We start from the raw sequence: 1,153,433 nt of genomic DNA on the forward strand, positions 1-1,153,433 counted from the left end.
GTGCTGGACTAGGACCGGGGAGACCCGAGTTCAAATCCCCATTCAGCCATGATACTAGCTGGGTGACTCTGGGCCATTCACTTCTCTCAGCCTAACCTACTTCACAGGGTTGTTGTGAGGAGAAACCTAAGTATGTAGTACACTGCTCTGGGCTCCTTGGAGGTAGAGCGGGATATAAAATGTAAAAAAACCAAAACTGCCTTGGTACTATGGAACAGCTTCAAATGTTCATTTAACTGAAGTGGAGTGAGCCGTAGCCCAAACAAATCAGCCTACTGTTCAGAATTTTTGAGATTTATCATCACTGCATTTAAGAAAGTGCAAAACCATGGATCATGGTTACAAGAAAGAGAGAAGCAACTAAGATTCCTGGGGATGTCAACAGATTGACAGGGGTATTTCCCACCCCACTCCTTTTGTCTCCTGTAGCCCCATGTGGATGACCTGTCCCTGCAATGGCAAAAGTTGTGAACCACTGGCTTAGACATCATGTCCCACCAAATTACATTGTGGCTTAAATTACATTAGACTGCTCAACTTGGGCAACAAAACTTAGACACCACTGTAACTCATAAAAATCAGAAGAAAAACAAAATAGCTCTTCAAAAGAGCCCTGAACAAGTCAAGAGATTCTTTCTAAACCTTTGGAAAGAAAAACCTGTGTAATTTCAGAACTTTCATAACAAGCTTCTGGAAAAGCTTCTCCACACAATTTATACCATGGCTTTTAGCCAGAGTCGTATCTAGGGAAAATAGCGCCTAGGGCAAACACTGAAATTGCGCCCCCTGTCCAAACATCTGGCACCCATCTTTCAGATAACTTTACCATAATATCAGCTGAAAAATACAAGTCAGGCTCGTTAATCTATTAATATTTCAAAAACTATTTAGCAGTGGACTTAGCCAGACCAAAAAATGCTGGGAACTACAAATTTCAGTATGCTGGGGCTCATGAAATACCCAAATACTATGTGGAGGTGTACTTGGAAAACTAAACAGAAGTGTCTGTCTAATTCTCTACTATGCATCATAGCATCACCATTACATACATTTTAAAAATAAATGGAGAATTTGACTTTTCCCAGATACTCTGAAAATAATGAAAGGATATGCAGAGGAAACTGTGTCACTGCTTGGAATATATCCTAGCATTTCGGAAAGACAGTTAAAATGAGAGCAAGAGAGCAAGAAACTCCCAGTGGGCCTTCATACTCAGGATTTCACACTGATTCAAAGACAAACTCACCATTAATAGCCATATTATTAAGACATCACATTTAACTCACTTATCACAAGAAGCAAAGTAAGAGCAAATGAATACAATCCTAGCTCATAAGCTTCAGCTCAGTAGTCACAAGCCCTGATTCTCTGTACATAGTGCCAATCTGAATATGTGTACAGTGTCTTATATTATATTAATATTTTTTTAAAAAACTACCTGTAGCCCCTTTGTGGGGCTTCCTAAAGGCTGGGGGGGCCCGCTGGCCTCTAGGGCCTCACAGGGACCATTTGAGCATGTGCAGTGGCCATTTTTTAAAATAATCTTTTTTTAAAAAAGGCTGCTCAAAACAAAATAGCTACAGTGCATGCTCAAATGGCCTCTGCAAGGCCTGGCATGACCTAGAGCCTCACAGAGGCCATTTGAGCATGCACGGTGGCCATTTTGTTTTCAGCAGCCATTTGTTTTTTTGTTTTACAAAATAGCGCCCCCCTTCAAGTGGCGCCTGGGGCACGTGCCCTGCCTGCCCCACCCTAGATACACCCCTGCTTTTAGCAAGAGCTTTGGAATTGCATTGAGCTCCCAAAGATATTTGGGTATTTCTGTCTCAAAATGCTGTCTTCCAAATCCCTTTGCAAGGTCAGTTTGCATTCCAATCACACTGAATACAACACTTAACTAAACTATTCATGCTCAACAGTTTTTGCATCTCTTATCTTCTGCTAATCACTCAGTGCCTCAGCTGGAGTGGAGAGAGTCAGAGAAAACAATTTGAATTGCAATGCTTTTCCGAAGAACAAAGCATTCTGTCCGAAACACAGTCATTTCGATTTGGAAACAAAAATCTCTTTTTAATTCTTGATTTTGTTTTGGTTACAAAACCTCTGAAATTGCCATTTTTGGGCACAAAACGTTTTGTACCCGAATCGAAATGCACAAGCCTAGATCAAACTTCCCAAGGGAGCAATAATGTCAGCATAGTATTTCCTTGTGCCTTATTGTTGAAAGAGCCTGGAGCTAGCACAATGTTCATGGGCAAGTGTTGGGAGTGTGCGCAAAACTTGTTTTTGTGGTTCGGTTTGAATTCAAACGGAATTTGAACCAAACCGCCAGTCTGCAAAATGTTTCAGTCGAACCAACCAGCAGTTAAGTCAGCTTGATTGAACCAGGTCAACCCAGTTTGACAGAGTAACGGGGAATCCTGCCTTTTAAAGACTTCTAAGGGTGGCTGAGGTGGTGACAAAAGCAACACCTTACTGGTGGCGCTGGAGGCGGCTCCTCTAAACTCCAGCAGTAAGGCCAGAACTGAGCTGCTGTTGCACAGCACAAACCATGCTGCTGGGGATAGTGCTGGGGTTTAGAGGAGCTGGTGCCACAAGATGCCCTCTTGCCATGCCCCCAGCTGCCCATAGAAGCCCTTTTAAGGCAGGACTCCCTTTGCTTTTAAAGGAGAATCCTCACCAGATTACCCTTTTCAAGCATAGCCTGTTGAACCAGTCAGTAACAGACTGGGCATATGGTTTGGTTCAAACTCTGACCAGCTGCCTTTTTTTGAGGCTGGTTCGGTTCCAATTTGAATCAGTCAAACTGGCCTGGCTTGAATCAAACTCATATTGATTTGAATGGGTTCTTCCCACCCCTAGCAAGTGTAGTGTTAGTCGGGATGTTGGCCAGTGAATATTGCAGAACCCCCTCTGCATGGACTCATGGGTTTATATCCACAGTACAAACAAACTGATTTAGCAGTTATCTCCCTCTCCTGAGACTCCTGCAACTTATAGTTCTTTGAGGGTGAGAAGGGATCTTACTCAGTACCCTCGCTAAATTAAAATCCCCATGACGATTTGAGGAGAAACCATTGCAGCTGAACTGTCCAAAACTTCTGTCAGTTTGTCATGTGTTTAATGTAGAGATACCCTTGCTAATGCTACTTTGGAAGACTCTCTCTTAACCCACCCTCTGCTCACCAGTCCAATGTAGCCTACCGAATTAAATAAGCTCTGAGGAAAGCTGCTGTCTGGACACAGCCTCTCTCTCTCTCTCTCTCTCTCTCGCTCCTTCCCTGTTCTTTCCATGTTCTTTTGTCTGCCACCTGGCCAGTCAAGTGTGCCAATGTTTTCCTTCAGGATTACAGCTGAAAAGAAGATTTTATGTGCACTCTGTATTATTAATTACCTTTCCGAATGTTCTAGCCAGGCTCCAATTACAATTGAGGAGATACAATCTCAAGTTGATGTCTGGAGCCTTTTACACTAATGGAAGCTGAACAACTCAAGCCCCCTCAAACATCCTGCCTAGTTTGCCATGAAACACACACATTTGGTCATGCACATGTAATAAAAAGGAAATGTGCTAGCTGAGCTGTATCGTTTTGAAGTGCAAAAGTAATTATGCTAAGTGTTTCTCAGGAAAGAACAATCTGCTTACATTTTCAACGGAGAAGTCAAATGCCGAAATGACTAATTTTACCCCCCGCCACACACACCTTTTAAAATACAATACAATACAATAAATCACCTATCAAGCAAATTGGGTCAGATTCTAGACCATCCCTATAAATAAAATGCCCAGAAAGGCAAAATGCATACGTGCTATACAATGGAAACAAAGCACTTTATATAGGTCAGCCAGGCCCCTGTTGGTTCCCCAGATCCAACAGAACCAATAGCTGCAGAACCACCTTCTGGCAATTTCCTGTTTTATATTTTAGCTTAATATTTTAATGCCTTGGGACTGTTCTCATGAAAGGCGGTATACAAATTTAACAATAATAAATAAACTAAACTAAACTAAACTAAACTGTCCTGGTGGTGCTGCAGAGCAGCAAGGATCAGGCCAACAGCCTGAAAACTGCCCCAGCGGTGCAAGGAGTAAGGAATGTGAGCCCTGCTGACAGATTTCCTGGTTCAGCCTCTGACACCATATACTCTGTCACCTCTTCTTTTGAACAAGCACCTCACACACATGATCAAGGGATGTGCCAGGATGTCCATGGAGGATATACCAATGGGCGCACTCTCAGCATGCTCCCTCCTCTTTCATTTGTGCTGGGACCAGGAGCATTTGAACTGGCCCTATGTGAATATCAGCAGAAGCAAAAGTACCTAGAATTAAATAAGATCCCAAGATCTCTCTCCTGGTCAGTCATTATGACAGCTCAGACCCCGTTAGTGTAAATGTGAAGTTGGGTTGTTTTTCCCCTTTCTCCAATATGGACCACTTTACACTTGCTAACACTGAACTGCATTTGCCATTTTGTCACCCACTCCCCCAGTTTGGACAGATCTTGGAGCTCCTCACAATCTATTATGGATTTCACTACCCTAAATAGTTTAGTGCCTTCTGCAAAATTGGCCACTTTGCTTCTTACCCTAACTTCTAGATTATGGACAAGTTAAAGAGCACTGGTCCCTACAGATCCCTGGGGTTAGGGATTATTGACACTTCCAACGAACTGCAAAAGATTAGTGAGGCAAGACTTACCCTTGCAGAAGCCATGCTGCCTCTCCTTCAGCAAGGCCTGTTCTGCCTTGAATTTGAACTTGGAACCATCTGTTACTCACTGTGATGTGTTTAACAACTTTTTCGCAGATAAAATATCTTGTATTTGTGCTGAACAAGACCACACAGTTACTGCAGAGTCTATCGTAGAGGTACCTAGCAACCCCTCTTGTGGGATTGAATTGGATCACTTTCAGTTTGTTACTTCTGAGGATGCGGACAAACTGCTTCGGACTGTATGCCCCACCACCTGCTCTCTTGACACTTGCCCAACTTGGCTTATTTCATCTGGCAATCATATTATCAGAGAGGGTCTGGTAAATATCATAAATGCTTCTCTGAGGGAGGGCAGGATGCCTCCTTCTCTTGAGATCATTTGAAGAAACCTGCATTGGATCCCTACAGAGTTAGCTAATTAGATAGTCTCTAATCTCCCTTCTTTGGGCAAGGTGATTGAGTGAGTGGTTGCTTCTCAACTCCGGGCAGTTTTGGGTGACACAGATTATTAAGATCCTTTCCAGACTGACTTTCGGGTGGGCTATGGGGTTGAGACTGCCTTGGTCAGCCTGATGGATGATCTCCAACTAGCAATCGATAGAAGGGAGTGTGACTCTGCTGATCCTTTTGGATCTCTCGGTGACTCGATACCATTGACCATGGTATCCTTCTGGACCGCCTGCTGGAGGTGGGATTGGATGGCACTGTTTTACAGTGGTTTTGCTCCTATCTCTCTGACAGATTCCAGATGGTGTCACTTGGAGACTGTTCTGAAAAATGAGAATTAGAGTGTGGGGTTCCACAAGGCTCCATACTGTATACAATGCTTTTTACCATCTACATGAAACCACTGGGAGAGATCGTCAGGAAGTTTGGTCTGGAGTGCTATCAATATGCTGATGATACCCAGATCTATTTGTCCATACCAACTTCATCAGAAAATGGCATGACCCCCCTAAGTGCCTGCCTGGAAGCAATATTGGGCTGGATGAGAGATAACAAGCTGAAGTTTAATCCTAACAAAACAGAGGTACCATCTGTACGGGGTCAGGATCCGAGAGATGGTTTAGATCTTCCTGTTTTGGATGGGGTTACACTTCCCCTAAAAGATCAGGTTCGTAGTCTGGGCGTGCTCCTGGATCCCAAACTCTCCCTGGATTCTCAGGTTGATGCTGTGGCCAGGAGTGCTTTCTATTAGCTTTGGCTGATATCCCTGATACGTCCATTTCTGGAGACAAATGACCTTAAAACGGTGGTACATTTGCTGGTAACCTCTAGGCTTGACTACTGTAATGCACTCTATGTGGGGCTGCCTTTTTATGTAGTTCGGAAACTACAATTGGTACAGAATGCAGCGGCCAGATTGCTCTCCGGGTTTACCCATAGGGACCATATAACACCGATTCTAAAAGAACTGCACTGGCTGCCGATATGTTTCTGAACGAAATACAAAGTGCTGGTTATTACCTATAAGGCCTTTAACGGCTTAGATCCAGGGTACTTAAGAGAGCGCCTTCTCCATCATGAAACCTGTTGCCTATTAAGATCATCTGGAGAGGTCCAGTTATGGTTGTCGCCAACTCGTTTGGTGGCAACTCGGGACCAGGCCTTCACTCTGGCTACCCCAGGGCTTTGGAACGTGCTCCCTGCTGAAATGAGCATCTTCTTCTCTGTTTGCTTTTAGGAGAGCCTTGAAGACATACCTGTTTCCCCAGGCTTTTAACTGAAATTTAAATTTTAATGTGCCTTTTTATCTATTGTGATTTTTATCGGTTTTTATGGATTTTAAATGTTTTGTTTTATATTATGTTTTAATCTGTACACCGCTGAAAGATTTCTATACCAGGCGGTATACCAGGCGGTATAGAAATGCAATGAAGTGGTGGATAGCTTCTGTCTTTTAGGATTGACCGTCAACAGTAAAGGATCCAGCAGTCAAGCGATACGCCACAGACTAGCACTTGGCCGGGTTGCAATGAAGGCCTTGGAAAGGACATTTAGATGCCGTGATGTGTATACACCTACAAAGATTAGAATAGTTTGGACAATAGTTTTTCTCGTGACATTCTATGGATGCAAAAGCTGGACTTTGAAGAAGAACGATAGAAAAAGCATTGATGATTTTGAACTTTGGTGCTGGAGAAGACATTTGAGGATACCATGGACAGCTAGGAAAACAAACAAATGCATCATAGAACAAATCAATCCAGACTTTTCACTCGAGGCACAAATGACATAAGAACATAAGAACAGCCCTGCTGGATCAGGCCCAAGGCCCATTTAGTCCAGCATCCTGTTTCACACAGTGGCCCACCAGATGCCACTGGAAGCCTACAGTAGGAGTTGAGGGCATGTCCTCTCTCCTGCTATTACTCCCTTGCAACTGGTACTCAGAGGCATCCTGCCTTTGAGACTGGAAGTGGCCTATAGCCCTCCGACTAGTAGCCGTTGATACACCTCTCCCCCAGAAGCTCCAGGCTCAAACTATCATACTTCAGACACATTATGCGAAGATCCAGCTCCCTTGAGAAGTCCATAATGCTGGGAAAAGTTGAAGGAAAGAGAAGAAGAGGATGACCAGTAGCAAGGTGGATGGACTCAATTACAACAGCAATGAATGCACCACTAGAGACCTTAAAGGCCAAGTTAAAGACAGATCATACTGGAGAGAATCTATCTATGTGTTCGCTAAGCACTGACACTGACTTGACAGCACTTCATCAGTCAATCCATCCATCAATCAATAGAAATGCAATAAATAAATGCAATAAAATGATGATGATGATGATGATGATGATGATAATAATAGTAACAACAACAACAAAAACAGAAGGAATAGAACTGCCCAATGGAAGCAACATCAAGAACCTGGAAGAGAAAGAACACTACAAATACTTGGGCATTCTCAAGGCTGATAACATCGCACACACTGAAGTTAAAAGAAAAATTGGAAGTGAATACATCATACAAGCCATAAACACCTGGGCTATACTTATTATCAGATATACTGCAGGAATAATAGACTGGACCCAGGCAGAGCTAGAGGCGCTAGATTGTAAGACCAGGAAAATAATGACCATCAATCATGTTCTGCACCCCTGCAGTAATGTAGATAGGCTATACCTCCCTCGCCCCTCAGATGGAATGCTGCAAGTCCATCAAACAGTAGAGGAGGAGAAAAGAGGCCTTGAAGAATATATCAAGGACAGTGAAGAAGATGCACTTAGTCAATAATGAGAAACTATTCAACACCAATGAAACAAAGCAGGCCTACAAGAAAGAACAAGTCAAGAACTGAGCAGAAAAATAGAAAAACAAGCCACTGCATGGTCAATATTTGCACAATATAACTGGAAAATCAAACATCACCAAGACCTGCCAGTGGCTTAAGAATGGCAACTTGAAGAAAGAAACAGAGGGTTTAATACTGGCTGTGCAAGAACAGGCACTAAGAACAAATGCAATAAGAGCAAAAGTAAAAAAATCAACAACAAACAGTAAGTGCCGCCTTTGTAAAGAAGCAGATGAAACAGTGGACCACCTAATCAGCTGTTGTAAAAAGATTGCACAGACTGACTACAAACAAAAGCATGACAAGGTAACAGGGATGATACACTGGAACATCTGCAAAAAATACAAGCTACCTGTAGCCAAAAATTGGTGGGGCCATAAAATTGAAAAAGTTGTAGAAAATGAAGATGTAAAAATATTATGGGACTTCTGACTACAAACAAACAAGCATCTGCCACACAATACACCAGATATAACTGTAGTCGAGAAGAAAGAAAAACAAGTCAAAATAATCGACATAGCAATACCAGGTGATAGCAGAATAAAAAAGAAAGAAATAGAAAAAAATCACAAAATACAAAGATCTACAAATTGAAATTGAAAGGCTGTGGCAGAAGAAGTCCAAAATAATCCCAGTGGTAATTGGCACCCTAGGTGCATTTCCAAAACAATTTGAAGAGCACCTTAGCACCATAGGGGCCTGTCATGGCCCAGACCTCTGAGTCAGAAGAGTCAGACGAGGAATGGGAGGACTTGGTTGGGAGAGCAGGCTCAGAAACACAGCAGGAGGACCTGGCTGTGAGAACAGACTCTAGAGCTGAAGTGAGGCGGCAGCAGACAGGGCAATCTGAACAGCTGGCAGAGATGAGGGCTGAGGAGACTGATGAGGAGGAAGCTGGAATTTCACCTGTGTTAGAAAGACGTCTCAAGAGAAAGGCTCAGTGGGAGACACGCAGGCGCAAGATCTCACAGGAGAGGAAATAGAAATGCTGAGTCAGGAAAGCCTGATTGGCTGCTGGTTATCTCGAGCCTTATATCAAGCGGACGCTGTTCCTGAGATGGTACTGTCAGCAACGTTGCCTTCTGCAGACAGTGTTCCTCGTACTTAGAATTGTTCACCCTTTCTTGTTCCAGCCTGTCCTTGTTCTGTTCCTTCCTTGCTCCTTTGTTTCAGTTATTGCTCAGATATCGTAGAGCGGGGTACCTAGTTTAGTTTCAAGGGACTTTATTTTGCTTATACTACTTTATCTTTGACAGTCATTCTTCGCTTTTATCCATGCAGCTAAGCTGCTACTCTTGTTTACAGAATTTCAATCTTGACTCACAGAAGTGGAGCTGGAGGAATCGTAAATCCTGTCGGGTCAGCTGTGCCAACAGATTTACGACAGTGCCACAGAAATCACCATCAGCCAATTACAAAAAGCAACTTTACTGGGAAGAGCCTATATTTTGTGACGATATCTATAATAATAACAACAATATTGATAATAAAATTCAGCCAGCCCAGGTCCTTGGGAAGGACTCAATTTCTGGATAAAACAAACCAGTCAATAATACCTTTCTGACTGTGTAAACAATAAATAATAATAATATAATATAAGTTTAACATATAAACAGCCCGGAGACGTAAACCGCCAGTTGTAAACCGCCCAGAGATGTATGTTTTGGGTGGTAAAATATGTACAATAAATAAATAAGTAATAAATAACAATTTTGTCCTCAAGTAGGCATTCCATCAATTTACTCAGCACAGAAGTTAAGCTAATAGGTCTGTATGCCTTTCTGAAAATGGGAGTTACATTAGCAATCCTCTTTCCAGTCCTCTGGTACAGATTCTGATTGTAGGGACAAGTTACATATTTTTGCTAGAAATCAGCAATTTCACTTTTCAGTTCCTTCAGAACTCTAGGGTGGGATGCCATCTGGCCTTGGCGATTTGTTAATTTTTAGTTTTTCAAGACAGTTTAGAACATCCTCTATCATCATCTCAAATTGCCCCAGTTCTTCAGCCTCCAAGCCTGAGAAGCTCAGTTCTGAAGCGGATATATGGTCAGTATCCTCCGCTGTGAAGACAGAAGCAAATAACTCATTCAGCTTCTCTGCAATCTCCTTATCCTCCTTAATAATCCCTTTCACATCCTCATCATCTAAGGGTCCAACTGCCTCCCTGGCAAGTTTTCTGCTTCTGATATATTTAAAGACGTTTTTGTCATTACCTTTGACATTTCTAGCTATATGCTCCTCAAACTCTCTCTTTGCATCCCTTATTGTGTCCTTGTATTTCTTTTGCCAGAGTTTATGACCTCTTCATTTGAGGAGTTCCATTTTTTGAAGGACGTTTTTTCCTCTTTTATAGCTTCCCTGATTCTATTTGTTAGCCATGCTGATGTCCTCCTGAACTTGGTGGTACCTTTCCTCCTTCTTGGTATACATTCCAATTGAGCTTCTATTATTGTGGTTTTAAATAAGTTCCATGCTTTCTAGAGTTATTTACCCTCCTCATTTTCCCTTCCAGCTTCCTTTTTACCAGTCTCTTCCAGTGTTCTCTCTAACAAGGATTCCCAGATGTTGTTGACTACAACTCCCAGAATCCCCAGCTGCAATGGCTTTTGCTTGGAAATTATGGGAATTGTAGTCAACAACATCTAGATACCCCTGTTAGAGGGAACACTGGTCCCTGCCTTTTTGAGAAGTTTCCTTTTCTAAAGTTTAACCCATCTGTGTTGGACTTCCTTGGCAATGTTCCACTTACATATAGGCTGAACTGGATCATAAGCTGCTGCTATGAGGGTGAGGCCAGGAATGGGCCAAGATCGCCCGAACCAGAGATTTGGCACATAATAGAGGCCAGTGGGAGGAGGGAAAACTTCTGGAGACACCCCCACAGCCGAATCTAAGCCACCAGACCGAGTGGCAGTGAGTGAGATTTATTTATTTTTAACTAAAATTTAAAAACAAAACTTGCAACCCCCCCCCCGGCCAGGACTGGACCGAACCAGGGGAGGGTTGTGGGTGTGGCAAAACCAAACATGCCCGGTCCGAATCTGGTTTGGACTCGAACTGAACAAGGCTACCCAATTTTGTGCACACCCCTAATGTGAATGGCTAGGTTTCTACACAGGCACATTAGGCACCTAACACAGCGTATACAGTCCCAACAGAATTTCACTAAATCATGTGACACTCATGAGTACAAACACATCAAAGACACAGGGAGTTGGTAAAGGGTGAAAATCTATCAGCCTGTCACATGAAATGAAGAGGAAGAGCTCTCTGTGTAGCAGTATTTGAAAAGAAAGAGCTAAGCTGACATGCTGGTTTAGTGGATTAAAGCATTAGACTATTCCACCTCAGTGCCATAGGTCAGATCAGCCCTATTTCTACTGCCAAGTTAAATCATATCTGTGTGAGTTTCATTTCTGGGGGGGAAGAAAAAATACTTTCATTTAGTTACCTCTATCCCAAAAGGGACAAAACAATTCCCACAAACATCCATGATTGACTTGCTGATTGAGTTTAGAAGCAGAAATGCCAGACTATTGGGTGAGAAACTGATTGTATTACATGCAAGACTTTATTCTTACAGGTTCATTTCGCATGGGTTTTATTGTGATGCAAAGTCTCTGAAGGACAACGAGGCTAGGGTGGTATTAGCACAGCCGTTTATCTGATGTTTTCTTCAGTGTCATAGTCTGGGAATCTCAATGGGTTTTTTGAAACAGCTGGAAATATTATAAGGATGGATTTGTTACATTAGGTGTGTGTGTGCCTCATTCTGGATAACAGCCAAAGTACCCAGAGAATTGAGGACAGCTTAGATTTCAGAGCAGGCTGCCTGTCTTTGCTGGGAAAGTCATAGTGAACGTTGCAGTTGTAATTCCAGTTCAGCCCCTTTTGTGGAATAGGGCAGCATTTTCACTGGTATACCAGTATCTCTGATGAAACTGAAGGATTCCCCGGAAGAACTGTAGGAGTAGAGCAGGAATGAGTAAAGATCAATGCGGGTTATGATGCCATTTCCACCTGGATGCTAATCTCAATAGTCTTTAGGAGGATATTTTCCCCTCGTAGATTATTATCATTAAAATATATTTCTATAAAGTACTTCCAAAGCTAGGCACTGTAGGTATATGCTAATTAGAAAATATAATTTCATATGCACTACTAGATAAAGATTTTTCTCCCACCTGCTCTGCTGCCCCTTTCTCATTATTTCCCCCTATTTGTCAAGTACTGCATTGAAGAAGAGTTCTGTGAAATTCAAAAGTTTGCATCTTGTATTTGAAACACTAATTTGCCCCCACTTTCCCTCCCCCAACTTATTGTTTCACTCTTGCTCTGTGCTTCTTGCTTTGTGGGGCCCACAAAACAGTCTTATCTATTATTTCAATGTTTGTGTGTGTTTTATGAAAAGAAGACCAATACTTCAGCTTGCTGGTCTTCAGCCAAAATGCAATGGGCACAATGCAGAGAAAATTAAATGTATTTCAATCTCATTGTCTAAGTGTCCACAGATCTCTCTCAGTTGTGCCCAGCGCATTAAAACAGTTACCGTAGTCAAGAAAGATCTGCAATAAACTGATTCAGGCCCAAAACAGGAGTAGGAGGACTTGTGTCAATTGAATACTCCCGAGGTCAAAGGCAGTCTGAAGAACACAGGCAATTCAAGTGCTCACAATACTCATTCTTCTGAATGCTTCCTTCTAATATAATCTCAAAAGCATGGAAGTATCCTGAGGAAAATCAGATTCTTTAGGACATCCCGGGAAATCAGCCTTGCGAACAACATAGCTGCTGTTCAACTCCTGCAGCTGCTTGGCAACTGTAAAGACACAGCAGTGCAATGTGAAGAACATTCCAGGTCTGGACCAGGAGGGTCAGAGCCACTGAAACTGGAGTTCCAGAGAACTCTAACAAGGGAAACATCCCTTAAGAGGCACCCTTAGAAGATGGACCCAAGTGTTGACCAAAAGGCATTTTGCCACCCAAGTAGCAGCAGCACATTCTCAAAGAGGCGGACGCTTGCAGTGCTTTACATTGATATGTATTTTACACATAAACGAATGTTGCTTTGGGTGCTGGGCTACATTTCACCTGGGGGGCATGATTATGCACCATTAAAGAGTTACAACCCCTGTAATGTTGCAAAGGATCCTGGGATCTATCTGTCAAATTATGCACTGCTTCACTGGTGACCTTTAAAGTATGGCTCCTTGCTTGCATAGTCAGGCTTGCCACAGACAGAACATGAGCATGTGGTGGAAACAAAATGAATAGGAGGCAGGTGTGGCAGGAAGGATTAACTTAAAAAAAACAAACAAAAAAACAGAGGCTTTGTATCTATGTGGGACCATCCCCCAGAAATCCGTAGCATTCTTTGCAACAGCTGGATTTCTCCACAGTGACTCCACATAGTTGAGCTTTTGTGTATGGAAGCAGGAATTTCTCTTCAGAATGATCTGGAGTCAGTGCATCCCTAATGCGGTTTTTCACTGGGTTTGCTGGGCAGCTGTTGCAGTGATAATGGATTGCCTTTTCTTTGTGGGAAAGAATGGGGTGACATTTAAGCTTCTCACAGAATCTTCTTGGTCCGAGCTGATGTTGGGGTAGAGGAGAGAACCCAGCAACAGTCCACCCACTATGAGTGTATCGACACTGAGAGAAGTCCATTGACGCACAAATAGATGCTGACTACTCTTTAAAAAGCCAGCATTTCAAGTTAGCAAATAGATCCAAGAGTTTTTTTTAAAAAAAGAAAGGTGTCATGACTTACAAATAGGCGATCATATAATGTGCAGGCAGATCAGGTGGAGGAAGACAAATGAGCACCTGCCTGAGTGAGGAGGACAAAGAAATTAGACACAATGAGGCATGTTACCTGGCTTTTGGTCACATCAGAATTGTGGGGTGTTGTGAAGAAAAAGGAACTACCAGTAAGTGATTCGGTTGATGAGGCAGGACCATATGTGCTACTGTTTTAAGTCTCTTGATTGTAAGGGGGGGGGGATTGTAATTGTTTCCTTTTATTGTTGAAGGCTATTTTGCTGTGTTTTTGTACTAAAAAGCAGATAAAATACTACTACTACTACTACTACTGCTACTACCAATAATAAATGTGGTCCAGCTAGTATTTGCTGTCCTTGGAGAAAATGCCACCAAAAATGTCGGAGGAAGCAGAAAAGAATGAGAGCTGTCCAAAGAATATGTGCATTTTTTGTTCATTTAGGAATGTAGGAATGACCACAAGCATGAGTACCCAAATACAAGAGAGAATTCAGATTTAAATTTCAGCAGGTGCAGTTTGTCATGTCACAGTGCTTCAAGGAGTGGGGGAGGAAGTCTGTACAGAAAGGAAGGAGGCATGTAGGTCATGACCCTAGATCCAGACCCCTCCCTGATTGGGAGACAAGGCAGATAGGGATGTGCATGAACCTGTTCTGAGGCCCTTTTATGGGGCCTCCAAACAGGTTCAAACACCTGGCAGTTAAGGAGGTTCGAAGGTGGGGGGGATAACTTTAAGGGTGGGGGAGGGTGCACTTACCACCTCCACCCCGCTGCATTTCCTCTGCTGGTGCTCACTTAAAAACCGATGCAGCAAGCGGCAGTGTACCTTCCTGCTGCTCTGTCCACTCCTCGGACCAGAAGTGACCAGAAGTAACCTGTGCATGTGCACAAATCAGTGTCAACTCACTGGGCCATGCAGAGCTGTCAAAAAAAAGTGTCAACTCACTGGGCCGTGCAGAGGCCTGTTACATAGGCACGGTGGCCTCCAAAATGGTCACTGAGCCGGAGGGGGAAGGCCTGAATGGGCCAAAGAGCCGGCTGAATGGCTGGTTAGGTTGACAAGGAGGCCGTCAGGGGGAAGGGGAACCCCCACGGACACCCACCACCACCTAGAGGAAGTCCCCCAGAGGGGGTAAGTGATTAAAAAAAAAATTAAATTGCAAACCCCTGTTGGGGTTTGGTCCGAAGTTGAACCGAACATGGGGTGGTTCATTTCTACCCCAAACAGTCAAACCAAACCAGTTTGACGTTGAACCTGTTTGCACACCACTAGTCAACAGGCATGTGGATAAATGTGATCCAACTGACATAATATACTTGGACTTCCAAAAAGCTTTTGACAAAGTTCCCCACCAAAGGCTCTTGAATAAACTTAGTAGTCATGGAATAAGGGGACAGCTTCATGTGTGGACTGGTAACTGGTTGAAGGACAGGATAAATGGATAATGTTCACCATGGAGGGAAGTAAGAAGTGGGGTCCCTCAGGGATTTGTACTGGGACCAGTGCTTTTTAACTTATTCAAAAATAATCTAGAAGTTGGGGTAAGCCTCAAAGTGGCCAGATTTGCCGATGACACTAAACTATTTAGAGTAGTGAAATGCACAACATATTGTGAGGAGCTCCAAAAGGGTTAGGGTAGTAAAATCTACAACAGGTTTTGAGGAGCTCCAAAAGGATCTCTCCAAACTGTGGGCGACAAAATGGCAAATGCGGTTCAGCGTTACCAAGTGTAAAGTGATGCATATTGGGACAACAAACCCAACTTCATATTTACATTGATGGAGTCTGAGCTGCTACAGTGACTGACCAGGAGAAAGATCTTGGGGTAATGGTGGACAGCTTGTTGAAAGTGTCAAATCAGTGTGCAGCAGCTGTGAAGAAGGCAAATTCCATGCCAGAGATCATTAGAAATGTTGGAAATAAAATGCTAATATTAGAATGTCCTTATACAAATCTATAGTGTGGTCAAATTCATAGAGAGCCAGCATGGTGTAGTGGTTGGAGTGCTGGACTAGGTAAGACCGGGGAGACTTGAGTTCAAATCCCCATTCAGCCATAAAACTAGCTGGGTGACTCTGAGCCAGTCACTTCTCTCTCAGCCTAACCTACTTCACAGGGTTGTTGTGAAAGAGAAACTCAAGTATGTAGTACACCGCTCTGGGCTCCTTGGAGGAAGAGCGGGATATAAATGTAATAATAATAATAATAATGATTAATAATTTGGAGTACTGCATACAGTTCTGGTCCCCATATCTTAAGAAGTACATTGTAGAACTGGAGAAGGTGCAGAAAAGGGCAAGCAAGATGATCAGGGTCCTGGAGCACCTTCTTTATGAGACAAGGTTACAGCATCAGGAACTTTTTCATTTGGAAAAGAGGTGACTACAGGAAGGCAAGATAGAGGTGTATAAAATTATGCATTGAGTAGAGAGAGAAATTTTTCTCCCTCTCTCACAACACTAGAACCAGAGGTCATCCCATGAAACCTTTTGCCAGGCAATTTAGGACCAACAAAAATAAGTACTTTTTCATACCACACATAATTGATCTATGGCATTCTCTGCCACAGAATGTGGTGATGGCCACTACCTTGGATGGCTTTAAAGGGGGCTTAGATGAATTCATGGAAGACAGGTTTATCAGTGGCTACTAGTCTGGTGGCAATAGGCCACCTTCAGCCTCAGAGGCCACCTTCAGCCTCAGCCTCTGAATATCAGTTGCAGGGGAGCAACAACAGGAGAGATGGCGTGCCCTCAACCACTTCTGCTACTACAACAAATATTTATATACTGCTTTTCAACAAAAGTTCCCAAGTGGTTTGCAGATAGACAGACAGACAGACAGACAGATAGATAGATAGATAGATAGAGCTCCCTGTCCCCATAGAGCTCACTATCTAAAAAATAAACATAAAACAGACACCAGCAACAACCACTGGAGGGATGCTGTGCTAGGGTTGGATAGGGCCAGTTGCTCTCCTCTGCTAAATAAAGAGACTCACCACTTTAAAAATACTCACTGCTTTATTTAAAGTGGTGAGCCTCTTTATTTTACTAATTTACCTCTTTGCTCAATTAGTAGGGGAGTGCTCAGTTAATAGCGGACTCTTGCCTGTGTGTTTCTCAGAGGCATCTGGTGGGCCACTGCAGGAAACAAGATGGTGGACTTGGGCCAGATGCAGGCCTTGGGCCAGATGCAGCAGGGCTGTTCTTATGTTCTAACCTGATCCATGGGTTCGACCACAACCACTGAGCTATGGCCTTTTCCTAATTGAGTGAAATATTTCTAGCAGCCCTCTTTGAGTAAGGGCCCTCATTAGCTATCACAGCTGTAAGCCAGGATGCCAATACAAAACTGTATTTGGTACTGTTATGGAAAACTAAATCCTCATCCATCAACTGAACTCTCGATCCAGCCCAGCAGCTTTTAATTGTTACCAGGAAAGTATGTCAAAGGGAAGCCGAAAAGAAAAGAAAAATGGCAGTGGATTAAAAACAAATAAATGAATAAATAAAAGTCAGTTTGAAATAGTTCCTTTTGTAACTAAATACAGATGCTTGGTAAGCTCAAGGCTTTGGCGGTGATAAGAAGAGAAATATTTGAATGAATAAAAAAAGGAGATATGTATCTGGAACAAGATTCTGATAGTTGTTCACACTGAAACAGGACAAGCAAGCAAGCTTGATGAACCACTTGAAAACCCCCGCATTAATCTGATCCTTGCGTAATTGAATCCTGAATCTGCTCCATCTTGCCAGTCGCCTTTTACTAAACTAGATTTCATAATAACAGAATCAAGAGATTTAAAGACCTAGCAAATATATATGCTGATAACCAAAACAGAATAAGTTCAGGGCCAGCAAGCAGTGGGCAGGGAGGGTCAGCCTCCCTTCTCCCCTGAATCAATCTATCTTTCCAATGATAATATCAGTGCATTCACTAATTCTCTGAAGAGTGGCAGAAGGGGAAGACAGTGGGAGTGACCCCTAACCCAAGCCATTCAGCATGAGAGAGTTAATTCTCCCCCAAACGCACACAATATCACCAGCTCTGAACTCAAGTCTATCAAGCTGTAGCACTAGAAAGGGGAGGTTTCCGAACCAGCTGGAAGTATGCTGCTCAGTCAGCCCCCAACTTGCTGTAGTGCTATAAATGGATGAAAGGAAGCTTGGCTGCCCAGCAAGTTGCACAGTGAGCCCCCAACCTCAACACGCAGCAGGGAAGTTGTGCTGTAGAGTAGAGTAGAGTTCCTTTTGTTCCCCTGTTGTGGAAACAGGGGAAGAAAATGTCCCTTTTTAGCCTCAGTGCAGCAAACCTCCAGTAGCTGCTTACCTTGTGTTGCTTTTTAAGTTGTGAACCCTTTGGAAACAGGGCTCTTCTAATTATCCCCCCCCCATGTAAACTGCTTTGAGAACTTTTTATTTATTTATTTTTTAAAGTGGAATAAAATATGATAATGAAAATTACGTTGATGATGATAGAATTGGTAATCCTAGAGGTAGCTTCTTGTTTTTGTCACTGCCCGGGTTTTCACTATTGCTAATATTCGGGTTCTAGGGGAGGGCTTTGTCTAACTACCATTGTCAGGGTATGTGTGTGTGTGTTTATCTCTCCCTTTTTAATGAGGCAGTGCATTGCATTTGTCAACATCTTCTGCTCATGCAAGAAGTAATCTGGAGCAAATTTTCCTTTCTTCGTGCAAGGTCCTTGCTCTGTGTCCCTGTGCTTGTGCAATAGCATTGTGCTAGTATAACACTGGTCTGGATGCATGTCAGTGTTTCTCTTGTAATTCACTGGAATAAAAACAGCAAAGGAAACACACACTCCGCTAGAATGAAATCAAAATAGCATTTTGATTTCAGTGCATTAATAGGATATGTATACATTATATAGCATGTGTGCTCACACATGATTGCTTATAAAAACAATTCCTATAGACTCCCTGGCAAGGTGAAAAGTTCTCATGCAAATGGAGCATATTATTTTAGCCTTTTCCCAAGCAATTTTCTCTTAAACAAGCCATTTTGCATGCCTCTATAACTAGGCACTTAATAGCCCTAAAATGACCACTTTCCCCCTAACTCTTCCCCAGAGGAGGAATTCATAGGTAGTAGTGGAATGCTGACAGTATAATTCTGTGCAGTTATTATTTTTATCTATTTAAAGGCAAAGTCTGGTGGGAATGTATTGTTTTTAAAATAACAGGATCTGATTGTTTTAGATTTGCTGACCTTCTGCAAAAAGAGTGAGGGCCAGCGTGGTCCAGCAAAGAGTGAACAAGACACGATCCCAGCTCTCTGCAGCTGCAGTTCCACCTCTGCCATGGATTGACTGTGTGGCCATGGGCAAGATGCTACCTCTCCACCTTATCAGTTCTTCAGCTGCAAAACAGAAATAATAGTGGCCTACCACACACCTGGTGTTCCTGTGAAGAGAAACCCAAGCAGCTCAGTCCCAAGCAAGTTTACTTAGAAAAATCCTGGGTCCTACTAAGCCCATTGGCTTTTACTGTCTACTAGTAAATGGGCTTAGATCAGGTGGTAAGGACTATAAAGCTCTTTACAAACTAAAAATGCCACATTAGTGGTGGTAGATCAAATGAATGCAAGTTATTCATAACCTGTGAAAATGGAGCTCCACCTATCAAGGAAAGTTCACTTTCTTGCCTGACAGTAGCCCTATTTAGACCTTAAGGGTATGCACATGCACAGCCTAACCCAGGCTAGGGCAGTCCAGCCTGGGTTAGGCTGCATGTGTGAAGCACCAGGAGCGAGGTCACTCCCGGCAATGAACCTACGCTCGCCAAACCCCACTTACAAACCCAGCATTTAACCTCAGCCGGTAATCATCTGGGCAATCACCACCAGGTTAAACAGCTTTCCGCCAGCCCACCACCATTTCTGGCAGTGAGCTTGGGGGGGAATGAGTGGCTGCACTGAGTGAGGTGGCCACTCCTCTGAGAGCAGCTCTCATGCTCATGCCCTGGGGCACTCTGGGATGTGGGGGGGGGGGAAACTGCAAGTCTCCCTTCACCACACTACTGCTCGTGTGGCTGTGTGATGTGACTGAGGAGAGGAAGATGGCTGCTCATCTGCAGGGGAAGACAGGTGGATTCCTGCCTTTCCCGCAGCCCACCTGTCCTCCCCGGTGAGGTCATGTGAAAGCAGTTACCGCTGCTAACTTAGCAGAGAGGCACCTTTTAACCAGGTGATTCTCTTTTATTTAACAGGGGGAGAGTAACTGGCCCCATCCACCCGCAGCATAGTACCTCCAGTGACACTAGCTGGTGTCTGTCTTATGTTTCTTTTTAGATTGTGAGCACTTCGGGGACAGGAATCCATCTTATTTATTTATTATTTCTCTGTGTAAACTGCCCTGAGCCATTTTTGGAAGGGCAGTATCGGAATTGAATGAATGAATGAATGACCCCATTATGTTGAGCAAGTGTACAGATGTCTGCACAATTGTACATGATTTCTGTAAATGACTGCATTCATTTTAATAATGAACCTGGGAACAGGCAAGCCCCTCTTGTGCATGTTAGGAGGTATATGGCTGTGCCCATACTTTGTTGGAGGTGAAGGACTCTGTGCTGCCTCATGCCTCAATGACAGAGGGGGACAGATTAGTAAGTCAGAGGGCTAGAGGCGTCAAGACAATTGTCATCCCTTCTCTCTACTGCTCACACTATCCCTTTGATATGTAGATTGCTACTCTCAGGGACTTCCTGCCTGCCTGCCTCTCTCTCACTTCCTTCCTTCCTTCCCTCTATCACACACGCTCTCCTCTTTCTCTGCACCATGTGTGCAGAGATGCATGCAACATCTCTCTGCATCCAGCTAGCTAGATAAAGTAGAGATTCTATCTCTCCACTTTCCTATCTACAGTGGAGTTCTCCAATAAAGACTCCTTATATTGATTTGAAACTATGAACTGGCTCCAAGTTTATTTTGCTCTCAGCGTTTTGCCTCTGTGCACTGTGCTGTAATAGAAAGGTATCTCTTACCAGAGAGAATTCCCAACATATTTAACATAACGTCTGAATCACTGCTCCTGTTATAGATACAGATCTATGTACCTGTCTACCCTCTGCACTAGTTGTACAAAGCCCTCTTTGGGAATTATATTAAAGATGCTGTACCTGCATACAGCTTCTGAAATGGGGCTGGCAGTCCCACCCCGGCCCTGTGCAGTCATCCCTGGCCACTGCCAGTCAGAGTAGACAATACTGAGCTAGATGGACCAACAGTCTGACTTGGTATAAGGTATTGCAGAGAAATTTCCCTCTATAAGTAAATGTACAGGAAGCAACTTTACTGAGAAACCAGAGTTTGATATACCCCCAAGCCAGTACGTACCTACATTCAAATACAGACAAGATGCCCCATGTCAAGCACTGAGACAATGTCTATGGGAAAATACCAACAAAAGGCAGCTTCTTATGTTCTTGGGGGCTCACAGTTAGAGTGGCATTTGTCTGGTGAATGCTAAATCTGTTATGGCATCCTGTGAAGGACATCTGAAGAGGGTTCAAGTGCTGAACATAATATGTGAATAAGGCTAGTGTCTCAAGTCAGCTATCATCCTCATGGTTAACAAGCAAGGTAATGAAGTATCAGCAAAATAAGGATACAACTGTGCAAAAAATATCCACCGAGTCCCTATGTTTATGAAGGATGCCTTCCCAGCCTTTTCTATTTCACTGTATGTGTTTGGGTGGTCTTTTTTCAAATCTTATTGTGGGCACGTGGAAACACTTCAGCAATGGGAACATTTGCTCCAGCAGCTGTCGCACCCGTGCTTAGCCGGGAAGTCACTTGTTTTTGATGACAACGGCACTTGCCACCATCCACAAAAGGCATACACATTGTTTTCCCAAAGGCCTTTATTTACATTGTTCACATGGAGTTGGCAAGGGTGCATGCTGTTCCTTAGAAAACATCTGTCTTCTGGTTTTACTGTTGAAAGCCCTTTACTGTAGGGCATTATGATTCTGGGAGCAGATAGCTCACTTCAAAGCAGTTCTTCAGAGGGAGGGGGAAACTGTTGTTTGCTGGTTAGAATAAAAGAGCCTGGAGCACACACCAGAATTAGACACTTTTATAAAACGTCAACCTTATGCAATCAGGAAATAAGTTTTTATACTAAACTGTGGTATCTGTTTCCCCCCATAGAACACATTGCCCCATTGCCGTAAGATTGTGTGATGCCATCTCCTGTCCTACAAACTCCTGTGTCCTCCTTGACATGGCAGGGGAAAGCTCCTCAGGTTGCTGCATCTGTCATCATGGGAATTTGAATTTGCATCCCACCCTAACCTGGCATCCAGTGTGGTGTAGTGGTTAGAGTGCTGGACTAGGACCGGGGAGACCCGAGTTCAAATCCCCATTCAACCATAATACTAGCTGGGTGACTCTGGGCCAGTCACTTCTCTCTCAGCCTAGCCTACTTCACAGGGTTGTTGTGAAATAGAAACTTAAGTATGTAGTACACTGCTCTGGGTTCCTTGAATGAAGAGCGGGATATAAATGTAATAATAATAATAATAATGATGATGATAATAATCATAAACAACTATCAAAACAGTTCAATCACATTTTGCAAGGCGGTGATATTGAACAATGGCTAACAACTGGGAAAACTCATCTCATCATGAAAGACCCAGCAAAAGGTGCAGTTCCAAGTAATTATAGACTGATAACCTGCCTGCCAACCATGTTCAAATTATTAACTGGAATAATAGCAGATGAAGTGATGCAACACTTATTAACTAACAAACAGCTTCCAGTTGAACAGAAAGGAAATTGCCCAAACACCAGAGGCACAAAAGACCAGCTGCTGATTGACAAAATGATTTTAGAAAATTGCAAGAGAAGAAAAACAAGTCTAAGTGTTGCATGGATTGACTACAAGAAACCTTCGATTCATTGCCTCACACATGGATACTAAAATGTTTAGAAACAACTGGTGTCAGCAAAAACATTCAGATATTTATTTTAAAAAAGCAATGAGCATGTGGAGTACACAGTTAGCAATCAATGGCGAGACACTTGGACAGGTTAGCATTAGAAGAGGCATTTTCCAAGGGGACTCACTATCCCCTCTGTTGTTTGTAATCGCCATGACCCCACTTTCACAAATACTAAACAAAACAGGCCTCGGATACCAAACATCTAAAACATCAAGTAAAATCAACCATCTGCTGTACATGGACGATCTGAAGTTGTATGGAAAGTCCCAGTCAGAAATCGAATCACTGCTAAACACTGTCCGTATATTCAGTAGCGATATAGCAATGGAGTTTGGACTAGACAAGTGTGCTGCATTAATAACGAACAAAGGGAAAATAACAAAAACAGAAGGAATAGAACTGCCCAATGGAAGCAACATCAAGAACCTGGAAGAGAAAGAAACTTACAAATACTTGGGCATTCTCCAGGCTGATAACATCGCACACACTGAAGTTAAAAGAAAAATAGGAAGTGAATACATCAGGAGAATTAGAAAAATCCTTAAGTCCAAACTCAATGGCGGGAACACCATACAAGCCATAAACACCTGGGCTATACCTGTTATCAGATACACTGCAGGAATAATAGACTGGACCCAGGCAGAGCTAGAGACGCTAGATCGTAAGACCAGGAAAATCATGACCATCAATCATGCTCTGCACCCCCACAGTGATGTCGATAGGCTCTACCTCCCTCGCAGCTCAGGTGGAAGAGGAATGCTGCAAGTCCATCAAACAGTAGAGGAGGAGAAAAGAGGCCTTGAAGAATATATAAAGGACAGTGAAGAAGATGCACTTCAAATGGTCAATAATGAGAAACTATTCAACACCAATGAAACAAAGCAGGCCTACAAGAAAGAACAAGTCAAGAACCGATCAGAAAAATGGAAAAATAAATCACTGCATGGTCAATATTTGCACAATATCTATATATATAATTTTCCTGGGTGTGCCCAGGAGAAATGCGTCCCGGCAGCCCAGCTGATTGGCTGGGCTGCAGGGGGCGTCTGATTGGCTGGCAGCACACCCAGGAGAATTCGCTTGCTGGGCGGCTGCGGAGGCAAGGCGGCGGGCCCAGGGCCGCCGCGGCGGAGCCCAGCGAGGCGGTGGGCCCAGCAAGGTGGCGGCGGCCCCGGCCGTGAGGCGGGGCGAGGCGGCGGGCCCAGAGTGATGGCCAGGCCGTGGTGGCGGGGCCCAGCGAGCGGCGGGCCCAGCGAGGCGGGGCAAGGTGGCGGGGCCCAGCGAGGCGGCGGGGCCAGGCCCGGCCGCGGAAGCGAGGCGGCGGGACTGGCCGGGCTGGGCCCAGCCGCGGAGGCAAGGCAGTGGGCCTGATGGCGGCACTCTGGGGCCGGCCGCGGCATCGGCGGCGGCACTCTGGGGCCGGCCAGGCCCGCTGGCGGCGGCGGCTGCACTCTGCCCCGCCGGAGACGGGGGGCGGGAGGAGAGAGAGAGGTAGCCTGGCCTGGCCGGGCCCGGCCGCGGAAGCGAGGCGGCGGGACTGGCCGGGCCGCAGAGGCGAGGCGGCGGGATTGGCCGGGCCGCGGAGGGGAGGCGGCGGGACTGGCCGGGCCCGGCCGAGGAGGCGAGGCGGCGGCGGCAGCACTCGGCCCCCGCAGGGCGGCGGCGGCCGCACGGGTCAGCTAGTAAGTGGAAAATCAGACATCACCAAGACCTGGAAATGGCTTAAGAATGGCAACTTGAAGAAAGAAACAGAGGGTTTAATACTGGCTGCGCAAGAACAGGCACTAAGAACAAATGCAATAAGAGCAAAAGTCAAAAAATCAACAACAAACAGTAAGTTCCACCTTTGTAAAGAAGCAGATGAAACAGTGGACCACCTAATCAGCTGTTGTAAAAAGATTGCACAGACTGAATACAAACAAAGGCATGACAAGGTAACAGGGATGATACACTGGAACATCTGCAAAAAATACAAGCTACCTGTAGCCAAAAATTGGTGGGACCATAAAATGGAAAAAGTGGTAGAAAATGAAGATGTAAAAATATTATGGGACTTCCGACTACAAACAGACAAACATCTGCCACACAATACACCAGATATAACTGTAGTTGAGAAGAAAGAAAAACAAGTGAAAATAATCGACACAGCAATACCAGGGGATAGCAGAATAGAAGAAAAAGAAATAGAAAAAAATCACCAAATACAAAGATCTACAAATTGAAATTGAAAGGCTGTGGCAGAAAAAGACCAAAATAATCCCAGTGGTAATTGATGCCCTAGGTGCAATTTCAAAACAACTGGAAGAGCACCTCAACACCATAGGGGCCACAGAAATCACCATCAGCCAATTACAAAAAGCAGCTTTACTGGGTACAGCCTATATTCTGTGACAATATCTATAATAACAGCAACAACATTGATAATAAAATTCAGCCATCCCAGGTCCTTGGGAAGGACTCGATGTCTGGATAAAACAAACCAGTCAATAACACCTGTCTATGTAAAATAATAATAATAATTAATAACCTGAAGGCTATAGGCAGATAATATGTTTGAAAAGAGGTACAAAACACGGACTATTGGCCCCAAGGAGGAAGCTTCTAGCGGTGCCAATGGGAGCTTGCATCCCAGAGCTCATAGCGGCTTTGGGAAAAGGCATTTTCATGGAGACCACAGCATGAAGTGAAGGGATTACATACTCACTCCCCATGCACTGCGGTCTCAATCCTGATCAGGGCCCCTGTCCATACTTCAATCAGGCAAGGTAGTCACTTCCCTAGTCACAAGATCTCACAAAGACTGGTGCCAACTGAGAGCCAGCGTGGTGTGGTAGCTAGAGTGCTGGACCGGGGAGACCCGAGTTCAAATCCCCATTCAGCTATGAAACTAAGCCATGGGTGACTCTGGGCCAGTCACTTCTCTCTCAGCCTAACCTACTTCACAGGATTGTTGTGAGGAGAAACTTAAGTATGCAGTACACCGCTCTGGGCTCCTTGGAGGAATAGCGGGATACAAAATGTAAAATTTAAAAAAAACCCAAACTGCAGATGTTATATAGCGAGTTCTGCCCTTTCCTGGATTTTCCTTGCTCCGCTGGAGGTTTCTGAGCCAGCTCCCAGATCTCCTGAGTATGCCCATTGGGAGGCAAGTCCCAAGCAGCTAAGCAAAGACTCTGTCTTTGGAGCTGGAACTCAGGCCTGGTGTGGCATCACCTCAGCTCCTGGGGGCTCAGAGATGGAAGGGGCTCTAAGGATGGAGCAAGAGCCTTTCTGGGGGACACCAGGTTGTAAGTGCTCTGGGCTCGTCTGAGGGATCTAGAGGTCAGTCATTGTGCTAGAAGACCCAGGCTGGGACGTTCTCCATGTTCTTCTCTGATAGGGTCTCCTCTAGGTCGAAGTCTGTCCGGGTGAACCTTGACAGCTCCCTTGTGGCTGTTACTTAATGAGAGAGAGAGAGAGAGAGAGAGAGAGAGAGAGAGAGAGAGCGCTTCAAGGGTGTAGCTAGGGTAGAGGGGACCCGTGTTCGCTCCTTTCCCCAGTGGTCCCTCAGAGTGAGGGAGATAATGAAGAAAATGGGCAGGGGTGGCGCAATGAAGAAAATGGGCAGGGGTGGAGCTGGGGGCCCCTCAGGAGTTGAGGGGCCCGGGTTCTTTGAACCCATCTGCTCACTTACAGCTACACCCCTGCACAACTGCATCTTTAGCATAGTCTGTAGTTTCACCTCTGTTGGCAATACCTGAAAGAATTTCATAGGGCTCTCTGAATTTAGAAGAGTGGATATATATTCTTGGAGTTTGGGTTGCCCATGTTTTCTTGTCCCTGCTTCTGTGCCCTCCTAAAGTGGTGACTTGCCCCGAAAACAGTGATTTGTGCTTTAGGGGCAAATCATTGCTTCAGAGAGGCCATTTTCAGTAGGGAAATAGGATGTAGAGGATGTCTGAACACCCACCCACACACACACCACAAGCCTCAGTCTCAACCAGGTTCATCCTCCCATTTGGCTGTCACTCCAACCCCCCACCCCCACACAGACACTTCTAGTTAGACGCTCATGTCTATATCACACATTTGCATACACGTGTAGTCTGGCCATAAGAGCAGCCTGTCATTCATAGATGCAGAAGATGAAGCTTTTGCTGACACAGAAGTGCAGAGGGAGGGGTATTCGGTGTCTTCATGTCATGTTGCTGTTTGGAACATAGGAACTTGGTGCTAAAATGGTGGCAACCTTCCTTAAGATGGCACTACCATTGAGAGCAGAGAACATAAGCATATATTACTTTAAAAACATAAGAACAGCCCTGCTGGATCAGGCCCAAGGCCTATCGAGTCCAGCATCCTGTTTCACACAGTGACCCAACAGATGCTTCTATTATTATTTTATTAACTAAATTGGTTCTTTAAAAGTCTTTCAAAATAGAACCCAAGAAGAACCTGTGCTCAGTGAGATCCAGGTCCCATGGAATATTGAAGTAACAGCTAGGGACAAACAATAACAACAACAACAACAACAACAACAACAACAACAGCCCTACTTAATTCCCAAACAGCTTATAGTATCCCAGGAGGGGAAATTAAGGGATAGGATAGTGAGAAGCAGTACATTGGAAAGGTAGACATACAATGGCATGTCATGGCTCAGGGTACTGTGGGCTATAAAAATGACAATTATTACCAGCCCACTTAATAAATAAATTCTGAAAGGCTTTTAACCAGGTATATAAAACATACAGCTCCTGGATTGTACACTGAATATAACTCAGAGAAGTCATGTACTGCAACCTGTCCAGATATTTATCAGACACTAAGCATGTACGGTTATCATATTTTTTCCAGGCTTCGGCTCTGCACACTGAATGGCAGAAATTCAGCAGGTGAAGGGTTTCCTACACTTTATGCCCAGAAAAACATTATCTGCTCAATTTGGCATAAGCGTATGGCCAGAAAAAAGAAAAAGTTACCTAAAGGATGCCTCCCTTCTAGCAGGCAACAATGTGTGCCGACAAAGTGAGTCCAAAGGAGTTATAGCACAGTGGTAGAGCATCTGCTTTGCATGCAGAAGGTTCCAGATTTGATCCCTGGCATCTCCAGTTAGAGCTGAGAAAAAATCTTGCCTGAAGGAGAGGAGAGCTGGTCTTGTGATAGCAAGCATGACTTGTCCCATTAGCTAAGCAGGGTCTGCCCTGGTTGCATATGAATGGGAGACCACATGTGAGCGCTGTAAGATATTCTCCTTAGAGAATGGAGCCACTCTGGGAAAAGCGTCTAGGTTCCAAGTTCCCTCCCTGGCAGCATCTGCAAGAAAGGGCTGAGAGAGATTCCTGCCTGCAACCTTGAAGAAGTCACCGCCTGTCTGTGTAGAAAATACTGAGCTAGATAGACCAATGGTCTGACTCCATATATGGCAGCTCCCTATGTTCCTAAGTCTTGGAAAGCCATTGCCGGTCAGAGTAGGCAATACTGAGCTAGATGGACCAGAGGTCCGAATCAGTAGTTGGCAGCTTCCTGTGCATGGGATGGGGCTGTAGCTCAGTAGAAGAGCATCTACTTTGTATGCACAAGGACCCAGGTTCCATCCCATCTCCAGGTAGGGCCAGGAGAGACTCCTGCCTGAAACCTTGCAGAGCCACTGCGAGTCAGTGTACTGGGCTAGATAGACCAATGGTCTGACTCAGTATAAGGCAGCTTCCTGTGTTTCATGGTCTGGCATACTGAGAGGAAAGTGAACCATATGCAAGGCTGCTTACAACTCTCCAGGGGCATAACTATAACAGGGCAAGGGGGAGACAGTTGTCTGGGGGCCCACTGCCCGGGGGGGGGCAGAGGCAAGTCACAAGACTGACTCCCCCAGCCGCGCACCTGTCCGGGCTTCCTTCAGTTTATTTTATATTTATTTATTGTTAAATTTATACTCCGCCTTTCATTAAGAAAATCTCAAGGCGGCTAGAAAATCTCAAATCTTCAGTTGTATCCATCCTCTGAAATTGATGTGAGTGTTAAGACCTGGAGCTACCAGAACAGCATGTCTTTCTCTAGTACCATTAAATGACTTGCATCGTCCACAATTTACAAAACCTTTTAAAAAATAATTTAAGATGATGTTCTATTGTGATACATAGGTGTTTAGATAGATAGATAGATAGATAGATAGATAGATAGATAGATAGATAGATAGATAGATAGATACACACACACACACACACACCACACACACTATGATTTTAGTTACCACTATTCAGCCTCATTTACGATTTCTTTACTTCATGAGCTGAGCTTCAGTGAGGGGGGCACATTTTAAAATCTTGTCTCTGGGCCCACTACAACCTTGCTATGCCCCTGCAACTCTCATTAGAAACTTTCAACCAAAATGTGATAACGCAGCCCATAGCTACAGGAAGACAAAAGCTTTGAAAGCATGCATACATCTTTAAAAAAACACCACCACCTAGATAACTAAGGGCCTGAACTATCATTCATGTGTTTATCTATCTATCTATCTATCTAATTCTCTAAGACGTACCCGTGGGCCGTGGCTAATCCCGTGCGTGGCCGCTCTGGCGAGAGAGAGTTGCCGGAAGGGCTGCTGCTGACAAGGAGGGAGAAGGTCAAGGAGAAGGTAAAGAAAGAAGGAAGAGACATTGAGCAATGGAAGAGACATTGAGACTGGCTGAGGGGAGATGACTGGCTGAGAGGGTGGGGGAGACTGGCCGAGGGGATAGTGGCTGAGGGAGGGATGGAGGGACGGAGGGAGGGAGCAATAAAGTCCTAGACTGCAGGTGCTCTGCGCGGGATAAGCTAGTATTATTTATTGTTTTTAACAAGCTTGTGGAAATTGGAAGGAAGACTTTGTTGTTGTACAGAAGGAAATTAATGAAAGAAAACTGAACCCCTTAATAACCACTAACATATGGTATATCTACTATGATTTTTGCATTGATATAACCACACCACAAAGTGAATTAACATCAGTTTTGCACAGAGAAGACAAAGGAAATATCGTTACTGTAAGAATGGCTTGACAAGATGTGCCCATAATAAGTCCTGAGTAAAATATACAATGGTAGACTGCCTTGCCAAGAAGTGAGAGTAACATTTTCCACATACTCTTTTATATATTTCTCTGTCATTACTTAAAAAAGAAAAAGAAGCACTTCTAGAAAATGAATAAAACTATTCAGTCCATTTAGCCCATCTTTATTCACAAACTTTTTAAAATGTCACATAGAGGCTTGTTGCGCATACACACACCCCCCACAAAGGCAAAAATCATTATATCTAATTAAGGCCAGTTTTTGTTCTGTGTCATGTCCTCAGTGAATATATCCCAACACAATGTCTCTGCTAATTGGCTAACATTGAGCTCCAAGCCAAGAGCAAATTACCTCATGACCAGTGTTTGACATCTAGTCATTCCACAAGGACTTCACCAAGCAGTCTACAGGCTCTATTCAATTCAGAGGAGTTTGTGTCGGCACTCATACAAGTCAGGTTGCCAGGTCTTTTGAGGCCCAGCTTGGGAGTGCCACAAGGGCACTTATCAGAGCAGGGGGAAGAGCCTGTCAGCATTTAGTGGTTTGTTCTCAAAAGAGATCTTAAGCTTCTTGCATGCATGCTTTCCATATAACAAGACATTTGGCAACCACGTGTATGTTAAATGCTTGCTTCCCTGTTTGACTGTTAAGCAGGGGTGTGGGTTCCACATTTTATACAAAACTAGTGGGGAATGGGAGTTAACCTCTCCCTGTCTGACTTCAGTGTGCTCTGCTGCTTTTAAGCTGCTTTCTCCAGCCTGGATCCAAAACCAGAAGTGAGCAGGAAGTGAGAAAACTGCTTAAAGCTGCTGAATGCAGTGAGGTAAAGTGGGGGAGATAAAGGGGCAGGTTTTTCTCTCACCCCCACATGCTCCTTTTTCTATAAAGAGCAAGTCTTGATCCCAACCATGCTTTGTAGCAAACAGGGCAAGCAGATGTTGAGCAAACACACAGTTGCCCTATGTATGGTTTGGCCCTGCCAGTGACTCTAGAGCAGGCCTGCTCAACTTAGGCCCCCCAGCTGTTTTTGGACTACAACTCCCATAATCCCCAGCCACTGTAGCCAATAGCCAGGGATTATGGGAGTTGTAGGCCAACATCTGCAGGAGGGCCGAAGTTGAGCAGGCCTGCTCTAGAGTCTAGGGCAATCTTTGGCACTCCAGCTGTTGTTGAACTACAATTTCCATCATCCCCAGCTAGAGCATAAATTGTGGATGTGGATGATGTAGTTCAACAGAGGACAATTTGTTATGGGGTGGCTAACAAATAAAGTTTTATTATTATTGTTATTATTCAAAAGATTGCCTACCCTTGCTCTAGGGCGTAAATTAAATTCCTCATCTGTAGCTGGGAACCAGCTTCGTAAGGTATCTACATGGCTTCCAATAAACTGTGGGTGGGGGCCCCAATCCACATACTGTGTTGCCCTTGTATGTGTATTCCTTTTGTTGTGCAACTTTACATGACTTCTTTGTTGAAAATCAGAATATAAATAAATAGTAATATTGTGCTGTGTGGTAGAATGGTCTAAATTCTGTCAGTTTTGGTATAAGAAGTGATTTTCAATCCTCATTCATTGGCTTCTCTTTTCAACAGCATTGTGAGCCATCACATCAGACAATTAACAACTTCCAGAGGGGTTATCCGTGTTAGTCTGCAACAGCAGAAGCAACAGAGTCTTGTGGTACCTTAAAGACTAAGAATTTATTGTGGATAAACTTTTGTGGACTACAGTTCATCAGATGCATGAAGGGTAATCCTTAGTAGATACACACACACACACACACACAAGAAAAATAGTAGAGTCAAATGCTAGAGGCCTAACTGAACAACAAGCTCAAATGGATAAAAGGTAAGCATGGTGGCAGTTCACAACAGCAGGGATTAGTGGTAATGACCTCCTAGCAATAATAAGTTAATTAACTCTGTAATGGGATGAAACATGCTTGTCTTGATTCAGGTCTGTGATAATGGTATACAGTCTCATTATACATCTCTGAATCCACTGATTCAGATTCTTATTCTGGTCTTTCTCTGAAGTTTTTCTGTTTAAAAAGTGTCACTTTAAAGTCTGACAGTAATACCTTGACTGCCTCAGGGTCACTCAGGGCCACAAGCGGCAATATGCCATTGAATCCCTTATACAAGATGGGCTTTATGCCAAAGTGGACTGGAAGAAGGCCTTTTATTTTTTAAAACACTGCCACGAGGGCTCCGGATCCATCCCAGGAATGAGGCATGTGGTGGGCATTTACATTTTTCTCCTGTGCCATTTTCACCCCTAAAACCTCTTCTCCACAAAGCAGCAATTTGTGTCCAAAGTGGTGATTTGTAGCACATTGCTGCAGGGGCACATTGCCACTTGTGGGGATGGGGTGGGGTTCAGGGTGAAAATGGTGCAGGAAGAAAATTGCAAGCTTCTCCTCGTCACATACTGTATATTCCTGGGATGAATCAGGAATCCCCGGGATTTAAGTATCACTTCTTAAGTAGATTTTTTTTAATATTCTAAAGATAAAAGGACCATTTCCAGTCCACTTCCACATTAAGCCCATCTTGTAACGTCAGGTTTAACATCAGGTTTAATGTGTAGTTTGACCCTCCGCCTCAAATGAGCCTCAGACCTGAGTGGGGATTTGTACCAAGTCATCTACATCCAAATGGAATACCTTATGATACCACAATGAAAGTAACAATCTCTCCTATGAGAGTCAGCTCCACTGCTACATAGGAAGCTGCTTTATACTGAGTCAGACCATTGGTTCATCTAGCTCAATAGTGACTAGCAGTGACTCTCCAAGGTTCAGGAAGAAGGCTTTCCTAGCCCTACTTGGAGATGCCAGGGATTGAACATGGGGCCTTCTGAATGCAAAGCAGATGCTCTGCTCCTGAGCTACAGCCCCATCCCTTAAGGAGAATATCTTACAGCAGACCATGCTCACATGTTGCCACCCATCCAAATGCATCTCAAGGCAAACCCTGATTAGCAAAAGGGACAATTCATGCTTTCCACTGCAAGACCAGCTCTCCACTCCTGCCAAAATATACTCAGATAGTCGGAAATATGTATTTAATTCAAGTTATGCACCTTTCATACTGAATCGGATCATTATTTTCCATCTCTTTCTAACATCATTCCAGGCAAAATGTATTTTACTGCTGACACACCAATAGCTCTTTTAAGAATAAGAAAACTTTGGTTGTCCTGGTTCCTAACACTGGGTAACTCTTATACAGAGCAATCCTATGATGTTTACTCAGAAATAAGTTCTACTGACTGACATGAGTAAAATTATTCAAAGTAGTTCCACAGAAATTAAAGAACAAGTTCGCCTAACTTGTCCTTTTAATTTTGATGGGGCTACATTGAATAATTGTGAGCCACTCTATTTAGTGGAGTTTGGTCTCAGACAAGCACGCATGGGATTGCAGCTTAATTTCTTTTGACCTCAATTGCTTCTTAAAGAAATGGAATTAATAATACAGATCCACTACCACAGGGCACTGTGGTCACCAGGAGTCAACACCGACTCGACGGCACACTTTACTTTATTTGACAGGGCCTCAGCGAAAAGCATGCTATTTGATCACATAGTATGCATTCTGACAGTGATGGAGAAACTCTTCAGAAGTATGCCACACCAGGTAATTGTAGCACCAGTGCTGTGCCTTTTAATATGGCTTGTCTATGCAAGTAGGTTAACAAAACACCAATTGACCAGTCATAGGGTCAGAAGTGATACTTAAGTGTTTACACAACATGCAGCAATGGGTATGTGATGCAAATTAAAAATTATTTCATCCCTAATATTTTCAGTTACTACTCTAGTAACAACTTGATCCAGAGAAATGAGTCAGGCAGGGGAGTGGCCTGCAAAATGAATGCAGTAAACACACACACACACACACAGTGGAAAAATCAACAAAGGCCTTTCATTTCAGGTTATATGGGTCACTAATTGTCCTTTCCATGTCTGACATTCATGGACTAGGACAGCATCTGTGTAGGTGGGAGTATTAATCTATTAGGGCAAACACCTGCACCAAGCCCTTTGCTGCTGCTGCTTCTGCTCCCACTTGGCGACAGTAACTAATGAATGTGTACTATCACACCAGAGAACTGGGCGAGCAGAGTCTAGTTAGTGAGCTAAAGTAGCAATTATCATATTATATCACTTCTGCATTTGAAATTATCTTCTATCACCACTTGCTGCATTCCCATGCAACAGTCTTCAGTCCTTGGGACCCAAAGCAAAACTTGCTCCAAGCATAAGGTATGCCTTAGAATCTTGCTCCAAGCATAAGGTATGCCTTAGAACAGACTTAAACAATTTGTGTCCTCCCAAGCCAGCCCACAAGTGGTTTAAAATCTCATTAAGCCACTTAATGAGTCTTAATTAAGCAGCTTTATATCAAGGCAGACCGCTGGTTCAGTTTAGCCCACTTTTGTCTATCCTGACTGGTAATGGCCTTCCAGGGCCTCAGATGGATATTTCCCAGCCTGACCTGGAGAGACCAGGCGACTGAATCTGGCTGATGTTCTGCCTGCAAAGCAGATGCTCTTCCACTAAGCGATGGTTCTTCACTGTCTCAAAGTCCACCTGGGACTGTTAAAACAGACAAACTGTCAAAGACCTTACAAGTCATAACCTGGTGTGTGTGTTTTAACTTGGTGGGTCACAAATTGTGCTGAACTGCCTTAGAGGGCAGAGGCCTTCCTATGCCCTATTGTGTCTATGCATAGGCCTTCCTATGCCCTATTGTGTCTATGCATAGGCCTTCCTATGCCCTATTGTGTCAACCAAGTATGTGCTGTGCTCAGACAGGGAAGCCACGGATTAAGGATCACCACATACAAAGGAACCAAGTCCTTGTTTTAATTTCAGCTTCAATGTGTTTTTAACTTTATTTTTCATTTTCAGAGAGAGACCATCCCCAGGTTTGGGGGGTGTTTTTACTTATCAGTAGTAATTCTCGATTGAGTATTTTGTTTTCTTATCCAGAAAATCCATTGATTCTTTCATGAATATGGTACAATAAAGTTTCCTTTGTTCCCCGCCACCTGTCTCATCTATTTAAAAATGTCAGCATGGGGAAATCTCTTGTGGTGGGCTTATAGTAAATTTAGCAACACTGATGCTTGATCTCCGGTGTTGCATGCTGGTACCAGATGCACAATAATAATTAAAATGATTAGAAAATATATCTATGTAAGCCACTTTGAAAACCCTGGTTGAAAAGCAATATATAAATATCTGTAGTAGTTGTAGTTTTGACAAGAATGATCTTCATCCTGGGCTAAAGACACTAGGCAACATCCAGTCTAGTTAGTCTTGACTACGCACCATTGAAATCAATGGGACAAGTTAGTCATGACTAACTCAAGTTCCCTCAATTTCAATGTGACTTCATCTCATCAAGACTAACTTAGTCCCACTGATAATGATCCTGATAGCTAGAGCCGGAGGAAATATGAAGGTTTAACTGCTAACACAGTGCCCTGCTCAGGCATTATGAAAAGCAGGGTCATTGTACTCCTTCCTGCACAACACCCCCGAGAGTGTGTTCTGAAGCCCAGTCCCTGTACTGACATGTTCACCCCCTGCTGTCCACTTTTACAGAGACAAATGCTGCACTCTTTGTTTCAATCACTATGGGCAGCAGAAGGCAGAGCTTCTGAGCACAGTGCAGGAGCAGAACTTCAGAGCACACTTCCAGCGGGGACACTACATAAGCATGGGGTCCCCACTTTTTATAGTGCCTGATCAGGCCTAGTGTACTCTAATGCAGCTTTATCTATATCCTCCAGATTGGACTGCTCTTATCCACTCTGCTCAAAGCAATGTTTGAAGTCTAATTAGAAACTCCAGCTGGAGAACTGTGTTGCTCATCAGCGATTGAAAAATATTGACTTTGAATAACACATTACAGCTGCACCCCACGCTCAATATAGGCTTCCAGTTTCCATCAGGGCATAATTCAGACAATAAGTTTTAACTGCAAAGCATGGAAAGGTCTGGTGATTTGCATTTGTTTGCTTTTAAATCACCTAGATCTGCACCTACCTTTAAAAATAAAGAATGTTTGGGTCAACCTTGGCATTGGTTTATCTTTCTGTAGTGATCTCCATGGATAAGTCACATCATGGAACAAACTTGTTTCCCATCAAAATCTAAATTTGTTGATTGAGGGGAGTGTTTTAAAGTATCTTTTTTGCAAGAATTTAAGTGCTGGATGTCTTGTGCTGTTAACCCACAAGCTTTCTTGTTTGCCACCTCTGCATTTTTCTAATCAAGAAATACCTAAATTTGTGAAAAATAAAAAAAAGGAAAATTAGTTAAATTAAATATATATTTAACAGTGTCCATGGGTGAGAGGCCTTAAGGCATTTCCAATTACTTAAAACAATAACTAAGTTGTTGGCATTACAATTATTATTGTTTGAAATATGTACTTACCACTTTTCAACCAAAAAATGTTATCCCCTTGTGGGGGGAAGTCTTTCTTTCTTTCTTTCTTTCTTTCTTTCTTTCTTTCTATAAGAGATCCTTAGGTTTATCTTTCATATGAGTCATCACTTTCAAAAGTGTCTTTTTGCTGTTAGCAAGGCTTAAGATCCATTGATTTCTTTGAAAAGGTATGCAGATACATTTAATCCAGAGATATGGGGTTTGCATTTAGCTAAGTAAGCATAACATGCTGTCGTAGAATGGTGAAAGAAGGACAATACATAGGATTTGGGGGGTATAATTCAGATCATGAGTGCCCAGATTCAATTTAAAATTAGGTTTTGGGTGCGGATCTTTCTGGTAGGAATTCTATTCCTATTGTCTTTTACATTGTCTCCTTCTACATAATAGTGTCTGGTCAGCTTTGGAGGTACATTTTTACAAAACTCAGAAGTTTGGGGGTGGATATAACTGATGTTCAGCACCATGCATACATCTTTGAATTCCAATCAGTAGTGAGCATCGCCAGAGGAAGGGGGCAGTGAGAGGCACCTTTAAGTATAAATTAATAGGTGCTTACCTCCACTCTTGCTGCACCTGAACACTTAAAGGTGTGTCTCACCACCCCTCCTCCCCACACCCAGCTGTTACAGATTCCAGTATAATATAAAGGTGCACAGGAAACAACCCACCAACTTCTGACATAGTATGAATTCATCTAAAATTATTCTTTGCATCTGAAGATACTCTATACATCTGCTATGGATTGCAGAGTAAAACTCAAATGCCCGGACTGTCAGCTTAGAAATCCTAAGAAAATACAGGCAGTGTCTTAGAGGTTTGTCAAGGAAAGAGATATGCACTGAAAGCAAATCTGAGTTCTGCAGTTCATACCCACTGGTGGCAATATCATCCCCTACTAGGTTCATGCCCATTGACAAACTGGAAGGAGGCAACTGCAAGAGCTGGTGCTCCAGAACCACATTCAACTGAATACATTTGTTTAATTCAATGTATTTCCTCCAATATATTCAGAGCAGTATCTGAGCCTCATTAAAGTTCAGTGAGAGGCAAGGATGAGAGACAGTAGCCCTATTCACACATTATGTTTAGCACATGTATAGTAGTACAAATGCTAACTGTTCCCTGCATTTGAGGACTTACTTTTTAAAAGGCTCATGTACGTAAGTACACACTCCTGTATGCAAGTGCAGCATAACATCTGCTTAGAGCTATTACTGACTTGCCCCAGATAGGCCCAATATCAGCACATGGCCTCCGCTAGCAGCCACCATCTTGAGTTCCGAACATGCCCCAAAGTATGTATTCTTCCAGGTCCCACCAAAGCTTAGTTAAACAAACCTGTGGTTAATTTCTGAACCCAAGAATAATGCCACAGACAATTGAACAACTCCAGTTTCGTTACCTCTGGCTGCTGGCCAGAATAACCCCTCACTCTTCCTAGTTCCCAGAGTAGGGGGGCTTGATGGAATTAGTGCAGGCTCCCTAGATTTGAAAGGGCACTCATCAAGACTGCCCTCAGCAGGGATTGTGGTGCAAACCCATACCCAAACATTGGAAAGGACCCTACAGCCAGCAAGTTGAATCTCCATAGGGGGGATCCACTTGCAGTGTTGCTGCACATAGGTTCCAATCTGGATGGTTTGACAGACTCAAGTTAAACATCCAGAAAAATGGTTTGTCACAAGAATCCCTGCATACACCTTATGCGAGGGTGCTCTCTTTTAATCTCCCTTGGGAAAGACAAACTTGGTAAAGACAGACTTGGCCCCTCCCTTCCCTGAGAAGATTGGGCCCCTCTCTCCCCACTTATACTGGTGAAAAACTTAGACTTAACCTGGGGATCTCGCCCCTGTCTGATGGGGACTCCTTTTCACACATGCACCCTTTCAGGGTTGGAATAACAAGGGGTGGGGCTGGGGAGGTTCCTCAGTCTCCAGAAGGGAAGGGAATAAAGGGAATGGAGCACCTGCTAAATTACCTTTCTGGGCTGATGGGTTTGCAAGAAGATCTTGGGGGCATAGGTGAAGTACAGCTGGCCTGAGAATCTTGAGGATGGCTCCAGAAGATTGCACATGCAATTCAAAAGTGGGATCATCTTATTTAGGAGAATGTTTCCTTGGTAGAAACAAATTGTACTACATCATTCCGAGAGACCTCAAGCAACTCCTCCAACAGAATGGGTTCAGAAACAGCTGCCCCAGATCAGGTGCTAGGTCTGTGAAAGGGTTCCTTACATGCCTGTGTCTTCCTCTTCTTTCCCTGCATGCCTGCATCTTGCAGGTTCCTTGCATGCCTGAGTATTCCTCTTCTTTCCTTGAAGCTTTCACATCAAGTTTGATAGGAATTCTAAGTAGAGGTCCTCCATTCAAGTGATCTCACCAAGGGGTTCATTGGAGGGTGTCCAAGCATCAATCGCTTGTAGCACCAACCAACCCCCTTCCCCTCAGAAGTAGGGATGTGCGGTTCGGTTCGGATCCGGACTGGTTCGTCCGAACCGGTCCGGATCCGGCGGCTCGATCCCGGACCGAATCGGGCCCTTCCGGGGACCGAGCCGGACCGAATTCGAGCCGGTTCGGGAATGAAATTGAGTCTCTGGAGTGTCTCTTTAAAGTTCCAAGTGTGTCCTCCATTTTGTGTCTCCTTCCCGAAACTTTTGCTCCTCCTTGCATCCATTTTGTGATGCTATTTCCAGGCATTGTATTGGCTGCGCTATTGATCCTTGATTGGCCAGAATGAGTCCTTTGGTCTGGTAGGCTGCTTGGCTGTTGCACTGTTGAGAGCTGGCACCCTGTTGGCCGTGGGGGGAGTGCAAAGGTGGGGGCTCCCAAAGGAGGGAATTTCAAACCTATATAAACCCAAGCCTCTTCTCTGGAAACTTCTCTTGGCTGCAGTTGTGGGATCATCTCTGAGACCTGCTTGCCCTTTGCTGGCTGCTCTGGTGTCTCTGTGAGTCCTGACTGTGTCCTGTGTCTCTCTGTGTGTGCTCTGTCTAATCCTTTGTCCACCTGCCCTTTGTGACTCTCTGTGTGTCTCCTCTCTCTGTCTGTCTCTTGTCTGTATACTGTGTGTTACTTCACTTTACTTTCTTCTTAATTTCCCCCAATTTTCCCTGTTCCTTGTCTGTCTGCTTTTCTCCCCCCCTCCCCCCCCTTTCCCTTCTCATCCTTTGGGCCTACCCCCCCCCTCCCCCACTCCCACCCACTGCATCCTCATTGCTTTAAATCTTCTTCCATTAATTATTGCTCTTTGTCCTGCCTTGTTTTTGTCCAACTTTTTGATTTTCACATTGCATTCCATTGGTTTCATTTATATATTGCTTGCTGGTTTTGCTTAAATTGTACCATTTTGTTTGTTTCTGCTGACTGCTGCTGCCCTGCGAGTTGGTTCCCTGAATCCCTCCCCCCCACCCCCAGAGGATTCTGTTGTTGTTTCTTGTTGTCCCATATAATCAGTTTTGGTTCCCTGCTCCCAACTTGGCCCTCCAAGTCCAACCACACCCCACCCCAACCCCACCCCATCCAGCCTTCTCCCAAGTTTGCTGCTGCCAAACAGAGTCCAGTTTTCTTTGCTTGGTTCCACTTATTCATTTGCTATTATTAATTTGCAGCAATTGTGGTTTCATTGTCTCTGTTCACTTAGTGGCCCCCCTCAGAGTCTGTGTTTGGTTCCCCCTCCCCACACCCCCACCCCCAAGTTTTTTCTGCTGGTTATAGTCTTTCTTTTCATTTTTCTTTTTTAAACTTCTGGCTTGTGTTCTCTTGATATATATTGCTTAATATATTTTGCTATCCTCCTCCTCCTCCTCCTCCCCCCCCTGCCTGCCCCCCCCTCCCTCCTCCCAGACCCTAGCCCAGGCCCAGCTCCTCCCCCAACCACCCCATCCAGCCTAATCGCTGCTGCTGCCCGAGTTGTTCCAGTTTCTCCTTTGCTGTTTGTTGTTGCCCCCTCCCCTTCCCCCCAACACCCCTCTGCCACACACTAGCCCCCAACCACACACACCCTCTCTGCTCCCCCCACCCCACCTCTTTTTCTCCTTGCCCCTGACTCTCTCCACTCACCCCAGGCCCCCTGCCACACACTAGCCCCCAACCACACACACCCTCTCTGCTCCCCCCACCCCACCTCTTTTCCTCCTTGCCCCCGACTCTCTCCACATACCCCAGGCCCCCTGCCACACACTAGCCCCAACCACACACACCCTCTCTGCTCCCCCCACCCCACCTCTTTTCCTCCTTGCCCCTGACTCTCTCCACTTACCCCAGGCCCCCTGCCACACACTAGCCCCAACCACACACACCCTCTCTGCTCCCCCCACCCCACCTCTTTTTCTCCTTGCCCCCGACTCTCTCCACTTACCCCAGGCCCCCTGCCACACACTAGCCCCCAACCACACACACCCTCTCTGCTCCCCCCACCCCACCTCTTTTCCTCCTTGCCCCTGACTCTCTCCACTTACCCCAGGCCCCCTGCCACACACTAGCCCCCAACCACACACACCCTCTCTGCTCCCCCCACCCCACCTCTTTTCCTCCTTGCCCCCGACTCTCTCCACTTACCCCAGGCCCCCTGCCACACACTAGCCCCAACCACACACACCCTCTCTGCTCCCCCCACCCCACCTCTTTTTCTCCTTGCCCCCGACTCTCTCCACTTACCCCAGGCCCCCTGCCACACACTAGCCCCCAACCACACACACCCTCTCTGCTCCCCCCACCTCTTTGGACCGCTGCTACTGCTGTGTCCTCCCCCCACACCTGAATCCCCCCTCCCTGCTGCGCTGCGCTTCTCCTCTCTCCTCTTTCTCTCTATCATCTCTCTTTCTCCTCTCTCTCTCTTTCTTTTCTCTCTCTCTCCTCTCTTTCTCTTTGTCCCTGCCCCCCCTCTCTTTTCTCTCTCTCTTAGTCTTTTCTCTCTCTGCTCCCCTTCACTTTCCACCACCTCTCCCACAGCTGCAGCCGCACACAGTAGCCTACCCACCTGGCGGCTGCCATCGGTTTTTTTTTTCTTTTTATAGTTTTTGGTTGATTTTGTCTCTGCTTGGGGGTGAGTTGAGCGACACAAATAGTGTTGTCTCCTCACTTCTGCCCCTCCATCGTTGTTGAACTACCCCGGTTGCCTGTGTGCCTCGTGCGGCCGCCCTGCTGTGTCTCAGCCCAGGGTGGCTGGCTGGCGGCGGCGAATCCGTGACCAGCAGTGAGCGGCAGGAGAAGGACCGGAAGAAGAGGGGTTAGTGCGTGTGCGATTGTGCACCTTTTGTTGCCCCTTTCTCTCCCTAGCTGGCGGTTTTAAATAGGGACACCCCTATTCTGAAATGCATTTGGGTGTGGGGAGGAGGGAGGGAACCTTGGAGAGGAGATGTACTGTTGTAAAACTTGTGTCTTCATGCCCATGCCCAGTAAAGAAATTGCTGCTGTGTGTTGCGTTGCATTGCATGCGTCTTGCAGGTGGTTTTTGAACAGGTGCCTTCCAGAGTGCTTCCTTGCCTCTGGGGCAGTCTGAGTGGGGTCCAGGGTTCTGATGCGATGCTGCCACTACATGCTGGGCCCATGCCATGCCAGAGTGCTTCCTTGCCTCTGGGGCAGTCTGAGTGGGGTCCTGGCTGGGCTCTGATGCTGCCACTACATGCTGGGCCCATGCCATGCCAGAGTGCTTCCTTGCCTCTGGGGCAGTCTGAGTGGGGTCCTGGCTGGGCTCTGATGCTGCCACTACATGCTGGGCCCATGCCATGCCAGAGTGCTTCCTTGCCTCTGGGGCAGTCTGAGTGGGGTCCTGGCTTGGCTCTGATGCTGCCACTACATGCTGGGCCAATACACACGTATGATGATGATCATGATGTTCAATCCATGAGGCTGCCATCAAGTGTTTGCTGCTGCTTGCTTGCCATGGCATTGGGCAGGCAGAGTCACAGAGTGGGTGGGTTCAACCTCTGTGTTGGTGTGACTGGGTTCTGGTTTTGGTTGTGTGCAATTTAGAGTCACTAAATAGGCTGCATTGAGTTTGATGCTCCCCCCACAGGAGCATTACTTGAGAACCACCCCCCAGAACCCACACTTTGTGTTCCAGTTCACTAAATAAGGGTTTCCTCCTTTGATCTGCAGGTTCCCAAGCGTTGACTGCATCCCTCCCCCACCCCCGGTAGGTGCTGTGCCCTCCCCCCATCCACTCTCCCCCCCCAAAAAAGCTAAAAACTTGCCACCCACACCACAACTACTCCACCCAACTGCCCGTGCCACCCTCCCACACCGGGGTTCCACCCTTTAACCCCCTATTTTTTTTAAAAAAAAAAACCCTCCCAGACCCATCTCCCCAATTGGCTTGGTGGTTGACTCCCAAATTCAAAAAGGACACCCTCCCCCTCACTTCGATTGGCTTCCCCCCCCATATCAAAAAGTCTTCCTTTCCCCCCAATTGGCTTCCTTTTTTGAAAACAAACTTCCCCCCCGCCGCCTCCAAATCAGCTGCCTTTTTTTTGGCCCCTAAGCCCCTCCAAATTATTTTTCTGACCCTGTCTGGCCTTCCTCCTAAAGTCTCCCTCCTTCTGACCTAGCAGCATGTCTGAGTGCCGTGTGGCGGGCAGGGCTCGCTCAAGGCTGGCAGGCAGAGGTGGGAGAGGCCAGGTGCGGGGTGCGCCTGCGGCACGGGGAGGGAGAGGACGCGGGGAGCCTGAGGACACCCCAGTTCTCCCCATTGGAGAATTCTTTGCTCCGGCCCCATCTTTGGTGCGCAGGATTCAGTTCCCCACGCCTGCTGCCGCCAATCGCGGCAGAGGCAGAGGCACTGTTAGGGCTGTGGCGGGTCCCTCCTCGCCGGCGGCACCAGGTGCTGCTGAGCTACCGCCAGTTGTTGAGGTGGAGGAGACTGTGGAGTTGGAAGAGCAGGTAGAGGGCGGTGAGGACCGTGCGGCTGGCAGCGATGCAGCCAGGTTCTCCCTCCCTCTGGGGCCCCTTCCCCCTATCCTTTCGCCGCTCAGTGGGGCCCCCCCTCGTGAAGCCCGACACTCTGGTGGGGAGCGGTCTGGCGAGGTGGTGGAGGAGAGGCCTGCCTCTCCGATGCCAGTTGAGCCGGGCCCTTCCTCCGCTGTGGAGGGCGGAAGGGGCGGGTTGGGTGGCAGCAGTGGGCAGGCAGCGGCGGCCGCCCCCCCCTAGGACTGCAGCCACCCTGCGAGAAACGGCCTAGGACGGCGCCCAGGGCGCAGGAGGCCAAGGGCAGTGGTGCATGGGTGCATTTTGAGGTCCCTCAAGATGACCCATTCCACGCCCGCTGTGTCCACTGCAGGATGCTTGTCAGCCGTGGAAGGGACCCTGCGCACCTGGGTACGACGCCTTTGTGGAGACACCTAGAGCGTCACCACCCAGGTCTCAGGGGACAGGCTGGCAGCGCTAGTGCGCCTTGTGCATCTGCCACTAGGGCGGGCAGCGGCAGTGTGCCAGCCAGCAGGCAGGCTACACTGCCCGTCCAGCGGTGGACGCAGTCCTCGGGCAGCCAGCGTATTGTTCGCGTGGACCATCATCACCTCACCCGCCTCATAGGGGAGATGATTTCCACCGATGACCAGCCGTTTCAGGTGGTCGAGAACAACGGCTTCCGCCGTATTCTCCAATACCTGGCTCCCGAATACGTCATCCCCTCAAGGACGACGTTCAGCCGGAACATGGTCCCCTCCCTGTACCGCCGGTGCAGGGAGCTTGTGTCGGCCGAGCTGCGTGCAGCTCCGGCCGGGACAAGTGTGCATTTCACGACTGACCTCTGGACCAGTGTCAGTGGGATGCACGCTTCTTTCCTGGCCCTCACTGCCCACTGGTGGGGACCGGAGAGTGAGGGGACCTCCGCGGGCGATGCTTCCGGGTCCGGCGCGGCTCCCGCTGCACTACGGCACAGGTGGGCCGTCCTGCACGTGGAGACGATGGACACGAGGCACACCGCGGAGGAGGTGGCGGCCGTACTCGACCACCAGATAGAGGAGTGGATTGGCGGGTGTCCACACCTCTCCCGCGGCTTCATTGTCACCGACAATGGAGCCAACGTTACCGCCGCTGTCGAGACAGTCATGGACTGTGTGAACATACGGTGTATGGCACACACGCTCCATCTGACCGTCAGGGACGCCCTTGGCCTTAAGGAGCTGAAGGCGTCCCTGGAGAAGGGGGCCCGCCCCATCGCAGCTGCTGTTGCTGCCATGGCCACGCTTGTGGATAAGTCCCGCAAGCTGGCCGCCCACTTCCACCGCAGCGAGAAGTCCAGGAGACTGCTTCGCCAGAAGCAGGATGACCTTGGCCTTCCTCGCCATCTCATCCCTACGGATGTGGAGACGCGGTGGAACTCCACCTTCCTCCTGTTCCAGCGCCTGTTGGAGCAGGAGAGAGTCCTTGTCGCCCTGGCGAGGGACGAGTCCTTGGATGTCTGCGACTTCTCGAACGCAGAGTGGAAGCAGATGTCCGAGGCGGTGTCGGCACTCGAGCCCTTCCAGCTTGCCACGAAGGGCTTGTGTGGCGACACCACTCCCTTGAGCCAGGCGCTGCCCACAGCTGTTGGTCTCGAGAAGCTGATGGGTGGACTCCATATCTCTCTGACCACGCCAGAGGGTCGTGCTCTGGCTGGGAGGCTGAGGTCTGGGGTTGACAAGCGGCTCGTTGATGTGCTGGGAGACAGGGAGGAGTATGTCCTCGCTTGTCTCTGTCACCCAGCCCTCAAGGGCAATGCCGTGAGTGCCGACGACTTGCCCAGGTGGAAGGGCATCCTGGTCGAGAAGGTTAGGGAGGAGGAGGCCGCTAGGGCCCGCAGAGACCAGGGTGTTGGTAGTGGTGCGGGGGCAGCCCTCGCGGCCCAACCCGCACCCAGCAGCAGCATGGGCGGCCAGCCGGCGTCAGCTTCCCCTTCCCCTCCCTCTTCCCAGTCCAGCAGCGCGGCATCCCAGGCAGCGCCATCGCAGCAGCCATTTGCTACCGACTCGAGATCCGCCCAGTGGTTTCAGCGGTTCTGCTATGGCGCCATGCCTGGTATGCGGGAGGCTCGACCTGCCAGGCCCCCCTCCAGTGCTGAGCAATGCGTTGCGCAGTACTTGGAGGAGCCTGTGGAGGGAGACGGCGTGGACTGCGCACAGTTCTGGGCGAGCCGCCGCCAAGTCTGTCCGGACCTGGCGGTGGTGGCTGTGCGCCTCCTCTCCTGCCCCTCAACCAGTGTCCAGAGCGAGCGGGTGTTTTCACGTGCCGGGGACGTGGTGACACCCTCTCGCTCCCGCTTGGACCCTGGTCTGGTGGAGCAGCTGGTCTTCCTTAAGGTGAACCTCCCCCTGTTGGGCTACCCCAAGCTGCAGTTTGAGACGGGCGAGTGATTACCGTGGGTTGCCCCATGGTTGGTCACCTGCCTGGCTCGACCTCTGCTTATCCCTACCCTCCCCCCTTCCACCTCTAGCTGAGCTGACGTGACAGATGCTGAGCCGTGCCAGCCAGTCGCAGCGTGTAGTGTGCCCACACAGAGATGCAGTTGTAGTAGTAGTTGTAGTGCTGCGACTGGCCAGATGTTTACAATGCCCACGCCCACCTAAAAAGAAACCCAATGCTGACCAGCACAGGCCCTTTATCTATCCACCTGTCAGCATTTGGGGACCTGGCGTGGGCACGGCACACCCCCCCAAAGTAGCACAGCCCACGGAGTACTAGACTTAGCGGCAGCGGCGGGTATACGTTCAAAAATGCAGTGTAGATATGTAAATACTAGTAAATAAACATGTAAATAATATTTTCTTTAAAAACCCCATGTCAAAATCAAGCCTCAAAATTATGCAAAAGAAAGAAAAAAAGGTGACAGTTGGGAGAACAAAATGATGAATGCCAAATGAATTGATTTTATTGAAAATGTCACCAGAAATCATGTGTGGGGGGCTTGGTTTACATGGAGAAAATGATTGGGTGATTTTTTGAAATGAAACGAATGAATTATTATCATCTTATGTTCATCTTGATTGTGGTCACTGTTGATGTTGGCTGATGGCAAAAAACCCAAAACCATCAGAATAGCAATGAACTGGCTGCCAACACAACATATTGATTGATAACTGTGCAGGGGGGGAATTGGGTCTGTGTGTGTGTGTGTGTGGTGCAGGCTCAGTCTGTCTCTTCCTGTTGTGTGTCTGTCTGTCTGTCTGTCTGTGTGAATGGATGCCTAGCACTGTCTCTGTGTGTGGATGCTTTCTGTGTGTAGTGTGGTGTGTGTCTGTCTACATGTTTTTTTTCCTCCCCCCCATGCCTCCCTCCATCCTTCCCCTCTCATCCTCTCCCCTTCCTCTTCACCACCTTCCATCCTCCCTCCCTTCCAGCCCACCACCGCCTCACCTGCCCCCAACCCCGGTCTGGCAGATGATGAGAGTCTGGTCTCTCCCACCGAAGCACACACGTGAGCACGTGTGTGCACAAATATGTGGCTGACCAACTCTGAGCCGGACCCTCCCCCCTTCAATCCCCTCTACATCCCTCTCCCCCTCCCCTTTCCTCCCCCCTGCCTCCCTCCCTGCCTCCCTCCCCCCTCCTAGCTAGCAGCGCACACATACACACACAAAACACCTGTGGTGGCAAACACCACCAGCACACATGCACTCACACTGGTGCCACCACCACCTCTGCCTTGGGCCTCTGTGTCCTTGAGCAGATATGTGGTGGTGGACCAGAGAAGCATTTCTTTCCAGCAAGGCAAAAGGCATGCACTCACTGCACACACACACACACACACACACACACACACACACGAAGAGGTGAAGACGAGAAGAGGCAACTTCTAGAACCAGCAGCAGCAGGTGAGTGTCGTGTAATTGTGTTGCTTCCCAAGGCCACTGCCCATGCTCAATGCTCAGTCTGCTGAAACTAAAGAACTAGCTACAATCATCCTTCCTCACACGCAGCTCAGCTGCACAGCACACTGACTAACTAGACACTACAGCTGGTGGTAGAAAAAACAGAAGTCTAGATTCTAGAAGATGTCCTGGTGGATTTTAAACTTTCAAATCTGTGCTAGGATTGCCTTGCCTCCTCCTCCTCCTCCTGCCTGTAATTGTGCCCTCTCCCCTTGCAGTTGCGCCGTCGTGATGGGTTGGTGATGTGCGTGCGCCGTCTACTTGTTAGCCTCTCTCCTCCTCATGTTGGCTGGGCTTGCCAGGCACTGGCTGGCAGCAGCTGTTGGCTGTGTGCTAGGCTCAGGCTGTGGCGCGCGTGACTGGACTGGGAATGTTATTGTAGCGGCAACACTGGTTGTGGTGGTAGCAGTAGTAGCTGTTGTTGTTTCTGGGCTGGTGGCTGCTGGCCTGTGCTGACTCTGCGCACTTGGTCTGGTCTGGTCTGGTCATTGGGATGCAGATGTAGGGTGTGTGTGCATCATCCATGGGGAGCATCAGAGCAGAGCAGAGCAGGTTGGCTGGCTTCTGTCTGTCGGGCCTAGTCAGTGGCAGGCACTGAGTGAGGCGGTGGTTTCTTTGGGCATCACGTCACCCATCATGCAGAGCGGCAGGTCTGCTGCTCTGCTGCTCCGCCTCCTGCTTCTTCTCTGTGTGTGCTGCTCTTGTGCTTAGTGTGCTGCTCCGCTGCTGCTGCTGTGCTGGCAGGCAGCACAGCAGTGGCCTTTTTGTTAGATCAGAGAGTGGGTGTTGTCTCTCTGAGTGTCCTCCTCTTACTTGCTTGGATAGGAGTGGTGGTAGTAGGTAGGCATTAAGATGGACTGACTAGGTGTTACGTGTTAGGGCGCCCAGAGAGAGGGGCCAAAAAGATGGGGTGGCAATTGTTGGGTTGCTCCTAGTATTATTGGTGAATTTCTGAAGAAAAATTTTTTTTCCATTGGCTAGAATGGGGGTTCGGGGCTGCCCCAGACCCGCCTCTGTGGGGTGGCAGCACCGCCAAAGTGGGTCCGGGGCCATGGCAAAAATGCCCTCAGTCCCTCCCAGCAATCCCCGTAGAGATAGGAGTGATGGTTCTGTTGTTTTTCTGAGGTGTTCTGAGTGAGTGTGGATTCTGTGATAGCAAATGAGAGTGGATTCATGGTGTCTCATTGGAAATCTCATTAGCTATCATAGAATCTACACTCAGAACACCTCAGAAAAACAACAGAACCATCACTCCTATCTCTACGGGGATTGCAGGGAGGGACTGAGGGCATTTTTGCCATGGCCCCGGACCCACTTTGGGGGTGCTGCCAGCCCACAGAGGCGGGTCTGGGGCAGCCCCAAACCCCCATTCTAGGCAATGGAAAAAAAATTTTCTTCAAAAATTCACCAATAATACTAGGAGCCACCAATTGCCTTGGGATTTTTGGGGTGGAGGACACCCATGGGTGGCTACCACCCACCCCAGCTTTTTTGCCCCTAAGGGCTCCACATTGTGAGTTATGGGCAAGAATTAATTTTTTAAAAAAAATTTGTAAAAAATCAGAGGAAGGTCCAATCGACTTGAAATTTGGGTGGCAGGTAGAACACAATGTCCCCTTCAAAACCAGCCACTTTTTGTGATCCGAACCAGTTCGGTTCGGATCCGAACCGGTTCGAAACCGAACCGGACCGGGGGGGTGGTCCGGCAAAACCAGAACCGAACCTCCCCGGTCCGGTCCGGACCCGGTCCGGACCCGAACCGAACCGGGAGAACCGGTTTTATGCACATCCCTACTCAGAAGCAAGATGCTTAAAACCTGTTTGCCCTTAAAATATTTCTGAACCCTTGTTTCTTGCAGTACACCCCGCCACATGCCAGCACATATGACCCACTGTGACTCTATCAGTGCCATTAAGAGGAACACACATCATGCATTAAAAAGGTGGTTTTTATTTAATTAACTGAACAAGACACTGAACAAGAACTGAACTGAAAATGTAGGGGGTTGATGCCCCCCTACATGCCCCACATGACTCCCCCCCACATGCCAGCACATGCCAATTATGGAAGAGTTCGGGTTTATTCTGAACCGACCTGGCATTACGAAGCAGCAAAGCGAGGCTATGGGGGTAGTTGGCAGTGCTCCCCAAAGTCAAAGGGCTGGCAGGATAGCTGGAGGAGAAGACAGTTATTAAATTTCTGACTTCCCTTCACCCTGAATGGCCTGCTGACCTGCCAATGTTACTTCTTCTATTCCCCACCACCACCAGAATAGCTGCCCCACAGTCAACAAAGGCGCCCCCTGTCTCTCCATCTCTAGACAAACCCAATAACAAAGCTGGCAAATCAGCTGTTGCAGCTCCTAAAACAGCCAAAAGGAATATAGTATACCCCAGCCTTCAGCCCCACACTGAAGGCCCAGCACCAGTGTTCCCTCTAACAGAGATTCCCAGATGTTGACTATAACTCCCATAATCCCCAGCCTAGGGCCATTTCAGCTGGGGATGCTGAGAGTTGTAGTGAACAACATCTGGGAACCACTGTCAGAGGGAACACTGCCCAGCACCAAAGGGTGGCTCCCTTTGGCAGCCTTATTATACTATTAGAGGATTATCTTCCTTGGAAGCCTTCAGGAGAGCCTTAAATAATACCCATCTTTTTAGCATGGCTTTTAACAATATCTAGTTTTAATTGTGATTTTAATCTGCTTTTAATTTATTTTTTATTTTAATGTAAACTGCCCTGAGCCATTTTAGGAAGGGCAGTATAAAAATTGAATGAATGAATGATGCTGCTCTGAACTCCTTGGAGGAGGGCAAGATAAAAATATCCTAAATAAGCTTCAGGCAACAATCATATGCACCCTTACTTGGGATTCAACTCCTATCAATTCAGTAGTTATACTTCCAAATCAACTTACATATTATTGGATGGCATATTATCTTTAAATCATCTAAAGCTGATGATTATTCAAATTCACAGGGAATCCCCAAGTTCTGTCAATATAATTTTTTTTTAAACACACACGCCTAATTAATTTTCCAAATGTTTTAGATGTGCCCCTTTCTCCTTCTCTCATCACTTTGTAAAAGAAATGGAACTGTATTTGTAAAGTGTCCCTTTCCAGTTTAAAGAAATTAAATTGGCACTGTAACAATGTTTAATTGTCACCGGTTACAGTGGCATGCCATATTTTTAGAAATGATTTGTCCACATTTGTCCCCAGGGTAAGAGGCTGGGATGCCTGCCTGGCTGCCTCTTCTCTTCTGCCCTCCCTGGTTGCCATCTGCCTCCCCCCAGGACTGCTTGCAGAGAGACTTTGCAGGACTGGGGCTGCAAGGGTGACTGGGCAGTTTTTCCTGGTTCCACCTGCTGAGCTTACTGCTCAGCCTATATAGGAAGACTGCCTGTGGTGGCAGGGTTGCCACTGAAGAGGCAATACCAAAGAGGGTTGTCCCCTTGGTGGAGCCACCTCAGGGGAGAAATGAGGGCTGGACACTTTGTCCAACCATTTGTATAGAGGGAGGCGTTCAATAGTGGGGCTTCTGTTTAATCAGTTTTAAGTTGTGCTGAAGTTGGGTTGAAGTTGTAATGTGTATGGGTTTGTCTGGAGATGAGGAACCAGGGAGTGCCTTTGTTGAATGTGGGACTGCTATTCTCGTGATGGTAGGGAATAGAAGAAGTAACGTTGGCAGGTCAGCAGGCTGTTCCAGGGGAAGAGTAGTCAGAAACCTAATAGCTGTCTCCCCTTCCAGCTGTCCTGCCAGCTCTTTGACCTCGGGGAGCACTGCCAACATCCCACATAACCTTACCTTGCTCCGTTGCAATGCCAGGTCAGTCCAAAATAAATTAGAACTCATCCATGATTTGATCATGGATGAAGGGGCCGACCTGGTGTGTATTACCAAGACTTGGTTGGGGGAGGCTAGTGGCCCAGTCTGGTCCCAGCTTCTCCCGCCAGGATATTCTGTAGAGAAGCGGATGAGGGGATGTGGGCGGGGAGGTCAAATGGCTGTGGTCTATAAGGATATCTCCCTTACTAGGGTCCCTGTTAGGGTATTGGACCATATTGAATGTGTGTACTTAAGTTTGGGGATCAGGGAAAGATTGGGACTTCTGTTGGTATACCGATCGCCCCGCTGCCCAACGGAATCCCTTACTGAGCTCAAGGACTTGGTTGTGGAACTCGCGTTGGAGTCTCACAGACTTTTGGTGCTGGGGAACTTCAATGTTCATTTTGGGACCAATTTGTCCGGGGCAGCTCAGGAGTTCATAGCGGCCATGACAACTATGGGCCTATCCCAAGCAGTCTCTGGATTGACGCATATTGCAGATCACATGCTTGATTTGGTCTTTTATTCTGATCAGGGTGGTGTTCTGTGGGTGGGAACTCCTACGATCACCCCGTTGTCATGGACGGACCACCATCTGGTTAAGGTCGGACTTACAGCCACTTCCCACCTCTGCAGGGGCGAGGGGCCTATTAGGATGGTCCGCCCGAAGAAGTTACTGGATCCGGTAGGATTCCAAGAAGCCTTAGAGGTATTCAGTGTTGACTCTGCTGGTGATCCTGTTGATGCCCTGGTTGAGAATTGGAACAACTTGCTCACCAGGGCAGTAGACATGATTGCTCCAAAGCGTCCCCTCCGACCTGCTTCAAAATTGGCCCCTTGGTATATGGAAGATCTACGGGGGCTGAAGCAGCAAGGTAGGCTACTGGAGCGCAAGTGGAGAAAGACTCAACTCAAATCTGACAGATTACGACATGGAGCACATTTAAAGATCTATGCTCAGGCGATACGTGCGGCAAAGAAGCAGTTCTTTTCTGCCCGTATTGCCTCTGTGAGTTCACGTCCAGAGGAGTTGTTCAGGGTTGTGAGGGGACTAGTATCTTCCCCCTCTCCCTTGAACCAGAATTTGGAAGCATCATTTACCCGCTGTGATGTATTTAATGAATTTTTCGCAGACAAAATCTCTCGGATTCGGGCCAACTTAGATGGAGACTCCACAATTAATTTGATGTCTGAACTGGAGGTGTCCAGCAACTCCTCTTATACGATTCAGCTGGATCAATTTCCGTTTGTGACGCCTGATGATGTGGACAAGCTGCTTGGAGCGGTGAGGCCTACCACTTGTTCTCCAACATGGCTTGTTCGATCTAGCAGGGAGGCTGTTGTAGGCAGCCTGGTAGAAATCATCAATGCTTCTCTGAGGGAGGGCAGGATGCCTCCTTGTCTTAAGGAGGTAATTATTAGACCTCTTCTAAATAAGCCTGCATTAGATCCCTCAGAGTTGAGCAATTATAGGCCAGTTCCCAATCTCCCATGGCTGGGCAAGGTAACTGAGAGGGTGGTGGCCTCTCAGCTCCAGGCAGTCTTGGAGGAAACTTATCTAGACCCATTTCAAACTGGTTTTCAGGTGGGCTATGGGGTGGAGACTGCCTTAGTCGGCCTGATGGATGATCTCCAATTGGAAATTGACAGAGGAAGTATGTCTCTGTTTGTCCTCTTGGATCTCTTGGTGGCTTTCGATACTATCGACCATCGTATCCTTCTGGAACGTCTGAGGGTGTTGGGGGTGGGAAGCACTGTTTTACAGTGGTTCCGCTCCTACCTCTCGGACAGATTCCATATGGTGTCGATTGGAGATTGTTGCTCTTCAAAATCTGAGCTTAAGTATGTTGTTCCTCAAGGTTCCATACTCTCTCCAATGCTTTTTAACATCTACATGAAACCGCTGGGAGACATCATCAGGGGATTTGGAGCTGGGTGTTACCAGTATGCTGATGACACCCAGATCTACTTCTCCATGTCAACTTCTTCAGGAGTTGGCATATCCTCCCTAAATGCCTGCCTGGAAGCAGTAATGGGCTGGATGAGGGAGAATAAACTGAAATGAATCCAGATAAGACGGAGGTACTTATTGTGTGGGGTCAGAACTCTTGAGACAATTTTGATCTACCTGTTCTAGATGGGGTCACACTTCCCCGAAAGGAACAGGTTTGCAATCTGGGAATTCTTCTGGATCAACGTCTCTCCTTGGTTTCTCAGGTTGAGGCAGTGGCCAGGGGTGCTTTCTATCAGCTTCAGCTGATACGCCAGCTGCGTCCATTTCTTGAGATCAATGACCTCAAAACAGTGGTACATTTGTTGGTAACCTCCAGACCTGACTTCTGTAATGCACTCTACGTGGGGCTGCCTTTGTACGTGGTCCGGAATCTTCAGATGGTTCAGAATGCGGCAGCCAGATTGGTCTCTGGGTCATCTTGGAGAGACTACATTACTCCTCTGTTGATGGAGCTACACTGGCTGCCAATAGGTTTCCGGGCAAAATACAAAGTGCTAGTTATAACTTATAAAGCCCTAAACGGCTTAGGCCCTGTGTATTTAAGAGAGCGTCTTCTTCGCTATGAGCCCCACTGCCCATTAAGGTCGCTTGAGGAGGTCCGTATCCAGTTGCTGCCAACTCGTTTGGTGGCTATACAGAGATGGGCCTTCTCGGCTGCTGCCCCGAGATTGTGGAATGTGCTCCCTGCTGGGATAGGAACCTCCTCATCTCTGACAGTTTTTAATAAACTTCTGAAAACACATCTCTTCAACCAGGCTTTTTCAGCTTTTAAAAACTTGTTTTTAAATTGTTCTGATTATTTAATTGCTGTTTTACAATGTTTTTAATTGTTAATCATTGTTTTATGCTTTTATAATTTTTGTTTTAATTATTAACTGATTTTAATGGTGTTTTAATGTAAACTGCCCGGAGCCTTTTGGAAGGGCAGTATAAAAGTTTTAATAATAAATAATAATAAATAAAAATAAAATTAATGAAAAGAATAAACAGGATCCTATGTAGCTCACAATAAAGGTAGACTTCGTCACTATTCCCTTCTCTTACATGTGTGGATTTTTGCCAATGTATTTGCACAACTTGTCTTGTGTGAAAATTCCATTTCCCAAATGGATTAACCAATTTATTCAGAAGACATTTCTACATCCATGAATAACTGATCACACCCAACACTCCACTCCTTCTGCTTTTTCTTTTCACACAAGGACTGCCCAGTACCTGCCCACTTACAGTGAGGCTTTGCCACATTAGTCAAGTACTTTATTGTATTTGCTGCTTTATTAATCTTATATCTTCACACCTCTATTCAAATGGCAAAGAATAATAACATCCAAAATGTGTGTATGTGGATCTTTTTTTCTTTTGTTTAAACTATGCAACTTAATATACACACATAAAATACCTAATATACATATTTGCCAAAGTTGCAAACATTGCCTGATTTAAGGAGTCATCAGACAAATATTTATATACCACTTTATTATTATTAATAATTCAATTTCTATACCACCCTTCCAAAAATGGCTAAGGGCGGTTTACACAGAGAAATAAAAATAAATACAGATGGCTCCCTGTCCCCAAAGGGCTCACAATCCAGAGAGAAACATAAGATAGACACCAGCAGCAACCGCTGGAGGGATGCTTTCCTGGGGATGGATAGGGCCACTTGCTCTCCCCCTGCCCAGTAAAGAGAATCACCACTTTTAAAAGGTGCCTCTTTGCTCATTTAGCAGGGAATACGAATTCCCTGGTAGTACTATTCCAGTAATTATGTAATTACTAGTACTATTCCAGTAATTCAGTTAGCAGGGAACACTAGATCAGAACTGTGAACACAGAGAACACCCATGATAGCCTTCTTGTTCTGTGCCCTAAAGGTAAAGTATGCCATTGAGTTGGTGTTGACTCTTGGCGACCACAGAGCCCTGTGGTTGTCTTACATCCACTTTTATTGAAAACACCATATTTACACCAAACAGTGATGAAACAAGGCTTACTTTAAGAGATGGTTTAAGCACTACTGCTTCAATCAGCATAATAAATTTACACACACTTGCATGCCTTGTTTGGCAATGTTTCCTTACAACATCATCATTATTCAGCATACATATGGACTCATTAGACTCAAGAACATTTCCCCTGCCAATCCCACTGTTCCCACCACCTTCTCTGATGCATCTGAAGTGAGTCTATCTCATCACAAGGGCGTTTAAAGGCCTAGGGACATATTTGAGCACATTCTAACACAGCCTACTTCCGAAATGCTTGATGATACCATCATAGCTGTTGCAAACAATGCACGCCTTTCATAAAGCAAGCTTCCGATGTGACACATCCATTTCACCTTCATAGCATGCAGCACTTCGTAGGTTAGTGTCTGTATATGCAGATGAAAAACCCTGGGAAGTGAACTGAGCTTGCTGAAGGAAGCAACCGACTGAGATCCAAAGAGCTGCTTACAGGTGAAACTCGGAAAATTAGAATATCGTGCAAAAGTCCATTAATTTCAGTAATGCAAATTAAAAGGTGAAACTGATATATGAGACAGACGCATTACATGCAAAGCGAGATAAGTCAAGCCTTACTTTGTTATAATTGTGATGATCATGGCGTACAGCTCATGAAAACCCCAAATCCACAATCTCAGAAAATTAGAATATTACATGGAACCAAGAAGACAAGGATTGAAGAACAGAACAATATCGGACCTCTGAAAAGTATAAGCATGCATATGTATTCAGTACTTGGTTTGGGCCCCTTTTGCAGCAATTACTGCCTCAATGCAGTGTGGCATGGATGCTATCAGCCTGTGGCACTGATGAGGTATTATGGAAGACCAGGATGCTTCATTAGCGGCCTTCAGCAATTCTGCATTGTTTGGTCTCATGTCTCTCATCCTTCTCTTGGCAATGCCCCATAGATTCTCTATGGGGTCAGGTCAGGCGAGTTTGCTGGCCAATCAAGCACAGTACACTGTATACTTTTCAGAGGTCCGATATTGTTCTATTCTTCAATCCTTGTCTTCTTGGTTCCATGTAATATTCTAGTTTTCTGAGATTGTGGATTTGGGGTTTTCATGAGCTGTACGCCATGATCATCACAATTATAACAAATTAAGGCTCGACTTATCTCGCTTTGCATGTATTGCGTCTGTCTCATATATCAGTTTCACCTTTTAATTTGCATTACTGAAATTAATGGACTTTTGCACGATATTCTAATTTTCCGAGTTTCACCTGTATACCCACACAAGAGATTTATGCCCATTCAAGAGACTCTTTTACTTCTTCCCCTTTTTCTTTTTTCTTTCTAAATTGTTCAGTGCAGTGAATTGTTTTTAAACTGTTGGTTACTACAAGAGCTTTGGCTAGGAAGTGAGATAAACATTTAATAAATAAATATTAGAAAACTATACAGGTTGAACAGGGGGAAGGCATGCACACAGGCAGTGCTAGGCCTAAAGAAGCATCAGTATAGCACTCCAAGATCCTAAAAGAAAGAAAGTCAGAAATCTCTTTATTTAAAATTCTCTAACCCAGCTTCTACAATGTGCAAGACGGCAACTATATAAAAATTAAAAAACTAATTTAAAGTTTATAATTACTACAACAAATATTTATATACCACTTTTCAACAAAAAGTTCTCAGAAGAGCTTACACAGAAAATGTGAAAAATATTACAGGAAAAACCAGAATAAGTACAAAAAAAGAAAATAGAGATTGAGGTGAGTCTGACGATCACCAAAAAGTGGGCTAAGGGAGCCTAGCCCACTTTTTGGCGAGCGTGAGAACTTTTCCTCAAAGCGGGTAACCCGCTTAACTAGCCCTCCCCTTAGATGAGGTTAGCGGAGCAAGTGCTCTGCTACCCTCATCTTTTTGATCATGTGTTGCCGCGGTGCAGCTCTGTGTCATGGCAACACACGAGGAGACCTGTGCCGGGAGGCTGAAACAAGCCTCCTGGCCCTGGGGGTCTCTCCAGCATGCCCCATGCTCTCGTGTGGGGAATCCTGGAACTTCTGGGGGCCACGCAGCCCCCGATCCCTGTGGCCCCCGCTGGCTCCATGACGGAGCTGGGAGTCATGTGGGTGGCCGATCCAGCCGCAGGCCAAGCCCACTCTCCCCACAGAACCCCCTCCAGCGAGTCTCACCGATCATGAAACTCGCCTCATTGAGTTGAACAAAATTTTTAAAGATCAAAAATGTGACAAGTTTTCAAATTCTGCAATTCAGAGTCTGATGGTAAAGTCTGACCCCTATATTTCAATGTATTCATTTCAAAATCAGAGTTTGACATCATGTTCCAAAATCTGTATTCCCCCCACCCCACACACACACATATGTTCAAAGGGATGTTCATTGATTGGTAAAATAAATGGATGAAGCTAGTATAGAGTTTACTAAATGCAACTGCAACTCAGTTCTCAGATGTTAATAAATACTGAGGCTGTTCATATGTGCATGCAAAACTGGGCTAAGCAAGCCCAGCCCAGATTTGCATGCGCCGTTGCTGATCCTAGTTGCACTACAGCGGCAAACCCTCTTACCAAGCCTCCCTTTAAAACAAGGTTAGGAGAGCAAACATGCTCCTAATCTTGTTTTTCTAAAGCAAGTCTCTGGGCGTTTTACAACAAAACAATAAAAACAACTGATAAAAAGATTAAAACATTTCAACAATTAAAATTTAAAATGTTAAAACTATTAAAAACACAATTAAAACAATATCTAATTAAAAGCCTGGGTGAAAAAGTTGTAAGAGATGGGGAGGCTCTTATTTTAACAGGAAGTGTGTTCCAAAGCCTCAGGGCAGTAATAGAGAAGGCCCATCCCTGAGTAGCCACCAGACAAGCCGGTGGCATCTAGTGAAGGCATGGATACTATCCAATAGATGCCTGTCGTATGCAATAACAGATCTGAACTCCTGCTTGCAATGGAAGTGTTAGTGTTTGGGTAATCACATTTTCCCCAGGAACAAAATATAGGAACTTGTTGCCAGGAAAATGCATTCTTTTTCAGCACAGATGTGCTATCTTCACAAAAAATTCCTGGACCTCTACAACAACCAAGTTACAGCTGCACAGTGTTTGCATTAAAACACGATTGTCTGAAAAAAGTTCTCATTCTTCATATAAGAGGATAAAGTATTTGAAGTCTAAAATGCATCCTGGAAAATAGACAGATTTCCTCCTCATAAATGAGACTTTCACATCTTGTTTCTTTAACATTGTTACAGCAAATCAGAGATACAAAGATATCTGTTGAGGCCAGTGAGTGGTCATACTTTGTGGATAGAGTATTTCCTGTCCAAGAGAAGAAAGGAAACCTATAAATTACAGTTATTGCCTGTTGTGTAAATAATTATTAAGGGATTAAGTCATGAAGATATATAGATCATTGGCCTAATACAATGGATTCTAATCCAAATTCTCTTCTCCTGGGGCACCATAAACTGACACAATTAGGGAGCTAAGGGTTTTGTGTCAGCATTTCTTTGTCACACAGCTTCCTACATAGCCAGTATGGCATATTGTAGGCTGCTATTTCTTTTGGTTAAACATTACAGAGAGATGTTTGTGGGGTGGGGAAGAGGGCATGGATTGCTTGTTTGGTTGCTTTTGCTTTTTGAAGACCATTTGTGACAAATCTCTTCTAGCAAGTCTGGCTCCATCTTAATCAGAAATGGTGTGACTTCTACTGTGGAAAAGAGACGTATCAAATGAACTGCACACAGTTGCTCACAATAGGTTTGCCTCTTCCCCATTTGAACCCTATTGTTAGTGAGTGGATGAGAAAATAAACACTCTGGCTAACATGTTTCTCAATGTTATGGCTCTGTAACACTGCACGGTACACCCCAGGGCTGCTGCAGACGTTGAAGGCAGCTCCAAAGCTTTTCAGAAGTGGCATTCCTGCAGGTTTCCGCATTTGCAACAATGAGGAAACCTGCGGAAATGCTGCTTCTACAACCACTGCTTCTGAACAACATCAGGGCTGCCTTAGAAGTCCACAACAGCCCTGGGGTGCAGTGTTGATTGATTGATTGAGTGAGTGAGTGAGTGCCGTCAAGTCAGTGTCAACAATTAGTGACCACATAGACAGATTCTCTCCAGGATGATCTGTCTTCAGCTTGGCCTTTAAGGTTTCTCAGTGGTGCATTCATTGCTGTCATAATCCAGTCCATCCACCTTGCTGCTGGTCATCCTCTTCTTCTCTTTCCTTCCACTTTTCCCACAATTATGGACTTCTCAAGGGAGCTGGATCTTCGTATAATGTGTCCAAAGTATGATTGTTTGAGTCTGGTCATTTGTGCCTCAAGTGAAAATTCTTGATTGATGTGTTCTATGATCCATTTGTTTGTTTTCCTGGCTGTCCATGGTATCCTCAAAAGTCTTCTCCAGCACCAAAGTTCAAAAGTGTCAATGCTTTTTCTATTTTGCTTCTTCAAAGTCCAGCTTTCACATCCATAGAGTATCATGGGAAAAACCATGGTCCGAACGATGGGGATGGGTGTAAAGTGGTAAAAACCCTCCGTAGAAGGGCTGAGTAGTCCTAGGCCTCTAAAGGTGTGTGACTAAGGCAGACCCAAAATGAAGAGTATCACAGTTCAGCAACAAGGATTTACTATTAGATTAAAAGAAAAAGGTATAATAAACCTTCATTATTATACCTTCATTAACCTGGCAACTCAGGTTAACTCAATTCATTAACCTGGCAACTCAGATTCAAGCAATACAATAAAGGAAAATGACTTCTCTCACGTGTCTAACTGAACTGGTCCCTAACTCATTACTCACAGGCAGGGCTCTTCCTGCTTTCTCCAGCCTCCTTGGCTATGGCCTCCCATTTCCCAAGCAACTTCTCAGCCAGCTGCTTTCTCAGGGACTTTTGGGACAGAACAAACTAAAAAAAAAAAGCTTTCTCTTCTTCCCCTGGTAGCTGTGTGTATAGTTCCAACACAGTCCTGTTCTGATTTTCCTGGGCTTTCCCCCTTATTCAAATCTTCACTAAATCTTCTTCAAAGTGAATGTGTGTTCAAATCACAGATTTTGACTTATCAACCCCTGACTGTTTGGATGAAGTCTTCAAAGCAGGGATTAATAGCTTCTGCATAAGCTTTTAAACTTCATTTCTTCATGTGGAGGGGAAATCATGCAGGCTGTGGAATGTTTTCCTTTAATGACTAATGATATATACTGTAATTGCTTTCCTTTTAGTGGTGGTTATAGAATGCACTGCATTTTTCTAGTCATAGAATACATATTTCTTTCCCAGTTCCCATGCTATGTACATGCCCAGCCCAAGCTCTTGGGATCCAAATAGTGAACATTTGGATTTGGGACAATTATTAATGCTTCTGTCTTTCAGAAGGTTGGTTCTTTGTATCCAGAGGTATAATTTTCTTATAGCTTTGCACAAGATGAGTAGGAAAGACATAATTCACCTGTTCTTTATTTTGGAGGTTGGATATATGCATGAAGTGAACTTTGTCCCAACAGTTCACACATGCAAGGAACTGCAGAATCAGCTTCACCATTCAGAAGGGATACTTTTGGAACCAGAGTGGGCTCTGGAGACTTCAGTCCATGCTATTGTATTCCCCTTTCTGGACCAGTCTTGCCCCAGGGGAAAAGATACATGTTCCCCAAGGATAAATGTATATTTGGGGTTGCCCACCATGTACCTGGCAAAGTGTGCCTTTTTAGCCCTATCAGACTTAATGTTGTGCCTGTGTTTAGATGTCTGTATGCGTTCATTTTAAAAGTGCTCTGGGTTACAGACCCCCTGAAATGCATGGTACAGATGGGAAATGTATTGCTATACCTGCGTTCAGCATAGCCTATTTACTTGAATCAAAGACTAGGGTTTTCCCCATCCATTCTTTGATATTGGAAATATGTGTGGGTCATCTTAAATTCAGAATCATCTTCTGTTCAGGTAAATACAGTTACATGTGAATAACTGTACCTGCCTACAGATCTGTACCTGTGTACATTGTATACAGATTGTAAAAGTGATGAACTTAACAGGGCTTTTGTATAGTGGTTAAGAGAATGATCTTGGAAATCCCTGCTTCAGTTCTTACCTCAGCCATAAACTCACTGATGTTAATGGAATTGGCTCAGAGGTGTATGGTCAGCACCCCAATGTTCAGGCCTTTGGGGGGAATTAGCTCTTAAAGGGGGTCAGCTCCACCAGTTTTTATTTGTGCACATGTTTGAACTCAAGAAATGACCGGATTGAGGCAGGATATAGTTTCAAAATCAAAAGAAGAGTTTATTTGTGGGAGGGGGATACAGAAAAGAGAATTGTGTGATTAAAGCAAATAAAGATACATTTCTAAGTAAACCAACGACAATGAGGCGTTTTAGCTTAATGTTCCAATTGTATGAGTTCCCAAGCAGGCAAGAGAAAGAGGCTTAAGAGATGGAGATAGCTTGGATTTAAGAAAGAGATAGATGGGGGGGCAAGAGTGGGGCAAGCATTCACCTTCACCTGATCTGGACGACGGGACTTCTGGGCGGCAGAATCTCGCTCCTTCAGCATGGCGGGGAAGCAGGAGAGTTGTGGAGAGAGGGATGCCCACAAGAAGGGTTTCTTCATGGGTCTAGCTTCAAATGGGTGCAAGGCAAGCTGGATGGATTAGCACACAGTATTAATTCAGGTAGTAATTTCAAGCTCTTTTCAGGGTGCAAGAGAGCACAAAGGTTGCAATGAGCATCCAACAGAGTCCCAAGTGAGAGGCACAAGGGAGCATGAAGAGTGCTTACTGGGGTTCTTGATAGAGTCTCCAGTGTAGAGCACAAGAGAGCACACTGGGTAATGGAATAGTGGATACATATATCCCAGAGTGCCTTGGGGGCACATTCCTGCTATAGTACTTTGCTGATTAGAGGGGCCAGGGTGGGCCTGCATGAAATGCATTGTGTCTGATCATTCTTCCTATAACAATGTAACAATGTGGGGATTGCCTTTTGTGTGCAAAGCTGGTGTGCCAGAGAGTATCCATGGGATGGGTTCTCCAGTAGTCCTATGAATAATTTCAATGGGTACATCTCTAGGTCTACGTCACTGACTCATCTCACATGTGATGGGGAGAACTTTGCCTCACTGCCTTATCTACTTTTCTTTCCTGGTTGGCATAATTGGCTCCTTAGCATGTCATTATATCCTGTGAAAGGTGTGAGGAGAGTGATGTGGTTCACTCTAAGTTTAGAGTGGCCTTGGATGCCAGTTAACTCGCTGTAGTTAACTCTGAAGTCTACCTAGCTGGGACCCCCACATAGGGAGGGCAGAGGTGCCCCTAGGTAATCTTGGACCCTGGACCTAATTATTATTATTATTATTACATTTATATCCCTCTTTTCCTCCAAGGAGCCCAGAGCAGTGTACTACATACTTGAGTTTCTTCTCACAACAACCCTGTAAAGTAGGTTAGGCTGAGAGAGAAGTGACTGGCCCAGAGTCACCTGGCTAGTATCATGGCTGAATGGGGATTTGAACTCGGGTCTCCCCGGTCCTAGTCCAGCATTCTAACCACTACACCATGCTGGCTCTCTATGGCCTTTGCAGGCCCCCCTCCCACTTTAGACCCCCCCCCACAGTATTTTTAACACGTAGGTATAAAACAGGTATATTTATGCAAATATGCATTAGCAGAAACATTTCAACATACAACTGAACATATTCTTATCCCACATATTTCTTTCCCCACTCCCCCAAGTGCCACCCAGGACAGACTAAGGAGGATTTGGAGGCCCCCAGGGGCTGTGGAGGCCCTGGACTTCAGTCCGGAAGTCCAGCGGTAACAGCGCCTCTGAGGGATGGTGTGTGGATCTGATCCCCATTGCAACTTGCTTTGTTTGCAACCAAATCTAGGGTTGACTAGCCCACTGCCACCTAAGCAACCTCTCCCCATGTGTACCATAAACTGAGAGCTCACATTGCGATGCAGCTCCTGAGCATATGCAAAAGTGCAATTTCCAAGCCTGGAGATGCAACTGCAAACAGGGAGGCTCCTGGGAGCCAGGTAGAATAAGTGTAGCTGGTAACACTGAGCAGTTGTAGGCAAGTTATTGTCTTCTCAGACTCAGGTGGGCTTCTGTAATATCACAGAGCTTGCTTAAACTATTATCGAGCTAATCTAAAGCATTTTGTCAGAAGAAGCACTAATAAAAATCAATAACATGTAAACCGCCTAGAGACGGACATTTGGGGTGGTCTACAAATTTGAAAAATAGACAGACAAACAGCTATAGAGCTGGTATTCAACAGGTGACACTTCCTTAGAAAGCTGAACCTGATGCATTTTTGCTATACATGTGCATGTGGCCAGAAATAAGGTTGCCAATGTTTCCTCCTGTGCTTCTGCCTTACAGGCTGCAATATCAGGCTGGGGAGCATGGGTAGCTCCTATGCTGAATTGCTTGATGTGCAGTTATCTGCTGCTTTATAATCAGTTCTATTTGCATCTGCAGCTAGGGATGTGCATGTTTCTGCTGGTTCTGCTGGTTTGACAGCAGTGGGGGTGTCTCTTTAAGAACAGGGAGGGTGCACTTACCCCTCCTGCTGCTTTCCTCCTGCTGGCGTCCATCTTTTGGAAAGCCCATCGGGGCAGCAGCGTACATCCCAGCCACCCTGTTGCCCCTCTCTTCCGAATATGACTGGAAGTTGCCTGCACACACCGGCATGGGGGTGTGCTTGCGTGCAACATGAGCATGCCTGTGTCAGGGTGCGCAGGTGCATCAGTGACTTCTGGTCATATCCAGAAGACTGGGGCAATGGGACGGCAGGGAGGTATGCTGACACCCCAATAGGCTTTCCAAAAGATGGACACCGGTGGGGGGAAAGTGGCAGGAGGGGTAAGTGCATCCTCCCCCACTCTTAAAGCGGCACCCTTGCTGTCTTTGAGCCTCCCCACTGCAGTTCCGCGCACATCCCTATCTGCAGCCCTTGCTGAATGCAAATCTACCTCTTGGCAAACTCAGTATGAGGCAAACACCTGGAGGCTTTTCAGACAGCAGGCTTTTACCGCAGATTTACCACGAGTTTGGGGCATAACAGATACCCCAACACAAAAATTTGGGTTTTTTTACCCCAGACATAAATTGGGCTAGGTTCCAATACAGAAGGAAAAAGCCGAAATGAAATGTCTGTGAAATATCCCTTTGACTTCAGGGTAAATTTGGCTGGTATGTGAACGCACACCCACCCTCCCAAAGAAAAGTCGCGGTAAGGTCGCCATCTGAAAAAGCTCCTGTTTGATGGTTACAGCTAATGTGAAGATAGGAAGGGACATTTCGGATGAGAATTGGGAAGAAGGTGCATAGTACTTCCCTGAAAAATAGGCCCAACTGAGAGGGGAAAGGCCTTTCCGCATGTGAGCATCCATTGGTAGAAGAAGGGTTGAGCACCCTTCTCCTGTCCACTGATCCTCCTTTGCAAGTGTCTCCTCATCACTCCCCACATTACCATTAACTAGGAAACATTTGGTGAGGTAACATGTAGTTCTATCCTCAGTCAACACAGATGAAGGACAGCAGTAGGCTCAACGGTACGACACTAGGAAACAGAGGACACATTATAGAAAGTGGATATACTTGTCCTTGCAACTTCAAGCAATGAGCTAGCTAATACAATATTAAATTCCAGCTAAAGAAAGTCTCCTCCAATACTACTAGAAGTTCATAAAGCAAAACAGCACTGACAACACAGCAGCATTCAGTGTCACAACATTATTTGTTTTTTGAGGCCATAAGAGTTCTTCCTGCCAGATTCTGTAAACAGACATTAGCCAAGTTTCAAACATAACAGCTTATTAAATGAAGGCTGCAAACAAGACAGAAATTGTCTGCAAACATACTATGACCTGGGTACAAACAGACCAAATGAAAAGCAAACAAAACTCCAATTAGTTGCTAGGTGTGCACAAATTCATGGCAAAGAGTGTGCCCAGAACATAAACAGGGCACAAACCCATTGCAAACAGATTAGGTCTGCTGTTGTTCAGAACTTGGGGTACTGGCAGTTGCCAAATATCCTTTTTCCGGAATTTTTAATGGCACGGTTCAACTGGGGGGGCGAGGGCAGAGGCGGAGTAAAGTGCCTGCTCTTTTAACAAAAATATGCAATTATTAAAATCCGTAGCTGACATGATCCAGGATGGTGAAAATCAAAGCAATCTGTGGAGAACTCAGGAAGAATCTGTGTGAATGGGCAATCTGTTTGGTCTAATGACCGTAAATAAAATTACAATTACAATTACAATTACAATTACAATGGCAGCTTCAATTCTATCTATCTAAGTGCAAAGTGAAGGAAGGAAAAACCCTTTCACTGGGAGGAAAAACCCTTCATATAACACTAGCCCTGTTCAAGCATTCAGAAACTGGGTGTGTTGTATCCAGACACAGAACAAAAGCATGCTGGTCTCTCTTACTGAGAAGAGCAGCTTCAAAATTTAAGTTGCCTTCATGCTAGCAAGAGGTCCTCTTGTACCAAGACTGATCCTCCAAGTCAAATAATTACCTACCACAAAACTGTTGTGTCATGCTATTGTGCCTCATTTTAGAGGGGGAAAAGATACTTGGCAAGTTCTCATGATCAAATCCATGACTGTTAAGGGAAAAATTGAGCTCCCTGCAGTGCACACACTCCCAGCGAGCACATCACGTGAACCTGGGGAAAACCAGCAATCTCTGGTGAGCAGTGCAGAACCTGACATTCACCCAGGATTGACAGCTGGACCTCAAACCTATGAGTACCAATCCCAGGAGGATGTCAGGTTGGTATGCTACCAACCAGAGATAGTCAGTTTTCTCACATGTTCACGATATGCTCCACAAGAGTGCATGCACCAGTGAAATTTCAGTTTTTCCTTTATTGGCCATGGATTGGATTGTGAGAACTCATCCACTAATTGAACAAGTTTAGAAGTTTTCTTTAACTTATTAAATGTTGATGTATGCATCTTATTTTCACACAGAATCTCATTTATATTCTCATGTAGAATAAGTTTTGTAATCTGTGTTGACACAAGTTTTGTGTTCAACATAAACTATGCAAGTCAATGTATTGCAAGCATTTTTAAAACAAGGGAGTTGAAAATAGAAAATATGAAAATAGAATTTGAGAGTAAGGGGTAGGGGTGTGCATGGAACCAATTCTGGCAGTTTGGTTCAAATTTGAGATGAATTTGAACTGTACCGCTGGACTGCGAGCCAGTTCAAGTTGAACCTGCTCCCGGTTTGGTCTGAGGGTCAAACCAGGCTGAACTGGTTCATAGCCAGTTCGATTTGTTTTGAGGGGCATGCTTGTAAAGAGAAATCCAATGAGGATTCCCCTTTACAAGCAAAGGGGGGAACCCTGCCTGCCTTTAAAATACTGGCTTTAAAATACTGAGGGGAGGCAAGAGGGCACCTTGTCATTGAAGTCAGCGGAGGCTCCTCTGAACTCCAGACTGGGTCCAGCACTCCAGCATGGTCCGGTTCCAGCCTCAGTGCATGGATTCCACTTTACAAGCATGCCCCTCAAACCGCCGGACTGGTTCTGAACCAGTTCCATTTGAACTGGGGCTGGTTCGGCTCATACTCAAACCAGCACCCCTTTTTTACTGCAATCCCCTGATCTCTGATATAAGTCACTCCTGAGAGTCAGATGACCTTTGGAAATGGTACAGGGGGCTGCAGGGGGCTCACCTCCCACAAGTTGTGTTCTACTCTTAGAAGGCATTTGTGCCTCGATTTCCAAGTGCCCATACTGGCAGCCCCCAATACTACATCCTTCACTGTTACCCTAAGGGTTCCCCTGTCCCTCATGATTGAGGGGAGAGGGCTACAGGAAGGGTGGGGAAGATCCTTTATGCAAGTCTAGAACCAACCCATTTTTAATGTGTTCTCTCACAAGAAAAAAATGTAGAAATAATGAATTATTCACAATAAGGAATAATGGAATTCATAACAAGGCACAATGCAAGTGGCTTCTTACTAGTCTTATTGAAGTCAATATGGTTATTCCAGACTAAGTAGCCTGACAACTGCAATGCAGAATTTTTGAGTGAGGAAAATATCCTTCAGTTCAAAGCTCTTGTGTAGATAGCCTTCACTCCCTCATAGGATCGCCTTGCATTTTCCAAGTCTGTGATCTACCCCCTTGCATTATTTTCACACACACAAAAAAAATCTCATTCCTAACAGATGACCAGCCAAGACTAATCAGATAAATATGAAAGTGATTCCTGTTTTGGGATAACCAAACCTTGAGTTCCTACATTCCTGAATCATGGCCAACTATTTCAAGTAGTGCTGGATATCTGAGAGAGACCAGCTATACAGATTTCAATCAAAATTTGTTCTGCTGCATTTTCCCAGTGTTGTTTTTTTTAACATTGTTTTAACATATTTGTAAAGTGCTCTGAGAGCCCTTTAGGCCAAAGTAGTGACGAACATAGTAAATTTATGGCTTACAATTATTAGTAGGTTATCTATTACCCACCTCAGCAGCAGTACAGACAGAGGGAAAGCTTGAAGAGCAGCTCCTCACTTAAATATGAGGAGGAAGAGGGGAAGAAGAAAGACACTTTTGGAGGGGAGAAAAATTGCAGATACAGGTTGTTTGGTGGTGGTGCTGTTACCAAGAGAGCCTGCTTGGGGGTTCCCCTCCTGAGAAGCACCCCTCTATGTTTTGAACTACAAGCCTGTGACCACTGTTTGCACTCTGGACCGTGAGATCTCAATTTGTTTCGCCTGTAGCTAGATCAAAGGGCATGTCACTTTGGCACATAGCTTGAGAGAACTAATTCTTAGGTCAAGTTCAAAGCACAGAACTGCAAGAGGACCTCCCTGTTCTGTCAACCCCCTGATTATTCACAGGTGGGAAGCTGGAGTAGACTTGATTGAATCAAGAGCTGTTCTTTAAAGAATAAGTATTTTCCCCTATGTTGGCACAATGGATTAGGTCAAGATAGCACCTTCCTTCTCAGAAAGGAGTGATAAGAAAGCAACAGGTCCTTTGCTAATGAGCATATGAATGGCTACCTCAAGGAGCTGGAAGTCTGCTTGTTTACATTTTAGTTTCTCACAGATATTCTGACAGACAGGAGATATAAACTTTGATGGTGTATATCTGGCCTCTCCCTCCAAGGGTCTTTTCAGACCTTCCCTAGCCTTTGTCCAAGAAGAAATTCACCTCCCCTAGCTTTGGTCCAAGAAGAGACTTACTCTTTACTTTTGAAAAGAACAATGTGACATCCTGCCCTTTGTCCTTATTGTCCACCTTTGCAAGGTGTGTTTAGCATAATGCCCTCAGGCAAGAACTTTTCTATAACTGGTGAAGACACCATCGATCAAACAGTGTGCCTTCTGGGTGAGATACACCAGTGCCTTCAGTGTACCTCAGAACCACCATTCTTTTTCCCACATCTTGGCATCCACAGTTCCATCTTGCCCTGCCTTGACCTACACCACCATACTAGCTTTTCTTAACCCAGTCTGCCCAGTACTCATGGCTGCAAGGTCCCATTCATTTTTTTCCCCTCTTGGTTCCTGGCCCCCTGTATAATCGCTTGATCCCTGTTTCTGCCTTCCTGCCCCAGAAAAGAGAAACTCAGTGTGTCTTCTGGGTGCCTTCTGGGTGAGATACACCAGTGCCTTCAGTGTACCTCAGAACCACCATTCTTTTCCCCACGTCTTGGCATCGGCAGTTCCATCTTGCCCTGCCTTGACCTACACCTCCATACTAGCTTTTCTTAACCCAGTCTGCCCAGTACTCATGGCTGCAAGGTCCCATTCATTCCCCCCCACTCTTGATTCCTGGCCCCCTGTATAATTGCTGGATCCCTGTTTCTGCCTTCCTGCCCCAGAAAAGAGAAACTTCTTGGTAAAGACTGAGCTGCAAGGTTTCAACACATTTCTCTTGGAAGGAGTGAGGTAGTATATAACCCCTATCCTTAAACTCTGCTTACCTTTCCCCTCATTTCTCCGAAAATCTAAATCTGTTCATTTCTCTCTAGCCAGTCTTGAGGGAACCTAATTTGAAAACTCAAGCCAAACTAACTCCTTGTGAGCCATAACTTAGTCTTTGTAACTTGTTGGTTTGCTAGTCTTGCTAGTTTAACATGGTTGCTCTTAACCATTATTTTCTCTACCTGTAGCCCCAAAACTTTCAGTAAACCTCATTTTATTTTGAACTTAAACCTCTCCATTCAGTTCTTTCCACGACTGAAGCTTTGAACAAATTTATTATGAAGGTGGGACTGCTCCATTTCAAATAGTTAATTCCCACACACAAGTCTAAAACATAGCTCAGGGTCCCTGCCAAGTCCCCGGGAGCAGTTCCATTAACAGTGGGTAGTTCAGAGTAAGGGGGTGGGAGGGACTCCTCAAATGCTTAGGGGGGAATTTGTAGACCTGATTCTCAGTATGTAGATACTGGATGCACACACAAAACTGCAAATAGTACAATATTAAGAATAATATAGTGTGGTAATTTACTGACTCCCACAAATCTCAAGTGACACACAGACCATGTTATGAAAGTGTTTTTAAAAGCACTGTTTATGGAACAAAGTGCTGTTACAATGACTTTGTATTTTTGTCAGCAATAAAGTATCTCCATAATGGTGTTTTCATAGATGAATTTGAGATACATTACAAGATCAGCCCCTGCTGGATCAGGCCCAAGACCTATCTAGTCCAGCATCCTGTTTCACACATTGGCACACCAGATGCCTCTGAGAAACCCACGGGCAAGAGGTGAGGGCATACCCTCTTTCTTGCTGTTGCTCTCCTGCAACTGGTATTCAGAGGCATCTTACCTCTGAGACTGGAGGTGGCCTATTGCCACCAGACTAGTAGCCATTGATAGACCTGTCTTCCATGAATTTGTCTAATCCCCTTTTAAAGCCATCCAACCTAGTGGCCATCACCACATCCCATGGCAGAGAATTCCATAGATTAATTATGAAAAGCTAATTTCTTTTGTTGGTCCTAAATTTTCTGTCAATCAGTTTCATGGAATGACCCCTAGTTCTAGTACTGAGAGAGAGGGAGAAAAATTTCACTCTAGCCACATTCAGACATAACAGCTAACTGAAGTTAATTGTGGCTGAGGTTGTAACTCAGTTGATCTGGAAGGATTCAATAGAAGGTTTGGATGGCATTCATATCTGTGGTACGATAAAAGTAAAGTGCATAAAGATTTTCTTAATCATTATGTAAGAAGGAGTCTAATGAGAGTGTGGGTAAAATATAAAAAATGGTTGGAATCTAAAACTCCATTATGGTTATCCCCGATTGAAGCTTTAGCACGTAAAGAGACAAATATGCAATCTGTATGGGTTACCTATAGGGATTTGTTATGTTTCCAAGAAAAGGGCTGTAAATTAAAAAACCTAATCGAAGTACAAAATTTGGTTAGTAACTGGTTTCAGTACCATCAGTTAAATGAAATCTATAAGAAGGATCTTAAAGTTGGATTTGAGGATCAAATGTCGAGATTTGAGAAGGAGCTGTGTGAAAACAATGAAAAATTAGTTTCTAAGATGTATAAGTTGTTGCTTTTGGAGGAGACAAGAGATGAAGTGGTTAAAACGACTATGGTAAAGTGGGCTCAAGATGTGGGTCATAATATAGATATGGCAGCTTGGGAAAAATGAGGGGAAATGGATTTTAAGTTCACAGCATGTTATACTTTAAAAGAAAATTATTATAAGATGATGTATAGGTGGTACTTGACACCCAAAAAATTAGCATTAATGTATAAAAATGTTCCAAACAAATGTTGGCAATGTGGACATTGTGAAGGAACCTTTTTTCATATGTGATGGTCTTGCGGGAAGGCAAAAGCCTTTTGGGATATGATATATAATGAGTTGAAGAAAAATTTTAAAATGACATTTCCTAAGAGGCCAGAATCCTTCCTGCTGGGAATAACACAAGGAGAGTTTTCCAGAAGAAAATTAACATTTTTTATGTACGCAACCACGGCGGCCAGAATAGTATATGCGCAGAAATGGAAGGACAATGAAATGCCCTCAAAAGAAGACTGGTTGATAATATGCTGATATGGCAAAACTTACAGTACTGATAAAGGATGAAAACCTGGAATCTTTTAAAGAAGATTGGAAACCATTCTTACTATACATAAAGAACTATTTTTCTAATATGGACCTTTCAGCAGGGTTTGAAATTTAATAATAATAGCAGGTTGGCTAGAGCAAAATTGAGTTTGCAATGTGTAGGATATATGTTTTGAATTACTATAGCAATGGTTAATTTGTATAGTTAATGAATCGCTCAGATAGATGAGCAGGAAGTCTATATTTACTTAATTAGATGTAATGGGATTGTTAAGGTATTGTAAAAACAAAAAAAGAGGTTGTAACTCAGTTATGCCTAAATGTGCAAAACTGCAGTTACAGGCCAAAACCTACCTCCAGTTTGCCTCGCCAAACTCCAATTTGAACCTTTGGTTATCTCTAAGGCTATTTGAACCTTTGGTTATCTCTCTTGCAGCTATGGAGTTGTCAGGCTACAGGGACACCACCACACCCCATTCCAGACTTGCCAGCCTGTCAAGCTGCACAGTCACTCGGTGCAGCCCCAATTCCCACTTTGTCCCTTGATCTCCCCTCATCTGGCAAGCAGTAGTGCAAGGGCACAGGATGATAGGACAGGCACCAAGTGTTCTGATCCCCAACAAGAGAGCAACAGTCATGTATGTTCACAAGCACAAACACTCCAAGTGACAACATAGGTAGGGTACCCGATCACAGCACCAGGAGGGGAACATCTTGCGGGGGCGGGACCTGGGGTCAGATAAAAAAGGCAGAGCAAAAAAGTTATATTTGTTCACATATAGGTTGGGGGAGGAAGCCCCAGCCCCTTCCCCAGGTGGGAATATTTGCTCCCTAATCTTGCTCATAAGAAAAACCATCTATGAAGACTAATTGCAAATGCACAAGATGGCATTCTAGTTGTAGGAGGTGGTACTTGTTGGAGCTAGGACCCTGGCAACATCATATCTCAGCTGCCATGTCTCATAGTGACCACTGGGGGGCGGGGGCTACGGCCATGGATGAAAGTGCAGGACTCCTTCCCTTTTTGTTCTTCCAGTGTTAGTCTCCATTTTTGTCTCTCCAGAAATGGCTGTTTGTTTTGGTCTCTCTCGTCAGCCATGGGCTCAGGGGTGTATCTAGGGTAGGGCAGGCAGGGCATGTGCCCTGGGCGCCACTTGAAGGGGGGCACCATTTTAAAAATTATTATTTTTTAAATGGCCACCAAAAACAAAATGGCCACCGTGCATGCTCAAATGGCCTCTGTGAGGCCCTAGGCCATGCCAGGCCTCACAGAGGCCATTTGAGCATGTGCAGTGGCCATTTTGTTTTCAGCGGCCATTTTTTTAAAAAAAAATTTAAATGGCCACAGCACATGCTCAAATGGTCCCTGAGAGGCTTAGAGGCCAGCAGGGGGAGGGTGAACCTTTGCAGACCCCCCATGGCCTTTAGGAAGCCCCCTGAAGGGGCTACAGGTTAAAAAAAATTTTAATTTAATATAAGTCACTGTACACATATTCAGATTGGCACTATGTACAGAGAATCAGGGCTTGTGAATACTGAGCTAAAGCTTATGAGCTAGGATTGTATTCATTTGCTCTTACTTTGCTTCTTGTTTTAAGTGAGTTAAATGTGATGTCTTAATAATATGGCTATTAATGGTGAGTTTGTCTTTGAATCCATGTGAAATCCTTAGTATTAAGGCCCACTGGGAGTTTCTTGCTCTCTTTCTCTCATTTTAACTGTCTTTCTGAAATACTAGAATATATTCCAAGCAATGACACAGTTTACTCTGCATATCCTTTAATTATTTTCAGAGTATCTGGAGAAAAGTCAAATTCTCCATTTATTTTTTAAACTTATGTAATAGTGATGCTACAATGCATAGTAGAGAATTAGACAGGCACTTCTGTTTAGTTTTCCAAGTACACCTCCAGATAGTATTTGGGTATTTCATGAGCCCCAGCATGCTGAAATTTGTCGTTTCCCAGCATTTTTTGGTCTGCCTACGTCCACTAGTTTTTGAAATATTACAAGATTAACGAGCTTGACTTGTATTTTTCAGATGATATTATGGTAATGTTATCTGAAAGATGGGTGTCAGATATTTGGACAGGGGGTGCAATTTCAGTGCTTGCCCTAGGCGCTATTTTCTCTAGATACACCTCTGCATGAGCTAAAGCTGAAATAAGCTGCAGACGTTTTCACATGTGTTTGTAACCTTTTCTTTAAATAAATCCTTGTAGTTCTTCAATACTAAATAACTGTCTCAAGACCTCTTGCTTTGCTGCGCTCTCAAACTTGTTTTGCTTTGCTATTTGGGAACTGAACTGCCATTCTTCCCCTACAGTACTCACAATGTATGTGGCAAATTACCCTATTATCCCATGGATTGCTCTCCCACGAGAGTGACAGACTAAGGGGAGTGAGGGAAGATGCTCTCTGCAGGAAAGCTTCAGGGACAAGTATTTGGGGTGAGTGCTGTCCCCGTCTCGGCAACTGCTGCCAAACTGCTGTCAAACCCTGTGCCCTGTAAGCCCATGTGGGCAAGGACAATGTCCTAGGGCAGATGGAAAATGGGGCTCTCTTCTCCCGGGAATCCCTGCACTGGGAGATCTGCATATGGCGCCAGCCTGCAATTTGTGAACGGGGTTAAAGGTCTATGCCCAGCCCCTGTGTCTACACTGTCCACGCAAGTGGGTATGCCCTGGCAAAGGGCCCCCTCATTGCAGAGATAGTCAACATGAAGGGCACCCCCTCTCTGGGTAAGGAGCACATTTGGGGGGGGGCGGCTCCTGTACAGGTTGGCAGGACTGCTGCAGGCGGGGCTTCTGGAGCAGCAAAGTTCTACAGCTACCCGACCCGGGGCTCATTGGCCAGGCATGAGAGTGAAAAGCCATGGGGACACCCCCATTGTATATAGCTACCATAGAAGTGTCAAGGGGAATAACAAAAACTTCTTTAAATATATCAGAAGCAAATAACCTGCTAGGAAGCTGGTTGGATTCTTAGATGATGAGGGCATGAAAGGGATTATTGAGGAGGATAAGGAGATTGCAGAGAATCTCCATTCAGTGTTATGGAAGTAGAAACTCCCATATTTGTTCCCAGTTATGGAAGTGGGGCAGGGGGTGTTGTAGTTAAGAGGAAGGTGAGGAAGACAACAAGCGGATATAATGAATTTGAAAAAAGAAATAAACTATAAAACCAAAGTAATTCCGTCAGTGCCAAATGAACCAGTTCATCATATTCAAAGAGCAACAGCCATCTGAAATCCTATCCAACATTTCACAGGGCTCATTCTTTTGATCAAAATCAAGGTAGGAGGAGCACCCAGCCAGGACAGGAGAGCTGTACACACTCCTGATCGGTGGTCATGTGCTTGCAAAGTTCAAGGTAGGAGGACGGAAGAGTGATCATGAGGGAGTCGGGAGCAGGGTAGGACTGGCGTGGCCAACCCACTTTCTGCCTCCAACATTTTACAGTGGGTGAATGTAAGCTATCGTACCCAGCTCCTACTCTCCTCTTCTCTTCCTTTGATCTTCGCTAAGACATAACCACTGATTGGGAGCATGCACAGCTCTCCTATCCTGGCTGGGTGCTCCTCCTGCCCTCTTTAGGGTGGTGAGAATAGCCCTACAGTGTTTGTTTGTTTGTTAGATTTCTATACCACCTTTCTATGAATGGCTCAGGGCGAGAAGTAATAGTTAAATAAGATGGATCCATGTCCCCAAAGGGATCACAATCTAAAAAGAAACATAAGACACTCACCAGCAGCAGTCACTGGAGGTACTGTGATGTGTTTAGAAAACCAAAGAAACTCCATGTCTGCCCAGAAGACCTCATTCTAACTTAAAGTAACCCCAGCCCAGCTCAGGGACATCACTGCCTCTCATGATTAACATTATTATCTCTCTCCAGCTAAATTGTATCTATGAAACTTGCTAAGACAGCTAAGCTTCCCACTATAAGAAAACAGGATTTAACTAAATAAGGAGTAATCACCAGATGAACAATTAATCATTCTCATGTGTACTAGATACTTAGACCACCATTTTATTGCCACATATACTGTGTGTAGGGTGTCAGCATCATTTAGATTATCTGTCTAAATGTAAGATGCACGTGTAACCAAACTGTAATTGGTTTGAGAGCATGAGCCTATTGATTACCTATTGCTGACTGCAGAGCAATAAACCTCAATTAATAATTCCCAATCCTTGCGTCTGACTGATGGATTAAACGGACCCAGGAACGAGCCCCATCCACATCACTGTGCTGGTGGGGGGGATAGGGCCAGTTACTATCCCCCTGCTAAATAAAGCGAATCACCACATTAAAAGTTGCCTCTTTGCCAAGTATGTAAGCTTGATGGGTTGCAAAACTTGTACGTGTTTCCTGGTGCCTTCGTAGCAAATTTTTCCTGCCCATTTCCCCCCTAGTCCATCTGATCACACAGCAGGCTTGTCCCAGGTACGAGGAATCTTTATTTCAAAGGTTGCAAATCTTATTTACAGCATGGAAATATCTGATGTGGAGATGCCAATAACTAGATTTCTGTTTGTCAGGCTTTTGTCAAAGGGGCAGGAGAAGGCCCAGCACAAATGCTGGCAAGTCTGTTCTTGTACTGCAGAGCTTTGGGTTGGGGTGTATGTGTGGGCCTTACCCTCTAAAAATGGTTGCGTGAAGAAGTTCAAGAAAGACTATTTCTGGAAATGAAGCCTTTGTACCCAGAAGGCTTGCGGTAGCTACTGGAGAAATCTTCTGGGAAACTGTTTTGTGCATGTTCTCCTACATGTCCATTTTCTCACATAAAAATAGGTATTCCAAATGGTATTAATCTAGGGGTGGTGCAATAAAAAGAAACACCGTGGAATACTTGCAGCAATAACCACACATAGCTTGGATTCTTTAAAAGGTCAAACCTTATGGTTACTGCCCTGCTGGGAAGCAACCACATTTAACATATGTTTCCACTGCATATGCATCAGGATAAAGGGGCGGGGGAGGTGTGTGTGTTTTCAGACAAGCACACTTTTTTTAGAGTTTATAAAGCAGACTTTTTGTCACACAAACAGCACTGAGCCAATTTGCAGGGAAACAGTTTCTGAACAGTGGTTTAACAGAACAGGAAGGAACACGGGTTCAAGTGAATTAGCCCTTACTTCCTCTGCAAGTCCTAATATGTTGCTACCATATAGGGAAAATGCTTAAAAGCAGTAGTACAGATGAATATTAGACTAGCTCCCTTGGATTGTAGCCAAACAAAGGCTAGTCACGGCAATTTTGAACGGATTGACATTAATGGGATCTTAGTTAGTCATTAATTTAGTTAGTCTAAATTAGTTAGTCATGACTAATTTATCTCATTGGTTTCAGTGGTGCTTGTTACATCTAACTTCCTTTGGATAGAATGCAGTGCTTTTAGCCAAAGGCCATAGTAACACATGACAAAGGAAACAATGGAAATAATTATAAATATCAGGGTCATTTAAATGTGAATAATACTTGAAAATGAACCATTTAAAATGCTGTTAGGGTGAAAGATGTAACAGCATGTAATTTTTAATCCTTAAGCATTTCTGGTATTGGGTCACAGAACAATGAATAATTCTATATAAGGTCATAGAAAGAGGTTTGTTTTGCACTTTTAGCATAAGGCGTGCAGAATAGTAAACAGTGGGAAGGTTTTCAACAAGTACAAACTCACACAAATACAAATTATAATATATAGAATTATAATTGGTTTTTAAGTACCATTCCAACAGAGAGGTAGGGCTGAATATTAAAAAATACTTTCTGAATAAGAATATCAATTAAATAAATTATAAGAGAGGCTGGCTCCTGCCTGTAACCTTGGAGAAGCCGCTGCTAGTCTATGTAGACAATACTGAGCTAGATGGACCAATGGTCTAACTTGGTAGAAGGCAATTTCCTATATGCCTATGAAGGTATAATAAGAGTATGTTTGGCTGTTATAAAACCTGCTTCAGAGAAAGGGATTCTGGTATATGACCCAAAATTTCCATTGAAACAGAAAAGTTAGAAGAAGATTACATTTTCACTGATGTACTCCAGAATTCAAAATAATTAGCTGAGTGGCGATTCTAATCTTTGTAGATCCCACATGCTTTTAGATCCCACATCGTGGGATCTAAATATCCTTTCCAAGGCCTTCATTGCAACCCTACCAAGTGCTAGTCTGTGGCGTATTTCTTGACTGCTGGATCCTTTACTGTTGATGGTGATCCCAAAAGGCAGAAGCTATTTGTGTCTTCAATGTCTTCATTATCAGTTCTGAAACTGGTTGCTGTACCCTTTGTCATTAGTTTAGTCTTCTTTACATTTAGGGGTGTATATGGAACCAACTGGCCTGGTTCAGTCCGGCCCCCATCAACCCCCCCAGGTCCAGTCCAGTTCCGGACCGCTCCGCGATTATTTAAAAATTAAAGTATAATTTAAATACCTTTAGCCCCTTGGGGGGGCTTGCTGAGGCCATGGGGGGGGTCCGTGCGGGTTCCCTCTCCCCCCATTGGCCTTCCTCATCACCACCACAGCCCGCCGGGTTGGGTATCTTAGTATTTTCGGCCCTTTCGGGCCTCCGTACAAGCATGTGGCCGGCGTGCATGCACCAATGCCCTCTGCGAGGCCGGCCTCGCAGAGGGCACTGGCGCATGCACGGCAGCCGCCATTTTGGCAGCCGCCATTTTGGCAGCCGCACGCTCGTATGGAGGCCCAAAAGGGCTGAAAATACTAAGATACCCAGCCGCAGCAGGCCGTGGTAGTGATGAGGAAGGCCGGCGGGGGGAGAGGGAACCCGCACGTGCACACACACACACTTCACGGCCTCAGCAAGCCTCCGAAGGGGCTAAAGGTATTTAAATTATACTTTAATTTTTAAAAAACAAAAACAAAAAATTTGCAGACCGGTCCGGAGCGGACCCAGCGGTCCAGTTCCGGTCCGACGGAACCGGGGTGGTGGTGGTTTGCTTTGACCCGGAACCGCTGAACCCCCGGAACGGACTGCTGGACCGCCGGACCGGTCTGCACATCCTTATTTACATTTAGTCATAGTCCCATTTTTTCACTTTGCTCCTTGACTTTCATTACTGGAGCTTGCAGATCATCTGCATTCTCAGCTATCAGAGTGGTGTCATCAGCGCAGCGCAGGTTATTGATGTTTCTTCCTCCAACTTTAAAACCACATCCAACTTCTTCCAATCCAGCTTCTCTCAGTATATGTTCAGCATATAAATTGAATAAAGAAGGAGAAAGTATACAGCCTTGTCTTACTCCTTTGCCGATCTGGAACCAGTCTGTGGCTTCCTGCCCTGTGTATAGGTTTCTCATGAAAATAATGAGATGTTCTGGGACACCCATTTTCCTAAGGACTTTCCACAACTTGACATGGTCGATGCAATCAAAGGCTTTCCCGTAGTCAATAAAGCACATATTGACTTCTTTTTGGTATTCTTTGGCTTTCTCAGTTATCTAGCGTACATCAGCAATGATAGCTCTTGTTCCTCAGCCTTTTCTGAAACCAGCTTGAACATCCGGCATTTCCCTTTCCACGTAGGACTCTAATCTGCGTTGGATGATCCTGAGCATTATTTTGCTAGCATGTGAAATTAAGGATACTCACTGGGCCGAGCACAGAGCATCTGCACCTCCAGCCACCCCGACCCACCCCCACCACTGCCCCCCCCACCACGCTGGCATGCTCAGCTTTCTGGCTGGCTGGCCAGCAGGTGGGCCGCTCCCCCACCTTCCGCTTCTCACCCCCCCATGCTTTCTGGCAGGCTGGCTGGCCATCCCGCTTCCTCTCCTCCCCACTCCACGCTTTCTGGCTTGCAGGCCAGCTGGAAAGCCGGCCCGCCACCTTCTCCTGCCTCCTCCTCCCGGTGGGCAGGTGGCTGGACCAGGCCAGGTGGCTGGGCCAGGACATCCCTCAGCGGCCTCCTCCGGCCAACCGGTGGGTGGGCCAGGGCCAGGCCGGCCTGCCACCACTTCCTCTTCCCAGTGGACGGCTGGGCCAGGCCAGCCAGCCACCACTGCCTCCAGCTGACCGGTGGCCAGGTCAGGACCATGCCAGGCCAGCACACCACTGCCGCCTCCTCCTGCCTCCTCCTCCTGGTGGGCAGCCGGGCCAGGCTGGCTGCCACCACCTCCTCCAGCCAACCGGCAGCTGGGCCAGGGCCAGGCTGGCCAGCCGCCGCCTCCTCCTCCCAGTGGCCTGGCCAGGCCTATCCACCACCTCCTCTGGCCAACCAGTGGCCGGGCCAGGCCAGCCTACTGCCGCTGGCATTGTCTCCCGTCCTCATTGCTATCTCCAGGCAGCTGCTCTTGTGAGAGCTGCCACACATGGGATTAATGATGGGTACATTTAAGAGAATTAAATAAAGAGATTGTGCTATGGTTTGTGCAATCTTTTCAGTTTCCTTTTATTGGTATGGGTATGTAGACTGGCCTCTTCCAATCTGTTGGCCACTGTGTCATTCTCCAAATTTCCTGGCTTAATTTGGTTAGAGCCTTGACTGATTCTTCTTCTGTTGTTTGCCATATTTCTGTAGCTAGTCCATCAATTTCTGTAGCTTTCCAACTTAGTAAAGACTGGACTGCTGATCTAACTTCATCTTCCCGTACTAGAGGTTCTTGCAAGTAGGGAATATCCTCTAGAGTATCTTGGATGTTGACATCCTTGCTGTACAGATTTTCAGTATACTCCTTCCTTCTCTGAATCAGTTACTGGGGCTATTCTCACGATCAACAAAAATCAGGCTAGGAGAGCCTAGCCCAATTTTTATTGATCGTGTAAACCATGGGGCTTGCAGGCGAGCCCAGTGGCTTACAAGCAGGTCACCCTCTTTGGTAGCCCTCCCTAAAGCCCAGGTAGCCGTGGCATGACTCCGAGCCACAGCTACTCACAAGGAGACCCCTGGAGGGGAGGCAAAAAGCCACCTCTCAGGTCCGGGAGTCTCACCAGCATGCCCCACGTGCTCAGAGCCAGCAATCGTGTGGGTGGCCAATCCGGCCGCCAGGGCTCCCTCGCCACCCCAAACTGGGTCTCACTGAACGTGAGACCCAGTCCACTATCTGTCCTTTTATTTAACTTACCAATCCAAGGTTGGAACCTCTTTCTGAGTTCAGAGCCCTTTTGGGGAAATTTCCATCCTCAAGGTCTTAACAGATGTCATTGTCGTACTGTTCCTTGTCTCTTCTAACAGCTTTCTGAAATTCCCTGTTAGGCTCCTTCCTGAGGTATTTCTCTTTCTTGACTTTGGCTTCCCTCCTCTTCTTGGCAATTCCTACTGTCTGTTCTCACATCCATTTTGCTTTCTTCTGTTTCTTGGTCTTTGGCAGTCTCTTTTCACATTTGTCCTTTGATTTCATTCCACAGTTCCTCTGATTCCCTATCAATGAGGTTCAGAACTTCAAAGCAGTTCCTGGTGTTCTTCCTGGAAATGGTGGGTATATTCTCAAGATCACATCGTAGAAGCTGGATAGCTTTGTTTTTCCGCTTTAGCTTGACTTGGAACTTGTACATGAGCAGTTCATGATCTGTTCCACAATCAGCCCTCGGCCACGTCTTTGCTTTTATAACTAAGCTCTTCCACCTCCTTGCACCAATAATGTAATCAATTTGATTTCTGTGTACTCCATCTGGTGATGTCTATGTGTATAGGCACCACTTTAGTTGTTTGAAGAATGTGCTAGCAATGAAGAGATCACTGGCTTGGCAGAAACTAATATAAGTCATTCTCCTGCTTCAGTTCTGTTTCCTAGGCCATACAGTCCAACTTTGTTTTCCTCCTTTCCATTTCCAACTTTGGCATTCCAGTCTCCAACCACCGGCAGCACATCTTGCTTGTATGTTATGACAATTTCAGACTGAACTTGTGCATAAAACTCATCAACTTCCTCTTCTTCTGCATCAGTTGTTAGGCCATAGACTTGAAGAACTGTTGTGTTAAAGCATTGTCCACAAAATCTAATTGATATTAGTCAGTCACTGATCACATTGTACCCAAGTACTGTCATTGCTATATCCTTCCTGACTATGAAAGCAACACCGTTCCTTCTCTGTTTTTCATCTCCTGAGTAGTAAACGGTATGATTTTCTGACTGAAAGTGTCCTATTCCAGTCCATTTTAATTCACTGATGCCCAAATGTCAATCTGTAGTTGATTAATTCCATCTTTCACTGTGCTGAGCTTTCCCATATTCTTGCTTTTTACGTTCCATGTTCCCATTATAATTCTGTCTTTACAGCTTCAGATTTTCTTTTCCCATATAGCAACATCAGTCACTAGACATCCAAAAGGCTTTAATCTAACCATGTTATAAACACCATTGGTACTCTGAGAGATCCTCAGCTCTTCCTCAGTAGCATGTTGAGTACCATTCGATCTGAGAGGCCCATCACCCGGCACTACATCGACAATCATTCCATTTTGTCTTTCCATGTGGTTTTCTTGGTAAAATACAGGAGTAGTTTACCATTGCCTCCTCCTACACAGTATGGAATAATGCCTTTGTTTTTGTCACTGAGGTGATCTTCCACCTCCAGCACCTTCCTGTATCGCTGCTGCCCAATATAGGTGCTTGTTTGCTTTAGCTGGGCATCTGGGATGACCTTGGCGCTTTGGGTGACCCTACTGGGAGTATACCTCCTGGCATACTTTGCTCATCCCTCCCAGGAACACCTCTCCATCATGATGAGGCAGCATAGCAGGACTTGGGTCAGGGCTTGATCTATAGTGAGTAGGAAATAACCACATCTTATCCCCCTGGGCTTTTCATCAGAATCAGAATCAGCTTCTATTTCGATCAATGACCAGAACAAACGCAAGCAAAAAGGAAAAAGAGAATAAGACATCATAAAATAGTAATACGCAACTTACATGCAATGTAACAAAACTTGGCCACAGAGTTAGTACTCATACTATCAAATTTAGACAGTAATAAATCAAGATAAAAGTCATCTGAGCAGCCAGGAAAAGGCTTCAACAAGGGTGAGATAAAATCTAAACGGGCATTCCTGTAGAGGTCACAGTAAAGAATAAAATGTGCAGTTGACTCAATAGCACCTGAGCTACAAGGGCAGAGGCGCAAAACATAAGGAATCCCCTTGAACCTTCCCTTAAGCACAGATGTTGGAAGAACATTAAGACATGCAAGGGTCAAGGCACGCCTAAATTTAGGAAAAGTTATGTTACTTAGGTAATCAGCAGGCTTAAGATTGTAGAGCTGGTTACCTATATACAAACCTCTAGATATTTTGGAGGCTTCAACCTGTAGGTCAGTATCAATTATTCGCTGTTTAATAACCTTCATAGCTGTAGTAGAGCCCATCCTAACAAGTTCTTCAAGTGGGATCCCATAAAGTTGAGATTTTATTTTAAGCAACCGTTTCCATCTCGAATCAAAGGAGTCGGTCATAATAAGAGGGACTAATCCCACTTGTGAGAACTTCAATTTTAATCAGAATAGGAAAATGCATTTCCAATAAACCGATTCCAAAGTATAGAGGCCTGCCTCCCGTCTAATAGCGGCATTTGAGACACTATTTGGGACCTGGAAGATGGATCTAAGAAATTTTGTCTGTATGGCCTCCAGAGGTGAAAAATTGCAGAAAGGGCCCAATTGTGCACCATATGTAAGCTGTGGGTGTACTTTAGCTGCAAAGAGTTTAATAGCAGCAGGTATATATGCAGCGCCCTTCGTAAAATAAAAAGATCTAATTGAGTTGGCCGAATGCTGGGCTTTTCGTATGGTATAGTTCAGGTGGGCCTGACGGCCTCCCAAATCATGGAAGACTATGCCAAGGTATTTAAATATTTTAACTTGTTCAATTAATTGGCCATTTATTTTCCATACATGGGGCTTGGGGCGTTTGGCAAATACCAGTACTTTAGTTTTCTGGTAGTTTACCTCAATGGCCTCCTCAGGTAGCTGGGAGAGTTTCAGCTTTTGCTATATAAGAATGCCGGTTCAAACACTGTTAAACATCAAGCACTGCTAATGACGTTTTGTTGTTGAAACATTTGCTTTTAGTACAATGTTGTTGGGTTTATTTCATTTTATATGCAATAAAAAGAAAGTCTATAAAGGAGATTTGCTTTTAGTGTCATCATGCATCTTTCATCGCCACTATGAAATATGCTAATAACCTTATTTGCAAGGATTTTGACTTTGCTATCCTAGGCACACTTACCAGGAAATAAACTCCTTTTAACTAAGTGGGACTTACTTCTGAGTAAAAATGCTCTGACAATATGAGAGGAGGAAGAAAAATGCTGGAGTGCAAGGCTCATCTATTCTAGAGAATCGACAGGGCTGTCTTAGCCATTCTGGGTTTACAGAGATTCATTTCTTTCATTCCCCTGCATCCATTGTCTCAACTCAGACACACAGGAGAAGAGAAACAGAGAAACATAATGCTTAAAGAAACCCAAACAGCTGATACCCGATTCTACTAGCACCCTCTGCTGGTACAGCTCTTTAAAAAAAAAAAAAAGGACTACCATTTTCAGATTTAATAGAGAGAATTAACATTGCAAGTACAAAGCAACAATTAAGATTGGGTAGTTAATGACTGAGCCCATCCATAACATGCTATCAGAGAATGGAAGCCCTAACTTCAGCCCTTGGTCAGTAAAGATATGCCTGTCAATAAACAAGCATGTTAGAGTGAAATAATGGCCAGTGGGCTCTACCCAGAGTGGCTTTTACTTCTGTTGGGTGGTCTGGTGCTCAGTGACATATACTCTCTAATATCTGTGTATAAGCATTTGTGGATGGACCCATAGCTATGGGTGTTTGTAGGTGGGCAGGGCATCTACTTTGTGTGCAGAAGGCCTGTGTTCAATCCTTGGCATCTCTAGGTAGGATTGGGAAAAGACTCCTGCCTAAAAGCCTGAAGAGCTGCGGCCAATCAGAAAAGGTAATACTGAGCTAGGTGGACCAATGGCCTGATTCATTATAAGGCAACTTCCTGTGTATCTTACAGATGAAGAAAGAGATATGCTTCTAATGCACCAATCCTCTTAGCAAGGATCACATTTCAACATGATCTACTCTTCACTGATTTAAAAAGCAGAACTGTGTGTATGTGTGTGTGCGTGTGATTTGATTAAAGGTATATTAGAAAAACACAGTTATCCTACAGTAGGTGTCAACAATGCAAGTTATATTTGCATTGCAAATATGGTTGCTGCTTGTAAATCAGCAGGTTGTGCACTGCATGATGGTTGCACACCTGCATAGACAGGGACCAGGTGTGGAAGGAAGCCAGCAGCAGCCCGGGCTCAGCCCACCACCACAGGCCCCCCAGCCCAGCCCCCTGTGTCAGCGTCTGACGTCAGGTGCAGGGAGCAGTTAGCCATGCCCACTGTGTCTGATGTCAGATGCGGGGGGCATGTCTGGGGTGCGAGGTACCAGCCCGGGTTCTTTGAACCTGTTCACTCAATGGTGCCTCTGCCCCTGACAGGGACAATGCATCCACTCCTTACTCCAGCATTTCATTCCAAAAGTCCCTGGGAAAGGAGCTAAACTTTTCTACCGTCTCATAATAAAATTTGTACCAAGACACCCCGCAAAGATAAGGATAGCTCTTAGGACTCAGCTGACAGCCTTCCCCACCACTTATTAATACTAAACTGGAAGCAGAGCAACAGTACCACAAGAGTGAGATATCAACTCATGTTAGCCTGAGGGATTTATTTCAAACCTGCAAGATTTGCAAACCCCTTTCAAATGGCTTTTTGGGTGGGCTATGGGGTAGAGACTGCCTTGGTCAGGCTGATGGATGATACAATGAGGAATTAACAGAGGAGTGTGATTCTGTTGGTCCTTTGGGATCCCGGCAGCTTCCGGTACTATCAGAACCAGATAGCATCTTCTGGAGCATCTGAGCAGGTTGGGGATGGGAGGTACTGCTCTGCGGTGGTTCCGCTCCTATCTCTTGGGCAAATTCCAGGTGGTGTAACTTGGTGATAGTTTGCTCTTCTAAATGGGAGCTACTATATGGAGTCCCTCACGGCTCCATACTGTCTCCAATGCTTTTTAACAGCTACATGGAACTGCTGGGAGAGATCATCAAGAGATTTAGTGTAGGGTGTTATCAATATGTTGAAGACACACATATCTATTTCTCCATGTCAACATTATCAGGAGAAGGCAAAACCTCCCTAAATGCCTGCTTGGAGACAGTGATGGGCTGGATGAGCGATAACAAACAGATTGAATCCAGATAAGATGGAGGTACTTATTGTGTGGAGTTGGAACTCAGAACAGGAGACAATTTTGACCTGCTGGTTCTGCATGGGGTCATACTTCCTCAGAAGGAACAGGTATGCAGTCTGGGGGTGTTTCGGGACACAAAACTCTCCCTGGTGTCCCAGGTTGAGCCGGTGGCCAGAGGTTCTTGCTTTCAGCTTTGGCTGATATACTGGCTGCATCTGTTTCTTGAGATAAATGACCTCAAAACAGTAGTACATATGCTGGTAGCCTCCAGACTTGACTACTGCAATGCACACTATGTGGGGCTGCCTTTGTATGTTGTCCGGAAACTGCAGTTGGTACAGAATGAGGCTGCCAGGTTGGTCTCCAGGTCATCTCAAGGAGACCATATTACTCCTGTATTAAAAGAACTACACTGGCTACCAATACGTTTCTGGGCAAAATACAAGGTGCTGATTATAACCTATAAAGCCCCAATCAGCTTAGACTCTTGGTATTTAAGAGAACTTCTTCTTCACTATGAGCTAGGATCTGTGCACGGAACCATTTGGTGCTTCTTTCTAGGAGTGCTGAACTGGTTCCATCAACCGACGTTTAAGCTGGTTCAGAAGGAGGGGAGTCTTTAAGGGGCAGGGGAGGTGCTGCCTACCTGCCAGCCTCTGCCCCACTGCTGTCCTCCTGCCAGCACTCTGTCAAAAAGTGGGCGTGTGGGACTGCAGCAAGCCTCCCTGCAGCCCCAAATCAGTGTTGGCCACTTTCAGGGCTGTAGGGAGGCACGCTGCAGCCCTGGGCACCCATTTTGATTTTGGAGAGAGTGCCGGCAGGATGAAAGCAGTGGGGCAGGGGCTGGCAGGTAGGCAGCACCTCCCCTGCCCCTTAAAGAAACCTATGAGCCCTGTCACCCATTGTGATCATCCAGAGAGGTTCATCTGCAGTTGCCACTGACTCATCTGGTGGCTACACAGGGACAGGCCTTCTCTGTTGCCACCCCAAGACTCTGAAATGTGTTTCCTGCTGAAATAAGAGCCTCCCCATCTCCGACAACTTTTAAGAAGCCTTTAAAGACACATTTTTTTTCACTCAAGCTTTTTAACTAGGCTTGTGACTTTAAATCTTTAAAAGGTTTTTATGTCTGTTTTAAATTGTTTTATGTTGTAAACTGCTCAGACAGAGATGGATGTTTGGGGTGGTGTACAAATATAATAAATTATTAAATTAATTAATTAAATTTTTTGCATCAACCAAAATTTTGGACTAGAAAACAACTTTCCTAGTCTTCTGTTTATTGGACTAGCAGGAATCAGCATAGAGATTGTCACTGGTCAAATATATAGTGACTATCACTGGATTACAGCCAGGCAACTGACTTGGTATTCAGGGTTTTTTCTAACACGCAGCTGGACACATTTTATGCAGTGCCCCCCCCCCTAAAATTGTGCAAAGGAACGTTTTTGTACAGTTGGGCTATGGAGTTTAAGGAGGAAGTATGTAGTATCTTGGAGAGAAAGAGAAAATAAAGAGAAATGCTGTTTCCATCTTCATAACCTTATACAAAAAGTATATTGGAATCAAAAAATCCTCCCAGTTTTGCAAAAATACCCCCATTTATCTTGCTTCCTCTGAGGCTTTCCTTTTTCATTTTCCCCTTCCTACCTTTCCTTGTTATTCCACCCCCCTAACAGTCTGTCTCTTTCTTTCTTTCTTCTATCACATTCTCATTTTCTCTTCCATATCCCATCCTTCCTTTCAGAAAATTCTGAAAGAGTAAAAGAGTGTGCATGGATGGGGTTGGGATGCACATAAAAATGAAAATATAATAATGAATATATTAGAATAAACCTTGTTGGTACTGATTGCTGCTCCTCCACACACCCCTCCTCCTGACACAACTGGGACTAGAAGTTGCACCGAGGATTGTCCCCTAAGCTAAAATCAATAAGATCAACTACCTGGGCCAGGCACAGAGCATTTGCACCTCTAGTTTCTCCCACCCACCCACCCACTGTCGATCTCTTTTCCCGCCCGTCTGCTGCTGCTGCCCCACCAGCCACCTTTCCCCCTGCCTGCCCCCATTTTCTCCCCCCCACTGCTGTTTTGTTTCCCACCTCACCCACCTGTACGCTGCTTTCCTCTCCCCCTGGCAGCAGCTCACTCATGAACTCTCGCGAGAGCTGCCACACATGGGATTAGCGATGGGTACGCCTTAGAGAAATAGATAGATAGATTTGCAATATGCCGAGGACTGCACTCTAAATGCTGGAGTCCTTATGCAACCCCATGAACATAGCTGGACTTGCTTCTAGGTAAAAGTGCAAAAGGTTGGGCTGCATATGCCCTGAAAGCTGGCCTAAATTTTTTAACCATACCTTTCCCTCACATTAGTGTTAATATAGGAGTTGATGGGAAACTGCATTGAATATAAAGAATATCAGTGAAAGGGTTAAATAATCTGCTGCTTTCATTTGAATTGATGCAAGCTTTTAAAAAAGAAAACATGTTTTGATGCTTTACAAAACAGATTTAAGTGAAATAGAAGAAAGACTCCAAGATTCCACCACAAAGAAAGAAAAACATTGGACGCCTTTAAATTCCTGAACAACTTTGATGACCCCAAGTCAGAAACCCTTTCATCTTTTTTTCCTTTTCAGCGAGTATTAATCGTATTGCTGAAAAACAAAATCTGTCCATATTAAGCCAGTGTCAGTTATCATCATCAGAAACAGTTAACATCTCTGGGAGCAGCAACTTTACAAAGGGGAAAGTGTGGCATGGATTAGACATTAAAAAGACATTAAAATTGTGGCATACTTCATAGATATGGCTGCAAGTGTGAAAACAATTGTATGTATCCTGGAATTTTGGCAAGAACAAAATATACAATAAATGTTTTTAATACTGCTTTAAAAATTGTGTTGCTTGTTTGCCTTCCTGGAAATGGTAATAGAGCATTTTTTTTGTTGAAATGAGGAAATGGGTAAAGGAGACAGGCATTTGGTGATGATTTCCTTTCCTTGAAAGTGTGGCTGTGCTTTTATGTGCATGCATACATGTCGTACTTGGGCTCTCTCACGTACAGGGGAGAGTGTTTGTGGGACCTTTTCATAAAATATTGGCATCAACACACATCACTGAGACAATCTTAACTTCCTGTATTCACTGCCAGCTGCACAACTTGGAGAATAATCCTTTGGGGAAAGGGTGGCAGAGGGTGGGAGGAAGGACTGGAAATTCTTGCTAGCATTCTAAGAACAGAGTGTGTGCTATGACAGAGTAGATTATGGCCCTAATGTGACTTTATTTTTAATTTAAAGATAAATGTAAATTATTTCCTTTCTGGAAAAGGGAAAAGAAACTGTGAAATCTGACCAGTGCCCATAGCCAGACTTTCCATGGTAACATAACAAAACAAAATTTGAAAAATTGCATTCAGAGCGGAACTGATTGAAAAGGCCCTGCCACTCAGCACATTCTTTCCAGGTGTTCTTACAGGTTTTGCTCCTTGATATGCAATTTCTCTCTCTCTCTCTGTGATCTCTGTTGCAATTGTGGGTGTTGTAAAGTCCTGTAAAAACAACAAAGACACACTTGTAATAAGTGTGTAACTTACCCTTAGTTTTTGGTGTCTCTTCTGCATACTGACAAAATACTAGCAATGCTTTGAAATAGGCCAGTGTTTATCAAATTGAGGCTTATCATTGTGGTTTATCATTATTGAGGCTGCATGTCTGGCCACAGAATGTACATGGTAACCACAGATGTGCCCCCGTAAGTGGTTCTTCTATTGCAGATAATTCCCCTTTCAAACATTTGAAACTCAATTTGCTACTTCTATATTTTTGAAGAGGAAGAGTCTGCAGTCATAAAAACCAATGGAGTTGCGGGGGGTGGGGTGCACTCTTCTCACCCATTCTAGATCCTGTTCTGAAACCTTAGAGTTAGTTGGATATATGTTTGCTCTAACTTTCCTCAGGGTGGTGCACAAAGCTTCCTTCCTCATGTTACCCTTACAGCAATCTGTTTTGCCTGCCACTGCATTAACCCCAGGTTTGTGGGCTGGTTAATTGCCCGGTTCTCCAACCGGGCAGATAACCAGTTCATGTGCCTGGGGTGAATGTGGCAGGGGGCAGAACAAGGCACAGAGAGGTGGTCAGGTGGAGAAAGGAACATGCGAATGAGTGCTACCTGTGGCTTGTTTACCCACCCACCCCCAAGCATACAGGCTGCTCCTGGAAAGGGGTAAAATTATATATTTTGTTGAACCAGCTTAGGTCAGTGCATGACTACTATAAGTTTTTATGAACTGCCTAAAGCCTTTGGAGTCAGGCAGTATATTAATTAATTAATTAATTAATTAATTAATTCTCCCACTGCTATACTGTTTTTGGAACCACTGGTGTACCAGATGCAAACAGAAGCAATACAGTTTCTGGACAGGGAGTTTTGAAAGCTCCTTAACATGTAGAAGATATTGGGACTGGGAGCCAACACCGGGTTAGAGGAAGTAAGATTAGGATATAGTGTGGCCAGACACACTAGTATCAGGGTGATACACAGACTACAGGAGCAAGAGAGGAATAGGTTGGAGAATCCCTTGTTGCATCAGAGAATTTAAAGGGATCTGCACATTCTCTGGCTTGAGCGATCGCCATCCCCAGATGGCCATTTTACTTCTCTTCACCACAGGAAGGGCAGGTGTGTGTTCACATATTGACCAGATTTACATCGAAGTCCCTGCGAGCTATCAGGGATCACTCCATACACGATTTGGATTTTCCATTGCACATTGGAGCTTTGCCCGATTTATGTCTGGGGTTAAAAAAAAAATTCCAATTTTTGTGTTGGATTTTTTGGGCAAATTCAAAATATCCACTGTGCCCTGTAACTCGCAGTACTTCACCCCTTTTAATCCCATGATAAAGCCTGCTGTCTAAAAAAAAGGCCCTGGCTACCCTAATTAAAACCATGGGGGAGTACAGAGGGACTTCCTCCTCCTCCTCCTCCCCACCAGCAACAAAGTCATCACATGTTAGGCCACAATTAGATGGCTTTAATCAGCCTCAGGTGATTAATAAAGTAACGGGAGCAAATATGTGAGATCTCCTTGCCTGTCCACAGCAAATACCTACAAAGTGGTCTCTCACATTTAAAAACATGGAGAAGAGCAGAGGACGATGCTGGGAGCAGAGGAGGGCAGGGCAGACCTGCTGCAATACTGAATGGTGTTGTGACAGTTGCCCTATTATCTCCCCAGAGTCAACTGGAGTGTCAGCTAATCCGCCTGCTTTTTGAACAAAACAAAACATCCTCTGGTGCTGCTAATCCATCACCCGATCAGCTGACATCCTGCTTCTTTTTCCGATTGTTTGGAAGTGCATGCAATTACACTGCCTGAAGCTCTGCTCTCTCATTAGAATCTGTTTAATCAAGAGCCGGGAATTCTATAGATACAGTGCACTTCAGCTGAAGTCCATAATAAAATCTGTAAAGGCCTAGAGTACAGTCCTCCTCTTGAAAAGATGGTGTATCTTAGCTTTTGAAATTCTGCTGCAATTTCAGACCATTAAATAGAACTGGGGTATCTTTTCTCCCTCGCATTCATATCAACATTTTTACTGCATTCATATAAAATTTTTACTATGAGACTGAAATAAAAACATACAAGTTGTTCAGGTGCCCAATCCCACCCCCCAAAAGGGTCAGATCCCATTAAAAACAGATGGGGGGGGACGCAACCTGAAATGTCACGCTTGCAGGGTAATGGGATGCAATAGGAGTGCAACTCACATGGTAACAGCAAGAATAGCTTTCATCAGTACTTTTGTATCTAATATTCTAAGACGATCGGGTGATTTAAAGTTCTTTGAGAGAGTATCAATTGCCAAGCGTAATTAAGAACAGTAGAAATAAAAGCACTTTTCTGCAGCTAGGACTCATGTTCATATCTTTATATGTATTGAAACTTTGTTAATATTGTAATGTCAAATGTCCAATCCTGCAGCAAGACCCAAGAGCTGATTACCAACAGGAGCAAATGTAATACTCCTATGGTGGGAGAAGTCATAACTCAATGACAGAGCACATAGTTTGCATGCAGAGGTGTAGTGCAGAGCCAGCATGGTGTAGTGGTTAGAGTGCTGGACTAGGACCAGGAAGACCCGAGTTCAAATTCGCATTCAGCCATGATAATTGCTGGGTGACTCTGGGCCAGTCACTTCTCTCTCAGCCTAATCTACTTTACAGGGTGGTTGTGAGGAGATACAACTATGTACTCTGGGCTCCTTGGAGGAAGAGCGGAATATAAATGCAAAAAGCCCTGAGCCATTTTGGAGGGGTGGTATACAAATCAAATCAAATAAATAATTAAATTAAATTAAATTAAATTAAATTAAATTAAATAGAAGAAGAAGAAGGCGACTCTAGATTTAATCCCTGAGAAATAGACCCTTCTCTTAACCCTGAAGAACTGTTGCCAGTCAGTGAAGACAATACTTACCTAGATGACTCTGCCATCCAATTCAGCAGAAGTCCATTTATGAGCCTACATATAGGCAAAGAATGGCCATCAGTTGCAATCTCGGTGCCCTCAATAGGGCAACACCCTCCCAAACAAGCACTCTGGGTTTAAACATGTGATCACCCTAATATGGGGCAATTCCCAACAGATGTTAGGGATAGGACTTCTTGCCACAAACAGATGACCATTACTGCCTTCAGAGGTGTAGCATAAGCTATGTAAGTTGGTTGCAGTGTGGCAAAGAAGGCGGCACACAGAACGTAACAGCTTCAATAGGCATGCAGAGGAGTAACTATAGGGGGGGCAGGGGGGGCACGTGCCCCGGGCGCCATCTTTTTTGGTCACATGGGGGGGCGCCGCCATGACAAAAAAATTTTTTTTAATTTTTTTGTTAATACAAATGTTTCCTGCTCAGTGCAGCAGCGCTGCAGCAGTCAAGGGAGCGCGTCAGCGCCCCCTCCCCCACGAGCGGTCCCTTCCGCGCTGCCCACGCCCCCCCCATTGCTTTGCTGGCGCCTGGCGGCCAGTCAGTGGCCTGGCTTGGTGGCGGCGGTGTGCGCTTGTGAAGAAAAATCTAAGTATAATGTAGTATGTTGGGGGCGTGGGGGGCGCCATTTCAATGCTTGCCCCGGGCGCCGTTTTCCCTAGTTATGCCTCTGTAGGCATGTGAAAGGCCTTCTTTTCTGAGCTAGATAGTCTCCACATGCAACCTCAGCTGCCTTTAGTGTTGGAAATAAACTGACTCTTCTCCTCCCCAAGAGACAGTGGTGTGGTTTGTGGAATCCTGAAATGATATAGGAGGCATAGGATTTTCAGCAAGAACATTTTCTATCACAAGCTGATTCTCCAGTAAAAGCATCAGCCTTGTGTTGATAATACAAGGCTAACCAGGGTTACTCATTGACCACAATGGCAAAGAATGCAGGTGTTTCCTTCATTTTCCTTCTCAGAATAAATAATAAATAAATAAGAAAATTGCATTTCCACCCCACTTACAGGTTCATCTGACTGATGAACCTGAAGCATCTGAGACTGATGCTGAAAGTATGAGGCTGGGTGCTTCATTGGATGGCTCAGGCACCCAATCACGGAAGCACCTGCCCTCATGCTGCAAGTGATTGACGTGCCAGGCGGGACTTCTGGCTTGTTTGCAGAGACTGCGCTCAAGTACAGCCTACCTCCAATAATGTCTGAATGGGGCTCTAGACACACACATTTGCAGTGTGCCTTCCATTTAATTCAGAGAACTGCTGTGGTCCAGGGGAAGATACAAGTCCATATTTTTTATGTGATGGCCCAAGCTGCCCAAGGCAGGGGCAGTTCTTCCATGAGGCAATACAAGGCAGTCTCCTAAAGCAGCACATTCTGGGGGCACCAAAAGGACAGCAAGTTGACTCTTGCTGCCGCCCCTGAGCTGACCTTTGCCAAGTGGTGGCATGGCCACTACTCAGGAACTATGTCGGATTAATGTAGTCGCAAATGTAGTAATTGCTACGGCCCCCGTGTTTTTGAGGGCCCCGCACGCCCGGCTTGAACTGCCCCTTCTTCCTTCTGCTCTGTACTTGGTGCCGCTTCTCTCCTCACTGCCTGCTGCTGCCCATTCTCGTCTCCTGAGCCTCGAGTTGGCCGCTGCCCAATTCCAATTGGCTGACTTGCCCTTCGCCCATATGCTTCTCGTGGGGCTGATAGGTGCAGGCAGACCACCCGCACGTGCTCCCTGTTCATGCCTGCGGCGCTGCACAACTTCCTATATTCAGCGATGCATGCTGGCTTGTGATCACCCATAGCCGCTCCGCGGGTGCTTCTCACTCACACGCGTGACGCCACGCTTTATGCTCACAAAGAGTGTGTCTACCCGCCATTCCTGCAAGGTGCTGCTGAACCCACTAAGCACACCCTGCCCCAAAATGAATCCGAAGAGTTGGGGCTGCCGGGCGTGCCAGGTATGCATGTGGAAAGAGTGTGCTGAGAAGTGGGCTCAGCCCTCAGCCAAGACTCCTGTCTGCAGATTGAATACAAAAGAGGTGGGGGGACGTTTTGCAAAGTTGGTTGGCTGGCTGAGTGGGGGCATGGGGTAGTTGGTGGTGGTGGTGGGCACTAGGCAAGATCAAAGCGCAGAAATGCAGAGCGCTTGCTGCTTATAATATTGGTCTTTCCCCCATCTCTCTCTCTCCCAAATGCATTCTTATGACATCGAAGGGGTGGAAAGAAGCTTAAGTTGCCCAGTCCAGATGAACCCTTTGGACTTTGCATGTGCGTTGTTTAGCTTACCCATCCCAAGAACCGGGATTGAGGCAAGGCTACTTAGCCTAAAGTACAAATGAGATTTGTAAGGGGATCGTAGGGGAAACCTGGAAATAAAATCATGTAAGCTCCAGTTCGGTGCCCTGCAGAGGCGAAGTCAATGTATGCTGGAGTTAAATGTGCACAATCTAACATTGTTTCAAAAAGTGAAAGGGAAATGATTTCTTTGAACAATGCAGAAACATTTCCAGTATCATCAACAAATTTGCTCATGCTAAATCTAGAAAATGTAACTTTTAAATTGTAGTTTACTTAATTTTGACATTTGAAATTGATACCTACATGTAAGTAATAGTATTATTGAAGTGTCAGACATTTGTCGCAAGTAAATAATTTATGTGCATTTTTTAAATTTAGGGTCCCTTTATAACATATGCTACAGGCCCCACACTAGCTTCATCTGGCCCTGCTCATGAAAGTGCCACTCCTCACCTCCTCCCCTCACTGCTGCTGCTTCCTTCCCTTGCTAGTGAGCTGAGAATGAGAAAGGAGAAGAAGTGGAAGAGGAAATGAGAAACGAGCATCCAAATAATTTAATGCCCTTTCCCCCCTTTCCTCCAATATTCTAATGCTCTTCCCTTATTTCTGAGCAGCCAAATAAGGATTCCACCTCTGGACCTAGAGATCAGTCCTAGCATGCCATTGTCTCCGGTTCTGAGGTTCCAGGGGTGATAGAAGGGGTTCTAGGGATAAGATAGGAAGCTTGGTGTGTGGGGGAGGACCAAGTCTCCAGGGCTATTGAGGAGCCAGTTGAAGGAGAGGCAACAAGTTCTGGCTGTATCGGGTCTAATGGCTCTATGGGTCTCTTGTTGGAGTGAGGGATCTTGGAGCGGGTAAGGGGCGGGTGAGGAGCAGGTGAGGGACCGTGGGTGGGGAGGTGGAGTGTCTGTGGTCTATAAGAATAACCTTTCCCTTACCAGGATCCCTGTTAGAGTGTCGGATCATATCGAATGTGTGTACTTAAGTCTGGGGACCAGGGATAGACTGGGACTTCTGTTGGTGTACTGATCGCCCCGCTGCTCAACAGAGTCCCTATCCGAGCTGACGGACTTGGTCTCAGACTTGGTGTTGGAGTCGCCCAGGCTTGTGGTGCTGGGGGACTTCAATGTTCACTTTGGGACCAATTTATCCAGGGCGGCTCGGGAGTTCATAGCGGCCATGATGGCTAAGGGCCTATCCCAAGTGGTTGCCGATGCACATTGCAGGTCACACGCTTGATTTGGTCTTTCACTCTGATCAGGGTGGTGTTCCGTGGGTGGCGAATCCTGTGATTTCCCCATTGTCATGGACAGACCACTATCTGGTTAAGGTCGGACTCACAATTACATCCCACCTTCACAGGGGCGAGGGACCTATTAGGATGATCCACCCGAGAAGGTTATTGGATCCAATAGGATTTCAAGAAGCCTTGGAGGGATTTAGTGTTGTCTCTGCTGGTGATCCTGTTGATGCCCTGGTGAATTGGAACACCAAACTCACTGGGGCAGTAGACATGATTGCCCCTAAGCGTCCTCTCCGACCTGCTTCAAAACTGGCCCCTTGGTATACGGAAGAACTATGGGGGCTGAAGCGGTGAGGTAGATGACTGGAGCGCAAGTGGAGAAAGACTCGGCTTGAATCCGACAGATTGCAACATAGAGCTCATTTGAAGACCTATGCTCAGGCCATACGTGCGGCAAAGAAGCTATTCTTTTCTGCCCGTATTGCATCTGCAAGTTCACGTCCGGCAGAGTTGTTCAGGGTTGTGAGAGGGCTAGTGAGTGCCCTTCCTCCCTTAAATCAGAATCTGGAACTATCGATTAACCACTGTGATGTGTTTAATGAATTCTTTGTGGGGAAAATCTCTCATATTCAGGCCGACTTAGACTCCGGCTCCACAATTACCTCATTGTCTGATGTGGAGGTATCCAGCAATTCCTCTTATGTGGTGGGGTTGGATCAGTCCCAGTTTGTGACTCCTGAGGATGTGGACAAGCTGATTGGAATGGTGCAGCCTACTACCTGTTCTCTTGACCCTTGTCTGACATGGCTTATATTATCTGGCAAGGGAGTTGTTGTAGAAGGTCTGGTAGAGATTATAAATGCATCTCTGAGAGAAGGTGGGATGCCTCCTTGTCTTAAGGAGGTAATTATTAGACCGCTTCTGAAGAAGCCTACCCTGGATCCCTCGGACTTGAACAGCTACAGGCCTGTCTCCAACCTTCCATGGCTGGGCAAGGTAATTGAGAGGGTGGTGGCCTCCCAGCTCCAGACAGTCTTGGGTGAAACTGATTAGCTTGACCCATTTCAAACTGGCTTTCTGGCTGGCTATGGGGTGGAGACTGCCTTGGTCAGCCTGATGGATGATCTTCAACTGGCAATTGACAGAGGAAGTGTGACTCTGTTGGTCCTTCTAGACCTCTCGGCGGCTTTTGATACTATCGACCATAGTATCCTTCTGGAGAGTCTGAGGGGGTTGGGAGTTGGAGGCACTGCTTTGCAGTGGTTCCGCTCCTACCTCTCAGGCAGGCTCCAGATGGTGTCCCTTGGAGACTGCTGTTCTTCAAAATCTGAACTTTTGTATGGTGTTCCCCAGGGCTCCATATTGTCTCCAATGTTGTTTAATATCTACATAAAACCACTGGGAGAGGTCATCAGGAGATTTGGTGCAGGATGCTACCAGTATGCTGATGACACCCAAATCTATTTCTCCATGTCAGCATCATCGGGAGAGGGCATAACCTCCCTAAATGCCTGCCTGGAGTCGGTGATGGGCTGGATGAGGGATAACAAACTGAGACTGTATTTGGCTAAGACGGAGGTACTCATTGTGCGGGGTCGGAACTCGAGATATGATTTTGATCTGCCTGTTCTGGATGGGGTCACACTTCCCCAGAAGGAACAGGTACACAGTCTAGGGGTGCTTCTGGATCCTAGCCTCTCCCTGGTGTCCCAGGTTGAGGCGGTGGCCAGAAGTGCCTTCTATTAGCTTCGGCTGATACACCAGCTGCGTCCATTTCTTGAGGTGAACAACCTCAAAACAGTGGTACATTTGCTGGTAACCTCCAGACTGGATTACTGTAATGTGCTCTATGTGGGGCTGCCCTTGTACGTAGTCCGGAAACTACAGCTGGTCCAGAATGCAGCAGCCAGGCTGGTCTCTGGGTCATCTCGGAGAGACCATATAACTCCTGTACTGAAGGAGCTACACTGGCTGCCGATATGTTTCCGGGCAAAATACAAGGTGCTGGTTATAACCTATAAAGCCCTAAACAGTTTGGGCCCTGGGTATTTAAGGGAACGCCTTCTTCAGTATGAACCGCCCACTGAGATCTGCTGGAGAGGTCCGTCTGCAGCTGCCACCAGCTCATCTGGTGACCACTCTGGGACGGGTCTTCTCTGCTGCTGCCCAGAGGCTTTGGAATGTGCACCCTGGTGAAATAAGAGCCTCCCCATCTCTGACAGCTTTTAAAAAGTCTTTAAAAACACATCTCTTCACTCAGGCTTTTAATTAATGCTGTTTTAATGGTTTTAATGCTGTTTTAAAATATTATTTAAAAATTTTTAAATTGTTGTAATGTTTGTGTTTTCCCCCTCCCCGTTTTTGTCTTAACAAATGTTTTACTTTTTTTTTATTCTGTTGTAAACCACCCAGAGATGTAAGTTTTGGGCAGTATAGAAATGTTTTAATAAAGTAAGTAAGTAAGTAAGTAAGTAAATAAATCTTAGGGTATGCTTCTCCTCTGACAGGGTCTCCTGTGGGTTGGAATCTGGGTGGGTTCCAAGTCCTCCCATGCTTCTGTGCATCTGAAGTGATCTGAATTGGGAGCTCAGTAGCAGCATTACTGAGAGATTTCTGAAGAAGAGTCGTTTTGAAGGTTCAGCGTTGCTCCACTGGATCTTTGGACTGATGTTGCTGTGAAGCTAGTACTGTTCTTCTGTGTGGGTCTGTTTCTGCACCCTGATCAACTTGAAGTTAAGCGATCATAAATGGGCCCTGTAAAAATGCCGTCTTGAACTTTTCAGCACTTGTGGGAGCATGAAACAATTAGGAGGAAAGGAAGGACCAAAGGGCAGACATAGCCATGCCTTCTTGCCAAGAAGCAGTAAATCTTCTTGGTAAGAATAGCCACTTATGTGATCCTCCCCATTGCTGACATTCCATCAAAAGACATGTCTGCTGCATAAATAGATCCCTTGTATTTTCTGTGGTGTTGGTCTGACACTAAGAAAACTTGACCTTGGTCATCTCCTGCTCAGTAGAAATTGTATCTTGTATGCACATGCTTGTGGGTTATTCTATGACAACTGGAGGTGATGGTTTTGACCCTGGGGGTGCTGGTTTTCCCTGATTCTGCCATCCTGCTATTTCCATTGGGAGGACATGCCTATCTCTCCCCCTCTGTTGCACTTCATGTTTTGCTTTGCCCCATGCGTGCCTCTTGTGGTATGTACATGTGTATGTTCTCTCATTTGTCTGTTGATCCTTGTGGCAGAAATTGGCTGGATGTTCAACATCTGTCAGCTTAACCAGACAAGCACTATTTTTCCAAAAGCCAAACTCCGTTTTCCATTCCAGTCTCAAAATGGCTTATTTGACCATATTGTTCAGTTTCCTATAGGAAGACTCCTATTTCATCCAGTTGTCAGCTGTAGATTGCTCACCAAGAAGCCAGGCTCTGCCCTCTTCTACACATATTAGCACCAGATTTGAAAACTTCACTTACACACTCTATGATTGGTCAACAAATTCAAGTGCCACCATCTAATAATCTTTACTAGGACCACCCAAAATGATTAAGTCTTCAGCAACGTGTTTCAAGTTCACCAGAACTCTTCCTCAGGCTGAATATTAAGCAAAGCAAAAACAGAGCAAGGGATAGCGGGCATCTCCTCCTTTTGGGAAAGAGAGCTGGTCTTGTGGCAGCAAGCATAAATTGCCCCCTTTGCCCAGCTGTGTTTGTTCTGGCTTGCATTTGGATGGGTGCTATATGCAAGCGTAGATATTTCCTTTAGAGCAGTGGAGATTTAGAGCCTCCAAATGTTGCTGAACTACAATTCCCACAATTTATTTTATTTTATTTATTTATTGTTGGATTTGTATACTACCTTTCATTAAAAACAATCTCAAGGCAGTTTATAAAAGTTAAAAAACATACAATAAAATGACAATAAGAATAGTAAGCTAAAAATATAAAAACAAACCAAATTTAAAAACTATAAAATACAAGCATAAAAACTATACACGAGCAAAAACACATAGAAGCAGCAATAAAAACAATCATGTAAAAGCCTGGATAAAAAGCCAAGATTTAACAAGCTTTCTAAAAACTGTAATGGAGTCTGAGGAGCGAATGGCCACTGGGAGAGCATTCCAAAGTCTGGGGCAGCAACAGAGAAGGCCCTGTCCCAATTTAGCTACAATAAATTGTAACTACAATAAATTGTAGCCAGGGATAAGAGGAGTTGTAGTTCAGCAACATTTGGAGGCCCCTAGGTTGGGAACCACTAGCTTAGGAGATGAGGCCATAGCTCAGTGGAAGAGCATCTGTATGCTTGCATGCAGAAGGCCCCAGGGTCATTTCCTGTCATCTCCAGGTAGGGCTGGAAGAGATTCCTGCTTGAAACTTTGGTGAACCCCTGCCAAGGTAGACAGATCTGACCAAGATAGAGCAATGGGCTGAGTCAGTATAAGGCAGTTTCCTATGTTCCTAAGTTGAAATGTGTAAGGAGGAGTGTAAGAGAAGTTATACAGTTCAGTTCACAGGGAACTCAGTTTCTTTCATGTCAGTTGTTTTTATCATCTGAACTCATGCCATAGTACTAATCATGCTTGTATAACCAAAATCTGAACCCTAGGCTTGAAGTTGGCACAGGAATTCCAACCCAGCCCCCAAATTTACAAACAGTGGCAAAGGCCACCACAAGAAGTGATTTCAAAGGGGAAAGCAGTTTGAAAATAAAGCAAGTCTATTGACCACAGACCAAATCCTAACAAGACCCTAGCAACACCCCTAGCCAAAACAGATATTAGAAAGATGTACAGGTGGTTATGGTTTCAAAAACCTGAAGTGTGTGTAAGATTCCTTTTGAGAGCATGTAAAGGTTTAATTATCAAAGAGAGGGGAGGCGGTGGATCTGAGCCAGACTGTGTGGGTCCAGGCCACAGATCTATTAAGAACCTAACACCCCTGGAATAAGTGTTGACAACTTTGTAAAAAGTTGTTCCAGTGATTCATCTACAAGAATTAAAAACCTGGAGGAAGACATAATGGAACCGTCAGTTCTAAACAAAATCTTGTTCTCTTTCAATCATGCATGGGGATTTTAAAAACAACTATCAGGCATTTTTTGTTTTCTTGAGGCAAAATTCCTAATCATAGAAGTAGGATATATTTTATCATTTAACTTAAAGGTTTCCAAAGACGGCTGAATTACATGAATTATTCTCCCCCGCCCCTTTTCCTTGGATTCTTTGTGTGCCCCTCCTCTCCAAATCTTAGAGATTGAAAAATGACTTTACAAACTAGTAACTCAATCATGAAGCATCCTAAAGATATCCTAAAGTAAGGTGAGATATTTTGCTTTGGGAGATTTCAAGACCTCAGGAGGTCAGGTACACCTGCTGTAAAAGTTGGTTCACCAGTTCTGATTGACTTTCTTGTTTTTCTGTTCACAAGAACATTCTGCTTACACGAGGTAGATACTGAGTACTAGGAACTGATGAAATATTGTGGTAGAAAGTTTCTGATTATGGATATTGGAGCTGCAGTATTCTCATTCTGTCAGTTTCTGGTTCACACCTTCTGTGATCCACTTGTGGAACTCTCTGCCACAGGATGTGGTGACAGCCAACAACCTGGATGGCTTTAAGAGGGGTTTGGATGACTGCATGGAGGAGAGGTCTATCAATGGCTACTAGTCAGAGGGCTGTGGGCCACCTCCAGCCTCAAGGGTGTGCCTCTGAGTACCAGTTGCAGGGGAGCAATGGCAGGAGAGAGGGCATGCCCTCAACTCCTGCCTGTGGCTTCCAGCGGCATCTGGTGGGCCACTGTGCGAAACAGGATGCTGGACTAGATGGGCCTTGAGCCTGATCCAGCAGGGCTGTTCTTATGTTCTTATGCTTATTTAAGTAGATTGCTTGTCTCTGTTGGGGGGCGAAATAAGCAATCCATTGTAATATCTGAAGTGGACCTACATCAACGTCCCAGTAAAAAAGTCCAAGATGCAACTGTAAGATGGCAGAAATACCACTTCATATTTCATGGAGGTTTGAGGCAAGATTCTCAGGAATATTTAGACCTGGACTTGAACATATTCAGGATTAAACAGTGCATTTTAAGAGCATTTGTTTCTTTAGTGTGCTGTCGAATCGCCACACACCAAACTTCAACATTCTGTGCCTGTTTGCATAACTCTTTGAGCCACTGCCAGCAATGGTTTTTCATAGTATAAATCTACATAGATTTTCAGTCACACTATCAGGAGTTGAGCTGGTCACGGGACACCCAATACTCAACAGCGATCAATTTTGGCACTGGCACTCCATTGCAACCCATTAATGCCAAAATCCAGTCCCTGCTGTGACACATCAACCACTTCTGCGTCAGGCAGCACAGCCAGAAGTTAGCAGAAGCTAAAGCAAAACTACAGCTGGAGCCATTTTTGGAAGGGCGGTATAGAAATTCAATGAATGGATGGATGGATGGAATAGGATCAAAGGTTTGTGTGAAAAGACCCTCAAGGTTATATGAATTGGCCCACAGTCAAGAATCCAATATGCAATATCAAAAGCCAGTTAGTTTGGCAATGGCTAACATCAGGACTCTAAAATGCATATTGGCCCACAATATGAATCAGTTTCAGATTCTTCCTAGATCCAGTTTAGAGTCTTCCTAGCTACCTATTTCCACATAACTCTCAAGCATGTTTCAAACAACCTTCTATGTATACACTTGAGTTGTGGACTAACTAGTGCATGGCATGTTTAATATGTGGTAAAACAGCTGTTGGATTGCTTCATCATACATCCAGTACTCTATTCAATATACAGCCTGATCTTATGCAAGGTTAAGTGCTCTTAAATCTATTGAAATAAATTGTTATCCTCAAGCTGGGCAGGATGGGAAATGGCATCTGTTCACAGGTAGTTTCCGAGTCTTTTAACCGCATAAACATAGTCCTTAAAAACCCAAAACCACTATGATGATTTGCAGTCCAAACAAAGTAAAGAGCATTGAAAAGAAAATGCCTTCTGACTTTGAAATGAACTTTTTTATCCTGGGATGATCAAACATTTAAAATCATATTGTCCTTCCTAACACAGACAATGATGATTCACCTGTTTCATGCATGCATTGAGTAAGATGTGGTTAGCAGAGACTGAAATGCAGAAGCTAAAGCAACCACTGTGCGCATGATTTCACCTTTGACAGGATGAGAAAAAAGCAGAACCAATTGTTTGGAAGACATACACAGCTCTTTCTGCTTCTATTTAAAAAAAAGAAAGAAATTGGAAGATAATAATGATTGCTCTGCTATTGTTTTAAAACTGCACCAATGATGGAGTGATGCCATCATAAGACATTGTATAAGGCATACTATCATTTTATAAAGCCAGCCAGCAAATATCAAATAGTAGTGGACGGTGCTGAGCAGGAAACTGAAAGCATCCTTTTTAAAAAGAAAGAAAAGAAGACATCTTTCATCCTGAAATCAAAGGCTGGCACCAGTGCCCTAGTATCTCAAGATAGTCAAGCACAGCCACTTCCTGGGAACAGGTCACTGAAAATTAGAGTTTCCAGCTCACAACCCAGAGAAAATAAGAGTTGCACTTACCCGGTCATTACTGTTCTTTGAGTGGAACTCCATGCAGTCACATGTAAGGGTTCATGGAAACTTCTAGAGTTTGGAGCAGGAGGTCTTTTTCCCCTCTCCTTGGCCATAGTTTTTGAACCAAGCTCCTGAGTCAAGGGCAGTGATTGCACCTCATCTGACCAATTCCTCTCAGCTGTAATGAAGGCACAATTATATTGCAGCAGAAAGAACAGAAGGTCTAAACAAAGACAGTTCTCCTTTGTTGCTCTGTGCAGTCCCACTTATGAGAGAATACATGGAGGGGGGAGTACTTGAACAAAAGTACTCAACAACACGGCTCTCCACACACCAGCTTTTCTTCTACCATCAGCATCCAAGTTGTAGTGCTTAATGGAAGTCAGAGGAAAAGACCAGACTGTTGCATTACAAATTTCTGCTATTTAGTCCCTTCTCTCCAGCACTTCAGTTGCTGCTTGCGTTGCTTGGGCCCTGATGAAAGGAGCATAATTGTACAAAGACTGGTTAATATGATACTGTTGATTGGAACTTCATCATAAATCATGATAGTAATCCTCCCATAATGAATGAAAAATTGAACTGAACTGGCCCATTTGGTTGCTTTTGTTTCCAGACTGAAACAAATGCATCTTTTAATTAATGGTTATAAATGGGTCACAATAGTTTTCTGTGCAGCCACCTCCTCATGGCTGCCATTTTATTTTCCCACAATGTTCCAGATGCAGCATTGTTCTAGGCTATTGAGGGGGAAATATCCCTCCATTTTGTAGCACCAGTGGGAAATATGTACAAAAATACACACAAAGATGAATTGAGATTAACAGAATAACTAAATGAGCTTTTTGGCAAAAGGCAAATGGATAACAAGAAGAAAAACATTTCTTGTACAGCACATACCAATCAGCCACTGAAGTCTTTAGTTCAAAAAAACCCGACAAAAAATAAAATAACTAACAGAAGGAGATCTCTTTCAATACTGACCAAGTTTTATGAATCCCCCCGCCCCCAACACACTTTCCTCCCTCAATCCTTGACACAACTTCTTCTGCCAACTGGGTTGTGGAAAGGCTCATCTCCTTTGAGAAGAGGAAGGGGAGTGAAGTCCTATTGCATAGAACATCTGAAGAATTGTAATGGTCCAACCAAATTGCTTCCAAGCAGAAACTTGAATAAGTGCTTAACAGAAAGAAAACTAGCCTGGGCTTTAGTTCTTCTCGTGTGGCGGGGGGCCATAGACAATTCAGGATTGTTTGATTATTGTGTGCTCCAGTACTAGTACTGCCACCTAGTGCTTGAAACAGGCAGCACTCAAGAAGAGGTGGAGGGAATTCTAAATGAAACGCCTTGCTTGCATTTTGGCTACACACACACAGAAAATACAAAAGTGTGCCCAGCTGAAGGTTGCCCTCACGTGTCACTGCCTTGGACATTAATCATTTTAAGAGCTACCCTGTATATCTTTTTTCCAGGTGGGTAGCAATTTAGCCTTCAAGGTTAAATATAACCACAAGATGATATATTGTTTTTGCATATTTTGTGTTATTCTCTGGAAACAGCACAGGAACAAATATATTTGCTGAACAGAGAAAGAAAGTCTCCCCACATAAACACATATTTATGTGTTAAATGCTCCTGAGTCTCCTTGACAGTTTTTAGGAGAAAAGGAAAGACGTGGCTCATCACCCAGGCTTTTGAATGAGAGTGGGTTTTGGTTTTTTTTACTACTGCTGCTTTGTGTTATGTATTATTATTATTTTATGGATTGTTAATTTTTTCTATAGAGAATTTGTTTATATTTATATTATCTGTACTTTTGTATTATGTATTTTAATTTTTGAGATCATCTCTACCTTTATATTTTAATTATACATTGTTTTAATTATATTGTAAACCACTTTGAGATTATTTTAATGAAAAGTGGTATATAAATTGAATGAACAAACAAACAAACAAGCAATAAATAAATATTGTGTGTATGAGAGATTTGGGTCAAAAGCGAGTGAAGACACTAACCTATGCCTGTGGTGTCTTGTACAGGTAGCTCAAATAAAGCCAAATATTGGGTGAATGCAAACAATTTACCACGGGAGAAATATGGGGAAGACGGCCGCCTGGTTTTTAAGCATGGTAATGTTCAGTAGTATTGATGACAGTGGCTGGCTTTGAACTATTCCATCATTGCTGTTGCTCTGTTCCTGGGCACTAACTAGTTCTGTTGCTATGAAAACCTTCCTTCCACCTCCATGCATGTTCTATCACTATTCCCTGGGTTTTTTGCTTAGAAAACTAGATGGTTAATTTAATCTATTTTGTGGATTAAGAAAAAGAGATTATGTTGCTATTAAGGCTGCAAAATCCCAGATTCAAGTGTAAAGTGATTATTTGCAGGCTTTTTCTTTCTTTCTTTCCTTAAATGTGTCAATACCCTAAATGGCTTGGGCCCAGAGTATTTAAGAGAGCGCCTTCTGCTTCAAGACCCCACACCGCTTAATGCAGAGGTGTAGCTATAATTGAGTGGGTGGATTCAAAGAACCCAGGCCCCTCAGCGCCTCCTGAGGGCCCCTCAGCTCCACCCCTCCCTATTTTCTTCATTATCTTCCTCACTCTGAGGGCTGCCGGCAGAGGCGTATCTAGGGAAAATAGCGCCTAGGGCAAGCACTGAAATTGCACCCCCTGTACAAGCATCTGACACCCATCTTTCAGATAACTCTACCATAATATCAGCAGGAAAATACAAGTCAGGCTCGTTAATCTTTTAATATTTCAAAAACTATTTAGCAGTGGACGTAGCCAGACCAAAAAATGCTGGAAAACTACCAATTTCAGTATGCTGGGGCTCATGAAATACCCAAATACTATGTGAAGGTGTACTTGGAAAACTAGAAGTGCCTGTCTAATTCTCTACTATGCATTGTAGCATCACTATTACATAAGTTTTAAAAATAAATGGAGAATTTGACTTTTCCCAGATACTCTGAAAATAATTAAAGGATATGCAGAGTAAACTGTGTCACTGCTTGGAATATATTCTAGTATTTCAGAAAGACAGTTAAAATGAGAGAAAGAGAGCAAGAAACTCCCAGTGGGCCTTCATACTCAGGATTTCACACTGATTCAAAGACAAACTCACCATTAATAGCCATATTATTAAGACATCACATTTAACTCACTTATCACAAGAAGCAAAGTAAGAGCAAATGAATACAATCCTAGCTCATAAGCGTCAGCTCAGTATTCACAAGCCCTGATTCTCTGTACATAGTGCCAATCTGAATATGTGTACAGTGTCTTATATTATATATATTTTTAATTTTTTTTAACCTGTAGCCCCTTTGGGGGGCTTCCTAAAGTCTGGGGGGGTGGTTTGCAAAGGTTCCCCCTCACCCCGCTGGCCTCTAGGCCCTCACAGGTACCATTTGAGCATGTGCGGTGGCCAATTTTAAAAATAATCTTTCTTTCTTTTTAAGGCCACTGAAAACAAAATGGCCACCGTGCATGCTCAAATGGCCTCTGCAAGGCCTGGCATGACCTAGGGCCTCACAGAGGCCATTTGAGCATGCACGGTGGCCATTTTGTTTTTGGCAGCCATTTAAAAAATAATAATTTTTAAAATGGTGCCCCCCTTCAAGTGGTGCCCAGGGCACGTGCCCTGCCTGCCCCACTCTAGATACGCCCCTGGCTGCCGGGGAGGGGGTGGACACGGGCCCCTTCTCCCCTAGCTACGTCCCTGGCTTATTAAGATCTTTGGAAGAGGTCTGCCTGTGGCTGCCCCCAGCTCATCTGATAGCGACTCAAGGTCAGGCCTTTTCTATAGCTGTCCCAAGCTTCCCCATCTCCAGCCACGAGACATTTGTATGAGGCACTTGTATGTAAAATAAATAATGCAATTGTACTGTGCACATTACCACAAAAAATATGGTCAAAACCCCTGAAAACTACTGCCATCTTGCACCTTAAAATCAAGAATAGTCAGATATACATATACCCTATCCAGTCCCTCATCACAGAGCCACAACTTCAGCGAAATGACTATGGTTTCTTTGTGAATATTAAAAAGACCACACACCTCAGAACAGCAGCAATTTTAAAATATTTCAAAATACAAAACAATACAGTACTTATGGGGGGGAGGGAGCTAAAGATTCAAAAACTATGGAGAATAATAATAATAATAATAATAATAATAATAATAATAATAATAATAATTTTGATTTCTATACTGCTCTTCCAAAAATGGCTCAGGGCGGTTTACAAAGAGAAATAACAAACAAATAAGATGGCTCCCTGTCCCCAAAGGGCTCACATTCTAAAAAGAAACTTAAGACACACACCAGAAACATTCACTGGAAGTACTGTGCTGGGGGTGGATAGGGCCAGTTAATCTCCCCCTGCTCAATAAAGAGAATCACCATGGTAAAAGGTGCCTCTTTGCCCAGTTAGCAGGGGAGGAAAAGCAGGAAAGACAAGTTGCCTCTTAAAAGGCTGCTCTTTCCATAAAACTCCATAGCTTCAGACTTACTTACTCCATTCAGTATCACCCATGGTTACTAATCACAGACTACTAATACAGGAGCTGTTTTCATTGCAATGCTTGGAATAGCTAAGGACTGCAATATGCCCTCAAGGGTAGCTAACAGCTCACGAAACTCAAAGTACATTTGCTTGTCTTTCCTACTCTTTACTGCGACTTGCTTTGGGAGAGTGGGTGTGCATTCACATATCAACCAGATTTACCCCGAACTCCGTACAATATTTCAGAGAGCACTTCACACATGATTTGGGTTTTCCCCTCCATATTGGAACCTAGCCTGTCTATGTCCAGGGTAAAAAGAATCCTCTTTTTGCATCAGCGTATCCGTTATGCCCCGAACTCACAGTAAAGCCTCGTAGTAAAGCCACGGTAAGGCCTGCTGTCTGAAAAACCTCCAGGGAACCAGTTTGCCAAGTGGTAATGTGGAAAAGACTTAACACTTGATAAGACCACCAACCTTTCAGTAAAGTGTGCCGTCAAGTCGGTGTTGACTCCTGGCAACCACAGAGCCCTATGGTTCTTTGGTAGAATACAGGAGCGGTTTACCATTGCCATCTCCCATGCAGTATGAGATGATGACTTCCATCATCTTCCTATATCGTTGTGGCCTGATATAGTTGTTTCCCATAGTCTGGGAAACATACCAGCAGGGATTCGAACCGGCAGCCTCTGGCTTGCAAGTCAAGCCATTTCCCCGCTGCAACCTTTACCACATATTAAGTATGCAACAGAAAATATCACACAGATTTTAATTAATACAAATGTCCAAACTATAGTGGTAGAAAACCTTATCATGTGACAAGTCAGTATTCACTCATTGGCAGAGGAAGACTATAAAATGGCATTTGCAACATTTCTTGACAACCTCTTGCAGAACTTCCTTTCTCTGGGTGAAGACTTTTGCTGCTGCATTTTTTCACTTCTCTCTTCTTTAACTCCAGTCCTCCACCATTCATTGTTTCATCGGGTCTTGGGCCACTGCCTACTAGGGATGTGCATGGACCAGGTCCAGGCCAGTTCGGTGGTGGGGTACCTTTAAGGCGAGGTACCTTTAAGGAGCATGGAGGGTGCTCATCCTGCCCCCACCCCCGCTGCATTTCCCCCACCGGTGCTGTCATGAAAACCGCTGGTGTGGGGCGGCAGCATACCTCTTTGCTGCCCTGGCCAGCATTGGACCAGAAGTGGCTGGTACGCATGCGCACATGACACATACACACTGGCCACTTCTAGTTTGACGCTGGCCTGGGCGGCAAGGAGGTATGATGCCTCCTCACACCAGCAGTTTTCACAACAGCACTGATAGGGGAAGTGTGGTGGAGAGGGGGATGAGCACCCTCCCTGCTCCTTAAAGGTAACCCCCCCCCCCGCTGCCAAACCAGCCAAATGCTGGTCCATGCACATCCTGCCTACTTACCCTCTTTCCTTCAACGTCTTTGTTGGCCTGTCTTTCTGTCTACAAACACTTTCAACTCTTCCCTCAGTCCTTCTTCCCACTAACAATATCAAGCTTCTCCTGTCCTTAGGCCCAAGTGACCTCCATTTTAGCCTGCCTTTTCATTGGTTCCCTCCCTCCTATGCTCAATTCCCTTTTCTCTGTTATTCTGAGGCTTCAGTAGTAGTAGTAGTAGTAGTAGTAGTAGTAGTAGTAGTAGTAGTAGTAGTATATCCACATTCCAGCTTCTTATTCTGGGCTTATCTTGCCCCTTAGCTTCCTTACCTTCTGGGACCTCTTCTTTCCAGTAATAAGCCTTCCTATTACGTTCTTCCAGCTCCTGGAATCCTAACCCTAACCAGCTCCTGCTGAATGAAGGGAGCAAATTCTGTTCTTATAGAAGTCAGGTTGTTCTAACAGTGGCTGGGAATTCCTGCTAGTGCTTGCCTTTTCCCAGCAAGGGAAACAAGGTTCAGTCCCTGCTATCAGCCCTTCCCAAGTAGGTAATGATGCTGTCTGAGACCCTGAAAAGCTGCTGCCAAAAAGTGTAGATCATACTGAGCTAGATGGATTAATGATCTGACTCAGTCAAAGCAGCTTCTTATGGTCAGGCTCTGTCCTTAGCTTCAGTACTGCTACCTTTGGTATAGCAAGCATGAATGGTCCTCTTTGGAAGCAGGGTCTTTTGAATGGGAGACTACATGTGGGAGCACTATAAGATATTCCTCTTGGATGCTCTGGGGAAAGCATTTGCAAGCAGAAGGTTCCAAGTTCCCTCCCTGACGTCTCCAAGATAGGGCTGAGACTTCTGCCTGTAACCGTGCAGAAGCCTCTGCCTCTCTGTGTAGACCAGGCACGCTCAACTTAGCCCCCCCCCAGCTGTTTTTGGACTACAACTCCCACAATCCCCAGTCACAGTAGCCAATAGCAAGGGATTATGGGAGTTGTAGGCCAACATCTGCAGGATGTTGAGCAGGCCTGGTGTAGACAATATTGAGCTAGATGGACCAATAGTCTTACTCAGTAGAAGGCAGCTTCCTATGTTCCTGAATGGATGGATGGATGGATTAAAAGGTATTTCTGTTGGGAACAGACTCCAGTTTCTTCTACTTCTATGATCTCTGCTTATTTGTCCAGGTAGGCATGGATGGATTAAAAGGTATTTCTGTTGGGAGCAGACTCCAGTTTCTTCTACTTCTATGATCTCTGCTTATTTGTCCAGGTAGGCAGCACCTGTGAGCCAGAAAAGAAAGGACTCTCAGTTTTCCTTCCACTGCTCTCTGTCAATGGGTGATCTGATTTGATTTTGAAAAGTCACAAATAAGAGAAACTCCTGCCACTTATAAATGCAGTGAACGTCAGACACCCCTGCACCATCCCTACTGCTTGCACTGATTTCAGGTAGAATAGTGGCTAAGCAACTGAGCTACACACCAAGACTTCCCTAGTTTAACTCTCTGCCTTGCTTTAGACAAGCTACAATCCCTCTGCCTCCTATCCGTGATACAAAGATAACAAAACCTGTCCACCTGTTCACAGATTCAGTAGGGATAACAAGATAATACATATGGAGCACTTTGAACACTCAAACGTGCTACAAGTATTTATCATTATCAACATTACACTGGCAACAGAAAGACTGCTTGCATGTATTCTCTCAGTAGGAACTGTCTTATCGATGTTTAAAGTTCCTAGGGTATGTATTAGACCTATGCAAAGCAGCCTTGCTTTGATTTGGGGGTGTTAATGGAACTATTCTGGAACTCTAGAATAATGTCCCGGGACTACTTTTGGGCTTGTGTGGGGAATTAGCGAGACTAGTCCATCACAGTGTCAATTTGTACAAAGCTCTCATCTGGAAATAAAGGCTTGAGATAGGAGTATGATACAATCAGATTTATTTAAGGGTTATTGGGGTACAGGAAATGAAAAATGTTAAAGGCAATAAAACCTTAATTAGCAATGTAAATCAAAGACTCACAAAGAGGCATTTTTAGCTTAAGGATTCAAATTGCGATTAAATCAGCTTAAGGCTTGCTGGAGAGAGAGGATCTGGAGTGCAGAATTCAGAATTAGGAAGGAGGGGGAGAGGGAGGGAGAGAGAGAGAGATTGTTAGTATACCTTCTTCCAGTTCCGTCGGGGTTTCTGTCACCCTTGCAGGATGGGGAACTCTGGAGTCCTCCTTCCCAGGGGCCAAGCAGAAAGACATGGTAGCAGGGAGGCAAGCAAAAGCCAGGGATCCCCAAGCAAATCCCCAAGCAAATTATTCTCCCTCTCACATAACACAGAACCAGGGGTCATCCCATGAAATTTATTGCAAGGAAATTTAGGACCAACAAACTGAAGTACTCTTTCACACAACACATAATCAACTTGTGGAATTCTCTGCCACAAAATGTGGTGACAGCCAACAACCTGGATGGCTTTAAGAGGAGTTTGGATAACTTCATGAAGGAGAGGTCTATCAATGGCTACCAGTGGAGGTCTATCAATGGAGGGCGATAGGCCACCTCCAGCCTCAGAGGCAGGATGCCTCTGAATACCAGTTGCAGTGGACTAACAGCAGGAGAGAGGGCATACCCTCAACTCCTGCCTGTAGGCGCCTAGTGGTATCTGGTAGGTCATTTTGTGAAACAGGATGCTGGACTAGATGGGCCTTGGGCCTGATCCAGCAGGGCTGTTCTTATGTTCTTAAAGTAATTTTGCACTGGCTCAATTTTTGCATGACACAGCAGTTTGTCACTTCTGGAGGCCTGCTCCTCCCAACTGGTGTCAAGTGCCTCTCTGTGCATGGGGTTTCACTCTGTTAGGGGTAATTACTTTTATGGCAAAGTTTCCCAGGAGCTATCTCACTCCCATTACAGCAGAAGTTAACAGAGTCTCAGGGGCAACAGCTTGTAAATGATAAGCATGGAGATTCATGTAAGGTTAAACTAATCTACTTTATACAGAAGTACATGATGATAGAAAAGACCTATTTCTAACAGCTGGCTACATGTTGGTCAGAGAGAAACCTATAGAAGCATGGTCAGAGGCACTCTTACCCCTGGAGTTCTGGACCAAAGTCCAGGGCACTGTTCCCTCTAAGGCGCACAACTGCGCACACCCCCACCCCAAGATCTCTGCGCAACTTCTACAAACTGCCCCTCACTTTGGTTGTGGTTGCTGCCGCCTCCCCCCCCCCCACGCCACATTTCCCCATAGCCACCACACACCCTCTGCCTCTTTCCGCCCGCCGCTTGGGCTTTTCTGAAGGAGGGAATCGTCTCCCTCCATTTGCTGCTGCCAAGCGGCGCCTCCACCTCTTCCCACTTGCCACTTGGGCTCTTCTGAAAGAGGAAACTGTCTCCCTCTGAGAGTCCCATTCACTGCTGCCAATCCCACGTGCTGCTGATTCCATTGCTTCTTTACAGAGGGGTGTGTGTGTGTGTGTGTGAGAGAGAGAGAGAGAGAGAGAGAGAGAGAGAGAGAGAGTGTTGTGTGAGCACACTGGTCCAGAGCCTCCACAGCCCCTGGGGCCCCCCCAAATCCTCTTTAGTCTGTCCTGGGTGGTGTGGTCACCTGGCTGAGCATGGTGATGCTTAATTTGCCGGGGAGGGGGGCCTCCAAAGGCCTTTAGGTTCAGGCTCCAAGATTACCTAGCTGCAGCTCTGAGCATGGTGCTCAAAGAGAGAGCTAGAAACATTCTGGGTAGAAGAAGAAGGAAGTCACTCCCAGGAAGTTCCTGAGTACATTCTATCCCTAGAGGCAGAGATAAACCGGAAATAGAGGCAGTCATAGAGGCAGAGATAAACAGGAAAAAGAAGATCTATCTCTACTCCCAATGCCCCTAGTGGTCAGCAGGGTTACTGGTGCAAAATGCCGATGACATCTGGAGCTGGATCTCCAACACACTCAGCCTTGCTGAGGTCACTCAGAAGCCAAAGTTTCAAAGATAGGAGACAGCCTGTCTGGCAACAGCATAGCTGCCCTCCTAGTGGCTGTTGCCAGTGTCTACCTGGGGCGATGTTTTGGATCTGAGCCTCTTTGGATAGGTTCTTTTCCTGCCTTTGGCTATTTTGACTGCTTTGAGAACTTGAAAAGTGGTATTTAACTATTCTAAATAATAATAACCACCAGAAAAACCTAGAAATATTGGCTGACATCCCATTGATTTCAATGGGATTACTCATGAGGAATTAAGTTTGGCCATCAACCATTGATTTATTTTTAGTATGATATTTGTGAATGCCCTTGGCCTAGTTGCTATTAAAAGTTGGCACTGTGTGCAGTGTTGATTTTCTCTGAAATAATGAATGCACAGACTATCTGGCATTAAAAGAAATATAAACAAAGTTCTGCCAGACTCTCCCCTAAATGAGAAGGCAGGTCAGGCTGTATATGGAAATCCAGAGAGCAGCAGCAGAGGCCAGAGAATCAAAGGAGGCTTTCCTGTGCCTGCCAGATGCTTCATGCCTTTGTTATCTTAACAGGGTTTCCTGCCAACAAATCAATGGCACATTCAGGGGAGGACTGAAAGGCCAGATTCTGTTCACTAGGGATCCAGCTGATTAGAGCGATGATGTCAGAGGCCCTTTACAGATCACACAGCAATACTGGGCTGTGTGATGCTTATTGTCCCCTTGGCACACACCTACCAACCAGACTGTAATGCTGCTATGGTTTCTGCATTATGTCAAGAACACATCCATTCAGGTTCAGGGGCAGGAGTTTTATATCCGTGCAATTTGTCCTGCATCCGCAGTTGAAAAGACGGCACAGGGCATTCTTCAGCAAATGTTAACTCTTGTCCCTGCAATTCATTCAGCAATTCTCTGGTTGTAATAGAAGACACTGTAAATGTGAACAAGTGGCACAGAAAGGGCAGCCTTTGTTTTCTAAGCAAAGGGGTTGCTGAGTGCTGGTTTAAGCTCCTATGAACTTGAAGACATGGTGCCAGCTATGTGCTACGATAGGGATCATTACTTAATATTCATATAAACTGGATTCATTACTTGCAGTTGTGCAATCCAGTGTTGGTGGTTCTGCCTTCTGTTCTGCGAAACCCTTCAGTCAAGTCCCTTCTTTTCAGCAGAGACCTCCCTAGAATGCAGCGCAGAGGAGCATGCATTTCCTCTGCCTGCACAGGTACTACATGGATAACCTTGTAGCATAATGCTGTCCAGGAGCTAAATTCAGAGGACCATGCTAATGTGGCAACCAGTGTTCCCTCTAACCCAGATTCCCAGATGTTGTTGACTACAACTCCCATAATCCCCAAGCAAAAGCCATTGCACCTGGGGATTCTGAGAACTGTAGTCAACAACATCTGGGAATCTCTGTCAGAGGGAACACTGGTGGCAACTTCTGTGCTTCAGATGGGGGTCCGCTTCTGGCACTTGCACAATGCCACAGCTGGTCATGCAAACCCGGTGGGGGCCAAAAGTCTGATATTTGAAACTTAGGGCTTCCCTGATCCAGAGATGACTCCTGGAATGTATGTGCATGTGGCATGTGCAGAGTGCATTTCTCACAGCAGATTAGGCATGTTTGATCTTGCTGACAGCACTGGCCAGATTTTGATTAAGTTAAAACTCAGGGGGCCCATTCTCACAACCGTTTAGAGCTGGGTAGGAGCTCAGGAGAGATGTTATCCAGTATGTAGCACATGATCACCATCTCCGCTGAGCTCTGCAAGCCCATCTAACACAATCACAGGAGGCTGGAGGTCCACTGCTGACATTGGCAGCTTCAGGTCCTGCCCCTCCATGGAAGGTCGTCCAAGGGTCTGGATGTATCTCCAGCACCCTCTTTCCTGCCAACAGATTGGAAAAGCTTCCTGATGTCAGCAGCTGTCCTCATTGGCCACAAAGGAGCAGGAGGCAGATGCAGCCCTGCCAAAGCTGCTCTGACTTCAGGAGCATAGAGCATGCTTTGAAAGCTAGCTCGTCCATTGACAGGAGTCACTCTAGGTACAGTTCTCAATGGTTGCTGTAGAAGTGAGGCTGTACCTCATACCAGTAGCCCAGATAGGAGTGGTACATGATTTTTCTTGACCAGATGATTGGCGTAGGAGGGCACTACTCTCCTCCACCCTTATTACAATGGTGAGCAGCCTGGGCTGGAAGGGGAAGGGTGGGTTCTCACGTAAATCTGGGTAGCCCTCAGAGGCGTAGCAAGGTTGGAGTGGGCCCAGAGACAAGATTTTAAAATGGGCCCCCCTTCACTGAAGCTCAGCTCATGAATAGAACATCATCCTAAATTATTATTTTTAAGGTTTTGTAAACCTTTTTCATTTAATGGTACTAGAGAGAAAGATATGCTGTTCTGGTAGCTCCAGGTCTTAACACTCACATCAATTTCAGAGGATGAATACAACTGAAGGAAGCCCAGGCAGGTGCGTGGCTGGGGGAGTCAGTCATGTGACTTGCCTCTGGGAGCTCCCCAAGGCAGTGGGCCCCCAGACAACAGTCTCCCCTTGCCCTATTATAGTTATGCCCCTGCCCTCCTCCTACCATGATTTTAGTGGTGGTGAGAACCAGCCCAGTACTTAGAATCTCTAAGTTTGTGCAGAATATTCTTCTTTCAAGGAAGTTGTAGTTTCTGGCTCTGCACACTCAGTGCAGTTCATTAGTAACCAGGACCTGATAGCACTTGAGTTTGCCCGCAGGGTTCCCTTATGACTGAAGAACCACAAGAAGCAACCAGCACACTTCAGAGCTTAGGGAACATTGCTTCAAGGTCAAAGGGGTTTCCAAGCAGGCCTGAGCTCTATTATTTGAAAACTACCAGTTACAAATCTTGATTAGGACTGGACCATTCTAAAGTTTTATTGGCTAAAAGAAAAATTGTCTATCTAAAATGAAAGTTTTATGTATCATTTAAAAAGTTTTCTATTGGACAAACTGCACACCTTGTTTTTTGTTTGTTTGTTTGTTTGTTTGCATAAGAACAATATGGATTAAAAAAAATTCTGACCAAGGCTGCATTTAAGAAGGTACACAAATCGATATCTGAAAGTACAGCTGCCTTTCTGATACAGTCTGCCTCACTCTGTGCCCCTTCCAATAGTCTGCATAAGGAGCTGCCTGCCTAGAAGTGAGTTCAAGGAAAGGACTCACAGAAGTTCCTTGCCCTGTGGCTGGAAGTTCTTATTTTGCTTTGAATCTGTTCAGGAAATTACATAATAAGCACAAGTGCTTTCCAGATCAGCTTCATTTTGAAATGGCAGACAGCCATGACTAAACCCAGGCTGTACACGTCAAAAATAATTTCAGCAAATTCCCAGACATTATAACTCCCTTGTGGTCTACAACCTTTTAACCTTAACACCTGAAATGAAAGCATCTGTTATCAAGAGGTTTACTTTAAAAGCCTGAAAAATGGGAGGAAAAACTAGTAGACCTCCCAAAATCCTGGGGCTGTGATCCTAGGAATACTTATCTGGGAGTAAGTCCTGTGGAACTGAAGTCTACATCTGAGTAGGCATGTGCAGAATCTGTTAGCTCATGAATCGGACCACCGCAAACTGAGCTGGTTCGAGCAGTTCAATCTCAAACTTCTTTGAATCAGTTCGAGCTGGTTCATCAAACTGACCGGCTCAGCCAATTGGTTCGACCGAACCGGATCACTTTGGTGCTGTTCAATTTGAATTTGGACTGAAGCACGCCAAACAGTCCATGCACATCCCTACATCTGAGTAAATGGGCAGAAGATCATTATGTGCCTATTTTGTTCCCTTCTCCCAAATCAGCTAACCACAATCAAAAGAACAATATGGATTTTGGAAAATGTGCAAGGTGATGAATACCTAGGTCCTTCTGGAGTTATTAATCCTTTGTCTCATAGTTCAGGCTCTCTAAGACTGCTATTTGTCTCAGAAGGAAAGCTCCCATAGCCACTAATGACAATGTAGGTCGGCCCTGAGAGTGAGCTTGAAAGTCCAAAAAGGAAGTCCAAGCTCACCTCAATGCCATGTGAGCTTTAAGGATTGCTGGTGATTGCACTTAAAATGCTGGTTAGCTGTAGTGATTTAACTGGGATTCTCATGAAATGTCAGGATCTCATGACATGCTCCACAGGAGTGTGTGGAGATTGCCAATCATTATTAATTCTTTATCAGTGATAGTTCTGGTCATGAGTACACCGCCAGAATTAAACAGTAAATACTGGATTCTAAATTCCGTTGAAATATTTTATTCTTCAGAACTGGGCACATTTAGTCTGGAGAAGAGAGACTGAGGCACCCTCCATAGCACCTTTGAAATACCTAAATGTTCATTACATGGAGAGAAGAAAGTCTTGTTCTTTGTCGCAGCCTAAAACTAAGTCATTAAACAGCAAATACTATTACCTTTTTTATTACAAACCCTGAGAACATTCTTCATTGCCGTAAGTAGAATGTTTTTCTTTAGTCTTTGGTGGTTTTTGTTTGTTTGTTTGTTTGTTTGTTTGTTTTTTGGAGTGGTTGTAAGTTTTTTCCTAGTTACTGCTGTTGAATAACTTAGTATTAGGGGTGTGCACAAAACCAGTTCGCCCAGTTTGGTCTGAGTCCAGACCATACTTGCACTGAACAAGGCATGTTCAGTTTTGTGCCCCCTGAACATACCCCTGCCTCGGCTTGAATTCGAGCTGGTTCGGGGGTTCTAAGTTAAAAAAAAAATTAAGACTCACCGCTGGTCCAGGTCATCATCATCAGCTGTGGGGGAGACGGGGTGTCTCTGTCATCTCCCCCTCCCATGCCGGTCTTTTTCCACTCTAAAAAGAGCTGGTTTGGCCCATTTTCGGGCTGTTCTGGCCCTTTCTCCAGTGGTGGCCATTTTGAAGGCTGCAGCGCATGCCCAGTGGGCCTCTGCATGGCCGGGTCTCAGTTCTCCTGCACTGCATCACAATGCAGGTGCCTGCGCAGATCTCAACACTAGTTGACAGAGATAGGAAGGGGCAACCTTTTGTGTGCCCCTGCACCGACACACTGGTGGCTCAAAATCTTAACAATTGTGAGAGTCACATACATGCACAATTCTGTTTAAGGAATTGTTTTGCCCTTTTAAAAAAATGGTGGGCTAATATACTATGTGCACTGAGTAGGGAACTGCAACAGGAAGAAAATAGAACTGGAGAAAGGTGAAGGTTGTCCTGCTCCTAGAAATGGCATGGCAGCGGATAACAGTGAGCCAATTTTAAAGGAAGACAGGGCTTCTTTAATAGCTGTGCAGAATAAGGAATTTCAGCAGGTTCAGCTTTTCCTACCTGGCTTCATGACAAACTGCACCTGCCAAAGGCCTGTTGTCTTTGCAACTATTAATGTTTGAAAGAGTCCTGTCCCTTGCATCTAGTCTTCCTTGAAACATGGAGGGGGGGAAGAAAGGAGCAGAATGTAAGTAAAGATAGTTGCATGGATGAAAAACCAGTGTACTCTACTTGTAGACGGAAGTGAATCTGTTGTCAGCTAATGCAGACCAGCAGAGCATCCATTATGCTGGTTATCATCATGCACTCCAAGACTTCATGTCAAAGATAACTGGCTATGTACATTTATTTTGCTTTTATCTTACCACGAGCAATATATGATAGATTTTATGCACTTAGTCATCTGACCATAGCAACATAATAAGAATAAAGCAATACAATACAAACTAGGGATGGGCAACATGTTTTGACCTTGAAATTTTTCGACTTGAAACACGCTGTTTCGAGCTTGAACTGAAACAATCCCATTTTGATTGAAATGTTTCAGTATTCTGCGTGCCATTTTGGAGGCCTGTTTTCCCCTTGATGATTGTTTTTTCTGGCACTGGCTTCTGATTGGCTTGAGATCTCCATGCTTCTTGGTTGGTTTGCTTTCTTACAAGTCAAGTGTTGTCATGGGCAACTGTGCCCCCATAGGATGGGGGGAGGGAGGAGGGATGGGAAACACAAAAGGAGGGAGTTTCAAAATGTATTCAAAGGGACTGGGAGGTAGAAAAAGCCCATACAATGTGCTTCTCTTGAAGAGAATACATCAGGAGGAGAGGTTTTCTCAGCATCGAGTATAATATGCTGTGCTATTGCTGCTATAACTATCTGTTTTTGCTGGATCTCAGGTTGACAAAGGCAGAACTTGGGTGCCTGCCTTCCTTGAGTTGTGGTATTTTTTGTGAGATAGTCTTGTGGCAAGAAATGGATAGTAGCAGGTGTGTGTGTGATATTTCTTGGTGACTGTTGCAATGAGCTCCATGTCTGGCCTTGAGACTAACTTGTTTCACTCACTGCTCTGAAATCTGCATTGCACTGTGTACTCAGTCAAAATGTAGTTAAAGTTGCTCTAGTTGAGCATATTGATATGCTTTCTGCTAATTAAGGGTGCTGCTGTGGCAGTGTTGCAATGCTAGGAGGTAAAGGGGTCATAATTGTGTGTGAGAGAGCAACTTGTACCAGTGATGTTACAGGTCAGTGATTCTTTTTTGGTCATGTTTGGACTGTGTTTGAAATGTGTATTCTGTGTTGGGAGGGACAGATTCCATTTTACTGGGTCCCTCTGCAGTGTTTTCCAAGGCAGGTTTGCAAAATGCTTTGCAAATTGAAATGCAAAACTTGGGTGGGGGTGGGGGTGAAGCTTGTTCTGGCCATAGGGGAAACTTGGAACACTCTATTTTTCTCCAGGGGTAGCTCCTAGGGACACCAAAGTAGGTTGGTTGGTAGGTTGTTTGATCTCTCCCTAAAAACCTCATAGGACCCTACAGGGAAAAGTTAAAAATGTGTTTAGAATTACCCGCTTGTCCATTTCTTTTGTGTTTGGGGTGGTAGGTAGCACCCATTGTGCCTTACCACCCAAACCACTTTGGTGTCCCTAGGAGCTACCAATGGGGAACAATGGAGTGTTTTGTATTTCCCCATTGTTCCTTATGGCTGAAACACTCAAAACATTTTGAGTTTTGTTTCATTGAACCAGCTGGTTTGACCACTGGTTTGACAATATGTTTTGGCCATCTGTGTTTTGTTTTGAGTTTTTAAAAAAATCCCTTCTGTGCACATCCCTAGTGGATACAGCCAGGTGCCCAATCTTGAAAGGAAATTGAACGAGTGTGTAAGTGAGTAAGGTATTAATTCAAGGGAGGTAAAATAGCCATTTTTGGTATCCTCAGGACTGATCACTAGATGGCACTGCTGTCCTCATGATGAACCAGTTAGGGCCTCTTTATTGTCTTCGCCAGTGACTTCTTGCCATGATTCGTAGCAGCAGTTCTAAAATAAGGATGTGTAGCATTTATACAGAGCTGTAAGACTGTTCAAAGTGCATTGCATATTGAACAATCCTCAGCAATCCTGTCAACCCTGTAAATCCGGCCCACATTATCCCCATATGCAGATGAGAGAGTGGCTGGCCTGTTAGCTCCTGCTGGAGGCCAACATTTGTCCCACCATACCACACCAGCTCTAAAACTCCTCATTAAAAGACCAGTCACTAGAGGTGCACCTAGGTAATTTTGGAGCCTGGACCTAGAGGCCACTGGAGCCCCCCTCCTCTGCAAATTTTAACACGTGGGTTCTTGAGGGCACAAACAGCAATTGAACTCACAAGAAAGTAATATAAAACAGGTATATTGATGCAAATATGCAGTAGCAGAAATATTTCAGCAATGCAACTTGACATATTATCCCCATCCACATATTTCTTTCTCTACTCTTCCCTCTGTCTCTAAAGCAGAGGCCACACTCAGTAATCTGGTGCAGCGCGAGCCAGCAGCATGGCACGGCAACCATACCGCCCAGGACATATAAACAGGATTGCGGGGGGGGGGGGGCAGGGGGTATGGAGGCCCTGGACTTTGGCCCCAGGGGTAAGGGCGCCTCTGCCAGTCACTGGGAATATTCTCTTTAGTCAGAATTGGATGTTCAGGTCTGACCCGAAAACAGAAAGCCCTGCCCTGTGGATGCGTTTCAGGTGCTGTAGCACACAGTTTGCAGTAATATCAGTGTATGTGTGGTGCAAAAGCTAAAGCCACATCCTGCCCTTGGGTTTGTTCCACTTGTCCTACAGCGCCCTTGGGTCCTAGGAGACAGCAGCTCACAGCTGCACTTTGGGGCACCGGGGCCAAGGGCGTAGCGAGACCCCTGGGGGCAGGGCTGACCTTCGGGCAGGGCGAGCAGGGCGACCGCCCCAGGCCCTGCTCTTTTAACCCCCATTAGAATTAACTGGAAGGGGGTCCCTCACTGGCTGATTTGCCCCGGGTCCTGCACACCACCAGGGCTCTCTAAGGATGGCTCTGCCTGGGGACCAGAGGACAAAGTCTTCTTAGGGGGCCCCCAACTGTGATGTCTTGGGCATGCAACGTCCATATTCAAACTGCGCAAGTGCACAGTTTGGCCAGACAGAGAGGAAAGGTCCGCCAGGCAGCCACAGCACCTGCCACCATGGGGGGCGGGGTGGCTTGTCCCGCTTGGTTCACCCCCTACCCAGCCCCCAGAGGCCAACAGTTAAGGAATGGCAGAGCAGGGCCCGCGGTGGTTGGGCAGGGCCTGGGGCAGGACAGGGGTGGCAGGGTGGCCTGCCTGGAGTCCCCCTGACCCTCTGGGCTCAGGGGCTGTTACCCTGTTTGTCCAATGGGCACTACACCAGGGCTGATGGATACTGGGGGCAGGATACCGTGTATAGGATCATGGCTGGATCATCCTCACCCATGGTCAGTCTGGGAAAGCTCTTAATATGATGCTGCTACACCATGTCAAGTCTATAGTTCTGGTGGTGATTCCAGGTCCTGGCCCAGAATGGGGCCAGGGCTTGGTTTGGGATTTGGTCTTGCCACTGCTAAGATGGTGAGTTTCCCCCTTGTGCGCCAGTCCTGGCAGCCATCTGATCTTACATGTTATGCTGAACATGATGAAGCTGCCTTATACCAAGCCAGACTACCAGGGGTGTAGTGGAGGGGGGATGTGCAGGGATGGGACGCCAGGGCTTCTCGGCTTCTCTGGCTGTTGGGGTGGGCATGGTCATGGGGGCTGTCATGGAGAGTGCCTGCACTTCTGAATTTGCAACTACAGCACTGCAGACTACTGATAAATCTAGTTCTGGGATGTCTGCACTGAATGGCAGTTCTGCTTGCAGATTCCCCCAGGTCCCATCTCTGACATGTGCTCTATCACTGAGCTATGGCCGGATTCCCAAGAAAGCAGCTCATGAGATTGGCAAGTCACTTTGTTCTGTTGCATCAAGTAGTTTGGTGACTTGCCCTCAATCAATCTGAATACGAAAAAGTCACTTATAATTTTTAGATTTTGTTGTTGTTGTTTATGATTTGTTGTTTTAGGGATAATTTTAATTATATACGATTGTTTTGTGAGCCACTTTGGGTCTATATGAAAAAAGTGAGTTTGATGATAGATAGATAGATAGATAGATAGATAGATAGATAGATACACACACACACACATGTATGTACGTAAGGGTATAGATCCTATTGAATTCCCTGCTGAGCAGAGAGGCACCTTGAAAAGCCACTAGAGAGCTGCTATGCTGGGCTGAATAGCTGGGTTGAATGGTTCTCTCCCTGCTAAATATATAAATAAATCTCTCTTTCTAGTGGCTATAAACCAGCTATAGTGGTCCCTGCATTGTTTTTCTTGCAGACTGTAAGCTCCTTGGGGACAGGCAACCATTTTTTCATTATTTCGCTATATAAATCACTTTTTAATTTTATATGAAAATTGATTTTTTAATAATAAATGACTGAAAGACCAGCTTAACCATTCTAATTCTCCAGTCACCCAGGAACAACTTTCTTAATGGCACTTGATAGGACAGGATGGGTAGGTCGGGGGGGGCAGTCATACATCATTGCCAGTCCATAACATATTGCAATAGATACCTGGCTTATTATTGTCTGTACTTTAAACCTGTATGAGCCTGACATTATTGAAAAGGAAAAAGTATCTATTTAAGAAAGTGTTTCCCCACTTTAAAAATGTATTTGGATGGAAATTCTGTATGAATGTCATTCGTCAACAGAAGCTGATCCCCTCCTATGAGTCAGTGTTTCTTTTTGGCTCCATTTCCCTGAGGATCAGTAAAATAATCAGATGATCTTGTATCTGTTTTGGCCAAAATCAAGCTTTTCTTTGTAGCCAAAGGATTAATGCTACTGGAAAAGGGCAACAAATCATATAACTAAATACATTCACATTGTGGCTCTTCCATACAATTTTTTTAAAAATCCCTGCATGCAATTAAATCCTAGGGAGATATCTTCTCCCTTGTGTCCAATCTTCTGTGTGCAGAAGAAAATATGTACGGAACAGTCAATCATGTGAGCCCCCAACTTCAATACAGCTGTAGTGGTACAGTCCAGACACAAGCTCATTATTTCATGGAGAACCAGGCCTATGTCTTAATTAAATTCAATGAAATTTATTTATAACATTGTATTTAAGACTGCAGCTTTTTTTAAAAGTGGATTAGTTACCACTTGGCTGAACATTTTCAATGCAAAAGTGGGGCTTTGGACCTCCATATATTCCCCAAAAGATACTCCTAAAAGTTATCTTTCCCACAGCTGTGTTCTGTCGCTTGCAACAGTTGCTTTGGTACCATGTTTTCTTTCTTCCCACCAGACTTTTTCCTCACAATGTGATTCATTCCAATCCTGTTGTAAGCATGGTGACATCAAAATGATGGATATGGAGTTCCAGTGCATGACCTGTTGCACTGACTATCCTAATGAGCCAGCGTGGTGTAGTGGTTAGAGTCAAAATGATGGATAGAGTTATGATGGATAGTGGTTAGAGTCAAAATGATGGATATGGAGTTCCAGTGCATGACCTGTTGCACTGACTATCCTAATGAGCCAGTGTGGTGTAGTGGTTAGAGTGCTGGACTAGGACCGGGGAGACCCGAGTTCAAATCCCCATTCAGCCATGAAACTAGCTGGGTGACTCTGGGCCAGTCACTTCTCTCTCAGCCTAACCTACTTCACAGGGTTGTTGTGAAAGAGAAACTCAAGTATGTAGTACACCGCTCTGGGCTCCTTGGAGGAAGAGCGGGATATAAATGTAAAATAATAATAATAATAATAATAACAACAACAACAACAACAACAACGACCACTAGGGGCATTGGGAGTAGAGGTAGCTAGTGAGGGTCTCCTTACCTGTCTCTACCTGCCTCTACTCTATGACCCCTGCTTTGACTCCTCAGGCATTTCCTGTAGTGAGTCAGTCCTCTTCCTTTCCTCCTAGAGAGAAGATAGAAACATCCCTCTCCCCCTACCTATATACTGCACCACACTGCTGGTAAGATGGATAAATACATTGCTCCTGTTTGTAGAACCTCACCCCTCATACCAAAAGTGGGAGCCCGTTTTCATAGCCTGTGAATAGGGCTGTGAAGACTGGCGGTCTGTTTCAGCTCACCCCTAGTTATCATTCTGTCACATACATTGCCTTTCCCCGCACTTCTTAAATCCATGCTTGCTGGTGAATTGGAGGTTAACCCACGTAATAGGACAGAACCAGCAAGTGCTGTCTGATGTAATTGATATTGTACATGTGGTTTGATTCAGATAAGACAAAGGTAAGACAGCAGGAAAGCCAGTCAGGGAGAAGAGGGTTTCTCCTGTTCTGGGTGGCATCGTACTACTTCTGAAAGAGCAAATATGCCGCTTGGGTACGTCTGGGTCCAGCTTTTGCTCCTGGATGCCCAGGTTGTGGTCATGGTCAGGAGTGCATTTCCACAGCTTTGGCAAATGTGCCAGCCACAACACCTTGTAGCTCAAGACAGATCTGCCTGCCTTGAGTAGGTAGATCTGGTCACAGTTATTCATTACTTGGTCCTGTTGTGTTTGGATTACCGTAATGTGCTGTATGTAGGGCTGCCTTTGAGGAGCATTTGGAAGCTTCAACTAGTGTAAAATGCTATGTTATCAGGAGCCAGGTGGTGTAATCACATCACCCCAATTTGGGAGGAATTGCACTGGCTATCAGTTCGCTGCCTGGTCCAATTCAAGGTGGTGGTTTTACCTTTTTAAAACGCTAAACAGCATAAGAACAGCCCTGCTGGATCAGGCCCAAGGCCCATCTAGTCCAGCATCCTGTTTCGCACAGTGGCCCACCAGATGCCGCTGGAAGCCACAGGCAGGAGTTGAGGGCATGCCCTCTCTCCTGCCTGTTCCTTCAGACACCCAAGGGCTGTTGCTCCCAGCAGAAGCTGTCCACTACACAAGATTGGCTGTGTTGTGTGTGCTGCTTTGCATACCAACAACGGCTTTTGTCATGCATGTGGGACAGGGCCTTCTTGGTGATTGCCCCTCTAGAATGCCCTTCACATACATATTCATACCTTGCTGTCCATAATTAACTTTTAACTTTTCTACTGCTACTTAAATCTCCTGTTTTTTACCCAGGCTGTTTGTTTATTTGAATCAGTGTTTGGGATTATCTGATTTTTAAATGGGCTGTTTGCTTTTATTTTTGCTGTTTTATTGCACATTGTGGATTTTATATTTTTGTTTTAGCTTTTACTATGTATGTTACCTTAGGATGATGCAAAAGGCAATTAATAAATAAAAGTGGTATAAAGAGTATTAAATCTGAAGGCTTATTTATTCTCAGTATGTCACTTGTGTTGCTCATCTTGTTTAGTCAACTTTTACCCATGGTGCTACAGATTGTGTAAAAGACACCTACCCTATGCTGTTGCAACACAACCCCAGCATTTTGAGCGGCTGCAAGAAAGCCAATCTAGGCTCAATCTGTCATCACGTGACTGGCATCTTTCATGTGATTAGCTCATGTGATGACCTGCGAGGTTAAAAATAGACTAAAACGGGTGTTTGCCATGTTGTGACTCAAATGGTTGTGTGAATGACACATACTAGTAACTAAAAGAGCTCTTCGTTTTCCAAGACCTTGTTCAAGACCCGATTTTGAGCCGCTCTATTACTGCAGGGAGAATATCCATAGGGAGGAGCCAGATCTCCTTTCATACTCCCCATGTTAAGTCAGAGTCACCATCAGCACCATCCTCTGCGTGTTTACACGGAAATAGGTGCCGCTATGTTTAATGGAACTAGCAATCCTGAATTCAATAGGAGTCTCTGACTTGTGTAAAACAAGCACACAAGAGCCAACTACACCACTAGAGCCCTCCGTCTTGCTCTCTCTATAAATGCTACGTAGATAGTATACAGCGATTTCGCCTTCCGCCGCAGCCGCCAGGGTGAACCCAGAAGCAGCAGCCTGCATTTCTTCTGTTGCCACCGCCCACCAGCTACAGTACCTCCCTCTCGCCTGGCAGGGGAGCTCGTTCTCGAACCTGACAGTCCCCTAGCCCACCACGGGAAAATGAGCGACGCTCCGCCACTCTGCCCTCGTTGGTGGCCGCCGTTCCCCTCGGCTGCCTGTCGGGCGTTCGCTCGCCCGCTAGGGGCCGCTCTGGCCGGCGTCTCGGCTGCTCTCCCAGCGAACTGCGCTGCTGCAAGCGAGGAGCCTTGCCGTCCGCCATATTGGTCCCCGCGCCGCAGCTCTTGCGTGTTTGTCCCTGCAGCGCCAACGGAGCCTGCCCTGGGCCGGCCCAGCGGAGCAGGGAGGAGCCCCCCCTTCCCGACCCCGTCTCCCGCCGCCGCTCCGCCAGCTACCCGCCATGGCGACGAGGCCGGGCGGCCCCTGAAAGAGACCGGCCGCCGTCACCACAACGGGGAGCGAAGCAGCCCCCCTCCCGCTCCGCTCGTCGCCAGCCTTTCCCTCCGCCACAACATGGAGGCCGTGAAAGCTTTTAACAGCGAGGTCTGTGTTGGGACTCCTCGGGACGGGGGCGGGGGGCTTCTCTGTCGCCTCCTCGGGCAGGGTGCGGGGACGGGACGGAGGCGCCTGCCTTTCCCCCTTTCAGGAATAGGCACGAAAGAGAAGGCAGGGCGCTGTGTGTGTGTCTGTGTGTTTGGGTAGGATCAGGGAGGAGGAGGGAGAGGGCGGGGGAGGAGGGGCGGGAGTCTCCTTTCTCTAGGATGGGGGAGCCATGAGCCCTACCATGGTGATGAAATATTGCGGCGGGGGGAGATGAGGAGGGGGAAATAACAATCTGCTGGCTTCCTCTTCTGGCCTGTGCAGGTTGTGCCCTTCCCTCGCTTCTTCCTGCTTGCCTGCCTCCCGCTTCCCCTACCCGCTGCAGCTTTTAACCTTTCTCTCAACCGCGCTTTTCGGCCTGTTTAAATATCGTCTGTGCACTTCCCGTGCTGCTGCCGCCCCCTCCGCCTGCGATCACGATGGCCTAGATCCTGACAGCAAGCAATGCCCCAAATGATGTGTCTGTATAAGGCTCCCTCCCCCCTCCCCGCCTTCCCTTCTTCTTTTTCTGCTGCAGCCAACAACTAAAATCCACGGAACCAGTCTTTGCTCCGTAGGTTGTGTTTGCAATATCAAGACATCAACACTGCAGATGGTGGAAGAGGCCTAGTCTACATCACTCTTAGCCTGTTAAAGAAACAGCATCACACACGCACACCCCTCTCACTCTGAGGGTACCTAGTCAGCTGCCCCTTATATAATTATTCAGAATGGGTATGGGGTTTTGTTTTTTGTCACCTTGTCATAGCAGGAGTTATTAGTCAAATCAAAAAAAGTACATTGCTAATGACAAAAGAGACTTGATTATTTATTTATTGGTGGCCAATGGAATTGGTTATTCTGTTTTCTTTGAAAAATGCTTGGTACATTAAAAGGGGAAGTGCAGATCACAGAACCTGCATGTTATATTAATGTGAATTTTTAATCTTTTTTTGGAAGCTCAGTATGTTTTGTACTGTTTGCAAATAATATAAAGGTTTATTTAGGATAGTGATTTGATACCTTTTTTAAAAAAGTAACCTATCTCATGAGTTATAGTGGAAGGGCCAAATTTTCTGTTGCTTACTAACCAGGAGCTAGGCTACAGATTAGCCAAGTGTTTGTTCTAGTAGAGCTACAGTTTCTAAAATCAATATGTGCATGTAGTTAACACAAATCTGTTTCTATAAATAATTATGACATAAAATATTTCCAAAGCTGCAGTCGTGAACATTCACTTGGAAGTAAACCCTATTCAGTGGTATTTAGGTCTGACTAAAGATACATGGGAGAAGTCTGCTATTTAGGCATACTTAACTAGAAATAAGTTGTATTACTGAGAGCGTCTTCTTCACTATGAGCCACACCGCCCATTGAGGTCATCTGAGGAGGTCCGTCTCCAGTTACCGCCAACTTGTCTGGTGGCTACACAGAGACGGGCTTTCTTGGTTACTGCCCCGAGATTGTGGAATGCGCTCCCTGTTGAGATACGATCCTCCCCATCTCTGGCAATTTTTTAAAAAAATCTGAAAACCCATCTTTTCAACCAAGCGTTCCCAGCTTTTAAAAATTGTTTTAATTTTATGGTTGATTTTAAATGGTTGTATTGTTTTAACTTTTTATATGTGTTTTAATTGTTTTATGTTAACCGCCCAGAGGTGAAAGTTTGGGCAGTATGGAAGTTTGATAAAGAAGTTAAATACATACATACATACATACATACATACATACTTATAAAGACTTACATGGGAAGCCGCCATATACTGAGTCAGACCATTGGTCTATCTAGCTCAGTATTGTCTGTCCAGACTGGCAGTGGCTTCTCCAAGGTTGCAGGCAGGAATCTCTCTCAGCCCTATCTTAGAGATGCCAGGGAGGGAACTTGGAACCTTCTGCTCTTCCCAGAGTGGCTCCATCCCCTGAGGGGAATATCTTACAGTGCTCATACTTCTAGTCTCCCATTCATATGCAACCAGGGCGGACCCTGCTTAGCTAAGGGGACAAGTCATGCTTGCTACCTCAAGACCAGCTCTCCTCCCAGACTTACTTCCAGTAAACATTATTAGTATTGGACTCTAAGCAAGAGTTGGCAGAGGCCAGAAATTAAATGCTGTAGAAACTGATCTCAAATTCATTTTTAATCATTTCATTATTTCTGTAGTTTGTTAAGGAAAGGAATATGTCATTAGAAAACTGGATAGCAGATAAGAAACTGAGCTATGAAATGAGAAGTCCCCAGTTTGGGCCTTGCCTCTACCATGAACTCACCAAGTAGCCCTGAGCAACCCACACCTTCTCAGCCTCAATTCCTCCCCCCATCTGCTATATGAGGATAATTCTCACTACCTTTACAGGATTGTTGCAAGATAATATATGTGAAGCGCTTTTATACAAATGCTAAGAATTATCATTAGAGCCATATGCATGCAGTTTTTGCTTTGAAAACCTAGAATCTTTTTCATATATATCTTCATAAAGGCTTGAATTTCAACCAGTTCTTAATTTCCACAATTAAACATTCTTATGTGAAGGTTTCACTTCAGATTTGTGTGTGAGGGAAGAACAAGCTACAGCTCATGTCTGCTTAATTTAAAGTGCTTCGTTGAAATTCACAAGTCTTAAGTGGAATGTTTTTTGAATCAAAAGATTTGACTTAAGATGTTTGGCTTAGAAACATAAATGATTGCAGTTGTAGTCATCGGTTGGAATTCTCTACAAAAGTCATTCTTGAGCTATATTTTGGTGTATTGATATATTAGGCGTAGAGATTAGTGGGTGGGTTATTTTAATAAGTTCTCTTAAATTGATATAAGAAGTCTAATGCAGATTTCCAGAAGACAGTTACAAAACTAACTATACCATTTTAACTATATTTCAGGATGGGAGGTTTTAATTTAGGAGAAATTTAGTTCATCAGAAGTGTAATTCTGGCAGCCAGCAGGGAAAGCCTTGAGTGTACTGTATACTCTTGCACAAGAGTAACAAACATTTTACAAAGTCTTTGGCAGCTTAGGGAGCCAGTGTGCCTCTTCAAGAATGGTACTGATCTCTATTGTTCTAGGACAGAGCACACTCACGGGTCGGAAGGGAAGGGTTGCTACCTAAAGACACATACCAGCTGCTGCTATTCCTATGTAAAAATCTCTTCCCAGGTGTAGCTATAAAAGGGGCACATGCACTTTTCCTCTGTGAAAGAGAAAGCTAGAATAATTAGAAATAGTGGCTGGCTACCAGTCACAGCAAAAATTATGTGCCTAATTAGAGTTTGGTATCCAGCAGTTTTTTCTAATTTTGCCATTCATATATGGCTGGATATGTCACTACAATTTTATAACCAGTTTTGCAGACTGACTATATCGTGGTCTTGCTTTTTTTCCTGGGCTCTCCCTGTACCAGATGATATTCCTCAGCTGGATAGCATTGCTTTCCCAAAGGGAGGTGTGGCTGCACATTAAATAAAGTGGCAGCGCTGTGCTTTGCCCTCTCAGTCTCACCAGGGAGAGTGATAGGAACCAGAAGAGAGTTGTGCACTGCAGGTACCCCTTGCACTGGAAAACAAGAGAGTGCCCCAGAGGTCTCTGGGACAAAGAAGTGTACTCTATCGTGCGTGGCTTTTGACCAAGTCCACGTTGGTTGCTGGTCCTTGAGATCAGAGACTGGCATTAATGTTAGCAGAATCGATTTTTGAGAATATTGCATTCTGCTTTCAACTTGGCAAGTACTCTTTGCTTTAGGAAATTAGAGGTCACCCAGAAAACCTGTGCTTCATTGCAGAGTCTTTGGGATTACGCTTGTTTCAGAGACACCTCTCAAAGAAATGACCCCAGGTGTTTGGAGCCTCTGAAATTTAGATTCTTGGAATTGTTACAAATAGATCCCTTTTTAAAATAAACACTTTTTATCTCTAAACAAGGGGTGGCGGGAAGTTGGTGGGGAGGGATAGAGAAATGAATATTGTGGTGTAGTTGCATGAAAGAGAAATTAGAGGGACCTTGCCCCCCCCTCCATGTGGCACAGGGACTGGAAGGAAAACACAGTTTTTGCTGTGATGTAGTACTAGTATAAGCTGGAAAATGGTCCCCTAGAGCTAATAATAAAACTCTGTGATGGATCCTTTGAGGTGCTTTGTTTACGCAGTGCCTCATAGCATCAGGCTATAGGATGGTCAAGGCATATCTGTGCCTGAAATATCAGCTGCATCCTTTTTCAGTTTTTACTGATCTTAAATAAGCATGGTTAACACAAAGCATTAATACTCTTTAATCAGGGTTTGCAATCTTTTTGAACCCTGTTGTCAAAGTCTGATTGAAATTGAAATCCTGGTAAGTATTAACCTAATTATGATTGGTGTAGAAATAACCTTTAACTATGCTTAAAGTAATCAGGGAAATGGCAGGAGCAATTTGTTCTGGGAATGAGCTGGATAGGTAGAGGATCCGCTTGATCCTGTGGCATAATCTCAGTCTCCTAACCTTGGTTATATCTACACCGGACCTGACACAGGAGAGTGTGGAAATGGTGCCTGTAATGTAATGTTGTATGATCCTCAGGGACATATTTTGGGGGCTTTGAAGGGAAAGGGAGATTAGTTGAGATTGCCCTTCCCTCGATAGCGCCAGCGCAGCATTAGTCTGGATGCCAGCTAAAGGCTCTATCTGATTTTTGTTTGAATTAATCCCTTTTTTCACTTCAAATAGAAGGAAATGATGCCTTTTAATAAGAGCTCCTTTTTGAAAAGCCATAATTCAATATGCGAAGGGAATGTTCAGCTTGATTTTTATTTATTTATTTATTTATTTATTTATTTATTTATTTATTTATTTATACATTTATATGCCGCTCTTTCTCCAAGGAGCCCAGAGTGGTGTACTACATACTTGAGTTTCTCCTCACAACAACCCTATGAAGTAGGTTAGGCTGAGAGAGAAGTGATTGGCCCAGAGTCACCCAGCTAGTATCGTGGCTGAATGGGAATTTGAACTCCGGTCTCCCTGGTTCTAGTTCATCACTCTAACCACTACACCATGCTGGCTCTTTTGATCCTTTGCACTTCTCTTGAAAGTACGCTCTGTTGAATTTAATAGGGCTTACTCCTAGATAGAGATGCAACATTTCTTGAAATTTTGAAGCCATGGGGTGGGGGTGGGGCACCTTTTGAGGGTTGGTGGGAAAAGAATTTGGGGGAAACATTGAAATACATACAGTATTTGTTATAAATTCACATTTGCTTTCTAGTAAATATATAGAATACTTCATGCATAACTTAGCACAGTGTTTCTGTTTGACATTTATTTATGTATGAATTTGTTACTTTTTTCATACAATTATTGCACGCACACCAATGAAGCAAGCTATTGAAATCAGAATTACCTACACATCTTAATTTTTGGCAATTGTAAAAATAGGGGGAAATGAAGTTGAATAGAGAAACCATCCGCACTATAGTAAACAAAAGGAAGCTTTTATGATCTGAACTTAGAAACAGTTTTATCTCCATACCACTCTCTCCCACAGTATCAACATGGATCTGTGTGATCATTGCCTTGATGAAGTTCACCTCCTGGGAACTTTGTGTATGTCAGCTTAATTTCCATGATAAAAGAAAGGTGGGAAATAATAAAATAAAATAAAATTGGGTGGCATATAACATGCACAAGGGGGAGAGGTAATTTTTGTCAACCCGCTCCTTCCCTCTGTTGTCCCAATGCCACCCACCCCAATAAATAAATAAATCTATCTATATGTCCCTGAGGGAGGATGTTCAGGAATATATTTTGGAGGGGACTTTGGTGACAGTAGAAGAAAAGTGGGAATTGGCAACAATAGCCTCTTTGCCCTTGTGTATATTATTATTGTTGTTGTTATTATTTTGATTTCTATACCGCCCTTCCAAAAATAGTTCAGGGCGGTTTACAAAGAAAAATAATTAATAAATAAGATGGCTCCCTGTCCCCAAAGGGCTCACATTCTAAACCAAAACATAAGATAGACACCAGCAACAGTCACTGGAAGTACTGTGCTGGGGGTGGATAGGGCCGGTTACTCTCTCCCTGCTAAATAAAAGAGAATCACCACGGTAAAAGGTGCCTCTTTGCCCAGTTAGCAGGGGCTTGAAACATTATGAATAATATGAAACGTTATTCAGCACACATAACCTTAGTATGTCTCTCACACTCCAGAAACACAAGAGACAATACAAAAAAGCCCAGTGCTTGTTTACCAGAGGCAACAGTGGTACCGGTGTGCACATTGCAGGCAATTGCTTTTTCAAATGGCTTCTAAGTCTGTGGGAAATGGGGTCTGCCTCCAGCCTAACAGTTCACAGCATTAAGGACTGTCAGTAAATCTTGATACTGAATTCAACTTTTTAATCCTATTGTAGCAGTAAAGAGTTTTGTATTGTTTATGTATAGCCACTTTTTATTTTATTTTTATATTTTATTTTATTTTGGACAAATCAAAAACAAACAAAAAATATCCACTTTCCCATTAAAATGTTCAAGACAGTACAAATTATTAAAAATTGTAAAACACTATCATATACAGTGAGGTCATTCACACAATCAAAAACTCTGTTCTACCCAATTTTCAGTTGTGTGGAAGCAAGGTAAGAGGAAAACCTGGATAGAAGTGATTGTGTGGAAGCAAAGTAGGGTAGCTTTTCTTCCTACCTTGCTTCCACACAATCACTTCTACCCAGATTTTCCTTCTACCTTGCTGCCCACAAAATCGAAAATTGGGAGCCCATACAGCTCCCATACCTGGGTAGAACACAGTTTTTGATGGGGTGAATGACCTTGTTTAGTATCATAGTAGCTGTGAATAAATTAGCCACATTAAACCTATATTTTCTTTTTAAAAATTCTTAATAGAGCCTTGTAAAATACTACTGTCTTGGCTTTCTTTCTCTGATCAGAAGGTCAGTAGCTTCTGACTCTGAAATTTCATTTTTCTCCATGGACTTAAGAGAAGTGGAGGGTTACACAACAGAAACAAGCTTCTTTACTGTTTCACGTTATTTGTTTCTTGATTTGGAGTGCAATCCAAAACATGTTTATCGGGGAGTAAGCACCCTTGAAGACAGTGGGTCTTGCTTCTGAGTAAATACAGTTAGGATGCTTTCACATCTACTCCTAGATGAGTGTGCAGAGAATTGCAGCTTTAATGTTGTGGTTAGTTAGCAGCTCTTAAAAGAGTGTTCAATATCCTATGTTTGGGTAAAGCAGAGAGAGAATATATGGAACTGGAAAAGAATTTTCTTCACAGTTAGATTGGTTAATTACTGTGAGATTTCTCCCTCTTCCCCCACTCCTGCGCCTTCCAAGTTTGAGTCAACCTCTTTATATCTCTGGAGAGATTTTACTGAGACACCTGGACACATTAAGGTCTAGTTTGCATATGTTCAACTGGTGTGCATGAGTTTGGAGGCTGGGGGTGGCAGACTATAAGTTGGACGATTCCTATATGTTGTAGCAAAACCTTGGAATCACTGAGATAAAAAGAAATTGTTAAGTCAGTTCAGTTGTATGGTTTTATTTCTAATATTATCTATCCTGTGTTGCCCCCTCCCACTTTTTTTGGCTTTAGCTATGTCTGTCCTTCATACATGTTAGAGATTTTAATGTAAATAACTTTTAAGTTTGGGAGAAGAGGTTTATATCTGAGGATGCTTTCTCTTCCCATGTGCTTCTCCAACACATCTTTTCTCTTCAGTAGCCATACTGAAATTAATATTGTACTCCTTTTTTTACATTTATGTCGATAAACTATTACCTGCTCTGTGATTTTGCTGTCCCATTTCTTTTTAATGTACAGTCAGATATCTACTGTCAGAGTAGTGTGATTTGTAGATGCTTGGTAGTACATGAAACGAATATCTCCAGAAATTTCACAGTGATTTGGAAACTGCACTGGTTGTAAAAAGAAATGCTCTAAATAACATTTTAAATTGAATTGATTTAGAAATTGAGGGGGGGGGATTTCTTCATAATTTCCTCAGTTCTATGCCCCTTTATCTAGTTGATGCACTTTAATGTTTTTGTGAAACTTTTAATAGTAATATTTTATTGAGGTTTTTTTCCAGAGGGGAAATGCATTCTCAACATGTTATAAAGGCATTGCCTAAACAGTGATGATCTGCCACTTATTTATTTATATAGTCAGATGGATTTCAAGTCCACTGTTACAAAGACTTGAGGCCATTGATTCCATCTTTCTTACAGTCACACTGTGTACCCCATTGGTTGTAATTGATGCTTAACGTTTATCTGGTTTTACATGAATGAAAAACTAAAAAGTCTAATGACCACTTCATCTACCTCAGTTGTGTATGTGGGAAAACCTTGTTAAGTGTACAAAATATACAAAAGTAGTATCACTTATGAATGACACATGGGTATTGCTTGTGGCCAGCAGACTGATTTGGTGGAAGGAGATTTGGGCATAATTCCTCCATTTCTTTCCTTCCTGTCACTGGTACCACAGATCTTTAGGGCCTCATCTTCTATTTTTTCCCCCAAAGCCACCTTCAGCAGCATTACCTGCTGCCATTTGTGAAATCTTTTATTGCTTTGTGCATGTCATATCCTCTGCAACAGTGAGTTGAAGGCAAAAGACAGACTGTTGGATGCATGCATCCCTGAGAAATCAGTGTCTCTCTAGGGCTTGTAGATGAGGCTGTGATGAGTTTTGCAGCTAAAGGTGAGAAGCAGGAAACAGCTAACACCTAGGTTAGTTGCTCAGGTGTGATATGTACTATTATTGGACCATTAATGGTAGGCTTTTGCTAATGTCTACCAAACAATCAGAGACAAAAAGTAATACACATTTTCATTTTAAAAAAAATTTATGTACTTTGAAGGTCTCCTTTCATCCCACACCCCAAGGAGATTTCCCAACAATTTTTTAATTAAGGAAACGATAATGGCATAACAATATTATTCGTTTGAAATAACAACTACTAGATTTTGGCCTGGAAACGCAAAATCATTCTAAATGTTAGCTTGGAAAGAACTCTGTTATGCAACAGTAGGCCTGTGCTTCAGCCATGCCAAAGCTGAATAATGTGCACCTTTGCACCAGGGCTGCACAGAGATGGCTGCTTGCAGTGCAGCCCTCTCCGCACAGTACTGTGCACTTTCAGAGTGGGGGAGCTACTTTACAGGAAGCTGACGCCTGTATTTTCCTGGCAATGACTGGCTCAGTTTATGGGGTACAGCAGGTGTGTGTGGGGGGAGCCATGGGCTGAAGTCTTTCCAAACACTATCCCTGATAAATCTGTGGGGAAAGCACTTGGAAGGGACTACTCCCCCCATCAGTCCCTGCACACACCTCCCACTGCGCCCCGTGCACTGTCCCAGCTGTCGTAGGGTGGTATGCACTCAGCTCCCTGCAAAGAGGCCCCCCTGCACTGGAAGTACATGGTACTGAGCAGAGGGGGACATGCTGCAAGCAGCCACCTGTGTATGGCACCAGTGTGAAGGTTGATACTATTTAAATTTGGCGTGGCTGAAGCACAGACGTTTGCAGCAATTAAGATCACTTCCCATATGGTATACAATTAAAAAAAAAACCAAGAATAGCTATGAAATAAAAAAGGTTTAGCTACTTTACTGTTCTTTTGCCTAAAAGCACACAAAATGTACATTGTAACTTAGTATCAACAGATTGGGCCAGGGTGGTGGTGGTGGAGCAAGTACTCTTGATTACAGTGGTCCCTCGACTTACGAAGTTAATCCGTTCCGAACGCACGTTCGTAGGTCGAAATTTTCGTAAGTCGAAAAGCGCACCCATGGAGGTCTGGAAACATTCGTAAGTCGAGGAAACCGCATCTAAACCGGCAACGACTTCCGGTCATTTTTGTCGTTTGTAAGTCGAAAACTTCGGATGTCGAGTAGTTCGTAAGTCGAGGGACCACTGTATCTACTAACAAGTGTGTTCTCTAGGCAGAAGTACTAACCAATGGTAATGGTTGTGGGCATGATTAATTGGGTGTCCACTCTTTCCTGTTTCTTGGGTGGCATTTTGCTCTTTATTGTGTGCATGGTCATTTGTGGAAATAGTAGGCCTAATGCTAATTGGAAAAGGTTGTAGGATGAGAGACAGTTGAATGGATTAGTTTACTGACTAATGTTGTTGGCCAGTGAAGTTTTTGACTTTTACACAAGTTTTTCTGCAGAAGTGAAAAGGTAAAACGTAATAGTGAGGTAATTGTCCAATTTAGTTAATGTAGGTGCTTTGGCCATTTGTTGCTAATGTGTAATTTGCAATGCCTTAGCATGTCAGGAATTAGCATGTCAGGAATGCTGACAGTTGGACATTCCACTGTTGAGTGGCAAACTGTGCTTTTTTGAAGTGTACTTGGCCATGGCCACTTTGACTTTGAAGCCTGTCTCATTCTGCTTATGTGATACTATAGTGTTATTTGATTAAATGACTTTGGATGGAACTCTGCTTATTTCCTCTCACCTCTCTCACCTCGGCCAAAAATCCTGTTCATGCTACATGAAGATGAATGTAGCTACTTAGGAAGTTGTTTTCCAGAGGTTATAGATTTGTGTTTGTTCATAACTGTTAGAAGCTGTGGAGGCAATTTCCAGAGGGAAAATGGTGCTGCTTTTTAATTTAAGGTGGGGTAAGGGAGACGTTACCAGGCTTAAACACCTAAGTCTGCTCTCAAACAATATTTTTTTTAGGATTGTTACTATTGTAACTTGACTTTGACTTTGTGTGATGTATTACTTTCAGTAACATTAGAATATTTTTCCATTGCTAATATGCTAGCCATTGAGGGGTATGACTTGCTTTTTTGCCCATTTGGAAGCTATTTTTCTGCTCAGTATATGTGTTTTGATTGGGGGAGGTGGACAGTCAAAACAGTGGCTGACATGTTCCACAGTGTTACGCGGGCGGATCAAAAGCTGTACCTTTGCAGAGAGACTTCTTTGGAGTTCAGCCAAAGCTTCCTGCACTGCCAGTCATGCAGACAGGGAGGAGGTGTGATTTTTGCTGCTTCCCCCTCTCTCCAAAAGTACTTTCTCACTTCCAGAAATATGTCCCTAGGGGCTGTTTGACCCTCATAGTATCATATATACCCAGGAGTATTATTTGTGTCATCTAACCTTAAGAGAAACATTAGGTTTTAAGCAACCTTATTGACTAGTATTTCATTTAGTGTAGAATTTTTCATTTCCCCCTGCCTCTTCCTCTGTAGGAAATAAAATTAACTTCTCTGCCCTTTGAGCGATTGACAACTGAAGAACCTTTGCATAGCATGGTACTAAGCATTGTACTGGGAGCCTGATAGAGCTTTTTAGGACAAGAATGGCTACCAAATCAATATTTGTAAAATATTGAGGATTTTTCCAGATGATGATGGATTCCCCCTCATCGCTAAAGTTACTGTTAGCCTGCTTCAGTACTAATTGAGCACATATGTAGTCTGTACATCATTGACTGAATCCCTGAGACAGTTATGCTGGGGGAATTTCACCCACCTTACTTAGAGCACTCACCATTTCTGGGAGAACTTCAGCTTTCCTTTTAAAGAGCATCAATTGCTGCCATTGCTGCTGCCACAGTGAGGGGCAAATCATTTCTCACCATAAGTACAGTTCCTGCCAGTCATTGCTGCTGTGGCAGCTTCGCCTGCCCACCTCTTTCCCCAAGAGAGCTATCATAACAACATTATTACAGCTGCTCCACGGCGAGAGAAAGCACATTTGCAAGGGAGTCATCAACAATTACAGGGGTGGGCAAACATGGCCCTCCAGATATTGCTGAACTACAACTCCTATCTTCTCCAGCCACAATAAATTGTAGCTAGGGATGCTGGGAGTTGTAGTCCAGACACAGCTGGAGGGCCAAGTTTGCCCACCCCTGAACTATAGGGTGATGTTGAAGCTGTAGAGGTGAAGAGAGGAAAGCTGTATCAATTTTACTTGTGCTTACCAGTGCTGGAGGAAGCTATGCAGCCTATATATTTTAACAAAATAAGTGGAAATAAAAAATGTCCCCCTCTTCACCTCTGTAGTCCTGCTAGTTTCCTGGCAAAATAAGGTGAAATTGACAAATCACTTTCACTTCTTTTCTTTTCTTTTCTACTTTAACTCCTTTCACTACACAGTCTCTATAGAAGAGGCAGAGCATTTAAAACTAGTAAAACTAGTGGAGAGGCAACCCTGTAATAGAGAGGATTGAATTTATACACCATTTTGAGACACAATACAAGCCACACTTCCAAGCCTGATGAGACAATAGTGCTAGGTCAGTTCACAATTGAAAATATTGTAATACAGTTTCCACAAAAGCTTATTTATACAGCAATTTTTAAAACTGGAGTGTTACCTGGGAAGAAATAGGAATGCAGTGATTTGGGAGACATGTATGAATTCCCAGGAATAAATGAGTGAGTAGATGGTGTTGATGCTGGAGTAGTGTGAAAGGAAGCGTCAGTAAACCCATATTTGCAAACAAGTAACATTTAATTTATGTGGTGCTTCCATTTGAAATGGTATGCTGGTGATCTAGAATGTTCTCCTCAGTATTGATCTGCTATAATTTCCATTGGAAACTAGCCAAAAATTATATCCATTCAATAGCTAAGGCATATATAGTCTTTCTGGAATTGTATCTCGAGTAGTCAAACAGAATCTAAAGGGCATGTCCTTCAAAGATTTTGAACTGAGTTGACTGTATAGTTGGTAGGGTGATGATGATAGATGATTTTATAAAATTCATTGTAGTGCTTACTTTCAAGGGCTTTCTAAGTACTTTACTGCAGTGTTTCTTCATAGGAACATAGGAAGCTGACTTATACTGAATCAGACCATTGGTCCATCTAGTTCAGTTTTGTCTACACAGCTATTGGCAGCAGCTTCTCCAAGGATGAAGGCAGGAGTGTCTCTCAGGAGTCTCTCTCAGTCCTGACAGGGAGGGAACTTGGGACCTTCTGCATGCAAGCATGCGGATGCTCTTCCTAGAGTGGCCCCATGTACCCTGCTTAGCAAAGGGGACAATTCATGCTTGCTACCACAAGATCAGCTCTCTCACCACACTGGTGGCTATTATTTTCCATAAGAAACACTTATGGATACCCTGATTTTTCACTGTCTACAAGATTTCAAAGAGCAGGGAAAATTCAAAGCCCACAACATGACTCATGTACACTGTATGAAACTTTATTCACATTTGGTATGTGTGAAATAAGTTTCACAGATTGTGACCTGTGGAATGCAAATCTGCATTTATCATGATACCTAAATTTATGACAGATATGATGGGTTCACATGATTGCCACAAGGCTGGAAGTGCATACTCCCGACAGGCATGTTGTACAAAACCACCAGTCAGTCTGCCCAAGATTCGACCAGCTTCCTCTGTCCAAAGCTTGGTTTCAAGCTTGGCTCCAAGCAACGGGTGGTAGAATCTTGGTCAGATGGGTCAGGAACTGCCAGTTGGCAGATATGCAGAATACTGCTGGGAGCTCTGGTCATTTGGGAGAAGGCAGGTAGGTTCCTGCCTTCCCACAAGCCCACCCCCATGTGGTTGTGTGAACAACCTTTATGTCTTAGATTTGCTCAGTAATAGTTATTCGAGCAAAATCTGTTGATAAATATGTGTGTCAGGATCTGAAGTTTTCTTAAAGTTACTGTTTTCCTTGGGAACCTTAGTGCTTCTTTGAGATTTAGAGATTTTCCTAAGTGCATCATTGGAAATTAAAAAGTTACTTCCTGTTAAAAACCAATCTTTTTACAAAATTCAAGCAAAAGAAGTGCTGGCTTTGAAGATGACTGTGAACATTAATTCAGACAGTGGTTCACATGACTCTCATGAAGTTCTGTGGGACAACGTAAAATTGGCTACATTCTGGGGCAAGCTGAGAGAGGATAAAAATGTGTCCTTGCCTGACAATGAAATTCCCCATTGCAGCTTAAATTTCTCCCATAATAGTTAATGAGATTTATTGAATTAAGGAACAAAGTGAACAGGCTGCAGTTAGCAAAGTTGGTTTTCTGTTTGGAGTAAGCATGGGCAGAACTACCATTAGGCAAGTGGAGACAGTTGTCTGGGGGCCCCACTGCCTGGACGGGCCCCCAGAGACACTTCACATGACTCCATTGCCACCTGCCAAGCCCCAAGGCCCCTCAGCCACTTGCCCTGTTTGCGCTCTCTCCTGCTTGTCCTCCTGGCCGGCAATCTAAGCAGCAGGCAAGCTGCCAGGAGCTCCTTTTCTCCCCGCCTCTCAGCTGATTGGCGGGTTGGCGGGGCTTCCAGGGAGGCCTCCAAGTAGGCCTCGGTGAAGCCTGAACTGGAGTAGGCCTGCAGGTCCCAAGCAAGCAAGGAAGGAAGGAGGCAGGCAGGCAGTTAGAGTGGCCCCCACAGTTATCTGCAGCAGACCCTCTGCCAGCCAGCCCAGCATTTGCCAGGTAGAATGTGAACTCCTTTGTGTGGTACCTCCCCCACCGCCGGATATATAGGGATCTGTTTGCCATAGGGCTTTGATATGGGGCGGGGGACTGAGAAATCTCTGAATATTTAATTTAAAACAGCTTGGAAAATTTGCTGGCTTAAAAAGAAACTATCTAAAAAGTCCTATACGTGGCTTGTTCCATGGCAGAAAATTACAAAAACTTCTGGAACAAACAATATTATATTTCATTCATTCATTCATTCATTCATTCATTTATCAATGCACTTATGTTCAAGTTGTTTTGCAACCCAGAAGGTCTGACTGAGAACTGTGAAGCATGTGTTGTGCTTTTATTTTATTTTATTTTATTTTTCTTGTGTGTGAACTGCTCCCCAATAACTCGCAGGGACTTCAGGGTACATCTGGCCAACATGTGAATGCAGCATCTCCATTCCAGAGGAGATGTGTGATAAAGGGCCTTTAAAAGCCTCCTGTGAAAAATCTGGAATCAAACTTTACTGAATTTGTTCAGAATTCTGAGAAAACATATATAGGCTCACTCTGCATGGTTGAAAGTCTCCTTTGCTAATCTGCTGTGAGGGGGCTATTTTAATATTTAGTGTTTCTAGTGTGTTCTAGGCATTAAAAGTAGCACAAATATATAGTACTCAATGTATATCACTATATATTGCGAAGTGGGTGTGTGTATTCAGTGAAATGTATTTCCAGGCAGCATACTTATTTTGAAATATCAGACTTAAATCCTTGGGGGCCTGGGGTGTGCGGAAGCCCTGGACTTTGAGGGGGGGCATTTTAAAATCTCGTCTCCGGTCCCACTCCAACCTTGCTACGCCCCTGGGAGTAAGCTAGACTCTGCCCTTGCTGCAAGCACTGGGACGGTCCCCTAGCTGACCCAGTGCACCCTTTTACTTGCTCCGATGTAATGAATGGCCACCATTCACTCCTATAGAAACAATAAAGCTCTGGACTTTGTGTCCATAATTGTGAATAGCAGCCTTCCACATGCTATGATAGCTAAGCAGAGGTTTGAAGATGAGGTTCCTGTGCCCAAAGCCAGTACTTGACCATTGATCACATTAGGTGTCTTCTTGGCATGGTAAAGTATTAATTTTTTTTTTTTAATCATGAAGAAATCTTTTGCTGGTCCTCCAGAGCAAGTGCTTTCTAACAGAGGTAGTTTGATTATAGAAAATGATAACAATCAGAATACAATTCTGAACAGTAGTAAGAAATACAAATCATGGGGTTGTTGTTAACCCATAAGGAACTCCTGACTCATTTTTATATGAATAGATTGAATTTTGCATGGTAATATTATATTCTCAGAGCCAGCTGAAGGGAATAAGAGTTCTCTCACTCATGCTCAAGGGACCATATCACATAAAATAACAGATTAGAATTATCCATCAGATGGGGAGCCTGTACAAACAAATGGACTACATCAAAGCTAATAACATCTACATGAAATTGCTGGGTGAGGTCATTGGGAGATTTGGTGCAGGGTGTTATCAGTATGCTGAGGAAATGGCATTCATTCCCTAAATGCCTGCCTACGAGCAGTAATGGGCTGGATGAGGGATAACAAATTGAAGCTGAATCCAAGCAAGAATGAGGTGCTTATTGTGGTGGACTGGAATTTGAAGGATGTTAGATCTTCCTATGCTGGAAGTGGTTACATTCCCCACAAGCAACACGTATGCAGCTTGGGAGTGCTCTTGGATCCAGGCCTCACCCTGGTATCTCAGATGGATGGAAAGGAGTGCTTTCTAGAACGATATCAGAACAGTGGTGCATCAGCTGATAATCTCCAGGTTTGACTGTTACAATGCGCTCTACGTGGCGCTGCCTTTGTATGTAGTTCGGAAACTTCAGTTAGTTCAAAATGCGGCAGCCAGACTAGTCTCTGGGATAACCCGGAGAGACCATATTATGTATGTTTTAAAACAGTTGCACTAGCTAACGATATGTTTCTGGGCAAAATACAAAGTGCTGGTTATTACCTTTAAAGCCCCAAACGGCTTGGGTCCGGGCTATCTTGGAGAGCACCTTCTTCTATAAGATCCCCATCACATATTAAGGTCATCTGGAGAGGTCTGTCTCCAGTTATCACCGGTTTGTCTCGTGATGACTCGAAGCCAGGCCTTCACTGTAGCTGCACCTGGCCTATGGAATGCTCTCCTGGCAGATATCCATAATTTAGGCTCGTTGCTGGCCTTTAAGAGAGCCCTAAAAATGTACTTGTTTGGTCTGCCTTCCAAGGTTTTAAAATTGGTTTTTATATTGTTTTAAGCAGTGTGTTTAAAAATGGTGTTTGTTTTTAAATGCCCAGAGCCTTTGGATGGGGCAGTCTAGAAATATAATAAATAAATAATACTAGCCAACCCACACAGAGCATCTGTGCGCTCTTTGGAGCTGGCTGTTCCCTTCTCTCTCCTGCCCCACTCTCCCTTCCTCCCTTCTGCCCTACACTCTTGCCTCTCTTCCCCTCCCTCCCACCCAACACTCTCTTGCCCCCTCCCACTCCTCTCTCTCTCTCCCTCCCCCTCCTCTCACCCCCTGCCCCACTCCCTCTTGCCCTCCCCCCTGCCCCACTGCCTCTTGTCCTCCCCCTCCCCCACTCCCTCTTGCCCTCCCCTCCCCCTCCCCTTTGCCCACCCCCTCCCCCTGCATTTTTCAAAGTTCTACTTACCCGGCCGCCGCCCCCGCTCCTCCTCCCAGGCGGCAAACTGGAAAGTCCCGTCGCCAGGTTCCCTCCCACCCCAGTCTCCCATGGGCTCCTCCTGGCCTGGCCGAGAGCCGCCTCCACGGCCTGTCCTGCTGGCGGGCCCGCCATACCAAGTGCCGCCTCCACGGCCTGCCATGCCCGCTGCCGCTGCTTGCCAGTCCTTGCGGCCAGCGGCAGGCCAGCCACCTTTCCCCCACCCCCACCTTCTGCCCTGGTATCGGGGCCGGCCGCCCGCTGGCTGCCTGCCTCACCACCTCGGCCCTCAGCTGGGCCCACCACCGCTTTGCCGCAGCCGGGCCAGGCCCGCAGCCACCACCCGTCGCCAGGCTGGGCCCGCCAGTGGCCATGGCTCGCAGCGGCCAATTCTCCTCCTCCTGGGTGTGCCAGCAAATCAGGCGCCTCCGCAGCCCAGCCAATCAGCTGGGCTGCCGGGACACATTTTCCCTGGCACACCCAGGAGAAATATATATATAGATTAGGAATGTTCTTTGATTTAGCAGAATGTTTGTGGTTAGGCCTTTCAAAAATAAAATGTATACCCAGTGTAAGGCCTGGAGAGTTGTTCTGCATCAATTTCCTCCACTGGGTTCCTCAGAAACTCCACTCAGTGAACAAAGAATTGGGCATGGACACACATCCTTCAAGAAAGTGGCTTGTCATGAAGTGTTTCATTGCTTTTTAGAAGCACATGGAAAAGAAATGATGGTTATGTCATACTTTTTGGGTTCTGAAGTGCAGTTCATGCTTCGTATTAAGGGCCTGATTGAATACAGGTACAGCACTCAAGCACAGAAAATTTCTTCATGGCTCAGTAAACTCCTGTTCTCTTCATACTCCTTAGAACCCCCACACAGATGTACCAGCATAGATTGGGGCTAGAAGACAGGGGGGAAACATGTCCACTGAGCATGGCAAGGACTGAGTGTGTGTGTGTGTGTGTGTGTGTGTATTTGCATAATAATTCCTGAATTCAAGTTTTCTATCAAGGAATCCCTGAAATACCTGGCATTGCATCTGTGTTCAGCTTAGTAATGGAGAAGCAGTCAGGGCTTCTCCATTACCAGTATCAGTCAGGGCTTCTCCAAGTGGAACAGACAGAGATTGCCACATCCTGCTGTGTGGTCAAGGTAAATCATGTTCCTAGAGCAATTCATCTGGGATCAGAGCTCATGGAGGTTTTGCAAGACTTCAGCCTTGAAGACGCAGCTGTGCTCATTGCTGGCGATGACTTTTTAATAGACTTATAGCTGGGAGAGATTAGAAGGAGAGGTATTGAGGATAACCCTACCTCTTAGGAAAAGAGAGAGCCAAGGGAAACAGTTGACACAGGGGCAACATAGAAGGATGATGTTGAAACCCTGTTCCTTACCCCCAAGTCTCAGGCCATTTTCAGACATTTTCAAAAAATCTGGCATTTTAAATACCTCTATTTTCCATTTATAGTGATTATTATGTAACATCATATATAGACAAAATGAAAATTATACTAACCTATTAATATTTTAAATTAACCTGAAATTAATTTTAGAGGGTTAATTTGAACTAACTGGGCTGGGTGCAGAGCATCTGTGCCTCTAGTTCTGCCTGCCCCCGCCGCCATGTCTCCTTCCTCTCCCCCCGTTGCCATTTTCGCCTGCCTTCTCCCCACTCCAGTCCCTCCCGCACCCGCCTTCTTCTCCCTTCCACCCATGCTGTCGTTTTCCCATCCACCTGCCCACCTCCATCACCGTTTCCTTCCCTTCTCTCTCCCCCACCTGCTGGCCGCTGTTTCCTTCCTTTCTCCCTCCGTCCACCCACCCCCACCACTGTTTCCTTCCACCCGCCACCAGCATAGTTTCCTCCCTGCCTTCTCCACCTAGCCTCAGCACCGTTGTTTTCCCGGCTGGCCATCAGCCGGCCACTGGTCAGGCCTGCCGGCCGGCTGGCTACCACTTCCATTTTCTTTCCCTTCCTGTCCCTGTCGCTGTCTTATCCGGCAGCTCTCTGAACTCTTGTGAGCAGTGGTGTGCATGGTTCGGTCCGGAGGCCATTGACAAGGCCTCCGGACCGGTCCGGAACTCCCCCGGTTCGGTTCGGAAGGGCGGGGGGGTTTTCTTTAAGGGGTTGTGTGGTAGTACTTACCCCGCCGCCGCTCTTCCCCCTCCGGCACTGGTGGTTTTCCAAACGTTCTTGGGGCGGCAGAGTTCCTCCCTGCCGCCCCTGCCCCCGTCGTTGTCCTTGCTAGCTTAAAAGTAGGCAGAGCTGGTGGCGCGCATGCGCCCTTTGCGGCGCGCGTGCTTGTCTTTGCCGTTGGCGTGCGCGCAGCGTGATGTATGCAGTGCGTGCGCGCCAGCGGCGGAGACGAGCACGTGCGCCGCAAAGGGTGCATACGTGCCACCAACTCTGCCTACTTTTAAGCTAGCAAGGACAACGATGGGGGCAGGAGCGACAGGGAGGAACTCTGCCGCCCCAAGAACGTTTGGAAAACCGCCAGCGCCGGAGGGGGAAGAGCGGCGGGGGGGGGGGAGAACTACCACCCCCCCATAAAGAGAAACTCCCCCCCCCCGTGCCGGACCGCAGGAATTTCAAACCATGCACACCACTACTTGTGAGAGCTGCCACACATGGAATTAGCCACAGGTATGCCTTAGTGAATTATATATAAAGATGCTTACAGCACCATATCTGTAGTGAATGTATTTTGGATGAGCCTTAATATCATGGGAGCCACTCTTGACTCAAAAGCAGAGTGTTAAGTATGACTTGCAAATAAATAAATAAATAAATAAATAAAATAGATTATAATGATAGTTTGTTATGTAAATGTTGGGCATTTTTCACAACTATCTAATTTTGCAAGAAGTAAGAAGAGAGTAGAATTAAGTGTGTGTGAAAGGAGTTGGGGGACTGGGGGAAGAATAGCCATGGGAGAGGCAGAGTTGGTTGCCCAAGGTACTGAAATTGCTTCCCCTGTCCATGTCTTGCTGGGTTTCTCTATGTACCTGGTGGGTTTTAGAAATTGTTTGAAGAACATGGGTTCATATGTAATGCCGACACCAGATTCTGTGCTTGTGCAAAGAAATCTGATAACTGCAGCTATGTAGTTTCTCACTTGTTTGGACAAGTCACATTTACGATTAGGAAGACAAGGCAAAAATGGGTGCTGGAACGGTTAGAAGAAAGCGGGCAGGCGGAAACAAGCAAATGTCAGCAGACAGAAGTTATAGAAGTGGGTAGCCTCCATCAGTAGACACTCCTTTTGTAAATGGGATGAGGGGCAATGGATCTCAGTAGAAAGTGATGACAAGAAAACTGTTCTGTGGTGGTCTCCTATACTGTGGACATAGTGCAGCAACAAGGGCAGTAGTTTCTAGCATCTTGCAGATGAGTATGTCTTAACACCTCTACTTCAAGTGCTTGTCTTGACACTTCAAAACAAGACAGAATTCCCTGGACAGTCTAATGCTGCTCTTTCAACTCAATAACTCATGCAGTGTGTAAGCTTGTTTCTCCTCATCTTCAAGCATTAAAGAACCAAAGCCTAAGAAGATGTATAAAACTATTAATTTTGTAAAAACACTGTAAAAAGTGTACTTTCCATCTTTGTTTACAGCCTTCTTTTTTCCCCTCACTTTTCAGCTATACTCACTGAATGACTACAAACCTCCAATATCGAAGGCTAAAATGACACAGATTACCAAGGCAGCAATCAAGGCTATAAAGGTAGGAAGCGAGTTATGCGACTTATAAATGTCTCTTAGCTGGGGGTAGTCTTTATTCATGCAGTGCAGCGTATATGGTTTCTTGGTCATCTTTTTTAGTTTCAACATTGTCTTGAAGAAAAAAAATCCAAAGAACATTCTAAACTTTTATTAATGTGCAAAATCTGTTGGCTGTTATTCACCAAGTAATTTGGCATTCTGACAATAATGATATTTTTCTTGATTCTGAAGAGAACATGCTTTGTACTTGTACAACCCAGTAGATCTATTTTGTGTCCTTTTCCCACTCTGCAGTTGAACAGTTTTCAGGACATTTCTGTTGTTCTTCCAATCATTCATTTGGGACAGTTGCTAAAAGATCATTACTGTTTTGCATGTATGGTAGTTCCTAACAAGGAATTGGAAAGTGTTCAGCTTGCATTGATCACTGGCCTGCAAGTGGTGGTGTTGTTTTTTTAAAGAGAAGGATGCTTTGGCATTTGATACACGTTTTTTGCATCCTATGGTCAGTGGGCTGAAATAAATATTAATTGATGCAGGTTTCTTTTTTAAATGGCTGCTGACAAACCAACAAATAGCTTGCTAATTGTTCAAGGTGATTAGTTGATATTTCATCAATAGGAGCTGATAGTAGGGAATGAAAGCCTGATTATTTGAAATCTCTCTCCAGCTGTTGAAATGTGTTACCCATTGTGGTCATTCCAGCTGAGGCGAGAGAACAGAGAAATGGCTAAAATCCGTTTACAGTTTGAATTGGGAAAGCATAGGATAGAGAACATTTCTGTTTGTAGTTATATGAACTGGGGGTGCAGCTTTGAGGGGGCTGCACAAGTTGCTCTCTGAGAATTTCCTGCCTGTTTTTGGAATCTGTTCCAGTATGCTCTCCATGTATATTTGTAAATAAAGCAAATATTACAAAGGCATCCTAAGTCTCCAGTGTGCGATCTCAACCAAAGGAAACTAAACCTTGTAATCCAGCACCTGGAATTTTTCACCACTTAAGGGTGATGGGAATAATGTAAAATACCTTTATTAAGGGAAAGCTGAAACCAAAACTTAGTGAGAGGTACTTGCCTGGCTTTATGGCAAGCATCAATATCCTGCTCTTTTCTGCTACTTGTACATAACGTAATTGAAGTCTGTTGCTTTTCATCCTTTCGAAGAATGCCCCTCCCCCCTTTTTAAATGGAGAGTCTGTAAGGTTGCTTATAGATGTGTTTACTAAAGTTGGTGAAAAGGTCTGGACTGTAGCTGATGTTAGCTATGTATGGAAAGATTCTCTTTATAAAACTTGTAATTAGCAGCTTCCCTAGTAATCTTTGGCAAGTAAAAATGCTGGAGGTATAATACTACAGAGGTTAACCTATACCATATGCTATGGAGTTGTCCATTAGGGACTTTGTTCTGGTGTAGTGGAGGGGGCAAATAAGTAGCTATGTAATTAAAACCCCAGAAGAAATTCCTGCCTCCACAGCCATCTTGGACTAAATTCCAGGATTGTGGACCTAAACATGTATGAAAATGGTGGCTTTATGATGCCATATGAATGATCAAAATGCATGGGAAGAGTTAGTTGTGAGAGAGTTAGTTGTGAGAGTATATTATGTTGTATAGAATGGAATATCCAACAAATTTGAGAAGATTTGGTTAACATACTTGGAAGCTTTTAATGAATCTTATAAGATTAATATCATTTGAGACTCAGATGACCTAGATCACTAAGATCTCAAAGCCCGCCCCCCTGCCCCCTTATTTTCATCCACACACACACACCTGTCCTGCATCAGGCACTTAACCAATGGAAGCGATTACCTAGGAGCCAGAACAGGAAAAATACTTGCTTCTTAAAGAATGAGAAAGAACCAATGCACAGTTTATGTCTCCATATGTTAACACATTACAGGGAGACCAACTTCCCCCCTTGCCTAGTTGAGAAACCACAGCTGCCATTGTGGCAGTGGCATTGGTGGTCTGTTGCTCTTTCTTTTTCTCTTGTAAAACAGCTAGATTAAAGCAACCACCAGAAGAGATGACTGATGCAGAATTTATGTGTTCTGGAAGCATGTGCAGTACTTAGAGACGATTTGTTGCTGTTGTTTGCTCACTCCCTTGCCTAAACTAAGTATTAGTACACTGCCTGGGACCCTAAATAAAAGGCTGCACAAGGCATGGTGTTACCAAGAATGTTGTTTAATCTGTTCAACAACCAACTGGATTTTAATGCTTCAGGAAATGCTACTTTTCATGGATATGGCATTTAATAATCTGCAGCAAGGATGGCTAACTGATGGCCCACTGGAAGCCTCTAACTTCAAGAACATTTGTATGCCTCCCCCTGAGTTGGAACTGCAGTTCTGGGTTTGGATCCCTGAAGAGCAAGAATGTACTCCCAGTTTAGCTTCTGCCAGAGGTGCCTGTGGGTGACATCACTGCACACAATGCACCAGAGAAATTGGTCATATTCTTATGCAGTAAGTAGGATTGTAAGAACTGTTCAGCTCAGATGAGGACAAACTGATGGAGAACAGTCTTACTGATTAGGGATTTTGCATTTTGGAATGGAATGGATTTTGCATTTTGTTTCGATCTTGAAACAAAACGCAGACAGCCAAAACATTTCATCGAAACCGCAGTTTACCCAGCTGTTTCGATGGAACAAACCTTGAAATGTTTTGAGTGTTTCAGCCATAGGGAACAATAGGGAAACTCAAGACACCCCATTGTTCCCCATGGGTAGCTGCTAGGGACACCAAAGTGGGTTGGGTGGGTGATAGGGCGTGATAGGTGCTACCTACCACCCAACCCACAAAAGAAATGGGCATGCAGATGATTTAAAACAATGTTTTAATGTTTTCTCCCAAACCACCATAGAATCGCAAGCTACTGCTTATTTTGAGTTGAAACGTTTCGCTGTTGAAACGTTTTACACATCCCTATTACTGAACTAGCCCCTGAGCAGGAACTCCACCCAACCCTGTTCTAAAGAGAGCCAGCGTGGTGTAGTGGTTAGAGTGCTGGATTAGGACCGGGGAGACCCGAGTTCAAATCCCCATTCAGCCATGAAACTAGCTGGGTGACTCTGGGCCAGTCACTTTTCTCTCAGCCTAACCTACTTCACAGGGTTGTTGTGAAAGAGAAGCTCAAGTATGTAGTACACCGCTCTGGGCTCCTTGGAGGAAGAGCGGGACATAAATGTAATAATAATAACTAGCTGATCGTGAGTGCCGCCGCTGCGGCTGGGCCGAGTGCTGCCTCCCCCACCCCGCCTCACCACCACTGCCGCGCTGTTGGGCGAGCCGGGCCGCCCCTGCTGCCTCATATCTGTGGCCGGGCTGGGGCCCACCACTGCCGCCTGGCCCGCACCGCCGCCTGGCCCACCGCCGCGGCTGGGCTCGCAGCCGGGCCGGGCCGCCCCTGCCACACCACCACTACCGCCTGTTGGGCGGGCCGGGCTGCCCCCACCGCCTCACATCTGCGGCTGGGCTGGGGCCCGCCTGGCCCGCCACCGCCTGGCCTGCGGCGCGGCCTGGCCCGCCGCTTTGCCTCCGCAGCCGCCCAGCCAGGCAATTCTCCTGGGTGCGCCAGGACCAATCGGGCGCCCCCACAGCCCAGCCAATTAGCTGGGCTGCTGGGATGCACGTTCCAAAGGCACACCCAGGAGAATTAAATATATAGATGATGATGATGATTGATAATAATAATAATATAAAGCAAAATGTTTAATTCAGTTTCATAAACATTTGCCAGTTTTCTGTCTGGCCTTTTAGAACTGAATTTACTAGTTAATACTGTCAATACAGAACACTATTGATAGTATTGCAGTCCTGTTTTTTGCCCATACAACTTCTTAGTAAACTGGCAGCTTTTCAACAACACTCTGTCTTTGCAGGAAGACCAGTTTACCAGATTATGCTCTTCAGGCTATCTTAAAATGTTTAAGAATTTTTGCCATGCCTTTCTAATTGCAAGAGGAAAAATTTAAGGTGGCTTACATAAATAAAACTAAGTGTTATGTTTTACAGTAATAACAATAAACAATTCAAAATAAAACTAAACAAAAAAATACAATAAAGCACCAAAGAGCCAGTAAACATGATCACTAAGCAGTAGATAAATCCAAAGCTTGCTCCAAGATAACATTTTCAAATGATAGTGGAACAGTGGCAAAGGAGAAGCCAAACGAACCTCCTAAGGCAGGGAGTTCCACATTCTAGGTTCCACCACAGAAAGGGCATCTCACACATTCCTGCCAACTATACTTTGAAAGGTTTTAGAGCTCAACAAATGGACAAATTGGTATTGGAATCCTTTAGGTACCATGGTCCTAAATTGTATAGGGCTTTAAAGGTGATAACCAGTACTCTGTATTGCACCCAGAAACAACCCATCTGGTATAACAACAGGGTAGCATACTTCTCAAAACTGGCACCTGTTGAAACACTTGTAGCAGCATTTTGTACTATTTGAAGACATAAAGTGTGTATTAGAGTAATCTAGTGCAGGGATACTTTGGTCAAGGTATCCCTGAACAAAGGAATCACTAGTCAAAAGAGTCAGTGAGCATCCTTTCTTTTTGAAACAAACAAACGTAAGAAGTTACTGGAAAGCCAGTGAGGTGTAGTGGTTAAAGTGTTGAAATAGGACCGGGGAGACCTGAGTTCAAATCCCCATTCAGCCATGAAACTCACTGGGTGACTCTGGGCCAGTCACTTCTCTCTCAGCCTAACCTACCTCACAGTACTATATATAATATAGATAGTCTCAGCCCAATCAAGCATAGGTACACTTCCTGCCTATGGAGAAGTCCACAGTGCTAAGTGAAGCCTTGCTTTCCAATTCCTCTGCCAACACATGCATTTGAGCTTGCATTCAGAGAGTGCAAAGGAAGAGTACATGTCATTGCATAGTGTACAGAAGGACGACAATATGTGGATATTGGAGGTGTGGACAGACCATCAGATCCCTACAGTATCCCCATGAGATGCATGTGCACGTATGGGGCAGGGGAAGAAGGGCTTTGCCAAGCCTGTGGGAGTCCTCCATAAGTGGGCACTGCACCCATACTCGGCTAAATCAAGCCCAGCAAATATATAGGGAAATTAGTAAAACAGGAAGTTTTTATATACTTGCATCCCACCATAAAAATATTTTTGTTTTCTTTTAGTTCTACAAGCATGTTGTACAGAGTGTTGAAAAATTCATTCAAAAAGTAAGTTATATTTATAAAAGCATTATTAATTAATGTTCCCTTTAATTTTTATTATTAGTTTAAATATTAGGTAAAATATGTGATGAATTGCTTTCAGTGAAACTTGAAATACTATGTACATAAATAGTATTGCAGCTTAAATAGCGTAACTACTCAAAACTACTTGGAGAGCCTTACTTCATGTTGTAGATGTTGTTGCATTTTGGGAGTTGAATAAGCGTTAATTTGAATTTTATCTCTACTATGTATATTTGCCATCTTTTTGGCATTGGAAGCACTGATATTGTGCCACAGATGAGCAGTGAAAAAGCACCACAGTGTTTATGATTGTCAGAAGATGCAACCTTTTAAATTACTAAAGCCCCCCCACACACATGCACATTTTTACAAGGGTAATAAGAGTAACAAATAATTGTAAAAGCTAAAACAGTATCTTAAATATTTTTTCAGTGTTTGAAATACTTTGAACTATTTAAGCACTAGTGCTGTGGCTAGTAGCACGGCTATTGGCTATTTGTATATTGTTTCCACAGCTTAGATTTCTGTAATTAAACCTCAGTCAGCAAATATCGTTTGCATATCAAGAGAATAGATTCTTCCCATCTTCCTTTGCAGTGTAAACCAGAATATAAGGTGCCTGGCCTGTATGTCATTGACTCCATTGTTCGACAGTCTCGACATCAGTTTGGGCAAGAAAAGGATGTGTTTGCTCCTAGATTTAGCAATAACATCATTAGCACTTTCCAGAATTTATACCGCTGCCCTGGGGATGACAAGGTATGTTGTCTTCTTTTTTTTTCCCCCTCCTAAAGCAAGTAACCCAGTTATTGATCATTATGAAGGGGATTGAAAATAAATATGCTAATATCATAACACACTTATACTAGTCTATATTGCGGCCACATTTGGAGTAACTGCGTGCAGTTCTTGGTCACCATATCTTAAGAAAGATGTTGTAGAACTGGGAAGAGTGCAGAAGAGAGCAAAAAAGCTGATCAGGGGCCTGGAGCACTTTCCTTATGCAACAAGGCTACAGCATCTGGGGCTTTTTAGTTTGGATAAGAGGCAACTACAGGGAGACATGATAGACTCATATAAAATTATGCATGGAATAGAGAGAGTGGATAGAGAAATTTTTATCCCCCTCACAACACTAGAACCAGGGGTCATCCCATGAAATTGAAGGCCAGGAATTTTAGGACTAACCAAAGGAAGAACTTTTTCAAATAGTGCATAATTAATCTATAGAATTCTCTACCATGGGATGTGGTGGTGGCCATTGGCTTGGATGGCTTTAACTTAGATAAATTCATGGAGGACAGGTCTGTCAATGGCTACTAGTTTGATGGCTATAGGCGACCTCCAATCTCAGGCCAGATGCCTCTAATACCAGTTGCAGGGGAGCAATGGCAAGAGTGAGGGCACAACCTTACCTCTTGCCTGTGGGCTTCTTAGAAACATCTGGTGGGCCACTGTGTGAAACAGGATGCTGGACTAGATAGGCCTTGGGCCTGATCCAGCAGGTCTGTTGTGATATTCAGCTTTTGAAAAAGCATTGCTAATTTCTTTTTAATATTACATCCAACCCATTTAGGCATATTTTTTCCTTGATAGTAGGAAGCATCCAAAGAAGTGCTTGTGTTAGCCATTTTCTCTCTACCACCTCCTCCTCCTCCTTGTAGACCCTGACCCCACCCCCAAGTGTTGATGGACTCTTGACAATGAAGTGAGTTGAGGCAGGGAGAATTCCCAGAAACCGGGCCAGAGGCACCTTCTTATTACATGCAGAAGGTGCCTCTGCCTGGTTTCCAGGAATTGCTTTGTAGCCATCTACACTGCATCTTGTGGTGTTACCGGTGGTCCCTTGACTTTCAACAGTGGTTTTCATGGGCCTGAGGGTGGCTGCAGGAAGGAGGAGATGCGGGTTGGGTGGGGATGTTTTCACAAGTACCACTGTGAATGCCACCCTTTGTAACAGGAAAGCATGCATAAGTTGCAAATGAGAATTCTGGAGAAAAGTGTCTGCAGGTTAAGAGAAACATGTAAATATCATAGATTTGCATTTGAGCAATGACTGTTTAATATTTTTCAGTAAAGTGCCTCCAAAATGGAAATCTTGGCAATGTTTTGTATAGACAGAAAAAGCATAGTGGGTAACATCCAGACTTTTGCTTGCACAAGGGGCAGTGACTTTTGCTGACCCCTCCCCACAAATCCCTCTGCAGCCTCCTATGCCCCCTTAAAATCTGCTCCTGAAAAAAAACAACTCTACAGAAGATTTTTTTTAATTCTTTGAGTCTATAATTGTGACAATTCTGTGTACTCTTACAATATTGTTTTTATATAATGAACATTAATAATTCTAGTATGTAGGTTTTGCTAAGTGCTTATAACCATGGTGGCTTGGTTAAAATCTGAGTTCAGATTTTATTGAAGGTTTTAAAAAAGCTCCAAGAACACGAGTGTATAAAGCTCTTTGGTTTTTACTGTAAAGCTCTTAAACACTACACTAAACCTACGAGATTAAAACTCCTCCTCAATGTCAACTTTGTGATTTTATAGGATACCTACCTTACAGATGGGGAGTGGAGGCTGGCTGAGGAGAACATGCTCTTTGTCATAGTGATTTGAACCCAGATCTTGAATATTTGATTCACTGGATCACATAGGCTTAGTTTGGACAATTATTCAGATCAGGACCTGGAGTACATGCTGCATGTGCCCCTCCCTCACACATATGCCAACTCTCTCTCCATTTCCAGGTTGCTGTAGCCATACAGTATTTTACATTATGTCTAAATAATACACTATTACAAAGGCCATGGTTTTATAATAATGGTGTAGAGGTTAGTGCTACCCACAGTTGCCCATGGCAAACTATCATTGTAGTGACTTAGAGATGGTGGAGGGAGCGCATAAGCCCACAGCAGATTCAAAGTCCTCTAGACCATATTTTGGATGATTATCCAAGCATGTCATAAGTTTATTCCAGCATGTCACAGTTTATTCCAAGTTCTGTTTAACAACCTAGTAAAATGATTTTGAAAAACAGTACCAACTTTTTCCCCCCTTCATTCCTTTTAGAGTAAAATTGTTAGAGTACTAAATTTGTGGCAGAAGAATAATGTGTTCAAGAGTGAAATTATTCAGCCTCTACTAGATATGGCAGCAGGAATTCCTCCTCCAGTTGTGACCCCCGTCCTGCCTGGTACAACAGCTACTATGAGTAATAATACACCAGGTAACAAAGAAGAAACAAATAATTTTTTCCCCCTTTAGGTATGTTATCCATGTTTGAGATCTTTTGCTCTAGTCTTGCTTTCTCTTGGCCATGCAACTTCTACTGAATTGTTTTTGTTGCTGTTCCATTCTCTCTTGAAGTATCTACACATATGCCTAATTAGACAATAAAACATGTCTAAGCATTCAAAAGTATGAATGTTGATCTCTCTTGCAAGAATTATTTATCCAATAGATCAGTATTTTGACTACTCTTGGGTGGTATGACAACTCATAGTTAGTGACGAAGCATAGTTTTAGTAAGAACCTCATGCAAGTTTTTCATAGAAGGATTTAAGGATTAATATGACCAATTAATAATTAAGCATGACCAACTGCATAGTTGAACAGTGCCTAAAACCTATGCACATATGTATCGGCATCAAGGCAGAACTGGAAAATAAGGGTTGTAATTAAACACACACACCCTTCATATTTAGCTTTCTGATGATGAAGAGATGCCTCTTCTGTCTGATGCACTCACTTAGTGTACGTAAAAGCAGTTACTTCTGTAGTTTGCATAGAAAGTACTATCTTGTTGTATTGTTCATAATCCTTGTCTTAGAGCACAGGCCAAGCATAAAACGGATCAAAGCTAAACTTTCCTCTTTAGACAGTTCCATTTATTATATAGGTATACTGGTGAGGAAACAATGGTTTCATATGCCATGCCATGCTATGGAAGCACTCACTGGCCAAATAATTTAATATCTTGTTTTTGTTAGACAAAAATCCTAACTCTCCAGGCTGGAGAGAGAATTGCCAATTGCTATCTGGCTGCAAATGTTTTGAGATACTACTTCTGCACCTATGATGTTTTCATGATAGTTCATTTTGGCTGATATATCTCTTCCATTTGCCGCTGTTATCTAACAATGCGTTTGTAAAGAGAACTGCCTTTTCCCTTATTTTCAGGAACTCCTGTGACACCTGCTACACCAGCCAACGTGGTGCAAAGTTTACCTGATCCTTGGGTGTCTCAGATAACTAATACAGATACCCTTGCTGCTGTAGCACAGATCTTGCAGAGTCCACAGGGCCAACAGGTAAAATGTGTTTCTTTGACTTTGTGTGACAAGGGGAAAGGATAATTATGCTATTTTACTGCTGCACATGGTTTAAATTGCCCAGGAAGGGTCTAAGAGTGATTTAAATATTTACTCTGTACTTTAAACCTGGTTTGATTCTTGCTTTGTTGAAGATAATCCAGAATGTGATATTGAGTTGCAAGGAGTATCTCATGGCAATCTGTGCTACTGGTTTCGGTCCTGTATTTTATGTCCTGGCTATGTATATGTCAACAAGTTTGTACCTTGTTTATTTCAGCAGATATTTCCAGGTATCTAGAAGCATTGTAGGTTTTCTAAAACTTGCTTGAACAAATTGTATGTACAAAGTGATTGGCCGGGGTGATGTTTCACCATCCTTGTCTATCAAAACAAAATTTTGGCGTCCACTCTGACTGTGGGACTGCACTGTGCCTTAACTGTCAGTGTCAGAACTAATATTTAACATGAGCAAAATTCTACAAAATCACTCACCATACTTGTTTTGGCAATTGCCCCTCCCAGCTGTGGCAAATAGATTGAGTAGTTCAGTCGGTGAGTTCAGCAGACAGGCTTGAAAGTTTATTCTTTGCTTGGATCTTAAACACAAATGTTTACGATGCAGAAAGCTGGCCTCATCATTCTGAAAGAACTTTTGGGGCTGGGATCAATTATCTTATCTTTCTTAGTCAGAGCTAGCAGGAACGCCAAACTTTTTAAAAAGCAAATCCTGTGATTGGAAAAGCTTCCCAGGATTTCCCCTCCAGATGGAGGGGTGGAAGGAAGGACGTATTTATCTATGTTTCTCACACAGTGTAGGAAGTCATCAGTGACAATGGGTTATCATCCTCTACTTATTCCTGGTAGACAAGGTAGCTTCAGGTAACAGGAAGTTGGCCTCCCTCCCAGCAGGCATTGGGAGCAGATTCCCCAGTTCCTTCCCTGTCTTACTCCTGACTAGGTGCATGAACTGTAGCGCCTGCTCCTATTACATGCAGCATCCAGTTTTTTCCTCCAGTTTTCTCCCCCTTCTCTCTGCATTTCCGTGGTGGGCTTAATGTTTTCTTTTATTTGATTTTCCTGCCCCAAAACAAAAACACACGTCTTTTAAATTTCTGATCTGATCTGCCTGTAGTTTTCCCTTCCTCCTTCTGCCTCACGTAATCTTCCCAGAGGATATTTTGGCTGGTTCCCTCTCTGAGAAACTCTGAGGAGAGAGGCTGGGCCCTTGCTAGGCCAGGACCTCCAAGAAGTATTGCCATCATTTGGCCTCTCCTCAGTACTGGCAGCCAGAGTGTGAAAACAAGGGTGGCAGCGCCATTTTGAGGAGTGGAAGGGTGGGAAGCCAAAAGTGAAAGGCTGCTAGCTGTGCTGGGCCCAACACTGATTCTACCGTGAGGTCATCTACCTGCTGCTAGAAGTTCCACCACCAGTGCATTGGCTTCACATGGCCCTGGTGAAGCTGCTCAGCCTCTTGCCCAGCCACCAGTTATGCTGCCGCTGCACAGCATCAGTGAGGCTTTGCATGGCTCTGATGAAGCCTCCAGGCCTCTCGCTCAGACATTCCACTGTGCGGCTCTGGCAAGGCTCCACATGGCTCCAGCAGGGCCCCACTTGGCTGTGACGAAGCCTCTGGGCCTCTTGCTCAGACATGCCGCCACTGTGTGACTCTGGTGAAGCTCTATATGGCTCTGACAAAGCCACTGGGCCTCTTGCTCAGACATTACACCGTCTGGCCCAGAGTCTATGTGACTCTGATGAAGCCTCTGGGCTTTTCATTTGGACATGCCACTGCCGTGCAGCTCCAACAAGGCTGCACGTGGTTCTGATGAAGCCTCCGGGCCTTTCGCTCAGACATGCTGCTACTGCTGTGCAATTCTGACAAGGCTGTGCATGGCTCTAAGGAAGCCTCCGGGCCTCTATTTTAGACATTCCACTGCCCCCGCCATGCAGCTCCAAAGATGCTCCACGTCTCTGATGAAGCCTCCAGGCCTCTTGTTCAGATGCCGATCAAGCTGCCTCCACATGGCCTCGTACAGGTGCTCCAAGATAATTTGCAGCAGCCACCGCATCGCCATTGGGCCTTGCAGTGGCCTTGAAATGGGGCAATCCTGCCTCCATGCCCCTGCAACCAGGACTCAATTCCCACATGGGCAGCAGTGAAGCCTCTGCCAATCTGGCTGGGTTCAGTACTGGCACAGATGCAGCAGACTCCAGCTCCCGCCAACTAGGCAGCAGCATTGGTGTTGGGGCATGGGCAGCCAGGCTCAACAGGGCAAGTGATTCTGGGCCACAGGCACCCACGATCTGACCCTAAGAGACCCTTCCTGCCCCAGTCATCAGCAGACGCAAGTTCAGCCTCTAAACTCACTGCTCCAGTGGATTTGAACTCAGAACTGGCCCAAAGGAGGAAGGTGAGCTATTGGAGGAAGGGATGGCAGCTATAGCTCAGCAGTAGAGCAACTGCTTGTATGCAGAAGGCTCCAGGTTTAATCTCTGATGTCTCATCATCAGGTAGAGTTGGAAAAGTCTCCTGCCTGAATCCTTGGAGGGCCGCTGCACATAATACACTCCTTCATAAGTTACACAAGGCCTTGCCTGCTGCCATCAGGGCTGCATTCTCTACTTCCATCTTTGCTAAGCCATCTATCCTCTGGGCAAAAGTAAAGTAAAGCTGTGCCGTCGACTTGGTGTCAACTCCTGGTGACCACCGAACCCTGTGGTTGTCTTTGGTAGAATACATTAATGACCTTTCCCCATGACAAACCAGGCTAAGACAGGGCCTTAACAAAATCACTAAGGCCGTTACCTTCATGGCACATGCCAGCCTAGGCTTTCTTCATTCTTCCTTCAGGACTGTGGCCTCCAGTGTGACTATCCATAGGTCCTTGGGGTTGAACCACTGGCATGCTGACCACAAGTCAAAGATGTCTTTGGATTCACCCCTACTTCAGGGGGAAAATGGTATTCAAGCTATTTGGGAAATCCCTAGAACCAGTCCTGGCAGAGACACGCAGCAGGAAGAAGGTCGTAGGAAACGTGCATGCCTTTTGCCCTACCAAACTTCCTCTCATTTATCCAGGGCCCTCACTAAATTGAGGGACAACCAATTGTTTGACCCACTGGCTCCCCAGTGGAATTCCAAAAACAGGGCCAGCTTTATGACCCGCACCCCACCTACAGCTTTCCTCTGCTGGGCCGGACGAACCGTAAGCAGAACTGACTATCTCCTCATGGATCAAGCCACCCGTTGCCTATTTTAGATCCAGGCAATGGAGTCTGTTCCCTGGGCAGAATTAGGTCGAGGCATTTATTATATTTTATAATATATAATTGGCACCTAAGAGAGACAGAACAATTTTAGATCTCAAGTGGCTTTTTCAGCAAACACTACACATCTCGGGCTTGATTCAGTAACATTCCAAGTGATCTTTCTCCCTTCCCGACAGGAGGGGCAGGATCCACCTCCTACTGCCTGATGTTCTCCCAGGTTTCATCTTTCCCTGTATGGTCCTTCATGCTACTCCAGTGGCTGCTGCTTCCCTTTTGGGCATACATCACGGCCTGCGTCCATGTGTCAGTCTCTCTGTCCATTCATCTCTGCCAGTCTATATGGTGGCAGACCTCCCCAACACTCACCAGGGGTCTATCTCTCAGAGCCTTCCTGAATTCTGATAACCTCTGATGCTAGCCCATTAGGCTGGGGGAGATGGGACCAGTTGCCCAGGAGAGGTAGGACCAATTGCAGCAGCGCCACGGCATCCATGGAGCTGCATTCGCCCAGGCTAGCCCTAATCCAGTTCCTACACCTCTGCCACATTCTCATTTAAACAGACAACGAGATAGATCTTTGATCTCTGTTGGTCAGAGTTACATCTATTTTGAGGCCATCTGCATGCAGGAAGTTTGGTGTCATCATCTGTACGAACCAGCCCGTAGTCTCTGTGTGAATATTCCTCTTTTCTAAAATCTAAAGCTGCACAGACTGGCTCAGCCAACAAACCTTAGAACTGACAGAGTGGAGCCTCTATGCCGAGGTGTTTCGCCTCATTACCAGGTACTTCAGGGAACCACTGGTGGATCTCTTTGCTTTGCCAACCAACTACAGGCTCCCTTGATTCTTCTCACAGCTCTCATGAAGGCACTCGCAAAGTTGCAGATGGAAAAAGCAGGAATAATATTGGTCGCCCGTTACTGACCCAGGCACCCGTGAGTTTCCAATCTCCTGTCTCTGCTGACCACTCCCCTATGCCATCTTGTTCTCCATTCAGACTTTTCTTGCAAAGGCCACTTCTGCACCCAGACTGGCTACAATTCCACGCGTGGTCGAGTGCTCCATCCTAGAGATGGAGGGATAGTCCAGAGCCATTCACTATTCTATCATCTTCTGCCAAACATATCTGTCAGGATACCTGGGCTGTCTTCCTCCATTGGACAAGAAGGAGACAAGTAGATCCACTTTTGGCCCCTGTTTCCCAGGTTATAGGTTTTTTACAGGCCAGTGTTGACCAGGGTCTTTGCCCTAATACCTTAAAGAGCCAGGTTTCAGCCATTTCCTCGGTTCTCGTGCTCAGACAGTCAGGTTCTTCCTTCATACATCTCCACATTAGGGATGTGCACAAACCGGTTCGCAGACCATGTTGGAGGCCTGAGAACTGGTTTGCTGGTCCGGCGGTCCGATGGACTGTCACCGGTGTGTGTGTGGGTGTTGCTTTAAGGGTGGGGGGTTGTACTTGTCCCTCCCGCCGCTTTTTCCCCTCCAGCGCTCCAGTTTTCAGCAAAATCTTTGGGGTGGCAGCAGTCCTCCCTGCCTCCTTGTTGTTGTCCAAATGCAGAAGTAACACTCGTGCATGCGCCCGCCGCCGTCACGCACGTGATGGCCGGCGGCGGCAGGCGCATGTGTGCGTGTTACTTCCTCATTTGGCCAACAACAAGGGGGCAGGGGCGGCAGGGAGGACCGCTGCCGCCCTAAAGATTTTGCTGACAGCTGGAGCACCGGAGGGGGGGAAGTGGCGGGAGGGGTAAGTACAACCCCTCCCCCGCCCTTAAAGCAACACACACACCCCAGCGTCGGACCGCGCCTCCATGGTCCGTGCACACCCCTACTCCACATTATGCATTTCCTGCAAGGGTCTGGCAACATGACAGTCCACAAATTCCCATCCTGGGAATGTAGCAGTGTCCTTAATACACTCATGAATGTCCTCCTTTTGAGCTACTCTGGTATATCTCTCCAAAGCTCCTCTCACAAGGTCCTTTCCTTGGTTTCCATTACACCTGCACACAGAGTTTCAAAACTGGGAGTGCTCTTGGCGCAGAAGGAATTCTGCATTGTCCAACCGTACTCTGTGATCCTGGAAACCAATCCTGTCTTTATCCTCAAAGTCGATTCTCCCTTTCACTGCACTGAGATTTTATCCCATCTCCCTTTTAGCCATCTGAAGGGGCACCCTAGTGGCTGTGGCATAAACTTGATGTGTGCAGAGCTCTGTACATACGTATTTGTTAAAACCAGGGAATTGAATAGGTCTGATCAGTGGTGCCTCTAATTTTTTTCATCTGTGAGTGGAATAAGTTTTGTTCTGGGCAGCAGTATCATGGCAGTGTGCATGCATGTGCATTATTATGTGCCAGTGCCACTACAGATGCAACACGCACACACACACCACACACCATAAATATGGAAGGAAGGTTAAAGAAGTGTATTTTACAATTATATCTATAAAGTTGGATTTTTATTTTCTTTTGCTTCACATTTAAGTATAATAAAAACAATAAAGCATTTTGTAAACTGTTCTTTTGTTGCAAATTAAATTTTTATTGATTTTGACAATATTCTTATTAACATTCACAACAAATAAACAAGGACTTCCCGCTCAGACTTCTTCGTGAATCATCAACTATCAAATTTACCTTTGCTATAATAATGATTCAAAATATAGGTTTAAACCTTAGAAACACAATTTTAATCTACCCAACCTGCTGTTATTACTAAATTTCAAACCCTGCTGTAAAGTCCATAGTAGGAAAATAGTTCTTTAGATACAACAAAAATGGTTTCCAATCTTCTTTAAAACATTCTAAATTTTGATCTCTTATCAATACTGTAAGTTTTGCCATCTCCGCGTATTCCAAAATTTTTATCAGCCAATCTTCTTTTGAAGGGATTTCATTGCTCTTCCATTTCTGTGCATATATTATCCTGGCAGCCGTAGAAGCATACATAAAAAATGTTAAATCAGTTGCAGAAAATACTCCTTGTGTTATTCCCAGCAGGAAGGAGTCTGGCTTCTTAGGAAATGTCATTTTAAATATTTTCTTTAACTCATTATATATCATATCCCAATAGGCCTTAGCCTTCCTACAGGTCCACCACATATGGAAAAAAGTACCTTCAGAGTGTCCACATTTCCAACATTTGTTTGAAACGTTTTTGTACATTAATGCCAATTTTTTTGGTGTCAAATACCATCTGTACATCATTTTATAATAATTTTCTTTTAAAGCATAACATGCTGTAAATTTTAAATCAGTTTTCCATAATTTTTCCCAGGCTGCCATTTCTATATTGCACCCCACATCTTGAGCCCACTTTACCATAGTCGTTTTAACCACTTCATCTCTTGTCTCCTCCAAAAGCAAAAGCTTGTACATTTTAGAAACTAACTTTTCATCACTTTCACATAGCTCCTTCTCAAATCTCGACATCTGATCTTCAAATCCAACTTTAAGATCCTTCTTATACATTTCATTTAGCTGGTGATACTGGAACCAATCTCTAGTCAAATTTTGAACTTCAGTTAAACTCTTTAACTTACAGTCCTTTTCTTGAAAATATAACAAATCCCTGTAAGTACCCAAAGCATTTTGTAAACTGTTCTAGAATTTTTAAAAATTAAATTATTTTTAAATGTTAAAAATAAAACAAGAAAGTACTATGGGGGAAGTTAAGTATTGGATGCTGGTATGGCGCCTTGGAACGAATACATAATCTGGAACCTGCATGCCAAATCAAATGAAAGGGAATTTTGCTTTTTTAAAAGACAGAATATATATATTTTTGAAAGTTGATTGAGCAGTTACCCAAATTAAAGAAACTGGAAAAGCAAAGAGTGGTAAAAATGCTTTAATTCTTCTTATTATTTGTTGTAAAGAATTAGTTCTTATTTTTTAATCTTGACACACAAGGAAGACACCCCCACTCTAACTTCCCGCTGGGTTATAGGTTTAAGGGACAAAGTATATGTTACATACAAATCCTTGTACTGAAGCATCACCTACTCAAGTGCATAAAAATGATTTTTTGGTGGGGGAAGGGAAAATGCTTAATACGGCGCACAAACTTCCCACATGCATTCTGCCATTTACATTGGCAGCATCTTGCCTGTTTTGTCCTCTTGGTGGCCAGACCTTGGTGCTGAGGAGGCTCTGGGCTGCCAGGTGCTGCTGCCGCCACTGCCTCCACCACCTCCTCTGTCCTCCGTCTCCATCTGCAGATCTTGTTGAATGTCTCGGGGGGCGGGGGGGCGGGTTGGACTTTCCCAGTGAGACTTCCAGCTGCAGGTGAGACCTGAAGCTGGAGAAGGGGAAACCAGCCAGGATCTTGGCGGGCAGTGCGGTGACAGCAGGAAAAGGTGGCGGGAGCAGCAGTGCAGCAAGACGCACTCAGTGCATCCACCACAACTGCCTTCTCTGCATACACTCTGTTTAGTGAGATTTGCAAGGCAGCTACCTTGTCTTTTGTCACTCCCTTCATCAAGCTCTATAAAATAAATGCCTTTGTCTTGGTATAAGCTATTTCTGGCCACACAGTGGCAGTGCTACAGCAGGTAGTCAAAGCCAGATCCATTCCCTCCCACAATTTGCCGCTCTGGCATGTCCCATTGTTACTGATGATATCCTATGCTGTGTGAGAAAGAGACATTGGACTTACCATGAGTGGTTCTTTCTACACAGTGTGCAGAGGTCATCTGGCCCACCTGTGGATCAAGCAAACAGGTTCACGGGTGGGTCATTTTTCTTTCTATCTGCCTCCTTTTTGTACCTCTCTATGGAGCTGCGACTAGGGATGTGCACGAACCACGGTTCAAACTGTGGTTCACGCACATTTTGGGAAATTCAACAGGGAACTTTAAGAAAAAGGAGAAGGCCCTTTACTTGCTCTCTGCTGCCCCATTCAGCTTCCTGCTGGGGCTGCATGCCACGCATCCCAATAACCCTCCCCTCCACGCTGCGCCAGCACACACATGGTGTCTATGCATGCACAGACACCATGTTTGTGCAGGCGCCACACGGGGATTATTGGGATGCGCACTGCCCTAGCAGGAAGCTGAATGGGGCAACGGTGAACAGGTAAAGATATGCTCTCCTTTTTCTTAAAGTTCCCAGTCAAATTTCCCAAAATGTGCTCGAACCATGGTTTATGCACATCTCTAGCTGCAACAGTTCTGAAACTGGGGGTCCTCATGGATATCTGGGAGATATCTCATGTTTTAATGTTGTGTTGTAAGCCTCCCAGAGAACAATTTGTTATGGAATGGCTAACAAATAATGTTTATTATTATCCTGCTCCCAATGCTTGTTGGGAGGGAGGCTGGACTTTCTGTTACTTCATCCTTCTACTGAATTTAACCTGTCTACCAGGAATAAGTAGAGTATGATAACCTATTGTTACTGATGATTCCCTACACTGTGTAGAAAGAACCGCTCATGGTATGTCCAGTTTTTCTTTCTTTGATGGAACCTCTAGCTCAGAATAAAAAATATATTTTTGAGGGTTGTGTTGTAATGCAACCTTTGCATTTCTAACAATAAATGACTCTGCAAGAACTGTTACTTCTAAATACTTGCTCTATTTCTAAAGTCAAAAAGTACTTTTGGAGGGAGGAGAGACAACAAACACCCTTCTCTCTAGCATCCCTTCCCATGTGTATTTCTGTACCTGTCAACATGCTGTGCTGAGCAACACTGCAGCCTCTTTTATGGATGAAGCTTCTGAATTAGTATATACTCAGTTTCATGAAGCTTCTGTTTGTTTTAAAAATGCATATAATATTGCTGTGGTATCATGATGGGATTGGACTTCCCAACTGTAGTTCCATGGGGGATGTTGAGATTATGCTTGGAGGACAGATGGTGCATGTTTATGGGGTTGTTTGTGTTTGGAGTATGTGTTTTGGGGGAGTTATTTGGTGCATGTATGCTTATTTGGTACATGCAGAACAGATCAATGCAAGGCAAGCTGATATTTGTGGACCCTTGAATTTGGGATTATGTGTATGGTGTCTGCAAACACTCTCACTTTCCTTTCCTCTCCTCTCCCTGCCCCCATCCCCAATCCAGCTTCAGCAGTTAATTCAGACACTGCAAATGCAACAGCAGAAGCCGCAACCATCACTACTTCAAGCACTGGATGCTGGTCTTGTTGTTCAGTTACAAGCTCTCACTGCGCAACTTACAGCTGCTGCCGCTGCTGCCAACCCACTTAATCCACTAGAACAGAGTGTCTCCTTTAACAAGGTAGAAGTTGATTTACCCACCGTGAAAAAACATTTTGCTTTGTAACCTGTGCTCATGTTTTACCTTTTCATGGATTTTATCTCCTGTATTTCTATTGTATATAAGAACGTTGACTTTGGATTCTTAATTATTAAAAAAAGAAATATCTTCTAGACCTCCTTGTGATGTTAATTGTGGGATATTACAAAATACATCATAATTTTATATAGATGATTTAGACATGATAATCTGCATTTTTTATCTTCTTTCAAAGATATTGACCCCGATCCAGAAATATTATTATTATTTATTCAATTTCTATACCGCCTTTCCAAAAATGGCTCAGGGCGATTTACACAGAGAAATAACAAAAAATAAGATGGATCCCTGTCCCCAAAGGGCTCACAATCTAAAAAGAAATGCAAGATGTAGACACCAGCAACAGTCACTGGAGGTACTGTGCTGGGGGTGGATAGAGCCAGTTACTCTCCTCCTGCTAAATAAAAGAGAATCACCACGTTAAAAGGTGCCTCTCTGCTAAGTTAGCGGGGGATGTGCACAAATTGATATGTGCACAAATTGATGAGTGTTAGCTTTGACAATGCAAATTGCTAGTTTAGAAAGGATGGTGGCATTCAATCCCATCTTCCTCAGACAGTTGAGAGGTATGTTTGGATTCAGTTTCCTGTTATCACAAGCAGTAGATATTGCCATCTGTTTGGTGTTGTGTTTGCAGTAGGGATGTGCATGGAACTGTGGCAGGGAGGCTCAAAGGCGGCGGGGGTCTCCCTTTAAGAATGGGGGAGGGTGCACTTACCCCTCCTGCCGCTTTGCCCCCGCCGGCATCCATGTTTTTTAATGCCCATCGGGGCGGCAGCATACCTCCCTGCCGCCCCGTTGCCCTCATCTTCCAGATATGACCGGAAGTCGCTTGCATGCGCCGGCACATCGGCGACTTCCAGTCATATCCGGAAGACGAGGGCAATGGGGCAGCAAGGAGGTACACTGCTGCCCCGATGGGCATTAAGAAACACAGACGGAGGGGAAGCAGCAAGAGGGGTAAGTGCACCCTCCCCCGCTCTTAAAGGGAGACCCCCACCACCTTCGAACCAGCGGAACCGCCAGTTCTTCGAACCAGTTTGGAAGCCCATAAAGGGCTTCCTAACCAGTTCTGTGCACATCCCTAGTTTGCAGTTCTTAATCCAGTATTGGAAACTGCATATGGAGCCCTAAGTGCTAGATCATTGTATTAGACTCTAATAATTAGAGCATTTGTGGGAATGGCTATCTTTTACACACACTCTCTCTCTTTTCAAGACAACATAATGTATTAAGAATTTATTACGTTAAGAATCTGGGCCTTACTGATGGTCCAGACTTGTATGATCCTGGTATAAATGGGGGGATGGAACTAGTGGTAGAGTATATGCTTGCCTGCAGAAGGTCCCAGGTTCAACCCCTGGCATCTCCAGGTGGGACTAGGGAAAACTCCTGCCTGAAACTTTGGAGAGCTGCTGTCAATCAGTGTAGACAATACTGAGCTAGATGGAGAAACAGTCTGACGTGGTATAAGGCAGTTTCCTGTGTGACACTAGACATATCAAGCAACTTACCTGTGCAGAATTTCACATGGCTGGCACCATGTTTAAACTGAGTCGCTGGTGCCTGAGTGTTAGTACACAAGATAGCATTCACACTGGACACAGAACCTTAGAATGTTAATGCTATACATGCAGGTATCTGTACTAGCGATGTGCACGGACTGTCCAGAGGCCATTCTAAAGGCCTCCGGACCGGTCCGGACGTAGAGCAGTTCGGTGCCGGTGGGGGGCATTCCTTTAAGGGCGGGGGAAGGGTGTACTTACCCCTCCCGCCACTTTCCCCCCACTGGCGTGCATATTTTCGTAAGCATTTGGGGCGGCGGGGTGCCTCCCTGCCGTCCCTTCCCCCATTTGTCAGCAAAAGGCTTCATCTGCATGTCGCGCGCACGTGTCACGTCTTTGCAACATGCAACGCACATTTTATTAAGCCTTTTGCTGACGACCGAATGCTTACTAAAATACATGCGCTGGCGGTGGAAAAGTGGCAAAAGAGGTAAGTACACCCTCCCCCCACCCTTAAAGGAACCCCCACCCCAGTGCCGGACCGCAGTTCCATGCGCATCCCTAATCTGTACGCAGTGTAAATCTGGCTGTATGGAACTCCATATGGTTCATCTTGGCTTTTTTAAAAAAATAAAGCATTGTGTCTAAGCCAGACATACAGTGCAGCTATAGTAGCACTATTTTGTATTAATTCATCTTCAGCTTTGTGTAGCTTATTTTCACCTACCAAATAAGCACAGTCTGAAACACCTGAAAGCCTACATCTCTAACGGATCAGTTAATGCTGAGGCATTTAGCTTGCCTTATCCAAGTAGCACTTCACTCTGTTAAAGAATATCTTGAACAGAGTACATTTAGTCCATTTCTAATGCATTGTTTGTTTTCTCCTAGAAGCTGATGGACAGGTTTGGGGATTTTGGGGAAGAAGCTGACATTAATGAAGAACCTAAAAAAGAAACTCCAACTTCCCAATTGTAAGATTTTTTGTTGTTCTTAAAAGCACTTCATTTAATATGTTAATTGGAAATAGTTTGGAAAGTGCATCTGAAACATGATTTTCTTGAAGATTTCTTTAAGTTCAGATTTTGTAAAGGCAAAAAAGACAAAACTATGGATAGCATCCAGGCTAAGTTAGTTATGACTAAGTGTCATTGAAATTAATGGGACACAAGTTAGTCATGACTAGCTTGTTTTAATGATTTCATTGGTGCTTAATCATGACTTACTAGTCTGGATGTTGCCCTCTATAGTTTCTCATCACTGATGTCATCTTGTGTTTTGTTCATCCCAGCACATTCAAAAAGCTTTCACAGTATTGCAGACTTTTAGTTGGATTTATATTTGAATGGAGTGTTCAGTTTACTCTTCCTATAGCCTTTGTTCTAGTTACACAGTTCTGATTGCTGATATTAGTATTGCTTTCATAGTTTGATAGTGTTAAAAGTTAGTAAGTAACTGATAGGAATGAATACCAGTGTTCCCATGAGCTCAGTTCAAGTTTCAGTACTCACTAAAATTTTAACTTAATTTTTATTCTAGACAAAAATATCCTCTTTGAATTTTTGATTTATTTTTTTCTCTTGGGGTAGACTTCATTAAGCATTTGTAATTGCCTTTTCTTTTTAAGATGTCACATGATATTTTTGTTTCATGATAAAGCAGATTTTGATTTAAATACTAGGAAAACTTTTTGCTGCTCTGTTTCACTCTACTCTTTAAAAAAAAAAATTCTCAAAACAGTCCAGGAAATGAAGTTAGGCAAAGAGCTAGTGACTCCCCGGTAAGCGTCATTCAGTTTTGCATGTAAATGTGGAATATGTTTCCCTTTTACACTAATAAATATAACAATTTATTTGTTTTATTAATTTAAATTTTTAAAAAGTAACAGTTGATATGATATGATACGGAGAGGAGAGCTGGTCTGGTGGTAGCAAGCATGACTTGTCCCCATAGCTAAGCAGGGTCTGCCCTGGTTGCATATGAATGGTAGACTTGATGTGTGAGCACTGCAAGATATTCCCCTCAGGGGATGAAGCCACTCTGGGAAGAGCAGAAGGTTTCAAGTTCCCTGCCTGGCTTCTCCAAGATAGGGCTGAGAGAGATTCCTTCCTGCAACCTTAGAGAAGCCGCTGCCAGTCTGTGAAGACAATACTGAGCTAGATAGACCAATGGTCGGACTCAGAATATGGCAGCTTCCTATGTTCCTATGACTGTGATTCCCTTTGGAAACTAGAATTACAGTTTATAAATCTTTATAAATCTTGACCAGGATCCTAGAAAAATGGTTTTAAATAAAATAAATCAATGAGCCATACATGATGTTTGGTGTATCCAATGAGATATTTCTGGTTGCCCCTTGCCACTTCCCCCCTGCCTTAAGCCGGTCTTTAGGGTAGGCACATCCTCTAGAGGCATTTGATGCAGCATGATGAACTGTGTTGGATGGGGAAAATTCCATTAGGGATGTGTGAATCAGTGCAATTTGGACCATGGTTCAAATCAAATTGGCCCAGCCCCCCCGGGTGCTAGTCCAAGTTTATTATTTTAATTATTTTATTTATCAAATTTGTACACCACCCCAAACTTTCATCTCTGGGTGGTTAACAATAGTTTAAGCTTAAGTTTAAATGGGACTGGCCCCAGTTCTAAAATAACCGGTCCAAACTGGTTCGGGGGGTGGAGGCGAGGTATACTTGTAAAGGGGATCTGGTGAGGATTCCCCATAGTAAGGCCGGGGGCGGGGGAGAAAGTGTACTTCTTTTTGCAGACGGTGGTGGAGATGTTGGTGGAGTGGGGGCAGAAGCTCCTCTAAAGCCCCTGCTGGTCTCCTGAAAAGCAGCCCGGGCCAGCTGTGTGCTCCCTCCACCAGTGTCTCCATTGTCCCCACCACCTGCAAAGAGAAGGTATTAAGTACCCTTCCTCTCCCCTGCCCCCCACCTTACTATATGAAATGGCCCTTTACTTGTAAAGGGCAATCCTTGTTGGATTCCCCTTTACACATATATCCTGCAAACCAGCTTGGCCCAGTTCAGGGACTGGACCAGAACCGGTCCAGGTCTGTTCAAATTCGAATTGAACCTGCTGAACCGGTTCTGTGCACACACCTAAATTCCATGCCCAAACATATGGTACCTTTAAAATTCAAATTTCTCATTTACAATTCCTTTCCAGTTTCCTTACAATTTGGGAGAAAAACAAACCATGAAAACAGATGGGCAGTGTTGTCTTCTATCAGGAGCTGTGATGATCTTAGATAATGGGTTTATTAAGGAGAGCAGATATGTTTGGGGGAAACTGAAAGTGAGACACACTTATGGAAGTTGCTTATGTGCAGCAGCTTCCCCACTCACTTCATTGGAGGCAGTCTTTTTCAAAAATTAATTGTTGATACCTAGGTTGCAGTCTTATGCCCTGTTCGTTAAACATATTTTCAAATATCTAAGTCTCATTGATTTAGGTGTACATATGATATTGACTTAGATCCTAACTTCCAGGAGCAGAGTTCCATTCATGGAACATACTCTCCTGTTTTCCCCTTCCTGCTGCCGCTCTCCACCAGCCCCCAAAATCTGTTTCTGAGGATTGAGGGGAACCTCTGGAGTAGTGCAGGGAACTGGTGCAAGAGACTGCAGCAAAAGGGGGAAATCTGTGACAATCAGTGCCTTTTGTTCATGCAGTGGCACCTTATTATCTGAACTAGAAAACTGTATCAACAGGTAATTTGCAGTGCAAAATGTAGCTTTCTGCTGAATCTGATATGAAACTTAAAAGGTTGTTGTCCTGAGGTAAAATAGAGTGACTGTACTAATTTTGTTATTTTAGGCCTCTTGTATCTGAATCTGTGAACAACTCACTTTTTCATCAGCTAGCAGAACAGTTGCAGCAACAAAACTTAGAACATCTCCGTCAGCAGCTTCTGGAGCAGCAGCCTTCAAAGGTATATAGCTTCACTATTTGAACAATGAGCATCTTGTTTTCTCATTTATTATCATCATCATCAACAACAACAACAAAAGATAGCAGCTTCTGAACATTCTTTATCATTAAAACAGAAAGCCATCAGTGTCCCTTTTCTTGCCTTAATGGAAAATAAATGAATGCAAATAAAGAAAATAAGTTGTTTTTGCCTAATCAGATCACAGGCTTTTGGTTACCTCAGTATAGAATTTGAATTGTGTGTGTATGTGTATTTGCAGAGTATGTATAGTCCTAGGCATAATCTCAAAGAACCATTACAGGCCAGTAGCCTCCTTTTACAACTACACACATTTGTTCTAGTGATAATTCAAGGAGCGGTTGTACTCTCATAAGCTTAAGAGTATTTTAATGGGAAGATATGAAAAGATGGACATAGTTGGGGAGGGAAGGAATAGGAATAGGTCCTGACAGCAGAAGCAGAACTAAAGTAGGAATTGGAAAATAGCTATGCAGTTATTGAAGTGCAGAATCTGCAAGACAATGAACAAAGTATTGACAGCTTCTAAGCTAAAAAAAAAAATCGGAGAAACAGATGCATCAGCTTTGGAGTTAATGTAAATAACTAGTTTATGTGCACGTGATGACATTCAGTAACATTGTAACTAAAAAGGACTCTTATTAGGAGAAAATGGAACAGTCTTGCCACTAGGTGTCACCAAATATTCCTGTTTAAAACATGTTTAATGCAGTTTAGAAATAACATTTAAATCTAAGTATTTGGCTTCATATGCGATTTGATGCATGGGAACTTAAGTTCAGTGAGCAGCAAATTTATTAAACTTCCTTAAAATACATGATGAAGCAATCTGAGTTAATTCTGCAAGATTTAATTCATTTGCATGACGACGGAGTTTCAGGCACACGCCCACTTCTTCATGTGTGAGCCTTGGAATAAATTTGTTTCTGATTGTGGTGTCCAAACCAACTGATCTGACTTATTCTAACCAGAGGTCTTAAAATAAACCATCTGAACCCAAGGCTTGAAAGGTCCATATCATTGTTTATTTGAAGACCTCTGCTTAGAATATGCCCAGATTTGGTCAGTTAGGGCACCATGACTATTCTTGGCTTATTTCATCTTCTGAGACTCACACACAAAGAAGAAGGAGAAACATGCACTCCTTGGGTTCCAAGATGTTGCGAGAGCAAAAGTTTAGTATTGGCTCTACATGACATCTGAGCCAGAAATATGTTGTGTTAAAATACAAATCTGAAGTTTGCAGCACTACTTGTCTCTTTGTTGTTACAATCCCAGCATAACTACATTTCTGTAACTTATCATATTTGCTGTTTGCTAGTAATTGAATTTTAGGCTTAGCTGACGTGATTAATTAATCTTAAGACCAGGTTCACATCTTCACTCAGAAATGTAATTAAAACAGCTATAATTGTTCCCAGCAAGCACAGCAGAGCCCTTGCTCTTGTGGTTCCCAAAGGGGTGACCCCCTTTCACTCTTCTCTCTAAGTTTTTTTCAATCTGTGTGCGGAATTAAATTTGTCCTGGGTTGCGGTATCAAGGCAGTGCGCGTGCACATGCATTCAGGGTGGGGCCTTCCTGATTCAGCCTGAACTGGATCTAAAATTAACTGAGTGGACATCAAAAAATGTGTGAGCACACATATGCGCACGCCGTAGAGGGAACACTACCCCCTTTGGTGGCAACCCCACTGGCGGTAAGCTTGCTGCCCAGGGCAGTGTGCTCCTTTATACTGCCAGCCCAGGAAACGATGCAGGGCCCAGCTCAGAGACTGTGGGGCCCTCCTGGGAGCTGCAACTCTGCCACCAACAGAGGCCTGCAGCAATGTTGCTCCCAAAGAGAGAGAGCCTCAGGCAAACAGAGAGGCAGCTGCTGGTACTTACCACAAGCTACCTTCCAGGACAGATGGAACACTCCCTTCCTTTCTCTTCTTCCCTCTGCTGAAGCTACATATAAGTGTATGTAGAGAGTTTGTAATTCTTGACAAGTCATTGAACTTTTTCAATCCCATTCGTTTAGTGGCTGTCAGAATGTTGAGGGGATTTAAGGAAAGTCAAATTCATATTGCGGTTTTCTAAGCAGATGTCACTGTAGACCAGTTTGGATTCTATCTATCTAAAAATCCATCTTATTTATTTATTATTTCCATCTTATTTATTTATTCCTTCCATCTTATTTATTTATTTAATATTTCTCTGTGTAAACAGCCATTTTTGGAAGGGCAGTATAGAAATCGAATGAATGAATGAATGAAATAAAAATAACATCTTTCTCATAACTTTAAATAAATTCCAAGGATGATGATAGATGCAATGTAAAATAAAACTAATAAAATTAAACAAATTAAGTTAAAAAAGTTAAAAGTCAGGCTAAAACCACAATCAAAATTAAGTTTCAAATTAAAAGTTATTTCAAAAGCTAAAAATTGAGAATCAAAATCTAAGGAACCTACAAGATATAACGAAAGATGGAGCATTAAAAAGCCTTTTTAAAAAGATGGAGGGGGGGTTGTGTGTGGTTTTTTAATACTGAGAGAGGGAGCATGGTGAAGCTCTTCAGGAAGGGCGTTGCAAAGCCGAGGAGCCACCACCAAAAAGGCCCTGTCTCTAGTCCCCCGCCCTCCACTGGATCTCTGTTAGTGGTGGGGCCATGAGCAAGGCCTGAGATCATGAGTGGAGGGCCCTGGCAGGTTCATATGGGCGACTGCGGTCCGGCAGGTACCCTGGCTCCAAGCCATGTAGAGCTTTAAAGGTCAAGATCAGCACCTTGAATCTAGCCTGGAAGCAGACTGGTAACCAATGAAGCTGCTACAGGATGGGTGTGATACTTATGAAGCTACTTGCGCCCACAAGCATCCTTGCAGCAGCATTCTGGACCAGCTAAAGCTTCCAAACTGTCTTCAAGGGCAGCCCCACATAGAGTGCATTGCAATAGCTCAATCTAGATGTTACCAAAGCATGAGTGACTGAGGTCAGGTCTGACTTCTCCAAGTGGGATCGCAGCTGGCGTACCACCCGTAGCTGGTGTAAGGCACTTCTGCACACCACTACCACGTGTTTTTCCAAGACAGCATTGGGTCCCAAAGCACCCACAAGCTGTGGACTTTGTCTTTCAGAATCCAAGACCAGATTTACCTAATTACTTGGATGATCAGTTCTGCAAAACCAGAGCACTTCTGACTTATCTAGATTAAGTTTCAGCTTGTTTGCCCCTATCCAGTCCAGAACAGCCTCTAAGCCCCGGTTTAGAGCATCCACTGCCTCCCTGGTTTCTGTTGACTTAAAAGATAATTTGAGCTGGATGTCATGGGCATATTGATGGCACCGCAGCCCATACCTACAGATGACCTGTCCCAGAGATTTCATGTAGATGTTAAACAGCATGGGGGACAGAATAGATCCCTGTGGCTACCACATATACTTGTTAAATTTCATGTCAAAAACAATTAATATAACACATTCTTGCTTAGCAGGCAAGCCCTGAGGAAACCCAAGAAGGAAATTTTGGGTCTGAGCATTCGGCATCACCCTCGCAAGACAGTAGCCACCAGCCATTTTTAGAAGTGGAAACAAATCTTGACAATTCAATAGATGTTCAACAACAGGTGAGGCGAAGCGCGCTATTTCTGTTTAAATTAATGAAGTCTTAATTCATTTACAGTTTACCACATAGGTAATGTAAAGCCTGTAAAATGTAGCATGTAGTGTCCTGAATCAGACTCGAATATGCAGCACTGTGCTGTGCACATGGTACTGGACCCAAGAACTCTCTCCAAGCCACTGGACAGGCAACAGTGGCTGATGTCAAGTGGTTGATGCCAACTTTGACATTGCAAATGACCTCTTGGAGTGCTTCAAGCATGTTGCAGGAGCACAGACACACATCTATGTTGCTGGGTGTGTACTGTATAGTGTGCACTGTGCTATGGGGCACATAGGAGTATATGTCATAATGCAGGAGGTCCTGCTGCCAGTGCCTGCTGAAGCACAATTGTTGTCTACTAGGGACAGGGCCTTCAGCTCCTGGTCGTTTGTAGGCTCTTCAAAATCATCCTTTTAAAAACAGTTGGGCAGTTATGACTCAATTTTGCAATATCCACTAGTGTTGATTTTACTTATTACATTTTTAATTGTTGTTTTTCTGCTGTTTTATAGTGTTGTTGATTGTGTAGTTGTGGTTTTATTGTACACCCCCTTGTGGTCCCATTACAAAAGGCAGTTTTATAAATGCAATAAATACATGCATTTCCCTGGATTCTGAGTACAGAGGTTTTTCCACAACTCCTTTTTTCATGTGCAGGTAGTTGCCATGTCCATATGGTTATCAAGGGATAAGATGTGTGTAAGAAAACAGTTCTGTGTGTATTGATTTGCTTTTGATATCTTGGGTTTTTAAAATACTTTTGCATGAGCATCTAATTTCTCTCGTGATTAGGACATGGATATAGATGAAGGGCAAGAGGCTGTTGAACAGGAAGTCTTTGAACAAGAAGAAAAGAAATCGGCAGTTCTTTCAAGATCAAGAACACGTTCAAGATCTCGTTCAAGGTTTCCATTTATTTTGTTTAATTCTAGTATTGATACTTTTATCCTGAAGTAATAAGTGTCTAAGATTTGGTTTAAAACCCAAACTTGAATTATGAGTTCAGAATGCATTGATTTTTTTTTTCCTGTTAGAAGTATTGAGTCGTTATGTTTTACAGATCTCCAAGAAAAAGAAGGTCCAGATCACGATCTGGTTCTCGCAAGCGTAAGCATAGAAAACGTTCGCGTTCTAGATCAAGAGAAAGAAAGAGGAAGTCCTCAAGGTCATACTCCAGTGAAAGGAGAGCTAGAGAAAGAGAAAAAGAACGACAGAAGAAAGGGTTGCCTCCTATACGATCCAAAACACTAAGTGGTAGGTTACATCTGTTTGCAGTTTTCAGTTTCAAATGTTATATTATTTCATAGGCTTTTGCTTCTTGAAAGAATGACCTATACAGTTTTGAGTGCCAATTTTTTATTCCATAGTCTGTTTTGACATTTTTTGTAATATTTACGAAGTTCACTTGTCCCAGAATTAGTACACTCTAATTTTGGCCTGAGGTTTTTTGTGTTTCATTTCTCCTTCACTGATTCTCTTCCAATCACACTTGCATTTTCTGGGATGTTATGTCATCCTTCTTGTATATTTTGAATTCGCAAGAAACAAATTGACCGACTTTTTTCCATTCTTTTCACTGTTCATACATAACACAAAACTATGGCTTATATTGACCATAGTTAAGCACTTGCACTGTGGTTTGAAGTTCCAGGCGTATAACAGGTAAACTGCACTTCTGACCTGCTTGTTGCTTTTCTTTCTCATATTCTCAGAGCTTGGCTTCATAAATTCCATCTCCATGGTGCAACAACCTCCCAAGATGGAGAAATGGCCATAACTGGTCTATCAGTGGTCTGTGAATGTGAAAGCAGAGTTAGCACAAAGTGTGGCTTGGAAACCAAATTCAAACCATGATTCTTTATTCAAAAAGGGAATTTAAATTACAGCTCAGTGTGTATACCCACTATAACTGTCCATGTTTTCAATTAATGGAGAATAGCTGGCACTTTAATTTAAGCATTTAATTCCAAGATCCAAATTTTATTGATTGGTTTGATAGATTACATCTTTTTGCAAGGTACCCAAGTCATGTAAAAAAAAATCCAAGCCAAGTAAACATATGACGCAGCAAACCCATGTTTGATTTATGCAACATTTGTCTTGACAGTGTGCAGTACCACGCTTTGGGTTGGGCAGGTGGACAAGAAAGCCACACAACAAGATTTAACCAATTTATTTGAAGAATTTGGACAAATAGAATCTATAAATGTGAGTAAAGTCACTATTTAAGAACAGCCTTTTAAGAAAGAATATAACTACTCCTGTATACTATTTAGGTAAAAACAAAGGTTAATATATAAAGGCAATCATATTAATTCCCATTTAAAAAAATTTCTTCCTTGTAGATGATCCCTCCCAGAGGTTGTGCATATGTCTGCATGGTCCATAGACAAGATTCCTACCGTGCTCTTCAGAAGCTAAGCTCTGGATCCTACAAGATTGGATCTAAAATTATTAAGGTATATCTCCTGTAGCATTATCCATCTCCAATACGAATTACATTTTATTATGGTGACAAATGGGGCCTGTAACAAAATGCCGTAGTGTATCCCTCCTCCCCAACTCCTAAAGGGAGTGCTTCTGTTCAGGACTTTAGACAGCCTGGAACAGGAGCCTTGTATTGCTGTTCAGGTCTTTAGAAACAGGACATGGTATTTTCCCTAGCACTAAAGAGACTTTCTGGTAGCCCTGCTGTATAGTGAAGGAAGGTGGTGGTGATAGGGAAAGGATTTCCAAAGTTGAGCTTTGGAGAGAGCAGTAACCAGACATCTGCAGAAGGGAGATGACCTTCCATGTCAGGACAAAAGGCCAGCGAAAGGGCCCTAGTTAAAGACACTATTCTGTAAGTCTGTTCCATAAGTTGATACATATATCAACCACTATTATAAACATATGTCCTCTCCACTTCTCACCCATTTAATGGAAAGCATTGGGTATAGTTTATAGTGTTCATTTTTGCTACTGATTAGTGTGTGTGTGAATTTTAATGTGTGACAGACTCTTTAGATGAAGAAATTTAATAAGAAGTTATGAAATAGAGTTAACTAACTAGGCCAGGCGGAGAGGATCTGTGCCTCTAGTTCTTCCCTCGTCATCACAGGTTTCTCTTGCCCGCCCACCCACCACTGTTTTCTCTGCCTGTTGCTGTTGTTTTCTGCCCGCCCACAAGCCTGTCTGGCACCGCTGCTTTCCCCTTCCCCTGCCAGGAGCTCACTCATGAGAGCTGCCGCACATGGGATTAGCGAAGGTGGACAGAGAGAAATTTTTCTCCCTCTCTCACAACAATAGAACCAGCGGTCACCCCATGAAACTGAAGGGTGGGAAATTTAGGACCAACAAGAGGAAGTACTTTTTCACAGAGCGCATAATTTATCTATGGAATTCTTTGCCATGGGATGTGGTGATGGCCACCAGCTAGAATGGCTTTAAAAGGGGCTTAGACAGATTCATGGTGGACAGGTCTATCAATGGGTACTAGTCTGGTGGCTGCAGGCCAACTCCAGCCTCAGAGGCACGATGTCTCTCAATACCAGTTGCAGGGGAGCAATAGCAGGAGAGAGGGCATGCACATACCTCTTGCCTGTGGCCTCCCCAGAGGCATCTGGTGGGCCACTGTGTGAAACAGGATTCTGGACTAGATTGGCCTTGTGCCTGATCCAGCAAGGCTGTTCTTATGTTCTTATGACAGGTACGCCTAATAGAAATATATCTATAGATAGTAAAGTTGTGCCGTCGAGTCAGTGTCAACTCCTGGCGACCACAGAGCCATGTGGTTTTCTTTGGTAGAATACAGGAGGGGTTTACCATTGCCATCTCCCACGCAGTATAATGCCCTTCATCATCTTCCTGTATCGCTGCTGCTAGATATAGGTGTTTCCCATAGTCTGGGAAGCATACCAGTGGGGATTCAAACCAGCAGCCTCTGGCTCCCTAGGCAGGTTACTTCCCTGCTGCACCATTAGGTGGCATAGAGTTAATAGTAGGTTAATGAAAAATGGAGAATAAAATTAGATGTTCGCAGATTACATGGTAAATTAAATGGATGTAGTTGTGTTGTGAGCATTACATGTGCAAATTCTCAGATGCTTACTGGTTCTAAGAGTACTACAAGTACCAAGTATCCCATAATTTACTTTTACATATGGTGGCACTAATAGCAGCAGTAGGGCTTTGCTGTATATTGAATTAATTCTTTGAATTCTTCCATCTTTTGTAATAGTACTCAATATGGCAAATGGCCGGGTAACTAAATATGTTATGAAGTGGGTAAAAAGCTTTAGTAGCCTGGTAAATATGCTGGTTATGATCTGTTTAGACCATGTAACTGTACTTTATTTTCAGATTGCATGGGCTTTAAATAAAGGTGTGAAAACTGAATACAAACAATTCTGGGATGCGGATCTTGGCGTTTCATATATACCTTGGGAAAAAGTTAAATTGGATGATTTAGATGGCTTTGCAGAAGGAGGCATGATTGACCAGGAGACAGTAAATAGTGGTAAGAATGTTTAAATATGCCCATAAACCACGTTTATGGTTTTTATGCATGTTTACTTACTGAGAAGATAGGAAATGAGTTCATTAGCATGAATAGTGGCAGGTGTTCTATTCCCAACTAGTTAAGAGGTAACCTGGTTGTTTGTCAGTCAGACTGAATCGTGGAGTTTTCATTTAATAAGGTTTCTAGATAATTTCCGCCAGGATAATTGTCAGACTAAATCTTGCCATTCTAACTGCTCAAGGGAAGATGCAGCTAGGACCACTGGAACTAATTATATTAGTTTTACCTTTACTTTTCTGAAACTGTTTTAAGCACAACAGGGAGGGAAAGCAAGATCAGAGTGTCACAGAGGAGCCTAATACTATGGTTGGATGTGAGTTACTGAGGCTCTACCCATGATCACTGTGTAGAGCCGGGAGGGATTTGGCGGGGAGAGCAGGCCAAACCCGCTCTCCCCGCACACGAGCAGCAGTTGAGCCCTGGGTGGCCAGATCATCCGCCCACACGCTCACTGGCTCTGTCAAGGAGCCGATTGGGGGCCGCCCGGGCCCTGGAAGTCTCACAATGCCCTGCATGGGTGCGTGGGGCATTCTGGGGAGACTCCCAAGGCTGGGAGGCTTGTTGTAGCCTCCCAGTTGGGGGGATCTCCTTGTGAGTCGCCACACTGTAGTGACTCACAATCGAGTAAACGCAGCTAGCAGAGCACTCGCTCCGCTAACCTCATTTAAGGGGAGGGCTACTTTGGCGGGCTAGCCGCCATTGAACCACTGGGCCCGCAAACAAGCACAGTGGTTCTCACGATGGGGGTGAACCGGGCTGGGCTCCCTTAGCCCGCTTTCCCCCCATTGTGAGAATAGCCGCACTGTGTATGTGTTACTCTTAATTCATGCTAAGGTGGATTCTGAAAGTGGGTCAAGCAAGAGAATGCCAAGTGACATTCTGCTACTTAGATTACTGTGTTTCACTACTGAGTCAAAGAGCTGTACAAGTTCAGGAACTCCTCTCTTGTCGTGCACAAAAAGGTAATGTGAATTGGCTGTGACTGGAGAGTTTTGCTGAGTGCATCTTCTTGTTCTTCTGATTACAGAGATTTCTAAGAGAGTAACCTGAAATTTTTTTATTATCCTCTAACCTGAAAATTTGTATTAACTTCAAACCTGTTTATGAAACGCTGATAATATCTTGCTATCCTGTTTCTTTAGAATGGGAAACTGCAAGAAGCTCAGCAGAGCCTGTGAAAGAACCTGTGCCCACAACCCAGAGTGCAACAGTTGACAAGACCACAGCTGTCACCACACAAACAGAGACATACACTCAGTCTGTCACTATGCTACAGGTTAGTATTGTACTTGATTTGAGCCTCTATTTGTTCATCCAGGGAGAAAAGACATTCAGGAATGAAATGCATGTAGCTTATTTCTCACCTTACTCACAAGATTCTCTGAATTGTTTGTGGGCTGCTTATTTATTTCAGGAATGTATCCTTTATTCACTCTCACTGTTGATTCTTTTTTCTCTGTGCATCACTGACATGATTGACCAAGAGACAGTAAAGTTGACTTTAGGAGTAAATTAATAGTTTCTTAAGAGCTGCACAAGCTCAAAGAAGTTGCATTGCAGTATGGGGTGGAGTTTTTTTCACCTTCTGATTACATGAGCTTGAATACATTGGGGTGGATCAAAAGGAATCCTCGTGCAAGCAGAAGCCACTTCCACATGTGCTGTGAGGGGAGGGTGGGATGACCCTCCTCTCCTGCTGACCCTTCCCCATCAGCTGGTAGGCCCCTGCATTACATCTCATGCCATTCCTAAGGGTCTCCTGTCCCTTAGGAGTGGCCTTTCCATAGATATAGGGAATAGGGATGTGCACGAACTGGCATTCAGACAGTTTGGCAGTGGGGGTGGGTTACCCTTTAAGGAGAAGGGAGGGTCCCCATTCCCTGCCCCCACCCCAATGCGTTTTCCCCGCTGGTGTTGTCACACACAACTGCTAGCGTGGGACTGCTGCATATCTCCTTGCAGCCCCAGTCAGTCAGTGTCATACCAGAAGTGCACCCCTTAAAGGTAACACACACACACCAAACCGTCCAAACGTCAGACCTCTGAACCAGTTCAGCAGTCTAAAAGGACTGCCAAACCAGGAAGTGAGCCAGAGAGGAAGACATGAGAAAGTAAGTGCGCATAGAACCAAGTTCATATGTTGACAAAAGCTTCCTGATATGATTACAGCTGAATCCCATCCTGATCATCAGATGATGTTAGGACAGTTATGATTATGTCTGGGACTGTAGTTCAGCATCCAGCATCCATCTGCAGAAGGATCAATCAAGATAATAACAGTGTTCCTCTCTTCTTTGACCTGAGAGAGTGTGTTTCCTTCAGATTTCAGCAGCATAAGACATACCAAGTTGATTTTGTGGCTTTGCAGAGTGGTTGATTTCATGGTATTGTAGATAGTTTGAAAAGTCCCTTTCAGCATCATTTATTCCCAAATGCGGGATCCAGAGAAGTCAACATTTCAACTTGACTTTCAATTCACATACTGAAGCTATTCACTTGCGCGGAGGAAACCAGGCTAAGAAAGCCCAGCCCGCCCGGTTTCCCCTGCTCGTGTGAACCACCAAGAGCTGTGTGGCTCCCGGTGGCTAGCCCACCTAATTGCTTCCACCCCGTTAAACAAGGTTAGTGAAGCCAGCGCTCAGCTAACCCTGTTTTTCGGATTGTGAGTTGCCAAGGCACGGCTCCGCGCCACAGCAGCTCACAAGGGGACCCCCGACTGGGAGGCTACAGCAAGCCTCCTGACGTGGGGGGGGGAGCTCCCCAGAATGCCCCATGCACTGGCATAGGGCATTCTGGGGCTTGCGGCCCCCGATCCCTACCAGCTCTGTGACGGAGCCGGTAATTGTGTGGGCAGCCAATCTGGCCGCCCAGGAAGGGCTGAATGCTCATGTGCGGAGAGAGCAGGTCATGCCCGCTCTCCCCGCCAAACCCCATCCGGCTCTGCACACTGCTCGTGTGGAGAGCCTCACTTTATTAATAGAAAAATAAACAGAGCATACAGTTTTGACATTCCTGTCTTATTAAATAGCTGCGTATTAAAGACTTCTGGAGGGGTAGCTGAAGAAAAAGCAATGAAACAGGTTCTGTGGCCCCTTAAAGATGTAACAGTTCTGTTGTAGACTACAGCCCACTTCCTCAGATCTGAGAAGTGCTATCCTTAGTTGGCAGGTATATACGTATGTGAGTAAAGAGAAAAACAAAGAAAATACCTACTTATCACCAATTATTACTGTTGTGAATGGTCATGGCAGACATGATTAAGGCAACACAGATGTTCCCGGAAGACATATTTTCACCGCAAAGAGCTTCCCTACTATCACTGTATGTGGGTGTGGTGGTGATTTTCAGAATTTTTCTTTGCCTTTGAAAATGCCCTGCGCCTTTTGAAATTATATCTGAGGGTGCATAAACATTAGTTATAAAAACTTCTATTGAGCTAACCCAATCTTTCCTTAAAAGAGCCAGCGTGGTGTAGTGGTTAGAGTGCTGGACTAGAACTGGAGAGACCCAAGTTCAAATCCCCATTCAGCCATGAGACTTGCTGGGTGACTCTGGGCCAGTCACTTCTCTCTCAGCCTAACCTACTTCACAGGGTTGTTGTGAGGAGAAACCTAAGTATGTAGTACACCGCTCTGGGCTCCTTGGAGGGAGACCAGGATATAAATGTAATAATAATAATAATAATAATGATGATGATGATGATGATGGATGAATGAATGAATGAATGAATGAATGCTTTCTATAAATATCAGGATCATTGAACATAGGTTTTTCTTCATTTCACCTAAACAGATTCCTGTAGCTTCAGCTGTGCCAGCAGTTAGTTTAGTTCCACCATCATTTCCTGTTACAATGTCTGTCCCGCCTCCTGGCTATAGTGCAATTCCTCCACCTCCCTTCTTGAGAGCAAGTTTCAATCCTTCACAACCACCTCCTGGTAAGTTACCTTTTTAATTTGTTATCAGTTGGATCCTAATTTTCAATGGAGTGTGTTGCCTGAAGCTTGTTCAGGGAAAAGAAAGAGGGTTGTGCTTGCAGAACATGTCCTTATGGAAGCACAACTCTCCTTTCCATTCCCAGAAGGAACCTATGATGATGGTTAAAATCCAATCCAGTTTTAATTCTTCAGCAGAGCTACTTTTTTGTTTGAAAGCTTAGTTTAGAATTTCTGTGCAAAGCTTATTTAAGATTGCAACACCTTGGAGATGCCCAGAAACCAGTTTGTTATGGGATGGCCAACAAAGTTGGTTGTTGTTGTTTTCCATTTTGGCTTAAATAGCACTGTTTGATCATGTTTATACTTCAATTAAAACTTGCTTCTTTTTAAAATTAACTTTTAGATTTTACAGAAATTCAGTGAAACCTATCTTAACATAAATTAGATCTCCGGATCACTTTTTGTAATTTTGTTAATTAGTATTTTTTAATTCTTTGTTCTAGGTTATATGCCACCTCCTGTTCCACCTCCTGTTGTTCCACCAGTTGTCCCAACACGTAAGTTGTTTAATTGCCTTGCTTCAGGTCTTTTAAGTAAAGCAGTATGCCCATGTAACAAAAAACAAACAGAGTTTGGGATATTAGCATTGTAAACTAGCTTACACTGGATTCCTTTTTACAAATACCTGATAAAGTTTTAAAGTAAACTGGATGCAGTCCTTCATCTAGATGCACATGCCTAGGTTGGTGACATTTAGTCATGTATAAGTGATGGCAGCATTGCATAGTATGGACGTATGTATGAATGTAAAGAAACTTATGACCGGAAGAAACTCCAATTATGTTTTAGTGCTTTCTAATTCGTAGCTTCCCTGGCAAACCCACTAATTACCACTAATTGGGTAATAAATACCCAAAGGCCCCTTGATAGCACAAAGTACCTCTGCCCAATTTTGGCAGATGCTCTCCTCCCTCTGAACCTTCATACCACATGCCATCCTGTTCCTTAAGGTCCCTCCATGCTTGGGAGCAATTTTGGGGAGGGGCAGAGGGAGTTGCAATGGGGAAGGAGGGGCAGGAAAGTTCCTGACCATGCAAGCTTCATTCCCCTCACAGTTTTTTGGGTACAACCACAAAACAACACATTCAGACCAGAGGCGGTTTCCTATCACCAGCTCTTCCACCAAACCCAAGAGCTGTTCAAACTCCAGGGGAATTTAAAATACAGTTTGGGTGTTTGTTGGGGTAACTATGGGGAGGAAAATTTTAAACTAACTTATACATTATACCTGTGTATCTTGAATTGTGTCTTGTGTTCCTAATTGCACAGATCGCTGGAAATCCTAGCTCAGGATAAAGTTGTGAGCCCTACTATAGCTAGTTCTAGACTAAACTATTAGATTTGCTTATCAGGGAAGAGGAAATTACTCAAATGTATGCTTATGAACTTTGATAAAGTCATCCTTCATTTCTGGAAATCACCTTGATCATTTGCAGCAGCAATTTGTGCTGCTGTAAATGGTGGGTTACCATGTAAACAGTTGCATTTATTTATTTGTTAAAATACCCTTATGCCATTTTCCCCATAATTCAGTTACTTATACAGGACTTTTTAAAAAAACTATTTTTAAAAACCAAACAAATGATAGCTGTCTATGGCTTTGATTTCCAGATTTGTCTATTTTAAGTTTGCACATAATATGTGAGCTAAGTTCACTGCATTGTTAACTTTTGTTGAATTGTTGTGTGTGTTTGTTTTTACAGCACTTGTACAGCCTTCACTACCAATTACTCAAGAGTCAATGAAAGATGTTCCTTTTAGCAGCCTTGTTCTACCAGTTGGCACTGTTTCAAGCAGCCTTACCACCCCAACATTATCTGCTAGAAGTATTTTTACTTCCCTTTCAAGTAACAAGTCAGAAATTGATGAAAAAGGATCCCACGTTACAGATCTTCAGATTTCATCTAGTGAAAACAGAACTGGTGAGCCATAAAATGAAACTTTTATTAGTGAGCTCACAACAGGCCAGAGCCACCCTCTGTTTGCCTTATAGGGGTAGTCTGAAAGGATAATTAGAGCCAAACTATACAGTCAGCAACCTGATGTGTTGTAAGTGTTGCTGTACAATATTTGAATGTTGCTTTATTTTTTAAATACTCAGTACATAGCCTAGTCTATGTATATTTTCTTTCTTTCTTTCTTTCTTTCTTTCTTTCAATTTATATACTGCTCTTCCTAAAGTGGTTCAGGGCAGTTTACATTAAAATCAAAAACACAACCCTCCTAATGATCTTATGGAGCAGTGGGGATCTTGTTGAGAAAAGCACTCTCTCAGGTAACCCGGACCTAAGCCATTCAGGGCTTTAAAAGTAATAACCAGCACTTTGTACCTTGCCTGGAAACGTATCAGCAGCCAGTGCAACTAAGAACAGGCATAATGTGGTCTCTCCAGGATATCCCAGAGACTAATCTGGCTGCTGCATTTTGAACTACCTGAAGTTTCTGAACTACGTACAAAGGCATCCCTACATAGAGCACATTGCAGTAGTCCAACTTGGAGATTACCGGCTGGTGTACCACTGTTTTCAGGTCATTCTCCTCAAGGAACAGGTAGAGTTGTAAAATCAATCATAGATGGTAATAAGTGCTCCTGGCCACAGCCTCTTCCTGAGACACCAGGGTGACACCCAGGTCCAAGAGCACTCCCAAGCTACTAACCTGTTCTTTCTGGTGGAGTGTAACTTGATCCAGAACAGGAAGTTCTATCCAGTCTTGCAGACTACAACTCCTAGCAATGAGCACCTCCATCTTGCTTGGATTCAGCTTCCGTTTATTATACCTCATCCAGGTTATTACCGCCTGTAGGCAGGCATGTAAGGGGCTAATGCCATTTCCTGATATTGACAACAAGGAGAAATAGATTTGGGTGTCATCAGCATATTGTTAACACCCAGCATCAAAACACTCAGCCCGGAGTATCATGCAGATGTTAAAAAGCATTGGTGACAGAATGGAGCCCTGAGGGAGCTCTATTCTCAATACAAACCTTTTCAGTGGCATTTTGAGTATTTGTTATACAAAGAATGGCACCTTTAAATACATTCTTTAATGTTCATCTCCACTGGTAACTCCTTCAAAAAGAAGGTTCCTTTAAGGTTGGTGCTCCTTCATAATTCTTATTTCTGTTTGAGTCCCTAGCTTAAACATCTGGAGAACAATTTATAATTGCTTCTAAACCCTGCTTATTTTTTAGTCTAATCACAGATTTTAGATGAGGCATTTGTTTTTCTCTAAACAGGTATTCTTTTCTAAATTGAGATCAGAATCCAACTTCTAGATGTTGACTTTTGTTTAATCTTGTTCTGCTGTTAATCAGAGCTGGAAAATTTCCTATTGCAGTTTCAGGCTTGTGAAAATTTCTTGTAGTACTATCTCATAGGACACTGTTCTAGTGACCATTGATTCTGGTCAAGTCTATCGTATGTGTGTATTTCTATATCAACTAAGTAACCAGTTTAAACAGAAAACTAATTTAGTAGTATGTTCACCTTTTTTTGCTAACTGTAATTTTTATATTTCCATTTTAGTTCAAGATGATGTTTCAAGCAGCTCTGGACTTATTGGAGGAGTGCAGCCACCCAGTATCTCAACCACTTCTGGACTTCTAGGGGGAGTGCAACCACCCAGTGTCTCAAGCAGCTCTGGGCTTGTTCAGCCGCCCAGTGTCTCGAGCAGCTCTGGTCTTTTGACAAGAGTTCAGCCACCTAGTGTCTCAAGCAGCTCTGGGCTTCTGACGGGACTCCAGCCCATGACTGTGTCAAGCAGTTCCAACCTTCTAATGGGACTTCAGCCACCCATAGTGTCAAGTAGCTCTGGGCTTTTGACAGGAGTCCAGCCACCCATAGTGTCAAGTAGTTCTGGGCTTTTGACGGCACTCCAGCCACCCATTGTATCAAGCAACTCGGGGATTCTGGGATTACCACCACCAATTGTCTCAAGTAGTTCTGGACTGTTAGGTGTGCCGCCACCAAATATTTCAAGTGGTTCTGGACTTCTAGGACTGCAGCTACCCACTGGGATTCAAAATGTTCCCCATTTAACTCTTGCTGGTCAAAGGTTGCCTGGAATGCCTCTAGTAGACATGCGCCCAGGACTAATGCCACAGCCACCTGGGCCAAGATTTCCACTACTACAGCCGGGAATGCCACCACAGCGTAGTATTCCTCCTCCAGCAATCCTTGACCCATCCCTTCCTCCACCTAGAGCTCCTTTTCTTCCAGGAGATCTTTTTAATCAACCAGAGAGGCCTTTTGGAATTTCTGGGAGGCAAGGTGTTGATAGCATTTCTAATCCAGATAAAAGGTTGCCCCTTGGAGATGACAGCATTCAGCAGGAAGGGGACAGAGATTATCGCTTTCCTCCAGTAGAAAATAGGGAGACTGTTAATAGGCCCTCTTCAGTGGATATTAGGGATTCTGTTGGAAGGCCGCCACTAGATCCAAGAGAGGGTCTAGGAAGACCTCCAGCTGATGGAAGAGAACATTTTGCCAGGTCACATATGGATTTAAGAGAGAATTTTGGAAGACCTGGTATGGATAACCTTGGTCGAAGAGACCATTTTGCTTTCAATTCAGATAAGCACTGGGGACAAAGAGGAGATTATGATGAAAGAGAGCATCATGCTTTCCCTCCATATGGTGGTCTTAAAGGGTTCCAGGAAGATCGAGAGCGGTATCGACAAACAAACTACAGATTTGAAACACGAAGTGGTCCTAGCTGGAATAGAGGACTGGAACAAGATACCCATAGAGACTTTGATGACCGTCGTAGACCTTGGGAAAGACAGAGGGACAGAGATGACAGAGATTTTAATTTTGGCAGAGAAATTAATGGGAACAGATTTGGCAGAGAGAGAATACAGAACAACTGGATACCCCCTCCACACCCAAGAGCATTTGAGTATTTTGAAGGGGGCACTTCTCAACAAAAAGCTGACAGTGCACCGCAAGTTAATGGTGAAAATGCAGAGACAGAGAGTCAGCCAGCTGCTGTGCAAGTAGAAGATGAGCCGGAACTTTATGAAAAGCTGACAACTTCACGTGACATAAAAAAAGAGAAGAGTGACACAGAAGCTGAATTAGAAAATGAACCAGTGGTAGAAAGCACAGAAACTGAGGGGACATAATCATCACTCAGTAGGTAAAAAGATACCTTTTGTAAAGTTGTCATCTCTCTCTGTAATAGATGAATGGCTGACTGGACCTTAGTAGTTCACTTTTGTCTGCCAGAATTAAGTTAATCTAATGTTCATGTTCATCTTTCACTTAAATAGCTGTACAACTGACCTGTATAGAATATTGTTCTTTGAACATGGTAGGTAAACCTTTTTTCTTTCCTTTCCTTTTTTTAAAATTTTCGGACAAAACGCAAACGTGCCCCACTTGCTTTTACTTCACACGGCTAAATAACAGCTTGTCAAGCAAACAAAGACTTCCTATGGAAGAAATGGAAATTTTTAGATATTGCTATTAGGTTGGCTATGGAAATTGTTATACTTGAAAACAGGTGCTGGTGTATCTTGTCCAGGTTTTTAGGCTGCTGCAGAATTTTAAAGCGTAGACAGAGCTGTGATACTATATGTTTTTGCAGTTTGGCAAAAAAAAAAAAATGGGGGGGAGCATAAATAATACAGAGATGGTGTGTTCTTGAAATTTCTGAATTATAGTCTCTGTTTCTCAAAAGTAAGTGTCCGTGATTTGTTCCTCGTACTGCAGTGGGTTTAAAAATTGAAAATTAACATACGTTTTAATGTTTTTTTTTTAGATGCCAATAAAGCATTATTTGTTTGATAAGCATTCTAGGTATTGTATTTTTTATATACAATCTATAAAATCCTGGATGAACTGTGCTTTAGCTAATTGTTGCAAAAGGTTTATAGTACTCTTGTAAGACCAGTGCAACAATTAATTATGCTACAAAAAGCATATGCCTTTTACTAAAAGGAAAAAAGAAATCATGGAATCACATTAGTTTGTGTATAACATATGTATGTAAATATTTGTGTAAAACTGTATGTAGATACCACTGTTTCTGTGTGTGATAGTGTATGTGCACACACTCACAGAATAATGTAGACAGTTAAATAAAACTGAAATGGAATTAGGTTATAAAATGAAAATTTGTCTTTCACCTTCTTTAGATAGCAAGAAAATTATAGAAGCTCATGTGACAGGTTAAATCAAATTAATATTTGCTCCTCTAAATTTTTATTTCTTTGGAAGGCGGAATCTGGCATACTCTAAATGGTGTACAGAAAGATTTCAGGGTTTGTTTTTATTTTTGGTTCTCCCCCCTCCCCCAAAAGTGTGGATATGTATGAAGCAAGATTTGAAGCAAATGTTTGAATTGCCCTTTTTTGTAATACCTCTGGTGTTCTGCATAGAAAGTGGTAGCATTAAAGTACTTTTGGATTATCTGCTTGTAGTGAATATCTGAAGTTCACAGTTGCCCAAAATGTATTGAACCTGAAATGAAATGAACAAAAAACCTCTAGCTTATAACTGGTGGTTAGCATTGGTTATTAAAATGAATTGGCTACCTGTGCAAATAATTAACACCACCCTGTTTGTTTTAGTAGTTTTTTGTTTCTTATTTCTCTTGGACTAGGCTCAAGTGCCTGGTTAACAAGCTCCCCAAGATGCTGGCATCTTGGTATTTATATTGACAACCCTGAACAGGCTAGTTTCTGAAAAATGGTTTATTTGAGCTAAACACTAAAAATATTTTTCCCAAGACCGGCGGTTTGACAGATAGTGGCTAGATTGGCATCATGCAGTCATTGTATTCCCAAAATTTCAACCTTTATTGCCTCACCTCCCTGTAAAGTTGAGTTATAAGAATATAATTATAGCAGAATTTGCTGTGATAAACTAATGTCTTTTGTGTAGAATTAAAATTAAAAAGGCTGACCTTTATCTTTTTAAAATGCTACTCTGTTCAGATTTATGAAATTCAGTTTTGACCATAAGGCAAAATCCACAGTGGAGTTCATAGCTAGCTGTAAGCCACAGCCAATAATACATCAGAATATCTTTGTGTTAAAATTTAGTTTAATAATTACTGTTTTGAAAGAGCACCCCAATTTAAAATTGCATCGCCACATTTGAAAGCTTTATCTCCAAATGCTTTATTCCAAAGCAGTAACTAGTGCATTATTGCCTGTTGATATACAGAACTCTCTTTGTGAGCTGCACCAAGTGGTATCTTATAGGAGTGTGCAAAATGTTTCAACTCGAAATGGGCTGTTTCTAGTGTCTTGAGCTCGAAACAAAATGCCATTTAATAAGGGCCTGTTTTGAGCTCGGAACAAAACAAGCCCGTTGTTATTTGAAACATATCAACATTTCAAGCTCTGTTTTGGTGGCCTGTTTTTCACTTGCTGATTGGCTTTCTGACATTGGCTTCCAATTGGCTTGCGATCCTATGCGGCTTTGGGGAACATAGGAAGCTGCCATATACTGAGTCAGACCATTGGTCTTTTTAGTTCAGTATTGTCTTCACAGACTGGCAGCGGCTTCTCCAAGGTTGCAGGCAGAAACCTCTCTCTCAGCCCTATCTTGGAGAAGCCAGGGAGGGAACTTGAAACCTTCTGCACCTCCCAGAGTGTCTCCATCCCCTGAGGGATCCCCTGAGCATCTTACAGTGCTTGCACATCGTCTCCCTTTCATATGCAACCAGGGTGGACCCTGCTTAGCTAAGGGGACAAGTCATGCTTGCTACCACAAGACCAGGAAAGCTTAAAAAAAAATTAAAACCACCTGCTTGCTGGGTTTTTGTTTTTTTGTTTTTTGGTGTGTTGAGTGGTAGGTAGAACCATTTTACTAAATTTACCTACCACCCAATCCAGTTTGGAGTCCCTAGGAGCTACTCATGAGGAACAATGGGGTGTTTGGGGTCTACCCATAGACCCATAGTTCCCATAGGGAACTATGTTTGAAACACTCGTAACGTTTCAAGTTTTGTTCAATTGAAATAATCAGGTCAACCACTGTTGCAGCAAAATATTTCAGCCATCACATCCCTTGTATTTGTACTGGAGGGGTGGGATACAGATGTTTTAAATAAATAATAAATATATACATTAAGTAATATTCATTAGAATGTACTGACAGCTTGGCTGTCAGAATGCTTCAGATTCCTTTTGTTTGGATCCCAGCTAATAATACTTTGGCAAATTAAATAAGTTCCATTTGTGCAAAGAAAGAGGGCCAATTTTTGCTGATCTACCCTTCCTTCTGTAGCACTTATAAATCTTCCCCCCAATGTCTTTGATAGTAGTGGGCTCTTAGTAGAACGTTTTCAGGGGACACAATGGGTTGCAGAGCAAAATTGTGCCTCCTCCCATGTACAAATAGAACATCTTCGGGCCTGGTAGTACTAGTTCGGTTTCAAATAACTGAATTTACAAAACTAAATATCTTGAAATTGTAGCAAATTTTATCACTCATTTTAGTAAATTGTAAGAATGTTATCACTCATACACCAGTGCCATCCAGCATGTGTCTTAAGGTTTTGGTGTGCTAATCTGAAATAATATAATATTTTTTTTCATTTAATTTGGAAATTTCAGAAGAAATCTTACTCTGGGAGAGAGAGGTATTAAATATTCCATCTAGAAAAAGTGTTGTCCAGATCCCACAGAATTTTTGTATTGTGTTGCATTCTTGCTGTAACATTTGTCATACGTGGTTTGTCCTACGTGGTTATTGTCATTCTCCAGATCTTTAAGATTTAGGATGAACCTAGGAAGCTGTCTTATACCAAGTCAGACCATAGGTTATCTAGCTCACTATTATCTACACGGACTAGTAATTGCTGTCTAGGGTTTCCAACTGGGATCTTTCCCAGCCCTACCTGTAGATGCCAAGTCTGAATTTTTAAATAACTGATACTTAGTCCAAAGAGTGAAGTCTCTTAGTAATCCTGTTGGGGAAAATACTTTATATAGTTATTAACAGAGCTAATCTTGGACAAGGTATTTTTTAATGCTTATACCAGACTGACAAAATTGATGAATTTACTAAACTATAATAATTTTCATCTTTGACTTCCCTCTTATTAGAACAGTGAAAATTAACTGTTTTACAAGCAGGGGCACTTCCTCAAAAAGAGAGAGAGAGAGAGAACCTTTCAGTGTGGGAGCCATTTCCCCCTGTGTTGATCTCTGCACAGTATTGCTCTTTTCTCACAGCTGGGAGGCCCTTTAAGAGAGATGGAACACTCTCTCAAGAGCTTCAGGAGGAAAGCACTGGGAAGGGTTACATCTCCTAGCACTCTGTGCATGCCTTCGAAGATGGTACAAGGTCTCAAGAGAGGTCCATTTCCCTTAAAGGAGCCACTCCTTGCCACTGAGCAAACTAGACCGGTGAACCCCAGTGTCCGTGTGTGTTCCATTCTCCGCTACTACTGTGGATAATGGAACTTCAGATATGGTCGTTCAGGCTATGGGCCTTGGGGTTAGGTTTCTGGATGGCAAAAAAGGCTTTAAAATGCAGAAACATGTGAAATAACATACTGTGCCATGCTCTCCAGGTGTCCAGAAATGCCCCCCCCCCAAAGTCCTTGGAGGTCAGCCACCCCAAACCTGTGGATACGCAGAATTAACCCTTCCCCCACCCCCCGCATATACCGGGGTCAATTGTCAATTACACGACCGTGGGTATGTGAAACCGCCGGTGCTGGATACATGAATGGTGAGGTTCTCCTGTATTATCTTTTCGGACCATAAATGTGGATCTCATCACATTAGACACTGTAGTGGGAAAGCAAAGATAGATCAAAAGGCGTGTGCACATGCCGGGAACTTCCGGTCTGAGGAAGCGGTGGGGCAGCTGGAAGGTACGCTGCCGCCACACAGCACCGGTGGGAGGGGTAAGAGCACCCTCCCCCGCCCTTAAAGTTATCCACCACCCCCACCACCTTCGAACTGGCTCGAATGCTGGTCCACGGAACCAGTTTGGCACTGCTAGAATTGAAAGCTTTAATATAAGTTATTAAGTTCAAATCACTCAGGATTGCTGCACACTGTTAATGTAGGATTGAAAGTGTAGGACCCAAGTCTACTATCTGAGATTTCTGATTGAAGGGATATATATTGTTCCTTCTGAAGTTAGAGTTGATAGCATTAATAAGTGTAATTGATATATTAATAACCAAAGGCTTTAATAGCAAATTGTCACCCAATTATTCAGTGACCTTAAGGGATATACTGTCTCTTCACTGTCCTAAATTTCATTAAAAACTTTCCTTTTTGTACCCAAAGCTAGCAACTATTTTGCATTTTAGGGAGAAATGGCAAAGGCTTTCCTTCTAGCAACAAAATCCGCAGGAAACTTTTAAAATAACTGCAGTGTTCAGTTGAAATTGATGACATGAATGAAGTCTTTTAAAATTTTATCTTTCACTGTTGGTTTAAGAATCGGTAAATGTGTAAATTTTTGAGCCATTTTAGAGACATTTTTGCTGTGGTGTGTTCTTGTAGTAGGAAATATATTTCAGATTCTCAGACTGGTGAAAAAAGTATACAAACTTGATTTCATCAATCAATTAAATTACTGTTCATTTGATTGGTAACGTTGCATGAAGCTTCAATAAATGTTATATTTTATTCTGTTTGAGAGAATTTATGCTGCCAGTGAATATGCACTACAGTGCATGCAAGATTTTGCAATAATTTAGGGAAAATTATTGACAAATTATTGACAAATTGACAAATCCCCATAAAGTCAATTCTGTCACACAGTATTTATCTAATCTTCGTAACCATTTTTGAATGTATATAATATTCTAGGCATCTGTTTGTCATGATTCCACTGCAGTTCATCAAGCTGTAAAACTTCGAGCAAATTTGCAGTTCCCGTAATTCATGTAAAATCACAAATACTTGTAGCAAGTACCTTGTCTTCATCAATGATGTACAAAGTGCATTCTTTACTCCAAAATCTGTTGGTTGGATAGGGAGAGAGAGAGGCATGTGAGTAAGTGTAAATAAAATAAGGACCTCGACCAGATTATTTAACTCCTAAATCTCTGCTAATGCTGACATATATGCTTTTCTTTGTTTCATATTATGAAAGGGGAAGATTATTATTGCTCTTATAGCCTGATCCTATGCACTTCCTATTGTTCCGAACGGACTCCTACCAAGTTCAACACAACTTACATAGAATTGCAGCCTTAATTATATGCTGTACAATGTAATTTGAGTACAGAAGTAGTGCTAATTCGTTTTTTAATTAAAGAAGCATAGTCTTGAGTAAACTGATACATTTTTACAAGAGTTTAGAATTGATTCCCTACACAAATGATTAGATATGGTATTTTGAAAGTGATACTCTGATATGATTGTACCTCTATACATGAGAAAAACCTGTAAATTGCTTAGTCTCCAAAACCCATAATTTTAGAAATTGTTTTTATGTTTTAAAGCTGTTTCGTTCATTGCCTCACTTTTCCTTAATTTACTCCTAATTTCCTTGCTTGTTTGTATAATTAGTCTATAAAGTTGCAGATATGACAATTACCAAGTTCATCTTAAAGCAGTCCTTAGATTCAATATTAAGAGAAGTTTGATATGCTTACTTAAGATCAACTGTTTCATTTGGCACAAATTTAATTCCTTCCATTCTTTTCATTAAATTGCTTAAATTCCTATATCAATTCCATCTGGCCTGTGCTTTAAAGTTTTATAATGTTCTAAATCATTGCAAATCATGGAAAGATTTTTTAAAAGTGAAATGACAACTTTTCTCTCAGCAAAGATTCTAGTTGCATAATCAGTTTCTCTACAGGAGTGATCTATTGCTTGTAGTTTAATCTATAGAGAAGTGTGTTAGTTAAGACGGATCTTGTATGGAGTATTTATATTTGCATTTCTCTTGTAATGATTTAGTAGTACTTCAGTCCTGCCACAAAACATGGAGGTTGGATTCTTCTTGTGGCAAGGGTGGGTGGAAACTTTGCAGTTCCAAAGCTAGAATTCAAAGCTGGTCTAAGCACACTGGTGTAACTCTTCCACTTCCTTTTCCCATTCACCTTGGTAGCCCAAGGGATGCAGAGGAACATAGGAAGCTGCCATAAACTGTGTCAGACCATTGGTCGGTCTATCTATCTATCTATCTATCTCAGTATTGTCTTCACAGACTGGCAGTAGCTTCTCCAAGGTTGCAGGCAGGAATCTCTCGCAGCCCTATCTTGGAGAAGCCAGGGAGGGAACTTGGAACCCTCTGCTCTTCCCAGAGCGGCTCCATCCCCTGAGGGGAATATCTTATAGTGCTCACACTTCTAGTCTCCCTTTCATATGCAACCAGGGTGGACTCTGCTTAGCTAAAAGCAGCCATGGATTAAATGCTGCATGAGTGCAGCAGAGGGTTAGAAACCACACATAACAATTGTAGAGCTGTCTGATCTAGGATTATTGTTGGTTATACAGGTGAAACTCGGAAAATTAGAACATCGTGCAAAAGTCCATTAATTTCAGTAATGCAAATTAAAAGGTGAAACTGATATATGAGACAGACGCATTACATGCAAAGCGAGATAAGTCAAGCCTTAATTTGTTATAATTGTGATGATCATGGCATACAGCTCATGAAAACCCCAAATCCACAATCCCAGAAAATTAGAATATTACATGGAACCAAGAAGACAAGGATTGTAGAATAGAACAATATCGGACCTCTGAAAAGTATACAGTGTACTGTGCTTGACTGGCCAGCAAACTCACCTGACCTGACCCCATAGAGAATCTGTGGGGCATTGCCAAGAGAAGGATGAGAGACATGAGACCAAACAATGCAGAAGAGCTGAAGGCCGCTAATGAAGCATCCTGGTCTTCCATAACACCTCATCAGTGCCACAGGCTGATAGCATCCATGCCACGCCGCATTGAGGCAGTAATTGCTGCAAAAGGGGCCCAAACCAAGTACTGAATACATATGCATGCTTATACTTTTCAAAGGTCCGATATTGTTCTATTCTACAATCCTTGTCTTCTTGGTTCCATGTAATATTCTAATTTTCTGGGATTGTGGATTTGGGGTTTTCATGAGCTGTATGCCATGATCATCACAATTATAACAAATTAAGGCTTGACTTATCTCGCTTTGCATGTAATGAGTCTGTCTCATATATCAGTTTCACCATTTAATTTGCATTACTGAAATTAATGGACTTTTGCACGATATTCTAATTTTCCGAGTTTCACCTGTACATGCCTGGTGACCCATGTCTTACCAATATCTCTCATTTGCTTGAGCATGCAGAAGGCCCTGAAATCAGCTTTTGTTGTAGGCATTGCTGCTCCTCCTCAGAGTTGCACATGATGACTAGATGGAGTGCATGGTGAATGAGGACTGCTTTTATATGATGTTTCATTACTATTTTTAGTGGATTAGAGAACTTTAGTGGATTAGCGAATGTACTTCAGTAGTACGTCATAAATTTAATGTATGGAATGCTAGACATTTTGTGAAAATAAATCTGCACAGAAGTTTGCACCTCTTTACAATTCATATATGGAAGGGGAGCAATACTGGAAAGCAGGCTTGGAATACTGAAAAGCGGAGAAATTATAAATAGCATGGAAGTGTGTTCACATAATTTCTAAGCTTGAAGTGTATTACAGGCTTGTAGCACTAACAGATATGGTTAAACCCCAGCAACCATGTTGCAAGGAAACTAGATACATAGTAAGGGTATTCACACAACTGACAGGGATGGCAAGCGGTGTGGGAAGGCAGGATTTCACCTACCTCCCACCCCCACTCCGATGATCCTTTGTGAAATCTTCAGTGCGCCACTACACACCCAGACAATCTGCACTGCTCCATGCAGCGCAAGGCTAGTACTCATTTTCCCAGCCTCTGATATCCCACAATGCACTGCGCAACGAGCGTGATGCATTGCGAGATAGGGATGTGCATGGAACTGGGCAGGGGAAGTTCAAAGGCAGCAGGGGAGGGTGCACTTACCCCTCGCCATCAGTAAAGGCTCCACTAGGGCGGCAGCATACCTCCCTGCCACCCCGTTCCCCCCTTGACAGGAAGTACTTGGTGTGTGTGCACACTCCGGGCACAAGCAAGCACAACGTGCACATGCACCAGGTACCTCCTGGTACTTCTGGCCAAAGAGGGAACAGGGCAGCAGGGAAGTATGCTGCCACCCCATCAGAGCCTTTACTAATGGAGCCCCAGTGGGGGGAAAGTGAGGGGTTAAGGGCGCTCTCAAAGGGCTGGGCTTAAAAGTAGGGTTAGGCTGGGCAGGAACACAAGCATCACATCCACATCACGCAAGCAGCCTGACCCCAGGTTGCCCTAGCCTGGGTTAGGCTGCTCGTGAGAACAGCCTTAATATATGTTGCTATGTCTGCAATAAACACATTGTGATCCAATACAAGTGTCTTTCCTACTTGTCTCATCTGCCAGTTGTCAGTGAAAGATGCTCCGAACACAGCATTTAGTGTTAGCGGAGTGACTCAATTTGAGATTCAGAAAAGTCGTGTTAAAGGGAATGGTGCCTGAGTTGCACATTGTGCTGAACATGAACTTCAGTGTTCATTGTGCCAATGTGGTTTACTGACTAGTGTTGGACATGGGACGTCAAAGTTCAACTGTGAAATTCATGAAGCAAGTAACTTTCTCTGGTTAACCCACCTCATAGGGCTAGTGTGAGGCTGAAATGTTGCTCTCAGCTTGTTAGAGGAACAGTGGGAGACAAATGTGACAATAACTAAACAAACCTTTCAGGTATACCAATTTGGTCCTGAAATTGATAAAATTGGAGAGTGCTTGTCGACCATCTACACCAACCCCTTGCTTGATGCAGGAAATACAAAGCTAGAGCATTCCCTTCAGATGGCTGTCCAGATTCTGAAGACCTCCAGCAAGGCAGGACTCACCCGTCCTCCCTAGGTAATTTTCGAATTGGCCTTACCGTTTCTCCTAATGTTCAACCAAAGTCTACCTTCCTATAACCTACATCTAGTCCTGCCTTCTGGGGCAGCAGAGAACAAATCTTTGCCTCTCCCCACACCTTTGAGTACAGCCCTTCGTGTGGTTATACTGTCAAGACTGCCCTCCCTGCAGACTTCTCTTTTCCAGGCTTAACGTACCCAGTTCTTCAACCTTTCCTCATAAGAGTTTGTTTTCCAGACCCCTGATCATCTGCATTGCTGTCCTCCAAGACTGTTCCAATTTGTTAAATGTATGGCATTCAGAACATATCACAGTGCTCCAGATAAGATCTCTGACTAGTGCAGAATAAAATGGAACTCTTACTTCTCATGGCTTGGAAACCGTTTTTGCCACTAAATCTGGCGTGATCAACTGCAATCCTGAGTATCCCTCATCCTGTATCTGCAGTTTATTTTGTTTTTATTTATCTATGTGCAGAACTTTGCATGTATCTCTGTTGAGCTTCATTTTGTTAATTTCAGCTCAATTTTCAATTCTGTCAGGGTCATTGTGAATTTTATCCCTATTCTCCTGAGATGTTCACTTCCCAGTCTTGTGTTTTTTATCCCATTGCAAATTTGATGAAGATTTCCCCCATGTCTTCATCTAATAAAAATGTTGGAGGAGTACTGAGTTTGGGACATAGCACTACAGTGCCTCTCTCAGAACCTTCCGAGTGCTCTTTTTGAGTGTTTTTTTCTAACCAGTTGTGAATCTGCCTGATGGTATTGTTATCTAGCCTGCATTTGAATAGGTTACTAACCAAAATATCATGAGGGACTTTACAAAACACTTGCTGAAGATAAATTATGTCCCCTAAACTAGGGCCATGGTCAAAAAAAGAGGTAAGATTAGTCTTGCAGGCTTTACTGTTGATACACCCATGCTGGCTTTTCTGCTAATCACCGCATGTTGTCAAGGCTTGGGACCTAGTTATAGGCAGTATATAAATGTGTTAAATACATTTTTAAAATTTTAATCAGATACTTACAGACTGACTGCTTTATAGTCTGTTCTATATCTGTCCTGATACCAAAGTCAGAATGGCAGGTTCATAGTTTTCTAGAACCTCTTTTTTTGCTTTTATTTGAAGGTTCAATCAAGATTGATCAGTCTTGTGGCATCTCACCTATTCTCTATGATTTCTCAAAAATAATAGAAGCTCTGAGAGTACATTAACTAGTTATTTTAGTGTTCTTCTAAGATGCGATTCATCTAGACCCAAAGACTTGAACTCAATTAATGTAGCTCTATATTTGCTGACCATCTCATTATCAGTCTTAAACTGCTATCTTACCATTAACACTGTTTTTGTGAGGTTGTACTCGTGTAGTATGATATATTCAAATATCTAGTAAATTGAAGAAGAGGGAATTGTGAGCCTTTATGACAGGATTTAAGAAAACTTATAAATAATACTGATATTAAAGTATCATAACTACCATGCTATTGACCATAGACTGACTCTTCTTTAGCTAGAGTGGAAGACTGATAACTAGACTTGGAGGCAATTGGCAATCTCGCTAAAATTTCTTATTAAAACTAGCCAGCCTTAATCATAAAAATAACTCATGAAATACCTCATTAAAAGTAAATCATAAAAATAAAAAATAATCATAAAAACAACCTAATCATAAAAATAAAAAAGCTGGTACATATATTCCAGCAATAAGTACAGTTAGAGAGTTTCTTGAAAGCTGAAATTTGACTTGCTCTAACTTGCTGGGCAAAGCAGTTGTGACTACCAATAAAAAGTCAGTCATTCTAAATAAATGTTTCCTAATATTTTTCTGAATAAGAGGGACATAACCTTTATTCAAAAAGAAGAGATCCTGAAAAATATATACTGTTGCCAGGAATGTTGTGTCTCTAGATCAACTGCTACCACAAATTACTTCCATTTATGTAAAAATATTCAGCACTGAGACATTTGCACTTGGATATGCAGAACCTATGACTTGAATATATCTGATTAATTTCAGGGTCTTAGCTGAGATCAGGTCATGAATTTTTTAAACTTGTTTCCTCATAGGCTTGGAAGTTCTAATTTCAAATTGAGATGGGCTACACATTTTATGATGTTACAAATATGTTAATAAATGTAATTACTTAGAAAAAGTACCTATTAAAGAGGATTAATAAAAAGTCTTCAATAGTTTCTTCAATGTGATGTACAGCTATTTGGGTTTCGAAATGGTTCTCATAATAGCAGTTTACTCTTACAAACATATTATGCAATTGAATAGAATTAAACATACCTTTTGTTCCACTTAACTAAGTTCAGCTTAATTAAACAAGCTATATTTATCATGTCTGTAAAGTGTCATGTTATCATATATGATATGAATGTGTAGCTCCCCACCATAAACATTAGTCTGATGAGGAGCCAAATGCAGAGGGTGAACATGCGCAGCCATCGCAGCACATCTGTGTAGGGATGTGCACTGAACTGGTTCAGAGTTCCTTTATGGGCCTCTGAACCGATTGGAAAGACTGACGGTTCAGCTGGTTCGAAGGTGGTGGGATGACTGAGGAGGGTGCTCTTACCTCAACCCACCCCCCCGGCCTGGATCCCCCCTCCAGCACTGTTCTCAAAAATGGCCCCGCTGGGGTGGCAGAGTAGCTCATTGCCGCCCTAGTATGCCGCATACCGTAAGTGGCTGCTGTGCATGCACACATCACGTGCAAGGAGCTTTGGGGCCGTTTTTAAGAACAGTGTCGATGGGGGAAACCCGGGGTGGGGGAGCACTCTCTCCAGTCCTTAAAGTTACCCCCCCACACACACCTTTGAACAGTCGACAGTTCCATGCACATCCCTACATCTGTCTGCTCATCTTTTCTGCTGCATTCTCCTCAGAGCCATCTTACTTATTTCTCTTTGTAAACCGCCCTAAGCCATTTTTGGAAGGGCAGTATAGAAATTGAATTATTATTATTATTATCATCATTATTATTATTTTATTATTATTATTATGAACTGAGCTTGTCAGGACAAGGCTGAAAATATGCTCTATTTCTGTTGTATTGGGAAAACATTTCCAAAGAATATGTTACTCTTTTAAGACAAATTCACTCACAAGATCAAAACAGGTTTGATGCAGGGGCATAGCATCCCTTGGGCAAGGGAGAATAAATGGCCCTGGGGTCCTCCAGGGCACCCCCGTCCTGCACCCAGCCAGTGAACAAACCACTCCTATGCAGCTCCTCCCTTACAGCACCAACTGCGTGTCCTTTTTCTCCCTCACTCCAAGCAAAGCACCAGTGCAGCAAACAAAGTGCTGGCGGGGAGTGGGGGTGTGGCCCTTCTTTCTCCTGGCCGCGCCTCCAGTGTCAGTGTTTGTGTGATGTCAATGTGCTGTGGACGTTGCTGGAGCTTGTACAGGCGTGCTCAACAATGGTGGGAGGATCACCAGCCACGGCCAGTTCCTGGGCCATTGGCGAGCCCCCTGTGTGAATACTGCAGAATATGATCAGATGATGAAGGAAGCAGCGACTGAGGAAAATAGAAGGAAACAAGCTATGTCAAAAAGAAAATGGGATGCTAGTGGAAAGCAGAAATGTAGGAAAAGATTCAGCAAGAACTTTTAAATACATTGTTGCTCAGACAAGCTGATCTAGATGTTGTTATAGCTAGGAAACATATTCTTTTATGGGGGAGGAATGACAATTCAGGGGAACAAAAAACCCAAATCTATTAAACTTCCCTTTGCATCCTTGTCCCCTCCCTTTTTTTGCTGAATGGTGGGGTGTGGTCCTATTTTTTCTTTTTTCTTTTACGCTATCCATTGTCTCCCGGACCAGATGAGAAGCTGGGGTGGAACATAGTAAGAATTAAACAGCACCTGTCCAGTCAGTAGGGTCCACAGAGCAAGGCAAGTTTGGTTAGTCTGTGCTAGGGAACATAAATGGTTGTCTTGTTACTGGGACCAAAGAGCAAACTTGACCCAGAAGCTTTTATAAAGTGGTGAGATTTCATCATGTGGCCTCCTCAAGATGCCTTTTGCAGATTTGGATGGTAATCTTGTTTCCTGCTTTGACTGGAGCCTAGTCCGAAGGCACAGAATTCACCGGATTGCTGCCCAGGCTCCTTTGACAGTGAGGCTATAGCCTTGAGGCTATACTAGTAAGAGGCAGCATTGGCTTATATAAATAAATACCTCATTTGGTATCTATCCAAGCTCCAAGAGACTTTAGTGAGGAGGCCAGAAAGGTTCCCGTTTTATGGCAGCTGGCCTACCAATCACAGAAGCACCTGCCATCACACTTACAACCTTTGCCGCTTCAGACGAAGCGTTAAGCATGGGCAGCACAGGAGGGAGTGAGGCAAATGGAAGATGCACCTCATTGGGGGTGAGGTGTGTGGATTTCACTCCCGCTTTGGGCACCATACACGAGTATACCATCCTTTTAAGATAATGTGTGACGAGGGCTAGGGTCTTTGCCAATTGCAGTGCCTCTGCCATTCTGAAGTGGATATTTTTATATTGATTCTCATAGTATTCCTGCTACAGATAGAGACAAAAATGCAAACCTGCTACTTAAAAATATGATAAACTCCTCTGAGTTTAGTGTCTGAATTAGTGCTGGTTTAAACACACAGTAGTTTAAATTTGTTACTCTCTCATTAACAAAAGTTGCCTTGTGTTACTTGAGTAGATCTTATATAAGCAACTTCCTTATTCGCAAAGTAATGCATTGCCAGGTAGCAGGGATTATGTAATGAACATTATAATATATGCTATGTAACTACCTTTACTAGGGGCAAACAAAACTGTTTGGATATCCTCGGCTAGTCACATGGGTGATCCTAGCCACTGAGAGATCACATACTCTCCAGCATGGTGTAGTGGTTAGAGTGCTGGACTAGAGCTGGGGAGACCCAAGTTCAAATCCCCATTCAGCCATGAGACTTGCTGGGTAATTCTGGGTCAGTCACTTCTCTCTCAGCCTAACCTACTTCACAGGGTTGTTGTGAGGAGAAACCTAAGTATGTAGTACACCGCTCTGGGCTCCTTGGAGGAAGAGTGGGATATAAAATGTAAATAAAATAAAATAAATACTTAGCTGATGAAATAATTGAGGGCAGAATGAACTCTCTTCAAGACAATGCTTCCTGAATAGTTAGCTCTTTTTGCTGGGAATGATTTAGCAGTTTATTTTGGCAGACCAGACTAAGGATGGTCTATTTTTGGGGAGAGATTAAGGACGTAAAGGAACAATTTAGGCAATTGGAGCTTTCCACTTGAATTTCTTTACTGGGGAAGTTGCCCATGGTTGTGGATTAATTTTTATTGGTTTTCCAGATTATCAGTAACCATTTGTCAGTGAAATATTAAAGATTTTCACAAAGGAAGGTGTATACCCAAGATATAAAAGGTAATTTAAATTTACTTATAGTGTGCATTAGATTCCTGAACCAAGGCAGGAAGCATTCTGATAATTTAAACCTCTGATACTGGTTCCCATAAAAGAAAGGGAGGGAAAATCATGCATACAAGAGAATCAAACCATATCACCACACAACATATACATCAATATCTTTTCTTCTGTTGGCCTGGTTGACTTGTAAGTTTCCCCAGTCTATAAGATCTACAGAAAAAGGAAACTACAGTAGTTTTTGAAATTGGGGGAAAGCAAGACTTTCAGTGATGCTTGAGGGTAGTTTTATTCATATAAAACAGGGCTGCACAACTTCAGCCCTCCAGCTGTTGGACTACAACCCCCATCATCCCACCCACCCCCAGTGGCCAATAGTGAGGGGTGATGGAAGTTGTAGTCCAACAACAGCTGAAGGGCTGAAGTTGTGCAACCATAATCGAAAAGCTTTAAAATAATCTGTTTCTGATCTGTCTGAATAGTATTGCTTGCCCTGGCCTAATTCTAATACAGATTTGTTTGCCTCCCACATCTTAGATCAAATAGCATATGACATCATCATGTTCATTATATTGTTTGGCTGGAATCTGAGACTGGAAAGTGACCAGCCTCAGAGGAAAGATGCATCTAAATACCAGTTTCAGGGGAGCAGCAGCAAGAGCGAGGGCATGCCCTCAGCTCTTGCTTGTGGGCTTCTCAGAGGCATCTGGTGTGCCACTGTGGGAAACAAGATACTGGACTAGATAGGCCTTGGGCCTGATCCTTATGCTCTTAAAGTAGAAGAAATCCATAAACAGAGGAGGGGAGAATAGTGTTGAAGGAGCAGCAAAATGCCACATAAATAGCAGTGAACTGGATTTGGAAAAGATGAGCATATAAAGACATCTCTGATCCCTTCCTCCAATGTAGTACTCTTGCTGTGGGGAAAAGAAAGAAAGAGGAGAACATTAAGCACAATCCTAATTATAATTCAATAGTCTAAATGCAGAGACTGTTGCCAACCCACCTGAAAAATATTTGGCTAAAAATAGAAGTGACAGGGATTAGTTATGTTGTTCCTTAATCTGAGGGCTTTAAAGAAAAAACACTTGATAAACAGCCAAAAATGTTTCATACATTCCCATTTCCCCTTCCACTTAAAGTGAGCATAACCCAGCATTATGATCAGACCAAGTATGCATTAAACTGTCATACCCTAGCCCGTGTGCATGTCGCTTCTCAATGTGTAAACTGGAAGTGATTTCAAAAGCAATTCTTAAGTTTTTAATTGCCTCTGAAAATATAGCTGCTATAACATTTGCCCATACTATAATTGTCTTTCATAGTTTCATGAAATACCTTCTGTGTACTAAAACAGAATTCACCTCATAATAGTAAGTGTAGAAAAAAGAAAGTTTTCAAAACAAAAAAACCCAGTTCATATACAGGAAAGTGGAATATTTATAGTGAGTGGGTTTGTAAAATATATAAGCACGCCTTCTTTAATTATACAATTTCACCTTCATGGAAGACACAGCTGTAGGTGTGTTTCTCCTAAACAAAATTGACCTTCAATAGCTGTTGTTCTCAATACCTTAAGCTTAAAGATACCAAAAGCTCTTAAAAGACTCAAAAGACTGACTACAATCACACATGCAACAATGTCCATATGCCAGATTTGTAGTACCCTGTTTCCCTGAAAATAAGACATACCCATAAAATAAGCCGTAGCAGGATTTCTAAGCAGTAGTGCAATATAAGCCATACCCCGAAAATAAGACATAGTGGTGATCTCTCCTGGCTCAGTAGTAGGCTGCTTGCTGAAGCTTTCCCCCTATCCCCCTGGTGTGTGTGTATGGGGTGAGAGAGACCCACAGACAGGGGCATAACGATACCGGTAGGGGTGGCAGGCTGCAAGCTGAGGCATACGGTAGAGGGAAGTACGGTAAAAAATCTCCTCAGAAAATCTCCTCCTCAATCTCCCCTCCTCCTGGCGCGGTGGTGCGGGAGGCGGCAAGAGTACGCTGGGAAGCGACGCCGGGCGGGAGATTTTTACCGTACTTCCCTCTACCGTATGCCTCAGCTTGCAGCCTGCCACCCCTACCGGTATCGTTACACCCCTGTCTGTGGGTCTCTCTCACTCCACACACACACCAGTAAAGCTGCTGCTCCCCAACACTGACCAGCAACAGTCTGTGGGTCTTATATGGATCATATGAGAGTTATGCAGGGCCGGACTGGGGGCACCAAGAGGGCGCCGGAATGTATGTGGGGAGGGCGCCAGGTTTTGAGCAGAATAGGTAATTAAGGGTGAGAGTTGGGGCGCAGGGGCACCGCATGGGTAGGGCGCACTGGGAATATGCCCTGTTGACCTATGGGCCAGTCCGAGCCTGGAGTTATGACGATGTTCCAGAAGAAGATGACTTAACTATAATTGAATAAATGTAGATTGTTGTACCACACTTAATAAAAATAAGACATCCCCTGAAAATAAGCCATAGTGTGTCTCCTTGAGGAAAAATAAATATAAGACAGTGTCTTATTTTCGGGGAAACACGGTAGACACACAATGTGGGGAGTTTCAGCGAAATAATTTTTAAGGCTCTTGTGGTAAAATAGTTCAAACTCCAGAACTCTTTAAAATAAATTAAGAACTACAATTTTGTTATTAACAGTTTATTAACCTGTCTTCCTGAACATTATGTCAAAGGGTAATATTTTCCCTTATGGCCTTAATCTACTAGTGTTTAGTCTAATTCCTGATCGTCTACATCTAGGTTAAGTATAGTTGTCATCTCCTTATATTTTGTCTGTCTGCTGCTGTTTCTTATTTCTATTAACCTTTTCTGGAAATAGGATGAGATTTTGTTTGTATGTGCTCTAGTCAGCAGTCTGAGGGTAGACAAGAGAAGCCCTTTCCTAACCCTGCTACCTGAGGCCTAGATGATCATATCAATAAAATAGAAGCTCTTTTCTCTGTGGTTTGGTACAAGAGAAGCACAAGCAGAGTTTTGCTTGTGTATCAGGATATCTCCACCTCCATCTGCTTCTTCTAGCCCCTTGTGCCCTTTGAAAGCCAGTCGTGGTGGGGGAGAGACCCTTCAGAATGCTGGAGGATACGACACGGGCTGTAGCTGAATTGAAGGGTCTTCAGAAATTGTGCCTTCCGCTCATAGGGGCTTCTGGATTTCACCCAAATGTAAACATATTTACATTGGGTAGATTCCTTGGGCGCAGAATACTTTCAAGATTCTGGTCTCCTATAGCACCTACTGGTGTTGCACTCAGCTCCTTTTCTTTTTAGCTGTTATATAAATGCATAACTGCTCCTTAGATATGGTAATGTGGTCTAATTTTCAGCAAGTTCAAGATAAGTCTTTTAATGGGTATTTCCACAGAAGGCTGGGCCCTTTTCACAGCATTTATATCAGGTTTCTGCTCCTTCATTGCAACACACCTCTGTGGATTAACATTCAACCTTCTGAGGCATCAGACATCAGCCCTAAAGAATGCATCTTGTAACATGTCCTTCCTCTCTCTTTACAGTTAATAGTCTTTCGGCCATTTGCCAGAGTCTTTACAGGCAGTAGCTGTTCTCCTTTCTGCTGTTCGTGCTTGCAGATGGCTCTAATAAAACATACTTGTAAATGTCTAAAGATGTTGTTTCTTCTTGTGGCATGCTGCATTTTAGATGGATGATAAAGTCCCCCAGGCTTCCAAAATTTGAAATTTTTTTTCTGTTCAGCATTGTAATAAATTAGTATTTCAAAAGATAGGTATAGCATTTTTAAAATATTGCCAGGAGGATCCAAAAAGCTGTGAGCAGCATTCTGCACATGCACCAGGCCTTTTCAGGCCACACTTTCCCCACTGCAGCTTCTTGAACCCCCCAAAACACCACTGGTGAGGTGCAGGAGATCTTCCAGAGCCACACTGCTGCAGCTCAAGAAATGCACATCAGCCAGCCTGGGACCTAGCATCCCAGCCTGGGACCTTTTTTTTACATAATCAGAAAGTTTAATCCAGGATTTTTAGATATAAAATTATCCTTTTAGCCCACATACTGTACTGTACTTCTGCACACTGTCTCAAGTTGCATCAGATCCTTGTGTGCTTGCACTGAATTTTGAGCTCTACTTTATAGACTTAAGGTGCTTTGAGACCTCACCTGTTTATGGTGGAATACTCTTCTTTGTTGTCATATAATTTATGGTATAAATTAATCCCTTTGTAATGCAATTGAATCAGATATTGAAATAATTAGATGTCAGGCTGTTTATATCAACATTTCTCATACACCACTCCTTCATTTTGACTCTTTGGAACAGTTAAGAAGGCTGAGTTCATTTTAACACTCAGCTGAAAGTGGGGCAGTTTTCACAAACATTATCATCAGCTTTGAAATTTGGCAAATTTCCAGATATCATTGCAAAAGGGATGAAAGTGTTCACGTATTTAGGCAGCATAATTCTAAGTAGCCTTAGCCTTACATTCTTGATTGGCTAGGATCACCCATATGACCGCCCAAGAAGCATTATCGTCACTCTGAATGAGCTTGCATTGTTCTTGGTGGTGTTGACGCATAGCCAGTTCTAGTTAGGTAGCATCATGATATCATAACATTTAGTATGTGGTCCTCAATTGACTAGGAACATTTTTGTGAAAGAAAAAGAAGCCTTAACTGAAAAGTTCACCAAAGCAGCAGCAGATTGGGGGAATAATGGTAGCAAACATTTGAAGTGATAGGATACTTGGGGAAAATATTTCTGACACTAAAGTACTGTTCTGTCCCTGCACATTTGATACAGCCCTGATACCCCCCTCCCCCCGCTCTGTTGTAGCTGACTGATACTTCCTGAAATAGTTCTCAATCTATATATGCTAGAAGCAAAAATAAATTAGTTTTCCGTTTCAGCAGAAACTGAATATTGCCCCCCCTTCCCCCCTCTTTTGTGTTTTGCCACCCATCTCTGCTGTCACCCAGAGTAACTCCACATTTTAGGGCCCTAGCTAGTTCCATGTTGTCAAGACTCTCACATAGGCAGAAACTGTTTCACTGCTGTTTAGTTTTTATTTCCTATGGCCCTTTCTCTGAGAAGCTTCATTGACAGGCTCTTGTTCCCTTTCTTGGCACTCCCTTGCCCCCTCTATTCTTCAGGGTGGGATCCTAGCCCTGCCCCAAAGCATGTTACCTTATGGCCCGGCTTCATGCTAGACACAGTGGTCTCAAATCTCCCTTCCTATGTCAAGGAAGTCCATTGTTCTGGGGAGCAGGGGTGTGTATGGTGTCTTAAACCCTACAGATGGTAAGCCATCTGCCTCAGAAGAGATAATTCCTCCCCTGCTATCTCAACTCTTGTTTGTTTGCTTGTTTGTTTGTTTGTTTAACTTGTGTGTATACCACCCAAAATGCAAGTCTTTGGGAAGTTTACAACAAAACAATAAAAACAACAAGTAAAAAGATTAAAACATTACAACAATTAAAAATTTGAAACCATGTTAAAACTATTAAAAATCCTCAACCTATTAAAACAGTATCAAATTAAAAGCCTGGGTGAACAAATGTGTCTTGACTGCCTTTCTAAAGATTGTAAGAGATGAGGAGGCTCTTATTTCAGCATGGAGTGTGTTCCAAAGCCTTGGGGCAGCAATGGAGAAGGCCTGACCAGATGAGCTAGTGGCTACTGCAGAAGGACCTCTCCTGATTATCTCAATGGGTGGTGTGGTCAAAGCGAAGAAGATGTTCTCTTAAATAGCCAGGGCCCAAGCTGTTTAGGGCTTTAAAGGTTATAACCAACACCTTGTACTCTGCCCGGAAATGTACTGGCAACCAGTGTAGATCTTTTAAGATAGGAGTGATATGGTCTCTCCGAGATGACCCAGAGACCAACCTGGTTGCCATATTCTGGACCAACTGCAGTTTCCTGACTACATACAAAGGGACGCCCCACATAGAACGCATTGCAGTTGTAAAGTCTGGAGGTGACCAGCAGATGTACTACTGTTCTGAGGTCATTTATGAGCCCCTGGTAAAACTGTAGTGGTAAAACTGCCGCCCTGTAACCAGAAGGTTACAAGTTCGATCCTGACCAGGGGCTCAAGGTTGACTCAGCCTTCCATCCTTCCGAGGTCGGTAAAATGAGTACCCAGAATGTTGGGGGCAATATGCTAAAATCATTGTAAACTGCTTAGAGAGCTCCGGCTATAAAGCGGTATATAAATGTAAGTGCTATTTATCTCAAGAAATGGACACAGCTGGCATATCAGCCAAAGCTGATGGAAGGCACCTCTGGCCTCTGCCTCAACCTGGGACACCAGGAAGAGGTTTGTGTCCAGAAGCACCCACAGACTGCGTACCTGTTCCTTCTGGGGAAGTGGACCCCATCCAGAACTGGCAGATCAAAATAATCTCCTGAGTTACGCCCCCGTGCAATAAGTACCTCTGTCTTATCTGGATTCAGTGTCCGTTTGTTATCTCTCATCCAGCCCATCACCACCTCCACGCATGCATTTAGGGAGGTTATGCCTTCATCTGACGATGTTGCCATGGAGAAAAAGATTTGGGTGTCGTCAGCATACTCATAACACCCTACACCAAATCTCCTGATGATCTCTCCCAGTGGTTTCATGTAGATGTTAAACAACATCGAAGACAATATGGAGCCCTAAGGGACACCATACCGAAGTGCAGATTTTGAAGTCCCAGAGGGACACCATCTGGAATCTGCCTGAGAGGTAGGAGTGGAACCACTGCAAAACAGTGCCTCCCATTCCCAATCCCCTCAGACGCTCCAGAAGGATACTATGGTTGATAGTATTGAAAACTGCCGTGAGGTCCAAAAGGACCAACAGAGTTGCACTCCCTCTGTCAATTCCCAATTGGAGATCATCCATTAGGCTGACCAAGACAGTCTCCACCCCATAGCCCACCCAAAAGCCAGTCTGAAACTGGTCTAGATAATCAGTTTCATCCAAAACTGTCTGGACTTGAGAGGCCACCACCCTTGCCCAACCATAGAAGGTTGGAGACAGGCCTATAGCTGCTTGAGGGATCCAATGCAGGCTTCTTCAAAAGAGGTCTAATAACTGCCTCCTTCAGGCAAGGAGGCATCCTGCCCTCCCTCAGAGAAGCATTTATTATCTCTACTAGGCCTTCTACAACAACTTCCCTGCCAGATAGTATAAGCCATGTTGGGTAAGGGTCAAGAGTACAAGTTGCTCCTGAGGGATTCTTAATGGCCTCGTGATTTGCCCCCATCTCAGTCTCATCTGGCTGGATTGGTCCCTCTTCCATGCCTAGGGGATCCCAGCTGTCAGATGAGTTAGTGTCCTTGGTCTTATAGGCAATGTCTCAAATGTCTGCCTCTCGTTCTGGTCCCTTTCTTTTCTGTATCCAGGGAAGCTGACCTAGGAACATAAATGGACCCTGCACTGTTGGCCTACACACACACACACACACACACACACACACACACACACACACACACACACACACACACACACCTACCCCTCCAAGAGCAAGCACTGGGGGCCTGGCTGCCATGGGCTCACATGCAGCTGTTGAGACTTGATACTAAACAGCAAACTAATAGATTTGAAGAACAAATTGGGTCATAGAACGGTACATTTTGAGGGATTTATTTTTATTAGTTATTTAGTCGATTGCTATACCGCCCTTCCAAAAATGGCTCAGCGCGGTTTACACAGAGAAATAACAAATAAGTAAGATAGATCCCTGTCCCCAAAGGGCTCACAATCTAAAAAGAAACACAAGATAGACACCAGCAACAGTCACTGGAGGTACTGTGCTGGAGCTGGATAGGGCCAGTTACTCTCCCCCTGCTCAATAAAGAGAATCACCACCTTAAAAGGTGCCTCTTTACCAAGTTAGCAGGGGTTGGGATTGGATTGGAAGGTATGCTTGCAGACTAGGTTTTACAGTGCCTCCCACTGTTCCCTCTAAGGTGTGCGCATGTGCTTGCATTCACCTGTTGTTTGATGTCTGCTCAGTCAGTTTTAGCTCCTGCTCAGGTTTAATCAGAATGGCCCCACTCTGAATGCATGTGCCCACACACTGCTTTAATACTGCTGCCCAGAAGAAAACTCATTCTGCACACAGATGGGGAAAAATTAGAGCGAATACTGTTGCCTTCACTTCATAAGGAATTGCAACTGTAGAAGAATGTGAAATTAAACAGCGGTAGTAGCTGACTAGCACCACTTTCTTGGTCCACAGGCAAGACCATTACTTCAAAGTCTGCACATGCTCTGGCACCGAGTCATTGCCTGTCCTACTCAGAAGCCCAGGTTTTGCACTTAGGGATGGGCAATGGGACACGTATATGGGTTTGCAGTCAAGCCTGCCCAGTGAAGGCTTGGAATAGTTGGGTAAGGTGGGTCAAATGAGCTCACCAGGAGGGACTAAACTTGATTATATCACCAATATAAGCAATTACAAAGGATTTCAAGCCAGCCTTGAACTTATCCATGATCCACTGGAAAATTATTGCTAACCCATAAGTCAAAGGGCATTCCAGTGAACTGGAATAACCTTTGGGTGACTGGGAAGGCAGCTTTTTCTCAGAGCGCCTCTATCACCCTTCTGTCATATCAAGGGTTTAAAGACAAATGGCCTGCCCTAGGGTTGATGGGCTCTTAACTGTTTTTGGCAATCCAGTCTTAAAGACGTAAGCACTCTTTTAGACCATTTGATCTTGGCAGATCATTTCTGAATGTTTAGTTTTATTTATTTCTATTAAAAAGATGTCCAGTGCATTCTAGTCTCTTCCCAAAAGCACAAATGACTAGTGGCCCAGCCCTTAGAGCATTGTGTTAGCTCCATCTGTTTCTTCTGGAATGACTGCACACTCAGACACCAGCTTTTTCTTTCTTTTGAATAATCACACATGAAAGTATTGCAGGCAAATTTTTTGTCCAAAGACTGGAACAGGAGTTTCCCATTGCACACAATCTATAGAAACTCTAGAAAGTTTGAACCTTCAAATTTGATATATAAAATTGTATGCTATTTTAAAAACTAATAAAAGACACTGTGACATGATGCATCTGATAAAGTAGGGTCTTGCTTATACAAGTGGATACTGTGTTGCAACTAGATCCTATGCATTTTACTCAAAAACAGATTCCACTGGATTCAATTAAATTTCTTCCTAGTAAGTGGATTGAGGATTGCAGCGTTAGTCTTACAGGTGGCAAAAAGCTGTTTGGTGGTTTTTCAACCAAGTAACACAGGGAAAATTTATCCAGATAATATAGGAATCTCAAAACAAAGCCACCTAATGGCTCAGCAAGGAAGTAACTTGCCTAGGGAGCAAGAAGTTGTTGGTTCAAATCCCTACTGGTATGTTTCCCAGACTATGGGAAGCACCTATATCGGGCAGCAGCAATACAGGAAGATGCTGAAAGGCATCATCTCATACTGCACAGGAGATGGCAATGGTAAACCCCTCCTGTATTCTACCAAAGGAAACCACATGGCTTTGTGGTCGGCAGGAGTCAGCACTGACTCAACGGCACATCTTTTAACGTTAAATCAAAAACTAGTCTGTTCAGCTAAGAGATAGATCATGAGGTTTGTGCTCTCAAATGAAAAACTAAATCCATCTCTCAAATTGAAAATTCAGGTGTGTGTTCTGTAAGTGTGAATGGTGAGTCACTTTTATTTAAAGGGGAACACCTCAGCATTCTTTAGGTCATTGTACAATTTTTTCACATGCAATCTATACATCTCATGTGATGTTTAGAAAAATGTGGTGACAACTTTACACCTATACTCCTGTGTGTGCTTTTTATGACCTATACCCCCTATGAAACTTGAATGTTATGTATTTCAAGGACTGTTCCAATTCTATCCTACTGTGCTTTCTAAAGCCTTGTGTTTATGTTACCTGGGTTCCCACCACTCTAATTTCTTCCACACTACTCTCAAAAATGTTTATATGTTTCCATTTACATGACTACAGTGGATGTCATGGTTCTATACAACTACTGACACATCCTCTTGATAAGTCAGATGTTGCTACTGTTGTATGTAACTACACAATATGCTTTAGTCAGTCAAGTGGAAGATGTAAACATTAGCAGAAGCTGTTTGGATGGCTTTGTGATTGCACAAAGGCCATAACGATCAGATATCTAAAAGTAAATGACTCCAATGATAGACTCAAAGTCCTTGCAGAGTATTGACTAACATCCAGAGCAGCAAACTGGGGACGCAGTGGAGATGTGTCCCTATGCAGAGTGGCTGCTTTTAACTCAGCCAGACACTTCCTGGGCATCAGAGAATGCATTTGTGGGGAACTATTTTTGCTCCTCCCCCCTGCCTCCAAAAGTGCTCTTTGCCTTCCAAAAATATGTCTCTAAGAGTTGCACATGCTGCTCTGGATATTAGCCATTATCTGTGTGGTAAATTAGGACAGCATGGAGAAGTGTATGCAAATAAATGGTATCCGCTGCTGAACTTAAACTCTGAAATCCCTTTCCTTAAAAAAATTTATCCAAAGCCCAAACCTGAGCATCATCCAAAAGTGGTTTAAGCATTTGCCATTATTTCCATAGGCTTCTATTAGCTGTGTGCACGAAACCGGTGCCTGCCAGTTCGAAGGTGGGGGCGGGATATCTTAAAGGACGGGGGAGGGTGTTCTTACCCCTCCCGTCACATTTCCTCCACCGGTACTGCCTCTTAAAACGTTCCGGCAGGGTGGCAGTGTACCTCCTTGCTGCCCCAGTGCCTCCTCGGACCTGAAGTGCTTGGTGTGCATGTGCACATTGTGTATGTGCATGTTGCATGCATGCACACACGACGTGTGCATGCTCACTGGGCACTTCCAGTCCGAAGAGGCACTGGGGCAGCAAGGAGGTACGCTACCGCCCCGCTGGACCATTTTAAGAGGCAGCCCCGGTGGGGAAAATGTGGCGGGAGGGGTAAGAGCACCCTCCCCCATCCTTAAAATATCCCCCCATCTTCGTACCGCCGGACATTCGAACTGGTTCAGAGGCCCGTAAAAGGGCCTCCGAACTGGTTTGTGCACATCCCTAGCTTTTTATCAACCAGAGTATGGTCTAGTATGGTAGTAGAGTTCTAATATTTGTGGAGTTTTCATGACCTATATTTTGAGAGAGAGAGAGCGCGCATGTGTGTGTGTTTAACTGTTTATATATGTGTGTGTTGTGGCCAGACCACAGGTCAAGAAGACATAGATTTGATGAACTGGCTGCTAATATTTAAATATTGTTAAAATTGGGGTTGCCTCATTTTCTTATATATAGATGCTGCCAGCAACTTGATTTCTGATTCATAGGAGAGAAGCCCCATTCATAGGGGGGTGTTTTTTTATTGTGTATATTTTCTGTATAAGTAGCAAAAATGGAGCAAAAGTCCATGCTCCTATAAATCTACACTACTTAGGGTCTGTAACATTTCCCACAGGCACACATTCCAAAAACATGAGTAGAACTCATTACTTCTGTGGTTGGTCCCAGCAATTTAGGACCCCACCTCTAAATGTTTGTGATGAATAGAGCAAGGGCCCCCCCTAGAATTCTGTGCCGCCTCATCATGTACTAACATATTATAGCTGCCTTGTATGTGAGGGAAGGTGTGCTGAAGATTTTGCTCTGTCCTGTGTTGAGAGCACCCTTTCCTCAACAGATATTTCGAGGACTCCTCTTTTCCCCACCCTGAGAAACACAGTCTCCCATATTCCCTTATGCAACTTACCCGTGTTTCCCCGAAAATAAGACAGTGTCTTATATTAATTTTAGCCCAAAAAAATGCACTAGGGCAATTAGCGGTACATCAGAAATTACTGCTAGGTCTTACTTTCGGGGTAGGTCTTACTTTCGGGGAAACAGGGTACTACTCTCTCTTGTGATCTCCCTAGTGGCTGATTCCTCACTCCAAACCATCATTTCAAGGTTGTACTAACCCTCCCAGCCAGTTACACATTTGGTTATCTTTCACTTTGCCTATTAGCTGTCCCTGAATCCAGGTTTCCTGGCTTCTTAGTGTGTGATCTTCAACCTGAACTCTTAGCTTTCTTTGAATCCCAATGCCTAAACCTCTGTGAAGTTTATACCCCAGGCTGCTTTCAGCATTTTGCTGCATGATGCCCTTCTTCCCTACCCAATGGCAAAGCATATCTATTCTCCTGCTCTTGCATGCTTTTTCTGACCTGGCCGGACATCCCACAACAGAATGACATAGAACCACCCCCACTTGCTCAGTACTCTGAAGCTCATACCCACACTGTGTAGAGCTCCTGGGCAGGCTAATAACACATCTTTGTTGCTGCTTCACATGCCCAGGTATTGTGTAATATGAGAATGGAGGAGCTTGGCACAAAAATACAATTCTTTGAGATTTAATCTAGCATCATTTTCTCATATCTCATCTGACACCAATTTCTGTTTTTTTCTGGTATTTTTTCTGCTACTTAATGTTGCTACTTCATCTTCATCAATTTAGGGTGCTTCCAGATGGGCTCATGCATCTCATGCACATAGAATCAACACATCTAACTCCCACAATTCAAACAAGGACTTGTAAGATGTTAAATGGGTTGCAAGGATTAATTGTTGTAGTTTAAGACAGGGGAATCTGTGCCATAATGAAATGGCATATCCTCATGTATTTCATGTAGTTTGCGAATTAGTTCTTCTTTTTTAAAGACTTGCCTTCCCCATATGTCTCAGGGTCAGACTAGCTATTACACTGGAAAGAATTATTACTCTTTTCCCAAGCACATGATTAACTGCAAGATTGATTTAATGATTTGGGATCCTTCTTTTTACCCCATCATCTTGCCAAGATGCCGAAGCATACCACAGGTGAGGAGACTGGAGAAGATGAAGTAGAAGGAAAGAAGCAAGAATAAACCAAGAAACAGTCTTGTGTGAAAGCACAACACCAGGGATATTTTGTGAATCAGATGTCTGGATCACCCTGTGCAGATGTTAAATGTTGGGATGGCTTTTATTCACAGTCAGCCACAGCTCTCAGATGATCGCCTCAGGATTGTGAATGCTCAGGACTGGATAGAAAATGCATAAGGAAGTATATACAGACACCAATACATGCATAAAAAAAAATCCTCCTCAGTCATGGTGGCTAACATCCCAATGAATGCTGTGCCAATGTAACAGCACTTTCTGTCACACAGCAGGAAGGGGGCAAATTTTAATTATCTTCCCTCTGCACCTGCCTGTACCTCAAACAGCCCTCAGAGACATGGTTTCAGGAGGCACCGGAACTTGCAGAGGGAAGGGAAGATTGTCAAAAATTATGCCTTACACATTGTGTGACAGAAAATGCTGGTGCATTGGTGCAGCATTCATTTGCATGCCAGCCAGTGTTTTCATGTTTCAGCCTATGGCTGTACTTCAGGTTCATCCAATATACCCTCCTTGTGACCCTGGGCGATGTAGGCACAAGCCTGGATACTGTGATATGGATACCACATACTGGAGTGGATGAAAATCTTCACATATTTTCAACATCTTTCTTGAATTTCTTGGTTTTGGTTGCAGATTAGAGTCTTGATTGTAATATGTGATGGCTAGATTGCAGCCCCAGGCTCTAACAGAGAAAAGTGAGTCTATTCTAGACAAAATGAGAAACATTGACTGATATGATGAGGAAAGCTCCTCAAAGTGGCCCTATTGAAATGCCTAACTTGTCCTTTTAATTTCAGTGGGACTGCTTTGAGTCATTTCCCTCATGACAGCCATTATCCCTTAAATAATTGCAAAGGAAAGCCTAGTCTATAAACTACCACCCTGATACACACTGAGGGTTATTTGTAACTTAATTGGGGGCACGCTTGTGTTTACTACCACATCTGCACACTGCTGGGCACCATGGCCAAGCGTACATGAATGTCTTACATGTGTGCTTTTACAGCTTTAGGAGCTCATCTTCAAAACCTAATATGTGAAGTTGACCCTACATATATGTGAAATGGGCCCTACATGTAAGGCAAGTAAAAGAAATGTGGCATTTGTCAATTATTGTACACCCAGCCAGCATGGTATGGCAGCTGTAAGCAGAGGCCTATACCACAGTATGATTAGTTTCCTTTGTAATATGATCTGTATAAGAAATAGAGAAATGTGGTATATTGTGTAGCCATTGGTTAGGGATTCACACACGTGCAAATGTATACTCTGTTCTTCAAAAATGTATATCACTTGCTGGAAGAGAGGGAAATTGGCATCCTTTTGTTCTGAGCTGAGTGAAGAAAACTTTCTGCTGCCTGTTGTAGGTACCTGTAAGTTTAAGTTGTGTTTTTGTTTCAAATTAAAATGGTGATGGAAAGCACAAAATGGCAGCACCATAAAGGAGAAAAAGCAAAAACAAAGATGCAAGAGAGGATTTAATTAAAAGAAAATGTATCTTTATAATCCCAGCACATTTCAGCTACAACACTCTTCATCAGGGAATACAATACAAACTAAGGGCAGTTTCCGATGTTGCACAGAACTTCTGTTAACACCAATCTCCATGTGTCCTCCCTTAACCGCAGAAATGCCCTCCCCACTACTCACTCCCATCCCTGCCCTCCCCACTCCCATACCTGCATGAGTGTCTGTTTCCTTTCTAGGTTAGGAAAAGCCATCAGTCTCTGCTTATTTTGGCCTACTTCTTTCTGAAAACAAAACAAAACAAGCCACTTCTACCCTCAAGTTCAAATGAGTTTTGGAGCTCAGGTTTTCTGAAGCAAGAAGGTTAGAATAGTTAGAAAACTGATGGGTTCAGATGTTGTGCCCAATCTTGGCTTTTCCAAACCGTGAAAGGAAGTAGACACTCGTGGGTATGGGAGGGGCAAGTGCATGCTCCCAAGGCTAAGGACTGTCATGTGGAACTTGGTGTCAACAGAAGTTCTGCACGACATCTGAAGTTGCCCTAAGCATCTCTTCAAGGATCACATTCAGAAAAGCTAACTTTCTGCAAAGCTATTTAATTTCTGCTTGGAAAATGGGATTATAAAGAATTTCATTTTCAGTAAATCTCATGCACCTTGTGTGAGACTGTTTTCACAATACAAGTACCACTTGTATAACAGATGCTAAACTAACCATTTACAAACTCAGTAGGGGTGATTATTTGTATACAATGGACTGCAAACTCCAGCAAGACCACTGGATTAATGATCAGAGCCTCACAGCTAGGCCTCATCCTAGCTCTTAAGTCTAGAATCAGAGTTTTGTGATTGGCTTTTTCCCAGGACCAGTAATGCCTCATAACTAGATGTTGTTCCAGATCCCAAGCCCACAGACAGGAACTGCAGAGATAGTGCTAAGCAAGCATTACTCTTGGCATTATATATTATTTTCTACAGCTCTCTATGCCCAATCTACCACAAAATGACAGGAGGTTTAAAGAGTATCAGACTTGGGGGGCGGGGTTTAGAAAAGCAGATAAAGAGGTTAAAAGGTGCATTTGGATACAGAATCAAACCTCGTCATTACACAGAGTTTATGGAGTCTTTAACATTGCTCATTGCCCGCATAGGTACCCTTAGAACTTTAAACCCAAGTTTATTTGGCTCCCTTAGAAAGGCCATCTGATTGCAATAACTAAAGATCATGACTGACATACTGCACAAGAGTATGTCAGCCTATTAATGTTGTGTTTGCACAGTTCGCGTAAGTTGCACAAAGGCAAATTTTGCATTACACAAGATTTGAAATAATGGGTTTGCTCTTCTGTAATGGAGATTGTGCAGATACAATATTACTAGGCTGGCATATTCTTGTGCAGTGTGTCAGCCCCTCATACCACAAAATGTCTTGATGTGAGACTTAAGATATATTCAGCATTTAAATGTATGGATGCTTATTTCACAATTCCCTTTATCTGCCTTTTTCCATCTAAAGGGTATAAACAAACAGGATTCACATTTATTTCAGTGGGTCTCCCATCACTGTGGGAACAATGTGAATCAGGTGTTCAGAGGAGTGATGACTCGGTGTGAGCTGTGAGATAGGGAAGTCCCCTGGGTCACATCTCACCTCTGCATGGATACTCTAGGGAGCCTTAGCCAAGCCACTCTTGAGTCCCAACCCCTTGCTGATTGGCCTTACAGAACTGGTGTAAGGATTTCTGAAACAATATTTGGGAAGTGCTTTGAAGACTTAAAATGTACTATAGACATGCTAGGTGGTATTATTTTATCCCAGCTTTAGTGCAATTTTAATCAGAGTATGTATGTTCACGGTATGTTCATCTCAGTATTTTAGTGCAAGGTATAGGGTTGAAACAGATTCATAGTGCTGAAAGCAGCCCAGTAGGCTGCCTATTCCAGATTCGGGCTGCAAAATCCATTTCACTGTGTCCTGCACAGGTTGGAGAAGATGGGCCCCTGACCTTCCGGCTGCCTTCTTCAGAGAGGCACAAGGGGAAGAGCAGAGTGAGCTGGCAGCCAGCCAGCAGGACCCCCTCCTTCAGGGTCCCAGGGACATTTGTCCTGCCTTGTTCAATTGTAGCTATGCCCCCAGTCCTGCACGTTCCATGTGCCAGCAGATGCTACCCTCCAACAGCTCTTTCAGATAGCTGGTCTTTTTTCTGCCTGCATGCTGTGAAGTGTTGTCATCTTTCTTTGGCTATTACATTTTAAATTTTAAATTTTAGTTCACTTTCCTTGAAGCAGGACTTCAGTTTTAATCCCCTTATATTTCAGAACAATTTATAGTAGGCCTAGACTAGATCCATACCTGTTGAGATACAATTAAGTAGGCTTAATTGTTTAACAAAAGAAACATTAAAAACCCCAAAAGGTATTTTAGTGAGTTCTTTTGACTCTATGTACCTTTAAGAAAATACGTTATACATTAAAATACTTCTATATCTCATCTGCTTTCTTTTTACGTTTGAAACTGTATTCTTGATTTCTGTAAAATATCTGTATGATAGATGATGCATTAAATAAAGTTTTAATTGCGTATGCTACTCTGTATTGTCTCAATAAAAGTAGACTGCTAATATTGGAACAGATCATCTTTTCCTTTGCACTCTGAACACCATTTCAGCTTTTGCTTTTGAAAAACTCTGCTCCTGCCTAACACCTAAGAAGCTGCATCAGGCAATACTAGCCCAGTTTTATCTGCTCTGACATGCAGTGGCTCTCCAAGGTTTCAAGCAGTGGCCTCTCATCACTTGTTACCTGATCCTTTAATCAGAGATGTGGGGAGTTCTTGTGGATCAGAGTTCTTGTGTTCTACCATTGAGTAGAATGTGTGTTTTACCACTGTGTGGTTGAACATTTTACCACTGTGTTCTTCCAATGAGACTGTGCTCTACCGCTGAGCTATGAGACTACAAAGAAGGTAATAGTTAAATCTTTCCTATTATTGCTATGCTTTTATACCATGGATCGCTCTGTGAGAAGAAGAGTAATGACAGAGAAGCATCCCTGAAAGATGATGAAAAATCATTACTTTTCTTCCCCTGCAATGAGCACTGTATTGGGGAACCTTCTCAGGTTCCACAAGTCAAGCAGTAAGGTTCAACAGGCCCAGCTGACGTCTCTTGAAAACTGACGTTGCACCCTAGACCACCGCCCAGCATTCTCCACCATTCACAGGGTTTTCTTGGCAGACAAATCCATGTGGAACTAATTGCCTGAAGGTAGGAAGTTGGAAAACCACTAGAATGCAGCATTTCCTGTCATTCAGTCCCATTCTCTTTGACTGGAACATACAGGAATACATTGAAACAGGAATGAGTTGGTAGCCATTTCTGGAACTCTTTGCTATGAACTTCTTAGGGGTTATTCCCCCTCCATATACAGTTTCTCTTAACAACATCCCCTAGGATTAAATTTAACAAGTTAGCCATTCACTCTGTGAAAAAGTAGGTTGTATTCTGTCAGAGTTGCCTGTCTGCAATTAACCAGACATCTCTTAGCACTTCAGTTTCAGGAAAGAATAACTAAATCTTTCATTTACTCCTTCTGCTACAGTTATGACCCGCTATATCCTCTCTTAGTCATTTCCTTTTTGGGAAGGAGAAAAAATGGGTATTTCTCATTTGAAAGTCATTTCATACCAGTGGTCATTTTTATTGGCGCTCTCTCTCTCCCACCCCCCTTTTTCCAGTTCTACAGTACTCTTCAACAAGATAGTTACAGATAATATAATCCTAATAATGATGATATATTATTTTAAGATTTCTTATTTCTAGCAGTACCAATTCTAAGGAGGAATAATACTTAATACAATTACTTCACAGAGTATATGCATCATCCAGCCTCCCGTAAAAGCAAAGGTATTGCATTAATTGCTCAAGGAGACCAAATCTTCCATTTAAAGTGTATTCTTCCATAAACTGTTTAGTTTTTTTAACCATTCTGGTATGTTCTGGTTTGCAATTCCTGAAGAGGATATGTTGACACATGCTGGATATATATGATATGCACAAAAATTAACTTGATGGTAAGCATTTAGGCAAGGGCTGTCATTCTGAAGAGGCACTGGATAAATTCACACAATCCTCCCCCCACTATAATCAAATGTAATCTAAGCGTTGTCTACTTGCTGCAATTATATCCAGAATTAATGTTAATCTAACATATATTTGACTTTGATCTCTTGAAACAATCTAATTGTAATCAGATTGTAATTATTCAATTTGCAGCAGAAGAAAATATGCCAACCGTTTTTATATACACACAGACACACACTCTTATATCCCAGCTCATCCTGCAGTTGAGGTGGACTAGTTGATACAAATCTCATATTAAACCTGGAATTCCACTATCACAGGTTTGTTGTGAGGGAGAAATCTTTCATAAATGTGTCAAATCTGAAAAGAGTCACAAAGTTGTTGTCAGAAGCCATTGTCCAATTGCCCACCCACTCAAGGCAAGCAAGATACTCCATAAATCTAAACTCCTGGATGTATTCTTTATTATGCAGAGCTATGATCACAAGGCACATGAACTTGAGCTGGCATCATCCGGCAGCTGCCAAAGAACCATTGCTGATCCCTGAGTCCACCTCAGTCACCATAGCCTTCATGTGGTAGTGGAAGAGTGACTTTCTCAGGGCTGACCCAGGTAAAAGGAAGCACATGGGATGCAATTTGCTGAGGGCGTCCTGAAACCTAGAGCCAGCTCTGACTTGAACCTTGCTGAATCAAAGCAGATCTGGGACTGGTCAATACCAAGATGGGTGACACCCTATGAAGCTGATATTCATTGCTTCAGCCCCTCTCCACCCTCCGCAAGAAAAAACTCAGCCAACCAAACAGCACATGCACATCCAATTGTCAATCTAGCTTTGTGGAAGATTTCTTTCCAGTTTCAAACATGGCAAAGAGCTGCATCTTGAGCATGTGGCAAATGAAACCCATATTGACCAGAGTCTCCACCTCCCCACATTCTTCTGTTTCTAATTGTAATAGATATAGCTGCCCCAGAAAAAGTGAGCGAAACCATTTTTATGGTCTGCGGAATGAACAAATAACTACCATAAAATAACTGCCATACATTTCTGTGTTGAAGTCACTTATGTTTTTTGCTGTCACAACTGTTCTGTGGTGACTGTTACAGAATATTACACCCTAAAATCACCTAAATGCCTAAATATTAATGGACTGTTTGTATCACTTGATTCATATACCCTACTTTAGATTTAGATAGCTTCTCTTCTCTTAACTGTCACAACTCACGTAATTGTAAAGTTTAATCTTATTGTCTCTAAACTCCCCCAATCCCCTCCAAAGTTAAAGAAGCCACATTGTCAAGCTCATTAGGTTCAGTTTAAACCTTTGGCTTTTGAACAAGAGTGACCAACACCAGAAAACAGCATTCCAATCATGTTTCACGAAGAGTCTGTGCAAATTAGTACTTAACCAGTTCCTACCAGAAACAACATGCTTCCTCCTGTCCAAGAACTGCATTTGACATTGCAGCTTCATCTATTGCAGCACATAATCATCTTCTGATCAGGAACAATTCCCAGATATTTTCCATCTCTCCTTTTTCTACCTCGTAGCCACTTTTATATTAAAACTGATATAATTTATTTTGCAAAAATTTAAAATTAGGTTTTAAAAAATTTAATTTCTTCATTGAAACATTAAATGCAAGATTTCAAGCATCCCTTGATGGTATTCAGTTTATTATTTTTAAATTTTAATGCCACTTTTTGATCACACACCCACACACAACCCCCAAGCAGTTTTGTTGATCAGAAGATGATTATGGTCTACACTTTGATGAAGCTGCAAAGTGAAATGCAATTCTCAGACAGCAAATAGTGCCAACTTCAACAGTGATTAACAGGAAAAACATTCACATATGAAGCATATCTAACATGTAATGCACCCCAAATAATTCCTTGCTTATTGCTGCCAGTGAAAGGGACATCAAAATAAAAAGTTTTCATAATTTCTAGAAGATATTCAAAGTTGTGCCTTGCAGAATCTCTGGAGGAAATCCGTTCTAAAATGGGGGGTGACCACCGAAAACGTGGTCTTTGAACTTGCAGCAAGTAGGACACCACTAAGAGACAGCATTCAACTTACCATGAAGAAAACAAGGAGATATAGGAAGAGAGGCATTTATAATTAAATCCACCACTTTCTGTTGTACCCCAAAATATATGGTTGTATACTGTCAGGAATCTGCCATAGCTCCATCCAACCATCTGAAGAAATTCCATACTGAATTCTCACTGAAGTAGTCAAGCTTCAAGATTATGCAATTCATTTCAGTTGACACAAGCTTGGTGGTATTTAGAAGCAGCAATAATTCTTTTCTTATCTTAGTGAGAGTCCATCTTCTGGATTCTGCATAAACTTGATCCATTTATATGTTTAATAGATGACATAATGCACACAGCTAATGGAGACGGAGCAGCTTAAAGAGCTGCTGCTGCAGACACAGAAACAGCAGTGCCACTGTGGAAATCAGGGGGTAGCATTGCCAGTGTTACCACACTTTCCCCCATTCACGACAATGGGAAGAAATACAAGAATGCTAGTCACGCTATTACCTGTTCTCAACTGTGGCTCCACTGCTTCCCAGTCTACTGAAGTGGGCCTGCAAGTCACTCCGTCTCCATTAGCAGTGCGCATCATGCCAACCATTGAAACAAGTTTATGCCAAGCACCAGTGGATTCTACCATATATTGACATAGGTTATATGCTGTAGGTGTACTTCTCATATGTAAATAAGAAATAAATATTTTCATATGTTTCTATACAATGAATTAAATCAAGGATTAACTTTGCAAATCATTTTCTATCCTCATTAAGCATTCAAACGCAGCTTGCTTTTTAAAAAGTAAGGTAATATTTGCTAGCTGAGCAAATATAAAGAAAATGATCCACAAATGACATCTCTGGCCAATCCTGCACATTCCTAATAATCTTAAAGGAAATATTTTTCCAAGATACAAATCTCTGTTGTGCCAAAGCACAATAGTTCAGTTTTATTTTATTACACCTACTGCAATTAAATAGGTTTCTAATCAGAACCTATCTGCGCCAATGAACTATTGTCCTATAATAAGAAAAGTTCCTTTTTCATGTATCATTTCATCTTCTCTAGTAGGCTGCCTTTCAGAAGCTATAACTCAGTGACAGATTACATGCTTTGCATGTAGAAGATCCCAGAATCAATCTCCAGGCAAAAGATATTGAAGCTCTTCTCGCAATCAGCTTCCTCGAGGTCTGTGGGGAGAGCAGGTTTGCCCAACCCTCCCCGCAGACGATCCCTCACCCCTGTGCTGGGCAGGCGGATCGCCCACCCATACGAGCAGCGGCTCTCCTGCTGGCCACCTGTGCCTCACCGTGGCTTGCCTGGCAGCTCTGGGGGTTGGGTGCAGGGAAGCCGTGCCATGCAGCGCCCCGCTCCCCAGAGCCCCAGTAATGCACCACGCAACTGCCCCCCTTCCCCCCTTCCCCCCTTGTGTCTGCCACAGCTACAAGGAGCCGCGGTGGACACATGAGCCGGAAAATGGGGTGAACGTAGCACTTGCTCCGTTAACCTCATTTAAGGGGGTGGCTATTTAGGTGGGCTTGCTGCCGTGGAGCTACTGGGCTCGTCCTTAAGGCTGGGCTCTCTTAACCCAGTTTTGCGCTCTCGTGAGAATAGCTTCATGAAGTGGTGGGGCTGGGAGGAGCCACTCTGAGTAGAGCATACTGGGCTAGATGTGCCAATAGTCTGGCTCAGTATAAGGCAGCTTAATATAGTCAGAAGACTAAAGGCCTCTTCAGGCATTCTTGTACTTGCAGTATACACCATTACAATACCAACTGAAGCCTCCACCCGCCGCCACCCCACCCACCCCGCCGTGCTGTATAGCTCACTGACTTCGAGCACAATGCTATACTTGTTTGGACTACATCATGCATTGACTTGGGGGGCAGGCTTTCCATTGGTATCGTAACCATATAGACAGTTTTAAGAGCACTTGAGCAGAGCTTTAGCAATTGAGAAAAATAAGCTTGTGCTGTAATTTCTGCACTAATGTAGTAGAGAACATCGTAGAAATAATGAAGTATCACAAGCTGAATTAAATCAGCTGCCAGTCAGAATACGACTGCCTTTGAGGCTTGTTTTCTTCATTGTAGCTTGTACAAACAGGATTTATTGGCCATTCATTTGAATTCATTTCCTTGATAAGAAGATGACAGAAAAAGCACAGATTGCGTTTTCAGATCTCACAGTGAGTGTGTTACCTGAAATTCCCCCCATGGCAATTCTTTTCTGTGGGCCAGAGCTCCTTTGCACATGCCTTCCCTATATGCTGCAGCTGATATACTTATCAGTGGACACATGTATCTTTGAATACAGGAAGAGCTAGAGATGTGATCCCAAGTTGAGTGTAAAGGAGTGCCTCCTTGATGCACTGTTCAACTGCACTCTTGTACAAGAATTGTCATGCCACACCAATGGTTAATTTAACTTGGTTTCATCTTCTAACAAGGGCAGGTTCACAAACAGAACATGTTGGGGAGGTCCATCCCTTAAAAAAAAAAAAATATTCCCAGCATTTGATAGTCAAGTGGCTTACTGTTTCTCAAAGTGGAGGCAGCACTTTTAGTTATCCTGGTCAGTAACCCTTGATAGTTCTGCCTACTGATGGAGCTATGATAAGAGAAAACAGAAGAGCGTAAACAGTACAGTATTAGCCATATATATGAAATAATATATCAGAGGCCTCTGAAGACTAAACTGTTGTCTGAGTGACTGACCTACTGAATATGATGCCGCACCCTTCTCCCACCACTGCAACCACAGGAGGACCCAGAGTGAGGGGAGGCTAGCAACTTGCTCTTCACAAGATGATGATGATGATAGTAATAATACATAGGGTACAATCCAGTCCCCTGCAGGACTCTCTCTATGTGCTGAGAGAGTGCCATAGGGCTTAGCAGAGCACTGTCCTCACCCCTTTTTCCCACCTAGCATGCTGGATACTCAAGCTCCAACAGGGGAGGCACACATATATCTCTTGATCCTATAAAGGTCCAGTGCATGTGACAAAGGCAAGGACTGGTATTTGTACAGCACAAAGCCCTCCATACGCAGATCCTCAACATATGCCAAATTTCTTACTCCTAATCATGTAACTTTGAAGAAAGATCACCCTGGAGAGAATCTATCTATGTGGTCGCTAAGAGTCAACATCGACTTGACGGCACTTAATAAATCAATCAATCATAGAACAAAGGGGTGGGGCAAAAGGGAGAAAAGCTGGTCTGAGGAGGAGAGCTGACCTTGTGGTGAGGTGAATCGTCTGTTTTGCTCAGCAGAATCTCCCCTGATTTGCATTTGGATGGGTGACTACACTTGAGCACTGTCTACTACAAGATATTCCCATTAGGGAATGGGGCAGTGGCTAAGTGGTAGAGCATCTGCTTGCATGCAGAAGGTCCCAGGTTCCTTCCTTGGCTTCTCCAGGTTGGGCTGGCAGAGACTCCTGCTTGAAACCGTGAAGAGCTGCTGCCAGTCTGTGTAGACAATACTGAGCTAGATGGACCAATGGTCTGATATGGTACAAGGCAGCTTCCTATATTCCTGTGTTCATCACAATCTATCATGTGAGTTCAGGGCTTTATCTAATGAGTTTTCCTGTCAGTAAATACCACTAATATGGACTGTAGGCAAGAATAATATTATGGTTTTCTGATCTGCAAACTGGGTTCTGGGTGATATGGTTTGGAGATAATGGGACTCTCAATCCAGCTGCAATTATTAAATGATAGTGAGAAAACATGTGAACAAAGCCTGAATGAGAATGGGAACCTAACTTGTGCATGAGGGGGAAAGTCAGCATTCCAGCACATTTGGGGACCAAGTTGAGTTTGCAGACCTGCCAGTTAGAAACCCCTGCTGGAACTGGCTGCCTAGGCTTCCTTCTTGATTGAAGGACAACCCTGGCAGGCAATCGCAGCCAGAGTGAGGGAGGAACTTCCTCCCTCAACTCTGGTTGCTGGACAGTGAGACTGCAGTGCTGATGTAACGCTGGCACTGCACAACCAGAAGTACAGGCAGCGAAACTCACTACAAACTGAATGTACAAATCAGAGTCTGGGGAGGGAAACCACAGGTCCATTTTCAGACACAACTGTGCTTGCACACATTCAGACATACACAAATTAAACCTGGAAGCCCCTTCAACTCTGGTTTTGTGTTATGTCCGAATGCGGCCTGCTTAATTATTGGTCTGGGTCTGTTCTCTCGGGCAGTGATATCATGAGTGGAAGAGCATGGGGCTTTTATAACCTTGCAGCTCATGGCAGAAAGATGTAGGACTGACAGGCCATTATGATAGCAGCTGACAACTGATGGTAGCAGCTGACAAAAAGTAGTTGCATACATATAGAAATATGTGGAAATAAAGGGGCTGTCACAAGTACGCCAGGGCTGAGTTGACTGAGTCAGGCAAGGCTATAAGCTGTCATTATGAAACAATTTTTCAGAACAGGAAATTAACCAAAACATTTTAATGTGCTGTGCAACATTACTTTTCAGTATTTTAAGCGCATGGGTTCTTTTAATGCACCTTATTTTTGCTCTGATTTTTGGCAGATTCATGTTTGTTTAAACATATGCTTAGGTTTCAAATTGTTGCTATAGAGTTCATTTACTCCCAGTTGCCATTTACTCTTGCCCATTCTGTGAAATACGTGATTGGTGGTTCTACTCGGCACTCTAATGCTGGTTGGAGTATTAGACAATAGAAATGTCCCCTGAGTCAGTCTTTTGACTGGGACCTTGAATAAATGTATTTGGGTTTTTATCAGAAACCTCAGTTCAGTTTGCAGTATTTAAAAAAGATGAATGTTGATGCTGAAACACAAACTTTGCAGCCAAATGGATCTGCAGAGAATTCCTAAAAAATTATAGAGGGGCTTGGAGAGGAACTTGTGTGGGGCCCTCACTCATCCAGTAACACTGTGTGTGTGTGTGTGTGTGTGTGTGTGTGTGCGCGCGCGCGCGCGCATGTATATGCGCATCTTGGAACTTGCTCCCAGTTGTCCATGCACACATTCTACATTGCTTCTTTCCCTGTCATCTCTTTTGCAGCTTGTTACATTTTGATTCTGTTCATCCTCCAAGAACGCAAAGCCAAGAAGACAGAGACTGTTTATTAGCCATTGTCTCTGTTGGAATCTTCATGTGGAATTCCCCAGGGGTCCATGTAGGCTTTGCTCATCTGTTCTACATAGATTTAAGGAAAGATCATATAGAGTTTCAGAATGTTATCCTATTATTTAAACAAAATCCAAACAAGACCAAAACAATGTAATTCCTGTCTTTATAATAGCCTTAAGGCTTGATTGCTGTAAACGTTCCAAATGGGACTCTTGGTAGCTATTCATAAACTACAGCTAATGTTAAAGGGAGCAACCTGTCTCTTAAAGGCTGCCAAGAGCTTTTTATGTGGCTTCTTTGGATGCTTTGTTATTACAGAATGTTTTGGCTACTGGTTTCAGTGACTACAGAAAGGATATACCACCTGGCTTGGAGGGAAGTTGATGTGTTTGTGTAAGCAACTGTGCAGTTGAAAGCCAAGTTGTGAGCTTGCTATACCAAAGCCCCTAGCCCTTGGATACAATCTTGTACAGTACTGTGTTCCATTTCTTATGATTGGCAATAATAATAATAATAATAATAATAATAATAACCTGAGTATCTTTTGATGACCATTTTAACAGTGTTTAATATCATTCTCAAGTGGAACATACCATTATTAATCTATATCTAATGTTGCCTGTTCACCTCTCCATATTTTTAAATTCTAAATAGTGTCTAACTCCTTAAATATACCTTTTAAAAAGAGGTTAAAATACTCCTGTTGTTTTAGCAAGTTGCTGCTAGGAAAGAAACTCGCAGTTGTAAAAGATGAGCACTGACTCATAGGCCTAGTTCTCAGAAAAGACAGGTGCCCATCCGGCATTGTAGGAAGTGCTTTTCATCGGACAGGGCTCGTATGGGCTAGTCCAGTCTTGTGGGCTGCACAGAATGCAGCACCTTCCTGGTGAGTGATGATTGAATGGGAAAGGTTCATGTGATTGAGTACCCCAAATGGGGTGTGTGTGTCCATTTAACATTTAAACATTACTCTAGTGTTGTAGGATGAATCCACAGAAAAGCTTCTCCTGTGGCACTACTTTAGGGCAGTGTTCTCTCTAAGGCATGCACATGTGTGCACACATGCAAGTTTTTTTTATGTCTACTCAGCTAATTTTAGATCCCACTCTGGAAGGCCCCAATCTGAATGCACATGCACACACAGCGCCTTGATACTGCCAGAACAAAACCCATGCCACAAACAGATGAAAAAAATTAGAGAGAACGCTGCTTTAGGGCACCACAAGTAAGATGGTAATCTTGTATCTCAGCTGTATAACTTTAGATATAGGTGGGGATTCTTATCAATGAAGTCCTCCATGCAAACAAACAAACATAGAACTGGCATATCAGAGAGATAGTCAAACCCTTCTGTCTGACATCTATTTTTTGTAGGTGACATCTGGTTTTCATTACAAATGAGAGTTTTTTGTGTTATGGAAGAAGCATTCACCCAGGACAGCCCCCATCTTCAGTTTGAAGTGCTTTAGTCAAAAAATAGCTTTACCACTTCTTCTGTTCCTTGTGATTGAATGCTACCCATTTATGATTTAAGCAACTCTTTTACATTTGTAAAAACTCTTTTACACTTGAATACCTTTATGAGTTTGGTTTGGGTGGAAGGAAATATGGGGGTGCATGCCACTCAGTCACACGACTTGACTGCAGGTACAGATCTCCCCCTAAGCATTTGAGGAGCCTCTCCCCTGCTAAGTTTACTGAACTTGCCCCCACTAGACCTAATAACCCTCATCTTCAATTCCCAAAACATATTTTTTCTCACACACAAAAGTGTCTTTCCTCTCCCCACCCCTCAAATTAAAGTGAGGAGTTACTCCTCATGTTTTCCCTTTGTATCCCAGGACTTGGCTATAGCTATCCAGTCATGTTACTCAAAGTCTTATTTCTTGCTTCAGTAACTAAAACTCAAAATTAACAGTTGGTCTTCTTATAATAATGTATTGAGGAGGCTTTTCTGACTTTCCTGATTAGACAGAATACATGCATGTGATTGATTTCATTATGTTAGTTTTCTTTTGTAAAAAAAAACAACTGCTGCTCTCAAAGATGTTTTCAGAGTTCTGTGGTGCTGGACTCTGAACTATAGGAGATCACATGGAGTGGCAGGAAGATAGAAAAGCTATAAGACAGATTGTCATAACAGTTGTGGAAATCCAAAGTATGTATTTACTATTAAGTCAATTTGCATTAAGAAATATGTAGCCATTTTAGCACACATGCTATGCTTTTGCGTAAGAAGTTTTTTCATCCTTTATTTTTAATGTATTTATTATTTCAATTTTTATGCCACCTTTCATCCAAAGACCGCAGGGCAGTTAACAACAATTTAAAAATAATAATAATAACGTCCTGATAAAGTAAAACAAAATTCAGCTATGTTAAAAAGAGCCAGGGGGCACTCACTGGCCAAAACCCTGTATAAAAAGGGGAGAGAGCTGGGAGAGAGGGACCCATGCAGATCTCAACTGTGGATGAGTTCAACAACCTGGAGCTAATCACCGAGAAGGCCCTGTCTTGCATATGAGCTTCAGGAGGTGTCAACATGAGGAGCAGAGCCCTCCCAGCTGATCTAATCAGGTGGGTAGATTCGACTGGGAGCAGATGGTCCCTAAGATACACAGGGCCCAAGCTGTTTAGGGCTTTAAAGGTAATAACCAGCACCTTGAATTGTAAAGGTAAAGTGTGCCATCGAGTTGGTGTCGACTCCTGGCGACCACAGAGCCCTGTGGTTTTCTTTTGGTAGATTACAGGAGGGATTTACCATTGCCATCTCCCATGCAGTATGAGATGATGCCTTTCAGCATCTTCCTATATCACTGCTGCCCGATATAGGTGTTTCCCATAGTCTGGGAAACATAGCAGCGGGGATTCTAACTGGCAGCCTCTGGCTTGCTAATCACATCATTTCCCCACCGTGCTAATTTTACCCAGAAACAAATAGGCAGCCAGTGCAGTGTCTTCAGAATTGATATAATGTTATATGCGCACTGTGTGTGATCCCAGAAATCAATTTGACAGCCTCATTCTGCAGCATCTGTAGTTCCAGAATACTTTTCAAGGGCAGCCTCACATAAAGTGCAATAATCCAAACGTAGCATGACTAAGAATGGGTGACAGAGGCCAGATCAGCCTTCCCAAGGAATGGTCGCAGCCAGCCAGCACTCCAGCTGGAACTGAGCAAAGACACTCCTGGCCACAGCTGCCACCTAGTTTTCTAGGAGCGGTGCTGAGTCCAGGAGAAACCCCAAGCTGCAAATCTGGTCCTTCAGAGGGAGTAAAACCCCATCTAGAACAGGCCAGAACCCCATACCCTGATCTGGTCTTCTACTAATTTTGTTTTAAATGAATGCATTTGCATTGATATTTCCATGGTATTGTAAATGATATTGTGGGGATATTTTTGATATTACAGGTACATTTGCAAACATTATGAGTTTACACCCAGCCATGGTGTGTATGTTGTACAGAAGAAAGCCCCTGCTGCACACACACCCATATCCACACACCAGTATAACCACATCTAGAACGTCTTAAGTGAACAGAGTAAACATTTGTATGATGGTCATACAAATGTTTACTCTGTTCACATAAGACATACTATGACCTGGGGCCTCATTCACACAATCCATCCAGTGGGAAAAATTGGGCTGGATAGGGCCTCCTTGGATATGGTTGTTGTTGTTATTTATTCGATTTCTATACCGCCCTTCCAAAAATGGCTCAGGGCGGTTTACACAGAGAAATAACAAACAAATAAGATGGCTCCCTGTCCCCAAAGGGCTCACATTCTAAAAAGAAACTTAAGACACACACCAGCAACAGTCACTGGAGGTACTGTGCTGGGGGTGGATAGGGGCAGTTACTCTCCCCCTGCTAAATAAAGAGAATCACCACATTAAAAGGTGCCTCTTTGCCAAGTTAGTAGGGGTTAGGGTTATGCACAGGCCTCTTTTCACACTGGACGTTTTATGCAGGAGTGTGTTGGTGCATATGGAGGGTTGCCAGTCCCCCAAAACTGGCCTGACTTTTCCAGAAATTGGCATCCGGTTCACTATAGAGAGCAATCTTAGAGAGGTTAATGGCCTGATACTATGAAAAATATTGGGGTAGGGAAAATATCCAGGAATAGCTTCTGAGCTGGTAACAGGTTGCTATCACACCCCACAATGCAGAAGAGTCCACTATGGGGCTCCTTGTAAATTGGTCCATGTAAGCACATTAGCTGCTGCTGATTATTTTCATGGGGGCTACTTAGCAATAGTAAATACTTTATAGCAATGCTATAGCTGCAGGAGATCTTCTGGTGTTTCCACGGAATGTTTTAGCATGAAACGGAAGGAACGGGCAGCAGTACTTGACGGTGGAACTGTGTTGTGCCAGACATTTTGCATCTTTCATCCATGTGGACGCTTCCACTTGCCTTGACCCCAGGATCTTGTCCATGATTCCCCTAGCCCTGCCACCCCCAGGGCTCTCCAAGGGCCTACTGTGAGCTGTGCATGGGTACAGTGTAACTTGCATATTCAGGCTTGAATATGCAAATCAATACATTGGGACTTTCTCCCCTAGAATGACTATTTCATAAGTGGCTAGAGGATTATAATTTTAGTCAAGGTCCCAGTACAAGTGCCACAGATAACTCCAGCAACACATACTTCCCCGCCAGTTCTTTTCAAAGCCAGATATACAGTACTCACTGAGTGCTTTTCGTTTGTGTTGAAGGGTGCTTTTATTATGTAATCATTAGATAGACAGGAAGAAATAACAACTTGGCTTGAAAAATTATTTATAGATGCTTTGTAGTGGGTTATTGCGATACTTAGGTGACTCAAGTGAGGCATTACTGTGCAATGATGTGATCAGCAAAGAATGTTAGGACCGTTTACAAGACAACTTGTTTCTTCATCCAGTGGTCTTTTTACCAGTGTGCTACTATAAAACTAAAGTATGGATACTACCAATTTTTAGAAACTGTTTATACCGTATTTTATGGACTATAAGACTCACTTTTTTCCTCGAAAAATATCTGTCAAAATTCAGGAGCGTCTTATATGTTTTAACAGTTTAATATGTTAAAACTCTGAAAAACTGGATTAAAATTAAGGTGCGTCTTATAGTCTGTAGCGTCTTATAGTCCGTAAAATACGGTACTCTCCCTTAGAAGTACCTGAAAAAAATATGGAAAATGCTAGGCATATAGCAGCTGTTAGTAATAACTGGGAAAATGCATTTAAATATCTGAGCTTGCTTTTCTCAAAGTAAGCAAGTAGCAATAACCAATAGATTTAGCTTGGACAGCACTTAGGGAAGACATAATACAAAACAATAGACTTCCTAATTTGTTATTAGCATGCTGAGAGGTTGACTATTATTAACCCAGAGGTACTTTCTATTTCAGCAACAGTTGCTTTTGAATGTTGATATCTGTCTTTCAGGATATATACATTTTTAAAATTAAGCTGGAAACACTTGTCCAGTGATGACTAGTAATTATTCCTTTTGTCAACAGGCAATATGATGAAGGATGTTGTGGCAACTTACCGTGTACTGAGTTCGGCAGAGTTAAATGAGGAGTGCTTCAGTGTTCTGATGGGCATCACACCGGATCTTGGTTGTGAAGTATTAGAAGGAAGGAACTTGACATTACATATTGAGAAGGCATTGTATGTCAGTACATTTTCCAATTAAAAAAAAACCAGGGATTACGAATGTACCTGCCAGTATTACCTGTCTAGAGCAGGCTTAATTTTATAAATTGAAAGCAATAAACTCTATGAGTTTTTAAAAGACCTTCTTTTCTGTATTTTTGAGGATGATCTGCTCAAATGAATAGTTTTTGCATCCAGTGCAGAAAGAGGCTCTTCTGCAGGAACAGAAGACAACACTGGACTATGTTCTTCTTGTATCTTCTCATGCACGTACTCGAAAGACAGGTTGCAAGACAAAACTCCAGCAGAAAAGGTGTTTCAGAACTAGACATTTCCAAATGTGTTGTCAGGAGGCTCCATTGGATGTGCCATCATTGTGTAGACCATGAATTGTGACTGGTGCCTCAGTCCTCAACATGTGCACTGACACTGGAGTAACATCATGTTTTGTGATCAGTCAGCGGACCACATCCTAAGCACTTAACTTGTGGCACAGGAAGTCTTGGCGTTGGGCCTTAAAACTCAGAGAAGACCTGAAAATATTCTGGTTGGTGAACCCTAAAACCTTCAAGTTCCACAAGAATTGGAAATCAAAATCTTCATGCCAATATTTGGCAAGATACACCTTCCCGTTTCCTATTAATTACTAGAAGGCTGATGCGAAGTGATGATGAGATGAAAAATTATGATCAGTTAATTTCAAAAGGCACTCTGCAGACAAAAGTTTGCTTAGTCCTAATTAAGGCAATGGTCTCTTTAAACTCCCAAAGAAAAGCTCTGCGTTTCAGGATCAAACATGGTTAGTTTACTAAGCAGCTATGGAAAAAGAAAAACATGATTACATACCATATGTGAAAAGTTGTTTTTGTCTGTTTGCTATTTTATTTATGTTTTGTTTTCTCAGAATTAAAGGGCCAGTGTCACTTGGAATGTTGTAGTCTATGATCTCTTGAAATCTGATTAGTCAGAACCTTTAAGCAAGATCATTCCCCTTATGCTGTCCCTGCATGGTGACCACAGCTTTGGACTGTATAACAATAAATGAAAAAAAAAAAGTTAAAATATAAAGTTCTGTTTTTTCATCTTTTTCTTTATCTGCCTTTTAAATTGTACTATCTGGTTTTATTTAGCCACCCATACTGCATACAAAATTCACAGTAACATATTTCTCTAAGGCATGTGACACTTCTCCAGACAGATTCAACTGGTAGACCTCAGCTTCAGTTAGCAGGAACCCCTGCTAATTGAACAAAGAAGCACCTTTTAAGTGGTGATACTCGGGGGGAGGTGATTTATGGGGGGGTGATTTATGGTGATTTATCGGGGGGGGGAGGACTGGCCCTATCCACCCCCAACCCAGCATCCCTCCAATGGTGGTTGTGGTTGTTTTAATGTTGTGAGCCCTTTGGGGTCAGGCAACCATCTTATTTCTTTTATTTTTCTTTTCTTTTTGTAAACCACTTTGAGAACATTTTGGTTGAAAAACCACATAAAAGTATTTATAGTAATACTATAGTAATAAGGCTCAGGGCTCCATCCTATCTCCAATGCTTTTTAACATCTACATGAAACCACTGGGTGAGATCACCAGGAGGTTTGGAGCAGGGTGTTATCAATATGCTGATGACACCCAAATCTATTTCTCCATAACATCATCATCAGGAAATGACATAAGCCCCCTAAATGCCTGCCTACAGGCAGTAATGGACTGGATGAGGGATAATAAATTGAAACTGAATCCAAGCAAGACAGATGTACTCACAGTAAGGGGTCATACTATGGAGGACATGATCTTCCTGTTCTGGATGGTTTTGCACTCCCCCTGAAGGAACAGGCACGTAGCTTGGGAGTGCTTCTGGACCCAGGCCTCACTCTGGTTTCTCAAGTTGAGGCTATGGCCAGGAGTGCTTTCTATCAACTTCAGTTGATACGACAGCTGCGTCCGTTCCTTGAATACAGTTATCTCAGAACTGTGGAGCACTCTCTGGTAACCTCTAAGCTTGACTACTGCCATGCACTCTACGTGGGGTTGCCTTTTATGTAGTTTGGAAACTTCAGTCAGTCCAAAATGCAGCAGCTAGGTCTCTGGGGTTTCTCAGAGAGACCATATTATGCCTGTCTTAAAACAAGTACATTGGTTGCCAATAGGTTTCCGGGCAAAATACAAAGTGCTGGTAATTACCTTTAAAGCCCTAATTGGCTTAGGACTGAGTTACCTGGGAGAGCACCTTCTTCTGCATGATCCCCACCGCACATTAAGGTCAAGAGAGGTCCATCTCCGGAGGCTACCAACTCTCTAGCGGTGACCCAGGAGTAGGCCTTCTCTGTAGTCGCTCCTAGACTGTGGAATGCGCACCCTATAGGCATTAAAAGAGCCCTTAAGACACACTTTTTTAGCGTGGCTTTTAGTAATTTTTGAATGTTTTAAATTGTTTTAAAAGCTGTTCTGTTTGTTTTGATTGTATTCATTTTTGTGAACTGCCTAGAGCCTTTAGAGTCAGGCAGTATATAAAATGAATTAAATAAATAAATAATGGCTGACATACAGTGCAAACTTCACTGTGCAGTGTAATGTAACATGCATGCAGTTGTGCAAATTCACTCTTGCACAAACACAAAAATTATGCAAATGCAGTTGCACAGTAGCACGGCTATGATTTCCTTTGGAAATAATTGTGCAACTCCTCTTGCACAATGCTTGCATTTGCTCAAGAGAGTACTTGTGCAACTGTGTGCAAATTATCTTACAATGTGCACTGAGGTTTGTGCAGTATGTCAGCCAGTAATAATTGTGGCTGACATACAGAGCTTGGATGCACCAGTACAGTGAGAGAACAGCCTTAACAGAACTTCCCAACTAACTGCACTGGTGTAGCAGGGAAGTGGCCATTTTTGACACTCTCCCTTCCCTTGGAAGTTCTCTATGCCACCTGAAAATATGAGGGTTGCACAGCCCTCTGGGACATATTTTTGGATGGCACAGAGGGTTTCCAAGGGAAGGGGAGAGTGGTTGACAATTACCACTTCACCACTGCACCAGAGCAGTTAGTTGGGAAGTCCTGTTAGCCTGCTTTCTTGGTGCACCGGTGCAGCCTTGCTCTGTATGTCAGCCAATACTTGCGCATGCCCATATTGCCACTACTGTCCACAGCACTGCATGGTTTCTTCAATGTTTTCAACACTACAGTGGCTACGTTGATGGCTCTCTTTGTCGTCCTCCATCTTGTAGGGCTAGAGCTTCCTCTTGCTCTGGCCCAGAAAACATAGGAACATGGGAAGCTGCCCTATACTGAGTCAGACGATTGGTCCATCTAGCTCAGTATTGTCTACACAGACTGGCAGCGGCTTCTCTAAGGTTGCAGGCAGGAATCTCTCTCAGCCCTATCTTGGAGGTGCCAGGAAGGGAACTTGGAACCTAGATGCTCTTCCCAGAGCAGCTCCATCCCCTGAGGGGAATATCTTACAGTGCTCACATGTGGTCTCCCACTCAATTGCAACCAGGGCAGACCCTGCTTAGCTAAGGGGACAAGTCATGCTTGCTGCCACAAGACCAGCTCTCAAATAGCCAACTGCAACCACCACAGCAGTGCACTATATTTCCCTGGCAGCAAGTGTGTAGCACTGTAATAACTTTTCTCCCATGATAAATTCCCAAAGAAATGTTTGGATTAATGATCCTGATTTTAAATACATATACATTATTGATTCAGTTAATCAATGGGACTTCATCATGCTTAACATTGGTGGCATCACAGTCATTGTATTATTCATATTGTTGGTGGTCATTTATTTATATGACACATGAAATATACATACTGCTTATAGCTGTGGCTGTCCTGTAACCTATGGTGCACCACAAGAGGTGGTTTTCTAGAGCTGCATAAGGGAGACTCCATCTGTTGAAAGAACTCATTTTTTTTAAAGAAAGAAAGAAAGAAAATCCCATGGCATTCTAACAAGGGCATAGGTTGGAGGTTTTGGTTCCCTGGATAAATCTGCTTTTCAAAAGCCTTTGCTCTTCACACCTCAGCATCTGGACAAGCCTCTCTTTGTGAATGTGCATGAATATTTACAAGGTCCCTCCCTCTCTCCCTGAAGTTTCAATGACAAGCTTTCAAACATCATTGCCCTCTGAGGGCTTCAGACTTTGATGCAAGGACCAGACCAGCTTCTTACGTAATATTAGCTGACTTTGACATGTTGAGTCAATTCAATACTAACACAATTAGAACAATATTATGTTCACATTCAAATAAGATAGGCCATTTTCAACCAGTTCTTTAATGGGCAGCTCCCCCCCCCCCCGCCGCAAAAAGGACATCTGTTTTGACATAATTTTAGATTTGAACTAAGGCAACCAATTGCTTCTGAATTATTTGGATATTAGACACATTGTACCTAGAAGGCCAGTGAGCTTTCAAGAGTGCAACTAGAACTTTATGGATACAATCCGTAAAGTTTCCGCAGTGATTGAACTGCAAAGTAGGGGGTCAGGATTGGCTCCTGTTCCTGTGAGCATTTTTTCTAACAGTGCTGGAACAAAAAATACCTTAGCAAATCTAGATCTCACTTGGGAGTACTTAGAACATGGTTTTTTTTTATTATTTTAAACATTCAGTTTTTACTAGTTAAATTATATAACGTAATCAATTGTAACAAGGGAAAATAGATCCACCAATCAGTACTATGAAAACGTTTTAGTAATAGAAGCAATAGTATATAATGTAACAATGACGTGCAAATAGCTATTAGTACCAAATAGTTACAAAATGGATAATCCTTGTACTAAATGTAGATACAAAAACAAATGATAAAACCCAAAGGTACAAGCAGTATGTGAATCATAAAACCAAATGTCCATACAATGACAGTACCCACGGTGTATAACCATTTTGGCAATTTCTTCATCTGATATTTCCATATGTCAGTTATTCTGCTTGTATTGAATGTCTTCTAGTGGGCCACCCTCCCCTTACCTTGACAGTGGGGCAGTGTGGTATTTAGTGTTATTACCAAGGTATGGGGGCCCAGGGCAGGCATCAGCAGTGGACTCACGGGAGTTGTGGGCCTGGGGAGCAACTGCCCAAAGGTACCACCTTCTGATGCTGGTCCTGATTTATATAGCACATTTTGAAATGTGCTAATCATGGCCAGGATCACCAGGCAGCATCTTGAGCAACTGCTGATGGCCCAGCACCAAAGGAGGGCCTACGACTGATGCCAGCCCTGCACCCCCTTTCCTTGGCAATAATAAAACATGTCTCCATGAATTTTCATATTAAGCCTCACTATCTCCCTGTAACAGTTCCAATGATGGGTAAGTAATAGTAACAGTGAGCTCATGGCTGAGGTGATACATTGGTGGACCCTGGACCTTACAATTTGTTCTATTTCTCTGAAAATCTGGTTCAAATCTAAACATCTTTTGAAATAATCTGGTAGAATTTAGAGAAGGGTCAAAAAAGACGAATATATATTTTCTATCATTTTCTCTGTATAATTTTGATCTAGTACTGCAACAGACTAAAATAACATTTCAGACAGTTACTGGGGCCATTCACACACCCTACCAGGCAGGGTCAGAGAGGGTCAGAGAGGCGGGTCAGAGAGGGCTTCGCAAAACTTGCCTTCTCCCCAGATGATCATCTTGTGCTTGGTGGGACTGCGGAGCGTGCTCCCGCACAATCCACGCTGCTCTGTGGCAGCAATCTTGGACACAATCCTGGCAGCTGGGTTAAGAGCTGAGCATTGGCACTGGGTTTGGCACCCCGGCACCACTGGGATCTGCTTGGCTCCTGGCAGTTCTCACAGCTGAAGCCTGCACATGGCTGCTTGTGAGAACAGCCTCACTGTTTATTTATTTTTAAATTTTACTTTATTTTATTTATTATTTATTTCCAGGACCTAGTTTACCATATAAAGCGATTACCAAACTTTTAAATCTATCTATCTATCTATCTATCTATCTATCTATAACCCAGATGTTAAAACAACAAGAGAAACTAGAAAATACAGTGCAGAGACGTACATTTTGGGCAGTATAAAAATAGGTTAAGTAAATTATATAAATTAAGAGAGTCATTAAAAACAGCCAAAAGCTCATTGAAATAAAACAGTTTTTACTGCCTGCCTCAGAGCAAGTAGATTTCAACCAGAGTGCAAGAAAACATCTTCCTTGCACAGAAGAGCACATGAAATTTCTGGATAGGGTGAAAAACAAGCTCAATGACAGTAACCATCCCAAGTAATTATGTGATGCTTTGGGGCTCAGGTGACCAGCACTAAAAGCTGTTTTAGTGTATGTTAGTAACTGAGTTACCAATACTCAGGGGAGTATGAATGGATTATCCGTGCAATTAGTTCTGACAGTGCTGGCTATCTGCTGTGGAGAGGGGCAAAAGAAGCATGGGATTTGTCTAGGTGCCCCCATCGCTCCAGGTAATCCAAGCTGAAGGAGCTGAGACCATTGGTCATAATTCCAGTAGGGGGAGATGACGTCTGAATACACCAGCCTTCTACTGCTCTCAAGCATCTTTGTAAAGGTTTGCAAACTGCAGCTAGCTAGACTTAAACTGTAGAAGTTTAATCCTACTTTTGAATGGTCTTCCATCATGGATCCAGTGGTGATGCTAAACAATAGATCATTCAAGTGTAGCTCTTTGTTTTCCTTGTTCCTTTTCATGCCCCATTCTCAGGGGCGTAACTATAATAGGGCAAGGGGAAACAGTTGTCTGGGGGCCCACTGCCTTGGGGGGCCCCCAGAGGCAAGTCACATGACTGACTCCCCCAGCCACGCACCCGCCCAGGCTTCCTTCAGTTGTATCCATCCTCCAAAATGGATGGGAGTGTTAAGACCTGGAGCTACCAGAACAGCACGTCTTTCTCTAGTACCATTAAATGACTTGCATCGTCATTCATATATATATATATATATATATATATATATATATATATATATATATATATATACTGCCCATTCTGACTAGTTGTTCTCTCCTGTAGCCCTGTGCCAGCATAGGCTATGCCCACCTGCCACTCAATTGTTGGCCACAGAATCGCAGTCAGCCTCCCACACCAGCTTGCAAGTAGCCTTTCAAGTTCAAGTCGTCCTACTTGACATTCTTCACTTGAGATGTATAGCTCTCTGTGTGGTTCTGTTGTAATGAGAGGCCATTGGCTGTAATAATAATAAAGTTGAAGTTGACTTGACAGATATGTGTTTTGAGGCAGGGTTGCCAACTCAGGCCAAAACTCTTCCTGGAGGTTTCCCCCGGGTTACTTTTCATGATATCAAGCCATTAAAACCTCCAAGATGGCTTTCAATAGTCATCTGGAGATCGATGTTGATTTCTGGAGACTCCACAACAATCCAGGAAGGTTGGCAACCCCTCAAAGATTCAGGCCTTCAAAGATTTGACTGGGTAACCCCATTCTACAACCATCCCTGCCAATGAGACGTACTCATAAATTAGGTGGCAAGTCATTCAGCCAAGTACTATGTTTCTTCAAGCTTAAAGAGGTGTCTTGTGACAAGGGGTGTAACTATAATTGACCAAGGGGGCATAGATGTCCTTGGGCCCTTGAGGGAGAGGGGCGCCATCATCTGAGCAACAGCTTGTTCTTCCTTCTCCCCCTCCCATCTCTTGGAAGAAGAAGGCCGGAAGGTCAGGGGGAGGGGCCTACCTTCGCTTTTCACCTCAGGATCCACTCCAAATTTGCTGCACCCTCCTCGTGGCTAGGGTTGTGCATCTCTTGCATAAAATCCACTTCATACGGCTTTAAACTGAGAAAATTTAACAAAACAATCACAATCACAAAGTTTTTCTGATCATAGCTTTTTTATTTGATCTTGAATAAAATTTTAAATAAAATTGAACTCAGTAGTATGATGCAACCCATTAATCCCATTTAAAGTAGATACTTCTTCAAACTAGGTTAAAGTCCTGAAACTTATTCTCCTCTGCTGTTTCTCAGAATAACTGAATGCGGTGTGAGGTGGGGTTATCACCACTACTCTATCACCACTGGGGAGGGGGTACTCAATTGTTTACTCAGTGATTACACTCAGTAGCAACCAAATGGGATAAAAATTAACTTGACTCTTGGCAGCAGCCCAGGCAAAATCCACCACTGTCAACAGAGTCACCTTATCATGAGAGGCCAGTTTAACAAGAACAACAACAACCGTCTTCTGCATTTCAGACCAGCAGGCTTTCCTCTCCAAAACAAAATCTAACCATTTTAAACAAACTACAGCTCAAATGGAACAATAAAACAGATTGTGGGAGACATTAGCACTTTGTTCATCAGTTCATCTTGCTAACTGGGCAAAGAGGCACCTTTTACCGTGGTGATTCTCTTTATTTAGCAGGGGGAGAGTAACTGGCCCTATTCACCCCCAGCACAGTACTTCCAGTGACTGTTGCTGGTGTGTGTCTTATGTTTCTTTTTAGAATGTGAGCCCTTTGGGGACAGGGAGCCATCTTATTTGTTATTTCTCTTTGTAAACCGCCCTGAGCCATTTTTGGAAGGGCGGTATAGAAATCGAATTATTATTTTTTTTATTATTTATTATATGATGATGATGATGATGATGATGATGATGATGATGTATCTCCCACTTCTCCAAGCAGTGAGAAGTTCCAGAGTTCCATTGCTCTGTGCTCTTCTTCAGCTTGGCCTGAGGTAAATAGTTGCTGACCAGAGCACTAGACTAAACGAAAGCAACAAAATGGAATTCAACAAAGGCAAATGCCAAGGGGGCGGGGGGGGGAGATCAAATGCACAGGTATAGAATGGAGGGTGTCTGGTTTGGCAGCAACACATGTGAAAGCGATCTCCGGATTATAGTTGAGCACAAACTAAACATGAATCAGTCGTGTGATGCAGCTGCAAAAAGGGCTAATGCAGTTCTGTTATGCACTGACAGAACCATAATTCCCAAGTCACAAGATTTCCACTTCATTCTGCACTATTCAGACCTCATCTGGAGTTGTGTATCCAGACATCTCACTTGAAGAAGGATACAGACAAAACTGGCTCAGAGGATGGCAACCAAAATGGCCAAGGATCTGGAAAATATAATGAATGGTTGACAGAACTAGACATGTGAAGCCTGGAGAAGATGAGACTGAGGAGGGATATGACAGCAGGGCTGTTTGTTACAAGAAGGGAAAGGTGCATTCTCTGCTCCCACAGAGGGCTAGATATCTCATGGGCTCATGTTCCAGGAGGGTAAACTTAAGCTGAGCATTAGGAGGAGAGGTAAGAGCTGTTCAACAACTGAACCAATTTTCTAGAGGGACTCTTCATTGCTGGAGGTCTTCAAGCACTGATCTGATAGCCATCTGTTGGAGATTTCCTGTATTGAATGGGGACTTGTCCACAAGGCTTCTTTCAACTTGAATAAGTATAAACTAGATTTTATTGTATGCATAATTTAAAGAAAAGTTTGGTAATCACTTTATATGGTAAACTAGGTCCTGGAAATAAATAATAAATAAAATCCTCTAGGAATCTTACTGTTGAATATGAGCATTGCCTTGCTGAATCAGACCACAGTCCATTTGGTCTGGCATTTTGTTTTCAGCTCTGATCAGCCAAATGTCTCTGAAAGCTTCCAACTCATAGGTGATGGTGTCCTGTTGGTTCATCAACAATAAAAACAAATGTATTTGTTAGCCACCCCATAACCAGGGGGCACCAAGGTAATTTGGGTTCCTGGACCATGCAGCCGCGATCCCCCCTTGCAAGCCCCCCCAAACCTCCTTTAGGGGGGCCTGCCCTGCCAAAACTCTGCTTTTTAAAAAAAACTTACCATGGCTAAGAGGTGGCTGTGGAGGCAGGGGGAACGGAACAGTTCTTCTCCCCTCTCCTCCCCTCTGGCAGCGGTGGGGCCCAGGAGCGATGCTGGGCCCATCCATTCGGGTCAGCGTCTTTAAGCAACTGTGGGGCATGCCTGCACAGTTTAGAGATCGTTGCAAGCCCGTGACGTCATGGGCTTGCAACGATCTCAACCGTGCAGGGGCTCCTCACAGTTGCTAAAAGATGCTGGCCCAAACAGATAGGTCCAACATCGCTCCTGATCCCCACCACCACCAGTGGGAGGGAGAAGGGAGAAGGATTGCTCTGACCCCCCTTTCCGCCACCTCTTGGCCATGGTAAGAATTTTTTTTTTTTTTGGTGGGGTGGGGTGGCTGGCGGAGGCCCCTGACCCCAGCCATTTGGAGCCCCCCTCCTGGACCTTGGAGGACTGGACCGGGTCCCCAAGGTCCAAGGGTTAGTGTGCCTCTGCCCATAACAAATTGTTCTCTGGGCAGCTCACAACACAGGAGCCACAGAGGAGCTCACAACATAGTTTAACTCCAGCATCTGTGATTCAGAGATATGCTTCCACTGAGCAGGAAAGTTCCATTTAGCTGTCATGGCTAATAGCTATTGGCAGGCCATTAACTTTTGACTGACATTCTTCTGTATAGCAGTTAATTCACAGCCTACCAAATTTTTTTTCATTATTTTCCATTGTGATTTTAGACTAAAAAAACAGCAGGGGGAGCTCTCCTCAAACCTTATTCCTTGCAAGTCCACATTTACACACTTATTACTACTGTAGCATTGTTCAACATCATATACACATTGCAGATGGTGGAACTAGAACATTAGCCTGTTAGTTAAGAGAAAGAAAAACACAATATTCAGTGCTTTTCTCTCTTTTTACAGTTCTCTGTTGCCCTTAGCAAGCCCCACAAAGTTTGTATCACTGAAGTTTGAATAATTATAAGTTCAACAGAGTTTTACCTCGGATTTGCTTTCTTTATTAACATTTGATGTACAAAATAACCGAGGTGGTTTTCCAATTCATTCAATGAATGGATTACCCTACAAGGTAAAATGATTATTCAAACTGTAACATCCTCACCTTGACAGCACAACCTTTATGCTTCCAAACATGATTTTAAAAAGGCAATGATAAAATCCAACTTTCATTACTTACACCTTAGGAGAGTCAATAACAACAGTGCTCTGACTATTGCTAAAAATGCTCACAAATGTGGAAGCCCAAATGTGGTGCTTTGCTTCCTCTGCAAGGAAAAGAAGTTATAGCTTTCTCTTGAGTGGCTAATTCAGAGCTGAAGAGGAAGGCAAAGACTTAACTTTTCCTTCTCAAAGTTTGGCATAAATGGAATGGCTGACTCGTTAAAATGTTTGATTACAGGGCTGAAGGCCGAACTGCTGATGTTTGCCTTTCATATCTCAAGGCTGCTTCCAGTTACAAAAGGATATATCCAGTATATCAGGTTGGAAACATCAAAGAAGGGTGTGGAGATGGCCACTGTTACATTGTTAGGAAAGCAGTGTTGGTTTAGCAAACCAGTGTTTCCACTTCAGTAAGTGTGACTTCTTTCAACTCCTGTAGGATTGTAAAACTTGGTCATCTGGATGGAATACAAAGAGTAGCCCAGTCTTCTTAAAGGAAGCAATGCAGGTGACTGCTTCAGATTGTTTGTTTGTTTTTACATTTATACCCCGCTGTTTGTCCAAGGAGCCCAGAGCAGTGAACAGAAGAACAGCCCTGCTGGATCAGGCCCAAGGCCTGTCCAGTTCAGCATCCTGTTTCACACAGTGGCCCACCAGATGCTTCTAGGAAGCCCACTGGCAAGAGGTGAGGGCATGCCCTCTTTCCTGATGTTGCTCCCCTGCAATTGGTATTAAGAGTCAGCGTGCTTCTGAAGCTGGCGGTGGCCCACAGCCACCAGATTAGTAGCCATTGATAGTCCTTGATAGATTGGTAGCCATTGATAGACACATGGTTATGTTTATCCTCACAAACACCCTATGAGGTAATTAGGCTGAGAGAGAAGTGTCTGGCCCAAAGTCATTCAGTGAGTTTCGTGGATGAATGAGAATTTGAATTTAGGTCTCCCCAGTCCAGCACTCCAACTGCAACACCATGCTGGCTATAGCACAATCTTTACACACAAACACACGCACCTCACTTCACTTACACACTTGAAATGCGTGCATTGCTTGCACAGTACAAAAAATTCCCGGCAAACGCTATCCGACTGAGCCTCTTAGGATGCTGGGAATGCATTTGCAAAGAGCTTGTGCTCACTGTCTCCTGAGAGACAATGAGAGGCAAAAGGTGGACAGCTGAGGGCTGACAAGGCATGCCACCTGTTGGCAAAGGATGGAGTACTCAGAAAAGCTGCTCTACCCGTACAGCTGGGTTTTACATATGGCACTTCATTTATATGCTCAGGAAGGCACAGGGAAGTGTGGATCTGACAAAGAGGGAGAAGGCCAAAGTACAAAAGTAAATGTGAACGGTGAAATAAAAGGCCATGCTTGGCTAAGCACAGATAAAGGAGACAGAATCCTGGCAGACTACTTAGCTTCTGTCTGCACTTCGAGACAAAGAAACAGGGGGCTGAAATAACAAACCATCACATTTCAACCTGGCAGAGTGCTGAAGAGATGGAGGGGATGGAGAGATGAATTGTAGCTCAGCCAGTGTGGAAGGACAAAAAAAATGAATATTGAGACTTGGTTGTGCAAAAAACCTTCATTTTGTCAAAAGTAACTGTGCATTCAAGCGGGAGCAGGGGGACCACAATAAGCCTCCAGCTTCCCCTTTAAACAGCTATACATGAGACCCATATCAGAATACAGGTGATGGTCTGGGACATGATCATCTCTGATTGCCATTTACAGCTCTTTTTTGCTCCCCTGTCATTCTCCAGTGCTCCCTCCTTTTGCCACGGTCTCTGCTGCTGCTTTTCTGCTCCTGCTGCTGTGGCCCAGAGAGCAAAAGGGAAGGAAGGTGGACGGGGGCACCCCTGAGGATCTAGCAGCTGGCAGCAAGCTATTCCTGAGGGCCAGGAGGCCAACAGCTGGGAATGATAAAGCAGCAAATCCATCTCCCACCCAGCCACATTTTGAAGCCTGCCTCTCCTCCCACTTCTCTACCTGCCCCTATATTTCCCCACTGTGTCAAAATAATACAGTGGTAACTGGGCAACTGAATTAGGTAATTAGCCACTTAATGGCACAGTGGATAAAGGACTTGATTAGCAAGGCCAGAGGTTGCCGGTTCGAATCCCCACTGGTAAGTTTCCCAGACTGTGGGAAACACCTATATTGGGCAGCAGCGATACAGGAAGATGCTGAAAGGCATAATCTCATACTGTGTGGGAGATGGCAATGGTAAACCCCTCCTGTATTCTACCAAAGACAACCACAGGGCTCTGTGGGCACCAGGAGTCAACACCGTTCCTCCTTACCAGCTGTCAGGACCTGGTTGGACACCCTTCCCACCCAGCTGCAGGTCATGAGAACCAGATTTATGACTGTAAACCCAGTGGCAGGGGGAAGAAATACCAATTGCAGAGGGGGGAAGTGGGCAGGGAGAGAGCAAAGTATGCTTCTTCCTGTCCACTGCTTCTCCCTGATGCCACTTTGCAGGGGGGAAGTGGCAGCCAAGTCTGGAAATGCCACTTGGCCATCTCTGGCTCCCCTCCTCCACTCCTGTGCTCGCTTTGTAGGGGCTCCATCAGGCCCCTAGAAACTTTGATCATGAGATCACTGAGCTCATATGTGAAGTGGTGATTGCTCAGGGAAAAAATTACAAGTCAATAATGAGTGAAGACAAGACTAGTGAATCCATTGACACGCCATAATTGCCCATCAATCTGCCATTTTCATATTTTCACAGGGCAGAATAAAGAGACAACTGAACATATTCTTTGCCATCATAAAAATCACACCAGAGCTTTAAAGTCTCTCAGGGGCAGCTCTCTCACTTATCTCAGTGGGGCTTGGGTAGAACTTTCCACTGAATAGTTCCTTTAGAAGGAAAGGGGGGTTGCGTGTCATGGACCACCTTGATTTAAACAGAAAAACAAAGCAAAGAGTATATAACAGGGACAATGGCTGAGATCTAGACTCATGAAGAGAAGCTGCATGCACTTGATAAGATTATGGAGTTGTGCAGTTGTAGGATACATCCAAGGGCACACAACTTGTTGTGCAATGTGTTAGCACCTTCTGCTAGCACAAGACTGGAATAGATGTTATTTTATTTGCATCACATCACCCCATAGGAACATAGGAAGCTGCCATATACTGAATCAGACCATAGGTCTATCTAGCTCAGTATTGTCTACACAGATTGGCAGTGGCTTCTCCAGGCAGGCAGGAATCTCTCTCAGCCCTATCTTGGAAATGCCAGGGAGGGAACTTGGAACCTTCTGCTCTTCCCAGAGCAGCTCCATCCCCTAAGGGGAATTTCTTACAGTGCTCACACATCAAGTCTCCCACTCATATGCAGCCAGGGCAGACTCTGCTTAGCTAAGGGGACCAGTCATGCTTGCTACCACAAGACCAGTTCTCCACTCCATCCTTGTGCTAGCCCAAAAGCACTGAGGGGAGGGGTCACAGATCAGTTATGGTGCCCATGCCTTGCACGCAGATGGTCCCAGGTCCAAACTCTAGCTGAAAGGATCTAAGACAACAAAGCTGGCAAACCCTTTGCAAGAGGGTCAAGCGGCATGTTACATTAAACATGTAGGGGTTTTTTTTTCCCTTCTGCTTTTATTTTTGTGAATAGCTGTCATGGAGCTCCCAGTAAAGATCTGGACGACGACATGGGAGGAGAAGGAAGTTTTACTCTTTCCCCATACTGCAGTCCTGATGAAAATCACACTCCCAGCTATTATTTGCCATGTGGGGGAAGCTGCCATTGGCTAAGCCCACAGCTGCTGTTTTCAAAGAAATAAACATGAAAGGGCAAATGATGCATTTCACATCATATGTAGTTTGGCCCTGAGTCAGTGGAGAACCTCTGTCACTGAAGAGCCACAGAAGACCATACTGGCTAGATGGATAATAGTCTGAGCTGGTTCAAGGTAGATAGGTAGGCAGGCAGGCAGGCAGCTAGTTAGCTTGCTTGCTTGCTTTCTGTTTCTACAGCTCTGAGGATACCAGATAATTAAACTGTATGAAAATGGCAAAGTTTATCATAGCATATTTACCTCAAGACGATTTTTATTATGCACAGATTTAGAGGGCTGGGAAAAAACTGAGCTAGAACACAACTCTAATGCTTGTCACCACTCAGGGATTGAACCTTGTGCAAATAACTGTAAAACTGCGGCTGTGACTCACCCTTGGAATGTACTGGTTTATTTAACTCATCTGGAATCCTGGGGTGACTCATCTTCAACCTGGAGATCAAATGTGCCATTTTCATGGAAAAGACAGCTGAAGACTCATGTAAGAGTTGCTTCACGTATTACATTTCCTAACTCGTGTTGTTAATATAAGTGCAGGGAAGAACCAGAACATGGCTACATACATTTGCCATTATATGCTGGAAGCTGAGACCCTGATACATGCACAGAACGTCCCCCATAGAATCCTATGTGCATATGGATTGGTTCTTTCTGTTGAAGAAGTTGGAAGACCCCATACATGCAGGACCATTGTCTGTAGATTACAGTGTGCTTGGACTCTGAAATGAGACAATGGCTGGCAATGCCATAGTTTATCATATCTCAGATCTGCATATGGCCCTGTTCTCATTACAGACAAATGTCTGAACACAGCAGTCATTTTCTGGAAGGAATGCAGAAGATTGTGGTTTATTTCTAGACCTCATGCATAGGCATGATTTACAAATGTTTTGTACCAAGTCATCACCCAACTGAAGTTTCCTTAGTCAGTTATCTGGCTGGCTTCTAATCACTTATTTGGTCAGTTAACTGATCTGCCAGGCTCTTGATATGGGTGACAGTAGTATCAAGATAATACCAATCAGTCATTTATTGTTGAGAACATGACCTTTAACACATTGGTTGCTACTTAACAACAAGAAATAACTGCAAATGTAGCTGGAGTTTTCCCACGGACAGCTGTGGTGGAGCCCTCACAATTCTTTGTCTCCCAGGGCAGGCAATGGTGGAACCCAGCCGTATCTACAGTTTTCTGGATCCACAGCCTTTGTTTGCAAAACAAGATGTGCTCAGAAAATATGGCAGTAGTGCCATCAGTGGTATATAGTATTATAGTATATAATATAGTAGTGCCATCAGTGCTGAAATACTGGGACCATCACAAGGAGCTGCTTGATAATTTGGGGTCAGTTTCATGCAATGAACAGGATGCTGGGTTCACATGTGTGAGACTCAGCTTCAAGTCATCATCCTGCAGCCACTCAAAGCAGCTTTCCCCACAACAGTTACTACTCAGAGACACCCAAGTACAAAATAATCATGTTTTAGGGTGCATGCAAGTACTCTTCTCTATCTATTCCTTTGATACATGGAGGTGATGACCAGGAAATGAATCTCCCTTCCTTGCTTCCATGACTTTAAAGGAACAAGCAGTGAAAAGTACAGGAGGGTCAGAACAGAACCCTGTGGGATACCATAAGCCAAATAAGGACAGGAGTCCCCCAGCATCACCTTTTGGAACCACCCCTCCAAGAATGACTGGAACCGCTGCAACACAGTGCCCCCAAGTCCCATCCCAGCAAGGTGAACTAGAAAGATACCATGGCTGACATCCGACAGAACCAAGAGGGATGCACTTCTCATGTCTACTTCCTAGCATAAATCATCCACCAAAGGACCATAGCTGTCTCTGTTCCAGAACCAGGGCTGAAGGCAGACTGAAATGGATCTCACATCATCCATTAACATCATCCAAGAAACCCTGAGAAACCATCATGCACTCCACCTAAAAATTGGATAAGTGGAATTGTCCAGAAATTATCCAACATGGTGGAGTTCAGGGAGGGCTTTTTAAACAAAGGGCATACTACAGGTTTGATAGAACCACACCATCCCCAAGGAAAGCATTTATCTTATCTACCTCGTCAGACCACCTTTGCCTGTCCTTCTCAGCGAGGCATGACAAGAGTTGAGCATACATGTGGTAGGCCACAATCTTCCAATAACTCCACATCCTTGGGCTGAACCAATTACAAGGTATCATATCAGCAGGATGTGCAGCCACCAAAAGCACATTATCTGGTTCTGCACTAAATATAGCACCCAAGTTGGAATGGATACAAATGACTTGATCTGCAAAGTACCTGGTAAATTGGTCACAGAGGGACACCAAATAGTCCTCTACTTCATCTCATGAGCAGAAATGTAAATGTCACATTAAACATATAGAAAGTTCCCTTGGACAACTCTGACTGCAACAATGTTGGTGGAAAGGTGAGCTTTTCTTGGTGTCACCACTGCCATAGAGTGCTATAAGAGACTCAGTCTAGCTTATATTCAGTCTGATTTGTCATGGGCTTTCTGCTAATGGCACTTCATCTCTTATTCCATCACCCCCAGCTCCTCAGAAAACCGAACGGCTTTGGGTCTATTAAGCAGGAGAGGGTGCTCATCCATCCATCCATCCATCCATCCATCCATCCATCCATCCATATACTTATATACTGCCTTTTGTTTAAAATAACTTACGGTCATTTACAACAAACTGAAACATTAACACCATAAAACAAGCTAATATAATGTGCTTATGAGTTCCATAATGAAAAAGCCAGTAAAATAAGTCACTATAATCACTTATAAGTGATTGTGACAGTTGGTGGGCCATTTCTCCATTCCAGAGTTCATCAGGATGTTCAACAGGATGACCAAAAGAGGTGGTAGGAAAATCTCAGGAACCGTCAGGAAACCATATGGATTCATTAGGCACTTGGGGTGGACCAAATGAATAGGTTCATCACCCCTGCAGAGGTCTGGAATACGAGCCAGCTTAAACCTTGTCAGATACTGGTCAGTCCATGACAAATGAACTATAGTAGGTTTTCCCACCCCCGGATCAACTACCCAGCACAAAAACTATGTGTGACCTGCTGAATGAGTGGTGCAAGAAATCCCTTGGAACAGACTGATGGTCGCCATAGAAGCCATGAAATCCAGAGACACTTTTGACAAGACACAGAATGTGTTGGGATGGATATTGATTTGGGGATAGATATTGATGTTGCCCAGCAGCGTCAGCTTGAGGAGCCTCCAGTACTATACCCAAGACTCTCCTGACTAGCTCAGGAAAGGGAGGCTGTTGGGAAGCAGGATGGGTGGTACGTCAATAGAACCCCTTTTCTGTTTCAAGCACCCACCCAGGGGCATAGCTATCCCTGAACTAGTGGGGGCAAATATCCCTGGACCCCTGAGGGAGTGGAGACCTGCCAGCTGAGTGACAGCTTGCACTTCCCTCTCCCCATCCTGCTTCTCTAAAGGAGGAGGGGGCAGGGGCCCGTCGTCACTTTTTGTCCCAGGGCCCACTCCAATCTTGCTATACCCCTGCACTCACCTTCTGGAACCGGCACTCAGATTTGGCAGATTGGTCAATGGGACACCTTACAAGGATGGCATCACAACAGAGGACTGTGACTCTGCCTCCCTACCCACCCCTCCCTTGGCTCTAGCTGGCTTTCATATTTATACTGCCAATTGCTTCCATTTGTTAAGCCTGTTTATTTCCTGCTCTTTTGCTTTTTGATGTGATACTATGATGTTAGGATTACAAATACAAATTCTCACCATTTGGCTCAAATTTTTCTTCTGTCTCGTGTAAAAGAACAAAAGTCTCTTCTGATATATTAAAAAAAGTAAAGTGGGTATAATCCACTGCATGACGAATGCATATTCTTATTTAAGTCTCTTAAAGCTAATGGGAACATCCCAGACACATGTGGGAAAAGAACAATGTATTAAGTTTTATAACTTTACAATTGTATTTTTAATGTACTAACTTGGGAGTAAGACCCACAGCAATCTGTGGGACACATATGGTTAGAATTAAGCGATTAGTTGTATGTAGTTATTGTGTTCTAGTTTTAAATTGGTAAGTTTCTAAGTCTGATCATTTTGACCAAGGCAAAAACCAACTGATGTGCTCCAATAAAGAGATAGTAAGGTCTTTCAAAATCGACATGATGACACACTTTACCTTTTTAAGGTCTTTCGCACAATCATCTGTGCATGTTTTGGGAGAGGGAAGAACACCTCCCCTGTTTCTCATAGACAGTCAGAGCCTTTGTTTCGCTCTGTGAACACACCCTGCAAACCATAGAGTGTGTTGTGCAGAGTGACAAATTCACAGATAGCAGCCCCTGTAGCTGCAACACTCTCTCACAAACATGGTGGCTGGCTGCCAGGAGCTGCAGAGAATGGGAAGCTAGACACATGAACAAATACCAAAGTAGGACGGCTCCTCTTTTTGTCCTAGCTTTGTAGATACTCAGGTACAGAAACTGGGCTAGCCACATTTGAGTGGACTGAGTTGGAAAGCTTCCTGTGGGTTCTCACAGGCGTTACTAGCTGGCTTTGCTGCCTCCTACTCTCCAAATCTTGGTTTATTTATTTATTTTATTTTATTATTTATTGAATTTCTATACCACCTAATATAGAAATCTCTAGGTGGTGTACAGATTAAAACATAAAATAAAACAAAACAATTAAAATTCATAAAACAGATAAAAATCACAATAGATAAAAACACATTAAAAATTTTTTTTAAACTAGATTTCTGAAAAAAGCCTGGGGGAAAAGGAGTCTTCAGGGTCCTCTTGGTATACAAAGACATCAACCAGAGATTCCAAGGCACTTCCCACACGGTTGATCATGGAAATAAATCCGAATCCCATTCGCACATTGAACCACTTGCAATGGCCTGTTCCGTGCAAAACCTGGGATTCTTCCTCCTCTTCTTGTTCCGGCAATTTCCTGGGCTCATCTCCACCTTTGCTCGCCCCCACTTCGGCCATGTTGGCCCACTGGCTTTCTGCTCCAAAGTTCCCCCTTGCTGGCTAGAAGCAGTCTCTTGCATCAGACTAACATCTTGATTTTGAACGATCACCAGTTTTGCTCGCATGGTCTAATGTGCTTTCCCTTTTTGATTCCTCCCCCCCTGGTTGTGTGAATGGGCTCAATGTGAATTTCTGTGCAGCTGCGCAATGCATTGCTTTCTCAAAAACAGAAGAAACATCCAATCTTGTGTGACAATTGTCCCTTTTCTGCATTGGCCAGGTTTGGCTTGCAGTGGTTTCCTTAGTGCATTGCATTGCCAGTGTTTCCTGTTACACAGCAACCAAAGGGAAGGGCCGTGGCCAAGCCTCTCATGCATAAGGACAAAGGTTGTCCATAGTCACCACACAGTGAAGGCAGCCAGCAATCCTCTGCAACCCCCTCCTTTTGCAGGACGCAAAAGGCGTCGGCTGTTCTTGTATTGGCAAAAACAAGATAAAATAATCCAAAGGTGTTGTAAAACATTAGCTTGCTCATACAAGTGGCCTGACATTTTTCTCCATTTTTATGAGAGAAGGAAGCTGATTTAGGCTAGACATTAGAAGGCAAAGCTGTTTAACAGTGAACAGTCTGCAAAGCTGCTTAACAGTGAACAGTCTGTCTTGCCCAGTGGTAGGCTCTCCTTTGCTGAAGGTTTTCAAACAGAGGCTGGATGGATGTTTGTCAGGGATTCTGTAGCAGTTTCTTGCACAGAGCAGGGGACTAGAGCCAGGGGTGGGGAACCTTGGCACTCCAGCTGTTGTTGAACTACAACTCCCATCATCCCCAGCCACAATAATTGTGGCTGGGGATGATGGGAGTTGTAGTTCAACAACAGCTGGAGTGCCAAGGTTCCCCACCCCTGGACTAGACTATAGGACTGCCAAGGTCCCTTCCAACTCTAAAATTTGATGATGACTTTAAGGTCTTCTTTCCCCCTTTTTTGTCTTTTTCTGCAAAAACCAACAAACCAACCAACAAAACCCAACACCCCAACAAGTATTCAAATGTCAGCTGCTCTCCAGCCTTAACACTACCTATCACATCATTTCAGATAGCTGCCTATTTATGGATTTATTTTTATAAAATGCTTTCAACTTATAAAATGCTTTCAACTTTTTGTGCTAAAATATAAATATTGTATAGTGATCAAATAAATAAATAGAAATAATGCATATGATAGATAAGGGTCTATCTCACCTTGGGATACTTCTCCTGCTATTTGCATTACTATTACATTTGCCTATGGCGGTGGCATTCCATTGCCAGTATAATACAGTACTGTGCGGTGTTGCATTTCACGAGGGAGCTGTTGATACTTCCTCTCTTAAATACCTATGTCCTTAGACAGCAAGCTTAAGATCAGGAGACCAGAAAGCTTTATTATTCCCTATGGTCTTGTTTTCACTTTATTTATGATCTTACACAGAATCCCAAATTGAGCCTCAAAGGTTGAGTTGGATGTTTAAGGGTGAGTCGGGTGTTAGATCTGTAAGAATTACTCAAGAGAGAGAAAAATAATGGGATTAATAGGTTTCCAGCTTGAATAGACTTCTAAACAAAAATGGTCAGGGTAGAGAGTCCATTTTAGTCAGGATGGAAGTGGGAGATCTGTGCTTAAACAAATTCTAGAGGGATTTTAAAAGAGAAGTGGGCAGACATTTTAAAATATGTTTGGAATGTACTGAATTCAAATCCCCTGTTTACCCGGCTGTATTTCAGCCCCTTCAACTGGATAATTCAAAAATCAAAATGGCATCACATTTTTGCTGGGAATGAAAGACCAAAGCATGATTCTGGAACAGCATTTTAAAATACATACATCTGGTACATATCATCACATATCATCTTGTGGTAGCAAGCATAACTTGTCCCCATAGCTAAGCAGGGTCTGCCCTGGTTGCATATGAATGGGAGACTTGATGTGTGAGCACTGCAAGATATTCCCTTCAGGGGATGGAGCCGCTCTTGGAAGAGCAGAAGGTTTCAAGTTCCCTCCCTGGCTTCTCCAAGATAGGGCTGAGAGAGATTCCTGCCTGCAACCTTGGAGAAGCCGCTGCCAGTCTGTGAAGACAATACTGAGCTAGATAGACCAATGGTCTGACTCAGTATATGGCAGTTTCCTATGTTCCTAACATATTTCACATATAGGTTTTGTATTTCATTTCATATCTACAGTACATTTCAGATTTCAGTAGTGAAATGTGCTGCCATCTTGTATCCACCATGGCCACCAATTTCACTGTTGCGTTTTTCTGTTTTTGGAGACTGAGCAACTTTTATGTGTTGTGGATGAAGTCAAATGAATTTAACTGCTTGCTCCCATTATATTTTTCACTTATGGTGGCTTTAATAAGATACTCAACAAACAAGTACACATTGTATGCAAAAAATGGAAAACCCATAACAATAAAATAATAAAAGACCCTGGGCCGGGTCTCACGATCAGTGAGACCCGGTTTGGGAAGTTGAGCTTCCTGAGATGAAGCTGAGCTGGTTTGGGACGCTGAGCCCCTGAGATGATCAGGGCGGGAGCCCTGGGCTGCTGGATCAGCCGCCCACATGATTGCCGGCTCCGTCACGGAGCTGGCGAGGCCTGGGGAGTTCAGGGGCCACACGGCCCCCAGAAGCGCCAGTATGCCCTGCGAGAGTGCGCAGGGCATACTGGGGAGACCCCCGGAGTCAGGAGGTAGCTTTTCACCTCCCCTCTGGGAGTCTACTCGTGAGTAGCCGTGGCGCAGAGCCGTGCTGTGGCTACTCATGATCGGGAAGCCTGGGTTAGCGGGGGAGGGCTACAAAAGCGGGTGACCTGCTTTGACTCAACCGGGCTCGGCTGCGAGCCCAGTGAGTTTCACGATCGGTGGAAAGCAGGCTAAGCACCCTTAGCCCACTTTCCACTGATCGTCAGAATAGCTCCACTAAGTTCCCAGGTTCCCAATCAATCTCTCCTTCTAAGATGTGCTCAGCAGTTCACTCATATTCTGACTCTTCATCGTGGTTGATGATGGTTGTGGAATGAGTTTTGTTCTGGGCAGCAGTACCAAAGCAGTGTGTGTGCACGTGCACTCAGAGTGAGGCCTTCCTGATTCAACCTGAGCGGGATCTAAAAGGAACAGAGCGAACATCCAAAAACTTGTGAGCGCACGCACATGCGCACGCCTTAGAGGGAACAGTAAATGAGCTCTCTTTATATGAAACCACATGGCATCATATGCAGGTGCAAGTTATTCCTGAGAAACTGAATTGCTGAACAAAATCTCTTGAGCGCAGTCTATGTTCTCTGTATCATGGGTATTGTAGATGCTACATATGAAGACCTAGAACTCACAGAAAGCTGCCTTATATCTAATCAGACCATTTCCCCATCCAGGTCAGTATTTTCTTCAGCAACTGGCAGTGGCTCCCTAGAGTTCCAAGTAGGCATTTTCCACACTCCTACCCGGAGATCCCAAGAACTGAACCTGGGAACTTCTACATGCAACCCATGTGCCCTACCACTAAACTAAGGCCTTTTCCCCAAACAGCATTCGTTTGCCTGGATGTTCCTATAATGTTCCTAAAATGAAAATAACATTTTCCAAGTTATTCAGTAACTTACATAATGCCTCTTAAACACCATGGAGCACTTTTTTAAAAAAATGACTGGCAGTACAGGGTGTATGTGTCCAGTTAAGATACAAAAAGATAGGAGAGCAGTTAATTAATTAAGCTGTATGTCCTCTCTTGCACAATAGAATGAGTGGGGATATATGTTTCCATTTTAGATGTCCTTGCTTCCATCCATAATTTTTCATAACCATCTTATGAAAGTGGAAGAATTACAGTATGATTACCTGTCTTGTGAGAAGCTGCAACTGTGTGTTATGAGTTGCTGTTGGCACTGAGGAAGACTGACAATGCTGGTATGTCCACTGCCTTATGCTTTGACTTGAGGTCTGTGATACTCATACAGTATCTGGATGGGATCACTCAACATGCTCTTAGCTGAAAAATCTGCTACTACAATGACAGGTTTGTCATTTGGAATTTGACAATGTGTTGCTTGCTTAGGAATCCAGGGAATTTTTACTTTGCTGTTTGCAATTGTTTGTTCATTTGTTTTTCGCCAGTCTGCAGTTAATGAATAGTTCTGCTTTCCACAGTTAGTCTGGTACCAGTTTTTCCAAACGCATGTTTAATTCTGGTACCAGTCTCAACTGGTACTTCACAGACTCTATGAAAGGCTATATCAATGTGACTGCACTTTATAGATTGAATGAAGGTATAGCCAAGTCTACAAAGATTCCTTGTCCTTGTGGTTTATCAATAGAACTAGCACCTCCCATCAATAATTAAGTTTTCATCAGTGCCAAGATCCATATCAAATATAGTTGAGGGAAAACTCTATTTGTTAAGAATGTTTATGTTGTGTGCTGGTGCTTGTATAATAGGTACGTAACTTACTCTTGTGACTTCAGGAACCCATATGCATCTTTTCGTTTCTTTTCAAACTGTGGAGTGCATACCTTCAGATGATTTCCCTTGATAATTAAAAACAAGCACCTTGTCTATAGCATATGCTTGAGTGTTGTTGCACTAGATTCAGATAGCAGTATTTTGCACATTGGTATCAGATGGTTAAATATGTTTAATACATTCTAGTGGGAATTCACATGGAATCAACTTCTCAATTACTGCTAACACTTCCACAGATGTTATTTGTGAAGGACCTGGCACCAACCTTAATATCTATTCCACTGGTGCCTTAAAGAAAAATTAGCCACAACTTTGAGTCCTTGTATTAAAGGTAAAGTGTGCCATCAAGTCAATTTCAACTCCTGGTGCCCACAGAGCCCTGCAGTTGTCTTTGGTAGAATACAGGAGGAGTTTACCACAGAGGCGTAACTAGGGAAAACGGCGCCCGGGGCAAGCACTGAAATTGCGCCCTCCCCCCCGCCGCGTCCCCCGCACCGCCCCCCCAACATACATCTGACTGACACACATGTTTCAGAAAACTTTTATTTTAAAAATTTAAAAAATTACAAAAATTACCAAAAATTTCAAAATGCACTACATACTTAGGTTTTTCCTCACAACAACCCTGTGAAGTTGGCTTGTATCTCAAACATCAGAATTATGATGCAATGATGGTGATTATGATTATGATGCCCCTCCCTCACGCCCTGGTTCTGTTCCTGACTTTCCCTTGTGAGTGACTGTATTTTAACAAAACGAAAACCAAGGACTCCAAAGTAATTTGAGGGACTAGGGTGATAGTGCTAAAGACTCCTTATTCTCCCGCTGTTAAAGAAAGACTCCCCTTTTCCAAAACCGTGCGCTATTTACACCAGAAAAGGTTTCAAATGGAGGGGGAAGCATTTATGCATTTATGCTTTGTTTTATGTTACGATTTCAAAGTTAGAAAAACTATAAAAGGGCCATTTTAGAGAAGATATGCACTGCCTTAGTTGCAAATCCTGCTTTTTTGAGATTCCATGCAATTGAATAAAGCGATAATATATACCTTTGCTATTTAAATTGGTTGGAGAGTATTTATGACAATAAAAAATGAAATGGCATTTCAGATGCAACATTGGTTGCCTAAGACCACTCAGATTTAACTAATCTTCATCACATTGACAAAAAGAGCAATTAAAATTAAAATCCATGACTAAAACCAAACCACTTTGGGGTTGTTTTTAATGAAAGGTGGTATATAAATTTAACAATAAATGTTTAGAAGTATATACTTTCACCCCCTGCCCAACCTACAATTAATTCCAGCTTATTTTCAAAGGGCTTCAAGTTTTATTTACAAATTGCTTGGCAGCACCAATGTTTAAGTAATCGCTAATTGCTCCTAATGATAGTTTTACTTATTGTTAAATTTATATACCACCTTTCATTAAAACATTCTCTGTTCATCTGATTTTCAGTCTGGTTAATTAAATCGGTGGAGGTTTAGACTTTCCTGATGGGCTGAAACAGCTAATCCATTTTGATGATGACATATAATTAAATTAGCTTGCATTACATAGTGAAAAAGTCCAGGAAGGGAGAGATGGGGGGACGTGGAACTCAAGGTTCCACATCCCCCCATCTCCTCCTCCCTGAACCTTTTCAGTTAAAACGTGGTTAGATTACAGGGGAGGAAGGACTTGAATGAGCAAAAAGGGGAACTGGTTCGGGCGTTCAGGAAGTTGTTCAGAAGAGGGAGTTGTTCAGGAAGTTTGCTCTGGTGCGTGCCCTCCTCTCGACGCATGCACGACCAGTGGTGGGGCAGCGGGGCATGCCAGGGAGTGAGAGTCAGAGAATTGGACTATGAAGATGCCGCGGCACCCAGTGCTGGATGAGCAATGCCAATGGGGGGGGCGCCGGGACCAGGGGAGGGGGACTGCTCTGCAAAAAGAAAGAAAGAAAGAAAGAAAGAAAGAAAGAAAGAAAGAAAGAAAAATTCCCGGCAAATCGGCGGGGGCACTTTTTGGCTCCCCCTGCCAAGTGGCCCCCGGGGCACGTGCCCCCCCTGCCCCCCTATAGTTACACCTATGCCATTGACTCCTCCTGTACAGTATGAGATGATGCCTTTTGGCTTCTTCCTATATTGCTGCTGCCCAATATAGTAGCAGTGGGGATTCAAACTGGCAACCTTCTGCTTGTTAGTCAAGCATTTCCCCACTGTGCCACTTAAAGTGACCAGGTCCTTGCATTACCAGATGGAAATTGTTGTTTGGCCACTTCAGACCATACTCCAGCAGGAAGTTTTTCACACCTGGCTGTTAGTTTGCATCTCCCCCAGGTATGCGTTCACATATTGGCCAAATTTACTCTGAATTCTCTGCAAGCTATCAGGGAGCACTTCACACACAATTCAAGTTTTTCATTGTGCTTTAGAGTGTAGCCCGATTTATATCCAGGGGTTTTAAAAAATCTACTTTTTATGTTGGTGCTTTGGAGCAACTTCGAACTCGCAGTAAAGCCTCGCAGAAAACCTGCAGTAAAGCCTGCTGTCTGGGAAAGCTCCTGGCCGTTCAAATGCGTGGGGGAGGAGTGGAGTGTAGGTGTGCATAGCTCCCCTTCACTTGGCACACTGTCATCTCATTGCACAGGGAGGTGATTAATCAAAACTGCCCTTCAATGTGTATTTTATTTTATTGTTAAATTTGTATACCGCCTTTCATTAAAAGAATCCCAAGGCGGTGCACACAAAAATTAAAAACAAGACTATAAAAATGACAAAATTAAGATATTAAGCTAAAATATAAAAACATATCTGACTAAAAAGATTTAAAATACAAGCATAAGAACTGTACAAAATACAAAAAAGCAGCAGTAAAGACAATCATATAAAAGCCTGGGTAAAAAGCCAAGATTTAACACGCTTTCTAAAAACTGTGATGGAGACTGAGGAGCGAATAGCCACGGGGAGAGCATTCCAAAGTCTGGGGGCAGCAACAGAGAAGGCCCTGTCCCACGTGCATGACAGCTGAGCCTCCTTTATTGTCGGCACCCGGAGCAGAGCCCCCTCAGATGACCTTGTCAAGCGGGCAGCAACCCTTGGGAGCAGACAGTCTCTCAGGTATCCAGGGCCCAAACCGTTAAGGGCTTTAAAGGTCAAAACCAGCACCTTGAATTGGACCCGGAAACAAACTGGTAGCCAGTGCAGCTCTTTCAAAATGGTTGTGATGTGATCCCAGCGGGCAGCTCCACATAAAATCCTAGCTGTTGCGTTTTGCACTAACTGCAGTTTCTGAATATTCTTTAAGGGCAGCGCCATGTAGAGCACGTTACATTAATCCAGCCGTGACGTGACTAAGGCATGGGTAACTGTGGCCAAATCTGCCTTCTCAAGAAAGGGACCCAACTGGCGCACTAGCTGAAGCCATGCATAGGCACCCCTGGCCACCGCCTCCACCTGAGCTTCCAAAATCAGAGCTGGGTCCAGCAATACCCCCAAGCTGTGCACTTGCTCCTTCAAGGGGAGTGCAACCCCATCAAGAACTGGTAAATTCTCCTCATCCTGGTTTGCTCTCCTACTGACCAACATTACCTCCGTCTTGTCCAGATTCAGTCTCGCTTGTAGACCACCGTGGTTTTATGTGGTTTGAATGTGTAGTTTTAATATGCCATTAAAATAATATTAAAACCATATGTTGAGAGGCAGTTTAGACAAGCTCCCCACCCCCACAATTAGATGGGCACCAAGTGGATGGAGAGAGGCATGCACCCATGCCACACATTTGAAGTGCCAGTTCTTGGTCTTCATAATGTCTTCATAATCCTAGGTCTTCATAATGGTAGCCAGAGTGAAGAGTCAGATGATGAGTAAACCACTGACCACTTGACAATGCAAGAGTGAGCATTTCTTTTTTCACACATCTTAGAAGCCGTGGCTGGCATACTGCACATGGGTATGTCAGCCCCATAAAGTTTAAGTAAGCATGGTTCGTATTTGATGTGCCAGCTGTGTATTTTTAATGGGCATCAACACAAGAATTTCTCAGGGTACACAAACATTGCCGGATTGCAGTACATACACCATGTACATCAGTAAACTTGGACTGATCAGACTGGTGAAAATGTAAATATGGCTTGTTAGCTGGCTTGTGGATTGGGGCCCCAAAGCAGAAAGCCTGAAAATAAATGTCTTTGTTTTTCACAGCAATCTTTCCCCCTTTGAAATAAGACACAGCGTGCACAAGAGGTTAATGAAAAACAGCCCTTTTCATATTCTTCTTTAAAATGCACTGTGAAAATGTGCTGGCAATGCTGGGAAATTGCACATGCCTCAGGATGCTGACACATCAGTGTTGGCTCATACAGAATACCTGGGTGTGTGGCAGCTTTTAAAAAACAATACATCCAATATATCATTCAGTTGTTTCTTTTCTTTAAGCGGTGGCACTTAAATACCTTTATTAAATTGGTTCATGCCCGGGATTTTGAAACGTTTTGAAAGGATTGGAACACATTATTCATAAACAAAAGATAGATCAGTGGTAGAACACAGGATTTGCATTCAAAAGGATCTAGGTTCATTCTTTGATATCTCCAGATACCAGAAATGTATCTCCAGAAAGGCCTTTCCTCTGAAACCCTGAAGGGTTGCTTTTCGTCAGTGTCAACGATACTGAGAAAGGAAGGTGCCATATACCAAGTCAGACTATTGGTTAATCTAGCTCAGTATGGCATCCCCAAGGTTGCAGGCAGGAGTCTCTCTCAGCCCTGTTTGGAGATACCAGGGAGGGAACTTGGAACCTTCCCAGAGCATCCACATCCCCTAAGGGGAACATATTTCAGTGCTCAAATGTCATATCCCATTCAAATGCAAACCAGGGTGGACCCTGCTTAGCAAAGGGGACAATTCAAGCTTGTTACCAGCTTAATGAACCAATGATCTGACTCAGCAGAAGGCAGCTTTGTATTTACATACGCTATGAAACCGCTACACTGCAGCATCCATTGCTTTCAATGAGGCTTCAGTAGAGTTTGTGGATCAGGTCCATAGTCATAAGAACAGCCCTGCTGGATCAAGCCTAAAGCCTGTGTAGTCCAGCACCCTGTTTCACACAGTGGCCCAACAGATGCCTCTGGGGAACCCACAGGCAAGAGGTATGTGCATGCCCTCTCTCCTGCTGTTGTTCCCCTGCAACTGCTATTGAGAGGCATCATGCCTCTGAGGCTGGAGGTGGCCCACAGCCACCAGACCGCCATTGATAGACCTGACATCCATGAGTTTGTCTAAACTCCTTTTAAAGCCATCCAAGCTGGTGGACACATCACCACATCCCATGGCAAAGAATTCCACATATTAATTATGCACTGTGTGAAAAAGTACTTCCTCTTGTCAGTCCATAAACCAGAGTTTATGTTCCTTCCTGTTCTCTTCATTTGGGCAGGACTTCAATTTTCTGAAGGAAGTCTTCTTCCTTTATATAGCTTCCCTGACTCTACTTGTTAGCCTTGGATGGGAAGGTCAACATTACTTTTCCATCCCTATTTTTCTTCAGGGAATCATTCTAGGTTGTTCTGATACAACTCTCTAGATTCAAATATTTGCATGTAAAAGGCAGGTAACAGAGAACAGGTGTAGAGGATTGAAGGACACCACATATCCAAGCACAGGGTTATAGTAGTTGGGAAGCTAAGATTCACCTTATATTATTCCTCCCCCTGTAATGATGGAGTTTTTAGGGTCTTGTACAGTGCGAAAAAGAAGCTGCAAAGCAGGCATAAATTCAACAACTGAATTTTTCTCTTGCATTGCTGGGTGCAACACTAGCAGAACAGCATATGTGTCGTTGTGGGACTCTGCTTGCTGTGGGATCACTGAGGCGGGAGATGAAAGGGGCACACGGAAAGGGAGAGGTCTGGAATTAGCAGGGAGGAGTCCTTGTGTATGAGCTGAACTGGCTTGGAAAGAGACAGCAAGAAGAAGTAACCTGTGCTAGGCAGGTGTGGCCAGTGAGATTTCTTTGATGGGTAACATAGAAGATCTAGCACATCTAAACAGAGTGTGCAGTTTTATAAAGTTTGAGAAATACAGTTATTTTTCCATGACATGTGGAAGCAAATTAAATTGTAAAAAATAAGCTAGTGATGGCTTATTCAATATATATAATCATTTTCAAAGCACAGAATAATTTGTGATAGAATCTGGGGTTTATCTTAAGTCTTGGATACGAGACTGACTCTTAGTGTCATTTGTGGACATTTAACAGGCTCTGCCTCAAGTTTTTGGAGATTTTGCTAAAATTATAAAGCCATAAAGCTAATTTTTTGTAATCTGGATATTCAAAAATCTGGATATACAAAACTTGTTATTTGAAAGTGGAGATAACTTGGATATTGACAAATCTCCCATATTTCAGAAAACTGACCCTGCACAGCAGATCTTAATTTTAGCTAAGGTTCTTCAGAGTTTAACACTGAATACAATTTTCAGGCCAAAACCCAGCCCTTGTTTATTGCCGCTTTTTACTTCCACAAGTCATCCATTTATTATTACAGCAAAACAGCAATAGAAAAGAGTACTTCTGAGCATATGTAGAACCTTTCCCCCAAATGAACCCTATAACCAGAAACTATCCTTTCTGGATGAGGGGAAATTAATTCCACATTGGACAATGAGATGCTTGAGACCTGACATTTCCCATTGTTCTGTTTAGAAATTTAGCACTACTATGCTATACTGTCACTGTGTAACTATGTGCAATTTCTAGACATCAAGATCAACTGCATTTTAATACACCTCTGGCTTTTCCATCTCCACTGGGACTATTCTTAGCATCTTTCAACCTTTTTGAACATGAAAAGAGATGCTTCATTACTAAAGAAAGATAAATCCATCTCTACTTCATTGAAGGTCAAACATTACCACTATCGAGCACTGAGTTTATGTTTCTCTAAACTATTCTACACCTTATGCAAGTGGTGGACTGAAGTGGTAGAATTCTGGACTGTACCAATTTAGACCACAAATGGGGGCTCATATTTATGAATGCATTGTTTCCTGCTTTAAAAACAACAACAACAACACCAAACTCCCTGCACATCAGAGACAAATGTTTAGCACATTCCTCCTCCCAAATGTGAGTGGGATCCCTTATTTACCATATGTAGTGAATTTATGTGGAGAGACCTTAAAAAAAACCATAAACACCCCACTACAGATAAATTTGGTATAGTCCACAATTTCACCACCTCAGTCCACCATTATCATTCTACCTAACACTTTACACAACCTGCAAGAGAGCTTCCACACAGAAGGGGTTTGAACACTTTTCAGAACAAGGCTACAACTGGGGAAATTCTTCAAGCAGCACGTGCAAATTTAAATGTGGACGGATTTCTGCCACTGAGCCACACAGTTTTGTGTCAGGCGTTAACAGTTGTCTCCTTCAGTAATCTTTGTACAAAAGTACTGAATAAATATAGACCTAGAAGCAAAACGTCACACTAGAGAGGCTGCATCTGGTTCACACAGTGCAGGCATGTCGGCCAAGAAACATACAGAGTAGCTGCTGAGGCTTGCACTATAGTTACCTTTGTGGAATGAGTTAATGGAGGAGAAAGAAGTCATGAATTTCAGGGGCTTTTGCCCCTGACAAATTTCATCAGCACCACAATTTAGAAACAAACATCAGGCAAATAGCTCTGCCCCATTCTGTCAGAACAAATTAGTTTCAGAGGGTCTAATTCTCCACTCCATTACACCAGTATTTTATGCTGGCGTAATTTCATTTGCCTCAAGTGGCTTCAAGCAGTGTAAACCCAGAATGACTGGCTAGAGAATGAGACTCCTTGTTGTCAGTTATACACCTGGCTTATTGTTATATTAAGAAAATAACTCTCAATTTCAGCCTGAAGCAACAATCCAACATAGTTTGTGGTTGCCACTTGATACACTCGTCCTGTGCCTCTGACGGCAGACTGATGTAGAAATGTAGGAGGTGAAGCTTTTCCTATTGTGGAAATGCAGTGGTGGTTTGAAAAATCTTCACCCACTACATGTATTCATGTCAGGCTGTTGATAAAGCCAGAAAAGCGTGGACAACATATGATGGCCACCTGAAGAAGATTGGATAGACATAACCCGTTGCTTTCAATGGTTTACGATTCACTGCATTCTTGGCTGGCCCTAGGATAAACAGCAGAGCTGTGCATCAAACTGGAACAATAATTGGATTCAATTTGCTATAGCCTATCAGCAACATTTTCATTGTATCATTATCAATGCAAAATAGCTAATATCAGCAGTACTTGATAAGTTATTTTCTATATTGTATTAGGAACATAGGAAGCTGTCTTATATCGAGTCAGACCATTGGACCATCTAGCCTAGTATTGTCTACACAGACTGGCAGTGGCTTCTCCAAGGTTGTAGGCAGGAGTCTCTCTCAGCCCTATCTTGGAGATGCCAGGGAGGGAACCTGGAACCTCAGATGCTCTTCCCAGAGTGGCCCCATCCCCTGAGGGGGAATATCTTACAGTGCTCACACATGTCAAATGCAAACCAGGGCAGACCTTGCTTAGCAAAGGGGACAATTAGACCACCTTAAGTGGCGCAGCGGGGAAATGTTTGATGAACAAGCAGAAGGTTGCCAGTTCGAATCCCCGCTGGTATGTTTCCCAGACTATGGGAAATACTTATATCAGGCAGCAGTGATATAGGAAGATGCTGAAAGGCATCATCTCATACTGTGTGGGAGGAGGCAATGGTAAACCCTTCATGTATTCTACCAAAAGAAAACCACAGGGCTCTGTGGGCACCAGGAGTTGAAATTGACTTGACGACATACTTTACCTTTACCACAAAACCAGCTCTCCTCTCATACTGGACTGTATCGAACTCCATCTGATGATCAGATAGCTTATATGCTTTGCTCCTGATGGCATAAAATGTCCTTGCCATTGGATATGAGGATGTGCCATATTTGGAAAATGTTGATGGAGGGAAGACAACATTGATGTGATTGACATTGCTGCTTCAATGCCTCAGGCGTGCAACTGCTCCCAACATGCTGCAATTGGTTCATCTCCCTTCCAGTTACAATGCTTGAGAGGAGCGACATAGAATTGCACATTACAAGGTGTCTGAACCAAAACTCCACCCTTCTTAGAGGAGTGTTGGAAAGGACTGCTTGCAAAGGGAGGAAGCAAATTAATATTATTGACCTCATTTGAATGTATATATTCAAAGCAAAGACGTTAAAAAAAGAAGAAGAAGAAGAAGGTGTGTGTATGGGGGGTGGGGAGATTTGCCTGCTTCTCTGAAACCCTGGCATTTCTGCATAAAATGGGAGTGATATCAAGCCCTTAGAATGGTCCGCCATCAACTCTAAGAAAGGTCCACCATGCCTGAAAATTTCATCCCATTCTAACTTACAATAATATATTTGTAGACCCTTTTGTGTGTTCTCATTATTTCCTATGGGCTATTATATCCCAGGGGACAATGCATCGACCTGATAATGATGCATCGAATGATTTGATCCTGGCTGATTATCAGATGCACAATTCAATAATTGCTTGCATCGGATCAGTATTGGATTGAATCCAGTAATTTCATCCATGACAGCCCTAATAATACTGCCCAGGGTGAGGAGTGCCTTTGTGCTCCCCAGTCACTCAACAAACAGAGAGTCACCAACCTCCGTTTGGCCCCCTCTTGGGGAAGGTGCTGTGGACAACCGCCCAGCTCACCCATTTCTAAGGCTGGCCCTGACTGCATCCAGCTGCTGAATTATGGCCAGAGTGCATAAGGACCAAATGACATTAAACTGATGTGCTTTAGGTGTGTTTCTGAACAGAAGCTGCGGGGGGAGCCTGATCTATATTAAGACTGCAGCATGGGTGACAGGGATTTTAACTCTTTACCCCACTGCAATCCCAATCCGTATCTCACCCTCCTTTCTGTGACTTCTATTTGGTCTGGGAGGAGAGCTCAGATTAGCATCAACTTTCCTATTGTGAATTTTCTTCCTGAGGCAAATAGCAGCCACAGAGGAGCCTGATGTTTATTCAGAAGTAGGTTCTACTATGGGAGGAGAGCTAGTCTTGTGGTAGCAAGCATGAATTGTTCCCTTTGTTAAGCAGGGTAAACCCTGGTTGCATATGAATGGGAGACTTCATGTGAGCACTGTAAGATATTCCCCTTAGGGGATGGGGCCATTCTGGGAAGAGCAGAAGGTTCCAAGATCCCTCCCTGGCATCTCCAGATAAGGCTGAGAGAGACTCCTGCCTACAATAGAGCCAGCATGGTGTAGTGGTTAGAGTGCTGGACTAGGACTGGGGAGACCCGAGTTCAAATCTCTATTCAGCCATGATACTTGCTGGATGACTATGGACCAGTCACTTCTCTCTCAGCCTAACCAACTTCACAAGGTTGTTGTGAAGAGAAACTTAAGTTTGTAGTACACCGCTCTGGGCTCCTTGGATATATAAAATGTAAACCAGTGGTCTGACTCATTTTATGGTCGCTTCCTATGTTCTATGTTTCTACATCTAATATGACCTACACCCAAGCAGGGGTATAAATACAATAGGGCAAGGGGGCCCCCCCAGAGGCAAGTCACATGACTGACTCCCCCAACCGCGCAGCTGCCTGGGCTTCCTTCAGTTGTATTCATTCTCTGAAATTGATGTGAGTGTTAAGACCTGGAGCTACCAGAACAGCATGTCTTTCTCTGGTACCATTAAATGACATGCATCGACCACAATTTACAAAACCTCTTAAAAATAATTTGCATTGTTGTTTCTTTTTTGTGTGTTCCCATTACTTTTGTACCTCCCACTGAGGTTGGCTATGTATGGAGAGGAGAGCCAATATGAAGTGATTAATGTGATCTGCCTAAGATTTTGCGGTATAATTGTGGTACAAAGTTCGATACTTGTTCTATCCAGCTTGTGTTTCATTCTGATGGAATTATGAAAATTACATTCTTATTTTAGAGATTTTATAAAAAGCATTGAATTTATGAATTTCCCAATCTGCTACTTAAAGCACTGAGATAGGTGTATGTGGATTTATAGCTTTTTACTGCATAAGTTTGTAACAGAAGCTTTTCAATGCCCTTGTCCTACCAGAAAAAGGATTTTTAGGGATATTGAATATTTCTGTGGGGGGTTTCTCTAGACTTTCGGATTCTTTTTAGATTACCTAGGATTCAATTCGCCCATCAACTTAATGAACAACATAATTAAAGGAACCTATATTCACTGCATAAATCATTCATTACTTTGTATGGAACCTTTTTTTGCTGTTCAGAGGAAAGTTGGGATGAAAAAGATCCTTGACCTTTTAAAAAATCTTTCGGTTTAATTTTTGTGATAGGTATTTTTACTGCAGAACACAACGGGTGTTTACCTATGTGGAAGGGTTGGTTCTCCTCTCTCTGTCTGTCTGGTTCTCTGGGAGGCTCAAAATTCTATATGGATGCCTGGATTTAGATTTTGCATGGCTAGTCAATTTCATATATTTTACTTCTTATATAAAATATTACTACCTTTGTCTCTTTCTTATGATTGGGGTTTTTTTCTTCTTGGATGGATAAGATCTTGTTTGTAAACCTGTATTTTTGTCGAAATCTCAGAGATATAACATTTCTGTTTTTTACTTATATTACTTACTGTTTTTTACTTATATTACTAATAAAAGCATTTTAAAAATCTTTTTTAAAAAATTTAGGATGATGTTCTATTGTGGCACATAGGGGGGAAATATATATTGTTACCACTATCTAGCCTTGTGATCTAGTAACATTGAAACAACTGCTCATGTTCTTCTGTATTGTGATTATTACAGAGACATAAGACGCCAACTAATTGCCCCACTTTCGATTAATTTTCTGGGTCGTGGAGATGATTTTTATTTAAACTATTTACTCACCAATCCTAATTTGGACGTTATTCATATTGTGGCCAAATATTGTTATATAATATGACAAATGCATATAAATGTAGTCTGATTTTATATTATTATTATTTTCTTATTTGTTTTATATTGTTGTATTGCTGGTCTATGACCAAAATAAAGTTTTACTTACTTACTATATTACTAATAAAAGCATTTTTAAAATCTTTAAAAAAATAATCTAGGATGATGTTCTGTTGTGGCATATAGGGGGGAAAAGACAGACAGATAGATAGATAGATAGATAGATAGATAGATAGATAGATAGATAGATAGATAGATGCTTTTTGTTACCACTGTTCAGCCTCATTTAAGATTTCTTTACTTCATGAGCTGAGCTTCGGGGGGGGGCATTTTAAACTCTGGGCCCACTACAACCTTGCTACGCCCCTGCACCCAAGTAAACATGCAATGGATTGCAGCCTGAAAGTAATGCCATGTTGCTAAATAGCCTTGAGATCAGTGCCTCGCTTACCCAAACTGCAGAATCAGCACAGTAAGGATATGTTGAAACTGCTGCTCTTTGGGGGCAAGGGGTGGTGGTGGGTATTTTCAATGTTCTTTTGTGGGATGAGGGGGGAGGCTTACCTGTATTCAAAGGGAAAATGCTAGACTGGTGCTTTTCACCTCTATGGTGCTCTTTTGAGAGAAGAGGACAAAGAAGAAGAGGATATTCCGCATACACTCTAAACAAGCTCTAGAGTTGCTGGAGAGTCATCTGATTTTATGTTTGTCAAAGGGAGACTCCTCAAAAAATGCATGAATCTGCTTGGGGTTTAATTTTGTATTTTAAGTACACACAACTTTAAATACAATTATGAATAGACCAACATGTGCTTCCTTCAGTTTTCTCAGCACAGGCTGTGCAGGTGGTAAAAGGGTGGGATCTGCTCAACAATTTTTCCAGGCTGTCTTAGCTAAGTAATTAGCCTAATAGCAATTTGGAAGGTTACTGCCCATTAGGCATTGTGCATCTTTGATTCTAAGTGAAGTGTGAATCCAATGACTGACATTTCAGAAACGTGTGGAAAAAATTAATCAGCGAGCATCTGCCTTCTGTGTTCCTATTCAGGAAGCATCTTCTTTTTACATCACTCGCATCATAGCAAAGCCGGATTGCAAGGGAGGGTGTGTGAAGCAGACACAATGTAAATGTGGTCCATGGGCACAACGTGTGAGTTTCCAAAGTGACTGCCCAAGATTTGTTTGGCTTTTTCCAAAACACCAACTTGCTATGCTCCTAGTGTAAGGACTATAGATTTGCATAATGCAGATATAGGACATGTGACAGGCAGGAAATCAACAATATTCAGAACTGTGTTTGAACTACTGTTTTATAAATATATAAACAAAAGTACACAAACATTAACACGATAATAAGTAATTCTTTTTTAAAAGATATATCAAAATTAAGAGATGGCTTGGTTAACAATGACCCACCCTAAGCAACTACATTATTATTTATATTCTATGTAAATAATTTGTATTATTTACACTATTATTATTTACATTATTTGTCTCATTTATATTTGGTGCATTGGTAGCCTACTCTTTCCCTGAAAAGCTCAAGTCAGAATACCTCACATCAACCCTGTGAGGTAGGTCAAGCTGACGCTGGCCCATAGTCATGCAGTGAATATCATTCACCCTCTCAGTCTTCCACTCCCTCTTTGTGCTGGTCACAAATCCATGTTTTGAATCCACTCTCTTCTTCTGTTCACTCTGCCCCCCCCGCCCGTTGTGTTGCTTCTGTGGGCATTAGCAAGACTGTGCGGGCATTAGCAAGACTATGTCTAACGCAGATCTCAGGATCACATCCTTACAACTCTCTGGTATCCATTTTACCAACTTGATGGTAAGTGTGTGCACATGAGGATCAGGAATAGCAAAGCCAAATCCAAGAATAAACAGCTCCGTGGAATACAGTATTGGCTCTGATCCAATTTCTTTTCACACCTACCTTGGCTAAGCTGTCCCTGACAAATGTAAAGAGTGTTCTGTTGCTGCATTTTTAGACCATAGGACCTTAAGCAAGAAAAGTGAAGATGTGACTATGAGTCATTCTCCACTCACACTTGCATTGTTATAGATGCCTTTCATGATTATACAAACTAATGCTGCAGGCAGCAGGACATCTTATGATTAGTCACCCATTGAAAACGGAACATCCATGTGACAGTCCATCCTCTGCATCCCTGCAAGGAAAGCAGAGAAGAGCACTGTGCTGTCAGTACAACCTTTTCAGAGAGGGGGAAGGGAATCTGGAGCACAGAGAACAGCAATTGATGCTGCTACGAAGGAATGAAACATGGACGGTGGTAAATGTATAAATAGAACCGTGATGTTTACTTTCCAATTATTTTCATATGTTGGCTATTTAGTATAAAAATAACCATGAAGAAAACTTAATGGGAAAGTTTGGGGTCTGTTAATATACCTGGAGAACAGCCACAATGCATATATTACTTCTGCTAAATTGGGACTTTTTGAGAAGACTCCAAGAACTGTAGAGGCATGAAACGTAAATTGTATTTGCATAAAGGAAGTCGGTCATGGAACACACTTATACATAATACACTCTTCTCTCTCTCCAGGAATGGCAACTAGGGGAGGGGAAAGTTAGGAGATGTTTTGCAAGTCAATGCAACTTTGCCTGTGACAAATAGAACCTTTTCAAGGTGAAAGGACTTTTCTCCCAGATCTATATTTGTTTACTGTAAAGGGGTATTTGCAAGTACTCTTACATACATACATACCTTAAAGCAGAAGTGATCCGGGCTTGTAAGATAATGTACTACATATTTTGGAGAAACAAATCCTATTCACATGCTATGTTCAACACACATACCTACACTTCTTATCTGTACTCTGCATTTGAGGTGGCTTGTACCCAGGTTCACTTTTAAAATGAATATAGTCATTCCCACAAAAATAGGTGTACAGACAGCTGAACACACACATGCAATGTAATGTCTGAATAGGGTTATAGTGTGAAGTAATGCAGGCCCATACCCGCCAGGGATGTGAATCAAGAATCCCAATAGAAAACAAATAAGGAGAGCAGTTACAGTAAGTGAACAAATGAACATAGGAAGCTGCCACATACCAAGTCAGGCCATTGGTTTATCTAGCTCAGTATTGTCTACACAGACTGGCAGCGGCTTCTCCAAGGTTGCAGGCAGGAGTCTCTCTTAGCCCTAACTTGGAGATGCCAGGGAGGGAACTTGGAAAACCCCCACACACATGCTCTTCCTAGAGTGGCTCCATCCCTTGAGGGGAATATCTTACAGTGCTCACATGTAGTCTCCCATTCAAATGCAATGAGGGCAGACCCTGCTTAGCTAAGGCGACAAGCATATCACAAGACCAGCTCTCCTTCCTTGAGTGCTCACAATAATAGTTTGCTGCTGCAGACTTTGTAAAATGATGTCACAGGAAGCTGAAGTGTGGAACAAGCTTAAAATAGGATTGTGTTTACAAACGGCATTGTGATCTCAAGATTGCTGCTGCCCTGGGACTCAGTTCTACTTACCTCTATGCCTCCACTAGCAGCACATTTTGGTGCTTACTATCATTATAGTCTACATTTGGAACACAGTGGTTGTAACCACACCCAGCTGTGAAATAGTATAAATTGTAAAGTTTAAAAAACAAAACAAAACAATGCTGGCATCATTTGCTGATTATTCACAGCAAGTCAGCATGTTATTCTCATTCCCAGTGGTTATATCATTCCCAATGGTAGCCTAGCAATAGCTTGTGGAGTTGCTGCACTGGTACTTTGCCCCATGTACCACCAGTGTTATGGGGCAGTGCTGAATTACCATGTAAGATCACTTCCATACTGTAGAAACCACAAAAGGGAAGTCTCCTTGCTTCAGCTCCAGTTCACAATATGCTGTGGCAGGGGTGGGAGAAGGTAGGGCAGGCCACTTTCTGGTGCACCACCTACACAGAACGCTGAGCTAGGTGTGAATCTTGTTCAACAGAACGTATTCATCAAGAATGCAGACTTGGGATAATGTAATGGATAATATTTATGCCGACATTTAGAACATATATTGGTGGATCTCAAGAATCGTAGTAAAAAATAGATTACGCCAGATGGACATTAATTCACCTTTGTCTTCATACAGAACCCTCAGTTGGTCTGATCTCATACTAAGAATGGAAGTAGTTGGAGATGCTGCCCAGGTTGCCACAGATTTCTAGGGGCAGGCTTTCTTGCTGTTTAAAATGAAATGCAAAGGAAGAGACGGCTGAAGTGGCTTTCATGATTCTCTGTCTTTTTACATTAAAATCCTAGTGGCCCACCCCTCTTCTGACTGCTCTCAGTTCATGTTTTACTTCCTTCACATTCCATTCTGTTATTGAACTGGGATCATCCTGGCATTTAGTCAGAGATGTGGGTGGCAAGATGATGATCTAGGAAAGGCATCAGAGGCAAAATTAATCCCTGGCTGAAAGAACTAGGCCTTTTCTCAAACTTCTTCAACTGAGGCTGGGGTTTAGATTGGTTAATTGCACTCTCAGCTGTTCTAGTTCAGGGTGTGGTTGCTGAACAATTCGAACAAGTTATTACATGGAATTTGACCCATAGAAGTTAATAACTGCCCTCAAAACAGTGTGTATTATTTGTGCATAATTCATACTTACTTCCTGCTTTATGTTACTTAGCATGGCTTGTGCTATGAGATTTTTCAGGAGTGTAGAAGCTGTAAGCAATCAGCAGCAGCCAAACTAGACACAATGCAGGAGACACTCCTGATGGTTTTTGCTTTTCCTTTAACGCAGTCAATGAAGGAAAAGACATCGGTCCTATGCGCACCCATGTAACTTTACCACTGTGGGGAGAAAGACAGTGAGCCGAGTCTCACAATCAGTGAGACCCAGTTTGTGAAGCTAAGTGGGGAGAGTGGGCTCTAAGCTCTCCACAAACGATCAGGGAGGGAGCCCTGGATGGCCGGATCGGGAGCCCTGGGCGGCCGGATCAGCTGCCCACATGATTGCCGGCCCCATGACGGAGCAGGTGGCGGCTGGGGAGTTTGGGGGCCGCGCACCACCTGGAAGCTCCAGTATGCCCTGCACAAGTGCACAGGGCATACTGAAGAGACCCCCCCGGATCCGAGAGGCAGCTTTTCACCTCCCCTCTGGGGGTCTACTCGTGAGTAGCCACGGCGTGGAGCCACGGCTACTCATGAAAGGGAAGCCCGGGTTAGCGGAGTGCTCGCTCCACTAACCCGGGCTTAGGGGAGGGCTAAAAAAGCAGGTGACCTGCTTTGACTCAACCGGGCTTGGCTGCGAGCCTGGTGAGTCTCACGGTCGGTGCAAAGCGGGCTAGGCACCCTTAGCCCGCTTTCCACTGATCATCAGAATAGCTCCTCTGAGTGACTTCAGCCAAGCCCGCATACCTCTTGCTCATATTATTCTGGTAGTGGTAGTGTGGGAGCTGCAGCAGTTTCACTCCTTCCTGTCCCATGGGGCTATTGTAGCTGCCTTGTAGGTCATTTGGTGAAGAGGCAGGATAAGAATATTTTAAATCCATTGTGTTCCCATGCGATGGCTCTGTGCCTTCTGCTACACCCCCCCCATCTCAGGGGTGGGGGTGGGGGGTTGATCCTCTGTGTGGATCCCCTCATGTGGCCTGGGGCTTCTCATGCAGTCCCAACCACACTGGAAAGAGTGGCAGTGCCGCAGTTTTCACACTGCTGGAGTTACATGAATACCAGCCCCCAGCCTCAGCCTGCCAACAGCAATATGGGGATAATAATTATTAACCTACCTTTCAGGATAGTCATAAGGCTGAGATTATATGAAATGGCTGGAATGCTGTAAAGTGTTCAGTGCTAAATATTCAGTGCTAAATGTTCAGTGTTTAATGAAAAGGTCCCTGATCTTTTAAGAGTATCTCCTCTGATACTCTTGATGTCAAGCCATGAGGTTCTATTGCTGAAGTCCTTAACAACACACAACTTCAGCAATAGAACCTAATGGCTTGACATCAAGAGTATCAGAGGAGATATTCTTAAAAGATCAGGGACCTTTTCATTAAACACTGAACATTTAGCATTGAATATTTAGCACTGAACACTTTACAGCATTCCAGCCATTTCATATAATCTCAGCCTTATTATCAGGAGAGTTATAACCTACAGATAGAACATACCTTAAGAGCTAACCCTACCCCCTGCCATGACATTGTTAGCTATTTATTTGTGATATATATTATACTGCTTTTCCATCACAAGAATGTCTATGGTAGTAGGGGTCTACATTAGAACTTTGCACTGCAGGTCTCTTGAAGGCCATTAATGCTTTAAACTCATTCAAAGAACTGTCACTGCTAAACTAAACTTATTGTGCAAGATCCGAACATACACATTTCCTTCCTTTGAATTCATGACAATAAATCCTCCCTCCCTGTGTGCAGATGGTAAGGCTGTGACCTGAAGGGAGAACAAGGCTCTGCTCATCAAACTGCTCTGACAGTGTAAGCTCCCTTCATCTCTGTGGACTGAACACCGACGAGGTGCTTTGAGGATTGGGCTGGTAGTTTGCTTTGCCTGAATCCTGGAGCAGGGGAAAGAGCTTGAAGGAAATTGAGCAATGATCAGATATAATAAGCTGCATTTTTAATTGCTTTTTCTGGTAACACACCATAAATTGAATAAATTGGGAAATGTAAAACAAAAAGCAGGCTGTTTAAGCATTGTGGTTGTAGCTCCAGAGAGGTTTTGTTTTTGTAACTGTGGTGCTGTTTCAGGATTGTTTTAGGAGGTGAGGAGGAGGAGGACTAAGGGACTAAGCATAGTCCAGTTTTGACTAGATCACTATAAGACTATCACTGAAATTATGGGAGCGGGGTTCAGAACTGTGTTCCCTCTAAAAGAGATTCCCAGATGTTGTTGACTACAACTCCAAGCATCCCCAGCTGCAATAGCCTTTGCTTGGGGATTATGGGAGTGGTAGTGATCAACATCTGTGAATCCCTGTTAGAAGGAACACTGGTTCAGAAGAGATCTGCCCCCTACCTTTTGGGCTGGCCGCCGTAGCTATTGTTTTTAGGAGGATAAAACTGTGGGGATTTCATTAAAGGCCACCATACTTTTTCTGCTATGATTTGAGAACTGAAGTGGTCTTTAGCCCCCTCAGGGCAGAATCACACACTACCTCAACAAATACAAGTTCCAAAACCCATGTCTGCTGAGGTAATGTGAGGATAGAAGGCATCTGTAGGAGAGACTTTGTAGAGAGAAGGAGGGGTGCTGCTTAATCCTTCCTACAGCCACTGCAAATGCCCATCCTCGTCAAATTTGTCTGTTTCCAGGAACACGGCTAAAGGAGATGGGATGAAGACACTCCCCTTTCTGCCTTCTTTTTTCTCAATGCGAACTATGCACTATACAAGTATTATGAGAGAAACAGGGGGCTGGGAATCCTGTATTTGTCTTGTAACATGTAATTCCACCCTTATTAATTGAGAGCTAGTGATAGCAGGAGTTTGTTCAAGAAGGCATTAATCGGGATTACTCCTCATAATCAGAGCTAAACTCAACAGGGTGTGCACACAGCTATTTCTTCTCCTTTGGACTAGCTTCACCACTAAATCCCTCCAAACCTACTTGGGGGTTAAATCCCAGGCAATAATGGTGCTAATTAAACAGCTATTGACAGTGTTAAACTAACACAGCATATTTCTGTCATGTGGCAGTTTGGAAAGAATCATATTTTAAAATTACTTACACTATTGCTTTGCTGCAGAACAATGATTTGCAACACACATTGTCTAAATTATAAACCATCTGGATGCAAATCTATTCTAGAAAGCTTCGACATTAACATAAAGCCAGATTGGCTAATATGTCGTCCATTGCATCTTGTAGAAATGGACATTTAGTACAGCCTATTACCTTGTATTGTGGCCACATGGTTGCGGCCACAATACAATAGATTTAGCAGATATGTGATTAGCGGCAATATGGTAAAAACAATACCTATTTTCCTTTCATGTATTATATTGAATGGTCACCCTAGGTACCCTACAATAGTACCTAGGATTGTATTTTCCAGTGTACCTGGATTCTAGTGTCGGGTTGTATTTTCCAGCAGAACTGTTCCTTCAATACAAATGGAATTCAGCAAGATAAGCTTCCCCCAGCCCTTCATCTCCATGCCAAGAAGCAAGTTTGCTACAAAAATTCCATCAGATGCAGCTGTTGAGAACAGGAGCCACAGCAGAAAGAACAGTTGGCAACCCTGGCTGCATCTGCAGTGAGCTGGTCACCTCAGGAAGGGGTTTATTGGGGTGCCAGTAGGACAGCAAGATGCCCATCGAAACAGCCCTTTGGGACCGATCTCATCCTTCCAAGATGTGCAGGAGTACTTTTCCTCACACTTCTTGCAAAGACTGAAAGAAACACGAGAAGAGATGAAGAGGCCGCTGGCAACCTTCCCTTCTCTCCAAAGCTTGCAAGGGTTAGGGTTAGCTAGAATATCGCCCTGTTTTAATAGGATGGAGTCTTTATAGTTTGTTATCACTAAGGTGCTGGTCTTCACTATGAGGCTATTTTCATGATCGCCCAAAAGTGGGCTAAGAGAGCCTAGCCCGCTTTGGGGCGATCGTGTGCTGCAACGGGAGCTGTGCGTCTTCCGGCAGCTAGGCTCCATAAACACACCTCCCCTTAGATGAGGTTAATGGAGTGAGTGCTCCGTTAACCTCATCTTTTCGCTTGTGTGTCACCGTGGCATGCAGCGACACACAAGTAGAACCCCGACCGGGAGGCTGCAAGCAGCCTCCCAGGCTCGGGGGTTTCTCCAGGATGCTCCGCACACTTGCACGGGGCATCCTGGAACTTCCGGGGGGCGCACAGCCCCTGATCCCCGCAACCCCCGCTGGCTCCGTGACTCCGCCGACTCCACCCAGAGCTGCCTTTGGATTGTCTGCGGAAAGAGTGGGCTAAGCCCGCTCTCCCCGCAAACCCCCTTACAGCACTTCACACTAATTGTGTGAAGAGCCTCAATGTGTTGGGGAGGCATGTTACTTTGGAGGAGGCTCTTCCGACTGAAGTAGTCCTTGGCAGAGGGCAATACGGCGGTAGGAGTAGGAGGTGCCAGGTAAGGGGAAGGCGCACTGGCTATATCAAAGCCATCACACCCTCCTGTCCTTCTCCCATCCAAGGAGACCCCAGTAACTCTCCCAGTAGCCCACCTCGCCTGAAGCTGGTGCTACTAAAAGCCAGGTCCATAAATGGAAAATCCACAGCCATCCAGGAGATTATTCTGGATGAGTATGCAGACTTGGCATGCATTACGGAGACCTGGTTGGATGAGGTGGGTAATGTAAATCTCTCCCAGTTGTGCCCACCAGGTTTCCGGGTGCAGCATCAGCCAAGTTGGGGTGGGCGGGGAGGGGGGTTGCCCTGGTTCATTGGGAGACCATCCCCCTCACCAGATGCACTGTTCGCCTTTCTGATCAGTTCGAGTGCTTGCATGTAGTGATTGGATCGTGAGACAAAGTTGGGATTCTGTTGTTATACCGCCCACCCCAATCTCTAACAGTCTCCCTGCCTGAGATGCTTGAGGTGGTCTCGGATGGGGCGTACTGGACCCCATGGCTGTTAGTTTTGGGGGACTTTAACATCCATGCTGATGTAGCCTTGTCTGGTGCAGCTTGGGACTTCATGTCCTCCATGATGACTATGGACTTGTCTCAATTGATTTCTGGTCCCACACATGTGGCAGGCCATACACTTGATTTGGTTTTTGGGTAAATGGTGGACAGTGGTACTCCATGGATAGCCCAGGAGGCCTCAACACTGTTATCATGGACGGATCACTATCTGGTGAAGATTGAACTGAGGGTGGACCCACAACACCTCTGCAGGGGTGGGGGACCAGTTAGGATGGTCTGCCCCTGGAGGCTTATGGATCCTGATGGATTCCTGATGGCTCTGGGGGAGTTTCCTGCTGAGAGATTGGACAATCCTGCTGACATTCTGGTCTCCCTTTGGTATGAGGAAATGGGTCGGGTGATTGACATGGTTGTGCCTAGGTGCCCTCTCCCGACCCACTGAGCCCAAGTGACTCCCTGGTATACAGGTGAGTTACGGGCAATGAAAGAGACTGGCAGATGGCTTGAGCATCATTGGAGGAAAACTCAGAATGAATGTGACCAAACATAGGCTAGAGCCCATATTAGGGCCTACTCTATGGCTGTGATGGCAGCGAAGAAATCCTACTTTTCTGCCACCATCGCGTCGGCTCAATGTCATCCAGTGGAGCTTTATCGAGTGTTTTGGGGGCTCCTAGGTGAGGACCCCAAAGACCATCAAACAGAACACAGGCCCTCTGTGACCGACTTGCTTTACGTTTTGCAGATAGAATAACTCATATCCATTCTGACTTGGATGCCAAGATTTTTGTGGCACCGGAACTGGATGCTGCCGACGCACCGTCTGGTCTTGTTATATTGGATGGTTCTCAGAATGTGTTGCCTGAGGAGGTGGACAGGCTGCTTGGAAGGTTGAGGCCTACCGTGTGTGTCCTTGACCCTTGCCCTTCATGGTTGGTGAAGGCTTGTAGGGAGGGACTGGGACCGTGGGTGGTGGGGGTAGTGAATGCCTCTTTAGAACAGGGGGTAGTCCCCCCTTGCCTGAAGGAGGCAGTCATTAGGCCTCTCCTTAAAAAGCCCTCATTTGACCCAGATGACTTGAATAACTTTTGACCAGTTTCAAACCTCCCCTTCTTGGGCAAGGTGTTGAAGAGCGTTGTGGCATCTCAGCTCCAGGCAGCCCTGGATGAATCTGATTACTTAGATCCTTTCCAGTCTGGTTTCCAACCTGGATATGGGACTAAACTGCCTTGCTCGCCCTGGTGGATGACCTATGCCAGGAGATAGACAGAGGGAGTGTGACTCTGTTGATCCTCCTGGTTCTCTCAGCTGCTTTCGATACCATCAACCATGGTATCCTTCTGGGACATCTCTCTGGGTTGGGACTTGGGGCACGGTTATACGGTGGCTCCGTGCCTACCTAGGGGGTTGTACTCAGAAGGTGGTGCTGGGGGATGCCTGCTCCACCCCTTGGCTTTTGGCTTATGGGGAACCACAGGGATCTATTCTATCATGCTGTATGAAGCCCCTGGGAGAAGTCATCTGTAGGTGTGGGCTGCGGTGCCATCAATATGCTGATGACACCCAGCTCTACCTATCTTTTAAGTCAGCAGACACCAGGGAGGCACTGGATGCTCTGAACCGGGGCTTGGAGGCTGTTCTGGATTGAATGGGGGCAAACAAGCTGAAACTCAATCCAGATAAAACGGACGTGCTCTGGGTTGGTAGAACTGATAATCCGAGTAATGAGGTAAATCTGGTCTTGGAAGGGGTCACACTCCCTCTGAAAGACAAAGTCCATAGCTTGGGGGTGCTTCTAGATCCAACACTGTCCTTGGAGGCACAGGTGGCTGTGGTGTGCAGAAGTGCCTTTTACCAAATACAGCTGGTATGCCAGCTGCGACCCTACTTGGAGAAGTTGGACTTGACCTCATTTACTCATGCATTGGAAACATCCAGTTTGGACTACTGCAATGCGCTCTATGTGGGGCTGCCCTTGAAGACTGTTCGAAAGCTTCAGCTGGTTCAGAATGCTGCTGCAAAGATGCTCATGGGTGCAAGTCGCTTCACGAGTATTACACCCATCCTGCATCAGCTTCATTGGTTACTGGTCCGCTTCCGGGCTAGGTGCTGGTATTGACCTTTAAAGCCCTACACGGCTTGGGGCCAGGGTACCTGTCGGACCGCATTTGCCCATATGAATCTGCCAGGGCCCTCTGCTCATCATCTCAGGCCCTGCTCATGACCCTGCCACTAACAGAGATCTGGTTGGCGGGGACTAGAGACAGGGCCTTTTCGGTTGTGGCCCCTCGGCTTTGGAACACCTTCCCTGAAGAGCTTCATCACCCTCCCTCACTGTTTTTTAAAAACATCTTAAAATGCTCCTTTTTAAGGAGGCTTTTTAATGCTCCATTATTATTTTTTTGTTATATCTGGTAGGTTCCTTAGCTTTTTAAAAATAATTTTTGGTTTTAATTTGAACTAATGAGTGTGGTTTTTAATCTGACAACTTTCTTCTTCTTCTTCTTCTTCTTCTTCTTCTTCTTCTTCTTCTTCTTCTTCTTCTTCTTCTTCTTCCTTCTTCCTTCTTCCTTCTTCCTTCTTCCTTGTTTAATTAAGTTAATTTAAAAACTTTTATTGTATCTTGTGTCTATCTTATTGTTGTGAGCCGCCTCGAGCAGTAGTGCACTAGAGGGGCGGGGTATAAATATTTTTAATAATAATACAAATAATACCACAGGCATGGGGGCATGGTAGCAATGGCATCATGGCATCTTGCCTCAGGCACTGCAATAACTTGAGCCACCTCCTGGTAAGGTTTCCTCCTCCTCCACCACCTCCACCAGCCAGAGGGGTGTGTGTGTTTGTGTGTGTGCGTGTGTGTGTGCACGCGCGCACATGCTCAGTGAAAAGAAATAGCTGACAGGCAGTTTCTGAGTGAGACAGACAGGCTGAATCAGTGTGATGGAGATGGAATGGAACTGGAAGCTAAGAAAGAGGCTGGAGAGCTGAAGTACATTTGGCTGCAGGTTTTCCCCTCTGAGGATCTGATGTAACCATCAGAGGATCTGATGTCACTGCTGATAGGAGTTCTCTGCTGTTTCAGCACAGTATAGATATCTGTAAATGCTCAGTCTAGATATCTGTAAATCTACCCAGTACTGTACTAACAAAGGCATCATGACCAGCCCTCCAAAGGAAGTCATAACCCAAGTTGCACCACACCCAGTGGTGCTCTTTTGGACTGGACTTCCGGGCAGAGGTCCAGTCACCTGCAGGCCTGGGGGGCGGGGTCTCCAAATGCTGAGTGGCCCTTTAATTTAAGTGGCAGGATTGTCCATGCAAAAGGTGGTATCTCTCTGCATGTGAGTGGGAAGTAACTTACTCAGAATCTCTTCTAAAAATACAAAGGTGGGGGGGAATTTTCAGCTTTCGCTGAGCATGTTCTGGTGTAAAAAATAGTGCATTGCTGCTTATCTGGTGGCAGTGGCAACAGGGGTGGGGTGGGGTGGGGGCAGCAAAAGGCCTTTAGATCCAGGCTCCAAGATTACCTAGGTACATTTCTGACCACACCCCCTGGAACTTCTCACCATTTGAGGAAGTGGAGAGTGTATGTCATACTATGCTTGGCTTGGTAGATCATTGGTTATACAAGCCTGGAATACTGACTGGTAGGGGCTCTTCTCCCATGCCAGTCAGTAGTCTTGTAGACACTGAAGAGGTCTACAGTGCAATCCCAGTTACAGGGGAGTAGCAGTAGGAGAGAGAGGGTATGCCCTCGGCTCTTGCCTATGGGCTTCCCGGAGGCATCTGAACGGCCACTATGTGAAACAGGATGCTAGACTAGATAGGCCTTGGGCCTGATCCAGCAGGGATTTTCTTATGTTCTTATGAGGGTTGAAGAGAGGAGGAACTGTCAGACTTGGCAGGATGTTATGATTTCACAGGGAGGAATATTTTATTTGTATAAAGTGTTTGAAAGGCTCCATGCATGCTTCAGAATTTACCTCTTTCTGACAGCCTCGTCTGCTATGCTGGTAAAGTAAATGATCAACAAAAGAATTGGTTTTTGTTGTCTTGTTAGAACAAAAAGTAATTTTCTAAGAATGTGAAACATGAGTTGAGTGGTGAGCTAAACACACACACATGGCACAGTGGGATAAAAGGCAAGGAGGAATCCCGCCCAGAACGACAGCCAGAGACATTTTTGATAAAAGCTCAACTGAAATTAGATCACTTAGTGGTTATGTTGAAGACCAAGATATTCCAGTGGAGAGACAGGCTTACCCTCAACACAACACAGTGGCAGGAGTGGTAGAGTAGTGGAATATGAAAACATACATTAGGGATTATGTCATAGAGGGAGGAAAGACACATTAATCTAATCCAGCACTGGGATCTGTTTTGTTCCGCACTTCGGAGCACAAAACAGAACGATGGACCCTGCTTGGATATTTCCAGACATTTCTCTTCTTTAACTCAGGAATACAGAACACCCTCCATTATTCCACACACACACACACCCCTTGCAGCTTTGCCATTGATCCTATTCATTTTCTACTCAGTTGTTAACATAGAATATATTCTCCTGGGCTATACCAGCTGGGATTTCTGAGATACATTAACAAAGCATTATTCGAGGGAGAGTCTCCCAGCGAAGTGAAATGAGCATAAAAAACAAATAAGAGTCCCCCCACCTCTGGTATGATGCTGACCGGGGCTGCAAGGACATACGCCGCAGCCCTGCGCGAGTGTTTTTTGAGACAGCGCTGGCAGGTGAAGTAAGGGCACCCTCCCTGCTTCTTAAAGGATACCCTCCCCCTGCCTCCCGGGAGTGCACAAACCCGTTTGTGCACATCCCTACTCCACATCAGAAGAGCTTGTGTGTAAAAGGGAACAGATTGAGCGTGCAAGTATGGAATGAGCAAACTCTGTACAGTGGTCACAAGTTGTGCAGGCTGCCCAGCAAAGAGAGTTCATCCTTCTTTTAGCCCCTTGATGTGTCTCCTACAGTTTAGGGCTCTCTTTCTAATGAAGTAGTTCAGCTTCACCAATGGCATTTCTAGCCACCTAATGCCGCAGTGTGTTGTAGTGGTTAGCGTGCTGGATTAGGACCGGGGAGACCCGAGTTCAAATCCCCATTCAGCCATGAAACTTGCTGGGTAATTCTGGGTCAGTCACTTCTCTCTCAGCCTAACCTACTTCACAGGGTTGTTGTGAGGAGAAACTTAAGTATGTAGTACACCGCTCTGGGCTCCTTGGAGGAAGAGTGGGATATAAAATGTAAAAAAAAAAAGGAAGGAAGAAGAAGAAGAAGTAACTTGCCTAGGGAGCAAGAGGTTGATGGTTCAAATCCCTGCTGGTATGTTTCCCAGACTATGAGAAACACCTATATCGGGCAGCAGCGATATAGAAAGATGCTGAAAGGCATCATTTCATACTGCGCGGGAGATGGCAATGGTAGACCCCTCCAGTATGCTACCAAAGAAAACAATTTGGCTCTGTGGTTGCCAGGAGTCGACACCGACTTGTGACACAACTTCACAACTTTAATGGTTTTTTACATTCATAAATTACTATGGAGCATAAATAAAACATATTTGTGTTCCATGATTCCACTTACCACATTTAAGTAGGATCACATATTGTGGTATGCGATGCACAATCCATAAGGAGGATCATGGATCACATAGCATATTGGGTGGGTTCTCATGACTGGGCAATACAATACAATACAATACAAGGAATATTTATATACCACTTTTCAACTCAAATTTCCAAAGAGGTTTACACAGATAGAAATAAATAAATAAATAAATAAATAAAATGGTTCCCTGTCCTTAAAGGGCTCACAATCTGAAAAGAAAAGAAAAAAATTAACATGAGATAAACACCAGCAACAGCCACTGGAAGGTTGCTGTGCTGGGGATGGATAGGGCCAGTTGCTCTCCCCCTGCTAAATAAAGAGAATCATCACTTTTAAAAGATGCCTCTTTGCTCAGTTAGCAAGGGATAATTGCTAACTACCTGATGTCAGGTATGTTGCCAAAAGTCGGGATGTGGAGGCGTGTGTGCTTCCATTAAAGCTGGTAAAGTGCTGGTGTGTCAGCTCCAATACTGACTGAGCACTGCACCCCACCGGATGTTCAACACAATCAGCTGATTAAGTTCCAATAGACAGTACCAATTGTGGTTGAGAGTCTGGCATGGTGTGGTGCCCAGCTAACGCAGGAGCCGGCACAAAATAACTTTACTGCCTTTCATGGGGGTAGATGTGCCTCTGCCTCTTGACTTTTGGCAGCATACCTAACATTGCCAGATTGTGAGAACCTGCCCATTATAAAGATATAATGGGCAGCATTTATTTTAAGCTTTTGTTTCTACTGCACAAGCAGCCACCAGCACACCATGCACCCCTGCACCCTGAACAGGAAAGAGGGAAAAGGTGGAAAAAAGAGAGCTATTCTCCTTGTAAAATGTTATGTCTAAAATAGTTTTGGTGACTGGACATTGCAGTTTGTGATATGGCAAGCCAAATGCAGCCCACCAACTATATATAATGGCAGACATTCAAGGGCTTAATAAATTTCCTGAGAGTTAAAATAACAGAGATTGCCAAACATCTGTGGGGGACCACAATACATAGCTGGTGGGTTGTATTTGGTTTGGTGGGTCACAAACTGTGCAGGCCTGCTGTAGGGCCACTGCATTTTCACTAACCTCCTACCTCAGGGTTGCACATCTTTGTCCCTTCTGTCCCATCTCCCATGACTATTGGCCACTGTGGCTGGGGTGGATATCACTGCTGCATAGGAAAAACATGCACACACCATCACTTGTGAACAAAGCTCATGCAGACTTTTAATTAGATACCATTTTAATTGTGTTTTAATAGTTTTAACTTTTAATTTTAATTGTTGAAATGTTTTAATCTTTTAATGGCTGTTTTTATTGTTTGATAAACTGCCCAGAGAACTTGTGTTTTGGGTGGTATAGAAATGTATTAAATTATCATTAATAAAACAACAACAACAACAATAACATTAATAATTACTAAGAACAAATGCAATAAGAGCAAAAGTCAAAAAATCCACAACAAACAGCAAGTGCCGCCTTTGTAAAGAAGCAGATGAACAATGGACCATCTAATCAGCTGTTGTAAAAAGATCGCACAGACTGACTACAAACAAAGGCATGACAAGGTAGCAGGGATGATACACTGGAACATCTGCAAAAAATACAAGCTACCTGTAGCCAAAAATTGGTAGGACCATAAAATTGAAAAAGTGGTAGAAAATGAAGATGTAAAAATATTATGGGACTTCCGACTACAAACAGACAAACATCTGCCACACAATACACCAGATATAACTGTAGTTGAGAAGAAAGAAAAACAAGTTAAAATAATCATCATAGCAATACCAGGGGATAGCAGAATAGAAGAAAAAGAAATAGAAAAAAATCACAAAATACAAAGATCTACAAATTGAAATTGAAAGGCTGTGGCAGAAGAAGACCAAAATAATCGCAGTGGTAATTGGCGCCCTGGGTGCAGTTCCAAAAGACCTTGAAGAGCACCTCAACACCATAGGGGCCACATAAATCATCATCAGCCAATTACAAAAAGCAGCTTTACTGGGAACAGCCTATATTCTGCGACGATATCTATAACAATTGACAATAAAATTCAGCCATCCCAGGTCCTTGGGAAGGACTGGATAAAACAAACCAGTCAATAACACCTGTCTGACTGTGTAAAGAAAGAAATAATAATTTGTCTCCTGCACATTGTTCTCTCCCACTACCTTGTAAGTTGTTCATGCTACTGGCCTTTTTTGCTTCAAAGAACTTGCGGAGCCAGGTAAAAATCTGTACCCACTGAAAAGAAGGGAAGTGGTAAGGATTTCCAGGGCCTGTGCAAAAGGTAACTGCAGTAGCAGAAATGACTTATATCAGCACGGTAACTGAGGCTAACCATTGGATTGAAGTGACATCCCTTAAGGAAAGTAATCTTCTCCTGGACTTCAGTTGACATCACAGATTAGTCAACACAGACAGTTCATCACCTTCAGGGATGGGCAGCAACAGTTGCTGTATCACCAGCCTGCCACTGTGGTTGGGTAAATGCCAGAGTCACAGGGAGGACAGCAGCCAGCATTCAAGTCCAACACTCAAGTTCACCAGGCATATTGGTGACACAATGGCCTTGTACAGCCTTCTGTGCTCTGGGGTGAATGAATGGCATGGGGGCTTCAGACATCCGATTTAGCTGGTAGGTAGACACTAATTTGCACAACAGCAGGGACATGGTCTCACTCCTGTACTGGGCTGCCAGAGAGTTGAAGCTGCATATGGCAAGAGCAGAGGGATGTTCTGTGCACTTCACCACAAAGATATGGAGCTGCCAGAGTGCACAGCATACTTACTTGTGAGTGCTTAAAGTGCTGGCAGGTGGATCAGGTGTGAGAGCAAAGGCAGAGATTTGGCAGTCATGAAGATTTGGCAGTCAGGGTACCAGGTGCTTGACCAGCCTCATCTCTGCCCATCTATTGCAGGCCATCAGACATATAGTGGAGGGCTGGCTAGCAGCTGTCACCAGGGGCTCAATGGTGACAGATGGCAATATGAAAAAAACAGTGAAATATGGTGTCTTGATGGGCATCCACTGGGGTCCAGTCCTTAGTTTTCAGATGTTTTCTTACTGAATTCCAGTCTGCCTCTCCTGAATGATAACAAGCATAGCATTGTTCAAACATCTGAGTGTGGCTTTGTGGGCTCAACAGCTCTGATCAACCCACAAGCAAAGAGCAATTCGATAAAGTTGAGATAAATTAGATAGCTACTCATGGAACGTAAGAAACATAAAACAGCATTTTAAGCAATATTCTGACTTGTAAATTTGGCAAATTGTAGAATATATTGTGAATGCCATTGATAGGGGCACAATAACTTTACTAGAGAAGTTACAAAGAATACATACATTTACTAGGACAGAGAATAAAGAACGGTTTTGTTGAACATGATAGAGGTTGTCAGAAGACTATCAGGCTGATATCGATATCTGATATCAATGTAAACAATGAGCAAGCAGTAACAATGGCTCACCCCTCATGACCTCCAGTCTGAAGGTGGAATGACATCACTATCCTCTCTTTTGAATTCCTTACAAATGAAAATCCTTTTATACAAGGGTTAAACACAAGAGAAAGGAAATGTAGAAATACGGTTTATTAGCCAATGTCACAATCACCCAAATGAGTCTGAGGTCCTGATCAGATATAAAGTGAAATTCAGGTAGACGAAGCTGAGGTTAATATGTGAGGCCAAGAATTATTCCACAGATGATTGATTAACTGCGGTTTGGCAACCTCCGCCTTCCGGACAGAGGAGTCCCTCCCTCGTCCTAGTCTGTCCAGGCTGTATCCCAGCAAGCTCCATTCTGCTCATGTCACCAGACTGTGGGCCAGACAAGAAATGCGGCCACCCTAGAACTTTTATAGGCTGCTCTGTCTCTATGGTGGTGGGAGGAGATTGCACACGGTTATAGCCATGGCAGAATTCAGATGGAAAAATGGTCCTTTGGAACCTGAGATTTCAGTGGCGAAACTCACTACAAAGCAGAGGTTCAAATTCAGGTTTGGGAGCAAAAACGGAGCCGTGGTTGGGTGATGAAACCATGGCTTCATGCTTTTGGACGACCACAAATTCAAATCTCTTGTCACATTTATTTCGGGTTTGGCATTATTGTCTGAATGGGGCCTGAGAGAAAAGTTCCCAAGAGAATGCATGGAACAGCAAATAAAATCTTAAAACTGTTCAACAGATAATCTTTAGCTCTTATGCAAATTTATAAGGAAGATTGCAAACAATAGTTGTGCATTTATATTGTTGTGGAACTGAGTATTCGGACTGGCGATATTATGGTGGTGGAAATAGAAGACAGCATTTTGCAGAGGAAAGGATGAAAAGTCAGTGTTTTGTTGTTTCCAAAATAATGTTAAGTTTTTACTCTGTGAGTTTTTGAAATAATCCAGTAAGTGTAGATATGGAGAAGTTACTCCCTTGTTAGACTACTTTTCTGAGCACAGTCTTATGAATGAACTACGGCATACTTTATCCGAGTACAGTCCCATGAAGAAGCAAGCAACTAAGCGTAATCCATCTATAATAATGCCCAAGGGTCATCTGCAGAGAAGATTGCAGACCACTGGATAAGCAACCTTTTCCATTTCTACCCTCCTGCAATCATGACTTGGGCTGTTGCACAGGTCTAGCCTTTCCCATCACCTCCTTTCCAAATGGTAAAGACTGGCCCTGTGGAATTTCTGCCTCTCACGCCGCTGTGAAGTCACAAGAGTTCTGAGGGACGACGGCGGGTGACGACCCCCTTGTCTCTCCTTCTGCAGGTTAGGCGGGATTGGACGGAGCGCCGCGTGCGACGAGACACAAAGGAGTTCAACGACGGGAACAAAGTTTACGGGGTGGGGCGGCAAAGCCCCGCTCCACGGTGGCGAAGACGACGGCTCTTGCGCGACGCCCTTTCTTCCTCCCCTCCGCCTGCCGCTCCCTGCAGCAAGCCCTGGTGGAGCGCGAGGGGGGCAGCCGCGCCGCCCGCCAGGCAGAGGCGGAGTCCTTCTGAGGAGGCGGAGATGGTGCTGCTGCTCGTGCCTTGCTTGCTGTGGTGACCAGCGCCTCTCGAGACGACACGGGAGGACAGGGAAAGCGGCCAGGAGGAGCCGCAGCAGAGAGAGCAGCCGAGCAGCCGCCGGGGGTGGAGGCTGGCTGCCCGCCGCCGCGCGCCACGGCCAGCCAGCTCTCGAGCAAACTCCCGCGGCGGGGCCACTTCGCTCGGCGCCGTCTGTTTGTCTTGCTGCGCGTGGCCGCACGAGGGGCGCTGCCTGCAGAGAGCCGCGGGCCAGGAGGGGCTGCCTTGCGCCTGGGGGATTTCGGTCCTCTCGCCCGCCGCTGTGAGTGCGCGGCTTGCTGGAAAGCCTCTTCCTGCCCTCGGAGAGAGCGAGGTAAGAGGCCGACGTTCGAGAGGGGCTGGGCTGGTCGGGCACAGCCCGCGCCCCGCCAGGAAAAGCCTCCTCGTGGTGAGGACGCCTCCAAGACTCGAGAGCAGCCGCTCGCTCGTGGTAGGTAGGGCAGCCTTCGGGGGCTGCTAGCCAGCCAGCCAGCCAGATGCCTCGTGAGTAGCCCCACTGAAATGAATGCGACAAGTGAGTCACGCGCCTCATTAACTACGCTGCTGCTGCTACTCACGAGGAACTTGGGCTGGGTGTCAGCCAGTCAGTAGAGCCCAAGTCGCTCGCTCCGCGAAAGCCTCTACCTACCACGCTAGCAACGCCATCATCCGAGGCACGGCTCCTCGGGAGTAAGCCAGTGGGGCTGACTTCCAGGGGGCGTCACGCATAGGCGTAAACCTGTAAAGTTCTTCAGGTGCCGCAAGACTCCCTCTTTATGTGTGTCCAAAGAAAGGAAGTCTAGAGCCGCCACCCCCGCAGCTTTGCTCTGCTGCTTCCCAGGATGGGTTGTCTCTTCTTTGTTGGGTCAGAAGAGAGAAGCCTGCTCGAATTTGCGCTGGCCTCGATCCGCTGCAAACAACGGGCTTACCGCGGTGGAAACGATCTGGGAGTTCTCTGCTGCTGCTGCACTCTGGATTCCTAGCGTTGTTCTTGCTCAGTTACTGTTAGTGATCGCTTCAAGCGGCACATGCCTGAAGGATATGTGTCCAGGGAGTGGATTCTTCCTTCTGAAACTTTATGGTTGTAGGCTTGGTGAGATCGGGCAAGGGTGTGTGTAATCACGATTTCGGATGCTCCAACTCAGTCACCCACCGGCTGTGTAAGTCTCTAGTAGCTTGTGGGGAGAAAGGGCAGCAACTTGGCAGAATTTGCAGGCTGGAGAGGTGTGCAAACTTCACTACAGCACGGTACCTCTCTGGCGCTGTGTTGCACTCTTTCAAGTTATGGACTAAAGCATTGGATTTAAGATAGTTACTTTGGTGCACCTTCACCATCATGTGATGTATATTCGTTATCCACGCTTTAGCCCAACGCTTTCAATCAGAGTGGTTATAAAGTGTTATAAATAGGAGGATTTTCTCACCCTCCTAATGTGTGAGTGAAGTGTAGGTTCTGATTTGCATTACAAACTTTCAGCAGTGAAACTAGAGGGGAGTTGTTAGCTCACACTAACTCAGAATCCAGGGATGTGGTGATATGTGTGTGGCATTAGACTTCTCTCTATCCTGGTCACACAACCCAGAGCAGCTCCTGCTGTGATTTTAAATAGTATGGTTCGAATTGTAGGTTCCTGGTTACAAATAGTTCCTGTATATATGAGTATGAGTGTCTTCCTTAACGCCCATCAAAGGAAGGCAGTCCTACTTTGTGTGTCTGGTTAATTTCACTGCAGGTCTTTCATCAAAGAGTATCCAAGAGGATACTAAAAATAAGCATGTTAACTATTAGGAAAATGTTTCTGAACTTGTGCTGCTGCTGGGAAGTCTTGGATGGCTGGGCTATACAAATAGATTCACAGAGTAATTAGTTTACATTAACTTGTAAGGATTTTTCTTGTTGCACTGTTTAATGGTTTCCTTGTGTAGCGAATGTTCTGGGGGACAAGTGAAAAGAAAAGAGAGAGACTGCCAAAATAGTCTCCCAGTCTTTTTCCTTAACACAGGCTGGAGACAGGATAGGGTATTTTTGTTTTTTCCTCCAGAGGGTTGAATACAGAGGGATCACTTGCTCTTGGAGTGTACACTCATCCCACTTTGTTTAGAAACCTGTTTGATTACAGGTAATAATGGGGCAAAAGAAATATGGACACCATGGGAAACCATGCCTTTCTTAGATCACTTTCAATTGTCTTTAATAGTCAGCCTCTAACCATAGAATCTAGTTTTGAGCAAATGGAGGATAGAGAATCCACATGCATAACTATCCTGAAGATTAATAATAATATTTAGAATGTTTATATACTGCTTTTCAACAAGAAAGAGTCTCAAAACAATTAACATAACAAAAGGAATGAGAAGTTGGTTCACTGTCCCCAAGGGCTCCCAGTCTAAAAGAAACGTAAGGGAAATGCCATCAGCAGCCTCTGGGAGGGATGCCATGCTGGGTGTTTAGGGACAGTTCCTCTCACAATGCTAAATATAAGAATAACCACTTTGAAAGGTGCTCCTTTGTCCTGTTAGCATGGGTTAAGCTTGGAGCTAGAGAAGTAAATGTATCTTACATAAAGACAATATAAGAAATCCAAAGCTTTAGAAATAGAAGCATGAGAGACTGAAAGCATCAGCATTGTTATAGGAATATCCAAATTATAGTTTTGGAAAGTCCATATAGTCAGATTAGCATCAAAATAATGATATTATTTTTCTTTTCTTTTTTCCTGAATGTGTGTGCAGCAAGAAACCAAAGTGCTAATCAGAGGATTTTGGTGACAAAGAATGCTAACAGAAGGGAAACAAGGGGGGAGGCAGATTAATTTACCACACTGATTAAAGTTGGCTCTTTACATCATGAAGCTTTAAATAGAAATAGGGCTTTATCCCAAGTTATAGACTCTGGCACTACCCCCTTTGCAGCTGGAACTCTTGCTGAGCTGAGGGTCCCATAGCCCCAGGCACTGTGCCTGATGGTGCTTGTAATAATTAAGGCATCTGAGGGTTGTGATAAGACTATGATTTGCAAATAAGATGTGGCTGCCACTCCAATCTCTCCCTCTCCTGTGGATGGTGTCTCCCTTCCCCCAGCTGCTGTGGCTGGTGACCTACTTATTAAAACAAGAGGCACCTGCTTCTCTTAATCCTCTTCTTGAATTTAAGCAACTCCATCTTCCTTGTATGGATTTTACCACTGAAGGTTATTCTCATTTATTTTAAGGTGTTTTTATAAAGTAAAAGTACACGGCTACAGAGTGTCGGCGAACTTTTCCTGAGAATACAGATGTATGAAAAGCAGTGTTCTAAAGTGTACAGAGATAGTTGTGATTTCTTTTCTTTTCTTTTTTACAGTGAAAATGATTTAACCGAGCATGAATGTTTAAACAGCCAGACATATCTGCAAGCAGAGTTTTTAATTTGGCAATGGTAATGCTACAAATAGAGTCTATTTTAACTGGGCAACATTTGTCAGTATTATGTCACCAGGGGGTGTGACCATAAGTGCACCTAGGTAATTTTGTAGCCTGGACCTAAATGCCTTTTGGAGCACACATACACCCTGCAAGTTACACATCATCCCCCTACACACACACACACACACACACACACACACACACACACACTGACACAGTATTTTTTAATATGTGGCTTCTTGAGGGTACAAACAGCAGCTGAACTCACAAGAATGTAAGAATATAAAACAGGTATATTTATGCAAATATGCATTAGCAGAAACATTCTAACACTCAACTTAACATATTCCCATCCCACATACTACTTTCCCCACTCCCTGCTCTGTCTCTAAAGCACCTGACACAGGTCATAATCACACATGGTTGCCTGGCGCAGTGCGGGCTAGCATTGACCACACCACCCAAGACAGACTAAAGAGGATTTGGAGGCTCCTAAGGGCAACCTCCAGGGGGTGCAGAGGCCCTGAAGTCCAAGGGTAAGGGTACCACTGCACATGACTTCCAGTGGTCTTGAAAAGATTGCCTGAGAATTTGGGGATATGACGAATTTCTGCAGGGATTGTATGCATGTTGCATTTCTTCTCTTCCCTCTGCTCCCCAAACTCTGTTTGTAGCTAAATGAAAATTTTGATTAGTGCTTGTGGTCATGCTTGCTGCTTCTGTATAAGGGTATCTTGCTTATCCAGTGAGGAAGCTGCTTATGCAATAAATACAGAGTGAAGTTTGTCTTCAGGGTTAGATGTGCCTTTTCCAAAACGTGTCCCTTACAGCAGAATACAATGGGTGCCTTCATTTTTATAATTGATGCCTCCATGGAATGTAATGGATGTTCCTTTTTTAGGCCTTGTAGTAGCCACCTAATGGTGCAGTGGGGAAATGCCAGAGGTTGGTGGTTTGAATCCCCACTGGTATGTTTCCCAGACTATGGGAAAGGTTTCCCAGACTGGGAAACACCTATATCGGGCAGCAGTGATATAGGAAGATGCTGCAAGGCATTTTCTCATACTGCGTGGGAGGAGGCAATGGTAAACCCCCCTCCTGCATTCTACCAAAGAAAACCACAGGGCTCTGTGGTTGCCAGGAGTCAACACTGACTTGACAGCATACTTTACCTTGTCGCTCAAAAGTGACTCTTCTTTTCAAAAGTTTGATGTTGCAATATTTGCTTTCCCCCACCCCCTCAGACTTCTCGTGTTAATCTATATATGGCACACTGAACAATAATTAATTTAAAACGCATTGTGCTATTGTGCTAACTTAAAGAGTATGGGGGGTTTTAGATGCATTTTTTTAAGATGCTGGAATAAGTATTCCAGAAGTAATCCTAGAAGTAATCCCATGTGTTTAATAATACTTAAACAGAAACTGGCACTGTGATGTAACTAATGTCATTCCATAGGATAACACCCACTTCCACCTCCAAGGTGCTTCCCTCTGTGTGTGTCACTCTCTGTGCTATTTCAAGAAACCAGCAATGAGCTGTTCATTACTGTATATATTCTTTTGATAATTTACCTTTATTTTTGTGTTGTTACCTCTCCCTCGACATGGTTGTAGTAAATCAATGTTTTTAGGGAGCTGTCCAGTTATTCCAGTATCATGTTGGAACTTTGTTTTCTGTGCTTCACTGTATGCTTGACTCTGAACACAATTGCCAATTTGTCTCAATTATGATAAGCTTCTGTATCTCTGTTGTCGTCTTCAGTCCTGTTAGCACCTTGTTGCTCAGTGTCTGTCTCTCATAGTCTACTTGGATAGGGCTGCTTTTAGCTCATCCATGTGCCCAGGTTAATTCTGAAAAGGAGACTTCATGCCTAAGTGTCAATCACACAGGCATTCCTGCTTGCAAGTAAGTGCTCTGGAGACAGTCTATTTCAATGAGAAAAAATGAGAAAAAATTGTTACACCAGGGTGTGGCACAGAAATTCCACTGTTCTTGAGAGGACTGGCTCATGAAAATTTGAGAGTGTGATTCTATATGGATTTTTTGTTGTTCTTTGCATGTTACATTTATTGCTCCCCTGCCCTTGGAGTTGTCCTTGAACCAAGTTCATTAGTGATTATGGTGATGCTTATACCTATATTTTCTGTGTTAAGAGAATACAAAGATAGTGAAATCCTGGGAAGCACAATTGAAATAGTGGCATAATTCTGTTCACACCACGTTTGCTTGATCAAAAACATAAACTAATTCTGCACATAAATTACCCATATTTTATAGCCCGCTTTCCTGATTCTTAAAACATTTCACACTGGAAGTGCATGCCCCCCCCCTTTTTTTTAGAAAGCTGTGATATATGTGAGTGATATATAAGAACAGTTAGCTGCTAACTACTTAACAGTTGTAAATAGGATTTTTTTCAAAAGCATTGATTGAAAATTTCTGTTCTAATTCCCCCTTTTAAAAAAAAGTATAATCTCAGAATAGTATAAGTTCAGAAAACATCCACAGCAACTTGTGATAAAGTAAAAGTGAAGTGGGTTTGGCATCTTATCTAGGCACAGCCAAGAAACTCAACAAATTTTTATTTTGTGTAATAGTTGGTTTTTAGTGTGTGTGCGCTCATTCATAAAACATTATTATTTGTGGGGGTGGGGGTTTAAAAGTATACGAAAGAAGTTTGAATAATTCAGGGCTCCAAGTTAGTTCAAAATGCAGCAGCCAGACTGGCCTCTGGGGTAACCTGGAGAGACCATATTATTCCTGTCCTTAAACCATTGCACTGGCTGTTGATATGTTTCCGGGCAAAATGGAAAGTGCTGGTTATTACCTTTTAAAGCCTTGAATGGCTTGGGTCCAGGTTACCTTAGTGAGCACTTTCTTTTTCATGATCTCCACTGCATGTTGAGGTCATCTGGAGACATCCATCTCTGGTTACCACTGGTACGTCTGGTGGCGACTTGGAGCCGGGCCTTCTCTGTGGCTGCTCCTGGACTGTGGAATGTACTCCTGGCAGAAATTAATAATTTGGGCACATTGTTGGCCTTCAAGAGAGCCCTAAAAACCTATTTGTTTGGTCTGGCCTTCCAAGGTCATTTAATTGTTCTTAAATGTTTTAAACCGTTTTAAAATTTGTTTTTATATGATGTTGAGCTGTTTTTAAATGGTTGGTGGTTGTTTTTGTTTTTTGTTTTTGTACAATGCCCAGAGCCTTTGGATAGGGTGGTATAGAAATGTAATTAGTAGTAGTAATCAAAGCTTATTGTTTGCAGTATTATTACTGATGTAAAAAAATTAATATTTTTTTTACAGAAATAGAACTCACCACTGCCACTCTGGGGGCTTCTCTGAGGCCACACGGGGTGGTGGTGGTTTATCCAGAGATTCCTCCCCCCACCGGCCTCCATTATTTTCCCAATCGCCCAATTCGGGCAGCCTTTGGTGCGTTCCGGGCCTCACACCTGTAGTGGTGGCCATTTTGGAGGCTGCCACACATGCCTAATGGGCCTCTGTATGGCTGGGTCTGGGGACTTCATATAGAACCAGTCCACAGCCATGTGGACATCACCAAGAAAATATTCACTATAATGTAGTGGCACTCCATGTCATGCGAGAGGAGGGCAGAATAACATATGCAGTTATTGCATACAGTAACCCCTGGTGTGGAAACTTGTTACATGGTTAGAATACGAATATGAATATGACTAATATAGAACAATATATAAGTTCAGGGCCAGATTAAGATGTGCTGAGACCCTAAGCTTTGTGAAGCTTGAGGTCCCATAGCATTAAAAAACTATACGTTCTAACAAAAAGGATAATAAAAATAGAAATAATAAAGGGTTCCCCCCCTATTTATTTATTTAACATATTTATATACTGCCCAAAACTTATGTCTCTGGGCGGTTTAGAATTAAAATTAATTTAAACATTAAAATCATTAACATTAACATAATTTAAAACGCAACATTAAAAGTATTAAAACTGTAAATATGATTAAAAGCCTGGGTGAATAAATATGTCTACAGTGCCTTTTTAAAAGTTGCCAGAGATGGGGAGGCAATTCTTTCAACAGGAAGCGCATTCCAAAGCCCAGGGGTCGCAACGGAGAAGGCCTGTCTCGGAGTAGCCACCAGATGAGTTGGCAGCAACCGCAGACGAACTTCTCCAGATGATCTTAATGGGCGATGGGGCTCATGGTGAAGAAGACATTCTCTTAAATACCCAGGGCCTAAGCTGTTTAGGGCTTTAAGGTAATAACCAGCACCTTGTATTTTGCCCGGAATCTTATTGGTAGCCAGTGTCACTCCTTCAACAGAGGAGTAATATATTTGGCAAAGATGCAATGAAAAACGAATAATCTAACAAAAACAGTTCTCTTGCAATCAGCCTATTTGCATTAGGAATACCTTTAACTGAAAATACATTTTGATTTCTTATTTAAAAATTTGCAGAAATGCTAATGTCCAAGAACACAAGAGAGGTTACACAATTCAGCATTACTAAACTGGAAAACAACAACCTGCACTATGTCTGCTTTGCTTTTCACATAAAACAAAAAACTTCTTGTTTTGTGATTTTTGGAAAGCAAAGTCATATGATGTCATCAAATGAGAGGTTACAAAGTTTATCGCTTCCTATGCACATAATGCTTAGTGCAGGAAGCCTTTGTTTTATCATTGTTGTCCGCATTTTATTCTTGATCATTTTCAGCTGTGAAAATGACCTTTTCTTCGAGTTGGTTTCAAGTACATCCATCATAAGAATAAAGGACTTCACTTGAAAGTTGTATCTTGGAGAAAGCCTTCCATCAGCATCAGATGTATCATCATTGACTTGTTTTTCTTTTTATTATTGCTTTCCTTTTATTTGTTTTATTTATCCTTTTATTTGTTTTCCTTATTGTAGACCACACTTGTAGTCTACATCAGGCAGCTTTTCTTTTGCTTTCAGTTGAATTACTACGGTATCCAGAATGAAATCTCTTCTTCAGTCGAAACACCCCAGAGACCAAAATGATTGCTGGACTTTGTGTATTTATTTCTTCTGCTGGGATTTCAGGCTCCGTAACATTTTCATGTATAGTAGTCACATTCACATCTGTATAATCTATACCAGGGATGGGGAACCTTGGCACTCCTGCAGATGTTGGCCTACAATTCCCATAATCCCTAGCTATTGGCCTCTGTGGCTGGGGATTATAGGAGTTGTAGTCCAAAAACAGCTGGAGTGCCAAGGTTCCCCACCCCTGATCTATACTATAAGGAGAGGTGGAGGTCTGTGGTTGCTGTGAGCCTGACTGACTATTTTGAGTATCGGGTCTCTTCCTTCGCACTGTAGTGAAATAACTGTCAACCTTTGGTAACTGTTTTACTTGCCTTTCAAGCTGCTGTTTCTTTTTTCTCTTTTGACATCCACTTTCAAAAGTTATCTTAATTTCTAAAAGCGCTCTGAAAATTATTCAAAAATAAGTAATTAATAATTCAGAATCATGGTGTTGTAATACTGTTTCTCAGTACTACCTGGTAATATACACAGCAGGGCTGTAGCTATAATTGAACAATGGTGGAGTGGCATGTATGTCCCTGGGGCCATGAGAGGGGCCTCCACTTGCTGGAAAATTGCCTACTTTTTGCTCTCCCCTCCTACCTCCCTGACTCAGTGGCAAACTGCTGGCTTCTGATTAGAATGTGGAAAGTGTATGATATTATTTGCATTGGAGTGAGAAAGGGCATGCCAAGAATGCTCCCCACCCCAGTCTATATAGTTCTTCTCCAGCAAAGATGCCAAGTGCGTGGGGGAGAAGGAGGCCAGGGGCCATGGTGGGGGGGCCCGCTTTAGGGATATGCACAAAACTGGCACTGGATTGAACCAGGCTGGTTCGGTTCAAATCTGAGCTGGATCTGAACTGGTCCGGCTGAGTTTTGGCACCAGTTCGAACCAGTTCGGAGTTCTACTAGTAAGGGGAATCTGGTGAGGATTCCCCTTCATCAGTAAAGGGGCAGGCAGAGCTTTTGGGCTCGGGGTGGGGGTGTGTGACCTGGGTGGTTGCCACCTCAGCACAGTAAACTGGCTGGCTGGATGAAGCTATGCAGTGGTTACTGTTGGCATCTTTCAGGCCTGGATAATTCACCCAACAGTTATGGGACAGACTGTCCTCATTAGGAGGCTGAATGCCCCCTGAGGGCTTGGAGTTGATCTCACTCTAGTTAATTTTTAATGTTTGTTGCATATCTTTTGTTGATAGAGAATAAAGTACCCTAGTTTATCCCATACACATGTGTCCTGTCTTCATTTGGGGGTCTGGGAGCAAATAGAAGGCCCAACTGGAGTCAATTGAATCTTCCCTCCTGTGGCAGTTGCAATTCAGTTCAGTGTCCAGTTCAGTGGCAAGGATTAAGTCCCCTCTTCCCCATGTCGTGGTCATCATCTAGATCAGGGATTCTCAATGTTGGGTCCCTGGATGTTACTGGACTTCAACTCCCATAACCCCCAGCCCCAGTGGCCTTTGGTTGGGAATTATGGGAGTTGAAGTCCAATAACATCTGGGGACCCAACTTTGAGAATCCCTGATCTAGATCACCACTCTGGTGCAGTGGTCTTCCAAAAAGGACAATCTGCAAACGAACACTTGATATAGTGTCAGATTTAAGCACAAAATAATGAAGCTACAGTTTAGGGCCTCACATTATGAGGGGCAGGGGCGTAACTACAATTAGGCAGGGGGAGGCCATTGTCTTGGGGCCCCCCACCTTGGGGGGGGCCCTCAGAGGCTCTCCCCCACCCAGCGCCACCCAGAGAGGCATTTACGCGCAGCGGCGGCGGGACCCGTCTCCTCCCAAGCCTGAAGGGGGCGGGGCCCCCAGATGCCTCCCCAGGTGCGGTGTGGTGGAACTCGGTGCCTAAGAGTGAGGGAGCAGAGCGGCGAAGGAAAAAGAGCCGCTGCGGTATGAATGGAAGGGTCCCGCGCCGCGCCCTCTTGTACCTACCCAGGGATACTTGGGGCAGAAGCGCCGCTAGGGCCAATACGCCCAAGAACCACCAAGCCCACAAAGACTCCTCCTGTAGCTCTCGCATGGCGCCAAGCTGAAGCAAGGCGGCAAAGAGAAAGTCACAACTGCGCATGCGAGGGAGAAGCCCCATTACGAAGAGTCGCGTGCCGAGTGCGTGCGTGGGAAATGCTGCTGCGCTGGTGATCTTCCAGCAGGGCTGGTGGAGGAATGATCGCATAGCGGGTAACCAGCGGCGCTCCCCGCCACCCCCCTCGCAGGAATGCCAGGAAGGAAAATGGTCAGTCTGCTTGGGTTGTGAGTGCGATTCCTTAGAAGTGATAGGAATTCGAGGTTATGAAGGTGGTGGAGGTGAAGAGACTTCCTTATTCTGCCACGTGCAGAAAGATGTTCGCCTTCTTTTAGCAACAAGAGCTGAGAAATCCAATAAGTGTTCTTGCCCAGCAGCTGGGACACAAACGGAGAGGGTGACACTTACCTGTACTCTCCGGACTGGCTTGATTTGCAGGAAGGAGGGAGGCTGCTTAATTATTTGCTCGAGGAGTGCCAAGTAGCAGCCACAACCCGCAGTAACTTTATTCTGTAGTACTGTGCTGTGCCTCCATTTAGCCGCCTCACGTAGATGAGAGGGCAAGAGGATGACTGTAAACCCCCCAGCGGGTAAGAAATGGCCATGGGAGAATTTTAGGCAGGAATTAAGTGTATGTGTCAAAAGACTGGGGCGCAGGCGGGACGGGGGAGAGAAAGAGAAGCAGCTCTCATTTCTTTGCCCTCTGAAGCTAGCTGGTTCGCGTGCAGACCCCCCCCCCCTTGTGGAGGAAGAAAAGTCCTGCAAAGAACAGCGCGCTGTGTGCCTTCTTCTTGTGTGGTAAGCGGTGACGGTGGAGGGGGCCCATTTAAGAATCTTGTCTCAGGGCCCACTCCAACCTAGTTACGCCCCTGATGAGGGGCCTCAGAATTTGAAAAAAAAGAGACTGAATTTCAAGTTTTACATAACTGCTTTGAATACAAAACCCTGAGGTGCTGTTCCATGGAGCCATCCTTCACTAAACAAGGTGCCTCTGGTTGAACACCAATGAATCCTTACCGTACCCTGCTCACACTCACCTGCCGAGTCAGAGTGGCCAACTTCCTAGCAACTCCCCTAATTCCTACCCCTCATTCCCTGAAACCAACTACAGTGAGGAGTAGGCAAAAAATCTATACCCTGTGCCAATCTGGGTGAAGAAAAAAATTCCTACTTGGCCCCGAAGTGACCAGCTAAGCTCTTGCTGGGTAATCAGGAGGGTGGATGGGAGCTGGCAGCCTGGGGAGGAGGGAGCAGATTTGTGCATTCCAAATGCAGATCCCGCTCCCTCATTGGCCACTCCTCACATAAGGAGAAGGAGAGAGGGCGGGCAGACACGTCCGTCCTGTCTTCAAGGGCCCAGGTGCAAACCCCATCCCTCCTGACAGCCTTTGGTGCTGGGCAGAGCAGCCATTCCTCCACTGTGGTTACAGTTGGGGGTCCTTACTGCTGTAGGTTCCCCCATGTCATGTTGTCAGTCCAGATTCCCCCATTTCCATAGCTGGTATTTAAAAGAAGGGGGGTGGGGTGGGGGGCAAGCCTGTAGGAGAGATAGCATGCTTAGAGTCATGTGTAGTTTGTCTCACAGATGAATTGCTTCATCTCTAGCATTGATTTTCATTGCAATTATTTCATCACTTGGATTTCTGGGTTATAACATATTGTTGTATGTTATGTTAATCTATTTAAAAAAGAATCAAAACAGGAGAATATTTCAAGACTAACTTCAAGTATTCACGCAGTTTGTCCTGGAGTATTCTCCTGTTTAGTCTTCCGTGGAAATGTTAGTCTACATTCTTTGCAGCTAGCAAGAGCAATAACAACTTTGCTTGCATTCATTGTCTGCCCAAAAGGAAATTCCTACTTTACAGAGAGAGGGAGAATGGCCAAGGAAAAGAACATATTATTCTAATCAATTCAGCCAGTATGTATCATTAGGACACCACAGATGTATGTGCTGCTTTTAAAAAATAAATAAATAAAACCACTCTGAAATTATAGATTCACGGTACAATCTAGCTCTGTTAAAACCAATGCATGTTTGGGTATTGGAATATGGATCCAATCCATGATATGTCAGATAATTATATTACCGTACTAACTATATGGATGAAAATGATTACCTATTTCTCTCTCTTTCTCGTGTTTTGAATTGCTGAATAATTTGGCAAATCACTATCTCGAAACTTTATAATTCAAGACTTTTGTTCTTTTATCACTTGCAATTAAAAACATATTTGTGTGAGCCATGCTGTAGTGCTGTTTTATATAAGGAACTGGATGGTTAAATTCATGTGGAAGGTTACTCCTTTGTAGTTTTTCTGCCTCTGCGTACCACTGAGCTATGGTAAAGGTAAGGTGTGCTGTTGAGTCGACTTCTTGTGCCCACAGAGCCCTGTGGTTTTCTTTGGTGGAATACAGGAGGGGTTTATCATTGCCTCCTCCTGCTCTGTATGAGATGATGCCTTTCAGCATCTTTCTATATTGCTGCTGCCCTATATAGTACCAGTGGGGATTCGAACCGACAACCTTCTATTTGTTAGTCAGGCCTTTCCCTGTTGCTCCACATAAGTTTTGGTAGCATTTATTAATTAGATTTGGGAAGTGGAAGTGCAGCTTCCATTCTCTAGCACAGCTATGGAAGTATCATGCAATGGCTAGTCCAGGGATTCTCAGGCTTGGGCCCCCAGGTGTTGATGGACTACAACACCTGTAATCCCCAGCCACAAGGCCATAGGCTCTGAATTAAACTCTGAATTAAATCATTATTGTTTACAGTGTGACATTAAATATTTGTGCATTTCCAGTATTACCAAGAGGAGTGCTTGCTCTTGGATGACAATTTAGAACGTCTGGAATTTCTTCATCCTTTCTTACCCCTACGCTTGCTTCAGTGTTGAAATTACTACCTAGCATAAATTCATTCTAATAATAAATATTGATGGAAATGGCTCGTGTCAATTTAGGATGCAATCCACAAACTCTGCTGTACTATTTTTCTCAAGATCTTCTGTAATAAGACAAAGCACACTCTGGAGTAGACTGGAAGTTCTAGCCAAGTTTCTTAGACAGATTGTTGTAGTCAGCCGCAGAGCCAGCCAAACTGCGGCCTGGGTCTGGCCCCGCTTGGCGGCCTCCTCCAGATATGCCTGTGCATCCGATGTCACATGCACGGGGGTGTGGCTCGGGCTCCGGAGGAACCCAGAGCGAACTCCCCCCTTCCACTCGGGCTGCCAAGAGCTCAAGTGAACTCTGTTATTTCAGGCAGCGCTGGCTGCCCACTAGGACGTTCCCCCCCCTTTCTCTTCCTCCAGAGTGCTCCCTGAAATAGCAAACTGAGAGCTTGCTAGGGCTCTCGGCAGTCCAGGCCATGCCACCTTTGTGCATGACTTTTCATTAGCAGCTCAGGTTCTTTGAATCCATTCACACAGTGGTGGCTACGTTCCTGATTGTGGTGCAACAGAACATCTTGTTGGAGGTAATTACTTCTATAGCAGAGTATTTCAGGAGCTAACTCACTCCCATTAGAGCAGAAGTTAAGAGGGTCTCGGGGGCAACAGCTTGTAAATTACAAGCATGTAGATGCATGTAAGGTTAAACTAATCTAGTTTATTCATGAGTAGATGCTGATAGGAAATGATCTATATCTAACTTCTGGCTACATGTTGGTCAGAGAGAGACCTATAGAAGCATGGTGCTCAGAGAGAGAGAACTCGGAGCATTCGGTGGAGGAGGAGGAGGAGGTCACTCCCAGGAAGTTCCTGAGTACACTCTATCAATAGAGGGTCAAAGACGCAGAGATAAATAGAAAAATAGGAGACCCTAATGATCTATCTCTACTCCCAATGCCCCTAGTGGTCATTAGGGTTACTGGTGCCAAAGGTTGATGCCATCTGGAGCTGGGTCTCCAATACATCTTGTAGGTCCTCTGGGATTCCCATAGAGGTCTCGAGATTGTCATCAGTCTAACTATTGACAAATATGATACGTAATAAAAATAAGTATCAAATTAGTGAAAGAGTGCCTATCAAGTGTATTGATCCCTCTGTGAGATATCATGAGCCACTGAAATGTGATGCAGTTCTTGCCAACCTGCTCTCCATTTCTTCCCTTCCTTTCTACCTGTGACCTAGGAACAGCTATGCTCCCAGATTCAGTTTTTGAATAAGAACTGAGTTTTGCAAGAATATGCTTCTGCATGGCCATTGCAGTGTCAAAAGGGCTTTCTAGGTCCATAGTCCATCAGGGTTCATTTTACTAGATTATGTTAGATAGAATTGCAAAAGGGAGCATTAGACGTGATCTTGAACATCTTCATTTTTATTTAGTGATAAATTCTTGATGAATTTGTAAATCAAATACCTTGGCAATGATGTATGTTCCATGTATGAAACACACCTACTTTCTGACTATGGTTCTGTGATGTAAACAGTTACAGTACACTCAAATATGTAAGAATTAAATGGAAGTTATCACTAACTGTTCACAGTATAGTAGAGGAAAAAAGAAGTCATAGTATATAGCGTAGTGTAATTTATTCAATTTATATGCTGAACATATACTGAGGGAAACTGGATTGGAAGAAGACGAGGGTGGTTTTAAAGCTGGAGGAAGAAACATCAATAACCTGTGCTACGCTGATGACACTACTCTGATAGCTGAGAATGCAGATGATCTACAAGCTCTAGTTGTGAAAGTAAGGAGCACAGTGAAAAAAATGGACTACAACTAAAGGTAAAGAAGACTAAACTAATGACAACAGGTACAGCAACGCAGCAGGGAAGCAACTTGCATAAGGAGCAAGAGGCTGTTAGTTTGAATCCCTGCTACTATGATTCCCAGACTGTGGAAAACACCTATATCAGCGATATAGGAATGTGCTGAAAGACATCATCTCATACTGCGTGGGAGGAGGCAATGGTAAATCCCTCTTGTATTCTTCTACTAAAGACAACCACAGGGTTCTGTAGTCGCCAGGAGTTGACACCAACTTGACAGCACAAATGTACAGCAGCCAACCTCAGGATTGATAATGAAGACATTGAAGTGGTGGATAGCTTCTGTCTTTTAGGATCAACCATCAACAGTAAAGGATCCTTCAGTCAAGAAAAACGCTGCAGACTAGCACTTGGTAGGTCTGCAATGAAGGCCTTGGAAAGGATATTTAGATGCCATGACGTGCCTATACTTACACAGATTAGAACAGTTTGGACAATGGCTTTTCCTGTGACATTCTATGGATGCGAAAGCTGGACTTTGAAGAAGCAAGAAAGAAAAGGTATTGATGCTTTTGAACTTTGGTGCTGGAGAAGACTTTTGAGGATACCATGGACAGCCAGGAAAACAAACAAATGGATCTTAGAACAAATCAATCCAGAATTTTCACTCAAGGCACAAATGACCAGGCTCAAACTATCGTACTTCGGACATATTATGCGAAAATCTAGCTCCCTTGAGAAGTCCATAATGCTAGGAAAATTGAAGGAAAGAGGAGAAGAGGACAATCGGCAGCAAGGTGGATGGACTCGATTCCGACAGCAATGAATGCACCACTGAGATCTCTTAAAGGCCTAGTTGAAGACAGATCACCCTGGAGAAAATCTATCTATGTGGTCGCTAAGAGTTGACACGACTTGCCAGCACTTAACTCAATCAATCAATCAAATCAAATCTGACAAATTCTGCTTATTTTGTAAATTTTAGGAATTTTTTTCCTCCGCAATTAATTGAAACCCTGTGATTCCATCCTGGAGCACAGCCTGTGGAAACGATGTCTTCTGGTGCATTGTTTTAATGATGAATTATTTCTGACCACTGGCTAAGCAATAAATGCAATAAAAATACCATTTGAAACTCGGTATTGTATTGACATTTCCAGGGCATGAAGTGATACCAACTTGGTTTTTACAGTGTTCTGCTCAGTCATAATATGTTTTGATAGCCTTTCCTTGGTGAGAAGTCAGCTTTGATTTTAGTTACAATTTGTATATTATTCTTAGTAACTGGCAAGTCATATATCAAGGCTTATTAAGAGGTTTTACTGCAGACAGCTTGCAGGGAAACTCTGAAACCAATGTCACAATAGATTTCTGTCAGTCAGAGCAGAAGAATAACCATTAAACAATCACATCCTTTTATTATTTTCAGTGTTGGTGAGTTATGTATGTACAGTATGTGCATGTGAGTGTTCTGGGTAGGACTCTCTCTCTACCCTGCTAACTGGGCAAAGAGGCACCTTTTACCGTGGTGATTCTCTTTATTTAGCAGGGGGAGAGTAACTGGCCATATCCACCCCCAGCACAGTACTTCCAGTGACTGTTGCTGGTGTGTGTCTTATGTTTCTTTTTAGAATGTGAGCCCTTTGGGGACAGGGAGCCATCTTATTTGTTATTTCTCTTTGTAAACCGCCTTGAGCCATTTTTGGAAGGGCGGTATAGAAATCAAATTATTATTATTATTATTATTATTATTATTATTAATAATAATAATAATAAATAAACGAGGTTGGTGTCCTTATGCCAACTTGGATTTATCTAATTAAGTTTTCATTGACTTTGATTCAGTAATCCATCACTTGTTCCAGGGTGACTGCTTGGAGAGAATAACTTCTTTCATCAAACAATATTACATGAATAGAGTTATTCTGTTTGCAATATAGAGTTTTCTTATAATGATGATGAAAAATGTTTTTACAAGACTTGGGTTGTATGGAGCATGGAAAGAGGACCTGTGCATAACCCAATTTCTGGCATAACCCGATTTCTTGCAACATCTCATTCTCTTATCTGTCACCTCCCCCCACCCCCCATATCTCTGATTTCTTCCAAATTATAAACAATTCTTGGGTGTCTCTCTGAAGAGGGCATGATGGAGGTGTCCAACTATTCCTCTTATGTGATTTGACTGGATCAGTTTCAGTCTGTGACTCCTGAGGATGTGGACAAGCTGCTTGGGGTGATGAGGCCTACCACTTGTTCTCTTGACCCTTGTCCAACATGGCTTGTCAATCTAGCAGGGAGGCTGTTGTAGGCGGCCTGGTGGAAATCATAAATCCTTCCCTGAGGGAGGGCAGGATGCCTCCTTGTCTTAAGGAGGCATCTCCAATGCTTTTTAACATCTACATGAAACCTCTGGGAGAGATCATCAGGTGTCATGGCTCAGACTTCTGACTCAGAAGAGTCAGAGCAGGAACAGGAGGATTCACCTGCTAGTGAGGGCTCAGAGGCACAGCAACAGGATTTGGCTGGGAGACCAGGCTCTGGAGCTGAGGATTTGGAACAGCTGCTAGACATGATTTCTGATGAGGAGGCTGGGATTTCACCTGTCTTGAGAAGACGTCTAAAGAGGAAAGCTCAGTGGGAGTCACGCAGGTGCAAGAGATCACAAGAGAGGAAGCAGAAGTGCTGACTCAGGGAAGCCTGATTGGCTGCTGGTTCTCTTGAGCCGTATATATTTAGCAGTCTGTCAATTGCTCAGATGCTGTTAGCAACTTTCGCTGACTGCAGACCGTGTGCTATTTTGAATTCTTAACTTTTCCGAGTTCAGTTTGCCCTTGTTTGTGCTTTCCTGCTTTGTTCCGTTAATTCCTTGTTCTGGTGTCCTTCGTTCTTTTTTCATTCCTTGCTCTGTGTTTTCTTTTCAGTTATTACTCAGTTATTGTTGGGGGGGGGGCTTAATTCATTTACTATTTTCTTTGTGAGCCTTTTATTTTCCTTCGTGTAGCTTCACTGCTACTTTCTGTTAACTCACAGGGAGAGTACTGAAGGGGGTTGTAAATCCTGTTGGGTTAGCCGAGCTAACAGATTTATGACATCAGGGGATTTGGAGCTGAATGTTACCAGTATGCTGATGACACCCAGATCTACTTCTCCATGTCAACCTCTTCAGGAGTTGGCATATCCTCCCTAAATGCTTGCCTGGAAGCAGTAATGGGCTGGATGAGGGAGAATAAACTGAAGCTGAAGCCTGATAAGACAGAGGTACTTATTGTGCGGGGTCAGAACTCCAGAGATGATTTTGATCTGCCTGTTCTAGATGGGGTCACATTTCCCTAAAAGGAACAGGTTTGCAGTCTGGGAGTACTTCTGGATTCACACCTCTCCCTGGTTTCTCAGGTTAAGGAGGTGGCCAGGTGTGCTTTCTATCAGCTTCAACTGATACGCCTGCTGCACCCGTTTCTCGAGATCAATGACTTTAAAACAGTGGTACATTTGTTGGTAACCTCCAGACTTGACTTCTGTAATGCGCTCTACGTGGGGCTGCCTTTATACAACGTCAGTTGGTTCAGAATGCGGCAGCCAGGTTGGTCTCTGGGTCATCTCGGAGAGACCACATTACTCCTCTGTTGATGGAGCTACACTGGCTGTTGATGGAGCTGCACTGGTTTCTGGGCAAAATACAAAGTGCTAGTTATAACTTACAAAGCCCTAAACGGCTTAGGCCCTGGGTATTTAAGAGAACGTCTTCTTTGCGATGTGCTCAACCGCCTATTGAGGTCACTTGAGGAGGTTCATCTCCAGTAGCCGCCAACTCGTTTGGTGACTTCACAGAGACGGGCCTTCTCAGCTGCTGCCCCAAGATTGTGGAATGCGCTCCCTACTAAGATACGAGCCTCCGCATCTCTGGCAATTTTTAAAAAACTTCTGAAAACACATCTCTTCAACCAGGCTTTCTCAGCTTTTAAAAACTTGTTTTTAAATTGTTTTGGCTATTTAATTGGTGTTTTATGATGATTTAGTTGTTATCTATTATTATCTATTATTATTTTATGCAGTTTTATAATTTCTGTTTTAATTGTTAATTGATTTTAATGGTGTTTTAATGTAAACCGCCCGGAGCCTTTTGGAAGGGCGGTATAAAATTTGTAATAAGTAATAAATAAAATAATGTAGAAGTGTATGTGAAATGTGATTCATTACTGCACAGTTGTACTCTTTGACATTTTACTGGTCATACATTGAACATGCATCATTAAGACCACACCTGGGCATGGCCAATTTTGCTTCAGCAGCTACTTTTAAAATTTTGGTCCCCTGTTTATAAAGGAATTACAGCTTTACTTGCACAGCCATCAAAAGGTTCCAGTTTTACTAGCACACAGAGAGTTACTATTTTTTGAGACTCTGCTAATGCATCAAAATTGCTAACTAAATGGAATTTTGAAAGCCAGATAATGAATAAAATGTAAGGTTCCCCTTAAGGAAAGTGAAACTATGCTAAGCATATTATTGTTTTTAACAAATCACTTGTTAAAAATAATATAAATCACAATAATAGCAGTGGTTTGAATGGTACCAAATGTTACAAATGGATGAAATACCACAGGTTTCTCTATTATTAACACTGTTCAGCATTCTCATCCTAAAAAGCTAGTTGGAATTGGCAGTCTATAATTTGGCATAAAATAGAAGTAATACCCAGATGCTTTGGAGAACATGTTGAATATTTCTCAAAAATAATGAATGGTTATATTTCCTACCACCACCATTTTTTATAAGGAACCTAACCCATAAGCCACACACAAGTATTTTCACATTTATGTCTTTTCACCCATGTTTTCATAGTCTGTTGTTCAAGAAAGAATCTGCAGGTCAAAAAAGTAGGATAAATAGTTCACATACTCTGTGCATGAGTTATATGCCCACAGTGCATTGGAGTATGCCTAGCCTACAAGTGTGCATAGCTTGTGTATGATCACACAACATGTTTCTAGATAGAAATATGCATTGGTTACAAGCTTAGCATCGGTAAATTTCTGAAGCACTGTGTTGTTTTCAGAGTGGCACTACACAGGTGATGACACTGATGCACAATCACCTATTGCTTCTAGAAAAACATGGAAGCTGCCCATTTACTTCAGTGTTACAGAACACTGTTAACATGCGTGGGGCATCCCATCGTAGAATCACTATTCTTGATGCAAATTGTCTTTCCAGTTCTGTACTACAGTTCTGTACACATTTGTTTGAAGGATGATGGCTCGTTTTGGCTCGGTCCAAATGACAGGCTATAGAGTGGTTGTTCTTCTTTGCTTGGAAACATAGCAGCAGCCAGTGCAGCTGTTTCAAAACAGGCATAATATGGTCTCTCCGGGTTGCCCCGGAGACCCTTGTTGCCGCATTTTGAACTAACTGAAGTTTCCGAACTAAGTACAAAGCCAGCCCCACGTAGAGCGCATTACAGTAGTCAAGCCTGGAGGTTACCAACTGGTGCACCACTGTTCTGAGGTCATCCTCCTCTAGGAATGGACACAGCTGTCGAATCAGCCTAAGCTGATAAAAAGCACTCCTGGCCACAGCCGAGGCCTGGATCCAGGAGTATCCCCAAGCTGCGTACCTGCGCCTTCTGGGGGAGTGTAACCCCATCCAGCACAGGGAGATCTAACTCCTCCCTCAGATTCTGTGCCCCTACAATGAGCACCTCCGGCTTGCTTGGATTCAATTTGTTATCCCTCATCCAGCCCATTACTGCCTGTAGGCAGGTATTTAGGGAATGAACGCCATTTCCTGATGAAGCAGATGAAAGAGAGAAGTAGATTTGGGTGTCATCAGCATACTGATAACACCCAGCACCAAATCTCCCGATGACCTCACCCAGCGGTTTCATGTAAATATTGAAAAGCATTGGTGACAGAATGGAGCCCTGAGGGACTCCATATAACAGCTCTCATTGAGAAGAGCAACTCTCACCAAGCTCCACCATCTGGGATCTGCCCGAGAGATAGGAGCGGAACCACTACAGAGCAGTGCCCCCTATCCCCAACTCCGCCAGGTGACACAGAAGGATACCATGGTCGATGGTATTGAGCACCACCGAGAGATCCAAGAGAACCAACAGAGTCACACTCCCTCTGTTGATTCCCCAGTATAGGTCATCCATCAGGCCGACCAAGGCTGTCTCAACCCCATAGCCCTCTCTAAAGCCAGTTTGAAATGGGTCTAGATAATCAGTTTCCTCCAAAACCGCCTGGAGCTGGTCGGCAACCACCTTCTCGATCACCTTTCCCAACCAAGGGAGATTAGAGATTGGCCTATAATTATCCATCGCCGAGGGATCTAGGAAAGGCTTCTTAAGAAACGGTCTAATTATTGCCTCCATCAAGCATGGAGGCACCTTACCTCCCTCAGCGATGGATGCATTTATGATATTCACTAGGCCTCCTTGAATAATCTCCCTGCTAGATCGAAGCAGCCAAGTCGAGCAACAGTCCAGAGAACAAGTGGTGGACCGCACCGCTCTAAGCAGCTTCTCCACATCCTCAGGAATGACAGATTGAAACGGATCCAACTTAATACTGCAAGAAGGATTGCTGGACACCTCCTTCGTAGACCCTGCAGCAAAAGTGGAATCCAAGTCGGCCCGAATACAGGAGATTTTGTCCGCAAAGAACCCACTGAGGGTATCGCAGCAGAGCACCTCTGGGAGCCGATTAGAAACAGAAGGAGTAGAAATTAAACTCCTCTTTACCCGGGATCTCTCCGCCGTACGTGAATCCACAGAAGCAATGCGAACCGATCAGAACTTCTTTTTTGCTGTACGCACTGCCTCTGCGTAAGCCCTCAAGTGGGTCACATGCTCCATCTTGTCAAATTCGAGCCGAGTTCTCCTCCACCTGCGCTCCAGTCACCTACCCAGCTGCTTCAACCCTCACAACTCCTCGGTATACCAGGGAGCCGACTTTGAAGCGGGTCTGGAGGAATGCTTAGGAGCAGTAATGTCTACTGCTCTGGCAAGTTCCTTATTCCAAGTTCCCACCAGGGCATCGACAGAATCACCTGCAGCACCAACTTTGAAACCCTCCAAGGCCTTTTGGAATTCTACTGGGTCCAGCAGCCTTTTTGGGCAGACGATCCTAATTGGTCCATCACCCCTGCAGGAGTGGATTGTGGCCGTGATACCAACCTTAACCAGGTAGTGGTCCGTCCATGACAATGGGGAAACCACCGGATCCCCCACCCACGGAACCCCCCCCCCCGATCTGAACAGAAGACCAAATCGAGTGTGTGGCTGGCAACATGAGTTGGTTCAGATACTAGTTGGGATAGGCCCATAGTTGTCATGGCCGCTATGAACTCCTGAGCCGCACCAGACAAGCCAGCCTCAAAGTGAATATTGAAGTCCCCGAGGATCAGAAGCCTGGGACACTCCAACACCAACTCCGCAATCAGCTCGGTCAGCTCAGTTAGGGAGTCAGTTGGGCAGCGGGGTGATCAGTACACCAACAGAATCCCCAATCTATCCCTAGTTGCCAGCTTCAAAAATACACACTCGATATAGGTCAGATACCTCACAGGGGCCCTGGTAAGAGAAATGGTATTCTTATGGACCACAGCCACTCCACCCCTCCCCACTTCCCCTAACCTGCTTCACAACAGAATAACCTGGAGGGAGAAGCTGAGCCCACACTGGACCACTCGCGTCCCCCAACCAGGTCTCAGTTATATATAGCCTGGGCTGTCCACAAATTCCAGAGATTCACCAGAGCCTCAGCAGAGTTGCCAGCTCTAAACACTGGAAACTCCCTAAGGGCTTTCTGGAAACCAAGCAGATCCCTTAGCCTCTGTGGGTGGACCATTCTAATTGGTCCAACACCCCTGTGGAGGGGATACGGAGCAGTTAAACTAAACCACGCTAGATGATGAACTGTCCATGGCAAGGGAGTCATCTCACACTCCCCCACCTCCAGTTCATTTATTCCCTGGTCAGCAAAAGCCAACTCCACAAAGTCTGTCCCACCATGTGGGTAGGGCCCAATACAAATTGAGATGGGCCCGTACAGTGTTCCCTCTGAAGTGTGCACATGCTCACATGTTTTTTGATGTACGCTCAATTAATTTTAGAGCCTGCTCAGGTTGAATCAGGAAGGCCTCACTCTGAATGCACGTGCACACACACTGCCTTGATACTGCTGCCCAGAATAAAACTCATTCCGCACACAGATGAAAAAAATTTGAACACTGGGCCTATGGTTGCCATGGTAGCCATGAAGTCCTGAGCTGCCCCTACTGGGGGCAGGGCGGGGTGGCGGGGCTCAGTGTGGACATCAAAGTCCCCTAAGACAGTAAGACTGGAGGAACCCAATGCCACCTCTGAGACAACCCTCATCACTCATTTGTTAGTTTTCTCTTGAACCTTTAGCCATATTGTGATTGAGAAGGGCTTCTGTGGCTTGTTAGGATCCTCTTGGTTGATGACCTAACCCTGTGAGCACTCTGTAGTCTTTATTGAAACAATATGTACAGAACTCTTAGCATATTATTACCTCAAAATAATACCTAGAATTAGATTTTGATATGTCCTGTTGAGACCACACATTGTAATGGTCTAGTAAGCAGCCCTTAGTCATTTCAAATGTTTTTTGAGACAGAGCAGTCCAAATTGCTGCACCTGTACACTGTACAGTTCTGGCACTGGCTGTTCAATGCTAGCACTCAATTACAAAAAGACCCAAGGATAAATGGCATTTTTTTTTGTATTTTCACTTGTAGCAGGGGTGTATTGGAATAGAAGATGTCTGATGCAGTGCAAATCTGAAGAATGAGACCACCCTAAATTGACAGACTCTCAGGCTAGAGATGTGCACAGAACCGATTCAGCACTCCGATTCTGGAGCACCGAACCAGTCCGATCATCCAGTATTCAAAATGGTTTGAAGGGTGGGGGTTCGCTTTAAGGGACAGGGAAGGTTCTTCCTACCTGTCCCTCCATGCCCCACCACTTTCCCCCCTCCAGCACTCACTTAAACTGTGTGGGTGCGGGACTGCAGCTCCCTGCTTGCAGCCCTGTTCAGCATGTCATGCATGGACGCTGGCCATGAGCGTGGAGATGCTGAACAGGGCTGCAAGCAGGGAGCGGCAGTCCTGTGTGCACATTTTTTAGTCCTGCGCAGTTTTTTAAAACTCTAGAGCAAAGCTGGTTATATTTTGAAGGCGGTACTGCACTCTTCTGGAGTGTAAAGACAGCACTTTGTGCATGGTTTTAATTTTTGAAATGGGCCCTGAGGTATAGATAGGGTCAGAAGTTGGGCCTCCTATATAAGACTGTTTCTCTGTCTAAGTTGGAGAGTTACTCACCTAATTTTTGTAGTATCCCTGATCCATAATAAGGACCTGGAAATAATAATGACCTGAAGATTTCATATTTGGCTCAGTTCATATCTTAACTAACACCACATTTGTAAACTCCACACTTTAGATTATTAACATTCGTAAATACACAGAGGTTGAGCAGTATTTCAGGTAACTGGCAAAAACGTGCCTGTTGGGTGCAGAAGTTTGGGGGCTGAAGGATATACTATAAAGGAAAAAAAGGGGTGATCTATATGAGAGGCAAATCTTTTCTTCAGGAGATAGTTTCACATTGTCATCATCGTATACTCTTTTCTGAATTTAAAGAAAGTCCTGGGATAATAGTAATCAGATTAATGTGTTTTCAGGTATTTTGTTTTTTGAAAAGTTTGCTTAATGTTTGTATTGTAAGGACTGTAATTACACTTCAGCTTACTTCTTTTTCTTTCCAGTTCTTCTTTCCAGTTCTTCTTCTGAATTATTTTAACTGCTTTTGCAATAGATAATATATGTAATAGATTATTTTGGTGCTGCGGGGAAGTAACTTGCCTAGGGAGCAAGAGGTTGCTGGTTCGAATCCCAGCTGGTATGTTTCCCATACTATGAGGAAACACCTATATTGGGCAGCGGTGATATAGGAAGATGCTGAAAGGCATTATCTCATACTGCACGGGAGATGGCAATGGTAAACTCTTCCTGTATTCTACCAAAGAAAACCACATGGCTCTGTGGTTGCCAGGAGTCGACACTGTCTCGATGGCACTTTACCTTTACTTTATAGACATATAGTTTAATTTTAATTATTGCTCTTTAGCACCCCGTGGTAATTTTTGTGAGTAGTTTGTGTGAGACAGTGCAATAATTTCTCAAATATTATGTCATAAACTTGTGTTAACAATGATATTTTAAATAGTTTTCTCTTCCTTGCCATTCAACACTTCTGCGTTCCATGAGCAGTTTTAAGGACAGTTTTCCCCCTTCTCCCAACTCGGAGGATAACAGTTGTCTAAACAAACTGGAGGTTGAAAGGATGAATTGCAAGTTCATATGAGCTGATAAAGACTACTGGGGAACCTTTACCTCTTTTTCATCTTGAATAAATAATAATAATTTTAAACAACCACCACCTGGTGGCTTATCCCTGGAAGAAATTAATATAGATTCACTGTAGCATATGAATGACTCAAGATAGTCAGTGTGGACTGAATTGGAAAGGCATATTTTGCTAAGGCATGTGGGCATTATTTTGAAATAACATCCTTGACTTGACAACCTGTGCACTTGGATTGTATAAACAAACCTATAGTAATCCTTGCCTAATCTATGTATGTACCTCAAAAGTCAAAATTCAATTTCAGAGCAGTTACAAGTTTGAATGGGACACATGGCAGGAATCTTGAACTCCACAATAAGGTTCTTTTCACACATCATGTATAGGTGTACATATAAGCTCTCCTGCATATACACCAAAGGTGAAGTGTGGATATGACAGGTGCATGGTTTGTTTGTTTGTTTTGTTTATTACATGTTTGCAAAGACATGCATAATGCAGGTGAGTTCAGTTCATCAAGAAGCCAGAATTGTCCATGGCTTCCTGTCAGCTGCATAAACCTAGCTAGGTACAGTATGCAATTGTAAAATGACCCTTAAGTGTTGAGAGTGACAAGTGTTTTGTGTGTTTAAAACAGTGTTCTCTAAGCTGGTCTGAGGGATTGCAAATGCCTTGAACTTTAATTCAAAGTAGCTTATTTTGTGCAAATGAACACTTTTTCAAGCTTTTCAGTATCTTCTATTTTTTCTTTTCTGAGTTGCTCCAGTGGAACTGAAGGAAAAACTTCAGTTAAGTGATTCATACTTCAGTATGAAGCAACAGTACTTCAAGTAGCTTTTGTTGTTTAGACGTAGAATTAGATGGTTGCAGTGATCCTTCAATTGATTCCAAGAAGCTTTCTCTTTTCTGCTTGTTCAACTGCAGTCTTTCTCTTGCCTGTTGGGACTGCAACTTTGTGCCCTCTTACTATGGAGAATAGACCCCATTAATAAGCATAGTGAGATTTATTTCTGAGTTAACATGCGTATAGGATCAGGTTGCATGACAGGACATGCCAGCAGATGTAGGAGAGTCATGTAGTAGGGATGTGCACGGAACTGCGGAAGGGCGGTTCAGAAGCGGTGGGGGTGGCGCTTTAAGGGCGGGGTGAGGGTGCACTTACCCCTCCTGCCGCTTCCCCCCGCTGGCATGATTTTTTTTGTAAAAAGCTTCGGGGCGGCAGCATCCCTCCCTGCCGCCCCATTGCCTTCCTTGGCCGGAAGTACTGGGTGCTCTGATAGCTCTGCTTGTAACATGGGATGACTGAAGGCTCCTGGGTATGCAAACCTCCTTCCTCTTCTCCATGTGCTCCCCCTTCGTTGGAATATTTTTTATTTCGTCTTGGTGTACAAATAGCAAGCTTACTTTTCAGAATATGAAACACAGTGCTGCGTCAAGACAGGATAATGTTTGTGGTATTCTGGAATAAAGTTGCAACCTGAAAAGCTTAATGTTAGTGAGGCATGGGGTGTTTACTGCTGACATAGTCAAAATGTGGTGTAATGATATTGTAATTACAGCTCTTATTCCCCAGCTTGAAAGTGTTTCGATATAGATAAAAACCATGAATAGTTTCATCTTGAATATTATGAACAGGCTGGGAAGATACAACAGTATGGCATGAGCATGAACAGCTTTAGTACATTTTTCACCTTATATGGAAAGGTGTCTGCAACTTGTCAGGCAGAAGAAACTTTTGCAGCTGTTGTCATGTTCCTTGAAGTTGGAAGAAATAGCTTATTCTTTCCTGATAGAATAAAGTTTGCTAACTTTCCCCCCTCTAGTTCAATATTGGGTTTTAGCCAAATTGGTGCTAACGGTTACTCTGGACAATTCTTCTTCTTAAGTAAGATAATGCCTTTGCTTATTTTTAGTGATATGTTCCTGGAGTTTTTCCTTTTCTTGGGCAGAGAACCAGGTATGTTAAGCTAAATTAATGATTTTGGTTGCAGGATTTTTGATGCCTCTAAATGGTGGGAGTCCCATCAGTTCGATCCATCTATCCAAACAAAGCAACCAGCTCTGCCTATGGAAGCCTCTCCTATCAGCCCCCTGATAGCTAAATGGGACCTCCATATTCTGAGGCAGTATACCTCTGAATAGCAGGTACAAGGGAACACTGGAGCCTGTGTCCCTTGGTTATAAGCTTATAGCAACATTTGGCTGGGTACTGATAGTGCAAATTATGTGTTGAATTAAATGAATAGTTTGGCCTTCTGTGTTTTTATTTTTCTAACTTCAGTAGCAGCCATAGAGCACCCCCTGCATCTGATTGGGTCCATAGCATAGAAGGAAAGGGTTAAAAGTTCCCTCCCTCACACCACAGTTCCAATCCTAATTGGACCAACTGTGATTGCTATTAGGAAAAAATAAGCACTTGGGGACAACTCATTTAACATAACAAGGATATTCACATGCGCGGCCTAACCCACTTTTAAACCCAGCGTTTAGCCGAGGTTTAGCGAACCTGTGGCTCACTTAATCTCAGCTAGCGATTTGTCTTGGCGATCGCTGCTGGGTTACATAGCTTCCACTTGGCTTGACACAATTTCTGGCAGTGATCGGGGAAGGAGCAGCTGTGTCAAGTGCGGCGGCTGCTCTAATGAGAGCAGCTGCTGCACTCGTGCCCCAGGGCACCCTGGGATGGTGGGGGGAGTCCTCCCAGCATTTCCCTTCACTTCACCTCCGCTCGTGTGGTGTGTGGTGGAGGGGAGGATGGCGGTCGCTCATCTGCCAGGGAAGGTAGGCAAGCTCCTCCCTCCCCCCCCCATCGAGGGCGTGTGCACAACCTCAATATGTAACTTGACCCTGAGAAACAATGTTGGAATCTATTCTTATTATCCCCACTTTTCAACAAAAAAACTCACAAAATGGTTTATTATTTTAAAAGGTGCCCTTTTGCTCAATTAGCAGGGGTTGTATGGAATTGCATGGGTAGAGGGAGATGAGCTACTTGTCCAAAACCACACACTATACAAGGCAGAAGTAGGATCTGGCCCCAAATCAGTTCCCTTTCAATTTACTCTCACCAAGTGTCTCACCAACTTGATCGACCCCAAATGCATTTTTCTTTCAAAAACTTAATTTCACACGACATCCACCCCTCAATCTTTTCCCTTCTGCTTAAATGCAAAAGAGAGGAAACTCCCAGTTTTTCTCATGCTCGGCCTTTGCCTCTGCACCCGGACCCAGAACACTTCTGTCCTGCCCTTTTTCCAGCTCGAAGGGATGCAAAATTTAAGATAAGGGACAGGTCTGGGCAGCCGTCCCTCCCTACCATGATCAGTCAGCAGCCACCTGCTATGTCCCAGAGTAAGCCAGCGTGCTTCCACCACTCACACTCCACAAATTTGTGATGTGTTGCTGCAGGCCTCTGTGTGGAACTTTAAGGACAGACAGGGAGCAAGCTCTGCAAATCCTTTTAGTCTCTTGAAAATAACTTCTATAAATATCATTCTGGTCACGCACATGAATAGATTTTTTTGATATGATTGGGTTCCCTACCCCCTTGTTCAAAATGGCAGGTGCTGTGTGCACTGAGGAAGAAGCTGCCAGTGGCTGTCTCAAACTATTTCATGCTTGCTGTCTTTTACTACTTTTAAGTTTTCAAGTTAGAACAAAGCTGATACAACTGATCTAAAAACCAAAAATAATAGGCAGCATTATTTATTCTAGTGTAAATTTTTCAGTTTGATCCAGCCAAAGTAAAGCACAGTTAAGTCCCACTGATTTACTGGAAGTACATGTTTTTTGTTTTTTTTCTGGTAAAATCTGTTGACTTCTCTTTATTCCGATTGTATTCATCTCTTGAGGAGCAGTTTACACTGGAATATAGCTGCAGTCCTGTGCTGTGTGTCTGTGTAGAAAGCAGATGTGGAACAGCTCTCTACAGGGCTTCAGTATAACCCTCCTTTCTGTTGCCTTGCCATCCCTTCGGAGCCAGGTGTGCTGCCAGCACAATTTTACACCTTCTGCACCTCACAGTATGTCTTGTAGCCTGCTCTTGTCCAAGTCCCTGTGTGCTGTGAATAACCTAGGCACTCAACACTTGCTGGAGGAGCAGGCGACTGTATGTTCTAAGTAGGACATGGGAGCTCCTTGGCTTGAAGTGAATGATCTGTGAAGCCACAATATGCCTGGCACACTAGGCATGCAGGCAGTGTTATAAGTTAGATTGAAGCTTTGTGGGAGCTGCTCCACACCCTGCTCTTCACATGATTACAGCCAATGTCTTAAATCAATAGACTTTTAGAAACACACTTCTCACCAAGCCTATCCTTCCACATACAAGGAAATGGGCTTCCAGTTTTGTTTCCCCCCCGCCCCCTGTGAAATTGGATGGAAGAATCACCAGATGAGAAGAAATTGATGGCTCTATAGTAGAGCAGCAATTTCAGCCAGTGAGAAATGTGATTGATTGATTAAGTGCTGTCAAGTTGGTGTCGACTCATAGCGACCACATAGATAGATAGATTCTCTCCAGTGTGAGAAATGTAGATGATTCAAATGTATTGGTTTATTTTGTTGTTGTTATTTGTTTATTTTTATTTTTTACATTTTATATCCCGCTCTTCCTCCAAGGAGCCCAGAGCGGTATACTACATACTTAAGTTTCTCCTCACAACAACCCTGTGAAGTAGGTTAGGCTGAGAGAGAAGTGACTGGCCCAGAGTCACCCAGCTAGTATCATGACTGAATGGGGATTTGAACTCTGGTCTCCCCAGTCCTAGTCCAGCACTCTAACCACTACACCACGCTGGCGCCTTAATTATTGCTTTTAACCATGGTATTGTTTTGAAGTCTTAGAATATGGCACAACACCTGAAAGATGTGAGATGAAAAATGCTTGGCATGCCATATTCTGTCAGTGGAATAAGTGAAGTGGGCTGTTTAGCATTTTTAGGCCCCAAATATGAAACTTGAAGCTCTTATATTGAGGTGTCCATGTATTGTTTTGGTGAAGGGGTAAGTGTTTCAGCATGTGTTTTCTTTTCCTGCTGCCATATGCTTCATATGTAATGCTTATTATACAGCTTATAGAAGGCCTTTAAATTCTCCATGTTTACTCCTGTGTTTCCACTCATGGGCTTGTGCCTTTCTATTTTAGCAGAGTGTAGTCTATATATAGGCCCTCTGGTAAATTAAATACTGTGCAAAACTTTGTCTTAAAGATAGAAACCTTTTGAAAATCTAGTACAGTAACAGTAAATGATATTGTATGAAAACCATATTTTAAAGGATTTCATTTTGGTTTGTTACTAAGCAGATGAGTAATGTTTCTGCTGGCATTCAGACCCTATAATTGGAGAACCTAGAATGTAAATGTTTTAAATATTAGGTTTGTTGCTTTTGGATGTACAGAATTCGAGAGTAGGATATCCTGAATGTACAAGGCCTAGGCTAAATGCATTCTTATTTTCAATTTGCTCCAGTGGGACCTTAGGATAAGAGAACTGAGCTGTGCCCTGAAACTATGGCAGGTTGCCACAACCATTGAGAAAAATGGCTTAGCTTTTGATACAGGAATACAAACACTATGTTGCACTTACAAAAATAAAATTAAGTAAGCATATGAAGCTGCCTTATACCGAACATCTAACCCTTATTGCTCTGCCTATCCCAGTACTCTCTGCTCTGATTGGCAGTAGTTCTCCAGGATTTCCCCAGTCCTGCTCTCTCAGCCCTTTTAGCTGGGGATTGCAGGGACTGAACCTGCAACTTGTTGTACTCAAACTCCGCCCCGAGCCTTCTTAATTGGATAAGCTGGTATTGTGCACATTTGCAAGTGCACTGTGTAAGGCTATAATCTGGCATCTGAAGAGTATAGTACCTTGAGCATCTTGGGTGTGTGTTGCTTTAAAAAGTAAGTTTATAGCCCTGCTTTCTGTCGGAAAACTTGATGAACACACATTCCAGCAGCATTAGCCAAAGACTAGGTCAGATTAGATGTGATGCTAAATGCATCAATGCATACACCAGCCAGCGTGGTGTAGTGGTTAGAGTGCTGGACTAGGACCAGGAAGACCCAAGTTCAGATCCCCATTCAACCACGATACTTGCTGGGTAACTCTGGGCCAGTCACTTCTCTCTCAGCCTAACCTACTTCACAGGGTTGTTGTGAGGAGAAACTTAAGTATGTAGTATACCGCTCTGGGCTCCTTGGAGGAAGAGCAGGATATAAAAAATGTAAAGTAAAATAAAAATTTGTGCATGTGTGTTTTCTTCATTAAAATGGCACCCATGAGGGGATTCAATCTGGACCACAGTCTGCAGAAGGGGGCATTTAATCTGTGCATTGTAGTTCCCTGAAATGTCTCTGCTATTAGCTAGGGATGTGCCCGAACTGCGTTTCGAGTTCAGCTCAGGGGAGCTTTAAGAAAGAGGAGAGCAGGTCCTTACCTGCTCTTCGCTGTCCCATGCAGCTTCCTGCTGGGGCGGGGCTCGGCTCAAGTATCCCCGTGCAGCGCCAGCATGCACATGGTGTCCACGCATGCACGGGCATCATCACCATCGTGTTGCTGATCCCTTTCTTAAAAGCTCCCCTGTGTTGCTTCCAAAACGTGCTCAAACCATGCTTCGAAACGTGGTTTGGGTACAAGCCTTGGTGTGAAGGAAGCTTTCATTGGTCCTAATGGAAACTTCTTTCCAGGGCCTATAGCATCTTGGGGTGGCACATTGTCATTGGGACTGTGGAATAAGGTGAAATGATAAAAAAAAAAAAGCTCCTCCATGCATGACATGGTCCTAATTGGGTGCTGTGATGACTATTATTTTAATGATGAAGGAAAAAAACATAAGCACAGACGACACATTTAGCATTGCATCTGGTTTGACCCATGACTCTTAGAAGAGGGTCCAGGAGAAACTCCATAATCAATCCTATACAGCTCCTCCTCCTTAAAGTAAAGGTAAAGTTGTGCCATCGAGTTGATTTCGACTCTTGGCGTCCACAGGGTCCTGTGGTTTTCTTTGGTAGAATACAGGAGGAGTTTACCATTGCCTCCTCCCGTGCATTGTAAAATGATGCCTTTCAGCATCTTCCTATATCGCTGCTGCCTATATCGCTGCTGCCACTGATACCAGTGGGGATTCGAATCGGCAACCTTCTGCTTGTTAATCAAACATTTCCTCGCTGCACCATTTAAGGTGCTATCCTCCTCCGTACACGGCTATTATTTCTTGCCCTCTAATCCACACTGCTACCATTTCCCTCTTCACTTTCATTTCATACCTTGCAAAGAAAACCATTTGAAATCATTTGAAAACCTTGAATCTTGGAAGCGGAATAAATTATGTAAAGCCATATATAACACATTTGTTGAATTTACACACACACCCCCCCGCTAGTGATTGGGAAATCATGCATGGATTTAGGAGAGGTAGTGATTTGTTAGTATCTGAACCTCTCTTTCTACTTTGTTATAATTCACTGGCTCAAAGATGTTCCCTAGATGACAGTTGGTAGGCCCTTATTGTGTCCTTTGAAAAGTAGAAATAGTCCGGCATATTTTCTTGAACAGTTTGTCTTGAGTTTTGAGCTGAAATAGGTTTCCCTCCTCCCCAATCAATCTTTTTATTTGTTTCCTTGAACATTTGTCTCCTTTTTCATATTGAATTGACTCTTCTTGAAGGTTGCGACAAACCCTAACTCGGATTTATTTTCCTTCATATTTTAAGCCAAGTGGAGCCAAGCAAAGATGAGCCACAGCCTCTGCTGATTTAAACACCACCACCACAGTCCAGCGTTGGTGGTATAGGAAGAGAATCAGGTGTCTGTGACTTCAGTGTAATAGCAAGCAAATTCAGTTGAATATTCTCCTTTAGTTCTGTGGCCCATTTCTGTCACCCCCATGACGCCTTTAGAAACACATTTTTGGAGATGAAAATGTTTCCTTTCAGAGGGAAGCGGAGATCAGTGAAAATTGCCCACTTCAGCATGACTGCCCACGTTGCTTTACTCTGGAATGCAGCAAATGTGCAGGTGTTTCCTTTGCTACACATATGCTCCGTAAGTAAGGATGTTGATTAATAACCTTAAACACTAACAAGTTTATAAAGGCCTGTTACACTAACAGAGTACATGATTAAATAGGCTTATGTTTGGAAGCTAGATTAATATTGTGAACAAACTTATTTTAGCCTCAGTTTTAAAATGTTATGTAGGTGATCTTAGTAGGTTTCTTGAATGACCGTGGAAAAAGAAATGTGGCGATTCAAGTAAAACTATATAGTATGGCTAGTTCACGCATCTTAAAATGCAAAGTGTACATATTTGTGTGTGATCTTATTGTTATCTGGCGAGAGGAATTATCCATTATTTTTCCTTGAATTAAAAGCACATTTTAAGTTGTTTTTCATAGGATATTTTTTAAGATCAAGCTCATTTTAGTCACAGGAGTTTGAAAAATAATTTCTGCTTGCCACCACATTAGCTCATGGATTGGGAAACATCAATCCAATAATGTTCCATTATGGAACTTGGAAAGAAAGAAAGAAATCAAAACAAATCCATTATTTTTGGAAGAAATGCCATTCTGTCACTTTTTAAAAATTGTATTTCTTCTTTTAAATTCCATATTCATTTAAGCAACCAGGCTCGATTCCGAAACTGTTGAAACACATAATGACTAGTACATCTGGCCACTGCGTAGAAGTGATTAACTTCGGGTCGTTAACCAAACAGCCAGGGTTGGGTGGAGTAAACACATGTCCTGGCTTCTGCCCTTGCACTGAAGTTCTCTGGACCTGAAAACCATCTGAGCATCACACACAGCGCAAAAACAGAGGGGGAGGGGGGCAGGAGAAGGGAGAAGTGGGGGGAGCCTTAAGCAGCGAGTACCAGCAAGCTGTCCCTTGTACAGCTGCTTTTTGAAAGTGAATGAGGCCTCAAGGCATCTTTTCTTAGTGCATTGCGTTAAGCAGATGTCCCATCATTGCACAGCATGTACATCAGCTTGTGTCCATTTTGATAGAAGGAAGGGGGAAAGGCACATTTATTTATTTCATTTATATACCACCTATCCACAAATAGCTCAGGGCAGTGCACAGTCAGATATAAAACCATTTAAAGTAGAAATAAAACCATTTAAAGTTTTGACATAAAACTAATAGAACTAAAAGAACAGGCATCCGGGCTACCCTGGAGACCAATTTGGTTGCTGCATTTTGGACTAACTGAAGTTTCCAGGCTGTGAACAAAGGCAGCCTTATGTAGAATGCATTGCAGTAGTCCAACCTGGAGGTTAATAGTTGATGCATCACTGTTTTGAGGTCATTCTCTTCAAGGAACATTCACAGTACCTTCTAGGCTGTGTTCACAAAACCCCCAATATATAAATCTTTGTCAAAAAATGATTGCTTGGTGCAGCGGGGAAATGCTTGACTAACAAGCAGAAGGTTGCCAGTTTGAATCCCTGCTGGTACTATATCGGGCAGCAGCAATATAGGAAGATGCTGAAAGTCATCATCTCACTCTGCGTGGGAGGAGGCAATGGTAACCCCCTCCTGTACTCTACCAAAGACAACCTCTGTAGGCACCAGGAGTTGAAATCAACTTGACTGCACACTTTACCTTTAGGGTGAGTCTGGAAACAGATGCACTGTAGCTATCCCATAATAGTTGTTAAGCTTTCATAACTACATGAGGAAATGGCTGCCTGTAGCCAACACATTCTAAATCTGCCATTCCCTGAATGGGGAATGACATGGTAATGCTTGGCTTCTTGTGTAGCTGGAGGCTGCTGTGGCATCTCTCTGTGCCATTGCAATCACTATATGGCAAACATTTATAATCAGCTGTTGGTTGATTCCTGATTGTCTGTTTCCACCCCAAATCTTCAAGACTTGTTTCAAATCTTCAAGACTTTGCTGGCAAAGTTGCACCAGTGAACCTTGGGTACAGCTTTCCAGGGAAGTAAGGTTTAGGGTTGAACAGCTGCAGCATATAATATCCATAGTGCTGAATACCTTTGGTAGCAAATCCCCTTTGAGCCACTTTACACTTGCTATTTCTCCCACATAGACACCTTTTGTACCACAGAGGTGTTGCATGAAGCACCCCTTATTTTAGAAGCTGTAAGATGTGCAGCAGATGGGACAATTGTGTTATCTGAGCTATTATGTTTTCTAAGTTGTTGTTTTGTTATACTTTTTTGCTTAACTCATCACTGTGTTACTATGGGGTTGTTGTGTGCTCAGGGAGAAGTCAGCATCTTGCCAAGGGAAATTGGGCAGTGTAGTGAATCTATCTTATTGAATGGTCCATGATATATATCCCACCCCCTTCACACTATGAAGTCACTCTTGTCACTTTGGATGCATAAAACTGGCTTTAAGTAGGTGTAAATGTAATTTACTCTCCCATTTGCTGTACTATACTGAATAAAAATGCCTCACTGAAGTTCTAGCTAATGTTAAATGTGCTATCACTTTTGTGGCTTCTAACTTCTGCATTATTATTATGTCCTTTTTAATGTTCTAGTTTTGAATCTGTTTTTACACTGATCACAGATTATACATTGATCTGGCTAACTGATCTATTAACTGCATCCAGAAGGCTAACCTGTACTGTTAGTCTATAGCAGCAAAAACAGAATCCTGTGGCATGCCCTTCAGGTACCACAACACCTGAGTTGATCTATTAAGTTATTGCAAGTGACCACTTCAGTCATATATTATTAGTGATGTTGGTGTGTGCAGTCTTGACAAGTGCGGGGAACTGTGAGAGTTGTGTCTGGCCCTTACATGTCCGTGCAGGAACTGCTAGTTCAGAACACCAATACTAAGACCTAATTTGGACTTTATAGGTTGCAAAATGTGACAAAGCATAGGTTGCAAGAGTCTAGTGCTTGTGCCTTGCAAAAACACCACTCAGCTCTTGGCAGTTATGGGCTGGTTCATATGTTCAAAGGAATGTCCCCTTACTGGTAAATCTCAGCTCAACAAGCTGTGCGTGCTTCTGTCGAGTGTGTTGTGTGGGTTCCAAAAGCCTCTCAATCCCAGATTTGTGCTATGACTGACCAACATTTAACCAGGATCGACCAATGGAGTTCTATTTCAGATTAACGATCCTGGTCAAACGGTGGTCAGTCACAGCATAAATCTGGAAGTGGGAGAGTTTTTTGCAGCCCATATGACATGCTGTATGCCATTGACATGGCATGCCTCTGTGATTTTGGATTTGCTGCTAATAAATCATTGCTTAGATCCTGTGAACTGGCCCTGTGTAGCTTACTGTGAACCAAAAGCTCTGGAGCAGAGTTGGCTGTGTGAGTCTTGCTATGAATGTTACTTAGCAACCCATCAGGAGCACAAGTGATTTGTACTTCTGCAAGCCATGTTTTCTTTTTGATTGATTAAGTGCCATCAAGTCAGTGTCAACTTTTAGCAACCACATAGATAGATTCTCTCCAGGATGATCTGTCTTCAGCTTGGCCTTTAAGGTCTCTCAGTGGTGCATTCATTGCTGTCATAATCAAGTCCATAGACCTTGCTGCTGGTCACCCTCTTCTTTCCTTCCCTTCCACTTTTCCCAGCTTTATGGACTTCTCAAAGGAGCTGAGTTTTCACATAATGTGTCCAAAGTATGATAGTTTGAGCCTGGTCATTTGTACCTTGAGTGAAAATTCTGGATTGATTTGTTCTTTGATCTATTTGTTTGTTTTCCTGGCTGTCCATGGTATCCTCAAAAGTCTTCTCCAGCACCAAAGTTCAAAAACGTCAATACTTTTTCTGTCTTCTTCAAAGTCCAGCTTTTGCATCCATAGAGTGTCACAGGAAAAACCATTTTCCAAACTATTCTAATCTTTGTAGGTATAGACACGTCACAGCATCTAAATATCCTTTCCAAGGGATTCATTGCAACCCTACCAAAGGATATAGTGGTGAACAATAATTTCCTTCACTGTTGATGGACTGTCTTAAAAGGCAAAATCTATCCACCACCAAGGCTTTTCTGTAGTCACTAAAGCACATATTGACTTCTTTTTGGTATTCTTTGGCTTTCTCAATTATCCAGCGTGCATTGGCAATGATGTCTCTTGTTCCTTGGCCTTTTCTGAAACTAGCTAGAACATCCAGCATTTCCCTTTCCATGTGGGGCTCTAATCTGCGTTGGATGATCCTGAGCATTATATTGCTAGCATGTGAAATTAAGGATATTGTGCGATGGTTTGCGCAAACTGTTAAGTCTCCTTTCTTTGGTATGGGTATGTAGACTGACCTCTTCCAACCTGTTGGCCGTTGTGTCATTCTCCAAATTTGCTGACATAGTTTGGTTAGAGCCTTGACTGTTTCTTTTTCTGTTGCCTGCCATATTTCTGTAGCTATTCCATCAATTCCTGAAGCCTTCCGTCTTGGTAATAACCGGAGTGCTGATCTAACTTCATCTTCCTGTACTAGAGGTTTTTTGCAAGTAGGGAATATCTTCAAGAGTATCTTGGATGTTGACGGTGTTTTCTTTAGAATGCTCCAAAAGACCTGAGTGCTTCTGTTACTTAACTATTTGAAGCTGATATGGGAATACCTTGCCTGTTTGTATAAGTAATGGTAGCATGGTATGCTAAGAAAAGCGAGTGAGAGAGCACCTTCTAATTGGAGCTGCTGTGCAGCTGTCTGCCTGCTTTCTTTGTAGTCCTAAAGGGCTAGTTTGCGCTTTTCAAGTTAAAAGGGAGAATTTGAGAGTCATGAGCATAGCCTCCATACTGCAGCCCTTCATTACACATAGATATATGTATCCATTACACGCAGATATAGCCCCGTCTTTGCTGCAGAACATCAGCTGAGGCAGTGGTGGAGGAAAGGAGTAGCAGTGCAGGCATAATGGCCAACCACCCTGATCATTTACCTAAAAGGCTGAGATAGTAACATTTTTCTAAGGAGTATCCTTATACGTTCCCTCTGCTTTTGCCTAATGTCATGCTGAAAACCACTATTCTAGAGTATGTCCAGAAACCCTTGTTATTTTAAACTGTTGCTCAGTAACTAGATGGATGCCTGTGTGCTTGCCTGTGTGCTATAGGATTGAAAATCCCTCATGTGTATGTGGGCATGGATGTTTTTCTTCTCACAAATTTTAACCATAAGCGGACATGCTTCTAAAATTGTACTCTTGGTGTGGTGCCACATATATTAACTCCATTTTTACAATAAATCTAACACATTCCTCATTTGTAGCTTTCCAGCAGCTTTAACTGAAATATTCTGGTTGCATTTTGAAGACAAGAACGCAATGCTGTAATGTCCTGTTGTTTTGTAATAGTGTTGTAATGGTTGGTATTTTGAGTGTTTGATCACATTCTACTGAGAAATGGAAAGTTGTTTTTGCTTTTGAGGAACAATGTCTAACAGAAACACAAATTGTTTTCTTATAATGGCTGGGAACAAATAATATCTCTCAAATCTTATTACTCATGCTTCCTTCTGGGTGTGATTTCTAGCATGGTATTAGTATACACTAGTTTCTGTACTGCCTTGTACTATCAAGACAAAGTTCTACTTTTTCCTGAAATCCTAGGTAATTATCTGTTAAACCCTTCTGGAATAGATTCCAGGTCCAAAGGACTGAAATTGACATGGAAAATGATATATAAATTTTCTGTCAACTTTTGAGAATAAATATATTTTATGAACCTTTCCCACAAATACTGCATAATGTAAAGATGGTTTAATCTAAATGTCAGCCCAGTACTATTAATTGGCTTTAGCTGTTGCCCTGTAAATAGACCAGATTATTCCAGAGGTTCCAGTTTAAACTTTGATTTCCTAAGTCCTGGCATGCAGTGGTGTCAAAAGCATAATAAATTTAACTTGCCTCTAACCTCCATCGATATCCAGCTTAACCTTTATGATACCAATAAATTAGAAGCTTTCATTTAAAATATATATTAAAATCTTTCCTTTTGGTTATTAACAGCAGTGACTGCAAATAGGGAGTACACAATTTATATACAACAAAAAGAAGAGCACAAGTATGCAGATCAACTTCCTAAAAATACAAAGTAAAATATAAAATTTAAATTACTCTTCCAGCATAAAAACTCCTGGGAGATTGTCTTATCCGAATGAAACAGAGGATCAATAACAGCTGGGAGGGTTCCACAAGCAATGCAAAAGCAGCTGACGACAAAATATATTTATTCCAATGCATTTCAAAAAGAATCTTTCTCAAGGAATGTCTATAAACAAGGTGGACATTGTGTATATTGCAAATACAACAAAAAGATGTCCTTTTGGGATTCCACTAATTAACAAGAGTATTGTGTACTTGGATTTACCACTTGTGTTAGTCAAGGGGTCGTCTGTGTGATAAGATGTCCATGTGCTTTAATGTATGTAGGGATGACAACATGAAAATTGAAGATCAGGATTGGTAAACATTATAATAATATAAAACAGCAAAGAGAAATGGAATCTCTTGTCAAACATTATTTACAATGTGAACATGTTCTGGACACCATTGAACAGGTTACCTCTGGAGAGACGAAAGAAATGTTAAAAAAGAACCTTCTTACAACAGAAGCTGATTGGCTTTTAAAACTTGTTATCATAATTCCTAATGGGCTAAATGAAAGCATAGATTATATGTGTCTGGTAAACTAATTCCTCTGTTTTCTTTGAATATTTTGTATATCTATGGCGGGTCACCCTGGCCCTTTGGGTTTTGTGTCTTGCAGGGACAGCATTGTGTTTGGTTTCAGTAATACTGGTGGCCCTCGTTATTCAGTTTTGCATATCTGCAGTTGGGCAACACATACCCGACCTCATTATCCGCACTATGCGGCTTTGCATATCTGTGGTTGTGCAGTTCTGCCCTTTTGGCAACGCAGTTCTACCCTTACATGGTCGTGTTCTTGCTGCAAGAGGAGTTTGGAGGAGGACAGTGGAGTGCTTTGGTCTGCATGCTTAGGGTTTTTTGTGCTTCTAAACGCCATTTTGGGTAGCATTTTGTGGCATTTGATATCCTTAGGGAGCGATTGGGAGCCTTCAGGAGCCTTTGCTCTGGAGCGTTTGGGGGCTTTATGAATTCATTTCTGTGGAGCTTCTTGGAGCCATTTTCTGGAGCCTCTTGCAGCATTGTGCTGCCCTCATAAGATGCTAATTATAGTTTTTATACATTTAGTTTTAATGTTGATGAAAATTTGTTTAATAAAAAATTTCTTCACCTGGGTACAGTGTATGCAGGTACACTGGCTGACATCCTAACTAATAATGCATGTGTTAGGAGGCTCTGCCCTTCAGTGATGTGTTCTCTTGTCTTATAGATTGCTTCTGGAACATGGATAGAGTTGGGAAGCTTCACCTGCTTATGCAACAAGCAAGATTGGGGACGGGGGACTTGTACACAGGCCCCTGTCACATCCCTTCAGGGCCTCCTAACATGTGCACTTCATTAGTTAGGATGTCAGCTAGTGCACCTGGACACACTATAGCCAGGTGAAGAATGGAGAGCTAAGGATGGAATATGAGTCTTCATTACCTCACCTCTACCTTCGTGTGTGTGTGTGTGTGTGTGTGTGTGTGTGTGTGCACGCGCACACAAATTCATGTGCAAATGTTGGGGCATGGGACAGTGCGTATGTGTGTGTGATGGTGCACATCCCTTCTGCCCTTTCCACAGTGAGTATTTATTAGCTCCCGCTTGTGTTGTCTAATTGAGAAAATTTCCTTTTCCAAGTGGATTTTAGGTTTTTAGGATTAAATTTATGAGCAGTAGACCTTGCTATTTCCATGAGCTTGGCCTTTTGGTTTGTTTGTTTGTTTTTAACACTGACAGATTTTAGCAGCTGCAAAGAGATTGTGTTTGGATGGCTGTATGACCAAGTGATATTGTCAGCACTGTAGTGGTATTAAATATTTATTATTTAATTGGTATGTGTAAACTGCTTTTGTTAACTTCTGTTGAAAAGTGGTACAGGTGGACGTCATCACACGTGGTACACGTGTCGGGCAATGGAGATCCAACCTAGGTATATGTGGTTAAACAAAGGGTTAAAATCCATGTATCCACAGTTCCTAGGTGGCCAGAAATCACCTCAAAGGTGATTTCTGTCCACCATTTTGATGAAAGGGGTCATTTTTTGGCTCATTTGTTTTTTTAAAAAACCCTGTGATATTTTGTGGAAGAGCAGCTAAATTGTGGGCATGGGGGGGTGGCATTTTTTGACAGCTTGAGAATTGGAGAGCATGGTGCATTCCTTTTTTGCTCCTATTCTACGTTAATTAAAAAAAAACCCTTTTCCTGCCTTTTTTTGCCCTCCAAGAACCTAAGCCCACAATTCCCATTCTCTCAGTTCCTCGTTATCCACGATTTTGTTATCCACGGTATCAGCCAAGAACAGAATCCCTGTAGATGATGAGGTCTAACTGTATACCAGTAGTAGTAGTAGTAGTAAATACTAGTAAATACTCTAGCAGTAGTAACTTGGAATACACACTTTCTTCCTTCAGGTAACTTTAGATTGTTCATCTGTCTGTGACAAAGAGCATATAGTATTTGTTTCATCTACAAATTCTTTTAGTACTCTTCTGTTTCTACACTCTTTTCCCTTTGCTGGCAAACAGGCTAAGTTCAGGTGCTAACTCTCTGTAATACATTTAACACCAGTATTCATTGACAAGAAATACATGATGTTTATTTTTAAAATATCAGGTTTTTAAAGGGCTCAATTATATTTCATGTTCCACTCTCCTGGACTTTGAAGGAAACGTTCATTTTAAAACAGACCCATCTTCTTTCAGTGTGTAACTATTGAACAAATAAAAATCTGCTACAACAAGGTTCTAAATCCTGGTAAGAAGTTGTTGAAAAGTAGGTGTGTTCATTCCAGTTTCATATGTGATGCATCCAACATCATGTTCTGCCAACTGGAAAATGACTAAGTTGGTACTGAATGAAAAACTTCATTTAGCTACTTAAAGGTTTATTATTCAAGCCACTTTATTTGGGAAACGAAGCAGAGTGGTTATGTCGTCTCTCAGTTTAGTTATTATCAAAAAGATGATAGAGAAGAGGACCAAAGAGACCACTTGCTTCCTAGACAAGAAAACCTGCAAGGATAGGCACTGTAAGTGAAATGCCAGGAGTGGTTTTCTGTCTTGAGATTCTGCTGTTGAGATTATTTTTCCTGTAATCCAGAAAAGTGTGAACAGGCCAGCTATACCAAGCATGGTGTGGGCACCCCAAATAGATGTGATACTTTCCCCTATGTATTATGCCACTGTTGGTTGTGTTACCTTGGAAAAGGAGGAACCCAACACATGCATTGCTGGCATGGAAAGGAGCCATGTCATGAACTCTTCCATGTGATCTTATTATTTTTTTTAATGTTTTAAAACTTTTTTTTAAAAAATGCCTGTGAGTCACTTTGAACATTGTGCTGAAAAAGTAGGATACAAATTATTTAATAATTAAATGAATAATATATTTTTCTGTATAAACTGCTTTGAGAATTTTTAAATTGAAAAGTAGTATATAAATATTTGTAATAACAATAGCCATTATCTTGGGCTTCCAGTGTGGCAGGCATGGCAATAATAGGACATAGCCTGCAGTCCCTCTAATTTTTTAAAGCTCTGTGCAGAATTAGTTTTGTTCTGGGCGGTAGTACCGAGGCACTGTGTGCGCACATGCATTCAGAGTGGGGCCTTCCTAATTCAACCTGAGCGGGATCTAAAATTAACTGAGTGGACATCAGAAAACTTGTGAGCGTGCACATGTCTTAGAGGGAACAGTGGCCCACAGCAATATAGGAGTAATGAGAAGGGCTACTCTCGCTATAGTATGTGGTGCGGTGCTACTGCTAAAACAAAGTAATTCTGGCCCTATGAGCTGCTTTTGGTGGGGGCTGCTTGGATGCCATATCAAAGTGTTGGTGCAGATGTTCTATCAGCCACCTAACTCCTGACAGACTGCTCTGTGCGAGCAGTTACTACTCAAGTAAGCAGGATAACTTTTGATAGGGTGTTCATGTAAGTTGGAGCAGATGCTTCTGAGAGTCATATTTTGCATGCTGAGGATGTGAATATCTCTTATTTATGAAAGCAGCTGCTTTGACTCGCATGAATTTTCTTATAAAACGTCACAATGTTCATATTAGTATACCATTTGTGTGACTAGTTACTTGTGAGGTTTTTTTTGGCTAACGTATTGTCACTATTGGTGTTAAACTGCTTTGAGGAAGACAGGAGTATTAGTAAAGCAAAAACATTTCTGTTAAATTCTTCATCGGACTACTTCTGCCTAATTTATTGTGTAACTAGTAATTTTAAGCCCGTTAAAATAACGGGCACTAGCAGGGTTGTGTAGCTTTTCACATGTATGTATGGAGCTTTAGTCGGTTTGGGGGGGGGTGCTTGTGTGTTACTTTGTGTGCCGTTTGATGTGTTTGCCGCCCAGAGTGTTGTCCGCTGATCCCGCCTCTACCCTCCCCGCGGCATGGCCGGTCCTCCTGCCGCTGCCTCTACCCTCCCCCCGGCTTGCCCAGTCGTGTTGCCTCGGCGTGTCTGTGGCTGGCCTGGACCCGCTGCCGCCGCCCAGAGTGTTGCCTGCTGATCCCGCCTCTACCCTCCCCGCGGCATGGCTGGTCCTCTTGCTGCCGCCTCTACCCTCCCCCCGGCTTGTCTGGTTGTGTGGAGCCGCCGCCGCCGCCCAGAGTGTTGTCCACCGATCCCGCCTCTACCCTCCCCGCGGCATGGCCGGTCCTGTTGCCGCCGCCTCTACCCTCCCCGCGGCTTGTCTGGTCGCGTTGCGGCTGCCAACATGGCCGCCTGGTGCCGGCGGTCATGTCTCCCTCGGCGTGTTCTGGGCATGCGCTCCGCACATGCCCAGAACAGCCGAGGGAGACACGGACGCACACAATCCAACGAAGACACGGACGCACGCCAGGGACTTTATTATAGAGGATTCAAGATCTTACTTGCAGCTGACTAGCTTATTCTCTTGCATGCTCTCTTTCCCCCCGCCCTGCCCCAAGAATGTAGGTTCCTTTGGAAAGGAGAATACAAACGACTTGCTAGTAAGGAATCAACCTCCATTTTACATCACAGCCACTTTACCTTCCAGAAGCATCTGCCAGGCAAGGCATGCCACTGAAGGATGATGTCTGAAATTAACCCGCCCTCATATCAGATAAACTGGGAGGCTGGAAAGGATTGATTGTTTTCATGATAACTGGCAAGAATGCTGCCCTTGGGTGATTATTTGGTCATTAGCAGAAATGTGTAGCATAACTACCTTTTTATGGTTGATGATTTCCTTACTTAGGGAGGCACACATATCTGTGTTCAAGCAATCTTGGTTTGCTGTTTTGTTAACCAAGCTGTAAAGAGCACTGATTTGAAATACCTGCAAGTGCTGTCAAGTAATTTCTGAATCTGTTCTAAATGCACCCACATTCAAACATTTTCATATTTCAGGAGAGTACTTCATCGGGTGGAGCAGCAAAGACAGTACAACATACTCAAAATACTGAAATGCATCCATTTTATTGATTCAAGAGGCAGTGGAAGAAAGGAAGAGGAAAATTGCCAAGGTTGGTTTTTTCTTAATTTTTTGACTGTAAGAGACTGTAAGAGGGAGAGAGCTTGTATTCACTTAAATCTTGCGTCAAATCATACTAAAATAAATGCAAATCTTTCTGTTGCTATCATCACTGGGTTAGGTGCCTTCACCAGCAGAGTTCTTTCATTCAATTTGTAGCAATGAATGAAACTTCACTAACAAATCTTTAACACAGCACCTAGCTTGTTTGTTTTACTATGTTGAATAGCTCCTATAAACCCTCTCCAAGTACTTGGATATATAGCAGCTGTAGTTCCCACACACAATGAAGGGATGTGCTTGAAGGGTGTTGGGGACATCTGTGCTCTCAGTACATCCCCTTCCTGGTCACATGTGATTGATTGATTAAGTGCCGTCAAGTTGGTGCCGACTCTTAGCAAACACATAGATAGATTCTCTCCCGGATGATCTGTCTTCAACTTGGCGTTTAAGGTCTCTCAGTGGTATATTCATTGCTGTAGTAATAGAGTCCATACACCTTGCAGCTGGTTGCCCTCTTCTTTTCTTCCCTTCAACTTTCCCCAGCATTATGGACTTCTCAAGGGAGCTGGGTTTTCACATAATGTGTCTGAAGTATGATAGTTTGAGCCTGGTCATTTCTGCCTCAAGTGAAAATTCTGGATTGATTTGTTCTAAGATCTATTTGTTTGTTTTCCTGGCTGTTCTTGGTATCCTCAATAGGGATGTGCACGGAACTGGTCCGGAGGCCTTTTATGGGGGGAAAACGGCAGGAGGGGTAAGTGCACCCTCCCCCGCCTTTAAAGGGAGACCGCCCCGAGCGTTGAACCGCACCTCCGCGGTTCCGTGCACAGCACTAATCCTCAAAAGTCTTTTCCAGCACCAAAGTTCAAACACGTCAATACTTTTTCTATCTTGCTTCTTCAGAGTCCAGCTTCTGCATCCGCAGATCATCACGGGAAAAACCATTTTCTGAACGATTCTAATCTTTGTAGGTATAGACACATCACGGCATCTAAATATCCTTTCCAAGGCCTTCATTGCAACTCTACCAAGTGCTTGTCTGTGGCATATTTCTTGACTGCTGGATCCTTTACTATTGATGGTGGATCCTAAAAGGCAGAAGCTATCCACCACTTCAATGAGGCTGGTTGCTGTACCTGTTGTCATCAGTTTAGTTTTCCTTACATTTAGTCGTAGTCCTATTTTTTCTGCAGTTGTCTGAGTTCATCTGATATCCTGGGTTGTATTCCAAATCATGCTTCAGGAGACAGGAAGTAAAGTTCAAAGCTGTTGCTCAATATCCGGTGGTTAGGTAGGAGGCTCCAGAAAACCCCAGTTCCTTTCCTGTCTCGCTTCAGGCAACATTGGATTGAGAGAGCTCCGCTATTTTACCGGCTAAGACTTGTGATTCCTTTGCTCCCTTACTTTCTCTCCCTTTCTTTTCCCCTTCCAGTGTGCAAGGGTGGGAAGGGAGTCATTTTTGGTTACTTTTTCCAAATTACCAGTTTTTTAGTTGTTTAATTCGATCGATTGGCTCCATTTTTTCTTCTGTTCCACTTTACTTTTGTTTTCAGCTCCCCTGCTCCCATGGAGCCCACGCATGCTGGAGACCTCCTAGGAGGCTCCCTTTCAGAGGGAACCCCCTTGAACCAAAATTGGGGACCTCCAGCCCTAAGCCATGTGAGCATGCACTGCATGGTGGCAAATGCTCTCACTCTTCCCCATCACCTGATTCCGGTGGCGTTCCCCAGCCTCCCTCTTCAACGACCATTTCAAGCGTGCCACGTTTTCGCCTTGTAAGGCATACAGGAAAACAAAGCACTCAAAGGGAGAGGACTCTGAGCCCTTCAAAAAGCAGAAATAGGCACAGGAAAAACAAAAGTGTCACAAGAAAAAGATCAAGCCCCCAGTGGCCTGCTTAAGTGAACGCCTACTGCTGCACAGATTTTCAATATACTCCTTCCATCTCTGTTTGATCTTCTCTGAATCAGTTACTATCTTGACTGCTGGATCCTTTGACATCGCTTAACATTCCAATTCGAGGTTGGAACAAGCTCCTGAGTTCAGAGATCTTTTGAAAAACTTTCCTTGTTTTTCCGTGTCTATTTCCATCCTCAGGGTCTTTACAGATGTCGTTGTAGTACTGCTCCCTGTCTCTTCTAAGAGCTTTCTGAAATGCCCTATTAAGTTCCTCCCTGAGGTCTTTATCTTTCTTGACTTTGGTCACATGTGCTGGGGGGCAGATTATTTTAATTGACCCAGGATAGTGCTAATTTTGGGTTCTTCACCTGAGGAGAGCTGCATCATACACTCCATTCCATATTTACTTTTTCTCAGGTCAAATACAGTTATTCTCTTTTATTTTTAACAGTGTTCATATGACATTGTACTTTCATAGGCAAAACTTCAAACCTTGGGTCCAGGTGGTTATTGTGTTTTACCACAATAAGCCATGACTTAACTGGTATGACTTTGGTTGTCTAAACCAAATATAGTTAGATGAAATAAACCATAGTTTCATGTTACATCTGAACAGATTCTATGGTTTACAGATATAAAATGCCAACCATACTTTGTAAAGCTAAACCATGGCTTTCCATTATGTCTGAATCGATGCCACCTTTCAAGCTGTGGTTTGTGAGGCGGTGCCTTGACGTCTTTGTTTGGCAGCCAACCTCGCAAACCCACAGCTTGAAAGGTGGCATCGATTCAGACATAATGGAAACCTGTGGACTAGCTTTACAAAGCATAGCTGATGCTTTGTCTGAATGTAGCCGCAGTGTATAATTCTGCTACATTAGCAAATGCAAAGTTCTTGTGATTCTTTCATTATGATATAATTTTCTTGCAGCTTTCTAGAGGGATAAGATATTATATCCTCCAGTTCTGCTGCTGCTGTTAAGTTTTTATTTAATTGGGATGTTGTGTCACCAGGGAAATGTGAACATCTAATTAAAAGCATTCCAAGAAACTGAATAAAACTTGCAAGTACCATCTGCTAACATTTACAAAAATAATTGGCCAGTGAAGCATTGGGAGACATTTGATTATTTATTAAATTTCACTTGGGTGTGATAATGACTGCAAAAAGCATACCTCACATAGATTTAGGCAGAACCTGTTAGTAGTGCTACAGCTAGTTTAACCTTAATAATTGTTCCATTTCATAGAATCAGTGGAACACAGGAAGCTGCTTTATATTGAGTCAGACTATTGGTCTTTCTAGTTCAGTATTGTCTACACTAACTGGCAGTGGCTTTTCTAAGGTTTCAAGCCAAAGTCTTTCCCAGCTGTACCTGGAGATGCCAGGGATTGAACCTGGGACTTTGTGTATGCAGACATGCGGATGCTTTCCCACTGAGTTAGAGCTCCATCCCCTAAGGGGAATATCTTAGAGTGCTCACATGTAGTTACTCATCCAAACGCAAACCAAGGCAAACCCTGCTTAGCAAAGGGGCAACTCATGCTCTCTACTAAAAGAACTCCCTTCGAACTTCAGAATACAAACAGTTTGATTAAGCATTGACATCCCTCTTCACCTATACAGGATAATTTCTATCATACTACCTATAATATGTTTGTGGCTTTCCATGTGAAGGACTGCTGCATTTATTAATATTGTTTGCTGATTAAAGGATCTGATGTTACTTAATTTCTCCATCTCATCTCATTTCAAATACTTTGTTTTCGTATTTTGTCATACCATGGGTATGAGCAGGTGTGGCGGATTATAGCCTTTGTCTCAGAGCAAGCTCACGTGAGGGGAAGGAAAAATGCTGAATCATCCCTGCTGAGCTTTGTGGCAAAGGCTACTCCTAAAACTCTTTATTCCTGGTAGATTAAAAAATGACTGCCACTACCACCCCTCTTTTCAACAGAACTTAACGCTCTCTGGGCATGGGGTGGAATCCCAGGAAAACTCACTTTCTTTTGCTATTGGAAAAGTGCACAAAATCCTCCATGTGCAAGCCTACAGTTGGTGAGAAAACTGGTAGTTTGCTGAACATCTGAGGATGTGCTTGCACCAGAGTAAGACCCCCTTTCAGCCCCCACCCTTTATCCTGAGTTAAAAACTGCACTTGGAGAGGCTTGTAAAAGGAAAGAACAAAAAGAAAAACAACTTTATTCAAATGCTACAGAATGCTTTTGTCTGAGGCTCTCTCAGCTTTTAGTTACAGGTAAAAATACTCAGTAGGTTACAAGAATACTTCAAAATGCACCTCAGATGATGTTGGGGCGGCACACTTTAAAAATCATGGTTACCCAGTTGCAAGGAACAGGTATATAGGAAAATACAAAAGCACCTTTAAAAGCTTACACAGTCTTTCACAATGCCCTGACTGGATGGGCGAAGGCTAGTGTTTCTTCGTTTAGTTACATTACAGGTAAACAATAATGGATCAGTGTCAGGGATATACAAATCACACACCAAAGAAACAGAAAGTCTAATGCAAAATCTGACTAAACAAACAAACACCCCAGAAGATGTTGGGACGGCACGCTTTAAAAATCATGGTTACCCATGATTTGCAAGGAACAGGTATGTAGGAAAATTTCTTTCCCTAGACTAAACTTCCCGAAGCCAAAGCTTCCTTTGTCTTGAACCCACTAAATCCTGGATGAGAATTCAAGCCCCTGCAATTCTATCATCCTTGAGCTGCAGTCATTCTCCTTGCAGCCATCCTCCCTGACCACATGTGTTGCTCTGCACACACCCAACCTGCTTTTTCTAACAAAGAAACTCCTTCCTCCCAATGTCTCTCTAGTTCCCACCCTCCTGGTGTGCTGATTGGCTGAACTCTGGAGTTCACCAGCCTGTCGGTCAGGACAGGGTTAACTTCTGGTCTACTCTTTGGGGGAAGGGTGGCTGATTGCTATAGCAGGTAATATAATAAAGCAGATAAACCAGGAATATGAGATCTCATAGGATGGGCTTATTTATTACCTATACTTATTTGATCCTTTTATTTAAAACAAAATATTTATCCCCAAACAAGCAAGAGTCTTGTGGCATTTAAAAGGGTAATGGATTTATTCTAGTATAAGCGTTACACCACACTTTTCTGAGTTTTGAAGTGCTACAACATTCTTCATAACTCATAAACGGTCATATTATTCTGGCCATTAAAAGCTAGTTTGTGAAAGCAGGTCTGTATAATACTGCTAGAAAATCTTCAGTTTCAAACTTCAGTTTGAAACTTCTTCAATTGGGAGAAAGTCCCATAGTTCCAGGACATCCACTGATAGCCAGTTCACACTAGATTACTTCCAGCTATAAGTTCTGTATAATAAAGCCCAGACCAGCCCTAGGATAATTAGCACCCTGGGCTAGGAGTGCCTTTAGCACCCTTCTCCCATGGGTAGTTTATTAACTAGGTGGTGATGGCCCAGCTTGCCCATCCCAAAGGCTGTTCCTGATAAAGCCACATGTAACTTATAACATAGGATAAAATATCCATTTCTGTTCTGTTTCATGGGATAAAGTGTCTGTGTACACATAGCAGAAAGCAGCAATGACTCTCTGGGTTCACAATATTTGTGTATGCAGCAAAATATGATGTGTGTGTGTGTTGCTCCTTATGGCATATGAGTAGTATAAGCTAATTTCCAAGATACATTTTTCCTCTGAAGCCGGTAGCAAACCTTGAAAAGGATTATGTTGCATGTGTTAGTTTTGAAATGAGAACCCAAGTACTGTAAACCACAGCTGTAGTGTTAATTATATAATGTATTGTCATCACACTGTGTGTTGAATTGTTGAACTGACCAGAGAGCTGGTCTTGTGGTAGCAAGTTTGACTTGTCTCCTTAGCTAAGCAGGGTCTACCCTGGTTGCATATGAATGGGAGACTAGGAGTGTGAGCACTGTAAGATGTTCCCCTCAGGGGATAGAGCCACTGGCTTCTCCAAGATAGGGCTGAGAGAGATTCCAGCCTGCAATCTTGCTGCCAGTCTGTGGAGACAATACTATTTTTTTTAGTATTTATTTTCATAAAAGCTTACTTTATTGAGTTTCTGATATCTATGAGGTCTAAATTATAGAATAAAATGTTAGGGCTTTAAAGGACATTCCATGCTAAATAAGTTAAACAAACTTGTTCATTTTTTACAGGTAATTGTCAGAGTAATATACACATTCTATTTGTTTGTATTTGTTCTCTGTTTACTATCTCAGATGTCCAAATCTTGTGCATTGCTGTTATGTGCTGATTTACCCTTTCTTTGATTATAGTAATGAACAAATGTAATGTTTGAAGCAAGTTATTTTTTCGTGATGCTGCATACTGCTAGTACCTTACAAATACTGTATTAAAAACCTTTTGCTGAAACCAGTCTTATAGCGGCTATGCAATTAACATGGTCCCCTGCCTGACTTTTCTTTTTCTGTGTTATTTCTGTCGTTTTACTGGCTCTTGAGTAGTCATTGCTAATCCTATTGAGCAGAGTTTTGAATTAGTTTCCTTCACAAATGAGCTGGAATTGCCAAACTCTATTTTCATTTTGCAACCAAAGCTGGAATTGCTGAGCATTGAGGGTGTGTGACCAGCATAATTTGCCTCCACTTCATAACAAGTGCTTTTCAAACTCAGTTCAGATACTGGTTACCTATGATAAGTACACTGAACTGAAGGAGAACACCATTGTGGTGTAGCAGTTAGACTGTTAGAGCATGACTGTGGAGACTTGGGTTCAAAACTCCACTCTACCATGAAGCTCGTTAGGTGACCTTGGGCCAATCTCAGCCTAACCTACCTCACAGGGAGGGGTTCTGAGGACAGATGTCAGAGAGGAGTAATTATGAAATGTTTGATCCTCAAAATGGATAGATCTTCATTACTAAACATGAAGCACTACTAGCTTCCATAGAACAACCATTGAAAAAGAAACAGGATGAGGTTATTCTCATGAGCAGCAGAAACCAGGCTAAGGGAGCCCAGCCCGGTTTCTGCTGTGCATGCGCTGCAACGGGAGCTGTGCGGCTCCCGGCAGCCAGCCCTCTGAAATGCTCCCCCCTGTTAAACGAGGTTAGCAGCATGCACTGTGTGTTGCTATGGCTCCACGCCATGATGACTCACGAGTAGACCCCTGACGGGGAGGCTACAACAAGCCTCCCCCGCATTGGAGGGCTCCCCAGAATACCCCACACATTCTCAGCTGAGGTTTTACAGTATATATGAATTGTCTGACTATATTTTTTTAATGATAGAGAAGTACTGTATTATTTTTAAGACAATTTTTTAAAGTAAACTCTCTTCCTCCTCAGGAAGATTGGATGTTCCTAAAATGTGGAATTTTACCTAATGATGGTAGCATCTTGTAGTTCTTTCTGCAAAAATGTCAGTGGTTAAGCATCTGTATTTTCTGTTATGCAGCATTTTGCTTATGTAGCACAGACTTGCAAAATTCCCAAGTGACAGGCTTTTCTGCCTTCAACTTATTTATCATTTATCATATTTTTATACCACCGGATATGTATATCTCTAGGCAGTGTACACAATTTAAAATAATATTTAAAAGTCAACACAGATTAAAATGCACAGATTTGCAAGATTATCAAGTGACAGGCTTTTCTGCCTTGTAAAACTAGCAAAACTCTTTCAAGGAAACTTCATGCAGACCTTCTGGGTAGGTTGTGACTCGTGCAAGACAACCCTGTGAAGGCTGTCTTGGGTTTATTCTTGGCTATTTCTCTCTCTGCTCCAGATCCATTCACTGAATATTGCTGTTTTGTTTGTTGTGTAACAGGTGAAAACACACATTTTCTCAAGCTTTTTAGCTGAAATTAATTTTAAACTGTTGAATTGTTTTTATCCTATGAATTTGTTTTAACACTTTTATTCTGTGAAATTGTTTTGTTTTTACTTTGTTTTGTATTTGTTTTAAATTGTATACACCGCCTAGAGATACACACATATTTATTTATTGATCATATAGGTGGCATATAAACATGATAAATAAATAGTCCAGTTTAGACATCATGGTTTGGCTGCTGTGAGCACCCTGGAGGTTAACAGCCTCCACCCTCTTCCATACTAATTCTTTCTTCCCTTTTCTGGTTTCCTGTGATATCCAGTCATGGGAGGAGACCCAGTCTTGTAGTAGCAAGCATTGACTTGTCCCCTTAGCTAAGCAGGGCTCACCCTGGTTGCATATGAAAGGGAGACTAGAAGTGTGAGCATAGAAGTGTGACTCTCTGGCTTCACAATATTTGTGTATGCAGCAAAATAAGATGTACGTGTGTTGCCCCTTATACCATATGTGTAGTATAAGCTAATTTCCAAGCTACAAGCTGGTAGTAAACCCTGAAAAGGATTACCGTATTTTATGGACTATAAGACTCGCTTTTTTCCTCGAAAAATATCCGCCAAAATTCAGGAGCGTCTTATATGTTTTAACAGTTTAATATGTTAAAACTCTGAAAAACTGGATTAAAATTAAGGTGCGTCTTATAGTCCGTAGCGTCTTATAGTCCGTAAAATACGGTATATTGTATGTGTTAGTTTTGAAATCAGGACCCAAGTACTGTAAACCACAGCTGTAGTGTTAATTATATAATTTGTTTAATATTGTCATCACACTGTGTGTTGAATTGTTGAACTGACCAGAGGAGAGCTGGTCTTGTGGTAGCAAGCATGACTTGTCCCCTTAGCTAAGCAGGTTGCATATGAATGGAAGGCTGGAAGTGTAAGATCTGTAAGATATCCCCCTTAGGGGATGGAGCTGCTCTGGGAAGAGCAGGAGGTTCCAGGTTCCCTCTCTGGCATCTCCAAGATAGGGCTGAGAGAGGTTCCTGCCTGCAACCTTGGAGAAGCCGCTGCCAGTCTGTGTAGACAGTACTGAGCTAGGTGGAACAATGGTCTGACTCGGTGAGGCTATTCTCACAATGGGGGAAAATGGGGAGTGCATCCCTGTTTCCCCCCATCATGAGAACCACTTGGTTCATGGGTGAGCCCAATAGTTCCCCGGCAGCTAGTCCATCTACCAACCACTGCCCTTAAGTGAGGTTAATGGAACAAGTGATCCGTTAATCTTTTTTTGTTGATTGTGTGCCTCTGTGCCGCAGTGACGTGAGTAGACCCCAACCGGTCAGCTACAACCAGTCTCCTGGGCTTGGGGGTCTCCCGAGAATGCCCCATGCACTTGTGTGGGGCATCCTGGGACTTCCGGGGGCCAGGTGGCCCCTGATTCCCTGCCACCCCTACCAGCTCTGTGACGGAGCTGGTAGTCGTGTGGGCAGCTGATCTGGCCACCTGGAGAGGAGACAGTAATCATCTGTGGGGAGGTAAGTGCTTTCGGGCTTCCTCCTCGCAGAAGAGGGTAGCCTCCTGCAGTGATCGTGAGGATCGCTTTGGTATATGGCAGCTTCTTATGCTCCTATGTAATCAAATTAGGGTTACTGTAACCAAGAATTTTCTCAAAAGCATAATTTGGGAGGCAATGTTAACCATCTTTTGCCCAGTTTGGATGGCACAGCTCATTATAGTTTTAGCAAACCAGGGAAAGAAGAGAACTGGTATGTAGCAGGAGAGGAGGGAGCAGATTAACCCACAGGATGTTAATATTTTGCAAAACTAGAGATTTTTTTCTGACCTCTGGAGACAGCCTACAATCACACCAGTGAAAATTACATTGAGAACACATTTTCTGCCACATTAATACCAGATTGATTTTTGTGTCTTTTATTCTCATATATGCTATTAAGGAGATAACTATTATGGAGATAATTATATGGTCTTCATCCACCACTTATAACTAATTCTGTTTGTTGTTTGTTTTAGTTTTACTTGCTCCACAGGATTATGTCAGCTTTTCTTGCCAAATTTTGGATTTGCATAGTTGGCTTTCAAGTTTTGATTGGCACTGAGTATACTTTAGGTCTAAAAAAATCCATCAGAAGTGTGGGAGATGAATTATTTTCTATATTGTTGTTTTTACTAGCCTTCAAATGGCAATGGCTGGGATTTTCAGAGAAGCCCAAAGAATTGAGGAGTTCAGGAGACATGCCTAGTTACAGCCCAAACCTAAAGAATAGCCTGTTGAGAATGCTTATTTTTTTTAAAAAATATTTCCATTCTATAATGGTAAGGTTTCCTTTTGACAAACACCTAGGTACTGTATTGGTGAACATGCTATTAATACTAAATAAGCTGTGTGTGCGCGCACATGCACACACACACACATGCTTTTAAAATACTAAGCCAAATATTTCCCCTCGCCCTTTCTATTTAAAGATTGCTTTTGCAAACACACCTTGTGTGAAAGTGTATTTTGGTTAAAATATCAATTTGGCCCATTTATTTCTTATAAGGATTTATACCATGCCTTTCCCAGCTAAAAACCAACACAAGGCAGCTTAATGTTCATGTTGTATGAAAAACCTTTTCTTCTAATTATTTGGATTGGTCATGAGCCATAACCAATCTGTGAGATGGAGATAGCAGCTCTCCCTGAGTAAATTGCATACTATTCTTTTTGTGTTACAAGTCAAAATTCATGTGAAATTTAACTCCCAAGTATATATTTGCAACAATGTTAAATAAGGCGTGTGACTACAAGGTTTTGACCCAAAGCAGGACCATGTTTAATATTTAATGCTTTAAGCCTGTAGGGAGCTTAAGCTGAGCAATATTGTGGTACCTCTGTTCTTGGCATTTTGTAACTTTTTGTATGAATATGAAACAGCCTCAGTTCCTTGAGTCCATCTCATGTTGTCCTGTCCTTAAAATCTTCAGCACAGGGAATATTTAGCTTCCCACTGCTGGCCAAAGGAACAATATTGACCATTCTTTCCAGCTGCTCCCCTTGGGGCCAGATGTGGTGGTGGAAGGGAATAGGACATCTTATCCAGGCTAAAGGTTTTTTGAGGAGGTGAGAGTGGCAGATTTGAAAGTCCATTTCCATGAAACTGAGGCTAAATTGTGTAGCATACTTTAGGGTGTTGATGCAGATTGATTTCCTTGTATAAGGTGTCCAGATCTTGTAAAAGTTTATGAGATTTGATGGAGCCAATCAGTGTTGGAAAAGAGCACACAGCATTTTGAACACTGAGCATCTGGCCCAGACCCAGAAAGAGGGCACTTACACAGAAAACAAAACCACTTGTAGTTTGGGAGGCAGAGAGAAAAATACTACTCTGTGACATTCTTCTAGCAAAAACTCTAAATCTCAGAGTTCTTGCTGGCATTGCCTATGCATGAGAAGAGCCAACAGGGTGTAGCAGCTGGAGAGTGAAAAAAGCACCATTAACAATCCAGAGAGACCAGGATCCAGAGTTGCTGATAGAATTCATGGGCCCAAGAATACAAGTGAGTAATTGAGTCGGGCTTTTGGTCTCCAGTGTCCATAGAAGAACTGACAGTGGATCCTAGAGAGGGGGGGAAGTGTCTAAAAAGCATTTGTCCTTCATGCATAATTCTTACACATATATCCATACTACCATGTTTGGTTATAAACCAGGTATCCAGAAATGTACAGAGCTGAACATAAGGACCCAAAGAAGCTGAAGGCCATCAATCAATCCTCCAACCTCCTCTAGAGACAAGGCCTTTTGTGGGGAGGAGGGCCTCATGTTACATATTTGTGCCAGGCCTGGAGAAATTATGCTTGGGCATTGGCTCTCCTGCTTTGTGATATCAAAACAGTCTGAAATTAAAAACTTCAGTTTATTGCTTTGTCATTTATTGATCATATTTTTATACTGCCTGATACATACATCTCTAGGTAGTGAAAAAATTTAAAATAATATTTAAAAGTTAACACAGATTAAAATACATGAGACACAATAAAAACAATAGTATAAAACAGTTATTAAAACAATTAAAATTACTAAAATGAATTCTAATTAAAAGCTTGCGAGAACAGGAAAGTCTTGAGAGTCTTCCTGAAATCAAATAGAGAAGGAGATGCTCTTATTTCAGCAGGGAGCATATTCCAGAGCCCTGGGGCAGCCACAGAGCAATCCTGGTCCTGGGTTGCTACCAAACGAGCTGGTGGCAATTGCCAATTCTGCTCTAACCATTGAGTGTACTGTTGAGAAGTGACCTACAGAAAACATGGACTGAAATTGAGATTTAAAACTGCATGTTCAGCTTGTTGCCCCATAGCAGTAATAGACTAATTAAACAGGAGAAAAGAATTCCTGTCTAGGTGGGGTTTTTTTTATTTTAGTCATTTGGTTTTGGGTAAACTGCATTTTTTTTAATTGGTTACCTTGCCTGTTTGTTTTGTTAGGCACAGCCCGGAGCAAATGCAAACACCAAACCGCTCCTTTTTTGCTTTCAGAATCATTAACTGTATTGTAGTTCTCTTTCTTCAGATGCTCTCAATTACTGAAAACTTCGAGAAATCTAGAGGATGACAGATGACCCATCTGGCCGTCTTAATAGTCACAAGCTTTAGTGTCCCAAGTTCTCTTGTGGATCTGAGATAATGTCTCTTGTACAAAGATCTTAGATAATGTCTCTTGGCGGAAATGCTAAAAGTTAGGCCATGATAAGCTGTTTGGTGCAGTGTTGCATAGTGTCACGGAATGCCATGTAGAAGATGCATGTGCTGGAATATGTCTTGCGGGTAGATAGAGAAACTTTTTGTATGCAGTGTCTGGCTGCCAGCTGTGCAGAAAGCTAACTGTAGCAATATAAAGCTGATTAACTTAAAGACAGACTAATCAGACAAAGACTGAGTTGCTCCTGTCTCCTAAGGTCCATAATTAGGAAAGTGGTGTGGGTGTTGGGGGACGTTTGGTGACAAATTTTGTGAGTAAAGTAGAAGCACTAAGGATGTATAATTTCAGAGGTGAAAAACTGGAATGGGATTGGCTAGGACTAATGAGGGCAAAGAGTAGGGCATCTTCTCTTTGAGGGGAGCTGCAAGTGGTGAATAGTTTTCAGGATGGTAGGAAGGAATATGGCAATATTTAAGAGAATATTTAAGGGTCGTATTTAAGAGAACTTTTTCCTTGTCATGAACCCCACTGCCCATTGAGATCACCAGGAGAGGTCTGTCTGCAATTGCCACCAGCTTGTCTGATGGCTACTCGGGGACGGGCCTTCTCTGCTGTTGCCCTGAGGCTTTGGAATGTGCTCCCTACTGAAATAAGAACCTCCCCATCTCTGACAGCTTTTTAAAAGTCTTTAAAGATGCATCTGTTCACCCAGGCTTTCAGTTAAATATTATTTTAATAGTTTTAATGCTGTTTTAAAATATTTTAAATTGTAACATTTTAAACTTTTTGTTTTTTGTTTTAACTAATATTTTACTTTTTCTGTTTTTATTTTGTTGTAAACTGCACAGAGATGTAAGTTTTGGGTGGTATAAAATATTTTAGTTAAATAAATAAAAGGTTTAGCTGAATGTAAGTTCAAAGTTTGCTGATCTGTTTTTTGGAGGCAGATACACACATTTATTAGAGCCCCAAGGTTAAACATTTATCAACAAAAGGCAAAAAAGTAGATGTCTTTTTTAGGATTGAAAACTAAGGTGGCAATCCTAAACACACTAGAGACTTGTTTATAGTCCCTGACATGTTTAGGATTACCACCTTAATTAAAGACATCTACTTTTTTGCCTTGGTTGATAAATATTGTCTGTCATGACAAACTCTGTTTAGGAGAAAAACAAGTCCTTGTCTAGTAGCAATGATTGTTCATATCTACAATTACTGTCACTGCTCAAGGAGAGGAAGTGCGTGAACATAGTGATGTGAATATAACAGTGATCCTTTTATCTTCTCAAACAGGAATGTTTGAGAAGTTATTTGTGGTCAGATAGGATGTTCCTTTGCACATTTATGTTGACGATCGGGAAAAGCAGTATTTTAAACTCACGAAGATCAAATTCAGTTGTACAGACTTTGGTATTTTTAAATGATATATTGAGAGAGAATTTTCAAAGTTGTAGAAAGATGTGAGCCTGTAATACAATATTTCTAAAAGTGAGAAACACCGCATTTCTTACAGACAGCAGTTCCTCTCTTCCATCTTTCTCCAGAATGGAGCTGCCATAGACCGCTATAGAAGTGACCCAGTGGATGGCAGGGTGAACTGATTATCAGAGAAGGCAATATATAAGCTTTCTACTTTTGTTTTGCCTTCTGTTTCTCTGTGAGAAAGTGAAGACAACATAATGTTTCAGTTTGTCTACTTCTGACAGTGACATAAGGTGTTTCAGTGGAGGGGGAAATTGCTGAAAAACAGAACAGGCATATTTCCCTTGCATCCACTTTTTTGACTGTTTTCCTTTGCAACCCTGTGTTACATTCTGCCCCCCTCAGAGTCATGTGCCCTCAGGATAAACTTTTGATGGGTGCAGGGCAGTGTTCTCGCTCTCTCTCTCTAATTTGTGTGTGGAATGAGTTTTGTTCTGGGTGGCAGGATCAAGGCAACGTGTGCACATGTGCATTCAGAGTGGGACCTTCCTTCCTTGAACCTGAGCCGAGACCTAAAATTAACTGAGAAGACATCAAACAATGTGTGAGCACATGCACACTCCTTAGAGGGAACACTGGTGCAGGAGCTCCTGTGGGTGGAGCCCCCAGAAAAGCCCTATTGCACAAGTGCACTCTGCATCCAATCCTCTCCTCATCAGACATGGGCTCACCAAGCCATTTATTCCAAAATAATATGAATTACAATAGTCTTATTGGTATTTGTGGAATTATCTCAAAGGGAAAAGATTTCAGTTCTCTGTGTGTTTATTAGTATACATTAAGGCATTTTAGTCTCAAATTATGACACTTATGTGGTGACATGGCTAAGCATTAGACACTGAAATTTAATGCAGACCAGATGAAGCTGCTGTTGGTTGGAAGCTCAACACATTTGCGAATGGATTCCAGGTCTAACTTGGAATAGGTTGCATTCTCCTTGAAAGAGCAGGCATGCAGTCTGGGGGAACAGCCTGACCCATGGCTTATTTTATTTTATTTTATTTTATTTTATTTTATTTTATTTTATTTTATTTTATTTTATACATTTATATACTGCCCCAAACCAAAGTCTCGGGGCGGTTCACAATTATAAAACAACAGTTCAGATAAATAAAACATTAAAATCAATTAAAACTCCAAAAAGCTTCTTAAACAAAAACAATTTACAATATTTAAAATTGCAAAAGCTAAAAGGACTGGTTAAAAAGATGAATCTTCAAAGATCTTTTAAAAACCGCTAGAGATGGGGAGAGTCTTATGTCAACGGGAAGCGTATTCCAAAGACTCGGAGCGACAACTGAGAAGGCCCGTCCCTGAGTGGCCACCAAACGACTTGAAGGTAGCCAAAGACAGGCCTCCCCTGATGAACGCAGTGGATGATGAGGATCATGCAGAAGAGGATGCTCTCTTAAATACTGTGGGCCTAAACTGTTTAGGGCTTGATAGGTTATAACCAACACTTTGTATTTTGCCCAGAAACCTATTGTCAGCCAGTGTAACTCCTGTAATATAGGAGTAATATGGTCTCTTCGAGATGACCTGGAGACCAACCTGGCTGCCGCGTTCTGTACTAATTGTAGTTTCCAGACTACGTACAAAGGCAGCCCCACATAGAGCGCATTGCAGTAATCAAGTCTGGAGGTTGCCAGCAAATGTACTACTGTTCTGAGGTCATGAATCTCAAGAAACGGACACAGCTGGTGTATCAACCGAAGCTGATAAAAAGTGCTTCTGGCCACTGCCTCAGCCTGAGAAACCAGGGAGAGGCGTGAATCCAGAAGCACTCCCAGACTGCGTACCTGTTCCTTCTGAGGAAGTGTGACCCCATCTAGAACAGACAGGTCAATATCGTTTCCCGGGTAACAACCCCACACAACAAGTACTTCCATCTTGTCTGGATTCAGTCTCAGTTTGTTATCCCTCATCCAGCCATTTACCGCCTCCAGGTAATTCAGGGAGGATATGCCTTCTCCTGATGGTGTTGACACGGAGAAGTAGATCTGGGTGTCATCAGCGTACTAGTAGAACCCAGCACCAAATCCCCGGATGATCTCTCCCAGCAGTTTTATGTAAATTTTAAAAAGCACTGGAGACAATATGGAGCCCTGAGGGACCCCATATAAAAGCTCGTTTTGAATAGCAACAGTCTCCAAGCAACACCATCTGGAATTTGCCCGAGAGATAGAAGTGGAACCACTGCAAAGCAAGTGGAACCCAACTCCCTCAGACATTCCAGAAGGATACTATGGTCGACAGTATCAAAAGCTGCTGAGAGATCCAAAAGGACCAACCGAGTCACCCTTCCTCCGTCAAGTACTAATTGGAGATCATCCATCAGGCAGACCAAGGCAGTCTCCACCCGAAAACCAGTTTTTCTTTTGAGGTTTAGGTGGCGGTGCCGAGAAGAGTTTACCAACTTTGGCTAGTGCATGAGCTTGGCCACAGTTTAACATGCTCTGGTCAACTCTAGACTAGATTATTGCAATATGTTTTATGTGGGACAGCCGTTGAAAACAACTAGGCAGCTTCAACGGTTCCAAAAACAGGTGTAGTCTGTTTATTGGGAGCATATTACTCCAGTCTCATTTAAGCTGTACTGGCTTCCTGTTTATTTCTGGATTCAATTTCAAGGTGATAGTTTTAGCAATTAAGTGTCTAAACTGCTTAGGACCAGCTTCTCCCATATGAGCTTCCTTGTATGTTTTGGTCATCATTGGGCACCCTGTTCTGGCTGTCTGGATTGTTTGAGATACAGTAGGCATCAACCTGGAGCAGGGCCTATTCTGTGGTAGCACTGACTGGAACACATTTCGTATTTTGATCAGACAGGCCCTTACACTGCATTTAGGAGACAAATGAGCTTTTTAGGAAGTGATGTTGGAGGAGAGTGTTGTGTTAAGGATGCTGCTTGAATTTTTTAAAAATATAATATTGGGTTTTTAAAATCATATCAGGATGAGTGTTGTGATTGTGCTGTTCTAAGTTTTAAATGATATTCCATGCAGTGTATCTGAATTTTTTTAGCTGCTTTGGTTCTTGAGTAAGAAAAGCAGAGTAGGAATATGATTTGCAAGTCTGGCTATTTTGTCCTAGAGATATATGGGCTGTTGCAATGGAGCCTCTTACCCCACTTGTGGCTGTGTATAATAGGATTCCTACACACGATAGCAGGAGGACCAAGATGGCATACAGATCATGGGAATTCGATGCAGTTTGCACTTTATGGATGCCTTAAGTTACTAAGTAATCCGTGAGAAAAGCTGGCAATTCTAAATAGGCAAAATGCATTGGGTTAGTCAGAAATGTCTGTTCAATATCAGACATTTTTCATGAACATATGATGATTTCTTTTCTAAATGTGAATAGACCAGTGTAATGGTCGATTTGAAAAATGAATTCAAACTGAACGCTTTCTTAAAGAAAAAGGACACACAACTATTTGGGTGGAATTCGGCATTTATCTCTTTCTAACAGATGTTCAGATAATGCTTGGCATGCTGTTTTTTCCTGCTTCCCTGCTAGTGATTTCCTATATGTCAGGAGATGTACTTTTGGCTAGTTCTGCTGAATAGCTTTCCACAAGCTTCAGCCTGAATTGGTGGTTGCTTTTGAGAGCCTTTGTATAATTTTTACTGTAATTGTTCAATGAAGTATATAACTGGAACTGAACCTGAATCTTTGTTGTCTTGAATCTGAATCAAACCTTTTAATACAAATTTTGAATGGGTTAAAAACTGAATCAATCAATGGGCACTCAGATTCTTTTGAGCATGATGAGAGCTACTGCAAATAGCTATATTTGGGGAAACTATATTTCCTGATTGATTGATTAAGTGTTGTTAAGTTGGTATCGACTCTTAGTGACCACGTACAGTGAGGGAAATAAGTATTTGATCCCCTGCTGATTTTGTCCGTTTGCCCTCTGACACAGAAATGACCAGGCTATAATTGGAATGGTAGGTTTATTGTAGCTGTGAGAGACAGAACAACAACAAACAAACCCTCAAAAGCCCAGTGCCCAAAAGTCAGCGATGGATTTGCATTGTAGTGAGGGAAATAAGTATTCGATCCCTTCACAAAAGATGTCTTAGTACTTGGTGGCAAAACCCTTGTTGGCAATCACAGAGGTCAGACGTTTCTTGTAGTTGGCCACCAGGTTTGCACACAACCCAGGAGGGATGTTGTCCCACTCCTCTTTGCAGATCCTCTCCAAGTCAGAAAGGTTTCGAGGCTGATGTTTGGCAACCCGAACCTTCAGCTCCCTCCACAGATTTTCTATGGGATTAAGGTCTGGAGACTGGCTGGGCCACTCCAGGACCTTCATGTGCTTCTTCTTGAGCCACTCCTTTGTTGCCTTGGCTGTGTGTTTTGGGTCATTGTCATGCTGGAATACCCATCCACGGCCCATTCTCAATGCCCTGGCTGAGGGAAGGAGGTGCTCACCCAAGATCTGACGGTACATGGTCTCGTCCATCATCCCTTCGATGCGGTGAAGGTGTCCTGTCCCCTTAGCAGAAAAACACCCCCAAAGCATAATGTGTCCACCGCCATGTTTGACGGTGGGGATGGTGTTCTTGGGCTCATAGGCAGCATTCCTCCTCCTCCACACACGGCGAGTTGAGTTGATGCCAAAGAGCTCGATTTTGGTCTCATCTGACCACAACACTTTCGCCCAGTTCTCCTCTGGATCATTCAGATGTGCATTGGCAAACTGCAGACGGGCCTGTACATGTGCTGCCTTGAGCAGGGGGACCTTGCGGGCACTGCAAGATTTCAGTCCTTCACGGCGTAGTGTGTTACCAATTGTTTTCTTGGTGACTATGGTTCCAGCTGCCCTGAGATCATTGACAAGTTCCCCCCGTGTAGTTCTGGGCTGCTTTGTCACTGTTCTCATGATCATTGCAACTCCACGAGGTGAGATCTTGCATGGAGCCCCAGACCGAGGGAGATTGACAGTTATTTTGTGTTTCTTCCATTTGCGAGTTATCGTGCCAGCTGTAGTCACCTTCTCACCAAGCTGCTTGGCGATAGTCTTGTAGCCCAGTCCAGCCTTGTGCAGGTCTACAACCTTGTCCCTGACATCCTTCGACAGCTCTTTGGTCTTGGGCATGGTGGTGAGTTTGGAAGCTGAGTGACTGCTTGCTTCTATGGACAGGTGTCTTTTATACAGGTACTGTAACAAGCTGGGATTAGGAGCACTCCCTTACAGAGGGTGTTCCTCATCTCAGCTCGTTACCTGCATATAGTGAAAAGACACCTGGGAGCCTGAAATCTTGCTGGTTGATAAGGGATCGAATACTTATTTCCCTCACTACAATGCAAATCCATCACTGACTTTTGGGCACTGGGCTTTTGAGGGTTTGTTTGTTGTTATTCTGTCTCTCACAGCTACAATAAACCTACCATTCCAATTATAACCTGGTCATTTCTGTGTCAGAGGGCAAACGGACAAAATCAGTAGGGGATCAAATACTTATTTCCCTCACTGTAGATACATTTTCTCCAGGATGATCTGTCTTCAACTTGGCCTTTATGGTCTCTCAGTGGTGCATTCATTGCTGTCGTAATCAAGTCCATCCACTCTTCTTCTCTTTCCTTCCACTTTCCTCAGCATTACGGACTTTTGAAAGGAGCTGAGTTTTTGCATAATGTGTCAGAAGTATGATAGATTGAGCCTGGTCATTTGTGCCTCAAGTGAATATTCTGGTTTGATTTGTTCTATGATCCATTTGTTTGTTTTCCTGGCTGTCCATGACAGAATACCTCAAAGGTCTTCTCCAGCACCAAAGTTCAAAAGCGTCATGCTTTTTCTATCTTGCTTCTTCAGAGTCTAGCTTTTGCATCCATAGGGTGTCAAGGGGAAAACCATAGTCACAACGATTATAATCTTTGTAGGTATAGACACATCATGGTATCGAAAAATCTTTTCCAAGGCCTTCATTGCAACCCTACCAAGTGCTAGTCTGCGGTGTATTTCTTGACTGCTGGATCCTTTACTGTTGATGTTAGATCCTAAAAGGTAGAAGCTATCCACCACTTCAGTGTCTTCATTATCTATTCTGAGGCTGGTTGCAGTACCTGTTGTCATTAGTTTAGTCTTCTTTCCATTTAGTCATAGTCCCATTTTTCCACTGTAATTCTTGACTTTCATTACTAGAGCTTGTAGATCATCCGCATTCTCAGCTATCAGAGTGGTGTCATCAGTGTAGCACAGGTTATTGATCTTTCTTCCAACTTTAAAACCATGCTCAACTTCTTCCAGTCCAGCTTCTCTCGGTATATGTTTGGCATATAAGTTGAATAAATAAGGAACAAGTATACAGCCTTGTCTTACTCCTTTGCTGATCTGGAACCAGTCTGTTTCACCATGTTCCATCTGGACTGTGGTTTCCTGTCCTGTGTATAGGTTTCTCATGAGAACAATGAGATGTTCTGGGATGTCCATTTCCCTAAGGATATTCCACAACTTGACATGGTCGATGCAATCAAAGGCTTTTCTGTAGTCAATAAAGCACATATTGACTTCTTTCTGGTATTCTTTGGCTCTCTCAATTATCCAGCGTGTGTTGGCAATGATGTCTCTTATTCCTCGCTCTTTTCTGAAACCAGCTTGAACATCCGTTATTTCCCTTTCCACATAGGGTTCTAATCTGTGTTGGATGATCCTGAGCATTATTTTGCTAACAAGTGAAATTAAGGATATTGTGCGATGGTTTGCGCAATCTGTTAAGTCTCCTTTCTTTTGTATAGGTATGTAGACTGACCTTTTCCAATCTGTTGGCCACTGTGTTCTCCAGATTTGCTGGCATAGTTTGGTTAGAGCCTTGACTGATTCTTCTTGTGTTGCTTGCCATATTTCCATAGCTATTCCATCAATTCCTGAAGCCTTCCGACTTGGTACGGACTGGAGTGCTGATCTAACTTCATCTTCCCATACTAGAGGTTCTTGCAAGTAGGGAATATCTTCTAGAGTATTTTGGATGTTGCACGTCCCTGCTGTACAGCATTTCAGTATACTCCTTCCATCTCTGTTTGATCTTCTCTGAATCAGTTACTATCTGTCCTTTGTCATCCCTCAACATACCAATTTGAGGTTGGAAACTCCCTCTGAGTTCAGAGATCTTTTGGAAAAACGTTCCTTGTTTTTTCGTGTCTATTTTCATCCTCAAGGTCTTTACAGATGTCATTGTAGTACTGCTTCTTGTCTCTTCTAAGAACTTTCTGAAATTCCCTATTAAGTTCCTTCCTGAGGTCTTTATCTTTCTTGACTTTGGCTTCTCTCCTCTTCTTGGCAATTTCCACTGTCTGTTCTCACATCTATTTTACTTTCTTCTGTTTCTTGGTCTTTGGCAGTCTTTTCACATTTATCCTTGACAACTTCTTTGATTTCATTCCACAGTTCCTCTGGTTCCCTATCAATGAGGTTCAGAACTTCAAAGCGGTTCCTGATGTTCTCCTTGAAAATGGTGGGTACATTCTCAAGATCATATTGTTGAAGCTGGATAGCTTTGTTTTTCCGCTTTAGCTTGACTTGGAACGTGCTCATGAGCAGTTCGTGATCTGTTTCTCAATTGGCGTCCGGCCATGTCTTTGCTGTTATCACTGAGCTCTTCCACCTCCTTGCACCAATAATGTAATCAATCTGATTTCCTAAGGAGCCATCTAAAAAGTGGAGGAGGGGGAATTGGTAAGAAGGGCCTAGAGCTGATTCAAGGAGAGGCTTGCCCACCATCAGGCTGTTGTCCAGCAACCCTGTCTTAGAGTGGAAGATATTTATCCTGAGGCTGGAGCTTCCTGTGTTTCCTTGGCATTTCAGTTCCTCCTTGATACAATGCATCCTAAATAGGGTATTTCCCTGTTTGTTTTTTAACCATCTTATGTATTTTATTTGTAAGAAACTTGAACAAATTCTAAATTAAAATTTAAAATTAAAAAATGTGTTTTTCTCAAATGAAATTGTATTCATTTTATCAACTTCTATATTGTGCATGCAGTGTGTCTAAACCAGTTCAAAGTGTCTGAACTGATTGCTGAAACACTTTTAAAAGTTAGTATCTGAAATGGAAGTGAACTGAACAGTAAAATGTACTGATGAACTGGACCCAAATTTTTAGTGGTTTGACTGCCTGGTGAAAAGTTTCAAGAAGTTAGATTATGCTTTCTTGGGCATCTTTTGGCATCCATTTGGGGAACATATTCTCTTTTTCTAAATGTGTAGTTAATTTTGCTTAACTTTGATGGTAATCCACCTTTTACATGTAAAGCTAGGGATCAGGTCATCATAAAATCCACTTCTTCAATATGAACCTACCCATATAGTAAGGTTTTGCTTCATGCAGGGACTCAATTTGGTACCTAGACCATTGAATTCCGCCCCCCCCCCCATTAGCTGTGTTTTGTTATCTCTTCAAAACTTTTCTGCTCAAACTGGTATTTTCTAGGAGCTTTTTCAGACTGTGACTTTACCGCGACTTTACTTGGGAGGGTGGGTATACGTTCATATATTGTCCAGATTTTCTCTGTAAGTCTGTGCGATATTTCAGAGAGCACTTCACACTTGATTCAGGTTTTCCCCTCACATGTGATTTCAGGTTTTCACATATGATTTCATGTTTTCAGTCTACTCCAATTTATGTCCAGGTAAAATAATCCTCTTTTTTGCATCGGAGTATCTTTTATGCCCCAAACTCTCAGTAAAGCCTTGCAGTAAACCTGCATTAAAGCCTGCTGACTGAAAAAGTTCCTGGCTACTGTTAGATTTTCATTGTTATTTAGATGTTTATGTTTTTAAGTTTTATACACACTTTGAGCATTTTATGGGGAAATGATACATAAATGAAGAATAACCAGTGCTGATATCCACCAAACTGAGGGTTCCAAACTATGTATAGCTGTGTACTTGCTGATATGATGACTTTCTTGTAAGATTGTCTGATATGGTATACTATTTGTTGAAGGTGATGAAATTGATCTGATTCAATCACCCATATGTGCATGCAGGAGGTAGCAATTGTGTAAGAACAACAATATAATACAAACTGACTTCTCTTATCTTCATCCTGGTGAGACATCTCTCTTTCTGATGGAAGGGCATTTGCAAGATAATAAAAATCTTGCTGGATGAATCTCCATCTCAGCATGCTTCTCACCTTTCTGGCATCTCTCTGTCTTAAGACTTTCTCTAGATAATTTTAATTATTTAAATATTATAAATCACTTTTAAATATAATATCTTCTCATAATGGTGAACAATAGAATGAAAACAAAAATGAGAGTTCCAGTATATAAAAGGAAAAGATAAAAAGCACTAAAGCAGCAGTATCAATGGCTAAAACAAATATAATCACTCTGCTAAACATCTTTAAAAACAGTAACACCAGATAAGCTGTTAAGGGTGACTGAGAAGCTGCTGCAACTTTGGAGAATCTGCCTCCCTAGTTTCAGAATTGTTGCACAGCTACTGAGAATATCTCTCTGCTCTTGCTTATTGAAACAGTTACACAAAAGGCAGAGTCAAGAAGGTGCTGTTGGTTGATTGTAAAGTTGGTGATGGAGCAAAGGAATAATGCAATCTCGGAGGTATGTGTGTGAGGTCCAGCCCTTTAAGGGGTGTATAGGTCATTTATGATGAAACGAAATGCACTTCAAAGCAGAATACCTTAATCCACAAAGGTTGGCATTTCTCTATCAACAGTACAGATTAAAGGTTTGCTTCCATGCTTTATATGCTGCTGCTGATTTGTCCTTACAAGAATTGTTAAAATGAGGATCCAAATTATGCATTATATGTGCATGACATTTGTGGTGTTAGAGCAAATATCGTCTTTGATCTTTTGGAGGAAATGGAAAATGTGAGTGCTCATAATTTTCTAGCATTCATTTGCAATACAGCTTGCTCCAGAGTAAAATTTTGGAGTGTGCACTCGTGCTTTTCAGCTCTTAAGCAAGCATACTTGAATTTATAACTAAACACATATTTGATTGAGAAATGAAGTATCAAAGATTTATGTTAGAGATAAGTATATGTCATTACATATGATCTGATCACTGTGGTAATCCTTAGTATTTATATAGCGCTGGGTGCAGAGTGCTTAATGTGTATAATCTTAACCACTTTATGTAAGGAAGTGAGTATTATCTCTCAGCTGAGAGAAGAGTGGCTTGCCTAAGGCCATCTCTTGTGTTTATGGCAGAAGCAAGATCAGAATTGGGAAAATCCTGATTTCTCATAGCCACTACACTAAGTTAGCCCTCTACATGAGATCGGTATATAAGTATTTGTTGTTGTTAGATATATCCTGCTCTTTTCTGTGTGACAGTCCCAACAGCTGATGTATGCTTTTAGATATACCCTAGTCTTTTTTTCAAGCCAGTGGAGGCTGGAGCAGGGGAGACAAAGCAGAAGGCAGAATAAACATTTTGCTTCCTAAAGCTCTTTGCTGTGCTGGCCATCAAAAGACTGCTGTGCATGTGTATCAGCTAGCTGGGTGTTGGGGGTGGGGAGCATAGCTTTTTGGCTGTGTGTGGTACCAGATGTCAGGAGTTTTTACTGGGAGTTAAAGGTATACTCCGCCTTCTGCTCCATTCTCCCTGTCCAGACTCCACCAGTTGCTACTGCTCCAGTCTGAAGGAACATTCTTGGTTCTGTCAACCTTTCTCAAAGGGCTTGTTTTCCAGACTTCTGACCATCTTCACTGCCCTCCTCTTAACCAAGTCTAGTTTGTCTACTTCCTTCTTAGATGTGACCTCACTAGTATGGAATAAAGTGGAATTATGACTTCACCAGGGGTGTAACTATAATAGGGCAAGGGGAGACAATTGTCTGGGGGCCCACTGCCTTGGGGGGGGCTCCCCAGAGGCAAGTCACATGACTGACTCCCCCAGCCGCACACCCGCCCGGGCTTCCTTCAGTTGTATTCATCCTCTGAAACTGATGGGAGTGTTAAGACCTGGAGCTACCAGAACAGCATGTCTTTCTCTAGGACCATGAAATGACTTGCATCGTCCACAATTTACAAAACCTTAAAAAAAATAATTTAGGATGATGTTCTGTTGTGGCACATAGGTTATATATATATATAACTATGCTTTTTGTTACCACTATTCAGCCTCATTTAAGATTTCTTTACTTCATGAGCTGAGCTTCAGTGGTGTGGGGGGTGGGCATTTTAAAATCTTGTCTCTGGGCCCACTCCAACCTTGCTACACCCCTGGACTTCGTGTTATTTGGAAACTTTGGTTCTATTAAGGCAGTCTAAAATTACATTAGTCTTTTTTATAGCTTCTGAAGAGGTTCGACTTGCGATGAGATACACTCCCAAACTCCTTTTCAAATGTGCTACTGCCAAACTAGCTGTCCCCTCATTTTACACCTGTGCATTTGATTCCCGCCCCCCACCTCTTTTTTGGCCTAAGCACAGAACTTTGTATTTCTCTGATGAATTTCATGTTCTTAGTTTCAACCCAGTTTTCCTTTCTATCAAGGTTATTTTATGTTTTATTCCTCAGAAGACAGGAATAAAATTCATGTTTTACATCTATAAAAACATACACCTGTCCCTCCCAGTCTTGTGTAATCTGCATATATGATGAGGATTCCTTCCACCTCTTCCTCTAAATCTACTAAGAGTAGCAGGTCCAGGAGAGAGCCATATGGCACCCCACTCGAAATCTCCCTTCAGTTTAATAAAGAGCCATTGATGAGCACTCTTTGGATACAGTTTTCCAACTATTTGTGAATTCACCTGATGGTATTGCCTTGTAGCCACACTTGATGAGTTTGCTAACCAAAATTTAATGGAAACTTGGTCACATGCTTCACTGAAATCAAGGTATATTACACCCACAGCATTGCATTTATCCATGAAGTTAGTAACTGAGTAAAAACAAAGAAAGAGAAACGCTGATCTGGCGCAGAGCGTCTGCACCCCTAGTTCTCCCTGTCTCTCCTCCTCATCTTCATTTCCCCTCCTCCCAGTCCGCTTCCCCTCTCTGCCTGCCAGCAGTGGTTTCCCTCGCCAGCTAGGCCGGTGGTTTCCTTCCTCGCTGGCCGGCGGCAGTTTCCCTCGCTGGCCGATGCTTTCACTGCCTGCCCGCCCGCCCCCATTGCCATTTTCTTGCCCCATACCCATGGCTATCTGGCAGCTGCTTGTAAACTCTCGCTAGAGCTGCCACGCATGGGATTAGCCATGGGTACGTCTTAGAGAAATAAATATATAGATAGATAAATATATAGATGAGATGAGTCTGGCAGGATTAGTTTTGATAAATCCATGCTGGTTTCTACTAGTCACTGCATTGTTACCAAGATGCTTACAGAGACTGACCACTTTATAATCTGTTCTAGTGTCTTACCTGGTATCAAAATTAAATTGACTTGTCTGTAGTCTGCAAGGTCCTCCTTTTTCCCATTTTGAAGATAGTGGGTATATTAGCTTGGAACTCACCATTCTTCAGGATTTCTTGAAGATGAAAGGTAAAGATTCTGAGAGTACATCAGCAAATTATTTTAGTACACTAAAATGCAAATAATCTGGCTCTTGAGACTTGAAGCACATTTAAGGTGCATCCTGACCAACTTCTTATCAATGTTGAACTGCAATCCTTATTCCTTACCTTTCATGTTGCTTTGTGAAGTTGAACACATTTTTGGAGAATATGGGGCAACATAGGAGCTGAACAGTTCTGCTTTCTTTTCATCATCAATTAACATTTCAGCATCCTTCCCAAGCAGAGGGCATATAGTTTCCTTTCTCTTCCATTCATTCATTTAGTCATTCATTCATTCATTCGATTTCTATACCGCCCTTCCAAAAATGACTCAGGGCGGTTTACACAGAGAAATAACAGATAAATAAGATGGATCCCTATCCCTCAAAGGGCTCATAATCTTTTACTTAAAACAAAACTGGAAAAGCCTTTTTTGTTGCCCTAAGCAGCTTTTGCCCAGTCTTGGTGCGTTCTGAGTTTCGGCTTTTTTGACACTGTATATACAAGACTGGGCTATTTGTCCTTGGTGATCTGTCCTCATTTCTATGTCTTAGACAGGCCCTCCTCCTCCCCAGCTCATCATTTAGCTTTCTGTGCAGTTGGATGGGCTTTTTTCCTTTTTCTTTTTTATGTCTCCCATTTTTCTTTGATTTATATTGATACTTTATTAACTTAAAACTAATGGTTTCTTCCCCCCTCCCTTTCCCCCCGGTGTTTTCCTAGGCCTTCACATCTGTATCTAGGACTGAGTGAAGATCAGAGCCCTCCCCCCAGTTTTGTTTTTTTTTTGCAAAAGAGTTCATTCCCTCTGAAAAGGACCCCCATTTTGGCAATCATTTGTTGGAGGGGCAGTCTTTTGCCAGCAAAGCAGGAGGATTGGGGTCTGCATATCAGCCTGTAGACTGCAAAAAGTAGTTTACTGAAAATTGGGATCTTTTGTTATAACAAGTACATTTTTTTTCTAAAGGAGCACTGCTCTTTAGGATAAAACTTTGTACCCTCCTAAATGTCATCTCTGGCTGTGAAAAACTAACCTCTTTAAAAATTTGGTTCAGCCCTGGAGGATTCCTAGAGGAATCTTAATAGTATGGGCGCTCTGCCATTTTCTATTTTTGGCTCGAGCCCCTCATGCTATGTTTGATGCTGCTCTTCAGCTCTATTGCATGCCTTTGGATTGCAGCCACTGTTTACAGTGTTCCTGTACAATCATTAGAGCTGAAACCATGCCCGTTAAAAATGGAAGCGAAAAGTCAACCAAGATCACAGATTTCTTCAGGGACCAGAAGAATCCTATAGGTTGAATGTGGATTGATAGGGTTATCTATAGGGTCCAAGAGGCACTTGAAATAGAATTATTTGTTCAGCCATATATATCTTTTATTTGCCCAGTTTCTGTTCAGTTTGTGCATAATGGATTCTTTATTTTTACAGTTCGAATCATGGAATCCATTATTATTGCTAATCTCATAGATCTTCAATAGTAACAGCTAATTTTAAATTTCAGGATTGCCTACACACTAGATTAGAAATTGTAAATACAGTTGTATTGTTCCTGAATATTTCCTCATAGGAAATTCTTACCTAAAGAAATCTTACAAAGTCTTTGCAGACTTTATTAACTTGTTTGCTTTTCTTTATATTTTTTCATTTAAACATAACCTTCCTGATGTTAGACCCTCAGGAATTCCAGAGGGCAGTAGTGAATAGGGCCAGGTACAAGGAGACACATTGATAAGACTTTTGCTAGTTAATTTAGCTTAATTATTGATAAGTGTGCCCTCTGTAAAAGGGGATCTCTCAAAATTTGTTTTGTCTGCCACCCCTTCTACATGTTAAGTTAAACTACCTGATCTGACACAGAGCACCTGCGCCCCTAGTTTGCTGCCGCCGCTTTCTTCCCCCACCTGCCGCCGCCGCTTTTTTGCTTGTCCACCCTGCTGCATTCCCCCCGGCTGTCTTCTCCCCCATCCGCAGCCTCCGCCGCCTTGTTCCCCGCCCACCCCCGCCCTCCCCCATCTTATTTTGCACCGCCCACCTGCCACAGCCGTTTTCTGGTTGCCCGCCTGCCAGCCAACTGCTGGCCGTGTCTGCTTGACTGCCCGTGGCCGCTCTGACCACCCGTCTGCTGAGCCCGTCTGCTGTTTGCGGCTGCTCTGGCCGCTTATCTGCCGGGCCCACCTGCTGGTTGTGGCTGCTCTCCTATCGACTGGTCACTGGCCAGCCGCCACCACTGCTGCCATATTTTTTTCTCTAGCCTGTCCTGTGGCTATCCGGCAGCTCTCCAAACTCTAGTGCTGCCACACATGGGATATGCCACGGGTATGTCTTAGAGAAATAAATATAAATAAGATATTTGAGAGTTGATTAACACTGACGGATTGAAAAAAATAAAAATGTGAATGTTATACATCAAGTTATTGTGTTGAGTGGAGGTTTCCTTTTTTCTGAAAAACTTTTACTGTCAAGGATGCTTTCTCTGTTCACTTTCTTAAGGCTATTCTTTGGATCGGGCATATCCATGCAAATGATTTATTATTATTATTATTATTATTATTATTATTAATTACTACTGCTACTACATTTATATCCCGCTCTTCCTCCAAGGAGCCCAGAGCGGTGTACTACATACTTGAGTTTCTCCTCACAACAACCCTGTGAAGTAAGCTAGGCTGAGAGAGAAGTGACTGGCCCAGAGTCACCCAGCAAGTCTCATGGCTGAATGGGGATTTGAACTCGGGTCTCCCCGGTCCTAGTCCAGCACTCTAACCACTACACCGTGCTGGCTCTCATTTGACTGGCTTAGAACAGTCAGTCACAAGCAGGGGTGTGCACAAACTATTCGATGCTGACCTGGTATGCCTCGAACCAGGCCGGTTCCGTGGCTTGCTCATGAGCCAGACTGGGGGCAGTTTGATTAGCTTGGTTCGGGTAGACCAGTTGGGAATGGAACAGGAGGCCAGTGGGGGACAGTGAGAGAAGTAGTTTAAAGGTCTTACCCACTCAGCATGGCTGGTGGTGCTGCCGCTTGTGCCCCCCCCCCCGTGGCACAGCCCAAGAGTGCACTATTCCTCTTCATCAAGGTGCCCAGTTTGCAGCCTGGTTCTGGCCTGCGCCGTGTGGGTGGCTTGCTAAAGAGAGCTTGCACACGCTTGGGCTGCTTGGGGGCTACAAGAGTGGCAGCGCTGGCAGCCTCACCAGATGGGTAAGACCTTTAAACTACTTGAATTTAAGATGAACCCCCTTAAAAAGAGAAATTAAATACAGGGTATACCCATATTTACTCAAAAAGAACAGCTCTCTGAATTTAAGATGACCCCCCATTTCTAACATCAAAAACTTGGGGCAGAAACCTAGTATTAGATTCAGGTAAACACAGTAATGATTTATATGGAAATGCAGAGATTGAGCTTTTCTGAGTGCAGCTAATCATTATCCTTTCATAATCCATAAGTAAACCTCTTTGGGTGTAAGAGTGAAGCGTGTCTTTCATTTTCTGAGATACAGAAAAACTGTATCTCAGCTATTGGAAGTTTGAGAAATAGTAGCTTACTATACTTTTGATTTTACAATTCCCCCCACCAAAGCACTATTGCCTTACGTTCCGAATGGTGCTTAGACCTTCTAATGCTGTACCTTGTTTGCACTTATTTATTTTAGTCCGGTGTGGAGCGAGGCTGGTGGTGGCCTGTCTTTGCCCCCTGGCCCTGCCCCCCACATCTGATGTCAGACACGGGGGCGTGGTCTCCTTCCCAAATGGGGCTGGGAGGCTGCATTTGGAAAGGAGATTGGCCCTCGCTGCATTGGGCAGCACGGGCCAGAGCTACTCTCCCTGCCATGCTGCCAATGCAGATTGGGCTGATCTCCTTTCCAAACATGGCCACCTGGTCCCATTTGGGAGTGAAATAACACCCCCCACGTCTGGCGTCAGATGTGTGTGTCGGGGCTGCGAGGTGTGGCTCCTGATTGGCAGCAGCTCAGGTTCTTTGAACCTGTTTTCCTAATTGTGGCTCCGCCCCTGATTTTAGCCATGGGATTGAATTTTTGTATTCTGTAGCCACCTGCACTTATATGTTTAACATGTACGTTAATGTAAAGATTCCAAATATAAGGTATATGAAAGGGGCATAGAGCTGCTGTTAGTAATAGGAGCATAGGAAGCTGCCTTTGAGCCAGATTATTGGTCCATCTAGCTCAGTATTGTCTACACAGACCGGCAGCGGCTTCTCCAAGGTTGCAGGCAGGAGTCTCTCTCAGCCCTATCTTGGAGATGCCAGGGAGGGAACTTAGAACCTTCTGCATGCAAGTATGCAGATGCGCTTCCCAGAGTGGCCCCATCTCCTAAGGAGAATATCTTACAGTGCTCACATGTAGTCTCCCATTCAAATGCAAACTTTGCTTAGCAAAGTGGACAATTCATGCTCACTTTCACTAGATGAGCTCAACTCTCAAGAGTCAGATGGTACTGAGAGAGATGGGCCAAGGGTCTGACTTGTTATAAGGCAACATCTTATGTTCCTCTGTCACAGTTAAATAAACAAATAAAATCTGTTGTGTATTTTGATTTAAAAGAAATGATTTATAGCCACAGTTCTAGGAATTTTAAATACTGTATATTGTTAAAACTTTCACAGATGAATTAAAAATAATTTGGCATCAAAAAATGGTTAAAAGAACAAATCAAAGTGAGAGAATCTAAAAATGTGTGGCTTAAAAACTAGTACAGTATTCGTCATCCATGCCTGCCTTATTAAAGCTGTTACAGAAATACATGGAGAGGCTTCTATATTAACTGGTTCTGATCGTGAATTATGTTCAGTGCTTGACAACAGCTTTATGAACTGATTAATGATCTGTGTTCCTGTAGGCGTGGGTTTCCTCTTCTGCTGGCCAGTAGTACTGTTAGCATTCCACAAATTCTGTGTTCCTAGAAAATTAGGAAAGCGTTCCAAAAGGAGCCTCTTGAGGAGCAAACTAAACAAAACAAGAGTTAATTCTCATTTTTGAAAACTGAAGGAAAAGTTGTTTGCATAAAATACCAGCCCATGTGCTTTTTAGTACCCTGATGACTCACCTTCAGGTCACGCCTAGCTTGGATTGCCTTCCTACCAATATAATTGCTCACTTTATCCTATACGTATTGCCAGAGGCATATCTAGGGAAAATAGTGCCTAGGGCAAGCACTGAAATTGTGCCCCCTGTCCAAACATCTGACACCCATCTTTCAGATAACTTTACCATAATATCAGCTGAAAAATACCAGTCAAGCTCATTAATCTTTTAATGTTTCAAAAACTATTTAGCAGTGGATGTAGCCAGACCAAAAAATGCTGGAAAACGACAAATTTCAGTATGCTGGGGCTCATGAAATACCCAAAGACTATGTGGAGGTGTACTTGGAAAACTAAACAGAAGCGCCTGTCTAATTCCCTACTATGCATTGTAGCATCACTATTAGATAAGTTTTAAAAATCAATGGAGAATTTGACTTTTCCCAGACACTCTGAAAATAATTGAAGGATATGCAGAGTAAACTGTGTCATTGCTTGGGATATATTCTAGTATTTCAGAAAGACAGTTAAAATGAGAGAAAGAGAGCAAGAAACTCCCAGTGGGTCTTAATACTAAGGATTTCACACAGATTCAAAGACAAACTCACCATTAATAGCCATATTATTGAGACATCACATTTAACTCACTTATCACAAGAAGCAAAGTAAGAACAAATGAATATAATCCTATCTCATAAGCTTCAGCTCAGTGTTCACAAGCCCTGATTCTCTGTACATAGTGTCAAACTGAGTATGTGTACAGTTACTTATATTATATTAAATTTAATTTTTTTTTAACCTGTAGCCCTTTCGGGGAGCTTCCTAAAGGCCATGGGGGGTATGGAAAGGTTCCCCCTCCCCCCACTGGCCTCCTAATTAACTGCTGCATCCCATCCCAGACTGAGGGCTTCGCAGGGACCATTTGAGCATGTGCGGTGGCCATCTTTTAAAATTATGGTTTTGTTTTTTTTTAAATGGTCACCGAAAACAAAATGGCCACCGATCATGCTCAATTGGCCTCTGCAAGGCCTGGCATGGCCTAGGGCCTCGCAGAGGCCATTTGAGCACGCACAGTGGCCATTTTGTTTTTGGTGGCCTTTTTTTTTTAAAAAAAAAATCATTTTAAAAAATGGCGCCCCCCTTCAAGTGGCGCCCGGGGCATGTGCCCTGCTTGCCTTACTCTAGATATACCCTGCGTATTGCTTGTGAAGTTGGGCTGATGGGGAAAAATTGCATGGTATGTTAGAGCCTCCCCTCCAACCTACTTGTGTGTGTTCTTATAACTGTTGCTGATTATGTAGATTACTTACAAATTGACCTAAGATCTCATGGGTCCTCTCAGATCTCCTAGTCTCCATACAGATGTACCTGTGAGAAAGGAGCAGGGCAAGATATTTTCTTGTGCAAGGGCAACATCCGCTTTGGAACCAATGAAGGTTGTCTTTCATCTCATGCCTCAGGGAAACTGTCTACTATATTTTTGTTTTTCCAAGGCATCTGCATGGTTATCTACACTTTTTAAAAAAGAACTTCCCCCCATTGTCCACTTTAAAAATTGCTCCAAGGGGAGTGATGGCTTTGTGACTGGCACAAGAGCTACCTCATCAGGGCAGAGTCCTGGGTTGCTTGACAAATGGCTGGCCAGTTGAGTCCTATTCACATGTTGCACCAAATACAGGTACGATGGATGGTACACTTCCTATCTTTACCTTGTGTATGAGGAAGACTGCACCCAAGTTTACTTTTAAAATGAACATGTGCATAGCCATGCACTTGTACAGTCATTCACACATGTACATGTGTACAGATACCTGTATACATATTTAAAGTCTGAATAGGGCTTCAAGGATGTACAAGGTTATATGAGCTCCTCCTTAGCCTGATAAGGGGAGAACAATTTATGGAAGTCAGAAATCTGGTGAGTATCTAGGTGGCCAGATTTGGCTTTAAAAAAGCCAAATTCTGGCTTACAGCCCATTTGACCCACGAGTATACCCCTTAGGTTCTGGCAACTACAGATTATATTTCTGTTTGCACTCCTAGTTATGCACACAACAGGTTTTTCAGGGTCATCTTTCCTGCCCTTCAACCATTGTAATAATTTATTTATTTATTTATTTATTTTATTTTTGCATTTATATACCGCCTTTCGTTAAAAAGATAACCCCAAGGCGGTTAATAATGCATACAATCTTCAAATCCAGTATTGATCTTATCTCACCAGGCCATTTCACTCACCAGGTGAGTGAGCCCCATTTCAAACATTTGCAGTCTCCAGAAATCATAGTTCTGCAGGTGACTAGTCTGCAAGCCAGACAAACTGTTCCAAATAACAGTGCTAATTATTGCTGTTCTAAATTTGGTAGATTGGCATGGAGAAGGGAGTTTAACAGCAGCCTTTGTGCAAAACAACAACAGTAGCTTTCAAACCCTGATGATAGCTGGTACTTTTTTGATACTTTCAGGTTAGTAAGGACCATCATGGGTGGGGAACTGTCACCTGGAAGTTGAAATTCTGCAGTGAGATTGATTGAGATTTAATCTGATTGAGCACACCACACCAGTCTTTTTCTTCATAGAGTTGTGTTTGTTTTTCTTATGGTTGTCTATTTGACACTGTCAGATACTTAAAAGCATCCTTCTTGTACTCTGATAGTATCCCGCCCCCCGCACAAGCTTCTGAAACTAAGTATTCTTAAACACAAACTAGCTATACATGGTTTAAAATTACTGTATAACATTGCCTACATAAACCGCCCTGTGCCATTTTTGGAAGGGCAGTATAGAAATCAATCAAACAAACAAAATACATTGTCACTCCCTTTGTGAACATTGGTAAAGATAAATATTCTTGATCATTCTACAAACTGATGATGAGCTGTATTCTAGTTTGTTTTGCCTGCATAGTATAAAATTTTTAAGCATGCATACATATATTATAGAAAATAGAAGTTTTTAAAAGTATTCTGTTATCCCTTCAGAAGTCTTTGAAATAAGACTCTTGATTTCAGTGAAGTCCTTTGAATAATTCATGTTACTCCTTTGTTCTAAAATCATAGGGTTGGTATCTCAAATTTCCTTTTTGAGCAGATGAGGCCAAGCAAGGCTTTGTTAGTGGCAGAAGCTGCTTCTGATCCCTGATAAGATATAGGCAATTGTAAGGAAGCCTGCTGATTTCTCTGAATAAGCTGTTTTGTTCAATGATGCTTCCTGCTTTGCTTGAACTTTTGACGATGCTATGGTAGTATATGCATTATCCATCAAAACTATTGATTATGGGGAAAGGATTACTATACACTGCAGGGCCATTTCTTAATAGATCATTTTTAGTTTTAAATGTTGATGGTGTCTACACAGACAATTCTCCAATACAGTTTCCTTGAAAAAAGAAATTGGAACATATAGTTGCATTTCTTAAAAACAAACATCTCTTTAAAACTTTAAGGAATGTCCTCAAGCAATACAAAAAATGTCCTCAAGCAATACAAGTGTTGGCTCCATTCACTTTTCTTTTTCTTTTAAAGATAAGTTTCTTGCCCATTTAACTTGCATGATTAAAATGGACCACATGGTGATGTCCCCTTTGATTAGCATGATAGGCTCCAAGGGAGTAAAAGAACCCCTGTTACCAATTCTCTTCCCCGCCCACAAATGAATAGAAAGTGTCCTCTGAGACTTGCTGAATAAGTCAGACTATTAAGAACCTGTCAGTTCAAACAAAGGCATCTCCAGCTAGCAAAATGGTTGAGAGTGATTAGATGCCTTGGCAGATGTTGAACTTGTCTATGTCATTAATTTTGCTTTTGGCAGCTTTCCTTGTAGCAGCAAACAAATTCCAATACATCATTAAACTTCTAAGTAATACTAGTGCAGATGTGCACATTTTATTTTAAATGGTTAAATTTAACAATTTATTGTTAAATTGTTTATTTCCTTGAAATCTGCAAACTATGTTTTTCCTCTAGATAATCTAAAATAGGCAAGCACATTTCCCCTGATTTTTTTAATTACAATCTATAAACAAACACCAATGCAGAGTCTTTTGATTAGGCACTGAATATGGTACTTAATCTAGTACTGTACTCGGTATTTGAAGAGATTGTGTGATCATTCATGGTGGAGTCATGCCTCACAAGGAAGGATCAAGCTGTTATGTGAAAGGTGAATGTTGGGCATGTTATTATCTCAATGGACCTTGATTGCAAGCTGTGTCCTGGCACTGATTCTTAATGGCCTGGTTCTTGAGAAGTTTGTAAAAAACATTCAGCAAAAAGGTTTCCAACTGAACAGTCTGAATTAAGTGAACTAGATATTTGTGTATGCTGGTGAAATTTGTTTAATAGAGAGAATGAGGTCTGTACAAAAGAATACAAAACTAATGGAATTTAAACACCAAAAAGTCAGGTTTTCTATCAATGTCAGTAAGACTAAATACATGATGACATCCAGAAACAGGCCTCAAGATGTGGGGCAGGGCTGGGAAGGATGAAGTACTCTGGAAGAGGTGGATAAATTGGTATACAGGTGGACCTCATCTATGAGGGTTCCGTTCCCACAGATTACTGTGGGTAACGGAACCACGGGTGAGGCAGCATTGAGTCTGTGGGAACACAGGGGTTAGGTTCTCAGATGAAAAAAACACCCTCCCAAGTCAAATAAAGAGCCATACCGTGCTTTGTGGATCTCCCAACATCCAGCATTCATCCCCCAAATTCCTCCAAAGTTACATTTTTTCTCTTTGTTTTTCTCTTCTTCATCTTCATCTTCATCGTCTTGATGAAATGATCCACAAAATGGCTCCAGAAGACAAAATGGTGGGCAGAAGTGACCTCTGCAGGAATTTCTGGCATTCTAGGACCTGTGGATACATGGTTTTTAACCCTTTTGTATCTGCAGATAAGGAGGTCAAGTGTCTATTCGACACCCATGGATACGTAAATCCACGAATAGCGGTTCAGAGTATAATGAGGTTTGCTTGTATTCCTATATAGCTTAGAATGAACCAAATAAATTGAGGTTAGAAACTTACTGTGCTAATAAATGCCAGTTATTTATTTATTTATTTATTTAGTTATTTATTTAATTTAAAGTATTTCTATACCACCCAAAACTTACATCTCTGGGCTAACCAGATAAAAACAAAAGTAAAACAGTTAAAAACAGAAACAAGAAATTTAAAAACATGACAATTTAAAAAAAACACAATATTCTAAAAAATTAAAAACAAACAAAACAATATCAATTAAAAGTCTGGGTGAACAGATGCGTCTTTAAGGACTGTTTAAAAGCTGTAAGAGATGGGGAGGCTGTTATTTCACCTGGGAGCACATTTCAAAGCCCAGGGGCAGCAACGGAGAATGCCTGTCCCTGAGTAGCCACTAGACGAGCCAGTGGCAAATGCAGACAGACCTCTCCTGATGATCTCAGTGGGCAGTGGGGTTCATGACGAAGAAGATGTTCTCTTAAATACCCAGGGCCCAAGCTGTTTAGGGTTTTATAGGTTATAACAAACATCTTGTATTTTGCTTGGAAACATATCGGCAGCCAGTGGAAGGAGTTACACGGGAGTTATATGGTCTTTCCTAGATGACCCAGAAACCAGCCTGGCTGCCGCATTCTGGGCCAACTGTAGTTTCCGGACTATGTACAAGGGCAGCCCCACATAGAGTGCATTTCAGTAATCCAGTCTGGAGGTTACCAGCAGATGTACCACTGTTTTGAGGTTATCCATCTCAAGAAATGGACGCAGCTAACGTATCAGCCGAAGCTGATAGAAGGCACCTCTGGCCACTGCCCAAACCTAGGACACCAGGGAGAGACTTGGATCCAGAAGCACCCCTAGACTGCGTACCTGTTCTTTCTGGGGAAGTGTGAACCCATCCAGAACAGGCAGATCAAAATCGTGTCTCGAGTTTTGACCCTGCACAATGAGTACCTCCGTCTTATCCGGATTCAGTCTCATCTGGTTGTCCCTCATCCAGCCCATTACTGCTTCCAGGCAGGCATTTAGGGAGGTTATGCCCTCTCCCGATGATGCTGGCATGGAGAAATAGATTTGGGTGTCATCAGCGTACTGATAACACCCTGCACCAAATTTCCTGATGATTTCTTCCAGCGGTTCCATGTAGATATTAAACAACACCGGAGACAATACAGAGCCCTGAGGCATACAAAAGTTCAGATTTTGAACAACAACAGTCACCAAGGGAGACCATCTGGAACCTGCCCAAGAGGTAGGAGCAGAACCACTGCACTGCAGAGAAATGCCTCCCACTCCCAAGCCCCTCAAACGCTCCAGAAGGATACTATGGTTAATAGTATCGAAAGCCACTGAGAGGTCCAAAAGGACCAACAAAATCACACTTCCTCTGTCCGTTCCCAGCTGGAGATCATCCATCAGGCCGACCAAGGCAGTCTCCACCCCATAGTCAGCCCAGAAGCCAGTTTGAAATGGGTCTAGATAATCAGTTTCCTCCTAGACTGTTTGGAGCTTGGAGGCCACCACCCTGCTACGGAGGGTTGGAGACAGGCCTGTAGTTACTCAGCTCTGAGGGATCCAAGGTAGGCTTCTTCAGAAGTGGTCTAATAATTGCTTCCTTAATACTAGGAGGCATCCTACCTTCCCTCAGAGACGCATTTATAAACTCTACCAGGCCTTCTACAACAACCCCGCTGCCGGATAGTATAAGCCATGTCAGGCAAGGGTCGAGAGGACAGGTGGTGGGTCGCACCATTCCATTCAGCTTGTCCACATACTCAGGAGTCACAAACTGGAACTGATCCAACCTAACCACATAAGAGGAGTTGCTGGACACCTCCGTGTCAGACACTGAAGTAATTGTGGAGATGGAATCTAAGCTGGCCCGAATATGAGAGATTTCCCCCACAAAGAATTCATTAAAACACATCACAGTGGGTAATCGATGGTTCCAGATTTTGATTCAAGGGAGGAGGGGCACAGACTAGGCCTCTCACAACCCTGAACAACTCTGCCGGACGTGAGCTTGTGGATGCAATACGGGCAGAAAAGAATCGCTTCTTTGCTGCATGTATTGCTTGGGCATAGGTCTTCAAATGAGCTCTATGTTGCAATCTGTTGGATTCAAGCCGAGTCTTTCTCCACCTGCACTCCAGTCGTCTACCTAGCCACTTCAGCCCCCATAGTTCTTCCGTATACCAAGGGGCCAGTTTTGAAGCGGGTCGGAGAGGACGCTTAGGAGAGATCATGTCTACTGCCCTGGTGAGTTTGCTATTCCAATTCTCCACCAGGGCATCAACAGGATCACCGGCAGAGCCAACACTAAATCCCTCCAAGGCTTCTTGAAATCCTATTGGATCCAATAACCTTCTTGGGCGGACCTTCCTAATAGGTCCCTCGCCCCTGCGAAGGTGGGGTGTGACTGTGAGTCCAACCTTAACCAGATGTTGGTCCATCCATGCCAATGGGGAATTCACAGGAGTCCCTACCCACGGAACACCACCTTGACCAAATCAAGCATGTGACCTGCAGTGTGCGTCAGTCCCGAGACCACTTGAGATAGGCCCATAGTTGTCATGGCCGCTATGAACTCCTGAGCCACCCCAGATAAATTGATCCCAAAATGAACATTGAAGTCCCCCAGCACCACAAGCCTGGGTGACTCCAACACCAAACTTGAGACCAAGTCCGTCAGCTCAGTTAGGGACTCTGTTGAGAAGTGGGGCAATCGGTATACCAACAGAAGTCCCATTCTATCCCTGGTCCCCAAACTTAAGTACACACATTCAATATGGTCTGACACTCTAACAGGGATCCTGGTAAGGGAGATATTATAGACCACAGCCACTCCACATCCCCGCCCCCGGTCCCTCACCCGCTCCTCAACAGAGTACTCTGGTACTCTGTTGAGTATGTAATGTGATTGAGGAAAACCTTAAGGAACCTTCAATTACAGTTTTTCAGTTCATCCTTTATGGATATGAATTATGAATGCTGGCAAAGGCAAAGGAAAACAAGACTGTATGTTTTCAATGAAATGCTCAGGTTGCTGTTTTGGAGCAGTGCAAGAAAATGGGTTGTGGAGAAGTCCTAATTAAGAGCTTATGAAAGCTACAAGAAGACCAAATGCCTGGAGCAAGACAAAAAAAAAATGCAGAGAATGGGAGTGGGCAGGACCTGTTGGAAGGACTAATAAAAGCACACATTAGGCTGAGTTTGAAAATGAGGTGGATGGTACCAGACCTTGAGGTGGATTAGAACAGCCCTGCTGGATCAGGGCCAAGGCCAATATAGTCCAGCATCCTTTTCCACACAGTGGCCTTCCAGATGCATCTGAGAAGCCCACAGGCAAAATGTGAGGGCATGCCCTCTCTCTTGCTCTTGCACCCCTGCAACTGGTATTCAGAGGCATCTTGCCTCTGAGGCTGGAGTTGGCCTATAGCCATCAGACTAGTAGCCTTTTATAGACCTGTTCTCCATGAATTTGTCTAAGCCCTTTTAAAGCCATCCAAAGTAGTGGCCATAATCAAATCCCATGGCAGAGAATTCCATAAATTATGTGTTTTGTGAAAAAGTGCTTCGACCTTTTATTGGTCCTAAATTTCCTGGGCTTCAGTTTCATGGAATGAGCCCTGGTTCTAGTTTTGAGAGAGACGAAGAAACATTTCTCTCTGTCCGCTTCTCTACTCCATACATAATTTTATAGACCTCTGTCATGTTGCCTCGTAGTTGCCTCTTTTCTAAACTAAAGAGCCTCAAATTTAATTAATTAATTAATTAATTAATTAATTCGATTTCTATACCGCCTTTCCAAAAATGGCTCAGGGCGGTTTACACAGAGAAATAATAAGAAAGAAAGATGGATCCCTGTCCCCAAAGGGTTCACAATCTAAAAAGAAACACAAGATAGACGCCAGCAGCAACAGTTACTGCAAGTACTGTGCTGGGGTGGAGAGGACCAGTTAAGAGCTTATGAAGAGCTGTATCCTTGCCTCATATGGAAGGTGCTCCAGGCCCCTGATCATCTTGGTTGCCCTCTTTTGCACCTTTTCCAGTTCTACAGTGTCCTTCTTTAGATACGGTGTCCAGAACAGTATGCAGTACTCCAAATGTAGCTGCACCGTAGATTTGGATAAGGACATTATATAATACTAGCTTAACCCGCACAGAGCATCAGTATGCTAGTACTTGATTGCTATTCTCACTCCCTGCCACAGCCCTCCCTCATCTCAGAGATCTCTCCGTCCTCACCTGACCTGCACTCCTGATCCTCCTCCATCCGGTTGCTCACCCTTCTTTGTCACTCCTCCATCCCTCCTCCTCCATCCCACTCACGCCTCTTTGTCACTCCTCCATCCCTTTATTCCATCCCTCTCACCCCTCTTGGTCACGGCTGCAGCATTGTGGTGCCTGTTGGTCACAGCTGCAGCCCCCTATCGCCACAGAGCTTCTCACTTGAGTCCCGCTCCTGCTCCACTCCACAGGAGCAGCAGTTGACTGGGCCCTTCCTCGCCGCCCCCATTGCCATGGCTGCTCATTCTCCACAGGCTGCTGACAGGCCCAAGCCCGTCCCTTGCCTGCCTGCCTCCCCTCCACCAATGGCCTTGGTAGCCCCAAAGAGCAGCAGTGGTTGACTGGGCCCTTCCTTGCTGCCAATAGGTGCCACCATGGCTGCTCATTTCTCTCAGGCCACTCACACACTCGAGGCCTGTCTATTGCCCTTCCTTCTTTCTCTCTTCTCCTCCCTTCTTTTTCTCTATTTCTCTTTAACAGAATATAGGAGTCAAAGGAGAGTTTTCACAATGGAGAGAAGTAAGAAGTGGGGTCCTCCAGGGATCTGTACTGGGACTGGTGCTTTTTAATTTATTCATAAATGATCTAGAAGCAGGGGTAAGCAGCAAGGTGGCCAAATTTGCAGATGATACCAAACTCTTTTAGGTAGTGAACTGATTGTGAGGAGCTCCAAAAGGATCTCTCCAAACTGGGTGAGTGGGTGACAAAGTGGCAAATGCGGTTCAAGGTTGGCAAGTGTAAAGTGATGCACATTGGGACAACTTTAAGTATATGCAGATGGGATCTGAGCTGTTGGTGATTGACCAGGAGAGTGATCTTGGAGTTGTGATGGACAGCTCGTTGAAAGTGTCAACTCAATGTGCGGCAGCTGTGAAAAAGGCCAATTCCATGCTAGGGATTATTAGGTAGGGGATTGAAAATAAAACTGCTAATATTATATTGCCCTTATGCAAAACTGTGGTGCAGCCAGACCTGGAGTACTGTGTACATTTCTGGTCACCACATCTAAAAAAGGACATTGTAGAACTGGAAAAGGTGCAGAAGAGATCAACCAAGATGATCAGGGACCTAGAGCACCTTCCTTATGAGGCAAGGCTACAACACCTGGGGCTTTTTAGTTTAGAAAAAAGATGACTGCGGGGAGACATGATAGAGGTCTATAAAATCATGCATGGTGTGGAGAAAGTGGATAGAGATAAATTCCTCTCCCTTTCACATAACACTAGACCAAGGGGTCATCCCATGAAATTGATTGCCAGGAAATTTAGGACCAACAAACGGAAGTACTTTTTCACACAACGCATAATCAACTTGTGGAATTCTCTGCCACAAGATTTAGTGACAGCCAACAACCTGGATGGCTTGAAGAGGGGTTTGGATAACTTCGTGGAGGAGAGGTCTATCAATGGCTACTAGCTGGAGGGCTATAGGCCACCTCCAGCCTCAAAGGCAGGATTCCTCTGAGTACCAATTGCAGAGGAGTAACAGCAGGAGAGAGGGCATGTCCTCAACTCCTGCCTGTAGGCTTCCAGTGGCATCTGGTGGGCCATTGTGTGAAACAGGATGCTGCACTATATGGGCCTTGGGCCTGATCCAGCAGGGCTGTTCTTATGTTCTTATGTTATGTGCTCTCCTCCACTCTCTCTTCCCCTCTGTCTTTCTTCCCCTTCCCTCTCTCTCTCTCTCTCTCTCTCTCTCTCTCTCTCTCTCTCTCTCTCCCTGTCACAGATCTTGTTCATCTTGTTTCCTCATCTAATTCACACAACGGCAGCCTCATTTTCCTGAAGGGGCTCTTTCCTCCCTCATGACCTCTCTCTTTGCAGACCACTGCCCACTATCCTTTTAAAAATATTTATATTTATATTTATAATTTTCCTGTCCTCTACAATCAAGAACATCTTCCGACCAGTAACAGTTGCATTCCAATTAAACTTAACCATTACAGTCTCCTCTTTCCAATCGGCATATGGAATCTCCACTGCCCAATCATATTTTTGCTAGGAGATCAGCAATTTAACATTTGAGTTCCTTCAAAACTCTGGGTGGATCAAGACAAGAACTATAAAATTATAGAAAATTTGTTGATATAAAATCTGGAAGAGACAAAAGGCCATGGACAAGATTATCAAAAATTCTCAAGGCTTGTGAGACCTAAAAAAAAAAAAAAAAAAGTTGTATCCTTCAGAGCTATAGCAGTGGTATGAGAGCCTATTATCCCTGCCTTCATTCTATGCTGCTGCCATAATATTTTAATGACAAGCACCATGTTGGTTCTTTTCAACATCTCAGTTAATTAATAATTATGACTAATGGTGCAGTGGGGAAGTAACTTGCCTAGGAAGCAAGAGGTTCCTGGTTCAAATCTCCGCTGTTATGTTTCCCAGACAATGGGAAATACCTATATTGGGCAGCAGTGATATAGGAAGATGCTGAATGGCATCATCTCATACTGCACAGGACATGGCAATGGTAAACTCCTCCTGTATTCTACCAAAGAAAACCACATGGCTCTGTGGTCACCTGGTGTTGACATTGACTCAATGGCACAACTTTATTGTCTCATGCAGACAATACAGGTAATAACTTCTCTTGTTGTCTTTGCCAGTAGGAGTTTAGACACTGTACAAAAAAAATAAAAGAGGAGAAAGTTGCTGCTAAGAATGAGTGAGAAGATGCTTCTTTCTATTTGTATAGTTTTTATCTGCACAGGTCAGTAGAAAACAAACTTCTCTGTTCTGTGATTGTGAGTTGCAGTTACACAACTCTATCCTGGTTTTCACAGCTTTGAAGTGGCTATCGTAATTGTCTTGTGGCAGAATGATGAATAAATGCAATAGGTAATGAACAAAATAACTTTCCCTCAACTTTTTTTGGTTTTTTTCCCAAGAAGGAACAGCAGAATGCAGTGAAGCAGTTTTGTTCTTACAGTTTGATTTTTTTAAAAGAAAAAAAAACCCAAGCTCTTCAGAAATCAGTAAATATGTAGGAACCTAAACTTAGCTCTAAAATTCTAGTGAAGCACATGTTTTAAAACAAATTAACCTGGGGAACTGGTTACTGCAAAGCATTATTGAGACCAAAATGTTGTATTTTTTAAATTTTGAAGTCTAAACCATTCATTCATTCATTCACTCATTCATTCATTATGCTGTAATATGTATGTACGGTGTAAGCTTTGGATTTCTTCCTACTAAGGTACATTGTACTGTACACTCAGAAACCATGACAGTCTGAAATAACAATTTCACATTGACTCAGTTGTGTTTTTTTAAAATAAATTTTATTATAATTTTCCCCTTCAAAATGCAATGACAGGTAGGTATCATATTATGGAATAACAATGACACATATTTATTACATCAATAATCTCTACATCGTTCAATTAAATAACCAGTTTTTAACATACAGACTAGAATCAGCTGGTTTCTATAAATGAACATTCACTTTCACCAAGAGTAAATGTAGTATATTTGCCAATAGTTAAAGTGATGGTATAGTACTTGGAGGAACTGGCTGACTTTTTAGCACTGCTTGTAAAACAAAAGCAAAGAGTGTCAGGTTTGACTGTACTGAATATTGTGTAAAATGATAACATTATAATAAATTTAATAATAAATTATTGAATTTAATAAATTAATAATAAATTATTAAAATTAATAATTTTAAAAACTTCTTTTAATAATTTTATTATATTGTTTTTATTGTCATGTATTTTAATTTGTGACTTTTAAATATTTTAAAATTTTGTACACCACCTAGAGATATACATATCAGGTGGTATTAAAATATGATAGATAGATAGATAGATAGATAAACAAACAAACATTATTTCCCAAGTCTTCATGATTATAACAATCCAACTGTGGCCTGGGAGGTTGTTTGTACCTTTTATGTAGCACACTAGGTAAACAATGTCAAGAGTTATGCATTAGTAATTAACACTTTGAAAAAGGCACTGCATTCCTACCTTTTAAGCAAGGGAACCTTTATCTAGCAAGCTTTTTAGTAGCTTTCCTATGGCACTTTGGTGGTAATTCAGGAATGCAGGGTCAAACAACAGCCTAGTCATAGAGTATTCCCTGGTGGCTCAGAGGCATTATGGCAAGCTGTCCAGGCTAATCATTTCAAGCGGCCCATGGAAAACCACTTTCTGGTTAAGTCTGCATCATCCCCTTCCACCAATGGAAAACATTGAACATGAGGAGGACGTGTAGCTTACAGACAAAAATATATCCAACGTAGCACACAATCTGTTTTTAGCTCTTAATGACTGAAAATTTTGGACAGTTAGGCACAGTTTCCTGGCTTGCCAGAAGGAGGGAGAGAGGAGCTTATGCATACGTACACTGAATGGTTTTGTGACACTTTTGGAGAAGCAGGCTGGAGCAGAAGCACTGATGGGAAGTAAGTAAGCCTGGTGGGCAGCAGTGGTTTGGTGGGGGTGGGTGGGAAGGAAGCTGACAGGACACATCATTTGCGTTAAGAAAAATTGTGAAGGAGCACTAGGCAGAGCTATTCCGATCTCTTGGCTTTGACTGGAAAATGAAGTAAAGCATTAAAGTCAAGGGATAAATGCAGACCGAGAGATGTGTTTCCTTTTCAGCACTAATGTTCGTGACTTTATTGAACTTGCTAGTGTTTGTTTCTTAACTGCTGGATTAACTGCTTACCGAATTGCCTTAAATGATGAAAGAATTATTTTCTTATAGGAAAGATTCCTGTGGTAGAGCTTTATCCTGCCTGTAATACAACACACAGTATGACTAATGCACAAACAACTCTCTCTCTTGGATTTTTGTCTGTCCTGCCCTGTAATTTACAGTGGAAAAAAATGCAAAGCTAACTGGCTGAAAACTTATTTCCTTACTCTTCTGTATTATTTATCTATTGGATGAACACTCCAGTCCAGGACTTGCTCTGGTATTGGATTAAGTAACTTGTAAAACAAAGTGCAGAGAGAAACTTTTCTCTCTCTCTTCCTCAGCCAAGATGGATCTTTAAGGTACTGCATAACTTCCCAGATGGAATGCAATTCATTTGCCACACTATATGACTATTCTAATGATACATTCATTGTTCCTAACTACAACTGTTTGGCTAGCTACTCTTGGAAACAGGATGCTAGGCTAGATGGACTCCTGGTCTCATCCAACAAGGCTGCTTTTATGTGTTTACTAGAGGGGGGAAATGCCTTTAAAAAAGGGAATATCTTTATTAAGTAATGGCTATTATTCTTTGCAGCAGATAGGGCTTGCTGAGTTATTACAGCTACCTGCATGTTTGCAAATTGATGTCTAGGTTCTGCACCACTACCACCATCCCAGCTTGGCATAACTAAACCCTCATTCTTAACACACTATTTGAATGTAATTCTCATTGATTTTAATGAAATTTGTTTCAACTTCTTAAAAATAACTGAAATATTCATTTAAGCAATGCATTGGTAGTCATGGCATAATCGTAAAAAGTAAAACTATTGCTTGCAGTTCACACTACTATATGACATAGGTATAGGCTTGATATCCCCAATGGTACAGCAGGGAAAGCAGTTATGGTGTCTTTTAGCCCCTGTTGGTTTTCCATCAATGATTGCATTGGACCAATAGTGGCATTCCAGGCAATGATGATGTTGGCCCATGAAGGGGCAGTGTCACCCACATCTCAGGCAGAGACTACTGGCTTTGGGAGAGGAAGTCACATCTATAAGGAATGTGACCAGTAATACTTAACCCAAATGAGTCCGAGTTAAGGAAAGGAAGACCTGTGACTAGTCCCAGGTGGACTTATATGTCAAGTGAGCCTGTGACTATTTCATTCAGCTGAAGAAAAGTGAGGTTAAGAACCCTTAGGGAGTTCCTGCAGTGGTTGTCAGAAGAGAAATGTGTGTTGGAAAAGGACATGAAGGAGCAAGATGCCTTTTTTCCAGCAGTGTTGTTAATCCTCAGAGTAACGTTTGATAGATTTTGCTGTGATAAATGAGTCTGGATACCCAGGGAAATTGATGGGTGAATATGCTAGGCCTAGCAAACATGTTTCCGGGTATCCCAGCTTTTGGTAACTGAAGACCAAGCATAGAACAGCTATGTGCTATGGAGACTTGCACAAGAGCACCAGTGGGGTCTGCAATGCCAGGGCTGGCCCTTCCATGATATCCAGTGTAGTGATCGCTTCAGGCTGGAAGTGCAAGAAGGCAGCAATTGCCATGCCATGCTGCCACAGGCACACAGGCCTGCCTGCCTGCCTGCTGTTATTGCCCCCATTGCCCTGTTGAGTATTCTTTGTGTGGCTGCCATTGCTGCTGTAGCAGCCAGCTTCCCTGTCCTCTCTTTGCTCTTCTCTTCATCCTTCTAGAAGCAGAAACAGAGGAGAGGCAAGTGCTGAGGATGCTGTACCTCCCCAGCACTCACCTTTCCTCAGTTTCCTCTTCTGGAAGGAGGAGAAAGAGAGTGAAGAAATTGTGAGGACTGGAGGGAGCCAGCCACCATGAAGTGTGTCGGGGGTGGGGGGAGAAGAGAGAGGTTACTGGCAAAAAGCAGGTCAGGGGTGTGGGGAGTATTCAGTGGGGCATAGGGAGGGTATGATGGGGTGAAGGAAGGACTGTGCGGTGGACTTGTAGCTCAAGCTCAGTGGGGAGAGAAGGGCTCAGGGGTGGGAGCAAGATCAGTGAAGGGGATCATATGGGGGAGTGAATGTGGCATGCAAATATTTATAAAAAGGAGAAAAATTGGAACAGGCCTCTCATTACATCGCCTTAGGGAGCCCTGAGCTTTTGGCTGGGCCTGTGCAACTCGTTATATGGTAGGGTGGCATTAGGATGGTGCTGGTTATTGGCTGTGACCCCCACTGTTATCACTTCTATGGCACTTTTTACTGTGCAAAGTACAGGTGAAACTCGGAAAATTAGAATATCGTGCAAAAGTCCATTAATTTCAGTAATGCACATTAAAAGGTGAAACTGATATATGAGACATACGCATTACATGCAAAGTGAGATAAGTCAAGCCTTAATTTGTTATAATTGTGATGATCATGGCATACAGCTCATGAAAACCCCAAATCCACAATCCCAGAAAATTAGAATATTACATGGAACCAAGAAGACAAGGATTGTAGAATAGAACAATATCGGACCTCTGAAAAGTATACAGTGTACTGTGCTTGATTGGCCAGCAATCTCGCCTGACCTGACCCCATAGAGAATCTATGGGGCATTGCCAAGAGAAGGATGAGAGACATGAGACCAAACAATGCAGAAGAGCTGAAGGCCGCTAATGAAGCATCCTGGTCTTCCATAATACCTCATCAGTGCCACAGGCTGATAGCATCCATGCCATGCCGCATTGAGGCAGTAATTGCTGCAAAAGGGGCCCAAACCAAGTACTGAATACATATGCATGCTTATACTTTTCAGAGGTCCGATATTGTTCTATTCTACAATCCTTGTCTTCTTGGTTCCATGTAATATTCTAATTTTCTGGGATTGTGGATTTGGGGTTTTCATGAGCTGTACGCCATGATCATCACAATGATAACAAATTAAGGCTTGACTTATCTCGCTTTGCATGTAATGCGTCTGTCTCATATATCAGTTTCACCTTTTAATTTGCATTACTGAAATTAATGGACTTTTGCACGATATTCTAATTTTCCGAGTTGCACCTGTATGTTATGATGCTCCTTCCACTCAGTAGCTATAAGATAGGTTAGATAGGTTGAAAGGCTGTGAGTATCTATCACTAGAGTAAGGATTTGAGCCCGTGTCACTCATAACTTCTCCCAGCAATACACCAGCTACAATACTCTTTGGTCTCTGCCCACCACCCAGTGACTTGATGTAATTAAAGGCTTTACTTACTCTTTATTTTTTTATTTTTAGTCATTAATTTTCAGGTCTGTATACTCTGTTATTGCTATCACTTTCTTCTTATTCTAAAATTCCATAACCTATTAGAGTTGGTGAGTCCTGTTACTCAGTGCTAGTTTGACAGTGCTGTATCTACTGTAATGAACTCTACATGGGGCTTCTTTTGTACGTGGTCCGGAAACTACACTGGTACAGAATGCAAACTAAACTGGTACAGAATGCAGCAGCCAGGTTGGTCTCTGGGACAATTTGAAGGGACCATATAACACTGATTCTGAAAGAATTGCACTGGCTGCTGATACGTTTCCGAGCGAAATACAAAGTGCTTGTCACTACCCATAAAGCCCTGAATGGCTTGGGTCCAGGTTACTTAAGAAACCACCTCCTTGGTCATGAGCCCTGCCACCTATTAAGATCATTTGGAGAGGTCTGGTTAGGTTTGCTGCCTACCTCCCTTCTAAGCTGCACGTGTGTACAGAAAACTCCAGACCACTGTGCAGCTGTTTTCTGCTGGTACTCACTGCGCTGATGCTTGTTTTCCTTTCCCCCCCCCGGCCAATCCACGCGGCACTGTGCCAATCCTTTCTTTTTAACTGTTTCCAGTTGTGTAGCGTGGGATGGCATGGAGGGGGGAAAGTGAACTGAACCTCCCCTCCCCAGCCACATCTTCCTCCCCCCACCCCATCATGTGGAGTGGAGCCAAGCCGCTCCATCCTTTCTCCCCTCTCGCTGTGCTGCGCCCCAGTGGCAAGCCTGGAGGAGAAGACGCTGCTGGCAAGCCACTCCTTCCTTCTTCAGCCCCTTCTGTGTGAGGAAGAGAGAGAGAAAGAGGGAGACTTTCTCCTGGTGAGGGAGGAAGAGAGGAAGTGGAGAGGAGGAAGGAGAAGGAAGGTGGCTGGAGAGACTCCTGAAATCTCCTGGCATCTGGCGCCCCATTCACAAAACAGGCCTATTTTCTTTGAGGTTTCATTTTCATCACATGTCCCTGGTGCCTCTCACACAGTTCTCTCCCCTTGCACTGGCAGCACCTCCCTCCGCCCTCAGGGAGCAGCGGAATGAGTTGGAATGGGATGGGCAAGCAGCACACAGCAGTGCAGCAAAATATACCATAACATATAAGTTCATTGGAGGTAGAGGTACACCTAGGTAATTTTGGAGCCTGGACCTAAAGGACTTTGGAGCTCCCCCCCCCCCGCCCAACACACACTGCAAGGTAAGCATCATTTTTTAACATGTAGGTTCTTGAGGGCACAAACCACACCACTCAGGACAGACTAAAGGGGTTTTGGATGGGCCCAGGAGGTGTGGAGGCCCTGGACTTTGGTCCCAAAGTCCAGGGGCAAGAGCACCTCTGACTGGAAGAAATAGGTCGATGTGATTATCATGTCCACCAGTGGAATGGCTGTTTGATTGAAGGCAGCTCTGATCTTTAAGAAGCCAGAGGTCATACTGTTGGTATTTTATTTCTCCATAGAGCTAATCTCCATCCCATCCTCTTCCTCATCACTTTACATACTCTTTGCTTTCTTGGTCATAACATTCTAGGAAGTGCTTCTGAATCTGGATATGCTTTCCCATGTTGATATTTTTCAGTGGTGCCAAAGTCACCAGATTCTGTATCAATTTGTTTAAATAACGTCATGTTATGCAATGGTTGTAAAGACTTCTGTTCATATAAAATATATTACAACTAGTATGACTACTACAGCTACAACAAATCACGCCACCTAATGGCGCAGCAGGGACTTGATGACTAGCAAGCCAGATGTTGCTCATTCAGATCCTCACTGGTATGTTTCCCAGACTATGGGAAACACATATATCGGGCAGCAGCGATATAGGAAGATGCTGAAAGGCATAATCTCATATTTCAGGGGAGGAGGTGGCAATGGTGAACCCCTTCTGTATTCTACCAAAGAAAACCACAGGGCTCTGTGGTCACCAGGAGTCGACATCAACTCGATGGCACACTTTACTTTACTACTACAAATATTTATATACAGCTTTTCAACATAAGTTCCCAAAGCAGTTTACATAGAGAAATTAAAATAAATAAATAAATAAAGATGGATGCCTGTCCCCAAAGAACTCACAATCTATAAAGAAACATAATATAGACACCAGGAACTGTCACTGGAGTTCCTGGATAGACACCAGGAACTGCTGCTGTGCTGGGGTTGGGTAGCCCCCACCCCCCACTCAATAAAGCAAATCACAACTTTAAAAAGGTGTCTCTTTGCTCATTTAGCAGGTTCTAATATAGACAATCGTCCAAAAGACTGCTGATGGTGGAGACTGAGGTAATTGATATACCTGAGACTTGTCCTCCAACACCCCCCGCCCCGAAGTCCTTCAAGACTGCCATCTTTGCCATCTATCAAGACTTCCATCAACTGGATTCACTACCAATTTTGGGCTGGGGTTTAACAAAACCCCCTAATAACAGTTAAATATAAATGGATTAAACCTCCTGCAGTGAGGGTAATTTTATTCAGCTCATGAATAAAATTAACAAGATAGAAGTGCAACTGTGTTTATTAGCAACAGTAATCAAGACTGAAGCACAAGTTTAAGTGCTGGCAAATCATCCCATTTGCTTTCTGCTCTTAGGAAGTAGCCTTCTGCGATAAGAGAAGAGAAAAATGCTCAGTGACAGCACTTTTCACACAAAGTGTTTGTAGCCTAACTGTTCATTGTGTTGCATGCCATCTCGTTTTGCATATCTACCCTTGATAGACGTATTCATTAACCATCTTCATTGTATCAGTGCACAATGGAAGTTGCATCAGTGACTTAAGTCTGAAGAATTAATGCTGTTATATTGAGGTTTATAGCAGCAGCTTGCTTGCTACTCACTCTCTTAAAAAGGATTACCCAGTCAGTGTGCAATCATGGTAGAGACCAGATGGTCATTGACTGATTCTTTAGACAAATTGGCTCTAGTGAATGTAGTTTATGTTCTTGTAACATAGGGTTCTGAATATAAATGTCCTGATTGGTGACTTCCCTGCCTTGCATTGCTCAGTAGTCCCCTGTTGATTTACATTTACTCATTTACATTTACTCAGTAACTGGAACTTGCAACATTTATGTGTTGTTTTCCTTCCAATTATATTGTTTTGCCTGTATCTTGAGTATAGGGCTGTGCCTGTTACCCTAAATGTGCTTTATGTTGGTGACATTTATACATTTAAAACAATTAGTACTTACAAGAAGGAAAAGTCATAAATATTTACACAGCTCCTTTTTACAAAAAGCAAGTGCATACAGTTGGTAAAATGAGCCACAGCCATGTCTCAAATCTGGGAAGAAAAATTTCAGTGAAGGGTACACTGAATTTGGTGCAAGGTGTTATTGGTATATTGATGACACTCAAATCTATTTCTTCATGTCAGCACCATGAGGAAAAGGCATGACCTTCCTAAATGCCTGCCGGGAGGCAGTGATGGGCTGGATGAGGGATAACAAACTGAGACTGAATCCAGATAAGATGGAGGTACTTGTGTGGGGTTGGAACCCAGAAGACAATTTTGATCTGTCAGTCTGGATAGGGACACATTTCCCCAGAAGCAACAGGTACACAGTCTGGAAGTGCTTCTGGATCCTTGGTGTCTTACGTTGAGGTGGTGAACATAGGTGCTTTCTGTCAGCTTCGGCTGATACACCAGCTGCATCTGTTTCTTGAGATAAACTACCTCAGAATAGTAGTACATATGCTGGTAACTTCCAGACTGGACTACTGCAAAGCGCTCTATGTGGGGCTGCCTTTGTACGTAATCTGGAAACTGCAGTAGGTACAGATTGTGTCAGCCAGGTTGGTCTTTGGGTCATCTCGGAGAGACCATATTACTCCTATATTACAAGAACTACATTGATTACCAATACATTTCCGGGCAAAATATTAGATGCTGGTTATAACTTATATAACCCTAAATAGCTTAGGCCCAGGGCATTTAAGAGAATGTCGTCTTCACTATGAGCCGCGTCACCCATTGAGATCATCCGGAGAGGTTCGTTTGCAGGTACCAACAGACGAGCTGGGCCTACACAGGGACGGGCCTTCTTTCTTGCTGCCTTGAGACTCTGGAATGCAGTCCCTGCTGAACTAAGACCCTCCCCATCTCTGACAACTTTTTAAAGGGCATTTAAGACACATCAGTGCATCTGTTCACACCCAAGTTTTTAACTAGACTTGTGGTTTTACACTGTGTTGAGGTTTCAAACCACCATCCCCCTACCCCACCCCTCCACCTTTTTAATTTGTTTTGTGTTGCTATAAACCTCCCAGAGACAGAAGCTTGGGCGGTGTGCAGATACAATAGAATATATCAATAAAATAAAACATTTGCTGCTGATCATATCCTTATGTGTACATATCCTTATGATCAGAAAAATCTTTGTCACTTATTGACCTTCAACTAACTTCTGTTTTAAGGCAACTTTGTGATGATTTGCCTCTGGGGTAGCAAAATAAATTCAAAGACAGTGAGTGAGATTTTCAGTATGTCAGACAAAAATTATAATAGAATGTTTTTTCAGTGGAAAACAAATCTATACGTTACAATATTTAGCTATTGGCATGTATGCTGTAACCACTTTATGTTACTTTGGGATTAGCAATTATGGTCTCAGTATATTCATCTGATAACCAACAGTTCAAAAAAGAAATTTTCTCTTGCATACGTCTGAACTATAAAGCTACTGCAATATGTTATTAAACAGATTCCTTCCTTTTATTTTAAAACACAGCTATTTGTATAGTCTCTGAATAAGAGATTTGTATTATTTAGTCTCAGTTGTTGCTTTTGTCTCTTGGTTATGGGCAGTGCCTGGTGCTGTCTGTTTTGCTGGCAGGCCAGCGTTTGTATTTAACATACAAATAGAAAGGTTTCCAGCTGGATGGAAGAGGGAATTGTCCAATGACCTTTTACCTCTGGGTCACAGTTGGAATTTAGACAAGGTTGTGAATCAACAGCAAACTTTTATATATATCCACTAAATCGGAATGAGGGTGCACATTATATAGCTATACAAATTGTATGTCCTGTTAGTAACAACTTGTAAGAATCTTGAAACTTTAACTGTTCAGATGTAATGTTGAATCATGGTTTGAGTGTGTGAATTAGTAGTCTTGGGCCCAGATAAATACTGATTACAAGCAAACCATATTGAAAGGTTTGTGGGCAAAGCTGAGTTTTCACAAGCTACGGTTGTCCCAGTTTGGATGAAATGGTACACTATATGGTTTCCTGGATTTAAGTGAGGGGATCTGAGTATAGGGGAAGTGGGGGATAGTGTGTGCCAGACTATGCTTTTGGTGTGTGTTCTGAATAAGATCTTAGTAAGTTAAGGTGATATCACTGTAGCCTTGTTTCAAGAAAGCAGTCTTAAAAAGCATTTTCTAAATGGTTTTTTTTTAAAGTGCCATCATAAAGAATCATACCTCCCAATTTCTCCTGTTTTCCCAGTTTTGGTGTCAGAACTACTTGTTAGTGGAAGGGGGGCAATAGAATGTCTTCCTGTTTCAACACTGTGTTTCAGCAAGTGAATATAAATACATGTACTCATGCTCCTGATTTTGCATTGGAAGTATCTAATGTGATCTCTAGTTTGGTAGCTGGATGCCTGTTATAAAATATGAATATGTATGTGTTACTGAGATATTTTCTCCATTTGTTTTGTAGGGGTTCATATGAAATCCTTTCCATTTTCAGAAAACTTGGTGACAGCAATCAGGATAATGCTAAAGACACAGACTGCTAATTCGATTTACAATTAAGTGATTCCACAGGTATGTCAGATACAGTTCTTAACATTATGTGAACAGGATTTCCTGAGAGCCCAATGTAATAATGTAGGAGTTGATTTACAAATAAGGGAAAATATTAAAAAGTAGTTAGCACGTAACCATAGGCAAATAACAAATGTCTAGAACAATGTGGAAAGCCAGTGAGAACTTCGTTTGCTAGGGATTTGCAGAACATTTTGATGTTGAAACGTTTTGACTTGAAACAGACTGTTTTGATGTTTTGAGCTCAAAACAGGATACCCTTTAAATAGGGTGACAGACATCAAGACCTAATCAGGCTGGGCACAGCATGCAACCCCATGGCTCATTTGCAGCGTGCTCCCCAGCATCTCATAATAGCTTTTTATAACCTGTATTTAAAATCCAACAATCTTATAGCTTTGCAACATCTTAGATACCTAAACCATGGAATTTTAAGCCATCGGATCTCAGGACATTGAAACTCAGAGATTTAGGCCCGTAGGGCCTGGGGCCTTAAGATCTAGGGAGGTTTATGTCCTTTTAATGCCTTTTTCGTGCTCTTTATACCATTCTATGTCTCTGCTATTTTGCCCATTTTATGCCCTTTGTACCTTGTACGTTATGCTGGTTTAAGACTATAATAAAGATTGATTGATTGAAATAAAGGCCCTGTTTCAAGCTCAGAGCCGATCAACCCTGTTTCGATCAAAACGTTTTGAATGCCATTTTGGAGGCCTGTTTCCCCTTGTTTATTGGTTTTTTGGGACTGGCTTCTGATTGGCTTGCGATCTCCTTGCTTCTTTGTTGGCTTGTTATCATACAAATCAAGTGTTGTCATGGGCAACTGTGTCTCCATTGGCTGGAGTGTGGGAGGGAGGGGGACACACAAAAGAGGGGATTTCAAAATGTATTCAAAGGGACTGGGAGGCAGAGAGAACCCTTATAGTCTGCCTCTCTTGAAGAAGAGGATTTTAAAAATTTGAATTTAATTTTAATTATTTGTTTAAACTGATTTTAATGTGTATAGATATTTTAATAAATTGTAGACCACCTTGAGCCTAGTTAAAGGCAGTATATAAATGTGCTAAATAAATTAATTAATCATGCTAAAATGTTTGTTGTCACCTGGAGAAATATGATTAAGTGGGGTAGTCTGATAAGCAGATGTATTTCGTTCACAGATAAATCTTTTCATTTACGTTTGTTGTTAACCACATATATTTTTACTTTTTAATATAGAACAAAATGGGAAATTCGGAAAGCCAGTACAGCCTTCAGGGTACAAAGAATCACACCAATTCTTCATCTGGTGCCAAACAGAAGCCTTGTTCTCTGAAAATACGCAGCATCCATGCTAAAGATGAGAAGTCCTGCTCCATACGTGGATGGAGTCACAGTGTCAGTGGCACAAACTACAAATCCCGATCACTAGCCAGAAGCTGCCTTTCCCATTTCAAGAATACTCAACCTTATTCCTCCAGACTCAGTGACACAGTAGTGAAAGTGTCCAAGAGCAGCAGCCATGCCAAACATAGAACTCACAGCTCAGAGAGCTACATCCAAGGAAATAATAATGCATTTTTGCCAGAGAGTGGTTTTCACTATATTGACTTTGAAGCTACAAGCAACCATGTTGCTTCCAGGAACTGTAATGGGCATTTCTTAAATTGCTATGGGAAGAATGAAAGTGTAGAATCTACCCCACCATCAGATGACAGAATGAGTCCAAAGGTTCTCATTAAGACTCTGGGGAAATTGGATGGGTGTTTGAGGGTTGAATTTCATAACAGCAGCAGCAACAGCACAGTTTCTAGAGATGAGTCCAGTGAACCAGTCCAACTCCTACGGTATTCACCTACTTTAGAGTCCGAAAGGAATAACCTACTTGAAGTGAAGGAGACTTCTAGTACAGATTATGCTGCAAACCATCACTTATCGGCCAGTGACTCAAGACTTAGATCCAGTAAAGGAAGCTCCATTAGCTCAGAGTCTTCATGGTATGATGCACCATGGGGCAATAATGGAGATATTAATGAATTGGATGGGTCATACATATCCAGGAGCACCCCAGAAGCAAGTCTCCAAGTCAGTTTCCCCCAGAGTGACTACAAGAAGCCCTTGAACCAAAGTTCATCTCTCTCTTCCCTCCGTGATTTATATGGGGATACAAATCTTAGAAGCTGCCAAACATCCGAGATTGGGCTCTCTGCAGATTACATCAATACTCATGCCAGTTTAATCAACCGTGTTTCATTTACCTCAGCCATAGATGTTCCTTCCAAGATAGAGCACAGAGGACCTCTGCAGTATTCTTCCTACACTCTCCCCTGCAGGAAATCTACAGCCCTTAATGAGGATGCAACCAAGAAAGAAACGTTGAAAAGCCGAATGCGCAGGATCAGTGATTGGACAGGAAGCCTCTCAAGAAAGAAAAGAAAGTTACAGGTATGTGGAGTTCTCAGTTGAAAGTTTTATCTGAAGTATGAGTCTGGGACCCTTTCTATTCATGTGTATTTTGAACTTGGTTTGTTAAATAAATTGGTTAAGGCTTGGTTGGATGGAGTGGGATGAATTGCAGTCTCCCGTTTTGCCCTCCAGGTCCCAGGATACAACAACATATGTAGGGTGGAGGTAGTGGAATGGTGATAGTCTGATAAGATCCCATTTCACTTTTGAGGTTCACTGTCCAGCAATCACTGCAATTTGAGTGTATGTTGCTAAGACTAGGTGCTCAAGACAGAACAAGGATTCTGTTGGTCTATCAGCCAGCAACCTCCCTGGACTGACCATACTGATCCTCAGGCTTCTAGTGTTGGTAGGCTTCAATGTCCATGCCAAAACACCTCTGTCTAAAGTGGTTCAGGATTTCATTGCTGCCATGATAACCATGGGACTGCCGCAGATGATATCAGCACCTTCTTGTTGCCGGACACACCTTGGATCTAGTGTTAAGGCTGGGCAGGGACTGGATGATCTGGTAATGGAGAAGACTAGCATCACTCTATTGTTACGGTCAGATCACTTCTTGGTTGTGGTTAGGCTTCTTCTCATCAGACCATCCGGGTACAAGCTCTGTCCTTGAACTTGAACGTGGGCGCTGGCATGCACCATGGCTTGCCTTCAGTTTTGCCAGCCCCTTTCTCCTGCTGCTCTTGAACTCCTCCTTCTAGCACTAAGCTTGTCTGCTTTTGGTGCTGGAAGGGAGAACACGGCAGGAGTGAGAGACAGAGGCTGATGAAATTGGATGCAATATACTCTGCTTGATACATCAAGGGACAAGCAGTGGTGCCGACCATCCCCAGGACAAGGACAGAGTACACTCCCAGAAGGTCTGAGGAGAAAAAGGTGTGGCATCTAGCCTGGGGGGCAAGGCCGGGGAATGCCAGGGCAGTGGCAGCAGGTAGGTGGGCGACTCTCACAGTGGGGACGGACAGGCAGGGATGTCCCTGCACTCACCACTTGAGACCGTTGCTTTACCTTGTTTCATGGGGGGGACACTCCTGCATCTTAGTATGTCACACCAGCATGTACTTTTCACCATCACTGTAGCCACCATTACTTCTTTTTTTTCTTCCCTTCTTTCTACCTTTATTGTGCCGCCACCACCACCCATTTGTCCAGTTGTGTCTGTCTCTGCCAAAGCTGCTTCCAGGATATGGCGCCTCCCCACCCCACACTTGGAGTTTGGGGAGGAGAAAAGAAATGTAGACCAATGCATTCAGAAGAAATAAGGGAACATGGTGGGAAGAAACTGTGGCTAAATAATGGCCCCACAAATCTACTCGTCTCTCTCCTCCCTGTCCTGGGCTGCTGCATGCGATGGATTTCTTGGCCAGGGTCTTACGGTTTTGCAGCAACAGGAAGATGGAGAGAGAGGAGGAGGAGGATTGTGCATATGCATGAACAAGTTGCTGTGTATATTCCAGATGCATGAACTAACTGAGAGAGCACATTTACACCATCAGTGCATTATGAGACACACTTTAAAAAGAATGCTATTATTTCTACCCATGTATTGTAACAATCTGTAAATAACATGCTAGCCATGGCTTTTCACAGGAAGAATGACCTTTCCAGTGACAGCTGCAACTGTGGGATCACTATGCTGCTTTTGGCAGCACGATACAGGGGTGGGGGTGGGAGTCTTCATTCTATAGGACACAGCTTTTTGATGGGTACTATTTAAGGAATGGGCAGAGCATGCCACTTTGTGCTTCTTGTGTGAAGACCAAAACCATATTGTAAAGGCCATCTCTGCAAAGCATACTCTTTGAGGTGAGGGCCCCATAAACATCACTGGAGGGGAAATATTAAAGCATTGTGAGGATCTTCTGATGGAGTTGTGAATAACTGCTTTGGATTTCTTTCAGTATTTGATGACAGTAGGTAATTGTTCACTTATTACTTGCTCTGCACATACACATCTGCTCTTTTAAGCATGTCAGTAATAAAATGTCAAGTGGGGATACTCCTCCCATCAGAACTTCTGGTTCTCTTTAACTCCATTGAAATTTTGTCCAAAGAGATCTCTTTGGGAAGATTCTCACAGTATTACAGAGCTGAGTGGGAGCTGAGAGCAATTATTACCTTAGACCAATGTATAAGTAAAAGATCTAGGAAATAAGCACTGCCAACCTCAAAATTAAAATCATATGTAAAACATTCATTTCTGAATAGTTAAGCACTCTGCCCTTCTTGTAAAAATTCCTTTCTGTACTCAGTCTAGTGCAAATGAGTTGCATGTAACTTTGCTTTAGTGGATAATTAGACGTGCTGAAACAGCAAACATGATGTTCAGAAAGAATGTGCTAGAAATGAATGTCCTAGAAATTTAAGATTAATTTTTAAGACAAGCATTGTACATTTTGGGGGGTATACAGTTAATGACATCTGTTGGTCCTGAAAGCAACGGCATGGTTATGCTCTCTTCCGAATGAGACCAGGATCTTAGCTAGGTATAGAGTGAAAGTTGTAGCCCATCATGAGTATGAATCCAAGATCATCAGAAGGCAGATTATTGGGAACTAAAGAGAATGGATTAAAATTGTACTGCAGAGTTGGATTTTTATGATGGCCCAAAGCAAAACTGTTTGAAAACTCCAACATTGGGTTCATGAGGAGATAGAGGCAGGGAGGCTGAGAACATATTGGACTGAAGAAGGCAGGAAAGCTTCAAGAGGACAGAGGCTGAGAGTGCAGTGTACATCTGCTGCTCAGCTGTGAGCCAAAGGCTGACTCTAGGAGACAGTGGCAATGGATGAAGCTATAGATAAGGCAGTAAAAACAAATTCAGCCCCTTGTTCATCAGTAGGAGGCCACTTGATCCAGTTTCATGCTTGAGGAAACTTGAAGCATTATTCTGAAAGAGTGACTAAGTTCGCTCTGGATTTTGAGGATTTATTTGTCATCTATAAAAGCTGGTGCTTCCAAATGACTGAGATTTGAGGTGGTAAATTGGATAGGGTTAGTGACCTAACATGTAGGTCGATATGTAGCAACATAATTGACATCTCCAAAACTGGGTATATGTACAGTGCCAAAAACAAACAATTGAATGGAATTCTCTCTTCAGGTGCCAGTATTCCTTTTTTTAGGAATAAAAAAATTAAATTCACACATATTCTTAGTTGACTGTCAGCAGCGTGCAAGTCCAAATCACAGAAACACCTGCCATCATGCTTACAGCCTTCACCATTTCAGACAAAGGCTGTAAGCATGAGTTTTTTGGGGAGTGAGCAAAATGATTGACTTGCCAGTGGGGTTTGACTTCTGTTCCTACTTTGTACACAAGTACACCATCCTTTAAGAAAAACATCTAGATGAGGCTTATGACAGGGTCTGTTAAAGGTGATCTGTTGCAGAAACTTCTGGCATGTCTTCAGTGGAACAAAATAGCAGTTTACTTTTTGACTGAGTATGGTTGAGTATACTTGAGTACAAAATACATACGTATCCTGTCAAAATGAAGGCCACATGAATGTAGAAATTTTGCATGTCTTTTCAAACAATTCTGAAGTGATAGTCCCATTCTTCCCTAGCAAAGTGAAAGAGGTGTGGATTTTCCTCTGGAAAAATAATATATGGGGCTTATTATGATATTTGAATGGCCAGTGGGTTTTTTGCCTTGCCAAGACAAATCATTGTAAATTGTGAGATGTTTCTTCTCATCCATAGGAGCCAAAATGCAAGGACTCAAGTGAATATTTTGATATTGGAATTGATAGCCTTTCTCCAGACACTGCCCATCTCTCTGGTTCTCTGTGGTCACCCAGCTCTAGTCAGATCTTCCCCCAGAGAAGTGATTCTGCTAATGCAATCAGTAGTGATGTCCTGAGACAGAACATTTATGAAAACTTCATGAGGGAGCTTGACCTGAGTAGGACCAACATTGAGAACACAGATACTTCCACAGAAACTGAAGACTCTAGCAATGAGTCTCTCAGCTCCTTGGAACAACTGGATCTGCTATATGAGAAAGAACAAGGAGTTGTTCGCAAAGCAGGATGGCTTTTCTTCAAACCTCTTGTGACCCTACAGAAAGAGAAGAAGCTTGAGCTGGTTACCCGGAGAAAATGGAAACAGTACTGGGTAACACTAAAAGGTAAGTAATGGTTCATGCTTTTCATTAGTGTAGGGTAAATTATTTTACAGTTTCATTTACTGAAAAGAAAGCTGGGGAAAGCATTCTCTTTATCATGGCATATTTTATTGTTATCTCTGTGTAATCATTATGTGAGGATTTTAAAAGCCTCATCCCATGCACAAATATTCACCATGCATGTTCTTATAACTTGAGTAATGTCTTCTGGCTATTCAAAGCCATATGCAAAGCATGAGTGTTCTCACTTCCCATCCTCATTCCTGTGCTTATGTGTTAGCCTGGAATTAAGCCAGGCTAATTCATGTTGCAGTTGGAGGCTCCTGCAGTAAAAGACTTCAAGGGAGTGGCCCACTATACTTGGGTGCCCTGTGCATTGAATCCCACTCGTGTTGCTCTGTGTGTGTGTGTAGACCTTGCTGGCAGTGGAACAGGGCAGTTCTGCTCTATCTTAAAGTTCTGCAAGCACAGTTGTATGATGTAATACCCATTATTTTCAATGGGTGTTGCATTGGGCAACTGCTTCTCGCAACTTTAAAATGAAACAGAACTGCCCTGTTCTGCAACACCACCGGTGGGATTGTACACATGCAGCTGCAGTGTGGTGGGTACTCAACCATCTTTGTCTTGCGTTATAGTATGTGAGCTGTTGTTTCTCCTAAACAGTGCTGCACTGAGCTATGTGTAAAGTACTGAGGCAGAAGTTGCTTGCCAAGTGGTGTACCACTGTAAGCCTATCCTGAACAAATTGTGGTTACCCAAAATTCACTGCAGTTCAGGAATGACAAAATGAAATGTGAGCTCTTAGCATGCAAATATATTAGCACATTTAAGCTTTTTCTGAAAAGTGTTGCAAATAGCAGCACATTGAGATACCTAGAAAGTTCAGAATAAAGATAAGTTGCATTAGGGCAAAGGAGTGGGGGGGACATGTTGATCTTTCATATCCGTGGGTCGGGGGTGACTGGAAATGACCACTGAGGTCATTTCTGGCTGCCATTTTGTGTTTCAGAGCCTCAAAATGACTAAGTTTTCAAAAAACAAAAAACAAAAAGAAACAAAAGAACAGGAGGGGGGAAAACAGCGAGTTTCAGGGCACAGCACAACTTGGGACTAGCAAAACATGGTAGGGAGCTTCCCCCCGCATTTCCCTCTCCCATATTTGATCGATATTCTACCATTCTCGATGATTTTCCTGATGACTGGGAACCTAACCCCCACAATCCCATAGCCCCCCACTGACTTGATATTCACGATTTCTGTATCCGCGGTTGCAGCGGATACTGAACCCCCATGAACAGAACCCCCATGAATATCGAGGTCCTCCTGTACCCTGCTTTCTCTTCGTCTCCCCTGCTTTCGAGGTCTTCATCTCCCCGCTTTCTCTACCCTTCAAATTTCATCAATTTCCTCCTGTTATTTCAGATGCCATGAAGCAGATATTTTGAAGAGCAAAATGTTAGTGAATGAATTAATCTTGATTTTGATTACTGACCAAAACCATAAACAAAGGCAAATGCTAATCAAGAAGTATGTAAGAACATAAGAACAGTTCTGCTGGATCAGGCCCAAGGACCATCTAGTCTAGCATCGTGTTTCACGTAGTGGCCCACCAGATGCCTCTGGGAAGCCCACAGGCAAGAGCTGAGAGCATACCCTCTCTCCTGCTGTTACTCCCCTACAACTGGTATTCAGAGGTATCCTGCCTCCTGAGGCTAGAGGTGGCCTATAGCCCTCCTAAAGTAAAGTGTGCCGTCAAGTCGATTTCCACTCCTGGCGCCCACAGAGCCCGTGGTTTTCTCTGTTAGAATACAGGAGGGGTTTACCATTGCCTCCTCCCTCACAGTATGAGACGACGCCTTTCAGCATCTTCCTATATTGCTGCTGCCCGCAATAGTACCAGCGGGGATTCGAACTGGCAACCTTCTACTTGTTAGTCAAGCATTTCCCCGCTGCGCCACTTAAGGTATACTAGTAGCTTATATACCAATACTTCTATACCAATCAACCAGCAACATTGAGAATAAAATAACTTTTGCAGCAGATTAAAACCCACTCCCATTGCATTCTATGTTAAAATAAATACTGCATGTAAATGGGGACATGGATAAGTGATTAATTAAATTAAAGTAATTAATTAATTAATTAATTAATTAAAGTAATTAATTAATTAATTAATTAATTAAAGGAAGCTGTATGAGATAGGGCGACATGGAGTGCATTGATCCATAGAGTGACCAAGAGTCGGACACAACTGAGCGGATAGAGAGGATAAGTGAAGTTGTGATTCTTGTTATTGTGGAAGTTATAGTGGTAATATTATTTTATGCTTGGACCAGGTGTCGGAGAGATAATTTTTTAACCTCTAAATGTGCAGTGCCACAAGGATGCTTGAAAGTCACCCCTTCTGGCTTTGTTCCCTAATTCAAATGCTTGTTGCAGGGGTCGGGGGGGCTGGGCTGGTGATGGTTATGTAGCATTGTGGGAAAGGTATTTGCTCAAAATACCCCATTGTGCTGAGCTCTAGTATTGAAATAATATTCTGGGAACACTAGCTCAAATTAATTGCAGGATATGTCACATGATATAGTTGGATGCCAAGGACTATGCTAGAAAAAGTATATGCATTTAAAAACACAAGTTAGGAATCATTACTTGTAAGGATGCAGATGTTTGCAGTTTTCTTTGGTAGAGTTGTCCTTGAGCTCATACAACTACAAAGAAATTTAAATATCTAGCTATCTGTATATTATAATACTTGGGAGTATTGAAAGGCGAATAACTTTGAACAAGTTTTGCCTTTGTTGAAATGTGTTAGACACTCTCTAGTACTGTACAGCAAGTGCTGGAGATGCCTAAAAGGTAGAAATGCTGGTTTATTTAAGAAAACTTAATTTTTACCCTCTAGCTTTTCTCCAAAATATAGTCAAGTCTAACAGGTTGAAACTGTAGTTCTCTTAACACTTAATAGATAATAAATCTGACTGAAATCAGTAGGACTTGATTCAAAAGAAATATACATAAGACTGCTGCTGTATGCATATTAGTTTTTTCTCCTGGGACAAAATGAAGAATCAGTCCTACAAACAACTTATATAAAAAGATAAGAATAACATATACATAATTAAATTCTTTTATCCTTGTTGGATTTTTGTAGTACAAATACGTATCTGCTTTGCCTTTCGTAAGCTGCATCGTATTTCCATAAGCCCCTTCCTGAGACTTCCTATACAATTGTCTCCTTGGTGTGCTTCAGGACCCAGGCTATATATCCAGAATATGTGTAGCATTATTATTATTATTATTATTATTATTATTATTATTATTATTATTATTTTAATTTTTTTTTAAATTTTATTTAACATATTTTTATACCACCCAAAACTTGTGTCTTTGGGCGGTTTACAACAAAAAATAACAGAAAAGTTAAAACATTCGTTAAAACAAATAATAACAAAAATGAAAACATTGGTTAAAATAAATGTCAGCAAAAAGTTAAAACATAAAACAGTATCACTTCACAAATGTTGCTGCCCATGCTACCTCTGAATATTATGATTCCTAATGCTAAAACATTCTAGCCTTGTGGATTTTGCTGCAGGACTCTTCTTGTTTGTAAATATTTATATTAGAATGCATTACATTATAATGCAGATATCAGTGAGTTGGTGTGTTAGTAACATGTACCTATCTATGAAGAGCATTTAAGTCACACACAGGAACTGAAAGGAGTGTTTTGTATGTGTATGTATATGTATGTGTCCCTTCTCTCGAGCTGTGTTTAGTTTATCAATAACAGGACAGATTACAACCATCTGGTAACCCTGTCAAAACTGGATTGATTGGTGTCCTGAGACTCCAGCAGTGCTTAAAGGGCCATCAGGACCATTCCTTTAACATGGAATGTTTTTCCTGCCCATCTGTCCTCCCTAATTAATTTATCTGGGCAAGGGGTACTACATTCCAGCCACGTTCTGATCATAGCATGTATGCTGTAATCTGGCCCTGGGGGACAGCCAGAAGAAGCCTGTGTAGTCTCATCTGTGGACAGAAAGTGTGACTCCTGTTTATTTCTGATCTAAAATATCTTGCAGCTCCCATGTGAAAATAAATAAATAAATAAAAATCACAAAAGTATTGATTGTGTTTCAAGCACATACTCTTTTGTAACACATTTGAAATTGTGTTCTAAATGACTTCTAAAATTCAACATAGAAATGCAGTGCTATAATTTTATTTTATGTTGGAGCTTGACTTCTCTCCAGCATACACTTTGCCTATGGATGATGACATGTATGTGTCCACTGAGAGATTTATTCTGAGCCAAAACATTTTGTCTCCAAACCTCTTGAGTACCCCTGTTCAGCATGAGAAGAGCTGAAGTCTGTTTTCTTGGCAATTGTATGGCTGAGTCTGAGATGACGTGCTAACTATCTGGGCCTTTTGGGCAATCAGTCACAGTGTGTCCCAACTGCATTTTCGCATTTGCGTGATATTTCCTTTTAAATGACAATAGCATGTTATCCCTTGCATTCATAATAGGGTGGGGAAGCTAATCTTCATGTTGTTTACCCATCACCTTTAAGAAATCAGACTACATACATTCAGTGGTGTAGAAGAAGGGGAGTGCATAACTAATCTGTGGTGAATATTTATTGAATAGTGTTTGAAGATTTAAAAAAAGTACAGAGCTTCTGCTAATCCTATTTGCAAATATTAATGTTTCTTAGATGTCTTTGAGAGGTAGAAATAGCTCAGTAATTAAAATGCTTTTTTTGTGATTGCTGTAATATTTGGGCTGTTCTTTATGAATAATGTTTGAAATAAATGACAAGGGGCCTGTTTGGATGATCATCTGCCAGCACGCGTGAGCAGGACGGGGATGTGTCCAGAGCGCTCCTGTCTTGACATCACTGCAGGATGTCTCGATGTGAGGCATCATTTAATCACTTGAGGGGTGATTTAGATCAACTCATTCTATTAAACGATGCCCCAGCTGTCCTGCTGTGATATCATGATGGGTGTGCTCTCAGCGTGTCCTTGTCCTGCTCACATGTTCTGGCCAGTGCTCATCTGAACTGGCCCAAGCTCCAGCTTATTTTAATGGAGACTCATTGCACTCTCTTGTGTTTAACTCTTGTATTTTCCTTGTACAGAATGCTTTACAGTGCTCTTTATCCTTGCAATGGCTCTGTGGCATAGGTTAAATGCAGAATAGGCTAAGGACACCTGTCCTATGATCACACTCTAGTCACTGTACCATACTGGGTTTATGGCATTGGCTTCGTGTACATCCTTTGCTAATCTTTATATGGTTGATTGAGGGTAAGAAATGAGCTCCTCCCAGATGACATCAATCACTTTCATGCCTTGTTGCTGAGGCTTGTCTTATGCCTCGATGCCAAACACATTTACCCAGAAGCAAGTTCCAATGATGATGAGACTAGGGCAGCTTCACATATTGGTTGTTGCCAGAAACAGTTGTGTTACATCAGTGCTTCCTACTGAAAACATACCCAGTGTGGATGTAATAAGTGGAACAGGGTTTTCAGAAACTTTTATAGGGATGTTCAAAGAAAATCACATGGCTCCGTGGTTTCCAGGAGTCGACACTGACTCGACGGCACAGTCTTTCCTTTCGCCCCAAAGACATGCATGTTGTTCGTTCATGGTAGATTTTACTGTGGGAAGCACTAGTGCAGCACTGATATTTCCTGCAACAATCTGAATTTGTAAGGTTTTCCCCAGTCCCATCTGCACAAAGGGTCACAGGAACTCATTTTTATTCTTTTCCTTTTTGAAAAGGATGTACCTTGCTGTTTTATGAGACTTATGGAAGGAATTCCATGGAGCTTACCTCGAGCACCAGCTCACCTCGATATGCCCTGTTTGCAGAAGACAGTATAGTGCAGTCATGTCCAGAACACCCCAAGAAGGAGAATGTGTTCTGCCTCAGCAATTCTTTTGGAGATGTCTACTTATTCCAGGTATTCTTCTTGTTTTGCTTTTCTTCCTTATTAAATGAAGTTTGCAAGAGATTTTGCCCATGATGCCTTTAAATCACAAAACGATGACAGTGCCTTCTGAATAGCATTCCAAATCTGGTGTCCTGGCGTGCCTTCACACTGGGTGTTCCAGAAGCTCATATGTGAGCCAGTCCTCTTCTTTAGGAATCCAAGACACCAAACAATGCATGATGTAATTTATCTGGCAGTGAGCTCGTTGCGATATTGTGCAGCTCACTTTAGTCTTGCAAAAAGCAGGCATTAGCTTGCTAGTATGGCTGTAAACTGATTAAAGAAATCGTAGTGGGTTGATTAACACTCATGCTATTAATTAATTTATTGAGAAAATTTGGATATGGTTAATAAAGTGATAGTTGTGAAAAGATGCTTTGATTTCAAATTAAATGTCTGTATCATAGTGTATGGCATCACATAAGAGGCATTCCCCTTTCTCCTAGATGCAAACAGAATACTTGTTCTAAGATAGTGTCTGTCACCCATGCGTGGCTTTTGTAAATTATTACAATGAATTTGCAAATTATTGACACATTAACGGCTGATATGAGGAGGAAAATTACTCAAAGTTGTCCCATTGAAATTTCAGTGGGATTAAGTAATTTCCCTAATGTCAGCCAATTTATTTATTTTTTTAAAATGCTGTTCAGATAAATTGACTAACAATTGCAATCTTGTTTGCTGGTCACTTCTGGATTTCTTGTAGGACGCTAAATGTCTGTTGTACTTGTCTAATAATTTCATCTGAAATTTATGCAAAACTGCATGTCACTGAGACACAAGGATGCCACTGACAGTGTGGATTTAATCTCCACTCTTCCCCTAAAGTTGCCTGGTGATATAACTTCATCACTTCCTTTGTGCTACATCATAGTTGCCACTGGTGGACTAGAGAAATGCACTAAGTGATGGTGTCAGAATATGGGATAATTGATTCTACATATCATGGGGGGTTACAGAAAATTTGACATGGGCAAGCTCATTTTACAGCATTGCTGTGTTTCACACACAATGTGTAGTCCAAACCAAACTTTCCATATAATTTCCAGAGTCTGTGCTAGTTCTTCAAGCTGTTTAATTTAGGGCAGCAGTAATGATAAGAATACATAAAACAGGTTGTTAGTCAGGGGTTCTTATCAGTGTTTTTGTTTCTGGATGCAATAATGGGCAGGCGTGCTTGCATGTAACCAAAGTCTGCTTCAATAGTGTTAAGCTTTCTTTATACAGAAAACACTTGTTCCTGTGTAGGAAAAGCATATTGTTTGAAGAGACCTTAAATGTACTGTAGAATGTGTTGCAGTAAGGTGTATGTATAAACTGCTGTTGGATACTCAGTGAAGTTGCTTTTGTTTTTACATTTTTGCAACAATTTAGATGAATCCTGATCTGTGAATACTTTCACATGCAACTTCCATTCAGTGTAGTTCTTCAAAATTAAACTAATAATGGGTTATGTAATTGCCATCCCTAAGCATCATCTGATACATTTCATCTTTTATATCAAGTTCTTTCTCTTTAGACAAAGAGTAAGCATTGCTAGTTATTACAGTTGCCAGCTGTTCAAGCAAGCTGTAGTATAGCAGAAACCTTTTATCATTTGCAGGCCTGGGGAGAGAAAAAAGATGCATGAAGGAATCATGGGGTGGAGAGAATGAGAGGACTCTGCTTAAGCTGACCCCACACAGTTATCCTTGTCTGATGTTGGTTTTGGAGTCAGCTAGATTCTATTTTAGCATTTTGTTTCTGATGTGTTTTTTTTTTTTTTTTTTAGGCTACAAGCCAGACCGACCTCGAAAACTGGGTTACAGCAATACATTCTGCTTCTGCTTCTCTCTTTGCAAAGAAGCTTGGAAAAGAGGATACAGTCAGACTGCTTAAAAATCAGACTAAAAGCCTTATCCAGAAGATTGACATGGATAGCAAGATGAAAAAGATGGCTGAACTACAACTCTCTATCGTTAGTGATCCTAAAAATAGGAAAGCAATTGAGAATCAGGTACTCAACAACTTCGTAACTTTCCCACAGTTATCCCTGCTTTTAAAAAAACAAACACAGAGTAGAAGTTGCTGGTCCGAATCCCCACTGGGATGTTTCCCAGACTATGGGAAACACTTATATCGGGCAGCAGTGATATAGGAAGATGCTGAAAGGCATCATCTCATACTGCATGGGAGGAGGTGGCAATGGTAAACCCCTCCTGTATTCTACCAAAGACAACCACAGGGCTCTTTTGTCACCAGGAGTCGACACCGACTCCATGGCACACTTTACTTTTACACTTTGTTACTACGTTGTAGTTAGAGAACAAGTACTCATGAATCTGCACTTCAAAGAGGGAAAACACTGTTGACTGTATGATGCTGGAGAATGGATTAAGCATATATTCATGTAAACTATTATAAGCAATACTCAAAGCTTAGTTTTACACATCTAGAAATTGATATTCCTGCAGCAATTTGCAAGAGGCAAACAAAATTGGTATATAAATTGAAGACATAATCTGTACCAGGAACATGTTACACGATAGTGCAATTGGGTTGACAGTTTTGGTGAAATAAATCTCCTGCTACCTGCTAGTATCACTTGCAAACACAGTCTTCTTAACAGGGTATAGCACTGTGTGTTCGTTGCTCGGTTCTTCACTTAGAGCAGTGTGTCCACTAGCTGGGATATATACAACAAGGGAACTGCTGCAACCATTGAATTGGCTTCAGTAAATAATTCCAGCAACAGCTTATCTTCTTATCAAAAACAGTTTTATAATGTGTTTACATTTCTACTTCAGGAGCTTCTATAGCCTGAACATTTTATAGTTGAGACAGGTTTCTTCTCTGTCTGCTAGGTGGAGAGTGTGCCTCTGAACATCTTTAAAGCACCTTCACTTCACCACTGAAAGCTGGATTGTTGTGGTTTCACAACAATCCATTGTAGATGAAATGCTGGGGAAGCAGGCAGACTGCAGGATTGCTTGATCTTGCTTTCCAACTGGTGTCTCTGGAGTGAATTCACTCCGCTCTTTTCTCAGTTACTTTAAACTCTATTAAAAGTTACTATGGTTAGTATGGTTGACACTAACACATGTTCCTTGTGGCTGAAATCTAAATCTCTTTCCCTAAACAGGGGGACTCTGTTTTGCTAAGAGCATTAACTATGGTTAACATCGGTGTTAAGTTAATGCTTAACTGGTGGTCAGGATGGGGAAGGGGTTTACTCCAAAGTGGGGGAAGGACTGGGGAAAAGAAGCAGCCCAAGGACTGCTCAGATTATACTAGTCCTAAGATGACCACAGCCGATGTCCTACATATAGGATGGATGGTTTGATTGATTAAGTGCCGTCAAGCTGGTGTCGACTCTTAGCGACCACATAGATAGAGAGACTCTAGGGAGAGATAGAGAGACTCCAGGATGATCTGCCTTCAACTTGGCCTTTAAGGTCTCTCAGTGGTGCATTCATTGCTGTTGTAATCGAATCCATCCACCTTGCTGCTGGTCATCCTCTTCATCTCTTTTCTTCAATATTTCCTGGCATCATGGACTTCTCAAGGGAGCTGGGTTTTTACATGTGTCCAAAGTATGATAGTTTGAGCCTGGTCATTTGTGCCTTGAGTATAATGTGAATATAATGTGTTCAGCAGCTCCTAATTCTATATGTGAGTTTCACTCACACTCATATAGAGGATTAGGAGCACAGACGTTCATCACATTCCAATTATGCACCCTGCACATCGCTTAAATGTGGCCTTTAAAAATTGTCGGTTTATTTTGTTTAATGTCAAAGAAAAGGGAAGCCACAAGTGCACAAATGGGGAACCTCAAAGGTGTATTAGAAATGTTTGCTATTTTTAAGTCCCATACATTTTGAGTGGTTACTTTGGGCAGTGATAAGCCAAGCAGTATTTGTTGTTATCTCAGTTTTGTATTGTCCAGACTTCAGCCCCCCAAGATGGATGGGACTACATTTTTACTCTGAACTTGGTCACATTTCATTCTTTGCTTGCTACTTTTAATTGTCTGGTTTCTGGTAGGGATGTGCGAATCAATTCATGGCTGAATTGATTAGACTCAAATCTGGGTGATTTAACATAGAATTGAATCACTCTTGAGGATGCTTACCAGATTTGATGTTGAGTTGAATCACTCTCAATTCGAGCTTGAATCATTTTGGCAATTTGAGCCTCCATTTTGTCCCCAGCAATCTCCATATTGACTCTGAATTTCTGCTGTTGGTGCCAGGAGGGAATTTTTATGTGTGACTTATTGGCTGTAAAACGACTTCTTCATAGGGAATCTTTATGAAGAAGTTACTTCACAACCGAGAATCCACATTCACACCACTATGTGTGGATTCCCAGTCATGAAATAACTTCTTCATAGCCATTCCCTATGAAGAAGTCATTTCACAACCAAGAAGCCACACATAACAATTCCTTAAAAAAAATTGTGTGGCTTCCATATGAAGAAGGGATGCCCTATGAAGAAATCATTTTACAACTGAGAATCTACAACACATAAACATTCCTAAAAATTCACCCCTTTGCCCTTTGGGGGTTGGGTGGAAATTGGCATCCATGGGGCCCTGCCACCCAATCTGCTTTGGTGCCACCCAGCCCTTAAAAATTTGGCCAAATTGATTCAAATTGACCCAGATTCAAGGGCAGCATATTCGAGTTCAAATCTAATGAGGCTAATTTGATTTAAACTCAAATTGAATTGCAAAGATCAATTCATGCACATCCTTAGTTTCTGGAAGGATGAAGAGGCAATTTAAACTAACCAAGTGTGTCTGAACAGCATTAGAAAGTCTCACTCAATAAAGTGAGATATCAATAAATATATCAATAAAGGATAGATATCTTCATGTATTTGCTGATAGAATATAACCCGCCCCACTTCATTTTAACTACCTGCATCTGTGTGATACAGGAGGATTTTACCTGTGAAGACACATACCACAGTGAACAAGTTAGTACAGGAGACACTTGATATTCACGGGGGTTCCTTTCTGGGCTGTAGCCACGGATATGGAAACCATGAATATTGAGTCATTGGGCCTATGGGATCGTGAGGGTTAGGTTCCCGGTCAGCTAAAAATTAGCTGAAAATGGCAGAAAATTGGCCGAATTTCACAGGGGGAGGAACTCTTTACCATTCTCTGCTGCTCCCCCTGAGGCATGCTGTGCCCCTAAATCAACCAAAAATTGGCGTTTTTTTAATCCCCCACCGTATTTTTTACAAAGATGGGAGCCATTTTGTGGATCCATTGAAGAAAAAGGGTGGAAATTACTTCCACAGTCATCTCTGCCCATCACATAAGAACAGCCCTGCTGGATCAGGCCCAAGGCCCATCTAGTCCAGCATCCTGTTTCTCACAGTGGCCCACCAGATGCTGCTGGAAGCCACAGGCAGGAGTTGAGGGCATGCCCTCTCTCCTGCTGTTACTCCCCTGCAACTGGTACTCAGAGGCATCCTGCCTTTGAGGCTGGAGGTGGCCCACAGCCCTCCGACTGGTAGCCATTGATAGACCTCTCCTCCATGAAGTTATCCAAACCCCTCTTAAAGCCATCCAGGTTTTTGGCTGTCACCACATCCTGTGGCAGAATTCCACAAGTGGATCATGTGTTGTGTGAAACAGTACTTCCGTTTGTTGGTCCTAGACCTCCTGGCAATCAATTTCATGGAGTGACCCCTGGTTCTAGTGTTGTGTGAGAGGGAAAAGAATTTCTCTCTCTCCACACCATGCATGATTTTATAGACCTCTATCATGTCTCCCCGCAGTCGTCTTTCTTCTAAACTAAAAAGCCCCAGGTGTTGTAGCCTTGCCTCATAAGGAAGGTGCTCTAGGCCCCTGATCATCTTGGTTGCCCTCTTCTGCACCTTTCCTAGTTCTACAGTATCCTTTTTTAGATGTGGTGACCAGAATTGTATGCAGTACTCCAAGTGTGGTCGCACCGTAGTTTTGTATAAGGGCATTATAATATTAGCCATTTTATTTTCAATCCCCTTCCTAATGATCCCTAGCATGGAATTTGCCTTTTTCACAGCTGGCACACATTGAGTCGACACTTTCAACAAGCTGTCCACCACAACCCCAAGATCCCTCTCCTGGTCAGTCACCGACAGCTCAGATCCCATCAGCGTATACTTGAAGTTGGGGTTTTTCGTTCCAATGTGCATCACTTTACACTTGCCAACAAGTGTTGAAGCGCATTTGCCATTTTGTCACCCACTCCCCCAGTGTGGAGAGATCCTTTTGGAGCTCCTCACAATCCGTTTTGGATTTCACTACCCGAAAGAGTTTGGTATCATCTGCAAATTGGCCACCTCGCTGCTTAACCCTGCTTCTAGATCATTAATGAATAAATTAAAAAGCACCAGTCCCAGTACAGATCCCTGGGGGAATCCCACTTCTTACTTCCCTCCATTGTGAAAACTCTCCATTTATACCTACCCTCTGTTTCTTGTCTTTCAACCAGTTAGCAATCCACACATGTACTTGTCCCATTATCCCATGACTGCTAAGTTTCCTCGGGAGTCTTTGATGAGGAACTTTATCAAAAGCTTTTTGGAAGTCCAGGTATGCTATGTCAACTGGATCACCTTGAACCACACACTTGTTGACACTCTCAAAGAACTCCAAAAGGTTTGTGAGGCAAGATTTCCCTTTGCAGAAGCCATGCTGGCTCACTCCCAGCAGGGCCTATTCTTCTAGGTGCTTTACAATTTTATCCTTGAGGATGCTTTCCATCAATTTGCCTGGAATGGACGTTAGGCTAACAAGCCTGTAATTTCCCAGATCGCCCCTGGACCCCTTTTTGAAAATCGGGGTTACATTTGCTACTCTCCAGTCCTCTGGTACAGAGTCCGATTTCAGGGATAAGTTAAATATTTTAGCAAGGAGGTCGGCAATGTCAAATTTGAGTTCTTTGAGGACTCGTGGATGGTTGCCATCCGGCCCTGGTGATTTGTTAGCTTTCAGTTTTTCCAGACAGTTTAGAACATCATCTCTTGTCACTTCTATCTGACTCAGCTCTCTAGCTTCCATCCCTAAAGAGCCTGGTTCAGGAACAGGTATATACTCAGTATCCTCTGCTGTGAAGACAGACGCAAAGAACTCATTGAGCTTCTCTGCAACCTCCATATCCTCCTCAATAATCCCTTTCACTCCTTCATTGTCTAATGGTCCAACCACCTCCCTGGCAGGTTTCTTGCTTCTGATGTATTTAAAGAAGTTTTTTGTTATCCCCCTTGATACTTTTGGCTAAATGTTCCTCGTTCTTTTTTCCTCCCTTATTGTCACCTTGCATTTCTTTTGCCAGAGTTTGTGTTCCTTTCTGTTCTCTTCGTTTGGACAGGCCTTCCAATTTCGGAAGGAAGTCTTCTTCCCTTTTATAGCTTCTTTGATGGTACCTATTAGCCATGCTGGCATCCTCCTGGACTTAGTGGTACCTTTCCTCCTTTTGGGTATACTATCTAACTGGGCTTCTAGTATTGTGGTTTTGAGTAAACTCTATGCATTCTGGAGCGAAGTGACTCTTCTGATTTTCCCTTTCAGCTTTCTTTTCACCATACTCCTCATTTTGGAGAAGTTTCCTCTTCTGAAATTCAAAATGTCCGTGTTAGATGTCCTTGGTGATTCTCTCCCCGCATGTATGCTGAATTTGATGGCACTATGTTCACTGTTCCCTAAAGGATCGATGACACTGACATCACGCAGCAAGTCCTGGGTGCCACTCAGAATTAGGTCCAAGGTTGCCTTCTCTCTGCTTGGTTCCAAGACCAACTGTTCTAGGGCACAGTCTTTTAGCATATCTAGAAATTTGACTTCTTTGTCCTGACCTGACTGTGAATTTACCCAGTCTATGTGTGGATAATTGAAGTCACTCATAATTACAGCCCTGCCTCTCCTTGATGCTTCCCTGATTTCCTCCTGCAACTCCCAGTCACTGTCAGCATTTTGATCCGGAGGGCGATAGCACATCTCCAGTAGCACGTTCCTTTTCAGGCCTTGTATTGTCACCTACAGGGTTTCTCTGGAGGACTCCAGTCCACCTAGGTTTTCTAGCTTGTTAGATTCTATCCCTCCTTTAACATACAGTGCTACCCCTCCTCCAAGGTGCCGCTCCCTGTCCTTTCTATAGAGTTTATACCCAGGGATAACAGTGTCCCACTGGTTCTCACTGTTACACCATGTTTATGTTATGCCCACTATACGTATCTATTTCTGCATTAGCAACCAAGCACTCCAGCTCACCCATCTTGGCTTGGAGGCTTCTGGCATTGGCATACAAGCACCTATACTCTCACCTGATGTGTGCTATTCTTATGACTCTTTGACCTGCTGGCACAGGTTCCCGTCTGCTCTTTATGAGGTTCTTCTCTGTCCCCTTCTCTTTTATCTGAATCCTTTGCACCTGCACATTTTAAGAGATGGCTTTTGCCAAATGGGATACTTCTCAGCTCCCATTGGCTGTTCCCTAGGCGTAATTTTAAAAGCTGCTCTGCAAGTTTTTTGATTTTAATCGCCAGCAGTCTGGTTCCATCTTGGTTCAAGTGCAGCCCGTCCCTTTTGTACAGGCCTTGCTTGCCCCAAAATGTGTCCCAGTGCCTAACAAATCTAAACTCCTCCTCCCAGCAACAGCGTCTCATCCACATATTGAAACTCCTCAGCTCTGCCTGTCTCACTGTACCTGTGCATGGAACAGGTAGCATTTCTGAGAATCCTGCTTGGGGGTCCTGGACTTCAAAATGCTACCTATCTGCCTAAATTTGGCTTCCAGGACCTCCCGACTACATTTCTCCACATCATTGGTGCCAACGTGCACCACGACAGCTGTTTCCTCCCTAGCACTGCCTAAGAGCCTGTCTAGATGCTGCGATATGTCCGCAACCTTCGCACCAGTCAGGCAAGTCACTGTGCAGTCAACACGCGGATCACAAACTCATCTCTCTATACCTCTAATGATCGAATCACCCACTACAAGGAGGCCCCCACCTCCCCAGAGGAGTATCCCCTGTGCGAGAGGATATGGGTTCATCATCCATGGAAGGGGGGTCCCTTCTAAAGGAGCATTTCCCTCTTCCTCAGACCAGTGTCCTCCTTGCCCAAGACCTTCATTCTCCCTGGCAGCAGAGGAGCTACCAGCCCTGGAGTGGGATGCCTCTATCACATCCCTGAAGGTCTTGTCCACATGCCTCTCTGTCTCTCTGAACTTCTCCAGATCCGCCACCTTGGTCTCAAGAGAACGAATTTGTTCCCTGAGGGCCAGGAGCTCCTTGCACTGAGCACACACCCATGACTTCTGCCCATGGGGCAAATAGTCATACATGTGGCACTCTGTGCAATACAATGGGAAGTGCCCCTTCCCCTGCTGACTTTCTTTCTTCATACTGTTTGTGTTGGCTGTTTACAGTATTTAGAAATAGTTTATTAGAAGTAGTTTATTATCTGTTTATTAGATAGTTTATTAGAAGGATAGGTCTCTGCTGTAATGGTCAGCTATTTATCTGTCCAAACAGCCTTTCCCAAGAATATGAGAGATACGAGGGAGGGATTTGTACTTGCGTTCTCTTCTCCACCAGGCTCCTTGTGATCGCAGGGGCTTGTTCAAGGCTCCCATGCACACTTCCTGCTAAACTGCTGCAAAACCCCTACGTCCTGTTTGCTATCCCTGGTCACTATGCTCTCGGGCCTTCAGCTCTTATGTAGAGTAGCCTTCCAACTGAGACATGGGATGTGAGTCAAAGGAATGTGGGGCTTCTCCAAGCCCTAGCTAACTCCACCCCCTCCAGGCAGGGACAACAGAGTAAAACACTGGAGTTTGGTAGCCCTAGCAAATCCTAGCCCTGGGAAATTCTAACCCTAGCAAATAATACACACACACACACACACACCCCTACCCCTTAAAGAGAAACAGGCCCTGAAAATCTCCCCCCTTCCTGTTAGTTTGTTTGAAGGGGAAAAGGCTAGATGTTTAGAAAAGCTTGCACACCTTCTCAGCTGTGTCTTGCTCACCTTCTCAACCCGTGGTGTCTTTTTTCTGACTGTGCGTACGCAAATCTGTGGATAATGAGGTCCACCTGTATCTGAAGTGCCAGTGTGCTTTTTGTATTTTCATTTTTAAGGGAGTTCTATTGTATCTATAAAGCTCACAACAAATATTTTCCACAGAACAGGAAGTACTGTGTTCAAAGCAGCACTGCAGATCAGCTGAAATAAATGTGCTCCAGATGGAATTATCCATTGTACCAGGGTCAAGCCCACTTCATTTGTGGTTATATGTGCAAAGGGATCTTTAATTAGGACAAGGAGGTAGAAACTCTGTTCTTACATTTTAAATAAAAGAGCATTTCCAGATGCTGCTTTGACTGAATCTTACAGGCATCAAGATATTTGATTCTCAGATGAATTTAAAGGAATCTTTATCAAGCTGTCTTCACTCCATTCAGAATCATCTACAGATTAGACGGCAAATGTCCATTGTTTAACTATCTAGAAAACCATGTTTATTGCTCAGGACTGTAACCAGGTCCTTTGTGGAAGAAGCAGCAAGTTTCTTTGGATGAAGTTTAATAGAATGTTTGTGGGACTGTATAGACTTGGTCCAAATGCTTCACTCTTTTTCAGGGACAACAGGAGCTGCTATGCTTTCTTCACTAGAAAAATAACAGCATACAAGTGGACCTCGTCACATGCAGTCCTGACACCTACGGTTTCGCATATCTGCTGTCGGGCAATGGAAATCCGACCTCAGTATGCTTTTTTTAAAGGGTTAAACTCCACATATCTGTGGTTCCTAGGTGGCTGGATATGACCTCCAAGGTCATTTCCAGCCACCAGTTTGTAACTCTTTTTGATTTAACCCCTCTTGCGATTGTTCATGAAAAAATTGGCTGAATTGGATTTTTGTGGGGGGCATTGCTGGGGATCTGGAGAGCATGATACATTGCTTTTTTGCCCCTATTTCTGTCTTTTTTGCCTCCAGGAACCTAACCCCACAATTCCCATTCACTGTAGGGTAGAATGGAACCCCTGTGGATAAGGTGGTCCACCTGTAAAGTAAAGTTGTGCCATTGAGATGATGTCGACTCCTGGTGACCACAGAGCCATGAGGTTTTCTTTGGTAGGATACAGGAGGGGTTTACCATTGCCATCTCCTGCACAGTATGAGATGATGCCTTTCAGCATCTTCCTATATGGCTACTGCCCGATATAGGTGGGTCAACCTGTAGATTATTATAAAGCTTTGAAATGTGTGCTCCTCTGCATGATTTTGTTTTGTTTTTAGTTAAATCAATTAAAGGGATATAGTTGTAGGAACACATCTGTATTAACAATGTAAAATAAGGCAAACCTATTTTGTTCCAGTAAATATATGTAAATATAATATGTTAATATAATATAATATAGAAAATATGTAAATATAATATGTAAAAATATGTAATATAATAATAAATATAATAATAAAAAATATGTAAATATAATATAATATAGAAAAATATATATCTTTTGTGAGAGCTATTGTAGAGATTTACATATCAAGCGGTATAAAAATATGATAAATAAAATTGTTGACTAGAGAAAAGCAGATAGCAGGATAATTCCTCTTTCTTGCTTTTCCACACCAGTTTCAAAATAAAAGCAGTGTGCAGGCACAGCACGGTACTTACATAGTTATAATTTTGACATACATACACATGTGTGTGTGTGTATGAATATTAGTAGTCCCAGTAGATATGTGGGATTACAGCATATACTTCATTTCATTAGAAGAGGTCTTAGGTGTGTGCGAGCCAGTTCAAATCAAGCTGGCCCAGTTTGGCCGGACCGAGTTCAAACTGGACTGGCCATGGTTCTAAGAACTGGTTTGTGGGCTGGTTCGGGTATATTTGTGAAGAGGAATCCTTGAGAAAGAGGCCTCTGTACCTTTTAGCAGAGGCTGTGGCATAGGTGGCATCGAAGGCGGCGGGGGAGCTTGGAGGAGTGCTCCCCCCACCATCTCATATGTCTTCGCTGCCTATGCTAAGGCCTCTGCTAAAGTTCCAGAGGCCCATTTCTCTCCCGCATCCACCCCCCGCCCGGCCTTTAGGGAGGATTATGGAATGCCCCCTTTACTTATAAAGGGGAATCCTCAAGGATTCCCTTTTACAAGTATATTTGAACAGGCCTGCAGACTGGTTTGGTCCAGTTTGATGGTTCAACCAGACCCGGTTCGGTCGAACCTGGAACTAGGCCAGGTCAGTTCGAATTCAGTCGAATTTGAACTGAACGGGCCAAACCTGTTCCATGAATATCCCTAAGATGTGGTGTTGATCACATTTATATGCTGCCTAGCCAAAAATCTCTAGGAGGTTTAGTATGAACTGTAGTATAAGGACTAAACAAAAGATCTGTCATGCTCAGAAGAGGAGAGCCCCATGTTCAAAGACAAGGTTAGCAAAGGAAGTTGACTGTATGTTCTGCTTTGTGTGTCCAATGTTTTTTTGTTTGTTTTTTAAATTATTTGTATACTTGCTGTTCAGGTCAAGGCCTCTCAAAGTGGTTTATATACAATTAAATCCAGAAAATAATCATGTGTTTTTGCTGGTGCTGCTAGTTATTAAGGCTGTGATACGCCCAATGCAAATAGCTCCCATTAAAATGACTCCTGGGAGAATTTGGCAGCAATTGACTGTTACGGGGGGTGGGTGGAGTTCTTCTCCATTGGGTCACATATGTAACAGCAGGACCTGCCTGCTGGCTCTTCTTTTTAGTGTCCCTCAGCTAAGCTAATGGGAATTTTAGTTTGAAAGTGCATCTGCCAGATGTATGGAAAAGCTGAAGCTGTTGGCATCCAAGCCACTTAAGACTTTTTAGGATTTCCAAGGGTGGTCCTTCCGTGAGTTGAGGTGCTCCAGTCACCTCACATGGCAGATTATTGGGGTGGCAGCAAGGTTTCAAGAGGCCTCCCTCTGCCCCCCTTACCCACCTTCTTCTGGTGCCCTCCCCTGCATTGCAGCAGCTATTCAAGCAGTGGCACAACCATCACTCTTCAAAAAGCTGTTCTGAATGGTCCTCCCCCTTCTCTGGGTTTTCTCCCCCCCCCCTTTCTTCACACACTAGACTGGTTATGAAAAGGGTTAAGAAATGGAGAGGAAATGAGGAAAGTGCGGCAGACTATTGGAGATCCTCTGTAGAATGCCTCTGGTTTTCTTTCCTCATTCCACTTCTTCTCCTTTTTCACTAGCAGTCCAGTGGCATCAAAACAAGGAAGTAGAGGAGGAGAGCACACAGCACGTTGGGTATTGCTGCTGCAGAGGAGGAAGTGAGTGTGTGTGCCCATGCGTGCGAGGGAGTAGTGCTGGCATTTGGCAGTGGGTGTGTGCAAGAGGAGCAGCATTTGGCACCCTCCTTCAGGTACACTGAGGTCTTGGATCTTGATGGTTGAGAGAGGAGCCCAGCCCTGACTGTAGTTTAGGAGTGCTTTATAGCTGAAGACTTTGGTCTTCAGACTTTGAAGACTTTGGGTTCCAGGGAGCCAAACTGAGGCTCCAGAAGATCTGCCCTGGGGAACATAAAACCCTCTGACCACAAGCCTCACAAGCTCTGAGTTTTGTCTGCCCAGATCTGCACGAGAGTAATGCGTTTACTGCATCAAATTGGCTTTAAGAAGTCTTGTTAAAATACAAAAAAAAAAAAAAAAAAAAGATGAAAGAATTCTCCTGTGCATGGTCAGTCATCCTTATGGGTACAATATGCATTATGTCTGAGATGTACAAATTGGAATGTCAAAAACTTTATCTGGTGTTTGCAATGTAGTTGAAAGGCTCTTCATATAAAGTAGCTTGGTGTTTTCAAGGACGAAGAAGCTCTTTAGGACCTCAGCAGTTTACATATATCTGTACCTGGAGATACTGGCCCCTAGAGATAATGGCACATGGAATGTGTACACAGTTGAGCAATAATACTCTGGGCAAGTGCAAAAATTAAGCAAATACAGTTGTGAAATGAACAGCCATAATTCCCAATGGCTGTCTAGCATGCAACTACATTTACACAATTTCTGTGTGTATTCAGAGTATTATTGTGCAACTACATCAACTCGAGGCCTACATTAACATGGAGACAGCTGCAAAGATCTGATTTCAACACCACCCTGAAGATATGAATCAAGCAGGAGAACTGTGGGATTTGTGGGAAATTTCTACAAAGACTAGTTTTCTACACTGAATCTAAAGCAATTGTTTTTAACTAACTGATGTTTCTTTTGAAGAACCAGGCAAGGCTGTTACACATAACTATCTACATTTATTAACAATTCAGGTTGGTAAACTGTACGGCATTCTTGAAGTCCTGCTGCTAAGTGAGCTTTTCTTAGTGAGAGACTGTTACTTCCACCCACTTTACATTCCTAGATGTTTCCCTCCAAAACCTAACTTAAATTCTTAAAGTGGTACCATCACTATCACCAAATTTGTGTGTTTTAAAAAAGAAAAAGAGATATGAAGTACACATTTTAAGTGAACAGAAATTATCTGCTTCTTGTGGTGTCTTCATTCACTGTTGTAGCAATCATGAGGTGGGGTCACATTGTCACTGTTACTGAATCCACTAATTTCATTTAATTGTATATTTTTGAAGGAAATTATGACTTCATTTTAGTTAAAGGATAAGTGACATTTTACACTTCTCTTCCTCACAGTGGGTAGATATTCCCTTTTTAAAAGGCTGAAAATTCAGTAATCCAAAATCCTTCGATTTAAGATAAGAGTTAAGATGCTTTACATTTTAACTCATGCTCTAAAAAGCATGGAAATTCCAAATTAAAGTGCCCATCTTGACTTATGCACCATATAAGCTGAAAATGCTTTGTGAAGTTTGGTATATTATACTGGCTTTAGAAATGGGGCTCCATGCACCCTCACTTTGTCTTGGTCTTTCATCTGGACTGGGGAGGGTTGCATCCGGGCAGACATTCAACATGTGCAGCTTCCCTAATCACTTGCTAGATATTTCCCTGGTGAATTTCTGCCTGATGCAACTCTACAAAGTGCTTCCTCTAGTATTACTCTGTATATATTGAATATACAGAGTAATATGTTGCAAGCTAAAAGTTTTTTAAACTTGGAAAAGGAATTAGGTGGGGGGCTAATGGCAGTCAGCAGATTCTTCTGAATGTTTGTTTGCTTCCTGCCAGCTAATCAGATGTATATCCAGAAGGCAGTTGTGTTTACTGCCTGAATCAGTTAACAATGGTTTTGCTCTTAGGAATAAGAAAAGACATTTTATTCCCTCCTACACAATATTCATCTTGTCACCTCTGGAACACATTCTGCATATGTAAAACAAAAGTTTATAATGTCACCTTTTAAAATAACACACACATGCATGCTCACCCACCTACCCCTTTTGACTTAGAATATTTTTAAAACAAAGAGATGAAATGCAAAATATACTAATCCGTATCCTTGTAGTACCCTGATCGTAACTAGAAACCATTTAGGCTTCTAGTGAGGTTGTACTTCTATTTTGTATTGGTTAGGTTTACAAGAGGTAAGACTTACAAGAGTAAGATCCCATCATTCCTATCTGTCCTGGTACAGGTGGCAAATTTTGCCAGGTTAAATGAGTTGTCTGGGAACAAGTCACATGTGCCATTTACTACTTGCTCAGATTTCACTTCAGGGAGACTTGTAAATCAAAGATATTTAATTTTTTTTTATTTTAATCTTTCCTGAAGCACCTTCTCCTTAAGTCCTACTTCAAGTCAATCCACAATTCAAGGATGATGTTTTATTATTAAAACATATTTGAACAAGGGCTGGACCTCAGGACTCTGAACTGAAAATTTGAGTCCTGGTTCTGAAAATTTGAGTCCATGTCTCTGTAGAAAAAGCTGCAGCTACTACAGTATTGAATTGGGTACCATGACTGGTGCTGCAAATAGTACAGGCAGCAGGAGGGGTTTGTGGCATATCATTTGAACTCCTCCCCTGTCCTTAATTGCATTACATGACATTCCACAAGGTGCTGTTAGATGTTTTATAGTGCTTTTAGAATAGTGGTGTTTTACTACTATAGATCATGTTGGGATCTGCACCCAATAGCTCTGAATTTAGAGATCCAATGTTGGAATTGCACTGGTATTTATATGTGGATGGTGGAAACCTCTTGCGATATCGAGACATATAATCATAAATCACCATGAAATAGATCCAGAAAAGTGAAACTTCCATAAAAATATTGACTGGCTCACCTGCCCACATAAATCTATATTAGTCATTTCTTGCCTTAAGGAAGCAATTCTTGTGGAACTCCTCTCTAGCAAGTGACTATTTAGACGCCTGCCTTTAAATATTCAAACTATTGCAGAGTGTTCTAAAGGAAAAGACATGCTTAGCAACTGTATACTGTGATTATGATCCAGAAATGTGAACACGATATAGGGAGGAGCATCTTCGCATGCTTTTTTTCTTGAAGGCAAGGTTTTGAGATGGTCCATTCTGGGTTGGGACTTGGGGTATTAAATCATTCCCTCTCCTTGGGGTTTTTCCTGGGCAAACTATGCATACAGGAGGACCTTGGTATTAGCTAGGGTTCCATTCTTCAAAAAATGGGGGTGGGGACACAAATAAAAGCCAAGTAAAGTTCCCTACTATGCTTCGTGGGTCCCCAGTGGTCCAGCAGTGCCCCCCAAGAGACTCAATTCCTCCATTATTTGGTGAAAAAAAATCACGTTTTTTGTTTTTTCTTTTGAAATGAGCCACAAATAGCTCCTGAGCACAAAATGGCGGATACCAGCCACCCCTGATCTGCGGATACTAAAATTTAACCCCCCCTTTTATGTATCTGAGGTTGGGTGTCTACCCGACTGCAGATACACGAAAATCCACGAGTAACAAGGTCCTCCTGAACACCTTAGCACTGTAAATGTTCGGAATATGCAAGTTATATATATCGGATCAGGTGTGGTTATATAAAAAAATATTGTGGTCAGAAAAAAACAGTAAATGCTGTAAGATACCTCTCTGGGAGCTCTTCTGTCTCATTAATGCTTCTAGTTTTCCCCCTTTCATTTATGGCATCTTTTGATGATTGATAAAACAATGTGATCAAATACATTTTGGGAAGAGAGACACTAATCAAACCTTAAGTTATTCCAGGTAGAAGTAATTTAGTAGACGGTTGCAATGTGTAGCTTTTTTCTCTCTCCACACAACCCTTTATTTTCTTCTAATATTTCATTTGTGTATTTGAACAGATCCAGCAGTGGGAGCAGAATCTAGAGAAATTCAACATGGATCTCTTCAGGATGCGCTGTTACCTAGCCAGCTTGCAAGGTGGGGAGTTACCAAATCCAAAGAGCCTTTTGGCTGCTGCAGGTCGTCCTTCAAAGATAGCACTAGGAAGGCTTGGCATCTTCTCGGTCTCATCCTTTCATGCACTGGTGAGCTGGCAGGGGATTCTTTTAAGTATAATAAAGTATAAGAAGTACAAGTACATTTTTCCCCACAAATGTGCTTTTAATGTTTAGTAACTTCCATGGCTAGAGTTATTCTGAAGCCAGAGTTTGTATCTTCTTTTCTGTTTGAGGAGAAAATTCTAACATGAGTAATTTTGTACTATGGAAATATTGCCTTATTGGAAAAAGCACACAAACTGCTTGTGGTGATGTCACACATGATGATTTTGCTCTGCATTCATTCTCAAGGAAATTGTAATTGACCACCGCTTCCCTGTACATGGATGCAGTGAAATAGATGAGGGCATTATCTGCATGCTGCTTTTCACCTTTTTTCATATAAAAGCTTATGGTATAGGAAACTTGTTGTATTGTAAATATGAATTAAATTCTTATTGAAAAAGCAAATAAATGTTTTGTTACCTTTGACTCCAAAGGTGAGAAACAGCAGTAATGATAGCATAACTACTACTTGCCAACAGAGATGCTCTTGCCTAAAATGCTAGCATTCCATTAAGCTTGTAATTCAACCATATGGCAAGAGGTGTTTCACAGAGGTAGGGCAACTAGTTTTTCTTTAATTGTTTTAGCTGCCTGATTTTCAAAAGGAAGGATGCCTATTGCTATAATTATATATGTGTGTGTGTGTGTGTGTGTGTGTGTGTGTGTGTGTGTGTGTGTGTGTATATATATATATATATATATATATATATATATATATATATATATATATAGCGCACCCGTCGCTAATCCCATGCGTAGCATTGCAAGAGTTCGCAAGCAATCTGCTGGCAGTGGGAGAGGAAAGCATCGATGGACAGGCTTGTGGGCGAGGCAAGAAACAAAATGGCAACGAGGGGGAGAAAACAGTGGCAGCAGTGGCAGGTGGGTGGGTAGGGGAAGAAAATGGCAGCGGGCGAAGAAAACGGGGGGGGGGATAGAGGTGCAGATGGTCTGTGCCCGGCCCAGCTAGGTTTGTTTTTTTTTTTAAAGGCTTTCTCCAACTCTCATAGGGACATAGGAAGCTGCCATATACTGAGTCAGACCATTAGTCTGTCTATCTCAGTATTGTCTACACAGACTGGCAGTGGCTTCTCCAAGGTTGCAGGCAGGAATCTTTCTCAGCCCTATTTTGGAGATGCCAGGATGCTCTTCCCAAAGCGGCTCCATCACCTAAAGGGAACATCTTATAGTGCTCACAAATTTATTCTCCCATTCATATGCAACCAGGGCAGACCATGCTTAGCAAAGGGGACAAGTCATGCTTGCTACCACAAGATGAGCTCTCCTCACATGTTTTAAAGGAAAACTTGCACTTCTTGTCATCTTTCAGAATAATTGGAGGGGGTGGAAGTGGAGTCTTCTTTCAGAAAAAATAAGAATGAGGAATGTGCGTGATACATTTCTGTGTTAGTGTATGTGGTACCAAAGTGAACGGAGATATAGAGAGGCCAGTAGCAGAGCGTTACCTTGTCTTGAAGATGGATTCTGAGATTTTCACACTTTTATTTTATTTTATTTTATTTTATTTCACACTTACTTTTAATTAAGTTTTTGGTTGCTTTTTGCTTAATGAACAAGATATTAAGAACATGTCTCTGAATGCCTGTCTTTCTTTGTGCAAACCCCCCACCCTTTTAAAAAATTAGATCTGCTCCAGGGATGAGGCGGCTCTTAGGAAGCGAACTCTGTCTCTGTCACAGAGGGTACGGAGTAAGAAGGGTTTGTTTTCCTCCCTTAAAGGACTGGACACTCTGGCAAGAAAGACAAAGGAGAAAAGGCCTTCTATAACTCAGGTAGTTTCCAGTTTTGTTTTTTAAAATTTTACTTATTGGTAATGTTGGTTAAAAAATTGACAGGTTGTACCAAAAATGGATTTTAAAAAGGCAGAGGGATTAACACAATTTCATATTCATAACTAAGTTAATACCTATACAGTATAAAAATCATGTCACACCAATTGTGGTACTACTTGTCTTGTATTAGAACTTACATGTTCTAGTATAAAATAAAGAGACCATTGCTCTTGAAATTTGAATGCTGCTCCATTATTTCCCTTCCACAAATTCCTTTGGAGTGTCATTTTACATAAAATCATAGTATGCTATACTTTTTGTTGCCATTCTGCTTAAATTTATTAGAAATTGTTTTGATTTCCAGTATCTACATAATGCATCATCACCACCACCACCACCATCATAGTTTTTGCTGTAATGAGCAAATTGGCCACGAAACAACACCAAATGTCTACATCACCAAATGTTTAAGAAATTCTAATATTTCTTAAAATAGTAGTATTGGAAACAGTTGTTGCTGTTGTCTTACAGTATCTTGAATGCTATTCCTTATTTCCCTTCAGAGTTTACCTATATATGGAAAGGACCACCACATATGTTCACTCGACCCAACTTCTTTATTATGTTTCCAGCAATGCCCATTATAGTACCATACATTTGCCTCGGTTTTCTAGGCGTAATGCAGCTGAAGTGAATTATTTTGCATTTTCTCTGAGAGAGAACTATCCAGACTGACCCTCCACTAACATGCCAGGATCCCGCCCCTGCTTGATTTTCAGCAGGTCGCCCTTCCCTCTGCAGCTGCCTGTACCTCCCAAAACTGTGTCCTTGAGGGACGCAGAGGAAAAGGGAGATGACCTAAGATCACTCCTCCTCCATCATGCAACAGAAAACTCAGAGGATTAGTCTGGCTGTTCGAGATTAAATGAAAATTGTATACGGTATTTATAGATCTCCACTGTTTGTCGATCTGTAAATTTCTTCCTATTTTATTTTACATGAATATTCTTGTATGTCATACTGTAAAATTTCCTCAAACAGTTCAGAAAGCAGACCTTTTTGAATTATTTGGATCTTTAATACATTTAATACATTTTCAGATTGAGTCAAGGGCGTCTTAAGTTGTTGAAGATGATTTTCTCATATTATCCAGTCATCACGTAAATACTGTCATAAATCTAAAATATAATGTCCTCGTTTTCAGTGAGATCTATAAACTTTTATTTCTCAGCCCCTATCCATTCATCTAAACTTCTCTGTCATGTTGCTTGTTGGAAGATAGCATAATAAAGGGATAAAAACAGAGGATAAAGGCCTGGAGCCATTTTATCTTTGTTTATTCCAAAGCCTAAATGTTACTGATTCATACCATTTTTTTAAAAAGAGACTTTTCTGAAATTAGCTTGATATTCTATCAATTGCTGTATATAAATAAAGAAGACACTATTTCAGCTGGTCTGTCTAAAATGCAGCAAACAGTGGTGTGCAAAAATCCAATAGGCAGTCATTTCTTGCTCTCCCATGTGGTATGGGTAGGTGCAGGCAGCAGTAACCACACTGGAGGGGATCTTGAGATGTCACTGGAATGTGAATCTAGGCCTGTCTAGCTTACTGCTGATAAAATATATTGGCAATGGGTGTCAAACGCAGCTCTCAGGTAAACAGAGAGCTACTTAACTCTCTTAGACAGAGATCTTAGTCTTAGATCTTAGGCAGAGATCTGTCTCAGTATTATTTACTGCAATATATTAGAGATGCTAGTGTTTGAACTTGAAACTGTTGAACTATGAGTTCATCTTAGTAACAGTAATATGCATGCATGATGATGATCAACAAACACAGCATTAGATTTTTTTGTAACAAAGCAAAGAGTTGTTTCAGATGAGCCGCCAGGTAAACAAATACAATGGAAGCTACTTAACTGAACTAAACTAGTCACCTCTTCATCCAGAAAAAGAATGTATTCTCAGTTGATACTGGTTCACTAAGCATACCTTGGTCCATTGAACTACCTTCCATAAAACAGCATTTATTTTACAGTGCCTAAGTATCTCCATAACAATAGGTCCATTTAGCATGCAATGAAACTAAAGTGGAAGGTATATGGAGAGAACAGAGCTAGTACAATTAAAGTAAAACTTTATTAATTGTTGTGAAATCACCAGTGACACAGAAGTTGTCTCTTGTTAGCTCCAGCAATCGGGGCGTAGCTATAATCGGGCGAACGGGTTCAAAGAACCCGAGCCGTGCCCAATCAGGAGCTGCCATTCGTGGCCCTGACACGCCCCCCGCATCTGACGTCCTGGTGTATCGGGGTAGCCTTGACCCCAATAGGGGAGGTTCGTTCCTGGGCAGATGGAGTCAATAACCAGCCCAGATGAGAGGACTTAAAATCAAAGCTTTATTATGCTCTTAAGTAGCATAGGTACTGCTCAACTCATGTCAAAGAGCAGGACCCAGAACCATACAGAAGGCAACACATTTATAGTCCAAAGTATCCCTCAAAAAGCAGCTGCATAGCAATGACTGGCCAAGGTTAGGGAACGTGTGCAGACTGCCAACCAGTTCATTCCAACCTTATCTTCCAGCACTAGCGGTTTGCTTTGACTTTAGGGAACATGGAAAAGTACCAGTAAACAGTTTCTAAGACTACTGACAAGGCTCTCTTTGCAAAGCCTTGAGCTTAGTTAAACAAAATAGGGTTGCTTATGTCAAGCTGTGCACTTCAATATCCATACCATACATCAGTCAGACGTGGGGGTGGTAGTTTAGCTCCTGAGCGGGGGCCGCACGGCCCCTTTGGGAGCGAAACAAAGGCTGGCGCTGCGAATGCAGCACCAGTCTAACTAGCTCCTGAAGGGGCCGCACGGCCCCCTCAGGAGCTAAGACTGGTGCTGCGTTCGCAACGCAGCCCAGAAGCGGCTCTTCCCTGCAGGGAAGAGCCGCTCCTGGGCTGTGCTGCAAATGCAGCACCAGCCTTTGTCTAACTGCCGAAGGGGCCGCGCGGCCCCTTCAGCAGTTAAGCTGCTTCTCCTGAATGGAGCCTCAAGGCTCCATTCAGGAGCCAGACCATGCCCCCCCATGTCTGACGTCAGACGCAGTGGGAGGGGCTATTGGGGCTCCGACCGTGGCCTCACACGGGCTGCCGGCGGGCTAACTACGCCCCTGCCAGCAATATAATGAAACATGGAAAGAACGGGAAAAAGCCTTTTTGAACAAAAGTGCTGTAACTATGAATTATTGGAAACTCTTTGATTTTCAAATGGAAGGACATTTATGCACACGGGGGAGGGAAAGATATATGTCTTTTGATAGCTACGCCTCCAATCTTATCAAAGTCAAACTTTTCCCCCAGGTCATTCATTCATTCAGTTTATCTGTTTGGTTATTGCTGCTTGGGCTACTTTTGTTGTTTTTAAAATTAATAACAGTGTTGTGATAACTTTGCATTTGACAGTTGTTCACATTTGACCTAAATCTGTATGTGATATGCATCACAGTGGTTCTCAAAGCTGACATAATATTTAATATTTTTATTGATCCATTTCTATACTGCTTTTCATTAAAATAACCCCAAAGCAGTTTACAATATAATTAAAACAATGCACAATTAAAATACAAATTAAAAGTACAAAAATTAAATATAAAAACAATATATCTCTGTTTAAAAGTTTAAAAACCTGTATGAAACAGTAACACACAAAACTCAAAGCAGCAGCAGTAAAAACTACTCTCATATAAAAGCTTGAGCCACATTTTTACTTGTTTTCTAAAAACTGCTATGGAGGCTGAGGAGCAGATGCTGGCTGGGAGAGCATTCCAAAGCCCTGGGGCAATGACTGAGAAGGCTCTGTTTTGTGTGCTTGAAAGCTGAGCCTCTCTCTCAGTTGGTATGAGGAGCAGAGCCCCCTCTGATGATCTTGTCAAGTGGGCAGAAATCCTTGGGAGCAGGCAGTCCTTCAGATATCCAGGGCCCAAACTGTTAAGGGCTTTACAGGTCAAAACCAGCACCTTGAATTGGACCCAGAAACAAATTGGTATCCACTGCAGTTCTTTCAGAATGGGTGTGATATGATCCCAGCAGGTAGCTCTGGAAAAAATCCTAGCTGCCACAGTTTCCAAATAGTCTTCAAGGACAGCCCCATGTAGAGCACATTACAGTAATCCAGCTGTGAAGTGACTAAGGTGTGGGTAACTCTGCCACCATCAACTTGACGGCACACTTTTACCTTTAACTGTGTCCAGGTCTGCGTTCTCTTTGTTATTTTAAATAAAATGGTAAATCCTCGTCTTCATGATAGAGGAATTCTTTCAACAGAGAGTCGTTGCTCAGGATTTGTTGAGATGCATATTCATGTGGATAGTTATATGTCTCAATGATCCTGGGTAAAAGCTTACAGAAGAGGCTCTCAAAGAGAAAGTGTGCTCAGGCTGAAAGACTGAGGGCTTCTCATCAGTGTGGCATTCTAGAGATATGCTGACCATTCTAGAGATATAGCTGGCTTATTAGGGAAGAGTATGCCACTAGACAATCGACCCATACAGTATGTGTCCAAATGGAGAACTCCTTGTTCAGCATGTATTTGGGTGATTCCTCCCTTTCTGGCGGTAGCAAAACTTTGTGGAGCACCTCAACTGCAAAGAGTCCTTCTGTGATCATCACTATGAATGCTACCCATTGTGCTTTTAAACTGAGAGGCCAATAGTAGAGCTGCACATGAGCCAGATACTGTGCATATCTGTTGCATTAGGGTACTGCATGCATAGCTTGCTTGTTTGCTTGCTTGTCTATCTATCTATCTATCTATCTATCTATCTATCTATCTATCTATCTATCTATCATATTTTTCTACCACCCCGTCTTACATTTGTAAATCCCATGAAAAAATGATTAGCAAGGTTCTGCTGCAGTCTTGCTTTGCTGTGAGAAGTGTGAACCAAAGTTATGTAGATATCAAGAACATGATTGTACTCTCTGTTTATGCACACATGCGCCAGGAACAAGTGAAACAAAATGGTCTATGTAAGGGACTTCTTATTTTCTTTTGAAAAAATATGAGGTGATCACAAGTTCTCAGCCTGGAGATCAGATCAGCATATCATTGCCACCATTAAAACCCTTATCTGAAGATGGATATTGTAGAAACAGAGCACAGACAATGACCTAAGGTGCATGTAGTCCTTCAGTTCATCCCAATTCCCAGTTCATCCCAACAAGCAAGCCCTATGCCATGTGACAGGTCTCTATTTGCATTCTTAAAACCTGTTGAGGGAAGCTACACAGAAAAAAATGCAGGTGCACACTTTGTGGTGTACAATTAATGCAGTGACCCACATTTGACACAGCTCTGCTCAGGGGTGTAGATATAATTGAGCGAATGGGTTCAAAGAACTTGTCCCCCCCCCTGCTCCTGAGGTCCCTGCAGCTCAACCCCTCCCTATTTTCTTTATTATCTCCCTTACTCTGTGGGGCCGCCAGGGAGAGGGGTGAACATGGCCCCCCTCTCCCCTAGCTACACTCCTGGCTTTGATACTACTATTATCACTTTCCCAACTAGTTCTGGCCCACTCTTGCACAACAAAGTTCTCTTTGCCCATCTTGTAGCTGCATTTCTACTTTCTATTAAGAATGTGAGTAGCAGAACAAACTGTGAGAAATGGCTCTGTTGCAAGTTAAGAGAGTGATTACAATGCCTGTCCCATGAGCACAGTGAATGACTTAGAGCCACAAGCCCAGTTGCTTATCTTAAGATATTCAGTAAGATACAGAAGAATCATCAGGAGGATATAGGGTGGGGAAACACACCAACAGTTGTTGCATTATCTCTGGTTAATCCTGCATGCTCTTTATCACAAACTCAATTATTAATGCACATGATAAAAATGAAGAAATGACAAAGGTTAAGAGTGTGTATGATGAAACGAAAGCCACCTAATGGTGCAGTGGGGAAGTAACCTGCCTAGAGAGCAGGAGGCTGTTGATTCAAATCCCCGCTGGTATGTTTCCCAGAATATGGGAAATGCCTATATCGGGCAACAGCAATATAGTAAGGTGCTAAAAGGCATCATCTCATACTGCGTGGTAGATGCCAATGGTTAGAGCTGGTCTTGTGAGAGCAAGCATAACTTGTCCCCTTAACTAAGCAGGGTCTGCCCTGGTTGCATTTGAAAGGGAGACTAGAAGTGTGAGCACTGTAAAATATTCCCCTCAGGGGATGGAGCCGCTCTGGGAAGAGCATCTAGGTTCCAAGTTCCCTCCCTGGCTTCTCCAAGATAGGGCTGAGATAGAGTCCTGCCTGCAACCTTGGAGAAGCCACTGCCAGTCTGTGAAGACAATACTGAGCTAGATAGACCAATGTTCTGACTCAGTATATGGCAGCTTCCTATGTTCCCTCCTATATTCTACCAAAGAAAACCACAGGGCTCTGGGGCCTCCAGGAGTCAACACCAACTTGACAGCACAACTTTATGATGAAACTAACACTCTGAAGAAGAGAGAATTGTAGGGATGTGCAAAATGTTTTAACGTTGAAATGTTTCACCTTGAAATGGGTCATTTCAAGTGTCTCAAGCTCAAAACAAAACTCCCTTTAAATAAAGGGCCTGTTTAGAGCTTGAAACAAAACAACCCCTTTTAGATTCAAAATGTTTCGACGTTTTGAGTGCCATTTTGGAGGACTGTTTTCCCCCTTGCTGGTTGGTTTTCTGGCACTGGCCTCTGATTGGCTTATGGTCTCCTTGGCTGGCTTATTATCATACAATCAAATCATTGGTTGGGGGGAGTAAGGAGGGGAGAGCCCAAAAGGAGTTTAAAAATATATTGAAAGGGACTGGGCAGTAGAGAGAACCCTTATTAGTGTGCCTCTCTTGAAGATGATACATTGGGAGATGAGGGAGGATCAGAGACTGCAGCAGCAGAGAACAGACTGGTGGTGGTGGCAGACTGAGCTTGCCTGGCCCAGTGGAGAGAGAGACCGAGAGTGCCTGCTGGTTTATTGGTTTGTCCTCCCCCCACCCTTTTGGCGAAAGGTTAAACATCTGTTAAAAATTGCCTGCTTGTCCATTTCTTTTGTGGGTTCGTTAGCACTCATCATGCCCTACCACCCAACCTCCTTTGGTGTCCCTAGGAGCTACTCATGGGGAACAATGGGGTGTTTCATGTTTTCCCATTGTTCTCTGTGGCCAAAATTCAAAACGTTTTGAGGTTTGTTCCGTTGAAACAACTAGATCGACTGCGATTTTGACAAAATGTTCCAGCCATCTACATTTCTTTTCTGCGCTACAAACAAAACACAACATCCACTTTGTACATCCCTAGAGAACTGCATAAATTTATGGGCTAAGCTAGAAGATGTACTAGAGGGTTTGCTGTTAACTAAGGTTGACATCAAATCCAATTACTTGTGGCTGGGAGAGAGAATATGAATGAATTAACGTTGGGGAAGGACTGAGGAATGCATAAACCTGTGGCTCACACCCAGTCCTTTAAACATGGTTAAACTTGGCAGATGGGGCGGAATACATAAATCCCAGTGGTGTGGAAAAATTCCCATGCTTTATTTTTCCGTGGAGAAGTTTCCCTTTCTAAAGTTTCTATTTGGCTACTTGAAAAACATTTGATATACCGAGAAATGAATATGGTGGAGATTTTTTGGTTTACTATATAAAAAGGTCAAATTGTTTATATTTTAAAATAAAAATAATTAATAAATAATGTCAATTCAGATTACTGTCTATTCAGGGTATCAGAAAAATTTGTAAAGTAGCTTTTTGGGAGGAAAACTTGAATGGATTTTTAAAAAAAATTCAAAATTTTCCAGAAAATACACATTTGTTGCTTGGGAATCTTAAGTGTGTGCCAGTGATCAAATACAAGTTACACAAAAAGCAGATGATGTAGAATATTCTAGGAATGGTGGTGCGTATCTTTCTCAGTAGAAAGAACTCCAGGTCACTGGCTATTTTAATCCTTATCTTTGGGACAAATAATATGTTGTGTTTAAAATGTTATTAGACCTGACGGCTTAGGGTGTGGGGTTTTTTTTAGACAATAGCTGCTGGATCAGGACCCCCATAATCACAACCATGTTGGAAGAATAGAGGGGCTTTAACCTAACTATTGTCAGGGTCACAATCTGTGCATCTCTCCTCACCCCCCGCTTCAACTGTTATTATTATTATTATTTCTTGTTTACACGGTCAGACAGGTGTTATTGACTGGTTTGTTTCATACAGACATCAAGTCCTTCCCAAGGACCTGGGATGGCTGAATTTTATTATCAATATTGTTCTTGTGGTTATTATAGATATCATCACAGAATATAGGCATATAGGCTGTTCCCAGTAAAGTTGCTTTTTGTAGTTGGCTGATGGTGATTTCTGTGGCCCCTATGGTGTTGAGGTGCTCTTCAAGATCTTTTGGAATTGCACCTAGGGCGCCAATTACCACTGGGATTATTTGGGTCTTCTTCTGCCACAGCCTTTCAATTTCCATTTGTAGATCTTTGTATTTTGTTGATTTTTCTATTTCTTTTTCTTCTATTCTGCTATCCCCTGGTATTGCTACGTTGATCATTTTAACTTGTCTTTCTTTCTTTCTTTCTTTCTTTCTTTCTTTCTTTCTTTCTTTCTTTCTTCTTCTTCTTCTTCTGCATATTTTTATACTGCTCAAAATGCAAGTTCTCTGGGTGGTTTACAAGACAATAAAAACAACCAATAAAAAGATTAACATATTTTAACAATTAAAATTTTAAAAGTTAAAACTATTAAAACACAATTAAAACAATATCTAATTCTATTGACAATAAAATTATTATTAAGAATTATTATTAATGAACTAGTGCTGTTTGATTAATAATGTTTTGAACATTGGATATTTTCTCAAGAGATTTAATCCTGTTCATTTGCTTGCAAAGGATTTTGATAAAGGTTTTCTTAGTTCTACATAATTTTAGAGATGTTCATTAAATACCAGCCAATAAGTTGTGTGCGAGTGCAAAGCTCTGGTTATTTCTGTTTGTTTGTTTGTTTGTTTAATTTTATTTTTTACATTTATATGCCGCTCTTCCTCCAAGGAGCCCAGAGTACTACATACTTAAGTTTCTCCTCACAACAACCCTGTGAAGTAGGTTAGGCTGAGAGAGAAGTGACTGGCCCAGAGCCATCCAGCAAGTCTCATGGCTGAATGGGGATTTGAACACGGGTCTTCCCGGTCCTAGTCCAGCACTCTAACCACTACACCGCGCTGGCTCTTGTATTCACTATTACTTGTATTCTGAACATAGGTAGCTAAAGGATCAAGATGTCATAATTTTGCCATTAGAAGCTTTTTTAGAGTAACTTGCTTCACCAAAAGAAAGTATTAGGGGAAAGGTAGAAACACACTTTGTCCCCCTTTGATAGTTGGCAGAGAGTGGATTGGACTTTGAGAGAGCTTCCTCTGATTCCCCACTCTTCAGTAATCAATTAGTTCAAAGTAACCTGCTTCAGAGCCCAGTCTATAGACCCAGTGGTTGCTTTGGGAACTAAGGGAGGATCAGCCTCCCCTTCATCTCTGTGGAGTTGTAATGGTCTCTAACCGTGTACTTTCTCTGATCCCAGTGCTTCCTGCCGTCTGGTGAGGGGGGGTGCTAAATGAAGAGCAGAATTGGGTGGATGGGAACTGGTTAGTGAAAAGATGCTGGAGAAGAACGCACCCTGTTCTGAGAGCCTATGCATTGGAATAGCCTGCCCAAAGCCTACCGGCCTATGGGCTCTTGGTGTAGTGTTTGAGCAGGAAATAAGCTAACAGAATTCTTACTTGGGCCCAGAACTAGGATCTGCACATTGTTCTTTGCAGTCAGGGACAGACTCTGGCAGCATTCCCTAGAATTAATGTGCAGCAGTTGTCTGGAATGATTGTTAGCAGGTGACACTCTGGCCATTACAAACTCCTTACTGCAGAGATCTCCTGCCTTTTTCTGCATTTAGGCACCTGGGATTTCTGCTCAACAACACACCACTTTAGAAATAGATAATGAATACAAATTCGACAAATATTTATGTACCACTTTTCAACAACCACCCCCCCAAAGCATTTTAGATAGATATAAATAAATAAATACAGAAAGAAAGAAAGAAGGCTCCCCTGCCCACAAAGTGCTCACAGTCTAAAAAAGAAACATAAGACAGACAATAGTAACCGTCACTGGCGGGATGCTGTGCTGGGGATGGATAGGGCCAGTTGCCTCCCTCTGCTCAATAAAGATAATCGCTACTTGTAAAAGGTGCCTCTTTGCTCAGTTAGCAGGGGACTATTATAGCATTATATAATAGCATTATATCTTTATAGATCGACATCTAGACTAAGTGACTGAATAGTATTACTCAGGAGTTACTCTAAAGGACTATTTGCTTTTAGTAGGACTTCTGTCGAGTAACTTATACAGAATATCAGCCATAGTTTGACCTTTTCTCCTTATTTGCATGTGAAACAGTTACATTATGCCATGTTTTGTGCATTCTTTAACTTGCACACTTGTTTTAATTAGATTTTTGACTCTGCTGGAGGCCATGGATTTACTGGAAGTCAACTACCTCAAAATCCCAGTAATTCTACTGAGGTAAGAGCACGGGTTTTTTGCACCTGTTTAGTGTGTTTCTTAATTCATGTAGTGTATATAGTACCAGTGGGGATTTTAACTAGCAACCTTCTGCTTGTTAGTCAAGCATTTCCCCGCTGCACCACTTAAGGTGACTTGGAGACAGTAAGTCTGACTTTTTCCCCCAAACCCCAAACCCATCCCTGGCACCCCCAAACCAGCTCGAATTCTGGTCAGTTAAGAGATAATCAAGATAAAAAGAATCTGTACAACCTGGATGGCAGCTAATAAAAGGGGTGTATAATAATCTGTTCTGTGCAAACAGTTGTGTTAGGGGATCATTGGACAGGCTTGTACAGAGGATTTTTCGGAGGTAATGAACGAACAGTGCACTTTTAATGGTAATACATCTTACTGCCCAGTCACATTATTATTGCTAGAAACCCAGCATCTGCATCACAAAATTTGATGGTGATATGAGATTATCTCTCTTACCCTGCCCCCTCCACCCCCGCTTGACTGTTTAGCTCTTGTGTGTACTGAGGGTGCGTGACTATTGTATAATGGCTATAATATCTCAGATAAGAAACATGCACCCATTCTTATTTAGTTTTTGGATTTATTTTTAATGTGATTGAACATTGCCCCCTTTAAATGCTTCCCAGAATGAATTCTGCCTCAAAAGTGTGTATGTAGTTCTTGCTTTGAAAGGAAGAAACAACTGAATAATAATGCTGTCAGTTTCCCATAGTGCCATTTCAGAGCTTTTGTTGTTTTTGTGGTGTTTGTTTTTGTTGTCAGCCTTCTCTGTGTCAGGCCTTCTCTGTGTTGTCAGGCCTGCCACTATGTTGGAATAGTTATCATGAAATTTTTGCAGTAGGGGAACTAGTGTGACAGTAGCATATCAGTCATCACCCCTCCAAAACAAGATCTGTATATCTGTTCAACCTCTCATTATCCAATTGATTCCCGCCCCCCACTGTCCCCACTTCTGGTCTAATAATTTAGGTAGCATTTCTTTTGTAAAGGCAAAGCATGTTTACAACCTTTAATTCAAAGAGCTTCAGGCTGCCACAATATTGGATGCATCAGAGTCCACCAGTGGAACAGGCAAATAAATGCCCTGAGCTCCCTATGAAACATGCAAAAGAAGAACCTGTGCATTTCGTGAACTATATTATCTGTGTACATCAAACTGGAACTTGCTTATCCTTCCAGGGTTGGGGGAGGCAACCGAACACCTGCTTAATATATTGCACAGGAAACATGAAAAGAATAAGTGCTTGTTTGAATATCCAAAGTAACTGAGTTGAACCAATAGATTATTATTATTGTTTACACAATCAGACAGGTGTTATTGACTGGTTTGTTTTATCCAGACATTGAGTCCTTCCCAAGGACCTGGGATGGCTGAATTTTATTGTCAATGTTGTTGCTGTTATTACAGATATTGTCGCAGAATATAGGCTGTTTCCAGTAAAGTTGCTTTTTGTAATTGGCTGGTGGTGATTTCTGTGGCCCCTATGGTGTTGAGGTGCTCTTCAAGTTGTTTTGGAATTGCATCTAGGGCACCAATTACCACTGGCATTACTTTGGTCTTTTTCTGCCACAGCCTTTCAATTTCAATTTGTAGATCTTTGTATTTTGTATGGGCCAGTTACTCTCCCCCTGCTAAATAAGGAGAATCTCCACGTTAAAAGGTGCCTCTTTGCCAAGTTAGCAGGGGTATGCTTAATAATGTTAATAATCTGCTTGATAATTTTGTCACTAAAAAGAATTGGCCACTCAGGTATGGGAAATGTATTCCTGTATATGGATTTAAGTGAGACTGTTAATTCATAACTTGTATTCTTTTCCCCTCAAACTTGAGGGTTTTTGTTCTTTTTGTTTGGTAGAGAAGTGGTATATCCACTTATCAGTATACCAATAAGTGGTATATCTCTGTCCAGCCACCTGCACCCCCACTTCCAGCGGAGGAACATGGGCATCCTAGTTGATATTCTTTCAAAATAGATTAGTCTAGTGGTCACAATGTGATAAAGACAATTCTCAAAAAAATTAGTGACTCCCATATTAGCAGGGGGAGAATAACTGGCCCTATACACCCCGAGCACAGTACCTCCAGGGACTGTTGCTGGTGTCTATCTTTTGTTTCTTTTTAGATTGTGAGCCCTTTGGGGACAGGGATCCATCTTATTTGTTAATTATTTCTCTGTGTAAACCACCCTGAGCCATTCTTGGAAGGGCAGAATCAAATCAAATCAAATCAAATCAAACAATCAATCAATAAAATGCATTCTTAAATCTGATTTGGCTGACATTAAAACCAAATGAAAACTTGTGACTACCCCCGCAAACCGGAGCCACAAGTGCTTCCTCTTCACCACCCGTCCTTGTGGACATGTGCTATGAACTCTCTTTTCCTGTAAGAAAGAATTGTCTCATAGATATCCTTTGGTGTACAGAGCCTTCAGAACCAAACCAGCTGTCATAACTGTAAAACTTTGATTGTGGAACCCTTCAATAAATCCTCAGAGCTGTCTGTGCTTTACTTCTGCGGTGCTGGCAGCCCTACACAGCAGGGCTCCAGGCCTTCCATGCTTAACCTGAGTCCTTTAGCTTTCACGTTCCTCAGGAATAAATGTGCTCTCCATTCTTTCGTCGTTTGCTGTAGTGGATCTTCCTTGAATTTAAGATCAGAATTTAAGATCTTTGGGGTTTTTTTTACAAAAAGCATGCAGCAGTTGACACTTTAGAAAGTTTATCCAGACTGTGCAACACTTGATAAACTGAAGTGCTGCTTATGTGAACTTCTTGTGCTCAAGGCTGTCTAGATGAATGATTACACTGTTTTCTACAAGATGAATAAGTCTGCATTTATAAGGATTAATATTTTAAGATTTCTCTTCAGATGTAGAGAAAAGTCCCTTGCCTGTCTTGGGAATTTATGCTGTGTTGTCCTATCACTGTGTTCTGCTCCCTAAATAGTCCAGAAGAAATGAGTACACAAACTGCATTATTCAAATTTGTTTGAAAATCTGCTTGTGTGTGTGCCCAGTGGCTTTCAAGGACCAACGGAATATCTCTTAGTTATCATATATTTGGGAGCCAAATTATCCGTTTGGTGGAACTTGTCCATCTGTATGAACCACTACCCTCCTGTCTGCTAAATGAGTAAGACTGGGCATCCCATCTATGTAAACTTTTAAAGGAGTCGAATAACAGTGTCTGCAGTTTTGCAGGAGTTTCTGCCGTTTCTTAATGCCTCATCCAGTGACTCAAAAAGTGATTCATTGTAACTTGCAAAACCACTGACTTTGGAAACAAGCCTGTTTTGTTAGGAAATTTTGAAGAAAAATAAAGTCAAATGTTACAAGAGACTTCCTGATGAGTTCAGTGAAGCACAACCCCATTAAATGTTCCATGCAGGTTTTCTGAGGTGTTTCATATAAAAATGGCGACACAGACAGGGAAATCATGAAATAACCAACTGCTCCTCAAGCAACACCGTGGCATAACATATGACACTCTACGAGCCTGGCACACATTTCTGGAAAACTGAATGTGTTGTCAAAACTCTGTGTGGCAATGAATGAATAAAGTATTGTGGTGTTAGTCACTCCACAGACATAGCTGGAAAAAACCCTCTCCCTCTTAGCTTCAAAGATGGAAAATGTGGAGGAAACAACCGTCTCTTGAACACAACTAGCAATGGTGTGTGTGTGTGTGTGTGTGTGTGTGTGTGTGTGTGTTAGAAACAGGGTGTTTCTATCAAATCATCAGAGCTTTTGAAATACTTGTTTGCATTAGTCACAGTAAGCCTAAAACAGTTTATGCTGTTTGTGAAGATTCTGGACTTTATGAATGTCTGGCAAAGAAAATGCTTTTAGACCAATACTCCTGTTGTATTGTCTTAAAATTTGATTGTAGTTGCTGCAGTTGTGAAAGTGATTTGTAGATGTAGGCTGAAGGCAGACATCTGTTCTAAAGTGTGGTGGAAGTGGCTTGAACGCCCTGAAACTAAATGCTTCAGATTATAGCTGTTGTGTGTTCAGCCCATTTCCACCATACTTTACAAAGCATGCCTGGCTTTATCCTTCCATACTACACCCACCTCCTTGTAGTATTTAGCATAGTTTGGCACTCTTCTGTAGTGTGTATTGGTTGCTTTGTTGCTGATGCGGTAGCCTACATATGAAAATTGGAAGATTTTCACAAATGTGTATTATATCTTGCTGTTCAAGTAGCGATAGACATTAAGTAACACAATTCCCTCATATTGCATTTTCTTATCCAAGTGGTATTGAGTTACAGTGCCCTCTGCTGATGAAATCTCTTAAATAAATTTGAACTTCAAAAACCCATTGAATTAAAATGGTCATATTTTTAAAAAATACATAGTGCTCTCAGTGTGCTTTGTTGTGCAGAGGACTTTGTGTGTTGACTTAAGAAATGCAAGCATATTTAACTTGGCCTGAATAATAGCGTCAAACTGACTCAGGAGTGGGGTGTGTGAAAATGATCACGGCCACGCTGTCTATAAATCTATGTTGCTCTTATTTTTCAGGCTTAATGAAGTCAGTTTCCCAGTGGTGCTTCAAGCTCTTCCCATAATTGTTTGTAAATTGCATTGTACGCTCTGATGGTGTTGAGGTCCTTCTTACTCTAAGTGGCACTGAATGCGAAACTTGCAAGCATCTGATGAGCATGAGTGCCATTTTTGTTTGTAATATAAATTTCAAGACACCATTGTCTTTGCTGCTGATCTGTTCCTGTACTTTTAAAAGGAAATAAATGGGTAATTGTGTTCCTTGCTGTTGGTATCATGCTAAAGACAACCTCCCAAGTTTTATTTCTGTGACTGACTTTGGGGTACATTGAACAACCACACTGGATTAGTAAAGTATACATTTTATTTGGGTGAGGTTGTGTGAGCAACCTGATTGCAGATCATCACATGAAAACCACAGTAACATACACATTATTTATTTATTTATTTGATTTCTATACCGCCCTTCCAAAAATGGCTCAGGATTGTTTATGCAGAGAAACAACAAATAAATAAGATGGCTCCCTGTCCCCAAAGGGCTCACAATCTAAAAAGAAACATAGGATAGACACCAGCAACAGTCACCGGAGGTACTGTACTGGGGTTGGATAGGGCCAGTTATTATTGCTGTATGTATCTAAATGCAAGCTGGACATGACTTCTGTGGATGAAGTTACCCTGTATCTTTGTTATCAGTTCCTATCTGAAATCCGCTCCTATCAGGAGAGGAGAGCTGGCCTTGTGGTAGCAAGCATGAACTGTCCCCATTGTTAAGCAGGGTCCACCCTGGTTTGCATTTGAATGGGAGACTACATATGAGCACTGTAATATATTCCCCTTAGAGGATGAGGCCGCTCTGGAAAGAGCATCTGCATGCTTGCATGCAGAAAGTTCCAAGTTCCCTCCCTGGCTTTCCAAGATAAAGCTGAGAGAGACTCCTGCCTGCAACCTTGGAGAAGCTGCTGCCAGTCTGTGTAGACAATAATGAGATGGACCCATGGTCTGGCTCGGTATATGGCAGATTCCTATGCACCTAAGTCCTGCTGATTTCAATGACGTAAAAGTAGTTTTACATTTCTTTTGATCATGCCCTATGTTCCTTTATCTACTTCTGAGTGAGGAAAATATGTAGGCATATGATCATTCAAATTTAAATTTGCTGGTTCTGTGTGTGGTAGTCCCATGATAAGAGCACCTTTCAAGAAGAGGCTTAATCTTCAGTAGTACCAGGCATTCCCTTATGGGTGAACCTTGACTCTGTGCGGAAACCTAAAATGACTTCTAGCAACAAAGGATGTCTTTATTTAGCAAGCTGTAATTACCATATTCAGAGCTAGCAATGTTGCTTTATATAGCAAGGAAAATTGAAAAGTTTTTCAGCTTCAGACTGAAGTTTATAAACTTCAGACTATTCTGATAGTCATAAAAGTTGAATTAAATTTCAGAACATTGAAGAAGACAACAGACAGCTTTTGAGTAAAAGGGAGACTTAATAGAATTGTTATGCAGATTGCAAAACTTAAATTCTGAATACTAATAATAAATGAGGTGAAACTTTGGACATAGCCAGAGCATGGTGCTGGCTATTTAAGAGAGAATTCTAATGAACCACAAAGCAGCTTTACAAAATAGCATTCACTGACCGTTTCCTTACCTGGAGTCTCACTTTTTCTTATTTTTTTACATGTAGTTGTGTATGTTTTTATTTTTTATATCTAGTTGCATATATGTTTTATTCATGTGGTGGTGGTTAGGCTGAGAGGATGTGACTGGGAGAGCAGGAAAGTGGGGATAGAGTGGGGGCAGCAATATCACAGGTAGCGAGCAGAGGGAGGTATGGCGGTGGGAGTTGGGCAGGCCATTACAGGGGGGAAAGGTCCAGGCAATTGAGGCCTGTTCCTTTTTCCAGCTCTTCTCCCAACCCTCTGACCCCCAGGGAGCTCTGAGAACACTCTCTCAAGGATTAGGTTGCTGCTGCTGAATGCCAGGTCCGTCAGCGCTAAAACATCTCTCATCCATGATTTGATTGTGGATGAGCATACTGACCTGGTATGTGTGATGGAGACCTGGTTGGATGAGCTGGGTGGGGTTGTCCAGATTCAATTTCAGTTTATTAGCCCACATCCAACCCAACACGGCCTCCAGCCCCCGATTCAGGACATCCACCACCTCCCTAGGATAAGGTGACAAGGAGAGATAGAGCTGAGTGTCATCCACATATTGCTGACAACTCGGTCCAAGTCCCTGGTTGACTTCTCCCAGCGGTTTTATGCAGATATTAAACAGCATGGGGGACAAGACCGAACCCTGTGGGATCCCGCAGGTCAAAGGCTATGGAGCTGAGCAGTAGTCCCACAGCACCACCTTCTGGACCCTCCCTTCAAGAAAGGACCAGAACCACTGCAACGCAATACCTCCGATTCCCATACTCGAGAGGCGGTCCAGAAGGATACCATGGTTGATGGAATCGGACGCCGCCAAGAGGTCCAGCAGAACCAATAGGGACACACTCTCCCTGTCTAGTTCCTGGCGTAGGTCATCCACTAGAGTGACCAAAGCAGCCTCAGTCCCATATCTGGGGTGGAAGCCAGATGGAAAAGGGTCCAGATAATCCGTATAATCCAAGACCCTCTACAGCTGAGACGCCACCACACAGTCTATCACCTTGCCCAAAAAGGGCAGGTTAGAGACCAGTCTATAGTTGTCTGGCTTGGAGGGATTAAGGGAGGGCTTTTTAAATAATGGTCTTACCATCGCCTCCTTGAAGCACGATGGCATCCTGCCCTCCCTTAATGAGGCATTAATAATCACCTCCAACCATCTACCTGTCCCCTCCCTGGCAGCTTTTATTAGCCATGAAGGGCAAGGGTCAAGAGCACACGATGTCGCCCGCACACTGCCCAGGATCTTGTCCACATCCTCAGGCCGCACCAACTGAAAAGAATCAAACACAATGGGACCAGATGGGACCAAAGGCACGTCTGCCGGAACTGCCAAAACTCTGGAGTCCAAATCAGCACGGATGCGAGCGACTTTGTCTGCAAAGTGACAGGCAAACTGATCACAGCGGGCTGTGGATGATTCCTCCCCCATTACCTGGGGGGATGTGTGCAGCAATGTCTTTGCTACACAAAACAGCTCTGCTGGTCTGCACTGAGCAGATGCAATGGAGGCGGAGAAAAAGCATTTCTTCGCCGCTTCCACCGCCACAGGCTAATAAACTGAAATTAAATCTGGACAAGACAGAAGTAATGTTGGTCAGTAGGAGAGCCAATCGGGATGAGGAGATTTTACCGGTTCTGGATGGGGTTGCACTCCCCTTGAAGGAGCAAGTACGCAACTTGGGGGTATTACTCGACCTGGCTCTGCTTTTGGAAGCTCAGGTGGAGGCAGTGGCCTGCGGTGCCTTTGCACGGCTTTGGCTAGTGCGTCAGCTGTGTCCCTTTCTCGAGAAGGCAGATCTGGCCACAGTTACCCATGCCTTAGTCATGTCATGGCTGGATTACTGCAACGCGCTCTACGTGGGGCTGCCCTTGAAGAATATCCGGAAACTGCAGCTAGTGCAAAATGCAGCAGCTAGGATTACATCTGGAGCTGCTCGCTGGGATCACATCAAACCCATTTTGAAAGAGCTGCACTGGCTACCAGTTTGTTTCCGGGTCCAATTCAAGGTGCTGTTTTTGACCTTTAAAGCCCTTAACGGTTTGGGCCCTGGATACCTTAGTGACCACCTGCTCCCAAGGGTTGCTGCTAGGGATGTGCAAAAAATTTTGGGCACAGATCGATCTGTGCCCGAAATGAGCAATTTCGGGTGATTCGGGGCTGAACCGAATCACCCCCGATGTCCCCCGATATTTTTCGGGGCTGAGCCGAATCACCTGAATTTCGGGGCTGAAAAATTCGGGTGATTCGGCTCATGGCCGATTTTGGGGGATTTTTTGAAGTTTTAGTGACTTTGGGGCAGTTCGGGGGCATAGAATGGGATCGGGGCAAAAAGAGTGGGGTGGGGTGGTAGTGCCTAATGGTGCAGGCTACCACCCCAATTTCAGGGGGATTGGGCAAAGGGGTGATTTTTACGGAATTTCTGAAGTTTTCGTGTCTTTGGGGCAGATTGGGGCAGAAAGTGGGGCCTGGGGCAGAAGGGTGGGGTGGGGTGGTAGTGCCTAATGGGTGGAGGCTACCACCCGTCCCCAATTTCAGAGTGATTGGCCAGAGGGCTGGATTTTGTTGATTTTCTGAGGTTTTTCTTCATAAAGTGCTTTGTGGTAGATTGATTCATTCATCATATTCATAGTAAATGCAACTGTGAAAAAGTGAAAGCGGGGTCATGAGAGTTCTTTAATTGAAAAAAATCTCATTTGCTATCATTGAATGAGAATTCACACCTCAGAAAATAAGGGAATAACATCCCTTCAGAAAAACTTCTGAGGTGTGAATTCTCATTCAATGATAGCAAATGAGATTTTTTTCAATTAAAGAACTCTCATGACCCCGCTTTCACTTTTTCACAGTTGCATTTACTATGAATATGATGAATGAATCAATCTACCACAAAGCACTTTATGAAGAAAAACCTCAGAAAATCAACAAAATCCAGCCCTCTGGCCAATCACTCTGAAATTGGGGACGGGTGGTAGCTTCCACCCATTAGGCACTATCTACCAGTCCATCCCACTCTTTTGGGGCAGATCCACTTTCTGCCCCCAATCTGCCCCAAAGACACCAAGACTTCAAAAATTCCCAAAAAATCAGCCCTCTGCCCAATCCCCCTGAAATTAGGGTGTTAGCCTCCACCCATTAGGCACTACCACTCCACCCCACCCTTTTGGGGCAGATACACTTTCTGCCCCCAAACTGCCCCAAAGACACAAAAACTGCAAAAATTCCCCAAAAATCACCCCTTTGTCCAATCCCCCTTAAATTGGGCTGATAGCCTCCACCCATTAGGCACTACCACCCCACCCCACTCTTCTGCCCCAGGCCCCACTTTCTGCCCCAATCTGCCCCAAACTGCCCCAAAGACATGAAAACTTCAGAAATTTTTCCAAAAATCACCCCTTTGCCCAATCCCCCTGAAATTGGGGTGGTAGTCTGCACCCATTAGGCACTACCACCCCACCGCACTCTTTTTGCCCAGATCCCATGCTATGCCCCCGAACTGCCCCAAAGTCACTAAAACTTCAAATATTCCCCAAAAATCAGCCCTTTGCCCAATCCCCCTGAAATTGGGGTGGTAGCTTCCACCCATTGGGCACTATCACCCCACCCCAAAATTTTGCCCCTGGGCCCTTCCCCCCGAATCGATTCGGATTTGGATTCGGGTTAAATCCGAATCCGAACCGAATCAAGGGTGATTCGGGTGGCCCATATTCGGGCACAAAACAGAACAGGGGTGATTCGGTTCGGGTCCTGAACCGAATCACCGAAAATCCGAATTGCACACCCCTAGTTGCTGCCCACTTGACAAGATCATCTGAGGGGGCTCTGCTCTGGGTGCCAACAGTGAGGAAGGCTCGGTTTTCGTGCATGCGGGGCAGTGCCTTCTCTGTTGCTGCCCCCAGACTCTGGAATGTTCTCCCAGTGGCTATTCGCTCCTTGGTCTCCATCACAGCTTTTAGGAAGCATGTTTAATCCTGGCTTTTTACCCAGGCTTTTATATGATTGACTCTGCTGCTGCTTTTTGTATTTTGTACTGTTTTTTATGCTGTGTTTTAAATTTTTAATCAGATTTGTTTTATATTTTTAGCTTAATATTTTAATTGTGTCTTTTTTACAATCTTGTTATTAAATATTGCTGTAAACTGCCTTGGGATTGTTTTAACGAGAGGTGGTATATAAATTTAACAGTAAGTAAGTAAGTAAGTAAGTAGGTAAATAAATAAATAAATAAATAAATAAATAAATAAATAAATAAGATTTTTAAGCAAAGAAGAGTGACCATGATCCAATGAGTTCCTTAGGCTGTGTGCATGCAATACCCGCCATACCCCAAATGCTTGTTTTTGTTTTGTACTTCTCTTTGTAGCTATGGCTACTGAATCTTCAGTTAGAGATAGGACATCCCTTTTGGGGAGAATTGCAACAAAAGCTATGTTGTCCATCCTTATCAGCTTGTCATGGTCTAAAGTAATTGTTCCTCCCTGAAAACTGATTCACAGTGTATTCGAAATGCCACCATAAGCTAAGGCTGGTGTATGGAAAACATTCGAGTGAAACATCTGTTAAATTTCTGATGCTTTCATTGTTAAACCATGGACTATTCTTTGTTTAAAAGCTAATCAGTAATAAATAACTGTCTTGATTGCTACTGCTGTATTAAAATTTTTCATGTGTTTCTCTCTTGCTTTCTCTCTCTTTTCCTTCCAGCAGAAGGTAGATGAATTTCTAAATATATACTGCTCGGCTCCAGAGAGTGCTGCAAAAGAGAATCCCTGGGACATCCAGTCATTTGTTCATTTTCCTGATGGCCAAGGAGTAATGTTAAGTCTCAAGCCAGATCACAGAGTAGAGGATGTTTTGGCTTTGGCATGCAAGGTACTCAATTCTGCACTAACGTAGCTTGTTAATCATGCTAGTTGAGCCTTTAAAGCCCAGTTCTGTATTGTAAATAGTAGTAAGTTAGGAGTAGCTAGAGGGTCTTTGGTAGATGATACATGACAAGTTAAGATAACATCACATAGAATCATAGAGTTGTAGAATTATAGAGTTGTAGAATCATAGAGATGGCTATCTAGTCCAACCACCTGTTCACTGTAGAAACTCTAGAGCTAGAGCATCTCCAACAGATGGCTGTCCAGCCTCCGTTTGAAGTAATCTAGTGAGGAAGAGTCCACTCCTCCCCTGGGTTCCACAAACTTCCACAACTGCTATCGTAGGTTTGTATTGAGACCCCCCTTATTCTAACAGAAGGGGCTGGAACTAGAGATGTGCATGAATAGTTTTTGTCTATTTGATTCGATCTCGAATCAAATCTCAAAAACTCGGAATCAGTTTGTTGAACTGGCCACTCTAGCTCCCCGGTTTGACAAATCAAATTGAAAATTGCGCACACAAAAATTGTGATTCGCCCATAGGGGAATTCAAATCACCCCATTGTTGCCTATGGGGAGGTCCTAGGTATACCAAAGTGGGTTGGGTGGTAGGGTATGGTGGGTGCTACCTACTACCCAGCCCGCAAAATAAATGGGCAAATGGGCAAATGGTCGATGCTTAAAAAAAAAAAAAAACTTGCTTGAAAAACTCCATAGGATCCAATGGGGGTTTAGGTTAAAAAAAAAAAAGGCCCACTTGCCCATTTCTTTTGTGGGTTGGGTGGTAGATACCCATCACACCATATCACTCAACCTGCTTTGGTGTTGCTAAGAACTACTCATGGGGAACAATGGGGTGATTCGAGTTGCCCATAGTTCCCTGTGGCTACAACAAACAAGTGCACAATTGTGCAACCTTGTCTTGAAAAACACTGCAGGCAACACAGTAAAAGGGAATCCTCCCGACACACATTTCAAACATAGCCCAAAATTGGCCAAAAAGAATCACTGACCCAAAATACACTGCCAGTCACGGTGCTTGCGCTGCAGTAACATCATTGGCACGTTGCTGTCTTTTACACACACTCATGTCCCCTTACTTCAGCATTACAACAGCTGCCACAGCAGCACCTTGGGCAGCCAGCAAGCCATAACCTCAGCTAGAATGTTTTCATCCGTATTTTGACTGAGTACACCTTGCAGTGCAGATTGTAGAGCAGTGAGTGAAGCACAAGTTAGTCTCAAGTCCAGACATGGAGCTATTGTCATTCAAATCAAGTGTCGGCATGGGCAACTGTGCCCTCCATTGGCTGTGGGGAGGGAACAGGGAGTGGGGAGGCTAAAGGAGGAAGTTAAAAAATGTATTTAAGGGCTGCTTGAGCAGAGAGAGCCATTGCTGTTTGTATCTTGGGAGAGAAGGCTCAGAGAAAGACTGAAGCAGTACTGAGAGCAGTGGTGGTGGTAGTCTGGGCTGGCTTGCTGGCCACCCTGACTACTTGGCCCCCAGTGAGTGGAGAGAGAGAGAGAGAGAGCTGCTGGACTTACCTGTCTCAGTGTATTTTTCCTTTAAATTTGCAGTGACAACAACTGCTTTAATTTTTCCCCGGTCTTTAAAAAAAATGGTACTATTTAACTGGATGTTGCTTAGGAATACTATTTTCTTCTTCTTGCTTGTAGCCAGCCCCACTCCCAGTGGTTTTAATAACTGGGGTGCTACTGTGCTGACCCCCCCCCATATTATTTTAAAATTTCACCAGCAGCCTCAGTGGCTTAACTGGTTGCTGCTTGGAATCCCAACCCCTCCCCCCCACAAGTTTATTGCTTTTGGACCCCCCCAAAGAAACCCCCCAAAACTTCATATTGTTTGTAGCTAGCTAGTCCCCAGTGGTTTTACTAACTGAGGTGCTGCTGTGCTGGGGTATTTTTTTAAATCTTGTAGTCCCAAGCTGCACCTCCTCTTTGCTGTGGCACTTTGGACTGAATTTGTTATTGTTTTGGGAGGCTGGTGTGCTGTGACTTCTGCCCAGGCTCTCTCTCACCATTTCCCTTTTTGGGGGGGTCTTTTTTGTTTTGATAGGGTGGGTGGGTGTATGTCTGGTGCCCACCTCCTCTCTGTTGAGTCCCGGTGTCTGCTCGGCCCAAGAGTGCCTCCAGGAGCAACACTTGGCAGACTCCAGCCAAAGACACCGCTGGAAGCCCACAGCCAAGTTCGCCAGAATGTGAGAGACACCCCCTCCCCCACCTTGGTCAGGTTCAGTTCTTTGATAAGGTATCGTTTGGGGAAGGGAGAGACTAGGTGGCAAGACTGTAGGACAGGAGGGGTAGGTTAGAGAGAGGCCGCAGTAATCCCCTGCTCTTCTTTGCCTTCCCATCCCTTTGACTTGCCCCATTATTGCTCGGGTCCCTCCAAAAACAGCCTCCCCCCCCATGAAGCCTGCTTCCTTATTTGAGCGTTTTTCCTAGTTTCTGTGGGTTCACCATAGTGCTATAGAAAGAGCTTTGTGTGGCACACTAAGCATAAATACAGTCGTCCCTCGCCAACCATGAGGGTTTCATTCCCACAAAACCTTGCGGTTGGCAAGGCATTGAAACCAATGGAAAACAGGGGTTTAGGCGAACCGTGACCATGAAATCAACTAAAAATCAAGGGGGAAATGCTCAAAAAACCGTCCCAGAATCATCAAATTCCCTGCGTTTTGATAGGAATGAGCAAATTGACCCCCTTGAAAATTCCTGGAAACACCTCCCCCACCCCACACCATTCAAATGCACTTTAAAATCACCAGGAGTCAGCAAGGGTCACCAGGAATCAGCTAGAGTTGCCAAGAGTCACCAAGAGGAGTGAGCAGATTGAGCCCCTTGAAAAGTCCTGAACCCGCCCCTTTCTCCCCACAAACCTCTCAAATGCACTTTAAATTCATAAGAATACAGCAGAACACAGGAAATCTTAATGAGAAGCTTTTCCTACCTGACAGCCATGCAGATGGTCAGGATGCTGAAGAAGAGAGGTAGGAGGGATGTGGTGGGTTGGCAATCAGGGGGAAAGGGAACTGTGGGAGGAGTGGGGAGGGGTGGCTCAGGGGGGATTTTTAAGGGGAAGTGGGGGGTAGCAACCTCCTACTCCTCCCATGGTGATGCACCTTCTGTTGCAGGAAGTTCACAGCTGCTCTCCAAAGTGCCAGGCCGCTCTGGAATGCCAGGCTGTGCTCTCTTGAGGAAGCTCAGGAGGGTTGGCTGAGGTCTTTTTGGACCTCTGCATAGGGCTATATCAGTTCATTCAGTCCCCACCTGAATGTCAGGTTGTGCTGCATAAAGGGGTCCATGTCCACTGCCTCATCTGCCAGCTCTGAGGCATGTTTCAGGAACGTGTTGATCTTATCCAGGGTCAAGTTTGCTGTGGCCCTGCAGTCTTCCTCTTTTTCACCAGCTTCTTCCTGATCACTGGAGGATTTGATCAGGGCCTCGAGGTCTTGCTCTGTGAGGTCCTCAGAGTGTGACTCCAGGAGCTCAGCAACTTCAGCCGGCTGGATGTCCTCAGAGCCCTCACCGCCAAGTCGCCTGGCACAAGCCACTATCCTCCCATCCTCTTGCTCTGCAACTGGCACAGCAGTGCTGTCTCTCACAGCCTGCTTCCACACCTTCCTCCAGCAGGCATTCAGAGTGCTGCTCCTAACCTCATCCATCATCTCCTTGATGATGGTCAAGGCATGGGCGATGTTGTAGCCCTTCTAGGCTTTCTTCAGGGGCATGTTGGGGTCTCCATTCATCAAGAAGTATGTGCTCAAAGTTCCGCCTGGTGTAGGAGCTCTTGAAAGCCTGGTTGATGCCTTGGTCCATCAGCTGGATGAGTGATGTGATGTTTGGAGGCATGGACACCACTTCCACAATGGGGTGGGCAAGCAACAGGTCTGGAGGATGCCCTGGGGCATTGTCCCAACAGCAGCAGCACCTTGAAATCCAGGTTCTTCTCTCTTAGGTAGTGTTCCACCTCATGCACAAAGCAGTAGTTAAACCAAGACATAAGAACAGCCCTGCTGGATCAGGCCCAAGTTCCATCTAGTCCAGCATCCTGTTTAGCACAGTGGCCCACCAGATGCCACTGGAAGCCTCAGACAGGAGTTGAGGGCAAGCCCTCTCTCCTGCTGTTACTCCCCTGCAACTGGTACTTATAGCAATAGCAATAGCACTTACATTTATATACCGCTTTATAGCCGGAGCTCTCTAAGCGGTTTACAATGATTTAGCATATTGCCCCCAACATTCTGGGTACTCATTTTACCGACCTCGGAAGGATGGAAGGCTGAGTCAACCTTGAGCCCCTGGTCAGGATCGAACTTGTAACCTTCTGGTTACAGGGCGGCAGTTTTACCACTGCGCCACCAGGGGCTCATAATTAGAGGCATCTTGCCTTTGAGGCTGGACATGAAGATGGTGTACATTACCCAGGCTTTCGTGTTCGCTGCCCAGAACACAGGGAGGTGTTTTATGTTCTTGCCCTTTAGTGCCCGTTGATTCTTGGACTGATAGACCAGCATGGGCACACCAGTGAAATTTTGCGGGAATGAGATATCGCGGATACTCAAGTCGCGTTTGGCAAGATTGGTATCAATTGCTCAGTCACGGATACGCAGAACTGTGATTAGGAAAACCATGGTTGGCGAGGGACTACTGTCAATCTCACACCCTTGGGCGCACACCCCCTTAAAGACACCCCCCCCCTCATCAGAGTCCCTCATGGCACACTGGCAAGGGCAGGAACATGAGGGGAATCAATTTAAGTCTGATCAGGGCTGATTTGATTCAACTGTGAGTCAGCCCCTTCCTTTAATCGGTGATTCAATTTGTGGTCAAATCCGTGAATCGCCCCCAATTTGGCATGAATTGAATTGCACATCTCTAGCTGGAACACTTTCCCTTTGAGGAAAGGCTACATTGTTTGCTATGTTTTAGTTCAGTTTAGTTGGTACTATCGGGAGACATGATTGAGCTTTATAAAAGTATGGCTGTTATGGAGAAAGCAGAGTTTCCCTTCATCTCTCACAACACTAGAACTAGGAGTCATCCAATGAAACTGGCAGGAGATTTAGGATGGACAAAAGGACTGTGTACTTTTCACACAGCCCATAATCAGTCTATTGAATTTGCTGCCACAGGATGTAGTGATGGCCACTAACTTAGATGACTTTAAAAGAGGATTAGACAAATAATTGGAGGACAAATAGTCTTGCTGGCTGTGTGCTACGTCCATGCTCCAAGGCAGGATTCCTCTAAATACTAGTTGCAGTCGGACAACTGCAGGAGAGAAGTATGCCTTTCTCACCTGCTTGTGAGGTCCCCAGAAACATCTGCTTGGCCACTGTGGGAAACGGAACACTGGGCTAGATAGAACTCTGGTCTCATCAGCAGGGCTCTTGTGTTATATCTGACTCTGATCTAACACATAGGAATGCAATCATAAATCTTAGTGACATGAATGCAACTTTTGTACAAATGCACCAAATCTCAGTAAGAGACTGATAGCCTCTTCAAACTTCTTGAGGAGGATATCAGTCTAGCCATTGATTACCTTGAAACAATTCTAGGAATATTCAAGCCCAATTTAAGCCTAATTAACTTGCTGGTTTTAATGGGACCTAAGCGGAATAAGCATAGCTGTATTTATTTGTGTGTATGGGTAGGAGTGGTGGAGACAGTCCTGGGACTGATGTCTGCTCACTCCTGATACCTCTTTTCAACCAAAGTTCCCAAAGCGGTTCAGATGATGGATAGATAGAAATAATTTTTTTTAAATGAAATAAAATTATTAGATACACTTTACCAGTACTGGTAACTGGAATTTAAACTGGGAGGTCCAGTCTTATGGATTCACTTTGTCTGCAACAAGTGGAGCAGCTAGACTCCCCACGTGGCAAGTTCCTCATTCCTATTTTAGATTGGTCAACATTATGCCAGTTTTCCTTTTCGTCTAGCCCTCCTGCAGATGTTGGCCTACAACTACCATAATCCCTGATTATTGCCCCTGTGGCTGGGGATTATGCGAGCTGTTGTCCAAAAACAGCTGGAGGGCTGAAGCTGAGCAGCCTTGGTCTAGTGGGACTGTCCATAAAAGCTCCATATAAAAGAACTGCCTGTGATTATATAGCAAAATAGAAAATTACAGTTAAGCTTTTTCCTTGTACCACTACTAAATTAAAAAGGATGCTAAATCATCTTAGCTGTGATTAAACCCAACACAGAACAAAGATATTATTTTGTCATTGCTCATATCTGTGTTCAGTCTTAATATCCCATGGACTTTAGTTTCTGTTTATATAACTGGTGTAATGTGGCATTAGCCACCTAATGGTGCAGTGGGTAAATGGATTGTCTACCAGGCTAGAGGTTGCCGGTTCGAATCCCCACTGCTATGTTTCCCAGACTATGGGAAACACCTATATCGGGCAGCAGAGATATAGGAAGGTGCTGAAAGGCATCATCTCATACTGCGCAGGAGATGGCAATGGTAAACCCCTCCTGTATTCTACCAAAGACAACCACAGAGCTCTGTGGTTGCCAGGAGTCAACACCGACTCCACGGCACACTTTACCTTTACTTTTAATGAGGCATTATGAACCAGAAAGGAAAGGAACGTTATTGTAGGCAATCCCTGTTAGGCCACTAGGTGGCATGAGAGAACTGAAGTCTGGGGAAAAGGTTTTGAGAAAAGCATTTTTACTTCAATATAGAAGCTTTCCGGGAAGAACTATAAGAATTTGTATAACATTTCATGAAAGCAAAATATTTCCTCATTATGTTGTGGCAGAATGTATATTTAGAGAAACTATTTAACTTTTTATTTTGTGTATATCACTTCATTGATCTGAAATTATTTTGATTTTTTAAAATTTCAATTAAAACTTCTTTTCTGTTTTATCTTTCTTTCTATGCTGAATATTTTAATGTTTTTCATAAGCAGTCTCTTAATGCTGACTCCTTTCTGCTACATCTTTCCTGGTTCTTTTTTCTTACATTTCCATACTTCTCTGGTGAGTGTTGGGAATCTTTGTGTTTTAGCACAACATGGTGTTTGTGTATATTTGTTTGTGTATGGATTTGTTTGTGTATGGTGCAAGGGGGTTGGTAAAAGAGAAAGGGGAGCATAGTCTGCTAAATTCCCCTTGGCTTCCATGGGATTTAAGACATTTGACTTTGACTGTGGCATAGGTTCAGTTGAATGGCTCTTCCTCATTACCTGCTAATTTATTATTGGTATACTGGAACAAGAGAATGATAATTAGATTCTACAAATTATGATCACATTTCAGTCCCCCCCCCAGCTGATTCATGTAAACAAATATCAGACCTAGGGGAATTCAGAGAAAACAATTAGCATACACAATACAAGAGCGTTAAAAAATGGCAACATACCAATTGTCTTAGGTTCTTAAAGCCTAAAATCATTACATAATCTGTAATCTGCTTCCTGCCAAGTATTTAAGAGGAATTTATTTTAAAGCTGAAAAATTATCTTTTAATATTATGCATGCAAATGAAAGGGATTCCATAGCCATTACAATTTATTTTGCCAGTGGATCTGTGGAACTCAGTGGCACCGGAAACAGTTATAACGTATCTTAGATTCTGTTAAAGAACAAAGCAAATTGAGTTGACATATCTGACTGAAAGTAGGGGGCGAGAGCAACACTAAGCTGTAAGGGCAGCAGACAGTATCTATCCCAAAGCCGAAATTTTGGGGAGGGGGTATAGCATGGCTCACAAACGTTTTCAAGTCCACCCACCCAAAAGCTCCCTGAAATTTTGCTATTTTATGGGTGGTAATTTTTCATCATGTACTGAGACAGGTGGACTGTGTTCCCAGTCTTCTTGATCTACTTTGGCAGGTAAGGAGATGCAGTGAAGCAGAGGGAACAAAACCAAACTGAGTTATAACCTGACAATTCTTCTTCCCTCCTCCATTCAGACCGTAGGCCAAGAAAAGTCCTTGCATTACCCTCTGTCTGAATGGAATGGGGGGAAAGCTTTGCTGGAAGGGAGGTAGTGGAGCTATTCCCGCCGCGCCCCGCCCCCCCCCGCCATAGAATTTCTGGTTAAACCCTTCCTGTAGTAGGTGGCATTTGCGGAAAGCACTGTGCATTACAGAGATGTATTGGGCAGAAATTCATCTGTACATATCTAATTAGTGATTGAGGAAGATATACCTTTTGAATTTCTGCCTGGACACAATCTTCCTCAGCTCAATCTTGAGCTGAAAGATCACAGCATAATGTAGGTATGTGGTGCCTAATGTGTATACAAAGTTTTTATCGCTTAAATGGTGTGAATGTCAAGGTGACCAACTTAAATTACAGTTCTACAATTTTTGGAGAACGAGTGACAATTGTAATCACCCTAACTCGGATCTTAAACCAAAGGTTTATTGACACTTTATGTATCAGAGCGTGCTTAGCTGTCATTCTTAGCAAAATATAAACTGCCGAAGAAGACGGAATCTAAATGCATTCTCTGAATAGTGCTGGCATTTAAGTAAAATAAAATTAAATAAAAGAATGGAGGATGATATAGAGCATCAGGTTTTAAGAAATTTATTATTCAATAGATAGATATGTTTTATTGATGTAATAAGCAATTAATTGGACCTTTTTTGCCAGCTGTTTTTGCCAGTTTCTTGCCTCTATCATAGGCTCATGTCTATGATAGTGAATTGATACAAACTAGGCAGGATTGCATCCAGTACTGTGTATTTGCTCATCCATATCTAATGAAATTGCGTGTGTGTTGGTTAAGCTGGCTTTTTTTTTTTTAAAGAAAGAATTTTCAAAGAAATATATACATTTCAATCTAGTGAGAAGTGAGTACAGTACTTAAATTATGTTCTGCTAAATTACCTTGTTGTGCTGAATATCATGCAGTTGAGCTACCATGTGCATCCATGAAGATGATCTATTCCATTTGCAGCTGTTGCACTACTGACCTTCAAAATAAGAATGTGCAGCCTTGACAGTATCCCCCATTTTTAAGGAATAGCACTTAAAGGGTTGCGCTCCATAAGGCCAATATTCCTTTTCCTTTATTTAGCTTCCTGGAGATAACACGTTGTGAAAAATAGGTGGTTCATGATCTTAGAGGAAATTGGCAGTAAAAATACAGTAAAAGCCAGCACATATGTAATACCCTTCTCTTAACAGCCTGTGTGCACAAATGCATTTTATACATCAGATGTATATGTTTCACTGAGCAGAAGTAAGCCATCTGGAAGATCTATAGAAATGAAAAGATGCCAGTGTAAGCTGAAGAAGAGAACAAAGTTCACAGTTTATTTACACATCTTGCCACTCAGTTAATTTTACACACAGGAAGTAACACTATAAACCTCTGGGGTTTTAGAAACAAGCAAAAACTCCATTGCTGTGCAAACTTTACAGTGAGGTTTGTTTGTTTATAGTGGTGTGTGTTGGCTTATTTTGGAAATAACTCATTGAAGATAGCCTCCGCATAACTTGAAGGACCATTTCTGTGTATATCTGTTGTGACATTTGGACTTGTACAAATAACTTCTGAATTCCAGAATACATTCTTTTAATCCCGTAGATTAAGCAGCTGGAACCAAGACACTATGGCCTACAGCTCAGAAAGCTTATTGATGAAAATGTTGACCGCTATATTCCTGAAGCATATGAATACATCCAAGACCAGGCAAGTAGCACTTGCTGTAAAGATATGAGATCTGTTGTTTGTAGGACTTTATTCTTAATCTGACCAACTATTGCAAGACTTGAGCAGTTGGCCTAAACGCTACAACAAGTGCATTATTAATGTTTTAGTCTAAAAGCCATCTTCCTAGCTTCTAATGAGGCTAGAGGTGCCAACAGGATTTTCTGGGCCTAGTACACTGTGTGTGGATTGGGCTCCCTGCCCACGAGCTACTGGCAAGAACTGAAGCTTATGTAGTATTGTGTCACCATACAATTACAACTTCAACCTCTTCCATTTGTATCTCATCCTTTCCCCAAGGAGCTTAGAGCTCCCCTTACTTTATCTTCAGAATAATCCTCTGGCCTAAGTTATGCTGAAAGTTCGTGACTGGGCCAGGGTCACCCACTGAGCTTCATGGATCATGAGTGGGGACTTGAATCCAGATCTTCCTGGTCTAAGTCCAACACTCTAATAATTGTGCCAGGCGCATAGCAAGTTTGGATTGCGTCCTGGGACAAAAAAGTGAAATTGGGCCCCACCTTCTTCTCCTTCCCCCCACCCCTATGTCTTTACTGCAGAAGAACTTAAGAGCATGATGAAAAACAAAACACACTCTGTACACCTTTTTCTCCTGCTCGTAGGCAAATATTGCACACTTCTCACTCAGGCAGACCCTCAGGCAGACACACGAGCCATGGCTTTGAAACATTTTAAAATATATATGTATACCCATGACAATCATGTCATAGTATCATACATCAACAGTACTTTTACTTATTCACCTTTTCAGGCGCTTGCTCTCTCTCTCCCTCCCCGCCATACCCCAATGAAAGTTTTCCATGGGAAGAAGAGTCCCAGACTTCACCCCAGGATTTAGTGGGTAAACTGAACCTAGTCACCAAAGAGTGTTTGGGCAGGAAAGGTATTATGGTTTTATCCTTCTCTTAAGAAGGGCAGAATTCAAAGAGGGCTCCTAAGCTCCTTTACTTGTCTCAGGGGTGGAGCCACCATTGGGCAGATGAGTTCAAAGAACCAGGGCTGCCCCCCCCAGAGGCCACACCTCGTGGCCCCAGACATGCACCCCCCCATCTGAGAGACACGGAGGGCGTTATTTCACTCCCAAATGAGGCCGTGCGGCCCCGTTTGGGACCGAAATCAGCCCGTAATGCATTGGCAGTGTGGCCAGAGTGACTCTCCCTGCCTTTTAAAGGCAGGGAGAACCTCTCCTGGCCTCGCTGCCAATGCAGAGAGCCGCTCTCCCTCCCAAACGTAGCTGTGCAGCCCCATTTGGGAGGAAGACCATGCCCCCAGGTCTGCCCCATGATGCGGGGGGCGGGGCCAGGGGGCCGCAGCAGCGGCCGAACACGGGCTGCCGCCAACCTCTCTCCACCACTGACTTGTCTCAGCTTTGGGAGGTAAGTGGGAAAGGGAGAGCAACAGGTAGCATCTCTCCTTCCTCCTCCTCTCACAACTGGCTGGCTGATCTCAGCAACATTTTCCTGGCTGTTGAGCCTGTCAAGCTGAGGGAAAGGTGGGCTGAACCTGAGCACTAGCCAGCCCATCAGAGGGAGAGAGAGATGCTTCTAGATACTCCTCCGCCTCATGGAGAGTTGGGGTGTGCACAAAACCGCTTTGCCCAGTTCAGTTCGAGACCAAATCAGACTCGAACAGAACCAGGCATATTTGGTTTTGTGCACCCCCGAACACACCCTGGCTCAGCTCAAATTCAAGCTGGTTTGGAGGTTCAAACATTAAAAAAAATTTTTTAAGGACTCACTCCCCTCAGGGGTATGCTGCCAGGGGGGGGGGCGTTTTCAGTGATTCCCCCTCTCCCGCAGCCTCCCCTAGTCTTGAAATGGCCTGGTTTGGATGGTTTCCAACCCATTCTGGGCCTCTGTGTACTGGCAATGGCCATTTTGGAGGCCAGCACACATGCACAATGGCCATCTGCGTGACCCTGGTGAGTCGTCATCTTCTTTTTAAAAAAAAGTTTTTTAAAAAATATCTGAACCTCCAAACTGGCACCGGGCGGAGGCAGTGTGTGTGTGGGGGTGGGGGCGTAGTGGGGGGTGGTGGTTTCAGCTTGACCTCAAGCCAAACCCGGGCCAGTCCAGCTTGAAGGTGAGCCCTTGAGCTGGACCAGTTTAGTGTCAAACCGGCTTGAGGTTGAGTCGGATCGCACATCTATTGGAGAGGCTTATTGCTTGAAGCCGAGATGAGTGGTGCTTAGAAACAGCAACCTGACGGTATAGCAACCTTAATGGCAACTCTTTGTCATAGCTGCCGAGTACAGAGAACGCAGAGAACTTGCATTTTGGGCTGTATAAAAATGTGTTAAATAAATAAATTATGCAGCTCTGTCTCTTCATAATTCAGTACTAGGTGGTGTTTTCTCTCTTGCAGATGTATGATGAAATAGAAATATTTCCCTTAAGCATCTTCGAGGTGCATCTTACTAAGAATGAGGGTGTAACTGATTTTGGTAAGTCTACTCTGTCCAGTGTCCCTGTCTTCTATTTTGTCTAGATCGCCTCTCCTTCTCTTTACTTTTCTCCCTTTAAAAACTTGTAGAATTCAGACTGTAAGGCCTTCTTTATTTTAAATTATTGTGCGATGCCTTTACAGTTTTGGACACAAAATAAATATCTTTCCTTCTTCATTTCTCCTGTCAGAAGAGCTAAAGTGTTTTGCACATTGCAGTTGTCTCCAAATACGTGTGCAGCAGTTGCATTTGAGTGCAAATGACAAACCCCATGGGAAGGCATTTCAAGTGGCCTCTATTATGATATTCATAATGTGTGCATGACCTTACACAACTTCTGTTTACTTAATGACTGTAGAACGGTTTCACCTTGATTATTTGTTCTAAATGGCAAGGCAGCTCCTAGTTCAGGGTGTACAATTTTACCTTGAGAGCAAGCAAAAACAAAATTCATTAAAAGTCCATTCACAGTGCATGCATAAAGCACACTTACATTGGGATGTTTGAGACTGTGCAGGTTTCAGTGCATCAGCACTGCGTAAGAAAGTTTGTAGGGCTTGGTTCCTACCTTGTTCCTACAGATGATATTTGAGTACTGTACAGGTGTCTGCAGTGTGGGCACGTGGATCATGGAGGAAGTGGAAGCACCCGGTTCATCCTGACATTGGTGGGCAACTGCTAATTTGCCAACTCTCAATTCTTTAGAGTTCAAAAATGTCAGCACCTTTTGTTTTCCCACCTCTCAAGTGGAGATGGAGCCAGGAGAAGAGAGGCTAAGATGTTTGTGCATAGGATTGGGTTACTGGGTTTAAGACTGCAGAGGAGACAGAGCTGGGACTAAGAATTGGGGTGTGTTCTTCCTTTGGTGGCGGGGAAAGAAAGACGAAAGTTAGTTGGAGTAAATGGAGGATCTGGATCGAGATCTGTCGAGATCCATAAGAATGGGTTCTGCGTCTGCTCAGGGATCACACGGTAGCCATGCCTCAACTTGTCGAGGCGTCCAAGCCCCGCCCCCACGCTGGCTGCAGGCTATTTAAGGGCAGGCTGGGCGCCATCTTCCTCAGTTCTTTTCCGACCGCCTTAGCATTTAGACTCCGGTCTGCTGCCTCCTGTCAGTAAAGTTCCTCCGTGAGTTCATCTGTTTAAAAGAGAGAGAGCGAGACTTTTAGTATTCTGTGTATGACCTTGGACTGGCTGACGATCTGCTTTTCGTAAATTGACCCTGTTTTGGCTGACGGACTTGACTGGATTTTTCTGACTCGAAACGACCCTGACTACCCAATTGCGTGCCCCATTATGGCTGAGGAGAAGAAGTCCTTCAAACGGTGTGATGGCTGTAAAGCCAAGCTCCCCTCGATGGACCTACATGACTTGTGCTTGCTATGTTTGGGAGAGGAGCACAATGTCTTGACCTGTAGGATATGTTTATCTTTTTTGAAGCAAACGCGCAAGAACAGAGCGCTTCGTTTGAGGGCTGCAATTTATGACTAAGTCTTAAGCCCTTCGACACCGGGTGAGCCGCATCTGCCGGCCTCGAGGTCAAAGTTGCCTGCAAAATCGGCATCGGCACCTCCGCCATTATCGACGCCCTATCGGTGGAAGTCTACCAAATCGACCTCGGCATCGACGCCGGCCCGTCCAGCATCGCACCCCTCCACTTCAACATTGACAGTGCGCTCTACATCTACGACACCATCTTCAGCATCGAATTCCACTCGGGTACCTTTGAGGCATTGACATTCGATGTCAACAACCAAACAGTCTGTCTCGATATCGCTGCCATCCAGGCACTGTGCCTCATCTCCTGCGTCTTCATCTCCCTCGAGACCGTCTAAGCAACGTGCCTCGTCTCCTGGGTCTTCGCCTCCTAGAAACGCCAGAAGACAATTGATCTTACATGCACCCCATCTCCACCATTGAACTCACATTTGCCTTTGGCTCCGCGCTGCTCCCCAACACTGGAGTCGGCGCCGGGAACTTCAATGTCGACAGCAATCGAACATCCACCTCCGGTACCGTCATCTTCAACATCGAGAGCCAGATCCCTGTCTCCTGCAAGGACACCAATCTCTTCTTCGGCTCCAACATCACCGAGACCCCGAAGTGCTGCACCGCCGGCGTCGACTCTCCATACCCCTGTGGTTTCGATGTCGACAAGAGTGTCGCCTAGCAGTCGGACCCCGTTGCCAACCTTCGATGTCGACGATGATGAAACACAAACAAACGCCACGGCTGCGCTAGATCCTTCGACTGCGCAGACCCTGCTTTCGAAGCTGGACTCTACCTCGAGCACACCATCTACATCTACCTTCAAGGGTTTTCCACCATCGAATGTCGGGGTGGATGCTACAGTCATTCCATCAGAGAACACTTTATCAGCTATCCACCTGCATGACTCTTCTACTTGGCACACTTGTGGCTTCTCGCATCAGACACCAACCATGGCACCTGGAACTAGCGGAATGGGGGCCTGTTCCCCGGGTGCCCCGTATTCTGATGAACCAGCTAGAGCATGAAGGCCATACATTCCTCTACGTTCTACATTACAAGTCTCGACACTGCCTCAGCGTCCCTTGAAGGTTCCGTCTTATGTGACAAAGGCATCTCAGACCCCACGGGTGCAGACAGAGCAACAGTGTACCCAAACTATCCTACCACAGGTACGATCCATGGACATACAAATGTGTTCTCCACTCTCTGCACGGAACGTTACCGTGGAAACGCAAACAGTTGTTCCCTCTTTGCCAGTGGCATCAGAATCTGAACATTATGGGTCCTCTGACTTCGAGTCAGATCCGGAAGACTGAGATTTCCTTGTGGACCCACCAGCGGATGTGCCTCCTACAACATACGTGTCTCCTAATGAGGAGATAAAATCATATCACAAACACTTGCATGCCATGGCAGAAGCACTAGGCCTGGACATTCAATCACAATTATCTACAATTGATGATCCAGTGTACAACTTCATGTTACAAACACAGTCTACCCAACCAGTGGCCTTACCCATGCTTCTGGTCATTACTAGGGCAGCCAAATGCGCATGGGAGGTACTACACACCTCGACACCGACAAGCAAAAGGTTGGAGAGCTTGTTCCGTATACAAGAAAAAGATAGCACCTATCTTTTAAAGTACCCTGCCCCTAATTCCTTTGTTGTGGATTGTGCAGCCTCCTCAAAAACGGGAAAATGTTATTCAACACCTCCTGAGAAGGAGGGGTGCAAACTGGACTTACTAGGCAGGAAAATTTATCCCACTTCATGCCTCTCCATCAAAGTGGCGAACTAAGCTGCCTGTACAGCCAAATATTGCCACAGCATTTGGGAAGCTCTGAAAGGTGAACTTGACACTTTATCTCCAGACGATTTCAGGAAGAGATACCAACAGACTCTTGAGAGGTCAGCAGAGCTTACACGGCAACAGCTGAGCATCGCTAAACACCTTGCAGAATCGGAGTCCCCATCCTTGACTGCAGCAGTCACACTCCGCAGGCATGCCTGGCTGCGTTCTACCAGGTTCCAAGCAGACATGAAAGAGAAAATCGAGGGCCTATCATTTGATGGAACTGGACTCTTCAGTGAATCCACAGATGCAACTATGGAACAACTTAAGAAGAGGAGTGGGCAAATATTGCTCCGTCTAGATGTGCAAGGTTGATAGAGAAGTATCCCAACAGACTCAAGGCTGTTATTAAAGCAAAAGGTGGTTCAACAAAATATTGACATGGGGGGGGGGAGTGATCCTTTTTCAATCTCAGTAATTCTTGTTTTTTGTTTCTGACACTTTTTCTGGACTGTAATTGTGATGTTTTTCAGTTGGATGTTATAGGTTGCATTGGATAAGTACAGCTGGTGAAGGGAATTTTCTTTGTGTTTTCATTTCAGGATTTAAGGGAACCAGAATTTAAGGTCTATCAAAGGGGGTGATTCTTTCCTATACCCACTGTACATTGGTGCAGTCTTGGACACGACGGCACAAAAAGCATACTTACCAAGGGACAGGTTCGACTGCATCCAGAGTCTAGCCCATCTCTAACAACAACAACTCAGACAACCTGCACGTCTTATACAATGTCTTCTCAATCTGATGGCATCATGCACAGAAGTGGTTCCTTACTCTCGCCTGAAGATGCAGAAACATCAGCTGTGGTTTCTGTCCATCATCCATCTCATGAGAGACAGCCAAGGGAAGCACTTGCAGCTGCTTCTGCAAATCCTGAGATCGCTCACCTGGTGGTCGACTCCGAGAAACCTTCTGAGTGGGGTTCCTTTCAAGGCTCCATCTCCTGCGGTGTGACTGACGACCGATGCATCCCTCCTCGGCTGGGGTGCTCACTGCAACGGTCATCGGACACAGTCCCAGCTTCATATCAACTTTCTGGAGTTGCTGGCAGTCTTTCAAGCACTGCAAGCTTTTCTGCTGCTCATCCAGAACCGAATTGTACAAATACAACTCGACAACACAACAGCCCTGGCTTACATCAATCGCCAAGGGGGGACTGTATCTCGAAGCTTGTGTGCCCTAGGTGTGCAACTGTGGCATTGGTGTATCCAGTCACCCCAATAGCGATATCACACATCAAGTCACCCCAATAGCGATACACATCAAGGGCCTAGTCAATTTTCTGGCAGACGATCTCAGTCAGGTATTTCTGCAGGAACGTCATCACAAATGGTCCCTCAAGGAGGACTGTGTAACTCCCCTCTTCGACCGCTGGATCCAACCGACCATAGATCTCTTCGCGACTGCCCTGAACACAAAATGCTTACCCTACTGTTCGAGGGCGCGACACAACTCCCAGTCCCTGGGGGATGCTTTCCAGCTGGGTTGGTCCCAGGAAGTACTTTACATGTTCCCGCCACAACTGATAATCAAATGGGTGGTCGCCCAACTACTGGCCTCACCTACTTCAGGGATTCTGATAACACTCTGGTGGCCCCGCCAACCATGGTTTCCTCAAGTACTCAGACTATCGCGGGGTCACTTCCTCCCTCTCCCTCAAGAACCGGACCTCCTGACTCAAGACAACGGAGTAGTCTTACACCCAGACATGCAGACTCTCCGTCTCACCACCTGGCTAATTGGATCTTAGACTGTATCCTGCTCAATCAGCGCAAACCTTCCACCAAATGCAACTACTCAAGCAAATGGTGCAGGTTCAAGATCTATGCGAAGGCGCATGGTTTCCTCCCCATGCGCACTTCTATATGGGATGTTCTTCTTTATCTGACCACCTTGAAGTCTCGAGGCCTGGCAAATGTCTCTTTAAGAGTCCACCTGGCAGCACTTTTATAAAGACATCCTGGCTGGGAGGGAAAGACCTTATTCTCTCATCCACAAAGTAAGGCCTTCCTGAAAGGGCTCGCCAATGTATATCCGCCCATTCGAGCTCCGGTTCAACCTTGGAGCATTTCCCTGGTTCTCTTGTCGCTAACTCAAGCTCCTTTCAAGCCCATGACACTGGCACCCCTGAAGCTGGTATCCTTTAAGACTGCATTCTTGGTTGCTATAACGGCGGCGCGCCGAGTGAGTGAACTGACAGCTCTGAGAGTGGATCCTCCTTTTACTAGATTCTTTCTGGAAAAGGTCCTGATGCGTCCAGATCATAACTTCCTTCCGAAAGTCATTTTGGGTTTCCATCTAAACCAAAATATAGTCCTCCCCATGTTCTTCAGGAACCCAACCGCATTGGAACAATCTATGTACTCCCTGGATGTTTGCAGGGCCTTACTGTACTACCTGGCACGAACTAAAGACTTTCATGCTTCTACACGACTTTTCATGGCTTACAAGGGCTCAAAGAAAGGCACAAAAATCACCAGGCAGAGGTTATCCTCCTGGCTGGTGGAACTCATCAAGTTTACCTATAAGTTGCAGGGCAAAACGCCCCCTGAAGCTATCAAGGCCTATTCAACCCGTGCCTATGCTTCCTCGGCCACACACCTTTCGGGGATATCTTTCAAACATTTGCAAAGCAGCTACGTGGTCCACGGAAATACCCTTTGTCAAACACTACGCGCTAGATGTGCGCTCTGCTGCGGAGGCTAATTTTGGGAGAAGTGTTCTTAAAAGGGTGTTACAATAGCCTCTACTGCACCCTCCTCCTTCGAGGGAGCTGGCTAGTCACCCATTCTTATGGATCTCGATGGATCTCGATCCAGATAAACAGGTTGCTCACCTGTAACTTATGATCTGGAAGAGATCTGTCGACATCCATAAGACCCTCCCTGTTTATCTCGATCCAGATAAACAGGTTGCTCACCTGTAACTTATGATCTGGAAGAGATCTGTCGACATCCATAAGACCCTCCCTAACCACCCCTCTGCAGTAGGGCTACTCTAGGTGCGTAGTGGTGTGTAGGCCGTTCCCTGTCTAGGAACTCTGCGATGAACTCACTTTCATAGCTGGATGGTCATCCTTCATGGCGATCGTCCAAAGAACTGAGGAAGATGGCACCCAGCCTGCCCTTAAATAGCACGCAGCCAGCGTGGGGGCGGGGCTTGGACACCTTGACAAGCTGAGGCATGGCTACCACGTGGTCCCTGCGCAGGCGCAAAACCCATGCTTATGGATATCAACAGATCTCTTCCAGATCATAAGTTACAGGTGAGCAACCTGTTTATATATCTTTGGAAGAGGACATTTAACTTGGGAGAATCAATATTTTGAAGGATAAATCTTGAGGAAATAAATTGAGTGGGCATCTGGAAGGGAAATTAATTTGGGGGGAGGAATTAGTTGATGGGATTGGCTTGGAAGGTTGGGTGGGGCTTATAGCATTCCCACTTCTCTTTTCTTTTTTTGAGCTACCGGTTTTCCCTAGTGTGTTCAGAAACTGATGTGTATCTTGCATTTTATTAATAACTCTTCAGCTAAATGCAATTCACTTCTGCTTCATGAAAGCTATGTAGAACATTAAATCTTGGTAGTACAAAATGAGAAATGTTTCATGAGACTATTACAAAACACTGTCAAATATCACATTGTGTTTAAAGAAGACACCATTTCAATTTCAAATAAAGCTAATTTTTACACTCTAGGATTTGCAGTCACTGCACAAGTTGATGAGCGCCAGCATCTCACCCATATATTCATAAGTGATGTTCTCCCTAATGGGATGGCTTACAAGGAAGGTATGCGTTGTCTCTTTCTACATGAAAATCCTTTTTCTAACACTGTGTCTGTTGCATTGAACAAAGAGAATAGTCTTCCATCCACATCTTCATGTTCTGTGTCACACGCTTTATACCAGATGACGAGAATGCCCCCACCCCACCCCGCCTTTCCAATCCTGTTCAAAAAAATCTCTTATGGGCACTTTGACACATGTCCATTTTTTCCTTATTGGTGTATGTCACATGTAGAGATCATATAAATGTCTGTTTTGTCAAGTGCATGTTTTTTGGGAAGCCATGATAAGAGTATACTTGTAGGTTATAGTATACACTTGTTGGGAACCTAACCAAGCAGTAGTTTCCAACAAGGATACGCTCAGCAGAGACACATCTGTGCAATCTTCCGTGTACACCTGTGCAGGGAAAATACTAGGAATATAGAAGCTACCTTATACTGAGTCGGGCCATTGGTCCATGTAGCTCAGTATTGTCGACACTGACTAGCAACGACTCTCCTGGATTTCAGGTAAAAGTCCTTCTCAGCCCTACCTGGAGATGCCAGGGATTGAACCTGGAACCCTCTGCCTGCAAATCAGATGCTCTGCCACTGAGCTATGGCCCCATCCACATTCTGTGTTGTGTCCCTCAGTTGTCCCTTTCTTAGCTTCACCAGGCTGCCTCCCTATTAACACATAGTAATAGCTAATTTGGCAGTAGACTCTGGTAAGATTATTTAGGACATTTTGTCTTGACATGTTATTTTATCTGCATAATTTATTTGTCTTTGCCATTTCTTCTTTATTTTTACTGGTTTATCAAACTTCTGCAGCTGTCAAACTCTTCTGCCAAGTATCTTGTCCTTTGAAGTTCATTTGTCCTTATTGCATGTTCTTGTTGCCAGATATGCCTGTGTTTAAAGGATTTGGTTAAATTAAGCTGATTCTTTCTAATTGTGTAGCTTCGACTAGGTTCCAGGTCTAAGGAGGAAAGAAATGGGAGTTGTAGAACTTTGTCCATAGTTTAATGGGTTGTCTTTTAAACTGATTTAGGCACCAAAAATAGTTCTCCTTTTGCAATTTCACAACAAACTAAATCCTTGGAGTTATCTTCATGGTTACACTTTTGAATAAAAAGCAGGGCACTTCTTAGTTGGCAAGTGTGAACCTTGGCTATTTCTTAAAATCAAAGAACATTCAATGAACTCCAGGTAATAAGATGAGGGCAGCTGTTTGAACAACTAAATTGTGATGTGACTTGATTAGTGTCCTTGACTGCCGGGGTGTGTCTACTCAGCTTTTTTAAACTCTCTCTTTCTCATGTTCCCAGGGTTGCGTGTGGGCAACGAAATCTTGATTATAAACGAGGAGTCTGTGTCTGATCTTGACCTCAGACAAATGGAGTTATTGTTCTCTGGGAAAAGTGTGATGCTGACTTTGACTTCAAATCACAACAGCAACAAGAGTGCATTATGCACTTCGTGGTCAGATGGTGACATTTCCAGGGAAGCAAGGAACTTGTTACCTCCTCCTAACCAGTCACAGCTCCTGGAGGAATTTCTGGATAACTTCAAAAAGAATACAGCAAATGGTGAGATGCTAGTAGTGATTGATGTTTTTGTTTTTCATCTTTTTAGAAATTGCTTTCAGGTTATGTAACAGGATTAAAAAAATATTTTTCTATGTACCAAGAAATCAGTACATTAGAATGTCAGCACAGTACATTCCACTATTCAGTTAAGATGGTAATTATTATCTCAAAATTAAAATTATATGAGTGATCATGTTTATAGGAAACTCCTAGCAATCTTGAAATAGCAGTAATATTTTAAAGATGAATCCCAAGTTTCTGTGTAAAGGTATTCTGCACACTCATAAGAACAGCCCTGCTAGATCAGGCCCAAGGCCCATCTAGTCCAGCATCCTGTTTCGCACAGTGGCCCACCAGATGCCGCTGGAAGCCACAGGCAGGAGTTGAGGGCATGCCCTCTCTCCTGCTGTTACTCCCCTGCACTCATGTTCCAAAAAGTTGTTCAAAGATCTTTGATGTTTACAAACTTCTGTTAGCAATAGATATTGCCCAATAAAAAATAGTCAGAGTAAGAATATCTACTATGATTTACCTTTTGAGGAATGTTTTATTGAGCATTTCTTTAATGTAGTTTAACAGAACAATATGCTAAGTTGTTACCTAGGAATGCAAATTTGTATACCTGTAACAAATCCACTAAGAATATTCTGCCATTGCAATGCTGTATCTTTAAAAAAGCACACAGGATATGTACCAGAGAAAAGACAACATTTTGTTAAGGGAATATGGCTCACTTCATGCCAGGGACCTTGATTCTTGCTGTCAAGGACCCAGACTGAAGTGGTGCCTCTCCATCTGGTTAATTGTTACACTCACCTCTACCACTAGAGCAGTAAAGCCATTCACTATCTACCTGGGGAAAATTAGAAGTTTATACTTTAAACTTCTAACATTTGATAGCAAACATCTCAAAAGAAGGCAATTTGCACTCGGTTTGAAGATTCACTTTTTAAAAATATGAAATACTAACTGCATTGGTTAAAACAACATTGTTGGATGCAATTGTGATCCCTGTAGCACAGCATATTGCATTACTGAATGAATGATTAATCAATCATTGCTTGCTCTCAGTTTCTAAGAGTGCCAGAGAAGTAGATATCTGGAACACAGAGTAATGCCGATCAGGCTGCTAATTTCCTGTTGGAGACCACATTATGTCTGCCAGGATGAGCCAGCCTCCTTACACACTGAGCAAAATGCAACATTTGTAGGCCATCTGTTTGAATGAAGATGTTCCGCCCATACATGGGGGAGTGAAGAAGCTCATCCTACCACTGCCACCTAATGCATGTGCTTATTTTCCAAGCATAGCATACTGATTTATGGCTAGAATTGTTTCTATAAGCTAGTTGTGAAACAAGCCTGACCTGGTTGAATATTTTGGTACTAGAAAAGTCAAGACATCTTATTACAGACAGGGCTAAACGAGACATCACGCAGCAGAGGCACATAGCAAGCTCCCAAAGTTTGCTTTTTATGCAAAGCTGCCATGATCAGAAGGAGGGTCTGCACGACTGTTTCCCATCCAGTCATCCCCCCGCCACCACTAAAAATGCCTCCTAAACTGCTTTCCTGCCATAATGGGGCGGGTGGGGGGATAAAATAAAAAACAAACAATGAGTACTCTGCCACTGCCCTGGTTGGTGGCAAAACAGCTTGAGATCAAAAATGTTGATCAAGAAAAACTACTTTCATAGAAAAGGGTTGAGTACTCTGCTGTTTATTTGATCAGATTCACAGCTTCCTGTGGCTGTGAATCTTAAATGTGGCTTTATTAAATGAAAGAGGAGGTTAGGAGGCATTTAGATGCATTTGCCATTTAACTTTTAGCTTGACCCTAGATTTCTGTTTCTGGAACAGGAGAGCTGATCTTGTGGTAGCAAGCATGACTTGTCTCCTTTGCTAAGCAGGGTCTACCCTGGTTGCTTATGAATGGGAGACTTGATGTATGAGCACTGGAAGATATTCCCCTCAGGGGATAGAGCCACACTGGGAAGAGCAGAAGGTTCCAAGTTCCCTCCCTGGCATCTCCAAGATAGGGCTGAGAGAGAGTCCTGCCTGCAACTTTGGAGAAGCCACTGCCAGTCTGTGTAGACAGTACTGAGCTAGATGGACCAATGGCCTGAATCTGTATAAGGCAGCTTCCTATGTCATTCCTTTAGGTTGTTGTTAAAATTACGTCAAAAGTGTAACTGAAATGTGTTGTCAGGTAAGAGCAAAGGCGCTTGATCTGATTCTTTTTATGCCTCCAAAAATTACAAGTCACAAAGGAGAAATTTTTAGGGTTGATTTAATTAAAAAGCAGCTTTATTAGGTCATTCTTGAAATAAAAAATTGATTGCAAGATTTGCGATGCAGTAAGTAGCATCTTTCTCATGGGCCTTAGTTCATTTTAAATTCTGTTAAATTGACTGTTGGCATATAAAAGCTTATGTCATAAAACAAAAATTATAGCACTAATTAATTACATTTCATTGTTTTAGGACTATCACTCAGGTTTTTAGCTTGATATTCTACACTGATGTTACCTTATGTATTCACCATAATAACTTTGTGTGTCCATTCACCAGATTCATTATTCCTTTGAGATAAATTTTGGAATGTCTGCTAATCTCCATGTATCCCATTATAATAAGAAATTGTTAAAGAATGTATGCAGCAAAAGGATAAAGAAATATTTTGGATTTGGTTGCCTGATTAAGATAGCAACTATGCCAGATGTGTTTACCATAAATTGGGGTGTGGAGAATTATTCTAAATTAATATCTGTGAGAGAGCCTGTCATATTTATCAGATTATAGTGTGCTGGCATTTAGTTTATGCTGTTTCAAATGGCTTGTTATAGAAACAAGTGCAAGCAGCACAGCTTTGATTGAATGCATAATTTTTAATGGGTTTACCCTTTTGCACTCATGTTCATTTTTTGTCCTTGCTTTATTTCCAGTGTCTACCAGCCTACTTGAACTTGCAAAAATCACCATTAGTTCATGGTTTCAGACTTCCCACTATGATTTTTCCACTTTGTTTCTAAGTCAGGGTGGCTGAAAACATAAGAACTATCTTGCTAGATCAAGCCATTACGGGTCAGCACTGTGTTTCCAAAGTGGCCGGCCATATGCTTCTCACAAGCAGGGTCTGAAAGCAACAGCCCTCCATAGGGGGCATGCAGGCCTCTGTATGGCTACAGAACCCTATATATTTGAGGGTGAAGTTGTTGGTTTTTTGTGTTCGTTGGTTAGTTCGTTCCAGGCACGGAGCCAGCCAAGTGGTGGCCTGGGTCCACCCCCGCTCGGCGGCCCCCTCCACATACACCCATGCGCAGGGGGGCATGGCTCGGACTCCAGAGGAGCCCAGAGTGAACCCCCTCCCATGCCCAGGCTGCCAAGAGCCCGGGCGAACTCTCCTGCAGTTATTTCAGGCAGCGCCGACTGCCCGATAGAACGTTTTCCCCTTTCTCTCCCTCTCTGGAGAGAGAGAAAGGAGAAAAAGTCCTATCAGGCAACCGATGCTGCCTGAAGTGATGAGCTGAGAGCTCGCTCGAGGTCTTGGCAGCCCAGACCACGTCCCTTTGTGTGTGGCGTCATGCACAAAGGGGGCGTGGCTTGGGCTGCTGAGAGCCCGGGCGAACTCTCCTGCAGTTATTTCAGGCAGCGTCGGCTGCCTGATAGGATGTTTCCCCCTTTCTTCCTCCAGAGAGGGAGAGAAAGGGGAAAACGTTCTATCGGGCAGTCGGCGCTGCCTGAAATAACTGCAGGAGAGTTATCCCGGGCTCTCGGCAGCCTGGGTGTGGGAGGGGGGAGTTAACTCTGGCCTCCATGGGGCTTCGGCGGCCTTTTTTCATTGGCAGCCCGGGTTCTTGGAACCCGTTTGCACTATGGTGGCTATGCCCCGGTTCGTGTTCTCTCTCTCTCTCTCTCTCTCTCAGCTGCCTTAGTTGGAAAAAGCTTGGAAACCACATGGCTGTTTTCAGTTAAATGTTTAGATTGTAGGGGATTGTATAGTCTGGTGGGCAGCATTCTGGGAGGAAGGGAGTAGCAGTTGCTTACATGGCACACACAAGCCTTTCCATATAACTTGTGAGAGGGACAGTACAGCAAAACCAAGGCTTTGTGTAGTTTAGAAAAACGGTGACCAGAGTATAGTCCAAAGCTTTGGCTGTAAGAACTGCGACATGTTTTAGAGATGTTGAAAAGGAAAGAGCTGCAGGGTTAAACAGATTTGATGAGTGGGTAATTGAGGCAAGGAAGATAGCAGTACCCTCAAGAGTAATGGAATAATGCAGATGTAAGGAGGATTAATGTGGGAAGACTAGTTCTGTCTTTGCTACGTTTAATTTTATGACCTCCAGGAAGTGATGACAAGCAGCAAGAGAGACTGCAAAAGATAGGAAGGTGTGTGGGTAGATCTGAGCATCGCCCACATAAAGACAATTGGCAGAAGCCATGAGAGTGAATGCAATCACCCACAGTTATATAGAGGACAGTCATAGAGAGGAAGAAAGCCAAGAAAAGTCTGTATCAGGAAGTCAAGGAGGATGGCATTATCAAGAATGGAAAAGGCAACAGATCAAGGAAAATGAGGTTCAATAAGAAAATCTTAAATTTGGACAGAAGAAAGCCATTAGAGATGTGGGCAAAAGCCTAGGGTGAAATCAGTCATATGTGTCAAATAGTAAGGAGGATTTTGCCATTGCCTTAGGCATGCTTAAGTGATAATCTATACCGCACACATGATGGGGCAAAATATTTTTCTTTTCAAAACCTTCTGTGCATTATGATGAGAGATCTGAGACAGTAGTTGCAGGTGGGGAAGGAGTCCATTGGATGAGCTGGAAACTAGCATTTCTTTCTATGGTTACAAACTGTAGCTGAAGCTTGAGCTTTTTGGTTTCACAGCTACCCGTTTTCTTGTCTGCCGCCATCTGTCAATTCAGGCATTTCACTATCTTTATGAATCATTCTTTACTTACGTAAGAAGGCTGTTAAAGAAGCTGGTAAGCTCCCCTTCGGAGCCTGATAAGAAAAGTTATGAAATTGCCACTAACTGTTGAAAGGTTTGTGTTGTTAAAAACCATTGTTTCAACGTCTCTGAGTTAAAGGTCCAATGGTTGCTATAAATTTAAGCACTTTGCCTTGGTGCCAGCACTTGTTTCTTGCAGGACTTGGAAGTCAGATTTATAATTCTTGCTTATCTCCTCCAAATTGTGCAAACTGATGTAAATAGGTTTCTGTACTTAGCATTTAAAGCATACACTACAATTTAGATTTGGCCCATTCATTTATTCCACCAACATTTAAGTGGCTATGGAGCTTTTCATTTTCCATTCAAAACAGCTGCGACAGAATTGTGTCAAATGACTTATTACATCATTGCTGCAATTACAGTTCATCTTTGCAAATACTTTTAGCCAGCATGGTGTAGTGGCTAGAGTGCTGGACTAGGACTGGGGAGACCCGAGTTCAAATCCTCATTCAGCCATGAAACTAGCTGGGTGATTCTGGGCTAGTCACTTCTCTCTCAGCCTAACCTACTTCACAGGGTTGTTGTGAAATAGAAACTTAAGTATGTAGTACACCACTCTGGGCTCCTTGGAGGAAGAGTGAGATATAAAATGTAAAAAATAAAAATAAAAATAATTTCCCCATAGAGGCATTCTGTTTCTTACCAAGTTTTCAGTGTCCTACTGCATCAGTAAAGTTGTCAATTCATGAATGTCAAAATTATGTTACTTGGTAGGGTCAGGATTAATATGTTGGATATTAAAAGGATAACAGAAATAATAGGTAAAAGGATAACAGAAAAGATATCTCTGTTCATCTAAGGCAGGTATGGGCAAACATGACCCTCCAGCTGTTTTTGGACTTCCGTAATCCACAGCCACCATGGTCAATAGTCAGGGATGATGGGAGTTGTAGTTCAACAACAGCTGGAGGGTCAAGTTTGCCCAGTCCTGATCTAAGGTGTGTACAGCAAGATATGCACCTACAAATCTCCTGCTCCCAAGTAATATAGTCCACATGTAATATCAGGCCAACGTAGATCAGCCTAATACAGTTCTGACTGCAACGGCATTGCAAGCACAAAGCAAGAACTAAAAAGTACAGATAACTGAAGCAGGTGAGCTTCGCCGCAGACATGTGTGCATATGCACACCTACATACTATATTATTAATTAGAAGACATTCTAGAAAACAATTACCCATTTTACATATGGGCAACATGGAGGCTGCAGAGTCTCTAGTCTCAAGAAAAATCACATGCAAAATTAAACATTCAGAGCAGGTGACTCAGGAAAATGAGTAAAACTAGAGATTGAGTCTCTCAATATGCATTATACAGTTAAAAACAACAACAAGCTTCTAGATAACATTTACCCATTTAGAGATGTATACTCCTGTGTCTTGATTCCCACACACCACTTGCAGATCCAATTTTTATACACACATGACGGAGATGGTCAGTAGCATGGTACACATATACCCTTTTTTGCACAATAGCAATAGCACTTACATTTATATACCGCTCTATAGCCAGAGCTCTCTAAGTGGTTTACAATGATTTAGCATATTGCCCCCAACATTCTGGGTACTCATTTTACCGACCTCGGAAGGATGGAAGGCTGAGTCAACCTTGAGCCCCTGGTCAGGATCGAACTTGTAACCTTCTGGTTACAGGGTGACAGTTTTACCACTGCGCCACCAGGGACAATAACAGCAAATATATGAGTGAACACACACACACACACACACACACACACACACCCCCGATGCGGCTTGTTGATTGCATTCTACTGACCATTCCTCTAAGTTGTAAGCTCAGTGTTTCCTCCTCTGCTGGTGCCTGACATTTCATCAGTCATCTTCTTCCCAATGTCAAACTCAGCACTGGCAGTAGATAAACCAGCAGGCATCCTGCACCATGACAGGTGGGTAGGTGGCTTGGCATGGCATCCACCAGCCCTCTGCCATGGCTGCAGCTGCCCCAAATGTGGCATGGACATCGCCTAGCTGGCCTCAGCCAACAGCCAATTCAGTTGCTGCCACCACTGCACAAGCAAAAGCCCCACTGCCCCAGGTAGACTCAATTTTCTGGCCCAAGCAAGCACTGCTGCTGCTGCTGTTCACACTGAGACTGTGCCTGGGACAAGGTGGGAGCAAATGCTGTCTCCAGCTCAGTTGCAGCCTGCCTGGCTTCACTTAGGGCCCATAATGCATTGTCAGGAGAGCCAGAGGCCATAAGACGCAGCCGCTTCAACTTTTGTGCCTGTAGGCTGGTGCTATGCGTGTGCCATGTACAGTTCTAAAAGCATGCCCATGTTTGCACAATGAGGAACATAACTATTTTAAATAAGTAAAAAATGAAATGGGGTAAAAAAATAATTAAAACCTTCCAGCTTCCCCCTTTTAAAAGCCAGCCCCTTTCTGACCCATACGCTCAAAAGCTGACTAACTGGCAACCCATTAGTGGCGTGCAGCCTGTTACAGAGGGCATCCGAGAGGATGGAATGGCTTGCCCCATTCAGTGGGTTTTTTGATAGTCTGGTTCCCCAGGGTGGAGGAGGAGGAGGAAAGAGGCCTATGCAGAGGCTTCTGGTCTAACTTTATATGTGTTGTGCCTGTGGTAGGCCCTTGATTTTTATCTCGCTTGGCCTCGGATTCATTCAATTTTATTTTCACAGCAACCCTGTGAGATGGATCAAGCTGAAATAGCACTTGGCCTGAGGACACCTAAGTACGGTCCATGGCAGAGCAGGGATTTTAACCCAGGTATCACTGGTCCAGCTGTTACATCACACTGGCTCTTGTGATGTATCTTGTTTGTGCAATTAATCAGTCATTTTCCCATCAGGTGTACCTGGGCAAGTGCAAACACTGAAATTTGCACTAGGTTAATCCACCAACTGAGTAGTCAATCAGTCAGAATTTAGTCAGTAAGAGTAAGTTGATTCGCCATGAATAATAATTTCAGCTTGATTTTGAAGCATATCATACCTTCCATTAAATTTCCCAAATAGTGTTTTTTTAAGGTTACAGAGCAGTGCAATACGTTAATTACAATGCAATAAGCATGTACAGGTTTTGCACCAAAGGAATTTACATCTGTTGTGAAAGAGTGTCTGAAGGTGGAGATATTACCTTATTTTAAGCAGAACAAAAGAGATAAGCATGTGTTTTACCTTTGGAGATGAACTACTCAACCTCAGCAGTGTTGCTTGCTAAGGGAGACTTGTTTGGAGTTCACGTAACAGCTGTTTCCATTCTTTGGGATGCAGTGCAGCATCTCATTTACCACTCCCTTCAATTTGGTTCCAGTAAATACTTAAAATACAGAGACCACCAGGATTTTGAACCTCCTTGAGGTTTGGATCAATTCCTGCTGAAACCCTTACACAAGACTTAGGCAGTTTGCCTGCCTTCCAATAAAGCCAGTGCAAAGAATATGAGAAACTCATGATTTAATAGCTTCATAAATCTGACCTTCATTTATGGAAACAACACCACATATGGCGATCCTTCTTTCCCAATATTTTTCTTCATGGCTTCTTTTCCTTCAAAATGTGAATAACTTGAGGAAGTATTTCTGAGGGTTTTTTCCTCCCATATTTTCACTCTGGAGTTGAAAGCATTTATTGTTTTACATCATTTTGATTAGAATTTTTGCTCATTTTGCCGTATTTTGTTCTGAGTTTCTGTGAGTGGATGTTTCTATTCTATTGTTTTAATTTTTGTGTGAACGACCCTGGGATAGTTTTAAAGAAAGGCGGTATACAAATTTATCAATCAATCAATCATTCTGAACATTCTTGAAAGACTGGTAGTGATCTCTTTATACCATCCTTTATCCTTGGGAGAGGGACTCAGTGTAAATGGAGGGTGCTATTGTATTACTACTAATTAATAATTAACCTGAGATTACTTGTGAGTCTTTGAGAATACACAGGAGAGGAGTTTTTGCTTGAAACTACAATTCACAAGTAATATGCAATAATAGCATTTGGAGTTCTCAAGAATACCGTGGAGAAATTTTCTTCCGGAAACAAAGAAAGGTTATTCTTGTCAAGACATGGGACATCTCTTTTTAAAGATGGAGGAAGCCAATTATGGAATTCATCCATTTCAGGCTGTTTCTCTTCTGGCACAAATAGATTGGACTTAGACTGCATTCTTGCTTTGGAGCTTTTTCTATGAGACCAGGGGATTGTAACTTAAGTGTCTTTAAGAGAACTGGTGTTGTGTAATGGCTAAAACATTGAGCTACTAATCAGAATGTTCCTGACTCTTTCTCTGCCATGAACATCCTGGGTGGCCTTGGTCAAGGAACCACCCAAGGAACTCAAATGTGAAATTGCTGATCTCTTAGCAAAAATATATAACTTTTCCCTACAATCAGACTCTGTACCAGAGGACTGGAAAGTAGCCAATGTGGTTTTCAAAAAGGGATCCAGGGGGGATCTGGGAAATAACAGGGCGGTCAGCTTAACTTGGGTGCCGGGTAAATTGATGGAAAGCATGCTTAAGGACAAAATTGTTAAAGATATAGAAGAAAAGGCCTTGCTGAAGGAGAACCAGCATGGCTTCTGCAATGGAAAGTCTTGCCTCACTAACCTTTTGGAGTTCCTTGTGAGTGTCAGCCGGCATGTGGATAAAGGTGATCCTGTTTGTTTATTTATTTATTTTTCATAGTTTTATACTGCAGTTGACATCGTATACTTGGACTTCCAAAAACCTTTTGACAAAGATCCCCACCAAAGGCTCTTAAGTAAACTTAGCAGTCATGGAATAAGGGGACAGGTTCATGTATGGATCGGTAACAGGTTCATGTATGGATCGGTTTCCAGAAGGACAGGAAACAGAGAGTAGAAATAAATGGGCAGTTTTCACAATGGAGGTAGGTAGGAAGTGCAGTCCCCTGGGGTACTGCGACCAGTGCTCTTTAACATGTTCATCAGTGATCTAGAAGCTGGAGTAAACAGTGAAGTGGCCAAATTTGCAGATGACACTAAGCTATTCAGGGTAGTCAAATCCACAACAGATTGTGAGGAGCTGCAAAAAGAGATCTCCAAACTGAGGGAGTGGGCGTCAAAACGGCAAATGTGGTTCAGTGTAAGCAAATGTAAAGTGATGCACATTGGGGCAAAAAACCCCAACTTCACATATATGCTGATGGGCTCTAAGCTTTCAGTGACTGACCAGGAGATTGATCTATGGGTCGTGGTGGACAGCTCATTGAAAGTGTCATCTCAGTGCACGGCAGCTGTGAAAAAGGCTAATTCCGTACTAGGAGTCATCAGGAAGTGGATTGAAACTAAAAATGCTAATATTATAAATGCCCTTATACAAATCTATTGTGCGGCCACATCTGGAGTACTACGTACAGATTTGGTCACCATTTCTTAAGAAAGTTATTGTAGAACTGGAAAGGGTGCAGAAGAGGGCAACCAAGATGATCAGGGGCCTGGAGCACCATCCTTATGAGGCAAGAATACAGCACCTGGGGCTCTTTACTTTGGAAAAGAAGTGACTAAGGGGAGACATTATCGAGGTGTATTAAAATTATGCATGGAGTGGAGAGGGTGGACAGAGAGAAATTTTTATCCCTCTCTCACAGCATTAGAGCCAGGGGTTACTTCATGAAACTGAAGGTTGGAAAATTTAGGACCAACAAGAGGAAGTACTTTTTTGCACAGCGCATAATTAATATGTGGAATTCTTTGCCATGGGATGTGGTGATGGCCACCAGCTTGGATGGCTTTAAAAGGGGCTTAGACAGATTCATGGAGGACAGGTCTATCAATGGCTATTAGTCTGGTGGCTGTGGGCCATGTCCAGCCTCAGAGGCATGATGCCTCTCAATACCAGTTGCAGGGGAGCAACAGCAGGAGAGAGGGCATGCACATACCACTTGCCTGTGGGGTCCCCGGAGGCATCTGGTGGGCCACTGTGTGAAACAGGATGCTGAACTAGATAGGCCTTGGGCCTAATCCAGAAAGGCTTTTCTTCTGTAAGCCGCCCACACTTAGCCTTTGCTTCCCATCAACAAAAAGGTCACTTATTTTCATCTCAGAATACCTAATAAAGTGGTTTTTCTACACTCTCAACTAGATAAAAATGTTGCTTATTGCCTCTAAAAGTAAAGATTAACTTGATTAAAACTTAGCACTATATAAATATGAATACAATGAATATTTATATACTGCTTTTCAACAAAAAAATTCCCAAAGTGGTTTACATAGAAATAAAATGCCTACTTGTACCCAAAGGGCATGCAATCTAAAAAAGAAACACACGATAGACACCACCAGCAGCCACTGGAGCGATGCTGTGTTGGGGTTGGATAGGGGCAGTTGCTCTCCCCCTGCTAAATAAAGAGAATGGCCACTTTAAAAAGGTGCTTCTTTGTTCAGTTAGCAGGGCCAGTCTGCCAAATGTGGATAAGTAGAGTTCTGTCGATGTACTTGTTGGAAGTGTGGTCTGTGAGGCAGATGGTGATTCCCCAGCTTTCTGCATTGCTTACCCTCCTTTCACCATGTTGTGCAATGTGGTCTTCTCACTCCTGGGCTTCCTCTGGGTTCCCATTTCTGAGGCCAGCTCTGGGACTGACAATAAATTGAGCTGTGTGCACAGAGGATATGATGGCTTGTTCATGTGAAGAATAGGTTGGCTCATTCAGGAAGAGAAGTAGCACACGGTGGCTGCTTATCTGCCTGGCTGATCCCAAACTGCAGTCAGCTTTCCTTACCCAAGAAAGGGTAGTAACACTGCCCAAATTCTGACATTCTCTGTGCCCCTATCCAGCTTTCGCTATGGTGGCAGTCTCTGGGAACATTTTTTCTTCCACTCAAGTGCAATTGTAGTATAAAAAAAATAAAATTTTAAAAAGTGAGGTAGGAAATAATGACAAGTGTGCTATGGCTACAAAGAGGAAATGAATGGTTAAACGGCCAGTTTCAGTAAGATGGAAGAAGTAAGGTCCACATTAAATGATGTAAGACAGAGGCACCATTGCTGATTTAGAACCAGTTGGGACTTATTTTTGAATAAATCGTATACAGGATCTTGCCCATAGAGACAGGTATTGTGGGATAGCTATGGGAAATAAAGCACCATATTAAATGCTGTATGGAACCAACATTTTAATTCTACTCCAGCTGCTTGTGAAAGTGCAGTGCATTGTGGTCTGAGGGAAAAGGTCTAAAGGTCTAGTGTGGAAAGACCTCTTTCTTTTCTCCTGGACTTCTTGCATTTCTTCTTTTCCCCTGTGTTATGGCCATCTCTCATTCTCGATAAGCAAGAATATTGTCTGAGTTAAACCTGCTTTTTTTGTAGGCTGTATATGTTCTGAATCTTACAGCCATGACCTAGAAAACTGAACAAATTGCCTGTGCAGCTCTCCTAGTTTACAAGAGGATGGGTACATCTAATTTTGCTGTGCCATCTGCTTTTATTTTTAGTTCTCCACCCCTTTCCCCTCCATTACTGTCAACAGAGTTGAAGGTAAAGTGTACCTCTCTTCTTCTGTTTTGGAAACTAAGGGGACCTTCACCACCTACTACACTCTTGACATTTGATTGCACTTGATGTTTTTCTGATGAGCAATAAAATGCTTGTTCAAATGGGTGAGTGTTCAAAATAGAACAACTGCCAAACTACAAGTGGAAGGAAACATACTAGCAGGCAGATGTTTTAAAGCCAGTTCCCTGTTTCCCTTTATCCCTCATTGTAATTTCCCCTCATTTGCAGAGAGCTGCTAAGAGCAGTGCTGATTAGAATGTAATTAAACCTTCATTAATTAAATGGGTTAAGGCAGCGCATGAAGTTTGCATCTGTTGATTCTTCCTGTATGGTAGAAAGACTCCTCTGTAAAAGACAGGTGCATTTATTTAGCTTTATTCCTAGTAGGGATGTGCACAAACCGAGCTTTGTGCTCTGGTTCAGTGCTGAACCAGTTCAGATGCGGTCTGAACCGGTTCATGGGGAGCGGGATCTGTTTTTTTTAAAAAAGAGCAATTCCTTACTGTGCATGTGTGGACGCCATGTGCATGCTGGCACCCCACGCGGGTACTTGGGACAAGCGCCACCACAGCAGGAAGTTGCGTGCACTGGTGGAGAGCAGGTAAGGACCTTCTCTCCTTTTAAAATAAGATCCTGCTCAGCCAGTTCAGACCTCATCTGTACTGGTTCGGAGCCTAACCAGTACATGAACCTCGGTTCATGCACATTTCTAACTCCTAGTTTGTTTTTCTGGCCCTCAGTATATTGGTTCAAACAATCTAATCTCTGAATAACATTCACAGTCTTTGTGTTTTGTAGGTGTGTGTATGGTCAGATATATTTTCTTGTTTGTGTGGTCTGAACCTCTGTGTAAGTGCAGAGACGCGTTTTCTTGAAGAAATCCATGTACTCTTCCTTCGTAGTGAAGGAGAATTCAAATAGATTAAGTGATTTAAGACCTGATGGTTCACTCTGGATTTGGCCTTGGCTCAGGAGAAGCATCACAATCAGAGATCCAGTTCATGCCAGGCAAGTTCCAATAAATGATGATTACTTGATCAGCAAAAGCTTTATTTCAGAACTCCCCACAATCCAGAGTAGGAAGTAGCAGAGCAGTGATATTCAGCCAGCTGAAGGACCAACCAGACTTCAAGTGAAGAGACCCCCTTACAATCTAACACAATTATGTTATGTCCTGTCTGTGGTCATAGTTATTCCCTCTTTTCTCATTGGATCTCTTACCTGGTCACAAGCATTTTATGTGCCCAGCCCCCAAAGAATTTCCCAGGTTTTGTTGTGTTCCACTACATCAGCCTGCAGGATGTCTGCTGTTTTCTTCTTCTTCCCTGTATCCATGTTGAAATTCTCTTAACGTTTAGCATTAGCTATGTTACTTCACTGTTTGCCTCACTCCCAGCACACAGACAGCAGCAAACTACTGTAATATCACTCTTAAAATCAGAAGCCCATCTTTTATATATCTCTAATCAAGCCTATGCAAAGTTTGGTCAAATGAAAGCTCTCTTTATCAGTAACTATTGCCAATATCCTTCTAATAGTAGAAATTGTCCATTAAAATCTCCTGCAATGGGTTATCCCATCTGTACACTTTCTGTCCTGCTTTAACTAAATAATTAGCAACGAGGGCTGGCTTGGGAAATGTGGTGTTCTCTTTGAATTCTGGTGGCTACATTATCATTTATCTTGAATGACGGTGAGTCATATGTCGGCCTGCCAGGACTAAACAACACAGTGTAAGTAATGTAATTAAGGAGGTAATTTATCAAAACATTGGAGCATATTGAACTTGAATACAGTCAAGCATTGAGCTCCTGTAGCTCAGTCATTTGCCATTAGGAGTGCTTCATGCCCTGCAGTGCCTTTTGTCAGCTGTACTTTGAAACAAGGCAAGATACTTACTCGGAAGTAAATTGTACTAGCTATATAGTTCATAGCAAGGATATCTATTTGAAGATTTTAAACACCTCTAGAACAGAAACTCCATAGTATAATTCTGAGCAACAGTTAATAATGAGCAGACTGAAATTTGACCATAGAAAATGTATTAAGCTAAGGCTAACCAAAGAACCTATATCACCAATCTTCATTCATCCTTGAAATCAGATGAGGGTATTGCTAGTACACTCAGGAGGACCATTCTTAATAACTAAACTCTCTGGAATTATTGGCTATATAACCGTTGTTTTACAAGAGTTGGTTTTTTTAGAAGCTTACCAATTTTCTTCTTTCCTTGAGGGTCTCTTTGTGTCCTAGTGGCCTTGCGATACATGCTGGGTAGCACATTACAGCAAAGTAATTTTTACTGCTTGTTCCCTTCAGCCAGTACAAACTGTGATACATTGTAGACAGATGATGCTACGAATTGAGAAAGGCGATTTTTATTCTGGCTGATCAAATATGTGCATTGCTAAAGAGAACTTGTTTTAGCCCAATTGCCTTTTTAAAAGTCTGATCTGTAATGTAATGTGTGAGTGTTTTCCCCTACAGCTAGCCTGCATGAATGACTGAATCATAACATACCTTTCTGCTTCTGATAATCTAACCCTGCGATATTTTGTTTTTCATTTCCTGGCAGATTTCAGTAATGTGCCTGATGTCACAGCAAATCTGAAAAGGAGCATTACAGATGGCACTCTGGACCAAGTTCCACAAAAGGAGAAACCTGATTTGCCTTTCAGGGTAGGAACATTTCTTACATGCTAAAGTAGAGTAATCTGTAAATGGACAACTATAGGAGACTTGCGGACAACTTTTGGGAATGGAATAATTTAGCAAGAAAGCAAAGTTGCCTAACCTTAATCCATTTGCCTAACCTTAATCTGTAATGTCTTTGGAGCATGATTGCCATACCTGCAATGCTAATTTGGCCTAAGAATACCATCGTAGTTCAGAGGAGGTCAAATGCATTTAATTTATCCTAGAAGAGGTGAATCAAGTCTGTTCAGCTCATGCTCAGTGATGCATTGTTAACTGTTGCAGCCTCTGTGCTGTAGTCCAGCAGAATGTTGGACTTGTATCTGGGAAACCTGGGTTTGTACTTTTTGTCAGTTACATGGAAATAATGTCAGTCACAGTATTGTTGCAAGAATGAATGAGGTAAGGGCTGTGATGTACTGTGTTGCATGCTTCTTGAGTGGCTCAGATATGTGCTTAGTCTTTTGGCCTGATTTTACTACCTGATTGGTGGTAGACCAGTTTTGGGCACATTTGTTTTTTAAACTTTTGCTTTTGTCAGGGCTCTTTGTGTTATAGGGCATTTTTGCTTTTCATGCTGCTTTGTTCTGTTTTGTTTCCTATTTTGATGCTTGGTCGAATGGGCAAAAAATGGAGAGTACTAGGATTTGGATTCAGTTGTTAGACAATGCACTTGTCAAAGAGGGCTAGTCAGGAGACTAATGCAGCACAACAGTGCAGTGGAGGTTGATGAGAAGGTATAGGTACAGAATGGCAGGAATGCTGTTTTGGAGGCAAAGCAGAACCACCATCAAGATGCTTTTCTACTTGAGGGGCTTTCAAGGCAAAAGGTACAAACTCCAATTAGACTTAACCGGCTCTTTTGGAGCCTCCCGCCCCAAGACAGCCTTTGTGTGGGTTTGGCAGGCTTTGGATCACATTCATGACCTAAGAAACCAAGGATTGTTGGATCATCTGAACCAGCCCAATGTCAGGCTGAAGTGGGCTCTGGGTGATAGTTTCAGGACTCTACCTTTTATTTTTAGGAACCCCACACTTGACAGTAATATAACTTAGGGCTTAATGTGTGTGTGGGGTACGTTGGCTCTACTCTGCACCTTTCAGGCTCTTTACATAAGTTTTGCTTACAGTGCTATCATTCCAAGCAAGAGCTTTCCTGCCTCCCCCTTTTCATGGAAGCAGTTTCATGGAATCCAAAATGCCCCCCTCGTTTCCAAAATTGTCAGTCACATAAGCCACTTACCTTTCCAAGTGTAGGGTTGTTTGTTGCTTTCCACCCTCATTAGAAATGAGCAGCTTGTGTCTAGGCATGAGGGAAACTCTGTTAGCAGGCTGCAGTATGTGCTTTGTTTTATTTTTGTTAGTTGCATTCTGTGCCATGAAGCATCCAAGGTGACTTACAACAAAGAACACACAAAAATCTAAGCATCTCTAAAACTTCAATAAATAAAGCTCATAAGTTTTTTTTAAAAAGCCTTCAGCAGCGCATCAAATAATAGAACAAAACCAGAAGCTAGCAGTCAATATAGTGTGTGATAAAATCAGTTATTTTAAAAGGCCTTGGAATGTAAAAAAGCAAAACAAATTTTTTTTCATCTGCTAATGGAAAGCAGTGCAGGAGTGAAATGGATCTTGCTTGGCAGTGCATTCCAGGGAGTGAGTGTGTTCGCGGAAAATACTTTGCCACTTGTCTTTGTAGATCTTATTTGGGTGAAAGATGGAACACAGAGCAAAGCTTTGCTTCCAGATCTTAAAAGGACAGGGAATAATATATGAGAGGAAATCCTCCCTGAGGATTTGGCTTTTGGCACGTAGGAAGCTGCTTCATACACCAAAATGACCAAGAAGGCCACCCCCATACAAACCAACAGTCAAGGGAAATTTTTTTTTTAAGTGTAACTGCTCAGTATATTAGTAGACGAAATGTGATATGAAGCAGGGTCAACAACCAACAATCAACTAGTCTGTTTTTTGGGTAGTTTCCCTTTCTTGGTTGCTGCTTGATGACATAAATCAGGCAGCTTTTTAAAAAATAATAATTTTTGGATACCAAATATATTAGTGAGTTTGTAATATGTATTAAATCAACAGAAAATCCCATAGATTGAACCAGTGGTCGAGCCTGGTTAAAGTTCTACCAATGCAAAAATAGGGGTTGTGTCCCCTCTCTTATTGGCATGACCTAAAGGGCTAGGAACAGACAAAATGAGCTGTAGAATAGTTCCAGAGGTCAGATGGACAGAGAAAAGACACTTGGTCATATGTACATGCTTTTGATTCCTCTCATTTCATTTTACACTTTCATAAATAGCAGATCTTTGATTCTCAACGCCAGTTCAGCATGTGGCAACCACGTGAAAAGACTAGGCTGTTGTGTTAGCTGCTGGCAAACTGGTCATGTGGATCCTTTGCCAAGTGCAAAGTACAGCTTTTTTGCATGACATGGCTGATCCACATTTGAGGTGGCTTGCAATGGTACACTACTCACTGCATAGCAATGATGAATGCAACTAGTTTGCCATTGACTGAAGCAGCCTGAGGTCAATATGGGTTACTGGATAAGTAACCCATTGGGTACTTATTGGGTAAGTACACCAAATACTTGGGATTGGGTAGGAACATCAGTGAAGCTGTGGATGCGTTGCATTCAGTTTGAACACTATTAAGTATTTGAAAATGTGTATGATAGAAATTTTGTTTTGTTCCTGTCACTAAAATGGGAGTTTTACTTCGCTATGAAACCAGAGCCCTTGTTCTGACTGTAAACATGTGGCTTTTCAGCACAGCAAAAGCACAGCACAACTATATTATTCATATAGCTTAAGCGTCTTTGATGAAAAGACTTGAATAGTACAAATCTGAATGTTTACTTTCATAATAATGGAGCAATTTACTGGAAACTGCTTTTGAGAAATGACCCAGGAAGAAAAGCAAGAAATTAATGGAAACCTAATGCATGAGGGAAAGCTTAATAGAAAATACATGCATCTCACAAGACGTCGGTAGTTCCAGTTAGATTTAGACAAACCTACTAATATTTGGCTTTTAGCCAAATTTGTTAAGGTCAGAAATTCTCCTTCTTGGACTTCAGTAGAGATGACTTCAGGGGCATAGCTACAATTGAATAATGTCCCTGGGCCGTTGTGAGAGGGGAGGCCCACCAGCAGGGTGACATCTTGCTCTTCACTCTGCCCCTCATGCCTCTCTGAAGAAAAAGTAGGGAGGGCAGCAGCCCATCTTCACTTACTGCCTCAAGGCTCACTCCAACCTTGTTATGCCCCTGGATGGCTTCCAAGTTTACTGGCTGCATATAGCCCATTGGTTGGAAAAGAGGATGCTAGTGACTGGAGACAGATGTTCAGTTGCCATCCCAGTTCCACCCTCCACTTCCAGGGGTGCCTGCCCACACTCCAGTTTTGAGCCAGATTCTATTCTATTCTATTCTATTCTATTCTATTCTATTCTATTCTATTCATTAATGAATTGATTAACACACCACCTTTAAGTCAGCATGGTGTAGTGGTTAGGGTGCTGGACTAGGACCAGGGAGACCAGGGGCGTAACTATAATAGGGTAAGGGGAGGCAGTTGTCTGGGAGCCCACTGTCTTGGGGGGGCCCCCAGAGACAAGTCACATGACTGCCTCCCCCAGCCGCAAACCCGCCCGGGCTTCCTTCAGTTGTATTCATCCTCCAAAATTGATGTGAGTGTTAAGACCTGGAGCTACCAGAACAGCATGTCTTTCTCTAGTACCATTAAATGACTTGCATCGTCCACAGTTTACAAAACCTTAAAAAATAATAATTTAGGATTATGTTCTATTGTGGCACATAGGGGAGGGGGGGAGAAAGAGAGAGAGAGATTTTACTATGCTTTTTGTTACCACTATTCAGCCTCATTTAAGATTTCTTTACTTCATGAGCTGAGCTTCAGTGAGGGGGGGCATTTTAAAATCTTGTCTCTGGGCCCACTCCAACCTTGCTATGCCCCTGAGGGAGACCCGAGTTCAAATCTCCATTCAGCCATGATACTTACTGGGTGACTCTGGGCCAGTCAGGTCTCTCTCAGTCTAATCTACTTCACAGGGTTGTTGTGAGGAGAAACTTAAGTATGTAGTACACTGCTCTGGGCTCCTTGGAGGAAGAGCAGGATATAAAATGTAAATAATAATAATAATAAAAATAATAAAAATAAAATAAACAGAGCCATTGAGTTAGGAGCTGCCATTGGTCAGATTTTGACAATGGATCTTAACTGTTATTTTACATATTTTACATTAGGAGCAAATTATATGCTGAGTGCATTGCCTAGACTTGTAGTGATTGGTAAGGCTTTAAGGATTAAAGTAACTTTTTGCAACCTTTCAATTTCCTACATTCAGATTAATTCCATATTCTTGCTGTGGAAACCTCCATTCCTATGCTTTGCTTTTCTCAACTTTTCTTTCCCACCTCTTGGTACTGTCTTGCAATCAGAGGAAGAGGAGAGGAGAGCTGGTCTTGTGGTAGCAAGCATGACTTGTCCCCTTAGCTAAGCAGGGTCTACCCTGGTTGCATATGAATGGGAGACTTGATGTGTGAGGACTGTAAGATATTCCCCTCAGGGGATGGAGCCGCTCTGGGAAGAGCAGAAGGTTCCAAGTTCCTTTTCTAGCTTCTCCAAGATAGGGCTGAGAGAGATTCCTGCCTGCAACCTTGGAGAAGCCGCTGCCAGTCTGTGAAGACAATACTGAGCTAGATGGACCAATGGTCCAACTTAGTATATGGCAGCTCCCTATGTTCCTATGAAGTCACAATCCATTCTTCAGCCTTGCCTCTAATCTCCTTTTTCAAAATGAAGTGGATAAAGCTTCATTGTGTTTCCCTTGCCTTTGTGTGTGTTCCTTTTTCTTCTTTTTCTTTTTTTTTAAAAGGCACACCACAATCAATACATAATTTGATGACTGAAGGAAAAGAATTGGTTATCAGATGAATTTCTGCTCCTTTTGTCCCCTACTCTGTAAATCTGGAAATAAGAACAAATTCAGAGGGATGGCAATACACAGAAACAATTTATTTATAGGGCAAACTGTAAGTTTATCCCCCCCCCCCCAGTTTTATGTTCTGCAAATGATAATTGAACAATTAATTGGAAGGCAGGTGCCATTCCTTAACTCCTTTCCTCATACTTGTGTGTTTGCTGGCAGATTTGGCACTATTGTTCATGCTGTGCTGTGTTAAGATTATTTTAGAGCACCCAGTGGCGGATATTTACAGATATTTTAAATAGTTAACTTATCATGTTTTGTTTTGTTTTTAAGATGTAGTGGGGGAAATGGTTTGCAGTCAAATGCTGCCTGACTTGGACAAACCACCAGCTGTAACAGTGTAGTTGACAGCCCTACAATTTCTGCAAATGGCTTATAATCGATTGCCGTCTTTTTGGTTGGAGGGTACCTATTACTGTCAGAACAATTTGTGTGATCCAGTCTGTTTCTTAACACAGTGTGGTGGTGGTGTTTGTGTGTGTTTGTTAGGAAATAGTCCTGATGTACACATCTTGAGTGAAAGCAGAAAGCACAAAGTGTGTGGTTTTGCCTCTTGTTTTAGAAATCTTTCCTGTAATAGCCTTAAGACTTGCACAACAGTGTTCTACTGAAGATGCTTGATTTCCACCCCCAGCTTCATATTTCTGCATGACTTAACTGAATGCACTTTTATGAAAGTACAGTGGCATCTTGGCATTATGTAATACTGTAAGGAGTGGGGCTGAGCGGAGCCTACATATGTAAAAACATGAGGGGAAGATGAATGTGGTGACGTGAGAAGGTTTTTCAATGCAGACTGGGAGAACAATCAATTGGGGGATTATTCCATGAAACAGAGATTGCAAGAGGTGCTCAGTTCCCAGCAGACAACAGCTTTAGATAGAATCACTTGGCTTGGATGCAATAGAATTTCTGAATCTCTTTCGTAAACATATGTAAGTAAATAAATAAAACTGTTAATGAATCTAAACTTCCATGTTAAGTGGGTGTCTGTGTGTCTGCATAATTCACAAGTATATGTCTGAGTTAGTGTTTCTCCTTTGTTGCTGTTGTATAATTTAAAACTTAACCAAAGTAATGATGATCTTTGTTTAAAGCTGCTTTGGAAGCAAGTGAGTTTAACAAACTGTTTGTTCACTGATGGTGGGGGAGGGAGGAGGGAAGCCTTTGCTGTTACCTGTACTGCACATAATTTAAGATGACTAGCAGCCTGCTCTGTTTTTCCAGCCCAAGTGGTGGCTAGCTAAATGAATGGACAGAAATTGCTTCTGCCTGCGTGCCTAAAATTGATGAAGACAAAAGGAAACTGTTTCTAATGTAAGGAATTGTTTACAAATAGACATTAAAACCAACATGCTCTTCATTATGCTTACCAGGGTTGGAGTGGGGTCATAGACTTCCTGCTTCTGGGACATGTCCCACTTTCTTTATTAAAGACATTTCTTATTTTAATGTGTAGTGTGTTACAAGATTGTGAAATATATAGTATATTGTAATCAGTCATGTCTATTTGTACACATACCCTTTCAATAAGACTTCAAACATTGTTTTATGGCATTGGCATATACTGTACTTGACAGTTGTTCCCTTGAAAATTTATAGGAGCTTATTAAGTCATTTGTCTAGCTGTTTCCATGTTTATGCTTTTAAAAAGTAACTGAGAGTAAATAACATTTACAGCCCAGTCCTTTGCATGTTTACTTAGAAATAAGTCCCACTGAGCTGAACTGGACTTTCCACCCAAATAAGTGTGCATAAGGTTGCAGGCTTTAACATTTTCTTAAAGGATATGGTCCATATTAATAGAAATCTCAGAGTAATTCATAACTTATGTGTTATTTCTGCAAACTGCTACTGTCTTTTGGAATACAAAATAAACCAACATTTGATAGAATTACATAGCTTTTTATTTTATTTTATTTTTAAATAAAATGCTATGCTGAAGCTTTCTAGCCTATAAGGTGGGTGAGCATCAAGTTCAAGGTGAACATTACTCCCTCCTACACATCTGTATATGTATATTTTTAAAATGTTCATCTATTTTTGGCTGTGCCACTTACTACATTGAGCAGATGTGTGGATATGTGGATATGTTTGATGCACCTGTGCATATAGTGGTGTAAATATTCAGATTAAAGTAAATTCGTAAGCTAAAAGTATTGAAGGAGTGTTCTTAGAAATATGGTGGCAGTTTTAATATGCATGGATTGTATATGAGCTAACATTGACAATTTAGGTCCTAAGTGTGATAAAATGGTTCATGGAATACCTTATAATCTTTTAAACCATGTTTAGACATTCCCTGGATGCATGTGAAATAGTGTGCATGTCTTAGAACAACTTACATGCCCTGTAAAAAGTTTGCCTATTTCCCAAGTGCTTAAAAAAGCTAGTTGAAACTTTTGATAGCAATGAATGTGCACACACCAACATTGTGTGTGGAACTGAACCTATCTGTTATATGTGTCTAGAATCAACACAATTAAAACATGACAATTCATTTATTATTGTGAGCTCCTGTGGTATTAGGACGGACTGATGTTTCTGAACACATTTTCATCTATTTGCTATTTATATGCCTGAAATTATCTCCAGGAACTATAGTTTAATGGGAAAACAGTGCAGAATGAAATTTAAACTGTCCGTGTTCCACTCCTAATCACTCAACTATTGTCTCATTCGGGGGGGGGGGGCAATACAGTGTGAGTAGCTATGTCCTTTGAGGCCAGAAAGGTGAGAAATAAACACTTCAAAAATAACTATTTCACCATATCCTGTGGGGAGCAGAGAAGAGAAGTAGAGAAAAGAGACTCGTTTGATACTTTTAGACATCGCAGGGCATGCATAAAAACTAGCCAGGAAGGTGGTATCTCTAGACAACAAGGATGTGAAGAGAGGAGATTGCAGAGAAACTAAAATAATTATGTGTTTCTGGCTACTGTTGCTCTTTGCTGTGAAAGATGTTGGAGACCCATATCCAAACCAGAGTTGTCAGGAAGAATATCTCTGTCACATACAGGAGGCAAACAGAGTTTTAGAACTGAAAGACAAGTGACAAATTAAAGAAACCTTAGGCCAGATGACTGCACCCAGGGGTACTCAGGGTCCTCAAGAAGTAAAGCATGGTGGCTGACACTTTCCTTAACCTTAGGAGCAGGCAGACTAGCTGTGTTCAAGACTTGCCTCACAATAGCATGTGGGGAAGGAAATGCAATTTTTGCTTTTCTCCTTTGCCTGCAAAAGCCTTGTTTACTTGTAGGAGTATCATGTCCCTGAGGGCTGCATATAGTCATTGTTTCTAAGAGGAGTTTGTGAATGCAAGTGTGATGAATCAGTATATCTGCATGGGGACCGGCAAAATCCAAATACATATTGCTTTTAGCCCACAGAGATTAAGGAGAAAGGGCATTGATTGCTCCTTTCCACCATGTACAGTGTATAAAAAGCATTAGCAGGTTACTCTAGAACTTCTCTGAGGTAGCTGTGATGAAAACATGATGAATTTTGCAAATTAAGGCTTCAGATTAGTGGAATTCTAGTTGAAACTCTCTTTCTTCTGTAGATTTCGTTCAAAAACCAATTTTTACCACCTGTAATAACTCTCCAATAATTTTTCCTTTAAGAGAAGATAGCATCTTAGCATTATCTTGAAATCTATATGACTCATGGAAGTGACAGTATATAATAAAGCAATTGGAAAGCAAAGACAGGAAGCCACTATTGTGTGCTTTGTGGTATTCTAGTGCTAATTGATTGAGGCTCTAGAATGATTCATTGAAAACCTCAGTGCCAGGATATGTCTGTGTTTTCAAGTTGGATAGATCACTGTTTCATCTCGGGGGAAATCCACCCAAACCAAATGCTGACAAGGAATGAACAAATGTCTACATAGAGTAGCTATCTGTGAAAGGCCACTGGCTGCTCAGATGAGTAGACAAATTGTTCTGGGTAAGGACTAATCTGCCTACTTTCCTTTCAATATAATCTTAATTGATAATTTACTGTCTTCACGTTAGACCACTTCAGCCTTAAACATTTACACGGCTACCATCTTGAATAGGGCTGGATGACATAATCACAAACTATGCCGTTGAGTTGTCCCTATGTGTCACTCACTACAGCTGTACCAAATTTTGTTCAAATTGGTTAGCCCTCAACCATTCAGAGATCTTCCATCTTGAATCAGGATTGATGACATCATTACAAACTACGCCATTGAGCCATCCCTATATGTCCACACAGCTGTTCCAAATTTAGTTCAAACCAGTTAAGTGGTTTACCAGTTAGCCCACTTGTCCCTCAACCATTCACACATCCACCGCCTTGAATTGAAGTGATAGAGGAGAGCTGATCTTGTGGTAGCAAGCATGACTTGTCCCCTTAGCTAAGAAGGGTCCAACCTGGTTGCATTTGAATGGGAGACTACAAGTGAGCACTGTAAGATATCCCCCTTAGGGGGTGGAGTTGCTCTGAGAAGAGCATCTAGGTTCCAAGTTCCCTCCCTGGCATCTCCAAGATAGGTCTGAGAGAGATTCCTGCCTGCAATCTTGGAGAAGCCACTGCCAGTTTGTGTAGACAATACTGAGCTAGATGGGCCAATGGTCTGACTCAGTATATAGCAGCTGCCGATGTTCCTAAGTGAATGACATAGTCATAAACTATGCCTTTGAGGTGTCCCTACAACTGTACCAAATTTGGTCCACATAGGTTCCTACTTGCTCCTCAAACCTTCACGTATCCTCTATCTTGAGTTGGGGGGCTGACATCCTCACGAACTGTGCCATTGAGGTGTCCCTATCTGTCCAGCTGTAATTTGTAATTTGTTTGGTACAAATCGGTTAGGCAGTTCACAAGTTAGTCCACTTTGCCTCAAACTTTTATGCATCCTCCGTTTTGAACTGGGGTGGATGACATCACAAATTATGCCATTGAGGTGTCCCTGCAATTTTATGCAATATAGTTCATGTTGGTCCAGGCACTGTGAAGTTGACGGGGGTTGGAGACACACTCATGGATGCATACATAGAGACAGAATGCCGGGTGATCTCATAAGCTTACTTTCCTTAAGGAGAGTAGGCTAAAAAACGGAGGTAATGTTACAGTACTCATATTCATTTTTCCTATCTTGTATTATGCCGGCATAATTGTGCCAATATAGTTAAGCTGGAGAGTGTTTTCAAAGTTCCACCATTATTAGCCCTGAACATTCTTATTGCTTATAAAATCAGAACAATTTGTCTGATCTGCCTGGCCATCTGCACACATTCACTAGGTGACAAGAGACACCTCCCCTGCAAATTTGGTGAAGATCCGTTGGATCTTAAAATAGCTTAGATAGAGCTGTTTACTTTTTTAATCTTTTGAATAGGGGTTGAAAGGGTTGGTGACTTTTTTTGGACTGAGGAAGTGCTATTTAAATGATTTTGTAGTCCATTTGCATAGTTTCAGCCTTTAGACTGAATGCCAGAAAAGTGGCTTTTGTATGTCCCCCTGGGACTCGATTGATCCTCAAAGTTGGGTTTTAAGAGTCAGAAAAATGCATTTTTAGTGCTAACAGTCTGTGCAGTAGCAAGTTTGAAGTTACAGTGCCCACAGCACTGCCCACAATAAACATGGCTGCTGACTTGCCACTCTGCCCCTCCAGCTGCCCCGACCCTGCTGCCCACTGCTCCATTCGGGTGTGTGCCCCTCACTCGTTACAGCACACGCCTCACCCTGGCCCGGACAAGTGGGTGTTCCCTAGCCAGCTGTCCTGGCCAGCACCCCCAGGGCTCAAATGGCCTCCGTACATGTGCGGAATCATATACCAGATTGTACAAAGTCTTTATTGCTTATGTGGTGCAGAAGTTAAGATAGACACCTTAACTTGCAATTTTCATTATTTTAAAGGCACGAGTGAAAATCTAAACCAGCATAACTCATTTTAAAGTTTTTGGATTACTGAATTGTAAGTTATTTCTAAAATAGGCTCTGAATATCACTTTTCCTTCTGTGCAATGATTTCTGTAATTATGACAAAACGTATCAATGAAAGCTTGGCATGTCAGATGGGTCCAATATAAGATGGACTATCCAGCCCAATTGCTTATGATGATCTACACAACTTGGTTCCAGGCTTTTCTTCTGTTCATTTATCTTGGAAAGATTATTATAAAAATCTAGTGTACCTAAAAGGGAGCCCTGGGAATACCAATGGGATGAATGGGATGTTTCACATGTTTCCTTTCAAAACTAGTTGTATATGGAGAGAGAGAGAGTGCGCACATACGTGGAGGCAGGAGGAGGGGAGTGGCGAGATAGAATGGCACACAGAGGCAGGGGAGGGAGGGAGCACATGCCAGTGTGAGTGTGGTGGCTGGAGCGGCGAGGTGAGAGAGAGAACACACACGTGGAGGCAGGAGGAGGAGAGAAAAAGAGAGTGCCTGTGCAAGTACAGTGGCCACGGCAGCAGGGTGGGAGCGAGTGAGAGAAAGTGTGCACGGAGGCAGGAGCAGCAGGAGGGGAGCAAGAGAGCAGATTAGAGATGGGAGGAAGAGGGGGGAGAAGCAAGTCAGTGGCTGCCACTGGGGTAATGGTCCATAAAATGAAGAACAATGAACTAGCTTGTCAAGCAATGCAGGGAATCTGTAAAGGTAAAGTGTGCTGTCAAGTCAGTGTTGACTCCTTGCAGCCACAGAGCCACAGGTTTTTCTTTGGTAGAATACAGGAGGGGTTTACCATTGCCTCCTCCCATGCAGTATGAGATGATGCCTTTCAGCATCTTCCTATGTCTGATATAGGTGTTTCACCTAGTCTGGGAAACATACCAGCAGGGATTCGAACCGGCAACCTCTGGCTTGCTAGTCAAGTCATTTCCCCACTGCGCCATTAAGTGACTCATAAGGAATCTATACATCTATTTTATTCTATATCTTTTTAGAGCTGCAAGGAAGGGAGAGAGTCTTGCAGTCATCAAATGAGGTATTGTGGTGGTGTTTTGTTTTTTTAAGTTGAAGAAAGAAAGAAATAGAAAGGCAAGGGACAATATAATGAAGCTTTATTCACTTTATTTTGAAAAAGGAGATTAGAGGCAAGGCTGAAGAATGGATTGTGACTTCCCTTGATTGCAAGACTGTTGCACGACAGGACAAGCAGATGGGAAAGTAAAGTTGGAGAGAGCAAAGCACATAGGAATGTAGGTTTCCACAGCAAGGGTATGGAATTAGTCCATCTGAATGCAGAAAATAGAAAGTTTGCAAAATGTTACTCTAATTCTTACAGGCAGCCCTAGGAGTCTGAATTCAGGAGATGCCATCCATGCCAAGAGAGACTGCCGAAGGGGTTGTATGTGTAGCTTACCCATTTCCACTTCTAGCTTTTTTTTAGGAAAGAGGAAAGATTATGGAAATCGGTAGAATCTTATATACATCTCTAGGAACAGATAACTAGATCACATCTGATTTCCTTTGACTGGCCTGCCCCCACACACTACAGCTTTTGTTAGGTTGTTGCCAGGAAGGGAAATGTCCGAACTTGCCCTAGCAGTCTCCATCCAGAAGATGCCCTTCAGATGCCAATACATCTAGCAGATTTAACAATAGCCATGTTATGAGATGTATGTAGAATTGAGTCAACTGAAGGAAATAGGTACACAAACCACAGACATAGGAACACAGGAAGCTGCCGTATACTGAGTCAGACCATAGGTCCATCTAGCTCAGTATTTTCTACACAGACTGGTAGCGGCTTCTCCAAGGTTGCAGGCAGGAATCTCTCTCAGCCCTATCTTGGAGATGCCAGGGAGGGAACTTGGAACCTTCTGCTCTTCCCAGAGCGGCTTCATCCCCTGAAGGGAATATCTCACAGTGCTCACACTTCTAGTCTCCCTTTCACATGCAACCAGAGTGGACCCTGCTTACCTAAGGGGACAAGTCATGCTTGCTACCACAAGACCAGCTCTCTTCAAGACAAAGCTCCTTCCCATACAGCACTAAACATTTCAGTTATGTGGATGTAGGCTGCAGGGCTTAAATAGCATGTGACTACCTTTGCACATAGCCAGCACCTGGTAAGTGGTCAGCTGTCTCCAGGCCCTGGTGTCATGCAATTCCTAATCTTCTCTGTCTCTTTGTTCTGGAGAGCTGTGGGCTGGATGTAGTATGTACTGTGGAAGTTACATTCTCTTGCTGTAAGGGAACAAGTCATTTAACCAGACACCCCACAACACTCTGGAACTTGCCTTGTCATGCAAAAGTAGAATGTAATTCTATATCTTTTTGAAATGACACCACCTGGATTTTTGTTTGACCATCAGAAGCAGCAGCCACATAACTTATTGAAGCTGGAGTAAAAGTGCTGTATGTCTCAAAAACCTTTTAAACATAGGTAGGTCTAATAAAGATATCATCTCATCTGCTTTGTATTTCTGTGTAATCTAGACTTTGAGCCAAAAACAAAATGTCTGACATTTGGTGCAATGCAATGAGGGTGTTAAAATTGTAGCCACCATTGACGCTATCATGCTATTCCACTTCAGCGGAAAGTTGAACAAATGCAGTTGTGCAGCAGGACACCCATTGGAATAATGGGCATCCCATTGTGCATCTGTGTTCATGCAGCTTGCCACCACAGTGGAAGAGCATTCTTGCACAAGAGCACCAACGGCAGCTACACACATGCAGCAGCCCAGGCGGTGCTCCTGTCACCCACATTACATTGCAAGGTATGTCAGCCAGAAGTAAGATGTCCAAAAATTGGCGTTTAGATAGACATTTACACGAGGACATGTAGCTTGGATGGTGGAGAATAGAGTAGTACGTTATTCCTCTGTAATGCACCATCCTAATCAGCCACTGATGGAAGGATTGAGTAGGATTAGCTATACCACTGCTGTCATCTTGAATGGTCATTCTTATTGTTATAGAATAAGGAAAATGTAAGTTTTTTTTAAAAAAAGATTACAGCTGAATTTAGATTTTTTTTTTTTTGAAATTACAAAATGTCTCTATGAATGGCAAAGCTAAGGTGCTATATAAATACCCAAATCAAATTTACCTGAATTGAAAACAATTCTGAATTGAAGATGCCCACCTTAAAAAGTAGAAGTTAAATACGGGTTATACAGGCAAACCTTGGCATTCACGGATCTGACACCCGCAGTTTTGCATATCTTCTTTAGGATAATTAGCACCCAACCTCAGCATACATGATAAAAATTGGCACTCAAAGGTTTAAGATCTGTGTATCCACGGGTCGGCGGTGGGCAGAAATTACCTCCGAGGTCATTTCCGCCTGCCATTTTGCAACTAGGAGCCATTGCTGGGAAGCTGGAACACAGCAGACAACAGTAGAGCACTATTTTGTGTCTCCTCCCCCCTTGTTTTTGGCCCATTTTAACTAACCCCATTTTAACTAACTTTGGCCCATTTTAACTAACCCCCACAATAACATAGACCCAATATTTGTGGATTCCTTATCTGTGGCAGTGTTGGGGAATGGAATCCCCGCGAATACTGAGGTTTTCCCAGACCTGCATTTACTTAAAATGACTCAACAGGACTCTGAATTTAAGACAACTTTCTGATTTCTAGTATCAAAAAATTTAGAAAAAAACTAGTCTTGGATTCAGGTAAATGCAGTAAATGGGTGATACTGAAAATGAATTCTCAGTGGTTACCATAGTTTCAGACTGCTTCTTAGGAAAGGTTCTGGGCTATGAAAGAAACCTGTCTCTGTGTGCCATTATTGACAGCAAAGCAAAAATGTTTGTGGTGTGGTGGTGACTTAGGAAGCTTTTTAAAAGAGCAGATATGAATTAAGCATCTTCAGGTCAAGCCACAACTTCAAAGGTCAAATAGTTTCAAAGAACAAACAAAAGAAATCAAGGGCTGAGCGAGTTTAATAGCAGGGGTGGGGAACACTTGACAATAAAAACTTTTAATCAGTTTTGTAGGTGGATTTATAATTAAAACTTTGTTCAGAACATTCATTTTGGAGTTGCAGATGATCTATCTGAATATTGTATACAAACAAGGGTATGTTTTGAAGCGTCCTAAAAACCTTAATAGTGAAATCTATAATGTAGATTGCAAGAGTGATTTCTGTTTCTGTGACTAAGACTTACTGCCTGTATTTTATGAGGAAATATGTCCTCCACTATTATAAAAATAATTTATTTAGGTTGTAGCCAGACTTTTTGTGAGTGGAAGACAGTTCATGCAAGGCCATCCCCCCCACACCCCGGTGCTTCTCTAAAAGCTGCTCTTGATGACTGGAGGCCCATTTGGAAAGGGGTAGGATGGTGTGCAGGAAAAACCCCTTGGGCAAGCTGAACAGATACAGCCTAATAGGTGTTCTTGTTCTTCAAGTCTAATATATAGGTAGATCACATCATATCATGTATTTTTAACAATGAAAATCTGTAGGAATCTTAAAGCAGCTATTCAGAGTCTGCCGTCTAGTGCTTATAGTAGTAGACACATTAATTAATATGGTCTATTACTATTCTTCCCATGCCTTTTGGCTGCTTTTTAAATACCTGTTGCAACTGGATCATAGTGGCTCAGCCCAAATCTTCTTTCACTAATGTATGGTATAAAGTTTGCCAGATCACTAGAAAAGCCTTCAGGTGGCCTGGGGAAACCAGGTCTTGGGAATGTCTTGCAACCAGTCAAATTTCTCTCTTGCTCTCCTGCTAAGAGTTCTTTGCTAGAGCACTCTAGACACTCTCCATAGTGGCTGGAAGGCCCAGCTTTTTAGCCTGGCCTTTAGTGAGCACTGAAATTAAATGGGTTTTGAGTTTTTTTAAAATCTGGTTTTATATTTGTGAACTGTCTAGAACTATCTGGATGAGGTAGTAATAAAAGTAAGCAAATAAAAATAAAATCTTCTACATCTTCCTCTTTTTTGTTTGCAGTCCTTAATGCTCTGGCCTTTCATAACCAACTGACCAGTGTTCCCTCTAATTTTTTTAATCAGTGAGCGGAATGAGTTTTGTTTTAGGTGGCAGTCTCAAGGCAGTGTGTGCACATGTGCATTATTATGTGCCAGTGCCACTATAGATGAACACGCACATATAAATAATAGTATAATATATAAATGATGATGATGTCACACAACAAGCACTTAATGGCACAATATTAAAATCAAAGCTAGCAATTAAAATATTAACCAAAGCAGTCAAAGATGCTAAAACCAGCAGAAAGCAATGCCAGATTCTCTACAATATACTACTATGTGTACTGGATTTGTAAAAATTAAGTATTGGATGCTGGTATGACACCATGGAAAGAATACATAATCTGGGACCGGCATGCCAAACCTGAAATGAAAAGGGAATTTTGCTTTTTTAAAAAGACAAAATATAGATTTTTGAAAGTTGACTAATCAGTTACCCAAACTGAAGTAACTGGAAAAGCAAACAGTGGTAAAAATGCTTTAATTATTTTTTCTTTTTCTTTTTTGTAGGGAAGGTAAACTAGTTCGTTCTCTCTCTCTCAAATATGTGCTTTAAAATAAATTTAACACATAAGGAAAATATCCTCACTCTAACTTCCCTGTGGAGTTCCCTTCCCAGAGTTCTGCATGGCAGAGAGCCATTTCCACTTACAGTTTTCCCACTGTACCACCTCTTCGTTCTTGAAGGAGCCAAATTGACCTACAGGAAAAAAATAGAAAGAAACAGTCATGGCTTCTTTACCTCAGACTTTTGGGGTTCTTTGAGAGGGTTTGAAAAGGTCAAGTCAGAAAGATTCAGCAGCAATGAATGAATTGTTCTATGCCACTCTGTCCTCCTTTCTCCCTTAGCTCTCTGCTCAGCTGTTTTGGAATCAGGCACATTAGCAGCAGCCTTTGTCTCTGCATTTGTGCAAAAGTGGGGTTTAAAAGCACAGTCTAGAATTGTAGTTGGCTTGGCTGTTCCCTGGCCAGAGCAGGATAATCTACACTCTTGATCTAGCAGGAGCCTATTGTAAATGGCAACAGGCACGCATGTGCCCTGCCGCCATTATCAAGGTACAGGCATGCTTTCCCCCATTTTCAGTAGGGCTCTTGCAGTGTTCTGGTGGCTTTTTAAAAAAGCCTTTTAATAGCTCCTGTCACACAAAGTCTTCAATACAAAAGGCAAGGTTCCACAGAGTCATAGAGCCCCGCCCCCCCTCCACACACACAAACGTGCACGTGCGCACACACACATACATCCCCCTTTCAAATAGATGCAAGCAGCTCTGTTTGTGCTTTAGCAACAGAGATCTGGAAACAGCAGACTTGTCCCTTTCTTAAGGGGATGGAGAGGCAGAGTAAATTTTTAGTACAGAAGAAAAGAACAAACAAAAGGAGAAAAGAGAATTGCATCCAGGCTATTAGAAATAGTGTTAGAAAAACACACATACAGGAGGAAATGGAAACCTCAGTGCCCAGGACAGCAAACTAGCTGAGAGACTCTCATTAGGGGACACCCACACACTTTTCCCGCTGCTGGCCAAAGATAAAACAGGTCACTCATTCTCTGGATTGCTCTTTAAAACAAGAAAGGATGCAGTAGGGGGAGAGAGAGGCTGGTAGCGGTGGTGGGGGAAAGGTAGAAGTGGGGTGGATGGGAGTTGGTTAGAGTCACAACTTCATAGCTGGCAAGGAAAGGCGGTGGGGGGTGGGGGTCACACAGCTTTGCAGCTGGTGGTAGGGAAGTTGTTGCCACTGCGCCAGCAGAGGAAATGTGGCAGTGGAAGGGGGAGTCAGGGAGAGACAACTTTGCAGGCGGCAGTGGGAAGCTGGTGGGGGAAAGGCGGGTGGGGGGAGTCACACAACTTTGCAGCTGGAGGCAGAGCAACAGTGGCAGTGGGTGGGAGAGTCACACAGCTTTGCAGCCGGTGGTGGAAATGTGTTAGTGGAGGGGGGAGTTGGGGAGAGACAAGTTTTCTGATGGCAGCAAGGAAAGGCAGCAGTGGGGGGGAGGGGGAGACGGGGGGAGTCACAGCTTCACAGCTAGAGGAAAAGGTGGCAGTGGTGGTGGCGAGTCACAACTTCATAGTCAGCAGCAGCAGCTACATGGCTGCTTCAAATAGTTGTGCGGGGGGTTAAATTTAATGCATGGGTGTGTAGCTGTGCACCATAGAGGGAACGTAGCAACTGTCCACTCTGGTTTTTCCCCTCTTCTTCTTTGGTTTGTGACCTTTTTAAATCTGATCTGTACAGCCACTTTGGGGACTTCACGTTGTGGTTGTCTTGCTATACCATATTTGTCCATGGCCATTAGATCATGCAGGACTTGGGTCTGTGGAGTAGGCACAAGTTATCAACACAATACTGTACAGTGCAATTAATCATATTTATAAGATGCATGATTCACAAGACACATATTCAGCCTAAGTAGACCCAAAGGTAATCTGCATACATGGGTGAAAACCAGGCTCAATCAGTGACTATGTAACCCATCCCACAGTCCTGAGACTCCTTGAATCCGATTTGTTCCTTCCTACTCACTATATAATTTGATCCCGTTAGCCCAGTCTATGATAACAGTGAATCAAGGTAAGGCAAGATAGTGTTGGCTTTCCTCTGCCTTAGCTTGTAAACGTTTGATACATTTATTTATTTTTAAAGGTGACAGCTGAAGATTTCTATAATGCCCTAACTCATTAGGATGGAATTGTTGTTGTTAAATTTCTACACCACCTTTCATTAAAACAATCTCAAGGCGGTTCACACAAAAGCTAAAACAAGACTACAAAAATTACACAATTAAAATCTGAACTAGAATCTGACCAGATCTGATTAAAAGATTTCACAAAACAAGCACAATATAACCATAAAAGATACAAAGCAGTAGCAATAGAAACAATCATATAAAAGCCTGGGTAAAAAGCTAAGATTTCACACCCTTTCTAAAAAGTTGTGATGGAGACTGAGGAGTGGATGGAGAGCATTCCAGAGTCTGGGGGAAACAACTGAGAAGGCCCTGTCCCACGTTCACAACATCTGAGCCTCCCTCACTGTCGGCACCTGGAGCAGATCCTGCCCCCGACAACCTCATCAATAGGGTAGACCTCGTCAAGCAGGCAGTCCTCAGGTATCCAGGGCCTAAAATGTTAAGGGCTTGAAAGGTCAAAATCAGCACCTTGAATTGGACCCGGAAACAAATGGGCAGCCAGTGCAGCTCTTTCAAAATGGGTGTTATGTGATCCCAGCGGGCAACTCCAGATGAAATCCTAGCTGCCGTATTTTGCACTAGCTGCAGTTTCTGAATATTCTTCAAGGGCAGCCCCATGTAGAGCACGTTAGAATAATCCAGCCGTGACATGACTAAGGCGTGGGTAATTGTGACCAGGTCTGCCTTCTCGAGAAAGGGATGCAGCTGGTGCACTAGCCAAAGCCGTGCAAAGGCACTCCTGTCCACCGCCTCCACCTGAGCTTTCAAAAGCAGAGCTGGGTCCAGCAATACCCCTAAGCTGTGTACTTGCTCTTTCAAGGGGAGTGCAACCCCATCCAGAACCGGTAAAATCTCCTCATCCTGATTGGCTCTCCTACTGACCAACATTACCTTTGTCTTGTCCAGATTCAATCTCAGTTGATTAGCCTACATCAAACCCATCATGACCTCCAGTTACTGTGTTGATGTGGTAGTGGGAAATATAATAAGTGTTATGTGGATAGACTCTGGAATGCTCTCCCAGTGGCTATTTGCTCCTCTGTCTTCATCACAGTTTTTAGAAAGTGTGTGAAATCTTGGCTTTTTACCCAGGCTTTTACATGATTGTCTCTAATGCTGCTGCTTTATATTTTGTATGGTTATATTGTACTTGTATTTTAAATCCTTTTAGTCTGATTTGTGTTTTTATACTCTAGCTTAATATTTTAATTGTGTAATTTTTATAGTCTTGTGTTAATTTTTCTGTGTGGAATGCCTTGAGATTGTTTTAATGAAAGGCAGTATTCAAATTTAACACTAAATACATAAATAAAAGGTGGATGCTCTAATATGAATCATATATATAATCATATATATGAAGATGGGCACCTCATCCAGAGTTCACAGATTGACTGAAACATACTAAACAGAACTCTAGATGTATCTGAGACATGTTAGAGCATTAAAATACCAGTACAACATCCACAGACGCTTTACCCTGCCAGTCTCTCTCTCTTCCTCCCTCCCTCCCCCCCCCCGCTCTCAAAATAGCTACATGAATCTACTTCAGCTTCAATCCATTGTGCAGTGGAGTAGGTTCCACTGAGTTCAGAGTACTTACTCCCAAGTAAATAAAAATACCAATTACAAAGTGAGCGTTTACATTTCTCTTCAAAGAAGGAGCAAATTGTTTCAAATTTTATTAATGTGAAAAGAATTCTTCATTGTGGCTTTATTTATTATTCAGAGGACCAAAACTGGAAAATTATGTTTTCTTCTAATTAATGCATGATGCTGAAGTAAAGTAATTTCAGTGCCCCCTCCCCCTCCCTCTCAAATTTTTACTTATTTTTTAGTCTCCAGAAAGCAGATCTGGAGATCTTTGGAATATCTGACAAAATAAAAATAGTTGCTATTTGCTAATTGAGATATTGTGCCAAGTGCCATATGGCCAGTTTGTATTTCATGACGTTGCTGAATCTGTTGAATTCCATCTTGTCTCCAACATAGAACTGAAACATTTGCTTGCACGGATGAAGATACTGTTGACTCCAGAACTAAGCAGCCTTTTCCAGTCAGGGTGTAACAAAGTGTGGGAGTGTTTTTAAGATTAATCTCTTGCGAGAGTTGCAGTTTGAACATTGTTGTGAATTTTTAAAAAAATGTATCAAATGGAAGTTAGAAATGGTAAATTTCTGAAGAATGAGTTCTTTCATATTTTTTATTTGGACACCTGCTGGACAGCCTTTTCTTTCTGAGGGTATCTCTAAACTGGTTCACAATGCATGTACATCCCTTATTATGGCACATTTGATTGCTTGTAGTAGAATCTCACCTGATTCCATTTTAAAGCATTGTGCATAAGGTGACATGAAAAATTCTTCCATCTAGTGTTTTAATCTGTGATGGCACATTCACACATGCTAGTCAGTGCTTGATGTTGCAGTTAACAAGTGCTAAATGTGACTGTCTCAGCTAGCCTTTGTTGTTTTCACTTCACTCTTCTGCTTAAGGAGGGAAGGTATATATAACTACAGTATCATCAGACAGCAGTAGGAAAGGCACACTATATTCCCAGATTGCACAGATTCTAACCTTTCTCCTTCCCGAGAAGACCTCTTTCTTCCTCTTTGCACTCTGCACACATTCCAAAAATAGATGACAGGATTTATGCTAAAGAGAGCAGTTCATAGAAGAGAATGGGAATAGTTGAGAAAGCTACTCCTATAATTCCCTGGCCAATTGCGCCTTGAGCCTATTCCCCGATCTATAGATTGTGCAAAGCCATTCTGACAACTGTATCTTTCTGATCAGTCTAGGGAGCAATAGTGTCATGACTGCGATGGCTTCATATGTCATCCCTTCTATTTTTGGTTCTAGTTACAGAAGCAGATAGTTATTATATGTTTTCCAAAAGGGATATGTGTTTATATTTCAAAAACTATAGTAGCAAATATTTCTTCTATAGATTTGCCATTGCAGCTTAACATGCCTTATGTTACTAAACTGTATTATTTGTTCTCAGGCACATTTTTCTGCTAACTGAGCTGAGTGAGTTGGTGCAAATCCTCACCTTTTAGCTTCATTTCTCCATCATAAAAACAGTGTAATAGTAACTTTAATTTCAGAAATGCTATAAGGAAAAGATGGACCTTTATGAAGTGAATAAATGAAGTGATTGATAATATATTTGCCAGTTGCTGGGTTCCATTATCAGAGGTGTAGTGGAGAGGGGACGCGCAGGGATGGAGCTTCTCTGGCTGTTGGGAGGTGGGCATGGCCATGGGGGCTTTCATGGAGAACGCCTGCGCTTCTGAATTTGCATCTCCATCCCTGTTTATTATATTTTAATGTGAGCAAGACATAGTGATCAGATGACATAGTGATCTACCTCTGCAGGTAGAAGTAGGCTCAGTTCTTAAGGGTTTCCGTTAGTTTTGTGGGGCAGATTTGTTGCATTATTTAAGGATGTAGAGAGGATAAAACCTAGTGTATCCAAGAAACCAGGGTCACCAGTGACAGTGGCAAGTGAGCCCCTATTCCAGTTGGGTCTTGGGAAACACCTTTACTTCTTTCATTTGTGAGTGTTCCCCATTCATTTTTTATGGGAGAAAGTTAACTGCACTACTTGAGGTCCCATTGCAGTAGAGGGTAAAACCTGCTCTGCTCCAGCTGCTTGGCCTAGCCAATACTGAGGAGGGCATATAATATGGGCTTGTGTACAAAGCATCAGAGTTCTTGGACTGTACAGGCATTGTCTAGTAGATAACAGTAATAATGGAATCCATTCAATCTTGCCTATTCTGGCCATTACTACATTCACATAGTTGTATATCAGAAATTAAGCTCACTTATCTGGACATAACTTTAATGGGATCTGATACATGCAATTATTCTAAAAGGCTGCTATCACATTAAAATGCCACTTTTTAAGGGACAACAGTGGCAATCCTAAAGAATACAGGTGCTCCTTGGCAGCCCTGCCTGCCTTCATTTCTCCAGTGTGCTTGTTTGTGAAAGCTAGTTCATCCCTGCAAGCTAGTCTTGTGTACCAACCTGGCTTGCTATGGTCAAGTAGCTGTTTTGCAGACATGTGCCGAAATGCAATTTGGCATCTGAATCGATGGCACGACTTTTTTTAAAAAATGAAGGCTTCCACAGCCCCTTTAACAAAGAGGAGAACAAGTCTATACCTGCTCCTCCTCCCACTCGCCACCACTTCTGTTACCCCAGCACTCCTTCCGGATATCTTTGTGCACCGGTGGGGTATCTCCCAGCTGCCCCTGTCTGTGATGCCAGCATGCATATGACCCCCACACATGCACTTTTAAAGAGATTGTGCTGGCGATTCGGATGCTGAGTCATGTTTTGGCACATTCCTACTGTTTTGTGCATTACAAAACTCCAGTGTACACATGCTCTTGTCCAGTTGTGTGTACAGATATTGCCTGATCCATGGCTAGTATCTTTGTTTGGGCAAAGTATTCCTGCAAACTCTCAACTTAAGGTGGCAAGACCTGGGTATTTCTTATAACTTGACCTCTTAGGGCTCAGATCAAGCACACACGTTATCACACACACACACACACCCACACACCCCAGTTTTGCATATTTTTCCACCTTTACCACAATGGCTCGGAGAATACACAAAAGCTTCCTGTGTCCTAAACCCTCCTCTTAATGTAGCTTCTGCTACAGTCGTAAAATTGTTCATCACATCAAGTAACATTGTGCCCAGAGACAGGTTTTCACATGCTCCAGGAAGGATGTTTCAGTATTTGAGTATGTGTTTAATTAAAACATTTTTATCCTGTCTTTCCATCATAAGGTTTCCAAGGTGGCTTATAAAGTAAAACATTAAGAACAATAGTAACTGGATATTATAACTCTACAATTAAAGCAGACCATTAAGAAGATACAACACATAGTATGGGGAGTTAAATGCCCTTTCAAGCATGAATGCATTCATGAGCATAGTTTAGATTTGTATTGATGCAATTATAACTAGAGGGTTCAAATGAAGGACAAGAACAATGATACAAAACCAAACACTTGTGATCTGTATACTCGTTTTGGCATTCTCCCTCTTCAAAGATCTTTCTTTTTTTAGATAAGGCACAGCATTTAATGGCTAGAACACTTAACAGGGCAACAATGTCATTGAAGATGCTCAGTGACCTCCAGGGTCATCCAACCCCTCTGCTTCTCCCATACTCAGTCAATTTCTGGTAGTACCTGATGTTTTTGTTTATGCAGTAGATTTCATAGGCATTGTGAACCGGTAGCCTCCTGGGAATTAATCTACTATCTATCCTGCGGTGTTCCTTTTTACAATTTATTTATATCTAAATGCATTTCTTTATTTAATGAAAAGAGCTTGTATGCACTTTGAGGGTTTCACCCCTAATTTGGGGGTGGTGTTTTTTGTTTGTTTTTTAAACAAGGAGGCATTTTCAAGTGAAGCAGTGTTTTCTTTCCTATATGCTGTTTCACCCAACTAAATGCAGGACAGCAGCATATCAGGTTATCATACGTCAGTGCCCAAAGTAAGTGCTGGATAGTGTTTTTCCATGTTGGCACACTGCGCTTTGGAGCAATATGCCAGTGTGCACTGAGCAAGGGCCTTACCACCTTGGCTTTTGGGTAGTGGTGGGGGTTCTTCTTCAGAGGAAAAACTTTATTGTGGCAAGCTAAAATGCCTGCCTTCAGGCAAAGTAAAACCCGAGTTAAGAGCTTAGCTTTTGGAAAGAAAGTAAAGCAGCAAACATCTGCAGCTTATGGGTCCCTGCAGAGGATGGTTTCTGTGGTAAGTGTGTGTGTGTGTGTGTGTGTGTGTGTGTGTGTGTGTGTAAACTTGAAACAGAAATTTAGAAAGGTTAAGAGGAAGAGAGACTGCATATGAACACGAAGGGCTACAGTACTACCAAATGCAGGGCATAATTGTTAAAATGTTATTTATTTATTTATTATAACCCTTGCTTTGTGTATTTTTATAACAGATGGATTTGTGTTTGATATCTGTGATACAAACAGTGCCATTAGAGCACAACTCAAACGGCAACCATTTTAGTACTTCATTCTTTGTATAGGGTTGTCTCCCTTCTACATCTTTCTGCTAAACGATCTGAGCCTGCAGATGGAGAAGTACAGATCTGTAATATCCAGATGAAACAGTTTGCAAAGTAGTGAATGACTGCTACCTGAGTAGCAGAGGAGTGTGTGTCTCAGGTGGCATTTCTCTTCATACAACTATTCCCTCTCTGTATTATGTGCTGCAATCCTTTGCCTAGTTCTTCAGGTATTAGCCCTACTCTGAGCAGGACCATACCCCTGCACCTACTGAGACAATGAAATCCTATACGGAAGCAGGAACTATGAATGTAAATTGGATTATGCATTTGAATATAGCAGATGCAACCCTAAAAGGAAATGTACTCTTGAATGCTCCTATGGATGTAGACTGGGAGACACATCCTGTAACACAGTCCAGATAGATGAATTCTCCATTCATATGTGCGTCCAGTTTACATTCATAGTTCTGATATGCATGTGGATCTCCTTTTCCAGATAGGGCATTGAGATTTCCTTTAAAAGATTATTTATTTATTCATTCATTCGATTTCTATACCACCCTTCCAGAAATGGCTCGGGGTAGTTTACACAGAGAAATAATAAATAAGATGGATCCCTATCCCCAAAGGGCTCACAATCTAAAAGAAACACAAGATAGACACGAGCAACAGTCACTGGAGGTACTGTGCTGGGGTTGGATAGGGCCAGTTACTCTCCCTCTGTTAAATAAAGAGAATCACCATGTTAAAAGGTGCCTCTTTGCCAAGTTAGCAGGGGTTAACTGGAAACAAAAATATGTCTGGAAACAAATATAAATTTACTTGAATTCAGAGGGTAATGGGTTAAATAGGCATCTTGCAACAGCCAAAAACTTCCTGCTAGTGTGACAGCAGCATAGCATGATGAAAGAGCTCCCAGCTCAGAAGCAAGGGACATCTTGCATCTTCAAGCTGCCTTTAAAAATCTAGGATTACATTGAATCCTTGCTCCCTGTGTGTTTTGGAGATGCTACAGAGATATAGCCAACCTTTTACTGATTTGTTACAAATACAACATTAATTTGATTTTTACAATTAATTAATTAATCAATCAATCCAACATAGTGTAGTGGCTAGAGTGCTGGACTAGGACCAGGCAGACCCAAGTTTAAATCCCCATTCAGCTATGATACTTGCTGGGTGACTCTAGGTCAGTCACTTCTCTCTCAGCCTAACCTACTTCACAGGGTTGTTGTGAGGAGAAACTTAAGTATGTAGTATACCTCTCTGGGCTCCTTGGAGGAAAAGCGGGATATAAAATGTAATGTAATAAATAAATAAATAAATGTCAAGGGAGTTCTTACAGGCTGTGATCTAGTGGCTTTAGTTTGACTGAGCTTGCTTAAATATGTTGGCTTTAAGAGTTTTTGGATTGTCTTGTAATATTTGTCTTTGGTGGTATCTAATCCAGTGGAGGATTCTTTATTAGAACAAGGTAGTGGACTTTCAGTATTGATTGAGGGTTTATTTTCAGCTGTGGATGAGGACATAATGAACAGCTTAGTAGGAAGAATATCCTAGATTCATATTGTCCCTTTTCACTGTCAATGATAACCCTCAAGACACGTAGATTGGATTCCTGCGTTGCTTTTTCCCCAGACTAGAGAACATTTAACCTTGGTCTCTTGTCTTTTCCCCTAAGTTGTATATCTAATATTAAGTAGTATAATTTATAACACAGTGACTAAAATAACGTGAGCTGTGCAGTAGCTTGGCTGTATATTCCTACACTTTATTTTTATTCTATTTCTGATGTCATTATTAACCCTCACTTGGAGTAATGATATTTTACACATGAGTAGAACTTCCTACAATTGGTTACACTGGATGTCCCCCAACCTTTTCAGGTCACAGAACCCACAATAATGTAACATTTCACTCCAGGGGAGTACAACAGTGAACCCCACATCCCAAGCATAACGCCCTGTGTGATTGCACTACTCACTGAGAATGTGAGCTTTTAGCAAATAAAAATTAACACTTCAGACTCCACATTAATGAGGATCCATGCTTCACCAGCTCAATTCTCAGCATTTCTTCTGAAAGGACAGGCTGTGACTGACCTAAAGGTAATCTGGGAGCTGGTCAAGTGCATTCTACAAGCCAGTCACCCACAATCACCATATTTTTTGCTTGGTTTCTTGCGGCTGTCCTGGCACAAACTTCCTGGGTACACACAATACCAATGTCTTCTGTCCAAGCCAAACACAGATGACAGTGTTTCTTTCTGTGAATGTGGTTTGATATCTGGGAGTATGTCTTACATGTTTCATAGGGCCTACATAGGTCAGTCACTTGTTCAGGAGAACCTCTGCCAGCTATACATAGAGGGAGGGAGTTATCCCTCACCACAGTTCTCTGAGGGCAAGTTCAAATGAACATTGCCCTGCAGATCCAAGAACATCAGGTCTGTGGCAAGAACGCACTTGCCCCAGTGGCACTGGTGGATGCGCCGTTGCACTCTTGGCACATCCTTTAATCGTATGAGAGGGATGCTTATCTGAATCAGTTCTCTACACGCACTTCAGCAAGTGGTCCCAGCTGTTGTTGCATGGCTGTACACATTGCTGCACAGCTTACAGGCCTACTTGTCTTTGTTGCAGTCCTTCAGCTTGCTTCCCGAGGTAAACATCTCCTGTCTGTAGGTAGGATGTTTCTTCATCATAGCACCACCATACGTTTAATTGTGCTTCTTTGGGTTTCTTTGACTTTCTGAATGTGTTGCCAGAAGGGACAGCATCTTGGAAACCTAACAGCTATTCATCAATTGCTGGTCAGACCCAGGAATGTAGATGTGCTGAAGTTGTTGCACAAACAAGGTCCACAGGGGTGGAGCTGTAATTGTGCATGTAGGTTCCAAGAACCTGTGCCCAGCAGCCAGTGGGGCCGATGTGTAGCACCTCTTCTCCCCTGTTGTCATGGACATCTGGCGGCGCCCTTCCCCCATGTGACGGCGGCCTCCCTGGAGGAGCAGCCTGTGGTAGGCTGCACTTCTGCTGCTGCTCAGTGAGCCACCGTGCATGTTCGATGGCCAGCTGAGTGGCTGACATAGCACTTGGCTGCCTTGCCAACCACTCAGATGACCACTGCGCATGCACGACAGGCAGCTGAGTGGTGGGGGCAAGGCAGCCCACTCGGGGTTGCTCTGTCAGGGAGGCTGCATTACTGCTGCCCCGCACATATGTGGGGTGGAGAGAGAAGGAGCATCACTTCACAGGGAAGCGGGTGGCCCAAACTCAGGCCACCTATGCCCCCCGTACACCATTACATCTTGGCAACCCCTCTTCTTTCCTGTCATTTGGCTTTTTCATTGAACCTTAAATTACTTGAAATGGCCTCAGATGATTGTAGCACAGAAGTAGGAAGGCTGCAGATGTGCTGCCCACAGTCTCTGCAGCACCACCTGATTAGCATGAAACACACACCAGCCAGGACTAGCAGGCAAAGATACACTTTCAGTTCTGTTAGATCAAGGTGCTTCCATCAGAACATGGGAAGCTGCTACCTACTGAGTCGGACTGTAGATCCATCTAGAACAGCATTGTTTACTCTGACTGGTAGTGGCTCTCCAGGACGTCAGGCATTATTTGGATTCCTCCCTCAGGGTTCACAATGGCCACCCTCCTCCCACCCTTCCTCCCATTCAGATTGCAGGGGAGAAAGTTGCTTCACTGATTGCCACCTCCTGCTTGACTAAACTTCTCTTGGTCTGACCTCTTCACCAAGGACTCTGTCCCCCACCTCAGCTCTGTGCAGTGGGCGAGTAATAGACTGTTTGTAAACAACCTTTTGCCATTTCTGCCTCTCATCTAACCCATTATCTTGGTACCTTCAGTGGCAGGTGAGTGAGGTTCCGCAAACTGTTCAGTGCCACACATCCCACTTCAACATCTTTGTCTTCTCTTCTCCTGGACCAAGCTCCAGCACGCAGCCCCCCTCCCCTTTCTGGGTTGTATCTCAGTGGGGGGAATGGGGAAAGACCAGAGATGTATTGCAGATTGTTGAACCACTGATGCCAGGCTTACTGAAACTGACATGTTGTGGTTGCAGCTGTTGTGATCTTTTTGGCTTTGTTCGATTTGTTTGTTTGATGCACTGCGCCCGGCCCAGCTATTTTTTATTAATAACATAAATATCATAACTGGTGAAGATATATCCATACTTGTGGATATATTGCTTGCCAGAGTACAGGTAAGAGTTTGACAGGAGCATAGCTGGGATGCAGTGGTTTGATTGTTTATGCAACTTTATGGAGCTGGGGGTGGAAATCTACCCCAAAATCCAGGTGAGGGTTAAGGGATGGGTGATTTTTTTTTAATAAAGGGGATAAGTGATGAGAGAGGCCAAATCCTGAAGGTTACTCATGCTTTTGATCCCACCCCCCACCCCAGGCTGCTGGCATTTTTAAGGTCCTCTCACCTTTCAGCACAACATATGTATAAATTCTCAGCACAGCATCTGGATAATTCTGAAAGCCACTTTCCCCTTTTGACAGGAAGCCATTTGTCTTCAACAGGCTACTTGAGAGCTTTTGTGCCTGGAAGTACTTTGATTAGAAAACACCATGGTTGTATTGCCACAGATGATCAAGTGAAAGTCAGAAAGTAAGAAAAATGGAAACTCCACCCCAGACATTCCTAGTCAAGCTCAAGAATAATTGGGGTCTTACTCCTATTGGAAATGAGGAATTGTAGCTCCTTCATAAATGCCCCCCTTTTTAAAAAAAACTGTACAATAGAACCTTTAAAAAAGACGTTCGTTGGGATGGTCTTGGGACTTACTGTTTTTGACATTATTTTAATTAGAAACTGATGCTAGGATGCATCCAAATCATCACCTTTTTTGAGAATATGCTACTGATCTGTTGCACAAAGAGAAGCATGATCAAGCCACATTCTATTAGCTGCTGTTCGTTGTTCCTAGTTAGAGCTCCAGTTCTGCTTTTTATCAGCATCGACTGATACGCCAACTGCGAACTTACCCGGATAGAGATAACTTGGCCACAGTTAACTCATGCTCTGGTAACCTCTCGCATAACCTGCTGCAGTGCGTTGTACGTACGTGGGGCTGCCTTTGAAAACAGTACAGAAACGGCATCTGGTACAAAATAGGGCTGCAAGATTATTAGCTGGGACTGGATGTTTTGATCAAATAGCATCAGTGCAGCACCAAGCTGCACTAGCTCCCAGTCGGTTTCCAGGCCATACGTCCCAACTTGGACCTTAAGATCTTCTTCCGACGTCCTGCTCCCAGTGCCCCGGCCAAGTGGGGTGGGGTGGCTACTAGGGAGAGTGCCATTTCTGTGCTTGCACTCTCTTTATGGAATAGCCTCCCCACTGAGGTTCGCCTGGCCTCCTCACTTTGTTCTTTTAGACACCCGGTAAAGACCCTTTTTGTTCAATTTTAAATTTTGATTTTTAAAACTGCTTTAAAGAAAATAAAGTTTTAAAATGGCTTTGTATTGTATTTTGTATTTCTGTTGTGATGTAAGGTGCTATATGTTTTTATATGATGTTTTAATGCTTTGTTGTGAACCGCCCAGAGAACAATTTGTTATGGGGCAGCTAACAAGATTGTTTATTTTCACCATTATCACCATCATTATTATTCTGCATTTCCCCACAAAAGCTCTTGTGCCTTAATAAGTGCTTTTTGGCAGCTAGTCTGGATGGAATGGAAGTCCAGGGATCCCTCCTGTCAGGTGTGGTACCATCCCTCTTCCGCTTTAATTAAGGGAACCCCCCCACACACCTTTGTTTGTCCATTGCACTCACACATCTATACACTTTTGTTGTTTTCATCTGTTGATTTCTTTATAAGCAGGAGCTTTTTAACCAATTTTATCTAACTTATTTGGGGTGAAAATTATGTGGGTGCAGTTACACACATTTATTTTAGGGAGGGAACTCTGTGTGACACCTCTTATTCTGAAAGGTGGAAGCCTGTTTTGGATCAGAATTGCATGGAGAGAAGCACAAGGGTAGTGAGGAATGAGATGAAATGTGAGGAAAGGTGTTTGGGTCTGGATTCAGCAGCAAATCACTGGTATTCCTAGAAAATACCTTGGACAGATCAGTCTCACGGTTCAGATGTATCAACAAGGCGATTTCTGTCATTATCAACATCTGTCTGTTCTGGTTACTTTGTAAGCATGATGGTAACAATTTATTCTCCTTTATTATTACATGTTAACATCCTGCATCCTCAAATAAAGTGAAGATTAATGCTGACATTATTTGCAGGTGCAGTCATTTGTTATAAAAATGCTAGAGTCTGAAATATCGACCATTTCTCTCCACTTTCTGCAAGGTTAGGGGGAAAATGCAGGATATGTTTCTTTCTGTCACTTCCCCCAAGCAAATGTTAGTGGGCTACAGCACTGGAATTGTGAAACAAAAGACATTTAAATGGGAACATACTAGTACAAAAGCCATTAGCAGTTTCACTGACTTGCTTTGTCTGCAGCATGATATAAGTAAACCTTTTCAAGCAACTAAAATGACTGAGCCCTGTATTACAGAAGTATAATAGAGGAAGTACACGTAGATGGCCTTGCAATCTAAAAGGAAAAGGGAGAGGAGAAACCAAGAGGCTGGTGGGATTATAGCAAGAAAGCTTATACTCCAAATTGAAAAGAGAGTTATCGGGGAAAGAGGGAAAGGAGGGGTCAGGAAAACATGGTAGGGGACAGGAAAGGATAAGCGGTGATAAGCGCAAGAGGGAACAGAGAAGATGTGATCGTAAGCTTGTCATCAGCATGAGGTCACTGAGCAGTTTAATTAGGAGTTGTAGAACAATATGGGATGGGATGGATGGCAAAGTCAATTTTACCCCACCTAGGTCCTATGCCCTTGTCAAGCAGACCTGTCTCATACAGCTGTTTGCTGGATTGAGAAGTCTGAGAACTTGATCTCTTGTAATAGCAGCTATTGGGAGGTGTGGCAGGCTGGAGCAAAATCTTTTGCCATGTCAGCAGCTAGGGAGGGCTGGGACTGTGGGCGGAGTTTAAAATGCCTCCCTCCCCGCTTTTTTTTTGTATGGCAGGGAACAGAGAGAGGCAAGGAAACAAAAAGATTAGATATGGGCAGTATTATTGTTTGTTCTCTTTCTCTTGCTTTCTCTCTCACTGTAGCCCAGGAGAATCGGGAGGCTGGCGGCGGCTAGGGATATGCGGACTTGTTCGGGGGCCAAACCTCCAGTCAAGTCTGCGATTTTTTAAAAAAATTAAAAATATCTCTAGCCCCTTCGGGGGGCTTCTTGTAGGCCACGGGGTGGGGGGTTTGCAAAGGTTCCTCATTTAAATCACCGCAGCAGCCCAGGAAAATGCCTGTTTTTGTTCCCGTTCAGGCTTCTGTAAGTGTGCACAGCGGCCATTTTGGCTGCCACCATTCATGCGTAAATGGCTTCTGCGAGGCCTGGCATGGCCCAGGGCCTTGCAGAGGTCATTTGCGCATGTGCAGAGGCCATTTTTTAAATGAAAAACAAAATGGCCACCCTGCATGCTCAAATGACCTCTGCAATGCCCTGGGTCATGCCAGGCCTCACAGAGGTCATTTATGCATGCGCAGCAGTGGCCAAAATGGCCACCATGCGCACGTACAGAGGCCCGAATGGGCCAAAAACAAGCATTTTCCCAGGCTACAGCGGTGGTTTAAGAGGCCAACGGGGGAGGGGGACCTTTGCGGACCCCCTGCGCTCTACAGGAAGCCCCCAGAAGGGGCTAGAGGTATTTTAAATTTATTTTTTAATTTTTTAAAAAAACACACGAACCATTTGGGAGAGAGATCGATTGGTCCTGCTGCCTTGGCAGCGAGACCATGAGAGGCTCTCCCTGCCTTTAAGGCAGGGAGAGTCACTCCGGGTGCACTGCCAATGCAGCACAGGCTGATTTTGGCTCCAAATGGGGCCATGTAGCCCCATTTGGAACCAAAATATTGCCCCCCATCTCTGATGTTAGATGTAGGGAGCATATCTGGGGCTGCGCTCGCATCCCCTGATTGGTGGTGGCCCGGGTTCTTTGAACCCATTCGCCCAATGGTGGCTCCGCCCCTGCTGTAGCCCCCATTCTGCACAATGGGGCAAATGTGTCATCTGCAGTGTAGCAGCTATATAACAGCACATGCACTAACACTAAAGGAAGTTTTAAATAGAATAAATAACACAGAGGAGGAATCTTGGGCTCAAAAAACATTTTGCATGTACCTGTAAAGCTGCCATATATGCACATGGCAAATGTGTGTTTCCTGCCATTTGTATCTAAAAGCTCCATGCAGCAGAAAACTGGGATGGACCGAGGCATCCTTGCTGTGGTCATGTAAAAATGTTTATACAGGAGGACCTCGATATTCATGGTGGTTCTGATCCTGGCTGCAGCCGCCGAAACTGTGAATATTGAGGCATTAGGGCAAAGGAATCACAGGGGTTAGGTTCCCGGTTGGCTCAAAATTTGCTAAAAATGGCTGGAATTTTTTTCCTTGAATGGAGCCACTTTGTGGCTCCGAGAAACAAAATGGTGGCAAATCTCCCCAGTCATTTCCAGCCACGGCAGATATGCAAGGTTGATGTGTTCCTCCCCTTTTCCCCGTGTATGCCAAGGTCAGGTGTCTTATGCGGCCGCGGATACGTGAATCCGCAGATGATAACGAGACTCTCCTGTATTCATGCATAAAGCATCCATGGGCAAAACATCCTGGTTGCTGCATGATATGATAATTGTGCTTTCTCAAGGCTGTGGTAGTAATTGCAGCTTTATTCCTGTTATATATGTGGACAAATGTGTTGGTACCCCTCCATGGAAAATAGAACCCACAATTGTCTCTGAAATAACTTGAAACTGACAAAAGTAATTGGCACCCATCATTGTTTATTCCGCATTTAACAAAAACCATACTTTGCTTTAGAGTTTTGATGCAACAGAATATTTCAAATAATAACACAGATGAAAATGGCATGGACAAAAATGATGGGACCCTTAACCTAATATTTTGTTGCACAACCTTTAGAGGCAATCACTGCAAACAAGCAATTTCTGTAGCTCTCAATGAGACTTCTGTACCTGCCAACAGGTAATTTGGCCCACTCTTCCTGAGCAAACTGCTCCAGCTGTGTCAGGTTTGAAGGGTGCCTTTTCCAGACTGCATGTTTCAGTTCTTTCCATAGATTTTTGATAGGATTCAAATCAGGGCTCCTAGAAGGCCACTTCAGAATAGTCCAATGTTTTGTTCCTAGCCCTTCTTGGGAGCTTTTAGCTGTGTGTTTTGGGTCATTATCCTGTTGGAGGATCCATGACCTGCAACTGAGACAGAGCTTTCTGACACTGGGCAGTACATTTCGCTCCAGAATGTCTTGATAGTCTTGCGATTTCATTGTTCCTTGCACAGACTCAAGGAACCCCGTGCCAGACGCAGCAAAGCAGCCCCAAAACATAACCGAGCCTCCTCCATGTTTCACAGTAGGTATGGTGTTCTTTTCTTTGAAAGCTTCATTTTTTTACCTGTGGACATAGAGCTGATGTGACTTGCCCAAAAGCTCCTGTTTTGTCTCATCTGTCCAAAGGACAATCTCCCAGAAGCATTGTGGCATGTCAATATGCATTTTAGCAAATTCCAGTCTGGCTTTTTTAATGCTTTTCTTGCAACAGTGGAGTCCTCCTGGGTCTTCTTCCATTGAGCCCACTGTCACTCAAAAAGTGACGGATGGTGCGATCAGACACTGATGGACCTTGACCTTGGAGTTCAGCTTGTATCTCTTTGGAAGTTATCCTTGGCTTTTTGTCTACCATTCTCACTATTCTTCTGCCTACTTTGGGGTGGATTTTCCTCTTGTGGTTGTGTCCAGAGAGGTGGGATACAGTCCCATGGGCCCTGAACTTCTTAATCATATTTGCAACTGTTGTCACAGGAGCATCAAACTGCTTGAAAATGGTCTTATATATACCCTTTGCCTTTAACATGCTTGTCTATAATTTTCTTTCTGATCTCCTCAGACAACTCTCTCCTTTGCTTTCTCTGATCCATGTTCATTGTGGGACACATGATGATACCAAACAGCAGAGTGACTACCTTTCTCCATTTGAACAGGCTGAATGACTGATTGCGTGATTGGAGACGTGTGATACTAATTAAAGAAAACAGCTAATTTAAAAAATCATTCTAATCCAATTATTCATGATCTTTTCTAGGGGTACCAACAAATGTGTCCAGGCCACTTGAGAATATCTTTGTAGAATAAGCAATACTTTATCTTTTTTCACACTTGCTTTGCTTTACTCGATGACATATCAAAGGCATGCAGGTATACATGGGACAATTGCTTTTCATTTAATCACTTTTTAGGAGGCATAAAACACCTTTTTAATGAGCTGTAAGGGTACCAACAAATTTGTCCATGTGTGTATGTGTTTGTCTGCTAAAATATCTTCAAGAATTCCATTGGTGTAAATAGACATTAAACTGGAATGAAAAGAATTTGGTTGACTTAAAATATTGTTGGAAATCTTTTGCCATTTTGGCCACTCTGGAATTAAAGGAGCAGAGCTTTGAGCACTGCATATCTACAACTCAGCAATTTTGGAAGGGCTGTTAAAAGGTCTGGGTTGCACATGATGTAATTAAGAACTAAATTAGCTTTCACTGATAAAGAATAAGGTTGGAAAGCTATATTAACCCCAATTGACCCTGTTACGGAAAATTCAAGTTGCTGTTTTATAAGATAGCATTTGAAAGAGAGAGAAGCTATAAATATAAGTTTATATGATCAAGTTTGGGCTCAGACTCCTTTGCCATTGACAGATGTGGCTTAAAAGTTATGCAAATTCTTCTGCATAATACTGCAAGGCACACATCCAAAGTGTTGAATTCAGTACTTTTTCTTTTAATAGAGCAAGTGTATGTTTTGTCTATATTTTTCTCAGCTACCTAGGGTTCTTCATTTTACAGTTGTATTGTCTTCATTATTTTAGAGCTGCTCTTACGAACTTACTCCATTTGCAGTGCATATTTTCTGATGTCTGAATTGTTATGACATAAAAGTAAAATGGGGAATAAAGGAGCTCAATTTTTCAAAAATTATTTTTTTGTTACAAGTGTGCTTAAAATAAATGTGTGAGTCACAAAATGAAAACATTAAACCTTTCCTATTCTTCTCACTAAACAATAAAAATAGAGTATTAAAATGTTTACTTTAGGATGATTGTATAGGTTTTGGGCATACAAGTGGCCCTCGTTACCAGCGGTTTCAATAACTGTGGTTTTGTGTATCTGTGGATGGCTCTTAGAATCCCAGTTTCTTTATCTGCGGTATAAAAATAGGGTAAAATTTGCCTGTTCACAGTTTTGAGTGGCTGGAATTGACTTCCAATGTCATTTCCAGTTGCCATTTTACAGCACAGAGCCATTTTGTGGCTCTTTTAAAAAGTCCTGCGATTTTTTGCACAAAATAAGAAGAATTGGGGGTTTGGGGGGCCATTGCTGGAGACCTGGAGAGCAAGGTACAGTATATTATTTCTCTTATTTCTGCCTCCTCACTTTTTTAGCCCTTTTTTGTGTAGGAATCTAACCCCTAGATTCTGATAGGGGTGGTAAGGTTTCATTATGCACAGTTTCCATATTCATGCCTATAGGTGAAAATGGAACCCCCACGAATAACAAGGGCCACCTGTATCAATTTATTTCATAGTTCTTTCATAAACATGAAATATCAGCTATTAATTACTGAATTCCTGATATCTCTGGCTGTCTTTCATTCTGGATGCATTTATAGCAGCATTAACCATTGACGTGTCTATACCTACAAAGATTAGAATAGTTCGGACCATGGTTTTTCCCATTACACTCTATGGATGTGAAAGCTGGACTTTGAGGAAGCAAGATAGAAAAAGCATTGACGCTTTTGAACTTTGGTGCTGGAGAAGACTTTTGAGGTTACCATGGACAGCCAGGAAAACAAACAAATGGATCATAGATCAAATCAATCCAGAATTTTCACTTGAGGCACAAATGACCAGGCTCAAACTATCATACTTCAGACATAATATGTGAAGATCCAGCTCCCTTGAGAAGTCTATCATGCTGGGAAAGGTTGAAGGAAAGAGAAGAAGAGGATGACCAGCAGCAAGGTGGATGAACTCTATTAGAACAGCAATGAATGCACCACTGAGACTGCTTAAAGGCCAAGTTGAAGACAGATCATCTTGGAGAGAATCTAGCTATGTAGTTGCTAAGAGTCGACACCGACTTGACGGCACCTAATCAATCAATCAATCAATCAATCAATCAACCATTGAAGTATTACAGAAATTTCTAACCTCATAATTAGAAAAATGACCATGTATAAATTTGCTATATACTATGCACATATAAATTAGTTCCCTAGAACATACACTTTCTTTCACTGATGTTCTAAGTAATTTAACATTCTATCTTGTATACTTGAATCTTAAATAATTAGTAAAAACCTAGAAATGTCTACACAGGTTGCTTTTGCTTGGGCAAAGGAGGTGTTGTCATAAAATGATCAATCTGAATTGTAAGCAAAATGTAATAAATGTTGGTCTCTGTTCTTTTTCAACCTACAGAGCACTGAACAGATTTCAGCACTGTGTCCAAATTTCCATGAAACCCATGTAAATAATATGGAGGGCATAAAAGAAGTACCACCTCTAAAACCACTGGCACGACAACTTACAGATGCAGACAGACTTAGAAAAGTTATTCAAGAACTTCTGGACACAGAGAAGTCATATGTAAAGGTAATAGGCATGTTTTACCTTGTTCCTTTTTATCACAATTCTTATGATTATGATTATCATTCTTAAATGGAATAATGTAGTGGTTTGGGGTTCATTTGCCATATATTAATTAGGAGTGCTTGCTTTATACGTGAAGTTCCATCATCTTCTTATGAGTAGTCTCCCATGGGTAAAAGGTACAAGATTTCAAGGGGGCAAAGGACAGGATTCAAGGATTCCTAAGTGCTCCCCCCATTTATTCTGAAGCTTCTACATTTTTCACTTGCAGCTGTAACTCCTTGCATTGCATTGGACATAGGAAGCTGCCATAATATACTGTCAGACCATTGGTCCATTTAGCTTAGAATTGTCTCCACACAGTGGCAGTGGCTTCTCCAAGGTTGCAGGCAGGAATCTCTCTCAGCCCCTATCTTGGAGATGCCCTGGAGGGAACTTGGAACCTAGATAAGTCTCCTTATGCACATGGAAACTTAGGTGAACAGTCTCCCTGCAACAAACCTGAAAGACATTTCAAGTCTTTCAGCCATGTTAAAAAAATTTATCACAATGAAGTCATTGAGGCAAATTGAAAACAGGGTGATTCCAAGCCTTGCAGTGTGTTTTCTTTAGTTCTCAGTGTTCCTTCTTTCTGAATAATCTCAAGCATTTGTTTAAAAAGGAAATGCACAAAATCTGCTCTAATTGAAAAACTGAAACACGTAAACATTAATGCCCATGTCTTCTTGTTAGAGAGGATATGCCAAAAACCTTGGAACCAGCTCTATTATGTGAAAGTTTGACTTACAAGTAAATAGGGGTATAGGTGGTTCATTTTTTTTACAGTTTTGTGTGAACTAGTATAGCTGAGATAGTGGCTACCAGGCTGAGATATAAACCAGGAAGTCCACAGTTTGGATCTTGTCTCTGCTGTGCACTTGCAGAAAAGCCTTAGACCAGCCACTCTTGGCCTCAGGCTCAGCCCTCCGCCTGCAAAACGGGAGGAATAATAATGGCTTCTCTTGTTTTAAGAATTCTAGCACTATATGTGAAGTGCTGTGAGCATGCCAAAAGTACTATATGGATGCTATTTATTCAGAAACAATAGGAGGGGTGGTGGTGGTCATCATTAGAGTGGCTTTGTAGGGCACGACTATGAACAAACCTTTGAAGAGCATGCACCATATTTAGATCTCAAAGCTTTATAGAACTGCAGTTCAAGCCCTTATATCACTACTGCATAAATAGTAACAGTAATTAGAACATAAGAACAGCCCTGCTGGATCAGGCCCAAGACCTGTCTAGTCTATCATCCTGCCCACCGGATGCCTCTGAGAAGCCCACAGGCAAGAGATGAAGGCATGCCCTCTCTCCTGCTGTTGCTCCTCTGCAAACTGGTATTTAGAGGCATCTTACCTCGGAGGCTGGAGATGGCCTATAGCCATCAGACTAGTAGCCATTGATAGACCTGTCCTCCATGCATTTGTTTCATGGAGGACAGTCATCCAAGCTAGTGGCCAACACTACATCCTGTGGCAGAGAATTAGAACTGGGATTGCAAAGAAACGACCTGAAGAGCCATTAAACACATTTGCCTGATAAAAGAATGTCATAACCATTGTTACTGTCATTGAACATTGCTCTTTTACAACAGTTAACTAACAGTTACTTTGTACACTTTGGAACACCCTTTTGTCTTGTTACAGTATGTTCAATAGCTGCTTTATGTAACCAGCTGCATTTCAGTGTTATACTGCATAGTGGGAGTGTCACAGTGATGGAGTTCCAATAATACTGCTAGAATAGTAATTGTTTGTATCCCAGTAAATAATTGTTTTTCATCATTATTAGCTCCTATTACCCATGTGGGATCAAGGGAGAATCAGCAGATTATTTATTTTTCTTTTGAAACTGTATTTTGAACTGGTATGCTACATTTGGTGTCGTTTTAGGATCTGAGCTGCCTCTTTCAGTTCTATTTGGAGCCTCTCCAAAGTGAGACCTTCCTCACTCAAGATGAGGTAAGGGAGTTTTGTTACTTTTTAGCAGCTTTTCAGTCCTTTGCAATATTGTAGCCCTCCACTGCATCAGACATTAAAGTAAAAGCATGGTCTGTTTTTTCTTTCTATCTGCTGTATTAGTCATGTCTCATTTATAAATTATAAAGTTGACTGCACTTCTGATAAAAACATTTCTATCTAAAAAGATTTCTAAGAAATCTTTGTTTCAGAAACAACTTGTTCCTCCACATTCAGCACCAAAAAAAACTATTGTGAGACAATTGTGTTAATATTAAGTATTCCTTTGTTTATCTCTAGCAACACATTGATATGTTCCTATATTTCTTCTCTTGCTATAATTCTATAGCAAAAGAAGATTGAGTCAAGACTAAGTAATTTGCATTCTCCATATTTGATATTTTCACTCCTATGTAGATGGAGTCTTTGTTTGGCAGTCTGCCAGAAATGCTGGATTTTCAGAAGGTATTTTTAGAGACACTTGAAGATGGGATTTCCTCATGTTCTGATTTTGACACCCTTGAAACCCCTTCTCAATTCCGGGTAACTATAGTAGCTCAAAGTTTATGTACACATAAAAATGCATTTTGATAGTAAATTTTGCTTCCTGTGCTTCCTTTCCTTATTCCTTTCACTAGAAATGGCAGTTTTTAAGGCACAACAGCTATTTGTTGAATCTATTTAGACACTGACTGCACTTCTGTAATGGCTTCCATTGCAATGGATATGCGTTCTTTCTCTCTTTCTCTCTATCTCTCTCTGGCATAGTGCAGCAGATGGTATTGACTGAAAGCCACTCTTTGCCCTCCAGAGTTTAATATTTGGATATTGTGTTTGTGTAAAGCGATGGCTTTTGTATCACCAGTTGAGATCTTACAGGCACAATGTCTTGGATCCAAATTTCGTGTTGCTCTTGTGGAAGCTCTTATGGTAAAATGGAAGAGTTGTGCACACAGAATGTCTACATTTCATTAGAAGTCCCTCAGTGACTCTTATGACATATGTACAGTATACATTGTATTACAAACCAAAAGTCTTTAGAACCAATTTAGTCCTGAGTCATCTGAGGAATCCTGGGATTTGTGGTTTGAAAGCCTGTCTGCCTCTTCCCTTCCCCTCTCTGCAAGGCAGTGCCCAGCATTTCTTTAGTATAAGGCCATGAATGCTAAACTATTAAGTCTGAAGTGCAATAAATAAATCTGTTCATTCCATAGTCATGGAAGGGAGGTGGGGCACATAGAGAGTGACGGGGTACACCGGCCAATTGGAGAGGGGTACAGAACACCACTATTTAAGCTGTCTTGCTCAGGCTGCCCTCTTTTCAAAGGGGTCACAACTTGCATTGGCAGGAGAAGGGTGGCTTGGGGAGAAGAATTCCCTCTAATCCTTTTCATTTGTGTGCTGAATGAGTTTTGTTCTGGGCAGCAGTGTCAAGGCAGTGTGGGCACATGTGCATTCAGAATGGGGCCTTCCTGATTCATCTTGTAGGATCTAAAATTAACTGAGCGGACTTCAGAAAAACTGTATGTGCATGCCTTAACATTTTGATAGGTTCCCACAAAGTAAACTTGTTAATGTTCCAATGGTCCAATTTGTCTTGGTTTCAGAAACTGCTGTTCTCTTTAGGAGGTTCTTTCCTGTATTATGCGGACCACTTCAAATTGTACAGTGGATTCTGTGCAAACCACATAAAAGTCCAGAAAGTTCTGGAAAGAGGTAATTGTCTTGATGATGTAATCTGTGCATGTGAATGATTTGAAGTGCTGAAACAATTATTTTGCATGGTAGGAACATTAAGAAAATAACTTTTGCTTTAGATTTGTAGTCTTACCTATAATGGAGTATGGTGCAAAGGAAATAAAAAAGCATTATTTTGAATATGTCAGCAAACACAGTTGGAGTTTTTCACTCACCTTTTGCTTATACACAAGTACGTGTGTCCCTAGGAAGATGGGGTGTTTCGTTACTTGGGGGGGGAATAAAGTGCTACAGCAACTTGTACATGTGAATAGATTCTATAACATGCCCACTGAAAGAAGGGATAAAATATATCTGTGACAGCAAAGGTTACTTTGAAATGTGGAATCTTAATTTAAAAAGTGCTTAATCTTGCTTAAGCGAAGCAGGTCTGAGTCTGGTCAGTGCCTGGGTGTGAGATCATGTGGGAACCCCATGTACATGGCCTTGTATTCCATGGTGGAAGAAAGGAGAGGCTATATAATAAATTGCAAGTCCAGCACTAATAATGCACATTGGTGCTACATAAGCAGCAATTGCAAACTAGAAAACAGGTCCACAGTAACACTGTGACAGTGCAGTGGAGTATTAATATAAAAGTTATTTCCAGTAATATTCATAGTACAGTAGTAGTAACACAGTAGTACTAACACTGATGAATGCTAGGATCAGAGTGATAAAAGGATGTATAATACAGTCAAGAATGGGAACTGCTTTGCTTCCTACATCAGGTGACCCTTGTTATCCATGGGCCTAGCACCCGCCGTTTCACGTGTCCGCAGTCAGGCAATTTAGACCCTCGTTATTCGCGGATACAAAAATAGTAGAAATTTGCCTATCTGTGGTTCCTGGGTGGCCAGCAATGATCTCCAAGGTAATTTCTGGCCACCATTTTGCTAAGGAGAGTCATTTTGTGGCTCTTTCATTAAAATAATAATAATTCCTGCAATTTTCCCCAGAAAATCAGTGGAATTGGGGGTTTGCGGGCATATTGCTGGTCAGCTGAAGAGCATGACATGTTTTGTTATTTCACTCCCCCCCTTCCCACTTCTTTGTCCTTTTGCTGACCCCAAGGGACCCAGTCCCAATTGCCTCAAAGCCTCATTATCCACAGAAATTGGTGGGAACCGAACTCCCATGGATAACGAGGGCTACCTGAACTCCAGAGTATTGATGGCCTTCGCCAGGCAGGAGACAAGGGGACTGTGATCCTGTTGATTATCTGGGATCTCTTGGTAGCTTTTGATATTGACTATGGTATACTTCTGATACGTTAGCCATGTAATCAAAACCTTTTCCAGTCAGCCAGAATTCCACCCCCCAAACATGTGCCATTGTAAACAAAATACAGGCCAGTGTCTTTAGATAACTTACCTGTTGGAATAGCTGCTCAGAATATTGTTTAGGATGCATGGTAGCATTGTTCACTTTGAGAAGATGAAGGGTTCAGAGTTCTTTGTCTTTTTACCTCTAGCCAAAACGGATAAAGCTTTTAAGGCCTTCCTGGATTCTCATAACCCCACAAAACAGCATTCTTCCACTCTGGAATCCTTTCTTATCAAGCCAGTTCAGAGAGTGCTGAAATACCCACTGCTCCTGAAAGAGCTGGTATCTCTGACAGACAGTGAGAGTGAGGAGCATTATCATCTCACAGGTACTTTCCTAGAGCTCATAATGCTAACTTAAGTTCAAAGTGCTATTTTTTCCTCATTATTTGCATCCTGATAATGTATTTAGCACTGAACATTTTGAAGGAGAATCTTGCTAATTTGAGTACAAACCTGTTTAATTATGTGTTAAATTATGGATGTATCTTAACAACTGCAGAAGCACTGAAAGCAATGGAAAAAGTGGCCAGTCACATTAATGAAATGCAGAAGATCTATGAGGATTATGGTGCAGTGTTTGACCAACTAGTTGCAGATCAGAGTGGAACTGAAAAAGAGGTAAGAGGACCAGGACACTTTACTCTTGGAAGCCATTTGAATCTTGTCCTTGATCCTGATTAAATAATTAACTTGAAAAAACAACTACTGCAGTGTTTCCATTAATTCTTATGAAGATAGGTAGCTATTCAAATCCTCAGGAGAGAGAAAAGGAACACAACTTCTTGCATGGCTTATTAATGGCTATTTTATGTTGATAATGTGCTTTGTTTGGTTTTCATACATGTTAAACATAACACATTTTAATTATGTGTTGCTTATCCCGCCATGGTATTGTACATTCTGCAAACAGCATAGAAATCCAATGGAACTGGTAGCCATTTGGCTTTGACAGTATTCTTGAGGTTCATTTAATTAGTTTCAAAGGTTAGATTCCTTTTAATGAAAAGAATGCCAAATACACTGGATAGGATGCTTGTATTGAGTCCACAATGTAGAAGTATGTGCTTTTTATCAAAGACCAGGAATATCTTACAATAAAAATGGGTATTGGACGGTCACCCAAATTGTAATAACCAAAAGACCTTGAAAGATGTGATCCACTTCACACACACACACACACACACACACACACACACACCTCGGACCAGCATATTCTCTAATTTATTTCATCTGTGTGCAGAATGAGTTTTGTTCTAGGCAGTAGTATCAAGGCAATGTGTGCACACATGCATTCAGAGTGGAGCCTTCCTGATTCAACCTGAGTGGGATCTAAAATGAACTGAGCAGACATTTAAAAGTGTGTGAGTGCGCGTGCACACGCACGCCTTAGAGGGAACACTGCCCAGGAGGTTTGTATTGACGGACTTTACTCATGAGTGAGGTGATAGTTTTGTTTACATTTGTTTCAAGCATTATTAGCAGGGCCATTTGGCTCCATTAGAATGAATGGGGATTTTGCCATCTAGTTCTGGCTGACGTGGTTGAGCTTAAATTGTATGGTTTCTTTAAGGGTTGTTAGAATTAAGCCGCTCTTCTCATTTACAATGGACACAGGTCACAGAACTTTCCATGGGAGAGCTTCTTCTGCACTCTTCAGTTTCATGGCTGAATCCATTCCCATCACTAGGCAAAACAAGAAAAGACCTGGAACTCACAGTGTTTGGTGAGTAGGCTCTACTAAAACAGTCACCTAAAATGGACATATCTTCAGTAGGAAGCAGGGGTTAAGTTAGATGTGTCCTGTGAAATTAGAGGTCAGTTCTGCAGCTCACGTTCTGCAGACAAACTGCATGTACAACACAATAAAGCTGGCAGCTAGGATGAAATGTACACTTTTCGACCAGTGGAAAACAGAATTAAAAATAATTTAGTGTTACAGAGCTCTTACCCCCTATACAGTGCTGAAAGCGCTTTTCATGCATTATCACAGTCATCCTGATGACAACCCTGTACGGTGGGCCAGCATTATCATCCAGGACTGGTCCTGTCACGAAGCAAGGTGAAGTGAATCACTTCAGGCAGTGAATTTCAGAGGTGGTGCAGGTCAGCCCATCTTACCTGATGCACTCTTCCTACCTGCTATGGATGGCCTGCAGCTACAAGCTTCAGCCAACTGCTGAAGGACTTTGAGTGTGCAGTCAGCAGGTGATGGCCACTTGCTTGGAGGTTAGCTGAAGCACTGTGAGGCGTTCTATGTAAATCCTGTGAACGTCTGCTCAGAAGTCCATCCCACTAAGCTTAATGAGACTAACTCCCATTATTGCAACTGTAGCCTTAGAAAGTAGAAAGGGGCAAGGGAGGGAGAGAAATGAAGGCAGGCAATGTGATTTGTATGGTGTCTCTAGCTAGAAGGGCTGGGGAGGGATTTGATGCTTGACTTCAAACAGGATAATGTTATGGGCTGTTCACCCCTCTCCTGTAATAGAGGGTTAACACTGAGATGTTGTGGTTTGCCTAATTCCATTTGGTGAGTTCATGGCTGATGTAAGATTTGAACCAGACAGTTCTCATTGCATAGCTTCAGGTCTTAAGTGCTGTGCTATGCCAGCTCTGTAAAAATGCTGCAGAGCAGAACTTGGATTTGTTATCCTTTTGTTTGACATTGACTGGATGAGAAAATGATTGGAACACTGTGCAAACCTTGTGGGCCCAAGAGCCTGTAGAAGCCCAAGGAAATGGTCTGAGAAGCACTGAGGCCATTCTAGAGGGAGGCGGTCCTGCCCACCTTGCCACAACCTTTTGCCGTCTTTAGAAAACAGCCCCAACTTTCCTCTAGCAATTATTAGAAGTCAAAATATTTAAGCATTCAGAATCTGTTACAGTTCCCATCTTTATTTATTAAAAAAATAGAGGCTGTTAAAAATGCTTCTGTGTTGCGAGAGCTAGATGTAGGTTGTAGGCTGCTGCAATGAATATACTCTATACTGTTGTGCAGGAAATGTACAATTGTCCACAAGGTGAGCAGCTTACAAGCATTACAGTCCCCAAATGGAAACACTGGCATGCAGAAGCTTTTTCAAATAGCCACCATGTGAGGGCAGTAACATTCCAATTAGCCTTGTCTTACAGGTCCTAGATAGCTTCCTATGAGAACTGCAGTCCTGCAAATGTCTGTACTATAGATGTAACTTTTATAGACATGTGTATATATATTGTTGCTATGCATCTGCATATTGTAAATGGCTCTTAAGAAGGGGTCAGATTACAAGTCATAATTGAGGTATATTCAGATGTGTTGAATGTCATTTCACATTTTCTACTGAATGTGTATAATTACATCCATATACCCTCCTCCAATATATTTTAGTATAGTGACCAGTAAAGGGGGCCGGGGGACTACATGGATGGGATTGTGATACAGCAACTTCGACAAAAGAAATTACAAGAACTGGTACAGCAGTGCATGTTTACCTAAAAAAGAGAGGGCTCTAATAATGAGAGATGGATGAACTTGTCAGAGCTTGCCTCAGACTAACCCAGAAATGACACAAGTTCACTCTCCACCCAGGCAATTGGGAAAAACTCACATTATTTGCTGAGCCAATCTGAGTCGGGTTGGAACATGACCCACTCTTTCTCAGCCAGCCCCTCAACCTTTACTTACTGGCTTCAGTGGCAAAAGAAATAGCAGCAGTGGAGCCATACAGGAGGATTTTGCTCTTTTCCATCGCCCTGGCACACTCTGGAGCAGTTGCCATGGGAAAGCTGGTGCCATGCAGGGACTTCAAAGCCTTTTTTCCTTCCTTGGCTGTCAGGGCAAAGGCTCAGTGGTTGGGGGGAGTTTAGGTTTTTCCCCAGGGCTACTGCTTCCACCATTAAAGCGAAAGGTAGAGTGTGCCATCGAGTTGGTTTCGACTCCTGGCACCCACAGAGCCCTGTGGTTGTCTTTGGTAGAATACAGGAGGGAGTTACCATTGCCTCCTCCCGTGCAGTATGAGATGATGCCTTTCAGCATCTTCCTATATCACTGCTGCCTGATATCATACCGGCGGGGATTCGAACCGACAACCAAGACCAGTAAGTAATTGGGGATGGGCACTGGTGAATCTCTTTAAACTCAGCTCAGATTCTCAGGCCATTAACACTTCCCAAAAGCAGTTTCAGGCTGCAGGGTTCTTTTCCGAGTCTGAATTGGGGGACTTCACTGACATCTCAATTAATAAAGAAGCAAAAGTGGAATAAGAGCCAGTTAACAGGAACGGTCCAAGACGTGTGTCCAGGCCAAGCATGCAAAGATTTGTACCTCTTTGAGGAGATTGTTACATTTTCTATCTGTCTGTCTGTCTGCAACTATCAGTTGTAGGCATAATCAATAAGCATTTTTCTCTTTCTTTCTCTTAGTGTTCAAAAGGGCAGTCATACTTGTATATAAAGAGAACTGTAAACTGAAGAAGAAATTGGTAAGTTTCTTGGTCAGAAAGTAACATGATGTAATGATACCTCATTTATGGTTAAAGCATATATTTTGGAAGTTGTTCAGTAAATCTTTTTCTGGATGTCAAGAGGAGAAAAGATTACTTTGTTTAAAAAAAGAAAGTTAGTGACAATCTGTTCTTTAAAACTCAAGGCCCAGTTCATCTGAACTCATCTCAGCCTTTGTCAAATACAAGATCATATGATCTCGTATTTTGTCAAATACGAGATCAGATACGAGCCGTATCGGAAGGGCGGTATATAAATCTAATAAATAAATAAATCATATGTACAAACATAATGTGTGAGCCATGCAAATGTTGGTTGGATTCAGCAGCGTCTATGGATCACAATGCTGCCAGCTAGTGTCTTTGATTGCTAGGCTGACAGTGCAGTTTTGCATGTGGACTGCCTGGTAGACATGAGCAGTCAATGTGGAAAAGTAGTAAAGGAACTCTGGCCGGTCCTGTTGTCCCCACTTATCCTACTTATAGTAGCAAACAAAAGTGTTTAAAGTCAACATGTTGATTGAATTATCAAGTGAAGCAATTTAACATTTGAGTTAGGCAAGCACATTGGTAAGGCTGGCAGGACGACTTAATCTTCTGTCAAGAAACTGTGTCTGCACTGATTAAAACGTAGCATGGTCAATCTTTGTTTCAACACCCCCTTTACTCTTGGCATATCTTGTGCCTTTTTGCTAACTGCCTGCTTACAAAAGTGATAAATTAGGCATCTGCTTCAGAAGGAAGGTGAAGGCTCTTCTCCCTTTGTAAACAATCAAGTGTACTTAAAATCTAACCACGGAGAACCTTATTGGATGTGCCATTCCTGTAATTCAGGCTTCCATAATATGTGACCCATCAAGCTGATCATAGCCTGCTGGAGACACAGTAAATGGTCTGTTATCTAACTCAGACTGCAAAAAAACAATAATTTTTAAGCACCTGGCAGGCCACATTATATTTCTAGTGGAAGAGAGAGTGGAACCATTTGAATAGTTTCTTTTCCTTGCTGGTCACCAAGCACCTCTGTGCTGGTTAGTATTAATACTAGCCGACCCCGCACAGAGCATCTGTGTGCTCTTTGGGACCGGCGGTTACCTCTCCCAGCCCCCACCTTCTGCCCCAGTCTCCGCTTCCTAATCATAGCTGGCCCGTGCCAGGCCCAGCCGCCTCTCCTCCCCACTGCCACTTCTGCCCTCCTCCCCCAACTTTCTTTCCCTCCTCTTGGGCCTTGCCTCCGTGGCTGGGCTGGGCCTGCCGCCACCTCTTGCCTCCGTGGCTGGCCCGCCGCCGCCACAGCAACCAATCCTCCTGGGTGCGCCTCAGCCAATCAGGCGACTCTGCCACCCAGCCAATCAGCTGGGCACTGGGACGCACATTCCAAGGCACACCCAGGAGAATTAATAATATAGATAGTGAAGAGTATGATGTTTTGAGGAATGATTAAACTAGACTGCATTAGAAATCCGTGTTCTTCATTGCAAGGCCTGGAAACCACTGGGGTCTATCCTGTTAGGTCCATGTGAAGGTTTGGCCCAAGCCAAAGATTCCACTTAGCCCCCTGTGCACCACGTGGAGGTGACTGTTCCCATCGTGCAGTGCTGCCCTCTGCCCAGCACTGGTGGGGTTCCTTTGAGGGAAACAAACCTAGCACCATTTTGGAAGTTGTGCACAGAATGCTGGGAAATGTAGTCCTTCTCAGAACTTTCTCCAGATAGCTGTAGAGAACTATTTCCCACTGCACCAACCTTCAAGATGGTGCTGAGGCTCAAAAGAGCTCTGTTTCTCTTAAAGACCGCCCCCCCCCCCCAGCACTGGGAAGAGTGCAGCACTATGCAGAGGTCAGTGCAATGCGAAATAGCTCTCTACCGCTCCCTGGAGAAAGTTCAGTTTTAGGGCCAAATTTCACAATATGTTAAATATGCAACTTGGCCCTGTGCATTTTTTTAAAACTTACATAGCAGCCATGGCAGTGGCCACATTGGGCTCCCAGCACATGAGGAAGTGTTGTTTATCTCCACCCCACCCCACCCCACCCCCCAGGTGCCATTAGCTCCATGTGGGAAGCATGTCCTCCAGGGTTGACAGAAGCTGGAGAGGGGATATTTGAGGGACCATGGTGTGTGAGGGGGGCTAGATAACTCCCTCCCCAATGATGTGATCATCTCCTCCCCCCATAACTGCTATTTGTTCCTGTTTTAATTATGTGTTTAAGGGCTAAACTACATATACAATAGTCTTACCTTTTTAAAAAGGCAATGCAGCTTAAACTGACATACAACTTCTCCCCCTCCCTTTTTTTTAAAGGCAAGTAATGTTCGTCCTGCGCATAATCATGGTGACTTGGATTTGTTTAAATTTCGTTGGCTGATTCCTTTATCTGCTCTTCAAGTCCGACTGGGTAATACAGCAGGTAACTCATAAGAACCTCACATCTGTGATATCCTTTCCCAAACTGTATTGTTATATTAAGTATTTGTCAACGACTGTTTTTTTCTGCCCAGCATTTTTGTTTTTTAACTTGTATATATGCCAAAAGGATTTAAAATTAAGGCTAAAAAGTATCAGCCAGTCTGTGTGGTCTGTCAAGTAATAGGTTCTTCACAAATTTTAAATATGGATTTTGATGCCAGTGGTGAAAGTACTTTAGTGTTGATAGTGTAGTTATAAAGATGGAGGGACAGGCAAAGGTGGCCAGTATAAAAATGAGAGTGAGCCTCTTCAAACTATTCTAATACCAAACCACTATCCTTCAGCCTTCTGTGATCTTGAAATATGCAAGATACTTAGTACTTAACTGCTTGTGAAATGAAAAAAGATGAAAATAAGGGGGGGATTAAGTTATGTGCAGCATGCTTACTCTAAATATTTAGTAGTACTAATAAACTTTGTTAGCCACACCATAACAAATTGGGTCCTGAACTTACAGCTTCTGTCTGCTGTATAAGAAAACACTATTTTAAATGCTGGGGGTGGGGTGAGGGTTGGGGTAGTATAAATATATATACTCTATTCTTTACATGAGTATAATCTCTAGATATTAAAGGCCTGTATCTTTCATTAATAGAAATGCCCTGATAACGAGAAAATCTTTAGCCTTTAAAAAAGAGGATTAAAGGCACTGGAAAACATGGGAAAGAGTCAGGAAAAAAAATAAGATGAATTGCTAAAATATATAAAATAGCAAGCTTACTGTAACAGTGGGTCATGGGGACTACTTTATGGATGAACTCAAAGTCTTCATCATGGTCTCATCAGTCTTTCTATGAACACTGCTTGGCTAGAGTTGTAGACATCATGAAATATTTACAACAACAAGGTTTCTTTCCACATGCAGGAACAGAAAACAACTGCATTTGGGAATTGATTCATACGAAGTCAGAATTAGAAGGAAGACCTGAAACAACCTTCCAGCTCTGTAGCAGGTACACATCCAAATTTCAGTAATGGAAGATCCCCCCTCCCTCGCCACCCCAAGTGGACACTCCTCTCTTTTCTCCAGCACCCCCAACACCACCACACCTTCATAACCATACTGGCTGACATTCAGAGCAAGGACGCCGCTTCCCTCTCGCTCATATGCCAGGCAATGTTCAGACTTTAGGCCCTATGATGAAATGTATTTTGAAATACCATGTACTGAATCTTTATCACATGGTAGCAATATGTACACACTACTTTCTCAGATAACTAAATCGTCGTGCTGATTCTCTCCCCATTTATTACTTACAAACACAGGTCCAGATAAAGAGAACATTTACACATTCAAGTTGCCCAGTCACACTTTATGTTCAGCACTCGTACGACGAGTGTACAGTATATACTAGCAGTCATTCACATGTTCTATTGAATGCGGGTACACTTCCTATCTGTACCAAGCATTTGAAGGGCTGTATCCAGGTTCACTTTTAAAATGAACACAGGTACACAGAACTCATTCACACAATCACATGTACAAGTGTACAGACATCTGTACACTCATACAGCATAATGTCTGAATTGCGCGAAGATGTTTACAGTCCAGTATCTAAAATGTGTTTACTGTTTCCTCATTTCTACAGTGACTGTGAAAGCAAGACCAATATAGTCAAAGTGATTCGTTCAATATTGAGAGAGAATTTCAGACGCCAAATAAAATGTGATTCACCTTTGGAGAAAACTTGCAAAAATCGCCTGGTTTTGCATAAGAATCGAATTCCTGTTTCAGCAAAACTGGGTAAGAGCATATTTTCTCACAGTCCTCAACTTGCACTATACTGCGCATGTATTCTGGTAGGTATACTTGACCTAGCCACAGAAACAGAGGAAGAATTGTCTCTTACTAATGTGAGGGTCTAGGTTGTAGGAAAGGGTGGCATGTTCATTGCTTAGGATCTTCATGCTGCTTAACTTGCACAGCCTCATGGTTTTCATCATAGAAAAGGAACTCTTGCAGATGAGGGTTCAATTAAAGCTCGATTCAGTTTAGATATAAAAATTATGCACAAGCTTGCAGAGAACAGTCAAACTCAGCATTGCCCAGGGACTGACAGCATGTTTCCAGGGTATCAGAGAGGGGTTTTCCCCCAGCCCTACCTGGAAATACTAGGAATCAAACTCCAGGGTCTGTATAACATTACACATCAGCTAAGCCGGATCTTTTATTTCTCATACATTTTGCTACATAAACTGCTTTGAGAATTTTTTGTTAAAAAGCAGTATATAAATACTTTTAATAGTAATAATAATTGTCCTTGTGGAGAACCAGGCCTCAGGAATTAGCAGCCAAAAGGGCCAAATTTCACAACCAAAATCTCCTAAGCCAGAAAACTGATATTTTGGCCCTGGCTGAAAGGACAGATGCAATAGTCCATCCATTGAATGGTTGGGTCTTGTGGGAGCACAGCACAGGCAGCATGAACTGAAAGGGGAAGAGGTGGCAGCCCCATATTCTGACTTCAGTTTGAAGGGTGGGCAGATGTCTCCATTTGCTCCATGCAGCGTCTTTGCACAGGTTTCTCCTCCTTGGACTCTTTAATTATGGCATTGGGTTGGTACAGTCTGCTTGGTTTAGATTTCCCCAATGTCTAATGTAGGCTGCAGCTTTCCCCACCAAGATTCCTCCTTGGCTGCAGTGTGTCACTGGAAGGCAGCTCTTGTTCCTTCCTGCTCTTATAGTTGACATGGAGAGGCCTTATGGGCTCATCTAAAGTGTTTGTATATCTTCTGCAAAGCTCCCACTATCTGTAAAACATATTACTACTGTTTTGGTTGCTATAATTAGCAAGGTACCTGGCTTAGCCTTCTTTGTCATGAGCCCTGCTGCCTATTAAGATCAAATAGGGGGGTCCGGTTACAGCTGCTGCCAGCTCCTCTGGTGGCAACTCAGGACCGGGCCTTCTCTGCGGCTGCCCCAGGGCTTTGGAATGCACTTCCTGTCAAAATGAGAGCTTCTCCATCTCTGATTGCTTTTTAAAAGACCCTTAAGACACACCTGTTTTTTCAGGCTTTTAACTAAAACTAATTCTAAACTGTTTGTTTTACTTTGAGCCCTGTCTCACAATCAGTGAGACCCGGTTTGTGAGAGCGGCTAAGCCCGCTCTCCTCGCAGACGATCAGGGTGGGAGCCCTGGGCGGCCAGATCGAACGCCCACACGTGATTGCCAGCTCCATGACGGAGCCGGTGGGGGCTGGGAGGTTCTGGGGCCAAGTGGCCTCCGGAAGCTCCAGTATGCCCTGCACAAGCGCGCAGGGCATACTTAAGAGACCCCCGGAGCCAGAAGGTAGCTTTTTGCCTCCCCTCCGGGGGTCTACTCGTGAGGAGCTGTGCTGCGGCTACTCACGATCGGGGAGCCCGGGTTAGCTGAGCGCGGGCTCCGCTAACTCGGGCTTAGGGGAGGGCTACAAAAGCGGGTGACCCACTTTGATTCAACCGGGCTCGGCTGCGAGCCTGGTGAGTCTCACAATCGGTGCAAAGCGGGCTAAGCACCCTTAGCCTGCTTTCCACTGATCATCAGAATAGCTCCTCTGTGAAATTGTTTGATTTTTATACTGTAAATTGGATTATGTACACCGCCGCGAGAGACAAGACACCTCAGGTGGTATATCAATAAGATAAACAAATAAATACAATTGAGTACAAGAACTGAAAATGTCTTATATTGGCAGCTTCTTCAAGATCCTTGAAGTTACTAAAGAGCTCTCCCAGTAACGAATGGAACATTGATGCAGGCAAAGGTAATGAACTCGATTCTGATGAATGTAGCCTCAGCAGCAGTACTCCAAGTAGCAGCTGCCATACCAATGACAGCATACTGGAATCCAAAAATTCATCTCCTATGAAGCATCTACAGAACTGTGCATCAGATTTTTCAAACAGTCCTGTCAAGGAATCTGACATTCTAAGTGATGAGGAGGATGACTACCAGCAGATTCTAAAGAAAGGCAGCCCCACAAAAGACATAGAAATCCAATTTCAGCGCCTGAAGATTTCTGAGAATCGTAGCGAGGATACTGAAGAAATATATCCTCCTGAGAGAGAGAATGAGGATGGTTATACGACAGGAGAACATCCTAAACTAGTTCGTGCACACTTTTGTCCTATTAAACGGAAAGTGAACAGTACAAGACGCGACAAAGGAACATTACTGGCAATGCAGGAACGGCACCAATCTCTTGATAGTCACCCTGATGCTGCAAGTTTTGACCTGAATTCTATTTTAGAAAGGGAATTTAGTGTACAAAGTTTAGCTTCAGTGGTTAATGAGGACTGCTTTTATGAAACTGTGGACAGGCATGGGAAGTCCTAGCTGCCTGAACACTTTTTAAAAAAAAGAATTGATTTACATATTTTACTTTTAAAACCGATGATTATTGTAACTTGAGAAACTACTAACCAATTTAATGCACTACTGTGTTTTTCCACAGAAGCAGTTCTAAAGGCTTAAATTATTTTAACTTATTGCAGACCAGAACAATTAGATTAAGCTGCCCTGTATTTGTAAACTATCCTATCCCTTTTGAACAAGATTACGTAACATTTTTTAAATAGTAAAAAAATGGAAATGAAACTAAACAATTGTGATCTACTTTTTTTGGTCATTTAACTGCCATTTTTAATTTTTGCTTTATTTAAAGCAGAATTAAGTTATTTTTAATTCACCTTAGAAAAATAAAGTGTCACATGATGTTGCACTAAGTTGCAAATTGGTGTTTATACTTGATTTCACATATATATATATGTAAATATAAAAACCTGTATTGTAATCTTATTTTATTGTATTTTTATTTTCTCTACAAGCTTGTACAGTAAAATGCTAAATGCATTAGACATGCTCTTTATTACTTGTGTCTCTCTCTATGGAAATTTTGAATTTAATATTTTGGCATTTGACCTTCTGAGTACTTTGTCCTCTGAACCAGTCACTTTATTGTACTTGAGACAGGATTTCTCAAATGTTGATTTGTTAATTTCGATATTCCAGGGTGGAGAGGTAGAAAAAATACAGAACATCATCAGTTAAATATGAATTAATCCTGTATTGGCCCATTGAAAAAATTGTGCTCACACTGCAATTCACGCTTCAGCAAGTTTCACACATACATTTGTCCAGGAAAATTTGACAATATGTATTCTGATATCTAGTCTGTGTCAGAGTTATTGCCTGGTAATTTAGAAGAGTAGCTAGAGCAAGCTGTTAGTCCTTTTAAAGTTGCTTTGCTTCCTCTGCCTTCTCTCAATTCTTCTCTGAAGTTGTATGCAAGAAGCTTTGGGTCTTCATCACACATTTTCCTAAAGACATCACAAAGGCATTTAAAGTGAAAAATTGAAAGCTGAGTTGGGCGTAGAGTTGGATCAACATCTGCCAACATGAGCATCTGTTCTGCTTTTTCCAAACGTTCAGCTTCTGGAAATAAGATCCTGAAAGAAAGTGATAAATGATAAGCAGGAGAAATATAAATAAAAATATTGGCCAACATACTGAACAAGAGTACATTAGCCTAGTAACAATGCATTACACAAGAATATGGCTTATTTTTGTGTTACAATGTATACAAATTGTGCTTTTGTGCAAATGGGGATGTCTCCAAAATAATTTTTATTTGATTCTAGAAAGTGACTAAAAGTCACCACCTTTGGTGTTTTTTCTTTTTTTAATGAAATGCACTTATACACAGCCTGACATTCCTATTTGGCCAGGTCGCTGAATATTACCATCTACAATCAAATAACATCCCGCCTGGGATGGAACACTGGGCCCTGTGACCGAAAGTCCTGTGTTGACAGGGTGAACCATGGCTTTTTTGTTCGCGCCCCCTTCTCCTTACCCTGGCTGCAGGAGCCTGAGAGGGCAGAGGAGAGTAAGGGCTACTTTGCTCCTTAAAGGGAAGGGTGCCCATGAAGGGTTCTTGGGGAACATCAGGCGCCTCAGAGTTCTACCACCACTCCGATCGCCGCTTTTACCTCAGCCAACAGTTACCTTCGGGCCACTTGGGGTGGAGGCGTGTTCACTTAAATCAAGGAACCCGACATCGGAGCAGGAGAATGCAGCGGCGGCTTGCCTTTCTCAGCCACCTCGGGCAGCGGCGCTCCCACTAGCAGCGTTGCTGTCCGCGCCAGTCACTTTCAGCCCCGCAACAAGTTGCCCGCCTTTGGGCTGCGTAACTCGTTTGTCAGCGGCCCGCCTTGTCCTGTGCCTACCGAGCTTCTCTCTTCTCTTCAGGAGGCTTCTGATATGGGTAAGAAGTTCCCTATGGCTAATCTGCCCCCAACCTCAACAGAAATACGGTCCCTGGAGGAAGGGAAGGGCTTAATGGCGGCAGAGGATTCAGACAAAATGGCGCCGCCAAAATCTTCTCAGGTTTTGGCGGGAAGCACAGAGACTAATCTGCCACAGGATTGCTCCCCTATCCTGTCAAAACCCAAGCGAAAGGAGGTGTTGGGGGGCTCTAGCGTGGATCAGGGACCTTCTGTCTCTGATAGTTTATCCATTACTGAACTTCCCTTGCATTCAGCTCCTTTGACTGCATCACTATGCCTGCCTAAGTCTGTTCCTCCTGAATGCCAGGCATGGTTTAGAAATGCTATTGTCGACACCATACAGCAGGTGTGCCCTCCAAGGAAAAAAAAAGGTCCCACAAGAGGAGATAGGAGATGTCATCTTCAGACTGTTCCTCCTCCTCAATATCACACAACCCTTCTCCCAAGAAGGCGAAGTCCAAGAAAAAGCACATTTTAAAAATAGATAAACAAAGAGCTTGCAAGGGGTCTGTGAAAGGATGGCATTCCTCAGAAGCCTCTGATGTGGCCTTGGAGGACCCCGAGCCTTTAAATCCTAGGCCCACTATTCCAAAATGACAAGGGTCCACAGGTGTTGCCACTGACCAAGACACTGAGGGTGGCGCACTTGACCAGGGAATTCAGGATCCTGAGTCCATCCCTACGAAGGAAGGGGAATGGTCTGGGGTGGGGGGAGTGGAACCAATTAATGTGTCCCAGCGCTTATTCATTGCAGATGACTATGTCACTTATGTCAAGAATTATTAAAACGATAGGTCTGCAAGCCAATGAGACTTCAGAGACCCCTCAAAATGAAAAAGGGGAGTTGGTTTTTTCTCGTTAAAACCAAGGGACATTTTACAATCTATGCAGAGTCTTTTTTCAGAAGTGATTTGACAAGAATGTCTGCTGCCCGCTGCAAATCGCAAACCACTCTCAGCGGCCGCCCACTTTTATTCATTCCAAAAGGAACCTTCAGACCTCCTCAGAACTCCAAATACGGATGCTCCCATCACTCAACTGGTGTCCGGTTCATTGGTCCTCAAGGATGGGGTGGTCCTGCTTAAAGACCCAGCAGACAAGGCTGAGCTGGCATTCCGGAGAGTACACAGCAACTCCTCCTTATCCACATGCGTGATGGCTTCAGTTTCTATGGCAGCCCGGGCTTCACTTTTGTGGATTGATTATTTACTCATTGAGCCTCCATTGGACCCAGGCAAGCTAAAGCAACAGTTATTGAAGATCCAAAAGGCTCAGGCCCTCGTGGCTGACGCTATGCTGGACTCTATTCGTTTTTCCTTACGAGCGTCCGCCTCAGCAGTGGTGGGCTGTCGCCATCTTTGGCTAAAACACTGGCAGGCTGATGTAAACTCTAAAAACAATTTGATGTCAGTGCCCTGTGATGCATCTAAACTGTTAGGAGAAACAGCTCTTAAAGAGGTGCTAGTTGAGACTAAGGATAAACGATTGACCATGCCCATGGTCCAAAAGAAGCCTGAAAAGCAGGGGTTCAGGAAACTTTATCAACAATTCCAGCAGCCCTTTCGGGGTTTCCGGGCCTTTAGGGGTCAGGATAGAGACTATAGGTCGCAGAGAAACCCATGGAACCGACAGCGTTCCTCCTTCCGCACCGTGAGAGCATCCTAGAGTCCTTTTCAGCAGCACAAGCAAACGTAGTCACAACGACGACTCCCTACCTGCAGCTTGGGGTAGTTTAATAGACCATGCCTTGGCATGGCAATCAACAATATCGGACAAGTGGGCCCTCAACGTGGTCCAGCACGGGTACAAAATAGACTTGATTGCTCCTCCTCCTCACAGGTTCTTCCCAATGCCCCACCTGTGCTCTATTTCCAGGCACTCAGAGCTGCCGCAGGCTATACAACATCTCATAAATATAGGGGCTGTGGAACCGGAGCCTTGGCTCCAGAGAGGGAGGAGCATCTACTCTTATTTTGTTCACTGTTCTGAAAACAGACTGTTCGGTAAGGGCAGTACTCGACCTAAAATATTTAAACAAATGGGTGAAAAAAGACAGCTTCCGGATGGAGATGATAAGGCCGGTCTCAGAGGCTCTACACCATTGGGATTTCATGGCATCCATCGATTTGAAGGAAGCCTACCTTCACATTCCGATCCACCAAAACAGCCGAGTGTATCTCAGATTCCAGTATGCAGGGAGACACCTTCAGTATGTAGCGCTCCCTTTCGGTCTTTCTTCAGCGCTCCATGTTGTCACAAAGGTCCTATCACCCCTGATTGCCCACCACCATTGCATGGGGTGAGAAAATTGGCATTTCTAGACGAGCTGCTGCTGTTATCAAATTCAAGCCAGTCTGAGTTGAGACATCTGGAAGTCACGTTGGGGACCCTACAGGATCCATCATCAATCGAGAAAAAAGTCAGCTATGTCCAACCTTGTGTTTGCAACACTTGGGTGTCGTGATAGACATGGACACAGACTGTCTACTACTTCCGCAAGACCACATCAGCCTGATCAACTCTGTGATTCGTTATGTCCTAGAAGTGCCGTCAGTGGAGTTGTCGACCCTAGTGAAGCTTCTCGGCCTGATAGTTGCCACCTTCAAGCCAGTTCCTTGGGCCAGATTTCGTTCCAGAGCTCTTCAATGGTTTCTTTTGCCTTACCAGCAACACATTGCATGAAAGAGGGTCATGGTTCTTCACCTCCCAGCCCACGTCTGGAACACTCTGTAGTGGTAGTTTCTGTCAAGAAATCTCCTACGAGGAAAGATTTTTCTGGACCCTCCAAAAGTAATTGTTACAACCGATGTCAGTACTAGGGGTTGGGGAGCACATTGTCTTCAACTGTCAGCAGAAGGCTTGTGGTCCCAAGAAGAACAGGGGCACAGTATCAGCTGGTTGGAGCTACGAGCGATCCACCTGGCTCTGATGGCCTTCCAGCAACATCTACAAGGGACACATGTGCCGGTCTGTACGGACAATACAACGGCAAAAGCTCATGTGAATCATCAAGGGGGCACCAGGTTGAAATGATTGCATCAAGAGGCAACACTCTTAATGAGTTGGGCCGAAGTTCATCTGGCGTCCATAACTGCACATCATGTGAATGGGGACTCCCACATAGTGGCCGACTGGCTAAGCAGGGAGGACCTGCTTCCAGGAGAATGGTCACTGAATATGACAGTCTACAATCAAATAATGTCCTGTCTGGGATATCCAGTCATGGACCTATTCACGTCATCCATCAATGCAAAATTGCCAAGATTCATGGCAAGGTTTCCATGCAAAGGAGCAGAAGCAGTGGACGCACTATCTGTGGAATAGCCACCAGGACTACTATACGCAGATCGATCTGTCTGTTTACAGACCAGAGGTAAAATTAAGTGCTCCCTTGGTTGCCTATGTAATTTACAGGATAATAGAATATGCTCAATGGATTCTATTTCCCCACAGACAGATCGATCTGCTGAACAACTTGCTAAATTCTTACTTTCTGATGAAAATGTTTTAAATTTTAACTCCGTAGCCAAATTTTGTTATATTGCTTTAAAGATGTATAATGAGAACCTATAGAGTTTTCTATAAATTGTTCTGCTGTTTGCATGCATGGATTGTTTGGTCTAGGACCGTAAATAAAACTTGACTTGACTTGACTTGACTACTATATGCTTTTCCTCCAATTCCCCTACTAGCAAAGGAGCAGAAGCAGTGGACGCACTATCTGTGGAATAGCCACCAGGACTACTATACGCTTTTCCTCCAATTTCCCTACTAGCCAGAGTGCTGAGGAGGATCAGCATCCTTCACGTAAGAGTCATCCTAATAGCACTGTATTGGTCCAGAAGGCTGTGGTTCCCAGAACTACTTCATTTGGCAGAAGAAAAGCCATGGTTCCTCCCATCAACGCAGGACCTTCTGTCACAGGGCCTGGTGTTCCATCCCAGGAAGGACGTTATTTGATTGTAGATGGTCATATTCAGTGACCATTCTCTCGGAAGCCCGGTGTTCCATCCCAACCCCGTTTGGTTTTGGCTAGCTGCTTGGAAATTGAGCAGCAGATCTTAGCCCAACATGGATATTTGGACAGAGTGCTCCGGACTATGCTGGCTTCTCGGAAGGCATCAACTAATAGAATCTATCAGTACACCAGGAGTGCCTTTTTGCACAGGCTTACAAGAAACTCAGTTTCAAAGACAAGTGTTTCCATAAACCATCTTCTTCAGTTTCTGCAAGACGGCTTGGACAAGGGCCAAAAGCCAAATATGCTAAAACGTCAGGCAGCATCCCTTGCTGGTTTCATTTCTGGCATTTCCAAATTGTCCGTTCAGGAGCTCCCACACTTAAAGCATTTTCTGAGAGGAGCCACGTTAATTTCTCCTCCTACAATGCATAGGTTTCCTACATGGGACCTGCACATCGTCCTGAAAGTGATACAGTTTCCTCCGTTTGAACCCATATCTACGATTTCTTTGTGGATACTTTCTTTTAAATAGGTGGTTTTAGTTGCTATTACCTCAGCGAGACGGGTTTTGGAATTGAGGGCACTCTCTAAACACAAATATTTTTGTATATTTCGAGAGGACTTTGTCCATCTCATTTTGGACCCTTCCTTCCACCCAAAAGTGGATCCTCATTTCACCACTCTCACGACATTGCACTGCCATCGTTTTGTCCTCACCCAGTTCACCCTAAGGAAAAACCATAGCACAAGTTGGATGTACATCGCTGCATTAAACGATAGATCAAAAGAACAGCTAGTTTTAGAGGTACAGATACCGTTTGTATCATTTCTTCCGGAATCGATGGGATCAGCAGTATCTTCTTCAACGATAGTGAGATGGATTAGGGCATGCATCTCCATGGCTTACAAAGTCCAACACTTAAGGCCACCGACTTGTATTTTGGCGCATTCTACATGTGCAGCAGCAACTTCAGCTGCTTTTTCCACAAATGCTCCAGTTGAGGATATATGCAGGGTTCCTACATGGAAGAATCCTTCTACCTTTGTCAGGAACTACAAAACTGACCTCCATGTGGCATTGCAAGCTGCTTTTGGCAGGAGGGTTTTGCAGCAGGTGCTTACCCAGGATTGAGCAAGTCGTCCCACCCTAGTTTTGGTTGGGCTGTGGTATGTCCCATAGAGATGTCCTCATCTCCAGCAAACGAGAACAGAGCACTGGTTCACTTACCCTGAAGGCTTCTTCTAGTTGCTGGAGCCAAGGACATCTCGGCCCACCGTCGATGTCCTTGCTTATTCCTGGGGGACCATCTGGGGGATTGTTAGGTCAGCCCTGTTAGGTCAGCCCAGCAATATTCTATTCCTCTTGGTTGCTATAGAGCTGTTACCTGTTTCACGGCTTGATGGCCTGGTTCATATTGTGTCTTATTTATATGTATGTTATATATACACACACACACAAACACACACATGTGTTTCTTAGTTTTATCTCTTAAGAACAGTTCTGCCTGCTCACACCTTGGACCAAAAGAACTGGGCGGGGTTATCCTCCCTCGGACTCCAGTAGGCGTGTCTTTACTGTGCTGGCAAATCAACTGTCCTGCCTAGGAGCTTAGTGGAAGGGATAACCATAGAGATGTTCTCAGCTCCAGCAACCAGAAGAAGGCTTCACGGTAAGTGAACCAATGCTCTGATCTTTGCACATGGTTTTTTCAACAAACTACTTCATGTATGATGAAAAGAAACTGCAACACTACTTAATGGTGAGCTGCTTAATGGATTAATACAATTAAAAATGCTACATTCGGTTTAGGAGACACCACCATTGTGCAAATGCAATGTCTGTAGGCTGATATACACTTGTGCAGTATGTCAGCCACAGCATTGATACTCTAATTTCTAAATGATCTGCTCTATGGCTACTGCTAGCAGCCAACTCAGTAAAATGGCTTTATTCTGATTATCCTACACTATGTGCAATTAAGTGAACTTCATTGTACAGAAATTGGAAAGGCAACAGCAGGGCACTGGAGAAGAGTAAAAAAGGACAAATAGTTTCAAATGTCGAAGGGGGAAGTTACAGTATCTCGCAAGCAAAAGGGGTTTGGTGGGGGGAGGATAATTGAGGGGTTAGTTCATGGTACAGCCTACTTCTCCTAAACATATCCCTCTTTGAAACTCATCCAGCTGTTGGGGTAATGCTATCATTATCCATGCCTTGCTGGAGGGAAGGAGTGGGGGATGCATCTTACCGTATACCATGATGGCAGTGTTTCCTTCTGAATTGAAACACACTTCGAACAACTTTTTCCACCAGCTTAAATGGCTGTTCTATCTTTGGCTGTACCAATGGTGTAAAGTGAACAACAGCCACATCCACCTGTAAATATACAATTTCAGTAAGAAATTTATACAAATATGACGAATATTTATATACCACTTTTCAACAACAGTTCCCAAAGCGGGTTTACATAGATATAAACAAATAAATAAAGATGGATCCCTGTCCCCAAAGGGCACACAATCTAAAAAAGGAAGATAAGACAGCCACCAGCAACAGCCACTGGAGGGATGCTGTGCTGGGGATGGATAGGGCCAGTTACTCTCCCCCTGCTAAATAAAGAGAATCACCACTTTTAAAAGGTGCTTCTTTGCTCAATTAGCAGGGGACTGTGGGTTATACCACTGGTTTTCTATTCTAATGGAATTTAGCTTTTCTAATTTATCTTGAATTTCACACAGCCTTGTACTAGAGAAGAATAATTCATTGCATATGCACAGTCAGCAGAGTTTTTCTGAGTGGTTACAGGCCAAGATACAGCTGGTCCAATTGTTATGGATACCATTGTTGAGGATAGACTTGTGAAGCTGAAGGATGCCTTGTAGAAGGCCATCTGGTCCAACCACATATTTGATGTAGACAATCCAGAGTTAGCGCATACCCCACTGATGGCTATACAGTCTCTGCTTAAAGACCTCTAGTAAGGAAAAGCCCACCCAGGTATACTGGTTTCATTTCCTAGGGTGATTCCTAAGTACTTGGTTTCACTGCTGAACTGTTATCACCATTAAGAAGTTTATCTTAATCTTCATTTGAAATTTATGCTCCTGACATTAGATCTATTCCTACATTGTGGGGCAGCAGATAACAAGTCTTTGCCTTATTCTAGTGACTGCCCTTTGTCTAGTTGAAAAATGCTGTCATGGAGAGAGCTACAACAGCAGATTATTTGGAAGTTAAGAAACCAAGCACTTGTGTATTTGACCCTCCTGTCTTACTGAACTATCTTGAGGTTGCCTAGCTCTCCGAGATGAGCAAATAGATCTCTGAGAAAGGATATATTCCTGAGAAAGGAAACTGCCCTGAGCTATTTTTGGAGGAGTGGTATATAGATCAAATAAATAAATCAAAAATATAGTGCTCCCCACCTTCTTTAAAAGAAATGAAAGTGAGAGAGTGCTTAAAGAAATATACTTTGAACAGAGTCATCTTGAATTCCTACTAGCCAGTTTCAGTATTAGGACAAGTTTCAGATCGTTCTGTGTGACGCTGCTGTAGATCCCTTCTAGTCTAGCTATCAACCCAGACTGGGGACAGAAACTGCCTTGGTAACCTTTGCTGATCAACATCGCCTAAAGATAAAATGGAGACCAGCTATTCTTCTTGACCGCTCAGTGGCTGTCACCTTTCTGGATTGGGGCCACGGGCATGGTATATCAGTGTTTCCAATCCTGTGGAGGGTTATATCTAAATGGTTGGGCGGGGGGCGGGGGCGGCTATTGTTCCAATGGGCGAATCTTACTGAACTTGAGAGCATTAAGAACAAAATGCCAGCATCTGCCAGCAAGTACAGAACCTTTTCTTAGTTGCCTCTGAAGATGAGTGAGAGCTTGAAGTACATCAGCCATTTTGTTGGAGCAATCTAACAAATTTATTTATTTATTTGATTTCTATACCGCCCTTCCATCTCATTTTAAAATCATTTTAGTACTCTGGCTTCTCCCTCTCCATGTTGACTTATTGGCATTTCTTCTTCTCCCTTACTCCTTTTGCCTTCACTATGACTACTATTCCATTCCACTGCTTTCAGCATGCCTTAGGATCCCTTTACCCCACCAGCATATTTTCAACATCTATGTGAAACCACAGGGAGACGTCATCCACAGATTTGGGCTGAGGTGTCATCAATATGCTGATGCCACCAAGCTCTACCATTTATTTCCATTAATTCACTCCAAAGAAACAGTTCAAACCTTGAACGAAGGACATTGAGGTAGTTTTGGATGATGCCAAACAAGCTGAAACTTCAGACAGGATGGAAATAATGTCCATTGGGTATCAGTGTGCAAGGGTTGTACTTCCCCCAAATTATCAGGAAGGCAGTTTTGAGAGTGCTCCTGGATCTAACACTATCATTAGAAGTCTAGATGATGTCAGTCAGAAGTGCAAGCTAGCTGTGTGCTATCTACAGCCCTACTTGGAGGGGAATGATCTTGTCTTGGTTACTCATATCAGTATGAGTAACCAAAGGAGATATCAAATGAGTAACATTTTATTTTAAGACTAGTATCTTTCAGCCCATTAAATTAACGGGCGCTAGTAGCCTTCTCCGCCCTCCCCCGCCGCCGCCTCCCGCCTGGGCCCACCGCCTCCGGCCGGGACCGGAACCATCCAGGGCCGCTGCCTCCTCGCTCGGCTCACCCCGCCGCCTCCTCGCTTTGCCCGGCCGTCCGGTGTCGTCGTCGGCCGCTTGTTCTTGGCGCGGCTGCCCGGTGGCGGCCGCTTCTCCTCAGCCTGCCGCTGCTCCTCCTCCCGCCCGGGCCCGCCGCCTCCTCTGGCAGGGGCCGGCGCCATCCGGCGCCACTGCCGCCTCACCCGGCTTCCCCCGCCGCCTCCTCGCTTTGCCCGGCTGTCCGGCGTCTGTGGCGGCCGCCGCTTCTCCTCGGCCTGCCGCTGCTCCTCCCCCCGCCCGGCATTGGCAGTGGCCACTTCTCCTCGGCCCGCCGCTTCTCCGCCACCTGACCAACATGGCGGCCGGCGCCTGCGTCCGTGTCTCCCTTGCCATGTTCTGCGCATGCGCACCACGCATGCACAGAACACCCGAAAAAGTCACGGACGCAAACACCAAGCATCTTATTATATAGGATTGATATTATGAGAAATCAAATTATTAATAACAACAACAACCAACAGTATTGATGATAAAATTCAGCCATCCCAGGTCCTTGAGAAGGACTCGATGTCTGGATAAAACAAACCAGTCAATAACACCTGTCTGTGTAAACAAGAAATAATAATAAAATATGTTGATCATATCCAGGCATATTAGACAACTGCAATATGTTGTTCTTGAGACCTGGTGCAAAATGCAGACACACAGAAGGTGGTATATGTGATGCCTATTTTGCATCATTTGCACTGCTCACCAGTTTGGGTTTGGGATCAATTTAAAATGCTGATCTTGACGTTTAAAGCCTTACATGGCCTTTACTGAGCTACCTTCATCTGTAAGATTGGCATCTCAAGCAGCCCTACTCTCTGGCTGTAAAGCAAATTTGATTGGTGGGTACCAGGGACATGGCTTTTTCAGCGGTGGCACTTTCTGCAAAAATCCACTACATCCCTACTCTCTGTTTTTAAGCATACGTTTTCAGAGTGCTATAAAGACTTCCCTTTTATGCAAGGTTTTTAATTGTCAGACTTAACTGTGACTTTGATCTGACTGATGTCTACTTTCAGGTGGTGTGTCATTTTATTTAAGATTTTTTTTGTTAGTCACCATGTGAGGACTTGTTCCTGAAAGGTGGAATATGTTCCAAATAAAATATTCTAGAATGGACAGTGCATTCTTGGGGAATACAAACTGATCACTCTTTGAGGTAAGTCAAAGCAAAATGTAAAGTTTCTTCTATAAGCATTTTTCCTTCAAAGTACATTATGAAAGAGCCATTTGGAATGAGGCTTAAACACACAATGTAGTTTGTAAGAAGCAAGTGTGGGTAACAGGTCTGGAGGACGACAAACGGAGATAATAGATTACTGTAAGGCAAGTAATGAAAAACTAAGAAAATAGACTATAAGAACTGTGATCAAGGGTACCCTTGGTTGTTTTCTTCATGTGGAAATACAAAGCACTACTCGCTCCATTACAGGCTTGGGCTCTTAGAACACTAGAAAAGCTGCTTCGTTACTATGGGAACAGATAATGCTGTTCACTTGTAATTGGATGCTCTGAAATTATAGATATTATATTCTATTATTTGATTGAGCATATTACAAAATCCAACAGGGTGCACACAAGCAGATTTAACATGGTTGATGATCACAGCTTTTCCACCTTATTTTGCAAATATTTTTAATAGAGCAGAAATCACTGCTGCAAAAACAAAGTGCAAGATCATCTAATAGAAGGTATATCTTCCCCTCTATCAATTGTTGCCCAAGCTGGTTAATGCACAAGAAATGCTGATTTCTGTGATGTACTGCAATAAGTGTGTTGTATAATTAAGCTTGGATTTTGTCCAATACATTGGGCAGGTTTAGACATCACACAGAACCACAGTTTATTTTAACTAAGTTATTTAACAAACTTGGATTGGTGCCACAGACTATCATCAAATCTTGGTTGCTTTCACCATACTGTGGTTTGTTCATGTCCTGCCCCTTCTCCTTACCATGATCCAGACTTGTCTCTATGAGAGCGTGTCACTACCAAAACAAACCAAGATTAAATCATGACTACAGGCTCAGACATCACACAAGACCATGGTTAGGACAAACCAACCAACTTCAAGCCTTAGGTTTAGACTGTGGTTTGATCACCAGGAAAAAAACCAAAACAGTTTGTTAACTGGAGCAGATTCAGACATACAAATTAACCACAGAAGCAAAACTACGGTTCTGTGGATGCTCTCAACCTGCTCATTAAGACTCCTGGATTAAAAGATTCAGAAAAGCACTCAGAGACAGTAAAAAGTACACAACTTGTAACTTCTCTAAATAACCTTTGTTATTTAATAAACTCTGTTAAGTGGAAAACATCATTACAACTTCACTACAACAGTATTTCTAATACTACTACTAATTGGAAATAGTGTTGAAACTGTGATGGCACAACATTTAGTAAGAATGGAGCAGCCTGTCTCCACAGCAGTGCTGATGTGCTTTGGAGGAGCCTCGCAGCAGCATGGGTGCCTCAAGTGTCCAGCAATGTTTCTCTGTGTGATGTATGAGTGAATAATAATAAACCAGCAGGCAACAAAAAGCAGTAGAATGTAATGAATGGAATGCTGGACTTGACTTCAAGGATAGAGGTTCAAATCCTTGCTTGACCACGAAGCTCTGTGTTTGGCCTTGGATAAATTATGTTCTCTCAGTATTGTTACCTCACCAGGTGTTGAGGGGAATTAAAGAGGGAAAAATATATAAGGGTTTATTACAGGGCTGCTCAACTTTGACCCTCCTGCAGATGTTGGCCTACAATTCCCATATCCTTGGCTATTGGCCATTGTGGCTGGGGATGATGGGAGTTGTAGTTCAAAAACAGCTGGGGATTGGCCTATTTTGAGCAGGCCTGGTGTATTATTACATGGCAACTTCAGCCCTCAGTCCAACAAACAACAAACAAAAGTTATTGCAGCCATAGTGTTCATATTCTAAGAGAGAACATACCTAATCCGTCAAAGTATAAACTGCAACTTTAAACAATATTACAGGTGGTTGTGGAATGAAATACCATAGGGCACGTAAGTCTCAGTCTTAACAAAGGAGCTGCAGGAGGTCTGTCCCCCCCCCTTCTCAAATAAGGTTCAATCTACCCCAATACCATCCGAGTGTTAAAACTATAATGGGCCAAAAACTCAAAAACCAGGAAGCAAATGAGACAAAAGCCATTGAGACGAAAACATCCTGCGTGCTTCTTTAACTCTTCAGAGTTTCTAGCCCCACTGCCCAAGTTTCAGGCCCTGATAGTCAATTTTGACCATCTAGGGCTAGAAATGCCAGGGCCCTTGGGCCTGTCACTTGAATTCTATCTTTAAGAGAATGTGAAAACTATAAACATACACTCTCAGCTCAACAGAGGTGGGCTATATACTTCTATGTACTCCTGATTTCCTGTGATACAAGGGAGTTCTGCAATTCACCCAGCAAAAACTTGCAAGAGCAAGGAGGGTTTTTTTGTCATTGCACCCACATTGTGGAACACGCCACAACAGGGATCTAGCTGTCATTCTGATGGCAAGCAAAGCATTACATTTTAAACAAGTTTATCAGCAGCTGAGTGAAAATTTTGCCAGTGTTGGCTCAGCTGCTGAGGTTGCTCTCTAAATATTATTTGCCGTTGCTCGTGTGTGTGTGTGTGTGTGTGTGTGTGTTTTAAATGTACACCACCCTGTCTACTATACATTTGTATTCATCCTCTTTGTATCTGTGAATACATACATACTGCTAAACCTTACTAAATGTGAACACAGACCCACTAACTGGTTAATTACCCCAATAGCAAAACATATAGTTTATCTATAGGCCAGATGCTAGTGTTTATTTTAAACAGGACCATTAAGCAATTGGGGGTGGGTGGGGGGTAAATAATATGCATTTCCACTTCCTAGGATCTTACCACTCCCACCTTTCACTCTTCAGTGTCTCATGCACTCCTTTAGACCTGCCAGCTTCCCCAGTTTCCCTTCAAAATACCATTTATGTTATTACAAACAAGAAGAATTAGGTTTATTTATAAGGATGTAATATAGGGCTGCAAGAATGGGAAAGGGAGAAAGCAAGTAGTTCAACTGCAAGCTGTTAAGAAAAGCAAGTTATTTGCACTGATTTATGTGGACACCCTTCACAGTGGCAGAGAACGCTTCAACTCTGCCCTTACTCAAAGGCCAGCATGATGTTCTAGTTCCAGGGATATCTGGGAGGGTTCACAGATGAACTTCAGAGCTGCATCCTACAAATTGATCTCAGGAATGATTCAAGGACAGAGTCAAACACGAGTCTTCTCACTTTCAGTTCCTCCACGAGTTCCATCTTTCTTGCCCCATCCTTGTGTGGAAGGCAGGCAAACTGCAGCCCCCTCACACATTTAGCGAGAATCCTTGAATAAGAGCAGGAGTTCCCAACTGGGCCTTCTCATACCCCTAGGGCTACTTGAAGGCTTCCCAGAGTCCTCTGGCCTCCTCCTCCTGCAGAAAATAGATGTGCTATTTGCTCCCTGTTTGAGGATTGCTGGCTTGAAGCCAACGTGTCCTACGCAATCTACCCACTGCAGCAGGAGAGGATGAAAACCCTACTCCTCTGCTCCTGAATGGCAGGCTACATACTGAAGCTCAACATACCCCTCCCCTCAACCTGACTGACGGGCTTCAGCCAGCATTCTCTCACAAAGAGAACTGCAACACCTTACTGAAGACTAAATGTATTGCGGCAGACACTTTCATTCGCAAACATGAGAAAGAGTATGAAATAAATAATCTCTGGGGAGAGAAGAAATTATAGGCAGCATCCCTCCCTCCTTCTCTGCTGACATCCCTTCTTTCTCCTCTACTCCAAGAGAGCAATCAACTGTGCAAAAGCCACCAGTCTCTCACACTGCAACTGCTGGTGGATTATTTTTGGATTTTTAAAATTGACCTTTAATGACTTTTTAAAAGAATGTAAGATGATTAGTAACTCAAAATGAAGAATAGGTTCCTCATGAGTACCCCCACTGAAATAAGTAGAACAAGTAAGCGTATGTAAACTACATATCTATATATAAATGAGGCTCTTCTCACGCCCAGCCTGTGTATAGATTTCATGTGAGAACCGCTGGGATCTGGCCCGATCCCGCCAAGGCAGTGCCCCCTAGCCCTGCTTTGTATCCCGGCTGTTAGCCAAGGAGCAAGTGCTCCCTTAAGCCAGACTACCAGATTGTGCGTTCGCTGGGGCTATGTTTAGCCCCAGTGGACACAGAGACAAGCACCTACAGGTGAAACTCGGAAAATTAGAATACGTGCAAAAGTCCATTAATTTCAGTAATGCAAATTAAAAGGTGAAACTGATATATGAGACAGACGCATTACATGCAAAGTGAGATAAGTCAAGCCTTAATTTGTCATAATTGTGATGATCATGGCATACAGCTCATGAAAACCCCAAATCCACAATCTCAGAAAATTAGAATATTACATGGAACCAAGAAGACAAGGATTGAAGAATAGAACAATATCGGACCTCTGAAAAGTATACAGTGTACTGTGCTTGATTGGCCAGCAAACTTGCCTGACCTGACCCCATAGAGAATCTATGGGGCATTGCCAAGAGAAGGATGAGAGACATGAGACCAAACAATGCAGAATTGCTGAAGGCCGCTAATGAAGCATCCTGGTCTTCCATAACACCTCAGCAGTGCCACAGGCTGATAGCATCCATGCCACACCGCATTGAGGCAGTAATTGCTGCAAAAGGGGCCCAAACCAGGTACTGAATACATATGCATGCTTATACTTTTCAGAGGTCCGATATTGTTCTATTCTACAATCCTTGTCTTCTTGGTTCCATGTAATATTCTAATTTTCTGGGATTGTGGATTTGGGGTTTTCATGAGCTGTACGCCATGATCATCACAATTATAACAAATTAAGGCTTGACTTCTCTCGCTTTGCATGTAATGCGTCTGTCTCATATATCAGTTTTACCTTTTAATCTGCATTACTGAAATTAATGGACTTTTGCACGATATTCTAATTTTCCGAGTTTCACCTGTAGAGTGCCCGTCTCCTGGGGGAATCCCCCAATGCATCATGCATGCCCTGCAGTGCATTGTGGGATCTCCAGAGCTCTGTGCTGCAGGCACACTGTGTGGAACGTCTTGGGGCACAGTCCACGCTCCCAGCAACATGGAATCAGCTGTAGGGGGGGTGAGTTTAACAAGCCCCCCTGCCCGTGTAAATGACCTCTATATCTATTTAAACACACACACACACACACACACACACACACACACTTGTTTAAAGGTGTAACTCAAATTATTAACTCAAATGCATTTACAGACTGCTCCTACAAAATTTTATTAAGAATAAAATCTCACTGTGTTCAATTAGAGTTACTCCCAGGTAACTATTGTTAGAAATTAAGCCTTCTCCAGTCCCTCTGAGCTTCCAAGTGTGTCTGAAGCCTGTGTGACTAGAGGGATGAATCATCTTTCTCTTGAGTAAGAGAAGAGCAGGGGTTCATCCCTGCAGTTGTACATTTCAGACACACTCCCAAATAGCAGGTCTTCTCACTGTTTGGATACCTTCAAAGCTTGGGCCAACATTAGAGACCCTGGCACAAGTTAGGGGATGGGCAGCAATAGCAGTGAGCACAGATTCTGGCTGGCCAGTCACAGACCCATAGAATGTTCAAGTTGGAAGGGACCTTGGAGGGCTTCTAGTCCAAACCCCTGCTTAGTGCAGGAAACTGCATCCCTGACAGCCACCATTTGAAAAGCTCCAATCAAGGAGAGCCTAGTGAACCCAGCCAAAATTGGTGGGCTACTGCTTATCAGGGTCTGTGGCAATCAATATGACACTGCAGTTACTGTGCTATGGTGCAGTCTTAAACACACCAGTGTTACAAACTAATGACCCTTTCCTTTCTACACATTCAGAAAGCAAAAGAAAGAACCCATATTTATCTTGCTGCATAATCAGCAGGTTTTCTTTCCCATTTTCTTCACTTTACATGCTGCACTGACTTGTTGGGGCTTCTTCAGCAGTGCTCTGTATTTACCATATAAGCTTCATCAGGAAGCATTGCTCTTTTAAAAGAAAATCTTATGGTCTTTAGAGAAAGGTAATCAACTACAAAAAGAACTAGGAAAGACAACATCAGTACCAGGTATGTAAATTTCAGTAAAATACGTTTGTTGCTTTAAATGTATCAGCATCCCATAATTCCTAGAAGAAATTATAACTTTATTACAGAAGAGTTTGGGTTCTATTTTTGCAAAATAATTTGCTTTGATTCTTATTTTCAGCTGCAGTGAAATGGATTCCAAAGTTCCTTTTTCTTAAAGTGGCTTTTTAAAATATGGGGGTGGGGGGAGCCACGACGACAAGGAATAAACAATAAATAACCTTTTTAAAAATGCATGATCCTCTACATTTTCCTGATTTCCAAAACTTAAGGATTGCCAACATTCATCATGGGATCTGGAAATCATTATGCATTTAACACTAAGGTGCATTTTCTCCATAATCTCTCTGCCTTGCTCGCTAAATAAAGTATTTTCACCATTACAAAATCATTAAACAAAGTGGCCCTTTATTCTCTAGTAAATGGCACAAAGACTGGGAACAGGCAGCAGCTAGCACTGTGCTCATAGTACCAGAGAGCAATTTCTGTTTAATAAAATCCAATGCAATTTTCTATGAGGAATAGCGATCTTTACATACGAAAGTGGTTGTGCTTCCACAACTTCCACTGCCAAGCCAGCATCTCAGACCTCCCATTCACCAGTAAGTATTGAAACTTCAGCTTAGATTTTTACATTAGTTTATGATGCTAAAGCATTATTTATGTTTTTTAAAAAGCTTCACTTTCTGTGCTTATAATTTAGCAACTTTTTATTAGTTAAGATGTTAAGCTACCATTATTGTTTTGGCTTCCTGCTGGTTTTAATTTTAAGGCTGCTGAAACTTAAACACTGAAGCAATGACAAACATCAGTCATTGACTGATCTGCAGTGGATGATGCCACCCAGGGATGGCTCCATTTCTCGTCTCTGCAACCCATTAAATAGACGCGGAAGAACACATGTAGCAGCCTGCTCTGGGGTGGATGCTGCTGCTTCATTTACTGGAAAGAGAAGCTTTACGGCAGATGGCATACCAGAAACCAACCCCAAGCTGTGCAATTAATACTGCCAAGATGATGCTTGTGGAAAAGAAGTGCAAAAAGAAGTGGATATGAGAATCAGTAGCCTGTTCATCCACAGAAAGGAAGGCACCATTAGAGAGATCCTTTACTCACCCGACTCTATCCATGATTTAAAGATTCAGCATGCTTTCAGCCTACACAGAACTTTATAATGCAAACCTGAGCTTTCAGAACACACACGCAAGAGGAAGGGTTTTTGAATGGGTTGTGTCTGCAGCAGATATTAGAAGATGACTCCCCTTCAACAAAATTAAATAATGTGGCGAAAGGCACTTAAGATGGCAGAAGCAATGAAGACTTTCTGCCACTGTGGAACAGGTAGCTCCATAAATGTGTCACTAATTACTTGGTTAACTACATACGACACTTCTCAAAGACTGCATTTAGCTTACTGGAGGAAGGGGGAAAGAAGATCTACACCTGTGTGGAAGAGGTAAAAAGGAGTAAAGTCCCTTGGTGCAAAATGGGGGAAGGGAAAGGTCAAAAAAGAGTCATCAGCTGATACAAAAGTCTCTTGAAAATGGAGAGTGACAGGAAATTTTTGTAGCTCTGGGGCAAGGCAGGGCAGCCAAGTGTTATCTGCAGACAGGCAAATGAGCATAAGGGCTATCTTTACACAAGTAGAGGCACAGCACTGATGGGTCAATAAAAAACTGAAGAGATGGCAATTTGGGTGTATGGATATCTCAGTAAGATGAGTTTGGAAATCTTATTCATACACTTTAGAGAAAAAAATTCCCCTGGAAATAAGTTGCCTACTAGAATGTCTTCTAAAAATAAACAGCACGAAACTAAAAATATTCTTAAAATTACTGGGCTTATTACTTAATCTACTAAACAAATATTGCTTTCTTTCTCTAATTCCAAGACGTTAGCATGTTTGTCTGTCTGTGTAAAAATATTTATATGGAGAGCATGCAATACATTATTTACAGAGGGGGTCAAAAGTGGTTTTTAAAAAACCACTCCGTACCCCTAAAAGATCTAGCTCAGCAGGTCAAAGTAAACAAATAAATCAAGCTGTCTCAGCAGAAGGGTGTTTTTGTTGTTTTTATTATGTTGACAGCAAGTTTTAGATTGTGAGTTTACTATACGCATGAGAAATGTACAAGCAGAAGAATCCATTAATTATTGGATTACAAAATTTATGTTTGGGCTTGTTTTTCAAATTGCTTGCTTCTGTCTACAGGAGATGCTAGTTCATTTATCACTTCGATCTGCACGTTTAAACTCCTCCATTCTTAAAAAGCTAAGCCCACCAAATTCTGCTGCTACTATATAATTTCGCAGCAAAATGTGAACATATGTATGCACGTAGTTAGATTCTTCTGCTGATTTGGATCTTTGGTCCATCTACCAAACTGGAACACCACCCTGAGTTACAATTTTTGGGGGGAAGTTGATATATAAATTGAATGGATAAATAAAAATATGGTTAGTATGATTAATACATGGTAAATTAATTTCCTAGTCTTCAGTAAACACAATTTAAGCCTTGAATGGCCAGCACAGAAGTCTCAGTTTTGCTTCCCAGAAAGAAGCAGTAAAAGAACAGTACTGTTTGTAAAGAGAGCACTTGTTGAACTATCAAAAAAAACATGAAAAGGTGAAAAAATACATATATTTAGTTAGGCTAAAATCCATACTATTAATACAACCATGGGGAAACTAAGAAGGAATTGTAAACCACTATTTTAATTAACTGTAGATTTGAATTTTAGGGAACATTATAGAAACCTCTGTTCCTCTCACTGCCTTAGGTCAGAGAACAGAATTAAGGCTTCTGAGCTGGCTGCGGAGAAGCCAGAATTGAACAATTTTGCATTATTCCAGCTTTTTGGTACTTATGTTACCTTAATCTTATGACTTAACTGTGTGTTCAACTGAGGCTTTTTCGCCACTGCACGTTACCAAAAGGTAACTCCTGCTCAGTCATTCAAACACACTGTTCATTTGTAATCATTCCTGTTCAAATGCCCTGTGTACAGCTGCTCAGTGCTTTTGTAGCCTTCTCATCTGCTGCAGGGTCACGTTCAGCCACTCATTCAGATAGCTGTGATTTTAAATGCAAGCTTTCTTGTTTGCTCATTTCTCTTCCCTTTGCCCCTGCCATTCTCCCCCTCCCTCTTCTATCACATACAGACAGCTACAGCCTTGCCTGGGGAGCTATCAGACACTTACACACGTTTACAACAGGAGAAAGACAGGCGGACAAAAGGTGACAGCAAATCTCATCATGGCATCAGCAGCTCTACAGTTCTTTGCTTTCATCTTAGCCTTGTTTGGCGTTTTCGGCGCAATCACAGCCACCTTGTTGCCCAACTGGAAGGTGAATGCAGACGTGGGTTCAAACATCATCACAGCCATAACTCAGATGCAAGGGCTCTGGATGGACTGCACATGGTACAGCACCGGGATGTTTAGCTGCACCCTGAAATATTCCATCCTCTCCCTCCCTGTTTACATCCAGGCAGCACGGACCACCATGGTTTTGTCTTGCATCCTCTCAGCTTTTGGAATCTGCATCGCCACTGTTGGGATGAAGTGCACCCGCTTGGGAGGGGACAGAGACACCAAAAGTCACACTTCGTTTGCAGGAGGAGTCTTCTTCATCATCGCAGGAATATTTGGTTTGATACCAACAGCCTGGTACACAAGAGAGATCATTGCAAATTTTCTGGACCCAACAGTCCCAGAAAGCAGTAAGCACGAACCAGGAGGAGCAGTTTACATTGGATTCATTTCAGCAGGACTTCTAATCACTGCTGGTGCCATCTTCGGCACTTCCTGTTTTAAAAAGCAGCAGGGAGCGTGGATTTATCCTAACAAGCAGCAGCAGCAGCAGCTCCCAGCTGCCCAGCAAGAGAACACAACAGGCTACCACCTGAAGGACTATGTGTAAAGGCAACTGTGAGTCTGCCAGCCAAGTTCCTGTGCTACCAAGGGTGGCTTTGTTTACTGTAGATTTTTCTCTTGGTTTAAAGGTCTCAAATCAAAACTTCTGTTCTTGACGAGAGGGTCATAATTACATTTCAGCAAGCTATTTTTAATTCACCAAAAGGGGTACAAAAAAGTTTAAATATCTGCAACAGCCATTAATTTATTGCTGATATTGCTTTGCAACTGAAATGTACTGGGAAAGAACAAAACTAAGAGTACAAAGGATTAGTGCGGGGTGGGGGGTTAGCATGCAGAAGTTAGCTCATTATTTGTCATGCACCAAAATTTAATTTCACCCAGACTCACATTTTAATTGTAACAACAGCAAAACCTACTCTGCCTCTATGGAACCCTATGTATTGTTCTTAAATCATACCTACATCTGTTTTTCATTGTCAGTTTTCAACTACCATGGTAACTAGATTTAATTTTAAGTAAAAGAGCTCTGAATTTGCATATCAGAAGCAAAAGAGCTGACACTGCCATTCAGATGTTGCCAAAACTGCCGCCAGCCCATCACCACCTGCTGCAGGTTCCAGTTTTATTTCAAAAGAAATGTCTACTTAATAGTCTCCAACGCTGCTAATGTAAGGTTCAAACACCCAACAGGACTGAGAAAGGGACACTGAGGCAAGTCTTCATAACTAAGAAAAGTGTTTAACCCTCCAATTTGAAGCTGGGCAATTTGGTTTAAGCTAACGGAAATATTTGTGTTACCAATAACTAGTCAGTGCTTCAATACTGGTTTGAGCCATTATATGATTTGGCGCCTTTAAAACTTAACTTTATACAAGCTGTTTACAAGGCGCACTTGGATCAGGCCCCAACGTTCTTGGCAGTCTGCCACACAAAACTCTTGCAGGTGGCAGCCACTCAGTTTGCAATTACTTAGCCAGCATGATTCACGTGGTTAATAGTTCTTGCTTCTCAGGACCTTCTTTCTAACATGCTGAAATAATTATTAGTCACTGTAGGGAACCCCTCATTTCCATTCAGAAGGAGAGGCAGAATTTAAATCTCTTTGTGTAAGAGGAGGAGGAATACAGAGGGCAGCTCTTTGGTCAATAACTCAGGACAGGCGCTGAGCTATACATATATATATATATGCATATGCACACACTGCCTAAACCCAACACTAGGAATATGTTTCACTCAGTGGTTCCTTAGAAGGCGTGCAGGTAGTTAGCAAATTATTAGGTTCATTTTTCTCCCCCACCTGTCTTGCATTTTACAACTTTTAAGTGGGAGGTACAAACAGCTCTTTGTAATCAAATGTTCAGCTGTTTAAAAAACAACAACCAAGGAACTTGTTTTAGCAGCTACTATATTTATGAGTACAACTGTTTAAAAACACAACTAGAAGTACCAAAGTTATTTGGCTACTCTGTACTTCATTTTGCAGGGGAGTAATATTAGGTCTGTAAATAGTAAGATGTTGGTAGTTCCTTTAAGCACCAGCTCTTACATGTACAAGTTTTTAAAAATGCTGTATTCTTTTTTAATCATAAATACCTGTGTGTCCAAATTAGAGATATACTAAAGACAAACCGTGTCTAAATAAAACCTAAATAAAAAGATTTTTTAAAACCCTAGAGAACCAGGGCAGATCTTAATGCAGAAGAAAATTCCACAAGCGCATTTACAGAAGCAGTCTTGCAAACGGATGTTTGAGAGCCAAAATGAAGGCTCCTCCACATTTCAGACCCTGTATAATCCATAATATACATTTTCCCTCGACAGGTAGCAAGTAAACAAGGTACACTGCAGCAAGGTGTCTGAAGGAGAATATCAGGAAGCTACAAGTTTAAAAACACTCCAAAGCAGTCTCGGTTATTTCAGTGTGCTTAACTATAGAAGTAAGCAGTGGTGACTTATCAGTGTAAAAAATACAGCCACCATCTTCTGTGCAAATCCTCAATACCTTGTGAATGGTCTAAAGAAGCTCAAGCATAAGAGAAAAATATTTTTCGGCAGGGAGGGAGGAGATCCAATGCCAGCATAAAACAAATTGTAGCCTGGCAATTTCTGCTCCTCTTGCAAACAGTATGTATCAGCTTTCCTATTTGCTGAACTGTTCCTTTAATAAAATAGTTTGTATTTGAGTCTATTGTCTGAATGGCAAGCTTACGTTAGCAAACACACACCGCACTGGTCACGTACTACACAGTCATACAAGCTAAACCCCTACCAGACTCAACTAATAAGAGATGAAAATACCCTGACAGGTTCACAAAGATGATGCAGGAAGAACACAGCTATTGCTGCCTCCAAAGCCATGTCGGAGCAAAAGCAATACCACATACAGAGAGACAGAGAAGGAGAGCAGTTATTAACAATGATAAGCATCCTCCCTACAGGCGTTAATTAGAGTCACAACATTCAGAGGCAGACTTATCATCTGGTAAAACAAAGGACACTACATACAAGAGAGACTCACACATTCATACAGAACATAACAGTAAGCATCCAGACTAAGTTAGCCACTGACTAAATTTCATTGACATGAATGGAACTTAGGTTAGTTATTGTTCCATTTATTTCGATGGTGCTTAGTTATGACTAACTAGTTTGGATGCTGCTCAACTTAAGAGTAGCCTTGATAAGTCACATCAAAAGTCCAGCATGCCGATTCCCACAGCGGCCAACTGGGTGCTGCTGGGAAGCCCATAAGCAAGACCTGTAGGCAACTAGCCTTCCCCTGCAGTCACTTCCCAGCAACTGGTATTCAGAAGCACATAGTAATATGAACATAAGAAACTGCCTTATATCAAATCAGACCATTGGCCCATCTGGCTCTGCACTGACTGGCAGCAACTCTCCAAGGTTTCAGGCAGGAGTCTTTCCCAGCCCTATCTAGAGACACCAGAGATGGAACCTGGGATCTTCTGCATGGAAGGCAGATGCCCTACCATTGAGCAATGGCCCCATCTCCAGTCATCATTACTACTGACTTGTTCTCTGTGAATTTACCTAACCCCTTTTTAAAGCCATCTAGAAGGAACTCACAAACATGCACAAACTCTCCATTACCACCACTGTGGTACTCCAAACTGAACAAGGATCCTATTGCTGGCAAAAGTGAACACTGACAAAAGGCATGACATTATGTCAGCCCATAGCTCAAGAAACCAAAACAAAGCAGACACAGCTCATTCATTTTTCTCCTGCCCTACAGACAAGGGGGGGGGGGGCGGGTTACGGACTGACATAGCAGAAAAAAGACACAATGATTGCTGAATGCTTGAGATCCAGAACATTTTACACAAAAGACATTTTACTGTTTCCTACTGGTCGTCATGGCAAAGAGTATATGTGGTGCAGAGAAGAACCTGAGACTATTTTGTAACGGTTATGCAGAGGTTGCTCTAGCTAATTCACAACACACAGAAGATACGCAAATAGCAATGTTGACACAAAACAACATTCATGCAGTGAACTTCTTATTACATTTTATTACTTCTTATTACATTTTTAGACTGTGAGCCCCTTGGGGACAGGGATCCATCTTATTTATTTATTATTTCTCTGTGTAAACCGCTCTGAGCCATTTTTTGGAAGGGCGGTATAGAAATCAAACAAACAAACAATACTTCTTAGAGATTGTACCATATTTGCCAATCCAAAAGCCACAAGCCTCAGCCTTCATTCCATCTAGAAGGATCACATGAAATAATACCCAGCAATATGCCACTGTGCAACCAATAGCCCTGTGGAATCTGCCTTGGTTCCGTATCTTTTTAGTATCGCAGACCCACCCATAATTAGAGATGTGCACGAATTAGAGATGTTCTATTCTTAGAATGCTGAACAGGTTCAGAACCCCAAGTTCAAATTGGTTCAAATGCGGGTGTGGCTTTAAGGATGGGGGAGGGTGCACTTACCCCCCCCTCCGGTCAGCTGCGCTTCCCCCTCCAGCGCTCTGCAAAGAGTCCTGCGGGGCGACAGCATACCTCCCTACCACCATGTTGATTCCATGACTGGAAGTACCTTGCATGCATACGCAGGTGGGAGCACACACGGGGCGGCAGGGAGGTACACTGCCACCCTGTGGAGCTATTTATCTGCAGACTGCTGGAGGGGGAAGGGTGGGGGTGTGGGGTAAGTGCACCCTCCCCCCATACTTAAAGCCATCCCCACCCTACCATTGGCTCAAAGGGAGCTGGTTCCATGCACATCCCTACCAAAATAGCATTAGCAAATACATCAAATGTATTTAAAAAAAAAAATGCAAGACCTCACATGGACATTTCAGGCTGAATTTCTGAAACCTATTTTGACTGTTTTATCCTGCTCTTCTTCCAAGAAGCAGCATACATAAGGTTCTCTCATAATAAATCTTCATAAGCCTGCTGGAGAAGAGGATAAGAAGATACCATCTTCCCCAGGGTGTGAGACTGGGGTGCCTGCCTCTTCTCTTCTGCCCTCTCTGGTTGCCATCTGCCTCCCCTCAGGACTGCTTGCGGAGAGGCTTTGCAGGACTTCCCCAGGGTGTGAGACTGGGGTGCCTGCCTCTTCTCTTCTGCCCTCTCTGGTTGCCATCTGCCTCCCCTCAGGACTGCTTGCGGAGAGGCTTTGCAGGACTGGGGCTGTAAGGGTGACTGGACAGTTTTTCCTGGTTCCACGTGCTGAGCTTGCTGCTCAGCCTATATAGGAAGACTGCCAGTGGCGGTGGGCCCGCCACTGGCAGGGTCGCCACCGAAGGGGCAACACCAAAGAGGGTTGCCCCTTTGGGTGAGCCACTTCAGGGGAGAAACAAGGGCTGGACACTTTTTCCAACCATTTGTATAGAGGGAGGCATTCAATAGTGGGGCTTCTGTTTAATCAGTTTTAAGTTGTGCTGAGGTTGGGTTGAAGTTGTAATGTGTATGGGTTTGTCTGGAGATGAGGAACCAGGGAGTGCCTTCATTGAAGGTGGGGCAGCTATTCCAGTGGTGGTGGGGAATAGAAGAAGAAACACTGGCAGGTCAGCAGGCTGTTCCAGGGGAAGGGTAGTAAGAAATCTAATAGCTGTCCCCCTTTCCGGCTGTCCTGCCAGCTCTTTGACCTCGGGGAGCTCTGCCAACATCCCACACAACCTTACCTTGCTCCTCTGCAATGCCAGGTCGGTCCAAAATAAATCAGAACTCATCCATGATTTGATCATGGATGAAGGGGCCGACCTGATGTGTATTACTGAGACTTGGTTGGGGGAGGCTAGTGGTCCAGTTTGGTCCCAGCTTCTCCCACCAGGATATTCTGTAGAGGAGCAAGTGAGGGGACGTGGGCGGGGAGGTGGAGTGGCTGTGGTCTATAAGGATAACATCTCCCTTACCAGGGTCCCTGTTAGGGTATCGGACCGTATCGGATGTGTGTACTTGAGTTTGGGGACCAGGGATAGATTGGGACTTCTGTTAGTGTACCGATCGCCCCGCTGCCCCACGGAATCCTTTACTGAGCTCACGGACTTGGTCGCGGAACTCACGTTGGAGTCTCACAGACTTTTGGTGATGGGGGACTTCAATGTTCATTTTGGGACCAATTTGTCCAGGGCAGCTCAGGAGTTCATAGCGGCCATGACGACTATGGGTATATCCCAAGCGGTCTCTGGATCGACGCATATTGCTAGTCACACGCTTGATTTGGTCTTTTATTCTGATCAGGGTGGTGTTCCGTGGGTGGGGACTCCTACGATCTCCCCGTTGTCATGGACAGACCACCATCTGGTTAAGGTTGGACTTACAACCGCTTTCCACTTTCGCAGGGGCGAGGGGCCTATTAGAATGGTCCGCCCGAGGAGGTTACTGGATCCGGTAGGATTCCAAGAAGCCTTGGAGGGATTTAATGTTGGCTCTGCTGGTGATCCTGTTGATGCCCTGGTTGAAAACTGGAACAACTTGCTCACCAGGGCAGTAGACACGATTGCTCCTAAGCGTCCCCTCCGACCTGCTTCAAAATTGGACCCTTGGTATATGGAAGATCTACGGGGGCTGAAGCGGCAAGGTAGGTGACTGGAGCGCAAGTGGAGAAAAACCTGACTCGAATCCGACAGATTACAACATGGAGCACATTTAAAGATCTATGCTCAGGCAATACGTGCAGCAAAGAAGCGGTTCTTTTCTGCCCATATTGCCTCTGCGAGTTCACGTCCGGCAGAATTGTTCAGGGTTGTGAGGGGACTAGTATCTGCACCGTCTCCCTTGAACCAGAATTTGGAAGTATCAGTTACCCGCTGTGGTGTGTTTAATGAATTTTTCGCAGACAAAACCTAGATGGAGACTCCACAATTAATTTGATTTCTGAACTGGAGGTGTCCGACAACTCCTCTTATACGATTCGACTGGATCAATTTCAGTTTGTGACTCCTGATGATGTGGACAAGCTGCTTGGAGCGGTGAGGCCTACCACTTGTCCTCTTGATCCTTGTCCAACATGGCTTGTTCGATCTAGCAGGGAGGCTGTTGTAGGCAGCCTGGTAGAAATCATAAATGCTTCTCTGAGGGAGGGAATGATGCCTCCTTGGCTTAAGGAGGAAATTATTAGACCTCTTCTAAAGAAGCCTGTGTTAGATCCCTCAGAGTTGAGCAATTATAGGCCAGTTTCCAATCTCCCGTGGCTGAGCAAGGTAATTGAGAGGGTGGTGGCCTCTCAGCTCCAGGCGGTCTTGGGAAACTGATTATCTAGACCCATTTCAAACTGGTTTTCGGGCGGGCTATGGGGTGGAGACTGCCTTGGTCGGCCTGATGGATGATCTCCAACTGGCAATTGACAGAGGAAGTGTGACTCTGTTGGTCCTCTTGGATCTCTCGGCGGCTTTCGATACTATTGACCATAGTATCCTTCTGGAACATCTGAGGGAGTTGGGGGTGGGAGGCACTGTTTTACAGTGGTTCCGCTCCTACCTCTTGGACAGATTCCAGATGGTGTCGATTGGAGATTGTTGCTCTTCAAAATCTGAGCTTAAGTATGTTGTTCCTCAAGGTTCCATACTCTCTCCAATGCTTTTTAACATCTACATGAAACCGCTGGGAGAGATCATCAGGGGATTTGGAGCTGGGTGTTACCAGTATGCTGACGACACCCAGATCTACTTCTCCATGTCAACTTCTTCAGGAGTTGGCATATCCTCCCTAAATGCCTGCTTGGAAGCAGTAACGGGCTGGATGAGGGAGAATAAACTGAAGCTGAATCCAGATAAGACAGAGGTACTTATTGTGCGGTGTCAGAACTCTAGAGAAGATTTTGATCTGCCTGTTCTAGACGGGGTCACACTTCCCTAAAAGGAACAGGTTTGCAGTCTGGGAGTACTTCTGGATCAACATCTCTCCTTGGTTTCTCAGGTTGAGGCGGTGGCCAGGGGTGCTTTCTATCAGCTCTGGCTGATACGCCAGCTGCGCCCGTTTCTCAAGATCAATGACCTCAAAACAGTGGTACATTTGTTGGTAACCTCCAGACTGGACTTCTGTAATGTGCTCTACGTAGGGCTGCCTTTGTACGTAATCCGGAAACTTCAGTTGGTTCAGAATGCGGCAGTCAGGTTGGTCTCTGGGTCATCTCGGAGAGACCACATTACTCCTTTGTTGATGGAGTTACACTGGCTGCCAATAGGTTTCCGGGCAAAATACAAAGTGCTAGTTATAACTTATAAAGTCCTAAACGGCTTAGGCCCTGGGTATTTAAGAGAGCGTCTTCTTCGCTATGAACCCCACCGGCCGTTGAGGTCACTTGAGGAGGTCCGTCTCCAGTTGCCACCAACTCGTTTGGTGGCTACACAGAGACGGGCCTTCTCGGCTGCTGCCCCGAGATTGTGGAATGCGCTCCCTGCTGAGATACGATCCTCCCCATCTCTGGCAATTTTCAGAAAACACATCTCTTCAACCAGGCTTTCTCAGCTTTTTAAAACTTGTTTTTAAATTGTTCTGATTATTTAATTGTTGTTTAATGATGTTTTTAATTGTTAATCATTGTTTTATGCTTTATAATTTTTGTTTTAATTATTAACTGATTTTAATGGTGTTTTAATGTAAACCGCCCTGAGCCTTTTGGAAGGGCGGTATAAAAGTATAAATAAATAAATAAATAAATAAATAAAAATACGGCTTGGGTCCTGGTATATAGGAGAGCTATATAGCTTCTTCTACATGATCCCCACCACCTACTGAGGTTATCTGTAAAGCTCTGCCCGCAGTTGCCGACAGCTTGACTGTAGGTGACTTGGAGTCAGATCTTTGTTGTAGTTGCCCTCAAGTTCTGGAACACACTCCCAGCCAAAATACAAAAGTCTGTCCTTTCTGCAGGCCTCTGAGAGAGCTCTAGAGATGCATCTCTTTAGCCAGACATCTGGATGATTGTCTTGTTTTAAATTGTTTTAATCTTTGTTTTATTCTGTAAACCATTCATTCATTCAATTTTTATACTGCCCTTCCAAAATTGGCTCAGGGCAGCTTACAAATAAAACAAAAACAATTAAAATTAATCACAATTAAAAGTTATAAAATACCATAAAACAGTTAAACAATAAAACAGTTTAAAAACCCTGAAAAACAGGTACATTAAAAAACCCTTTACAACCATTTAAAAACCCTGGAAGGCCAGGCCAAACAGATAGGTCTTAAGGGCTCTCCTAAAAACCAATAAAGAGTTCAAATTACGGATTTCTGCAGGGAATGCATTCCACAGTCCAGGAGAGGCTACAGAGAAGGCCTGCCTCTGAGTCGCCACCAGACGTACCGGTGGTAACTGGAGACGGACCTCCTCAGATGACCTTAAAATGCGGTGGGTGTCATACAAAAGAAGGCACTCTCTAAGGTAACCTGGGCCTAAGCCATTCAGGGCTTTAAAGGTAATAACCAGCACTTTGTATTTTGCCTGGAAACATATCGGCAGCCAGTGCAACTGTTTCAAAACAGGCATAATATGGTCTCTCCAAGTTGTCCCGGAGACCAGCCTGGCTGCCGCATTTTGAACTAACAAGTTTCTGAACTATGTACAAAGGCAGCCCCACGTAGAGCGCATTGCAGTAGTTAGGCCTGGAGGTTTCCAGCTGGTGCACCACTGTTTTGAGGTTGTCCTCTTCAAGGAATGGACGCAGCTGCCAAATCAGCCGAAGCAGATAGAAACCATGGCCTCCACCTGAGATACCAGGGTGAGGCCTGGGTGCAGTAGTACTCCCAAGCTGCGTACCTGCTCCTTCCGGGGGAATACAACCCCATCCAGCACAGGGAGATCTAACTCACCCCTGAGATTCTTAGCCCCTACAATGAGCACCTCCATCTTGCTTGGATTCAGCTTCAATTTGTTATCCCTCATCCAACCCATCTCAGCTTCATATTCAGCTTCAATTTGTTATCCCTCATCCAACCCATTACTGCCTGTAGGCAGGCATTTAGGGAATGAACACCATTTCCTGATGATGCAGATGAAAAAGAGAAGTAGATTTGGGTGTCATCAGCATACTGATAACACCCAGCACCAAAACTCCTAGATAAATTTTTATTAGACAACATTAAAAAGGCAAAAAAAAAAAAATATCTTCACAATCACCCTGGGATGAGGACTATGCTGAAAGAGAGTGACTTGCCCAAGGCCACACAATGAATTTCACGTCCAAGCATGCAGCTGAACCTGGATTCCCACACCCAAACTGACCACCCTTCACCACACTGGCTTTCTTTTCAGAAACAATATTTACTGCAGAGCATGTTAAGAACCCAGTGGCTACTACATTCAAATCCAGAGTTGAAATCCTAATTCAGAATCAATCTGGAAGCAGTAACTGAGAAAAACACCTTACAATGGAAACAGATGTGCCTTTTCTGATCAGGATATCTTGTATACTCTATGCTACTGAGAAAATCTCATTAGTCACTTTGAAATCTGCCTCAACAGAGTCTGCTTGGCTCCAGAGCTATTACTACTCAGAACAGCTTGTCAAAGTAGCATCTGTGGATCAGTTGAACTGGAATTGACCAGACCAACTATATTTGTTAGAGGATCATTTATTCTTTGCTGCCACTGCTAAGCATAATTTTCAAGCCTGCATTCCTAGCTTGGTATTTATCATTAAATCTTTACCTAGATTTCATGTTGAATGTATTAATCCATTGGTAAAAGCGGCTTTTCAGCTTGCATTCTTTCTCTGGGCATTTTACTGTTGCTTTACTGACAACCCTCAATGTACCTTCATCTTCAGCACTTCAACACTAATGCCTATAGTTCTGAGAATGCCATATGGTTCATTTTACTGAGGGGACCTTTGTCATAGTAAGAATCATCACAAAGCAAAAGCAGGTTCCACTAAAAACTGCAGCATCATTATATTAGGGGTATCATGTACAAAGCCACAGTTCTAACTGGTCAGTTTAAAGAACTACTCAACAGGCAAGGAAAATATACATGTCAGCATCACAGAACCACTTAGCATTTTATTCATAAACACAATACACAAACCTCATTAGGAGTCCTATTCCATCTATCCATCCATCCATATTCACAATTTTTAATGGCTTCTAACCTGACACATTTCTGTTCTCCTCAAAAGCAGGAGGCAGCCAACTCTGGGAAGGTCACTCAAGGATGCAGGCAGTTGAGTAAGGCGAAACAAAACAATTACCTAGTGCCACTGCTGACTGAGAACATAGCCCTGTTCAGGCATTATGTTGTACAAATGTGCACGTCTGTACACTAGTACAAGTTTGTGTGTGAATGGCTATACCTGCATTCATTCAAAAAAATGAACCTGGATACAGGTCCCGCAAATGCATGGTACAGATCGGAAGTGTACTGCTGTACCTGTATTCACTATAACATGTGAATAACCATACCTGCGTACAGATCGGTATCTGTATGTACTATATACTCCTTCTACAAGTGTTCAACATAATGTCTAAACAGGGCTCATGTCTCATTGGAAAGGGGGCGGGTGGGGTGGGAAGAAACATACTACTAACAGCAGCAATAGTAATGCAAAGCTCCAGCTCAGGGAAATCTGACAAACTGGATTCAAAAACATCATCTGAGACAGGGGTGTAAATAGCATTTAAAAAAATATTCAAACAGCTGAAATTATATAGTTTAAGCATTAATGTTACTGGAAAATGGAAAGGAGAAATCAGACAGAACACCATTGGTCAGCCTGAGAGACTGCGGCATCCAGTTTTTGTTTGTCCCTGCCTGGAGGGGGTGGAGACAGCTATGGCTGTGGGAGGCCCCACATTCCTTTGAGCCACATGCTTTGTCTCAGTTTGAAGCCTACTCTCTACATAAGAGGTGAAGGCCCGAGAGCACAGCCAACAGAGCATAACGAGCAGGGCATTGCAGTTTTCCAGGAGTTTAGTGAGAAGCGTGTCCCTAGAATCACAAAGAGCCTGGTGGAGAAAAGAAGGTAAGTACTGATCCCTCCTTCATATTCTTGAGAAAGGCTGTTTGGACAGTTAAATAGCTGACCAATACAGCCGAGACCTATCCTTCTTATAAACTATCTCTAAATACTGTAAACAGCCAACAAAACCAGTATGAAGATAGAAAGTCAGCAGGGGAGGGGGCACTTCCCAGTGTATTGCACAGAGTGCCACGTGTATGACTATTTGCCCCATGGGCAGAAGTCATGGGTGTGTGCTCAGTGCAAGGAGCTCCTGGCTCTCAGGGAACAAGTTCATTCCCTCGAGACCAAGGTGGCAGATCTGGAGAAGCTCAGAGAGACAGAGGCGTACGGACGAGACCTTCAGGAACATGGTAGAGGCATCCCACTCCAGGGCTGACAGCTCCTCTGCTGTCAGGGAGAATAAAGGTCTCAGGGAAGGAGGACATCAGTCTGAGGAAGAGGGAAATGCTCCTTTACAAGGGACCCCTTCTGTGAAAGATGAGCCCATATCCCCTCGCACAGGATATACTCCTTTGGGTGGTGGGGGCCTCCTTGCAGTAGGTGATTCAGTCATTAGAGGGGAGCACCCGCTCTTGGGAGATGGGTTTGTGACCCACATGTTGACTGCATAGTGACTTGCCTGCCTGGTGCGAAGGCTGCGGACATCCCGTAGTGTCTAGACAGACTGTTAGGCAGTGCTGGGCAGGTCTGGAAGCCAAATTTAGGGTGATAGGTAGTGTACTGAAGTCCAGGACCCCCAAGATAGCATTCTCAGAAATGCTACCTGTTCCACATGCAGGTACAGTGAGACAGGCAGGGCTGAAGGGTTTCAATGCATAAATGAGACATTGGTGCCGGGAGGAGGGGTTTAGATTTGTTAGGCACTGGGATACATTTTGGGGCAAGCAAGGCCTGTACAAAAGGGACGGGCTGCACTTGAACCTGCTGGTGAGACTGCTGGTGCTTAAAATCAAAAAGGTTGCAGAGCAGCTCTTAAAATGACGCCTGGGGAATAGCCAACAGAAGCTGGGCAGTATCCGGTTTGGTAAATACCATCCTTTAAAGTGCGAGGGGGCAAAGGATTCAGATAAAACAGAAGGGGACAGAGCAGAACCGCATAAAGAGCAGACAGGAGCCTGTGCCAGCAGGTCAAAGAGTCAAAAGAAAGATAGCAGACACCAGGGAAGAGATTCAGCGTATAAGTGCTTATATGCCAGTGCCAGAAGTCTCTGAGCCAAGATGGGTGAGCTGGAGTGCTTGGTTGCTAACGCAGAAATAGGTATAGTAGGCATAACAGAAACATGGTGGAACAGTGAGAACCAGTAGGACACTGTTAGCCCTGGATATAAACTCTATAGAAAGGACAGGGAGGGCGCCTTGGAGGTGAAGTGGCACTGTATGTTAAAGAAGGGATAGAATCTAACAAGCTAGAAAACCTAGGTGGACTGGAGTCCTCCACAGATACCCTGTGGGTGACAATACAAGGCCTGAAAGGGCACATGATACTGAGGACATGCTATCACCCTTCTGATCAAAATGCTGACAGTGATTGGGAGTTGCAGCAGGAAATCAGGGAGGCATCAAGGAGAGGCAGGGCTGTAATAATGGGTGACTTCAATTACCCACACATAGACTGGGTACATTCACAGTCAGGTCATGACATAAATTTCTAGATATGCTAAAAGACTGTGCCCTAGAACAGTTGGTCTTGGAACCAACCAGAGAGAAGGCAACCTTGGACTTTATCCTGAGTGGCACCCAGGACCTGGTTTGTGATGTCAGTGTCATCGACCCTTTAGGGAACAGTGCCCATAGTGCGATCAAATTAAGAATACATGTGGGGAGAGAATCACCAAGGAAGTCTAAGACAGACACTTTGAATTTCAGAAGAGGAAACTTCTCCAAAATGAGGAGTATGGTAAAAATAAAGCTGAAAGGGAAAATCAGGAGAGTCACTGCATGGAGCAAACCCACAATACTAGAAGCCCAGTTAAGATGGTATACCCCAAAGGAGGAAAAGTACCACTAAGTCCAGGAGGATGCTAGCATGGCTAACAGGTACTGTCAAGGAAGCCATAAAAGGGAAGAAGACTTCCTTCCAAAATTGGAAGGCCTGTCCAAATGAAGAGAACAGAAAGGAACACAAACTCTGGCAAAAGAAATGCAAGGTGACAATAAGGGAAGTGAAAAGAGAGTTTGAGGAACATTTAGCCAAAATTATCAAGGGGAATAACAAACACTTCTTTAAATACATCAGAAGCAGGAAACCTGCCAGGGAGGCAGTTGGACCATTAGACAATGAGGGAGTGAAAGGGATTATTAAGGAGGATATGGAGGTTGCAGAGAAGCTCGATGAGTTCTTTGCGTCTGTCTTCACGGCAGAGGACACTGGGCATATACCTGTTCCTGAACCAGGCTTTTCGGGGATGGAGGCTAAAGAACTGAGTCAGACAGAAGTGACAAGAGTTGATGTTCTAAACTGTCCGGGAAAACTGAAAACTAGCAAATAGCCAGGGCCAGACGGCATCCATCCAAGAGTCCTCAAAAAACTCAAATGTTGTGGCCAACCTCCTTGCTAAAATATATAACTGATCCCTGCAATCAGGCTCTGTACTGGAGGACTGGAAAGTAGCAAATGTAACACCAATTTTCAAAAAGGGATCCAGAGGCGATCTGGGAAATTACAGGCTGGTTAGCTTAATGTCCATTCCAGGCAAATTGATGGAAAGCATCCTCAAGGATAAAATTGTAAAGCACATGGAAGAACATGCCCTGCTGGAAAGAACCAGCATGGCTTCTGCAAAGGTAAATCTTGCCTCACAAACCTATTGGAGTTCTTTGAGTGTGTCAACAAGTGCGTAGATAAAGGTAATCCAGTTGACATAGCACACCTGGACTTCCAAAAAGCTTTCGACAAAGTTCCGCATCAAAGACTCCTGAGAAAATTTAGCAGTCATGGGATAAGGAGACAAGTACACGTGTGGATTGCTAACTGGCTGAAGGACAGGAAACAGAGGGTAAGTATAAATGGAGAGTTTTCACAATGGAGGGAAGTAAGAAGTGGGGTCCCCCAGGGATCTGTACTGGGACTGGTGATTTTTAATTTATTCATAAATGATCTAGAAGCAGGGGTAAGCAGTGAGGTGGCCAAATTTGCAGATGATACCAAATTCTTTCGTAGTGAAATCCAAAAGAGATTGTGAGGAGCTCCAAAAGGATCTCTCCAAATTGGGGGAGTGGGTGACAAAATGGCATATGTGGTTCAGTGTTGGCAAGTGTAAAGTGATGCACATTAGGATGAAAAACCCCAACTTCAAGTATACGTTGATGAGATATGAGCTGTTGGTGACTGACCAGGAGAGGGATCTTGGGGTCGTGGTGGACAGCTGGTTGAAAGTGTCGACTCAGTATGCGGCAGCTGTGAAAAAGGCCAATTCCATGCTAGGGATCATTAGGAAGGGGATTGAAAATAAAACTGCTAATATTATAATGCCAAAATTATGGTGCGGCCAGACCTGGAGTACTGCGTACAATTCTGGTCACCACATCTAAAAAAGGACATGTAGAACTGGAAAATGTGCAGAAGAGGGCAACCAAGATGATCAGGGGCCTAGAGCACCTTTCTTATGAGGCAAGGCTACAACACCAGGGGATTTTTAAAGACAACTGTGGGGAGACATGATAGAGGTCTATAAAGTCATGCATGGTGTGGTGAAAGTGGATAGAGAGAAATTCTTTTCCCTCATGCACAACACTAGAACCAAGAGTCATCCCATGAAATTGACTGCTAGGAAATTTAGGACCAGCAAATGGAAGTACTTTTTCACACAACACATAATCAACTTGTGGAATTCTCTGCCACAAGATGTGGTGACAGCCAAGAACCTGGATGACTTTAAGAGGGGTTTGGATAACTTCATGGAGGAGAGGTCTATCAACGGCTACTAGTCGGAGGGCCACAGGCCACCTCCAGCCTCAAAGGCAGGATGCGTCTGAGTATCAGTTGTAGGGGAGTAACAGCAGGAGAGAGGGCATACCCTCAACTCCTGCCTGTAGGCTTCCATCGGCATCTGGTGGACCACTGTGCGAAACAGGATGCTGAACTAGATGGGCCTTGAGCCTGATCTAGCAAGGTTGTTCTTATGACAGGGGGCAGAAGGAAATGGGAGTATCTTTTTGCATGCTTATATTGCACTCATTTTTAACCTTTTAATCAAATCTGTATTTTTATGTTCTAGCTGATGGGGGGCGGGGGCGAAGAGAAGTGTGTGTTTGTGTGTGTGTGTGAGAGAGAAGAGAAGCAACGATGCATGTGCGCATGCACATTTACAGCATATATTCTGCTACAAGGTAGAGGGGAATCTAATCCTTCAACCAGACCACTTCATGGCTATGGCAATTTCCATTTCCTCATATCCATGGCAGATGACATCAAGAGTCCATGGCTTCATTCTGGGACCTTGGTTCTGGGAAACCATTTTTGCAGTTGTGCTCACAATTATCCTAATTCTTATATTTATTCCCTCTTTGCCTATTAAATGGACCCACTAGATAATAATGAGTTGGCAGAGACTTTGAAAAGGCATGGCCTTGTAGACAAATATAATTGGAGAAAACTGGGGAGAGAAAGACATCAATGGTAGAATAATGTGGCATGCTATACAAGGGGGCCTGGGCACAGTAAAAAGTGTTTGCACGCTGCGCTTTGCGTGGCACATGAATTCATTCCGTGTGTGCGTGAGAGAGAGAGTGTTATGTGCGCACACTGCCTTTTTACTGCCTCCCAGAAGAAAACGCTTTCCACTCACTGATGAGAACAATTAGAGGGAACGCAGGTTGTGTGTTCAATTTTAGTTCTCACTCATTCCAGCTTCCTGGAGCAGTAATAAAGAAACTTGGCACCTAACAGAATCAAACTGTACATTCAACTTATTTTTCCATGTTGGCGGCTCTGTAAATAACCAGATGAAGCCACAATCTCTGGCTCTTAAAATTTAAGTAAGGACAGACTCACCTCTGGCTTTGGGATGAAAGCTTGGCCTGGAATCATGAAACACTTGTGAACAGTGCACAAGTACTGAGACATAATGGAAAGTCTGCTACGTTGCCGGGTTCCTGTGGCAGCTATCAGTCTCTGTGGTAGAAAATAACAGTTTTTATGAGCGACTTCCACCAGGTTAATCTAGTAAAACTTTACAGTTTAAAAAGAAATATTTTAAACAGTAACCAAAAAAGGGAATAATTTTAAAGCATCCTTCTAAAAAGAAAGTTATCATATATTTCTGAAGATATCCATTACATATGTTTGAGAAGCATATGAATCACAATTGGCAATATCAGTCCTATTTTCACATTATGTTCAACACATGTACAATCTGTGTACCAGGTATGCATGTACAGCAGTACATCTAACTGTACTGCATTTGAGAGGGCCTGTATCCAGGTCCACTTAAAAGTAAACATTTGTACAGTCATTCACACAAAAGCATTAACACGTGTAGAGACACCGGAATGCATGTATAACATAATGCCTGAATAGGGCTACCATTAATGACCAACCACAGCTTTACTGATGTTAGCAGACTTTTTACACAGAAGATTGGCATAAGGATCTGTACAAGAGATAAGAAATAATATAGTGAAGCAATATTCTCTGTTAATTTTGCTGGGGTTGTCTAGCAAAAATATGGTTCTAATGAAGCCTCCTTTAGCTGAAGTATAAGGGGGAAAGTGTGGGTTCATCACTGTTGTTCCTATGCTTACTGGAAACAAAAATCAAACCAAGAACATGAAATCTCAAATGCAGTTTATCACTTGTGCCCACACAGTACAATAGGCCCACACAGTAGAATTTAGAATCACATTCTAGAGGTTCTACCTCAAACTTTCCATGCAGGCAAGAAACAAAAGTTAAAGAAAGATCAGCAAGCACACATTCTGTATGATGGCAACACCAATAGTCCAAATGATGTATGAGTTATCAGCCACAAAGTTGTATTAATTTATAAGCTATTTCTATTGTTTTCCACTTTCCCACCTTAAGCTTACACTCCAATCTAGCAGTTGGGCCGTGTATGTATTGTAGAGCTTTGAACATAAATAAATAAAAATAAATAACATAAACAACTACACATTTGCAAGCCCGCCATGGCTCCAGCTGTGCACAATAAAGTGCTAATCCAGTCTGGCTGGCACACACTATTGGATGCTGCTGGACAAAGGCAAGCTAGTGCAAGTCTAAGGGCCAGAGACTGCTGTCCTCCTCTGCAAGAACGGCTAGGTGGATCTGGAATACATATCACTGCCATGAGCCATTTTTGGAGGGGTAGTATATACATCAAATCAAATAAAAAAATAGATAGATAGACAGACAGAAGCATGCTCTGCAGCATTTTTGCACAACACTCTTTGGGGCTCAGATTACACTGGACTAGAACAGAGAGAATCCAACTTCAAATCTCCATTCAACCATGTAGTTCAATGGAGAATGCTGGGCCAATTGCTAGGTCTAACCTACATTACAGGGTTGCTACAAGGATACATGGGAGAGAGGGGGAAAAAGAACTATGGCACATTTTTTATAAAATAATAAAATAAATAGAAAGAATCTCAACTGCAAAAATCAGTTTATTCTGACGTTTGATTGAAAGACACTATTCAGTTCGAGGTGCTGAAACAAAAGGACTCTAACTTGCCAAATCTAAATATGTGGCTGGAATTGCCTTTGGATGGGGTTGAATGTCAGGACATTCCTTTGTCCCAGGACCAATGTAACCTCATTGAGAATGTAGGAGCACTGGGATGGGGTCTCTGCACAATTCCTTGCTCTGGCCCCAAACTGAAGCTGGCTTTCATGGCAACAGGCTTCTGTCTGCAACAATCTTGCATTCCCAAAATGGATGGGGCTGCTGTGGCAAGAGTATTACCAGTGTACGTTTCCCCAAATCACTGTCCTGCAACAGCACTCTGGGGATCTTAAGGGTACTATTACCCTGACCAGCGGCTGTAACTCATGAACAGGGCCACTCTGTTGGATTCTGGCAGTCAACTACTTTGACAGATGGTGTTCAGGTTTTCATCAATATCTGGTTATGAAGTTATTATTAGAGTTAGAAATTGATGTTGTTGCAGTGCTTTATCCTCCTTAGAATGAGGTTGTGGACAAAGAAAAATATTAGCAGTTTTATGTTTTGATCCAAAGACTGCATTGAGGGAACTATAAGGCCAAGATTTACAGACTGCAAAACACTACAAATGGAATCTGGGAGGAAAACAACAAACAAACAAAACACTGCAGAGTATCCCCAGCCCTATCAGGAGTGTTTCTATTCAGAGCTCCACCCATCTAGAAGAGAAACCTTATTGAACAGGTTGGGGCTTGCAAGAAGGGGCTTTAAGGGGGGGATGAACAATATGTCCCTTTCCCATCCTCTTGTATTCTTCCTCTATTCTGATTTACAACATTTGGGTTCAGTCTGGCTTCCAGGCTTGAATCTGACTGCTTTATTCCTATAAAATTCTTTTTTGCTCGACTAGGTGCTTTACTATTGTAGAGAAGAGAGCTGGTCTTGTGGTAGCAAGCATGACCTGGCCCCTTAAGCTAAGCAGGATTCACCCTGGTTGCATATGAAAGGGAGACTAGAAGTGTGAGCGCTGTAAGATATTTCCCTCAGGGGATGGAGCCGCTCCGGGAAGAGCATCTAGGCTCCAAGTTTCTTCCCAGGCATCTCCAAGATAGGGCTGAGAGAGATTCCTGCCTGCAACCTTGGAGTAGCTGCTGCCAGTCTGTGTAGACAATACTGAGCAAGATTGACCTATGGTCTGACTCAGTATATGGCAGCTTACTATGTGCCTATGTTAAATTGGTTGATTTCTGGAGAGTGAAAGGTGTCCTTTCCCCACCTCCTTCCTCCTGAAATTTCCCATTGTATCATGGGGAGTAGATGTTTTAACTTGATCACCCCATTCCCCAAGCACACAACCCTTAACCCTATAAGCTGTTAAGCATTCAAGCAGACCAACCCAAGCTGCCTCCGTTCTGTCCCTGACCTCCAAACAATAGAAACCTCTAACATTCCATGGTTCAACTATTCTCAACATTCCATATGTCCTGGGAGGCAATAGGTATAAGTCCTTGTCAGGCAGTTTTAAAATTACAAAGTATATTTGACTGAATTCTTCAAGTACAAAAAGTACTTATATCAACAAAGTATGCATATTTCCCTAGTATTCCAAAGTATGCATCTTTCCCTAGCAATACTAGTATGCATAGTATTTCCAAAGTATGCATATTTCAAGTTTTTCCTTGAAAGAGAAATTTATTTTCCACAGATCTTGAAGTGACTGGAGGTAGAGAGGGTGGGAAGCGCAGTACAATAAGATTCACAGCATATTTATTAAGTGGCTCTAAAAACAAAGAAATCAACTAAATTTTATCAGTGATTTCTTAAATTTACATATTATAGATTGCTGCAGTTTGATAATTTAGAATAAGGCAATAAGCAAACTTACCTCTCCCACTTCCTTTTGAAAGGTCAGAGTCATCCGTGTCCTACCATAACTAAAGGGCCCATCTCTTTTGGATATATTCTCAAGCCACTTTATTATTAGAGGGGTTGAAACACTGAAAGGTAGATTTCCAATAATATGTATGTCTGGTGGATCTGTAAGAAAAAGACTTTCTTTAAAAATAATCTCTTGAGTAGTTAGTGTAAAAGGTTCATCTGTGTTTTATGTAAATGGGAAACATACTTTTCCCCCCCTATAGCATATAAAAACTAAGCATGTTCCTCTCACCACCGTTTTATGCTTCATACATTCACACTATCCATTACACAAGTAGGATTAAATACATCCAAAATTAAGCCCTAAAATCCAAATTTAACTGTAGAGTAACTTTACTCCTATATACAGTACAGAGGCACTTGCTTTAAGTTAAAGCAGGGGCTTGGACTAAGAGTAGTCTGCCATCCAGTTACCGGATTCCTTCTCCTGTTTAATATCACACATAACGTTGAACAATGAAAAAATGTTTTTATTCTTGGAACAGAAACAATCCATTAATCACCTCCCCAGGTTTTTAAGGTCAGATTAAAATGAAGACTGATTATTCTAAGTGAAATGCTTCCCAGGCCTCTCACCAACTCAAAATGGCAGTTTTACTTCCTCCCTCATGCCGAAAGATCGGGGAGGCAGGAGTATAGCTAAGGATGTATTCTTCCGAGCTGCTCCTGAGAAAGTGAAGACAGTATAGGAAGGTTGACTTCATTTTCCATAAAGAGAATGCAATGTTCCTCCTTGCCTGCAAAGAAGTCCCATGCCTCCCCAGCCCTACACCCCCACAAATTGGGATGTTTCCAAGAGAATATATATATATACACACACACACACACACACGCGCGCGCGCGCATGCTACTGAAAAATGCAATTGCCACCAAAAAACAGCGCCTGGAGGAAGGGCAAATTCTTCAGATTAGAAGTGCAATGGGAATTCATACCTTGAATATGAGGCTTTGGGTCAGGAAATGTAGGACAGGGGCTAAAGCCCAAACTGACCAATACCCCAGAAGAAAAAATTCATCTTTCACACCTTCTATTTTTCTAATAGAAACTAAAGAGCTGGTACGAAGACACCAAGCTTTCATACACTGGCTGACATTATGTGCAGCCTATTGTTGCTGTAATGGCCTGCCCTAGGGCTGCTGTGGAGTTCAAAGTAAACTCCTGACAGGCCATTACAGTGATGGTAGGCTGCGCATCATCTCAGCCACAGAAACGAAAACAACAGAGCTGGGTAAATGCTTTGAAATGACATTTGCCATGGAGGAAAGGTGGTAGATGCCACTCTTATCTAACGTGGTTCCTCTTGATGTTTCATTTATTTTAAAATCTTTAAATAAAGGTGTTAACCTTCCTGTTTAAAATGAAAGAGACTAACAGGATACCCACACACTGGAAACAGAACACTTACAGGAAGACTTGTTTCTGGTGGGCAAACACCTTGTCAAGTAAAAAACTGCTTTGAAGAAGAATGAATCCATGCCAATACATGTGTTCTGTCAACAGTCAGAGAGCTATCCAAAAATAAAAAGCATCAGATGTACACTTAAACAAGATGGCTTGTTATTTCAACAGCTCCCTGTTGAAATAAGAGCCTCCCCATCTCTGGCAACTTTTAAAAAGGCACTGAAAATGTATTTGTTCACCCAGGCTTTTATTCAGATTTATAGTTTTAATACTTCTAATGCTGGGTTTAAAATGATTTTAATGTTTAAATAATTTTAATTGTAAACCACTCAGAGATGCAAGTTTGGGGCAGTACAGAAATATAGGAACATAGGAAGCTGCCATATACTGAGTCAGACCATTGATCTATCTAGCTCAGTATTTTCTTCACAGACTGGCAGCGGCTTCTCCAAGGTTGCAGGCAGGAATCTCTCTCAGCCCTATCTTGGAGAAGCCAGGGAGGGAACTTGAAACCTTCTGCTCTTCCCAGAGCGGCTTCATCCTGAGGGGAATATCTTATGCGGGGAATATGAGGGGAAGTGCTCACACTTCTAGTCTCCCTTTCATATGCAGCTAGGGTGGACCCTGCTGAGCCAAGTATACTGTTAGGAGTACATTCATATGAAAGCATGTTTGAAATAACTGTGGTTCTAGCATACTGACCGTCTTCCCAGTTCTTCATGAGATGTTTTGGAAAAACTTTCTCAAGTTTATATGTCAAAATATCCCCATGAACAATACGAACTTTTCCTGGAGCTGCCTCAGAGAGCATCTGAAAATTTTCAGAAGAACAAACAAAAAAAGGATTCATTTATGAACACATTTGAAGATCTGTTCCCTAACATTAACATTAGCAATGTATCAATCTCTTTACATTTGAAATGCATTATACCAAAGTTCTAAAATATTCATATTGGGTAATTTACCATTACATAAATAAAGCTAAGGAGATGTTGAAATGATTGTATATAAATTATGCCATTTTCTTTTTATGGGGTTTGAAAAATTGTTTTGATACAGTCAGATGACTAGTCAAACATATTCAATCATTCAAAGCTAAAATGAAAATGCTTATGTGCACAAGTGCAAAAAAATGTGTGTGCATGTGCACACACACGCTTTATGACTTCTGCTATAAGTTATAACTTATACATTGCAAGTACATAATCTAAAATGGCAGGGGGGGGGGAGTTCAGAAGCAATGCTAGACCATAGTTTGGTGTTACAAGAACAAGCAGACAGAATCTTCAGGATCACATGTTCCCTCATGCCTGGCAGAGCTTCCAATCCTTTTTTGAGGGAAGCCATAATCTGCCATTCTGTCTGATCAATTGTGCTTGCCTGCAAAGTATGGGCAATAGTTGTGCAAACAGAAGACATTCCACTAACTTCAGCGGAGTGTGTGTGTGTGTTCACAAATTTCTCTTCTTTCTGTACCCCCCTTGCACCCATAGAGAAAGTTTTCAGGGAGCACCGGGGGGGGGGAGTGCTACAGAGGAAGGGGGATTTGTGAAAATGGCCCATCCCCCTTCCCCACATTTGCAAACACAACTTCCTCGTGCACAGCTACTAGCCTGGAGGCTGCCCCCTGGTTTTTATTGTTCGCAGACAAACAACAGCCATAGTTTGCCAATGCAGATGAAGTGGCAGGTGATGACTTGCTGCAAACAAGAATGGAAGTTACTAACAACAAACAACAACAACAACATATTTATATACCGCTTTTCAACAAAAGTTTCCAAAGCGGTATTACGGAAAGAAATAATAACTAAAAAAATAAAGCTGGCTTCCTGTCCCCAAAGGGCTCACAATCCAGAAAGAAACATCAGATCGACACCAGCAACAGTCACTGGAGGTACTGTGCTGGGGGTGGAGAGGGCCAGTAACTGCCATTCCTGACAGAAAAAGGGAGCATGTGAGGCCAACGTATGTCTGCTGGCTCTTGTCAGGGCAGGAATAGTCTGGCCTTCTATTTGAACAGCCCCTGGGACTTTAAACACAAACATGTTTCTACCACTGTCAAGTCTGAAGTAAAGGAGCTAGCTTACATGATGCACAGTGCTGCATAATGCTGCTCCCTGGGGCTCCTGCAGACTCCCAAGTAAGCCCTGTCGCTGCTCTCCACAAGCAGCTGTGGAAGCAGTGCTGCCACAGTCTTCCTCATTGTAGTGGGGGCTTGCTTAGCACTTCACAACAGCCCCAGGGCAGAAGGGACAGCCAATACTGAGGCCAGTCTCACGATAAGCGAGACTTGCCAAAATGAAGTCAGTGGGGAGAGCAGACTTGACCAGATTGGCCACCCACATGACTGCCAGCTCCGTCATGGAGCTGGCGGGGGCTGCGGGGATCAGGGGCCGCGTGGCCCCCAGACGTTCCAGGAGCGAGCAGACGGGGCATCCTGGAGAGACCCTCCAGGGCCAGGAGGTTTGTTTCAGCCTCCCGGCAGGGGGTCTCCTCATATGTTGCCACAGCAATACACAATCAAAAAGACCGGGTTAGAAGAGCACTCACTTTGCTAACCTCGTCTAAGGGGAGGGGTAAGTCTGAGAGCCCGGTGGTTCTCACATTCTGCCAAAATCAGAGTAGGCTCCCTTAGCCCGATTTTGGCCGATCATGAGAACAGCCTCACTATGTAATTTCTCCCAAAGGCAGATGTTCTATAACTGAACAAAATGAGTCCAGCAACATCTATGCATCCCTCTTGTGTTAGTACATGACTACACATACATGGAAATTCAGGGGGGAAATACTTGACATGAAATTTTTGAGATCAACATGTACATGTTTACCGCAGAATCCAGAGGTACACAACATTCACAACAAAACAAAAGAAAGCTATTGGTACTGTAGAAAACTAGTTCTATTTCAAAATTACTGAAAGCATACATTCCCCCCCCCCCCTCGTATATATTTCCCCAATCTGGAGATCAGCACTGGGTGGTGAGCTCCTAACCTCTTTCCCTCATGAGTGAATGTCCCATCATTTCATAATTTGCTACAATGTTCAAAACAGGCAAGCAATGTTAGCACTAAGCAGTGTTGCTCAGTAGTCACGATTACAAACCATGATTTAAAGCAGGCCTACAGGATACGATTGTGAAACCACCCTGAGTTGGTGTCCACAGTCCCAATTTGGACATCATGGCAAAATACAGAAAGAGAATCCATGCACAAGTGAGTGAGGAAGTGCATGCAAGTTTCTCAAAACATGTTTCAGAGATCAGGAAACATGCCATCTGAAATGAACCATTTCTTCCAAAATAGGAGAGAAAAGATATCATGAAAAAGAGCTGTAAATACAACAGACCATTTTGAAGGGAAAGATAGTTTCGTACAGTATCCTTTTATGTAGAAGATTGATCAGCCCTTACAGGTTGTTGTAAGGATTATGTATAAGAATAAGAGATTATGTATAAGAATTTTCAAAGTGCTTCATCATCAGCATATAAATGGTAAAAGGCATGATCCATGGCAAAATGACCGAGTTTTTCTGAACAGTCCTCTTGCACCTGCACTATATGAACACACCCAAACAGAATGAAAAAGCATTTTTAATTTGTTTTTTAAAAAAGCAAAGCCGAAAGTGAAATTCTGAACTGAGAGATTTTGAATTTTGAAATCCCTTTAAACTTCCTGTGGGTGCTACCATGCATCTCTTCCCAATTTGTTAACAATAGCTAAAAACTGTTCTCATTCATCATTATCAAATGACACCATCTCCACAACACTGAACAGCCTTTCAAGAGTATGTTAATTGCTGTTATGAAAGATCATTGCTCACATAGAACAGTGACTCAGATCCACCATTCTCAACAATGAAATTGTGCTCATGTGCACAGCTTTCACTGGAATGAATATTTGCCCAACACTGAAATCATGTTTCATCGTTGTGCATTCTGAGGAAAATACTGTCCAGCCTAATTATCTAAGTGCTTCACCATTCTAGCAACTGGTAGTTCCTGGGTGGACAAAATAGAAGTTTTATGAACAGAGCAATTCAATACATGTTCAGCTCAGAAATAAGCTCTACCGAGTTCAGTGGGACTTCCTCCCAGGTAAAAGAGCATTTGCATACCCAGGCCCCAATAACGACAGGACATGAATAAATTGGAAGAACCAGGGCCACTGTTAAATTTACAAATAACCTGCAACGAGGAACATACTTAATAGAGTGCGAGTATCCCCCATGTGGATCAGCCTCAGAAAGAGGACTACCCGGAACAGGGTGAAGGGTAGAGTGTTGATTCAGCCTAGTTCCAGGTCCGGACATCACCACAACCGTGCGATTTATCCCCACTGAGGGGAGGCCAGCCGGCCCCACCCGACCAAGGCTACAAAACACTGAGTGGTGAGCCCAGCCAGCCTCCGAGTAGGGGCAGATCCCAGCCCAAGGGCCACAAACCTGCAAGGGCTGTTCCTCAACTTCCCACTCACCTTAATCGGTCATCCAGTCTCGTTATCTGTGGTTGTAGGGTAGAACGGAACACAAAAGGCGGAAATTTTAAAAATGTATTCAAAGGGACTGGGAGGCAGAGAGGGCCCTTGAAGAGGATACATCAGGAGAGGAGAAAGGAGGTTTGATTTTGTGGTTTTCTTTTCTCAACATTGAGCATAATACGCTGAGCTATTGCTACTATAACTAATTGGTTTTGCTGGATCTCAGACTGACAAAGGCAGAACTTGGGTACCTTCTTTTGAGTTGTGGTTTGTTTTGTTTGTGAGATAGAGGCCATTTCCGGCCCTGAGATTAACTTGTGCTTCACTTACTGCTCTGGTCTGCTCTGCAATCTGCACCGCAAGGTGTACTCAGTCAAAATGTGGCTGAAATTGCTCTAGAGTGTATGGCTATCCTTGCTGCTAAGGATGGTGCTGTGGCAGCTGTTGCAATGTTAGGAACATAAGGAGTCATAATTGTGTGTGAGAAAGCAACTTGTGCCAATGATGTTACTGCTAGGGATGTGCACGAAGAGTTTCATGCAGCCACAGGGGGTGGAGAGTGGTAGCTTTAAAAGGAAGTATGCAGGTCTTTACTGCTCCTCTCCCCACCCTCCGTGGTTCTAAAAAGCAGTGCAGCTACAGTGCTGCTCCCAGCAGCCCACGCACAGCAGCAGCCATGTGTGTACCAATGCCACATACAGGCTGCTGGGAGCAGCACCACAGCCGTGCCACTTTTTAGAACAGACAGCAACATGGTGGGGTGGTGGCAGGGCAGGTAAAACCTGCATGCCTCCCTTTAAAGCTACCGCTTGCCCCCTGACAAAATAATTCAGCTACAGCAACTCGGATTGTTTCGGTGCCTCTGTAATGAGGTGCCGAAATGATTTGGGCACATTCCTAGTTACTGCAGTGCAGGCACTTTGGCTGACAGTGGATTCTGGGTCAGTGATTCTTTTTTGGACTGTACTTGATATCTGTGTTCTGTATTGGGAGGTAGGAATGTGCATGGAACCAGGTGCAGGTGGCTTGATGGCGGGGCTCACTTTAAGGGTGGGGGAGGGTGCACTTAACCATCCCTCCGTTCCCCCCGCCCCCGCCAGGGACTGGTGTTTTACAGGTTTTACACGGGGTGGTAGCGTACTTCCCTGCTGCCCAATTTGCTCTTCGGCCGGAAGTAACTGGCGTGCATGTGCCCACTCGACACGCAAGCGCACATGTCACGAGCGCCTGCCCAACGTGCATGAGTGTGACGTGTGCATGCCCAGTGGGCTCACGTGCACCAGCTATTTCCGGCCACTTCCAGCCAGAGTGCAAACGGGGCAGCAGGGAAGTATGCTGCTGCCCCATAGGGCATGTAAAATACTGGGCACTGGCAGAGGAAAAGCAGAGGGAGGGGTAAGAGCACCCTCCACCCCCTTAAAGTGAGACACGCCCCCCGCCTTCAAATTTCAAGCCCCCCAGTGTAAAAGGGCCTCCAAACAGGTTCGTGCACATCCCTATTGGGAGGGACAGATTCCCCTTTACTGTGTGCTTCTGCAGTGCTTTTCAAGTCAGGACTGCAAAATGCATTGCAAGTTGTGTGCACTCTATGAGTGCAGCTTATTCTGGCCATAGAAAACAATGGATAAACTCAAAACACCCCATTGTTCCCCATGTGTCGCTCCTAGGGATACCAAATGGGTTGTGTGGTAGGGCTTGATGGGTGCTACCTACCATCCAACCCACAAAAAAATGTACAAATGGGCGATAAAAAATAAAATAAAATTCTGACCTCTCCCCCAAACCCCCATAGGGACTTTGGTGTCCCTAGGAGCTACCCAGGGGGAACAATGGGGTGTTCTGAGTTTACCCATTGTTCCTTACGTCCAGAACTCTCAAAAACATTTTGAGTTGTTTCGTCAAAACAGCTAGCTTGACCACTAAGGTGAAACATATCAGCCATTTTGCATTTCATTTTGAGCTCAAAGCAGAATGCAAAATCCATTTTGTGGACATCCCTATATTTAGCATGTTCTCATCCCTGCCATACTGAAGATTTAAACCTCTAATTGAAAGGCAAGATTGTCATGCTGTGAATAAGAACTTGGGTCACACAGAAGTAATGCAGCATGAAAAGCTGTGAAATCCACACTGTAGATATACAGTATCCAGTTTAGCCTGACACATACCACTTTTGTTGTATGAAATGCTTTGTAATCTTTTTTTTGTCACAACAATATCAATAATGCAATATTCTCATTTTACAGATAATTAACTCATCAGGACTTTCCCACAACTATTACACATGGACAATAGTTAATAAGGATGTCGTCCAAGAGCCAGTCCACAAGGCCATAATAGCTGTGAATTGAAAGGTAGCTTTAAACAGGATAGACAACTTTTCTCAAATAACATTTTAAAAAGGGATCTAATTTGCAAAATTACTTCTAATAGATGGAACTCTTCAGAAATGCTTTAGATACCTGCAGCCCTGGAATAAACCGAGGATCTTTCTCAACTAAGACGAGTTCTGCCACACCAGAATTCAGAATGGATCTTGTGATTCCTCCTGGCCCAGGGCCCACCTCACATACATGGGCACCTTTCAGGTTGCCAGCATTTCTCACTATTTTATCTGAAATACAGAAAACACAAAGCATGGCTTTTCTTCTGCAAGGGCTGAGAGCTCATTAAAGGAAGCAGTTTTTACAGCAAATTCATTTCAGGACAGACATCAACAGTGACATCAACAAGTTTAATAAACCAGAGAAAATACTGTATAGAAAAAACTAACCAAAGAGATCTTATCTATCTGTCTGTCTATCTATCAAGAGAGAATTCAGTCTTTATCATACGTAAATATAAAATTATGAACTTCTTTAAAACTGAAAGTTAGGATTCGTTTTCATATGCAGCCATGAAAGCATCACTAGAAGACAAGTTTAAAAGGGAGTAAACCCTATTCCAAGTTATAAGCAATTTCTCATTTAAGCCAAGACCCTGCTTTTGCAGTCTGTTAGACAAAATTAAGCAGATTGCTGGGGAAGTCAATCAGCTAGCTATGTCAAAACAACATTAGAAGAAATACCGTGATGTAACTATAGATATTCACAGAGAAGAATTATAAAATGGAAATAAGAAAGTTTAAATCAACAAGACACCACTGTGTTTCATATTTAATAGCTGAGAAAACATGTACTACGAGAATTTTAAGGCATGGGGAAATAACCAAGACAAAGAGCAGCAGTTCTGATATCCAAGTGCATAAGAGTCACGGGAAGGGTCATGGCTGACATGCCTTGCATGTAAAAGGTCTCAAGTGCCACTTCTAGCTTCTATAATGAACCACAACTATCAGGGCTGAAAGAGATCTATATGTAGTAAAAGAGGCCATCGAACAGTCATCAACACAGCTGTTTCTGGGGGAAACTGCATGGCAGGAGCAGCCAGAGCTGCTACCGCCTGACAGTCAGACTAACACTGTCACTGTGCACACAGAACATTCCATGCGCACAATGGAGGAGAGGCAATTTCCATCAATCTCCCCTGCCCCTCTGCTGCTCATTGTGCTTCCTAAAAATATGTCCGCAAGCTGCACAATGCTCAAGGACATATTTTCAGGAGGCACAGAGAAATGAGGATATTGGCAACAATTATCCCTCCCATATTGAAGACACAGAACAGTTTCTGAAGCACATAATGTTAGTCTGGATGGCAGGCACTGTCTTCAATGAGGGAAGAGGTAACCCCATCAAGTCCCTTTCCTGCCAGGATTCTACCTGCCAACAAGAAGCTGTCTCTGAAAAGAACTGTAGCAGGAACAGACACTAACTTTAGTGAAGGAGGAGGGCAACTCCATCAAACCTCCTTTTTAAATACTCAATGTCATCATCTGCTTTTAAAAAAATGCTGCTGACTTAATTTTTTTGTTTAAGTCCGTGTTTTGCTACGGAGTTGTTTTAATTTCTGGTAAGGTATTTAAATTGTATTTTATTCTATTCTATTTTATTTATTTTATTTACCCACCCTTGCAAGCCATCTTGTGAAGCCTTTGTACCTAAAAAACAGAGTAAAAATCTCTCTCTCTCGTATTTACATCTGTCTGGGGATTTTGGGATTAAGGAGTGCCACTGCCATCGAGTTAGATGTGCCACTGTAATTAAGTGGTTCCTTAGTCAGCTAGGCTAAGAGCAGGGAAGAAAAACCATCTAAAAAATAGTAATTTATTTAAATCAGAATTGTTTAACATTTCATCTGTACATTTATCTTTTAAAAATAACTAGATCAAAATAAAATCTGGATTCAATGCAAACCTATAATTGCTTAAAATTGAATTTATGACTCACTTGGGAATTATAGAAGGCTGCTTTTATTTGTAAAAAAAAAAACTGTGGGGGAAACATCAGTCATCATGCAGTGGAGCACAATAGTTCATGAACTTATAAAATGGCTTCAGACTGGCAGCATGGACTACCAAGCCAATCCAGAGCAGCAAAGGCCTTATTCTAGGCTATAGCCAAGGTCAAAAGTAATCATGCTCTTGTGCAAGAAGCCACAAACTCCTGCTGCATGTGTAAGTACGTGCACGGACCAAGGTCTGAGCACAGGTTCGGCGCCACGTGGAGGGGAGCAGTGAGCGGGAGCTTTAAGAAAGAGGAGAGCAGGCCCTTACCTGCTCTTTGCCATCCCATGCAGCTTCTTGTTGGGGCTGTGTGTGTCTCAAGTACTTGCATGTGGCATCAGGACACACATGGAATCCATGCATGTGCAGATGCCATTTGTGTGGTCAGCACGGTGTTGCTGACCATGCAAATGGCACCCGTGCACACAAGAACACCATGTGCATGCTGGTGCTGTGCACAGGTACCCCGGATGCATACTGCCCCAGCAGTAAGCTGCATGGGGCAGCGGAGGGCAGGTCTTTCTTAAACCTTTCACTCTCTGCTCCCCTCCGCTTGCCACTGAACCTGTGCACACCCATTACCACCCGTTACCACATGTTGCAGCTGTGCCATAATGCCAACCATGCCATACACAGAACTAGTTAGATGATGACCTAGCTGCACTTCATCTGTTCTTAAACATATGCTCCCAAATCATGTAAAAACATTTTGTACTGTAAGCATAAACATAATTGAGGAATAGAACTCCTTTACAACATTCAAATTAAAACTTCAAAAGCAATTCATTCAATTTAAACAAATACGTACCATATTAAGGAAAAATGCTAAGCAAATATAAATAATTTTAGCATAGCTAAACGTCTGCATCGTATTTCCCCAAATACCAGATAACACTGAATTTAAGATGAGCCTCTTAAAAAATAGAGGTTAAATACACGTTGGGTTAAATCAAGTTGGGTTAAATACAAGTTGGGTTAAATCTACTTTTACCCAAAAGGAAGAAGACTCTGAATTTAAGATGACCCCCCCAATTTCTAACATCAAAGAACTTGGTCTTGGATTCGGGTAAATACAGTATACCTTTAATAAACACTGATAGATGACATAGAAAAACAGCCAACCTGAAAGTCTCAGGTCCAGAAGAAAATTCTGGGACAGCTGTTTTTCAGCTCTAAGCTTAAATAATTTAATAATCTCTCCAATTGTTGGAAGAGGTGGTAGACGGAAAGTAGTCACTCGTCTCGAGGCAGCCATTGGTCACAAAGTTTCTTTCCCACTAAAAAAAAACACACAACACCACCACCATCAGCTAGTTTCTTCTAGTTCCCACAGGTCCAGTTCTGGCAAGAAAGCACACCTCCCCTCCAGTGTTCCCTCTAACAGCAATTCCCAGATGTTGTTAACTACAACTCCCATAATCGCCAACCAACAACATCTGGGGGTCCCTGTTAGAGGGAACACTGCTCTCCTCCTCCAACTCCTGCATGTGTTCTACAACAATGTGATGCCCTATGTGATCTCTTAATCCTGGCATCCTTGCGTTCACTTTTTTTTTTTTAAGGGAAGACTATAGTTTAGTGGCAGAGCACATGCTTTGTATGGAGAAGATCCCAGGTTCAATGCCTGTCATCTCCAGGTAGAGCTGGGAAGATCCTGGAGTAGGGATGTGTGTGAACCAGTTCGGTGTGCTATCCCTAGAATGCTGAACTGGTTCGGGAACCAGCGTTCAAACCGGTATAAACATGGGGCAAGGGCTCGTTTAAGGATCAGGGAGGGTGCTCTTACCCCCACCCCCATCATGTTTCCCCCACCGGCACTGTGCTTAAAACGGTCCTCAGCAGGGCAGCAGCATAGCTCCTTGCCGCACCGATGCATATCGGATCGGAAGCGCCCAGTGCACACACACACCAGGAACTTTCAGCCCGATGTGACCGGGGGCAGTAAGGAGATATGCTGCTGCCCCATGCGGGACTGTTCCAGTATCATGCACATCCCTACCCTGGAGAGCCACTACTAGTCAGGTGTGACTAGTGCATGAACCACAGTTCGAGTACCGGTTTAGCACCCCAGGGAGGGGAACAAGAGCTTTAAGAAAGAGGAGAGCAGGTTCTGTGGATGGCACTTGGGCCAAGTACTCCTGCGTGTCACCAGCAATCATCCACGCATGCACCATTTGCATGGTCAACACCATGCTGACCATGCAAATGGCATGCGTGGACACCATGTGTGTGCTGATGCCACGTGGGGGTACTTGGGCCAAGCACTGCCCCAGTAGGAAGCTGGGACCTGCTCTGCTCTTTCTCAAAGCTCCTGCTTCCCTCCCCATGTCACTGAACCACAGTCCATGCACACCCCTACAGTCAGCGTAGACCAGGCCTGCTCAACTTCGGCCCTCCTGCAGATGCTGGCCTACAACTTCCATAATCCTTGGCTACTGACTTCTATGGCTGGGGGATCAGTGTTCCCTCTAACAGGAATCCCCAGATGTTGTTGACTACAACTCCCACAATCCCCAAACAAAAGCCATAGCAGTTGGGGATTCTGGGAGTTGTAGTCAACCATATCTGGGAATCCCTGTTAGAGGGAACACTGCTGGGGATTATGGGAGTTGTAGTCCAAAAGCAGCTGGGGGGCCTAAATTGAGCAGGCCTGGTGTAGACAAATACTAACCTAGATGGACCAAAGGTCTGACACACTATAAGACAGCTTTCTATATTCCATCCTCCTCCCATTTGGTTAACTCATCCCCAAGTCCCATTTTGCTTTCTTAAGGCCTTTTATCTTGCTCTGACGGGAGAGATCTTTTCCAAAGGTTTCAGGGGAGATGGTACCTATGGAGGCCAAACTGTTGCCCAGCCGGAGCATCGCAAGTCACACAGCACCTCCCTTCCTCTTCTGACCTACTGAACTGGCCAGTAGGCTGTGTTTGCCTCCTTGGGTGTCTGGGGCCAGGGAGCTCCATTACTGAGGCCTGGTCCCACTGGGCCCCAGGGTGGAATAGGGACCCTGGTGTGGTGTGACAGGTGAGCATGAAGAATGCTGGTTGTGCAGGGATGCTCCTGAACTCACTTTAAGACCTGACTTAAGCCAGCTTCAATAAAAGCATTAGGCGCTGCGGCGCTAAAAGGGCAGCTCCAGCTTGCCCCACAGAATCCAGAGGCGCGGAGCTGCCTGGCCTTTGACTAGCAGCAGCCAGGGAGCAAAGGGTGAGAGGCTGGGAGAGAGACGTCCAACGGGTGGTGTCTTCAACAGCGTGGGCAGCAGGGCGTGACGCCCTCCACAGCCTGGAAGCACTGACTGAACCTCGAAGGGCTGCTCGTGGCCCGAGATCAAGCTGCAGTTAAAGGCAACGCGACGCGAGGGAGCCTGACTGACACGGAGAAGCGGAGGACCGGATAGGCGCAGCCCCGGGGAGTTTCATCTGTTCGGCTGGTATTAAGCCAAGCCTGACTACGGCGCTGGGACAGGAGGACGAGAGGGAAGTGGGAACAGGAAGCGGAGTGTGGGGGTTCCTCCGGGCAGGGCGGGGGGGCTTGACGGACAAAACGAGCCACGGGACGCCCAGAGTCTTCGTGCGCACGCGCACCACGAAGGGGGGCGGGCGGAGGGCGACGTGGGAAAGGCGCGCGACAGAAAAGGGCCAGCCGCACTTACGGTTTTTCCAACTGGGTTTTTTTCAAGGCACTTGGCTCAGTAAAAACCGTTTGGTTTCTTGGCTTATTTTTGGCTTTTTTCAGCAGCCAAATGAAAAAAGCCAAAAGCCAGAGCGGAAGCGTGCGTGGCTGCGTGTATGCGTCATCACGTCCTCCCCTGACGTCATCACGTCCAGTCGTCCGACGACTCCACATCGTCGCATCATCATCATCAATCAGATGACACACACAGTCACAGCCCGCCCCCCCCCCCACTAGCCCAGCCCATCCACCGCCGCGCGGGCCTTTTAATTTTCCATTCCTAATCCTTCCTCAGTCGCGCCGCGGGCAGCTGCCGCGACAAACAACCACCACGTGGTGCGTCCGTGTGTCGGGCCGGCCGCGGGGGGGGGGGGCGGAGCGGGTCAGTCGCGCCGTGGGCGGCCGCCGCGGCAAACAACCACCACGTGCATCCGTGTGCCGGGCCGGCGGGGGGGACTGGGGGGGGTGTCAGTCGCGCTCGGGCGGCCGCCTCGGCAAGCAAGCACGTGCGTTCGTGCGCCCCCACCCCAAGAGACTTGCTTTCCCGTCCGGCGGTGGCTCAAAGCTGCGCCCACAGTGCGCGCACGCCAAGCACTCAGTCGCAGAAGCAGCAGTAGCAGTCCTTAGATCCCCCCGCCGCAGGTTTAAATGTCTGCTCTGCTGCTGTATTAATTTTGAGGTGGAACTACGGCATGCATCACAGAAAATGGACGATTTTTTAAACATGATTTAAATTGGGTGCTATTAATTTATTAATGCTATGATTAATAATGCTAGTCAATTAATGAATGAATGAATGCTATGATTAATGCTATTAATGCTATGATTTAAATTGGGTGCTAAAACAGAGGAGTTCTGTTTTGGGAAAGAAATTTGGTTTCAGGCACTCGGGCCTCTGGATTTCTGATTGTGAGGCCTTATGTTGTAGCTCTTACCTGTTTATGTTTGAGATTTTCTTTTCTCTTGTGCTTATGTTTGAGATGTTTGTTTGTTTATGTTTATGTTATGTATGTTTATGTTTGTGTCTTATGTTTGAGAATTTCTCTTCTCTTGCTTTGGATTAAAAGGAAGGATTGCAGCTGCAGTGCACTTCACGTCTCCGTGGCGTGCGTGCGTGTGTGTGTGTGTGGCCGTGTGCACGCGTCGCAGAGACGTGAAACGCGCACGTGACTTGCGCATGCACAAAAGGCTTTTTGCAGCCTTTTGCAGTCAAGCGGGGGAAGGGGCAGCAGGGAGGTATCCTGCCGCCCCAATTACTAAAGAGAATACGTGCGCTGGAGGGGGGAAGTGGCAGGAGGGGTAAGTCCTCCCCTGCCCTTAAAGGAACCTCCCACACCAGTGCTGGACCACAGCTTGCGGTTCTGTGCACACCCTTACAATGCATGTGTCACTGGCTTTGGAGAATGGGTTCCATACTATGTGGAACATAGGAAGCTGTCTTCTACTGAGTCAAGGTATTGCACCATCTAGGTCAGTATTGTCTACACTGAACACTGACTGGCAACAGCTTCTCCAAAATTTCAGGCAGCAATCCCTCCCAGCCCTAGCTGGAGATGCCAGGGATTGAGTCTGGGACCTTCTGCATGCAAAGCAGATACTGTACTACTGAGCTATGGCCCCATCCCTCTGTGTCTGTGTGTGAATAAAAGAAAGAATTTCCTATTGCCAAAAATAAAGTTTAAAAAAATCTTCCCATAATGGGCTAAACAAAAGAAATCATCCTGGATCTTATGTAACACTCACCATTTAAATAAATAAATAAATAAAGATCAGTGTTCAAGGAGCTACTTTAGGTGTACTCAAGGGCTTGGCTATGTATAGTGTTTCCTTCCAACAGCAAACCTCCATGCCCAGGGGTTACCTGCCCTTGGTAGCACTTGGTGGCCAGTTAAAATCTCTGTTCAACTTTACCTCTGCCCATTCCCCAGTTGGGAGGGGCATGGCCCGCACTGTAATATCACACCTTTGAAGCCCAGTACAACTGTGGGGGCAAGTCTCTGCCTTTCTTATTGGCTCTGATTTAGGTAGGATGAGTGGGAGCTCTTTCCTGTTATGCTGAGCCTCTCAGAGGCTCAGCATAAGTTCAGTGAGATCTCCAAACCTTCCATTGACACCAAAGAAGGGCAAGGGAGCCTCCCAGACCTTGCACTGATTTTGGAATAAGCAAAATGTTTCATTGCTTTTTGAGGCTTTCTGAAGTCAGCTCGAGGTCTAGGAATTTTCCCTGCCCTTTGCGAGGCCTGGGAGAAGGGCGAGGATCTTGCCCGATTAAATAATGGCCTTGCCTCCAGTGATGAGCTGCCAAGCATATTTGGGAACCCCTGCCCATGCCATATCACATGGAGAGCTTTTGAAACCCATCAGCTTCAAGAGACCTTTGCCCTGTGGCATGGTGGGGTGGGGGACTGCTGTTTGAGAAGCACTTGGCTTTGTGAAACTAGTTGTGCAGTTTGTTGGATCCGAGCCATAGCACTGCAAGTGTCTCCAAGACCTTAGTATGCCTCTGATGTGAGACATATTGACTGATCTTCCAAGGTAATTCTGCTGTCATAGATTTCAATCTGAACACGGTGAGCACCTCTGCAACTGCAATTGTGCATGTGCTCCATATCCTTAATTTAATCTGACTATAGTAAGAGTTTCAAGTACTCAGTACTGTGCCTTATCAGGCCTTTCGGTGGCATTCTAACAACATAAAATGAAGCAAGCAATTGAAATGTCACAAGCTAGCATTCCAGCTGCCAGACATAGTGGAGCTAAAAATACATGTAACTTCTTTGAACATTTCCTAGCAATGATTGTCAGAGGGGCCCTGCTGGCAAGGGAAGTGATTTTGGCAGGCCATTTGTGCAAGTGTTCAGCACAGCAGAGAAAAATGTTCCCCTCTCGGTGGTACTGTATAACTAATGATGGGTTTCAAGGATTTCCTTATGATTTTTGCCTGTTTTTGTTTTCTCCCTTGCTGTTCACTGCTGAGTGCAAATGAATGGCAAGATACTGTTTTGTAGTACTGGAATATTCAATAAAAGTACACGAAGACAGTCTGGAGGATCAAACACAGTTTTCAATAAAGACAAAAATCTGAGCGTCGCTGAAGCAGTTTCAGCAAGTTAATCCTCCTCCCTTTCAGCCATTGCCCCTACACAGGCAAAGCCATATATTGCTTGGATCGTTAACAGCAAATTCTCACTGGTAAAACAAACCAGCCCCCTGGTGTATTAAAAATCCTCCAAAACATTTGAGAACCAAGTCTATAATGACTTTTAGATTGTGAACAATTAGACACCATAAGATAGTACATTAATTAACTTCTGCCTTGGATGCTTGAATACAATCTAGAAGTAAAATAGATGTTGAAGCAAGTAAAGTGAAATAAAAAGAGCCCCTAGATAACCAAGGGCTATTTCCTCATTTATGTTGTTGCCTTAAAGTAACTCCCCTTGTAAACAGTCCAACGGTCGTCTGCTAAAATAGGCAGCATTGGGCTCATATGATTGATTTCAGTTTATATCAAAATCAGAAAGTGACAATGTGGTAAAGTTTTAAGGCTATAAAGTCCGGAGGTTCATTGCATGTGCACTGATGTTAGACTATGCTGTAGTAGTCAGGATGCCAGCCACTGACTGGATTAACCACATTCTGGAGCAAGGAGTGGAGTAGTTTTGAAGAAACTGCCCCTTGGAATTTTACAACTTGCACCTCAGTTCCAGGCACTTCACTATTTACTCTCTTTCAGGGTTCTTGTATCTATCCAGAGTATGGGCTGGTTCTCACAATCCAAAGTAAGGTGGAAGAACAGCCAGCTGGGATTCAGGAGCCGTGCACACTCAAAAATGGATTGTGTGGATGGTGGTAATATTGGACAGAGGATCAGAAAGTGATTGTGTGCCAGAAGCAATCTTCCCTCCTCCATCCTTTATCAAATATCAGATTATCAATGTCAGCTGTCCACGCCAACAGACCAGGATTGCTTCTGGTACATGATCACTTCCCAATCCTCTGCCCAACATTTCTATCACCCACACAATCCATTTTCAGGAGGTTGTGTGGCTTCTGAATTGCAGCTGGCTGCTCCTCCATCTTACATTGGATCGTAAAAAGCAGCTGAGTGAGAGACAGAGAGAGAGAACCCATTAATGTTATACTTTACCTATCACTGTTGCCATTAATTTTACACATGCTCTGCACACTTACCTGCAAGTCAGCTCTATTGAACACAATGGGATTTTATTCTGACTAAATAGTCATAGGATGGTATAAAAAGAGCATACGGTCCTAAAGGTACATGGGCTGCCTAAACACAAGTATTGATATATCTCCTAGGTCAGTTATCTTCTCTATTTTTCAAATAGAGGCCACTTTGGCAAAAAATGAGAGAGTCCTTTCCCACTGACCTCTGCACAGTACTGTGCTTTTCTCAGTGCTGGGATGGCCCTTTAAGAGAGTCCTCCCTTAAGAGCTCTGTGGGGAAAGGGCTGTGCTTCCCAGCACTCTGTGCATGCCTTCCAAGATGGTACAGGGGCTCAGGAGGGCTCTTTCCCTTAAAGGAGTGCCCCAGCTTTGGGCACAGCGCAGCATTGCATGGTGAGAATGCTCATCTTTGCTTGGTGCCAGGGGGACTGTGCAGAGTATTCAGCTTTAGCAGAAGCTTCACACAGGCCCAATAAACAATTAGTCAGGATGGATGGGGGCTGCCACTGGCCCCAGGGCCTTACAATGAAAAACACTGTCCTAGATCCTAATATAAAGGTTATACTCCAGCTCTATTGTCTAACTACAGCAACAAAGTGTAGAAAAAATTAAATCAGTAGGTGAAATTTAAATTGCTAATTAAAAAAACTGGGGCAAATAGCTTAAAGCGAGTGGTTTTTCAAATGGCAGGTGTGGGGGTGGTTGAACCACACAGTTCTAATCTACATGGCTTTTTGTAAAGAAAGAAATGTGGCCAGCTCCAAGTATTCAACAAGTTGTTCTAGTAAGAACTAAGCAGTCTACTTTCCTTTCATTGTCTCTACAACTGGACTAAATTTGGTTCAAACAAAGGTCCACAAGTTAGATCTCTTACACCTCAAATGTTCATGCGGCCACCATCCTGGATCGGGGTGGATGACATCATTACAAACTACACAATTGAGGAGTCTCTGTGTGTCATTCAGTACAACTATACCAAATTTGATTCAAATCGGTTAGACAGTCTTCAGGTTAGTGCACTTGTGATCACACGGCTGCCATCTTGAATTGAAATGGATGACATCATCACACACCACACTGTTTGGGCATCCCTATGTGTCACTATAGCTGTAGCAAATTTGGTTCAAATCGATTAGGCGGTTCACAATTTAGCCCATTTGCGCCTCAAAAGTTTATGTGTCCGCCATCTTAGATTGGGGTGGATGACATCATCACAAACTATGCCATTGAAGTGTCCCTACAACTGTACCTGGTTTGGTTCATATTGGTCCAGATGTTGCAAAGTTGATGTGGGGGGCGGGACGACACACACGGACAGACACACACACATAGAATGCCAGGTGATCTCATAAGCCTACTGGAAAGTAGGATAAAAATACAATTAAAGTATTGTCTGGCTTGGCCCTGATCAGATCCTGGCTTTACTGGGCCTTGGTGAATCCTTAGCTGAGTGCAGTGGACCTGCACAGTGTAAACTTAGACAGGAAAGAAAAGCATGAAGGCAGCAAAGAAGAAGAAATGGGCAAGAATGTAGGAAGGAAGAAGGAAGGAATGGACAGTGATCTGGAATGGGCAGCAAGTGGAGTATAATGATGAAACAGGCAGAAACAGTGCTGAGGGCAGCAAAAGGCCTGGAGAATTTCTAGCCAGCAGGCTTTACTATGGCTTTACTGCACATTCGAATTTGCCCCCCAAAAGATGCAAAAAGTGGATTTTTTAGACCCCGGAAATAAATCAAGGCTGTGCTCTAACGTGCAATGAAAACCCCGAATTGTGTCTGGAGTGCTCCCTGATAGCTTTCAGGGACTTTGGGGTAAATGTGGCCGATATGTGAGCACATGCCCTCCATTCCGGAGGAGAAGCGAGCTAAAACTCCATCTGGAAATGCCCCTGGAGTCCATGTTAAGATGAGGAAGCATCCTAAAGGAAGACCTTCACAACAAATGCTCAAGTATGTTATGGCCCCAAACCAATGCAAATGAAAACAGCCCTGTCTGAAGTCTTGTTTTGTGTATAAATGCAGCACACCGAAAAGAAAACATTTCTGATCTTCCACACTCAAGAAAAGAGATCGGAAGATGCAGACATGAGGGCGGGGGGGGGGGGGGGGCATTCACTTTGGCTGACTGGGCTGACCACTAGGTGCCACTCTTGTTCCATGCTGAATGAACTCTATAGTTCCCAGTTTAAAGCAGTGTTTAACTACACTGAATGCAGTAGCAGTAGATGTTGCTTGAAAATAAACATTGTGCCCTGGCATTATACTGGAAAGTTAATGAAATATATGCTAGCTTGGAAACATAGAGGAAATCACACCTAGGAACATCAGATGCCAACATGGCTAGCAAGGCTGGAGGTGATAGGCCAGTGCAAGCAGCCAGAGGGCAATTCACTGTCTCTGCTGATCTGCTGCTTCAGGGACCCCTTACCTAGCCATTAGTGGACTAGCCCTGAAAACATAAACAACTTTGAAAATGCAACAGAATTTTTAGCTAGTCACTCTTTAGTCTGAAGAGTTTCTCTGTATAATACAACAAACCAATGATATCAATACTACAATACTGTTATAGAGATGAATGCATCCAGGTGCTTTTCTGTAACAAGGTAAGAAAACTTGAGGTTCTTCTAAAATATGTTTATTTAACACTATATGTCTGTAACATATTAAAAGTATCATGGACCAGTTAATAACAAAATCTACAATTTCTATCAAACTAAAATTGTGGAACAGATTCTCCAGTCGCTGAAAATTTATGTATGTGCCTTACCAGAAAACTCATACGAACAGCAAACAATCAATCATCTTCAAGGCAGGTTTCACAATATATTTTCATTATTGTCTTACTGATATTGGTGTCACAATTGACTTCTACATATATTTTTACTTTCAGTTTTGTTAACTTTTGTTAAAGCAGAAAAGCAGGATTAAAATGCTTTAAAATAAAAATAAAAATTTTGCTACAAAGATTTATTTAATATAATAGTTAATATAATAGTTGTTGAGATTATTTACTTGCTTTCTTGCTTGCTTACTTACTTGTCACATTTATATACCGTGCTATAGAAAATTTCAGGGCAGTTTACAATTTAAACAAATAGCAAACAGCAAGGAAAAGCTAGAAATATATAAAACAGATTAAAATTACCATAAATAAAACTTTTAAAAAACTTTAAAACATCATAAACTAAATATCTGATAAAACAGGTAGGTCCCCTGCTAACTGAGCAAAGAGGCACCTTTTTAAAGTGGTCATTCTCTTTACTGAGCAGGAGGAGAGCAACTGGCCCTATCCATCCCCAGCACAGCATCCCTCCAGTGGCGGTTGCTATTGTCTGTCTTATGTTTCTTTTTAAATTGTGAGCCCTTTGGGGAGCCATCTTTCTTTCTTTCTTTCTTTCTTTCTTTCTTTCTTTCTTTCTTTATTTATTTATTTATTTATTTATTTATTTATTTATATTTTTGTAAACCACTTTGGGAACTTTTGTTGAAAAGCGGTATATAAATGTTTATTGTATTCGTATTCATTTTCAAAAGTTGTTTAAAAGCAATCAGAGATGGGGAGATTCTGATGTCATCTGGGAGTGTGTTCTAGAGCTCTGGGGCAACCCTAGAGAAGGCCTGGTTTTGGGTCGCCACAAAGCAAACTGCTGGCAACCTCAACCAGACCTCCCCCATAATAAGAGATGGGGTTCATGAAGAAGAAGGTGCTCTCTTAAATATACTGGACCCCAACCATTCAGTGCTTTATAATAAGCAGCCCTTTGTATTTTGCCCAGAAACTAATTGGCAGCCAGTGTAGTTCTTTTGAAAGAGGAGTAATATGGTCTCTACCGGTAGCCCTGGAGACCAACCTGGCTGCTTCATTCTGCACCAGTTGCAGTTTACGAACTACATACAAAGGTAGCCCAATATAGAGCACATTGCAGTAGTCAAGCCTGGATGTCAACAGCATATACACCATTGTTTTAAGGTCATTTGTCTCAAGAAATGGATGTTGCTAGCATATCAGCCAAAGCTGATAAAAAGTGCTCCTGGCCACTGCCTCAGCCTGAGATATCAGGGATGCGTTTGGGTCCAGAAGTACTCCCAAGCTATGTACCTGATTTTTCAGGGGGAGTGCAACCCCATCCAGAACAGGCAGATCTAAAACATTTCCTAGGTTCCGGCCTCCCACAAGAAGTACTTCTGTCTTGTTTGGATTCAATTTCAGTTTGTTCTCCCTCATTCAGCCCATTACCGATTCCAAGCAAGCATTTAGAGACGTTAAGCCATCTCCTGATGAAGTTAATATGGAGAAATAAATCTGGGTGTCATCAGCAGATTGATAGCACCCTGCTCCAAATCTCCTGATGATAGTTCCCAGCAGTTTCATTTAGATGTTTAAAAACATTGGAGATAGAATGAAGCCCTGTGGAACTGCATACAGTAGCACTCAATTTGAAGTGCAACAATCTCCGAGCGACACCATCTCAAGTAGATAAGTAGGAGTGGAACTACTGCAAAGCACTGCCTCCTACCCCCAACCTCCTCAGGCAGTCCAGAAGGATACCATGAGCAATGGTATCGAAAGCCGCCGAGAGATCCAAGAGGACCAACAGGGTAACTCTTTCCCTGTCAATTCCTAATTGGAGATCAGACATCAGGCCAACCAAGGCAATCTCCACTCCATAGGCCTCCCTAAAGCCAGTTTGAAAGGGGTCCAGATAATCTGCTTCTTCCAAGAGTGATGAGTTGAGAAGCCACCACCCTCTCAATCACCTTGCCCAGCTATGGAAGACTGGAGACAGGCCTATAGTTGCTTAGCTCTGAGGGATCCAATGGAGGTTTCTTCAAAAGTGATCTAACAGTTGCTTCTTTGAGACAAGGAGGCATCCTGCCCTTCCTCAGAGAGGCATTAATGATACTAACAAGACCCTCTCCAATAACTTTCCTGCTAGATTGTATAAGCCATGTAGGGCAAGGATCGAGATGACAGGTGGTAAGGTGAACTTCTCCAAGCAGCTTGTCCATGTCCTCGGAAGTAACAAACTGAAACTGATCCAACCTAACCATACAAGAGGAGTTGTTGGATACCTCCATAACAGACTCTGCCATAACCGTGGAATCCAGTTTGGCTCAAATCTGAGATATTTTATCTGCAAAAAGCTCATTAAAGGTGTCACAGTGAGTCACCTGTGGTTCTAAATTCTGATTCAAGGGAAGAGGGATACATACTAGTCCCCTCACAACCCTAGACAACTCTGCTGGACATGAGCTTCCAGATGCAATGTGTGCAGAAAAGAGCTGCACAGCAAAGAAGCAGTTCTTTTCTGCACACATTGCATCTGGAAGCTCATGTCCAGCAGAGTTGTCTAGGGTTGTGAGGGGACTAGGATGTATCCCTCTTCCCTTGAATATGCACTCTTTGCTGTAATCTGTTGGATTCAAATTGAGTCTTTCTCCACCTGCACTCTAACTGCCTGCCTTGCCACTTCAGCCCCCATTGTTCTTCTGTATATCAAGGGGCTAATTTTTATTTCTTGCCTTTCCGAAACTACTCAAGCACTGGAGAACATGCAGCTTTCTGCCATGATCATTTACACAACTGCTAACTTGGCAAAGAGGCACCTTTTAACATGGTGATTTTCTTTTATTTAGCAGGGGGAGAGTAACTGGCCCTATCCACCCCAAGCACAGTACCTCCAGTGACTGTTGCTGGTATCTATCTTATGTTTCTTTTTAGTTTGTGAGCCCTTTGGGGACAGGGATCCATCTTATTTATTTATTATTTCTCGCGTAAACCGCCCTGAGCCATTTTTGGAAGGGCGGTATAGAACTCGAATGAATGAATGAATGAACGAACAAACAAACTATCCTGCCATGTGGAAATGGATCAATGTCTTCAAAATTGGGTTCATCAGTTGTACACCAGATGTATGGGATCTAAGCTTAGTGCTTGAATGGACTTTTTCCAGCACTTCTGGGAGCTGGAAAGTGAGGCTTTCCTTTTTCTCCTCAGATTTTTAAGAGTTATCACATTCCATGCCCACTTCATGCCCAGATAATCCACTTCAATTATCTATAATATTACTGTAAGCAATCTACAGCATAGTTAGCATCATTTCCTTTTTGGAGAAAGGAAAATGTTTGCAGACCTGACTATCATATTTGACCCAGCCCCAAACTAACCAGGGTTAAAAACAAACAAACAAACAAACAAACAAACAAACAAACAAACCTCACATGGCCAGCAATCCTTCTTGGATATTGTCCCTTCACTGCTCACGTGCTTTATAAACTTTGCTTGGCATTCTCTGCCATGCAATTCATTAAAAATTGGCTTGGTTCATAGACTGCCTAGGCTGGTAGTCCAACTCTTATGGAGGGTGAAATGAGCTTATGCTTTAGAATTGCTTGCAATGAAAGAAATATGAAGTATATGCATGGTGATAGGGTTGTGCACAAAACTACTTAACCATTATGCAAATGGCCCGTGTGCATGTGTGAAGGTAAAATAAATTTGCCTCTACACATGCACAGAGGCTTCAGATGGGCCACTGAAGGCCCAAAATGGCAACACAACAACAACACCCGGGAGACTTGGGCGGAGGCCAGCATGACCCCCCCGTGGCTGTGGTAGCCACTTCCAGGGCCAAATTTGAGTACTCGATTTACTATCCGCTACACTTATGGAAGCCCCCCCGCCCTCAAACCAGGCCCGAACCAGCCTGAGTGGCCCGTTCAGTCCGAGGTAGAACTTCAAACAGAACTGGTTTGAGTTCAAACCGGCTCAATTTTGTACTGGTTTGCACACCCCTACATGACAATTGAGCAGTTCCTGTTCCTTTAGCCCAACATTTTTACTTTAGTTTTGCATTAAGACACTTATACTGCAAACCACAACCCATTTTCTTCATGGTAGTACTACCAAGCCCAATGAGACTGCTTCAGAATACATGGATGTAAGGAGGTTGTGGCCTTAGCTCTGGTGATTCATTGTTCTGATTGTGTAGAAACATGACTTTCCTTGAATGCCCCCCAGAGTTGAACCAAAAAGTTAATAAGGTAGAACTAGGTGCATGTGAAAGACATTTATGTATATCTGCTTAGATGTGCTAAATCATGTTTAATACTTTGGTGAACTCTAATGTTTCTCTCATAACACTCACCCATGCAGGAGAGACTGAGCATGTGAGTAACCACTTGTGGAATAAGTGAATGGAATTTTTAGCGGCTGCTTAAATACCACTCTGTATCTGCTGTCATTGTGATGGCTTGGGCTCAAGCCTATCAGGACACTAATTGTCTCCAGCCCATGAATCAAGTTTGTGATGGCCAGACTTCTCAATTGACACTGTTGGGCTCAATCAACGATAGTCTTCCCACTTCCCACTATAACTAAATACCTCTTGCATTTAGGTAGTCTTTAGAATTAATGAACATAGTCAGGCATGACAGCAAAACTGGGGCAAGGGGAGTATTTTACTTTTGTGCTCATTTTCCTCCACATTGAATTGGAAATTCATTAATCTTGCAGTACTGATCTTGTATTTTCTCTGTGTTAGGACCCAGGAATATCGGATGAGACCTGCCAATCAAGATATGTTATGTTTCATCCTTTCCTCCAATAATTTCCAGATATTGTCCATCATTTCTGCAATGGAGAATGGAGATAGCAATATGGGGCAGTTGCTTTAGTTCCCTGTCACAATTTATTCTTAAAGAGCAATGCATACATAATGATGGTTATTGTAATTTGGTCCTTGACCTTCTGCTAAAGCTTTGATCTAGATTCTGTCACTACATTTAGAATAGCAGAGAGGCATTGCCCAGTTACAAGAGAGCCACTATCCCTGCACTTTCTTCATGTACCACTTCAATACACACTCACCAAAATGAAATGTGTGTTACTATTATAGACAGAGACCAACTTCACAGGGAGTGATCTCTTAAACTGATGACTGCAATAGACAATATGACAGAGGATGTGATAAAGGGTCTTATTTTAACAAAATTATTAACAGCAATTGGGGTTGCAAATGCTCAGCATTTCTTATCATCTGTTCAGTCTGATTTCTCTTTAAAATACAACAAACACACTGTGTATCCTCTCTGAATTAAAACAAGAGAATTCTTACATGCTGCCCATGTGTAGTTATAGACCATCTTAGGAAATTGTAAATGAATCTTTAAAACACCATGGCTTGGGTTCTTAAAAAGTGAAATGGGAGAATTTTCACTGCCACAAACACAACCAAGAGTCTTGACAAAATCAGCACACATTCATCAATTTTGCTGGTTTCCTGAGGCCCACAGGTGACCTTTTTACTTTCAAGTCTCTTCTTAAGAGGTTACTTCAGTACATAGTGCAAAAGCAGTTGCCTTTGCATACAGAGGATATGCTGCAATTGTTTATTGTTCTGATAATCAATATATTGGGCCAGTTCAGATTAACAAAGGCCATTATAGCCCTACACACAACAATGTTGGGGTTGCTGATGTGAACATACCCCAACATCACTCAAGGATGTGCCAATGCAATCGTGGCATGTGAGAGAGGTGATCATTCTAATTGCCCCTCTACACGGGCTGCAATTGTGTTGTTCATCTGAATTGAGCCATTCTTTCTAGCAGGATGTGGCAAGTGTGGGCCAGGGATGCAGCTGAATGCCAGAACCAGGGAGAGCTGAGCAGGGTAGTGACAACTTAAAAGGCAAGGCATAGTCTTGATCAGCTGCTAGAGCAGAGATGAGCACATGAGTTAAAATAAGATCCTGGTGGATAGAACAGGTGTTTGCGGTGCAAACAGGCATGGTCCTCCCTTCAGGCAATCTGAAGTGGTTGCCTCAAGCAGTGGATTACTGGGGTGCCAGCAGGGCAGGAAGATGCCCCTTGCTGCCCTCAAATGCCTCACCTACTTCTTGCCTTCCCCTGACACCCCACCACAGAAGCAGCTCTTTACCTCTCCTCCTTCTCTCCTCTTTTTTGCAAGCAACCCCTGCCACAGTGTGAGGCATGAGTGCCCTCCACCACCTCCTCATGCACCACTGGGCTGATTATGAATTCTGCTTCTTCCCACTTTCATAATCAGCCCAGTAGGACACAAAGGAGAAGTTGGAGGCCGGTGACGGTGTGTGTGTGTGCACGCACACACATGTGCATGAAATCAGTGCTGCCACTTGGGGAAAAGGGGTAAGAGGGGGAGGAGGTATGTGTGAGGAGAGGGTGGCATCTGGCACCCTGCCTCAGACACACAGAGGCCTTGTATTATGGGCATGATGGAAGACTCCAAGGAGGAGCTGAAGGAGGGAACAGAGGTTATAGCAGAGGAGGGAAGGCAAAGACCAGAAGTTGCAAAGGAGAGTGGGTCCGACGCACGAGGAGTTGAAAATGAGTTAGAGCCGGGTGAGGCAGCGCTTGTTGAGGAGGCACGACCAGTCTCAGCTGTGGAGAGGCATCGGTCCAAGAGACAGCAAGAATTAAGGAACCGCATGCATAGAACAACAGGCAAAGCTGCTGACTCAGGATCTCTTGATTAACAGCACCGGGGGTCAGCCTAGTTAAGACAACTGCACCACAGCTACTCTGCTGATAGCAACGTCAATTTCCTGTGAGCTAATCAGTTGTGTTTGTGTATTGCCTTGACTGTGTTTGGGCCCTGGACTGTGTTGACCTTGCCCATGGACTATGATTTGGACTCTGTTGGATTGATTGAATTTGACTCAGATTGAACCTGGTTTCGATAATTTCCTTCTATAAGACTTTGCTATTCTACTTCTGCCTCTGCCTGTTTTACGCTCCGTCTGGCTAGCCTGACAGATTTACAACACTTTGGGCTGCAACTGGGCACAGAGAAAAGGGAAGACAGCAGAAACTGGGCTTACTAAATGTTAGAGACAAATCGTTCAAATACTGAGCTGAGTAGACTGAGACCAGGGAATGTTCTGTTTCCTTCCATACCCAAGAACAACAGTTGTCATTGCTAACTACCCATTATTACAGTCCACTAAAGTCAGCAAATGTGTTTAGACAGTCCCCTATATTTTGCAGGGCCTTATCTAGCTGGCAGGACCATATTGCAGTAGCCTTTTACTTCGCTATACGCAAGAGTGCAGCCTCAGCTTCAATGAAGAACACACACATGAAAGTGGAGTTATTTCTCTAGCTAGCCCTGATCCAGCTGGTAAGGTCCAACCATCTTTATATCTATGACAAGATATAATGCTATTCTAAATCTTGTTTGCCAATATTTGATTCAGCAGCTGTGATAAAACAACAACTGGACATATCTATGATGCAAGTTTATTTTCCTTTACTATATTACGCCCCCCCCCCCCTGCCACACACACAGACTTATAAACACAATGATAGGAATCACGGGTGCACTCTGAATATTGTTGTCAATGTATGAAATGGCACTTCTCCAAGCACAGTTCTACACATCCTCTTCCTATTATCCATTTTGATTTCAGCCACAGCTATAATAAAGTGATATTCATTCAGCATAAATACAGTCTCATTCTAGTCTAACAAGCCTCAGCAGTCTTCCCCCTCCTCTTTTCCCCTTTTATTCTAAGGCACTCATCCCGATCCCAGTGAAATTCGCCTCTCACAGCGATAACAGTTCTGCTACTCAGTGAACTACAGCAAGACTCAAAATGCATCTTCTGTAGCATACCACAGTGATTTACAAAAGTGGGAATAAATCAAAGCAGTGAAGAGATGCCATGTCGAGCCAGAAGCTAAACATTACATCTTGTAGGAGGCTGGTTGAGTACAGACCGTGGATGTGGATGTGTGTGTTTTTTGGCAGCATCGTATCTGTGAGTTTGTTGCTTCCCTTACAGACCCATTAAACCAATCACTCTAGTTTTGCAGGACATTATCACCTTTATATTAGTTTCTGCACAGTGTTCATTTTTCCTTCACACAAGAAGCTTAATGTCTCTCTCTATAGAAATATATGTTTTGAAATGTGTCAACTTTCTCAGAGGGTTCGCACAAGCACTGAGGAAGGGGGGGAATGCCTCTAGGCATAGGGGCACAGGCTCATCCATCACTTACTCTGTGGCTCCAGTCTATGCTCCACATTAATCATTTCATGCACGTGAAGAAAAAAAAAACAATCCCTAAAACTATTTGGAAACAGAGATACACAGCTTTAAACTCAATAATACTACTACTGCATCTTTTATAGCAAGCCTTCCATACAAATTCAGTCCCGAAATGGAAGATTATAAACTATACCTGTAGTGTTCAGCAATAATTTTATCTGTATGTAGGGTTTTCTTCCCCTATATACTATCCTGTCTTTTCTAGTGTTTTTCCCCCTTGTGCCTGCGTGCGTGTATGTATAATGTTGTCATTTGTCTTGTTCATCTGGTGACACACATGGGATGTTTTGTACTTCAGATTTTATTGCATGGATCAGTAAATGCATTATCTGATCCCCTTGATCTGTATTTTACACCTCAGTACAAATGTAATACTTTTGTTTACTGTTGAGCAAATCTACTATGTATTAATTCTTGGGAGTCTTTGTCGGTTCTTTTTTCCCATTTTGAAACAAAAATTTCATCGTGAAGTACATGAGTATTATGCTCCCTAAACACATTATCAATGGTTTATCAATGACCAAACTAGAGAAAATCAGCACTGCTGTGAAAGAAGGAGTAAAGTTGGAGAAGTACCAGAGGTGGAAAGAGCTAAAGTCAGGAAGATAGATGGAGTGAATGAGGTAGAGAAAAGTAGTAATGGATCGGAGAATAGAAAGAACATGAACTAATTTAATCCCCCTGCTCTATGAGGAGGAATCTGTGTGGAATCCTGCATCCAAAGGATCTGTCATTTGGCACTTCCATTGAAATCCTCCAACTAAGGGAGATACCAGCTCTATCACCTCTCCAGTTTATTCTGTGGCTGAACTGATCTTATAGGACGGGATCTAAAGGGTTTCTCAGGAGAGATTTCCTTTCTCATGAATGTACAGTAAAAGGTAAAGTGTGCCGTCAAGTCGGTGTCGACTCCTGGCGACCACAGAGCCCTGTGGTTGTCTTTGGTAGAATACATGAGGGGTTTACCATTGCCTCCTCCCGTGCAGTATGAGATGATGCCTTTCAGCATCTTCCTATATCACTGCTGCCCGATATAGGTGTTTCCCATAGTCTGGGAAACATACCAGCACCCATGAATGTAGTCTGAGCTATAACATTTTCCAAAGGAAAAGAAAACCACACTTTGTCCCACATGCTTCACTTCTACTCTTGCAGCAATCTCCATCTAGCTATGTGCAGTTGTTCCATTGCTTCATATGTGGCTCAGTGTCTTGAGTTAGTATATCCATAAGCAGCATTTATTTGCTGGTCCTTTGAAGCCCAGCAAATAGCAAAGTATAGCTCTGCCTGTCTCTCGGCTTTCTGGAGGCATCTGGTTGGCAATGATTAGAAATAGGATGCTGGACTAGATGGACCCTTAATCTCTCCAGAAGGGCTCTTCTTATGTTATATTCTCATACTACTTTAGTTCCTTCTAAAATCTTACAAAATGCTCAACCTTTTCTATACCTTTATAAACTATGTGGCACCTATACCATACAGGCAAAGGATCTGCTGGCACCCTTTACGCAAGTCAGCCCTCACTCATTCAGGGAAGGGGGCACCTGGAATCCTAGTTGACTCTTGCCAAGAAAGCTCTTACATCTCTTGAGCCATTCCAGATGCATGCAACTGTCCTTTTTGAGGCTGCAGCTGATGTAAAGAGCTGAAACAGAGGCCACACGGCAAGGAGGCCATTTTCTCCACCTCCACTCATCCCTAAAGGCTATGGGGTTGATGCCTTTACAAGCCTTACCACCATCAGCAATACCTCCATGGGCCATGGGCTGATACCTCCATGAGCCTTCTCCCGCCATTACAGTGAGAGCTCCCTCTAAATTCCATGGGAGCGGCAACATTCAGGTAAATGGTGGAGGTCAGTTCCTAGGAAGCTGCAATGGTGCCCCCATAAACCCACCCAGCCCTTTAGTTAATATAGATTCCCACTGTTGACCTACATAGCCTTGCCAATCACTTGGTTATGACATATTACTATTTCTATATAACAATTATTATTATATGTAGCTTGAAAATGATTAGCATATCTCCTTTTCTCTGTAGGCCAAATGTAGTTAGCTTCTTTAGCTGCATCATTTGCCTTCTATAATAGTCAGGCAGTAGCCAGGACATATAGTCCTGATGTTTAATTATAAGATCAGTGCTTGGGGCTACTTATTAACCTAGCAAAGAAAGAATAGAATTGGGGTACATCTCTTGCCACCAGGCTTTATCATGAGATTGTTGGAGCAGGTGAGAACTTCCCTTTACTACTGATTTTTTTTAATCCTCCCTCAAAGCAATATAGTGACGTTATGCATTTAAACTGGTATAATTGCATCTAAGTCCACAGAAGCAAAGGAGAAGGGCAGGTGAGGAGAGCTGGTCTGGTGGCAGCAAGTATGACTTGTCCCCTTAGCTAAGCAGGGTCTGCCCTGGTTGCATTTGAATGGGAGACTAGAAGTGTGAGCACCATAAGATATCCCGCTTAGGGGATGGAGCTGCTCTGGGAAGAGTAGAAAGTTTCAAGTTCCCTCCCTGGCATCTCCAAGATAGGGCTGAGAGAGACTCCTGCCTGCAACCTTGGAGAAGCCGCTGCCAGTCTGAGTAGGCAATACTGAGCTAGATAGACCAATGGTCTGACTTGGTATATGGCAGCTTCCTATGTTCCTATGTACAAAGCACATACAGGTGGCCCTCTTTATTCGTTCTGGCCTACAACTGTAGATAACAAAACTGCAAATAATGAAACTTAAAGTCAAAGGGAATTGGGGGTTAGGTCCCAGAAAAATGATGCGCACACAGAAAAAAATCACTAAGAAGACAGGGTAAAAGCAGAAATAAGCACAGCACTGTACGTTGGCCACCTTAGCTTTCCCACAATGATACCCAGCTTCACCAGTAATGCATAACCGACCGTGATGTTTCTTCACTCCTCTGTTGAAGTCCAGCACTTAGTAGCACAAGCCCCTTGACCTGGTTGGTTGGAAGGTTGGCCGAACAGGCAGCACAAAATTAATTGGATTAAATGAAACAAAAGCAGAGGAGTTACCTCACTCTACTGCTCCACAGTTGGAGTTTACAGTACTCCAGGTCTCTCCAGTCTCTGGCCTGCAGCAGCAAAAATCAAAAATCAAATGCAGAGGAGTTAGCTCACTCCACTGTGGTGGTGCGCCATCACTCCAGCTCCAGTCTTCTGCTTGGTGCACAGATCAGATAGCAGAAGAGGTAGACCTGCTTCCAGCATTGTCATTGTCATCCTCCTCCTCCTTGAAGCTGTAGAAAGTGGAGGTGTCACTTTCCAATAATGATTAGGGATGTGCACAGAACCGGCAGGGGCCAGTTTGAAGGCGGGGGAGGGTGCATTTACCCCCCCATCTGCATTTTCCCCACCGGCGCTCTCTGTAAAACTGGTCCGGTGGGGCGTCAGCGTACCTCCCTACCACCCTGTCCTCTCCTCGGACCGGAAGTAACCCGTCGTCATCCCCCGCCCCACCTGCAAACCACCTAAACCGCTGGGTGTTTGAACCTGTTTGGAGAACCATAAAAGAGCCTCCGAACAGGTTCATGCACATCCCTAATAATGATTCCAGAGCTGTGGTGCTGGGTGTGGCTACCTTTTCAAAGTAGCTGATGATGGTTCTTTGTTTGGTCTTGCTTTGCAGAGCCTGGTAGGTGCCCTTATAGGGTTGCGAAGCAGCCTCCAGCTGCCTTTTGAACTTGATGCTGCACTCCATCAGGGGATCAAGTTTGCAGACCTTGTCCACCAAGGCAGTCCCCAGTTGCAGACTCTCAGACAACTCCTTTGTGGTGAAGGGCTTGGGGAGCATCTCCTGCCTTTTCTCCTCTTCTTTCTTACTCTCAGGAGCTGCTGAGATGATGTTTGCCAATCCATCTTCTGTCAGCTCCTCCTGGAGCTTTCTGACACAGGGCTTCCAGCTCTCAGAGTATCCAATGAGTGAAGCCACTTTGAATTAGACTTTCAGCATTAGGGAAGCAGCCCTTCCCCTCTGCTCTCGGGTTTTCTTTTTGTGCAGGCTCACACTGCGTGCCTCCGTGTTTTCCCTCCAGCCAATGGCATTTTGGCTTCCCAGAGGTGGCAGACGCCACAGCCCCCTTTTAACCAACATATCCGTAATGTGCTTTACAGCAGTTCGTTTGTTAAACCTCTTTTTAAACCAGCGAAAACCTTAAGCAAGCAGACTAATATTGTTCAAAAAAGTCAACCTGAACATACACAGAGGTTTAGTAACTATACATTTCAAACTATACATTTCAAAGTTTTACTTCCTGAAAACTGTTTTTTCCAGTCTTTTGCATCTAGGCAAGGCAGTTCTATTTGCATTTCTAAAGAGTGCTTTGCTCTTATCATGTTAATGATTATGTGAAGACTCTATCTCAGCACCTCTCCCTGGCAGCTGCTCGAGTGTATAGGGAAAACTTTGTTTTAAAAAACCACTTTTTAAAACCTGGAAATACATCGGGACAAACTAGAATTCAGAAGGGAAAGCACAATTTGGTTGTGGGGTGCTTCCAAAGATCTCACATGGACTGTAGGGTAAATCTGGCCGATGTGTGAATGCATACACTCTCTTCCAGTGGAGATTCGAGGTAACAGCCATGTTTGGGAAAGCCCTTGATGGGTTTGGAGGAGTTCCTGAAGCTCCAATAAGTTCCACAGGAATGGCTCAAAAAAGGTCCCAAAAGCTCCCTTAGGCTTGCAAAATGTCTGCCGCTTACTGCAGATAATGAGGTTGGGTATATATTGCAGATATGCGAAACCACAAGTGCCAAAACCATGGATAATGAGGGCCACCTGTAGATGTCAATTACAATTTCTAAAAGAAGTGTTGTGAAATTGCAGGTTGTTAGCTGTCTGGCCATTCTTTTGTAATTTAATCACCATTAGTGACTCTGAATTACCCTGAATGGCTCCCATACTAGAAAAGGACACCACTGGGAAACATGTGAGAGTCACATACTTTCCACCTCCTGGAGATTTTACAAACAGGGCTCCCCCCAACCCCACCGCCGAATCCACTCCTGATTGGAGTGTGCCAGTCCACATATCCACTGGATTGAGCCGGACCTCCCTGCAGACTATCAGGGACCAGGACAGACAGGGCATGGTTTTTCTCCAAAGGGAGGCTGGGAATTCCTGCTTAGCCTGAGTTATGTCCGGGGTAAAAAAAAATCCTCTATTTCCAGCAGCTTTTGGAAAAAAATTCTGGGGCTTCTGCTTTCTCCAAAGGTGTTGCTGGAGATACTGAAGGAAGAAGGTGCTAATGGCTATGCGAATGGTCCATCTAATCCCTCAAATTAAAATGCCTTGAATCTGCTGGCAGATTCGCTCTTCAGATACCCCGAGGCATAGAGCCATGTGTGGAGGCATAGAGCCTCCTGGCAGAGATTCATGGGAAAGTGTAGGCTTACCTCATCTCCCTTTCCCGCTTCCCTGAAGGTATGTGAAAGTCAGTGAAAGAAACAGCAAGTGGCTGCTAAGTGAGAAACTCAAGGAAGGGTTTTAGAGAGAACCTCAAATGGGGCAACCAAGGCAAGAAGCTCCAGCATTTCAGGATGCAGAGATTGGCCTCTTAGATGCCATCTGTTGCTGATTTTTGAGAATGATCTGTTTTAACTTCATCTAGTGCTCAGCTTATACATTGTGCATAAAACAAACATTACAAAGATATCAATCTGCAAAGGAAACCAGAATCCAAATTGTGTTGTAAACTCCTGGAAATTGTCACCATTCGGGATTGTGGGGCAACTGAAGCAATGTAACCGAAGGCCTAAAAACTTTCTTTGTTGTAATAAAACTGAACACCTCTAGGATCAGCAGAAGAATACCATTTGCACATTTTTTGAAGATTTTCAGAGAGAGTTTTAGGTCCACAAAAGAAAACACCAATGCTGTCACTGTCAAGAAAGACAAGATGTACAGATTAATTTCAAAAGTTTTCCTCAGATACTTTGAAGGCATTCATGCTTACACATATTCTTCTTTCACAGAAAATCAGAAGAGTGTGATCTTGATTTTATGGAGTGTGATTGGAAACAAACCTTGTGGAAGGCAAGGTACATCTGGGAAAGAGAGCTGCAATCCTGCATTAGGGCATGGGGCTAGGTTAGACCAGAAACTGTTTTATCCTGCCAAGTTAAAAAAGTTAACTTCTGAAAGGAGGTATGTATGTGTGCATGTGATAGAGAAACAGAGAGAGAAAGTGCACATAACTCACTTTTTTGGTCTGGCCTTCCAAGGTTTTAAAACTGTTTTTAAATTCTTTTAAGCTATTTTAGTTTCTGATAATTTTGTTGGATTTAATTAATTATGTCTTTGTTTTGCTTGTTGTGAACCACCCCGAGCTGATAGACTGAGTGGTACAGAAACCAATAAATGATATTAATCTATTTTGAAAAGTGATATATTTATCTTTATCTTTATCTTTATCATTATCATTATCATCATCATCATCATCATCATCATCATCTTTTACTTTTGCAAGTAATACCTATTCCCAGCCATGCCCATCCTGTATGTCCATTTCCCACCAAAAATCCCTTTCTTTTTTGTAGTGTGCTTGGGGACAAATAAATGCTTCAGGGTGGATTTTCAATAGGAAAATATTAAAGGGTTAATGCTAATACAAATTGGGTACCCCACAGCGGCTCTTTGAAAAGCAAAAAAAGAAACACTGCTTTTTGAATTCTTTAATTTGTGCTTGAAAAAATGCCATAGGAAGGAGAAAAGTATTTTTTAGGCATGAATATTATGGGCCTAAAATGAAGACTTTTTATCTTACCATGTTTGATCACAGCAGCTAATGTCCAATGGCCTCTAATAAGTTAAAACCTGGCCATCCCTTAATTATTGTATGGAAAAAAAACTTTAAAACCTTAATTTCATGTAAAAAAAAGAAGTTGGCCATCCTTGGATTAGGTAGTTCACTGGAAACCTTCCTTTTCAATGATTTTATATTTGATATGCACCCTTCCCAATTGTTCTCATTTTAAACATATTTTAAAACTATTTTTTCCCCCGTGGCACATTTTTGGTTCACAGAGTTAGCACTACAGTCTGGAAGGTTTTCTGGTAGATGAAGGCAAAAAAAGTCGGAATGATTGCTTCAGAGGCTTTTGGGAATGAAGAAGCTTTGCTAAGCTTTTCCTAACAGACCTCCTGAGTTCAGCATAGGCCTTCCATGATGAGATGAACTAATAACATAAAGAGCATTGTCTATACACCCACAGCCAATTATGGCAGGGAACAAACACATCCTTGACATCATAAGAAAAAGGCCTCACTGTTTATCTCTTTAATTACCATTTTCAAGGGATATTAATGTTACTTTGTCCTTTGTGCCGAACAATAATTGGATTGTGTCTTTCAATTATAGCTGGACAAATGCCAAGATATTGAAATACTTCTAAATATTAGATTTTCTTGTCTAAAAATTAGATTTTATTGGCATTGTCTATCCAAGATTTCTTCATCTAAAGCTTTATAACACATAAAAGATGCTTTCAGCATAGGAACCTGACTTAAATTATTTTTAAAAGGGTCAGTTTTAAGGAGGTACAAACTCCCCCACTCCCTCCCTTTTACACTGAGGAGACTCAGTATAATTAGATTATTTGCTAATTTGCCTTACCTAGGATGATTTTCTGCTATGTGTCTGAATTCAATGTTCCAGTTTGGTCTTCCATAGAAGGTCTTCTGTCTTAAGCCAGTAATTATATCCACTTTTTCATCATAATGTAAGGCAATATGAGTAGCCTAAATTGTAACAAACCCCAAAGGCCACTATTTTAGAATCAACAAGAGAAAGCTATAATAGTACCATATGAATAGAAGTATAGGTTAATGGTGGAAATACAAGTACAAGGAAGCATATAAACAATCTGGATCTTAGGACATCTTCATACATTATGGTGGTGGCATGATTGGCCCAATTTTTCACATGCTGGGACACCATAATATCTGCAATTCACATTTCATGTAGATCTGCCCAGTCAGGAGCAAAGTGTGGTGCTGGTATGGAGAAGACCCACATGATTAAAAAGTTCCACATGGGTAACTGACTGCATATGTGTTAAAATTCATCTTGTTGAATCTATTCAATAGAATGATGGAGGGCTTTGAACAACTACCTGCTACCCCAGCTCAGCCCCCTTTCTTCACCCCCACTTTATTCCCCCTTGCCCCCCCATATCCCAGTTGTAAACCCATGCCTCTTAACCTTATGTCTGCCTTGCATCATCTTCTTCATCATCATCACCACCACCACCACTTTTGCATATGCTAGCATAGTTAAGGAATTTAGCGGGCAGTGAGTATCTGCCCTAGTCCTTAGAAAACAGAAAGACAAGCCTGAATCATGTTTAGCTTGCTTTGACTATAACTCCCAAGTGCCTTCCTGTTTCCAAGCAACTGGGGTTGTTGACACCCTTCCCACATCAATAGAGGGACCTGATGAGAACTCAGTAGAGACTGATATATAGCTGGTGGCAACAGTAGTAAAGTAACACAAGGAGAGGGTCTGCAATGGCAGTGAGCTGGGTAGACTGGCGGCAAGCTGAGCCACCACGGCACACTCAAAAGTGGCTAAATGCCTCCTTCAGGCAAATCACAGTCAAAATGTAAAACCTGCAGCAGGAGCAGTCTTGCAAAAACTAACAACCCAGAAAAACAACACCTTTTTTACACCAGATAAACCATGTCATAGCACTAAATCACAGTGATTAAATTCAAAACAAGGCATCCGACATATGAACTGCACCCTGCAGTCAGTGTTGGGACTGCGGTGTCACAACACAGAAAGTGTGGAAGGACACGTCAGAGATATGTCCTGACCCCATTTTAGGGTCTAATCTGGAAAGCACCCTGGAAGGGAGACAAGGAAGCAGTGAAGAGAAAGAGAAAGAGAGAGAAAGAGGAGCTAGATCAGGTGAGTTGTAGTGCCACAGTAGCTGGATAACCTCAGGTTGGCCACCCCCAAGTAAGAGCAGAAGTAGCATGCTCCTGAGCACTGGGTGTTAGGGAGCGCCAAGAGAAGAGGCAGTTGCCCTCTCTTCCCCACTAGCAGATTTTCCAAGTTGACCTGATTGGCCACCTGGACTGAATGGGCTTTGGCCTGATCCATCAGGGCTTTTCTTATGTTCTTATGAGAGAGGGAGGCCCACTTCAAACATCACACAGATGGTTTAATCCTGATTCCACACAACATTCACCCGTGAGGTGAGGAAGGTTTCTATTTCTGAGCATGGCTTAGAACAAACCGAGGTGTCCAGACCTGACAAATAGTAGCTTGTTCTAAGTGTAATTTAGGAACAAGCCAGGATATGAAACTGTGATTCAGTCCCAAAGTTCTGAACTGTCCAATCAAGAGCACACAGGAAATAGCAGATCTGGGTGCTCTTGCTACTACAGAGAAAGAAGGGGTTTCCTGTGACTCCTTGGCACTGTTTCTGGGATGGATACTTTCAGAAGACAAATGTAACCATTTGCTTTAAGGAAGCCGTGTTTCAAGCGATTAAGCATTCACTTGATTACTGCTCCTTAGGCTGCAGTCCTGGAAAAGTAAGATTCAGTAACTCAGTCCCATAAGATTTCATTTATACCTGACTTTCATCCCAGCTGGTAAGAAATATGTGAAAGCTCAGAAAATGGGCTTTCCCTTTCTCAACCATTTGTGCTTCCAGTGAACACAGGAGATCAGCAAACCACTCAAAGGCAGATGGATCTCGGCAAATCCAATAGAAATAAACCTGTCAAGGGAAAGTAAAACCATTCAACAAAGTGCAAGCTTTCATCGGGGTCCGATATGGCTCTTACATTATTTATTTGGAGGTAAGTGGCTAATCTTATAGCAGGCTACTGTCCTCAGGTGTAAATTGATACTTGATTTTCTATCCAGCATCGACAGTGCAGAGTTCCCTGAGTATTGTTTTTAAACATATTCCGGCATGCATTCATATATGGTTTAGCTAGATTTTTGAAAATCACAACTACTACTTCTAAAGGTCAGTCACAGATGTTCTTAATGCTTAATCAAAACTGCTTCTAGTGATATGATATCATGAGAGCCTTGGCCCACAGAGATGCAGTGCTCACATATCTTCCAAGCCAAGAACCCTCTTGGGTGGACTTTGGCAGATTATATGGAGAGGAGAGCTGGTCTTGTGGTAGCAAGCATGACTTGTCCCCTTAGCTAATCAGGGTCCGCCCTGGTTGCATATGAAAGGGAGACTAGAAGTGTGAGCACTGTACGATATTCCCTTCAGGGGATGGAGCCACTCTGGGAAGAGCAGAAGGTTCCAAGTTCCCTTCTTGGCTTCTCCCAGATAAGGCTGAGAGAGATTCCTGTCTGCAACCTTGGAGACACCGCTGCCAGTCTGTGAAGACAATACTGAGCTAGATAGACCAATGGTCTGACTGAGTATATAGCAGCTTCCTATGTTCCTAAATAATTGTACTTAGCATTTATATAACACTTGCTGAGTGTTCAAAGCCTAATCCCCCAGTTTCTAACATCAAAGAACTTGGGGGAAAACCTAGTCTTGGATTCAGGTAAATACAGCACTTTAGCTCAACAATCCTTACAACAATCCTGTGAGGTGGATTGGTTGCTTATATTCTCTGAGCGAGGGCGGGAAAGAAAGCAGACTGTGAGCTGGTGGGCAAGAGATGGCACACTCCCCATTTCTGGTCCTTGGTCATGCCCATGCGTCAGCATGCATCTGATGCTGATGCAGGGGACATAGCTAGGATCTGAGAGGGAGGATGTGCATGTGCAACCCTCCCCTGCTCTCAGCCAGTGAGCACTTCACGTGCTTCATGCCCTGGGGGAGGAGGCTGTGGCAGCCCCAAGACCTTGGCAGTCCAACAGTGGCTACATCCCTGGGCTTGCCTAAGACCACCTAATGAGTGATGTGAGATTTGAACTGAGAGCTTGTTAGACCACATCTCAACAGTTTTAGCCACCATATTACTCCAGCTCTTTATGACCAATTACCATCAGTTCCCTATCTCTGGAATGGGAGCTATAATGCCACAGTGTTGTTGCAGGGATTCAGATACCACCATTTGTCAGTCAGTACGTTTGTTTGGGGGATTCTACATTTTCCAAGCCTTAAGTGCACAAAAATGGTTGCCAGAAAAGTACGGTCTCAATTTTCTCAGCCAGAGTGTCCATTGCAATTGCATATCTTGTGTAGAATATGACTGTATGTGTGTCACTGTGGAGACTGCAGTGACAAGCATAATTATACATGACAAGCAGCACAATTCCTCACCACTCTAGTGTTCAAGCACTCATCTAGCCTCCCTTTTAAAAAGCAAAAACACTTTGCTTTTTAAAATAAAATGTATTTCCCTTTATTTAATTTGATTGCGTTCTTTGAAGTGTGCGCTCTTCTTCTCTGATGCTGAAGTGCACATCTGCCATGCATTATGGCAAGCAACAGTAGAGCTACTCCCTGTTCCTCATCCATTATGTGTGGACTTTAAAGAACATGGAAGTGACTTGTTTAATTCAGATCACATCCTAACACTAGCAGACTTCAGCTGCCTTTGCACCAATGCGTGTCCACTGCCACAGCTCAACAAATGATTCAATGACAATCCACCCTGAGCAAGGAACAGGCTTGTGCTGAGGATTTGGGGGACACACCAGAAGCCACAGAGGCCACTGCAACCATGTGTGTAATTCATCAATAGGAATAAGCAGCTAGAGGGAGTTTGCTTTGGCAGGGGGAGGCCAGACAGTGCTTGGTCTCCCAGGCTAGATGCATGATGTCACAGATTAACAGAATTGGGGTATTAGCAGAAGACAACTGAGAATTTCCAAGCACAATAATGCTGACTATATTTATCCTGCAAGCCAGCAGATGATATAAAAGCAGCTTTACAAAGGAAATTAAAACCAAGGTATCACCTACCTTTTCCAGTCTCAGTTCAGTATTTAGATTGCAGCACTTGTACCATATAGACTTCAGAATGGATGCAAAGGGAGTAACCCCTATCCCTGCTGCAATGCACACACTAATTTGATACTGAAAGACATCTGTTGCTGCAGCTCCAAAGGGTCCATCCACAGCTAGTCTGCAATAATAGTTAAACTAATAATATCACAACTGCATAATAGCAGTTGACATCCTGACTAAATTAGTTGTACTGTATAATTTACTTCAAAGCACTACTCTAAAGGACCACTAAATTTCAGTAGCACTTCCTCTAGGAAATTTAGTCAGGATGCCAGCCAATATGTTAAAGTACAAAATATAGCAGGCCTGCATTTCCTAAAATGATGATTCCATTGCTTTTACTCCAAGAAAAAGCACCCAGCTTTCAATGAGTGCAATTTGGATACCAAGGAACCTATTCATTACAGTGCAAGACAGCAAGAGGGGCATGTGGGTAAGGGACTTGGCCATTTATTTAAGCATCCAATTGCAATGTTAAGGATTTCTGAAATCTGATTAGTCACTTAATTGCATGCCCAAATTTAGAGGCAGCATTTGCATACTTAATTTTGATTTACTAACATGCATCCTGGTTTTAAAATCTTGTTTTTTTTTTACAGTGTGCAGATTAAAGCACAGAGGAACTGATTTAATTTTGAAATGTGTTTCATCAGTTTGAAAACTTCTTGCTACATAGTGAAGGAGTGAAAATTGGAGGATGGGGAAGGAATATTCATAAATATATTAAAATGAATGTCTGAGCAAAAAGGATATTTTAGGTAAAACCAATTTGTCCCAATCCAGGGAGAGGGAGCTGCATGCAGAATCAGGCTTCTGTTTGCACAACTGATGTGAATATGGACATGCATCCTGCTGAGCAGTTCAAACCCCACTGGACTGGCTAGATGCATCTTTTGATTAGGACAAGGTTCCACATCCTTATCTGGAGCCAATACCTGGGCATAGAACTAGTTCTGCACAACTAGAGCTGGAATGAAACCCCTCTTCTTAAACACTATCCTTAAATCCTCTAATATATTTTAATTGGATATTTTAAAAACCTAATCCCTCTTTCACTGGATTAAAAGTGATTTAGCAGCATACATTCACAAAATTTAAAATACAGGATCTGGGTTTATATTAATACATTTCACTCTTATCTGGAGCAATTTAGTCTTATCTGGAGCAATACAAAATTATAGATCATTAATTGTACAATTAAGTCCTGTTCATTTCTGTGATCTTAAGTGCAGTCCCATTCAAAAGTGTGCCTAGGAGGGTGCCAGTGTTGAATGGCTGTCACTGATTTTGTCAGTCCTGTCACTCAAAAGTGAATACCATTGAGTCCAAAGTTCGCCAGTAAGGGACTGCCTAGCTTTCCCACTGAAAACAATAGGTACTGGCTAGGATCATTTCCATGCCCAGCAATATTTCTAAGATTTTGTAAGTAACATAATTTAAGTTGCCCTTCTAGAGGAAAACATTTAGATAGGATATATTTTTCTGTCACTAAGGCAGCATACACTCTGCATTTTCCTACAACTATAATTATAATTTATACTATATTTTGATATGTAAAAATGCTTCACAAATCTTAAGCTAATCAAAACAAAATGACAAGTTGCAACACTGTAATTAGTTATCAAACCTTGGCAGCTTCCAGGGCTCTTTAAAGACTTTTTCTTCTGCTCCAAAGGCATTGAAAAGGGCTTCTGTCCAATCTCCAACTGAACGTATATGTACACTGAAAAAGTCATCTTCAGGGGCTGATGTGAGAGTGAAAGGGTGCCACTCCAGCTGTGATATAAGAGGACACTGGAGAAAAATGTACTGACCAGCCTCCATCTGAAAGCCATGTTTCCTCATCTGAAGCTCCAGAACTCCAGAAGAATGAGACACTACCTAAGCCACAGTCAAATGATAACCAACATTTTAATATCTATCTATTTCTCCATCTCCTACTTATCAGTAGTAAAGCTTTCTGTCAGTTTGGTGCTGACTCCTGGCGACCACAGAGCCCCGTAGTTGTCTTTGGTAGAATACAGGAGGGGTTTACCATTGCCACCTCCCGTGCAGTATGAGATGATGCCTTTCAGCATCTTCCTACATCGTTGCTGCCTGATATAGGTGTTTCCCATAGTCTGGGAAACATACCAGCGGGGATTTGAACCAGCAACCTCTGGCTTGCTAATCAAGTCATTTCGGCTGTACATGCTATTCCGCCATTGTCCAGGCTCTCAGCTAAGTCAGGCACTGGGAATGTCCTCAGGGCTGATCACTAGTGCCTGACTTGTCCAACCCTTGATGTCGCCTCCTTGTGGGAGGATAACCTAAGTGGAAGGCAGGGTGGCAGCAGTGTGGAGCACTTCATAGTGACCGTGCTGGCTGCTGCCATCTTTAAAAACAAACAAACACACAATAGAAGGGGTCTGCCCCATCATTGCATCACAGTAACATATTGATGAGACAAGCATATTGCATTACAGTATTGGTTGTGAGTGGGGTTTTTTTAAGACTGTCACTGTGAAGCACTCTGAATTGCTGCCACTGCCCAACTCTCAAGGCTAGCACTGGGCTCAGGGATGGGCTGTGGGCCTTCTGATGGTTCTGTGCCCAACTTGGCTGATGGTCCTGTGCTTGGCTTCTGATGGCCAGTGCCCAACTTGGCTGACCCCTGATGTTGCCCCCTGGCAGGAGCAAAAGAAGCCCTGTTCCTGCTCTAATAAAGTCCACTGATCCACTGCATGTCTGTGGAATCCAGTCCTTTCTTTGTTGGTCAGTGTCATTGTCCTTTGTATCCTTCATTATGTTATGCTTTCCTTTCTGTGTGTGGTTTAAACCACTGGCAGAAGAAAGTGGGACTCAGCAGACTTACAAAAGCTGTTTTGTCTCATAAAAAAGGAGGAGGACAGCAGACTGGCAAGGAAAAAGAGAACTGTCTTGAGAACTCTTGAGAGGAGAACTGGTCCTCTTGGTAGCAAGCCTGACTTGTCCGCTTAGCTAAGCAGGGTCTGCCCTGGCTGCATATGAATGGGAGACTTGATGTGTGAGCACTGTAAGTTATTCCCCTTAGGGGATGAAGCCACTCTGGGAAGAGCAGAAGGTTCCAGGTTCCCTCTCTGGCATAATCTCCAAGATAGGGCTGAGAGAGATTCCTGCCTGCAAGCTTGGAGAAGCCGCTGCCAGTCTGTGCAGACAATAATGAGATGGACTCATGGTCTGGCTCGATATATGGCAGCTTCCTATGTTCCTAAAAGGGTTTGAGGCTGGATGCTATGGAACTGTATCTTGTTACCTCCTTTGTTGGGATGGGGCTGTAGCTCAGAGGTAGAGTATTTGCTTTGCATGCTGAAGGTCCCAGGTTTAATCCCTGGCATCTTCACCCAGGGCTGGGAAAGACTCCTACCCGAAACCTTGAAGAGCCACTACCAGTCAGTGTAGACAATATTAAACTAACTTGTTATAAAGAAGCTTCCTACATTTCTATGCTGCTGACTTTCCAGCCCTTGCTAATGTGGACTTTGGTCATTTTGCACCAAATAAATTCAAGACAATGTATAACCAACGTAGCCCAAGACCTATCTTGGCCATAATTTAAATGATACCAAAGACCTCTTCAGATCTTCCTTTCATATATAGATTGAATGTGTGGAATGGGGAGCGGAATCTCACCTCAGTGGAAGGTCTGAAAGGGATATCTACATGCCCACGGCTATAGTGTGAAGAAACATCTTTCATATCTTAAACTGAATGAAGGGTGGGAGTGGTAGAGCATCTCCTTAGCATGCAGAAGGCCTCGGGTTCAACCCCTGGCATCTCTAGATAGGACGCGGGGCGGGGGGGGGGGAGGCTCCTGTCCTTAAACCTGGAGAGCTGCTGCTAATCCAAGTAGACAATACTGAGCTAGATGGATTGTAATCCTATAACATCTGAATTATATAGAACATCTAATAGAGGACTTCTCCTCTGAGAGGAAGAGAAATTAACATAAAGAACAGAAATGATCCTTTGCAGAAATGATCATAAAATTCAATCTGCAATTTTAAAAGTGTTCTTGTAAACCTCTCAGCCACCATTCTCAGCAATGATAGGAACAGTATTAGGCACGCTAGAATTATCACCATGTGAATACAAATCTTGGAGTATCGGCTGCAATAATTAACTCCGGCTAACTCGAGTGTAGGGGAAGAATGGCAGTTCAGTACCCAAATAGCAGAGCAAAATCAGTTTGGGGAGAAAGCAGCAAAGCAAGAGGTCTTGAGACAGTTCTTGAGTATTGAATAACTACAAGGATTTATTTAGAAGCTACAAAAGGATAGGAAAGCTGAGCTTAAGGCTGAAGGGGGGAGAGAGACTAAACAAACAGCCATCTCTGGAGAGACAAAATGGAGACTAACACTGGAAGAACAAAGAGAGAGCAGTCCAGCACTTTTATCCATGACCGTAAAACCCCCAGTGGTCACTATGAGACATTGCAGCTGAGAGCTGATGCTGCCAAGGTCCTAGCTATAACATAGAGAACTAGTTGCACAATCAACACTGATGACTGGTGACTGATTTGAATCTGAATATACAAATATTAGCTACAATTTGCTCCTGGATGCCTAACGCTTTTTAATCTAGAAGCCCCCTGCATCCACCATGGTTATGTTCCATATCTTTAAATAAGTTTCAGATTTGCTCTTGCAGAAAAACCGTGTTTGTTTTTTTAAAAAAAGCAATATTATGAGAGGAAGGCAAGAGTGAAATGCTCATGAATATGATAATGAAAATGAACTTCTGAACAGAATGTGGAATAGACCAAACAGGAAATAGAACTTTCTTCCAATGAAGCAAGATAGTCATACATTTTGATTTTAACACAGATAATAAAGTGTATACACACCTTTGTAATGACAACATCTTGCTGAAACCTCCAAAACCTAATAAGCCTTTCACAGATGTATAATATCACAGGACCCAAGACCCACTTCCAAGCCTGTTGAAAATAATATACTGTAAATCCTCATAATATGACTCCTCAGTGAAATCCTCCTATTCTAGCCCACCTCTGCCTTGTCACTGCCAGAACTGTGTTAGGAGAGGTGCCCAAAGATCCATTGCTATGAGCAAGAAGATTGTCAAACCCTGACCTCACAGATTAAGAATACAGGTTTCTGCTCTCTTATGCATTACCAGATCTGATAGGTTAGCTTTCATCCAGGTGTCTTGGGCTTTGTAGACTTCTCAGGTAAAGGATTAGGGAGGTTCTTCCATCACCAAAGGTGACTGAACAAGTGTAAGTTGGCTTAATTGGTCGACAAAGAATTGTGCCTCTGCAGTTGCTGAAAAGCTGCAATTGTCCTTCTTCCCAGGCTTGCTAGTGAATAGCTGGACAGACTAGCATGGTTATTCTTTCCAGTTCAGACATACTATCATTCTCCATCTCTAGGACCTTAAAGTCTGCCCAGAGATGTAAGTTTTGGGCAGTATACAAATACGTTAAACAAACAAATAAATAAATAAATAAATAAAGTCCTCAAAAGAATGTTGCAAACATTGCCTTCCAGTCAATCATCAACTGTTCTTGGATTATGTGCAGATGGCACTCTATGGTTGAGAAACTGACCCACTGCCCCAGTTTGTAGATATGTACTTACAGCAGTGGCTAGACCAGAAGGAGAACAGGTTTTATGATAGCAGTCATGAACCCTTTTGCTTCATGGGAGATTACATGTGAGCACTGTAAAATATTCCCCTTAGGGCAGTGGTTCCCAGCCTGGGGGCTTCCACTTTATGTTGCTGGGGATTATGGGATTTGTAGTTCAGCAACATCTGGAGGCCACAGGTCAGGGATCACTGCCTTAGGGGATTGGGCTACAGCGCAGTGGAAGAGCATCCGCATGCTTGCATGTAGAAGGACCCAAGCTGAAATTCACTCCCTGGCATCTTCAGGTAGGGCTCGGACTCCTGCATGAAACCTTGGAGAGGCACTGCTAGTCAGTGTAGACCAGGACTGCTCAACTTAGGTCTCCCAGCTGTTTTTGAACTACAGCTCCCATAATTCCCAGCCACAATGGCCAATAGCCAGGGATTATGGGAATTGTAGGCCAGCATCTGCAAGAGGGCCGAAGTTAAGCAGCCCTGGTGTAGACAATAGTGAACTAGATGGACCAACGATCTGAGTCAATATAAGGCAGCTTCCTATGTTCCACTTGTCTACCAAACAGAAGATTGGCATGGTTAACTTGGAAAGCACTGATCACTTGCTGCCAGCGTGGTATAGTGGTTAGAGTGCTGGATTAGGACTGGGGAGACCCGAGTTCAAATCCCCATTCAGCCATGATACTTGCTGGGTGACTCTGGGCCAGTCACTTCTCTCTCAGCCTAACCTACTTCACAGGGTTGTTGTGAAAGAGAAACTTAAGTATGTAGTACACCACTCTGGGCTCCTTGGAGGAAGAGCGTGATATAAATGTCATAACAACAATAATAATATCAAATGTCCATACAAATACTGCCGGTAAATCTTCTCCAGCAATGCAACCCTGGTTGCTGGATGCTGGATTTCAAATTCTTCACATCATCCTTTTGCACATGCGAGACCCAATCCAACAAGGGATCCACACACAGAATTTTATTTCTGGACATAGATAGTGCTTGGTCAGAATTCATATCCTTTATGTCTGTAAAATATCTACTTCCTTATTTCTGTCACAGATACTTTCTGGACTGGATTCAGCAGCATTTCAGGAAGTGATGATTTTCCTTCTATGCTTCTGCTTTTAGCAGAGTTTTTTAGTCTGTTGCACTGGCCAGAAATTGACCCAAAAAATTCAGTTATGCTGAAATGACCCATTTTTATTTAAGCGATTAGGCTGTTTTTAATTCAATAATTACACTTAGCAGATCTATGACATTAAGTTACTTAGACCTCAAGATATTATAGCTCATAGCACCACATGGTCATATATACTGATTATCCTATCGATCAAAGCTAATTAAATGACCATAAGGCTATTCACATGACACGAGCCGCCTGGGGTAACTCAGGTGGTTCGTGTCGTCTGGATGCTGGGAGTCCTCTGCTCCTGGCTGCTCCAGAATGTTTTTTTTACGCAGGGCTTTTCCTGGGTAGGCTATCACGGGCATGATCACCCCCAGATAAATAGGTTTCCCCCTGGCTAGCCACCATTTCTGGCAACCAGCCAGAGGGAAGGAGCGGCTGTGGCAAGTGTGGTGGCTGCACTCTGGAATGTGGGAGGAGGAAGTCCTTCACCACGCCACCATTTGTGGGGGCACACAGTGCAGCAAAGGCAAAGACGACCACGGTCGTCTGCTGGGGAAGGCAGGCGAGCTCCAGCCTTTCCCACAGACTTCCCAGTGGTGGCGTGAGGTCATGTGAATGACCTCCACATATATTTCCTGATAATCCTGTTCAGCTTGAACTACAGCAGCTGTAGATCATTAGATAGAATGCAAGATGCTTTCTTTTTTTAAGGAGTGCAAACATTCATACTTGCATTTTACATTTGGTATCTAAAAAATAATAGTTTGCAATGGCTTATTTTAGTCAGCACAAAGTACAAAACATGCGTGCTCTTTTATTAAACAGGCTGAAAACCAGTGAAGCCAAATTACTTGGGTTTAAGTTGGTTTTTTTCTATTTTTGGTTGTTGTTGTTTTTTTAAGAAGCAATAGAGAAAATACTGAGATGGAGTCTTTCTAATCTGTATTTTTTTAAAAACCTGAAAAAAAACTACTTGCAAAAACCGTTTCACCCTTTTTTTGGTTCATTGCATCCACACATTACCATCACATTCCATTTTTGTTAAACCACTCATAAATTAAATGCATTAATTTATATGTCCACATATTTAACCACTAACACATCCACATATTTAATCATAACATTAGATGGGTGCCAATAAATAGGATGGCACTCTTCCAGATTACCAGCAGAACAATATTTTATCACCCAATAAAATAACCAATGATCTAAAAGCAACTATATATTTGAATTGGTTTTAAACGTTGCAAGGTATATATAAAATTCTTGAACACAGGTATCTTCTCTACACAAATATAAATCCGATAACCATTTCCTTATACTCTCTACTGCACTGAGGCTGGAACTACATGTTTTATAGATCAAATCGTGTTTCCAAATGCCTGCTGCCATTTCTCTGCTGCAAAGTGGCCAGTGGAAGAAGGCAATTTGCTGGACAGAACCATTAGGTGAGAGGAAGGGTGCTTAAACTTTTCCCTGCCTTCCACTTTCCCCTTGAAACCCTGCCCCCACCAGTTGTTTTGATCCCAGCTGGTGTTCCAGAACCATATTTCTGTCTAAACCTACATTTGCAGGAGAGGTGTGGTAGCCTGGAAATACAACTTAAACCATATAACAGCTAGTACAGCCTGAGCTATCACTGCCTTCTCCAGCACCACTGCAGCAATATGCATTGGTGCTGTGGAATTAGTACTCCCTCCAAGCCCCTTTCAAACTCAGCTGTGACAGGAAGGATGCCACAAAGGGGCAAAACATGGGTGGACTGGCAAGTCCATTAGGACCCAATGCTGGGTGTCTGCAGCACCATTACGACATTTTGCTGTGAGCCAATGGGAAGGACTGTAGCTCAGTGGGAAAGCATTTGCTTTGCATGCAAAAGGTACCAGCATCAATTACTGGCAGAGAGAGTTGGGAAATATCCTTTTGAAACCCTGGAAGTTGTGCTCTCCCCCACCTGCACGGAGGCCATGTACGTACTGGCATCATGCACTGGCAGAGTGCTGCCGGCACGTGCAAATAGTTGGGAGGAGTGCTGCTGATTCATGAAGTGGCAGCGAGTGGCGGAGGGGCACGCGTGCACCTGCTCTCCTCCATTTTAAAGCTGCAGGGGATGTGTTATGGATCATGCTTTGAATCACAATTCGTGCACATCCCTCGGGCAGAGCTTTGTGACTTTGCCTAAGATGAGAAGCTTTTTTTGCTGCCATAACACAAGCCCCTGCTTGCACCACAGCAGTTAAGGTGGCACCACAGAATCGGACTGTGAGTCCCTTGAAAGTGAGCAAGGGTATCTTGTCTGCTGAATCTACATGCTTCAGCCTGGCAGGGTTGTTGATCAGGCTGTAACTCATCGGAACAGAACTGCTCCATGTTGAAACATCCATTTTTGCTGATGAAACTGTGGTGCTGCTCAGTGTACAATGTCACCGATGAAATGTTGGCCTAACTACTTGCGAAAGAAAAGGAAAAGCAAGAGACTTTCCTCTTTCTGTTTGTATTGCACTGACATAAAAACCCTAGTAAGGAATTTTAAAACTATTTGATATCCTCCCTGAGAATTCAGCCAAAGCTTTCAAAGAGGCTTCTTTGATCCTTTAGCAAGCAGCTGTATAAAGTGTTCTCTTTAAAGTGTCTTTTTTGTTGGAAATGAATAGTCTTTGATGGCATGTTGAGTGACCAAGCTTTCCTTGTATTGAAGACACTTGCCTTTTTCCAAGGTGACAAATTCGTTAATGTTGATATTAAATACACTTGAATGGGCTGCTGCTGATGACTGGATATGCAAACTTTAATGCTCTCATGGTAGACTAATATTATTAGTAGGGGAGTGTGGCCAAATCTATGAGGTATAGTTCTTTCATATGTGTGCTTTGTATATCCAATTACATTTTTTAAAAGGTCTGTATGAATTCTGTATAGAGAGATGCGCAGCCCAGTTCTTTGAAAAGCCTACTGAATGTTTTCTATAGGGGTGTGCAATTCGGGTTTTCGGGTGATTCGGCTCGGACCCGAGCCGAATCACCCCTGTTCTGTTTTGTGCCCGAATCTGGGTCACCCGAATCACTCTTGATTCGGTTCGGATTCGGATTTAATCCGAATCCGAATCCGAATGGATTCGGGGGGGTAAAAAGGGGCCCAGGGGCAAAATTTTGGGGTGGTGTGGTAGTGCCCAATGGGTAGAGTCTACCACCCCAATTTCAGGGGGATTGGGCAAAATCCTGATTTTTGGTGAATTTTTAAAGTTTCAGTGACTTTGGGGCAGTTTGGGGGCATAGCATGGGATTTGGGCAAAAGGGGTGGGGTGGGGTGGTAGTGCATAATGGGTGCAGGCTACCACCCCAATTTCAGGGGGATTGGGTAAAGGGCTGATTTTTGGTAAATTTCTGAAATTTTCATGTCTTTGGGGCAGATTGGGGCATATTGGGGCAGAAAGTGGGGCCTGGGGCAGAATAGTGGGGTGGGGTGGTAGTGCCTCATGGGTTCAGGCTACCACCCCAATTTCAGGGGGTTTGGACAAAGGGGTGATTTTTTGAGAATTTTTGAAGTTTTGGTGACTTTGGGGCAGTTTGGGGGCAGAAAGTGGATCTGCCCCAAAAGAGTGGGGTGGGATGGGAGTGCCTCATGGGTGGAGGCTACCACCACAATTTCAGGGGGATTGGGCAGAGGGCTGATTTTTTGAGAATTTTTGAAGTTTGGGTGTCTTTGGGGCAGATTGGGGGCAGAAAGTGGATCTGCCCCAAAGGAGTGGGCTGGGCTGGTAGATAGTGCCTAATGGCTGGAGGCTACCACCCATGCCCAATTTAAGAGTGATTGGGCAGAGGGGGGAATTTTGGTGAATTTATTTTTATGAGGTTTGTCTTCATAAGGTGAAGTGTGCTAAATTGATTACTTCCTCATATTATTCATAGTAAAGGAAAGTGTGAAAAAGTGAAAGTGGGGTCATGAGAGTTGTTTAATTAAAAAAAATCTCATTTGCTATGATAGAATGAGAATTCACACCTCAGAAAAAACTTCTAAGGTGTGAATTCTCATTCTATCATAGCAAATGAGATTTTTTTCAATTAAACAGCTCTCATGGACCCACTTTCACTTTTTCACACTTTCCTTTACTATGAATAATATGAGGAAGTAATCAATTTAGCACACTTCACCTTATGAAGACAAACCTCATAAAAATAAATTCACCAAAATTCACCCCCTGCCCAATCACTCTTAAATTGGGCATGCGTGGTAGCCTCCACCCATTAGACACTATCTACCAGCCCAGCCCACTCCTTTGGGGCAGATCCACTTTCTGCCCCCAATCTGCCCCAAAGACACCCAAACTTCAAAAATTCTCAAAAAATCAGCCCTCTGCCCAATCCCCCTGAAATTGTGGTGGTAGCCTCCACCCATGAGGCACTCCCACCCCACCCCACTCTTTTGGGGCAGATCCACTTTCTGCCCCCAAACTGCCCCAAAGTCACTAAAACTTCAAAAATTCTCAAAAAATCACCCCTTTGTCCAAACCCCCTGAAATTGGGGTGGTAGCCTGAACCCATGAGGCACTACCACCCCACCCCACTATTCTGCCCCAGGCCCCACTTTTTGCCCCAATATGCCCCAATCTGCCCCAAAGACATGAAAATTTCAGAAATTTACCAAAAATCAGCCCTTTGCCCAATCCCCCTGAAATTGGGGTGGTAGCCTGCACCCATTATGCACTACCACCCCACCCCATTCCTTTTGCCCAGATCCCATGCTATGCCCCCAAACTGCCCCAAAGTCACTAAAACTTTAAAAAATCGCCAAAAATCAGCCATGAAACGAATCACCCGAATTTTTTGGGTCCGAAATTCGGGTGATTTGGCTCGTGCCCGAAAAATATCGGGGGACATCGGGGGTGATTCGGTTCAGCCCCGAATCACCCGAAATTGTTCGTTTCGGGCACAGATTGTTTTGTGCCCGAAATTTTTTGCACATCCCTAGTTTTCTAGGCATTTTTAGCCTACTTTCCTTAAGGTAAACAAGCTTATGAGATCACCCAGCATTGTGTGTATGTGTGTGTGTGTCCACCCCCATCAACTTCGCAATGCCTGCACCAATATGAACCAAATTGTGTACAGTTGTAGGGACACGTATTTTTTCACCCTCTAGCTCAGGTACATCTGCAGTACATTGGATTCCTGGACCTATGTTCATCCAATATCTGACCTAAGATTTTGCTTGAGATCCTGCTCGATGATCTACTATATTTGATGGTAAAATATAAATGAAAGGATAGTTTCAACAAGTTGTTCTGGTAAGAACTAATCTGCTTACTTTCCTTTCACTATAATCTTAATCGATAATTACCATCTTCACATGTTAGCCCACTTCAGCCTTAAATGTTCACACATCCGCCATCTTGAATTGGGGTGGATGACATCATCACAAACTATGCCATTGAGGTGTCCATATGTGTCACTCACTACACCTGTACCAAATTTGGTTCATATTGGTTAGGTAGTCCACAAGTCAGCCCACTTGTGCCTCAACAGTTCATGCATCCAGCATGTTGCATTGGAGTGGATGGCATCATCATAAATTATGCCATTGATGTGTTTTTGTGTCAATCACTACAACTACACCAAATTTGGTCCAAATCAGTTAGGCAGTCCACAAATTAGCCCTCTTGCACCTCAAATGTTTATGCCTCCACCATCTTGAATTGGGATGGATGACATCATCACAAACTATGCCTATGTGCCCCTACAGCAGTAGCAAATTTGGTTCAACTCAATTAGGTGGTGCATAAGTTAGACCAGTTATGCCTCAAATGTTCATGCGTCCGCCATATTGAATGGGGTGGATGACATCACAAACTAAACTCTTGTGTCCCTATAACTGTTCCAAATTTGGTTTAAATCAGTTAGGTGCCTCAAATATTTATGCGACTGCCATTTTGAATTGGGGTGGATGACATCATCACAAACTATGCCTTTGAGCCATCTCTATGTGTCACTCACTACAAGTGTACCAAATTTGTTTCAAATCTGTTAGACCAGGGCTGCTGAACTTTGGCCCTCCAGCTGTTTTTGGACTACAGCTCTCATAATCCTCAGCCACAGTAGCCAATAGTCAAGGATTATGGGAGTTGTAGGCCAACATCTGCAGGAGAGCCAAAGTTGAGCAGCCCTGGGTTAGATGGTCCACAAGTTGGCCCACTTGCACCTCAAATATCTACATGTCCACCATATTGAATTGGGGTGTGTGACATCATCACAAACTATGCTATTGAGGTGTCCCTATGTGTCTCTACAGCTGTAGCAAATTTGGTCCAAATCAATTAGGTGGTTACAATTTAGCCCTCTTGTGCCTCAAACGTTCACATGTCCCCCATCTTGAATTGGAGTGGATGACATCATCACAAATTATGCCTTTGAGCAATTCCTATGTGTCCCTCCAGCAGTAGCAAATTTGGTTCAAATCAGGCGGTACACAAGTTAGCCCACTTGTGTCTCAAATGTTTATGTGTCCACCATCTTGAATCAGGATGGATGACATCATCACAAGCAACACAGTTGAGGTGTCCTTTTGTGTCTCTACAACTGTACCCAATTTGGTTCATATTGATCCAGGCACTGCAAAGTTGATAGAGGGGACACACAAATGGACACACACACACACACACACACACACACACACACACACACACACTGTATGCCTGGGAGAGCTGGTTGTGCGGGCTTCCTTCTTTTGTGAAGGACAGTCTGCGAAGCCAATAGCAGCTGGAGTGAGGGAGGAGCTTCCTTCTTTAACTCCAATTTTGGAGAAGGCTACCAGGCAGCGGTGTCAGCATTCAGATGTAATGCTGGCCCCACTAAACTGGAAGTAGAGGTGGCGAAACCAGGAGATAACCGAAGGTACAGAATGGAGTTTGGGGAGGGAAACTGGGGGTCCATTTTCCCTTTAACTGTGGTTGCCAGCATTCAGACATATGATTTGTGAAACCAGAGGTGAAGGGACCTCCAGTTTTGTGTTACATGTGAATGTGGCCACAGAATGCCACGTGATCTCATAAGCTTAGCTAGCTATTTAAGCATGTGAGCTATTTTTATTTTTTATTATTTTTTATTATTTTTGCACTTATACCCCGCTTTTCCTCTGAGGAGCTCATAGCGGTGTACATGGTTATTTTTTATCCTCACAACAAACCTGTGAGGTAGGTTAGGCTGAGAGATACATGACTGGCCCAGAGTCACTCAGGGAGTTTCATGGTTGAATGGGGATTAGAACTCAGGTCTTCCCGGTCCTAGTCCAACACTCTAACCACTGTGCTGTGCTGGCTATTTTGTCTTTTATGATAATAAATTGGCATGAACAGGGAAAGGGGACAATAGTTCAGAATTAGAGCACACTGCTTTGCATACATTCAGTCCCTAGTTTGACCCTTGGCATAATCTGTTTTAAAAGTCTATCAACAACAAGACAGGGACAGACCCCTGTCTGAAACCCCCATGATCCACTGCCAGTAAAATATAGACAGTACTGGGTAAGAGGGACAATTAATCTGACCTAGTATTAGGCAGCTCCTTATATCCTTATAGCGATAGTGATACTGGCCCATGGAATTGAGCATAGCATATAAGGACCGCCTTGGGATTGTTTGAATGAAAGGCGGTAAAAACAACAACAAATAACAATAAATAAGTCAAGTGTTCTCTCCAATTGAGTCTTCTGTGGATATAGTAGTGTGGAATCTTTGAGTTAGACCCCTCCAGACGAAATAGAGAAACAGCAAGGCTAGTCACACGTGTGTGCAAAACCAGGCTAAGGGAGCCCAGCCCGGTTTTGCATGCACATCGGAACCGCTGGGATCGGGCCGATCCCAGTGGCACCATGGCGGCAAACTGCCTAGGTAGCCACCCTTGAAAACAAGGTTAAAGGAGCAAGCTGTCCTTTGACTCCGTTTTTTAGATCGTCTGGCAGCCATGGAGACATGTCTTTAAAAAATCTTTTAGCAGAAATTCTGAGTTAATCATCACATTTTAATTGTTATGGTTCTCCACAGATTTCTAACATTTAATAAGCAGATCAATAATTCCAAAATGACAGAAGATCTTTCTCAAATTCAGATTTACTATGCTTCAAATTTACAATAAAACGAATAATGTTTGAAGTTGAAATCCCACACATTTCAAACTGTTCTTTTACTTCCCTTTTGCAAGCACATTAATAAAATATTCGATTGCATATCTTTAATTTCCTGAACTTCTCTATCAGTGTATTCTACACAAAATTTATTCGCCCAGTCAACAATAGGCCTCACCAACTAGTTGGTAAATATTTAACAATGCTATAATTCAGTGTTGTTATTCTGCAAAAGTACTATTATTGCAATATTATCAATATTTTTAAAAATAATACAGTTTGGCAACGTGCAGATTATCTGTACATTCGGTGTGCAGAAAGGTGTGACAACTGATGTTATCCTCATTACTTTCAGTGCATGACATTGAAAGAAAACTGCTGTTCATATTTGCAGTATTGATTTTTTTATGGAGACACTGTAAGTTAACAGAAGTTTGGTGAGATGCAGGCACTGGCTTCTAAATATATAGACAGACTAGTGGCACATAATGGGTTGATATGGGAACTAATATAGGTTAGCCATTAAAATCTCTGCCAGTTATTGATTTATTTTCCCATCTCTTTTAACATAGTATTTTTATTCCTTCCCTCTTTCTTTCCACCCCACAAATCTTTTGTTAAGCGCAGTTTAAAAATATTTGGCTTTTAAATGTTATATTATCACTCAAGCATTTGACTTACTGTACATGATGGTTACTTAATTACTCCCTGTGGATTTGCAATCTTGTTAGCTAAAAACAACCACCACCCTCCAATCTGTTAGACCTTTGACTTATGTTTTCTTACTTGTTTCTTTAAAAAAAAAGCAAAAAGCGCCACTGCATCAAATTTTTGCTCTTTTTGCACTATGTGGCCAGGCAAGCAACCTTAATTCTCATCAGAGAAATACAGGCACAATATGACATCTAGCAATTAAAAGTTTGGAAGGCATTGTTGACAAAGCAGGAATAGCAAACAAATTGAGATTTTATTTCAGTGGCACTGTGATTTTATTTAGAACATTGGAAATGGTGCAACAACTTTAGCAATGCAATATTTAGGATGCAAGAGTCATTCTTACCGCAGGGCTTTTGCCAGAAAACTGTGGCAGAGGACACTGAGCTGTTGTTTCCCACTCCAGATAATGATCTTTGCAATAAGTAACATTGTGCAGCAACAGACTTTGAGCAGTCTGACCACGGACAAGCTGACTAAATAGAAAAACAAAGGTATAAACTAGAGCTGAACTGAAACAATATTTTTTAGTTTTGTTTTCACTTATATTATTGTCAGTATGTCCCTGAACATCAATCTTTTAGCATCTTTGCAAGTAGCAACACATGGTTGGGGGCATGTGAAAATTCCTGGGCAACTTTTAGGAGCCTTGTTCAATATAATTGAATGAGGTGGGACAAAAGTCTGACACCTAAGGGTGGGGAAGGGCACTCACTGGCTGGGGCAACAATTCACTCTTCACTCTCCCCCTTCTCCCTCTCTAACAAATTGGCATGCTGTTGGCTCATGGTAAAAGGACAGGTTTGGGGTTCAAAAAAGATGAGATGAGGGAGAGGGGAGGGGAGGGGAGGGGGGAGGAGTGTCAGACAGCATCCTTTCCTCCTACGCCTCTCTTTCTGACTAGCTGACTAATAATCAGGTTCAGCCCACCCCTACCTTAGCCCGATTGACGGCTCAACAATGAGGAAAATGTAACTATGCATCAGTTAGCCAATCACAAGGAGAGGAGGAGATGCTGTCTGTCACTCCCCCTCTCCCCTTCTCTCCTGAAGCTGAGATACAGTTAAAAAGATCTTCAGTTAAAGGAGTTTAGGGACCATCTTTGGATCCTGCCCTTGTTAAAAATAACAGGGTTAAAATATCACTTCTTTCCTCTGCTCCCCCTTAGTAACTTCTCAGGTGAAATCTGGGACTCAGCATGGAAAATGTTGATTTGGCTGTGTGGGGGGGGGGAGGGAGAGAGAAAGAGGGAGGGAGGAGGGGAGGGGGACCAGTGTTAATGGATGCATAAGAAAGGCAGAAACATTGTTGATGCTGAATGGATATATGAGGTGACTCTAGTAAGTATATCCATTTTAATAAATGCTTTTGAGCCAAGGGAATGAGTGTGTCCAAGTTTGTGTGTGCAAGTGCCTGCACGTGTGAGGAGTGTGTAACATTATTTGCACAGAAGTGAGAGAAAGGGTGTGCCAAGAATATTTTGTTTTTCACCATGCCCTTACATTTCTTTTGCAGCAAAGATGAGGAGGAGGAGGAGGAGGAAGGGAAGGAGGGGACAGGGTTCTATCTTAGCTTCTTGTCCCCTGATCCAAATTGGATGCATCTCTGTTTGGCATTGATAGGTGTGGTAACTGCTAGGCCTGTGCACCACCAAAAATGTCAGATCAATTCCAACCCAATCCAAACACCCCATCCAAAAAAACCCAACAACACTGAGGAAGTCAATATGGCCTCCCCACCACCATGAGAGTCAGAGTTTGGTCAGAACTGTCTTGACATTTTACAGACATTCCTGTTTGGCCCCCCACCCAAACTCCTCCAGTTTAAAAGGAGTCACCATCACTGCTCCAGGTCACTACCGCCACTGCTGCTGTGCCACCAGGTCTCTATTGAAGGCCTCTAGCTCTGGCTAGGGCCACTGCCAGCAGTCAGACTGCACCGTTGGGCCTTCACTGGGGACTTCTGGAACTGCTGCCGCCACCAGCCGCAGGGCTACACTGAGGGACAGAACTGCAGGACCTCCATCCTCCTGTGGTGCTGATGCTGCCAACTGGTGCTGCCAACTGATGCTGTGCCACTGGGCTTCCATCGGAGGCCTCCTGTGCTGGCAACGATCTTCATTGTGTGTGGGGGCAGGGGGCAGGGGAAAAAAGGCAAGTGTCATATTTGGTAACTGCCTTTTTAAGAATGCCCAGAAAGACCCGTGGCTCTGTGCATTGTGGGAATTGTAGTTCCTCTAAGGGATGAAGCAATTTGGCACTTCCTTAGAGGAGCTAGGATCTTCACAATGCATACTGCCACAGAGTCCTTCTCAGCATTCCTAAAAAGGCAAGCACCAAATATGCAGCTTGCCCTTTTAAAATGCACTTTTACCACCACCACCCCTTCAGGCAACAAAGATCTCCTCCAACTTCGGAGGTCTCCAATGGCGCTCTGCTGGAGCAGTGGCCAACAGTGCCAGCACCAGCACCAGAGGCCTCCAATGGAAGCCAAGTGACACCAACAGTGCCAGTGCTGGAAGCCTCCAATGGAGACCCGGTGGCGGTAGTGACCTGAAGTGGTGGTGGTGAGTCTTTTTAAACTTTAAAGGTAAGTGTGAGAGAGGGCAGGAAAAGGGTGGGGGGTAGCTTTGACAGCTATGTTGCAACTATGACTAATTCCATGCCAATAGGAGGGAATTTAGTTGGAGTTCTGACTCTCAGGAACCCCTCCTATCAGTTGCGGAATTAATGCTGAGAGGGCCGACATGGGGACTATCATGTCCAACATGCCTGTCATAGGAACTTAGGAAGCTGCCATATACTGAGTCAGAACATTTGGTCTATCTAGCTCAGTATTGTCTTCACAGACTGGCAGCGGCTTCTCCAGGGTCGGAACTATCCAACTGTACAGGCCTAGTAGCTGTTACCTTGGCTCTCTCTAACCTGTTTCTATGTTACCTTCAGCATAGTCAAATTCACCCCCATATTAGAAAACACTATATTATGGCTGATAAAAATAAAAACATGTCATATTACATATATACATACTCACCCCATACCATGAATTACCAAGCCAACAAAGAAGACAATGAAAAGGTGATGGGTGTACCAGAAAACCTCATAGAATGATTTTATGATTATCTCTGTGGATGAAGTCATTATAAGAACTAAAGACACAGTGATCAGGAGACCAGTCACTCCAGCAATGGTTGTTAGTATTTCAATTATCGTGTTCTAAAAAGAGGAAAATGAAGCATTTTAAGGGAAGAATTAATCTGTGCTATGGCTTTAGCTTACACACGAATGTATGGAACAAAAATCAGACCCTTGAAATTATGTTTTCAAAAAATCTGTTTTCCACTTAAGTTTGTGCTTGTAATTTGTGAAATATTAGCTTCAATTCGTTTGCTTTTGTGAAATGATAGGAGAAAACTATATAATCATAGAAGTACCTGTTTTGCTATACAGGGATATACTTGAAGGGAAAAACTGTAAGAACAAGAGTTAATGAAGTGGAGAAGTAATAATGAAAATAGCACAGAATAATCTAGATGTAACTTCCAGAAAAAGGAATGTGGTGGTGAGTGGTGGGGGGAGTACTGTGCTTGATGTCACGTGATTCCTCTTTCAGACGAAAGTGTGATTGTGTGGGGTCCTACTTTCTGAGTAAGTGCAGTTTCTCATAAGCTGTTCAGACTCTGAAACTGGTCAACTAGCTTGAAAGCAATCTGTCTTCACAGTAATAAAATCAGAATGCGGAGGAATGCAGATATGATATAAATCCAGGTCAGTGTAGACAACAGTGTCCAAGATAGACCAATGGCCTGACATAGCATAAGACAGCTTTCTACATTCCATCCTCATCCCATTTGATTAATCCACCATTGAGACTAATTTGGCTTTCTTGGAGCCCTTTATCTTGTTCTGAAAGGAGGTATCTTCTCCAGAGGTTTCAGGGGAGAAGGCAGCATATGGAGTTGACTGCCTACTTCTCTCCTACATTCTGAATCTCAGCCTAGAGCTTAATGTAGAACCTTAAGGTATATGTAAAAACAGTCCCAGACCACATTTTAGAGAACTGTACAACCACTGTGTGTAAACCCAGGAATTTTAATATATCATATCACATATGCTTTTTATAAATTCTGGGGAGTTTCAAAGGTAATTCATTGAGGGCAAAAGCCAATAGCCCTTCTGGGTACACACAAACTTCCCACAGGGTTGCAGGTGAAGGCTGCCTTCCCAACATCATGCCAAACCAGAGGTGAATGAGCCTGAGGTTCCATTTCATGGTTGCCCGAATGCATGAAACCACAGTTTTGTTACGAAAGTGACCTGAGGTTTTTGAGTCAGACCATAATCTGAACCTTCAGTTTGTAGTGAGTTTCCCTGCTCCAACCTGAAGTTTGAATACCAGCTCACAAGTCAACATGGAGGCAGGAGTGTGTTGAGGGTTCCTGGCCTGCCATCACAAGAGCATCCTCTGTCACAGTGGACCAGACCCCAGGATCCTTTGCCCGCCCTCATATACATTTTCCCTTCTAGGAAGTCATCATGATCCCTTCCCGGAGGCCGGAGTAACAGAATAATAATGCCCCCCTGCTACCAGTAATAGTGCTTGTGCGAGACTGTTTGGCTATGGGGCTCTTGTGAAGGTTTAAATGCCATTCAAAGGGGTTTAAATGCCCTTTCCGTTTCAAGGGTGGGTGGTCTATGCCGAAAAGGCACAATTGCACTGGGCACGCCCCCTTGAAGCTCATGGCCAACGCTTGCTGCCCTGCTGATGCCTTGCCTGCAGTCTGGTGAAACAAGCACTACAGAGCTCGCTGGGATGCGGTCTTGGTGGACTAGGAAGAGGATGTTGCCCAATAGGGGTGTGCATGAACCATTCAATCCCAAACCAGTTCACCTTGAACTGGGCTGGTCTGGCAGCTCGATCATGAAGTGAACCAAAGGTGGTTCAGTCCAGCGATCAAGCCCAACCAAGCCTGGTTTGGGTAGACTGGTTTGGGATCGCAAGGACGGCCAGTGGGGTGGTGAGAGAAGTAGTTTAATGTTCTTACTGTCCCAGCGGCGGCTGCCAGTGCTACCGCTTCCACACACACCCCTCCGGTGCATCCCAAGGGTGTGGCGATCCCTCTGCAGCAAGCCGCCCATGTGGCATCAGTGTGGTTCCGACCTTCACAAATGTGTGCAGGCTGGAATCGTGCCGTCACCACATGGGCAGCTTGCTAAAGAGGGATCACTGTGCCAGGGGGGTGAATTGCAGAGCCAGCAGTTGTCACCTGGTAAGAAAATTAAACTAATTATCTCAGTGCCACCACAGCCAACCTTTAGAGGATTCCCTCACCCCTTTGCTTGTAAAGGGGAATCCTCACTAGATTCCCCTTTACAAGTATAGCCCATTGAACCACTGAACCGACCAGCTGGTTAGTTTGACCGAACTGATTTGGGGACAGGCAGTTTGTTCGAATTTGCCCCAAATTAAAAGCAAACCAAGATTTTTGGTTCATGCACACCCCTCTTGCCCAATTCAGGTTGGAAGTTTGTCTGTGGGACTATTCCCAGGTTCAGCAATTAACCTCAGGTTTGTCAGCCCATAGTTTCATGCTATGTCCAAAAGGGTTATGCACAACAGAGCCTTCCTACCTCCAACAGAAAACACTTGTCCCACCTTGTTCAGTAAATCTTTATACCAACCACTCTGCTTGGAACAATTTTGACATTAGGATAGCACAATCATGTTTGTGAATGCATTTGCAGTCTATACAAAATATCAACCAACAAGAGTGCTAACTTACGGTGTCATAATTTCTGATTGGATTCAAATAGGTTTCATTCATACTTTTGCCAATGCCAGACAGTTTGTTGCTCAATTCTCCTGCTTGTTTTGACTGGCTAAGGTGATATCGCTCTATGTTGACCAAGTGTGCAATGATATGAATAGCTATCAAAACAAATATATAAAAGAGGATTATGATATGCCAATATCTGAAATGAATAGCCTTTTTTCAGTTGATGCATGGCTTACTTAGCATCTGAACCAAGCACTCAGATTCTTGTGACCCCTGTGTATTTCAATGTACACTAAGAGCTCCTGCCACATTCATTCCCTGACCCATTCACTTCAATGGGATGCAAAAAAAAAAAAAAAAAAGCCTGGGTGCACAGAATCAGTGCTCCAATTACAGGTTGTAGGGTGGGAAGCTGGGATTCCTAGCTTGGGTTATGGTCCCGCTAGTTACTGTTTTAGATTGCTACAGAGGGCATGATTTGACCACACACACACACACAGGCACATCCCGTCTCCTGAAACCTTCCAGCATTTATCTCTGGGTCTATGTGCCTGGCTGCAAAGAGCAATCTTGTCTACAGCTTTGCATTGCTTCGTTTCCTCAAACTATCTATCCAGACTCACCCATCATATATTCCTCACCAGAGGGGATCTCTCCAGACTCTCCCCATGCACTCACAGGAACATAGGAAGCTGCCATTTACTGAGACAGACCATAGATCCATCTCGCTCAGTATTGTCTACGCAGACTGGCAGCGGCTTCCCCAAGATTGCAAGCAGGAATCTCTCTCATCCCTAACTTGGAGATGCCAGGGAAGGAACTTGGAACTTAGATGTTCTTCCCAGAGCAGCTTCATCCCCTAAGGGGAATATCTTACAGTGCTCACATTTCTAGTCTCCCTTTCATATGCAACCAGGATGGACCCTGCTTAGCTAAAGGGACAAGTCATGCTTCCTACCACAAGACCAGCTCTCTTCCCTCCCCTTCCCTTCACTGACTCAATTTGGTCAGATACCAAATTAATCATCATCATCATCATCATCATCATCATCATCATCATCATCATCATCATCCTTCCTGTTAGTCAGAGTCTCCTGTCATATCCAAAAGGTCCAAGCTCTCTTTGGCTGAGGGAGCTTTTCAGACAAGCAGAACAGCCTTATTAACTACTTTGAAACTTGCCCTACATCTGGAGTAATGTTAGGGTGAGCCCATTCTTGAATTCTAGCAGGGGAAGTAGCGCAAGAGGGGTGGAGGGGTCCAATTTAAATTGCCATCAAGAACTTCCATCAAGGAGAGGAGAGCTGATCTTGTGGTAGCAAGCATGACTTGTCCCTATAGCTAAGCAGGGTCTGCCCTGGTTGCATATGAATCTTAGACTAGAAGTGTGAGCACTGTAAGAAGTTCCCCTTAGGGAACCTGGATGACTAAGAAGAGTTTGGATAACTTCATGGAGGAAAGGTATATCAACGGCTACTAGTTGGAGGGCTATAGGCCACCTTCAGCCTCAAAGGCAGGATGCCTCTGAGTTCCAGTTGCAGGGGAGTAACATCAGGAGAGAGGGCATGCCCTCAACTCCTGCCTGTAGGCTTCCAGCAGCATCTGGTGGGCCACTGTGTGAAACAGGATGCTGGACTAGATGGGCCTTGGGCCTGATCGAGCAGGGCTGTTCTTATGTTCAGTGAAAGAGTTAAGGGCATGGTAGCTAGGGGGGAAACTCTGTGGTGCCCTCTTCCCCTGATGCCCTAAGCACATGCTTGTTTTGCCTTATGGTTAATCCAGGGCTGGTTTCTGCCCACTTGACAAGGTCATCGGAGGAGGCTCGCACCACGTGCCGACGATGAGGGAAGCTCCGCTGTCTTGCATGCAGGACAGGGCCTTCTCAGTTATAGAGCCCAGACTTTGGAATGCTCTCTTGGTGGGCAGCTGCTCCTCAGGCTCCATCACAGTTTTTAGAAAGCAAGTGAAATCTTGGCATTTTACCCAGGCTTTCATATGACTGCTGTTTTTGTTGCTGCTTCTTTGTATTTTATGGTTATATTGTGCATTTTAAAACCATTTAATTAGTTTTGTATTTTTATATTCCAAATTAATATTTTTATTGTGTAATTTTTATAGTTTTATATTGTTTTAAATGTTTTGTAAACTGCCTTGGGATTGTTTTAATGAAAGGTAGTATAAAAATTTAATGATAAACAAACAAACAAAAATAAGAAGCCAGAAACTTCTTTTAGGGCATATGCATGGATTTCTGAGTCCAAACTGCTTTCCAAATAATTGCTTTCCATGTAGGTGTGATGTAGATAAGGAATGGTTTATGTCGGAAGGAAATAATTTAAAAAATCCATTTGCTCTCATAGAGCTAACTAGGTTATTTTCTAGATTGTGGCCGTGTGTTTTCTGGGTTTGCTGACCCAGACAGAAGCTCCGATTGCTGCTGCTGGGATAGGAACTCTCTAACCCTCCAACCCACCCCCAAATGGTAACATGAAAGGCCTTATTATCTCTTACATTCAAAATATGCTCATTCTGTGTATAGAGCTATAGAAGAGACGGATCTAACTGCCAGGTACATGGTCATGTTTAGGTGTTTATATGTGCTATTGTTGTTTTGGTGCATGCTAGTCTTTAATTTTCCATCTAGGTCATTGCAGGGTTCTTTTTCTGGGGCGGGGGGCAGGGGAATAAGCTGCAATTACAGGTTATTATCCACCAGTTCAGTAAGCAAAGAACCTTAAAAAATAGAGTTAAATCTTAATACAGTTGGGTTTTTGCTCTCAGAGAAACATATATATTGAGCAAGTATACATACTTATTCAAGAGGAAAAGTCACTTCTCTATCTTTCTGCATGCCTGTCTGGGATAATCGTTCCATTGAAGTTACTTGCTTTCTAATTATCCACTTTAGTGTTTCCATTACAATCAATCAATGGCCAAACTCACATTATACTATGCTGTTCATTTGTTGAATCATATACCAACACTGAACTAAACAGCTCAATAGCCAACATAGCACGTTGCATGATCTTTTTCAGACAGCACTGGATTGATTTCAAAGGGCAGAAAGGATCACAAATGGGTTACGGATAACTATGTTTGATGTTCAGTGTAATGTTGAACCAGGGTTAGAGAAAATTTGCATGAAATAAGGGAAATGTTAGGAAGAGAAAGTGCACGATCCTACAACAAATACTTGTTCATTAACCATGGTTATGGGATGGCTATGTTACATTTGAACCACCACAAGATGAAACAGAAATTTAGAAATATTTAGACCTTTGGGTACATCCTTCTCTTCCAGCCAAATGTATGAAGAATATTTCTCTACTGAATTGTTTTAGGAAGGCCTAGTAAACTAGGACTATATCAAGCCTTGAGATATTTAGTATCATAGTATGCCACTGTGGTTTTAAAGGGAGAGAAAATGCTCTGTTTTGTTTATGAACTGATGTTCTTCAAGTGGTTTTCTATTGTATTTATTATCCTGTGTACTTCTCCCTAAGCATTCAGAATGCTGAAAGGTTTACTTACATATTTTATAAGTAAAGAAGAGTGTTCTTCTCACAGCTGCTGCTGTTTGCACAGAATGGAGTCCTCAATGGACCTCAATGGACTCCTTTGCTTTCTTCCCTTTTGGCCATCCTGCAGCTGAATACACATCAGCAAGCAGGGATGGGAGGATGCTATTATTTAGAAAACAAGGTTGTTGTTCACCTCCCAGTCAGTGGCTGACATCCAGACTAACAAAGCACAGGTTCAGGAGAACTACCATAACAGTTCAACTCACTCAACTTCACTGCTCATGCAACAGGAGGGAAGCATATTGCAGCAACATCTCCTTTACCCAGAAGTGCTCTGTACCAACCAAAAATATGTCCCTGAAGGTTGTGCAGCTCTCAGGGACATATATTTGGGTGTCCCAAGGTGCTTCCATGGACAGGGAGGTCACTGAAATCCATTGCACACTGCATGGTGCAGCATTAGTCTGGAACTAACCAGAACATTGGTGGTATACCCACATCAGTGCTTCATTATTCTGGATGTCAGCTAGTGAGTACAAACTACTGAGTGCAAGTTACTCCTCTTCCATTAATAGCTTCCAGTTATTATAATAAATAAGTATACATAAAGGTAGGCAGACAGGATTGGCAGGATTCTGTTTTCTCATTTTTTAATGATGCCTTTGATTACAGATAAACCAGTTATCTCCCTCGCAGTGTTCCCTCTAACAGGGATTTCCAGATGTTGACTACAACTTCCAGAATCCCCAGCCAAAAGCCACTGCAGCTGGGGATGCTGGGAGTTGTAGTCAACAACATCTGGGGATCCCTGTTAGAAGGAACAGTGCTCTCTCTCCCTCCTCCCCCTCAACCTCTCTCTGCAAACTTGCTTGATTCCATGTATATTGAATTTGAACTTTATTGGGAACTGACTGATTAAATTGTGCTATTTGACTGTGCAAATGTGAAGAAATGAAAGACTGGCATGCAAATGTAAAGAGAAGTCTCCAGATGTTTCCAGAACTCAAACTAATCAATCTGATATACAGAGTTTAGCTTTCCATTTTTTTGGAGACATTTCCAGCTCTTGTCAGAACAAATAATTAGTGAATGTAATCACCTAATCCTGCCATGTGCTGATTGTGGCATATGGGCAGTGGTTGACATCCTGATTAAATTACTAATGAGTAGTCCCACTGAAATTAATGAGACAAGTTAGTCATGAGTAACTTTCCCTCTTGATTTCAATGGGATTACTCATATCAGCTGGTGTTTGCATACCTGCAGCCTGTAGTTCCAGTATGCTGCATGAATAAATGTATAGATTTATACACAGGACACAGAGAAAAAAAACATTTTTAAACATGAGCCAGCCTTGGGAAAAGAAGCCCAGTTTGGTGAGTCAAATTTAGCAAAGGGATAACAACTATCCCTAGTCAAGCCAGCACAGCATCCTTCTCAGTGGTTGTTGGTGATCCCCTCCCCCAACTTCTGTTTCTTTTTAGATTCTTAGCCTCTCTTTGAAAGAAGAAATAATCTTCTCCTTCCTTTTGCTATGTAAACTATTTGAGAACTTCTTTTGTTGTTGAAAAGCAGCATTTCAAATAATAAATAATAATGAATACAGTACTGGCATTTTTAAGCATCAGAATTCATCTAGTGTGCTTGGGACTGTGAATTCTGGAATGTAAATGAAACTATAAATAATTTTTTGTTCCCTCTTGAAATTCTAAAATCTTCTACTTTAGTAAACTACATTTCACCAGTTTTTCATGACTGGTGATTTTCATCAGAAGTGGGTTTTTTGTTTGTTTGTTTTTAAGCAAGTTTTAAAAGGCTAGTTTGCAGTGATGCATGTTTGATATATTTATTTTATTGTTAGATGAGACATCTAAAACAAGTAGAATTAATAGATTTCTATTCCTAGAATGACTTATTAATTAAAGAAAATATGTGCGCAGTCTTCAGGAATCCATTCTTATGATGAAAGCAAATTGATAAATTGCTGAGTGTGATAGATAAACATATCACCACACTTCATTGTAACAGGTTCTGCATTCCTTATTCTTTTGAGGGTTTTGGCAAAACAAAGAACAAAAATTCGGCTGACTGATCCTAATGGGAAGTTTGCCATATTCGAGCCATTCCATAATCCTCACTGAAAGCAGGAATATCAACAGCGGCTGGGTAGAATTTTTTAGCCACCCAGCCTAACAGGCATTCCTTGTGCATTAGAATTCTTTTGTATTTAAATAGATCTGTGTTTCACTTGAGTGTAGTGAATAAAACTATAGAAAACTTTACAGAAAACTGTATCAGTCTGGAGAAAATCAATCTGAGCAGTCCTGTGTGATCACATCACACCCATTTTGAAAGAGCTGCACTGGCTATCAGTTTGTTTCTGGGTCCAATTCAAGGTGCTGGTTTTGACCTTTAAAGGCCTTAATGGTTTGGGCCCAGGATACCTGAGGGACCGCCTGTTCCCAAGGGTTTCTGCCCACTTGACGAGGTCATCTGAGGGGGGCTTTGCTCCAGGTGTTGACAATGAAGGAGGCTCAATTGTAGTGCACGCAAGACAGGGCTTTGTCTGTTGCTGCCCCCAGACTCTGGAATGCTCTCCTTGTGGCTATTTGCTGCTCGGTCTCCATCACAGTTTTTAGAAAGCGTGTTAAATATTGGCTTTTTACCCAGGCTTTTATATGATTGTCTCTATTGCTGCTTCATTGTATTTTGCACAGTTTTTATGCTTGTATTTTAAATCGTTTTAATCAGATTTGTTTTCTATTTTAGCTTAATATTTTAATTGTGTCATTTTTAATAGTCTTTTAAAAAAAATTGTAAACCACCTTGGGATTGTTTTAATGAAAGGTGGTATATAAATTTAACAATAAAATAAATGAATGAATAAATACATACACTAAATAACATTATTCAAATCAGCAGTTTTTCATTTCTCAAAATGCATTTTGTTTGTTTTCTAGAAAAGCAATTGGGGAAGTAATGAGCATTTTATCCCCTGGCATGTACATTGCTATGGAACATCTGGTTGTTCCAGATTAACTGAGCATATGGAAGGATAAGATGTGCTTTTAATATGGGGACACTGGAAGAAGTAGGCAACTAAAGAAGAATGCATGGTATTGGTATCACTCCAGACAGAATCAAAGAAGCAAGCATAAGTGTGAAAAACTTACTTGCATTTACAGCTACCCCATAAGCAACAGTCTTGTGAAAAGTGATGTTTTTGTCAAGTTGTCTCCTCAGTATTCCTTTGTAACACTTGATGGAAAGAAAAATCTGTTTTGAAATTATGTTTAACTCAGTTTTCAAGACTATGTAATTCATGAATGTTTAGATTAAAATTTGTTCTGTGTAGTGAAAGTGCTCCAAAAGCCCAGCCATCTCTTCGGCTTGGATTCAGTGAGTGAAAGGAGAATCCAGGAGCACAAGGACTTAGTGTTATGCCACGGATTCTTGTGCAAGCACTCAGAGGTGCACCTAGGTAATTGTGGAGCCTGGACCTTTAGGCCTTTGGAGCCCCCCCCAATTAAGCGTCATCATGCTTGGCTGTGTGACCACACCACCTGGGACAGACTAAAGAGGATTTGGGGGCCACTGGGGCTATGGAAGCCCTGGACTTTGGCCCCAAAGTCCAGGGGTAAGAGCGTGTATTCAGGGTTGCATCACCATATGGCAGGGTTCTCAAACCTGGGTCCCCAAATGTTGTTGAACCCATCACCCCCAGCCACAATGGCCAAAGCCATTGTGGTTGGGAATGATGGGGCCTGCACTTCAACAGGTACAAAGTCTGTATGTCCAGACTTTGAGAACTCCTGCTGTATGGGGAACATGGTGAATAAGGAAGATACAGCCTGTTGGCCATAACAGGGTTTTAAAAATAATTTGTGCAAAGTCTTATACAAGATGGGTGAAAATTAAATAAGTCATCTGGATTTAGAGTCACTTTTCTCAAGCACACTCTTCTGCTAAGGCAGAAAAAGGCTTTCCATGAGTGAAAGAAGGTTCCCACTAGTGAAAAAGCACCTTTGGATCCAAGCCATAATATTCTGACTGATGAGCTCATCTGCACTACAAGTGGTTGAACTGACACAGCTTCTCACAGAGAATCATAGGAAGTGTAGTTTTGGTAGGACAATAGGAATTATGTGTTTAAGACTCATAATTCCCAGGGTTCCCTCATTCTATGCCATGGCAGTTGAACAGAGTTAAACTGGCTTGAAAGTGTGGTGTCAAACTCCCCGCCAGAGCTCACAAGAACCTGAAAGCTGCGTATATGGTCATTACTAATCAGTTGAAAGATACCAATGAAGACATCTTTTAAGACATCTTCTCATGAATGCTATACAGCCACCCATAAAGTGATGAAGTTGGAGATGATAACATCATAAGATGATCTCCCTATCACTTTTGCATGATAAATATGATCTGTGGAAATAGTTGGCAATGACCAACTCCTGTCTGTAGGCTTCCTGTGGCATCTGGTGGGCCACTGTGTGAAACAGGATGCTGGACTAGATGGGCTTGGGCCTGATCCAGCAGGGCTGTTCTTATGTTCTTATGACCATATCCAACAATTGAATCAAAGAAATTCCTTTTGCTCTTTGGCTTTTCCTAGCAGTCAAGTGTTACTTGCTACACTACCATTTATGAAAGACTATCCTGAATTGTACTGATTCATGTGTCAGTAGTAATATGCCTTAGTAACACTGGTTATTTTTTGCAGTACTTTAATGATCCTATGAAAAGAATCTACTTCCTAACTAGAGTTACTTGCTTGGTATTAAACGCTACAGTATATTTCCTTTTACATTATGCAATTAACATTTCTAGCACTTTGGCCTGTAATTAGACTCTAAAGTAAAATTATGCCATCAAGTTGGTGTCGACTCCTGGCAACCACAGAGCCATGTGGTTTTCTTTAGTAGAATACAGGAGGGGTTTACAATTGCCATTTCCAGCACAGTATGAGATTATGCCTTTCAGCGCCTTCCTATATCGCTGCTGCCCAATATAGATGTTTCTCATAGTCTGGGGAAAATACCACTGGGGATTTGAACCGGCAACCTCTTGCTCCCTAGGCAAGTTACTTCCCCACTACGCTGTTAGACTCTACTGATGATCAATATCACAATGGGTAAAAGATAACCATACAATAGGAAAGAGTACTTACGAAGCTTGTTCCCCTTAAGAAGGAAATAAGATTTCTACTGACTGGTAACAGGATTAGCAAGCAGTTAAAGTTGAGGCATGTGGCAGAAGCTCTTGCCCAAGCAAGTGTGGACTGCACACACAAAAAACAAAACAAAAAGGTTATACCTTTGGAAAGAATAAAAACAAAAAACATGATCTCAGTACCCTACAGTTGTCACATTTCTCTTTGAGTATTTCACAGCCTTATGTCCGGATCCTAAGGTATGCTGCATCAGCAAATAGGTTAAGATGTACTAAATGAAGTACTAGTTTAATGTAACAAATCATATCATTCTGATATAGCAGGAATTTTATGCTGTCCCTTCAGCAAATGACTAGAATTGGGTGATAGGTGTTTCCACTTAAGACTCTGGAAAAAAGGGACTTTGAAAACCGAAATCATTTCAAATGTTGGCATCTCAGTTTAAAGCTGAGGAAAAATGCCTGAGACATGTTTACAGTAAGATTGTAAGGCACAAAATAAAATAAATAAAAAGAGAGTTGTTTTAAAATAAGCTTAATGAAACAACCAAATGCTTAAGCAAATCTAGTTAAACAAATATGTGGCACATGGATACAAACATGTAAATAATTGGGATTTGGGTGTACATAACTGGGTGCAGGGCTGCAAGCTAAGAAAACAGCTGACTGAGAAAGCATTTGACAAATCTTTTTTACTTACACCCAGCATAACCCGTGTGTAGAGATAAGCGTCCTCATCTTCATACCAATTGAATGTATCAATAAATAGGTATAAGTTCATTCCCAACCAAAGTAACTATAATAGAAAAAGTTGCACTGGTGAATGACAATGGCAGTATTTTAATTAAGTTTCAGTTGATTTTGTAATTTCTTCCTAAGGAAAAATGCATAAATACCATTTAGAAAGGCTAACAAAGGAGATCAGGAAGGACTCTCTGTAGGAAGACATCACCCTTTTAACAAATACAAGATATAATTTAGCAGATATCACTACACTGTATTTGTCACGGAGAACCATTTTCTAAAATAGATATAAGTTTAAATGAAGGTTCGTGCATTGGTAGTAGATAGAAATGGTGAAACTGAAAAACTGGTGGGAATGTTGAGGGTCCCTATAAAACAACAGAAAATAATTCAGAATCAGTAGTTTGATTATAAATAGATACTTACAAAGAGCAGAACTGAAAAACTTGCGTTCAAAATCCAATACACCATCGTGATTGTCTCTATTCTGTGCTAGTAACAATTCACTACTTTGTTATAATACAAGTTGAGTTTTCTGGTTCTTCCACTTGATGCATAATCTCAGGAGCAACAGCCCAGGAGCATTCTAATTAAGGACTTCCTACCAGATGTCAGTCTCCAAGGGGAACATAGTTTGTGATGTGAGAAATTAATAGCCAGTTTCTATCCAAATTATTTTGGAAGAAAGGAATGTTTGTTCTAATAAGTTAGTCTTATTATTGTTCCTTCCCCGCCCCGCAAGTTATCCACACATCTTCCATAAAAATAACCAGTGGTTTCTTTCCTTACCAATAAAGGCAATGCACTATAGCATATATGTGTAGGTATTAGAGATGTGCCTGAACCATGTTTCGTGTCCCAAAAAGCCCCGTGTGCCATCAGCATGGAGTGTGCAGATGGTGCGTGGGGCTTTCTGGGACATGCATCACCCCAGCAGGAAGCTGCATGGGGTGGTGGAGAGCAGGTAAGCACCTGCTCTCCATTTTCTTAAAGTTCCTTTTTTAATTTCCCTCGAAGTGCTCGAACTACACTTCGGACCATGGTTCAGGACATCACTAGTAGGTATAACATATAGGCAATATTCAAAGAGTGATGGGTGGAGCTTCCACCTGTTCTCTGTGGTGTCTAAGCCCTTTTAATTTTGCTGTCCCTTATGCTCTTGAGAAGATTCACTTCAGAAGGCTAGGAGACTCTCCAAAGCAGTTTCAGAGGCAGCACAAGTTGTAGTAAGGGTAGGATATTGAAAGTGCCTGGATTCCTATGCAGAAGCACTTGGGCATGCACATTGGATTCCAGCTTATGTTCTGAGCTATTTGTAGGAACTTCACCTAGTAAGATCTTTTAACAGCCACTTCCCCAATTTCAAAGGAGCAAGGGGGGAAAAAAAGAATGTAATGCGAGTTAGAAAGCTCAGTAGTCACACATTTCTGATGGTTGTACACTGAAGTACCTTAGAGCTGATCCACATGTTTCCAGTCTTGTATATACCCTAGCAATGTATTAGGCACATGGATTACTTCTTTACCATTGAGAAATGCCTACACACCTTGGGTAGGAATTAGTTTCACCTGGGACCCTGGCCTGTTTTTCATGCCAAGACTCATTTATGAGCCTCTGACCATAAAGAAGAATGTGCCTCTGACCATGTCTCAAGGTATTTCCATTCCAACAACATCACCCATAGTGCAAGGAATGGTGCCTTTTTTCTTGGCAGGACTCTTTTGCCTCTTGCAGCTGCTTTGCAAACAAAGATTCTACACATGAAGAATTAGCACTAATGGGAATCTCCAGAATGCTGGTGTTCCGGAATGGCCAGCGCTGCCACACACCTGTAAGGGCAAGAGTGCTGCTGCACAACAACTTAAACCAGCCCCCCCCCCACTTCATGTGGACCATTATTTCTAGGCCACTATTCAGTGTACAATCAATAAGAACATTACAATAAAACAGCACAGAAGCAAAAGCTTAGATCCAAAGAACAATGAACACAAGAACTATCTTGTGAACTTTTCACAAGTTTTATGGAAAACATCTTGTGGTACAGAACTGCAACGTATTAAGGGTTGCATTACAGCAAGAGAAACAAGGTGAATGAGAGAGATCCAGGCTGTAGCATAGGAACTATATTGTACCATAACAAAGTTTTGGAAAGACTTAGTGCAAAGCTTTGCATAAAAGCTTGCACAAATGGAGGAACCCCTCTGGATCTGGGGTTACTTTTTGCATGCAGTGCTCTTCTGCTTAACAGGAACCAGTTGCCTTCCTTTGTCAGGAGGGAGTTTATTCACCTTTTGATCAAAGCCCATGATAAAAACACAGCAACAGCTTCTACAAAATCAACACAATCCAGCAGAATTATACCAAAAAAGAAAAGAAAAAAGGATTAGTTATGAAACAGGCAATTTTTAAAAAATAATCATTACCTGGCACCAAAATAGTAATGGTGGAACCTGCTGAGCTTCCCTGGGGAGGACATTACATATTTGGGCCATCACAACTGAAAAAGCCCGTTCTCTGGTTGTCACCCATTGAAGCTTGGATGACAAGGGGGCCCACATGAAAGCTTCAGATGAAGCATGGAGGACTCGGGAAGGCTCACAGGATGGCTTGTGCATCATACCTTACTAGCACAGAAATTAGTGGCATGAGTATGCTGTTAATTTTAACAGAGAGAGAGAGAGAGAGAGAGAGAGAGAGAGAGAGAGAGAGATGTCTTCAAGCACATTCAACATGGCCTTGCTCTTTTGAGAAAGGGGAGGGAGCTAGTGGTCCACTCAGGAGGTCCTGCAACACAACGGTTCATGACAACCTCTTGACATATTTTGTCATGCTTCCACCATGGTGGGACATATTTATGTTCCAGCTAGGAGAACCTGACATGTAGCAATTTCAGACCATCAACCAATCTGGTGTCCTCTTTTATTTTACTCTCCTAGGAAGGGAAGGAAGAAAGGTTTAATAGTTTAGGGCCAACAACACGTTACATTATTAAGATGCATCTATTTAAGCCCCAGCACAGCTGCCTCATCTAGGAAAAAGCCGCTTCAGAAAGGGTGACCTTCAGAGAGAAGCAGCAGGGGTGGGGAGGAGTGCTTAATGGAACTGTCACAATTATTACAGCGTGGCAGCAGCTACAAAACTTTTTCGTACAGGTTGAAGGGAAAAGAAAATGAGAAAGCAGCAAAGAAGAATGGCCTGAGCATGACTAAGGTCAGATGCCAATTCTGACTATTTTTTAAAGAAAGCCAGCATCTGAATTAGCTGTACTTCAAAGCAAAAAGGGGGAGAAATGGTACGAGACATTCTGCTTTGAAGTACAGCTGATCCAGACACCAATTTTCTAAAATGAGTATATGAAGGGGGGAAAAAGACATCTGACTGGGATTTTTCCAAGTACAACAGAGTCAGATGCTGCTTTGGGTTCCCATACTTGTCTGTGCTTGTAGCTGCACTTCAAAGAAGAATAGATAAGTTTAGCATTCTGCTTTGAAGTACATCTGATCCAGATGCCGGTTTTCTTAAAGAAGCGAGTACCAGCAAATGAACTGATAGTGCTTCTCTAAATTATTGTTTCACATATAGAGTACACTCTCTGATATGGAATGAATTAGTATAAATTTTAAAGGATGAATAAAGTGATGGGTGGTATATGCAGTGACTTTGTGTCATTACCACCAGTGAAAAACAGTTCCCTCATAAGAACAGAAGAAGAACCCTGTCTATCTAGCAGCCAGTTTCCCTTCATGACCAACTAGAAGCTGCCACTGGGAAGTCCACAAACACACACTTTCCCCCACCATTTCTCCCTGCAGCTGGTATCCAGAGGCAAAAGTCCACAAGGAGGAGATGAAAATGTATTTCTCTCGCTCCCTTGCAATGGGTATTCAGAATGCCTCTGAACCTGAAGGTAACATAAAGCCATCGTGATCAGCAGCCATTGATAGACTTGTTCGCCTTGAAAAACCAAACAGGACAGATATACTTTCAAAGCCTGTTTAAGCTTGTTTAAAAGCCAGCAGTGATGGGGCCAACTGGGCCTTGGGTGTGTGTGTGGTAGTCCCACAAACCAAAAAGGCTCTGTCGCGTATAGCTGAATTGTGGTTGGTGATGGAACTCTATCAGTAAAGTCTTTATCACCTATCAAGTCCTGGAATTGTGCCACACAGTCCTATCTGACAAATGGCCAGCCTGCAGGCAGTACAGCTCTTGTTAACAACAGGCAGGGTGGGATGGGAGAGAGAGGACACCGAGGACTGGGACTGCCAGGAAGGAGGCAGCTGCACCTTGTTTGGTGCCTCTCTAGCTCACTAGGACAAGCCACTACTGGTTCAGTGGTAGAGTACATGCTTTGTATACATTTTGAAGGTCCCAGGTTCAGTCCTTGACATCTCCAGGTAGGGGTAGTAAAATACCATTCTGAAACTTTGAAGATCTGCTGCCGGTCAGTGTAGACCATACTGATCTAGGCAGTCCAATAATCTAACATGCTATAAGGCAGTTTTCTTATAATAATTTCAAATTAATTTTTTCCTTATTTCTCTTATGGTCAGCTTACGTTTCTTTTGCCAGAGTCTATGTTCTGTTTTGGTTCTCTTCTTCTGGGCAACAGTTTCATTTTTTGGAGGAAGCCCTGATGTCATGTATACCTTCTTTGATGCTACTTTCTAGCATGATGGCATCCTGTTGGACTTTGTGATACCTTTCCTACTTGGGAAACATTCTACCTGAGCTTCAAATAACCTCTAAGTGTTCCAGAGAGACTTCACCCTCTTGATTCTCCCTTTCAGTTTCCTTTTTTTGCCAGTCCCCTCATTTTCTCCCTTTCAGCTTCCTTTTTTTTTTTTTTTTGCCAGTCCCCTCATTTTTATTTTTTTATTTTTTAGAATTTTCTTCTTTTGAAGTAAAAATGTCTGTATTGGACTTCCTTGGCAATTTCCCCACACACTTCTTACACTACACTGTCTACTCCTGATGTAAACAAGTGCCTAAATTTAACACACAGAGTATACGTGGAGGGTACTGTGTATGTGCCAGGGGCAGAGCCACCACTGGGAAAATGGGTTCAAAGAACCCAGGCTGCACCCCTCAGAGGCTGTGCCTCACACCCCTGCCCCACCCCTTGTGATTGACATCAGATGCAGGGGGTGGGATTTTGCTCGGAAACAGGGCATGACTCTGTTTTGAGCCACTTAGCCAAGCGCCGGCTTCCCAGCCTGCCTGGGAATGTGTCTCCCTGCCTCTTAAAGTAGGGAGAGCCGCTCCTGGCCATGCTTAGAATGTCGCTCTGGCCAGGAATTTGCACAGAAATGGGGAGCGCGCCCTGTTTCTGAGCAAAACCCTGCCCCCTGTGTCTGATCAGATGCAGGGGGTGGGACGGGGGGGCATGGTAGTAGACGAACACGGGCCACTGCTGGCCTCCTTACGGGCTTGTTATGTGCAGTCTGCATACAGTGCCATCCAGTCAGGGATAGTAGAGAGAGGGGAGATAAACTTGAAGTTGCTGCACACTTCCCCTCTGTGTTTCACATCCTGTGCTTAATCATGGGTGTTTAAAAATAAGATCAAATCTACACGTGTGGAAGAATAAGGATTCAGATTTCCCTAGACAGTGAGGTCATTCACACAATCAAAACCTGTTTTCTACCTGGGTTTGGGATCTATGTGTGCTCCCAATTTTCAGTTGTGTGGAAACAATGTAGGAGGAAAACCTGGATATAAGTGGTTGTGTGGAAGCGAGGTAGGGGGAAAAGTTACCCAGGTTTTCCTCTTAGCTTGCTTCCACGCAACCAAAAATTGGGAGCACACACAGCTCCCAAACACAGGGAGAACCTAGTTTTTGATTGTGTGAATGACCTCAGTATCACATCAGGCTACAAACAGGGGTCCCATCATACACTCCCACTGCCCCCAGTTACCAGAGACTGTCACCGTTCTGACCTACCTGTACCTCACAATTTAGTGCCCCCTTTTCATCCCTGTTTTGTCTTTTGGAGAGATTTTTGGGGAGCCTTTTAAAATGGTTCCTAGTGAGAGTTGCTAGAGGTGCCATTCATCAGATTTCACTCCCTCCCTTGGTTCTTCAGAAATAAAATCTTGGGCAGGCAGGGGAGTGGAATCCTGATGGTAATGCAAATGCATGTACTGTGATCCAAAATGCCATTACATTGTATCACTTCTCATAACTGTATATTATAAAATGGAGCTGAATGGGTCTTTAGTTACAGTTGACTACATAAGCATAGTCACAGTTCACAGTGAGTTACAGTTAACTGTAATAAATATAACAAGCACTGTTGTGAAATTAAACATTTTTATGTTTTAAAAAATGCAACCGTCCTTCTTACTCACGCACCTTGCCTCAGCAGTCAGTGCACAGCTATAAACAACAAAAGGCGGAGTGAAGCTTTCAGCAGCGCAGAGGACATGGGGCGCTGGCAGTGATCCCTAATGGAATAATAAGAATGTTACCGGTTCCCAAGAGTGCCCTTCTTTGGAATGCTCAACAGCAACAAAATTGTTCTGCAAACAGAAAACCAGTATATTGAGGAGGAGAATCCTTCCCCCTAACTTGCTAGTTTTCTGTGTGCATAGAATGCTGGGTTCGTGTGTGTGTGTGTTTTTTATAAACACTATGGAGGAACATTCAGTTTCTCAGTCCAGGCAAAATTACACCACAAGACTCTGCTGCATATCCAGATCAGTGGAAGCCGCACTGATCTCATCACACTGAATTAAAGTGTGCATAGGACTGAGACTGTGCTGTCTCAGTTATATGAATGGTGGGGCTGGGTGGGGGACTGGTAATTCTTTCCTTTCTTCCCTCCTCCTCCAGAATTATAAGCTTGAGGCTAGCCTGAGGCTTTTAGTGCTTTACGAAAAATGCATTTGAAGGCTTTTAAAGCGCTGCACTGCAACAGGTGGATACAAAATGTTTTTCATTCTATTCAAAATGAGTACTTCTGTTACTAGAAGATTGAAAGGAGCCATTAAAACATGCAGGGAGTCTTAATATTCCCCAAGGAACAACAGGGAGGGAAATAGACTGAATTAATTGTACTCAGTAATGAATAATTCATGTTTAAATTCAAACCTATCTTATTCGCATGACAAGTAGTGCTAGGGTTGCCAAAGTCTGGGGGAGAGTACCAAAACCTTAGAGGAACTAGAAGAGCTGAGGGCAGAACAGACCAATTTTCAGCATTTAGAGGCATTTGGTTAAGACCTTCTAAACCCTGAAAATGGCAAGCCCTCACAACCTATGGAACAAGGTAGGTGTTTGTGTTTGTGTATGTGTGTGACAGAGAGAGCACATGCGCACACAAGAGAGAGCTGCTGAAGTTACTTCAGCTTCTAGCAGCATGTCTGAGAGAAGCTCTGGCTGCATTTGCACGTAACATGAAACTGGAGGTGAAGGGACCTCCAGTTTCAAAAATTGTGCATTCGAATGCGGGCAACTGCTGTTCTGCCATAAAATGGACCTGTGGTTTCCCTCCCTGGACAAAGAATTGTATCTTCGGTCTCTACTGAGGTCTGCCGCCTGGACCTCTGGTTCCCTGGTGCCAGTGTTACATCTGAATGCTGGCACTGCAGTCTGGTTGCTTTGCAACCAGAGTTGAGGGAGGAAACTCCTCCCTTGCTCCAGCTTCTATTGGCTGCTGGGGCTGTCCTTCAGTAAAGAAGGAAGCCCAGGCAGCCAGTTCCCTCTACTCACTGCAGTCAGTGAGACTGCAGAAAGGGAGCTCTCCTGAATTCAGACAGGAGAGTGGGGGGAGTGGGAGCAGAACCACAGGTCTATTGGACCTGTGGTTACGCATCGTATATGAAGGTATGAAGACATGGTCTTCATGAAGACATGGTCTTTGCCCCAGCCTATGCATCCTCTAGGACTCTTCCTCCTATCTTCTTCCTGCCTCTAACTTACTCCAACTGGCCCCAACTCAGGTGTTAGTAAAGAACAGTTAGGTTGTTGCTGCCACTACCATCACGCCCCCCCATTTTTGCGCCAGCATATTATATAGATGTTGCTTGCTGTATTTATACTAGATTTCATGTTGTGCTGCACCATGGCATGCACCAAATCAAAAACAAAAAACAAAGGGCCAAACTGTATATTATATTAATAAAGTGCTTGGCCCAAGTTAGACAACTTGAATACAAATTAATAAGAATAAAAATGTGCTTGTCCTGACATTTTATTATTCAACAAGTAAATTTTAGCCCGTTGAATAACGGGCGCTAGGAAGGGAAGGGGCCCAAATTCGGCCTCCCGCCCTCCCAGCTGCCCGACTTCCCCTTCCCTGCCCCCCCCCCAAAGGAATAAGGGCCTCCGCGGCCGCTGCCGCAGCCGAAAACCCCCCTCCCGCCCTCCCAGCTGCCTGAGCCCTCCTCACCCGAGTCAGCCCGCAACAACTGGGCGAAGTGCAAGCATGTTTTTCAAAGGTAAAGAGAGGAGCTCACGAACAGAGCTCCTCTCTGTGCTAAGCCTCTTCTCGAACTGGTGCTTGGGCGGCGAAGGACGTTAGGCGTCCTTTCCACGCAAAGCGCCAGTTTGAGAAGAGCCTTTGCAGAGAGAGGAGCTCTGCTAGCGAGCTCCTCTCTCCTGTAGAAATGGTGGGATTGGGCAGCTGGGAGGGCGGTTCGGCAGTGGCGTCCGCGGCGGCATTTTTTAGGGCCAATTTGGCCCTTAGTAATTTGGGGGGGGGGACGGGAATGGTGGGATCAGGCTAGGGCCCCAAGGTTTCCCCCCCGCCCGGCTTTACTGGTGGCGCCAGGCCTCGGCGGCGGCTCCGCCACCATCTCGGCCGGCTTCCCCGCCGCCTCTTCCCCTGGCACCTCTCTCCTTTGTTTGCGGCGGCCGCTTCTGGGCCGCTGTTTCCCACGCAGATTTTTTTCCCTGCGGCGGCCGCGGCCACCACCACCTCTGGCCGTGGCCGCGGCTCCGCTGCCGCTGCCTCGCCCGCACTCTCCTCCCGGCGTGGGCGGTGGCCACTTCTCCTTATCCCGGCCCCAACATGGCCGCCGGGTCCTGCCGTTCGTGCCTCCCTTGCTCTGTTCTGGGCATGAGCTGTGCGCATGCCCAGAACAGGCCAGGCACAAACGCATGCTTGGTGTCCGTCCATGGACGGACACAAAGCGTTTTATTAGAGAGGATAGAAGCTGCAGGAATACCTGATACAGACTGGAATGGTGGCATGGAAGGAGGGGCTTTAATTCTTCATGCCTGACATAGCTGAATCCACAAGCTGGATCTCCCTCCCTCCCTCCCTCCCTCCCTCCCTCCCTCCCATGTCTGCTATTTGCCTCTGGATGGGAGTTCCCATTGGAGACAACCACTGCTTTCCTCCCTGGGGCCAATATAATCTGGAGGTAAAGTTGTGCCATCAAGTCGGTGTCGACTCCTGGTGACCACAGAGCCCTCTGGTTTTCTTTTGGTAGAATACAGGAGGGGTTTACCATTGCCTCCTCCCATGCAGTATGAGATGACGCCTTTCAGCATCTTCCTATATTGCTGCTGCCTGATACAAGTGTTTCCCATAGTCTGGAAAACATACCAGCAGGGATTCAAACTAGCAACCTCTTGCTCCCTAGGCAAGTTACTTCCCTGCTGCGCCATTAGGTGGCTATCATCTGGAGAGACCATCCAAATTGGGACTGCAGAAGGGGCAGAGAGTTAAATCTCTTCTCCCCCAGTGATCCTTGTTCTGACCTGGCCTCCTTGGCAGCTGCTATTTAAGAAACAAAAACCAAGCATATCAGGGCCAAACCCATGATTAATATAACATGTAATTTGACCCCAACGAGCCATGGAGCAATTTAATCATGGAAACACTTTATTCTCTGGTCCCCCTGCCACTGCAGCAACTATAGGCTTAGGATATTTGCTGAGGCAGCCAACCACTTAGTCCATGAGTAGCCCACCTGAGACTCTCCTGCTGTTGGAGTACAACTACCTTATCCCCAGGTGCAATAAATTGCTGCTGGGAGGGAATGGTGGGAATTCTAGTTCAACAATAGCTGGGGAGCCTCAGGATGGCCGCCTCTGCCCTAGTGCTAGTCCCGGAACTGATCTAGAAGTCCTTGATAAATGAAGAGGCTGAACTTCTTTGATGGGAAAGGACCCTATATTTATGTCACACAGCAGGCAACATACATTACGACTGTGCCACTTTATGGTGTACACATGCTGGCTACTTGGACAATATCCTGACCATGTAAAAGATAAACTGTAACTTTATCTTTCTGGGCATGTGCCTTAATTTTAAAGGCAAAATTTGCCCAGACTATAACTGATACATGATGTCCTGTACTATACAGTAGATGCAGCTTTTGAAAAAGGATGTAAAATACTGTGCTTTTATGTTGTCTCATTTTCAAGATTCCCAAAGAAGTAAGTGTGACATTTGTCTGTGCTGAATGGATCAGAAGCTTTGCAATTTGTTTGATCAACCATTCAGACTCTCAAAGGAAAAAATATGCAAGATGATTGGGTTGCAGAACCATTTTAAGATGGTTCTGAACAAGCAGAGGCGAAGGTTAAGCTTTGATTGGCTTGCACTGCTGTGATTCAAGTTTATGCAGAGGGAACTTCTTGGATTTTTATAAATCTTGCCTCAGTCACAGGTGTTTGAAAGACAGTCACACATGGCCGTGTGTGTGTGTGTGTGTGTTTAGGTTTCCAGACCCCATGTGCATGATGGGGATATAATAGCAGCAGGGCAAGGAATCAGTCCAGGGAAGTGAAAAGAAATGGCATTTGTATATGTAAGATGCAAAGGATGGAAAGTACAAGTGGGTAGGTTAGGTGTTGGTTTTGCTCAAACCTCCCCCCACCCCCCAGTTTGGTATGACTTCAGACCAAGCTTGAATTGGTTCTAAAAGGTTCTACTTAGAGTATAATGACTTTTTTTGTGGATAAAACCTCTCAGATTCGGGCCAAACTGGATTCCACAGTTACTGCAGAGTCTACTGCGGAGGTGTCCAGCTACTCCTCTTATGGGATTAGATTGGATCACTTTCAGTTTGTGACTCCTGAGGAAGTGGACAAACTGCTTTGGACTGTGCGCCCTACAACCTGTTCTCTTGACCCTTGCCCAACTTGGCTTATTGCATCAGATAATAATATTATCAGGGAGGGTCTAGTTAATATTATTAATGCTTCTCTGAGGAAGGGTAGGATGCCTCCTTGTCTTAAGGAGGCTATTATTAGACCACTCTTGAAGAAAGCTATGCTGGATCTCTCAGAGTTAGCTAATTGCAGACCTGTTCCTAATCTTCCTCGGTTGGGCAAGGTGGCTGAGCGGGTGGTGGCCTCTCAGCTCCAGGCAGTTTTGGATGATGCAGATTATCTAGACCCATTTCAAACTGGCTTTCGTGTGAGCTATGGGGTCGAGACTGCCTTGGTCAGCCTGATGGATGATCTCCAACTGGCTATCGACAGAGGGAGTGTGACTCTGCTGGTCCTTTTGGATCTCTCTGTGGCTTTGAATACCATCAACCATGGTATCCTTCTGGACCACCTGGGGGAGGTGTCATTGGGTGGCACTGTCTTACTGTGGTTCCTCTCCTACCTCTCTGGCAGATTCCAGATGGTGTCACTTGGAGACTGTTGTTCCCCTAAGCAGGAACTGAAGTGTGGCATCCCACAAGGCTCCATACTGTCTCCAATGATTTTTAACATCTACATGAAACCACTGGGAGAGATCATTAGGAGGTTTGGTGCTGAGTGTTACCAATATGCTGATGACACCCAGATTTACTTTTCCATGCTGACCTCATCAGGTAATGGCATATCTTCCCTAAATGCCTGCCTAGAGGCAGTAATGGGCTGGATGAGGGATAACAAACTGAAGTTGAATCCAAATAAGACAGAGGTACTGACTGTGGGGGGACAGGACCCAAGAGATGGTTTAGACCTGCCTGTTCTGGATGGGGTCACACTCCTCTTGAAAGATCAGGTACGTAGCTTGGGAGTGGTCCTGGACCCAAAGCTCTCCCTGGTTTCTCAGGTGGAAGCGGTGGCCAGGAGCACTTTTTATCAGCTTCAGTTCATACGTCAGCTACGTCCATTTCTAGAGGTGAATGACCTTAAAACAGTGGTACATATGCTGGTAACCTCCAGGCTTGACTACTGTAAGGCACTATATGTGGGGCTGCCTTTGTATGTAGTCCAGAAACTACAATTGGTACAGAATGAAGCAGCTAGATTGGTCTCTGAGACAACACGAAGGGACCACATAACACTGGTTCTAAAAACTGCACTGGCTGCCTACATGTATCTGGGTGAAATACAAAGTGCTGGTTATTACTTATAAAACCCTTAATGGCTTGGGTCCAGGCTATTTAAGAGAGCGCCTCTTTTGTCATAATCCTTGCCGTCTGCTACTATCTTCTGGAGTGGTCTGGTTACTGTTGCCACTGGCTCGTTTGGTAGCGACCCAGGACTGGACTTTTTCTGTGGCTGCCCCAGGGCCCTGGAATAAGCTTCCTGCTGAAATAAGAGCATCTCCTTCTCTTTTTGTTTTCAGGAAGAACCTCAAGACCCTCCTGTTCTCTCAGGCTTTTAATTAGAATTAATTTTAATATTTTTTAAAAAACTTGTTTTAATAATTTTATTCTATTGTTTTTAATATCATGTATTTTAATTTGTGACTTTTAAATATTTTAAATTTTGTACACTGCCTATATATATATATATATCAGGTGGTATTGAAATAATAATAATAATAATAATAATAATAATAATAATAATAATAATAATGGGGACCCAAACTGTCCCATTATTCCCTATGAATAGCACCTGGGGGCACAAAACCAGGTTGGTGGAAGGCACTCAGTGGTGCCTACCACCCACCAAACTCCAAAACAATTGAATACTCCTGTGATTTTAAATTTATTTTTTTTGGAAGATTTTTACATTGTTTGCATTTTCCCTTAGGGAATAATAGGGACCTGAACTGGCCCATTATTTCCTATGCAAAGCACCTAGGAGCACACAATTGGTGTGGGTGGTAGGCACTCAGGGGTGCCTATCACCCACGGAACCCCAAAGTAATTGGACACCCCTGCAATTTTTAATGATTTTTTGAAGATTTTTCAATTTTTTGCATTTCCCCCATAGGGAATAATGAAGATTTGAGCATGCACCAACTGCTCCCCGGTGGGTAGCTGGGCACCAAAGTGGGTTTGGGTGCAAGGTTGGTATGACCACAACTCCTCCTGGGAGCCCCAAGCTGGTAGGGTTCATGGTTTATTTGCAATATATTTTTTTAAGACTTTAGCCTGTTTCAATGCAATGAATGGGAATCCCTCCCCAATTCAGAAAAAGAACAGTGTGTGAGCTTAATTGCTGTGAGCTCTGAGTTCACAGCAATTAAGGAGGAGAGGTCACACACTGTTCTTTTCCAAAAGTTTTTCAAACATTGATCCAATGATTGCAGAGCCCCCTCAATGATTGCAGAGCCCCCTACTGAGATGCGAGCAGGTCCTCAATCCTACAACAGATCCAGACCATGGTTTGACCATGAGTGTGAACTAGCTAAGAAACAGCTGGTTAAAGAACTTAGTCTTTTCAGAGCAGGAGCCCCATCATCATCCTCTCAATCAGTGATGGCCCAGAAAAAAATTATAAAGATCTGATTTGCCATAAGAAAAAACTAGCAATGAAAGAGTCTTAGCAGGTGCTGATACAGGCTTCTAGGATGAAAAATTCCTCTAAGTTTTGGTCACTAGTCAGAGGCAGAGTAAACCCCAGAATAATCCAAGACCATTACCTGATTCCACCTGGTATTTGGGAATGCCTATTTCATGGCCGCCCCAGATTATCCTTTAACTATAGATGATAGGGTGGATTCTTCCACCCTGAATGGCCCCCAGTTACCCTTGGGGAGATTAATGAATTAGCTGGGCAACAAAGATCTGGGAAGGTGCCTGGTGCTGATTTTGTTCCCATTGAATTGATAAAGCCTAATATGGCTTGGTGGGCCCCAGTTTTAGCATCACTCTTCACATCTCTCAATCAGACTGCGTGTATCCCTCATGACTGGGGCCTAGCTATAATTATCCCAATCTTCAGGAAAGGCAATAAAACTGATCCAGCTAATTATAGACCAATTAGCCTCCTCTCCATAATTAGTAAACTTTATGCCAGACACTTATAGTGGAAGCTCCTTGACTGGATTGAGTGAGAATGTGTACTGGCAGATGAGCAGGCTGACTTTAGAGCTGGACGATCCACCTTAGACCAGGGTTTGGTCCTGAGACATCTAATACACAAGTATAAGAACAAGCCAAAGGGTGCACTATATGCTACCATTGATTTCAAAGCAGCATTTGATCGTATCTCTCGTAATAGATTATGGGAAAAATTATTAAATTCATCAATCGACCAAAGGTTACTTCTTCTAATTAAAAAAAATCTTTATAGGGGCTTTCACCCAAGAGTGTGCTGCAATCCGCAGGGACACTTAACAAACCCCATTAGAGTGGGAAAAGGGGTCTGGCAGTGCTGTATATTAGCCCCACTACTGTTTAACTTTTATATTAATGATGTGGTGGACAGACTTTCTAATTTGGAATTTCACCCACCGAAACTGAGCAGTAGACATCTAGCTATCTTTCTCTATGCAGATGATGCCATGCTTCTGTCACACTCTCTGGTGGGGATGAGAAAAATGCTGAGAGTTTTGGATGACTGTTGTCATGAAAACTTGCTCTCCATTGATTACCAGAAGACTAAGGTCGTAATTTTTGCCAAGAAACCTATTATGCATAAATGGCAAATTAACTGGGTTGATGTAGCACAGACATCACAATATAAATATTTGGGGGTCATCTTCAAGGTAACAGGTAGCTGGAAGGAGCAAACTAAGGCCACTGTAACAAATGCTCTGAGGTCTACTACTACGATTTTGAGATTCTTCTTTTCGGCAAGGGGCAGATATGTTCCAGCTGCCATTAAGGTCTTTCAGACTAAGGTAATTTTGCAGCTTCTTTATGGCTCACAGATTTGCTGTGACTTTGGTCCACTTGAAAGGATCCAGTCCAAATTTCTCAGGGCTATTTTTTCAACCCCCTGTTGTGTGTCAAATGTCAAGCTGCGATTGGAAGCTGGTTTGTTAAACTTGGAGTCCTCTGCCTGGATTTTTATTTTCAATTTCTGGCTGAAATTTATTTCCCCCTCTTCTGGCTTAGCTCCCTTAATCTTTAAGGATGAACACCCCTCTGACTGGACCCTCTTAATCACTGAAAAATTAAAAGTATATGGACTGTCAATAGAATTTCTACTCTCCCTGGGCTATGATAATGCCAGAGTGATCCTTAAGCAGCGAATTATCAATATGGGACACTAGGTAGATTTAGGTCGGGCATGAAGCTACAGGTGGTTTGGAGCAGTTAAGCCCTTGCAAAAACCAGCCAACTATCTTTATAATCTGACACATCCAACCCATAGAAAAGCCCTGACGCTAGCCCGGATGTGTTGCCCTCTGTGGTATTAAAGGGTAGATTTAGGAGGGTTTCTTTTTGGAGAGATTGTGTCCTTGTGGGAATGGCAATGTTGAAACAGTAGGTCATGTGCTTTTGTATTGCTCATTTTATCGTGAACTGCATCTTAGATTTATTGCTCTTCATGTTTTTAGATATCCAAATAATTCTGATGAGTTTTATATAAACTTATTTCTTTCTGATACGTATATCAATGCCTCGCATACGGTGGCCAAATTCTGTACAGCTGTGATTAAGACCTGCATACGGTGTGTTGGAGATGGTTAATACTGTACAGGCTCTTAATTCATTTTGTGTTTATTTTGTTATCTTATTCAATTTTATATTTTATGTAATAGTTCTTAATTGTATAGTGTTTGTGTGTGTGTATACATGCACTGGTATCAATGTTCACTTTTGGGGACTCTTATATCTGGATTTGATCTGTGTGCTGATCTTTGATCCCAATAGACTGAATTGAATTGCCTAGGAAACCACTTACAGTCTGAGTTTGCTACCTTAGACGGTGGAGTAGTTTTAGGGTATAAAAGGCAGAGTTGAAAAGTGGCTTGAGTTAGAGGGATGAAAAGAGAGAGATTGAAAGAAGGAAGCCAGAGGAAGAAGGATCAGAGGTGTTGCAAGAAGAAGAAAACTGTGGTAGGTCCGAGGAACTGGTGAGGTTGACTGCATTGGGGACACAGCTTTAGACAGAATGGCTGGATGCATTTATCTTATTTGATCATTAAAAAAAATAAAATATTCAGAAAACAATTTCTAGGAATATAGATTGGATTGTTTTTATTTCTGAGTAAAGACATAACTTTGCTAAGATCTCTTGTGGTCTCTGAGTCTCGTTCCCCACCCCAGACTTACTTGCCAACCTACTCTACCAGAGTTGTTGTTGGAGACTGGGAGATACAGCGGACTGTTTGGTGGAGGCAACCAGGAAATAAGGACTGGATGGCAGTGGTTAAATTCAAAAGGTGGGAGAAGCAAGAGGTTGCTTTGCTTTACTTTCTGCCTCTCCTCCAGCCCACCTATTCACAGGACTGGTTACGGCCAGACTGTGACATACTCCTAGCTATAGCCATAATCTGGGCCTCCAGGAGCAGGGCTGGAGTTACTTGTTTCATCTTTGTCCCCCACTACAGAACAACATTTACAAAGCACCACATTCATGCAGAATTATTTTTGCAGGTTCCTATGCACCCCCAACCCAATTTAGAAACACAGAGGTGGGGGCATGGAGAAGGCTTGGAAGAGCATGATGCCTATGCCCAAGAACTTGCAAATCTAAGGTCTATTTCTGTTCTAAAACTCACTCTCCAAGAAGCACATCAACTACATTTCATCTCACATATTGCTCATTAGCTGGGAGGCAAGTCAGATGGCTCTGTCAGCACATTTAGAATATGTGTAAATCTGAAGAGGATTTCATGATCTTGAAACTAGATTCTATACATCAATTACAATGAGATAAATAAATATAAAATCATCATTTTCAATGTAATTAACATAATGCAACTAACGTAATGGAGGCTTGTTGAAAATGAAGAGTCCACAATGACCACTGATGTCACTGCCTAAGTGCAGCTCCATTACCCAATAAAGCATCTAAAATAGCCTCCCAGTGCTTTCAGTCATGTACCCTTAGTTTTGGGTGCTGATGCACACTCATGAGTACGGGGAGAGTGGCTATCATTGTCACCCAGAATCATAACTTCACCTTGCTTGCTTTCCCCTTAGATCTTCACCATTAAGCTCCTAAACGTCTCATATCGTAAGAATAATTTGTTCTGTTGTCTGCTACTCTTAGGCAATATTTCTCAAGGTAGGCATTAACTCCCCAGCCACCTTTGGATGTCACAGGAAACCTGAGGCAAATTCACCTCAGGTCCACCCTCCCGTGACAACTGAACAGTCAGAGCCATGGTTACAGGACCCAACCATGGCTCCAATTCCCACTCCTAGCCTCCGATTGAACCTTCAGTTGTAAGGAAGGTTCACTTTCCTAGCCAAGGGTCCGGAGACTGGAGCGTGTTATCTGGCTTGGGCAAATCGCCCAAACTGGAGTTAAGGGAGGAAGCTCCTCCCACTACTCAAATTTCATTAGCTGGCGTGGCTTTCCTTCCTGGGTCGGAGGAAGACTGCACAGCCAGTTCTACCCCCTTTGCAGTCTCCCAGACTGCAGATTGTCATCATGTAGGAGTGCTCAGGGGGAAACTGCAGATCGGCTGAACCTGCAGTTAGAAGGTACATCTAAAGGTGGCTCCCATGTCAGCTACAACAAACATTTCTTCCATCCAGCTTCCAGGAAGTGCTTATTTCCCTCAGTCCTGCTCTAGTCTCTCAGTTCATTCAGTCTTCTTGCCCATATGCACCTTTTCTCTCTCTCCTTGCTTCAGAACGTGGAGGCACAGTTTGACCTGAGCCTATAGGGTTTATATATTTTCTTAAAGAGAGTAATGCATTGAATTTGTCCTACCTCTTTAGTTCTCTGCAAAAATGGGGAGATGGCTGCGATTTAGACAGCAGCAAGAGTGACCAGTGAGGTGGATTGAAATGTAATACTGAGCTATTGATGTTAAGCAGCAATCCAGAGAGATGAGGCCCGCACAGCTTTACTGGTGGCTGTAGGGGTGGGCAATGGCAGATCTGGAGAGTCAGGGCCAGCATCAGAAGTTGCCATTTTTGGACAACTGTCAGGAGCCCAGGTCCCTCAGAAGGACTCATTGCTGATCCCCAAGAACACATCTGTAACCATAACCTTTGCAGGCTATGGTAGAACAGCACTCTTTGGACCCACCCTGGTACAAGGAGACCCATGGAGGGCAGTTTGTCAAAGGCCCTTAAAACCTGGAATTGGTCCTGAGGAGAGTGGCCAGGTTAGCACTGTGCAGGTGTGGAGCTGACAACGAGTCAGTAGCGCCCAGCATGGGAACAGGCTGATGATCTCAGTGGTCTATTCTGGATACTGCTGGTCAGTTAGCAGTCATGGACCTCAACAGTGCTGACTCAGCTGCCACCTTGTGATGCTTGCTAATAAGGGTGTAGGGACCACTTTGCCCCCAGTTATGACTCAGCAGCAATACTGCATTATGCCCACCTCACCAACCACAATTGCACAGATATAGGTGACAATCATTGCCCCTTGCCTAGGACTACTGAATGTGAATACTTTACTTACTCATTCAGTTACTAGGACACATTTAGTAAGAGCATGTCAGTTAGTGAAGGAGAGGGATGGAAACATGCAAATATGTGTGAGAGGAATATGAGTTTGGTCTACTACTGTCTATTGATGTCACAAATGCACTGATATCTGCACATTCAAAGAGTCTCACCTTGCGGTTATTAGGAGAAGAGTTGCAGGATCTGACTTCAATCAATACTTTTTATTTTTCTCTGTCAACTTTCCAATGGTACCTTTCTCCCTTTTGTTGGTGATGGGGTTCAGAAGGAGACAGGCAGATTTACAGAAATGGAACATTATATGGATACATTATATGGTTACAGGAACCATTTTTACAAATAAGAAAACTGCTGTCGGTAGACAAATTTAATTGCTGTAAACTGAATTTTTAGAAAAGAAACATGTAGGAAAGTGTTAAATATTTGCTTTACTTTGCAGTATCTTGACAAAAAGCATCCTTAAAATTGCTTTCCTTCTTACAGCCATTTTAAAATATAATCCCTATAAATACATATATTATTGTGTACTGTCACATCTAGACTGTATATTTAATTTTCAGATGAAAATTATAGGTTTCCAATGCACCAGTAGATTGTCCCAGTGAGTCCCCTGAATTATCAGTACTTTTCTCATAAGAACACAAACTAACGCAGTTAAATAGATCATAAAATTGCATGAGAGAACAGCAAATTGGAGTAGTGTATAGTTTTCTTCAGCCACAAAGCAAACAGCTTTTACAGTGTAAAACAAAGAACATTGTTCAGTTCCTACATTAGGATAACCCTCAATCTGTGTTTATTTTACTGAAGTCCAGGGGATTATACAGTATTAATATTTTAACTTCCCCTAGACAAACACTTAATTTTACAAAATTAATTTTGCCTTGTTTATTTAAGACCTAGATTATTGGATTAAGATGATCTCACTTCTGGCTCTTATTCAAACAATTTCAAGGATGATGACATGCTTTCAAGTTTGTTGAATAGAATATCTACAGTGAAATATTCAGCATTCGTTGGTTAATGGCCTAGTTTCACATTTTCTTCCTCTAGCAATAAATGGTCAGGACTATGTTAACAGTAAAAATTGACATTTAACCTTTTCTAATGAAAGTTTATGTGAGTCAAGTTAGCGTCCAAAATTAAAAATAATACACAACAAAAACACGTACAATTAAAAAATAATAATAAAGACAAACTCAGCAGAACCAGCATGGTGTAGTGGTTAGAGTGTTGGACTAGGACTGGGGAGACATGAGTTCAGATCCGCAGCAATGAAACTCACTGAGTGACTCTGGGGCAGTTCTCAGCTTAACCTACCACACAGGGTTGCTGTGAGAGTAAACATAGGCATGTATACTGCTCTGGGCTCCTTGGAGGAAGAGCAGGATATAAATGTAAATGTAAAACGTAACAACAATATGACAAGTAAAACAAACATGCTAAGAAGCCTGGGCAAATAAAAAGATTTTCAGCTGGTACCAAAATAAAAACGTATTCTGCACCGTAGGGAGGATGTCACCACAGAAAAGGCCCCTTTTCAGGTCCCCATTTACCACATCTTTGATGGTGTAGGATCCTAAAACAGGACCACCAAGGCTGATTTTAATCGCTGCTCAGGTTGATATGGAAAGAAGCATTCCTTGAGGTACTCAGCAGTCTTTGAGGTACCCAGACAATTTATGTCTTCAGCAGTGATGTTTAGCACCTTACATAGGAACTTAGGCAGCTGCTATATACTGAGTCAGACATAGGTCCATCTAGCTCAGGACTGTCTAGACAGACTGGCAGTGGCTTCTCCAAGGTTGCAGGCAGGAATCTCTCTCAGCCCTATCTTGGAGATGCCAGGGCGGGAACTTGGAACCTAGATGCTCTTCCCAGAGCGGCTCCATCCCCTAAGGGGAATATTTTGCAATGCTCACACTTCTAGTCTTCCTTTCATATGCAACCAGGGTGGGCCCTGCTTAGCTAAGTGGACAAGTCATACTAGCTACCACAAGACCAGCTCTCCTCTCCTCAACCTTATATTGGGCCCAGAAAGAGATCAGGAATCAGCCAGTGAACTGGATAAATTTATTCTGGTCAGTAACTTAGCAGCTATATTTTGAACTAACTGGAGTTTCCGAACTATCTTCAAGGGCAGTAGGGCAATAAGCCAACAATCCAATGTTGTCAAAATAGTTTTTAAAAATAAGGGGGGAAACCCCACTCCTGACCCCCCCCCCAACAACTTGTTGCTTGTATTTAATTCCACAATAGCATCATGGTTTGTCAGGTTTAAAGTTCATCATGGACTTGAACCTCTTTCTGCAATAACTAGTTCTTATGTTCCTATGCTCCGCACTTGAAACAGGCCCTTTATTTAAAGTGGGTTCTGTTTTGAACTCAAAACACTCAAAATGGTCCATTTCGAGTTGAAACATTTTGCCGTTGAAATGTTCCGCATACCCCTAGAATCAATGTTCTAGGGACTACTTTTAATGGGGTCTCAAAAACCTTGATTCTAATCACCGATGGGCAGCAAATGGCCAGCAGATGGTGCTACAAAATTGTACAACATTGCACAACAACCAAGGATGTCATATGGAGACCAGCAGAAAAAGTGGTAAGAACTTCCATTTAAATTGTGTATTTCTCATTCTGGAAACACCATTTTTTGCTGATGGGCAATGTCATAAAGTTCCCATCATTTGCAATTCCATAAATGTAGACATTGAGATATCAATATTTTTCACGGTATGTTATGCTGCCTTGTATAATGAAGCAGTCATTTCTTTCTCATTTATTGAAGGGACATTTAAAAAAATTCATATATTTTTAAAAAATCTGTTTTTCAAAAGTTTGAATATTTACTAGCCAACAGAAACAAAAAGGTCATAAAGAATGTCTCAAATTTTGCTTTGGCAGCTGTTAAATCTCACAAGAATTTTTAGATGCATGTAGCTGATGATAAGTTTTGACAACTGATATGGATAGTTGTAAACTGGCACTGGAGATGTGAAAAATGTGTTTTACTTTATTGCAGATCCTTGCTGTTGTTTTTGTATATTTTAAAATATTTACTTTCGTTAGCCTACAGCCAAAACAAATAAACTAAACTAACTGATGAGAAAGTCAGAGCTAAAATATTTAAGTGACTTCACACATTCATGCAGGCACTAGCTTTAAAAATACAAATGAAATAGGTATGATAAAATACATTGACATGTTTTCACAAAGTTAATCCCTTTACAGAGTTTGTCAAAATCTGGTTTCTAAAAGACAGCAGTCATTCCAGAATTGTGGAAGAGCACCTGTTCCTCATTCTAGTTTGAGTGACACTATAAAGACCCAATCCAAACTGCACATAACCTTAACAGTTGGAGCTGCACACACACAGCCATTGTTAGATAACTGGTAATGGTGCCAATCAAATGCTTGGAGAAGGAGAAATGGGATAGATAGGGAAAGTAAATCCAGCCCTCTGCTCCCGCATTTGAACACCTGATTGGTATTGATGATTTGGGAGGGGGCTATCCATAGGCTTATAGTGTATAACCTCCCCCCCCCCTGCAGTAGTCCAGGGTCGGTAAATCTTTAAAAACAATGCTAAATTAATACAGGTGGATGTTCTATAAATAGGCCTCTCCTCCTCCTCCACCACCACCACCACCAGCACCATTACATTTCGGAGCCAGTTTCGTTGCTGCCTTTATGTGCTGTTTGGTGTGTGCAGTCAGTGTGGAAGGGTTACTGTTGGGGAGGGAGGAGTCAGCAGCAGAAAACTTCTGTGGCCAGAGAATTGCTCATAGGAGACACTCAGTGAGGAAGACGTAGCTGGCTGAACCACACCCTGAGTATTTATGTAGAAGGACCCAGTCCAGCCAAAACTAAACACTCTTCCATTCTATTGATTTCAGTGGAAATGTTCAGCAAATGCTTAACTCTCTCACATTGGAACCAAAGGGATTCAAACTAGATATTCTTTTCTGGCCGGATTGTGTTCACTGCATTTCCCCCCTCAGCATTCAAAGCACTTTGCACACAAACATTCAGGGCAGCCCGGGGTGTTTTGCTGCCTGAGGTGAAGGGCAATATGACACACAAGCCCCATCCGCAGGTGGGTGCTCAGCCGGCTCAGGCTCAGCTGCTGAGGCAGTAGCAGTGCCACTCGAGGGCTCTCAGATGATGCCACCAAGCCTGGCCGTGGTGGTAGGGGTGTTTCATGTCGGAGGGGGGAGAAGGGGTGCACCCCAGCGGGGTGGGGAAGAGAAAATGAACCAGTGCTCCAGCAAGGCGAGGGAGGGTGATGGTGGTAGATGACGGGCTGGCGCTTCTGGTGGCGTGGGCCTAGCACTTACCACTTCCTGACCCCCTCCCTTCAACCCAACTGCCTCATGGAAGGACTTTTCTTGCAACTGAAAAGCTGGTATTATCCCCATATCACAGGTGGCAGGTCTGAAGCAGTTTACTTGTGCCTGCAAGGAATTCATGCAATATGTTATTGGAAGATTATAAGTCAGGCAGTGAACATATTTCTTCTGCTCCGCTTACTATGTTAAATTCCTAGATATTTCAAGGCTACATTTGCTTTGATAAAAGGTAATATAATGCATCTGTTTATTTTCCAATAATATATGGGGCCTATATGAGCAGGGTAAGGAGTTTATTCACACAGTTTTTCTCTGTGAGCATTGTAGAAGTGAACCGGATCTATGCTGCATCCTCTCTCTTCCCAGACTCTCATACTGACAACACTTCTTCACTGGTTTCCTGCAAGGGCAGCTCTCTGGTGCGTATAGCAAAGGGACTGGATTGGGCTCCCTATTGTTTTGTGTACATTGGAAATGTTCAGTAAACTTAAAAAGAAAATATGATATAATGGATTAATGCTACCTACTATATGTGTATGTATAAATGTATGTATAAGTTCCTCTAGAGATGTGCCAATCTATTTGAGTCGAATCGTGGTGATTTGAGTGATTCTAACTAGAATCAAATCACTCTTGGAATAAAGGGCTTGATTTGAGTTTGAATTGAATAGATCCTGATTCAAGGCTCTATTCGAGGATTCAAATCAATTCAAGTGATTCGAGCACCATTTTGTCTCTGTGTTTTTCCCTTTCTGATTGGTTTTTTGCAGTGGCTTCCAATTGGCTTGAGGTTGCTTTGCTTCTTGGTTGGGTTGTTGTTATTCAAATCAAGTGTTGTCATGGGCAATTGTGCCCCCATTGGTGGTGGGGGGAAGGCAGGTGGGAGGGGGAGCCAAAAGGAGGGATTTTCAAAGTGTATTTAAGGGACTGCTTGGAGGCAGAGAGACTGCAGCAGCACTGTGAACAGAGACTGCTGCTGCTGCTGGTGGTGGTCTTCCTGCAATGGTTTTGGGGATTATGGGAATTGTAGTCAACAACATCTGGGAATCAGAGGGAACACTAGTTGGGTGGTAGGTAGCACCCATCATGCCCTATCACCCAACCCACTTTGGTGTCCTTAGGACCCCTGCTAACTGAGAAGAGAGACACATTTTGAAGTGGTGATTCTCTTGTATTTAGCATGGGGAGAGCAACTGGCCCTATCCAACCCCAGCACAGCATCCCTCCAGTGGCTGTTGCTGGTGTTTACCTTGTGTTTCTTTTTAGATTGTGAGCCCTTTGTGGATAGGGGGCCATCTTATTTATGTGGTGTTTGTTTTTCTATGTCAACTGCTTGGAGAACTTTGGTTGAAGAGCAGTATATATTATATTATTATGTTATTGTTTACATAGTCAGACAGGTGTTATTGACTGGTTTGTTTTATCCAGACATCGAGTCCTTCCCAAGGACTTGGGATGGCTGAATTTTATTATCAATGTTTTTGCTGTTATTATAGATATCGCCGCAGAATATAGGCTGTTCCCAGTAATGTTGCTTTTTGTAATTGGCTGATGGTGATTTCTGTGGCCCTTATGGTGTTGAGGTGCTCTTCAAGGTCTTTTGGAACTGCACCCAGGGCACCAATTACCACTGGGATTATTTTGGTCTGCTTCTGCCACAGCCTTTCAATTTCAATTTGTAGATCTTTGTATTTTGTGATTTTTTTCTCTTTCTTTTTCTTCTATTCTGCTGTCCCCTGGTATTGCTATGTCGATTATTTTAACTTGTTTTTCTTTCTTCTCGACTACAGTTATATGTGGTGTATTGTGTGGTAGATGTTTGTCTGTTTGTAGTCGGAAGTCCCATAATATTTTTACATCTTCATTTTCTACAACTTTTTCAATTTTATGGTCCCACCAATGTTTGGCTACAGGTAGCTTGTATTTTTTGCAGATGTTCCAGTGTATCATCCCTGCTACCTTGCCATGCCTTTTTTGTAGTCAGTCTGTTTGATCTTTTTACAACAGCTGATTATGTGGTCCACTGTTTCATCTGCTTCTTTACAAAGGCGGCACTTGCTGTTTGTTGTTGTTTTTTCGACTTTTGCTCTTATTGCATTTGTTCTTAGTCCCTGTTCTTGTGCAGCCAATATTAAACCCTCTGTTTCTTTCATCAAGTTGCCATTATTATGCTATATGATTTGAGCTCAAATCAAATAGCAAAATACGATTGGTGCACATCTCTAAGGTCCTCTGCCATCTTTCCCTGGAAGAATTCTGGAGAACTCAAAAGCTTGCTGCTTTGTCATTCTGAGAGATCCTAATAAAGCTATTACTAGATTGCAATATTTGGTTTTTTCCCTAAAGGATCAACTGAGCTACATCCAATTTTTGTGCATTGTTCTTTAGAAACATCAGATCACAGGTAAATTGCCACATGGTGGCAGTGCAGGATTGTACTGGCTGTGAAGACAAGTAACCTTGTCTGGCCAGATGTAGCCCATAGGCCTCATGCTGCCTACCTCATCTGGACTATTCTACTACATGTTGCAATAACAAGACTCAATATTTCGTGAGAACTTACATTAATGTTAATATAGTAGTCTATATCTGGAACTTTAACACCAGGAATTGGCACATTTACACACACAGTTCTTGGAAAGGTATTTATCCAAACTTCTTGTCCTCTTCTAGAACATGTGTGAAATACATTAATTTGTATATTTAGTGGACAAAAACTGCCTCGTTGGATTAGTCCAACAAGGCTGGAAGTCCAGCTCTCTATCTCCACTGATTGTCAGCAAGTTGTTGTAAGAAAGCTCACCATTAGGGCACAATATTGTCACACCGACCTCAGCCTCATGCTGGGTGTGGCAGCTTTGCCTTACCAAACATTGGAGAAGGTATGAGGCTGTCCTGATTGGCTGGGATGCACAACGGGGTGGGTGTGGGTGGGGCTTGGTGAATGGTTCAGATATGCCTTCCATCCAGTATCTCAGTTTTCCCTCCCACCCTGGACTTTTGCTGGTCATCTTTTGGGGGAAAGGTAGGGATCTTTTGCTTCCTGACAGACTGGCTAGGTTTGAAAGGTTTCTCCACTTCCTCTATTCTGTTTCTCCCTTTTTAGATAGTTACTCGCTGACCTGGCACAGAGTATCTGTGCCCCTAGTTCTCTCTATCTCCCCCCACCCTTCAGCCCCATTTCATTCTCCCCCCCTGCCCCAGTTAATCCCTCCCCCAATTGTTCTCCCTTGGCAGCCAGGCTTCTCCTCCCCGCCTGCCGCCGCTACTCCTCTCTGCCCAGCAGCGAGCCGGCCTGGCCTCTAGTTGGCTGCATCTGCCATCACCATCTTCTTCCCCACCTGCCTCCACTGCCGTTTCCCTGCTAGCCCACCAGCCTCCACCAGTGTTCCCTCCATTCTTTGCCTGCCTGCCCACTGCCGCCCTCTTCCCACCACCTGCTGGCTATGCCACTGCTCACCGGCATTTTGTTTCCCCACAGGCCAACTGGCCGGCTGCCACCATTTTTTCTCCTCCTGGCCATCCCATCGCTGTCCCGAATTCTCATGAGAGTTGCCACGCATGGGATTAATGACAGGTATGCCTAGGAGAGAGAGAGAGAGAGAGAGAGAGAGAGAGAGAGAGAGAGAGAGAGAGAGATACATACACACACACACACACACACACACACACACACACACACATATATATATATAAAGATTAGGCCACAACTGGCAGGTTCAGTGTGGGCAGGAAGTGGAAGCAGGCTGGATTAATTGGTGAGTACTAACGGGCAGGTTTTTGAAAGGGGGAGTGGTCAATCAATCCTAAAAGACTTTGTGGTGTAAGGGCTATGATTGGGATTCCTCCCTACTTCAGGAGCTCCACCAGCCTCAGAAGCTGAATAGCTTGGAGGGGATGATTCCTCTAAAATGGCCCAGACCTACTTTGGGTTGGCAAAGAGGAGGTGGGATTAGCTGTGGTCTGATTTGCTGCTTTGAGCAAGTATGTGATTGCGATGAAGGTTTGGGGGAAAGGGATCCTGTTGTCTGACCCTCAACTTACAAGTAGATCCACACTGTTGAAGGGTAGAAATTGATACCCACTACAGTTACCCTGGTCTTAATGTTGAATAAATGTTGTGGCCCTTTCATGCATATCATAAAAGAATGTCTTCTTTGTTATGAACCCCACTGCCCATTGAGATCATCAGGAGAGGTCTGTCTGCATTTGCCACCGGCTCGTCTGGTGGCTACTCGGGGACGGGCCTTCTCCATTGCTGCCCCGAGGCTTTGGAATGCGCTCCCGAGTGAAATAGGAGCCTCCCCATCTCTGACAATTTTTTTACAAGTCTTTAAATACGCATCTGTTCACCCAGGCTTTTAATTGATGCTATTTTGATTGTTTTTAATGTTGTTTTGTTTTTTTAAAAATTAAATTGTTGTGTTTTGTTTTTAATTAATGTTTTAATGTTGTTTTTATCTTGTTGTAAACCACCCAGAGATCTAAGTTTTGGGCAGTATAAAAATAGGTAAAATAAATAAAATAAATAAATAAAATAAATATCAGTTGTGTAGTGTTTTTATTGCCTCATGTCTTCTGGTGTGGTGGCAATGGAGATGGTGCAGCTAAGGACTGTTCTAATACCTCTGAATATATTTGTACTAATACTGTAATTGATTTGTTCTGTCCCCTGCATTGTGAAGTAAAATTAATTTGTTTCATTGCTAAGAATTCCATGTATATATTTGAGAGTTTTTGATTTACAGTTTGCAATTATAATTTGCAATTAGATGAAGTGATTAGAGTATCTTTCATTTCCCTGGTATTTCCTTAAGGGACAATGCACAATTGCATTCCACTTCAAATGAATCAGGATAAAAGCCTCTCTGAATCTTTCATGTCCTTTCGATTAAGGTCAGTGGGCAACATCTGTAGGCAATATGTGAAGTAATATTCATTTTTGTGATGGTAGACCTTCCAGATATAGATAATGGCACATATAATGGACAATTCACCAAATGTTTCCAAAATGCTACAGAATTGGGTTGGTTTATGGCAGGCATTGTGTGGTAGACATACAAATAAGATTCTGATTCCTTTGAGCACAGGACTCTCCTGTTAGGAAAACTGAAGTGCCTTGTATGTTTAAGGATACAACTTTATGGCAGGTCCCTGTGTTTGTTTTTGTTTTACTTTTCCCCATAAGGCTATATGAAGCTGCTGAAGCTTTCTGTGGTTGGTTCTAGCTACTCTGACCAATGGGAGCTAGCTAGCTACACTGTTTCTGGAAGAACTTTTCTCTAGATGTGACAATGGTGGGAAGCCAAAAACTGAATGTGGAATCTTTGGAATGCAAAGTTTATTCTCTCTTAATGTATCTGCCAGCTTCCTGTGTTCTTGATTCTGCTTTCTACGGAACCAAACTAGAAGCATGTTCGGAAAATACATCTTGCAGAGAAGTGACACCCAGAAGCCGGCCATATTGACTCTGCTTGAGTCATAGTGCATTTTCTCCCTCTATAAAGATTTAAGCAATTTAGAACTTCATTACCAGAGCGGGAGAAGCTCTTCACTGTCTCTTTAAATCTAATTCCTACCACTTACAGTTAGAACTTTTCAGATTGGACTAGGGACAGACAACCACTTTTTCAGAGAGCTGAAAGTGGTATGATTGTCTTCTGTTATGAACTTATTCTATTCTGTTCTGCTATCCTCTCTGGTCAAACAGATTTTGCAGGGTTTGTAGCACTGTAGTGAAATCTGTTTAACCAAAGGCAACAGCTGCATAAAATGAGCATTGATGGTGCTCTATTATACCCTATTGAATTATTTGAAAAAGCCATTGGCTTGGATCCTAATAACCACAAGGTTATTTAACCAAGGTTTGTCTCCTCTTTCTTCCTACTGCAGGCCCCTCGGGCCCCTAATGTTACTCCTGAGGGTTGCAAGACTCTTTAGACTGGCATTTAATGCAGCTGCAGAAGACTGTGGTTGCAAGGGGGAAATCAGAGGACCCTCCTCCCTGTATAAGCAGAAGTGGCTTCCACTCATGCTCTGCTATGCTAGTGAATCCAAGCCCTATCTCCAGCCTTGCACGCGCGGACGTGCGTGCACACACACATTAAATATCATTTATAATGATGAATCTTTCATTTATTACATTTTAAAAGATTCATTTCTAGATGTTTCTGAAATGTGGTCATTTAAGTTGGTGCATTCTGAGTAAGGCAGACTGTATATGTTCTGCTGCTAGCTAGAATCACAGATGTAGCCCATCATCACTTATAAATGAAGTAGTCTTAGCATGTGGTTAAGGTATGTTAATGCAGCTAACATTTATGCATAGCCCCATTCATTTTTGTGATCTTTGCACATGACTACTTAGATGCAATGGAACCGCAATACTGATTTTTTTTGTAACAAATAGATTAATTACACTAATCCTCCTTATTGCATAATGAGCTCCCATTAGAAATGAATGTCATTAAAAGCAATTTGCAGTTTCTCAAATTTATGTGGGGAGCCTGAGCTTCTGTGCAGTCATCACTCTTTCTTTGCCAACCTACCTATGTCGTTCCAGGGTTTTAAAAGCATTTTGAATGCTATTTTTGTTTCTGAAACATTACTTTTAATGCTGCACATATGAGAGGGGGGGAAAGAAATAATCCAGTCCCTTCAGCTGTTACTGTAGAGTGTGGCCCCAATCCACAAAAAGTTAGTTGAACCTAGATCCTGATGGAATCAGTGGGAGAAGTCAGTCACAAATCCAGCCATCCGGGTGAAATACGCTATCCAGGACCATATAAGGAGAGAGAAACAGGATCTGAACTGCATTCTGGTGCAGAAGCCTCTAGGCACTCATATAGACCTAAGCATCAGCTCATGTGAGCTCTGAAGGCCTCAGCATGATGTTGTTCTGCCTTGTTTGAATGGGACTGCTTTGCTGCTCCCCGCCCCCAACAGATAACTCCATGGCAAGGGCAGGGAGAAGTGTTCATGCTGTACAAGCATGGGATCCAGGACATGGTATGAACTAACATAATACAGCAACCTTGCTGAAGCTAAACAGGTTTGTTTAGCAAGCCTTGCATTTTGCCAATGTGCCGGGAGACTGTCTGGGAACCATAGATATGCTGCCAAGTTGCATGATAGAAAAAAGGCAGCATCCTTTAGTGCATGCTAAGTAAGCCACAGCATGTGAGGAGGCTTAGGAGGCTTTTGCATATGTTCAGTTACACTGCATCATAAGCTCTGTATTTTCCATGTCCAGGTACTTCTACTTAGGGCCTCTGTGCATCCTAAGAAATATTAATTAGGAATGGATTGGGTTGAAGGGAAGGAAAAGGCAATATTCAGGTCATTTCCTATTCCCAAATAGTAGACTGGTAGTAGTAAAACTGGGCTTGAACTCAGGTTCTCTAAGCAGTCATATAGGTCAACTAGGTGGTCCAAACATCTACTCAGCATTGCAGGCATAGCCCTTGATCAAGCCACTAATTTCCTGATGGGCTCATTCAGGATATTAGAATATGCAGCATCCTAGCAGGATCCTCAAAGGCATCTTTGTTTGGTCTGTTTGTCTGAAAAGGAAATTTAAAAAATATACTGTGGCTGACATCCAGACTAATGAAGTGCTGGTGCTATTTTTGTTGATCCTTTATTCCCTCTGAAGCTTATATGACTCCTGAAAAAATGTCCCTAAGAGTCATGCAGCCCTTGGGGACATATTTGGAGGGGCCACCATGACTTTAAGAGGGAAGGGGAGTTAGATAAAAATCATTCCTCCCTCACACCACCAGCACAGCATTAGCAGTACAAGCACTTTGTTAGTCTGGAAGTCAACCTATCCGTTTTAAGTTTTTGTGGCGTCTAAAAGATCAACACTTCATTAATAGCTTTGTCCACTTCAGCTTCAACTTTGTCCGCTTCAAGATGCTGTCAGTATTTAGGGAGGAGAAATTCTCCAATTAACCTTCCACCCTCTCACACTAAATTACAGACATGGACATTACCTCAGAGCTGGGGAGGAGGGAAGTATATTCACTCCACCCCATCGCCTATCAGTGGGAACAAAGGTCCATGCTCCTCTCTGGAGTCCACCGGACCAACAAACCCCATCCCTGCTGATCGTCTCATCTTCGGCAGCCCCTGCCTGAAATAAAGCCCTACATTTATGACACTCCTTCCCGCTTCCAGCTTGCTCCTTCTCCCCCGGCCAGGCAAGTGGATGGGTCACCCAATCCCTGGCCTCCAAAGGTGCCTTTTTTCTCCAACTCCACCCACTTCACTAGCATTTCCACACAGGGCTGCTGCTGAGGGGCTGACGTCATAATTATTCCATCTCCACCACTCTGCTGTTGCCCGCCTTTCCAATTCCTTCCTGGCTGCTGCAAAGGAGTTGTTGGGGTTGTCCTGGCAACCAGAGCCCTCTGCCTCTCTCAGCACACCACCATTTGGGTAAACAACCCTGTCTCACGAGGAGGGTAGGGAAGCCCGACAGATGCATGAAGTGTAATCCTGAGTAGGCAAATACACACACAAACACACTCCTCACCGATGAGAGAGAGAAATAGGGCAGTCAAATGGCAGAAAATGCAATGTTTTGTGATGAGCCTAAAAGTATACATGGGGGTGCATGCTGATAATTCCCAATAGCAGTAACTGATGTTACCACTTTTTGGTCTATACCCATATCCTTTATCCCAGAGCAGTTCCTACCTTTTATTTAGTTAATTTAGCCATCCAGGCACAATCTTAATCCTGTTTTTCACAAAGAACAACCATTTCAGTCCAGAAACAACTTTAATCATATAAGTCATAACTCATTTAGGAGGAGGAAGAACCTTAAATTTGGAGGTGCCTGGATAGCATCAGAGGTGTGCCAGGCCTTCTTACTGACAGTTGTCCACCCCTGGAGAAGTGTGGTATCCCCTGATAACTAGGCAAAGAGGCATCTTTCAAAGTGGTGATTATCTTCTATTTAGCAGGAAGAGAGCAACTGGCCCTATCCAACCCCAACATAGCATCCCTCCAGTGGCTGTTGCTGGTATCTGCCTTATGTTTCTTTTTAGATTGTGAGCCCTTTGGGGACAGGGGACCATCTTATTTGTGTATTATTTATATTTCTATGTAAACCACTTTGAGAACTTTGGTTGACAAGCAGTATATAAATATGGTGGTGGTGGTGGTGGTAGTAGTCATAGTATCTTCCCCCCTATACTACTACTACTACTACTACTATGAATATTTATATACTGCTTGTCAACCAAAGTTCTCAAAGTGGTTTACATAGAAATATAAATAATACACAAATAAGATGGTCCCCTGTCCCCAAAGGGCTCACAATCTAAAAAGAAACATCAGGCAGATACCTGCAACAGCCACTGGATGGATTCTCTGCTGGGGCCAAACAAAGCCAGTTGCTCCCCCTCTGCTAAATATAATGGAATCACCACTTGAAAAGGTGTCTCTTAGTTCCCATAAATATTTGAGTGCAAGCCTAAAACATTGTCACCACTTTCCACCTTCTGTGTGGTATCCAAAACAGGGAGAAGCTGTTCGGATTAACCCTAAGGACCTGCCTAAATGCTAAATTAAGGTAAACTCTACTTTAAGCTAAGGTTTAAGATACTGAGGTAATTCTCACGACCGCCAAAAAACGGGCTAAGGGAGCCTAGCCTGCTTTTTGGCAGTTGTGTGCTGCCACAGGAGCCAAGTGGCTCCCAGCAGCAAACTGCCCTAACTACCCTTCCCCTTAGCCCTGGTTAGTGGAGCGAGCACTCCACTAACCGGGGTTAACGAATCATGTGTTGCTGCAGTTCAGCCCCACGCTGCGGAAACTCACGAGGAGACCCCGAACCGGGAGGCTAAAAAGCAGCTTCCCGGCTCGGGGGTCTCTCCAGCATGCTCTGTGTGGTCGCGCATAGCATGCTGGAACTTCCAGGGGCCACGCGGCCCCTGAACTCGCAACCCCCCGCTGGCTCCGTAACGGAGCTGGCAGTTACGTGGGTGGCCGATCCGGCCGCCCAGGGCAGACTGCAGGAAAGTCTGCGGGGAGAACATGCTAAGCCCGCTCTCCCCACTTAACCCCATCTGGCAGTTCCTATTGATCGTGGAAACCGCCTCACATTTTGTATGATCTTTAATCCCTGCCTTAATTTCTTTCTGTACTTTCCCAATTTCCCTATTATGCGCAACTAATTTAAAAAAATAAATAAAAGTCATATATTTAGAAGTTGCTTTAGTCTGTGTTTTAAAATATTTTTTAATTCCTTTCAAATAATTCTGATAGCTTCCTTGTCCACCCTAGGAACTACCACCCACCACACTCCACTCTACGACACCCCTTTCCCCCCCAACGTGAAGCTATACATTTGCTGCAATCCTAATTATTCTCTATGAGGAATTCAAAAATACTTTAACAATTCACCAATAATCAGAGGAGTGTCCAATTGCCTTGGGGTTTTGTGGGTGGTAGGAACCAATGTCTGTCTACCACCCTCCCTGCTTTTGTGCCCCTAGGTGCTCCACAATAGGGGATATGGACTGGTTCAGGTCCCATTATACTCTATGAGAAAAATAATTAAAAATATTTCAAATATTCATAAAAAATCATAGGGGTGTCTTATTGCTTCAGGTTTGCATGGTTGTTGGCAACCATGGGTGCTCCTCAATAAGGAATAATGGGCTGGTTGGAGTCCCATTATATCCTATGAGAAAAAATAAAAATAATTTTCAAAAATTCATAAAAAATCGTACGAGTGTCCGATTGCTTTGGGGTTTGGGTGACAGGTACCCCTGGGTGCCAGCTACCATCCTACCAATTTTGGGGTGTTTGAACCAGTCTGAACCAGTTAGAACTGGTTCAAATCAAACCACCCCCTGGTTCGGTACGAATTCGAACCTGCAGCTCAAACCTGATGGCTGGTTCGGTTCGAATCCGAACCTCCGAACCACCCTGGTTTGGATTTGAACCAGTTTGAATTTGAACCAGTTCGCACATCCCTACACTCTTTCAACCCACTTAGAGTTAGGATTCCCTGGGAATCCCCATACCAGATTCCCTTTTACAAGCATAGCCATCCAACCTGGGTCGAACTGGTTTGCTCTGAACCAGGCCTCTTTCAGATTGAACTCAGACTGGCCCCTTTTGTGGGTGGGGGGCACTCCAAATCAAACCGGGTTCCATTCAAACTGGTTCTGCACACCCATATCAGACACAATGCAGAGCCATGTTTGAATTTAACCAATCTTATAAAAACAAGCAGAAATTCCCTCGATGGACTACTAAAAACAACATAATTTGTTTTGCCTGCCAGTGGTTTGGTTTATCCCTCCCTTCACCCAGTCCTCCCAACTGCTATCTTAGAGTTCCTAGTCTGCGTGACTCCTAGTAATGCTTCAGCCCATCACTCCCTTCCTTACCATTGGTTGCCAGCTTGGTGTGGGCATGGAAAAGTGGCACAAACCACATTGGCTCTTTTCGCCCATCCTTGGCTGCTCTCACCTGTGCTCACAGCTCCTAGCTGTGGTGCAGCTATACAAAGACAGGCAGCCTGCAGCTTTCTTGTCAGCATGGAGCTTTCTTGTAATAGGCTAGAGGGAAAGGAGGACACTGGCTTATGTCACCCCAACACAGAAAGCTGCTCACTTTCTGTGTCACCCGGCACTCCCCCTGCTGAAACTCCTGTACTGTTCCTGTAGCCACTCCTGTAGTCATCCTGCCCTCCCACCAAAACTCTTGATGAACATCTGTGCCCAGCATGCGACAGTATAGAGGAGTTGCTGTGGGAGATCACTTATCTTAGCAGTGATGTCAGTTGTCACTAGGCAGGTTTTGCCAAAGTGTGTCTGGAGGAGAAACCATGGAGAGTAGGGATGTGCACAAAACCGGTTTGGCCTGTTTGGTTTGAACTTGAACCCAGTTCATACCAGGGTGAGTAGGTTCAGTTTTGGTTTTGCTCAAACCCCCATCCTCTTGGTTTGGTTTGAATTCAAACCCAACTCAAACCAGTTCTAAAAGGTTCTACATAGGGTATAATGGAGAGTTGAACTGGCCCATTAGTCCCTATGCAGAGCACCTCACGGCACAAAACTGGGGTGGGTGGTAGGCACCCAGGGGTGTCTACCACCCACTGAACCCCAAAGCAATCAGACACTCCTGAGATTTTAGATGATTTTTTGAAGATTTTTCCCATAGGGAATAATAAGGATTTGAAGATGCCCCAACTGCCCCCCTGTGGGGTACCTGGGCACCAAAGTGGGTTTGGGTGCAAGGCAGGTATGACTACAACTCTCCTCAGGAACCCCAAGCCAGTGGGGTTCATGGTTTATTTTTTATAACTTTAAAAAAGATTTTTGCCTGTTTCAATGCAATGAATAGTGTGTGACCTTAATTGCTGTGAACTCTGAGTTCACAATCTCTGAGTTAAAATCTTTTAGGTTTTAATCTGTGTTTGATTTTAAATAATCTAAATTGTTTTAAGTTTTTGTGTATGTTTTTAACTTGTTTTTATGTTATTGTTAACCACCCAGAGACAAAAGTTTGGGACGGTGTGTAAATCTGATAGATAGATAAAAATAAATAGAACCAGGCTCTCTTTGGTTCGAGCTTGGACCAGCATTGCCAATTCAGTGCCCTGTTTGGTTCAAGTTAGAACCTTCGAACTGAACCGGTTCGAATTCGAACCAGTTCAAATTCGAACCTGTTTGCACACCCCTAATGGAGAGGTGTTACTTGGCTGGTTCTTGACTGCTCTGTTCCAGTGTCTCTGTGGGCGAAGGTGGAGCTCTTGCAACAAGTTGAGAATAAACCTCCAGGGTCGGTTTGGACGCAACAAGATAGTGAATTAAAGTGCAATTAAACCAAACAAGCCGACTACAAACTTTGGTTACAAAGGTTCATTTGTTGGGCCAGACTGAACCAAGGCTGAATTTTAGAGGTATGTTCAGATGAAAACACAAACCAGAATATTTCTCTAAAACATTCAAATTGATTGTGTGAAAACAGAATGATAAAACCTTGTTTAAAATGATAAAAAGCATAATAAAAGCATAATAAAACCAGATGTTTTGGTGTCAGACGCCAGGCTCTGTCTTGTTCCTACTTCTGTGCATCACCTGCTTATATGGTTCACAGTTTTAATTACACACACTCTGGCAGTAATTTCAATCAACAAATGAGGTTAACAGGTGTGTGTGTGGTGTGTGTATGTGTGTGGGGCAGTGATAAAGAGAGCTGAGTTCACACAGCTATGTGTCTGTGTTCCTACACCACATACTGCTTAGTAGCCAATATACTTCACAGTCTCTTTCAGCTCTTCCCTACTATTTACACTGGGTTTGAGTTTATCTGTATATAGCCACTCTAATCTTTCTTTGTACTGAGCAATACTCCATCTCCAATATATCCAACTTAATAGTCATTGTTATTCCCTCATGATATTTGGTCATATGTGCTGGCCATGGCCTAGAGATCTAGACTAGGTCTAGAGAACAAGCTGATGAGATTTTTGAGAGGTTGAATACAGTAGGAAGCATAAAGTTTATTATTTATTTATTTATTCGATTTCTATACCGCCCTTCCAAAAATGCCTCAGGGTGGTTTACACGGAGAAATAATAAATAAATAAGATAAGATGGATCCCTCTCCCCAAAGGGCTCACAATCTAAAAAGAAACATAAAATAGACGCCAGCAACAGTCACTAGAGGTACTGTGCTGGTGGTGGATAGGGCCAGTTACTCTCCCCCTGCTAAATAAAGAGAATCACCACTTTAAAGGTGCCTCTTTGCCAAGTTAGCAGGGGTTAGAGAGAGAGTTCTAACTAGAGAGAGTTCCAACATATTGGGTTGGTTACAGTATTTGGAAGTTCATATTGGAGGGAGTAGTCCTAAGACTAAGCGGTATAGGAAACCAGCAAAGAAAGCCTTGATTATTAATAACACATCAGCACATCCACATATTATTAAAACTTACACTATGGAGAATATAATTAAAAGAGCAATAACAGTCTCACCAGAAGATCTAAAGAATAATCAAAATAAAGAGCTATTAGCCAACCCGCACAGAGCATCTGTGCGCAATTTGGGGCTGGCTGTTCCCTTCTCCCTCCTGCCCCACTCTCCTTCCCTCCCGCCTCACACTCTTGCCTGATCCCCTCCCTCCCTCCCCACTCTCTCTTGCCCTCCCCCTCCCACGCCTCTCTCTCACCCTCCCCTCCCTCTCACCCTCCTGCCTCAGTCTCTCCTGTCCTCCCTCCCCTCCCCCTGCTCCTCTCTCCTGCCCTGCCCTCCCCCACTTTCTTGCCCCCTCCCCCACTCTCCTTCCCTCCCCCTCTACCCACTTTCTTGCCCCCTCCCCCACTCTCTTGCCCTCCCCCTCCCATTCCCCCTCCCTTCCCCCTGCATTTTTTAAAGCTCTACTTACTGGGCCACCGCCAGTGCTCCTCCTCCCGGGAGGCGAACAGGAAAGTCCCGCCGCCCGGTTCCCTCCCACCCCAGTCTCCCATGGGCTCCTGGCCTCAGCAGCTGGTCCCGGCGCCACCTGGCCAAGAGCGGCCTCCGCTGCCGGGCCCAGTTCCTCCGTGGCCTGGCCTGCTGCCGGGCCGAGTGCCGCCTTTGCAGCGGGGCCCACCACGCCAAGTGCTGCCTCCGCGGCCTGCCCGGCCCGCTGCTGCCACTTGCCAGTCTTTGCAGCCGGCCACCTCTCCCCCACCCCCACCTTCTGCCCCAGTATCAGGGCCTGCTGCCACCTCCTCACCACCTCGGCCCTCAGCTGGGCTGGGCCGCGTGGCCTGGGTGTGCCATGGAATGTGCGTCCCGGCAAGCCAGCTGATTTGCTGGGCTGCGGAGGTGCCTGATTGGCTGGTGCACCCAGGAGAGAGGAGAATTGGCTGGCAATGGGCCAGGGCCACTGGCGGGCCCGGCGATGGGTGATGGTGGCGGGCCCGGCCCGGCCCAGCCACCATCACCCATCGCCGGGCCCGCCAGTGGCCCTGGCCCGCTGCCAGCCAATTCTCCTCTCTCCTGGGTGCGCCAGCCAATCAGGCACCTCCGCAGCCCAGCCAATCAGCTGGCTTGCTGGGACGCACATTCCATGGCACACCCAGGAGAAATATATAGAAGATAGCATTGGGGCAAAGTAATGGCTACAGGTTTCCTTTAAGAAGAATAGCAGGAATTAAATTTGTACCTGGCTTACCTGTTTTGAAAATTCCCTTTGTATCTGACTATTTTGTTTGACAATGCCAGAGAACATTACATAAGTATGACATTAAGGCCAATGTGGTGGTTCAGTCAGCTAAGATGCTGAAACAACAACGGTTGAGAACGAGGTTATACGATAGGAGCTGTGACAAGACAGATTGCCCAGTATGTGAAATGGGGGAGGGGAGTTGTGAATTGAAAGAGGTAGTGTATAGAATAACTTGTAAAGAGTGTGGGGAGTTTTATATTGGAGAAACAGGAAGAGAGTTAATCACTAGATTTAAAGAACACTTGGCAGATACAAAGTATGTGAAGAGAGAGAGGCCATGGTCAGTACCTACAACCAAATATCATGAGGAAATAACTATGCCTATTGTGGATATATTGGAGGTGGAGCGTTGCTTAGTATGAAGAAAGATTAGAGAGGCTACATATATATTGATAAACTCAAACCCAGTGTAAATGGCAGGGAAGAGCTAAAGGAGCCCATGAAGTATATTGGCTACTAACAGGTATGTGGTGTAGGATCACAAACACACAGCTGTATGAACTTGGTTCTCTTTATCCCTTTTCTCCCCTCACACACCGCCGCACTTGTTAACCTCATTTGTTGATTGAAATTACTGCCAGAGTGTGTGTAATTAAAACTGAGAACCATATAAGCAGGTGATCCACAGAAGAAGTAGGAACAACACAGAGGCTGGCGTCTGACACCGAAATGTCTGTTTTTATTATGCTTTTAACAACATTTTAAACCATGTTTTACAAGGCTTTATCATGTGTTTTTACACAATAAATTTGAAGGTTTTAAAGAAATACTTGGGAGTCCTTTTTAAATATGCATATTGCATCGCCAGCTTACCAATTTATAAGAAAACTGGGAATATTTATTTATTTAGTTTATTTATTTAACATGTTTTTATACTGCCCCAAACTTGCATCTCTGGGTAGCTGACAATGAAACAAAATAAACAGAAAATGAAAAATGTAGTTAAAACAAAATAAATAACATAAAAAATTTAAAATGTTAGCTTTATTTGTTATTTATTTAATATCTAACAAGTTAAATATTGACATTCAACCAAGCTTCTGTGTTGCATCTGAATGCGCCCATGCTGTTTGTCTAGATCTGGTCATTGTAGACTCTGACTGTGTTGTGGAGGATCCAGTTTTGTGGTGTTATTCTATACACTACTCCAGTCAGATGTAGCTAGGATAGTCTCTTCAGGAGAAGATAGAAGAGACAGCCAAGCATGTCAGTGGCACCCTGGTGAGAAAGGAGACAGGCGAGAGCCGGGGATGAGCATCATCGAGCAGACATGCAAGAGGCTGGGCTCATGCAAGGTCAGGTGGGAGCCCACCCTTTGCAAGAATTGTGGCAATTACCAGAGGATATTTAAAGAGGCCAAATATGACAGTCAAGGGATGATAGAGAGGGCTGGGCTAGATAGAAGGATGAATTGGGACAGTTTCTGGAGAGAGAGAAAGGGTGTGTGTGTGTGTGTGTGTGTGTGTGTGTGTGTGTGTGTGTGTAACTAAAAGATGAGACTAGGTGAAGGAACCTCCTCACTCCCAGCAAACATCTTCCCCAATGCTGAGGCCCTACACTTAAGCCAGACAATTCTAAGTTTTGTTGAAGCCATGTCTGAGTCTGGTTAGTGATTCTAGATCAGTCTTCAGCAGGCAGAAGCCCACTTTGGAGTAATGGCAGGCTCATAAAATGGGATCAAAGTGTCTATTTCCTAACAGTGGACCCCAGAGAAACATAATAGCCCCCCAGTCTGTCACAACCTGTCTCTATATGACATCTTAAAAGCTAACACATTTATTGAACTGCAAGCTTCATGGACAACAGTCTACTTCATCAGATGCATGTTGTGTGTGTAAGTGTGAATTTGTGTGTAATACATATATACAGAAACACATACATATACTTAGCCTTTAAGATGTCACAAGTCTATTGCTTTTGCTGCTACAGATTAATATAGCTACATCTTCAAAAGTTTTAGAACTGGGATCCTTGTTGTCAAATAACAATGGCATACCAGAAGGCAATTTGAACTATAGAGACAACTTTTATACGAGAAAAAGATAATACATACTTATTTGATGAATGTTAGTGTACGACTTAAAACTAAATAAATTCTGTAACAATTGTTCCATGTTTGCAATTTGTGTACTACTTAATTTCATTTTTATTTGGTATTATTTCATAAAAAGTACAGCAAGTAACTTATTTGGATTGTAAATCATACGACGGCTGCCCTTTATTTCATACACCCTTGATCACTTTTGGCAGGTGTAATTAAATAATCACTGGCCAAAAATAAAATAAAATTAAAATTAAATCAATACAGAAGGTCAAATGTCTAAAAATGCATCCAATAAAAATCTAGGACAATTAGGTCTACATAATGTTTTGATATTTTTTAGACACCATTATTGACTTCACAGCCATTATTGGTTGTAATATACTGGCTGGAAACTTTGGATCCTGACCCACAAACATAGCTGATAGATAATCAGATGTTCTGTCATACTTATTGATTACTTCAGGTGGAAATTTGATATTTTGATGTTTATATCCATGGATGCACATCTCTCTCACACACAGAAGTTTTGAATCATGATTAAGTTCTAGAAACATCATGATTAAGTTCTAGAAACATTTATAAATATTAATCAATTAATTAATAATCTGGATTTTTCATTGTAATCTTCAATCTTTACAGCAAGATTTTACATTGGGTCATGATCCTGGTATCATGTTAAGTATATGAGCAACTACCATGTTTAATCTTTCATTTAGTGTAGTTCTGTTTGTGGCTATTTCTGGTAGCTGTATGCAAAGTACTGAATGCAGCTAAACATATTACAATGATTTTTTCATCTGCAGTTCTGGTGCTTTGTCAAGTGGAGGTCCTTAGATCCCAAATCTGTGCTGGGAATATTTTTTAATTTTATTTTTTTTAAAAAAAATACTATGATAAAAAAAACCCTTTAAAAATAGAACAATTGTATGACCCATGTAGAAAACTATTTACATACAGCAAGAACAGAAAACAAACAAACACAGAGGTCATTCACACAATCAAAAACTGTGTTCTACCCAGGTTTGGGAGCAGTGTGTGCTCCCAATTCTCAGTTGTGTGGAAGCAAAGTAAAAGGAAAATCTGGGTAGCTTTTCCTCCTACCTTACTTCCACACAATCACTTCTACTCAGGTTTTCCTCTTACCTTGCTTCCACACAACTGAAAATGAGGAACACACACATCTCCCAAACCTGTGTAGAGCACAGTTGTTGATTGTGTGAATGACCTCATAGTTGGTTAAACATGCTTGCCAGCATAATTAATTTATTGATGATTTTATATATTGTTTAACAGAATTCAAATGGAAAGGAGAAGAGAGATGAATACTGAATTAACAATCTATCAGGAGCATCTGCATCTGCGTTTACTGCTACTGTGCATTTACTGTTACAGTAAAGTGAGTAAAAGCAAATACATATGCCTTTGGAGAGATGCTAAAACTAATGTAGCTTTGCAAGGAAGGACTTCCTCTGGCCATGCCCATGCTGAACTGGAAAGACTCTCCTCATGATTTAGAATACTGGTGAGTGAGAATTCTAAATGACACAGATAAATTAGTCACACAGATAAATTATATTAAAACAAGTTGTTCTGTAAGAACTAATCTGCCTACTTTCCTTTCACTATAATCTTGATAACTGATATTACCATCTTCACAAATTAGCCCACTTCAGCCTTAAACGTTCACATATCCGCCATATTGAATTGGGGTGGATGACATCATCACAAACTATGCCGTTGTGGTGTCTCTATGTGTCTCTATGTGTCACTCACTACAACTGTACCAAATTTGTACCATTCCTATGTGTCCTGTAGCAAATTTTGTTCAAATTTTAGATAGTTCACAAGCTAGCCCACTTGTGTCTCAAATGTTCATGCATCCATCATCTTGAATTGGGGTGGATGACATCACCACAAACTACACTGTTGAGGTGTCCCTATGTGTTCCTACAACTGTTCCAAATTTGGTTCAAATCAGTTAGGAAATTAGCTCACTTCAGACTTAAATGGTCACACATCCACCATCTTGAATTGGAGTATATGGCATTATCAGACTATGCCCTTTAGGTGTCCCTTTCTGTGCCACTGAGCCATCTCTGTGTGTCCCTACAGCTGTAGCAAATTTGGTTCAAATCGGTTAAGCAGTTCATAAGTTAGCCCGCTTGTGTCTCAAGCATTTACGTGTCCGCCATCTTGAATCGGGGTGGATGACATCATTGCAAAATACACCATTGGGTGTCCATATGTGTCACTCAATACTAGGGATGTGCAAACCGGCTCAAAATAGAGCCGTTTTGCCCTCAAACCAGCTTGGCTCGAGGGCTTGCCCATGAGCCAAACCAGGGTGGGGCTACTCCAGCACCGAGCCGAACACTTGTGAGCTGGCTCGAGGGCCATGCTTATGGTTCAAATCAGGTAGGCAGCCCTTATGGAGGGTAATCCAGCAAGGATCCCCTTTACAAGAAAAGGGCTGTGGTGGAGTTGGGGGCTGAAGGGAAAGTTCCCTCTTTTACCTGGGGAAAAAGTGCAGCTATGCAGCGGGATAGGGTGGCAGCCGCAGCAGCCACGGGGAGGGCAGCAGGGGCTCCTTCCACCTCATTTCCTGACTCACAAATGACAGCACAGGCTGATCATTAGGAAATAGGAATGATATCTGTTTCCACACAAGAGTAGCGGTGCTGTAGATGTGCTTGTGAACATGTACAGCAGTGGCAGAGCCTGTAGAACCCTATGTGCCTCCAAGAAGAGTGCCCCAACTGTCTGCAGAAGACTAAGTGTGCTGTTTAATCATGGCTTTATACAAGTTCTTCCTAACTTCAGTTAAACAGAAAGACAATGGCCCACATGATGCACAGCATTACATGACCATAACACTCTGCCCCAGGGCTGCTGCAGACCTGTAAGTATCTGTGACATTGTTCAAAATCTGCAGCTGTACAAGCAGTATTAGCGGCACACTTTCTTGCATGGTGGTGAAAAGGAAAAGCTGCAATAGTGTTGCTTGCATAACCACTGGTTCTGAACAGCATTGGAGCTGCTTACAAGGCTGCAGCAGCCCTTCTGGGGCAGTGTGTTATGGCAACATAACACTGCAGGTTATATGGGCTTGGATGAAAAAAGAATACAAGAAAAGCAAAGGACTAAAAATGTGTTACAAGTAAAATACATTTTTCAATTACTTCTGCTAAAAAGACTTCAGTACAAGGTAGTCTTCTAAACCAAATTTTCAGCCTCTCAAAAACAGCAAGGCAGTGAACTGAGCTTGACATCCAGTGGTATTTGACATCCAGTGAATCACTATTTACATTTTATCCCAAAACATTTACCTGAGAAAAGGTCATGGCGTTAAATTTTGAGACATTTACAGCAATTGCCAAATGTTTACTATCTACATGAATGTCATGCTTCTTAGTCAAAAGAAGTCTGGCACACTAAATGTCAATTATTTCAATGTGTTTGATAGCTGCACAGATTGCCAAGCAACATAAAAGGAGGTTTAATAAATATTATATACACTGGCAATCATTAATCTAGCCTAGAAGAGGTTGGAGTTTCACATATAAAGGATTTATGGCAAGTAGCACAACAGGATGTGAAGGCTCAATTATTGTTGTCCTGGGCAAAAACATTATCACCAACTTGTGGAAGTACAACTTCTCTCTTCTGACGCATTCAGAAGGCAGTTTAGGAAACAATGACATTACTATAGGAAGTCGAACCACTGCAGTATGCTAGATTCTTGCTGCCCTTGATAAGTTTAGAATCAGGGGTGTGATTTCATTTGCAGGCAATTTAAATCTTGTTTTAAATTATTGTTATCAATTTTATTTTTAAAGAACATCTAGAAAATTGCTCTGCCATTTTTTTGCTGCGATACAAAGCACTACTCAAGACAGCACTGCAAGAAGCTTGTGCTAGATCAGTGGGATTTGAATAGCCAATTCTCTTGACGTATCACCAGCTGCTTTTGAAGTTCCTCTTCATTTCAAAAGAGCTTCCCACGTGTAACAGGAATTGCTGTTTGAGAATGTCCAGCCCTCCAGCTCTATTTGGACTTGTAGAACTTGTTTAACAGATCTTTGGATCCTGTCCCTTCTCACTCATTCTTCCAATAATAACCCTGTGAAGATAGTTACTGCTATTTCCATTTTACAAACTGAAAACTGAGGATAAACAATAGGGACTTGCTAAGGCTAGCTAGCTAGCTTTATGAATGAGCAGGGATTTGAACCCATAAGAACAGCCCAAGGCCCATCCAGTCCAGCATCCTGTTTCACATAGTGGCCTACCAGATGCCTCTGAGAAGCTCACAGGCAAGAGGGGAGGGCATGCTCTCTCTCTTGCTGTAGCTCCCCTGCAACTGGGGACCCTGATGACCTAAACCAACCCAGATCACCTAAACCAAGCATATCCACTGGACAGCAAGGGTCCTTAAATGCCAAATTTATTTGTCGCTCACATATTCCACAATGCAACACAGGTAGTAGGAGCACCTCCCATGCTGCTGTGTACATGCCAACACTGTTGATGGAGTTGTGCCCCAGGGCAGCTGTACTCCGGCGTAACACTGCTGTGTCCATAGGAAATAATGGGCATCTCATTGCACAATGGCATTTGCACAGTGTTACATCAGAGCAGAACCACCCGGGGGTACAACTCCATCAACATTGTTGGCATATTTGCAGGAGCACAAGACAGTATTTCTATTGCCCATATTACACTGTGAGGTATGTGAGCGACTGTGTACAACTTTGGCACAAGACAGCCGGAGTTAAGCATTTTGAAGTCTCATTTATTTCAGGGAGAGAATAGTATGTGTAAAATATATGCTTAAATGTGCATTGCAAGTTAAACATGTTTAGCTTGGTCTGGAGATCATGCTAATTAATATTATGGCATTGCACAAGATGATGGGACCAGCTATAAGAGGTGTCCCAAATAAAACTGCCTGATAATACTGTGATTTTTTTTTAAAGTGTGGAACAACTTTAGTGTCCATTGCATGAATGGGTTCAAATAACCCGGGCCGCCATGTCCCTGTCACGCCCGCGACCCATTTGTGAGTAAAGTGATGGGAGGAGAGCTGGTCTTGTAGTAGCAAGCATGACTTGTCCCCTTAGCTAAGCAGAGTCCACCCTGGTTGCATATGAATGGGAGACTAGAAGTGTGTGAGCACTGTAAGATATTCCCCTTGGGGGATGGAGCCGCTCTAGGAAGAGCAGAAGGTTCCAAGTTCCCTCCCTGGCATCTCCAAGATAGGGTTGAGAGAGATTCCTGCCTGCAGCCTTGGAGAAGCTGCTGCCAGTCTGTGCTGACAATACTGAACTAGATGGACCAATGGTCTGACTCAGTATATGGCAGCTTCCTATGTTCCTATATTCCTAAAGTACAGCCAGTGCTGTGTTTGCAGCACCGCTGGGTGTGCCTTTCCCTGCTTGCAAAGGCAGGGAGACATGTTCCCAGCCAGGCTCGGAACCCAGCTGTGGCTGAAGCTTTTCAAAAATGGAGTTGGTGGCTCCATTTTTGAACAGCTTCAGCCAGTGCTTGGTTCTCGGCCTGGCTGGGAACACGTCTCCCTGCCCTTACAAGAAGGCTCTCCCTGCAGCCCTGATGATGCGGTGCGGGCCTTACTTTACTTGGAAACAGGGTGTACGGCCCATTTACAATGTGGATATGGCGCTTGTGTGTCTGACATCAGATGCCGGGGCGTGGCTAGGGGCTGTGGCCCGGTGGCAGCGGCTGAACATAAGTTGCGGCCGGCAGTGCTATGCCCCTGAATGGAACCTTTCTTAGAAGAGAGTCCAGATTTGTCACAATCTGATATTTTATCTTTGCTTGTGTTATAGTTTTAATTCAATAAAAATAAAAATCAATTACAGAAAAAAATAACTTATCTTGGCTGTAACGTATTCCAAAAGACAGCAAATAGAGTCAATTTTTCTCCAGGATAAACCTGGGAACTGATTCCATTTCTCCAGTGTATTTTTAGTGGTTAATTTGTCTATTTCAGTAAGTTTGATTAAGCACTACTTAATTGTTGGAGTTGCAGGCTTTTCCCAATAACAAATAAGTGCAATCTCAGTAGCCAACAAAAGGTTAATAATAAGGAGCCTAGAAACAGAAACCAATTCTCAGCCAAAACATTCAGTAATAGAATCAATAGATTCAAGTTCAGGCTGACCCTCCTTATTCGGCTCCTAATATTTAGGACCAGTATATTTGAATAGGATTACATCTCCACTGCATATGTAAAAAGTCTGCCTGATTCATGTTCCAGTTTCATCAGGATTCTTACCTAGAAGCATTGAAAATTTTTCTACATATGCTTTTTAGTTTGCATACCCACCTCCACTACACTGAGGCAGTTATGAGAAAGGACTTTTCTAGAGATGACTATAATGTTCACACTGTAAATGATTAGATGTTATTGATTTTAGGAGAGGGTGAAGGGGAACCAGACAGACCTCTTTCCTCAAGGGGACGGTGCTGGTATGAAAAATACTCAAATGTTAACCATGGCTTAGCAACTGAGAGTAGGTTGTAGGCATTGGCTGTGGGACTGTACACTCTCATCTCAGTCAAATCCTAGTCATTGCTTTCTGTGGTTAAAGGCACTCCTAAACCCCAACTTTGAAACAAGGTTTTAAAGCAAAATTGATAGCAACCAGATAATAAAGGTTTACTGATATGCTCCAGAAAAGGGTACAAACGTCCTGAGTGCCACTAAGGTCACATAAGAAAATAGACTGTGGCTATGAAATAGGTACAACTGGAGGATAAGTACTGTATGTTGGCCAGTGTCCAGAGTAAGGAAGCAGCAGTGCTCCCGATGAATTCCCAGTTTACACAGCATCAGCACTTGCTGGTGGAGGGGTGGATTTCCATGACTTCCTCTTCCGCTGGAAGCACAGTGGGCCCTTAAAGGGCACTTTTTGTGTGTGGGACAGAGCATTTCTGGGGGAAGGAGAGGCCATCAATATCTCCCCTTTGCACAAACCCAGCTGCCAGGTTAGTCAAAACTATTGGGAGTGCTGCTTCTGCTTCTCCTGTAGCACCAGCATTCCTTAGTCTGTATGTTGGTTGTTATGTCCTCAGTCACATTTGTAGCTCAGGCATATCTTGGCTTGGAAACGGGTCACAGCACATCATATGTCATTGTACATCAGCTATCGTTTCAGCTATGGGAGGGCACTTAAATGTGTATGAGTATTTATGGGGTTGTTCTTTGCTTACATGCATTAGGCTTGATGAAACAATGACCGCATTTGCATGTAATGCAGAATCAGAGGTTGCCAAACCCGCAGCTTATTGTTGAAACATGAATCACATAGCAGACATTCATCCAACGGTGGTCCGGCAGCCTCAGGTTTCCAGGCGGGGTGCCCCTCCCTCCTCCTGGCCTGCAATGAGATGCTGTGGTGCTTCAGATGGATGCCCCTTCTCATGAGTAGTGCCAGGGTGTCTTCATGGTCTTTCACTCTTGTGAGAGAGTTGTATGCTGTGGAGCAGTATCCATTATCATCACACAGGAGGAATCTCTACTCTACTGTGAAGGGATGGAATACTGCTCCAGATGGATGGTCCTTCTCATGAGTAATGCCAGAGATGGTATACTTGCACACAAGAGGAAGGGGCTGGGCCCTCCTTCCCTACCTATTTGTAAATAAAAGAAGAATGGAGCCAATCAGGAATGAGAGGGGCTGCTTATTGACAAAGACACAGGGCACAACTCCATCATCATGTGTCATCTCTATTGGGGGCACCTTTCAACAAAGACACAGGGTGCAACTCCTTTGGCTTATGCCATCTTTGTTGGGGAGAAAAGGGTTGCCTGGCTTATGGTGCCATTGGGACTCTGGGTGCTTTTTCTAATACTCCTTCATTGCCAGAGTTGCAAGGATCTCTCCACAGAGTGGCCACCCTGTCATAATATCTGCTTTGTATGCATTTTGCCAAGGGCGTAGCATGAAACAAAGCACAAGTTGCACCACCCATCACTGCTGATGTTCACTTGCTGTACTTTAAAGACCATGGTGTGGCAGTGCAGCATCACCTGGAGGAATGCAGGGACAGGGTGGTGGTGAGGGAAGTTCTCTGAAAGACAGCCAGTGTGTAGCGTGGTAGGCATAGAGCTGGAGCATTTCAGAGCTGGTTTCCAGAATAGAAACAGCATGAAACCCAAGTCACAGGTCACAGTGTCGTCTGCATTCAGACATAACATTGCCACCCTGAAACCTCAGGTTGGAACAGCAAAACTCACTACAAACCAAAGGCTCAAATGGGAGTTTGGCAATTTCATGCATTCAGATATACATGGAATCCAACCTCTGCCCCATTTAACTCTGGTTCTGTATTACATGTGAATGCAGCCAATGTGACTAGTTGATTAGAAATATTGGAGGTCCAAGGCTGTGTTTCATGACAGGGACTCTATAGCCCTTTACTCGGGAAGTACCATGCGTTTGATAAATACTTATTTACTTCTGCTGGCAATCTGCTGATCCTAATACTATTTTTAAATATTTAGCTCCAAGGATAGCTTTAGCTAGTATCCTTTGATATCAATGGTCTAATGTTAATATCTATATAAAATATGCCTGACATTCAAAGAAACCTCACCTGAATAGGTGATTTTATTCTGTTTTTTAGTGTGTGTGTTTTTAAATAACCTTTTCTTACAAAGCTGCACAATATTATACAGTTATGAGATTTAACTGGCCCATGGTCACTTGTCATTTCTTGGGTCACTATATATACATGAATCTAGATAGTATGCATAGAGAGTTTTTTCCCTACAGAGGCGATTTCACTTTACAGGATCCATCAACTCCAAGCTTGAATGACTGATAGGTCATGCAGAGAAGGTTGCAATACTGAGATAGCATAACCTACCTTTGTATGTTAAACTCATTGCAAAAACAGTGTTAAGAATTCCATCCTGAATAAAAAGCAATCCATCAATAATCCTTCCTCTGCTAACACTCTTCAGAACTGCTGGTTACAATACCTAAAAGGACTTACTTAGAAAAAGGAATGACATTCCAATTAATTTGCTATTGATGCATAAAATAAGCTTGTCTGTGAAATCGCCACTCTGAAATTTCCGTTCTCATGCATTTTTCATTGTTATTATTTGGCTAGCTAGACTCTTGAGGGTCAAATTAAAATTCATTCATACAGTGCTGATACAGAGACAGTAGACAACTTCATATTAGATATTCCTATTGAGGTCTGTATGACTGTTTTAGAAACCAGAGAGCATTCAAGTTGTCCAAGAGTATTATTATAAACTACAGGATGATGTATAAAATACTTCTCAGGATGTTCTATACATTTTTTCCAGTGCAAATGTGTAGTGTATTTAGGTTCTCACATTCACTATTATGCCCTATAGAAATGAATGGGTAAACCCTGCCATGCCTGCTGATGGTCCACAGTTCCTCCTGCTGTTGTATTTTTTAAAAATTTATTTTTTTACATTTCTATCCTGCTCTTCCTCCAAGGAGTCCAGAGTGGTGTACATGGTTATGTTTATCCTGACAAGAACCCTGTGAGGTAGGTTAGGCTGAGAGATAAATGACTGGCCCAGAGTCACCCAGTGAGTTTTGTGGTTGAATGGGGATATGAACTCGGGTCTTCCCAGTCCTAGTCCAACACACTAACCACTATGCTATGCTGGCTCTCATGTTGTATCACAGTCTTCATTGTTGTCCTCCTCTTCTAGCCATTCTAGGAATGAGGAAAGTGGGTGGAAGCAGAAGTACCATTGCTGTAAGTTCAAGCACAGAAACATTTGAGGGAGGGGCCATGGACAAGGACGGTGTAGCTGTGCATGCAAGGAGGAGAGGCTGTGAAATGAGACTCATCAGGAGTCACAGGGTCAGGAGGAGTGTGGTTGCTGTATAGGAGAGTTTTCAGTCTGTGTAAGAAGTATTGTCAACTTCAACATACAAAAATAACTATTATCTAATCCATTTTAAAGGCCTCCTCCTTCTTAATGTTATCTTTGATTGCTTTGACCAACATCTGAGACTATACTCTGGCCGCATTCAGATGTAATGTGAAACCAAAGTTATCGGGGCAGAGGTTGGAACTCCATTACATCTGAATCTGTGCAACTGCAGTTTCGAGCCCAAAGTGACCCGTGGCTTGCCTTGCCAAACTCCAATTTGAACCTTCAGTTGCTGCTGAAACCTGAGCATTATGGCCAAATGTGCACAGCACCGTAACTGTGATTCTGCGCAGTTTCTGCAACCACAATAATAAGACGGAAGCACAAACTCACCTGGAATTATGCCTGGTCGATGCCTTCAGCGCTACTCGCTAGCCGCCTCTTTGAGCACTTGGCCTGCCCCTCCTGTCTCTGATCCAACAAAGCAGTTGCCCGGCAACAGGGACGCTTCCACATCCCAGCCCTAGATAGTCAGCCTGACAAATGGCAAAGTCACACAAGAGCATTCCCTCTTCCCACTCTGTACCTTGCTCCCCCCACCCCGGCAAGCAGGAGGGAAAGGAGATGGGAAGACAGGACCAGCACACAGCCCAATGGAAGACAGTGGGTGTTTGATCCCAAGGTCTTCAACAGTAGGCTTGCCCTTCTGAGCAAAGAAGGACCTTTTAAAAGTGGTGATTCTCTTTACTGAGCAGGGGGAGAGAAACTGGCCCTATGCAGCCCCAACACAGCATCCCACCAGTGGTTGTTGCTGGTTTCTACCTTAAATTTCTGTTTAGATTGTGAGCCCTTTGGGGACAGGGATCCATCTTTATCTTTATACATAAAAGCCTTAGGACATATGTAACAATCCCGTGGCACGTGACACATCTTGCAAGATTTCTGACAACACTCGGGGAGGGAGGGAGGGAGGGGGAAAGAGAGAGAGAGAGGGCACAAAGGAGGAGGCTGAGGAGCGGATGGCAGCTGCTGCCAGGGAGGAGCAGGAGGGCTGAAGAAAGAGCAGCAGCATTGCTCACTCCCCAGCTCACCCATCCACAGCTCACTCCCTCACCCCCAACTGCCAGCCTCTGATGCCTCACTGAGTCTCCTTTCAAGGAGTACGGCCAAGCCGGGGCTTCCCATCCGGCCTGCACGGATGGCCCTCTTGTACTCTCTCCCAACCCAGCTTTGCCATCCTCCTCGTGAGGAAACTCGGCAGGGCATCAGAGGCCAGTGGTTGGAGCTGAGAGAGTAAGCAGGAGTTGGGTGAGCTGAGAGAGTGGGGGTGTGGGGATGGCTGTGAGTGGGGGAGTGGAGGAGAGGGTGTGGCTGTGAGTGGGGTGGCAGAAAGTGGTGGAGAGGAGGGGAGGGGGTGGCTGCGATTGGGTGGTTGAGAGTGGGGGAGGGGAGGGGTGGCTGTGAGTGGCTGACAATGAGCAATAAAGCAGGGGCTTTGGCAGGACTTTAAGAAGAGCAATAAAATCCTAGTGCGCAGATGTTCTGCACAGGGCCAGCTAGTTTATTTTTATTAGCCTACTTTCCAGAAGGCTTATGAGATCACTCAGCATTTCGTATGTCCATGTGTGTGTCCTCCCCATCAACTTGGCAACGCCTGATCAATTATGAACCAAATCGGGTACAGTTGTAAGGACACATAGTGACATGTCAACGGTGTAGTTTGTCATGATGTCATTCTTCCCAATTCAAGATGGCAGACAAGTAAACATTTGAGGTGCAAGTGGACTAACCTGTGAATCACCTAACTGATTTGAACCAAATTTGCTGCAGCTGTAGGGACACAAAGTGATGCCCCAGTGGTGTAGTCTGTGATGATGTCATCAACCCTGATCCAAGATGGTGGATGTGTGAACTATTATTAATTAATTAATTAATTAATTAATTAATTAAATTAGATTTGTATACCACCCTTCCAAAATGGCTCAGGGCGGTTTATTGAGGTGCAAGTGCACTATCTTGTGGACATCTAACCGATTTGAAGCAAATTTGGTACAGTTGTAGTAAGTGACACACAGGTACACCTCAATGGTATTGTTTGTAATGATGTCATCCTCCCCTCCAAGATGGTGGAAACATTAACATTGGAGGCTCAAGAGATCTAACTTGTGGACCTCCATTTGAACCAAATTTAGTCCAGTTGTAGAGATAGTGAAAGGAAAGTAGGTGGATTAGTTCTTACTAAAACAACTTGTTTTTCTATGTAAACTGCTTTGGGAACTTTTGTTGAAAAGCAGAATATAAATTTTTGTCATCTGTCACTGAGAGAGCTAGCCAGACACCCCCCACCCCCCGGATCCTTTGCCCTCCCTCATATACATATCCCCTCCAAGGAAGTCATCATGTTCCCTTCTCTTTCCTGAGTAACAGGGAAATTGTGCCCGCCAAGATCCCACCCCCCAATTGTGCATGTGCGAGACAGTATTGTTTCAGGGCTTTTAGGATGGTGGTGGTACAGTCACTGCCAGAAGAAGCACTGGTATAGCATGGCATTTAAAGGGATTTAAATGCCTTTTCTATGCCGAGGGCTGGCAGACCATTCCAAAAAGACATTATTGTGTTTTGAATGCACCCTTTAAGATTGTGGACAATGGCAGCTGCGGAACATGCCGACACCTTGCACACAATCTGGGGACATGTGTGCTACTGAGCTTGATGGGATGCCGCCTCAGTGGACCAGAAAGAGGGAGGGGATCCCCTGTCCTGAAACCAGAGGTTGCTGGAGCATGGTTGGACGAACATCTGTGATGTGATTCATGTTTACCAATCTAAACCACAGGTCTGGTGACTTCCAGCTTGGTGTTGCTTACCAATGTGGCCTCTGTATCTCCACAACAGCTGAAGTGCAGGGGATGGCCACAAGGAGCTGGGTATTTTCTTTTGTGGCCCTCTCAAGGGATGATTTTCTAGCCTCAACACTAGCTGGGTGTTAATGCCAAAGATGGTTGTTTAGGAAAGCCTTTGACATATGCCAATTGCTTAAGTTGTTTTAGTTCTGCTGTATTGCCTTTTCCCTGCTTTGATGTTTTATTAAAGTTCAGGTGATATTTAGCTTGCTGCCAGCTGTCTGCTTTTACTATTATTATTTTAATATTTTGGTTTGTTTTTATTTTGAAATGTATAAGGCTTCCTGGGTTCCTTTAAAAAAAAACCACACACACACACACACACACACTGAATAAACATGGCATGCTGCAGGAGTAATTGATTCCTATATGTTGCTCTTGCTTAGATCACTTTCATTTGACACATTCCTCTAAAGCTGAGAGGATGCTTTAAGGTCCGTGTCATATTCATTACAACTAATTAATTCCTGTCAGAAAAAAGGGCCCTTAATACAGAGGAAATTACTCTCCTTTCTTTAAACAACAGAACATATGAAGCTGCCTTAAACTGATTCAGAGTCAGACCATTTGCACATCTAGATCAGTGTTTCTGCACTGTTTGGCAGCAGCTTAGTTACCACATTTGCTTACACATGTGTATTCTACACATTTGAGTTCTTATACTTTGGGACCAAGTGGGGGGAATTTGCTCAAAGCCAATTTGTAAGTGTGAATAACAAACTGATCGCAGTCTAGACAAAGGCAAGACAATGTCAGGGTACCCTAGGGGAGCAACAGACTTAGAAGCAAGGAGTTTGAAAATAAGATAAAGTTTATTTGTATAAAGCACAGACACAAAATAAAACATGGTTATTGGCAACCTTGGTACAATTGCCGTTGAAGGAGCCAGGACAAGATAAGTGAGATCCCATGGTGGTCTCTCTGGGTGGAACTACATCTCCCAGCTGCCCTTGTGCAGCTTACCAGTTGGCCCTGCATAGCTTCCCAACCTTCCAGCAGAGCCCATGTGGCTCCAGTTCCATTAAAGGCACCCCCCCCCCCGACACACACACAGACGCAGGACTGCATGGGGTGGTTAGACACAGATACCTCCTAATGGCACTGAGTGGGGGGATTCCTATAGATTTCTCACCATTGGATGTTCCAATGGCAACAGCTTTCCAGAGTTCCAAGCAGGTGTTTCCCCCATCCTTTTGTGGAAATGCAAGGGCCTTTTGCATGCAAAGCTGTGTTCTATACTGAGCTATAGTCCCTCCCCAAAGCCTCAGCCCCATGACCACATTATTGGTTTGTGTGCGATTGTTAGCTCATGACAATCCCTTCTTATAATCAGCCAGTCTCCAATGACTGCATTTTGTTAGTTATGTGAGAAAAACAAATATGTATACTTTCCATACAGCCGTGTGCAGTTGTATACATAGCATAAGAACATAAGAACTGCCCTGCTGAATCAGGCTCAAGGCCCATCTAGTCGAGCATCCTGTTTCATACAGTGGCCCACCAGATGCCTCTGGGAAGCCCACAGGCGGGGTGTGTGTGTGACGGCTTACCCCCGCTCTGCCCATTGCTCCCCTGCAACTAGTATTTAGCAGCATCTTGCTTTTTGCCTCTGAGGCCAGAGGTGGCCTATAGCCCTAGTAGCCATTGACAGACCTATCCTCTATGAATTTGCCTAAGCCCTTTTTAAAGACATCCAAACTAGTGGCCATCACCACATCCCATGGCAGAGAATTCCATAGATTAATTATCCGCTGTGTGAAAAAGTACTTCCTCTTGTTGGTCCTAGATTTCCTGGCCTTCAGTTTCATGGAATGAGCCCTGGTTCTGGTGTTGAGAAAAAGGGAGAAATATGTCTCTCCATCCACTCTCTCAACTCCATGCATAATTTTATACACCTCGATCATGTCTCCCCGTAATTGCCCCCTTTCCAAAAAGCCCCTGATGCTGTAGCCTTGCCTCATAAGGAAGGTGCTCCATGCCCTTGATCATCTTGGTTGCCCTCTTCTGCACCTTTCCCAGTTCTACAATGTCTTTCTTAAGATACAGTGAGCAGAATTGTACACAGTACTCCAAATGTGACTGCACCATAGATTTGTATAAGGGCATTATAATGTTAGCATTTTTATTTTCAATTCTCTTCCTAATGATCCCTAGCATGGAATTGGCCTTTTTCACAGCTGCCACACACAGAATTGACACTTTCAACGAGCTGTCCACAACGACCCCAAGATCACTCTCCTGGTCAGTCACTGACAGCTCAGAACACATCAGTGAATATGTGAAGCTGGAATTTTTTGCTCCAATAAGCATCACTTTACACTTGCTTACATTGAACTGCATTTGCCATTTTGTCACCCACTTGCCTAGTTTGGAGATATCCTTTTGGAGCTCCTCACAATCTCTTTTGGATTTCACTTCCCAAAATAGTTTAGTGTCATCTGCAAATTTGGCCACTTCTCTGCTTACCCCAATTTCTAGATCATTTATGAACAAGTTAAAGAGCACTGGTCCCAGTACAGATCTTTGGGGGACCCCACTTCCTACTTCCCTCCATTGTGAAAACTGTCCATTCCATGACTGCTGAGTTTACTCAGGACACTTTGGTGGGGAACTTTGTCAAAAGCTTTTTGCAAGTCCAAGTATACTATGTCAACCGGATCCCCTTTATCCACATGCCTGTTGACACTCTCAAAGAAATCTAAGACATTAATGAGGCAAGACTTTACCTTGCAGAAGCCATACTGTTTCTTCTTCCGCAAAGCCTGTTCTATATGTTTAGTAATTTTGCTAAACTGGTAGCTTTCCATCAGTTTACCTGGCACAGAAGTTAAGCTAACCAGCCTGTAGTTTCCCAGATCTGTATGGACCTCTTTTTGAAAATTGGAGATACATTGAGGCTATTATCACGCGCAGCAGAAACTGGGCTAGGGAAGTCCATACCAGTTTCTGCTGTGCATGAGAACTGCCGCGAGCCACAAGGCTCCTGGTGGCGGTGAGCCCTCCAAAGTAGCCTGCTGCTTAACCCAGGTTTGGGGTGCAAGCATGCCCAAACACTGGGTTAATTGAATGCGAGTCTACTGAGGCTGCTTGCAGCCACAACAGGCACACTCGGGGTGTGTGTGTGTGACCCCCAGTAATACACTGCACACTCATACAGTACCTTATTGGGGCTCTGGGGGCGGGGTGCTGCATAGCAGCGCTTCCCTGCGCCCAACCCCTGGAAGTGCTAGGCGAGCTGTGGGTGGCACGCAGGAGAACCGCTGCTTGCCTGAGTGGGCGATCCACCCGCCTGAAGTAGCCTGAGAGATTGTCTGCAGGGAGGGTCAGGGAAATCAGCTCTCCCTGCAGACCTACCCGAAGCTCTTCACACGGATTGTGTGAAGAGTTTCATTAGCTACTTTCCAGTCCTCTGATACAGACCCTGATTGTCTGGACAAGTTAGATGTTTTTGCTAGGAGATCAGCAATTTCACAGCTGAGTTCCTTCAGAACCCTTGGCGGATGCCATCTGACCCTGGCGATTTGTTATTTTTTAGTTTTTCAAGACATTTTAGAACATCTTCTCTCATCACCTCAAATTGGCCCAGTTCTTCAACTTCCAAGCCTGAGAAGCTCAGTTCCAGAGTGGGTATATGATCAGTATTTTCTGCTGTGAAGACATATGCAAAGAACTCATTCAGCTCCTCTGCAATCTCCTTATCCTCTGGCAACAACTCCTTAACAATCTCTTTCACACACTCATCATCTAAGAGGCCAACCGGCTCCCTGGCAGGTTTTTTGCTTCTGATAAATTAAAAGTAGTTTCTGTTATTCCCCTTGACCCTTCTAGCTATCTGTTCCTCAAACTCTCTTTTTGCATCCCTTATTGTCTCCTTGCATTTCTTTTGCCAGAGTTTAGTCTCCTCATTTGGGCAGGACTTCCATTTTCTGAAGGAAGTTTTCTTCCCTTTTATTGCTTCTCTGACTCTACTTGTTAGCCATGCTGACATACTCCTGAACTTGGTGGTAACTTTCCTCCTTCTTGGAATACATTCCAACTATCAATCAATCTTTATTACGGTCATAGACCAGCATAAAATATAAGGGGTGATTACATAGTACATATTAAAAGTAAAAGTAGATATTGAAAACCTAGGGGTGCACAATATACTGAAAAGACTATAAAAATCAGAGATAGAAGTAAAATTTAAAATTCCAACTGAGCTTCTATTATTGGTTGGTTTTTTTTAAAGTCCCATGCTTTCTGGAGTGATTTGACCCTCCCGACTTTTCCTTTCAGCTTCCTTTTTACCAGTCCCCTCATTTTTGAGACATTTCCTCTTCTGGAGTCCAACGTATCTGTGTTGGACTTCCTTGGCAATGCTCCACTCACATATAAGCTGAACTGAATCACACTATGGTCACTGTTCCCCAGTGCTTCTGCAACTCTTACATCTCACACCGGGTCCAGGGTAAATAAAGTGTACTAAATTCTGTAAATGAAAGAGTGTTAGAAACATAAAGCTTTTGAAGTGACATCATTCAAGATGATAGGGAAATCAGGAAGTAGAGGCATATGGGAATGCTTGGCAAGTGGAATCACTTTATAATATCATATACTGTCATCCCTCGCTGACCACAGTTTTCCCAACTGCAGTTTTGAGTATATGCAACTGGGAGGTTGTGACCAGTCTTGTCTAATGCTACCCAAGTATCTGCGGGTTATTGTGTGATTTGGGTGGCAAGAAGCAGGAAGGAGAGGAGAGAGAGAAGCACAGGTCAGAGACAGCCAGAGACAGCCATGGGCAAGAGAGTCCTTGGGAGGGGAGACAGGGATGGCTTTGTTGCAGAGAGTGCTGACTTGAAGGACAAAAGTGGGGTGGGCAGGAGCCAAGGGGGGAGGTGGCTGTCCATCAGTGGATAACCTTATGCAGAAGGCAAACTGGAAAGCTCAGGAGCTGATCCGTCAGCTGGAAGGATGTGTGGCTTTCATTGATCTATCTTTTAATTCATGCTTGCTTTCATTTGCCTGTAGAAAATATGAGGAGAGAGACCTGAGATGAAGAAGGGTGTAAAGACGAGCTGGGTGGGAAACTTTCTCTCAACCCTCTCCTCTTTTTTCCCTTTGCTTGCAAAATTGCCCATGTTTGCAATTGTTTGCACAGTGCCAGCAGCCTGCCTGCTAGCGTGGGAGCGTTGGAGCCCTGGGTCAACCCGCTTTCTCTCTCTGTCTCCCTCCCCAACATGGAGGGATTGCTTGTGTCGATTTTTGCAAGTTGCAAAAGTTCTTGTGGATCAGCCTGTATCCTTTTTTGATGTGTCTGTCTGCAGACTTTTTTTAAAAACCAAACCAAATCCCCCAAGCCCTTCAGCAAGCAAAACCAGTTGCTTGGGCAGCTGGCAACTTGGTTCCTGCTTTGACTTTTCCATTCAACCTTCTGCAGGTCACATGTGCTTTTTGCAAAGCAGCGATCCCCTCTTTTGTAATGCAAGGTACAGAGTGGGTGCTGCCGCCACTGCGGCTACTGCTGGGTTTTTGTTCTTCCGTGCTAGGCACCCCTTATTTTAAACATGACCAGAAATTTAGGAAGGGTTTTGGTGGGGTAGAAAGCGCCCTCTCCATATACATTCCACCTTGTGACCTGCCTAGGACCTGTTGGGGGGTGGTGCATGTGCTTCCACTTGCATCTCTGTCCTCACACACCACAGAAAAACTCTCCATTCCTCCTCTCAGTGAGGCAGCCACAGGAGGGGTGCACTGGGGTGAAAGGGCAGTCTCCTTGGAGGAAGCGAAGAATATGAACGGAGGGAGGGAGGGAGGAGAGAGAGAGAGAGACGGAGAACAGCAGAGGAGGGGAGGAGAGAGCGCGAGGCCACATTTGCACATAACATAAAACCAGAGTTTGACAAACATGCAGTTAATTTTTGTAACCATGAATTGCATCACAGAAATTCATCTAACCTCAGTCTGGCAACCTCTGGTTTCAGGGTAGGGGAGCCACATCCCAGCAAGCTCCATAGTGCTAGTGTTGTCAGACTGTGGGCAAGGTGTCAGAAAGACTGCAGGGTGGCAGCCATTGGCCATGATCTTCAAGGGGTTGTGCCGTACACGATCATGCCTTTTCAGAATTAATAGACTGCCAGCCCTCAGCAAGGAAAGGCATTTAAATCTCTTTAAATGGCATGCAACTGCTTCTTCAGAGGGCAATTGCACTGCAACCCTCATAAGAGCCCTGCACCAAAACGGTCTCACACAAGCACTATTGCTGGTAACAGGGGGGTGCCGAGGGGCACTATTTTTCTGTTACTCCAGGAAGGGGTCATGATTTCCTAGGAGGGAATATGTATATCAGGGAGGGCAAAGGATCCTGAGGACTAGTCCACTGTGACCAAGGATTATCTTGTGATGGACAACCCCAGCTAAGCAGTCCAGGGATAGCAAACCACACACCTGCACTCATGTTGGTTTGCTGGCCAGGGGTTAGTCCTCTCATGAGAGGGCCATTCCACTGGGGAGGACCAGAGGCTCCAAGACCTTCGATCCTCTGTTGAACTGCACTCTCATGAGGTGTGTGTGGGGCCCCCATTCTCTCTGGTTAATAATATAAATTTTACACAGCAACTCCCTTCTCTCCAGGCAACCCTTTCATGCACCCAAAGGAGAATTTGCCACTCCATGTGTCCGGGATGTACCAGGTGGGTATACTAGGGAAACACCAGGACTGAGGATAGATCTTCACTCATTTTCAAATTTCCAGAGTCTGGACCCACATTGCTGTGTGTGCAGATCAGCCATTACATGGAATTGCAAGAGAGGAGAGAACCAATTATCAGTGATCCCAGGAGAGTAGGTTGGGCATGCTGGGCAAAATAAACATGGATATGGGCAGCTGGACAGGCAGAGGGCGTGGTTGGGCTGCTTCTTAATGGCAGTCGCCAAGACAGGGAGAGGTGTTGCTGGGGTACTTGTCCCTGTGGCTTGCTCATTTTGAGCAAACAGGCTGGATGGCATCTGCCATCCAGCCCACATGCATGTCTCCATGGCCTTACACTTTCACAAGAGAGCACTCCTTGGGGAAAGGGGCATCATCATCATCAACAACAAACAAAAAAATATGTATATACTGCTTTTCATCAAAAAGTTTCCAAAGCGGTTTACAGAGAGAATAAATAAATAAATAAATAAATAAGTAAGTAAGTAAGTAAGTAAGGATGTCTCCCTGTCCCCAAAGGGCTCACGACCTAAAAAGAAACATAAGCTAGACACCAGCAACAGTCACTGGAGATACTGTGCTGCAGGGGATAGGTACAGTTACTCTCCCCGCCTGCTCAATAAAGGGAATAATCACATTGAAAGGTGCCTCTTTGCCCAGTTAGGTTTTACTCAAGGCGAAGGGGCTCAGCCCCTTTCCTCAACCTTAATGTACAAAAAACAAAGCAAAGACATTCAATAATTCCTGGGCACGACTGCCTTTTAAACCCAACCCTGGGCATCACTGCCCTGACATGTTATCTTTGCAGCGATCTAATCAGGTTGCCCAGGTTATGGTGTCACCACAACTCCATGTGCTTGTGAACATATATCTTTAGTGAGTCATTTTTGGAGAGCAAAACACATAGTGCCCATCTTGCCATCACATCCCTTTTCTCTTTTGATTACCAGCAAGAGTGGGGGGTGGACAAGGGACTGACCCTCTGCATTGTCAAGGGACAAGGAGGGACTGTCCCTCCTTGTCACTGAGGGACTGTCCCTCAGTGACAAGGGACTCAGTGGGTAGCAGGCATCCCTCCATGGGAGGAAGCAAGCATGCTCGTGCAGACACTTGTTATGTTCCGCTTGATAGAGCAAGGCTGTTCCGGATATAAGATATGATGTACTTCTGAAGAAGATTGTTCTGAAATTGATGAGATAACCTAGGACGCCTGTAAAGGGATTTATATTTCCAATTTGGGAAGAATGAAGACATGTTTTGGCATTTCCAGCTTCGAAGTACTTTGCATGTTCTGTACTCCAGCTGTGAAGATTTGGTCTTGGACTTCTTGTACATTCACCTTTTCTACCTGTTGCATTTTTGCATTTGTTGTATTTTGCTGATTCTGTTCATGGTCTGTGACCAGTTGTATATTTTGTATGTTCATAGACATTCTTTATGTGTATGTTACACATTATTTTGACCTTGCTTAAGGTTGTTTCACGGATCTCTGTTTATTTTCCATTTGATAGGCTTAGAGGCTCGGGATGGAATGTGGAGACATCCCTGTTGCTGGGCAATGACTTCAGTAGCTCAGAGTCAGGGTGTGGGGCAAGTTCTTGGAGATGCGGCCATTGAGAAGCATAGCAGGCTTGGAGCAGGCATGTTCCTGGTCAGATCTGGGCTGCCCGATCTATGATTTCAGTTCCAGAAAAAGCATGAAATGGTGTTGCATCTGCATTCAGACGTAACACTGCCACCCCAAACCTCAGGTTGGAGTGATGAAACTCACTACAAACTCAAGGTTCCAAATGGGGTTTGGCAATGGAAACCACAGGTTGCGTTTGCAGAAAAGCCACAGTTTCACACATTTGGGCATACAGGAATTCCAACTCTGGTTTGGCATTTCATGCGAATGAGGCCCCAGCTTATTCCTAATCATGGACTGGGCTCATTACAAGCAAAAAGCCAAAGACAAATGTTGAATTCAGGTTCTGAATCTGACCAGATTTTTGAACATTTAAAGGTTGGACACAACTGAATAAATGGTTAAAGCCTGGCAAAAAGAAGAGGTCTAATTGACACATTGCACTCTAGTATTTAAGCACTACTGCTCCTAAAGACAAGATATACTAACCTCTTCTAACCCAACTTGCTACTCCATTTGTGTCTCCTTAAAGCGAACAGCTGCAGTTCTTTATAAATCATCTCAAAATCTGTCTAACTTTCTAATGCTTTGCTTTTCATTCTTCATGGTTCTGGCTTGATTTGAAATAATCTATTAGAGGAGAGGTTCTAAGACTTGTTACTGATAGTTTTTCTAAAATTGCATAATTACATGATGAGCTTGTTTCCGTAATCTAAAGATGACTCTTCAGAATTCAATTCCTTTTTTTTAAATTGGAAAAATAAGAAATGCACAGAGAATAAAAAGAAGAAAACAAATAAGCAATATTGCCATCTTGTGGCTTAAAGATGCTTTAACAGAGTCATGTGAAAAGATTATGTGCCCCACTCTGATGTTCTGTAAATGTAACACATTTTCAATTAAATACAATAATCAAAATAACACAAGAAAGAAACACTGTCCAGTAACACACATCAGAATTAATTACAGGAGTAGAGGAACAATCTTATTTGTCTTGAAAACCCAATCTCATGAGCAGCCATTAGAACTGATGAGCACAGATTTTTATTCAATGAAACAGTGGAAGACATGTTTCCACAGCAGCAACTCCTAAATTAATAACGTTCCAAACATAGCCTCTCACACTTTTAGATATACACATACACAGTTTGAAATGTAACCTGCCGTCGCAAGCATGGTCCCTAATCCAGAAGTAGTTCTGCAGAACAATATATTGGAAGTACAAATGCTCACTGGATTGCATTGATCCTGCTACTCTCTCTCAGCTTAACCTACCTCACAGGGAAGGATTTAAAAAAAATTGTATTTTTTAATGTTAGGATAAAATGTGATAATCCTATGTACATTGGAGGAAATTAGAATATAAATGTGATAAATAAATAAATAAGTTATGTGCAGGTAATACCCCTGCAAATGAAGTTATGAGATTTCATATTTTATGGCAGCTAATTATTTCTGGCTAGTATGTTTTAGTGAAGGCCTCACTACAATCTGTTCCTCTCTCCACTATCACAGGAGTGATCATATATACATACATATAGGGGTATTGCTAAATATAGTCCATGTAGGTGCTGGCTATGGAACTAGTTAGTGTTGTGCCTTCCCATTTGTCTTCCGATGCTGCAACAGGTGGGATATATGTTAAATAAATAAATAAATAAATAAATAAATAAATAAATAAATAATGCATCCCTACCTGCTTGTGGGGGCCACTGTATGCAAACATGAACGGCAACCAAGAACATCAGAGAGCACTGGTTTAATTGTGGATATGTGCTGTCCTATGGAATGCATAATACCCAGGCTTGCTGGAAAATGTGGGCAAATTTATATAGAAGAATGTTCCACTGAAAATGAGAAATAGCCACATGCAAGCATACATAAACAATAAATAATAAATTACTATGTACAGGATCACAACCACAGGGTCTTAATTATGTGTCATTTTCTAACCAATACTTTTCTGTGCATGCTCTCCAACTCTCCATAATGTGCACAGTTTAGTTCTTACTAGCACAAACTCTTTTTCTAGATTTTCTACATTGCCAGCAGAATGCAAATTATATATCTGAACATTCTAATGATGTTAACATCTGTACATTGAAATTCATTTTTATTCAGGTTTTTAAAAAAAGAAAAATACTTGTTTTAGAAGGAAATGGTGTCAAGTGATTTAACGTTACTACACGTCTACTAATGATTTTCTTAAAGAACGAGATGTGATTGCATTGTTCCTAGTAGAAATATAGTTATGAATGAGGCCTTGGAGCAAAATCTGAAATCAGTTACTTATCAACACAGAATAGATTTGCTATGATTAATAATATAGGATGATTGTGTCCTCATCTAACTCAAGCAAATGAGATAAAAATGCATGATGACAATGTGTAAAATAAAGATTTGAATATTTGGAATGGCTGTCCTGAGCCCTGGATAACCTTTGTAGGTTAGCAAAGGATTACCCAAGTCAGATTGTTCGGACAGCATCCAGACTAGTTTGTCATGACTAAGCATCATTTAAATCAATATTAGTCATGAACAATTGAAGTCCCACTAATCACCTCGACAGAGGGCGTTGTATCTGGTTTGTAGAATATCCTTGTGTTCAAGCAAATTAATAAAAATATTACAATATGATTTTACACCATGCCCATCACTGAACGTTAAAAAACAACAACACAGAGACCACAGCACACTTTTATCAAACTACACAAAGAGACGTTTCTTAGATTTTGTTTTCTTTATGTCCTTTTGAGGCATGTTGGTGCTAAAAGAGAGGACAGCAGATTAATTAGTGAGAAAGAGAACCAGTGAATATTGCAATTAAATTTGCCCAAGGTATGCTTGAGGCAGTCATGGCAATTCTGCTAAGTAAGTAAAGAAACAGCATTTCTCCTCTTCTTCTTTCCTTCCCTCTGTATTACGGAAAGCAGGGCTCACTTTAACCTCATATTGAGGGGAAGCAGTTAGGCAAGGCAACCCTGACTTTCAGTATATATCTTGCTCCTTCTCTGCAAGGAACAAGATGGTAATCAAATCAAGTCCAGCCGCTGGCCTGTCCTTGGGCAGTATTCTCTACACATCACCACCATTCTGACCTATTAATAACCTGAAGCATGTTGTGTGCCATGAACAGAGAGCTGAATCATTAAAAAGGGAATACTCTAAAAGGCTGATGTGGATGACATCCAGACTAATTTACTCCTGAGTAGTCCTATTTAAATTAGTCCTTTATTTAGACTACTCCCTGAGTAGTACTACATTCAGTAAGTTAGTCTGGATGTAAACCGCCCTGAGCCATTTTTGGAAGGGTGGTATACAAATCTCAATCAATCAATCAATCTTAGCCAGTGTACAGAATGCTTCACACACAATTTATAAATTATAATTTACCAGTTCTGGATGAGGTTGCACTCCCCTTGAAGGAGCAAGTACACAGCTTGGGGGTATTACTGGACCCGGCTCTGCTTTTGGAAGCTCAGGTGGAGGCAGTGGACAGGGGTGCCTTTGCACGGCTTCAGCTAGTGCACCAGCTGCGTCCCTTTCTCGAGAAGGCAGATCTGGCCACAGTTACCTATGCCTTAGTCACGTCACAGTTGGACTACTGTAACACACTGTGCGGGGCTGCCCTTGAAGAATATCCGGAAACTGCAGCTAGTGCAAAATGCGGCAGCAAGGGTTTTATCTGGAGCTGCCCGGTGGGAGCACATCACACCCATTTTGAAAGAGCTGCACTGGCTACCAGTTTGTTTCCGGGTCCAATTCAAGGTGCTGGTTTTGACCTTTAAAGCCCTTGTTTGGGTCCGGGATACCTGAGGCACCGCCTGCTCCCAAGGGTTTCTGCCCGCTTGACGAGGTCATCTGAGGAGGCTCTGCTCTGGGTGCCGACAATGAGGGAGGCTCGGTTGTCATGCACACGGGACAGGGCCTTCTCTGTTGCTGCCCCCGGACTCTGGAATGCTCTTCTGGTGGCTATTCGCTCCTCAGTCTCCATCACAGCTTTTAGAAAAAATGTAAAATCTTGGCTTTTTGCCCAGGCATTTATTTGATTCTCTGCTGCTGCTCTTTATAGTCTGTATTGCTTTTATGCTTTTGTTTTAAATTTTTGATCAGATTTGTTTAATTTTTTTCACTTAATATTTTAATTGTGTCTTTTTTACCATCTTGTGTTTAAATTTTTTGCTGTAAACTGCCTTGGGATTGCTTTAATTAAAGGTGCTATATAAATTTAACAATAAATAAATAAATAAATAAATAAATAAATAAATAAATAAATAAATAAATTAAAATAATCATTACAACAACCCTGAAAGGCAGGTCAGTTTTATTTTACCTCCATATTGCAGAAATGCAGCAAACAACTTGCCTAAAGTCACCTGGTTAGCTCACAGTAGAGGTGAGACTATGCTACACCAGAAGAAAAACATAATCATTATAATCAGCATATTACCAAGAACTCAGTGTTGTTGCTTTTGGCAATCATTAATTAAATTTTGTTTTTGCAAGGGAAGCATAACGTTTCACTTCTGACCTATTTTTTTATTTATTTATGAACTTAATTTGCATTTTTTTTTCATTTATTTCTAGAAGAATGGGCCACTGTGAGAAGGGGACTCAGAACATATATATTTTAAAAATTTATTTTATCAGGAATAAGAAAACATACCAGATGCTATTGCTGAATAGTAAATAGATATTGGAAAATAGGTGGGTCCCCCCCCCCTTGTTATGACCTTCATATGGGTTTGTTTCCCTGTATTCTGGAAATTCTGGGGCCTACATATGCCTTTCTTTTTAAAAATAATTAAAACCATGTTGTCAAAAAACATTTATCTTCTTCAAAAAACACTATCTTCTTCAAGCGTCTTCTTCATTACAAGCCCCACCGTCCATTGAGGTCATCTGAGGAGAACCGTCTCCAGTTACCGCCGACTCATCTGGTGGCTACACAGAGACAGGCCTTCTTGGTCACTGCCCCGAGATTGTGGAATGCGCTCCCTGCTGAGATACAATCCTCCCCATCTCTGGCAATTTGCAAAAAACACCTGAAAACCCATCTCTTCACCCAGGCTTACTCAGCATCCTAAATTTTGGGGGTTTTAAAATCTTGTTTATTTTAAAATTTAAAACCTGATTTGGGTTTTTTAAATTACTGTAATGGTATAATTGTTGTTTTAAAATGTTTTTCAATTGATAGTTGTTATATTATTTTTAATTTGTTTTAACTCTTTACTGTTTTAGTGGTTTGTTTTAACTGTAAACCGCCCTGAGCCATTTTGGAAGGGCGGTATATAAACAAACAAACAAACAAACAAACAAACAAATATAAAAATTAAAAATTAAAAATAAAATAAAATAAATTTATCTGACTGCATTTCAAAATACTCCTTTTCATGTAAAGTTTATTCACATTACATATTGTATATGTTTTGGTTTCCCCTCACTTTTATAAACATACTGCAATCTTTTCCCACAATACCGGAATGGTTTCTTCTTCCCTATCACAGAGAATGATTGAAAGACGTTGAGGCGGGTCTCACGATCCGGGGAGAGTGGGCTTAGCCCAATGTACAGACACTGCTGCAGCCCTGGGCGGCTGCATCGGCCGCCCACACGACTGCCAGCTCTGTCACGGAGCCGGCAGGGGCTGCAGGGATCCAGCAGTTCCAGCATGCTCTGTGCAAGCATGCAGAGCATGCTGGAGAGAGGCTTCTTTTTAGCCTCCCAGTCGGGGGGTCTCCTCATGAGTTGCCGCGGTGTGGAGCTGCGCTGCGGCAACACACAATCTGAAAGCCCAGGTTAGCGGAGTGCTCGCTCTGCTAACCTGGGCTTAGGGGAGGGGTAGTTAAGCAGGTGACCTGCTTAGGAGAAACCGGGCTCGCCTGTGAGCCCGGTGGTTCTCATGGTCAGGCAAAATTGGGCTAGGCTCCCTTAACCTGATTTTGGCAGACTGTGAGAACAGCAAACCCACAAGCCCATGGTGAGGCCTTGGCAGGGAGCCTGCAAGACTGACATCACCATTAAAGGGTTTCTTTCTTTCAGGGTAGGCAACCGCAGCTTGCATAGCTGGTCCTCCACCCCTGCCCCTGGCAGAAGCAGCCCCCTGAGTAGCCAGGGGTGATCATGTGACACATGGAGACCACTCAGAGGGCTCCAAGTTGAAGCTCTGCTTTGCAGATCCCTGATTTGTGGATCCTGGGAGCCAGCAGTTAACCCCTTCCTGGCAACTCCAGCACTGCCAAAGGCATTTAACCCAAAGACCCGATGCCCAAAGACTCTTGCTTATGAGGTAGGGATGGCCGGGCAGAAGGGAGCATCAGCAGTTGCCTGCCAGCCTCAGTAAGAGCCAACATGTACACACACCCACACCCCAGAACCAGGAGGGACCAGGCAAATGCCCCCGTTTCTCAATCTTATCTGCTGTGTGCAGAAACAGAGTCAATGGCAGGCGAAGCTGTTGCTGATTTCCCCCACGAGCAGCCCAGGCACAAGGCACACTCCCCACATCTACCAGCATGTCAAAGGTGCCCTTGCACTCAGGTGGCTGCTCCTGCAGGGCTGTCCTGTGCTCAGGGCAAGTGGGACAACAGACCTCTACCCTCCTCCTCCTTTTAATGTGCCCTCGCCCCGAGCCCTGCACCCCTCTAGGGACAGCCCTGTGGGCATCCACAGACTGAATATCCAGCTCTCGAGTTGCCTACTGTTTGCTCACTCAGGAGGCATGCAGGGCTGGGCTGCCCATTAAGGCTAGGCAAATGGCTACCTAGGCCATAAAGATGGCAAAGGCAATGACTTGTGTCCACCCCCCCCCAGAAGAGCTGCCTGTCTGATTGCCCTCCTGGCCACAGTGGACGGGAGGGTGGGCAGGCAATGGGGAGTGTGCACCTGCCCTCCTTGCCACTGCTGCCACCACCCACGTCTCTCACTGCAGCAGGCTTGAGATGGATCTGGCTCAGATGGAAGGCTCGTTCAAGTCAAGCCAAGCCTGGCTTGAAACCCCATTTAGCGAGCAGGCCTTAGGGGCTCAAGGGAGTATACTTGTAAAAGGATTCCCAGCAAGGATTCCCCTTACAAGTAAAGGGCTTTTTTTAATAGTAAGCAGTGGGGGTGGCATTTCTTAATTTCAAAAACAAGCCACCATGGGGATGATGCAGTGGCAGAGGTGGTGGCAGACAGCGAGGGCTCCTCCAACCTTCTCCTATTTTTAATATAGTAATTAGAGAATGGGATTGGGGGATAGCAAGGAAGTAAATTTATAGTATTTACAGAGGGTAACAATAAGAAGTATTTAGACAGTTGCAGACCCCCACTATAGTTGGAATAAGAGTATGTCTCCCTTTAAAGGTGCACATCCCCATTTCTGACATCTTTGGCTTCAGCAACAAATAGTGGCCTGTTAGCCTTGTTTCCGAGGGCATCAGGCACAGAGCAGCTCATCAGTATGAAGAAAGTCTGCAGCGGCAGAGGCGTAATTATAGGGGGACAGGGGGGGCATGTGCAAATTTCTCCTGCTCAGGACATACAAATTTCTCCTGCTCAGTGCAGCAGCGCTGCAGCAGTCAAGGGAGCGCGTCAGCGCCCCCTCCCCCACGAGCAGTCCCTTCCACGCTGCCCGTGCCCCCCCCCATTGCTTTGCTGGTGGCCAGTGGCCTGGCTTGGCGGCGGGTGCCGCTGCGGGCACCTTTCATGCTGCTCACTGCGCCTGCCCTTGGCTGAGGCTCGCTCGCTCTGTCGCTTGCTTAGTCTGGAACAGCCAGAAAGAGGCCCTCTAGTGGCTTGCCAGCCAGAGGGTCTCTAGTCAGTGACGCACGCACGCGCGACTCGGCCAGCGTGCCGAGTCGCGCTGCACATGCGTGCGGTGCGTCCATCCTCTTCTGTTCACCTGCACGTGGTGGCGCGGTCGCCGTTGCGGAGGAAAGCATCATTGCTGGGGCTGGGGCTGCACTGCAGCAGGCGCAGGCAGGACGACAAGGACACACACGGACACCCGGCACGGAAGAAAGGATTCAGCGGCGGGCGGGTGGAAGCAGCAGACCAAGTGTCAGGGTGAGAATGAGTTGCAAAAACTACAGAAGCCACATGTGGGGAAAAAACATATTAAAGAATCAGGCTTTTATTTAGCTGCCCAGCTATGGTCTCAGGTGCCTAACAGGTGTTAATGTTTGCATTATACGCTCCTCTCTCCGCCCCAAAAGAAAGAAAAACAATCATAAAGATTCTTTGGCACTCAGTCTTAAATGCATGCATGTATATGGAACTGAGAGTCAATTCCCACAGCCTGGGTAGTACAGCAGTGTGAGTTGACTCAAGCAGTGTAACATAGCTGCCTGTGCATTGTTACAAGGTGTTTCAAGAGAGTTTTACCATGAGTTCTGCTTGCTGGCATGCTCGTTTTTGCACTGTGAAAGCTTGCCTTGTGATCTCAGTTTACGCCGAAGTGCTCCTATAACAGCTCCATCTCAGAAAAACCTGCAGTGTTAGCTTTAACAAGTGCCTGTGGTATCCTGCTAAAGACACAAAGTTTGGCAAGAAAAATGGGGGAGGGGGTTATATGCCAGGACCTTTGGAGATTCTCTTGCTTGTGAGGAAAACCTAAGTATAATGTGGTGTGTATCATCAATCATTGCATCATAATTCTGTTGTTTGAGATACAAGCCAACTCCACAGGATTGTTGCTTGTGAGGAAAAACCTAAGTATAATGTGGTGTGTATCATCATTGCATCATAATTCTGTTGTTTGAGATACAGGCCAACTCCACAGGGTTGTTGCTTGTGAGAAAAAACCTAAGTATAATGTGGTGTGTATCATCATTGCATCATAATTCTGTTGTTTGAGATACAAGCCAACTCCACAGGGTTGTTGCTTGTGAGGAAAACCCTAAGTATGTAGTGCACCACTCTGGGCTACTTGGAGGGAGAGTTTGCATTTTTGGTTATTTATCACATTTTTGGTTATTTATCGCATTTTGAAATGTTTGGTAATTTTTGTAATTTTTTAAATTTTTAAAATAAAAGTTTTCTGAAACGTGTGTCAGTCAGATGTATGCTGGGGGGCGGCGGCGGTGGGGGGGGGGCGCAATTTCAGTGCTTGCCCCGGGCGCCGTTTTCCCTAGTTACGCCTCTGTGCAGCGGAGAACAAAAAGGTATGTGAATAGGAGGATATCAAACTGCCTCTTTGCTTCCAGATGGCTGACCACAAATTCGCAGGAGAAATTTGCTCTAAACCTATAATCAGCTCACTGGGGCTCACAGTCTTCTCACTCTTCATCCTAATAATGGTTAACCCTACTGCCAGTTATTTCAGTTGCATTTTGCAGTTCTGTCCCCTTGCCATGCACCCCCCCACCCCGTCTATAAAATTTTGGCTTAGAAGCCAAAAAGTGCAAGTATTCACAATTATTTTCCTCATAGCTATATCTATGTAAAAGTTATAGCATGGGGATACTTTTTAACTATGTTTTTACTGAGTCCTTCCTTTAAGGAGTTCAGAGAATCAGACATGGTTCTTCCTTTCCTGCCCTGCTCTTTATCTTCCCAACAACCCTGCAAAGCAGGTTAGGTTGAGAAATGATTATTGGCTCAAGGTGATCCTGACAGAACCATGTCTGAGTAAGGATTTGAGCCAAGGGCTCCCCACCCCAGTTCTGCTTTATCAGCTGTAGCAAATGGACTCTCTAAAGTCTGACTCACTGACTCTAGCGCTCCTGAAGAAATTATTTACTAGGCACTTGCATATACATCTATCTATCTATCTATCTATCTATCTATCTATCTATCTATCTATCTATCTATCTACCTATCTATCTATCATATTTATATACTAACTGCTATCTCTAGACAGCATACATAATCCAAATTACAATATAAAAATATAAAATAAAAATAATTAAAAGACTTTCATAGAAAGAAACCAATTGAAACAATTCCACAGAGTAAAACAATTAAACAGTATAAAATTGGTATTAATTAAAAGCCTGAGAAAAAAAGGTGTGTCTTAAGGGTCTTTTAAAAAGCAATCAGAGATGAAGAAGCTCTTATTTTGACAAGGAGTGCATTCCAAAGCCCTGGGGCAGCCACAGAGAAGGCCTGGCCCAGAGTCACCACCAGACGAGCCTGTGGTAACCAGACTTCCCCAGATGATCTTAATAGATGGCAGGGTTCATTTATTCACAAGAAGTCCACAAATCTGAAAATCTCCACTCAAACAAAAGAAAGCAAAAGGAAGTGCACGAGGGAGAGTGAGACGATCCAGAAAGGCAGCAGGTAACCTTGGCAAAAGCAGCCAAGTCTAGCTGCCAATACCAGCATGGCTCATCACTTGCCACCCAGGCTGCATCCTGCCTGCCATTTAATATATTTAGCATGTTGCCACTTAAATACCCCATTGAAGAGTTTCAAAGCCCAGTAGGCATCTGCTACAAGTGTTTTTGTGTCCAGATTTCCCTTTCTACGACAACTCTGGGTATGTGAAAGAGATGTTTCACTCAGCAGGCATGGTGGCTGCTGGGAACAAGGAAGCAGCCACATGTAGTCTTTTGCACACCATCACCGGTCCCAGATGAGCAGTGGGGTGATGGAAGAGCAGGTAAGCACCTGCATTCCTCCTTTTTCAAGGAACCCATCCCTGCCTTACCCGCAGCTGCCAAACCGGCTTGTGCACATCCCTAGTAAATGTGTTTCTACTTTCCAGTAGATCTGATCAATTAAGTAAAACAGGGAAGACTGAAAGGCATTTGACGTTTTATTAAAAATGTACTTAATTTTTAAAATGTAATTAAGTCATCTTTATTTAGTAGCAATGGTAGTAGTAGTAATAGCAGTGATAGTAATTTAAACAGCTCGGACTATATGTGTTCAGGATTTTGCTGTTTTGTGCTGACATAACCATAACCCACCACCACGACCACAGATTTTACAGCACCATAAAGAATTATCTCAGCACATTTGCATGGAAGACAGGTTTGGAAGGGCATTTGATGCATATATGACCCTGCCCCCCCCCCCAATAAATGAGGATGGGATGCTCTATTGCTTTGGTCTTCCTTCTTTTCCTTGTAGCGTATACTAGAATGCAGGATCTGCAGTATGTGAGATGTGGGGGAAGGAACTTTATTTAATTGAAGGACTCTTCCTGTGTACTCGTTGACTCCATGTCAATTTGAATGGTCCTAATATAGGTATTACCAGATGATGCTCTTGCTATGTTTCAGATTTAATACTTCAAAATTAAACTAATAGAAGGAGGAATAAATAACAGCCACAATCCCCTGCTAACTGAGCAAAGAGGCTTCTTTTTAAAGGTGTTATTCTCTTTATGGAGCAGGGGGAGAGCAGCAACTGGCCCTGTCCATCCCCAGCACAGCATCCCTCCAGTGGCTGTTGCTGGTGTCTATCTTGTGTTTCTTTTTTAGATCGTGAGCCCTTTGAGGACAGGGAGCCTATGTATGTATGTATGTATGTATGTATGTATGTATGTATGTATATCGATGTAAACCGCTTTGGTAATTTTTGTTGAAAAGCAGTATATAAATATTTATATTCATATTTGTAATCATTCTGCTGCTTTCTTACAGGGAAAGGTTGTTTTCCTTCCCCAAAATCCACTGAAATTGGGTCTGATCCAGAGAAAATTAATTGCGCGAATTGAAATTACTGTAAGTTAGTGTAAGGGAGGATGGCAGTTCAACCCCTATTAGCAGAATAAAACCAGCACAGTGAAAACTCAGCCAAGCAGGAGGTCTGGAGACAGTTTAAGTTGGAAGAGACAGGGATTTCTTTACAAATAGCAAACAAAATAGAAAAGCCTGTAGCCTATTCTATCTGAGATTATGTCTGAAGGGAGAGAGGGACTAAGCATTTTTGGGAGGGACTTCTGAGAGACTAACGCTGGGACAACAAAGTGGGGAGGATTTCTGCAACTATGCTCCTAAAGCCCAAGTGGTCACTAGGAGATATTGCTGCTGAGAGCTGATGCTGCTAGAACCTCAGGTCCAAGGGTTAAAACATCCATTTAACAGGACTTAAATATAACTAAGAATACCTGGATTGTGGCCATTTCCCTTTCAAAAATGCCTTTTAAACGGGGGTATGATTCAGCCATTGAGCATTTATAACCCCTTTTGATTTCAGTTAGCGATGTAGGCATATGTGTAAATCAAAACTGAAATGAGACTTACAAGAACCCAATTATGTCTGGATCATGCCCACTGACTTTAAATGATAGGGTAATATTTCATTCTGATTTTCTATTCCCAAACATAATTAAAAATTATGTTGGTGTAGCTAAATGCTTGTAAACCACAAGGTAATATTCATGTACACTTAACCATTTATTTATGGGAAAATATTATTCTCCATATGTGTAATACAAAATGCAGAATTAGGCAACGATTAGTTACAGTGAGTTTTAATTTCTCCTATTTTAAAAAAGCCCTCTTTTACTGTGTCCAAATGATTAGCTCAGATTTGTTGCATGAATGAGACATAAGCCACAAGAACACTAGAGGCAGCTATGTAACAAGGGATTGAAGGAGGGGAATAAATCCATATATTGAAAAATGTGATTTTTAAAGAGCCTGAAATATTGGTACTTTTGTGCTTTAATCTCACAGAGCAGGGTATTAATTGTCTGTTCACAGTTTGAACAATATTCAAAGTTAGTTGGCTACTGTTTCATTCTAGTTCTTCAGGATTATTTTCCTATTTTCAGGTCTCTTTGTTCTCTTTGTTGGAGGCAGTACAGCAAAAATATGTTTTAAAAGATGTTTGTGTATAGACACAGATGGATGGTTGGATGCTTAGGACTGACTGACTCACTAAATCAGATCAGATGTACATCATGCCATGATCTCCTCATACCCTTTGTGTGTCAGAATAATGTGCACCATAGTACAGGAGAACCTTGTTAATCACGGACCCAGCATCTGCAGTTTCATGTATCTATGGGCAGGTAATTGGTAGGGATGTGGAAACGTCTCAGGTACAGAACTATCTGTACCTGAATCAGGCTGTTTCGTGCAATTTGTGCACAAAACAAATCACCCAAATTTCAGATCCGAAAGTTTTGTTGTTTCAGACCTCCATTTTATGGCGCTCTCTGTGTGTAGTCTCCATTTTGTGTTTCACATCAATTTTAATTTCCTACCCTTCCTGGCTTCAGATTGGTAAGTGAAAGCATGGGCTGATCTGCTGACAATTGTCTCCTTGTTCCCGATTGGCTCTTTTGGCTCTTGCAAGTGCTAAATGACCCCGCATTGGCCAGGGGAGCCAAAGATTGGTATTGGCCCAAGAAGGGGCAAGGGTGGGGAGGAGTTCAAGGAGGGATTTTCAAAGGGATTGAAAGAGGCAGCAGCCACCATTCTGCCCTTCTGTCTCATGGGAGAAGAGAGAGAGAAAGCTTTGCCTTGCTTTGCTTTGCCTATTGTTCTGCCTTGCCAGCCTGCCTTGCTTGCCAGTGCCACCCCGTCTGCCTGTGCCAACCTGCCAGTGCCTGTGCCAGCCTGGGGTGGATTCTCTGCAGCATTAATTGCTTTTTTGTAGAGAAAAAGAGAATTCTAGAGAAGAAAAGAGAATTCCATCTGATTCTTTTTTTCACCCTTTCCTGCTGCTGAGAGAATCACTGCCTGCCTGTGCCAGCCCCCAGCCCCAGAGCGCCTGTGGCCACTGGCCACCTGGCCAGCCAGCCCTCATCCCCCCGATTTTCTAGGCTTTTGCCCCAGCCCCCCATCTGAAGAAGAAAGAGTAGAGACCAGACCACAGAAGTGGAATACTGGACGCAAGGTGGGTCAAGCCTTAGAGTACCCATTTATTTTAACACACACACACACCACACCACACACACACACGTCTCTGGAATTGTGTATTCTTGGGTCCCCCCCCCCCGTTTGGAGCGAGGCTTGGGGTTGCAATTGAATTTAAAAAGTTGTGTGTTGTTTAGTTTAGAATAAGTTTAAATAGGGGTTCTGTCTATGGAAGGGACCCCCGTTAGAAGGGTAGTGTAACCTTTTGCTTAAAAAAAACCCATTCTGTCTTTTTCCCCATTCCAAAGTTTCCCCTCCCCCATTTCTCAAAAACAGAAGCCTGTCCTCCAGCCCTCTGTGCCATATATATATATATTTGCCCTGCAGCCTACAGGTTCCGAGTAAGCACACACTCCAGCCTCCTCACTGCACCCATTTACCCCCCACTCCCACCCTCAACTTTGCTTTAAACAAGCAAAGCCTTCAGCCATCACCCCAGGCCAGTAGTCCAGCAGCAGCCTATATTGTTTCTGTTCCCTGTGCCCAGCCCAGCTTACAGGCTCTGAGCGGGCAGTGGGCACAGATTTGAGCAGGGGTGTAGCAAGGTCGGAGTGGGGCCAGAGACAAGATTTTAAAATGCCCCCCCTCACTGAAGCTCAGCTCATGAAGTAAAGAAATCTCAAATGAGGCTGAATAGTGGTAACAAAAAGCATACAGTAGTAAAATTTATATCTGTATCTATATCTCTCCTATGTGCCACAATAGAACATCATCCTAAATTTTTTTTTTTAAGGTTTTGTAAATTGTGGATGATGCAAGTCATTTAATGGTACTAGAGAAAGACATGCTGTTCTGGTAGCTCCAGGTCTTAACACTCACATCAGTTTCAGAGGATGAATATAACTGAAGGAAGCCTGGGCGGGTGTGCGGCTGAGAGAGTCAGTCATGTGACTTGCCTCTGGTGGGGGCCCAAGGCAGTGGGCCCCCAGACAATTGTCTCCCCTTGCCCTATTGTACTTACTCCCCTGGACTCGAGCCTCCTCCCTTACTACCTTTAAACAAGCAAAGTCTTCAGCCATCACCCCAGGCCAGTAGTCCAGCAACAACAGCCTATATTGTTTCTGTTCCCTGTGTCCAGCCCAGCCTACAGGCTCTGAGTGGGCAGTGGGCACAGACTCTATCCTCCTGCCTTACCACCCACCCCCAACTGCAGGGGGCACACTCTGCTGTCAGAGTGTGCAGAGTCAGCGCAGCCCCTGTTCTTGGCCCTTCTCCCAACTGAGTGTCCCCTTCCCTGAGACACTCACCCCACTTCTGCCCCTTGCCCCCCCAGCTCTTTCAAAAAAGTTTTTTTAAAAGTCAGGGTTTTAATAAGAAGCCCCAAAAGAGGGGGCTGGGAGGGGCAAAAGAGTACCAGGTAGGGGGAGGGTTTTGCTGATCGTGGGGGGTGGGGTGGGGTGACAGGGGCCTATTCCCTGAGTCACCCCTGCCCCTGATTTGGTGCGCAGGCTCATCTGCCTGGTCCTATGCCAGGGCCTCCGGCCAGGCAGCAGTTAGAGGGGAGGGCCTCCCCTTCCAGGGAACAAGTTCTTCCCATGGCAGATGTGGAGGTGGTGCAGGTGGAGCCAGCTGCCAGTCCAGCCAGATCCACCTTGCCACTCTTCCCACTGGTCCCTGTGGGGGGTGGGTGCCCCAAGGTTGCATCTGAGGAGGACCAGGAGGAAGCCCCTGTGTTTCCTGTCCTTGGGACTTCCCAGGACAGCTCTGAGGGCAGTGGTGGCGGCGTGCCTCAGAAGGAACCAGCAGAAGCACCACCACCCAAGTGGCCTTGTGCCGCAGGAGAGTCCAGCAGTGTGGTGTGGGATCACTTTGAGCTTGGTGATTCCAGCCATGCTGCCTACACCCACTGCAAGGGGGTGCTAACCCCTTGTTAACCTAAGCACTTCAGCACGTCGGGTCTGCTGTTGCACCTGCAGCAGCAGCACCCAGGGGTCCAAACCTCTGCTGGCAGCGGCGCTAGGCCAAGTGCCTCCTCTAGCACTAGCAGCAAGCAGTCAGTGGCTCCTTCTCCTAGACAGGAAAAGCTGACTGAGCGGTGGGTGCAACCTCTGGGGAAGCGGTCTGGTCGCCAAAACCATATCAGATTACCCAGGCCATTGGGGAGATGATGGCTTTGGACGATCAGCCTTTTAATATCATGGAGAATGTCGGCTTCCGCCATCTGCTCCATCTGCATGCCCCAGAGTACAAAATCCCCTCACGTGTTACCTTCAGTAGGAGGGTGGTGCCCTCCCTGTACCATGCATGCGGGAAGGCTGTGTTGGCCCAGTTGCGTGCAGCCGGGTCCAGCACCAGTGTGCACTTCACTGCGGATCTCTGGATGAGCCGCAGCAGGCTGCACACTGTCTTCATGTCCCTGACAGCCCTCTGGTGGAGGCATGAGGGTGAGGGGACATCCGGCTCTGCTGGAGCTGTATCCATCTCCTCCCATGCAGGCAAGCCTTCTTGGGCAGTGTTGCATGTGGAGGCGATGGTCACAGACCACAGGTGAGATGAGTTGTTGGCGATCATGGACCAACAGGTGGGGACTTGGTTAGCTGGGGAGCCAAACCTCCGCCAAGGCTTCATGGTCACCGACAATGCAGCCAACATTAGTACAGTGGCCAGGCAGGTTCAATTTGTGCACATTGCTTGCACTGCACACACTTTGAACCTGATGCTGCAGGATGCGCTTGGGCTTAAGGAGGTGAAGCCCAAGGCCAGAAGAGGTTAGGTTTAGTTCCTCCCCCAGAACCTGCTGCTTCAGTGGCCACTCTTGTGGACCAGTGTCGCAAGATTGCTCTCCACTTCCACTGGATCGAAAAGGCAAGTCGTCTGCTCAAGGCCAGGCAGATTGAGCTGGTCCTGCCTGAACATCTGATCCCCCAGGATGTTCCTACCGGGTGAAACTCCACCTTTCTCTTGCTCTAGCACCTGCAGGAGCAAGAGGGAGCCATCCACAGCCTGTCAAGGTGTAGTGGCTTAGATGTGTGTGACCTGTTCACTGCAGACTGGAAGCTCATTTCCAAGCTGGTCTTAATACGCGAGCTGTTCTATGTTGCCACGGACAGCTTGTGTACTGAGGCAGCTACACTGAGCCAGGCTTTGCTTTCTGGTCTTCTCCTGGTGATCTCCAGCCACTCTGACCACTGGAGACGCAGTTGCCCTGGCAGGTCGGCTGAGGACTGGGGTAGTGGAACAGCTCTTGAAACCCTTGGGTGCATCTGCATGGCATGTCCTGGCATGCATCTGTGACCCAAGGATAAAGGGCAGTGCTTTCACCCCTGATGAGCTGCCCAGGTGGAGGGACCTCCTGGTCAAGCACGTCAGGTGTGCAGAAGAGAAGAGGCTAGGTGCAGACAATGACCAGGAGGAGGGGGCTGGTGTGCAGCCTAGCAGTGTGCATTCCACCCCCAACAGCACTGCCACCACCACTTCTTCTCAGTGCAGCAGCGCGGTTTCTCTGGCAGTGGCACCAATGGAGTGGCCAGTGCCACCTCTGTGTTCCACCACCCGGTGGCTCACAGAGGGCTTCTTTGGTGTCTTGCCAGGGGGACAGGAGGAGCCTGCCTCTCACTGCAGCCATGCGGAGCAGTCTGTTCTGCTCTACCTGCAGGAGCCGGTGGAAGGCCAGGAGACGGAGCTGTGCCAGTTTGGGGCAATATGTTGCCATATGTGGCCGGACTTGGCAACCGTTGCTGCCCAGTTCCTCTCATGCCTGCCAAGTTGCCAACCAGTGTCTCAAGTGAGAAGTTGTTCTTCATGGCCGAGGACATGGTGGCCCCTCTATGTTCACATCTGGATGCTGAGTTGGTTGAGTAGCTGGGCTTCTTGAAGGTCAACCACCCCCTGCTGGGCTATCCTGAGCTGACCGTGGAGGGTGAGTGACTTGTGTCACCCCCCATAGAGTGCCTCCCATGCTACTGCAGCTCATCCTGACCAAGATGTGTCATAGTCTCTGCCCCTTACTGCTGCTGACACATCCAGATACACACTCCAGCACTGCCACACTGCCAGCCTGAGAAAGGTGAGATGGGGTACTGCTGCTGTGCTGGCACTCAGGGCTAGGACAAGTGAGTGCTCCCTGCATCAGAGAGGGTTTCTCCCAGATGTTGCTGAGAGAGGCTACAACTCCCATTCCCCACTGTTGCAATGGCTGGCCACCATCGAGACTAGGGACAGTGGGAGTTGTAGTCACTCTCAGCAGAATACATCTGTGGATCCCTCCCTCTTGCAGGAACACCCGATTGCCCAGTCCTGAGGGCCGGAAGGCAGAAGCAGCACACCATCCATCACAGAGGCAGGCTGCTGTGTGTGCAGGCACAGGAACGTTTCTGGGATGCCATGTCTCACACATGCTTACATTGGAGCACACTGTCACAGAGGGTTCGCTTTGTTTCCCTTTAATGTTGAATAGTGTTTGTTTGATTTGTTTCAACCATGCATGACACCACGAGGCCCATGACGGAGGTGGGTGGCGCATCCTGGCCTGGCACCACTCTGGCCCAGCAGCAGCACCACCCATCCACAGAGGCTGTGGTTGGGGGTAGGGAGGCAGGAGGGAGGGTTTTAGAAGATGCATGCTGATATGAAAGAATTGCTTTCATTGACTATTTTGGATTTATGCTGAAATGAAAATGATGAATGTCAATGTGATAAGAATATGATGTTTGCTGATGCTGATGATGATGATGATGATGATGATGACGATGAGTTGTTCATGCATTTCTGTTTTGTAATGTGGCTTTCACTTATCTATTTAATGTTTGTTGTCTGAGACTTTGCTTTGTTTTTTCCACCCATAGAAGGACTGTGACTGAAGCAGCAGCACATACAACACGTGCACCCACCTCCCCCCACCCCCACCCGTAGCCAAGGATGAGCTTGCTGCTGGTGCCCTCACAAATGTCTGTCACACAGACTTAGAGAGCACATAGCATTCTGAGGCCATGGCCAAATTTTTAACCCTAAACCCACTAACCCTTTCACAGTGTATGCACGCACAGGTATACTATGTTTCCCTCCCTACATAATCTCAAGACTAGCAGTATATATATTATGCAGTTCAAATGCCTTGGTTTGGCTTGTTGTGCCTTTGGGGGGCCTCATGCATGGGCACAGGGCAGCTTCTCTCTCTGTGTGTGTGTGTGTTTGTGTGTATGTGGATTTCTTTGCAATGAAGCTTGGGTCATATTGTGACTTCTAGCATCACCATAATTTTTATTCAAACTAGATTGCTTCCATCTACAATAAGTTGTGCTGTTGGTGCCACAGGCTCCAATCTGCTGCAGAAATGTCAAAGAAATGTGCGAAAAAATTGTGTGCCGTAGTTGTCATCATCACTCTTCTAATTGTGTAGTTGGGAGAGGGGCCAAATCTCACTGTTCCATTGGCAGAATGTTGTTTTGCATCCTTATTTAACCCACTTTTATGGCCGGGTGCCACAGATGTAGTTGTGTCTGTTGCTTGTGGATGGAAAATGCTTGTGGAGGGAGGGCAGGGCACATTTGATACTGTTGTTGGCCCTATTCTGCTGCATCTGTAATATAACACTTGCTTGCTTGCTGCTGCTGTTACCCTGCATTGAGAGGGGGCATGTGGGGCAGTGCAGTTCATTGTTGTTGTTTCACACTGTAGTGTGTAGATCCATTGCATTTCTGGGGTGGAGATGGTGTGACACAGTGGATGTGCATGGCCTTTAGAAACCTTGTTATTTGCAAAGCTCCGCTGTTGTTGTTGATGCGTGTTGCATCCATCTTATGGGACAATGTGGACAGACAGTGCCCATTTCTGGCTGTGGGTGCCTCCTAGGAGTGGCACAGTGGGTCAGGTGGTAGTGGCCCAATGGGTGCCTGCTACTACCCAGATTGGAAAGGAATTGGGCAAAGGGGTGATTTATTTTTGAAGTTTGCACGTCTTTGGGGAAGATTCAGGGCAGAAAAGGAGCTTCGGGGAAGAAGAGTGGGTCAGGTGGTAGTGCCCCAATGGGTGCCTGCTACCATCCAGATTCCAAAGGAATTGGGCAAAGGGGTGATTTTTAAAGCATTTGTGAAGTTTGCACGCCTTTAAGCTTTTCTCCCATAGGGAATAATGGGGGTTTCAGCAGCCCCATAACTCCACTTGGGGGGCACTGGGGTGGCCCAGAGCGAGTGGTGGTGTAGTGCACATAGGGTGTCAACCATCCCCATGCCCACAAGCTCATGAGGTACTGGGTATTGTTGTTTCTGAGGTGTTCTGAGTGTAGACTCTCTGGTAGCAAATGAGAGTGGATTCATTGTTTGTAATTGAAAATGAATCCACTCTCATCCACTCCAGGGTTCTTTTAAATATGCAATTATATTTGCACAAACACAAAATATGCAGTTCCAAAAAAGAAGAAGAAATGCGGTTCTAAATGCAGTCAAAAATTCAAGTCATGCAAAAGTTTATGATGTTAGATGATGCAAAAAGTGAGCGATAATTAGAGAAATAAATGGAGTTGTCCAAGCTGCTCTATAACACATAAAATTCTTAGCATTCTATAACATTCTTAGAATTTTCTTCCACTCTGTGTAGGCTTCTAAAAGTCATGGAATGTGATTCTAGGCAACAAAGTATGTGCACACAGTCACAGTGCTAGGTGTGCTGTTCTGAATGTTCCTTTTAAAAAGCCCATCCAAACTGTTAAAGTAGTTCCATAGGACCTAGAAATCTGGAATTTGGTACATACACTGTATGAGGCAATCTGGTTACTACACAAAATTGAACTAGGAGGCCCCTACTTAAAAAAAAGAAAAAAGGAATATGTATTGTACCATCAAAATGGTGATGCTGTCCACACTAGCCAGTGAAACAAAATTTCATAATAAAGGTCGAGTATCACTTATCCGGTCTGCTTGGGACCGAGAGTGCGCTAGAGTTCCACTGGCGGTGGGGGGGGAAATATAGTGGCGGCAAGGTGCAGGTGGGTGAACAGAGCGGAGGAGGCAAGAGGCACCGCTGGTGGCAAGGAGGTGGGCGAGCGGAGAGGTGGGCAAGAGGAGGAGGCAGGAGGCGCCGGTGATGGGAGGGGTGGGTGGGCGCGCGGAGGTGGGACGGCCCTGGCCCTGAGGAAGGTGGCTTAATCACATTTTTAAATTGAGCTGAGGTGGGGGCTTTTGTGTGTGTGTTTTTTTTAAGGCTGTGGTGTCCAGATTTTGGAGCATTTCGGAGTTGGGGTGAGTCTAGATAATGGTGTATCATGGGGGAACTGAGAATTATCCTGGCCTCTAATGAAGCAACTCTGCATCAGACCACAGATTATCACAAAGATTCTGTGTTCTTGACTCAAAAGGAAACCTTCCCTATAATTGCTGACCTCAAGTGTCCAGTGTTCAGGGAAGATGGGCAGGACACTAAATAATATCACAGCTTATATTCTTGCACTAGTTTAGCTGTTTGCAGCATTCATACTAGATACTATAATGGGACAACCAGTTGTACAACTGAGCCATAAGGTGTTTTTACATTTGTCAAATCCTGGAAACTGTAATTTTTATTTAAATAGAATACATACAACTTCTGAGTTCTAAATAGACGTTTCAAAGCAACCTAAACACACTCCCAGTGTTATATGTTATAAATTGCTGCATACCTGCATACTGTAGATTCTAACATTGCCTGTTAGCATATGCACACTAATGAGCAATGTTTCTGGAATAAATAAACTTTGCATATGACATTTGAAGCAGTTGATTAAGGGGAAAGGCTAATTAAAACTTATTAGAAATGCTAGATTTAAATTTGAGCACTTTCTAGATTCCCCCCCTTTCATCTATCTATCTATCTATCTATCTATCTATCTATCTATCTATCTATCTATCTATCTATCTATTTATCGGTGTTGTTGTATTAGCTACAAGTACTCACCATTCTTGGAAAAAACTAGGTGCAGTTTGCTGGAAAATTCACTGTAAAATACATCTTGTTTGCAGTACAATGTATATATGCATTTGAAAGGTTACAGTTTGCTGAGTAGTTGTGTTTGTTAGTGTAAGTGCACTTGCCAACTTAAAGCTATAATTTGTCTAAAGGGGCAAGGATTGAGGGTTGGGCAAGACGTGGCCAGGTATGTCCTGCTGCAACGAATGCTAATAGGAGTACATTATGCCTTTATTTTTTTTTGACTGTACATTGAATTATTTACACCTTCAAGGCAGTTGATTGAACTGCAGCATCAGTCAATTAGCAAATCAAAAATTTATATGATTCCAATTTAGCATGGAGTCCTCTCTCCCTCCCTCCCTCCCTCTCTCTTTTTCTTTTTAGATTTCCACCCTGACAGTGACAAATTACTCCTCTGCTGGCTGAGATTGGAAATTAAAAGCATTTAGAGTTGCTCATGCATTTATGCTAATGAGAAGTTCTGATATGATTTGCATGCAAAACAGGACAATCTGAAAGCTCATCAGTTTTTCATTCTCCCGCATTTTGATGTGGTAGGATTTTTTCACCCTGGTGGGTTTGGGGGGGGGGGCATGGGGAAAAGTATTGGGGGGAAATATAGATCACCCTCCAAAAATATTTCAAGTTGGAAAGCCCCATTTTTTGTTGTTCATAAAGCCTGAACCAGATTAAATCATTTGCTTTGCTATATCAGAACTACAGCCCACCTTCATTAGCATTTTAGATGTTTATCAAAGGAAAGATCCAGTATCTGCCATCCATTGCCATGCAAGATTGTAACACAAGCTTCATTTTAAATTCAGAAAATTAAAAAAAAAAGAAGGAACAAAAAAACCAAAACAACCAGAGGACAGATGAGAAGAGGGATATATGCCCCAACAGTTTTTCTTGCGGATACACCTGAATTAATCTCATTTAGAACAAAATCTGATTAATCACCAGAGCTGGCTGCTTGAAGTTTACTAAAGTAGTTTGCAGCACTGACATGTTTTCAGGGTAATTAAAGTAAAGTCTTTTTTTGGTATTCAGCAAAAGGTGGAATATAAAACCTTAATTTTATTGTAGTAGGCATTTTAGTATGTAGATACTTAATTTTCTTCATTAGCTTCTTCTTAAAGAATAATGGCTCAAATGCAAGGAGAATTAGTGAGCAACACCCACTTCCCCAAACAATAGCCAAAGTTCTTCCACCAACACAACATTAGTCTGAATGTTGGCCAATATGTCAACAATGCCTAGATGATTTTTAAAAAAATTCTATGAACCCAATCTGAGGGGAAAAGGAAAATAACAGTCTCAGTGGGACTTAAGAATCTCTTCACATACTGGACTGGAATTGTTATGTCTGCGTCTAGCCAACAGACTATGGTTTGTTGGACCTGGAATAAGTTATGAGACCACACACCTCCCCTTCCTTCTTTCCTCATACTCCCAGATAAATTGAAAATATCCTGGTTTATTAAGCTCCAGTTGACCATATCAGAACAAACAGTCCCTAAACTGTTTCAAACTGTGGTTTGATATCCTGATTTATAGGAAGAGCTTAAACCATGCAAGGTGACTAAGGAAGGGGAGGGGAGGAAGTGTCCTGTTCCATCTTGCAGGCAAGAAGTCATGAGTTACAAAAGGCAAGGCAAGATGGGATTGCTGTATCATGGATAACTCTGAGGAAACACGTTGCTCCAACAGGTGTCAAAGGTATACCTTATATACCTCTACACTCACACTATCCTTCCTGGGCCCCACCTCCTTGCCTGGAGAGTAGGGATCTTAAAGGGGAAGCCTTCTGGTCTGGAGTCAGGCACTTCTCCTTCTCTTTAACAAGTGCTGCCTAGCCTGTCACTGGTGTGCAAGCACTGGGAGCACAAGATTCCTGGTACAGAATGGGTCAGTTCTTTGTGCGGTTCAAGCTCTGAGGGTGCCATTTCTGGGAGTGCTTCTTCTTCAGTCTTTTCAGACACTGGCCCAGTATTGGAGCCCAAGATGGGATCGAGTTCTGGTCCTAGCTTCTTGGGTTCAGATTCAGAGTCACTACTCAGAGTAGGGCCATAATATGACTACTTTTTGTCAGACTCGACTCATATGTCTGTGTCTGGCCTATATGTTTTAAAGTGTGCACTTAAGGTACTTTTAGTGTACACATAAACATATAAAGTGTGAATGTAACATACATACGTTTGCAAACATGTATACCCTTCTAAAGTCATCTAAGCTAGTGCCTGTAACCCCGTCCTATGGTGATGAACTGCATAAACTAATTATGTGCTTAATAAAGAAGAGTTTCCTTAGGTGTAGTCTGAATCTCCTGCCAATCACTCTCATGGGATCACCCCAAGTTTTAGTGTTGATTGATCTCTCTATTCACTTTCTCCACACTATGCATAATTTTATAAGCCTCAATCATTTCCTCTCATAGTTGCTTTTTGATGAGACTAAAAAGCTCCATATGTTGTAGCCTTTTGTCACAAGGAAGGTACTCCAAACCACTGATCCTTCTGGTTGCCCTTTTCTGCACTTTCCCCAACTCCACTGCATCTTTCTGTGTGCTTAGCCATTCATAAACATGTGCTTAGCCGCAAATGAGAGTAGCTTGATGCTGGCTGGATCATTCCCTATGCTCTTCCATCCACATGGAACTTTGGCTGGTTCAAGAGTCACATTTATGTCATGTTACACTTATGTCTAAGGACATGCATAAAATAAACAGCTTCTTTTCTTGGAGCCACAGGGAGGCAGTAGCTGACAATAGGAGTCTAGGCTTCCAAGATGGGAGAGGGTGGGATAATGGGGACAGGTTGTTGAGACTGCAAGTGCAGAAAATATGAGCAACTTCTTTGGGAGAGGAAAAGAGACAGAAAATTTATAGTTGACAGTACAGCAGTCCTGTGTGGGATGTGGGTCCATGCAAACCCCGTGATTTGATCAACATGCCCCTCAGTCTCTCCTTTTTACTATTTTTCACCTTCACTCCGCCCCCCAGTCTTTCTTTTTGATTACATAGCCATTAGCATCTACAAGGATATGAAAAACAAATCCTCATTGTAACCACAGCTAGGAATTCAGCAAATGGCACATTTAAAAGGCCATTCAAATTATCCCATCAGCAACTGCACTCCATTCAGTTCCATCCAACAACTACTGACCATTCAATACTGCAGAGATATGTCAGCAATAACAATCTGGGTTATCAAATCCCTAACATCCCACCAAGCAAGATTTTGGTTAAAATTTGTTTGTTTGCATGCTAATTCTCTGAAGTGGAAATTCAGCCTGGATCCTAGTTATTGCCATTTTAATCATGTTGGCCCATTCTCTTAAAATACCCTTGCAACTGTCATCTGTACAGGCTTCAAGTGCAAATTACTGGCTTGGAGGAGGTGGTGAGTCACTTCAGTAAGTTAATAATTCAGGGCTTTTGAAAAGGAAAATACAGACCTGCATAATGGTGTGTGAGTATAATTCACTCATGCAGCATGCACAACTGCAACACACACCTGTGCATTTTCCTTGTTTGGATACATGTTCTCCGCTGCCTAGAGTCACATTCCATGACATGTAAATGTCTACACAGAGTGGGAGAACAACCTAAGAATTAAAGATTTTACATTATTTCAGGAAAAGGTTATATTCATTGGTGAAGTTAATAATATTCTTTCATGTAGAGAGTAACAGTGGAGTCTGCAGGAAGGAAGTATCTTTAGCCAGGGGAAGAGCCAGCGTGGTGTAGTGGTTAGAGTGCTGGACTAGGACCTTGAATACCCGAGTTCAAATCCCCATTCAGCCATGAGACTTGCTGGGTGACCCTGGGCCAGTCACTTCTCTCTCAGCCTAACCTACTTCACAGGGTTGTTGTGAGGAGAAACTCAAGTATGTAGTACACCGCTCTGGGCTCCTTGGAGGAAGAGAGGGATATAAATGTAATAATAATAATAATAATAATAATAATAATAATAAATAATGGGTATGCTTGATCAGGATCTGAGTTCCAGAAAAGCCTGGACTACTCTCTCTTCTCTTTGTTATTATCAGTCACTTTTTATATCATCTAACATAACACAACTTCTGTGTGGCTTGAATTTTAGAACTGCACAAGTATTCTTTTAGAACTATACATTTTGTGTTTGCACATTTTTAAAAGCTCTGAAATCATGCAAAAATATGGAATCTGAACATATTTTATGGATTTATACTGTGAGTTCATGACAACTGGACAATATTTTCTTCTTTTGGTTTAACTGGAGTGTGAGCTATATTTGAGAGATTCACTTCATTCATTCATTTGATTTCTATACCGCCCTTCCAAAAATGGCTCAGGGTGGTTTACACAGAGAAATAATAAATAAATAAGATAGATCCCTGTCCCCAAAGGGCTCACAATCTAAAAAGAAACATAAGATAGATGCTGGCCACAGCCAATGGAGGGATGCTGTGCTGGGGATGGATAGGGCCAGTTGCTCTACCCCTGCTAAATAAAGAGAATCAACACATTAAAAAGTGCCTCTTTGCCAAGTTAGCAGGGGTTAAGGGTGTATATATACACTTAGGATGTATATATATTCTGGGCTATGCATGCCATATTCCTGTTAGGGATGTGCAAATTGATTCAGATACAAATCGATTTGTACCCGAATCTGGCTGATTCGGGTGATTTTGAGACAAAACAAATCACCCCTGTGGTCCATTGGCTAGATTTCAATCCAAATCGAATAATGCCTGATTCTATATGAGATTTGGATCCATCCTATTAATTTCCCCAGATTCCCAGCTTTCATTTAAAAAAAAAAGAAAAGCTAAGCTCTAGCCCTTGTAGAAGTGGAGTTATGGAACAAAATCTGTGGTCACTATTTTTCAAGTGTTTGGATTCTTTGGTTTATAACAGCTTTCCCTCAATGGATCCCTATGAGGATTCATTACATTCCTTCATTTCTTCTACTCATTTTGACTGTCTTTTTGATAGTGCCAGCTGTCAACTGCCATGTGCCAAGTACACCCTACTCCCACTCACTAGGCAGTGGGGTACAACGCAGTTTATGTTCTAGGATTTCCCCCCCAAGTGTTTAGGCTCTTTGGTGTCTAATAACCTTTCCTCATAAAGAATCCCTATGAAGATTCATTACACACCAGAGTTTAAACACCTCAAAAATTCCTAAAATATAAACTGAGTACCCAGTGGCTTGTGGGTTGCAGGGTAGTTGGAACATGGGATGCCACTAATTCCCCAGCTCCACCTGAAAAGCAGTGGGGTCAAAATGAACAGAAGAAATGAAGGTGTGTAATGAAGACACCAAAGAACTAAACACTTCAAAAATACCTAAAAAATAAACCGAATACCCCACTGTGTGTGGGGGTGTGTGTGTGTAGTTGACACATGGCAGTTGACAGTTGGCACTGTACGATGATAGTCAAAATGAACAGAAGAAACAAAGGCGTATAATGCATCCTCATAGGGATTTATTATGAGGAAAAGTTATTAGACACCAAAGAATCTAAACATTTCAATATTCCTAAAAATTAAAATGAGTACCCCACTGCCTTGCATGGCAGCTGACAGTTGGCACTGTCCAGTGACACAGTGACAGTCAAAATGAACAGAATAAATGAAGATGTGCAATGAATTCTTATAGGGATTTATTATGGGGAAAAGTTATTATACACTAAAGAATCCAAACACTTGAAAAATAACGACTGTACATTTTACTCCATAACTCCACTTCTACAAGGGCTAGAGCTTAGCTTTTTTGCTTTTTTTCTTTTTAAAGAAAGGTGGGGATCCGTGTTAGGGTTAGGATATGGCAACTTTGAATCCCCATTGTTTCCTATGGCAGAAATGTTCAAAATCAGTAAGAACTATAAAAAATCCATTAAAAATCAACCAAGTGTCCCACTGCCTTGAAATTTGGGTGGTAGGTGGCACACATGGGGACCTACCTACCAACCAAACCTGGTGCCCCTAGGACCTTGTTAAGTGGTCCAAATCAGTCTGAATCAGAATTGAATCAAAGCAAATACAAATCAAATCTGGGGTGATTTGGAGGGGGTAGATTTGGATACAAAACAAATCAGGGGTGATTTGCTTTGGGAACAAATCGAATCAAAAAATTGATTTGTGCACATCCCTAGTTTCTGTACACTTACAGGGAAAACACCCAAAAAAGGTATTGGCCATAGAATGGCATGCCCTAATTACAGTTTTCACTTTTTAAAAAAAAGTATAGTCCTTACAGCTGTGAAAATTATTTATTTATTTATTTATTAGATTTATATACCGCCCTTCCAGATACGAAAATAGTCTTGAATGTCTGTGGCCAATGCCTGATGTAGTCTTGGAAGGTAGAGAGCAAGATTTCTTGTGGTCATGGTTAGGTCCTACATAATCCTTTGGACTTCCACATGACTCTCAGAAGCAGAATTACTTATTCAATGCAAATAAATATATGCACACTTTCGCAGCAATGTTCCCTCTAACATGATTCCCAGATGTTGACTACAACTCCCATAATACCCAAGCAAAAGCCATTGCAGCTGGAGATTGTGGGAGTTGTAGTCAACAACATCTGGGAGTCCCTGTTAGAGGGAACACTATTTCACGCCTATGAAGGTCACAGAAACCAGCTTTTCTAGGTACATAATTTGGATTTGTTGACGTATATTTTAAGACAGAATCTTGTCGTTCACCCAGGATTTTTCTGGACACAGTTTGTTTGCCCCAACCTTGTTTGAATAAAGCACGAGGCATATGGGGCTCCCTGGTTGGCTTCTGGATGTTGGAGGGGTGGGACAATGCTGGGAAGTATGTTCCATTCCCCTACCCCAGCAGTCCAAGTTTGGAAGAATCTCTGTCAGGGCACTTCCTTGGAATTGGCAGCAGCAGCCTCAGCATGGGCAGCATGCCGTGCAAGCAGCCATTTTTTGTCAAGTGGCCATTTTTTGTCAGTGCAGTCGGAGCATTCCTCTGAGAGTCCTCCTGATGGGAGCCCATTGGGGCTTTTCTCTTCTGGCTGTTGGCGGGTGGTGTTTGGGGACTGGATCTTGCTGCAGACCCCCATTTTGCCTGCCCTTGTGGAGGCAGCCTGGTGCCCCCTCCCCCAATGCTGTAAGGCTAGCTGGTTGGGGGATCTGGATGGAAGCTTGCTTGGGTTTGTGGGCCCATGCTGTTCCCTGCTACGCACATCCCTCCTGAGTAGTTGGTGGACCCCTTTTGGCTTCAATTCCCAACTCTTTGCCAGTCCTCTGTGCTTTTGCTTGAGTGAGATTTTGGTGGGGTAGGGCCAGTCTTGTGGTTGCAAGTTGATTTGTCCCCTTTGCTAAGTAGGGCCATCCTGGTTTGCATTTGTGTTGGAGGCTGTGCATGAGCCCCATAACACACACTCTCACACTTTCAGGGGAGAGCTGTTGGTTTGGCAGCAGCCCTATTGGGCTCTTTGGGGTAGAGTTGATTCTATTTTGGGGACTTCACACTGGGTGCCCTCATTTATTTATTTTTTAAAAGTGTGTGGTGGGGGAATACACTGCAATTTTGTGTTTCTTGGTCAGGATCCATACTCTTTTGCTGGTAAATCCATTGTTTGGGTGTTCTGTTAGTTTGTTCCTGGTTCAGGCCTGCATTCCCTCCTGCATTTGTTGCCATGGGGACAAATGGCCAAGAAAGCCATGGGGAAAGGAGGCGGTTGGCTCATTAGGCCTTGTCTGTCATCGAGGAGGAGGACATGGGCCCTTTAAGGTGCTCATAGCTCAGCTTGAGGCTTTGGGAAAGGCCAAGAAAGCTGCCCCTACAGGCCCTGCTGTGGGTGATCCTTCTGGAGCACCTGACAAGGCTGGGAGGGGTACTCAGGTGGTCAAGAAGGCAAAACTGATACAGGCTTTGACTGACAGATTAGCAAAGCTTGAGGCTGAGAGTTTGCTCCGGAGGCTGACCACACTCAGAATAAAGGCAGCTCACTGCCAACTCAACTGTCCCCTTCTGCTGACAATGTGGATCAGCTGCTGAAGTGCATGGAGGTGAGACTACCGGCGGCATATGGCTGTAGCCATTTGTTCGGTATGGCTTTTACCCACTGGCCCAGGGCTCCGATTTTGGGCAGTCAAGCCTTCTCCCAGGCTCTCAAGGTTGGCCTGTGGCCTCTGTAGATCAGCAGCTTATTCCCTATGGGGCTGTTAGCCAGATTTGGCAGGGTGGCCATCTGCCGGACCATGCCTCATGGCCCTCCATGCCTATGGACACTGGGGCCTCCTTGGTGACTTCTCCTTCATAAAAAAACTACCCTAATGGGGCAGTTCCTCTGCCAGTGGCTGATCATCTTCTTCCCACCACTAAAGAATGTATTTTGGTGGGGGGAATATGTTGATGTCTTTCAGCTGCTATTTTGTGATCTAGAGGTGGTATAAAAGGAGGGTGACAAGAATAGGGACCGTGAGGAATCCAAACGTAAACCCATTGAGAGGAATTGGGCTAACTGGCTTTCGGCCTTAACCATGTACGTACATGGGAGCGGTGCTTCAAGTGCAACCTGCTCATGGTCCTGCCCTTGTGAAGTATTTGACATAATACACAGGGCTTACATGGATTTCAAGGTTAGTGCCTGATTGCTCAATGACCAGATGTTCAGGATGAGATCGACCTTTGGAGCCTAACTTCCCTGGGACAGGCAGCACAGGGGAACTATGGCTTCAGATCTTAACCACAGCTCACACCTTGCAAGTGTGAGTTGCATAGTGTACTGGGACTTCCAAAAAGCTTAGCAGTCATGGGATAAGGGGACAGGTTCATGTGTGGATCAGTAACTGGTTGAAGGACAGCAAATGGAGAGTAGGAATAAATGGACAGTTTTCACAATAGAGGTAGGTAGGAAGTGGGGTCCCTCAGGGATTGATACTGGGACCAGTGCTCTTTAACATGTTCATAAATGATCTAGACGTTGGGGTGACCAGCCAAGTGGCCAAATTTGCAGATGACACTAAACTATTTAGGGTAGTGAAATTCACAACGGATTGTGAGGAGCTCCAAAAAGATCTCTCCAAAGTGGGGGACTGGGCAATAAATGGCAAATGTGGTTCAATATAAGCAAGTGTAAAGTGATGCACGTTGGGGCAAAACCGACCAACTTTACATATATGCTGATGGGATCTGAGCTGTCAGTTACTGACCAGGAGAGAGATCTTGGGGTCATGGTGGACAGCTAATTGAAAGTGTCATCTCAGTGCTCGGCAGCTGTGGAAAAAGCTATGCTAGGAATCATTAGGAGGGGGATTGAAAATGCTAATATTATAATGCCCTTATACAAATCTATGGTGCAGCCACATCTGGAGTAATATGTACAGCTTTGATCACTGTATCTTAAGAAGGATGTTGTAGAACTGGGAAAGGTGCAGAAGAGGGCAACCAAAATGATTAGGGGCCTGGAGCACCTTCCTTATAAGCCTAGGCTACAGCATCTGGGGCACTTTACCTTGAAAAAGAGGTGACTAAGGGGGAGACATGATTCAAGTGTATAAAATTATGCATGGATTGGAGAGGGTAGACAGAGAGAAATTTTTCTCCCTCTCTCACAACACTAGAACCATAGGTCACCCCATGAAACTGAAGGCTGGGAAACTTAGGACTGACAAGAGGAAGTGCTTTTTCACAGAGCGCATAATTAATCTGTGAAATTCTTTGCCATGGGATGTGGTGATGGCCACCAGCTTGGATGGCTTTAAATGAGGCTTAGACAGATTCATGGTAGACAGGTCTATCAATGGTTACTAGTCTGGTGGCTGTGGGCCATCTCCAGCCTTGGAGGCACGATGCCTCTCAATACCAGTTTCAGGGGAGCAACAGCAGGAGAGAGGGCATGCACCTACCTCTTGCCTGTGGGTTCCCCGGAGGCATCTGGTGGGCCACTGAGTGAAATAGGATGCTGGACTAGATGGGCCTTGTGCCTGATCCAGCAGGGCTGTTCTTATGTGCTTATGTTCTTAAGGTGATAGGGCTAACAGTGGGCACATTCTTTCTGCTGCTGGTGCCTCCCAACAGCGGGTTCAATTCCAATTACTCTGCTGGGAGTATAACAGTAGGGGCCATTGTTCCCAATCCCCATGCAAGTTATGGCATGCATGTGGTTTCTGTGGGGGTAAACACTCACGTTTAGGATGCTCCAGGGGTCATGGACCAAAGCACCAAGTTCAAGGTGGCAAGAAAGGCAGAGGAGGAGCTGCTTCCTCCTCTTCTTGAAAAAGGCCTTCTCCTACAATCCTTTCAGTTTTGCAGGGGATCCTGGCTTATTATCTGTTTACAGATAATTTGCTGTAAACAGCAAATATTTGCTTAACAGATAATATTTGCTCAATGGTGAAAAACTGATGGTTTTCAAGTTCTCTACTGGTTGCCACGGCAGCATGCATGTGCCAATAACCTATGCTCTGTTGTTGGCACTGTGATCAGGCAGAAGATTAGTAAGGAGCTGGCGTGGGCAAGGTTTTGGGTCCCTTCAGGGACCTGCCCCTTCCCACCTTGCACATATCCCTGCAGGGTGTTGTACCTAAGAAGACCCTGGGTAAGTTTTATCTTATACTTCACCTGTCATTCCTCAAAGGGTCTTCTGTTAATGATGAGATATTGTCCAACTTTTGCTCAGTGCGGTTTATGTCATTTGATGAGGCTGTGTACATTGTTTGCTCTTGTGGTCCAGCTGCCCTCCTGGCCAAATGTAACATAGACTCGGCATTTTGGCTTCTGCCTGTCCATCCCCTTCATTTTGATTTGTTAGGGCTTGCTTTTGAGGGCAGCTGTTATATTGATCGTACCCTTCCAATGTGTTGTTTGGTGTCTTGTTCAGCCTTTGAGACTTTCAGCTCTCTGCTGGATTGGGCTTTTAAGAGATGGACTGGGATTAAGACCATTGCCTACCACCTAGATTACTTTCTCTTTGTTAGTGCATGACATTCTGACCACTGCATCCATCTCTTGGACCATTTTCAATGGCTCTGCATGGACCTCCCAAGCTATGTACCTGTTCCTATGTACTTCATGAGGTGTGCAATCCCATCCAGAACAGGAAGATCTATCATGGCTCTCAAAGCATGACCCCTTAACATTAGTTCCTCCATCTTTTTTGGATTCAGTTTAAAATTATTATCCCTCATCCAGTCCACTACTGCCTGTAGACAGGTATTTAGGGGGGTTATGCCATTACTCAATGGTGATGTCATGGAGAAATAGATTTGGGTGTCATCAGCATATTGCTAACACCCTGCTCCAAATCTCGTGATGATCTCACCCAGTGGTTTCAAGTAGATATTAAAAAGCATCGGAGATAGAATGGAGCCCTGAGGGACACCATACAATAACTCTCTACCCAATCTACCCAAGAGATAGGAACAGAACCACTGCAAAGCAATACCGCCTATTCCCAAATCCCTCAAACAATCCAGAAGGATACCATGGTTGATAGTATCAAAAACCACAGAAAGGTCCAGAAGAACCAACAGTGACACAATGGTAGCTTGGACCATCTGGTGACAGTCCAGTGGATCGATATGCGTCTAGCTCAGCAATGGCTGGTCCTGCTTGAATTTTTGGAGGCCAACCTACCCACAGATATTCTACTCTTGCATTTGGGTGAGAATGAATTGGGAGATAAGTCATTTCTTATTAGATGTTTCAAGAATCGTCTTTTATCAAGAACCTGCTTCCGATGGCCCTCCTTCTCTGGTCTGACCTTTTGCAGTGCAGAGTTTGGAGGATTGCTCAGAATCTTGGCAAGGCTGAAAGGGCTCAACAGAAGATCATGTTGAGATCATCAGAATGTAGGGAGGCTTGTTTCCAGTATAGGTGGGGTTCTATACTGCTCTCCATTTTCCCACCCAGAATTGTTCAGGGGTGATGGGGTTTATCTGTCTCTGAAAGGGTCAGACATGTTCTTTGAAGGGGATTGGCGGTGTTTTTGTAGGGTAGTTGGGTGGCCAAGCTAGGCTATCCTTCCGATGTGGCAGGTACAGTTCAGATTTGGACTTTAAATTTATTGGTGAGCACCTTAAGCTACATGTTTGGTGTTAAGAACACTTCTTGTCAGTCCCTAAATGCAGTACTGCTCAGGGAGTGCTGATCAGGGGCTCTCCTAATCTGCTGAAAAATCACCAGCTCAAATCTAGGGTTGTGCATTTTGGTTTTTTCTATTTTGTTTTTGGCCCAAATCCAAAACACCCCCATTTTGTTCTTTGTTCAAAATCAGCCAATCCGAAACCCTCCAATTTTGTTCTTTGTTCGAAATTGCAAAATCCGAATCAAAAACATTTTGAATATTAAAAGATGGCCCTGGGGAAAAACTAGTGGGTGTTGGTGATAGTGTCCAATGGGTGGAAGCTACCACCCAAATTTCAGAGGAATTGGGCAAAGGGCTGGTTTTTGGTGAATTTTTGAAGTTTAAGATTTTTCCTATAGGGAATAATGGAGGTTTCAGCAAAAGTATAGCTTCACATCGGAGGGGAAAGGTGGTAGCCCAGATCAGAGTAGGGTGGGTGGTAGTGCCCTGTGGGGGCAAGGAAGCTGCCAGAATTATTTCAAAGGAATTGGGCAGAGGACTGATTTTTAAAGATTTAATGGATTTTACACGTCTTTAAGGTTTTTCCCCATAGGGAATTATGGAGGTTTCAGCAGCCCAATAACTGCACTTGGGGGGCACCAGGGTGGACTAGAGCGAGTGGTGGTGTAGAACACATAGGGTACCAATGACCCCCATGGGTTGCTAACCCGTGGGATACTGGGTTCTGTTGTTTCTGATATGTTTTGAGTGTAGATTCTCTGGTAGCATATGAGAGTGGATTCATGGTTTGTTGTTGAAAATCTCATATGCTACCAGATAATCTACAGGCTGGGCTCAGGCTGGCAACAAGGCAGGCATAGGCAATGGCATGGCATCTCTCAAGGGGGTGAAAAACATTCTTCTGGAAGAAAAAAGCAATGCAGCAGATAAATCCATTCCGAGGCTGGCATGCAGTAGCCATAGCAGGCTGGCAGGCTGGGCTCTGGCTGGCAACAAGGCAGGAGGCATAGGCAATGGCATGGCATCATCATGGCAACTTGAGGGATGCCATGCAATGCAAACTAGTTCTCTCTCTCTCTCTCTCTTCAATGAGGCAGAAAGGCAGAATGGTGAATGAATAACTAACTTGTTGAATGAAATGAAAACCCCTCCTTGAACTCCTCCCACTTGCCCCTACTTCGATCCTTCCCCTGGCCAATGTGGGGTCAGTAAAGAGCCAATGGGGAACAAGGCGGAATAGGCAAAAGAGCCAATGGGGAACAAGGCGGAAATCATCAGTAGGTCGGCCCTTGCTTTAGGTCACTGATTGGAAGGCTGGAAGGATGGGAAATTCAAAGAGATGTCAAACACAAAATGGAGACTGACTCAGAGATCATCACAAAATGGATGTCCGAAACAACAAAACGTTTTGTAGCCAAAACAAGTTTTGTGTACAAAACTTTCAGATTTGGAAAATGGGTGTTTTGTTTTGTCTACAAAACACCTGAAATGGCCCATTTTGAGTACAAAACATTTTGTACCCGAAACGTTTCACACATCCCTACTCAAAACTCTGTACAGCTCGGGACTGATGATGCAGAGGCAGTTACCTGACCTTAGGTTGGCAAAGAAGGACAGCATCAGCTTTAGGCAGGATGTTGACTGGATCCAAGGTGTTTTTGCCCTTTTGTGTTATAGGCCAGGCTCACCCACAGTGGTGAGTCTTTAGGGACTGCACTGTAAGGGGTGGAGAGCCAATTCCCTTTCAAATCTTATTTCAATCAATAAAGTTGTGGTCCACAATACACTAACTATGGTGTCTTGTGTCATTGTGTGGGTGCACTATATTAATTCCTGCATATTGTATATTCTATGACAGAAAATCTGGGCTTCATACTGGTAGCCCTCGTTTAAAAAACAAACAAACAAACAAACAAACAAACAAACAAACAAACCCACACAAACCTCAGATTATTATCTAAACCACATTCTAATCAAGAGAATTAGAAGATCTAAAAGAAACTTGTGCTTGGTGTTGGTAAAGATAAAAGCAAAGGAGGAAGCTTGCATTCATCCAAAGGAAGGTCAGTCTGTCATTAATGGAGAAAAGAGATACTACAGGCTCTTTAGTAAAAAGACTATTTCTTATCTGATTAAACAACCATCCTTGACCTTTCAAAGGTCAGAGGAAGGCTGATTTCTTCCAAGCACCTGTTGACAATTATTTCCACTGAAAATTCTGAAAGTGTTTCTTTGCCCTCCTTATTCCCCCACAACCCCACCTCTTCCTTTCTCCAACCCAATTAGCAGATGAGCTAGCAGGCTGGGAAGCCTGAAGAAGCAGAAATTAAATTGATTTTTGTCATACACCATCCTCGGTATAGAATTATCCAAGAGCAATATACCCTCAGAGAGTTTCTCCTTCCTTAAGGAGCTCAAGGGGTGGGTAAGGCAAATCAAAAGTGCCATCAAAGACTCCTTTAAAGTTGTGATGCTTTCTTCTGTAAATAGATCACAATGGCTTACATAAGAGGCTATAATTACATAATTAGATAAACTGAGAAGACAGCAACAGTACTGGAAAGGGTACTTTACACACACTTTACATCTTTTTGGATGTGTAGAGGTATTCTAGTTATCTATTTTGATATGCCACTGTCACTAATAGGGGTGTGCACCGGACCGCGGACCTGCGGCTCGGCACTGGGGTGGGGGGTTCCATTAAGGGCGGGGGGGGGCTTTACTCACCCCTCCCGCACTTTGCAAGTTTGGTGCCATAATTATTTTTAAAAATGCGCCGCAGAATTTCTGGTTGCTCGCCGCTCCTTCTTGACTTCAAAATCGGGCGGCAGGATACTTCCCTGCCGCCCCCGAAGCCCCCTCAAGCCATTTGAGCTCTTGAAATCTCGCCCGGACCGAGTGCCAAAGCGCTCGGGCGGGCGGCGGGGAGATGTCTGTCCGTCCGCCCGCCCCCTTCCCTGCCTTCTGCGAAGTGCAGGGAGCCTTCTGCGCGCGCGTGCGCAGAAGGCTCCCTGCTTCTGCGCACGCGCGCGCAGAAGGCTCCCTGCACTTCGCAGAAGGCAGGGAAGGGGGCGGGCGGACGGACAGACATCTCCCCGCCGCCCGCCCGAGCGCTTTGGCACTCGGTCCGGGCGAGATTTCAAGAGCTCAAATGGCTTGAGGGGGCTTCGGGGGCGGCAGGGAAGTATCCTGCCGCCCGATTTTGAAGTCAAGAAGGAGCGGCGAGCAACCAGAAATTCTGCGGCGCATTTTTAAAAATAATTATGGCACCAAACTTGCAAAGCGCGGGAGGGGTGAGTAAAGCCCCCCCCCGCCCTTAATGGAACCCCCCACCCCAACCCTCCCGAACCAAAACCACCCCTTGTCCGGATCAGTTCGGAGGCCAGTGGAATGGCCTCCGAACCGATCCGTGCACACTACTAGTCACTAAATGTATATCATTGCTTAAGGAAGATACTTGACATTAATTATGACCTGATGCTTAGATTTTCATCCCAGAACCCAGAATAATGCTTCTTTTTGTTGTTCTCCACATATGAAGGTGTATGAAATATATTATAAATGTGCAGTGGTCTTTTGCAAGTTTATCACCACCTTGGATTTAAAGAAAACTACGCATGCTTTAGGAAATTGCATTTCAAAAGTTTCTGATGTCTAATACAAGACCAGACTTCAGAATGAGATATAGGGGCAGATTTTTCCCTGGCATGCTTTCTCTTGATTATACCAGGAGTTTCATATCAGAACGTAAGAGGAGTTCTGACAGATCACGTCAACAATCTGTCTACTCCAGCAGCATCCTGTTTCTAACAAAGGCCAGCCAGGTAACTCTGGGAAACACACAAGAAGGAAATGTCCCTCCTCCATTGCTTGTCGTTCAGCACACTGAGAGCTGCGCTGCTTCTGAATATGGAGGCTCCATTTAGCTAGCATAGCCAATAGCCCTTGCCAGGCCTGTCCATTAATTTATCTAATACCCTGTTTAAGCCATCTAAATCAATGGCTACCACTGAGACTTTAGCAGTGAAATTATGTATATTAATGATATGTGTGAAAAGAGGCTCTCTTTAGGAAAGGGCAGCCTGGATCTACTGCTGACTAGTTCCATTGGGTAGCCCCAAGTATTTTGGGGATAATGGCTGTATGTCTTCTTTCTCTACAACTATTCATCAGCAGTCCTGCTTGGAGATCCCCCATGGGATCTCCAAGGATCTTCAACTTCAACTGAAATGTGGTGGGTGAACGAATGGAGCAGAACTTTTCCCACTGTGGCACCTACACTGTGGAACAACCTTCTAGCCCTCTCTTTCAGTTTGTCAAGATGCATGCAACTCCTCAGGGAAGGTTTTGGGGGAGGCAGAAGAAGCTGTATTTATTCTGCTGCTCTGTTAAGGTCCGGTTTCTATTTTCTGCTGCTTCTGCTGAAAACCAGCCGCTCGCCACCCTGACTGGAGCGGTGCGGCTCATTTGCCCCAGCCCCCTTTCCTAGGGAGCACGTGGCACCGGGCGAGAGCTCTGATTGGCTCCTAGGGCGGGGCTAGGGTGGCAAGTGCCAGAGCACGCATGCACCCACTCAGTCTGACTCTAGTCACAAACCACCACCCCCATCCCTCAGATATAGGCTGGGCTTTGCTGGTCGCCGTTTGGAGCTGGGCAGGAATTTTTTGGTCCTAAACCTGATTGGCTGGCGGTGTGCACCTTTGTTCACCTGCCTCAGTCTATAGCCATATGCCCGGTAGTCAGTTAGGTTCACAACGTAACGGTAATCTTTGGCAGCTATATTGCGGAAGAAAAAAACAGCTTAAAACGGGTGATGCACCTTAGGTAAGTGTTTGGCTGCAAGAAGGGCGAGGAGATCTCTTGAGGCTTGACAGATCAGGGAGGCCGCTCACCCCTTCTTCTCTGCAAAAGCAGCTTCCTTCTGTATGGCTGTGCAGCATCGGAAGGGGGGGTCACGAGTAACAGGGACCTGACCTTAGATCAGCTAGGAGGGGCGGCCCCCGCTTTGGAGTGACAGAACCACCCGGAGCCAAGGTGCTAATGCCACTATCTCTAGGCCAAGGCCGCCACACAGTGGCCGGCCTTCTAGGAACCATACTGTGGGGGGAGGAGTGCCAATTCCAGCTGAGTGCCATGTGGGCACATAATGAGTTATGCTCAATAAACATGGCCAATTTCACCAAAGAATCATGTGTCCGTGTCTCCTTGGGTCTGGGAGCAATTTTTATTTACTGCGGTTAAAAAATTGTTTCCATTGATATATTATATTGTTATGTTATGTATGTATTATATTGTTTGTGTTGTGAATTATTTTCTATATTTGTTATGCTTTTGGTGATTTTATGATAATTTTGTTGTTTTTATTATCTGGTGTTTTTTTGCTTTAAATCTTGAGAAAATAAGCAGGATATCCAATGGATGTTGCATCATGCAATTGCGCTTGCACAATTCTAAATTGCAGTGAAACAGGGGTGTTCCACACAACACCACACAGTAGTGCAGGTAGTGCTGAACAGCTCCTGTTATGCTGCGCAGAGTGTGAGCCAATAATGTTATCATATCCTACAACTACTATGACAAACGCTTTCCCACAGAAGTTCTCTAAGCCCTCCCTTTTTAGGCAGGCTTTTGGCCAGTGAATGGCCCCTGCCTCTCTTTTTAACAAAGCAGTTTTTGGGTTTTTTAAAAGTTTTATTACTATTTTTATCGTGCTGTTAACCACCCTGGGGTTGTTGGACAAAGAGTGGTATAAAAATATAACCAACAACAACAAAAAACCAACCAGTTATTTGCAGAGAAACATAAATAATAAGATATCCTCCTTCTCTCCCAATAGTAATTATTTTCTTGAAACTGAAAAGCTCCTAATGCTTTTGTCTATCATTGTAAAGAAGATGCTCCAGTCTCTTTATTAGGAACATAGGAAGCTGCCATATATATTGAGTCAGACCTTTATTTATTTATTTATTTGATTTCTACACCGTCCTTCCAAAAGTAGGTCCGGGCGGTTTACACTAAAATAAAAACCACTAAAATCAATTAATAGTTAAGATCAGAAACTGTAAAAACAACATAAAACCATTAACAATTAAAACATTTAAAACAGTTTTTAAAACCTTGGGAAACCAGGCCAAACCTTTACAGTTGGTAACCCTGGAAGACCAGGCCAAACAGATAGGTTTTAAGGGCTCTCCTGAAGGCCAATAATGAACTCAGATTATGGATTTCTGCAGGGAGTGTATTCCACAATCTAGGAACAGCTACAGAGAAGGCCCGCCTCTGAGTCGCCACCAGACATGCTGGTGGTAACTGAAGATGGACCTCCTCAGATGACCTTAACGTGCAGTGGGAATTGTACAGAAGAAGGTGCTTTCTAAGGTAACCTGGACCTAAGCCATTCAGGGCTTAAAAGGTAAAAACCAGCACTTTGTACTTTGCCCGGAAACATATCAGCAGCCAGTGCAACTGTTTCAAATCAGGCATAATATGGTCTCTTCAGGTTGCCCAGAGACCAATCTGGCTGCCGCATCTTGAACTAACTGAAGTTTCCGAACTACGTAAAAAGGCAGCCCCACATAGAGCACATTGCAGTAGTCAAGCCTGGAGGAGCCATGGCCCATCCAGCTCAGTACTGTCTACTCAGACAAGCAGTGGCTTCTCCAAGGTTAATAAATAATAAATAAATGGAGTGGAGTGGAGTAATCGCCATGACCCCACTTTCACAAATACTAAACAAAACAGGCCTCAGATACCAAACATCTAAAACATCAAGTAAAATCAACCATCTGCTGTACATGGACGATCTGAGGTTGTATGGAAAGTCTCAGTCAGAAATCGAATCACTGCTAAACACTGTTCGTATATTCAGTAGCGATATAACAATGGAGTTTGGACTAGACAAGTGTGCTGCATTAATAATGAACAGAGGAAAAATAAGAAAAACCCAAGGAATAGAACTGCCCAATGGAAGCAACATCAAGAACCTGGAAGAGAAAGAACATTACAAATAGTTGGGCATTCTCCAGCCTGATAACATTGCACACCCTGAGTTCAAAGAAAAATTGGAAGTGAATACATCAGGAGAGTTAGAAAAATCCTCAAGTCCAAACTCAATGGCGGGAGCACTATACAAGCCATAAACACCTGGGCTATACCTATTATCAGATACACAGCAGGAATAATAGACTGGACCCAGGCAGAGCTAGAGATGCTAGATCGTAAGACCAGGAAAATCATGACCATCAATCATGCTCTGCACCCCCGCAGTGATGTAGATAGGCTATACTTCCCTCGCAGCTCAGGTGGAAGAGGAATGCTGCAAGTCCACCAAACAGTAGAGGAGAAAAGAGGCCTTGAAGAATATATCAAGGACAGTGAAGAAGATGCACATCAAATGGTCAAAAACGAGAAACTATTCAACACCAATGAAACAAAGCAGGCCTACAAGAAAGAACAAGTCAAGAACCAAGCAGAAAAATGGAAAAACAAGGCACTGACTGCATGGTCAATATTTGCACAATATAAGCGGAAAATCAAACATCACCAAGACCTGGCAATGGCTTAAAAATGGCAACTTGAAGAAAGAAACAGAGGGCTTAATACTGGCTGCACAAGAACAGGCACTAAGAACAAATGCAATAAGAGCAAAAGTAGAAAAATCAACGACAAATAGCAAGTGCCGCCTTTGTAAAGAAGCAGATGAAACAGTGGACCACCTAATCAGCTGTTGTAAAAAGATCACACAGACTGACTACAAACAAAGGTATGACAAGGTAGCAGGGATAATACACTGGAACATCTGCAAAAAATACAAGCTACCTGTAGCCAAAAATTGGTGGGACCATAACATTGACAAAGTTGAAGAAAATGAAGATGCAAAAATATTATGGGACTTCCAACTACAAACAAACATCTGCCACACAATACACCAGATATAACTGTAGTCGAGAAGAAAGAAAAACAAGTTTAAAAATCGACATAGCAATACCAGGGGATTGCAGAACAGAAGAAAAATAAATAGAAATAATAACAAAATACAAAGATCTACAAATTGAAATTGAAAGGCTGTGGCAGAAGACCAAAATAATCCCAGGGGTAATTGGTGCCCTAGGCGCCATTCCAAAACAACTTGAAGAGCACCTCAACACCATAGGGGCCACAAAAATCACCATCAGCCAATTACAAAAGAGACCTTGGGTTAGGGTGGTATAAAAATGCACTTAATAAATAAATACTAAATAAATACAAAAAGCAACATTACTGGGAACAGCCTATATTCTGCAACAATATCTATAATAATAACAACAGCAACAATACTGATAATAAAATTCAGCCATCCCAGGTCCTTGGGAAGGACTCGATGTCTGGATAAAACAAAGCAGTCAATAACACCTGTCTGACTGTGTGAACAACAATAATAATATAATATAGTTGGTATTCTGACCGGCATCCTTCATGTGCTTAATGACAAATACCATTCATATTTCTAGATGGGATACAACATAGTAAATAAAAGGGTACTATGTCATGATTGTAATGTACTCTTCATGCTTCCCAAATGCTCCATTGTGAAATTCCATGCTTCTACTCAATAAGGTTTTCACTTCCCCCACCCAAAGAAAAAACTGGGTAATTTGGATTTTCCCAGGTTTGAAGCGCTCCCCCCCCCCACTTGCTAATTATCTGTCAACCAGCTTTTCCCTTATTAATTAATTAAAGCATATTGAACCAGGTCACTGTTCACATGTTGCAACAGCAGATGCAAAAGGAAATGTGAGTGACAAGATGAAAATTATTCGGCACTAACTTGGCACCAGGCTTCAGAAAGACATTACGAAAGCTTTTTGGCATTAAGTATTTGGGAGCTGTTCCACTCTTCTGATTACTATGTATACAGTACAAATGCTTAGATTCAGGTCTGCCAACACTGTCATTCCAATCTATCAATCCAGGATTTCTTTCTATAAGTGCTACAAATGTACTGCTCATCATTGTTATGCTATTCCATTACAACATTTGCCAGATCTGAGTACTGTCAAAAGCATAAGATACTATTTGATAAATTGGTACTGAAATGATCCACTAAAATCTATATCCAATTCCCAGGAGTGCTTTTTATTCGTATTGGTAAGTATCTGGGTTTTAAATGTGATACTTCCAACGTAGTCATATTGTACATTACAAAATGATTGCCAAACAATTGGTGCTGACTGCTAAATCTCTTTAATTCTGCTACAGAATGGGGAGTTCAGTTGTATGACCCATTAGGGAATCAGTTGGAAACTTCTCTGGACTGGTGGGGAGGGCAGTTTGTTCAGTGCTGGGGCTTCTATAAACAGACAGATCACCACTAAATAAACATACAAATCCACCTGAGCAGGCCACTTATCAGAAAATGTAAACTCAACCTGTAAAGCAATATGACTTAGGTGAAACTTATACCATGCTGCATCAAGGCAGTAAAAAATAGGACAGCTCCACCTCAAGGCTTACAGCACTGTTGGAAATGATCCCTTGCCCCAACGCTATGCTGTATAGCCCCTTTGCTCTAATCCAAAGCAGCCATCAGCACTGTTGCTCCAGCACAGACAAGAAGCCTCTTTGCATACAAACATTTTTAGGTCTCGGTTCCAATGCCAAACCCCACAAAACTGGTCCCCAGGCCCTAGCACCAATATTTTGGTTGGTGTCACTTAAAATTAGGGGTGCGCACGAACCAAAAATTGTGGTTCCATTCAAATTCAGATTGTTCTTGTGAGGAAATAAAACAGTACACTTTGAATGTGCATAGAATTAAGAGATGTCAACTCCAATATGATAGTGGATTGTCATCCATTACCCAATATCAGTGAAATGCTGCTTACTCTGAAAGAGGCCTCAGTGTTACAACTTTGGACTTCTCTCCGGCCTATCATCAAATTCCTGTGCTTAAACGTTTTTGCAAATACACAGCCTTTATTACCCTAAAAGGTCTTTTTCAATTCAAAAGACTGCAGCTTCGGTATTTCAACGAATGATGCATGCAATTTTGGGGACTATGGATGGCATCATTTACTTTCAGGATGGCATTTTAGTGTATGGCAAAACCATTGAGGAGCATGATGTTAAACTGCCAGAAATCGTAAGAAAACTCCAGCAACACGGACTTACTATCTCTGCATAGAAATGTCAGTTTTGCACACACTCAGTGACGTGCTTGGAACACACAATATCTCAGAGTAGCATATATCCCAAGACAGACTTGGTGAAAAGTATTTGGGAAGCACCAGAGCCACACAACAAGGATGCACTTCACTTATTTTTAGGACTCTGCGAGTATTACTCTAAATTTGTTAGACAATTTGCCTCAAACATTGCTCCATTGCATCTTCTTTTTAAAAAGAATGTAGCATTTAACAGGGATGCATCCTGCAAGGCTAGTTTTCAGACTACCCAATCGACCATTGCTGAAAGCCCTGCTCTCACGTGTTTTGACACCAACAGGCACACTATTGTAACCACTGATGCTTCTGAATATGGTTTGGGTGCTGTCTTGACCCAGTAAAAAGGAGAAAGGGAAGTTACAGTTGTCTTTCCTTCCAGAATGCTTACTGCATCAGAGAAGATGTATTAGGTCATTGAAAAAGAAGCTCTAGCATGTTTCTGGGCAGTGAGGTGGTACTTCAGGACTTGCATGTGGGGCAGAAAATTCACTTTATGGATAGACTATAAACCCTTATCTGCTTTGTTTACTAATTGGGGATCAAGTTGACCAACCCCAAGAATAGCCAAATTGATCACCAGACTTCTGGATTTTGATTTCCAGCTGGAATATCTTCCAGGTCTTCAGAATACAACTGCAGATTGTTTATCTCGACTCTCACTTCCAGGCCAAGAGCAGATCCCAGAAAAAGAGGATGAAGGAGTAGTAGTTGTACAAATAGCTTCATATACTCATAGAGTGCAGGGGCGTATCTAGGGGTAGGGCAGGCAGGGCACGTGCCCTGGGCGCCACTTGAAGGGGGGCACCATTTTGTAAAATTAATTTTTTAAAAAAAAAAAAGGCTGCCAAAAACAAAATGGCCACCGTGCATGCTCAAATGGCCTCTGTGAGGCCCTAGGTCTTGCCAGGCCTTGCAGAGGCCATTTGAGCATGCGCAGTGGCCATTTTGTTTTCAGTAGCCATTTTTTAAAAAAAGATTTTTAAAAATGGCCACTGCACATGCTCAAATGGTCCCTGCGAGGCCCTAGAGGCCAGTGGGGGGAGGAGGAACCTGTGCAACCCCCCCAGCCTTTAGGAAGCCCCCCGAAGGGGCTACAGGTAAAAAAATAATAATATATAATATAAGTCACTGTACACATATTCAGATTGGCACTATGTACAGAATCAGGGCTTGTGAATACTGAGCTGATGCTTATGAGCTAGGATTGTATTCATTTGCTCTTACTTTGCTTCTTGTGATAAGTGAGTTAAATGTGATGTCTTGCTAATATGGCTATTAATGGTGAATTTGTCTTTGAATCAGTGTGAAATCCTTAATATTAAGGCCCACTGGGAGTTTCTTGCTCTCTTTCTCTCATTTTAACTGTCTTTCTGAAAGACTAGAATATATTCCAAGCAGTGACACAGTTTACTCTGCATATCCTTTAATTATTTACAGAGTATCTGGGAAAAGTCAAATTCTCCATTTATTTTTAAAACTTATGTAATGGTGATGCTACAATACATAGTAGAGAATTAGACAGGCACTTCTGTTTAGTTTTCCAAGTACACCTCCACATAGTATTTGGGTATTTCATGAGCCCCAGCATACTGAAATTTGTAGTTTTCCAGCATTTTTTGGTCTGGCTAAATCCACTGCTACAATAGTTTTTGAAAGATTAAAAGATTAACGAGCCTGACTTGTATTTTTCAGCTGATATTATGGTAAAGTTATCTGAAAGATGGGTGTCAGATGCTTGGACAGGGGGTGCAATTTCAGTGTTTGCCCTAGGCGCTATTTTCCCTAGATACGCCTCTGATAGAGTGATCACGTCTTCTGAATGGAAAGCAGCCCTCAGCACTGATCAAGTGCTTACTTGATCATACCTTACACAAGTAATGGATGGCCATGCAAAAAAAAAAAAAAAGGGTACCTGAACATCTTCAACCATACATGCATGTTGCAAGAGAGCTGTCTTTTCTCAATGCTGGTATTGAGGATTGATCATTTGGTGGTGCCAACCTCCTTACAAGCAAAAGTGATCAAAATTGCTCACGAAGGTCATCTGGGCATGAGCTTGATGAAAAGGTAAATCAGATAAGGTTTCTGGTAGCCAGGTATGAACAAACACATTGAAAATGTGATCAGGCACTGTATGGCTTGAGCTGTATTTGATAAGTTGCAGAAGACTTTTGCCACCCCCTTGACTCCAGTAGAGTATCTCAGTGGTCCCTGGGAAAAACGTGCTCTGGATACAATTGCTTTTGATAACCAACCCACAAACCAAAAATTTGTTAGAATGATGGTGGATTTCTATTTCAGGTGGCCACAAGTTTCATTTGCTGACAATACAACAAACAAGGTGATCCAGCTGCAGTTTTTGTGAGAGATGGTCTTCCTAAAGAAATAGTGACTGAAAACAGGATTCAGTTTACCTCATATGAAATACAGTAATATTTGCATAACCATGAGAAACCATAACCATGGGGGAAAAACACATCTGGCATCACCAGACTGTGGGAAAGGTTTCAGCATGTCTCCAGGGTGGCAGCCATTGGCCACAATCTTTCAGGGGACAAACGTGACCGTGCCTTTTCAGAATGGAATGCCCCCCTTCAGGGAAAGGGCATTTAAATCCCCTTAAATGCTGTGCCATTCAAGCCCTTCTTCTTGCACCGCCACCCTTGTAAGAGCTCTGCAACAAAACAGTCTCACACAAGCAAAATTTCTGGCAGCGGTGGGTGGGGATGATGCTGAGGGACACTATTTTTCTGTTATTCTGGGAAGCAAAGGGAACATGATGACTTCCTAGGAGGGAATATGTATATGGTGGGGGGAGGATCCTGGGTTCTAGCACGCTATGACCAAGGATGCTCCTGCAATGGCTCATCCTGGCAAAGCAATCCATGGAGATCAACCACACCCCTGCCCCTGTGGAGGCTTGCTGCCAGCGTACTAGCACTCTCATGAGAGGTCCAGTCTACTGGGGGGACATTAGGCTCGCCAACCTTTGGTCTTCCATCGAACAGTGCACTCGTAAGTTGACTTAACCAAAAAAGGGGGCCCTCGCTTGTGTGTGCCCCCTGTTCTTTTTGGTTAATAATAGAACTTTTGCACAGTGACCCCCTCCTCTCCAGAGAAGCCTGTGCCGCACCCAAAGGAGATTTTGATGTTCCATGTATCCAGGCATTGCCAAGTGGGCAGACTGCGAAAATACCAGGTCCAGAGACAGATCTTTACTCTTGTTAAAATTTCCCAGGTTCAGTCCAGCGTTACGCCATATGCAGATCTGCCATCGGGGGAATCACAGGAGAAGAGATCCCTGATTTCCAGTGACCCCAGGAGAGTGGGGTCGCTGTTCCAGGCAAAAAAAAAAAAAAAAGATGGACATCATGCATTTCTCTCCTGGTTTCCAGAGGTGGGGAACAAGGGACAGAGTGGGAAGAGGTCATGCCCCTGTGTGACTTAGCTGTTTGATAGGGCTGACAAGCTCTGACAAGATGGGATGTGGATGCCACCATAACTGTAGTTTAGTGAAGTTTCTGGAACCATAATCATAGAGAGGGTGGCACAGACCTACCTGGGATCACACCAGCTCCATACCTGCAGTGCTTCTTGCTGACTGCCTCTTCCCGTCCCCCTGTCTCCAATTCAACAAAGCTGATCCAGTTCCTCTTTCTGGTCTCGCCTCCAGTTTTGATCTCACAGAGGAAGCTGATTAAAGTGATGGACAATCCTCTTTACCAGAAAGAACATCACGAATAGCTACTGTGCCAGAGAACCCAAGAGTTAGGAGAAGTGTGTATGACAGGAGACGTCCTAAAAGACTTCAAGACTTTGTCAATGAATTTTAAACCAGTTCAGTTCTGGTTGTTATAAAGAGGAGTGATGTGATGTATTCTATCCAGTATCTTTTATGTTTTATTGACTAGAAGTTTGTCCCAGTGGGGATCCTGTAGAGAATATGGGAGATGGAGACAGAAAGGAAAAGGGAGGGAAAGAAGAAGGAGAAAATGGAGTTGTTTCTGAATAAACTCTTAGTTAAATCTATATAAGATTACTTTGTGTTTGTGAGGGAAGCAGCTATAAAACACTTCCTTACATAGAACTCAGTATTGGGTTTTTTTGCAGTATAAAGGCCCCTCTTCTGTTCTTATGCCCCTCTCCATCTTGACCAGACGTTTCAATGAAAGTCATTTAGACAATGAAAAGACTGCAACTGGGGAAATTGTTCAAGGTGGTTGGCTCTGCTTTCTGTCCCAGACACTGGACTGGCTATGGGTAAGGGACACATATCCCCTGGTGGCGCAGTGAGCCCCTGGTGGCGCAGTGGTAAAACTGCTGCCCTGTAACCAGAAGGTTACAAGTTTGATCCTGACCAGGGGCTCAAGGTTGACTCAGCCTTCCATCCTTCCGAGGTCGGTAAAATGAGTACCCAGAATGTTGGGGGCAATATGCTAAATCATTGTAAGCCGCTTAGAGAGCTCCGGCTATAGAGCGGTATATAAATGTAAGTGCTATTGCTATTGCTATATCACACAATAGTGTCCCTGTTTATTCCTCATTTTAAATGAATTCACTGTGTCAGAAAAGCACAGTACTTGGAACACGGTTACAAAAGAAACAAAACCTGTTGCCCTAGTCCTAACATGGGTTGGCCTAGTCTCCATTGACATCTGACAACACTGCTAAATTGAGTGGAGAGGGTTGCTCAGGTAGAATTTCCATTTGCATTCAACAGTCTGTACACAAAGTGATGGATCAAGAGGATAGACTATATAAATGGACCTGGGCTCTTACACCTCTTCTCTTCACTTCTAAGTTATTTGTTCTAATTGATTATCATTACTGGCACTATCCCCTTGCAAATTTCATCTAAATAGAAATTTGAAGCAATTTCAATTGGGATCCTCCTCAGTCAAAACACATGAGGAATTTTGGGGGGATGGCAAACGTTTCAATAAAACTAGCAAAATTTCTCAAGCGGGGTTGGTACATCTCTAAATTGTCTGGATGTTGCCTTAAAGAAAATTTAAAGCAACTTTTGAAGTTCTTCCTCAAGTGAAACATTTGAGAGCAGCCAAAGGTGGGGTGGGATTCTCCATATCCAGTAACGAAAAGTGCAATTGGATTTGTGCTGCTCCCCCTGCTGGGCCTAGGCCATTTGTAGGTGTGGCACTGGTCCAAACCCTTTGAAGGGTGCATGAGAAACAGTAACCTCACAAAACTGGGAGTTGGGGATTAGGGTGGGCAGAGTTGAGTGGGAGGTCACCTGATGCCAGATCTTATAAAATCTTTGACATAAGAAAGGCTGCATCTGCCAATATTACTGAAAATCTAAGTTAAAAGGGTAGGGAACTAATTATTTCTGCAAGTGTTAATATATTTCAGGGCAATCCTGCTTTCTGTATCCTGGCCTTCTCTAATTCAGAATGATGGTTAATTTTCTAAGACCTTTCAACTGAAAGGAGGCATCCAATTGCCACTTCTTCTCTTTTTGCATTTTCCCTCAGAATATGCTTCTTTCACTTGCTGGCGTGCTTCATCTCTTCTGAAATGAACAAGAAAGGCTGTGCTGTTTCAACTCCACTGAGATATATTTTCTTTCCCTGTGCTTATATAAGTATGGGGAAGAAAAGGACATAAAAGAAAAAAGGGGGAATGCAGAAAGATACATTGGGACACAAATTTGAATGTCACTGATCAGCTGAAAGCAAAAGATGAAAGACATAATAAGTATGGTAATTCCAGTAACTTGGGTCAGACTTGATGAACAAAGTAATGCTATATCAAAAATTCTTTCCTTCTGCTTTGAAATATGTCTGCTTTCTCATTGTCTTAAGCGTTCTATGTGGAGCCTGCTTTGGGTTTTTAGAGTGTTTAGGGCAATTTCTTCCCTTCACTTATATTACTGTATGTCTAGTCTGTCAGTGAAAAGGCCCCTGACTGAAAGTACAGAGGATAAATCCAAAGACATTGAGTCAGGGAAAGACTCTGCCACAGATTTAAGGTGAAATCCGCATCCTACTGAATGAATAAAGCAAAACTGCAATTGATTTGAATGGCTCTGGACTGCACTTTTAGGTTGACATTCTAGTAGTCAAGAAGAGGCAGAAGAGAAGCATGTGTACAGCGACGGAGGTTTGGGCACTTTTTACAGCTTATCACCCACAGAAACAGGCCAGCTAATTTCCCATTTAAAGCTGGTTTGTCTCTTCAGCCAGGTGATAGGCCAGTAAATCAACAGCCTTTCAAAACATTTATGTTTTAAGGAGGCTGCAGGGAGGGTGGGGAGTACAATGGATTTCAATGAGACATCTAAAGTGAGACATTTCAAACACTGTGCTTTACAATATTATGATTTAAAGAACCGTTAGAGGCTCTCCACACAAGCAGTGTGGAGAGCCGAGGAGGGTTTGGTGGGGAGAATGGGCTTGGCCCGCTCTCCCTGCACACAAACACTATGACCTCTCTGGGACTGGCCACCCACATGATTACTGGCTTCATCATGGAGCTGGTAGGGGGCGGCGGGGATCGGGGGCCACCTGACCCTGGAACTCCCAGGATGCCCCATGGGAGTGCGCAGGGCATCCTAGGGATACCCCCAATGCCAGGAGGCTTGTTGTTGCCTCCTGGTTGGGGATCTCCACATGAGTTGCCACAGCACGGAGCCGTGCCAGCTCACGATAAAAAAACTCAGGGTTAGCAGAGTGCTCACTCACTCCAAAGGGGAGGGGGAATTAAGCGGGCTAGCCAGCAGGCTTGCCCGCGAGCCCGGTGTTTCTCACAACCACTGGAAAGCGGGCTGGGCCATCTTAGCCCACTTTCCAGTGGTCGTAAGAATAGCCTCTTAATTTTGTCTTGCAGTGCGGCTATTATGAAATGTTTATGCATGGCCTTATTAATGTGACTTATATCTTACTCAGCTTTGAGACTCACATGAGCAGCCAAGGCCAAGCTTGGGCAGCCCTGCCTGGGCTTTGCTGCCCACGTGAAGCCCCGGGATTGAGCCTCATCCTGGTGCTGCCTTGGCCCCAAGCCCAGGAATTTATCTCAGCGTTAACCTGGGTTTAAGGGTGCAGTTGTGCCCTTAACCCCAGGTTCAGAGTCTTGTGGTGGGGGGCTGCATGCAGCCTACGCACACATGGAGCTTGGTTGGCGAAAGTGCCCAGCTCCCTCAATGCAGCGTACTTCTGGCATGGTGTATTGAGGGATATCAGAGCACTTCCTCCTCTGGCTTCCTGTTTTGCCTCTCGCTGCGGCTCTGATCATGTGCCGCAGCAAGCAGCAGAGCCTAATGGCGAAGGTTGATTGTGTGTGGGGAGGCAGGCAGGAGTCTGCTTCCCCACCAGCATTTTTTGGTCTTGTGTATGACTTCAGTGAGTGTTGCTAAGTTCCATTGAAACTTACATTGGCCTGGTTCACACAATCGTTCAAATCTAGGTTTATTTAGGTTTAATGTACGTTACCAACATTACCATGACTGTATGAGCCCATGTCAAGGTGGGAATCTCATATTAATCTTGGGTCATAGACCATCTAGCATGGGTTTACACATTCAAACTAATGTAAATAACACAATCATGATAATGGCTCCATTCACACGTAATGGGTAACTGGAGATAAAGGAGCCCGGCGGTGACATCCCTCTAAGTTTGAATTAGTGAAATCTCAGTCCCATCAGAAAAGCAACCCAAGGTTTCCCTTCCCAAACTCCAATTTGGAACTTCCTATTGGCTCCTACTTGAGGTTTTCAGCCAGCAGCATTACATGCGAATGCTAAACTGCAGGCTGCATTAGTTGTAACTAGAATTGAGGGAGCAAGCGCCTCCCTCTATCCAGCTGTGACTGGCTGTTGAGGCTGTCCTTTATACCAGAAGGAAGCCCACACAGCCAGTTCCTCCTCCTCTCTGCAGTCTCCCTGACTGCAGTTCAGTTCCTGTCCATTTAGTCTGAATACAGACAAGAGCGCCGGGGTGGGTGGGGGGCAGTGGGTCCATTGGATCCTCCGTTCTGTATTATGTGTGAATGGGGCAAATGTCAGTAGCCCACACTAAACCTAGATTCAAACAATTGTGTGAACCATCTAGTGTGCTTAGGACTGCAGACTCCGAGTGCCATCCCAAACACACAGAATAAATTTTACTGATCTCAGTGGAGCTTCCTTCTGAGTAAACATGCATAGGATTAAGCTTTAAATCTCATATTCAGATATTCAGACTGGTATTTAAATGTAGAAAATTAGCTTTTCCCCATCTAAGTATTAATTTCAATGTCATAATGTCTATTTTGTACTCCTATTAAGATGTCTGCATTAAAAAGCTGGGCTACCTTCCCAGACATTTTTGGCAGCATCTTGAGATAGTGTTTTCACCAAGGTCCAGATTTTGAATCTGATGTATGAATTACTTATTTCCATGCACTGCTGTGGCATTTGAGTTATTTTCTTGGAGGCAAGGGTGGTTTTATAGCATTCATTTTACTGTTCGCTTTGCTATTTTATGCAGTCTTATAACAAGGCACCAAGATACCAAGAAAATGTTGAGAGCAGAGGGCAGAGAAAAACACAAATCAATCATGTGTAGCTTTTATCCAGAGTCTCAGAGTAGCCATTGAAGCAGGACACTTTCTAGAGCTAAAAGTCATAAAATCCAATATGATGGGGTTCTTCAAGTTGCAGGACCCACATGTAACAAAGGACTTAAAAAGGGTCTCTGTTTTATGGAGCCTGAAATTGAAAGTGATGTTCAATATTGCATTTTGTGAGTGCAGCAATGAAACAATGTATCTGACTTCTTTTTTTTAAACTCTCGGCAGATCTTGAGTAAGAATTTGAAAGCCCAGTAACCTCTCAGGAACAAGATCAACATAAAAGCTTCTCTGCCAGGCACTACAGCTATAGAGTGAGTGCATTAAGATAACCCACCACTTTGGAAAATTTACAGAAACAACCACAGAAAGTAATGTGAGCCATTTTAAAAGGTCTCTTAACTTTACTATTTTATAAGAAAATAAAATCATTTTTGGCCCTGAAGCATTCTCCCAACATCTTTAAAAGATGCATACATATACACAGAGGGAGGAAAGGAAGGAGCAGAATTTAAGCAAATGTATTTCAGAGAAAGAATGACGGATGAAAGTATGCCATAGTTCTTTAAAAATTAACATTTTCAGTGGTAATTCTAAAGGCTGCATTATCAGTTAAGTGGTGGCTGTAGTTGACTGAACTATTATAAGCTTTTTAAAGAATGAATGATTTTTTAAATTTATGTGATGACAGTTGTCTGCTTGTTTGCTGCTTCTAATGGCAATAAGAAGTCTTGTGGCACCTTACAGGCCAGGTTCAGATGAAACATAAACTATAGTGTCCTGTAACATCTGGACCAAGCTAAAGAGTAGCAAATTTATTGTAGTGCCAATCTTTATGGTGACACAAGGCACTCTTATTTTTGCTGTGAGACTAACATGACTACCCTTTTAGAGATAATATCGGATATTCCAGTCCAGTCTTTGTTCCTCATCTTTGTTCCTGTCTTTGTTCCTCATGCACTGAGAACATGGTATGCATCATACAGCTGTTCTGCATTCACCAACCATCTTCACTATGTGAAAAACAAAAGCAGATCCACTGCTCTGCCCTCTGTGCACAGCATGGTGCATAGAATATATTCCATATGGCAGTGATCTTCACTATTTTTTGATCGGGGCTCACTTTGGGTAAAAAATCCCTTCAATATGAAGGCCATTTCCCACTGTGTTGACTTCCCACACAGTACTGTGTTTTTCTTAGTGCTGGAAGGGCCATTTAAGAGAGACAGAACCCTCTCTTAGGTGCTGTATGGGGAAAATGCTGGAAAGTGCTAAACTTCCCAGCACTCTGTGCATGCTTTCCAAAATGGTGCAGGATCTCACAGCATTACACAGGGAGGAGAGAGTGCCAGGGGGATTGTGCAGAGTACTCAGCTTCAGATGAAACTTCACACAGGCCCAGTAAACAATTAGGGATAGCAGCCACAAGGCCTGTGCAAAATTGAATAGGTAATATTGGACATGGTCCAATTTTACTGAAATTGGAGGGGTTCAGAGAGAGTCTGAACTTGAGCTTGGCCAGCCCAGTTCAGTTTGGACTTCTCTGACCCCTTTCCTCCAAAATTGGAGCTTTCCAAAGCTCCAAATGGAGGTGGGAGTCTCTCTCCCTCTCTCTCTCTCTCTCTCTCTCTCTCTCTCTCTCTTTTAGTGATTGTGACTTGGGGGGAACCCATCTTCTGCCTTTTATCTGCTCACTTGCTGCCTGCCGTGCATATCTTAAAAAAAATGTTTTTACACATTTTTTTAGCCCATTCACTGAGAAAGAGCTGATTTCTGGGGTTCTCCTGCAATTCTCTGATGTAGGGTAACATCCTGTTAGATTGTCTTATGTTAACTCATTTCCCCTGCGACTTTCTAGTGGAGATAACTTCACTTCTGGGTTCACAGCAAGTATATCCACAGTTACTTTGAAAAAATAGTTTAAGGTTTGTCCAACTCTGACCCTGGTCTGACCCCAATCCCGACTCTGATCCTGATTCTGACGCGCAAATTAAGATGGGTCCAAAGGACCCTGAACCAACCTTTTTTGGGAGAAATTAGATTGGGTCAGATCTGATTCTGACTTTTGTGTCCATGCATAGGCCTAGCAACCACCACTGGTTCCCGGGCTTTACAATGGAGAACACAGCATATGGTGACAAAATAACAAAATAATTCTGTATGAACTGACAAAGAGACATGTAGATTCATTTCTGCAGGTGCAAGATACTGTTTAATGATGGACGTAATGGATGTGGTCTGGATAGCCAATCTGTCCTCGAAGATCAATAGGCTATGCTTTACTACAGGACTGAATACATATGCATATGCAAATGCATGTCTGCAACAGATTACTATGTTAAATGCAGCCAGCATCTTTTTACATACAGGTATCTCTGACACCCTTGGAGGCCTTGGAAAGGATATTTAGATGCCGCGAGGTGTCTATATCTACAAAGATTATTTATTTATTTATTACATTTATATTCCGTTCTTCCTCTGAGGAGCTCAGAGGGGTGTACATGCTTATTTTTATCCTCACAACAACCCTGTGAGGTAGATTAGAATCGTTCAGATAATGTTTTGTCCCATGACACTCTATGGATGCGAAAGCTGGACTTTGAAGAAGCAAGATAGAAGAAGCATTGACACTTTTGAACTTTGGTGCTGGAGGAGACTTTTGAGGATACCATGGACAGCCAGGAAAACAAACCAATGGATCATGGAACAAATCAATCCAGTCTGTCTGGCCCACCTGCCCGCGCCCCACACCTCAAGAGCAACAACAAGAGGAGGGTGCCACAGAACAGAGCTAGGGGCTTGGATGCGGCTGCTGTCAATACAGAGGTGGGTGCACTGGATGGGGACAGCACAGGCAGTGTGGTAAACCTGGGCATCTGGACTGCAGATTATGTCCCGACAGGGTGGTCAATGCCCACTGATATCAGGTGAGAGACGCGGCCAGCCAAAGCTGTTGCCAGGCTGGAGGTGGGAGTGGGGATGTGGGATGGAGACTAGGAGAAAGCTGGAGAGAGAACAGTGGCTGGAAGGGTAATAAAACTCAGGGAGGAAGGACCAGAAAGGGCAAGGCCTGGGTGTTCAGTATGTGAAGCCACCTTATAAAACAGTTTGGCCAGTGATGAGGAGGGCAGAATGAGGGAGGGCTGCAGTTCTGCAGTGAGGAGCCAGCCCAAGGATGGAACTGCCAAGGAGGAGGACTTGGGTGGAGGTTACCCCCTCCCTTATCTTTCAGGCCTTGCCCAGGGCACTTCAAACTGATCCTTCCCTGAGGGGGATGAGGCCCCACCCAGACGGACACTCACAGACCTGTGCTTATCTTAAATCACTGGAAACTTGCCCCCCCCCATTTTAGAAATGCACTGATTACAAAGCAGAAGAGAACAATGAGATGTTTGCGTCTGTGGTCCAGATTTCAATTGAAGCTCAACTGAAATGAGCTGTTGCATGTGGCAGCTAAACGGAAAATGGCCTGGATACCCTGCAGAGCATCTCCACTTCACTGTTCCTGTGGTGGGCATAAATAACCTTGAATGACTTCATTTAATTATAATAACACTGTTATGATGAATGTGCTCCATTATGGAAATAGAGTTAGTAAGTGAAAATTAGTCATGGCTGAGCAACAGCTTTTTCAGCACAAGATAATAGAACAACGTCTGACCACAGAGAGCACTAAATAGGAGCAGATGACCCATAATGGGATATTGCCAAAGTGGGCTTTCAATTGGGATCCTGAATGCTTCACTCATCTTTCTCAGATGGACTGCATAGAAGTACCTCCAAATGCCTTTGCTATGGTATATGAGCTCACTGCTCACTGCCTTTGCTATATGAGCTCACGGCACTTATCCTTGCACTATCATTCAGTCACTCTATTAGATGGCTTGTTTAAGAACTTAAGGAGTTCCTTGTCTCAGTTTTGCCTGCTCAGCCTTAAGTTTAGCAGAGGAGAGTTTTAAACCAATAGTGTAGGCAAATACAGGTGGCCCTCATTGTCCGTGAGGGTTCCATTCCTGGCTACAACCGTGGATAATTAAACTGTGGATAACAAGATCTTTAGGCAATAGGAATTGGGGGGTTAGGCTCCTGGAAAGTTTAAAAGGGCTTTAAAAGGCAGAAATAAAAGAAATAAAGTGCCATACTATGCTCTGCAGGTCTCCAGCTCTCCAGCACTGCACCCCAAAACCTCAATTTCACTGATTTCTCATGAAGAATCATGGGGAAGTTTTGTTGTTGTTGTTGTTGTTTTACAAAAGAGCCACAAAATAGCTCAGTTTAGCAAAATGGTGTCTGGAAATGACCTTGGAGATCATTTCCAGCCAGCCACCTAGGAACCACATATAACAAGGTTGGGTCTTCATTGCCTGACGCGGATACATGAAATGGCAGGTGCCAAGACCACGGAGAACAAGGGCCATCTGTACTCCAAAGCAAGGAGGAATAATATTTTATAATATGATCCCACCAAGTAAATAAACCCCAAACATTTAACAGACCGCAAACACTGACTGATATCCAGACTAAGTTACTCCATAGTCCCATTCAACAGTAACTCTAAAGGACTACTTAGTTTTACAGGATTTTCCATACTTTAGTCAGAATGTCAGCTACTATTTCCAGTTTAGTTTCTGGACTACAGTTTTAAGCCATCCTAGCATAAGAAGCTGCACAAAGCTGCTGTGGGTATGACTGAGGTTTATTTAGTCCCAAATTCCAAAAATATTTCAAACTCAAAGTAGTTATCATGGAAAAAAAATATTCAGGGGAAAAAGGGGTAACCCCTGAGTCAGAATCATGGCACTTCAACAGTCCTGGGCTTTGGAGCATGTGTTTAGGAGTCATTTGGATAAATAGCCTCAGGCGTGTAGGGAGGCCAGTGTCTCCCACCTGCTGCCGGTGGGCCCCCCAGCCACGCCCCTGCATCTGATGTCAGATGTAGGGGGCGGGGTTTTGCTTGCAAACTGGGCTGCGTGCCCCATTTCTGAGCAAATTCCTGGCCAGTGCCACATTCACAGCATGGCCAAGAGCAGATCTCCCTGCTTAAAAAGGCAGGGAGACGTGTTGCCTACCAGCCCGGGAAGCTGGCTCTGGGTTAAGCAGCTCAAAAACGGAGCAGGGAGAGCTGATCCCGGTCGTGTTGCGAACATGGCAGTGGCTGGGAATTTGCTTGGAAATGGGGCATGCAGCCCCGTTCCTGAGCACAACCTTGCCCGCTCCGTCCGACGTGTGACACAAGGGGTGTGGCTGGGGCGTGGGGCGCAGCCCCTAAAGGGCACGGCCCAGGTTCTTTGAACCAATTTGCACAATGGTGGCTCCACCCCGGAATAGCCTCCACATGTGATTTAAGGATGCCCCTACATTGCATTGGGACATTCGTTAGTGACACCAGGGCAGGCATGCTTTCAGCACATCCCTGCCCTCTTTGCAAGTTTGGGCCAGTGTACATGTGTTGTTTAGACCAGGCAAACAAACAAGCTGCTGTAGTAAGCCTCAGTTATGACTGAGCACTCTAAATGCATTAGCCTACCAGCCATTAAGTGTACAGGTTGCAAAATCTCCTGAAGTAACTATTTCAAGCACTATAATATTTCCATCTTTAAACTAATGAAGATGAGTTCTGTCTATGACAGAGGCCTCATTTTAAGAGAGGCAAGAGAGAAGAGAAGCCTATCGTGTGATCAGAGCAGCTCCGATTTTAAACGTTATAGCCTTATAATGAACTATTCAGCAAGCATCAGGGGAAAAAAACAATTATTCACAAATCCATTTTTAATAATGAATAAATTCTGGGAAATTGCAATATGTATATATGGATAATTTGTGAATTGAAAAAAGGCAGTGTCCTCAACTAAATGATTGTATTATGAATTATTAACTAACTCCTAGTCATGACACTGAAGAAAAATTAGCTAATATCTTAAAGGAAAAGTTATTGGGTAGCTCAGGCAAAGAGCCAGTGTGGTATAGAAGTCAGAATATTGTTCTTGGATGTGACTCAAATGGATATATTTTATACCTGGGAAATGAAATACTTCCCATTTTTAAAAAATGACCCATCTGCTATTGGGACTCTTTACTGGAATTTGAGTGTGCATATATCATAGCCCCACCCTCTCTCTCTCTCTCTCTCTCTCTCTCTCTCTCTCTCTCTCTCTCACACACACACACACCCCAATCCTGCATCACTTTGTGAATTGGGAGACACTCCAAGCCCTCCTCTATGTTTAGTGAAGCACTGTCAGGTCCTACCCTGAGACCAGACCCAATGATTGTCCCAGCTCATCAGATGAAGGCAACTCCTCCTCCTCTTAGGAGGAACCACACTCTAGCAACCAGGTAATGGCCTCCCTACCTCAGTGCTTCCAGAAGCCCTGGTACCCACCCAGGGACTCCAAGAAATCCCCGGCTCGGAGTAGCCCCTGGAAACTGATCTGATGCCAACACCTCAGTCATCCATGGCCTGCTTCACACCTGTCCAAACCCTTGAAGAGCCTGGCTAGGCATCTAGAGATGAGGCGCTTTTTCAGATCCCCCATCCCCCATCAATCCAAGCCTGCAGCTGGCACCCGCTACACCCCAGCCCCTTAGAGATGCCTCACCCAGTCCTCCAAGCTGCAGGCACCAACATACCTGAGGCACTGCAGGCAAGGCAGAAGAAAGCATGACTGGCTGCATGGCAGCTACTGTCAGATGTCCCCTCAGGAGGAGGTGTCACACACCACAGAAACGTGAGGAAGGTCTGCACCAGCACAGGCAGGAAATGGACTTGGCCCTTTCCTGGCCTACTTAATAGGAATGTGTGAAGCGGCTCAAGGTTGAGGTCGCCATTGAGCCAGGCCAGCTTGAGGGTTCATCCTCGAGTCAGACCAGGCCCAGTTCAGCTCGACCTTGAGATGAACTGGCTCGGAGCTGGTCCAGGGTTCAAAAAGTTTTTTGTTTTTTTTAAAGATTATAACTCACAGCTAGGCCAGGGGTATTTTTGCCACCTCTGGGGGGTGCTGCTGTGGCCAGGGGTGGATGTCTCTGAAGCTTCTCCCTCCCCCCCACTGGCCTCCCCTTGGTCTTTTCTGGGCCAGTTCAGCCCATTTCCAGGCCTTTCTGGTCCAATCCTGGCTCAAAGTGGCCATTTTGAAGGCCGCCATGCATGCACATGGGCTATTTGCATGCCTAGGTCTGGGTGCACAAATAGCCCATGCACATGTGTGTTGGCTTTCAAAATGCCCTCTGCAAGCTGGGATTGGGCCGGAAAGGCCTGGAAAAGACTGGAAGGAGGCCAGAGGGGGTGGGGGGAGGGGAAAGCTTCAGAGAGAGAGAGAGAGAGAGAACACACACACACACACACGGCAGCACCCCATCAAGGCAGCAAAATTACTCCAGGCCCAGCAGTGAGTTATTAATTTTTTTAATTGTTGGAACCCTGGACCCAGCTCAAACCTGAGCTGTACCTGTGTGTGTGTGGGTGGGGTGGGTGCGGGGGGGTTGCACAAAACCAAAATGCCCAGTCTGGTTTGAGTGCAGTCCAGACTCGAACTGAATCAGGCAAGCCAGTTTTGTGCACACCCCTACTACTTAGGCCTTCCCAGTTCTTTCAGATGCTGCTGAAAGCAACAACTCACCTAGAGCCTCTGCCTTGCAGGCTGCTATCTTGCTCTCCAACTTTGTTACTACAGCCTTCTGACCTCTTTTCCCAGAACCACCACTCCCTTGGGCCTGCCACCATGAGGTGCCTGCTTGCTGCTGTTCCTGAACCCCTCCAACCTTTGTGCCTTCTGGGGTCCTTCAACCTGTCCAGTAGGTGAACCTTCCCCCTTGACTGAAGCTTGGTGAAGCTTGCTTCCAGCCCAGTACCACCAATGGTGGCTATGAAGCAAGAAAAACAGGCTCTGCAAGCCAAAGTGGACCGTGGTGGAAATGGCTGCCTGGGAACAGAAGCAACTGACTGCCCTGGTTGAGCAGCCTCCTGTACTGATGGTACCCTGAAGCAAGAGTCCTGTGGCTCTCCCTGACAAACTTGAAGGTGATCCAGGACTGTACCCAGCTTTTCTGACCCAGTGCCAGTTCTTCATGGATCTCTCTGCTGCAGACTTTTTGAATGATTGGACCTGAACCTGTTTCATTTTGAGCCTCCTGAAGCGATGGACAGCAAAGTGGGCCACTCCCCTTCTGCTGAGTAATGACCCTGTACTGAACAATCTCTGGGCTTTTGGCCAGTACTTGCAGACCCACACCATGCTGCCTCAGCTAACTGTTGGTTGTGCCATCTCTGGCAAGGCTGTAACTCAGTGGTTGCCTATGCGACTGAAGAAGACCTAGCCTGCAATGAGCTGCCCTCATGGACCAATTCCAAGACGGTTTCCTGGATGAGATATCAGATGAGCTTGCCTGAGTAGAATGCCCTGCCACACTCAATGAACTGATCCAATGGTATCTATACATCAATGGGAAGCTGGTGTCAGGTGCATCACTAAAAAAAACCCCAGACTAGTTGCAGGGCCTCCAATGTTGATCTGTGAGTTCCAGATGGGGGGAGGGCTTCTGACTCCAGCGCCTGGTGAGGAACCCGTGCAGCTTGGGGGAGCATGGCCCTGGCTCACCAATGAAGAGACCACCCTATATCAACAGAGTAATCCCTCTCTATACAATGGGAACCCAGGACATTACACCAGGAGCTTCCTGGTTGGGAAACACCACTCCCCAGACACAGTAGGCACCTCCAGTGCCTGTACAGGATTGTGACCAAGCCACTGACCAACTAATAGCCCCAATTACACTCCACCACCTCCCATATGGTCAGGCCCTAGAGACTGTTGCCTTGGTCAACTCTGGGGCTCCCAGTACCTTCATAGATCAGGACTTTGTACAAGCCCAGGAGATCCCAATGCAGCTGCATCAAGAGCCACTTTTAGTGGAGACCAGTGATGGGAGGCCACTAGTTTCATGGTCAATACCCATGAGACAGAGATGCTGGAAATGACCATAGGTGGGTACCGGGAGCACATCATGGTCACACCCCATTTTCCCAAGGTGCTAGGCATGATGTGGCTTACACTGCACAACCCTTCTATCTACTGGACAAAAAGAACCCTCTGACTCGACTCCTCATTTTGCTGGTGCCACTGTTTAACCCATTCTCTAGGGGGCATCCAGCTACTCCCCAAAGGGGAGGAAAGACAACTTCCCACATCCTTCCAAGACTTCCACAATGTGTTGGGGGGCGAGGAGAGAAGCCAGTGTTCTACCTCCACACCATCCCTACAACTGTGCAATTGATCTGATACCTGGGCCCCCCATACCTGCAGGACATTTGTATTACCTCTCTGAACTAGTGCTCACTGGCCTTTGGGACTTTCTCGACAAAAAATCAAAAGCCACAGCACTATACAATCCTCCAGATCTCTAGCAGTTGCACCTGTGTTCATGAAAAAGAGTGGGGAGTTATGGTTGTGTAACAATTATCAGTATTTTATATATCACTTGTAATATATATATATATATATATATATATATATATATATATATATATCTCACAGTATTATATATATATCACTTATATATCAGTATATATAAGTGGTGTGCAACCTGTGTGTATGCAGGTGCTGCCTGCAAATGGACACTCATGATTAAATACCCACTCCAATAGCAGGGAGGGGGAGAAATTGAGGTAGTGTCAATTAAATAATTGTGGCTGAATAACAGCAATTCATATTTAAACCCAGTACAGAAGGATTAGAAAGGGGGAATCTAGAAGGATTAGGAAGGGGAAATCTCCCAATCTAGCAGCTCTAGTCAGTGGTACATGTGTAACAGTGGCAGAGTGCGGGGAACTGAGGCCCACCCTGTTCTTGGTGGTCCGGCACACACAGCACATGTGCAAGGGGCGTGGCCAGAGCCCTGGAGGGCCCGCGCAAGTCCTCTGTTGCTCATTCCCAGCCAGCGTTTGCCTTTGGCAATGAATGAAGGAGAAAAATGGAATTGCATGCATCTAGCCAGCCACTAGTTTCAGGGTCAATTACCTGTGGGACAGAGATGCTGGAAATGACCAGAGGTGCACACCGATGGCACCTGCAGTTCAACATCATGGTCGCACCCCATTTTCCTGTAGTGCTAGGCCATTTTAATCTCTTCTGTATCTGACTAGGTTCTTTAAATCTCCACTCATCTTTTAATTGATAATAAGCAAGCAAGGTACGGCAAGCATGCCTCCCATGGCTGATGCCACTTAGCCTGCTGCAAATTGATGTGGATAGCTTTTATGCTTTGGAGACTGAACGTTTTCACCTTCACCATGAACTCAGCTTTGAGTGGCCTGGGGCTTGGCAGCCTGTGATAAATCCTTAACTAGCATATTTCCTCTTTGCATTGTAACATTATAACAGTATTACTGGAGTAAAATCTCAAATATCATATCACCTTCAAAGAAGGGCAGTTGTTCAATGGACCATCCCATCCTCTATTATTATTATTATTATTATTATTATTATTATTATTATTATTATTATTATTTTGCATATGAAGGCTGAAACTAAAGACAGCATCAGCCTATAGCTAGAGTGATGAAAGTCAAACAAGTCAACTGCAGAGGAAGCCCCTGCTTGTTAATCACATGCCTGGAATTACTTCATAAACCCACCATCTTAACCTCCCTAAATGCCTTCCTAGAGGCAGTAATGGGTTGGATGAGGGATAACAAACTGAGGCTGAATCTAGATAAGTCAGAGGTACTTTTTGTTCGAGGTTGGAACTCGAGAGATGATTTTGATCTGCCTGTTCTGGATGGGGGTCATGTTCCCCTGGAAGGAACAGGTATGCAGTCTGGGGGGTGCTTCTGGATCTGAAATTCTCCTTGCTGTCCCAGGTTGAGGAGATGGCCAGAGGTGCTTTTTATCAGCTTCAGCTGGTATGCCAGATGCGTCCGTTTCTTGAGATGAATGACCTCAAAATGGTGATACATATGCTGGTAACCTCTAGGCTAGACTGCAATGCACTCTATGTGGGGCTGCCTTTGTACATAGTCCAGAAACTGCAGTTGATCCAGAATGTGGTGGCCAGGTTGGTCTCTGGGTCATCTAGGAGAGACCATATTACTCCTTTGTTGAAAGAACTGCTCTGGCTGAGATACGTTTCCGGGCAAAATACAAGGTGCTGGTTAATACCTATAAAGCCCTAAACAGCTCAGGCTCTGGGTATTTAAGAGAATGTTGTCTTCACCATGAGCCCCACCGCCTGCTAAGATCATCTGGAGAGGTTCGTCTGTGGTTGCCGCCAACTCATCTGGTTGCTACTTGGGGACAGGCCTTCTCCGTTGCTGCCCTTGGACTTTGGAATGTGCTTCCTGTTGAAATAAGAGCCTCTCCACCTCAGGCAACTTTTAAAAAGGCACTGAAGACACATGAATTTACCCAAGCTTTTAATTAGATTAATAGTTTTAAATTTTTTAATGTTGGGTTTTAAATGATTTTAATGTTGGGTTTTAAATGATTTTAATGTTTAATTGATTTAATGTTTTAATGATTTTAATTGTAAACTTCCCAGACACCAAAGTTTTGGGTGGTATAGAAATGTGTTAAACAAACAAACAAAATAAAAAAATTCTTACACTTTTTAAAAAGTCAGCTTCAGTTTATGAACATGCTTTGCTTCAGTAGCCAATGCAGGACATGAGACAGAAAGTAAATCCTATATAACAGTGAGAGGATGAGGGTTCATACAGTGATCTTTGGTGCAAACAATCCTATAAGAGGCATTCCCAGTTACGTGAGAGAAGGGGGAATACCTCTTTTAAGATAGGATTTGCCATCTGAAACTTTAAGAAGTAATATATTGGGAGAGGGATTAATATGTTGAAACATATTGATTAAATGTTTGTCCTACTGTTTTCATTTGTGGAATCTTGAATGATATGGAAACCAGCCCTGGATTAACCATAAGGCAAAACAAGCACGTGCTTAGGGCATCAAGGGAAAGGGGGCACCACAGAGTTTCACCCCTAGCTATCATGCCATTAACTCTTTCACTGAACATAAGAATGCAAGACCATAAGAACAGCCCTGCTGGATCAGGCCCAAGGCCCATCTAGTCCAGCATCCTGTTTCACACAGTGGCCCACCAGATGCTGCTGGGAGCCACAGGCAGGAATTGAGGGCATGCCCTGTCTCCTGCTGTTACTCCCCTAAAACTGGAACTCAGAGGCATCCTGCCTTTGAGGTTGGAGGTGGCCTAAACTCCTCCAACTAGTAGCCAATGATAACCTCTCCTCCATGAAGTTATCCAAACCCCTCTTCAAGCCATCCAGGTTGTTGGCTGTCACCACATCTTGTGACAGAGAATTCCACAAGTTGATTATGTGTTGTGTGAAAAAGTACTTCCTTTTCTTGGTCCTAGATTTCCTGGCAATCGATTTCATGAGACAACCCCTGGTTCCAGTGTTATGTGAGAGGGAGAAGAATTTCTCTCAATCCACTTTCTCCATACCATGCATGATTTTATAGACTTCTATCATGTATCCCCACATTTGCCTTTTTTCTAAACTAAATAGCCCCAGGTGTTGTAGCCTTGCCTCATAAGAAAGGTGCTCTAGGTCCCTGATCATCTTGGTTGCCCTCTTCTGCACCTTTTCCAGTTCTACAATGTCCTTTTTAAGATGTGGTGACCAGAATTGTACGCAGTACTCCAGGTGTGGCCTCACCATCGTCTCCTCTCTTGGAGAGGAGAGCTGGTCTTGTGGTAGCAAGCATGACTTGTCCCCATAGCTAAGCAGGGTCTGCCCTGGTTACATATGAATGGGAGACTTGATGTGTGAGCACTGCAAGATATTCCCCTCAGGGGATGAAGCCGCTCTAGAAAGAGCAGAAGGTTTCAAGTTCCCTCCCTGGCTTCTCCAAGATAGGGCTGAGAGAGATTCCTGCCTGCAACCTTGGAGAAGCTGCTGTCAGTCTGTGAAGACAATACTGAGCTAGATAGACCAATGGTCTGACTCAGTATATGGCAGTTTCCTATGTTCCTATGTCTTGTATAAGTGCATTATAATATTAGCCATTTTATTTTCAATCCCCTTCCTAATGATCCCTAGCATGGAATTGGGCTTTTTCACAGCTGCTGCACATTGAGTTGACACTTTCAACGAGCTGTCCACCATGACCCCAAGATCCCTCTCCTGGTCAGTCACTGACAGCTCAGATCCCATCAGCGTATATTTGAAGTTGGGTTTTTTTTTGTCCCAATGTGCATCACTTTACACTTGCCAACATTGAAGCGCATTTGCCATTTTGTCACCCACTCACCCAGTTTGGAGATATCCTTTTGGAGCTCCTAACAATCTCTTTTGAATTTCACTACCCGAAAGAGTTTGGTATCATCTGCAAATTTGGCCACCTCACTGCTTACCCCTACTTCTAGATCATTTGTGAATAAATTAAAAAGCACCAGTCCCAGTACAGATTCCTGGGGGACCCCACTTCTTACTTCCCTCCATTCTGAAAACTCCCCATTTATCTCTACCCACTGTTTCCTGTCTTTCAACCAGTTTGCAATCCACACATGTACTTGTCCCCTTATCCCATGACAGCTAAGTTTCCTCACGAATCTTTGATGAGGAACTTTGTGGAAAGCTTTTTGGAAGTCCTGGTATACTATGTCAACTGGATCACCTTGATCCACACACTTGTTGACACTCTCAAAGAACTCCAAAAAGTTTGTGAGGCAAGATTTTCCTTTGCAGAAGCCATGCTGGTTCACCCCCAGCAGGCCCGTTCTTCTATGTACTTTACAATTTTTTCCTTGAGGATGCTTTCCATCAATTTGCCTGGAATTGACGGTAAGCAAACTGGCCTGTAATTTCCTGGGTGGCCCCTGGATCCCATTTTGAAAATTCCTTCTGTTGCGGCTATCTATAAGAAATCATAGGTAGTGGAACTGTCTTGTTTTACCTTAAAAAATCTAGAAGAAAACTTTTTAAAATTTAAATAAATATTAAGGTATAAGTACATAATTTGCTTAAGTCTCAATGTCTTGTCAGTAAAGCAATGGAGGGGGCCGGGGGGGGGCACCATTTTTGGGCTGTGCTTAGGGCATCAGTTGCCCTTAATCCGGCCGTGATGGAAACACATCATTAGGAGTTGGCTTTGAAGCTCAGGCCCAGCATTTTCAGGCAACAGGCAGGAAAAAGTAAAAATGTGGTATTATTTTTCTGCTTCAAGCTCAGAAAGCTAGTAAAGGAGAGCAGTAGTCTGGAACAATATAGCTGTGCCAGCTCCCAAGATGCAGACCTCTGCCCTGACTAACTGAGGCAATCTGGGAAGTATGATTTGAATTTACAATAAGACATCATTGGTAAGAGAAATGAGGAAAAAGTGCATTTATTCCAGTTTTAGTACACAACATAAATGGAAAATGTCATCACCCTTGCCAACAACTCAGATTATCCCAGATGTTGTCTTAAACTGAGAATGGCATTGGGTTCCTAGGCATACGGAAATCACTATGCCTTGGTGAGCAGATTTTCTAGAAGAACCTTCATTTCCTCTCACAACTGTAACACCACATTTCCTTTTGGAGGAGGCAAGGGAGTGGCTGCCATACATTTGAAGAACCCTTATTCTAATCTAAGGATGTTTTTACTCAAGGCCTTGAAGCAGTACTCTTCCACTTTAAATATTTGTGACAGGGAAATATCATCATCTAGCAATTATTTTCTGTCATAATCCTACACTTGCTTGTTTTCAGAACACGCACAGCTGATCAGATGTATGCGTAACCATATCCTTAAAGGCAAACACCGCATTTAATTTTTTCAGGACATGGCTAAATCTAAACCTTGCCTCTTTGGGGTGTGTTTATCAGAAATCTTCCTAAAAGGACAGAGGAAGTTAGCACCTAGCCACCTCATTTACTGCAATCACAATGAGTGATTGCAGGAGGCAATAATGCTAACTCTAGAAACTTACTCTCCTCACCATAACTGAGGTGATATTAATCCAGTCAATTCACGGTCAGGTAAAATTAACTATTAATATGATTATGTGTAGACTAAATTGTAAGGCTAGCCTTATACTCTATACTGTATATCTGTCTTCCTTTCATGTTATCCTCTAACTTTCCCATCTCAGTTTTCTATTCATCCTTTGTATATATCAAATTCTCCTATACATACTAACCTAAGTTTTTATCTCCATCCTTTGTTCCATTTATCTTTCTGATGGCTGACAAGATAGAATTTGACAAGACTGACATAACCCACAGCAGGACTCATCTTAATATAAAAAAGTGAAACGTATGAAGCCTGAATATTTTAACAGCAGTATTTTAAAAATAAATGTTTAACCCTTTCAATTCATATTGCCTTCATTCTCTCTAATAGTGAATTCAGTGACTTAATTTGGATTAGACTTGATCTGAACCCCACTTATTTGCCCTAGCAAAAATAGGGTGTGAGTATTTAAGCAATTTTGTGGAAACCCAAAACCTTGGCAAAGGTTTCAGGGTAGCGGGGTGACTTAGCTTTGCTGGTGATGGTGGTGACACATGTACAATTTTTTTTCCTTAAAAGAAAATATTGCAGTTCTGCAGATGGTTGCAGTGTGTGCATGTGTGCTTTAAAAAACAGAACTATAACACTTCTGAGGGCAGTGACAGTAGTTCCTGAAAAGTGCTTTGCTCTCCCAGCATCTGGCTCACCAAGGTGCTTTCCAGACTAGCTGCTCAGCAGCAGCAAAGTGCCTCCATTCTGGCAAGTTACATTCGAAACATAAACAGCAGGGGGAGCAGTCTCACAACAACTAACAATCTGAATAAACAGCAACTTTTTCACGCCGGATATACGACATCCTAGCTCTATATCACAGCGATTAAATTTTGCAACAAGGCATTGGAAATGTGAACGGTACCCTGCTGTCCGTGTAGGGACTGAGGTGTCATGACGCAGGAAGTGCGGAAGCACACTTCTGAGATACGTCCTGACCCCGTTGTAGGGTCTAGTCTGGAAAGTGCCCATGGGCAGTTATGCTTTCTCTCTCCTGAAACTCCCCCTTAAACATTACTGCAAGGCTCCAGTTTCAGGCGAGCTGGAGCCCTGAACACTAGCACCCCTCTTAGGGGCTTGGGATACACAGCAATGTTTTGTTGCAAGTCATATATATATATATATATATATATATATATATATATATATATATATATATATTCTGATTTTTCAACAATTCTTCCTAGCAGTAGTTCAGGATTGAGCAACTCCGTGGTGTGCTAACTTTTCTTTAACCTCTGTTGTCTAGGTAGGGTGCATTAGAACGGTGCAGCCACTGTGGTACCTTCTTATCCATGTCATGTGACTCAGTAACTTTACCTGACAGGAACAGATGGGGCTTTCTGCAAACTCAGCCTACTAGGCAAAATGCGGAGGTATTATCTGCCTCAAGAGCATTCATTTATTCATATGTTTTTTCCTTTCACCTCCCATCTCTCTTTCCCTAGATACCCTAGGGCCTAGGCGCAACCTAGCAAGTTAGTCATGAGTCCAATTTACCACAACTAAAGTTCCATTTCAATTTTTATCTAGACTGTTTCCTCTCAAGCTGCTGATTCCTGGCTCCTCAGGCACCAGATTCCTGATTTGAGGGGCGCGGGGGGGGGGGATGTACAAGTTAGATCATATGAGATGATTCTTCTTCAGAAGTACCTATGCTTATGATCAGCTTACTGGAACATAAAGTAATCAATGAAATTTCTCCTTGCTGGGGTGCTGAAGCTGTACGTGGGCTATACAGATTGCAAGTGGGTTCTCAAACCCACCCCCACCCTTGCACATAGATACTAGATATTGGGGAGAGGCTCCCACCTACAGTCTCAAGCAATACCACCCAGACACAAGTTTATTACCTCAGTAGGAACTTGGCTTTATCCTACACTGAGTTACTATTGCTGTAAACAGTTAAGCAGGTCTGTGTAGTATGCATACATTGCCAAAGACACAGATTCCTTTTTTAAAAGTGACTGTTTGACATGTGGTGTTAACATTGCTATGTTGTTATGTGAAGTATAAAAATGGGATTGCTTCTCATTGACATTTCTACACACACACATACCACCATGGCATCCTTGGCCATCCCTATGCAGCATGCAAAACTCTCAATTTATGCACCTATGAAGGAGATGAACAGCATCATCTGCTTTCACAACAACAGTATCCTGTTGGGAAGCAGAGAGGCAAGGAGAGGGACTGGATTCAGCCTCTCCAAACCCCAGTTTGGGTTTCCAAATGGTGGATCCTTCAAATATCACCCTATCTGCTGTGTGGTACTTTAAACCACACAGCAAACTTTTGTTTGCATAGTTCCTAATTTGGATCAGAGGTAGCATGCCTTTGTACACCAGGTGCTAGGGAACACCAGTGGGAGGGGGTGGTTTCCTTCTCCCCCATTTTTGGGCTTCCCAGAAGCACCTGGTTGGCCACTGTGCGAGGAAGGGAGCTGGATTGGATGGGCCTTTGGCCTGATCCAGCAGGGCTTTTCTTATGTTCTTATGGAAGAGGATTATGGGCAAAATCTGCTTTTGAATATGGATTGCATTTGCTGGATTGGGAAAAATGGCTCCAGTTTAGTGAAAACTTGTGCCGTCTAGTCGGTGTGGACTTCTGGCGACCACAGAGCCCTGTCGTTGTCATTGGTAGAATACAGGAGGGGTTTACCATTGCCTCCTCCCATGCAGTGTGAGATGATGCCTTTCAGCATCTTCCTTTATCATTGCTGACCGATATACTGTCGGTGTTTCCCATAGTCTGACCAACCTAAGTCCAACTGATTTCAACAGGTTCTGGCATTCATAACTATGCACTACATTGCAGTCAATAGATGGAAGCAACTTCTGTTGAAATCCATTGGATGTATTACAATGTAATGTGCTTAAGAGTGGGGTTTAAGACAGTTATCCACTGACCACTTACAATAAATTGCATAGTTCCCTTGAAGTGTAGATGTAAGTCATGGCCTTGGAATCTCTTCCTCTAGCTGTTAATAGGAGGGGTCCTCCTCCCCTTTACTGCTGAAGTTTCAGCTCTTAACTGAATTGGTGAAAAGTAAAAGTGACATTCTGTAATATATCTCAGTATACAAGATACTATTTTTGTACTTTAAATATTCGTATCTGACTTGCTGAATCTAAAATTGCTTACTTTAAAAAAAAAATAGGAACCATACCAAGGTATTACAGACAAAATTGCTAAATTGGTTCTGGAAGGGAACACAAGCTGTTTAAAATAAGATTACATTTATTTTTTAAACATCTTGTTTGTATGTATGTATGCATGACTTAAAGTGTTGGTATTCTGTAATTTAACTGTATGATTTTATGCCTATTGAACTTTAGGACGCTCGTGAAAATTAGATAGCTGTATCTTGCTTCTCTAGTGAATGAAATTTTCAATAGTTATCTGTCTTATGGCTATTCCTTCTTGCATTGCTCTTTTAGGATATGTGCTTTGAATTTTTCTGTTAATTATTTTTTGTCTATTCATATATCTAAACCTTGCTTTAATTTTTCAGTTTTTAACTGCTCTATTATAACATTTGAGCATTCAAATACCTGTGAAGATAGGGTTGAAATAGAGAGTCACTTACCAACTGACCATGGTGTTTATGCTAAGATTGGAATGGAAATGTCTCTAAAGTCAGATTTGAAAGAGAATTTCAGAGGTTCCCCAACAAGAAACAGAAATTTGAGGATAATTTTTTCAGATGGCTTCTCCACATACTGTATAGATGTGTGTATGGAGAAATGGTGCAGAATATCCACATTAGACTCTGCTTGGTCAATACCAACTCATCCCAATATTTACCCAGATCATACACATAAACTATAGACATAGTCAGAACACTGCCAACCAAAGCTGCCTTTTGAGTACTCAAGTGAAAAGAATTGGATATGCTTGGTTCGGGGACATCCACAGCGGCCCTCAAAAGAATCTCATTTACTTAAGAAATATAGTTAATTAGTTTATGGACTGACATCTTTGCATGACAAAACACACTGAGTTGATGGCTTTGTTCTTATAAACAGATAACCATCATTACGTCAACAGGTATTACATGAACACACTAGGCCTGTTCACACAATTAGGGATGTGCAGAACCAGTTTGAATTGAAACAGATTCTATTTGAACTGCCCCAGTTCGATCAGTTCAAGCTTGAACTGGACTGACCCCTAAAAAGGGAGTTGGTCCATGTTTGAACTGAGCCATGCCTGATTAGGACTGAGCCAGTTTGGCCTGGTTCGACCTTGTCCGGTGGGCTGTGCTTGTAAAGATTAATCCAGTGAGGATTTCCCTTTACAAGCAAAGGGGATTCTTACCTCTAAAGGGGTTCAAAAGGTGGGTGGGGGAAGGTGAAAGCGCAACTTACCAGAGGTGGCATGGCAGCAGTGTGGTGGCTCCTCAGAGGTGGTGGTTCCTCTAGGCCCCGCTGGCGCTCCCACCCAGCAGTGCAGTCCAGCGGTGGCCTGGTTGCGGCCTCCATGCATGCGCACAGGCTAGAACTGGGCAGCTGCCAGCTCGTGCTGCTGAGGGGCACGCTGGCAGGACCTGGAGGGGTCACCGCCATGCCACCACTGCACCACTGCTAGTAATGTGCCCTTTAGCAGCCCTTATCAGATTTCCCTTTACAAGTATAGCCCCTTGGACTGGGACATACCGGTTTGACCACATGCGCCAAACTGCCGGCCTATTCTAATTAACTGGTTCATGAACCAGCAGTTTGGTTCGAATTGGAACCAAAGTGCCAAGAATGGTTCTGTGCACAGCCCTACACACAATGGTATGAATCTAGGTTTAATGTGGGTTACCAGCATTAGCATGATTGTGTGAACTCATGCCAAAGCTGGAATCTTGGGCCAAATACCACCTTGGCATGGGTTCACACAATCACATCAATATTGGTAACTCACATTAAACCTAGATTCAAATGACTGTGTGAACAAGCCTTATATAGATGCTTTTTTTAAAAAAAGAAAACATAATCCTGATACATCATTTGTGAGAGATTGTAAGGACTATTAAATAATAATGGTCCTTGCTATGGACTAGACCAGCCTGGACTAGACCAGACTAGACCAGCCTATGGACTAGACCAGCCTATGGACAAGACAAGACCACTCAGACTTCAATATGGTTTACTTACTCAGTAATATTTTTGGTAGTTCTCCAGCAATGTCATTTGTGCTGAGTGGCCATTCCATTTAGTAAAAGACAACAAGAATTTCCCCCATCAAAGATAGCAAAATGAAAGGACTTGCTATTTGAAAGGACTTGCTATCAGTTTCTCATGCTGATGACACTAATTTGAATGACATATACGAACTTTAAATTCTAGTAAAATTCCCATCAGGTTCAGATGGAGCCTGCTTTGAATGAGCAAACAGTGCAGGATTGCAAAACTAGAACATTATATTTAAAGGGTACCAGTCAGGAGCAGACCACAGACCAAAGTATGGCTGCTACTCACATGGCACAGCAATTATTTCCTCTAGCCATTATTATAAGAAAAATAGGGAGAAAGTGTCTCGGGGTGGGGAAGTTAAGTAAGGCAGGAACCAATTGAAGTTCATGGTAGAGTTAAACATAAATAATTAGCCTCCATGTCTCAGGTTCATGCCAACTGTGAATTTCATGGGATTTTACAAACCTCCATACACCAAGCATTACAATGTCTTTGCCAAGAAGTGCCATCTTTATTTCCTGAGGAAAAAACCCAAAATAATTTACTCAAAATGGCAGAGAAGTTTTGTGAAGCAGCTATTGACACAGTAACATTTTTGTTTTTAGCCTCAGTTCTATCACTGGGCAATCTTTTGGTTCACCAGTACTGTTCATCATTTGGTTTACCAGTTCTCTGGGATTCATCGGCAGATTAAGGCATAGGCAGTGGAATTGACTGCCTACAGTGGCAACATTTGAGGAGTGCCATCTTGCCGCTCCTTAAATTTTGCCATGCCTCTCTGGGGGCAGCAGGGGGAGCTGCAGGGAGGGGGGGAAGGAAGTCCCCCCATTTGCCTATAAAAATTGCCACTACCACAGCGGGATGGGCGCAGTCTTGGTGGCTGGGCTGGCTGCAGGGAGGGTGGAGGGGAACGAGGAGGGTAGAGACGTACCCTCTTTTCTGTACCCTTTAAAGTGCTGTGCGTGCCTGTGTGCTGCATATGGAATACTCCTCTGCAGCAGTGGTGACTGGCACGGTGGCCACTCCCCTCCCTTCCCCTCTTCTCCATTAACATTATCCCTCACAGAGGGGGGCACCCAGGCAGGCTCACAGCTCAGCTTGGTTCTGAAGCTAAGAGGTCTCTCCTCTCCCCCCCCCCATTTCAGGCAGCAAACAGCTGCCTGAAATGCTGGAGAGCTCGCATGGGCGTGCCCCCTTTGTGTGCAACGTCACATGCAAACGGGGCGTGACCTCGAGCTCTGGAGAGCCCGTGCATGCTCTCTGGCATTTCAGACAGCCTTTTGCTGCCTGAAATGAGGGGGAGAGGAGAGCTCGCTCGGCTTCGGAGCAGAGGCTGCCGAGCTAAGCTGTGAGCCTGCCCGGGTGCCCCCCATTGTGAGTGATAATGTTACTGGAGGGGAGGGGAGGGGAGGGGAGGGGAATGGCCGCCATGCCAGTCACCACCGCCATGGAGGAGTATTCCATATGCAGCACACAGGCACGCATGGCACTTTAAAGGGTAAAGAAAAGGAGGTACATCTCTTCCCTTCTCACCCCCCCTCCAGCCTCCCTGCAGTCGGCCCAACCACCAAGACTGTGCCCCTCCTGCCACGGCGGCAGCAATTTTTATAGGAAAATGGGGGGGGGTGTTTCCCATCACACACCCCTCCGCCCCCACCCCTCGATGGCAAAATCCTCTTTGCCTATAGGTGCCAAAGAGATTAATCCACCCCTGCTGGGATTACCTCTCTTTGAATGATATCAACCCCAAGGACCTAAGTACACAGTTAGGCATTTAACATATATGTCCCATTCACATATAACACCAAGCTAGAGTTGAAGGAGCCAGAGGCTGCCAAACCTGTATGTCCAAATGCAGGACACCCCACCAAAACTCTGGTTCTGCATGGAAAACGACCCGAGATCAGTGTGAATCAGTGTGAATCTTCAGGTTGTACTGAATTTCACTGCTCCAACCTGAGGTTAGCCACAGCCTGCATTACATGCAAATGCAGAACTGCAGACTTTACTGTCTGGAGCGGACTCCAGCTGTGATTGGCTGTGCAGGCTGTCCTTCATGCAAGAAGGAAGCCTGCACAGCCAGTTCACCCTCCTCTCTGCAGTTTCCCTGAGTATAGAGAGCCTGCTCTCCATTACATCTGAATTCGCACAGGAAAGCCGGGGTGGGGGGGGGGGAGACTGCAGGTCCATTTGACCTTTGATTCTGTGTTACGTGCAAATGCAGCCATATTGCTTAGCCCTGATATTCAGAGATCTATTTCTTCTGAGCCTGGAAGCTCCATATAGCCATCATGACTAACAGTCAGTTAAAGACCTCCTCTCCATATGCATTCATGCATTACAAACTGATCACAGTTAGAATGGATGGGATATGTGGGTTAGCTTCCAATCAGAAAATTTACGACCATTTCTAAAGATGATATGAATAAATTCACTCCAACTTTCTCTTCTATATGCCAACCAGCACTACACAATAGCGAAGTTGCTAGATTTACTATACATTGGATTGTTTTCCACAAGTCCAAAGGAACTAAGACCAGGATCATTTTATACATTTCAAGGTGTTAAAATGATTAGGCATTGTATATAGTGCTTATTCTTTAATGTAATATTGTACTTTTCTTCTGCTCGGCAAGAAATGAATTATTGTATCAAATTGTCCTTTGCATTGGCATTTGGTGAACTTTACCTACCTGTGTGGGTTGGGATTTGATGGCTGTGCTGGAGTTTGAATATATATGAGCAGATGGCAAGGGATAAGGTATTATATACACATTCTTGTATATTTCAATATAGCTTTGTAAAATAGAGCAATTATAAAAAGTATTAAGAAAATTCAGAGACCATAAAGGTCAGTCTCCTCAGAACTAAAATGCAAAGCAAATATTTTATATTTGAAGCATTTATTTATTTATTTATTTAAACACCACAGCAGAAAGTTTAGAGATTTTCTGCTGAGATTGTTTTGGCAAACTTAAATATTCCAGTGCCTTTCTAAAATATGATTTACTAAAACTAAATTATTTATCTATTTATTTTTACATTTATATCTTGTTCTTCCTCAAAGGAAGCCAGAGCAATGTATATCGTTATGTTTCTCCTCACAACAACCCTGTGAGGTAGGTTAGGCTGAGATATACTATAAGTGACTGGCCCATGGTCACCCAATGAATTTCATGGCTGAACAGGTTCCCCTGGTCTTAGGGAACTCCAACCATTACCTCACACTCGCATACTTTCTTTGCTTTGATTAAATAAACATGCATTACCCTGTCTGTGTGTCTGTCTATAGGAGTACAAGCCCTGCATCACCCACAGGTTCCATACCATGGACCTCCATGCTGCCTACTGCCCCAACCCTTCTTCAGCACATTGGACCATGCTGTTCATTTTTCTCTCCTTGCCCCCCGGGGGCCTCCTCTTCTTCCCCCTTCCTCTTAATGCAGTTTAAGAATACCTCTGCTGCCATTCTTTGGCTTGGTGACATTGGGCTGTTCACCTGAGCATCGCTAGCCAGGCTTGCACAGCCCTACCTGGCTAGGACTGCTTGTGTGGAGCACCAGGATCGGGCCTTCTTACCCCACTCCCCGGTAGTGTGGCATCATAGACTTCCTGCAGCCCCGTTTGGGCTGCCAGCAGTCTGCTCCCCCATACAGGCTGGGGGAAGGAGCACCCTAACCTCTAGAATCCCTTCAATGCACGCACAAGCAGTGAGGTGCATTGTGGGCCTTCTGGAGACTGGGCGTCCTTTCCCTGGCCTCTACAGCAGTCTGTGTTGCGTTAATAGGGACTGTGTGGCCACGTGGCATAGCAAGAGGAAAATCAACAGTTGGTCATGTGGGGGAAGGTAAGTAAACTCCTGCCCTCCCCCTGCCCCCGAGTTTAATGTTGTGTGAACAACCTTATCATCTGAAAATGCTCATGTGTCACCACCATTGCCTTGGCAGCATGGGCTGAGAATCCTGAGCAACCATCTCCAGAAGCGATGCCACCTGTTTTACATTTTCCCTGATGCCATCACATTTTCCTCTGCTTCAGACAGCAAAATGTCTTGCTCTACTCCTGACACAAAAACACATAACTGGAAAAACATTTGCTAATTGAAGTGAGGGAGGGAGGCAGACAAAAAGATCAGGGTAGAACATAAGATCTATGTTGTCTCTCACTTCATTGGGATTTCTTGTCACTGGCAAGTCCTACAAAATCATCAGCTTTTGCTTTAATCTTGTCCTGCTGTGCACTGCTTTTAAGATATTCTGGATAGTCAGGGGAAATAAATTTGTTTCAGCAAATGAATGTAGACTACAATAAAGCAAATACACCTCCCCCCCCAAAAGTGGGGAGGGACTATAACACCAACATAAAAATAAATCACAATACATAATATGGTTACTGTTATTGAGCTATTGCTGTTATGAAGAGTGAAAAATGGAGCTGAAGACAGCCCCTTTCCTCCTTCCTTGAAACTTTTAAGGCTATGGTTATAAAACAGTCAATTCCAGAAACTGTCACCCACAGATTTTAAAATCTAATTAATAATACATGCTATTGAATACAAAGCAAGGCTAGAATAATCTAAACATGCAAGATGTCCCCACATGTCATAAAACATGTAAGATGGAAGTGAATGTTCTAGCATTAACACTTAACCTATGTTAGAGATTAAGCTTTTATATGTTAAATGATTTAATGTGTACAACATACAGATTAGGGGTATAATACTGTTGTATCTCATCCAGTTATCTTTTGCAGTTTGTTTGGACCTTTGTCCCAAGGAGGATTCTACAGAGAGCATGGCGGAGGAGTCAGAAAGGGAATGGGAGGGGAAGGAGGAGAAAATGGAGTTGTTGCTGAATAAACCTTTAGTTAAATCCAGATAAGAACCCAGTTCATATGTAATGGGAAACTGGGGGTCCCTTCACCTCTGGTTTCCAAACCTGAATATTCAAACTGGGGAAATGGAGTTTGCGGGAGAAAGCAATTGGCGATTTCCCTCTCCAAACTCCACTCTGAACATTCAGTCAGAGAGGAGTTTGGCCGCCACCAACTCTATTTCTGTGGTGACAGCTTTATGTACAAACACTAGCACCACAGTTTGGGCCCCATGGAGCTCCTCCCTCCCTCCGGCCCGATTGGCTGTGTGGGCTGTCCTCTTGTGAAGAAGGAAGCCCGCACAGCCAGCTTCTCCGCCTCTCTGCAGTCTCACTGATTGTAGAGAGACGCTCTCCCCAACATCCAAATGCACACAGGAGAGGAGGGAGGGGGGGCATGGAACTGTGGGTCCATTGGATTAATAGTTCTATGTTACATATGAACCAGGCCAAGATTTCCTTATGAGGGAAGCAGCTAAACAAATACCTTAAACCTAAAGAAGGGGAAATGGGAAATCAAGTTTGGAAGGGGTTAATCAAATGAGCTGAGCCATTTTTGGAAAGGCAGTATAGAAATAACAAACAAACAAACAAACAAACAAACAAATAAATAAATAAATAAAATATTCTAACTGATGATGAGGAGAGCTTTAGAACCAACACAGGGCATTTAACACACATAAGAAAGGTAACAGGGTACAGACTAACCCCAATCTCTAAGAGAGACAACTGTGGCCCAGTTTGGGCCTTTGCACAAACACGGAGGCCATTTTTATGACCTCTATACATACATGCAGGCCATTTGCATCACCATACAAATTGCATGGTGATGCAAATGGCCTGCATGCATGCGCAGAGGTCACAAAAATGACCCCCACGTATGTGCTCAAGCCGAAACTGGGCCACGGCTGGCCTGGGCTGTCATTCTGGAGGTCGAGGCGGGGAGGGGTTGGAGCAGCCCCCATTGCTGCTCCGCCACCTCCAATTGTTCTTCGCCACTTCAGCTGCCTCCACCACGATCTCCTCTAAAGGTTTCTCTCTCCACCCATGCCCCCACACCTTTAGCACAGAAATTAGGGATGCCCCCTTTACAAGTATCATTGAACCAGCCCTCAAACCGGCCCTTAGAACCAGGGTCAGTGCAGTTCGAACTTAGACCGCCTGAACCAGGCTGGTTTGATTTGAACTGCAGTTCGAAATGAGCCGGCTTGCACACCCCTAAAGCACCTTCAGGTACATATAACAGAAACAGTCAGAGAGAAACAGATTTGTTGTGAAGGGGGGAAATCATTATTTTGTCTACCTGCTTGTAATTTAACTCATGGCAAGCTCATGCAAATAAATGTACACAGAATGTCTGAATGGTAGCATATGCGAATTGACCAGTGGTGAGAGCTCTTGGTAGCCAGTTTACAGTGCTAGGTGAATGAAGTGGAGATAGGAAAAGTGGAGATAAGCAAAAGCAACATAATAATCTTGCCTAACACAGAAGGAATGTAAGGTCAGGATGCAGCAATGAAGTGCGGGCAGGCGGGGGCAATGGGAGAGCTGTTTCTGAGTCTCAGAAGAGCCTAAAAGAGAGGCTTTGGGATTTTTAGGGAATTCTGGGAACCTAGCCTGGTTCCTTAAGTTTAGGATGTCATGGTTTCTCTCTTGACTTCCTAGGCTATTTTTTTTTCTGACTCCTGTGTTTACTCTGACCAGTGTTTACTTAGTGTTTTTCTGACTCCAGATGTGCACATCTGGAATCAAAACAGAGGTCCAACCCATTCACATGTCAGTCATGTCCAGGGGAATGCACATTTGTCATAATCCGTAACACTGGCACTTATTCTTTCCCTGAATAAACACTGAAACCAAGTGATTAAAATTAATTACCAAAAAAATGATGAGAAATACGTTGGTTAATATGCTGCCTTTGATAGTGTACCTATCCTAACAGGTTTGATAGTGTGCTTTGATAATGTACCTATCCTAACGGGTTAGAGAACAAACACAGAGGGCCAAATACTTTCCTGGGTGATTACAGAAAATCTGTGAAGCTGCACTAGGAGTAATTTTCTCACAGGATAATTTCTGAAACATTCTTTCTATAATTCAAAGGTATTTTCCGTAAATGCACTCAGCACAATATCTGACAGTATAATTGGAAATAATTTAATTGTTTGAATTTTCCAGAAACACAGGCATTCTGTAAAATAAGTTTTATAATCATTCTCTACCAAGCTCACACATTCTCCTCTTAAGGTTTTTGGATTTTTAGAAACTTTCTCCCTCAATCTAACTCTTATCTCTAATAGTTAAGTGGCTCCAAATGATGGTATTGTCTGCTAATATACAAATACACTACTAATGCGCTCTGTAGCTCTTGGCTTTGAAAAGCAAATGGGCTTCTTATTGATAATGGGAGTTTATTTCCCATATTGCCCGGCTATACAAGACTTGTAGGTGCATTATCATTTCTTCTTCTTTAGAGAGTTGGGAGTCTTGAAGAATTGAAGATAAAGGTAAAGGTAAAGTGTGCCGTCGAGTCGGTGTCAACTCCTGGTGACCACAGAGCCCTGTGGTTGTCCTTGGTAGAATATAGGAAGGGTTTACCATTGCCACTTCCTGCACAGTGTGAGATGATGCCTTTCAGCATCTTCCTATATCACTGCTGCCCAATATAGGTGTTTCCCATAATCTGGGAAACATACCAGTGGGGATTCGAACTGGCAACCTCTGCCTTGCTAGTCAAGTCATTTCCCCACTGCACCATTAGGTGGCTAAGAAATGAAAAACCAACAGGTAAAAAGAGGGGCTTCTTTAGTAGACCTCATCGACGATGGCTTCAAGAGCTGGCCAGAGCAGGCACTGGCCCAAGGGCCAAGGGCCAATGCCTGTCAGAAAGATATTGATAGCTGATCCTTGAATCCCAGTATCTGCCTCCTAGCACTAGCAGTGGTGGTGTAAGTTGGCTGGGAGACTCTTACTGCCTGTGCCTTTGCCCAACACCCCCCCCCCCCATATACATAGCAAAACATCCCCCAGAGGCCCAGGCCCTTGGATCGTTGTGGGGCTCTGGGGATATTTCCATTGGCATATGGGGTGGGTGTCAGGAGATGGTAATAGCAGCATAAGTCAGAGACTTGTGCAACTCCTGCTTTATTCTGCCCTCTCCAATGGGCTTTTTCCTAGAGGCCCCTGTGATGGTGCATGAGCCTTGAGAGGAAGCCTGTTCACTGATGAGGAGGTGTGGGTGCCGCTGCTGCTGAGGGCATTGACAGTAGTGGCAGCTTCCCACCTCCCTCATTGGCGAATGGGGATAGATGTGGCAGCAGCTTCTCTTCTCCCTCCTTTCTCTCTCCAAGGGTCATCAACCAAGACTCCCTGTATTTGGTCACTGGGAACTAGAAGGAGCCTCCATCTTGTACTACCATGTTCCTCTCACCATTCTTCAGTAAGCTTGGGGAGACGTGCCTGGAAGGGCATGCCAAGGGCTGTTGGGGGCCCAAAGTGCCATCAGTGGACACGGGGCAGGGCTTTCCCGCTGGGCCACTTGTAACTGGTTTATTTATATTCATACTAGTGTTACCAGCACCAGCGACTGATCCTTCCTGCCAAAAAAGATTAACTAGTGATGTCTACAATTCATTCTCAAAAAACAAATAGAATCTATGCCCCCCCACTAAAGGCAATTCATCCCATTTCCAACAGTTCTAAGAACCAATAGGCCAGGGGCATGAATGGGACAGATGGGTATGAACTAGAGCCTGTTCTAGTACTCTGTTTTTAAAAAATAAATAAAGAAAACTATTTCCTTTATATGCTGCTTTACTTATGTTGGTAGTGGCAGGAACTTCAAAGTGCAGCTGCTGCCACCTGCATATTTTAAAAACTCACTAGTTGCACCAGAATGAAGCATTGACCCACAGCAGTGTGGCTAAAAAAATGGCTGCTGCCAGAAAAAAATGACTGCTGCCATTGCCATTTCAACATTAAATTAATACACCTGTGAAAATTAAAAATGGAACGCATTCCAGTTTCATTAAAAAATTATGAACTTCCAGCTCAATGGAACTCCAAAGGCAGAAAAAGAGCAAAACAGTCTTTAATGTAAATATACTGCTACTGAGTTAAGAAAACACACCTTTTCCCCCCCAACCCCCTTCCCATAAAGTATTTATTAGGTGTTAGGTTTTATAAATTGTTTGGTCCTGCAGCTTTTATTTTAAAAAGAAAGAGTTTTTTCTGAATGCATTACCTAGTATCTTGTGGAATTTTTCACATAAAAGGCAATGGGAAATGTATAAATGTAAACAGGCTAATTGTATGCAGATATAAATTATGCATGTTGGCCTTATGAAAAAGCCTCCCTGATTTGCAGGGATCTTACTCAGCAGCTTTGTGCCTTGTCTGAGGGAATATTTAGTATGGCTGTGATATGCAGAATTTAAAGCAAAACTTTGAATTCTGAAGGATAAAATATAGCCTGACTGTAATAAGGCCACACTAGAGAGGAAAAGGAGCTCTCTGCTGCTTTATTTATGTTGACTGCTGTGCTTGTTAGCAGTGGCGGCTGGTAGCCCAGGGATAAGTGCCAAGCAAAAGATTTTGTCAAGTCTTCACATTTGCAAAGGGATTAGGGTTAGTTTGATGTTGCTTAATAGGAAGATATAAAACATTATCAAAATTGCAAAGCTTTTCATGGCTGAAACCTTCCTAGGCTATTTCTAGACATTGTTGGCCTGGTTTGCAAGAACACTCAGTGCCCCCACGGCTTTTGTTGACTTTCATGTGCATTTATTTACGTCTGTTCTAAAAGAGTTTCCTACCAAAGTGATTTACAACTAAGAACAAAACAAGAGCAATCACCAAAATAATGAAACAGACAAATGAACACAGAAAATTAAGTACCAATGAAACAATCAAGCCGTGCTAAATCACAAAATTGCACAGTTTCAAACAAAGCAAAGCAGCAGTATGATATTGCTGGTCAACCATGTTTTTAAATTCTTGTATGAAGACCACAGGGAGAAGAATGAACTAAACTCTCTTTGAAGAGAGTTCCAGAACACTGGGGCGGCTATTGAGAACACCCTTCTCCTAGTGGAAGCCAATTGAGCTGCCACATAAGATGGAACTTTAATAACTCTGAATGAGTTGTAACGGACATTCACATGACTGGAGCTGGGGCAGGCAGCCGGGGGGAAGGCTGCACAAAACTTAACTCCCCCCCAGAGGACTGTTGGATGTTGGTGGAAGTATGGACTGTGACCCCACATGATCTGTGCGGCTCTTGCAAGCGCGGACCCATAAGGTGGATAGATTGCAACAGAGGATAAAGTAAAGTGTGCCATCGAGTCGGTTTCGACTCCTTGCGACCACAGAGCCCTGTGGTTGTCTTTGGTAGGGGTTTACCATTGCCATCTCCTGCACAGTATGAGATGATGCCTTTCAGCATCTTCCTATATCGTTGCTGCCTGATATAGGTTTTTCTCATAATCTGGGAAACATACCAGTGGGGTTTCGAACCGGCAACCAAGTCATTTCCCACTGCGCCATTAGGTGACTAATTCTATCAATATTTATTATAGCTATTTGCAGTCATTATATTCAGAGGCAGTGAGCCTTTCTAGTTAGCAGATGCTGGAGCAAGCATCAGATAAACCACACTGTTTAGCTTGTGAGCTTCCAATGGCAATGGGTTAGCTGTGGTTGGAGGCAGAATGTTGGACTAGATGGACATTTGGTCCAACATAATAGGAGCTCATGATATGTTAGACTTTCAGATTTGAATAGTGAATGCTATATCATTACATCTTCGCTTTCCTGATGTCAGGTTTTGGAGTAATGCATGATAGTCTGTCCTTAGCTACAAGAGGGAATCTGGAAAACAAGCCCTATACAGGAGGATTCTGGACCAGTGGTACCATCCCTCTACTCCTTGCTCAGAGACGCTTGCATGATCACTTTGCCTCTTTCATTCAGAAAATGCATCAAGATGGAAATCTATAGGACAGAGGTGCCCTGCAATTGCATCTGGGTATGATGGGCGTTGCAATCTAGCATTGGCCCTATCCACCCCCAGCATAGTACCTTCAGTGACTGTTGCTGGTGTCTATCTGATGTTGCTTTTTAGATTATGAGCCCTTTGGGGACAGGGATCCATCTTATTTATTTATTATTTCTCTGTGTAAACTGCCCTGAACCATTTTTGGAAGGACGGTATAGAAACTGAATATAAATAAATAAATAAATAAATAAATAAATAAATAAATAAATAATCATGGCTGGAGAGCTTCAAGTTGGCCATTTCTGTATTAGGCAGACTTTTATTTCTCAATGAAGAAGTGCTGGTTGCGCAATTGCAGCTGAGTATGATGGGAGATGTAGTCCAATAATGGCTGGAGAACCTCAGATTTTTTGTTTTAGAAGGTCTTTCATCTCTTAAGTGTTGATTATGTCCTCTGTTTTTGTATAGGTTGCTATTCTAAGGCTGGTTCTCATGCCCAGCAAGAGAGTGGGACAAGTGTCCCACCAAATTCAGGAGCTGTGCCCGCTCTTGTTTTGTGATTGTGTGCTAATAAAAAGGAAGGTAAGAAGTTGGAGAAGTGCAAAGCTCATGCTGGCTAGGAGGGCTCTGTCTTACCCAGAAGCTTCAGCCAGCTGTTTAATGAGGTAGGAGGAAAAGGGCTTGTTTCCCCTCTGCCTTGAATTTGAACTTGGAACTATGATCTGTCACTCGCTGTGATGTGTTTAAAAACTTTTTTGCAGATAAAATATCTTGTATTCGTGCTAAACTAGACTCTACAGTTGCTGCAGAGTCTATTGTAGAGGTACCCAGCAACCCCTCTTGTGGGATTGAATTGGATCACTTTCAGTTTGTTACTTCTGAGGATGTGGACAAACTGCTTCAGACTGTATGCCCCACCATCTGCTCTCTTGACACTTGCTCAGCTTGGCTTATTTCATCTGGCAATCATATTATCAGAGAGGGTCTGGTAAATATCATAAATGTTTCTCTGAGGGAGGGCAGGATGCCTCCTTGTCTTAAGGAAACCATTATTAGACATTATTTGAAGAAACCTGCATTAGATCCTTCAGAGTTAGCTAATTACAGAACCATCTCTAATCTTCCTTGGTTGGGCAAGGTGGTTGCTTCTCAGCTCCAGGCAGTTTTGGATGACACAGATTATTTAGATCCTTTCCAGACTGGCTTTCAGGTGGGCTATGGGGTTGAGACTAGACTTGAGCCTGAAACGTTTCGGAGGCCATTATAAAGGCTTCTGAAATGTTTTGGCTCGGGGGTGTGTGGCATTTTGGCGCTGGTGGGGTTGAAAGTTACTTTGAGACTTTAAAAAAAAACTGAGATGAAGAGTGCAAATCTACCAGACACATATATCACGCTTGCTCAGAATTAAACTGTGCAATTTCCCAAGAGAGATATGGGATCTTGTCTAGGAGGCAAGGTCCCATCCAGGCCATTTATCCATCACGCTCAGTATTGTCTGCATTGACTAGCAGTGGATCTCAGGATCTGAGACCCTTTCCAGGCCCTGCCTGGACTGAACCTGGGACCATTTGCATGCAAAGTGTGTGCTCTACCATTGAGTTGCAGACCCTGTAATTCATGCTCATGTGGGTGTGACACTTTAAGCAACATCCTTTTAGGATGCAATGATAAAAATAAATACTTATGCTGAATTGGAGCCCAGTAAGTCCAAAATCTGAAGTTAGTGCCAAAACTCCCCTTGACTTTAACACAAGCAGAATGAGAGTAATGCTGAAAATCCCACCCACTATTTTGTGACGATGGAATAAACTAAAGACTACAAACCATGCAATGCGTGTGTGTTTCATGTGCTCTGTAGGCTTTTCTCCCCCTCTGGCTCCCATTACAGTGAATGTTTCCAATTTGGGTCATTTCTCTCCTGCTGATGCCAGTTTTTCAATCCAGCATGATCCAAATTAAATAACCTTCTATTGTGCCATTCCCAATAAGCGTCAGCTTACTCTGAGCAGAATTTGGGGCTTTGCCTGACAAGATGATTATTGCAATATTTAAACAACCCTTAGGGCCCTAATTCACTAGCAATTTATGGTGCATCAAATTCATGACTGCCATTTTAGCAAAACCCATGTGTAGCCTGCCATGAAAATGTACTACAAACTGAAATGCATTTACTCTGTTTGCTTCACTTCCTTGTTGTATGCTAAATAGCATAGTTATAGCCCACGAGGCTCCAAGAGTAAGACAAACTTAGTATTGAATAAAAAGTGAAAAATTAGGATCAAAAGACATATTGGCAGAGGCCCATACTCACCTGTTGATGCTCTTGTTGCCTGCTTGGAAACAATAATATGTTTTTTCTTAATTTTTATTTCCCCCCATTTAACTTAAGAAAGGTAATTGGGAGCAGGCAAGAAGTTTCAGGCTCAAGTCTAGTCTCAACCCCATAGCCCACCTGAAAGCCAGTCTGGAAAGGATCTAAATAATCTGTGTCATCCAAAACTGCCTGGAGCTGAGAAGCAACCACCTTGCCCAACCAAGGAAGATTAGAGATGGTTCTGTAATTAGCTAACTCTGAAGGATCTAATGCAGGTTTCTTCAAATAATGTCTAATAATGCAGCTTAGGGGGAGATTTTGCAATAAAATTTCTGATCAAGTCCATGTTATCCACCAACATCATTATGTGAGATGATCAGGCAAGCTAAGATGAACCTTACAGAGTTAGGTTTTTGTCTTCCAGAGAAGGATCTTAAGAGTTTGAAGGTTATGACAGATGAGTATAGGCTTAGGCTTAGCTCTAGCTTATTGCTGCTTTAGGTGAGATGGAATCAAGGGTGTCCCTTTGTAGAGTGAGAGTGTGACATAGGAAGAATCCAAATATGGGGGGAAGGAAACACTTTACCTGGGCCCAGAGGGTCCAAGCTGGACCACAAGCCTATTAACGTAAGGAAACAAGTTTTTTTTCTAGTAAGAACTAATCTGCCTCCTTCCACTATCCCTACAACTGGACTAAATTTGTGCCTAATCGGTTAGGCAGTTCACAAGTTAGCCCACTTGTGCCTAAAATGTTCATGCATCCTCCATTTTGAATTGAGATGACTCAATGATGGCATCACAATGACATCATCATGACATCATCACAAACTATGCCATTGGGGCATCCCTATGTATTCCTACAGCTGTACCCGATTTGGTTCATATTGGTCCAGGCACTACAAAGTTGATAGAGGGGGACACACATGCAGATATAAGAATGGACAAACAGAGGAATACACACACACGGAATGCCAGGTGATATCATAAGCCTACTGGAAAGTAGGCTAAAAAAAATGAGGCAAATATTGAGAAGATTGGACTGGAGAGTGTTTATGAAAACTTATTGCCCTCTATTTGTGTATACACATCTATTTGTATATACACATCTGTTCAGAATTCATAAGATACTGTGAGATTTGCTGGAATCAGGAATGTACGATAGTGCTAGAAACCTTCTTGGTTTCAAATTGTGCTGGACCAAGAAACATTCTGAACAATTAGCTGAGAGCAAAGGTACTTATCTAGAAAAGAGAGAGAGAGAGAGAGAGAGAGAGAGAGAGAGAGAGAGAGAGAGAGAGCACAAGAAACTCTCAGACTTGCAGTTTGAGACCCAGAGTTGTGCACTTCCTTCTGTGACATGTTCTCTCGAGAACTTCTTGTTCTGTAGTTCCACCTGGCATTTCTTATGCACAGGCAGGAGGAACTAAGATATATGGCACCTGATCAATAACAGAAGTGCATAGAAAAAAATGACAGTCGATCCCAGAGAGAGAGAGAGAGAGAGAGAGAACAGTGTCTAAAGTACATTTATCACTATATATCATGGCTGACATGATGTGCAGCCCACTGTCACTAACACTCTGCCCCAGGACTGCTGTGGACTCAGAAGCAGCCCCAATGCTGTTCATAATGAGCAGTTGCTCAAGCAGCACCACCACAGTTTCCCTTTGTAGTATATGGGAAAAACTGCAAGAGTGCTGATTGTGCAACTGCTAGTTATGAACAGCATCAGGGCTGCTTAGTATCCCTGGGCTGGAAACGTAAGGACCCCAAGAAACTATAGGACATGAATAAATCCTCCAGTTTTTCAGAACAGACAAGACCATTTATGGGAGGAAGGGCTGTTTTACAAGTTTGTAAAGTGAAGGTAAAGTGAGCCGTTGAGTCGATGTTGACACCTGGTGACCAAAGAGTCCTGTGGTTGTCTTTGATAGAATACAGGAAGGGTTTACCATTGCCATCTCCCACGCAATATGAGATGATGCCTTTCAGCATCTTCCTATATTGCTGCTGCCCAATAAAGGTGTTTCCCATAGTCCAGGAAACATACCAGTGGATATTCAAACTGGCAGCCCCTGGCTTGCTAGTCAAGTCATTTCACCGCTGTGCCATTAGGAGCCTCCAGACCTGCTACTCAGGCTAAAAGTGAGGCAGGAGAAAAACAGAGCCCATCTTACCTCTTGTTCTAGTCATCTGCACCACCACTGCTTTTAAACTGATCCTGGGTGTCCAGTGGCCATGCTTACCATAAAGTTTTGAGGCTTGTGAAGCCAGGGAGACGAGCACTGTTGCTGTACTGAGGCCTGCCTCTCCGCTGCTCCGGCAGCAAATTGTGGGTTAGTGGAATACCTGGCTAGGTTTTCCCTTCTCCTGGTCTCAGCTATGGAGATTGCCACACCTTTTGTGTGGGCGTGTGAGTGGCAGAGTCATGAACAGGCTCAGGTTGTCTGGGAGCAAAAAAGTAGGATCATGCCTTCCCTCCAGCTCCCCACACCCATTTGGTTGTGTGAACAAGCCTATTGAGGATTGTATCAAAGTATTCTCTAGAACAAATGGCATCACACTGGGAATTGAAAATGAAACATACGTTAAAGGTAACTGATGGAAGTTCATTTTTGTAGTTAGTACCCAAACAGATTCTAGAACTTTGAATAAAAAGTTCAACACCACTTTTGACTGCTTTTGACCACTTTTGACCTCTCTAGATCACTGCAGACATTCAATTAAGAGTGAGCCACCGAGCTCAGGTTGGTGCCCCCTTCAGGTAGGTGACCTGGGTGACTGCCAGGCCGCCCACCCTTAAGACCAGCCCTGCATGGAATGGAATTGAACTAGCAGGTCCCCAGGTGTTGTTGGACTGTAACTCCCAACTTGTGGAGGTCAGCAACATGGCCAGCAGATACAATCCTGATCCCCTTCTGCGTGGTGTTGAACATCTTCATATAGCTTCAGAAGTCCCCCTTAGGTAGCATTAGAAGCCTATTTGTTGCAACAGCCTTCTACAATTTAATTGTAAGAAGAAGAGATTTCTATGAATGTCAACATCTGCAAAGCGCAGAACATTGCTTCAGTTGTGATGATACAAACTGCTTTCTGTGTCTAGCTGCGTTGCTGCAGCTAAAATGGACCATTAGAGTCTAGGCTGCCCATTTCATTTATTAAATAATCAAATCGGAATGCACTCCTGAATAGCATGCCTCAGAAAAATGGAAAGCTTTGTAACAAGTATTTCTGTGCACACACATATATAGCATCTGTACTATGTTGCTTTTTGTTTTCATTTTTCTCTCCGTGGAAAATACCGGCCTTCCCACATTGTAATTCTGGTAGCCTTTGAAATGAGAGGTGGTGCTATCAAAATAAAAATAAAAATCTACGGAATTATTACCAGCAGCACAGTAAGATAGGATATTTACAACGGATTTCAAAATGCATTTACAATAGCTGCTGTGTTTGTGAATTGGCAAATATTAAGAAGAGCTTAGACTGTACAATGGCAACACTGAGCGTAATCGGCACAGATCAGATACACATTATCAAATCAAAAGCATTTTATTTATGCATTATGCTGGATCATGAATCATATTTGTGTAAATTCTAATACAGGAATGTGAAAGGCGTTGGAAATCCAAGTGCAGCCACACCAGCATGTAATCCCATTATAAGTAATCGCATCCAACAGAGGCATAATAGAGCAAGCCATTACAGTATGAGGTACCTTTGGATATTCAAGGGTAACAAAATAGTCAGGCCTATGAGGCAGATGAACACCGACTCATGTATACTCATCTGAGAAAATCAGTTGGCAGAGCGGGGCAGATTACGGCTAATGGCGCCATTATGTACAGAAGCTGTAACCATTTGCTGTTTTGCATATGGACAAAAGAGAATTTATTTGATGGCCCATAGCCCAGCAGATACCAGAGAGAGAAGATGGCTTCCCTTTAATGTCAGGCATTAAATATTCACATGACTGGGAAGAGGTGGTGGTAAGTCTGGATTCTTTTGTATGAAAGCAGTTTAAAATATTCAATGAGGAATCCAGTCTGAAGAAAGCAGAAGAGAGAGGAAAGCATTTAAAGAAGTTATGAGGGCCCAAGACATTATTTTGTTCACTTTAACTGCCATTGAAGAGAGACAATGTGCTTCATTGGATAGTCATTTGATGCATGTTCTCTTGCAGAATATGTATTCCCTCCAAGAGAGAGAAAAGAAACACAGTTCCTTAACTACTTCTGATCAAAGAACAGTTATGTATTTTTCTCACACACATATTTAAGTAATTACTTTCATTTACTATACTTAAAGTAAAAACTGAGTTTTAGTGTAGCATTAAACAAGAAACCTTGTTTCAATTTTTCCAGCAATCTCAACTTTATTGTCCTTGCAGGTCTGTATTATCATGTCAGATCTTCTGTAATAACCATTATCCTAGAAGATCACAGGATTCTTTCTAAATTACTGTGCAATATACAATCATTATTTCACCCACCACTGAAATACAGTATTTTTATTGCCCCTTTTCTGTATTGTTTTTCTTCATCCAAAAAATGGCAGAAAAAAGTTTGATAATATTTCATATGATTATATGCTCAAATATATTAACGGTATCAACTATAATAACCTATAATATTTTTTAAAAGTAAGATTATAAGTATAACAACAAGACTATAGTAAATTGGTGATCCTAAGCCTACATACACCATGGCAGCAGGTGTAAGGTCCACATAAATCAGTGCAGTTTACTTCCAAGTAAATCTGTTCAGGAGGGGGGGCCTAATTGAACTTAGTATAAATATAAATAGTTTGGACTATTGTCCAGCTGTTGGACTGCAGATCCATCATCCCCAGGCAAAGAGTCCAATAGGAATTATAGGAGTTGTAGTCCAACATGTGCAGGAAGGCTGAAGTTGTGTAGACCCATGTTAGCACAATGTTAGTGTGGATGTAGGCCAGTATTTTTACTAGGACTAGTATAAATATGTATTGATGGAAGAGCTACAGAAATATGGCAGGCAACAGAAGATGAATCAGTCAAGGCTCTAACCAAACAATGCCAGCAGATTTGGAGAATAACACAGTGCCCAACAGAATGGAAGATGTCATACCCATACCAAAGAAAGGAGACATAGCAGATTGCGCAAACCATCACCCAATATCCTTAATTTCACATGCTAGCAAAATAATGCTCAGGATCATCCAACGTAGATTAGAATCCTACTTGGAAAGAGAAATGCCGGATGTTCAAGCTGGTTTCAGAAAAGGCCGAGGAACAAGAGACATCATTGCTGATGCACGCTGGATAATTGAGAAAGCAAAAAAATACCAAAAAGAAGTGAATATGTGCGTTATTGACTACAGAAAAACCTTTATTGTAATTGAGGTCAATGAGGCTATTGACCATGTCAAGTTGTGGAATATCCTTAGGAAAATGGGCATCCCAGAACACCTCCTTGTTCTCATGAGAAACCTATACACAGGACAGGAAGCCACAGTCCAGATGGAACATGGTGAAACAGACTAGTTCCAGATCAGCAAAGGAGTAAGACAAGGCTGTATACTTTCTCCTTATTTATTCAATTTATATGCTGAACATATACTGAGAGAAGCTGGACTGGAAGAAGATGAGCATGGTTTTAAAGTTGGAGGAAGAAACATTAATAACCTGCGGAACACTGATGACACCACTCTGATAGCTGAGAATGCAGATGACCTGCAAGCTCTAGTAATGAAAGTCAAGGAGCACAGTGAAAAAATGGGATTACAACTAAATGTAAAGAAGACTAAACGGTAAAGAAGACTAAAATGTAAAGAAGACTAAAATGACAACAGGTACAGCAACCAGTCTCAGAATTGACAATGAAGACATTGAAGTGGTGGATAGCTTCTGCCTTTTAGGGTTGACCATCAACAGTAAAGGATCCAGCAGTCGAGAAATACGCCACAGACTGGCACTTGGTAGGGGAGCAATGAAGGCCTTGGAAATGATATTTAGATGCCGTGACGTGTCTATATCTACAAAGATTAGAATCATTTGAACCATTGTTTTTCATGTGACACTCTATGAATGCGAAAGCTGGACTTTGAAGAAGCAAGATAGAAAAAGAAGTGATGCTTTTGAACTTTGGTGCTGGAGAAGACTTTTGAGGATACCATGGACAGCCAGGAAAACCAACAAATGGATCATAGAACAAATCAGAATTTTCACTCGAGGCACAAATGACCAGGCTCAAACTATCATACTTTGGACACATTATGTGAAGATCCAGCTCCCTTGAGAAGTCCATAATGCTGGGGAAAGTTGGAGGAAAGAGAAGAGGACAACCAGCAGCAAGGTGGATGGACTCGATTACAACAGCAATGAATGCGCTACTGAGAGACCTTAAAGGCCAAGTTGAAGACAGATCATCCTTGAGAGAATCCATCTATGTGGTCACTAAGAGTAGACATCGACTTGACAGCACTTAATCAATCAATCAGTATAAATATGTGGGCTTAGAATAAGTATAAATAACTTTTTAATTAAAGCTTGGATATACTGTAACATTTGGCTCCTCTGTGTCAAGAATGACTACTATTTTCAGGAGCTACTCTTCCCTCTAAATACTAGTCTTGGGGGCAGAAACATATTTTAATACAAAAATTGCCCTCCCCCATGCAATAAAGTGGTTGTGTCTCAAACAGTAAGTGCTTAATGGTTATGGAATGCATATATAACATTGCATACCAAGATATATATTTGCATGCCATAGGACACTAAGGAAGCAGGTCTATACAGTTGTTGCTTTTTCAACACTTTATCATGATAAAGCCTGAACATTCTATTAATCATAAAATCAAATCAAATGTATATTTGTAGATGGGGAAGGGAAACTGCTGCATCTCTGTATGTTCATGTGCATTTGTGTAGGACATGCTGCAATGTGTATTTGCTCATGGCATGTTGCTGTGCATGTTAGCATGTAATGAGCTCCTTTGGATGGCTGTGGATGGTTCCATTTGTGCTTATGCCTTTGTTTCCTGTGCATTTGCCTGCTCTTCTCTGTGGTTGCATCTTTGCATGTGGCATGCTTCTGTGTGTTTTTTCCAAATGTCATGGGAAACACCTCATCCCCAACACCCAGTCTCCTACAGAATGCTGTTGCATATTGCTGCATGCTACAATAGTATGAAGTTTCTCAATTTATTTCAACTTGGAACAGATATTTCCTTTTACTTACAAGTGATAGGATGGCCACTCATTTTGCTGTACTTTGATTAAAATTTGATATGGCCATGGGGTGGGGGTGGGGGCAAAATACATTGCTTTGGGGGTGGGATCTGGCTCACTGGCCTCCAGCTGGCGATCTCTGTGTTATTGAAACGATAAGATGCTCCTAAAAAGTCAACTGGACTTGCTTCTTTGAGGGATATTCTAATTTGGTAGATGATGTATAACAAGAAAGTCCATAGTGTCTAGTATCTGCACTTCTTGTCAGTGGCTTGAGTAGTTTCCAGGCCCTGTTATGTCCAGTTTAAATGCTATGAGTATCAGAAAAACCAATCCTGTACAAAACATAAGACTAATGTTTTCTGGGACTATTTACCATTTCCAAAGTTTGAAGAATAAACAACAGTCTGTCAAGGGATTATTATAGTATTCTTTGCAAAATGGAACTGACTATAAATTAGAATTGGTGGTAACCAGAGGTATTAAATACTATCTTCTAGGTTGTCCTTGAATTCTTTTGTATCCACAGCATGCTTCTTCTTGGAGAACTTGTAAAAATCAGGTTGATCTGTCCCCAGATAGATTTGCATTACTGACCGATGTGGCATATTCAAGTTGAGCTGCCTATAATTTATATTTTATATTCTGTAAAGTCAAGAGGAGCAAACAGAATATACATATTAACCCTGTCTCTTTAAAGCAATATTCAAATGAATACCTCAAGCCAAAGCAATTAACATGCATAGTCATGGCTGTTAGGATGAAGAACAAAGAACTGAAGGGACTTTTGAGCCTGGTGGATACTTATTAGGAAATTAGATTTGGAAGTATATTGGGAACCACCTCTAAATTTTAATATTACCAAAATAAATTAGGGAAAAAAATATTTGTGTAGTACACTTGATGCAGTCCTAAATGAAGTCAGGAAATTTATGAGTACATTTTAAAAGGACTAAATCAGCTTTAGAGTGTCTCACTATGCCAATATTTATGAAAAAAATCTTCAAAAGCTGGAGATTTCTAAAGTGAGTGGCAAAGAAACTAATATATGGAAGGTATACTGTGAGGGAACAGCAAACTGGATTAAGCTTAAGCTTAATCAGACACTTCTTTGCTACCATACTAGGGTCCTGGCCCTTGGGTAAGATTTAGAAGCTGCTGTCATCCCAGAGCAGCAGTAGAACCATTTGCTCTGAAGCTCATGGACTGACTCAAATTTTGCCTCAGCCATAAACTCTTGACTTTACAGGTAACCTAAAGGAAAGCTATTTGCTTAGTGCCCCTTTTGCAATAGGAGAGGATTGTGGAAAGGACGACTGAGATAGAGCATGTGAAGTCCACCTCTATATAAATGGCAAGTATAATTTCCAGGATGGGATGAGAATTCAAAGCAAGGATTCTCAAATAGGCAAGCAGCTCTGCTTGAACTATCACAGCCCCATTTTGAAGCAAGCACAGCCACGCCCCCCAAAGGTCCATGACCTCCTGCCTCCTGGGGGGCCTCCGAATGATTGGAGGCATCCCAGAGCCCTGCTACTCTGCCTGCCGCTGCCCTGCACTGATATTTGCCATCTTCACCGACAGGGGTGGGAGGGAGTGGTGAACAGAGACGGCCTCCCCCCGCAGTGGTGGCCTGTCCAGTGGGCGCGCTGGCACGGTGTGAATAGGGAACGCCACATGCTGGTGATGTCATGGCATGCAAGGTTCCCTATTCACATGGTGCAAGTGCACCCACCAGACAGGCCGCTGCTGCCACCGCAGGGGGGGAGGCCTGCTCCGCTCGCCACTCACCCCCACCCCCCTCAGAGTCCCCCTCCCCAAAGACAGGAGCAGAGGTGGGGTGGCAGCAGGAATTTACTTTTAAAAAACACACAAGGTGGGCCTTACAGTGGCGTCTGTGGCAGTGGAGGTGTGTGTCTCTGAAGCCCTTCAGGTCCAGGCTGCTTTTTGGCCTAAGTATGTCCCTGTCCCTGCCAATCTTCCCTTTTCCCAAAAGAAGGAGAAGGGAAGGACTCTTCTTCAGTGGTGTGGAGGAATATATTGTTAAGCATGTATCAATGAAAGAAGTATGTAGAAATGGAAGACATTGTCAGGATAGGGTTAATGAAAGATGGGATGGCCAGTGGAAAAAATACAGGAGTGATGAACTTAAGGGAGGAAGCTGGACTGTTAATCATAAACCAGCCTAAGCCAGTCTGTATCTAGTTAAAATATTTTGAAAGCCACATAGGTAATGAAGTGTGCGTGCTTATCTGCCTTTGTAGTTTGGACTCATAAATACTCACGTCTTTTGTTTTTGGGGCAGACATTTTGCAGACTTTTTAGAGACTGTAACTTGTCTCCCATGATCATGGAAATAAACATATAAGATCGGCTGATATACTGTGCTCCGCTCTGGTTATTGGCTCAGCCGGAAAACGGACTCAAGAAAGGGCTTGTGTCTTTGGAAATCAAGACTCCTTGCACTCCCCACCCCCTTATCAAGCAGCGTGCTTTTTGGGTGAGCAGAGAGAGAGAGAGAGCTGGCAACAGGGCATATGATCACAAGTTTCCCACAAAAGTGGCAAATGATGCTCTTCATGTCTTTTCTGACAAACCCTATGGTCCTGCACAGGAAATTATATTCTGCATGTCATTCTGCCCTCTGTTAAGCACACCCCACCCTGCCACCCCCAGTGTTGAAATATTGCTGAAGGCATGGTCCGTGGATCTTTCAAGCATTTCTATTGATTGCTCAAAATAACCCCTGGAGGTTTTTTGAACACTCACCAGGAATGCTCAAAGCACCTAATTGATTTATGGAGCATACACTATTGTGCTTGCTCAAGACTAATAATTGCCAACAGTGCCCAACACTGTATTGAGAAATAACCATGTCATTTCATTCCAACTGGAATTTTTATTCCTTGGCCCAGTCACATTCTTCAGGTGAAAACTGATCAGATAAAATAGCTGGCTTCCCTTCCATGACTTGTGCCCAGCAAGCATGACTTACATTATACAATGAGGCTATTCTCACGATGGGAGAAAACTGGGCTAAAGGATCCCAGCCCGGTCCCCCCCCCCATTGTGAGAACCACTGGGTTCGCAGGCAAGCCGGGTGGTTCTGTGGCAGCTAGCCCACCAGAGAAGCCCTCCCCTTAAATGGGGTTAGCAGAGTAAGTGCTCTGCTAACTCTGTTTTCTTGATTGTGAGTTGTCATGGTGCAGCTCTGCACCACAGCGACATGCGAGGAGACCCCCACTGGGAAGCTAAAACACACCTTCTGGTCTCAGGGGTCTCCCCAGGATGCCTTGCGCACTCGCATGAGGCATCCTTGGACTTCCAGCGGCCAAGTGCCCCCCAATCCCTGCAGCCCCTACCGGCTCTGAGAGCAGCCCTACCAGCTCTCTGCGGAGCCGGTCATCATGTGGGCGGTCGAGCTGGCTGCCCAGCAACAAGCGACTGCTCCCCACAGAGCCCAGTAAGGCTCTCCGCACTGCTCGTGTGGAGAGCCTCAATATCTTTTTAGATGTTTGATTACTCCTGAAGAAGAGTTGTCATGGGAAAGCTCTGCTTATAAAAACAAAACAAAATTGTGAAAAGCAAGGAAACTTTAATAAAATGGTAACATTAGGTTATTGCTTCTTTGATTCATTTTGTTGCTACAATTTTGTTGCTTCATTGTCTCCACATGGAGCATCTGCTTCCTTTTTAATTTTTGCACTTTTCAATAGCTGCAGAGCAGCCTTTTGTCATATATAACAACAATGGCAACAACACACAGAGGCTGTTCTCACGCACAGCCAAGGCTGGACCAACAAAGCCAAGCCCGCTCTTGGCTGCTCATAAGAACCTCCAGCAGCCACGTGGCTGCCAGCGGCACCTTGGTGGCAAACCTGCCATAGAGGCTCACCCATTAACAAAAGTTAAGGACACAAGCACACCCTTAACCAGGGCTAAACTATTGTATGTTGGTGCCATAAGGTATCAACCCAGGAGCAGGCTCCTGGCCAGTGCCGGTGATCCCCAACATGCACCACATACTCACACAGTGCATTATGGGATTTCCTGACCCTCTGCGCTGCTGGGGAAAGCTGGTGACCATCTGGGTGTGCAATCCATGTGCCCAGCAAGGACTGATGGGTCATCTTCGGGGAAGATAAGTTTGAGCAACCTTCCCCCCTGCCTGAATGGTAGCCCTCTCACATATTCATGAGAAAGGGCTCATAAGATATTTGATCTTACTTAATTCCTGAGTATTTTTGTTCATGGATGCACCATTCCCAAGTATTACTACCTACCTAAAGTATCTAGAAGTTCTGCTTTTCATTCAGATTAAACCAGACCTGCACTCCACATGCTTCACTATGTTAGATACTTGAATAATACTGCCTCGCTAAAAAGCTTTCACGAAACTTTCTTAGGTGCTATGAAATCTGTCCTTCATTCAGATTTGTCTTCTCATTTATTAAACGTCGCCTTAACAAGCAAATTACACATATTTTTGCACTTTGGGCACTAGCCAATTACATTTATATTTGAGTTCCATTAGAAGCTTTCATGCATGAATGAGCCTGTCTGCATTCTTCCCACTTGACCAAACTCTTCAGGTTTTAAGGGTGTTTAAAACTCAGTTTTATGAGAGAAAGACCAAAAAAAAAAAAATGCTGGCGGTGGGCGGTGGGGGAACCCAACAACTATGTAAGGGTAAAGGAAAGAGAAGGAGAAACTTCATTACACAGGTTACTGCTTACAGTTAACTCTTTGCCATCAAATACAAAGGTAACTTCAAAAGGAAAGTAAAACTGTGCTGTTAAATTCTATTTCATAAGCTGCTTGACTTCATAATTGCCAGTGCAATCCTCCTGTACTTTTTCCTGCCCTCTTTAAACAAATAGTGAACTAGGAGGTTTATGATTTCAGATATGAGAATAATTAAATAAGAATGAGGGAACCAATAAAGTAAAAGGGCAGGTACTTTCATTTAAACAATTTAAAACTCTGGGCTTTACCTGCCTTTGAAATAAAAAAAAAATCCAACTCAAAGAACATGCTGAAAATTAAACTATATTTGCACATATATTCTTACAGTGTGATATGCTATTCTGTTACCAGATTTTACCAATGTGGGGTTCAGAAATTTCCATTTTGTTCTCCATGAGATTCTAAGTCTCTATATTTGATGCCACAAATGATCTGCATGACCCAAATTTGTGACTCTTTAAACAGGGTTTTGCTGCACTTGTAGAGGGGCAATTTCAATGAACATCCCACACCACATAGATTTTCATGGAGCATATTCTAGCTATAAAGGCTCTCCATTGCACATGCTCAGTTGACTGCTTTTCTAATGGCACAAGCCAGAAATAGACAGTGGGGAATGACAGCCATATAGGAAATAAACATCCAGGATTGTGCGAGTCATCTTTCAGTTCTATGCAGATCTGCAGTACAGTATTCTCTTTCAGATGCTGCTATTATGTTTTGTTATTTTTCTTTATTTTAAAAAACAAAACCCGACAGCACACACCTGATCTTCTGAAGTTTATAAATGGGGAGAAAATAATAAGTAAATAAATAATTCATAATAAAATATTTCCAACTCCTCTTCCTCATGCAAGACTCAGCATGCACACTTCATAAAACCAAGGCAAGTTGCCACCAAGTTTTAAAGTATTCTCCTATTTAAAAAACTAAAAAACAAAAACCAGACTACATGCTAGAGAGAGAGAGAGAGAGAGAGAGAGAAGAAAAGCTTATTTTCTGGAATCATTTATAAATTAAAAAAACAACAGAAGAACACCCTACAGGTGAAGCTTAAAATACTAGAGGTATGTCAAAAGCTAGCAGGCAAAACACAGGAAAGCTATTTATCCCAAATTAAAGTGCTTTGTAATACTAAGGTTAATGGAATGAGAGACGAGAAAAGGGTGGGGGATATAATTTAGTGAAGTTAAAGACCTTCACACCAAGCCATAGCTAATCAGAATAAAATATTTGATCACTGAATATGCAGTTTACAATGCACTGCACAATTTTTTAAAAAAATGTGGGGAAAGGCCATTATATCTTTCCCCCAGAATGTTATAGACTCTGCCAAGATCTTAAATGCTCATTTTGTAGAAACAGATATTATAGAAAGTCTATTAGTTTTTGATTGCTAAGAAGTACCTACCTGAGTCACATTTGGAATCAAAGTGAAACAAGTCTACTGTTTAGGGTTCCAAAGCCCCAGTGATGTGGAATCCTGTAAGGAGGATAAAGAACACAACATATCTGTTTGGGTTTCTGTTCATAAATGGTCACTATTTGTGACTATCTCTCACAGAAACCTATGGCATGATATCTATTGGCCATGGACCAGCAAGTCCCTAACCAAAGATGGATGCCTATTTTTTTCTTCACTTTTTGTTCCAGCAGCATCATTTCCTCCTCCTTGACCTAACAAACTGCAGGAGGGTTATGTGTAGAGGTTGTAGGGTTGTCATTTGGAGAAGTGGTAGTGTGGCCAACAGCCTACAGAAATGAACATGAACATAAAGGGTCATGTGCATCCTCTAAAGGGTGCTTTAGAAACTCACTGGACCATAGCTACTGAGTCCAAGAAGGTGATTGACAGGATGATGGTATGTTACAGTTTAAAGCATAATAATAAAATCTAACTAACTCTGTTAATTGCTTTATCCATCCTCCATCCATTTTCATTAGGGCCAAACTCTGTTAGATAGACTGTTGTCACTCTTTCTATTTCTAGTTTGAAGTACATTCTGGCAAGGGATGTATGGGCCAGGGAAAGAAGAGGCAGGTGGTTAGAGCCAATAATTAATGCTTCATTAAGGGGAGGGTAAGGTGCCATCGAGTCTCAAGCAGACAGTAGCAAGACTGCTATTTTAAAAGTCCTTCTTTGATTCCACCAACCTTGATAACTATCAGCCTTTTTTCAAATATTCCGTTTTTAAGCAGGGTGATAGAGCATGTGGTGTCTGTGCAGCTGCAAAGTGTCTTGAATGATATGGATTATCTAGACCTTTTTCAATCTGGCTTTTGCCCTCGGTTTGGGACTGAAACTGCATTAGTTGCCTTGGTGGATGACCTATGCTGGGGACTAGACAGGGAGAGTGTGTCCCTGTTGGTTCTGCTGGACTTCTCAGTGGCATTCAATACCATTGACCATGGTATCCTTCTGGACCGCCCTTCAGGTATAGGGATTGGGGTGGTGCATTGGAGTGATTCTGGACCTTTCTTGGGGGGAGGTTCTAGAAGGTGGTGCTGGGGCACTTCTCCTTGGCCTCTGGCCTATGGGGTCCCGCAAAGCTCAGTATTGTCCCTCATGCTGTTTAACATCTACGTGAAACCACTGGAATAGGTCATCAGGGGGTTTGGACTGAAGTGTCATCAGTATGCAGATGACACTTAGCTCTTACCTTTCTCTGTCATCGGTTCCCGTGGAAGCAGTGGATGTACTGAACCTCTGAGTGCCTACCACCCACCCCAGTTTTGTGCCTGTAGGTGCCTTGCATAGGGAATAATGGGCCGGTTCGAACCCCCATTATACCCCATGTAGAACCTTTTAGAACTGGTTCAAATTGGGTTCAGATTCAAACTGAACCAAGGTGGGGTGGTTCAAACAAAAACCAAACCAAACCTACCCTCCCTGGTTCAAATTGGGTTTGAATTTGAACCAAATAGGCCAAACCAGTTTTGTGCACATCCCTATCTGAGCCCAGTTTCAGAACTCTAGACCAAGCCATTCCAGAAATATAAAAGGGTGAAAAGGTCTGACATTACATGGCAGCTTCCTATGTTCCTTGTAAATTTATTTTTATTATTTATTTATTGAATTTCTATACCGCCCTTCTAAAAATGGCTCAGAGAGGTTTACACAGATAAATAATAAATAAATAAGATGGATCCCTGTCCCCAAAGGGCTCACAATCTAAAAAGAAACTTAAGATAGACACCAGCAACAGTCGCTGGAGGTACTGTGCTGGGGGTTGATAGGGCCAGTTCCCTGCTAAGTTCCCTTCCCCTGCTAAGAGAATCACCACGTTAAAAGGTGCTTCTTTGCCAAGTTAGCAGGGGTTGTGAAGGCAATGGGAAGATTACTCCACATTGGAGTGGAATGATGGTACAAGGCGGGGAGGCTTCAGTTCCAGAAGTTTTTGTAGTTTTCTGCCATGGATCAAGCCACTTATAGGACTTTTTGGAACATTTAAAAATATATCAAAATTTTATTAAAAATCAATGGATCTACTTCAAAATCAATACACTGATAACCTGTTTTACATCTGTGCTAAATTTCAAAACTCTAGGCCAAACTATTCTGGAAATATGAAAGGGATCCTCATTTTCCTTAGGGAAAATCATGGGGCCCTCTAGAAGAATTGACACATGGGTGTGAGCCCCCAGGTCCATGCCTAAAGGTGCCCCTGATTTCATAGCTCCAAGTATTAAGAATAAAATAATACAATCTGCAGAAACTTGTTGTGGTTCTTACCGGATTGTAATTTGGACTGTGTGGGTTGTGAGTAAGTGATATTGCACATACGAATGCTCCCCCATTAAAAAAACCTTCCTATTCATAGAAAACCAGCATGTCAGAGAGTAAGTTCCTATCCTAGTCTTTCCCCTGGTATGCTGTTTTTCTATATGCATATTTCCCCACCTGTCTCTTATGTAGGGGATCTTTCAAAAGCTCCCCACCTGCTCCAATCATCCCGCAGACGATTGTTAAGCCACGATCTCACAGAATCTACTTTGTGGGCAGAGGGGACCTTTCCTCTTCCTGGTCCTGGGAGGCCACATCCCAGAAGGCTCTGTAGCGCTCACAACGCCAGACTGCAAGCAAGGCATCAGGATGTCGGAAGAGCGGCAACCATTGGCCACAATCTTCAACGGGGCATGCCCTGTTCAATTGTGAAATCGATGGGCATTTTCAGCGTCAATCGGCTGCCCTCATCAGGGAAAGGGCATTTAAACCGTTCCTCACACCAGTTAAACTACTGCCCTTGCAAAGGCCTTGTAGTCAAACAGTTTCACACAAACACAATGACTGGTACCCAGGGAAGGAGAATGGCACAAGTTTTCTGTTACTCCTGGAAGGAGTTGTGATAACCTCTTAGGAGGGAACATATATATGAAGGTGGGCAAAGGATCCTGGGGGTTTGGTCCACTATGACAAAGGATGCTCTTGGAATGGTACACACTCCTGCTCCCATTTCAGCTTGCCAGCCTGGGATTAGCCCGCTCATGAGAGGGTCAGTCCACTGGGGAGGACCAGAGGCTCCATGAGTTTCATGTCTCCATCAGACTGTGCTCTCATGAGATAGTCCATCCAACAATAGGGGGCCTGCTGATGTGGGGCTCCTGATATCTCTGGTTAATAGTAGAACTCACACTGCACAGCTTCCCCTTTCCATGCAACTGTTCCAGACTCACAAGGAGTCTTCCCGCTCTATGTGCCTGGGCAGAGTTTGGTAACAATGGGGATAGCTCCTAGTCCACATTCAAACTTCCTGGCTTGGGCCGACTATGGGCTATTTGTACATCAGCTGCCATGGGCATCCCAGGGCAGGGTACTTGCTGCTTTCAGCACAGGTCTCTGTGCTGGGCAAAAGGAAAACATTGATATGTGTTGCAGGAAAACAAGAACTGCAAGAGGGATCACTTTGACTGCTTCTTCGTAGCAGTCACTAGGACAGAGGAGGGTATTGCTGGGGTACCCTTTCCCAGAGCTTGTATGGATCCAGCAACCGGGCTGGGCAACAGCTCTCTGGTCCGCATGCATGTCTGCATGGCCTTTTACTCTCATGAAGAGTGGTCCACTCTGAGGAATTATCCATCATCATCACACAGGAAAATATATCCTGTGATTGGATTGAATAATGCTCCAGATGGATGGTTTTTCTCATGAGTTATGCCGGATTGCACTCATGGAGAAGGGGTTGGGTCTCCCTTCCCCTACAAACAGTTACAAAAATAGAACAGAACCACTTAAGAATTCTAGGGAACATCTTATTTATGTATTTATGTATTTATTATTTATATATTTTATTTGATAATAAAATAGATCTTCTAACACAAACTTGGGAGTACCCCTTTGTTGGTAGGCTTTCCTTTTCCTGGCACGCATGGTACCGCACCAGTCTGGGACACCTCCAACCCGGGGGGGCCAAGGCTGAACCTTTGAATGCACATACATATACATGCAGTGTTTAGTGGAGTACTCTATACAATTGCTGAGAGCAGCACCATCCACGGTGACTTTAATAGTACAGGCACTGTCCAGACATCCAGGAAAATCAATGGCTTGCTGACCAACCACACTTCACGTGCAACACCTTAGAATGGATGCCTTGCTTGGCAGATGCACTTGATCAGGTGTGTTATTAATGAGAGGTTTCCTTGCATGTGTGCCCGCTCCCCTTCCCTGAATGGAAGCTGTCAAAATGTCTTGTATGGACACTGCAATTAACGGTCCTGCATACCAGGTAATGTGCCAAGGTGTGCATTGCAGGCTGCTTAAGTAACACAAACTAGTGGATAGACAGGAGATTTGTGAGAACATGTGTTGTCTCTTTCTTTATATAACTGGACAACTGGAAGGTTTCCAAGGATGGGGTTTCTGTGGGTTTCCGCACTGGGTTGGCACATTGGTATTTCGGCCAAGCAACATTGTGTCACTCTCATGACATGTGTGAACTTTGTTGGGAAACAACCCAGTAGCCCAGTTCCTGGTGTCCCTGGGGCTCCATGTTTTTGTGCACATACTTCTGCAGCCCTTTACTGCTAGAGACCTCTCCCGTTGTGCCCGTCTTCTCATTCCATCCTTTTTGTGTGGATTGACAAAGGCGGGACCACAAGACACAGTGGAAAACAGGATTTCCCCAATGTGGTTTTATCCCTTTGCATGTATTGGAGCATGCGACATGGCAATGTGGCACCCCTGTTGCTAGACAATGGCAGGAGGGGTGCGGAGACTGCTGAGGGTGGGGCACCTGACCACAGAGGCAGCCAGCAAGAAGCATGGCAGACACAGCGCTGACATGTTTCTGGGCTGGTCTGAGCCGCCCTCTCTACGGTTTCTGGAGGAATCACAGAACAAAACCCAGGTTATGACGACGGCAAAACTCACAACAAACCAAAGGTTCAGATTGCAGTTTGGGGTCAAAAACCTCGGTTCACTTTTGTGATAAAAGTGCAGTTTCTTGCACTTGGATGACCACAAAACTGAACTTCTGGCATGGCTGCCTGTGGTTTGGCATTTTGTTCAAAAGCGGCCTACAACTAGTACTAATTAAGAGTTCCAAATATCACTTTTAATGTTGCAGGATATACTCTAGGTGAGTAGAAGCCTTCTCTTCTTCTCTCTTGGGTGGATTTTGTTTCTTGTTTCTGGAACAATTGTTAGTGAAATCCACCACAGTGCCCTGATGATATTTCATCATAACAATATTCGCTAAGCGTACTTGCCATGGATTTTTGTTAGCCCTTTATGAATTACTGGCTCTGCATGCCTATTGCAATTCCTCTCACATTTCTTTTTTTTATGTCATTCATGGCTCAGCTGTGGGAAAAGGAATAATTTCAAGGATTAGTAATAGGATATGGAGCATTTCACCTCTAGGTCACTGGTTTGAATCCACCCTCCTGTCAGTAGTGATTGAAAATCATTGCCATTTGATTGCTTTTCAGTGGCCTATCTGACATGAGCTGGTGGTCCCAGCCTGGACCCTAATAGATGGGTGCCCACATCTGTCTTCAGTCTCAGAATTACCTGGCTAGTTCAGACTGAACAGTGAAAATGGCTGATGCTTGATTTGATCCAGGAGTGTCAGGAAAGGTTTGAGAGGGTGTCCCCCCTCCCTCCCCCCTTTCAGACAAAGGAATCTCTAAGACAAATCTGGAAGTCCTTGCTGAAAATGCATTCATGTGGTATGAGTTGGCCTTGTGATAACTGCAGCTGATTGTCTGAAAACACATGGAATAATTGCCATCTTCACATGACCCAACAGTCAGTAACAAGCCAGTCTTTAAGGTAATATGCCCATTCCAAGTTACATATTAATTTATAATGAATGTGGAAAATGGAATTTGGTCTAATGGTAGTGAACATGAATTGTCTTCTTTGCTAAGCATGGTCTGCTTTGGTTTGCATTTGGATGGGATATTTCATGTCAGCACTGTAAAATATTCCCCTTAGGGGATGGGACCATAGCTCAGTGAAAGAGCATCTAGGTCCCAGGTTCACTCCCTGGCATCTTTAGGTAAGGCTGGGAGAGACTCCTGCCTGTAACCTTGGAGAACTGCTGTCAGTCAGTGTAGACAATACTGAGTTAGATGGATGAATGGTCTGACTTGGTATAAGGCAGTTTCCTATTTATTCCTCTCCTGTGAAGAATTCATTTTCAGTTTACACTCATTTCAGAACACCAATTTAAATGAATAGAGGTATATACTGAAGAAATGAAATGATAAAAGCAAGCCCAACTGGGTCTTGTGTGATTGTTTCAAAGATTCTTGTTTCAGTACATGAGACTCTTTGTTATTAATTGAGTCAAGGAGATAGGTGAAGAAATAGTTCTGTATTGCTGAGAAGTGGGTGAGAATAATGTGCTGGATAATAAGAAAGGGCAGTCTCAGGATCACCACTGCAAGAGAGAAGTCACAATATCTTGCTTCTTTATCATTGACTTTGTTTCTTTTCTTTGCCAATTTAAGATCAAGATCTTTAAAAGAATTGCATTCTTTCTTTGGAAGAACTGACAGAAACACATTTTCAATTACCACTGGGTGACAATAGAACAACAATGTTAGTGCTTCTTTCCCCCAGAACAGGTTATTTCTTGGTTTGCAAAGGTACCTACCAACAAACATTTGTGCAAGGGCCTCTTACATGTGCTTTTATTTTATTTTTTTAAATCAAAATACTCTAGTTAAGGGGACAATGGGATTCATGAAACATTTAAGAGGAAAAGGAGATTTCTTTAGAAAGTTGTAATAAAAGAAAGACTCCTCATAGATCAAAGGAAGGCGAAGGGGCCTATAGTATTTTCAGCTCAAAATTGCATAGTGGCTTTTGATTTCTTTGGGACAATGTTTTGTCATCAAACGCAACAAGAGGGGGTCTGTTGGCAGGGAAACTCATTGTACAATAAGAACCTCCGTTATTTTAGAAATATATACCCTAGAAATTGAGATGTTTCATAATTCAACTCTTCTAATAAGCCTTCTGTTTCTTCACTCCTATCTAACCATACTGGTCAGCCATTCCATCTGTCCCCATATCTCATCATCCACCTGTTCACATACCTGCTTCCCCTTTCCCCCCAAATTGAGAATTATTTGTTGAAAAACAACATGAAGAGAGACTCCGAAGGTACCCTTGGTGTGTGTGGCGGGGGGCTCTTTTCAAATGAGTGCACAAAGTATGGCTGGGGGAAAGTGTCTGCCACTATTCCACTTCCTCTCATTTGAACATCCACAACCCTTTTTAGTCTCAGTACTCAGGCCATAATTTGTCCTGTATAAATGTTTTCAATAGGGGGTCGTTTTTATTATATTTTCTCACATTTAGTTTTTTGTTACTCTGTCCCCATGTGGTAAAATCAGGAGTGGCCCAAGGTATTGTGGTGCCTGAGGCCTTGCTCTGATGCCATGGGGGCCAGGCCTCTTTCAAAACCGACCTTTGGAAGTGGTGCGGTGGGCAAGGTGGAGGGGAGGTTGCCAAACACTACCAGCAGTGATATGGGAGCAGCCTAATCATTAGGTCTCTCCTTGACTCTACCACACATTATTTTCCAGTTTTCTATTCAGTCTGAAACAGGGAAATCTTGAAAGCAGTTCTGCCAAATGTAAAGTCCAATGGGCAATGACCATTGCCTTCATTAAAAAAAAAGGGCAAACATCACCCCCATTTTCATCCCCTTTTATATTTCTAAAATGGCTTGGTCTAGAGTTCATGGTGAGATAGATAGATAGATAGATAGATAGATAGATAGATAGATAGATAGATAGATAGATAGATAGATGATGCTTAATTTGCTGGTGGCCCCTTGTAAGCTCATTAGCTCCAGGGCCCAAACTTACCTAGCTGCACCTCTGAGTGAAATGCTGATTGGAATGTGTGAGTTTGGGTAAAGAATAGCACATGTGAGACTGAACATTGCAGAAAATCTCTGTTCTTTAAGGGTTCACAAATCTGATGACCGGTTGAAATTTAATGCTTTTTGAGAGACCATGGAATATACTATAAATTTGTTTTATAAATAGAACTACATCTGAACTACAGATTCATGGAGGACAGGTCTCTAAAAAGCTTCTAGTCTGGTGGTTATGGGCCACCTCCAGCCTCAGGAGGCAAGATGCCTCTAAATATGAGTTGCAGGGTAGCAACGGTAGGAGAGAGGGCATACCCACATCCCTTGCCTATGGGCTTTTCAGAGGCATTCGGTGGGCCACTGTGTAAAACAGGATGCTGGACTAGATAGGCCTTGGGCCTCATCCATTCTTATCTCCACAAGCACCGTATCCTGTTCTACCTATTCTCAGTGAGTGGCACATTAAGGTATGAGCTGCAAAGCTTATTCCATCAGGGGCTGCTGAGTGGATGATGACCTATGGTGCCTTGGAACAGAGAGCTGGATTTTGTGGTCTTTGGGTACATTTCAGTTCTGTAATCAGGACCTTCTGGATTGATGAGCTATTATGACCACTTTGTTGGAAGAATTGGATCCAAAGTTGGCTTTTCAGAGGAAGACCCCGGGAAGTATATTCTGTTCACAGAAGTGTTGCTTTCTGCTTCGTGTTAAAGTGTAGCGTGAAAAAAGTGAAATTAAATCCCAAACTGCTCTTCTGCTTGTTCAGGTGCTTGCACAAGCAGAAACATTAAAACAGTTGTAGAGTTTAACTGTTAACAGTGCTGCATTAACTCTTGTGCAAGCTCTTGCACTAGCATTTGTGGAGCAGTACTAGAGGCTATTTTTCTTCCTCTTGTGGTTCATTGGATTCAGCTCTGTGTGGTTCTTAGTTGCTTTTCCATTGGATAGTCAAAACACATGCACAATAGTATAAAAGAATAAAACTAACGTTTTAAAAACCCATGTAAATGTAGCATTTTAAATCCAAGTGGCTATATTATAATATTATATTTATATTATGTTATAATATTATATTATAATATTATATTTATATTATATTTCATCCTTCAGATTGCAAACTTCTCAACATGTTTTTAATAGTTAAAAATAGAAAACAAAAATGAACAGCATCAGCAGCATAAAAAGCCAGTTAGAATAATATGGCATCTAGAAGGTCTAGGCCAGTGATTCTCAAACTTGGGTCCTCAGGTGTTATTGGACTTCAACTCCCATAATCCCCAGCCTCAGTGGCCTTTGGTTGGGGATTATGGGAGTTGAAGTCCAATAACACCTGAGGACCCAAGTTTGAGAATCACTGGTCTAGGCAAATGGAAAGCTCGTCAACCAGCACCAAGTTCAGCAGAAAGCAAGCCTCCTTAGGTACCACCACAGAGAAGGGCCTTCCACAAGGCCCTACCGACCACACCTCAGATGGAGTATGAACCCAAAGAGGGGCCTCCAAGGCTGGTCTCAGCATTCAAACAAGTTGGTATGGATAGAGGAGATTCTTGAGATATGCTAGTCCTAAGACATTTAGGACTTTAAAGGCAATAATCAATCTCGTGAACTGGGCAAATCAAATGTGCTCCATACACATGTAGTGCATGGCTTGTTCTCCACAGAATTTAGGGCATGTAACGATTCATATGGGAGCAGGTATTCTCTAGGGTATGTTGCGTCCAGACTCTTTAGGGCTTTAAGAGTCAAAATACATTTGACTCTAGACAGGTTGGAGCTGGCAATCAACATCAGGACTGTGGCTCATGAGGAGTGGCCATTTAGCCCTTTCCCCTCATGCTATAGTCCTGACAAAAATGCTGAACCAGGAGAGAAGCTTCCATTGGCACCAGTCCTGATTCCCTCCTCACACAGCTTCTGTTTTAGTGTTAAAAAAATTCACACGGCTGCTGTTTTAGTGTTCTAAAAAACAACACACACTACAAATATTTATATACCGCTTTTCAACAAAAGTTTCCAAAGCGGTTTACATAGAGAAATAATAAAAGTCAGAAGAATGAATGATGCTTTGAATGATGAATGTTGCTTCTAGTGCAGGCCTGCTCAACTTTGGCACTCCTGCAGATGTTAGTAGGGATGTGCAAATTGGTTCAAACTGGAACCAGTTTTAATTTGAACCGGTTCGGTTCAATGGTTCGAATTTGAACCGAACCAGCCATCATGTTCGAGCTGTAGGTTCACATTTGAACCAAACTGGGGGGGGGTTGATTTGAACTGGTTTGAACCTCCAAAAGTGGGTGGGGTGGTAACTGGCACCCATGAGTACCTATCACCCAACCCCTAAAGCAATCAGACACTCGTATGATTTTTTAATGAATTTTTTTGGTGGAGGGATTCCCCCTCCCTCATAGGGTATAATGGGACTCGAACCAGACCATTATTCCTTATTGTGGAGCACCCATTGGTGCCAACAACCACCCAAACCCTGAAGCAATTGGGGAAGAATGGAGGTTTCAGCAAATGTATAGCTTAACATTGGGGCGAAAGGGGTGGCGTAGAGTGGAGTGTGGTGGGTGGTAGTGCCCAAGGGGGGCAAGGAAGCTACCAGAATTATTTGAAAGGAATTGGGCATATGAGATTTTCAATGACAAACCATGAATCCACTCTCATTTGCTACCAGAGAATCTACACTCGGAACACCTCAGAAACAACAAAACCCCATGGGTACCCCATGTACCCCATGGGTTAGCAGCCCATGGGGCTGGTTGGCACCTTCTGTGCACTACACCACCACTCGCTCTGGGCCACCCCAGCACCCCCCAAGGTCATTTATGGGGCTGATGAAACCCCCATTCTTCTCTATGGAGAAAAACCTTAAAGACGCGTAAACTTCAAAAATCACTTAAAAATCAGCCCTTTGCCCAATAATTATCATAGCTTCCTTGCTCCCCTTGGGCACTACCACCTACTACACTCCATTCTAGGCCACCCTTTCCCCTCCGACGTGAAGCTATACATTTGCTGACCTCCATTCTTCCCCGATTGCTTTGGGGTTTGGGTGGTTGTTGGCACCAATGGGTGCTCCACAATAAGGAATAATGGTCTGGTTCAAGTCCCATTATACCCTATGAGAAAAAAAATCAAAAATTCATTTAAAAAATCATACAGGTGTCTGATTGCTTTGGGGGTTGGGTGGAAGGTGCCCATGGGTGCCAGCTACCACCTCACCCAATTTTGGAAGTTCAAACAAGTTCAAACAGGTTCAAAATTGAACTTAACCAGCGGGGTTCGAGCAAAACCAAAACCAAATCTCCCCCTCCTGGTTCAAACTCAGTTCAAATTCGAACTGAACTGGGCAAACTGGTTTTGTGCACATCCCTATGTGTTCACCTACAACTCTCAAAATCCCTGGCTATTGGCCGCTGTCACTGGGGATTATGGGAGTTGTAATCCAAAAACAGCTGCGGGGGGGGGGGGGGAGTTGAGCAGGCCTGTTCTAGTGTGATGTACTTTTTGATACTTAGGCTTCAACCTTTTGTACACTTATTTGGGAGAGAGCCCTATTGAACACAATGGGATCCTCTTCACCCCATCCACCCTGCGTAAGCATACATAGAATTGGGCTGAAAAGGCACTATTGTGAGTACTGAAGTATTGGAATACTCCAGTATTGTTTTGAAGGGGTTAATACTTTCCTCATCTTGAAAGTAGCTAAATGTTTAGATCATGTTAATAATACAAATCCTTAATGTTGGATTATTAATCTGTTTTGTTCTTTTTGCCCTGTTATCAGGGGCATAGCTAGGGGAGAGGGGAGCCCATGTTTGCCCCTCTCCCCAGCAGCCCCTCGGAGTGAGGGAGATAATCAATAAAATGGGGAGGGGTGGAGCTGGGGGGGGGCGCAGGTGCTGGGAGGCCCAGGTTCTTTGATCCCATCTGCTCAATTATAGCGACACCCCTGCCTGTTATCTGTGTTCTTTTTTCTTCTTCCTGTGTTTTTATGGTTTATGGACTAATACGCCATGATGTAATGTAGTCACTTACGAAAGGAATCAACACAACTCAGACCTTTTCCACTTTAGATGAAGTAAAATTTCATTTCCCCTCAAGAAGAATACCAAAGCCAGTCAGAGTTGCCCAACATTGCCTGCATCTATTCCTGATGCATGGAATCTTAGGCAAGTTTCTCTTCATTTCCTTCATTAGATTACGCTAGGCTTCATTTCCAACAAGGAAAAAGTGTAGTTGCTTACGCCCTCCAGCATTGCCCGGTTGATGGTCCTGCTGCCCCTTCACACCACTGGTGCATGAAATCAATTGGTTAAGTCTATAGTGGATATGCGATTAAAACATATGTTCTGCATTGTGCATTGACAGCTTTAATTTTCATGCCTGCAGATTCTGAAACCTTGTTCACTGTAGCCAAGGTGTGGGTATATGAAGAGGAACTAATGCATGCTTATTTGCAGTCAATGTACTGTAGCTGACTTAATACACATCAACAAATCACTTCATGTGAATCCTGAATGGAAATGTTTCAAAAACTGGTATTTGTATGAGCCACCTTGTGCCACCTATTAACACTGTGCAGATTAATGTTATTTCAGACTCCCCACTCTTCTTCCTCTTTTGCCCCCCCCAATGGAAATCAGTGTCCATAGCAAAAGACAGATCTAACCAGCGCTCTCATCAGTGCTCTATATATACAGAGTCTCCAACTCAGTGAGCTGAGAGCCTATTGACTGGTCGAGCCTCTCATGTTTATAGACCTGAACAGCTTAGAACCTGTGGTTCACCCAAACACATACTTCCTTTCACACCCTGAGAGAAATACTCCCTAGATTGACATCTGCTGTTCAATGTGCCTAATGAGCTGCTTAGAAACTGTTACCAAAAATTAATGAGTCAAGTCACAGTTACAATTACCATACTGCAGATCACCTCATTGTATTAGATTGCCATGGACTTGTGCCTAGGGATTAAGTTACACCACAAAGACTGTTTAAACTGTATAACAGCATTCCAGCAGATTGCATTGTCCCTTTGCTTAGGCACAGCCATAAGGGCAGAAGGCCTACTTAAGATTCTATGAGGGTATCACCCCCAAATGATCTTCATGAGGAAAAGATCCTTATATATGCAATCTTTCACCTATCACATTGCTAATGAATGCCATCAAGAAATCCTTATTTGTTGTTAAAGCCTGGAAATCTCCTAGTCCCTTAAATGAAGTCACCTGTTCTCCCTGGCTGCTCCTTATCTCTCTCCTTGTTGCTCTACCCCCTCCAGAACACCCCTCTCTCCCTTCATTCAGATCCCACCTCAAAACCCACCTTTCCCAGAAAGACTGTAGTTAATCCTGTAGACTGCATCTCTTGTGGAAAATTAGGCCTAAGTAACTGCATAACTGCATTCATGAATATTCTTCCCATGTTATCCACATTCCTCCTATTACATGTTGCCTTCCTCAGACACCAATGAAGGAAGAACTCTTACCAATGGGAAATAGTTAATTAGGTGATTAATTATGATCTCAATCTTGGCCCTCACCTGAGCTTACTTACCCATTTTTTTTAATTGAAGAGGCTTCTTGAGGGGACTGTTGCAGAGGTTAGCATAATTGTTCTGTCCATCTGTCACATGTGGATCTATATTAGACTAGAATTGGAGGGAAAGCTAAAAACCAGTCTTTGAAGTGCAACATGTGATTGCAGTCTGGATACTAGGTGTGTGTGAACTGGCTTGACTTGAAGGGTTCAGGTTGAACCAAACTGGTCCCGGTTTAGCCAGCATTTGAGCCCAACTGGGCCTGGTTTGATTTGAGCTGGCTTGGATATTACTGGTAAAGGGGAAAATAGGGGGCTTCACTAAAACAGGTTGGAGTGGGAGGGGATGGATTTTTACCTTTAAAGGTGCAGCTGTGCTGCTGTGCTGGCTTAAAAAAAAAATATTTCTTTTAATTGTATGAGCAGCTCCAGAGGCTTTAACTGGGTGCTGCTGCTTTGAATTTGTTCTTCTGTGGATTTCTTCTTATTCTTGCTTGTAACAAGCCCCCCATGGCCAGTGGGGTGGGGGGAGCGGGGGCCGCGCGGTCCCCGCAAGCCCCAGCATGCCCTGTGCGAGTGCGCAGGGCATACTGGGGAGACCCCCTCCCGGCTGGGGGTCTACTCATGAGTAGGTGCCGCGCGAAGGCGTGCTGCGGCTACTCATGATCCTAAAAAGCAGGTTTGCTGGAGCGCTCGTTCCCCGCTCAAGAACCACCAGGCTCAGCTGTGAGCCCGGTGGTTCTTACAATCAACAAAAATCGGGCTAGACTCTCCTAGCCCAATTTTTGTTGATCATGAGAATCGCCCCAATCACTTCTACCCAGGTTTTCCTCTAACCTTGCTTCCACACAATCAAAAATTGGGAGTACACACAGCTCCCAATCAGGTAGAACACAGTTTTTGATTGTGTGAATGACCTCAGCATCTTTTATTATCTTGTTTTAAACATTCCAAAGGTGGTTTCAAACTCTTAGTTTGAAGACCAGATTCCGGGGACTGGGTCTTGAAAGTGGCGTGGTTGCATTTATTTTATTTAATATATTTCTATACTGCCCAAAACCTGTCTCTGAAAACCAGGAATTCATGTTTTGGGTGGCATGTCATCCATTCAGAGGATGGCCAGAACAAAAGGTGCTTCTGTCTGCAATATGTGTTCCTAGCTTCAGGTTCTTGGCTTTGACTGAATTCTGTGGCATCTGAATAGGATAAAGCCCACAGTGGCTTCACATGCTCTCAGCATCTTAACACTTCTTTTGTTGACCAGGAATTCAGCAGATGTCATTCCCAAATTCAGATGGAAATTTTGCATAACAGGCTAATCCAGTTCAAGGTCAAATATTTCTCATTGGCATCAAATGCCTGCTTATGCTAGGAGGCAAATAATGGCAAAACATAGGTTTCCAGCATGGACAAAAGGAAAGGTTGGAGGTGGGAAGTAGGCTGTCTGCTTACAAACACTTGAGCTTTAATTCCAATTTGTAAAGTAGAAGGTTTGGTATGGCAGTGGCAGAGACCTGTAAGTAAGTTTTATCCTCTGCCTTCATGAAATTAAGAAGTGGTAAACCTTTTGGCAGTGGTGAAGTTCCTGGCAAATATTTCTTGTGGCAAAATATCTTGCCTTAACTTGACCTTACTCCCACTCAGTTTTGAAACAGATTCCTCACACCAAGCCCAAAGAACTCACCAGAAAGATGCTTGATGACCTCCCTTGATGTTTTTGAGGTCTCAAGGAGGCAGAAAAAGCAGGTAGTTTATTGAGCCTCTGTTGAACCACCATACAAGGCTGAAGGGGCACATGTGGTTTGGTTGGTCACAAACTGCACAGAACTACTACCAATGGCAAAGACTGAAGCTTCATTGGCTTCCATCCTATGGGTCACCCTAAGTTCTCTAGCCCTGTTTGTAAATGAAAAGTTGAACGTCAGAGAGACTATTCTCATGACCAGGAGGAACCAGGCTAAGGGAGCCTAGCCCGGTTTCTCCTGGCCGTGTGCTGCAATTAGAGTAACACAGCTCCCAGCTGGAAACCTCCCAAAATACCCCTCCCCATAAATGAGGTCAGCAGAGCGAGTGATTTGCTAACTCCATTCTTCTGATTGTGAGTCACCAGGGCACGGCTCTGCACCATGGTGACCCATGAAGAGACCCCTGATTGGGAGGCTGAAGCAAGCCTCACAGCCTCAGGGGTCTCCCCGGAATGCCCCACTCATTCACATGGGGCATCCTGGGACTTCTGGGGGCCGGGCAACCCCCGATCCCCACCACCCTTACCAGCTCTGTGACGCAGCCAGTAATTGTGTGGGTGGTCAATCCAGCTGCCCAGGGCAAGCTCCCTGCTCGTCTGCAGGGAGAGCGGGTGCCCACTCTCCCCACAGAGCCCAGTTAGGCTCCACACACAGATCATGTGTAGAGCCCTAGAGAATGATATATTTAGGGAAATTTGTCCCTAAATCTGCCAGGGACAAAATTCTGATTTCATGTGCAGGCAAAACCCGGCTAACAAAGCCAAGTCCAGTCTTCCCTGCACGTGAGAACTGCCAGGATTGCACCCAATCTCAGAGGTGCCTTGGTGGCAAAACCTCCAAACCAGCCATCCTCTTAAATGGGGTTAAAAGAGCAAGCTGCTTGCAGCCAGGGCTGGGAGATTGCAGGGCTCCCGGTTGGTGTCCGGGGAATCCCCATAATGCACCGTGCACTCATATGGTGCATTATGGGAGTTCTGGGATGAAGCATCCCAGCCCCTGAACCTCTTTGTTGCCAGTGACTACCAGCAGTCATGTGGACGGGCAATCTGCCTGTCCAGGGAGCAAAGAGGGATAGTCTGTGGGGCAGCAAGTGTAAGCAGCCTTCCTCCCCACTCTCCCTCAAGCCCTTTCTCACCAATCTGAGAAAGGGCTCTACGAGTTGTTTCAAAATTGTGGAAGTGGTGTGTGTAAATATAACAGGCACATGGATTGAAACTATATCACTTGAACCAGAATATTTTGCCATTTAGACCTAAAACAACTTGAGCATTTATCATTTTTGAGTCAAGGACAATCTCCCATTTCAACCTTGATTAGATGCCACAGGTTTTAGGCCTGCCTATCTATCTATCTATCTATCTATCTATCTATCTATCTATCTATCTATCTATCTATCTATCTATCTATCTATCTATCTATCATTTCCACCATGTGTGCCATGGATTGGTTACTCAAAAACCACCAAAGCCCATTATTCCCTTCACCTTCTGTGACATTTATGGCCTTAGAAAATGTAAATCGGACATACACTTCAGAAACCAGCCACCTCAGAAGCTTGATTACCTTTAATTGCACGGAAACTAAGTGCCATTATTTTCAAATGAGGCCCCGTGTCTAGAAAGGCAAGCAGTTGGCACTGTTCTATTTTTCTGTTTCACAATGACATGAGCACTGTGTTTAAGAAACTCCATCACAAACACTCCACATTACAATTACAAATAAAAAACAAAAATTAAAAACAAAAAATAAAAATCACAATTACAAAACAAAAAACAAAAAAAGATTGTCACCAACAACCATAGGAAATGCCACAAAGGAATAAGTGCTGGGATAGATGAGATGGAAGGCAAAAAAGAAGAATGAGGGGTAGAGGGGCGAAAAACAAATGAGGAGGAGGAAGAGGAGACTTCTCCAGGCACAGAGAAAGAAAGAGGACAGGAAGACTAAGATAACAATTTTAAACTGCTTATTTTATATCGTACAATTGTTTTAATGGTTTTATTCCATTCTGTATTTGTTGTATTTTAAATTATGTACACCGCCTAGGGATAGGCAGATCAGGCAGTATATAAATATGATACACACACACACACACACTGCAGAGCAAGAAAAGGCGACACATAAAACCAATAACTCTGCCCTGTCATCCGCCAGTCAAAAATAACTGGGGATGGGGTGGGGTGTGTGTGAATTCTTCAGGCACAACCATTATGGGATTGATGCCTGCATGCTTGATTTTTCTACTCTACATAGCATACTTGGGGGTGATCTAGACTGGAGCTATGGTGGTGGGAACAGAGCCTTTAACCTCTTGAAATCCAGAACTGAATCAGGCTCTCACAACTGCTGTTTGCTCCAGGAGAAAAGCTCCTACTGTTGCCATTGGGTTCCTTGTTTGATTGATTAAGTGCCATCAAATCAGTGTCGACACTTAGCGGCCACATAGATAGACTCATTCCAGGTATGTATTCAACTTGGCCTTTAAGGTCTCTCAGTGGTGCATTCATTGCTGTCGTAATCGAGTCCATCCACCTTGCTGCTGATTATCCTCTTCTTCTCTTTCCTTCAACTTTCCCCAGCATTATGGACTTCTCAAGGGACATGGATCTTCACATAATGTGTCCAAAGTATGATACTTTGAGCCTGGTCATTTGCGCCTTGAGTGAAAATTCTAGATTGATTTGTTCTATGATCCATTTGTTTGTTTTCCTGGCTGTCCATGGTATCCTCAAAAGTCTTCTCCAGCACCAAAGTTCAAAAGCATCAATTCTTTTTCTACCTTGCTTCTTCAAAGTCCAGCTTTTGCATCCATAGAGTATCACGGGAAAAACCATTATCCAGACGATTCTAGTCTTTGTAGATGTAGACACATCACGGCATCTAAATATCCTTTCCAAGGCCTTCATTGCTACCCTACTAAGTGCTAGTCTGAGGCATATTTCTTGACTGCTGTATCCTTTTCTGTTGACAGTCAATCCTAAAAGGCAGAAGCTATCCACCACTTCAATTTCTTCATTGTCAATTCTGAGACTGGTTGCTGTACCCATTGTCATTAGTTTAGTCTTCTTGATGTTTAGTCGTAGTCCCATTTTTTCACTGTGCTCCTTGACTTCCGTTACTAGAGCTTGCAGATCATCCACATTCTCAGTTATTAGAGTGGTGTCATCATAGCGCAGGTAATTGATGTTTCTTCTTCCAAATTTAAACCCACACTCATCTTCTTCCAGTCCAGCTTCTCTCAGTACATGTTCAGCATATAAACTGAATAAATAAGGAGGAAGTATACAGCCTTGTCTTACTCCTTGTCTGATCTGGAACCAGTCTGTTTCACCATGTTCCATCTGGACTGGTTCCTACCTAGCTCATTTTTGACAGTTATTAAAAATAATCACCCAGTATGTAGTTAGAGATGTAGGAACTCCAGAGGAATAATCATTTGTGGTCTTAAATATGGGGCAGGGGGGAGGGGAAGGAAGAGGACTCTGCTCTCCCTAAATGACACTCCCTGCAATCATACCTACTTATGTGATACCGGTACTGTAAAAAGGATTGGGCTGATCCAATGAACAGGGCATTTTTGCCTTACATTGATATGTATAAACTTTGGTTATGCAGAAGTGCAGACAGAGGAAAAGCTTGAGAAGCAACTCCTCCCTTAAATTTTTCTGTGGAGAAGAAGAACACTTTTGCGGGGGATAAAATATGTTTTGGGGATTGAAGATATGGGTTATTGAGTTTGGCAAGGGGGAGTTCAGTAAAATGAGGTGGGATTCCTCAAATGCTTAGTGGGCGTGGGGTGGAATCTGCACCCGTATGGTTATATACGCTGTGAATGAAGTGTGTGTACCTGAAACCCCACAACAAATACAACCTATACCCTTAGAATGTGTGATTAGCTCTCCGTGAGGAGCATGTGCATGCTTGCCCTACAGAGAGTGGATGATAGAGACTAATGCTCAAGTGAAGCCCAGAATGGGGAGATAGCCAGAGGGTTAGTACAAAATCATTTCTGGCTGAAGAGACTAGATTCATAGAAGATGCCATGAAATTTGATGTGGACAATCAAAATAGCATTCTCAGGTTCTTGGGACACTTCAACTATCTTCCGAAATGTGTTGATTTAAACAACAGAGGCCTTACCACTTCTAACTTTATTGCAATTCATGATATATATTTTGCAACCTTTCTATTGAAAAGCGCTAATAACAACCAGCTGCTTTAGTTATTTGCTGGGTGTGTATTTAACAATAATCCTTTTTTATTTGTACTGTAAACTTGTAAAACAAAATTTCAATAAATGTTTGTACAAACCCCACTGACCTATTTATTATTATTCTCTTTTGCTTTTTAACTTATTTGTTATCATCAGTCGCCACCTAAGATGTCAGTGTTTCTCTAAGCTTTCCCAGTGTTCCAGTGTTTTAACTTTCAATATCCTTTTTAACTGTCCAAGAACAAATAAAATTAATTTGCTTCCCAAATTCTCATTCTAAAACCGATTATAACAATTACCTGCCCAGTCAGTCTGTGTCATTGAGTACAAACAAGTCTGGCATAAAAATCAATTTTATTATCCTTAATTTTATTTTAGACACCTAATTTGTTTTTGCATTTGATACCTTTAGGCAAAAGCATAAAAGACTGCTGATCTCTTGGGTTTTTTCCCCCTGCAGGGAATGTAATTGGACACTATCTGATCCACGGCACTACTATTCCAAATAATACAGCAAATGAAGATGCTAGACTTTTAAAAAAAGAAGAAGCCATTTAATGTATATTTGGTTAATTTGTGACTATAATAAGAAATAATTACATGAAGATAAAAATTGAAGAAAAGATTTACAAGCAGGCAGCTTTATCCAAAACACAGCTATACAGATATTCCTAAATTTATTAAATTGCTAATCCCACTTTTAATGGGTTTATCAATCCCCACTCACTGGATGCTAGCCACTTTAATGCAGAGTTGCATGGTTTCACTGTGAAACCCTTTTCATATGTTGTGTTCAACACATGTACAATTTGTGTAAGTGTACAGACATACAGAACTGTACAATCTGTACATACAAAACTTTACAAACTGTTCATACATAACTATAGTCATTCACACAACAACATATAAATGTGCACAGACACCTGTACAACATAATGGCTGCATAGGACTATAGTGAAAGTGCCTGTATACAATGGTGAACTCATGGAATTCAGAATTTCTTGGCCTTTGAAAACTCTAAGGCTTGGGGTGGGGGGAGACATCATCGCAAATGGCAGACTCCAGAACTTGATGCTCCACTCTCTCTCGTTGGCAAATTACTCAAAAGGCCCTACTTGCCTATTTTCTCCTCAAGGTGGGCAAATCCAAAGCAGCTGGGGTTCATGATCCATCCTGTTTAAAATAAAAGATTTTAAATTATTTTTGGCTCCAGCATGCCTGGAGGGTTCTCTGCCACTACCACAATGCATGCAAATGGCCATAATAGTATTGAGTGATATACAAACTGACTCTCTAATTTTCATTTCTAAGAAAATGACAAAGGACTCTAGGTTAGTGCTCAGTGAAATCAAAGTTCTTAAAGGGGACATCTTTAATGACATGCACAAGCTCATTCAGTCTTTACAGTAAAAGATGACTGAAATTGAATCTAAAATTTCTGACATTGCCCAATCGGCAGATACCACCTTAGAACTGGGAACAAACTCTTCAAGTCAAAATTCAAAGTTTACAAAAAAGTGAAGATGACCAAAAGCTCTGCTTAGAAAACTCTCTTTGCTTTAGGGCTTTGAGGAGCAATTGGAGGACTCAGACCCAATGACATTTATGGCTGAGGTAAGAGGTAGAGATGTGTATGAAATGAATTTTTAAAATTAATTTTGAATCAAATTCCAAAAATTCATTTTGAATTCAAATAAAAATCTAATTTGTTCTGAAAATTCAATTTGAATTTGAATTGATTCAACCCTGCTTTGGCACCTTTTTAAACCAATGGATGGTGGGGGGGGGGCATTAATGGTTTTTAAAAGGTGACAAATTGCCCTTTTAGTGATTTGAATCACCCAGATTTGAATCAAATTCAAATCAATTTGCAATGATGCTTGGCTCAACCAATCTGTATCTATCTACCCTGCTAGAACAAATGGAGGAAAATTATTGTCCCCACTCCCTTGCCATTCTCCACTCCCTTTAGGCAGTCACCATGTGAACCAGGCATACATCACTTCCTTCAATACGTTGGCCCCCTTTAGATGTAATGTAGAACTGTGGATCCAATGGACCTGCAGTTCAGTGCCCCCCACCCCGCTCTCCTGTCTGCTTTTGGACATGTAGGAGAGATGCCTTGCTGCAGTCAGAGAGACTGCAGAGAGCTGGGGGAGCTGGTTGTCCTTCTTGACAGAAGGACAGCCCGCACGGGCAATCAGGCCAGTGAGAGAGAGGAGCTTCCTCCCTCCATTCTAGCTCTGTGGGGCTAAAATTGTGGTGCCAGCATTCTGATGTAATACTGGCACTCGAGAACTGGAGTTGGAGGTTCACAAACTGAATTCTGAATCAAAGGTTCAGAGTGGAGTTCTGGGAGGAAAACCACAGTCCCTTCTCACCTTCAACTCCAATTTCCTGAATTCAGACATGCGTCCAAGGAAGCCAGAGGTGAAGGGATGTCTAAATTTGGTGATTCAGATCTTGCTACCTAATGTACTTCACTTGTTTCCAAAGTTAAGTTACTATCCCAAAAGCGCTCCAGACATTAAAAGGCTGTCCTCTTGTCCCCTGGTTTGAATATCTGCAATAATCTCACTATACCAGCTTGAAGGACAGATTACTTCACCTCAGCCACTTGTTCACACTCTTTGAAAAATCTATGCTGGACAGGCAATATCCTTCTGCTGGTTCCTTATCACAGTTCTATGACATCCTACTAACAACTAAATGGGACATTGTACTATCATACAAACACAAATGGGCAGAAGACCTCAATATGTAGATTGCTGAGGAGATGTGGCATTGTATATGGTCTTCATATTCCCTATCTTTTTCATCACAAAAGCTTCAGAAGCTCACATTTAAAGTGTTAACTAGATGGTACATGTCCCTTGCTAAACTAGTGGCAATCTTTCCTAATACTTCGTTAACTGTTTGAAGGGTTGTGGTCAAAAAAGACCGCAGCCCTTTTCTTCACATTCAGTGGTCTTGCCTCTACTTACAAAAATTCTGGTTACAAGTCCATTCCCACATTTCCTCAGTTCTCCAAACTTGGCTGCCCATTCTTCCCATTCATTATTTATTGGATCTATTCCAGCTGGAACTCCTGCCAGGTGGGCAAAAAGAGCTATTTTCTGCAGCTGACAAGCTTACAATCTGTGTTACTAGAATTAAAATGACCATATTGGCATCTGGACTTGGTTTATGAAAATATGGGAACTAATGTTAAAGGACAAAATATCGACAGATCTTAAATGTGAAAAACATCTTGCCAGCATCATGTTCTATTCAAGATGGCAACCCTACTGGAACCCTACGTTGCACAAGACAAGGATCTGGTAAATCTCTCTGAAAAGCTCAAATCTACCAATACCTGATAGCCTGCCTATGTACAAGGCTTTTATGTTGAAAATTTGCTATGGGATGTACACAAAATTTAAGTCTCATATGATGTTCTCTTTTGTTTTTCAGAGGAGGGAGTTGTTTTGAATTTTTTCTTGAATTGTATTACTGATTAGTAATACTCTGGAGTTCATAGTTTGTTACCTAATTGAAAAATTAATAAAATTATTTTAAAAAAAACTTTCCAAGGCTCATCATCTACTGTTTCAGAAAGTTGCAGTGTCAAGAGACACAACACCATTCTACTTATGCAATGTGCCCCCAGGAAGAAGTATTTCTTCCTTCAGAATCTTATCTGCTTTTCTTCCCTCACTTCATCTATTCATTTCTCAATTTCAGTCTTGGCAAGCTCTCATTTTATACCAATATTTTGTTCAAAACATCATAAAACCTCTCCCAAGAAGAAGTATTTCTAAATGTGTGAATGCTAGCATACATTTTACTTCTTCCACACAGCTGCACTCTTAGGACCATTCAGCATGAGGGATTTTGGAGTGTGTGAACTGACTCCAATATAATTCAAGATTCAACATTGAATTAGCAAGTATATCAGCCAAAGTCACAGGTATCAAGCATGAGCAGGACATTCAAAACTCTTCCATCTGAAAGTATCCAAAGTTAAGAGTAAAACTCCCACTGTTCAGCAATGTTAGTAAATATTTGAAATTTGTTCTTAATTTATCAGCTGGAATAAAACTCTGGAATAAAACTACATTTAATTGCACAGCAGTGAGATACAACATGCTGTCTTGAAATCTCTGTCAGTATTTCCATTCCAGGCTGTTCATATTTTTTCAACAGTCTCCTTAGGGTATGTTTTTCTTATAAGCAGGTTTTAAAGATTATTATTATGTTATAACTCACAACAATTTCAGCCAAAAGGCGGGGGGGGCGGGGGCGGGTTGGTCTATGACTTAATGTAACAATAACATGACTCCAAAACAAATAGCCTGTGGGCACAGAGGAAGTATGAATTTTTGTGCATTATGCTAGACAGTTACACTCAGTCAAGCAGATATAATATTCTGCATTGGCAACCCTCTTGAACTCAAGAAGGTGACACATCAGTGGCAAAAACTATCAAACTATTTGTTATTAAAGAATGTCAGTCTTTTGGTCTCTAGCCAGAAGGCAGGTTTCTATTGTATCAAATTCTTCATGGTTAATGAAATACTTAAAACCAAAGTTAAGATGTCTTGTTGGATAAAAAAAAAATTGAGCAAAATGAACACAATTCATTAGGACATAGCTGTTGGGTTTGAACATGAAATGTCTCTGTTAGCTGTTTTTCAGCTTTCTTTTTTGTCCATGTCTTGTTCCTGGCAACCAGATCAATACAGGCTATATTTAGCTCAAGGAAAATGTGTTTTTACATCATTTATTGGGTTCTGTGTAGTGCTGGCACTGAGGTTTCCCCCTCCTTTCCCCACTGCACTAGAGACCTTTTTGATGTTACCTTTGCCAACATACAACTTAAGACCCATCACTTTAAATCACTATCAAATGACTGTCAATGATACTTAATAAAGGGCCAGATCATGTGACAACAATTGGGTCCATAGGCATGGAAAGGTGGGAAAGCATACCTACCCTCTTTCCTGGTATGCCAGTCCTTCCTCCAACGTTCCCAGACATCATACAATCCAGTTATCAATTGTACAAGCTTGTTATGCATATAGACTGCAGTCAAACCTTATGGCACCTCCTTTTTGACACCCAGAGATTCCAGAGACATCAGAGGTAGGATTAACATGCTGAGTGGGTAGGGAGGGTAGATGAACTCTTACATTCCTCCATGAATATTGGCCAGGTCAGAGTCCAGCCGTTTCCAATAAAGATAGTGGCTGACATGTTATGAAGGCAGAGCAAGAATTCTGTCCTTGTAAGATGCAAGTAAATTAGCTGTGCTGTGCAGCCGTTAGGGACAGATTTCTATGAAAAAAACAGGGCTTTTGCAGGGAGAAGAGAGAAGCTAAATCGCAACTGCATCCTTCTCTCCATGCCCTGCCCTGAAGGACAAGTCTGTAGGGTAGTCAGAAGGCCGCGTAACATGTCAGCCTGTGCCTATTTCACCATTGTTCCTGTCTTTTTCCTTCTCTTTATCATAACTGAACACACGTGGCATGATGCTATCATGTGCATTATGCCATCCCTACTTCATGTCAGTGGCTGACAGTTAAAGGAGCGGGCAACATAAGGGCGAGGAGTTATAGGGGTGGAGAGTATGATGCTATGTCACATTATACTATGGGAAAGAGGAGGGAAGGGGACAGGTAGTGGCGGAGCTCCATGTCCTTTGTAAGCTCTAGTTAGACCATAGAGTAAACATTGGTTTCTCTGTACTAAGACCAGGTTCACAATGAATCTGCCACTCAATGCATCCATTCATCCGTGTTCTCATCATATAAGTTTATATTGCATCTATTTTTTCAGCCCAAATGTTTAAATCTACCTCTGCTCCCAAGTTTATTTGCATAGAGAAGGATCCAGACAAAGTTAGTCATGACAAAGCACCATCAAAATAAATGAGATAAAAATAGATGGCTAATTAAGTGCCATTAATTTCAATGGGACTTAGTTATTACTAACTTAGTCATACCGCTCTTTGGTAAAGTAGTTTAGTTACATGATTTACAATACATATTTGGGGATTTGTAGGAATATTTACTAGTCTTTTCCTAGTTTAAAAGGGCATAGATGACGAAAGCATATGGGCTGTCTTCCCTTGCTTTGCTATATTATACCAAATGGCTTGATGTATTGCTATATCACACTGAATACTATATTATTCCAAAGCCAGTATGGAGACAGAATTTATTCTCAAATTTTGTATGCACAAACTGATTCCTTTTATTTAATGAGATTCATATATTTTATTTTATTTTTAAAAAACAGGTTTCTAGTCCCTACAGTCAAGAAGATACATTGCAAAATGTTCACGGATCTTTAAAAAACAAACACCCATGGTGCTGAAGTTTCTCTTCCCAATATAGTATGAAGGAATATGGCAGTGCTTGAATTATGGTTGAAGTGGGAGGGGGGATAGAGGGACCCTTACTGAAATCCACAAGCACCATCTCTGAACTACACTCAATTTTAGCCAAATCATGACCCACCTGCACTGTAGCCTTCTAAAACAGGGTATCTATCACAAAAGGCAAGGGTGCCAGCTCAGATACCCCCCTCCCTTCAAATACTTGATGTGCGGAGAAGAGATAACCTGAGCAGTTAAAAACATGAGTGGTTAAAAACAGGAGCCTCTCTTTTGGTTACTCCAACAGGAGATATATAGGCCTCATTACTTCCTTCCCAGCTCCATTTGGATAAGAATGCCAGGGATATGTGGAATGTTCCATGGTTGGAACATTCCACCTCAGAATGGGCCATTCTGAGTGTTCCGAGCTTGGAACAGAATCTTGAAACAGAGCTTGGAACAGAACCCTTCAAATGAAAGATATGTTCCAAGCTCAGATCGGAATGACCCCGTTCCCAGCTGGAATGTTTAGAGCATTCAGAGCACAATTTTGAAATACAAAATGGCACTCTTCTGGCCTCCGCACATGTTTGGCAGCCATTTGTGTTGTTGGCACTACCATACAAATAGCTGCTGTGTGTGCGCAGAGGCCAGAAAAAGGCCATTTTGGATTCGGGACTGGCTTGAGCAGTTCTTCTGACAGAATGCCCCAGGGATTTTGCATTCAATTCTGTGCTTGGAAGGGAATGCCAGATCCATTTTGTGTACATCCCTAAAGGATACTCATCTGTCCTTTAAAACCATCCTGGCAAGTGGCTAATCCTGACCATTCACCTGGTATCTCTTCAAGTCTCATTCCCTCATTGGAATTGTTGGGCAAGTGAATGGAATTAAAGTTGGGCAAAAGGAAGTGCAGCTTCTAAAAACTCTTTAATAACCCCTCATCACAAGGAAGCCAGTCTCACACATGGTTCTATGTGAAGATTATTGTATATTCACCCACTGAATAAGTAATTAGTGCTTGATTGGGAAGAAAGGTAGAAGGTAGTGTACATTTAGAAGGGGGAGGGAGTTCATACTGTGCAGGTGGGGAATTTTGCCTCAAGAAAGAATCCTGAAGGTAGTGGATTATTCTGCAGAATATCTGAGCATGATTTTGGTCGCTTTCAGTACCTTACATCATCTTGAGTTCTGTGTGATCCCTGAATCATCCTTTCCTTTGAGTCAATTACAGGAAGACTCTTTTAGCAGAGCTTTTACCTCCTCCTCTTCTCTTTCACTCCCAAGGGGCAGTTACGTTGCTGTTGGCAAGACAGTCTCTCCAGTGCTAATGAGCAGAGTACTTCCTTCCACGTGAAGCAGTGTGCAGTCTTCTGATCACATTTCCTTCCATCTGTCCGCTCTGTCATATCCTGCACTGAACTTTTGCCCTCTCTTTAACTCTGCTTCAAAATCCTCAGACATAACAATGTGTAGACTTGTGTTTATCTACCACAGCCAGAGCAGCCTTGGGGATAGAGATTTAATAATTCCTCTTAGGGGGATAAAGGTGTTTATAAATATGGATTTAGCTGGGTTTTTCTGGTGGGAGATAACTTTACATTGTCCCTAGGTGTTTTTACACAAGTCACGATCTATTTAATTTAGAAAAGCATCCACTTTCCCAGCCTCTTGAACACATTCTGCATCACCAGAAATTACTTTTGAGGATGCACACAACCTCACAAGTTTGAATCATTTCCTCTGATATTGTCAGTATCAAAAGCCTGTTTTCATATTTACAGAAATCCAGCTGCACAGTTTTCCCATATGAAACCAGTTAAGCTAATTTAAAGAAGATTACTGTATTGCTCAACTACCTTGTATAAAACAGGCTTCCTCAGTATTACACGTTGCTGCACAATCAGAATATGCCACATTCATGCTGTATAAATGAGATCCTTCTCTTTTGACTGTATGATCATTTGCATGTGCAAGTATACACCCCCAGATCTTGACATACAAGTCATATGACGTACGACGATACGACGTACAACGATATGACGTACAAGTTATATAGGCACATCCCTATAATGAATCATGCAATTATTGTTCCATTCATCTGGAAAGAATGGTTAGCTGATATAACCCTGGAGAGAGCTTATGGGATACCAAAACAACAAGAACAAGTTCTAAAAGGCAGTAATATATACATATATGGAAACCTGTTATATTGCATTCTGCTCATTATAGTTTCACTCAGAAGGCAACTTTCCACAAGGATGCCAAAGGATATGAAGGAACCTGATCTTCACAAGTCTTGTGGCAAAAGCCAGAGCACATCTTGCCCAGACTGCCCAGACCGCGTGCACACCTGAGATATTGTGCATATTATTCATGGGTGAAAGATGGATGTTGTGTCATGGGGAAGAGTCACAGGAGTGAAGTACATAGGAACATAGGAAGCTGCCATATACTGAGTCAGACCATTGGTCTATCTAGCTCAGTATTTTCTTCACAGACTCGCAGCGGCTTCTTCAAGGCTGCAGGCAGGACTCTCTCTCAGCCCTATCTTGGAGAAGCCAGGGAGGGAACTTTGAAACCTTCTGCTCTTCCCAGAGTGGCTCCATCCCCTGAGGGGAATATCTTCCAGTGCTCACACTTCTAGTCTCCCTTTCATATGCAACCAGGGTGGACTCTGCTTAACTAAGGGGACAAGTCGTGCTTGCTACCACAAGACCAGCTCTCCTCTCTGCTCTGCTCTAGGCAGAGCTGGCCCCACCCCAATGCTAGAAGTGACATCAGAGGTGTGGCCGGCATCACCTCGGGCAGCACAAGTGCTTGAGCCAGTCCTTGGGATACCATGCCGCCCAGTGAGACTTCCTTTTACCCTATATCGCAAAAGAGGCCATACAAACAATCGCAGACTCACTGACCTACCATGCAGAATATCTACTGTGCTTTTAGTTTTTCGTCTATTTGTAGTTTTTCGTCTATTTGTATTTATTCTCTATCAAGTAATGTGAAGCCTCCCCCAGGGAGCTATTCTACAAGCAAAAGAATAGACAAATGAAAAAAAGTTTTGCTCAATAGCTTCTTTTGATTTCTCTGTTTCGGTGCTTATAGAACTGTGTAGCAATCCTACAAATTCCCACAGATTCAATATATTTAGATGGTGTGTGATTTTGATCACAGTTGTATGGAGATTCCAAATGTTCATAAAAATATATCACTTCCCAACTATATCAAACCATGTCCCAAAATATCAGAGTGAACCTGACCGAACTCAAATAGATCCTGAAACCTTCAGTGTGCAGTGATGAGGAAAGCAAGTAGGCTTCTCTTCATCTTCCTTCCCTTAATCAAATTAATGTTATAGTTAATTAAACTAAACTCCCTTTGAAATAATAAGTTTTCTAGGTTTACATGAATTTCAAGATAATGTTTAAAACATTCCAGCAAGCGGCATCAAACTATTCACAGTTCTGTTCATTGTTATTACTGGGTGACTTAAGCAAGCAATGTGCAGGATTTAGTTTAATTCTCTATATTGTAGTAATTATGTGTGAAAAGGTGTTCATTTTCTGGCATTCCTTTAAAAAAAACCTGCAGTAATGCCTTATTGGTACTACAGGAATGATATGCTAAAGGAATTCACATTTGGTTCTATGTTTTATGAAGAAATTGTCCATCATTATGATGTGGGGGTGGGGATGAAGAAAGCACTCTGGGAAGCAGTGGGAGACCCTGTTATTGCTGGGGCCAAATGCACTCTGTGACATATTGCTGTACTCCAAACCCACACATAGGATTCCTGTCAGTACAGTTCAGAGCATTCAGTGTCACAGGATGTGGATATGGTTGAGAAATTAAATTTCACAAAACTAGAAAAAATAGATGTTCAAATTTTGAGTTGGGGAATCCAACGTGTGATAGCAACATTTGAAATGTGCCTGTTAGGGTTGGCTATATGAAGGAAGTGAACATAAATACGCACATGGAGAAAGGCCCATAACAAACTGCAGACAGGACTGGACGTGCAGTCATTTGGGAGGGAGGAGGGGAGATGGAAGGAGCTCTCCCTCGCTGCCCTCGCCACCTGTGCAGCAGCATTGCTAAAAGGGGGGAACTTTCCCCTCGGCCCACTACCATCCTCCCCACTGCAGCTGCTGCCGCCCAGTCACCTGTGTGGCATTTTAAAGGTAAAGGAGGATTTTCCCCTTGCTCCCCTCCCTGCCGCTGCCGCTGCCGCTCTGCGGCCTTCGCTGACCTTATCACACTGTGCACAGCAGCAGTTTCTAAGGAGAAAAAGGGGGGGCTTTCTCCCTCCACCCCTACCATCGCTGCAGCAGCGGGGGCGGCAAATCCTTGGCTGCCTACAGGCGACAAAATGCTTAATCTGCCCCTGGCCAAAAACCTACTGCCACTGCATGTCACCTGTCTGATGTTGATTGTTACATACAAGTCTCCACAAATTTTGGCTTGATTTAATAAGTAGCACATTCAGAGAACTCAGGGGTGTGTGTCAGTTTCCAACACTGCAGAGCTTTAGAGAAAGGCAAAAGCAGTGAGAGAGATTTGTAATGCTTCTTTCTTCTGCAGATCCCAGCAGGAAGTGAAAAAAAGTTGTGCTCTGCCTCTAGCTCTTTAGCCCACACAGGATAGTTGGGGAAGTGGAGTGTCTCGTCCCTCACTCCATGCTGGGCTTTGAAGAATGAAAGCGCAACATGCTTTCCTTCTTGAAAATGCAGTGCAAATGTGAAATAAAACCCCACTTTCCCCCTGGGTCCTCTGGTACATGGAAGGGATCTTTCCTTCATCTTGGACTGGGCTTTGCATAAGATATGTGTCACAGCCCAGTCTAGCAACCAGAAAGACACAGTCAATATTGCCCAGACAAGGTGAAGCTTGATTCAGAAGCCTTAATAATCCTAATGAATGAGGGGAAACACATGGGCTGCTGGGATGGATGGGATTGTGCTAGAACTTGGGAGGACATCATAGCCCAGTAACTGCAGCCCTAGTTTACCACAAAGCACAGATTTGAAGATTCTCTAAATTCTAGTTAGGGAAACTCTCAGAAACTCCCTGATAATTTTCACCTGTTTGGTTTCCCTTGAAATTTCTCATGTGTTTTTATTTGGAAGAAATCATGAAATTTGCTTCCAACTTCAATTTTAAAACATTTTTTGTGTCAACCTTAGTTCTAGCTCTGGCAGTTCCTGACATGAATGTTATTTAAATCTTATCTGCTCTTCTTGCAGTTATCTCAGCATAAACGTCTGAATTCACAATCATACAGGTATATACTTTCTGTGTTTTGAATATGTAGCAGCAGTAACTGATGAACTCAAGTACTGTTTGAATAGTTGGAAGACTAAACTTATACAGAAGACTTAATTCCACTGCTCCATGTATAAATTATTATTTTTAAATAATGCAGGCAGGGATTAATTTAGGCTGTAGATTCTGAACTGAGAAGAGTAATGACAAGGCCACAAAATGTACTAATGAAGCTTAGCGAAGATGAGAAATCAGGGAGTAGAGTGGAAGTAGGAACATAAGCAGGGGTCTTATTAACTTTTTGAAAATGTGTTTAAGAGAAAGGAGAAAGTGTTTAGGTGGCTAAACACTGGACTGGACTGGGGACAACTATGGAGTGTGGCATGAAATAGGACATTTGATTCCTGGGAAGGAAGAGAATTCCTTGGATGAGCATTATTGACGGAAAGTGAGTAAAGAGGATACATTAGATGACATTAGATCAGTTATCAAAGGGCATTTATGCTTTTCTGTTGTTGTCTCCTCCTCTTGAGATCAGTGTCCATTTTAGGTTGCAATCATTTTTAATAAAAACAAAAACCAAAAAAGTGCAAATATATTGTGGTTTAAGCTTTCACAGCCAATCTATAAATGATCAAAGAAAATTAGATAGGCATGCAAGAGCCTTCTAGATTAGGGATGTGCATTTCGTTTTGGATAAAAAACGTTTTGTGCACAAAACAGGCCATTTCGGCTGTTCTGTAGCCAAAACAAAACAGCCAATGCTCAAAACAGAACATTTTGTAGCCAAAACAAAACGTCCCTGATTCGGATACAAAACGTTTTGTTGTTTCAGCTGTTTTGGAACTCCATTTTGAAATCGTGAAAAGTCTTTCTCCTTCATTCTCCATTTTGAGTTTTGACATCTGTTTGAATTTTCAGCCCTTCCAGCCTGCAGATTGGCCAGCAAAAGCATGGCCTGATCTGCTGACAATTGGCTCCTTATTCCTTTTCAGGAAATTTAAGGGTAAAATTTACCCTCATTGGCCAGTGGGGTAGTGTGCATTACATTGTTGTTGTTTCACACTGTTGTGTGTAGATCAATTGCATTTCTGGGGAGGGGGGCGGGATGTGGAAATGCATGACCTTTGGAAGTCTGCCTGGTTCTTTGCAAAGCTCTGCTGTTGTTGATGTGTGATGTTGATGTTATTTGGGGTGGATTCAGGGCAGAAAGGGGGGCTTTGGGGGCAGAAGAGTGGGTCAGGTGGTAGTGCCCCAATAGGTGTCTCCTGCCACTCAGATTCCAAAGGAATTGGGAAAAGAGCTGATTTTTAACGAATTTCTGAAGCTGACATGTCTTTGGGGCAGATCTGGGGTGGAAAGGGGGCCTGACGGGCAAAACAGTGTTTTGGGGGGAAGTGTCCCAAGGGGTGCCTGCCACAACCCCGGGAATAATGGAGGTTTCAGCAGTCCCATAACTCCACCTAGGGGGCACTGGGGTGGCCGGGAGCGAGTGGTGGTGTAGTGCACATAGGGTGCCAACCACCGCCATGGGTTGCTAACCCATGGGGTGCTGGGTTCTGTTGTTTCTGAGGTGTTCTGAGTGTAGATTCTCTGGTAGCATATGATATTTTCTACAGCAATCAATGAATCCACTCTCATATGCTACCAGAGAATCTACACTCAAAACATCTTAGAAACAACAGAACCCAGTACTCCATGTGTTAGCAACCCATGGGGGTGGTTGGCACCCTATGTGCTCTACACCACCACTCACTCTGGGCCACCCTGGTGCCACCAAGTGCAGATATGGGGCTGCTGAAACCTCCATCATTCCCTATGGGGAAGAACTTTAAAGATGTGTAAACTCCATTAAATCTTTAAAAACCAGCCCTCTGCCCAATACCTTTGAAATAATCCTGTCAGCTTCCTTGCCCCCACTGGGCACTACCACGCAACCTACTCTGCTCTGGGCCACCCCTCTCCTCCGACATGAAGCTATAAGTTTGCTGAAACCTCCATTCTTCCCTATGGGAAAAAACTTAAACCTCAAAAATTCACCAAAAATCAGACCTTTGCCCAATTCCTCTGAAATTTGGGAAAACAAAATGCACAAACCTATTCTAGATGTCTGTCAGAAACTGTCTGGACTAGAACCAGGTACCTTCAAGTCCATGCTCTGTTGTAGGGTTGTGCATTTTGTTTTTGTTTTTTCCTGTTTTGTTTTTGGCCCGAGTCCGAAACACCCCCATTTTGTTCTTTGTTTGAAATTGCAAAATCTGAATCCGAAACGTTTTGGATTTTAAAAAATGGCCCCAGGGCAAAACTAGTGGGTGGGGGTGGTAGTGCCCAATGGGTGGAAGCTACCACCCACATTTCAGAGGAACTGGGCAGAGGGCTGATTTTTGGTGAATTTTTGAAGTTTAAGATTTTCCCCATAGGGAATAATGGAGGTTTCAGCAAAAGTATAGCTTCACGTTGGGGGGAAAGGGGTGGCCCAGAGCAGAGTTGGGTGGGTGGTAGTGCCCAGTGGTGGTAATGAAGCTGCCAGAATTATTTCAAAGGAATTGGGCAGAGGGCTGATTTGTAAAGATTTAATGGAATTTACGCATCTTTAAGGTTCTTCCCCATAGGGAATTATGGAGGTTTCAGCAGCCCCATAACTGCACTTGGGGGACACTGGGGTGTCCCAGAGCAAGTGGTAGTGTAGAACATAGAGGGTGCCAACCACCCCCATGGGTTGCTAACCCATGGGGTACTGGGTTATGTTGTTTTTGAGATGTTTTGAGTATAGATTCTCTGGTAGCATATGAGAATGGATTCTTGGTTTCTTGTTGAAAATCTCATATGGTACCAGAGAATCTACACTCAGAACACCTCAGAAACAACAGAACCCAGCACCCCATGGGTTAGCAACCCATGGTGGTGGTTGGCACCCTATGTGCACTACAACACCACTCACTCCCAGCTACCCCAGTGGCCCCCCCCCCAGGTGGAGTTATGGGTCTGCTGAAACCTCCATTATTCCCTAGGGGGGAAAACCTTAAATATGCGTAAACTCCAACAATTCCTAAGAAATCAGCCCTTTGCCCTATTCCTTTGGAATCTGGGTTGTGGCAGGCACCCCTTGGGGCAACCCAACCCACTGTTTTGCCCCTCAGGCCCCCCTTCTGCCCCAAATCTGCCCCAAAGACATGTAAACTTCAGAAATTCTTTTAAAAAATCAGACCTTTTCCCAATTCCTTTGGAATCCAGGTGGCAGCAGGCACCCATTGGGGCACTACCACCTGACCCACTCTTCTGCCCCCAAAGCCCCCTTTCTGCCCTGAATCCACCTCAAATAACCTCAACATCACACATCAACAACAGTAGAGCTTTGCAAAGAACCAGGCAGATTTCCATAGGTCATGCACATCCACACACACATACACCCAGAAATGCAATTGATCTATACACAACAGTACGAAACAACAACAATGAAATGCACACTGCCCCATGCAGTGCACACACTGCCCCACTGGCCAATGAGGGTAAATTTTACCCTTAAATTTCCTGAAAAGGAATAAGGAGCCAATTGTCAGCAGAGCAGCCCATGCTTTCGCTGGCCAATCTGCAGGCTGGAAGGGCCGGAAATTCAAACAGATGTCAAAACTCAAAATCAAGACTGAAGGAGAAAGACTTTTCACGATTTCAAAATGGAGTTCCGAAACAGCAGAAACAACAAAACGTTTTGTATCCGAATCAGGGATGTTTTGTTTTGGCTACAAAATGTTGTGTTTTGAGCATTGGGTGTTTTGTTTTGGCTACAAAACAGCTGAAATGGCCTGTTTTGTGCACAAAACGTTTTTTATCCGAAATGAAACACACATCCCTACTCTGTTGTCTTTTATGAAACAGAGATGCAAACAAGCATATCTATGCTATGGGGGAAGAGGTTCTTACTGTAGAAAAATGGGCAGTGTGCTACTGGATACATATAATTAAGCATGGCCATATAACCAAGTCACCCAATACTTTCTTAAAAATTTCAAAACATTTTTGTTTGGCTAACAGATATATTTTCTGAGATAAAATTAATTACTATAACAATCACCAAGTCCTGCGTGCACCCATGGAGCATGACATGAAAACCTGAAATTTCCGGGCAATCCTGATCAAACCTAGATAACCAGTATCCTAGTTATTTATGCCAGTTAAATGTGGTTTGACTGCAGTGGTTTGACTGGATAGCCCAGAAATTCTGAGTTCTTACATCATGGTCCCCAAGAGTGCACAGGGCTCAGCGACTGTAGATAACTCTAACCACACTCACCACAGTTGTGAAAACACAGCCTATGTTTCATTGTAGGACAAATGTCCCATTGACATGGAAGAACAGCAACAGTTCCATTCATCCTGAAATCAACATAACTTCTAGGAGTGGACCATCAAGACTACTCAATAAATATAATTAAATTGCCGCATGAGCAATTGTTCTTGCTCATGGATAGATGTACGTTCTGAGAGCATCAAGACCCTGAGGGCTCAGTGAGAAGTTCGTTGAACAAAGCATCCCAATTGAGCAACACTTTACCACGGGTAGTTTGGTTGTTTGTATGACCCTGCTAAGTAGTAAGGAGGATTTCAGCACACATCAGGTACAGATGTATCATGTGTGGTAAAATGGTTTTACAGAGGAAACAAAGTGAGTTTGGGGCTTGTGATAACCCATGCCTCACACTCCTTATGCACTCTCCCCATATGGCCCAGCACATTCCACTAGGGGTGTGCCCAGACTGTTCATGGCAGTTCAGTTTGAATTTGGACAGCACCACTGCTCCACAAACCAGTTCAGTCAGACCGACCAACTGGGCTGGTCAAACCAATTAACTAGCTCGAACTGTTTGAAGCGGTTCGTGATTGAAACACTTGAAATGGCCCGGTTCGTGGTGGACTGGTTCGACCATGAACCCGTCCATGCACACACCTACATTCCACTTTCTTCTGTACCCAGGGTCTCCCTGACCCCTAGCCAGGAACAGATAGCAAGTTGAAGCTCTGGGATTCCACATGAAATAATGTTGAGATTTGAGTGTCATGTAACTATAATGGAAATGTTCAAACACACGCTTATTTTATTGCCTCATCTTTAACACATTAACTTAAAATGGGAGGCCTTAACAGCAGACTTTCCCCCCTCCTAGTCTTCATATTTTTGGATGAACTCTCAGCTGGAGATGAGACAAAATAAAATTATGAAAGGCAGAAAACAGAGCCAGGGAAAAAAATGACCTCAGAATCATAATTTTCTCAACCATCGCTGTAACGGAATGCAAGTCTGCGGCAGCAGGGGTGAAATTACAGTACAAATTACCATGCTATGCCAGATAAATTATTCTCTTCAGCACGGTTATTATGTGATAGATAAATAAATAACACTGTTGGACTGATTGACAAAATATAAATGATCTGGAGCTAAGCAGAGCACCATGGAAAAAGCACCGCATAGCAACTTACATTTAATTTTGAAATTAGATTTGCCACAACAAAAGTCACTTTAAATAGTCCATGTCTAGGCCAACTACAAATTGAACTGGTGAAAGAGCTTTTCATCTTGAAAGGTTGTAGAGAATGGTATGTACCCAGCACAAAAAAGGCTGATATGATGGAGTAAAGTGAGGTTAATTACAAAAATAATTACTGCAACATTTTATTACAGTTGATTATCTGCTAAAAGACAGGCCAAAAATAAACACTGGGCATGATCCAGCCATACTTAAGCACTTTAAAGCCCCACTGCTTTCAATGGGAAATATGCTTGATCTCTTGTTGAAATCAAAATACTGAACCTGAACCATGCCCGTTGTTCTCAACTATGAACCTATGTGTACTAGCATCTAAGGAGGTGAAATAGTGCAAATATAGCATTTTGATGGCAATCTATGCAGATATTAAATTAGTTCAAATAATTAAGGATGTCCAGTTTGTTCTTCTGTTCCACAATGGCTACCTTATAACAAGTCAACGGAAATTCACAATAGCAATAGACAAAGCCACATGGAAGTTTTTGAATTCTAATGGAAAGATATCCAATTCATATCTAATCCCTCAGGGAGGCACACATACCAGCCCCACACTTCCTCCCATATCCCTGCTACCTGCCTTTGCAAGCAGCAGCAACTGCAGAACTAATGTGTCTTGTAGTTTTCATGGTAAGAGTTGGGTTTTGAGCCAACCAAACATCTGTTTTGTCCAGCTTTGTGCATTTTTTGAGGGGAGAGGCATTAGCACAGAATTGAGTACACAGAAGCCGTTGCACCAAAACACGAGTAAAGAGGGGAAAGGACTGGTTTGTGCTCTTTCTCCCACACGCTCATCCCCTCACTGAAGCAAATATGGTGTAAACAAGTTTTCTGTGAAATCTGAGGCAATGGGCCTCAATGGGCCTTATAATGTGTAATTAATAATGTATAGTCTATACATCAGTTGTGATGGAAGACATAAGATAATCACACAATTTACAAATTAATCAGAAAGAATGGGTACAAACTGACCGTTCAGGTTGAGTCGGAGAAGCAAAGATTTCTTAACATTCAAGAATGAAATTCTATAATAATCTTCCTAGAACAATTATCAGAGCAAAAGGAAACATCACTTACAGGTTAACGTGACTGTATTGTGCATTCGGAGATCTGTATATGAGTGCCTGGCATCAGCTGTGAGCACATTTTAAATGCATATTTAAATCAGATTTCTTGGGGAACATATGACAGTAGCTGTTGGGAAAGACTTGAGGCCATAGCCCTGTTCAGATGTTACAAAAACTGGTGACACTGTACTCATATTCAGCATCCCTGAGAACATGCTCTGAAGCCCCACCTCTACCCTGACATGCACAGAAGCCCCACCCGCTCTGCCCACAGTTATAACATTTGTCTGTAGAGAATCTGACTTGGACACATTCTTGTGCTCAAAATGCTGGGGTGCCCCAGTGTTCTGCATTATGATAATAATTTGTCCACAAATTCAGTGTATCTCTCTGCAGGCAAACACTGTAACCTTAGACAATGGAGAGACTTTAGAGCAGGCCTGCTCAACTTTGCCCCCCCCCAGCAGCTTTTGGACTACAACTCCCATAATCCCCAGCCACAGTGGCCAATAGCCAGAGATTATGGGAGTTGTAGGCCAACATCTGCAGGAGGGCTGAAGTTGAGCAGGCCTGCTTCAGAGCACGTCAGCATATGGGCGGGGCTTCAGAGTACTCCCGTGGGTATGATGTACATGATTACAGCACCTTCAGTTTTTATAATACCTGAACATGTTTCAGTGTATTTTGCTGAGAAAGTGTGCAGTGTTCGATAATTAAAGCAAACAATATTGTACTTGAATAAAACGGGTATCATAACAGTCATCCAGAGTTAGATAAAGCAGATTTTATAGGGATGGTGAGAAATTTCAAAAAAGATAAATTTGAAGAGAATTTCAGGAAATGTCCTTTAAGATGTTTTTAATAAGGTTATATCTTGGAACCTCTGATTCCAACAAAAATGTACCATCGCCTCAGAGTTTCACAAAGGCAGAACCTCTAGGTGCAACCACCTCCATGCAGAACCTGCTGTTTCTGGAGTTGGGGGGCTTTTTACCAGAACAGGAGGCATTCAGGCACACTGGGAGGGTGTGAAGGGTGTACTGAGGAGACATGTGGGGGCACCTGGGAACTGTAGTTCCTCCCAGTGCTTCTTCCCCTGAGGATATTCTAGGAGGAACTACAGTGTCCAGATGTCTTCACACACTTTTCTAGCATCCCTTTTGCACCCTCTCACTATCCCTGCATGACTTTCTGGCATCCATGAGTGTCTCCAGTTCCAGTGAAAAGCACCCTGGCACTGGAAATGGCAGATACTGCGTGGAACTGACCGTGCTAGGAGTGCCTGCTTTCATGCAGCACCAGAGTGATAGTGCATTTTTGGAGCTGAATATTCTGATGCACAGCCTTAGCTTTTAATACTTTTCAGAAGTATGTATTACACAAATGAAAATATTCCATGGGCTGGTTCTCATGATTGAGTAATGTTAGCTATGCTACCAAAAGTCAAGAGGCAGAGACATGCATGCTCCTATGAAAGCTGGTTAAAGTGATCATGTGCCAGCTCCAGCGTCAGCTGGATGCTGTGCCATACTGACATTCAGTCATGATCTGCACAGTAGATCAGATAAAAGATCTCAGGTTGGATGTCAACAGGGCTTGGTGCCCAGCCACCACTGGAGCTGACAAACAATCACTTTCACAGGGACTGCCTCCCAGCTTTCAGTGGCATAATTAACATCACCCAGTCACAAGACACTGTGTGTTTTTTAGCTGCAGATCTACACATAGCAGAGACTGGATCTACACATGTAGCAGAAGATGGAAACAGAATTGATTGTACCACATAAGGCATTTCATTAAAGTGGATGGCATAGCATTTTTTTTTAGTAACCCGCACCCCCACATACACAAAAATCCTTCCTGCAAGTAGAAGGTTCATGAAAACTTCCCCGGAAAAAACTTTCTGGAAAGTTTTTCCATAAACATGAAAAAATATGACCACTTCATCTACAGTTTGAAGTGGTCCAATACATTTTAAGAATTCAGGACTCTACCACTCCCTTATTCCCACTTCATTCTGCTGCACCTGTATGTTCAGCCTAAGACAGATATTGCTCAAAAAGTGTTAGGATAGTTGCTTTTGATATTGAATATTTTTTTAGCATATGCAGCGTTTGGTTTTCTTCACAAGGCATTTTTTTTATTTACTTTAAGCAACACTTAATTTATATCCTGTACACTAATCTATAGCCTTCTGACTGACTTCTTGAACCTGGTATTACTCTTTTTAAAAAGTACCAGAAGGAATGTTGATTAACTGACAAAATGCTGCCAAGTCTTTTAATGCAAGAACATAAGGAATCCAGAAAGTTCATTTCAACCTGTTATAATCCAATGAGTGACATACAGCACCCAAGATACTTGCAAGTGTCCAAAATTAGCATCATTTTGACACCCATCATCTCTTTTCCTCCGAATATGTGTTATATAGATTGCATCACATTCCGGCCAATGGAGAACATCAGTATTCATCCAAGAGGTCATTTATTTTATCTTCAGTGAATTTGATTTGGATCCAAAATCAGAAATGAAGCTTCATGTTCACAAAGGAAAATTACCTTTGTCTATCATTATTAACCTAGCATATTAAATGCATTTTATTTTATAATTTGGTAAGTGGTTCTATAAGATGTTGGCAGCAATGGCTACATTCCTGACTCCTTAAGGTGGATGAAAATGCCAACAAGTGACAGCAGATACAAAGAGGCTGGTGAAGATGGTTCTCCAGAGAAAGGCTCTTGTCAGACTTTAAGAATGCAGAAAAGAAAAGAAAAAAACAGAAAGAAAAGCAGTCTCGAAACTGAATTCTGCTCTAGAGGGAATACAATTGCTCTCCTAGGAAGCCGTAGAGCCCAACAGATTTGGAAAGGGTGTAAAAGAAAGGTGTGTGGAAGAATAAATTGTAAGGATATTTTTATTCCTCATAACATTATGCCCAAGATAGGTTGTGATATGACATGTAAATTAAGCATACGAAGTTCCATTCCTTCAGCACCAACATTTTAAAAAGATAACAGACAGAAGAGGATTGTCACATTTCTTAAGAAAGTTTGCTGAAGTTATGCTTGCTGCCTCTGTTCTCCATCTTATGTTTTTCCCCCTATCTGCACAAAAAGTTGCAACTACATTTTAACTTATATATACACCAGTAGCATAGGGAGGGCATAGGCAGCCCATGTCCAGGCTGCCCGCCACCCCAACCTGGCGGTGCCCCCCCAGTGGCTCCCCCCCGCAGTTCCCCTTTTCTTTCCTCTGCATGTGCAGGGTGCCATTTCTCTCCCCGCCATGCATGGCAGCAGTGGTAGCTGAGTGGCAGGCTGTTCCCACAGGGAGGCTGCTACCACTGCACTCAGTGAAGAGAACAGGGGCACCGGGTGGGGCACTGCCTGGTGCCCATCATGGCTATATGGGGATCCCAATGGCAGGTGTGCATGGTTTCTTGGAACCCTTGTGCATTATGACAGTTCCACTCCTGATACACACAGGAGACATGATTATTAGACATTTTTATATCTAGTGCTTGAAACATGGTCATCTGGTGTACTATGATATTGAAGACAATGGTCTTGTTGTGTGATAAAATCCTTTTTAGTAGTTGGCAGGATGACAGGAATCCATCCAACCCAGCTTGCTCAAATCTGGGTAACCCAGATCCTCTACCTTGTTCTTAACCCAGGTTGGATGAAAAGTGAGTGCTCCTACCACAATGTTTGGGTTCTCTGGGTGCATTTGCCTTTGGTAGCAGGTCTAAGGAAGCAGCAGCCATGTTTGTAATAGAGCGATGTGCTGGCATCTATGAATATGCCACTCTACAAAACACACTCTATGATCATTTACTTGCAATGCCTTCAGTAGGGCTGGTCCCACCTCCTGCTCATTCATGGCCAGTAAGGGGACAGCTGATGATGTAATGAGAGTTGCTGGTTTCCTGGTAAAGCAATGATGCTGGGATAGCTCTCTCAATCCTTGGAGGACCCAGCTTTTGATTTCAGTAATGAAGACTGCTGCTACCTGGTCATCTGTGTGTTGAGTTTGCAGACCCAAACAGAAGTTCTGCTCATCTGTGGCTATCAGAGTAGGAGCTCATCACCCCTCACAACCTACTCCCATATGATCATGTGAAAGGGCTCAATATGTTTTAATTGTTTTAAAAATTTTAAATGTGAATAAAAAATACAAGTGTTTGGAAACAAATGTATCATACAGATAAACCTGTCAGAGAGCTGCATTCGGCTGCAATTCCTTGTTGACTACACAAACGCTCAGTGAACTTGATACTGCATGCGACTTGACACGACTCATAGACAACCAAATGACCCCAGGATGAGAGAGTTCATGCTGGGGTAGTTTGGTCATCTATATGGATTCTGTGCTGTCCAGGTTATAAGGCAGGCAAGCAGAACCTGAGTCAAGAGGATTTTCAGCTGGAGATGAAAGCTGTATAGAAAATAAGGGGACCACAATATGCTTGTGGGTGCAGAAGACTTGTCACATTTGTGATCATGAGTCCATGAAAACTGTGTTTGTGGTTGGGAATAAAATAGACAAATGAGAGGTCCTCAGAGATAACAAATATTACTGGGTAATGCCCTGGATTATTTATTTATTTATTTATTTATTTATTGGATTTATATACCGCCCTTCCAAAATGGCTCATAATACTTCCATAAATGAAGTTCCTCTTGTTCAAAGGGGAAAGAACAATTTTCATTGACCCCCCTCCTTCTGCAGCCACCTATGCCTCCCAAAACTGTCCTTGGGGGTTAGAGGACTAACTCCCAAGGGACTCCCAGGAGCAGATTTGCCAAGTTTCATATCGTGACTATGGGCCAGTTCAAACGATACTTTAAAGTTAGTCTATCCAAGATGTACCCAGATGTACAGGCTAATGTAGGGAGAGTGAACAATCCTATCCTGGGCTCTGTTGTGTTTACAATTTGAACTCAATGATTAGGGGTAGGGGTGTGCACATACTGTTGGTGGTGGCTCAATCAGAATTCAGACCGAACCATCACTCTCTGAAATGGTTTGGTTGAATCAAATGGCGGGGTTGTGCAAACTAACTGGCTCAAAACGACTCAAAATGGTTCATGATCAAATCACTTGAACTGGCCGGGTTCACGGCGGACCGTTTTGATAGTGAACTGGCCCATGCACATTCCTAGGAGAAAAAAATCATCACTTAGCAATCTGGACAATCATATAATCACATGATAGTGACTGATGCACATTTAACCCTTGCTAACTTGGCAAAGAGGCACCATTTAATGTGGCGATTCTCTTTATTTAGCAGGGGGAGTGTAACTGGCCCTATCCACCCCCAGCACAGTACCTCCAGGGACTGTTGCTTGTGTCTATCTTATGTTTCTTTTTAGATTATGAGCCCTTTGGGGACAGGGTTCCATCTTATTTGTTTGTTTGTTATTTCTCTGTGTAAACCATCCTGAGCCATTTTTGGAAGGGCGGTATAGAAATCGAATGAATGAATGAATGAAAATCCTACATTATATTTAAATCCTGGATGAAGAATGTATGTTTTTCAATTTGGATGATCATTTGTACACATTAGAGGAATGTGTTGAAAGTATCATCTGAATTGGCCCTATGTATAGCAAGTATACAGTGAACATCGTTATTTGTAAACATGCAGTTGCAGGGCAACAGAGAGTCACAGCTAATTGTGGCTCCCTGGCACACATGCACCAAAAGCATGCTCACAAACATGCATTTCCAGTTCATACGTTATGTTGATGACTGAATATCAAACACTGATGAATATGGGACAATGGTGGTATCCTCATATACAATGAATCAAACTTTGCAGGGTCCCTTTCTAGATATACTCATATAATCTGTGAATTTTTTTTTATATTTGATGATGGCACCAGAATTCTGACACGTTTTAAAGTATGGCCAGGTGGAAAATCCAGAGTGGAGAGAAGTGAGAAACGTAGTTGAAAATAGAATTTACTTGGGTTCAGACTCTCAGAAAGCAGTTTATGTCTGCCAGTGACAATGTGAAAAAGTAGTGCTCTGGTTTAGTATATCTGCCTGGACCAAACTCCATTTATGCCTGCACTGAAGCTGAGAAATATTAATGATAGGGAGGATCACCACCAGAGACAGATAGCTAACTGTAAAAAGAGCCAATTGGGCTCAGCATGCTTTGCTAATATACACCTGATAAAAAATCATTTCCCCCTCACTGTGAGTGGCCAGTTTTATTAACAACTGATGATAATATGGAATGACAGTGGGGGGGGGGGATTTTTAAAATAATAAAGAGAAACCCTGCAGGTGAGCAGGATTGATTTTAATAAATGCTGTGGCAGAAATGAATCCCTAGGACTTCTTCCACTCCTCTTTTTTCCACAGAACAACAACAGAGGATTCTGTGAGTGTCAATTGCACCAGCAGGAGGCCAGTGACAGGTTGAGCCGTATGGCTGACATGAGTGAAATCAAATCTCAAGGAGAAGTAATATAATGCAGAACATCTAATATTATAGATTATGGAGAGAAAGGGGAGATGGGCTGCACAGGGGTAGTACAAATATCATTATATGCTGCAAAAACGCAAGCTAATCAGAATGACAGTTCTGCTAAAAATCAACAAGAATGCAGCTCCGTCAAGTTCATGGTTTATTGAATTATGAAGAAAAATATCACTAGCAATTGGACTGTATTATACATTGATGTTCACTTCTAATACAGTTAATACATGAAGAGCAAGAACTCAAAGAATCTAGTTGCATGATTGCTCCCCAAGAAGCTTACACAAAGCTTCAGCAGGCAAAACAAAGTAGAAATTTGTGTAGGATAGAAGCTCTCTGTTGTTTTGTGTCTAAGATTGTGTCTTAGCTACAAGAGAGCCAGCATGGCATAGAGGTTAGAGTGTTGGACTAGGACCCGGAAGACCTGAGTTCAAATCCCCTTTTAGCCATAAAGCTCACTGGGTGACTCTGGGCCAGTCATGTATCTCTCAGCCTAATGTACCTCACAGGGTAGTTGGGAGGATAAATATAACCATGTACACCTCCTTGGGCTCCTTGGAGGAAGAGTGGGATATTAATGTCAAAATAAATAAATAAAATAAATCCATGGGTTGTTTGCCGAATGAATGGATAACCAAAGCTTATTTTACTACGTTTCAGTCAGTTTTACAATGGATGGGCAAATGATACTTGCTCCAATCCATTAAGGGAGTTCAGTTCATGTTCAGTTCATCTCAGTGCTCATTTGGGGCCCATGGTACTAGCTGGATGCCTTCTTTAGTACAGATGGTGTTGATAAAGATGGTGGCTTGAGAAGTTTAGTCTTGGTATGAATAGTGGGAAGAGATTTCCTTGTTCTATTTAATTCACTGCAGTGTGTGTGTGTGTGTGTATGTGTGTGTGTGTGCACGCATGCACATGTGTGCGCTGTATAGAAGCACCCTGGCACCACCTTGTGGGGACCCTGGAGCAAAGCCTTGCACTGCACCCCAATGATGCACTGGTCCTCAGCAGCACACACACATATGTATGTGCTGAGCTCCTCTCCTTCAGTAGTTTGACAGCAGCCATCTGGAGTGCTTCAAGTAGCCATGATGACCACTTCTAAATGCGCCAGACCACTGCAGATGCCCCACTACCCTGGTAAGCCTCTCTTAAATCTCACAAGGGTTTGAGGAAGGTTTACCTGGTTGCCAAGGTGGCGGAAGTGTGGAGAACTTCATAGTGGCTGTGCTAGCCGCTGCCACCATTTTAAACTATAATGCAATGTGCCCACCTCATCACTATGTCATAGTCATGCAGTGACAGGACAAATGTGCTTCATTGTCATTAAAAAATTAATGATGGCCACCACAAAGCACTCTGGATCATGCTATAGATCATTGCCATCACCCAGGCTCTCAGCACTGGGCTGTGATCTTATTGTGTTTCTGGGCTTCGGTGGGCTTCCAGATTGGTGAAGCACTGCCTCTGGATGGATGGATGGATGGATGGATGGATGGATGGATGCAGGGGTGTAGATATAACTGAGTGAAAGGGTTCAAAGAACCCAGCCCCCCCCCAGCTCGTGAGGGCCCCCCAGATCCACCCCTCCCTATTTTCTGCATTATCTCCCTCACTCTGAGGGGCCGCCAGAGAGAGGGGTGAAGGCAGACCCCCTTTCCCCTAGCTACAACCCTGGATGAATGGATGGACAGATGGACAGAACAACAGACAGATAGATAGATAATTTAGTACATAATCAATGTCCTTTTTATCTTGACTGTCTGCCATTTCCTAACTCTGCTCGCAGATAAAAAGATGAGTTCTTATATAAGTGGCAGGTTTAACCATATGGATAGGTATACGCATGGTTTACCCAGTCTGAAGTATATAATGTAATTACCTGGATTCTTTATCTGATTGAACTGCAAATGGATAAACTGTATATATTTAAGTATTTGTACCTACAATTCTATAATAAATCATCATTATATTATATAGCATGAAAATAACTAGAATAGATGGATAGATAGATAGATAGATAGATAGATAGATAGATAGATAGATAACTTCCATACCTACATGAAAATATCCTTGCATATAAAAATGAATTTAGTATTTGGATTTTATGATGACCTTGAGTATAATTTCCATACACATAAAAAATTGATGGCCCCTTTCATTATCCATTCCCCTTTTCTCAGTCTGCCTGGCTGCCTCTCCTCCATCACAGCCGCCACCACCGATTCCATCCTGACTCCTGCATATCATCTTCATGACCACCCTCCAGGGGGTCTCTGGAGGAAACTTTTCCACTCTCTTCTTTGAGAAGGCTGATGTGTGTTGTAACTCTCTGGAGCTTATTGAAAAATCAGTCTTTCACTCACACTGAAGAAACCAACATGCCACTTATTCCTGGATGTGAGGACACTTGATGAGAAAGGAAGAACTCCACTGTTCCATGTGTGCTTTTAACATTTCAGTGTCTCAGAAGTGTATTTCTTTGACATACCAGTCAAACAACCACTCAGGATCTCAAACTGCCCAGTCACCAAGACAATTGTCTCATTTCCTGTATTTTGTTTTTTCTTTATTCCTAAGAAAACCCCTCATCCATCTTATGAAAGAATGTAATAAAAAAAACTAGTATATGGATAAATGTGCAACTAATTATTAATGCTCTATAGAAGGTAGTTTTTATATTGCAATTACCTTCTTTGTGTTCTAAAGCAGAACAATACAAAAGAGGAACTTCTTTATTAATGCCTAATAGCACAGCAATTTAAAACTTTCTCGTTTCTTTAATAAGGCCCTTTATGAAATGTTACCTAATTTGACAAGATTAATTATACAATTAATTTGAGATGGTGCTCAGTTAAATTATTTTTTTAAGTCTTAAGTACACTGGAACCTAACATGAAGTGAACCAGCTATTAAACTTGATATTAATTAGACAGAGAGGAAATAATGCATGTATTGTTAATATAAAGGGCACTGAAAATTTGGTAAAGATGCATTATTTTATTACTTTAATAAAGTAAAGCTAACAGAAAGTCTAAATAGTTTTGCAGATTAATTCTGAACATCAAGTAATGAAGACAAAATAGGAATTAGGAACAATGAATTGGAGTTAGGAACTGATGCTAGTCCTACTCATTTGAGTGTTAGTACTTGCCATTTCTTGTTATCTTACAAGATTGGCTTTTTATACAAGATCTGTATGTTAACAAACCAACCAAGAAGCAAGGAGATCACAAGCCAATGATCAAATCCAAAGCCAATGCCCAAATCAGTCAGCAAGGGAAAAACAGGCCTCCAAAATTGTGCTTGGAACATCCAAACTTTCCAAGCTCATTCCATCAGAACAATTGGCTCAGCCAATTGTCTCAATAGAACGTTCCAGGCATTTCTGTTCCATTCCAAGCTCGGAATGGAACACAAATCCCATTCTGTGCACATCCCTACTAGGGATCTGCTTTTGCTTCCAAGAGGTGGACCTACATCGGTAGCATTTCCAGTGAAGGGAAGGACGAACAGAAGGCCTTTATTTTTCTTTCCCCAGCTATCTATGGCACTGGGAACCTCACACATGGGGTAGGTGGAATAAATCCTGGTCTTCTTCCTCTTACCTTACTAGAGATACTAGAGATTAGTGAACTCCCAGGGGCATAGCAAGGTTGATGTGGGCCCTGGGGACAAAAAATGAAGATGGGCCCTTTTCCACATTGAGCAAAAAGCATCCCTCAGGGATCCAAGAACATTCCTGCCTCCTGTCCAGTTATAGCTACATCCCTGTCCACCCCAACCCAATAAATAAATAAATAAATATTCATTCATTCATTCATTCATTCAGTTGTATTTGGTTCTCCATTTGAATTGAGTCACAGTAGGGAACTAGTTATGCAGAAACCTCATTAAAATATTGTTGTGCTCTTGATATTGACCAATTACAACCACAAAATGTTGAATGCATCTTGACAAGTGTCTTGCTGTCCTTTTAAAATTCAGTTGTTAGATACAAAAAGCCATATGTTATCAAACACACTGGCAGACCACAACAAATAGAAAGTTAGAATGATTGGGTTCTATGTGTACACTGCTTGCTTGGAAATAAAATATTATCCAAAATGGGATTAGAAACTAAACAGATTGCACTGCCTGAGCATGGACTTGATTCGTTCTTTGTAACTCTGAATTGTCATTTTTCTGCTTTAAAATTTTGAAGTAATTTAGCATTACTTCAAAAAGCTTGCATGTCCAATAACCAGTATGGCCCAGTCCTCCCTAACTGCATTATGCATATTTATTTTTTTATTTGAATTAGTGTAGTATCCAGTTTTAAACAAGCAATATTACTTGACAAAAATCAATTCGTAAGTGGATTTCAAAAAGTGGTATACTTTTTTTTTAATAAGCAAAAGTATGGCTTACAGAAGGTAGTCCATTTGGGAATGGCAATAAATCATTAACCAATGACTATAACAAAACGCTCTTGCAGAATTTTAAAATAATCTGGTAATACATGCTCCTGGGATTGAAATTCAAGAAACTAGGACCCTAAAACCTCAACAAAAAGCATGCCAGTATTTATGGGCTAAATACTCCATGTGTGTGTAATTAGGCTTTCTCTGATCAAAATTATCATATTGACAATGAACACCACTGAAGCTTTTTATAATCTTTTCTTAGTAATTGTGAATTATTTGCCATCATACAGTGCTCGAAACAGCGTACTCAACTGAATGCATTTTATCTTTTTTTCAGTTGAAAATTAAAGACTTATCATATAAATAAATAGTAACACTGGCTGACATCCTGATGAAATTACTTAATGGAAGTCCTGTTGAAATTAAGTAGCCCTTTGGAGTAACTCTGGTGTAGTACTATTGAGTAACAGTCTGGATGCCAGCCATTGGCTTATTCTGCATAATTAATATGATGTTAGGCCAATAAGAAAAGTCATTGAATGTATTAGATTCCTTGGATTGTTTAGCCAGCATTACTCAAAGCAGAAACAAATAGCCCTCAAACATTATGCTACAGTGGGATTGATAGCAGGATAAGAGAATGGATATAAGCAAGACTTAGGAATGTTTCTTTATCTCTCTCTTTACTTTCCTGCTCCAGTTCCCTGCATAAACTGGTCAGAAGAGCTCTTACCCCTGGACCTTGGGGACCTGGTCCGTGGCCTCCAAGGTCCAGAATGGCCTCCAAAGGCCATGGGGGGCCTCCTACCATCACCCCACTCCACCACTGCCCCGCAGCGCTGAACCATGGCACCGAAAACGTCAAGAATTCTAGCAGCACCGTGTGCGCAGCCAGGGGTGTGGGGGTGAGCTGAGCAGGCCTCCCTCACCCCTGTGGTGGCAGTGACTGTGCTGGCAAGTGGAGAAGGAGTGGCCACTGGGCTTGACCGATTGGCCCAGTGGCCCTTGAGAACTGCAAGGAAGCTCCGGTGCACCTGCACAGTGTTGGCTAACTATGCAGGCACACCGGAGCTTCCTTACAGTTCTCAAGCGCCGCTGGGCTGAACGGTCAAGCCCAGCTGCTGCTCCGGCTCCACCCACTGATGCCACCACCGCCACTACAGGGTGGGGGAGGCCTGCTTGGCTCACCCACACACCCCCCACACCCTGGCCACGCACATGGCACAGCTAGAATTCTTGAAGTTTTTGGTGTCGTGGAGCAGCGGCGAGTTAGGGTGGTGGCAGGAGGCCCCCTGAACCTTTCGGCACTGCAGTTCAAAAAATGCAGGTTTAACTTTTAAAAAAACTTTTAAATTTTAACTCGCAGCTCACACACACATATCATGGGCACTGTAATGTGCCATGTGGCATCCTGGAGTCTGGGGAAAATGAGTCCAAACCTCCAGGTTTCCCACAATGCACCACGTGACAAGCGTGATGCATTGGGTGAATCCCCTGTGAGTCAGGTGCTCTAGGCACCCGACTCTGTATGTGCTTGGGCTATGTGCAGCCCAACCACACCCATTACCCCAGGCCTTGGGGTTGAGGGTGCGCTCATACCCTCTAACCCCAGTTAAGGGCCAGGGTTGAAAGTCGGGCTAGCATGGGCAGAACCATGGGTATGGGGAGCGATCTCGGCACTCCAAATGAGCAGCCCAACCCAGGCTGGACTTCCCAAGCCTGGGTTGGGTTGCTCATGTCAATAACCTTTTGAGCTTTAGTTAATGAGGGTTGATTTAAATGGACCACTTACCATGTGCAGTACAGCCAATGGTGGAACTCCAGATGGCAACTAAAATGTTTAAATGGATTTTGTCCTGTTTTATTCTTACCATGTACCATCAGTGGTGTACCGTTCAGGAAGCTTATCAGTGACGCAATCATATATAGCATGTATCATGTTTTACTTAGTCCTCTGACTTACGTAATATCGCTTTAATTAAGTCTCACTACTCAACTATTTAATTCCACAGATATTTGTATGCATTCTCAGGATACCATAATCATTATTTGGGGATTGTTTAGACTCCTGCCAGCATCTGTATTGCCAGTACAATGTAAGAACAGGGCCTAATGCCCTAGCAAACACAGAGGCTGTGCACACAACCATTTTCAGTGGGTGGGGAGAGCACGGGGGCAAGGCAAAGTCTAGCTTCTCTACCCTTCAGATGATCACTCCTTTTCTGTATGATGCACAGCTCACATGCCCACATGATCTGTGCTGCTCTGAGCGGTGTGGATCTCTGGAGGCCAGAAAAATAAATGCTACTAGCAAACACAGAGGCTGTGCACACAACCATTTTCAGCAGGTGGGGAAGGCGCAGGGGAAAGGCACGACTGAGCTTAACTTCCCCCCAGATGATTGGTCCTCTTCTGTGTGGCATGAGGCTTGCATGCCCACATGATCTGTGCTGTTCTGAGCAGTGCGGATCTCTGGAGGCCGGGAAAATGAGTCCCAGCCTTCAAGACTCCCAAGATGCACTGCATGAGCAGTGTGGTGCATTGAGGGATTCCCCCCTCCAGCCGGGCACTCTAGGCGACCAGTTCTGTGTATGCTCAGGCTGCTGGCAGTCTGAGCATACACATGACCCTGGACCTGGGTAGGAGGGTGCACTCACTCCCTCTAACCCAGGTTAAAGGCTGGGTTAAAAACCCGGGCTTCCAGGGGAGGCAGTGCAGAGATCAGCCTCAGTCCTGGCACTGCACACGAGCAGCCCAACCCAGGTTTGGCTGCCCTGGCCTAGGTTGGGCTGCTCATGTGCACATCCTCACTGAGTAAAGGTAAAGTGTGCCACCAAGTCGATTTCAACTTCTGGCACCCACAGAGCCCTATGGTTTTCTTTGGTAGAATACAGGAGGGGTTTACCATTGCCTCCTCCCATGCAGTATGAGATGATGCCTTTCAGCATCTTCCTATATTGCTGCTGCCCGATATAGGTACTAGCAGGGATTCAAACCGGCAACGTTCTGCTTGTTAGTCAAGCATTTCCCCGCTGTGCCACTTAAGGTGGCCTCACTGAGTGGTATAGTCTAATTTCAAGGTTATAGACCAATTATTGTTCAAAATAACTAATATGTTTCTACAAGATCCAATAGCAAGCTCTTTCTTGATCAGAATTTAAGAAAATTCAAGACTAGAGGTCAGGATTGAGATAGGGGTGGCAGATTCAGGGACTGAACTTTTGATGAGACTTGTCAAGGAAAGAGAAATGTTGACAAATCAGCAATTCTAGGGCTTCAAGAAAGTCCAGAATTCTCCAGTTCTTTCTATTAATGGAAGGGCTTCAGGCTTGCCATGGTACTAGTTTTCAAGGATGCAATACTGTACAGCACGGACAGTTACTAAAACGCCACAAAAATTTTTAAACAAAAATTAGTTCAGATATATGACCATACACAAAGCTTAAGAACTGAGGCAAAGAGAATAGTACCCGCAAGCTAACATAAACAATATAGGCACACTCATAGAGAAGACTTCCTGTGGTCCATGTATGATTGTCAGCTTGAACCAAGCTGTAGTTAAGATAGCCAAAGATCAGATGTGATTTAGCAAATATATCAAAGTCATCTTTTCATTGGTCGTCTTCTTCAACTTTGGTTTCATTTAAAATTCTGGCACTATGATAAGAAGCATTTTGTTGAATTCCTTCTGGAGCCCTGATTGTTTTGCAGCCAAAAGCCTATTCACTTTTACTAAATGCAGGTCAACACAAGCGCTATTAATTAAATTTAACACAGAGAACTGCTGTTCTGCATCCACCTGCTCTCTTTTGCAAGAACTAAATTGCCCACTCAGCTTCCGTTACAAGCCGGGGCTCCTCCCTTTATAACATCACCAACTGGAAAACAACACTGCAAGAGTCATTCTGAGCAATTTCCATCACTGCAGTTGTGGAGGAAATCACTGATGGGCACTAACTATTTTATGAGCAGTTAACTGCAACCTCCAACTACAACTCAAAGTAGTTTTATAATAAATTACATTTTAGTAAAATTAATTTGAGCTATGTTTGTTCTAAGTAGTTTCAACCCCCTTTTATAACCTCTTATTTGCACCCACCACCACTGAAAATTAAAACTGTTTATGGTAGCAAGCCATATGGGTCATATGTTTATGGGTCAAGCCAAACAGTTTATTGGAATTCAAGACTATAAACATTTACTTTACTCAAATAACCTGTGCAGATTGTTCTGCGTGAGTTTTTCCTAATAGAAGAATGTAATTATTATTGTTAGTAGTTAAACTACAGTCGCTCACCACCAATGACAGAAATTTAACTACATACTTTGAGCTATTTCCCATAAACTATTTGTCATTACCATGCCACCTCATGAAAGTAGTTTAGCTAGTTGTAGTTTAACTACTGCCCATCACTAGGGGATATATCGTTTGTTTTTTATGCTAAATTGGCACCCAAGATGTTCTTCACAAGACTTGCTTAGTATTCTATAACTGAAAGAACTTTCTGAGATATAAATTTGCTATTTGGGTATAAAGATATACAGCAAGCTATTTTATACCAAGCCTGGCCAGTGGCTTTCCAATGTCTTGGTAGAGGTCTGTCCCAGCCATGATACCTGAGACTGAATTTGAGACTGATTGATTGATTGATTGATTGATTGATTGATTGGGTGTCGTCAAGTCGGTGTCGACGCTTAGCAACCACATAGATAGATTCTCTCCAGGATGATCTGTCTTCAACTTGGCCTTTAAGGTCTCTCAGTGGTGCATTCATCGCTGCTGTAATTGAGTCCATCCACGTTGCTGCTGGTCGTCCCCTTCTTCTCTTTCCTTCAGCTTTTCCCATCATTATGGACTTCTTGAGTTTGGTTTCCACATAATGTGTCCAAAGTATGATAGTTTGAGCCTGGTTATTTGTGCCTCAAGTGAAAATTCTGCATTGATTTGTTCTATGATCCATTTGTTTGTTTTCCTGGCTGTCCATGGTATCCTCAAAAGTCTTCTCCAGCACCAAAGTTCAAAAGCATCAATACTTTTTCTACCTTGCTTCTTCAGACTTTTGCATCCATAGAGTGTCATGGGGGAAACTATTGTCTGAACAATTCCAGTCTTTGTAGATATAGACACGTCTTTAGGGTTGTAATGCTATGAAGGTGGCTTTTGTCCTCCATCCAATACACACTATCACAGGCCATATGCTCTTATTACCTTAGTCACAGTATCTGACTAAGTATCTATCACAGTATCTATCACAGTGACAGATAGGAAATGGAATATGTGTGCAATAGAATTGGGTTTTTTGTTTTGTTTTTACCTTTAGACCCAGGAACTTGAGGGGATGGGGCAGGGGCGACCTTTTACCAAACCTTTGCATAGAGGCAGAGACAGAAAATTGGTAGATTATTGTTATGTACATTTCTCTCTCTCTCTCTCTCTCTCTCTCTCTCTCTCTCTCTCTCTCTCTCTCACACACACACACACACACACACACACACACACACACACACACACACACACACACCATTTTTCTGATTCGAATATTACACTGTTTTGCTGTTCTGTGGCTAGTTGCAACTTCCACCTTCTTCCTGATCAGGCTGCTGGATCCAAGCCTATTGTAAGCTGCTGGAAAATTTCAGATTGTTTGGGGCCCCTAGGATTTCCCATTGCAACTATCTCCCTTTAAGGCAAAGGCTGTTAGGACAGAAAAAAACCCATCCTTTAATTTCTTGGAGGCAGCATCCTGTAGTTGAGGTGTGCTGAGGTGGCAGAGCACTTGCTAAAGAGAGCTTTCACTGCTTAGCTCTATAGAGGCATGCCCAGCACATGGATGTGCTGTGTTTCCTTGGGAAGGTGACTGGCACATATGTGCCACATGTGTGGTTGTGTGTGTGTGTGTGTGTGTGTGTGTGTGTGTGTGTGTGTGTGTTGCTTACAACCTGTTTCTCCTGAAAGTGTCTGAACTTGTATTTTTGAGTTGATATTATGGTAAGGTTATCTGAAAGATGGGTGTCAGATGTTTGGACAGGGGCGCAATTTCAGTGATTGCCCAAGGCGCTATTTTCCCTAGATACGCCCCTGACCTTAACGTGTGGTGGGGATCATGTAGAATACTTTATCCTGTATTCCTTGATAATGTCCGGTATATAAAATGACATGCTATGTGACATCACCATACTATGCATTTCCCTGCTCCTGCCTCACATTATTGGCTGCTGGTAGTAGGGACAGGGAAAGACAATAAGTTTAATACAGCATATTAATTCACACACCATCAGAACGTTAAGCTTTGAATATGTGCAAAGGATTGACTTTATCACCTAAGCACACATCTAACTCCTCATCTTTCTCATCTAACAACTACAGTTGTTATTTAGCAGGTTAAAATTCTGTTAATATGAACAAAAAGAGCTGAAGGGAAGAGCTATAGTCCGATGTCATTGTAGACAGATCATGTACTGTCTAAATCATCAGTCACATTTTATAAATGGGTTTTGGACATTTCTTAGTCACAAAGTCTCCTGGCTCCATCTTTGAATTCCTTCTCACAGGCTGATGATGAGATTAGCACTCTTTTGTTGAGCTGTGGGAGAACTGAAACATGGAATGTGATAGATAGGCACAGAAGTTGTAATGAAGTTTTCATTGACTCAGTCGGATTGGCGAGGTACCACGGAGGACTTCTTTATGCTAGATAACTGGTTGGAAGTGAAACTCCAAATGAATATCAAGTATGCACTGCTTAAAATAATGGCTTGCTGGTGATTCTTATGGATATTTTCTGCATGCCATTTTGCTCCATGGAGTTTCATTTCCTTCATTTTGCTCTGTTTCCTGAGCAGACTCCTTAAAAGGTAGTGTGTGAACAAGATTTACTAATGGCAATTAAAATGCATCAGTGACATTCTGTACAGCTCTTTGCCAAGACTAAAGACCCATTGGGTCCCCTTGCAACTTCAAAGGCCACCCCCACAGTGTAGCAATGGGGCTCTGATGAGAAGCCTTCAAAGCAATTTTGGGCAGCAACACAAGTGCTCCTTTTCATCGAAAACAATGAAAAAGAGCCCTGCACTGCTGCCCGAAAGTGCTTTAAGGACATTGCACAGGAGTCCCAGCACAGCAGTCCCAGCTTTCGAAGTTGCCCAGGAGCCCCAAAGGGTCCTTAGCTTGACAGAGGGCTACATAGAATGTCATTCACCCGGTATTTTTTTATTTTGTACTATTTCACTACAAAATAGCTATTCCTTCTCCTCTCCTCCAATTCCCATTGCTCATTATATATCTATATCTATATCTATCTATCTATATATATATATATATATATTCACGAAACTAAACAAAAACAAATTGCCTATCTCCATAAATAAGTACATATTGGCCCCATTCACACAGTCACTGAAATCTAGGTTTAATGTGAGTTACTGACCTTAGCATGGTTGTGTGAATCCACACCAAGTTGGAAATCTCAGATGCATTTTGGGCCATAAATCACCTTGGCATGAATTCACACAGTTATACTAATGTCAGTAACTCACATTAAACCTAGATGTGACTGACTGAGGCTATTCACATGATGGATCCCGTGGTGGGCAAGGTTGGCGGTGGGGGGAGGCAGGGGATAAACCACCTTCCCACAGATGAGCAGTCCTCTTCTGTGTGGCACATGGTTCACACACACGATCCATGCTGCTCTGAGCATTGTGGATGTATGGAGGCCAGGAAAATGAGTCCCAGCCTCTAGTGCATTGGGTGTTTTCCCCATGAGTCGGGCATTCCAGGTACACACAACCCTGGCCCCGGGGTTAAGGGCACGCTCGTGCCCTTAAACCCTGGCTAAAGGCCAGGTAAAAAGTAGAGTTAAGCAGGGGGCGGGCAGCTCCGAAACTGAGCTCTATCCTGGTGCTGCACATGAGCAGCCTAACCCAGGCTGGGCTGCCCTAGCCTGGGTTAGGCTGCTTGTGAGAATAGCCTTACTGTGTGAATCAGGTCATTCTCTTGTAAATGTATGGCTGGATATAACTAGGAGGTATCTCATCCAGGCACTCTTATTAATAGCCACCAGTCTTGCAAAAAGAAAACAATTATTTCTTATTGCAAAAAATTAGAAAATTATTATTATTATTATTATTATTCTTTCTTGTCCATCCTGAGAATGAGGGATACCTAATCCTCTCTATTAAAAAGTCTGTGATCTTTCCATTGTAGAATGAGTGCCATCAGCAGCATATGTTGGATCAATTTCTTATAAATGCAAAAACAGTTTCCTCATCAATATAACTTAACAGTACTATGAAGGGGAACATGCATGTGAAGTAAATAAGCATGTGCAAAGTCACATTATGTCACAGGCTAGTCCTCACATACATAGCCATCATTTGATGGACTTCAGCATCAAGTGGTGATTTACCATCTAATAAGTGGTCAAATAAATAAGCCATCACATACCAAATACCATAGGCAAAATTTCCATGTTACCTCCAACATAATGCTTTATTAAATGGAGTTAGCTCATGTATTCACTTTCAAGTCATTATGGTTGTTCACACGTCCTGTGAGTGGTCAATGCACTGCATGATGAGTATGGTGTGTTGGGGGATTTTGCCACAAGCTGGACAGTCTAGGAACCCAGCTCTGTGGCTGCTCAGGCTACAGGCAGCCCAAGCAGACACACAACCGGGTACCAGGGTGGAAGGGCATGCATGCGCCCTTCTACCTCAGTAATAGTCCAAATACAAGACTTCCCGGCAGGGTAGTGCTGGGATAGGGACTGATCCTGGTGTGCCACATGAGCACCCTACCCGAGTTGGGCTGCTCATGTGAACAGCCTCAGTATAGAAATGAAATCAAATAAACTAAGAAAGAAAGAAAGAAAGAAAGAAAGAAAGAAAGAAAGAAAGAAAGAAAGACCTCAAGTCATAAGAAATCAACTGACATACATATATGTGGGACCAAATCTTACATTTCAAAAAGAATCTGGACCAAAGTCTCCTATACCATCATCTAGTATTCTGTCACTAGTCTATTAAGTTTTGCTTACTCTAATATAGAACTAGACTGTAATCATTAAATAGCATCATCAGCGTTCCTGAGAAGTAGATGATGACAGCAGGGCTGACGGCTATCATTTTATTTTTGCTATCACAGCAATAGGCAAGTGAAATCGAAAACAATGCAATTACGAGACATGGTCTACACTGGAGCTTGGATCTGAATAGTATGTAATCCTTGCCTTTCTGCCCCCTGTTTATTCCAGCATGTGTGTATTTTACTTAATTATATTTTTTTCCTGATTATTCGTGATTTGGCAAGTGCTGCTCTAGGCAGTCAATAGCAATTATACTCAGTGAGAAGAACATACAATACAAATTAGAGCAATATAGATTTCCTCCCACCCCATCCTTGGTTACTTTAATGTTTAGTTACCCTGTTAGATTTAAACTGAGTACATAATGTCTAATAAATTGCTTTCATTAAAACCTATTAACTGACAGTTAGAAATAGCATTTTAATCTAAAGGAGTGCAACAAAACATTGCAGCAATTAAATGATACAATGTTAGAGGAGTGAAAACTCCAGTTTCAAACCAAGTGATGGTGCTTAGCTTTATCTGGTGTGATGGGATGGAATGGGATGTGCCCAGGGTGTTAAGCAGGAAGCAGACACAAAGGAGGTCACTGCCTTTCTTGTTGTTCCCTTATGCTAGTTAATATGAGACTATAGAACAGGACTGTACAACTTTGGCCCCCAGTTGTTTTTGGACAACAACTCCCATCATCCCCCACTATTGGCCACTGTGTCTGAGGATCTTATTCATTTACTTTATTTTTCTGTGCAAACCACTTTGAGAACTTATTTTGAAAAGTAGTATCTAAGTAGTCATCATCGTCATCCACAACAGTTGGAGGGCCAAAGTTGTGCAGCCCTGCTATAGAATGTCTGTACAAGGAAAAGCCAGTGTCAGGAAAAGCCCATCACGACCATCCCCTGACACTTTCCCTCTTTCTGTTCTCCTGCAGAGTCTGCAGCATTTTCAGCAGTCTGGTTGGATGACTGGAGCCAGAATTCTCCACGTTTTCAGAAACAGCTTGAAGCATGACGGTTGTGTTCCACCCGTTCCATTTTGAAGTGCCTTCCTTTTGCAGAAGCTGGATGAGAAGCAAGAACCAGACAGGACTGTTCCAGTTAGAACAGATCCTTCTTTCTAGCTTAGCCTGGATGTACCTTAGGGCCGTCCTTAGGGCAGGGTGACTGGGGCGATTGCCCCAAGCCCCACGCTGGGACAGGCCCCGCTCTGGGCACACTGCAGTGCAGCCTGCCCTCCTCTCTCCCCAAGTCCCAGTCCTAGTCACTTATCTTTCCCCGCAAGCAGCTCAGCCAGAGCCAATTTTTTGTGTGGATGAGCAGCTTGAAAGGCTCCCAGGCAAGCCGCTAGAACTCCTTCTCTCTCTGCCTCTCAGCTGCTTGGTGGGTGGGCGGGGCTTCAAGAGAGGCCTCCATGCAGGCCTTGCTGAAGTCTGAAGCTCAGGAAGGAGAGAAGGAGGCAGGCCGAGTGTCCAGCGCTGGCTGCCGTAGCCCACCACAGCTCTCTGCGGATCCTCTGCCCAGCCCTGCCCAGCCTTTGTCTGGTTAGTCATAGAGGTATGATGTGATTTCCTTTTGTGATTATTCCCCACCTTGAATATTTAGGAATTGGCTTGCCATAGGGCTTTGGTATTGACCAGCAATGTAGGGCAGGGTGGGAGGAATAGGTATATTTAAATTGAAGTGGGTTGGACAAATTGTTGGTTTTTAATTTTTAAAAAACAAACAAACATCAAAAAAGTCCCATAAGTGGCTTGTTTCATGACATAAAATTACAAAAATGTCTGGAACTGAAGCCACGCCCCCCCTTAGACCATCATCCCACCTCCATATGGAAGAATCTGACCTTTGCCTTCATAATAAGGGCAAAATACCCCCAGCCTTTCTCCCCCAGCCTTTAGATCACCTGGAATGACTTGGCACAGGGCATTGGCATTGAGCAGAGATGGAGGGCAGGGTGAGAAGAATATGTATATTCAATTTGAAGTGGATTGGACAAATTGTTGTTGTTGTTGTTGTTTTAAAATATTATTATTTTAAAAACCCATCCAAAAAAGTCCTGTAAGTGACTTGATTCATGGCAGAAAATTACAAAAACCTTTGGAACAAACAATATATAATATATATTTATTTATAAATGCACTATGCTCAAGTTGATTTTCAGCCCAGAAGGTTTAAGAACTGTGAAGCATGTGTTGTGCTTTTTATTTTTATTTCTTTAGAAATGCATTATATGTCCAAGCTGGTTGGACATGTCCAAAAACCTCACTCACACTCTTTACACTGTATGTCGTCAAGCATATGATTATGTAATGATATGAAATGTTGCCCTGCACATGCTGATTTGCCCCCAGCCGTGCATCCCCCGGCCTAGGGATGGCCCTGCATAGTCCATGTGTACCCAGATTCCCTGGCAGACATGTGGGTGGAAATATAGATATCAAGATGGGGCACTAAGCAAGAGGGGGGGAAATTATTATTTATTTACTTACACAGTCAGACAGGTGTTATTGACTGGCTTGTTTTATCCAGACATCGAGTCCTTCCCAAGGACCTGGGATGGCTGAATTTTATTATCAATGGTGTTGCTGTTATTATAGATATTGTCACAGAATATAGGCTGTTCCCAGTAAAGCTGCTTTTTGTAATTGGCTGATGGTGATTTCTGTGGCCCCTATGGTGTTAAGGTGCTCTTCCAGTTGTTTTGGAATTGCACCTAGGGCATCAATTACCACTGGGAGGATTTTGGTCTTTTTCTGCCACAGCCTTTCAATTTCAATTTGTAGATCTTTGTATTTTGTGATTTTTTCTATTTCTTTTTCTTCTATTCTGCTATCCCCTGGTATTGCTATGTCGATAATTTTAACCTGTTTTTCTTTCTTCTCAAGTACAGTTATATGTGTATTGTGTGGCAGATGTTTGTCTGTTTGTAGTCGGAAGTCTCATCATAATTTTGCATCTTCATTTTCTACAACTTTGTCATTTTATGGTACCACCAATTTTTGGCTACAGGTAGCTTGTATTTTTTGCAGATGTTCCAGTGAACCATCCCTGCTACCTTGTCATTCCTTTGTTTGTAGTCAGTCTGTGCGCTCTTTTTACAACAGCTGATTAGGTGGTCCACAGTTCCATCTGCTTCTTTACAAAGGTGGGACTTGCTGTTTGTTGTTGACTTTTCTACTTTTGCTCTTATTGCATTTGTTCTTAGTGCCTGTTCTTGTGCAGCCAGTATTAAACCCTCTGTTTCTTTCTTCAAGTTGCCATTCTTAAGCCATTGCCAGGTCTTGGTGATGTCTGATTTTCTACTTATATTGTGCAAATATTGACCATGCAGTGGCTTATTTTTCCATTTTTCTGCTCGGCTCTTGACTTGTTCTTTCTTGTAGGCCTGCTTTGTTTCATTGGTGTTGAATAGTTTCGCATTATTGACCATTTGAAGTGCATCTTCTTGATATATTCTTCAAGGCCTCTTTTCTCCTCTTCTACTGTTTGATGGACTTGCAGCATTCCTCTTCCACCTGAGCTGCGAGGGAGGTATAGCCTACCTACATCACTGCGGGGGTGCAGAGCATGATTGATGGTCATGATTTTCCTGGTCTTAAGATCTAGCGTCTCTAGCTCTGCCTGGGTCCAGTCTATTATTCCTGCAGTGTATCTGATAACAGGTATAGCCCAGGTGTTTATGGCTTGTATGGTGTTCCCGCCATTGAGTTTGGACTTGAGGATTTTTCTAACTCTCACTTCCAATTTTTCTTTTAACTTCAGCGTGTGCGATGTTATCAGCCTGGAGAATGCCCAACCATTTGTAAGGTTCTTTCTCTTCCAGGTTCTTGATCTTGCTTCCATTGGGCATTTCTATTCCTTCTGTTTTTCTTATTTTCCCTCTGTTCATTATTAATGCAGCACACTTGTCTAGTCCACACTCCATTGCTATATGGCTACTGAATATATGGACAGTGTTTAGCAGTGATTCGATTTCTGACTGGGACTTTCCATACAACTTCAGATCGTCCATGTACAGCAGATGGTTGATTTTGCTTATGTTTTCGATGTTTGGTATCCGAGGCCTGTTTTGTTTAGTATTTGTGAAAATGGAATCATGGCAATTACAAACAACAGAGGGGATAGTGAGTCGCCTTGGAAAATACCTCTTCTAATGCTAACCTGTCCAAGTGTCTCGCCATTGATTGTTAACTGTTTACTCCGCATGCTCATTCCTTTTTTAATAAACATCTGAATGTTTTTGCTGACACCATTTGTTTCTAAAAATTTTAGTGTCCATGTGTGAGGCAATGAATTGAAGGCTTTCTTGTAGTCAATCCATGCAACACTTAGATTTGTTTTTCTTCTCTTGCAATTTTCTAAAATCATGTTGTCAATCAGCAGCTGGTCTTTTGTGCCTCTGGTGTTCGGACAATTTCCTTTCTGTTCAACTGGAAGCTGTTTGTTAGTTAATAAGTGTTGCATTACTTCATCTGCTGCTATTATTATTATTATTATTATTATTATTATTATTATTATAAAATGAATTTCTATACTGCCCTTCTAAAAATGGCTCAGAGTGGTTTACACAGAGATATATTAAACAAATAAGATGGAACCCTGCCCCCAAAGGGCTCACAATCTAAACAGAAACATAAGATAGACACCAGCAAAGGGGTGGATAGGGCCAGTTACACTCCCCCTGCTAAATAAAGAGAATCACCACGTTAAAAGGTGCCTCTTTGCCAAGTTAGCAAAGGCTGCATTGCTAGGGGAAATTACCTTGTCATTGACACATACTCACATAATATGTACATGTAGAAGTGTGGGAAGTAATGTCTGTGCCAGTGTTACCAGATTTCTGCTTTGGAACCATACTAAAGATTCAAAATCCTGAGTTTTTGTTCAGAACTCTCTAATCCAAAATAAACATGACTCACAGTCACATGTATGTGACCCCTAACTTTTCTTTTAACCTAAGGCAGCCTTGGAAGACTTTGAGTTTAAGCAGAAGACTTGGGGTGGTGAGGTGGGTTTCCGTGCACTTCCCCTATAGCAGGACTGCAGAACTTCGGCCCTCCTACAGCTGTTCAATGACAACTCCCATCATCCCTAATTATTTCCCACTGTGGTGGGGGATGGTGGGAGTTGTAGTCCAAAAACAGCTGGAAGGCCAAGGTTGTATAGCCCTGCCTTACAGCCATTTTTCAATTCAAGATTGCCCCATCAAACAACCATATATTTTTCTCTGTGGGGACCAGAGATACTGCGACAGGACTATGAGCACAAAAATGGCCAGAGGAAAGAGTTAGAATTGTGTGTGGCCCTCTCCACACAATTTCTCTGCCCAAATTCATAGCCCCCTATGGCTGCTTTTGGTTTTACTTAAAGTCTGGGGAAAGATACACATGACTTCATAGGCCCATTCAGATGTTTTGCTCACCAAACAGCTCATGGTTACAACTCCGAAAGTGTGTAGGAAGTCCTGCCCCAAAGCTGCCACTCACCCCCTCTCTCCAGCTGCTCACAGTTACAGTGGCAGTCGTCTGCAGGGGGGCTCACTGTATCCACAAGGGAAGGCACTTCCATGATCGGCAGCCTGGCTGTAACCATGAGCTGTTTGGAGAGAGAAATGTCTGAATGGGGCTCATGTCATGTCTAATCCAGCCCTTATATTGGGGTTGGGAAGTGGGGAAAGCCGGCCTGAAACTTCCTCAGAGCATAAGCATCTTGAAGCTCTACAAGCTGTGCGGAAGCACTGGAAGTTGTGGACCTGGCATCTGAATTCAGAGCTGAGCACTTTGTTCTGCTTAAACGAGTTTGAGGCAGAGAGAGACATTTTTTGTACGGCTGGGCTGGGCTGCTCTTGCCTCAGCCAAGTCTTTAGTTCTGAATGCCAAGCAGTGGTCAACTTGTAGAGAGGGACAGTTCCCTGATGTCTTGCTCTTACCTACAGCTTTTAGAAGGCATCAAGGAGGCCATGACTGGTCTGGTGTAGAGGCTAAGAGACTTAACTGCAAATCAAGAAGTCCTACTTTCAGATGTCATCTCAAATATCCTAGGCAAACCACTTCCCCTCAACTTCACTTCCATCTGCAACAGGGTGATAATAATGCTCACTTACCTTACAGGGTTTTCATGAAAATTATAGCAAGAGAACCCACATGAAAAGATCATTCTCATGACCTGCCATAGCAGGGTAGGAGCAGGAAAACCTGGGTAGAGAGGTTCGTTTGGAGCCTCGGGAGCTGCTCCTAACCTACTGCTCCAGAGCAGGGCTACCCTGTTCTTTTACCCTGACTTTTACCAAGATAAGAGGGGCAGAGCCCCATCTTACCTCACAGCCCCAATGGTGTGTGCGACTGGGGCTTTCTGCCGTAGCTCCCAATAGCCCAGCTTGCTTCCAGCAGTGCTGCTTATAGAGTTGCCAGGAAGTCAGGAGCTGCTTCATTGACACAGGCAAATTCTTTGCTGCCCACACAATGCATCATGGGATGGTGGGCTTCCTCCTCCAGATCCCTATAAAGTGATCTCTGCTGCACCGATTATGTGGGTGCGTGGCATGGTGGAGCACTGCAAATCCTTCATTGTGTGGGAGAAGGTGGGTATAATCCTGCTTTCCCACCAGCCCCAGGGGTTTTGGTTGTGTGAATGACCTTGAAGTCTCATTAACTCTCAAAAGTCCTGTACAAATGCTTATTTCTGAGTGGAATCTGGGGCTGAGTTTTTGGATTTCGTAGGGGGTCCTACCTCTCCTTCCATAATTAGAACACTGAATGACCCCGAGTTCACAACCTGCTGATGTTTTCACGAAAAGAGAGGAAATAAGAGTTTTATTTTCTAATGTAAAAGCATTTGTCTCCCTTGAAAACTATTTTATGATAACTGAAAAGTCCTCACATAATGTGCCTACTTCCTTATTTCAGCCCCAGTATCTAAAGGCAGACATACAGTAATATGCAAGACCAATGTTATTAGGCTACAAAAAGTTTCTCCAATGCTCAGGTTGTAAAGATCGTATCAAACAGGAGTGGTAATTCATGTGTCTCCAAATCAAAGGTACTGTCAGTATAACTGAGGACATACAGATAATGTCTGGTCATTTGATTGCTTCTACAAATATCAAAAAGTTTGGCCTCATAAAAAAGCAAGCAAAATCAATAAGAGAGTGGATTCCATGGGCTCCAGCCGCAGTATCTAGTTATTTTCTAATACAAGACATAGCCTAGCTTGTACAAACTGACAAGAATGACAGATATGAATTGATTTTTCTGTATTCTTGTCCATATATGGACACCAAGCCTATTTTTAGTTAAGGATTTTTTGTTCGATATCAGCCATACCTGGATGGTTTTCATGAAGCTTTTTCACAAAGACTCGTGATGACACTTTTCCACAACACTGGTTCTTATAAACCCAGGAGGCAGCCTAGCTTTGCTGAAGGTTTACTTTCCCACTAAAAATAAGGTCTTATCTCCTGAGTCATGTCACATTCCGTGGTCAGATATTTAACTTAAAGTGAGGCACTTCAGATCCCATCCTGGCCCCAGAGAAAAGTCCTTTTTTGAGCAGGCAACCCAAGTGGTGGGGAGAAACATTTAAATGTCATTGTTGCATGCATGGATCCAAATGCATGGAGTAAGATCAGCTATCCAAATTCATACTAAGATCAGCGATCCTAAGGGCAGTTTAAATTGGTCCTGAGTTTTCCCAGCGTGGAGACTCCATCAGGGGCACAGCTATAATTGAACAAAGGGGAATGGGAACAAATGGTCTATGAGGGAGGGGGTCCTGGCCTGTTGTCTGGAAAACACCCTGCTCTTTGCTCTCCCCTCCTTCCTCCCTGACTCATTTGGTAAGCTTCTGGTCAGAGCGTGGGGAGTGTGTGATATTGTATGCATAGGAGCAAGAGAAAGAGCATGCCAAGAATGTGTTTTGTTCTTCACCATGTCCATATAGATCTTCTGAAGCAATGACATAGGTGAGTGGAGGAGGAGGAGACCAGGAGCCCATCTTGACTTCTTTTCCCGGGGCCATCTTCAACATAATTTTGCCCCTGGACTCCATGGTGCAGGGATATATCCTCTCCTTCATATTGGGTGGGTTTTAATTGAGGTAATCCACATGCAGCTCCAAACCCCAATTCTAAAAATCTGAGCCAATTATTCAGATCTGAAGAATTTCAGGGCCCATATTGAAGAATATCAAAATCCATATGAGTGGGATATGAACCTTGGTCCCCCAAATCCTAGTCTGATACTCTAATCTCTACACAGAGGTCTCATTTGGAAATAGCGTGAAACCTCAGGTAGACGAAGCTGAGATTAATCTGTTAAGCCAAGAATCATGCTGCAGACAATTGACTAACTGCGGTTTGGCAACTTCCAGCTTCTGGGCAGAGGAACCCCTCCCTCTTCCTAGTCCACCTAGGATGCAACCCAGCAAGCTCCATTCTGCTCTTGTTACCAGACTGTGGGCAAGGCATCAGCATGCTAGTGAAGCTGCAAACATTGGCTGCGGTGTTAGAGGGGGCATGCTCAGAGCAATTATGCCTTTTTGGCAGTTTTCACTCACCCTTGGCAGGCAAAGACGTGTTAACCCTTTCTGATTTTATTTATTTGTTTATTTATTGAACCACACTGCCCATTGAGATCATCTGGAGAGGTTTGTCTGCAGTTGCCACTGGCTCGTCTGGTGGCTACTCAGGGACAGGCCTTTTCCACTGCTGCCCTGAGGCTTTGGAACACACTTCCTGCTGAAATAGGAGCTTCTCCATCTCTTACAACTTTCAAAACAGCAGTCAAGATGCATTTATTCATCCAGGCTTTTAATTAGATACTGTTTTAATTGTGTTTGAATAATTTTAACTTTTTAATTTTAATTGTTGAAATGTTTTAATCTTTTATTGGCTGTTTTTATTGTCCTGTAAACTGCCCAGAGAACTTGCATTTTGGACGGTATATAAATGTATTAAATAAATAAAATAATAAATAAATATTTCAATTTTCTATACCACCCAAAACTTGCGTCTCTGGGCAGTTTACAATTACTACCATTTAAACATTAAATCAATTAAACAATTAAAATCATTTAAACATTAAAACCATTAACATTAAAATCATTTATAACCCAACATTAAAAATATTAAAACTATAAATCTAATTAAAAGCCTGGGTGAATAAATGTGTCTTCAGCACCTTTTAAAAAGTTGCCAGAAATGGAAAGGTTCTTATTTCAGCAGGGGAATGCATTCCAAAGACCAGGGGCAGCTATGGAGAAGGCCTGTTCCCAAGTAGCCACCAAACAAGTTGATGGCAACCGCAGATGAACCTCTCCAGATGATCTCAACAGGCAGTGAGGCTCATGGTGAAGAAGATGGTCTCTTAAATACCCTAACCCTAAGCAGTTTACGGTTTTATAGGTAGAAAGCCCTTCATACCATTCGGACTACTGTTTTCCACAGCTGGGGAGGAATGGTCTCGTGGCCTCCCTCTTCCTTTCCTCTTCGTATCCCCTGGGAAGAGAGGATCAGGTCCCACTCTTCTCACTTGTACTTTTTAAAAACAGACTACACAAGTGATCCCTCTACCTTTTCTCATCTGTTCACATAATGAGACTGTTACCGGCCACTTGTGACACACCAGCCCATTCTCCAGCAGATATGCCCAGCAGTCCCTGCCCCCCATTTCTCCTGGGACTTGCATTTTTTCCTCCTCCAGACCTCCATCCCTATCCTGTGTATGAGTGCTTATGTTTGGATGGATAAGATATGACTACTAGGAAGAGGGCGAGATTAGTTAGGAGTTGCCCCTTTGAGTTTTGATAGCATTATTCTACTTTTTGTACAAGTTGGTAGGGGAGCGGGGCCCAGGCCCTTCCCCTGTGTGCAGGTATTCTTGGTCTTGGCCAAACCTCATGAGAAAAACCATCCATCTAAAGCAGGATTAAATCACACAAAAGATTTTTCTTGTGCGACAAAGATGGATCTTGTTCCAGAGCAGACCACTCTCTCATGAGAATGCCAGGTCATAGAAACACACATGTGGGCAGTAGGGGTGTGCACGGAACCGCGGAGCTGCGGTCCGGCACTGGGGTGGGGGGTTCCATTAAGGGCGGGGGGGGGCTTTACTTACCCCTCCCGCGCTATCCACACTCTGCCGCCGTATTTACTGTAAAAATTGTCCTCCGATGGCTGCTGCGTTTAAAAAAAATGGCTGCCCCCTTGAAGCCCCGGCCCCCTGCTGCTGCTGCCCTCTTGAAGCCCCCTCCCGCCTCCTTAAATCTCGCCCGGGCCCCGAGATGACTCTTCAGAAGCGGGCGGCGGGGAGATGTCCTCCCGCCCCCTTCCCTGCCGGGCTCAGGCTGCAAAAGACTTTAGGAAGGCTTCTGCGCGCGCACGCGCAGAAGCCTTCCTAAAGACTTTTGCAGCCTGAGCCCGGCAGGGAAGGGAGCGGGAGGACATCTCCCCGCCGCCCGTTTCCCTGCCGGTCTGCCAAAGTACTTTTACTTTTGCAGACCGGCAGGGAAACGGGCGTCCCACCCGTTTCCCTGCCGGTCTGCAAAAGTAAAAGTACTTTTGCAAAAGTAAAAGTACTTTGGCAGACCGGCAGGGAAACGGGCGGCGGGGAGATGTCCTCCCGCTCCCTTCCCTGCCGGGCTCAGGCTGCAAAAGTCTTCAGAAGCCTTCCTAAAGTCTTTTGCAGCCTGAGCCCGGCAGGGAAGGGGGCGGGAGGACATCTCCCCGCCGCCCGCTTCTGAAGAGTAATCTCGGGGCCCGGGCGAGATTTAAGGAGGCGGGAGGGGGCTTCAAGAGGGCAGCAGCAGCAGCAGGGGGCCGGGGCTTCAAGGGGGCAGCCATTTTTTTTTAAACGCAGCAGCCATCGGAGGAGGAGCCATCGGAGGAGCAATTTTTACAGTAAATACGGCGGCAGAGTGTGGAAAGCGCGGGAGGGGTAAGTAAAGCCCCCCCCGCCCTTAATGGAACCCCTCAAACTACCCTTCCGAACCAAAACCACCCCGTGACCGGACCGGTCTGGAGGCCTTTAGAATGGCCTCCGAACCGGTCTGTGCACATTCCTAGTGGGCAGGAAGGTTCTTACCGCCCAGCCCAGTCGACAGTCCACCAAAGTCCTGGGTAGGGTGCCTCGGCAGCATTCCTCCTGGTCCGAGAGACTGCTGGGAATATAAATGCCCTTTAAAAGAGTCTGGTCTCCCTGCAATACATCTCCTTGCTTGGTTGTGCTGCACACGGTCACCTGGCTAGCCAGGGACCATTCTAATCCATGGGTGTCCCATCCCAGAGTACCCTGCAGTGGCTGGTTTTCATTTGCTGCCCAGTAAGGTAATGGTCCAGCAGGTACTGATTAGCTTCATACTCAGTATCTACTTGTCTGCCCACCCAACCTGAAACCACTTGAACACCCGAAGTGGCCCGGACTAGACTTGGGAAATAATATTCGCCAATGCATTTAATAGAATGGACAGAATAATTCTCCAAAATATTATCTTCAATTATAATGACTGCACTAGCGAATATTCTTTTCAAGTCTAGCCTGGACTACTTTGAAGTCTGGAAGGGTTGGGTGCAAGGGGGAAAGTGTGGAGTATGAGTTCGATTGTTAACCAGTGCTGCTGGGATCCCACAACAGTGGGGCACTCTATAGTTGGGTTTACCTCATGAGAGTGCAGGCAAATGGAGAGCTGAAACACATTGGTGTTCCTGTTTTCTCTGGTGGACTGGCCCTCTCATGAGAAGGCTAAGCCCCTGGCTGGAAAGCAGGCACAACGATGAGCGTCTGTTGGATCTTTCTTACTGCTATGCCCAGGTCCGCAAGCCTGGTAGCACCCTTGGTTACAGTGAACCAAATCCCAGGATCCTTTGCCTGCCTTAATATACATATCCCCTCCTAGGAATTCAGTAAGATCTGTTCCTGGAGTACGATATGACCAGCCCCAGCCCTTCCATGATCTGTCAATCGGTGTCTTCTCCCAGGATTTTTGGACATGTCCCTCAGTCTGGTCCCCCCGCCACACCTTTGTGTACATTAAAACCAAAGAAACCACACCCCATTGATAACATCCAGTGGTTGGATGATGAAACTATGGCTTCATGCTTTTGGACAATCACAAACTCAAATCTCTGGCATGTTTACCTCTGATTTGATGTTATGTCCAAATGGGTCCAAAGTTGCATAATATGGGGCTTCTAATCTCCTTAGTTAGGGGCCAACTTTTTAAAAGCTTTTATTCCTCAAAAAATTCTCACATTATGGAGGATGTGTTTTTGGAAATGCTAAGGAAAAGCCTAATGGGTGAAGAACAACCCCTCTGGCAGTCTCCCCTCTAAGCAAGGAAAAACCTTACCTTTGAGAAAAGGGAGAGAGTAAAAAGCATTGAGGAGGACTTGCTAGGTATACGAGAGGCCTCAGTGGCCTCTCCTTATTCCTGCTGGGAAGAATGGGATTTGTAGTTTCTATTGCCTCTTGGAATGAACTGAACAGTTGAGAAAACTACAATTCCATGTTTCCCAACAGAAAATTACAGTATTCCCAGGAAACATAAAATATGTAGTTTTTATGTGGTATTGTTTATGCTCCCGACAAAGAGTTCCAATCCAGCAAAATATTAAATTGTAATTATTTAAAGCAAAATAATTCAGAGCTGACACTGGGCAAATATTTGACCAACTGAGTTTTAAATCCTCTTCTTGCCGATATTTGTGCTAGAAGAGCTCAAATATTTGGAAAGTGCACACAAAAGGCTATTAAGGGATCCCAATGAAATTTACTTTTGAATTCAAATAAATAGAGGGAGACCATTTCTCCCTATTTTGCTCAGATGGAGCAAGTGAACATCAAAGGGAAATTAGTAATCAGGAAGCAGACTGTTCTAAGAGTTTGCTTTCTATGCAGTTATTCTGGCATTATCTGCCATGTGGCATCTATAGGGGGATGAAGGAAGAAGTGCCATTTTGAAGATTATCTGGAAGCAAGCTGGATTTGTGGAGGGCGGGGTTGATATTAAGTATTTTTCTACCACTACTAGCATGTTCAAGTGCTTCTTTTATTTATTTAATTAATTAATGCCTTCCCCATTTGTTTGAATGATCAAGAGAGCTTAGAAAAAAGACAAATATCACACTTCTACTGTGAGCACTGTAGCTTTACTACCCACCTTCAAAGTTATTTTTAAAAGCATTCCTGACCAGCCTCTGTCAAGCTGCTTTCCATCGATGTTTGTTATACATACTGAACATGCCAGTGGATCGAATACTAGGGTGAGGGAGCCAGTTCTGTTACTAAGATGCTATCTGCTCCCAGGTCACTTTCCCCATCACATGTCTTGTCTTTTCATAACCTAACTGTATACCCTAATATATATGTAATATTTGTGTTGTATCCTTTTTTTTTTTTTTTGGTGATTTACAAGTCTCTCCCAGTGGGGATCTTGTAGAGAGTGTGGGGGGTGGAGTCAGAAAAAGGAAGGAAAGGAGGAAGAAAGGAAAAGGAGGCAATGGAGATGTTTCTTTAAAAAGTTCTTAGTTAAACTTAGATAGGATACTTTATGCTTACAAGGGAAGCAGTTATAAAATGATGTTTATTCAGATCACAATGATTTTCTATTAATTCTTCCCCCTTTTCTTTCTTTTTAGTCAAAATGCTATGCTATGATATTCTTGAAACAACATTCCAATGGCAACATGCTTGCCATTTTAAAAGAAATCAAGGACACTTCACAGAAACATAACCATGTTTTTTTAGGCTTTTACCTTGTAGCAGTCCCCTGCTAACTGGGCAAAGAGGCACCTTTTACTGTGGTGATTCTCTTTATTTAGCAGGGGGAGAGTAACTGGCCCTATCCACCCCCAGCACAGTACCTCCAGTGACTGTTGCTGGTGTGTATCTTGTGTTTTTTAAGAATGTGAGCCCTTTGGGGACAGGGAGCCATTTTATTTATTTATTATTTCTCTGTGTAAACTGCCCTGAGCCATTTTTAGAAGAACGGTATAGAAACTGAATTAATAATATTAATAACAACAACAACAACAACCCCCAGTGAGGCACTACCTTGGCGTGGTTGTGGGGCTTGTATGCTCTGAGGAAGGTGAAAGCTATGCCAGAGGTCCAACCATACTGGACAGGTCTCACCAGAGGAGCCAGACAAAGAGTGCCTCTCCCATCAACAATATGGTGAGACGTAACTTTAATGAATCTATACCGGATCGGTCGTCGCCCGGGTCAACAAGGACCGTGCCAGGTGCTATAGTCCCTGGACATCTGGTGGCAAGTGGGCAACAGGACTCAGGATCTTCAGTTGAGCAACCAGGGCTGAAGACAGCAAAGTTGCTGGAAGAAACGTCGCTTAACCGAAAAAAATATACGAAAAATGCCAACAAGGAAATAATGATCTGCTATTACATGTCTAGTCCAACCAGGTTATTTAAAAAGAATGTACCAAATTTGGAAAGAGAAGCATCCAGATACAGAAATAACAGAACAAAGGCTAGCAGACCAGAGAAGATACATAATAAGAAATAAAGTGTTCACAGGAGTTGAGCTGGAAGAACTGGAAAGAGCAACACAGGCTCAAGATCTGGAAGAAGAATTACCACCAATTGAAGAAGTTGCTCAGGCGCAGGTGGAGGAGGTGTTGGAAATCGAGGATGCCACTGTTACTGAGCTGTTTCAAAATCAAAACCAGGCAACCACCCCTTTGCCTTCACCTCAAAAACCCAAATGCCGTTTAACAGAAAAGCAACAAGAACTAAAGCAAAAAATAACTGAGCACATGAACCAAACAACCACCAGGGTTCGACTTCCAGCTCTAAAAACAGTTGCCAAAAAACAACTTGCTCAGGCATTAAAAGATGTCAATGCTGCACTTGCAGAGATAACAACCTAGAATTTGCAAGAAACAAACCAACTAATGTACAGTGCAGCAACAATAACAGCACAAGAGCTCGGATATAAGATCAGTGGACCTGTCAAAAAAGAAAGCAGTACATCACCTAAATGGAAGATTAGATTAGAAAATAAAATCTCCAGGCTTAGATCAGATGCTAGTAAATTGAAAGATATGAAAGACAAGAAGCTGAAGAATGAAAACACCAAACAGTATCTGATCCAAAAATACCACCTAGATTCAAGGAAAATTAGAGAAGTCCTGGAAATAATAAAGCAGCAAATAACAGCAGTGTCAAAGAAGATTAGCAGGTATGAAGCCAGAATTACACAACACAGGCAGAATCTCCAATTCCAGTCGAATCAGAGATGTTTCTACCAAAGCATAGAAGGAGAAACTGCAAGAAACATAGAAACACAAAATCAAGAAGAAACTGTGCAATTCTGGGGGACATTATGGGACAATCCAATAGATTATAATAAGAAAGCAGGCTGGATGAAAGAGGTCAAAGAATGTAACCAACAAATGCAAGATCTAATAATAACACCAGAATTAATAAGTGAAAGAGCAAAGAAAATTAAAAATTGGACTGCTCCAGGCAATGATGAACTGCATGGCTTTTGTCTTAAACACCTAACAAGCCTTCATAAACAACTATCAAAACAGTTCAATCACATTTTGCTAGGAGGTGATATTGAACAATGGCTAACAACTGGGAAATCTCATCATGAAAGACCCAGCAAAAGGTGCAGTTCCAAGTAATTATAGACCGATAACCTGCCTTCCAACCATGTTCAAATTATTAACTGGAATAATAGCAGATGAAGTCATGCTACACTTATTAACTAACAAACAGCTTCCAGTTGAACAGAAAGGAAATTGTCTGAACACCAGAGGCACAAAAGACCAGCTGCTGATTGACAAATTGATTTTAGAAAATTGCAAGAGAAGAAAAACAAATCTAAGTGTTGCATGGATGGACTACAAGAAAGCCTTTGTTTCATTGCCTCACACATGGATACTAAAATGTTTAGAAACAGCTGGTGTCAGCAAAAACATTCAGATATTTATAAAAAAAGCAATGAGCATGTGGAGTACACAGTTAACAATCAATGGCGAGACACTTGGACAGGTTAGCATCAGAAGAGGCATTTTCCAAGGGGACTCACTATCCCCTCTGTTGTTTGTAATCGCCATGACCTCACTTTCACAAATACTAAACAAAACAGGCCTCGGATACCAAACATCTAAAACATCAAGTCAAATCAACCATCTGCTGTACATGGACGATCTGAAGTTGTATGGAAAGTCTCAGTCAGAAATCGAATCACTGCTAAGCACTGTCCATATATTCAGTAGCGATATAGCAATGGAGTTTGGACTAGACAAGTGTGCTGCATTAATAATGAACAGAGGGAAAATAAGAAAAACAGAAGGAATAGAACTGCCCAATGGAAGCAACATCAAGAACCTGGAAGAGAAAGAACATTACAAATACTTGGGCATTCTCCAGGCTGATAACATCGCACACACTGAAGTTAAAAGAAAAATTGGAAGTGAATACCTCAGAAGAGTTAGAAAAATCCTCAAGTCCAAACTCAATGGCGGGAACACCATACAAGCGATAAACACCTGGGCTATACCTGTTATCAGATACACTGCAGGAATAATAGACTGGACCCAGGCTGAGCTAGAGACGCTGGATCGTAAGACCAGGAAAATCATGACCATCAATCATGCTCTGCACCCCCACAATGATGTAGATAGGCTATACCTCCCTCGCAGCTCAGGTGGAAGAGGAATGCTGCAAGTCCATCAAACAGTAGAGGAGGAGAAAAGAGGCCTTGCAGAATATATCAAGGACAGTGAAGAAGATGCACTTCAAATGGTCAATAACGCGAAACTATTCAACACCAATGAAACAAAGCAGGCCTACAAGAAAGAACAAGTCAAGAACCGAGCAGAAAAATGGAAAAATAAGCCACTGCATGGTCAATATTTGCACAATATAAGTGGAAAATCAGACATCACCAAGACCTGGCAATGGCTTAAGAATGGCAACTTGAAGAAAGAAACAGAGGGTTTAATACTGGCTTCGCAAGAACAGGCGCTAAGAACAAATGCAATAAGAGCAAAAGTCGAAAAGTCAACAACAAACAGCAAGTGCCACCTTTGTAAAGAAGCAGATGAAACAGTGGACCACCTAATCAGCTGTTGTAAAAAGAGCGCACAGACTGACTACAAACAAAGGAATGACAAGGCAGCAGGAATGATACACTGGAACATCTGCAAAAAATACAAGCTACCTGTAGCCAAACATTGGTGGGACCATAAAATTGAAAAAGTTGAAGAAAATGAAGATGTAAAAATATTACGGGACTTCCGACTACAAACAGACAAACATCTGCCACACAATACACCAGAGTCAAGTCAAGTTTTATTTACGGTCCTAGACCAAACAATCCATGCATGCAAACAGCAGAACAATTTATAGAAAACTCTATAGGTTCTCATTATACATCTTAAAAGCAATATAACAAAATTTGGCTACAGAGTTAAAATTTAAAACATTTTCATCAGAAAGTAAGAATTTAACAAGTTGTTCAGCAGATCGATCTGTCTGTTTACAGACCAGAGGTAAAATTAAGTGCTCCCTTGGTTGCCTATGTAATTTAAAGGATAATAGAATATGCTCAATGGATTCTATTTCCCCACACCAGATATAACTGTAGTTGAGAAGAAAGAAAAACAAGTGAAAATAATCGACATAGCAATACCAGGGGATAGCAGAATAGAAGAAAAAGAAATAGAAAAAAATCACCAAATACAAAGATCTACAAATTGAAATGGAAAGGCTGTGGCAGAAGAAGACCAAAATAATCCCAGTGGTAATTGGCGTCCTGGGTGCAGTTCCAAAACAACTTGAAGAGCACCTCAACACCATAGGGGCCACAGAAATCACCATCAGCCAATTACAAAAAGCAGCTTTACTGGGAACAGCCTATATTCTGTGACGATATCTATAACAATTGACAATAAAATTCAGCCATCCCAGGTCCTTGGGAAGGACTCGATGTCTGGATAAAACAAACCAGTCAATAACACCTGTCTTACTGTGTAAACAAGAAATAATAATAATAATAATTCTGCCATGCCCTTTGCAGTCTCCTTGCTCCTCCTCCTGCTGCTTGGCAACAGGGATACCACATCCTTGCAGTTCCTGCATTTAAAGGGACAGAACATCATTGGGGAAAGCATGCTTTAAATAAAAGGAGAATAGATATACATACAAGGAGCCCTTTCATTGACCCAACACCTAATCTAGCCCCATTCCTGGGGTTTTCAGATGTCCGCCCCCCTCCCATTAGTTACTTTAGTTTTATTTAGAATGTAATTTTAAGAGTGGGCGGTATATCAAGTGTTTCCAACAAACAAACAAACAAACAAAACAAACAAACCATCTTACAAAGCCATACAAGTCTAAAAAACCGCAGCCACAACTGCAGCCAACTCTGCCAAACTTTGATTGCATTTCCTTATAAGATTTTGCAGTGAATTTTGCATGGGTCTCCTTTCATCTCAAATGCACATCTTCTTTTACCTTCCTTTAAAATCTTAGCTGCCTCACCATCGCAGAAGAATCTGTGATTGAGATTATATCTAGCCCAACAAGCTGCTATTCTTTCAGGGTAGTATCAGCTAATTGCTCGTCCAGTCAGGACTAGGGATGTGTGAGCTGGCTGAATCCGAACCGCATTCCAACCAACCTGGCCCAGTCCAGGTTTGGGTTCAGCCGAACCTGGTCCGGCTTTGGGTTTGGCCAAACTGGGTGTGGCATTGGTTTTGGCCAAACTGGGTCTAGCTTCAGGTTTGGCTGAACTGGGTCCAGTCTGGTTCAGCCATTGAACTGAGCCAAATAGGTTTGCGGGCCAGTTCAGGGATACTTGTAAAGGGGAATCCTTGAGGATTCCCCTTTACAAGTAAAGGGGGCATCTTTTATCCCTATCCTAAAGGTGCCGGCGGCGGGGAGGGGGAGGTGGTGAGAGAAAGTGGCCTCTGTACCTTTAGCAGAGGCAGTGAGAAAGTGGCAGAGACAACAGAGGTGGCAGGGAGTTGCGGCATGGACTCCTCCAAGTCCCCTGCCAGCCTCCTGAATGACAACCTGGGCATTCAGGAGGCCAGCAGGGGGCTTGGAGAAGCCCCTGCCACTGACCCCTGCTGCCTCTGATGTCCCTGCAACTGCCTCGCCGCCTCTGCTAAAGGTTTGGAGGCCCCCTTCTCTCTCCACCTTTAGGTGAAACTTTTAAAGTTTCTCTCACAACTTTAGGATAGGGATTAGGGATTCCCCTTTACAAGTATCCCCAAACCAGTCCACAAACCAATTCTTAGAACCAGGACTAGTCCGGTTGGAACTCGGACCGGCCAAACTGGGCTGGCTCGATTCAAAGTGTGGTTCAAATCAAGCTGGCTTGCACATCCCTAGTCAGGACACAATCTTATTTACACTTTATAGAATTAGGTCTGTGAATGGAGTGGGGTTTATTTCCAGGTCAACATGCAGAGAATCCAGCTGTCAGTCAGCCTAACCCAATCAGTTTGTACCTATTTGGTGATCACTCAGATGCTGCTGGCAGAAGCCAAGGATAAATAGCCACATTCCTTTCATTTAAAAAGGCTCATTACTTACTTGCCCTTGCTGGTGCTATGTGTCCCTAGTTGTTCCTTGTTCACGTCTGGATATATTGATTGGGCTTTCACCATTATTACTATTATTATTATTGGCAATGGTACGTCAGCCCAGTAACATTGCATGTACACAAGTTGCACAAATTGGAAACAATGGGCTCACTCATGTGTAACATCATTTGTGCAACTTGCATGCACACAGCATTGCAGGGCTGATGTACCCTTGTATGGTATGCCAGCCATTATTCTATTGCCTTTCAACATAAAGTTTTCAAACCTATTTAGCAGAATCTCTTCCTAAAGGGGCTCATAATCTAATAATAATTTTTAAAAAAAGACACAAAAGAAACACCAGCAGCATCTACTGGGAGAGACTAGTTTGGGATGAATAGGGACAGTTGCTATTCCTCTGCTAAATGTAAGAAAGCTACCACTTTAAAAGTTGCCTCTTTGCCTTGCAATGCTCTCTCAGGATGGACTTATTTATTGACAGTTGCTAGCCATTGATTATTCATTCTGGTATCTCCCTTGCTGTTGCTACCTCTGTGAATTTCTATTACTGGCTAGTATTTAAGTAGAGCTGGGTATTATGGCACAGTGTTGTTGAAATGAATAATGAATCCCTAAACTCTAATCACTGTTAATACTAGCTTCTAATAAGTGTGATTTACCTAATTAAATATGCATTGTGGTCTGCATGTTATTTATGGTGCTGTAATAATGTATTAGGTAAATACAATATACAAATCTCGCCATTTCCAAAATGTAATCTTTGTCTGGCAGATAATTCTCCATCATGTATCACTTTCCAAGAGCCTAGGCTGTTGACTCCAGAGGTAACTTCTTATTTGCATATAGTTAAATTCCACAAGAAGAAGGATAACTGAATATTGTACAGCTACAATCATGTTTCATAGCAAAGCAATTTAGCTGTTATGAATTTTCATAGCGCAAGGCATTACCTGACTAGATATACTAGCAGCCTACCCAATTTGGCTTAAAAAAAATCTCAAGTGGTGACTGATACAATTTTAACTACAATCGCTCACATTATCATGTGTGCGTGTGACACTATTATGGAAGAGCTCATTTTGACTGCATATTTAAGGCTTTACTTTAAAAGCACATAAAAATGAAGCTTCTCCCTTTTCCTACTTAGGAAAGCAGGGTGAGGGTTTTTTTCACCCATAGTGAAAACTCACACAATATACATTCCTATGTATGTTGAATGCTCTGCATACTTTTAAAATGTGCTTTGATTGAAGTGCCCATCAACTTGTTATATGCATTACATAGTATGCCGCAACTGGGATAAGGATAGATTCATGACTTTTGACTGGCAGGTAAGTACTGTTAGGTATATATTTCTGATAATGCTTTGAAAGAGTGTATTAGCAACTGTAACATTTCTGTAAAGGAAAGACATAATACACGTTTTTTATGTACATCCCTTCACAAGGGATGTCTCTTACAAGTCTATCCCTCTTTTCTTAAGTCATCTAAGTTAGATGCCATCACTACATTTTGTGTCACTGAATGCAGTAAGTTAATTGTGCTTTAACAGGTGCTTTCAGCGCAGTCATACTATCCTCACGTTGCATTAATGTGTCTCAAGGGAGGCTGTTGTTAAACTGAGACAATAAGTTCGTTCACACGATCAGGCCTACCCATCCTTGGGCAGTCCTACCTGGGTAGGGCTGCTCATGTAAAGCACCAGAATTGTGACTGATCCCAGCACTGCCCCACTGGGTGGCCCAGGAATTACCCAGTGTCACGCCACTGTAGTCTCTCCATGGCTGTTTTACCTCTCCCTCTCCCCTTCCCCAGGCAGGGCCCCAGAGTTTTTGAGGGAAGGGGGTTTGGTTCACCTGAGCCTTCCTCCTCCAGGCTCCTTGGGGTCGCTGTGGCAGTCTCTCTTCGGAGGCCTCCAGCACTCACCCTCCAACTGCCTCTCATCACTGGCCGACCCTGCCTTAAATCCCTCCTGTCAACTGATGCATCCCACGCCCCTGCTAATTGGACCTCCGCCCTGCCATATCAGGCTGCTCTCGCCCATATCCCCCTCAGTTGTGCCTCTGTCTGCTGCTACCTCCTCCCTCGCTCGCCTCCGCCCTTCCCCCGGCCCCTCTAGCCCGGCTCCTTGATCTCGCAGCGTCTCAGCTGGCTGCTTGTTGGGCTGCCCCACCTGGCTACCTGCCCTGCCTGGGGCCTCTCTGGCTTTGGCTGCTGAATGAACATCGGAGCTGGTAAGGCTGGCAGGGGCCCCTGCTGTACACCCAGGTACAAGGGCACAAGTGTGTCCTTCTACTGGGACTCCCAGTCATGTGAAATGCTCAGGCTGCTTGCAGCCTCAGTAGACACAGAGCCAGGTGCCCAGCTTGAGGGAGAATCCCTCAATGCACTGCTCTCCTCATGTGGTGCATTGTGGGATTTCTGGAGGCCATGCAGCATTTCCCTGGCCTCAAGAACAATGTGCCATTCACCGCAGCAGTGGTCATGTGAGCCGCAGTGCAGTGCAGCAACAGGAGCAAGACGATTGTGTGGGGAAGGTAGCTATACTCCTGACTTCCCTACAGCCCTCCCTAGCCACCAGGGGTTTCAACTGTGTGAACGAGCTTAACAACTGTCCCTGCTTGAAGTAAGACTACAGTTCAAGAGGCATGATTATGAGTCTGTATTTTTAAAAAGACAAACAAATCAACATTAACTAAGCATTACACATCTGCCCCTCAATCTAGTTATTGTTAATTGGTTGATAGGCATTATTTAATACAGAGACCATTTGGCTATATTTGAAGGCGAAAAGGCCATAACACGTCAGGGCTCAATTTCATAGCACTATGCCTATGCAGCTTCAGCTTCCATGTGGGTTTTTAATAATGTGCCACAGCTGATGTCAATATGACATGAAATGATAATTGGTTCCAAATCAGTTCATTCTGATTTATTCCTCATTTTCACAGTATTTTGGCTTGACCTGACAGAGCATCTACTGCAGATCATCTTGACTGCTTCACATTTATTTGAAAAGCTGACCCCTTTGCCTTTCCAAAATGAGGTGTTTTAAAGACAGGAACATGTAATGCTCATCTAAATGAAATGAAAGCGCTCCTATTTTGTAAGATAGCCTCTATTTCTGAAGCATCCCACTTCTCTTGGCTTATAGGATTTCATCTTCCAGGTGTGTACATTTAAAAATGTAGCAGAGCATAACAGAGTGGAAACTGAGGATTGTTTTGTTTATTGAACAAAGTTATGAAGGTTTATTACTTAACTATTGCCAAATCATAAACAGCAGACCTATTCTGAGTGAAAGATCACCCTAACAGAAAAATAACAGTCTCAAGCATCAAGTCTCAAGTGCCAACTGACCAGGCAGTCTACAGAACTGATGATTGACACAAACATTCTAAACTCTATCCTAAGCCTATAAACAGATATACATACAATCTTGCAGTGGCAAAAACAAAAACAATGTATATACACCTAAATCCAAATTAAAAATACATGAACAACAGGATAACATAATTATTGATAAAGGATTACCCTCCCCTGCCCCCATGTAGCATTATTCTTTCTTCTTGAAAGCTAGAAATGTCAAATACAAAAGACAGAAGTAACACTTTCAGGCACAGTATTTACTCAGACCAATAAATAAGGAGATGAATAGTAGGTTGTTAAATCTTTAACAGAAGTGAAATTACACAGCATGTTGGGACACCCTCAAGTAACATCAGGGCAGGTTCACTCTTCCACCCAGTTCAGACATAGCACGTAACCACGGATCCAATGGACCCGCAGTTCCACATCCACCTCCCCACACTCTCCAGTCCATGTTCGGACGACAGGGAGAGCTGCCCCTCTCCAGTCAGCGAGACTGCAGAGAGGCCGGGGAGCTGGCCTTGACAGGACAGCCCACACAGCCAATCGGGCCAGAGTGAGCACCCCTAACTGTGGTGCCAGCATTCATACGTAACGCAGGCACCACAAAAACCAGAGTTAAGGGAGGCAAAACTCCACTCTGACCAAAGGTTCAGAATGGAGTTTGGCAAGGGAAACCACAGGTCCCATTTTGCCCTTAACTACGGTTTTCTGAATTTGGACGACGGGCTTCGGAAATCAGAAGTGAAGGTACCTCCAATTTCCTATGTTGTCTGAACTCGACCTTGGTGTGACCCCGTCCTGCTCACGTGTTGTGGCCAGCATACATTTGAACCAGCCCATAGTGATATTCCTAAAGGAGATAGTACTATTGGCGGTGTCTTTCCTAATCCTTCTCAAGGTTATGGACTACTTGATCCTTTCCTTCCTGATCCTTCTGGGTACCTTTCTTCACTGTCTCTATTCGGTGCCCTGCTATTCCTCTGAGCATAATTTTACCACAAATCCAGACTTAATCAGCTCATGATATCACACTTTAAAATATTCAGGGCCTGCATTCCTGAAAGCAATTTCTTTTATAAAATAAACTCTTGAAATTCTTGATTACAACAAATTGTTTCAATGTCAGAAGGATTTGGCCCAGCCATGGGCCAAACGAGATGTTAAAAAAGAGATACAGGTAACATTTTACCAATTCTTTACAAATGAAAAGCAGTTTGGGGAGGAGAAGTGAGGTTGGGGAAGATCCACATAGCCACTTCCCCACCAATTGTTTTACTGCTGAAAATCAACTCCCAAACAACGTATCTTGAGGGGTGGGAGCAGATCAAAGGCAATTTTGAATGGGAAAATAGTGGGTGGAGAAAGCAATATGTAACCTCTTTCCCTTGTCTTGTCTCTGCTTAGGATTGCAATTGCCTGATGATGCTTTTAATTTAAAAAAAATATATGTCAGAATGTTTGTTAGTTTCATCTCAATCACTGCGCTCAGAAGGTGATGCTCATGACCTGCATTTCTCAGATGAAAACTCTCTTTCTGAAAGCCTACTTCAGCATGCTTCCTCAGCATTTTGGTCCAGTGTCTTGTTTGTTTGTTTGTTTACTTACTTACTTATTTATTTATTTCCATTTATATCCCACTCTTCTTTCAAGGAGCCCAGAGCAGAGTACATGGTGAAATTCATCCTCACAACAACCCTCTGAAGAAGGTTAGGTTGAGAGGCTGGCCCAGAGTTACCCAGTATGCTTGTTATATCTTTGTTGATGTTAAAGACTATATTCCACATAGCTTCAGCTCTGTTCAAATGCCATGCTGCATACAACGATAGCTTAAGGATCATTACTGAACCCTCTGGCTCCATTCCTGATCTCCACATCTTCATCCAGCAGTTTGAAAGAGACTGCATACATGCAGCTTGTATGCATATAGGCTCTGTTCAGAGACCTGGACAAACCAGGTCAGGGAGGGGATCAGTAGGCTCGATCTCAGCCCCTGCATTTATTGTCTGTAGCATGTTGTCTGCACAAAGCTGATAATATAACCAGCTCTTGTTCCTCAGTAACCAATCCAGATTTGTTTGAATTCATTATTGAGCTTTCAGTTCACTAATGATTTTAGCTTTCTTGATTTAATTAGTGTATTACCTAATGAACATATTAAAGCAGGTTAATTTGAAGGGAGAAAGAGAATGCCACACTCTCCTTGTGGGAGAATACGAAACAGAAAGATGGAGGAATGGCCGGTGGCCTTCTCAGTGATAACCTCAGTGTTGTTTGTAGGGGATGCACTTAGTAATGACACTACTGGCTCATATAGTGAACTATCATTGCTCTAATAGTTTTAAATATGGCATCCCATAGCAGTCAGGACACTGTGACATTTAGACAGTTCAAGACACATTGTGAAGAAAATGAGAAATGAGCCAAAATAGGATGCTCATACTAGGACAGTCTTAGAGATCTTCTGTGTGCAAAGCATCTGCTCTCCAAGTGAGCTACAGCCCTTCCCCAAGCCTAAGGAGATATAACTACTAGTGGCTTAGTACTAACCACCAACCCTTCTCAAAACTCCCCCTCTCTGATAAACTCGTCATTTTCTTCAAGTTCCTAGAAAGAATTGTACTACAGTACAGATGCATGCAGCACCACAATGTGCTCTTGTAGCAGGCTATATTAAGCATATTTATTCCCAAGTAAACATGGATCGGCCTAAAAGTGTCTAAATTGACTATGTGGTAAACATGGATCAGACTACAAGTGTCTAAATTGACTGGATCATGTGTAATATGATGATATAGCTCTATCTCGTTAGGTATGTGCTTTAGAGGTATGCCTGAATAGAACTGGGCTGATCTGACCAGTTCAAACTCGAACCTGCCCAGCCCCCAAAGAAGGGGTGCTGGTACGAGTTCAAACCAAACCAACCCCGGTTCTAATGGAACCAGTTTGGAACCGGTTCAGCAGTTTGAGGGGTATGGTTATAAAGGGGAATCCAGTGAGGATTCTCCTTTACAAGTAAAGGAGAGAACCCTACCTCTAAAATACTTCTAATGGCAGCCAGAGGGTGCAGTAATGATCCTTAAGCTGTCGTTGTATGCAGCATGGCATTTGAACAGAGCTGAAGCTATGTGGAATATAGTCTTTAACATCAACAAAGATATAACAAGCATTACTGGGTAACTCTGGGCCAGTCTCTCAACCTAACCTTCTTCAGAGGGTTGTTGTGAGGATAAATTTCACCATGTACTCTGCTCTGGGCTCCTTGGAAGAAGAGTGGGATATAAATGGAAATAAACAAATAAGTAAATAAATAAATAAATGGGAGCAGGATGGCACTGTACCACTGGTGGCAACAGCAACTCCTCTAAAGTCTGGACCGGGTCAAGTGCTCCAGTGCGGCACAGTTCCATGCATGGAGGTCACGCAGATGGCCTCCATGCACGTATGGAGTCCAGAACCAGGCCATGCTGGAGTGGTCTGGACTTTAGAGCAGCCACCACTGCAGCTGGTGGTAAGATGCCCTCTCACTGCCACCCTAGCTGCCATTAGAAGTATTTTAAAGGCAGGGTTCCTCCCTTTGCTTGTAAAGGAGAATCCTCGCCAGATTCCCTTTTACAAGCATACACCTCAAACAGAATTGAACCCGTTTCAAATCGGTTTGGCCTGATTCAGTCCTTGAACCAAACTGGGAGCTGGCTTGACTCAAGCTGGCTTGCAGACTGGCAGTCTAGTTCAAATTTGTTTCAAATTTGAACCAAACCACTGGAATCAGTTCCGTGCACACTAATGTGCTTAATTAACCTGTTAAACATAAATGGGATATAAGCATTCAAAACTTTGATTCATTTGTCATTGGAACTAAAGGGAATTTGTGATAGTGGAAGATGAGTATTTTGGGGCTGGGGCTTCTCAGTAGCTGCCCCTAGATTGTGGAATGCACTCTCCATAAGAGGTCTATCATCCCTAGAAGCACTCAAGAGAGTTGTAAAGGCCCATTTTTAAAGCTTATCTTTTAATAGTATTTTAATAGTTTTAATTTACTTTATGTTTATATTTTAAATGATTTTAAATTTTGATTGTGAACTACCCTGAGCTAGTTTGAATGCGTGGTATATAAATAAATAAAGGTGGTCCCCCAGATTTCCCCCTACTGAATTCCCCCTACTGCTGCAATCTGCTCCATCTCATCTCATGTTGTTCTGAAAGTTTCTTGGCCCTCTGGAGTGGATTTCGGGGTACTGGAAGCTGCAGTGGAGAGGAGGAGAAGCTCCATCGTACAAGCAGAACTCTGTTCACACTTTTCTGGAGCCAGTCCTTTGTTCTTCGTCTTTTGTTAATGTCATCTCTTTGCGTTTTTTGTTTCTTTTAATCTGATATCTGCTGTATGTTTCATGGAAGTCAGATAGAAGTATCTATTACTGTGGAAGAAGATTGCACTATTATGAAGAGTGAATTACAAGAAAGACTACAATGAATTTAAACAGTGTACTTTTGCACTTTTCCTTATTTAAAGTGTGAGGCTGCAATCTAACACAGAGTGAAGTGTGCTTAACTCTGTATTAGATTGTGCCTTGATTTAACAACAGGATGCTAGGTTGTTTCTATTTGCTGGCGGCTTTGAGTGTTCTACTGGTCCATTGCTGCTTACTCTGCTGCTTTTAGGAAACATTATGGTTTCTATCCTTTTATAGTTTTTGTTTCATTTTTGTCTCTGTGGTGTTTAACTTGTTTGGGTTTTTTATTTGTAAACCACCTTGAAAATAACGGTGTTGAAAGGCAAGATTTATGTTTATGAATGAATGAATGAATGAATGAACAATCAATCTCACCCACGCTTACCTCAGAAAAGAAGGCCATGAGGGAAGAGAGAATCTCTTTCACCAAAAGGTCAAATTGTAGATCAGTGAATGGTTTCTTTTTTAAAAAAAACCAGTTAAGAATTTAAAGATTGGTTTGGGGGCAAGGAATGCATTGAAAGGGGAGAAGGGCAGAGGATCATACATGTGCTGAAGTCAGAATGTTCTGAGGGAAGAGGTGGCAGGTCAAAATGAAACTCAGGAAGCAAAGATTCCCTTACATCTTGTTTTTAAGATTGCCTGACTATGGTCTGTGTCAGGACATCTTTGAGAGAGCTTGGCAGCCACGGGAGTTGTGTCCTTTTAGCTTGGGTCATGACCTCTCAGGAACGGGTCAAATTCTTTATTGTTGTTACTGTACTAGACTGAACTCAGTGAAGACATGGGAGAGACAAATATTTCCAAGACTCAGCATTTTGACATCATGATGATTTCTTCATCAACTTTATAAACTTTTGTTAATAACATCCTTGTTTTAAAAGGCAACCACAGGACACTGCAGTTGCACATTTTTCACAATATGAAAAATGAATGCTGTTGGAAATTTAATTTTGTTGGATACTGAGTTAAATGTTTTGCAGCTCAAAGAAAATACAGCCATAGTATATTTTTGAATGCTATGTTGAGGGTTCCCATCACATAACTTACTTTTTTAAAGCACAAACTCTGCTCTTGTCTAAAAAAAGCAAGGTATACTTACTCATTGGGCTGCCTTCCAGGCACCAGTGGCATTGTTTATTTATATTTTATTTTATGAATTTTTATCCCTCATTCCATTAAACTCAAAGTGACTTACAGATAAAACATAAAAACAATATCATAATAAATAATATTATAACATGTATAACCAGTAAAATCACAAAAAAGCAGTAAATGCATATATACCCGAATAATTTAAATGGAGAAGTCCATGTGAAAGAGAAAAGATGTTATATTAATTTAAAAACTGCAAGGGGAAATTCTGATCTCACTTCCATGGGCCACTGCTGAGAAAGCCTGTCCCAAGCACCTGCCAGATGAGTCTTTGCCAGTGTAGGCCCAAGAATAGGGCCTAAGTGCCAGATTGCAGTGGCCTAGCAAGTTGATATGAGAGTAGGCAGTACTCAAGGTAACTTGGTCCCAGATCATAAAGACTCTTAAAAGTCAAGACAAGCACTTTGATTTGGGCCTGGAAGCAGATTGGCAGCAAAATAGGTGTGATCTACGCCTGCTGGTTTGCCCCTACAGCACTGTGGCAGCATTCTTAACCAATTGAAGTTTCCAAACCATCTTCAAAGGCAACCCTACATATAGCACATTGTAGTAGTCTAGTCTGTCTGGATGTAATCAACACATAATTGTGGTTAGTGCTGCCTTTTACAGGTAGATATACCTGCTGAAGATGATAAAAGACATTTCTGGCCACAGCCATCAACTGAGCTTCCACAGTCAATGCCAAATTTGGAATTACCCTCAGGCTTCATGCTTGCTCTTTCAAAAGGAGTGCACCATGATCCAAACTTAATCTGAACTCCTCCACCCCAAGCATCAGCATTTCCTACTCCCTAACCCACACTGCTTCTGTCCTGACTAGATTTAGTGTCAGCTTGTTTGCCCTCATCCAAACCAAAACTGCCTCCAAGCACTGGTACAGGGTAGGGGTGTGCATTTCATTTCGGATACAAAACCTTTTGTGCCCAAAACAGGCCATTCCGGCTGTTTTGTAGCCGAAACAAAACACCCAATGCTCAAAACGTCCCTGTTTCGGATACAAAACATTTTGTTGTTTGGGCTGTTTTGGAACTCCATTTTGCAATCGCAAAAAGTCTTTCTCCTTCACTCTCCATTTTGAGTTTTGACATTTGTTTGAATTTCTGGCCCTTCCAGCCTGCAGATTGGCCAGCGAAAGCATGGGCTGATCTGCTGGCAATTGCCTCCTTATTCCTTTTAAGCAAATTTAAGGGTAAAATTTACCCTCATTGGCCAGTGGGGCAGTGTGCACACTGCGTGGGGCAGTGTGCATTTCATTGTTGTTGTTTCACACTGTTGTGTGTAGATCAATTGCATTTTGAGGTGGGGGGATGTGAATGTGCGTGACCTTTGGAAATCTGCCTGGTTCTTTGCAAAGCTCTACTGTTGTTGATGTGTGATGTTGATGTTATTTGGGGTGGATTTGGGGCAGAAAGGGGGCTTTGGGGGCAGAAGAGTGGGTCAGGTGGTAGTGCCTCAATGGGTACATGCCGCCACCCAGATTCCAAAGGAATTGGGGAAAGGGCTGATTTTTAAAGAATGTCTGTCTTTGGGGCAGATTCAGGGAAGAAAGGGGGCCTGAAGGACAAAACAGTGGGTGCCCCAAGGGATGCCTGGCACAACCCAGATGATGATGATGATGATGATGATGATGAATTCGATTTCTATACTGCCCTTCCAAAATGGCTCAGGGTGGTTTACAAAGAGAAATAACAAACAAATAAGATGGCTCCCTGTCCCCAAAGGGCTCACATTCTAAAACGAAACATAAGATAGACACTAGCAACAGTCACTGGAAGTACTGTGCTGGGGGTGGATAGGGCCAGTTACTCTCCCCCTGCTAAAAGAGAATCACCACGGTAAAAGGTGCCTCTTTGCCCAGTTAGCAGAGGCAGATTCCAAAGGAATAGGGCAAAGGGCTGATTTATTAGGAATTGTTGAAGTTTACACGTCTTTAAGGTTCCCTCTCCTAGGGAATAATGGAGGTTTCAGCAGACCCATAACTTCACCTGGGGGGCACTGGGGTGGCTGGGAGTAAGTGGTGGCGTAGTGCACATAGGGTAACAACTATCCCCATGGGTTGCTAACCCATGGGGTGCTGGATTCTTTTGTTTCTGAGGTGTTCTGAGTGTAGATTCTCTGGTAGCATATGAGATTTTCAACAACAAACCATGAATCCACTCTCATATGCTACCAGATAATCTATACTCAAAACATCCCAGAAACAACAGAACCCAGTACCCCATGGGTTAACAACCCATGGGGGTGTTTGGCACCCTATGTGCTCTACACCACCACTCGCTCTGGGCCACCCCAGTGCCCCCCCAGTGCAGGAAACCTCCATCATTCCCTATGGGAAGAACCTTAAAGATGCATAAACTCAATTAAATCTTTAAAAAAATCAGCCCTCTGCCCAATTCCTTTGAAACAATTCTGGCAGCTTCCTTGCCCCCACTGGGCACTTCTACCCACCCACCCCTCCCCCCCAACATAAAACTATACTTTTGCTGAAACCTCCATCATTCCCTTTGGGAAAAATCTTAAACTTCAAAAATTCAGCAAAAACCAGCCGTTTGCCCAATTCCTCTGAAATTTGGGTGGTAGCTTCCACCCATTGGGCACTACCATCTAAGCCCACTAAGTTTTGCCCCGTGGCCATTTTTTAAAATCCAAAACGTTTCAGATTTGGACTTTGGAATTTCGAACAAAGAACAAAATTGGGGTGTTTCAGATTGGCTGATTTTGAGCAAAGAACAAAATTAGGGTGTTTTGGATTCAGGCCAAAAACAAAACAGAAAAAAAACAAAACGCACAACCCTAGTTCAAGGTCTCCACTGTCCCTCTAGGATTAGATTTGTATTTTTAGAATTATCACTGACATCAACATGTGATAGTACACTACAAAGATATCTGCCTTTTGTGCAGAGGTACCTGGATTGGAGCGACCTATTTTTGCCATAGGCCACTGGAAGTATTTAGCACGAAATGAAGTGTGTGATGTATAAAATCATCAATCCAGTACAATAAATGTTTTGAAGTTGATTTAGTCCCCCACCCTCACTGCTTTTATGCAATGCAATTGACAAATAATGTGCTAACTTGTGGTGTGTGCAGGCTAGTGAAGCTGAACTGTCAGGCTTGGAGATTCCTGGTAGTTCCTCCATGCCCTTTTCTTCTGGTCTAACTTTAGACACAAAAACAAATTAAAAAAGACCTTTCCATGATTGTACTACATAGGCTTCTCTTTTCTTTCTTGGCACAGTCTCTGATTTGTCATTATGTCCTAGCCCACTTGTTTTCACAGCAAGCATTGGGCGAGACTCCCAATGATAACAAAGACTTGCTGCTGTAGTACTGATACCTGTTGTAATCACTGAAATTCGGGGCTTTCAATTTTCACTGTTTGCCTTGGATCAGGTAGCTGTGAGCTAATGCAACAGAAGGTCACCAGATGAAGGGCTGATAAGAGAGAGTGACTATTCTACTTAACATGCATGGAGGATTATGCTTTTCAGCCGTCCTAGAGCTAATCTTTCAAGTTGTCCTTTTTTGACTTTCTCACTTTAATCAGTTTAATCTCATCTTCCCTCTTTTTCTGATTACAAGGATTTTCTGTAGAAATCTTGCCTCCACAATAAAGACTGTGTGGCAATTTATTCTTATATTGATTCTAACATCTTTTTCGCTCTACTGGTATGCCAATGCATCTGGGGAAAAGAGAAGAGGGATGAGAAAAGAAATAACCCCACTAGTGCGACTATTCCTAAACTGTGAAGGGAGGCCAAGACTAAGGAAACATGAACGGGTGCTAGAGAAAATTGAGGGGGTGGGGAAGAATAATGACTGAAAAAGCAGGAAAGAAATTTATTAATGTTTTATTTATTTTAAGAATTGATATTTTTGTGTGTCATTTTTGTCATGATTGGCTATAGGTTACCAGATATACCATAAGTTCTGATATATCTAGAGCAGGTCTGCTCAATTTTGGGCCCCCAGCTGTTTTTGGACGACAACTCCCATAATCCCCAGGCACAGTGGTCAATAGCCAGGGATTGTGGGAGCCGTAGGCCAACATCTATGCATGGCTTCCAGCGGCATCTGGTGGGCCACTGTGTGAAACAGGATGCTGGACTAGATGGGTCTTGGGCCTGATCCAGCAGGGCTGTTCTTATGTTCTTATGTTCCTCTGCAAGAGGGCTGAAGTTGAGCAGCCCTGATCTAGAGAGTGGTTCCAATTGAAGATCTGAATTTGATTTACAATGTGTTGGTTGCAATAAAATGTGTTTGTCATGTGTATGGAAGGAACTTTAGTTATCCGGAATTAAATATAAGTAACTAAAACTCTGAGAAATTGCATTCATGGAGAAAATAACTCATCAGATTAAGAAAGACAAAGATTCAGTCGATATATATCAAAGGACATGAACTTTATTCATAAGTCCATGGGCATGGACATATTTATTCATAAGCATGTCCATAAGTCCATCGTTTTCTCTGTGGCTGCCCCAGGGCTTTGGAATATGCTCCCTATTGAAATAAGAGCATCTTCTTCTCTGTTTGTTTTCAGGAACACCCTCTAGACTCTCCAGTTCTTGTAAGCTTTTAATTAGAATTAATTTTAATAATTTGATTTAGATTGTTTTTATTGTGTTTTATATATTTTAATCTGTGATTTTTAATATTAAAATTTGTACGTAACCTAGAGATGTACATATCAGGTTGTATAAAAATATGATAAATGAATCAATAAAAGCTTTTGGGAAAAGACAGAAATCTATGGCTTGGATATAATACCTCAAGTTGGTAATGTGGCATGACATTTTGCACACATACCCAAAAAATTTTTTTTGCACAGGGAAGGGATGATTTTCATGAATCCTCCCCTTCCTTCTGCAGTCCTCTATGTCTTTCAAAAACATGCTCCTGAGGGTCTTGCCTCAGGCTGGAGTTTGGCATAGTATCTGCTGGTGTTATAAAGGTATTAATGACTTCCTAAAAAAAGTCATAGAATTCCGAGTTGGCCAGTTCAATGAATCAAGTTGGAAATTCATGAATCAAGTTGCGAAAAATTCCTGAATCACCATAGGGAACAATGTGGAACTCAAATCACTGCATTGTTGCTTATGGGTAGGTCCTAGGGACACCAAAGTGAGTTGGGTGGTAGGGCATGGCCCAACCTACCTAGCACCCAGCCCACAAAACAATTGGGCAATCAGGCAATTTGTAATACTTTCTTAAATTTTATCTGGGTCAGTAGGTCATTGACCTAATCAATCCTAATGTTGGGTAGAGAATAATAGTAGACAATTGCCACTAAAGAAGACTTGGTACAGTCAAAACGCATCAGCCAACAACACAAAACTGATCAGATGCTGGCAAAATTACAACATGATACTTCATCTTCTAATTTGGCAAAGAGGGACCTTTTAATGTGGTGATTCTCTTTATTTAGCAGGGGGAGAGTAACTGGCCCTATCCACCCCCAGCACAGTACCTCCAGTGACTGTTGCTGGTATCTATCTTGTGTTTCTTTTTAGATTGTGAGCCCTTTGGGGACAGGGATCCATCTTATTTATTTGTTATTTCTCTGTGTAAACCGAGAAGCCATTTTTGGCTGTGTAAACCCAAGACATTTTTGAAAGGGCGGTATAGAAATCAAATCAAATCAAATCAAATAAATAAATAAATAAATAATCCCCCAGTGAGGCACTACCTTGGCGTGGTTGTGGGGCTTGCGTGCTCTAAGGAAGGTGAGAGCTATGCCAGAGGTCCAACCATAATGGACAGGTCTCACCAGAGGAGCCAGACAAAGAGTGCCTCTCCCATCAACAATATGGTGAGATGTAACTTTAATAAATCTGTACCAGATCGGTCGTCACCCGGGTCAACAAGGACTGCGCCAGGTGCTATAGTTCCTGGACATCTGGTGGCAAGTGGGCAACAGGACTCAGGATCTTCAGTTGAGCAACCAGGGCTGAAGACAGCAAAGTTGCTGGAAGAAACGTCGCTTAACCGAAAAAAAATATACGAAAAATGCCAACAAGGAAATAATGATCTGCTATTACAAGTCTAGTCCAAATAGAAGAGGTTATTTAAAAAGAATGTATCAAATTTGGAAAGAGATGCATCCAGATACAGAAATAACAGAACAAAGGCTAGCAGACCAGAGAAGATTCATAATAAGAAATAAAGTATTCACAGGAGTTGAGCTGGGAGAACTGAAAAGAGCAACACAGGCTCAAGATATGGAAGATGAATTGCCACCAACTGAAGAAGTTGCTCAGGCGCAAGTGGAGGAGATGTTGGAAATCGAGGATGCCACTGTTGCTGAACTGTTTCAAAATCAAAGCCAGGTAACCTCCCCTTTGCCTTCACCTCAAAATCTTGAATGCCATTTAGCAGAAAAGCAACAAGAACTAAAGCAAAAAATAACTGAGCACATGAACCAAACAACCACCAGGGTTCGACTTCCAGCTCTAAAAACAGTTGCCAAAAAACAACTTGCTCAGGCATTAAAAGATATCAATGCTGCACTTGCAGAAATAACAACCAAGAATTTGCAAGAAACAAACCAACTAATGTACAGTGCAGCAAAAATAACAACACAAAAGTTTGGATATAAGATCCATGGACCTGTAAAAAGAGAAAGTAGTACATCACTTAAATGGAAGGTTAGATTAGAAAATAAAATCGCCAGGCTTAGATTGGATGCAAGCAAATTGAGAGATATGAAAGACAAGAAGCTGAAGAATGAAAACACCAAACAGTATCTGATCCAAAAATACCACCTAGATTCAAGGAAAATTAGAGAAGTCCTGGAAATAATAAAGCAGCAAATAACACCAGTGTCAAGGAAGATTAGCAGATACGAAGCTAGAATTACACAACACAGGCAGAATCTCCAATTCCAGTCGAATCAGAGACGTTTCTACCAAAGCATAGAAGGAGAAATTGCAAGAAACATAGAAACACCAAATAAAGAAGAAACAGCGCAATTCTGGGAGAATCCAATAGATTATAATTAAAAAGCAGGCTGGGTGAAAGAGGTTGAAAAATGTAACCAACAAATGCAAGATCTAATAATAACAGGAGAATTAATAAGTGAAAGAGCAAAGAAAATTAAAAATTGGACTGCACCAGGCGACGATGAACTGCATGGCTTTTGGCTTAAACACCTAACAAGCCTTCATAAACAACTATCAAAACAGTTAAATCACATTTTGCTAGGAGGTGATATTGAACAATGGCTAACAACTGGAAAAACCCATCTCATCATGAAAGACCCAGCAAAAGGTGCGGTTGCAAGTAATTATAGACCGATAACCTGCCTGCCAACCATGTTCAAATTATTAACTGGAATAATAGCAGATGAAGTAATAATAATAATAATAATAATAATAATAATAATAATAATAATTCAATTTCTATACCGCCTTTCCAAAAATGGCTCAGGGCGGTTTACATAGGGAAATAATAAATAAATAAGTAATGCAACACTATTTAAGCAGGTTCCAGTTGAACAGAAAGGAAAATGCCCGAACACCAGAGGCACAAACGACCAGTGGACCACCTAATCAGCTGCTGTAAAAAGATCGCACGGACTGACTACAAACAAAGTCATGACAAGGTAGCAGGGATGATACACTGGAACATCTGCAAAAAATATGAGCTACCTGTAGCCAAAACTTGGTGGGACCATAAAATCGAAAAAGTTGAAGAAAATGAAGATGTAAAAATATTATGGGACTTCCGACTACAAACAGACAAACATCTGCCATACAATACACCAGATATAACTGTAGTCGAGAAGAAAGAAAAACAAGTCAAAATAATCGACATAGCAATACCAGGGGATAGCAGAATAGAAGAAAAAGAAATAGAAAAAATCACCAAATACAAAGATCTACAAATTGAAATGGAAAGGCTGTGGCAGAAAAAGACCAAAATAATCCCAGTGGAATTGGTGCCCTGGGTGCAGTTCCAAAAGACCTTGAAGAGCACCTCAACACCATAGGGGCCACAGAAATCACCACCAGCCAGTTACAAAAAGCAGCTTTACTGGGAACAGCCTATATTCTGCGACGATATCTATAACAACTGACAATAAAATTCAGCCATCCCAGGTCCTTGGGAAGGACTCGATGTCTGGATAAAACAAACCAGTCAATAACACCTGTCTGACTGTGTAAACAACAACAACAACAACAACAATAATAATAAATAAAACAAACCAGTCAATAACACCTGTCTGACTGTGTAAACAAGATAATAATATTAATAATAATTCGATTTCTATACCGCCCTTCAAAAATGGCTCAGGGCGGTTTACAAAGAGAAATAACAAACAAATAAGATGGCTCCCTGTCCCCAAAGGGCTCACATTCTAAAAAGAAACTTAAGACACACACCAGCAACAGTCACTGGAGGGACTGTGCTGGGGGTGAATAGGGCCAGTTATTCTTCCTCTGCTAAATAAAGAGAATCACCATGGTAAAAGGTGCCTCTTTGCCCAGTTAGCAGGGGATAGCAATGTAACTTGCTTCCTGGTTAGAACATTAAAAAAGAATCCAGATATTATATGCGAATGTTTTAATATAATAATAATAATAATAAAACTATGATTTGAAAAACTGTGCAACTATGCAAGATATATTAAATCTGAATCAATAAAAATATATCTATATGTCTAAATAAAACTAACACAAAATGATAATTGAGATAGTATCTGTCTCCAACTGGAAGGAGAGCTGGTCTTGTGGTAGCAAGCATTTCCAGGACTTCTCTAATTTTCCTTGAATCTAGATGGTATTTTTGGATCAGATACTGTTTGGTGTTTTCATTCTTCAGCTTCTTGTCTTTCATATCTTTCAATTTACTAGCATCTGATCTAAGCCTGGAGATTTTATTTTCTAATCTAATCTTGCATTTAGGTGATGTACTGCTTTCTTTTTTTACAGGTCCACTGATCTTATATCCGAACTCTTGTGTTGTTATTTATTGTTGCTGCACTGTACATTAGTTGGTTTGTTTCTTGCAAATTCTAGGTTGTTATCTCTGCAAGTGCAGCATTGACATCTTTTAATGCCTGAGCAAGTTGTTTTTTGGCAACTGTTTTTAGAGCTGGAAGTCGAACCCTGGTGGTTGTTTGGTTCATGAGCTCAGTTATTTTTTGCTTTAGTTCTTGTTGCTTTTCTGTTAAATGGCATTTGGGTTTTTGAGGTGAAGGCAAAGGGGTGGTTGCCTGGTTTTGATTTTGAAACAGTTCAGCAACAGTGGCATCCTCGATTTCCAACACCTCCTCCACCTGTGCCTGAGCAACTTCTTCAGTTGGTGGTAATTCTTCTTCCATATCTTGAGCCTGTGTTGCTCTTTGCAGTTCTTCCAGCACAACTCCTGTGAATACTTTATTTCTTATTATGAATCTTCTCTGGTCTGCTAGCCTTTGTTCTGTTATTTCTGTATCTGGATGCATCTCTTTCCAAATTTGGTACATTCTTTTTAAATAACCTCTTCTATTTGGACTAGACTTGTAATAGCAGATCATTATTTCCTTGTTGGCATTTTTCGTATATTTTTTTTCGGTTAAGCGACGTTTCTTCCAGCAACTTTGCTGTCTTCAGCCCTGGTTGCTCAACTGAAGATCCTGAGTCCTGTTGCCCACTTGCCACCAGATGTCCAGGAACTATAGCACCTGGCGCAGTCCTTGTTGACCCGGGCGATGACCGATCCGGTATAGATTTATTAAAGTTACGTCTCGCCATATTGTTGATGTGAGAGGCACTCTTTGTCTGGCTCCTCTGGTGAGACCTGTCCATTATGGTTGGACCTCTGGCATAGCTCTCACCTTCCTCAGAGCACACAAGCCCCACAACTACGCCAAGGTAGTGCCTCACTGGGGGTTGTTTTTGTTGTTGTTGTTACATTGAGTGCAGCAAAGATTTTCACAGACCATCTGAACCTATGCCTAAGTCTGTAGATACTAGGTTAAGTACCCCTGCCCTATGGAGAGAAGGATCATTGAGGCATCTCTTTTGGGCAAAAGGTCTTGGCTTCCCAAGAACAGTTTTATACCTGCCCCTTCCTTTTAGCTTCCTGACAGTTCATCTCCTTGCCATATTAGCAAACCAATCCTGGAGGAGGACATTCATTTTTCTGAAGGTTAAAGCAAAACCACTAAACCACAAATGTCTGGCATCTACTATTAATACTGCATTTAAAAAAATAGGGATGCATACACCAACATATAATTCTTCCCGAACAGACACACACAATTCTCATCTGTGGAATGGAATGCCCAAGCTTTTCATTAATTGTCTTCATGTGGAATTATTTGGTTCACTTGAATTTATGTTGCAAATGATATCATGGTGGAGTTTGGAATTCAAGAGGACAATGCATCTGATTTTCCCTTCTGCTTGACTGAAAGCTACTGTATTTCAAACTCCAGACTGTAAATGTACATTCAATCAAACTACCCATTTCATGCAACTGCAAGTAAGAAAACCTACTTTGCTGAAAAGTAGTGTCAGGGAGGGATGTGATTTTAGTCGAAAGAGGAAGGGGGTGCATAATATTTTCCCCACCCATCACTTCTGCCCTATAATTTCCTGCTCAGTTGCTTTTTTCTCCCCAAGAGAGGGTAAACTGCAGTGGGTATGTCCTCAAACTCCCATGCACATATTATGAAAGAAGGTACAGTAGGTGTATGTGTGTGAGAGAGAGAGATGCAAATGAGAATTTTAGCACTTACTCCGTGGCAAATTTATTAAAGCTTGCAATTTTAAATTCTCTCCTAAATTTCTATGGTTTTAAAGTGTTCGTGGCTTAGCTGTACTATATGCAGTTCTGGTGTAAAAATGCTAATTTGCATTTTAATTTGAATACAATACTTTATACCTAGGTTGATCAGATATATGCAGCTTAGGAAAGGGCTGCAGGGATGAAAAGAAATCGACATTGCCGAAATTCCTGCTTCTATACAATACAACTATGAAATGTACAGGAGCTTTGTTCTCCTTTGAAGCTAACTGTCTGATTTCCCGCTAATGTAGGTGCAATTTTGAAACTTTCCAAAATTAGATTTAATCTCTTTTATAATACTATCTTGAAGTTGGTTTTAGTAACATTCCCGATCTATATTTAAATAGCTTATTTTTCTTTTTAAAAAGCTTATTTCAGTTCTAGTGCAAAGCATTTAAGGGACTGAAACAGACTGTAATGTCTAGTTTTGGGAAAGACACTCATTTGCAAACTTTAGTTCTATTGTTTTATGAGCCAAACTAGACAAGACAGTGAAGATCTGTGGTTTAATCTCCCATCTCTTTAAATGATGGTAAAAGCTACCATATTGGGAAAACAGTTTGGACCAGGACTATGGCGCTAGAGATATATGCCATTTCCACATGCCATTTTCTAAATGAAAAGTATCCCCTCAAATAAGTTGCACCAGTAATGTGGGAGTGATAGAGACAGAAGGTCCAATGGATTCACATAATCCAGTGAAGAGCAAGCTGACTCTTTCATAATGTTTGTGGTAAGCTGCTTTGGGAATGCTTTCATACTTGCTGAGATCACATATAAGCCTCCAGAGATTTTTCATGTGATGAGCCAGTCTACAACTAATTATAATATTTACATAGTGGCTCTCCAACCATTGTTTATAATGTTTGTATAAGTAGGCCAGTATTAATTTTACTATTGCCATATTACAGAAGTGTTACTGACTCAGGCTGAAAAAGAGCATAGCCCAAGGCCAATAAGTTAATAGGGAACTGAGATTTCTCCCAGGGACTTCTACCTTAAAGCTAGCCCTCTTAAACACTATGCCACACCATATCTAGTGGTTCAATATATCAACATCCCCTGGAAAAGTATTTTCAGCATGTGGGGAAATGATTTTGTAAATTGTTTTTCATGTAACAGAAAACATTCTTGTATACAAAAAGGATTAATCTGGTCACAAAGATGTTAGCAGAGATTCAAGTTTCTCCAGTTGGAAAGGTAACTATGCATCACCCTCCTTGCTGGTCTACTCTCTTAGAACACTAAAGTACTGTCAATCATTATTTCTTCAAAACCTGTTTGGTTTCAGGTCATTATCCTGCAAAAACCATGTTTTTTTAAAGCAAAATGGAAGTACAACTTTTGTTTGACCACAGCAGCAGCAGGTAATTTCACTGCTCTCAGGAGCACATTAAATCAAACTGCCAAGAGCAGTTTACATAACCATGTGCTTTATTGATCATGTCTACCTGCCTATAAATGCTTTTGGGTGAAAAACAAACTGGGATTGAAGGCAAAAGTTTCCTCTAATCCAGGGATGGCCCGTTTGTAGCCTAAGGATTGGACTTGGCACTTTGAGCTGGCCTTGTGTGGCCTTGTGGCTCCGTCAAATTTCAGTCGACATCTGGTAAAAAGACCCACAATTCTGCTCATGAGAAAAAGAAAAATTGTCTCCAAATATTAAGATGAACAAACACAAAAGAATGCTACTAAGGAATACTAGTGAATCCTATATTTCAAGGTTCTTTTTGCTCTTTTCAAATAGTAAGAAACAGAGATATTCAGGTCATTAATTTTACCACTCTTTCTATGTAATGTGTATATATGTGTATGTAATGTCCAGTCACATACTCCATCTCTGGGAATCTGCTGACCCATTAAAGGTTTGGGTTTAGTTTCCCTCGTGGTTCAGTTTAATTGATATTTTTAGCCTACTTTCCAGTAGGCTTATGAAATCACCCAGCATTCTGTCTGTGTGTGAGTGTTTCTGTCCATGTGTCCCCCGCTCCCCATCAACTTTGCAACACCTGGACCAATATGAACCAAATTGGATACAGTTGTAGTGACACATAGGGACACCACAACAGCATAGTTTGTGATGATATCATCCACCCCAATCCATGATGGCGGACACGTGAACTTTTGAGCCGCAAGTGGGCTAACTTGTGCACCGCCTAACCGATTTGAACCAAATTTGCTACAGCTGTGGGGACACATAGGGATGCCCAAATGGCATGGTGTGTTATGATGTCATCCACTCCAGTTCAAAATGGTGACCATGTGAACATGAGGTGCAAGCAGGCTAATTTGTGGACTGCCTAACCCATTTGAACCAAATTGGGTACAGTTGCAGTGAGTGACACACAGGCACACCTCAGCAGCATAGTTTGTGATGATGGCATCCACACCAATTCAAGATGGCGGACGCATAAACTTTTGAGGCGCAACTGGACTAACTTGTAAACCACTTAACCAATTCGAACCAAATTTGGTACAGCTGTAGGGACACATGGGGACACCTCAATGGCAGAGTTTGTGATGATGTCATCCACCCCAATCCAAGATGGTGGTTGCATGAATGTCTGAGGCACAAGCCAGCTAATTTGTGGACTATCTAACCCATTGGAACCAACTGGGTACAGTTGCAGTGAGTGACACACAGGGACACCTCAATGGCATAGTTTGTGATTATGACATCCACACTGATTCAAGATGGTGGGCACATGAACATTTGAGGTGCAAGAGATCTAACTTGTGGACCTCAATCAATTTGAACCAAATTTAGTCCAGTCCCTCTAACAGTTTCTCTCTCTCTCCATCTTGACATTAGTGTACTATGGCGGTGAAGAGCATGAGGACTAACTTGTGAACCACTTAACCGATTTGAACCAAATTTGAAACAGCTGAAGGGACACATGGGGACACCTCTTGTGATGATGTCATCCAACCCAGTTCAAGATGGCGGACACATAAACCTTTGAGGTGTACGTGCACTAACCTGTGGACAGTTTAAATTATTTGAACCAAATTTGCTACAGCTTTATGGACACATAGGGATGCCCCAATGGTGTAGTTTGTGATGATGTCATCCACCCCATTCCAATATGGTTGACATGTGAACTTTTGAGGCAAAAGTGCCCTAACTTGAGGACTGTCTAACCAATTTGAACCAAATTCGGGACAGTTGTAGTAAGTGACACACAGGGACACCTCAATGGTATAGTTTGTAATGATGACATCCACCCCAATCCAAGATGGTGGACACATGAACATTTGAGATGCAAGAGATCTAATTTGTGGACCTCAATTTGAACCAAATTTAGTCCAGTCCCTGCAATGGTTTCTCTTTCTCTCCACCTTGACATTGGTGTACTATGGTGGTGAAGAGCATGAGCTATGAGTTAGGAAGTCCCTAGCCCAAGTCTTGGTTGGACTATGATCTCATTGGATGACTTCACATAAGCCAGTATCGCTCAGCCTTCCCTTTGGAATATGGGGATAACAACAGAGACCAAGGGTCATTGTAACAATTACCAAGATCCTATGAGTGAGTTTTTTAAGGACTTGGAGAATCTGCCATTGATGGCAGGGCCATAGCTTAGTGGAAGAGCATCTGCCTTGCATGGAGAAGGTCCCAGGTTCAATCCATGGCATCTCCAGGCAGAGCTGGGAAAGACTCTTGGCTGGAACCTTGGAGAGCCACAGCTAATCAGCATAGACAATACTGGACTAAAATGCAACTTTAGTTCATTTCAGAGTTTGGAGTTTGTTTTGCTTTTTGCTTTTTGCTATATGTTCTTCTTTTTAGAGCAAAGAAGAACAAGCATAATGCCATTGTATAAATCAATGGTATGGCCACATCCAGACTAATGAAGCACTGGTGCTTCTGAAGAGTTCAACTAATTCAGCTCCACCACTCATGCAGCAAGGGGGCAAATTTTGTCAACCTCCCCTTCCCCTGGAAGCACTCTGTCACCCAAAAATATGTCCCTGAGGGTTGCACAGTCCTCAGGAACATAGTTTCAGGTGGCATAGAGTGCTTCCAGGGGAAGAGGAGGTCATCAAAGTTAGACTATGCAAGCGGTGGTGCAGTGTTAGTTTGAAACTCTTCACAAGCCCTGGTACTACACAGGTGCTTCTCCAGTAGTGCTTCATTAGGCTGGATGTCAGCCACTGTGTACAGCAGGGATCCTCAACGTTGGGCCCCCAGATGTTCTTGGACTTCAACTCCCATAACCCCCAGCCAAAGGCCACTGGGCCTGGGGATTATGGGAGTTGAAGTCCAAGAACATCTGGGGGCTGCACGTTGAGGATCCCTGCTGTACAGTACCAGTCAGTTCATCTGGTAAACAGAGAACTGGAAACAGTTTAGGATAACAACTATCAAACATTGGCTACTCACCATAAAAAAAGAGGAAAGTTTGAGACATTTTAGTTTAGGGAAAATGCACAATTAAGTGGGTGCATGACAGCAGTTTGCAAAACTGTGAATGGCTAGGGAGAGCAGATCATTTCCCCCCCTATCAATGCTAGAACCAGTGGCAGCCAGTGAAGGTGGTGCTGGGGAGGCAGCGAGAGGTACCTTTAAAAAGTTATTAGCGGTGGTATTACTGGCACCTGCAAGCTGTCATGAACAATGGTGCCCATCCTGGCATCCTGTACCACGGTGGCAGCACTCACCTGGCCTCTGCACATGCACAGGGGCCAGGTGAGTGCTGGAGCCACAGCAGCTGCCACACAGGATGCCAGGCAGGTCACCACTTCTTGCAGGGGCTAGCAGGTGTGCAGTGCCACCAGTGATCACTTTTTAAAAGTACCTCATAACACACACACAAACCCCAGCACTGCCCTCACCGGCTGCCACTAGCTAGAACTCAGGGCCACCTAGTAAAGTAGACTAGCAGTTGGTTTAGGACTGACTGGAGGAAGTCATTCTTCATGCAGTACATTATTAATTTATGGAACCAAAATGTGGCCAGTAGCTTAAATTGCTTTAAAAGGGGATTGGGCAAAACCATTGATAGACATATCCTCTGGAATTTGCCAAGGTATTTAAACTGAACCTCCATGTCCAGAAGTAGTTTATATCTGAGTTGGTACTAAGAATTATACTGCCTCTGAACATGAAGGTTCCACTTAAATATAATTATTATTATTAGCCTTTGGTTGACTTCTATGAATATGCCCTATCCTTTTTAATTGGGTCAAAACCACAGAGAAAGTCTCTCTCATTCATGTGCTTGCTTCCTCTGAGGAAATGCATGTGACTGGCTGCTATTGGAAACAGAATGTTGCCTTGACAGACCGTGATCTGATCCAGCATGGTAATACTTATGCTCTTATTGTCCCTTTTACTGAGATGAGGGTCATTAAGGAAAGATCCAAGTCAACGTATTTTGTTTCTTAAAATTTTCATACTCCTAAAATCTAAACTAGCTAGACATTTCTGATTTTAAAAATCAGAATGATCAGTTCATCATTTGTAATATAAATCTTTAAAACTTCCTAATATGTTCACATGTTAGCTAGTTATTCCCCTTTGCCCTATTTAAAAGAAACAGTTTGTAATGAATTCAAGGTAAATGCAGAACATGGGAGAACTACCAATCCCAGAACCATCAGCACCCCACCACTCTCTACCTCTTTTCCTCTTCCTTGACCTTGTTTGGACAACAGTTTGGCCTCTGAAGCTGGTCACCCCTACTTGAAATTCCAGGTTTTTTATTGTACTAGATAGGCTGAAATCCCATCTACTCACTATTTGAGGGTTTTCCAGACCAAATAGTATAGAATGACATTTTTTAAAAGAATCAGATCTGGTGATTTGTAAATTATTACATAAAATTGGCCTTTTCCCGCAGAAAACTGGATTACAAGTAGCCCAGGGTGTAAAATTGCTTGAAAATGATATTGACTGAATTTGATTCATCTTTCTCATTAATGAGAAAATAACTCAGAATGTCTCTTGCAAGACATGCAATTCACAGTCTTGATTTCATGTCCCCATGTTTATCTGACCTGAAAATCTATATATAAAAGAACTTTTCAGTAAAATCCTATGATACACACAATTTTAGCAAAGTAGGGCACACATTATATGGGCAACATTATCAAAATTTCCCTTCTAATTATAAATCCAGATATGGACTAACACATACATTAAGTATGCATTAATGTACATATGGATCCTTGCCACAACTGGAAACTAGTCATGTTATAGTGGATACAACAATAACAAATCAGCAAAGAAATGGCTGACTTGGGGCAAAATCATTTGGGGTCAAATTTAAAATACTAGTAGCATATACCATGTCAGATCTCAATGAAGGACTAGCAAGATAGGAGTGTGATGTGGTGTGGTGGTGGTGTGTGGGTGTGATTGCTATTTATTTATTTTTATTTTATTTATTTATTCGATTTCTATACCACCCTTCCAAAAGTGGCTCAGGGTGGTTTACACAGAGAAATAACAAATAAATAAGATGGACCTCTGTCCCCAAAGGACTCACAATCTAAAAAGAAACATGAGATAGACACCAGCAACAGTCACTGGAGGTACTGTGCTGGGGGTGGATAGGACCAGTTACTCTCCCACTGCTAAATAAAGAGAATCACCACGTTAAAAGGTGCCTCTTTGCCAAGTTAGCAGGGCTTAATAGTTTTTACAAAACAAAAAAGTGACTATGTGCTGAGAATAATTATAATTTCAGAGCTATATTTGGCAGTGGCATACTGGTTCAGCTCTGCCATGTAGTGGGCTTGAAGCAAGTTGCCTCAGGAAACAGACGGTGGGCCATTTCTCAGAGGTGGTATAGCAGAGCCCACCAAGGTGGGCATGTGCAGTTTTTTTGATAGATAGTCCTCTAAGTTGAGTGACTATCAAGATCTGGTCTGGTAAATGCACCACCCCATCATCCCAAGACCCTGCTTGTCCCCTTACTTGATTGCTAACACCTCATTCTGCTGGTTTTACTTCTCTTCTTTACTCTCTCCATACCACTCCTGAACATGTTCCTCACCAGCGCTGCTGCCTATGGTGGATTTATGTAGTAGCAAATGTAGCATTTGCTAAGGGCCCCATGTGTTCGAGGGCCCCACACGTCTGGCTTCCAACTGGGAATTCAAGTTAAAACTTTACCTGTTTTATTTGGTCCATGTTAGATAAAATATCCCTTTTCTGCTAAATGTGCCTTTGAAGAGAAGGCCCAGCACAGCATTTGTCCAGTGGCTGTTGCTGGTGCCTACCACAGTTTTCTTTTTCGAGTGTGAGACCTTTGGAGACAGAGAATCATCTAGCCACTCTTTATTTTTCTATGTAAACCACTTTGAGAATTTTGATTTAAAAACAGTATATAAATGTTCACTGTTGTAGTAAGTGAGAGTTTGTGACTCCAAAATATAGCAAATGAAAAAATTGAATTACTTTACTATGCAAGTAAATAGTTTGTTTTAATATTTATGTGCATTTTAAAAAATTTAGGGCCCCTTTATAACATATGCTACAGGCCCCGCACTAGCTTAATCCAGCCCTGGTGCTCTCACCACCATGGCTGGCTTCCCCCATTATCTCCTCCTGGCTCCAGTCCTTCCATAAGAAGTCAGTGAAGGAGATGATGAAAAGAAGAGTGGGGGTGCTCTAGCTAGCTTACCTCCACAGCAGTTGTCTCTCCATCTCCTTCACTGAGTTCCTCCTCCAGAATAACTGGAGGTAGAAGGAAATGAGGTGGGGGGGGGGGAGCCAGTTGTGGCAGCAGAAGCAGCAGTGTGGAGTCTGTCTGGGAATATGGGAGTGGGGGGAAGTAGAGGGCACAACCCAGTGCAGAAGGGAGAAAGAAAAGGGGACTGCGATACTGTGTAGGAATGGAAGGAAAGAGGGAGGTTTCAGCAGGAGGAGAGGGTAGAGAGGAGATAGAGAAACAGATTTAAAATATTTTTATCCTGCTGTTACTTCCCTCCCTCCCTCTGCTATCCATCCACTTATTTATCCCTCTGATAAATAAGTGGATGGATAGCAGAGGGAGGGAGGGAAGTAACAGCAGGATAAAAATATTTTAAATTTATACATAAAGGACTGGCGTGCCAGCTACAGTCTTTTAAAAAGTTAAGCTGCAACTTCTAGACACATCCTACATCCGCATTCCTGAAGCATTATACGTCATTCCATTAATAGAACAAGCTTGCTGCCACCATCACCACCTGCTTAAGCACTGCCCAGTTGGACCAAGCCAGAAGCAGTGGAATGGATTTTCCAAGATGGCGCCACATACCCATTCAGCATGTCTGCTTCACACCACCACTTGAAGGCAACGCTCTGCGGCACATATAAAGGGCAGCACATTTGGACAACTTTATGATCCTTGACAGTAGCTGTACAAAATGCACTGTCCCATCAGTTCTGCCCCATGATGACACACAAAATAGAGACTTCACACTACTTCATCATAAGGTCAGCCTTGTTCACCTTGATCTCATCACTGCACTTGGCATTAATGATGCAGGATATTGCCAGTTTTTTAAAGAAATGAAAGCACAGTAACATTTCCCCTTATTATGGAGATTTGAGACAGAGAAAATTCAGAGAACAGATACACAACTTAAAATGGTGAATTCCACATACACATGCACACACCACTGCCCTTCTGGTCTGCTGTCAAGCATGAATGACTTCTTCAAGCAGACAACAGCAGAAAGCAGGGAAGTATCATAAATCTTTGAAATGCTCCCTAATACTTTTAGCTCCTTTATCCGTAGTGAGATCGAGAGTTTTATGCAAGACACTTGGTTGCTCTGGAAACATTTCACAACCCCTCCAGCAAATGCACACAGCAAGGTGTGGACATAATATGCCTCAGTGGTTTTTACCATCCTCGAATGCAGAGACGAGTATGGGAATATTATCTCAAGTCATTCTTGCCTGTTCTCGTGCAAACTGTCTCCAAGGATAAGCAGGCCAAAGAAAAGCATTATATATTTTTTCTTTATTAGAGCAATTGAATGTCATGGCTTTTTTTTCCTAAGGAAACTATAGGCTTTTATCTCCACAGCACAGAGATAGAAAAAGCTTTAAATAATGCATTCTTATAGCAATTTATATGTAGGAGAAAGTGTCAGGAATGGCGGGCCAGGGAGGAGAATGAAAATTGGGACTCAAATGTCACACTTGAAATTGGTTGTGAAATGGTCCAGGGTACAAAAGCAGGAACTGTGGCTGGGAAATCCAAGATCCATCAGGCAGGCTGACCCAGTTCTGCATTGGAGGCAGACAATAGCTTGTTCTGAGAGCTGAACAAAGTTTGAAAGTGATATTGCAGTTCATCCCATCATAGGGATGCAACCATTACAACCTTGTAACAAACAGGTTTTGCAGGCTTCTGTATTATTTGAAAAACCGGAATGACCAGACAGCAAGAGGTGTGTGCAAACACCATGGGAAGTGCTGCCTGCTTCCCTTTCTCAAACCTCTTTCAAATATGTTTAAAATGGTTGCATGTCTCTAGCCTCAATGTCCTGTCCTGACCAGGAGCTCATAGACTAGCAGAGATTCCTAGAGATTTCTGGAATCTCTACTCAAGATTCCTAGTCTAGAGCTCATAGACTAGTCTAAGATTCTTCAGACCTTGGACAGCTCTGAGATTACAACTTGCTCTGACAAGGTCTGTAGCCTCCCTTTGTCTGGCTATTTTCCCCAGGCTCCCTGTCCCTGGCTCAACCCTCACTAGGATGGAAGGAAATGTTTCAATGAGAAGTCCTCATGTCTAGAACTTTACACTCTGTCACTGCTCAGTTATGTCTAGCTAGGATGCATGGCCATCTTCGCCATGGATAAGTTCATGGAGGAGAGGTCTATCAGCTGCTACTAGTCGGAGGGCTATAGGCCACCTGCAGCCTTAAAGGCAGGATGCTTCTGAGAACCAGTTGCAGAGGAGTAACAGCAGGAGAGAAGGCATGCCCTCAACTCCTGCCTGTAGGCTTCCAGAGGCGTCTGGTGGCTGACTGTGTGAAACAGGATGCTGGACTAGATGGGCCTTGGGCCTGATCCAGCAGGGCTGTTCTTATGTTCTTATGTTATTATGGGTTGTAGATTGAAAGGCATGTGAGGGTGACAATAGTGCCTCCTTGGTCCAGAGGGTACTGTACCACCACAGAACATCATGGCTCAAGGGGCTTGATTCCGGGGCATTCTGGGTGACTGGATCCTGGAGTGGTGTTAGGATCTATGCTGGGCATTTCTATTTCAAGGGGCTTGATTCCGGGGCATTCTGGGTGACTGGATCCTGCAGTGGTGTTAGGATCCATGCTGGGCATTTCCATAGCCCATGCCACCAGACTCCAGGGCTTCTTAGGACTTTGAGGTGCCTCCACTTCTGAATCGATACCCTGCTCCATGCTGAAAGTTAGGGCCATGACCTGCCCATGAGCCAAAAAGAGAGAGATTTCTGATATTTCATTTTAAAAAAGTAGTTAGCATCTACTATAGACTGCCATACCAAGGAGAGGTGTTAATGATACATTTCTAAAACAAATTACAAATGTTTAAGATGGAGAACTTCCGCTACCCACTGAGGACTTCTGTGGGAGAAAAACTCCACTAAGTATCAAATCTCCTACAAATACCTGATGTGTCTTGCTGACAACTTCCTCTTTCAAAGGTGAAGGAAGGAAGAAGGAGAGTGGCTGTCCTTGGCTTCATCCTAACCAATATGGAAAAGTTGGTCATTGATGTTAAACAGTGGAGATTTTGGATAAAGTGACTATAGAATGCTGGAATTTTTGATCTTAAGGAAACCTAAAGATCAAACATGCACCTAGAAATTCATGAAAACTGCTTTTAAAGCTCAAAGAGCATTAGGTAGGATTCCATGGCTGGAAAAACTAATGGGGAAAGGAGCCCAAGTTGGGTGGAAGTTTCTGAAGATGGAGTGAATAAAGGCACAGTCAAAACAACTCCAATGAGAAAGGAGAATGGGTCAGGGCTAACCCTAGGATTTTTGGCACCCTAGGTGATGCTTCACTTTACCAAACCCCCCAGCTGAGAAATGCAGAGCCCCAGCTTTAACCTGAGCCATGCAGACTGCTAATTCATGAAGTCAAATGACTAGCTTGCACAGATGACCAGTGGGTGACTAGCCTGTGCTGGTTTAAGGATAGATTGGGAGAGAGTTGCTCTCCCCCTACTCACTGAACAAATGAGGCACCTTTTTAAAGTGGTGATTCTCTTTATTTAGCAGGGGGAGAGCAACTGGCCCTATCCATTCCCAGCATAGCATTTCTCCAGTGGTTTTTGCTGCTGTCTGTCTTATTTTTCTTTTTAAAATTGTGAGCCCTTTGGGGACAGGGAGCCAACTTTGGGAACTTGTGTTGGAAAGCAGTGTATGGTATTTGTCGTAGTTGTTGGTCTATTATGAGGGCAAAGCTCTGAATACTTCAAAGATGAAAAGATGCTTCTGTTAATTTGGAAATCCAGCCTGAGACAATTTCTTTTTGGAAATGATGCTGAGGCAGGCAATTCATATTTAAGAGAAGGGCAATTTAGGAGATTAGTTGTTTATTGGAGGCTGAAGTGCAATGAGCAAAGAAGACTGTGTATTTAGGGGTGAAGAATGGGCATGAACTTTGGGGAGCAGGGTGCTGGATTACATATTACATTCTTCTACCTCTGTGCAGTACTTCAGGTGTGCAACCTGACCCCTGCTAACTTGGCAAAGAGGCACCTTTATTTAGCAGGGGGAGAGTAACTGGCCCTATCCACCTCCAGTTACTGTTGCTGGTGTCTATCTTGTGTTTCTTTTTAGATTGTGAGCCCGTTGAGGACAGGGATCCATCTTATTTGTTTGTTATTTCTCTGTGTAAACCGCCCTGAGCCATTTTTGGAAGGGCGGTATAGAAATCAAATAAACAACAACAACAACACAGGAGGGAGAGTGCCAGGGACCCTCCCTGATGCCCCTCTAATTCCAGGGAGGTGATTTGTTTTTATTGTTCTATGACAATTTAGTCACCAGGTCCTGGGAATTCATTTAGTTTTTATTTCCCCTCACTGTCACCATATACATTCTTGTTACCCTGTTCTCAGTATTCAACACCTTTGGCTGAGCAGCCTTGCGAGCGCAGGATAGGCATATATGTTCAGGATATAAAATGAAACAAAACTTGAGGTATAAAATGAAAACAAGAATAAGTTTATTATTTACTGATTAGAATAAAGATCTCTGCAAAGCAGGGCACACAAGCTTCCCTTCGAAGTTCCTAGGTACATCCACTGTTCGACTTTCCGAGTGTTTCTTTTCATCTGGATAAAATGTAACATTTGGGGTGAGATAACTGGGACAGAGGTAATTAAAACTGGGTTTGTAAACTTAGTGAATTCTTCCAGACCTTCTTGTCTGTTACTAGGAGCTGCCCAGAACATTGCTGGTTCTCCAGCCTCCACATATTCACCCTTCTAGTTCCACACAACCCCCCTGAACAACTTTCCTGTTCAGAATACAACCACAAATTTCTCAATCCTCACCCCCAAACACCTCCCACTCCCACACAACTAAATCCAACTCTCTCTCTCTCTCTCTCTCTCTCTCTCTCTCTCTCCCCCCCCCTCTGTCTCAACTGCCTTTATTTTAAATCCCCCCCCCTCTGAACTTTCTGTGCCTAGTTACTAGGGTAAACCACACACACTCACTCACCAGCTCCTATATACATTCCATCACAGAGAGCAAGAATAATTGACAGTGGCATATTCCGGCACTGTGTATGCAAGAACTGGTGCCCTAGGCAACTGCCTAGGCCTTCCTAGTGGGTGGCTTGTCTGTGTATGCCAGTATGGCTGAAAAACCCAATATGGTTACACAGAAAGCTTCACAATGACCTGAATATTTAAAAGACGTGTATAATAAATGAAGGAATGAGAAGTCACAAAATACAAATACAGAAATAGTCCAGACTTGTAGGAGCAGTGTCAGAAAATCTAATGCTCAGAACAAGCTGAGATAGGTGAGGAACTCAAACAGGGCCTTTTCAGTTTTGTTTTGTTTTTTAAGAAGGAGGAAAGAAATGGTAGATCAGTAAGGATGGTGAAATATTAGCGGGTAATAAAGCAGAGGTGGAACTGAGCAATGTGTATTTTGGCTCATTCTTCTCCCAAAAAGGGAGCACTGTGCAACCTCACAAAAGTACATAGTGTGAATGGTGAAGAGTAAGGATTGCAATTCTAGACTAATAAGAATTTGGTCAGGAAACTTGGCATGTGTATGCTGAAGCTGAAGAAGAAAAGTCTGAGGGGACATGACAGTACTCTTCAAATACTTGAAAGGCACTCATTTAGAATAGATCAAAGACTTGTTCTTTGCTGCCCCAGAAAGCAGGGCTAGATCTAATGGGCTTAAGTTACAGGTGGGTAGGTTTTGGTTGAATTCTAGGAGAAAATACTTATTGATAAGATAAGTTTAACAATGGAATCAATTACCTAGGGAATGGTGTGCTCTCTGTCACTGAAGATCTTGAAGCAGAGGCTAGGCAGCCATCGACTGCAGATGCTCTAGCTTTGAGTTTCCTGCATTGAGTTTGGGCTTGAACTAGATAGCCTACAACTAGGGGTGTGCACAAACCGTTCGATCCCAAACCAGTTTACCATGAACCGGGCTGGTTCAATGGTTCAGTCACAAATTGGACGGGAGGGGGTCTGGTCTGTAATCAAACCGAACTGAGCCTGGTCAATGGCAGACCAGTTCAGGATAGAGGGGCTATGCTTGTGAACGGGGATCCAGTGAGGATTTCCCTTTACAAGCAAAGGGGTGGGGGAATCCTTGAAAAGTCTTCTAAAGAGCGGCCAGGGGTGGGCGGTGAGAGGATACCCTAAATTAAGTAAATTAAGGTTCTTACTGGCCTAGCAGAGGTAGCCACTGCTCCTCAAAGCCCCACCTGGCACAGCTCAAGTGCATGGCATTCCTTCCAGCAACCCGTCTACATGGCAGAGGCATGGTTCTGGCCTCCGCGGATGTGCAGAGGCCATTTGCATGGCCACACAACCTTGTGTGATCATGCAAATGGCCTCTGTGCATCTGGGGAGGCCACACAAATGGGCTCCACACATCCATGGAAGCCAGAACCGCGCTGTCACCAGGCAGACAAGTTGCTGGAGGAAGTGGCACATACTTGGGCTGTGCCAGGGGGGCTTTGAGGAGTGGCAGCCATTGCTGCCGGGCCAATACAGTAAGTACCTTAATCTACTTTTAAGGGTTCCCTCTCGCCGCTGTCCTCAGCTGCCCTTTAGAAGACTTTTCAAGGACCCCCCCCCACCCAAGCCTTTCCTTGTAAATTTGAACTGAATTCAAACCAAATCACAAATTTCTATTCATGCACACCCCTGCCTCCAACTCTACATGTCTGATCTTCATGGCAGAGGAATTTGTAGCGGCCAGTTATAAGAATTCAGATTTCTGCAGATGTTTGAATTGGTCCATAATTAGGTTTGAAAGGAACTAACTACTGTAGATATTTGTAACTTATTCTCACAGAAGCTGGGGCTCTTTTCTTGAAAAAAAAAATCCCCAAATCAATTTCTCTGACTTTTGATAATGCTTGCAGCCCTAAACATACTGTGAATGCAGACCTTTCCCCTCTGCTCAAAAATGCCTGGGTGTGACATTTATCGCAAAATGTCATGTGACCCCTATCAGGGCATTACTAGAAAACACTCTGCCCACACCAAGTTCCAGCTTTAGCATTGTGCACTGATGTCTCATTGTCATCAGGGTGCATTGAACTGAGGAGACATCAGCATGCTACTGTGCCTGCCCCATGTCATCCAATGAGATCCTAAAAGGCTTGTCACAGAATGATTCCCTTTGTCTTGTCCCAGTATTTCCAAGCACCTTGAGTTGCCTAACTTTACAATTCATATCGGAACTACTTAGGCTCCTAGCTTAAGGAAGCCCAAGAAGCCCTAAGTTTTCACAAGGAACTGTGAAAGAGTTTCCCATTCTCCTCACTTCGGTTGCCAAACACCTTTATGTTAACACATGCAATTCCCCTTTCACATCGCCTTTCCTGACTCAAGTTCAGTTGAGAAAGCAATACCCTGATGGAGTATGAATTTGCAGCTGCACTCAAAGTATGCCTTGAACTCTGTTTCTTAGTTCAAAGAGCAGAATCCTACCATCACCAAGCGGTGGCACTTTTAAATGGCCAGATATAATTGGGTTCAGTGGAGTTCAAAGCTGTTCTCCAGCTTTCCACATATCAAAGCCCATTGATTCTACAGCAGCAGAAGTGCATTGAAATGCAGGCAGGGTGTGATAAGAAAGTTATGAGCAGAGCAACTTTGGATCAGACGTGTTTTGGTTCCTGGATATTATACACATCTAGCTTTTGGTGTAGTTCCTTGGAGGGAGTATTATTCCTTCTTCTAATCACCGCCAAAAAAAACCAACACCCCCAAACAAACCATTTCCCCTTAATATTATTTGGATACTACATAGCTGATACCTTCAGAACACATTTACATTAAACTGGGGGGTAGGGTTGGGTATTGAGGCTTTCTCCAGAGATTGTTCATTCATTCTATTTATTTTCTTGGACATGATTTTATAAACCTTCCCTGAAGAGTTCGCAGCTATTAACTTTGCCGAACAGTTGCTCAAGTGAGAGTTAAAGGCAAATGGTCTAACAGAAAGTAATGGACTGAAGCACGTTCAGAGTATTCATCTGCTCCCAGTCTTATTTCAATAATTCTTCCCCAAGCATTGAATGGGGGGAAAGGGTTCAGAAGCATCAGCTGATGTTATGGTTGTGTAAGACAGGGATTCTCAGACACTTGAATAAGTAATACACACTTTGAGTCCTTAGGGTATCTTCACATCTGTCTAGGACAGTGCATAGAGGGTATCCCATGGCAGAAATATTATAATATTGGGCAGCTCCATTCTGTCTCTCATATGAAAACTGGAGTGCTGATACCATAATAAACAGTGTTATCTGCTTAAGATATACATCATTTTTCTGGTGTCCATGGACTCCTTTGGATTCTCATTTGTCCCATTTGCAGGTGCTAACCCATAAAGAAGGCACGAAGGTTGCTTCAGACTCTGTTTGACAAGATAAGTATCTAGATCTAGCAAAAACTTAACATATCTGAAGCTTAGAGAAAGCAAAATTGAATCTCAACATATCTGAGGCATAGAGGAAGCAGAAAGCATAGTCTGGAAATCTAGATCTAGATATCTCCAGCTTTTCCACACACTCCAGTATGATCCAGAAAACAACTAAGTAGCAGGACTACATAGACAGGACTTGGTTTGGTGCTTAGTGGCTTTCATTAAGTTCTACGGGCTGCAGACTACAACCTAGAATAGAGTTGAAAGGGGACAAAACCTCCTTCTGAGCAGGGAGGACAAAACTTGCTTCTGATAATCAGAGGCAAGAGATATGTTTAGCCCAAGCCTACCTCCACTCCACTTGTGCTCCTGAGGACATGCCTTTCCTTCTTCTTGAATAAATGAATGGGTGTCATTCATTCCTGTAGGGGAAAGTGAAGTGCTGCAATTGGCACTGCCGTGGAAGTAAAATCTGCTCACGATATCTAACACTAGATGGCCAGGCCCGCACAAACAGTGACACCCATGGGGAAACCAAATCCCTTCCCCCACAATACCATAGTTCTAGGGTTAAGAAGGAGTTAAGATCTACCACCACCAAGAAAATCAGGATCCAGCTTTAGAAGCATCACATATTCCATCATCCGCATCCTGAATTGGACTTCCTCCATTTGGAGTGAGGAAGCATTGCTTGCTACCACCTCTTCCTCCTTTTCAGGGCCTAGAAACTGTGTTTGGTTTCGGGGGCCAGAGAGCATATAGTTTCATTTTTGCTGTACCTGAATTAATGGCCTTACTTGTGGTTGAAAGGGTTGAGGGACAGGGAGAAGAAATTGGGGGCTGAGATTGGATAATCCTACAAAGAATGGTGGACAAGAGAGATGAAGTGCTTTTGACCTTTGTTGTTCACAGTCACCCTGAAGAGTTGTCTTATTGCAGTTTAACAAAAATTAGCTGTGTTTAAGCATAATTTAATGAAGCTGCAAACTTTCATGAAAACATGAGAAGAGTTCGCCACCGTGAAAACATTAAGTACTGTGTAGAAACTGTTAGGTGCCTAAAAGTCCCAGTGAAATGCATTACATAACTGTGTGCTTATGCCCCACTGATTTCAATAGATCACCGGACTGTCATATGATTGTAACCATTGTTAGAAGGAAAACTGGTAGCTGTCTAAAGAATGGATGAATCGCTGCTTATTCCGCAGCTGTGCTGGCTTGACCGATCAATAGCCTTCTTCCAATGCTTCCTTGCAGGCCAGCTCTACATCCATTGCTGGATTCTTCCACCTCCATGCTACTACTATCCTCCTCTCTGCTGGTCTGTTAGTTGTGCTGGCTATCAGTGGCTCCAGCAATTCCCTCTTGAGTGAATTGTCACATGGTTCTATGTGTCCAGTTATGGTGTGGGATGGTAGAGCAGGAGATCTCTTCCTTCTCTCTGGATACAACTTCCTCACTTTGAGCCTATAGCAATGCTTCGAAAAACACTGTGGACATATTTCAGACTCAAAATATCCCTCCTCCACAACTTAAATCTAAAATGCCCTTGCTTGTCTGCCTTGATGTAAAACACAGAAGAGATGCATGATGATGACTATATGATGTAATTTACTGTAATTTGGTAACCAATGTTCTTTACGTGCTGTGACTAACCACAGATGCCCTCTAGTGGCTTTAGCACAGAGCAGTGTGCTGCCTTTATTGGCACACAATATCCCCTGCAAGTGTAAAGGATACTCTTGCTTGTACCCAGAATCAACTACATGCATGATACTGGCATGATATCAGCATCAAAGAAGTGATGGATCCTCTTTTCACTTGGTAGTTTCTTGTTTCTATACCTTATTAATTCCTATCTCTATCACATATGAAACCTACATGTAACATTTTTAGCCAAAATCTTACAGTTGAGCCTCATGCATGAGTTTGTTCCACAAAAGGTACCTTACACAATCCTTCTTCACATCAGTGTTAAATCTAAAGACAGTTTTGTTCATTAGGAAACCTAGAAGAATAGGGACACAAACACCTGTTTGGCTGTAGGGCCACATTTCTGCCTTTCTGAAAAAAATGTTCATCCCTCACTGGGAGTGTGGGTTTGAGGAGTAAGTTGAGGAGTTCCCCCCTCATTTTACTGAATACCCACCACCACCACCACCACCAAACCTACTAACCTATATCTCCACCCCAAAGTGTTTTTCTTCCCTCTGGAAAAGATTTGTGAGGAGGTGCTCCTCAAGCTTCCCTGAATCTGCAGCCCTGTCCCTCAATTTCAACTGTTTCGAGCTCAAAACAAATTGCCTTTAAAATAAAGGGCCTGTTTCAAGCTCGAAACAAAACTATTCTGTTTAAAGCTCAAGTTGTTTCAAATGTTTTCAGCACCATTTTTCCAGGGAGAGCTTGTCTACCAATTGGGGTCAGGTAGATCTTACAGATCTTTCTGGTCTACCAATTGGGATCAGTGGGTAGAGCTTACAAATCTTTCTGCAGACCTTACAGATCTACTTGCCTCACACAGCGGGTAAACCAGGTCTCAGCTCCAGAATGGTCTACCTGCCGCATGAGGTGGGTAGACCAGGCCTCTGCTCCAGGCAGCATGTTGGCCACCATGGAGGACTGGTCTACCTGCCAACCCCAATTGGTAGATCAGCTCTCCCCAGAAAAATGGCACTTGAAACATTCGAAACACTCAAAACGTTTTAAGTGTTTCATCGAAACAGCAAGCGTTGCTGCTGTTTCTATGAATCTATCTGAGGATTCTGCATTTCGTTTCGAGCTCGAAAATCTGTTCCGTGCATACCTCTAGTAACAAATGTACCTCTAGTAACAAATGGGATGTGTACTGGAAAAAGCTGGAATGCCCACTTACACAATAGACACTCTTTTGACTCATTAAAAAGCCATGTAAGTAAATATACTTCGCATATGTTTAAAGCTTACTTAAATACCTTCCATGTTTACATATTTTCACATTTGAATAATGGCATGTAAAGATATGTGGTTTTTTTACTAACATTTTGGAAATAACTGTAAGGAAACATCAAAGGAAATGAACTAGTGCTGAAATATCTGAAAAATGGCAAACTGTACATTTAGGATTTTTTAAACATATAAAGGCCATATACACCAGAAGCCTAACGCAGGCTAGGGAAGCCCAGCTCGGTTGGACTGCTTATGTGGAGCACTGGGATCACTCCTGATCCCAGTGCTTCTGCCCTGTTTAGCCCAAATTTTTAGCCCAGTGTTTAGCTGAGGTTAAATGAACCTGTAGTTTGTTTAACCTCGTTAGGCGATGATTGCTTGCAACAATGATTGCCAACATGGTGATTCTCTTTATTTAGCAGGGGCCCAGCACAGTACCTCCAGTGACTATTGCTGGTGTCTATCTTATGTTTCTGTTTAGATTCTGAGCCCTTTGGAGACAGGGATCCATTGTATTTATTTATTATTTCTCTGTGTAAACCACCCTGAGCCATTTTTGGAAGGGCAGTATAGAAACTGAATGAATGAATGAATGAATGAATGAATGCCATTGGGTTAAAAGGCTCCCCCCCACCCTGCAGCCCATCACCATTTCCAGCAGCAAGCCAGGAGAAGGAACAGCCATGTCAAGCATAGTGGATGCTCTAAGGAGATCAGCCACTGCACTCCTGGCATGGGGCACTCTGGGATGTGGGAGGGGAGGTCCTCCCACTCCCGGATTTTTCCTTCACTGTGCTGCAAACGGGCACACAGCATAGTGAAGGCAAAGACGACAACTCTCATCTGCCGGGAAAGGCAGGCAAGCAACTGCCTTCCGCACACCTCCCAGCGGTGGTGTGAGGTCGTGTGCATGACCTTTGAATTGCATGTATCAGTCAGCCAGGCCAATCACTCCTTTGTAGTCCATTGTGAAAACTATGATATTCTACTGAAAGGAAATTAATGTGGCTAAGTAAATTTAAAAGCATAACCACTCACTCCCTATTAAAATCTATTTTGAGCAGCCCAATAAAACCTTCTAGATGAATAGATATGCCTATTTGATCATTTCAATTTGACCTTTTTTTTGTTGTTCAGCAATTTTGATAGTATTCTGCAAATCAATGAAGCAAATCTGAATGCCCACAATCTCTAAATACTTGTGGTCAAATGTCAGTGCTGTCATCAATTTGTATGATGTCACCTTGTTAGAAAGAACCAGTGTGGAGGAGTCGATTGGAAGTTTTTCTTCTCTTTGGGAGACCTGGGTTCAGGTCTCACCTCTACTATAACCTCATTACACAGCTTATCTTCCAGCTTCAGTTCCCCGCTTTGCAACAACAACAACAAAATGAAATGCATATAACTGCCTAATGATAACATTCTGCCAGTCCCAATTACTGGAATCACCAATGTATGAGTGATTAAGCCCACGTAGCAACACAGCAGTGTTAATACCCATAAAGAAATTCCATGCCCCCAAATAGGTGCTGATTGCAAGGAAGTTCCCTAGTTATATTCCTTAATAGAAAAGACGTCTCTGTGCACAGAGGATAGGGAGGGAGGAGGAATTATACCAAATATTTCAGATATTTTTTCATGGCTTTCTGATAGGAAGCAAGGATTTATTGCAAACAGCTTTAGCTGAAACTATGCTTCATTTTTCACATTTTCAGCTTGTTAAAGAACTCCTCCCCTTTTCAATGATTTTTCAGCACTCCTTGTGAAAATGTTCACATATTCTTTTAACTTTCCTCATGTTATTCTCAGTTGTCCTCAGTGACATAGCCAAGTCTGACTGGTTACTATTATATTAGGAAACATCTAATGGTATTGTCATAATGGCAGATGTAATGTCATGGTGACACCATCCCATTTACTATGGACTCTTCCAGACAACATTAAGAAGCACTGTTCCAAGCATGAATTTTATTCACTTTCCACACACTTTAGGCAGCTTGTGTTGTCTTTTGCAGCACAAATTCATGATCTGTCCATATGCACAGCAGGGCCCTTGCACATTTTTAGCAGTGCCATCTGCCGGCCTGCTCTTGTTTTCTGTGAAGAACTGAATGCTACTTTTATGGTGAATTGAGGTTCTTCATGGAGAACAACAGCTGACCAGCAGCTGCTAAAATTGTGCAAGGGTCTTGCTGTGCATAAAGACAGGGTGTGAATTTGCTGTGGAAAACACAATGCAAGCCTCCAAGTACAACCAGAATAAAAATGCATTTGGAAAAGAGCAGGAACAGCTCTTCTTACTTTCCCTTGGAAGAGTCACATATACTCTCTGATTGGATGGGATAACCCTTGTGACTAATTCAGGCAGAAAGAAAAAGAAGCTGAGTTCTCTGATTTATGAGTTGTCTGATGAAGGACCACCCGAAATGGGTTTAAGAATCCCGGGTTAACCCATAAGGACTTTTACAAGAACTCTCTCACAGGATCTTCTATTTGGCAAGAAGTTTCAGTCTCTTTTGATGCTATATTTCTATACATGCATGCTCAGGCATCAGTATATCAACACCTCTATTTTATTTGGAAATTGCCATCTACATTGGAGCAATCATCATTCTACATATGGACTTATATACAGTTTGTAGTATTTTCATGTGTATATTCACTCCTTACTATATTGTTGTCCTATTATTAGAGTTTAAATATTTGGATACATGCATGTGCAGAATTTTTGTCAGACCATTGGTACTTGTTCCAGTTTACTGGATTATGATTGTTATGGTTTCATTCTAATATAGCATCTTGAATTTGTTTCACAGATATTATTGCCTCCTTCCCTCTATATGTATTTCTGGTTATTTTTCCAGTATTAGTAGAGGTTCCGCTACTGTTAGCTATTTTTTGAGTCTCTGAGCAATTACCTCTGCATGGTTTTTTGCATCTTATTTCTCCAGTATTAAAGAAATGGCAGTCAGGAGAAGCATGGCACTCAATAGAATACAACCCTCAACAGAATACAACCCTAGGTGAATAGTCACAAAATACAAACAAGTATTTTGTAGGACAAATTTATTCATTGCCAAAGTTACTAGTTGTGAGTCAAAACCAGTAATTATCCACAGACAACAACAATTTGTTACTAACACTGCTTTGCCATTCCCTCTCCCAGATCCTTTGCCCATTCTCCTTAGACCCTTGCAACAACAAAGGATCTATGCTTGGATCCTGCAGCTATACTTATATTTTGCATGAGAAACATATATGCATATGCGTACATACAATACAATATACAATATACAATACAACAATACATCAAAGATGGAACTTATGGAAAAGTCAGCCTGTAGAAAAATTTTTGGAGGGAGCAGCTCATTCCTAAAGATCTGCAAGTAACTAAAGCCCTATTCAAACATTACGTTGAACATGCCTTTGTGTGTGAAGGTGTACTGTACATACCTTAATTTTAAAACAGAACCTGGATACAGGCAGGGCCGGCGCGTCCATTAAGGCGAACTAGGCAGTTGCCTAGGGCGCCAAAATGGAGGGGGCGCCGCACTGGCCAGCCTGCCGCCCCCCCACCCCGAGCGGTCAGCCTGCAGGCCCCTGCCTGGTGGGGGAGAGCGAGGGGCCAAGAAGGCAGGACAAGGCAGCAGCCCTTTGTCTGGCGGCGGGGCGAGGCGGGGGACCCAACCCGGGGCTGCCGCCGCCCCCCTCCCAGGGCTCCCCCCGCCCCGCGCGGCTGGGGCCAGGCAGGCAGCAGCAGCAGGCCGCAACCAGCCCCCAAGGCAGCAGCAAGCAGGCGCTGCCGCCTCCTCCGGGGGCGGGGTGGGACTCAGCTCGCTCTCTCTGGCCGCGCCGCGCCTGCTGGACGGAGCAGTCCAGGCCTTGCGAGGACCGCCTTCGCCTCCCGCTCCAGAGGGAGCCCCCCGCACGGAGGCTCCCACCGAAGGCCAGCCAGCAGGGGCACCTGCCGGGCAGCGGCCTGCTGCTGCTGCTGCTGCTGGGCACCCCGCAACCCCAGCCAGCCAGCCAGCCGCGCCTCTAGCGTGGCGGGGCTCCCCAGCCCGCCCCCGCGCCCAGCTTTGCCCAGCCTGCCAGTTGCAGCTGCAGGAGGAGGAGGAGGAGGGTGACCACCCTCACCCCGGAGCCCCGACCAGCCACTGGGCACCCCGGAGCCGCTGTCAGCAGCGGGCCGGCTCTGCTGAGTGACTCTCAGCACGGGAAGCCCGCCGCGGCTGAGTCGAGGGCCTCGGTGGTGGTGCCCGCCCAGCAGCAGCCTGGCAGTTGCACGCTGAGGAGCTCGCGGGGCGCACGGCGGCGACGCCGGCACAAGCAGCAGGAGGGCGGAAAGCAGCGCCTGCTTGGTCGGCCACAGAGGAGAGGCCTGCAAGGAGGAGGCTGAGGCCGCTGCTGCCGCCGCCTGCAAAAAGGCTGCCCCCCCCGCCCCGCACACTCAGCGGGCTGCCGCTGCTCCCTCTCTGGTGGGGGGGGTAGGGTTAGGGTTGTGGGTGGCACAGAGACATCAGGCAAGAGGGCTGCAGAAACCAGCAGCCACAGCCCCGGGAGAGCCTGGCAGTGCCTGGTGGCCGGCAGTAGCCAAAGGGCCACCAGCTCCATGGCAAGACACCACCACCTCCCCCCAGCCCCCCTGGACCCAGCCAGCTGGCTCACTGCAGGGAGAGACTGCCCAGAAGGGTCCCCCCCCATCCCTACTGCCTCTCATCCCATTGGCTCCCCTGGCTTCCTAGCTCCTGCAAGTCTGCTCCATGGGCCCCACATTAGGGAGGTGCATGGAACTGGCCTGGGGTAACTTTAAGGGCAGGGGAGGGTGCACTTCTCTCCCCTTCCCGCGCTCGATTTCCTAAAAGTCCGTTGGGCTGGCATCGTGCCGCCCTGTTGCCCCCTTTACCAGATGGAACTGGAGGTACTCAACATATCTGTGCGCGTTGGGTGCGTGTGCAACGCATACAGGCGTGTCGAGTACTTCCAGTTACATCCGGTAAAGGGGGCAACGCTGCTGCCCCGATGAGCGCTGGCGGGGGGGGGATTTCAAATTCTGTGCTTTTCATTCTTCCTATAATACATCTGTGTTTGAAATATGATTGGCCGGGGGGGGGGGGGCACCAGAAGGTGATCTTGCCTAGGGCGCAAAAAACCCTAGCACCGGCCCTGGATACAGGCCATCTCAACTGCAGGGTACAAATAAGAAGTATACTACTGTATGTGCACTGAACAGAACATGTGAATAACTATACATGCATACAGATCTGTAAGTGTATACACTGTACACAGATTATATGTGCATTGAACATAATGGGTGAATAGGGCTTACAAATTGACCATATTCTGGATCTAATACACACAAGCATGCACACAGGGAGAGCTCTGGTTATCTCTCTATTAGTCATCATGTGCCAGAGCAACAGCACTGGAAAGTCAGGTGCCAAATAACGCTAATGGGCCAACAGAATGTAATTGCTTATATGTACAGGTTATATCATGAAAACAAATTGTTTTGTAATGCTGAAGTCAGTCATGGTTTAATTAGGAGAAATACAATTGGTGTAAAATTTTGCAGCAGGCTGCTAGTTTGGTGTCATGCCAAGTCAACAGCAAGCATCTCCAAATGGAAATTTTCATTAGAGGCACTGGTAGTTCAGTTTGAAAGTATTTCTGCTTCTTCAACAGTGGCCTGAATCTGTAACACAGCCTATCTGCAATACACTAAAGGGATCCACTCCAGCCATTAATACCTCTGGCATACAGACTATAATCCAGATACACTCTGAAGTTGCTTTTCTGCAAACTCACCATCCATCACTCTAATTGACAGCACAAACAATCCATCTATTATTTTCTTAAATATCTGTTTCAAAATTTGAAAACCATTTCTGTTCAGTCTGATTGGTTTATGAGCTATTCCTAACCATCATAGCGATATTCACAAAGATCCTTCTCTCAGTGTTTGTTATAGGAATCATGTTTTCTCAACTGATTATGTAATATCAACTTTTGCTGCCACGGTTAAAGTTGTTTCTGCATTTTCACTGCTCAAGGTGCTGTTCAAGAGGAGGGAATCTGACTCGGATATGAAACTATGATCCAAGGATCAAATCACATTCCATCCCCTTCTCTCGGTCATTGTTTTTTAATCTCAAAAATCCTTTGCACTCCTTTAAATTTCACATCAGTACTGTTACAAGGGGCACTTTTTAGACTCGTTTTGGGACCTTATAGGCTTTGGTTATGAAACAGGCAATTCTTTCTTTCCCAAGAAAGTTGCAACCACAGGTTTAGAAGTCCAAATAAAAATATATTTTATTAAATAGAAAGTAAAGGCTTTGGCTAGGATGGAACATGTGGATAACCTCGTGTCACACAGAACATGCAATGTGTTCCCCATGTCTAGGCTCTGATACCTAATCTCTGCACTAATCATTGAATTGGGGCCCTACAGGGGCTGTCTTTCTAACAAAAGGGGAGGATGTGACCACTCACCTCGCTTTCTTTGCTAAAAGACAGAACAAACAAACAAAATACCTTCTAGCTTAGCTGGTTGGTACTACAAGCACTCTCTCTCACACACACATACCAGAATGGGAAGGGGATTGGGGATGGAAAACAGAAAACTCCATGGAGTGGAGGAAGGATGGGGGTTCTCTCTATATTTACATGTCCAATTTGAAGGGAAGGGAAGCTGGATTCTCAGTGGAAGAAAGTGGAGTGCAGTGATGGAAAAGCAGAGGGAAGAACTGTCTTCAGAATGGATCCCAAAGACTGCAGTTTGGAGGCTTTGGCCAACCAATTTTATAAAGTAAAAAGACACTAAATCAATGCCCCTCCAGGTTAAAGATTACTGAGGGTGATCTTGATGGAGAACAATAGAACAATGGATTGAAAAGGAGGCTAGACAGAAAAATGGGATTATCTAGTCAAACACTGAAGCTAATCACACAACCAAGAGAAATCAGGCTAAGGGAGGCCTAGCAGCTCCCGGCAGCAAACCACCTAAAGTACCCCCCCCTTAAATGAGGTTAGCAGAGCTAGTGCTCCGCTAACCCCGTTTGGTTGCTTGTGTGCTGCCACAGTGCGGCTCTGTGCTGCGGCAACACATGAGGAGACTCCCAGGCTCAGGGGTCTCTCCAGGACGCCCCATACACTTCCTGGGACTCCTGGGGGCCACACAACACCCAATCCCCGCAGCCCCCGCCAGCTCTGTGATGGAGCTGGCAGCCATGTGGGTGGCTGATACAGCTGCCCAGCTACAAGTGGCTGCTCATCTGTAGGGAGAGCGGGCTAAGCCCACTCTCCCCGCAGAACCCCGTCAGGCGCTTCAGACGTGTCGCTTGAAGCGCCTCCTTGTCTCTGGGGATTTTAGGGCTTGTTGACTTTAAACCTTAGGCAGATTCAGGAAGGAAGACTGAGTGGCGTTAACGCCTAGGTGAGAGATGTAGGTACATGTTGGAAAGGAGAGAGGGAGTCTCAGGAATGCTTAAGAATGGTCATATGGGAAGTCCATTCTGGGGTGTCGGGGAGCCCTGTGCAGACCCCTAGGGGACTGGGATATGATGGCCATGCTTCCTGCCTTACCCAACTGCCTAGGCTACTCTTAGCTTCAGTGGGAAGCACCGTTCCTTTCATAGACATTCTCTCTCAAATGCGTGTCACACCTGGCCAGACATGTCTTTACGGGTGTCAAGGAGATAAACAGAGAGTCCTATTTCCGGACCCTGTAACAGAACAGCATTTTACAACCAGTTTGTACATTTAACTATTCTGTGTGTGGCATGCCATTTTTGTTTCCCCCCAGGTTACACAGTGACACCGATTATACAGATGCCATGTGGAACCAGAGTATAAATGATTCCATATAATGTACACAGGTTTATGGGCCCACATCTACCCTTTGTGCTTGGGGGATGGGAAGGAAGTTTCACTCCTGCTTTAGAATGAGCTGGGTTTGCTGTAATGCAGTAACAGATCATCATGATAAACCAGGGTGGCACCAAATGAGGCACAGCAGCCCCTGCTTCCCGGCAGCTCTTTTTGCTACTCTCGCTCCTATTCCACCATGCCCCAGTATTAATGAGAGCTGCATTGCCTGCAGGCTGGCCATTTGTCAGGTAGAGCTGCATGGGCTGGTCAATGATTAACCAGCCCACACAGCTCTACCTGAAAAATGGCCACCCTGCAGGAAGCATGGCTCTCATTAATGCTGGGGTGAGGTGGGGTGGGGTGGGAGAAAGAAGAGCAAATGGAGATGCCAAGAAACAGAGACAGCTGCACTTCATTTGGCACCCCCCTGACTTGTTAGGATGGGCTGTTACTGCTGTAATGTTACAACCTAACAAAATCTCCACTTGTTCTAATCAGTGACTGACATCCTGATTAAATTACTCAGCTGAAGTCCTATTGAAACTCAGTAGGCCTTTAGAGTAACTCCTGAGTAGTACTACTAAGTAACTTAGTCTGAATAGTAGTCAGTGTTAATTAACAAGCCAGGATATGAAACTAGGATTCAGTTAAACCATACTTCCACACTATCAAGGTATTTGCATAGATTATCATAAGCACAAATTTGTGGCAGTCAACATCCCACCTATTTGGCCAATTTTCTGCAAAAAATCATGGGGGAAATTTAAAAAAAAAAAAAACACAGAGGAGCCACAAAATGGCTTCTTTTCTTTAAATGGCAGTTGGAAATGACCTCCAAGGTCATTTCTGGCAAACTCCAAACCATGGATAAGTGAAATTAACCCCTTATTTGCCAGGTTTTTCTCACTAATGCCAAGGTTGGGTGTCAATCACCCAACCGCAGATACGCAAAACTGTGGATAGCAAATCCTCATATAGCTGTCCACCTGTATGCATCTACACAAGTTAATAAATATTTGGATCTGCAGCAAAAATCAAATTTTTCATGAATTTTTTCTTCTTTCACAAAAAGGAATCTCCTTTGGGATAATATTTCAGATAGAAAAGCTTTGAATTAGTTGTTTTTTCATTGCACATTCAGGCAACTCGTGTTTTCTTCTATGTCTGGCATTCAGGAAGCAGTAGCAGCAGTTCTCTATTGTGAGCCTCTCCACAGACTGATCAGCTACAGCTTGGGTACATTTCCCCCTCCAAACTGGCCTTTTTCTTCCTAGAAACAGTGACATCATAATGTTGCCTAGCAGAGTTGCCCATGGGGTGATGTCAACAAGCACAGACAATGCAAACACAGAGTTTCCTCTCAGTGGGCTGGTTTGGTATACTTTCCCAACCCATGTAATTAAAAGGGGGACATGCCGAGAGTGTGGATATCCTGACCTGTTTTGTGGATATCCTGATGTCTTCCCAGCATATTCTTTCATTGCATGGAGGGGGCAGTTTCTCCAAAATTGTCACTCTACAAACACTCCAAATATCAGTATGTGAGCCATTGTCACTAGAAAAAAAGGATGACATCAAACAAACAAAAGACCCCAAACAGATGTCTACTGGGTGTGAACATCAACAAACAGGCACAAAATAGATAAACTTTAGGGGTTTTTTTGGGGGGGGTGAACTATAGTAAACCCCCCACCACCACGAAAGAAAAACACCTCAGTGTGGTGCAGTGAGAGCCAGCATTGTGATGTGGTGAGAGAGTTGGATTAGAACCAGGGAGACCCAGGTTCAAATCCCACTTAGCCACAAAACTCACTGGGCAACTCTGGCCTAGTCACTTCTCTCTCAGCCTAACCTACCTCACAGGGTTGTTGTGAGGATAAACATAAACATGTACACCTCTCTAGGCTACCTGAAGGAAGAGAGGGATAGAAATGTAATAAATAAAATAAAACAATGCCCTCTTTCGTGCCAAACATATATTCAGGATAACATTTGGTTCACCCGTAGTATGCAGTGAGTGGTGCTCCAAAAATCAGAGAGCAGGAAAAGAGAGTGATTTAAAAGGATTGTTCCCCACTTCTGCTCCTTGGCCTCAGCCCTTTCCTCTAGTGAAACAATACAAAGATAAGCTCTCACAAACACACATACAGAGAACTCTGAATAGTTCAGAGTTCAGTAAACAAGGGCATGGAACAAATAACTTTGGAAGTCCCAGGAATGAATTAGGTGCTAAACAATCAATTACAAAGAAAAAGGCAACAGATACAATCATCTGAAAATAAGACAAGGAAAAGAGGTCAAGACGGGCCCAAAAGCAATATTTAAAAGAGAAGGGTTTCCTTTGAAAACTCAGAAACAACGAACCAAGCAATACACACAAACTGTTGAAGCATGGGAGAGGTGGCTGATCTTAACCAAGCTGTGTGAAATAGAGATGGAGCAGAAAGAAAGGCTGCCCGTCAAGTAAAGCCACGCGGGCATGGTTTGTGTCCATATGGAGAGGATGAGTACAGTACAGGATCGGTGGAGCAGTGCTGGTGGCCAGTAATGCGCTCAGAGATGTATTGTTGGGTGATCTCTTCCTCATATTGGCCATTGCCATACAAGAGAGAAACTGCCAGGAAACTGGGTAGCACGGCAGCCCCTTGATTTGCATGCAGTGCAGGAAATCAAGAAGCGTTCATCTTGTGTTTAAAGGCAGCAGATGCTACTGTGCTGGGAGCTTTGGCCTTTTCAATGGGGGCGCCCAAGAGACGTGCTGTCAAAACACAGGCTTCTTGCTTAAGCTACGAAGCTCAGAAAGTGCAGGTAGTAAAGTAAGCAAATAAATAAAATAGAATATCACGTTTAAAAAGGCTTAGCTTAGTCTAACCAAAGGCAGCTGCTCTTTTTTCCCCTTGAAAGCTAGGAAATCACATCGTCTTCACAGGGCTGTATGTAGAAACAAGGAATGTGGCATTCAGGTGAGGCCTTGAAGATGCCATCATTAATTCAATTCTGCAAACAGACAAAAAAGCTTATTTACACTGTGGTGGTTTTTATATTATAGGGTTGTATTTTTTTCCATTTTTTGTGAGGTGTCTACCTGGAATTCTCTAAAGTAATTTCCACTGACAGCTGCAATACTTGCAGTGCAGAGCAGAGCAGAAATGATCGACTGCCTAGGATCCTTGTGTTTTCGTTGCCTCTTTTTAATCATGTCAAATTTCTTTCCCTCCATAATTCCCCATTATTTCCCCAGGAGATGAGTTAAGAGTTAATTGTCAAATTTGCATAGTAACTCAGCAAATAAACTCTCCAGTTTTCTTGCAGACCTTTAAGGCTCTGTTTTGGTTATAAATAACATATTTCTGTCTTGCAACAGCAGTGGCATTTCAGAACTCAAAGGAGAGGGCAGGGATCAGGAGACTCCTCCCACCACAATCCCTGGTACCTGAATGCCTTCCTATGTTCATAAGAACAGCCCTGTCGGATCAGGCCCAAGGCCCATCTAGTCCAGCATCCCGTTTCACACAGTGGCCCACCAGATGCCACTGGGAGCCTACTGGCAGGAGCTGAGGGCATGCCCACTCTCCTGCTGTTACTCCCCTGCAACTAGTACTCAGAGGCATCCTGCCTCTGAGGCTGGAGGTGGCCTATAGCCCTCCAACTAGTAGTCGTTGATAGACGTCTCCTCCATGAAGTTATCCAAATGCATCTTAAAGCCATCCAGGTTGTTGGCTGTCACCACATCTTGTGGCAGAGAATTCCACAAGTTGATTATGTGTTGTGTGAAAAAGTATTTCTGTTTGTTGGTCCTAAATTTCTTGGCAATCAATTTCATGGGATGACCCCTGGTTCTAGTGTTATGTGAGAGGGAGAAAAAAATTCAACAGCCCATCACTGGATAATGTTAGTAAGAAAAACCCTTAGAGTGTTGTAAAACTGTACGGCAGCATCCTTTATACTAAATCCAATCAGAGTGTCATTACAAACCATAAACTGAATGAATAACTGAATTAGCCAAAAGACTAAATATTAAAAGGATGGTTTGCAAAGTAAAGTATGCTTTGTTATTAACTTGTAAGCAATAATAATAACCCAGCTGTTACAGCTTTGGTAGCCCAAGAAAAAGTAGGGGATCAATGTAGAGAGTTCAAAGTATTTCCTTCCTCTCTAGTTCTTCAAAGCTGCAAAATACAGTTTATGATCTGTATACCACTATATAAGGTCAGAGTCTAGTCAGTAACAACGTGGCCCGGAGGCTGCATTATCCCATTGTGGCTCTTGGCTTAGAGTAATGTGCTGCCCATCAGCATGCAGATGAAATTGTAACTTTATACAACACAGATCTGTGAGCTGGAAGGAGCTCTGAAGGAAGAACATTCAACGTCATTCCCAAAGGATAATTCAAACAATTCAGCTTGCTATTGCTCTCCAAGCTAGCTGAAGTTCCTTCACAAAAAATCCAGAGGGCAATGCAACTCTGAAGAAGAAGAAAAAACTGAACTAACAACTGTAAACAAATGTCACCATTTTGCTACCTTCCAGACCAGTTTGGTCTTATGTTTAAAGTGCCTTCAGCAGAAGATATAGGGTTGTAGTAGTAGTAGTAGTTGTAGTTGTTGTTATTGTTGAAAGGCACAGAATACACATGAATTTACTACTTTATAGACACTTGTTTTGTGTTACCTTGGACTTCAGTTAGAGGGAGTTCCCATGAAAACTAATGGGGAAATGGCAACAGTTAATATTTGGTAGGGCTGTGCAGTTGTATCAGTCTAACAGTAATGTCAAACCAATATGCCCATTGTCTACACTATCAGAAGTATTGCATACACTATCAGAAATAAACGATGTGTGTGTGCTTTTAATAGGCATATTGGTAAAATATCGGGTCAATTTCAACCCAATTCCAATCGTGTTGTGGAGGCCATGTCAGATCGGATCGAATTGCAATTGATCCAATATTCTGTATGGTGCACAGGCCTAATATTTGGGTTATATTTTTCTTTTAAAAATATTTAGGTTTACTAAGAATATGCTTCTAACAAAATAAGCAAGCAAGCAAGTTATATTTTATAAGTTCATTAGTCAAATAAATAGGAGATTGGAATAAAAACTCCTATTTTCCCTAAAAAATTACACATTCTTCCAATGGTTCCAGAAGTAGGCTCAGTTTCTCTTAAAGTTGCAGTTAGTTTCTTCTCACCTCCAGGACAATTTGGGAGGAGGAGGGGAGGGGAGAAGACAAGGAAGAGGAAGAAGTTGTCAACCTTTTCAGAAACAAAACCTCAAGATTGCACTCAGCTCCCCACCTCACAAAATTTAGAGGAAACTTTGGCCTCTGTCTACCCAGGTTCGTTCTTTCTTTTCCTTCCTTCCTTCCTTCCTTCCTTCCTTCCCTCCTTCCTTTCCTTCCTTCCTTTCTCTATCTATGTATCGTATTTTAATGCCATCTGATATGTACATCTCTAGGCGGTGTACAAAATTTAAAACAATATTTAAAAGTCAACATAGATTAAAATACATGAGACACAATTAAAATGATAGCATAAAACAGTTGTTAAAACAAATTATTTAAATTATTTTAAAAATAATAATCAATAATGACTCCCATACTGTGCAGGATATTGCCAATCCAAGAGAGAAGTGCAGGTGCTGCTTGCAAATACAGCTTGCCCACACAGCTTGCAGAGGCAAGGCCGCTCCATGCTTTCTAAGCAGTGCATCACTGCAGTTGCTATGTGACTATGAACAACACAAGTAACAGTGGTGAACTTCTGTGTGTGGCCTATTAAGTTGATGGTAACACTTGTGAACAACTAGCACAAGGTGCCTCTTATTATGCCACATGAGATTTGGCGGCAGGTCGGTTTCCCCCTCCATTCCATTCTATGGAAAGATCAGAAGGAGCTGAAAGCAGGGACACATTATACATGTGCAGCATTCTGCACAAAGTCTGGAAATCAAAGTGGAGGAACAGTACTTTGTGAAAACAGGAATGCTGTTCCACAAATAAGACCAGCTAATTCAGCTAGACCAAATACTAATTCAAGAGACTAGACTGCTTGCATGAATCAGGTCTCCTTGAATAGTTGTTTTTCCCAGACGAGATCTGAAAAAAGAATAAGAATACTGCCTCTGATCTTTCTTTCTTCCCTCAGTTTTTCAAAAATTAACAACAAAAAAGGCATGGAAGTGAAAGGTGCTATTAATCATTGTCCCAAATATATAGCTATGTGTGAGGAAACATTTAGGGATTTATACTGGACAAATACATCTTCCAAACAGGGGACTATACATTACTACTACTACTACTACCACTACCACAACCACCACCACTACTGTACACCATTTTTCAACAACAAATAACCACAAAGAGTTTTGCATTAAAAAAGAATAATGAGAAGATGGTTCCCTGTTCTGAAAGGGCTCACAGTCCAAAAAGAAACACAAGGTAGACAGCAGCAACAGCCACTGGAAGGGTGCTGTGCTGGCCTTGACTGGGGCCCTGTTTGGAATAAATGTTTGGCTATCAGGAAGGAACCCTTAGCTTCTGAAAGAAAAAGTTCTCCTTACCAAAAAATAAAAAAGTTCTTGGCAGCCTTCAGAGATTATTGACAGGTGGCAACCATACTACTGATGGATGGTAAAGTTGTGGTTCATTTGCTTTCATGCCCATGCCAACTTTGTATCATGTACCATTTCAAAGGCAGAACAAGCCTTTGTTTCTCTATGACTCAGCTCAAGGGGTGGTTTTTCAGGAACTGCTTGCTGGGAATCATGGGCTAAGGATTTGCCCAAACAGGCTTGGGCAGCCACAGGAAGGGAAGGAGCGGTTCCCTTAAGAAGCAGGTAAGCAGGTGCCGAAGCAGATGCTGTGTCAACGTCACATGCAGACTGCAGGGAACAGTGCCACAGCCACGTGCAACCTTTGGTAGAGTGAGTGCCACACCCAAAAAAGCAGGAGGGGTGGCAGCTGAGCAGGTAGGGACCTGCTTACCTGCTTATAAAGGGAACCACTCCATGACCTGCTGAACTGGTTTGACTGTGGGCACCGAAGCTGGTTTGGCGCTTCCCTAAGGAGGCACCGGACCAGTTCATGCACATCCCTATGGGAGGCAAGAGAAGAAGGGCAACCCCCTGTGGCAAGCGGGGCTAGAATCTAAACATTATGTATTACTGGCACACAAAACCTTGAATTTTAGTGATTAAATGAACACTTGGCATAGCACTTCTGAAAGGCTGTCAACCCCTGCTGAACTATGGTTATAATGGCATAACATTATGTCAGCATTAGTAGGCACGGCCATAGTGGGGCTGATAAGATGGCTCTGCCAGTTTCTTTAGAAGCAGATCCATCTGCAATTCTCAGCTCTCTGCTCTTTCTGAGAAGTGCTAATAGAGTACCTCACCCAGTTCCTCAATTCCCATGAGCTCTGTAAATGCTGTCATGGCTATCAAGGGAGGACGGGTTTTTCTAATATTTTGCTTAGCTAATAGTAAAAATACTTCCCTAATGGGCATTGAAGGCTAGAAGATGCTTCTTCAGTGGTTTCTGATATGTGGCAGCTATTAATTACAACGTGCCCCACCTGCTTAGGTAGATGCCAGAGGGAATTGGCAGTTTTACTGTAGCCTACAAAGGAGACAAAAGTCTGAATTTTGTAGTGGCTGAGAAGTTGCAAACTGGAGACATCTTTGGTAAATGATGCCACTTCAAAGAATAGCACTGTCTGTGTGGGTGCTAGCTAGCTCTTCCACGCTCAGTGTGTATGTTTGTAAATACAAAACAAAACACTATTAGTGCCCGGTACTATCTCCTCCCAATTGAAACTGTCCCTATAAAAGGCTGGACTTTGGGCAGCTTTCAGACATGGCAGACATATTCACTGTGCAGCAAGTTCAGGTCCTGGTATAATGTCCTGGCCTGTGAAAAGCACTTGCTCTTAAACGTCCTTTGACATTTGCCTGTATGTGAAAAACAGTATTAGTGAGGGTTGCCAACACTGCAGCCATTTTAACTGTGCAGAACATAGAGAGTAGACACTTGCAGTAAAAGTAGACCAACCTGTGTTATTCTCCATACTTGCCTTGGTTTGTTCCTGTTTTACTATTCTCAGCCTTGTGTCCCCTTGTTGCAAAGATGCGAGTTCTGGGTAGTATAGAAAGTTGTTAAATAAACAAATAAATAAATGATGCGCTATAAATGATTGAACAGGAAGCCAACTTTAAATGAGAAAACAAGAGTTTGATATTACTAACTTAAAACACAGGCTAAGAAAACAATAAGCAGCCTAACAGTCTCTTGTGCAGAGAGAAGGAGAACCTCTCAGTTTGAAATTCAAGACAGCAAGTGACAAGGAAAGAAAAAACCACAGTGACTCCACCACCCTAGCCAGTACCCAGACATGTTCAAATATGTTCAAGCATGCCCCACACAAAGAACTGAGGCACCGTCCATGGCAAAATCCCGATACCTCTGCTGTTCTTGGACTACAACTCCTATTATCCTGTCACAATGGCCACATTCACATGTAACACAAAACCAGAGGTCCCTTCACCTCCAATTTTGCTAACAAAATGCCCAAATGTGGCGAACTACAGTTAAAGGAAAAAATGGACGCACGGTTTCCCTCCCTAAACTCCGTGGGTCATCTTCAGTTATCACTTGGTTTCATAGCCGCCACTTCCAGTTTGGCAGTGCCAGCATCCAAACTCTGGCACCACTGTTAGCTTTCTCCACAATCAGAGTTGAGGGAGGAAGCTCCTCCCTTTCTCCGGCTGCTATTGGCTGTGCGGGCTGTCCTTCAGGAAAGAAGGAAGCCTGCACAGCGAGCTATCCTGCCTCTCTGCAGTCTTGCTGACTGCAGAGAGGACACTCTCCAGAATACCCGAATGTGGACAGAAGAGCAGTTCTGTGTTACATCTGAAGGTTGCCAATGGTTCAGCCACTGTAGTTGGGGATGATGGAGGATGTAGTCTAACAATATTTGGGGACTGAGATATTGAGTCCTGAGAACGACTGAGAACTCCTGCTGTAGCACAACTGTTCCTCAACCCATCTTCTGCTTCACTCACTCGACTACTCTCTCTAAGCTAATATGAAGACTTTTAACTCTGACTAAAGCTGTTCCTAAAGGGGTGCCACCCCCCAATACTTTCCCCATTTTCTTTTCCCAATATCGAGTCATTAGCATCTCCAGGATTGTTAGTCTGACAATGGTTGCCAGTTCCTAGAGACTCCAGGCCCATTATACTTTGTTGGCAATCCTCACTAATATTATTTTTCATGTAAAGTCATAATGCCAGAGAGAGTTTACGTGCAAATGTTTACTTTTTCACTGACCAGGACATTATGCCAGGACTGCACAGATAAAATACACTGCACAGATAAAAGCTGCTTGAAAGCTTCTTTGAACAGAATAAGAAGCTGGTGGAGAAAAGGTAACGCAGATCCTCCTCCTCTGCTGTGCATCTCTGATCAGATACACACCCTGCATGCTGCTGTTTTTGTTTAGAAGGATCTATAACAAACTGCCCTGAGCCATTTTGGAAGGCCGGTATACAAATGAAATAAATAATAAATAATAATAATAAATAATAACATGGAGCCACTAAGATGTGTGCACATAGCATGTCCTTAGGCCCATATGAAAAGGATAGATATAAGGAGCTGCATGTGGTACATATAAAGCGCTGCAACTATTTACCAGGGACAGTCCCTGTTTCCTGAGTATGTCCTGCTAAATCACTGTGCCCATTTTTACCTCTTGGGGTTGCCTTATTCAATTTTTTTTTTCACATGAGTTGCTAGAGTTCATCAAGATTCACCTCCCTCCCTGGAGTCCCTCGAAATTAAATCTCCATGAAGGTGGGTGGACACTTCATGTCACAGGAGAGGAGAGCTGGTCTTGTGGTAGCAAGCATGACTTGTCCCTTTAGCTAAGCAGGGTCCACCCTGGCTGCATATGAATGGGAAACTAGAAGTGTGAGCACTGTAGGATATGCCCCTTAGGGGATGGAGCCACTCTGAGAAGAGCAGAAGGTTTCAAGTTCCCTCTCTGGCTTATCCAAGAAAGGGCTGAGAGAGATTCCTGCCTGCAATCTTGGAGAAGCCACTGCCAGTCTGTGCAGACAATACTGAGCTAGATAGACCAATGGTCTGACTCAGTATATACAGTAGCGGCTTCCTATGTTCCTATGTCTCTAGACCACCCTGCCTGAAAATGAGTGCACTACACTAAGGCATATGCAGCACACAGCACAGAGTGGGTGGAATCCCATCTTCAGCAATGTGTAATCATGTCCTTGGGCAGCAGTCTAATGGGTTATTAAAGTAAAGTAAAGTTGTGCTGTCGAGTCAGTGTCGACTCCTGGCACCCACAGAGCCCTGTGGTTGGCTTTGGTAGAATACAGGAGGGGGTTACCACCATTGCTTCCTCCCACGCAGAGTGAGATGATGCCTTTCAGCATCTTCCTATATCTCTGCTGCCCAATATAGGTGTTTCCCATAGTCCGGGGAACATACCAGCGGGGATTCAAACCGCTAACCTCTTGCTCACTAGACAAGTTATTTCCCTGCTGTGTCATTAGGTGGCCTGAGGTGATTATTACAAGTATTTAATTTGCAAAACATTGTAGAGTATGGGCTTGGCTCATCGGCTTTGGTAATACAGAATAATATGCTCCACCTGCACTTCATTATATGGACCTTCCATGTGGGGAATGCTTTTAGTCAGAACTGCTTACCATGTCTCTCAGGCTGCCTGGCCACATTCCCTACACATTTATAGCCATGTCCCTTTTTTCACTGGGGAAACAATGGAGGGACATGGGAGTTCTTTAGAAGCATATTCATTGCACTTCAGTGTAAGACTTGCTTTTTATGCATAGAGAGAAGCACCTCCCACATTGCTGTAGCTATGTCACTGGAAGGAGCCCACCACAGTGGGATTCTCATCTTTGCTTGACAGCTTTGGATCTTCAGGTAATATTTAACAGCCTAGTCTGAAGTCTTGCTACATCAACAAACAAGTAGCTTAGGATGGGGCATGCCTGACAACGATGGCAAGATTGCTGTCCTCAAACATGATGCTATTCCAGCAGTCCCGGTAGACACTAATACGCACTTTTAGATTAGGGTGCTGGATCAGGGTGCTTGAATCGCTGTGAAAATCAAATATTTAAAGCCCCCAAATCACAAGGTCCCAAGTCATGAAATGAGGCCAAATAGGAAAGGAGAACAAAATGTATTGGAAATCAGCTCCCTAATGGAAAAGGCTGTGAAGGGGTGACCTTCTCAAAGTGAGTATTTCTGCTGGATGATACCAATGAAAATTACAATTACTATTATAGCAGCTAGGGTGGGAGGGAATGCCAGAGGAAAAGAAAATGACATAAAACAGATGCAGGACCAAAACAAAAAACTAAAAAACCAGGAAAATAGCAGAAAAACAACAGTGTGGTTGCCAATAGCATTGCTATTATTTAACACATAGTTAGTGCCAACATTCCCCTGCCTAATGGGCTTGCAACAATCTTCATTAGACAGACAAGACAAGGAGAAGAGAAGAGGTCAAGGAGTGACCAAGGAGAAATGAGTAGTTGTACTAAAGCAGAGGAGAGAAAATCCTGGTGGCCATAAGATTAGGGCAGTTCAAGAAAGCAAAGGAGGGTCACAAAGAATAATGTAAAGGGCTTACTTATTAAATAGATTAAAAGATGACTAAATACCCTGTTCTGCTCTGGTTCTGAATGAACTAAATCCCCCAAAGTTGTTTCTGTTGATATGGCTTTAGAATCAGCTGCTATGATTTACAACAGTGATTGTCACTATTTTCCTAGTGGGGGGCACTTGGGCATAAATGCTTCAATGTGAAAGCCATTTCCCACAGTGCTGACTTCCACACTTCACTCAGAGCTGGGAGGGTTTTAAGAGAAATAGAGCTCTGACAAGCCCCAATGCCATATTTGAGGCTACTGCTGTGGGAAATGGCTCTGTAAAACTCTATGGGGAAAGTGCTAAGAAGGGATACACTTCCCAGCTCTGTTCACACCTTCCAAGATGGAGCTGGGACTCAAGAAGACAAGATTCCCTTAAAGGAGCCCCACCAGTACTGGACATATAGGATCATTGCACAGTGGGAACAGGTGGTTCCATGCAGTGCCAGGGGAGCTTGCACAAGACTAATAAATAATCAGGGACTGGCACTTTGGGTTGATGGGAACCACCACTGACTCCTGTCCTGGGCTTTGCACTGAAGAGCACTGATTCACAACAACTTTGCAACTAAAGTTGGATTTCTGATCCATAACTTTTACAGACACTGAAGAATTGGTCCACTGGCAGAAGTTTGCATGAGAGGTAAAAGGACATCAAAATCATTTCTGAAGGGCAACCTTTGTTCATTTGCATGAGTTGTTATGTTGCTCTGGTGAGGGGGAAGAGGGCAGTTAAATATTTCAGAGAGTGCACTGACCGACCCACACCCCTCTGCAGCACTATCTTTGCCAATAGCTCTGCTTGTCTTTCAAGCAAACAGCTGAGAAACCTGAAGCCATCTTCTAAGAGATGGGGCCTCCAATATTTATGCATGTGTTTGGCCAAGGGTGCCGTCCTTTCATTTGCAGCCCTCTTAACTGTTGCAGCATCTGGCTTGGCTGTGATCTTGCTTTGAAACATCACTGATTGACCAGGACAGTCCTGATTATGATGATGCTGTCCCTCTAGGTCTTCGGTTTCTTGCAGGCCTGAATGATTAAAGCAAGTCTTTCTTTCAAACATTTTCCAGAGATGCCTCCTCCTCCTCCACCCAATGTAATGCTATCAGGCAAGCAGAAGACCGAAATACCTGCATGCCAAATCTGCCTCTCTGAGCTCCAATAAAGCACAAAGAAGCTTTGGCAAATTTGCTCAGAACTGGAGAGACAGAGCTGAAGTGGACAAAAATCAGTCAGTCACATTGAATAACAGGGAAAGATAATAAAACAACTACACAAGATGAAAGGATATATAGGCTTCCTTACACAAGAGGAAAGACAGGAGACGAGCCTGGTGGGGCAGGGAGAATACATTTGCTGCATGAGTATTCTCTGCCCTGAGGTCCTTTGATCTTCTTTCCATACAAGGTTAAGCTAGCAATGCCAGCACTTTTATATTAGGGGAAAGAGGAGAAACAGAGCGGATGAAGAAAAGTTATGGCAAAGACATTTAAAGGGACAGTTCTCCTGAAATAACAAGCCTTGAGTATCCATCAGTTTCTAGTTTGCTTCAGCCTCTAGTTTGTTTATTTATATTTATTTTATTTAACATATTTTTATACCACCCAAAACTTATGTCTCTGGGTGGTTTACAACAAAGCAAAATATATGACAACAGAAAAGGTTAAAACATTAGTTAAAACAAAATAAATAACAACAGAACAAGTTAAAACATCCCAACAAATTATAATGGTAAAACAATACTTCAAAACAATGTTAAAACTATTAAAACAATATTTAATTATAAGCCAGGGTGGATGCATCTTTATAGACTTTTTAAAAGTTGTCAGAGATGGGGAGGCTCTTATTTCATCAGGGAGTGCATTCCAAAGCTTCAGGGCAGCAGCAAAGAAGGCCCGTCCCCGAATAGCCACCAGATGGGCCAGTGGCAACTGCAGACGGACCTCTCCTGATGATATCAATGTGCGATGGGGTTCATGACAAAGACGATGTTCTCTTAAATACCTAGGGCCCAAGCCATTTAGTGCTTAATAGGTTATAACCAGCACCTTGTATTTTGCCCGGAAACTTATCGGCAGCCAGTGTAGCTATTTCAATACACAATTAACATGGTCTCTCTGAAATGACCAACCTGGCTGCTGCATTCTGGACCAACTGTAGCTTCTGGACTACATACAAAGGCAGCCCCACATGGAGCGCATTGCAGTAATCCAGTCTGGAGGTTACCAGTATATGTACCACTGTTCTGAGGTAGTTTATCTAAAGAAACAGATGCAACTGGTGTATCAGCCGAAGCTGATAGAAGGCACTTCTGGCCACTACCTCAATCTGGAATCCAGAAGCACCCCCAGACTGAGTACCTGTTCCTTCCAGGGAAGTATGACCCCATTCAGTACAGGCAGATCAAACTCATCTCCCGAGTTTCAACCCCGCACAATGAGTACCTGCATCTTATCTAGATTCAGTCTTGGTTTGTTATCCCTCATCCAGCCCATCACCAACTCTAGGCAGGCATTTAGGGAGGGTATGCCCTCTCCCGATGATGTAGACATAGAGAAAAATATTTTGTGTCATCAGCATACTGATAGCACCCTGCACCAAATTGCCTGATGATCTCTCCCAGCTGTTTCATGTAGATGTTAAACATCGGAGACAATATGGAGCCCTGCAGGACACCATACAAAAGTTCAGATTTGGAAGAACAACAGTCTCCAAGGGACACCATCTCGAACCTGCCTGAGAGGTAGAAGCGGAACCACTGCAAAGCAGTGCTTCCCACTCTCAACCCCCTCAGATGCTCCAGAAGGATACTATGGCTGATAGTATCAAAAGCCACAGAGAGGTCCAAAAGGACCAACAGTGTCACACGTCCTCTGTCAATTCCCAATTGGAGATCATCCATCAGGCTGACCAAGGAAGTCTCCACCCCATAGTCCACCTGAAAGCCAGTCTGAAATGGGTCTAGCTAATCAGTTTCCTCCAAAACTATCTGGAGCTGGGAGGCCACCACCCTCTCAATTACCTTGCCCAGCCACGGAAGGTTGGAGACAGGCCTGTAGTTGCTCAACTCTGAGGGATCCAAGGTAGGCTTCTTCAGAAGTGGTCTAATAATTGCCTCCTTGAGACATGGAGGCATCCTGGCTTCCCTCAGAGAAGCATTTATAATCTCTTCCAGGCCTTCTACAACAACCCCCCCCTGCCAGATAAGAACATAAGAACAGCCCTGCTGGATCAGGCCCAAGGCCCATCTAGTCCAGCATCCTGTTTCACGCAGTGGCCCACCAGATGCCGCTGGAAGCCTACAGGCAGGAGTTGAGGGCATGCCCTCCCTCCTGCTGTTACTTCCCTGATAACATAAGCCATGTCAGGCAAGGGTCAAGAGAACAGGTGGTAGGCCGCACTGTTCCATTCAGCTCATCCACATCCTCAGGTCACAAACTGGAAGTGATCCAACCTAACCTCACAAGAGGAGTCGGTCCACATCAGACACTGAAGTAACTGTGAAGACTGAGTCTAAGTCAGCCCAAATACGAGAGATTTCCTTCCACAAAGAATTCATTACACATGCCACAGCAGGTAATCAATGGTTCCAGATTCTGATTCAAGGGAGGAGAGGCACATACTACTAGCCCTCTCACAACCCTGAACAACTCAGTTGGACATTAACTTGCAGATGCAATATGGGCAAAAAAAATTAGCCTTCTTTGCTTTCAATATGGGCAGAAAAGAATTGGCCCTTCTTTCATATATTGCATAAGCATAGATTTTCAAATGTGCTCCATATTGCAATCTGTCGGATTTGGGTCAAATCTTTCTCCATTTGCACTCCTGTTGTCTACCTCGCAACTTCAACCCCCATAGTTCTTCCGTATACCAAGGGGCCAGTTCTGAAATGGGTCAAAGAGGACGCTTAGGAGCGATCATGTCTACTGCCCTGGTGAGTTTGCTGTTCCAGTTCTCCACCAGGGCATCAACAGGATCGCTGGCAGAGCCAACACTAAATCCCTCCAAAGCATCTTGAAATCCTATTGGAGCCAATAACCTTCTCGGGCAGTCCATCCTAATAGGCCCCTCACCCCTGTGAAGGTGGGAATTAATTGGCAGTCCAACCTTAACCATCTCCCGGGGGGGGGGGGGGGGCAGGCAGGCACTCAATAGCAGCAGCAACAGACAGCCATCACCAGACTCTCACCCTGGAGGCTCTCTGGGAAGCAGGTGGTCTCTCCCTCTGCTGCAGGGCTTCTGGCAGGCCAAGGCAGGAAGCAGCATCCCTTTATAGACCCAGAGATGATCACTCTGGAGATGGTATGCAGGGACTGTTGAGTCACTCCTGGGCCCCAATCCTGCACAGACCCCAGAGCAGCCACAGCCAAAGGTTGTTTAGAGGTTCAAAGTAACAACTGGAGGCTGAAGTGAGCTGAAACCGTCAATGGCCCCTGACAAAATTAGATGCTCTTAATTAATTACATTTTCAGGATGCAGGAGGCTGACTCACCGACGTGGCAGCACAAGTATACTCGGTAGCATTTACCGAGTAGCATTTACATAGGTAGTCAGTGCACCGAGCTCAAGCCTGCTACATATCTAAGTAGCATTTTAATTCCAAAATTTAGACGAGCTCTAACACTTGCCCGTGTAAATGCTCTCCCAACAGCTGTGCTCCATGGGAGATTCCAGGGTATACCATACGCATCAAGATTATGCCCTTGTGGATCTGGTAACGTTGAAACAACTGCTCACGTTTTACTGCATTGTGAATATTACAGAGACATAAGACGCCAACAAATTGCCCCACTTTTGATTAATTTTCCAGGTCGTGGAGAGGATTTCTATTTAAACTATTTGCTCACTAATCCTAATCCAGATGTTATTCATATCATGGCCAAATATTGTTATATAATATGCCAAATGCGTATAAATGTAGTCTGATTTTATATTATCATCTTATTATTGTTATTATCATTATTATTTTAATATTGTTGTATTACTGGTCTACGACCGAAATAAAGTTTTACATTACAAGTATACGCGTGGGTCAAATGGGCCCTAACCCAAAATTTGGCTTTATAAAGCCAATCTGGCAACCAACGAAGGCACTTTCCAGACTAGCTGCTCAACAGCAGCAATATGCCTCCGTTCAGGAAAGTCACATTGAGAACATAAACAGTAGGGGGAGCAGTCTTGCAGCAACTAACAACCCCCCCCCCCAAAAAAAACCAGTGACTTCCTTACATCGGATATACGATGTCCTAGCTCTATATCGCAGCGATTAAATTCAAGACAAGGCATTGGCAATGTGAACGGCACCCTGCTGTCTGTGTAGGGAAAGCACCCTGATGGAGTAGTCTGGTGTTTCAGTTTTTTCTTCTTCTCTTTTTGTTTTTTGGTCGTAATTGCACTCTGTTGTCTTAACAGAACTCCACATTACCAAAAACTCAGGGCTGCTGATAAAAATAGCAACTGATTGTTGCTTAATCTCCCATTATATCCAGGATCATTTACCCTATGTCTTAATATTCTCATGGTATGTATTGTCTCTACGCACACACTAAACTACTGGCTGTTGCAGGGAGGAAAATGAACAACAGCATGGCATCTAATCATGCAGGAAGTGCACTGTACATGGTACAGAGGATGGGGCAACAACTCAACACAGAGATGCTATTTTCAGTGGCAGGCTCATATGTCCAGTCACACTGTGATGTTTGGTTCTGCAGTTATGCTTTGCTCAAAACAGCTTACATGCATAACTAATTCTAAAATGAAAGACTGTAGAAACTATGAAGACCGATTACTTCAGAGGTTAACCACATTTGGGATTGTTACAGTCCTAAGGTGGCTAACCCATGAGTCCAATGAGGCAGTGGCCTCAGGTGGTGATGCACCATGGGGCAATGATACTGCATTAGGGGTGTGCATGAACTGTGGTTCAAGCACCAGTTTGGCACAGGGAGGGGCGTGGGGAGTAGGAGCTTTAAGAAAGAGGAGAGCAGGTCCTTACCTGCTGGGAAGAGCAGGCAGGCACTCCTCTTTCTTAAAGCTCCTCTTTCTTAAAGCTCCTGCTCCCTGTTCCCCTCCCCACACCAAACCAGTGGTTCATGCACTAGGCCCAAATACCCCCACGCAGTGCCAGCGGCCCAAATACCTCAGCCCAATACGTCTGCCCAAATACCTATGGCTGAAATACCACAGCCGCCCAATGCAGCTTCGTGCTGGGGTAGCGCTCAGCCCAAATACCCCTGCACATGTGCAGGTGCCAATTATGTGGCCAGCATGGTGTTGCCGACTACACAAATGGTGCCAGCACATGCACAGACACCATGTATGTGCTGCCATCATATGGAGGTGCTTGGACCAAGTGCCGCTATAGCAGGAAGGTACATGGGGTGGCGAAGAGCAGGTAGGCACTCCTCTTTCTTAACGCTCCTCTTTCTTAAAGCTCCTGCTCCCTGTTCCCCTCCCCACACCAAACCAGTGGTTCATGCAGACCCCTAACTGGTACCCCACCACCTTGCCACCATCATTGCCTCAGCTGTCTGCTGCCACCACCCCTACCTCAATTCTGCCACTGCCTCCACCTCTATAATTCCTGTCCTCCTTGCGGGCTCTGGCCCTTTCTCGTCCCACCCACCCTCATCTCACTGGCCCAGGTGCTACCTTCTTCCCCCTTGCAGCTGGCCTCAGCTGGAGGCCAAACACAGAACACCATTGCTGGCTCTTTGCACAATGAGCAAGGCAGTGGTGACTACCCTCGCTGTCACTACCACACTGCTAAGCCAGTAGCAGCCCTCTCCCTCTCCCTCTGTATCTTCCCACCAGCAGCAAACTTGTCCAGAAACAAAGCAGACAATTTGTTGCTGGAGTGAAAAGATGGGGGCGGGGGAGTGGAGGGCAGCTACTGCTAGCATGGCAGCGCAGTGGTGATGGAAAGGGCAGTCACTGTTGCCAGAGACATACTCTATACAGTAAGCAGTGGGGGCACATAGATGCCCCAGCATCTTGAGATGCCACCAAGGAGAAAGAAGGTGGCACCTGGGCCAGTGTGGCAGTGGGTGGCAGCAGCAAAGGGAGGCAGCTGATCACCATTTGCCTTGAGCTGCCCCCCTTGAGTCAGCACATCAGTTCAAACTATCGTTTGCATCATTGTAACTAACAGTGGCAGCTGGTGAGGATGGCGCTGGAGGCGGCAGTGAGAGGCACCTTTGAGAACTGATTATCGGCAGTACCGCCAGCACCTGCAAGGCATTGTGAGCAGTGGCGCCCCACCTGGCATTCTGAGTGGCAGCTGCCGTGGCTCCAGCACTTGCCTGGCCTCCGCGCATGCCAATGATTACCTCCAGTCATGACTTTACTTCTGGTAGTCACTTGTTAAAAGTATCTCTTGTTGCCCCCCTCCCAGGACCACCCTCACCATCCACCACTGGCAACTAAATCGATAAGACTGGAAGCCAGACTTTACAACAAAGAAATAATGCTAAAATCTGGAAGTCTTCAGGTGAACTAAACATCCTGAGTAACATGAGAACTCTTCCTTGACCACCGAGAGGCTCAAAGCACGCAGATTATACCTGCCTTCTATATTTAGGGGTGAACATAACTTATGTACCATTATCCCCCACCGAAGGAAAGGGATTCACCAGTACCTATCAGATCTCCCCATTTTACTTACCTCGCATGCATCTTTGTACTTTGGGAGGAACATTGTGAAGATGTGAGTTGTATCATCCAGTTTCCCCACCGACATCAGTTAAATACTTGTCTCTTCCCTGCATAGTCCTCAGATAGTGCAAGCGTGTTTGGCTTCTATCCAAACATATTTCAGCACTGAGCTAAAAAAAACACAACCCAATAACTTTAGCCTCTTAAAATGGTGCCTAGATTGTTTCCAGTCTATTCGTAACTCCCTCTAAAGATGGGGACATGTACTTGGGTTTGTTTGTTGGCAAGGAACGACAAAGATTAAAGAACAGCATGCCTTCAGCTGCATACTTTAAACTAAAACAGCCATGCTTTTCAGTAACCTCTTTTAAGGTGTAGCTTTCTAAATGCCCAAGGCTGTGTTTATCTGTAAGTATCTTGGGGAAGATTGCTGTGTCTATTAATCTGTTTTCCTGTTTCCTTACCTCCGGGCTTATAGTCTACATAAACCATCGAGCTAGAAGGCCATTCAGAGAACTCCCTGAAGACACATCGTCCTCTGGTGTCTGTTCTCGAGCAATTCACTACTGGTGTGAGAAAATCATTAAAGATAGTCAAAAAGCCAAAGAATAAATGAATATTATGGGATAGACACAACAAGTTGTCTTTACCTAAGGAAAAAAAATGTGCCTACAACCACAAACTTTTAAGGAGTTAACTGAATATCACATAAAGAAACATTAGTGGGATATACTCTTATTGAGGCTTTCAAAAGGTTTTCTATCATTTTCCGAAAAAAGTGTCTATTAATGTTTGGAAACCTTAAAGTGAAAGGTAAGGGCACTGAAGAATCAGCAACAACTGACCAAAGCTCAGCCTGGAAAAGTGATTAACACTGACAGGCCTTAGAGATTATTCTGGTAACCCAAGGTTAATGTCTGGTAGTGATTTGAAAGCAATGATACACAATGAAAAAGTGTGTGTGTGGCGGCGGGGGGGTGGGGGGTCCTACACAGAGATCTTGTTCAGTGTGGTAAGATTTCAAAAGAAGTCTAGTTTAAAAAATTAATTCAGCATGCTCTGTAGAGGGCAATTTAGAATGTAATCTAACTGGAAGGGGGGCTTTTATGCATATGAATCTGTAAAGAGACATGTAATAATAATAATAATAATAATAATAATAATAATAATAATAATAATAATAATAATTCAATTTCTATACCGCCCTTCCAAAAATGGCTCAGGGAGGTTTACACAGAGAAATAACAAAACAAAAATAATAATAATAAGATGGAACCCTGTCCCCAAAGGGCTCACATTCTAAAAAGAAATATAAGAGAGACCCCAGCAACAGTCACTGGAGGTACTGTGCTGGGGGTGGATAGGGCCAGTTACTCTCCCCCTGCTAAATAAAGAGAATCACCACGGTAAAAGGTGCCTCTTTGCCCAGTCAGCAGTGTAGTGATGTACACTGAATAATAGTACCATATTTACTTGAATCTAGAAGAACGTTTTTTCCAAAGTTCCTTGTGTTTAGAAAGCAGGTGGGTGATGGGGGTTGCCTTAAATGTACATACCAGGAATCCCCGCTGGGGCAGCCAGCTGTGATCAAGAGAACAGGGGCTGCATGAGTTCCTCTGAGAGGCAGTAGCTGCAGCCCCTCAGAGCCAGAGCTGCTCCTTGTCATACCCCTGAGTCCTGGAGAGTATGCAGGCATGCCTGAAAGCCTTGTCATGCTGTGGTAGAGAAGGACACTGGAGAGGCTCATTGGCACACTTACTTAGGAGTAAGTATTGCATTCAGTGGGACTTACGTCTGTGTAAACAAATTGGGTTGCCATGTAGAAGGACTTGGATTTGAAAGGTCAGATAGAAACTAAAAAGCTATCCAATCAAATCCATTGATTTCCACAGAGAAAAAGTTAAACATCTTTAAAGTTACAGTCACAGAGACACTTCATTGACAAGAAGTTCCAAGTGGGATTTACTTCCAAGTAAGCAGCTACAAAACTTTGAGAAAACACACTTTCACCAAGATCTGCAGGCTGTTCTTACTCAAAAGAAAACCCCACTTGGGGCTCTCACCCTGCCCTGTGCTTTAAGAACATAAAAACAGCCCTGCCGGATCAGACCAAGACCTATCTAGTCCAGCATCCTGGAAGCCCACGGGCAAGAGGTGAGGGCATGCCCTCTCTCCTGTTGTTGCTGTCTTGCAACTGGTATTTAGAGGCATCTTGCCTCTTAGGCTGGAGGTGGCCTCTTGTCCTCAGACTAGTAGCCATTGGTAAACTCACACTCCATGAATTTATCTAAGTCTTTCTTAAAGGCATCCAGGTTGGTGCCTGTCACCAGACATCATTTTAAACGCTGCTCTGCAACATTTTTTTATTTTAAACACCAGAAGCCTAGTTCCATCTTGGTTCAAGTGGAGCCCATCCCTTATGTTCAGGCTTTGCTTGCCTGAAAATGTATCCCAGTGCCTAAAAAATCTAAACTCCATCTCCCAGCACCACAGTCTCATCCACACATTTAGACCCCTCAGCTCCACTTGTCTCCCTGGCCCTGCATGTGGAACAGGTTGCATTTCTGAGAATGCTACCTTGGGGATCCTGGACATCAATATGCTACCTAGAAGTCTAAATTTGGCTTCCAGGACCTTCCAACTACATTTCCCAACAACACTGGTGCCGACGTGCAACACGACAGCTGACTGCTCCCCAGCACTGCCTATCTAGATGCCATGTGATGACCACAACATTCACATCAAGCAGGCAAGTCACCATAAGGTCTACACATGGTTAACAGACCCATCTCTATATACTCCTAGTGAGTGAATTGTCCACTACTAGGAGGCCACTACCCCTGGAGGAGTATCACATATACAAGAGGATATGGGCTCATCATCCATGGAAGGGGTCCATTCTAAGGGAGCATTTCCTTGTAATAATGTCCTCCTTCCCTAACTCTCATTCTCCATGACAGCAGAGGAGCCATCAGCCTGGGAGTGGGATGCCTCTATCACATCCCTGAAAGTCTTGTCCATATACCTCTCTGACTCTCTGAGTTTCTCCAGATCAGCCACCTTGGCTTTGAGGGAACAAACTTGTTTCCTGAGAGCCAGGAAATCCTTACACCGAGCACACACCGACTTCTGCCCATTGAGCAGATAATCATACATGCAACACTCTGTGAAATACACTGGGAAGCATCCCCTACCCATGCTTTCTACTTTCATGCCTGGTTTTGTTGGCTGTTTAGAGTATTTGGTGATTGTTTGTTTGAAAGTTAGGTCTTAGCTGAAGTTGTCAGCTATTCAACAGTTTAAGCTTTATTTCCTGAGAATATAAAAGAGGGAGTAGTACTTATCTTCTCATTGAGCTCTGTGTGATCAAGAGAGGCTCCTTTCAAGTTCTTCTATACAGTTCCCCACTAAACACCATGCAAAACTCCTATGAAACCTGTTTGCTGATACCTATTTGCTAATTCCTGTTTGCTAATTTCTGGTCACTAAATGTCCTGACCACCTTCTCTCTTCTAGAGAGTAGAATTCAAACTAAGACAACCAGGCTCAACAGCCAATGTGGCCCCTCCCACCAGGTGTTACTCACCTCGACCTTAATTGGCTCCTCCCACTCTTTCTCTCCAGGCAAAAGAAAAACTAAAACTGAAAGCCACACAGCCACCAGAACAAGCCCTGGCAGTAAAACAAGCCCTGGCCAAAAACAAACAAACAAACAAAAACCAAACACAAACACAGACAATTGGACTTATCCCCTAAAGAGATAAACGCCCCTCAAAATCAACCCCCCTCCCCTTGTTTGTGTGTCTTTTACTTAGAAGTAAGTCTCACTGAGCTCAATGTGCAGCTTAAGCTGCTATACTATACCAAAAGCCTTATGGTGCTGTCCTATGCATATTGAACACAATGGAACACTTCTGAGTAAACATGCATAGAATTGGGCTGTTAAGCACGCCTCACTAAAAGTAAGTTCCCCTGAAACCAGTAGGATATAGTTGCAAAAAATGTTTTGGGAAAAGAAGAGAACACAAATGTTCAAAGTCAAGCCTTGCCTTTCATACACACTGGGACATAAAAAATCAATTCTAAATTTTCTCCATCTGTACAGACAGATGATTATTCAACTCCCAATATGGGCTGTGATCAGAGATGCAGTGCAAATGTGTTATTTGTATTTCTTTCTATTTGGGTCATTTTTGTGCAATATATTGCAGTGCTACACTGAGTTGCTTGTCAGCACCACAGAGATATATGCTGATGTTGTTTGCAGTGCTTGCTTATGTTGCTTTGCATTTCCTAAAACAAAATTTAAAAACATGAAGGTGAAACAATTTGTCTAACCACTAAAAATAATTAGTCTCAAAAAGTAAATGCATATCCTCTTGCCTGCCAGAAGGACCCTCAAAACACAGTGCATGTATGGACGGATGAAGGCCTTTGTCTAGCCTGACAGATATGCTTCATGTCTGAACTTGGTGAGACAATTTTCTTTCTCATCCCTGCTGAATTTACTGTCATAAACAAGATGGGAAATTGCAGCTGGCAAGAGACTATACTTTGGCATGGGACTTGCAAGATGAAAAGGAGCGAAGGCATAATTAAAAGCAAATTAAAGATAAAACATTGTGAATTCATGATGAAAAGAACAGCATGCAAGGACCTGTACAAGGAATACAGGTGTTCTCCGAATTTCTCTCCCAGCCCACACACTCCTTCCTGGATTAATAAATTTGGGAAGGAGTGTCTGAGCAGGCAGTAATCACAACTTTGTGTCTTTCAGATGGGATTATCATCACTCATTGATAAATGCATGCATGCAAGATTACAGACAGACCGATTCCACCACTCTGAGTGAAAGACAATGTACTGTATTTTAAGGCATTTCTCCTTACTGCTTTTGAATCTGATCTACTACCAGATCAGATGATGATGATGATGATTAATTTATTGTATTTCTATACCACCCTTCCACAAATGACTCAAGGCGGTTTACACAGAGAAATAATAAATAAATAAGATGGATCCCTGTCCCCAAAGGGCTCACAATCTAAAAAGAAATGTTCAATGGGGTTTCCAGTCAAAGACGTTTGTCAGCACTCAGTGTGCAGAATCAACTGACACCTGCAATCCAAAAGAGGCTTTGCCAAATCCCAGGTTGACTGCTGCTAGTCCAAACAGGCTAGAAGAATCAATGTGAGAGATAATGCAACAGGAACAGCAGCATGAAACTCACGCAATGGTTGTTATTCATTATGTATTTCCTCCCAATGCCCCCACCTCTGTCTCTTTCACACACACACACACACACACACACACACTTACTTTTTGTTTACATATGCTATTGTTGGGGGAACTGTTGGCCAAGAAATGCTTCCATTTGTTTATGTACAGGTTTCATTTATGGAGGTTTTGAACATGAGATTATGCAGTTAAGATAAACTTTGCAAGAGAATTTTTTTCTGAATCAAAGAAAAGCTTGTTGAAAGAATGCATAACCAAGATAAGCTAAGAAAAATTAGCTTTGCAAAACCTAAACAGACAGAGCTTCTTGTAACACTTCTGCTCCTCTACGTAAAAGACCGGCATTGCAAGCAGTTATCTGAAAGTTAATTATAATTATTATGAATAGACATGTTTTCTGGGATTTATTGTTCAGTCTTGGAAGTATGGTAATATGAGACTTCTTAATGTTTTTCTTTACATGTAAGAATATTATCTGTCTTATGAAATATTAAATTGATGTACTTCCATAACACATCTAGTTTACAAAACCTCATGTTGATGATAATGTATGGTTGGTTGGTTTGTATTGCCAATTTAAAGCCTATAAACCTACATCCAGACTAGTGTTTGGATGTACAACCAGACTTGGCAATTAGCCAACATCCAGGCTAGTCATTAACATAATTATGTTGTGCTAGTGCAAAGAAACACCTGTTCGAGGCTAGTTCTTGCACCAGCAGAAAATATTAACAACTTCTTCAACAGGTTGCACAACAGGTTGTACAATGTATTGCCCAACAGCTTGTAAAACTTTGTAGCACAACCCTCTATGTGTCCTGGAGAAGGTCTTCCACTACTGTTGCACAGCACTGTAGAGCACCACAACTTCATGAAACTCTGCAAACTTCTTAAGTGAGCACAACTTCTCTCACTGCCCTAGTGCAACACTAGTCAGGATGTCACCTCTATGACAGGGTTGGGCAAACCTCCCCCACCCCCCAATGTTGTTGAACTACATCATCCTCAGCTGCAATTTATTGTGGCTGGGCATGGTGGTCGTTGTAGTTCATCAACAGCTGGAGGGCCAGGTTTGCCCACCCCTGCTCTATGATAACAAGCTGCCAGTGAGAAAACCCATAGATGTTCAAGGATTTGAACTCAAAGCTCCAAGGATTATGACCAGCACACTTATATCTGTAACTTTATTCGCATTATTTTCAGTGGCTTACATAATATGCAGCCTTGCAGAGCCAGAAAGAGGGCTGTAGAAAGTGCTTCAAGTCTGCAAGGGAGCCTTCAGCATCTCTGTACTGATGACTTTTTTTGTGCAGTACTCTAGGCATGGTGGTGGAGGGGAAGTGATTTTCATGTCTTTCCTCTCTATTCAAAAGTCTTTTCCAGTTGTATAAATCTGATCCTGAGGTCTATGTGACTCTCAAAAACAGTTTTATACAATTGGAAAGGACTTTTGAAGGGAGTGAGGAGATCCAAAAATTACTCCTCCCCTCCCCTTCTAGAGCCAGAGCACTGTGCAAACAAGCAAAGAAGTGCAAGGGCACTGAAGGCTTCTTGTGGACCCACAGAATTCTGCAGCCCTCCTTCCAAGAACAGAGGGCTGCAGCAGCATGTCGCGTAAGACAGCACAGGACAAGAAAAGAAACAAGAGAGATCTTTTGGAGATTGTAAAAAGTTGGCAAGCATCAGACTAATGATGCAACCCTTTTAAGCAGTTAGCATGAAAGGTTGAAAGAGTTTGGAGTACACAAATGAACTGAGCTTCCAGATCCTCACCATGTTACCAAACATCTCTTCCTGCAAGTGTCTACAAATGTCAACTATGTCACCTGAAAACTAAATTGAACACATCCGTGGGGACCCCTGTGAACTTTAAAATGTTATAAGTCACAGCTCCAAGTAAAGCCTGTTCTTTACTATAACTTGCCATCACGGAATAATCTACTTCCTTAAGCTACACTGGAGACTAACAATGCTGTTAAACTGAATGTAGATGTAAAGCGGATGCATTTCTTAGCTGCAACAGTATAAACTTAGCTCATATGAACATCACAGAAAAAGCATATGCAATGTTTTTCCTATAAACCCATCTTTGGTCAATTGAAGGCAGAATATAGGGGTATACAAGACTTTGACCTAGGCTTCCAGTCTTAGGTCATGCATGGACCCATTGAGTGGTTTGTTTAATCATTATCACTTTTCCTTAGTATCATACATATGTACAATTACATAATAATTATTTATCCTTCTATATACCGCATTGTTGTAACAATCACTGAGACAGGAGCTGTAATACACTTTTTAACAAGGAAGGAATGGCCAAATACTGTTAAACCCTTGCAGCTTTCAACATGGTCAGGGCCTGGATCAGATAATACTCCAAGGGCCAAATTACATGTGACATTTAAAGTGTTATTAGCCCTCATGGGCTTAACTTTACTTTAGTCAATAGCAGTGGATCAGGCCCCCATGGATCAAGATCATAGTGGGGGCGTAGAGAGTCTCACCACCACCCACCATGGTCCCAAACTGGTTGCCCTGGGGAAAAGTCCACCATTGCCAATTGAAGTCCCCCCCCCCAGTGAAAATGGTCGTGAGGCCAGCCCCCTGCCCCCAGATTGGGATTGTGGCGGTAGGTAGAGTTAAAGCTGCTTTACTCCGTCACTACCACCACAGTCCTGATCCACAGGGGCCCCTGATCCAGCTGCTATTGACTAAAGAAAAGCTAAGCCCATCAGAGCTGATAATGCTTTCAACACCATATATTGGCCCTATGCTTCCTGCATAATAAATAAATAAGTGATGGAACCATAAAGAGTCGGAGATCAGGCTTTCTTGCACTAGGAAGTGGTCCTTTTCATTCGTTCAGTGTGCCAAAATGCCAGAGCTTAAACACCTGCATGATTCCATATCCAAAATGTTTCTATTGACTGTATTAAAGACCTACCCCCAATTCACGCCAGCTGAGAGTTCGACCCAATCTGTCAAAACCCTTTAATTTTCAGAAGTTTCATACTTTTAAAATTCACCTCCAGTGATCAGTTACTCAGCTCTAGTGCTGATAGTACTTCTGAGAATCCATTGATTCAAAATAGAAAAAAGAAAAGTCGGAAAAATCCTGAAAATCAGTGGGGAAAGAAAGGGACACAACTGGAAATAATATTATGTAGATCTCTCTTTATTACCTAAATTAGGCTGAATGCAGTCAGATTGTGTAAGGGAACAGGTTGCTCTGATTTAGGGAGTCCTCATTAAAGGCAAGCAGAGCAACTAGACTAAAACTCTATTCCCAGTCAGAAAGCAGGACAATAGTTGCTTCCATTTAATTGTGCATTGTAGCAAGCAGTTTTGCCAACCCTCCTGTAATGTAGTTCTTTCGTCTTCCTCATCAGAGGTGATCTCTGCCAAAGCTGCTGACAGTTGCATTTGATCAAGTATAATAGGAACAGTCAGATCTTCCCAGATCCTTGTAGTGAGCTATTCTCCATGTGTAATTCCAGTCTCTTTCATATAACTTTAATAGGACAACTGTATTACAAAATTAGCAGGTGAAAAAGGAGAGTGGGTTGATTTCATTATCATTAAGTCCTCTCAGCCCCAGATCGTAAACCAGGCACTGTCCTTGACCTGTCTTGATACACGGCCACTGCTCAATGTTTCTGTTTCAATTTCCACCCTTTTTTTGTTCTTTGGAAATCCAGGATACAAGCTGTTTACACAGAGACCCATAGTAGGAATCTCCAGACCACTTCGGGTACAGCATTTTGCTGGTTGTGCTTTGAAAATTGGCAGGGAAGTCATTGGGAAAATGGCTCAAGATCTATCCGAATAGTATGACAAAACCTAAACTACTTTTGATGTTAATATATCAAATAGATCTATGTTCATATATAAACATATATATGTTCATATATATATACATATATGAAGTTCATATCTAAACAGAGAAATGTCTATTTATTCTTTATACTACCCAAAGGACTATGGAGACATTGATTGATTGATTGATTGATTGATTGATGGATAGTTGATTGATTGATTGATTAAGTGCTATCAAGTTGGTGTTGACTCTTAGCTACCACATACAGTGGGTATAGGAAAGAATCACCCCCTTTGATAGACCTTAAATTCCGGTTTCCTTACATCCTGAAATGAAAACACAAAGAAAATTCCCTTCACCAGCTGTACTTATCCAATGCAACCTATAACATCCAACTGAAAAACATCACAATTACAGTCCAGAAAAAGTGTCAGAAATAAAAAACAAGAATTACTGAGATTGAAAAAGGATCACACACACACACACCCCATGTCAATATTTTGTTGAACCACCTTTTGCTTTAATAACAGCCTTGAGTCTGTTGGGATACTTCTCTATCAACCTTGCACATCTAGACGGAGCAATATTTGCCCACTCCTCCATACAGAACTGTTCAAGTTCGGTCACATTGGATGGTAGGTGTTGGTGGACTGCTATCTTCAAATCTCTCCACAGATTTTCTATGGGATTTAGGTCTGGGCTCTGACTGGGCCACATGAGGACGTTCACTTTTTTCTCCTTTAGCCACTGTATGGTCAATTTTGCTGTGTGCTTCGGATCGTGAATCTTCTGCCCATCCTCAACTGTCTGGCAGAGGGTAGCAGGTTTTCTTCCAGAATCTGATGGTATTTTGCCCCATCCATTTTTTCTTCTACCCTAACGAGAGCCCCAGTCCCTGAGGCAGAGAAACACCCCCACAACAGGATGCTGCCACCTCCATGCTTCACTGTAGGTATGGTGTGTTGTGGATGGTGAGCTGCGTTGGATTTACACCAGGTGTACTGTTTGGTGTTGAGGCCAAATAGTTCTATCTTGGTCTCATCTGACCATAAGACCTTTTTCCATTTGGCATCAGAATCTTCAAGGTGCCTTCTGGCAAAGCTCAAACGAGCTTTAATGTGGCCTTTCTTGAGAAGTGGCTTTCTCCTTGCGACCCTCCCGAACAAGCCACATCTGTGGAGCGCTCGTGAAATTGTTGTCACATGCACAGAACAACCACTCTTTGCCATGAAGTCCTTTAACTCCTTCAGAGTGGCCATTGGCCTCTTGGTAACCTCTCTTACCAGTTTCCTCCTTGCTCTTCCATCCAGTTTGGAGGGCCAACCATATCCAGGGAGGATAGCAGTCCACCAACACCTACCATCCAATGTGACCGAACTTGAACAGTTCTGTATGGAGGAGTGGGCAAATATTGCTCCGTCTAGATGTGCAAGGTTGATAGAGAACTATCCCAACAGACTCAAGGCTGTTATTAAAGCAAAAGGTGGTTCAACAAAATATTGACATTGGGGGGGGTGATCCTTTTTCAATCTCAGTAATTCTTGTTTTTTTTTTATTTCTGACACTTTTTCTGGACTGTAATTGTGATGTTTTTCAGTTGGATGTTATAGGTTGCATTGGATAAGTACAGCTGGTGAAGGGAATTTTCTTTGTGTTTTCATTTCAGGATGTAAGGGAACCAGAATTTAAGGTCTATCAAAGGGGGTGATTCTTTCCTATACCCACTGTAGATAGATTCTCTCCAGGATGATCTGTCTTCAACTTAGCCAGCCTTTAAGGTCTGTCAGCGGTGCATTCATTGCTGTTGCAATCAAGTCTATCCACTTTGCTGCTGGTCATCCTCTTCTTCTCTTTCCTTCAACTTTCCCCAGCATTATGGACTTCTCAAGGGAGCTGGATCTTCACATAATGTGTCGAAAGTATGATAGTTTGTGCATGGTCGTTTGTGCCTCGAGTGAAAATTCTGGATTGATTTGTCCTATGATCCGTTTGCCAGGCAGTCTATGGTATCCTCAAAAGTCTTCTCCAGCACCAAAGTTCAAAAGCATCAATACTTTCCTATCTTGCTTCTCCAAAGTCCAGCTTTTGCATCCATAGAGTATCACGGGGAAAACCACTGACTTAATGATTCTAATCTTTGTAGGTATAGACATATCATGGCATCTAAATATTCTTTCCAAGGACTTCATTGCAACCCTACCAAATGCTAGTCTGTGGCGTATTTCCTGACTGTTGGATCTTTACTGTTGATGGTCAATCCTAAAAGGCAGAAGTTATCCACCACTTCAATGTCTTCATTATCAATTCTGAGACTGGTTGCTGTACCCATTGTCATTAGTTTCATCTTCTTTACATTTAATCGTAGTCCCATTTTTTCACTGTGCTCCTTGACTTTCATTACTAGAGCTTGCAGATCATCCACATTCTCAGCTATCAGAGTGGTGTCATCAGCGTAGTGCAGGTTATTGATGTTCCCCCAACCAACTTTAAAGCCACGCTCATCTTCTTCCAATCCAGCTTCTCTCAGTATATGTTCAGCATTTAAGTTGAATAAATAAGGAGAAAGTATACAGCCTTGTCTTACTCCTTTGTTGATCTGGAACCAGTTTGTTTTACCATGTACCATCTGGACTGTGGCTTCCTCTCCTGTGCACATCTGGTGGGCCACTGTGTGAACTAGGATGCTGAACTATATGGGCTTTGTGCCTGATCCAGCAGGGTTGTTCTTAGTTAAGTGTATGAGAACAATGAGATGTTCTGGGATGCCCATTTTCTTAAAGATATTCCATAACTTGACATGGTTGACACAAGAAGACATTACAAATACTATACTAGCCTACATGACAAGGACAATTACTCAAAGTAGTTGTAAAATTTAAGAATTTAAAAGGACAAGTTAGGCAATGTTGCTTTATGTTGTAATTGAAATTTTAGTTCCTATTATGTCATAAGATACTGAACATAACATAAGAACATAAGAACAGCCCTGCTGGATCTGGCCCAAGGCCTATCTAGTCCAGCATCTTGCTTCACACAGTGGCTCACCAGATGCCTCTGGGAAGCCCAGAGTGAGGGCACGCCCTCTCTCTTGCTGTTGCTCCCCTGCAACTGGTGGCTTGCCTTTGAGGATGGAGGTGGCCTATAACCACCAGACCAGTAGCCATTGATAGACCTGTCCTCCAGGAATATGTCTTAGCCCCTTTTAAAGCCATCCAAGCTTGTGGCCATGGGATGAACACATCCTATGGCAGATAATTCCATAGATTAATCAAGTGCTGTGTGAAAAAGTACTTCCTTTTGTTGGTCCTAAATTTCCTGGCCATCAGTTTCATGGCATGTCCCCTGATTCTAATGTTGTGAGAGAGGGAGAAAAATCTCTCTCTGTCCACTCTCTCTACTCCATGCATAATTTCATACACCTCTATCATGTCTCTCCTTAGTCACCTCTTTTCCAAACTTAAGAGCCCCAGATGCTGTAGCCTTGCCTCATAAGGAAGGTACTCCATGTCCCTAATCATCTTAGTTGCCCTATTCTGCACCTTTCCTAATTCTACAATGCTGCTCTTAAGATACAGTGACCAAAACTATACACAGTACTCCAAATGGGCGTATATTGTGGCCACATCATTGTTTTTTTTATAAGGGCATTATAATATTAGCATTTTTATTTTCAGTCTCCTTTCTAATGATCTCTAGCATGGAATTTGTGTTTTTCACAGCTGCCATGGACTGATTTGACACTTACAACGGGCTGTCTACAATGACCCCAAGATCTCTCTCATGGTCAGTCACTGACAGCTCAGACCCCATCAGTGTATATGAGAAGTTGGCATTTTTTTGCCCCAATATGCATCACTTCACACCTGCTTACATTGAACCACATTTGCCATTTGTCACCCACTCACCCAGTTTGAAGAGATCCTTTTTGAGCTCCTCACAATCTGTTTTGAATTCACTACCCCAAATAGTTTAATGTCATCTGCAAATCTGGCCACTTCACTGGCTACTCCAACTTCCAGATCATTTATGAACAAGTTAAAGAGCACTGATCCCAGTATAGATCCCTGGAGAACTCACTTCCCTCCATTGTGAAAACTGTCAATTTCCCCCCAACCACCTGTTTCCTGTTTCATCCATTTACTAATCCACAACTGAACATGTCCCCTTATCCCATGACTGCTATGTTTATGCAAGAGCCTGTGGTAGGGATCTTTGTCAAAAGCTTTTTGGAAGTCCAGTATACTATGTCAATTGGATCACCTTTATCCGCATGCCTGTTGACACTCTCAAAGAACTCCCAAAGGTCAGTGAGCCAAGACTTGCCCTTGGAGAAGCCATGCTAGTTCTCCTTCAGCAAATCCTTTTCTTCTATATGTTTAACAGTTTTGTCATTATGCATGCTTTCCAACAATTTGCCCCACAGAGAAGTTAAGCTAACTGGCCTGTAGTTTCCTGGATTCCCCCTGGATCCCTTTTTGAAAATCAGAGTTACATTCGTTACATTCTAAGTCATCTGCCACAGAGCCTGATTGTAGGGTCAAGGTACTTTTTTTGCTAGGAGAGCAGCAATTTCATATTTGAGTTCCTTCAAAACTCTTGGGTGGATGCCGTCTGGCTCTGATGATTTGTTAATATTTAGATTTTCAAGAAGTTTAGAACATCCTCTCTCATCTCTTCAAATTGGCCCAGTTCTTCAGCCTCCAAACCTGTTACTGGATGACTAATAGGCAGTGCAGTGGGCACAATCCACAACAGGTGCACAAGTCTGTTCTGCATGGTGTATGCTGATGGAATCATCATCACTCATCATGCCTAACAAGACAAATCAAACTTCAGAATAACGAACCAGATGTCTAGCCAACTTCTGGAAAAAACATTCTCTATGAACACTATGAGCGCTATGAATGCACCACTGAGAGACCTTGATGGCCAAGTAGAAGACAAATCATCCTGAAGAGAATCTGTGTGGTCCCTAAGAGTCACCACCAACTTGATGGCACTTAATCAATCAATCAATCAAACAATCAACACATTCCCGAAACAATAAGATTCACACTTTATTTTCACCAGGCAATGTTGGAGAGTATATGCATTCAGTCTATAACTTGACATCATATGAGACTGTTCTCATATCAAGGGTGAGAGACTGACCAGAGCTAAACATAGAAGACCCATCCTGGCAACTGATTAATTTACTCCCAAAGAGGCGCTGGGGGCAGATGAGCCCCTTAACATAGTTCAGTATGTGGTGGCATTTCCCTTTATGCCACCTGCCAGTCTACAATCTACATGTATGCCTTTTTGTGTGACAGGCATCCTTAAGATGCCCCCCTGATATCAGTGTAAATGGTATTCAGCATCGGTTAGGATATATTTCATGACCTTTTCTTTATCTGCTAGTATTGACAGCTGAACAAATCAAAGCAAAGCATGTTTATTCTCTGATGTTCTCACTGGAAACTTTTCCTAAGGTAAGAGTCTTTCTAAATTATGTGCCCTGCAGAGATGCATCAAGCAGAAACCCATCAGGTTTATCTTGAGCAAGTGGTTGGGCATGCTGCACCAGTTGGACTTCTGCACTTTCTTCTGTCTACGGCTAAATTCTGCACCTAAGGGAGCACACTTGGTTCTAGTACATAATTTCCCAGGTATTTAAGCAGAGCATATGTGGTTGGGGAAACAGGGACAGTGAGACACAGAAGCCTGTTACATCCCTCCCCAACATTCTTTCTCATACTGCATCAGATGAATACGAATACGATGAATATTTATATACCACTTTTCAACTAAAGTTCCCAAAGTGGTTTACGTATAAATAAATAAATAAAATGGCTCCCTGTCCCCAAAGGGCTTGCAATCTAAAAAAGAAATATAATATAGAAACCAGCTACATCCACTTGAGGGATGCTGTGCTGGGGGTGGATAGGGCCAGTTTTTCTCTCCCCTGCTAAATAAAGAGAATCACCACTTTTAAAAGGTGCCTCTGTGCTCTGTTAGCAGGGGTGACCATTAATCCATCTACTTTGACCATTGATGGACCATTGAATCATCTTTTTCAGGGTCTCTGGCCCCTCCCTCAACAACTTTGCTGTGCTGAGAGAAGGATGACAACTGTTCCTGGCATGAAAATATTCTGTTTAGGAGAAGTCACAAAGCAACTGCTAAGAAAAAAAAACACAAGTTATTGTGCTTGCGTTACATAATTAGCAAAAATTTGCATAATATGCAGATCAGGTTTCTCAGATTTGGCAAACTGGGGTATGGCAGTCCTAAGTAATATACCAGAAGCCAGTAAATTAGGGAACAAAATTACATTTCCCCCTTCTTTTCTCCAGTTGATTTAGTTGGAGCTAATACTGCTTGCTGGAGTTTACCCTGCTGCTGTGAATTCTATGTGTATGAACTCTGTTATGGAGTTCCAGATTATAATTAAGCACATTTCATATGGCTGAACATGAGAAAGTGGGATCACAGTGACAAGTTCGACCCACAACTTAACTCATGTTCTCTACATCAATTATGCAATTGCATATGTACCTTACATGTAAACAAACTGTACATGTAGAACTTGGTACATGTGGTCAAGGATTCTGCATAAACCCTCCTCAGCTGCACATTGGGACTCTAGTTAATGCACATAGATCAGAGGCAGCGCTTACTGCCATGATCACACTCCCCACAATGAATGCTCACAGCAGCACCCACTTGAGTTCTGGATGCATCAATGGCCTGACTTGGTATAAAGATGCTTCATGAGGATATTCCAGACCTGCTCAATTTAGGCCCCATCCCAGCTGTATCTGGACTACAACTTCTATAATCCCTGGTCACAATGGCCAATAGCCAGGGATTATGGGAGTTGTAGGCCAACATTGTTGGAAGCCTACTCTGTGAAGAGCAGATGCAGCTTGAGGAGGTGAGCAAGATTTTCTAAGCAGAACAACATCAAGCCCCCCCTCATAGGCGGAACAGGGGGGCAGGCAGGGCATGTGCCCTAGGTGCCACGGAGGTGGGGGTGCCATGCCAGTTCCTGCCAACCCCACCCCATTGCCCACCTGCCCAGCCCCAGGGCCCCTCAGAAACGTGCCTCCAGCTCCTGCTGATCCGCGAGGCCTAGGATCAGAAAGGCCTGCAAACTGCAGAGCTCTTCTCTCCCCGCCTCTCAGCTGATCGGCGGGTGGGCGAGGCTTCCAGAGAGGCCTCCAAGTAGGCCTCCCTGAAGCCTGTACTCGGCAGGCCAAGCAAGCCAGGAAGGAGGAAGCAGGCAGAGTTCTCTGCCGCAGCAGCAGACCCTCTGCCCAGACCATCCAGCACAGCTTTTGCCAGGTAGGATGTGCATTCCTTTTTGTGGTCCCCCCACCCCTATAGGAATCTGCTTGCCATAGGGCTTTGATATGGGGGGTGGGGTGAGACTGAGAAGTCTCTGAATATTTAATTTAAAACAGACTGAAAAATGTGCTGGCTTTAAAAACAAAAACTATCTAAAAAGGCCTATAAGTGGCTTGTTTCAGGGCAGAAAATTACAAAAACTTCTGAAACAAGTATATTTTATTTATTTTCATTCATTCATTCATAAATGCACTTATGTTCAAGTTGTTTTGCAACCCAGAAGGTCTGAGTGAGAAATGTGAAGCATGTGTTGTGCTTTTATTTTATTTTATTTTATTTTATTTTATTTTATTTTATTTTTCTTGTGTGTGAACTGCTCCCCAATAACTTGCAGGGACTTCAGGGTAAATCTAGCCAACATGTGAATGCAGCACCTCCATTCCAGAGGAGATGTGTGTTAAAGGGCTTTAAAAGCCTCGTGTGAAAAACCTCCTGGAATCAAACTTTACTGAATTTGTTCAGAATTCTGAGAAAACAAACATAGGCTCACCCTGCATAGTTGAAAGTCTCCTTTGCTAATCTGTAGCGAGGGGGGCATTTTAATAATTAGCGTTGCTAGTGTGTTCTAAGCATTAAAAGTAGCACAAATATATAGTACTCAACGTATATCACTATATACTGTGAAGTGTGCATGTGTGTATTCAGTGAAATATATTTCCAGGCAGCATACTTATTTTGAAATATCAGACTTAAATCCTTGGGGGCCTGGGGTGTGTGGTGGCCCTGGACTTTGAGGGGCTGGGGACCCATTTTAAAATCCCATCTTGGCCCATTCCAACCTTGCTATGCCCCTGGTGGTCACTACACATGGGTTTCTGCATAACACCTGCACAGAAGAAACTTCCATGTAGAAAATGTGTCTCTTGTAAATTGACCCTGAATTTTCCATCCATGACTGGGATATCTGAGAGTTAGAGTCAATAATAAAAGAACAGCACACTGCTTGTGACAGGAAGGGGCAAATTACAATGATTTCTTAGTCTGGCAGGGGCTGGTTTTGGCCCTGGCAGAACTTGGCTGTCTGATCCTGTTGCAAATTCCTCTGTCTAGTGTGGCAAACTAATGGAGCCTCCTCCCTCTTGGTGTCAAAGTAAGCACTAGTGTGGTGAATGCACATATACCCCATCATGAGCCAACAGTCATCATAAGACAAAGGCTGGCAGGAATCATTCACTGGTTTATAGACACACACACACACACACACCACCACCACCTTCTTCTTCCCCTATTTTGCTAGTGGCTATTTGGGCAGGTGATCCTCTAGGACAAAGTCATGTTTTTTAAAGAATGAGATGAGACAGAGAAAATGACACTTGGAATCCTCGCATAACTCCTGACTGTTGTTCCAAGTCAGTCAGAGATGGCAGAGAAGTTACAGAGATGGCTCATGTTTTCAGGTTTTGATCAACAACCATGTCTAGATGGTACAGTGTTCCTTTTAACAGAGATTTCCAGATATTATTGACTACAAGTCCCATCATTCCTGTTTGGACAGGTGCGCAATTTCAGTGCTTACCCTAGGCACTATTTTCCCTAGTTACGCCTCTGCCCCCCCTTCAAACTAACTAACAGGAGGAGGGGAGATTTTAAGGGGCTGGTTTCTCTTTAAGGGATAAGTCCGTGTGTGTGTGTGTGTGTGTGTGTGTGTGTGTGTGTGTGTGTGTGATTTAGGGCTAGCAAACTCCAGAGTTTTTGTTTGTCCCTGCCTGGAGGGGGTGGAGTCAGCTAGGGCTGTGGGACCAAGGTGGCAGATCTGGAGAAGCTCAGAGAGACAGGCATGTGGACAAGACCTTCAGGGATGTGGTAGAGGCATCCCACTCCAAAACCGATAGCTCCGCTGCTGTCAGGGAGAGTCAAGGTCTCAGGCAAGGAGGACATCAGTCTGAGGAAGAGGGAAATACTCTTTTAGAAGGGACCCCTTCAGTGGAAGATGAGATCATATCCTCTCGCACAGGGGATACTCCTCGGGGGGGGGCTCCTTGTAGTGGGCAATTCAATCATTATAGGTATAGAGAGATGGGTTTGTGTGACCCGCATGTTGACTGCACGGTGACTTGCCTGCCTGGTGTGAAGGTTGCAGACACCACGCAGCATCTAGATAGGCTCTTAGGAGGCAGTGCTGGGGAGGAGACAGCTGTCATGGTGCACGTCGGCACCAACAATATGGGGAAATGTAGTCAGGATGTACTGTAAGTCAAATTTAGGCTGATAGGTAGCGTATTGAAGTCCAGGACCCCCAAGGTAGCATTCTCAGAAATGCTACCTGTTCCACACGCAGGTACAGTGAGATAGGCAGAGCTGAGGGTGAAATAACAATAACAGAGGTGAAAAGAGAGTGTGAGATACATTTAACTAAAAGTATCAAGGGGAATAACAAAAACACATCTAAATACATCAGAAGCAGGAAACCTGCCAGGGAGGTGGTCGGGCCATTAGACAATGACGGAGTGAAAGGGATTATTAAGGAGGATATTGATGTTGCAGAGAAGTTGAATGAGTTCTTTGCACCTGTCTTCACGGCAGAGGATACAGAGCATATACCTGTTCCTGAACCAGACTTTTCAGGGATGGAGGCTAAAGAACTGAGTCAGATAGAAGTGACAAGAGATGATGTGCTAAACTGTCTGAAAAAACTAAAAACTAACAAATCTCCAGGGCCGATGGCATTCATCAAAGAGTTCTCAAAGAACTCAAATGTGAAATTGCTGATCTCCTTGCTAAAATATATAAGTTATCCCTGCAATCGGGCTCTGTAACAGAGGTCTGGAAAGTAGCAAACATAACACCGATTTTCAAAAGGGGATCCGGGGTTGTCCAGGAAATTACAGGCCGGTTAGCTTAACATCAGTTCCAGGCAAATTGATGGAAAGCATCCTCAAGGATAAAATTGTAAAGCACATAGAACAGGCCCTGCTGGGAGAGAACCAGCATGGCTTCCGCAAAGGTAAATCTTGCGTCACATACCTTTTGGAGTTCTTTGAGAGTGTCAACAAGTGTGTGGATCAAGGTGATCCAGTTGACATAGTATACCTGGACTTCCAAAAAGCTTTTGACAAAGTTCTTCATCAAAGACTCCTAAGGAAACTTAGCAGTCGTGGGATAAGGGGACAAGCACATGTGTGGATTGCTAACTATCTGAAAGACAGGAAACAGAGGGTAGGTATAAATGGAGAGAAGTGGGGTCCCACAGGGTTCTGTACTGGGACCGGTGCTTTTTAATTTATTCATAAATGATGTAGAAGTAGGGGTAAGCAGCAAGGTGGCCAAATTTGCAGATGATACCAAACTCTTTCGGGTAGCGAAATCCGAAACTGCTTGTGAGGAGCTCCAAAAGGATCTCTCCAAACTGGGTGAGTGGGCGACAAAGTAGCAAATGTGGTTCAGTGCTGGCAAGTGTACAATGATGCACATTGGGATGAAAAACCCCAGCTTTAAGTATATGCTGATGGGATCTCAGCTGTCAGTGGTTGACCAGGAGAGGGATCTTGGGGTCATGGTGGACAGCTTGTTGAAAGTGTCGACTCAATGTGCGGCAGCTGTGAAAAAAGCCAATTCCATGCTAGGGATAATTAGGAAGGGGACTGAAAATAAAACTGCTAATATTATCATGCACTTATACAAAACTATTCTTCAGCCACACCTGGAGTACTGCATACAATTCTGGTCACCACATCTAAAAAAGGGCATTGTAGAACTGGAAAAGGTGCAGAAGAGGGCAACCAAGATGATTGGTTGGGGCCTAGAGCACCTTTCTTATGAGGCAAGGCTACAACACCTGGGGCTATCTAGTTTAGAAAAAAGATGACTGCGAGGAGACATGATAAAGGTCTATAAAATCATGCATGGTGTGGAGAAAGTGGATAGCGATAAATTCTTCTCCCTGTCACATAACACTAGAACCAGGGATCATCCCATGAAATTGATTGCCAGGAAATCTAGGACCAACAAATGGAAGTACTTTTTCGCACAACGCATAATCAACTTGTGGAATTCTCAGACCCAAGATGTGGTGACAAATGTTCTTATGTTCTTATGTTCATCTGCAGGAGGGCTGAAGTTGAGCAGCCCTGGCCTAGTCTGTCTAGTTTGCAGCTATGTTTTTGTTCTTACATATTGCTTTTCTACCTCAAGCTCCTGATCCACCTTAATTACCAACCATCCATTCCGAAGATCTTAATCCTAAACTGAGACTGGATCAGTCAAATTTTTCTGATTGTATCTTCCACTTCCTCTAGGTAAGCCCTGCAGCATCATGGGAAGTAACAGTGGGCAAAAACTGTGGTTTTACCAGTCCACTCAAATAAAATATATTCATTCATGCAGGCATCTTTTTCTGGCATATAGCACACAGTTTCCACATCTCAGTTGTCTCCTCTATGTGCATAAAAATGGGAGAGAGGACTCTTTTATGCTGTCCAGGTGCCCTTTAAACTCCCCAAGTGTATTCACAGGTGTGGTTGATAACCTCACCTCTCGAACTAGCCTCCATTCAGCAAGATAACTAGCACTTCTCCGCTGTCAGCATTTGAAAGGGAGTGGGGGAAGGAAGGCAGTCAAAATGAAAATGGGTTAGTTAATTAATTGCAAGCACTGCTTGAAGGACCAGCACATATATTTAATCAGTTGCCTAGTAACAAATGGTGTATGATGTGAATGCTATCAGCCTGCAGCGTGAGCAAATGCCGGTCCTTTCTTTTTATCAGCCGTCAGCATGCGTGCTCTGCGTTTATGCATCCTTGTGTTCTGAAGGGCTCCTTTGCTATTATATGAAAATGGTGATCTGAGTGGGAGTCCTGTCTGACATTTCAGCTGCCCCCTCATCTCCTTTCGAAAACAAATCCAGAGGGAAGCTAGTCTCTGTTTACCCAGAAGTGGACTTCCAGATGAGGATTAGACAAATTATCCACAATTCATGTTTCCGAGTGGCTTAGGGTGAGTTCATAAATGGATGTGTAGCACTTGATGTCTACAACATCAAGTTGACTTGAATATGTCAGAATGAATGCCACAGGTAAATTCTTTACATATTTCCGCTGCAAGTTATGAAGTATAACGTTATCACGTTATGAAATATTGAGCATATGTATGTGAGAACGGCCTTGCTGTTTTACAAACAGGGAATGATGGTGATACCTATTCCCTGGTGTTTGTCTCACTAGATGGTAATCAGACATGTGCTGCTTGTGAACATGAAGATTCCATTTAGCTGTTACAGATAACAATCACTGATAGACCTATCCTAGCCTTTTTATTAAAGCCATATAGACCAGTGTAGAGATGTGCAAGCTGGCTCGAAAACGAGCTGGCTTAGCTCAAGGGCTCACGCTCGAGCCAAACCAGGGGCAGCCAGTCCAAGTTCCAGCTGAGCTACCCCCCAGCTTGAAGCCCCAACTCGTGAGCCAGCTCCGGGCTCAAGGGGTATGCTTGTAAAGAGGAATACAGCAAGGATTCCCCTTCACAAGTAAAGGGCTTCACCTATAGTAAATGCGGTGGCGCGGGAGAGAGGAAAAAGTTAGTTTGTACCTTCAAAAAGAAGCCAGCGGTGGCAGGGAAGACAGAGATGGCGGCTGAGATAGTGAGCATGGCAATGGCAATGGCTGCATAAACAGTGGGTGGTGGCTGCTCCAACCCCACCTCTAACCTCCAAATCACGGGCCTGGTCAGGATGCAGCCCATTTTGGACCTCTGTGCATATGCAGCCACCATTACAGTGAGGTCCACACATGCACAAATGGCCTCTGCCAGGGGCGTAACTATAATAGGTCAAGGGGAGACAGTTGTCTGGGGACCCACTGCCTTGGGGGGCCCCCAGAGGCAAGTCACATGACTGACTTTCCCAACCGCGCACCCGCCCGGGCTTCCTTCAGTTGTATTCATCCTCCGAAACTGATGTGAGTGTTAAGACCTGGAGCTACCAGAACAGCATGTCTTTCTATAATACCATGAAATGACTTGCATCGTCCACAATTTACAAAACCTTAAAAAAAAATAATTTAGGATGATGTTCTATTGTGGCACTCACTGGAGGCCCATTTTAAAATCTTGTCTCTGGGCCCACTCCAACCTTGCCACGCCCCTGGCCTCTGCACACATGCGGCCCTCACTGTAATGGTAGTTGTGCATGCACAGGGGCCTGAAAGAGCCTGTGACTAGGCCTGTGACTTGGGAGAATGGCGGCGGGGTTGGAGGAGTCCCTGTTGCAGCAGCATCACCATCACTGTGGCCACCATCATCCCCACTATCCCCACCGCCAGTGACGGTGGCTTCTTGTAGAAATTACTGATTAACTCTGTCCCCCTACCCCGACATTTAGTTTACTTGTAAAAAGGAATCCTTGCTGGATTCCCCTTTTCAAGCATACCCCCTTGAGCTGGCTCATGGCCAGCTTGTGGGAATTGACTGCCAGAACACACAGAGGCCAGACAAAATCGAGCCTGAGCCCAAGCTGAACCAGCCAGCCAGCCAGCTCACACATCCCTAGGCCAGTGGCCATCTTGCAGCAATGTACCTGCATATGTCCTGTCCCCAAATCAGGAACCCATGAGGCAAGGCAAAGCAAGGCAAGGCCTTCAGGTGGCAGAACCCTGGAGAGCTCCAAGCACTTTTCTCCAGCAAAGGCCAAAGCTGGAATGAGGTCTTCAACTCTTCCAGGCTCAGACTACCTCTCTCTGCTTGGAAAGCAGAGAGATTTACAGGGTAAGTCCTCTGGCCTGGAGCCTAGCACTCCTCCTCCACTCCTTCAGGTCCCTCCTAGCCTGTTGTTGCTGCTGGTGGTGCTAGTGTTCAGGCTTGGGCAGGCGGGGAGCACATGTTACTTGATGTGGAGGAGACTGGTTCATTGAGGAGCTCAGGCTCAACGAATGTCAGTTCCAGGGTCTCCCAGCTTACAGGCTCAGACTCCAGCTTGGTGTAATGGCTTGAGGCTGAAACTAGGCATGGAGCTGGCTGCTCCTGTCCGACTGCTCCCCTCTCCTCTGGCTGCTCCACACTACTGCTCATGGCTTGGTCACAAGAACGTGTATGAACCAATCCTCATAAATAAATACAGCTTTTGTCTGCATGTCTGTTCTGTGAGTCCTGATGGTATCTTTAAAGGGATCTCTACACTGGAGCTTCACGTGCTCCCAGTTTGCGTCTTACACTCCAAACCTCAGCATGTTTGCTTGAAAAGACATCCTATTGATCTTGACTGGATTTGTTTCCAAGCAACTAATTCCTAGAACGGTTGCCTTGGTGTGCAACCAGATGTGCAGGAAGAAGTTTTGCACACCCATTTCACTTCGGCCCACCATCCTTGTGCTCATTTTCCTACTCAGTATTCAATTTCCCATATCTGCTTTGTGGTCAGATATGAGGATGCAAGCAGATTCTCACAGGTATTATGGAGACTGAATTACCCTGAATGAATATAGCTAAGCCCCAAATAACCACCACCCACCACCCCTTTGTAGGCAGACCCTGGTGATCATCACTCAAGCTGTATATCTTTCATATTTCCCCATATAATTCTGAGATTTTTTTTAAAAAAAAAAATCCACTGCCCTCAAAGGGGAAAAGAGAGAAAGATGGTAGATTGCAGTGCACAAAATCTAGGCAAATATAGATCTCTGGTTCCATTATGTAGATAAAAATAATAACTCTTGAACTGTCAGGGTTCTAATGAATGCTTTGTATGGTGATAGCTTAGTAATGGGACTTGACAACAAGAATTGCTTATAGTTTCTCACCATTGTGTCTGCTGTTAGGTTAACTGGGTTTTATATGAAAACATGCAAAAATATACACAAAGCCTGCATATTCTTCAAGAAAGAAAAGGGGGACATCAGTCCCTTTTTTTTTTTTAAAGGCTGATGCTTATGTTCTAGCATGCCAGTGTTAGTGTGTCATTATTGGGGCTTTTTCCCATTGGAGAAAAGAGACTACATTGTCCATAAAGAATTCCCACCAGAAATGTTTATACATTCTCCATCAGTGAAATATTCATCTGTCATGCTGTGCAGAAGCTAATCTAATTAAGATGGGATCTTCTAAATTTAATAGCCTGCTATGAATTTTTACAGACATCTGGTAACGGGAAAGGTGGCTGAGCTCTGTGTGTCAGTTTCATTGTCCAAATGGCCAATATTAGGTGGACCATTTCCCCAGTTTTTGTGGCTTGTAATTGATTTGTGAGCCAGTGTTGTCCAGGAAGCATACATCCATGAGGCTCCTGTCCCCATATGTGAATAATAAACTGGGCCCTTGATTCTTTACCATAAGGTTGCTTTGCCAGATAATGCAAGATCAAATAAAGTGTGACTAGTTTTAGGGCTGTGGAAGAGAAATATAGAATACCATAACATGTATAGTGCTGTGAACATATATTTACATGGTAGCTCTTAAATAAATCTGAATCCAGATTGTGCTGAATACAATGCTGTGTTTTCCAAGCATCTATATTTTTGTGGCTTAAGAATGTGGAATAATAGTAATTGTGTTATTTTGAAATCTACTCAGCTGGGTCAGAAAAGCCAAAGTCAGAAGTTGGGCTAAACTGCCATTCTTCGCACTTCCCTGTTCCTGATTCATATGCTAGCTGAAACACCAGTATTCTCCAGAGAAAGGTGATCTGAACAGTTAGAGGGCTGTTCTTTTCCCATGATCCATTGCTTCAGGAGGCCACACTGACAATAGTGCACATCTTTCCGTCTCTCCGGAGCACTTCTCCATCCCCACGAGCCACAGTCTGAGAATTTTGCATTAATGAGCTCCTGGTACTTTTGTGGTTTACTAATCCATCAGCCAGGAAATGCTCATACTTTTTTTTTTTTTAACAACCAGGCTGATTTCATTGGTGTTCAATTTCCCTAGGCATCACTCTGAGCCATCTATAAAATGTAGCTATTCAATTTACAAATGATGCAGGCAGCAAAGAAGGTACAGTGACAGGCCCTTCCAAAGAGATTATTTGCCGTTTTTAAAAAAAGTCATATTTTACTCTGCTGCCTCTGTAAACATGATTTTTCCCATCAGCTCTCCACCCTCCTTCTTTCACATAACAAGGACTACTATAAATTCAGTAATCCAGCTGAAGTTGTGTCATCGCTCTGTGATGAGCTAACATTTAAAGATTTAATATCATTATTATCAAGCAGTATTATACAAGCTGGCAATGCCTTTCTCCCTTTTTACATGCATGCCAAGTCAGAAAGTTCTGCTCCAAGCTTGCAAGTTCCTCAGGAGCTGACTTCATAAAATGCTAATGAACAGACCCACAAGGGGTTAGACTTTTTATTGTGTGTGTGGCTAATGGAGGAAAAAACTCCACCAAAAATCCCTTCAAACAAACTATGTTAATGCTGTTAAACATTAAGCTAGAGCACAGAAACCCACAAGAGAAAAGATGTTCAATTTAAAGCTTACACCTTGGAAGTGTAGGTGTACACAAATATGCATAAGAAAGACCGCCGAGTATACGTTCTCATGACAATTGGTTGCTATGATAAACCTACTGAATTTCATGCAGCAGAACTGATTCACAGCACTCTAAGTTCTGCTGGCCATTTCCTAAATCAAGTTCAGGTTTAAACTTCAGGGAGGTTTTCTATATCTGGCATCTGTTCTATAACATGAGAACATTCATTAGATGCATTTTTATTTTTATTTTAGTCATTCATTTGTAAAATATCTAATGTGATGTAGACCTTTCATGCACATCAAAAAAAGTTTCTGAGATCTTTGAGGTCCTCAGACAAGAGTCCATCAGTGGGTCCCCTCAACTTGTGAGGATTGAGCCTGTGTATAGAGAGATTTTACCAGTGACTTCAGAAATGCATTTTTATTTTAGATGAAGCCCTGCCTTTTCTCTTATCACTCTTTTGGTCTGCACATCATTCTTATGCTCCCCCTAGAGTCCTCCATATGTCGGAGAGCACTGGGAGAGCATGATCCTTGACTTCACAGGACAGGTTCCATGCCAGCAGATTCGGCTTATTGAAAATCCAGAAATGAAGGTGGGGATATTTTCAAGCACATTTGTACACTGTGATACAATGCAAACTAAGCTCCATTCATTATGTTTTATTGTATTATAATATTCTACCAAATCAGAGGACTCAAATGGGTTTAGATGATTGCCTGGAGTGCAGGAATGGAGTACTTCTTTACCAAAAAGATTTACATTAAAAAAAAAAAAAGACATATCTGTATGATATTATAGGCCAAACAAATATGTGTGCACCACATAAGACGTGAAGAGCACATGTATGCATTTTTGGTTGCTTTGCCCTTCCATGGACATACAAGCAGAAATCATAAAAAGATTAGGGCTCCATTAATATATTTTAAAGTGATGTACCCCAAATATATGTGTCCTTACATCTGACAAAGCATGTGAATAACAAAAATATCTTTTTTTAAAAGCAGGCCAGCCTCTATTTTGCTATTAATAGAAATACCAAGCAGTTTTCATTTTAATAGAAAAAAGGAAGCCTGCTCTCCTTGTTTCTATTGCACATTCATCCATAGTCAGAAGGCAGGCAGAGGACAAGAAAAAAATGGCAGGCTACTGGGGCATGAGCTGTAGGAGTTGAAGTATGAGAGAGAATGAAGTCTAGATTGCAAAAGATGTGGAAATGAGGTACTGACTCACAGTTTGGGAAAATGTTTTTATAGCACTAAGGTAATTTAAGTTCTATTTTTTTGTCTCTTGGGCATTCTTGGTTGCTATTGGTTGTCTTTTAGATTGCTTCCTTATGAGATTTAACACCACAATAGTGACCTACCCTTAGAAGAATGATCCACATAGAGGAAGGTTAACATCATTTCCTGAAGCATATCCATGTATCGAGAGACCATTGTCTACCTCCTTTTAAAGTGTTTACATTTGCTGTTTATAGCTTCAGAGAGGAAAATACAAACATGCTGCTTTAAAAAAAATCACAAAAGTATTTCCCTCCTACCAATAAATAAAATTGGCATACTGATAAATTTCAGCATACTGATGAAATTTTCTGATGCTACAATATTTGATATTTTCTGCACATGCTATAGCATAACAACAATTTGAAATGCAAGGTAAAAATAAATTCCTTGTCTACTGTGGGTGGGGGGAAGAGTCAATGGGGATCGATATGAAGTAGATCTATCCCAGATCTACCCCATATCTTTTGCAAAAACTTGCAATTTAGTAATTTGTTCTTAATGCATTTTCACAATAGGCTCATCCGCCCATCCATTTTGAGGTGGGTAGGGGTCCAGGTGAGATGTTGCTCTGTAAGCAGCACACAATCATCATCTCTGCTGTACTCCACCACCTCATGATCATGGCTGGCAGCAGGTCCATCACTGAAACTGGCAGCTTCAAGTCCCACTCCCCTCCCGCCATTGAAAGTCCTCCAAGGACTGGGATGCATTCCCAGTATCCCCTTCCTTGCCAGCAGAATGGTAAAGCTTCATGATGTCAGTGGCCACTCTCCCATTGGCCAAAAAGGAGCAGAAGGGAGACATAGCTCTGCCAAAGCTGCTCTGACTTCAGGAGCATAAAGTTTGCTTAGAAGGGCATATCCATGGACAGCAGCCACTGTAGGCACAGCTCTCAATGGTTGCCATGTGGGTGGGGACATGCCGAGTACCAGTAACCCAGGTAGGAGTGGGGCACAGGTTCTCCCTGTTGGAGCTAGGACCCTGGCAGCATCAGCTCTCAGCTGCAATGTCTCAAAGTGCCCACTGGGGTTTTAGGGCCATGTATAAACTGAACTCCTCCCCTCTTTGTTCTTCCAGTGTTAGTCTCCATTTTGTCTCTCCAGAGATAGCTGTTTGTTTAGTCTCTCTCCCCTCTTCAGGCTTAAGCTCATCTTTCCTATCCTTTTGTAACTTCTAAATAAATCACTGTAGTTCTTCAATACTAAAGAATTGTCTCAAGACTTCTTGCTTTTCTGCTTTCTCCCCAAACTGGCTTTGCTCTGCTAATGGAAGTTGAACTGCCATTCTTCCCCTACATTCATGACTGGACGATTGGGTTACGAGGGCTCAGTAAAAAGCTGGGTACAGAAGTTGAGTAGCCCTACTATGAGTAATCTGGGCTGGAGGGAAATCTGTGGGTTCTGACAATCATGCAAATCTGGGTAGCCCACCTCCTAACCTGATTTTAATGGTCATGGGACCCTGCCTAAAATAGCTGAAGTAGAACTAGGTGTTATTTAACCATTTGTTTTCTGTGAATGCAAATATACTCCAGGGTAGAAATGTATCACAAACAATAAAAGGGGTAAATTTATATCCAAAAATGTAAGTAATAGGGCTCCAAAACAACCCAAGTTAATTTTTCAAACATTAATTTTTCCATTTTTATTGCAAACTGAAGTGTCCCTGGAAGGTATACTCTCATGACCACCTACCACAATCAGGTTTTGGGGGATCGCTAATGAATGATATTACTATTTTTGAAGCTTATGATTGATTGCCCATTTTGGTACAAATCTAAGCCAAGACAACAACAGTGAGGCTATTCTCATGATGGGGAAAAACCAGCCTGGTTTCCCCCCATCATGAAAACTACCCACCAAAGCAAGTGCTCAGCTAACCCCGTTTTCCTGATCGTGAGTCGCCATGGCATGGCTCTGCTAAAACAAGCTAAAACAAGCCTGCCAGTCTTGGGGTTCTCCTCAGGATGCCCCACCCACTTGCGCGGGCTACCCTAGGACTTCCGGGGACCAGGCGGCCCCCAATCACTGCAGCCCCTACTGGCTCTGGGAGTAAAGCTGGTAGTCGTGTGGGTGGCCGATCCGGTAAGTCATGTGGGTGGCCGATTCGGTGAGTCGTGTGGGTGGCCCTCCCCACAGAGCCCGGTAATGCTCTACACACTACTCATGTGGAGAGCCTCAGTGTCTTACTTACTTAGATAAGAGTAGCTATGACAACTTAGGCTAATCCAATCTGAAAGATCTACAAGAAATAAAGATCTCTCCAAAGCCAGCTTCAGATCATAGTTTATGACTAATTACAAACCAATAACGGTTTATGACCAATTACCAAAGCGTACCATGAAAATTATATGACATTTAGGGAACTTTTTCTTTTAACTAGCCTATGGAAGCCATATGTGTAGACGTTCTGAAGCAACAATATGCCCAATCATTCCACATATGAGAAGCACTGAGGCACTGATCCTCACAGAGGTATTGGCCTGCCTATGACAGGCAAGCCAGCAGTTAAAACAAAGGTACACTTAAAAAGTGATGAGAGTGGGCCTCTTGAGATGCTAACTAAATGAACCCACAAGGCTTGTATCTTGATCTAAGCTTTGAATGTGATCTACACTGTAGACCGTGATTTTGCAAACATCCTGCTTTTAATATTATAATCAGCAAGATAGAGATGGCATACTGTTAGCATTACAAGCCATAATTCCAGTAAACTAGAACCAATAACCCTCACAGATACTGAGAAAGCTCAAGCCATTTGTTCAATATCTCCACTTCCTGCACAGTAGCATGGCAGAGGAGCTAAACTAACAAATGCTATGAAGATTGCACAGATGTCTGAGGCAGTACAGACTCCTCTTTTAACTGGGCAAAGAGGCACCTTTTAAAATGGTGATTCTCTTATTTTTAGGAGGGAGAGAGCAATTGGCCCTATCCAGCCCTAGAACAGCATCCTTCCCAGTGGCTATTGCTGGGGTCATCCTTATATTTCCATTCAGATTGTGAGCCCTTTGGGGATAGAGAACCATCTTATTATCTTATCTATCTATCTATCTATCTATCTATCTATCTATCTATCTATCTATCACTATGTAAATTGCTTTGGAAACGATTGTTGAAAATGAATATATTTGTAGTTGTAGTAATAGTAAAGTAAAAGGTGTGCCGTCAAGTCAGTGTTGACTCCTGGCAACCACAGAGCCCTGTGGTTTTCTTTTGGTAGAATACAGGAGGGGTTTACCATTGCCATCTCCCACGCAGTATGAGATGATGTCTTTCAGCATCTTCCTATATTGCTGCTGCCCCCCAATATAGGTGTTTCCCATAGTCTGGGAAACATAGTCTGGGAAACATAGTCTGGGAAACATACCAGCGGGGACTCGAACCAGCAACCTCTTGCTCCCTAGGCAAGTTACTTCTCTGCTGTGCCATTAGGTAGTAATAGTAGAGTAGATGAAATAGCCCCTGCAGAAAATGTGCCCGCTAGAGCAGGGATGACTGCATGATGCACTTAGGTAATTCCTCTCTACCAGTGATTTCCCTGTGGATTTCACCCACAGCTAGAGTCTTCTCCATATCAGGTAACGAGGGTGTTATTCCCTGTACTTGCACAGGGACCTTGACTCCCCCACCCCACCCCATTTTCTTTTATATGAACTTCTAAGTTTATTTCTGTGATTTCTAAGTTTGTTTTTGTAGCACACTGGCCAAGAGACTGAGCTACAGAGCGGGACATTCTTTGTTTGAATCTCGTGTCTGTCCTGAACTCATTAAGTGGCCTCAATAAGTCTCTCAAAGCCCCTCTGTAATATTAGAATAACCATGCTCGCTTACCTCACAGGGTTGCTGTATGAATTATAGAAAGATAATACCTATGAAGTGCTTTTTCACACAAAAGTGTTCTACAAATGCTAAGATACGCTGCAAATGCCTGCAGCTAGCCCAAGTTCTAGAGCACTGCCATTGCATGGTTGAAAGAGAAAGGCTCCTGTCTAGCATACTCAAAGGTGAATTATGCTGATGGTGATGTGACATCATAGGGAACATGATGTATTGACACTACATGTGCAATAAGACTGTGCAGCTTTCCCTCTGGCGTCTGCAGGACAACACTGAACTTTTGGCAGTAACTCAGTAGCCGTTCTGTGAACAGGCCAAATCAAAATGAAAATTAACTACAGACTTTCCTGGCAGCCCCAAGAAAAACCTTCTTTTCTTTCCCAACCCCAACTAACGACTGGAAAGTATCTCTCCATGTTTATCCCTTGTTCTCCTTTGAATGAGAATATGTGTGCTGCCATTCATGACCTTTGTTAGAATTGCTCTGGGATTTCCTCATGGAACCATCATTGCTGCCACTTTATCCTAGGTCTATGGTTCCTGGATTGCATATTATGACAGATAAGATCCTCGTCAACAAAACACTTTCCCTGGTCCCTTAGAAATAGCCATTCCAATCTCAGTAAAGCTGGAGGCTTAAAGAGGTGAAGGATAATCCAAGAAGAGGATAATACGGCCCTTGAATGTCAGGAAAAAACATATATCCCTTGAATAATGAAGGTAAGGCTATGGGCCTTTCCAGCCAATTTTATAAAAATAAATTCTTCCCTTAGGGCAATACTAGTACAAAGCTTGTTGCAGGGGGAATCGCTATAATTGTGCTGTTCACAGCTTTAAAAAAAAAAAGGATGAGTGCTGTCGTACTAGCTTTGCAATGTGAGGGAGCAGAAACTCAGCAAGAGAACATTTTATAATATTCCGGTGACATTTCCTAAAATGGTGAGTCAATGTCCAGAGCAGAGAGTAGCCTGGTTATTTCTTTCACATTTTCGTGTCTTTTTAACCAACTTCTGCATGACTGCTCTATCGCTTAGTAGAAGCTGCCTTCTACTAAGAGTTATTCCAAGTGAGATTAAGAAGCACTTTTCCAAGTCTGACCATACTAGGGATGTGTGAGCCGACTCGGAATTGAATGTGTTCAGTTCAAGGGCTCAATCTCGAGGATTCCCCTTTTCTGATAAAGGGGCAGGGGGGTTCCTTGAGTGTAGAGGGGAGTAAAATCTACTAAGAAGTCACGTTGGCACTGACGGCCACAGGGGCCGCAGTGGTTCCCCCCACCCCTGCCAGCCTCCCCACAAATCTCCAGGGCTGGCTGCGGCCCAGTTTGGGCCAGGTTTGGGCCTTCTCCAGCCCATTTTGGGCCTGTGCGCAGGTGTGGAGGCCATTTTACTGATCTCCAGTGGGGGTATAAGTAGTTTTTACTCCCCTCAATGCTTAGAGAAGCCACTCCTGCCCCTTTATCGGTAAAGGAGAATCCTCACAACATTTCTCTTTACTGGTAGGCCTTTGAGCCAATCCAAACCGGCTCGATTCAAGCTCGAATCAGGGGCTGGTTTGGAAGTGGCAAAAACTGAGCTGGTACAGTCTGGTTCAAATCCGGTTCAGATTTGAATCAAACTGGGATAAATGGTTTTGTGCACATCCCTAGACCATACTCAAATTTCACACACTTCAGGAGACTTGTGTTGTCCTTTCTAGTCATACTCTGTCCATGTGCACAGCAAGGTCCTTGTGTGATTTTAGCAGTGTCACCTACTGGTCAGCTCTTGCTTTCCATGAAAAGCCACTGTTCAGCAGAAAAGTTGTAATCAGTTCTTCACAGAAAGCAAGAACTGGCCAGCAGGTGGCGGTCCTAAAATCATGCAAGGACTCTGCTGTGCACATGGAAAGAGCATACATTGAAGCTTGAAAGGACAATGCAAGCCTCCTGAGGTGTGTGGAAATCAAACAAAATTGTACTTGGAATAGCACAGGAACAATGCTTTGTAATGTCATCTGGAAAAGCAACATCCATTAATGGCACTGAGTCAGCCATTTCTCCCAGGGACAAACTAATCCAGCTTGCATGCTGGGAAAGTGTGCTGTCTCTACTACAGAATCACTACCTTGATAACACCTCTGTATATCTGCAACTGCTACACACTAATCTGGAAAGGTCTCAAGTTTATATTGGTCTTTCTCTTGAGAAACACACATTGAAAGCTCAAGAATTTTGCTCACAGCTCCCATACATCACAAATAAGATTTTATCCTTGTATTCCATTGTAATTAGTCCAGAAGAGCTGCCATCCCTTGATTCTTTAACTGGAAACCTTTCTGAAAAGGTGAATAAAGTGCACCTCTTTTACCACACTGCCAGTATTGTATGGTGGTTAAAGGCTGTGGACAGGTACTACCTAATCCACATTAAATGGTCTTGAGTATGCATCCCTAAGCTTCAAAGTATCAGGTTCTGATCTGGCTTACCCAATTTTTAAACCTTTGTAATCACATTAACATAAATGGTATTACTCTGGAGCATGACAAACTGCTTTGAAAGGAGAAGTGTAATGCCTGCTACTAGTAACTTTTGCTTTCTTTTATTTATTTGTGTATTTGCAAAAAGACATTCATCCTGTGAAAAGAGAGGGGCTTTTTGTTTTTTAATTGTGACTTTAAGCACAAGCTAGGTAGAAAAGCTCTGCCATAAATGTATGTAAATATGAAAATATGAATGGAAGTTTCTCATATAACACAGCTAGCTTTCATAGTTGGTCAGAAGCATTCTCCACTTACTATAGTTGAAAATTCCATAACATCAAGAGCCAAAAATTCACTCTTCTCTGTTTGGATGTTGCTCTCCAGAATTTATCCTGACACTTTCCAAACAGACTGCATGGAAGAGATGTCTCGTTTCGTTCTGTTGGTTATCATTCTTCTCTTCTCTCCTCCTCCCTCTCTCCTTCCAAGAGATTTCAGCAAAAGCCATAAGCTTCTGACAGAGTGAATTTGTGATCTTATCCAATCAGCTGGGCTGTTTGCAAAACTTCAGTAGGTGGCAGCGTTTAGTTGATAAATGTTTTGTTATCCAAGTGATCTCATTTAGTGCAACTGTTGCAATATTAATAAACTGAACTTATGATCACTTTTGCCAGGACTGGAAACATTGCCATCTATCTGGCATTTGCTCATCTGAGATGACAACAACATTCTTTGTGTTATGGAAGGGGAGTATCCCTCTGTGTTAGCATGTGTGCTATTGTCTGAGGGCAAATGAGGGAAGGCTAGGTTGGAAGCCTGATTTGCGCTGTAGTTTAAGGGCTTCTTTTTAAAATGTGTGCCTAGGAAACACATAGCCCTGAGCAATGGATTGCTTCTCGCTGCTCTTCACTAAAAACAGCATCCTTTCCAGTGAAGACTTGCGTTAATGATGTCTGGAACATATTGAAGTCATTCACACAATCAAAAACTGTGTTCTACCCAGGTTTGGGAACTGTGTGTGCTCCCAATGTTTGTTTATGTGGAAGCAAGGTAGTTCTTGCAAATATAAATCTTCCACTTCTCTAGGTACGTTGCTTCATCCAGGGTTCAAGTAGTCTGTGATGTAGAGGCCACAAACCACACAGGCTTAGGTGCACTTTTGGCTGACATCCAGAGCAATGAACCACATGTTGGAAGACATTGTGCTAGCACAAAGTGTTGCACTAGCTAGTTGCGCAACAACTAGCACAAGCTCCAGACTAGTGTTGCCTACCAGCAAGCCTGCTTGCAGTTGCAGAACATCTGCCCTGCAGCAGCATGCCTCATTTGCATTATATGCAAATGATATTATGCCTCATATGCCTCACTCTTGCATTATAGAACAATTCTATAATTCTCTGTTTTTAGCATAACTAAGCAATTTTCTTGTGGTAGTGCAACAGTGTTTGTTCCACGTGCAGTTCCTTGCTCTGGATATTGGCCACTGTCAATGGTGCTGAAATCTGTGCCTGTTTGTGGTCAGAGTCTAAAGCTGGTCCAAACAATAGAAGGGAGTGATTAGTCTTGGATGTGGTCTGTTTTCTGGATATAACACACGGTTCATACATATTCTCCCTGTAGTACCTTTATAACAGACTTCGTGGCTTTTCATTGTTGTTGGAATGCTCAACAATGCTCTTGCTTTGCAACCTGGTCCATTTTGGGGAAGCACATAAGGGAGTTCTCCATAAAGCACTCATTATCCATCTTTTGGTTATGTCACTGTTAGACTGTGCAGTACTGAAAGGAGCCATACGATCCATATAGCTATACAACTGATATGGATGGCCTATGCAACCTCTAGCTCTCCTAGAGCAATTGACCCATCATACTTGGTTCTCCAAAGGGTTGATTAAACCTGATCTCTTCTTTGCTGTTTGGTATCCCTTTGTAGTATATATGAAACATGACTCATCTCTTCCTAAGTCCCCCTTAGTCCATCAACCTTTGGAAAGACTAATAGACTGAGGTTAGGGTTCGAAATAACTTGTGGTTATTTCCATCTCAAAACTGTGTGATCTCATTGTTAATGCATGCATTCATTTTAACTTTCAATTTTGTTTAAAGTGTCAATAAAAAGAGTTACCTCCAAACCAATGTTCCTGTTCTTATTGGGTGGCTTTAAATTCCTTTCCCACCTGATTTTGGAAATGACCTAACTGACCATTTGTCCTCCTCCTCCGATGAGCTTAGCTGGTGCCTGCTGTCTGCCAGTCAAAGAAAAGTAGCTCTTGCTGGGCGATGACTATGCGGGTGATGGGGAGGGACCATATGTACAGACACAACTTCATGATAACTCTATCCTCCTGATTAAATTGAAAGCACAAGTCATGCTTAATTTGTAACTAGTGCTGTTCAACCTGAGCCTTTGGCACACATTCATAACAGTCCCTCACTCTCCCAGTGTACGGTGTCTCCTAAATCAGCTAAGACAGACATGATCAAGAACATATGGAATGCCAACTAAGGTATAATCAGCAAGGCATGGGGCATTGTGCGTGTTCAAGCCTGATGATCACTCAGAAAGATGTTGATATCTCTGCAACTATTTGTTTATCTACTTGCATCAAAGGGTTGGCACAGAGAGAAAGAAAGCGTGGGGAGGGGGAGGGAGCCTGGGTATGATTAACAATAGGTATGTGAATGGATGAACTAGATTAAACTGATCCATATGCAAATAACATGAGTCTGATTGCATCAAACCATGCATAGTTTAATGAGTATGGTAAGATGCCTTTATCTCTGCTTGGATGTGCTCCGAAAAGAAGGGTTGCTCCAAGATAAAGCAGGGTTTAATAAGAAGGTTTTTCATTATTGGGTCAATCTGTATTTGCATCTCTCTCTCTCTCTCTCTCTCTCTCTCTCTCTCTCTCTCTCTCTCTCTCTCTCTCTCTCTCTCACACACACACACACACACACACACACACACACCCCTGTACATTAATGTATATCTTTTTCTAAAAGATTAGACAGTAAGCACTACTGCATGATACATGTTATAGCATGGCATATTTCACACACGCGCGCGCACACACACAATTGCCATAATATGCTGCATGTCTTGGCTAGGCAATGTCAGGATATTATCTAACTAGTATCCATTGATTATTTTTTTCTAAAAAGTCCAGATACAATTTGGCCTCCCATTCCCAGTAAAGGCTGAATATAGTATGGTGCACACATGCCAGGGAGCTGAAGATAACGTGTTCAAATGCAACTCCCTGCACCAGTGGATAGCTGTGCTTGATGAGGACAGATCATGCTCTAAAAATAATATATTCAGATATGATATTCACTAAAACATAAATATAAGCGGGCAGCAAAATAATCCTTAAGTACAACATAATTATGTAAATATTAATATCATATATCCAAAAGAGATGCAGGTTGGCTTTGGCAGATCTCCATGGAAAGGGAAATCCAGAAATGGGCCAGGGATATTCACATCATCTGCCCCCAAATTCCAAACGTATTTAATGCCCTTTATGCTTTAAAGATGGAGCTGGTGAAGGTGGGGTGACTGCATTATCTACTTTCTCCTAAGCAATGGTTTTTGTTGGACTTGGAAAATGCTAGTATAAAGAAATATTATATATCAATCTTGCCAGCCAAGAAGAGCTGAACCAGAATAGCTGGTAACTACAGCAACCATTGCCAAAACCCCTTCTATGTGCCCTATTTGTTCATTTAAACAACAACAACCCTATTTACATATTTGAATTTAATAAGAAATAGGGAAAGGATTCTGTGGTCATAAAAGTGCTGGCTAGATTATTCTAGGTAGATTATTCTAGGAATAATATATCTAAAGCCTCAAAAAAGTAACACATTTGACTCTTAAGAAATTAAAATACGGTATATATAGAAACAACATTTTGATTTATGGAGCTTTTAGGGAGCTATGAAGGACAATTAATTGTACTTAATTTTTTAAAAATATATTTGTTAGGTTTCCTCATATAAGGAGGAAATATCAGGTACCATTCAATGCCTGTAATACTAAAATAAAATGTATCTACAAGCAGTGGTGCTCTTACCCCTGGACTTCGGGGCTGAGGTCCAGGACCTCCACACCCTCTGGGCCCCCCCAAATCCTCTTTGCAGTGTGGTCACCACTGGCCTGCACTGCATTGAGTGGCCAAGTGTGATTGTGATCTGTGCTGGGTGCCTTAGAGACAGAGGGGGGTGTGGGGAAAGAAATATGTGGGATGGGAATGTGTTAGGTTGCGTATGGAAATATTTCTGCTACTGCATCTTTGCATTAATATACCTGCTTTATATTCTTACATTCTTGTGAGTTCAGTTGCTGTTTGTGCTCTCAAGAACCCACATGTGGAAAATACTGTTTTTGTCTCGGTGTGTGTAGGGGGTGATGCTTAACTTACTTGGGGCGGCCTCCAGAGGTCATTAGGTCCAGGCTCCAAAATTACCTAAGTGCACCTCTGTCTACAAGAATGCCGCCACCCATATGAAGTCCCACCCCTCCCCTCTGAGATCACCAGGGGAGGCGTGGCTCTGTGTCCCATCTATCCAGAAAGTTCGGTTGATCAGAAAATGGGTTAGGGCTTTCTCCATCTCTTTCTTGGCAGACTTGAAGCTCATACACAGTATTTTCTGATACTCTACATCCCAAATCACTGGCTGACATCCAGACTAAGTTACTCAGTAATACTACTCAGGGGTTACTCTAAAGTGCTACCTAATTTAAATAGGACTACTCAGGAGCAATTTAGTTTGAATGCGAACTGTCTCCACCAGAGGCATAGCTAGAGGAGAGTGTTGGAGATGAACTTCCAGTGCATCGACCTTTTGCACCAACTGTCCTAATGACCACTAGGGGCATTGGGAGTAGAGACAGTGAGTCAGGGTCTCCCTATCTGTCCCTACTCTATGACCCCTGAACTGACTCTACAGCACTTCCTGTGCTGAGTCACAATCCTTCCTTTCCTCCTAGAGAGCAGATGGAAACATCTCTCTCTCTCTCCTTACCTATCCACTATGTAGTCCTTTAGATTAGAGATAGGTCTTTCCTATCTAAGTGTATATAACCAATAAATATTTAGTGTTTAGTCATACAAGAATCTCCATGTGTTTTCTCTAAATAGCTGCAATATCCAAACCATCCTCTGCTACCTACTCTGTAACTGGAGTGTGTGCTCATTCCTTAGTGCTCTGCTGTTTTACCTATTGTGGGTAAAAATCAACAACCTCTAACAGAGAGGGGTCCATGTTCGCCCTTCTCCCTAGTGGCCTCTCAGAGTGAGGGAGATAATGAAGAAAATATGGAGGGGTAGAGCTGGGGGGCCCTCAGGAGCTGGGGCCCCAGTTTCTTTGAACCCATCCACTCAGTTATAGCTCCATCCCTCATATCCACACCTTCACCAGCAGTAAGAAGTTGAACTATTTGTGTACAGAGAAAAAAATTCACTTCTGTATAAATGCAAAAGAGAGAGAAAAGAGGAAAATATTTCACAATACAACCAATGAACTCTAAGTATGAATTCTAGTGCCATTCACAGGGGCATAGCTATAATGTAATAAGGAGGGACAAATGGGGGGGGGGGAATGCTGGCTGAGTGACAGCTTGCTCTTTGCTCTACCCTTCACAGGGGAGAAGGTGTACGGTAGGGGGTCATTTCACATTTTGTCCAACAACCCACTCCAACCATGCTACACTTCTGTTCCCACAATTATACTACGTAGCATCATATCCATTCTGCATTTAACCTGACCCTTTCCAAAGCATACCCCAATCTTTGCAGAGCCATCTGCTAAAGACTTTGAAAGAAAATCCCATGAGAGAAATAGAAAGAATTGATAATATGAATTTATTTCTGCTAGTGTTTTATGTTTAACTAGATACAGAGATTTGTTTAGCCTGCAATGTTTCACTAGATACAGAAATTCATTTAGCGTTTACTGCTGAAAAGCCAAAGGCCTTGTTCTCACCTTATTTTTAGAACTCGGGCCTTGTTCTCACCTTACTTATAGTACTCAGGTACATATACCCAAGCCTCTTAAGTGTAGAAGGTGTACATGTGTAGAATTACTTGTCTGTCTCAAAACAAACAGAAAAACACCAACCTTCATAGTCATCAGCCTGGTCATTTTCTGTGTCACTCCAAACTCCACCCCCTCCCACTTCCTTCTCCATTGTCTTCTGATGCACACACATGAAGTTTGAAATGCATCATTTCAAGCATATAATGCACTTTAGAAGACAAAGCGCTTTATAAGATTTTGTGCTCAATGTGCTATATTTGACTTCCAGTAGCAATTTTCAATTATACAAATAACAGTATATATTTCAACAGTATATATTTTAGCTTACAACACTATTCAGTTGCATCATTAAGAGACCACTTTGCCTGCCTTTTAGTTTAACTGGGATTTTTGCCTTTCCTCCTCCTTCTCTCCACCCCCCTCCACTGCCACATCCCCACTTCACTTTCTCTCTAAGCTGTTTGCAAATGCTCAGTTACTGAGCCTGGAGGTGAAACTCCTCAAAGAACTTCAAGGTTATGAATTGCAAAATTGCCTTTTATTTATTTCACAGTAAGCAAGAAAGAAGTGTGTGCAAGAGAGCAGCACACTGGATTAAAAAACAACAACAACCCAGTTGTACAACTCAGCTATCACAACAAAATGCACTTTAATTGTACTTAAAAAGCAAGTCAGCATTTACATATATAGAGGAGAGAAACACAACAGTCGTGCAGGAGACATAATTTTCATACCAGTACTGCAAAGAAGTACAAAACTGACCAACGAAGATAAACAACTAGGTCATGGTTTCTTAACCTTGGGCTCCCAGATGTTATTGGACTACAATCCCCATCATCCCCAGACATGGCCCTTGTGGCTGAGGATGATGGGAGTTGTAGTCCAACAACATCTGTGGGCCCAAGGTTAAGAAACCCTGAACTAGGTTACACACAAAAAACTGAAATGCAAAAATCATTGGTGAGAATTATGTACTTAGTGTAGAGTGAAGAAAGAGCATTTGAAGTTCTCAAAAGAAAATGTCTTGATGTCAAAAAGAAAGAAGAACTATGGTTGAATAATGGCTAGGACTTTTCTTTTTCCTTTAGAATGATGTGAAGTTTTGAAAACCGGTCTGAAAATAATTATTGATTGCTATCCCACTCTATCCCATAGGCTCAGAGTGTCTTACAGCATTTTTTTTTTCAAAATACCGATAGCCCTGTCCTCAAGAGAAGCACAGAAAAAGCTCTGTCCCAAGAAATGGTACAATCTCTATCTCTGCCCAGGAGGGAGGTTGATATCAAATCCCGGTTCCTCTCCGCTTCGGCATCAGTACCAGCTGCCAGCGGCAGCCCTCGGAAAAGATGCTGCTGGGTGGGGTCCAAAGCTAAATATGATGGTGACCCTGAAGCTCTGTCCTGTCCTCCTAAGTCATCCCCCTTTCCCACATATTTTTAAAATACTGTATTGGTTTGACATTGGCACTTGCCAATCTTCTGAAACAGTTGACAGAATTCACATGTGAGTTATTTAAAGATCCTTGGGAGAAGGCTGTAGAGCTTTTGTGACTGGTTCCTTTTTCATTTGCCAGTTATATCTAAAACTTCATCTTTTGACACTGCTAGGCATAGTTCTTTAGAAGTATTGCCAGGCGGGGAAATGACCCAAGCGTGGGGTATCCTTCCAGGATCTTCTGCAGTGAAGAGTGATGCAAAGAATTGATTCTGCTGCTGCTTCTATGTAATCCTCCTGTCTTCAGCACTCCTTTTGTCATCTCATTCCTTCTCTGCCCAATTTCCTGCTTATAGAGCACACTAGATAGTTCAAGGGCTAATAGCTGCAAAAGGCAAGAATAATTGGTGAAATCTAAACATGGGATAGATAAAGATTTTGAGACTAGAGTGTCTGCATCTGAGGCCTTCCCCACGCCCCCACCCCCAATTTTCAGTTAGGCCATTACATCACTTCATTCTATTAAAAAATCTATTATGGTTTGTGAAGGCTCTGAAAAACAATAGAACAAAAAGTAGTTTTTATTCTGCTTTGGCTAGACTGTTGCTAAAAAGAATAATCCATATTTATGCACCGTGGGTTGTCAACATGTTACACGGCTCTGCTCAGCAAAATCCATATTCAGTGGCTAAATGCACAATTAAATAGAAGCCTAGTACTAGGCTCTCACGCTGCAACATGCAGAATTAAACAGACATGTATCCTGCTCCAGACAGTGCAGTGCTGGTGGTGGCATTTTCTAAAAAATTGCAGCTGCTGTGTTAGACAAGGGGTTGTACTTGCATTTTAACCATAGACCGAGGTTAATTATGCTGAGGTTAAAATTCCATTTAATTCAGATACATCCTTGAGTTAGTAATAAAAAGACTACTTAATTGCTGTTTTATTGGGGATGGGGCAATAGCTCAGTAGTGGAGCATCTGCTTTCCATGCATATTCATGCAAAGGTCCCAGGACCAACCCCTGGCATCTCCAGGTAGGACAAGAAATATTCCTGCCTGAAACCTTGGAGAGCTGCTGCCAGTCAGTGTAGACAGTGCTGAGCTAGATGGACCAACAGTCCGACTCAGTGTAAAGTAGCTTCCTATGTTCTGACATCATTCCTTACTTTTAGAATGCACACAACTAAACTTATGTCTTTTTACAGTTGTGTTTTGGGGTGTTTAGACCTGCATAAGAAATGAATGTGGAACCTTACAAGAAGGCTCGTACTGCCAAGATTCATTTTTATGGAAAGGAGGACAGGAATTCATACTGATTTTGTAGGAATATACTGACAAGTATAATGGAACCCCAGTTCCTTATTGGGGTCTTAGGCCAAGACAACAGAACACATTGAGGCTATTCTCATGCGCAGTGGAAACCAGGCTGTGCTCCCTTAACACCGGTTTCCACTGGTTTGCCGGTGCGGCGGCAAACCCTCTTGGGTAGCCTGCGGCTTAACCCGGGTTTTGGGCCCGAGCGCATCTGAAAACCGAGTCAAAGGATCATGTGTCACGGCAGAGCAGCTCCACGCTGCAGCAACTCACGAGTAGCCCCCGATGGGGAGGCTACAACAAGCAGTGCTGCAGCCTCATGTGGCTGTTTCTAAAACAAGTGCTGGGGGGGGGAGCGGTGGGGCGGGGTGAACAGGTAAGGAGCTCCTCACCTGCATCTTAAAGGTACCCCTCCTGGTCCGTTGAGCCAGCTCATACACAAACATTCAAGCCAGTCAGGCGCTTGAAAAAGGAAGCGCTGAACAGGCTCATGCTCATCCCTAGTGGGCAGGCAGGGAAACGTAACTCTCAGTTCCCTCAACAGGCCTAAACTGGACCAGTGTCTCTTCCCAGTACTATTTGCCTTGGGGGAGGGGAAATCAATGTCAACAGAAGCCTCCCCCCACCACCACCACCACCCGGGGCAAATAGCATGTCCAGAGCTTCCCTGGGACTGGGACCACAGCAGATAGACAGGTTTAAAGCTGTTCCCCTCATGGTCTCAATGCAGATCCGATCCCCCTGCATGTGTTAGCCCAGCATGGCATGATTAAAGGCACATCTAGCTTGGCCCTAATATACTTATGCATGTTATGTAACACATTTCAAATGTGTGAAGCACTTCTGCACATGCATTAGCTCAGTAATTCTGACCACAACCCTCTAAGGGAGGTCAATATTGCTATCCTAAGGCTGAAGCTGAGAGGCAGTGGCTCCCCTAAAATAAGTTCACGGCAAGGTAGGATTTGAACTGGGAACTCCTGGACTCCTAGCTGACATCCTCAGCTAGTAAAACTGACTGCAACACTGAAAGAAGTCAGTATCAGAAGCCCCCATTTCAGCATTAGTAAATCCCTGGCAGAAACCAGACTTGATAAGTTCAGTTTTCATCCCGAGCCAGTGAAAGGCCCTGGATATTTTTATATTTGAGAAACAGAAAGGAGATGTTTGTGCACAGGCAGCAATTATAGCCTGAACCCAGAGCCTGACGGTTGTTGCTCCAGGGAAGTCGACTCTGCTTCCTGCAGCTGGCTGCTTAAAGCTGCAAAGGTGATGAAACCTGAAGGGAGCCACTGAACAGGTGGTAATTATGAATGACACAATGATGGCTTGTACAGACATGTAACCGCAGAACAAAACACTGCAGTTAGCTAACAGGAGATCGTATACGGGTTTTCTCTGGCACTGTGTCTGCTGTCTAACAATTCAGAAATTGGAGGGAAAAAGGTATTGTGAGCTCCAGTGTTCAGAGATATAATAGGCCAGCTGAGTTAAAAGGTAGAATTCTAGCAGTTGTTCCTTTCAGAATGATTATATCAGGTTCAGGTTTCCTGTTGCTTTGTGCAAAATGCTTTGTAGCTGCAGTTTTTTCCTTTGCAAATACGCCTTTCGGGTTCACTCAGTGATATGGATGTAAGTTTTTAAAAAATGTTTGCACACACGCGCACGCACACGCACACACTGTTCAAAACTGGTTCAAACCATTTTTGAGGTGCACTACAGCTGGTAACATGCTTCACACCCATCTGTGAGCAATTCACCTCCCCTACGTACAGCCTGAATAAGATCATGAGAGGGGTGTGTGTGTGTGTGTGTGTGTGTGTGTGTGTGTGTGTGTGTGAGAGAGAGAGAGAGAGAGAGAGAGAGAGAGAGAGAGAGAGAGAAAATGGGAAACAGAAAGCTAAGTTGTTCTCCCAAAGCCTTTTTCTAGATAGGTGTTTCTATTGCTCACTTGACCTTAGTTATGTGAGACCACAACTCAGCTAACATTATATGTGAACGTTCCTCAGTCATCAGAACTTATTTGTAAAGACTGAAAGTCTATAACGCACTCCAATACTTTGGATCCACATAACTGCAATTGCTGCACTGACATAGCCACAATGGCAACTTTAGGCCACATTCACACGTAACAGGGTACCAAAGTTGTAGGGGCCTGAGGTTTCCTTACTGTTACATCCGAACACATGCAACTCCGGTCCCATCCCTTCTACAGTCCAAAGTATCACTATGAAGACTCCAATTTGAACCCTCAGATTGTAGTGAATTTCGCTGCTGAAAACCAAGGGTCCACGGAGCCTCCAATGCATCCAAATGAATCACTGGAGTCTACATTTGGCTCCTCCCTTGCTCTCTCTGTGATTGGCTGTGTGGGCTGTCCTTCAAGCAAGAAGGAAGCCCACACAGCCGGTGTGTGTGTGTTTGTGATCAGAACTACAGGGCCATTGGACCTGTGGTTCTGTGTGACATGCGAATGAGGCCTTCAAGTAGCAATTTAGGCAGCTCCATTCTGTGATGCTACTTGCCAGATGAAGTCTCACCCCAGAAGTGGATTAACAATGGGGCAGACCAGAGAAATTGTCCAGAGCCTCTTCTGTGGTATTTGTTTGTATGTTTGTTTGTTTAAAAGCAGTAAGTCCCTAGGCCTCCCTGAGGAGTAAAGGCTTGTCGTTCAGTTCAGTTTATTGCGATCTTTGATCAAATATACACATTTCAATCCAAACCCAAATAAAAAGAACCTTAAGGGTCAATAGCAGCACATATTGGCTTGTATGTTGTCTCAGAAGTTGAGGTCAGTTTCCTCTCCCCCTGCTTTGTAGAAGTACTTGGGATAGATGAGCTGCAGAGCTCATCTGTCCTGAGTTGTCCTGCAATTCCCTACTTCCCAACCCAGTACTATCGTCCTTCCCTTCAGGGCTGTTTCAAAGGGCTTCTTTAACAAGCTAAAAGAGAGAGGCAGTGGAAACACTGGGATGGACTTTGAGAGCTGGGTTAAATATAAAGCCTGTAATGCCCAGTGCAGAAGCATCCATCTTGATCTGCCTCGGAGCCCCCTCCAAACCCTAAGTTGGGTGTGTGCATCGCAATGACTGACTAAAATAGTTAAGCTACACAGGACCGCTAGCTATTGTGTGGTCTGAATGGGATTGAGACGACATGCATCCTGAGGCCTCCCCCCAGCCTTCCCTTGCCAAGAGGCAGCACTCCTTGTAGATCTACATCTCACCCACGTGAAGATGTATCTGTTGAGGAGGCACTTGTGGCCCCAGCAATATTCTGCTGTGTCCGGGAGCAGTGCTGGCACCCCGCCTCTTTGCAGGGGTGTAGCAGCTTTTCTTCCATCCAGCCCTGTACTCTTTCTTTGGTTCAGGACACCAGCAGATAGGATCACACTGTAACTGTAGAACTAACATACTGTGAGAAAATGACTTCAGTAAGTGCTGTGTGCTTCATCCAGAGCACAGGCCTCCAGCCGCTTTAGCACTGTGCTTAGTAAGAATTGGTCTCCAGTGACCTATCCCATCAGCCTTTGATTTCTGCCTCAGAACCCTCTCAGCCTCATAATATATGCTCAGTTCCCCACTTTCTCTGCAGCCTCGCCAGCATAATGGAGATAATTTTTTATCTCTCTGATGAAGCCCGTCTGGCATCACATAGCATCCAAACAAGGTTTTGAATTGTATTTCTACAGGAGATGATACTATCACACTTTGACCTACTTACTCTGAAACACAGGCCCGAGCCTTATCCGCCAGATCCATCTGCGATTCCTGCTCCCATTTCCACATTATATTTATGCTCATGTGCTCCCAAAGCATTCCCCAGAGTGACATAAATTCTGCCTGCCAAAGCCTTAGTCACCTCTCTCTCAAGGATTGCTTCAAGGTCAGCCTGTTACCTTGTAATGTACAGCTTAACCTGATTTGTGGAGGCCGGGTTCCGATTCTCTAAAAATAAGACTAAAGGGAAGGGAAGCTTGCAAATTAAACTGTCTACTTTATTTGCTGTAAGCAGAGAAATTTCTGGCCTCCAAAGGGCCCTAAGCTTTCCACTAGAACCCTTCCTTGCTACATAAGGAATGAGGCTTATTTTGTTATTTCTCCTTGCTATAGGGTCCCCTTCCTCCACACTTACAGACCACAGAACTATGTCCAAGAAATGAAGGAGGGCATAAAGTAACTAAAAACAATAGCATAAGATATCATACGGAAACAACAGCATAACGAACAGTCATAAGGCAAATTCTTGTCGGGGTGATTGGATTAGCAAAATGCCACTGCAAATACATGCTGGAAATAAAAAAGAAAACAAATTGGAAAGAAGACTCCTAATTTTCCTCTTGTAAACTGAAGACTGGAACAATGTAACTAATTATCCAAATCAAAATGATACATTTGGAGCTAGCAGCACGGCTTTTTTTCCACCAGTAAAGGGCAGGGCAATGGAACCATAGCAAATGGAAAGGAAGACAAAGGGGGGGGGGGGAATCTGGAAAGGATGTATAAGTAGTTGAGAAAGAGCTGAGAAAAACAGGAGGGCCTCCTTATAAGAAGCCCAGCGAGAGAGACAGAGGAGAGGGGTGAGGGCAGACAGTGAAATATTCACGAGTAAGTGGAGAATCTGTTTCCCCGCCCATAGGGAAGTCTCCTCTCTCCTTTTATTTTCAGAGGTAAGAAGGACTAGATTAGAACACTCAACTCCATATAAAAATGGGTAAGTAGCAAACAGTATAACAGTGCATGTAAATGGGTGCACTATACTAAGGCACTTTGCAGTGCAGAGCATAGATTGAGTGGAATATTCAGTCTTCAGCAAAGTGTAATTGGCAAGGGGCCGTCTCCATGGCTTCCCCGAGGCTTTGAAACACACTTCCTGCTGAACAAGAGCCTCCCCATCTCTGACAACTTTAAAAAAGGCAGTCAATATGCATTTGTTCACCCAGGCTTTTCATTAGATATTGTTTTAATTGTGCTTTTAATCGTTTTAATGTTTTAAATTTTAATTGTTGTAATGTTTTAATCTTTTTATCTGTTGTTTTTATTGTTTTGTTGTAAATCGCCCAGAGACTTGTGTTTTGGGTGGTATACAAATATGTTAAATAAATAAAGGAAGGAAGGAAGGAAGGAGGGGGCTTGGGCATTCATCCTTGGTATGCAAATAAGTTGTTACAAGTGTATCCTTATTTTGATCTGCAAAATGTCAGAGGGTATGCAATCCTTTCTTCCAAACGTTATCACCAAAATATACATACCAATATTTGGCATGTATCATGCTTCATGCATTGCATGTTGAGCCCAGGAATTTGTTTTCAGCACCAGAACTGAGTTCACAGTCCTTTCACACAAACATCCACCCAGGATTCTCCTCATCCAACCCCAGCTTTCTTCCTTTCAGCAGCCTTTTTTTTTTTTTTTTTTTAAAGCCCACCTGTGGTTGTTTGCTATTGTTCAAACAATCTGGAATCAGAAACACTTGCCAATTTACTTCCAATCCTGATTGACCTTCTGCCTGCCCTGGCCTAAAATTGCAAAGGAAATACAAAGGACTTTAGAGGGCATGCTTGAGCCAAATTTTATTCTTTATTTAGGATCTGACTAGGGGTATTGTTACTAACTTAAAAATCTGGGGTCCAGGACCCCAGTTTCACAGTTAAACCTTTTCATGCTCTCCAAAGGAATCCAGCACTCTTCTTGCAGTTTCTGAAGCCATTAACCACCAGTGCCATTCACCAATGCCAGGCAGCACAGAGGACCAGGGCACTAAAGAACTGATCCGGGGCACATGCTGCAGTGCCCCGCGCCTGCATATCACAGTATTTGATTTAACACATGAGTGAGGAATACAAAACCAACCAGCCTCTCTCCCCAAGTCCTGAGAGCTCGCTTGGGCTCTCAGCAGCCCGGGCCACACCGCAAAGGGGACGTCACGCACAAAGGGGCATGACCCAGGCTGCCTAGAGCCCAAGCGAGCTCTCAGCTCGTCATTTCAGGCAGTGCCGGCTGCCTGATAGGATATTTTCCCCATCTCCCCTCTCCAGAGAGGGAGAGAAAGAGAAAAACATCCTATTGGGCAGCCGCGCTGCCTGAAATAACAGGAGGATAGTTCGCTCAGGCTCTTGGTAGCCCAGGCGGGAGCGGGGAGTTTGCTCTGGGCTCTTCTGGAGCCCGGGCCATGCCCCCATCCATGTGATGTCACGTGCACGGGCGTATGTGGAAGGGGCTGCTGTGTGGGGCTGGACCCAAGCCACCGTTTCGGCTGGCTCTGCGGCTGCCTTTAGTTTTTAAAATCAGAACCCATTCCTCTTTTTACATGATTGGGACAGTTCTTCATGGAAACACACACAACTTCCACTGGCACATCCGATTTGGCCCTAAGGTTTGTTTACTCTATGCCTAAAGTACTGATGTGTACCAGAGAAATATGAAAATATGTGTATCATACAAGTACATTAATCAGAGAGCAGGTATTTATTGTGAGTGTATTCACAGTCAGTGTATAGTCAGTGGCAATAGAGTCCGTGGCAAATAAGGGCTTGACTCCAGGTAATGTATAAAAATAGCCCTACAAAAAGCCCCTTTCTATAACTGCCCTGGGCCTGGACTTGAACCACATTGGATCTTAACTTGCCTCTGTCCTCTAGTGTATAGAAATCCTGGCCACCCACTCTCATAAAACAGGAAAATGCATTAAATGGGCCTGCTCAAGAATGGTAATTGTTATGATCAGCTGTTCAATAGCAAGATACTGCTATTTTCAATGCATAATTTCACTGATAAATAACAGATCTTTATAGGAAAAATTGTGCTCCAAATATGTCAGATGGTGCTATTATATTTCTTCACATATGCCTTTTATTCCTATATGACAACTTGAGAATTTGTTGAATTACTTGTAGTTTAAACCCTGTTCCTTTAAAAGCTTTATGAAGTAGAATCTCATTTATCAAACTAGCTTGAGGTTTACCTAAAATGTTTGGATAATTAGAACCACAGGGGCACTTCATACCTTTTCAGTGCAAGCCTGAATAATGCCCAAGTTTGCAAACACTTGTTTGCTATATTTGTAGTACATTACATTTTTATTTGAACAATCTACAGGCACACCTTTAATGCTTATTGAGGCTGTTCACATGAGCAGCCCTACTCAGGCTTGGGTATAGGACTGCTCGTGTGAAGTGCTGGGATTGAGGCTGACCCCAGAACTGCCTCCCCAAGTAGCCCACGGTTTTTACCCAGCCTTTTACCCAGGACCGGGGTCGGGTGTCTGCTTGGGCTACAAGCAGCCCAAACAAACACAGAGCCAGGCACTTAGAACACCTGGCTTCAGGGGAAATCCCTCAATGCACCACTCTTGTTGTGTAGTGCATTGTGGGATATCTGGAGGCTGGGACACATTTTCCCAGCCTCCAAAATAACACATGGCTCACAGCAATGCCCGCCATGTGGGTGCACAAGGTGTGCAGCTCAGATCATCCCTGAATCATCTGTGGCGGGGGGGAAGGTAAGTGCTATCCTGCCCCCCCCCCATCCTCCCCAGCCCAACAAAAAGTTGTGTGAATGACCTTATTGGCAAACAAAGCCCTCAGATAGCTGGTTTAGAATAGTGGTTGAACATATGAGCTATGCATAGTACTTAAAATAGTATTGCAAGCTTTTTTTTCTGGTCCTGATCCTATGCTTTCCACCACTTTTGACAGAGAAGTTAAGAAAATCTTTTTTCAACATGGGCCAAGTTTGAATGGTATTTCCCTGGCCCATGGGGATTAAAAGGGAACTTACCTACTTTATACTAGTCTTTGGAGTACATATAGAACAGCTGTTTGGATGAACAGCCCACAAACAATAAAAGGACATACAAGGAGGATATTGAGGTGTCCACAAAAGATATCTGCCTAGGCCTGTGCATGAAGGCAAATGTCAGAATCGGGTCCGACCCAATCGAATCCAACCCTGCAAATGTCAGTTCAGGGTCCAACCTGTCTGAAATTTGGAGTCAGGATTGGGGTCAGAGTCAGAACTGGGGTCAAGATTGGACAAACCTTTACAAATGTTTCTAAATCTCAGGTACTCACTGTCAACCTGGAAGAAAAGTAACAACACCAGAGAGTTGCAAGGGGAAGTGATATAACTTCAGAGAATTGCAGAAGAAATCACTTAGATCAGCTGCTTGTGAGTAAAAAAATAGGCTTTAAATCTTTAATTTTCTTAAGGAGATACACACAGACAGGCAGGTGGGCAGATAGATGCCCTCCACAGCTCTGTGTGTGTGTGTGTGTGTGTGTGTGAGAGAGAGAGAGAGAGAGAGAGAGAGAGAGAGCAGACTCATTGCCCTTTGGAACTCTGGACCAAATGGGGTCGGAAAAGTCCAATGCAAACTTGGCTGTTCAAGTTCGGGTTTGGACTCTCTTCAAACTCCACTGATTTTGGTAATATCGGACCATGTCCAATTTTACCGATCTGATTTTGCACAGGCCTATGTCTGCCACTGTTAAAGGCAGTGGAAGAAACAAAGAGCAATGCAAGATTCAGATCTCACCTCAGCCACAAATTTACTTTATAATATATTTTTCTCAACTTGAACCCCATCTGGGGGGATCCTAATGCTTCCCAGACTACCTTACAGAGCTGTTGTAAGAGTACGATGATAATGCATGTGAGACTGTAGAAATGTTTGTTATTAATATTAATGAAAAGCTGACCAATTAATAAACTGAACAAATCGTAGTTTGTTCCCTCGTGAACATGATCCCAAATCTACCCAGCCCATCTCCCCATCTCTCAGCTTGCATGCCCAGGAAACCCTGGCTAATTTCAACCACAGCTCCTTGATTTATCCAAAGCTGGGATTGAATTCAAGTTTCAAATATGAGTTCATAAACCATAATGCAAACACAGCTCCTGGCTTTGAACAAGCCCTGGAGTTGTGGTTTAAATACACCAGGACTAAAACATCACAGCCCCACCCAGTGATGTTGTTGCAAATTCAGAAGTGCAGGCACTCTCCATGACAACCCCCACGGCCATGCCCACTCCAATAGCCAGAGAAGCTGAGAATTCCCCCCTCCACTACACCCCTGGCTCCACCCAAGAGCTGAAGAGGAAAGGGGAGGGGAGAAGGAGTATGTGGCCTTCATAGCAGTTCAGGTTGCATTCACATCCAAACCAGCCATGGCTTGTCTGGTCATCTCAACAGGCCTGGAGGTTTTACAGACAGGGCTCTCCCCTCTAATCCACTCATGATTGGAGTCTGCAAGTCCACATATTTGCTGGATTTAACCCGACCTCGCTGTGGGCTATCAGAGACCAGGACGGACAGGGCTTTGTTTTTCCCTGAAGGGAGGCTGCGAATTCTGGCTTAGCCTGAGGTATGTCCAACTTAAAATAATCCTCTATTTCCAGCAGCTTTTGGAAAAAAACCTCGATATTTCTGCTAAGCTCTGACACTTGTCTTTGATGTGCGTAGGGGAGCAGCCGAGGGCTATGTGAATGTTCCACCTAATCCCCTGGATTAAACTGTCTCGAATCTGTTGCGAAGTAGATTCGCTCCTCGGATACCCCACAGCATAAAGTCCTGTCTGTAAAACCTCCTAGTGTTGTTTACAAGATTGAGAGGAGATGCCACTGCTCTGTGCTAGAGCATGTACTCTACAAGTGGAGAATCATCTCAGAAGGGGTGGGGGGAGACACCAGGTGACTCCATCATTATTAATTTATATAACTAGCAGCAGTGTGCACAATACTTTTACAAAGTTTTTTTTTAAGCTTCACAGCTATCTTGCTTTCAGGATTACTTTCAGAATTAGATTACAGCAATCAAACAACAGAACAGCAGACAGAAGCACACAGCAGCAAGATAAAAACCATCATCAGAAGGGAAAATAAAAAGGTCTCTAGTAAAAGAAGGACAGCAGAGTTGACATCAGGCAAGTTCCCCTTGGGAGGACATTCTAAAGGCTGGATGCCACAAGCAAAAAGGCTCTTTCCCCATTAACCACCTACCTAACTTCTGAAGGTGGAGGTACCTTGGAGAGAAGACAGCTTTAGGCACAGACAACATCACGTGGAAGAAGGCAGTTCTTCAGGTAGCCAGATCTCAGGCCATAGGAGGCTCTAAATGCTGGCACCAGCACTTTGGACAGTGGTCAGAAATGGACTGGCAGCCAGTGAAGCTGCCAAAGTACTTGTTCCCAGTTAGTACACCGGCCACAGCATTTTCAAGCAACTTGGTTTCTGAATAGTTTCCAAAGTAGGTCCACATACAAGGATTAATGGACAAAAAAATAAGTCCAATCTTTCAGACAAAAATAAAGTACCCTGATCCAAAACATATTATTTAGAAATAAGTTGTATTGATTTTAATGGAACATAGCTTCGTGTAAATTTGCTTAGAATCCTAGGGACCAAACCCACTCACTCACTAAACTCACTCACTAGGGAGTAAATCCACTGAACTCAGCAAGGCTTCCTTCGAAGTATACATGCACAAGATTGCACTGCATGACTAAAGTCCTAAATTTACACAGTAGGACTTGCTGTTGAGTAAACAAATCTGCGTAGGACCAGGCAATAAGCCCCATTTCTTCAGGGGTTCCGAAAGTTTATCATTATTTTTTATTTCACCAATGCTGAAAGAGACCAGAATGTTTACAAAAGGATGCAAATCAAATAGCCTTGAAATTCTCATATTCTAGGGCTTTACAGTCAGCCTCAAACAGTTCGCAAAATGTGTTGTGGCATATACCAATGTGATAAAAAAAAATTGCCTATAAACCAACATCCCATGGTATTAGAGAATTGCCTGGAAAAGCTCGCATTGAACCATCATGTAAAATGCATGTGCTAAGAATTCCATTCAGGCTGAGTCACACCGAGCTTCATGCTGTATTTGTAAAATTCACAAAGATGATATGAGAGCCTTATTGCCCCCAGGCTTGTTATTTCATCCCCTGGACACACATAAGCATATCATCCTTTCATAGGATTGATCAGCAAATATCCTCCAGAGCACTTAGATAAGAAAGCATTCCCTTCTGCTGCTAGCTTTTTGCTGCGCTGCATTTGTTATGGTAGTGTCAAAAAATCTCCCACTAGGTATGCTACCTTTAAACACTCCTTAGGTTATCTGTTGTTGCTTTGTTGTTCGGCACTTTGCCAAGTGGCACATGGCACTATTTACCTTGATAAAGAATTGCGGCAACATAATTTGCTTCCGTCTGGGCAGAAATTAGTTGCAAAAGAAGTTCTGAAGCCTACTTGCTCATTACCAGCAGGCTCTCCATCTGTTTAATTGAAAGAGCAAATATTTGGAAACCTGAAAATCTTGTAGCCAGGGTTTAAAATTGAGTTCCCTTGCTGTACCTACACACTTTCACATTATACCTCAGCCTCCATCTGCAACATAGGGGTGATAATGCTTGCCTACCTTGCAGGGTCACTGTAAAGATTACTGAGACACTAAGGCAGTTCACATGATTATAATTTGGGTAGGACAAGTGTCCTACTCTAGTTTGGGAGCTGGGCACACTCCCGTTTTGTGATAGTATGTGAGGGAAACAGCAGGGTTGGACGAGGGAAGTGAATGGGAGAGAGGCGATGGGTTGGATGGAGATTCCTCCAACCTTGGTAAAATGTGCTGGGTAGGACAGTACCATCCAGCCCAGCTGCTCTCTCCCAAATGATAACTTCCTCCCCCTCCAACTTTGCTGATCCCTTGCACACAATCACAAAAAGGGAGTGCACAGAGTTCCCAAATTCTGGTAGGGTGCTGGTCCTACCAAGCTTGTCCTACCCTATAATCATGTGAATGAGCCTAATGTATGAGTCATTTTGAGGGACAGAGATACCATGGGTGGGTTCACATGTATGATGGATGGATGGATGGATGGATTTTATTTGTTTGTTTGTTTGTTTGTTTATTGAATTTCTATACCGCCTAGTATGAAAATCTTTGTAGTTGAGGCAAGCAACCCGTCCTCTGAGAGTGTGGGCTCCCCACACAAGCCTCTACTTCCACTCCCGCTTCTGATATGCCAAGATTGTGACATTTGAACCCACCAATCGTGGCATATCCTGCCCCAAAATCTGCTAAGTGATAGTAAAGTCAAGATATGTATATTACTACAGTATTTAATAAAGTCAGAATATTGCAATAAGGTCTTGAGATTCAGGGATGGAGCTTTATGGATCAAGAGATGGGACTTCTATGGAGGCCCAGTCCAAGCTCCACAATGCCCAATGTGGCTTGGTGAACTGCTGCCACCCTGTCTTCCAGCTCCATGTTGCAAACCATTGTCCTGTGCACCAAATTTCCTCCGATTCCTTCCTTCCAGCTCACGCAACCAATCTCAGCACCCCCATCCTGCTCCCAACTCTTGTGGTGCATAGCCTGTGCCATTTCCCTCCCCCTCCCCATTCTACCTTTTTATCTGACAGTGGTGGCAGCTGCTGCCAGCCTGCTCTTCCTATCTCCATGCTTCATAATAGGAAGAAGAACAGGAGTGTGGCCATGGTTGTCACTACTGTCAGATAGCATTGCCCACCCATTCCCTCCCTGCCCCCACATTGTTCTGTTTTATGGGTTGCTGCCTTCAGCTACTACTGTGCTCTTGCGCCTCATTCTCTTCTGAGGCAGAGGGCAAAAACAGAGTATAGGAACCTTCTACTGCTCCATCCCCACCCTCGGCCTTTTCAAAAACCAGGGTCGATGGAGGAACAACAGTACAGGACGGCTAATGCCACGGCCAAAAGGGGCAGCCAGGCCAAGTGTAGTGAGGTGGCAGGAGGCAAACACCTCACTTAGCCTCATTAGAGGGCCAGCCCTACTTATGTGACCTTTTCCCAACTGACCAAAACTAGTAGGCATGTTTAACTCTTCTGATGTTTGCATCTTCTGATGTCCAGTACTTACTCTACACTGTCTGATAGCATTATTATACCCTGCCTCCTTAGATAATACCTTGAATTAGAACAAAAATGAGCTTGAAATTTAACAAGATAAGGGCTATTTGGAATAAATATTATCCATGTGAAAACAGAGATACTTAAAACTAAAGCAACAGTGCAGAGTGAAGACCCTGAGCAGAAATAGGCCGCAGAGTAAACCTCTGCCAAGGCAGAGCTTTGAGGCAGTGAGCAACTGGTGCTCTGACTGAAGGCCAAGCTACATGTGACTTTAAATGCATAATTTGACCCTACATTTGTTTGTAAATGGCAATTACAAACCGAATCCAGATCAGGACCATGAGTTAAATTTATCTGGCAAAGAGTAAAATTCTCTTCTTCCCCATGCATCCCATGAGCAGGGTCACAGAGTTAAATCCTCCACCTGGAAAAGGGCTCCATGCACCTCCTATTTTAAAAATCACGTGTGTGTGTGTGTGTGTGTGTGCGCGCACACACCCTCCACATCTATCTATCTATCTATCTATCTATCTATCGTGTTTCAAGCCACATCTCATTTGTCTGTGAGGAGCAGCCAGATCAGAGAAAGCTGTTCTGTAAGCTCAGGTGGGACCATATTGGTTTTAATCACCCAATCCTGCTGGGCCTGCAACAAGGGCATCAGTAGGGATGACACATGGTGCTCAGGCCCCCAGTGAATGGCTCAGAGCCCCAAACCTCCTTCTTGAATGGGGAGTGGATGGTTGCCGCTGCTGCTACTTGAGCAGCAGTGATCGCATGTCATCTCTGTCTCCTCCTTCAAGCGTGCTGTACTGGGAACAAAACAGATGCTCTAGCTCCCAATACAGCACTTGCCCCCTACAGTTTTCCTTTGAGGAGGAGTCAGACCTCATTATTCTTGGGGGGCATGATCGAATTTAATGATCAAAGCGGGGGCTGTAGGGCTGAGCCCCTGGCCTAGAAACTGAAATACATCCTCCAGCCATCTGCAGTGATGGGACTGTAGATCAACAGAGATAAGGCCAACAGTTTCTTCTGCTTGCAAGCTGCCCTGGTGACACAGAGCATAACAGCATCTTGCCTTACAACCAGTGTCCTTGGCATGAGACCTCCTGTGCCTTACACTCTCTAAACTGTAGTCCCTCATTGTGGAGGGCAACCTGACACAATAGATGAAGGTGTGAGAATACAGGAGGGGAAACGTGACTGCAACTAATTTGTACAAAAAACATTTCCCTGGAGGAAAGTACTTTTACATTAGCATTTATCACAACAGCTGTACCATGAGGAAACAGAAGCCTAAGAAACTAACCACATAAAAGGGAGAATATTGCTTCTTAAGTGGGCGGTGAACTTTCTAACTTTAATTGATCTCTTACCAACCCACACTAGGCAACACAGACAATTATAGGCTGCAGACAAATCATCAGGAGCAGACACACACAAGCAAACTTATCTGAGTCTGCATTTACTTTGCAGCCGCCAAGCCAATTCATACTTTCTTGTTTCATGGAATGAAGGAACGATCTTAAACATTTAGTATATAGTGCTATCCACCTGGCACTCTAAATAACAATTACAACCCTAACCCCCCACAGCAAATATCAGATTATTTACAGTACTCCTTAATTACACATATTGTTTTCACTAAACTGACCTGGTGTCTCAGCTGGTTCTGTGGCTTTTTTCTCCAAGGCTGGCAAATCTCCAGTATTCTGAGGGTGTTTTGCACTATTACCTTACAACTGATTTACTGCTAAAATTAAAACAGAAACCAGCTGAGAGGAAGAATCCTCGCTCTCATTTTCAGTTATCAAACTGCATGTGGAAACTGTTTCTCAAATTTCTGATTTGCATGCTGATATAAACAAATGAATCTGAAATTTGATTTTAGAGTTTAGGCAAAAATGGTTTTTAAAACTCTACTAATAAAAATAATAATACTTACTATATAGCATCTCTTGAGAATCAAAATACTTCACATCCATTATTCCAGGAATCCTTACCTTTCTGGGGAGGGAAAGGGCAGAGGAAGTTGTGGCTTGTCATATCATGAGTTTGTGGCTGATGTGAGATTTACCAAATTCCTATATCTTTAAAAAACAACAACACCTAAGTAATACAAAAGCATCAATTACTTTATTGTGCTTTGTTAGGATCACTAATATTCAAGTAATTGCTGAATGCTATTTTGAAAATAAAGTTCTCTGAATCTGGAGAGGACACCTGGTCTTGTGGTAGCAAGCATGACTTGTCTCCTTAGCTAAGCAGGGTCCGCCCTGGTTGCATATGAATGGGAGACTAGAAGTGTGAGCACTGTAAGATATTTCCCTCAGGGGATGGACCCGTTCTGGGAAGAGCAGAAGGTTCCAAGTTTCCTCTCTGGCTTCTCCAAGATAGGGCTGAGAGAGATTCCTGCCTGCAACCTTGGAGAAGCTGCTGCCAGTCTGTGAAGACAATACTGAGCTAGATAGACCAATGGTCTGACTCAGTATATGGCAGCTTCCTATGTTCCTATGGATCTGAATTGTCCTTGCAAGTGGCATAAATTTCCAGTGAACTGATTTGTTTGTTTCCACTTTATTTACTCCAGAGAAGAGAAGAGGAGAAGAGAAGAGGCACCATAAATGGTTGTGATGGGTAATATGGGAACATTTGGAAAATGCAGTTCTTTCTTGGCTCCAACACGGAATTAATTAAGAAACTTACCTTCTATCTTACATCCTTCAGCCTGACCGAGCTTAACATTATCTCAGAATCATTCTATGCATTTTTGAGGTGTGATGGTACAGTATAAGCCTCTTCTTCTCACGATCGAGTGAGAGGGCTTGAGGGCGGGTGGTGGGGAAGGCAGCAGAAGCTTGCCTTCTCTGCAGACAATCCACGTGGAGTTGCTGGGCATGCGAACTGCGTACCCAGTCCATGGCTACCACGGGCAGCATGGAGGTACAGGGGGTTGGGATGCATCATCCTGGCCCCCAGATACCCCACAACGTACCACACAAGTGTGCAATGCATTGTGGGGATCCCTCCCGGCAGCGGGCGGGCACCCATCGGTGCTTCCAACTCTGACATACAATCAATTAAGCGGGGTTAAGGAAGCACTCCCTCCCTTAACCTCGCTTAACAACCCAGCTTCTTAACCGGGTTTGCCACTGAGGCACCGCTGGGAGCCATGCGGCTCCTGATAGTTCCCAGGGGCAGCCAAGCTCAGGTTTAGCTGCCCTAGCCCCATCTGGGCTGCTTGTGAGAACAGCCTCTATATGTTTCATTTTCTGTAGGGGAAAACTGAGAGGCTGCGATACATTTTGCAAAAATAAAAAGATAAACACTACATATGCCTTATATTAAATATGTGCATTTTTTTTTTCAGTTTTAATGATCACTGGAACTGGAAATATCTTTTTCTACTGTAGAAGGAGTGGGAGGTGGAAAACATACATTTTCAGTGAGAGTTCACTAGAAAATCCAGTCATGGTTACAAGCATTTCTAAGGAGACAGTATATTAGCAACAAAACAAAACCAGCTTCTTCTGCAGGCCAGTTCTCATCTTGTACTCTGAGATGGATGCCATCCAAAATAAAATGTAAGTGCTTCTCATCTAGTTTCATCAATTAAAAGTTGTGCATAAGTAAAATGTAGTGCATTCCCCTTTAGCATACTTAGATATGGCAATCAGGCCACCTCTTCCAAATATTTTACAAGGCAACATCAAGTTTAAAGCTGGCCACCAATAACTCTCCTGTGTTTTTGGATTGGTATCCACTCAGTGGAAACTTCATAGGAGTGAGAGTGGGACAGGGTCTTTATTTTCCTGAGCTCACTAAGTATTAATGTGAGAGCTCAGAATTCTTCACCTACTGCACTGCTCTCTGGAAGGTGTGATAAACTTGAAAGCATTATAACAGAAACACAGTGTTGTGATGCAGGCTATATTAGGGGCTTCAACACTGATGAAGTGTAAGCCTTCTGATGCTGGTGTCTGACACATCAGGTATTGATCAGCACTGACTAAGTTTATGCAGCCTTGTGCTGCCTGCTGTGTGGCTAAGCAGTATTTTTCACAGGGATCAGAACCCAAATCTTCAAATATCAGAACTTTTGTTTTTGCAAAAGCAACTCCACTGAACATCCATGTATTGTAATGCAATTTAAAAACAGAGCCAACACTATGCCTTTGGGGCAAATGAGCAACAGCCCATTGAAGTGACTTATCCCTCACTACACAGCATCTCTCTGAAGGAACCACAAGTTGAATCCTTGTTTCCTTATTCAGTGACCCAGCATGATAAAATACATAAATTTCCCAATCACAGGGTAGGATGAGAAACTCCCCTTAAAGGTGAAAGCCATGCAAGGAGATAAATGCTCATTGTACCTTTTTTTTTTCACATGAAAGGCTGGGCTAAAACTATACACGAAAATTAACTGCCAGCTATAATTGAACAAGAGAGAACAAATAATAATTGAATGGTGGGTGACAAATGTCTCTGAGCCCTTGCGGGGGTGGGTGGGGCTGCTGCCTGGGAAACAGCCTCCTCTTACCTCTCCCCTCCCACCTCCCTGACTCATTGGCAAACTGCTGGCTCCTGACTGGAGTGTGTGGAGTGTGTGGTATTATTTGTATAGGAGCAAGAGAAAGCCCGCCCCTTCCCCCCGCCATGTCCATATAGTCATTTTGCAGCAATACATGGGAGGTGCAGTGGGATAAGGCGGGGGCCCCAGGGGGCCCCATCTCTACTTCTTGTCCCAGGGCCCTCTTCAGTCTTGCTAACCCCACTGCATATGGTAACACACAAGAACATCCACATTCCAGTTTGTCTCACTGCTACTCAAATGGCTGTGACACATGGATAGGACCCTAATATACATACATACATACATACAAACATACATAAAACCCATTTATTGTTTTATATCCTATTTTTTGTAGCCATGCTCAAAGTGGCTACAAAACCTGGTGCCATGGGCCATTACAATCCAGTATGTTGAGTATACATGCATCCCCAGATAAATCTTTATGCATGCACAGTTCCAAACTGGGAGACCATAAGCAGGAGAGCTGGTCTTGTGGCAGCAAGCATGACTTGTCCCCATAGCTAAGCAGGGTCTGCCCTGGTTGCATATGAATGGGAGACTTGATGTGTGAGCACTGCAAGATATTCCCCTCAGGGGATGAAGCCGCTCTGGGAAGAGCAGAAGTTTTCAAGTTCCCTCCCTGGCTTCTCCAAGATAGGGCTGAGAGAGATTCCTGCCTGCAACCTTGGAGAAGCCACTGCCAGTCTGTGAAGACAATACTGAGCTAGATAGACCAATGGTCTGACTCAGTATATGGCAGTTTCCTATGTTCCTATGATTCCTATGTTCCTAACACGAGCGCCTCCATGTTGGATATAATCCTACCATTGCAGTGCAGCTGCTGGAGCCCCAAAGTGTAAAAATACTCATTATAGTTGTATTTGTATATGACCTCCCCTTTCTGTCATCTGATATTTTGGACATTCTGTGTTAAAAATACTGTAAAACATTAACATTTATTTTGAACTCACTTTTAAAAGAAGGAGAGGAGAGCCAGGGGAAAGAAGCACTGGCAAGCAAGCATGTGGTGATGGCCACTAGCATGGATGGCTTTAAAGCGGGGCTTGTACAGATCTATATAGGACTCAGTTCTCTCAATGGCTACTAGTTATGAGGACTATATGCTGTCTCTAGGCTCAGGCCTCTGAATACTAGTTGCTGGGTAACAACAGCCGCAGAGGAGGACTGACTGCCTACAAGTCCTGTTTTTGGGCTTCTCGGGGGCATATGGTTAGCCACTGTGGAAAACAGGATTCAGGCAAGATGGAACTAGCAGGGCTAATAATGTTCTTATTAGAGTCACCAATGGAGCCTCTAAAAGCACCTGAGCTCTATTAGGGCATTATAAAAAGCAGGAGCACAGTGGGATGTCCATTTGGCATTCTCAATAGGGATGTGCATGAACCGGTCCGCAGGCCATGTTAGAGGCCTGTGAACTGGTTCACAAGTGGCCCGGTCCGGCGGTTCGATGCTGGGGGTGGCTCTTTAAGGGCAGTGGGGTTGTACTTACCCCTGCCGCCGCTTTTCCCCCTTCAGCGCGCCATTTCTAAGTGCAAATTTCAGGGCGGCAGTGTTCCTCCCTGATGCACCTGCCCCCTTGTTGATGGTAAAAATGGAAGTAACTTCTGCACATGCACCCACCACTGATGCGTGCACAACCACCAATGCGTGCGCACCCCACACACATCACACGTTGTGTGCACATGCTGTGCGGCGCGTTTGACTGTAGATGTTCACTGTTTGACTGTAGATGTTCACTGGCAAGGAACAGTCGGAGCAGGTAACTAGTGAGGCAGTTTGTCTTGATAAGCTATTGGTTAGGCTCTACCACATTAAAATGGCTACATTGGAGGGAATATGAAGCAATGTAAACCATGATGTAAGGGGGCACAAGTCTAGCTTAACACATATAGTGTTGACATGTTTTTAATTATCTTTCCTTCTAATCAGCAGCCTTTCTCATCTCCTGACACTTTTCAGATTTGGGGAGTTTCAAAAGCAGCTTGTGATACAATTGCAGAAGCTGCTCTTAGTGTAGGAACAAATGTGTTAAAAGCCACAACACACACACTGCACATCCCTTGCATATCCATCAAGTAGCTATTGGGATGCCAGCCATATGTACCATTTTAGAAAACTTATACATGCTTAACTTTAGATGAGTCCCTGTTATTATTGTAACAGGGCTATTTGGATCACATTTTAAAACTATGAGATGGATATTATGCTACTAGCATCCTGTTAGTCATTTCAGGATATGCTAACTGGGAAATAAGAAGGAAATGAATATTCTAATAACTGGCTTTGAAGTGTACTTAACTATCAATTTCATGCATAAAAATATAAATACATCATAAATAATATTTTGTAGCTTATTTGGCTTCTTAACCTGTGTTTTCCCATTTACCAACGCCTTTTCATTTCACATTTGAGAAATCTTCTCTTGATTCCATTTCCTCTTCTAATTACAATCCCATTTCCTTGCAAAAAGCATCCCCGTGTTTCTAATCATCTCTCTAGCTATAATCTTCATAATTGTGTCCCATCCCATTTTCAGTTTGGCACAGCCTGGAGTTCTGAGCTCCATGTGGTTAACAACAACCTTTTATTTTCTGCCAGCCTTTTTCTTCTTCCTTGTCTTTCAGGATTTTGGTGCTGTATCCAGTACTTAGTGCATGCTTCTTAAGCATCTTTTGGTGACGCCTCTTTCTTTCTGATTTTGGCTTACTTCGGTGGTTAAGAGAATTATCCTTTTATGGGATCCCATAATATGACAATTTCCCTTTATGTTTCCCACTTGAAAGCATGACTCAAGATGTGCAAGACAGGCAGAGCCATCTGCAATAAGCCTAGGTAAGTCCACTGAAGGCAGGCTACAATGTTCAAACACCCCTAAATTACAAATGGCAACTGAAATGGGACAACACTTTAAGGAACAGGCAGCCCTTGGGGGGCAATAATGAAAATACAGGAGCACAAGAAGCACACGTTCACCCCAAAGTAGGGCAGGTGGAGCTAACCCTTGGGGGAAATCATTTTACTGTTTCAGTTTTATGTAGTAGATTATTTGTATGTAAAATCAAGTTGGAAGAAATTTATTCTTGAAGCTCCCTCCCTCCCTCCCTCCCTCTTGCATGATCTCCAGTGAGAAATCTATAATAAATCCACTGGGATTTACAAAATTTATTTCAAATTTCTACAAAAAAACAATTAAGCTCAATTAATGAGAAATAAAGCATGAGAAATAAAGTATAAGCAATATATAATTATAAGCATGGGTCCCCAACACTGTTCCCTTTAACAGGGATTCCCAGATGTTGTTCACTACAGGGGCATAGCTAGGGGAGAGGGGGCCCATGTTCATCCCTCTCCCCAGCAGCCCCGCAGAGTGAGGGAGATAATGAAGAAAATAGTGAGGATGGAGCTTCAGTGCCCTCAGGGCTTGGGGGCCCAGGTTCTTTCAACCCATCCACTCAATTATAGCTACACCCCCGGTTCACTACAACTCCCAGCTTCCCCAGCTGCAGTGGCCTTTGGCTGGGGTTTCTGGGGGTTGTCGTCAATAACATCTGGGAATCCCTGTTAGAGGGAACACTGGTCCCCAACAAAATGTTGCAATATAACACTCCTGTGCATGTGTTACGTGAGCCTGTGGCTGAGTGTGGTGAAAAAATAAATGTTGGCAACAGAGACAGAAATTTCTACTCTAGGTTGGGTCTTACTTCATAGGCAAAATTTATCTTATTTCTGGTTTGGGGTTTTTTTTTGTGAAGGCGGGGTGATACTCAGTCACAGCTCCTTTTCATCCAGACCTAATGGGGTTTCAAGAGTTAATGGTTGGTGAGGGGTCACTTTAAACTTTCCATCAATATTTGCTGAGGTTGTAGGGAGGGGAGGGGATCATGGTAGGTTATATCTAACAGTGAATGCTGTTAGGTGCGTGTGTGTGTGCGCACACACACACACACACAAATATACTGCTCAGCAAATTAATAGAGTCAGTGCACAATCCCCCCACCCCTCTGTTCCTCAGGAGAGTTCTACGCATGCAATTATCTTTATGTTTTTGCTGAGGGAGGTAACCCACACACACACTTAAATGTGTCAAACCACCTCCCCCTCAGAAACACAAAGCTGTGAAGCAGCTGGTTAATGTTTAAGACACCTTTCACCCTCAAAAGCAGAAGAGGCTATGACTGCTTTGTGGGAGTATTCCTCAAGCTGAGAAATCTCCCACTCTTTTGTAAGCCCTCTTTCCCCTTGCCACAGAATTGTATTAGTTCTGCTCACCTGGTTGTCTGTTAGGTGCTCTCTAGTTGTGAACATTTTGCTCCATTGAGTTGCATTGGTGTAGTTTAGGGTATTTTGGTCCTCTGGACTTCAGATTTTTGTGAAACCAGCATATAGCCAGGTTACCCCAAGTCTGCTGGTACCTCACTCTCCTCACAGGTGCTCCAGTTATGTGTCCATAAGGATCAAAACATTTCCAGTTCTTTTGGAAATAGATATAAGATTGATATTGTTATATTTCTATCCCAAACATACTCAAAGTAGTGAAGAACACCCCAAATGAATAATTAAACATGTCACATAATCAATGCACAATATATTAATCAAAAGATCTTTAAAAAAAATTAAAAGGCACAGAAACAAGAGTGCAAAAGACATTCCTAGCCATCACCATTACCATCACCAAGACATCCATGAGCAGTGCAGATCCAGGTTCATCTCCAAGCTGTAAATCTGATTTAAGGGCAAGTGCTACCCCACCCAAAGCACCTAATCCCAATTAGCCCTCGGACCAACCAACAGCACTTATTTCTTGTCTGGATTAAAACTTAGTGAAGCTTTTCCCACAATCAAATGGGAAGGACTAAGCTCTTTTGTGGGGAGGAAGCCCGAAAGTGCTAACCTCCCCACAGATCCTCCTCCTTTGGGCTCTGAGTGGGCAGATCGCCCATCGAGATGAGTGGCGCCTTGACTCCGGTGCACCTGGCTGCAGAGCACCCAGCAGCTCTGGGGCTCAGGCACAGGGAAGCCCCGCTGTGCGGCACCCTGCCGCCCCCCCCCCAAGCCCCAGTAATGCACTCCACAAGTGTGTGGTGCATTTCTGGGATCCCCGCCCCCAGTGTGACCACCATGGCTGCAAGCAGCGGCAGCTGACACACAGTCAATTTAATTTGTTAAACATGTTAAATAGCATGGGAGACATGTTGCGGGATATCATAAGCTGAACACCACAGTGTAGAACAACAGTCTCTAGTACCACCTCCTGAGACCTAACCTCCAGTAATGACAGAAACAACCATAAAATGGTACCCCTAATCCCATCCGGGCCAGGTGACCCAGAATGATATCATGGTCAATACAACTGAAGACCATAAAGTAGGGGGGGAGAGGTTCCTATATCTGCACATATAGACAGGCAATACTTAGCTGAAGTAATTTTTAAAAACTTTCCCAACACAGATAATGTGGAAAGTTCCTGGTTTATATACTTTCTACTATTTTATCTAGGATTATACATTTTCCAGAGTAAGCATGGAAGCTATCTCTAGAGATTCCCCCTAAATGCTATCTCTCTCTACAAGGTTTTCAGCCTCCTCAAAGTTGAAGAAAAAGCTGTAGGTGCAGATTATTAATACAATCCACCCTGAAAGCAAGTATGCTAAAACAATAGTTGCTAACAAGGTCGCTTTCAGTTATGACCTGCTGTTTCTCAAGGTCAACCCTTCTGCAGTTTTCCCTCTCTAGTTTTCAACACAGACTATCTCTGTATCCCAATTACCATTATTTCTCAACAAAACCACCTGCAGTGATCTTAATACATGTCACAGAAAGAGAAACACCTTTCTGTATGAGATCCAAAACAAGAAGCTATTTTGAATAACTCAATGACTTGAATAACAAGTCATCTGAAGCCACCCATGGGTGGCTTCAGATGACATAAAACCAAAATCATGAGGCCCTTGTGCATTTGTCTGCTAGCACCTTATAACATTCAGAGTCAAACAGGTTGGTCCAATGATCTTTCTATGCTTGTGGAGCTTGAGGTCATGGAAGCGACCAAACATATGAGCAAACAAACTGAGACTTAATCCAGACAAGACAGAAATGTTGGTTGGCAAAAGCACTAATTTGGCATTAGGCACCCAAATCATTTTCAGTGGGGGTAGCACTTCCTCTTTGCTGTGCAGAAAAGTCAAGAGTACAACTATAACTGCAGAAGCAAAATCGAATGTTGCCATACCAACAGACACTTACACAGTGATCCCAGCAACTCTGCTACCATTCATCATCATGACTGTACACCAGTCATGTCCCCATATTACATATGCATAGAAGCCATGGGTGCACTAAGGAACAGTTTAGATGAATTGCCACCTATGCATTTAGACAATGGCAAGATGGTGTGCCAAATGGCAGGGGAAACATGCATGTCCTTGCCTCTCCCAGATTATTAGTATGGACCAGTGGATGTGTTGTCCAAACTGGCCAGGTGTATTTGCTTTGCTCTTTCTGTAAGAGGAACCAGCAGAGAGGTTTTAAACACATGCACAATGAATGGAAGCAACAATAGCAGACTCATAGCAGGTGACATCATGAGCTACGCATTAGCAGTGGGAAAGGGCAATTCCATGGGAAACAGAAGATGTGGGTCTGAAGTCCATACCTGGGAGAGGCAAATATGGCCCCTATTGGATATGTGAGAATAGGAGCACACCAGACCTCTTATAATAACTCAGTTACTTATTGCTAAGCTACACCCCTGCTTCCAACTCAGTGAAAAAGACCAGGCTATAAAAGCTTTGGTGGGTGAAAAAACAAGCAGAACTTACCTGAGGGCTTTCTAGTTTCTAATCCATGTGCTCCCGAGGAAATCCTACTGGCCCAACCACTTACCCAGGCTTCTGCTGCAAAACCAAAACTGTTTTCTCATTTCTCTCACACTCACTGGAGGAGCCAGCCGAACGGCAGCCTTTGTTCCACCCCGCCCGGCGGCCCCCCAGTGATGCCCTGTGTGCATGATGTCACACAGACTGGGGCATGGCTCGGACTCTGGAAAGCCCCAAGTGAGCTTTCCCCCTCTCATCTCAGGCACCATTTATTTCCCTTCTCCCTCGCCCGAGGAAGGGAAATAAATGTTGTCAGGCAGCACGTGCTGCCTGGAAATGAGAGGGGGAGGACTGGGGCGGGCCTTATGGCAATCAGGCCATGACCCCTTTGCTCATGACATCACATGCAATGGGGGCTCCAGCGGCCCTTTTCATTGGCGGCCCCGGTTCTTTGAACCCAATCGCTCAATGGTGGCTCCACCCCTGCTCACAATATCTTCTCATTCTGAAAAAGCATAGAAGCCCTGCCTTTTCAGGATAATAGTTCCACAAAGGAACATCTGGATGCCCATTAGTTAGTACTGCTCCTCTAAGCCATGTATGGTTTGTTGGTTTGTTTTGTTTGTTTTGTTTACATTTCTATCCCATTCTTCCTCCAAGGAGCCCAGAGCGGTGTACATGGTTATGTTTATCCTCAGCCCTGTGAGGTAGGTTAGGCTGAGAGACACGTGACTGGCCCAGAGTCACCCAGAGACTTTCATGGCTGAGTGGGGATTTGAATTCAGGTCTCCCTGGTCCTAGTCCAACACTCTAACCACCACACCACATTGGCTCTCCATAGTTTTGCCACTGTTTTGCATAGTACAGTACTCTATGGGGTGATTCTTACGATCAGCAAAAATCGGGCTAGGAGAGCCTAGCCTGATTTTTGCTGATCATGTAAACCACCGGGCTCACAGGTGAGCTCAGTGGCTTACAAGCGGCTAGCCCGCTTTTGTAGCCCTCCCCAAAGCCCAGGTTTGCGGAGCGAGTGCTCCACAAACCTGGGCTTCCCAATCGTGAGTAGCCGCAGCTACTCATGAGTAGACCCCTGGAGGGGATGTGAAAAGCCGCCTCCCAGCTCCGGGGGTCTCCCCAATATGCCCTGCGCACTCGCGCAGGGCATACTGGATCTTCTGGGAGCTGCGTGCCCCGAGCTCCCCAGCCCCCAACAGCTCCATCACAGAGCCGGCAATCGTGTGGGTGGCCGATCTAGCCGCCCAGGGCTCCCTCCCCACGCACTCTCAAGAACCAGGTCTCACTGATTGTGAGACCCGGATGTATGTGTTGAATGGGCTGCCTGGTTGCCAGTGGTGAGACAAGAGTTGCAACAGATATCTGAGTGACAGAATCTGAGTGCTCTTCCATTCTCTGTGCCTGAACCTACTTCTCCATTCTCCCTTTGGCTATTCCCCTAATGTATAAATTTGGGAACTTACCTGTTGGGGAGATAACATGACAATAAGACAATACTTGCCCATTTAAAGTATGAAATTACATTGAAACGGTATGCAGTTTCAGTTTGTTTAACTGGAGTGGCATTCTCTGTTGCTGCTCCCCGCCCCAGAAGACCCATTTGGATCTCCCTGCCCCTAAGACATTTTACCACCAACGAAAGCATTCTCCATATTGATTGATTGGTTGATTGATTGATCAATTGAATATACCGCCCAATCTACAGGCTCAGGGCGCTGCACAAAACAAGAATAGCATCTGTGATTTTAAAAAACAAGAAAAAAAGACTTGCATATTAGCAAGTCTTTGGCCTAACATTTGACCGTGGTCCTTTGTACAGTATCTGCTCTTTTCATCTGCGATATACCCTGCTTGTCTTTTGGTTTTGGTTTTGGTTTTAGCTCCTGTTTACATTTTTGATGTAAGCTCCCTTAGTGTTTCAAACCTTTTATAGAGAGACAGGATGTAAATGTTTTGATAAATAACTAATAAAACTCTGTGAGCCCTGGCCCTTATTCTACAAGGAAAAATGGATTATATGCGTTTGGCCAGCTGTGCCAATGGGTGCAGTGGGTTCACCACTAAAGGAGGCTGTGCTCCCAGTGCATGGTGAGAGTTTGCCTGAGTGGGAAAGTGGTAAGAAAAGGGCTAAGCACCTTCATCTCCAACATTTCTCTGCTCAGAATCACAGCCTTTGAAGGCTGTTTTTCATGTTTCAAGTCAGGGGTCTGTCACACATATTTGTGTGCAATGAGTAGTCAGCAACTCATTCACTTCAGTTGCTTTTATTTTTTGTTTTTAAAAATCATTAGACTAACAATGTAAAACCATTTAAGATACACCAGTATCATGACAACAAATTAACCTGACCAGCTTGAGCACATTCTTAATAAAGGTCATTGTTTAATTAGTTTAACAATAGCATTTCTTCGGCCTGCTATTTTAATGCCATGAAAATAAAGCAGTCTGGTGGCTGAACTGTCATCCAAGAGTACACAAATACATTCAACAACTTCCAACATTCTTTTATAAAATAATATGGGGGCTAATGGGATACCAGGTTGGCCTTCTGCAGTCATATCAAGAATACGTCTGTCAATGTGTTTCTAATAAGTACACAGCCCTGAGTAAATGTGTGACAGGAAGCAATTCATTTTAGCATATTCCTTAAGAAAAATCACTTGAGTACTCCAACAATTAGCACTTCAAATAAACAAAAACAAATGCCTTTCATGTAAGAAAACACTGGATTAGACAAAGAAGAAAGAGGGTCAAAGGTGCTTTTCTGAGCCATATTTGTATATGTGGTTGTATCTTTTCTTTTTATGAGTCTTAATATGGATTGGCCCTACATGTTTGAATATATTGAGGTGTTTTGTTTTTGGTGACACACAATTATAAGTAAACACAGTTTGCCATCTATGTCTGCACATTTGTTCCCGTATAAGCATTTTGCTTAAAATGTGCCTAAGAATTAGAACTCAGTGTTAAATGAATGAAAATAACTGAGGATAGGATGAAGAGATCTTGCGTCATTAAAACTGCCTGTGGGCCATTTACATGGCCTGGTGGGTGGGCAGGTGGAAGGCTTCTCAAACCTTGCCTTTCCCCCCCAAACAGTTTCCCTATGCTTGGTGGGAGCATGGAGTGTGCTCCCACACGATCCACGCTGATCAGTGCAGCACAGAGCAGGGTGGATTGCTATTTATTTATTTATTTATTTATTTATTTATTTATTTATTTATTTATTTAGACACATTTCTATACCGCCCAAGACTTGCGTCTCTGGGTGCTTTGCTCTGAGGCTGAGACTTGTTATCCCAGCCTCCGGGTATCCCACAGTGCATCGCGCACCATGGCTGGCTTGGTTGCAAAGGATCAAGTACCACCACAGGATGTTTCTTCAGGCAGAATGGAAAGGTAGATGGGTGAGAATGAACCCTATGAAGACAACAGAGTACTCAATAAAGCGTTGTAAACATTTCAAATGCATAGCACTTTCCTTGCTATATTCCAAGCCTGGGCTTGGCTGCCTGTGAGAACAGCCTCTGTATTTTCAGATGCAGCAATGTATTTTCTATGAATGTAGCGGGAAAGTGCTATGCTTGTGAAATGTTTAAAAAGCTTTATTAAGTGCTCTATTGTCTTCATGCTGTTAATTCTCACCCAGCTACCTTTCCATTCTGCTTGAAGAAACATCCTGCGGTACTTGATCCCTTGCATAGACTAGCGGCTCCATGAGTGGGGTTTTTTGCCTCCTTTGAAAGCCAGAGGAACCTGCAAGCTGCATTGTCTCCCAGAGTGCAAGCACAAAGACAGTTTTTCCTCATATTTGCTTACATAAAAGGCAAACTGCAGGGATTAATTGCTTCAGGCAGCTAAATAAATATTTATTCTTCCATAATACTCTTCAGAATTATCTGTCACTGTTGCAGCCTCTAAATAATAGTGCATGCAGCTGCTATCTGATCCTTACAACTTGAACTTCAGTCCCAGTAGGTTACAGCCCTTGAGAGAGGTGGATGATTCAGATGGTCCATCCCCAGTGGCTGGTGGATCCAACTGGCTTTCAGATTTTGGAAATTCTACATCTGTTTTCCTTAGCCGGGAAAATAGGTACAATTGAACAAGTGGGAGCAGGGACAAACATCTCTGGTCCCCTGAGGGAGGGGGCCCCTACAGTTGAGTTCAATTTTATTGTGGTCTTTGATTAAATATACAATCCGGATCAATTACAAGGAACCTTAAAGGTAAATTTCAGTATAAATGCATATATGTATATACACATGTAGAATCTATTACATTAAAAATGAGATAAAATAGTTTAGGGTAAACCAGAATTAAAAAGAAAAAAGGGGGGGAAAGTGAGGGGGAATGTTTAAAACTGGCCGTTTCTGATGTACTGTGTGCGGATCTTAATCACAGCCATACAAAATTTGGCTACCATGTGCGAGAAATTGGTGTGTTTCTCAGAAATAACTAAGCTTACATAAAATTCATCCAAATTATCAGAGTATCTAAGAATGAGAGAAGTAATATAGGAACATAGGAAGCTGCCATATACTGAGTCAGACCATAAGTCCATCTAGCTCAGTATTATCTTCACAGATTGGCAGTGGCTTCTCCAAGATTGCAGGCAGGAATCTCTCTCGGCCCTCTCTTGGAGATGCCAGGGAGGGAACTTGGAACCAGATGCTCTTCCCAGAGCAGCTCCATCCCCTGAGGGGAATATCTTACAGTGCTCACACTTCTAGTCTCCCATTCATATGCAACCAGGGTGGACCCTGCTTAGCTAAGGGGACAAGTTGTGCTTGCTACCACAAGACCAGCTCTCTTCTACCCTACCTACTATCCAGGGGCGTATCTAGTATCAGGCAGGCAGGGCACGTGCCCTGGGCGCCACTTGAAGGGGGCACCATTTAAAAAAATTATTATTTTTTTTTAAGAATGGCCGTCGAAAACAAACTGGGCACCGTGCATGCTCAGATGGCCTCTGTGAGGCCCTAGGACATGCCAGGCCGCAGAGGCCATTTGAGCATGTGCAGCATCCATTTTGTTTTCAGTGGTCATTTTTTAAAACAAAATTTATTTTTTAAAATGGCCACTGCACATGTTCAAATGGTCCCTGCGAGGCCCTAGAGACCAGTGGGGAGAGGGGAAGCCTTTTCATACACCCCCCATGGCCTTTAGGAAGCCCCCCCAAAGGGGCTACTGGTTAAAAAAAATTATATATATAATTTAAGTCACTGTATACATATTTCGTTTGGCACTATTTACAGAGAATCAGGGCTTGTGAATACTGAGCTGAAGCTTATGAGCTAGGATTGCCCCTGCTAACTGGGCAAAGAGGCACCTTTTACCGTGGTGATTCTCTTTATTTTAGCAGGGGGAGAGTAACTGGCCCTATCCACCCCCAGCACAGTACTTCCAGTGACTGTTGCTGGTGTGTGTCTTATGTTTCTTTTTAGAATGTGAGCCCTTTGGGGACAGGGAGCCATCTTATTTGTTTGTTATCTCTCTTGGTAAACCGCCCTGAGCCATTTTTGGAAGGGCGGTATAGAAATCGAATTGTTGTTGTTGTTGTTGTTGTTGTATTCATTTGCTCTTACTTTGCTTCTTGTGATAAGTGAGTTAAATGTGATGTCTTAATAATATGGCTATTAATGGTGAGTTTGTCTTTGAATCAGTGTGAAATCCTTAGTATTAAGACCCACTGGGAGTTTCTTGCTCTCTTTCTCTCATTTTAATTGTCTTTATGAAATACTAGAATATATTCCAAGCAGTGACACAGTTTACTCTGCATATCCTTTAATTATTTTCAGAGTATCTGGGAAAAGTCAAATTCTCCATTTATTTTTAAAACTTATGTAATAGTGATGCTACAATGCATAGTAGAGAATTAGACAGGCACTTCTGTTGAGTTTTCCAAGTACACCTCCACATAGTATTTGGGTATTTCATGAGCCCCAGCATACTGAAATTTGTAATTTTCCAGCACTTTTTGGTCTGGCTACGTCCACTGCTAAATCGTTTTTGAAATATTAAAAGATTAATGAGCTTGACTTGTATTTTTCAGTGGATATTATGGTAAAGTTATCTGAAAGATGGGAGTCAGATGTTTGGACAGGGGGCGCAATTTCAGTGCTTGCCCTAGGCGTTATTTTCCCTAGATATGCCTCTGCTACTATCTAGTGAAACCACAGCCAAGGGAATGGGCTTGGCAGAATCAGCAGGGAAAGAAGACCCTGTTGAGCTTGACTCTAGTCTAGTCCAAAAATATATTTGTAATGAATATATAGTCTATACTAATCTATCTATCTGTCTATCTATCGTGTGTGTGTGTGTGTGTGTGTGTGTGCACGCGCGCGCGCACACACACACACACACACACACACACACACTCTACTCCAAAAATATATTTGGAACGAAGCTCACAATAGAATAAACAATACAGAAGCACACCATCTGGCTCTATATCTCAATTTCCACAAGGACACAGTCTCTCCAAATAGGGAACTTTCCTAAACCTACCCTCTAGTACCACAGAGTGCATCACATCCAGCTGAGCCAATGTCAAGGCTCTACTGTGTGCTGGATATATCAGATCATACATAGCTGGTTTTTGTAAGGGCTTGGTAGCTCCAAGTCTCGTGAAGCTAGGTGCCTGGCTTAAGTCTGTCTGGTGTCCCATATCAATAATATGCTGCTGAAGGATCACCTTAGCAGTATCATAGCCGAGAAGGAGAAGATATTCCATTGACAATCCATATGATTTTAGCTTTTCAGTAATTAGGTGCATCCAATCAGAGGGCTATTGATCCGTAACAAATAGGGGAGCTAGACCAGAAGGGGAGTAAATCAATTTCAACCCGAAGTTGAAAATATAGGCACAGGCACAGGACTCCAAGCTTGACAAGCCGGCTTCCAAAAGCAGCTTTGTATTTGACACACATCAGGACCCCTAGGTAACAATTGGCTATCTTCTCTCCCCTCAGGGCTTTCTGAAGAAGGGGGTGGGAAGGGAGAAGGAGGTGGGAAGGCCCATCATCACTTTTTGTTCCAGGGCCCACTCCAACCTTGCTACTCCCCTGCCACTAGCTCTTCTGTTGGAATTCAGGCTGAGCTTTGACCCAGGTGCCCTGAGATGCCTTCTTCCACTGACTGCCCCATGGCATAAACCGTGGACAACAAAACTACAATATATTTGGCAATGCCTGGTCATGATCCTGGTCGGGAAGTGGCTGATAAATGCAAACAAGCAGTAGATCTGCTTTCTTAATGAACAATTTAGGAATATTCAAAGAGTGCAATGCCCGTAGGTATGCATTCTCCAAAGTCCCAACTACAGAAATAGTAAAAGATTTGGCCAGTGTTGGTCTTAAATACTTTGGAATCCTAGATTAAATATGGAAATTGCATGCACAATATCCACCATAGTCTGGACCTCCAAGATCTGACCTGTGACACACACCCCTCCAACTTATTTGGCCAGTATGTTTTCAGCTCAGATCAATGCATCCGCCATCCAGCTCCCATTCCTGCACCCACATCTGAGTACATGCCACCTGCTGGGATCCCCAGGGAAGAACCGTATGCTGTTTCCACCATTCACACTACATTCCCCGCCCTGGGCATCTGTAGGAATCTTTCTGGGGAGGAGGACAAAGTATACAAACATATATTGTATAATACAAAAATATAAATATAATACGGACATATAACTCTAATTGCATAAACCATCATGAATCCAGGAGGGCAACTGCCTCCCTTGCTGCACCCCACACCCCCTAAGATGCCATGCTTCAAGCCCTTGGCCAGCTTTATGCCCTTGGGAAATATTTTGTTTGCATGGTATATAAGCAGTTCAAAAAGGTGGTCCCAATAGAGAGAACCCTTACTAGCATGTAAGGAATACACTCACCAAGGTGGCACTAGGAAGTAGAAGGTGCTTCCTTTATGTTCCTGCCTACTACAGCATTAAAAATGCCCACCGCTGCAGGGGACCTGAGTACAAGTGGTGATAGAAGGTTAAAGCTGCATTCTCCCTATGCCCTGGTCTTGATCCTGATCAGGCCCCCACAGCTGCTAAGAGGCGTGCAGTTACATAGCATGCATCAAAAGTCTCATTTAATTTGGCCCTTGGACCCCCTAGTCATCAAACTTACTAGATGCGTTTTCTACTATGCTACAAAGAGATTCTTTAAAGTAAATGAATAAGAGTGTTGATCAAGGCTGCAGCTGAGTGTGACAGGAAGGAAGCTGGCAGGTGATTGGCTTGGTCATTTCTGATGGCCATCTACAAACACAAGATAAGAAAAGACTTTTTTTAAAAACCTATGAGAGTGGGGGGGGGGAAACAACTCAATGAAAATGATTTTTTGAAACCCTTGGATATTTTTGTTAGCAATATGGAATGGGCTGTGTAAAAGCACTACTGGCAGACTATTCTGGCACCTTTCCCATCAACAAATTGTGCAGCCAGAGTGCAATGAATGTGGTCAATGGAGCAATAATTAAACAATATGAAGCAGGCTGCCCACAGACTGTTTAAAGCTAGTCATGATTAGAGAGCAGGAGGGTTTTTAATGATATGTACTTCTCATTTGAGGGGCTCTCTCTACCCTAATCACCACTTAACATAAGTTAGATCTACCATTCCAGGCCTAGGTCCTGGCAACTGACATGCAGTTTCCCCCTCTAAGAATGTTCGCTATTAAAATGATATTACTGAACTTGAAAATCAAGAGCAAAATATGTTGAAGATAGCTGGAGTGCTCAGCTGTGGTCTGATTTCCCCTTCAGATTATTCTCTCACAATTAAAATTAGTGGTGATTAAACAACATGGAGCAGATCGTAGTGTGAAGGTGCTGTGTCATGACCAACATTTGTAGGGGGAAAGGAGGAAAGCCAACTGCACATTTCAATACATTTGGGGAAATGAGCATTTCAAAATGCTCACAACTAAGCATTTTAAATACAGAGATGCCCTCTCAGATATGGCATGTTGCTACACATGCCTTCACAGTGTAAGTAGGAAAGCAGTAGATGTCATGAGTCTTTATATTAGTATTTGTTGTTACATATAACATATATAATAATGCATATTAATGTATACAATAAGAATTAATAACATTTTATCTTTACATCTCACTAAGGCCTTTCACATGGTGATCTGGGGGCAGTTCTGGGGAGGGAAGAGCCCCCGTCCTAATCTCCACACATGGGCAGAGCCTCCCTTAGGCTCTCTGCACTCACTCCCCAGATGAAAAGGCTGGTGCGTGTTCCAGTATGGAGGAAATGGAGCTGGGTAACCCCCCAAGTCCTACTATGCTGCCTCATCATGGTGGTGGTGGTGGGTGTTTCTGAGAGATTGAGTGAAGTATGCTGGGAGGTATAATCCCAGTAGGGTCACCCAAAGCGTGAAGGTCATCCCAGCTGCCCAGCTAAAGCAAGCAGGCGTCTATATTGGGCAGCAGCAATATAGGAAAGTGCTGGAGGCGGACAATCACTTCAGTGACAACGACAAAGGCATCATTTCATACTGCGCAGGAGAAGGCAATGGTAAACCACTCCTGTATTTTACCAAGAAAACCACATAGATAGACAGAATGGAATGGTTGTCGATGTAGTGCCAGATGATGGGCCCCTCAAGTCGGATGGTACTCAACATGCAACTGAGGAAGAGCTGAGGATCTCTCAGAGTACCGACACAGTTAGACTAAAGCCTTTTGGACGTCTAGCAGCTGATGTTGCCATGCGGGAAAAGAAAATCCGAAGCTGTAAAGACAGAATTACAATGGGAACGTGGAATGTTAGAAGCATGAATATGGGAAAGTGCGACACAGTGAAAGATGAAATGAATCAACTACAGATTGACATCTTGGGCAACCGTGAATTAAAATGGACTGGAACGGGACACTTTCAGTCAGAAAATCATACCGTTTACTATTCAGGACACAAAAACCAAAGAACGAACTGTGTTACTTTCATAGTCAGGAAGGATATAGCAATGACAGTACTTGGGTACAATGAGGTCAGTGACTGTCTAATATTAATTAGATTTCATGGACAACCCTTTAACATGACAATTCTTCAAGTCTATGCCACATTAACTGATGCAGAAGAAGAGGAAGTTGATGAGTTTTATGTTCAAGTTTAGACTGAAATTGATAGAACATGCAAGCAAGATGTGCTGGTGGTGGTTGGAGACTGGAATGCCAAAGTTGGAAAAGGAAAGGAGGAAAACACAGTCGGCCTGTATGGCCTAGGAAACAGAAACAAAGCAGGAGAACAATTTCTTAGTTTCTGCCAAACCAATGATCTCTTCATTGCTAACACATTCTTCATACAACCAAAGTGGCGCCTATACACATGGACATCACCGGATGGAGTACACAGAAACCAAATTGATTACATTATTGGTGCAACGAGGTAGAAGAGTTCAGTTATAACAGCAAAGACATGGCCGGGGGTCGATTGTGGAAGCAATCATGAACTGCTCATGTGCAAGTTCCAAGAAAAGCTAAAGCGGAAAAACAAAGCTATCCATCTTCCACGATATGATCTTGAGAATGTACCCACTATTTTCAAGGGACCACTTTGAAGTTCTGAACCTCATTGATAGGGAACCTGAGGAACTGTGGGATGAAATCTCATCTGAGGGGGCCCTGCTCCGGGTGCCGACAGTGAGGGAGGCCCGGCTGTCGTGCACTCGGGACAGGGCCTTCTCTGTTGCTGCCCCCAGACTCTGGAATGCTCTCCCAGTGGCCATTCGTTCCTCGGACTCCATCACGGCTTTTAGAAAGCTTTTAAAGACTTGGCTTTTTACCCAGGCTTTTACATGATCGTTTTCTACTGCAGCTTCTTTGTGTTTTTATTTGTTGTATTTGTTGTATTGTTTTTATGCCTGTTTTTATATGTTTTTATATTTTTAACATGATGTTTTTATTGTCTTTTTATTGTATGTTTCTAACTTTTGTAAACCGCCTTGGGGTTATCTTTTTAATGAAAGGCGGTATATAAATGCAAAAATAAAAATAAATAAAAAATAAATAAAAATCAAAGAAGTTGTTAAGGATGAATGTAAAAAGAGGCTTCCAAAGACCAAGAAACAGAAGAAAGCAAAATGGATGTCAGAAGAGATGGTGGAAATTTCCCAGAAGATGAGAGAAGCCATAGTCAAGGAAGATAAATACCTCAGGAAGGAACTTAATAGGGAATTTCAGAAAGCTGTTAGAAGGAGCAATACTACAATGACATCTGTAAAGACAGTGAGGATGGAAATAGACACGGAAAAACAAGGAATGTTTTCCAAAAGATCTCTGAACTCGGAGGTTCCAACCTCGAATTGATATGTTAAGGGATGCCAAAGGACAGATATTAACTGACTCAGTGAAGATCGAACAGAGATGGAAGGAGTATACTGAAAATCTTTACAGCAGGGACATCAACATCCAAGATACTCTAGAAGATATTCCCTACTTGCAATAACCTCTAGTATGGGAAGATGAAGTTAGATCAGCACTCCGGTCATCACCAAGTCAAAAGGCTACAGGAATTGATGGAATAGCTACAGAAATATGGCAGGCAACAGAAGAAGAATCAGTCAAGTCTCTAACCAAACTATGACAGCAAGTTTGGAGAATGACACAGAGACCAACCAACTGGAAGAGGTCAGTCTACATACCCATACCAAAGAAAAGAGACTTAACAGATTGCGCAAACTATCGCACAAATATCCTTAATTTCATATGTTAGCAAAATAATGCTTAGGATCATCCAACGGAGGACCTATTAAGATGGTCTGCCAGACCAGCTGCTGGACCCAGTAGGATTCTAAAAAGCCTTGGAGGGTTTTGTTGTTGTTCCTGCCAGTGATTCTGTCGATGTCCTGGTGGGATCCTGGAATAGGGAACTCACCAGGGCAGTAGCCACGATCACTCCTAAGCGTCTCTACCGATCTGCTTTAAAAATGGCCCCTTGGTATACAGAGAAGTTACAGGGTCTGAAGCAGCAAGGTAGGCAACTGGATGGAGTGCAAGTGTAGGAGAACTTGGCTTGAATGTGACAGGACACAGCACAGAGCCCATTTGAAGGTTTGTGCAGAGGCAGTTCGTGCGGCAAAAAATTCTGGTCTGCACACATTGCTTCTGCAGGTTGGTGTCCATTAGAGCTGTCCCGGGTTGTGAGGAGTTTGTCTCAGGCTCCTTCCAATTCAAACCAATGCCCGGGGACTTTGTTCTGCTTTTAATGGGTTCTTTGCAGAGAAAATCTATTGTATTCAGGCCAACTTGACTGTTTCTGCAGAGTCTATTAAGGTGGTGTCCAGCAATCCTTCTTGCAGTATTAGATTGGATCAGTTTCAATCTGTGGTGCCTGATGACGTGGACAAGCTGCTTGGGGTGGTGCGGCCTTCCACTTGTTCTCTGGATCCTTGCTCAACTTGGCTGCTTCTATCTAGCAGGGAGACTGTTGGAGTTGGCCTAGTTAATATCATTAACTCATCGCTGAGGGAGGATAGGATGCCTCCTTGTTTGAAGGAGGCAATGATTAGACCACTTCTTAAGAAGCCTTCCCTAGATCCCTCAGTGATGGATAGTTATAGGCCGGTCTCCAATCTCCTATGGTTGGGCAAGGTGATTGAGAAAGTGGTGGCTAACCAGCTTCAGGCTGTTTTGGAGGAAACTGATTATCTAGACCCATTTCAAACCGGCTTGGTCGGCCTGATGGATGACCTTTGCCAGGGAATCGACAAAGGGAGTGTAACTCTGTTGGTTCCTTTGGATCTCTCGATGGCGTTCGATACCATCATCCATGGTATCCTTCTGGATCGCCTGGGGGAGTTGGGAATAGGAGGCATTGCTTGGCAGTGGTTCCGCTCCTATCTCTCAGGCAGATTCCAGATGGTGGAGCTTGGTGACAATTCCTCTTTAAAATGGGAGCTATTATATGGACTCCTCAGGGCTCCATTCTGTCACCAATACTTTTAAATATTTACATGAAACCACTGGGTGAGGTCATCAGGAGACTTGGTGCAGGGTGTTATCAGTATGCTGATGACACCCAAATATATTTCTCCTTATCATCATCATCATCATCATCATCATCATCATCATCATCATCATGAAATAGCATTCACTGCCTAAATGCCTGCCTACAGGCAGTAATGGGCTGGATGAGGGATAACAAATTGAAGCTGAATCCAAGCAAGGTGGAGTTGCTCATTGGGGGGATAGGAATTTAAGGGATGAGTTAGATCTTCCTGTGCTGGGTGGGGTTACATTCCCCAGAAGGAACTGGTACGCAGCTTGGGAGTGCTCTTGGATCCAGGCCTCACCCTGGTATCTCAGGTGGAGGCTATGGCCAGGAGTGCTTTCTATCAACTTCAGCTGATTCGACAGCTGTGTCCATTCCAATGAAGGCCTTGGAAAGGATATTTAGATGCCGTAATGTGGCTACACCTACAAAGATTAGAATCGTTCAGACAATGGTTTTTCCCATGACACCCTATGGATGTGAAAGCTGGACTTTGAAGAAACAAGATAGAAAAAGTATTGACACTTTTGAACTTTGGTGTTGGAGAAGACTTTTGAGGATACCATGGACAGCCAGGAAAACAAACAAATGGATCATAGAACAAATCAATCCAGAATTTTCACTCGAGGCACAAATGACCAGGCACAAACTATCATACTTTGGACACATTATGCAAAGACCCAGCTCCCTTGAGAAGTCTATAATGCTGGGGAAAGTTGAACGAAAGAGAAGAAGAGGGTGACCAGCAGCAAGGTGGATGGACTTGATTATGACAGCAATGAATGCCCCACGGAGAGACTTTAAAGGCCAAGTTGAAGACAGATCATGCTGGAGAGAATCTATATGGTCGCTAAGAGTTGACATCAACTTCACGGCACTTAATCAATCATCAATCAATCAATACAGGATATCTCACAATGCATTGTGCGCACAGCAGATAAGCAGCCCAGCCACCTAATGGCACAGTGGGGAATGACTTGACTAGCAAGCCAGAGGTTGCTGGTTCAAATCCCCACTGGTATGTTCCCCACACAATGGGAAACTCCTGCATCGGACAGCAGCACTATAGGAAGATGCTGAAAGGCATCGTCTCATACTGCGCAGGAGATGGCAATGGTAAAGCCCTCCTGTATACTACCAAAGACAACCACATGGCTCTGTGGTCGCCAGGAGTTTACACCGACTCGAAGGCACAACAACAACAACACAGCAACACCTCTCCTCTGACTGACCCCTCTAGCCACAGAATTATATGATAAAGTTGGCTGCCGGCTGCCTGGGAACAGTTTTAACAGCGATCTTTGCACATGAGCAACGAACTGAGTCACAGGGGCTTCTTTTCCCCTTCAACCTGGGTTAAGACCTGGGTAGAGCAGTGAGGATACTGTTTTGAGCAAGTTGTGTTTTCAGGAATTGCATGGGTTCACACTCGCCTGCAAACCTGGGCTACATGCCTGTTAGTTTCTTTCTGCTGCTCGTGTGTAAGATCCTATTGAATAAAAATATACTGATATTTATTATATATCATATCACATCAAAGTTCACGGGGCAGTATGAGCAAAAATGGCAAGTTCTTGTTCCGGAAGGCGCCTACAATATGCATCTTAACTGCAGAGAAAAACGGAACAAAGGGAGAGAGAAACATAACTATGGGTGAATGAGGGGAAGTGAATTTACACTTACTTAGATTTTGTTGGGCTATGTTTGAGATGCCAGAAAGGTTAGGTGCCAGTCTATCACATGAAACATGCAGGCCTATTTCAGATGCAATGCAAGTCATATACTTCAGATTCACTTTTGACTATCATCATACCACAAAGATCTTTGGCCAGAAACCCCTGGACTTTTATACTGATACAAACATGTGAGGGCAGATGACCAGACTAATATTTTCGAGGCTGTAAGAGGTTTTGTATGAGGAGCAGGCACTTGCACACCACATATATTATGGGATGCTGGCACTCCACATGAATGCCAGATCATATGGATGCCTAATTTGCATGCATTACCCCTCCTTCTATTTTGATGCCTATACAAATCAGGCATCTATGAAATTTGCATTTACATGAGACATCCACATCACATGGAAAATAATATACATGGTGGAGTAAAAGTATCTGTTATTCTACTATAAGAAGCATTTAGCTGTTCTGAGAAATGTCTGGAAGTGATATGGTGAACTACCATATCAGTAGAGTGTACTGCACACCACTAGTTTCCACACACACAGCACCCTGAATTGCACCTCATCCCTGTGGTTCATAAAGCACACTGCACAGCAATCTCCCCCTAACCCTGATCTTCCCTCCAGTCCACACTCCCTATTACTCTGCTTCCTGCCCTCTGCCTTTTGAAAGGCAAGGAATGGACAAAGAGGAGGAGCATTGACAGCTACCACCATTTTTGCCAGCACCAGATTAGGTAAGGGTGGAGTGGCCAGAGGTGCACCTAGGCAATTTAGGATCCTGGACCTAAAGGCCTTTGGAGCCCCCCCCACCATGCTCCCCCTTCAGACACCCCACCACCCCTCACCACCCCGACTGCTGCTGCAGAATAAGCTGCAATGCACTATTTCTTACACCCGATCATGCTTGGGGGAAGCTGGAAACCTTTTTGTTTTTAAAAGCAATTATTTATTTATTGTTTGTTTATTTCTTTGTTTGTTTACTTATTCGATTTCTATATCGCCCTTCCTAAAATGGATCCAAGCAGTGTACACAGAGAAATAATAAATAAGATGGCTCCCTGTCCCCAAAGGGCTCACATTCTAAAACACACACAAGATAGACACCAGCAACAGCCACTGGAGGTACTGTGCTGGGGGTGGATAAGGCCAGTTACTTTCCCCCTGCTAAATAAAGAGAATCACCATGTTAAAAGGTGCCTCTTTGACAAGTCAGCAGGGGTGAGTTCTGAAATTCTGAAGAAGATACTTCCCACTGACCTGCACATACCATATTTTGCATTGAGAGTCCTACACTACCCCAGAACATGCTCAGGGAAAGCTGGAAACTTTTTGTTTTGTTTTGTTTTTAAATAAAAAAAATCTGAAGAAGGTATTTCCCACTGATCTGCACATACCATATTTTGCATTGAGAGTCCAGGAACTTAAAGTAGCTGAATGCACTATTTTTTTTTACCCCAGAACATGCTCAGGGAAAGCGGGAAACTTTTTTGTTTTTTGTTTTTAAATTTAAAAAATTATTAAATATCAACAGATTGCCCAATCCATTTCAAATTCAGTATTCTGAGCCCTCCCAACCTGTCCTACATCTGTGCCCAATATCAAAACCCTATGGCAAGCCATTCCATAAATATTCAAAGGGGGTGAATAACCACAAAAAGGAAATCACATACCTTCATTACTGTATCTGAGAGGAGTCTGATGTAGGCATAAGCTCAGCACATGTGGGTAAGGCATGGTGCATGCATAGGCCAGAGGAGGCCACCCTCTGCCTCCTTCCTTCTCCTCTGCCGGTCTGGAGAGCTTCAGAAGGCCTCCAGCAGAAAGGCCTCCAGAAGCTCTGCCCACCCACCAAACAACTGGTGGAGGGTGAGGCTCAGGAAGGCAGCTTCCAGGAGGAGATTGGCTGCAGCCACTCTTGCCCCTCAGGCAGGCAGACAGGCAGGTGGTAGCACAGCAGACAAATGAGGATTTGGAGGCCCCGGGGGCCAGGGGGCATGGGGGACTGGACTTCCACCTGGAAGTCCAGTCCAAAGAGCACCAGAGGGAGTGGCCCAGTGAGGTACCTGGTGAGGCAGTGACAGCTTAGGCTTGCTGCCACCTCCCCCAATCTGCCATTTGAAGTGGTCACCTCATCACACATCATAAGAAAGCAGTGAACCTTTGAACCTTATTGTTTGGCTGGAAAAGGAAGAACAGGCAGAAATACATCTCCAGCTTGTCATTTTCTAAATCCCTACTAGGGATGGTAAAGAATATGATGAGAGACCATCCTTGACTAGGGTGACCAGATCCTTTAAAAGCCAAGGAAAGACATATGCCAGCCAGTTTGGGGGGACTCAAAGAATGGAACAATGTGGGGTGGGAGAGCGATTACCATAAATACCAGGAGGTGGAAGTTCTACAGGGGGTGGGGGCTGTGCAGGTGGAAAGAATCCATGGAAACATAAGCAGCACATAATGAAAAGTCAAAAACTGCTCATTCAGAATTTGTTATTTGTGTTGCAAACACTACCATATGCTTTGCAAGCTGTAGCAAGCACCCATGTGGTCCCATGGATAACAAGATCAAGAGTAATAAGAGCAAACTTGATCAAAATAAGAAATTCGACTGTGTAAACAGTATAAATGAAAGATAACATAGTCATCACAAAAAAGATAAAAACCGAGTAATGGCAAGGGGTTTATATAGGAAATGAAAATTAGGGATAAACTGAAACTACTTACTCATTTTCAAATTTGTTTTAGCTATTATTGAAAATAGCCTTATGTTTCATATTCTTTGTAGATTTTTTAAAAAAGTTGTATGTCACCTTTTGTACAAGAAATGGCATTCCAGGTGGTTTAACAATAACACATTAAAATAACATCAAGAAAAATTCATTAAAATAGTAGACAACTTTAAAAATAAAATACAGCAGTTAGACAATTCCAGGAGCCAATATACCAAGCTAGGCAAATGACCAAAGAGAACAGCAGAAGTCAATAGCCAATTAAACACTAGAGGTTCCAGCAAACAGGGCTGTTTTTGTGTGACACCTAAAAGATAGTAAATAATATGTTAGTTAGTAGATAAGGTGTAAATAAGTTCAACCTTGGAAATTCAAACTATTGGGGAAAAATGTGGGGGTTTTTTTTGGGGGGGTGGATTTTGAATTGTGTGATGCACTAACTTCATGACCATTAGAGCTAGAATGAATGTACTCCCCAACATTTTCCTCAAGTAAAAGCTTGCATGCAAATAGTTTTGACATGAAATTAACTCTTGGGCGGGGGCAAGGGAGCTGAAATCTCTGTGGAACCCTCCCTTTGCTCACCTTTTTCACTGCTGTTCACTGCCTAATCGGCAGCTCCTTTGGTATCATTTTAAAGAATGCTCTGACTCTGTCATCCCAGATACTCAAAGAATCCCATATTTAGCATGATGGCATCATGATACCAATAGCCAACCATACTTTACAATGTGACAACATTACAAAACCAGTAAAGAGTGAGGACAGTGCTTCTTGTCTTCACTCTGAATGAACACTTTGCTCATGTTCACAGCATCACTCCATAAACTGTTGAAACGTCAGAACATTTTTGTAGATTAAAGCTTTTGTGAAAAAATATTTGTTTACAGATAAGCAGATTTCCCTGTACTATTCCTTTATTATCCCATATATTTGTTTTGCCCTGTGTTCCCTAACTCCTAAATTCCATGTTAACTAGGAGAACTTCTAAAATTAGCTTCAGAGAATAGCCTGTTGTCAGCAGCTTTCAGTTTCTTCAGCTTATCTGCATCTTTATTCCCCTTGTGGTTTGATCCCTGTGGTGCCTGACAGGAGAATTTGTAGGACTGAGCTAACACTAGGAATGCATCTAAATTTTCCTCTAGATTTTAAATTTCCAATTAACTGGTCATGTTTCTGAAGTGGAACTAATGTGTTAGGAATTATCCATTACTCCATTTTTAATTTCTAATGTTTGTACAGAGTATGTATGGATATGCAGTAGTAGTAAAAGTCTGCAGTGCCGCTTAAGCCAAATCTTTTTCTCCATGTCAACATAATCAGGAGAAGGTATAACCTCTCTAAATGCCTGCCTGGAGGCAGTGATGGGCTGGATGAGAGGTAACAAGCCGAGGCTGAATCCAGATAAGACGGAGGTACTTATTGTGCGGTGTCAGAACTTGGGAGATGATTTTGATCTGCCAGTGCTGGATGAAGTCACACTTTCCCAAAAGGAACAGGTACACAGTCTGGGGGTGCTTTTGGAGACAAACTTCTCCCTGGTGTCCCAGGTTGAGGCAGTGGCCAGAGGTGCCTTTTATCAGCTTCAGCTGATATGCCAGCTGCGGCTATTTCTCGAGATAAATGACCTCAGAACAGTAGTACATCTGCTGGTCACCTCCAGGTTTAACTGCTGCAGTGCACTCTATGTGGGGCTGCATTTGTACATAGTCCAAAAACTGCAGTTAGTCTATAATGTGGCAGCCAGGTTGGTCTCTCTGCGTCATCTCGGAGAGACCATATCACTTCTATCGTAAATGATCTACACTGGTTGCTGTTTAAGTTTCCGGGCAAAATACAAGGTTTTGGTTATAACCTATAAAGCCCTAAACAGCTTGGGCCCTGGGTATTTAAGAGAACGTCTTCTTTGCTATGAACCCCATCTGCAGTTGCTCATCTGATGGCTACTCGTGGACAGGCCTTCTCCATTGCTGCCCTGAGGCTTTGGAACATACTTCCTCCTGAAATAAGAGCCTCCCCATCTCTTACAACCTTTAAAAAGACAGTCAAGACACATTTGTTCATCCAGGCTTTTCATTAGATATTGTTTTAATTGTGCTTTTAATAGTTTTTACATTTAAAATTTTAAATTTTGAAATGTTTTAATCTTTTTATCTGTTGTTTTTATTGTTGTGAACCACCCAGAGACTTGCTTTTGGGGAGGTATGCAAATGTGTTAAATAAATACATAAATACATAAATAAAATAAGCACTGGCACGGCCTAAGGCAGTACAACAGCCCCTGACACAGATGCCAGTATCAAGGTGGTGGAGCTAGTTGGGGTGGGGTGGAGCTAGTTGAGCTAGCTCCACCCCACCTCCCTTGAACATGGTCTTCCTCGTTTCCCTGCTACTTATCTTTGGGACCATGGGATGGGCTTTTAAACCCCCAACCCCATGCACCCTGAAAGTAAGCAGTGGGGAGACGGGGGAGGCTGTGCTCGAGAAAGGTGGGGTGGAGCTTGATGCTGGTGTCTGCATCAGGGACATGACCCATGTAAGGGATGCAGCCAGCTGTAGCATAGTGCAACCTCATAAGCCAAGTGAGTCAGAAGCCAAGCTGCCACTCCATGCTAAAAGTGCCTCCCACGCTGCATTGGCTGATGTAAGCAGACAGGTGAAGGAGAAATGGCACACAAGGGTAAGAGAGTGGCAAGCAGGTGAGTTGACACAAGCTTTGGAGGTAGCATGGGATGTCCACATTTGTCTCCCCATGGTGCAGGCACTCCTAAGGCCATCGCCTTACCTTGCCTTGTTAGCAAGCTGTCCCTAGCAGTCTGACACAGCTTTCAGTTCCTTTGTGTCCTTTTGTCTACAGTAAATCCCTCCTGTATTCTACCAAAGACAACCACAGGGCTCTGTGATTGCCAGGAGTCGACACCAACTCGACCACCACCACCATTTTACCTTTACAGTACTAATGCATATGTGTGCGCAGTGACAAAACAATGCAAAAACCCTGCCCTTTTAATCAAGGCTTTTGGCTTTGCTTTTTAGAAAAGTTTAGCTGTATTTCTTCTGTGTTTATGTTTTTATTGAATTGTTTTTATCTGGGGTCTTAGGATGAAAGACGGTATATACATATAAATATAAATAAACAGAAATGCAGTCAGATGTGACTGTACATATGATTGCATCAGGATTATTTTTGTGCAGTGCTCTACTGATGCACATATACACTTGTGTGACACAATAAAAAGCAATCTCAGTGTCCTCTGCATGTACATTTAGATGAAGGTTCTTTTTTGTGTGATTAAATGCCAATCATGTGCCTGGGCTGTACCACTTCAGACTGCAGGTTGGGGCCAAAGTGATTGAATGTTCCTTCATACCAAAAGCTCGTTCCACATAGAAGAGTGTCAGGGAGAAGGACTAGAAGCCTAGTCTTCTACCTGATATGCTATTTTTACATGTAGAGCAAATTTGTATTATATGGAGGAGTTCTCAGTCATGTGAAATGAATCTCCACCCACAGTCTGAAATAGTAGTGCCCAGGCATAGGCATATCACCTGAGTGAGAACTAGACTTCAGTATCTGTATGAAAATTCCCCATCTGCCACCCTCTAATGTTACCCTTTTTTTCTTTTCAGTGAACTTTGAATCATCAAGAAAATATCATTCCTGGAAAAAAGAATTAACATTTGTTTTAGAAGTATAGTTATTTCTGTTCAGAATACCCCCTGCTTGAACAGATGGATGAGGATGTTGAACAGAAAAGGCTAAGTCTGAGGGCATTTTCATTATAGCTTTGCAACTCACCTATTAAAGTTAGTGAATTTTGAAAGGGTCCTCTGCACCAAAGTAGGGACAAGCCTTTCAATTCCCATATAACACTTCACATACAGGGCTGGATAGTCGATGATGGCCAAAAGTAGGTCTTAGAAGAAGAAGAAACCCAAGTTTAAAAATGAAAGGTTTTTGTCCCACTATTAAATACTGTAAAGGATAGAAACATAATGAATGGAATAGACTCAACATCTGAGTTCAGAGATGACTGGATATGTACATATTTGAAAGGACAGAAAAAAGGGGAGTAATTTCAAGGAGACCTGGAGAATATTGTTATGCAAATGATAGAGATGTATCATTTGTATACATAGATGTATACAATTCATATAATATAACACAATTTTATCAAGTGGATTCTTAAATGAGATGACACCTATGTGCTAGATTAACTGTGCTGCTACCTGTGATACTGATTTGTTGTACATATGGTATTTTTCTAATAAAAAGGTTACTTATTAAAACAGAGTTGCATAAGGACTGCAAGATTGGCCAGTTGGTTATAGTGTTGCGGATGGTCAATAAGAGTCCATTTGAAGCCTGTATGTGGCAGTAATGGTGGCAAAGTGACCCTTCTTTTCTGTTACCATTGTGCCTACACAGAAGCAGAACCATCTGATGGAGGTTTTTCAGACAGTGCAGGACCTATTACAACCAAGGCCTCCGAAGCAGAGAAGTTTTTGTTTTCCCACTGTAATATGATTGCTATGAACTTCACAAATAGATAATACCAATGAGCCTGGGGGGCGGGGATGACAGGAAGGTAAGAGTTGTGAAATACATTCAGTATGGGCATAGTACAGCCCTCTTTATCTGCATGACACCCCCAAATGGCATATAAGTAATCCATTGGAGGCATTGGTGTCCACAGAAATTTTTGCAGGGGCAGGGGCATGTATACCTTTTTTTTGCAGGGGCAGGGGCAGGGGCATGTATATTTTGCAGGGGCATGTATACATACAAATGAAAGCATCTGTTGCTCCACATTAATCTGGTCATGAATCCAAGAAGACAGCTTCCCAGACACCCCCAAAGATGCCTACAGAAGGAGGCATTTTTTACAACTGAGATGGATCTCCTTCTTATGCTATCAAAGTGACACAGAATATCTTTCCCTTGACTTCTTCACCACACTGCTATAATAATGTTCCCTGAACTATGTGGGAATGGACTCCATTTCATTGCCTTAAAAAAACCCTGCAAAATATGACCATGGTAGTGTGGGAACAAGTCCCCAAGGAAGCATTACAAGCTGATTAGGAGTGTTCCTACATCAAGTTTACACATCAGTTCCCCCCTCCTCCAGTGAATATCGTATTTGCGTGACATTCACTGAATTACGTGCACATCAATTTGCTGTTGTACAAACACTGACCTCATTCGCACATAATGCGGAACCGGAGTTTAAGCAGGCAGAAGTTATCTCACAGTGTCATCCGAATGCGTGCAACTCTAGTTCCACAAGGTGACCCATGTGAGGTTTGGATTTTGAAACTGCATTCTGAACCCTCATGTTATAGTGAGTTTCATCACCCCAGCCCCAGGTTCCATGAAGACTGTGTGCCATCTGAATTTGGAACAGCAGGCTGTGTTCACTGGGACCAGAGTTGAGGGAGGAAGCTCCTCCCGCCCTCTGGCCATGATCAGCTGTGTGGGCTGTTCTTCATGCCAGAAGGAAGCTCACACAGCCAGATCCCCCTCCTCTCTACAGCCTCACTGACTGCAGAGAGAATGCTCCCTGTGACGTCCAAATTCGGACAGGAGAGCGGGAGGAAGGGGGAGTGGAACTGTGAGTCCATTGGACCTGCATTTCTGTGTTGCATACAAATGTGTCCACTATTTGAAAAAGAACCCATGACTAAATAGTCACCACTAAGTAAATACAAACAATATAACAGTACCATAGTGATGTGGGCAAAGGGGAAAGAGGAGGAAAGATTTCCCAGAGGAATATCTGTAACATATGCAACATAACGGGGTAGATTTTAATTCAAAAATAAAATATCTTTTCTTTGAAATTACCTTTATAATGTCCAAGTCTGCCATGTGTTTAAGTGTTCCAGATTGCCCAGAGTTGAAAAGAAAGTGCATTTGAAATGAGGGAAAAAGCAATGCTTTTTGTTTCAGCTTGTCCTAGACTGTTTCTGTAAAAATTCATCTCATTATCACTAACAGGTTCTAATTTAACAAGTGCTAGGCTCCACAGGGGGCCCACTGACTTTCTTCTGTTAATGTCGTGAGTGGTCCTTGAAACTTCAGTTTGATCAGTTAAGACCTTTTGGGGAGTAGAGCTTAATCATCACATGACATGTGCTGACTTTTGTGGAGCACTACTACCAATACCCAGCTTGATTTCAGGCTCTAGTTTGTGAATAAGTGCAATGCTTCCTGAGAGCTGTTTGATACAACCACAGGGAATACTGTCTCTAACCTGCCCTTTTTGGGGCAAAGTGATAGAACGTGTGGTAGCGTCCCAGCTGCAGAGGGTCTTGGATGATACGGATTATCTGGACTCTTCTCAATCTGGCTTCCACCCCGGATATGGGACTGAAACCGCCTAGTGGATGACTTACGCCAGGAACAAGACTGGGGGAGTGCGTCCCTGTTGGTTCTGCTGGACCTCTCAGCGGCGTTGGATACCATCGACCATTTTCTGGACTGCCTCTTGAGTCTAGGAATGGGAGGTACTGCGTTGGAGTGGCTCTGGTCCTTTCATGGGAGGAGGGTCCAGAAGGTGGTGCTGGGGGACTATTGCTCGGCTCCATGGCCATTGGCCTGTGGGGTCCCGCAGGGTTTGGTCTTGTCCCCCATGCTGTTTAACATTTACATGAAACCGCTGGGAGAGGTAATCCGGGGACTTGGATTGAATTGTCAGCAATATGCAGATGACACTCAGCTCTATCTCTCCTTGTCACCTGATCCTAGGGAGCTAGTGGATGTTGTGAATTGGGGGCTCGAGGCCGTGATGGGTTGGATGTGGGCTAATAAACTGAGACTGAATCCGGACAAGACAGAGGTAATGTTGGTCAGTAGGAGAGCCAATCGGGATGAGAGATTTTACTGGTTCTGGATGGGGTTGCACTCCCCTTGAAGGAGCAAGCATGTAGCTTGGGGGTATTAGTGTACCCGGCTCTGCTTTTGAAAGCTCAGGTGGAGGTGTTGGCCAGGGGTGCCTTTGCACGGCTTCAGCTAGTGCGCCAGCTGCGTCTCTTTCTCGAGAAGGCAGATCTGGCCACAGTTACCCATGCCTTAGTCACGTCACAGCTCGATTACATGCTCTACGTGGGGCTGCCCTTGAAGAATATCCGGAAACTGCAGCTAGTGCAAAATGCAGCAGCCAGGGTTTTATCTGGAACTGCCCAGTGAGATCACATCACACCCATTTTGAAAGAGCTGCACTGGCTACCAGTTTGTTTTCGGGTCCAATTCAAGGTGCTGGTTTTGACTTTTAAAGCCTTTAAAGCTCTTAACGGTTTGGGTCGGGGATACCTGAGCGACTGCCTGCTCCCAAGGGTTGCTGCCCGCTTGATGAGGTCATCTGAGGGGGCTCTGCTCCGGGTGCCGACAATGAATTCGCTCCTCGGTCTCCATCACAGTTTTTAGAAAGTGTGTTAAATCTTGGCTTTTTACCCAGGCTTTTATATGATTGTCTCTACTGCTGCTTCTTTGTATTTTGTCATTTTTATGCTTGTATTTTAAATCTTTTTCATCAGATTTGTTTTATATTTTAGCTTAATATTTTAATTGTGTCATCTTTATAGTCTTGTTTTTAATTTTTGTGTAAACCACCTTGGGATTGTTTTAATGAAAGGCGGTATACAAATTTAACAATAAATTTAAAAATAAAAATAAATAAATAATACACATATGTGATTAACCCAACTGGCCACTGGGTGTGACCGTTGCTCCACACAAAAGCAGCTGAGACTCCTTTTAAGTGGTTTAAGTTTCCCAGCATGAAAAATACTCTTTTGTCATAGGAGGTATAATCATTTCAATGAGAATTTCATATAATTTATGTTCCCTTTCAGAAGCAAGAATAGTAATATTAATAAATCCCCAAACATAACACCCCAAAGTTCTATAGCGACACATTTAATGCTAATCACATTATCCAAAGAGGCCTAGAATTTCCTCACCCCAAACATCAGTATTTATATTTCAAAACAACAACAAATGAATGCAATAGGGATGTTTTGTGTTACCAATGTACAACTAAGAAGGAGATTTTTGTAATGAGGTAAATGCAGCAATCACACCAAAATGTAAACATTGGCTGGGTTCAGACATAGCACAGAACCCTGGGTCCAAGGAACTGGCAGTTCTGCCCCCTCCCCCAGATCTCCTGTCTGCATTGGGGAGAGGAGCCTCTCTGCAGTCAGCGAGACTGCAGAGAGGTGGGAGAGTTGACAGAAGGACAGCCCACACAGCAAATAGGGCTGGAGTGAGGGAGGAGCTTCCTCCCTCCACTCCAGTCCTATTGGGCCCAAACTGTAGTGCCAGCATTCATACGTAGTGCTGGCACCGCAGAAATTGAGTTTGCTGTAGCAAAACTCCTCTCTGACCGAAGATTCAGAGTGGAGTTTGACAAAGGAAACTGCAGCTTGCTTTCCCCCGCAAACTCCATCTCCCTGAGTTCAGATGTTCGGGTTCGGAAACCGCAGGTGAAGGGACCTCTGGTTTCCTATTTAATCTGAACTAGGCCACTGTTAACTTCAGCAATAGAGTTTGTCCCGTAATATCAAACCACTATGTGATTTTTGTATCTCATCATATTAAGTACACTAACACTTGTCCAATGTCAGCAGTAAATTTATCGACTCTGATCATGTTTGGTGTTTGCCATATATGCTATTAAATATGCAATGTGCAGTACAACCTGATTGTTTGGCTATAGCTCCTAGTTCTCTCTGTAGCCCCATGTCAATAAAACTGTGTATGAAGCACTCCTGTTTCTCATTTTCATGATTCATATACATTTATCATATTTGCTGCAGTGATTGTGTGCTTATGGTATGTGCATGAGATGAAAAAGTTCAGAATGTTTCCTGATTAGCTCTTTGCCCAGGATCTTATAGGATTCAATACCACATCTAAGCTTAGAAATAAGCACCTGGGTTGATGACTATAAAAGACAAACGTCTGATGGGAAACGTAATGCTCCGTATTCCTTGCAAAAGAATTGGGTGGAATTTTGTGTAACAGCTTGTCTACACATTGTGGCTAACATGTGCTTAAGTCACTCCACATGGCCCAGGTGGCTTCAACTATGCTATTACAAACTTCAGTTTTGACCTTCACAGTTCTCAGTGAGCCATTGCACATAAATGCTTCACCATGTCGTAATGGCCAACACATCTAGCAAGTTATAGCTACCACACCATGCTGTCCATTAATGTGTATAAATCAATCCTTACAGGACACTCTTTAATTATATTTATTTCTGGACTTAATAATGAATTTTCTTCTGTATGCCTTCTTCTGACTGTTGCTGGCAAGGGAGTTTGACAGGCACTGCTAGAAAACAGAGACTCCTACATGCTATCTGGAGTTGCTTTAGGAAATACTTGAATATTGTGTATTTTCCTTTAATGTCTTCTTGTCTCAGATGCGAAATTAGCTTTTATCCTTTCCTATTTGCAGAAGAGCTAGTCTGCTGACTTGGTGCTTACTGGTAGTCTTCATGGCATTAGACTCAGCAGGAAAAGGACATCCTAGAAGCCTTTATGAAGCCTGCTTATAAAGAGCAGTTATAACTGAGGCAGTAAAAAAATCGCATGAGTTCCAAGATGGCTTCACTAGAATATGGCAAACCCTTTTGATTCCCAGCCTTCTTTGTGCTGGGAGAGCCCAGTTGGACTATCAGTATCATTGGATGTAGTGCAGAGGTCAGAGCACTGAGTTTGATGGTTCAAATCTCAACTCACCCATGAAGCTCAAGCAGCCACTCAAAATTTTTGATGACGATGATGACGACAATGACTGTCAGGCAGTGATCCAATTCAGAAGATTCTGAGGAGGAACTGCCTGATGCACAGTACCCTCATACGATCCTGCTATGGTCCTGCTCGGTTCTTGACTTGTTCTTTCTTGTAGGCCTGCTTTGTTTCATTGGAGTTGAATAGTTTCTCGTTATTGACCATTTGAAGTGCATCTTCTTCACTGTCCTTTATATATTCTTCAAGGCCTCTTTTCTCCTCCTCTACTGTTTGGTGGACTTGCAGCATTCCTCTTCCACCTGAGCTGCAAGGGAGGTAGAGCCTATCAACATCACTGAGGGGCTGCAGAGCAAAATTGATAGTCATTATTTTCCTGGTCTTATGATCCAGCGTCTCTAGCTCAGCCTGGGTCCAGTCTATTATTCCTGCAGTGTATCTGATAACAGGTATAGCCCAGGTGTTTATGGCTTGTATGGTGTTCCTGCCATTGTGTTTGAACTTGAGGATTTTTCGAACTCTCCTGATGTATTCACTTCCCATTTTTCTTTTAACTTCAGTGTGTGCAATGTTATTAGCCTGGAGAATGCCCAAGTATTTGTAATGTTCTTTCTCTTCTGGGTTCTTGATCTTGCTTCCATTGGGCAGTTCTATTCCTTCTGTTTTTCTTATTTTCCCTCTGTTCATTATTAATGCAGCACACGTGTCTAGTCCAAACTCCATTGCTATATGGCTACTGAATATACAGACAGTGTTTAGCAGTGATTCAATTTCTGACTGGGACTTTCCATACAACTTCAGATCATCCATGTACAGTAGATGGTTTATTTTATTTGATGTTTTCGATTTTTGGTATCCAAGGCCTGTTTTGTTTAGTATTTGTGAAAGTGGAGTCATGGCGATTACAAACAACAGAGGGGATAGTGAGTCTCCTTGGAAAATACCTCTTCTAGGCGTTATTTTCGGACTGTCGAAAATGGAAGATTGCTACTTCTCTTTTGTGGAGATTTCTTCAGTCAACGCATCTTTTTGAGTCTTTATGAAACCATCTCCTTTTCTGGACAATCGTGCTCTTTTTTGGACTTTCAGTAGGTGGCGTTAGTGGGACCTTACGGTCCTGATACGCCATTACCTTCCACAAGAAGAAGAAGAAGCATACCTCTTCTAATGCTAACCTGTCCAAGTGTCTCGCCATTGATTGTTAACTGTGTACTCCACATGCTCATTGCTTTTATAATAAATATCTGAATGTTTTTGCGGACACCAGTTGTTTTTATTATTATTATTATTATTTATTTATTTGATTTCTATACTGCCATTCCAAAAATGGCTCAGGGCAGATTACACAGACAATCAATCAATAAAATGGATCCCTGTCCCCAAAGGGCTCACAATCTAAAAGAAATATAAGATAGACACCAGCAACAGTCACTTGAAGAACTGTGCTGGGGGTGGAAAGGGCCAGTTCAATCAAGAAGTGATGAGCAATCACAGAAGTGATGAGCCTCCCATTGAGAAGAATGGTCTCTGTGGCAATTGTGCAATTCTTAGGAGCTACAGAAGCTCTGTGACTTTGCTAGATGTTATGATGTGATTTGGGGATGAATGGGGACAATGTGCATACCCAGCACTTCCATGGGTGGCACACTGCACTGTACCTGACTCAATAACTCTTTTATTCAAGAAAAATAACAATTGTCCTCAGGTGGCTCACAAAGTAAAAAAATAAAACAACAAAATTGTCCAGCCAGCCTGGCCTCACCATTCACCAGCCCCGACAGCAGTGGCTCAGTGGCACCCATGGAGCAGTGTGGTGTCTTCAGAATGGCAGACTTCCTCCTGGAGCCCAGAGACATGCACAGCAGCAGGCACCCACTGATGATGTCAGGCAGGTGACACAGCCTGATGAGGCGGACACCAGGGGCGAGGAGGAGGTCAGGCTGTGAGGGAAAGGCAAAGGGCCGCAGGGAAGTGAGACAGGGCACAAAGGGTTAATAAAGCATGAAGGGGTGGGGCCTGGGAGGACTGGGCCTGGATGTCCAGCTTGCAAGGCAGCCTTTAAAGAAGGCCAGGCCAGGGATGAGGGCAGGCAAAAGTATTAGGGCTCTGGTCCTCTAGTGAGAGGCCAATTTAGAGACTGAACCTGCACAGGCAGAAGAAAGGAGGTGACAGTAGATCCTTTCCCTGATTCTGAAGCCTCACCTGCAAAGGTTGTTTACCCCACTCAAGGAGGTGACCAGTGGACCCTGGCTTGACAAAAATAATAAAACAAACAATTAAGAACAAATTAAAACAAACACAAAACAACAACAACATAACCAACAATCAGCACAGCTGCTATCTGTACTCATTCAGGAGGAGCAGATAATACAGAGCAAATGCAAAGGGTGCAAGTAATAAAGGGGTGCTTTGTTATGGTTTACATAATCATTGATCAGCTGCGGGTTATATATTTGTGCGGTATGTTTGCAAAAATACGGTATTCATCATGGAGCTAAGCCTGACCACAGATCCTTGTTGACTGTATGCTTGGAAAAGAACCAAAGTTTGCCACTGTGTAATGAATGCTGCAATCCTCATTGGGTGGTCCTGGACAGCTCACTGTTCCTTAAGCTAACCTACTGCACAAAGTCCTGAAGATAAAATGAAATAAGAGTATACTGCAAGGATATATTGTAGAGTAGACTGTGAAAGACATCTAAATAAACTTTCAGCAGCTACACTCACCAACAAGGTCTAATTATTCGGATCAAAGCCATGGCCCGCCACATGTTCAAGAATTAAAAACCTGTAGAGAAAAGCTAGATCTGCCAATTATGTAGAGGGCAATGTTTTCCTATGATGAGCTACTTTACATTTTTATGGCACCATCGTGGTCCTGCTCTGAAGATGCTTAAAAAAATCATAGTTCATAACAGAATGTGGCTTTCCATCTGGTTTTAGCAAGGACAAGACAGAAGTGCAACATTGGTTTTTAACAGTCTGAAAATTATTTTAAGGTTTTGCTTTTTAAAAAAAAACTGCCAACAAGAGGAGATATACCAAAGGTCTGGCTTTTTGCCAAACTTTTAAAAAATGTGTATGTGTTTTTCCCTCTAGGAAAAAAAAAGTGCTCTAGTTAAAAAAAAAAAAAAGCTTTCAGTCAATCTTTCAAAACTACAGTTTTTCAGAGCTTATGCTGGAAATTATCCACACTTCCTAGAATCATTATTCTTTTTTCCTTTAAGTGAGACATCTGGCATCTTCCTGATTCAGCAATGTGCTGCCAGTGTTTCAAACAAGAGGTTCCTGAAACATTTATCCTCATTTTCTTTGAAATAAATTTTAGACCAAACCTAGGATGCTCATGGTGCAATTGTTTTCTTCATTCAAGTGAAGAGATCCTGTGGGAAAACACATCAGATCCATAGAACTTCATAGAACATTTTCCTTTATCTATCTACCTATCCCACTTTTATGTACAAATTCACAGTGCCCTATGGCATATTAAAAGCAATAAAAGATAAGCAATAAGACATAAAACATGTTGGCTGGCATCCTGACTAAATTACTCAATACTATTACTCAGGAGTTACTCTAAAGGACTACTAAATTTCAACAGGACTTCCTCTAATAAATTTAGTCAGGATGTCAACCAATAAAATTACTTAAACTGCAGTTTAAAGTCCATCCAAACCACAGTTAAAAAGCCTTCTGGGGGGTGGAAATCTGGAATATTATTTGCGGATCTGCTCTTTCCTTTAAAATCCTGACAGCTTTCAAAGGAAATTTCTGTACCCCTAGAGGCTGAAACCATTAATTAATTGTTGGTTATTAATTCTATAATTTTGTCCATTTAGGACATTGTAAGTGACACCCAGTAAACAAAACCTGCCAAGAGCAGGTCATTTCCATAAATAGTTTTGCCTCCATGATTAAAAAAAATTGCTGGGGTACAAGCATGCCCCATTAGGGGTACAGTCATAACTCTGAGTTTGTTGACTTGCAATACACCCACTATTTTAGTGAAATATATTCTTCTAGGACTTGGTTTGCCTCTGCAAGTTTTGTTTGGCTGACTTATGGATGAGGGTGCATTCAAAGTTCACCATAATGGCAAATTTGCACAAAGGTTCCGCATTTTTACCTCTTGGCACCTAGCAATGACTGCCCATTTTGTAACCCCTCAATATGTTTTGTAGGTTGCCTATTGGTCAGGGTGCATTCAAAGTTCAGCATAATGGCAACTTTAGAACAATCTCACCTAGCAATGACTACCCCTTAACACCTAACAATGTTATCTGACCCCTCTGTCTCTGCTGGACACAGGAACAAGTCATTTTCACTTGTTCTCAAGAGGAAGAAACCTCTTATTGAGCTTGGATTTCTTGCCCAATCATTGAAATCTTGACCTTTCAAAATAAGAGCTTCCATGTCAGCCAGTCATAATTGCCTATAAATATGGGCTCCATTGCCCCTTTCCTACCAGCAAGGACAGAAAAGCAAGTAAGTAAGATGAAAGTTTGGGCGGTATATAGATTAGATAGATAGATAGATAGATAGATAGATAGATAGATAGATAGATAGATAGATAGATAGATAGATAGATAAGCAAGTGTGAAGATCAAGCAAGAGAACAGAAGGAAGAGAACAGCAAAGCATAATGGACGCTCCTTCAACAGTAAATACTTCTGTGTACCTCTCTGCCATGGGTGCCAAGGCTGGCCAATGTGGGGTACAGAGTTATCTATAACAACAACGTTTGCATTTTTATGACATCTGGTGAAGGTTAAGTCAGGGATGGCCAGTTGATGGCTCATGGTCTGGAGTCAGTCTTGGAAGCAATTTTATCTGGTCCCCAGCAGACCTACCAAATTTGAATCCAGGTGTAGCAAAAGGGTTTGCTGCAGTTACACTCATAAGTATAGGAAAAATTGTTTCCAGATCTGCAAGAGAAAGAAAAAGAGAGAAATTTCTCAATTTAATACAATGCCTCTTTTAAAAAAAGAAATAAAAAGAAAAAGGAAGGAAGAATAAACTCTCTTTGGTTTTTGTATGCAATCCTCCAGATGTATCTGAGCTCCCTAACTATGATACTGCTTCGTATCAGTGTTGACAATTCTATTCTAAAGCTTTATCATCTGAAGCAAAATACACTTCAATTCCCTGGACAAGTGTCTCAAGAGTACAGTATTCTCCAAGAACACAAAGGTCAGTTTAAAAGCAACCTTCCCATGGCTGGTTGCCATGTATTCCAACCCTTGATCAGGTTTGATCAAGTGGGGGCCCAACTAAGAGGATCAACCAATATGGTGAATTCATCTGGCAGCTCCAGTCTGCTGCCTATCCTGGGAAACTCCTACATAATTACAGCTTAGGACAGTGTCCAGTAATTGGCATAATGAAGGATAGTGTGGGGAGTGTGCACACATTATCTTTTTGACTTTTTATTCATGCAACTATTGCATGTCCTCTAGTGAGCTCCAAATTCTAAGCAATGAGAAGACAAAAAAGGCTATGCTGGTTGCCAATAAATTTCAGGATGAAATACCAAGTGTTGGTAATTACCTATAGAGCCCTAAATGACTTAGGCCTAGGGAATTTAAGAGAGTGCCTTCTTCCATATAGATCTGACTGCTCTTTTGGAGAAAGCCACTTAAGGTTGTCACTGGTTCACCTGGTCAGAGTTGAGTGTTCTCGACGGCTGCCCCTGAGCTCTGGAACGTACTCCCACCAAGATGCAGGGTTTGACTTTTTGGCTGGCATTTAAGAGTGCCATAAAAGTGCATCTCTTTACCCAGGTTTGGCTATATACAACTGCTCTATTTTTATTATTTTAATGTCTTATTTAAACTAATTAATTTCATTCCGTTTAAAATCATTTCTACACTGCCTGGAGACAGTTGTTTGAGGTGGTATAAAATGTAACAATTTATAAATAAATTACTAATAGTCAATGAGAGTCCACTGTGGAGTAACATTAGTTAGAGAGAGAGAGAGAGAGAGAGAGAGAGCATACAAATAGAGGACAAGTGGAACACAAGTCATTTAAATGCAGCCATGGAAGTAGATGGCCTCGAGCATGTTACCATCTCTGCTTATGTCTATGTTATGGGATTATTGTGAAGATAAGTGTAAAATCACTATGTTCATAGAATGTGGCTATACAAATTATTAGCCTGTTGATGCAAAGATGTGATTTGTGCATAAACACTTAGTGTGCATAATCCGTAGTTTCTTGTAGGGTTAATAGAGAGGATGGGAAAGAATACTTGATCAATGTGGGAAGAGATTAAGGGGGAGGGCTGTGAAATAGACTATGGACTGGATCTCATGATCAGTGAGACCCGGTTCCTAGAGGTGAGCGGGAAGAGTGGGCTAAGCCCGTTCTCCCCGCTCATGAGCAGGCAAGGGGCCCTGGGTGGCCGGATCAGCCACCCACATGATGGCTGGTTCCGAGACGGAGACAGCGGGGGCTGGGGAACTCGAGGGCCGTGTGGCCCCCAGAAGCCCCGGTATGCCCTACGCAAGCACGCAGGGCATACCGGGGAGACCCCCGAGCTGGGAGGCTGCTTTTAAACCTCCCGGCCAGGGGGCTACCCATGAGCAGATAGCCCGGGTTTGCGGATCGCTTGCTCTGCAAACCTGGGCTAAGGGGAGGGCTATAGGAGCGGGTTAGCCGCTCCAGAACCACCGGGCTCGGCTGTAAGCCCGGTGGCACTTACGATCACAAAAATGGGGCTAGGATTTTCCTAGCCCGATTTTTGTGATCGTAAGAATAGCCCCTATATTTCACAGTATATGTGATTTGTTAAATTGTTCTGAAATTGAATAAAATTTGAATTTTAAAAATGCTGCTAAATGCTGCTGTTCTTTTACGCAAAAGTAGCATTCACTTTTAAAGATTTAATACTAAATTCACAAAAACATTATGCAGTAAAACAATACCGATCTCAGTTAAGATTACAGTTACCGTTCATGTTTCCATTTAGCATATTTTCAGATATACTTGACTTGAGAGCCATAGATTTTTGGCATATACTTGTTTGCAAACTTGAAACAAAAGCCTTAAAAGTGTGTTACTATTGTGTAAGCAGATGAATGCCTGTTATGGCACCAAGATATACTCTGCACATTGTTGGTTTGAATTCATGAAGCATGAGCCTTTCATGTAAAAAAGAAATGGAAAATCAAATGTGAATCTAAATGGCATGTAATTTCCTTAACCCTTTGCAATTTCATGATAAAACAGCTTCGACAGATTACATGGCACAAACAGCAAAATATCATTGGAAAGGGGATCAGATGGAGGAATTCACAGATAGTGGGCCCCATTCTTCATTTCCATAATTTCTTTGGTCCTCAAATTTTTTCTAGTTGTAAATTGTCAGCAAGAAGAGACCATTTTTCAAGATGCCTAAGCATGTTTATTAGCCAGAAGTGTTTCAGCCAAAGGACTTCCTCAGGGGCAACTATTTACTTGAAAATCTTACCAGAGATCTCTGATGTCAATTCACTCGCTTAAAGCCAGGTTTTAAGCTAGTGAACAGTATGGTCATCAGAGATCTCTTGTAAGATTTTTAAGTAAATTGTTGCCTCTGAGGAAGGCCTTTGGCTGAAACTTGGGAGGCTAACACACATTATTAAGGATCTTGAGGTCTGGTCTCCTCTTGTTGGCACTTCACTGGATGCTTCTTGGGTTTGTTCTGTTTGTAAATTGTGACATGTTTAATAGATCTGCTTACTTGTATTTGAACCCAATGATAAGCATCATGTTAAGACAAAACAAACATGGATCATATAGTTTTGCAATGGTTCTTAAAACTAAACAAAGTAGATTTTGCTTTGATGAAATGAGCATAACAAGCTGTTATCCTGAATCAGAGCAGCACTGGTCAATTTAGCCAGTATTACGATCATCAGTGGTTCTCCAAGGTATCTCCGAGCCCTGCTATCTGATATCATTTTGCCTGGAGATGCCAGGGCCTTAATGTGGGATCTTCTGCATGCACAACATGTGCTTTCCAACCAGAGGCACCATCCTGCATGGGCCTCTGAGCACAAGTTCGGTGCCCTGCTGTTTCTGGGGCCCCCAAATGCAACATTCTCCATCTCCCCCCACCACTGCACTGCTGCAGGCCCCCCCCCAGCAGGAATCTCTCTCAGTCCTACCAGGCAGCTAACCACGATTCTTTTCCAGTGGCAGTGGGGCGGGGGCAGCATCCCAGCACTCCTACGCACCCTCTCTGGTTCCCAGTTTCCTGCCACTCTGTTTCTTCTTGCTGCTGACTGCACCCACCGAAGCAGCTGCAGGCCTCCCCAATCTGCAGTTGGTTCCCACCGCTGCAGTGTTTCTCCCCTCACTACACTTGCTGAGGCTTGTTCCCTCTAGCCCCCGTGGGAGAAATGTCGTTGCTTCATCAGGTATGGGCAGCAGGGTGGGGGAAAGAAACACTGCATCAAAGCAGGAACCATCCCAAACAAGTGGAGAGGAACGTCACCGCTTCAACGGGAGACAGGAAAAAGGAAACACTGCAGCTAGAAGGCTGCATGCTGGCTGGGGAAGAGGGATGGGAGGAGATTTACTTATTTTCACCTCTGCGTTTCTCCCGCCACCCCCTGCAATGGTGGCATTCCTCCTCAGTCTGGAGCTGGTTCCTGCCACCACCATGTTTCTCCCCACCACACACACACACACCTGCCCAAGTGTTTCTTCTGGCCTGTACTGTATTTCTTCCCCCCACCCACACCCACCTTATGCCTTTGCTGGGGCTAGATCCTTCCTGCTCCTGCTACTAGGCTCCAGACAGAGGGAAGAGTGGTTAGAGTGTCCCCTTCATAATTTGGTATCTGCAGGTCAGTGGCAAATATCTTATTTGGAATCCCTTCTTAAAAAAAAAAAAAAAAAACCCATTCCAACCTCTCCCTGAGTATATTCTTTTGTAAAAGGTAGTGCATTCAGTTACTTAAAGTGGCAGGATGGTCCCTGCAAAATGTGGTATCCGAAGGTCAGTGGGAAGTTTCTACAAAGTTTCCCTGAACATATTCAAGAGTACAAAGTAGTAGTGTTCAGCTAATTTAAGTGGCAGGATTGAATCTGTGTTTCTCACTTCTAATTAAATATTGGCAGAAACAATGATGTTTGTTTCTGCCAATATTTGTGATATTTTAAAAAAAGGGGAGTGGGTGGGTTTGCAATATTCATGGTTCCTGTGGGATGATATAATGGTATCATCCATTCTATCATTATAAACAATGATATAATGGTATGATATGATATATGTTCCAGGGCCACAATAAAGTGTGGGCAACAGCATAACAAAAGGGCTAAAGACAGAAGGGAATAAAAAGTTGTTGATTATCCCCAACTAGCATGGCTACATCCCTCGTTGATTTTTATTGTTATCTGCTTATGTAATGATCTATATTGTAAGGTGCTCTAAAGACTATACAGCTGATGGAAATGCAGGAAACAAATACTGTGTGTGAGAGAGAGGGAGAGGGAGAGGGAGAGGGAGAGGGGTGGGGGTGGGGGGTAGGGGTTTATCTTGCAAAGGGGGACCCAGCTTGCCTATTGTCCAAAATTACCTAGATGCACTTCTGTTTCCAACTCAGCTATGGCTGCTCCAATTAATGTTTAAACCTCAAAACTACATCCCCAGAGCTCTTTTCTGTTGTTGTACTAATCTGCTCTGAAGCTTGCACTGACATCTTGCCATCTTCACTTGACACCGTAGCATTTGTCTCCATACGTTTCCACTCCCATTAGCACAAGAGTGCTAGTAGCAGCAGCAAATGCCACTCAGGTGAATGGTGAAAATTAGCATTAGCCATCAAGGGGTTAAGCAAATATTCTGTGGAGTTTACACAAATTATGTAGATTAGGCGCCGTGCTTCTAAAGAGTGCCCTTGACTGTTCATATTGAGAAGGAAATCGGAAGGCATGTGCATTTGATGTTTGAAAAAACAGAGCCTGCATTAGAATTCAGCACAGCTAGCTCTCTGTTTAAAACCAGAGTCTATGCAGGATGCTTTAAAATGTCCATTAAAAAAATGCTGTGACCCAGAACAAGGAAATCCAGGTTGCAGTTTAACCCACTGACTGCTCGGGAGTCATTCAAACAGCTCCTGCAGTGTGTCATCCCTTTCTCTCTAATGGCTCCAGCCGACCCAGATTCATCCCAGTGTGCTGGGAGGCAACGCTCTTAGAATCATGCTGCTGCCTGGCAGACCTGACAAGAGTCCAGACCAAACCATTAGAAGCAATCGGCCAATGTACTGCATGACCCCTAATAAGCATGGATTTGCTGAAAGATCCGCTGGCTAGGCTGCAACCCCAGCAGATTCTTTGGGGACCGAAATAAGGATGTATCGTGCATAGATATGTTTCTCTCCTGAAAACTGCAACAATTACATGAGAGTTAGGCTGCAAAAATTGCTGCAGCAGGTCATCTATTGTGGAGCCTTCTTGTTATCACCATTCAGTAAATGGCAGGCAGACTGAACTTGACTAGTGAAAACACCCTCTTGAAAGGAATTAGCCTCAGGCAAGATGAGCAGTTTAAGGCTGCAGTCATAAACACACAATTTGCCTTAGTGGCAGTGCAAAGTAATGAGATGCGTTGAAATCCTCACACTTCACAGGAAACTTGAAAGTCTTGCACATTGTAGCCCTATTCCAAAAGTATCTCCCACTACATTCAGTGGATGCCTGAGGGGAGATCGAAACGGCTAAACACACACCCACTGGCCATGCTCCCAGGCAGTCCTGCTTCTCCAATTTGTATTCAAGGGTTTGAGCTGTATCTATAGAGAGATCATGTGTGCAATCTAGAACCCTGGATTCTTTCATACAAATGATTAATGTGCATGCTGCTGATCACAGAAACACCTGCCATCATGGTTATATTGTTTGTCTCTTCCAGCTTACACCATAACCATGAAGAGTGCAGGGAAAAGAGAGGCTTCCTGGCACATCACCATGGGGAAGCACTTCTGGATCCACTTTGGACAGTGTACTCATGTACACGATTGTGTACAGCTGGGTTGCACAACTTGGGCCCTCCGGCAGATGTTGGACCACAATTTGCATGACCCCTGACTATTTGCTACTATGGCTGGGGATGATGGGAGCTGTAGTCCAAAAACAGCTGGAGGGCTGAAATTGTGCAGCCTTGGCATACACCGTCCCAGTCTGAACAGTATATGAATATGTGCACACAATTCCTGGGGGGTTAAATGGGATATCTCTTGGCATTCTGTAACAAAAAGCGGGTCTAGAACCAGGAAGAGAACCAGGAGGAGCGAGGGGAGCTTGCTAGGGCTATCAGTGCTCAGAGATCTTGTCAAGCTTTCCAGGACACAGGGAAGCAATAAGAGGCCTCTGGTTAAACCAGATATGAGCCTGGCTTGTTCGTTTGCATAGTAATGAGAGCAAGTTTCCCTGTCAGTGTCACTGCTCTCAACTTTAAACTCTGGCCCCTCTGCTCTGTGCTATTAAACCTTCTACTCCCTGTCTCTTCATATGGGATCCTTCGCTCAGCACCTTGGTCAAGAAGAACTTGACTTAAGTCTCTTAAGTATATCTGGATGGATTCAGATATACCATGAAACTGAAAGTCGATGAACCTGTGGTTTCGATTTGAAACCATGAATCGCATCACAGACATTCGTCCAACAACCTCCAGTTCCAGGAGAGGGCAGCCCCTCCCAGCAAGCTTCACGGCCTTACTGTGGGCAAAGCCTTAGCAAGTCAGCGGAGTGGCCATGATTGGCCACAATCTCGAAGGGGGCGTGCCAAGCACGACTGTGCATTTTCGGAGTGGTCCACCCATCCTTGGCATGAAAAGGGCATTTGAATCCCTTTAAATGCCATGCCACTCCAGCACTTCTTCTGACAGCAATGACACCACCACCCCACAAAGTACCCTGAACCGATTTCCAGCAACTTCAGGAGAGCGGGGTCATCGTTCAAGGGCACAAGCAAGAGTGCACATGTCCACATGGGTGGATGGGCGGGCAGGGGGCATGCTTTGACAGCTACTTGGTGGCAGTCGCCAAGACAGGGAGAACAGTCACCAGGGTACCCATCCCTGATGCTTTCCTCCACAGAGCAACCTGGTTCAATATAGAGCACAAATGGCCTGACACTCTTGTGAGAGAGTAGTCCATTGGCGGGGTTGTTTTATCATCACACATTATGAGCAATTACTAATCCACTCCCTCGTCTTATTCCCCACAGATGGTTTTTCTCATGAGTTGTGAGGGGGTGTCCCCATGGCCTGGCACTCTCTTGAGTGAGCGTAGTCCATCCCGGGTCAGAACCCCAAGTCTTCATAGTAGTGGGCACTTGCTTTGACTAGAGCTCTACTGATCCTGGTGACCAGCCCTGCTCATAAGTAAGCCTAGAGAACACACACACCCCCCGCAAGGGAAAGAGGCTGGGACCCCTTTCCCCAACCTTTCTGTGAAAAAAATGGAACTTGGCTACTCCAGAATCCCTGCTTGGGGCTACCTTTTAAACATGACCCTGGACACCACCACTACCCCCGAGTTGTTTGCTCCCCTCATGGTGCTGTCATGGGGTGCCCTGTTTATGTTGCTTGCTGATGGTGGACTACCCCTCTCATGAGAGGGTCTTACTGGGGAGGACTATGGGGTGTTAGCTTTAGGTCTCCCTTCAGACTGCAAGCTCACAAATTGAGATAATCGCAAATGATAATCCCCACTTGGGTGGGGCCCCCAAATCTCCATGGCAAAACATAGAATGAAGGCTTGCACACACCCTAGGGTATTTTGACGCTCCATGTGTCAGAACCTGGCCACGTGCACAGACAGAGGGAACAATGAGTGTGGGGATGGATCTTTAAACCCTTTCGAAATTCCCAGGTTTGGTCCGGCATTGTGTCATATGCAAATCTGCCAGTGTGAGGGTGGTAGATGAGAACCCTGATTTCAAGCTACCCCAGGACAGTGGACTCACCGTTTCAGGGCACGAGAAAGTGTCACTTCCTCCTCAAGGAGCAAAGTACTTTGTGCCCACCCAGTCATCCCGTCCACTTTCCCTCCTGCTTGCCAAGGGCAGGGAGCGAGGGACAGACTGGGAAGAGGGAATGCCCCTGTGTGACTGTGCTGCTTGGTTGGTTACCACAAAGGCTGACAGACCAGAACATGCGACGTGGTGGCTTCTCTGTTGCCGGGCAGCTCCATAGCTGTGAGGGTGACAGGAGGGGCAAGGCTGCTGCACAGCTAGGCAGACAATGAGAAGTGCCGCAGGCATGCAGTGGCAGCAGTTCTGGATGCGTCTGCACCAGTGTTCTCTCTCATTTTTTTCATTTGTGTGTGGAATGAGTTTTGTTCTGAGTGGCAGTATCAAGGCAGTTTGTGCACATGTGCATTCAGAGTGGGCCCTTCCTGAGTCCGCTTGAGCGGGATCTGAAATTAATTGAGTTGACATTTAAAAATATGTGAGTACATGCACATGCCTTAGAAGGAACACTGGTCTCCACTCCACCACCAACTCTATGATTACAGTTTTAAAATTGGTACAAAATCGCTGTTATGGCAGCATCTGGGTTTGGATGTAATGCTTCGTCAGCCAAACCGGAGGTCTTGGAGTTGAATCTTTGTGCAAACCAAAGGTTCAAATTGGAGTTGGGCAAGGCAAACTGCAGATTGCTTTCAACATGGGACCACATTTGCATGAATTTGGACATACTGGAATTCCAACCTCTGCCCCATTTAACCCTGGTTTTGTGTTACATCTGAACCCAGCCTCTGTCTCTGGACTGACTTCTCAGCTTCTAGCAGCACTCCAGTTTCTAACTTTGCTCCAGCTTACTTCCTACATTAGTGTCTTCTCTTTTGTACCCCTTCATCTTCTCCCCCACTGCAATGTTTTAAGATCAACTGGGAGGCCTGGCCTAGGTGCCCTCAGCACCACAGGAATGGTCATAGGCTACCAGCATTTGATGCTTCTTGGTGACTGACACCCTTGGTGTTGAAATCCCTACCAAGGAAGCTTGAGGCTGAAGCCTGTCTGGCTGGCATCCTTCTGTTGTTTGAGAAGTGTGTTAAGTTTTTGTTCTGTTTTGTAGACTTGAGCCTGAAATGTTTCGGAGGCCATTATAGAAGCCTCCAAAACTTTTCAGCCACCAGGGCTGTTTCGGGTTTCGGAGGAGGCGAGGGTGGTCCCTTAAGGGTGTGGGAGGGTGCACTTACCCCTCCCACCACATTTCCCCTACTTGCGCTCCGTTGTATCATAGCCCCTCAGGGCGGCCACGTACCTCCCCGCCACCTAGTTGCCATTCTCGGTCGGAAATGGCCGGAAGTACTGAGTGCACATGAGCCCGCCACATGCATGCATGCGCCCACACCCATATGCCATGCACGCATGCACATGCAATGGGCACACACATGCCCGGTACTTGTGGCCATTTCCAGCCAAGAACAGCAACGGGGTGGCTGGGAGGTATGCAGCCGCCCCAAGGGGCTCTGACACAACGGAGTGCCGGCGGGAGGGGTAAGTGCATGCTCCCCCGCCCTTAAGGGAGCACCCCTGTCACCTCCAAAACACAGAGGAGCAATTCCGGCCACATCCCTACTGTTTTGTGCTGCATGATCTGTATGGGGTTCTTTTTATTCTTTGTATATGAAATTGTTTGTTGATGGTATGTGAATTTTCTGCATTTGTATTATTGCTTTATAAATTGCTGCAAGAACCTATAAGCCTAGTTGGTATTACATTTTAGATCACAAAAAAGTAAGCTTCCTTACTGACTGCTTCTCTGCTGGACTAATCTAGCTCTTGTGTCCATCCTAGTGCAGCCCAGGTCTTGTTGCTACTTTATGAAAGCATGGATTTCTAGGCGAGGTGATTCATGGGCTTACTCCCTATGATGAGGAGGAGACTAATTGGTAAGGTCTTGGGACAGCTAGATAGGTAGATTGATCTTTTAAATACCTTTGTGGGATTAGCCCATCCCAGAGGTTGACTTATTTTAAAAAGAGATAGGTGTGGTATATGGAGAAAGAGAAGATCATCACAAAGCAGAAGAAAGGACGAAAAACTCTTTCAAAAGTAGCAGAAAAGAGATGGGAACATCTTTTCTCAACTGAAAGCCTGCTATTGTTCATTTTTGCCCTAATTATGAAATTTCAACTTTTAGTTCTCAAAAGGGAGAGAGGCTTTCTTAAAAGATGTGCAGTAAGTCCTGTAAAAATAATCCTTGTAGGTTTACATCTGAGTGACCTGGGGTTACTGAACACTAAATGGCAGCATTGAAAACAATCTACAAAGCTGCATTTCTTGATCTATTTGTGTTCCGGCCAGATTAGAGTTTTGCACGGCAGATGAAGCAAACATTGCTAAGCTTTCGTGACTGCTAGACAGCCCTGCAGACATATAATTGCAGGACCACGAGCTTCCATGATAAGAATGTTCTGCTATTTACCACGATTCAGAATGAATCCAATTATTCCTTAATCACAATAAAGAGCATGTCCTAAACACAAAACCAAAGTGATGGTATGTTAAAGCTCCTTACAGAAGAGCCAGACCATTTTACACTGATTTTCTTTTTTAAAGGAACAATAAGGGTTTGAAAGAGACAAATCCTACCTTTCCCACAAACTACTGCTGGAGGGTATTAAAGCTATGGTTGGTGTGTACCCTTCTTCACCTCTCAAAAGCCATCCACCAAACTCTGGGAAGGAAAGGAGGGAGGGAGGGAGGTTCAGACTACAAGCCACAGCCCAGTTATATTAGTATACATGGCCTGAAGTCAGTTTACAGCTGTTTGTTTTAATGGGACTGGTTCCAAACCAGCTTAACTTGTTTTCAAACTAGTACAATTGTGTAAGACCAACTTGAACTGCTGAGACCGTCCTGTTAAAACAAGCACTAACACAACTTGAAGTCGTTCACATGACTGGATGGGCAGGGCGGGTTGTGGGGGAGGCTGGTCCAATTCACCTTCCCCCCAGACAATGGCTGCAAAGTTGCTGGGAGCATGGACCGCACTCCCAGATGATCCATGCTGTGTGCCTGCAGTGCCTGACACATCCCCACCTCTGGAGACCCCACAAATTGTGCACCATGCAACACATGTGATGGATTGGGGGATTCCCCCAGGAGACAGGCACTCTAGGCATCCACCTCTGTGTCCGCTGGGGCTAAACATAGTGCCAGCGAACACATGATCCTGGAGCATGGGATAAGGGCTCAGTTGAGCCCTTAATCCTGGCTAAGAGCCGAGCTACAAAGCCCAATCCCAGCGGTTTTCACACACAGCCTAACCCAGGCTGGGCTTCCCTAGCCTGGGTTAAGGTGTGTGTGTGTGAAAACAGTCTCCATTTGTAATGGGATGTTTTTCCACAACAATATGGGAAGTAGAAGCACTTACACAACAGAATCTTCAATCACTCAGGGAGCTGAATATCAGATACTAACTCTATCCTGACAGGTCACATCAGGTCAACATATTGTCCAGGAAATGTAGTTGATTTCTATGAAGTTAGTGGGAAAGAGCAGTAATGCAGTGCTGAAACCTTCCCCTGGGGCCCACTAGTTCTTCCTTTCTACAAGCACCCCGGCTACGGCCAGTGCAGGTGCCACCGGGGGGGGGTGGTGATGAGAGGCACCTTTACAGATAAATTAATAGGGGCTTACTTCCGCTTTCGCTGAGCCTGATTGCTGCTCTGAGCAGGGAGGGAAAGAGCTAAGCTGCGGCCTCTCCCTTCTGCAGTTCTCTCTCTCTCTCTCTCTCTCTCTCTCTCTCTCTCTCTCTCTCTCTCCCCCACCCCCCCAAGGTTGCTTTCCAGTTTAAAAAAAAAGCAAATTGTTGGAGGCAAAAATCATGCAAACTGACTGTCAGGTGTGGTTTGAGCCTGAGATAATGCATGTAATGAACTCTGAATGCTCTAAAGAACTATTTAAATGCTTGGTATTATAAGCATTATTACTCACTACTAGGGAAAAAATGCTTGGAAGTTGAAAATATTCGGAAAATAATTGAGGGCTATTTTGCTGAAGAAGTGTGCTCTCTCTCTCTCTCTCTCTCTCTCTCATAATTGAACCTGACATTGACATACTTTTACTGATAGTACAGAATAGGGTATCTTTCTTCCTACACATATCTAGATTGGAGACAGTGACCTCTGCTAGCTGATAGCAATCCAGGTAGTAATGAAAAGCTCATTCCAGAGAAAGCAGGTGACTTTGCAGGACAACATGCTGACTTGTACCATCCTATCACAATACAATGGAGACCTGGCATCTCGACTAACAAGTGACTGAAGATTTTTCTGTTAGTATTCTTTTACTTCAACCCAAGTATAAACTGTGTTACCTATTTAATATATAGATGCAATTATAAAATGGAAAGGCAGTTAACTTTTTTTTTAATTCCAGTAAAATATTTTCTGTAAATTCCAAGTGACTCTATCTATCTATCTATCTATCTATCTACTCTTCATTCGCTAGAATAAATTCTGGTTCATGCTCTGGTCATCCTGCCTAGACTACTGCAACTTCCTTCTCTCATGCCTTCCCATGTTACACTTCAGCTTCTTGCCTTATCCAGACAGATTTTGGAGATGAGATATATGTAAACTTTTGTTTTTTAAACAAAATGCTATCTTGGGAAAATCCAGCACAGATGCTGGAGCTAGTTTGTTTGTTTTTTAAGATAAAGCATTTCAATTCTCCCAAAGTATGTCCCCCAAGATAAATTTCACAGTGAAATCCACAGTTCAGTGCTTAATTCCACTCCCTAGCATATAGATATCTAATACAATATTCTGATTTTTGGTGGGAAATCATGTGTATGTGTCTGTGTCTGTGTCTGTGTATACATTTTTCTGAGGATAGAATAGATCCCTAAATTATCACAACACATTGCATACCATCAAATTCTTCATACTTAGTTAACAATTCTATTTCATCCTTAACCATCACAATTTTTTTTAATCATTAAATGTTCATTGGCTTATCAACAAAGATTTAACAACTACAGAAATAGACTTGTTGAAATCAAATTGCAGGTCTCAGCTCCAGAAAGGAAATGTTCTCACAGCTGCTGCCTGCACTTGAGGTTTAGGTTTTAGTGCATAGATAGTGGGAAATTTCTTTGGAAAAGGGAAATTCCATTTCTCCAGGGGCTTCTCCGTTCCAGCACTAGGAAGCTAGTTGTGAATTAATCAAAGAGATGAAATTTTTTGGACCTGCCTTAGAATTCCTAAAGTCATCTGGATGTGACACAGCTCACCATGGCTGAGTTCGGTGAAGTTGAACCTCACATTGGGTATAATAGCAGAAGTAACAAATGCAGAAGTGTGGATGACTTGAGGTTCTGCATTCCTGTCCAAATAAACTGGCCTTTAGATGTTACAAAAGGTATGGCTCCATCGCCACTCTACACTTCTTTCCTTCTCATCCCATTATTTTCACACAATATATGATATGACATCATTGTGCTGTGAAAATTAGATATTACTTGAAAGAGAAGGAAAGAGCCGCAGTGCTGCAATGGATCCATGCCTCTTGCAACATTTAGTTAGGCTAAATGGGGGTTTGTTTGAGGCTTAGGCTTTGTTTATTTTATTTAACACACTTGTTTACCATGCAAAATGTATGCCTCTGGGAAATTCACAATAAAATACAAATTAAAACAGAATTAAAATGTTAAAACATTAAAATTTAAAAATTCAACACAATATTAAAACTATTAAAACTGTGAATCTAATTAAAAGCCTGGGTGAACAAATGCATCTGCCTTCTTAAAAGTTGTCAGAGATGAGGAGGCTCTTATTTCAACAGAGAGCACATTCCAAAGACTCAGGGCAGTAAGGGAGAAGGCCCGTCCCTGAGTAGCCCCCAAATGAGTTGGTGGCAACTGCAGACGGACCTCTCCAGATAATCTTAATGGGCGGTGGGGCTTATCGTGAAGAAGTCGTTTTCTTAAATACACAGGGCCTAAGCTGTTTAGGGCTTTGTAGGCACCTTGTATTTTGCCCAGAAACATAGCAGCCAGTGTAGCTTTTTCAAAACAGGAAAAATATGGTCTCTCCTAGATGACCGAGATATCAACCTGGCTGCCACATTCTGTACCAACTGCAGTTCCTGGACTACGTAGAAAGGCAGCCCCACATAGAGTGCATTGCTGTAGTCAAGTCTGGAAGATACCAGCATATGTATCAGCTGTATCAGCTGAAGCTAATAGAAAGCACCTCTGGCCACCGCCTCGACATGGGACACCAGGAAAAGGCATGGATCCATAAGTACCCCTAGACTGTGTCTTCTGGGGAAGTGTGACCCCATCCAGAACCGGCAGATCTGGCAGATCTGGCAGAATCGGCAGAACCAGCAGGGTTAGGAACATGGGACATAGGAAGCTGCCATATATTGAGTCAGACCCGTGGTCCATCTAGCTCAGTACTGTCTACACCGACTGGCAGCGGCTTCTCCAAGGTTGCAGGCATGAATCTCTCTCAGCCCTATTGTGGAGATGCCAGGGAGGGAACTTGGAACCTAGATGCTCTTCCCAGAGCAGTTCCATCCCTTAAGGGGAATATCTTACAGTGCTCACACTTCTAGTCTCCCATTCATATGCAACCAGAGCAGACCCTGCTTAGCTAAAGGGATAAGTCATCCTTGCTACCACAAGACCAGCTCTCCTCCCAACAGATCAGCTCTCCTCCCAATCCATTGCTACCCATTCCATATTTGAGTCTACCAGAATCAACATCAATCTCCCAGTGACGATTGAAAGAAATCCAAGAGATTTTAATTATATAATTTCAGTGATTTTTTTCAATGAGAAAAGAACTATCGCTAGCCTGGCAAGGAGCATGTCGGGAATGATAGTCCTCCATTGTGCAATATGAGGCTACGTGAGTCTGTGGGACGACATCAATGGCTGGATTGATGGCATGTGTTGTGCTGTTGGGCAGTCACCTAAATAGCTGCAAAAGGTTGTCTCCTTCCTTCTTGTCTGCAGGGCTGGCCCAGCTGCTAATGAGGCACAGTGAAGCAGCTGCTTCTGACTACCTGACTGAGGATGCTTTCACATTATTATATGATGTGAACGCTGCCTTCTTCATCAACCCCACCACCTACTAAGATTATCTGGGGAAGTTCGGATGCGGTTGCCACCGGCTTGGTTGGTGGTAACTTGAAACTGGGCCTGTTCTAGGGTTGCCCTGGGACTCTGGAACACACTTGCTTCCTAATAAAATTAGAATTCTAGAGTTTTCCCTTCTTTGAATGTTTTTTAAGAACAACCTGAAAACATACCTGTTTAGTCAGGCTTCTAGTTTGTGGTTTAGAAGCTTTGGTTTTTAGAGTTCTTATTGTATTTTAAATTGTTTTAGTCATGTTAATGTTTCAATGGTTTTTATATTGTGAACCACCCGGGGACTTTTTTGTATAGGGCGGTTTACAAATGTACTAAAAATAAAATAAAATTATACTTTACCTAAACATATTAAGTCATATTAGGAGTACCATATTAGGTCATAGGTATCCTGACCAACCAAGTACTACATTGGCATTGAGACAGAAATGTCATAAGATTTTTTAATTGAAAAGCTGCAAGTAGAAAGGCTCCAAGACTGCTAAACCAATTTTTAATGTTTTTAATTCTTCTATGCATATACAAACCTTCACATTCAAAAAACTTCTAAAGCAAATATACAATGTACCAGTGTGTGTGTGTGTGTGTGTGAGAGAGAGAGAGAGAGAGAGAGAGAGAGAGAGAGCGAGCAAGCAATGAAAGTACATCTATTTAGCATCAAGAGACGCACCAAGAGAGTCAAGGCAGCCAGCCAGGAAAGTCAGATGTTGAAGAGATTGTGAGTGTAGCACAAGGCTGCCTGAACTGGAATTAGGAGATTTATGCGCTCTTCATGCTCCCAATTTCTGATTGTGAGAACTTGGAAACTTTTGCCAATGTTGGGCTGGCACTGTGCTAGCCCAACACTTAACTGGGACTAGCAATACCCAACATAGGCAAAAAATCCCAGCTTCTTATGATCAGAAAACAGAAGTGTGCATGACATGCAAATCACTTGATTTCCAATTCCCTGCCATCATGGGGATCATGAGAACCAGCCCAGTGAGTTTAAAGGACAAAGTGGATATTTTATGTCATACCGATGTGCCCCTAGCAAACATTCGTTAATAGCACTAATTGGTACAGATGCTTTGATATATTTAAACAAATGCCTTGTGCTGGGGCATTTTGCCTCACTCCAGAATTGGCAAGGCACAGGGCTGAGATTATTGGTGGGGGCCTCTGGAGGGGAGGGGCTTGGTAGCTATTGCTGCCTGCCTGTCCTTCAGGACCTCAGTCTTTTCAAGGCAGGCTCTAGGATGGAGGCTCTCATTGCTCCTCCCCAGCAGTCCATGGGCTAAGAATTTCTGTGGCTGGCTACGATATCAACATGGACCTTGTTTTTATAAGATTGAGTTTCTTCATTTGTGAAAGGTCCAAGCACTCTGAGCTCCCAAGACAAGTTATTCTCTCATTACAGTTTGGCTCCTATTACAAGAAACTAGCAGTGTCTAGTCTTCGACATTCTTTTGCTCCCTGTAGGCTTCTCGGGTATACCTCTTATGTGCTGCTCTATGCTGGAAGCCACAACTTGGCAGAAGAATTAGGAAAGAGCAAAGAGGGGAGACAACGGTCCCCTTCTTTATATTGCTTCTTATTCCTAACCCACACAATTTGAAATGGAAAGAGATATGATAAGGGAGGAATCACAGAAATTCTTCAAATGGACATTCATTTCATGGTAATCTGTTTCTTTGTTCTTTCTTCACCTTTTCCATTCGCTGAGTAAAAGTAGGCTTTCCATGCCTTTTAGAGGATGGATGGTATGGAAGATGAATTGGCTTGTTCCCCCTGGATATATCATGCAGTTCTGGTCCAGCTTGAGTCAATGGGTAGGCTGCTAGCATTCAGGCTGTTACACCAGCTTTGCTGCAGTCATCTTGAACACTCACCCAGTGCTCTGTTTTTCACCTTGGGAGGCTGCTGTTTGTTTGAGGCTTCCATTTTGGTTGCCTTTGTTGGTGTGTTTCACCCCTCAGAGGTCTGGCCTCAGCCAGCGTGCTAGCAGCAGAGGTGCTCAAACCCCCAGACCTTGGGGCCCTGGTCTGTGGCCTCCAAGGCCTGGGGGGTGGCTCCAAATGGCCAGGGGGGCTCCAGCCATCAACCCTGTGCCTGCCCTGCCAAACCTCCATATTTTTTTTTAATTACAGCTGCCATGCAGCCGAGGGATGGCTGCCGGTGGGTGAGTGAAGCAGTCTTTTTTTTCTCTCACCTATCCCCTATGAAGTCATGGGCTTGTGACAATCTCTCAACTGTGCAGGTCTACCTCGCAGTTGTTGGTAGAAGCGGATAGGCCCAGTGTTGCTCCAGCTGCCACCCCTGCCAGTGGAGGGGGGATAGCGAAGAAGGACTGTGATACGACGAAGTAATAATTTCTTTTTTTTCTAATATACTTTTTATTCAAGTTTCACAACACAAAAGGACAAACACAACTTATACAAACATTCACAAAGACATACGATGAAGACTTCCATCTCAATCATAGGAACAAGTGTTATTGACAATAACCATTTCTTGCCTGTAGATTAAACATTCTCTCCCCAATAAATCATATAAACTTAAGAATATTTTGGACACATTTGTTAATAGCCCTCAAAGGCCTGAGAAAAATCCATTTTATGGTGTATTTTTAAATAGACAAGAAGAGGGTCCCATTCTTTTTTGAAATCTTCAAATTTATTTCTTAGTAGTGATGTTAATTTTGCCATTTCTGCCAATTCTAGTATTTTAAGGATCCAATACCCTTTAGATGGGCATTGACTATCTTTCCATTTGCGTGCAAATATCAGTCTTGCTGCCGCTGTTAGGTACATGAAGAGGGTCCAATATTTCCTCGGGAGAGCATTGTTATCAATACCTAATAGTATTGATTCTGGACTCTTAGGAAAGGTCATTTTGAAAAAAATTTTAAGTTCGTTATATATTAAGTCCCAATAACCTCTCACTTTATTGCATGTCCACCATAAATGAAAATAAGAACCCTCTTCTTTCTTACACTTCCAACATTTATTTGGCATATTCTTGTAAATTATGGCCAACTTTTTGGGCGTAAGATGCCATCTATACATCATTTTCAAAATATTTTCCTTTAGGTTAGAGCAAGCAGTAAAATTTATATCTTTTATCCAAAGTTTTCCCCATTTTTCAAAATCAATGCTATAACTAAGATCCTGGGCCCATTTAATCATTGAGGTTTTTACTACCTCCGTTCTTGTATCTTCCAATAGTAATAGACCATACATCCTGGATACAAGTTTTTCTTCCTGTAATAATTTCAACTGTGTTAGCAACTAGTAGAGTTTCCATCCTTCACAAAGCTCGCCTTTAGGCCTCAGCTCAGTGGAACTAAAGAGTTGGAAAATTACCCCATGCGGGTTACCCAAGCCGTAAATGGCTGAACAAACACTTTGAAATGAACCATTAGTAAAGGCAACATGCTTCAGTAAAGGCCCAATGATGTTATGTGGTGTATTTATTTATTGCAGTGCATTATGATAACTGTCTATAGCTCACTCGGAGCATATTGTACACAGTTGTGTGAACACCCAACACATTGAAATGAAACAAAATTATATTACACCTCATATTGGATGGCTCCCGTAAGCCCTGACTTGCATGTGCAAGACTGCAGTGCGCCCTGGTTCTTCAGTCCACCCTCAAGACCCATCCACAATGCCACGATGGCCTTATCACTTCATCAGAAATGCATATAGCATTTAAAGACTGCAGTACCCCAATGTTCTTAGTGCCACTCTCAAAGTCCATCTGTGACTTTGAGGGTGGCAGTATTGCAGACAAGTAGTGCAGTCCTTACTGAACACAGTTGCAGATGCTCAGCCCTACGCAGTACAATAACTGGTCCCCACACCTTTTGGCTCTTCATAGTGTTGCTCAACAGTCATAAGGCAACCCTTCATTAAAGCCCAGCACTGATCTGTAATGTTCCCCTAGCCCAGCTCATCTGTTCCTTCCAGGGAGCAACCCATCCAAAAGTGTCATACATGTGCAGGGGCTGTCCTAATCCCATGCAGGATCGCTGCTGATTCCATTGCTGCCAAGACTCTCAGGTGGTTCTCTAAGCGGGTGCCCAGGCCCAAGAATACCCCACAAGGGACAATATAGCTGCAACCACTGCGGCCCACATTTGCCGCCTAGCTGCTGATGGCTGTTGGATTGCTGCCACCAGCCCCAGGCTGGCTCGGAGGAGTGCAGAAGTAGCTCCATCCAAGAGCCTGCCTTGAAAAGACTAAGATCCTGAAGGACAGGCAGGCAGCAACAGCTGTAATAAAAGAAAAAAATACAGAGCTTCACCAAGGCCCCCCAGAAGTAGGTTTTGGGTGGCTTGCGGGGGGGGGTTGCGGCTGGGAGGTCTGGGTGGCAAAATCACCTAGGTGCACCCCTGGCTGGCAGAGGATTTGCAAACAAATCCTCTTGTTTGGAATTTGCTGCCCTATGCTTCACCGGCAAGAGAAGGTCCCGGACCTGCACTGGCCCAGGACCAATCAGCATGGCAAAGGCCTGGATGTGAGGTTTCACTGGGCAGCTGACCAAGCTTTGTGTCTGGTTCATGCTCTAGTATTGTATGTGGCACTCTGCAGAAATCCCAGTGGATGCCTGTCGTGCACACCACTGGGCTCTCTTTGACACTCAACCACAGACTGTGATATGTGTGGCACCAACGGCATGTGCGAAATCCTCTCTTCATTTTGGCCTTTTCCCCTTTCACTCTTGACACAGCATCCACTGCTTCTTGTTTGGGATTCCAAGCTCCTGAAATTCAGCAAATTGCACAGTGGCGTTCTTGCATGTTTAGCATTCAGCAAGGTGGGTGTTAGCATTTTGCATGATTCAGCGTTATGTGCATTGATTTACTGCTGTTCATCCTGTTGACATGTGTTTTGTTTCTGCTGGTGCTGGACAAGCGGCAGCTCCTTAAGAGTACTGTGATCATTTGATCCTTTTCTGGGAACACAGATGTGACTGCACTTAGCAGTGGGTGTCCAGTTGGGTATGAGAGAGCATCTGTCAATTTGATGCTTAGGAGGGAAGGGCATGCTTTGGGACCAGCTTTGACCAGGGGTTAATGGTTTTTGGCAGTCAACATCCTAGAGTGGCATGGTTGGTTCATTTAAGGGGAGCAAAGAATGGTATTTCTTTGATACAGCTGGGAAAACATGATTGGGCATTGCTCCAGATTTGGATCCCTGGTATAATTATTCTGTGCCGGGGCTTGTTGCAGTGCAGAGTTGAAGGGCCACGAAGTCCACTTATCTGCCTTGGGTTGCGACTCCTACTTGTTGGACCTGAAGCAGTGACTCCAAGAAATTGCCGGGGGGGGGAGCAAAGCATCGCTAGCCTTTCCCTATGCAGGGGCAGTACAGGCTTTGTACAGCATTAGGGAGGGGGTTTCTTCATTGGTGAGCATTCTTGGGCTATTTAAATAAGTTGGTTAGTTACCAAAGGCTCTGCGGCTTGTTGTGGCGAAGTCCACAGAAGGCGCAGACCTATTGGGTCAGTGAAGAGGAGTGGATAACAGCATACCCTGTTTCCAGTCTCCAAGCCAGGATACGTCGCCCAAAAGGATTGAGAAGGACAAGATGAGAGTCTGACTCCAGCCATAGATAGCCCCACACTGCTGTGGGTGGAGTTGTTTCTTCTTGCCACCATCCAATTATTTGATTCATTAATAAAGTTGTGTCTCTTTCTCCCAAAAGAATTTGTATTGTGTTTTTTCATGTGTCGTGCCTGCAGGTGTAGGGGCAAAAGCGAAAAGATTCCTCCTTTTCCTCTTAGGGAATAATAATTAATACTGTCCAGAAAACCTATGTAGCCCTTACAAGAGAGACTTTTTTCTGCATCCAGAAATTATAATGTCATTTTAAAGACACATAGGAAGCAACAGTTTCCACTATGAGAATCTAACAATTTCATTATAAACGATGAGGGCAAAAGGAGAAGTGACTCATCCGAGATTACTTAGTTAAGATTAAGAGACACTACAGAAATAGAAACCATGTCCCCTGTTTTCTAGCCCAGCGCTTCTTCCCGTGGAGTGCTTTGCCTCCCAGTAGACTCTGGCCCTGGGGAAATATGAACTTGTCTCAGGTTCTTGACATAGATACTTTGGTATTTTAATAGAAGAAAGCCTAGAGTAGTGCACAATATCAGCCTAAACTTTAAATATAATTGGGATATCTCTTGAAGGGGATAACACCAATATTACTCTGTTTTGCTCTGGGTTTTTTGGTTTTTGTTTAAAGGGATTTTTTTTTTTTGAATTAGGAAATAAATCAGGGGAGATCATAGTAAGCCTGTAATACTCTGCTCAGCACTATGGAACACATCTTACAGCAATGAAACACAAACCTCTAGGCAGGAAAATAGATACCAAAAATGAAAATTTGCTGAATATCATCAGAAACTACATACCCTTGAGAAATCTTCAAATCCAAGAACCATAAACAACTTGTTAAGACATACAATTACTGAATAGCCCTAGTAGCAAGTGCTTCCCTTGATGAAACAAAGAAAGCAATGCAGCAATAAAAAAAAGCCCACAAAGCAACTAAACCCAGAAGGTTACTTTAGCTATTTTAGGGGAGGAAAAAAGCCAACCTCATTCCATACCCTCTAACATTTTAAAGATGAAAATAGAGACATGCTTGTATAACACCTTGATTCTCATACCAAGGATCACTGCCCAAATTCCTCTCCCCACTGTTTCCATGTTCTCCCTGCTGAATACCAAATTTATTTGTTCTGCAATAGCCCGCTCTACTTAATTAACAACAGGATGTCATATGGTAACTGTTGTTAGAGATATGCTAGAAAGACCTAGTTTACAGTGGCTGGTTCAGATGTCATGCTTTTTGATTGCCAAACAACAATTTTGTATTAGAGATGCTGGTGAAGAGCTTTGGGAGCTTGAGGAAGCTCACCTCCAAATGGGAGGTGAATGTCTAGAGTCCCTAGATGCCTTCTCTGGGTCTGAGCTCAGAGAAAGTTCAGAGGCACCTTCCTTCTCCAGGCAAGCCCCCAAATACCCCCTTTCCCACCAGCTATGTCTTTGCTCCCCAGCCTCCCAAGATGTCTTCTCCAATGTCCTTTACATACTGGAAACAGGAGCAGAAAAATGGCACACAGGGATTGAGGAGGGAGGGTTTTATTCTTTTCCCCTGCCCTAAGCAGCATGCCAGAGCAGCATCCAAGTGGCATACTTGGCGTGGGGAAAGGTTTCTTCTCCCTCTTGTCCCCATGATGTGCTGCTCCACAGGTGACCCTTGACTTGCAGACTTTTCTAATTGGCAAAGTTACTTTTTAAATGTCAGAATCATATCTTTGGCTCCATTATATCTTGGGATTCTATATGTTGTCTAAGCCCACACAGTTATCTCAAAGAAGCCAACTCCACAGTTTTCCAGACACCTGGGAGGTTCTCCCCCCTCCACACACACACACCAAGACGCAAGTTCAGCAGTAGTTGCTTTGGGTCACAAATGGAGGTTTTTGTAGTAGTCTTATTTAGTCTATATCTGATGATGTCATTAAAAACAGAAAATAAGATTCACTCTCTGTGGTGTCTTAGCCAGCACTATTTTGTTCAGCCCCCTGTTATTAGTGCCTCACTTTTTAAAGCCTTTAATTCACTTGGGCAATTATTTCAAGAAATTGGAGCATCAAGCTAAGAATTTTCATCTAAAGATTGTTTACATGGAATACTATTCAGTCAGTTATGTAACCAGTGGGGTGAAAATTATTTGCTGTACAAGCAGAGAATGCAAGTTGAAACCATGAACAGATTGAGTCCGATGATATCTTACTGCCTATTACAAAGAAACAAAAAGTAGTGTAATCTTATACATTAATACCAGATCTCACAACTATATCATTCCTATGACAACAGCAGATCACCAAGCCCTGGAATTGGATGGCATCATTTACCACAAGATGCTTCGGCATGACTTATTGCTCCTTGTCATCTCAAGCAGATCCCCTAAGGACTGCTGTGAACATCACAAGCACTAGAGAAACCACTGCAAATGACTGACCCATGGTAAGTGGTCCCAGTCCCAGTCCAACATGTTAAAGTACTTATAAGGTGGACTGCCACCACCGTTGCTCCATACCCTTTCTTCATATTCATGGCAGTCACTGGTGGGGTCACAAAGATTCATAAGAAGATGAAAGGAAAGCACTTTGCAGATCATTCTATAAATTATGGTTGGGACAGAAATAATGTGCAATGGAAAGGCCATTTTGGCACATTCCTATTTATTATTTATTTTTATGTATTCAATTTATATACTACCCTTCCAAAATGGCTCAGGGCAGTTTACCACAAAATAAAAACAACTGAAACCAATTAACAATTAAAATCAAAACTATAAAAACAAAATAAAACCAATTAAACATTCAAACAGCTAAAAACCCCGGAAAACCAGGGCAAACATTTAAAACAGTTTACAGCAGTTTAAAAACCCTGGAAGGCCAGGCCAAACAGATAAGTTTTAAGGGCTCTCCTGAAAGGCACTAATGAACACAAATTATGGATTTCTGCTGGGTGTGCATTCCATAGCCCAGGAGCAGCTACAGAAAAGGCCCGCCTCTGAGTCGCCACCAGACGAACTGGTGGTAACTGGAGACGGACCTCCTCAGATGACCTTAATGTGCGGTGGGATTCATATAGAAGAAGGCGCTTTCTAAGATAACTCGGACCTAAGCCATTCAGGGCTTTAAAGGTAATAACCAGCACTTTGTATTTTGCCTGGAAACATATCAGCAGCCACTGTAACTGTTTCAAGACAGGCATAATATGGTATCTCCGGGTTACCCCAGAGACCAATTTGGCTGCCGCATTTTAAACTAACTGAAGTTTTTGAACTATGTACAAAGGCATCCCCAGGTACAGCACTTTGCAATAGTCAACCCTGGAAGTTACCAGCTGATGCACCACTGTTTTGAGATATTTCTCTTCAAGGAATGGGTGCAGCTGTCGAATCAGCCAAACCTGATATAAAGCACTCCTGGCCATGGCCTCCACCTGAGATACCAGGGTGAGGCCTGGGTCCAGGAGTACTCCCAAGCTATGCACCAGCCCTTGTAATGGCCAGCTGCTCTTCCAGTGCCAATTCTTCTATTCCCCACCACTACAACAATAGCTGCCCCATAACTGCCGGGTGCATCCCCAGCACCATCCCACTCAAGAGAGCCCAAACACATATTTCTGAAAGGCCTGGCACAACCCAACCCCCAAGCCCTCTGTCCCACCCTTGAAGGCCCAGCCCAAAGACTGGCCCCCTTTGGCGGCTGCCTACAGGCAGACCGACAGCTATGCCTTTGGCGAGCCCCCTTGTTTTTAAGCCTGCAAGCCCCGAAAACCACTCCTCCCACAAACAGCTCCCAGGACAAGAGAAAGGTGATGCAGTTCAACAACCTGGGAGGCTGGCAGCCAGCCAGCTGGATCTTGGCAACAGAGAGGCAGGCTGCTCCCCGTCTGGGCTGGAGTTTCCACAGGAGGCAAAAGGGCCAGTTGGTGAGTCCCGGCAAGGAGGGTGGAATGGCCTTGCAACCCTGTTACCTTCCCCATACCTTCTTCAGTTCAGAGAGCCAAGTTACATGTTCAGGAATATTACACAGTACAGGTTTTCTAGAATGGCACCACTTTAGAATGAAGTTGGGGGATTGCATGTGAGTGCTCCCATATAAACAAATGCTTAGAACCTTTCTCCTGGACATTCTAGTAGTTAATGTGTGTGGTGTGTTTTTAAGGCATTTTTTTAGCCTACATTCCTTATGGAAAGTAAGCTTATGAAATCACCCAGCTTTGTGTGTGTGTGTATGTAGGTCTGTCTGTCTGTCTGAATGTCAGTGTATGTGCGTCAGTCTCCGTTTATCAACTTCGCAATGACTGGACTGATTTCAACCAAATTTGGTACTCTTGCAGGAACACATAGGGACACCTCAACAGCATAGTTCGTGATGATGTCATCCACCCTGATTCAAGATGGCAGACACCTGAACAGCTGAAGCACAAATAGACTAACTTGTAAACTGCCTAACCATTTTGAACCAAAGTAGGTACAGTTGTAGAGACACATAGGGACAACTCAATGGCATACTTTGTTATGATGCCATCTACCTCAAATCAAGAGGACAGATGCATGAATGTTTGAGGTGGAAGTGGGTAGGAGTGTGCATGGACTATTTGTCACTGGCTTGACTGGTCAAACCAACAAACCAGCTTGAACCAGTTCGAACAGTTCACAACTGAACTGCTCAAACTAGCCTGGTTTGCAGCAGACCGGTTCGTTCAAGAACCGATTCTGCACATCCCTAGAAGTGGAACCAATTTGAACCATATTTGGTACACTTTTAGGTACATATAGGGACACCTCAACGGCATAGTTTGTGATGATGTCATCCATTCCAATTCAAGATCATGTGAACATCTGAGGTGCAAGTGGACTAACTTGTGAACTGCTTACCCCATTTGAACCATATTTGTACAGTTGTAGTAACACATAGGGAGACCTCAGTGGCATAGTGATGATGTCATCCACACTAATTCAAGATGATGGATGTGTGAACATTTGAGGTGGAAGTGAGAACCGATTTGAACCAAATTCAGTACAGTTGGAGGGACACACAGGGTCCCTACAACTTAATAGTGTAGTTCGTGAGGATGTCATCCATCCCAAATCATGATGGAGGACATGTGGTTCTTTGAGGCACAAGTGGTGAATTTGTGAACCACCTAACTTGTGAACCACCTAACCCCAATTCAAGGTGATGGATGCATGAATGTCTGAGGTGCATGAATGCTTGAAGTGGGAGTGGGTAGGTGTGTACATGGACTATTTGTGGCAGTTCCATCCAAATTCAGACTGAACTGCAGCTCTGTGAGCCAGTTCAATTGAACCAACTAGCTTGGCTGGTTGAACCAACAAACCAGCTCAAACCAGTTCAAAGCTGTTCCTGCTCGAACCACTCGAACCAGCCCAATCTGCAGCAGACTGGTTTGATTGCAAATCAGTTCTGCACATCCCTAGAAGTGGGAACCAGTTTGAACCAAATTTAGTACACTTGTAGGGACACATAGGGACACCTCAAAAGCTTAGCCTGTGATGATGTCATCCTCCTCAATTCAAGATGGCGGACTTATGAACGTTCAAGGCGAAAGTGGACTAATTAAGATTATAGTGAAAGAAAAGCAGGAAGACTAGTTCTTACTAATACTTCTTGTTTAACATTCTAATATGGGGGGTGTTAGGGGAACATTCTAACATGAGATCTCCTATGTGAATTTTGATGTGTTCTGACCTAGAAAGGGCTGGATTTAGGTACAGGACTCGGATGGCACTGGATATTTTAGTTATTCTTAAATTGTATAGCAAGCATCTCTATAAGAATAGAGAAAATACAGGTTTTCATCTGTTTATACCGTATTTTTCGGACCATAAGACACACTTCCCCCCCCAAAAAAGTGGGGGGGAAATGAGGGTGTGTCTTCTGGTCCGAATGCTGACCCCCGCCGCCCGCCCACCCGATTAGGGGCCAAATCGGCCCAAGCTAACTGCCGCCGCCGCTACCACCCGCCCACCCGCCCGGATTAGGGGCCGAATCAGCCCAAGCTACGGTAACTGCCGCCGCCGCCACCCGCCCGCCCGCCCTCCCAGCTGCCCAGTCCTAACCTTCTAAGCCTGATCAGGGACCCATACCGGTAACTGGAGAAGGAGAGAGGAGCTCACAAGCAGAGCTCCTCTTTCTCCAAAGCCTCGGCCCGAAATGGCGCTTTGGCCGCAAAGGACGCCTGGTCCCTGATCGGGCTTAGAAGGTTAGGACTGGGCAGCTGGGAGGGTGGGCGGCGGCGGGGGTGGCCGCGGCGGCAGTTACTGTAGCTTGGGCCGATTCGGCCCCTAATCCGGGTGGGCGGGTGGGCGGAGGCGGCGGCAGTTAGCTTGGGCCGATTTGGCCCCTAATCAGGTGGGGGGGTGGGGGACAGCATTCGGACCATAAGACTGGGTGCGTCTTATGGTCCGGTGCGTCTTATGGTCCGAAAAATACGGTATATGGTAGCAAAAATGCAGGTTTACAGGCCCATGCATTCAAATTCATCATTTTATATGACAGGAATTAAACATGCATGCAGATTGTGTATCAGTTGTGAGAGGAGATACAGATGCAGTTTAAAAGATATTCAACAACTGGACATATGAAGGGGACCACTGAAGATGCTTCTCATCTGGGACATCATTTGATCTACAGCCATCCTTGGTCCTAGATGGGCTTTACTTGGAATTCAACTCTGTTGCCTTATAACTTCAGGTAGTTCCTCAGTTATGCCCAAAACAGAGGCAGATAAACCTACCAAAGATTTAGAGCTATAGCCTCCTCCTTATGGAGAAGAAGGCAATGTCAGTTACATAAGCTCATGGATATTATGGCTTTTATTTAAACTAAATGTGGAAACTCATTCATATCAAGAGCTATGAATAGGAAGTCTGTTGTCCAGATCAGATGAATTCCTATCTTGTCTTCCTTGGCAAAACTAATGAAATCATGTACCTGCAATAAGTGCAGAACTGACTAATTCTCCTTCAAAGTGAATAATGTAGGAGAGGAAAGTATGGATGTCATCTCAGAAAAGCACTGAGGATTGAGATGAGAAACTAAAAATGTAAGAGGGCAGAAATGCACAGCTGGTGTTCTCACTTAATCGGATGGCAAAATCTAATAAAGCTTTGATGTGTGTTATTGAACTGCTGGAAACCCAAACATAAGTGAAGAATATTAGGCTGCTAGATTCTGCTGCTACAGAAAGAAGACAACTAAACAGATACATTGTAAACAAAAACAAAAAAAAGGGTTCCAAGAAACACATTTGGTACAGAACAATCTTGGAAATGTAAATATATCTGTTACAGTAGTCCTGTGCACATGCTATGTACAATCCACAAAGAATCTGTGTACATTGCACATATGTACAGATCTTTATGCATGTACAGTTATTAAGGCATTATGTTCAACACATACATTTCCCACCGGTACCCTGCATTTGAGGGAGTCTGTTCCCAGGTTCACTTTTAAAATAAACACATGTACATTCATTCACACAAGCACATGTACAGAACCTGTATGCACATACAGGTGAAACTCGGAAAATTAGAATATTGTGCAAAAGTCCATTAATTTCAGTAATGCAAATTAAAAGGTGAAACTGATATATGAGACAGATGCATTACATGCAAAGCGAGAGAAGTCAAGCCTTAATTTGTTATAATTGTGATGATCATGGCGTACAGCTCATGAAAACCCCAAATCCACAATCTTAGAAAATTAGAATATTACATGGAACCAAGAAGACAAGGATTGAAGAATAGAACAATATCGGACCTCTGAAAAGTATACAGTGTACTGTGCTTGATTGGCCAGCAAACTCACCTGACCTGACCCCATAGAGAATCTATGGGGCATTGCCAAGAGAAGGATGAGAGACATGAGACCAAACAATGCAGAATTGCTGAAGGCCGCTAATGAAGCATCCTGGTCTTCCATAATACCTCATCAGTGCCACAGACTGATAGCATCCATGCCACGCCGCATTGAGGCAGTAATTGCTGCAAAAGGGGCCCAAACCAAGTACTGAATACATATGCATGCTTATACTTTTCAGAGGTCCGATATTAATGGACTTTTGCACGATATTCTAATTTTCCGAGTTTTACCTGTACAATGTGACATTTGAATAGGGCTAGCAATGTCCCAAATTTTATAAATAACATCCATATGTTAAAATTGACAAACCCAAACAAATTTTGTCAGCGGTCTGAAAACTCAAGCAATATAATCATGAATGCATATATTGAATGTGTTATATATGTTACAGTAAATATCTGAGATGTGGTGCATGTCAACATTCACAGGTGAATCTTGACAACTCCAGACCATGTTTGTGAAGGTCACTGGTATATTTTCTCACATCAAACATACACTCAAGAATGCAGACAGTATAATTTAGGTGATTGTTCATATATGTTTGTCAATAAAGAAAAATGAGTACAATTTGAGTTCAGAGAAAGGATTTGGTTTTGTTTGCAGAAAGAGTTGTCATTCATAGGTTGTCACAGTTTGGGTAACCAACCACAAGGTGAGGCATCAGATCCTTGAGTGTTCCTGCAGGTCTCTGAAACTTTGAATCTTTAAAGAAAAGCAACAAGTCATTAACAAATAAATGTGCCCTTGCACTTGATTATTTAAAGTTTAGTGCAAATTTCTGAAGTAAATTGGAAGCCACTGGTACCCTCCCACAGATACCACAGATGAAGAAATTGAGCCATATTATCACATACAGTCCTACTGTACATATACTCATGACAGATTAGAAAATATCTTTCAAGAATATTCTGAAAAAATATATAATGGGGGTGGAGAGAGAGGGGAAGGGGAGCGGGGGGAGAGAGATTTGGCTCAACACAAGGAGGAAAAAAATATCAAACCTTACTCGCTGCAGCCCATTTTCTGTTCTTCTCTGTTAAACTCTTGAAGCAAAAAGAAGACTGACACAAAGAGAGGAAAACTTGAACTCATAACCTCAGAGTATATTTGTGTTCTCTTTTGCTAGATTGTGTACTTAAAGTGCCTATAAGGTCAATAACGTCCTATGGTTTAACCGGCAAGGCAAAAAGATTAAAAAGAAACCATTGTCCCTTTGAAGATATAGAAGGCAATAAGTGAACAAACTCACTGAATCCCCTTTGGATTGAAACATCTGTGCTGTGCTAATGTTAGCGCTGCTTTTAGAAATCAAAATTGGCCTTCTATCCTTAGATCCTATGACTGCAGAGACAGAATGGAGTAGGTCTGACTTACTCAATCTGCTTTAACAGGGCTTGCTGTTGTTGTTGTGGTTGTTTTGCATCATCAAAATATGCATCCACTTATTAATGCTGTTTCTTAACATGTGTTTAGTTTTTTACTTGCTGGGGTCTCCTTTTTTCAAAGTTGCCAGTAATGTATAGATGCCAACAGGGGTGTAACTATAATTCAGTGGATGGGTCCAAACAACCCAGTCCCCCAGTTCCTAAGGGGCCCCCAGCTCCACCCCTCCCTATTTTCTTCATTATCCCCCTCACTCCAAGGGGCTGCCAATAAGAGGGGTGAACACAGGCCCCTTCTCCCCTAGCTACGCCCCTAGATGCCAAACAGGAAGGTGTAGGAAGAGAAAGCGAGGAGTGTGAGAGGCCTGAAACCGGAGGGAATAAAAAATTACTTGCTCAAATGGAGAGCTCAAATGTCACTCATACCTCCATTCAAATTTCCTATGCAAAGCCCTTTAATGTCTCTAATCCTCATTTCTTTGTCATTAAAAAGATTGGGATACTATAAAGCTATGGATGGACTTTTACAGTTAGCAAGGAGTGAGGACTGAAGAGCAAATGGATTTTAATAGATGCTTTCCTTAGTTCAGACAGGTTTTGCACATGCTTTTATATACATCTTTTACATACTGTAAAATACTTTTACATACAGAGGCGTAACTAGGGAAAACGGCGCCCGGGGCAAGCACTGAAATGGCACGCCCCCCCGCCCTCCCAACATACTGCATTATACTTAGGTTTTTCCTCACAAGCGCCCGCCGCCGCCAAGCCAGGCCACTGACTGGCCGCCAGGCGCCAGCAAAGCAATGGGGGGGGCGCGGGCGGCGCGGAAGGGACCGCTTGTGGGGGAGGGGGTGCCGACGCGCTCCCTTGACTGCTGCAGCGCTGCTGCACTGAGCAGGAAACATTTGTATTAACAAAAAAAATTAAAAAAATTTTTTTTAATTTTTTTTGTCATGGTGGCGCCCCCCACGTGACCAGAAAAGATGGCGCCCGGGGCACGTGCCCCCCCTGACCCCCCTATAGTTACGCCTCTGTTTACATACCCATCAATATGTTATGAAAATCACACACTGAAGCTCCTTCTCTGGAAGATTTGAAGTATACCTACATGACAAAATTATACCAGTTTTGTACCAGTATGGCATAGCATCCCCTACGGCAGGGATTTTCACCCTTTGGCCATGGTGGCTGGAGATGATGAGAGCTGTAGAGGCCAACAGCCTCTAAGTGTTACTGGTGACTGAAAACTGAACACATGGTATTATGAAAGCCAGTAGTGGTCCATCCAGGTGGAGTAGAGGACAGCAGAAAATGAGTCGCAAATGCAGTTTGTTTCCACTCTTCTTGTCCCACCATGGTTGCCTCACTCTCCCTTGCCCTGCCAACTGCATTAACCCAAGGCTCATAGGCTGGTCAATCACTGGGTTGGGGAACTGGGCGATTGACCAACCTGAGCACCTGGGGTTAACACTGCAGCAGGGTGAGGTGAAGAAGACAAATGCAGCTGTGGTGAGGCAAGAAGAGTGGGAACAACACACATCTGTGTGTCATTTCTGTCCTCCTGCCACATCTGGACAGGCTGATACTGATAAATGTGGGTGCTGTTTTTAAATAGCCAGGTTATATGGAAGAGCACTTTCTCCCACATTTCCCTTTTCTTCTTCTGCCTTAAGATCTGCAGAAGAGGCTGCATCCTTTTCAGAGATTTGGTTGGCAACAGTGAAGTACAGTTGGCCTTCATGTTACTGACACTAGAATTATAAAATTCCCTCCTCAGGGAGGCCCACCTACCTACCTAGCATCTAAGTCATAGAAGTTCAGTGAAAATCTACCTCTTCAAGAAATCTTTGGGGTCCTTAAGTAAGTAAGTTGTTTCTTTTAAAGATGCTTTCTGATGCTGTTATGCTTTAAGTATATGAGGTTTTATTTTAATGTTCTTAATTGACATCTAGACTACATTGCACATGCGTAGTCCCACAGAAATTAATAGGACAAGTTAGTCATGACTAACTTTTTTCACTAGTCTCATTGGGGCTACCTATGATCTGGATGTCATCCACTGTATTTTATAGATGAGGAGGAGGAGGAGGAGGAAGAGGAGGAGGAGGAGGAGGATTGACCATGACAGTCTGAATTGACTCACTGACTGACATGCTGATTCAGGAATCTCCAGTGCAATGAGAAGATCAGAATAACAGCACTTCTAGACTAACCACACCAGTGCACCAGCGAAGGGGCAATTTCCTCTTCCTCAGAATGCCCTTTGTGCCACCCAACAATATGTCCCTGTGGGCCATACAGCCTGGTACATTGGTGCAGTTAATCTGAAAGTGCTGTTCTGATCCTCTCACTCAACCAGCACTTCCTTAGTCAGGATGTCAGACATTGTTCCAGTAAGATACTTTTTGACTGACTGACTAATCAATCCTCTGATCAAGAACTTCTCACAATGAGAGTCTCCTAGACAGAACTGCACCATCAAAAACTGTGTGAGCCTTTATAGAAATATGTGGGACTAGCAAGAAGTTGCAGGTGCAAGGAAATGGCAAAGGTTGAATATGCCCCTGAGACACATCCATCTCCTTTCAAAACACTGCACAAACATGCCCTTCATCTTTTCCAGTGTTTTGGTCATTGTACAATAGCATTGCTTCCCACTTCTGCCACATCAATTTTCTTCTATGTGCTTCTGTTTTTAAAACGTAATAGCATTTACTTTGTAAATGTTCAGTTCTCTTTCTCCTGTTCCTTGTAAACACAGGAGAAACTCCATTAGGACTCATATCCTCCTCACCAGTGACATTTCCAATTTACGACTTAGTGGAAGAAGTATTCATGTGTGCTCCTCAAAACCTTTTACCTATGAAGTGTCAGTAATAACCATGGCAGCACTTAGAAATGGGTCTTCTGCATGTTGCTTAGTAATGTGGAACAATCTCAATTAAATGTGACAGCTTATAGTTTCTGTAATGAGAAGATGATCCACTTGATGTAATTGTCACATAATTGATTACATAAATGAGGTATTTCTTGATTGATTTGTCTCACTGAGATAGTTCCTTGCGGGAGCCAACAATATATCAACAATGTCTCTCTCCTTTTTCCATTTATGTACCCAGTCATTCTGTATAGATTTCCTCCCTATGGATTGTATTCATTATCCGCTCCCTTTCATCTAAGCTAGGCTTAAAACGCCTAAAGGCTTGTACATTTTTTTCCAGCTTTTGAGAGGCAAATTTCTTTACAGGAAGGTCATTTTGGGGAGAAGATGGAGGAATTACCCCCATCCTAGTGTTAACTACCATTGCTTCCACACACTTGTTGGGAAGGCAAGGAAAGGAGCTCCCAGTCAGCGATTCCATGAACCACTGACTGGGGAAGCCCTGCTGGGGTTGACAGGCCCCATCCTCAGCATTGGCCCTGCCCCCAACGTCTGACAACAGAAGCAGGGGGTGTGGGTTGGGGTGTGCATGCTCTTCATGCATGCAATTGTGAAGCCTAGGGGTAGGGGAGCTGCCGGAGGACTTTATCCTATGGGCATGGCCAAGCTCCTTATGCCCATGTCCTGAAAATAACCAGATGGCCTTCTAGTTGTCAGTCCAAAGGCAAGAGGTGAAATGCTGGCTGGCTGGCTGGGCTTTCCCCCCCAGGACAGCCAGCGTTTCAGTGAAACACTGGCTGGGGAGAGAAGGGGCACACCTTGGACTCCAAGCCTGCTAGTGCTTTGTTCGCTGGCTGGGTGTGGGAGGGACCAATGGGGTGCCCTGGCTCCAAGGTCCCTATGCCCCAGTCTCAGGGGCTTGGAGTTTGCCCAGGAAACTCTGTGATCTGATCCTTAGTATAAAGGAATATTTATCTCTAATTACCAAACCACATAGCCTGTACAGATCTATGATCTGTTTCCTTTTGGTATCTTTAAATAAAATTTAATTAAAGTTTAAATTAATTTAATTAATTTTATTAAGCATTTTTAAAAATGAAGATCTTAAGAGCAGGGAGGATGTCAACTAAACATTGCACTTTGATTCTTGTGAAGGACCCTTCTCCTGGTTAGGATCAAGCAACATAGATTTATTTTAATTTACACATATTTTCATGGCTTACAATACACATCATAACCCTTATAACCCTTATAATTAAACCATGCAGTTTCTAAATATAAATCTACCAGGCACTAACAGTCTTCTTAATCCTATTATATCCTGCTTTACTTTAACTGCTCAATCTTGAATTCCCAGAGGCCTCTTTGTCATCAAATCAGTGATTGTCACCTTTCTCCAAACATTTTAAGTTCTTGCCTTATATAGCACACTTCACAATAACCATCAGAGCATCTCCGGGAAAGCAGATAAGCAGCAATAACAGTGCCCTCCTAAATCAGCTGAGAGTGGAGAATGGATTCATGTGCAGCTTTATAGCTACATCCCTTGCTGGAACAGCACTGAATGTTTTACTACATTGCCCATACACACTCATTAACAGAATTATTGGCAATGCACACTGAAGATCTGAGGGTTGTTTTTTTGTTTTTTGTTTTTAATTGTACATAACTAACAGAGATCAGAACAAGTAAACTATTTTCTATTGAATAAAGCCTGATTTCAAGATGAACTTATTATAAAAGCAGTCATGTTTTCATTCTGTTGAAAATATTATGGTACCTACCATGATTAACAAACAGATCCCTTCTCTTTTAATATCTATCTTACAGCCTCTCTTTGTTACAAGAACACTTCTGTTTCAGTCAAAGGAAAATGGTTTTGAAGTAGATATTAGATTTTTATCCCCTCAAAAAGCAGCTTGTACAATTGATCTTCCACATATCAGTATCACTCAGTAGGTGGCTAAACTCTAAAAGGTTTGGGCAAAAGTTAATATCAAGCCATGCAATCTTCAAGGTCCTCCCCATCCCCCATCTTTCCAAGTCAACCTGTGCAACATGTAATAATTCAGGCTAAGTGACTGGTGCCAAATGCCAGCTATCCTTTGAAGGAATCAGAGATGGTTAATGTGTGTATGTGTGAGTTTTTATAAGAAAAAGCAATCGTATGAAAAAATTCCCTTCATAGACTGCCCAGAGGAAAAACTTGGACATCAACAAGTTGTGGCTTTATTTTATCTAGGACACTGTTCTTTCTGATCCTGCAGCCACAGTCCACCACATCTCCATCCTCTTGCCCCAAGGAACACAGAACTCATCTTGGGCAAGGGAGTTGCGCAATTACACAGCCCTTAGTTTTACTTCCATTATTTAGCATTTGTGCAAGTGCACTCTAGTGCAACTTGCATTTGGAAGACACAGCAGTGCCTGCGGTGTGCAAAATATCTGTGGAATGTGGTGTGATATGTAAGTCCAGTGGAGTTATTGCATTATGGCCAACGAATCAGATCTGTAAGTAGAATGCCAAACAGACACATTGAACTAATGACCACCCTTGACTCAGCCAGTTAGCACCCTTAGCAGTCTGAACTCTGGTTTCACCTGTGTAGATCAGTCACCACATTTGGTCAACCAATTAATTCTACACATAAAAGCCCCACTATTGTGACATGTAGGATTGAAATCAATTACAAAATAAAATTATTAGATCCCGCCGAATATGTAACAGTGGCAGGATATAATGAGATGAATATACTTTCAGCTTATACACAACACTTATAATACAATGAAAATCTTTTAGAAAGAAGCTGCCAGCCTCACAATGTTGAACTGGCCCCTGCACCCATTTAATCCTCCAGTAACTAAGCCCCCAAAGAATATAACCTCCAGCTTTTCTTCCTCCCTGCCCCCTGTTCTACTTTAATATTGAAAAATTAACCCCAAGGGAAAGCATGTGCTTCCACAGTTTTTGTTTCTTCTCTTTCCTATTATCCCAGTGTCATATTTTGCCTGACAATTTACAATCGCCTGGCTATTCTACTTTTATATTTTAAAACCTTTATGCAAATCAACTTGATAGCACAGCAACCCTAAGTTCTTGCATTAATGCCAAGTATTATTCACATATAAAAATTCCATTTAAATCCCATTAAGGTGGTGACATAAATCCAAACAAACTAGAAAATGCACAGTTAAGGTGGGGAAGTGGCATATGTCTTCCATTCTCTTCAGTGAAGAAAGCAGAATAAGAAAGCAATTAAAGTGTCACCAACTGAGGCAAGATACTGAAGCACATATGTTAACTGTTCCATGTTTGGTGGCTAAATGTGTGTGTGTGTGTGTGTGTGTGTGTGTGTGTGTGTGTGTGTGTGTGTGTGTGTGTGGAGAGAGAGAGGTCACAATTTCTCTGGTGATAAAAGGGACTGGCTGACATGCAAGCTAAATTACTCATTACTAGTCCCATATAAATTGACATGATTAATTAACCTCCATGCTGTCAGGGGCAATGGCTGAGTGTCTGGGCATGCGATCCACCCACCCAGCACTACAGGACAATCATCTGTGTGGGAGGTAAGCTTTGCAAGGCTTCCTCCCTGCCCACTCTCTCTCTCTCATGTTTGATCGTGAGAACAGCCCCAATGTCTAAATAGGGCTATTATTAGGGAATATTGTGGAGCAGCAAGGCACACATCAGCTGTTTTCTACCCCATATGCTCCTGCTGTGCAAGAGTAAAGTACCTGGGCCCTGCTGTAGGATTCCTTGCTTTGAGCCTGCTGGCACCTCACACACTTTGGCATAAGGCAAAACCAGTTTGAGGTTTCATGAGTACTCTCATTGCAAACACAAACTGGCCAGCTTCATATGTAGCACTGAATCAGCATTTTTTAATGGCGCTTCTAGAGCCCCAGCCCAGCACGCAAGCCTACTTTCAGTCTTAAAACAAAATGCCGAGATTGGGTATGTTGTGTGAGCCCACCAATCTTGGCTTATCTCGCCCTACTTGTTGCACGGAACCCAACATCTCTTCCTCACTTCAAATTTAAGTTACAGATGTTGGGTTCCATGCTGCAAATAGGGCAGGATATGCCAAGACATGCCAGCCCCCAAGATGTGGATTCACACAACACACCCAATCATGGCATATGGTACCTGAGACCAGAAATAGGGCTCACATGTGCACTCAGAGCTCTGGCATAGAGCTACAGTGTGAAGCCGGACAGTGAATTCAAAGGTACAGTGACTAATGCGCAAATTGGGGGTGGGGCTCATTTGGGTCCAGGTATCCAGTTTCATTGCATCTTCAGACTGAATCAAGGTGTTGGGTCTTCACAAAAATATGCTGTATCCTCCATTTTAATGTTGTGGAAAAGAAAAAAATATATCAAGAGTGATAGTATTCTATATGAATACCAACTGTCTTGTTAAATACAAGTGAGAAGGTACAAAGCTTCTTATCCATAAGGCCTACTTGCAATGTAGTTAAGTGCTAGGAAAACCTCTATGGAGTTTTCTGCACCCAGGGGGCCATTGTCTCTATATTGACAGGTACCTTTTCTTCATCTGTATTAGGCAAATGCCAAAGTCACTGCAGCCCAATTAAGCCAGAGTCCAGTTAAACCAGAGCTCGTGATGAGGCATCTATTTTAAGACTGTAATATTGGCTCGTGTCTGGGTACTTATTATGTACTCAGTGACTGTCTGATGCCTGGACTAAGGACTAGATCACAAATAACTTGCTTATAATTTCTCTTTTGTTGAATCTGTGGACAGAGGATAGAAACCTAGTACTATAGAACTAGTACCCTCACACATTTTATGCCATTCACTAGAATGGTCAGCTGAGGTAACTTCTGAATAAACTGAAGACACTACAAGGGATGTGCGTGGAGTCGGTTCAGAGGCCCTTTATGGGTCTCTGAACAGGTTTGAAAGTGACCCGGTATGTTGTGGACCGGAAGTGGCCTGAAGTGGTGGGGCCATTTTTGAGAACAGCGCCAGTGGGGAAAACATCGGGGGGGGGGAGAAGAGCACCCTCCCCAGTCCTTAAAGTTATCTGCCCCCCACCTTCGAACCAGCAGTCGACAGTTCCATGCACATCCCTAGACACTACTACTTATAGGGTTATTTTGAGACTGAATAATGCATTCTTTCATCTCACTCATGTTGAGAAGACTCCTGGAACTTGTATTCTGTTTCTTTTCAATAATCTATAAGAGAAAAGCAAAATTGCCTTTAGGTATATTATTTGAACTATGTAAGTGATCAGTCACTTTTTGTTTGTGTCTTCTTAACATTGATTTATTTCTAGAAGTGATACATTTGATTTCATTATCTATATAACATAATCCACTCTCCGGAAGTATTAAGTCAGAAGTGTTTTCAAAAGAACTGTGAGGTGAGGCATGCATCTTGTCATCTTAGTGGGACTGATATGAATATTATTCCAGAACTGATTCGACATGTGGATTGAGTGAATGTGACTAGGTCTGACCACATAGTTAACTTGTTAAGAGCTTGTTTCAACATTGCCTTCAAATCCTGATATATATATATATATATTTTAGAACACTCACACAACAATATGACATCTCACTATGTATTACATGGGAGCTATTGAGAATTGGCCCCTGCTATCTGACTGCTAACAACTCTGAGTGCAAGGGAAAAACTTCCTGCTGACTCCTAAAAATGTGTGTGAAGTGGTCTGTTGTTCTTTGTCTTTTTTTAACAATGATCATAGGATACTGAGAAGAGTTGCCACTTTTTTAACCATTGTTAGTTGAGAGATGTGCAGTTTTGTTAAATTAAATGTAATTGTCAAAGATGTTGGAATTGTTTAAAAGCTATTTACTTTTACTTTTGATTTAAGATTACATCTATGAAATTTTTGTAATGACTAATGGCTAAACAATAAAACACAATGGAATGGAAGTGAACAGCAGCAGCACATAAAACATTGCCAGCTGTGAAGCTGCAATAACATTTGCATGTAGGCTTGTAAGGCAATTACAAAGCCACATGGTGACACACCCAGCTACAGCACCCATATTTGCTCAATGCACATTTTGAGCCAGTTTCATGGTCACACAAGTCCCATTTTTGATTTTGATAAGCCAAAAAGTTTCATCAGAAGGGTCCATGTTCAGAACTATGATTATTTTGATTATTTTGATTGATTGATTGATTAAGTGCTGTCAAGTTGGTGTCAACTCTTAGCGACCACATAGATAGATTTTCTCCAGGATGATCTATCTTTCCCATATTCATGCTTCTTATGTGTCACATTCCCATTGTAATTCTGTCTTTGCAGCTTTAGATTTTCTTTTCCCGCATGGCAACATCAGCTGCTAGACGTCCAAAAGGCTTTAATCTAATTAAGCACCATAAGCACCACTGGTACTCTGAGAGATCCTCAGCTCTTCCTCAGTGGCATGTTGAGTACCATCCGACCTGAGAGGCCCATCATCCGGCACTACATCAGCAGTCATTCCATTTTGTCTATCCATGTGGTTTTCTCGGTAAAATACAGGAGTGATTTACTATTGCTTCTCCCACACAGTATGAGATGATGCATTTGTCGTTGTTACTGAAGTGATCGTCTCCCTCCAGCACCTTCCTATATCGCTGCTGCCCAATATAGGTGCCTGCTTGCTTTAGCTGGGCAGCTGGGATGACCTTCATGCTTTGGGTGACCCTACTGGGAGTATACCTCCCAGCATACTTCGCTCATCCCTCCCAGGAACGCCCCACCACCACCACGATGAGGCAGCATAGCTGGACTTGCAGGGGGATTATTTTACCTTAACCAAAAAAATTGCTCTCCCTGTAAACTAGTCTGTATGCACTCTTCTGACATGAATTTGGCAAGGGCAGATTAATTGATATTGTGCAGCTCTGATCCCTAAACCGTTGACACATGAGTGGTGTTACTGAGTTCAACAAGGCTATTCATGCATAAGTACTTTCAGGACTATAGCCCACATGCTTGACTACCTAATAAGAATCTGTCATACTACGAATGCTATAACAGTCACATAATAATAACACAGCACTTCAGAAGGTTATAAATTATACCCTTGCTACCATCCTTCATGTATTCTATACAGATCATAGAGTTATGGTTATTGGTTGCAGTATGTATTACTAGGTCCCAGGGTCACCAGCACAGAGTTAAATGATGTAAGAGAGTGAATAAAATGATGATCTATGTTTTTCAGCAGCCTCAGCCTTGGTACCTACTTAACTGATGCAGTATGTTGATATGCTATGCATACATAATCAAATCAATTGCAAAAGGGATTAATGCTGACTGTGGTCATGTGGGGGTGGAGGAAGTTTGTTTCTGTTATAAATACTTTGCAACTCAAAGCACTGAAAATGCCTTCATGTGTTACCAATATTTTCAGGCCTCATTCCCCATGGATGGATGTGCCCAGTAGCCAGAATTGTGCATGCATAGCCCTGTTAAACAAGTTAGAATCATTCCCAGTGGTTTGACAGGAGAAAGGGAGTGGAAGGACTGAATCTAGACCCCACCATGCGCATGTGCACACACACACACACACACACTGACTGGTCCCTGAACAGCTGACTGGCTTTGCTTATTTGGCTATGTGTGTACAGGTCCAGGAGTTGAAAAGCCCCTGTGTGTTGAAAAGTGGTGAATAAACATTTGTCATATTCTGTAGCTAAATCAGACAAGGGAATGTATGCAGCATTATTTTGTGTGTGCAAGTTCTAATCTAACTAAGAGTTCGCTTATGGAAGCCTGCTTTCATGCACAGATAGTCTATAGCTGGATCATATGAACAAATGAAGCTGCAATATACTTAGTCAGACTACTGGTCCATCTAGCTCAGTGTTGTCTACATTGACTGGCAGCAGATCTCTGGAGTTCAGAGAGGAGTCTTTCCCAGCTCTACCTGATGTCAGAGATGGAAACTGGGCCCTACTGCATGCAAAACATGTACTCTGCCCATCCATGGATTTTTTTTGGGGGGGGGGAGGGGGTTGGTCTTCATCTGTTGAATTATAAACTAGTCTTCTGTATTAATCTGCCCACCCAATGAGATCATCTGGAGATACTGAACGGACTCTGAAGCGAGGCTGGTGAGGACTCAGGACAAGGTCTGACTGGCCATGTCCAGACTGGTAAACTCCAAGCCCTTCCCCCATGAGGCCCACCTCATCCTTTCAATCCCAATATACAGTCATCCCTCGTCAATCACGATTTTCCCAGTCATGGTTTTGAGTAACGATGATGGGGAAAATGAGTCCAGTCCCACCAACCGCGATTTGAGTATCCTCAGATCTCACAGGTTTTCGTTGGAGTGAGAGGTGGGGAACTTGTAGAGAGTCAGTGGAGCATTGAACAGGTGTTGGAGAAGTGTTGCAGAGCTGTTTTGGAGGTGTTTTTGAGGTTTCTCCGAAGTGTTTGGGAGGCATTGGAGTCAAGTACAGAGAGACTGGGAGAAGCGGAGGTAGGAGCTGTAGATGTTGGGGGCTGTAGATGTTGGGCTCACAGAGGAAGACCTTGAGGCCCTCATTAAATCCTCCAGTGATCAGGAAGAAGCTGGTGAAAAAGAGGAAGACTGCAGGGCCACAGCAAAGTTGACCCTGGAGAAGATCAACAGGTTCCTAAAACATGCCTCAGAGCTGGCAGATGAGGCATTGGACATGGACCCCTTTATGCAGTACAGCCTGACATTCAGGCGGGAATTGCATGACCTGATTCGGCCCTATGCAGAGGTCCAAAAAGACCTCGAGAAGAAGATGGCACAGCCAACCCTCCTGAGGTTCTTCAAGTGAGTGCAGCCGGGCACTCCAGAGCGGCCCAGCACTTTAGGGAGCAGCTGTGAACTGCCTGCAACAGAGGGTGCATTGCCATCAGAGGAGTAGGAGGCTGCTACCCCCCTCTTCCCCTTAAAAATCCCCCGTGAGCCACCCCTCCCCTTTCCTCCATTCCCTCTCCTCCCCGCTCCTCCCACAGTTCCCTTCCCCCCTGATTGCAACCCACCACATCCCTCCTACCCCTCTTCTTCAGCATCCTGACCATCTGCATGGCTGTCAGGTAGGAAAAGCTTCTCATTAAGATTTATTGTGTTCTGCTGTATTCTTATGAATTTAAAGTGCATTTGAGAGGTTTGTGGGGGAGACGGCTCAGGAATTTTCAAGGAGCTCAATCTGCTCATTTCTCTTGGTGGCTTAGCAACTCTTGCTGATTCCTGGTGGTTTCAAAGTGAATTTGAGAGGTTGTGGAGGAGGGGGTTTCAGGAATTTTCAAGGGGCTCAATCAGCTCATTCCTGTTGAAATTCAGGGAATTTTGGTGATTTGGAGTTTTTTAAAGCATTTTTCCCTTTAGGTGATTTTGTGGTCACGGTTCCCCTAACCCCCTACTTTACATTGGTTTCAATGCCTCACCAATCGCAAATTTGCCAACTGTGAGGTTTTGTGGGAATGGAACCCTTGTGGTTGGCGAGGATGACTGTATTGAAATATTGTCAAGGCCACCTCTCTCACTGTGCTTATGGCTTAGTTATACAGTTTGCACAGATGGCTTTCCTGTAATTGTCAACTGTGTTTGTGTTGCTGTTTTGCTCTTTTTGCTGCTATCTTGCTGATTTGATTGTTTGCTTAATTTTGTTTATTCAATTTTAAATTGTTTATTGATTATTGTAGGATTGTATAGGGTACTTTTAAAATAGGAAGGCAGTTCAGAACTTTTACAAATAGGGGGGCACAACTGAGATGTGCCCCAAAAGAATTATTATAGAAATAAAATTTAAAAAATTAAGAAAAGGAGACGGAGGAGGGAAGAGGTGGGGGAGGAGAGAAGGGAATAATATGACAGAGTTTGACAAAGATGGGAAGGAGTTGCCAGAAATAAATGAGGAGGGAGAGAGGGAGAGAATACAAATCTAAAAGTTTGTCCCATGCTGCAGATTAGGGTTGAAGGTGGCTCCTGGTCTATCTAAAAATGTTGAAAGCACCTGACCTCCACCATCATCCAAGCTAGCACAATCATTATCCTAGAGCCAATCAGCAGGACCCCATGGCCAATGAAACATATTATTGTACATTCAAAGAATGCTTGCATAAACACCATCATGCGCCTCATTTAATAGTGCATTGTATGGTAAATGTAGTTAACATAACAGTTTCGACTGAAATCCAGAGGAGCTATGCTAAACTTGGGCAAATTCCTTTGCAGCTGTCTCTGCATCCGAAACAAGCAAAAGTAATGTTTTTATTTGCATTTAACTGACTCAGTGTTTGTGCTTTAAGCTTGAAGTATCATCCACTTAGGTTTTATTCATGAGTCCTTTGAACTTCGTTCCATCTTCGCTGTTCACTGCATTGTATTTCCACAAATTTGGTAGACCTCAAAGACAATGCTAATAAATCACAAGTTACGCAGTGGGGAACTACTGGGACACAATAAAACAGGAAAAAAATAGAAACTATGTCTACAATCCAAGAATGCATCAGGGATGCTCATTCTTGGGAGTGGTAAACAAATATAATTGCACAAATTATAGTGCAAAACTTTCAGATCACATAAATCACTTGCACCCCCTTCCCCTTTTGTTAGATCACATAGCTTTATGTTCTAGTTAGGATTGACTGATCAAGCTATCTGTCACAAAGGGTCAGCACATTCAGTAGCTCTAGATGTCAACACAAATTTTCAAAAGTGTGTGTGTCCATGCCTATGTGAGCACACATTCATGTGTTGTTCCTTTTACAATATAAAATCACATTAGATTTTCAAATTTTCATCATATGGAGAAAAAACATGCTTAGGTGTGAGTTTTTATGTACATAATTTCTGCTAGGTAATCTATCAGTTTGCAATATGGCACAAGAGCTCTCTCTCACGCTCTCTCGCTCTCTCTGCATAACTTTTTGTTTTTCTAGAAACTGGCCTGCGTTGTAATGTGCACTGCATGAGTGTGAATCAGGGAATAAACACAAGAGTGTTGACTGTACTGAAGGACTTCATGCTTGTCTAATTATAGCATATAGCTCACCTGGGTTGTAGAAGGAAAACTGCCAAATTTGCCTACTCCCGCTGGGAGTAGGAGACACCTGATTTGAGGCTGCTCTCCTTCCTTTGCTTTCACATCAATCAATCAATCAATCAATCCCTTTATTGTGATCACAGACCAGCACAGCTTTCAAATCTGATGGCCTTCATTCAGAGGCGATTTCTGAAGTGTTCTAAACAGTTTAATCAATAACAATTAAGGTAAGTTTTTCACAAAGTTACCATTGAATTGTTTGAGGTTTTTACTTAGTAATGTAATGGTATTTTAATGAAGTTTTTGTGATTTCTATTTTCAAAGTCACTTTTTATATATGAGTTTTCCTTAAAACAACAACAAATATTTATATACTGCTTTTCAACAAAAGTTTCCAAAGCAGTTTACATGGAGAAATAACAAATAAATAAGATGGCTCCCTGTCCCCAAAGGGCTCACATTCTAAGAAGAAACATAAGACAGACACCAGCAACCAGTGGCGTAACTAGGGAAAACGGCACCCAGGGCAAGCACTGAAATTGCGCCCCCCCCGCTGCACCCCCCCGCCACCCCCCCCCAACATACATCTGACTGACACACATTTCAGAAAACTTTTATTTTAAAAATTAAAAAAAATAAAAAAATTACCAATATCATACATGTGGTCAAGCTCCTATCTACCACTTCAGATTTATTTTTTTAAACTATCCAAATTGTGGGGCTATCATTAATTTGTTTGGATAGCTCAGGTTAAAATGCTGGAAAACTACAAATTTCAGTATTCTGGGGCTCATGAAATCCCCAAATATTATGCGGAGTTGTACTTGGAAAAACTAAAAGAAGTGCCTGTTTAATTCTCTGCTATGCATTGTAGCATCACGATTACATAAGTTTTAAAAATAAATGGAGAATTTGACTTTTCCCAGATACTCTGAAAATAATTAAATGATATGCAGAGTAAACTGTGTCACTGCTTGGAATATATTCTAATATTTTAGACAGTAAAAATGAGAGAAAGAGCAAGAAACTCCCAGTGGGCCTTAATACTAAGGATTTCACATTGATTCAAAGACAAACTGACCATTAATAGCCATATTATTAAGACATCACATTTAACTCACTTATCACAAGAAGCAAAGTAAGAGCAAATGGATACAATCTTAGCTCATAAACTTCAGCTCAGTATTCACAAGCCCTTATTCTCTGTACATAGTGCCAATCTGAATATGTGTACAGTGACATATTATATTAATTTTTTTTAAAAAAAATTACCTGTAGCCCCTTTGGGGGACATCTTAAAGGCTGTGGGGGGTCTGCAAAGTTTCCCCCTCCTCCCACTGGCCTCTAGGGCCTCACAGGCACCATTTGAGCATGTGCGGTGGTCATTTTTTAAAATATTTTTTTAAAAAAAATGGCCGCTGAAAACAAAATGGCCACTGTGCATGCTCAAATGTCCTCTGCGAGGCGTGGCATGCCCTAGGGCCTCACAGAGGCCATTTGAGCATGCCCAGTGGCCATTTTGTTTTTGGTGGCCATTTTAAAAAAATTATTTAATTCTAAGAAATTGCGCCCCCCTTCAAGTGGTGCCCGGGGCACGTGCCCCCCTGCCCCCCTATAGATACGCCTCTGGCAGCAACAGTCACTGGAAGTACTGTGCTGGGGGTGGATAGGGCCAGTTACTCTCCTCCTGCTCAATAAAGAGAATCACCACGGTAAAAGGTGCCTCTTTGCCCAGTTAGCAGGGGCACTTCCTTGGGCACATCCTAAAAAGCAGGATACAAATGTCCCCCCCCCCTTTTTTTTAATGAAAGCAGAAAATGCCAAATCAAAAAGAGAACACTTTGAACACATAGTTGCTTCATACTGACTTATACTGACTCAGACCATTGACCTATCTTGTTAAGTATTGTCTACACTGACCGTCAATGACTCCAGGGTTTCAGGAAAGGATCTTTCTCAGCCCTACCTAAAAATGCCAAGGATGTGGACTTGGAACATTTGACATACAAAGATTTACCACTGAGCTAAAGCCAGTCATTTCTGATGCCTGGGCACTTCAGCTGGTGTGTATATAGAGGTGAGGGGGCAGGAGGAGATGGCCTTATTGTATCATTTGAATGGTATGATTGAGAAATGTGCTCTGACTAAATGGAAAGACAATATTAAAATATCCAGCCCATCGTGAGTCAAATAGGGCAAAAGATCATGGATGTAGCCTCAACCATCTCCTTTTGCTTTTCAAACGTTGGCAGGTATGTGGACAACAGAATGCATGAAAGGTCCTGAAACCATTCTCATTTATTTTTTAACACAAACAGTCCAAAAAGTATAGCAGCACATTTCTAAGTAAAGTTCTTTATTGCATTCCTCTGGTGGCGGCTGCATTTACAAACATATACAAGCATCGATGAGCCAGTCCAGATGAAAAGCCTTCTGTATACATGTGGAGAACCAAGCCTCGGTGAGAATGTATCTGGCTCAGCATCACAAAAAGATGTGCCAGTGTAATCTGCCCCTCTACATACACTCCAAAACTCTGTTTAATACAAAAGTATTTAAAACATTGTGAAAATCTACAGCAAATTCCTACTTGACTACTTCTGATATTCCTGCCTCTCTCTTCTGATTCCTAGTAGGGATGTGCAGCCTTTTCGGAGTGGGGAGGGTGCTCACCCCCCACACTGCATTTTCCCCACTGGTGCTGTTCTGGAAACTGCTGGCTTGGTGTGCCAGCATACCTCCTCGCTGCCCCAGTCAGCATTGGACTGGAAGTGGCCAGTGCACATTCACAACATTTGCATGCGTGCCAGCCATTTCCAGTCCGACACTGGCCGGGGCAGCAAGGAGGTACGCTGCTGCCCCACACCGGCAACTTTCATGACAGCATCGGTGGGGAAAATGTGGCGGGGGGGATGAGCACCCTTCCTGCTCCTTAAAGGTAAATCCCTCTGCTGCCGAACCAGCCCGGACCAGGTCCGTGCACATCCCTACTTCCTAGAGCTTAGGTCCATCACTTCAGCACCAACTTCCTGAGAAGAAGTCAAGCCCCATCTCATCTCCACTTCCTGCATGATACTAACTATGACTAAGCAGTCAGCTATGCTATTAGAAGTTCTTCTTGAAGAAATGCAGGACTAGGGGTGTACATGAAGTGGATTTTGCAATTCATTTCGAGCTCGTAACAAATGGCAAAATCCTCAAATTGATTAATTGAAGCAGTGGCCAAGCTGGCTGTTTCGACAAATCAACCTCAAAACAATTTGAGTGATTCGAGTGTTTTGGCCATAGGGAACAATGAGAAACTCAAAACACCCCATTGTCCCCCAGGCGTACAATGGATTCTATGGGGGGTTAGGGGAAAGGTTAAAAATCTCCCACCTGTCCATTTCTTTTGTGGGTGTGTGGTAGGTAGCACCCATCATGCCCTACCACCCAACCCACTTTGGTGTCCATGAGCTACCCATTGGGAACAATGGGGTATTTCAAGTTCCCCATTGTTCCCCGACAACCTGGGAGTTCCACTTTATCCTTTGCCCATGTTTCCTGCAGCAGCAGAATATCATACTGCTTAATATTGTCCCTAAGTTTACCATCTAAAGTTTTATTAGTCCCCTGCTAACTGAGGTGACACCTTTTTAAAGGGGCGGTTCTCTTTATTTAGCGGGAGAGAGCAGTTGGCCCTATCCATCCCCAGCACAGCATCCCTCCAGTGGCTGTTGCTGGTGTCTATCTTATGTTTCTTTTTTAGATTGTGAGCTCTTATTTATTTATCTATGTTTAGGAACTTTGGGAACTTTTGTTGAAAAGCGGTATATAAATATTAGTCATTTGTCATTTTGCCAAACAGCAGTATTCCAGCTGAGTAGTTTCAAGGGCTGGTTATTCAAGGTTGGGGTTTTATTACTCTGAGTCATAGTTTGTCAATCCATCTTTCTAATCATATTTAATTCTTCTCCCTCATCAATATATACAGTTCCATAACTCTTTGGAGGTAACCTTCTCATTACCTCTGATTGTCTTTCTAAGGTAGATGTATCGTCACCCAACTCAGATGATTCTAAAAATCTTCTTTTGTAACCCACTCCTCACTCGACATTGGGTTGGCTGTAAGTGAAGTAAAATTAAACTATCTTGGGGGAGAGCATTTTCTATGTGACTTACAACATATTTTTCCAATCCAATTACTCTTTTATTTATTTTCCTGCCCAACTCTTGTGAGCTCTTGAACCTTCTTCCTATCCACACCAGCAGTCTTGGATATATTTAAGGCTGGGGATACCGCCAGATTTAGACTATTCCCTATCTGGGAGTGTGGAGGAATAGTTATCCCACCTCTACCACCAAATGTGGAGGAACTGCTCCACTGCACTACCATGGGTGACGGATCCTACCCCTGCCACCATGTGTGGAGGAAGTTACCCCATCACTGCCACCACGTGTGGAGGAACCACCCGCTGTGCTACCACCACATGTGGAGGAACAGCCCTCTATTTCTCCTAACCTTTTTACCGCTGCCACCAAGTGGACTTTTGGTATGACTGGGTCCACTACAACAGCCCTTCACTTTTATCAAAAATTGCAACCCCCCCCCCCAAAAAAAACCCCAACCACCACCTCTCAGTAGTGTGGAAAGGCTTATAGGCATGGGGTGGAGACAAATCTACAAGCTTCTAAATTTTTTATAACAAGAAAGTTTACTTTTAGGAAAAAATGGTTCAATTAAAACATTACATTTGCAGCAAAAAATACAAATGCCAAACAGTTATTAACAGAGCAGCTCAGGGAAAAATAAAAACTGGAAAAATACAATCACTACCTGACTCTTTACTGGTCCCTACTCAGAGTTGTCTGTGCTTTCATTTCAGCTTCTGGCTTGCTTGGGTAGTCTTTTGTTCTCATTACAGCACAGGTCTGGGGCTCAAGCCAGCCTGGCTCTTCCTTTTCTTCCAGTGATTTTAGCAAGGCTTCTCTTCTTGTTGGCTGTTCACTCTCTGCTTTCCTGGACTCACTCTAGCAGTCTTCCAGACTCTCTTCCTTCTTCCACAACGTCCAGCTCTGACTCTCTCCAGCAGACTTGACTTGACTCTGACTTCCAGGACTCTGACTTGCTCCAGCAGAGACTTTCTTGACTTCTCAGTCCTCCCTCTCAAAACACTCCCAATATATACAGTTTCTCTGATCCATGAGTTCCTCAGCCCAGCCAATCAGAACAAAGAAAAAATTCCCTCCATTTAAGAAAATCTCTTTCCCCAAAAAAGATCGTATCAAAATGCTAAACCAAATGTGAAACAAGGATGAATTTTTGACCCTGCACATAGACCAGCCAACATTATATACATATTTACAATGGAGAAGAGGTTTGTGCCTCATTCATTCACATGGCGTATAACAAAGTTCCCCCACCCCCTAAATTCAATCTTTTTATTATTTCATCCTTCACCTGTACAGATGATGTAAAGAAAGTATTAAAAAGTGCTTTTTCTTCAGGGAGAACACCTTCAATTATATTTTGGACTGCTTACTTTTACTCTTGCATGAAATTATTAAATTCTATACACTCCACAACCTCCTTATCTATGCATTTAATTCTCTAAGACATACCCATAGCTAGTCGCATGTGTGGCAGCTCTCGTGAGAGTTTGGAGAGCTGCCATATAGCCACAGGATGCAGGGGGATGGTGGCAGCAGTTAACAGTGACGGTGACAACATGGCAACAGCAGGCAGGTAAAAGCCGGGGAGGAAGGAAATGGAGCAAGGAAATGGCAGGTGGGGGCGGGCGAAGAGGAAGAAGCTAGTGGGTGGGTGGAGGAAGAAGCCGGTGGGTGGGTGGGGAAAGGAAGAAGGGGGGAAGAAGCTGGTGGGTGGGCAGGGGGAGGAAGAAAGTGGGAGGAAGAAGCCAGTGGGTGGGGAAAAGAAGAAGCAGGGGAGGAAGAAACTGGCTGGCAGGGAAGAGAAAACAACAGCTGGCCGGTGGGCAAATGGTGGCGGCAGGTGGGAGATGGTGGTGGTGGTGGGCGGTAGGGCAGGAAGCTAGAGGTGCAGATGCTCTGTGCCCGCCCCAGCTAGTACTGATAATTATCACAAACTAGGGGAGATTGCCTCTCATTCATCACATAGAGATTATTTACTCTGTGATCTTTCCATATAGAACTTGAATTAGCATCAGACTTTGATCTAGATTTCCCTTTACATAGGAACATAGGAAGCTGCCATATACTAGAGATGATAGGTTCATCTAGCTCAGTATTATCTACACAGACTGGCAGTGGCATCTCCAAGCTTGCAGGCAAGAATCCCTCTCAGCCCTATCTTGGAGATACCAGGGAGGGAACTTGGAACCAGATGCTCTTCCCAGAGCAGCTCCATCCCCTGAGAGGAATATCTTACAGTGCTCACACTTCTAGTCTCCCATGAATATGCAACCAGCGCGGACCTTGCTTAGCTAAGGAACAAGTCATGCTTTCTACCACAAGACCAGCTCTTCTTTACCCTATATGGCGAGGCCATATTTTCAAATAATTTAGAAACCAATAACCCTTTACTCATAAACTTGTTCTTTTTATCGTAAATCCTCTTAGCAGTTTGCATATTTTAGAACAACAATATAAGCATCTTTATTATTATTATTATTATTATTATTATTATTATTATTATTATTATTAAATTTATACTGCCTTTCCAAAAGGCTCAGGGCAGTTTACATCTTTATCATTAAAACACAAATATTCTACACAAACACACTCCTTTATTAGGAGAGGAGAGCTGGTCTTGTGGTAGCAAGCATGACTTGTCCCCATAGCTAAGCAGGGTCTGCCCCAGTTGCATATGAATGGGAGACTTGATGTGTGAGCACTGCAAGATATTCCCCTCAGGGGATGAAGCCGCTCTGGAAGAGCAGAAAGTTTCAAGTTCCCTCCCTGGCTTCTCCAAGACAGGGCTGAGAGAGGTTCCTGTCTGCAACCTTGGAGTAGCCGCTGCCAGTCTGTGAAGACAATACTGAGCTAAATGGGCCAATGGTCTGACTCAGTATATGGCAGTTTCCTCTGTGTCTGTGTGTGTGTGTGTGTGTGTGTGTGTGTGTGTGTGTGTGTGTGTGCGCGCGTGCGTGCGTGCATGCGTGCAATACCAGGAATAATTGGTTCCAAAACAGATATCAGAAACTGCTTATGCTCCAACTGTGAGATCATATCCCAGGGCTTTGGGTAATTAATAAAAACTAATTTATGAGATATCAAAACTAAATTCAATTTTCCCCCACATCTGGATTCTGCCAAACTAGGTAAAAGATCAGGTACTTCTAAGGACTGTTTTTGCCTAAGAACATAAAGCCAAGGGTCCTGCATATCTACAGATTCATTTTATCTAAAGAGGAGGAGCTGGTAAGACTTTCATTTAAAGGCTTCCCAGGGCCTTCTATTGATGATTTCTCAACATTTATCTCTATTTCCTTTTCTCTAGACTGCAGTGCTTTAAACTATCTTTGGTTTATCATCGAATAGATTGGACAGCTTCTGAAAAGTCATTTTCTTGCATAACTACTGAGGTCTTTGGCCCTTCCTTACGTTCTTAATATTTTTGCTCTTTTTAAACCTATTGATAACTTTTCTTATGAGACTTCTGAGATATATGGGCCTCTTCTTCCAAGGGATTAGAATCACTAAACTATTCAATTCTGTCCTTATGACAGAGTGTCCGCATCTAAGCCCCTCCTTAAAAACCTCTACAATTGTTGTCAAAAGCCCATAGCACTCAGAGAGAAATTCCTTAATTGAGTCTAATTCCTTGGTTGTTATATTCACAATCTGTTTTGTTAACCCTTCCTCCTCTTTAATACTTAATATCTCCTGAGCCCCACTGGCTTCATAGTTAATTGTAGTAGCAAAATGAGCAAACTGACTAATCTCTTTTTTCCATTTGTTCCTCTAAAATCTTTTGATTTTCCCAATTATTCGATCAACACAAACTTTCAGCAGGAACAATTTCCGTTGCCAAATCAGTGGTTCCTTCATCTGCTCAGTTATAGCTAGTCTATGGTTGTCTTTGGTAGAATACAGGAGGGTTTTACCATTGCCATCTCTGTGCAGTATGTGATGATGATGCCTTTCAGCATCTTCCTATATCGCTGCTACCCGATATAGGTGTTTCCCATGATCTGGGAAACATAACAGCGGAGACTCGAACTAGCAACCTCTGGCTTACTAGTCAAGTCATTTCCCTGTTGCACCAATAGGTAGCTCTTTCCCAGCCTACCAACATTAAAGAAAAATTCTTTCCACCAGGACAATTATATTTTTTAACCAAAGAATCAGATAAAGCAGTCACATAGATCTAATATAATTGTTGCTATTACCCACAGGTTAAGACCAAAGGCCAAGAGCCCTTTACACTCTTGCCCTTTGGCTTCTGCCAAGGGCTTGCACCATTGGCAAACCAGGTTCTTAAATAGGTATCTTGAGGAGAGAGGAAGAACAAGCAAACTCTCAGCAAGCTGCCACAGCTGCACAGACTTTCCAGTGTTCCTTTGCTCTCTGGGGACTATCTCCTTAGCTCCACCTACCTGCCTGCAGAATGGATGCCTTAAAGCATCAGCCTTCTGGCCTGCAGTCTGACACTCCTTCTCTGCTCCTGTCGAGCTTGTTGCCAATGCTGGCATGCAGATATCAAGGGCCATTATGGTGTGGGAGAGGCTGCCTCCGGTACTGAAGGTGCTGCCCCAAGGACTTCAGGCCCTACGGGAGCTATGTCAGGGAACTCCAACTCCAGGGCTCTCTCATGTTCTGGTTTGGTGTCAACATCCAGGGTTGGGGCTGGGGCTGAGGCTGTTCCTGTCTCTTCAGCTTCTGACTCAGAGTTCCTACTGTGAGCAGGGGCTGTGACAGTCTTGGCCATGACACAAGAAACATAGCAGAGGAATAGAAAGGGTCAGAGATGGCTTCAGAAGGAGGGCAGGTTGATGAAAATCACCGTTCTTCATAGAACATGTGCAGAATTGCTGGACTTGTTCATCTGGATGTTGGCCAATGTCTACCAGCTCATTCTTATCCACAGGCTTGTTGTCTATTCTTTCCTCCTCTTCTCATAACATGTAGCAATGAAAAACACAATGAGACATCATCATGTTATGCTCTGCCAACTCCTTACCATAGCATTACATTATGCAGAAGAGCTGTAGGGGGCAATGACGTTATGATGCCATGTCATAGATTTCATTACTCCATGTTATGAGGATGGTAATGTTTGGTTCCTCACTTGGTGCTGCTATTCCATTCTGGTCGAGGTTAATAGGTTCACCTTAATGGGTAGCCTTGTGGTGTCCCAGTGCGCTTGGGAAATAAGATATTTGATTACAATGGGCACTTTTGAGACTACAGTTTGCTTGTGTCCATCACAGCTAGAGGAGTTGTCATTTGTCAAGACACTTGTCCCTCAAGGACCTAGCAAGAGAGATTAAAAAATCATTTTTTTCATTTGCTGTCTACTTGGTTTAACAAAAAGAAAAACAACTTCATTACACAAAAACTAACATAAATATCTGGCAAGATGTGGAACATAGATTTACAATGAGTACATGACAAACTTCAGATGGAAACATTCTCTGAAAAGACATATATTGATGATGAGACATTGCAGGTGCTTGATGACAAGTTAATTGAGGGCTGGTTCAAATGTTCCACTGGGATGCTCTTTCATACTCACTGGAGCTGTCCCAGCATCTGGATTTATGTGGGCAACTTCATATAAGCTGGAGCTCACAGACATTTCTGTCAATATCTCTAAATTGTAATATACATTTCAGAACTACAGGATCTCAGATGTTGCCATGGCTGATATCTGTGAGTTCCTGGCTCACATATAAGGATCACATGGGTACAAAAAGCGGTCCAATGAACTATCAAGTTGTCCTTACGCATTATGCATTGTTGTTAGATCTTTGTGCATGTCCATCCTTCTTGTCCTGAAAGTGATTTATCCTGGTTGGGAGGAAAGGCTTGTGCAATCCTTCACATAGTTTTCAAGGTTCTTCATCGGCATTCTGATATCTCATATTTTTACAAAAGTATACTCTGAGAATGCTATGTACTTAAAGGTGTGCAGAAGTATTTTGTCACATATGTGCATAGCAAGCTATGTGCATACTAGTAACATAACTTACATAACATACTAGTAACATAACAAATAACATGACATAACAGCTTTATTTATATACCATAACCATTGTTCTCTGGGCAGCTCACAAAGTACAACAATAAAACAACAATGGAATATAGCATTAGAGATGTACACAAATCAATTTTTTTGATTTGATTTGTGCCGAAAACAAATCACCCCTGATTTGTTTTGTATCCAAATCTACCCCCTCAAAATCACCTCAGATTCCATTTGTATTTGCTTTGCTTTGATTCATATTCAGACTGATTCAGGCCACTTAACAAGGTCCTAGGGGCACCAAATTTGGGTGGTGGGTAGTTCTCCATGGGTGCCACCTACCACCCAAAGTTCAAGGTGGTGGGATGGTTGATTTTTAATGTGTTGGGTTTTTTTTTTTAGCTTTTAATGATTTTGAACATTTCAGCCATAGGAAACAATGGAGATTTGAAGTTGCCATATCCTAACTATAAAACAGATCCTCAGCTTTCTTTTTTTAAAAAGCAGCTAAGCTCAGTTGGCACTGTTGAAAAGACAGTCAAAATGAATAGAAGAAATGAAGGTGTGTGTGCCGCCCAGAGACGTAAGTTTGGGCGGGGTATAAATTTGATAAATAAATAAATAAATAATCCTCATAGGGATTCATTGAGGGAAAGTTACTATACACCAAAGAATCCAGACACTTGAAAAATAGCGACCACACATTTTGCTCCATAACTCCACTTCTACAAGGGTTAGAGCGTAGCTTTAAAAAAAAGGAAAAGAAAGAAAGCTGGGGATCTGGTGGAATTAATAGGAGGGATCCGAACCTCGAATCTGATAGATAAATAAATAAATAAATAAATAAATAATGAATTCTCATAGGGATTCATTGAGGGAAAGTTACTATACACCAAAGAATTCAAACACTTGAAAAATAGTTCACACATTTTGCTCCATAACTCCACTTCTACAAGGGCTTGTTTTGCCATGGATGGCATTGTGTATTGGCTTCCAGTCCATTTCCAGACCCAAGTCAAAGTGCTGGTTTTAACCTTTAAAGCCCTTGGGACCAGGTTACCTGAAAAAGCGCCTTTTCCAATATGTCCCTACCTTGACCTCTTTGGAGGCCCTGATCTAAGTTCCCCTGTAAAATGAAGTGAGGGTTAGAGTTTGTTTGGAATTAGTATGTGCAACCTGATAATGAAATCATCAGATCATAATTGTCCAATCACAATTAGGATACCTTTTTGGCATTGGCAGTGGATACCAGATGAGGCTCACCTGGTGCTATCACTATGTTCTTTTAAATGCCAGGTGATGACCTTTTTGGTCACTCAGGCTTTAAAAAATGTATCTATTTTGTTTATTTTATTTTATTTTATTTCACTTTTTGCTTTTAATGGTATGCTTCATAGGGATGTGCAAATTGATTCAGGTACAAATCGATTTGTACCCAAATCTAGCTGATTTGGGTGATTTGGAGACAAAACAAATCACCCCTGTGGTCCATTGGCTAGATTCGGATACAAATTGAATCGCACCTGATTCGATTCAAATCAATTCGAGTTTCGGATCAATTCAAGGTTTGGATCCCTCCTATTAATTCCACCAGATTCTCAGCTTCTTTTTTTTTTAAGCTAAAAAAGCTGGGAATCTGGTGGAACTTAGAGCAGGGCCTCCAAAGAGGTCAAGGTAGGGACATATTGGAGAAGGCGCTTTTTCAGGTAACCTGGTCCCAAGGGCTTTAAAGGTTAAAACCAGCACTTTGACGTGGGTCTGGAAATTGACTGGAAGCCAGTACACAATGCCATCCATGTCAAAACAATATAATAATTTATGCCAGATCCAAAGTCTCACTAGCTGACAATCACATCTATAAATCATGCCATATTATGCAGCCAATAAGGTTCTGGAAATGAAACTGGAAGTGTCTGATACATTGATGTGTGGCATAATTATGTCACTAAGACATGATCCTAGACGATATATCAGAAAGCACTAAGCTGCCATGTGATTATGCAATTAAGATCTCATGATTTCCCTATCAGAGTTACACTAACCAATTTCAAACAAACAGACGTTTTAAGAAAGGGGCCTAGGGACAAAACCAAACATGCACCACAGCCTTTGCATCTGGTGAAAACAAAAACAAACAGAGGAATAGTTTGGGCTCTCTCCTAATGTTGATTATAGTGGCTGATACGATGCACAGCATTACAGAACCTTAACGCTGCACTCTAGGACTGCTGCGGAGTTGGGGAGCAGCCACAAGCAGCACTACCAGTTTCCCCCATTTTGAGTGGACAAATCTGCAGTGTCACTTCTTGTGTGACTGTCCATTCTTAACAGCATCACAGCTGCCTTCTGACTCCACAGCAGCCGGAGGGTGCTGCACGACAGCTCCCACAATGCAGCATTATGACTCTGTAATGTTGCGCATCATGTCAACTGGTATTCCTAGCTAAGCTGTTAAGAAGTTGCATATTGTGCCTTGTAAACCACTTCCTCTGAAGAAGAGTTCTACTCGAAACGCATCGGGATCTACTCTTTAATAAACGGCTTCTGCACTGTTCCTGATTCCTTCCTTCCCACAAGAACAAGGAACAAGAGTCAGATCACAGGAAGCCACAGTACCTTCTGTTCTGCCAAACACTCCAGTATAAAAGAAGAAATCTTAAGTAGTCCCCAAACATTACTTGTAAGTGACCAACCTTCACCAACAAAAAACATGATACAAACATAGGAAACACATGAAGACACACACACAATCAATCCCTGGACTTCATCATGAGAATATTGTGGCAATACAGATGGCATTCTACTGCTCAGAACTGGATTCTTGTCTGGCACTACTGGCACTATTTCACAGTGCTTAGCAAAAAAATTAAGAATAAAAATAAAAATAAATGCCTGCATGCTATAATAAATGCTTGCTTGCTTGCTTGCTTGCTTGCTTGCTTGCTTATTTATTTATTTATTTATTTATTTGCTACATTTTTATACTACCTTTCTGCCTTGACAAAAACACCCAGGGTGGTTTACAATATTAAGCAAATTACAGAAGATTTTTAAAAAGTTGTCTCAGGCTGTTGGTCTTTTCAGAAGCTGAGGACAAGAGCTCCCTGGCCAGGGCGCCTCCTTTCCTTCCTTCCTCTCAGGGCACCCTGGTCTTTCAGTGCTCCTGGGAAGGTGGTGGGGAGGGGCTTCCCCAACAGTCCTTACAGGCCAGAGCTGGTCTCTGTGGGGGCTGATGTTATGCTCTCCCCTGGCCTGGGCACCTCCTTTCATGAATTGTGGTGGTGCTTATGACGATTTTTGAAAAGCCTGCTTAGGCTTCTCATTTACTGAGATATCCATTTTGAAGTTCTCACCCTGGTAACTGTGAAGGTTGTTGTTGTTTAGCATAATCTGTGCTATTAGGAATAATTTTAGCTAAGAAATATCCTAGAAAACTAGCTATTTTTTGCAGCTGACACTTTAATATGCATAATTTGCTCCATAACTTCACTGAATGCATCTATTTTGCTGCTTGCATTTATTGTAATAAGAACATAAGAATAGCCCTGCTAAATCAGGCCCAAGGCCTATCTAGTCCAGCATCCTGTTTCCCAAAGTGGCCCACCTGGCACCTCTGAGAATTCCACAGCAAGAGGTGAGGGCATGTCCTTTCTCCTGCTGTTGCTCTCCTGCAACTAGTATTTAGAGGCATCTTGCCTCAAGCAAGATGCCTGAGCAAACAATTTAGCAAACAATTAGTAGCATTTGACGGATTTGTACAGCCATCCATGAATTTGTCTAAGCCCCTTTTAAAGACATCCAAGTAGTGGCCTTCACCATATCCCGTGGCAGAGAATTCCATAGATTAACTATATGCTGTGTGGAAAAGCACTTCCTTTTTTTGGTCTTAAATTTCCTGGCCATCAGGATCCCTGGGTTCTAGTATTGGGAGAGAGGGAGAAAAATTTCTCCCTGACCATTCTCTCTACTCAATGCATAATTGTATGTGCCTCTATCATGTCTCCCCATAGTTGCCTCTTTTCCAAACTAAAAAGCCCCAAATGCTGTAGCCTTGCCTCATAAGAGAGTGCCTTCTTCTACATGATCCCCACCGCATGTTAAGGTCATCTGAGAAGGTCCGTCTCCAGTTGCCACCGGTTCGTCTGGTGGCTATGCAGAGGCGGGCCTTCTCTGTAGCTGCTCCTGGGCTGTGGAATGCACTCCTGGCAGAAATTCGTAATTTGAGATCATTGCTGTCCTTCAGGAGAGGCCTTAAAATCTATCTGTTTGGCCTGGCCTTCCAGGGTTTTAAATGATTGACTGTTTTAAACTGTTTTAAATTGTTGCCCTGATTTCCAGGGTTTTTAGCTGTTTAATAGGTTTTATTGTGTTTTAATAGTTTGATTTTGTTAATTTGTTTTAATTGTTTTTATCATGCTGTAAACCGCCCTGAGCCATTTTGGAAGGGTGGTATACAAATCAAATCAAATCAAATCAAATAAATAAGGAAGGTGCTCCAGGCACCTGATAATCTTCGTTGCCCTCTTCTGCACCTTTTCCTGTTCTACAATGTCCTTCTTAAGATATGGTGACCAGAACTGTACGCAGTACTCCAAATGTGAGTCTTCCTCACCATTTGCACTAGATCTTAAAGTAAGGACTTTAATGCTATGCTGGATATTAACCCCCAAGTGCCAACTTTTGTTTGTGATCACTTCAAAGATTGCTTCCACACTAGATGAACACTGGATTGATCTTTAGTAATTACATGCATGCTAGTGGATAAAGCCAGGCAAAAACATCTATACCAATAAGAACTTGTGAATTATCCTTATATATATCTGCATGGGTGTACCATTAATAAGACAAAGGAAGACAAATGTCTCCTGGCCCACAGCCTCGGAGGGGCTCTCAAGGGGGATCCCCAAGGGACAGTCGCCCAAGGCCCCACGCTCCAAGAGGCTCCAAGACCGAGCAGCCTGCCCCTGCTCGCTACCATGCTGTTCAGCTCATCTCTCTAGTCACTGCAGCTGCAGGAGCAGCAGGCAGAGGCAGAAACTCAGCTCACCGTTCTGGGGTGGATTGGGCAAGAAGTGGACAGTTGCACTCCCTGTGAGTTCTGATCCCAAATGGTATTTCCTGGGCGGCGACAGAGTCAAGAAAGGTTTAATACTCTCTCTGCTAGTCCTGCCCTCTCCCAGAAGGAGCTTCCTGATTGGTTCTCCTGTAGTCTTGTGCTCCCCCTACCCAGTTTGACCAGAATTTTGGATGTCGCTGCTGAGTGAGTTGGGATGTAGCAGAAGTTGGCTGTTCAGCTTGTCTCCACACAGGAAAGTAAAACCAAAAACCTTAACCCTTGCTTAGCCTGTGTGTTCTCTTCACAAGTAATGTCAATTTGGGTGTGTGTGATTTGCTTGAATGTGTGTTTTACTGGAGTGCTGGCCACTATTATAGCAATAGCACTTACATTTATATACCGCTTTATAGCCGGAGTTCTCTAAGCGGTTTACAATGATTTAGCATATTGCCCCCAACATTCTGGGTACTCATTTTACCGACCTCGGAAGGATGGAAGGCTGAGTCAACCTTGAGCCCCTGGTCAGGATCGAACTTGTAACCTTCTGGTTACAGGGCAGCAGTTTTACCACTGCGCCACCAGGGGCTCTTTCAAAGTAGCCTCTGTCCTGAAGTAGCCTTTTTTCAAAAGGTATAAAAAGTCCTCTTTTTGCAGACTTTTCTAGCATTTTTTGTATTTTGGACTTAAGAGAAGAGGATTTGCCCTATTTCATTTCCCTATAGTTCACCCCAACTTCCATTCCTCCTCCTGGAGTCCTGAGTTGGGGAGGAGAGCTGGTCTTGTGGCAGCAAGCAGGAATTGTCTGCCAAGCAGGATCCACCCTGTTTCATATTTGAATGGCAGACTACATTAGTGAGCACCGTAAGATATACCCCTAAGGGGATGGGGGAAAGCAACTGCACGCTTGCATGCAGAAGATCTCAAGTCCCTTCTCTGGAAGCATCTCCAAGACAGGTCTGAGAAAGACTCCTGCCTGCAACCTTGGAGAAGCCACTGCCAGTCTGTGCAGACAATCCTGAGCTAGATGGACCAATGGTCTGACTCAGTAGAAGGCAGCTTAGCAATAGCAATAGCAATAGCACTTACATTTATATACCGCTTTATAGCTGGAGCTCTCTAAGCGGTTTACAATGATTTTAGCATATTTTAGCAATGATTTTAGCATATTGCCCCCAACATTCTGGGTACTCATTTTACCGACCTCGGAAGGATGGAAGGCTGAGTCAACCTTGAGCCCCTGGTCAGGATCGAACTTGTAACCTTCTGGTTACAGGGCGGCAGTTTTACCACTGCGCCACCAGCTTACTGTGTTTATCTAAGTTTTTGATGTTATTACCTGCCTTGAAGCTCTAAAAGATGGAACAAAAATGTACAAATTAATTAAAGTTAAGGCCCTTATTTAACACTGACTTTGGCAAGCCGCTAGTTTGGTTAATCTACGGCATGTGTTAATCTAAGGCATGTGTTAACGCCAATCTCCAGGATATTTGGAAGGAAATGGGAAGCCTACTGTGACTGACTATCTAATTATAGGGGCAATTAACACTCAGGCAATCAATATTTTACAGGATAAGAGCCAGAATTAATTCAAATTTAAATAAATAAAACTTAGACAACAGAGAGTTATTTAGTTTGCTTATTATTATTTTATTTTTATAGGCCACTTTTAACCACCAATGGCAAATACAATTGCTATTAAAACAGAAGACAGACAAACAGAATTGCAAAATACACCTTGTTTCCTTCCATATTTATGGTGTGTGTGTGTGTTGTATCAATGGTGGCACATAATAATGCACATGCATGTGCACTGCCTTGATACTGCCACCCAGAACAAAATTCATTCTGCTCTGTCAGACTCCCAGGGGATGAGATGGGCTCCTAGCCCTTCTTGAACTCCAGAATGACTGGAGCACCCCCCAAAAGGTCAGCCTCAGGAACAGCCAGGGGAGGAGGTTCGCTTGTCACCTGAGTCCTCCTCCTGGCTTGCTGCATTCAGCCAGTTCCCTTTCCTAGAGAGCTCCTGGCTCCCATATGCAGAAGCAGCCCCTCCTCCTCAGCTGCTTTGTCTTTAAATACCCCAGTGCAGAGCTGACAGGACTTAAAGCCTGCTTCCAGCCCCGCCCCCTCCCTGACCTTGCTTCCTGTTTCCTGCCACACCCAACCTAGCTGTCTCCCTAAAGCTGTTTCCTGCAGCTCTCCCTGCCTTGTCCTCTCAACCCCACTGGGTTCCAACCAGCCTGGGCCCTTCTCATACCCACTAGGAACAAAAAGGGAACGAAAGACCCAGAGGAGGGATGCCATGCCTGTCTCCAGACTCCACAGGGCCACCAAAGCGACCAGGTAACATGGCATCCTGACACGCTCACGGATGGAAAAATGGCTTACAATACTTGAGGGCTGTGGAAGAGTGGAGCTACCCTAGCATCCTGGATTGTTTGCTAATTTTAAACTGTGGTTTGCCTGGATATCACTTCACGTGTTTTTTTCCAAATGAAAAATATTGTGGGGGTGTTTTAAAAAAATAAAAATAAATAAATCCTGCCATGCTATAGCCCTGACAAAAATTGTTAAGCTTGGAACAGAAACTTCCTTTGGAACCCACAGAAGGAGAGGAGAGCTGGTCTTGTGGTAGCTAGCATGAATTGCCCCCTTGTATTTCGCAAAGCTCATGTTGTGGTATTATTTGGTTCTGCTGTTGTTTACACCTTGTAACTGTTGTCTCCTGTCCTCTGTTAATCTACTACACTATTATACATGTGTCCAAATTTCCAAAATGCTCTTTTGCAATAGAGACATGGGTCCAGGAAAAGGAGAGGAAGGCAGTGAGGAGCCCATTTTAAAATCTTGTCTCTGGGCCCACTCCAACCTTGGAACGCCCCTGTATATCTGATGGGGATTCTCAATTTTGTCTCTTTGCATAATTTTCTTTGCCTGAAATCACAAACAATCGGGTAGCTTCCACTTCTTTCAAGCAGTTTTTCCCTTGACAGCAAGTGACGGCATTACAGGAGGTATTGCTTGTATTAGCATCACTCTGTAAACATTTGGTCATCTTTGAGAGTGAATGCATGGATTGCCCTAGAGACCCATTCTTGTCACAATTCACTGAAGGATGTTTACGATTTCATAGCTCTTCTAAGAGCCTGATTTGGCATTTATTTTGCCTTGATTTGCCATTTTATCTCTGAAGTGAGTAAGTAAGCAATGCTGACTGCTGGAACTTTGATACAGTCGTCTTGTGAAGCATGGTGCACCTGCCAACATGAGTTGCTTGCCATCTGTGTATTCAGGTGTAAGAGGAGATGACTCAGCAACAGTGCTTGAAAACGTTGTCATAACTCAGCCTGATTTTTCTTTATTATATGATAGGCTAATTATATTTTTCCCATCTGGGTGAGGAAGAAAAACTTTGCCATCAAGATTTATATTTTATAGTACTCTTCACATTAAAGTGTGTTATGGACTTGACTGATAAGGTACATATCTCTGACCTAAGGGTGAAGGCTGGAGCTGAGTCTCAGAAACAAAGAGTTCCTGAAGTGGCCTTTCCAGAGCAGGATATCAATTTCAAAGCTCAGAAGTTGCCCAGGACCAGAATTCAAAATTAGTATATGGCTCGTACATTGTAACTGAGACGTTAGAACTGGTTACCCTGAATACCATGTGCTCTGTGGAAGGACTGAAAAAGGCCTCCTGTGTTTACAGCCGTATTTGCACAGAGCGAATTATGAGGCCAGACAACTGCAAATGGGAATAAGGGCACAGGCAAATGCCTGGCCAAAATGTGATTAACTATTCAACAACACATAACACTAGAACCAGGGATCACATAACCAGGGCTCTTACATAACTCTAGAACCAGGAGTCATTGCATGAAATTGATTGCCAGGAAATCTAGGACCAACAAACAGAAGTACTTTTTCACACAACTCCACAAGATGTGGTGACAGCCAACAACCTGAATGGCTTTAAGAGGGTTTGGATAACTTCATAGAGGAGAGGTCTATCAATGGCTACTAGTCTGAGGGCTATAGGCCACCACCAGCCTCAGAGGCAGGATGCCTCTGAATACCATTTGTAGGGGAATAACAACAGGAGAGAGGGAATGCCCTCAGCCCCTGCCTGTAGGCTTCCAGCAGCATCTGGTGGGCCACTGTGTGAAACAGGATGCTGGACTAGATGGGCCTTGGGCCTGATCCAGCAGGGCTGTTCTTATATTAACAACAGATAAAATGCAACATAGGTGTCTGCTGTAAGGGAAGCAGGGTACTGAAGGGCAGCTTGAACTAAAAACCAGAAATAATGCACACACTCCCACCAGAAGTACCAAGATTGAAGCTGCCCTCCAGTTCCCACCACCCAATGCGAGCCAATTGAAAACAATAATCCCATTCTCAAGATGTATGAAACACCCCCCAGTGTTCAAAGCCAACGTAAATGAGGGGGCAATGTAAAGGGACAAGCAGATGCAAAAACCCAGGGAAGGAGAAATAAGGGTGGAAAGTAGAATACAAGCAACTTGCTCAAAATGAAGTGAGACAAGCAAAATATGCTGCATACTTAAGGATGGAGCAGGGGTGCATTCAATGAGGTTGGGGCAGAGTGGATGGAGCTGGTTGTGTAGTTGGTGTTGGAGTTGCCCTGGCTTTTGGAGCTGGGTGATTTCAACACCCACTTTGGGACTGACTCAGAGGCGTAACTAGGGAAAACGTCACCTAGGGCAAACACTGAAATTGTGCACCCTGCCCCCCCCATCCAAACAAGAATCAAGCAATTATGACCTTATATACTCAGACTAAAAAGTCTTTTTCTCCTTCTCAGCAGTTCTTCTCTGATTAGATTGTTTGTTAAGACTAAAACTGCAAGCTACATACTACAGAGTCTGGGATTGCCTCATACAGGCTCTAAGATGTCACCTTTTCATTTAGGTGTTGAATAGAAGAGATTATTTCTTCAGTTCTTCTCATCACTATGCTGCAGTGATGAGAGAAGCCTCCCAGCCCAAGGTGAATTTCCATTCTATGCAACTCTCAGGGTGCAAGGAGCATTCTTAGGGTCTGAATGTGGCTATCGCTATTAGATTCCATGTCTCCTCCCCTTTACTTGCCACTGGACTGTCTTGGAAAGTACCGTTCAGTTTTACCGTGAATTGGTTCACAAGTAGAGATGCATGTGAGTGAGCTTTCTCCTCTCCACAGATGTCTGATTGGTTCAGAAATGAACTGAGTCCCGCACGAGACAGAAGAGGTGAGAGGCGGCGGCGACACACAGAAGAGGCGGTGGGGTGTGCCCTGCTCCCACAGGGGGCAGGGTGCGCCCCACTGCCTCTTCTGGGGGTGGGGGGAGTGGGGGTGGGGGGAGGAGGTCCACAAGTCCTCTGAGCGCAGGCAGCAGCAGACAAAACAGGAAGAGAATCCGGGAGGGAAAAGAGGCTGGCAGCCTTCTGAAGAGAGCTGTATCTGCTTCCTAGCTAGCACAAGTCAGTATTAAATACACAAGCAGTTTTGTTTTTGTACACCAATTAGGGAAGTCCGAAGAAACACTAAGCAAAATGCACAGGGTGGCTTGACTTTTCTGGTACATTTACTGTTCAATAATTGAAAGGGACAGAGGCATACATTACAGTTACGGAGATCTCTTCCTCAACTGGCCGCCGCCCCCGTAAGACACGCTACTAGGGCGCAGGGCTGCAGCCTGGGCTGGGGGGCTGCCATTGGAGGGGAGGAGAAGGAGCGAGAGAGGCGGCTGCTGCTGCCGCTGCCTGCTGGCATGTCGGGACTCCCAGCCGAGAAGGACCTCGCCACTGCACCACCCGGCCCAGAACTTGGAAGTCGTGCCCGAGACAGAGAGGGAGGGAACCACCCTGCAGAGCTCTAGCAGCCGCGGCAAGATGCATGCAAGCCGACTGCTCGGCTGGGAGTCCCGACATGCCAGCAGGCAGCGGCGGCAGCAGCCGCCTCTCTCTCTCCTTTTCCTCCCCTCCAATGGCAGCCCCCCAGCCCAGGCTGCAGCCCTGCGCCCTAGTAGTGTGTCTTACGGGGGTGGCGGCCAGTTGAGGAAGAGATCTCTGTAACTGTAATGCATGCCTCTGTCCCTTTAAATTATTGAACAGTATAAGCCCTCGCTCAGTCAATAACGGTCAGTCAGGTCGGGGCATCTTAGCCAGGTAGCCGGGCGGCTTGGGGAAAAGAACCACCCAACCTCTCTCCCTCCGCGCCACCCACTGCCCGACCTGCTAGGATAGGAAAAGCCTAGCCTGCAGGGCAGGCTCTCTGCCAGTGCCGCACGCCACCCAACTGTCGGGGGTGGGTGGGGAGAACACCCCCTGGCTGCCCCCGCCCCCAAGCGCCACCCACCCCACTGACCCTACCCCAGCCAAGATAGCTGTGCTCAAGCAAGCAACAGCCACCACCAGCCACCGCCCGCCACCACCCGAGACACACACCCCACCGCCCTCAAGAAGCCAGCTCCAAGCCCCCCGCCCCACAGTAAATTAATTTTAAACTTTTTAAAAAAAAAAACCTAAAAAAAATACACACACTCCTTGGTCTTAGATGAATGCAATGAGACACTTTATTGTTGTTGAGAAAGCACGTCATCGGCTCCTTGTCCTCCTCTCCACAGCAGCCAGGCAGCCTCTACTCCTCCCGGACCGGAGCAGCAAAAACACACGTTCCTCCCTCTCTCACAAGCAGCCTCATCGTGCAATGCAGCACGTGGGACCTGAGATTACAGAGGCGCATGCGCGAGTGTGGGGGGGGGCGGGGGCAGGGAGTGCCAGGAGGAGGAGGAAGTCTGTCAGTCGGGCAGGCTGCGGCACCCTGAGCTGAGCTTGCAGGGGCGCCACAACACCATGTGCGGATGCCCCAAAGCTAAACTAAAAAATTTGGGTGGCGCAGGGGGTCCACATGGCATTTTTGTGTCCTCCCCCGAGTGGTGCCTAGGGCACGTGTCCTGCCTGCCCCCCTGTAGTTACGCCTCTGGACTGACTTATCTGGTGCAAGCAGCTCAGGAGTTTATAGCGCCCACGACAATTATGGGCCTATCCCAATTGGTCCTAGGATCTACGAATGCTGCTGGTCACATGCTGGATTTGGTCTTTTGCTCAGGTCATGGGAGTGTTCCATGGGTGGGGTCTCCTGTAGTTTCCCCATTGTCATAGATGGACAATTTCCTGGTTAAGGTTGGTCTCACAGTCATGTCTGACCTGTGCAGGGGTGCTGGACCTATTAGAATGGTCAGCCCAAGAAGGCTGCTGGATCCCGTAGGATTCCAAAGGACCTTGCGGGGTTTGGGAATTGGTTCTGCCGGTGATTATTTCGATGTCCTGTTGCAAACCTGGAATAGGGAACTCACCAGGACAGTAGCATGATTGCTCCTAAGCATCCTCTCCGACCCCCTTCGAGAGCAAATGGTGGAGGACTCATCTTGAATTCGATAAGACACAGAATAGAGCCCAATTGAAGGCCTATACTGTGGCAATGCATGCAGCAAGGAAGCAATTTTATTCTGTGTTTATTGAGTCTGCAAGTTCTCGTCCAGCAGAACTGTTCTGGATTGTTAGGTCTCACGTACAGGCTTGAAATACAAGGTGCTGGTTATAACCTATAAAGCCCTAAATGGCTTGGGCCCTGGGTATTTAAGAGAACATTTCTTCATCATGAACCCCACAGCCCACTGAGATCATCAGGAGAGGTCCGTCTGCAGTTGCCACCAGCTCATATGGTGGCTACTCGAGGATGGGCCTTCTCTGCTGCTGCCTCGAAGTTTTGGAATGTGCTCCCTGCTTAAAAAAGAGCCTCCCCATCTCTGACAACTTTTAAAAAGTCTTTAAAGACTCATCTGTTCTCCCAGGCTTTTAATTAAATACTGTTTTAATAGTTTTAACATTGTTTTAACGTTTTAAATTGTTCTAATATTCTAACTTTTTCTGTTGGCATTTATTTTGTTTTATTGTGAACCACCCAGAGATAATTTTGGACAGTATACAAAAATGTTAGATAAATAAATATTTATACACCTAGTTCCTACCTCAATTCCAACCTCAGAAAATCTCAAGAGGTGGAAATACATTTAATTAATGTTGGCCCACCATTGCTCGACACAAATCACACACACCCTGCTGAGGTGGAGAGCTGGTCTTGTGGTAGCAAGCATGACTAGTCCCTTTAGCTAAGCAGGGTCTGCCCTGGTTGTATTTGAATGGCAGACTACATGTGAGCACCGTAAGATATTCCCCTTAAGGGGTGGAGCCACTCTGGGAAGAGCTTCTACTTTCCAAGTCCCCTCCCTGTCATCTCCAAGACAGAGCTGAGAGAGATACCTGCCTGCAATCTTGGAAAAGCCGCTGCCAGTCTGTGTAGATAATACTGAGCTACAGGTGAAACTCGGAAAATTAGAATATCGTGCAAAAGTCCATTAATTTCAGTAATGCAAATTAAAAGGTGAAACTGATATATGAGACAGACGCAATACATGCAAAGCGAGATAAGTCGAGCCTTAATTTGTTATAATTGTGATGATCATGGCGTACAGCTCATGAAAACCCCAAATCCACAATCTCAGAAAATTAGAATATTACATGGAACCAAGAAGACAAGGATTGAAGAATAGAACAATATCGGACCTCTGAAAAGTATACAGTGTACTGTGCTTGATTGGCCAGCAAACTCGCCTGACCTGACCCCATAGAGAATCTATGGGGCATTGCCAAGAGAAGGATGAGAGACATGAGACTAAACAATGCAGAATTGCTGAAGGCCGCTAATGAAGCATCCTGGTCTTCCATAACACCTCATCAGTGCCACAGGCTGATAGCATCCATGCCACGCCGCATTGAGGCAGTAATTGCTGCAAAAGGGGCCCAAACCAAGTACTGAATACATATGCATGCTTATACTTTTCAGAGGTCCGATATTGTTCTATTCTACAATCCTTGTCTTCTTGGTTCCATGTAATATTCTAATTTTCTGGGATTTGGGGTTTTCATGAGCTGTACGCCATGATCATCACAATTATAACAAATTAAGGCTTGACTTATCTCGCTTTGTATGTAATGCGTCTGTCTCATATATCAGTTTCACCTTTTAATTTGCATTACTGAAATTAATGGACTTTTGCACGATATTCTAATTTTCCGAGTTTCACCTGTAGATGGACCAATGGTCTGACTCAGTATATGGCCGCTTCCTATGTTCCTATAAATTCATGATAGGAGGGTGATATCCTGATCATGTGGTGAACCTATGTGTTTACAGCTGTGTGGGAACTTTTCCAGAATGGTGGATCAGGGATCAGGTGCAGAGCCAGCAGATGTGATCCTGCTTCCCCACTGTAGATTTGGTATAAAAATGGCTGTAAATACTTAGAGCTCAAAGGTTTACTAGTATTTGTATCTCATACAGAAGAGCAGTTTGGATGAACATCCCCCCACGTAATCAGAGAAAGATATACCTGTGCACAGGAAGAGGGGAAAGATATGCATGTTCATGGTGCGCACGTGCATGCACACACACACCCCTTCATTGAGTGTGCTAGGGTCAGTGGATGAAGTATTGTCCAAACCAATCCAATAATAATGAAGACAGCAGCAAAAGGGCAGGGTGACCGCTGAAATAAAAGCAGACTGCAGTATTTGAAAAATCTCTTGCTATTGGTTACAATTGCTCTGACTTCAGTATTCTGAAATAAGGCACTGGCTCAGCTCATGGTTTTTTGGAATGTTTATGAACATTCCAACTGCCAAGAAGTTTTTTAAAAAATTATCCATGCACAAGGAAAGATGGTGATGGGATGGAGTTCTGCATAGAAAAAAAAGGTAGTGCTATTGTACGCACATGCAACATAATGTCTAAATAGAGCTGATACTGTAATCAGCTACAGAGGGGTATCCAGGGAAAATAGCACCTAGGGCAAGCACTGAAATTGTGCCCCTTGTGCAAATATCTGACACCCATCTTTCAGATAACTTTACTATAATATCTGCTGAAAAATATAAGTCAAGCTCGTTAATCTTTTAAAATTTCAAAAACTATTTAGCAGTGGATGTAGCCAGACCAAAAAATGCTGGAAAACTACAAATTTCAGTATGCTGGGGCTCATGAAATACCCAAATACTATGTGGAGGTGTACTTGGAAAACTAAACAGAAGTGCCTATCTAATTCTTTACTATGCATTGTAGCATCACTATTACATAAGTTTTAAAAATAAATGGAGAATTTGGCTTTTCCCAGATACTCTGAAAATAATTAAAGGATATGCAGAGTAAACTGTGTCACTGCTTGGAATATATTCTAGTCTTTCAGAAAGACAGTTAAAATGAAAGAAAGAGAGCAAGAAACTCCCAGTGGGCCTTAATACTAAGGATTTCACACTGATTCAAAGACAAACTCACCATTAATAGCCATATTATTAAAACACCACATTTCACTCACTTATCATAAAAAGCAAAGTAAGAGCAAATGAATACAATCTTAGCTCATAAGCTTCAGCTCAGTATTCACAAGCCCTGATTCTCTGTACATAGTGCTAAACTGAATATGTGTACAGTTACTTATATTAAATTAAAATTTTTTTTTACCTGTAGCCCCTTTGGGGCGCTTCCTATAGGCCGTGGGAGAGGGGCGTCTGCAAAAGTTACCCCTCCCACCGCTGGCCTCTAGGGCCTTGCAGAGACCATTTGAGCATGTGCAGTGGCCATTTTTAAAAATAATTTTTTAATGGCCACTGAAAACAAAATGGCCACCGTGCATGCTCAAATGGCCTCTGTGAGGCCTGGCATGGCCTAGGGCCTCACAGAGGCGATTTGAGCATGTGCAGTGGCCATTTTGTTTTTGGTGGCCATTTTTTAAAAAATTAATTTTAGGAATTTGCACCCCCCTTCAAGTGGTGCCCAGGGCATGTGCCCTGCCTGCCCTACCCTAGATACGCCCCTGATCAGCTACAATGGAGGACAAGACACTTGTGCCTTTGACTGTTGTGTAGAAAATATAATCTGGCCAGTTTAAGCTTTAATATGGTGGGTGGGGGTGAAAATAATTGCCTTGGCCAAAATTCCTATCTTTGCACAACTATTAGAGTTGTATACAATAATTCTGTTCTCTTTTACGCTTGGTAAAACATTGAAGAAATGTGAATAGCTGAGGTGAGATTTGAATACTCAGGTGAGATTTGAACACTATTTGAATAATTTGAATACTCTTGAATACTGAGATTTGATCAGTAAATAGCTGAGGTGAGAAATAGGTGAGATTTGATACATGGAAAAACTGGGAACCACTCTCCCCTTTTTTCTACAAATCGATGCTTTAACTTGATACTTCATTTGATACATTTTACCATCATAGTACGTACCATAATGGATAGTCCAAAGCTGGCTTTGACTTTGCCAATAGATATATTGAACATTCAGTTTCTTAAAGAGGAGCCACCGCCAGTGTGCATTCAAATATACGTATTCTTTGCAGATGTTTTGAGTGAACTGGGTCTTTTCAGCTTATTATATGAGGAGAGACTATCAGTGACATCACATTAAACTTCAATTAATGAATCCCAGTGACAGTCACAGTCTCAGTAAAGGCTCTCCTAGATTAATGTACTGTTGAATCTGTGACTAAAATTTTAGATCAATGTCTTTGTTTTTTCCAATATTTTTTAAAGCTCTCTTCAAACTGGCAGAGGCCACATTAAGTGCACTTCATCATTTTTAAGCCATGAAGATTAGGGTTTGACTAATTGGTAGATTTGCCTATTATTTAAATGTAACTTGTTTGCCGTTCCATCATCTGTGTAGAATCCGGAAAGGCATCAGACTATCCCATCAATTTAGTTAGAAAAGAATAAATGAATAAATAAGCTGACAATTTCTCCCCCAGGAATACTCTCTGACACTGTATTGTTTCCTCATTATTAATTACTTATGTTAAAATAATTCGCTGTACAGGAACATCTACTCCATGTTTAAAAGACTGGATCAAGTGTCAGTCTGCTCACCCTTCTGTATGCATTTCATTTTCTTAGTCTGACAGAGTGTCACTCAGTAGCACGTTTGCTGTGAGGAATCAAGAAGAGAATGGATTGCAGGTATCAAAGAGTTACTTCTTGACATTCTGAATGCCCACACTGCTCATTCATTTGTAGTGTGCAAGGAATCCTGCACTGATTCTCAGGTTGAAATTTAAAACCATATTAATAATCATAAACATACCACTTTAACAAAACAAAGCCTCAACACAGTTTAAACAAGAAAAGAAATGGGAAAATGGGATCCCTGTCCCAACAGGCTCACAATCTAAACAGAAAGACAAGGGAGGTACCAGCAGCAGACACTGAAAAGGATGCTATGCTAGGGTGAATATGGAAAGTTGCTATCCCTCTGCTAAATATAAAAGAGCCATCGCTTGTCATGACACCTCTTTATCCAGTTAGCAGAGATACTGCAAGCAGTTTATCTGTAAGATTGACAGCATTTGCGGATGTCACTGCCCAGTCAAGTAGTAGGTCAAACTACTAATACCTAGACTCTGCATGTTTGAAAGACAGAGACTAGAAGACTAATACAAATTCTGTCAGTGCTAGGTTCATATAACAAAAACCTTCACTCAGACGTGTGGTGCAATTAGATGATAGCTAAATCCTTCATTTAGCCTTCAAGGCTAAATCCTCAGTGTCTAACTGAACCTATAAGGGCTGCCTTATACTAAGTCAGCCCATTGGCCCATCTAGATCAGTCCTGTCTGCTATGATAGGGAGCAGTTCTCTATGGTTTCAACCAGTGGCCTTTCTCAGCCCTACCTGGAGATGCCATGGAATGAAGCTGGAGATTTCCGCATCCATTTATCCCAGCAGGGCTCTGAGATTGCCAATAAAAATATTGGGCGGAGGTTTTGGGAGAAACAGTGAACAGGGGAAATATTCTTGTCCCACCCACCTGTGTTCCCTCTAACAGAGGTTCCCAGGTGTTGTTGACTACAACTCCCAGAATCCCCAGCTGCAATGGCTTTTGCATGGAGATTATGGGAGTTGTAGTCAACATCTGGGAATCCCTGTTAGAGGGAACACTGCCATCCACCTCTGTATTTCATGCAGACACAAAGTTCATACCTGTTGGTTGTGTTTTAACGCACAGGTGGAACTGCAGTTCACATCTAGTTAGGCCCTGAGTCTTTTTAAGTTTGAAGTAGTGACTTCCAAAAGAAATATTAAGGAAAATGTGAAACAGAATATATTTATTTAATTCTTTCAATGGCCAACATCTTCATTAACTGTGTGGCTGTGCAAGGACAAGAAGCATCCCTAGTGCAGAGAGTTCCTGCCTGAACCACAGGGACATAGTCCTGCAAGTGAACAGACTTTTGGAGGGAGGGGAGAGGAGCAAAATTCATTTCCCCATCTCTCTCTGTCCATGCTCAGCTATGGAACAAGCCTTCAACATACCTACTGCTCTCTGGGAGGAAGGTGCAGCACCTTTTCCATTCTTCTGCAGCAGTGCAATCTTCCATTGCATGGAAGGAGTATCCCACTCCCATCTATAGCACCTCCAATCATTTCCAGTAAAGTCTATCGTGTCTTGGTAGCCACTGCAGGCACTGTATTGGGATTTCAGCCAAAATCTTCCTCATCCTGCCAGATCAAATAGGACAGTCTAAGTGGTTCACCTTTCTAAAGAGAGAGCTGCACATTGGCAATATTACTTCAGAACATTGTTAAAAAGCAGTATATAAATAGTAGTAGTAGTACTATCAGTAGTAGTTGTTGTTAAGTAGGCCCTCAGCAAGCTGGGGGTCGGCATCATGGCCTACCGCCCTCCTTCTCACAGTGGATATGTGAGCCGGAATGATGTGATGGTTAGAATGTTGGACTAGGACCCGGGAGACTGGAGTTCACATCCCCCATTCAGCCATGAAACTCACTGGGTGACTCAGTCATTTATCTCTCCGCCTAACCTATTCCATAGCGTTGTGAGGATAAACAGAACCATGTACACTGCTCTGGGCTTCTCAGAAGAAGAACAGGATATAAATGTAAAATAAACAACTAATAAATAAATATGTAAGCGTGCCTAACATTTGAGTCTTTCAATCTATCCAATCTAATATATTTTAGGCCGAAATCCTATCCATGCTACCCTTGAATTCAATGGGACTAACTTCTGAGTAAACATGCATATGATTGGGCTGTAAATCACACGAAGCAAATAATAAAATCATTCCCTTATGTCAATCCATTTCTGCTGGCTAATACAACCATTTATTGCTTTATGGCATTTTTCCTGTTTTCCCAAGTCTTGGATGTACATTAAAAGGCACAAATGTGAGCTCAGTTCTCATTCAGTTGTTAAGTCTGTTGTCACCTAAATCTACACTGAAGCTTTTTCACCCATCAGCACTCTCTGTGATCAATATCTAAGCCACTTCTTGATCCATTCAAGCATTTTCACCTTCTGTCCCATGCAGCTATCCCTGCTGATTAGCCTTTTTAATGTACCACTGCCATGAAAACATCACACTGTCTAGGTAAATAGTATCTGTAGCCTCCTCCTGCTTGCTCTTTTGTCATGTTGCCTAAAAATAAAAATGCTATCAGATTAGTCAGACAGGATCATCTTTGTATTAATCCATGTGCAATCTATTTGATCCAATAATATCCCAGTAGGTGTCCCTCTATCCTGCCTCATGCCAGCCCCAAGCAGCATTTTCTACAGGAATCAATGTCCATTGTGCTGTTCCACCCTTCCCATCATCATTTCTTTCATGACAAAAGCATGTCAAGATTAAGAAACATATGGTACTTTAATACGGCTTTGAAAAATTAGACAGCATGAAGGTTTCAAAGACATATCGTTTATTCTTGCTCCCTGAAGAGCTAGGAATCAATTGTCCTGAAATAAGTGAGTCATTCTAGAGCCGCTTCCTGCAAAGGCACGGAATTTCAAGCATATTTCTGCTTGCAAGCCAGGAAATCACGAATGAACTTCACACCCATTCCCAATCAGGGGTTTGCTCCGCATAGAGGAAGATGAAAATAAACCTCACCTGCCATCTCCTTTTGTGGGAATCAGCAAACCCTTGCCCTTGATTGATAGAATATGCATCCACACAGCTGCGTGGAATGAGAAGTGGGCACTGGTTTGTGAGCTTTAAAAGGCCTCATCTCTCCCTTAAGACAGAGGGGCTCATGAGTCACATGGGGCTTGTAGCCCTACCAGGGCTATCACATGCAAGGGGCACCTAGTTTTGCTATGCTTTGCCTTTGTTCTGTCCAGTTTCATCTTGGTTATCACTTCCTAAGCAATTTTTTTTTTAATTGAAATGTCAGCCTCAGAGCTCCTGGGTGTAACTCATGGGCCATAGAAGGGGGTGGCAAAGGGGGCTAGAGCCCCTCCTAAGATTGGCTGGAAGGGGCTCAGCCTGAATGGGAAGCCCCCAGGAAGAGCAGACAGAAAAGACTGCTGTTGTGGACAAGGCTGGTAAAGGAAAAGGAGAGGCAGAGCCACCTCTGTAGAATGGGAGCAGAGCTTAGCTGTGGAGAGAGGATTCAAGCTGAGCTGAGCAGAGCTAATAGAAGGGAGAGAAGGGGGGGAGGGGGTAGAGGGAGGGGGGGAGAATTAGCCAAGGATCAGGGTGGAGAGGCTGAGTCCTGAGCTTCTAGTTGCATTATAATTCTATTATAGTAATGATTTAATGTACAGTTGGAATCCCTTTTGAATTTTTTTCAATTTAATATTAGGTGCATTGTACAGCCTATCCTCACATATAGCATATACATACATACAGCATATGTCTAACCTAACTGTCCAATCCTATCAATGTTTACTCAGAAGTGAGTCCCACTAAGTTCAATGGGGTTTAGTCCCAGGTAAGCATACATAGGCTATCAGGTACTTAAATAAATAGCTGTGTTGGCCTCGGCCAGTGCTGGGTAAATTGTGCTGTCTACAAACTGGAAGTAAGTAAGGTGGAGCCTAACACACAGACACACACACGGGAGAAAAACAATGCATAAAACCCAGAGAAAGTAAAATACTATTGGGTGATCCAGTAGTAAAAAAGGTTCTAACTTTCTTCAAAATACCTTTCTTTGTTAAACCTTTCCCCTCCTTCTTGGAAGTAAATAACATGCATGAATTATATGGCCAAAGATCTTAAATAGCTTAATTAGTTTCTTATTTGACTCCTGTGACAATATGCTTAGATTTACAAGTAATTTAAAAAAATAGAATCAACATGCTATTGTCCTAATTTTTTTCACTTAAGAACATCCCTGCTGAATCAGGCCCAAGGCCCTTCTAGTCCAGCATCCTGTTTCACACAGCGGCCCACCAGATGCTGCTGGAAGCCCACAGGAGAGAGGCATGCACTCTCTCCTGCTGTTATTCCCCTGCAACTGGAACACAGAGGCATCCTGCCTTTGAAGCTGGAGGTGGCCTATAGCCCTCCAACTAGTAGCTGTTGGTAGACCTCTCCTCCATGAAGTTATCCAAACCCCTCTTAAAGCTACCCAGGTTGTTGGCTGTCACTACATCTTGTGGCAGAGAATTCCACAAGTTGATTAAACGTTGTGTGAAAAAGTACCTCCATTTGCTGATCCTAAATTTCCTGGCAATCAATTTCATGGGATGACCCCTGGTTCTAAAGTTATGGGAGAGGGAGAAGAATTTTCTCTATCCACTTTCTCCACACCATGCATGATTTTATAGACCTCTATCATGTCTCCACGCAGTCGTCTTTTTTCTAAACTAAAAAGCCCCAGGTGTCGTAGTCTTGCCTCATAAGAAAGGTGCTCTAGGCCCTTGATCATCTTGGTTGCCTTCTTCTGCACCTTTTCCAGTTCTACAAGGTCGTTTTTAAGATGTGGTGACCAGAATTGTACGCAGTACTCCAGGTGTGGCTGCACCATAGTTTTATATAAGGACATTATAACATCAGCAGTTTTATTTTCAATCCCCTTCCCACCCCCAGCACAGTACCTCCAGTGACTGTTGCTGGTGTCTATCTTATGTTATTTTTAGATTGTGAGCCCTTTGGGGACAGGGATCCATCTTATTTATGTATTATTTCTCTGTGTAAACCGCTCTGAGCCATTTTTAGAAGGGCGGTATAGAAATTGAATTAATCATCATCATCATCATCATCATCATCATCATCCCCCAGTGAGGCACTACCTTGGTGTGGCTGTGGGGCTTGCATGCTCTGAGGAAGGTGAGAGCTATGCCAGAGGTCCAACCATACTGGACAGGTCTCACCAGAGGAGCCAGACAAAGAGTGCCTCTCCCATCAACAATATGGTGAGATGTAACTTTAATAAATCTATACGGGATCGGTCATCGCCTGGGTCAACAAAGACCGTGCCAGGTGCTGGAGTCCCTGGACATCTGGTGGCAAGTGGGCAACAGGACTCAGGATCTTCAGTTAAGCAACCAGGGCTGAAGACAGCAGAGTTACTGGAAGAAACATCGCTTAACCGGGGGGGAAATACGAAAAATGCCAACAAGGAAATAATGATCTGCTATTACAAGTCTAGTCCAACTAGAAGAGGTTATTTAAAAAGAATGTACCGAAATTGGAAAGAGAAGCTTCCAGATACAGAAATAACAGAACAAAGGCTAGCAGACCAGAGAAGATTCATAATAAGAAATAAAGTATTCACAGTAGTTGAGCTGGAAGAACTGCAAAGAGCAACACAGGCTCAAGATATGGAAGAAGAATTACCACCAACTGAAGCAGTTGCTCAGGCGCAGGTGGAGGAGGTGTTGGAAATAGAGGATACCACTGTTGCTGAACTGTTTCAAAATGAAAACCAGGCAACCTCCACTTTGCCTTCACCTCAAAAAACCAAATGCCGTTTAACAGAAAAGCAACAAGAACTAAAGCAAAAAATAACTGAGCACATGAACCAAACAACCACCAGGGTTCGACTTCCAGCTCTAAAAACAGTTGCCAAAAAACAACTTGCTCAGGCATTAAAAGATGTCAATGCTGCACTTGCAGAAATTACAACCAATAATTTGCAAGAAACAAACCAACTAATGTACAGTGCAACAACAATAACAACACAAGAGCTCGGATATAAGATCAATGGACCTGTAAAAAAAGAAAGTAGTACATCACCTAAATGGAAGATTAGATTAGAAAATAAAATCTCCAGGCTTCGATCAGATGCTAGTAAATTGAAAGATATGAAAGACAAGAAGCTGAAGAATGAAAACACCAAACAGTATCTGATCCAAAAATACCACCTAGATTCAAGGAAAATTAGAGAAGTCCTGGAAATAATAAAGCAGCAAATAACAGCAGTGTCAAAGAAGATTAGCAGATACGAAGCCAGAATTACACAACACAGGCAGGATCTCCAATTCCAGTTGAACCAGAGACGTTTCTACCAAAGCATAGAAGGAGAAACTGCAAGAAACATAGAAACACCAAGTGAGGAAGAAACAGTGCAATTCTGGGGGGAATTATGGGACAATCCAATAGATTATAATAAAAAAGCAGGCTGGATGAAAGAGGTCAAAACATGTAACCAACAAATGCAAGATCTAATAATAACACCAGAATTAATAAGTGAAAGAGCAAAGAAAATTGAAATTTGGACTGCTCCAGGTGACGATGAACTGCATGGCTTTTGGATTAAACACCTAACAAGCCTTCATAAACAACTATCAAAGCAGTTCAATCACATTTTGCAAGGAAGTGATATTGAACAATGGCTAACAACTGGGAAAACTCATCTCATCATGAAAGACCCAGCAAAAGGTGCAGTTCCAAGTAATTATAGACCGATAACCTGCCTGCCAACCATGTTCAAATTATTAACTGGAATAATAGCAGATGAAGTCATGCAACACTTATTAACTAACAAACAGCTTCCAGTTGAACAGAAAGGAAATTGCCCGAACACCAGAGGCACAAAAGACCAGCTGCTGATTGACAACATGATTTTAGAAAATTGCAAGAGAAGAAAAACAAATCTAAGTGTTGCATGGATTGACTACAAGAAGGCCTTCGACTCATTGCCTCACACATGGATACTCAAATGTTTAGAAACAACTGGTGTCAGCAAAAACATTCAGATATTTATTTTAAAAAGCAATGAGCATGTGGAGTACACAGTTAACAATCAATGGCGAGACACTTGGACAGGTTAGCATTAGAAGAGGTTTATCCAAGGGGACTCACTGTCCCCTCTGTTGTTTGTAATTTCCATGACCCCACTTTCACAAATACTAAACAAAACAGGCCTTGGATACCAAACATCTAAAACATCCAGTAAAATCAACCATCTGCTGTACATGGACAATCTGAAGTTGTATGGAAAGTCCCAGTCAGAAATCGAGTCACTGCTAAACACTGTCCGTATATTCAGTAGCGATATAGCAATGGAGTTTGGACTAGACAAGTGTGCTGCATTAATAATGAACAGAGGGAAAATAACAAAAACAGAAGGAATAGAATTGCCCAATGGAAGCAACATCAAGAACCTGGAAGACAAAGAACCTTACAAATACTTGGGCATTCTCCAGGCTGACAACATAGCACACACTAAAAGTTAAAAGAAAAATTGGAAGTGAATACCTCAGAAGAGTTAGAAAAATCCTCAAGTCCAAACTCAATGGCAGGAACACCATACAAGCCATAAACACCTGGGCTATACCTGTTATCAGATACACTGCAGGAATAATAGACTGGACCCAGGCAGAGCTAGAGACTTTAGATCTTAAGACCAGGAAAATCATGACCATCAATCATGCTCTGCACCCCTGCAGTGATGTAGATAGGCTCTACCTCCCTCGCAGCTCAGGTGGAAGAGGAATGCTGCAAGTCCATCAAACAGTAGAGGAGGAGAAAAGAGGCCTTGAAGAATATATCAAGGACAGTGAAGAAGATGCACTTCAAATGGTCAATAATGCAAAACTATTCAACACCAATGAAACAAAGCAGGCCTACAAGAAAGAACAAGTCAAGAACCAAGCAGAAAAATGGAAAAAAATAAGCCCTTGCATGGTCAATATTTGCACCATATAACTGGAAAATCAGACATCACCAAGACCTGGCAATGGCTTAAGAATGGCAACTTGAAGAAAGAAACAGAGGGTTTAATACTGGCTGCACAACAACAGGCACTAAGAACAAATGCAATAAGAGCAAAAGTCGAAAAATCAACCACAAACAGCAAGTGTCGCCTTTGTAAAGAAGCAGATGAAACCACCTAATCAGCTGTTGTAAAAAGATCACACAGACTGACTACAAACAAAGGCATGACAAAGTAGCAGGGATGATACACTGGAACATCTGCAAAAAATACAAGCTACCTGTAGCCAAAAATTGGTGGGACCATAACATTGAAAAAGTTGAAGAAAATGAAGATGTAAAAATATTATGGGACTTCCGACTACAAACAGACAAACATCTGCCACACAATACACCAGATATACCTGTAGTCGAGAAGAAAGAAAAACAAGTCAAAATAATCGACATAGCAATACCAGGGTTTAGCAGAATAGAAGAAAAAGAAATAGAAAAAAATCACCAAATACAAAGATCTACAAATTGAAATGGAAAGGCTGTGGCAGAAAAAGACCAAAATAATCCCAGTGGTAATTGGCGCCCTGGGTGCAGTTCCAAAAGACCTTGAAGAGCACCTCAACACCATAGGGGCCATAGAAATCACCATCAGCCAATTACAAAAAGCAGCTTTACTGGGAACAGCCCATATTCTGCGACGATATCTATAACAATTGACAATAAAATTCAGCTATCCCAGGTCCTTGGGAAGGACTCGATGTCTGGGTAAAACAAACCAGTAAATAACACCTGTCTGACTGTGTAAAGAAGAAATAATAATAATAATAATTAATCCCTAGCATGGAATTGGCCTTTTTCACAGCTACCGCACACTGAGCTGACACTTTCAACGAGCTGCCAACCATAACCCCAAAATCCCTCTAATGGTCAGTCACTGACAGCTCAGATCCCAACAACGTATATTTGGCTGGGGTTTTTTGTCCCAATGTGCATCACTTTACACTTGGCAACACTGAACCACATTTGCCATTTTGTTGCCCACTCAGCCAGTTGGTAGAGATCCTTTTGGAGCTCCTCACAAGCTGTTTTGGATTTCACTACCCAAATGAGTTTGGTATCATCTGCACATATCACCACTTCGCTGCTTACCCCTACTTCTAGATCATTTTTGAATAAATTAAAAAGCACCGGTCCCAGAACAGATCCCTGGGGAACCCCACTTCTTACTTCTTACTTCCCTCCATTGTGAAAACTCTCCGTTTATACCTACCTTCTGTTTCCTGTCCTTCAACCAGTTACCAATCCACACATGAATCTGGCCCCTTATCCCATGACTGGTAAGTTTACTCAAGAGCCTTTGGTGGGGAACTTTGTCAAAAGCTTTTTGGAAATCCAGGTAGACGATGTCAACTGGATCCACACACTTGTTGACACTCTCAAAGAACTCCAAAAGGTTTGTGAGGCAAGATTTCCCTTTGCAGAAGCCATGCTGGTTTCTTCCAGCAGGGCCTGTTGTTCTAAGTGCTTTACAGTTTTATCCTTGAGGATGTTTTTGCCTGGAACTGACGTTAAGCTAACCAGCTTGTGATTTCCCAGATCTCCCCTGGATCCCTTTTTGAAAATCAGTGTTACATTTGCTACTTTCCAGTCCTCCAGAACAGAGCCTGATTGGAGGGATAAGTTATATATTCTAGCAAGGAGATCAGCAATTTCACATTTGAGTTCTTTGAGGACACTTGGATGGATGCCATCTATCATTTGTAGCAGATAGATAGATAGACAGATAGACAGACAGACTACATGTTAAAGTATAGTAAAATATTTAGAATAGTTAACATATCCTATGCCTGGCTTTCTTGCCTGCAGTTTCATAATAGATGACATGGTGGCAAGATATATTTTATTATCAGGGAGCTGGGTCTAATTGACACTCTCTTTTCGACTTTCAGAAGTTGGCAGGTACAAGAGTATAATGGGAGGGACTTTTGGTTTATATTTCTCACTATTGAAATCATCTCCTGCAATGTCCTTTGAAGTGGGAGGAAGTTCCTCCTGTATTTAGTGCACTTTTCTATCAATTAATTTACATGGCCTATAGCAGTTTACAGTCAGCATCCCTAAAATTCAGCACAATTCCAGTGTGATTGCTTTGATAATGTTAGATGATTGTATCTTTCCTTCTTCCACTGTATTGCTGTGTGGGAGTGAATGTCAACAGAAATGGCTTGATCAGCTGAACAATCCCCAGGCTAAATGCATTTTGTATGGGCCACTGCACAACATGTGCTGATTAAAACTCCCCTAAGAATAGTGTGTGAAGTGACTAACTTGCATGGCTTCACAATATTTATGAGACCAGAAACCAATAGCTGGCATTTATATGTACCTTTTATCTCTCTGATTTTTTTGATTTATTTTTTTTTAGCACTGGTGTTGATTGTAACATGATAATTGCATTTAAAGTATTAATGTCTTCACTATGTAGTGAAATTCAGTTCTCATCTCCTAGAATACATTTACACTGAATTTTTAGCTCATTCACAAAAGTCACTCCATGCTGAATTGTAATGCCATGCAAAATTCTAATCACAATGATGATGAATGAAACATCACTTGCAAACAGAAGATCTTTGGGGCATCCAGGATGGAACTCTATTTACATTATTTAAAATTACAAAAAATTACTCAAGCAATTTATATGCAGCTTGACTCATTGGCATGAGTCATATTGAGTTATCTGCTCTGCAGGCATTTGGGGATGGTTCTTGCTTTCTCTTTATATAGTCTGAATATTAAGAAGATGGGATGATGTGTGCAGTATCTTGATATATGGTGCTAAAGTAACCTGGTGATTGGCCCAGCCATATGGCTCTATAGAATGCATATCAAAATACCGATGAAGTAATTCACCATCAGATGTTCTTCCTTGCCAAAGATCTCTTCAAAAGTCCAAGCTATTCTTTCCAGGCCCAGCAAAGATTTTTCTCCTGAGTGGTGGGAAAATTTATATTTCCCAACCTTTGGTGTATTTTAAGATCCCTTTTCAGGAGATTAAGGAAATTGGATTAATAAGGAACATAAATAAGTTTTCCAGTGTAAGTAACTATCAAATATATATAGCTGCTTCTTGCTTATATAGAGCAGCCAGCAATTCCCTAGAAGACCATGTTAGTGTTGCTGCTGCTTCACTGAAAGCTTGTGCAGCCTGAGAATTCCTCAGACACTTTGTTAGTAGCAGCCATGTCTCCTATGAGTCATCTCCATGGAGGCAACTCACAAATCTTTATGGAGGCATATGGAGAGGGTCGTCTTCCTCTGTGTTCCCTGCACATCCAACACCATGATTCAGAAGTGTTCTCTTACAGGACTTCCAATTCTTCCCCAGTCAAAGAACTAAAGGAGCATAGACAAGGCTGTCACTAAAGTAGTGCAAACCAGAGCCATTGTCCTCAGCCTCATGCCTTAAGGACCCCATGCATCAGTTTGCACTGCTTGGCCAGCACCCATCTCCCTCCCTCCTTAGTCATGCAGCATTCACACTAATTAAAAGATCTTCAAAAACTGAACTTAAAAAGAATATTCTGTGAAATCCTGTGGAGTTGCTATCAATCATAGTAGAAATTAAGAGTACAATTAAGATGGTCCACTGGTGATCTGTTTGGGCTGTATGGTCAGTTGCAACTACAGAAGAGAGTGAGAACTTTAGGAACATAGGAAACTGCCATATACTGAGTCAGACCATTGGTCTATCTAGCTCAGTATTGTCTTCACAGACTGGCAGCGGCTTCTCCAAGGTTGCAGGCAGGAATCTCTCTCAGCCCTATCTTGGAGAAGCCAGAGAGGGAACTTGAAACCTTCTGCTCTCCCCAGAGCGGCTTCATCCCCTGAGGGGAATATCTTGCAGTGCTCACACATCAAGTCTCCCATTCAGATGCAACCAGGGCAAACTCTGCTTAGCTATGGGGACAAGTCATGCTTGCTACCACAAGACCAGCTCTCCTCTCCTGTATGTAACTTTGGTTACATTGTAGGGGTAGTGGTACTCAGTTTTATAAAAACAGTAGAAAAAGGTGCACATAATGAAGTGTGCATACATTCACACACACACACACACACACACACACACACACAGGCTAGGTTACCTAAACCTAGGTGAATACTTCATGTGCACCCTAAGACTTAATTTCTTGAAGAAGATTTCCCACTTTAAATTGCAACTTGTTCCTTTATCTCAGCAATCAAGTGACATCTTGATGCTCTTCATTCTTTCAGTGTAAAGATTATCTGTGGAAAATGTCTGTCATAAGTAGCCACTAATTAGTAGTACTAATGAAGAGTCTGGTCTTTCCTTCAGTAATATATTAGTATACAACATGTTTCTTTAGGAAAGAACTGTACCAATTGTCAAAGCTTTGCACCATTGTCTTAAATGTTGATGTTCTCAGATGGAATAGTGCACCCACCTTTAGAAGTTAGATAATTTAAGAAGTAGATCATAACGGCTTTAAAGAAAATGTGTGGGAAGGCTATATTAAAATGGAATTCAAATTGCATTTTACCTTAGTGCAAAACAATAGGATAGAAATAGAAAACCTGGGCTCGAGAAACCGAGAAGAGAATAGTCATTCCTTTAATTTTTCAGAAGCTGTTAACTAGTAACAATATACCATGACTTTTACGCAAAAATATAACCTTGCGAAGGGTCTCATCAAAGCCTAGGGTACACAAATTCCTAATTTAGATCTTAAATGCATATAATTTAAGAATATTTAAATTTTAATGGGAACCTTCTTCCTCACATATTGGAATTTAAACCATTGCTTAAAACTAAGCATAGGGGGCATGATCCAGCCAAAGTGAAGCATTTAAAAAACTGCAGTCACCTATAACACTTGAACACTTACAGCATTGTCTGACTGAATTCTGAGGGACTCATTTCTAAATAAACATGCCTAGGATCAGACTGCCATTCATTTCAATGGAAGATATGTAAGCACATGCTGAATTTTCTCAATAAAAGTAGGGCTGTCTTCCAATTAAATACACTTTTAAAATTAATCTTATGAGTTTTAATCAACCAATGGATTACGTTTCTATAAATTTGCATAAGGATAAAACAATAGTTCTGAAATAGGAAGCATATTTTCTTTGCATACTGGACCCATGTGTTGAAGCAGGAATAGTCTTAGAAGAGAACTGAGAGTAAAATTTCTACAATGTGAAGCACATTTCTACAATGTGAAGCACATGTGGGGCACCTTTTATTTCATTAATTTTTTAATCAGCTCAGCTAACTGATTAATCTATTAAACATTGCATCTCTAATTAAAATCCAAAGTTCTTTGGAGAGATTAGGTCCATTCTTTCCGTTAACTTCTCTTCATAGATCAATGTATTCCTATGCACCCAGGGTAAATATAACACTGTCTTTACAAAGGGAGCTACAACCTAAAGGATTAAAATAACGGATCTTTTGTGAGTTGGAGAATGCATGAGTCCTTTGTTCAAAACAAGACTTCAGGGTCTTACAGTGGCTTGCAGAAATCTGGTGAGCACATGGAGATCTATTTAAATAAAATCTGCTTCATTGCATGAGGCAACAGCCTTATTCAGACATCATGCCATACTTTTGTTCATCAGTACACAGGTACATTATTTCGTGTGAATTGTTCTGTTCAGTTTAAAAGTGAATCTTGGTAAAGGTCCCTCAAATGCCTGGTACAGATAGAAAGTGTACAGCTGTACCTGTGTTCATATTAAAATGTGAATAACTGTACCTGCATACAGATCTGTACCTGTGTAAACTGTACACATATTTGTACAGTTTACATATTTGTACATAATGTGTGGATGGAGCTAATGTTGTTAAGAGGGTGCACATATAGAGCATTCCCTGAAACCACAGGTGTCTGGGAGGAGGGGGCAGGGACCACAGGAGGCAATTTGTTCTCTCTCCAAATTGCCCAAATCAGCTGGATTCAGGTAGAAATCGATTTGTACCTGAACTGATTCACACATCCCTACTGCCCGCTATACATAGGCAAAGTAATCCTTTCTTCATTTCTCTCAGGAGATACATTGTTGAGAGCCTTGAAGGGCAACAATTCTATGGCATCTGAAGAGAAATAACAAAATATGTAATTGCTTGTGAATGACCACAAAGAAAAAGGCAAAACAGAGACACGGCTCTCATTTAGGAATGAAAACTAGCCTTTTATTTTCATAATTCTCCTCATATCAAAAAGAATGTGTAGTCACATCACCAATGGAAGCAGCAGGTCCCTTCATTCCTCTCTCAGTCTGGGCAGTACATATTAGTCTTTCATTACCAGCAGTAGTAACGTGCAGATGTTAAATTATACCCAGGAGGGTTCCTTGAATGTAATAGAAACACAGTAAGAATTATAGCATGAGAAAATTTAATAAAAATATCAACTATAAAGGGCTATGGAATTAAAACAATGTCTTTTCCTGAGTTCATGCTGAGATCTAGGTGCATGCAACATTTCATGCAAATCAGGTGTAATTTACTGTGTGATTTGTTTCTTCAATAAAAATTGAGAAAATTGAGAACAATGATTTTTCTGCATTTTCCCATAAATAGAATAACTACAATAATGACTTCCTATATGTGGTCAAAAGTGATTGCCTCTATATGAAAGAGCGGGGGCGGGGGAGACACTTGAAATGACCATTTCATGGCTCCACCACAGATTTTCTATCAAGTTCAGTTTTCTGTATATACAGTTTACTTCTCTATTTAATCTGGATCATTCTACTGTATCCCATGAAGTCATAATAATCCAGCTTCTGGCTGCATCTCACACTGGAGAGTTCTGCAACCCTGAAAATCACAATATGTAAAAATATGTAAAGTAATTTTCTCCTCACAGACTTCTGACAGCTATTGTTATTTGGATGGCCATGTTCTGTTGGGAAGCTAATACCAAGTTATTTTAGCAATAAGCTATTATTATATTCCTTTCCATATTGTTCTCCTTGCTGTTATTATCAGTCTGCCCAATGAAGCCTGCAGGGAGGGAGAACTCAAGGTCCTTCAACCCCCGCCCAAGTTCTATCTTCTCTTCTACTTCCTCTCCATAAGATGCTGCTTTCCCTGCATCCCTCACACCAGTGTGTGTGCACACCAGAAACTCAGTGTGACCAAAAACATGGAACTGATAACTGCTGTTTAATAAGCACTGAACAGTACATAACATCAGCGTACAATATAAAGAAACATAAGGCGAGAGAAAGAAGGGAAAAGAAGGGATCCCATTTAGGCCAATTTAGGCCATCAGTTGAGGTGGTAATTCTCATATGATAATTTTCTCTGATTAAGGGAATTGCATACACATAATAAGAAAGCTCTGTCCATGATAACTCAACTGTGGCACAAAGCAGACTGCTGGGAGTATATTATGCTCACACTCTAATATTGTCACTGGCTTCATCTACAACAACAATCTTTCATGTGGACATCTTACCTTTCAACATCCTGCATGGTAGTATGTATGGAGCCACATCATTAAGAACACTTCCAGAAGCCCCAAGATGGTTCTTTCTTATTAGTTCAGTTGGGTTAGATATTTTGAAGCACTGGACCTTCTGAAGTGGTAAGCAACTGAGAATAAATGTAAAGGCCAATTCAAAAACTGTTTTATGCATTTATTCATAGTTATAAATGTCTTGGGGCCCACATAATTTAAAAACTCTGCCTTACCTTTACCACATCACAGTCCTCAAGACTGACCTACAGTACCCTCAATACAATCTATGCACACAGTTTAAGTGACCAGAATGCACAAAGAGGCATTTTCAGTGGCCAATCCAGAGCTGTGGGATTTCTTTCTTCAGAGGTTTCCAGGCTAGTGGTTGTCTCCACTCTGAACTCCTTTGCTTGTGCTCAGCTCCCTCACCATTCTCTCTGCCATGTTAATGCTCAGCCCTAGTTTAATCTCAGTCTAGTATCTCCATTCCCGTTGCTGCTGTTTTGCAGATGTCATTATCTCCCCACCCCCACATGATCCGGGACCCCCACACACACCAATGGAGGGCCAGGACAAACAGTTTGGGATGAAGGTGGGAAAACCCTACCACCCAGAGCAAGTGTACAGCTTGGGAATACTTTTAGAAGCTCAGGTGGAGGCAGTGGCCAGAGGTGCTTTTGCACACCCTCGGCTAGTGTGTCAGTTGTGTTCCTTCAGCTAGTGTGTCAGCTTTCTTGAGAAGGCAGATCTGGCCACAGTTACCCACAACCTAGTCACGTTGCAGCTGGATGATTGTAATGTGTTCTACGTGGGGCTGCCCTTGACAAATATTTGGAAACTGCAGCTAGTGCAAAGTGCAGCAGCTAGGATTGTATCTGCAGCTGCCTGTTGGGATCATATTGCACCCATTCTAAAAGAGCTGCATTGGATACCAGTTTGTTTCCAGGTCCAATTCATGGTGCTGGCTTTGAACTTTAAAGCCCTTAACAGTTTGGGCCCTAGATATCGGAAGGATTTCTGCCCACTTGACAAGATCATCAGAGGAGGCTCTGCTCCTCATGCTGACAGTGTCAAGCACGAGGGACAGGGCCTTCACAGTCATTGCCCCCAGGCTTTGTAATGCTCTCCCAGCTGGCATCCGCTCCTCTGACTCCTTGACAGTTTTTAGGGGGAAAGTAAAGATGTGGCTCTTCACCCAGGCATTTGAATGAAAGTATTGTTTTTACTGCTGCTGCTTATCGTTTTATGTATTATTATTTTAATGGGTTTTTCAGTTTGTAAATAGATATATTATTTTTATATTTTTATTATCTTTTCTTTTAATTTTAATTATGTATTTTAATTTTATTGTAAACTGCTTTGAGATCATCTGTACCTTTGTGTTTTAATTATGCATCATTTTAATCATATTGTTTTAATTCTATTGTAAACCAGTTTGAGCATATTTTAATGAAAAGTGTTATATAAATCGGGGGGAAAGTAAATAAATAAATAAATAATAAAATAAAATAAAATAATAAAATAAAATAAAATAAAGTAAAGTAAAATCTCAGGTGATCTCATGCTGCCAGGACTTCCCCACACATACCAGAAGTACCAGGGTAACCAGAGCCAGCATCTGTACCACAACAGAAGGACATGAAACTCCCTTCATTCTCTAACTCAGAGGTTCCATTCAAAGACCTGCCAGCCCAAGTAGAGGTTCCCCAGCACGGCTGGAACTTCAAAAATCAGGCAAGGTCCCTTTAAATTACAGATCCTTTCCTGCAGAAGGGGTGGGTCAGATCTACTGTACTTGGGCAGCAGCTATTTTATTTATTGATAGATTGATTTATTAAACTTCTATACTGCCCAAACTTTCATCTCTATTTATCTATATTTTAAAAGTAAACTTGTATAAACTTTCGTCTATATTTTAAAAGGGAGTCAACTTCAGCCATCCACTGACTGGAGAAACATCAAACTCTATGCTTCCCTGTTGGAAGCTGTCTGAGGTCAGACTCTTTTTCCCTTGAGCTGTCCAAGGTCTGTGTCCCTTCCAGATCCCTGCCTTGGCAGAGGCTCCATCTTAGCCTGCAACAAGATAGTTGATTAAATGTGGAAGAAATCCTAAAGCCCTCACTGATCCCACCTAAGGTGTTGTGTGATGGAATTGAGTTTGTGTTGTTTATTTGTCTGTATTTATGTTTGTGATATGGTATAAAGTTATATGGGAGGTTTTGTGTGGAAGGTAATGGAGGCAGGAAAAGCACTGTGATGATTGGGCGGTGGAAATTCCAGACTCAGAAGAGGAAATAGCCTGTGACAGTTAAGTTCAATTAGAGTGTAACTGTTACTGGATGGAAAGACATACTTTTTGGATGCTCTGTGTAAGAAGAGAATTGTTGTATATATTTTCAAACAAGAAAATTGTATTTATCCTGAGAGGCCTTGTTCTCTGTCAGATCCCATGTGGGAACAGAGGAATGGTGATGTCAAGGTGACACAGTGGCACCCTGAGGAGCTTGCGGGCTCAGAGTGAGAGCTGAAATTCACCTCAATTGGTGGCAGTAGCTAAAAAGTCTCAAAACCTCAAGGTGAGATGTAGGGGTGTGCACGAAATGATTTTTTGTGATTCGATTTGTACCTGAATCGAAACACCCCCGTTTTTATTTGTGTCTGAATCTGACCCATCCAAATCAGCCCAGATTTGATTTGGATCTGAATCTATCAAATCCGAATTGATTTGGATCAGAAAAAATGGGTCCTGGGGCCAAAAGAGTGGGGTGGGGTGGTAGTGCCTAATGGGTGGAGGCTACCACCCCAATTTCCAAAAAAATTGCGCAAAGGGTTGATTAAAAAAAATTGTTTGAAGTTTATGTGTCTTTAAGATTTTCCCCCAGAGGGAATAATAGGGGTTTCAGCAGCCCCATAACTCCACTTGTGGGGCACTTGGGTGGCCCAGAGAGAGTGGTGGCATAGTGCACATAGGGTGCCAACCACCCCATGGCTTGATAACCCATGGTGTACTGGGTTCTGCTGTTTTGGAGGTGTTTTGAGTGTAGATTCTCTGGTAGCAATAGCAAATGAGAGTGGGTTCATGGTTTCTCATTGAAAATCTCATATGCTACCAGAGAATCTACACTCAGAACACCTCCAAAACAACAGAACCCAGTACACCATGGGTTATCAAGCCATGGGGGTGGTTGGCACCCTATGTTCACTACGCCACCACTCTCTCTGGGTCACCCAAGTGCCCCAAATGTGCAATTACGGGGCTGCTGAAACCTCCATTCTTCCCTATGGGAAAAAATCTTAAAGACAAGTAAACTTCACTTCAAAAATCAAATAATATTGAGCCGTTTGCCCAATCACTCTGAAACCTAGGTGGTAGCAGGCACCCATTGGGCCACTACCACCCAACCCACTATTCTCCCCCCAAAATAACATCAACATCACACATCTACAACACCCGCAGAGCTTTGCAAAGAACAAGTCTTGGTCACGCACATTCACATCCTCCCCAGAAATACAATTTATCCACACACAACAGTGTGAAACAACAACTAACAACACACATAACTTTTTTAATTCAGTTGCTGCAACCCCAAAGCCTCGTGCTCCCCTGCTGCAACCCCAAAGCCCAAAGAACACAGAATTCCAGAGGTAGGGTACACTCACTCACCAGGGCTGGGGCTGGTGGCTGGCAGACACAAAGAAACATCATGGGCTGACACTAATTCTCTCAAGGGGGTGGGGTGGGGGTGGGGGAATCTTCCCAGGAACAAAAAAGCAGATAGATCCAAGCCATTCCCATGCTGGGCATGCAGTAGCAGGCTGGGCTCAGGCTAACAACAAGGCAGGCACAGGCGATAGTGGTGGCCAGCATGGCATGGCATCATCATCATCAGGGCAAGCAACTTGAGGCATGCAATATAAAGAACAGCTGCACATTGAAACAGAAAGGCAGAATGGCGACTTGAAAAACCCTCCGTGGACTCCCACCCAGCCTTGCCCCTTCCCCTGGCCAATGTGGGGTCAGCAAAGAGTGGCAAGAGGGAGAAGAGCCAATGGGAAACAGGGAGAGAGTGTCATCAGCTGGTCAGATCATGCCTACGTGCACCTCTGGAAGGCTGGAAGCGTGGGCAATTTAAAGAGACGGCAAGGAAACAGAAAGCAGAGAGAGACTCAGAGATCGTCACAAAATGGAGTCCCGAAACTACAAATACTTCGGCATCAAAGCGGGGTGATTCATTTCGGGGACAAATAGTTTTGGAAATGCAATCGGGTGATTTGTTTTGTTGACAAATCACCTGAAATGGCCATTTTCAGGCACAAATCGTTTTGAGGTCAGAATGTTTCGCTCATCCCTAGTGAGATGTCACACATGGTGGCTATAGCAGTAGGATATGATGTGACTGATGGAAAAATAAGGCAAGGGTTTTATTTAAGGAACCTGGTCAATGGAAGTCTAAAGATACAAAGCCAAGCATTTTTAGTTTGAGTGGCCACTGCAGAGACATGACAGTGATAATAGCATGCATGAATAAGACTGTTCTTATTGGATTATGTCAGGCCTTAGGACTGCCAAGTAGGGCCTAGATGGCAGAGGGCTGAGGCAGGAATTACAAAAGGCTCTGAGAGTGAAGGAGGCTAGTGTACCTGTGGATGAGGTCAGAAAGGATGAGAGTATATACTGCTGCTGAGAGTGCAGAAGCAGTTGAGAGAAGAACTTCATGACAGGAGAACACAGCACCAGTTGTAAGAAGAGCAGTCGGAAGAGAAGATGGAGCTGGAGGACAGGAGAGCACAGTGCCAGAGAGCACAGCTCCAGTGGGAGGAAGAGCAGCTGCCTGAAACTAAAGTCCCAGTTTGAAAAAGAGTGGATGAAACTACAGCACTAGTTGGAAGAACAGCAAATGACACATGAGAGGGAGATGTTGCAATTAACATTGCAGCAGCCAACAAAGATCACTCCCAAAGATTTTACTCCCTTTTCTCCTGGAGATTAACCTCCAACGTTTTTATCCAACTTCAAAAAAGCAGTGGAGAAGGAGGGTCTACCTGAAGAAGATTATATGGCATTTCTTCCCAGGTTGGTCAAGGGAGACTTGGCAGAAGTATATGATAGCATGCCTCATGAGGGTGCTGTTACATATGTTGTGGTTGTACCTGTTTTGTTGGAGAAATATGTATTGGCAGCAACCACTCAGATTTGTGTGGTAACTCAAAGACAAAGTGTTCAGGAGACAATGTCTCATGAGGACAGGGGTTTGACTGGTGACCAGCTAGAGGGTCAGAGTCAAGAGTGTACTGAGATAGGAACAAACTAGGATGGAGAGTCTCAGTCTACAAGAGGTGACTCTGTTTATTTGTTTGTTTGTTTGTTTGTTCAATTTTTTGACCGCCCTTACAGAATAGCTCAGGGTGGTTCACAAACATCAAAGACCCTTTAAAACTATTTAAGAGCACTGGAAGGCCAGGCCGAACAGGTAGGAAGTCACCATTTAGGGCATCCTGGACATCCTTCCTTGCACCCCTTCACACGGTGCTGGCATGGAGCTGTATTTTGGAGTCTGGGAGAAATGTGTGTACACGCTGGCAAGGGAGAGCTCAGAAAAGTCATGTGTGCAAGAATCTGACCACAGGTCTGGCACCCTTTGAGGGTCATGCTCAGTGGCAAAGGGATGTTCGTGGCGGCCCATGTTCGGCCACCGCCATGGCCTCCTGGCCCCACCCCTGCACCTGATGTCAGATGCTGGAAGCTGGCTAGCATGCCCCCCACACCTGACATCAGACGTGGGGGTATGGTCTCTCTCCACCCCATTTGGGAGCAAGATTGGCCCCACTGTGTTGGCAGCAAGGCCAGGAATGACTCTCCCTGCCTTTAAAATGCAGGGAGAGTCACTCTGACCATACTGCCAATGCAGCGCGGGCTGATTTCAGTGAAATAACATCCCCCGCGTCTGACGTTAGATGCAGAGGGGTGTCTGGGGGCATGAGGTATGGCACCTGGGGGGGGGTGGCTTGGGTTCTTTGTTGGGTTCACCCCTGGCCATGCTGAACAACCCTGATAACCCAAGATTGACTTTCTATATCAAAATATCCTAAACCCTTCGGAGACTGATGAATCAGAATCTCCATAGGCTGTGTCTGTTTGCTAAGTAACACATCTGATTGCATTCCTTCCTGCATTCCTCAAAGCCATTTAGAGTTTTCAGCTGAAATCCTCCAGGATCCCTCAGTCCTTTTGTTGCAGAGAAATTACTTATCCTCTATAAGTAATTGAACAAGAAACAACTTTAACTGAGAAACCGGAGTTTGATATTTATTACTAACTAAAACATAGGCTAAGAAAACAATAAACAGACTATTTTGCAGAAGGATGGAGAACCTCTCAGTTTGAATTCAGGACAGCAAGTGAAGGAGCAGACAAACAAACCCTGACTCCACTCCCAAGCCAGTACATAGCTACATTTGAATATTGACAAGCATACCCCATACACACAACTGAGACAATGGCTGTAGTAAATTCCAACACCTTAGCCTAAACAAAGGATAATCATCCAAGACCCATCTTAGAAGATGGCCCATTCACATAGACTCTTCCTGGCCCCAAGACTGGCATATTTACATATCACTTACCCAGTTCTCTCATTCTCTGTCCTGGCTCCCAGAAGGCAGGAATTCTCTGGAATTTTCCAGACACATGGGTTTTGCCCTATATAAGAGGGCTTCACTGCCCCCCCCCCTCTTGCTTTCCAGACCTGACCCTAGGTTTGTGACTTCACGCCATCCTGTTACTTCAGCAGGTATGTCAGGAGATGGATTATCCCATCTGTACTATGTCTCTGGTTAGGGTTTTCATCCCCCTAGGCCCCCTTTCCTATCCTGGATATGAATGACTATGAGGCTATTCTCACGCATGGTGGAAAGTGGAGCCCTGCCTAGTTTCCACCCAGTGTGTGAACTGCCAGGAGCTGTGTGCCCCCCAGTGGCAAGCCCACTTAATTGCCCCCCACCTTAAATGAGGTTAGCAGAATGCTAAGAAACCGTTTGCTTGATCATGTGTCACTGCAGCACGGCTCCTGAGTAGCTCCCCAACTCTAAGGCTACAGCAAGCCTCCTGGCATCGGGGGGGGCTCCCCAGAATGCCCTACATGCTCATGCAGGGCATGCAGGGACTTCTGGGGGCCAGCAGGCCCCTGATCCCCACTGCCCCAACCGGTTCCATGATGAAGCCGGTAATGGTGTGGGTGGCCAATCCAGCCGCCCAGGGCGAACTGCCTGCTCTTCAAGCCCGCTCTCCCCACAAAACCCCTTATGGCGCTTCACACTGCTTGTGTGAATGTGTAAAACTAGATTGTTAGGCATAGGACTTGCCCCTTTGGTTTTATTGTTTAAATTTTTATTCTGTTTTTCAACTGGTTTTGTTGGGGAAGGGGGCCCCAGGCGTTTCTCCTGGGGTGAAAGCCCAGTCTCAGCCAAACTCATGAGCGGAGTAATCTTAGCTACCATGTAATCTTAGCTACCAATATGATACTATTCAGATTGTGAAGTCTGCTGCTAGACCCCCACCCCCACTCTGAGCCGACCCCACACACTCATGAGAGTGTCCGTCCATGGAGAGACGCATGTGGGCTAGAGGGTTTTTTACCTTCTGGCCCAGTTGAGAGTCCCATCCAAGCTTTGGGGATGGGTCCCAAAGTAAAATTCATCTGGTCCCAGTGAGTGCCACAACCCAAGATTTTAAATGCTCCCTTTAAGAGCCCTTTCTTCAGTTAGCAAAGTCCCATGGTCTGTTCTGCTGGTGGCACTCACCTGGTTTGCCAGAACCTGCCTTAACTTTCAGGTACCCTGTCCAAGAATTCCCCACTGTGGCTAATTTGCATCCGCTGCAACATCCAACCTGCCTGAGAATGTAGAATCCATCCCTGTTCTTTCTTGATCTACTTACTCAAAGCCACTCAGATACATGGAACAGCCCAGACCCCTTGGAAGTCCTAAGGGTTGAGTGGAAAGAAGAAGGTACAGGTTGTGAGTTCTATCTTTAACCAGAAGTGCCAGGAGCCCCACATAAGCGAGGGGGGGCTGGGAGTGCATCTCATAAGAAGGGTGGTCCACTGGAGAGTTGGGAGCACTTTATGATGCCCCTTCTCCCATAGATTAATGCTCTCAGGAGAAGGGTGATTCCCACAGCCAGCATGAAGCCAAATTTACTTCCAGGTACCACAGTTCTATTACTCACCTGGTTCTTCTGCTACAATTTAATAGAATCTAAACATTGCATCAGAGAACCTAAACATTGTTTATTAGCATGTATTTCTTATATGAGAATCCACATTAGTTTAATAGTGGTTACAGTTTTTATTAGCGAAAAGGGTACAATTTTGGAAGATCAATGTTTTGACACGCGAGTTGACACCAGTGTTCCCTCTAACAGAAAATCCAAGATGTTCTTGACTACAACTCCCAGCATCCTCAGCCAAAGCCCACTGCAGCTAGGGATTCTAGGGAGCTGTTGTCAAGAACAACTAGGCTTCCTTCTTACAGGGAACACTGGTTGACACGCACATATTATGTCATGTGGGAATACCCCACTTATTACTTGTTTTCAATCTCCCTTAATATAATTTCTTTATTGGACTTCTGCTGTGTCTTTCATTGTCTCAAACAAAGCTGCCTGCCCTTTTCGATCCCAAGAGGGGAGGGGGAAGTGGAACCCCATAACCAGAAATCCCTCTTATCACAACAAGAACATCCTGTGAACCTGAAGAGGGATACTATGAAGGATCAGAGTCAAGAGTGTAGTGAGATAAATGAAGGGAAAAGAGGATGGGGAATCTGGAGGAAGTGAGTCAGGAACATCCTGTGAGTTTGCAGAGGAACACCATGGATGATAATATTGCTCCAAGCGAGAATGGGAATAACATTCAGTTAAGGGGAAGTGAATGGGCAAAAAATGAGTTTAGGCATAAAGTCATGTAAGGCCCTAGTTTGGAGGGTTTAAGAGGATTAACCTTGAACAGAGAGATCCCTTTCACAAAGCAGCTCAGAGAGCAAGTGATGTGGAAGGAAGTTTTATTAAGTTTCAGTTAAGGTTGCTAAAACTGGCACATGATGTACCTTGTGTGGGGCATCTAACCACGGAGGGGACTACTCTTCCTGGTTTGACTTCCAAGATCACGTGCAGACGGGAGGAAGAGGGGCGGGGAGGAAAGCAGTCCCAAACACTATTCTATCATTTAAAAGCTTTATTAACTATGATTACATTCAAACAATTAGTATAAGCAGAACAGTCAGATATTTCAGAGTATAGGGTTCTCAGTGACAGTTAAAATCATTCAGCCTCACTAGGGATAGCTACCAGCAAAAGGCAATTCCTGCTCTGAGTAACCATGGAAAACACATTCCTCTAGTCCAGGCAAATGGCCAAAACTCAGTCTTATCTCTTCTGCTCCTTAGCAACAAACCAAAACAATCTCACAGCCCAGCTCTAGCAGGAAAAAGGCATTCCCTTAACTAATGCAATTATTTCTATGACAGTTAAATCATACTAGTAGTATAATGCAAGGCAATTTTTATTCTTAACGGGAAAAGAGCTTTCCTTTCTGACTCTTTAGGCAGGCAATCTACTAAATGCTGAATAGTTTTTAAATCAAGTTCTTCTCATTAAAGCCAGTTAAAGAAAGGCTTGTCTTCTTAGCTAGAATGTTATCTATGATTTGTTTCCCAAACATTCCAAGGTTGCTCAAACAGAAAGCAGAAAGCCGTGGATAGCCTATGAGCCGAGAGGCCAAGACAGAGAAAGGAGGGGGAGAAGAAAGCTCATTACTGATGTTTTAATAACAAGCCAAAAGCAGAGGGAAGAGAGGAGGAGGGACCGGGGGAGGAAAAGAAGCGGCAGTCAGCTGATACATGGATGCAGGGGGAAGAATGATTCCACAGGTGGAAAGAGGAGACAGGCTCAGAAAGGAAAATTAGTGCTGGAAAACCTGGACTGAAGGCAATCTCTGGTAGATAAACAAATTTACCGGTCTGCGCTGTCTGTAGCTTGGTCAGGAGGCTGGAGGCTATCCAGGAAGCTTAGGCAAAGGGTCCAGGAATGGCTAGGGAGCACAGGTTGCTTTCACAGCCTAAGGTTCACATATTACTCCCAGAGGCAGGAGCAGACATCCCCCTTTGCTAGGGTAGACATCCACTCCCTGAGAGAACATGTCTTCCTGGCTTGCTTGTTCTTTCTTCCCTGCTTGTTCTGCCCCATGGGAAGGGTGTGCCCCCTTTTATAACTTCTCTCAGCCTCCTTGTCATATCTCAAATCAAAAACAGTCACATCAATTCTTTCTAAGTCTCCATCCTTAATGTAAACAATCTCTAGTCTCCCATCCTTGCATGGTGGGGGCCAGGCCTGACTTGTTTACTGAATTCAGATGGAAACAATCCTGTTTGTGCCCAGCTTTGACCAGCCTGTGGTCACTTCTCCAAGCTTGGATGGTCCCTTTTAGTTCCAAGAAATGTTATTAAAAGATAGCATGTAGGATATGTTATTAGGAGACAGCATGTAGCACAATTCAGCAGTTATTGTATAAACATATGTACCCCTATAATATGTAGGTACTGATAATCTAAAATATGGTTTCCTAAGACCTTCTAAATATGATTAACAAACATAGCAAGTTTCAAGCTCGTTCTCATGATTGGCATCAGCATAGCACAATGTATAAACAAACTCCTAGGCAGGACAGGATAAATTTCCCTTCTCCTCAGGCCTTGACTACAGAATAAACAACTCCATTTCATTTACTTTGGCTCACAGAACCAAAGTTCACACTTCAGTTTCTTGCAAACCAGCCATCCCAGACAGAGGCCTGAACTTCGCTTTTTGAGCCAGCAAGGCTGGTCCCAATCCCCATGCGCTCACCACTTGTTTGGGGTAAGAGCTGGAATTTACCTCAAGTGGTGGCAGTTGCTAAAAATGTCTCAAAACGTCAGGATGAGATATCACATTCTGTACCTTCCATAGCTGTAGAGAAGAGTGTTGCAGACACACCCTTTTCAACAGAATGCTAGAAGGTACAGGGACCCTGTCCTCTATCCCATTTGGTCACCCACATCTAATTTGAGATCTTTATCTTCAAAATCTCTGGCAACTTTTAAAAAAAGCACTGAAGACTCATTTATTCACCCAGGCTTTAATTAGATTTATAGTTTTAATATTTTTAATGTTGGGTTTTAAATTATTTTAATTGTAAACCACCCAGAGACGTGAATTTTGGGCGGTATAGAAATGAATGAATAAATAAATGAATGAATGAATAGAAATATTGTTGACTACAATCTTCATTTCATGGTAAATAAGAAATCCCCATGGTTTTGCCTTGTTCTCCTACACCTACAATTCTTTCCTCCCTCAATCTTAGCGCAGAATTCAGTTTCTTCTACACAGGCTTCCTTCACTCTCCTGCCATGTCTCCTATACTTAAATATATATATCTTGCAAATGAGTGCACCCGTTTCTTACTTTGTATTGAGTCATGCATGCTGAGATTATAGGCCACCTACAATTTTAAGTTGCTGCTGCTGATGATGATGATGATAGTGTAGTAATAGTATTAATACAGTATTTCCCCTCCTAAAAGTTCTAAAGATTTCACATAGTTCTATCAGTGAAACTTAACACATAACAAGAAAGGATGAATAAGTAATGCTTTTAGGGAATTCATGCATCATACCTGCAGTGAGATATACAAGATATTTCTGTGCAAAGTTACTCTGGAAGCAAGACTCATTCACACTTCCCCATAACCTCCATGCAACAACCAGCATTTTATTGGTTGAGCCTGAAACATAATGGCTTGCTGGAGTGTTGCCTCCATGACTTGCCTCCAATGAGCTGATGACTGAGGGCCAAACTATTATTAGGACTGTGCATTGAATTGGTCTGATAATCAGATCTGACTCATTTTTTTCATCAGACTGGGTCTGTTGGGGGGGGGGAAATGCCCAATTGAGCCTGATCCAATAAGCTCCAATACACCCTGTACTGAAGTGGAAGTGGCTGGTTGGCGGGCGGGGGGGGGCTTATTTTGCAGTCATGCAGAGGGTGATCCTTCTCAAAACCCGCTGCTTCAATAGGTAGGAGCAGGGCCATTTGAAGTCACTACTCCCCCCCCCCAGCAGTTAGCCAATAAGACTGCAACATTATGACGGGGGCAGGGGTTAGTCACTCCCCCCAGTAAAGTCCCAGAGATAGAACACAGTGTCATGATTTTGCATCCTTCCCTAGAGCATTATTGGCTGAATGCTGGCGGGTGGGAAGTAGGGTGTTTAAATGGTACTGCCCCTGCCTATTGAGGCAGCAGCTTTTTGAAGAAGGATCACACATTGTATGGTCACAAGATAAGTCCCCCCCCCCATCCCCCAGTGCATTGGACTGATTCAATGCACTTTGTACTAGTGGATAAATTTGATGAAGGTTCCCTATGTGTCTCATAAAGCCAATACCCTTGACAGAAATCAGATCAGAACCAATCAGATGTCAATCATTTTGCAATGCACAACTCTACTTATGCTAAGGACATACTTGGTCCTGACATGCCCTGACGTACTTGCTTTGTCTTCCCTAAATAGTAGTCACAGATGCTTCTCTCCCAGGGCAAGTAGACGGGGTGGGTTGTTGTTTTTTTTAAAAAAAACACCCTTTCCTCCCACATCATTTACCTGATCTCTCGATCTCTCGATCTCTGTCTCTGTCTCTGTCTCTGTCTCTATCTCTATCTCTATCTCTATCTCTATCTCTATCTCTATCTCTCTCTGCTGCTACCTGGGAAAAAAGAAACAAGTGCATCAGGACCAGCACATACTTAATGTCACATGTAATTCAGCCCTGAAACAAGATTTAAACTAAGGATTTCTAACTCGTAGCATATGCTCTTAATCCTATGCTAAGCCATGCTGGATGTGAGATTTTAAACAGAAAGGACAACATGATGCCCTGTGTTCCAGCAATGGTGCGATCTGCACTGGGGCTGTTGCAGACTCATAAGCCAGCTCCAATGTTGTTGAGAATGAATGACTGCACAAGCAACACTACTGCAGTTATTCCCAGTGCAGAGAATGCTTGTTCTCAGCAGCACGGAGCTGCCTTGCAAGTCTGCAGCAGCCTCAGCACAGATTGCACTCTTACCAGAATGATGTGCGGCATGTCAGCTACTATATTCTATTTTAAATGTCTGTAACATGCACAATTAGGCTGATAATCCTTCACTCCATTGCTCCATATCACCCTTTTTCTATGCATGGACATGGACATGTATGTATGTATATATACAGTGTTGATGTGTATACACATATAGAACTCTGTATAAATACATAGAAATACCTAATCGTATATATGTGTGCATATATACATTTGCAAACATATGCACATGTCAAAATACTTTATCTCAATACCTGCACTTTTACTGAAAAGCAAAAAAGCAAATCTCTGTGTAGGAAGCTGAAGTTCTCAGTAACAGTTTATCTAAGGTATTAGGTAGCCATTAAATGTAATTTGCCCCCAGTATTTTTGGCACCCAGAAATTGTGTAGGCTTTATTTTCAACTATCACCCTTCACTCACTTCACAGAGCATGTGTCTTCCCAGTTAAATAGAAATGAGAGAATAATAAATTCTTGATTACATTTCTTGCTTTTTGACATTGTGTTTAACTTTGTCATTTGTATATATTAATACATAATCAGCTTTGCAATTAATTGTATAAAGGGAACTATTTACTAGTAGCCTTGCTAGATTTTTATACTCATTGTAGCAGATGTCACTTGTCTAGGGATGTGTATGAAACACAATTCAAAAACTGAATCATGACACATCCCTTTAAAATGGAGGGAGTATACATCCCCTTTAACACAAAGGAGAGCAGGTCCATACCTGCTCCTCCTCTGCTCGCCACCACTTCCGTAATCGCACAGCTCTCCCCTAGCTATGCTCATGTGCTGACTGTTACTAAGATAACCTGTTTGGGGGCTCTCAGCAGCACCCCTACACCTGATTAGGAGCTACAGGCTTGTAGTTTCCATTTTGGTCTCCCTGAACTCATGGGATCGTGGGCTCACCGTTTGCTCACATAGGCTGACTCCTGAGGGTAAGTTGCTTAGCACGTAGCATGGGGAAGGTAACCCCAGGTCAAGCCTAACACGTGACTGAAATGGGGGGCTAGCCCCCATGCTCTCCAATCTGTTTAAGATCAGGTGAGGATGTTAAAGCAGACACAAGTTAATTAAGAGTTATACATCAAACAGGAATAGCTGTTCGCCTCTGTTGACACATCGGAGTACTAACAGGCTCATCTCTCTAACATGAAGCATTAATGGTTGGCTCAAGGCTCAGAAGGTGTACTTGTTCACACATTCCAGAACCTATCAAAGTCCTTCCTGGACCATCCTGCACAGGTGTATAAAACCTATTCACCTCATTGTGCTGTTAGAGCACACCCACCAAAGTTTGAACAGGACAAAATGTATTCTTTTGTCTATCACCCTTTTCAGCAGAAAGATGTGGTCATCATTCAGCCTCCAGGCAAGATATTGCCTATTTCTGTCCTCAGGACCACCAAGCAGTGTGTCTCTTCTCTGGATTCACCCATTGCATGTTCATGTGTCTGGGCATCAGCTATACCATCTTGCTGTAACTTGGCTCTCGTGCCGTCCTGCTTTTTGCCTGTAGACAGCCCTGCTCCCAGGCTCAATCTGTGCAGCACACTTGGCTGCAGTGAGAGACTGGTCCCCTGAGATCAGATCTCCTTTGGACTTTTCCTGGTTCTCTGACCCTCGAGTGGCATTTGGGTCCCCACTCCTACATTCTGCCTTCCCACCTTTCCCGGAGGAAAGCAATCCCTTGACATTGGCTGAGCAAGAAATGTCCAAACATATCACTGGAAAGGAAGTGAGGTATTCTAATCCCTGCTCCCCTATCTTCCTGCTCTCCTTTAATGTCTAAAGATGTTATCTAAAACCATTTCTCTTTTCAGCCTTGAGTGGACTTAATTCAAATCTTAAGATAAAACACCTCTTCGTGAGCTTTAATTCAGTACTATTAATATTGTTGGCCTGTTTAACTTTGTGAGTTGATGGTGTTACTTGCTAATCAGTGTTGTTGTTGTTTTAACCCTAACCCCTAAATAAACCTTATTGCATTAGATTTCAACTCTCTGTCAGTCATTTCCAAGTCCAAAGCTTTGTACAAATTTATTCTGAAATGAACTGCTTACTTTAAGATTTTCTGGTTCCCATCACAAGCCCAAAGGAGAGTCAGGGGTGGTTTGCCAATACCTCAGAGCAGTATCATTAACACGATGGGGCATCT

General features: G+C 43.3%; 5 protein-coding genes and 2 long non-coding RNA genes across 28 annotated transcripts; 5 read left to right on the top strand and 2 right to left on the bottom strand.

Moving 5' to 3' along the window:
- The first annotated feature begins 126,225 nt into the window (after nucleotides 1-126,225).
- On the top strand, nucleotides 126,226-236,907 carry SCAF8 (SR-related CTD associated factor 8). 6 transcript variants are annotated; one of them, XM_053293513.1, is made up of 21 exons: nucleotides 126,226-126,575; nucleotides 147,386-147,469; nucleotides 152,633-152,677; nucleotides 153,293-153,454; nucleotides 155,762-155,918; nucleotides 156,872-157,002; nucleotides 166,345-166,521; nucleotides 168,996-169,078; nucleotides 171,927-172,041; nucleotides 175,529-175,663; nucleotides 176,494-176,606; nucleotides 176,762-176,955; nucleotides 177,809-177,909; nucleotides 178,047-178,160; nucleotides 180,043-180,199; nucleotides 181,405-181,538; nucleotides 184,055-184,199; nucleotides 184,703-184,756; nucleotides 185,963-186,181; nucleotides 187,787-189,398; nucleotides 235,707-236,907. In XM_053293513.1, the coding sequence occupies exons 1-20, from the start codon at nucleotides 126,546-126,548 to the stop codon at nucleotides 189,382-189,384; spliced, it is 3,948 nt and encodes a 1,315-aa protein (XP_053149488.1). In that variant the 5' UTR covers nucleotides 126,226-126,545; the 3' UTR covers nucleotides 189,385-189,398; nucleotides 235,707-236,907. The 6 variants fall into 6 exon arrangements, with proteins under 6 accessions (XP_053149488.1, XP_053149496.1, XP_053149487.1 ...); XM_053293521.1 differs by lacking the exon at nucleotides 235,707-236,907 and adding an exon at nucleotides 217,396-221,534; XM_053293512.1 differs by lacking the exon at nucleotides 235,707-236,907 and having other exon boundaries at nucleotides 126,227-126,575; nucleotides 187,787-190,377.
- A 55,460-nt stretch (nucleotides 236,908-292,367) lies between these two features.
- On the top strand, nucleotides 292,368-535,810 carry TIAM2 (TIAM Rac1 associated GEF 2). 7 transcript variants are annotated; one of them, XM_053293460.1, is made up of 28 exons: nucleotides 292,368-292,677; nucleotides 337,395-337,510; nucleotides 391,783-391,889; nucleotides 393,108-394,313; nucleotides 398,043-398,469; nucleotides 404,272-404,453; nucleotides 406,258-406,482; nucleotides 421,725-421,910; nucleotides 423,575-423,721; nucleotides 434,251-434,322; nucleotides 445,217-445,384; nucleotides 454,970-455,074; nucleotides 457,478-457,556; nucleotides 464,600-464,692; nucleotides 466,001-466,261; nucleotides 481,349-481,452; nucleotides 518,780-518,953; nucleotides 520,882-520,950; nucleotides 521,365-521,490; nucleotides 522,555-522,663; nucleotides 524,159-524,338; nucleotides 524,512-524,630; nucleotides 525,627-525,735; nucleotides 528,414-528,472; nucleotides 530,798-530,903; nucleotides 531,828-531,915; nucleotides 532,552-532,706; nucleotides 534,638-535,810. In XM_053293460.1, exons 4-28 carry the CDS (start codon nucleotides 393,114-393,116, stop codon nucleotides 535,276-535,278), a joined length of 5,184 nt encoding a protein of 1,727 aa, XP_053149435.1. In that variant the 5' UTR covers nucleotides 292,368-292,677; nucleotides 337,395-337,510; nucleotides 391,783-391,889; nucleotides 393,108-393,113; the 3' UTR covers nucleotides 535,279-535,810. The 7 variants fall into 7 exon arrangements, with proteins under 7 accessions (XP_053149435.1, XP_053149458.1, XP_053149452.1 ...); XM_053293483.1 differs by having other exon boundaries at nucleotides 445,220-445,384; XM_053293471.1 differs by lacking the exon at nucleotides 292,368-292,677 and adding an exon at nucleotides 293,178-293,503.
- Nucleotides 535,811-535,988: 178 nt separating this feature from the next.
- On the bottom strand, nucleotides 535,989-591,027 carry TFB1M (transcription factor B1, mitochondrial). Of its 5 annotated transcripts, none has more exons than XM_053293581.1 (8): nucleotides 590,852-591,027; nucleotides 588,319-588,473; nucleotides 585,278-585,429; nucleotides 579,042-579,150; nucleotides 576,885-577,036; nucleotides 573,388-573,507; nucleotides 543,441-543,568; nucleotides 535,989-536,390 (listed from the first exon to the last, which is right to left on the bottom strand). In XM_053293581.1, the coding sequence occupies exons 2-8, from the start codon at nucleotides 588,449-588,451 to the stop codon at nucleotides 536,111-536,113; spliced, it is 1,074 nt and encodes a 357-aa protein (XP_053149556.1). In that variant the 5' UTR covers nucleotides 588,452-588,473; nucleotides 590,852-591,027; the 3' UTR covers nucleotides 535,989-536,110. The 5 variants fall into 5 exon arrangements, with proteins under 5 accessions (XP_053149556.1, XP_053149566.1, XP_053149548.1 ...); XM_053293591.1 differs by lacking the exon at nucleotides 590,852-591,027 and adding an exon at nucleotides 590,573-590,770; XM_053293573.1 differs by lacking the exon at nucleotides 590,852-591,027 and adding an exon at nucleotides 590,267-590,769.
- CLDN20 (claudin 20) lies at nucleotides 542,565-559,137 on the top strand. Of its 6 annotated transcripts, XM_053293626.1 has the most exons (3): nucleotides 553,935-554,528; nucleotides 556,238-557,005; nucleotides 558,776-559,137. In XM_053293626.1, exons 1-2 carry the CDS (start codon nucleotides 554,353-554,355, stop codon nucleotides 556,995-556,997), a joined length of 936 nt encoding a protein of 311 aa, XP_053149601.1. In that variant the 5' UTR covers nucleotides 553,935-554,352; the 3' UTR covers nucleotides 556,998-557,005; nucleotides 558,776-559,137. The 6 variants fall into 6 exon arrangements, with proteins under 6 accessions (XP_053149619.1, XP_053149611.1, XP_053149635.1 ...); XM_053293644.1 differs by lacking the exon at nucleotides 553,935-554,528 and adding an exon at nucleotides 542,565-542,861 and having other exon boundaries at nucleotides 556,238-559,137; XM_053293636.1 differs by lacking the exon at nucleotides 553,935-554,528 and adding an exon at nucleotides 552,785-553,054 and having other exon boundaries at nucleotides 556,238-559,137.
- Nucleotides 591,028-611,924: 20,897 nt separating the features above from the next.
- On the bottom strand, nucleotides 611,925-952,874 carry NOX3 (NADPH oxidase 3). Of its 2 annotated transcripts, XM_053293552.1 has the most exons (13): nucleotides 952,771-952,835; nucleotides 809,559-809,630; nucleotides 648,861-648,956; nucleotides 646,162-646,246; nucleotides 639,474-639,619; nucleotides 636,725-636,906; nucleotides 634,038-634,167; nucleotides 622,982-623,074; nucleotides 619,745-619,998; nucleotides 618,073-618,235; nucleotides 615,754-615,900; nucleotides 613,785-613,909; nucleotides 611,925-612,051 (listed from the first exon to the last, which is right to left on the bottom strand). In XM_053293552.1, exons 3-13 carry the CDS (start codon nucleotides 648,939-648,941, stop codon nucleotides 611,925-611,927), a joined length of 1,533 nt encoding a protein of 510 aa, XP_053149527.1. In that variant the 5' UTR covers nucleotides 648,942-648,956; nucleotides 809,559-809,630; nucleotides 952,771-952,835. The 2 variants fall into 2 exon arrangements, 1 of the variants encoding a protein (XP_053149527.1); XR_008315665.1 differs by lacking the exons at nucleotides 611,925-612,051; nucleotides 613,785-613,909; nucleotides 615,754-615,900; ... (7 more) ...; nucleotides 648,861-648,956; nucleotides 809,559-809,630 and adding exons at nucleotides 918,670-918,800; nucleotides 941,449-941,532 and having other exon boundaries at nucleotides 952,771-952,874.
- On the top strand, nucleotides 868,213-957,600 carry LOC128344126 (uncharacterized). Its single transcript, XR_008315686.1, has 3 exons — nucleotides 868,213-868,751; nucleotides 887,547-887,599; nucleotides 957,538-957,600. It is a non-coding gene; the product is annotated as an uncharacterized LOC128344126 (long non-coding RNA).
- LOC128344130 (uncharacterized) lies at nucleotides 906,639-928,340 on the top strand. Its single transcript, XR_008315688.1, has 3 exons — nucleotides 906,639-906,776; nucleotides 907,652-907,729; nucleotides 922,551-928,340. It is a non-coding gene; the product is annotated as an uncharacterized LOC128344130 (long non-coding RNA).
- Nucleotides 957,601-1,153,433: the final 195,833 nt, after the last annotated feature.

Source organism: Hemicordylus capensis, chromosome 1 (assembly GCF_027244095.1).
Source record: "Hemicordylus capensis ecotype Gifberg chromosome 1, rHemCap1.1.pri, whole genome shotgun sequence".
Classification (NCBI taxonomy): Eukaryota; Metazoa; Chordata; class Lepidosauria; order Squamata; family Cordylidae; genus Hemicordylus; species Hemicordylus capensis.

What these genes read in the sequence shown, in the direction of transcription:
- TFB1M (XM_053293581.1), bottom strand. Translation starts at nt 588,451, where the DNA reads ATGGCTGCCTCGAGACGAGTGACTACTTTCCGTCTACCACCTCTTCCA. An exon ending in TTCAAAAGGAAGTGGGAGAG is followed by an intron (nt 573,508 to 576,884) that starts GTAAGTTTGCTT and finishes TTTCTACCACAG; the next exon opens with AGACTGATAGCTGCCACAGG. An exon ending in CTTTCATCCCAAAGCCAGAG is followed by an intron (nt 543,569 to 573,387) that starts GTGAGTCTGTCC and finishes GTATATTTACAG; the next exon opens with GTGGATGTGGCTGTTGTTCA.
- SCAF8 (XM_053293513.1), top strand. Translation starts at nt 126,546, where the DNA reads ATGGAGGCCGTGAAAGCTTTTAACAGCGAG. An exon ending in AGAGTGTCTCCTTTAACAAG is followed by an intron (nt 166,522 to 168,995) that starts GTAGAAGTTGAT and finishes GTTTTCTCCTAG; the next exon opens with AAGCTGATGGACAGGTTTGG. An exon ending in TCCACCAGTTGTCCCAACAC is followed by an intron (nt 184,757 to 185,962) that starts GTAAGTTGTTTA and finishes TTGTTTTTACAG; the next exon opens with CACTTGTACAGCCTTCACTA.
- CLDN20 (XM_053293615.1), top strand. Translation starts at nt 554,353, where the DNA reads ATGTGGCGAAAGGCACTTAAGATGGCAGAAGCAATGAAGACTTTCTGC. An exon ending in TCTACACCTGTGTGGAAGAG is followed by an intron (nt 554,529 to 556,237) that starts GTAAAAAGGAGT and finishes TATCACATACAG; the next exon opens with ACAGCTACAGCCTTGCCTGG.
- NOX3 (XM_053293552.1), bottom strand. Translation starts at nt 648,941, where the DNA reads ATGAACTTATACCTATTTATTGATACATTCAATTGGTATGAAGATGAG. An exon ending in TGGGGTAGCTGTAAATGCAA is followed by an intron (nt 639,620 to 646,161) that starts GTAAGTTTTTCA and finishes TTGTTTTGATAG; the next exon opens with CTATTCATATCATTGCACAC. An exon ending in ATAGCAGAAAATCATCCTAG is followed by an intron (nt 612,052 to 613,784) that starts GTAAGGCAAATT and finishes CTTTCTTGACAG; the next exon opens with TGACAGCATTGGTGTTTTCT.
- TIAM2 (XM_053293460.1), top strand. Translation starts at nt 393,114, where the DNA reads ATGGGAAATTCGGAAAGCCAGTACAGCCTTCAGGGTACAAAGAATCAC. An exon ending in TTTTGGCTTTGGCATGCAAG is followed by an intron (nt 445,385 to 454,969) that starts GTACTCAATTCT and finishes TTAATCCCGTAG; the next exon opens with ATTAAGCAGCTGGAACCAAG. An exon ending in CCGACTGGGTAATACAGCAG is followed by an intron (nt 530,904 to 531,827) that starts GTAACTCATAAG and finishes TTCCACATGCAG; the next exon opens with GAACAGAAAACAACTGCATT.